The sequence below is a fragment of the Cavia porcellus genome, unplaced genomic scaffold (assembly GCF_034190915.1).
Source record: "Cavia porcellus strain 051 isolate PalLab524CR breed Dunkin Hartley unplaced genomic scaffold, mCavPor4.1 scaffold_21, whole genome shotgun sequence".
Classification (NCBI taxonomy): Eukaryota; Metazoa; Chordata; class Mammalia; order Rodentia; family Caviidae; genus Cavia; species Cavia porcellus.
Genome location: NW_026947504.1, coordinates 38,408,702 through 39,562,134, shown reverse-complemented (window position 1 = coordinate 39,562,134; position 1,153,433 = coordinate 38,408,702). Strand labels below are relative to the sequence as shown.

Below are 1,153,433 nucleotides of genomic sequence, written 5' to 3'. Positions count from 1 at the left end.
CACAGTATGAGGGAGGAGGGGAAATGCCTGGAAAGGCAGAGGATAGAAGGAAAAGGCTGGATCTGAAAAGGCCTTTGAGATGAGTCACTTGATGGAGGAGAAGAAAACAGAGCACTATGAAAGTTCTTGATAAATAGAATTTCCTGGAGAAAGTGATACTGGTCGGTTAATTTGATATCTTGCTTGGATGAGGAGGCATTTGAAAGCAGAGGACCCAGATGAGGTAGTCTGGCCAGGGAAAGGAAGAAGCTCCAAATCTGGTAGAGAGCTCCATGGTAAACACCACTTGGAAAAGAAGTAGATGCACTACTCCAAAAATGAATAGAACTGGAGATTAGAAACAATAAAGGAAGAATGAGAGAGGGCTGCATAAGTAAGGACCAGGAGAATAGTAAGTCATTTCAAGGGAGCACAAAGGGTTAGGGAGAAAAGGGAATGAGTTCAATCAACAAAAACCAATGTGTGCATTAGTCCTCCAATGCTGGGTAACAAATTATCCTAGCTGTTTAAAACAACACCCATTTATTATCTTACAATTTCTGTGCATCAGGAATTGGCCATGGCTAATGTCTCTTGCTTCAGAGCCTTTCACCAAGTGTGAACCTGATGTGAGACAGCACCCGCACTCACCTGAAGCCTTTGACTAGGGATGAGTCTACCTCTATGTCCCCTCTGAGATTACTACAATTCTCATGGGCTTCGGCACAGTATCTTGCTTCACCACAGCACACAAGCCAAGAAGGCAACAGGCAATATGCTGGCAAGGTGAGAGTCACAACCAACCACTTGTGACCTACTCACAGAGGTGCTGTGCCACAGCATTGCCACATGACATTTGTTAGAAGCAAGTTACTCAAGATGAGCACCATCATACAAAGTATTATTGTTTGGGTCTTAAATGTTCACAAAACGATTATGTGTTAAAGGTTCACCAGCCTGTGGTGCTCCTGGGAGCTGGTGGGACCTAATGAAAGCGTATTAGGTGACTGGGAGCAAATCCTGGAAGTCAATATGAGAACCCAGGATGCTCTCCCTTTGCTTCTTCATGGCTGCTATGAGTGGAGCAGCTTAGCTCTGTCGTGTGCTCCTCACCATGATCTTCTGCCTCACCACAGGCCAAAAACAACAGAGCCAGCTGAACATAGACTAAAACCTCTGAAACCATGAGCCAAAAGAACTTCTCCTTTTAGGGTATTTTATCACAGGAACGGAACGCTGACTTCACACTGATGCTAGATGGCAGGAATCTGTGATGTCTGTCTTAGAGGCTGCCTGCCACAAAGTATTTGGAAATGTGGAACTGGAATGTGAGAGCAAAAGAAGAGTCCTCTACGTGTAGATGAGGGTGGAGATCACCAAAGGAAAAGGCAGTATACACACATGCACAAAAACACAGCGGCAGAGAAATTCATAGAATGGAGAAAAGGAGAATCTAGAGGATTACTTCAGCAAATCCAATCCAAGACCATCGCTTTCTTCAAGATCTAGAGGAAATGAGGAGACTTCTTAGACTGGCTCAGCCCTGCGTTCTCAGTCATTGGCTCAAAAGAGACCAAGAGTCCATTATGTGTTAAATGCTGCCAACTGGTACCAGAACTAACAAAGTCTCTTAAGAAACCTGCAAGTTGGGGCCTTAAGACAAACTTCAACATAACTTCTTTTAAGATAAAAAGCAGTAATGACTTTAGTTGACACTTGGAAGAGACAAGAATCAGAGAATTGCCAAGAGGGGGGACTGCTTCGCCTTGGTGTGGCTCTGCATTGTTGACCCCCACACCCCCAGCAAGGAATGATAGCAGAGCTCACATATGTTATGCCGTTCCTGCACTCTTGGGGGGCCCCAATGGGGTTTTGCAATTTTGTGGCACTGCCTGCTGACAGCAAAATTTCCTTTCAGTGGTCAAACTAGAACACAGGCTACAGCAGACTGCCTGGGAAAAACTCCAGCACTGAACTATGCTTTCATTATCATCAAGTCAGTTAGTTCTTAGCAGACAGAGCCCTTGCTGGAAGGGCTGATTTCTCTCTCCTAGCTGGCCAAGTGATTAATTTCTTTTGGGGAATCATTTTGTATTTGGTATTTAGATTGCATCCACAAAATCACCTCAGGAGCAAATCTTCCCAAATGAAATCAGGTAAAACCAAACAAAACCACAGCAGCTTTGAAAGCTTTCCCTGGAGGTCAGCCTCATCACAACCAGAGCTCGATTCCTTTTGTAAATCTGAAAGGAAAGTTCCAGAGAGCAAAAGCTGCCCACCTGCTTTTTCTGCCTCCCTGGCTGCCCTTCCTGGGTTCTGCTGTACCTTAATGAAAACAGTTCCTGGAAATAAATGTAAGAGTAAACAAAGCTGGACAAAAGAAAAATGATCACCCAGGGTCGTTTCATCTGAGAAAGGGTTTCCTGTGGACAGCCGGGCAGAGGACAGCATGGAGGTGAGCAGCTCTGTGGATTCTCTGCAAAAGACAGAGAAGCGGTCTGCTTTAAGCCCCAGGCAAACTTGGAAGGACACAGCAAAGTGACCGTCCCTGCACAGGCAGCCTCCTAGCCAGTCATCCAATGACTGGCTCACTGTGTGTGGCCTGGAGGTCACTAATGAGAAACGGCAAATTGCCAGCATCCCATTTATCAGCTCATTAGGATTTTGTCTGGCCTCTTTGGGCAACTATTTGACTCCCAATACATCACAGAAATCACCACTGAGATTTCTTTACCCGCTTCTGTCATTTCATGAGAATAGAGGCAGAAATTCGCTCTGGAGAGACTGCAGAGAGACTGTTGGTTACTTTTCTCTTTTCCTCAAATATACAGGGGCCTTTTCCATCCAACCTACCCCCATGAGGGTCTCTGCCACTCTAGCTGGGCTCTGTCTTGCTGTCTTATAGTACACAGTATCTGGGTCTTATACCTCAGAGAGAAATTTGAAGCCAAACAGGAGTAGTGTGACTCAGAAACTCATTTAAAATGAGCCAGATGGTTTGTTAAAGGCAGGCTCCAGCACTGACTCTGCAGCCTAGTAGTTGAGCACTTGCTTAGCATGCGCAAGGCCCTGGGTTCAACCCCCAGATAGAAGATAGATGATAGATGGATGGATGGATAGATAGATAGATAGATAGATAGATAGATAATTGATAGACAGATAGATGGATAATAAATAGATAGATGCCTGGCTGGATGGCTGAGTGGATGGAGGATGGATAGATACAGACTCTCAGGTCTGAGGATCTGAGTCTGGCTTGTGGCAAGATCCTCTGGATAGGGTCAGAGATTTAGCTCAGCGGCATAAGCACCTGCTTTGCAAGCGCAAGGTCATGAGTTCAATCCCCAGTATAAAAAAAAAAGACCCTCTGGATGGTTTGTATGCACCTTAAAATCACTGCTCTAGTCTCATTCATAAGAATTTATCCTGATGAAATAAAGATGTAGGAGCCTGTGTATTCTGAAACATCGCTTATAAAGACAAGAACTGGAAACAAACCAAATGTATCAAAGCAGTATTTATTGAATGCCTACTGTATGACTCTGACACAATAGGAGTGAGAAGGCAGATGAAGTCCTAAACAGATGACTCATTTTTAAGGGACACAACATTACTCAGCCATTATTTAACTAGCTCTTTTTTAAAAAACAGCTTACCCTCAGAGGCCTAGTTCCTGCCTTCCAAGTGGCTTAATTATTGTGATTCTCTCCCAGCAAATAGTTCCTGCAGGCCCATAGGCTGGGTATCCTTCCCTGTGCTAAACAAATAAACAAAGACCTAAAGGGGCTCTGCCGCCCAGCACAAAGGAACTGCATGCGAAAAGACCCACTCCTGGGGCTCTGGTATCAGAGCTGACTGTTGGCTTTCACTTTTCCTCCCCAGTGTCCCTCCCCCAAGGCATAATTCAGTCCATCCCAGCGCCTCAGGGGGCTTCTCCTTCTTATCTTTGCAGCTCTTCAAAATCCTGCCACCATTCCCTTTTTCTTTTTTCTTTTTTTTTCCTAAAAGGAAGACAGCTCAGATAAGCACCCTCCATTTAAGCAAAGTGTAAGTTTATTTAACTGCAGCTGCAAGAAAGGTAATAAACTCTGGGGTGTCTAGAGAATATTATCTTTTGAGTTCCAACCTGAAGTTGACAGTTGCTCTCAGTTGTTGTCTATAAATCATGGTTTTGCTTAGCAGTACGCAAGCAGAGCAAAATCACACAGCAACTTGCGTTCCTATATTTATAACCAAGGAATGCTGTCAACAACAAAAACAACACCTAGCAATACAGAAGAACGCCCTTCTCTGCACCACAGTCACAACCCAGCCCCATTCAGGCCCTGCAGCGCTCCGCTGAAGTGGAGGGCTCCTCCCACCAGGAGCTGAGGCCCACTGTGCTGCTGTGGGATCCAGGACTGCTGAAAATCAGTTCTCTTACTGGAAGGTGGAATAGTAACTGTTGTTTTGATTTGCATTCCTCTAAAACCCAAAGATGTTGTACATTATTTTCCATGTATTTATCACCCATTTGAACTACTACTTCTGGGAAATGTCTATTCATTTCAGTTGCCTGTTTTTTTAATTGGGCTTTTTACTTGGAGGTTGTCTAATCTTTCTGATTTCTTTATCTAGTCTAGATATTAGCCCTCTGAATAGTAGCTGACAAAAAATGTTTGTCATTTGGTAAGTTGTCTTTTCACGGTGTTTGTTGTTTTCTTTGCTGTACAGAAGCTGTTTAATATGTTCACTGGAAGAAGGATAGCCTCCTTAATAAATGGTGTTGGAAAAAAATTGGATCTCCACATGCCGATGATTGAAACTATATCACCATGCACAAAACTAAACTCTAAATGGATCAAAGACCTAAATATTAAAACAGAAACACTAAATCTACTGAAGACAAAGTAGGTAGAAGTCTTGGAGACACAGGGGTAGGCAGAGAATTCATGAACAAAATGCAAACTGCACAGGAAACTCTTCAAAGAATCAACAACTGGGGATCTCACATAATTAAAAAGTTTCTGCACATCAAAAAGAATCACCAACAGAATGAAACAAAAAAAAACCACAAAATGGGAAATAATTATAGCCAGCAACCCCTCAGACAAAGGACTTATATCCAGAACATAAAGAATTGAAAAACATCAAGCCCCCAAACAGCCTCTCCAAAAATGGGGATCTGAGATGAACACACAGTTCTCAGATGAAAAATACATGAAGAAATGTTCACCATCACTGGTCATTCAAGAAATGCAAATTAAAACAGCATTGAGATTTCATCTCACTCCAGAAACAATGGCTACCATCAAGAAATCAACTGATAAAATTGTTGGCTGGCGAGGCTGTGGGGAAAAAGGAACACTGCTCCACTGTTGACGGGAGTGTAGACTGGTGTAACCACTATAGAAATCACTATGGAGAATTCTCAGAAGACTAGGAATGGAAGTTTCATTCAATCCAGCTATTCCCCTCCTGGGTATTTTCCCAGTAAAACTGAAAAGGTCATATCACAGTGATATATGTGCATCCATGTTCTTAGCAGCACAATTTTTAATAGCTAAATCTTGGAAACAATCAAGATGTCCATCAACCACAGAGTAGATGAAGAAGATGTGGTATTTTTATACAATGGAATATTATTCAGCTATAAGAAGGATGATCTTGAGGCCTTCATAGGCAAATAAAGACAACTTGAGGCTATCCTGATTAGTGAAATAAATAAGAATCATATTTATAAATATTACATTGTATCATTAGTGTAAAAAGTAATAAGAAATGTAGGAGTAACAAAACCCAAAATGAGTAATTGCTACTGTAAAAAAAGAGAAGAGAAGAAGTGCTCTAAAGGATATAACTGCATGTATGTTTAAGTGTATAGGACTGATAACCATATTACTAAGTTTTTGTTGGGTAGTTGAACAGAACTATTTGCAGTTCTCACTGTTTGGATGTCCACTTTGTATGCTTCACTTTTGTAACTTGAACAACTATTTGTAAGAGGACAATATGTAATTATTAACTAGTGATGTCTTACTGTTTATTTTTTTGAAATTATGTATTATTTCTACCCTTTATCTGTTTTGGTTTTTTCTTTAAATAAACAAAGAAGCTGTTTAATTCAATATAATCTCATTTGTTGATTTTTGGTATTTTTTTTTTGTACAATTAGGTTTGTGTTTAGGAAGTAGAGATGGGAAGGGAATGTAGAGCAGGAAGAAGACCAGAAAGCTGAGGGGTAGGGATAATAAAAATGATCAAGATGAGATATGTATATCTATCAATCCCCCAAGATGAGTAAAATCACTAATGCATTTAGTATTGTAAATATATACTAACAAAAAATTACATCATGGAAAGATAACATCTGTCCAGCTGAACTCGATTGTGTTGCTGTCTTGTCTGACCCCTTCTGATCCCTCATACCTATCTGGTCTGCTCCACAGCTCTGGCCTCATTATCATGTCTTCATTCTCACCCATCCTGATTCATCCCCCACTCACTGGTTAATCCAACAGCCAAGCTCTGTGCTGTACTGAGTAGTGGACGTCTTCAGCTGAAGGTTACTTTCTGAGCGGTCTGGTTCCCACATGGGGAGAAAGAGACATGGAAAAATCACAATACCTCAGTGTCTGTGATGTTCCCAGTATCCAAAAGTCACATTTACTTTATAGCATGCCAATAAAAATAGAATTTCCCAGGTCAGCACCTATCCTCCCTCAAAGCTGATTTTGCCAGCTTTTTTTTTTTTTTTTGCCCCAAACTCACCACCTCACATTTGCCAGGCAGGTGCTTCTGCCACTGAACTAAATCCCTGGCTCAGCATTTTTTTTATTCTGAGTTTGTGTATCTACTGAGTTCTCTCCTCCAATGTCACATGGTTAAATAAAAATCGAAGTCTAAAAATTAAAACAACAGGACTTGTCCCACAACCCCAATCAGACAGGGAGCATCAGAGTGCCGCGCCAGGCATAGTTTATCCAGCCAACTCCACACAGCTGTGGAGCCTCAGTGCCAGCACAGAGCCTGCTGAAGTCCCACCCCACAACTCTAAACAGCCAGGTAGTTTTGGATTGCCATGTGGAATCCAGGGACCTGCCCATGACCCCAACCAGCTGGAGAGCATCAGAGCATCACATCGGGCCTGGTAGAGGTCTCCCTTGCCTCCTCCACTCAGTCAGGGAGCCTCAATGCACAGCACAGGGCCTGGGAAAGACCCACCTGACTACCCCTGCTTAGCCAGGGAGACCTCTTCTGCTATAGACAGCTAATGCCAACTCAGGAAACAATTGGGACTTTGCATTTGACTGCCCCAGAAGAATACAGGAAAATGATAAAACAATGGAGAAAAATGCAATCTCAGACCTCTAGGCAATCCCAGATAAGTCCAGGAGATGCTAACATAGAAAGAAGTGTAAGTCCCACACCTGAAATTTCTGAAATGATAGCAATTAAAGTAAAGAAATAACTCTGTGAAGCTGCAAAGGAAATCAGATCTGAAATAATCTTCCAAATAAAACTAGAAATGATAAATAGAATGAAAGAAATGTTGAGCACAACTAAAGAAGACAAAGTTAAAAAAAAAAGAGGAGTATTGCAAAAAGATGGAAATGAATTAAAAATATAGGAATGAATTAGAATGCAGGAAACAGATTCAAAGAGATATCCAGGAAATCAAATTTTCATCAAGAGCTGGTTTACTTGAACATATGTGAATTTAAACTTTCAGACCTTGAAGACAAGATTGAAGCTAGCAATCAGAAAAGATCTTTAAAAATAACAAGGAACCAGAAAATAACAATTCAACAACTACAAAATGATACAAATATAAATAATATAAGGATGATAGGTGTAAATGAAAAAGGAATCAACACAAATGACATTTAAAAACTACTTAATAGAGGCAATAGCAGAAAATTTCCCAATCATGGGGTAAAAATAACATACAGATAAGTGAAGCATACAGAACTCCAAATAATCATAATCAAAGTAAATCTACACCCAGACATACAATAATCAAGATCCCAGAAATTCAACATAAGAACAAAATATTAAAAGCTGTAGGGAAAAAAAACAAATCAGCTATAAAAGAAAGCCCATCAGAATCACAGCACATTTCTCAACACAATCAAGTCAAGAAGATCATGAAGTATTCCAAATCCTAAAAGAAAACAACTTCCAACCCAGATTGATGTGTCCTGCAAAAGTATCCTTCAAAATTGATGGAGAAATAAGATACCTCCATGACAAAAACATCTAAAGAACTTCATGACTACTAAACCAACCTTACAAACAGTAGTGAAAGATATTATAGATAGACACAAAAATGACTATGATTTGAAGAAGAGCAGAAAAAACCACCACACAGGGTAAACAATTAAATAGAGGGAAAAGGTAAAGAACCAACAGAAGAAAGATAATGACAGAAATAAAACAACTTATATCAATTATAATCATTCATGTAAGTGGCCTCAATTCACCAATTAAAAGAAACAGACTGGCAGAATGGATCAAGAAACAGCACCCAACCACATGCTATATACCAAAAACCCATTAACTCAAAAAGAAATTCATATACTTAAAGTCTAATGATGGAAAAATGATACTGCATGCAAAAAAAAAAAAAAAAAGCAGGGATAGCTACTCTGTTTGCAGACAATGTGAACTTCCAACCAAGAATGATCAAAAGAGATAAAGAAGGTCACTACATACTGGTTAGTGGAAAACTTCAAGAGGAAGCTATAACATTCTTAAATATATATGCACCAAATAAAGGAGCACCCATCTATATAAGAGAAATATTAATAGACATGAAAAATCAAATAAGCACCAACACAATTATAACTGGAGAACTCAAAAGCCCATTGACACAGAGACAGATCATCTAGACAAAAAATCAGCAAAGAAATAATAGAACTGAATCAAACTTAGTAGATGTGTACAGAGTGTTCTACCCAACATCAGAATACACATTCCTCTCAGCTGCAGATGACACATTTTCTAAAATAGACCATACACTAGCCCATAGAACATGCTTAAGTAAATGCAAAAGAATCTAAATATCACATGCATATTATCTGGCCAGAGTGCCAAGAAATTGGAACAGAAACCACAAAAACTATATAAACACATGGAAATTAAATAATAACCTTCGGAATAACCAATGGGTCACAGAGTCCTCAGAAAGAAATTTATTGCAATGAATTCTCACATCAGAAAAACAGAACAAACACATATAAACAATCTGATACTACATCACAACCATCTAGAAAAAGAAGAGTAAGTCAAACCCAAAGCCCAAAGAAGGGGGGAAATTATAAAGATTAGAGCAGAAATTAGCACAATTGAGACTAAGAAAACAATACAAAGAATTAGCAAATTGAAGAGTTGAATCTTTGAAAAAATAAATATAACTGATAAGCCCCTACCCAACTTCATTTTAAAAAGGAAAGAAAACCTCAAATTCATGCAATAAGGAATGAAAAAGGAAAAATCACTGCAGACTCTGTGGAAATACAGAAGATCATCAATACCTAATTTGAAAACCTTTTCTCTCATAGGTTTGATAACACAGAAGAAATAGACAGATTCCTAGAAAAGTATGAATTGCCAAAGCTGGATCAAGAAGGTATATAAACTGCTAAATACCTGATTTCAGTTAATGAAATTGAAAATGTAATTAAAAACTTAACAACAAAAAAAGCTCAGGTCCCGATGAATTAACTGCTGAATTCCACAAGAAATTTAGGGAAGACTTAATGCCAACACTCCTCAAACTTTTCAATGAAACTGAAAGGGAAGCTGGTCTCCCTAACTCATCCAAGTATTACCCTAATACAAAAACCAGAGAAAGATCCAACCAAAAAAAACCCTAAAAGCCAATCTCCCTAATGAACATAGATGCAAAAATCCTCAATAAAATACTGCCAAACAGAATGCAATGAATCATCAAGAAGATTATACACTATAACCAAGTGGGATTCATCCAAGGAATGCAGGAATGGTTCAACATACACAAATCAATAAACATAATATACCATATCAAGAGAGCCAAAGACAAAATCACATGATCATCTCAATAGATACAGAAAAAGCTTTTGATAAAGTCCAACACTCATTCATGATAAAAAAAAAAAAACCCTACAGAAAATTGGAATAGATAGTCTTTACCTCAATCTGGTAAAAAAATAAAAAATAAAAAATAAAAAAAATAAAAATAAAATATATATTATATATATATAGGAGCCAACATCTTACTAAACAGACAAAAGCTTTCAACCGCAAATCAGGAGCAAGACAAGGATATCCATTATCACCACTCCTATTCAATATAGTTCTGGAAACATTAGCCAGAGAAATTAGGCAAGAGAAAAATAATAGAAATAAGGATAGGAAAGGAAGAAGTTAAATTGCTATTATTTGCAGATGACATAATACTCTACATAGAAGACTCCCCAAAACTCCTCTGAAAGACTTCAAGATCTAATAACCAAATTCAGTAATGTACCTGGATACAAAATAAACTCTCAAAAAATCAATAGCTTTCCTGTACATAAACAAAAAACTCACTGAGAGAGAAATAAGGGAAACTATACCCTTCACAATAGCACCAAAAAATATTAAATACTTAGGAATCTATCTAACAAAGAAAGTAAAAGATCTATACATTGAAAATTACACTACTCTGAAAAAACAAATCAAAGAGGATTTGAGAAAATAGAAAGGCATTCCTTCTTCATGGATAGGAAAAACAAACACTGTGAAATCTCCATTCTCTCAAAATTATTGTACAGATTCAATGCAATTTCAATCAAAATACTATTGGCATACCTCACAGATTTAGGGAAATCATTCTAAAACTCATCTGGAACCAGAAGAGACAGAATAGCAAAGCCAATCCTAGGCAACAAAGACAAGGCAGGAGGCATCACAATCGCTGGCTTGAAATTGTACTGCAAAGTTATTGTGATAAAATCAGCATGGATCCCATCTCAAAAAGACAAAAAAAAAAAAAAAAAAAAAAAACTCTACTGCAATCCTGCTTCTTCAGAGAGGTCTTCCTGATCATTCCACCTCCTAAGTTGTATCATTATCTGTTATATATTGTTCCCTGCCTCTAATATAACACAAACTCCACAAACATGGGAACTTTTTCTAGTTTATTCATTGTGATATCACCAAGACATACTGTGAGATCTGGAGAATAAAGGAATGAATGAAACCCACAGGCAAGGATAGTTTCTTACACCCCTCTGCCTATCATAGTATTGGTTCATAAAAGATGCTCAACAGGGGCTGGGGATTTAGCTCAGTGGCATAAGCGCCTGCCTTGAAAGCAAGCAGTTGTGAGTTCAATCCCTGGTACTGATAAAAAAGAAAAAAGACAAAAAATTTTTTTAAAAAGATGCTCAATAAAATGTTGAGTTTCTACAGTCTGTATGTGCAACCATTTTTACAGTCCTCTGAAAAAAGGCAAAGTTTTTAAAACTTGGGGTGACGTTATATATCCCATTCTAACTTGAAAGACACAAACCCACCCATACAAAGATCAATGCAATGGTTAATTATTGCTATCATCTAAGACTGTAAGTAAACGATCATTTCATTTGGCTGTATTTCCTGTCCAGGTGAGTCTTGAATGATAGGGAGTGAGAGAACACACTGGGATATTTATCTACCATATGACAAGGTCTTTTTGCTTGCAGTACATTCTTAACTTTTGGTGCCCTCAGGAGACATTTCTTCCCATGAAATACAGCAACTCACCAGCTATCTTTGTGTGCTGCTCATGTGTGTAGATAAGACCATGCAACAGCAAGGAGGCCAAAACCAGCGCTCAACAGCTAAGCGGCTGCAAAGGCCACAATGTTAGCAAAGCTTTCAAACCCACCCGCACAGGCTGGCCAAGGCTGCGTCACCTGTGGCCTCCGGTGCAGGCGCTGGAGGTGAAACTCAGGTTTTCAGGATCCTCCAAGTCAGCTGGTGGGTACAACCCTGGCCCACAGGAAAGCCAGCACAGATCTGTAGTCCCACCTCTTCCTCTAGGGAGACCTCAGGGACATGGTCAAGCAGCCACCTGCACCACTCCCAGAGGTGTTTAGTGCTGCCCAGCCCCAGCCTTTCAAATGATCCCAGACTCATTCACATCAAGATGAACATAATGACAAAGGTGTAGTTCTTCAAAAAAAAATTAAGATTAAAATAGTGAAGATTGTTTGGGGTTCCTCATGGAGTTCAGGCCTAATTAAGTGCACCATTTAGTTTTAAAGTGATCTCTCTATCTTATTTACCTAGTCTTTTTTATTTTAAAGAGAATAAAACCAAGCAAAATAAAACAGAATAAAGACAATCAAAACAAACCAGTGTAAGTAACACAGGACTTCAAAACAATAGGAAATCAACAATGGTTTCCATAATGCCTCTTCTTGTCTTCAAAATAGCTGCAGATACTCTCATACACAGTAAAAATCAAACAAGACAGAACAGAATAGAGCCAATAAAAACAAAGCAATGAATCCATTAAAGACTTCAAAAACAAGATAATAGTAAATCCAAAATGGCAACCATAATATAGCTTGTTATCTTTGAAATAGCTGCCCACACCATGGGATATAATAAAATCAGACGAGACAAAAGTGAATAAAACCCAACCAAGAAAACAATGAAAGTGATATAGGACTTTAAAACAAGATAATTGGGAATTAACAATGGTTACCACCTTCAGAAGGAGAGCCCCCATAGAGGCTACTGTTGTCCTCTGAATAGATGATCAGACTCCTGGTTTTAGGTCTGCAAAGTCAGTGAAACCCTAAACAATACAAGAACTAAATTGTATTTTACCTCAATAGCTATCATCACAGCCTGTGTTTCTCCAGATCAGCCAGTCACTTACAGCAGGTGGGACATGGCTCTTCTTGTCTCCCAGACCATGCACTGGAAGAGACTGGCCTCTGGCTCTCCCCTCAGAGGCCCGCACATGGTGCCGGTTCTCAGAGAGGGCTTGCTTCTCCTTGACTTCGTATTCTCTTCCCCCACAGTCCACAGATGGCACCAACTCACAGGAAAAGGCTGGTATCTGGCTCTCCCACCAGCAGCCTGTGCAGATGCCAACTCACAGGAGAGCTTGCTTCTTACTGACTTTTTGGACTTCTTGTTCTCTTCCTCCAGTGTCTCTCTCTGTCTCTGTATCTCTGTCTGTGTCTGTCTGTCTCTCTATGTCTCTCTCATTGAGACAGAATCTTGTTATGTAGTTCAGACTGGCCTGGACTGACAATGTAGACCAGATGGGCTTGAACTCGTGGTGATCCTCCTGCTCAGCCTCCTGAGTCCTATGATTTAGGCATGTGCTACCACACCCGGCTCTGTTTTTCCTAGTCTTATCATGATCTTATTGTTCTGCTCATTCAGATTCAAACTTTTGCTATTTCTCATTATGTTAATCCTCTCCACTGACACACAGTGAAAGCTCTAACTGTGGGTTAGTGGGTGCTGAAGCCTGTGCCTCTCCCTCCAGGGAATCTGCAGCCAGGACAGAGAAAATGCAGGCCTCAGCCAGCTGGGTCACTTGATCTTCTCTCTCACTGTGAACCTTCCCAGGGCTGCTCATACTCAGGAAAGCTAAATCTGTATTTTTACCCTTTTTTAAAACTCAAACCTCCCACACTCTGGGTCAGTTAGCTATCCTCCATTATCTCCATGGATCCTAAAAACGCAGACCAAAAAAAGTTTAAAAATTTCAAATGCTATGTTTTCCTGATATACTTTACTATGAAAAAGAGACGTAGAATTTTTAGAAAAAAAAGTGTATGCTTTGGGTAAGTATTCTAAATTACTCGTATTTTCATATCCCCCCATTAAATAGAAAGATTTCACATAAAAGTAATAACAAAGAAGGCGAGAAGAAACTGAGATGATAGGTGTATTTATGGCAGTGATTTTGATGCAGAAAAATCATCAAATTGTATACATTAAACATGTACAGCTCTTTGTATGTTGATCAGACCTCAAAAGAGTGTATAAAGGGACTGGGAATTTAGCTCAGTGCCATAAGCGCTTGCCTTGCAAGCGCGTGGTTGTGACTTTGATCCTCAGTACCCCCAAAAAAGTGTATTAAAAATTAAAAAAACTTCACATAAAATGTGTAGCAGATATTGCACCTGGTTTAGAATTAATTTTTGCACAACATTCCTTACCAAATTGTCCATGAAAAAGCAACTATTTGAGAATTCAAATGATCTTTGCTTATAAATAGCAAGAAAACTAAAAATAAGAATTTACATAACAAAGAGAAGTAATTTGGCTGTCAAAAAGATTTGTAACCACTGTGGGAAAGCATAAATGAGTCTGTACATAAATTTGGTAAAGAAAAGGTGATTTATGGATGTGCGTAATCAAAGAAGACATCAGATAAGCATGAACCTTTGAACTGGACCCTGAATAACTGTTCAGATTTCCACAGGTAGAGGTGAAGGGGGAAAATATTAAAGGCAGAGGAAAATCAGGAGCAAAACTCATCTGGCAAGAAAGTTTGGCACAAGTTCTTGGGTCACAAGTTGTTCTCAGGGTGGCTTTCACGTGAAGCAGCAGCAGATGACGAAGCTGAAGGGTAGCGAGCGGCAAAGCCCATGACCTGCTGTGACTGATGATGCTGTATCATCAAACCTAAGACGCCTCAGGTTTACAGCCCACCAGGAGCTTACGAACCAGTGCCACCCTAAAACTATGATAACCCATTGCCTGGAGGATCCTCCCAATTTTCAGGATGCTCAAATCACTCAACAATGCAGCTAAACTCCAAAACTGTACCTCAAAGTTCACATGGATGAAAATTAATCCACAATACAACAGTGTTGGGAGGTGGGGCCTGAGGAGAGGTGGTTAGGTCCTGAGGGCTCTACCTGATGGATAGATTAGTGTCACTAGAACAGAAGCTGGTTATTTAGAGAGCAAATTTGTTCTAAAAGCAAGTGGACTGCTTCTTAACTACTCATGACTGAACTTTCTCACTTTTGTACCCTCCATTATGTGACAATGCAGCTCAAAGGCCCCTTCCAAACTCCCCAAACTCCCTCCAGAACTATGAGAATAAATTGGTTTTTTTTTATAAACTATCCTAGTCTGTGGCATTTTGTTACAGAAACACAAAATAGACTAAGATAAATATCAAAGGCTGAAACACTTTAAGCAAGAAGATTGAAGCTGTACAGTGTGAAAAAGGAAGCATGAAAAATGATTTCAATAAAATGAGCATATTTGGTCTGAGGACAAGAGCACTGGCTCATATTCAGGGCTGCTGGGTCTTTTGGTGCCTGTAAAATTCCAGCATCCTCCTCTGGTGCATTGAAAGCCATGGCAGAAGGGCACAGCTGCCACGCATGAGCTGTACAGCTTGATTTTTCCAACCTGCACAGACTTGTCATAGAGGGTCCTGCAGAGGAAGGAGAGGACTGAAGGTCAGAACCTTCATCTTCCCTGTTCTCCCAGGGCACACAGCCCACAGCTTCCTGCGCTGAAGGAGCACTGGCGTGTTCACTCTCTTGTCAAGTTGTGCACAGCTTAGGAAAACTAAGGGGGACACTGAGCTGTCTTATAGTGACTGATGCATTTTCTAGAAGAGTCAAGAGGGACTTTTTTCCATTTTCATTCTTTTTTTTTTTTTTTTTTTTTTTTTGTCTTTTTCATTTTTATCGGTACCGGGGATCGAACTCATGACCGCCTGCTTGCAAGGCAGGTACTTACGCCGCTGAGCTAAATCCCCAGCCCCCTGCATTTTCATTCTTAAGATGAGGGGCTGGGGATTTAGCTCAGTGGCATAAGCACCTGCCTTGCAAGCAGGCAGTCGTGAGTTAGATCCCTGGTACCGATAAAAAAAAAAAAAAAAAAAAAAAAGATTCAGATATTCTTAAGATGAAACACAAACAAAGAAAAAATAACTAGAGTGAATTTTTAAGAATCATCTGTAGACAGAAAGGGGGGCTATACACCTTAATATAAGACAAAAAAAACACCTTTCTGAGCTGTCCCACCACACACACACAGAGAAACACACACAGTGAGACAGTGAACTGGTTGCAGGAAAAAAATTTAATTTTTGATTATGAGAGTTTGGTTGTCATGAGATTTTCAGGCATAACCTAGAAATAGGTGAGTTTTTAAAATATATTTTATGCAAGATGACTGTTGGCTATGCATTTATCTACAGTGTCTACAGTGATTTTAGAGACACCAACCAAGGTCTTACATGTATATTTCATTAGTAGATAATAATAATTGGTTTCTAAATAAGACCATTTCACACAATTACGGTGTTTTCTTTGTCTATTCAGTCAATCAAAAGACAATAAAGTTCTTCGTTATCAAAAGGGCATATTCTTTTTTTTTAAAGGGCATATTCTTAACCTCTATGACATAGTAAATCAGATAAACTAAAATAAAAATATCATTATTTTGCATATGTAGAATGCTCTTTGTTGAAAGGCATCCTAGATTCAAGAGACAAGAGACATCTACAAAGACATTTCTAAATATATCAGTGATAACAAAATACCATGAGGAGAATTTGATGGCAGGGCCAGATTTTAAAAATCAATAATGAAGTCATGCTGTTTAAAATGCTAAAATCATTTTTTACCAAATGAAAAAAGAGTATTGGACCTTAATAAAAGCCAGAAAATAACTACTAACAAAGGAGCTGCATGATCCCTATACCTAGAAAAATCAACAGACATTTCCTGAACCATGTGCTAGGTGTTAAGGACAGAATAGTGAGGGGAAAAAAGTTTGCTAGAGCTTAAAGCTGACTCCTGGGCTCACAAACGCATACACTGTCTCATACATACACATACACACACATACGCATGCACAGGCATGCACAGGCATGCACACACGCACACACACAGTGAAGCCACATGTAGAGGAGGAGTGAGAAGTTCTCAAAAACACTGTGAAAAGCAACAGCTAACAGCACAGACTGTGCAAATCCTCATTCAACTAACCTTGATCAGCTTTAATGATCAATGTTTCAGTTTTCTTAACTGTAAAATGGAAAAAATATGTATATATGTACCTACTGCATGGGACTGGTATAAGGGCCCCATAAATTAATATATGTAAAGCGCTTTAAATAATGATGGGCATAACATAGACCTTATTATAAGCTTCCAGCTCCTCCCGGGTCAGAGTGCTGTTCAGGGCACTTCCCAGCCTTTTCATTTTTAACACTCCCTGAAGTGAGGACACCCCTATTTAACTGAAAAGCTCAGCTCTGGACAACAGTGGGTGTTTAACCCATGTTATTCCCACTTTTCCCTTTCTATTCCTTCCTTAAATGTCACCTTCTCACAATAGCATCCTGAGGGCTGCACTGCGAAAATCACATCACCCCTCCATCCTCTTTTGGAAAAGGATGGCTATGCTTAAGGATCAATTTTTACTTTCTTACATTATCCTACTTTGATCTTTAATTAAGATGAAGCTTATTCTTTCTTTTACATTTTTCTCACTTAAAATTTCCTTAATTTTAAATTCTCCCACCCTGTATATTTTCTTACATTGCTGGCTTCTTTACTTCTAACATAGTTTCATGAGATAGAATCTGAATTAGCCCAAAATTTGGTACTTGTATCATATCAATGATGGGATAAAATGCCATCTTTTGCCCAACAGGTTTGAGGACCATTGTTTCAAGATATGGTGGTGGATACTGGGGTGAGACTCTTGTGGACATTTTGTAATGCAAAGGAAAGGAGGAGAGGAAGAGTTATGATGTGCTCAGAGATTATGAAAAGCAGAACATTAGAGAATTTATTTGAAGTAATGAGGGAAATTTCAGGAATCAACGTACTTTGAGTCAGGCGATCTGTCAAAGTGGAGTTATTCTAGCAGAGAACAGAAAATCTAACAGAGACGAGAAAATCTTGGAGATGAATCCTGGGAGGGGAGAGGGACCTGGCTTGGAAGCTGCCTAACTCTGCCTTTCTAGGCAGCCAGCTTGCCAGGCCTGACTGACGGGAGGCCATCAAGTGTCTGCATCCAGGACTGGAAGGCCATAGGAACAAGTGGGATGAGGGACAGTGATGTCAGGCAGAGGTGACACTGCAGGGTCTAATGGCAATTTATAAGTGGTCAGACGTATGATGGCTGACAAGGGCCCAGCGGATGAAGTCCTAGACAAGATGAGATGCCCTTCAACAGGAGCTTATAGGTCTCTCTGTGCAGAACAATCTCAGGGACCTCAGAGAGACAGCAACTCAGTCAACAGCACCCATCACCCAGTGACGACACAGGCGCATAGCACGAGCACCTGGTTAAAAGTGAAGTTCACAACGTGTTTTCTTTCAGATTCTACCTTAGACGACATTTCAGCTTCTTCCAGGACAAAGTTTGAATTACAGAGACAATGAAGGAGTCCATAGGAACTGCACAAGGTCCATTTCTGAAAGGCTCATTTCAGGTACCTAGATCAGGACATTGCAGTGGATTTTGACACTATCTAGTATTGTCCTGCTGGCTTGAGTGCCTGGCTTCAGCATTCATTCTGCTTTTCACCTTCATTAGGGTACTCTGAACACCGTGCCATCACCAACTGCTGTCCCTTTCATGCCACTCAGCTCCCCCAACCACCTGCAGCCCCAGTTTGTCACACTGACTGTTGCCTTCACTGTACCCACCATGTCTCCAACCCTTATGCCCCCCAATATTTTCCCTACCCCCACCTCATGCAGACCCACATCCACACCAACCTTCCTTTGTTTCTCAGCTCGTATTCTAGGCAAAAAATAAAAGTGAGACTCATTAACTAATAAAAACTAAAAAATACCAGGTTCTGTGCCCCTAAATAGATGTTCTGACATCTTACCTTACTCGAAAGATGCAGGATTTGTCTAAAGCACTGTCAGATCTTCTCTGGGGTTGCCTTCAAACATTTATCGTCCACAAAAGAATACTCATCTCTGTCATATCAGAGACACACTTACCCTAGTTCAATCCGAAAGCACTGAACGTGGCTAGACATGAAATTCAATGCCTGGGCTTTTTTGTCTTACATTTACTACCTACTAACTTTGCCAATTCAGATGTAAACCCACAAGACTCCAGCTCTTTAATTTTTTAAGAAAAATAGTAATAAGGGATCAAATAAGTACCTATATAAGACAGCATGTTTATATCAGATTTCAAAAATATTTCTCTCTCTTCTCCAATTACTTTTGCTAACTTAGGGCTTTTGTTTTTCTAGCTTCTGGAGGTATAGATTGCTTATACTTGAGATCATTCCTCTTCCTTAATGTAGGCATTTTAATCATTATAAACTTCCCTCTTAGAACAGCATCCCATAAGTTTTGGTATGCTATATCTCTACTTCTATTTGTTTCAATGTATTTTTATTTCCCTTTTGTGGGTTTTTTGATACTTTTTTTGGTCAGAAGAATGTTGTTTAATGTCTGTATATTTGTGAATTTTCAAATTTTCCTCATGTTATCAATTTCTGGTTTCACATCATTGTGATAAGAAAAGATAATTGATAGACTTCAATTTTCTAAATTTGATGACTTTTGTGGCCTAACATATATATATGATCTACTCAAGAGAATGTTACTTATAAGCTTGAGAAGAACATAATATCCTACTGCTTTAGACAGAATATTCTGCATGTCTGTTTGCTTGTTATGGTCTGAAGTATAAGTGAAGTCCAGTGTTTCCTTACATCTGATATTGTCTGAATGATCTATCCAATATTAAAAGTGGGAAAAGAAAGTCCTCTATTATTGTATTATAGTCTATTTCTCCCTTCAGATCTCTTAATATTTGCTGTCTATAGTTACTCCAGTATGGGGTGTGTATATACTTACAATTGCTCTATCCTCTGCATGAATTAAACCTGTTGTCATTATATATTTAGGTCCTTTGTCTCTTGCAACTATTAACTTAAAGACTATTTTGTCTGACATAACCAGCCCTACTCTAGGTTTCCATCTGTAGAAAAAAATTTTCCTCCCTTTTACTTTCAGCCTATGTACGTACTTAAAGCTCAGATAAGTCTTTTGTTCTCAAATATTGTTGAGTTTATTGTTTTTAATCCCTTTTGGCACTCTATGTCTTTTGATTGGAGAATTTGATTCATTAACATTTAAAGTAATTTTTGATAGGTAAGCATTCACTATTGCCATTTTGTTTGTGTCAGGAAGGATCCCATGAGCCACAGTTTCCTTTGCAATCCTCACTGATACTGGTCTCAGTTGACAGACCTGCACAAATGCAAGGTCCCCAGTAGCCAAAGGTGTGGGTATCAGCAACGGTTGCAAGAACTGTGAGGCTGATGAAGGCTTTTGAGTTCCTCTTAATCTCCTCTTCTCCCACAGAGGAAGTTCTGACCAAGGGGATTGTTCTTGAAACCACTTCCAGTTCACAAAACACTGGTGTTTGTGGTGGCAACATCTGCTCTACAGTATCTAGCCACAGAGGGAGGTGCTGGAGATAGGGTAGACGTGGAGGACTATGGCTCCAGGGTCTGAGGTGGCAGTGCCCCTGTGCCCAGAGTATAGACAACCCACTATTGTGCTGGTGACAGTGTGTGAGGCACAGGACAGGGGAGCTAGGATCCAGTGTCTACAGCGTGGACTTCAGTAGATTCAGGGTCTAAGGTGCAGGTTCATAGGCTAGAGGATCTCTGATGTCAGAAGCATGAGACATTAGAGTACCTTGGCTCTGAGATCCAGAGCATCATGAGGTTTGGTGGGAGGCAGCCTCCATTTTGGAGGGACAGCAACAGTATTTCTGTCTCCTGGGGATCCACAGCAGTGATGGATATTGGTTATTTCAGTAGTAAAAACTTCTGATGTCCTTTGCAGAGCAGGATGCTGGGGTCTGCTGAGAGAAGCTGTGCTATAAAAGCTGAAGACAGTCCACAGCTACCACTGGTACTGCTGAGGTCCTCATTCACAAAGGCTGCCAGCACTCCCAACAGAGCACAGGGCAGCGGGACTTCCCCCAGCACCACATGGTTGATACTGACAGCCTGTATCAGTCAGTGATGGCGAACCTTTTAGAGACAGAGTGTGCAAACTGCAATTCAAAACCCAGTTATAATTGCAAAGTGCCAACACTGTAAGTAAATCTGAATACTGAGGTTTTAGTGTAGAAAAAAACACTGTTATCTGCTGGTCAGTCACTGAGGTGACCTGGTTCACAGACAGCAAGGGCTCTACGTGTCTGCTGCAGTAACTGCCGGCTTATACCTCTATCTTTGCTGCCAGCTGTCTCAGGGATGCCAGGCTCCTCAGAGACCTTATCTGTGTGGCTGTCCTTTGGTTTTCACTCCACTATGTTGTCCCAGATTTTTGCTTGGACTCAAGCTTTTTTTGTTCATGGATAGTTGTCTCGTTGTTTTTTGCAGGAGGACAAAGTCTGATATTTCCTCCTCTACCACCTTGCAGACATCACCTCCCTATTTACTCTTTCAATAAATATTTACCAAGCACTGGCATGCAACAACACTGTCCAAGGGATTTCAGACAAAGAAGAAAGCAAAGTAGGCAACATGCCTGACTCCGTGTTACTTTATTTATTTTATTTTTTAAAGTGTCAGGCATGTCCTTTGAGCTAGAATCAGACCAGTGCCCTAAGGATGTCCACAGATGTCTGTCAGGTCTGCAGTCCTCTGCTCTATCAGGTAAGCTTGAGTCTACATTTTAGAAAAAGAAGACAATAAACTCATAGACAAATAAAATTTCAGAAAACCTAAGTTCACATAAAAATTAACAGGAAAGTTTCAAGGAAAAACAGATTTTTAAAGAATAAGTAGCAAAATAATAACCTTATGGACAATTTAAGCACAGTAGAAAGACATTCCCAAAAAGAAGATCAAAGCTGTAACTTACTATTTCAAATGGTGCAAGACATTTTCAAAGTATACAATAAATGAAAGAACAAAAATATCAGAATTTAGAAACTCAAAAATGAAGTAGCAGGATTGAGGGAAGAATCAGAAAAAATATCACTTCAGAATTAAAGACTTAAACAAGAAACACAACAATGAATAAACATGAGAAAGAGTGCCACAGAGATAAAAGACATAAGAAAATCTTTAAAAAGAAAAGAGAGAGATAAAAAAAATAAAAAGATTTGAGACAAGGTAACACATATTGAGAATCTACAGTGAGGATCAGAAGAGTATCTAAAGAAGAAAACCAAAGCCAGATACTACAACAAATACTAAAAAGTATAATTCAGAAAAGGTTTTCCTGAGATAAGAGAGATGAAATCACAGATTAAAAGAGTCCATTTTGTACCTAAGACCATTGACCTAGAACAATCAACGCTAAGCAATAATTTAGTAAAATTACTGCACAGAGGTTTTTATATCTAGAAAAAATATATAACTCAAGGAAAGAAGGTTCTATTAGCATCAGACTTCTCAAAAGAAACACTTATGTCTAAAGAAAATGGCATAAGATATTCAAAATCCTTCTGGAAAGAGTGTTTGAGCTGTTAATGGTGTACCTAGTGAAACTGACTTTCAAATATAAAAGACACAGATGTACCAGTATTAAAATGTGAGGGCAGAAGGAATGCTGTTTTTGTGAGCCTCTGTAAGACTCTACCAGACAATGAGCCTCAGAAAACAAAAATGTCTAGAAAGATATGATGGATGGTGAACAAGAAATGCAGTTAGCTACAGATAACTCAGTTATCAGGACCTCTATCAAGATGCACGCAATTCCCAGGAGTAGATTGAGACGGGCAAGCATTTGCTGTATAGAAACTCAGGGTTTTTTCTACTCTCCCTTCCTTTCTTCTTTTGTTTTTCACTTTCTTCTATTTATCAATTCATGTATTCATGCACACTCATTATTCAGTGCCCTGAAAGCCTCCAGCCGGGCGTCTATGCTGTGAGAAATGTGAAACACTGAAACCACGATCCTCGCCTATGGAAGTTTACAAAGGATGAGAAGGCAGCACACAAAAAACAGATTCCAACAGTTGTAACCAAAACAAGCATGGTACAAACCATATAAAAGCAAGATTTTTAAGTCTTGGGAAAGCTGAGTCTTCAATAAGACTTCCAAGGCAGTTCAGTGGGATGCAGTGAAATACTCTGGGAGACTAGACAGCTGTTCCAGGATAAGGAGTTGGGAAGGATGGGGATCCATAAGAGCAGGATGCGTCCCATGAGCATGCAGGAGAGAAAGTAGGCAAAGAGGCAAAAGAAAGTAACCAGTGCTTGAAATAACTCCAGACATACTCAGCCACATTATTGCTGATAAAGGTGCCAAACACATTGACAAGCAGAAAGCCTCCTTAATACATGGTGGTGGAAAAACTGGCTTTATACATGCCAAAGATTAAAATTAGACCCATATCTTTAAGCATGCACTAAAGTTGAAATGGATTAAAGATCTGAATATTAGAACAGAAACATTAAATCTGCTGAGAAATAGAATACATACAACTCTTGAAGACACTGGTGTAGGCAAAGATCTTGTGAACAAAACCCAATCACCCAGGAACTATCACCAAGAATCAAAACTGGGATTTCATCTTATTAATACGCTTTTGCACAGCAAGAGAAACCATCAACAGAGCGAAGAGACAACCCACAATGTGGGAAAAAATGCTTGCAAAGGATTTTGCAGACAAAGGATTACTATCAAGGATGTATAACAGAACTCAAAAAAATCACATCCTCCACATCTAAAGAACCAATTAAAAAATGGGCATCTGAGATGAATCTAAACGTCTCAAATGAAGTAGAAACAGCAAATATACGAAAAAATGTTCAACATCACTGGTCATTTGAGAGATACAAATCAAAACAACACTGAAACTCCATCTTACCTCGAAAAGAATGGCTATTATCAGGAAATCAATTAAAAATTCTGGCAGGGATGTGGGGAAAAAGGGATACTTCTCCACTGTTGGTGGGAGTGTACACTGGGATGACCACTGTGAAAATCAATGTGGAGATTCCTCAAAAAACTGGAACCAAAGGTCCCATTTGACCCAGCCATTTCTTTCCTGGGCATCTTCCCAAAAGAATTAAAAGCATCATACCACAGCAACATATGCATACCTATCTATGTTTATAGTGGCGTAGTTTGCAATTGCCAAATCCTGGAAACAACCCAAGTGCTCAACAACTGGTGAAAAGATAAAAAAGATGTGATTATTTTTATACAATGGGAAGAATACACTTGAGATATTTCTAGGAAAATAGATGCACCTTGAGTCCATACTCTTAAGTGATATAACTTGGACACCCGTGTAAAGACCTTATTGTTTCTTTGGTGTAAGAAGCCAAAAGTGTAAATAAGGACCAAAATATGTATAGGTATTGTTAAATACGAAGAAAATGCTCACGTGGGAAGGGAGAAAAGGAGAGGGAAAGAGGAAAGGAAAGAAGGGAAAAGTAAAAAAGAAAGAAAACATGGAAGCTTTTGTAAGTGGAGGAGGGTAGGGGTTGAAGAGAGGAAAAGATAATAGGGGAAAAAACAAGTTGCATCATGTGCAAGTACAAATTCTCTATGATGAGTGCGATCATTTACTATATCTAAGCTATACCAATAAAATCTAATTTAAAAAAGAAAGAAGCCAATGCTTAGTATGCATCTAACATATACCAGGCCCTACAAGAACCATCTATATCATAGAATCTTCCCAGTGATCTGATATAAACCACCTCTTATTCACAGATACGAAAACGAACAAAGAGGTGAAGTACAGTGGATTCTCATTATCATATATGCCATTATTTATGAATTTACTAAAATTTATTTGTATTCCAAAATCAACATTTTCAGCTTTTCCCAATGCATTTATAGACATGTTCAGAGCTGCAAAAATATTGAGTTGCCCAACATACATGTTCTGTCTGAAGCAGAACAGGGCAACAGTGTTCTGCCTCCTTTTTTCAGTTTTCAAAACATGAACAAGTGTCCTTTCCACAGTCTATGTCATGCCGAGCTATTCGGATCTTGCCTTTCACGAGTGGCTTCACTGCTTTAAATGGTCCTTGAGCGTGGTGAGGTACCCCTGGGTGTTTCTAAGTGCAAGAAGGCAGAGATGTGCCCAAGGAAGAAATACGTGTGCTTCATGAGTGTTGTTTTGGTCATGAGTTATTGTTGGCTGTGTGTTCACTATTAATGAATCAACCACATACATAAAATAAGAAGTCTTTAAACAGAAGTATGCGAGCTGGCAGACAAAAATACTGTGACCAGAGGATCACAGGAAGATAATCCTTTACATTTCACCAGATACAGTAGTTCAATATTCACTCACTGAGCAGTCAGGGCAACATTATATCACTTAAGCAATAGGAATGATGAGAGTAATTTGCTTTAATGTATTCAAGCTCACAGATCTGGGATTAGAAACTTGGTCTTTCTTATTTCAGAACCAGTCTTTCCACCTTCTCTAGGAGACAAAGCACTTGCAGCTCATCTGAAAGTAAATATATTACTGTCTATCTACAAGTACACTAGAAAGCCACTCTCTAGAAAACATCATTTTCAAATTTCTGGTTCAAAAGAGAACTTTTCTTTTTTTTTCATTTAAAAATCAAAAAGATAAGGGCCAGGGGTATTAGCTCAGTGGCACAGAGCCTGCCTGGCAAGTGCAAGGTCCTCATCTTGATTCCCAGTATAAATAAACAAACAAACAAATAATCAAGAAGATAACAACCTATTACTTAGGGAGGAATTACTTTTTTCCCCTCTGCTTTTTAACATCTTCACTGAAATGTGCTCGGAAGTTTGTAGCACTCAGAGGTATTTTCCAGCCAGTTAAAGATGGTTGACTCTGCTTCATAGAACAGTATTGCTTGGGAGCTGCAGTGCTGATCGTCTTTACAAATGAACTGACACTGCAGTTCAGTTTGTGACACTAGGCCACCTCACCTGGCTCTGATCTTTTGCTTACAAGAATGTGGCTCTTACATAGGGCCAGGAGACCAAGACAGGCAAATTTCACCAATTCACACAGGTCATAAGTCCACTAGAAATGGCTGAGCTTCCATATGCAACATAATACAGGGTAGGACTCCAAAAAAAAGTTAATTCCGAAAGTGTCCTTCACTCTCAGACAAGGTAAAGCTATGCTATTTCTTTGCTTTTTCAGCAGATATAACTTTGTTTACACAACCTTCAGTGGTACAAAAGTGTAACTGTGTTGCTGAGTCTGAGTGATATATATGGAAAACTCACCAGTAGGAAGAGGGTATTAATGCACCTGCACCCTACAATGCAATTTCATGCTTTTATAAGTTCAATGTTCTTACAATTAAGTCCAACATTTGCTGCAATTCTTTTCTCAGAAAGGGCATTCTAATATGCCAGTGAGGAGTCTATTTTGTCCCATTAGCCATTATTAGCTAATTTTGCTGCTAGGATCATGCTGGGAATTATCTAGAGGTATATAAGAAAATCAAGACCAGTAGCAAATGTCTGCTCTGAATAACAAAGGTACCATTAAGTATTTCACTTCCCTCAACAATCACATACACACACACACACACACACACACACACACACAGAGAGAGAGAGAGAGAGACTGCATATAACTTTTATTTCAGAAATAAATTGAATAATGGATTAATATTTTTAATAAATTGAAATAATTAAACTGACCCATGTATGTGTTCCCCCAAAGGTTTGTGGGTACTTACTCAGAAAGGCAAGTGAGGTCATCTTCTGCTGTCAGAGTTAATCCATTCTTTGAGGATCTGTTTGAATCATGGATCTTTATTCACTCAATTCATCACCGAGGACTTACTATGTGACTGCTGGGATGCACAGCGTCCTTGTTCTGCCTGTACTGTCGCTGAGGTACAATGAGTGACTATGGCCAAATATAAGAGCTGCAGAGATTATCTTTGGAATGTCCTTTCACTTTAGTGGTGTGTATGTGTTTCCAGGCCCTGAACCCAGGGCCTTTGCACTGAGCACATCCTCAGCAGCACCCTCTCCCTTTTTTTGTAATTCATACAGATTCTTGCTCAGTCACTAAGTTGCTCTAGGTTGGACTCAAAGGTGATCGTCCTGCCTCAGCTTCTCAGAGTGCTTAGATTACAATCACATGCATACAAACCCAGGTGGGATGTCTCTTTAGAAGTGGTAGAAATCATGATGCTCCATAATGGAAGATTCAATTAAGAAGTTACTTTTCTTTTTAAAAAAAATTTTAGCTAAATGAAAAAGACTCAGAATACAAAACAGCATTCCTATAGCTAACGCATGAGTGAAAGAGGAGCTCAGGCCGAGAGTGTGGCTTAATGGTAGACACTTGCCCAGTACATGTGAGGCTCTGGGTTCTGCCTCCAAACTTTCAAAAGGTCTGGACTCAGAAAGGAACCCAGAAACATATTTTAAAAAGTCACCTCAGGTTATACGATATAGTAATGGGACTAACAGTTAATTCAAGTTTATGCAGACTAAGAGGAAATGGGGAATGATAATTTTCTATATAGCAAGGGCTCAAAAAGAGGAAGAAATATGAGAGTTTAGATTGGCAGAGGATAGCATCGAGGATCAGGGGCTCACAGGAGAACAACCTGCGTGCGATCACACTACACATGGTGCTCTAGCCACACTGACTAAGATGTCCTGGGGCTCTTTACTGAGAAAGACTACAAGGAACATGGCAACATCATTTTCCTTTTTTTATATTCTTTGTTACACTTAATTACACTTTAGAATATGTGGTGTTGTGTATGTGGGGGTGCAAAATAAACCACAGAGAATTTTCATTTCTCAGTGTGGCATCTATCACACTCAGAAAATCCTTCCTGCTTCTTTAGAGGTTTGAGATTAAAACTTATCAGATTCTGTTATAAATAACTACCTATCCTGCAGGTATCTGAAGGAGCTCCTGATGATTAATAAAGGAGTGAAGCTCCTTTCTAAGAAAACCCACACAGCCATGTATGTCAAAAGAGATGCTCCCAGTTGGTCTAGACAAATCATGATATATATGATGTCAAAAGCCAAAGTAATAAATGAAAAAGATCAATTAAACTCCACCAAAATGTAAAACTTTCCTGCTCCGAAGGTAATACCAAGAAAGTTAAAAGCCCATAGAATGGGAGGAACTATTTACAAATTATGTCTAATAAGGACTTAAATCTGGAATATAGAAAGAACTCTTACAATTCAACAAAAATAACCTGAATTTAAAATAGGCAAAAGATGTGAATAAATGTTTCTCTAAAGAAGATATTCAGATGGACAATCAGCACATGAAAAGATGCTCGACATCATTAGTCATTAGGGAAATACAAGCTGAAATCACTGCGTACTTTCTAGGATGATTATAATCAAAAAGGTAGACAATAACAAGTGCTGACAAGAATGTGGAAGAATTTAAGGTGTCACACTTTAATGGTAAAAATAGAAAATGATGCAGCTACAAACAGTTTTGACAGTTAAAAGAGTTAAACATAGATTCCATAAGACGTAACAATGTCATCCCTAGGAAAATACCCAAAAGTACTGAAAAGAAATGTCCAGAAAAGAAACAGAAACTGGTCTATGAAAATATCTTAGCAGCATGCTCTATAATTTTTAAATATAAAGGCAAAAAACCCATTCGATGATAAAGTAAGATGTGGTTGTAATAAACTAAATTATGACCCTCAATCTATGCAGACCTTAATCCCTGAAAACTGAGGCTGTTACCACATGCGATGAAAAACTGTACAGATGTGACTAGTTCAGCATCTTGACATGGGAAGAGGAGTGTCTTCGGTTATACAGGAGAATGCAATGTAATCTGAGGGTCCTTTTAGAAGGGAAGTAGAGGAATTCTGGACCACAGAGCAGAAGGCAATTTGCTTGAAGCAAAATACTACACTGTTAACTTGGAAGGCCAGCAGTCACCAGGATGGAAAATGCAAAGAAATGGACTCTTCCTTGGAGCCTCTAGAGCAACTGCAGCCCTATGGACACCCTGACTTCAACCCAGTGAAACTGATTTCAGGCTTCCATCTTCCAAAGCTGTCAGAGAACAAATGTATGGTTTTCAGCCACCAATTTTGTGGTAATTTGTTATAACAATCATAGGAAACTAATACAGTGCTACATCAAAACATTGGAATATTATTCAGCCTACAAAGAGAAATAATGAGTTGATGCATACATGCTCCATATAGTGTAAGTCTTGAAAATACGATGTTGAGAGGAGCTGGACACAAAAGGCCGTATATTGCATGATTTCACTTTGATAATAAATAGGACCAAAAGTAAACTAGAGTTTAGTTCCCAGGGGTTGGGAGAGAAAACCAATAAGGCTTCCTTTCAGGGTGATAAAAATATTCTGGAATAAGTCGTGGTGATCAGGGCACTTCTTTGATCTAAATATACTAAAATGCAACATATAATAAATTTCCACTAAATTGTATGTCTTTTAAAAAATGAACTTGGACTAACACCCTCCAAGTCCTGGGTCCCATCCCCCACACTACACACGCAGACATACACAGAACTTGATAGTTTCAAACGTTAATAAAAAAGAAGTCAATTGCCTGGGCCAAGATAAACAAAACAAAGATTAATTACCAAAGATTAAATACACTAACTGAAATCACTGTTATCATTAATATTGTATTTAAATGCACATTAGAAAAAATTAGTTGTTAGAATGTCTAGAGATAGGGAAGGAAATTACAGGGACAGAGGAGGAATGGGAAAGGGTACCAGGGATGAAACAGCCAAAATATGTTATACACTGGTATCACTAAGCCAGAAAGAATAAAGAACTTCACTGTTCTGTGCTACTAATATGCACCCAGAAATAAAACTACACAAAAAGAAAAATCGTTTTTAATCTATCTCTCACCGCAAATTTAACAAGTTATACCTATTCATACACTGGAAATGAAACATCCTTTATATGGGATTTTGTGCCAACTGACCTGTTAAAACTTAAAAGATTTCTGTGAAAGGTCTTATTTCATGAGATATAAATGACAAGCTAACAAATAAACAGATATAACTTACCTAACTCTGAAGGAAATACTTATGATCATGTTTTATTCTTACTAAAATATAATTGGATATTATATATGTCAAAAATTCCATTTAATTACATAGCCATGGTAAACTCACAATTAAAAAATGAAGACTACATTTTACATGGGGAGGGCAATGTCGACTGGCTTATGACACATTAGAATTGCTCTTAACACTCGCTTTATTATCAGAGCATTAATTTTCTTTCTAAATAGAGATTAGATGAGCAATGTTTACATAATGTGGACAACAAACCTAATCTTATTCTAATACGTGGTCCACCAGAACTCATGGAATTAATGAAGCCATTACTTTTTGCTAAAATTTAAGGATCTCTACAAAATTCCTACAGTAAGAAACCTGACCTTAAAAAATGCAAATTTCATGCAAAAGGCTAAAATTGTTTGAATGGCAAAGTTTCCATTTCAACGGTTTCAGTGTATTGATCCAGCAACCTCAGTTCAAATTGATCCAATAAAATTTCACAGAAAGCTCTGCTAGAGCCAGTATTGTAACCTTACATTATAGGACAGTCAAGTGCAGCAATCTCTGAGAAATGTTTCAACAGCATCTACTTAAACTATTGCTAATCATAAGAGGACTACTGTTAGAGCTTGACAGTCTTGGCTATGCAGAGATCTGAATAGTTGAATTAGATTGAATCTGCATAATTTCAACGGAAAGATACATTTAAGCTTTGTCAGAATCAATTAATGGGCTCAGTTCTCTTGAGTTCTGGCATATTATTTTCTCTTTATGTGTACATATACTTAGGAATGAATAAAATGCCACTTCTCAACTTTCAAATAAGCTTATTCAGTTTTTAATTAAATTTCTCAGAGCAGTTTATCAACCTTGGCATTTACACATTAAACATAGATAATTATGTAAAGATTCTAAAGAGATTTGCTTAGAACGTGTCAAGTTAAGCTGCAAAATACTAGAGAAAGGGCAGAACAAAAACCCTAATATAGTTTTATTCACACCTCGGCCCTGGGAACAAAAACAGTACGGCAGAGCATAGCCTAGCAAAAATGATTCATGCTTCTCAGACTGCCAGAGCAAGGGAACAGGAAGGAGCACCAGGTCACATGGAAACCAAGGCCAGCAGTGGCAGGATAGGGGAGAAGGGAAGAGCGGGAAGCAGAGCTAGACGGCGAGGGAGGGAGGGTTGGAATAGAGAGGGGAGACGGAAATATAACTGATGCTGATACTGTGTGTTCCAAAAAACCAAAGTACAGCACTTTATAAATCCCGTTCCTTTGAATAGAAATGCAATCTGAGTTCTGGATCTGTATCCACAAAGCCAGAAAATAACAAGTATCAAAAGGTGTTTCCAAGGGCAGCTTGTTTTCTTCCCTAATTATTGAGGGATTTCTGATAAATAAAATTGTGTATATTTAAGGTGTACAGGATGCTTTAATATGTATATACATTGTGAAATGATAACCACACGTTCAAAGTTCAACCATGTTATAATATTAGTACTTCGTTTCTTTTTATTGCTAATAGTCCAGTCTAGATATACATTTCTATACGAACTTTTGTGTGGATATGTTTTCATAACTCTTGGATACATAGTAACTACCTAGAAATGGAATTGCTGGTTCATATGGTAAGATTGTATAGCTATTTAACCACTTAAGAAACTGCCAGGCTTTTTCCCAACATGGCTGTACCACTTACATTCCCACCAGCAGTGTATGAGGGCACCAGCTTTTCTGACATCCTCAACAATGCTTAGCATTGTCTATTGTTTACAATCAAAGACACTATAGTGGGGATGAACTTGTATCTCGTGGTTTTAGCAAGACCCTTAAGAATAAATGATTACAAAAAAAATTCCATTCTGTAGGTTGTCGTCTCACTTTTTTGATAGTGGATATGACTTTTCTGATTCTGATTGTCTTTTCTAACCATTTTGTCACTAATGTATAAAAAGCAATTGATTTTTCTACACAAATCTTTAACTCCCTAAATAATTTAAATAATGAATTCCTCCAAGTTGATTTTCTTTCTTCTAGTTTTTGTGCTAGGAGGTTAAACCCTGAGCTTTCATACTAAACATATTCTAAGCCCTTTTAAAATTTATTAAAAATATATTTTGAGACAGAGTCTTGTTAAGCTGTTAAACTGCTCGGCTCAAACTTGCAATCTTTCTCCCTTGGCCTCCCGGAGTGCTGGGATTAGAGGCATGTACAACACCTGGATTTAAACCTCATAACTTTATTTTCATACCTTATTTACTAGTTTGTATCTCCAAAAAGATATCAAGTAAGGCAGTGATAATGAACAGCCTTGCTCCTAATTTTGAAGAGGATACTTTTAATAATTCCTATGGAAAATTATGTTTGCTTTTGGGAAGTAGTCTTTATCAGACCAACACAGTTCTCTTCTATTTTTACTTCATTCAGAGCTTTTATTTAAAATGAGTGTTGAATTTTGCTAAGTGTACCTTCTATATCTATTGAGATGATCATATTTTTCCTTGTCTTTCAGTTTATTAAAATGGTATTATTGACTCACATTTTTGGAATAAGCTCAATTTTAGTGGATGTTTTTCAAAAATAAACTAGATTCAGTTGATATTTGTCTAGAATTGGTCACTTTGCCCACGAATGTAATCATACTAGAGTTTTTTCATACTGTCTTGTTTGGTTTTGATATCAAAATTATAATATTGTCAGGAGTTATATAATGATTCAAGGAATATCTTCTATAAAAAGTTTGAGAGAACTTGCTGATAAAATAATGTGGGCTATAGCGCTTCTTTTTAGGAACACTTTCACTACTGATTGTAGTAAAATAATTAAAGTTTCATTTTCTTCTCTTTTTTTTTTTGGTAAGTGTCACAGGATTTCAAAACAAGATAATAGGAAATCAACAATGGTTTCCATAATGCCTCTTCTTGTCTTCAAAATAGCTGCAGATACCTCCAGACATAGTAAGCTCAAACAAAACAAAACAAAAACAGAATAGAACCATAAAAACAAAACAAAGAATGCAATACAGGACTTCAAAACAAGGTAACAGTAAATCCAAAATGGCTACCATAATATATTTTGTCATCTTCAAAACAGCTGCCTGTGCCATCAGATACAACAAAATCAAACAAGATAAAACAGAACAAAACCTAACCAAACAAAACAATGAGAATGACGCAGGATTTTGAAAAAAATAATAGGGAATTAACAATGGGCACCACCTTCCAAAGGATATTCCCCCATAGATGCAATACTGTGCAATGTTATCCTATGAATTAGATCATTAGACTGCTGGCTTTAGGCCTGCAAAGTCAGTGAAAACCTAAACACTACAAACATTAAGTTGTATTTTACCTCATTAGCTACCATCATAGCCTGTGTTTCTTCAGATCAGCCAGTTGTGTGAAGGGGGGCACCGGCTCTCGTCTCCATGCCTGTGCGCCAGAAGGGGCTGGCATGGGGCTCTACCCCAGCAAGCCACACGTGGCGCTGACTCACAGGAGGTCTCGGCTTCTTATTGGTTTCTTGTTCTCCTCCCTGAGAAATCCGCGAATCTCTTCTCTTGGTTTTGCTAGGTATGATTTTGGAAAGTTTTTTCACTTAAATTCAGTGGTACAGAGTTTATTCTCTCATATATTTCTAATGTCTTCTGTATCTACCCGTATGTCCCTTTTCATTATTTGAGCCTTTCCTTTGATGTTTTTCACTTTGATTAAGCTCTCCAGGTATATATAATAAAATCAATAGGCTCTTTTTAATGAATCAGCTGTTGACTTTGTCTAGGATAGCTTTGTTTTATTGTCTTATTGTTCTATTGTTTTATTTTCCAAAACCTCAGGTGAGGTTCTTAGTTATTAATTTTCAGCTTTGCCTTTTTTCACTTTATAAATTTCATGCTAAAATTTTTCTCTCTGAAGATAACTTTTTCCCCATTTCATAACCACTGGTACGCATTGTCATTCTGAGGTTTTATAACCTCCATATTTACTTGTCTCCTCCTCACTTTTATATCCAGGAATTATGGTTTTATCTAGATGTCCACCCAAGTCTCATGCAGTCATAAGCAGGAAGTTTTGCAGGTAGCTAGATCTAGGGTGTGTGATGCTGAGATTAAGGTGTGACGCTGGGGTTAACAATTAGCCCATTAATTGGACCAGCACAGTTATGAGTGACACCACCCAGAAGCCAGGTGGCCTGGATGGAGTATAAAGGAACACAAAGAAGCTGATGTGCTACTGCTGCCTGCCAGCTTCTGCCTTCTGCCTGCTGTGCCCTGCTATGGACTGCTTCTCCACTCTGCCATGCCATCCTGCCTTGGAGCTGACCACCTATGGACTGAAACCTCTGCGGACTGTAAGTCAAAATAAACCTTTCCTCCTTAATTCTGCATGTCAGGTATTCTGTTTCAGTGTGAAAAAAGTAACTAAGATACCAAGCATTTACCAAGGTCCAGCTGCTTCAGTAGCTTTTGTCTGCTGCTGAATAAATAATCTTTCTACACACCTTTCCTCTGGGCTCCCTCTGCCCCCACTTCCCAGGGACTTCCTTCTCAGAGTCCCATTAAGCTTCTGGCCGCTGTAGACTAAGCCACACAGCTGAGTGGCCCAGTCACACCACCGTTTTCCAGAGACTGTCACCTCTATGAAGAACGCACTAAAAAAATAATAGTGTATTTAGCACATTATTAAAAAAGTTTTCAGAAATTATACTCCTTCCCTTGGTATCTGCAGGATCTCAATACCCTCACTACACTGGTCAGATATCAAAATCCAAAGATGTTCAAGTCTCATATATAACATAATATAGTACCTGCATATAGCCTATACACACTGGAAAATTTTAAAATTAGAATACTGAATAAACAACTTGTACCCAATTTTTATGAACAAAATTGCTGATATTCAACCATTTTGTTACCCAGAAACAGCAACTTCAAGCTTCCATGTATTAGGTACATTTTTCATGTCATAAAATATTCTTTGAAAATTATTTTTAACGACCTCAAATTATTTCATACCTGAGAATAAACACTGATTTACTAAGTTCTACTTTCCACTGTGACACATTTAGACTTTTCCTACCTTTTGTATTTGTTTCTAACTAGAATGTTATTTAAAAGTCACTGGTGAAATTTAAATAATTTGTTGTGATAATAGCTTCTGTATCATAACATTTTCCGCAAATGCTCATATTTCCTTTATACCCCCAAAGTCTCTAGTCTTCTGTCTTTTGGGCCCCACCCACCACTACACACATCACTAGACTGACCTTCTGTAAGGTAAGCTCTCCAGGGTCAGCAGATGCTTCACCTGGGTTCTTTCCCTCATAGGCTCTTCCTAAAAGATCTCTTTGCTGATCACCCTCTACAGGGTACTTCTCCCAGACCAGTGGCTCCAGATCCCCTCAACTGAGGCCCTTGAGGTCCTCAACAACACTTCTTAGAGACAATCCTCACCCTCGAAGCCCTTCTCTTCATACAAGATCTCTTTTAATGACTCCAAGCCTTCCTCCGACCTGTGTTCCACATTGTACCCAGGATCTTAGCCAGGCCAGCTCTGGGCACTGAGGGTCCCACACTTATCAGTTGTTTTCTATTTGCCCTTACATATGACCCATCTTCTCTTACCAATTCTTAAACCACTTTGCATTCACAATAATATCTTGTTGGGTGGTGTTTCATTTAGCCCTTATCAATGGCTCTCTTCCCATGTTTCATTTAGTCTTTACCATGGTTCTATGTCTCTCAGCAGCTCTGAGGTTCATTCACTAATCTTCACAAATAAAACTCTACAAAAACAGTTCTACATTTGAAACAATATCCTGCCAACTACATAAACTCTTCAAATGCAAAACATTCTTTTCTAGATTGTTTTCTAGGTTCAAGTTCTCAAGATTTAGTTTTTGGAACAGACAGGGAAATAGAAAAAAAATTTTTTAAGGCAAGGACATTAATTATATATGCTATACTTGCCTTGCAAGCAATGCTTCTTCATAAGATCTGCGACCCAAAAACTAAGGGTACCAGTGGAACACAATTTGATATCCAAGCGGAAGAAAACTGACACTGGGAAGCCCAAGGAGTCAAGAGACTGGGTTAGAAAGGTCAAGAATTCCCAAGAGCCATAAAGAAAAAAGCATGCACTGGAACGGATGAAATCTTCCTGAGAGCCAGAGCAAAGCCACTGGCACACTGCCATCCCAGGCTGTGTGCCTGACAACATGACATGTGTGTAGGTAGAATAAATATATATTCAGACATCTAAGTGCTCACAGAGTCTATTTCCTGGAACCCTTTTTTGAGAATGTACTTGAAAATGAGATTGCCAAAATAAGGAAGTAATTTAAAAGGAAGACAGACAATCCAAAAAACAGATTTTACTCAAGAAGTGTCCCAGAGTAAGAGCTGTGCCTCAGGCCTGTGACACAAAGATAGAAAACCCAGACATGGTCAGCATGGAGGTAAGGATTCTTTCAGTTTAGACAATTTACTATAGCTCTTCCTACGCAACTTAATTTCCCCAACCATGTATTTCCTTATGAAAATTAAAATTATCCCAATGAAAAACTACTATTGATATCATTAATAGTCCAAAGGCAGTCACTGAGTTCACTGAGAAAGTTTTTGTCTGGGGACTTTGTTAATGTACTTGCTATACAGTTTATAGTAGACTAATTCGACTGACAATACAATATTTTAACTTGGCTGTGTAGAAATAACCTTATGAAGCAGAAGATAGGCTTTAAAATGAAAATAAGAATTTGTATTTTAAGCTTCAATTAGCACACATATTGTCATTATTAAAAATTGTGTTCCAGTTAAAGTACAAAGAATTTTAAACCAAGAGGCCACCTTGGTTCTACTCCAAGCTCTGCCACCAACACATTGTGGGCAATCTTGAAAAATAACCTAGTTTCTGTTCTTCAGTTTCGGCATTTATAAAAAAGAATTTTAAGATATTATATACACATACTGACTGCCTCCTACTAAACAGAGTTCTAGACCCTGAGGATGTAACAGAGAACAAATCTTACTGAGCCACATTTTAACACAGGGATATACAAACAAAAATTTAATATGCTGGTGGGGGATGAGGCCTATGGTGATAAATAGAAGATTGATGAGGAGCACCAGAGAAGGGATTAAATAAGGACATCATGGCAGGCCTTGCAAAGGTAGAAATATTTTAAACAGGCTTGAAGATAAGAACAAGGCATGCCAATTTCAGTCAGAAAAAATACAACACAAAATTACTATGATATGTGGTTTCTTGGGGATAATGAGAAAGGCCCTGTGGAAGCAGACTCTGTGAGTGTAAGCACAGATGGATTCAGAATGTGACAGAGGTCTGACCACATGACCTGGTGGGACTTTAACTTTTATTGCCATAGCAATGCATAGGGAATTGTAAGCTGATTAGAGATATGACTACTTTCATCATGCAGTAACCACTGTAGAGGAGAACACAATACACATTCATTATACAACAACTGCTGTAGTTGAGGCTAGGTGAAGGATAGGCTATAGAAGACAAGAACCAAAGAAAGAGATTCAGATAAGAGGCTCTACAGTGATGGAGAGAAGTTGAATTGTGTCCTTTAGAATTTAGGTTGAATTTAGGTCACCCCCAGTACTTCACAATGTATCTTTATTTGAAAGATGACCTTTACAGAGATAATTAATGTGAGACCTTAGGGTAGGCTCTACACCAATCTTACCAGTGCAAAGGGAAAATTTGAACACAGAAGTACATACACAGAGAAACTGATACAGAGGCACATGGAGAAGCCAGTCATCTTTGTAACCCGAGGAGAAAGCCCTGAAACAAATCCTTTCCTAACAGCTTCCAGGAGGAACCAATCCTGCAAACACCTTAACTCTGGATTTGTGGACTTCTGAAATGTGAGACGTTAAATCTGCTGCTTAAGCTATTGTAGTTCATAATACTTTATTAAGGCAGCCCTAGCAAACTGGTACAGTAAGCAGGACATAATAATGACTTGTAGCAGTGGAAATGGTTAGGTTCTGCATATGTTTTCCCAAAAAAGTCAGAAAGATTTTCTGACAGATTAGTAGGGAAGTGTGAAGGAAATGAGGAAGCCAATGTTGACATTCAAGTTTGGGACTAAATACCTGCAAGAGGAACATTGCCATAGACTGAGATGAGGAGAGCTGGGCTAAGGCAGATTTAGAGGTAGGTGTGAGTGTAAAGTCTAGGTACACTATTTTGGATGTTATTAGAGGTAGAATTAGGGACAATTATGACATGATTAACAGAGTAACAAATGCATCCAGGACACATTTGTGGCATATATATTGTCTGCAAAGCTTTGAAACAGTTCAAAAATACTTTTTAAGTTTTTGGTGTGAAACACAGACTAAAAATTGCATGAACAAGATGTTCAATCGCCAATGGCGAAAACATCAAGACTGAGAAGTGATGTGGCTATGCACAATTGGTCTATGCTGTAACTAGATCCTTTCATTATTGGACTCTTAAATTTCTTCTACAGGTAATTCCAAATTTACAGTGTGGGATGATAATCACAAGTCATTAAAGTCAGCACTTTGTAATTTTCATTTGAATCCATATACTCCAGTATGTCTGGTTTTAGTGTGTACTGATGCTATAAAGATGTACATGCTTCTTGAGCGCAAGACTCAAAAGCTATAACCTTAAATTTTGGCTCTGACACTGAACATAGCAAATTACTTTCTGAGCCTTGGTTCCTTTGCCTACAAAAGATTAGAATATTTCATAAAATTGTTGTGAGGAAATCATATGGCATATATAGTGTTCACTCCAGTGATCAGTTCATAGGAAGTACTCAATTAAGCTGTGAATATTACTTTCTAGTAGTGCTACAAGATTTCAGCTTGAGATGAGCTACACTGTATTGTCAGGAACATGTAATAGGGCTGGGACTCAGAGCAGGACTCAGTTTGGCTCCCAAATGTCCCCTAAAGGTCTATGTATTGGGAATTTTCGTGGAATTTCTACTTCTCCCAGACAGATGGACTCTGATTGCAACCATCTTTCTGTGTCTTCTCATCCTTGGCCCTTTCTTGCTTGATTTGTTGGTTTGAACAGGTAAATACCAGAGTATCCAAAAGTTCTGTATCTGGAAGTTCTACCTTCACCATGCGATTGTTTCCCTGTTCACAGCCCCCCCCCTACAAACTGACCAGGATCTAAACAATGAAGTATGAAAACAATGAGCTCTTCGCACCTGTAAGAATATAGCCTCATGATTCTTTTCAAATTTGTCCTCATTTCCTAATGCTAACTTTTCCCCAGAGGGGTGTCACATCGTTCTATACATTCTCTGTCAGTGGTGGTGGATCTATGGCATGTGTGCCACAGCAGGCATGTGACCCAAGTTGCCCTAGCATTGCTCCACTAACCAAGCATTGGGTAACAGTGCATGTAATAGCCATGTGCATATTCAGAAAGTAGCAGTGGTGCCAGGTGATGTCACAAACAGTGTCTTAGTTTTTACTCATCACTGAGACAAAATACCTGATGCCCAAAATCAGGGAAGGAAAGATGTATTTCTTACAGTCCTTGGAGGTTTCAATACCTACTTTGCTGACTCCAAGTGGCAGAGTGGCATGGTGGACCGCCATTCAAGGCCGGCTGCAAACTGCAAAGCACAAACTGGCAAGAGAAAGAGATACATCTTCTTCCTGCTAATACATTATATCCTGGCTGCACCCCTAGGCAAGTGTAGCACTCACACCACCAATCCAAGCACTCAGCAACGAACCAATCACAAACACTACATCCGTAGTTGGTCACATCCGTAAGTGTATTAGGCTTGGGGCCAGTGATATATAAACCATGACAAACAGTGACTCATTAGCTGTGTTATTAAGAGTTTCATATGGCTGATCAATATGCTGCATGCATATATATACATATGTATATATTTAATTATATATTCACTTGGACCATGTATGAGCTTTTAATACATTGATTTTTATTAACACAAGATTTTAGTTTTCTTAGGAAACAGTTGAAATTTAATATCTAAGATTTAGCAAAGAGATATTTTAATTAAGTCTTAGATTCCTTTGTGTTGTCCCCCTGGCAAAATGGAATCTGCAGCATATTTAGTTGTGAACAATTTAAAAAACAAGAGCAAAGATATCTAAATAGAGATACAGATAGAGACAGAGAGATGTAGAGATAATTTAGACTGTGTGTGACCTTAGCAGAAGCCCCTACAAAGTAGAAAATGCACTTAAGACACCTTGTTCAGAGCAAGCCAAAAGCTGAGGGTCAGTGAACACTGCCCCTTTGTATCAGTGGTCAGCAAATTCAAGAGGAACCCCAGCTGGGAATCACTACCATAGATTGTTGACTCAGGGACTATCCAATTCTTTAGTGTTAACTAGTTAAGTGTTAGCTATTTTTAATAGAGGAATAGATTTGTATTGGGTACCTTTTTGTTTTTGTAGACTCCATCTTGAACACCAAAACATGACTACAGGAAAAAGAAAAAAAAAAAGAAAAAGAAAACTGAAAAGAGATAGTAGAAAATCATTCCAAGACAACTGGACAAAATTATTTGGAGTGACTGAATGCAATGGGAAAGCATTATGCATTCTGTATCGTGGTAGTGACGCATTGCACATCAAATGTCAGATGGTACTTTGACACCAACTTCAAAAGTGTTAGCAAAATTGGTGAAACTGAAAGGAGTTCCCTGAAGGGAAATCAGGGGAAATATTGTTCCCAGTATCTTAGTTTTTGCATCTTTTTAAACCATTTGGCGGCTGTCAGTTTTCAAATTTCACTGTGCAGAGCAAAACATGGTAAGCCCCTTTCTGATAGGGATTTCATCAAAATGGCCATGTTATCTGGGAGTAATTCCCCTTTTCATGATTTCCCAAGCAAGGATAAAACTATGCAATGCATTTTGAGATGCCACCTAGCAGAAACACTGTTAAAAGAAGATCAAGTCCTGCACATGACAGGTCATGTTCACAGCTCACCACTCATTTACAAAAGGCAGCCTGTTACTCCATGTGGTTGGCTGAAAGCACAGATACAGTCACACAAGGCATGTGGTTGGTAACATCATGAGAAAAGAGCTGGTGAAGTATCTGCCTGGAAAAACACAAAAAATAGATATTCATGATGGAGGATTTCTTGTCACAAGACCAGAAGTGATTTCCATTACTAACGATAGGGCACTTTGCATGGTGGAAACATCTCATGTTTCTTTGTTAAATCAGCAAAATATCTAGTCAATCAGTTTCATTGTATTACACAGGAAGTTCTTTGTACCAAGGAAAGCAGCAAAAAAATTAGACAATATCCTCAAAGATATCACAAAAATGGTAAACTATATCATGCTTCATGCTCTTAATTTTCAACCGTTTGAAACACTTCTTGATGAGGTTCAGGCACCATGTAATGCTTTCCTTATGCACAATAATTTCCAGAAGCTGAACAGAGGAAGAGTCCTGGAGAGATATGTACCTTGCTTGGATGAAACTTTGCTGTTTATGAGTAAAAAAGGGAAGGAATGGCCAAAGCTCACTGATACGGCCTGGCTTAACCACCTTTTTTTTTTTTCTTTTTCTTTTTCTTTCCTGTTTGTTTGTTTGTTTGTTTGAAACAGATTTTACACTACGTATCAATGTACTGAACAAAATAAGCTAAAATAAACCATTAGGTGTAGGAAAAACAGCAGAAAATTGCTAAAAAAAAACAGAGAAAACTGCAGATTTTTAAAGAGAATTTGAAAATGAGCAGCTGAAATAGTTTCTAAATCTAAAAATGAATTTAGAAAATACTACATTTTCATACAATCCTACAAAACCATCAGGAAATCTACAAGGAATTCTTTAGCACTGTAGCAACTCCAAAGGAGAATTTTAATAACAGATTTTTATAGTTCTATAAAATGGAGACAATTTTTTTTTTCTCCTGATAAAGCCAAATTTGAAGAGGGTGAGTTTTCCTGCTTATATTGATTAAATTTTCGAAATCTGGAAACGGAACTATCGGAATTTCAAGAAAGCTTTATATGAAAAAATAAATTTTATGACCTGCATGCAACACTTGAGAACGTGGAGAACAGTACAAAGGGATGACAAAAGACAGCACGGGTGGAGGTTCTGAGTAATTTTAAGTCAATTGGCAAAAGTAATTTTAAGTCAATGATAACACTTCAACTGCTTTCCTTACTTTGTTTGGATCATTTTATGTTTTGTGAGCAGCTGTTTCAGCTTTGAGCTGTATCTGACTAAAGAAACAGACTAACAGATAACCTGAGTGCTACATGTGTTGTTCTCAAATTAATTATGAGCCAAGGTTTGACAAATGATCAGCAATCATACAATAGCAAAAATCACTGTGCAAAAGCACACCAAATGCCAGCTTTAATCTTTCAATAATAACTGTTTGTGTCATTGAAAGTTCTACAACTGTTTTCCTTTTAAGACAAAAGATGTTAATGTATGAGTTATGTTGTCTAAAAAAATCATTATTCAGGTTTCATTGTAGTGCTAGTATTTTGCAATACGTAAGTGGATTTGAGTTGTGATTTCAGCACTCTTATCTCTAAAAGGTTTGCCATCACTGCTCACCTTACAATGCACGCTGTTATGCCTAGTTCACACTATTCTACTTACATGTAATCTAGGCACCATAAGTGTATTATCCACACAGCAGCATGGGCATCACTCTGCACCAACCCACACCTACTAACTCAACATATACATTTTAACAAGATCCCCAGATAGATGCTGCATAGATGTAAATCTTTCTGGGTTAGTTCTCTTCCTATTACTATGACAAAGTACCTGAAGTAGTCAGCTTAATTAGGAGGAATGGTTTATTTTAGCTCCTAATTTTGGAGGTTTCAGTCTGTTTCAGCTGGCCCTTTGCTTTTGGGTCTATGAAGAGGCAGTACATCATCATGGGAGAACATGGCAGAGGACACTGCTCATCTGGTAGCATTCACGAAGCAGAGAGGAAAAGCCATGGTCCCACTATTCCCTTTGAGGACACACTGGAAATATGGAAATGGCCGCTCATAAAGGTTTCATCTCCTCCCATTAGTACTACAGGCTAGACACCAAGCATTAAACACAAAGGCCTTTAAGGGATAGTCAAGATTCAAACTTCTAGGTTAAGTCCCAACTTCTCAAAGAAAAGGCGAGAAGATCAGGAAACCTAAGATCACTGCATTCAGAGTTCTTCTATCTAGAAAAAACTGAAATCCCTTTGAGACAGTTCGGGAAATTGGGAGACAGTGGAAAGCCAAGAAAATGCATGGCTGGGGATTTAGAAGACTGGTGTAAATACCTGTCTGGCAAGTGCAAGATCATTTGATTCCCAGTACCAAAACAAACAAACAAACAAAAAAAGAAAGTGCAGGCATTAACCCAGGTTTGAACAAAAAGTAAATCCCAAAAGCAGTTTCAATAGACCCGTCCAATTCAAGAAAAAATTCTAAAGGATAATGTTACTACCACAAAAAGTCAACTTAAAGATTCTCTGGTGAGAGAGACACAACCCCTACAAGGGGGTGCAGTACACATCCTACATGACAAGATTTATGGGACTGGAGTCAGCAAATCACTGAATTTTTGTACTCCAGCATACAAATGAAGAGAGAAATGATCTTAATGTTAAAAATCACAACTGACAGCTGGTGGCTAAATTCTGAGAGAAGTACCAGATATGTTTAAAAATCAGAAAACACTCACCTACTATGTGTGAGGGTGTAGCTTTAATCCCCAACACCACTAACCAACCAAATCAGTAGTAAAATCAGATGTAAAACAAGAATACATGGAAAACTGGAAAAAGATTAAGTACTAATAAAAAATGTAGCAAGATTAAAATAAAACAAGTGGGATAGAAGAAAAATAAAAGGAAAAAACAGATATTATACTCTTAAATGGTATAGCCATCAAAATTACATGTTAGTCACAGAATACCTAACATCACAACTTTTAAAAAAAATACAGATATCGATAGAAACACAAAGATAGACTGACTCACAACTTTCATGGGTGACTGATCAACAATTTTGGGAAAAACAAGAACAACCAAAATGCTTTAAGGGCACACTGGTCACAATTTTCATGGGAGACATAAACAGAACTATCTTCTCTAGATCTCCAAGTCTGACACACAAAACAAAGATTTAAAAAGTTAATACAATAAAAAAAAAATCTGAAACAGATAGTGATACAAACTGTCCAAATTTAAATGCTCTTTTTAGACACATTAAGAAATGCAGAGAAAAAAAAATCTCAATACAAACGTAGAAGCACAACTATACAAATGACTTTGAGTACAAGTTAGTCATATCAGAAATTAATCAAAGCCAGGGCTTTAGCTCTGTGGCATAAGTGCCCGCCTGGCAAGCACAAAGTCATGAGTTCAATCTCCTGTACCAAAAAAGAAAAAAAAAATCATAAAAAATGAAGAATATCTCTCCAAAATTTATCCAAAACAAAATGAAAAAATCCCCCTCCCTTTGAACCTACACGCACACGCACACACACACACACACACACAGAAACCAAAATTTGTGGAGGGAAAAAAAATCTTCATTAAGCTTAAGAAACAAAAGTAAACTTGTAAGGTCTTCAGAATGAGTAATAAAGGAAACACTATAAAATGAACCTATGATGAAACAAAATAGTATTTAGACAAGGAATGCAAAAACAAGAAAACACAAAATTGAATTGAAGTTAACACAACTCAAATGAGCAAAGGAATAAAGTGGACTAAAGGAATGGAGATCACTGTGGAAATTAAAAGAAACAGCAAGTGCTTGATCAATGAAATCTAAAGCAGGTGTTTGGGACTTTTCAAGGAATTTCAATGAGAAAGGGGGAAAAAGCCAACCAAAAGAAGTCAGACTCAAAGAAACATATATAGAGTTGCTGTAGAGATTTACAAAATATGACACAGCCCAAATAAAAAATTCCCTAACAAACTTTCAAATCTAAAAGTGTATGATTTCCAAGATTAACTGATGAGAAAAGAAGCTAAAAAAAAAAAACTTCGTTCCTAAGAAAGCTTTTATTCCCAAAGGAGTAACCAGTTTTTAATAAAGTGCTAGGTAGATCAAGCATCACCACCAACAACTAGAAGTCATTTTAAAGAAAGATAATTTTCATAAAATATTATTAACAGAAAAGTAAGATACAGACAGAGAAAACACATTGACTGACCAACCAATCAGCTACACTGATAAATAGGAAGACTCAATATCATGTAGGCAGTCATTCTAACATTTTAAAAATTCAATGCAATGCCAATAAATACCGTTTCCCCCCAAAATGTGGCAATGACTTAAAAATTCATGTGGCTATGTAAAAATACAATTTTGAAGAGTATTAATAAGACAGATAGCTTAGAATAAAACTGAAGTTACACTTTGGTCCTTAACTGCTTTGAAATTTGAATTTGGTACTCAATTGTTCTGATGTGAAAATTGGTTCCACTACTCTTTTGTTTGGTACTCACTGTATAAGCTAGAACTTGTCAGTATTGACTCTCTTGATTTGCTACCCTTTCCAACCAAAACAGTTTGTCTGACACTTACTCATCATGCCTCCCAGAACCAATTAACCAAGGTAACCCTGTACAGTAATTAAAATAAACTGGTTGCAGGAGTCTATTTGAATAGCACACAAAACGAGGCCTACAAATAGACCTCAATATAAATGAAACTACTTGAGAAATATGGCATTATAAATCAAAGTAGAATGAACTACTCAATAAAACTAAAAAAGATCTTTAGCTCAAAAAAGACACAAAGTTAATTTTAAAAAGGATGCAAATCCAAAAATGAAAATCACATCTATGTTCTTACCCATTTCTAGTGGGAGTATAAAGTACCAACTACTTTTTTGAAATGCAATTAGGCAATATCTAGAAAGTAGAATACCCATACTCACTAAGCTCAATACTTCCACTTTTACTGAGAATAATTATCTAATGAAACAGAAAGGATGTTTACTTTGGCAATGATAAAGTAGAAACAATCTGATACATTTGTATATTCATCAGTACACAAAATGACTGACTGTGGTTAAAATGGATTAACTGCATAATATCCAAGCAACAGAAAGTGCCATGATAATTAAGAATTCTTTATAGAATTCAATCAAATCTTTTATAAGGTGTGGCATTATTCTGTCATTGGCAGAAAATGCTGCCAATTTTAAGATATGACTGATTTATGAGCATCCCAACTATACAGATGCTAGATAATGCAAGCAAATGGAGATAAACACTTACCAACATAACAATATCTCAAAGATACAATGTTAGGTAAAAAGCAGGTTTCAAAATTATAGATGTAACTTTTTCATAAAATTTCAAAATACACAAAATAGTCATAAGTATTTAAAAATACATACATGTAAAATAAGGATGAAAGCATGCATGGGAATGATATACAGTACCTCTTAGTACTTCACATGCTAAAAGTGAGTTTACTCTCCCCACATGGAACAGAGAAATCAGTCACTCCCTACCCACTGTAATATGCAATTATGAAATGTTCATTCTTCAAACACAATAGAGAAATAAAGTTGTTAAACATTCCTGAGAGATTTTTACTGAGAATGGGGAAGAAAGTGGTGTGTGTGTGTGTGTGTGTGTGTGTGTACGTGCGAACACACACACAAGCTGGGTGAGAGTTTACAAACTTAAATGAGGCAAAATGTTGAAATTTTCTAAACTTGGAACATGAAGTTATGATTCTTTTGTTTTATTTCCTGGATGTTGGCAATCTTTACTTGAAAATAAAATTTTAGAAAGTATAAAGTACATTTTATACTTGTAACTTATGAAAATCTTATGAGCTCATAAAAATCTCAGGAAACAACTCTTACACTATATAAACTGTTTCACAAAAACTATGGACAGATTTCCAACTGCTAGTAAAACCCTTTGTATTAGTATTGGTATAAAGCTGGCACAACAAAGAAAATTATAAGGCAATCTCATGATACGGATATAAGAATATTAGTAATGTTGGCATCTAGTAGTATAAATCTAGTAGTATAAATCAAGCTAGATTACTATGAAAAGAATAAAAACCAACTTGAAATACTGACAAAATGGTTTGTAAATAATACTATCTAACAAATGCAAGAGAATTGCTGGAAAAAAAAAAAGAGTTCTGCAAAGCAACTGAAAACAACATGGCACAGCAGCTTTAACCAATTAGAAACCAATGAAGTATTAATAGCAAATGTTAGTAAAGCCCACTAATCTATTCTTAGGAAAAAAATAAATGTATATCAAAATGTTTTTAAAAAATACATCTCAGTGGAAAGATTCAGTATTGCAAAGATGTTGATCCTCTGAAAACCAGTTTATAGATTTACTGGTATGCTTATCAAGATAAACAGCATCTGGTTTTTTGTTTGTGTGTTTGTTTTGAGACAGGGTCTCACTACATAGCTCAAGATGGCCTCAACACAAGACAATCCTCCTGCCTGAGCCTCCATGCTCACACCAACAATACTGTTAAAATTAAAGTTAACAAGTTGATTTCATTGATAAATAAAGACAGCTAAGAATCAAGATATTTTAAAAACTAAGACTTGTGTAAACTTTGAACCAAATATAAACACACATAATAGAGATGAGATTCTGGCACAGACACAAAGAGATCAATGAAATGAGTTTAAAAACAAATTGATGTATACAAAGATTTTAGTTTATACCTGTGCCATTTCAAAGTCTTGAGATGATTAAATAATATATAATGTAAGAGTAAACATCTCTGTATTATGACAGAATGTAGCTTTTTTTTTTTTTTTTGTATTTTTGTATTTTTCCTTTTTATCGGTACCAGGGATCGAACTCACAACTACCTGCTTGCAAGGCAGGCACTTATGCCGCAGAGCTAAATCCCCAGCCCCGAATGTATCATTTTTTAAAATGCTTAAAGATAATTCACTAGACAATTATCTTTCACCTACTTAACACGAAAAATATGCACAAAAAGATGGTAAACCACTCAGCATAGTGATTGAAAGTGTTGAAATTTAAAAAATTTTTTCATTACAACTTTAGTGTATGTGCTATCAAACAATAAAAATTTTATTACAATGAAAGTTGCATGACCATCAATCACCCTTATTTTAAACATACTTATCCCATCACTCTTGCTGCTGAGGAAGGTCTTAAAAGTTCTTTTCTACAGTTATCTTTAGTTGCGGTGTTTTAGCTGCCTTTATGTCCTGAATCCATTCAAAATGTTTACCTTGTGGTCCTATTAGTTTTGGGGAAGAGCCGTAAGTCAGATAGTGTCAGACCCATCAGTGAATAAGATGAAGACACACTGCAACATTTTTACAAGTCTGCCTTGATTTCAGTATTCACCTTATTTGTGATCAAAAACAAGACATCCAGCAGCACTTTGACAAGTGGCAAGAAAGACAGGATGAATGTGTACAAATGAAGGAGAGTACTGAAGGGGAGTTAATAACAATGTTATCTTTTACTGTAATAAATTTTTGTCTAAAATTTAAATGTGCACCATATTTTTGATCACCCTGTGTATATGTTGCCCAAAATTGCAGTACCTTTTTACTCCCTTCTTAACCTGAGATAACAGTAATAAAAAGACAAACAGATAACTGAGCAAAGAATGTGAACAGGAAATACATAGAACAAAAAATACAAAACCTATCAAAATGCAAACATGCAACAGTGCTGTTTTATTTGTGATTGGAGACATGCAAGTTAAAAAAATAAATTTTTTAATCACTGGATTTATAAATATTAAAAAATAGACTTTCTGAAAAGCAATTTGGCAGAATATATAAAAATTTTAAAAATACAATCCTCTGCACAACAATCTATTTCTTATAGAAAAACTGATACAACTGATACTTGAGACATTACATACAGAAATGATCATTTACTGCACTATTTATAACAGTTATAAAACATATTAAGTAATCCAAATGCCTAACAGTGTAACAGTGATTAAATAAATCCTGGCACACCTAAACAGTATTATGCAGTTGTTTAAAAGGGTAGATAAACTTCAGTGTATGGAGACAGCTTATAAGTACTGAGAGAAAAGATGAAGACAGATACAGTGAATTAGGTAGAAACAAGACAGGTATATATGAATGAGGACATGAAACAAAATCCTGATGGATAATTTTCATTTTGGTCTAAATATCTGCATTATTCCTACTTATTCTATTGGGAAAGTAGGATGCATTTGTGTGAATTTTTAAGTAAAAAAAAAAAAAGTGGTTGGCCTTTCCTTAATGTGAATGTTTTTTGCTTATCTGAATAATGGAACTAAAAAACTCAGTTCTAATAATTTCTAGTTATGAATAATTTGAAGCTTGAAGTGCTTACTTGTAAGAAAATAATCTAAGTTAATCTTATTATAATTACATAACTGGACTCTTCAGTCCCTTAAACTGTATTATAAAACCTTCCAAAGCTGTCAAATTGTATCATACTTTCCTATTTTCATTCCTTTCCCCTAAAGAGCTGTCAGTAGCTCTCTCTGGACCTCAAGATCCTACATAATGTTCTTCTACAAGGACTCTGCCCAACTGCACAGTTAAACTAAAAAAATTACCTCTTTCAGCACAGCTGATCTTGGCTGCCAAGTGAACACTGTAGTCATAACCTCATAATACTGAGACACAATCTTATAAGGTGCTAACAGTATTCCCATTTTCCCATGATCTTTTTAACTTTATATGTGATAGGTTTAGTCAGTAATATGCTGCAGAAAACAAGATAATGAATGTAGTTAAAGCTCAAGAATCTAAATTATAATAAAGAAAAATCTGTAATTTTATTCAGCCCTTTCTAAGACCTCAGCCTGAAACATTTTATATGCTTTCAATAATTAGAAAGTATATAAAGGTTTGGAAAGAAGTATGCTGAATGGTGTCCTCTGGGTTTGAGGTTTCAATAGTTTTAAAGCTTTTTTTCAACCTTTTCAGAATCAAATCAATAACCTATAGATGACTGAGAACATAAGGCCCAGCAAACTGAAAGTTCTTGAGTCTGATAAGCATATAGATTCATCTATTAACCAAAGAACTTGAAAGCTTATGGTTATTGTAACTATTGTACATTCTGCTATCTACTTCAGAAGAGTGCAATTGCTTTAGAACTGACAAATACCACAAGGGTAGCTTTTGTTTTCTCTAGGCACATCACTAAAATCGTGTCTCTATAATCTGAACCCAAAAAGTTCTGATGTGATCTAAACTGATGTTGGGTGTGTAATTTTGTCTCTTCTCTACTTAACTTAGTTCCTAAACATTGTTAACATCCTTTTTGTGATACATGCTCATACTTCTTGGCTCTGAGACTGCCATTTCTCAGTCTTCACCTGCTATAGCTACCTGTTATATAGCATCTGAGTAATTGATATTATGGGACAGATTGAATGGATTTAATCTAGAATTAGTTTTGTCTGGTGTGGGAGGGAAAAAGAGATAGATCAATAAATGTGAAGTAACAGAAAGTCCAATGTCATAGATGGCAGACCTAGTTTTTTGCTTTCTTTCAAAAGTATTACAGATTGTTCACCAGAACAGTTATATGGACCCACATAATAACCAATAAAGTAAAAACGTAAAAGTTTGATTGCAGACTAATCAATCAACAATAGCAATTAATTTCAATATTTCTGATTAAACAGTTACAATATAGTTGTTATTTGAGCCAGCATTTTAAAAGTAATTTTGAGTGTGAATATCTTGACATATGTACTAATTGCCTTTTCTCTGTTGCAAATATTCTGCTTGTATGCTTTTCTGATTTTTGTCTTACAGATAATCTTACTGATAAAAATCCTCAAATATTGTATCAAAATTTTGTGAGTTAAAAAATTAAACACATAGGAAGTAGTTTTGGTTTAAGTAAGTTATCTGAATTCTAATTCAAATGAATAATGTTAAGTATTTGTTAAGATCCTAAGTTCAAACTGGTCTCACTGTGACCTGTGGGCATCTATCACCTGAAGTGTAGGCTTGTTTGCTTGTAAAATGTTGACTAATGTTTCCTATAAGTTGGTTGTAAGACCACAGAAGATAATGCAAGTGAACTGGTAGCACAGTATACAACATCTAAATTACGTTGTCTTGAATAGGCAATTTCCCAAAGTGATTTGAGAATTATGGTAAGTAATTTTTTAAGGTTAATATTCAATTGATGTTATTTAATCATAAATATTTCAAATAGTAAAAATCATGGCTTTGGAGTAAAACAAACACAGTGGTCAAACTTTTATTTACCACTTTTAGAGATGAGGAGTCCTGAGTAAACCAATTTTTGACCCTGAGTTTCCTCATCTATTACAGCATGTATCAACTATTATACACAACTCTAGTGAAGACAATAATGTAACACATACAAAGCCTTTAGTAAGAGGTGTGGCTCCTTCATTTAAAGCAACTATCTTTAATGTCTGTTCTTTACATTTTAATGATCTAATTTACATTTATCCAACAAACTGAGCCTTCATCAAGTACATGAGGCAATATGCTGAGTGCTAAAGGTAAACTAGTAAACAAAAGAACCATCTCTGTCTTGACAAAGTTTACCATAATGAGGCAGTAAGACAGGCATTAATCAAATAACTCAAGTGTCAACTGTGATAAGTAGTATGGAGGGGTGAGCCAAAAAGGAAAATAATAGTGGAGTAGTTTTCCCAGATCACAGACATCACTATTAGCTTCCTTTGGGAAATTCTCACTTGTAAAGTATAAGTGGTTAGCAGGCATAGTGAAACATACCAAACTTCAGGCAGAGAGAACAGAATCTATATAATCTGGATTTCTATACAGTTTCATCTCCACTCTAGTAACTGGTAAACCTGGTACAAGATACTGGAAGAATAATGCAGCTGGCACAGAACATGAAGGAAACACTAACTAGATAAGAATGAACAAAAGTGAAGAGCTTTGTAGAGCACATAATCCTAAAAGTAATGTCACTTCTAAAGAGTTGTAAAGTTTATATTGTTTGTTGCTGCTGCTGCTGCTGCTTGGTGCGGATGGAATCATTTATATTACATAAGAGTGTAGCAACACAACAAAAAGAATTTGAGGTGAGAACAGTAAATATCAAATCAATCTAGATTTAAAGAAATGATAAGAACTTAAAATAAGGTTGCTATTATTAGCAAAAAAAAAGTAAAATTGAAAGGATAATCAGGAGATAAATCCACAGGATCTAATAACAGACTGGATAGAGAGGAGAAATGGGTTAATTTTTAGCTTTCTGATTTGCAGTATTAGTCAGATGAGTTATACACTTTCAGACAGAGAAACATGGACTGGATTTGGGAAGGAAAGATGCTGCATTCAGTTTTAGACAGGCTGACTTTGTGGTATTTCTGTGATATACAATAAAGATTTTAAATTGGAACTATATATGTGTATAGATCCAGAAATGAAGGTGACATCTGGATATAAACACATATTTATAAATGATATTTATAAATGGTATTTACTTATGTGTTGAAGTTGACCCCAACTGAACTTACTGTAGACAGCTAGTCACCAAAAGTATCAACCAATGACCCAATTATAAAGTCTCTTCTGTAAATACCAATGATACAATTTGTGTTTATTGGTGTGCTGGTGGACTCAGGTTTTGAATTGGTGAACTGTTATAGTATGTAATTATTTTCTATTATAGCATCTCCAAAAGAACACAAAAGACATTCCTGAGTCCTCTACATGGTGTCCTTATTCCAGAAAAATTTAAATGCAAAGGTGATTCAGTGTTATTAATCACTTGAAAATACCAACGCCCATTCCTGCATACTGTTCAAGTTACCATAAAAGTAAATAGCTATTATACCATACTCATTAATAAATTCATGCTGAAATCCATGATAACAGCAAATGTTCTAACCTGAAGATTATGTCCTATCTGGATTCCAACACATCAGTGAATGGCACCATTTCTCAGTTTCTTATGCTCAAAACTTTGATGTTATCTTTCATCCATCCTCACATTTCCTTATCCAACTCACCAGAGCAAGTGCTGTTGGGCATAACTTAAAAATATATTATAAATCCAACTGTTTTGTTACAACCTCTGTCAGTACCATTGGTTGAGTGGTATGAGTGACCAAACTAACATTACAGATACACTTTAATACAATTTTGAACCAAACTCTTGGGTTCTATTCTCCATCCTCTGTACAACAGCCAGAGTTTGTTTTGGTTTGTTGTGATAATACTCAGGACCAAACCCAGGGGCACTCAATAGTACACTCTGCCCTTTTATAAATTTTTTATTTTGAGACAAAAGTTTCAGTATGTTGCCCAGGTTGGTGTTAAACTTGTGATCTTTCTGCCTCTAAATAGCTGGGATTACAAAAGCACAGTATTACACTCATCTTAGAGTACAATTTTTAAATATTAAAACCAAAAGAAAGAATAAGGCCTTGCTACTCTCTACGCAAAGCCTCCCCCTCAACTTTTGATAAAACTCCCAAAAGACATACTGATGTAATCTGGCTAGCTCCTGACCCTTTTTGCTGCTACTTTAAATATCTCACTCCCATTCCAGAAACATTAGCCTTGTTCTAATCATTGATACACAAAGTTTGTTCTTGACTAAGAGCTTTTGTACTTACTCTTTTCCTCTGTCTTGAATACTCTTTTCTCAGGTATTCATACAGCTTGATTTTTCACTTGAGGTCCAAACTCAGATGTTACCTTCTCAAAGAAGCCTTCTGAAACTATCCTATAGAAAACAGCCAGGGCAGGGGTGATGGCAAATGCTGGAAAGATTGAACAAAATCTCCTGCAGCCCTGCTGTGCTAAAGGGAAAGACCTATCACATAACACAAGTATTACTTTCAAAACATTTGAAACAAGTAGACTCGAGTTGCAACCCAGGCCCAACTCCATGGGTTAAAGAAAAAAGAAACAACACTTTGAGAGGGGAAAAATTACGACCAGGAAAATTGTGATTGGTAAGAGAAAAAGAACTACACAATAAAATCAGACTCATAAATGGGTGACTCAAATGTTGGTGTTAGCTGGTAAAGAGATGAATTCTGTAATTATGTTAAAAAAAAAAACAAAAAGAGAGTTTCAACAGAGTTGAAATCCATAAAATATTAACTGGAAATGCTAGAACTAAAAATATAGTGTTTGAAATTAATAACTAAGTGGGTGAGTTAAATTAGAAGACTGGACATGGCAAAAGGAAGAACTGAAAATGTCAAGTAAAGTCCACAGAAAATATCCAAGAAGTAGTACAGAAAAAAAGGAAGAGTGGAAAAAAGAAAAAGAAATTAAAAGGCACATGACAAAAATAATCTGATTAATAACTGGAGTGTCACAAAGACACAGTAGAAGTAACATATAGAGGAATAATGGCCACTTTTCAAAACTGACATGTTCAACCCGCATATTGAAGGGGTCAGTAAACCCCAAGCTTTATTAAATGAAATAAAAACCATACCTAGGAGCTTTATAGTCAAAGTGCTGCAAACATAAAAGAAAAAATACAAACAGCTGCCAAAAAAAGATACATTACCCATAGAGAAGATTTTCAGCTGACTTCTTACCACAAAAGTCGAAGACCAGAAGACAATGGAATGTCCACTTTTAGTACCAAATAAATAAAATTGACAAGCAACAATTCTGTAGCCATTGAAAACACTCTTCAAAATAAGCGTAATAAAAACCTTTCAAGAAAAATGAAAGTACCACCAAATTAACTGCACTAGGAGAAATACTCAAATTCTTCGAGCTGCAGGAAAAATTACAGTGTAAATTCAAAATGATGGGTAGGGAAGCACACAAAAAAAGACAAAATGTACTGCTAATCAGGAAAAAATACTGTCTGTTTAAAACAGTGGCATTTATCATGATATACATGTAACAACAGTATCACAAGCATAGGGGCAGCAAAGAAAGCCAAAGGGCTTTAAACTTCTTATATCGTTCTGAAGCTGGTAAAAGCATTAATGTAACACAGACTGTAAAAGTTAACAGAGTGTGACCTCAGGGTAACCACTAAAACAGTGATACAATTACATATAACCAAACAACTAACAAAAGAGAAAAGACAGGAATTAAAGAAGAAAATAAAGGACAGACAGTGGAGGGGGCACCCATGGTACACTTTAAACCAACTATTTCAGTAATTGCACTAAAAGTAAATTCTGTAAACACTATTAAAGAACAACACTCTCAAATTAGATAAAACAACCAAACTGGTATATAAAATGTTTACATGAGACACACTTTGAACAGAAGGAGGAAAAATGGCCACTTTTCAAAGGATGAAAATATACAAACATCAGCTAGCACAAAACTGGTATGGCCACACTAAGATGAGACAAAGCAGACACACAGTTTTCATACGGACACCAAGTGCTGTTTTATAATTGTAGAAATACTGATCATGGAGGTTTAACAATCCTAAATTGTATACACTTAGTAATAGTTTCAATGTATGTAAGACAGCTTCTCACCAATTATTTCTATACTCTATTCTGGTTTTCATTTATTCACTGTATGTTTCATAATCCGACACTATTTAATTATTTTTTGCTTATTCTCACACTTCAACAGAGCCTACGTGTCACAATGGCAGAGAAATGATCTCTATCATACCGTATCCTGAGTAAAACTGAGTAAAACTGAGTAAAATTTTTGAGTGCTTCACATATAGTAAATGCTTTATAAAGGTTCACTGAACAAACCTTCCACTAGCAACTTATTTTTAAAGGATTACATTACAAATTAATTTTCTTCAGCTATGCAATTCTTACACAGTACCTAGTAAATTTTTGTCAGCTAATATTCTATGTGAGGAATTTAAACAAAAGTTTAGAAGCTGTTACTAGAAAATATATTTCCTTTTCATGAAACAAAGGTTCTGCAATTAGATATCATCAAAATATCTTTCTCTATTAAATAATTAAGTATATATTAATTCACATAAAATACAATTATATATGGTCTTTCATGTTTATTCAACTTCACATAAAATCCAAAAATGTGTCTGAAATTGTTTATCTAAACACCAACTGTTCATTTTGGTAACATAATACTATATGGTAGAGATATACACCTACATTAAACAAACTCTTAAATTCCAACATTTTTTCCAAATGGTCAAAAAGAAATCTTAAAAATCAATCTTACAAGTTCTAAGAAGATATAGAAAGTAATTTAACCTTTAATACTTGAAACAACTTTTACAGCCACATCTGTAATTTACATATACAGTGGAGATCACTGAAAAAGCTTCCTGTTGCAATGCAGCAAGAAATTGTATTACAATGCAAATTAAATGGATTTGCTACAGGAGTGCAGCAAGATAACCTCACTGAAGTATCGTAAGACTTTCATAATGGAACTTGGTACAGTGAGTTAAATATTTTCTTCATGTTATAAAGTACGTATTTTCAAAATGAACATTATCACTGTAGATTGTACTAACAAGTGTTATCGATTAATGTTTTATGCACACTTAATTTTATTTTATGTGGCTCTCAAAATGTTAGTACATGATGTTAAGATTAAACATAATAAGGTAAGCCTAAGAGAGAGACTCAGGACATAAAAATTTTGTTCATTATTGCACCTATTTTTCTACATAAAAATGAAAATTTTATACCATAATCCTGTCAAGTGAACAGACAGACTATAAAATTACAGATGTACTGGCATTGAACACAAAATCTACCATGAGTGGTTTTTTTTGGTGAACTGATGCACATACAGCATTAAGATATAATGAAATTTAGTTAATATGATCATGCAAATAAAAACCTTCTAAAAGCATTTTTGTGCATTTTATAAAATGGTCTTAAAGACATATTTCTGGCACAATTTAGCCAATGACAAAAATACAAAGCTATCCATTATTCTTTATGTTATAGCTTTTAACACATGCCTTTGTACTGCTGAAATAGAAATAGCTTGTCTGGGAGAACTGAGCTAATGAAACATTTACAAAACCAACACACTGCAACCAACATTAGCTGCTTTGATATATAGCAGCCTTCAATAATCACTGGTGTCACTACTGTTGTAAATGAGGAAACTTAAACACTGAGATTATTAGGACACAATTCAAACTACCTTTTTAAGAACAAAAGGCCATTACATAAACATCAGGAAATCTTTAACACAAAAATAATCAGATCAATTGCAATACACACTGGGAAATAATAAAATGTCATTTTCCAAAATAGTAGCTTTTTTTATTATATTCCCCATCTATTATAACCTATTGTGGAAATACACCTTAAACAAAATGGTATATCATATGAAAATGCTCCATTATTCAAATCAGAATATGGTTTTCTTTTCTGGTGTCCACAAATTATGTTGAAACAAAAGAACAGCACATGAAATACTAAAATGGATACATGTACACATTAAGTAGTAAATTATGTTTTGGTTCAAATACAGATTATACAACTGTATAAAGGATATTGCCTTAAGAAATTTGTGTATTTGGGGATTACAATGAAGAAAAGAAAAAACATTTGCTTAAAGTCCAAATAATGTTCTACCTCTCCCAATCTGGGAAAAAAATAAAAACAAAATTTCATTCCATGTTCATAAAACTTGATACCTATAATAATGTGGGATGTATTACTTTTATCCTGCCCCTCCCATCCCAAACAATTTTTTTTGGCTCCAAAATAAAGTACAGTAATAAATTCTTGATGAAAAACTATGTTATAGGGTAACCCTATCATATACTATGGCTAAATACGAATTTACAGAAAAAAGCACATCCCATTTTCAGCACTTTTTTTCATAAACATGCAACTTGCTATAAAATACAAAACACTTGGCTTTCAAGAACTGACTTATAAAGACACTGCATCATAAAATTTTTCTTTTCTGATTAACTTTACAGTGTCATGGAGAACTGAAACATTTCTAAAGTGTATATATTGATTTTGTATTATAGTGTAATAATTTGCATTTTCTGAACATAATGTTCAAGAGAAAAATCTATACACAATAACATTCTAGACTATTAAAACTCATTCAAATTACAGAATTTTATTGATACAGTAGATTAATAAAAACTGAAAAGGGATGATAAAAATGGGATAAAGAATTCAGTACATTATTCTATAACACACTCTTTAAAATTAAAATATTTTAAATCTCTTCTTAAAATTTTCCTTGCCAAGAAAGGCCAGAAAATTCTGGGACCAATACTGAGGTGTAAAACAACCAACTTCAAGACTATTTCACAATTTGCATGGTGCCCTCCTGGCAGAGGCATCATCCTGGTGCAATGGCAGACAGTGTAGCACCTCTGAAGATTTAGGGTGCTCAGCAACAACACAAGATAAGATACACAAGAAGAAAAGACCATTTAACTGCCTAACAAATAGTGACATCAAGAAAATGACACCAATTGTTGAAAAAAAATTTCTTCACAGTAAAATTGCAGAGGATACAAATACAAACACTGACAGACTGCTGCTTAAGATCTATACTAACAAACTCTTTTCAAATCAATAGATCCAATAAACAGTTGGTACCGTCAGTTTAAAGCCGCAGATAAAAGCTACACAAGCACGTAAGAAGTCAGAAACATTAAAAAACAAAACAAAACAAAAAAAGAGGTGAGGGGGTATTTACAAGTTTCTTCTTTAGTTTATGTCTACATAGCCATCGCACGTTTCACTGTCACAAGACTCCATAGTCAATGTTATCACCATGTGTATGGCTACAGTATGACCACAAATAGATGAGATTTCAACTGTCCACTCTTCAGCAGTCTCATTTTGTGCATCAAAAGCTTTATTCAGCCTCAAGCTTAAAAAATTTTGATTTTCTTCGAAACTTTCACAAGAAAGTTAATTACACTTGTTCATCGCCTTTCTCTCTTAGAACTTCGCCGCCGTACCTTAAAAAAAAAGTCAACCAGAAGCTTAATAAAAATGGATATATGACACAGCAGTAATTAGTATTATTTTAAACCAATCTATTGTCATTTTTTCTTGACACTGCTTTTCTTCCCCTGAAGTCCTTCTTTCTTAACTTTATGCCTCTATATCACATATTTAGGCCTTTATAAAATTTGAACCTTTATATGTCTATAAATAGCCTTCCAAGACAGTAAAAGGGAAAATTATTTCACTGTTCTATTCAATAAACTTAGGGAAATTAAACAGAAGTCAGTGCCCAGTGTAAGCAAAGCAACTATCTCAGGATTCATCATCTTTCTACTTATGTTTCTGTGGTAAGAGAAAATACTTGATACTTAAAATAGTTACTAAATTTGGGTCCTAGTAAGTATTGAGTAAATAAAAATAACCTGAAATTCAAACACTTTAGTAGGCACTAATGAAAGCTTAAACTTTTAGTTCAAAACAGGAGAGTATAAACAACTATAAAAGACTATAAAGAACAGGATTGTCATTTAATTTACTGTGTAGTTTTTCTCTTCTGCGGACATAAATCATTATTACTTTTAATGCCCCCCTCCAAAAAAAAACCCTTAAGAATAAGCCAAGCTACATTTGAGGCCACAATTCAGCATTACCATCCATTTACAAAGTGGATCTTAGGGTAAGGAGCGCTGCTGATCACAATAAGACAGAAGGAATCTGCAGAGACCAAATCTGGGAACTGATCACAAATCAGAGTTTCTCATACAAAGAAGGCTAGCTGAGCTGATCTAAAGATTTTGCACTGGTGTAACAAGAGAACAATTCCTATTTAATTGTAAATATAAATACTTAGAATTATAATCAACAGGGCTGTGATGTAGCTCTGTGGGAGAACCTGCCTAGCATATATGGGGAGTCAAATCTCAGCATTGCCAAACAAAGCAAAACAAAAAATGGAATATATATACATATGTGTATACATGTAAAATACAGACAGATAGGATTGATCAAATATTTACTGACTGTACTGTTATGGTCTATACCACCACATATGACATTTTAATAAATACATACGTTTACTGCAGAAACTTCTTCTTCCTCTGTTTCTTCCTGTGGAATATCATCATTGACAGGAGAGTTACCCTGAAATACATCTACTTCTTCACTTGAATCATTTTCTTTAGTAGCTACTTGCTTGCAGCGTCCTACACGGCTAGAGAAAAACACATGTTACATAAAATGAACATTTTGTGTTCATAACTGATTTGTGAATGTTTTGATTTGTAAATTATCTAATGAAAGGAAAATTTAACACATTCTTATTTTTATCTTCAGTTACATCATCAGAAGAAATATTTGTTAATACTGAGCATTAAGTTTAGAATCTTTGATAAGATCTATCAATAAGTGTGATGGAGATTATAAAGTATTTCAAAATATAACCACAAGCCTGCCCTTCCTTTCACCTTTCCCAAACCAGAAAAAGGTAGCTTGTTTATCCAATGAGCTGCTCAAAGTGGAAATTCTTTGAGCAAAAAACCAGTATACCAGTTTTTATTTGACCCGACAGATACCATTCACAGAAGTCTGAAATCCATTCACGTCTCTCATTTCCATTGCTACTATTTAACTAAAACTACTCTAAAAGTAATTTTTAAACTATACAATGGTTGATGTCATTCCAAAACTTAACTGTCCAATGAATTAAGAAAAATCTGGTAAAACTTCCTACCCTAGTACACAGGATCCCACATGCCGACCTGTTCTCATCTCATTCTATTCTCTAACTCCTTAAAACAATCCAAAGAAACCCTTATCTTCATTCAGCTCTCTGATTCATCAAGACTTTTCCAACTTTGGAAACTTCAAATATCATGTTCTATCTGGAATGTTCTTTCTATTGTCTAACTTCTACCATTATTCTCAAGGAATCAGGTTGTCCTCACTCTCTGAAGAGGAAAGTGCCCTAACTTGCCACATCTCCCATTAAAACTCCATTATAACATTCCAAATTCTTCCTTCAAGGCACATATCAGAAGTCGTAATTCCATATTTACATGAGTATTTGATGTTTCATGCCTATTAGGTAGTAAGTTCCATAAGGATAAGAACTATGTCTGTTGTATGCCACTACATAGGAGTTACATAAGTAACAATGACAGTTTTTCTCAATTCCTCTGAAATCCAAATATACACACACACAAAAAAAAAAACCCAGACAAATCCAACATATTATTCAAGGTCTGAAAAAGTTTCCCAAAGAAAAGAAAGACAAGCTACTATAATAGAACATAAAATCTCTTTCTCTACTGATTTTGTAAAAGAAATATTAGGTTTCAAATATTCATGGGAAATGTGTAATTTTAGGAACAATCAGTACAGTAAATTCTTAATTTTATGATATCCAGATATAAACAAACTAAGACACTGAAAGACATTCAACCCTTATTTTCTTGTTATAAAATTAAAACAAGTATTTGATAGAATTACTTGAGAATCCATCGTTTAGAAATAATGATTTTCCTCAGTTGAATTTAAACACATTTATAAAGCTGCCACAAAATGTACTTACCTTTATTTTTAACCTGAGACAAAAATTACATGGAGGAAGGCATGAAGTACTGGTTAGACACTCAGGCAACTTTCCTTTTCCTGTGGAATACACAGGAACAGGAAAAACGCTTAAGATAACTGAGTATTTAACCAAGATACGTCGCCAACTCTGAAAAGTTACTGATGTAATTACTTACCAGATTACTCTGAGAAAAAGTGTGCTGTATTTCTAACAAATAGAAAATGTTATTCTATTTCTACTTATATATATAACTGAGAGAACACTAATGCCAAATTGTAACTAATATTCTTGTCCATATCAGTAATTTTTGATACAGATTTGTTTTTACAGGCCTCTTACAAATGTGCTTTTGTGAACATCCAAAACTATCCATACGTAGGTACAAATTAATTAGAAAACAAAACAAAGATAACAAAAACTTGAGGTCAATGATGTGATCACATCTATAGTGCAATTTAAGAAAAACTGATCCCTGCTACTTTCCTACAAATTTAAATAATAAAAACAAAGTACAAAACTAACTTTTTCAAAAAATGGGGGTAAACATGAAAAACTGTAGCCCATAGTAATGAGGAAACCTGTATAACAGTGATTATTTTAAAACAGCTTATAGTCTTTTTATAAACCATAAAGTTTGTGTAAGAAATAAGATCTGGTTTTCATTTATCAAGATTTTCCTAGACCTATAAGAATGCATAAATATTACCAAAGGTGATTGATCACCTTGGTAAGAGCATAAAAATTTCTCTTACCTAGTGTAATGAGGCTAAAGATTTGGAATTTAAATACAGCAATATGTATGTCAATAAAATTTATGAATTTTGCAAAATAATTTGAAATTGGTTGGAAGTTTAATATTATTTACAACTTACACATTTTTTTTGGGTTGTGATGGTGATGGCGTTTTTGATGGTCTTCCTCGTCCTTTCTGTGGTGTGGATTGTGTGGATTCAACTGCGCTAGTTTCAGGAGATTCTGCTCTGCTTTGGAGAAGACCCAAATGTGGACAGCATCAAATTATGATTTATAATATGGTGAGTAAACAGATTCAGTTCAGACTTATTCATGCTTACCTCTGCTGTGCTCTCCTTGATGCTCGATGCTGTTTGTTTTTTGACTTCTGTTCTGCGTTTCCACTTTGCCTTTCTTCTTCTTCTTCTTCATCTGCTACAGGAGGTCCAGATTTTTTTTTGTTTCCTTTTTTAGAGGTTTTCATTGTTGGCTCTTCTTTTGGAGCACCTCCACCAAGAGGTTTTGGTGGTCGGCCTCTTTTACCCTTTTTGGGTGGACTATTTTGTTCATCCTCATTTTCTAACATATCTTCTTTGAGCCTCTTCTCCTCAGGCCATTGCTGTTCATCTGATTCTGAAGTCGTATGACCTCTTTTCCGACCTCGCTGACTGCCTTTAGGTTTTTGTTCCTGTACCAACTTACTCAGGTCATCTACACCTAATTTTTCCTCTGAGTCTGTGACAGATGTTTTTTTCCGGCTTCTAGGCTTCTCCAATTCAGACTAAAGGGGTAAAAATATTTTAGAAATTTAATTTTTTTTTTAGAAATTTAATTTTAAAAAATAAAATTGCAGGGCTGGGGATTTAGCTCACTGGTAGAATATTTGCCTAGCACAGTGATGGCAAACCTTTTAGAGCTTTCAATGATACAAACAGATCACTGTGCAGCCATGCATTCCATATAGGCTTACCACCACTGGGGCCTACCAACTATAAGGCCCCGGGTTTGAAATCCAGCATAAATAACACGTGTAAGTACGTTCATGAAAAAGAACATACAGTGTTTGTGACAGGTATGGCGGTATAAGCCTGTATAATCCCTGTATTCGGTGGGTGACGCAGAAGGATCACCCCAAATTCAAGGCCAGCCTGGGCTATACAGTAAGTTCAAGGCCTGCCTAAACTTCAGGGTGAGATCCTGTCTTAAAAAATAGACAGACAGACAGACATATAGATACAGACAGATAGGCAGACACACAGCAAACACTAGCTAGTGTACTTGGTTCTAAAAAACCTAAAGTATCTGTTGCTTTATAATCAATTTAACTCTAATTTTGCCACACAGTAGATAATATCATACTTGCATCATAAAAGAACTAATTTTATTTTCTAAATGGAGGCTGCAAGATTTGAAAGTTAAACATGTTCATCATATATTAAATATTCTAAATCAGAGATACTGGTTATTTCCAAGTAATAAATAATTAAAAACAAAATCAGTGGCTTTCAAACTTAAAATGACATCCTCGTCTATATTCAAAGAATTTATACATGAACAAACAGAGACTGAGAAAATTCTTCTGGGCTCTACAAATGACAATGTATATTATGAACACTTATAATGCAAATTTAATTTCCAAGGAGTTTGCACCATTTACACTCTTAAAAATCAGTGAAAACAATACCATCAGATTATCCATAATTTATAATGCATTAACTCTTCCATTTCCTTGTTTGAACTGCCCACTGATGTCCTTAGCATTATGTTCTACTTGTTATTGGAGTACACAGTTTTCTCTACAGTCGCCTACCCTCTGGCATCATGTGTTTTAGTTGTGTTTCAGAATGAATTGTGGTTCCCTCCCTCAAAGGTGGATGTTGAAGGCTTAACCTTTCAAGGTGATGATACTTGGGGATGAAGATTTTGGGAGGTAATATCATTCAGATGAAGTCACGAGGGCAGGTCCCTCATAATGAGCTCAGTGCCCTTCTAAGAAACATTAAGAGTATTTATCTCTCTACCATGTGAGGACACAGTGGAAAATATGGTACTGCAAGACAGGAAGAGAGCCCTTACTAGGAACTGAATCTAGCACTGTCATCTTGATTTTGGATTTCCCAGTCTTCACAACTGTGAGAAAGTAATTTTCCGTTGTTTAAAATCTCAATCTGTAGTACTGAATTAGAGAATAGTATCTTGTAAGAGATGACTTTATGAGAAAAGGTTTTAATTGTTTTCTCTACCCCCAATACTCAAAGAGACATCCACTCATTTCAGAATCACTGCTCTATAATGCTTCCTTTATTTGGTACTATGTTTCAAAAAATAATGTTCCTGGGCTATTATAACAACAGTACAATATTTTCATAATTACAAATGAAATACAGGCTGATTCTAACAACTATCGTTATATTCCAGTGGGTCAGCATTTATTTGTTTGCATTTACTTAAACTTTCTGGGTATACTAAAAATTAACTGTTGTTTTCAAGAATTTAGAAGATAACAAAACACTAAAACTAAAAAAACACCTCTAATTTTTTAATGATACAATTCTTTTAATATTCAAAGATCTAAAAGAGGTAGATGGATTCCTTTATGTTTCAGAAAATATTGACAGAAACAAGAAATCCAATGTCTGCTTTCTTGAAAATACCATAAAATCTATTTCCTTAGATCACCACAATTTCTGACCTTTCTAAATTTTTAACTTGTGTTAAGAACATATAAAGTTGATACTAAGAGCCAGAAACTGGAAAATGTTAAATGGAATAAATCTAGGTATTTCCACATAAATATACAGAGAAGAATAATTCCTTTGCTGCAAACTTTAAATATGAAACTGGTAGCATACAAATAGTACTCTTTCGCTATAATCTACTGGTCTTTAAATAGAACTTATGTTCAGTGTCAAAATCAGTTTATCAGTAAGGTTCTTCTAGCAGCTCTAAAATCGGACCCAATGCTACGTTCTACATTGTCCATGCCACAACAAATAACAAACAGCCTTCTTTACAACAACACAAATTAATCTTAAGAGCTTAAATATTCAAAACTCTTCTATGAAACATAAAGTAGATTGTTTGCAGTGTTCCCAAAGGTAGTAGACATGAAATTCTTACAGTAGCACAATATTAACAAAACTATGTTTGCCAACTTTGGGGAAGAAGGCAAACAGCATGTGGGTGTGAATAGCCTAGGTGACATTTCTATCAAACTAAATAAATCATAGTTCCCCATGCATTTTCAAGCAGAGAAACCAGCTCTCATATAATGCAGGATTTTCTGCACTGAAAACTACTAGGACTATAAGACAGAAATATATCTTCCAATTTGAAGATTGTGTTTTATAAATCCAAGTAACAGGATTTCTTTCTAGCTAAGTTATCAATTCTTAATTCTGCTTAGATGAAAAATTTCAATAACCATAATCATAAACTCAAATTTATAACTAAAGCCACTAGAAGAAAACCAACTGTGAAATTTGAGAGCAATGTTAAATGTTTTGGTGTGAAAGTTACTATTTATACAAGTAAAATCACTATTAAAATTACTATTATAAAATCAAACCAAATTTCTCACCCTTACAAGATCAGAGTCGTCCCTCTTGTCACTTTTTTTTCCTGGTAAAGGTGAAGACATCGTATAATCTTCATTTTCACTGTGATCCATCTCAGAACTATCAAGCCTTTTAATACAGACATGTGTAACCGTTATTACACTCAACCTTAAAAGTGACTTCTGTTCCTTAGTGTAGCTTTATAAACTTTATGAAGAAAAGTTTTATTCTTTTTTGAAGATGAATTATTTTATCACATGTAAGCACCACATCAGTAAGAAACACTGCTCATTTAACATCGCATAAAAAAATCACAAATTCAGTTTATTTCCTCAGTACTTTAAAATTGAAATTATAATTTGGTATGCAAATATAAAGCAAATTAAAACTGTTAGTTACATTGGCCTACATGACACTTTACTGTCCCCTCCCCTTGCCCCAGACTCTTCTTCATCTTTCTGTAGATTTAGTACCGTCTAGTGAACTTTATAACTTACTAGCTACTTCCCCCTGTTAAAATGCAAGCATGGATCTTCTATCAGTCTTACTTACCAATGCAGACTAAGCATTTGAATCTGTACCTGGTATAAAATAGGTACTCAATAACCGCTAAATGAATAACAACATTTACTCTCATATATTTGAAAAGGTCCAGTCTTTTATCTTATCTTTATCTGCTTCTTAAAATTATTTATCCATTGCTGAACCCTAAATCTCAACCTCTAGTCCAGCTACCCTGAATTCTAAAGTCAGAAATACAATTATATATTCAATGCTTTAGTTGAATTTCTAAAAGGCACATGAACTTTTAACTCAGTCATAATTTCAACACTCTTTTCCCTGCTTCTCTGCCTCTCAAAATACAGTCAACTCCTCATAAAGGATTCTATGCCTCAATAAATAGCATTACCGTCAATCTAGATACTCACACAAAATTTCCAGGACACATTCTTAAATACTTCCTTTTCATAACTGTTCACATCTTACGTATCAGCCAAGCTATTCAGATCTCACATCAAAATAGATCACAACTATTATTTATCATCATCCTCCCTCCTCTTTATCTCTTCCCTAGATTACTATTACCTGCTCCTAATCTCAACTGCAGTTTCTCAATAGTGTACTCACAAATAATCGGGACTCCCTAACAATATCTTCCAGTTGCACTTAAAATCAAATCCAAATTCTTAGCCATTGTTCACACAATCTGAACATAATCCGACCATCTCTCAACTTTACTTCTTACAATTTTTCCCTCCTGCCTTCTAATCAAGTTGGTCTCTCAAACACATCAGCTTAATTCCCTGGAGAGGGCTGAACACATGGAACTTGGAAGAGGGGAAAAGTGACATTTGGTCAGAAGCTGAGGGTTTAAAGAAAGAATATTTTAAAAGTACAGTAGTGGTATCAGAATATATCTTTAAGTAATAATGGAAGGACAAGATCATACTGTAAATATTTCAAAAGTGAACAAGGAGAGGTTAAGATTTCTGAGCAACGGAATAATATAACAACAGTTACATTTTTTAAAAGACTAATGGTGACAAGATGTACACAGCAACATACATAGTACAATAGGCAAAAGAAATAAACTAAATGGTAATAGTAAAAGAGAAATATAAAATATAAGGAAAAAATAGACTAAACTTGGCATATGAATATAGAAAGAGTCAAAGACTCTTCGTAAGGCTCTAAGGCCTAGAGGATTGAAGGAGCTAGGACATTCTTGCTCATAATCAAGAATTCAAGAAGAAAAATCAATCATTTAGAAAATAAGTTGCTATAAATGTTTTAGTCGCTAGGTAGGAGGTTGCTAGGTAGATACTAGGAAATATTTAACTTATACAAGTGGAAGGATCATTTAGATAATGACCACTAATATTAGCATTAACAGGAATCTAAATCATAAAAAAAGTTATCAATGCCTTTCTTTCCACTATATGTTTTTCAAGAAATTATTCATTAAAAGTTATTTTATCATGTTGTTTTTCTTTACTGACTGGTTATGAATGATGCAAAAAGCAGTTAAGTTTTTCTAACAGTATGGCAAAAAAAATCAATAAATAATGGCAGTTTAGCCCTTTACAATGCTCTGCTACTAATAAACAATGCCCTAAACATTTATGCTAAAACTATTGAAAGGCGAACTTTTTCTTTTAAACCACCAAAAACCACCAAAAACATTCATACATACACACAACGAAAAGAAATTCAAACAATCCAAAATTGTATACAATAATCTTTCTCCTACACCAGTTATCATGAACACTGTTAAGATTTTGCATAATCTTCCACCAACTTTCTTTCACATCTTACACATCAGCCAATAAATCCTTTTCAAAACTGAGAAACTGCAACACTGTTCTATACACTTTGCCTTTTTCACTCATTAATGTATTTTGGAAATTCTTGCATGTTAGCTCAGATCTCACCATTTTAATGACTATAATACATTATAATTTAACAATGTTAGACACTGAGGTTGAAAATTGGTCATGTGTGCTGACACAGATTACTCCAACACATTCAAATGTGAAAGGCTAAGATGATTTACATAAAAAATGAATAAGCAAATAAATAAGAATTTGTAATTAACTACATCAAGGTTCAGTAGAAATATGCATGAATTTCCATTCACTGATTATTAAGTGTCTTTAGTTGTATTATTTTTAAATCTCATACCCTTGTTCAAATTGTTAAATGTAAAGTATAATATTTCTTGTGTACTTGCCTCCCTTTTATTCTTCCAGGAGAGCTTGGATTTGAGCTGCTGCTTGCATTGCTAACAGTTTCCATTCGTGATGATTTGGTCTGAGATTGCTTGCCTGCTGATGAAAGTGGCTTATTAACAGCTCCCAGAACATTGGTTGTTTTAGGCTGAAATGAAAAATGCATGGTTCTTTTTACCTGGTTAAAACCAAAAGAAACCTTATCTCAAGAACCATAAGTACCATCTTAAAGTATATACAAATCATGAAAAATGTACCTATCCTTCATCCAAATAAGGATTTTAAATTGAAGAGCATTCAAACATTCTAAAAATTATATTAAAAAAAAACAAAGAATTGAGTTTCTTAGTTATTTAGAGAAAAAGGCTTATGTAGAATGTGAGAACAAATGAAAATAACTAAAACTCTTATTATGAAAGACACAGGTGCAGGTTTTTAAAAGATTTTTATCTTAATATAAGGACAAGAAGTCTAATGATCAAGGTTTCCTGAGTTTTAGAAGCTAAATTATTAGTACCCATATCTTGGGTTGCATCTATATAGCAAATGCAATCATTCCTTACTAACAAATATAGGACAACTAATTACATTTCCTATCCTGAGTTACACAAAGTTTTAAAAAAATAAAAAGTAACAATTAGGCGAATAATCACATGAAATAACTTAAAACTAGGAAGAATTCTCAAAACATACTTTTCCAGGAGTGAAAAATGATTTCATTTCTGGAGGCAGGTAATTTTTGGTATTACTGAAATTCTACAAGCAAAAAAAAAAAAAAAAAAAAGAAGTCAGTGAATATTAAAACACAGCATTGTGAGGTAGTTAGAACCCAGTAAACAGCTTTTTGTTTAAAATACATATTTATTTAAACTTATCAGTTAACCACTTACCAGTCCAATTGTTTTAATACAAGATGACCAAAACTTGTATGGCTTTTTTTGTTAATTTTTACAAGATACTATAACAAGGAATATAAAAACAACAATTTGGGGGGCTAAGGATTTAGCTCAGGGGTGTAATCGCCTGCCTGGCTAGCATGAGGTTTGTCAGTTCCATCCCTGGTACCAAAAACAAAACAAAACAATGACAATCTTGTCAAACTTATTCAATACAAGAACTGATTGGCTGAAATGACACCTATCTGAGTAATACTTGAGATAGTATATAAACAAATGTGCTTAAAACACAAAATTTCAATTATTATAGTTTATTATAATAAACTATATGATTATTATAATAAACTACAACCTCACATCAAACTCAGTAACAAAACTTAAAAACTCTAATATGCTAGAGCTCTAAAATCACTTCAAAAAACATACTTCTGTAGTACTCTCCAAAAACAAGAGCACGTATATTCCTATTATGCTGTTCATTCCAAAATGAATGCTTAAAAACAGACAGTCCCTTTAGCTAGTGGGTAAACTTGCAGGGCTACTACATTTTTACTGTTCTCAGAGTCTTAGGTCTGTTTCAGTATCTATTTTCTTACATTATCTTTTCACAGCAGTTAAAAATCTCAATCATAGGCTTAAAACTTCAGAGTCTATCAGTGTTTTTTCCTACTTTTGATTAGCAGTAACTAACTCACAAATCCTTACAATTTGACCACACTTTTGCCAGTGCTTGTAGTACGGTTTAAAACTCTAAAGAAAAACGCTAGATCATCCTAACTAATCTCCAGACCTCTGTTTCTTCCAATTTGGCTAATTTAAAACAAATTATGGCAATTTTTTATGCTTAGTGCCAGCTCTGGACATGCTCCTGATTTTACTTAAAAATGTACTGCTGAAAATACATTTTATTGCAACTTATACAAACAAATAATAAAATAACTACCTTGTCAGGCTGGGTGAAAAAACGAGCTGGTAGTACTGGATCTTTAGGAGATTCCAAACTATATGTAGTACTCTTTGACATGATGATATTCATGGCAACATCACACACAGTATACAATTTCTGAAATGGATTTTTAAAAATTAGTATTTAAATTGTCATACTAAATGCTATTAAATTAGAAATAATTCTATAACATTCACCTGGTCTAAATAGTAATTGAAAGCAACTGTTAATATAAGCATTTTAGCTTACAGTACTGTTTTTATGTATTTACTAATAGAATTACTAACTCTGTATTAGTGTTACTACTAAGACATAATAAAAGAAAATTATTTTTTTTCTTTTTTTTAAATTTAAGGAGAAAAAGGAAAAAAAGCAGAGAAAGGGTACAAGTTATACAGATTTACAGAAAAAAATAAACAGTAGGAAATCACTAATTAATGGATTACATATTGTCATCTTAGAAATAATTGTTCAAGTTACAAAATTAAAGCTTATAAACTGGACATTCCAACAGTGAGACTGCAAACAGTTCTGTTCAATGATCCAACAAAACTCAGTGATATCATTATCTATCTTATACACTTAAATATACATGTAGTTGTATCATTTAGAGCACTTTCTTTTCCTCTCTTTTGTACAATGACAATTACACATTTTGGGTTTTGTTGCTCCCACAGTTCTTATTATAAAGAAAATTATTTTATACTCTATGAAATTATAAGTTTTAGACCCCATAACCAAATGTCTAAGTCACATGGACTCATAATACTTATTAATAAAATTTACATACTTCATTCATTTTTGCATCATCTGGTCCTTGGGCATCTTTTGTTTGTTTAATATTTTCTACCATCTTTCTAATAAATGCATGACTGTTATTTTCATTTTTAGCCATTAATATTTCCAAAACAAACCAAAGACATCTAAAAAAAAAAAAAAGACAGAGAAGAAACAAACCCTTTGTTACATATCATTCTAAACATATCAAACCTAGATTAACACTCTAGGAGAGGAAAACATTAAAAACAAACAGCAGAGAAAAGGGTGTATCACAAATACATATCACAGTAAGTGAACAATGTAGACATGAGCTCATAAAACCCCTGTAATAGTCTTACAGCTACTTATTACACGGTAAATATTTTTCATTAATAAATTAGAAATAAAAAGTCATGGGTGACAATCATATATACTATCTTTGCTTAAAAGGGGGGAAAAAATTAAAAGAATGTTTCAGTAGCCCAAGTTTTAATTACCTAAAATTCTACTCAATAAAAATCAAACGTATTTTCTCTATATATTATAGAGAAACACAGGTATAGCTGATACACAAAAAAAGAGAAATAATGAGAGAAGAAAAAAAGAAAGAAAAGCAAAACAAGTAATTTTTAAGATCTCAGGTATAGGATAAATTCATTTGGAGTGCCTCTGCAATACAGTGCCATGGGTACACAGGTAATTTAGAAAGAGAGTCAAAACTTTCTAATAAATCCTAAAGAATATTTTATCTATTTAAAAACCAATGTTTTCTTATTTAAAAGAAGATGGGAAAGTGGCTGAAGTTTTCATTGGTCATAATCACTTCAACACAGAAATCTCTTTCGGGAAATCATTTTGCTTATAATCTAGAAATTGAAATTGTGTCAAAGAAAGACCATAATAGCCTTTCCCCTGGTCATGAAGTTACTAATAACTATTTTATTCTCTTTAGATACTTCAGATATTTAACTATAAAATATTTGTATGAATTTAAAAAACAAAGCTTTTTCTTCATTAGGCTATTAAAGGAGTCAAATGATTCAAAATCACAAAGGCTCTTATTGTAACAGAAAGTGGAGTAGGAGCTCAAACTTATTTAAAGAATTAGGCTGGTCTTAAAACTTCTAATAAATACCACTACATCTACATGAAGATATATGTAGCATTTGTAGTTTCTCAACAACAATCTCTGAAAGAATCACAAATGTAATAAACTCTAATTAGAGAATCAGCAATGAACTCATTCAGAGATCTTATTTATGAATTTGGCTCATTATAATATGAGACCATTCTCTCTTCCCAGAGGAAGACGATTATTGCAGAAAAAATGAAATTCACCTAATATGAAAAGCTATACACTTTCCTAAGGAAATAGAAAAGAAATGGTAAATACATTAAGTGGATAACTAAATAGAAAAAAAACCTAGATTGACGGAGACATAAAAGTACAGTAACTGTGCTAAGTTTTAGGAAATTATACTAGAAAAATAACGAGAAGAGATGAAACAAAAAAACTGAATAAAGGAACAGAGAAAACAAACTCCTAAGAAAGGAAATACAGTAATTAATTATAAATGAGATGCCATTATTAACACAAAAGGAAAAAAAAACTTTCAGAAAATACAAAAAAACTGAATGGAAAAAATCTTACTCTTTCACATCTTTAAGTTGCTCTATATCCTGTACTTTGACATAATCTGGGTCATGGGCCAAAAGGTGAATTGTATATGGAACGACATACTCTGGTAGAAGAGACAGTAATTTTTCTGTAAAAGAAACAAAGAAGGAAGGACAGGGGGAAAAAAATCTAGATTACAAAATCAAATCTTACACATTCCTTCATACTATATTTCTTGCATCTCAAGAGTTCACCACAATATAATACTGTCCAAAGAAACATGGGACAGTTCGTTCATTCATTCATTCACTCATTCATTGAGGTCTAATGTTGGAATGCCTATTAAGAGGCTAGAAAGACAAATATTTCAAGTTTCAGATGCACTTGGAAAAAGTGACTCAAAAAAACTATATTTAAGACAAAAAGACATTAGATCCATTTTTACTTCTAAGGAAAAGAAAAACTTCTAACGAATCTTTCAAAGTCACTATGGCATAAAAACAAAGTAACAGTTGATTCCATCTGTAACAGAAGAACAAATACAACAAAATGGAAATAAGAAACAAGTTTCTAATATGTGTTAAGTAATGAATTTTTTTTATCTAAATTCAAGTATGTCAACTGTTAGTACATTCTGCAACAGATGTCAGAAAGGAAATTCTAACTATATAAAGAGTATACAAAAAGAAAGGAACTCATATACTGAACAAATCCATTTATATTTCTTACATTCAAATTAAAAATTTAAATTAGATGTTCAACCTGGATTATAGTTATCTTCTGTGCTTAGCATCACATTTTATTTCTATTCCTAAACCTTATTTCTGTGCAATATTAATTCAAAGATCAACTGCAGAAAAGAAGTAACAAGATTTAAAATTCAGTAAAATTCAAATTGAATTACACAAAACATTTCTTGACTCCTTACTATGTGCTATTTGTTAAAATCTAAAAATATGAAGATGAAAAAAAAAAGATGCCTAAAACCAGATAACAAGCTCATATCAAAGTATAAACAGAGACAGAATCTATCTTCAATGCCAAAAGTGCTCCTTTAAAACAAGGATAGCTGGCATTTACTGAGGATTTCTTTAGGTCAATCATTATGCCTTTTTTTAAAATTATGCTTTATACACATAAATTTTTAATTCTCACAGAACTAAGGCATAAATATAATTACAAATATAATTATACCAATTTTATGAATAAACAAACTAAGGCATGGGCTATATAAGTGGTTCAAATACAACTAGTATAACTAGTAAATTGCAGAGGTGAGATAATCCTCACTTTTTCCACGGGGAAGATGGGGGGGGGAGTTACAGCGATACACTAATAACACACATTCATTCTAAATTATTCACAAAGTATAAACCATACTTTCCTGTTTTGTTCCTTTGTCTGGAAGGGGAAGGCAATTTCCAGATAGAGCTTATAAGATAGAGAATAAAAAGCTGTACAAATTTCAAATAATCTAAAGTACATGGAACAAAGAGTTCATAGGAGGGAGCGATAGAGAATATACCTGAAACTGACTTAAAGAAAACTATCAATGCCATGAGAAGGTGTTTCAACTTATGCCATGTTCAGCAGAAAATCTACATGGGATTTTAGGCAAAGAAGTGATATGAACAGATCTGTTTCACGATAGCTTTGACAGCAACGTGGGGCGGGGGCAGGGGTGTTGGACAGAGGCAGGGGAACATTTACAACAGGGAGGTACTAAAGAAAGTACACAATACAAATGAAATATAGCAAAGGAGGAGAGAATCAGACACCTGGAGGAAAAATTAATAGGATTTCCTGACTAATGAGTACGAAAAAAAGTATGAAGAATCCCTCTGATTTATGACTTAGATTACTGAATACATTAAAAGGCTGCCTGTTAAGTCACAAAGTTAAGCACACCAGCTAAACTTGATGGGCTGAGCAGATGAAAGCAGACATACAATCAACTACACTGTCAACTACCAATGAAAACGAACAACAAAGAGACTTGTACTTGCCTAACTGAAAGACATAAATGCACAAATTTTACTGTTCTATTAAAAATACCCCAATGTCATTACTTCTTTTCCTGCCACTTAGTTATTTACATAGAAATATAAGTTGAGATTTAAATAACCAACATTTTTGTTTTTAAAAATCTCCTTTATGTTAAATGAAAGGCAGTTATTTAAAAATATTGATATCTTATTTAACAGATGCTAATTAAGATATAGTAACAGTAATATGCTATATTCTATACAACTGCAATTGGCAAGTTAGAGAAGAACATTTTCCTATGTGCTTACCACTAACAGCCGCATGTTGCTTAAGATACTCCCGTCTCACATTTATATTTTTTACCAGACACTGTCTAGCATGGGCTCTTCTCTCCTTTACAGGATCTTTTGCACAAAGTGCACAGATTGCCATATACTCAAGTGGAAGTCGTAATCGAGAAAGGCCTTTGTGAAGTTTCTGAGCAAATACTTGTCTTACTTGGTAACATTCATCCTGTAAAGTTATAATTATTCCAAGAGTTACTGGTATGGCAGCAAGGAGTAACAACTACAAAACAACTATCAAATGTGCTATTTCAAGTAGACAGGGAAGTAAACAGCAGTGAGTGTTTCTATAATCATTGCTTCATTGTCCATAAGACAGATGTTATGACACATTAATTTCAAGGCTTGAATATTCATTTTGACCCTATTAACTACCAGTTAGTTATGTGTATTAGAAAACACTGAATGTATTCCTAAACAGATAAAACTAGTAAATATAAATCGATCCAAACAAATATTTTTTAAAAATAAAGAACACGAGTTAGAGGAATAGTTCAGTGCTGGTGTGCAAGGCCCTGGGTTTGATGTAAGGATCACAAAATAAAAACATTAAAAATTTTAAAAATAAAGTGTAAACAGTATCTTATACATTAGCTTTTACATTTAGTTTTAAGATAAAACTATCCAATTTACACATTTTGTCTCTATCATTTAAAATTCTATTCAGATTAAAATGCACAACTTCAAAAATTCCTAATCAATTTCAGAAACACCAAATTACTTTCAGTTGCATAAACAAATTAAACTGTTTATTAACCCTATTTCTGTTTACCTCAAACAACTTCCCTCTCCAAAACTATCCACCCCTAATCTGTTAGCTAATTCCTCATCCTTACACATTTGCCAGAGAGATTGCCTTAGATACTCATCTTACCCATATGCTGTACCCATTTTCTCACTTAGCACTCTGTGCATATCTCCAGCATACCTTATAGTACTTAAAAGTGATTTATCTGTCTTACCTATCTATGCTGGTTCCTTAAAAGAACTGTAGCTCTGTTCATCTTTGTATCTCTAAGCCTAGCACACTAGGCATACAGAAGATTTTCTAAAGTATAGGGAAAAGCTCAAACCCTTCTATATTACATATGAAGCTCTTCATGATGATACCTTGCTATCAATAAACACAAGATGTGGCATGTTTCCTATTACTGCAACTTTAGGTACAGTAATATTTCTTCCATCTAGAATGATCACTTAGTTTTTCTTTAAAACTTCAGTTATAGACTTCCGGGAGAACATGGCGGACAGATAACAGCAACTACCGGAGGCTCTCTGAAAGACTCGGCTCAGAATCCAGGAATGGTGCGGACTAAGGAGACATAAGCAGGTGGAGATATGCTCTGCTGACTCAGGAACGAACTGGGCTGAGAGAAACCAACTTGGAATGCAGTCCTGGTGCTAAAACAGGAACAGAAAAGACTCGGTGTGGAGGCTGGACCCCGCGCCATTGTAAGCCGCGATTTGGGTTTCCCGCCGCGCAGCAGCTGGCTGCCTCTACAGTGGCTCGGCAAGGAGAGAGACACACAGAAGCTCTGAGAACAGCAATCTGCGAATGGCAGGGAGGCGTGCACTGACTTGTGGTGAGGTGAGTGAGAGAAACTGACACTCTACCACAGTTTGACTCCAGCGGAGGACTTTCTGGGCCCGAGCAGTCCTGCGGGAGCAGGGCGCGGTGGCGACTCCAGCCACACATCCCCCTCTCGGGCGGGATTGGTGAAAAGTGCCTGGCCTGCATGACGCTGCCAGCAGACCTGGTAGGCTGTCCCAACCCAGATCCCAGAGCCTGACGGTGGCTGGGAGGGGAGACGTGTAGGCTGCCTGGTCCGTAACTCCCTGGTGCGCAGCGGTGAGCGGGAACACCTAACCGGCGCAATTCGATCAGGCTGTGGCTGACGGGGAGAGAACCTGGGCCTCTTATATAAGCTTGCATATATAAGGAACAGAGAATATGGGAAGAGGCAGCAACAAGAAAGACTCCTCGGCCCCCAATTCTGAGAAACAGGCAATAGCAGACACCGCACCAATACACATAAGGCGCCATATAGAGAGCCTCATAGACCAATTCAGGAATGAAGTTATCAACGACCTGAAGCTAGAAGTATGCAGAATAGTTAGAGAAATGCTAAGTACCACCCAAGAAAAAACAGGCGGTGGAATGGAAGAACAGAAAAAAAGGGGAGAATTGTTTGATGGAGAAAACAGAGAAAGCATAGAATACGTGAAGCAGGTTCAAAGAGACTACCAAGATACTAAGAAGTCTATCGAAGACTGGCATAACAGCTTGAAAGAAACTAAGGACAGACTATCTGAACTGGAGGGCAGACTTGTAATATGGGAGAATGAAATGAAAAACTTCTTAAAAATAACAAAGAAACAAACAGCAATAATACAAAGACAAGAAGATGATAAGAGGATCCATAACTTAAGGATTAAGAACATAAAAGAAGAAGTAGGGACACAAACAAGTGAACTACAAAAGCTACTCACAGAAATAATCCAGGAGAATTTTCCTAATTTAGCAAAAGGTAAAGATACTCAGATGTATGAGGCATACAGGACCCCAGCTACCTACAACCCAAACAGAGCAACACCCAGGCATATAATAATAAAAATTCCAGAAATTCAATACAAGAACAGAATATTAAAAGCTGTCAGAGACAAGAAACAGACCACTTACAAGGGAACACCCATCAGAATTACAGCAGATTTCTCTGCACAAACCATCAAATCACGAAGAGCGTGGGGGGAAATAATTCAAGCTTTGAAAGATAATAATCTCCAGCCAAGATTGAGATATCCTGCACAACTGTCCCTGGAAATTGATGGAAAAACAAGGTGCTTCCAGGATAAAGAGGAACTGGAGGAATTTGCAACCACCAATTCAACTCTACAGAGAGTATTGCAGGATATTCTAAAAAAAGAAAAATACAAAGAATCCAGAAATAATGGCAGAGAGGCCACAACGAATGGAGCAGAGAACAAAATGAAGAAGACAAACTGACAGCTACTGACAGAAAAAGAGCTCAACAGAAATGAGGCAGAGAAGATTGGATGATAGGAACAGCTATTTTGGAGAAAATGACATCTTAATAGGTAATACTGATTTAGTATCATCTTGTTTTGAAGTCTCATCTAGCTTTTGTCCTTCTGTCTCCAATGGTCTAAATAGGCTGTATCTTATTGGATTTTATTATGTACAATAGTATAAGCAAAAACCTTTTAAAGACAAGGAGATTATACAGAAACCATTGTTCATTTTCTGTTAGTCGATTCTAAATACTCTGTAATGCTGTCATTCTCTTGAATGGGTTTACATTGTTTTGATATACTTAATGCTACAGTATACGAAGTTGTACTCAAGGATTTCAAAGAAAGAGACAATATGGTAACTACTTTTAGGTTAGGATTATCTGGTGGTGAAACACTATTCTGCTTAAATGGTTATGTTTTGATCTGCGCTGTTTCGTTGTTATGCCCTCTTTTATCTCAATCTCCACTCCATTATTTACTTTTTTATCTTTATCCTTTTAATTAAAGGAAAAAATAGCAGGATATATTATAGTAACCCACTTTGACTTTTCATTACCTTGATTTAAAGCCCTGTATTACTCTCACCATCTGGTTTTTAACTGATGTTCCCCTATTCTGTTTTGCTGGATAGTATCAGGTTCGAAAGTTTAGACATCAGCTGTGAAGATGAGATTCATTATGACGCCCATTCTTGTTGACTTTTATCTACTTTTGAAGACCTACAATGTCTCCAGTGTTTTGGTTTTGTCGGTTTTATTCTTTACTGTTTTGTTCAATTGTATTATAACTAACGATATAGGCAATTCTATTAGAGATAGCGGGAGGCATTATGGTAACCATTGTTGATCACCTTGTATTATGTTTTTACATTATCTATTATGTCCACCCTTTTGACTTGACCGATTCTGTTCTGTTATGTCACATTTGGTTTTACTCTCTTCCAAAAAAGTAATAAGAACCGTGGGAGCAATGAAATCCAAAATGTGTAATAGTCATGGTACAAAAGAGAGGAAAAGAAAGTGCTCCAAACTATATAACTGCATGTATATTCAAGTGTATAAGATAGAAAACGATATCAAAGAGTTTTATTGGATCAATGAACAGAACTGTTTGCAGTATCATTGATGGAATGTCCACTTTACAAGCTTTAATTTTGTGACTTGAACAATTATTTCTAAGATGACAATATGTAATCCATTAACTAGTGATTTCCTACTGTTCATTTTTTTTCTGTAAATCTGTATAACTTGTACCCTTTCCGTACTTTTTTTTCTTTTCTCCTTAAATAAAATTAAAAAAAAAAAAAAAAAACTTCAGTTATAACATCTTTTTCTTATTTTAAAGAGATTAAAAGAAAAAATAAAAACAACAATAAAAACAATATAGGATAGGAAAATAACAATGGTCACTATATTGTATATTGTCATCTTCGAAATAGTTCCTCAGATTACAAGATACAGGCATCTAAAACATCTTGACTTTATCGCTTTAGGTTCCTATTTTGTGTATCTTTATTTCATTTAATTTAAATTTCAGTATGTCAATATCAACTATTGGTTTTCTAAAAGCAGCCTAGTTTTCGTAAAAATTTTGTCCACCTATCCTCATAACTCAACAAAATAAAATTAACTCGCTCCTTCCTCAGTATTAATGTTAATAGGATAAAGGGAAGTTTTCATTTTAGGTGTGTATGTATGTACACGTATATGTGTATATATATATGACTGTATATGTATGTAAAGGGTATGCATACCCATCAGATACATATATATATTCTGTTATTCTGTATAGGTATTCATTTTACATGTATAAAATGTACATTATTTTGTATTATATATAAAATGAATAATTATCCTTTATATTTATATATTAACGTAATAGATGTATCATTATTTGTTATGAATTTTTGTATCAAAAATTTTATCATCAAAACATCCAACTAAACTGCACGTGTAAGGCAGATAGCAAATTTAAATTCAGACTTCATATAACTAGACATTGAGAAGGAAAGGGAAAGGGCTGTGATAGGGAGAAGAAAAGACAGGACAGACTTCAGTGTGAAAGCCCTGGGTTCAATTTTCAGTACTGAAAGAAGATGGGAGAGAGGGGGAAGAGAGGGAGAAGAAAGGAGGTGGGAAAAGGGATGAGAGAGAGGGAAGAAAACATAAGAAAAAAGAAAAATAAATGAGCTCATTGCAAAGGTCTTAGGCTCAATACCCCAGCATGAGGGTGGGGGACTGCACCAATAAAAGTCAACATATAAATAAATACCATTCACTAAAATATTAATTTCTATTCAAACATCCCAACCTCATACCTAGATACATGCCCAACCAAGACAGTATTTTTGTCCTTCTGTCACTAATCATTTGGGAGTTAAGAATGAAGTGCAATTTAGTATCGAAGTCGATTTGAATCACTGCAGAAGTAGTTTTCAAACAATCATTAAAGTGATGAAGGATTGTCAAATCATAGACAAGGCCACATAAATGATTTACAACTAAAGAAATGAAAAACAAGAATCGTACCACAGGTGCTTTAAGAAAATCATCTGAATAAAGAATAAAAAGAGGTGCTATTGGGAATTGAGGACATCTTCCTTTTTTTTGGCAACGATGATTACAATATTCTTTTGAGTGCTATAAAAGCAAACATAGGTAAAGAATAGAGCAACACAATTTTATAAGGAAAAAACATGTTCTGCAAAAAGCAATGTGTGATATTTTCATGGCTATAGCTATAACATATAATTGGCTAAAGAAGAAAAGAGAAAAGCTTGTTACAGTGGCCTATGTCTCTCATTCCAGCACACAGGAGGTGGAGGCAAAAGGAGCAGCAGGTATTCAGGAGCAGCCTGGGCTATTATAAGGACTATAAAAATAATCTAATACAGTACCACAAAGTTTTTTCCCCCAAAATAAAGCTCTCTTCAAATCTTATTTTCATTACTATGAAATTAATTTTAGTGTACAGTGTAAGTAAATTCACTTTTACAGGCCTTATTTTTAAGTACAAATTACCCTCACACCAACCTTTACCATCTTACAAATAGTACAGTTACTCTGTGTAACTCAACATTTATCTATATTTTCTGTTCTCCTAAGAAACTGTTAGCATTTTGTGGTTGTGGCCATAAGTTATTCATCTTTGTACCTCTAGAAACTAGAGTAATACACAGTACATACAATACAGAGTAAGTTTTTCACAAACTAAATAACAAATATGAAAATGCCTAACCAATAGTAAGCTACGATCCCTATTATTGAGTCTCAATTCTTTTCTATCAACTGTCTGTTCAAATATATGACCAGGGTCTCCCAAACACAGTATTACATTTTTGTTTTTCCTTTGGAATTCAGGGCTTCACGACTACCAGGCAGATGCTGTGCTACTGAGCTATATTCCCGGTTTCATAATATTACTTTTAAAGACCTAAACTTAAGTAAGAGCAACAAACCACATACACATAAACAGCTAAAGCACGAAGTAAAGTTTTGTATATATTAGAAGACTGAAATAGTATCTACAGAGAATTAGAGGAGGAGACAGACTACTTAGAGCTAGAAGAATCACAGCAAGTTTTGTGGAGAGGGTTGTGCTTGACCCTGGATTTGCAGAAAGGGTTAGATACACATTTGTGGACATAAGAGGAAGACACAAAAATTGACAGGTAGCAAAATAACAGTTACATAAAAAATAAAGGTATTTCTCCAGTTTACTGAAATAAACGTAGTAAAGGTGGTATGCTAAACAAGGATGCTGTACTAAATAAGGTTTTTGAGTGGAAATATGGGTCTAAAAAATAGAGGGTCAACTGCCAGGCCATAATATATGTGCACTTTTGGTTTTTACAAATAGGGGTCCTTAATAATGTTTGAGTAAAATAAAAAGATCAGAATTATGGCTAATGAAATTTATCCAACACAGAAAGTCCCACAACAGTATTAGCATTAGTTAATGATGGTTATGGTTAATAGAATGATTAAAAAGATTTATAAGCCTGTAATACACACAAGGTAGAATTATTTTAATTTTTCAACAAGGTAGAAAGATAAGCAAAGACTCAAATATAAACTATGCTTTTAGACCTATAAAATGCCATTCAAATTTAATACTTACTGAGAAGTGGCAGGCAAGAACAGATTTGATAAATATGAGTTCAGTCTTATATTTACAGAATATCAAAGTCTGAAATTTCTATTTAGCATGTGAAGCATAGCCAGAGCCAGGAAGGAACGGCTGCTGTCCACAAATGCACAGGTGTCCAAAGAAGAACGTGTAAGTGGAGAAACAAAACATGGACAGATCCTCAAAGAACGCACAGATATTAAAGGAAAAGAGAAAAAGCCAGATAAGACAAAAATCAAGAGACAGACATCAAAGAAGAGAATTTCATGAATAATGGAGCAATGAGCGATGTCAAATGATGTAGAAAGAACAATGAAAATTAATATCACTGGATTTGAGGATTACAACAGGACACTTCATGGAAAACTATCAAGAAAAAATGCCAAAATATGAATAATAAGGAATGGGGTAGGAAAAAAAGATACACATTATTATTTATTGTGGTTTAGAGGCTTAAAATGTAAGACACAAGTCTGTGCTTAAAGGAGTAACAAAGAAGGAAAACCTTTTGTTTAGAACAGGTTGAATTATAGAAGATGCTAATAATTAACTTTTAACCATTAACACTTTTTACACAATTCAAAAACTGAATTCATTAAGTAATAAGGAACGCTTCTAGTCTTAAATACCATGTATTTTATAAAACTACAAATTTCCTCTATTTTTTTCATTTTAGGAATTAAATATAGTCAATCCTCATTATTCACAGATTCCATAATTAAGAATTTGCTTACTCATTTAAAATTTGTAAAAAAGAAAAGAAAGAAATCAAATAAAATAAAATTTATTTGTAACCCCAAAATCAGAAGTTGTAGCAACTTTATGGTCATGAGCAACCAACTGTACAGAAAAACATAAAAAGTTGAGTGGCCTGAACAAATATCCCAAGTAGGGTCAAATATTTAGTATCATATTTTTCACTTTTTTGGCCTTTTTAGTACTTTTGGTATATGGCTCCCAACCAAAGTATTGAAATGCTGTTCAGTGCTCATAAGCAGAAGACTGATAAATTTTACAGAGAAAAATGTGTGCTACATGAGTTTTGTTTAAACATGACGTATACTATTGGCTGTTAGTCCAATACTAATGAAATACAGCTCTGTGTGTATGTTTCTTTAAACAGAAACACACATCCCCTGATCCATGTGGTTTAAAATTTTATTGTTGTGTTTTTCTTCTTTTTTCCTTTCTTTTTATGTTTGAATAAAATGGATTTGGAAAAAGACAGACAGACAGACAAAGCAAGGCTGTATACTGACCAGTTAATGAAAATTCTGTGATCAGCTTGGAGAACCTTCCCTGTATTGCCCCTAGGGGCAATGTTTCAGTACATGGTTCAGTATATGAGGTAACTTTACAAATTAGTACTGTGTAGAACAAGGTGATTATACTAGATTAGAAAATAAGACATTAAATGACACTTTTAGGCCTGAAATGTTTCTCACGCATACTTTTTTGAAAAGTATACACATTCAAGATTCTCAGCCATGTTAACATAATGATATTTTCTAAAAGTCAAAGACCCTATAAAGTCATGTCTGATATAAACGTTTTTCTTACATTGATAGCTAGCGCACATAGCTGATACTGTTCTAATGTGATGATTTCATGGTAACAGGGTTCTTGTGCCAGCTTCACAATAGCACTCCCAGCAGCAAGTCTCAGGCGTGACATATCTGGTTTACTGAAAAATAAGCAAGAAAGACTAATATAAAACCATTACTTCTTTATATATATAATTGAGAGGTTCTCAAAGGGAGGGTAGAAAATATCAGTCAAATTTTGGGCGGAGGACTCCTCCTCTCAAATGTCAAGTTGACAGTATTAGGAGGTACATTTATTAGGCAGTGAGGCACAGTTCCTGTGACTGGAGTTAGCATTCTGGTACAAGCAGCCTGAGAGAGTTTCCACCTTCTGCTATGTGATGACAAAGCAAGAAGTCAACAGTCTGCTTTCTTGGGCCAGGTGTCCCACCAAACCCAAGCATGCTGGCACCCTGCTCTTGGACTTCCATGCTCTTCAACTGTTAAGAAATTGTATTTCTTCATAAGCTATCCAATCAATGGTATTTTGTTATATGAGAGTGAACAGGCAACCAACCATAAGTACTTTAACAACACTTAACTTTGAAACATGGTATCTAATATTATACAAAATTCTTCTCTTAAACACAGTAAGTCTGTACTAACATCACTTAATTCTCTCATCCTACACAAAATTGCTCTTCAGGCAAGCCTAGAACAAATCTATTTGCATGTTTATCTGCTAGATTTTAAATATTATACATAATTTAGAGATATGCTTACTTACAGATCAAGCATAAAACTGACCTTAACTTGCTAATAAGTCAAACATAACTACTGTACCAAAAATAAAAGAAGTATAATGAAAGCAGGTTTTCAAAAATTTTCAGCAGGTGTTTTGACACACACCTGTAATTCCAGCACTCTGAGGCTGAGGCAAGAGCATACCAGCCTGGGCTACATAGCAAGACTTTGTCTAAAAAACTAAACTAAATTAACTTAAATTTTTAAATATTACTGAAAGGCTCTTTTTAAGCTTAAAGGGAAAACTGCTAACTGAAGCACACTTTATAAAATTGTAGACTAGTGTACATCTAAACAGTCCTTCGAGATACAGTGATTACAAGTAGTTAAAACTATAGGAGTCTTGACTAGCAATAAAAGATGGGCTCTTAATTAGGATCCAACTATTACTGTCTTATAGTAAAATAATACTCAACATTTATACAATTATCTATTCATAATGTATATACTAAGGCAGTTTTTAAAAAATGATCAAGTTGTTTTAGTACTTTCTTAATCTTTGAAAAGATTGTATGAAAATACTGACTGTATGTAAACATTAATATAGTTCTAAAGTTTCAGCTTAAGTCCCAAAGGTGCTTTGTACCTCATCAGTAACATTTTTTTTTTCTTTTTTTGGTACCAGGGATCAAACTCACAACCTTGTACTTGCCACGCAGGCACTTATGCCACTGGGCTAAATCCCCGGCCAGTAGCAACATTTTGCGTAGCAATTAATGGGCAATTACACTACTCAGTTGACAACATATAAGCCAATAGTTAGATGCTTTCCCCACAGGAATGATAACAGATGCTCTCAATGTATTCATCCTTAAGATTTTCTACAACACAGTAGTTTATATTTAATGCAGTTTTGGGTTTTTTTGTTTTATTAATAAAAGAAACTCTCCTCTCTACATGGAAATTTTAAGTGTAAATACACACAGAGAGAGAAAATCAAGCATATTAAAGTAAGAGATGGGAATTTCCTTCTAACCTCTGCTCCTCCAACATCTGCTTTGAGTATATGAGAAAAAATAATTCTAGGGAGCCCTTAGATGCTCCTGAATGTCACATGGATTCCCAAGACTATACCTTATATAACACCCCACAGTAGGTATCATTTCAATTACTTTATGTATTTTTAATATACACAATCCTTACATAAACTCTACAAGTAATTACTATAGTTAACCTTATAAGTAGGGAATCTGACATGTGGAAGTGAAAGTATCTTCCAAATAAAAACAAGTGATAAATGATAGAACATGAATTTGAACCTGTGTAGTCTACCAATATCTTTAACCACTGAAATATACTGACTTTCTAGCAGAAGCCTATCTTCTAGTCATCATCAGTATTTCTAGTTATTATTGCTGAGTAGCGTATGTAGTATTAATTATGCTATTTAACTGTAACAGACAAAACAGATATAATCATTATCTCTGTTTTACATGTAGAAACAGAGGTAGTAACTAGTTCAAGTAACTTGCTAAAGATTACCTAGGAAGTAGTGGAGCCGGGATTTGAATGTGAACTCTACAATAATTGCCTATTTTCTAACTATACATTTGTCATTTGGTATCCAAAGGAAACTAGTTCCAAGACCCAGCCTAAAAAGTCTAAAGTCCCTTATAAAAAAGTGTTCATATATAATCTGTAGACATACTCCCACATATTTTAAAGTATTTCTAGATTATCTGTAATACCTAGTATACAGTGTAAATATTATTACACTGGATTATTTAGGAAATGACACAAGACAAAGTCTGTACATTTCAGTACAAATCAAAGTTTTCTGTTCCACATATTTAAATACACAAATGTGGAACTCAGAGCTATGAAAGGTCCATTCTACTACACAATATTTTCCAAACTAAAAAACAAGAAAAGGTATACATTTTAAATGATTTGTATTCAAGAACATTTTTTTAAAAACTTGCATTTTAGAAATAAATTCAGCAAGTTCATTCTCTATACATTAATCAGAATATAAAACATCAGTTACTGATTTATATACTAATGTTTACGTATTACATATTCCATAAATCTATTATTTAAAATACCTACAATGTATTTCAATAACCACACCAGACATCTGACTATCATTGTGAATCACTACACAAAACGTCATACAGTAAAACTATATGTGAATCTATGAAACAATATCCATTTTTTAAAAAAAAAACTATAAATTTAACAGTTACATTAGGAGGTGAAATACTATGCAATTCAATAAACTGTAAAATAATTGCATACCTAATTTTCCCCTGTTCTGTCAAGTCTCCATCACTATGTAATATTGTCGTTAGCAATCTTAAAGTAGAAGTTCCTGATTTACTGTGATTATTTTTCATTCCAAGTAGCCACCGAACCATCATTTTAATAGCCTGAATCTAAAATTTAAAAAAGATTGACAAATAAAACAAACTATAATTTAAAAAATGTATTATCAATCTTTAAAACAAAAAAAACTAGTTTTATGGAGATTTTCAAGGGAAAAAAATATATATGCAGAGAAATAGAGACAGAGACAGAAAGACAGAAACAGAGACAGAGAGAGGTTTGAATGTTTTAAATTAAAAATGTTTCACCCTCCACAGAAATGGCAAAAAAACTGCTACTTAAGATCATGGCTGAGAAAATGGGTTTATTGTCAGATCAGGAGATGGCATTATTCAATGATGCTAAAGGAAGGACTGCTTCACAGATGTGCAGAAATACATCAGAATCCCAATATAGAATAATATAAAAGACAAAGGGTAGTTTGTAACATAGAACCCACACAACACACAGACACACACACACACACACACAGAGCTGTATAAGAAATTACAACTAAAACAATAATAGTATTTAACATGTTTGTTCCTGACTTTCCTTGGCACTGGATTAAAATAAGGTCTACACTACAGATCATATGTAGTTCTTTAATAAATCAATACTATCTACACCACTGATGAATGAATGTATCTTTTATGTAAAACCCTTAATTCAAGGAATTATAAACTAAATATTATTAAAAAATTTAAAAATTTCATTGCATTGTATGGAAAACTTACACAATCTTAAAACATGGATCATCACCTTTACTAAACAGGGAAGTGTCCAAAAGATAAAACAATTTCATTCTACCATTAAAAGGCTGACAGTAAAAGAAGTAAAAAACATGGAAGCAGCTTTTTTCTTCCTCTTTAAATTACATTTTATGTTGCTATCCACAAGGCCCCAGGTGGTTCATTACTGCTTTATATTCTCACAGTCCAAGATAATGTCAAACCCTAACTATAAAACTTAAGTGATTTGAATAGTTTTATCTTTGTGACAAATGTAGCAATTTTAATTTTTCAATAATATTATCATATAATGAGTATATTAAAATCAACAGATCTACACATATTACTTACTTTGACCATGGTCTCAGGAGAAACTTCTTCATCTGGAACCCAAAGTTTAGTTGTTTTTTTCCCTGGAAGCTAAGCAAAAAGTATGGATTTTAAACTATGAATACAAATGCTCATGTTGAATTAATACTTAAGTGAATGAATAAACTCTTCACAAGTTGGACAGTCAATATACATGCCTAAAATACTCCACCTAACCCTACTCTCTAAAAAGGTTGACAGGCATATCCTCACTAGCACCCAAGTACAGCATTACACACTTAACACTAGTTAGTTCTTCATAGGTGTATGCTACAACTGACCTGTACCGTGTGTGTGTGTGTGTGTGTGTGTGTGTGTGTGTGCGTGCGCGCGCGCGCGCATGTGTGCAATTCCTTATTAGCTCCTCTTGAGACTAATGATTCATTTCCTAAAGACAGCCAGCAACGACTAGGATAAAAATCTATGTGACTATGAGGTATAGTTTTTAAAGTAGAGGAATGATACTTTCAAAATGGTGAGGAGAAGAAAATTAAGACAAATTTCCAGCTCAAAACAGGTAACAGGAAATATGAACTGGTATCTTCTCAACTAGGCTTGGGGAGCATGGGGTTCCCCTCAAAAAGTCCAAAATCACAGGAAATTTTTTGGGAAAAATGTTCAGTGAAATGAACAACCACAAAATTATCCTAAGACAATCTGCAGGAACTGAGAGATGTGAATTTATGGTGGCACCCAGGAAATTAAAATAGCAAAAGAACTGAACCCAGTCTTGGTAATGGTGAGATCCTAGTTTTCCACACAAGTTAAGAAACAGGAACTAAATTATCATTTACAAGTGAACTAATGGCAATATATATATATATATGCATGTCCAAACACAGACTTAAAGATTCACACATAGTTTACAATTCACTTCTTCAGCTGAGGTATCTTCAAAGTAGGAAATACAAATGATGAAAAATAAATTATATTAAACACCACCTGGTGAGATTTCTAAATGATGTTTAGATCCCAAAAGCTTCAATGGGGAAAGCTCCCAATAAAAGAACAAGAATCAAATCAACTTTAGATTTCTCTGCTATAAGATACATGCCAAAAAATTTTCTGTAGCCAAGAAACTAAAAACATCTATAATAAATAATCTATAAATAAAATGACTCTAGCATCAAAGATCATACCAGAATTCAAGACTGAAAGCTTCCAAATTAAATTAATTTTGAAAGAATTATGAGCTAACACTACACTAAAATATTTAATTGAATGAATCCAATTAGCAGAAACTACAAAGAAGAAAAATTAGTATGTTATTAATAAAACCAAAGAGATTATCAAATGAGTCTAAATATAATACAACTGTAATAAACATCACAAAAATAAGTGACATAGAAAACCTAAAAACTACAGGATGGAAATAACATGGATTTAAGTGGGTAATAAAAACAGGACACTGATGTATACTTTTTTCATGTAATATACTGGTATAGTTTATACCAATAAGGTAAAAAGCTCAAAACAAAACAAAATTTTTAACATGCTCATAATGGGGCCACAATTCCTTTCTCACTGCCTGGCAAAAACATATTAAAAAGAAGAAAGGTTAAAAACATCACAAAAGATTTGACTGTCCCTCTTTCAAGAAAGAGTTTGAGATGAAAAGGAGTATTTAAATTATAAGGAAGTATGTAGAAACAAAAATATATAAAAATTAAAATACCAAAACTAAAATGTTTCATAAATGAAATAATTTAAAAAGTTTGGCAAGAAAGATATAAAATTAAGGCTCCAAAATAAATCGCTGAGCCAAACACAAACAATTTAAAACACTACTTAGTACCTAGTATAAATTGTGTGTACAGAAAGTTTTCAAGCTTTAGCTGGGCATAGTGATGCATGCCTATAGTTCTAACACTAGGGAGTCTGAGGCATAAGGATCACTATGAGAGACTAAAAAGGACCACAAGAAGATGATGTTAATTCAATAAACTGTGGGGAGAAGCACTAGGTTGCTGAAACAGTCATGCTTTGACCTATATTGTTATATTGTTATGTCCTGTTTTATCTCAATCTCTCCCTTATTCTTTAAAAAAATTATTTAGTTATTTATGTTTGTTTTAATTAAGGGGAAAAATTTTTAAAAATTAGCAGGATATATAATAGTAACTTTTTTTGATTTCCTATTAACTTGTTTTGAAGTCCTGTAATACTCCCACGATCTTGTTTTGACTGATTAGACTCTGTTCCATTCTGTATGATAGTATCAAGTTTGAGGGTATAGGCAACTACTTTAAAGGCAGTAAGATTCACTAAAATGCCCATTCTGGTTTGACTACTGTCTCCTTTGGAAGTCCTGTAATGTTTACAATGCTTAAGTTTTATTGGTCTTGTTCTCTACTGTTTTGTTCAACTTTATAATATCTAATGAGATAGACAATTCTTTTTAAGGAAACAAGAGACATTGTTGATAACCATTGTTGATAACCTTGTACTCTGTTTTACATCATGTGCTATGTCTATCCTTGGTTTTGACTGACAGCTTTGTTTTGCCATATTTGACTTTATTCTCTCCCCCCCAAAAAAGTAATAAGAACTAAGGAGTAATAAAACCCAAAATGTGTAAATTTTGTTGTAAAAAAGAGAGGGAAAAAAAGAGCTCTAAAGGATACAACAGCAAGTGTGTTTAGGGGTGTTAAATAGGTGACCATATTAATGTTTTTGATTGGATCATTGAACACAACTGTTTGCAGTCTCACTGTTTGAATGTCCACTTTGTATGCTTTGATACTGTGATTTGAGCAACTATCTCTAAGATGATAATATGTAATCTATTAACTGGTGATTTCTTACTGTTTTTTTTTCTTTTTTGTAGTTCAGTATTACTTGTACCCTTACACCGCTTTGTTTTGTTTTGTGTTTTTCTCTTTTTCCTTTTAAATAAAATAAAAAAAAAAAAAACTGTGGAGAGAAATTTGGTAATCCAAATGGGGAATTAAAAACTAGAATCCTATCTCACAGAAAACATACACAACACACACATAAATCAACTCCAGGTGAATTAAATTTGTGTAAAAATAAAACCTTAAACATTTTAGAATACATAGGAGACCATTATGATGACATAGAATAGGGAAGGACTTCTTAAGTAAGACATAAAAAGCACTAACGATTAAAAAAAGGAAGATGCAACCTCATACACATAGCTACGTTAAAATTAGTAACTTTTGTTAGAAAGGAGTAAAAAGATCATAATAGGATTTTAAGCACTTTATGAAGACAGTGCAACCTGCACCAGACGAAAGACTCACACTTCTAAAGATTGTTTATATATGAAATAGACAAATGCCTCAGCAACACAGGAGTAACTTCTGGGAAGACAGCACAGCAGTAAGCACAGACAAAACAGCCACTCGGCAAGTCACTGACCAGATGGTGGAATACAGCATTGTGGGGAGGACAGGAAGAAAGTGGGTCTCGTGGATTCAGAAAGAATCTGAAGTGTGAACTGCAGCCCACGGAGAGAGTAAAAAAAAAACTTCAAGAAAGAAGGAAGCAGCAGCCGGCAACACCTTGGCCCTGAGACTAGACTCCTCACACAGCAGGAACTGTGCAAACCTGATGATGCTGGTCAAGGTGATGACGACAGCTGGAGACCCTGAAGGCCTCTGCAGGGAGCTGCAGCAGTGGAGAGGAGCAACGGACGGGCAGGTCTGGACTGGCTAGTGGTGAGTGCACAGGACTTAGTTCTCCCTTATAGAGAAAGCAATTAGCTGTGAGCCATTTTTGGAGAGGAGCCAAATAAACCCAGAAGCCAGAAAGGCTCCCAGCTTACTCTAGCAGCTCGCACCTGGACACGGATCCACAGCAACTGCTTATTCTGTGGCAAGCCCAGTCAGTCTCAGATTATCCACCACTCTGCCATAAAACAACTGCAGGATTCCTGGGATAAATCAGCAGGATTTGAGACTCTTGTTTTCACAAGTTGTCTTCTAGGGAACCCAGAGATAAGTTTGAAAGTGGATCATTTCTATTTCTTTTTCTTTTTTTTCCTCTTTCTCCTTCACTGCTTTTATGAGTGTGAAAGTGGTTCCTAACCTCTTCGTAGGAGTGGTTCTCTTCTGCTCTTCCTTTTATCTCTTCTAACTCTTTTCCTTCAGTTTTCTGTACCAGTTTCCCCCCCAAGTTGGAAATGCTCATTTGTCCTCTAACCTACTTTTAATCTCTTTCTCTTCTTTTACTTCGTTATTTTCTCCTTAATTCATTTTTAAATTTGAACCCTTCAGGACAAAATTGACATATTATGCACTTAAATACTATATATAATTTTCTGGTTTGTTTTACACTTTTTTCTATAATCACAAATCTAGTTCATACTTAAAAACTGTAAACTAAGGGTTAGCTAAGTTTGCTGTTCCTGGCTGTTTGATGCTATTGCTACCACTACAACAAAAACTAATATAATTGTTCTAAACAGCTTATTAGTCCTGGTATTCCATGATATTGGGTCATAGAAAAAATGGTGGAACAGTGCCAAAGAAACCAGGGACTAAGCCAAACAAGTAACAACTTCTCATCTCCAACAAACTGAAGAGATAAAGATGTTCCAACAGACTCAAAATCCAAAAACCAGCTATACCTGGAAAATACCTCAAAGAAGTAATCATCATCTCAGGGTCCTAAATGCTAAACAACCCACCATAGGCAACTTAAAAGCATCACTCCAGGAATTAAACTAAAGAAGGGGGAGGGAGGGAAACGGTGAGGAGGAGGGGAGAGGGAGAGGGAGGGGGGAGGGGGAGAAGAGGAAGAGAGAATAAAATGAGAAGACACTTAAGCAAAATGCAAAGGAAAATCCAGGTGGCGATGAGGTAGAACACTCTGAAAGTCCCCCACCAGGTCTCCTGAAGTGGTAACAAAGCAACTGAATAAGGCTATGGAAAAAACAAAATCAGAAATAATCTCTCAGATAAATACAGAGATTATTAAACTATACACCATGCTTAGCAATGTTAGAACAGACCCATACCAAAAAAATGCACGAGCTTAAGAAAATTATAGTAGGGGCTGGGGATTTAGCTCAGCGGCATAAGCACCTGCCTTGAAAGCAGGCAGTCGTGAGTTCGATCCCTGGTACCAATAAAAACGAAAAAAGCCAAAAACAAAACAAAAAAAAAAAAAGAAAATTATAGTAGATCAGCAGGGGAAAGAAATAGAATCCATAAAGCAAATTCAGACAGATATACAGGAGAACAAAAACTCCACTGAAAGTATTTAAAGCAGATTAGGCCAATGTGAGGACAGGACCAAAAATATGGAAGACAGGCTTGCAGTGAGCAGTCAAGAAAAGAAAGGCTTCTCAAAAACAGCAAGGGACCATTAGAAATCAATCCAGCAGCTGCTAGATGACACAGAGAATAGTAACTTAAAATCAGAGTCAATGAACGAGCAGGAGATAACACAATGACATTACAAATATGTTCACAGACATCATGACAGAAAATTTCTTTGGCAGAGAAAAAGAATTTGACATAAATGAGGCATATAGAACTCTAATTAGAAATGATAAAAAAAATTTACAGTATATCACAGTCAAGATTTCAGAAATTTTAACACAAGAATAGATAGAATCCTAAAAGCTGTTAGAGAAAACAAACAAACCACCTATAAAGGAAAGTTCATCACAATCACAGCTGACTTCTTAGCACAACCTCTCAAGTCAATGAAAGCCTGGAGTGAAGTACTCCAAGTTCTAAATGAAAACAACATTTAACACACATTGATGTATCCTACATAACTATCTTTCAAAATTGATGGAGAAATAAGATACTTCATGACTAAGAACATTGGAGGAAATTATGACCAGCATTACAAAATGTTCTGAAGGATATTCTAGAAAGAGATAATAAGGACTACAGCTCCCTGAAACCCAACAGAAGGAATCCACCAGGGAGGAAAACAATTAGAGGAAGGGGAGAAAAAAGTGGACTAGAGCCAACAACAGGAAAAAATAACATGACAAGGATAAGTCAATACATTACAGTTTTAAGAATCAACGTTAATGGTCTTAATTCATCAGTCAAAAGACACAGATTAACAGAATGGATCAAGAAGCAAGATCCAACAATATGCTACATACTAGAAACACATTAAAGAAATTCATAGCCTGAAAGTCAAAAGATGGAAAACAGTACTTCACACGACAGGAAATCAGAAAACAGCAGGAGGAGCTATTCAATTTGCCAACAAAGTGAATTTCAATCCAAGACTGATTAAGAGAGATAAAGACGGTCACTACATACTTCTAAAGGGAACAATACAAAAGGAAGAGATAACAATCATAAATATATATGCAACAAATATCCATGGGCCAAACTATATAAAACAAGTATTAAAAAGATATGAAAAACCAAATAAGCACTAATACAATTGCATTGGGAAACCTCAATATCACACTGTCACAAAAAGACAGACCCACTAGACAAAAAAATCAATAATGAAATATTACAAATAAATCAAACTTTTGAATAAATGGACTCAGTAGATGTTTATAGACTGTTCCACCCCACAACATAAGAACACACATTCTTCTCAGCTGCACATAGGATGTTCTCCAAAATAGACGATCTACTGGCTCATAGGACATGTTTAAGTAAATGCAAAAGAAATGAAATTATCCTATGCATAACATCAAACAACAGTGCAATTAAATTGGAAATTCAAGCCAAAGGAAACTACAAGAACTTCATTTACACAGAGAAATTAAATAGCACCCTACTGAACAACCAACGGGTCACAGATGAAATTAAAGAAGACAGCTTTTATAGTTGAATGACAATGACAATGACAATACAACATATCAGAACTTGTGGTACACAGTGAAAGCAGTCTTAAGAAGTAAATATACAGCAGTAAATACCGATATCAACAGAGCAAGCACATATAAATAACTTAATTTTGAACCTCAAACTTACAGAATAAGAGTAGGCTAAGCCAAAAGCTCGTAGAAGGTAGAAAATTATAAAGGTCAGAACAGAAATTAACACACTGGAGACAAAAAAAACCCTACAAAGAATCCTTGAATCAAAGAGTTGATTCTCTCAAAGATTAAATAAAATTGACAAATTCTTAGCCAACCTTATCCAAAAAAGGAAAGAAAAGACTCAATTCCACAAATCAGGAATAGAAGGGGGGAAATCACAGCAGATCCTGGAGAAATCAAGGAGATCACCTGTACCTACTTTGAAAACTTGTAATTCTAGTAAGAAGATGGAAGATATAGAAGAAATGGACAGATTCCTAGATACACATGAATTACTAAAGCTGAAATGAAAAAGATATAAAAACCCAGAGAAAAGCCCAGGTCCTGCTGAATTCCACAAGTAATTTAGAGAACCTAACACCACTACTTCTCAAACTTTTTAATTACACTAAAAGGAAGCAATACTTCCAGATTCATTCCTGGGAGCAAGCATTACTCTGATACCAAAACCAGAGAAAGACCCAGCTAAGAAAGAAAATTACAGGCCAATCTCCTTAATGTACACTAATGCAAAAATCCTCATCAAGATACTGGCAAACAGACTGCAGAAAACCATCAAGAAAATTATACACCATGATCAAGTAGGATTCATCCCAGGGATGCAGGAATGGTTCAACATATGTAAATCCATAAATGTAATATAACGTATTGACAGAGTCAAGGACAACAATCATATGATCATCTCAACAGATGCAGAAAAAGCTTTTGACAACATTCAGCACCTATTCACGATAAAAACCCTACAAATATCCATGGGTCTCCATGAGGCCTATGCTACGTGAATATTGGATTAGGTGGTCTTTATTTCAATCTGATAAAAGCCATCTATGACAAACCAACAGCCAACATCACAGTCAACGGACAAACATTGAAAGCTTTCACTCTAAAATCAGGAACAAGACAAGGATGTCCACTTTCCACTCTTGTTCAACATAGCCTTGGCAAACCTTAGCTGGAGCAATTAGACAAAAGAGAAATAAAAAAAATAAAGACAGGAAAGGAAGAAGTTAAACCATCATTATTTGCAGATGATATGATACTGTACTTAGAAGATACCATAACTCCACCAAAAGACTTCCAGATTTAATAAGCAAATTCAGCAACATAGCTGGTTAGAAAGTCAACACTCAAAAATCAATATCCTTCCTGTATGTAAATAACAAACTGAGAGAGAAGTTAGAAACAATGCTTTTTACAACAGCATCCAAAAAACTAAAATACCTAGGAATCAGTTTAATGAAGGATATGAAAGACTTTTACATTAAAAACCACAATACTGAACTGAGGGAGTAATAAAACCCAAAATGTGTAATTGTCATTGTACAAAAGAGAGGAAAAGAAAGTTCTCTAAAAGATATAACTGCATATATATTTAAGTGTATAAGATAGATAACCATATTACTGAGTTTTGTTGGATTATTGAACAAAACTGTTTGCAGTCTCACTGTTTGAAAGTCCCCTCTATATGCTTTAATTTTGTAACTTCAACAACTATTTATAAGATGACAATATGTAATTAACTAGTGATTTCCTACTGTTTATTGTTTCTGAAATTCTGTATAACTTGTACTCTTTTTCTGGTTTTTTTTTCTTTTTTCTCCTTAAATAAAATTTAAAAAACCAAAAAAATGTACAACAACAACAAAAAAACCCCACAATACTCTGAAAGAGTAGACTGAGGAGGATATTAGAACATGGAGAGAGATAGCTCATGCTCTTGGGTAGAAAAACCAATATAGTGAAAATGGCCATACTTTTCAAAAAATGTTGTACAGATTCAATGCAATCACAATGAAAATTTCAATAGCATGTCTCACAGAATTAGAGAAAACAATCCTAAAATTCATCTGAAACAAGAGACCTAGAACAGCAAAGGCAATCCTGGGCAACAAAAACAAGACGGGGGTATCACAATCTCCACGTTGAGATTATACTCTAAAGCTACTGTGATAAAAAGTGTGGTACTAGCAAAAACAAAAATAGACCCAAAGATCAATGGAACAGATTAGAAGATGCAGAAACAAATCCAAATACACTAAACCACCCTATCTTGACAAGGGTGCCAAACATATTCACTGGAAGAAAGACAGCCTCTTTAATAAATGATTCTGGATTAACTGGCTCTACAAATGCCAAAGATTAAAACTGGACTCATACTTTTCACCATGTACTAAGCTAAAATCAGAATGAATCAAAAATCTTAATTTTAAAACAGAAACATTAAATCTGCTGGAAGATAAGAGCAGGTAAAACTCTTGAAGACATTTGTGTAGGCAAAGTCTTTATAAACAAAATCTCAATTGCATAGGAACTGTCACAAAGAATCACACCCTACTGAAAAGCTTTTGCACCGCAAGAGAAACCACCAACAAAGTAAAGACACAGCCCATGAGATGGGAGAAAATGTTTGCCAGGTGTACCTGGACAAAGGACTACTACTGAGAACACATAAAGAACTCAAAAAACAAAAATCAGTCTTTTCAGATTTAAAGATCCAATCCAAAAATGAGCATGTGAGATGAATACATACTTCTCAGATGAAGAAATACAAAAAGCAAATAAATATGTGAACATCACTGGTCATTTGAGAGATGCATATTAAAACAAAACTGAGATTCCACCTCACCCCGGAAAGAATGGCTATTATCAAGAAATCAACCAATAACAAACACTGGCGGGGCTATAAAGTATAAGGAACCTTTTACCTCTGTTAATGGGAATGCAGACTGATGCAACCACTGTAGAAATCAGTGTGGAGATTCCTCAAAAAACTAGTACTAGAGGTCCCACCTATTCCCTTTCTGGGTATCTTCCCAAAAGAATTAAAAACATCACACCACAGTGATATATGTGCAATCATGTTTGCAGCTGCAGAATTTGTAATAGCCAGATCTTGGAAATAACCTAACTGCCCATCTACTGAAGAATGGATAAAAAAGATTTGGTATCTTTATACAATGCAGTACTATTTGGCCATCAAGGATAAACTGGAGACTTTTATAGGTAAATACCTATACCTTGAGACTGTAATTATTAGTGAAATAGAAACACACATGCATAAACCTCATATAGTACCATTAGTGTAAGAATCTTAAAGAAGAAACATATGTATACATATATAAAAAAGTTAAGATAGTTATACTAGTGATTTCTCTAAGTTTACTGAAAAGAATGATTTGTGCCCATATTGTTGTGACAACTGAATGCAGATGTCTTGTACTCTGGGTGAATGATCTGGGGACGACAATGCACAATGTCTGTGCCATTGTTGCACCCTGATGGATGTATTTTAAACGTTCCTCCTCTCTCCTTCCTTTCTCTTTCCCCTTCCCTTTCCTCCTTTACCTCCCCTTCCCCTTCCTCCTTCACCTCCTCCCCTCCCTCTCCTCCTCTGACTCCTCTTCTTTCTGTTCTTCTTGAAATAAAATGGACTTTGAAAAAAGAAGCACAGGAGCAAAAGGCACCTTTATTTCAGAAAGTAACATGAATGAGGACTAGTTACATGAATATAACTAGTAATTAGAGAAATGCAAATTAACAATATAAGACTAAATCTATTAGGCAGGAAAAACTTAGAGGTCTGACAATGAATGTTACATGCTGCTAGTTTGAGAGTAACTACCAACAACCATTCTGAAAAGGAACTTGGCAATAAAATGAAAACTCTGTATATACACTGCAGTTCATCAATTGCACTCGTAAGAATATAATGTAGAAAAATTACTGAAATGTATCAGAAAACCTTCATAAGAATATTCACAGTAGTACTGTTCAAAAGACAAAGAAAATAAAAATACTACAAAACCCACTAGAAAATAAACAGATATTTCTCATACCAAAATAATAAGCAGAGTAAAAATTGAATGAACTACACCTAGATTTTATTTATTTTGGGTACCAGAAATCAAACTCACGACCTTGCACTTGCCAGGAAGGCACTTGTACCGCTGAGTAATATTCCCGGCTCAGCTAAATTAACAAGGATTATTGTTAGAAACAAATGTGAAGTGATAAAAACAAGCCACTCAGGCTTGTTTATAAAACTCAGTCACAAGCAGGACTAGAAGGCAAATATAATGTTGTTATAGTAGAAATATTGTATCAACTTGAGAAATTTAAAAGTTTAACTAAGAGGTTTAGCAGGATGCCAGGATCTTTACTTTGTAAACATCCTCATCCTGTGCCCAAGGAGGCCACAGAGATTTTGTGAGTGCTACATCTGCCATGGGGGACGAGCCTGCATACAGTATAGGGGAAGAAAAGAGACGTGATCTTTCCCCCTTTTTGCTCTCATTGCTTTTGCTGGTCTCTGCCTTAAAGTGTTGCCCTGGTGCCATGTTACCCTTTCTTGGCGCCAGCTGATTATGGACCCAAACTTCCACAAACTGTGAACTAAATAAACCTTTCCTTCCTTAATTTTGAGTGCCAGGTATTTTGTCCTAGCAATGAGAGAAAAGTAAACCAACACAATGGTAAATGCGTTTTTTTGTTTGTTTGTTTGTTTGTTTTTAAGTTAAGGAATAATAGAGTCCAAATTCAAGCAAGTGGTTAAGAGAGGCAACAAGGAAATGGAAAGATTAGAGAGCAATAAAATGAAGAGCTAACAGTGCACGATATTATAAAACATAAAATATACAAGTGATACATATGCGTATATATTATTGTATGTATGCATATTAACATAAAATAAAACAAACTAATGGACCAAAGGGATTGAGAAGAACTGTTTCTGACAAGACTAGACTAGGTTAAACTAACAGAACCACTGTAACAAACGAAAAGGGTAGGCAAAGTATTTTTTAAAAAATCAATCTGAGCCTGGTGTAGTGGCACACACTGATAATCCCATCACTCTATGAGAGGCTGAATCAGGAAGAGAGCAAGTTTAAACCCAGCCTGAGCAATTCAATGAATTTATCCCAAACAAAACCTATTCTTAGCAGCTGGAGATGTAGCTCACTGCTACACTGAGTTCAAGTAGAGCAAACACACACACACACACACACACACACAAGAAAGACCATTTGGGAACACTGAAGACTAAGCCATCTACAAATGAAGAAGAGAGGCTTAGAAATGATCAACTCTGCTGACATCCTGATTTTAAGATTTCTAGCTGAGACCCTGTCTCAAAATAATAAAACAGACCATTGTAAACATACTGCATTTAACTTCCAGTACCAAAACCAAAACAACAACAAATCAGTTGAAGGGAACAAAGAGTTACTGTACAATGCAGTGAGAATTTACAGGGCAAAGTTTCAAAACCACAGGGAAATTAAAGACATTTGCAATTGGCATAAAGATTTTCTCTGACAAATTTCTGTTAGCTCCCAAAGTGAAAAGAAAGGGTGACAAGCTAAGCAAAGTTCTTATTACTCTCACTAAGCTAAAGGACAAAATTTGTAATTCTTAACACCTAAGAGGAATAAAGTCCTCCTTAAACATCCTAGACTCCTGGCTGGATATCAACCAACCAATACACCGCATGCATAAATATGAACAGAAAAAAAGAAAAATGAGCCTGTCAAAAATGTAAGATCATAGTTGGGGTTGTAGATCAATGGTAAAGCGCTTGCCTAGCATAGGTGAGACCCTAGCTTTAATCCCCACTAGTCCAAAAGAGAAAAAAACAAAAAGCCAGTTTTGCAATTGGACACAGATAATCTAGCAATAGCTTTAAGGGTAGCCAGAAGAAAAGGCAATTCTCAAAGCATATAAACTCATCTAGATTCTCAAATTATCTCTATGGCTTTTTAAAAGTCTACCTTTTCAATCAGAAATAAGGTGTTAAAGATCTGACCACAAATGTAGAGAAAAACTGAAGGAGGGTGGGGGAAAAGTGTTGACAAAGGTCTAGAAAATAAGTTTAGTGAATATAACTATCACATAATAATGATGTTCAACAATTAAATGACAGAAGAATTCTAGTAGGAAGCTAAAAGTTACAATAAAAATATTACAGGATTGAAATATTATAAGTATAATTTTAAAAATGTGTGAATCTAACATAAGACTAAACAAAACTAAAGAATTATTGAAAGCAAAGATGAAGTGAGAAAAAACAAAAACTAAACTAAAACACGAGGAAGCCAACAGAAAAGTATGTTGAACGGCCAGATCATAGAAAACAAGGCGTGCTAAGAAATGCAGTAAGACAGGGGAAAAAAATACGAAACAAATAGTATTTGAAGAGATACTGTCTGAAAATAATTCAAAATTTATGACAGACATCAAACCACAGATGCAACAGCTACAAGCCTTAAGAGAAATGTGAAAAAAAAGGCGAGCCAGATAAATGCAAAACAGAAATTAAAAACATTCACAGAAAACTTTAAAAGAAAGTTCTTTTAAGAGAAAAGAATGAAATACTTATTTCAAAAATTTTGATGGGATAAATATACCAGTTTAGAATTCTAAACCCAGAGAAAAGTATCCTTTAAAAAAGGAAAGCCAAGAAGCCGCTATTCGAGATCTGGCCATGTTGGGACTTAGGTGGCAATTTGCCAGCCCTCTTGGTAAGCGCCCCTGGCGCAGGCCGGAAGGAAAACCAGTCAGCTGTTTTTGTGAGCTACCTTTGCAAAACAGCTCTCCTCTAGCCCCGCACCTCCCACCCCCCAGTCAGCAACTGGGGACAGAGTTCTGTGCAATATAGCAAATAAGGGGGATTTCCTTCTATGTTCTGTTTCAAGGCAAAGGTTATTTTCACTGTTTTGCTTTGTAATGACTGTTATGCTCTATTCAATATTCTCCTTCAATTGGTTTTACAATGTCTGTTATTGGTTTGATTATTCTATACCTAATTGACTGGACAACTATTGTGAGGATAATGAGATATACTACAGTACCTATTATTACTATACTAGTATCCTGCCTTCAAGTTCTGTACCAATGTCACTACATTGTCTCGACTGGCTTTGTTGTATCTTGTTCTGTTGTATTTTTACTACATTCTAAATAAATTTTTTTTTTAAAAAAGGAAAGCTAAAAAGAAGGTTTCAGGCAAACCAAAAGAATTTATTAGCAGTGGCCCACATTAAATATTAAAGTAGCATTTTGGGTAGAAAGATAATCATATTGAAAGGAACGAGAAACAAAAGAAAAGAGCAAATATGTTGACAAATCCAAATATAAGCTGTATAAAACAATTACAGCAATAGTGCCATGGAAAGAAAAACAAAAAGCATCGGAGAATAAAGGAACTAAAGTATTCTAAATTTTTTTGTGGCCAGGGATTTAGCTCAGTGGTGTAAGCACTATCTAGCAAGCACAGTCATAAGTTCGATTCCCAGTACCAAAAAAACAAAACATAAAAAAATAAAATTTGTGTTTTAATAAAATTTCAAAACTAAGTAACATTGCCCTTTAATGAGTAGGATAATAAGCATGAAGTCATCTAAAGTAAAATAACAGAAAATGTAAAGCTAACAGGTCAAAAAGCGGGGAATGACATAAAATATTTCATTAAAAATACCTAATAAAACTAGAGCAAAACTGTCAACACTCCAGTCACTAGTCATATGCAGTGACTAAGCATTAAAACATGTGAATGAAGAGTTACATTTTAATATATTTCATTTAAACTTAAAAAGTCACAAGGTTAGTGGTAACTGTATCAGCATGTAATATACAAAATATTTCACAACCCTGAAGTAGGAAAAAAAGACTTAAGGTAAATGCTAATCATAAAAAAATGGACAAATTGGGGTTTTAACTTTTCATCAAAATACAGCATTATGATATCAAAATGGCAAATTACAAAACAGGAGAAAAAAATCTACAAAATATATTACCAATAGAACCCATAAAGAAATCTTGTAAGTCAGTAAGACGGGAATTCATAGTTTAATAGAAAAATGTGGGAAAATCTTCAACAGGCATTTCACAAAAAGGAACATCCAAAATGCTAGTACACTTAAGAAAAAGTACTCAAAAGCATACCAATACTTACAAAATGGCTACAATATAAAAATACTGGCATATCTATTCAAGAAGACGAAAAAGCACAACTAGAACTCCCATTTAGAGACAGTAGCAGTGTTAAATGGTACAATTATTTTGAAAAGCAAACTGGCAAAATTTATTAAAACTCAACTTCTACACAGCCTATGATTACATGAATGAAGTAAAAAAATTTAATCTGTGTAACAGTTTATAAAAGCTTAGAAACATATAAAAGTAAATGTAGAAGTCAGAATAATGGCTACCACCAAGGAGTCGGGATGAGGATAACAGCAGGGAAGAAGACAACAGAGTTCTTTGGGTGCTGATAAATATTATTTCCTTACCTGGCTAAATGAGTACTTTATGAGCTCCATTACAAAGTATGTACTTTTATGGTGCATTTATCTCACTAAAACTTTTCACTGAAGAAAACAGCAAACACAGAAGAAATTTAAATACATCACCTAAGGGCTATCTAAGATACTAACTTTAAGGGAAGGAAAACTATTAAGACATAGCTCAAGAATACAGCCAAAGCAAGTAGGAGTCAACACAGACCCTCCTCAGTCTACAAACACAGGGCTCTAGTCAACCAACACTACACAGCCATGAAAAATCAGGCAGCTAATATATACAACTACCCTGTCATCTCCACAGACATTTTTCCCTTCAGCACTTAGGATTTAAACCAGAATCTTCATATGAAGCTACATCGCCAGCCCTTTTTATTTTCTGAGGCAGAGTCTTGCTAAGTTGCTCAGTTGAGACTCCATCTCACAATTCTCCTGCCTCAGTTTCCCAAATTACTGGGATTTAAGCATGTACCGTTATGTCTAAACTCTCCACAGTTTTCCCATAACCTTTTAGTTTAAAATTAGTACCGAAGTATTAGGGCATGGTAGCAGACACGTGTAATACCAGCACTCAGGAGGCTGAAGCAAAGGAACCTCCAGTTCAAGGTCAATTTGTGCTACAACAGTGAGTTCCAGGCCAGTCTGGACTATACGAGGAGATCTTTTTAAAAAAACCAAAATAACAAAAGTAAATCCAAGTATTAAAATATATTAAAGAGGATGGAAAATAATGATATGATGCATAGGCCAATACAGCTGTACAATTTAAGAATTTTAACTTAACTGGTGCATGCCTGTAATCCCAGCACGTGGGAGATTGAGGCAGGAGGATCACCCTGAGTTCAAGACCAGCCTGGGCTACACAAGGAAATTCAAGGCCTGCCTACATTACATGGCGAGATTCTGTCTCAAGAAACAAAAAGCAAAAAAATTTTAACTATGTGATTACAGGAGAAACTTTATCTCAGACATCTTTTAATTCTTCAGAGAACCTAGTACATACAGTGGTGAGGACAGATACAGAATTATATACAGTGTTTCTGCACCTGCACAGGCACATGTACCCCTGCCAACACCCCTCCCCTTAACATGCACAGAGTCCCAGGTTAACTGTAAAGGGTCAAACGTGCCTGCCCCAAATGCACACAAACTGAAGATACAAAAAAATCATTATTTATTTCCCACGGTTTTCTCCCATGGCTTTTTTTATTATCTCTTATACTATATGTAAAAAAAAGTACAGTCATGATAACCACACAGTGAACTGGTTTGTCGATCTACATTTTTTTAAAAAAATACGCATTCTTATAAAAAATTAACTTCCTTATAAAGCTGAAATACTACCAGGTAATATTTTATATTTATCAAGACATATATTCCAAATCCTATGCCTATGTTCAACTAAAGTGATAGCCTATTTTTAAAATTGGAAATCCAATTTTAAAACAAAGGTAGCTAAATGGAAGTGCTAATATCACTTCACTTCTCTCTTTGTTATATAAAACTTTAGAAAACATTATGAAGAACACAAATCTAAAAAACATAAGTTACCCGATCATTCATGAGAAGATCTTTCACAATGAAAGTAGCTACCAAAGACTTCAAAGGAGCAGCAAACTGATCAGGTGCAAGAAGAGCAATGTGACCAATAGTAACCAAAGGTGTTATAAGATGTTCCAGGTTGCTTGGATCTAGGCTCTTATGCAGAGGCTGAAAATGAGGAGAAGAAAATAAATTAACTTTCTACAAAAAGATATTGTTCATGTACTTTGCCTTCAAATATAAAAATTACAGAAATTTCAATACTAGTCCACATCTAGACTACTATACATTATTTATGTTTAGAAGACATTAAGTTTAAACATTTTCCTGACCAAATCACATTTTAGAAGACATATTTCAACAAGGGAAATCTTATCATGCAGCATATATTTGGGAGCCATTTACAGGAATGTGTCATAGACTGCTGAGCTCAACAATGTCCACTTTACTCCTCTGTCCTGGTCATGAAAATGATTCCACCTGCAGCCGCAGCCTCCATGCATGAATTCAGTTACGAAGGACCTGTGAGTGACCTCTGGTCCTGGCATGTGTGAAGGTGCGATGTGTTACCCTTGCCCACTCACTTTCACTGAACAGGCATAAACAGTGTGCTTTCTACATGGGCTCTCTGCTTTCTCACTAGCTCACTCACGACCAAGAATCCAGTGAGACTTAAAAGAGAATCCACTAGCAAGAAACAGTCTGTTCTAAAAAAATAAATAAATAAAGATTTTTTAAAAAGAAAGAAATTAAGAAAAGAAAGTCTGTGTCCCCAAACACTGATAACAGGCCATTCAAATGCCCACCTGGATTTTTCATTAATAAAAGACAAGCTTTTATATACCTAGTATATTTTGGGTATTTTTCTTATAAATTAAATACTAAGAATCGTAACAAATAATGATTTTTGTTATTACAACAGGAAACTCAACCATTAATATGCATTTTCCATGACAAAAGCAACTATTATATGCTCAGGTAGAATATTAAAAATGTATCGTTAAATTTTTAAAAAACAGAAAAACTGCAAGAGTGACTAAACTAAGCTACCATTAGCATAAGAGAAACAAGGGGAGACAAAATTAAATGTGTGTGTTTGCCCATCTTTTTTTGTATGTGAGTAAAACTCTCTGGAAAATACATTACTCACCGATAACAATAGTTACTCTGGTAAATAACTAAGTAGTAGTATATAGTGGACAGGGGAACTTTATACTATATTTTTTTATTTGTATTTTTCAATTTAAAGCAAGTGAAGATATTGTCTACCAGAAATTTTAATGCTGTATGTAAGTAAAAATGTGGTATATTATTTAACATTAAACACCAATAATTCGACACTGGAAAAAATACAAAACTGTTATCAAAATAACACAGCAATATGTGAGGTTTATTTAGCCAAAATTATATTTAAATGAATTTTCTTCTTGCTTCCTTTAATGACTTCTTTGAGTACTTCCACTGCATACGTTAAGTGTCAGTTTGTTCTTGATATTATAAACAAAAATATAAAAGCAGCGAGGTGCAGTAAGTAGCACAGCCTATAACAGCAGTACTTGGGAGGCTGGAACAGTAAGACTGTGAGATCTTCTTGAAGGCCAGCCTAGGCTACATCCTTAGACACTGTCTCCCACCCAAGGCGGGGGGTCTTGGGGGGGTCTTGGGGGGGATGCGGTCAACCAGAAATTGAACTAAGACCTTGTACATGCCAGGCAGGCGCTTATGCCACTGACCTGTATCCCTGGCCAGCATACCTAATTTTTAAATTAGTTTATTATGACAAGTTTGATAATTTTCTATAGTAAGTTAATGAAATAAATAAACTCTGAAAAAGCAAAATTAAGACCAGGTTCTGCAATAATGGCAAACTAAAAAAAAGCCAGAGATCTCTGGGAAACCTTTTCTCAGAAAGCCAGCACACACTGTATGTTACAGTAACAGGAATACAGTTGGAGTTCTTGTAAAAGAAAAATAAATTTTAACAGAAAAATATCAAAATGAAAAATCAAAGTACTTTTCAAATGCAAGTTATCAGTATTATTCTAATCAGAAGAAAGAAAACATGATTAATCAAGAAAAACAAAAAACATTTCATATATCCAAAAGGACTACAGAGAACACATCTCTAAGTGCACAAAACTTAAATTATGCACATCTACAGCAAAGATGCTGCTTGTAAAAGGAAGACAGCTAGTTTTCTTTCTTATGTGGTCTTTAATGTAACATAAAAATATGACAAAATTAGCATAAAAGTTTCTACATCAAAGTATGAGACAAAGTATTTACAGTGATTAGCTTCAGCATGATTTCCAAATTGTCTTCATTCAAAGCTAACTCCTAAACTAAAGTTTTAAATTAAGATTTTACAGATTTTTCTGCCTAGCTTTTGTATTAGTACAAAAAAAGGGCGGGAGAGGCCTACAGGTAACCAACCCTTCATTATATGGACTATAGTAAAACTATAATGCTTGTGCAAAAGTTACTCAATGTGAAGAGAAAATAATATGAAATATACAGTGAAAACACACATTATTATAATATACTCAGCATATAATTAGGCCATAAATGTTTGAACTACCTTACTTCACTATTACCAAGTAATATCAACTTATAAAACTATACATCCTAGTAGTATCTTAAACCCAAACAACAAATTTTTTTTTTGGTCTTTTTGAGACAAGGTTTCACTATGCAGTTTAGGCTAGCACTGAACTCACTTTGTAGCCCAGGCTGGCCTTGAACTTGCAACAATCCTCTTGCCTCAGCCTCCCATGTGCTGGAATTACAGGCGTGCACCACCACGCCCGGCTGTATCAAAATTCAAATTTTTTGAATCTGTAAATTAACAGCATAATCATGTTACCAACTACCAGTATCTATTGTCTTATATGAAATTACCTTTCAATTAAAAAAATCTCCAAACAAATATGAAGCAATGTCAAAAAGTATGCCATGTTTGATTTCTGACTTTGAATTAGCATTAAACATTTGAACAGATATTTTCATATTTTAACTACATGTCAATGTTGATTTTATTATTCAGATTCTGCAAATATACAAAATGATGCATCACCAAACATGAATATTCAGCAAAATCAATGTATTTTTAGTTATATGAAATTTTAAAAAATTCTTATTACCTCAAATATCTGTGCAAACTGGGTCTCTTTGCTAGAAAATATCGCATGAATACAATGAATGGCATATTTGGCTTGACGAGGGGGTCCTTTTTTAGATTTGTGATGTAAAACAGGAAGCAAGGCTCTAAAAAGAAAAATCAAAAAAATCAGGAAACCAAAAGAACCAATACGATTTCTGCTACATTCTTTAATGTTTCCTTCTTAAGTTTTTGAGAACAAAAAATTCACCACTCAAATTTGTTTTTCAATGTCTTTTTATATAAATATCTATTTTATATAAATATAATTCAAATAGATAAGTACTTTATTATTATTTAACAGATAAGCCTGGTCATCCACTCCTCCTTTCTAATAGCTTTTGCTTTTATATTCATGTTAATATTCATAGCTACACTTCTAACCCAGAGCACTGTAACAGAACCTAAACTATTGTTTCTTTCACTAGTCTCTGCCTCTTCCAAGTCATTTGTCTCAGAATATCCTAAACAAAGGAAAACCTGATTAATGAGAACTTATTAAGCAGCATTATGTGCTGTGAAAATCCCCAAACCTCTGTCTTCATGTCACTGCGTTTCAGGGCCAGATAACGTAAGTTAGTTTTTTATAGATATTATTGTGATAACCACTATAGAGAAAAAAACAAGGAGAGGAATAAAAAACAGGAAGAAAGTGTAAGAATGTTACAATTCTAAACAGAAGCCTCTCAGATAAAAGAAGACTTGAGCAGAATTCTGAGGGAAGCTAAGAAGTGAAAGCTGTAGTTACCTGAAAGAACATTCACACATCTTATCATTCTACTACTCTAGACCTTAAAATGAGTATTAAATAAACCAGGAGCTCTTGGCTCAACCATAATGCAAACATTTCACAGCAAAAGTAATCTCCTCACTGCCCAATGCCAACCCACTGCTCCAGTACTAAGAATTTAGAAATAAAATAACTTATCACACCAAGGCCAATTTTATAATATAGACAGTTACTAACCCTAACATAAAGATGAATAATACTACAGAAAAAGTAGACAACATAAAGCAGAACAAAGTTCTTCAAAAGATGATATCTACCTTATCTTAAAATTATGTGTAAAACATGTTTAATTCATTAAAAAACAATAGGTACTGTAAGTGTTTACTGATTAAAATTTTCTGAAAATTAAAAAAACACAAAAGCAAGACTATAAGAAGAGTTCTACTTCAGATAATAATAGTGGAATAAACTGGGTTTATTGTAATTTAACCAAAACCAAAGTATGTATAAAATATAAGATTGTATATAAATATAAATTCAACTAGTGTCAGTTTCAGACACTACGTAACAGGCAGTATACTGATACCTGTAAGATGAGAAATAAGGTAGAAGAGCCTTACATCTGCCCCAGCTTGATGCATGCAGTTTCCAAGCTATAGTAAAGTAACCCTAATAGCTTGAATTAAGGGACACGAAGATAGAAATTTAAGGGAAGACAACTCTGATTTTATCAAAACTTTGAGGGAGCCTCAAAGAGAAAGACTATGAGAGCTCTAGTAACTCAGAGGAGCATAGGAGTTTTGGCTTGGAAAATGTTTCATGCACAAAACAGTATTACCAAAGACCAGGAAAAGGATACTGAAATATATAGAGAGCTGGAAGTTCCCTCAACACACAACCTGCTGATAATAACTCATGCTTTCTCAAGCCACAGTATGACCAGGATAACAGAAACAAACCTAGATATGGTAATAAGGGATGAAATCTGCAAAGACTTTAAAATAGCTGTTATTAAAATGTGTGTGTTCCAAATCCTCAAAACGGCAGAGAAAAATATAAACAGGGGAAAAGAAATAATTAAAAGAGGCTCACATGAAATCGGTATCTGAATTGAAAAACACATGGATGGAACTAAAAATAGGTTATATACTGCAAAGAATACGCTCAGTGAGATTGAAGATGTAGTAACAGAAACAATCAAAATTAAGTGAGAAAACAAAAGACAGTAAAAACTATAAATAAGACCAGAGCCAGGCACGGTGGCACACACCTGTAATGCCAGCATTCTCAAAGAGATCAAAGCCGGAGGATTGCAAATTCAAGACAGTCTGAACAATTCAACATTCAATGAGACCTTCTATAAAAAGGGGTAGGGCCGTGGCTCAATGTGAAGGCCCTGGGTTCAATACACAGTACTGCATAAGCAAGAAGTTCTGTGATCTTTAAGATAGTATTAAGAAGTTAAACATACAGTACCTGTCACTAGAAACCATCCCAAAGTGAGGGAAAATATTTGAAGAAATAACAAGAGTTTTTCCAAATTTGACAAAAACGTAACCATAGTATAAACCTCAGTAAACCTCGAGTACAAAAAAAGCAAATCATTCCATGGCTTAACATTATGCACTGGATAAAGATCAATGATAAACAGTATCTTTATAGTCAGTGCTAAGAAAAACACTACCTATACAATAACAAAGACTGAAAGAACATTTTCTATCATAAACTGCAATAACATCAATGGAGTAGCATCGTTTAGTTATTAAATGAAAAAAAGAACTATAAACCTAGAATTTACTACAAGCAAAAGTATCTTTCAAGAACGGGGGGAAACAAAGAACATAAAGCTTATTTTCAGGGGCCGAGGGTTTAGCTCAGGGCATAAGTGCCTGCTTGGCAAACATGAGGTCATGAGTTCCGATCCCCAGGACCAAAAACCAAAAACCAAAAAAAAAAAAAAAAAAAAAAAGCTTATAAATATTGAAGGGCCAGGGCTTTAGCTCAGCAACATAAGCGCCTGCCTGGTAAACGCAAGTTCAATCCCCAGTACCGAAAACCAAAGAAACCAAAAAAAAATATTGAAGAGTTGTTCAGGAAAAAAAACAACACTGAATGATAAGATCATAAGACATTTGAAAACATTAAGAATGACAGAAATGGTAATCATGTATATAAAAACTGTCATTAATCTAGGATACATTAAACTGTCTAAAGGAAAAACATCAAAAATATATTTAGAGTTTATAATACATTTAGAAATAAATACAGTCATCCCTCAGTATCTGTGAGGGATTGGTTCTAGAACTCACCTTAGATCAAACTGCAAGGATATTATAAAATGGGATACAGTATTTGCATATAACCTGTATATAATTTCCCATATATTTATTCATTTTTGTTTTTGAGACAGGATCTCACTATGCAGTCCAGGCCAGCCTTAAACACAGTATGTGGCCCAGGTTAGACTTCACATTGAGATGTCCCTGCCTAGCTTCCTGAGCGCCAGAATTAAAGTTGAGCCACCATGACTAGCAGTTATATATTTTAAATCATTCCTAGATATCTTATAATACAATGTAAACAGTTATATTGTATAATTTAGAAAACAGTGACAAGAAAAGTCTCTACACATTCACTATGGATACAATTTTTAAAAGTATTTTCAATGTATAGTTGGTTGAATCTATGGATGAAGAACCAACAGATATGGAGGACTGATTGTACAGGAAAGCAAAACGAAAGTTTGCAGAGGAAGGTATGGAAGCATACCGCTACAAAGTTTTTACAATATACACTGCATAGTATAATTTCATTTGCATAGATAAACTGATAGTAGAAATTAAAAATTATAATAATCCCAAAAAAAGCAAAAATGGAAAAAGGAACACAAAAAGATGAAAAGAGATTTTCAGGTAGTGGACTTAAAACACAATCATATCTATACATTAAATGTAAATGGACAATCCAACCAAAACAGTTTGTCAAACTGAACAAAAAATAAGCAAAACTAAATCAAACAAAATTAACAACAAAAAGATCTAAGTAAGATAATTATAAGAAATTCCCTTGATTCTAATAATCTAATGAAAGGTGCTGATTTAACAAATCAGTTATCATATTAAGGTTCCTCAAGAAAAACATTAAAATGGTATAAAGAAAGTTGTAATGCAGCTAATTTATGGTACAGTAGTTGTAAATACATATATTATACACCAGCAGTGGAGTACTTGTAAAATGCTCATGTGAAAACTCAAGAGAATGCACAAATTACTGAAAAAAATTACTTTATAGAAGCTTATCTAGGATCAGCAAGAATCATAAGAGACATGAGTCTCCACACAAGTGATACAGAGAATGTTATTGAAATGATCTGAAAAGATTGAGTGCTGCTGTGGCCATAAAAAAACCCCAAATGCATTATGTTTTGTGCATTCTGCACAAATCAGCTGCCTTTAAGTATAAAATATTTTATACTTAATTCACAAGTATACATTTCTTTTAATTTAATGACATGAATTTGTTGGTAGTAATAACTTTTAATTGACACAAATATTTTAATATTTATATTTGGGCAGCAGTTATTCAAATTCAAGCAACTAACTAGATCTGGTCCATTTATAGATTCTATCAATTTTATTATTAAAAAGACCAATAAAAGTGACTAGATCCATTTTTACCACCAGTGGTACCAGCCACAAGACGCACGCATACACAACAGCAGGTGCAAGCCAGTGGGACTCTGTTCAGAGCAAAACTGAAAAACAAAAAAATATGCTTTACAGTGTAACCTGAAGTGTAGGATTGTGATGTCTTATACTTTGCTCTTGTTACTCAGAATTCCTTTGGCTATTCTGGTAAGCCTTTGGTTCCACATAAATTTTAGAAATTTTCTTCTAGTTGATAATATTAACTGGAAATGAAAACAACAAAAAATGCTGGTGAGGTTAAGGGGAAAAAGGAATCATACACTGGGATGAAAAGGAGTATACTCACTATGAAAATAAGCATGAAGATTCCTCAAAATCCTAAAAATAAATTCCATTCAACCCAGCTTTACTTCTTCTAGCTATCCTCCATAAAAAGCTGAAAGTCATTATATTACAGTGATAAACGCACACTCATGTTTATAGTTCTACAATTCAAAAGCTGAATTGTGGGAATAGCAGCATATATGCCCATCAACAGAATGGATAAAGTGTGATATTTACACAAAATAGAATATTATTCAGCCATAACAAAGAATCAATTTGTGTGACTTACAGGAAAATAAGTGGATTTTGAGACCATAACGCTAAATGAAATAAATCAGATGAAAAACTTTAAATATAACATTGTTTCTCTAATATGAGAAACCCAGAATATAAAAATTTGGGGACCAAAATAAAAGAGAAATGATAGGAAATAGAGAGGCAGACTCTACGGAGACAAGAAAGGGATGTGGGAAAAATGGGAGAAGAGGAGAAGGGAGAGGTGAAAATGAACAGGTACCATTTCCCCCAAATGAATGAATTCATCTGTCACAAACACATACTAATAAAAAGGATATACTCAAAACTAATGCCCCCCCCCAAAAGCAGGAATAGCCATATACAAACAAGACAATCAGAGTTTAAAAAATGAAAATTCTTAACAACTCAGTCTGCCAATGAGGCTTGTGGGGAATCAATCCCTCATACAATGCACAATATATAACCACTATGGGTAGAAATAATAGGGTAAAACCTATTAAAATGATATAAGCAGTTTAGTTTTCTACTTTTGGAATCACTCTCAAAGAGAACTATCAAAAATGCAAAAGATAGCTGGAATGACATACATGCCCATAATCCCCAATATTCAGAAGGCTAAAGGAGAAGGATCCCAAGTTTGAAGCCAGCCTAGACTACACAAACAAGCCATATCTCAAAAAGCAAAGCAATAAAAAAAGCACAAAACACACATGTACAAAGAAATTCATTTCATCAGGACACTCAAATATCCAAAAATTACAAACTGGTTGAAACTACAATACATCCACAAAATAAATGGGAGTCTCTCTATATTCAAATGTAGAATAACTGCCAGTCTGGGAAAAAAGGTGGAGAGTTAAATAAGGTACATTTCCATTTATCTATCAGAAAGAGGATCCAAACCCACATAACATACACCAGTAGACATGTGCATGGAAGAACAATTATTTATAAAGAAGTTAAAATAGAGGATTGAGAGAAGCCAGATGTCCTAGACTAGTATCTTTTACCTTCTAATGTTTTTACAACCACTCTTTCATAAAAGTAAGTTGCATAAGGGCAACTTCTTTAACATTAAAAATGATTAAAAGTATTTCCATACACTGGCATAAATACTCAAAAAGTATTATTATTTTTACTAGGAACTTTACAAGTATTATTCCATGTCACTTTAAACCACAGGAATTTGTAGATCTGTAATGTAATATGCCCTAACCATTAATACAACTACCTAAACAGGAAAATATTGATGGTGCTGCTACTGCTATTCTGACACTGTTATAATACCGGATACAGTGTTAGTTGCCCTATCTCATTTCAGCACAGAGAAAAGAGAAACAAGTGTACAACTGAAGAGAGTCAATAAAAACCTCTGCAGTTCTGAATCTGCAATAGAAGAATCAACATAAACATACGACACATTCTTTCGAAACCCTTTTTAAGCTATAAATACTGAACTGTCTTAGAATAATGTCATACAGATTAGCATTAGTGCCCACAAAACTTGTACTCTTATTTCGTAAGGCTATTCACATTAAAAGGAAGTAGGACTGTACAGAGAAATGGCCAAATAAGAGGTCTGGGGCAAGAAAAGCTGGCCTTGAAACATTTTCTCATATCATATAGCAAAGAAATTTCAAAGATTACTGGATTCTTCAGAAGGACTTGGAGCTAGAATAGGCTCCCACAGTTATAAGAGGGATAATTTAGACATCAATGAACGTGACTAATGAAACACAAAATGTGTAAACCTGTGAATTTATACTATCTTTTTTAATTCACTATATCACCCTTTGAGGACACCAGTGTATCTATTCTTTATTTTGAACACTACTTACCATGCAAGAATAAAAGCATTTACATTGCCTTTTCTAAATAAAGGTAACACTTGAGAATCCAAAATATAAATTCCTCTATGAAGCAGTCAGTCAATAAGTGAAGACAGATTGCAGTTTATTATCAGTTAATTATCAGCAGCTACAAACATCATCTTAAAAGCAACCCCTTCCTGTTAGTCAGAGAGGCCCGGGAAGAAAACCAAGAATCCCTTTCTGTAAGCCAGCAGCATCCATGCATCCCAGAAAGAGAACCAAGAAGAAGTTAACTTCTTCATGTGAGCCAGCAGCAGTCAAGGGCCAATCCAATCACTTCCTGTGTGCCAAAGTGGCCATGCGTCCTAGAAGAAGAACCAAATAGCAGCTAGCCCCTTCGTGTGAGCCAACAACACTCATGGGCCAGGCCAAATCCTTTTTGTGAGCCAACCAGAGCATAGGTTGGGAGACAAGAAATGCCAAGCTATCACCACAACTTTCTCCCCACCCCAAGCAACTGGCTGATTCAGAGAAACCCAGGCTGAAATGACAGCTCCTGAAGTAAAAAAAAAAAAACAACTTAATGCCTGAATTATCTGACTGAATTTACAGGCCTAAAGCCAGTAGTCTGAGCATCTAATTTAGAAGATAACAAAATGCAATATAGCAACTTTGGGGGAATTCCTTCTGAAGGTGGTAGCCATTGTCAATCCTCTAATATTTTGTTTTAAATCAATTTCACTGTTTTATTTTGATTGGTTTCATTCAGTTTGATTTTATTATATCTGATGGTATGGGCAGCTATTTTAAAGATAACAAGGCATTATGGTAGCCATTACTGATTTCCTATTGCGTTGTTTGAAGTCCTGTATTTTTTGCTGCTTTTCTTGATTGGCTTTATTGTCTTATTTTGTTTGGTCTTATTCTCTTTAAAATTTAATTTAATTTAATTTAAAAAACAGCCAGGAGAATACATCAACCTAACAAAATAAAACAAAAAGGTTTAGCTGGAATCCAATCAGCCTCTACACTCGACCATAACTTTCAGAAAGTAAGAGTGACTTCCAGGAATGTCGCACAGTGGGAAGCAACACAGAAAAAGTCTCTCCAGGATCTGGTGTGCAGATACTACACTGTGGAATGTGGCAATGCAAGGAAGAGGAGGAGAAAAATGGATCCCCTGGGCCCAAGAAGGATGTGAAGCAAGAACTGAAGCCCACGGGGAAAGCAAAAAAAGAAGCTTTAACAAAGAAAGAGATAGCTGGTAGCACCTTTTCCTTAAATCAAGAGAGACAAGGCTACTACATCCTTGTAAATGGAACAATCCATGAGGAAGACAACAATCATACATGCAACAATTACTAATGCATCCAATTATCTAAAATATTAACAGACACGAAAAGTCAAATAAACACTAATTCAATTGTATTGGGGGATCTCAATACCTCACTGTCAAAATTAGATCAATGACAAAAAAAGTCAACAATGAAATATGAGAATTGAACTAAACCTGTGAACAAATGGACTTAATGGATACCTACAGAGTGCTCCACCTCACAACATCAGAAAACACATTCTTCTCACTTGGATATAGGATGTTCTCCAAAATACACCACATACTATCTCATAGAACATGCTTAAGTAAATGCAAAGGAACCGAAATTATCTCATGCATATTAGCAGACCACAGTGCAATGAAATTGGGAATACACCACAAGAATTTCATGCACACATGGAAATATAATAACACACCCTTGAACAACCATCAGGTCAGAGATGAAATTAAAGAAGAAAGTAGATAGTTTCTACAATTAAAATGATAATGTTAATACAACATACTGGAACTAGAATGAAAGCAGTCCTGTGAGGAAAATTTATACCAGTAAACATCCACGTCAGGAAAACAGAGCAAGCCAAAAGAAATAACTTAATGTTGAAACTCAAGCTTCTTGAAAAAGAGCAGATCAAGGTCAAAGCTCATATGAAGGAAGAAATTTAAAAAGATCAGAGCAGAAATTAATGTACTGGAGACTAACAAAATACAAAACCAGCTGGGCATAGTGGCTCATGCCCGTAATTCCAGCACTTAGAAGGCTGAGGCAGGAGGATCATTGTGAGCTCAAGACCAGCCTGGGCTACAAAGTGAGCTCAAGGCCAGCCTGAACTGCAGAGAGACCCTGCCTCAAAAAGGGGCAAAAAAACCCCCATCAATTATGTGAAGAGTTGGTTTTTTGAAAGATTAATAAATCAGCAAAACCTTAGCCAACTTTATTTTTTTAAAAAGGAAATATTCAAATACATGCAAGTAGGAATGAAAAGAATAAAATCACCACAAATACTGCATAAATCTACATCATCTATAACTACTTTGAAAACTTGAATTCTGATCAGACAGAAAACACAGAAAAAATGGACAGATTCCTAGAGGCATATGAATTATCAAAGCAGAATCAAGAAGATATAAAAATTCTAAATAAGCCAGTATCAATCAATGAAACTGAAGATGTACTTAAAAACCTATCAATAAAGAAAAGCCCAGACCCTGACAGAATCGCTGCTGAATTCTACAAGATATTTAGCAATGACCTAACACCACTATTTTTCAAACTTTTTAATTTAACTGAAAGGAAGCAATACTCCCAAATTCATTCCTGGAAGCAAGCATTACCCAGATACCAAAATGAGAGAAGGAACCAACTAAGAGAAATATAGGCCAATCTCCCTAATGAACACAGATGTAACAATCCTCAATAAAATACTTGCAAACAAGGGACCAATTCATCAAGAAGATTATACACCATGACCTACTAGACTCCTCCCTGGGATGCAGGGATGGTCAACATACACAGATCAATAAATGTAATATACCTTATTAACAGAGATAAGGACAAAAGCCATACAATCATTTCAATACATGCAGAGAAATTACCTGACAAAGTCCAACAGGCACTCATAATAAAAACTCTACAGATAACTGGAATAAATGAACTTTATCTCAATCTGATAAAAGCCCTCTACAACAAACCAACAGCCAATATTATACTAAATAGACAAAAACTGAAAGCTTTCACTCTAAAATCAGGAACAACAAAGCAACAAGTCCTTCCTCCTGGTAAGTGGCGGCCTGAGTGAGCAGCGGGTGCCAGGAAGAAAACAAGTTGGTGTCTCCCTTGAGCCTACCTGGGCACGGGCTAAGAATCATCCCCACCCCCGTATAGCAACTGGATGGTGTTGAGGACAGCTGGAGTTGACAGCAACTAAGGCACATAAAGCAACTAAATGCTTGTATTGTTGGGCTGATTATGCTGACCTGAAGCCAGAGATCTGAGCATCTCTGGGGAGGATGACCACATGCAATATAGCAAATACGGGAGATTTCCTTGTAAGGTCTCCAGAAGGCAAATACTGTTGTCAGTTTTGCTTTGTTCTGATCAACTGTCTTGCTCTATTCAATATACTGTTTTGATAGATTTTATAATGTTTTTGGTTTAATTTTGCTCTACCTGACTGAATGGACAACTACTATGAAGATAACAAGATATACTATGGAACCAACTACAGTTATCCCAGTATCTTGTCCTGAAGTTCTACACCAATTTCATTGCATTGTTTTGATTGGCTTTATTCTGTCTTGTTTTGTTGTATGTTACTACCTTCAAAATTAAAATAAAATCAGGTTCCTGCACACCCTGCTGCTGGGCTGCTGCCCTTGGACCTTGCGGCCTGCCTCAGGGACCTCCCTCCCTCCTGGGCCTAGTATTGCTGTTGATCTTCGGCTCCCACTCCTCCTCACAGAACCTTGGACTGCAGTGGACTAATGTGCTGGGTTGATGACTCAGTAACCCCTCACCCAAACAGAAGACCTCAACAGGCTCCCATCAGTGTAGTGAGTTTACCTTAAAATAAGACGTTTTCATTGGGTAAATAGTAGTAATAGTGAAGCTCCCTCCAGCTATAAGACCTTGGCAAGCTTGGCAAGACTGTGGGAGAATCCTTCTTCCACACATAGAACATCAGGCAGGTTGAGGAGTATACCAGTAATGACTCCCCCAACCTGCATCAGTATATACTGTCACCAACAGAGCTTCACTAGAATGATGGCTGAAACTAGTGGCATCCCACAACTATTTTTATTTGTATTTCCTTAATTACATATGCTGAGATTTCTTCTTTATAAATTTCTATTCTTTTATTTTGCTATTCCTTAATTACATATGCTGAGATTTCCTCTTTATATATTTCTATTCTTTTATTCTGCTAATATTCTACTGTGACCCTTGTATTTGTTAATTCCTTCATTAAAGGTTTTATGTATTAGATATTAACATTTTAAATCATTATTCAAAATAGTTTCTAGGGAATAATTTCTTTCCAACTTTATTTCATGATACTGACTTTCTTTAAAGGAGTTGTCCTCTTCCCCACTTCCTCACTAAAAAATAAGGGCAGACAGGGTAGGTATGGTAGCACATTCCCATAACACTAACACTAACCCCTGGGAGGCTGAGACAGGAGGTCAGGAATTCTGGGGCAGCTTAATTACATACCAAGTTAAAACCCAGCTTCAACTATAGGATAGCATGACCCTGTCTCAAAAAACTCAGGATAGAACAGGACAGCAAGGGAGGGGGGCAGGAATTTAGCATTCCTGCTCACTACAGCATCCTCAGCATCTACAATGCCTGACATACAGTATAGCTCTAAAATATTTTTAATAGGTAAGCTTTTAAAAACACCAATCCTTTAGTATTTTATTACTTGGCACTGGACCCTCTTCCCACAAGCAAAGACACTACAGAAATACACTGGTTACTAGTACTTTTACTAATCATTTTATGTACTTTAAATCTTAGCCAAATTAAGAATTTCTCTTTGATTCATCTCAATATATGTAAAATCAAGGTCAGAAGACTACATTCACTTTTCTTTTAAAAACAGCTACCCAGTTATTTATTGGTTAACTGTTACAGTTTAAAAGTACAACATATCCTAGAAGTCTCACGTTGTTTGGTAATTAGATTACAGGGGTACAACAGATGTCAGTGTATCACTTTTCCATTAGTGAATCCAGTAACCAACTGTGCCGTTGTTAGGAGCGGGATATGGTTGGAGGTGGGTCACTGAAGGTATGACCTGGAATGGTATAATCTTGCCCATGACTCCTCAGCCATCCCATTCCCCCCACCTACTGGCTTCATGGCCATCATGCTAAGAGCAGTTTTCTATAAGGTCCACCTCACCATGCCATTCTGCCTAGGAGCTTACCAACCATGGACTGAATCCACTGAAACTGTCAGCCAAAATAAAGATCTCCATTAAGCTGCAGCTTTTGCATATTGTGTCTCAAGGACAGAAAAGTGAGTAATATAATAACCTAAATTCCAAGACCAATTTATCATAAAATATTATATTCTTTATCTACCTTTGTAAGTTTGAAAATTTCTTGTACATTCTAGTTCTTGGTCTTCTTATGGTTGATAGTATACATTAAGAAAAGTTTTGGGGTTTTACATACTATCTTGGCTAATCTGTTTCAGTAGTTGTTTTTTCAATTGATTCTCCTGGATGATGCTTTTGATTCTTCCAACACGTGCCTCTTATTTTTTTTTAAGAACTACACTGGCTAATGTTCCAAAACAATATTTAATAATGGTAGAGATGGTGTGGTTTCTCTTGTTTCTAATTTTATAAAGAATGTGTCTATTGTTTGACTACATGATGCTGCCTACTGGTTTGAAAGATATTTATTGTTATAAAGCAACTTATCCCTGTAAAACTTAATTAGAAACACTCTAATTTTTGTGTTTAAATCAGAAGCCTTTTCAGCATCTATCAAAATAATCTATGGTATCCTCCTCCCGTTTTACTCTTACAAAATGAAATATAAACATGAATATCAGGCTTAATAACTCTCTTTGTATTCCTGGAATTATAGGAGACCCCTGACTTACAAACTCAATTTTCATGAGGGCTAGTTATAACACAAGATGGCTGTAAGACTACTTTTCTCTTAAGAAGTAATGGAAATACTCACAATATATTCCAAACTTCCCAAAGTACCCCTTAACTTTCATAATAGAATTATATAATGTGCATAATTTACCAGACACACTAATAATTTCCACCAAAAAATATAAAATTTGCCTACTTTACTAGAAACAGCAATTTCATATTACACTAAACATTCAAGCTGATGTCTTTGGCTTGCAGGAAGGGAGGATGGAATGGAAGGTGGTTACTGTTTGGAAACAGAGTTCCCTTCCATGAAAACATCAGGGGTCTGACTCTCTGGTGTCTCTCCTTGGGAGAGTCTGCAGCCCAGCAGGATCTGCTTCTGGCTCACTAGATCTCAACCATTTCAAACCTAAAAAGTGGTCTAAGGTTGTCTGCTTCTAGCTTTTAACACTAATGACATTCATGTCATTAAGCAAGTGAATGGAACAATTGGCCTTATCTTTGTGTGGGTCTTTTCTACAAATGTTTGTAACTCCATTTTTTCACAATTTCCTTGATTTCAGAAGAACTTTGCTGCAATGGATGTTGATACTCCCCTTCCTCTTCAGAAAGCTCCTAAGCTGCCATTCTCTGTTGCTCAGCCAAAAGTCACTAAAGTTCCTCTGTAGACAATTCCTCTGCATGTTCCTCCACCACTTAACATCACCACTGTCTACCAGAAAAAGTGTGAACTCTGCTATAGTGATAACATCATGAACACAGGCTCAACTGAAGGCTCAGGCTCCTCTATACAGCATTCAAAGTCTCTCCTGAAGATTATACTTTCTTCCAAGCAGATCTCATTGTCCTTAGACATTGGCCCAGGATTTCTCAACTAATCCCACACAGAAAAGGACGTTATAATGTGCTTTATAGAACTCTTATGGATTAATCTGTATTGAAATCATCTGGAAGCACTTCAGAAACAGTTCCTTGGGGTAGCTATAACCTGTGCTCCACAGGCTGCGGTAGAAGAGTTGTATTAGATGGAAGAAACTCAACTGCAAGCCATAAGCATTCTTCAGTCAGTTCTTCCAAAGTTTGTGGTGAGAAGGAATACTAACCATGCTGAGGAGAGCCTTGAGTGGTAAACCTTTGTCCTTTAGATATTTCTCAACAGTAGGACACAAAACCTTCCTGATCCACTCAGGAAAAAGTATTCTTGCTACACAACATTGTGCATCAGATCACATGGCCTCTAGCCTATTCTTCATGATTGAACATGTAAGGGGTCTCAGAGTGATAAAACAAGAGAAGCTTTATCCTGAGGTCACCAGTTGCATTGGCACGTAACAGTAAGGTTAGCCTATTCTGTTTAGGCTTGTGGTCTGGTATTTTGTTCTCTTCCTAGATAATGTATGTTCTCCTGGGACTTTTCTTCCAGAAAGGCAAGTTTCATATCAGTTAAAAACTTGATGAGACCAAAATCCATTTCTCTGTGCCATCATTTCAAAGTGGTGTATGTAATTTTCAGCAGCCCTTTTATCAGCACTGGCTGCTCCCAGTTACACTATGAATCCCAGTTCTTGCCTTCAAATTGTGAAGTTTACTGGCATGAAATGTTTCACCATTATTGCTCATTGATGGGTTATCCTTTAGAAGATCTGCATTTATAGCACTAGCTTTTTGTAAATTATAGACTCAGGCTCTAACCTGCCATCTGCCTTTTGTTTATTCACACTAATAATACCCTTTCTACCTAACACTGTTGATCCTAATTTAAGTAACACCTTTAGCAATACCAGCTTCCTTATATAAATATTTTCTCTATAAGATTGTCAAGATGCGATTTTCACATGCTGCACTTAATAACAAGATGATCACACAAACATCACTCTCATATTTCTCCACAATTACCTTCTTCTTATTCCTGATTATTACTGTTTTCTTTATCCTCTCTTCCTTCTTTCTTTCTTTTCTAGGGCAATTTAGATAGTTATGTAATCGTAGTGATTATATAAAGTATCAACCAAAATCACATCCATAAATGCACACACATCTGGGCTCAGAATGACACAGATACATAAACTTTTCTGACATTGTAAATCTGATTATAACCACACAAGCAGCCAGCATTCAGGTCAGAACATAAGACTCTGATCATTAAGTTAAACCTAAAATTCCAGTTGCAAACCCAACTCTCCCCTGTAACATGAGTAACTTCAGAAAAACTGTATAGCTGACAAACAAGTCAAACTCATTATCTGCTGTACATGATTTTTTTTCTTGATGTCTATGATATTTCTGTAATCTCTGAAAATTCGGTAAACTGTATCAGTATACTTTGCTAAAATACGAGTTTTGATCTCCAGATTTGTATTTTCAATTTATTCAGAATGGCTTAGTTTTTGCATATTTTCATTTTATTGTTTTTTCCAGAGAAATTAATCATAGTTTTTCACTATCTGAATTCATTCTCTTTAACTACATTCATATTTTTGCTCATTTTCTCCACGTTCAATTTCCTCTTGCCCAATTTTCAGTTTATTGATTCTATCTTCTTCTACATTGTTTATTCTGCTCCTTATACTTAAACTACATTTTATAACACAAATACGTTTCTGCCCTCTCCCAAAGAATATTTATTGTTTAACATTTCTGACCATTCAGAGCAAGTAAGATTTTATTTCTTGCAAGAAATATTCAGTTTTGGGGCTGGGGGTTTAGCTGAGCGGCATAAGCACCTGCCTTGCAAGCAGGCGGTCGTGAGTTCGATCCCCGGTACCGATAAAAATGAAAAAGACAAAAAAAAAAAAAAAAAAGAAAGAAATATTCAGTTTTTTGGGGCTGGGGATTTAGCTCAGCAGCATTAAGCGCCTGCCTTGCAAGCAGGCAGTCATGAGTTCAATCCCTGGTACTGATAAAAAAGAAAAAGAACAAAAAAAAAAAAAGAAAAGAAAAGAACAAGAAATATTCAGTTTTCTAAACAGTACTTATCAACTATCTTTTGAATGCTAAATATTTATGTACATGTAATTTATTAATTTGCTCATGCATCACTTTGTGTTAATTCATCTTCAAATAAGAAAAATTATCTGACTGTCATTAAACGAAATTATAGGTAGGATCTCCCTGTATACTAAACTTTTAAACACTTTTTAAAAAAAATTAATATCAAAAGTCCCAACTTATACTATAGTTTCATAATCAGTTGACTAAGGAGCAAAGAAGAGGATTAAAGATAATGAATTCTCATCTTTGTGGAATCTCTGAATCTGTTAAAAGTGTTGTAAGACCCAGTTTTCCTTAAGGTACGAGATAGATCATACACTACACAAAGAACTCTCAGTTTTTCCATATTTGCCTACTCGGGGGTAAGCCACATGCCTGAGAAATAAGCTGAGTCAGAACAGAACCCCATAATTCACAATCATCTTGTTTAGTGGTTTAGCACACAATTTTTTCTGTGCTTGTCAATGAATAATAAAACATTTCCTTCACAATTCTCTTTCCTCATTTTTATACTCTGTTCTTCTAGTACAGAAAATAGACCTTCAAAAAAAATGGCATGAACACAAGCTTCTATTATAGTTGAAATCAGGGTTTTCCTCATTTCTCTCAAAGCTGTTCCATACCTCAATCTCTTTTCTCTAAATTAGCAAATGATAGGACACTTACTACATGTCTCAGACACCTGATTTGACAATATACATTAATTGTCAATGCTCTCACATTCAATTCAGTCTAAAGGGCATATTCACTGCCAGTTCTGTGCATTTTGTGGTATCATATATGCAGACAGAAGTGTTGGTCAGCTTTCTCATTAGTGAGACAAAATACCAGACACTCACAGCTTATAGGAGGACAGATTTATTTAGCTCACAGTTTCAAAGATTTCAGGATATCACTGACTGGCTCCAAAGCAGAAACAGTACATAGTAGAAAAGTACCAAGAAGCAAAGCTGCTCCCTTCATGTTGGCTGGGAAGCAGAACACACAGTAAGAGTTATACCCCTAAAGGCACAACTCTATCCAATTGGGCCCAGTCTCTTAAAAGCACACTCAGTTAGAAACTTCACTGGATTAATCCACTGATGAGCAAAGCCATGTCCATGATCACCTCTTCCTAACCAAGACAAGTTGTTAAGATTAACTGGTACACATACTTTTGTTTTAGTTCTTTTTAATTATTTTGGTGAATATGAGGAAGATAAATGAATAAACATCCACACACTATTATTTTCCCTCAAAATCAATTCACCCAATTTAATAATTTAAAACATAAAATGTACACACTTATTTCATGGAAGACTATATGATGAGTTACTTCAAGAACAGCAAGTATTCAATATCAGTTAATCCTCCTGAGAGACATCTGAAATATATTCCTGAAATATATTCCCTAAAATCAAATAATTTTAAGCACTTCCAATTCCCCATTAAAGCAACAGAATTTTAAATGCTCTAAAATGTCAACCCTTCCACCTTGCTCTCATACTCCTACAAATATATCAATGTTTATTTAAAATAAAGGGTATTAGGAAAGATAGTCTAGACTGAAATACAAACTAATGAATGAATCAGGTAAAATTCATTCAGGTGCTGAGGACACAGGTCAGTGGTACAGTGCTTGCGTGGCAAGGGCACAATCATGAGTCTGATTCCTAATAACAAATAAAAACCCTACCTCTCAAAGCACCAATTAAGCTATTAGGAATTATGCTGTTACAAACACTGGCATGCATGTATCACTGATGTCTTAAGTTCTTTAGGGAAGATATCTAGAAGAAAGATAGCTGGGTCATACAGAATTTCTAATTTTACTTCTTTGAGAAATCACACTCATTTCTGCAATGGTTGTACTAATAGATATTCTCACTAACCGCAATATCCACATACCAATGTATATAGCAACACAATTAATAACTAAATCCTGGAAGCAGCTGTATACCCATCAACAGGCAACTAGATAAAGAAAATGTAGTATGTATATGCATAATGGAATGCTACTCAGCTATAAAGAACAAATTGGAGACATCTGTAGGAAAATGGATGCACCTTGAAAATATAATATTGAATGAAATAAACAAGACACACAAGCTTAAATACCATATGGTATCTCTCCTTTCAGTAAGGTATAAGTACAAACAAACAGATTAAGGGGGATGGACATCTTGCAAATGGGAAGTGGTCTAAAAGACTAAGAGCAAGGGTTAAGGGGCAAGGGAAATAAGTAAGACAAAGATATGCTATGCACAGGAACCTCAATGAATGAAAACATTACATACCAGAAACACAAGCTAAGGTTAATAGTATCGACAAGAAGGAAAACCAGGAAAAGGGAATGGACTAAAAAAAGAAACAAGTTGTATCAGCTACATATACCCACCCTCCAAGATGACTTAAATTGCATGTACTAATAAATAATCTTTTTTAAATGCTCCAAATAAATAACACAATGGATATGATTTGAGCTAGAACCATGTGCTCCCCAAGGATATATAGTATTACATGGGCATTCAGTACATGGTGTGTAGTTATTTATTGTGTGTGTGTGTGTGTGTGTGTGTGTGTGCACGCGCATAGCCAAACTATTATCTAATCTGACTAGGAGCTATTCCATGGGAAAAAGTTATGTTCTGAGAGCACTTAACATATCAGTTCCACACAATAAAATTTTCTACTCTTGCAAGATTAGTAACTGTTACAAAACTCTGATGTTTCAAATACCACTTATATAACTCCTTTGTTCTATAAATCAACAGGTGTTAGAATTAGTTCACATATAAAGCACAGAATAACAAAAATTTTACCTAACTTGAACAGCTGGTTTTGCCCATCCTCTTTTTCAGAGGCTGGGAAGCTGAGAGATAAGCTCAGGAAACAGAGCCACAGGCTATTTTGCATGAAGAAGCACACTAAGCCAAATAAAACTTATGAGACTAATGTCTAAGTTAGAAGTGATGAAATGAAGATAAAGCAAATGTTTTGTCACTATGGCAGTATCAGGACCACCTATCAGATTGTCTCTGCAAACACAGGAAGGAAAGAAGCCTATAGAGAAACAAGTAGTAAAATGCAACAAATGATGAGTTATTCTGTTGATATCATGAGACACTGAAACAACGACCAATCGCTGTTACCCTAAATAGCACCTCAATTTCCACTTACTGGAAATTCAGGAATAGAGAAAAGACCGTATTACTGTTAAGACAAGTGTCCCATGGTCTCCTACTTCCTTTTGTCAAGAAAGCACTGCTTCTAAAAACTCTAGTCCAGTACCCTTCGGCACACAAGAAATAAATAAAAGAGTACTGTGAATAATCTTGCTGAGTTCCTTTCAAACTTCTCACTGTATCTTAATTACATGTTAACTGTTTATTCTGTGCCTCTGTAGACCATGGTCTGTTTCACTATATAACTGACTCCATCAAAATCCTTAAGGAGACTAATACTTTAGAAAACCACGGCATGTTTATCTTCCACTATCACAAATCATTTAAAATATCAATTAATGCTTCTCCCAGGAATAGAGAATCTACATTTAATAGTAGAAAATTAAGGTAACCCATAGTTTTTCATCAAAACTTAAAAGATTCCAATATTACAACATTCAAGAAACAGTACGTATCCAAACATTTATCAGAGTGAGTTCAACTCACGATCTGATGTGTGGGAAATCCTCTTCAATTTTGCTTCCTGTGTTTTTGAAAATTTGTAGTGCAGCTTCTGCCACTTTTTCATCATCCATTTTCAGACAAGCCAAAAGTGATTCAAATGTTTCAGCAGAATGAAATGAGATAGGATGTGTAAACGAAAGTACCTACAAATTAAGTCATAAAATTTACTTATAAAACTTTTTCATCTTTATAAATCTAAAATGTTACATATTAGAAATATTGCAAATCAATTTTAAAATTAACAAAAAACTGAGAACAGTATATAAAATTTAAAATTTACAATATATGAAAGAAGTATTCTTGTGAAAAACTATGATATAAAGAAATTTCTTCCAGGGGCTGAGGATTTAGCTCAGCAGCGTAAGCACCTGCCTTGGATGTAGGCAGTCATGAATTCGATCCCTGGTACCGATACAAAAAAAAAAGAAAGAAAGAAAGAAAGAAAGAAAGAAAGAAAGAAAGAAAGAAATTTCTTCCAAAGTTAACTTCCATCTTAATATAATTCTGATCAAAATAATTGGATTTTGATCACTATTTAAGTTGAGGGGCAAGAAGAAAAAGGACATGAAAATAGAATTTTACAAAATATGTCTAAATGTAAGTCATTAAAAAACTTGAACATATTTTTGATATAGGTAAACTACAAAAAAGGTTAAGCCCCATAAGAAACTATAAAGTTACAATAACCAAATCAACAATACAATATTATTGGAAGAATCATAAAGCAGAATAAGAAAACCAACAAATAGACTCTAGCATATGATGTACAAATAAAATCCCAAACTATAGACGGTAATAAATTACAAAAAGGAAACAGAATAAATGAATAATCCTAAAATAACTGTTTAGTTATTGGAAAACAAAATGAAGCTATACAACCCCCCAAAAGCACTATCAAAATAAAATTCAGATAGCTGGTGTTTAAGAGTTTAAAGTGAAAAACAATAAAAACCCACTGAATATGACAGAATTTTTTCAATGTGGAATGTTAAAAAAGAGCAGAAAAATATACTATGGTATAAGTCATATTTATGAATGGTAAATCATCAAACAATATAGTACTTATTCATACAAAAACAATAAAACTACAGCAAACAGTAAGAGCATTAATAAATTTTTAAATAATTTATTATTATTAATTTAAAATTAATAAATCAAAAATTTAGAACAATATACTACCTTGAGGACATTAGGAATAAAGCCATTCAAGGTACTCAGTAGTTTTAATATCAAATGATTTACTGTCTACATTTTTTACCGGTATACATTTTATTACTATGCATTATAACTTACATATACTTTTATTTACCTGAAAAAGCAAAATAAAAGACTCAATATATCAGCTATTTCTTTTAAAAATGCAAAACATTGAGATATCAGTAATATATGAACAAAGGCTAAATACGATGAATTCACCACAGGGAAACACAAAATTAACATACGAAAAGTAGATTTCACTGATTGTAATTGCACAAAATAAATATCAATTTTCCCAAATTAGCAAACATTTTAAAATTCACAATATTGCATGCTTGTAAAAGTGAAGAAAAGACAGGGATATAGCTCAGTGGCACAACACCTGCCAACCAAACACAAGGTTGTGAGTTGAATTCCTGGTACCAAATAAATAAATAAATAAATAAATAAATAAATAAGGTGGAGAAAATGGGTATCTTCATCCATTATTGATGGATTTACACATGAGCCCAAATCTCCATAAAAGGGTATGGAGGAGGTATCTATATACATATAGATACACAGGTATGTAAGTATTTTAAAGTTATCATAATACCTTTCCACTTTTCAAAAATTAAGACATTACCAAGAGATCGTACATAGAAATGTTCATCTTAGTACTGTTTATATGAATAAATTTTTAAAGACTAAATATCCAACAATAAGGTAACAGTAACAATACAATGCTACAAAAATGAACTAGTAATTGATTCAAAAACTAATACCTGTTATTTTTCTATAAGCTAGACACTGTGCTAAGAAATTAGGTGCATGATTTAATTTAGTCCTTCATGACATAACAGATTTTCTCCATTATAGATGAAGAAGCAGAGGCAAGTTATGTACCCCAAAACACATTAGTAATGTACTAATAAATTATCTTAGCTACCAAATAATAGCCAAAACTCCAAACTATTCAGAAACAGTTTTTAAAAACATTGTGTTAAAAAAATCACTGAGAAGCTGGGCAGGTGCATGCCTGTGCTTCGAGCACTGAGGAGGATTATCACCAGTTCACAGCCAACCTGACTACATGGTGAGATCCTGTCTCAGAAAAAAACAAAATAAAAGATTCGAGGGGCGGGGTGCTCATGCTAGCTGGGCACAAGGGCACAAGGGTATAATCCTACAACCTTAGGAGGCTAAGACAAGAACATCTCAAGTTTGAGTTCAGCCTGGGCAATTTAGAACTTGTCTGAAAATAAAAAAAGCAGGCAAGGAACATAGCTCAGTATAAATACCATGGGTTTAATTTCTAGTACCACATTAAAAAAAAAAGCAAAGCTTATACTTTAATAAATGATAAAACTGTATTTAAACTGTAATTTTTAAAAATTAGAAAAAAGCAATAAATTAATGTTCATGAAAGGCTTATTTTTCTTTATAACTTTATATACTTAAGTTGTGAACAATTAACTGACTGTACTTTCATAATGAATAAGAGGCACTAGTATATCTTATCTAACAATATAAAAATTAAAACAGAGCTTCAATAAGAATATTTCGTTCTTTCTATACTGAGTTAACATTTTCACTGCTTGCTAGTATCTTCTTTTTTTTAAAGTACATGTTTGTAGTACATAATGTTTACCTTCCTTTTTGTGGAGCTGGCAAATGTACATAACACATCTTAATCCTTTTTTGATCACCTTTTACTGTCTCATTTCTTGATCTCTTTCCCATTTAAGAAAGATCTATCTCCCACTTCCTATTATTTATCTTTTATTTTGTTCTTTGTAGTTTGGGTTTCACATATAAAAGAAACTATGTGATATTAAAGCTTGGCTCAGTAATATAAATTCATGCTTATTTTAATGTAATTGATACTAAGCTAAATAATAGAATGTAAACCTGAAAATACACAGGACACAAGTTGAAATAAATACACAATTTCTTTTTGTTATTTATTTTGAGGTCATAAAAATCGAACCCAGAACCTTGCCCCTGCTATGCAAGCCATCATCTCAGTCCCTGCAATTTGTAAATTATATACAATAACTGAAAAATATCACCTTTCAGTATGTAAACTTAAGAAGAAAACTTTAGGAGTAAATAATATAAACTTTCAGGTTTAACTGTTATCTAATTAATTAAATTGATATTTACCTTAAGTAGTTCAAGACCTGCTCTGATAGCTTGATCAGTTGGAACACCCTCATCTTCATCATCTGCTGTTCCATCTATTGATTTGTTCACTTGCTTAATAAGAGCACTAAAGTGTAACAAGTAAAACTGTCATTTTTTACAGTCAATTTACTAGCAGTATCATAGAAAAATTCCTATATACACACAAACTACATATGAATTTAGTTTAGCTCTTTCCCAAAAATTGACAATAATAAAATACTTTGAGCTGCTTTTCATTCAAATGTAGTAGAAAACATGTTATTTAACTTATTATTATCTATTGAAATGTAGTAAAAAATGTTATCTATATAAATATAGTAAAAAATGTTATTTAACTTTATTTTTATTAATGTTATCTATATCTTACTGTCTTTTTCATAGAAGACCTAACCCCAAACACATTAATGACGAACAGGTATTTTAATTAGTTAACATTCACCATTAGCGCAATTAACAGAGAAAATATACTGAAATAAAGGAAAAAAGACAACATTAAGCACTTTAAAACTGTTTACCACATTGGTATATATATCACACAGAGCTTAAGAGCCAGAAATCCCAAGCCTACTAATACTAAAAGTACCAAAAAATCAGAAAAAGAACAGCAACAGATGAAAAAGTAAACTCAATTTTTCAAGTTTGCTTGTAAAAAAAAAGCCTGTATTTCTTTAAATAGCTCAAATGCACTGATAATTATCTAAAATACTAAAACTCATGGATTTTTGCTTTTACAAAGAAAGTAATAAAAAGTCTATCAAAATAAAACAAAGCCCTTATATTCAGCGTTCCTTAAAATACTTCTACAAAAATAACACATACTCAGCCTTCTCCCTTTATGGTGTGATGTGGTGTGGTATGGTATTGGTATGGTTTACATCCTACAGTATGGGGGATTCAACCCAAGGTTTCAAACATATTAGACAAGTGCTCTACCAATAGCTGCATTCTCCGATCTTTTCTTTTTCCTTCTTGACAAAGGGTCTCATTACGGTGCCCAGCCAAACCTTGAGTTTGCAATCCCTGTGCATCAGCCTTCCAAGCAGCTGGGATTATAGACATGTGCCACCAAGCCCACCTGTACCCAAATTTAATGTTAAGTTAGAAGTTAAATGTATCTGACTCCTTTATTAAGAGACACTGAAATTTGACCTCCTTTCAAGAGTGTATTTCTGAGACTGTTTTCTCTTCTTTCATTATTTTCCCTTTAAATCATTCTCATAGCTTGAACTACCCCAATAAAATTTTTATCCTAAATTCTCTTCCCATATTTTCAGCAGCACCAAGATTTGTCACATTAAAAAATCTACCACAGGAATAAAAAAATTGCATATCCAGAGATAAAACTTATTATTTTTCTTCCATAGCTAAGTATACAAAGCTCCATCTAGTGAAACAAGGCCATAAGTGATCAAACCCATTAAACAACAAAACAAAAAAAACATAAAAAAGGTCATCAGAGAATACTAAGGACCACAAAAAAGACTATGACAAAAACTGAGGTTCCTAGATGGTAACTGGGAATGGCAATTGTGGTTTCTAAAGAAATACAATTTGGCAATTAACTAAAAAACAAGATATAATTATTTTAGAGGGGAAAAAAAGCCATTCTAGGAAAAACATCAACCTGAAATACTAAACATCTCATTCTTCAGCTATTAAAAAAATCCTAAGAGTTTAGAGAGTTGACACCAATATAAAGCTCAAGTCAATAGTGCTTCTCTGTATCAGCAAAAGAGTCCCTTAAAATGCAAAAAGGGAGAAAATTTACTCACAAAGACAAGTTAATACATAAAATACTAGGAATAAAAATTTACACTGCACAGAACTTACATGACATGTGGTGTGAGACAATATGCAATAAAAATGCATTCTATGGCTCACTTAGAAGAATTAATGTTTGGAACAGCTAGTAAATTTTAGGAGGAGAATAAATAAACATCCTAGAAAACCTTAGTAAACAAAGGAACCAAAAAGAAACTACAATACAGGCCCAAATTATATAAATATATGCTGTAATAAAGATACAAATTGCCCAGGTATGCTGATGCACACCAGCAATACCAGTGCTCAGAAGGGCGGAACAGGAAGATTGTTGCAAGTTCGAGGCCAGTCTGTACTACAGTATGAACCACATAGGGAGACCCCATCTCAGAAAAAGAGACACAACTCAATTTAACTCAATTCAAATGGAAATGAATCAGTTTCTTAACAAATGAAGTTGATGTAAACTAGGTATTATGTGCCTTGAAAAAAGACTAGATCTTTATGTCTACCTTGTATTAAAATCCCAAACCAATTACAAACTTAAATGTTTAAAAAACTAAGATGCCAAAAGCTAAAACTGAAAAATAATGAACAAAATGATACAATTTATCATATTTTAATATGTATTAATTTAACAATTTAGCATAAATTTAAAAGACAAATTAGAGCTTGCCTTGCTAGTCTTAAACCATAAAGTATTTTTGTTACCAATTAAGAAAAGATTACTCCTCTGAGGCACTCTTGGGAAAATAACAGGTATTCCTCAACAAGATACAATTAGCTAAGAAGTATTTTGGGATAAAGTTCCACTTCTTTGTAATTTTAAAAAAAGAGCATGATTAGTCATTTTCATTTATAAAACACAGAGACTGAAAAGGCAAAAAGGTACTGGTAGATACTGTCAGGTAAAGAGTCAGGTGAAATGGACACTGCCTAACAGCTAAAAGATACTAAAATTAGAACCTTTCTGGATGCTATTATAAAGTATATAAAGTGACTCTGCAACCACTTCTGAGTCTCACTTAGAATCTTTTTGTAACTTTCTGTTCCTTATCTGTAAAATGGGAACCATAGGTCCTGTGTCATAAGGGTAATTACTAAGTTAACAACTTGAAAAAATTTTAGAATCCTCCAGATATGTTTTAAGCACTATTACTATTGTTATGTCCTAACATACCTTCTATAGATCATTATGATCTCCTGATTGCTATAGACAAATGGCTGTTCTTAGTCTTCTATCAGTCCAAGAGTCTACATTACTTTTGAAAACTTTCAATCATTGTAAATTTTAATATATTACCAAATCTAGTCTTCTTACATTTCTGTAATTACACTCGTACAATAACAAAAAAGGTCCAAAGTCAGGCATGGCACTGTATGACTGTAATTCCAGCACTAAGGTTGCTGAGGCAAGAGGATCACTGAGATTTCAAGATCAACTTGAACTACATAAACGAATTCAAACCCAGCCTGAACACTCTTCCAATCAAAAAGAAAGATAAAAAGAAAAAACATTCTTCCAAACAAAAACAAAGAACAAAAGTCCATAATTTTATCTGATCTTTTTATATAATCTCAGCATTTCTAAACATTCTCAGATTAACATTAAACTCAATATTCTCTGATTTTAAAGAAAGCTGTCCTAATATAGAAAACATGTCCAAATAAGAAAGCCTTTTTCATCTCCTTCTTCCAGATATGAATATGCTCTTCATGATGTGCATTTCTAACTCTGCCTCTACACCTTATCAGCAGTAGGATGGTAATATCTTAGGTTGTTTTAAAACCTCCCTCAGCTACATTATTTCCTTTCCATCCTATGATCATGTTTAGACAATGATAATAACACCTTAGCAGTCTCTCTCGTATACTTGCCTCTTCCTATCCATCATCTCAATCATTTCTGGTTCTCAACAGATTGAAGGATAAAATAAAATCTCTAATATTCAGTCTTAATGGCTTCCATAATCTGATTCAAACTACTTTTTAAGGATCAATTCATGCATTTCTCTACACTATAATTTAAATAGATGAAATTATAGCTTGTATTCAGATGTCTCCCCCAAAACTTCACATATTCACAGATGGAATTTTTCAGAGGTGGATGCATTTAAGGTATACAGTGCTGGGACCAAGGATGTGATGCTGGAATTGATTTGTGCATAGTAGGATGTTAAGATTAAAACCACCCCAGCCTGGGTGTCAGTATATCTGCCCCCTAAGAGTGGGTAGTCTGGATGGAATGTAAGGACAAAAAGAGGGTCCTTGCTGGTCACTAGCTGCTTGTTGCTTTGCTTTTTCACTACCCTGTGATGTCTATCTGCCATATCATCCTGCTTTGGAGCCAGCCAACTATGGAATGAAACCTCTAAAATTCATGAGCGAAATAAACTTTTCCTCCTTTAACCCTGGGTGTCCCAAGACAGATGACAATCATTTTCTAAATCTTCCTGTTTTCTTACCCAATAGGCTTGGTGTAGAAACAAGTCTCACCCATTCTTCATTTTTAAGTGAAGTATTATCTCTTGGGGATTTCTTTCAGTTCTCTGAATTCTATGTGAACTAATCTGATGAAACTGTAATATAACCTAATTAAAAATAGTTATTCAATTATTAGAAGATAGATGACTAGCAGAAGCCAGGCATGGTATGCCTATAATCCCAGGAGTCAAGAGGCTGAGGTAGGAGGACTACCACAAATTCAAAGCTAGCCTGGACTACATAGTGGGAATAAAGCCACCCTGGACTGCACAGCAAGACCCTGCCTCAAAAAATCCAAAAAAGATGAAGAGCAGGGAGTATTCTCTGCCAATACCTAACCAGCATTACCTTGAATAGAATAGGCATTGGGATTATTTACTGAAATAACAAATGTCAGTCTGAATTTGTCTAGTTTTTGTCTTTAAACCTCAGAACCATCTCTTCAAATGAAAACTGATACAGGAGGAACCCAAAGTGATTGGCAGATAACCAAAGTAGAGCCTCTCTATTTGGAGCAATATCAGAGGTAAAGATCAAAAGCTATATCTTGTAACTTTCCTAACAAAGTCAATTATAAAATCTACCATATAATTCCTCAAAGGACACTAATAATAAGTAGTAAATTAATGTGCTTTATTAAAATTAATTTTAAATTTTAGGAAAAATTTAAAAACAAAGAAAGTTCTCCCAAAATTTCACAAAAGGTATACAGACATAAATTTCTAAGATCTCATAGTTCAGTGGACTCAAAGCTGAAATTTTAAATGAGTTGTTTTAAAAAAAAAAGAAGCACTAATTCTAATTCTCAAGTATCTGTGAAAATGTGTAAGTTCCTTCACAACAGATTCGCCTGGTTTTCTTTTCCTGAAGTGGAAATTAAACTTGTTTACATTAGCTATCCAGTCTATCTATTCAAGCTAACAAAAAAGAAGAGTTCCTGGTGTTACCGTGTAAAAGCTACAATTTGATTCACAATTTTTTGCACATTTTGAACAAGCACTTAAAAAAAAAATCAAGAAAAAGTAACTACGTTAAGATATGCACAGGTGAATGCATGTGTGTATATAAACACACATATAGATTGGTATGTATCAATATACACAGACAAGTAGTTTGGGTGCTTTGCACAGAACAGATACTCCACTGTGACTGATCGCAACAGATGAATGAGTAAACAGTAATAAAAGCTGAGTATCACTATATACCAATACCTGATAGATTCAGTATCTATATGCACGGGCGCTATCCTCTCCAAAAGAAACTTGATCATTTCCAAAAAAGGATTTGTAGGCTGTTTAGGGTTTCCCAACTTCTTAGTTATTTCACGCTGTAATGCAGATTTTTAAACTGTTACAAAAATATGCTTAAACAAATCATTACTTTAAAATGTTAAGAATCTACAAATAATTAAAACCAATGTAATAATGGTGCTAAAAGAAATACAAACTAAAGAAGTCAAACCTTTAAAACTGTATCAAAAATTGAGTTTATGAGAAAGGCAACATTTCAAGTACATAGGAAAGGAGTAGATTTTGCAGTGTAACATGAAGTAAGTGAGCAGACATTTGAAAATAAAGTTAGCTTTCCCATCTAAAACAAAGGGTAAGTGTACAAACTTCCAAGAAACAAAATTATCAGAAGAACCTATTAAAATTATGCATTCCTGCACCTCACTCTAAAAAGCCTCATTTAGTGAACCTAGGGTTGGGTCAAGAATCAACTTTTTCTAAAAATACCTCAAAAGACACAAAGGTAACAGATTAGGAAACACTAAAATTAGTAAACAGTTTCAATGTTTTGCAGTAAAGTTGTATTTCATAATCAGAACACCAAAGGTAAAAACCATGAGGCATATAGCTATGAATTCAGCTAAAAATAGATGTTAAAATATATTAAAAAACATCCTAAACGAAACGAAAAAGCAAACTACAATTGATATAAAGTTATTTGTAACTAAACAGGCAATACCATATCACAAACTGACAAGTCAGTAATAATATAAAGTGTCATGGTTTATGTCAGTGGCCCCTAGGCCTCATGCATTTACATTGTGCATCTGTGACTGGTTCATTGTCTAGGGTTTGCACTGATGGTGTCAGTGCTACACCCACATATGGTTGGAGCCAGCATACAATACAGGAAGAAGGTGTGTCTCTCTCTCTTGCTGGTTTCTGCCTTGCTGTTTGCAGCCGCCATGAACTGCAGCGCGCCATGCCACCCTGCCTTGCAGCCAACTGAGTATGGACTGAAACTTCCAAAAACTGTAAGAAATAAACCTTTCCTTTCCCAACTTTGGGCATCAAGTGTTTTGTTTCAGTGATGAGTAAAAAGTAACTAATATATAAAGATAAGTACTATTCTATAAAAATAGGCAAAGACTATAAATATAAAACTTACAGGAAAAAAAAGTGAATGGTCATTAACTCAAAGTGAAAGGAAGGAAAGACCACTAGCAATCAACAAATGTAATTTCTATCAAAATAATTATGCTTTTGTTTTGTTTTCATTTGGGTTTAATTGTTTCTAGCAATGATACCAGATAGACCAATGTTATGAATGAGAAAAATGTTTTTAGCTTCATTAGTATGAAACTAATTGTATATTGGAGAACAACTGTCCGATACACATTAAAAGTTTTTAAATGTACCTAAAACCAGGCACCATGGCTCACACATGAAATTGCAGTACTCTGGGATGCTGAGACAAAAAGACTGGGAACAACTAAGCCAAACCCTGCCTAAAAGAAAAAAGGAGCGGAGACAGTTTGAGCAAGGGTCCTAAATCTAATCCCCAGTATCACCAAGAAAAAAGAAAAACCCATGCATGCAACTGTACTTCTACAAATTTATGATAAAGAATCAAGAGTATGGCCAGGTATGGTGGTGGATGCCTGTAATTCCAGCTCTCAGGAGGCAGGAAGATTGCCAAAATTCAAAGCTGGGCTCAACTACTAAGTGAGACCCCATCTCAAAACAAAACAAAACAATCAAGACTATGTAAAAAGTTACAGAGATACCGGTTATAAAGGTATTATATTATTCTCTACATTAATCTAAAAGTGAGAAAAATCTAGGCATACACCAGTGGACTACTCAGTAAAATACAGTGCACATACTGAACGATCTGCTATGTAGTTACTGAAAACACTATTAAAAACTAATAAAATGAAAATTACATAAAATGTATGAAACTGTATGCACAATATCTATTTAATTTTAGAAGGATATATACATTACATCAATAGTAATATTAATAGCAAATGTCACTATAGAGAGTGCATCCCATCGGTATATTATTGATGACATTTTCTAAATTTTATATAATGAATGTAAACTGCTTTGACTAAAGGGAGAGTCAAATAACAGGTCTTTTTCAGACATTAACTCTACTTTCCTTACTTACCACGCAACCTTCAGCCTGCTTGCAGGAGCACGTTGGACTAACAAGTACTTCTAACTGCTTCCTTATTTTCTCATCATCTTCTAACACTTGTGTGAATTTCTTCATGAAATCCTGGGCCTTGCCAGGGTCTGGCAAATTTCCTTAAATTAAATGAAAATTCAATTAAAATACAAATTTTTAAATTTTCAGAATAACAAAATATCAATATTACTCATTTCTTTGGTTATTATAGTACTCTACATATACTTTTGTTAAATAAATCAAGCCACTATCAACACTCAGTTTTCACAAGTAAAAATCTGCTTTCTAGAAACATAAAACAGGATCATTATGAATAGATATTTGCCACAGGGAAAGACTGAACTATTTCTAAGTAACTCTTTATAATTTTTAAAGACATTAAATGTCAACCTACATAATCTAATTTTATTTCTCTTCCCATGAGCTTGCTCTGTTTTAATTCATAACAAAATATTAATCAGTATGCTGTACTTCAAGAAACTACTGTCCTGTATTTCCTAGTTTACTGTTAAACCAACCCAGATGGCTTCAACGTAATATAAAATTGAGTGAGCTCTTTCTGGTGTTACTGCTGGATGTATTACTACTGAATGAGAAATGATCAATCTTTGTAGAAGACCTCATATTTCTTTCCTAATGTGTCTATTATAAAAATATGTATGAGAATTAATAAAATGCCGATCCTAGCATTGTTTTTTCTCATACTTATAATTGATATTTAAAAAAAAAAAGAGAGAGAGAGAGAGAGAGAGAGAGAGTAGCCAGGCATGGTGGCACACACCTATAATCCCAGGACTCTGGGAGGCTGCAGGAGAAGGATTGCTAATTTGAGCACAGCCTGGAAAATTTAGTAAGGCCTTGTCTCAAAAAATAACAAATGAGGCTGAGGATATAGCTCAGTGTGATGGCCCTCAATTCAAGTATCAGCACTACACACTGTGGGAAGACGGTGGTGGAGCAACAGACCAAAATAATACTAACAATAGAGCTTACAATTTTATAAACACAGTAGAAATTGAACTAAATTTTAAAACATGAACATAGTAAGTATAATCATTTAAGTTCACATTCAACTCCAAAATTCTAGTTTAAGTCTTGGAATGATTGAATCATTGAATGGAGAATACATAATATATTAATCCTTTAAATACTTGTAGTATGGCCTTTTCACATTTCTCTAAGAAAAATCTATCATGTAAGAAAACAAAACAAAGTGGGAGAGGGAAGGAAGGAAGGAAAAAAATGCCTTCAATTCAGCATTTTACAAATATCTGATCATAGCCGCCACCCCCCAAAAAATACTTCTATCTTTTTTCTTTTTTTGGAATTCTACTAGTTGCAAGAAAATGGATAGCGCCCTGCTTGCCAAGGAAAAATGAAGTAGGTAGAGGATAATTTCCTCTAGAGGACAGTATCCACAGCCAAACTACAGGAGGATTACCAAAAACAAAAAACAAACAACAAAAACAGCTCCTAGGTTCAATCCTCAATACTGTAAAACAAAAGCAACGGCACAAAACCAGGAGTTTTCAGAAGTTATTAGACAGGACTTGAAAATTTGTTTACTCAGGTCTGAAAGATATCTGGGCTGACCTGGTAATACGAAGATAACTATGTAAAATAACCTTTGTTAAATTCCTACTACCTTGTTTTGAAAGCCTACAGTTACTATTTTGGGGGTTTTGTTATCATTGTTTGTCTCTTTTATTTCTTGTTTTTCTTGTATTTTTTGTTTTGTTTTGCCCTCTTTAAAATAAATAAATAAATTTTAAAACATATCTCAGCTGTAAAATCTATTCCTCCCCAGGCATGGGTGGCATACACCTGTAAATCATAGCACTTGGCAGACTGAGGCAGGTGGATCACTGCAAGTTCGAGTTTGAGGCCATTACAGAGTAGAAACCTGTCTCAAAAACAGAAAATCTATTCCTGCTAAACCTGCCATTGCTTAATCCAAAAATTCAGCAACTTAGGTTTTCCACTGCCTTAGCATTATTTCTATACAGGTCTTACAATACTTAGCTTTTCAGATCCGTTTTACAATCTCTTCATTAGCACCAAGTGGAAGTTCAGTAAACTCATTCCATCTGGTATCCCTAATTATCCCGTGTCCCTCTGCTATACAATATACAGTGACCTCAGAGGTGGGAGGAAAAACAAATGGCCATGAAAACATACTTTGACGTACTCTTTTACTGAATAAAACATTCTTCTTGCATTTATTGTTAAGTTCAATAACATGTTAATAAACATCATTTAAGCAAAAAAGCAAATAAATATTTTTCAAAAAAGTTGTTATGTAGCTAGTAGGTTTATCTTTTACTCTAATTTGGACTCCTTGTGAAATTAGCCTCAGACAGATCTATATTAATGAAAACAACACCAAAGCAAAAGCTTACTTTTTAAATTAAGCTTATATAATAATTTAGATGAATTCTCAAAAATAAATTTATCCCTAGCATGGTAATGCACACCTGTAACCTTAGCACTAGGGAAGCTGATGCAAGAGGATTGCCACAAATTCAAGGCATGCCTTAGCTACACAGTGAGTTCAAGACAGCCTGGACTACACAGCGGGATAATTTCCTCTAGAGGGCAGCGTCCACAGTCAAACTGTCGATCAGATAGATTAATAGATACACAGCAGGGCTGGGGATTTAGCTCAATGGCGTAAGTGCTTGCCTGGCAAACCCAAGGTCATGAGTTTGACCCCCAGTACCAAAAGAAAAAAAAATACAGATACAAAGGATAAGATAAATTCTTTCCTCAGCTCTTGTTCATATAACACACTTAAGAAAATTTAAAATTCTGTGTAAAATGCAAAGTTGGGCAAAATAAAAGCGATCTGTTGTACATCAAGCAAAAACATTTTCTATTTTCTCAAAGCCTAAAATGAAATTACAGGAGACAATTTAAATTATAAGAAATGCATCAATTAAAACTTAAATTTTATAAAGATTTAAAATAACTTACTTGTAATAACCATTACTTTTGAAAATATGGCCTTGACACTGGCATCTGTCTGCAAATCAAACAAAAATGCAAAGTTCAAATTCCATTAAGAATCAACATTAATACTCTTCAAAAAAAGCAGGTAAGCATAACTTAATAAAGCTCCAGAACCATGACTTTACCAGTATTGCCTCCTCCTTTAGTTACTTTTAAATCCCACATGAACTGGGTAAAAGAAGTCAACTCCTTTTCCACTTAAACCATCTCTTATTTTGCCCTGTTTTTTTCAGACCTCCAAAAACTGATTTGATACACATTTTTGGATGGTGCTATTTTGAGTTTTGTTAGCGATAAGAAAAAACAGAGTTAAGTTTAGAAAACAAAACAAAAGCTTATTCAAATTTTTAGCTTCATCACTTAAAAAGTTGACACAAGCATAAATTCTAACTCACTTGTGGGGATTTCAGGTATAGTTACATAAAGTTTATAGGAAAGAAACTAAACAAGTAACAATTTAAAAGATTTCTAAGTTTTCTAGCCATAGATTTACCTGGGCAGTGTTATTTCAGTAAATAAATATGCTCATCACATTGTACTGCACATAATTCATCCACATACTACAGGTAAGTTACATGCACAAAAAATGAGAGTACTATGATATTAAGAGTCTTGTTATTCTTTTTTACACAACAAACAACATGCCATTAAACAATTCTTTAAAATGCTAAGCTAAATAAAACACTGGGTTAAATGAATCAAATCAAATAAACAATTCTCATGGAAGAGCTTGCTAGAAGGCAAAGTATAATAAAATAGTGTAAGAGATAATTTCCAAATATTTCATATTTAATTAAAGTATTGAAATGCATTACTTTATGGAATATATAAAATTTCTGTAGCTGTTACATTTCAGGGGAAAAGAGGTTGTGTTGGGCTTTTTAAGAATATGATCCGCGTGGAAAATGTGCACCAACAAAAGCACAATATCAGAAATAACAAAATTTTGCGTAAAAGTGCAAATCAACTTAACTAAATGAAGTAGAAAGTACCACTAAAATTTAAAAACTAACACACTGAATACTGAAAAAAAGCAAACCAGTATAAATTGTTAATCATCTAAGAATCTGCCGGATAAACTGGAAGTACAAAGACCAAAAGTTAAACATGCCTTTGTATGTTTTCAAACTTTAATTCTGTAACATCTATTTTAGTTAGTATAAAGTGAACACTAAACAATCAGAAACTAAGAACTCACAGAATTCCAAATGAGATACTACCTATCTCTGTTTTGCTTTCTCTTCAATCCTAGGACACTTTAAATTCTTTCTTTAATGTGGAAAACTCTATACTGTAATTCTTTTAAGGCCAGCAAAAAGAAAATTCTATAAAGTAAAAAGAAACTAAACATTGTAAATGAATTGAAACAGTATTTTGCAATTTTACCCATGACTAACCTGGAGGGTCCTAAGACCCTTGCAAGCTTTTGTCAGTAAGTAAGACAAAGATGTACACACTAAATAAAATTATAAGACAAAAGAGTCAAAACATATAGATTACAATCTTATGCAGCATGCTTGTTTGAAATATAATCTAGACACATAACATACTACCTAGCTATATGACTTCAATAATGCATAAAATTAATAATTGTATACATACAGATATCTAAGAACATCTCGTATTTTTAAGAAACATTTTTGTATGTTTGGCCAGAATAAATTGCCATAGTTCTAGTTAACAAAGAGAAACAGGGGCTGGGGATTTAGCTCAGCGGCATAAGCGCCTGCCTTGCAAGCAGGCAGTCGTGAGTTCGATCCCTGGTACCGATAAAAATGAAAAGGACAAAAAAAAAAAAAAAAAAAAAAAAATGTCAACAAAGAGAAACACTTTAACCAGAGATACTGATGCAAATAAACTAATACACTGCATCATAACACTCACTCAGTTGATGAAACACTAATTTAGATGGGGTTAAGGAAAAGAAAACAGCAAAATCACTACATTAGTTTAAAGTAATTTATTAGAAGGAAAACGTACTCTAACAGGTCCAAAATACTCAATGATCATAGAAAAAAAGGTTTAAACTATGTTTTCAATAAAATATTAAAATGTTATTGGTCAGCCTGTAAAACAAAAACAGTACCTACACATAACCTTCAACCAAGCAAATAAGTGGCACAAAATGCCATTTAAAAAAAGAAGCCTTCAAATCACATTTGAATGTCAGAGAGATAGACAGACAGAGAGAAGGCCGGAGAGAGAGGGGGGAGGGGAGGGACAAGGAGGGGGCAGGCTATAAGTCACTAAGACAACTGCTAGTTTATGGAATTTTTAGGCAAGTCAGTCAATTCATATCCAGATAAAGTAAATTTTCTTCCCTTGGATGAAACAATATCACTCTATTAACCACTGTGCTATAAACCCAACATGCGTATATAGGATCCAGAGGCTCTGGGAGGACCACTATCAATTGAAAAAGAAGTAAAAAGTAATACTATATTGTTTTTTGTAAAAACAATTTAAAATGACCAAGTATACTGCTTTTCAGACTATGTATACTATTGATAAACCAGCCCACAATACAGCATTCTCTGAGAAAAACAAGCCTATATAATCACTCTAACTGTCCCAAAATAAATTAATACTTACTAGATGAATCATCATTCAATTACAATTAGAACAAACAGGTATCACATTAAAATCACCACAATAAAGCTGGGGATTTAGCTCAGCAGCTAAGTACCTGCCTGACAGGCGCAAGGTCATGAGTTTGATCCCTGGTACCAAAAAAAACCCCAAAACATAATAATTGTAAGTAAAAAATTAAGATATTAAGCTACAATTACATGATTACAGAAAATTTCTAAAACCACAAAAGCATACAAAGATGTCAGGAGGAGGGAGCATCACACTGTGGCAAGATGAAGTATAATTTCAATAACGATGTGTTCTGGTTGCTTTTCTTTTTTTTAAAGGCGGGGTCTCACTATGTAGCCCTGGCTGGCCTCCCAGACCGGCCTCAAACTTGCCAGCCTCAGAGTTCTGTGTGCTGGGATTCAGGTGTGCACCACCACACGCAGGTGTTTATTTTACAGATACTTTAAAAAATAAAACTTAATTTTGAGCACACAGAAGCATATTCTCTGTCCTGTTAGGCATTACCTTTTCCAGATATAGTACCTATTTTAAATTTTCTAATAAAGTTTTTTTAATCACACTTACCTAAATTAGGAACCAATTTCTACAGTCAGAACTTGTCCACACAATTACCGCAGCAGCAATGTTAAATAATACTAAAATACTTACAAACTTAACACTAAAAAAAGTTTTTTTTTTTAACTTACTTTAGGTTGTTTAATTAAGTCAAGCAAATCCTTCACTTGATGTCGGAGCAGATTTTGACATTTCCACATTTCATTCAATGCTCTGAAAAAATGCAGACACAAAAAATAAGATTTTAAAATCTTTCCAGAATATTCAAGATTCAAATTACAAAACATGACAGAGATGAAATAAAATTCATAAAACTAAGCAAATAATAATGGACAAAAGAAAGGAACCAAATATAACAGATAATAACAAAGATAGCAAAGTCAAAGGAAAGAGATGAGGGGGTTTGTATAATAATACATAAGACCTATGATTAACTGAAGCATATTTGTAGGTGGAGGGGCAGGAAATCACTGCAAAGATCATAAAGTTGATAACTAATGAATGGGGTCCTGAATGGGATAGGTGGGATTAAATGGAATCCAACAGATAAACAGGAGAGAAAGGGGATACTTTTCTCCAAAACAGGTATCTTATTGTATTTAAATTATAAACTGTCTGGAATTATTTATGCTGTAAGTGAATATTCTTTTTATAATGCAAAAATCTTAATGTTATCCTAACAGCTATACTGTTTCTCAGACAGAAATTTAAGTCTAAAAAAATTTTATAGGTACTACAGAAATTTAAAGTTAGAGTATTACAACATACATTTTAAAATATAAAAAGGAGACTTTCCAGAAATATTTTTCCATTTATTTTTAATAATTTATGCTTCTGTTAACATCCATTACCACACTCATTCAAAACTCTACCAGATAACAGTAATAAAATTACAGAAACATATAAAACCCTTTTTTTCTTATGATAGAAAAAGGCATTGTTCAGCACACCTATTTTCTTCTTTAAAATCCTTCCTTCTCCAGTACTGAAGACTGAAGCCAGGGTCTTCACACTGAGCTATATCCCCATGCCTTTTCATTTTGAGACAAGTTACCCAGGCTGACTTCAAACTTGTGATTCTCCTGCCTTTGCCTCCCAGAGTGCCAGGATTATGTTTAATGGTTTGCTTTTTAAACGTCTTTGGATTTGATTTTTTTAAGTAAAGGAAACAACCAGTTTAAACTTAGAAATGTAAATTTCTTCATAGTAGTCATTTCAAAACGGTAACAATCAAGCAAAAGTATTAGGCCATTTTCATCTTAGAATTTAAAATTTTACTATTTTCAATTTATTAAAGTTCTAGTATCACTGACATAACTTATAAATATAAATATTAAAAGCAAAATGACTATTCTCCAGAGGACTGTAAAGGTCTAAAATTTAGAAACTAAGTTATATAATTGAAATACTAATTTTTGAGTAACAAGTAGTCATTTGTCAAATTACTTTTGAACTCCAAAGTCATTCTCCCATTCTCTCACTCCAATATAATTATTACAACTTCTGAAAGATTTGAATCTTGAAACATGCTTTCACCTCAGCAGAAAATTATTTAACCTATTATACTTACTTAGCAATTTAAAGATTAAATCTCAAACAACTCCAAAACCCACTGTGAACTATTAAGACAAAAGCTAAGGTAAAAAAATGATCATCAATGACTAAGACTTCATTTTAACATGTTTAAGAGGACCTTCTTCTCAAGAGTTTTAACGCAATTATTAACCACCAAATCAGTTTGTCCTTGTTTACTGCCTTTTTAGTCGTTCTTTAAAAAACAAAATAAATAAATAAAGATACCAGGAAAGACAATCTTATAACAGGAAAACAAACACTCTTTTATATAATCTTATTCTGAACTTGGGGTCTGTAAATAAATATGAAAACTCTGATTACTGCCTGGATGCTCATATATTTTGTTCTTGACATTTTAAATAGCCAACAAATTCCCTCCTTAAGGCTCTTCTCACTACTGCACAACAAGTTTACATCAACCCAAAGGAAAAAAGCTATCTGTGGCTTTCAGGCTCAGATTAGTCCAAAGAATCTTTCCTCCAAACTGATCCTCTTCCAGCTGGGCAAGTCACCATCAGACTAAGTACAAAAATGACCCAGATGAGAGCTACTCAAGGAACTGCCCAAGATGGGCCCGAACCTGTAATCCTCCTGCCTCTCAGAGTGATGGAATTACGGCTGTGTAACCACCACACCTGCTCCAAATTGGAATTTGTTTTCAGCTTTCCAGTGGCATTTCAGTTTGCTGCATGTGATTGTGGATTTACTTTTAAATTTAATCATACTTGTCATTTACATAAAGAGTAATATCTGACAAAACAGTTACTATTTAGAGGTTATGTTTCTATACTATTTTTGTTTTATAGTGTTTCTGGTACTAAAGTGTACAGTAATTCCTTTTCGATCCCTGGATTTGAAAGCTCAAAATTCTAATTCTATTCTTTTAGGGGAGACTTAAATTTTTAACACGTACATCTGACATATGTTCGCCAGTGGTGGCGACCCTATGACAGCAACAGGCTGTATCAATGAAAACTCTCAAAGATTTTCCATCATTCGTTTAATCAGTCAACATGCCTGCCCTTGCTCTTACACGGTAAAGGAATGTTATAGCAAACACCTTCATAATTATTACCTGTTTTCTTACATGAAATATTTTAACAAAGGCATGGCCAATCAATCAGAACCGTGGGTAATGGAAGCTGATCCTCGAAGCCCTCCTTGCTGTGCCTAAGCACAGAGTGGGTGGGTGAGAGGGAAAGCTCCAGAACACCTGGAAAGCTTACAGAAGGCTGGAGAATGCTAGTGAAACATCAGCCTAGAGGCTACTTACTTTTGAACTCATGCCCCATTCCTTGCAAAGAAAAGTTAACTATAAATTTTTATAATCCTTGTTATTTAAATTTTCAGAAATGTTCAAAATTTTTGCTTCTTGCATGCATTTCCTTCCTACCTTCCTTCTAGATTTAATTTTCCAAACAATTTATTCTTTAGTAATTTCTCTAAAACAGGATCTGTAAGTGGCAAATTTTTAATTTTTGCTTCAAAAAGCTTTATTTCATTTTTGGTCTTAAATGATATGGGTTGAGTCAAGAAGTACAATGGCACATGCTCATCATCAGCACTTGGGAGGCTAAAGCTGGAAGATCATTCCAAATTCAAGTCTAGCCTGCACTACACAGTTAGTTCAAGGTCAGCCTGAACCACATAGCAAGGCCCTGTCTAAAAAGATTTAAAAAAAAAAATACTGTCCAACAAGTATGTCTTTTCAAATAGGAGACACATATCATATTTCATCCAACCTAGGAGGCTATCAATTGTGCCGTAAGTTTAAAAAGCCACCAACTATGACAAAGCATCAATTTAAGGATGTATTCCAACTGCTGAGAAAAACTGGTTACGTAAATTAAATCTAATCGTAACAGTAAGATTTACTATGATGTCCATTATGGTTTGACTATTATCTTCTTTTGAAGTCCTGTAAGGTCTCCAGTGTAGGTTTTATTGGCCTTGTTCTGTACTGTTTTGATCAATTCTATTATACCTGATGATATAGGCAACTCTTTTTAAAAATAGCAAGAGGCACAATGGTAACCATTTTTGATCACCTGATATTCTATTTTTGTATCATGTACTATGCCCATCCTTCTGTTCTAACCGACTCTTTTTGTATAGTCACGTTAGGTTTTATTCTCTTCAAAAAAAAGTTATAAGAACTGTGGGAGTAAAAAAACCCAAAAAGTGTAATTGTTATTAAAAAAAGAGAGGAAAGGAAGGTGGTCTAAGGGATATAATTGCATGTATGTTTGAGGGTGTAGGATGGAAAACCGTATTGCTGAGCTTTTGTTGGATCATTGAACTGAACTGTCTGCAATCTCACTGTATGAATGTCTACTTTATATGCTTTAATTTTATAATTTGGACAACTGTTTCTAAGATGACAATATGTAACCTATTAACTAGTGATTTCTTAATGTATATTTTTTTCTTGAAATTCTGTATTTGTACCCTTTTAGTGCTTTGTGTTTTATTTCCTTTCTTTTTTCTCTTTAAATAAAAAAAAATCTAATAGTAACACATTTTACTATGTGTAGTTAAAAAAAAAAAAAATTAGTTTTGAAACCAAACAGAATTGACTTAACATCTTGGTTTTCTCCCCTACTACTTGTGTGACTTTGCACTAATGAACTGCTGTCTGTATGAGTCATCATGCATAAAACAAAAAAATATCACTTCAACTGGAACTTGGCAAGCTTATTCAGTGAAAAGCCAAACAGTAAATATTTTAAGCTTTGTGAGCTACAAAGTCTCACTGCAACTATTTTTCTATTGTATTGCAAAAGCAACCACAGACAATGCATATTCTAATGCCTAAAATACAGGAGCTATCAAAAAATGTAATTCTTTACATAAAATATCAATATCACATTATGTCCAGGTAAAATATGAAGCCAAAAGTCCTGTTGAAAGTAAAAACTAATATGTAATCTATTAACTAGTGATTTCCTACTATTTATTTTTTCTGAAATTCTGTATAACTTGTACCCTTTTTCTGCTTTTTTTTCTTTTTCTCCTTAAATAAAATTAAAAAAAAAAAAGTAAAAACTACACATGGCTCCAATTTATGGTCATTTACATCTCAATTATTATGACATTTACCGTAATATTAAGAGTCCACATTTTCTAAGACCTACAGCAAATCTCTAAACTTAAATTTCCTAGTCCTTTGTATGATTTAATTACATTATCAATGTGTCTCCCATGTCTAAAATGACAATTTGTTACTCAGACATCCAAAGTTACCTTTTGAATAAAGCTTGGTAATAAAGTATATTTGTGCTTACTTCATGATAAACTACAGTGCTGTGAAACAGTACAAAACTGTGTACTCTATCGTCCTACATTATACCATTCTTATGGTACCATGAAAGAATAAGAAGGCAGTAATTTCATAATATGAACCTTTCTAACATCTTAAGGAAAATTAAAAACTACAGATAAATTACATTTTAGATACCAATAATATGTAAATCTGGAGAGAAAAAGTCAAATCTTAAAGATTTCACATCAATTAAATTCGACTGACTTTTTAAACTCAGGTATGGGTGGTTCACACCATACCTCCCAGCACTCAGGGAGACTGAGGCGGCAGGATCACTCAAGAGTTTGAGGCCAGCCTAAGCTACATAGTGAGTTCAAGGCCAACCTGGTTGCACTACATAGTGAGATTTTGTCTTAAAAACAACAACAAGAAAGAGAGAGAAAGAGAAACAGACAGAGAGAGAGAGAGGAAGGAAGGAAGGAAGGAAGGAAGGAAGGAAGGAAGGAAGGAAGGAAGGAAGGCAGGCAGGCAGGCAGGCAGGCAGGCAGGCAGGCAGGCAGGCAGGCAGGCAGGCAGGCAAGAAAACTGCTTAATCTCATGTTGATTACACTATTTAGTATGCTTAAGAATATTACTGTGTCTTGACCCTGGTGACACAGTTAATATTTTTAAACAACTTGAGGCTTTCTTTCTATAAAATCCAGTACTTTACAAAAGTTTCACATTTGAAAAAGTTTCACATTTGAGACATACTTCACGGCATTTAAATCCAGTGTGGCATACAAGTAATATAAGCACTTCATCCGTTCTGTAGTTTCCAAATTATGGGGAACCATGTACTGGGCAAAGATCCGTTCAACAAGTAATCTACAAAAATAAGAAAAGGCATACATTGACTCATTTTTTTTAAATGTACATTTGTATACGAAATTGCAAAACACATAAAGAACACATGTCAAAGAATTTCCTACTCTCCTGAAAATAAGATTTCTAAATCAATGCCTTCTTTCTGTGTAAGAGGGTCCAAAGAAGGATGTCTTCAAACAGTCCTATACTCAGCTAAATACTTCATGAATTGGGTAAACAGTAATACTGGTGACTGGATTTTCTTTTTAAAGAATTTGAAAACTATACAAGGTTCCTCCAAATGCCAAATACTAAATTTCTGTGAGATAAAATATACAAATGGTAGCACATGCCTGTAATCCTAGCATTCTGGAAAACTGAGGCAAGAGGATGACCAGTTCAAGTCCAGCCTGGGTAACGTAGCAAGACCCTGTCTCGAAATAAAAATGAAATGGACTAAGGACATAGTTGTGAAAGCCCTAGGTTCAATTGTCAGTGCCTCCAAAAAAAGAAGAAAGAAAAAAAAATAAGGTACAAAGAGAATTTAAGATTCTCTTGAGTTTTCATAGAGCTCATTATAAAAAAAACTGGTTAAAGTACTAAGAAAAAAATTCTCCTTCTCTCTTTCTTTCAGGAGCCTTGAGCTGTTGCTGTTGCTGTAACTGTTAGGGCCCCCAGTTCTCCCCCTATAGTTCACTGCACCAGGTCACTGCATCTAGAGGGACCCACAAGAATAAGGAGGTACTGCTTCCAAAAAGAAGGAATTGGGAAGGAAAAGAAGGGGAAGAGAAAGGAGAAATGTTTTTATCAAATCATAAGGCAAATCTCTGTGTGCTGATACAACAAACTCAAAGAATAATTTTATAAATTAAACTTCCTAAAGTTTCCCAAAGTTGCAATACTCAGTTTCTAAACAACTTACATTTTTAATAAAGCCTATTTCTTCTTTTCTCCCTCTTTCTTGCTACAGGCATAATCATTTGGATCCTACTACTAATTAGTCATATCAATTCAGACTAGAGACATGATTTATGGCTCCATTAATTACTCAATGGCTAAGATCCATACAAAAGCAACTCTCAGGCAGATAATGTTTTCATATAAATTTACAAATTATTTTTAGTTTTAAGTAGGATGAGAGGATTAGCTGATTGGTGGTCAAACCTGTGGCCTTCACACTGAACTACATCATCAATCCTTTTTTCACTTTGAGGCAGTGCCTTGCTGAACAGCCCAGGCTCGGGTTCCCTGCAGTGCTGTGTTTGCAGGTGTGGTCTCACTGTGTAGTTCAGGCTAGCCTTGAACTCGCTATGGTGCCCAGGCTTGCGTAGAGCTCACAGCAATCCCCCGTCTCAGCCTGGCTGGGCTTACAGGCATGTGCCAGTATGCCCAACTCAAAGGATTTTTTTAATTTGTATTCTCTTTTTAAAATGTAATGACACCTTTTAATATATAGTAAAAAATGTATAAAATTATTTCTGTGAAAGTTAAAATTGTAACTGCATATTCCCACTTTAGACAGCACTCTATTCAAAAGTATATGAAGACAAACACAAATTTGTTCTTGTCCTAAAGTAATGTGTACATTAGTGCTTCTTTTATGGCTTGGGGGGAAAAAACCACTCAGTCTATTTACCTTGCTGTAAAAATTGGGAAGACAATTTAAAGTATAAAGAAAATAATTTGCATAAAGCAACAAATTAAGTGATAGTATGAACACCCTAGACACCAATAATCTCGTGTGTGAGCATGTGTGTGTCCCTTAACTTACCGATCATCAATACTGTTTTGGTAATATATGTGTAGCAGTTTGTCCTTGATCCATGATATCTGTTTTGCAGCATCTTTTCCAGCTGCTGATTGCAATGCATATTTCTTATAAATCTGGGCAAGTCCCATCATGGCTTCTTTGCGCACTCTCCACTTAAAAACAAAAAAGTTCTTTTATAACATAAAAAAGCTTTCATTGATTATTTAGAAAAGTATAGTTTTTTGAGTTTTTCATTTTTGTTCACTTTATATAACATATTTTCTTCAAGCCTCAGATACATCAAATCTCAGTTTACAATTATCGTTTTTATGAAAAACAGTATTTTCCAATGAAATACTATTAAGCTTCACGTACTGAAAATAAACCCCAATAATAATTATTTATGCCTACTTACCCGTTTGTCTAATGTTCTCTCTCTCACAAAATTAAGTAAATGATCATTGACCAGAAGAATATCCTTTTTAGCAGCTGTAACTATAGACACAATAACATCATGTCTGATAGCTTCCTCAGGGTCGTGTGACCTCACTTTAAGATACTCTGAAAGGTAAGATTTTCTTTCAATTAAAATGAAAACACTGATAACTAAACATTTAAAGATTGCATAAGATGTCTGAAAATAAATCACAGAACAAACAGTATGTAAGACAGTTCAGTATTTCAAACAAATGAAGAGCCAGAAAAATAAGAGGGAAGAAAAGAGAACAAAGGCCAATTCTTCAGTCAAAACATAGTAGTTTATGCAACTGAACAGTAAAAGGTTCCTTTTCACTGAGGAAGTTAAGCAGGTATTCCTAGCCTCATTATTTAAGGGAGTTATATAAATGAATAAAGAAATATATCAATGTTAAACATTTCACTTTTATTTTCTATATAAATGGGTAAAACATTAAAGTCAAGTAGCACTACTGGGAAAAGGCTTGAACATTTGAATTTCTACCCTGTAAATTCAGAAAGTCTGAGCAAGATCATTGAAAAATTAAAACTGAAATACTGGTTGTAAGATCAAAAGGCAGCTCTACATAACTAAACTGAAAAAGACGCAAGGGAAGACAGAAGAAATAAAACACATTTAACAACTGTGAGTGAGTAAGAGCTTCCTGCCAGGCATGGGGGGGGGGGGTGCACATCTGTATCTCAGCACTTAAAACCCTGAAGCAGGAGAATTGCTGAGAGCTCTAGGCCAGCAGGCTACTGAGTTCAAGGCTGGTCTGAACCACACAGCAAGACATCCCCTCTCCCCCTAGGAATAAAAGTTTCTTATAATCAAAAATATGGAATTTACATATGGCAGTGAGTGAGCTGGAAAAGAAACAACACAATTAATAATGAAATCTCTGGCCTGAGATAAATTTAACAAATAAAATTTAATCTTTTTACTATGAAACTAATAAAACGGTTATTTGGATTTGTATTAATAAAAATCATGCCTCCATATAAATAATTCTTACAGCTGTGACATTTACTTCTCTGTAACAATTTAACACTTAAAAACCAAACAGGCATAAAATCACCGCCCATGTGGTAAGCCCCTGCATTTTGAGTTTTCTCTAATAAAAACTGTAATAAAAATAAGGCCTTATGTTGCCTTAAAAAAACTTCTCAATAAATGCAAATGTTATCAATTATTTTACCTAAGGTATTAAGATTTCAAATGGAGCATGTTAAATAAATCTCAAACTCATTTCCTCACCAAATAGTTTTTATACTTCACTGTACTACAAAGGTAATACACGCTACTGTGTGTCACTATAAAAGAAAGCAAACTAATGACATGCCATCAATATTAAAATGCACCCGTTCACCTAAAACTAGTCATTCATGTTAAACAAGCTAATATACAAAAGCCATTAATTCACAGACATCAACTTTGAAGAGATGGTAGATCCCTCAAAACTCAGTTAATGACACAAGAATGAACTCATAAACACATCAGCAAAAGAAGACAAAGGTGTGTCTGGGTAACAACACTTATTTATACTCACTCCTGAAATTACTGAACAGCATGTAAGGGCCAAATAAGCATTCAAAGCAAAAGAAATGAATTTGTCAACATAATTTTGAGGGATGAAAGACAAGTAAATGCCACAGAATAGACAGATAAATGCCACAGGACAAGAGAGAAGAAATTCAAATGAGAAAGAAAACAATAAACTGATTTTCCGAGTAGAAACCAGGAAGTGTTAAAATTTCCAGACAACAAGTGAAACGAGATATAATGTTGACAGCTGAAACAAAGAATGAACAGAAACTTCCATGAATGTAAAGGTAGACACCATTTTTTCTGAGCTGTCCTTTGACTTCCCCTACCCTTACATAGTACTGTAAATTTCTAAAGAAAAGCACACCTAAGAGTATTTCTTTAAATTTACAAAGCTCAGAGTATCTGATGACACTCAGATAATCCTAAATTATGTAGCATTTCTCCTTATTCTAGTAACTGTTCCTCCTTGCTCTACTCCTGTGCATAAACAAACACAAAACATACAAATTTCTGTAAGATTTAGCTGGTAGAAAAGTAATTATCTTAAGAATTATAGGAACTGGCCCCAGGAGGTCAAGATCAACTGCAAGGTTCTGGGCAGAAAAAAAAACAAACCCTGAATGGTGAAGACCCACATAGAATGTGGCCTTCTTGCACACTGTCTCTCTACAGCTCTTTTTTTTTCCTTTTATTATAGGTAGCCAAGTTAGGTAGAAATACAACAGGCCAGACAGGGCTGGGTCTTCAAGAATTCAATGCAGAAGACAACTGTGGCTGGAAGCACATTTACCAAAGGCCAGGCTTTAAGAAAAAGAAGAGCTACTCACTCATATACTTCCCCTAGGGATGAACAGCAGTGATTGATAGCCACCTTGGGGTGAAAGATCAAACCTCCCTCCCCTACACCTTCTAGGAAAATCCTCATCCATTCCATGTGCTTGTTATGGAACCTGCTTCCTAACTGATCCCCACTGAATCAGTAATACCCAAGCAACCATCCGTGTTGTAACCTTACTGCTTTACCATCGTCTTGGCACACTTCACACCCATCCTGTGATTTCCCATTGCATCTGTATAACCTAAGCGACTATACTATAATCTTATTGATTGATTACAGTGCTGTCCCACCTTGCACCCATCTCCCATCATGGCTTTGCTCAATACAACATCCTTGAGAAGCAGGGCTGGTGGGCAACCCATTTTCTGAGTCCCCTTGTGTTCTTCTTAGAAGCTTTCTTTCTCTCAATAAATTCTTCCTACTTTTAACCTCCACTGTTCCTAGAATTCATTCCTCGATTTTAAAGAACATGAACTTGGCATTTCAGACATCTAGCAGGTGGAGAGTTATATTTTCCCTATATCACTTTAAAAGACTTGTTGTGTTACCTGATTCCACCAAACTAGTTAGGGATGGGGGGAGGGCTCATTTTGGCAGCACATATACCACAATAAGCGAGGCAGAGTCCTCCCCTCCCATCTTCTCAGCACTTCAGTCTTTGAATAAACCTGATTTCCTTGCCACTAACTCCTATCTCCAGAGTCTCCTGAGTATTTGCTTTCTATGTGACAAGCAAGACTTGAGTCCTACACCATGAAGAGTAGAAAGAACACTAGATGTTTCAGAGCTCTTTTTTAGCCAACCTCTGAGTCTGAGTACTAGGAAATCATATAGCATAACATGTTACATGATTAAATATTCAATGAAAAAATAATACACTGTCATTAGATAAAACAAAACATTTAAAACAATGGTAAGGGCTAAAAAAGTAACTGATAAAGTTATTCGTATCTAAACTGTGTTTCAGATGTCTCAAAAATATCAAAACCACTATGTATTGTTTAGCAAAACAAACCCCATATTAATGAGTATGGAAAAATACTTTTAAATTTTTATACTTTAAAAAATATCTAGAGGGCTCAGCAGCACAGTGCCAACTTGGAGAGCACAAGATTGTGTTCAATTCCCAGTACTAAAAAACAAATCTAACATATGTACAAAAATAGTATGAATCAAGGAAAAACACAAAGAAACCAATTTTGAAAAGATATATGAGATTTAAGTAGATGCTTAATAGTATGTATCATTATTTATATTGATTGTCACAATAATAATGCAAGTTAAAGCCACAGCAAAATGTAAGAATGGATAAAATTAAAACAGTCAGCCATCAATCTGGCATGGAACCACATGTATACAACCTGCCGCATTCTGGGAGGCTGCCATGGTTTATGTGGGTGGCCCCCATGCCTCATGATTTTGCATTGTGCATTTGTGATTGGTTCATTGTCTAGTGGTGGGATTCATGGTGTCAGTGCTACACCCACAGAAGGGTGGAGCCAGGATGTAATATAATGGCAGGAAGAAGGTGCATCTCACTCTTTGGTCGGTTTCAACCTTGCTGTTTGCAGCTGTCATGAACTGTGGCCCTGCGATGCCACCCTGCCTTGGAGCCAACCAAGTATGGACTGAAACCTCCAAAAACTGTAAGAAATAAATCTTTCCTTTCCCAACTTGGGCTTCAGGTATTTTGTCTCAGCAACGAGTAAATGAGGTAGGACAAGTGTAAATCCAAGTCCAGACTGGGCAATATATATAAATGCAAAGTGACCTAATGTCTAAAAATTTTAAAAGGGCTGACAATGTGAACACTCTGGGTTCAATTTCCAGTACGAGAGGTGGGGGAGCGGGGGATAAAACAACAGGAAATGCAGGCAAAGATACCAACAAAAGGAATTTGCATAAATTACTGGCAAAAATATAAAAATCATAGAACCATTGTCATTTCTTATAACATCAAACATAAATCTATATGATCAGCAATTTCATTCATATTTCCAGAAGGCAAAGGAAACAGGCCCAAGGAAAATACTTGTACAAGAATACAATAATCTTAACTGTAACAGCCTAATCTTGCTATCCATAGGAAAAATGAATCTTGCTATCTATCCATAGGAAAAATGAATAAACAATTTATAATATAGTCATACAATATACTACTACTCACAAGGGAAGAGAACCAGCTAATAAACTTTGGGGGTGCGGGGAATGGAAATCAAAAATGTTGAAACAGCCAGATATCCCGATTCGGTCTTCAAAAAGATAAATATACATACTGTAGGACTCAATATATATAAAATTCAAAATCAAAAAACTAATTGATAATAGAAATCAGGACACAGGAAGAAAGGAGGAGGAACTAATTAGGGATATCAGGATATTTGTGTCATTACAGAAATCTGATATTTCATCAAATAAACTGAATGCTTAACAATTATGCATTTATAAAATGATTACATTTCTTTATGTTTTTAAAAAAGAAACTGGAAAACAGAACAAGTTCAAGTTGTATTCAAAATACAGGTGAGTCTGCATTAAGCCCTTTAAGTAGCCATACAAATTCCTAGGTTTTTTTAATCTGCCTATACCACAAAACAACTAACTATACATTTGAGAAACGTGGTGGCAACTGTCTGTAAATAGCCATTATCTAAATTTACACTTTAAAATATACTGCACTATATTATAAACTAGTCCCCTTTTGTTTTTCTTCATATTATAATTAGGCTATAGTATTAATTTTCATTTGCATTAAGTTGATTATGAATTTTATTTGAGGATTACAAATAAGTAAGTAGGTTACCAATTATTTGTTTAAAAAGGGAAGCACTGCCAGGCATCCTAGACCATGTCTGCAATCCAAGCACTGAAGAGGCTGAAGCAGGAGGATCGCAAGTTTGAGGCTAGTCTGGACTACATAGCCAGATTCTATCTTAAAAAAAAAAAAAACGGAGGCGGCACTGGCACTAATGCACTAATGGAAATGAAAACCACTATAGTTCAAGATTCACATGAAGAAAGTAAAATGACCATACAGTCAGAAACGAATCCCATCCTATTTAAAACAGTGCAAAGTTGAGAGAGACTTAAAATAAAATATTACAATTAAAGCTCTGATAGAAACTAGCCTACCTTAGTGTTCCAAACAAGGGGAACTTCCAAAAAAAAAAAATCACTCTTACTCTTTCAGTGTTATTCTCTCAAGCAAAGAAAATCAAGTATCAGCTACCATATTTCCGAGAAAGAAGACAAAATCTAGAAAGTAAGATAAATGGAAATAAAGTGCTTATTTGTGGTAACAGTAAAAAACGCAAGAAAAGTCTATCTCTAAGGGACCCAGGAAAGAGGAAAAAACAACATGGGCCTGAAAAGTGCAGACAACAAATTCCCAGCACAGACTTCCGGGAGAACATGGCGGATAAGATAGCAGCAGCTACAGAGGCTCGCTGAGGTAGCCAGCTTAGAATCCAGGTATGGTGCAGTGTGAGGAGTCCTAAGCAAGGGGAGATATACCCTGCCAACCCAGGAACGAACTAAGCTGAGAGAAACCAACTGGAAATGCAATCCTGATGCTATGACCGGAGCAGATAAAATCTCAGCACTGAAGCTGGAACCCGTGCCTCTGGAAACCACAATTTGAATTTCCTGCCGCCGCTGCTGCTGCGTCTGAATCGACACAGCAGGGATAGAGACATGAAAGCTCTAAGAACAGGAATTGGAGAACCAAATTGAGAACGGAACTGGCGGGCAGCCCTGCATCGACCTGCAGTGAGTGAGAAGAATGAGAACCCTTCCATAGACTAGGAGGCTCCAACAGAGGACATTCTGGAACCGGGCAGACTAGCCAGAACAGGACGCTGCAGTGACCGTAGTCACATATTCCCCTCTCAAGTAGGATTGGTGGGGAGCGCCTGACCTGGGTGATGCCTCAGACTAAGACACAGTAGGCTAGCCCAAACAAGGTCCCAGCACCTGGTGGTGCAGCCTAGCAGTGAAGCCTTCAGTAGGTTGACTGACCTGGAGGGATGGGCCCAACATACGCTGCCCTGGTCTGTGTCTTCCTAATACACTGCAGTGGGCGGGAACACCTAGCTGGCAGATTCAAACAAACTGTAACCCACAAAGAAAGAAACTGAGCCTCCTACATATGCATGTATGGAAGGAACAAAAAATATGAGAAGAGGAGGCAACAAGAAAGGGTCCTCGGTCCCCAATCCTGAGAAAACTGATCCAGAAAAAGTAAATGCAAAGGAGAATGAGGACAGAAAATATGCAATATCAGACATGGCACCAACAGACCTAAAGCGCTATCTCCAGGACCTAACAGACAAGTTCAAAAGTGAAGTACTTAACGAAGTAAAGCAAGATATAAGTAGAATAGTTAGAAAAATGCTAAGCAGTGCCCAAGAAAAAAACATATGGTGGAATAGAAGAATAGACAGAAAGGGGAGAACTGTTTGGTGGAGAAAATAAAGAAAACATAAAATATGTGAAGCAGGTTCAAACAGATTACCAGGAAACTAAAAACTCTATTGAAAGCTGGAATAACAGCTTGAAAGAAACTAAGGATAGATTATCTGAACTGGAGGACAGATTTGTAATGTGGGAGCATGAAATGAAAAACTTCTTAAAAATAACAAGGAAACAAACAGCAATAATACAAAGGCAACAAGAGGATCTATAACTTAAAAATTAAGAATGAAAAGGAAGAAGTAGGGACACAAACAAATGGACTACAAAAGCTATTCACAGAAATAATCCAGCAGAATTTCCCTAATTTAGCAAAAGGTAAAGATACTCAGATGTACGAGGCATACAGGACACCAGCAACCTACAACCCAAACAGAACTACAGCAAAGCATATAATAATCAAAATTCCAGAAATTCAATATAAGAACCGAATATTAAAAGCCGTCAAAGACAAGAAACAGATCACTTACAAGGGAACACCCATCAGAATTACAGCAGACTTTTCGGCACAAACCATCAAATCATGAAGAGTGTGGGGCGAAATAATTCAAGCTTTGAAAGATAATAACCTCCAGCCAAGACTGATATATCTGCACAACTGTCCCTAGAAATTAATGGAGAAACAAGGTGCCTCCAGGATATAGAGGAACTAGAGAAATTTGCAACCACCAATTCAACTCTATAGAGAATACTGTAGGACATTCTAAAAAAGAAAAATACCACCTTTCCAGAAACAGTGGCAAAGAGGCCACAATTAATGGAGCAGAAAGCAAAATGAAGAAGACAAACTGAAAACTAATGACAGAAAAAGAGCTCAATAGAAATGAGGCAGAGAAAGCTGGATGGTAGGGACAGCCATTTTGGAGAAAACAAGACATCATAATAGGTAGTGTTGATTTAATATCCTCTTGTTTTGAAGTCCCATCAAGCTTTTGTTCTTCTGTCTCCATCGATTTTAACCTGTTGTATCTTACTGGATTTTATTATGTGATAATATAAACAAAAACTTTTATAGACAAGGAGATTATACAGAAACCATTGTTCATTTTCTGTTAGTTGATTCTAAATATCTTGTAATACCGTCATTCTCTTGAACAGTTTTACATTGTCTTGGTATGTTTGATGCTACAGTATACGAAGTTATACCCAAAGATTTTAAGGAAAGAGACACTATGGTAACTACTTTTATGTCGAGATTATCTAGTGGTGAAACACTATTTTGCTTAAATGGCTATGTTTTGACCTGCGCTGTTTTGTTCTTATGCCCTCTTTTTTATCTCAATCTCCTTTTTATTATCTACTTTTTCATTTTTATCCTTTTAATTAAGGGAAAAATAAATAAAAAATAGCAGGATATATTATAGTAAACCACATTGATTTCCTATTAACTTGATTTGAAACCCTGTATTGCTCTCACCATCCTTTTTGACTGATTTTCCTCTATTCTGTTTTGCTTAATAGTACCAAGTTTGAGAGTAGAGGCAACAACTGTGAAGACAGTAAGATTCACTATGATGCCCATTCTGGTTGACTATTATCTTCTTTTGAAGTCCTGTAATGTCTCCAATGTTTTGGTTTTATTGGTTTTGTTCTTTACTATTTTATTCAATTTTATTATAACTGATGATATAGGCAATTCTTTTTTAAGATAGCAAGAGGCATTATGGTAACCATTGTTGATCACCTTGTATTCTGTTTTTACATTATGTATTATGTGCATCCTTTTGATTTGACTTACTGTTTTGTTATGTCAAAGTAATAAGAACTGTGGGAGTAATAAAACCCAAAATGTGTAATTGTCACTGTACAAAAGAGAAGAAAAGAAAGTGCTCTAAAGGATAAAACTGCCGTGTATATTTAAGTATATAAGATAGATAACCATATTACTGAGTTTTGTTGGATCATAGAACAGAACTGTTTGCAGTCTCACTGTTTGAATGTCCACTTTATGCTTTAATTTTGTAACTTGAACAACTATTTCTAAGATTACAATATGTAATCTGTTAACTAGTGATTTCTTACTGTGTATTTTTTCTGAAATTCTGTAAAACTTGTACCCTTTTTCTGGTTTTATTTTTTTTTTTTTCCGTTTTTCTCCTTAAATAAATTTTTTTAAAAAAGAATATGTGGTAAAATTCTAGCTTCAGAGACCAATTTTCACTGTGATAAATTAAAATAACACTGTTATCACAAGGTTTTTCTCCTATAAAACTCATTGTTTTCTTAATTTTCATTGAAGAACACCTAGGAATCTTTGCTGTTATATGTATACAATACCTGTTAAATCCTTTGCTAAATCAGGATGATTCATGAGACAATGGCTAGCAAATTTCACACATTCCAGGCGAATTGGCACATGGATATCATTAAACCTGATAAAACAAGCACAGAGTGTGATCTTTAAAATAAAAGAAACAGAAGGTTCAATCTACATTCAATTTAGATTTATTTCTTCAATAAAGAAAAAGCTATGTAGGAAAATAGAAAAACTAGGGCAATTTCCTTTAATGATTTAAGGAGCCTGTTTAAAAAATATGCATTTAGCTCAAATGTAACAATCAGAATAAGAAAAACTTTCCTGTAAATATTTTTTTTAATGTATCTGCTTATAGAAGTTTATGTATGTATGTACACAGTTCAAAGAAACACTATGTAAATCCCATAGCATCTTTGAAAGAAAACCTTTCCTGAAAGTATTTTAGTACAGGACATTTACAAATGTATGGCAAATCTCACAGTAAACCCTATGTTACTTAATATCTCACATGACTCTACTAAACTATACCCCAAAATTACACCTATTCAATTATCCACACCAATTACAGTATTTCCACTTATAGAAATGCCAATTTTTATACTGAATCTATAAATATAGATTTACAAAAAATTAAAACTCACTGATTAACACGCCATTCAAGTTTCTTTTAATCTTATACTTTTGAGTCCTTTTTCCTCACGTTTTTTGGAGTAAAGAGGCAGGGAAGGTCTGCGCACATGTGCACGCACACACAGTTTACACTTTGGTAATTGAATCATTTTGATGTTGATGAACAAACTCTTCTTGTTCCTAAATCTTAAATATTGGTATTAGATCTACAGAACAGGTCATACTGAGATTTAATTTTAAGATGGTGCTGTGTTCCTCCATTAAGAAATACGTGATGTCTAGTCACTTCTCAACCATACTACTGATCCTCAAAGTCTAATACATTAATGCATCATGGAATTCAAAATACTGATTCTTTTTAAATTTAGAAGTCAACATTAAAAGGAAGCCAATTTTTTTCCATTTTCTTCATGTCGTAATTCTATAAAAGGCTCTCAAATGATTTTTCCCAAATCATCCAATATCACAGAAAAAAATTCAAAATTTATATAAATGTGGAAAACAGTTCATTCAACATCAGCACCAAATAACTCAAAAGGTTTTTTTTCTTTTTTTAAAGCATGAACTCAGTGCTATGCACACAGTAGGCAAGTGACTAAATAGTATAGTAGCATAGCACTAGCCTATATCATGAGCCCTGTTGCCATTTTTGGAGGGGATTGCAAAGGATGAGTATTAACTAAGTTTCCCAAGAGGTCTGTAAACTGGCAACTCTCCTGCTGCAACTTCCTGAGTAGCTAGGTTTATAGCTATACCCCACCATACCCAGCTCAAAAATTTCTTACCAGAAAAAAGTCTTATCTGTGAAATATAGTCCTCTCCTTACCAAAAAATAACACTAAAAGTCTTGTCTATGAGGTCATACAGTTTCCTGAGTGTTTCAAAGCCAAGTTTAATTACCTATTATAGTTTACCATTTTACAAACAGCTTATAATCATAAATATAATAAAATGTCTTCTAAAACAGAGCTTTTAATTTATTTAGAGTACGTTGCTAGAAATCAAACCTAGAGTCTCATGCATGCTAAGCAAGCTCTACCAAACTATATCCAAAACGTACAATCTGATTAATATTTAACACTGTATGAGTTTTATGTCATTAGTATCAAAAGAAATATTTGTATTAAAATGTAATAGAAAGGTGACATACGTTTATATTAGGACTTTCCTTGCCTCAAAACCTGTAAAATCTGGCTAATTCAAGTCTGAATTTTAAAATTAGGAGATGTTTATATAGTCACATTGCATAAAAACAGTTCTGTTAGGTCACATATATAACTGCAACACTGTAAGATTAAAATGAAGCTAAAAACTCCTAATGTCTAGATGTTACAGCTGTCTTAGTTTGTATAATACACATTATGATGTTCTCAAAACAAAACCACCTAAGGATACATTTCTCAGAATGTATCCCCTTCTTTGCCAGGTATGGTAGCCCACATCTGTAATCCTATCATTCAGGAAGCTGAGGCAGGAGGATCACTGTGACTTCAAGGCCAACCTGGGCCACATAAAAAATTCAAGGCCAAACTGAACTATGCAAAGATATCTTAAAGAACAACAACAAAGTATATTGTCATTTCAAACATTTAAATATAACAGACTTGAAACTGAGTTGTATAATATAAACTGGTAAAATACCACACTCTGCTATCCAGGAACTTTGTATTTCAAATTTTAAAAATCTAGAACTCAAACTCCAGATAACAATGGCTAATATTAATTCATTTAACCTTCTCACTAAACATTATAATTGAACTAAATAAAAATCTAAGAAATCAAATTAAGAATTTAGAGCTCAATAAGCACTTATAATAAGGCTTATATCCTAATTTAACAAATCCAAAAAAAGAAAGATTAATTACAATCACTGACAGTTCTGTTATCAAAATGGGAAGAAAAGTGACGACATAAATGTAAATATTCCAACACAAGGCAAACTCCACTGGGTGATAGTGGAGAATCAGTCTTTAAATCTTAAGTATTTATTATAAGACTAATTTGAACCGGGCATGGTGGCACAATCCCAGCACTTGGGAGGCTGAGACAGGAGGATCACTGTGATTTCAAGGCTAACTCAAGCTACAGAGAGAGATCCTGTCTCAAAAAAAAAAAATTAATAAATAAGAATAATTTGAGAATAAAAATCTTTTTATTATCTAAAAGTAGCTTTTGGACAGGGCATTTATAGGATTTTATTCTATATTTTCAACGTCAAGAATTTCTTTAGAAAGGATAATTAACCCCTCCTACATAAAAATGGCATACACAATCACTCAAAATGCAGTTTGCAACCAATTTCAAGTGTTTTGTGTAACACTAAAGCATATAAAGAATCCATGTCATTATTTAAGAAATACACAATGGGAAGTTGGAAGGAGAAACTAATTTATTTATTCATTCTGTTAATATCTTTACCTCTTTACTATCCCCAAATAATCTAATTAAATACAACTTTTTGTGGAGGGGCTACATCTCCCAAAGAGGAATTTTTTCAGTTAGAATGCATTATGGCTTTGAAATAATAAATTTTAATTCTATAGTTATAATCTTATGTGAGATAGTTTTTAAAATGTGTCATTAAAAAATTCAGAACAAAATTAGATGGAGTAAAAGGGAAACTACAATCTATCATCAACTCAAAATTTCAATATATACTTCATTTATGATTTTTAGAGAAACTTAAACATGAATGGCACTGTAAAAAAAAAAAAAAATACAATATATAAACAAAAATTGTTTTTATCCAGGAAACCAAAATCATATACCTGCCCAAGTAGCACTGCCAAAGTGGCTTATTTTGAGAGGCCAATTCTGAATCCTTTGCCCCAAACATTTTTGCCAGCAGCTTAACAACTTGGAGTCGTTCTTCATTGTCATTGCTCTTTAAAAAAAAAAAGCGTAAGTTTAAAAGCCATGAATTATATTCAGAACACAACCCACCCCCATGATTTCCTTTATCCTCCAATTCACAGAAAATCTTTCACGAACTCCAAATGAAACATTAAATAAAAATGCTCACTATAATTTTCAAAATCAAATGTCATCATAAATGCTATAATCACTTCACATTACATTAAAGCAGTAGTCTATACATTAAAAAAAATGTATGATTAAATGTGTGATGAAATGTTAAAAGGGTTCTCCTACAACTGAGGTTTATATCTATTCCGGGTCAAATTCAATAGGCCCTTGAAAAACTGGCATTCAGTAACAGACAGTAGTAGAGGCCAGGTCTACACTAAACAAGTAACATTGCTTTACTATACTTTTCTTCATGTTTTCATAGAAATATCTCACAAATTCCTAACTGAACTTCAACAACCTAGGGCTGGGGATTTAGCCCAGCGGTTCATGCACTTGCCTGGTAAGCGTGAAGTCATGAATTCAATCCCTGCTACCAAAAAGAAGAAAGAAAAGAGAGAGAGAGAGAGAGAGAGAGAGAGAGAGAGAGAGAGAGAGAGAGAGAGAGAAAGAGAGAAAGAGAAAGAGAAACAGAGAAAGAGAAAAAGAAAGGACAGGACAGGACAGGACAGGACAGGACAGGACAGGACAGGACAGGACAGGAAAGGAAAGGAAAGGAAAGGAAAGGAAAGGAAAGGAAAGGAAAGGAAAGGAAAGGAAAGGGAAAAAAAAGAAAAGAAAAACTCAACAACCTAATGAGGCCCTGCACATTCAAAAATTAGAATTTATTTTATATACTATATTGTAGGCAGTCTGGGAATGAAAAATCCAGTATATTTATATTGTTGATTCTGGTACTACCACCAGATGACATATGGTTTAATGAATGAGCAAGTCACAATACTACTCCTGAAAATAAAGTGTGACAATTAGGTCTATCAAATAGCACTAACATTCAAAGGGCTATACAATTTGGCCCTACACAACTTTTTTTTTTTAACCAACCTAGCATTCAAAGCCCCCAACAATAGGATCTAACTCGCGTTTTTATTTCTCTAAATTACTAATTCTCAGCCCTACTTTTACATTAGAATCGCTTCTAAGCCTTCAAAACAAGTGGCCCATCAAGCTAAATGCCTAGATTTTACTATCAGAAATTCTGATTTAACTGGTCTGGCTGAATATCCAGTTCTATTCAAGCTCCACAAGTGAAGATTCTAATGTGCAATAAAGAATGATTTTAAACTTATTTTTGTTACCTTGCAACTACAATTTTTGTGTTCCACAGATTGACCCAGCACCTTCCTACCTCTATATGCTTTTGCATGTTGTTTCCTTTGCTTCAATTGTATGCAGCTGTATCTTTATGACACTTATAATATCTGGCCTCTTACAAGATCTGTTTTTTTTTTTCCTCTTCCTCCCATACTAGATATTAAGTTTGCTGAAAACACGGATGATAATTTCTTTAATTTTATATTTTTCATAATGTATAGGAAAATGCATATGGCATTTACTCTCTATTTTTACTAGAGAAAATCAGAAAAATCAACGAATTATTAGAAGTGTGACTATTTTGTCTGATCAAAATCACTAAGTACATTTAATAGGGAATAATCAGTTAATACAATAACTCACTTGAGAAACTCACCAAAAATATACTCCAAACTGAAACAAGAATTATTATTTAATGCTTACCTAGAATATTCATACTAGCAAGGTGAACATTTTTTTATTTTGATTTTAAAAGAGACAAAGTTTTTAGAAATAAGTATCACATACACATCATTTAAGAACTAATACTAATTCCCCAGAGATTAGTAATAATTATGAGTTTTATTTAATTTCCCTCTAACGATTTGAAAGAAAAAAAATGTATTTCCTAGGTCTGCAAATGAAACAGTTTTATAGCTTAATTCAATGTCAAAGCAACAGAAATGTTCTAACAGATTTCAAGGAATATTTGAAAAGCTGACAAATTTTCAATTTAGGAAAGTAACATTATCTAAGAGATAACATGAATATGAGAAAACATGTTACTCTTTGTGGGTATTAAGTGCTAAACCATTTTCATTGCCCAATCAAGAGGTCAAGGGAAGTGCTATCATCTAGGTATAGCTATATAAGTGATATAGAAATATAATAAGCTCTATGTATAGTTATGATCTCTAATACTAGCTAATGTGGAGGGAAATACCATGTGCTCATCATTTATTACGTGGCTATTGTCAGGCATCAAGTTAGGCACTGGAGATACACATACAGGCATGGCACCAAGCATATGAATAAATAACATTATTACCCTTCCTCCCCTCCCTCACCTGCACATTCAGTCAAATTACTCTCAGAACCACAATGCAGCTACTATGAGATCTTTCAGTAGCCTGCTCTCACTGTGTACTTCTTTTTCTACCTTTAACTGCCCCCATTCATTCTATAGAGCTTATTTCTATTCCTGCCTTTAATAAACATAAAACCTCATTCACTACCTCTTGCATGTTTCTTGTCCAATTCTTTGTTCAGCACATCATGAATCTAGAAAGATCTCTGCAAAAGAGCCTTAGCATCTTAGAATCCTGGTAACAATTCTAGATTTTTTTCTGTGTGTGTGTGTGTGTGTGTGTGTGTGTGTGTGTAAATAAAATGCTTACACAAATGGTTTTTGTTTTTAAACACTCAGCAAAACAAAAAACACAGGAGATAATCCCATGGCTTTGAAATGTCACTGTTCTGAGCAATCTGAAAATTATCACTTTTTTCCTAAAGTCATAACCTAATTAGATGATTCTGTGGTTAACTGGACAGTTTTAAAAAATAAATTCTAAGCAACTATATCAGAATCCTTATCTGTGTCTTTTTATTACAAAATATTAGGTTTACTTGCAAAAATCCTTAAAAGAAAAGTTTTGTCATCACCCTAACTTCCATACCCAACTAAAGAAACTAGAGGGAAAAGGCTGCTTTTGTTTGAACTATGCAAGATCTGTGGGGCCATTTTAAAACATTCATAATGACCCATTCCTTAACAGTAAGTTGAAATCAGTGTACTCAAAGGTCATGATTCATAGAGTATCTATGAAGGGCTCATGGAAATCTACTCAGATGTTAGAAGTATTCACAATTTTCAACCTGCTAGAATAAACAAGAAAACAAACTTGATACCTAAAATATTGACCTGCATATTTTTATAGAACTAATTCATTACTTATATATAAGCTTAATCTTTTCAGTATTTGGGTTACAGTTTAAGCAGAATCCAGGAAAATAACTCTGAGGATGTCAGAATGCTATCCTACTGTATATTATTTACCTTACTGTTAACTACTAGTGAGCAGTGATAAACAGTGTTATATTTGTTAATCTGGTTGACAGAATAATTACCTTTAATTTGAACTCAAGCTGTGGTAAAACAGAGAGCAGCAAATGACTATCAATATTATAGAGCTCCAAAATTAAATCAAAGACATGCTCTGACAAATCGCTGATAGATGTTTTCCCAAGCATGAGAACCTGATTAAAAAACTAAGAAAGAAAACTTGACGTTAGTAGAAACACCACAGATAAAATGAATTTCTCAAGTTTTAATTCTTATTCAAATAAGTTCTCTATTATTTTATTCAAAGTCAAACTTTACATATCAAAACATTTTCTAGGGATTTTGCTGTGCATCTAAATGCAACAAAAACGAAACAAAACAAACAAAACATTTTCTAATAAGTAAGAAAATGCTACATAAAAATAAACCATAAAATATGGAATGCACACAATGAAAGAGATCATCTCTATGGGTTTATCAATTAACATATCAATAAAGCTCCTACCAAATAATTTTATTCTCTATTATATTTATTATATTCTGCCTCTGATAATATATTTTAAGTCTTGTCTTGATTGGATTCTTAGACAGCTGGTAAAGGATTATTTCTGGGTATGTATTCAAGAACGTTTCCACAGGAGACTGAATCCAGCACAAAGTGGGTTATAATGTGGGCAGGCACTGTCCAGCGGACTAGAGCCCAAACAGAACAAAAGGAAAAGCCAAATTTTTCATTTTTTTTTTTTTTTTTTTTTTTTGGTATCAGGAATCAAACTCACAACCTTGCACTTGCTAAGCAGGCATGGTGTCACTAAGCTATAATCCTGGCCTTTATAACTCTCTTCTTTCAAGGGCTGGGGACACCTTGGTTCTTCTGCCCATGGACACCTCCAGACACAACAGTAAAAACAAGTAGGGAAAAAAAGGTGAGATTATTATTACCTTGGCATCTTGTTGCTTCTTGCTAATTCTATGCAAGGAACAACAGCTATCCCATCTATAAATCCAAACAGGGCTGGTGATCATTTCGGGGAGGGGGAGGTGCCGGAGGTGTAGGTCATGTCTTGAGACAGGATTTTGTTTTGTAGTTGAGGCTGAGCTTAAACTCACCATGCAGACTAGCCAGGCCACAAACTAATAATAATTCTGCCGGGGCTTCCTGAGGGCTGGGAATGCAGGAATATGCCACTACACTCAGCTGAGAAATGATTTCTAACATTACTAAATTTATATTGCTATAAGACAATTAAGTTCACTAAAAAGTAATTTTATATAATTATACAAGTTAAAAGTCAAAATAAGACCTGTTAGGAATTTAAAGTGGGGGAATAATCCTCACTGACTTCCTATATAATACTCCGAACAAAGAAAACAGATGTTAGAAAAAAAAAAAATGAACAAGTTACTAGAAATAAATATATAATTGAGAAAATGCTAGGATCAACTTACTAAGTCCCTTGCAACTAGTCCCTCAGCTTCTGATAAGGGGGAAGAAATTCCAGAGAAGAATAGCAGGTACAAGGAAAATGTTATACACTGACTTACCTGCAATTGTTCTTATTTCTATAACTTACATTGTAAATAGTTTCACATATACCTCTATTGGAAGGATAATGAATCTAAAATCACACAAGTCCAAATAAATACCTTCATTTTATTTACTTTTCCTTTATTATCCCACTCAAATATTTATTATGTTATCTTTGAATCAGAAAAAGGCATCCAAATAAAGTAAGTGTAAAGACATATTTACATCCTTTACTTAGAGTGAAAGCAGAACGGGGTAGAAAGATCTGTCAAATCAATTACAGGGACCCACCACAAACACTGTATGTCAGACCTCTGATCGAGGAGGCACCATTCATAGAATACAGTATGAACGGTACCACCTGGAAAGCACAACTCAGGAGAACTATTAAGAAAAAAAAGCCTACCAGTACCATAAACTTCTACCAATGAACCTAATGATTAAAATTAACTTTTCTAAAATAAATTATGTGACCAATTATAAGCAGAAGTGGGGTAACACTCAAAGGGCTCATTCCATTACAATCTTCTCTCCTTCTCAAAAAAAGTAAACATATATTCACTCTGCAAGTGATAGCAGCAAATAAGCAACTTTCACCAAACTGCTAGTGCCAATCATACTTGCCTTCAATTTCTAGGTTTTGCTATTGGTTTATGTCATCTTGTTACATAAATTCATCTTATCTCCAAAAAGCTATAAGCAACTTCTCTGAATAATAACACACTGCATTTTTTAATCTAATTAAGCTTAACTCTATCTCTAGTATTATAAACAGTGTATCGTCTTAACCCAAATAAGAGCTGTTTTAACTCCCAGGCAATTTGAAAGAAGCAAAATGAACAAATGAGATGAACTTTCAGAAAATATTAAACAAGAAAAATTTTAAGAAAGGAAAAAAGAAACCACACTACTTAAATCATTTTAGAAATACATTTTAAAAGTACAAACTACTTGCTGAAATTTTGCTTCTAACACTGTTTAAAATTTTGACTTACCCATTCTTACAAGCAATTATAATTAAAGACTTACATTGGTGATGTATGGTTCAATAGCTTGAGCTGTCCTCTTCAGTAAAGCCTTTGCCAAATCATAAGCTTGCTTGTTTAAATTCTGAAAAACATAAATAATGTCTGTATTATACATCTAGATTTTGGTTTGGTTTGGGTTTTGCTGCACCTGTCTGCACTCCCACCAACACTGAAGAAGGGTTGCTTTTTCCTCACAGCCCCTCGAGTATTTGTTATTGGTTGATTTCTTGATAGTTGCCATTATTTCTGGAGACAGAATCTCAGTGCTGTTTTAATTTGCATCTCCTGAATGAACAGTGATGCTGAACATTTTTTCATGTACTTCTTTGCTGTCTGTAGGTCTTCATTTGAGAAGTGTGTATTCATTTGAGATGCCCATCTTTGGATTTCGTCTTTGAATCTGGGACTACTGATTTTTCTGAGTACTTTATACATTCTTGATAATAATTCTTGATCTGAGGTAAACATTTTCTCTCACATTGTGGTTGTCTCCTCATTCTGTTGGTGGTTTCTCTTGCTGTGAAAAGCTTTTTAATAGGATGAGATCCCAGTTGTTGATTCCCTATGGTAATTCCTGTGCAACAGTTTTTGTTCATAAAATCTTTGCCTACGTCTATGTTTTTAAGAGTTTTATCTACTCTATTTTCCAGTAATTTAATATTAGGATCTTTGATCCATTCTGATTTTACCTTAGCGCATGGTGAAAAATATGGGTCAAATTTTAATCTTCAGCGACTGTAGAGCCACTTTTTTCAGAATCATTTATTAAAGAGGTTTTCTTCCAGTGAATGTTTGACATCTTTGTCAAAGATAAGGTGGCTAAATGTGCCTGGGGTTGCTTCTACATCCTATAAGCAGTTCACTGACCTTTGGGTATCATTTTTTACCAGTACCACACTGTTTTTACAATAGTAGCATTAGAGCATAATTTCAACTCAGGGATTGTGATGCCCCATCTTGTCTTTGTTGCCCATAATTGCCTTGACTATTCTAAGTCTCTTCTAGTTCTAGATGAACTTTAGTATTTTTTTTTAATTCAGTGAGATACACTATTGGAATTTTGATTGTGAATACAATGAATATGTTTAACAGTTTTAGAAGCACAGCCATTTTCACTATACTCGTTTTTCCTACCAAGAGCAAAGGATATCTCTTCATTTCCCCATGTCCTCTTCAATCTTCTTTTTCAAAGTACTGTCCTTTTCAAAGCAGAGTTCTTTTACTTGCCTCATTAGATTGATTCCTAGGGATTTCAATTTTTTGGATGCCGTTGTAAAAATACTTTTCCCTGATTTCTCGCTCAGTGAGTTTGTTATTCACATACAGGAAGGATACTGATTTTTGAATGTTGACTTTGTAACCAGCTATGTTGTTGAATTTGCTTATTAAATCTAGAAGTCTTTTGGTGGAGTTTTGGGGGGTCTTCTAAGTACAGTATCATATCATCTGCAAATAATGATAGTTTAACTTCTTCCTTTCCTATCTTTCATTTCCTTTCATGTCTAAGTATTCCAGCTAAACTTTCCAGGACTGTGCTGAGAAAGAGTAGAGACAGTGGACATCCTTGTATTCTTTCTGAGTTTGGAAAAGTTTTCACTTTTTGTCTACTCAGTATGACTTTGGCTGTTGCTTTGTCATAGAGGGTTTTTATCAGATTGAGATAAAGACTATTCCAATTTTCTGTCAAGTTTTCATGAATGAGTGCCATACTTTGTCAAAAGCTTTTTCTGCATCTACTAAGGTGATCTGTGATTTCTGTCATTGTCTCTGTTAGTATAATGTTTTAAGTTCATGGATTTAGTTGTATTGAACCACAACTACACATCCCAGGGATGAATCCCACTTGGTCATGGTGTGTAATATTCTTGATGCTTTGCTGCAGCATATTTGTATTTTATTGAGGATTTCTGCATCAATATTCATTAGAGAAATTAGCCTTTCTTAAGAAACTGGCCTCTTTCTTAATCGGGTATGAATCTGGAAGTACTGCTTCTCTTTCAGTTTAATCAAAAAGTTTCAGAAGTAGTAGTGTTAGGTCATCGCTAAATTTCTTTTAGAATTCAGCAGTGAATGTCAGGACCTGGGCTTTTCTTTGTTGCTAAGTTTTTTATTACATCTTTGATTTCATTTATTGATATTCGGTTATTCAAGAATTTTTATCTTCTTGATTCAGCTTTGGTGATTCATATAATGAAAAGGAATCTATTTTTTTCTTCTGTATCTTCCATCTTATTAGAATATCTATGTCTTCAAGAGTTTTACCTACTCTATTTTCCAGTAATTTAATATTAGGATGTTTGATCTATTCTGATTTTGCCTTAGCGCATGGTGAAATTTTTTTCAAAGTAGGTATAGATGACCTTCTGGATTTCTGCAGGGCCTATTGTGATTTCATCCTTTTCATTCCTAACTGCAAGGATTTATGTCTTTCCTTTTTTTGAAAATGTTGGCTAAGGATTTGTCAGTTTTAATTAATCTTTCAAAGAATCAACTGTTTGATTCATCATTTCTTTGTTTTTTTGTTTTTAAGTCTCCTGTGTGTTGATTTCTGCTCTGATTTTAATAATTTCCTCCCTTGTACCCACTTTTGGCTTAGCCTGCTCTTCTTTTTCCAAAAGTTTTGAGACTCAACATTAACTTGTTTATGTGCACTTGCTCTGTTTTCCTGACATGGGTATTTACTGGTATAAATTTCCCTTTTAAGACTGCTTTAATTGTGCCCCACAAGTTCCAGTGTGTTTTACTGTCTTTATCATTCAACTGTAATAACTGTCTAATTTCTTCAATTTCATCTTTGACCCACTGGTTGATGAGCAGGGTGCTATTTAATTTCTGTATGTTAATGAAGTTCTTGTGGTTTCTTTTCCATGGATTTCCAATTTCACTGGACTGTGGTCTGATAGTATGCATGGGACAATTTCAATGCCTTTGCATTTACTATGGGCCAGTAGATCATCTATTTTGGAGAACATTCCATGTGCAGCTGAGAACATGTATGTTGTGGGGTGGAACACTCTATAGACATCTACTAAGTCCATTCGCTCAAAGTTTGATTTAATTCTAGTATTACATTATTGGTTTTTTGTCCAGTTGATCTTTTTGTGACAATGTGGTATTGAGGTCCCCAATATCATTATGTTAGGACTTATTTGATTTTTTCATGTCCATTAGTAACTGTATAGTTGGGTCCACATGTATTTGTTGCATATATGTTTATGATTGTTATCTCTTCCTCTTGGATTGTTCCCTTACAAGGATGTAGTGATCTTTGTCTCTCTTAATCACTCTTGGCTTGAAATTCACTTTGTCTACAATTGAATATCTCTCCCTGCTTTTTTGTGGGTTGCTAACACATGGAGTATTGTTTTTCATGCTTTGACTTTCAGTGTATGAATTTCTTTTTGAATTAAATGTGTCTTATATGCAGCATATTGTTGGATCTTGCTTCTTGATCCATTCTGTCAGTGTCTTTTGACTGGTGAGTTAAGACCACTAACATTGATGGTTATGGCACATGGGCTGAGAATCAACTCCAATCCCCTCCCCACTATACCCTACCCCACAGTAAGCAACAAGCTGGTTTGGAGGACAGGCTGAGTTGATTCCAACTGAGGTACAAAAAGCAGCTAACTGCTTGTACTGTTTGGTTGACTTTGCAAGCCTGAGGCCAGCAGTCTGAGTATCTATTGGAAGGACTGACTGTATGTAATATAGCAAACATAGGGGATTTTCTTCTGTCTTTGAAATCCAATATTGTTCTCATTATCTTGTTTTGTTCTGATTGCTTTGATTTATTCAATGTTCTGTTTTGACTGGTTTTATTCTGTTTTGTTTTGGTTTGATTTTGCTATACCTGATGGAATGGACAAATAATGAAGATAGTAAGATATACTATGGTAGCTACTGTTTTCCTAGTATCCTGCTTTGAAGTTCTGTAACAATTCTGCTGCTTTGTTTTAATTGGTTTTGTTCTGTTTGTTTTGTTGGATTTTATTATCTTTAAAACAATAAGGGGGGATTTAGCTTAGTGGCATAAGTGCCTGCCTGGCAAGCACAAGGTCATGAGTTCAATCCCCAGTACCAAAAAAAAAAAAAAAAAAAAAAGAAAGAAAAAGAAAAGGAACACTGACAGTTATAACTGAAATGTACTGATTGTCCTTGTCATATTATTTTTCTGTTACTGGCTCTCCTCCTCCCCCCCCCTTTTTTTTTTCCCTTCCTATGTTTCCCTTCCAGGTGGATTCCTTCTATTGGGGTTCATGGAACTGTAGTTTTTATTCTAGAATGCCCTTCAGAACATTTTGGAGTGCTGGTTTGGTTGTCATAAATTTCTTCCAATGTTCTCTGTCATGAAAGTATCTTCTTTCTCCATGAGTTTCAAAAGATAAGTTTTGCGGGATACATCAGCATGGGCTGAATGTGTTTTCCTTTAGAACTTGGGAGTACTTCACCCCAGACTCTCCTTGAGAGTTCATGCTGAAAAGTCAGTGGTGATTCTGATGGGCTAACAACTTTTAGAATTCTATTGTGTTGAATTTTGGGAATCTTGACTATGATAAACCTGTTTGTAGATTTTTTTTATCATTGCTAATTAGAGTTCTATACACCTCACTTATTTTTATGTCAAATTCTTTTTCGCTACCAGGAAAGTTTTCTCTTATAATGTCTGCAAAATTCTTTAACATCTTTTGTGTTATCTTCGGCTTGTTCATTGATTCCAATTAACCTTAAGTTATTCTTTTGTTTGTATCATCTAGTACTACTTAACTGATTTCTCATGGTCCCTTCCTAGCTTTAAGAAATCCTTCTTTCCTGGTCACTAACTGGAAGCCTGTCTTCAATATCTGAGATCCAAGCCTCACACTGGCCTAATCTGCTTTGAATAGTTTCAATGGAATTTTTATTCTCCTATATATCTGCTTGAATCTACTTCATGGATTCCATTTCTTTCCTATGCTGAGCTTCCATAAAGTTCTTCAGCTTGTCTCCTATATATCTGCTTGAATCTACTTCATGGATTCCATTTCTTTCCTATGCTGAGCTTCCATAAAGTTCTTCAGCTTGTCTATTTTGTTGTCTTGTGGTATGGCGTGTATTTGGGCAATCTCTGTAGGTATCTGAGAGATTATTTCTGATTTCAATTTCTCCAGAGCTTCATTCAATTGTTTTGTTACCACTTCAGAGAGGCGTAGTGGAGGACTTTCAGATTGTCACACCTCACCACCTCTGGATTTGCCTTTGGTGAACTGGAAGTCTGGGGATCCATTTTGCTTAAGTGTCTTATTTTAGTTTTCCCTCTTTTTTTTAAGTTTAATTCCTGGGGTGATACTTGTAAGCTGCTTATGGTGGATTACTTTATTGGTAGTTTTAGGACCCTTGGGTAATGAGTATTTTTCTGAGGAATCTTCTGGATATAGCTGGTTTCTGGGTTTTGAATCTTTTGGAAGATCTTATCTCTTCAGTTTGGAGATGAGAAGCTGTTGCTTCCAAATAAAATTTTGATTTGTGTTTTTCAAATTTAGGTCTTTATTCCAACTGTAATCTATTTTTATACACAGTATGAAGAATTTTATTTTCCATATGAGTAGTCAATTGCCTAAAAAGCACTGATTACTCCAGTGTCCCCTCTAATGACTTCTACTTTCCACTTCTACATCTTTAAAGCTGTCATTTATAAATATCCCATTATTTCCGAAAGTTCTCTTGTTCATTTTTGCCTGGTTATAGTCCAAAAAAATATATTTAAAAATGTCTTTACCACTTTTTCTTCCTCAAAATTGTTTGGCTACTACTCATCACTTGGTGTTCCTTGTGCATTTTAGTTTATAAACTACACACACTATCTTGATCAATTTGCACACCAAAAACTGGTGTCATTAGAATACTGAGTTTCATTCCATATCAAATCTCTCAACATACTAAATTTTCTACTATGCCTTTCAGGCAACTAAAATGATTTTCTTTAATAAATAAAAGGTCATGTGCATATCTATTACATTTCTAAGTATATCTTTATTAAAGCTAAAATTAAAACTTTTTAAAGTTGTGCTAACATTTTATACTGACCTTGTATCTAACAACTTTACCAATTTTCCCATTTATTCAAAAAATTTACCAAAAAATAAAAATTTACATATACACTGCTTGTTTTCTGCATGATCCTATCGATGAACACTCAATTTTGTTTCTCTTTCTAATCATCTTTCTAAATCCTTTTACCTGTTTCATTCCACTAACTTTACCCACGTATGCCAAAGATTGTAGTTTTTTTAAATTTTTGCATGAAATTCATACGTTACCTATAAAAATTGAAGAAACAACAATTTAAAAAGAAAAACTTAATTAAGTTCCACTCTTATGAGTATTATGAAAAATGGAACACCAACCAGGTATTGGACAGTTAATACTCCTAGTATAATGTTGATTAGAAATAGCATATTTGGGATTTTTCCTGAATAAAGACAACATTTTATAATCTAACTTCAAAGAGAATGCTTTGGTATTTCACCAAAAAGTATAGTATCCAGTTATACTTACCAGTTTACGGAAGTTCCTTTCTATTTCAAATGTGCTAAGAATTTTTATCACAAATTATATTGAATTTTTCCAGTTTTTTATTTACTGAAAGACTTCTTTTTGGTCTACTTCTTTGGACAATTACTGTAGTCTGTTCCTAACATTTTTTTCATGCCAATCTTCCGTTGCACACATGAAAATAAAGCCCATTTGATCATTATCAATATTATTTTAAATCATTCTGGAAGATATGACTTTTATATTGAATTTATATGCCTATATTCATAAACTACCTCCCTTCTGAGACTGTTTTTTGTCAGATTTTCTTAGAAAGAGTGTACTCGGAGATCCGGCCATGGTGGGACTCAGGCAGCTTATTCACCCGCCCTCTTGGTAAGCGCCTGCGGCTTGGGCCAGGAGGAGAACCAGAGCTCCTGAGATCCGGCCATGGTGGGATTCAAGCGGCTTATTCACCCGCCCTCTTGGAAGCACTGCAACCTGGAGGAGAATCCTTACCTGTGAGCCTACTGCCACGTGGGCTGAAAATCAAGCACCCTTCCCCCGCACCCCTATAGCTACTGGGGATAATGTCTCAGCATCTCTTGGGATGATGACCATATGCAGTATAGCAAATATGGGGGGTTTCTTTCTATCTGCTGTTTGAAGGCAAAGGTTGTTTTCACTGTTTTGTTATGTTTCTTTTGCTCTCTTCAGTATAATGTTCTATTTTTGGTTTGATTTTGCTATACCTAACTGACTGGACAACTATTGCAAAGTTAAAGACATTACCTATTACTAATATCCAAGTGTACTACTGTGAAATCCTGTACCAATTTCACTGCATTGTCTCGAATGGCTGATTGGCTTTGTTCTGTCTTGTGCAGTTGCATTTTTACTACTTTCAAAATAAAATTTAAAAAAAACAAAGAGTGTACTCTATTCATAAAATGAATTGTGGGTTACCTTTCCCTTTTCTCCAATCACAGATTTTGCTGAATATTAAGACTATTTACCACCTAACTCATCACCAGAATCCTCTGGGGTTTTTTCATTGTTTACTTGAGTTCTACTGCTGCTACTTTTGTTTGGGAAGGAAGAATTCTGTTTGTTTTACAGGTAAAGTTTTTAAAAACCAATTACATTTTTTTAATTTGTTAAAGCTAACCAAGATTTCTCTCTCCCTCTCCTTCCCCCTCCTTGGTGTGGGGGACTGAACACATGACTTCGTGCTTGCCAGGTAGGTATTTATACCACTAAGCCAAATTCCCAGCCCCCAAGATTTTTCTCTCAAGACAAAATAGGCATGTTTTATTTTCTAGCAATTTATCTTGTCTAATTTAAGTATGTTAGTATGATATATTATGCATAGAATTCTCTTCATGTATGCTATTCTTCATCTCATTCTTAAACTATGTACTGGTATCATCTCCCTTTCTTTAACTTTATATACCAAGTGTCTACCTATTAAGTACATTTCTCAAATTTCCAATTTGGGGTTTTCATAGACTGTCGCTATGCTTTCTATTTGATTCATTTCTGCTCTCTGGTTTGTTCCTTCTTATGTATTTTTTTTAATCTTGTTAATATTGTATAACTTCTCAAATCAAACACTTCAATCATGTAACATTTAAAAATTATTTCACCTGCATCCCAAAAATTTTAATATATAGCATTTCAGTGACCATTTCTATATTGTCATTAAAATTTGTTTTGTCAAATTATGTCACTGCAATTCTATGTTTCAAATTTACAATATCCCTATACATCCTTGATCTACTTATAATTACTGGGAAGCATGTAATTACTAGTTAAAATGATCACAAAATTATGGATTTCTTTATCTTTCTAATTCTCCCAATTTATGCTCTATATATTTGCATGTTTATGCATATCAGTTTTTAAATATTCCTAACAACTAAACCTCTTTATTAGTAAAGCATTTTTAGATAGTAAAAATTACAATCTAAAGTATTAGTTGGGCATGGTAGCACACCCCTGTAATTCCAGCACTCAGGAGTCTGAAGCAAGAGGATTACTGGCAAATTCAGGACCAGCCTGGGCTACAAAGTAAGTTTAAGGCCAGACTGAACTAAATAGTGAAAGGCTGTCTCAAAAAGACAAAAATAATAAAAAATAAAGTAAAATATTATTAAGCTACTTCACTTTTCTTTTGATTTGTATTTGTCTGGCAATACATTATCCAACCTTTCACATCTAACTTTCCATGGCTGTATTTTAGCTGTTTCTCTTATTATTATCCAACAGCAGGATTATCTTCAAACCAATCTCACTACTGCCTTATTAAACGTAAATAGTAAATTCAGGTTTTTTACATTTGCTGCACTTCTCCCACCTCTCCCGTTTGTTTGTTTTTGCTATTGTTTTTTGAGATGAAGTATTGCTACAAAGTTCAGACTGGCCTTTAACTTTTGATCATCTTCCTACCTCAGCCTCCCAACTGCTGGGATTATAGGCATACACTATCACTTTCTTTTCTTATAATTTTTAAAATTTCAAGAGGAACATACTACTTCTTTTAAAGTATAAAGCTGTCAGGTGTGGTGACACACACCTGTAATCTCAGCACTCGGGAGGTTTACGTAGAAGAATTGCCGTGAATTTGAGACCAATATGGGCTGTGCAGCGAGTACAAAGCCAGCCTGGACTATATATAGTGAGATGATGTCTCAAAAAAAAAAAATTTTTTTTAAGTGAAGATAACAAGATATACTGTGGTACCTATTACTGCTATCCCGGTAACCTATTGTGATGTTCTGTACCAATTTCACTGCACTATGTCAATTGGCTTTGTTCTGTTGTATTTTAAATTAAAATTAAAAAAAAAACTTCAAAGCTAATCTAATCAATGCATCTGAATATTCCTAACCATCAACAAGATGATAATACTTACTAAACAGTCAGTGTATATGCTATTTTCATCCAGTGGTTAGGGTCAATTTGCTAATACTCCTTTAATTAATCATTAATTATTACTTTTTTTTATATATCAGTCTTCATTAAGAGCACTTCTTGTTCATCACTACTTATTTAATAACTTTAAAATTCAATTTTCTTCTCTGTAAGGTACTCATGTAATACTTTTAGGAAGGATTTGTGAGCATGTAATGTCCTCAGTTAAACCAGACATGGAACTGTAGGTTAAGGTTATTTTTTGTCACCATGTTCAGAAGACATTTCCACTATTATGTGGCAACTATCCACTCAGTGGCAAAGTTACTCATTAGTTTGTCCTTTGTTTCTTTTTAAAGGCTATACTTTCTCATTCTGCATGTATTATATATTATTCCTATTTTGATGCTCATTTTCTCCAAGATATGCCTGAACAGGGATGTATTTTTTATTCTGCTCATGATACTTTTTCTTTCTAAGCCACAAAGGCATGCTTTCCACCAATTCTGGAGTATTTTAAGTACTTTTTATTGAGTATTACCTCTATCACTAAACATACTGAGTCTTACTCATGTTTTTTCTACTATTATCAGTGTCTGTGTAATTTTCTCAGATCCAACTCCAAGATCTCAAAATATTTCCATATATAATCTAATCCAGATTGTAGTTTCAATGACCATTTTCTTTTCTATTAAGATGTTCTCCTATCTTTTCCTTTCATATGTCTACTGATGGGATTTTTATTTTTATATGATTAATACATGTAAGCATTTTATTTTTAATCCATTTTAGTAAATCATGATTTTTTGTAAAGCTTTATTAGAATGTTTATTCAGACCATAAACATTCATTAAACCACAAAGAGCTGAAACTATCCCAAGCTATACAACAGAAATTCACCTGGGAAAGTTCCAGTCTAAGCTAAACATACTAAGCAGAGGACAGAATTACAAGTACTAATTGGTGAGAAGATTCCAGCTCCTGTATTCACAGGTAAGAGTTAGGCCTTAGAATACTAGCTTACAAAAGTGGCTCTGTATAAAAAAATGAAGAAACAAATGTACACTCAAAGTGCCTATTAGGTGTACTATTATATTGTTTCAGCAGTATTGGGGATCAAACTCAGTACCTCACACATAGTAGGCAGATGTTCTAACCTTTAGCTGTACTTTCAGACCAGAAAACAAGGCCCACTCTCTGCCCCAAAAAGTCTTTTTCGTGACGGTGAACTGGACAGATGAACACTTGGGACATCTCTGATAGTCTGCTGCTGAACCCAAAAACTCAGGCTAAATCTATGAGGCATCAAGCCAGGATCTCCTGGCCATCTCTCCCAACAAAGCCAGATGCTAGGCCCCTACCCAGTTTTTACAGTTCTTTTAATTAAAAGTGTAATGGAGATCCTAATTACATGTAGGCAACAAGATGAAAGAGGTGGCTGAATGAGCCTTAAGAAGTCTTCTCTCCCTGCCAGCTTCCCTCTTATGGCTACCAAGGATAGGTTGACTGTAGAGACAAGGTTGGACTGGGTAGAATTAAGATGAGAAGAGCCACATACAGCTAAAACACTAGTGGGAATGACACCAGACAGCAAAAGTATGGAGAGCTTACACTATGCCAGCACCAATGATTTCATTTAATAACTATATTAAATTGAACTTCTGAGGTCTAATCTTACTATCTGTACAATCTGCCTACTTTCAGCACTGGTATGATTATTTTAAGTTTTGAAATTTTGAATATGATGTCATTTTTATTGAAGAATTCATATTAATGCTATACAGTTGTAGATTAAGATTATATTTTGGTAGAAAGTTTTAAATTCAAAAAGATGTTTTTATTAGTGATTCGTATATACTTCTCCAGAGTCTTAAACCCCTCTCAAATCATAGGACTATATTTATAACTCTTATAGGACAATTCATTTTCAAAAATCAAAACACAACAGAAAATAAAGATGGTATTTTATTAATACTATTTAGTCAAAAAACAGTCATCAGTTTATTCCTTGTCTTTCAATCAGTAAAAACTTCTCTTAATTTCACTTACTATGCTATCACTGTCTTTTAGTTAAGACCCTAACTGGTTCCATCCTCTAATGTATAAAATCACGTAGTTGCATTTAAGTAGCTCATTTTTTTAACTTATCTTCTGAAACATACCATAAAAACAAAACTGACTTATTCAGATATTTGGTTGCAGGAATCATTCCTTCTCATTTAATGAGCAACAACTAAACATATTACACTTTAAACAGTAAGCATTACGATTAATCAGCACATTAAAGTTAAAAGTAGGATAAATTGTATTTAGAATGTAAGCACAAATCTAGATATAAATATTTATAGTATTTAGAAATATTTAGTACATATTACTACTCACCTTATGGGCAGGCACCAGATTAACTAAAACTGTATCCAAAAGCTCCTGAGATACTGTATCACCTTCACAAATAATAGAGCTCATAAGGTCAACCATGTGCATATGAACTTTCTGGTTGTGGCCATTGCTGAAATTTAAAATATACTTAATTTAAAGTATCATGGAGATATACAGGTGTTAATCATAAGGTAATAGCACTTTACAAAAATGACATAAAATAATGAAATTGTTGTATGTATTCATACAAAGCTTTCCTGTATTCTCCAAATCTTATAGTATCCAAAATATCTTTAAACTTCCTTGGATTACTTTCTCCCAATTGTAATCAATCTTAGGACCAGATGATTAAATCTTCAATTTTGTCTTACCCAAGCGGTTCTCAAATTTTAGTACATAATTTTAAACACACAAAAACTCAAAATAGCCACATGCATTTAAGGAGTCAGTATATAATTTAAATAAAGAACAAATAATATAAATTTTACATTGACCTACTCCACTGTTCTACTAATGATATTCAATCCCTCACAATTTAAAATTAACTTCAGTCCATTCATTTTAAAAACAGTTATGTACGGCCAAGGATTTAGCTCAGCAGCACAGGTGACTAACTGGCAAGTGCAAGGTTGCGAGTTAGATCCCCAGTACCAATAAATAAATAATAAAGACAGTATGCATAACCTTAAATTGTAATTCTTTGCCCTTTAATATTTACCATAACAAGCCCAATTTATGTGAATTCACTTATAAGTTTAAAATCCTTTACCGTTATATTTTTTAATGCTTTTTTTGTTTGGTACCAGGAATCAAACTCATGGCCTTGCACTTGCCAGGCAGGCACCTGTGCTGCTGAGCTAAATCCCCAGCTTAACACTTTATACTTAGTAAAATAAGATAAACTTACTTTATAACTGAAAATAATGTTCTGTATAGTTGGGTAAAAATTTCATTGCTGTCTTCTAGCTCAAAGCATATGTTATATGACTTGACCCAAGCAATGTTCTAAAAATAAGAGGAAATAGACAAAAGATAAAATGTAAGTACTTTAATTGAAAAATATGCAATCACACACACAAAAAAATTTTTTAAATGTTATCTCAGGATAAAATGCACTGCTTACCTCAAGTAAATAAAAATACCTATTGAATTGTGGACTCTTTGTATCCTCCAGTCCCTTTAACTGCCTTGTTATAAACATAAAGATATCCTTAAAAGAAAAAGAAAGCACCGTTCAGGTTATAATTACTAAATGAAAATATACATTAAGAAACAAAAGTTAATCCTAGAAATAGCTAGCTAGCTAGATCACAATCACATTGAATATAACCAAGAAAAAACTGGGTGGTTTTGTTTTGGTTTTTTTTGTTTGTTTTTGTTGTCTTTTTGAGACACCATTTCAGTATGCAGTTCAAGCCTGAACTCATTTTGTAGCCCAGGCTGGCCTCAAACTTGCAGCAATCCTCCTGTCTCAGTCTCCCAAGTACTGAGATTACAGAGGCCTGCGCCACCACATCCAGCCTGGGTGGATTTCATGAAGTACAACTTTATATGAAAAACACTGTTTCTCAGTGACAGCAAATCTTTTAGAGACTGAGTGCTCATGACACTGCACCAAAACTCACTTATTTATCACAGAGTGCCAATCCTGCCTTAAACCTGAATATTCAATGTTCAGTTGCTGGGGCAACAATGAAGCAACTTGGTTCTTGCGCTATGCCACACATGCTCTATGTTCACCACCACTGACTAGGATTCTACCATCCTGAAGAAAACATTAAACTGAGGACTTCCGGGAAAATGGTGGAGTGGTGAGCAGCAGAGGAAAAAACCTCTTCAAGTTTTGGTATCCAGACCCTGGACTATAGCAACATAAGTAAGAAAAAGAAGAGAGAGGTGGGTCCCATGGACACAGGAAGGAGGTGAAGAGACTTGAATCCCCCCGTGGACAGTGAGAATTCAGGTAGCCAGCAAAAATTTAAAAAAGGAGGGGCAGCAGCTCTGCAGCAAGGAAGCAATGCAGTCACCCCCACACCCCCTCCAGTGGAAGCCCTACAGGCTGGGAAGAAACAGCAAAGAAACAATGTAGTCCCCCACAGCCTGTGCACCAATGAAGAACCTGCCAGCTGAGGAGAACTGGCAAGGAAGCTGTGCAGCCACACACAGAGACAGACAGACAGACAGACAGACAGACAGACACACACACACACACACACACACACACACACAGTAAGCAATTAGACGCAACACAGGCTGAGATGATAATAACTGAAGTAAGGAAGCAATCTGACATTTGTGTTGTTTGATTAACTTTTCAAGCCTAGGGAAGGGGGAAAAATTGAATCATTGACATGCTCTTAAAGTAGGGAAATAATTCCTATAGAAAGTTAAATAAATACACCTGAAAACCAAGTCAATTAAAATTTATAATCAGAATAAAAAATGTTGCAGTAACTTAGAGCTAATTCAATTTGCTGAAACATATATATACTAACTATGTAGCAAAGGCATAGTTTAGTATGTGTACAACTGCAGTTTGTCATGTCTCACTGCCTGTTGGCTTGAACCACCAGTGGTCCATGCATGACTGTCAAATAAGATGGCTTTTTATTAACTGTATTAGTAAAAAGGTCAATAAAAGTTATCAGATACATTTGCAGCAAAAGCAGTACAATACAAACTACCAGATGGGACACTAATGCAGGTACCAGTAGTAGCCTAAGTTGGCAAGAACATGTTTTTAAAAATGTATAATGGACTGGGGATTTAGTTCAGTGGCATAAGTGCCTGCCTTACAAGCATGCAGTCGTGAGTTCAATCCCCAATTGGGGGGGGGGGGGGAGAGATAATCCCAAAATACAATTGCCAAGTAAGTTAGGTATGGTAGCCCACGCCTATAATCCTAGTTACTCTGAATGCTGCAGCAGAAAAATTCAAGTTCAAGGGCAGCCTGGACAACTTAATAGATTTTAAAAAACTTAAAAGTTAAAAAAAAAAAAAAATGGGTGAGGAGGTAGGCCCCATGACACAACAGTTAACTAGCACATGCAAAAAATCTTATATTCAAACCCTGGTACCAAAAACAGGTTACTAAATGACAAGATGAGATTGCACACAGAGGCTTAGATATCATAAAAGACCCTTAGACATCAACTTGCCAAGTTTCCTATTCCTATCCTTTTCCTATAATTACTCCCCTTCTCCGTCCCTCCTCCGCCCAACCTGCCACCATTTCTCAGGCTATTCCTATCATCTCCTGCTTTTCATTTACCCCATTTATAGCTGTAGAGACAAGTTCAATGTCATTTTTAGTTAGGTCCTTATTAAAATTAGTTTTACAAAAAATTAAATTGATGTTTCTAAAAAGTTTTTTCAAGGTTTAAAATTATAATTGCTTACTCCACAAAAGAAGCATGTAATCAATCAACAGGTGGGAAAAGTCTGTCCTATAAGACAATAAACATTTTTTTAAAGGTAACAAACATACTACGCAAATGTTGAGTGGTTTTTCAAGGAAAGTACTATCAGAAGTAGATCCTTCAAAAAGTGACTTGGATAATAATAATAAAAAAATATTTTCTTCATAAATGAACCCTTCTTCTGAGACTACCTAAAAAGGAACATAGCCATAATGGCTCTAACGGGAGAAAAGTCAACTTACTTATAACCTCTCCATTGCTGACTTGAAAAGGAAGCTAGGTATATAAAAAGGGTTGCTGGCAACAGTAACAAACTGACCAAAGAAAGAAAGGTGAGGACCGTAATGACCTGATTAACAACTATACCTATGTGACCTTATCACAGACAAAGACAAATACAAATTTGATGCTAATGAAAACAGATTATAAAGTTCGTTAAAAATCAGTAATTTTCTATAATCCCAGCACTTGGGAGGCTTAGGTAGGAGGATCGCTGCAAGTTCAAGACTAGCCTGGGCTACAGTAAAGTGAGCTCAAGGCCAACCTGAAATGTATAGTGAGACCAAAAAAAAGTGTGTGTGTGTATGTATGTATGTGTGTATGTAGTTTTTAAAATACTAACCCCCCTTAAACCAAGGCAGGAAATGGGGGGGGGGCTAAGAATAAAACCAAAAGATTGGTCAGAAAAACAAGATAAACTTTTCAGCTAGTAAATAACCTACAAAGACCCTAATTTAATCTTAGCCCTTCAATATTCTTTTCCTAAACTGTTCTTTTACAGAGAGCAAATCTGTGCTTCATTAGCACAAATCATGGGCTAAGTCACTGATTATAGCTACAGGGGATAAACTGACAAATCCGTAAGAGAGGTAAATAAATTGTATAGCAGCAATCTTAAGCAATGTTTCCTCTTCGGGATTCTAACAGAACACCTGGTGAGGAAGAGTCATACCTTATATTGAACAAATACAATCATTACATAAACCAATTTTTACAAATCAAAAGTTCACAATTAGAAACCAATTTACATACCTGGAAACATACATTGCATAACCAATTTGTGTTGTCTACTATAATTCTTTGACCTTTCTCAAATCTTAGAATTCAGTTCAACTTTTAAATGACAAATACTGCCATCTATAATCCCCTCACCTTAATTCTGTCACTAATGAAAATATAAAACAAGCACGCCCAACAGGCAAGCATTCCATAATTGAATCTTAGCAGATCTGATCAAGTGGCAAGTTCGTCATTCCAATTATCAAAAGGCAACTTCATGAACCCAAGAACCACCTATAGTTTTTTGTTTATTTTTATCCCTCACCACTGTAAATCCAGTTTTTTACCCAAAATTAACATGGATGTTTATTAAATGAAACAAATAAACTGTCTTTTTTTATACTGTAGATTAATAATCTTTGTATGAATCATCATTCTCTATTACTCATCTCCAACCTGTAGCCCTCTCTTTCTTTTTTGGGCCTCTTTTTTTTGCTGAGTGAACTGTCTTGGACCACATATAAAATATATAATAAAGCTAATGTATTTATATCAAAGTAACAAAACTTTTCTCATTTTTTAAACATTTAAGCATTTAAGAAGGAGCAAAATAAGAAATAAAAATCCACAAAGCAGGCTGCAGATTGAACACATCTACAATCAACAATTCCAACAACTGCCTTCCGTACTAGTTGCTTTTTGTTACCCAAAAAATTCTGCTTTGTCTCTCTTATCATTTGATATCTTTTATATAGCATGAATCCAGGTATATACTAGGTAATGACTTTTAAATACTGACCATGGTCTTCAAAACAGGTTTTCAAAAGGTAAAATGATACTGAAAAATGAAGAGCTAATGATATTAAATTTATAGTTAGTATTCACTGTATTAATCTTATCCTGAAGATCAGACATTACCTAAAGAAAGACCAAAATAAAACAGAAATTCAACAAAAGATTACTACAGCTACTGTCAAAGAAGCCAAAGAAAATCTTTTAATTCGCCATATCCAAGTATAGTCTTGGCAACTCTTTAAATCAGTACTTGCCTTTAGTTTATCAGGTGATGTGTAAGGAGCTTCAGGAGCATAAATCCTGAAAATATCAGCAAGGCAGCATGCTACCAGTAAACGAACATCTTTATCGGGATGCTTCAGGAAAAAATCTGAAGCAAGATGTAAAGCTAGGTTTAGATAAAGTTCCTTTTCTTCTTCAGAGTCCTGGTCCATGTCCATGAAAGTTTTGACAACCATCTATATAAAAACAAAAATAATGAAATAGTGACAATGTAAAAATTCAGAAATCTGAAATAAAATCATATTAGCTGCAAACATTAACTTCAAATAACTATTTTACATTTCTACATTAAGCGTAAGAACAAGATCCTTCTAAAACCAGAATAATCCTTTTTTAAAGATAATAAACTTGTCCTTGAAAGAATATAAAAAACTGGTCATGGTGGCATATGCCTATAATCACCAGCACTCTGGGAGGCTGAGGTAAGAGGATCACTGGAAGTTTGAAACCAGCCTGGGTTACAAAGTGAGCTCATGGCCAGATGAAACTGCATAGGGAGACCCTGTCTCAAAAAAAAAAAAAAAAAAAAAAAAGACTAAGTAAAATAATTTTCATTTAAGCAACATATCTGCTAACAAGATTTTTTAAATTTTAAGTTAACTTTATGCCTGTGGTCCCTGGAAGAGTTCTAATATTTGCTGAAACATCTGGTCTCACTTGTATAGCTGGACTAAAAGTATGTCTTTAAAAACAACATCCTTTTAATAATATTTCTAATCCTTTCAACAGAAGAAATAATGTATCCCTGGGGGAGGGGATCTAGTATGACGATTTAGTTTTCCATCTAAACCATTAGATTATTCCTGATTTAGTTTTACATATTCAAGACAATATATAAACAGACTCAAGAAATGATGTCAAAAGCATTCCTTTATCCCTGAAAAGTTACCAAGAAATGACTGCCATAGCATCCAAAAAAAATTTCTTGTGCTATAGTAAAAGAGAATATGATATGGATATTTCATTAATTCAAAGGCATATATGGGTTGACAAGCAACTTACAAGAAATGGATCCTTTATTGAAAATACACACAAAAAACAAGAATGGTGAAGGAGCGTACATATAGTTTAAATTCTGTAAAGTGTTTTCTCTGACAATGATAACTTTACTCTGTACTATTCTTATTTTAAATGCGATCTAACAGAACTGCCTAACCTAGTATTTAAATAGAATTCTAACGCAAGGGTGCCCATCAAGCATCCACTAGGTGGTGCTGGAAATGCTAAGCAACACAGGTCTTGCCACCAAGGATCAATGTCTATGGCTTAGACTTTTATATTGCAAAAATTTCTACTTGCTGTAAAGCTAGACTTCTTTGTAACAAATAGTCAAATTTGTGATGAATTTGCAGAACAACCATGGAAAAGCCATTTCTCATAAAACAATTCCTCAGTTCTATTAGGTCAGATGCCAGAACCAGCAACAGAGAAATTCTTCTAATCCAGCACTGCCATCAGTTTAAGGATACACAGTCCAGGGCTATTTTAACTTTTTAACACTTCTATGATGTATGCTTTAGCTGGGTTATGGTGACACATGCCTGTAATCCCAGCATTCTGAGAGGCTGGTGCAGGAGGATCACAAGTTTAAAGCCAGCCTAGGCAACTTAGTGAGACCATGTCTTAAAAAAATAACAATGTAAATTTGCTTTAATAACCAAGTTATTAACCCAAACACAGACATACAGGCACAAACAGACGGACAGACACATATACACACACAGAAGAAGAAACAGCTTGATACAAAAAACTATTTTTTTTTCTTTAGAATCTCTTCACAAGAGTGGGCCTGGTCAGGGTAGGGTGGCAGGCGCCTATAATCCCAGCATTCAGGAGACTGATGCATAAGGAGGATCACCATGAGTTTGAGGCCAGCCTGGACTACACAGTGAACTCAAGGCCAGATTGAACCACACAGCAAGAACAAAACAAAATGGAATGTGACTCCAGTATATTTTAAATAAAATATTATTTTAAAAACTAAAAATTATTTAAACAGTATCACCAGACATATTAGCAAACTGCTATAATGTATGAGACATACAAGTACTTGTATATAGCGAAAATTATCTCATTTAATTCTTTTTATATTTCTCTAAAAATAAATATAGCAACAAGTGGAACTTAAGAAAATAAATGATTAAAAAGGTGTTATTAACCAAATTGCTGTTAGGCATAAACGTCTACAAAATAATGAAAACATACTATCAAACATTAATATATGTACTATGAAAATCATTATGCCAAGACTAACCAAAATTTCTTCAATACACAGATACTAGAAATTTCTCCCAACTATTTGCAATTCAAATGGTGTTATAAAATTCATTAGTAACTCCTATGAGGCTAAATAAAAAAATAGCATCTCCTAAAGGCACTAAATGCTAATTGGACTGCACATATGTAAGTATCCTGTTTGCATTCAAGTAGTGTCTCAGCAAACTACAGGTACATTAACCTATTATTCCTGATAAACAAATTTAAGAAAATAAATATACTAGTTTCTCTAAACATTCAACAGATCAAAAGAATGCAAATAATGTAGAAAGTAAAACATATCACATATTGAAGGGATTTGTAGCCTGACCATTTCTGGTAAACTATACACATACTCCTAAACACAGTAAAACATCCATATTATTTAAATCTAATCTTCTCAAAGATGTTTCTTTTGAATAAACATATACCTGACATTCTAACACTTTATATATAAATAAATGTATGACATTCAAGACTTATGTGAAATGTGTAACAGTTCTAACATACCTTTCTCCTTAAAAATGGATATCATGTACCAACATAAAAGTTATTTTAAGGATCTTGGGCCTTCGATGATTAAGAAAATATTTTCCACAGGAATACATTTAATTAATAACTGCAAACATTACTCAATGTGTGTCTGTACTGAAATGTTACATGATAACCCATTAATATGTACAATTTTTGTATTTTCATATATCATGTTTCTTTAAATGATAACAATAATATATCAAGCAACATAAATGTCCAGGTAGGTAAAATCTACAGGAAAGAAAATGCTCAAAAATAAAAGACTATTACGATTTAGATTTGGAATGTCCCCCAAACTCCCAACATCCTAGAGGCAAGGATTTTGAAAGTGGCTTGATCATGGGGGTGCTTCACTTATCAGCAGATACATCCACTTGGTGATCCATTTCTGAGAGTACTCTTGAGGAGATGGGGTCTGGTCAGAAGAGACAGGACACGAGGCAGGACCCCAAAGGGTATATTTCCTTCCCTGGCAACTCCTTAGTGCTCTGCTTCCTGACCACCATAAAGTAAGCAGCTTTCTTTCACCATGATCCTCTGCCATTTCATTCATGCTCTGAGAGACAGCTGACCATGGGCCAAAAACATAATCCAAAATAAACCTCCCCATAAGCTGTGGGTGTCAGGTATTGTGTTTCAGGCACCAAACAGGACTAATTCACTGTTGAAAGAATTTAATATTCTTTTGCCAACTACACTACTTCAATCATGTTAATAATCACAGGGACCCATCACTGGCCTAAAGGAAAGGGTGAAACATCATTCAAGTATATGTAATAGACCCCTGTCAAACAGTGACTGACTCATCCACAAAATTCACTATTATAAATCTTGACTTGTAGCCAGAAGTGGTAGCACAGCACTGTAATCCCAGTACCAGGAAGGCTAAGGCAAGAGGCTCACCAGGAGTTCAAGGTCAGTCTGGGCTACAGAGTGAGAGTTTAAGACAGTCGAGTGTGTATAGCAAGACCCTGTCTCAAAAAACTAAATAACAAAAACAAACCAAAAAAATTTTTGACCTGTTACCATGTCAGAAGTAGAGAGAAAAGCTAAAACAATGAAAATAACTAACCTACAGCTTAAGTAATACAAAGTGTTAAAACTTCCTCAGATAGGGCTGGAGATTTAGCTCAGCGGCATAAGCGCCTGCCATAAGCAGGCAGTCCTGAGTTCGATCTCCGGTACCGGTAAAAACGAAAAAGACAAAAAAAGGCAAAAAAAAAAAAAAACTTCCTCAGATTTAAGCAGTTTTAGAAAATAAATGAGATATGATATAGGAGAAAGGAGACAGTTTTGTAAACACAAAAAAGAATACAAGAATACTGTATTGTAAATTTGTTCTCTAGTATCAAGTACAAAAAGCCCTAGAAATTCTTTAAGTTTCACCTAATTGCTCTCCCATTAACAGGAGTTAAAAAATCCCTACTGTTTCTCTCTTTCTTACGCTTCTTCCTTTACACTTTCTGTCATTTTCTGCTTTAAATTTTTTTTACATTGACCAAACAAGATATACTCTTATATGATTCCCACAAGAAACTCCCAAATTAAACAGATATTCAAAATAAGTATTTAATTTTACTCACCTTTAACCGCCTCACCATCTCCTCTTTGGATATTTTATCTGAGATTTCCTTAACACCCGGAGGATAAGTAATTTTTCCATCATTTGTCCTTGTCTTGGAATGAGCCATGATGGAAACGTTTTTACCCCTAAAAAAAATGAAAAAAAAAATTAGATGCAAGCAAAAAATCTAATATAAATAATATTTGTATCAAAAATCTCTCTACCAAACATTTATTATAGCTTTTATTTTCACTTCCTTTAACAGCTGTGTTACTTGCACTGCACCTCCAGCAAAACAACTCCACAAACACACACACATATTTATGGGAAAATTAACCAAAATAAACAGTTTTTTTAAGTGTTACAGATTTCTCAAGCCAAAATCTTACCACTACCACACACACACACACATACCAAACCACCCAGGAATTTGGAAGTAAATGGAGTGTTAGCACATTATATCCACATATACTCTGGGGCAATCCTGCCAAAAAAGTAATTCAATTTAGGTAATCTCATGGGACAAAAAGGGCAGAGATAAATCTGTATCTGACAAAGCAGAAAGTTACATTTAAAAAAATTTCTCCTGATGTTAATGTGGACTATTGTTCCACCCAAAAATGACACAGCTGTAAAAGAAGGGTAACCAGAATTCAACCTGTGTCCCTTTATTCCACACCAACCTGCAGAGGGAACAGCAGAGAAGGCTGCTTCAGCGCTAAACACAAGATAGTACCAGACACAAGGCAGTATTAGACACAGGGCAGACACAGCTAATTTGTTTTAGCTATAGACCTGCACATTTGCTGAGGCTCACATGATTTGCATAGTCTTGCAAACCTCAAAACATGAAGTCAAGGACACCCAACTGGTCGTATACCCAAGCATTCTAACATAAGTAAGTCCAAATCCTGCCTACAGAAGGGGGTAGCTTCATGCTAAGCATTAAAGAAAAACCATAATCATTATGATGTTTCTGAGACAATGAACAGTATCCAGTCAAAATTAAATAAGCACCTAAGAAAAAAAAATATTTTAAGTGAGAACTAGCAGAAATACCATGCACCAAGAACAGATCCAAAATTGTTTAGATGCTACAGCACACAAATCATAAAACTACTGTAATATAATCTTAACAAAATAAGATAATTCTGAAAATTTATTTAGAAAAATATTATAAACAATTAGCTAATATTTTGAAAACAGTACTAAAAATGAAAAAAATTGATGAACTGGAATTTAAATCTCATACATAAGTTTATTAGCAGGCAGTAAAGGCAGTAAAAAATTAATACCATCAGTTAACCAGGAGCAGCTAGAAGAAATTTCTCAGAATACAACATGGAGAATCATAAAACTGAAAAACAGAGAAAAACAGGTCTAACAGTAGCCTATGATTAATGGGAATATCAAGAGAAGGGTAAGACACTTCTCTAACATCTGTACAGTACCATAAAATGCCTACCCACAAGTTTGAGAACCCAAACAAGATTAAATTCAAAATAATAATGGTAATTTTAGAAAATAAACTGAAAGAAACAATTTAAGCTAATGTAACTTACCAATAATGTAACCCAGGTGGTCAGAAACATTTCATCTTTTATATGAAAAAAAAATAACTCTTATTGCAAATCTAAAATTTATATCCAAGGAGTATGATTTTTAAGACTAGATAAAATAGGGGCTGGGGATTTAGCTCAGCAGCATAAGCCCCTGCCCAGCAGTCACTAGATCATGAGTTCAATCCTTGGTATGAGAAAAAAAAAAAAAAAAGACTAGGTAAAATAAGGACAAAGTATAAAAACAAAACTCAGGAGCTATAAGTGTGCACATATGCGAGTGTGTGTGTGTGTGTGTGTGTGTGTGTGTATGCATGTATGTATTGTGTATGTATATAAAATATATTTAGATTATCTTGCACAGACTACTTGCTGAATTTATAATGCACATGGCCAAATAAAAAGAACAAGTTTTCAAAATTTCAATATGTGGAACATAAAAGACAAAATGAAAAAAGTGTCAACGACAGATTTTAAAAGGATGAAAAAAAATAGCATACAAAACTAAGGAACAAAATCACTTCACAGATTCAATCAATAATCAGTAACTTTTCACAGGGAAAAATATCCAAATTTAGGTTGCTTTTCCATGGAGTCCCACCCAACAACTAAGAAAAAATAATTCCAACAACAAACAATACCAAGAAACAGGAAAAACAGAGAACACTTCTTGACCAATTTTATGTAAGTATCTAACCTAATTTCAATACTTCAGTACCAAAGACATGAAAATAATGGAAAAAAGAAAAAAATCAGAGACCAATCTTACTCATAAACTCAAAGCCACTGAACAAAAAAATTATGAATCCAGGGCTGGAGATTTAGCTCAGCGGCATAAGCGCCTGCCCTCCAAGTGAGTGGTCGCAAGTTCAATCCCCAGTACAGATTTTAAAAAAAATTATGAATCCACATGCAGCAACACACAAACACACACAGAGGAATGCAAGGATGAATTCACCATGACCAAAAAAAGAAAAACCTTATGAAGAGTTACAATAAATGAAGAAAAACACTTCATAAAATGTGACAATTCATTAACTACAAAAAATATACAAGCTTGGTTAACTGAAAATTATACAAAAGTTGCCTTTATCTTCAAAAAGAGTGCAACGGGGGCTGGGGATTTAGCTCAGCGGCATAAGCGCCTGCCTTGCAAGCAGGCAGTTGTGAGTTCGATCGCCGGTACCGATAAAAAGGAAAAAGCCTCCCCCCAAAAAAGAAAGAGTGCAACACACACTGCAGCATAAGCCATACTTTCTGATGATCCACTAAAAGATTTTATTTGTGAACAGAAACGCAAACATTCCTGCGGTCTTAACTTGATACTGTAATGAAAATGCTAACAACAAAGGGAGCAAAAAAAAAAACCAGGAACAAGAATTAAAAAGGAAGTAATCAAAAAGGGCATTATTTGTAATTGTTATGGTTATGTGTATAGAAATATCAAAAGCATTTACAGATAGAACAGTTGAATTAATGAAGACTGACTTTTGCAAGGATATAAGAGAAAATCAATATACAAATATTACTCACAATTAACACAGTACTTTCCTAAGCAGCACAGACAGGCAAGAAATTGAAAATAATAGGCAACATACATTAAAAGGAGAAATAAACTTCTCCCCACTTCCAGACAAAACAATTGTCTAAAAAACTGCAAAAGAATCTTTTAAGAAGTTACTCCTTCAAAGTTGCAACATACAAGATCAACTTTCAATATGTACTGACGATTAACACTAGCAAGAAACAGAAACCTAAGCCAAAAACACATCATTTTAAATAACTCTCCCTGCCCACTCATTCATGAATTACTTCAATATAAAGCTAACAAATGATATAAAGGATAGATATACCAAGAACTACAAAACACTGATAAAAGACACCATGGAAAATCTAAATAAAAAAGTCTATACTATGATCATGAACTGAAAAGGTCAACATAATGAAGACATGAATCCTTCCCAAATTAATCTATAGGCTGAGGATCCCATCAACAAGCCAGTAAAACTTTTCACAGAGAAAAGTTTATCTTACAATTTATACAAAAAGATGTGTGACATGGTGGCTAATGCCTGTAATCCCAGGACTAAGAAGGCTGGGACAGGAGGATTGCTGCAAGTTTGAGGTCAGGTTGGCTACAAGTGAGTTCATGGCCAGCCTAAACTGCACAGTGAAAAGATATCTGAAAAAGAACCCCCAAAAAATACACACACACACACACACACACACACACACACACACACCCCAAGAACCAGAATAGGTGAAATAAACAAGGAAAGGAGTAAAGTGAGAGGAAATCTTCTGTACAACTTAAAATTTTTGGAGACCTCCAGAGGATGGCAGAGCTGACCACATCAGACAAAGACCCTCTCTGAAAATTACTGGCTAGGCACTGGAATATAGCAACTGGAGTAAGACAAGCTGAAGGGAATTGGGTACCCTGTACTCACAAGAATCTGAAGCAAGAACTGAAGCCCATATGGAGAGCAAAGAGAAAAACTTCAACGGAGGAGGAGGAGGACGAGGAGGAGGTATCCAGTGGAGTCTTTTCACTGAGTGGGAAAAGCAGCTCAAACCTGCAGGTACACAGTGACTACTAAACACAAGAGGCCTCCACAGAGAGATGCAGCAGTGGATGTGGGTGAATGCTGAGGGCTTGATCACCTTGTAGAGGGGCCAAGTGAGCTCAGAACTCAGAATAACTGCCGGTTCTATCTAGCAGCTGGCAGCTGAATTCAAGCCCGTGGAAGTGCACGCTGCAGGCTAAAAGGGTCTGATCTCGGCCCCCAAAGCCAGAATACAGCCTAAACTTCAGGGGATATAAAGGAGCACATGCACTGAGATTATCTACTACCTCACCATAAAGCTACTGTTGCCTTGCTGGATAAATTAAGACACAGCTGGACTCTATCTCCACACACTGTCTACCAGTGATAGCAAAGACAAACCTGAAAGTGGATTCTTTTATCCTTCTTTCATTTGTTTTTTATTGTGGTGGTATTGTTTTCTTTTTTTCTTATCTTGTTTTTATGAGTGTGAATTTGGTTTCTAGCCTCTTTGTGGTTAACTGCTCTGTTCTGTTATTCACTTTATTTTTTCCTTCTCTTTTCCCTACTATCTTCTGTACCAGTTTCCCACAGCAAGTATAAAACTTCTTGGTCCTCCAGCCTTGCTTCTAATTTCTTACTTTCCTCTTTTACTTCTCTATTCTCTAATCCTTTTTAAATTTTAAGCCCTGAGGGTAAAATAGAAACATTAAGGACTTATGTACTGCATATAATATTCTGGTTTTAGATTTCCTTATATAACCACAAATCTATTTCATATGGTTAAAGGTCACAAACTAATGGTTACCTCCATTTATCATTTTCTATACTGTTCGATGCTACTAGTACTGCTGATGGTACTACTTTAGCCAAAAGTTATGTAACTGTTCTGATCAGTTGTTCTTCCTGTTATCCTAAGACTGAGACTAAGGGTCACAGGAAATACTGTGACACCCAGGGGATGGGCCAATCAAGCAACAACTTCTCATCCCCAACAAAGTGAAGAGTTAGGATCTTGTGACGGACTCAAAACTCAAAATCCAGTTATACTTGAAAGATATCTTGCAGAAGTAGTCATTTCTTATTGGTTCTAAATACTAGCAATACAACCAGGAGTGGTGGCTCATGTCTATAATCCAAGAACTTGGGAGGCTGAGGCAGGAGGATCATTGCAAGTTCAAGACCAGTCTTGGTGACAGAGTGAGCTCAAGGCCAGCCTGAACTGCACAGAGAGACCCTGTCTCAAAAAGACCAAAACAAAAAATAAATAAATAAATAAATAAATACTAGCAATAAAGTGGTTCACCATGGTGGAAGATAGAACCCATATCTTCCACTATGCACTAAAGTCAAAATGGATCAAAATGTTAAATCTCCCGGAAGATGGACAGATAGAACTCTTGAGAACACTGGTGTAACCAAAGACCTTATAAACAAAAATCCAATCATACAGGAGCTATCACAAAGAATCAATAACTGGGATCTCACCCTATTGAAAACCTTTTGCACAGCAAGAGAAACCACCAACAGAGTGAAGAGACAACCCACAATGTAGGAGAAAATGTTTGGCAGCTGTACCTCAGACAGTGGATTACTATCAACAACATATAAGGAACTCAAAAAAAAAAAAAAAAAAAAAACCAGACCTCCCAGATTTAAAGACCCAATCCAAAGATGGGCATCTGAAATGAATACACATTTCTTAAATGAAGACATACAAACAGCAAACAAGTACATGAAAAATTTTCAACATCTCTTATCATTCAAGAGATGTAAATTAAAACACCGAGATTCCGTCTCACTCCAGAAATAATGGCAACTATCAAGAAATCAATCAATAATAAATACTGGAGGGGCTGTAAGGAAAAAGGAACCCTTCTTCAGTATTGGTGGAAGTGTAGACTGATGCAACTACTGTGGAAATCAATGTGGAGATTCCTCAAAAGAACTAAGACGAGAGGTCCCATTTGACCCAGTTATTCTCCTTCTGGGTTCTTCCTGAAAGAATTAAAAGCATCATACCACAGCAATATATGCACCCCTATGTTCATATTGTTACAGTTTGTAACAAATGAATCTTGGAAACAGCCCAACTGCCCATCAACTGGTGAATGGATAAAGATGTGGATTTTTTATACAATGGAGTACTACTCTACAATAAAGGACACACGAGACATTTCTAGGAAAAATGGATGCAGCTTGAGTATGTACTTGTAAGTGAAATAAATCAGACACACATGTGTGAATACCACATTGTTTCTCTGCTGTGAGAAACGAAAAATATAAATAAAAATCAAAATGCATTTTGAAATAGAAGTAAAATGTTCACATGGGGAGGGGAACAAGACAGAGGTGAGGAGGAGGGAAAAATGAAAGTCAAAAAAAGAAAAGAATGAAAACAAGGTAACAAAGGCTTCATAAATGGGGAGGGGATAAGGCGTTGAAGAGAGGGTAGAGAGATGGGAAAAAACAAGCTATGTCATGTACAGGTATAAATCTCTATGATGAATATAATCGTTATGTATATCTAAAATGTTCCAATGAAATCCAATGTAAAAAATAAATATCGTGGTATATCTTTTTTTAAAAAACAAAATTTTCTATATATAGTAACTACAATAAATCATGTGATAGCAGAGGACACACACATACAAGAGAACAGCAAAGATTATTCAGAAATAGATTCCATACAAATACAATATACCAAAAGGTGCTATAGCAACTGGATAATCATAAACAAAAAGAAAAATGAAGCGTAACTACTTCATCCCTTTATATAAACATTAATTCTTAGAAAGATCCAAGATTTAAACATAAAACACCAAAGCTTTTAGAATACAGCATTCTTGAAAAACCAACGAACTTCACTATTAGGGTTAGAGGAAAAGTGATAAAAGAGTCCAACAGGGACACTGCCAGTTCCAATGAGACCTAAATGAAATGTAGGTTTCATTTTTAGATACAGAGGACGTGTCAGCAAGTCACAGAAGACACATCAGTAGATCACAAGCAGTCTCCCAAAGTCATATCAGCAGGTCACACATCAATAATCCTCGAGCCTTTCTCCAATCCACCTCTTCGAAAACCCACCAAAAAATATTACCAAAAACAATCCTTGTAGCCTATAAGAGAACCTTTTCGATACTGTTCACAGTGTGGTCCCTTTGAGGTTTAACAATAAACCTACTTGGACAGTTGAGTTTATATCCATTCTTTCTTGCTCACCTCGTGCTAAAACCCAAGACTGGGAGCCAAGGGCAGAGAATCCTACAACCTAGCAAGCAATGGGCAGTATGTAGCCAGTTCATCATGGGCTTACGTCTACATCCTGCAAGCCTCCTGTTTCTCGCCGTTTCCCCTCCTTTGCAAACAGTCAACTGCACATGCTCAGCTTCCCTCTGCAGTAGGACTGCGAGGCTCTAGCTGACACTGCCCTATGGTGACTCCTCAAAACTCCCAGAGGAGTCACCTCCTCCCAGAGAGCTGTGGTATGATGCTTTTAATTCTTTCAAACCTTGACTGCACAAGTGGGTAACCAAGTCTCCCTTGCCTTCCCCAAAACCCTCCTTTTCGTGAACCTCTACCCAGGGACCATAGTGCCAGACCTCAAACCACACATCTACCCTCAGCAGTAATCCATCACCACCCCTGAGAGGATAAGATTCTGGCTTAACGACTTTCTCTTGATGCCAGAGAAAGCTAATCTGCCATCATCTCCCTTTTACCTTCCTATTTTCCTTCCTCCCCATTCGCTATTTGAGAACACCACAAAAGGGGGACCTCCTACACTGACTGGGGGTGGGGAAACACTTCCTTTCAGTGTGCAATCTTTTCCTATTCCAGGAGCCTATAGATCCCAGTCAGGGGGCCAAGTGTAGGGAGACATCCCAGCAACCTGTTTTCCAACTCAGGCTGCCTTTCTTATCCTTTCCAGTGATTGGCAATTCTCCCTCAAAAACATCAGAAGACACTGCCCCCTCAGCTGTCTCTTGTGTAATCTTTCCAAAATACAACTAAGTAAACCATAAAAGATGATCCACTCCACTTCTATGTGGCCCCAGTACAGACTTGAAAATGGGACATGCTGGCCATCTGAGCGTATTTTGATTTTCAAATTCTCCAAAACCCTGATAACTTCCTCCAGAGAAATGGCAAAGAGCCACACAGTCCCTACATCCAAGCCTTTTTTACTCTCCATGAACAACCTTTCCTCTATCCTAATGTTTCCTCTCTAAATTCTCCCATCCATATAAAAATTTCTATCCTTGCTCCCGACCCAACAACATCATGCCTGTACCCCACACATACACCCTTTCTCTATTAAATTTCATTCCACTGATGATTCCCCATCCTACTGCCTCTCAGTTCCTCAACAACCTCTCAACCAGGTCCATAATCCTCTCCCAGTCATCAGTCACTCTCTCCTCCCAAAGAACCTCCTCCTCTCCAACTCCCTGTAGCCTGTAATCTTCCTATGGCCCAGCTCCTTTCCCAAACCCGCCCTTTCTTCCCCTGAGACACACTCTCACCACCCAACATCTCCCCAGATCACTTCCCATCCCAGGCAGCAGGCACTGAGGGGCCCATTCACATTCATGTTTCTTTCACAAGTACTGATCTAGGGCCTTTCCAACAAAGAATGGGGTATATCTCAGAAAATACCATAAATTCAGAAAAAAATCCCTGCTCCTCACTCAAAATACCTCACATAGGTAGATATTTCCCTTATCCTCTATTCACCCTTACTGATGACAAAAAGGAGTGTATTTGGCAGGTGGCTAAAACCACATCAATCAGCTGCACTGCCAACACCCCGATAGGCATACTGAAGCACCTCGTGCACAGGGCTAAACCCTAAGCCCCTGAGTGGACATATCAACTTAAAACTCTGGTAGGACAGACTGCAATCATATGATCACTTGCCGCCTAGTAGAAATGGAAAAAATTAAACACAAACACATCAACTATGAGAGTCTCAGAGAAATCACCCAGGGAGACAGACAAAAACCCTCTTTATGAACCTTTCAGAGACCATGATTAAATATACAAACAGCAACAGTAACTCTCCTAAAGGCCTAATTCTTCTACATTTCCACTCTATCCAAATATCTGCAAAAAAGCTCCAAAAATTAGACTCCAAACACCACAGGAAGAGTTTATAAGCCTTGCATTAAAGTTTCAACAACAAAGATGAGGAACAGAGAACTCTAAAAGAAACACAGACTAAAGCCAAATATCAAATCCTGCCCACCCTAGTCAAAAAACCATACACTCCCAGTCCAAAAAACCCGCCAAAGGCTCCACCTCAAACCCAACTAGCAACTGCTTTACTCCAGCAATCTGACCACTAGACAAAAGTTTGCCCTAATCCCTGATCTCCTACCAAGCCATTTCCGAACTTCAGACAGTGAGGTCACTGGAAAATAGATTGCCCTCTGGGGAAGGCGCAGCTTACCGGAGTGCTCTGCCCTTCTTGCAAACTGACACATCTGGAGGCCTGGCAGCCTTTATGGCCCTATCTTCAGCTACCAAATAATGTGGTCCAGGTCCCAAAGCCCCCCCCACCCCGCCGCCACCCACAATACCATAAAGAGATCCATGGTGATCACCTTTAACAAAGGTGATCAAGAAAAAATAGGCCTCCTTTCTCACTGACGCAGGGACCAAACTCTCATCTTACTGATCTGTGCTCCCCATCTCTACCTCAGTTGTTGGAATGAATACCCTACCAGAAACACCAGCCAAGACTCCACACGTATACTGTTCTAATATAGACCATACAACTGTCATTCACAATTTCCCCACTTCCTCATGCCCTTTTTGGGAACAGATATCCTCCACTAACTGGAGACATCCACCTATTTCCTCACTTCCTGTGCCCCTCCTTACCCTACCAGTCATATCCCCTATGAGACACTCCTGCTCTGAGGCAATCCAACTCATCAAATCACAAATTGACCCTTTGAGATACAAAAAGACCCTTCCATAGCTTTGTACTACCAATTCCTCAAAGTAGCCCTGAGTGACTCTCAACCTGTTACAGTTAAGCAATACCCTCTTAGCCCCAATAGCCATCTTGGCTTCCAGTCCATTTCAGCCTTATTAAAGCCAAAATTCTTATCCCTACTGACTACCCCATCAACATTCCCATCCTTCCTGTAAAAATAACTTGATGGTCCTTTCCAACTGGTCTAAGAACTCTGAAAGATTAACAAAGCTACTGTTTCATTTACCCAATGGTTCCCAACCCCTATACCTTTCTCTCCCATATCCCCAATATTCAATAAACTAATGTCTCAGACTTCAAAACGCCTTCTTTACTACTCCCCTCGGCCCTAACTCTCAACAACGTTTTACCTTTACCTGGAAAGACCCCCCTATTCACTCAACAACTTACATAGACAATTCTTCCCCATGGATTTTGGGATAGCTCCCACCTCTATTGCCAGGAATTTAAAAGGACTCCAATTTCTCAACCTCACCCCCAATCACCTGAACCAATATGTCAATAGCCTTTTGCTTTATGGACCCTCAAAAAAGTGATTATATCCCACACCACCTCCCTTCTTAAATTCTTGAGGAAAAAGAGATACAATGTCTCAGAACATAAACCTCAACTGGTACACTTAACTGGGCCTTCAGTTTACCACTACCACTCACTGCATACCCTCTCCCAAAAACAGGCTATTAATAATCATCCTTTCTCCACCAAAAAATGAGAATTTCTTTCATTCTTTGCCGTTTTAGACTATTAATCCCAAATTTTTTATTCATTGCAAACCCACTTTATTAGAATTCCTAAGAAAAGAATGCCAGAAACAGACTTAATTCTCATTTCTTTTGGAGCCCATTTCTTCTGAGGCACTCCTTAAGGCTCCCTCTTTGGCCCTCTTCAATCCTAATAAACCTTTCTTTTTATTTATAGTCAGCAAAAAGGGACAAACACGGGGGCGTGGAGCAAAGATGGCAGATAGGTAACAGGTGGCCCCTGAGGCTCCCTGAGATAGTCAACTTAGAATTCAACTTAATACAGCAAGGGGAGCCCCGAACAGAGGGAGATGAATTCTCTCATCCCAAGAAGAAACTAAGGTGAGAAACCAATGAAACATACAGTCCCACTGAACCTAAAGGTTCAGTGCTCCCACTGCAGCGGGTGACTTGCGGAACTGTCGAAGGTCCCGTGGCTTCGACTCACTGGAGGCGCAGTCACATGAGGTCGGGGGTCGGCCGGCCGAACAGAGAGCTGAGCTGGCGGGGAGCCTGCACCAACCTGTGATGAGTGATGGGAGCAAAGCAATTCCACAGAAAGAGGGGCTTCAGTGGATGATATTCTGTGGCTGGGCAGGACTAGCAAGAATAAGGGACAGCAGTGACTTCAGTCAGTTGTTCCCTTCCCGAAGGGAATTGGTGGAGTGAGCTAGGCCTGGGTCACGCAACCTGGCTGAGACCCAATAGGTTATCGGAAATAAACTCCCTAGGCGGCAGCGCACATGACACAGTGAAGCCCCAGAAGTTTGACTGACCCAGAGGGGAGGCAGCGCACAGTACTACTGTGCAGGCCTCAGCAGCTTCACTGATCCCAAGGGGAGGGGCCAGCATATGCTGCCCCTGTCTGCAACTCATTACCACACTGCAGCGGGAAGGGTCACCTAGCCAGCGTGCTTCAGAAGAATTGAAACCAACAAAGAAAGAAACCGGGGCCTCCTGGAAGAAACAAAAAAGATGGGAAGAGGAAGCAACAACTAAAAGTCCCCAGATCCCAACCGTGAGAACAGTGATTCAGGTCAGGTAATTACAAAGGAGAATGAGAACAGCAAACATGCAATATCAGACACAGCAACAGTGGACATAAAGAGATATATCCAGGACCACATAGACAAGTTCAAAAGTGAAATATTTAGCCAAATAAAGCAGTATATAAGAAGATTAAAAAAAAAAGAGATGCTAAGCACCCCTGAAGCAGACACAGATGGAAGAAGGGAGGAACTCAAACAAAGGAGAGAACCATTTGATGAAGGATAAAAAGAAAATATAGAATACATGAAGCAGATTCAAAGAGATTACCAGGAAATTTAAAACTCTATGGAAAATGGCAAATCTTCTTGACAGAAACTAAGGATATATTATCCAAACTGAAGGACAGTTTTGCAATGTGGGATTATAAAAGGAAAAAATTTTTAAAAATAACAAGGAAACAAGCAGAAACAATACAAAGGCTAGAAGATAACAAGAGGACCTACAACTTGAGAATAAAGAATATGAATGAAGTTGGTGATTTAGCTCAGTGGCTTAAGGGCCTGCCTGGTAAGCTTGTGGTCCTGAGTTCAATCCCCAGTACAAAAAACAAAAACAAACGAAACAAACAACAACAACAACAAAAAAAAAAAAAAAAAAAAAAAAAAAAACCTAAAAAAGAATGCGAATGAAGAAGCAGGGGTACAAACAAAGGAACTACAAAGGTTATTCACAGAAATAATTAAGGAAAACGTCCCAAGATAGGAAAAGGAAATGATATTCAGATGTATGAGGCATACAGAACTCCAGCCACCTACAACCAACACAGAGCTACACTCAGGCATATAATAATCAAGATCCCAGAAATTCAATATAAGAACAGAATAGTAAAAGCTTAGGGACAAGAAACAGATAACCTATAAAGGAAGGCCCATCAGAATAATGGCAGACTTCTCGACACAAACTATCAAGTCAAGAAGAGCCTGGAGTGAAATATTCCAAGCCCTGAAAGAAAATAACCTGCAGCCCAGATTGATATACGCTACTAAACTGTCTCCAGAAATTAATGGAGAAACAAGATGCTTCCAAGACAAAGAGGAACTTGGCAAATTCGCAACCACCAATCCAACTCTACAAAGAATACTGCAGGGCATTCTAGAGAAAAAGATAAAAGTATTAGGATTCCACGAACAGTGACAGAGAAGACTCAATGAATGGAGCAGAAAACAGAATGAAGAAGATATAAACAGACAACTGATGGCAAAAAAAGAACGTAACAGAAACGAGGCAGAGAAGGTTGGTTATAATCTCTAATATAGATGGCCTTGATACACTAAATTAAAAAAAAAAAAAAAAGAACCACACCTGGATTAATCAGGAGATAGGGTCCACTGAGATGCTATTTATAGGAAATATAACTAACATGAGTACATGGACTGAAAATCAAATATGAGAAAACAATGCTCTATGTGACAGAGAACCAGATAGTATTTGTGCATAGGTTGGAAAGACAGGCTTTAATAGGTAAAGGAATACAACTAGAGATCAAGTCCAGGAGAAAGAAGGTTCGGAACCACTTAAGTAAATAGCAGGTTGCCACACACACACAATTTAAAACCAAGGGTCTTGGTGAGACCCAAAAATGTACTGTGTGCCCTGGTGAAGTGAAAGGGGAGGGAGAGTCTTAAAAAAGATGGCAGAAGATATTGTTAATACTGTATCAGGATTTAAAACCCACTTACTCAGACCACTCTGCTCAAACAGATTTTATTCTGTCCCAGTTTGTCTACTTACATTAGATTTGAGGGCACAGACAGCTATCCCAAAAACAACAGGATATAGCACAATAATCATCTTTAATTTCCTATTGTCTTAATCTGGAGTCCTGTATGACTTATACTATTTTATCACGACTAATCTTAGTTAAATTTGGTTTGATTGTTGTTTGGTATGGACAGATTTTATTCAAAACTGATATGATTGACAGTATCAAGTCGGAGAGTATAGGCAGCTACACTGAAGATGACAAGACTCTACAATACACATTCTGGTTTGACAACTGCCTGTTTTTGAAGTTTTATACTATATACAAAGTTATGTTTTTATTAATATTGTTATATACTGATATATTCAATTATACGATGTCTGATGATACAGCCAATTCTACTGAGGATAACAAGAGACAACACAGGAACTATGGTAGAACTCCTTGTACAACGGTTTTATATGTCTTTTTCGTTTCATGTGTTTACAGGAATATCTTTTGTTTTGTCTTGCTTTGTTTTGTTTCTCCCTCTAACATAGAAAGGATAGAAATACATGTTAAGATTTACACATGTGTAGAATCTATAAACTGTTAATGAGAACTGATCTTATGACACATGATGAAATGAACAAATACTTTTAAGAAAAAGAGACACTAAAGTACCCAGTGCTGATCCTGGAGGGTCATAATGTGAAACCCAGCCATAGTATTATTCTTTGTTCAGAGTGATATTAGACTGCTTGGGTTTGTTCAATCTCCACATAGCTGAAGATATGGATAACTGCATGTATGTTTAAGTGTATAGGGTTGATAACCATATTTCTAAGTTTTTGTTGGATAGTTGAACAGAACTGGTTGCTGTCTCACTGTTTGAATCCCCACTTTATATGCTCCACTTTAGTACCTTGAATAACTATTTGTAAGAGGACAATCTGTAATCATCTTAGTTATTTCTTACTCTTAGTTATTTCTTACTGTTTATTTTTTTCTTTGAAAGTATGTATTATTTCTACCTATTTTCTGTTTGGTTTAGTCTTTCTTTAAATAAAATTAGAAGAAAAAAAAAGAGACTACAGTACCCAGTGCTGATCCCAGGGTGTCATGATGTGAAATCCAGCAATACTGTTATTCTTTGTTCAGAATGGTTTTAGCCTGCTTTAGTTTGTTTAATCTCAACATAAATGAAGATATGGATAACTGCATGTATTATTATATAGGATTAACAACCATATTACTAAGTTTTTGTTGAACAGAACTGTTTGCAGTCTCACTGTTTGAATTCCCACTTTATATGTTCCACATTTGTATCTTGAACAACTGTTTGTAAAAGGACAGTATGTAAACATTAACTAGTGATTTCTTACTGTTTATTTGGTCTCTGAACATATGTACTATTTCTACCCATTTTCTGTTTTGTTTAGTCTTTCTTTAAATAACATTTTTTTTAAAAAGGGGGACAAGCTTTAGCACTACCTGCTCAGCCAGCTGGAAACTCCCTACAGCTTGTTGCCTATTCATCCAAATAGTTCATCCTTGTAATAAAAGACTGGTCTCTCTGTTTACAGTCTAAGAGTCTGCTGCATTCCTTAATCCCTAGGCCCAGAGGATTACTATCCACCAGCCCTTACATGTACACTCTTCACTCAACTTCTCTGACCTTCTCAGCCACTGTGCTTTAACCCATCTCTCTCTGGCCCAAGTTCAAGCCCTATACTCTCAGTAACTTTCAGTTACCTTTTACCACTCCCCAGATTTCACCTCCCAACTTAAGGGCACAGGACTCCTTGATTTTACTCTTACGTGCTTCCATCAAATAACCTTGAAACATATTCCAGAGTTCCCAAACTCGTTCACTGATAAAAGCACTTCAAAGACCACCCCTTTCCTGGCATAGTATACCATCAGTGAATGCTATCGAGTTAGCTAAGCTTAATGCTACCCTCCCCAAGAAGTGGCAGCTCTCCCCACAAGCACAACTTCACAGCAGGCAGAACTCATGACACACACTAGCTCTCTCACTCTCATAAAAGAGAAAACCACTGACGTTTACAAAGACTACGAATACCCATAGGTTATCCCACATTCCTATACTCAAATGCCCAAATCTGACATGAAAGAAGATTCCTAAAAAATATTCCAAACAAAATGGGCCCCTAATTCAAGATCTAGAGTCAGCTCTTCCACCCCAAAGAACTACCATAATTCACTGCAAGCGTCAAAAATCTAACTCACAGAATAAACATCTCAGATATATCATTTGTGGAAATAACAAAACTGACAAAGTAGCAAAACAGACAGCCACCAACTCTCCTTTCTCCTTTCCTGCTTCCTGTTCCCTCGCACCTTGGTTACTCAGCCCCAAGAAATAACTTTACTCAGCAAATAATGGGCATGACAAGAGAAAACAGTAGCAGTTTTTCCTTAAAAACTTAGTCTTTCCTGAAGGCAAAACAAATTCCTTTTCATCTTTCTATGACCAGCTCCATGCTGGATTACTTCCTCTTTATGTTCTAATTCCTAAATATTCAAATACATCTCATCCTTAGGTTTAAGACCTCCCTGCAAAGAGTATCACCCAATGCTCCACAGACCAAACCATCAAGCCCCCCAGAGCAACCTCAGACCTCCTCCTTTCCCCACCCTTCAGCTTCAGGGATTCTTCCCCGGTACTGACTGACAAATGGACTTACTCACATGCTTCCAGTATAAAAATCATAGTAATAAAGATACCTCTTTGTCCTAGTTGACACTTTTTCAGGATGAATAGGGGCCTTCCTACATCAAACAAAAAATTCTCCACAGCAGCAAATGTCCTACTCACTGAAATCATCTCCCATTTCAAACTTTCAATTTTTATCCAAACAATAATGGACCTAAATTTACCTCAGAGATCACCCAAAAGGTAGCCCCCTCCCTAAATATAACCTGGAAGCTCAATCACCTTCTTAAACAGAGCCTAACCAAATTTCCCCACCAGGTCCACTCAGACTGGACTAACTCCTATGCTCAGCCCTTTTTAAACTCAGGTCTCTTCCCCAAAAGCATCTTATGCTCAATCCCTTCTAAGAGTCCACTTGGAAGGCCCTTTCACATTCTTTATCTCCAAATCAAACTTAACCTCCCCTCTTTCAAATTTCTTATTTAACACCCTTAGGCATCTCATTTGGAATATGTTGACTCCACCTCCCAAAAACCTCCAACAGAGATACCTCATTTTTGAGTTCCTACAATCTGAAGACTGGATATATACAACACCTCTCAGGGGTTAAAACCAAAATGAATGGGGCTCTTAGAAGTAATTCTGACCACCCAATAATAGCAAAATTAAAAGAGCATTCCTCCTGCCACTTCTCTCTTAAAAGGGACCCCCCCCCCCCGCTTTCCTAATGCACATCAAGCAGAGGCATATCCTGCCTCCTGTGACTGAAGAAATCAAACACAGCTAGAAAGTCCATGAGTCTCTCTTTTCATAATTCTGCATACTTCTTGACCATCTTAATAGAAGAATTCCCAATTAATCATCCTCTTCCTCCCTAGATACCATAATCCAAGACCTATGGTTACAGGAAAGCCTCTCAGACTTCTCTCCAGAACCACTCACTACTACTACTTCCCTCCTGCTCCGATCCTTTCTCAGTATCACTTATTCTCTTAACCCCTAACACAGACTTTTCCTACATACCTCCATCAGACATGCTTACACAGCTAAAATAATGCAAACCTCTAACAGGTCTGCCACCATCTTTCCCAAATAGCAAACTCAGTAATCTCTGCTTCCCTTAGAACACAAATACTTCTGCAAGGCTACACTTTACCAAGACTGCTAGTCCCAGCTGACATCAGACATCCAGGGCACTAGGAGGCATCAGACAAGCTCTATTCCAAAAATAACACTGTTTTTATACCAACAAATCTGCTCTTGTCAGAGATGGGGTAAAACGCCTTCTTGAACAGACTTCCGAATAATCTGTCTCCCTTTTGTCTTCATTGGCTCCTACCATTCTGGTCCACTTAATGCTTGTTACTTTTTCTTCCTTGTATAATTAATCTATTCTAAAAACTACTTTTTCAAGAATGAAGAGCAGCATCTCCCAGGCAACTACTCAAGAATAGCTCTAAATAGTCTTTCTTCTCCAAAACCATTAAAAAAAACTTTACAGCTACCTCCTCAGCAGGATGCACCCCAAAAAAAGAACAACAATCCTTTTCCAATACCTACACAGTTCTCCTATCTCATTCTTTTAAAGCCAGGAATGACAGAGCCCAGATAGGGACACCACCAATTTCAGTGAGTTCACCCCTTAGGGAAATGGTTTTATTTTACCTAGGATGTACAGGACATGTCAGCAGGTCAGAGGGGACATTTCAGCAAACCTGCTATTTCTCTAATTCACCCCCCCCCCAAAAATCTACCAAAAACTGCTCTTAAAAAAAAAAAAAGCCTCTTAGGCTGTAAGAGGCCTTCTCTGCTGCTCTCTCAGGTTTAGCAATAAACTTGCTTGGACCAGTGAGTTTGCAGCCCTTCTTTCCAGCTCAAAAAGAAATGACACAAAATTCAAGATCTGTAAAAGGAAAACTGATAAACAAGATTTCAAAGTAAACTTTTGCTATGTGAAAAACTGTTAAGATGACACAACAATCTTACAAATTAGGAGAACACAGGGTAAAACACTTTATGTGCTATCTAAAATATGTTTTAAAAACTATTAAAAGAACACTACAAAAACAACTCAGTTATTAAGTGAACAAAAAGACATGAACAGTTATATAGGTACATAACAAATAAATAAATGAAAAAACTACCTCAGAAAAAGTACAGCTGAAAGATAACCACTTCAATAAACACATAGGGGTAAACTAATAGTAAGTAATACAAAGATCAAAGGGATAGCATAATGTGAACAGTTCAGAATCTGTTACTGGACTAACTGTATAACTAATGGAAAAGGTAGATGAAAAGAAGCTAAACAGCAAACAATTTAGAGCTAACAAAGAAAACAGGTTACGCAGTTCATGCTTAAGTTTTACGAGCACTGGAATGTAAACAAAGGTCTGAAGTACTTCTGTAAATGAACACAGGATATTTCTTCAAAGTATGACATACACACTGGTCTCCGTCTACTAAGTACTAAACAAAATCTATGGATGTGAGTGTCTCAAGTGCACACTTGCACTTTCCATTACCTGAATCAGGCAGAGAGCTAGGTTCCCCTTCTGAACACTAACACCACGTACCCCGTTGTACTCACAGCAATTCTTACTTCTTCTATGTCTGTTCCTCCCACTACACAAACTCCTCAGTACAAGGATAGTGTTAGCATTTTATTCTGGCATCTATTACACATTAATAGGTACTTACGAGTAGCAGGATCTCACAAACTATTTGCTGGACATATAACCAGAATCATTTTAATAAACAATGGTTCCAACAGCTAGTAAAGACCAGACAGATGAGAAATCAAAAGCAGTAAAACTAGTTAGGAAACAGCTATAAATCTTAAAACAAAGTGCAGACTGCAGGTATGACTACAAAACAGGGAAATTGAGTCAAAGACTTATTAACCACTGTAACAGAAAGGCAGAAGATGATTATAAGGGCTGGGGATTTAGCTCAGTGGCATAAGCGCCTGCCTTGCAAGCGTGTGGTTGTGAGTTCGATCTCCGGTACCGCTAACAGAAAAAAAAAAAAAAATGGTGTTGGATGATTATAAGATTCTGAGCCTTTTCCCTGGAAAGTCACTTATTTAAATTTTTATTAAGACTTGATTTGCTGTAATATACTATACCAGGTACAAGAAATAAAATGATAAGCAAATACACAAAATATCTGACCTCATCATAACACATGGTAGAAAAAACAGAAATCAAATCCAGAGAAATATTAAGATTGGAGATTATGGACCTGAAACACTACAGAAAAGTCAAGGCCCCACAACATTTTAGTGTCATTTATCTCATGGTACATGGATTTACAAGCTTGATAAAGAAAATGTGTAGATATAGTTCAAATCAACTAACACTTACTGAACAGAACCTAATTAAAAAAGATGTGTGGGTAAGCTATAATACTAAGAATAAAGCTCAAAGAAATGCCTATACTGATGACTCCCCTCAATAAGGGAACTGAAAAATAAGAAGGAAAATAGAGGAAAGCCCAAAAAGGTACAAAAAACCTAGGGAAAAAGTTTGAAGATGGAGAGGTGATATATACTAGTAACAAAGTGTAAACATAAGAAATGACTTCAGTAAATAATCCCTTGAACTTACTTGGTAAGATAATCTACCAGAAAAAAGTTCCCGGACAATGACAAAAATAAACTTCAAGTTACAAGGTAAGAAAAAGGAAGTAGAAAGGAAAAAAAGACACAAAGGAAGCATGTAGAGGAAGAAATAAAAGGGTACAAGAAATATATTTTCACTTATTAAAAATAGTATTGAAACAGAGCTCTCTTAAGCAGAATGTCAAGGCATTGCTTTAATATAATTAATTTCTTCTTTGGAGAATCTCACTTATTCACCTTAATTTTGAGCAAAATAAGCCAAAATGAAATGACTGTACTTTAAAAATAATGTATATAAAACTGAAGTATACAAATATATTTAATAGACATATGTTTTAGAACAATGCTAAGTGACCAATTTTATTCTTTAAAAATTTTTTTAAAAAGACAAGTTTACAAACTTTGTATCTACCACCAACTATTTCCCTACTTTCAATGAGTAATGTGAAATGCTTTCAGAAAGCACTTAAACTCAAAAATAATTACATGCCTACTGTTACAATTACATTCCTATATCCAGTATAAACAATACAATACGAAAATATCCTATCCTGAAGAGCTTTAAGTAATTTAAATAAAATGATTATTAGCTAAAGGAAACATACTGGTACTTTATGAAATTATAGGAATAGTCGAGGGATTCAATGAAATTCTTTCAAAAATATGTAAATCTTTTCAATGGACGGGAAAAGCAAAGCACTGACAAGAAGAGTAAGAGTGAGAACAATTACAGCAATAAAAATTATTTTCAGTTGATCTAGGAAGCAAGAAAGAACAGCACCTGCTATTTTCATGATTTTTCTTTAGAACCCCACAATAAAATTAAGATACAGTCACAGAAATCAAATCAAACCACTGCTAGAATCTTCTATTTGGTCATGTTGATTTAAAACTTTTGTTCTTCCTGGGATTTCTCACTAGGTTTCACGTGGAATTTGAAGAATAAGACTTTGTGAAGAGCCTAATTATAACTACTACACAAGGCAGTCTTCCATACAACTGGTACCTCTTACAACCAGCAGGTGGTGCCCTGCATAAAGATAACCCTTTCAGTATATAGTAATTAAACATAATGAGAAGTTTACTCCTGTCAAAAGACAACAAAAAATCTAATGAGAGTTTTTCCTAAACAAAAAAAGATAAACAATGCTATTCTCCCTTAACTATACAAGGCTCCCTTAAGGCTCTATTTACATATTTTCCAACTATTTAAACAAAAACTTGGGGATTTTCCCCATAAACAATGTATACCTCAACTCATATCAATTCCTAGCAGCACAAGGGGTGTTCTTGTAAATCTCTTTAAAGTAATACTTTATTTTAATAGTGTTAATATGTTTCACTTACTGGACAATTTGTATTTCTCTAGTCAGTAGTCAATCCAATGTTCCATTTGTGCGGTTATAAATTGTATGCTTCTCTATTCATTCACCCTAAATCTCAAGCATGTACTCTTGCAGAACTACTTTCTTTTGGAAGACTGCATCTGCTTTATTAGGAAAACAAACTGTTGAACAGGAGCTTCTTAGGCTTCCTGTCACCAAATTTACATGCTTACATACATCTGTAACTGTGTTCTCTTTTCTTCTCCTTATTAGCAACAAAGTGGCCTCTCTGCATCAAAAACTCATCCCCCCACAAATACACAAAATCCCACTGTCTTTCAGGTTTTCTCAAACACATTCACTTCTTTAGTTCTCTTAACATCGTTCTGTGTCTACCATATCCTTTCTTCAGCATTCAAATACACTATTCTAGGAAGGGGAGGGGAGTGGAGGGGAGGGGGGAGGGGAGGGGAGGGGAGGGGAGGGGAGGGAAAGGGAAGGGGAGGGGAGGAGAGGGAAGGGAAGGAAAGGAGGGAGGCAGGTATTCAGGAAGGAAACAGAAGATATAACATATCTGCTTAAGACTACAAATACCTCAGGAGCAATTGTATTCTCTCCAATTATCTTCACTGGTAATCAAAAAGTAACTCAAGCAAAATCAGGCTTCTCTATATTTTCTATCTTCAGTCCCATTCACTTTTCATACTAATCCAATCTGACCTCAAAAGAGTCTCTCATCCCTTCCCCACCATTATAAGCAATAATACTTCTGCTCTGGTCACTGAAGGAGAATGCAAAAAAAGGGCAACAGATTCTTCCCTGTCCTATAGTTATACCTTGCTCCTTCTGTAAAGAAGAGTTTTTCTGGTCCCTGAATCTCAGGTGGTCTTATGACTCACTTTCGCCAAAGGCACACTGGCAAGCTGAATAAGTACTTGTGCTCTTGGATTTGCTAACTCACTACTCCTGGAACTCTGCTGTGGACTTATCAACAAGCCCCAACTATCCTGCTGCTAGATTAGAAATCATATGGAAAAGCCGGGCATTCTGGTGTACATGCCTGTAATCCTAGCACTTGGAAGCTGAGGCAGGAGGATTGCTGCAAGTTCAAGGCCAGCCTGGGCTACAAAGTGAGTTCAAGGCCAACCTAAAATGCATAGTAAAATCCTGCCTCAAAGTTTTTAAAAAAAGATGAAGACAAGACGAAGATGAAGAAGACTAGGACAAAGAGAAACCATATGGATAGAGGTCCCAGTTATCCTAGCCATGGTCATCAGGAGCAAGCTAGTCAGAGTCAAATATCACGCATCCCTGGCAGAAGCATGAGCCACTGCAGCTGAGATCAGCTAAGCCTAACCTAGGATCAGTAGTTCCACCCAGAGCAGCCAAACTAAAATTATCAACCTGTAAAACTGGGAATGGAAATTAAGTCATTGCTAATTTGTTATGAAGTAAAAGCTCACTAAAAGTCATCAGTAACCTCTACATTGCCAAGTCAAATGAATACTTCTCTAATTCTTATTTTATCTCAGTGTATGATATACTTGATGAAAGCCCTCTCCTTGAAACACTATTTTCCTTTAATTTCTACCATGTTTCTGTCTTTTTCTGATTTTTCTCCTTCCTTATTGGCATCTAATTTGTTTCTCTTTCCTTTACCCAACACCAAACCTCTTAAGTATCAGTAATTCATTAGAGCTCAATCCTAGGAGCTTTATTTTCTTTTTAATTCGTATTTCTCTCCAAGCTTTCTGGGTTTTTTTTTTTTTTTTTTTTTTGCTTTTTTTTGTTTAAATTTTATTTAAGGAGAAAAAAGAAAAAAAACAGAAAAAGGGTACAAGTTATACAGAATTTCAGAAAAAAATAAACAGTAGGAAATCACTAGTTAATTACATATTGTCGTCTTAGAAATAGTTGTTGAAGTTACAAAATTAAAGCATATAGAGGGGACTTTCAAACAGTGAGACTGCAAACAGTTTTGTTCAATGATCCAACAAAACTCAGTAATATGGTTATCTATCTTATACACTTAAATATATACGCAGCTATATCCTTTAGAGAACTTTCTTTTCCTTTCTTTTGTACAATGACAATTACACATTTTGGGTTTTATTGCTTTTTTTTTTGAAGAAGGTTCTTACTACTTTTTTTTTTTTGAAGAAAGTAAAACTAAATGTGACATAACAGAACAGAGTCAGTCAAATCAAAAGGATGGACATAATACATAATGTAAAAACAAAATACAAGGTGATCAACAATGGTTACCATAATGCCTCTTGTTATCTTAAAAAGAACTGCCTATATCATCAGTTATAATAAAATTGAACAAAACAGTAAAGAATAAGACCAATAAAACCAAAACATTGGAGACATTAGAGGACTTCAAAAGAAGATAATAGTCAACCAGAATGGGTGTCACAATGAATCTTATTGTCTTCATAGTTGTTGCCTATACTTTCAAACTTGGTACTATCAAGCATAACAGAATAGAGGAAAATCAGTCAAAACAAGATGGTGAGAGCAATACAGAGTTTCAAATCAAGTTAATAGGAAATCAAAGTGGGTTACTATAATATATCCTGCTATTTTTTATTTATTTTTCTCTTAATTAAAGGGATAAAAATGAAAAAGTAGATAATAAAAAGGAGATTGAGATAAAAGAGGGCATAACAAGCTTTCTGCTTTTAAAAAGTTTAGATAATAAGTTCTCTCTTTTGAACTCTATCTAACTTCTCTCTTTTGAACTCCATCTCATATGTCCCATAGTCTACCTTAGCATCTTAGCATAGTCTACCTCTGCAACATAATTTGATGTTTTCTCAAAAGCGCCATGAATTTCAGATACCCAGTACTAAACAATAAACTCTCAATTCCTCCTCTCCCCCAAAAAATCCTCAATCTTCAGTCTTCCATGTCTAAATAAGTGGTTATACTGGGCATGGTGGTGCACACCTGTAGTCCCAACACTTGGAGGCTGAGGCACAAGGATCGCAATGAGTTTGAGGTCAGCTTGAGCTACATAAGTGAGTTCAAGGCCATCTTGCACTCTACAGCAAGACTCTAGCTTTAAAAAAAAAAAAAAAGACTAAATACATGTACACTACTTTCTCTCAGAAAGCTGGGAATAATCCTTGATAATTCCCTGTCACCACTGAAAATTAACCATAAACAAAATCCAGCCTTATTTAGCAATCATTTCATCACAATTTAAGGCACTTCCAATTCACTCTTCACATTACAGCCAGAATTATCTTAATATGCCAATCTTTTCATATCATCTTATGAAAAATTCTCAAACAGGTTCCCATTGTTGTTAGAGTAAGTATGAAACAGAGTAATCTGACCATCTTCTCATTACACTCTAAAAGCACCAAACCAAAACCCTCTCACCAGATGTGGTAGCCCAAGCCTATAATCCCAAAGACTGAGGCAGGAGGATTGCCACAAGTTCAAAGCCAGCCTGGGCTTCATGGTAAGTTCAAGACAAGCCTAAACTAATACACAGTGAGACCATGTCTCAAAAAGCAGCCACTCCCAAAAGAAAACTCTTCTATCTCAGGATTTTTTATTCCTTCTGCTTCAAAACCTCTTCTTTCTCCTCCTTAGCCCTCAAGCCTAGCTACTACTAATTTTTTGAAGTCTCATTGATTTCCAAATCAAGGAAATTGTCAAATTTACCAAATTTAAAGTAAATCTCTACTACATGGTCTCATACCACTCCTGCAGTTTTCCTTCAAAATATTTATGATAAATGTAAATATTAACTCAAATGTGTTTCCCTTTCTAATCTGTAAACTACATGAAAACAGACATCCTGTTTTGTTCGCTTTCATATACCTAATGTATAACACAATGGTGGTGAAGAAGCAGAAGTTCAATAAACTTTTTTTTTTGGTGGGGGGGTGGTACCTGGAATCAAACTCAGGACCTTGTGTTTGCCAGGCAGGTGCTCGTGCTACTGAGCTATATATATATATATATATATATATATATATATATATATGTGTGTGTGTGTGTGTGTGTGTGTGTGTGTGTGTGTGTGTGTGTATATCTATCCTCGGCACTCAATAATTGGGGGAGGGGGGGTCTACCGGCACTCAAACTCACAACCCTGCTCTTACAAGGTAGGCACTTATGCCGCTGACCTAAATTCCTTCAATAAATATTATTAACAATGAGATCTATTATATCATTATGCCTACATTACAGATGAAATTCAGAGACATTAAACAACTATGCTGAAGTTACTCAGTAACTGAAACTAAAATTGATCTTTATCTTACACCCAAAATATATGTCCTTAACCTCATGGTTCCCCATCTTTCGAGCATTTAAATCCCTGAACAGACCCAAATATCTGTATCTATATAAAGTTCTATAGATTTTTACATGCAAAGCTGAATAATAATGCTTTTAACATGAAAATACAGTACACTGTCAATACTGCCCACCATCCATACCAGCATTTCTTAAATATTTAAGTGTGGCAACTATAATTAGAAAAATTTAGGGCTGGGGGTTTAACTCAGTAAGTAAGGTTTAGCTCAGGCATAAGTTCCTGCTTGGCAAATGTGAAGTCATGAGTTCGAGCCCTGGTACCAAAAAAGAAAAATTTGACAAAGACATTGCAGTTCTCAAAGCTCTTTCACAAACGTATTTTTCCTCAAAATCATAAAAAGTAAATAAGGAATTCTACCGAAAGTATTTCAGATAAAAAAAATATGAAGGTCAGAGGATTTGTGAACTTGGATGTAGTAGTTATATGCAATGATGGCAGAAGCTAGGAAAAGAAATAATATTTTCTGCTTTTTACTTCATACTCTTCAGACACCCTGTAATGAAAATTAAAAATCATATCACTGCAAAATCAAAGTAAATGCAACAAATAAAATGTTAGTTCATCCAAGCCAAGAATGGTGACACACATCTGTAATCCCAGCAGCACTCAGAAGGCTGAGACAGGAGGACAGCAAATTCAACACTAATCTGGGCTACACAGTACATTGAAGTGAGATCCAATCTCAAAACAACAAGTCTTCCAAAGGCTCAAGACACAAAAATCATTTAAGCATAATCAGGCTAGTAGAATTTTAAAAGTTAAAATTATTAATTTTTTAAAAGACAGTAACAACCATATTGATGAAGTATGAAGGAAATGGTGCCCTTGGATACTGCCAGTGGGAATGTACAATGCTGGAGCCATTTTAGGAAACTGTCTGACAGTAGCTTAAAAGTCAAACCATGAAATTCCATTTCTAGATATGTAAAATTTCCAAGGTATCTAAAAGTTTCATTTTTAGCTTTCTACCCAGAAAAATAAAAAAAATGTATACACAAAGGCTTTACAGGACTGTGCATAGAAGTATATACACCACCCAAAATGTAAATCATTCAAACACCTTTAACTGCTAAATGCATAGAATGTGGTATATTCACATAACAAAATACCAATCAGGGACAATAAATAAAGTATTAATACCTGACACGGGCTGGGAATTTAGCTCTGTGGCACAAGTGCCTGCAAGCATGAGGTTATGAGTACAATCCCCAGTATCAAAAGAAAAAAGAAAAAAATACATGACACAACATGGATGACTATCAAAAACATTATCCAAGTAAAAGGCAGACACATTTTTATGATTACATTGTGTGAAATATCTAGAAATTTATGGTCACAAAGTAAATTATAGTAGCCTTCCTATGGTCAAGGAGAAATGGAAAATATTAAATGAAGAATTCCAGATATAATCCATAATTATGCCCCAGTCTAAGAAGTATTATGATATCTCAAGGTACTCCAGTCTATACTATCCAGAATGGGAATCTTCTCTTTATCCAGTGTGTCCACATTGTATATACTACTCACCCAGTAATCATTTAATAACTATCTCAGTTTTCAGAAAAACTATCATCATACCCCAGTGCACTGCATTCAAATAACAATTATTTTATGTAACAATGGTCCCAAAATGCAGGAGTGGTGAGGTTGACAATTTATATATGTCACAGAGAAGTTGTATGTGCTTTAAATTAAAGGTAGGGGCCAGAATATTTCTCAGTGGCACAGGGTCTGCCTGGCAAGCACAATGTCCTGAGTTCAATTCCCAGTACCAAAACTAAATTAATTAATTAATGAGTAGGTCAGGCACTGTGGTGACACCTCTAATCCCAGGACTCAGGAGGCTGAGACAGTAAAACTGTCACAAGTTCAAGGTCAGCCTGGGTAACAGAGCGAGACCCTGTCTCAAAATAATTAATTAATTAATGGATGAAAAATACAATATGATGTGCTTTTGAGAGTGAGAGCCATATTCATGTGGCCTATTCCTGTACACTATTATAAATGTTCTATTTGTTTTTAATTAGCATTATCAATGATTTTTTATGTGCAATTTATAATGAGTCATCAGATGTGTGTGTGTGATATATATATATATATATATATATATATATATATATAAAACACATTTATAAAGTTCAGTACTATCAACAGTTTCAGATGTGAGGGAAACATCTTGGCATGTATCCTCCACAAATAAAGGAAAACTATTATAATGGTTGACAGGACAGATGTGAGAACATAGCAAATATAATGAACACTAAAGCACTGAAGTCATTAAATATCCACCTTTGCAAGTTGTACAACACTAAACTGAATAAAACCCACTGACTTACACATAAAAAATGAGTGACGTAAATAAAGGAACCACACAATAGAGAGAGTAACTCATTCTGCCAAAGATGGCAGTGAAGGCTGTCAGAGGCACTTAACAAGGAGTTAGAATTTAAGCTGTGGAAGATAATATGGTGGCTAAGTGAGGACTCACTGGGCAGAGGAAAATAACATGGAAAGAAGCACAAAAACATGTCCAACCTGAAATGCAACATAAGTATAGTTAATTCTATTAAAAAGTGTTTTGGGCTAGAAATATAGGTCAGTGCCTTGGTGCCTGCCTGGCAAGTACAAAAGTCCTGAGTTCAATTCCCTGTATCAAAAAAAAAAAAAAAAAAGTGTTGCTGGGTGTGGTGGCCAACTCCTTTAATCCCAGCATTTGGGAGGCTGAGACAGGAGGGTCGCCAGCTACAAAGTGAGTTCAAAACCAACCTGGCCTATATAGTTCAAGGCTGGTCAGTGAGACCTTGTCTCAATAAAAGAAAAGTGTTTCTAGAAAAATCTCACCAACTACAAAATTACACTTTAAAATAGTGAGAATAGACTTTTAGGAACACAAAAACAATTCCAAGAAAATACCAGTATACATAATCTCTATGAGTATTTCTTCCCAACAACATAATCAAACTTAAACCTTGACACTCAGGCTTTCTCTTTCAAGATGTAAATCTGGAGACTTCCGGGAGAACATGGAGGACAAACAACAGCAGCCAGAGAGGCTCTCTGAGACTGCCAGCTTAGAATCCAGGAGTGCTGCCCTGTGAGGAGTCCTAAGCCAGAGAAGTACCCTGCCGACCCAGGAACGAACTAAGCTGAGAGAAACTAACTGGAAATGCAATCCTGGTGCAATAACAGGAACTGATAGTCTCAGCATGGAAGCTGGAGCCCGCGCCATTGGAAAGCCGCAATTTGAATTTCCTGCTGCCGCTACTGCGTCCCAATCGGCATGGCAGGGAGAGAGACGCACGAAATCTCTGAGAGCGGGAATCGGCAAATGAAATGGCGGTTGAGAGGGGACTGGCCAGGAGCACTGCATCGATCTGCAGTGAGTGAGAGAAACGGGGACCCTTTCATAGACTAGGAGGCTCCAACAGAGGGCATTCTGGGAACGGGCAGACTAGCCAGAACAGGGCCCTGCAGTGACTTTAGTCGCATATTTCCCTCTAAAGCGGGAGTGGTGGGGAGCGCTTGGCCTGGTGACGCCGCGGACTAAGACGCAGTAGGCTAGCCCAAATCAGGTCCCTGTGCCTGTTGGTGCACCCTAGCAGTGAAGCCTTCACTAGGTTGATCTGGAGGGACTGGCCCAGCAGAGGCTGCCCAGGTCTGCCTCTCCCTAGTATACTGCAGTGGGTGGGAACACCTAGCCGGCGGATTCATAAAAACTGTAACAGACAAAGAGAAAAAAAAAACTGGACCTCCTACTTAAGCTTGTATGGAAGGAACAAAAAGTATGAGAAAAGGGAGCAACAACAAAAGGTCCTCAGTCCCCAATCCTGAGAACACTGATCCAGGAAAGGGAAAAGCAAAGGAAGACAGAAAACATGCAATATCAGACACGGCACCAATAGACATAAAGCAATATCTCCAGAGCCTCATAGAAGAGTTTAAAACTGAAGTATTTAACGAAATAAAGCAAGAGGTAAGTAGAATAGTTAGAGAAATGCTAAGCACTGCCCAAGAAAAAAACAGATGGTGGAATGGAAGAACAGAAAAAAAGGGGAGAATTGTTTGAATGAGAAAATAGAGAAAACACAGAATACATGAAGCAGGTTCAGAGAGATTACCAGGAAACTAAAAACTCTATTGAAAGCTGGCATAACAGCTTGAAAGAAACTAAGGATAGATTATCAGAACTGGAGGACAGATTTGTAAGGTAGGAGCATGAAATGAAAAATTTCTCAAAAATAACAAGAAAACAGAAAACAAACAGCAATAATACAAAGGCTAGAAGATGATAAGAGGATCTGTAACTTAAGAATTAAGAACATAAAAGAAGAAGTAGGGACACAAACAAATGAACTACAAAAGCTATTCACAGAAATAATCCAAGAGAATTTCCCTAATTTAGCAAAAGGTAAAAATACTCAGATGTATGAGGTCTACAGGACCCCAGCTACCTACAATCCAAACAGAGCTACACCCAGGCATATAATAATCAAAATCCCAGAAATCCAATATAAAAACAGAATATGAAAAGCCATCAGAGACAAGAAACAGATCACTTACAAGGGAACACCCATCAGAATTACAGCAGACTTCTCGGCACAAACCATCAAATCACGAAGAGCGTGGGGGGAAATAACTCAAGCTTTCAAAGATAATAACTTCCAACCAAGATTGATATATCCTGCACAACTGTCCCTAGAAATTGATGGAAAAACAAGGTGCCTCCAGGATAAAGAGGAACTAGGGGAATTTGCAACCACCAATTCAATTCTACAGAGAATACTGCAGGATATTCTAAAAAAAGGAAAATAACACGAATCCAGAAATAGTGGCAGAGAGGCCACAATGAATGGAGCAGAAAGCGAAATGAAGAAGACAAACTGACAACTAATGACAGAAAAAGAACTCAACAGAAATGAGGCAGAGAAGGTTGGATGGTAGGAACAGCTATTTTGGAGAAAACAAGACATCATAATAGCTAGTGCTGATTTAATATCCTCTTGTTTTGAAGTCCCATCAAGCTTTTGTTCTTCTGTCTCCATCGGTTTTAACCTGTTGTATCTTATTGGATTTTATTATATAAACAAGGGGCTGGGGATTTAGCTCAGCGGCATAAGCGCCTGCCTTGCAAGCAGGCAGTCGTGAGTTCAATCCCTGGTACCGATAAAAAAAACGAAAAAAGACCAAAAAAAAAAAAATAATATAAACAAAAACTTTTATAGACAAGGAGGTTATACAGAAACCATTGTTCATTTTCTCTTAGTTGATTCTAAATACCCTTTAATACTGTCATCTCCTGAACGGTTTTACATTGTCTTGATATGTTTGATGCTACAGTATACGAAGTTATACCCAAAGATTTTAAGGGAAGAGACACTATGGTAACTACTTTTATGTCGAGATTATCTTGTGGTGAAACACTATTTTGCTTAAATGGCTGTTTTGACCTGCGCTGTTTTGTTGTTATGCCCTCTTTTTTATCTCAATCTCCCTTTTATTATCTACTTTTTCACTTTTATCCTTTTAATTAAGGGAAAAATAAATAAAAAATAGCAGGATATATTATAGTAACCCACTTTGATTGCCTATTAACTTGATTTGAAACCCTGTATTACTCTCACCATCTTGTTTTGACTGATTTTCCTCTATTCTGTTATGCTTGATAGTACCAAGTTCAAAAGTATAGGCAACAACTATGAAGACAGTAAGATTCATTATGACGCCCATTCTGGCTGACTATTATCTTCTTTTGAAGTCCTCTAATGTCTCCAATGTTTTGGTTTTATTGGTCTTATTCTTTACTGTTTTGTTCAATTTTATTATAACTGATGATATAGGAAATTCTTTTAAAAAGAGGCATTATGGTAACCATTGTTGATCACCTTATATTTTGTTTTTACATTATGTATTATGTCCATCCTTTTGATTTGACTGACTCTGTCCTGTTATGTCACATTTAGTTTTACTTTTTTCAAAAAAAAAAAATAATAAGAACTGTGGGAGTAATAAAACCCAAAATATGTAATTGTCATTGTACAAAGGAAAGGAAAAGAAAGTGCTTTAAAGGATATAGCTGCATATATATTTAAGTGTATAAGATATTACTGAGTTTTGTTGGATCACTAAACAAAACTGTTTGCAGTCTCACTGTTTTGAAGTCCCCTCTATATGCTTTAATTTTGTAACTTGAACAAGCATTTCTAAGAGGACAATATGTAACTAACTAGTGATTTCCTACTGTTTATTTTTTCTGAAATTCTGTATAACTTGTACACTTTTTCTGGGTTTTTTTTCTCCTTAAATAAAGTTTAAAAAAAAAAAGATGTAAATCTGGACGTTTCTTCTAGTAAGAAAACATTTAGTACAATTTACAAATTTAACTCAGAGACAGACTTCCATAGTTTTTTTTTAAGTGTAGGTGAAATATTGTCACATATTTCACCTGTACCTGTAGCTTTACCAGATAGCTTAACACACAAAGATCAGGGATTCTTTGGGGGAATGGAGTAGGGAATATCAGGAATGTAACTCAGGATCTTGCACTTGCCAGCCAGGCACTGTGCCACTAAACTATATCACTGGCCCAAGATTAGGCATTCTTAACACTATTAAAACCACCTGCTTCTAGTAAACAAAAGAAATTGTGCATTAAGATGTCAGCTTTTTTCTGACACTGTACACTGTAGAAACCACTCTACAGAAAATCACCCTTAAATCCTTCAAAAGTTTAATGTGCTGAGGGAAAAAATTTTGCCAATGAAATTTCTACATTACACTAATTTCATTCCCCTTGTCAATAATCCCGAAAATGTTACAGCATGTAGTGAAAGTGATTTAATCATATTCTGGGCATGTTTATTTACACATACATGTGCACATACTGATGAAGGTAGTAATAAAAGAAACTAGAACCAGTTATGCTTTATGTCTCTGCTTAGAAGTTTGTTTTTTGACACAAATGACAGCTGTTGTCTGTTTTCCTTTAAGGGAAAAAAAAGTTTTTGGTGGCATTTGGTATCGATTTCAACCTTTATACAGTACCAGGATTCTTCCCTCACCCACTCTTTTGAGACAGGGTCTGAGTCTCTAAATTGCACAGGCTGGAGTTAGACTTTTGATCCTCTTGTTCGGCCTCCCAGTGCTGGGATTACAGGCATGTACCACCATGCAATCTTAGGAAACAATTTTTAAATGTACAGTTCAGTAACATATTCACAATATTTTACAACCACCACAACTATTTCCAAAACATTTTCATCACCTAAAATAGAAAGAAACTTGTAACCATTAAGGACCAGCTTCTCATTCCTCCTTCTCCCCAATCCCTGTAACCCCATCTGTAAACCAACTCTTGATGCCTCATTTGGAATCAGAGTATTGTCCTTTTATTTGTAGCTAATTTCACCTACCATAATGTTTTCAAGGTCCATCTATGTTACAGCATACATCAGAACATCAATCCTTTTACTGACTGAAAAATATCCCAGTATGTTTTTTACCTATGTGATAGACACATGGATGAAAGGTTTCCACCTTAAGTCACTATGAATAACACCGCGACGAGTATCAGTGTACAAAGATGTTTAAGCCCTTGTCCAGTTTTATGCAACATTTGGCTAGCAGTAAAATTGCTAAGTCTTATGGTAATTTTATGCTTTAACTTTTTGAAGAACTACCAGTTCCCACAGTAACAGCTGGTAATACCAGAAAATGAGGATTCTAATTTTTCTACATCTTCTCCAATAATTGTTATTTTCTGGAGTTTTTATTATAGCCATCTAGTAGGTGTAAACTGAAATTTTATTCTAGTTTTGATTTGTATGTTCCTAATAACCAGTAATGTACAGCACCTCATCATATGCTTATGGGTCATCTGCATATCTTCATTGGAAAAGTCAATTCATGACTTCCAGCTGTCTTTTTGTTATTAAATTGTAAATGTTCTTTATATATTCTGGGTACTATGTAACATACATGATTTGCAAATATTTTCTGCCATTCTGTAAACTGTCTTTTCATTTTAATAATACTCTTTGACAAATTTAATTTTTTTGACAAATTTAGTTTTTATAAAGTCCAATTTAATTCTCTATTTTTTTATATTTTATTCTATTGTTAGTACCACATCTAAAAATACATAGCCAAATCCAAGATGAGGAAGTTCTATCCCCTATTTTCTTCCAGGATTTTATAGTTCTCTTTATTTTGAGGTTACCTGTGCATTTGGGGCTCATTTTTATCTGCTGTGTCAAGTGAGGATTCATTCGTTCCAGAAGTCCATTATCATCTGTGGAAAATCACTCTTTTCTTATTTGTTTTTAATAAAGATATCTAATAAAATGTTTAATAAGATACTCTCTCTAGAAATTGTTATTTAACAGTTTGGGCAAAGGATTTCACATTTTGTGGGGTTTTGTTTTGGGTGTTATTTTTTGTTTGCAGGGGTAGTTTGTTAGGGTAGTTTGGTTGGCTGTTTTTTTGGGGGAGTGGTTGTGAGGACACATTTTGTATTAAGGAATGTCTCAGCTAATATCAATGATAGAACAAGTTCAAAAATCAGTGCAGAATTCAATTTAAAGTTCTCAATTCATACTCTAAAGTAGCCAAAAGATTGCTGTATTTTTTTTAATCCTGGTTTAGCCCTTTGATACTCTTAACCTGTGCTATACCCAAGTGAGAATTCAGTTAAGCAGCATTAAATTTCACCAAAGACTATCAACTTCACTATCTGCACACTTGATCTCTAAAACACGATTCTGTAAAAATAAACAAAATCATATTTGCAATATAAACTCATGCTATTCACTCTCAACAACAAATAGTTGGTCAACATCTATTAGTCCAGAAATTTAGCTCAATGGCACAAACACTTGCCTGGCAAGTGCAAGGTTGTGAGTTCAATTCCTGTTACCAAAAGGAAAAAAAAAGTTGTTCAGCATCTATTATACTCCAGCAAAGATTACTGTTTTCATTAACCACTAAAAAATTTCATAAAGTTGAAGAAAGAGAAAATGTGTGTGCATAATGGATAATGTGAAATGGCTGGAGTAGGAGACTGGGTAAGGAGATGTTTTAGATTACAAAGACATCTGAGCAGAAACCTAAAAAAGAGAATAAAACAAAGATCTACAAATACTTAAGATCTAGTTAATTAAAACTTTGAACTATCTACTCAACTCTAATCAATAAGAGTTATATTTCTGAAGAATTTTTTAAAGAAATTCAACTCGTTTCTTTTTCTGAATCAGAGAGCTGCTCAGTTTCAGCACTGCTGAGATTTCTGCTCACAATTCCTTGTTGAAGAACTGTCAGGGTGTCCCAGTATATTGTAGGATAGTAAGCATCTTTGACTTCAGCCCACTACTAATAGTACATTCATGTCAGCCCTACTTGTGACAATATAAAGTGTCCCCTATTGGGCAAAATAAGCACAGACTGAGAACCACAGCCCTAGGTCAGTTTGTAAACTGAAGAACAGCATAGGAAACACAAATGGTCTTCGGTAGCATTTCTGTATCTTTTCAGTACCAATGATCTTTCTTCACATAACCACCTAAAGAAATACAAATGTGTATGCATGTTTCGAGAGCTTTCCCCATATTCTCCAGAAGGTTCATGGCTCCAAAAAGGAAATAATGTTTGCTTTAATATTCTAAGTTGGTTAAAGAACAGTATTTGAAAGCTCCAAATCTGAGCCGTATTTGCCTGGACTGTACTTTGATGTTGTTTTATTACTGTTTCTCTCTTTGATTTCATCAAGAATCTCACTGGTACAAGCTCATAATCCAAGGATTCAAAAAAGCTGAGGGCAGGAGGATGTCTTGAAACCAACGTGGAGAAAATTTTAACATTCTACTATTTTAAATAAAACCTAAATTATTAGAGATACTATGTCCATATCATATAGATGTTCAATATCATAAAAGTGTCAATGCTCCTCACCCGAAAGTTCTGAGTGTGTGTATGTGTATGTGTGGGTGAGTACGTGTAAGTGTAAGTGATTGATCTCAAGACACCTCAATGACCTCAGCACCAGATTACCAGATTTTAAAATTATCTAGGTGTACAAATACAGGGTGGGGGATGTACCATAGCAGATATCAAGTCACAGTTAAAGTCAATGAAGTATTACAGTAAGGATAGACAAATATACTGCAGGACTTCACTAGGACTAGATTTATTTTGAGGAACTTTAAAACTATTAGAATGAAAAAACTATCTGTATGTGGGGGGAAAATGAATTTCTATCCTTATGCCACTACTGATTCAGATGATAAAAGAAAGCATCCCTAATAAGACTGAAATAAAAGACAATAATAGTTTAAAACAAGATTCTATGGTATTTTTATTACCCATCTTTGAGGACGTCTTAAACCAAACTAAATATAATTGCACAAATATCTACAAAAATGTGTAAGCGAAATTTCAAAAGACTGATAAACTTGCCGGGGATTTAGCTCAGTGACTTAAGCGCCTACCTTGCAAGCATGAGGTCTTGAGTTCGATCCCTGGTACCAAAAAAAAAAAAAAAAAAAAAAAAAAAGACTGATAAACTTTACATTAAAATGAAGACTTTAAAAAAAAAAAAAACACACCCAAAAAGGTGAAAATTATAAAACTCAGTATCAGAGGAGGTAATTTGCAACTTACAAATTGATTTTTTTAAATTTACTGCTATGATTTGAATGTGTCCCCTCCAAAAGTCAGGTGTTGAAACAGGTGTTAATGTGACATTAGAGCTGGGGCTTTCAAGAGTTAAGAGAGCCAGGTGTGGCAGCACACAACCGTAATTCAGCACTCAGGAGACTGAGGCATGAGGATGGCTGCAAGTTTGAGACCAGCCTGGAGTACATAAAGACTTTAGGGTTGACCTGAACTACAAAGCAAGACTCTCTCTGAAAAGAGAGAAGAAAACAGAACAGAAGAAAAAAAAAAGTTAATTAGAGGGTTCCCTCTTCATAAATAGGATTAAAGGCTTCATTAAAAGAAGCTTCATCCAGCATATGGCTCTCTATCCCTCCTGCTTTCTTTCTGCCATGTGAAGATACCTTTTTCCTCTCATCTGCAGTACACTTCACTGGTTAAATGAACTTTTTAACACCTTAATCTTGGACTTCCCAAACTCCAGAAAGAAGCACAAGAAATACACTTCTGTAAACTGCCCAATCTCCAGTACTTTTTACAGCAGCACAAAAGAATTAAAGAGTTTCCCAGCAGAATACACGAAAAATGGTCCTATCAGCTACATCACAGAAAAAGTATTTCATAAACATTTGACAAGTTGGCCCCCATACCCTCATTCAGAATGAGAAAAAAAACACAAATTAAAGACCACAAATGAAGGATTTTATATCCACACAGTTATAAACACTAAAGCAGACTTTAATACCATTATTAAACCAGATGCTAGAAAAGGAAGTGGGGTTGCCACAAGTGGCTAAATTACTCTGAAAACACTTGCACATGGCCCCTGAATACATGTAACAAATGTGAGTTCTAGAATGAAAAGGGAGAATGGTTAATGAATAAGAAACCAACGATCACATTTGTCACATCGACCTCTTTTTCTCCAGTATTTGTATCTTTTTACTTACTTAGCTCACATTCTTTTTCAAGAAGGTAATAATGGTTAATACATTGTACATTATTGTCTTTAAATTAGTTACTCAAAGTACAAGTTACCAGCACATAATTGTCCAAACAATATTAGCACAAACCTTTCTTTTTAAAGAACTAAGAGAAATTAGTAGTATATCTTATTCATACATATAAATTTTCTTTAATCTTCTCACACCACGGAGACAATATGATGTGTACACAAGTCTGATTTATTTCACTTATGAGTACAGTCTCTAGCTGTATTCACCTACCTATAAAAGCCTCAAGTTTACCCTTCTTTACAGCTGAGAAGTACTCCATTGTATAAAATATACATCCTTTTTATCCATTCCATGGTTGATGGGCATTTTGGTTGTTTCCAAGATCTAGCTATTACAAAGTGTGCTTTTATAAACATGGATACACGTACACCACTTAGGTATAATGTTTTTAATTCTTTTGGGAAGATACCCAGCAGGAGAACAGCTAGGTCAAATATGACCTCCAACTCTAGTTTAAGGATTCTCCACATTAATTTCCACCAGTTGCATCAGTCTACACTCCAACCAACAGTGGAGAAGGGTTCCTGTTTCCCCACAGCCCCTCCAAGCATGTTATTCATTGATTTCTTAGGTGCAATCGTTCTTTCAGGAGTGGGATGGAATCTCAGTGTTGTTTTAATTTGCATCTCTCAAATGACCAGGTCATATTTTTACATTCTCAAGATATCCAAAATAGATACATAGCTAGCTGCCTTCTTCACAATCATTATAACCCTCTCTGATAATGGAGTGGCAATAAATTTAGGAAAGTACTAAAAAGCAACTCAATAAGGAGATCCTAACTAGCCCTTACAGGTAACTTGCTTCTCAGAAATAGTAAATAAATGGCATAGAATACAACATTTAAGCTGACTGGGATATAGCAATTTTTTTACTAACTCCTAAGTGGTGTGACCACAGCTCAGAAATTTGTTCTGTATTAACAGGTTTAAAAAAAAAAAAAAAAAAACTAGGTTTTAAAAAAAGCCCAAGATCATCAAAATCGTACTGTACTATTCCTGACTTACTCAAATCCCTAAGAGCAAATCAAGAAAAAAAAAAGGGGAAATTCCTTAATACAACAGATAGTACTTTAGGCCAATGCAGGAGGATCACTCTGAGTTCGAGACCAGCCTGGGCTACAATGTGAGTTCAAGACCAGCCTTAACTTCATACTGAAACCCTCTCTCCAAAAAACTAAAATAATATAAAATAAAATTAAATAATAAATAAATGGTATGCCACAGAATTTTTTAAAAGGCAAATATTAAATTTAAAATATCAGAACATATTCATATAGGCAAATACAAGAGTGTTCAAAGTATGCCAGGACCCTTAAATAGTAAAGAAATAAAATTTCCCAGTCTAGCTGTCTATAATAATAAAAAAAGGATATATTATAATGGGTGAATAGTTGAGAAGGGTTCAGCATGGTACCATCAATACTCAAATCTATTTGCATCCAAATCTCTTGGATCAGATACCAAGCAATGGCAACCTGGGCTAATGTATGCAATTTACACAAAGACATAGGTTTATTTGCAAAATAATCAAAATTATCTACATATTCTTCAACAGAAAAATAATTCTAGATATAACTACACAAACTAAAACTGATGAGTTAATTTTATGTGTTAGTACAGATCAAAGTCCAAAATATAACACTAAATTGAAAATGCAGAATAGTATGTATAATATGGTACCATTAAATGTTTTTAAAATTCTTTTAATGTTTGGGGAAGGGAAAAGTAATTATTGTCTCTAGCTTAGCATTTTAATACAGTTCTAGAACCCAACATATAACTATTTTATTGTATCACAGAAGCCTGTGACTTTAGGCAAGTATATTACAAAAATACACAAGTGTTTTGATAACAAAGATCCACTGCTAGACTGACAAATTCTAGTATTCACCACGTAACAAAAGAATAAAACTAATAAGTACTGAAGCCACTATTTTCCAGGAATTATATGTTACTTTTATGTATTCATCTTTGAACAATCTTGAGACACAGAACAAACATGCTTACAAAAAGAAGCAACATCTCCAGAGTTCACTTGATCACAAGACTTAACAACTGATAAAGCTGAAATTCAACTCCAAAGCCCATGCTCTCTCTACTATACTACTATGATGACCAAAAGTTAGTAAATTTGTTTTAAAGAGTAGTTGTCTCACCATAATTCTTAAATGTCACAAAGAACAAAAAAGTAGAGAAAAGCAGAAATTAAGTAATAAAGTATAGTTTGTTCTAATAGTAGCTGTCTATTCTAAATTCAACACACAGGCTTTATGCAGTAAATCATCATGGTAGTCTATTTATTTTTGTATACTAGTAATCTCCCTAATAATGTCATCAATATTCTATTGCATTGCTTTTGTGGATAATATGATTTTGAAATTAACTCAAGATTTACCTGATAAATAAATGAGAGTAAAGAGTAATGTAATAATAAAAGTACAAGAAATATTGTTCATCCTACCACATGAAACAATATGGATGAATGTCACAATAGGCTGAACAAAGAAAGTCACACACTAAAGACTATATACAGGTTTGAGTCTGTTTATAGTTCAAAAGTAGGCAAAATTAACAGTATGTTTTATGTCAGGACAATAGTAAAGAGGCACAAAGAAGCCTTTCTGGGTATCAGTAATGTTTCTGTCTCTTATCTGGATATCATTTACACAGGATTGTGTATGAAAATTCATGAACCTATCCACTTACAACTTGTGCTTACTTTGTGTATATGTCAATAAAAAGTTAATAAATAGAATAAACTCACTAAACTGAAATCAATGATTACAAGAGATCCGTAAAGATACTGTCATGTTACAGAAATTCTCAGAAGACCTTTGATATGATTTTTTTTCTCTTAATGCTGTACTGGGGGTTGAACCCAAGGAAGTTGGGATCTAAATCCTCAGTCTCTCTTTTTTAACTCTAAGATACAGTCTTGCTAAATTGCCTAGGCTGTGCTTAAAGTTGAAATCATCCTTCCTCAACCTCCCAAAAGTGCTGAGATTACAGGCATATGCCAAGAACATGACTCCTAAGAAGAGATAAAAGGGCCAAGGATGTAGCTCAGCACAATAACACCAGTCTGGCAAGTGCAGGTCTTGAGTTCTCTTGAGAGGATGACCATATGCAACATAGCAAATAGGGAGGATTTCCTTCTGTCTTCTGTTTGAAGGCAAATGTTGTTTTCACTGTTGTTTCATTATAATTAATTGTTTTACTCTATTCAATATTCTCTTTCGATTGGTTTTAGTTCTGTTTTTGGTTTGATTTCGTTATACCTAATTGACTAGACAACTATTGTGAAGATAATGAGATATACTATGGTACCTATTACTGTTATCCCAGTATCCTGCTGTGAAGCTCTGTACCAATTTCACTGCATTGTCTTGATTGGTTTTGTTCTGCCTTATTCTGTTGTATTTTTACTACCTTCAAAAATAAAAAATAAGAGGCTGGGGATTTAGCTCAGCGGCATAAGCGCCTGCCTTGCAAGCAGGCAGTCGGGAGTTCAATCCCTGGTATCGATAAAAAGGAAAAAGACAAAAATAAATAAATAAATAAACAGAACCCAATTTTAAACTGAACAAAGGATCTAAACAGTTTTCAAAAGAAGACAATTAGCCAATATAGGTATGTCAAGAAACTCCTATGTTAAGGATCAAGAAATGCAAGCCAGTAATCTTATCACTCAAGAGGCTGAAGCAGTCAAGGCCAGTCTGAGCTACATAGTGAGTTCAGGGGCAGCCTGAATTATACAGTGAGACCCTGTCTCAAAAGCAAAACAATATGGTAACCATTGCTGATAACCTTGTATTCTGTTTTTACATCATGTGCTATGTCTATCCTTTGTTTTGACTGACTGCGTTGTTTTGTCATATTTGGTTTTATTCTCTTCCAAAAAAAAAATAATAATAAAAACTATGTGAGCAATAAAACCCAAAATGTGTAAATTTTGTTGTAAAAAAGAGAGGGAAAAAAGTGCTCTAAAGGATACAACTGCAAGTGTGTTTAGGTGTGTTTAGATAGATGGCCATATTACTAGTTTTTGTTGGATCATTGAACACAACTGTATGCAGTCTCACTGTTTGAATGTCCACTTTGTATGCTTTAACCCTGTAACTTGAACAACTATTTCTTTTTTTTTTTTTAATTTTATTTAAGGAGAAAAAAAGCAGAGAAAGGGTACAAGTTATACAGATTTACAGAAAAAAATAAACAGTAGGAAATCACTAGTTAATGGATTACATATTGTCATCTTAGAAATAATTGTTCAAGTCACAAAATTAAAGCTTGTAAAGTGGACATTCCAACAATGATACTGCAAACAGTTCTGTTCAATGATCCAATAAAACTCAGTGATATCATTTTCTATCTTATACACTTAAATATACATGCAGTTATATCATTTAGAGCACTTTCTTTTCCTCTCTTTTGTACAATGACAATTACACATTTTGGGTTTTGTTACTCCCACAGTTCTTATTACTTTTTTGGAAGGGAGTAGAACCAAATGTGACATAACAGAACAGAGTCAATCAAATCAAAAGGGTGGACATAATAGATAATGTAAAAGCATAATACAAGGTGATCAATAATGGGTACCATAATGCCTCCCGCTATCTCTAATAGAATTACCTATATCATCAGTTATAATAAAATTGAACAAAACAGTAAAGAACAAAACCGACAAAACCAAAACATTGGAGACATTGTAGGTCTTCAAAAGTAGGTAAAAGTCATCGAGAATGGGCGTCATAAGAACAACTATTTCTAAGATGACAATATGTAACCTATTAACTAGTGATTTCTTAGCTTTTTTGGTAATTCTGTATTACTTATACCCTTATTACTGTTTTGTTTTGTTTTGTTTTTCCTTTAGATAAAAAATTTAAAAAACACAAATTTAAAAAAAAGCAAAGTCATACTGGGCATGGTGGGACATTCCTGAAATCCCAGCATTTGGGAGGCTCAGGTAGGAGGATTGATGAAAGGTCAAGGTCAGCCTGGGATGCACAGTGAGTTCAAGGCCAGCCTGAACTTCCTTCATGGTGAGATTTTTATCTCAAAAAACCTTAAAACAAAACAAACGAAGATAAAAAAGCAAAATCAAAGCCACAATGAGACATCAATATACAAGCATCAGGACAGCTGTAAACAAAAAGACAAACAATAGTAAGCATAGGAAAGGATGAGAAGCATTCACATACTACTTGTGAGAATGTAAGATGGTGCAATGGCTCTGAAAAAGAGTCTGGTATTTCCTTAAACAGTTAAACATGGAGCTACCATGCAGAATGGGAAAATCTAGAGATGGAGGAAAGGAGAATGAGAAAATAAAAAGAACTAAAATGTGTTACATACATGCATGAAATTTCCCATGATGATCTTGATCATTATGTAATGCAAACATGTACTAAATAAAATGTTAGAAAAATGAAAACATATACAGTTAGAAAAATGAAAACATATACAGATAAACTTGTACATAAGAGTATGTAAAATAGCTAAAAAATGGAAACCCTAATGCCAATCAACTGATTAATGGACCAACAATATAGTACATCCATGCAATGGAGTTATTATTTGTGAATAAAAAGAAAGTACCAACATACGCAAAAACATGAATGAACTCTGAATAAGTATCCAAATGACATTAGTCACAAAGGACCAAATATTTTATGCTTTTGTTAATATGAAATTCCAGAACAGGTAAATGTATAGACAGAAAGTAGATGAACAGCTGCTAAGGGTTGGGGGTAAGGAAATACAGAGGTATATTAATCAACTTTCTGTCACTAAAAGTTTATTTAACTCTCAGTTTTGGTGATTCCAGTCTAAGATCAGTCCTGTTGCTCTGGGCATCTGGCAAGGACAGCGTATCAGCAGAAGCATATGGTAGAACAAAACCACTTGCCTCATGAGACAGGAAGCAGAGCAAGAGGCATTTCAGGGTCCCACAATCCCTTTCTAAGTCCTGCCTATGGGACCTCCCACAAATCCCTAAGAGTGCCACCTGGGAAACCAAATATCTAACATAGTGACTATAGCAGAGGATGTCTTAGTGCTGCTGTAATAGAATATCACAGACCAGGTCATTAATAACAAACAAAAATTTATTTGGTGCACAACTAGGGAGGCTGAAAAGTATAAGATCACCAGGTAAGTGAAGGACTTCTTGCTGTGTTATAACAAGGCTAACATCACAAGCAAAAAGAAAAGAGAGAAAGGGCTGACCTTTTCTAAGAACCTATTCCTAAAAGCAGCAGTAATCTATTCACTCTGCCTTCATAACCTACTCTCTTCTCATTAGGTCCCACTTCCTAACACTGTTGCACAGGGCATCAAGTTTTCAACGCATGAACTTTGGGGAACAAATTCAAACCATGGCAGGCAGTGGTGGTTGCAAGATGCAGGGCTTCCTTTGGGAAGTAATGAGAATTGTGATAATGGGTGCATAATTCTGAAAATACTCTATACCACTGAGCTGTACATCTTTAATTAGTAAATTGTATAGTAAATGAAGTATAAATAAACCTATCTTTAAAAGCCAAGGAAACAACTGCTATAATTTAAAAGCATATAAGTGAACAAAGATCCCATGAGTCTGAAAATGTGTTATGGATCAAGAAAAACTCAAGTTAAATTTAAACTAAAATTTAAAATTTAACTCAAGTTAAATTTTTTAAAAGAGGCACAATAAATTTTTTAAAAGAGGTATGCTGATGGAATAGGTCTAGGTAGATTTCCTATGGAATTAAAAGTACAGACACTTGCGAAAAAGTAGACGAGAATACAACAAACTACAACTCAGTTTTTTAAAAAAATAACTGAAAATTCTGCTGGAAAGAAAAGCAAAAATCAGAATTATCAAGAGCCTTCTATGCACAAATTTATTTTTCTTGTAAGCAATGAGAAGTTTTTTAAAACTGAGGAAATAAAGTAATCAAATGTCTTTTAGAGACTGACAGTTTCTGCAGAATAGAATAGGAAAAAGTTAAAATTGAAGCTGAGGGATCAATGCAAAGACTATTAACTTAAGAGTTAAGAAAAAAAAGATAAAAGACCTCAACTAAACCAAAAGCAATAGCCATAAAGGAGAAGATACAACAGAAGATAAATTTAATGATTAATTAAAGAAAAATGAATGAAAATCAGAAATGACTTTCAAATACTGGTTTAAGAGCAGCCAAGATAGCATATGAGCCACAGGAATGAATGACATTACACAGGAAAAGCCTAGACTGGGGATGAGAATACATACATACATACATACATACATACATAAATACATACATATTATACTGTAAAATGGTTTTTCTCCAAACTGAAGTGTCTTTGTGTAATAAATTACTACAATCAACAATTAGTGAATTTGGGGCTGGGGATTTAGTTCAGTGGCATTTAACCAGCCCCGCAAGCATGCGAGGTTGCAGGTTTGATCCCTAGTACCACAAAAAAAAAAGTTAGTGAATTCAATCATAGTGATTTTTTTGATTTTACACTCCTTTTCTTAACTATTTAGTGAAAAAGATGCATATAAAAAGGAAAGGGTGATCATTTCAGTCTCATTTAAATTCTTTTCAATAAGCAAGGCTGTAAAGAGTTTAAAGAAAGAGGCTGGGGATTTAGCTCAGTAGCATAAGTACCTGCCTCGCAAGCTCATAGTGGTGAGCTCAATCCTGGGTACCAAAAAAAAAAGAGTTTAAAGAGAGCACAGTGTAATAACAGGAAAAATAAAATACTGAGCACCTAGTCTGAAGTCATACTTTAAATGTTTAATGCATATTAATTTATTTCATCCTCACCTACAACTCTGTAAGGGAAGCAATTTCTATCCTAGAGTAAGACACAAGATTTGGTAATTTCCCCCAAAGCAAATAACTATTCAAGAATAGGGCCAGGATTCAAAACAGCAGAATTCTAGAGCTCATATACCACAGTGGCTCTCAAAGGAAACAAGTAGATTTTTTTTTTTTTTTTTTTTTTTTGGTCTTTTTGAGACAGTGTCTCACTATGCAGCAGTTCAGGCTGGCCTTGAGCTCACTTTGTAGCCCAGACTGGTCTCGAACTCGCAACGATCCTCCTGCCTCAGCCTCCCGAGTGCTGGGATTACAGGCATGAGCCACCATGCCTGGCTGAAACAAGCAGATTTTAGAAAAGAAAAAGATCTTTGTTCAAATGTTGAGTCTACAGCCATCCTTAACACCTTAACTTAGGCAACTTTATCCAATTGGTTATTATGAAGATTTAGTCATAAATACAAAACACTTAGTGATTATTATTTCTCATAACCATACTTAAGTTATTAAGCATTAAAAGACACATTATAGCAGTCCCCCCACATCATCAGTGAATGTATGAAACTATAGATAGAACCTAATTACACCTATAATCCCAGCTACTCAAGAGGCTGAGGCTGGAAAATCACAAATTCAAAGTCAGCGTGGGCAATTTAGCAAGGGCCTGTTTCAAAACAGAAAGACCTAGGAATGTAGCTCAGAACTCCCAGACTTTAATGTCCCACACCAGAAAACAAAAATCACCTTTCTCAGAGTAGTATTACTCTCCCAACCATCCTTATATATTATGAAACAGATTTTGACAAATGGAGAGATTTATGCAAGATCATATTCTGTGGCAAAAGGATTATGAAAATGGCTATCTTCCAATCTTCCTTGTATCTATACCCTTCTCAATGTGACAATGGTGTTCCTCCCTTTATGATGCTAAACTGATTTCATAGCATTTTAAGATTTTATCTGGGCTCAAGACTTGTCCTAGCTAACAGAAAATGACAGTTTCAGACATGACCAAGAGACTGTGCATATTTCTACTCATTCTCTTACAATCCTGCCACACTGTATGAACAAAGTTGAGGTCAATGGATGATGAGACACATGTACCTCAGTCACCTCTTACCTTACAGCAGAAAATCAAACCACCTACCAGAAATGTGACATGTTACCCTAGACCAACCCCCTTCCCAAGCAAACCCTCCAGGTGACCACAGATACAAGGAATCCTAGATAAAATCAGGTCAGTTGAAGCTAGCCAAATCTAGCCTACATAAGCAAAACCACCTATCTGATTCTCAGATTCATGAGCAATGTACTCATTTAAGCCACTGATTGGGGGTGAGAAGATTTTCTGCTGCAGAAGGTAAATATTTGAAACACATGGTTAGCAGAAGAGGTGAGATGTAAAGACAGGCAGTCTGTGTCCTAGCACTTTTTCCTAATAACTACTTTATGTAACAGAGGAGACATGACATGCAATACTATTGTAGCATATTTTCTTTTCTGGAAAAAAAAACTATCTTCACCATTTTAGATTAACTGTAATGTCCTGAGTTCAATTCCTGGTACCAAAATTAAATCACTAATTAGTTAATCAACGTATAAAAATCAAGATGGTATACATAATTGCTTCTTCCTTTGGGCAAACAATAAATGCCCATAATGTGTATCAGATCTACACACAAATCGAATTTCAACTGCTAACAGTTACCTGTTTGTTAATCTATTATATACTTTCCTCGATGTTATGGCTTAGATCTAGAAAGTTCCCTAAAAGCAGCAGAGGCAGGGCTTCTGGAAGGCCAGCAGATCACTGGGGGAGGGAGGGGTATTACTCATTGGTGGATTAATCTACTGATGAGCTCAACGCGACTTGATGTGCTGTGGGGGTGAGGTCTGGTTAAAAGAGGCAGGTTACTAGGGGAGTGGCCTGCAAGGATATGCCTCTCTCCCTCACTCCTCCTTCTGCAGTTTCCTGGCTGTCACAATGTGAACAACTTCCCTCCACCCGGTCCTTCCACCATCCCTTTACTGCCCCAGAGCCAGCCAACCATAGACTGAAAATAAGAGCCATAGTAAAATTATCCTCCCTTAACCATTTACCCATCCAATTACTTAAACACAGGATGAACAAAATTTTTTTTCATTAATTTTTGTAAGATAATAGGAAATATAAAAATAACAATTTTATCAAATTTACCCAATACAACAATCAACTGGCTGAAATGACCTGTCCATGGATGCCTGGAATCATTACTATGTAAACAAACACGCTGCTCAGGTGATCTTCGGGTAAACTGTTAAGTGGCTAACTTGTGGGTACAGAATATTTAGACACTGGGTATTAACAATTCTTCAGTGTAAATCAATATTTACACACTAACTATCCTTTTTCATGTCTCAAGTCATACCTCATTATTTTTTTTAAGTCTTTTTTTTTTTTTTTTTTTTTTAACTATTTTCTTTTTGGTACCGGGAACCGAACTCAAGCCCTCACGCTTGCCAGGCAGGCGCTGCGCCGCTGAGCTACATCCGGGGCCCCATACCTCATTCTTAACTGCTGACTTCATTTCTAATGAGATGTCTATATCATCTGTCACCCTACCTGTATCTATCTATACCCATACATTCTGTCTCTTCTGGATCCAAGAAATTGTCAGCACTCCTAAATAAAACCAACCCTTGAACTGAAGTCAAGTCTTTCCTCTAGGACACTGCTCCAGCAACTGTATCATACTTCTCCTGCCCTCCTGCCTTATTTCCACCAGCATATAAGTATGCTTTTATTTCTTTCATTTTTCTTTTTGCTTCCCATCCCCAAAATTTGTTTCATCTAGAAACTCCACTTAGCAAAAATGACTCTTTCTACCAAGGGATGCAACATGGAATCAATAAGCTGGAAGTTTAGACTACCAAGGGGGTTACAGAACTGACTGGGATGATTGATCACACTATCAAGGGGAAACTAGGCTGCTATTACACAAGGAGGCTAACTAAAGGGATGTCTAAAATGTAAATGCAATGTATAAACATCATATTGTCTCACTAGTGTGAGAAGCTGAATGTGTGTGTGTATATATATAAAGATAGTTATGATAGTTATAAAAAAAATAAAACGTTAAGTGCAGAAGTTCCTCTGGAATACAGTTTATGTATTGGCTACCTTTTTCTCTTGTTGCTGAGACAAAATACTCAACACCCAAAATTAAGGAAGAAGTTTATTTAGCTCAGTTTGTAGAGATTTTAGCCCATGATCAGCTGGCTCCAAGGTGGGGTAGTATGGCAGCAAGAGCAAAAATGGAAGAGCACAAAAGAAGACTCTTTCTGTTCCTTATGTTGTATGTAGGTTACTCATCCTAGCATTCACGCCCATAATCCCAGCACTGGACATGAATCAGTCACGAACTCTAAACACCTGCCCACATGACACGTGAGGCTTTGGGGGGACAGCCACACAAACTATAATAGCTTATTATTTCCATGTACTGTCATTAACTAAAGTCAGTGAAAACAATCCAGGCAGAATTCCTCAGACCTTTAAAGAATTAAATTCTTCACACCATTAAAGAATTATAGCTTAAGTCAGCCCATATGGCAAGAAACCACAACCCACTAAGGTACTGGTCAAGGACCGAAAGAATACAAAATAAGAGTGGAGGACCAAGATGGCAAATCAGTAAGCAGCCTCTCTAACAGTCACATCCAGACACTGGAATATAGCCTCATGAGGAAGACAAGGAGGGAAAAGCATCCAAACCTGAAATATGAATTGAAGCCCACAAAGAGAGTGAAGGGAGAAATTCCAATGAAGAAGGAGATGAGGGGCCTTCTCCCTGTGACAGGTATCACTACACGAAAGAAGCAGTTCAAACCTGCCAGAGTGATGGCTGGCAACCCTGGAGGTCTCTAAGGAGAGACACAATACTGGAAGGGAGCAGCAGACAAGAGGGACTGCACCTGCTGGCAGTGAGTGCAGAAGCCTTAGTCCTTCTGCATGGAAAGAGTGATTAACCAGGAGCCATCTTGGAGATGGGCCAGATCAGCCCAGAACTCAGAACTGCTGCCAGCTCCATCAAGCAGCTCGCGCCTGGGTTCAGACCCATGAAAATTATTTGGATGGTAGTGAGCCTGAGTCTGGTCTCCAGGCAGGCCTACTGGGACTATCCACTACTCCACCACAAAGCTACTGCTAGCTTGCCATGAAAAATCTGCAGAGATCAGTGTCTCCACACACTGTCTACTACAGAAACCAGAAAGAACCTTGGAAGTAGACTTATTTTTCTTCCTTTTTTTTTCCCTTTCATTGTTTGATCTTGTTTTTGTATGAGTGTGAATGTGGTTCCTAGCCTCTTTGTGATTGTGACTCTGTTCTAGTCTTCGTTTTCTCTTCCATTTCTCTTTTCTTTCAGTCTTCTACATCAGTTCCTAAAAGCTGGCATGATCCCCCTTTGTTCTCCAACCTCGCTCCTACTCTCTTCCTCTTCTTCTACGTCTTTATTTTCTCCTTAATCCATTTTATTTTTTTTTTCTTAATCCATTTTAAATTTAACCTCTGAAGGCAAAACTGACTTGTATACTGCATATAACTTTCTGGTTTTAGATTTTGTTATATAACCACAAATCTAGTTCATACAGTTAAAAGTGAAAAATTAACAGTTAGCTCAGTCTATGATTTTCTAGTATGTGATTGATACCACTGCTACCACCATAGCCAAAACTGACATAATTGTTCTAAACAGCTGTTGGTTCTGGTATTTCATGACTAAAATCGACTAAGGGTCACAGAAAATACTGTGGCACAGTGACAAAGAATCAGGGACTGGGTCAAACAAGCAACAACTTCTCATCTCCAAAAATCTGAAGAGGTAAGATCTGCCAACAGACTCAAATTCAAAAACCAGCTATACCTGGAAGATACCTCATAGAAGTACCTATCATTTAGAGATCCTAAATACCAGCAATAAAGCAACCCACTAGAGTCAATTTATAAGCAACACCCCAGGAATTAAATTAGAAAAAGAAACAATAAAAAGACTTTAAACAAAACATAACACCAGACATCAAGCTCACCAATGGCCAGTTCAGGGGCAATAAAGGGGGACAATCCAAAAGCCTCCCTGAAGTAGCAACAACAAAGTAACTGAATAAGGCTCTGGAAAAAAATGAAAGCAGAAATAATCTCTCAGATAAAGACTATGCTTAGCAACACAAGAGCAGATACAGACAAAACAATAGACGAGCTTAAGAAAATTGTCAAAGCTCAGCATATGAAAGAAATGGGATCCATAAAACAGATTCACAGATATTCAGGAGAATAAAAATTTCACTGAAAGAATTCGAGCACAGTTGGCAGACAGAAACAGCTGGCTACAGAGGCTCCTTGAGAAAGTTAACTTAGAATTCAAGATAATTCAGTGTGAGGAGTCCTGAACAGAGGGAGATGAATTCTCTCGTCCCAAAAAGAAACTAAGTTGAGAAGAACCAATCAAATATACAGTCCCAGTTCTATTACTAGAACACCTAATGGTTCAGTGCACCCGCCACAGCGGATGACTTGGCAAGCTGTCCGAGGTCCCACCACTTCGACTCACCGGAGGCCAGTCACACTGAGGTCGGGAGTAGGCCAGCCTAACAGAAAGCTGAGCTGGCAGGGAGCCTGAATCAACCTATGGTGAGTGACGGAAGTGGAGCCATTCTACAGAAAGGGGGGAGGCTTCAGCAGACAACATTCTGGGACCACGCAGGACTGGTAAGTACAAGGGGCAGCAGTGACCTCAGTCAGTTGTTCCCTTCCCGAACAGGATTGGTGGAGTGAGTTAGGCTTGAGTCACGCGACCTGGCTGAGACTCAATAGGTTATGAAAAATCAATTCCCTATGGCAGTGGCACACACTAAGCCAATGCAGGCCTCAGCAGTATGACTGATCCGGAGAAGGGACAGCATATGTTTCCTCTGTCTGCAACTCACTAACACACTGCAGTGGGAAGGGTCACCTAGCCAGCGTGCTTCAGAAAAATTGTAACCAACAAAGAAAGAAACCGGGGCCTCCTGGAAAAAACAAAAAAGATGGGAATGTTCTCAGGTCCAAACCCTGAGAACATTGACCCAAGACAGGTAATTACAAAGGAGAATGAGAACAGCAAACATGCAATATCAGACACAGCAAGAGTGAACATAAAGACATATCTCAGGACCTCATAGATGAGTTCAAAAGTGAAATATTTAGCCAAGTAAAGCAGGATATAAGGAGATTAATAAAAGAGATGCTAAGCACCTCTCAAGCAAGACACAGATGGAAGGAAGGAACTCAAACAAAGGAGAGAACCATTTGATGAAGAATATAAAGAAAATATAGAACACATGAAGCAGATTCAAAGAGATTACCAGGAAATTTAAAACTCTATGGAAATCTTTTTTTTCTTCTTCTTCTTCTTCTTTTTTCTGGTACCAGGGATTGAACTCACGACCGCCTGCTTGCAAGGCAGGTGCTTATGCCACTGAGCTAAATCCCCAGCCCAGAAATCTTCTTGAAAGAAACTAAGGATAGATTATCCAAACTGGAGGACAGTTTTGCAATGTGGGGTTATGAAGCGAAAAACTTTTTAAAAGTAACAAGGAAACAAGCAGAAACAATTCAAAGGCTAGGAGATGACAAGAGGACTTACAACTTGAGAATAAAGAATGTGAATGAAGAAGCAGGGGTACAAACAAAGGAACTACGAAGGCTATTCACAGAAATAATTAAGGAAAACGTCCCAAACATAGGAAAAGGAATGATATTCAGATGTCTGAGGCATACAGAACTCCAGTCACCTACAACCAACACAGAGCTACACTCAGGCATATAATAATCAAGATCCCAGAAATTCAATATAAGAACAGAATAGTAAAAGCTTAGGGACAAGAAACAGATAATCTATAAAGGAAGGCCCATCAGAATAATGGCAGACTTCTCGACACAAACCATCAAGTCAAGAAGAGCCTGGAGTGAAATATTCCAAGCCCTGAAAGAAAATAACCTGCAGCCCAGATTGATATACCCTACTAAACTGTCTCCAGAAATTAATGGAGAAACAAGATGCTTCCAAGACAAAGAGGAACTTGGCAAATATGCAACCACCAATCCAACTCTACAGAGAATACTGCAGGGCATTCTAGAGAAAAAGAGAAAAGTACTAGGATTCCACGAACAGTGGCAGAGAAGACTCAATGAATGGAGCAGAAAACAGAATGAAGAAGATATAAACAGACAACTGATGGCAAAAAAAGAGCATAACAGAAATGAGGCAGAGAAGGTTGGTTATATTCTCTAATATAGATGGCCTTGATACACTAAATTACAAAAAAAAAAAAAAAAAAAAAAAAAAAGAACCACACCTGGAGTAATCAGGAGGCAGGGTCCATCACCGAGATACTATTTATAGGAAATATAACATGAAAAAGAGTACATGGACTGAAAATCAAATATGAGAAAACAATGCTCTATGTGACAGAGAAACAGACAGTATTTGTGGATAGGTTGGAAAGATAGGCCTTAATAGGTAAAGGAATACAACTGGAGATCAAGTCCAGGAGAAAGAAGGTTCGGAACCACTTAAGTAAATAGCAGGTTGCCCCCTACAATTTAAATCAAAGGGTCTTCGTGAAACCCAAAAATGTACAGTGTACCCTGGGGAAGTGAAAGGGGAGGGAGAGTCTTTAGAAAGATGGCAGAAGATATTGTTAATACTGTATCAGGATTTAAAACCCACTTACTCGCACCACTCTGCTCAAATAGATTTTATTCTGTCCCATTTTGTCTACTTGCATTAGATTTGAAGGCACAGACAGCTATCCCAAAAACATCAGGATATAGCACAGTAATCATCTTTAATTTCCTATTATCTTAATCTGGAGCCCTGTATGACTTATACTGTTTTATCATGACTGATCTTAGTTAAATCTGGTTTGTCTGATTGCTGTTTGGTATTGACAGATTTTATTCAAAACTGATATGATTGATAGTATCAGTCAGAGAGTATAGGCAACTACACTGAAGATGACAAGACTCTACGATACACATTCTGGTTTGATAACTGCCTGTTTCTGAAGTTTTATACTATATACAAATTTGTGTTTTTATTAATACTGTTATGTACTGATATATTCAATTATACTATGTCTGATTATATAACCAATTCTATGAAGATAACATGAGACAACACGGGAACTGTGGTAGAACTCCTTGTACAACAGTCTTATATGTCTTTTTCGTTTCATGTGTTTATAGGAATATGTTTTGTTTTGTCTTGCTTTGTTTTGTTTCTCCCTCTAATATAGAAAGAATAGAAATACATGTTAAGATTCATGCATGTGTAGAATCTATAAACAGTTAATGAGAACTGATCTTATGACACATGATGAAATGAACAAATACTTTGAAGAAAAAGAGACACTAAAGTACCCAGTGCTGATCCTGGAAGGTCATAATGTGAAACCCAGCCATACTGTAAATTCTTTGTTCAAAGTGGTATTAGACTGCTTCGGTGTGAGTTCAAGACCAGCCTGGGCTACAAAGTGAGCTTAAGCCTGCCCGAACTGCACAGAGACCCTCTGTCAAAAAAAAAAAAAAAAAAAAAAAGAAGAAGAAGAAATTATACTGTTTTTACCACTGAATGACAACAACAATACAACATACCAGAACTTATGAGACACAATGAAAATAGTCCTAAGGGGGAAATTTATGCTACTAAATACCCATATCAGAAACACAGAATAAACTCGTATGACCAACCTAATGGTGAAGCTCAACCTTCTAGAAAAAGAAGAGCAGGCTAAGCCAAAGCTTGGATAAAAGAAAAATTATAAAGATCAGAGCAGAAATTAGTACATTAGAGGCTAATAATACAAAGAACCAGTGAATCAAAGAGTTGGTTCTTGGAAAGATTAAATAAAACTGACAAACGCTTAGCCAACCTTATTAAAAAAGAAAAGGCTCAAATTCTCACTGTTGGGAATGTAGAGGGTGAAATCACAATAGGTCCTGCAGAAATCCAGAAGATCATCTCTATCTACTTTGAAAACCTATATTTTAATAAGATGCAAGATATAGAAGAAATGGACAAATTCCTAGATACATATGAATTACTAAAGCTGAATCAAGAAGATACAAAAATTCTCAACAATCCAGTATCAATAAACAAAATTGGAGCCGGGCGTGGTGGCTCGTGCCTGCAATCCCAGCACGCCTAATCCCAGCATTTGGGAAGCTGAGGCAGTAGGATCATTGCAAGTTCAAGACCAGCCTGGGCTACAAAGTGAGCTCAAGGCCAGCTTGAACTGCAGAGAGACCCTGTCTCAAAAAAAAAAGAAATTAAAGATGTAAAGACCTATCAACAAAGAAAAGCCCAGATCCCGATGGATTCATTGCTAAATTCTACAAGAAATTTAAAGACATAATAACACTACTTTTCAAACTCTTTAATAGAACTGAAACATAAGGAATATTCCCACATTCATTTCTGGAAGCAAGTATTAACCTGATACAAAAACAGAAAGACCTAACTAAGAAGAGGATTGCACTCCAATTTCTCCCAATAAATGTACATGCAAAACTCCTCAATAAGATACTAGCAAACAGAATGCAATGAGTCATCAAGAAGATCACACACCATGATCAAGTGGGACTTATTCCAGGGATGCAGGGATGGTTCAACGTATGTAAATCCATAAATGCAATACACCACATTAACAGAGACAAGGACAGAAATCAAAATCATCTCAACAGATGCAGAAAAAGCTTTTGACAAAGCCCAGTATCCATTCGTAATGATTAAAAAAAAAAAAAAAGCTACAGAATATTGGAATAGATGGTCTTTATCTCAATCTGATAAAAGCCATCTATGATAAAGTAACAGCCAATGTCAAACCAAATAGAAAAAAAGTGAGTTTTCTCTCCAAAATCAGAAAAAGAAAATAATGTTCACTGTCTCCACTCTTATTCAACACAGTCCTAGAAACTTTAGCTGGAGCAAATTAGACAAGAGAAGGAAATAAAAGGAATAAAGATAGAAAAAGAAGACATTAAACTATCATTATCTGCAGATCACATTTCACTCTACAAAGACCTAAAAAGTCCACTAAAAGAACTGGTAGATTTAATAAACAAATCCATTAGCATAGCTGAATGTAAAGTCAACAGTCAAACCTCAACAGTCTTCCTGTATGGGAATAACAAACTCACTGAGAAAGAGATGAGGGAAATAATACCTTTTACAACAGCATCCAAAAAAAATGGAACACCTATGAATCAATCTAACAAATGATACAAAAGACCTCTATGTTGAAAACTACAGTACTCTGAAAAAGGAGACTGAGGAGGATACTACAAAATGGAACCCTAGCATGGTGGTGCACTCTTATAATCTCAACACTTGGAAGACTGAGGCAGGAGGATTGTTGCAGGTTTGAGACCAGCCTGGGCTACAAAGTGAGCCCAAGCCCAGCCTAAACCGCACAGTGAGACCCTTTCTCAAAATGACAACAAAGAGACAGAGGGAGAGAGAGACTAAGACAGACAGAGAAGAGAAGAGAAGAGAAGAAAAGAGAAGAGAAGAGAAGAGAAGAGACGAGACGAGACGAGACGAGACGAGACGAGACGAGACGAGACGAGACGAGACATCCCATGTTCCTGGGTAGGAAAACTCAATATAGTGAAAATGGCCTTATTTCCAAAACTGTTATACAGATTCAATGCAATCTAAAACAAAATTCCAATAACATAGCCTCACAGAATTAAGAGAAAACAACCCTAAAATTCATTTGGAACCAGAAGAGACCTAGAATAGCAAAGGCAATTCTGGTCAACAAAGGCAAGGCAGAAGGGATCAAAATCCACAACCTGAAATTATAATATAAGGCTACTGTGTTTCAAAATAAATAAATAAATAAATAGTATAGGGTTGACAAAAAAAAAAAAAAAAAGACTGGAGGATCAACGAAACAGATTAGAAGATGCAAAACCAATTTCACATATACTCAGCCATCTTACTTTTAACCAAGGTGCCAAACACATTCACAGGAAAAAAGTCTGTTTAATAAATGGTACTGGAGGGCCAGGGATTTAGCTCAGCAATATAAGCACCTGCTTGGCAAACACAAAGTCTTGAGTTTGATCCCCAGTACCAAATAAATAAACGGTACTTAAAAACTGGCCCTACACACACCAAAGATTAAAAATTGGACCACATCTCACCATGCACACTAAAGTCAAAACTGATCAAAGATCTAAACATTAAAACAGTAACATTAAACCTGCTGGAAGACAGAATTCATAGACCTCCTTAAGACACTGGTATAGGCAAAGACCTTATAAACAAAAACCCAATCCCACAGGAATTATCACAACGAATAAACAACTGGGATCTCAACTTACTAAAAAGCTTTTGCACAGCAACAGAAGCCACCAACAGAGGGAAGAGACAACCACAATGTGGGAAAAAATGTTTGCCAGCTGTTCCTCAAAGCATTACTATCAAGAGCATAAAAGAAACAAAACAAAACAAAATCAGTCTTCCCATATTTAAAGACCCAATCCAAAAATGGGCATCTGAGATGAATACATACTTCTCAGATGAAGACATACAAACAAATAAATATGTGAAAAACTTTCAGCATCACTGGTCTTTTGAAAGATGCAAATTAAAACAACACTGAGATTCCACCTCACTCTAGAAAGAAGGTCAACTATCAAGAAATCAACCAATAACAAAAGCTACAGGGGCTGTGAGGAAAAAGGAACCCTTCCCTAGTGTTGGTGGGAGTGCAGACTGCTGCAACCGCTGTGGAAATCAATGTGGAGATTCCTCAAAAGAACTAGGACAAGAGGTCCCATTTGGCCCAGTTATTCTCCTAGTATCTTCCTGAAAGAATTAAAGGCATCATACCGCAGCAATATATGGACACCTATATTCATATTAGCAAAGTTTGTAACAGCTAAATCTTGGAAACACCCCAAATGTCCATCAACTGATGAATGGGTAAATAAGATGTGGGGTTTTCTATATAATAGAGTACTACTCTGCCATAAAAAATTGAAATATTCCTAGTAAGTGGACGTACCTTGAGACCATATTCTTTAGCGAAATAAGTCAGACACATGTGTGAATATCATTCTGATATGAAAAACCAAAATCTTAAATGAAATAAATCAGATACATGTGTGAATATCACATTCTCTGGTATGAGAAACCAAAATCTTAAATGAAATAAATCAGATACATGTGTGAATATCACATTCTCTGGTATGAGAAACCAAAATCTTAAATGAAATAAATCAGATACATGTGTGAATATCACATTCTCTGGTATGAGAAACCAAAAGTGTAAATAAGGATCAAAATGTATGTTAAGTATTTTGAAACAGAAAATGTTCAAATGGTGGGGGAATAAAAGAGGAGGTAGGAGGAAAGGAAAGGGAAAAATTTTACAGTGAGAAAAGAAGGAAAAAAATGGAAATGAAACTTTTGTAAATGGAGAAGGGAAGAGAGATTCAAGGGACAGTAGGGGAACGGGAGTAAAAAAAGAATTCAGTTATATCATATACAGGTACAAATTCTCTATGATGAATGTTATCACTATGTGTATCTAAAATGTACCAATAATATCTGATTTTAAAACTACATAGTGATTTAACCAGAAAACATTGAAGTTCTGAATGCATTTACTTCTTAAAGAAGCAACTTCAATTTTTTTTTTTTCTTTTTCTTTTTTATCGGTACTGGGGATCAAACTCATGACCACACACTTGCAAGGCAGGTGCTTATGCCACTGAGCTAAATTCCCAGCCCGAGCCCGCAACTTCAAATTTTAAAATCTACATGTAAGAGTTACATTTAGATTGAAATAATGAAATGGCTATTGTCCAAATCCAAGACAAAAATTAAAAATCAACACACTTTAACAAATACATTTAGATTATACGTTTAGATTATAATGTTAGCCCTAGACTTGTGCTAAAGTACAAGATAAATCTTGCAGAAAATGTCTTTGCCATCTCTAAAATCAACTCATCCAAGACCTTTTGAAGATATTTCAAGAATCATATATAGCTGAAGTAAGAGCTATATATATTACAGGGGATGGGGGAATCCAGTAATGAAGCCAGAGTCTTTGCACTGTTACAACCCATCCCTTTACCTTTTTTATGTGAGAGAAAGTCTCAGTAAGTCTCTAAATTCCCCATATTGGCCTCAAACATTATCTCCTGCATCATTCTCCCACAGTACTGGAATTACAGGTAAACCATCATGCCCAGCATAAACAAATTCATGTGCAATGATCCTAAAGGGTCCTCTAATATTGAGCTGGGCCTAGCAAACAATTTAAATAGAGACGTCCAACAGCCAAATCTATTTTGAAATACAAGCCATTCAGAGAAAGACATATATTTTAGTATTCTTCCTCAAAGCACAAATACCAAAAGAAGATGGCTGAAAAATGACACTTTCTTCTAATATTACCTGTATTCAAATGTCCCACTTTCAGTTTATCACTAATAAAGACAAAATTAAAAATACGGTTGTTCCTTTTACCAGCCTTTATAAACAGTTTTTTACCTCCTGGCTTCCTACTAAATAATTACCTACTCAGATCACATACGTATAACTGGAGCAATAGTGATTTCTATCATAATCTAAAAACATATAACTTTATGTGTGCAAGTTAGCAACAATATTTAAGGCCTAAATTTAAATGAGTTCTTTTACAGTTAACAATTGCAAGGGGAAAAAAATACTTTCAAGGATGATTGGATAGTAGAACAACGCAACCAAGACCAACTAGAAACTAGAAATCTGAACACAATGTTGGAAGAGGCACACAGCAAGAGAAAATTCAAATTGATAAAGCTTTTCCCCTGAAGGCACTCCCAGAATTTGTAGCAGTACACAGTAGCTAGAACTCAAGCAGAAAACTGTAGGTTTTTTGGAGTTTATGGCTACAACTGTCTGGAAACTGGAGAAACTGAAGACAGGAAGCCTCAAAAACTAACTGTAACTCCTTCAAATTCTCCATTGATCTCTGAACTGCATATGCTCAGAAAAGATTCCAATGACCCCAGTAGCAAGGAACTAAAAAGCTTAAAGAACTCAGCAGCAATTTTAACTACCCGTCACTGCAAAGGAGACAGGATTATAAATTTTGAATATGGCTAGGGGAGAAGGACTCAGTAAACATCTCCAGTTTTCTAAAGCTTCGACCCAAGGTACAGTACAATACCAAACCTCCATAAATTCAAGACAATGTCATTAATTTAACTATGTTTGTATTTCTCAGAGTACAATACAGAGAATTTAGAAATATGATGTTACAATACAGAATATCTACTCAGTAATTAAAACTGTCTAGACATGAAAAGAAGCAGGAAAATGTGACCCACAAGGCAGAAAAAAAAGAGCAATCAACAGAAAGATTATTAAGTAATTCAGATGATAGCATTAATAAACAAGTTATAAAAGAACTATTTTAAATATACTCAAAATAGTTTTTAAACAATATAGTCACAATGCAGACTCAACATAAACCAAATTATTAAGGAAATTAAGGACTGTATATTAAGGAAACACTGGAAATGAAGGGTACATTTTTTTAAAATCAGCTTTTTTTTTTTTTTGGTGCTGCAGATCAAACTCATGACCTCATGCTTGCCTGGCAGGTGCTTACACCACTGAGCTATACCCCAGACCTTAAAATCAGCTTTTCAAAGCACATTAAAAGTAACACTAAAAAAGATTCCATGACTTTTATTAATCAATCTGAAAAATTAAGAGAAAAAAATACAAAACATTAAGGGACTCACCAACCTATACAACAATTTTCTTTTACTGGTGATCAAACTCACAACTTCACACTTGCCAGACAGGTGCTTATGCCACTGAGCTAAATCCCTAGCCCTTCTATAGGAAAAATGTAAGCAGAGTAACAGGTATTTAAGTACTTTGTGAAACTGTAAAACATTTCACCAGGCATGGTGGCACACACACATGTAATCCCAGCACTCATGAGGCTGAAGCAGGAGAATCACTGCAAGTTCAAGACCAGCCTGGGCTACAAAGTGAGCTCAAGACCAGATTGGAGGCTGAGGATTTAGCTCAACAGCATAAGCACCTGCCTGGCAAGTGCAAGGTTGCAAGTTCGACACCCAGTACCGGGGGAAAAAAAAAAAAAAAAGACTAGCATGAACTGCATAGTGAGACCCTGTCTCAAAAAGACAAAAAAAAAAAAGATAAATAAAGCAAAGTATTTTTTTAAGTACTATCTCAATAAACCTGTGGTGGTAGCTCACACCTGTAATCCCAGCACTCAGGAGGCTGAGGGAGGAGGATCACTGCAAAATCAAGACCACCCTGCGCTTCAAAGCTACAAGGCCAACTTGAACTGCAGAGTGAGACACTGCTCAAAAAGATCAAGGAAAAAAAAAATACTCTCAATAAATACAGAAGGGGGTGGATGAAATTTAGCTCAGAGGTAGTGTTCTCAGTATCTGTAGATAACACAATCCCAATCAAAATCCCAAAAGGTGGGCTGAGGATTTAGCTCAGCGGCATAGGCACCTGGCTTGCAAGCGTGCAGTCGTGAGTTAGATCCCCGGTACCAATTAAAAAAAAAAATCCCAAAAGGCTTTTTTTTATAGAAATTTACAAACAATTGTAATTCAAAGATTTATGTCAAATTACAAAAACTATACTGGACAAAAATATACTATTCACATTATCTGATTTTAAAATTCACTACAATACCACATTAATCAAGACTGTTTGGTTTTTGCATAGGAGATACGAACAGATCAAAGAAACAAAATAGAGAGTCTAGAAATTGACCCATACACACGAAGTTCAAATGATTATGGACAAAGCCACAAGTAACTCAGTGCAGAGGGAAAGAAATGTTTTCTCAACAATAGCTAGAACTGGATAAAGTTTTAAAAATGAACCTCAATCCCTGCTTCATATCATCAGAATTGGGAGATGTAATGTAGCCCTAGATATAAAAGTGAAGTCTACTGTTATAGTTTGGATCTTGAATGTTACCCAAAGGGCCATGTATTAAAAGTGTGGTTCTAGAATGGCACAAAAGGAAGATGACAGAATCTTTATGAGGGAAGACCCAGTGAGAGGTCTACAGGTCTTTGGGCAATGTACACAAAGAAGAATGGGGGACCCCAGCCCCATCCCCGCTTGCTTTCCCTCCCTTGCCATGAAGCAGATAAGCACTTTTGCTCCACCAGATGCTCCCTATCTTGCTATCAGCACATCCACTAAAGGCCTCAAAGCAATTTATAATGTAACAATGACAGGATGGGTCTGCCTAATTATGACCTGGGCTCTCCAACACTTTAATAGAAATAACCCTTTTTTGTATAGGCTAATTACTTCAGATATTTGCTACAGTAACAAAAAACTACTAAGACAACTATGAACCTTCTAAAATCAAAAAGCAGAGGAGAGTAGTACAACTTTTGGATAGGCAAAAGCTTATTAGAACTCAAAAAGCATAGTCCACAAAAGGAAAAATTGATCACTTGGACTTCATCAAAATTTAAGAGTTCAACTTATCAAAATGTACATTAGGACAACCAAAAAAACTACAAACTAGGAAAAATATATTCTCAATTTCATGATCTGGCAGAAAAGGAATATATAATACTAAGACTTAATACAAATCAATAACAAAAGAATAGGGACCAGGGATTTAGCTCAGCACAAGCGCCTGCCTGGCAAGCACAAGATTATGAGTCAGATCCCCAGTACCAAAAATGAATTAATTAATTAATAATAATAAAAGGATAACCAGGTTTTTTTGTGTTTTGTTTTGTTTTGTTTTGTTTTGTTTTGTACTGGGAATCAAACTTAGGACCTGGGGCTTGCCAAGCAGGCACTAAGCCACTGAACTCTATATCCCCAGCCCAATCAGTTTTAAACAGGCAGAAAAGTTGAAATACTCCATACAAAAAAAAAAAAACACCAATTATAAATCATCAATGAAAAGATACTTGACATTATTAGCCAACTTGGGTATCCAAGAGAAATTAAAATACATGTTTTCAAAGACACCTGTTGTAGTCATAAGCCCTGCTGTAGTCAGGGGTTATGAGGAAAAGAATTAGAATCAGGATACAGAATTTATATTATTATTTTATGATGGTCACCCAGAGTTAAACATATGAAAGTGCAGGAAATCTGTCCACAACATTAAAGACAAGCAATATTCATCCAAGGGCCTGGATCCCCCAACAATGTCCTGCATGAGACTAGATGAAGACCTAGAGCCCTTCCACGAGTCCAACTGGAGGTCTAGAGCCCATTCCAGTTTCTTTTACAGATTTGCGCTGGGAAGGCCCAAAGGTCAGTGATAGAAGCTAAAAAGTCTTTGCCAGCAGGGTGAAGGAGTTGTGCTGGCAGGTTGAGGTTTTTACACTGAAGCTGAGAAGTCATACTCAAAATAAGAACCAAGGCTGCCCTGAAAAGAACCACAGCCATCCTCAGCGACAAGGAGCTCCTCCAATGATGAGAACAGTAGATTACATATCAGAAAGCCAGCATAATGAGTTTCTCCTGAAGATTAAACACCACACATCTTCGCCTCCAGAGCCAGGAAGCGATGCTTAATGTAAGGACCAGAGCTCCCCCACAGTGAACCACAGCCACTCTCACCAACAAGATCTTGAACTCCTCCACTGACAATGGTCTTACTCACTCACACTGGGGAAGCTAGTCATGACAAGCTCCTCCAGGAAAACCAATGGCTCAACAGCAACACTTAGAGAAACCCACAACCTAGCTCTTCTTCTCCACGTATCTATTTACACTGGCAACTTTCCTCAGGTAGACCATCTACACTCAGCACCACGCTGATTTAATTCAGCAGGTGTTAAGTTGACCACTAGTTTCTAATCCATAGCAAACCCTATGCATGAAAGATAAAAACTAGATTCAATCAATACAAATGTCCATCAACAAGTGATAACTGATATATTCATCCAATGAAATATTACTCACCAATAAACTAATCCTATGGATGAATCTGAAATATATTAAGCAATAAAAGCCAAATACAAATAAAGCCAGAACAAAACATCTAATCTTAAATTTGCAGATAAAAAACAATGGATGGAGAGGTAAACAAAGGAACCTTCTGGTGTGATGAAAAAGCTCTCCATCTTTTTTTAGGTATCAGTTACATGGGCATAATTGTGACACCTCATCAACATAAGACCTACAATCTGCATATCTTACTGTATTTAGTTATACCTCAAAAAAACTTTCTAATGAATCTGTGAGCAACACTGTATTAATTTTCCTTTTCTGAGTTGCCACATGTATATGTAGTGCCAACATACATAATTTATGGATACTCAATAAATAATTAGCAACAGCTATGTTCTACATACTTTGCAATACTCCAAAGTAAAATTCATGAAACTAACAACCCAGGACAAGGAAATAATATATACATTTCTACCTAAATAACAACAACACATAGCGTAGGAATGACCGTGACAAAGGCACACAAGGTGTGATCTTCAGAGAAAAAAAAATCAACACTATTCACTGCCTAAAATAAATTAGGTATCAGAAAGGTATATTAGGTATTTAATAAAAAGTGATAAACAGGGCCAGGAATTTACCTCATTGGCAAAAGCATCTACCCAGCAAGTGCAAGATCCTGAGTTCGATCCCCAGTACAAAAAAAAAAAAAAAAAAAAAAAAAAGTGAGAAACAGAACTTCAGATAGGGCAAAGCAGAAATGAGCTATGTACAAGCAGAGAAATGCCAATGCAAAACTACAGAGACACAACAAGGAGTTAGAAACAGTTCAATTTGTAGGGGTTTCAGAGAATATATTCACAAAAGAAAGGAAATATTAACAAGGTAAGCAGGTAAGTGAATGCTATGGTATTTGGATTACAGAATCACAGTTATTTATATGTGGTTGTATTATTATGGAGACTGGGGATCTAAGTCGGATCCTGATAACTGGCACCCAAACAGGAACCTAAAATCCTTGGACTACGAAATTTAGCCTGAACGAATAAATCAACCCGGAGTGGAAAGGTTTAAATATAGAGGAGGCCTTCACAGGACAAAAACTTCGCCAGGGATGCCTGGAGAGGAGAGAGAGAAGAAAAAGGGTGAGTCTTCCTGCTGTGAAAAGCCATTTTATCTGGGAATAATATATGCGGCAAAAGGTTTCAGCTGAGGAGCAAAGGTATTTACAACTGCTCCAAAGCCTGCTTGTGTGCCAAAGACTTGATAAAAATGTTACAAGAGTTAACCAAATATAATCCATGGTTTCCTCAAACAGGCACTATAGAAATTGGTATTTGGGAAACAGTTGGAAAAAATTTTTAAAAGACACACGGGGCAGGACAAATCATTTCCCATGAAACATTCTCAACCTGGAATCTGGTCCATTCAGTTTTAAGTCCATTAAGGAGTTCACAGTCAATAGTCTTTGATTCGGACACTGAGGGAATAAGAGAGTCCCTGCTGAGGCACCTGCCACCAAAACAAAATCCTTAGAGGGATCACCTGAGCAGGGGCCACAGCCTTTACGAAAAGTATCTCATAGGGTTCTAGGTAGTGTGGAAAGAGGCAGCCGCATGGAAGACAATAATACTTTCCCTGCCTGCTTCCCAAATGGAACTGAAAGAGATGCTAATGATCACGAGTATTTTATTCATATGCCTTCTGAAATACAACTGCTAAAAAATCTTAAAGTGTGGTTAACAATGGAATCCAAAGACCATTTACTGTGGGAGTCTTACAAAATGTTTTGGATACATATCAGTTGACACCTTATGATACCAAACATTTGGCACAAACATGACTATCTCCTGCTCAATTCCTTCATTTTGATGTAAAGCTAAAAACTCTTGTTCCGGAGCAGGCTCATATAAACAGGACGAGTCCCAATCCACGTCCAGCAATAAATGAGAAAATGCTTTCTGGGACAAGAATATATGTACCACTTGAGGAACTATAGAAGAGCTATATCAACAATTGGCAAAATTAGTTTTAAAAAAAGTATGGACAACTATTCCAGAGGATGGGGTTCTGGTGCTGTCCTTTTTAAATATTCTGCATGGGGCTGGGGATTTAGCTCAGCGGCATAAGTGCCTGCCTTGCAAGCGCACAGTCGTGAGTTCAATTCCCGGTACTGATAAAAAATAAAATAATAAATAAATATTCTGCAAGGACCACAGACACACCCTTTACTCAATTTGTGACAAAATTATAAGAAGCCGCACACAGACCCGGAAGCTGCAAACATTTTGACTTTATAATTAGCATATGAAAATGCTCATCAGGATTGCAAACAGGCCTTAAATCTGGTAAAGTCAACTAATGATTTACCAACACATATTCGAGCATGTCAGGACACTGGAACTGAGTACTATAAGACAACTATGATGGCTCAGGTTATGGCTGGTCTTGCAAATGCAAAAAAAATAATATGAAATGTTCCAACTGTGAAAAAATGGGACATACTATAAAAAATTGCAGAGTTCTTGTTAGATCTAATAAGACAGATGCTACAGCTGCAGCATGGCAAAAAAAAAAAAGTGCCTCTGGCAAGGGCGACTCAAATTCCATGCCTGGACTCTGTCCAAAATGCCAAAAAGGGAGGCACTGGGGCCAAATATTGTTATTCTAAATTCCATAAGGATGGTATACCTTCACCAAAAAAACGAGATGAGGGCCTTTCCTCAGGCTGGCAGAACAATAGAGGAGGCAAGGCCTGTGAGTCAAAATGCCAGTCAACTTTACCCAGTGCAAACTCACCAGCAAACTTAAGAACAGCATCAAAGATGGCTCCCCAGAGAGATGTTAACTAACTCACCAGGGAAATGATTCAGAAGTGCAGGAGTAGATATTCCTGCAGCTTGCAGAGTCACTCTCATTGGAGGTGACCAGCCTACCCCAATTCCTACAGGAATTTGGGGTCTCCCACCTGAAGAGACAGTTAGTCTTGTACTGGGAAAGGCTGATCTAAATTTAAAAGGAAACTACTGGGCCTAGTGTGATTGACAGTGATTGTAGAGATGAAATCCTAGTTCTTACATGTGCTATGGATTTCTGGGTTTTTGAACAGGGAGACTATGTGGCATAATTGATTTTGATACCTGTAGAGAAACCTTCTTTTGTTAAGTATAGACAGCTCAGTAAGGAGCAAGACCCTCTGAGCAGGACTACAAAACAAAATTTATTTTACACAGGAAGTGACTAAAACTAGGCCTATGAGTTTTATAAAGATTACTGGAAAATACCTTAAAGGTCTAATAGAAATTGGTACAAACATGTCTGTAATGGCATTAGAACAATAGTCTACCACTTGGCCAACACAAAGGGCTCCTCTTACTGGACTGGGAACCCCTCAGCATGTGTTACAAAGTGCCTCACTTTTGCCTTGTGAGGGACCAGACCAACAGAAAAGTTTCCTTTTGCCTTATGTGGCATCTATTCTACTTAACTTGTGGGGAAGAGATTTGTTACAAAAGTGGAAATGAATGCTGACTAGTGATTCTGACTTTAAAACCAAACAAACAAGTTCCAATTTGGAAACTGAACAAATACATTCAGACACTAAAATTAAGAAAATGATGATTAAAATGGGATATCAAAACGACAAAGAACTAGGAAAAAAAATTACAGGGAATCAAACAGCCTGTTCAGATTACAACTAAAAAGGACAGGCATTGTATCGGGTATCAGTAGGTTTTTTTGACAAAGGCCATTGATGCTTTCCCCCCACCACAGCTCTATCTTTACAATGGAAAACCAAGGAGCCTGTTTGGGTAGATCAATGGCCCCTTAAAAAGGAGAAGTTAACTCAATTACACAAATTGGTTGAAAAACAATTATAGCTAGGATATTTAGAAAGCTCACCCCTTAAAATACTCCTGTTTTTGTTATTCAAGAAAAAGTCAGGTAAATAAAAATTTGTTACAAGATTTAAGAGCTATGAATACTTGAGCTATGGGGTGCTGCAACCAGGACTGCCAAATCCAACTGCAATTCCCAGAGACTGGCCTCTCATCATAATTGATTTAAAAGATTGCTTTTTTAACATTCCTGTTTTCCCCACAGATAGACTATATTTTGCCTTTTCCATGCATAATTTAAACTTTAAAGGACTAATATATCTAATAACATGGAAGTAAGATTATGCTTATGTCTTAACAGGTGAAAGACCCACAAGAAATACACAACATTGGTGAGAGACACAACCAATGCTGGAGACAACCTTATGTGATGGCTCTGACAACCTGGGCCCAGAGAGACCTGCTTATCAATCAGAAAATCGAAGTCTAGCTCCCCCAAGAGACCAAGAGACCCAGTAAAATGACATCCAAATAACAATTCATGAGGCGAGAGATATAGTCACCAAAAGGGAATTCCACCAACCTCTGAAAATCTTTTGGTTGCCTTAATGGCTCTGCTGGCAGTATCTATATATATGACACCAGTCTCAGGAGTGAAATAATGGACTTACGTCCCTAATCTACCATTTAGCTTAACGGCATAAGCACCTGCCTTGCAAGCAGGTGGTCGTGAGTTCGGTCCCCAGTACCGATAAAAAAATAAAAATTTTTTTAAAAAGCTAGAAAGGTAAGTGATTGGGCTAGGAATGATTTAGCTCAGCGGCATAAGTGCCTGCTGGCAAGCACAAGGTTATGAGTTCAATCCCAGATACAAAAAAAGTACATTTTAAAAAAATAAAAAAGAAAAACAAGTGACTAAGTAAGTCAAAGTAATCTAGAGGCAACCATCAGGGGCAGGGGAAGGGGTAGGGGTAGGGGAGGGGTAGGGGCATGAGGAAACGAAACAAGAAATTTAAGACCTTAGCATATCTTCAAGCACTCTTCATTGGAGCCTAAATTCCCAATTCTCAAACATCTAAGATTTAGCCAAATGAGTCTTTCAAGAAAGTTTTCAGAGTTCGTCTACTCTCTGAGTAACATAATTAATCTTTTCTCAAATTTCTAATTTCAAATACTGTCTTTGATGAAAGCACTAGCCATATTCTGCCTTATTGTATAATTTTTTTCTGCCTTTCTTCCTGCTTCAATATACATCTACTGATTGAAGAAGTATTTTTCATCTTTTTTTAGTATTTTTCATCTTTATAACTCTACTCAGCACTGAGCACAATTTTTATGCATAGTATAAAAACACAAACTCCATTCAAGAAATAATTATCCCATTTTTGCTTTCTCTGAAATGGTATAAATAAATTTTGCCCCAGTCTCCTCACAAAGAGTAAATTCTTTTTTTTTTTTAACCCCAAATATACACATTTTGACACAAAGCTGAACTAAGTATTGGTGCTGGCTTATTCCAAAAACTAATGAAATAAGCAGTAATGGGCAATTAACAACCGGTGGTTTGGGGACTTTTTCCAAAAGACTACAAAGTTTCAAAAAATCAGACTGTGATGATGATTACACAAACCTGTGAATATACTGAAAAATAAACTGTATACTTTCTCAATGGGTAATTTGTATGGTATGTGAACTATGTCTCAGTAAACCTGTTTTTTAAAATAAGCTATCTGCTGTTACTCTCAATTAAGAAATCTGCTATTCTTAATTAAGAAACTGAGGCTTGGCAAAATTAGGCACTAGCCCATGATGACATAGTCGGTCAGTGATGGCAACAGGATAAAAACCCAAGCAGCCTTGACTTCTAATTCTATATGCTCTTTACCTTCCTTAAAAGACTTCAGGCTTGGGGCTGGGGATTTAGCTCAGCAGCATAAGCACCTGCTTTGCAAGCAGGCAGTCGTGAGTTTGATCCCCGGTACCGATAAAAAAGAAAAAGACAAAAACAAAACAAAAAAAAGACTTCAGGCTAGGGATTTAGCTCCCAGCATAAGTGCCTGCATCATGAGTACGATCCCTGGTACCAAAAAAAAAAAAAAAAAAAAATCATTCACCAAGCACCATATCCAATGCTTCTTGTTTGTTTGTTTGGTGCTAGAGTTTGAACTCATGACCTCGGCATTTGCCAAGCAGGCACTTACTCTGCTGAGCTAAACCCCCAGCCCCATATCCAATGCTTAAGTGTATACCTATCAAGGTTCAAATGGTAAATGCTACTGACCTTCCAAGTTCCAACTAAGACAAAAAAGACCTGATTTAATCATGCCATGTTATAAGGCTACAGGGAGAAAATGCAAAGTTGAAAAGAACAGTAAGAGACACTAAGAGGAGAGTAAGCGTGCTCAAGAGTAACAGCGTAAGACTAACTTTTTTTTCTTTGAGATAGTGTCTCTCTACGTAGTTAAGGCTGGTCTTGAACTCATCTGTAGCCCACACTGGCCTCAAACTCACAGCAATCCTCCTGTCTCAGCTTCCCAAACACTGGGATTGCAGGCATGCACCACCATACCTGGCTACATGAAACATTACTACTGCTTGATTGTTATGATCAAAACTGGTGGGCACACCTAATTCAGTTGAGCTGGGACCAGTTCTGTCTAGATAAGGGCCTCTCAACATTAGCTCAATTGACATTTTGGACCTGGTAAACTTTTGTTGTGGTGTAGGATGTTCAGCAGCCTCCACGCCTGGCCTCTACCCACTAGACTGAAGTAGACAACCCCCTATACACATACACCTCTCCTCACCTTGAAACAGCTAAAATGCCTCCACCCAATACCAAATTTCTTAGATTTGGGAGTGGAGTTTCAAAATCATCCATCTGAGAACCAGTGACCTAGAATGGGATAAAGATGACAAAACGGCCAGCCCATTGATAACAAATATACATAATACCTGGAAACAGACCAGAGTTTGTTAAACGAATCAGCTCCCAAAACTACTAAGATTTACTCATTCCACTTTTTAAAAAATGAAGCTTGGCAGGGAGTACACAGCATAAATAAATTAAACAGAAACAAAGCTATGCAACAATACCAACATCTCGAGTTTTCTGTAAACTTCAGCACTCAAGGGCTCAGAATAACACCCACAGTATGGTACTATTAAAAATTAGGAAACAAAGTAAATGGATGCTAGAAATAAACTGTTCTCTTTAACTGGTTTAAAGGAAAATCAGAAAGAAACAAAGAAGAAAGTCCATTTTTCTTATAAGAAAAACTAAGCAATCAAATCTAAGAAACTGAATAAAGTCCAGGTTACTACTTCCACACTAGGAGAGAGAAGCAAACCAAATGACAGTACAAAATGAAATAATCCTTGAAGATGGTAGAATGACAGAAGAACAAGTAACACAAGCAGAGCTGACCCTATGCAAAATTTTACCTGTTCTGACTCTCAAATCTCCTTTTCCAAGGGTTCTGCCTGTTTTTCAAATTGTGTGAACACCAATTCAAGGTGTAAGTCAAAGCCTAGTACAGTAGCCTCTCCATTTAGAGTACTGAACCTCCTCAACTGTCACTAGCTCCAAAACTTTACTCCTCTTCAAAAGTTCCATCTCTTCTGGCCAATCTTAGCACTTAGGTATGGACTAGAGATGCAGAGGGGTGGGAAGTTTCACCAAGTAAACTAGACTAGTACTGGAATTACAGGATGTGCTTTGAGTAATCTCTCTTCAACAAGCACATAAACAAATGTTTACCCTTATTCCTAATAAAAAAAAAAAAAAAAAAATGTGAACTCAGCCGGGGCTGGTGGTGCACTCAGCAGGCTGAGGCAGGAGGACTGTCATGAGTTTGAGACCAGCCTAGGCTACAAAGTGGGCACAAGGCCAGCCCAAACTGCACAAGATTCTGTCTCCAAAAAAAAAAAAAAAAAAACCCGCTGGGGAATTAGCTCAAACAACCTGAGGTTGTAAACTCAATCTTCTGTACCCCCCCCAAAAAAAAAACAGGAAAGGGGCTGGGGATTTAGCTCAGCGGCATAAGCGCCTGCCTTGCAAGCAGGCAGTCGTGAGTTCGATCCCCGGTACCGATAAAAAGGAAAAAGACAAAAAAAAAAAAAAAAAAAAAAACAGGAAAAAAAAGGAGAGTTTTTTTTTTTTTTAATGAACTCAAGACAAACTTCCAATATCAAACTGGCAAAAAGTACAAAACTTAATAAAGTCCAATAATGGTGAATAAATATGCAGCACACATGCATTGGCGGTTTGTGTAACCTTTTACAACTTAATACCACTTATGGTACTCGCTTATAATAAATACTCTAATCACTTTTTAACGTTGTTGATATACGTGTGCTACTGTGAAAAGAACTGTAAATGTAAGGAAAAAAGTAAATTGTATTAAGGAAAAAAGCAAATTGCAATACAACATAACAGTATAATGCAGTACTATTCGTATGATTTTTAAAGTAAAATTCTGGAATTTATTAGTAGTGAAGTACCTTTTGGGAGAAAGAAAAAATTAACTTGTATTCTCACTTTTTTGCTATCGAAATTTGGTTTTTTGCTATACATGTATAACTTTTAACTTAAAAATATTCTAATTCTGTAAGTATTGTATTTCCCCCAACCTTGACTACACTGAGTATCAACTCCCTTCCCCCAATCTGTCCTATATCTAAAGGCTAAAAGAAATTGCTAGATAGAACTTCAGTTAGTAAGGGATACATTTTGCAATATGGAGCTTTCCTTTATCATCTCTTCACTTTTTTTAAAATCACTTCTATAAAAATACAAAAAAAAATTCCCATACTACTACCAGGGAACCACAAACTCTCAGGTCCCTAACCATTCTCTCAAAGAGAGGGGCTGGGGATTTAGCTCAGCGGCATAAGCGCCTTCCTTGCAAGTGTGCGGTTGTGAGTTCGATCCCTGGTACCGATAAAAAACAAAAAAGACCAAAGAGAGAGGCAATAGTTATGGTTATGGATCAGTTATCGATCAGTTGTCTGTCTAGTCTTGGCTAATTTTATTTTTCCTCATAAACAGCAACCTCAAGTGTCACTGGAAAAGAAAGCTTGCCCTTTCAGAACCAATTAACAGCAGGAATCCTATTTTTCTCTGTTCTGCTCAGCTCTCACCACTTTGGTACAGGTCACCAACAACTACTTACACTTCTAGAGATCAGAGTATCTCAATCCTGTTTATTCTATCGTCCCTGGTACCACGCATATATGAAAGCTTAGTATTTCTTTTCACTGAATCAGTTCACTGCAATCTCTGTCAAAGACAACAAAGCAACAAAGTACTCTAGACCCAAAGATACCTAAAATCAGTCTTTCTTTCACACTGCTAAGCCAAGAATGTCTTATTACTGCTTACTATTAATTTCTAATTATTAGCACAGTAACTATTATGGATCATTAAATATCTCATAAGTGGATTTAAAGTTTAAATAATTAAGTATTATTTATTTGAATTTTATCATTGTGACTTTTCTCACTGCATAAACACTCATGAGAATAGAATAAATGCCAATTACAGTTTCAACAGCAAACATAGTCTTAATTCTCAACTAATTAGTGAGAACAAATAAAACATGCTTCTAGTATTGCAAGAAATGGTTAAAATCAGGTAACTCCTATCACAACAGTGAGGAAAAGGTCAGAATCAAACTGCAACCACTTGGAAGCTTCTTAAAATTTGCCAAGGTTAAAACATAAACACATTATCTAAGAAACTAGTAGTTTTATTTTAAAACTATTTGGGGAATTTTTTTAACATTCTCAAGCAGAAACACACAAACCAAATAAAATACCTATTGTAAATGGAAGCGACAAATGACTTGTATAGCCAATGGAGACTTGTGTAACATACACTCTAGCATATAACAAAATAAACTTCATACTAACTTTTCCAAATTACTGTGGCTTACAAATTTCACAAAGAACAAATAAATGTCATGTTAGGTGCTGCTTGCACAATGAAATAGCAAGCAGCTCCAGAAAACAAAGACAAGAGGTTATCTTCTGAGACAACTTAAATGGACTAAATCCTGTGTAGAAAATACTAAAACTATACCGAAAAACTCTTAAGATTTACTTCTTCATTGAATGATAAAAAGGTAAGAAGGGGATTAAAAAAAACAGGTAAGGTAGAAGAGGATAGAAAACAGTGTTGTCTCACAATGCTAAACAACACAGACCACAAGAAATTTTGGAGCTTCCAGGAGATCTAAGGGCTTGTCCCCAATTGCACCATATGAATAGGACTGTGACTTTGGATATCAATTAAATTATAATCTGAACCTAATTTCTCAAAAGAAAGCTGGAGAGCATCCTTAAGTATTCTTGTAGCTCTCCAATACTAACAAATTTATTCTAATATAAATTGCAAATATCCAAGAGTTCATACACCAAATCAAAGTGAGCTCTCCTAGTTATAAGCAAACATGATGAAAAAATATGGCCGGAGATATAGCTCAGTGGCACAAGCACCTGCATGGCATGGGCAAGGTCGTGAGTTCAACGCCCGATTTAAAAAAAAAAAAAAAAAGTAGCACTGAGAATACTAAAGGTAGTAGTCTAAAATTTGCCAAGCTGAGGGCTGGGGATATAGCTCAGCGGTACAGGGCCTGCCTGGCAAGTGGAAGATTGTGAGTTCCATTTTCAGGACCAGAAAGAAAAATTTGCCAGAGAATAAACAGAAAAGGCATAGCCTAGCAAAACATTCTCTTCCTCATAAAATTCTGGAAATATGTTATCACATCATTCCTTACCAGGACAATCCCTAATAGAGTACCACTTTATTTAGGTTTAATAAATTTACCATAAAGCCAACTTCTACCCAACATGCAACTCCACAGAACCTTGGAAATCACTGTCACCACATATCTTCAAAAAATTACCAAAGAGGAATACAGTGACAAGAAAGGTTAACAAACGCTGTTGTAAAAGCAAAGTTAACACGAGAATCAACTTCAACCAAAAGGAAAAAGTTCTTTTAAGACACAAAAGCCAAAACAAGCACTATCTTCTCATTTAAAATACACTCCAAGTAAAACCCACGTAAGAGGAAACATTTTTAAACCATTCGAAAAAGAAAGCAAGTAATTGCCTCAGTAATAAAAAAAATTTCAAGTGCATTTTCCTATATATTTGTACGTTTACACAAATTTTATTTCTAAGAAATAATATTCTGACTTACAAATTCACCACTATTAATTTTAATTGGGTCTTCTGCTATCAACATGAGATACAAGACTGTTCCACAAAAATTGTACACCAAAACTTGTTTACTGCCCCTAAAAATCTTATATGTGTCCTACAAAGATGTATCCTTGGAGGCCCATGTATGTGTGCTTCTAACTATATTAACTATATTTAACAGGGGAATTGTATCTACATGTGGTGAGAACACACAATGATTCTATTGCCATTAAGGATTTAAATACTTATCGCCTCATTAAATATAAACACGCTTAAGTTTTAAGACGTTATTAGAAGACACACAGAACTTCCCAACTCTCTCAAGACCGCAAAACAACCTTCGAAATGAAAGGTTACATACTCAGCTTCCAAAACTAATAAACAGGGTAGAGTCACCACTCGGACACCACAGCCATTCATCACCGCAAGCGTGAAAGGAGCGCTCTTCGTCATTAAAAAAATAAATAAAATAAAATACAAATTTTAAAAAAGGTTAACTCTTGCTTGGGTTAGTGAGGGTGGCTAAGACGTGTGAGGAGCCTAAAGGACTTAACAGCTCTTTGGAACCCTTCCCCAAGCGCACACGGTCCGCGAGAGAGAACAAAGTAGCAGGGAGTGAAGAGGTGCTGCCTTCAGGGCTGATTCATTCCCTCTAGCGACTGTCGGGCAACTCAGAGGCGGCTTTCCAAGAAGCCAAGGCAGCCACCAACAAGACTCTCCTCCAGACAGAAAACTTTTAAACTGTCAATGGGATAACGGTGCAGGAAGGTGAACTCTCCACCCCACATTCACAGCCGCTCGGCGCTAAAGAAAAGCTAAACCCAACAGTGACCAGAGAGGAGTCAGCGGGCCAGCAATGGGCTCTTCCTCAACTAGGTCCTCGGTTCCCCCAGCCCCGGTAACGGGCAAGCTTAGCGCGCGTTATCTCCCGCGGCTGGCGAGCAGCAAGGTAAAAATGTCACTGCCTCAGCCCGCGTCCCCGTACGGAGCGGAGGCCGGGGCGACGGCGGGGACCCCGCAAAGGGGGCGAGGGCGCCTGCAGCCCCGACCCGCACTACCCACGCGCCCCGCGCCCGGAAGGGGGAAACGCGCCAGCGGGAGGATTCAACAGGAGCGCCGCGCCGCCCGCCTGCCGCCCGGGAAACAGCGCCCGCCGGGGCGGGGGAGGGGAGGGGTGCCGCGGCGCAGGGCGCGGGTGCGGGGCCGCCGGGACCCCCGGCCGCGCGCAAGGTCACCACCCGCCGCCGCGGGCGCCCGGGCCGCGAGCAGGGCGGCAAGTTTAATTTCCCTCAGCAGCGGCGTGGAGCCGCGCCCCGGCCGCGGGGGCCCTCCCCGCCCCCACCGCGCAGCCCGCCCGCGCCCCCACCCTGGGCCGCCGCCGGGCAGCGGCCGTGCAGCCCCCGAAGCGGGAGGCGAGGCTCGGCCGGCCGGCCAGCGGGCAGGCGGCGCTTCAGCCCCGCCACACACGGACACACACACAGCGGCACCCGCCGCTGAAAAATGGAGCGCAGCGACCAGCAAGGAGAGACATTTCCTTTCCGTTAAGTGAACTGGTTCCTACCTCCGGGTGCCCGACTCGCTACTCCTCTCACTCCGCTGCTCTCCGGGATCCGCCGCCGCCGCCGCATCCAATCGCCTCCTCCCCCCCTCCCCTTCCGCAGCCAGCCCGGCCGTTCCTCCTCCTCTCCGCTTCAAAATGGCGCCAAGCGCTCCTCGGCGGCTGCTCCAATCGAACCGCGGCGGACAGCACCCGGGGGCAGGCGGATCGCGGCGTGGGTGCGCAGCGCCCCCTGCCGACCCGACGGCCCCGCGCGCACTAGCCCGCACGCACACCGCCACCCTTCCCGCCGGGCTCCGCCCCCAGCCCTGTGCGCGCGCACGCGCAGGCTCCTCCCCCGCCCCGCCCCATCCGCGCGCACGCAGCCTCCCAGGCGCGCCGCGGGACGCGTCAAGAAGCCGCTGCGCGGGCGCTGCACCGCTCTGGGCGTTCTCCGCGTCTGCGGGCCGAGACTTCGGCTCAGAACTAGTATAGCTCTGTAACTTTTCGGATAAAGGATGGGCGATTTTAAAACGCTGCCAGCGTTGATACTGTGCACTGTAAACACACTTTGGTGTTATTAAGCACTTTGTTCTTTGCTTGGTAGTCCTGACCTAGTGATCTCGAGATGCGTTCGGGTTTTTCCACTGTGTGTGCACGCTTTTACTAAATCCGTTTCCGATTGTAGGGTTGTCTAGCAGGCGGCACATGGAAGGAGGAACAGTCATTCAACTGTAACAAAGCGTCGCTTTGATAGAATTGCCCCTGTGGAGGGAGCAGTTGGTCTGCACCCCTCGAGGTGGCGCGCCAGGTGCGTTGCTTCTTCGCCTCCCGCACCTGCACGCGGGGGTACTTACCATCGATGGACTAGGATGGACTAGGAAAATACTTAAAGGCTCAGTGAAGCAGTATTTCGGGCGGGCCGCCGCAGCAGATCGCGGTGGGCAAAGGTTTTCACTGCAAGCACCCCTCTGCCAGAGGTGAAGAAGAGACTGTTTCCGCCTTTTACGTCCATTAATAGCGTGCTGGCTGTGAGAATGTGTTTTGATATTACATAGTCTGGTTGTTAGAATTGCTCCAGAGGATTTGTTTCAACAGTAAACTAACGAAAGGTGCATTCGTGGATTGCAGCAGGATATTTATCCTTTGAAATAAAAAAGTAGATAATGCTGATATACAAAATAATGTTATTGTGATAGGAAAGATGTATTATAAAATTCCATTAGGCCGGTACATCTGTAGATACTGAGACCTCCATTCATTTTAACTTCAGTAGGGTTGTCTGGGCAATTATGCCTCAATCTCTTCCAGGGCTTACAACACCTAGGTTAATGTTTTTATCACTTGAAATTTTGCGATACAATAACAGCGGGTTCTACCCATTCTATGCATTCTTTGCCTGCTAAGTGATTTCCACTCTCCTTTTTAAAATTACCTCAGGAACTTTACTATTTTACATCATTGTTACATCAACATAAATTTTACATGGAAGGAGGGAGTAGGATGTGTAATTCTAGAAAAATTTTCCCTAGCTCTTTGTCTTTGATATCTTGCCATCTTCACTTCTCAAACGTATAAAGACTAGGAGCAAGGGCTGGAGATTTAGCACAGCGGCCTAAGCGCCTACCTGACAAGTGCGAGGTTGTGAGTTCGATCCTCAGTACCAAAAAACAAAAAAAGAAGAAGAAGAAAGACTAGGAGCAAGAAAGTTTCAGAACAGAATGAGACCGTGAATTCTCTACATTGTCCATTGCTCCTACCCCCATCGTTTGGCATAAGCAGGTGCTTAGTGAAAGTTTTTGTCAAATTGTCAATCATTTGAATGTCATTCTCCATTGTATGTGCGATGGTAAGTACTGAAGATGTCATGTTATCGTGATTAGCAGTTTTCCTAATTTCACCATTCACCCTTGCTATTATAAAATAGGTGTCGTGAGTTTCAGAACAAGGACCTATCTTATGCATCTGAGGCTACCAACACTACAGAATTGAACCCATGAGAAGAAAATGCAGAAAAAAGATAGCTTCCAAAAGAGCAGTAGAAGAGCTCAATGGTGTAATTTCCTTTTGGATGGACTAGGAAAATACTTAAAGGCTCAGTGAAGCAGTATTTCTTGTGAAAGATATTTTTTTTTTCCTGGTGCTGGGGACCGACCCCAGGGATGCGCTACCACTGAGCTACATCACCAACTCATTCTGAATTTTATTTTTATTTTATTTATTTTTTTTTTATTTAAGAGGAAAAAGAGAAAAACACAAAACAAAACAAAGCAGTGTAAGGTTACACATAATACATAACTACAAAAAAAAAACATAACAGTAAGAAATCACCTGTTAATAGATTACATAATATCATCTTGGAAATAGTTGCTCAAATCACAGTATCAAAGAATACAAAGTAGACATTCAAACGGAGAGACTGCAAACAGCTGTGTTCAATGATCCAAAAACATTAATATAGTCAGCTATTTAACATCCCTAAACACACTTGTTGTTATATCCGTTAGAGCTCTTTTTTTTTCCCCTCCCTCTCTTTTTTATAACAAAATTTATACATTTTGGATTTTATTACTCCTCAGTTCTCATTACTGTCTTGGGGGGGAGAGAATAAAGTCAAATATGGCAAAACAAAGCTGTAAGTCCAAACCAAGGATAGACATAGCACATGATGTAGAACAGAGTACAAGGTCATCAACAATGGTTATCAACATTGTCTCTTGTTTCCTTAAAAGGAATTGTCCATCTCATTAGATATTATAAAGCCGGACAAAACAGTGGAGAACAAGACCAATAAAACTTAGGCATTGTGAACATTACAGGACTTCCAAAGGAGACAATAGTCAAACCAGAATGGGCATCTTTGTGAATCTTATTGCCTTCAAATTAGTTGCCTATACCCTCAAACTTGATACTATCGCACAGAATGGAACAGAGTCTAATCAGTCAAAACAAGATCTTGGGAGTATTACAGGACTTCAAAACAAGTTAATAGGAGATCAAAAAGAGTTACTACTATATATCCTAATTTTTTAAGTTTTTCCCTTAATTAAAATAAACATAAGAAATAGCTAAATAATTTTTTTTAAAGAATAGTAGTTACCATAGTGTCTGTCTTTTTCCTTAAAATATTTGGATAAAACTTCATATACTATAGCTTCAAATATTTCCATATCAAAAAGCCCAGAGTAAAGCCTTTCTAATTAATAAGTGAAAATTTTATAAGGCTTCAAGGCCACATAATGGGGAATCATGATTATCACATATTTTTATATATTTGAATCATTACTTACATTAGGGAAACTATTCGGTATTCATACATGCGAGATTGATTTATTTCACTTATGAGTATGGTCTCAAGCTGCGCCCATTTATTGATAAATATCTCAATGCGATCCTTCTTTATAGCTGAATAATACTCCATTGTATAGAAATACCACAACTTTTTTATCCATTCCTCAGTTGATGGACACTTGGGTTGTTTCCAAGATCTGGCGATTACAAATTGTGCTGCTATAAACATAGGTGCACATATATCCCTGTGGTATGATGCTTTCAGTTCTTCTGGGAATATGCCTAGAAGTGGAATAGCTGGAATAAATGGGATTTCCAATCCCAACTTTTTGAGAAACCTCCAGACAGATCTCCACAAAGGCTGTACCAGTCTACACTCCCACCAACAGTGCAGGAGAGTTCCTTTTTCCCCACAGCCTCTCCAGCATTTGTTGTTGTTGGTTTTCTTGATCCTGGCCATTCTTTCAGGAGTGAGATGGTATCTCAGTGTGGTTTTAATTTGCATTTCTCTAATGACCAATGATGATGAGCATTTTTTCATGTATTTATTTGCCATTTGCATTTCTTCATCTGAGAAGTGCGTATTCATCTCAGATGCCCATTTTTGGATTGGATCTTTGAATTTTGAAGGTCTGAGTTTTTTTAATTCTTTATATGTTTTAGACAAGAGTCCCTTGTCTGAGAGAGAGTTCACTAAAATCTTTTCCCAGTTTGTGGGTTTTCTTTTCACTATGCTGGAGATTTCTTTTGACATGCAAAAACTTTTTAATAAGAAGTGGTCCCAGTTATTGATTCTGGGAAGTATTTCCCGTGCAGTTTGAGTCCTATTCATGAATTCTCTACCTACTCCTATGTCTCCAAGGTTTCTACCCAATTTGTCTTCCAATAGATTTAGCGTTTCTGTTTTAATATTCAGATCTTTGACCCATTTAGATTTTAATTTAGTACATGGTGATAGACATGGGTCTAGCTTTAGTTTTTTGGCAAATGGAGAGCCAGTTTTTCCAGCACCATTTATTAAAGAGACTGTCGTTCTTCCAGTGAACCTGCTTGGCTCCTTTATCGAAGATAAGGTGGTTGAGTGTGTTTGTAGTTGTGGTTGTATCTTCTAACCTATTCCATTGATCTTCAGCTCTGTTTTGATTCCAATACCATGTTGATTTTACTACTGTTGCTTTGTAGTATAATTTCAAGTCAGGGATTGTGATGCCTCCTGCTTTGTCTTTGCTGCTTAGAATTGCTTTTGCGATTCTAGGTCTCTTCTGGTTCCAGATGAAATTTAGGAGTGATTTCTCTAGATCTATAAGGTATGTTGATGGTATTTCTATTGGGATTGCATTGAATCTGTATAAGAGTTTTGGGAGAATGGCCAAAAATATGGAACGCTTCACGAATTTGCGTGTCATCCTTGCGCAGGGGCCATGCTAATCTTCTCTGTATCGTTCCAATTTTTTAGTATATGTGCTGCCGAAGCGAGCACCTGAATTTTATTTTTAGACAGACTCACTAAGTGACCTAGTACAGTCTTCAACTTGTGATACTCCTGCCTCAGCCTCCGGGTAAGGTGGAATTACTAGATGTGCATCACTGCCCCTGGAAAAAGACTCTATATTAAAAAAAACAAAAAACAAAAAAAAAACTCTTCTGTTTGAGACTTTAAAAAATAACCACGGAGCTGGGAATTTAGCTCAGCGGCATAAGCACTCGCCTGGCAAGACCGAGGTCATGAGTTTGATCCCCGGTACCAAAAAAAAAAAAAAAAAAAACCCACGTTGGTAATGGTGTTATATGCCTGTAATCGCCACTACGTGGGAGGCTGCAGTGAGAGAATCACAAGTTTGATGCCAGCCTGGTAAACATGACAAGAGCCCCCCGCTTCTCAAATAAATAAACAACCAAGATGAAACTTACCAGAATGAATGTAATTATCTATTATCTTTACTCTAAAAGCATTAAGAACATGAACTACTCAAAGCAGCTAGGAATGCTTTCTACCCTGAGAAAGAGATTATGTGGAAATGATGTTAAAACGCTGATTATTATTATATACATCCTAATTTAAGATCATCTGATTAGCAACCTTAATTCAACCTACTACTGTAATCTCCTTTTGCCATGTAATACAATGTATTCAAAGGTTCTACAGATGAGGACATGGATAGCTTCAAGAGGCTATTATTCTGCATACCATACCACTCATTTTGGTTACATAGACTTTTTTGACAGGATAGGATCCAAAGCTGAGGATAGGAAGTTAGAAGGTGTTGGGAACAGATTTAACTAATTTGAAGAGCCCAAAATATGTCTCAATTGGCACTACCACATTTGAATACAGCCCAACTACCTGTCAGGGTATGGTTTCCAAACAGCAGTGAGAAATTCATCATACATAGTAAAGAATGATGGACAACTCATTAGTAAATGAGGAAACACACACTATTACCTCTTCAATATAATTCAAGGTATTTCCCAAAGGTCATTCAAGTAAAAAATATGACTCCTGCCATTCTGCAGCAGCAAAAATTTCTATTCGATTTGCTTGAGATAAGGCAGTGAATCTTCAGAAATCATGTTTGAGTGTAGCTATGTTGCATGAAAAAGGTAACACTATCACACTCTAATACCATTAAGCAGAGTCTAAACTCCATATAAAGGAAGTGTGTAGTATTTTATGCTTTAAGAAATCAACACTGCTACCTCTCAAAATACCCAACTTCAGGTGCTTATAATTCTTCCCTTCATGATGAATCCCCTGAATGAGGTGCTTGTGACCCCAAATAGCTTGTGACCACTTGGCAATGTAAATATTCCTCAAAGGATACCACAATCATCTGCAATTCCCCAGCAGTAGTGCAATGGAAGAGTTTAAACTCATTTGCACAATTTCTGCAAATTGCATGTCATCCTGCCTCTACCTACCTGACACTGACAGAAGATCATTTTCCTTTTTGTGGAGAGAGACAGAACTGAGAAGAGCAGTTGGGTTTCCAAATAAGGGGAAGAAATGGAAAGAGAAGGACACAACCTTCTCTGGAGTACTATCAGAGAGATAAGCATTGCCTACTTTACAATACAGCTTAAAGCCAGAGCTGGTAAATGAGTACCATGGCAATTTCTTTCTGCTTTTGTCTTTAACAATGTCCATAGTTCTTATTTGAAATGCATTTAGTTCCTTAAAAAGTGTAGGACCATCTTCTTACCCTCCCAATAACCAATGGCACTTCTGATTCTTATACTGATGCTATAGTGAAATTCTTAACTTTGTTTCTCCTCCAAAGAGCTCTTTGTATTCTTTGAGGAAATGCGTGTATGTTACTAAGGTTCATTTAGTTAAATATGCAGACTCAATAGAGTTCTTGGTTCCCTAAGAGTTACATTGTATATTCCAATATTGTGATCGAGGCTCTGAGCATCTGACTAAGAACTCCTGAATGTACTTGGCAGTACAGCCAAAGCCATGACCATTCTCTCATCTATCAACAGCAGTCAGCATTGTGTGCAATTCACTGTGTAATCTGTTGCTTGATGGGAAGAAATTGCATTTCCTTACACTGGAAAGTCAAACTGTCAACAAAAATGTGATGTGAAACATATATGCAATGTAAAGTTTTCTCACTTACTAAAAAGTAAGATGAAACCAGTGAAATTAATTTTAATAGTTTTACATAATATCCTATATCCAAACTACATCATTTCTACATACAATCAAAAGTTTATTAGCTGGGCATGGTGGCACACTCCTGTTATCCCAGTTCTAAAGAGGCTGAGGCAACAGGATCATAGCAAGTTTGAGACCAGCCTAGGCTACAAAGTAAAAGCCAAGGCCAACCTGAACTGCGTAGTGAAACCCTGTCTCAAAAAGACAAAAGTTTATTCATGAACTATTTTACAGTCTTTTGATCATGTTTTGATCATGCTGTGAAGTTCATACAACACATCACAGTTCACACTAGTGATATTTCGAGTACATGTAAGTAAATGTGGCATGTGGCATGTGGATCCCTATCAAACAACACAGCAACAGACACTAGATCCCTCCACCAAATGCTTTTAACAAGTATTCTTTGTTAAGGATTATGCTAATACCAGTTGAAGTACATTCAAGTGCATGTATAAATATAGATTTGTGCATATAGCATGTATACATATATTTTTATAACATTTATATGAAGTGTGCTCAAAAGAAGAGAGTTAACAGCAATGTATTATTATTTAAAAGTTTTAAACATTCACCATATATGTATGTATATGCTTTTTTTTTTTTTTCTTTTTGAGACAAGGTCTCACTACATAGTTCAGGCTGGCCTTGAACTCTCTACGTAGCCCGGGCTGACCTCAAACTCATGGAGCTCTTCCTACATCAGCCACCCAAGTGCTGGAATTACAGGCATGAGCCACTACACCTAGCCATACCATATGCTTTGAACACACTTCATATGGATGTTACAAAAATACTGTATATCCCTCTTTTAACTATTTCTTTAAATACACTTCTCATTTTTGCCACTTTCTGAAGTAATTCTGTCAGTCCTCTTTGTGAATGTCTTTACAAAATGTGATTTTTAAAAATATAGTGAATGCTACTACTTAGTACCATCAAACAGAAAGGTGGACTCATTAAATCATTATGGTATGTATCCTCTTATTCACCAGATTTGCCAGGTGTGGTGGCGCAGGCATGTAATCCCAGCACTCAGGAGGCTGAGGCAGGAGGATTGTTGCAAGTTCAAGACCAGCCTGGGCTACATGAAAGGCAAATGTTTTGAATAAATTCAGGATATCAAGATAGCCACGACATTGCAACTAAAGTAATTTTTAAATCTCATTCTACCTCACAAATATATTTAAACTCTGTAAATCAAAAGCCTTGTAAGTCACAAGGAAATGCCATGTGTTTGAAAAATACTGATTTTTTTTTCTTTTTTTCTTTTTTTTAAAAAGGACTGGAGAGCGCCCGCGGGTCTCGAACCACCAGACCAATTGGCCCGAGCGGTTGGGAAGCCAGACTCGACGGAACCGCTGGGCTAAAGCCAGCCCGATACTGATTAATTTATAACACCAGAAAAATGGATCCTTAAGAGAAGGGTATGATCGCTTTTATGTGTTCATTCAAATATATTACATATGTTTTCTTATGCTAGAACTTAATTTTTAAAGAGTTCCTAAAACAGGCTGAGAGATTTTTGCAGAGAATATCATACCTTGCATTACCTTCCAAAGAGAAACTTATATTTATGAAAGCACTTACTATCGCTCCAACTTCAGGTTATAATAAAGACACAGGAAACCAAGAGCAATTTGACTTGAAAAGTATTAAGAATGACAAAGTAGAGTTTAGTCTGTGTAGCTCTGAATATTTATGCAAAGAAATATGAATTTCAGCAACAAGGTATATTTCACATAAGTTCATACATAATCACTAATAAATGTTTTATTTTGGTAATAAATACCAAATAAATAAAGTAATAAAACTAGCATTGTAGTAAAATGACCAAAATCACCAAAAGAATGAGTTTCACTTTACCGTTCTAAAATGTTTATCTGGGGCACTGCATTTCACAGCAGTAGCCCACTGAACAGTGAACCAAGTTAGTGTGATGTTTTACTCCAGAGGAACTGACCCATAAAACTTATTCTTCATAGATGTGTAAGAAGCACCTTTTGTTTTAACAGGGATATTTTATTTCTTCTACTACCTTTACCATTCAGGAAAAAGCAAAAGTTGATAATATTTTAAAGTTAGTTTTACTCAGCAAACAGCAGATGGAGCTGTTGAAAAATACTTATGTTACATTTAACTTTTTTTTTCTGAAAGAGAGTTTACAGGTAGCTCTTGTTTGCTGTGAAAATAATGTGCTAATTATAGAGAAATCAGAAAATACAACTAAGATTAAAAGGAAAAAAGATCACATAATATTGCTACTAGAAAAAATTATTTTATCATCTTGATATACACCACTCCAGAATATATATACTATTCATAAACTTACATATGCATTTTATTTTTTTAATGTAATGTCAACAAAAAAGAGGAATCAATATATATCATGCAGAAATACAAATTCCCTATAATAAATGTGGTGGTTATGTATACCTAAATTGTAACAATAAACTTAAATTTTATAATGTAATGTTTTCTAATTTTAATTATATGCAAATACCTATGTATACTTTTTTTATTAAGGAGAAAAAGAAAAAAAGCAGAAATAGGGTACAAGTTATACAGAATTTCAGAAAAAATAAACAATAGGAAATCACTAGTTAATAGATTACATATTGTTATCTTAAAATTGTTGTTCAAGTTACAAAATTAAAGCATATAAAGTAGACTTTCAAACAGTGAGACTGGAAACAGTTTTGTTCAATGAGCCAACAAAACTCAGTAATATGGTTATCTATCTTATACACTTAAATATATATGCGGTTATATTCTTTAGAGCACTTCCTTTTCCTTTCTTTTGTACAATGACAATTACACATTTTGGGTTTTATTACAACCACAGTTCTTATTACTTTTTTTTGAAGAGAGTAAAACCAAATGTGACAGAACAGAGTCAGTCAAATCAAAAGGATGAACATAATAGATAATGTAAAAAAATACTAGGTGATCAACAATGGTTACCATACTGCCTCTTACTATCTTAAAAAGAATTGCCTATATCATCAGTTATAATAAAATTAAACAAAACAGTAAAGAATCAAACCAAAACATTGGAGACATTACAGGGCTTGAAAAGAAGATAATAGTCAACCGGAATGGGCATCATAATGAATCTTATTGTCTTTACAGTTGTTGCCTATACTTTCGAACTTGGTACTATCAAGCAAAGCAGAATAGAGGAAAATCAGTCAAAGCAAGATGGTGAGGGCTATACAGGGTTTCAGATCAAGTTAATAGGAAGTCAAAGTGGGTTACTATAATAATACATCCTGCTTTTTTATTTTTCCCTTGATTAAAAAGAAAAAAAATTAAAAAGTAAATAATAAAAAAAAAAGGAGACTGAGATAAAAGAGGGCATAACAACAAAACAGTACAGGTCAAAGCATAACATTTAAGGAAAATAGTGTTTCACCACAAGACATCCCGACATAAAGTAGTTACCATAATGTCTCTTTCCTTGAAGTCTTTGAGTATAACTTTGTATACTGTAGCACCAAACATATCAAGACAATGTAAAACCATTCAAGAGAATGACAGTATTACAGGGTATTTAGAACCAACTATCAGAAAATGAACAACAGTTTCTGTATAATCTCCTTGTCTATAAAAACTTTTGCTTATGTTACCACATATAATGAAATCCAATAAGATACAACCTGTTAAGACCGATGGAGACAGAAGAATAAAAGCTTGATGGGACTTCAAAGCAAGATGATACTAAATCAGCACTACCTATTATGATGTCTTGTTTTCTCCAAAATAGCTGTTCCTACCATCCAATCTCCTCTGCCTCATTTCTGCTGAGATCTTTTTCTGTTGTTTGTTGTCAGTTTGTCTTCTTCATTTTGCTTTCTGCTCCATTCATTGTGGCCTCTCTGCCACTATTTCTGGATTCTTCGTATTTTCCTTTTTTAGAATATCCTGCAGTATCCTCTGTAGAGTTGAATTGGTGGTTGCAAATTCCCCTAGTTCCTCTTTATCCTAGAAGCACCTAGTTTTTCCATCAATTTCTAGGGACAGTTGTGCAGGATATATCAATCTTGGCTGGAGGTTGTTATCTTTCAAAGCTTGAATTATTTCCCCCCACGCTCTTCGTGATTTGATGGTTTGTGCCAAGAAGTCTGCTATAATTCTGATGGGTGTTCCCTTGTAAGTGATCTGTTTCTGGTCTCTGACGGCTTTTAGTATTCTGTTCTTATATTGGATTTCTAGAATTTTGATTATTATATGCCTGGGTGTAGATCTGTTTGGGTTGTAGGTGGCTGGTGTCCTGTATGCCTCATACATCTGAGTATCTTTACCTTTTGCTAAACTAGGGAAATTCTCTTGGATTATTTCTGTGAATAGCTTTTGTAGTCCATTTGTTTGTGTCCCTGCTTCTTCTTTTATGTTCTTAATTCTTAGGTTGTAGATCCTCTTATCATCTTCTAGTCTTTGTATTATTGCTGTTTGTTTTCTTGTTATTTTTAAGAAGTTTTTCATTTCATGCTCCCATATTACAAGTCTGCCCTCCAATTCAGATAATCTGTCCTTAGTTTCTTTCAAGCTGTTATGCCAGCTTTCAATAGAGTTTTTAGTTTCCTGGTAATCTCTTTGAACCTGCTTCATGTATTCTATGTTTTCTCTATCAAACAATTCTCCCCTTTTTTTCTGTTCTTCCATTCCACCATCTGTTTTTTCTTGGGCAGTGCTTAGCATTTCTCTAACTATTCTACTTATCTCTTGCTTTATTTCATTAAATACTTCATTTTTAAACTCATCTATGAGGCTCTGGAGATATTGCTTTATGTCTATTGGTGCCGTGTCTGATATTGCATGTTTTCTGTCTTCCTTTGCATTTCCCTTTCCTGGATCAGTGTTCTCAGGATTGGGGATTGAGGACCTTTTCTTGTTCCTTCCTCTTCCCATACTTTTTGTTCCTTCCATACAAGCGAATATAGGAGGCCCAGTTTTTTTTTCTCTTTGTCTGTTACAGTTTGTTTGAACTGCACCGGCTAGGGGTGCCCACCCACGACAGTGTACTAGGGAGACACAGACCTGGGCAGCCTCTGCTGGGCCCGCCCCTCCAGGTCAACCTACCGAAGGCTTCACTGCTAGGGGGCACCTCCAGGTGCTGGGACCTGTGTTGGACACACCTACTGGGTCTAAGTCAGTGGTGTCACGCAGACCAGGCTCTCCCCACCAATCCCACTTGAGAGGGGAATATGTGACTGAAGTCACTGAAGTGCCCTGTTCCAGCAAGTCTCTCCGGTCACATACTTGCCCGGCAAGTATGTCCTTTGCTGGAGCCTTCTACTCTATGAAAGGGTCCCCATTCCCCTCACTCACCGCAAGTCGATGTAGGGCTCCCTGCTAGTCCTGCTCTCAACTCTGTTTGCAGATTCCTGCTCTCAGAGCTTTCTCAAGTCTCTCTACCTGCCCTGCAGATTTGGACGCAGCAGCGGCAGCAGGAAATTCAGATCGCGGCTTCCAGTGGCACGGATTGTAGCTTCGGCGCTGAGATTTTATCTGTTCCTGTTATAGCACCAGGATTGGATTTCCAGTTGGTTTCTCTTAGCTTAGCTCATTCCTGGGTTAGCAGGGTGTATTTCCCCTTGCTTAGGACTCCTTGTACCACAGCATTCCTAGATTCTAAGCGGGATATCTCAGAGAGCCTCCATAGCTGCTGCTATCTATCCTCCATGTTCTTCCGGAAGTCCATAGTTTCTTTACTTAAAAATTTGCCCATATGGATAGAGAAAACTTTCTGGAATATATTAAAAATATTTGTAGCTGAAAGCACAGGCAAGAACCAGCCAGAATGGATATTGGCTATAGCTAAGGCAGGATCCCATGTGTCCATGCTGTTCCTAATCCTTTAGCTCATGAGTGACAGGCCATGTCCATTGTGTGGTAGGGTGGTGTATGTGCCCAGAGATAATGGAAGGGACTCAGAAAAACAACTAAGTAACAACATGTAGAAGTATTTCATTATTTTTAAGAACTGACACATCCACAACAATACCTAACAGGTAAACTACCAGCCTTAGAAATTTCTAGAACAATATGCAGTACAAGCATACATAAAAGTAGAAGACTCTTAGGAAGGAAACTGAGTAGCACTGGAATAAAGATAGAGGAGAAAGTTGCTACTATATTATATTTGGAACCATAAGCATTTGCTTAATAATTTTAAAATGAGTTTTAAGTAAAATATTATATGTAGCCTTCAGATCAATAAATATTATTTTTCATGACTATTTACTACTATTATGTTGGGTAGACATACTGTGCTTTTATGCTTGTTTGCCTTTTGAGGCAGAGTCTCACTGCATAGTCCAGGCCCTTGAACACACTATGTTGCCTAGACTGGCCTTGAACTAGTGGTGATTCTCCTGGCTCAGCCTCCCAAGTGCTGGGCACATAGGATATGCCACCATGCCTAGCTTACACTATAATTTATTTATTAAGTACTATTGTCAAACAGTTGACTAATTATAACATGTATGACATATTTAAATCCATGAATTAACAGTATATTTTTAAAATAAAAATACGTAGTTATTCCTGAGGAACAGGGCAATCATAGTCCAGGTTCTTGTGTGCAATGACGAAAGGAGAGCCAACTATACACGGTCTAAGTAGCAAAACAACCACATTTATTGAAGATCACATTAACTTGTGTTCAGGGCAAATCCATGCCAACAAAAGATAGGACACAGACCAAGAAAGGCTCTGGGGTGACAGAAGACCACTGCAAACAGACCCAGCCACAAAAGTAGCAACAGAGCAACAAGAAGCATGGGATAAATCAGGCTTTCAGAATTTAAAGGATAAACACCTCTGCGTAGGTGCCTCCCCCTGAACCTTTGGGTGTGACTGACAGACCTATTGACAGGGCTCTGGGTCATTTTAGGGGTTCTCAACATGCATGTTTGCCCTACAATTCACTCTGAGCTTAATTATGTACACATAGTACATATTTATGAACCTGTAATGAGATGGAGATAGGGTAAAGTGGACGAGAAGGTCAAACTAGGGAGACTCAACGTCCATGTACTCTCACCTAGAGCCTCAGAGATATCCTGAGGTTTTATTTTATTAAATAGAACATGACAACAGAAGCAGGAATAATCATAGGGTACTGTTTACAATTCCACGGAAAGAAGAGAGTAGCTCCCTATGATCTGTTGCTTTAATCATATTTTAGTAACTGTTGGAGTGTGTTAATGATCCAACTTGCTATTTGGTAAAATGACAAAAAGGAAAATCAAACATTTATCCTGTCTGTTGTAATAGTGGACAATCAAATACTAATCTCTGAACATAAGTAGTTCAGCTAATAAGTAAATGGTATAATTATAATATTGTAATTTTTAAACCCCATTGAAAAGAACTGATATCAATACTGAACATAAAGATCTGGTAACATAACAGAAAGTCAAACAAACATCAGATGTTCCTGATGAAAATCTAATCTCGATCTGATCAACCCTCTAGTTGCTAGTACCAATTTTCAAGAAATATAAAGGTACATGTTCTACCTTTTTAAACAAATAAATCCCAAAAGGGAAATGAGTAAGAAACAAGACGAGATATCTAAGTATTAAATGACATTATTTCAACAGGTGTGGTGGCACACATCTGTGATCCCAGCATCTGGGAAGCTGAGGCAAGAGGATCACCTTGAGTTCAAGACCAGTATGGGCTACATAGTGAATTCAAATTAAGCCTGAACTGACTGCTTGGTGAGACCCTATCACAAAAAGATAATCAATCAGTCAATCAATACAAAAAAAATTAGATTATCAACCTGTTGTCAAGTATGTATCTGTTTGGAGTGTGATTCAGGAAAATAAACTGTAAAAATTAATTACATTTATGAGACACTTGGAAATTTGAGCCCTCGATATTTAATGATGTTAAAGAATTATTGTTAATTTTTAATGCAACAATGGCATAATGGTTATGTTTAACATTGAACTAAAATAAATCATTGTTTCTTCATATAGATATTAGTTATCCCACATGTTCAGTTTGTGATCACCACATTACCAGGTTTTGGGATGCTGGCGTCTTCTAAAGGTGGCTTCCAGTTTTTTTCCGTCTCAAAGAATTGAATGAAACAAGCAAAAATGGTAGCAAAGTTTCACATTTATTTGAGGTATGAAAATTTAAAAGTGAAAGGTAAAGGAGAAACAGGCTCTGCAGCGTGAACTTGGACCAAGTAAAAGAGAGGAAAAATAAAAACCAAAATGCATGTCAGTGCTTAATGGGCTCTTGGCCTTTTATTCATTCGAAACACCGCTGGTCCTCACAAGAAGTCTTCACACAGGGTCCTGAGAGCTATTTGGTGCACGCGTCCTGGGATCTGGTCACGCCTCTTTTCCCAACCAGTCCAAACCACACCCTGTCTTCCTATCCCATTTTCCCCAGAGCAACACAGATCTCTATAATTCCTTATTAGAGTGGAGGGTCTCTGTTTTCTTTTTCTTTTTTTATTTTAAAGAGAATAAAATAAAACAACAGAACAAAGCAGAACAAAACAATGCAAGCAACACAGGATTTCAAAACAAGACAACAGGAAATCAGCCATGGCTACCCCAATGTCTCCTGTTCTTGAAATAGTTGTCATTTCTCCACACACAATGAATACAAAGTGATAAAAACAAAAGAATGAAAGCATTACCCGCCTTCAAGGGTCTCTGATATCTATAGCTTTTTCCCCCTGGAAGGGACTGTAAACCCTACTTACTGGGTGGGGATTGTGTGCTAATCACTGCCAAATCTATTTTATTTCAAGGAGAAAAAGAAAAAGAAGAAAAAAAACTAAAACAAAATTTCAAAACATGTCAATCAGGGAGCAACAATGTATATACATTGTGCACTATCATTCCCAAATCATCATCCAGAGCAGGAGACTTCTGCATTTGATTGTCCAAACAATACCAGCACAAATTTTTCTCTTCAGTGAACTCAGAGAAATCAGTAGTACAATTATCTTAATTATTTATACATATATATATATATATATATACACATATACATGTTGTTTCTTTCAGCTTCTCACATTGAGACACTATGATGTTTACATGTGTGTCCTATTTATTTCACTAATGAGTATCTTCTCACGTTGCATCCATTTACCTGTAAAAGTTGGAGTCGTGCTTGTTGAAGAGAAATCTCAAGTGTCCCAGAGCCTCATAGGATAACTTCTTTCTTTCGGGTGGTCTCATTCTTCCTCTGGAGCTGGCTTTATTCTAGGAAGATGAATCTGAGGTAAGAGATAGAGTGTGGCTTAGGCTGACTGAAAAGACAAGGGTGGCAGGGTCCCAGAATCCAACCCCATGTGTAGAAGTACTTGCAGGTTCCTGCAAGGTGTGAACAGTATCAAAGGACACAGATACCACAAAGAGCTTACTAGCATGGCTTTGCTCATGGTAGTCTTCTATGTGTTCCTCAGATTAAAATTTTTTTCCTTCTTTTCAGCCCAACTTCACTCTAAAGAGCCAGTTTGTCCCTTACCCGTTCAGTTTTACTTTTTCAAATAAATTTTGTCGCCATTTTGGCTGGTATTGTTCAATTCATTGTTTGAGACAAGAAGAACTTGGAAACCATCTCCAGAAGAAGACTCCAGCACTCCAAATCCCAGTAATAAATCCAATTATTTATCTCTGTCACCTTTACTGCAGTGGGTATGGCAAGGATCCATTTTGGTTTAAATTCGTCTGTGGCAGTCCCTTCTCTCCAACTTTTTATGAGCGGTTGGTCTCCAGATGGACACCAGGTAGTTCCCCTGGGCCAGGAGGTGGCAGGCCTCTGTTCCCAGACAGTTGGATAGTCTATTGTTCTTGGTCCACATTGATAAGTCACCCTAAGAGTCCGAATAGTCCCTGAATCTAGTATCACATCAGAAGATAGGAATAGTCTCCCCATATAACATTTCAAGTGGGCTCAATGTTAGGCCAGTTTTGGGCATGTTATAAACACATTACACTATTGGCAGTAATCAGAGTCAGAACTTAGACATCTCTTGGGAATGTTTTGCCAGAGTTTCCTTTAGTGTCTGGTTGTCTTTATCTTTCCAGAAGATTGAGGACACCAGGCAGAATGGAAGTGTCACTTTATTCTTAAAGCCTTTGGTATTTCCTAAGCTATTTGAGAAGGAAAAGAAGGTCCATTGTCACTCTGGAAGGACTGAGATAGTCCAAATCGGAGGATGATTTCTTTAAGAAGCCCCAGATTAGCTCCACAACCTTTTATGAATAGGTAGGTAAATTTTCAGTCCAGCCTGTAAAGGTGTCAATTCACACCAATATGTTGAAATCCTCTGCATAGCAGCATAAAGTTAAAGTCTAATTGTCAGTCCTCCCAAGGTTAGGTCCCTCTCCTCCACACAGGTTCTAACAAAAGAGTTGGTTGACTTGCCTGGGTTATTATTGGCACAGACTGGGCAAGCTTTACAGATCTGCCAGGTAGCTGCTGCTAGTCCTCGTCCTGTGAAAACCCATTTCCAATGCAGTATCTATTCCCAAATTGAAGGAATTAGGAAGTGTTTGTTAGATTTCCACTGTGTCTCTTGCAGAAGGACCAGTTTGTTTTCTAAATAACACCAGAGCCCATTTTTAGTTCCCCTTGTCCTAAGCCCATTGTCCTAAGCCCATTTATCTTCATAGGGAATATAGACTGTCTTAAAAGGTTCCTCAGGAACTAGAAATAAGGGTAGAGGTCTAAAAGGGCTGTGAGGCTGTCCTTTTTGCTTCCCTATCAGTCTTTTGATTTCCCAAGACTTCAGACATCTCTTTGGTGCCCTTTACAATTCATGAGTATGACCTGTTTGGGAACACGGACGTCTTTGGAGTCTGCAGAAATTCCTGATTTGTGCGTTACAGATGATTGCTTATGCATTAGTAAGCCTGTTTCCTCACAGACTGCTGCAAGGCCAGGTAGTACTAAAAAGGCATATTTGGAGTCTATATAGTAATCTAACTTCATCCCTTTCCTAAGACCCATGTCCAAGTAAAAGCTATTAGTCCTGCCTCTATTAGAGGAGAGGTTCCTGGGGGGAAAGGTTCAGCTTCAGTGACATGTTGTGAACAGACAAATGCATAACCTGTCTTCTTTGCACAAAGCTACTTCCATCAGTGAACCACATCTCTTCAAGGTCTTGGGGGGACAGGTCCCTGATGTCCTACTTGTTTGCATAAGTCTGGGATATTGCTTATTCACAAGAGCAACTAAATTCTAGGCCTATAGGCATCAGAGACAAGATTAAGAGTAGCTCAAGGTTTTATAATAACCTCAGAGGTGTCTATGACCATGGCCTGATACTTGGTAAGCTAGTCCCTTGCTAAACACAAGGAAACTTTTGTCTCCAGAAGAGCTCTGACATGATGGGAGTCAGGACTCCCAGTCTTTGTCTTAAAGTTAAATTTGGAGCCTCTTCTATTAGCATAGCTATAGCTTCTACTGCACTCAGGCAGAGTGGCCATAGAGCAACCACTCCATCTAACTTTTTTGAAAAGTATGCCCCTGGGCAGGGTTCTTGTCCTAGCCTTTGGATCAAGACCCCCCAAAGCAATTCTTCTCTTTTCTGATACATATAGGAAGAAGGGTTTTCTTAAGTAAGGTATTCCCAGTGCTGGAGCCTGAGTAAAGGCATGCTTTATCCGTTCTACAAGCAAAGACTCAGAGCCTTTGACAACCTCATATAAAGGCTTTCCCATTAGTCCAAAATTAGCCAGATTCTATAAAAGCCAGTCATTCCCATGAAGGAAGGAATCTATTGTTTGGTGGCAGGAGGCCCAAGATCACAGTAGCCTGATTTCAGTCCCTAAACAGCGTTTCTCCCCAGGTATAAAAATATATCCCAGCTACTGAACTTTTTGGAGGGACATCTAAGCCTTTTATTTAGAGACTTTACATCCCTTCTTAGCTCTAAAGCTGAGAGTTTATATAGTGTTATATTCAGATAACTTCTGAATTAGGCTACAAACTAGAATGTCATCTACATACTATAGGATGGCTCCTTAAGTCTTTCTCTAGTGCCTGGAAAAAAGGTGAGGACTGCCTCTAGACCCCATGGGAGAAGGGTCCAAACATACTGCTGCTTTTCTCTTGAAAATTTTCCCTTGAGCTTTTTCCTTTCAACAACAATGAGAATTTGGATGTAGAAGGATGGAGAAAAATGTGTCTTTTCAATCTAAGGCTGAGAATCAATTAGTGTCCCCTGGAATTTGGGAGAGAATTGTATATAGATCCGCCACCAGAGGATGGATTGGAATGACAGCCTTGTTAATGAGGTGGAGATCTCATACCATACCATGAGTATTCTCTTTTGGGCTTTACTTCAGGAAGAATGGGAATATTGCAAGGGGACTGAGAAAGCTCCAGAAGACCATATCTGAGAAACTGTCTATGACAGGTTGCAGGCTTTTATATTCCTCTTCCTTGACTGGATACTCCTTTTGGTTAGGAAATTGGCTGGGGTCTTTTAGTATTGTAACTACTGGCATAGCAGAATATGACCTACCATATATTCCATGCAGCAGAATTCACTTGTTGGCTAATTTGATCAGGGAGGTATGGTGCAATCCCAACAAGAAAATCCATTTTGGGGCTGGGGATTTTGCTTAGAGGGACAAGCACTTGCCTGGCAAGTGAGAGGTCGTGAGTTCAATCCCTGGTACAGAGAGAGAGAGAGAGAGAGAGAGAGAGAGAGAGAGAGGAAGGAAGAAAGAAAGAAAGAAAGAAAGAAAGAAAGAAAGAAAGAAAGAAAGAAAGAAAGAAAGAAAGAAAGAAAGTGTATTTCGGCCTTAGCCGGAATTTGAGATTTGACTCCAAATTTTGCTAGTAAATCTCTTCCTAGCAAGGGAGTAGGACACTGTGGCACAATTAGAAACCCATGATTAAACATTTGGCTTTCAAAGGGACACATCAGAGCAGGAGTAAAAAAATCTCTGCTTAAGGGTCCCCTTGACTCTAATTATAGCTATTGACCTGGAGGAAGGTTTTCCAGAAAAGGAAATCAAAATTGATTGAGGTCCAAGAGATCTCCAGTACCATCAAACAAATCAGAGACCCATGTCCTTTTGAGAGACAGGCAAGGTTTCCAGAATAGCCTCTTCCCTGGAGGTCACTCTAAATACCATTTATAGAGATCCTTTTCCTGTCCTTGTCATGGTCCCGAGAGGTTTATATTTGTAAACCCATGGAGAAGTCATTGGAATTCTAGTGAGTTAATTCCAATCCACCACCTCCGGTGCAACCCAAGGCAAGAATGAACACACTAAGACTATTGATGGGAAGCCAAGGGGCTCTAAGTCCAGCCAAAATGGTGGTTCACCAGACAGAAGGCCATAACTCAGGGCCCAACCCAGGTTTTCTTAATTCTTCATGCAGGGAGTAGCTCGGAGATGAACCACAGTAAGTGTGGCCGGAAATAGGCAACTGTTGTGAGCTGGGTTAGGTAGGAGGGCTGAGATAACCTTTGTGATATGCAGAGGGAAAATCATCAGGGAGAGAGAGGTAGTAGCTAATAGTTTGCGGTCAGTGCTTGAGTTCTGATGTACAATCTTTTTGCCCTGGGAAGTCACAGCCTCTTTCTCAAGGCTTAGTCCCAGCTAACAGCATGGAGCATAGCTCTCCATGCTGCTGCCTGGCTCAACCAACTTTTTCTTGCAGTTATTTGGCAGGGAAATAGCAACTGTCTCCTTGCTTCAAGGACTACACATCTGTACTTCAACTAGCCAATGTACATTGTTAAAGCCAACTGAAAGGACAAAGAACTAGCCTAGCCAGCTCTGTACATATCAATACATGGAAATAGGGCCAAGTTTATCCAAAATGGAGATAGTTGCTCTTCTTTCAAGGACACTCATCTGGGTGGTTCCTCATACCATGGTTTCTGGACATTTTCTATGACAAAGGGTCACAAAATCCTGAACATAAGGAATTTCATTCAACCTTTTATTTCTTTGTTTATTTTGTTTGTTTTGGTACTGGGGATCGAACTCACAACTTCCAGCTTGCCAGGCAGGCACTTACGCTGCAGCTGAGCTAAATCCCCACAACTTTTTTTGTTTTAAACTGAAATGCTAGGGGAAAAAAACTGAACCACTGTAACTGAAGAATAGCCTCATAATTTAAAATGCCATCCCATACCCATCTCTCATCATTATTAGTTCCTCCTGAACTCAAACTGTATAAAAATAGTAGGTAAGTTATTCCTGTTTTAAACTGTCAGGATCAAACCTTTCCCATTGATCAAGGATATGGCTTCATGGTCAAGTTAGTGGAATCTGCATGGCAAGGTACAAGAGGTCTACAGAAAGAAAGAGGGGAACCAAGGCTCCTTAGGAAGGTGTTCCACGAAGAAGGAGGAGACTCTAGAGTCCCACATATTATCCCTTGGGACACTCAAGCAGAAGGAGCCACTTCCTCATAATGGCTCATACTTAAGCAGAGTGAAGCCATTGGGGAAAAAAATTCTCTTGGATTTATACCCTATACTGAAAACATCGGTACGTAGTTTAAGGCAGTAGAGATGGAAACCCCTGTTTCCTAAGAATGAGTATGGATCTGCTTTTGTCTACTCAATCATTTCAGTTAAGTTTTAAATGTTGTTCATTTGTTCTCAGGCCATCAGGCATGTTTTTAAGTTACCTGCATTTTGTTAGAAAAAAGAAGGGATCTAGCCAGGAAATGATAGCTCTCCCCAGACTCTAGGACCCAAAGGGAGTCAAGTCAGCTAAAGCCAGTTGAGTTGCCACTGGCCCGTGGCTTCCAAAGGCAAGGAGTACAGGAAGTTAGTTGTCTTCATCGTCTTCTTCTTCCTCTTCCTCTTTCTCCTCCTCCTCCTCCTCTTCCTCTTCTTCTTCTTCTTCTTCTCCTCCTCCTCCTCCTCTTCTTCCTCCTCCTCTTTTTCTTCCTCCTCTTCCTCCTCCTCCTCCTTCTTGTTTTGGGGTTTTTTATTTTTGTTTTTTGGAGAATTTTGTTGTTGTTTGTTTGTTTTGGTACCAGGAATCAAACTCTGGGTCTCACACTTAACAGACAAGCACTGTGCCACTGAGATATATCCCCAACCCAATAGCAGGAGTTTTAAAATGAACAAAATTTTCTCTTCCTCTGTAACTGTTGTTACAGACAGCTGAGTTAGGTAGAAATATTGTAGGCAGTCAGACAGGGCTGGGCCCTTGAAGGAGCCAGTGCAGAAGACAAGATACCATGTAACCTTGGAAGAGACAGACACCTCTGCTGTCCACCAGACCTCAAGACAAAAGATGAAACAAATGCAACCACACTCTAAGTATAAACATCAGGGATTGATATTCTAAACAGGCATCTATCACCTACAGGGAGCCAGAAGTCACCATCCCAGCCCCATAGAGAAAGAGTAACTGCTCCCTGCTTGCTATGTAACTCGCTTCCCCATTTGACCTTCATTTGGTCAGTTTTACCTGAACAATTAATAGTATTGGTTGACCATAGTTCTCTCCCACATCATGCCCCTCTGTTTTGCCAGATCTCCTGTTTTCCCCATTCTGGACACTTCTGCCTTATAATTTTGTCCTAGAAAAGTCCCTAGAAAATATAGTCTTTGGCAACCCACTTGGGACCCCTTCTGTCTCTCCCCCAGATAGAAACTTTCTTTCTCTCAATAAAGATACTCTGCTCTTAACCTCCATTGTTCCTAAAATTCATTCTTTAAATTTAGAGAATGAGAACTCATACCAGACATGTAACAGGTTGGGATTTTCATTCTGTTACAGGCAGCTGAGTTAGCTAGAAATATTGTAGGCAGAGGCCGGGGATCAGGCTCATAGGTACAAGTGCCTGACGGGCAAGCATAAGGTCATGAGCTCAATTCTCCGTACCAAAAAAAGAAAGAAATATTACAGACACTCAGATAGAGGTAGGCCCTCGAAAAAGCTGGCACAGAGGACCAGATATCTAGCGACCTTTGAGAAGACATATTTCTCTTGCTGTGGGCCAGATCTCAAAATAGAATGCAAAACACAACCACATCTTTAAGTAAAATTCTTAGGTGTTGAATCTGGGTCACCTTGAGAAGCCAGGATGACCATCTCGGCTGCCTACAGGAAGACTCACTGATCCACTGATGCATGACAATGCTCCCTTGCTACATGACTCGCCTCCCCATTTGTCCCTGACTTGTCAATTTTACTGAACAATTAAACTTATTGGTTGACCATACTGCTGTCCCGCCTCATGCCCATCTGCTTTGTGAGTTTCCATTTTTTCACACCTCAGACCCACCTCATCTCATGATTTTACTCTATAAAGAAGACAAACTATTTGGCAACCTGTTCAGGGACCATTTCTATCTCTCTCCCAGACAGAAGATTTCTTTCTCTCAACAAAAATATTCTGCTCTTAAACTCTGCTGTTCCTAAAATTCATTCTTTGATTTTACAGAACACAACTCATACTGGACATGTAGAAGGTTGGGAGTTTCATTCCCCTATATCACTGTGACTGTTAATAATTCAAAGAAAAGAGGGAGGAAGCCCACATGTTCTCTAAAATCAGAGGCTTAGTTTGGAAGGGCAGTGGGTATAAAAAGAAGGGAAAAAGTGGCACTGGTGGACCCAATCCCATGTCTACTCTGTGGCAAGACAGGAGGGCACCTGGCCACCTCACTAGTTAACATGGTATCTCGGGACCAAAACAGCAAGCTGGGAAACAAAAAGCCATTTATAAACTGGGATAGTTGAAGACCAGGTTAATTTCCAAAAGGAGTAGCAAAATACAGCAAACAAACATGTGAACAAGAAGACATACCTGATAGAACTGTGGGGGAGGACGGGCGGCGGCTAAAAAGATAAGAAGTATGAAATATAAATGACCTTTATTTTGGGAATGCGGGGAGAGACACCCCCGACCCCCCGGGCGCGCCATCTCCACACCGGGTCAGAGATCTCTCCGTGGAACACGTGGAGTGAGGCACATAAGTAGCCTCAGTTTGGGGTGGAACCTAAGGAGGGCATTAGGGATGCACAGGTAGCCCATTGATCCTAGGTTTGGCGCCATAGGTAAATTCCCAGGGGCGGGAACATGGCCTCACAGGTAAATTCCTAGGAGTGGGGGAGATAGGAGCTTCCTGGTTCCGGTTGAGGCTTTCCTGGCTACAGAGTCCTGTCTGGGCCAAACCCTTTCAATACCAAACTCTAGGTCATGCATTCAAGCACCCACACAATTCAATAACAACACCTTTGGCTATTTAACTCGTACCTGTGGAATGCCTGCAAATGAGAAAGAAAGGAACTCTGTTGCAGCTACAAGAAAATCACAAAGGCAATATATTCCCTTGCCCTAGCACAAATGGTGGTTTATAGCTAGCTAAGTTAGGTACAAAAATCATGAGGTACAGACAGGGCTGGGCCCACCAGAGGTCAATACAGAAGACAACCCTGACTCAAAGCAACATTCACTGAAGCCCAGGCTTTAAGGAAAGGAAGAAATACTCACTCATGTACTTCCCCTGGGGATGAGCAGCACTGACTGGTACTCTCAGTGGGCATCAATCACCTTGGGATGAGAACAAAACCTCCTCAGCCCACCCCTCCAGGAAAGTCCTTCTCAGTCCCATGTGCACTTGCTACATGTGATCCATTTGATCCCCTTTTAATTAATATTGCCAAAGTGACTATCCCTGTTGTAACCTTATAGTTTACCATAGTGTTGTCCCATCTCATAGCCACTTTGTGACTTGCCATGGGATTAATATTACTTAAGGTACCATACTTGTAATCCTATTGATTATAGTTCTGTCCCACTTTGAGGCAGTCTCACCTCGTGGCTCTGCTCAATAAACACTCTTTTGAAAAGTGGGGTTTGTGGATCGACTTTCTGGGCCCCCTTTTGGCCTTTTTAGATAGAAGTTTTCTTTTTCTCCATAAATTATTCCTACTCTTAACTCCTGTTGTTCCCAGAATTCATTCCTCAGTTTTAGAGCACGCAAACTTAGTGTTTTGGACAACTAGAAGGTTGGGGATTATATTTCCCCTATATCAGTGAGACACACGAGGAAGCTCTTCCTGGCACCATGAGAAAAAGCCTCCCATAATCCCAGCATATAGAAGACAGGGAAAGATGAAAAAACAACCTAGCAGACACAGCTGTGACACTTTAGAAACAAAAACAATGTCCCCAAAAGGCCTTACCTGGTCTCCTGGCTGGCTAAGCCAAATGTTACCAGGTTTTGGAGTCTCAGAGTATTTCCCAGGTTCTCTCTCTCTCTCTCAAAGAAAAGAATGAAACAAGCAAAAACTGGTGGCAAAACCAGGGATGTGGCTCAGTAGCGCAGTGCCTGCCTGCCCAACGTGCGATCCTGAGTTGATTCCTGGTAGGAAAATTAAAAATGAACAGTAAGGGAGAAGTTGGCGCTGCAGGGTGAATTTGGGTTGAGAAAATCAGAGGAAAAATAAAAAAGAAAATCAAAGTACTTAAAAGTACACCCTGTAGAGTGGTTGGCTGGTGTCAACTTGAGAAGTTTAGAAGCTTCACTCAATCGGCTTAGCTACTCTACACCCTAGAGTGTGAAGACCCACATTAGAATGGCCCATCGCCTGGATGGTACAAAAGGGAAGGAGAGAGGACAGATGGGATCCATTCTTCTAAGGAGCTTCAGTCTTTGCCTTTGGCTTAGATGTCCTCCCTCTCCTGGCTTCCAGCAGAGACTCTTTGGCTTCTCCCTTGGATCCTTCAGTCTTCCACAGTAGACCTTTCAGCCTTGTCTCAGACCCACTGGCCTCCTGATACAGGCATGCACAGGACACTGAGGTGAGTTCCAGACCTTAGATTGAAACCTTCCATCTCCAGTGTGCAGACACCCTCTGCAGGCTTCCTCATTCAACTCTGGGTAACCACTGAAAGTGAGTGTTTTTATACATTCCTATGTCTTGTATTATATCTGTTTCTCTGCTAAAAACCCTGACTAATACACCCTGGGTACAGGAAGGGCTATCCTGAAGAGGCCTGATAGCACTTAAGGTGTCTTGCCCTTTTATTCATTCATTTATTTACTCATGGTGGGTTCCTGCGAGAAGTCTGCATGGGGTTCCTTCTAGTTTCTTGGTGCATGTGTCCTGAGACCTGCTCACACCTTCCTTCCTAATCAGTCTAAGCCACTCCCTGTCCTCCTATCTCATGTGTAGTGAACTTTAATATACATTGTAACACACTTTTTTAAAGGAGTAATCTCTGAGCCAGACGGCAAGATGGACTGAGGATTCTTACGCGGAACAAGCTCACAACAGGATGATCGCTTCAGCAACAAAGAGGAGAAATTACTCAAGCAGTTAAAATGTGCAGAGTGCCTAGAAAAAAAGGTGGACATGAGCAAAGTAAACCTGGACGGTATAAAGCCCTGGAGAACAAAACAAGTAACAGAAATCCTTGGATTTGAAGATGATGCTGTGATTGAGTTTATAGTTAAACAGCTGGAAGTAAAGAATCCAGATTCCAAAATGATGCAAATCAATCTCTGGGTTTTTGAATGGGGAAAAATGCTACAGAATTTATGGGAGAATTCTGGTCCCTGCTGTTGTGTGCACAAGAGAACATAACTAGAATCCCTTCTGCTTTCCTAGAGCTAAAGAAAGAAGAAATGAAACAGATTGAACTAGAACAACTGGCATCCATGAAAAAGCAAGATGAAGACAAAGGTAAGAGGGATAAAGAAGAAAAAGAAAGCAGCCAAAAAAATAGGGAGAGCTCTCAAAGCCCAAGAAGATGCACATCCATACCTCCTTCCCCTAGAAGACGATCTTCCCGTCAGCAGGGAGAGTTCTCCACCTCCCCATCACACAACCAGGAGCCTGAGTCCTTCCCACATGCCAGAACTGAAAGAACCTTTTCTGCAAGAGAGAAAAGAGCCAGCCAAGATCCTGGTCACCTTTCAAATCAAGGTCAGGGGCCCATTCACGCTCTCTTCACACTCCACCAAGAAGGCGCCACAGGTCCAGATCCAGATCAGATTCACCTACAGGGGGGCCCAGCCCAAGGAGGAGACCATCTCCTCCAAGCAGAACCCCACCACAACAAGTGCCTCCACCTCCAAGGCCCAGGAGTCCATCTCCGGGAGACGAAGAAGGTGCTCATAAGCATCCTTGTCTACCAGTAGGGCACCATCCTCATCATGCTCCTCATCTCGTTCCGGGTCACCACCAGGAACCTCCCAAGAGGACCTCCAGGCCCCCTCCACATACTTGTCAGTGATTGAAAGGTTCTTGCCCTAGAGTAAATTACTGTATGGTTATGGCAGTGGTCTAACGTGCCAAAGGACAATGCGGGAATGCCCACCACTTCCTGCTTCTTCCTCAGCCTTAATTGCAACTCCCCTTCCTGTTTGTGCGTGGAAAAAAACTTCAATCAGCTCCTTGAGCATCATCAATGCCCACCTAAGCACCACCCCTGGTCAGAGGTTATATGTGTATTCCATACCCCACATTCAGATAGAAGCAGCTAGACCGTCTATGATCATGAACTCCTCTCCACGTCCTTGGAATAAAGGCTACTTTTTACTATTTATTCTCTCTTTTATTGTGCCGAAAACTCTTTCATAATGATGCTCTGTGACTTGGATGGCACAGTGCATTGGGTCCTAAAGAATCCCTCCTAGATGGAGCTCCCCTGTCTAACAACCAACTTTTTTTTCCCCTCCAGGACCATTTACTTGCTGCTGCTAATCCACATGCAACAGTGACCTTCCTCACTCATAACAGGTGAGCTACAGTCCAGGGTTTTCTGTTTCCATTCCCTTGCAAGTTTGTGTCAGAGAACCTATCCTGCCACAGGGATACCAGTTTTCACGCTTCTTAGGCCACACAGCCTGAGGCAAAACTGCTATTTTTGTTCCCTGGGACCCCACCCTGCACTCTTCCTATGACCTGCAGAGAATGGGTGTTGGGACACTTTCAAACTGGTGATGACCTCTTTTGATAGGTGTGACCCAGAAGAGCTTCCACATTCCTTGGGGGGAGTTAAAGCTCTTATGTCTTTCAGCTCACTTATAATTAATCATGGGGACCACTTCCGGTCCCCTGAAAAACACACCTCTGGGGTGCCTGGTTCATAACCTTGGTACTCTTGACCTCTAGAAAGCTATAAAACCAAAAAGCAGATCTTTTATTTATGCTTTTGTCACAATGGCAGCAACCCTTCATTTTTATGCCTTTTTCACTTTAAGGACACGTCTTTATCTCAATCTGTCTTACATGTGTCTTCTCCAACCCCCTTAGGTGATGCATCTCTCTCCCTCTGCATTGCCAGTTTCCCCACCAGGCTCCTGAGTTCCACCAAGCTCTTGAGTTCCAGCATTCCAGCAAGCCAAGTGTTTCCCAGCAGCCATCTTGCTGCAGCTCAAGTGGAGGACAGCCGCTATCTTGCGGCCCTCCACTAAGTTACAGGACACCGCCATCTTGCAATGGGTCTCAGGGTCAATGGCTGCCACCTTATGGCCCCTCCTGTGATCAGCAGCAGCCACCCTGCTGGGGGTCACATGATGACCAGTCTACCTCTTGCACTCTCTCACTGTGTTACTGGCAGCAGCTAAGCTGCTGCAGGTCACACGTTTATCCCCCAACAGCCTGAGTTTCCTTGTCACATGGTGATGAGTAGCTGTTTTAGAGCCAATCATAAGATAATTGCCCACACATGCCTGCCAGCCAGTTGTCCACTCGGTGGCCACAGCCTTCTCAGGCTCAGTCTGCTTTGGGAATAGGTTCCTGTTTTGGGAACAGGCTGGCCCCGTTCCCAAGAGATTAGCTAATATTTACATTCCTTTTTTAACTTTCTGAGCTATCTCAGATTAGCCATAAATTAGGTTCTTTTTCTGGAATTATTTCAACAGATCTCTATTAATTGATCTACTACAAGGGTCACACTGGTCTATTTATTATAATTCAAATTGGCCAAATATATTTGAGTGCATGCTAACTTTATGATTGTCAGTCTACATATCTGTTGTCTATTCGTTCATTTGCCTGCTCTGTCTGTAAACAGCTGTTTCTTTTTATTTGAGCTCAATAATTTTTCCTCCTCTTCTATATTTTCAGATAATTTAATCAAGGTTTACTTGGGTTATAGACTTAAAAAACATGCTTCCACCTGGGTTGCCAGTTGGTCAAAATGATGTTAAAATTGTTTAACAAAACCTCTTGGGGTGAGGAGACATTGGACAGGACTTCAATTACTGAATGAGGAAGTAGCCACCTGGTAACATTTAACCAGCTCTTGTTCATTACTCAGAGGCCCCAATAAGCTTCATAGCCTTCTGGGAGACACGTCAACTAAAGTTCATATAACTAAGACAATTCATTGTTGCTGATCTGATAGTATATTCATGCCTTCAAATACAAAATTGGGATTGTTTATGATGACAAATGTATTCTTTCAGACCTAGACGTCTGCATTTTTCTTGTGTTCCAGCCAGGTGATTCAGGTCAGACCAACACAAGGTCACCAGTCAAATGATAATTTTTAAGCAAAACTTTATATAATATATATTACACTTAGGGATGCTTAAATAGTGAGAGTCCAAACAATGTCACAAATTTCTTCAGTGCTCAAATGTTAAAACAATCATGGTAAATAGAAAATAATAGTTCCATTTAATGTTCTATGTTAAGCTTCTACTGCCTCTACTGTACTGTACTTTTATCAATCTTCTGCATGTTCAATAACTAAAATTAAGAAATAATTATAAATTCCTTTTGGAGTTCTTTTGCTGGGATCCACAAGAACTTTTCCAGAAAAAGGTTATATGATGCATATTTGGGCCATAATTAACCACACTCAACTGGTGTAAAATGACACCACAGCTGATCTCTCTCCTAAATAAAAAGGTAAAATTTATAAAACAGGCTAGTCAAAAAATCAGATGACATTAGACATTCTAACAGCACCAGAGGTACTTATACAATTGTAAAACCTAAATGTATGTATGACAAATAAATGACATGTCAGTTTCTAAAATTCCAGGGACCTTATCCTTATCTTTCTTATGGGAAGCCATTACTAAAGTTATAATCATCAATACCTTGTTATTGTATTATTTGGCTCATGCATAGTTAATTGAGTCTTTGCCTTTGTCTCCTTTAGACTTAAAGCTGTACACCTACCCAAGATAAAAACCAGATGTCTTGTGACTGTGGAGGATACAGATACCTTCCACTGTGGGCCAGATCCCAAGACAAAAGGCTAAACTTGGCCCTCAAACCCCACAGGGAGACTTTTTTTTTTTTTTTTTTGTCATTTTCCTTTTCCCTTTTTACTGGTACCAGGGATTGAACTCACGACTGCCTGCTTACAAGGCAGCACTTATGCCACTGAGCTAAATCCCCAGCCCCCAAAAATGCCTTTTTATTCCTTTGTGTTTATGCAGACTGATCCAGACACTCTGAGATCTCAACTACTTACACCTGTCATCTCTATAATAAAACCTCTCCTCAGGGACACATAGCACCTCTCAGACACAACTGGTCAGGACTGGCAGGTAGATTTTACACACATGCCCTGCCACAAAACTCACAAGTATCTTCTCACCTTTGTCTGTACTTTTTCAGGATGGATAAAAGGCTTTCCCATAATCAGGGAGACTGATGATGTACTTACTAAAGTCCTGTTACAGGAAATCATCCTAAGGACTACAACCAAGGTGGAGTGGCCCCTACCTGGTTTTATTGACAACCCCAACAGTGGTCAAAGTTGCTGGACTGCCATCCTGGTTTCACATCACTCAACCTAAGCAGTGTCCCTTGCCCCTGACTCCGTCTCACCAAGGCCTCACAGCCACAACTCTCAGGCTAAGTCATGTTTTGTTACCCAATTTGGTTCTTAATCCCTTATATTCTATTAATTAATTATTTTTTACAGCAGGACTCTTGACGGTCTTTCCTAAAGACTCCCACATCCCACATCTTCATGCTGTTCTACAGGACACTCTCAGTTCTCTCTACCCTCAGTTGTTTAAACATGAGATCCCTGCGGGTTTAGGCTCTTATCTCCCATATAGTCACACAGCCACAGCCCTCTCAACCCCTCTTATCCTTTCCAGCTCAAGTCCTAGACCAGAGACAAGCCCTATCTACCTACACTTTTAACTTTTACCCTTTAAGATGGAGGAAATAATAATAAACCTCTCACTTCACTCCTACCCCCACATTTATTTTTCAGAATTATACCTCACTGTGGTTCTGATGGAACAGTATATTTAAATCACAGATACCTACCTTTCCTTCTACCTCCCCTGGGTCCCTAAATAGGATAGTGACCTGCCTCCTCATAGCACCTTGTCTCTTCCTTTTTCCAGTCTAAGATGCAGGCATTCACCAATGATGAAGTGGTTTCTGATGAAACACCTGGTACCAGCTTATGCATGGGCATCAACCATCATCCCATCAACCTTCCTAAACCCCAATACCAAGACCTTTCAGCAGGACCTTTCACGGATTCCTCTCCACGTCCCTACAATAAAGGCTATTTTTTACTTTATATTCTCTTTTGTCACGGCAAAAACTCTTTCAGTTATCTCCTTCAGCAAGTCCTCCAAGACGAGAGCACCGGCCATGGGCTCCAGCTACTACACCACCAAAACCTCTGCCGTTTTGACAGCCCAGCCTGCAGACTGCTCCCAGCTCCCTCGGCGAGAGGCTGCGCTTCTGTGTCTCGGGGAGCACTTCCATAACTAAACACAAAGCTGCCCAGAAAGACGGTCACCAGGCCCGCACCAAGGCCTGCAAAAGTAGGGTCATCCGACTCCGAAAAACATAACAGCAGCCACATGGCCGCAGTCCGCTGTGGCCAGCGGAGGAATCAAAACACACGTGGACAACTGCCGTCCCGCCGCCTCCTCTGAAGACCCCGGCCCCGCCAGCCCAGGGGACGCGCAGCATGGCGCGGAGGGGAGAGCTCCCCGTGCCCCCTCCACCCAGGCGCCCCACCCAGGCCTCCCCGGGGCGGAGGAGCAGGCAGCGCCGCCCCCGCGCCCACCACCAGGCGCCGCTGTTCTCCCCGGCGCCGCCTCTGCCTGCTCCGCTGAGCCCGCCCCGCCCCAGGACTGAGGCCCGCCTTCCCCCCAGATGCTCTCTTCCTGCTCGGGCAGGCGCTCTCCGCCCCACCCGCGGAGCCGACCGCCCCGTCCCCGCTGGGAGAAGGGCGGCGCCGTCCCCACCACCCCAGCCGCGGCCCGCCCTCTCGGTCTCCCAGACAAAGCGGCGCCCCAGCGCCCGGACCGCGCCTGCGCCCTCCCCGCCGCGCCGTACGTAGGCCCCGCCCCGAGCCGCGCTCGCCCGGCTCCCGACAGCCGGCTTTCTGCCCGCACCTCCAGCCTCCACCTGTTTGCAGAGGGGGGAACGGGCGACGTCACCCCAAAGAAGGCAGGCCCCGTCGCCCCCTCCAGGCCCCTTAGAAGAGCCTCCAAAACTCCGCAGCTTAAAGAGACAAAAAAGGCTGCCTCGCCGAGTCCTCGGTGTGTGACAAGGGCCTCCCCAGCCTGCAGCTAAAAGGCCCCCAGCACCTCCATCCTCTGTCCAGGCGCAGTGGCCCTCTACAAACTGGCCACCGGTGGTGCCCGTCAGGGAGGGTAGGAGCCCGACGCCAAGCCCACCACCAGCCTGGAATTCTGATCAACAAGGAGGTAGGAAGAAGAAGAAAAAGGACGACAAACACAAAAAGCATAAGAACACAAGAAGTACAAAGCATAAAACACAAGAAGTACAAAAAACACAAGAAGGAAAACACTGGGGCCCCTGGAACCCTGCAGGATGTTGCTGCTGCCCCCACGGGACTAGCATGAGAAGAACCCTGGTGGCCCCAGCGCCCAAGGAGACTAAAAACCAAGCTGAGGATGAACTGGACGACTTTGAGAAGTACTTCCCAGAGAAGGCTTTGAGTTCACTGTAGGTCTTAGAAAAGTACCTGCCACAGAAGGCTCTGAGATCCATGCTGCAGACTGCAGGGTCCCCACATTCCTAGGGGGAAATGTTTATTAAGGTGTAAATTTTATTTGACTTGTACTCAGTTCAGCTTCTATTCAAATTGCTAAAATGAGTTTGAGCTTTAGATTGTGACATTCGTCATGATAACTGCAGTTCACCATGTAAAAAGGGGAGGGGCATGGGTTTACATTGTCAAAGGTGTCCACAGTGTGTTTTAGTGACATTCTTTCATCCACAGTTGACATAAATTCATTTAGACTAAAACATTTTAAGCTTCTCCAAAATCTCTCTTTTAAAAAAAAAAAAAGATGGGTTAAGCATTGTTGGCATTCTTCTTCTTTTTTTTTTTTTTTTTTTTTTTGTCTTTTTCCTTTTTATCGGTACCTGTGATCGAACTCACAACTGCCTGCTTGCAAGGCAGGCGCTTATGCCGCTGAACTAAATCCCCAGCCCCTATTTATTAGTTTTCTGATCACAAGATAATATTTATCTGTTGTACCCCAAAAACAAGGCCCTAAGATGTTCAAAAAATGAGCAAGATGTCTATAAAAAGAAGTGCTCTTTCAGAGGGAGAACCAACAGTGTCTCCTGAGATCTGTGTCATGTTGAAACTTAGGACACTGGGAAACCAAGGAAGCAGCTCCCCTCCCTGGTAAGCGGTGGCAGTGTGGCAGACTACAGCCCTTCCAGGTGGAGAACCACCAGTATCTTCTGAGATCCACACCATGTTGGAACTTAGAACGCTGAGAAACCAAGCAACCAGCCTGCCTCCCTGCTAATCAATAGTGAACCCACTGGTGCACGGTCTAGAGTCAAACATCCCACTTCCTCTACCCTCCTTCCCCTGTCCCCTTGTTAGCAAATGGGAACCAGATACCTGAGCATCTGTTAGGAGGTTGACCTTAGCAAATAAGGGGGTTTTCCTTCTACCATCTCTTTGAAGACAAGTATTTCTATTACTGTTTTGTTTTATTCTGATTAAGGGTACTGCTCTATTCAATATTCTGTTTTGATAAGTTCTACAATGTTTTGTATTTCATTTTATTGTGATATAAGTGATTGAAAGAACAACTATTGTAAAGATAACAAAATATACTGTGATATGTGATACCTATTACTGTTATCCCTGTAACGTGCTGGGAAATTCTGTACCAATTTCACTACACAGTCTCAGTTGGCTTTATTCTGTCTCGTTCTGTTGTATTACTACTTTCAAAATTAAAAAAAAATAAAAAGAAGTGCTTTATTTTAGCTGGTACCCAGTGACACAACCTGAATTGGAATCTGCAGAGCTGTGTAACCAGGTTAGGTTACAGGGTGTTTTTAAAAGGAAAAACCACAAAGAAGAGAAAAGGGGAGGGAGCTTATACAAAAAGGGAGTTAATCTCTGCACAATGTTTTACAACTAGGGCCAGTTTGCCGGACCGAATGTTTTGTAATTAGTGGTCAGCAAATGTTTTACATCCTAAGGGTCAGTTGGTTAAGGGATCAAATTGCTGTTCTGAAAGGGGATAATTCACAAGAAACGAGAATTCAAACACAGGTCAGGGGAGCAAGGCTTATAGAAGCGCCTTAGCCAGGCTACAACATGATCCTAAAATGGAAGCTGGACACAGGAGGGTTCATTATGTTCTGTCAATTTTTGCATATTTGAAATACTCTAGAATAACATGATGTTAAAGATAATGGTGTTTAACAAATTAGAAATAAAGAAGTATCATAGTTTCTTTTGTTGTTCTTGTTTTGGTGGTATTAGGGATTGAACATAGGGCCTTCATATTGAACTACATCCCCAGGCATCTTTATATTTATGTGTTTATTAAATAGCCCAGTGTAGGTTTTATAGTCTTCCTCTCTCAGCCTCCTGGGGCGATAAGTTTACAGGTGTGTACCATTGAAAGTGTTACATACGAGGCTGGGGATTTAGCTCAGCGGCATAAGCACCTGCCTTGCAAGCAGGCAGTCGTGAGTTCAATCCCTGGTACCGATAAAAATGAAAAGGACAAAAAAAAAAAAAAGAAAGAAAGTGTTACATACACAGATTCAAATACAACTCCTGGTATGTTGTCATCAGTCATTAAGAGCACAGGGCCAGGGATTTAGCTCAGTGGCATAAGCATCTGCCTGCTGGCAAGCATGAGAATGTAAGTTCAGTCCTTGGAACCAAAACAAACAAATAAGTAAAACTTATCCAGAGTACTCTATTATTCTTCTTAACTATTATCTTCTGATTCTGTACCAAACCTCTTTAAAATAAACTAAGATTGGCCTCTCTATATCACTGTTGACTGTATATTACTGCTGCAAGCAGCGGAGTTAGTGAGAAATATTATAAGCAGTGAGACAGGGCTAACTCCTCAAAGGAGCCGTGCCTAAGCTCAGATATCTGGCAACTATTTGGGAAACAGACACCTCCTGCTGTGGGCCAGGCCTCTAGACAAAGGATCAAACAAATGCATCCACATCTTAAGGACTGATATGCTAATTAGTTCCCTGTCACCCTGGAGTCACTGTCCCATCCCCCTAGGGGAAAGGTCTCAAGTCTAAGAATGCCTGCTTCCTACCTGACTTGCTTTCCCATTTGTCCCTAATGTAATCAATTTTACCTGAACTATTGATCTTATTGGCTAACCATAGATACATCCCACCTTACGCCCAACTGCCTTGTGAGTTCGCAGTATTTTCCCACCTGGAACACACTTGACCCATGATTTTGCCCTACAAATGTCCCTGGAAAAGACAGAGTCTTTGCCAACCCTCTCAGGACCCCTTCTGTCTCTCAGACAGACGCTTGCTTTCTGTTAATAAATATATTCTACTCTTAAGCTCCGTTGTTCCTAAAATTCACTCTTCGATTTTAGAGAACACAAACTCACGGACATAGTAGGTTGAGAGTTTCATTCCCCTATATCATTATAAACATACTAAAAACAGGAGTTGGTAACCTTGCAAAGATGATGTGAAGAGGGCTGGGGATTTGCACAGAAGAATATGCAACTGCCTGGCAAGCAGGAGGTCATGAGTTCGATCCTGGTTACCAAAATGACAACAAAAAAGATGTGAAGCATGCTCATTCATTTAATTCCTCACCTGGGAGTCCTTTTCTGTGGCATACAAGTAGCACCTTACTTAGGTCAGTACTCAGCAGGCTGCTGAAGGCCCTGCAGGCTTCCAAGGCATTTTTATTGAAAATGCAAAATTTGCAGTGTTGGCCAGACTGTGCAGAAGGAAGCTATTATAAAATCAGCAAACAGCTGCATTAGCTCTGCCTTGGGGTGCAGAGGTGAGGAAAGGAGTGAACTGCCAGTGAAAGGAGGCAAGCCTGCATCAGCTGCTGGGCCCCTGGACAGTGTCAAAGATGCAACTGATTTTGCTCAAGATCCCATTTATGTGGTTTCTCCTCATGCCTGATGCCCTCACCAATGCAATAGCCTTCTCTTCCTACCCTTGTCCCTTCTTTCCTTCCTTTCTCTCTCTCTCTTTCTTTCTTCTTTCATTAGTACATGTTTGCCATACATAATGACCACATTTATCATGGATAATTTGTACCTGTACACAACAGATCTTAATTTTTCCCCATTCTCTTCCCCTTTCTTCAACCTTCTTACCTTGCCCATTTGCAAAAGCTCTTCCCAGTTTTTTCTTTCCATTCTCTTCTTTTTAATCCCTTTTCTCTTCCTGCCCTTCCCCTCCTCATTCCCTTGTGCCCCTCCCATCTGAACAAGAGCTTCCTACCTCCCAGTATCTGTCCTCCATCTCTTTCCTTATTTACACTTTGGATTGCTCACATCACACGAGATAAACAATGCAGCATTTAAACTTGTGTGTCTGATATTTTTCACTTTAGCTTATGGTCTCATTTAGTTAAATGCATCCATTTACCTAAAAATGTCTCAAGCTCCTCCTTCTTTGTGGTAGAGTAGTACTCCGTTGTATATAAATACAGTTTCTTTATCCATTCATCTGCCTCTTAATCAAACTCTCAGAGACTTCTAGAAAGCAGTTGTAATCTTGCCACTTCCTTGCTTCCTTTCCCTTCAGGCCAACGTCTAAATTCCCTTACCTATTCTACAGGGCTCTTTCTGGTCTTTACCCCAATTCATCTTCCTAACAGTATGTGGACAAGGTTCTCTCTCTTGCCTCTTTGCTTTTGAATGTTTTGTGACTTTCTCGTCCATAAATTTTCAGCATTCTAAAAAAGCTTTTTTTTCAACATTCGGCAAGACTCAGCTCAGTTGTCGCCTATATGAAGAAGCCTGCCACAGTGCCCAGGTAGAGTTGGGCAGTCCTTTGGCTGTGTACCCACAAACTTCTTTTCCACTCCCTTGACTTTATCAATACTGCTTCCTGTCTTGATAGATAGATAGATAGATAGATAGATAGATAGATAGATAGAGATATGCATTTATTGAGGCATGAAGAATTAGGGGAAGGAGACAGTCCATGTTTGTCTTGGTTACTTTTTGCATTGCTGAGACAAAATAGTTGCACTAAAGTTAAAGGACAAAAGGTTGACTTAGCTTACAGTTTGTAGAGGTTTCAGTTCATAGTGAACTGGCTCCAAGCCAGGTGGCATAGCAAAGGGGCATTGCAGAGGAGAACTGTTCTTGGCAGGCAGAAGGTAGCAAAGAAGTGAGGTAGTGAATGAACAGCAGCAGCAATCTGCCACTGCCTTTTATCCCTTTCAGGCTATCCACCCGTCAGATGATCCCACACACATCCAGAGTGGGCCTTCCCAGAACTATGCCAAACCAACTAGTGGACTTAGTAATTTAGTAATCACACACTCTAACCCAGCATTGCACATTGTAGATCCAGCCTCCTCTGAAAAATCCCACCTATGATGCTTTGGCAGGGAGGACATCTAGATATTCTCCCCCTGGTCCCTCAGGGACTCATGCATATCCCTTTATGCAAAGCTGTCAAATTCCTAATAGTTACAGATTATTGAAAAGTCCAAGTCCAAAGTCCCCTCTGAGATTTAAAACAAACTCTTAGCTGTGAACCCCTGCACAAATGAAAATAAATTTAAACACTTCCAACATACAATGGCATAAAATAAATATTACCATTCCAAAAGGTACAAATAGGGGAACAGAAAGGAATGGACAGGGAAACTACTAACCTCTGTAGTTCCACACTCAGCATCCAAGGCAATCTGTATAAAGAGCTTAGTTGTGGGCTGGGAATTTTCCTCAGCCTCATAAGTGCCTGCTTTGCAAGCACATGGTCGTGAGTTTGATCCCCAGTACCGATAAAAAAAAATTTTAAAAAAGAGTTTAGTTTAGTTGAGTCCACCTCTACAGTACTGTGTGTGGTTGCTGCTCTCACAGCTTGTCTCTTGAGGTACACTGCCTGGCCTCCCAGGCCTTCTGCTGAAATTGAGGTGGAAGCTGTGCTGACCCCATAGCTCTTGCATTCACATGCACCTGAAATCAGCACCATGTGGATGACGCCAGGGTCTGACATCAGCTGGAACAGTACTCAGGTGTCCTTCTTTCTTCAATGTAGGAATCAAGTGCCTGGATTGCTGAGCATTATGAACCAATCTTCAGAACAAATACTCTAGCCACTGCCATTTTGGAACATGGTGTCCTGGGGCTTTCTTCTCAAAGAAAAGTATTTCACTTTTACAATTTTGAGGCTGCAAAGAGTGTAGTCTCATTAGTTCTTGGGATATCTTCTGGTCATTTTTCTACTGTCCCATTTTTTTTCTGCAACAAAGGTCTCCTCTGCTCCATCTTTGTAGACCATAACTTAATTGGACTTTTCTTTCTGGCCAAATTCAAAACATTTTAGATCATTCTACTGAGCTCTTTGTTTTTGATTCTTAACACAGATCTGGCTGAAAACTCCCAACAGGAGTCATGCCACTGCCTGGCTAGTCAACATTAGGTTGTCTTGAAATTCCTTCTGCAATGCTAATTAGTCTGACACATTTAGTCTCAGGAAGAGTCTCTGGATATAAAAACGTGACAAATTTTCTGCCAAAGCATAGAACAAATGGTCTGGATCCAACAGCCAATGCAGTTCTCCTTCCTAGCAAAGACCTCCTGAGCTTGGTTTGGTTTGGTTTGGTTTGGTTTGGTTTGTTCCTGGTGCCAGTAATCAAACTCATGACCTTGTGATTGCCATGTAGGTGCTGTGCCATTGAGTTATATGCTCAGCCCCTGAACTTGATTTTAATCTGCTACATTTCTATCAGCATTCTGGTCTTCTGACCTCTGACCAGAATCTCCCATCAAGGGCAATTTTTTTAAAAGTTTTTTTTTCTTTAAAACAGAGTCTTGCCATGTAGTTCAAGCAGGTCTTGACCCCACTATGTAGCCCAGCCTGGCATCAAACTCATTGCAGTCTTCCTGCCTAAGCCTACCAAATGCTGGGATTGCAAGCCTGTACTACCATGCCTAGCTAAGTACAGTTTAAAGTATTCCAGGGTAATTTCTTCAACTGTCATCTCCAAACTTTTCCAAATTCTTCCCACAAGCCATTTCCAAAGGCTTCTGAACCACATGGTCATGTATAATTACAGTAACATTCCCACTTCTCTGGAGCCAAAATGTTTTAGGTGAGCATGATAACCACTACACTACTGAGCCAAAATGTTTTAGTTACTTAGCTGAGACAAAATATTCAACACTTAAAGGTTTTTTTTTTTTTTTGTCTTTTTTTGAGACAAGGTCTCGCTATGCAGTTCAGGCTGACCTTGAGCTCACTTTGTAGCCCAGGCTGGTCTTGAACTCACAATGATCCTCCTGCCTTAGCCTCCTGAGTGCTGGGATTACAGGCATGAGCCACCATGCCTGGCTCAACACTTAAAGTTAAAGGAGGAAAAGTTTATTGTAGCTTGATATTTGTGCAGGTTTCAGTTCCTAGTGGGCTGGCTCCAAGTCAGGGTGGCACGGCAAATGGGCATCACAAAGGAGAAACAGCTCAAGGCAGGCAGAAGGCAGTGAAGTAGCAAAGCAGCAGCCTGACTTTCCCTTTCCTCCCTTCCAGACTACTCCCCCGTTGGGTGGTGCCATCCACACTCAGGGTGGGCCTTCCCATCACAGCATCCAGAACTATGCCAATCCCATCAGTAGACTAATTTAATAAACACACAATCTTAATCCCAGCATCACATACCCTAGATCCAGCCACCTCTGAAAATCCCCACCTATGATTATATGAGGCTTCGGGGGACATCTAGAGACACCCATTGCAATGATCCATGTTAATGTTCTTTCCACTGGAATTTTTGGGTAGAGTAATGGCTGGTGAGAAGGGGATCAGATTTTATTTTATGCAACTCTGTTTTTTAATTGTTACAAGGGTATACTTCATATACTTTTATATAAGCTAGATTTTACAGCATTGTTTTAGAATGTCAACCAAAAATTATTATCATAATCATAACACAAAATCTTTCAAGTCCTCCTACAGTTACTTTGTTTGTATATTTTCTGCATGACATACTTCTGCTTTAAGTTTAGAGTGAGCATCATTATGGCTCAGAGTAGAGCCTGAAGGCAGACTACACGGATTCCAATTCTAGTCCGCCCTATAACTAGATAAATAATCTTAACCAAAACACAAAGCCTTCTGAGCTTCAGTTTCATGGTTTTTAAGAGGGATGCTTGATAGTACCTACTTCATAAGACAACTTAAGAAATATGGTGAGTCAAATAACATGTTAGAATAGTGTCTGGTGGAATACATGTTAGGTATTTCTCTTGGTTAAGAAGCCGTCACTTACAAATATAGATTACAGAAGTTACACCCACCTTAGAATTTCTTAAATACTTTTATTGCCATAGTACTAAAAATATCTTCATCATATTTTATGCAAGACGTACATGAAACTGTTATGTGCTGAAAGTGTTAAACAGTATGGAAACTCACAATGACACTATTTACTGTGATGTTTAAATTATAATAAAAATGTTAGGGTTATACTGCAAGCATAGTGAACATAGTATATGTAGTAAACATATACTTTTACATTTAAAAATATCTGCAAAGGATAGATGTGGTGGCACTCCCCTGAAATGTCAGGACTCTGGAAAGCTGAAGCAAGAGAATCATAAGTTCAAGCTTGGACAATTTAGTGAGACTTTGTCTCAAAATAAAACAAGTAGTAGGAATGTAGCTCAGTGTGAAGGTTCTGAATTCTAACCATAACTGGGAAAAAAATCAAACAAATGAACAAACAAAATTAAATCTATCCAGAGAAAACATTAATAGGCAGGTGTGGTAGCACCTGCCTATAAGCCCAGCATTCAGGAGGCAAAGGCAGGATTGCCACAAGTTCAAGGCCAGCCTGGGATGCACAGCAAGTTCAAAGTTGGCCTGAACTAGGGGCTTAGCTCAGCGGCATAAGCACCTGCCTTGCAAGCAGGCAGTCGTGAGTTTGATCCCCGGTACTAATAAAAAGGAAAAAAAAAAAAAGCATAAAACGGTTCAGTACTTTTCTGGCTGTTGTAGGATGGACTACAGGAGGATGCTAGTAGGTACCAGGGAGATGGTTGCACTGAGAAGATCATAGTGAGCTGGCTTGGTGCAGCCTTCTAGAATACTTCACCAGATTCTTCTCCACACCCAGAAGTGTATAAACAGGCACTGGACAAATTTAAGCAGAGATATTGTTTGCAGAGTTTTCTTTCCTCCGTAGAGTAACTAGGTCTTCTCCATTTTACCTAATGTTCTTAGGCACAAGGGTTTGCCTTTCACCCTCACTCCCTCATCATGACCTTTCCTCCATCTCTATGTGAACTTTCTACAGAATTCATCGCTCCACAACAATATCAACTGCCAGCCGCACCTCTGTCTTTTTTACGGAGTTTTGCTACACTATATTGTTTACTCTGTGAGGTGGATGTTTAGATTCCCCTATTTCTGAGCAGAGGGCTACAGTCTGAATGTTTTTCCCCAGATTCCCCAAATTCATGAGGTGAAATTTAATCACCAATATGATAGTAAATATGGACTGATTAATTCATGATTGCATAGCCCTCATCTGTGTCCTTATAAAAGAGGTGTGAGTGGGCTGTTTGTGCCTTCCACAATGTGAAGACACAGCCTGAATACATGTCTATGAGCCAGAAAAGTTGCCCCCAACAGACACTGATTCTGTGGACTCTTTCATCTTAGGCTTTTTGCCCCTGCAATCATGAAAAATAAGTTTTTATTGTTTATAAATCCTATATAAGGTGGATTGTAATAGCAACCCAGAGGGACTAACAGCTACATATAAGCTTAATCATTTAAAATTATTTCATACTTAAATATTTGTGTGTATATTCATGTCATTTAAAGCTCAAAAGTACAAAAGTACTCTGTGAGAAGGCTCTACTCTCTCCTTAACAGCAGCGTGTTCCTTCAAGACAATCTATCTAGGGACTGGGAATTTACACAAGCGCCTGCCTGGCTAGCGCGAGGTCATGAGTTTTAATCCCAGTACACACACACACAAAAGACTATCTATCTATCTCTACATATTTATACATGTGTGCCTAAATAGTGCATGAGTATGTATATACACATAATCATATATAGTCACATGTCACTTAAACCCAGAGAAGTATTCTGAGAAATGCATCATTAGGTGATTTTGTCTTTGTGAGACAGAAATATTCATTGTATGGACTACTGCGTACCTGACTATATGATGCAGTGTATTTCTCTAGATTACCAGTCTGTACCACATGTTACTGTTGTGAGCACTGTACTGTAGGTGGTTTTAATATATGGTTGGAATTTAGGAATCTAAGCATATATAAATACAAAAAAGATATATAAATATGCTAGTTAAAAGAATTTTTTAGCTCCCTTATAATCTTATGGGACCACCATTGTATATGTGGTCCATTGTTGACCAAAATGGTATTATGGCACAGGAATATATATTATAAATACTTTTTTTACACTTAGTAGCATATAACAGTTTTTTTAAAGCATCTTGCTTTTCTCAAATAACAGTATAATCCAGAATTTAATCTATATAAATATAGAAAGGACTTCCTAATAATTCTCTTTTCTCTACTGTATTCCATGGTGTGAATTTTCTTTTCTTTTTCTTTTCTTTTTTTTTTTTTTTTTTTTTTGGTACCAGGGATTGAACTCATGACCTCACACTTACCAGGCAGGTGCTTAAGCCACTGAGCTAAATTCCCAGCCTCAAATTTTCTCCATCATTTAATGTCTTCTATTGATGGACATTTAAATTGTTTCTAGTCTTTTGTTTTACATGTATGTTGAGACACAGTCCTGAGCTTCTTGATTTTCGCATTCTAGTTTTTGCCCCCTTGAATATCTTATTTAATTATAGTTTTACTGATCACTAGACATTAAATAGCTGACAAGCTCTTCAGGTCTTTCTCTTTCTTGGGGATAAGTCTCACATTTCCAATTGCTGATTAAGGATCTCATCTAGTAGACGTTTAGAGAAAGAAAGGGGATCGAGGATGAGGGAGGAGAGACAGGTTAACAGGGATGAAAAAATAAAAATATGTTATACACATATACCAATAGGATCTCATGATACTCTATTACTAAAATGGATCAATATAAAGAAAAACTTCCATATTGAAGCTGGCTGTAATCCCAACATTGTAATCCCAACACTCAGAAGGTTGAGGCAGGAGGATCATTGCAAATTCAAGATCACCCTGGACTACAAAGTCAAGGTCAGCCTAAACTGCAAGTGAGAACCTGTCTAAGAAAAAAGAAAACAATTTCTATATTTAGTTTTTTGAAAAATATTCATACTGATTTCAATAGTAGTTGTACTAGGTTACATCCCCACTAACAATGTAGGATTACTTTTTTTTCCCCGACTGCCATGTCATCCTGTGTTATTGTTTGATTTCTTGATGAAAGCCTTTTTAAAATTCTTTAAAATTCTGGAGACAGTGTTACCATGTGCTGCAGGTTGACCGTGAACTTGCTTATGGATAAACCCAGGCTGCCCTCAAACTCACAGCAATCCTCCTGCCTCAGCCTCCCAAGTCCTGGGATTACAGGCATGCTTAACCATATCTGGTTTAGCCATTTTTTCTTCAGGAAAATGGATCTGAGTGATATTTGATTGTTAATAGTAGTTTATAATAAATCTTGTAATAAATGCAGCTCCTGAGGTTCCTGGGGTAAAGGACCATGAGAAGATGAGAAAATAGAGAATAGAGAAAGCTGGAGTCAGGAAGCACCTGCATTCTCCTGATGGAAGGAAATGTACTGCTCAACCAATGCAGCTGCTTATTTATATACTAGGAAGGATGATGCCAATTTCAGCCCCTCTGCCTAGCAACCCACTGCTTGGATTGTCTAGAGGCTTGGTGTTTTTCTGGGCTGTAGCAACTTCAAGTGGGTGACCCTGAGCTCTTTGTTTTCTGGTAGGGTCATGTCTGGGTCATGCCCTAGATCAATTTCCAGCTTTAAGAGCTTCCAACAATCTCTGATTTACACAGGAGTTCTATTCTGGGAGAATGTCTGTAAATCAGATACATTTCTAAATCTGATAAAGTGAATCTTATACACCTTTGACACAAATATACAATGTAAAGAATGAAAAAAAAAAAAAACCCCAAACAGACACACACAAATATCAGAAGGAAACTATTTTGACTTTTATAATTACCTGAAAATGGTGGTACAGTACCGTGAAATTGGAAATAAACTGTGTACTTTTATAGTTACCTTAAAATGGTAAGGCAGACACATAAACTAGTTCTGAGATTTGTTTGCATCTATAAATGTTTGTAGTGCAAGGTCTGTTCCTATGTGTGAAAGTTTCCAAGTTGAATATTCGTAAGTCAAGGATTTACTATATAATAATATACAAGACAAGACAGAGCTTCCATTAAAACATTTCTCTTCTTTCTTTTCTTTTCTTTCTTTCTTTCTTTCTTTCTTTCTTTCTTTCTTTCTTTCTTTCTTTCTTTCTTTCTGGCTTTTTGAGACAGGGTCTCACTATGCAGTGGAAGCTGGCCTTGAGCTTACTTTGTAGCCCAGGCTGGTCTCAAACTTAATAGATTCTCTTGACTGAGCTTCCCGAGTGCACCACATAGCAGCATTCATCTTCTTTACTGTCAAGGCTGTGAAACATACTCCTGGGGAAAATATAGTGGAATATCAAGGTTTCCTAAACTTGGCAACCTCTTTGTTTCCTGTCTTAGTTACTTTTCTCATTGCTAAGACACAATACCCAACAAGTTAAAGGAGGAAATTTTATTTAGGCTCCTAGTTTGTGGAGGATTTAGGACATACTCACTCAGCTGACTCCAACGCAGGGTAGCATGGCAGAAGAGCATCACAGAGGAGAAACAGTCAATGGCAGAGTGAGTAGGATGCAGCAAGTGGCAAGCAACAAGTTTCCCTTTGCTTTTTATCCCATCCAGGCTATAAGCCTTTTGAGTGGTGCAGCCCACACCCAGGCTAAGCCTTCCCACTAGCCACACCTGGAGCTATGCTTAACCAATCAGTGGGGTAATGAAATTATCATACTTTAATCCACATCACACACTCTAGATCCAGCTGCCTGTGAAAAGCCCCACCCACCACCCATGAGTGCATGTGGTTTGGGGGGGGGAACATCTAGATACAAACTACAGCAATCACCTTATGCAAGAAGCTGAGAATGTTCTCTATCATCCTGTAGCAATTTTTTTCTGCTGCTTTGAGACAATACTTTAAAATTTAACCCCCTTTAAATTTACTTTCTTTCAAATAATTTTCTTCCTATCCAAGTACCTGATGATTCCTGTTTTTCTGTCACTGGAGCTCCCTGCTACTAGAACTTTAGCAAACTGTGGTAAAAGACATGGAACATAAAATTTATCATATTCACTATTGTTAAGTGTAGAGATTAATAGTGTTAAATTAAGTACATTCATATTGTTCTGCAACAATCACCACCATTGATCTTTAGAACTGTTCATTTCCCAAACTAAAATTTTATATTTGTAAAATAACACTTTCCCCTCCCCTTTTTGCCAACAGCACCCTTTCATTCTCAGTGTGATTCTGCCTAGAACTAGACTAGTCTGGCTATGTCACAGAAGTGAAATCCTACGTGATTTATATCTTTGTGATGGAATGATTTCACTTAGCACTTAGTCCTCAAGTTTGATTTATGCCGGTTATAGATGTGACGGAATTTCCTGTGTTTGTATGGTTGAACATTATTGCATTTTATGTGCTTATTATATTTTGTTTATGCATGTATGCACTGATGAAAACCTCGTTTCTGAGGCTGGGGATTTAGCTCAGCAGCATAAGCCTTGCAAGCAGGCGGTTGTGAGTTCAATACCCAGTACCAATAAAAAAAAAAAAAAAAAACTTGTTTCTTCTGCCTTTCTGCTATTGCAAATCATGCTGCTATGAGTATTGGGATACGAAGCTCTTCAAGATTCTGCTTTCAATTCTTTTGTGTATTATACTCAGAAGTAGACCTGATGAAGTACATGTAATTCAATGTTTTTTTTTTTTTTTTTAATATTGTGGGCTAAACCCTGGGCCTTACCGAGTTGGGACAGATGTTGTATTACTGAGCTATGTGTGACCTTCAGCCCTTTTTATTTTTTTAGACAGGATCTTGCTAAGTTGCCCTGGCTGGCATTGAACTGAGGCTCCTAAGTAGCTGAAATTACACATTCGTGCCACAAGGCCAGTATAATCAATTTTTAACTTTTGAGGAGTAACCATAACATCTTCCATAGCCACAGTATGATTTTATACTCCCCAAAAATGTACTAGGGTTCTGAGTATTTTCATATCCTCACAATACTTATGTCCTGTTTTTCCATGTGAATTATCCTAATGAGTATAAGGTGGTATCTCATGATAATTTTTATTTTTTCTCTGATGATTGAATCTGTCACCTTAGTGTACTTTCAGTTGCTATAATAACATGCAACACTGCATAATTCATGAAACAGAGAGTTCGTTTCTGGAAGCCGAGATGCTCATTGTGACATTAACCAAAAAAGCAGTGCTGATAAAGACAGGAAGCAGTATTGATAAAGTCAAGGGAGTGGGAAGGAAGTTTGTGGGTACACAGCCAAAGGACTGCCCAACTCTACCTGGGCACTGTGGTGGGCTTCTTTATATAGGCGACAACTGAGCTGAGTCTTGCTGAATGTTGAAAAAAAAGCTTTTTTAGAATGCTGAAAATTTATGGACGAGAAAGTCACAAAACATTCAAAAGCAAAGAGGCAAGAGAGAGAACTTTGTCCACATACTGTTAGGAAGATGAATTGGGGTAAAGGTCAGAAAGAGCCCTGTAGAATAGGTAAGGGAATTTAGACGTTGGCCTGAAGGGAAAGGAAGCAAGGAAGTGGCAAGATTACAACTGCTTTTAGAAGTCTCTGAGAGTTTGATTAAGAGGCAGATGAATGGATAAAGAAACTGTATTTATATACAACGGAGTACTACTCTACCACAAAGAAGGAGGAGCTTGAGACATTTTTAGGTAAATGGATGCATTTAACTAAATGAGACCATAAGCTAAAGTGAAAAATATCAGACACACAAGTTTAAATGCTGCATTGTTTATCTCGTGTGATGTGAGCAATCCACAGTGTGAATAAGGAAAGAGATGGAGGACAGATACTGGGAGGTAGGAAGTACTTGTTCAGATGGGAGGGGCACAAGGGAATGAGGAGGGGAAGGGCAGGAAGAGAAAAGGGATTAAAAAGAAGAGAATGGAAAGAAAAAACTGGGAAGAGCTTTTGCAAATGGGCAAGGTAAGAAGGTTGAAGGAAGGGGAAGGGAATGGGGAAAAATTAAGATCTGTTGTGTACAGGTACAAATTATCCACGATAAATGTGGTCATGTATAGCAAACATGTACTAATGAAAGAAGAAAGAAAGAGAGAGAGAGAAAGGAAGGAAAGAAGGGACAAGGGTGGGAAGAGAAGGCTATTGCATTGGTGAGGGCATGAGAAATGAGGAGAAACCACAGAAATGGGATCTTGAGCAAAATCAGTTGCATATTTGACACTGCCCAGGGACCCAGCAGCTGATGCAGGCTTGCCTCCTTTCACTGGCAGTTCACTCCTTTCCTCACCTCTGCACCCCAAGGCAGAGCTAATGCAGCTGTTTGCTGATTTTATAATAGCCTCCTCCCCCACAGTATCCCCTGAACTACAAGCTTTTCAATAGGAATTTCATTTTAATAGGAATGCCTTGAAAGACTGCAGGGCCTTCAGCAGCCTGCTGAGTAGTGACCTAAGGTGCTACTTCTGTGCCACAGAAAAGGACTCAACTCCCAGCTGAGGAATTAAATGAATGAGCATGCTTCATATCTTTTTTGTTGTTGTTGTTTTGGTACCCAGGATCGAACTCATAATCTCCTGCTTGCCAGACAGTTATATATTTTGCTGTGTAAATCCCCAGCCCTCTTCACATCATCTTTGCAAGGTTACCAACTCCTGTTTTTAGTATGTTCATAATGGTGGCTCATGCCTGTAATCCCAGCACTCGGGAGGCTGAGACAGGAGGATCATTGTGAGTTCAAGACCAGCCTGGTCTACCAAGTGAGCTCAGGGCCAGCGTGTACTGCATAGAGACCTTGTCTCAAAACGACGAAAACAAAAACAAACAAAAAAAATCATTGTATGTTCATAATGATATAGGGGAATGAAACTCCCAACCTCTATGTCCGCGAGTTTGTGTTCTCTAAAATTGAAGAGTGAATTTTAGAAACAACGAAGGTTAAGAGTAGAATATACTTATTGAGAGAAAGAAAGATTCTGTTCAAGAGAGACAGAAGGGGTCCTGAGAGGGCTGCCAAAGTCTCTGTCTTTTCCAGGGACTTTTATAGAGCAAAATCATGGGTCTAGCGGGTTCCAGTTGGGAAAATACTGGGAACTCACAAGGCAGTTGGGCATAAGGTGGGACGTAACTATGGTTAACCAATAAGATTAATAGTTTAGGTAAAATTGATTACATTAGGGACAAATGGGAAAGCAAGTCAGGTAGGAAGCAGGCATTCTTAGACTTGAGACCTTTCCCCTAGGGGGATGGGACAGTGACTCCAGGGTGACAGGGAACTAATTAACATATCAGTCCTTAAGATGTGGATGCATTTGTTTGATCCTTTGTCTAGAGGCCTGGCCCACAGCAGGAGGGTCTGTCTACCAGGCAGTTGCCAGGTATCTGAGCTTAGGCACTGGCTCCTTTGAGGACTTAGCCCTGTCTCACTGCTTATATTTCTCACTAACTCCGCTGTCTGCAGCAATAATATACAGTGATACAGATAGGCCAGTCTTAGTTTATTTTGAGAGGTTTCATACAGAAATTAATAATAGTTAAGACTAATAATAATGTTCTCTGGATGAGTTGTTTGTATGTTTCTTTTGGTACCAAGGACCAAACTCACAGTCTCATGCTGGCCAGGCAGGCAGGTGCTTATGCCACTGAGCTAAATCCCTGGCCCTGTCCTCTTAATAACTGATGACAACATACCAAGAGTTGTATTTGAATCTGTGTATGTAACACTTTCAATGGCACACACATTAGCATTCCAGGAGGCTGAGACTGAAAGGGGACTAATGTTAGTCTTAACATTTAACAGATGATTAAACCAAGTGTTTCAGAAGGTTAAATAACACATCCAAAGTTCACAGTGTAGGTATTGTGCTCTAGCTTTGCTCACAGAATATCAATATGGATCTCTTGACTTTGTGTAGTGCTGAGGACTCAAACCACAGCTGTGGGACTGCTGGGCAAGCACTGTACCATTGAGCTACACCCACTCTAACCAACCCCACGCACTAATGCTCTCTTTCATAATCTGAAAATACTTTTGTTTGTGAATGTATTGTGTGTATTCTCCAAGTTAAGTCTGCTCACTTTGAGGTCTTAATTCATATTTTTAGTTGTTTCTTATTAATTTATTTCAGACTTCTAAACAATAGATATATTTTACTATTATTTGATGAAAAATTATCAGAATTTTTAATCTTTAAATTTTAAGTCATACCATCAGATCATGCAAACTAACGCTTTAAAAAGGAAAATACTTAGCCATTTGTTGTCCCTAATTGTCATCTATAATATTGCATGAACATTGGTTATATAGGTGCTGATTTATACTGCTGGCAAAGTAAAAATTGGGACAGTTTTACTGAGAGCAGTTTAGCAGTAGGTATCAAAACTCTTTGTACTTAACCAGGCATGGTGGCACCCCAGGAGGCTGAGAGAGGAAGATTGTAAATGCAAGCCCACAATGGGCAATTTAATAAACACATAAATATAGATGTCTGGCGATGTAGTTGAATATGATGGCCCTGTGTTCAATCCCTAGTACCACCAGAACAACAACAACAAGAAAATACTATAATACTTCTTTTATTTTTAATTTGTTAAACACCATTATCTTTAACATCATGTTATTCTAGACTATTTCAAATATGCAAAAGTTGACAGAACATAATGAACCCTACTGTGTCCATCCTCCATTTTATGATAATAAGTATTATCTTGTGACATGGTTTGTTGGTGGCCCCCAGGCCTCATACATTTGCATTGTGCATTTGTGATTGGTTCATTGTCTAGAGCTTGGATTGGGAGTATGAGTGCTACATTGGCTTAGGGGTGGAGCCAGGATGTAATATAATGGCAGGAAGAAGGCCTGTCTCTCTATGTTGCTGGTTTCTGCCTTGCTGTTTGCAGCTGCCATAAACTGCACCCCGCCATGCCACCCTACCTTGGATCCAACTGAGTATGGACTGAAACCTCCAAAAACTATAAGAAATAAACCTTTCCTTCCCCAACTTTGGGCTTCAGGTATTTTGTTTTAGCAACGAGTAAAAAGTAACTAAGACATCTTTGTGACTAGAAAACTAATAAATTACTTAATATGTCCATCTGTTTACCCCCATTTTTATTACGTTGGTATGTCCTATTTATCATATTCCTTTTTTAGTCATTTTATATAAGCCATTATTTACTACAGAATTTATGATTTAAATTTACATACATGTATGTATTTTGTCTTTTTGAGAGGCAGTTTGACTATGCAATTCATGCTGGACTTGAACTCACTTTGTAGCCCAGGCTGGCCTCAAACTGCAGCAATCCCCCTGCCTCAGCCTCCTGAGTGCTGGGATTACAGGCATGAGCCACCACATCTGCCTGGAGATATACACATATATATTAAATTTAGAAATGTATTAATTCTCATATTGCTTTAGTTAAAACACACACACACAGTGAAACCAAGTCACTATTTCAAAGTCCAAGTCCTTCCAGCTTTCTAACCCAAGAGCTCTGAACAGTGTATATTCCAATTGGAAGAATAAGACAAAAATATGAATGGAGCCATAACATTTCAGAAAACAAAGATTTCATATAACTGAAGGATCCATCCTTCCTGGACAAGTTAACTTCCTTTATAGGAGGGAGAAGAGTGAAGGGAAGGAGCTGCTGAAGAGGGAGGGAAAAAAACCGGAATAGAACCAAATTCCAGTGTTTTGAATCAACTTGTTACACATCTATATAAGCTTAGTGTCTTGGCAAACACCCTTTCATTTTTCTGTCTAACCTAGAGTTCAGCAGGAATTCCACAGGCAACAGGAAAGATGGTGGCATGCGTATACTCATTTATACTTTCCCGGTACTACAACAGTGGTCTAGTTTCTGGACAAAGTTACCTATCATACAACGGTATTAAGACTCCAAAGAGAAAAAGTACAGCAGCCAGGTGTTGTGATGCACACCTGTAATCGCAGCACTGGGGAGGCTGAGGCAGAAGTAACTTTGTGAGTTCCAGACCAGCTTGGGCTACAAGTGAGACCAAGGCCAGTGTCAACTGTACAGTGTGACCCTGCTTGAAAAACACAAAAAAAAGGTTGGGAACAGACAGGGTTATTTAAGGAAACCATAAGAATGCCAACAATGCTTAACTCAACTTTTTTTTTTTTTTTTAAAGAGAGATTTTGGAGAACCTTAAAATATTTTAGTCTAAATGAATTTGTCAGCTGTGGATCAAAGAATGTCACTAAAACACACTGGACAGTTTTGGCAATGTAAATCTATGCCCGCTCCCCCTTTTACATAGTGAACTGCAGTCTAGCACTTATTACAAGGAAAGTCACAGTCTAAAGCTCAAACACATTTTAGCAATTTGAATAGAAGCTGAACTGAGTACAAGTCAAATAAATTTACATCCTAATAAAACATTTCCCCCTAGGAATGTGGAAACCCTTCAGCATGGATCTCAGAGCCTTCTGTGGGAGCTCAGAGCCTTTTCCTGCAAGTTCTCAAAGTCGTCAGGGTCATCCTCAGCCTGGTTTTCAATCTCGTTCTTGGGCCTCCTGGGGTTCTTCCCGTGCTGGTCCGGTGGAGGCAGCAGCAACAGCCGCGAGGATTCCAGGAGGCCCAACTTTTTCCTTCTTGTGTTTTTTGTGCTTCTTGTGTTTCTTATGCTTGTGTTTGTCGTCCTTTTTCTTCTTCTTCTTCCTACCTCCTTGTTCATCAGAATTCCAGGCTGGTGGTGGGCTTGGCGTCGGGCTCCTACCCTCTCTGACGGGCGCCACCGGTGGCCAGTTTGTAGAGGGCCCCTGCGCCTGGACAGAGGATGGAGGTGCTGGGGGCCTTTTAGCTGCAGGCTGGGGAGGCCCTCGTCACACACCGAGGACTCGGCGAGGTAGCCTTTTTTGTCTCTTTAAGCTCCGGAGTTCTGGAGGCTCTTCTAAGGGACCTGCCTCCTTTGGGGTGACGTCGCCCGTTCCCCCCTCTGCAAACAGGTGGAAGCTGGAGGTGCCGGCAGAAAGCCGGCTGTCCGGAGCCGGGCGAGCGCGGCTCGGGGCGGGGCCTGCGTACGGCGCGGCGGGGAGGGCGCAGGCGCGGTCCGGGCGCTGGGGCGCCGCTTTGTCTGGGAGACCGAGAGGGCGGGCCGCGGCTGGGGAGGTGGGGACGGCGCCGCCCTTCTCCCAGCAGGGACCCGGTGGTCGGCTTCGCGGGTGGGGCGGAGAGCGCCTGCCCGAGCGGGAGGAGAGCACCTCGGGGGAAGGCGGGCGCCGCCGGGCCAGGCGAGGGCGGCTCAGTCCTGGGGCGGGGCGGGCTCAGCGGAGCAGGCGGAGGCGGCGCGGGGAGGACAGCGGCGCCTGGTGGTGGGCGCGGGGCGGCGCTGCCTGCTCCTCCGCCCGGGGAGGCCTAGGTGGGGCGCCTGGGTGGAGGGGGGACCGCCCGGAGGAGAGTTCTCCCCTCCGCGCCTTGCCGCGCGTCCCCTGGGCTGGCGGGGCCGGGGGTCCTCAGAGGAGGCAGCGGACGTCAGGTGTCCTCGTGTGTTTTGATTCCTCCACTGGCCACAGCCGACTGCGGCCATGTGGCTGCTGTTCTGTTTTTCGGAATCAGGTGACCCTACTTTTGCAGGCCTTGGTGCGGGCCTGGTGACCTCTTTCTCGGCAGCTTTGTGTTTAGTTATGGAAGTGCTCCCCGGAGACACAGAAGCGCAGCCTCTCGCTGAGGGAGCAGGGAGGGGTCTGCAGGCTGGGCTGTCGGAAGAGGTTTTGGTGGTGAAGGGGCTGGAGGGGACTCGCTGAAGGAGATAACTGAAGGAGTCTTTGGCATGATAAAAGCGAATATAAAGTAAAAGATAACATTTATTCCAAGGACGTGGATTGGAGTCTGTGACCACAGAGGGTCTAGTCACCTATACCAGAACGTGGGGTATGGGATCTACGCATAATCTCTGACCCAGAGTGGCACTTAGGGCAAGCATTGATGACAGGAAAGGAGCTGATTGGACCCCCCCCCCTGCACAAACAGGAAGGGGAGTTGCAATTAAGGCTGAGGAAGAAGGAGGAAGTGGTGGGCATTCCCACATTGTCCTTTGGCACGTTAGACCACTGCCATAACCATACAGTAATTTATTCTAGAGCAAGAACCCTCCAATCACTGATGAGTATGTGGAGGGGGCCTGGAGGTCCTCTTGGGAGGTTCCTGGTGGTGACCGGGAATGCGGAGAGAAGCACGTTGAGGATGGTGCCCTACTGGTAAACAAGGATGCCAATGAGCGCCTTCTGCGTCTCCCTGGAGATGGACTCCTTCTGGGCCTTGGTGGTGGAGGCACTTGTTGCGGGTTCTGCTTGGAGATGGTCTCCTCCTTGGGCTGGGCCTGATCTGGATCTTTACCTGTGATGCCTTCTTGGTGGAGTGTGAAGAGAGTGAAACGGGTCCTTTACCTTGATTTGGAACGTGACCAGGATCTTGGCCGGGTCTTTTCTTTTTGTGTTTTGGAATTCTTTTACAGAGGACGTTCTTCAGGTTCTGGAGTCTGGGAAGGACTCAGGCTCCTGGTTGTGTGATGGGGAGGTGGAGAATGACAGTGTTTTCTCTCCCTGCTGGCCGGAAGATGGTCTTCTAGGGGAAGGAAGTGTGGATGTGCATCTTCTTGGGCTTCGAGAGCTCTCCCTATTTTTTCTCATGCTTTTTCTTCTTTATCCTTCTTGTCTTTGTTTTCATCTTGCTTTTTCATGGATGCTCAATCTGTTTCATTTCTTCCTTCTTTAGCTCTAGGAAAGCAGAAGGGATTCTAGTTATGTTCTTTTGTGCACACAACAGCAGGGACCAGAATTCTCCCATAAATTCTGTAGCATTTTTCCCCATTCAGAAACCCAGAGAGATTGATTTGCATCATTTTGGAATCTGGATTCTTTACTTCCAGCTGTTTGACTATAAACTCAATCACAGCATCATCTTCAAATCCAAGGATTTCTGTTACTTGTTTTGTTCTCCAGGGCTTTATACCGTCCAGGTTTACTTTGCTCATGTCCACCTTTTTTTCTAGGCACTCTGCACATTTTAGCTGCTTGAGTAATTTCTCCTCTTTGTTGCTGAAGCAAACGTCCTGTTGTGGGCTTGTTCCATGGAAGAATCCCCAGTCCATCTTGCCGCCTGGCTCAGAGACTGCTCCTTAAAAAAAAAAGTGTGTTACAATGTATATTAAAGTTAACTACACATGAGATAGGAGGACAGGGAGTGGCTTAGACTGATTAGGAAGGAAGGTGTGAGCAGTTCTCAGGACACATGCACCAAGAAACTAGAAGGAACCCCATGCGGACTTCTCGCAGGAACCCACCACTTGTAAATAAATGAATGAATAAAAGGGCAAGACACCATTAAGTGCTATCAGGCCTCTTCAGGATAGCCCTTCCTGTATCCAGGGTGTATTAGTCAGGGTTTTTACCAGAGAAACAAATATAATACAAGACATAGGAATGTATAAAAACATTCACTTTCAGTGGTTACCCAGAGTTGAATGAGGAAGCCTGCAGAGGGTATCTGCACACTGGAGATGGAAGGTTTCAATCTAAGGTCTGGAACTCGCCACAGTGTCCTGTGTATACCTGTATCAGGAGGCCAGTGGGTCTGAGACGGAAGGCTGAAAGGTCTACCATTGAACGCTGAAAGATCCAAGGGAGAAGCCAAAGAGTCTCTGCTGGAAGCTGTTGTACTCTAAGAAAATAGCTTTGTTATATTTGTATTATAGCAAATTACCTGTAACATGGCCATATCATATATCATATAACATGGCCATATCCCCCCCCCCCCCGTGACCTAATTGATATGTTAAGCAATGCTCTTCTCTGTAAAGAATTGCAAAACCTTACCTAATTGATATGTTAACCATTGTTGTCCTCTACAAATAACAGATGCCGTGGTAAAATAAGCTAAAATGGCTTGTTAATCACTGTTAGACTTCTCTATTCTCTGCTGAGGAAACCAGGATGTTTTCCTAATTTAAAGTTGTTTGAAGTAACTTGCTTGTGTGCAGGGAGACTTGCTTGTTAGTATAACCCTTACCTGACCTTGTTCCCCCTCCCAAAAAAAGAAGGAAAAAGTAATCTCGCCGTATTTCTGTTCTGTAATGTGCTGTACTGCCTCCCCCTCCCCCTACCTATCTATCTAGGTTAAGTTTCAGTTTCCTGAAAAGCCCTAAAGACTTTAGGTTTCAGTTTCTGGTGACCCCTTCTTGACCCGGTGGTGGTCTGTCATAAAATGTGCCTGTTACAAAATGTGCCAATTGCACTGGTACTGATAAAAAGGAAAACAACAACAACAACAACAACAAAAGAAATGCTTAGCTTCAAAGAAATTACAGGAAATTAACCCCAACCAATGCTCTCCTTTTGTTCTGTATGCATGAAAATGGTTAAGGGGCTGGGGATTTAGCTCAGTGGCATAAGTGCTTGCCTTGCAAGCAGGCAGTCGTGAGTTCAATCCCTGGTACCGATAAAAAAGAAAAAGACCAAAAAAAAGAAAACGGTTAAGTTTCAAACCCTTGTAAAAACTTAAGTTTCAGCTTCTTGTAACGTTCGACCCCCTCTCCCATGGTAGCACTAATGAGCTGTCCTGAGATAATTAACTTTCTACTTTCTTCTCCAAATGTTATTGCAGATGTGCTATTCCAATATAATGCTTATCTGCAGGATGGGAGTAACTTGAAAGGCACCGAAGTCTCCCGAAGTCAGAACTAAGTGGACAGCTTTACAGTTTCCAGATTTGGGTCAACAGCTTAACAGCTTTGCGGGTTTCTTTTGTTTCTCCCCCCTTTTTTTCTCCAGCTTTTAAAAAACCCCATCTTCAGTTTCTGGGGCATGCGGTCTTTGGGTCGATCTTGGATAGACTGCCACCAGGCCTGGAAATAAAGCCTTTGCTCCCCAAATTTAATTTCTTGCTTCCTTGGATTTTATTCCGGGGTCTGAGCTATCACAGAAGCCAGGAGAGGGCCGACATCTAAGCCAAAGGTAAAGACTGAAGCTCCTTGGAAGAATGGATCCCATTTGTCCTCTCTCCTTCCCTTTTATACTGTGCAGGTGATGAGCCCCCCCCCCCTAATGTGGGTCTTCACACTCTAGGGTGTAGAGTTGCTAAGCTGATTTAGTGAAGCTTCTAAACTTCTCAAGTTGACACTGTCAGCCAACCACTCTACAGGTTTTCTTTGTTTTTCTTCTGTTATTTTTCTTTGCTATTTTTCCTTTGTTTTTTCTCAATGCAAATTCACTCTGCAGAGCCAGCTTCTCCTTGACTATTCACTTTTAATTTTCCTACCAGGAATCAAACTCAGGACTTCATGGTGGGCAGGCAGGCACTGTGCTACTGAGTCACATCCCTGGATTTGCCACTGGTTTTCGCTTGTTTCATTCTTTTCTTTGAGAGAGAGAACCTGGAAAATACTCATAAGATTCCGATACTGGTAACATTATTTGGCTTAACCAGCCAGGAGACCAGGTAAGGCCTTTTGGGAACGTTGTTTTTGTTTCTTTCTAAAGTGTCACAGCTGTGTCTGCTAGGTTGTTTTTTCGTCTTTCCCTGTCTCTCTTCTCTATGCTGGGATTTTGGGAGGCTTTTTCTCATGGTGCCAGGAAGAGCTTCCTCATGTGTCTCACTGATATAGGGGAGATATAATCCCCAACCTTCTAGTTGTCCAACACACTAAATTTGTGTTCTCTAAAATCGAGGAATGAATTCTGGGAACAGGAGTTAAGAGTAGGAATAATTTATTGAGAGAAAGAAAGCTTCTATCTAAAAGGGACAGAAAGGGGCCCCAAAGGTGGGCCCACAAGCCCCTATTTTTTTTTGTTTTGTTTTTTTGGTACCAGGGATCAAACTCACGACCATGTGCTTGCAAGGCAGGTGCTTATGAAACAGCTAAATCCCTGGCCCTAACCCTACTTTTTAAAAGCATGTTTATTGAGCAAAGCCACCAGATGAGACTACTTCAAAGCAGAGACAGTACTATAACCAATAGTGTTAGAAGTATAGTGCTTTAAGTAATATTGATCCCATGGGAAGTCACAAGGTGATTTAAAATGGGACAAGACTATGGTGAACAATAAGGTTACAACAAGGATAGTTGCTTTGGTAATACTTTTTTTTTTTTTTTTTTTTTTGTCTTTTTCTTTTTTATCAGTACTGGGGATTGAACTCAAAACTGCCTGCTTGCAAGGCAGTTTGCCACTGAGCTAAATCCCCAGTCCCCCACTTTGGTAATATTAATTAAAAGGAGTTCAAATGGGGAAATAAGCCATGTAGCAGCAAGTGCAGATGGGACTGAGAAGGAGTTTCCTGGAGGGTGGGATGAGGAGGTGTGGTCCTCATCCCAAGGTGATTGATGCCCACTGAGAGTACCTGTCACTGCTCCTCATCCCCAGTGGAAGTACATGAGTGAGTATTTCTTCTTTTCTTTGAAGCCTGGCCTTCAGTGAATGTTGCTTTGAGCCAAGGTTTTCTTCTGCATTAACCTCTGGCAGGCCCAGCCCTGTCTGATAGCTTATGATTTTTCTACCTAACTTAGCTACCTATAAACCACCATGTGGGCTAGGGGAAGGAACTATATTGCCTTTGTGATTTTCTTGTAGCTGCAATACAGTTTCTTTCTTTCTTTCTTGTTTGCACTCACTCCAGAGGTACAAGTTAAATAGCCAAAGGTTTTGTTATTGAATTGTGTGGGCCCTTGTATGCATGACCTAGAGTTTGGTATGTCTTATTCACACGTTTGTTTGCTGTATTTTTCTATTGTTTTTGGAAATTCAGCTGGTCTTCATCTATCCAAGTACATAAATGGATTTTCTTTTTAAGCTTGCTGTTTTGGTCCTGAGGTACCACGTTAACTAGTGAGGTGGCCAGGTGCCCTCCTGTCTTGCCACAGAGCTACACATGGGATTGGGTAAACCACTGCCACTTTTTCCCTTATTTTTATACCAACTGGCCTTCCAAACTAAGCCTCTGATTTTAGAGAACATGTGGTCTTCCTCCTTCTTTTCTTTTGAATTATTAACAGTGACAGTGACATAGGGGAATGAAACTCCCAACCTTCTACATGTCCAGTATGAGTTTGTGTTCTGTAAAATCGAAGAATGAATTTTAGGAACAGCGAAGTTTAAGAGCAGAATATTTTTGTTGAGAGAAAGAAATCTTCAGTCGGGCAGGGAGAGACAGAAGTAGTCCTGAGTGGGTTGCCAAACACTGTCTTTTTTTATAGAGCAAAATCATGAGGTGAGAGGGAGGTGTAAGGTGGGAAAAATAGGAACTCACAAGGCAGATGGGCATGAGGTGGGACAGAAGTGTGGTCAACCAATAAGTTTAAGTTTAATTGTTCAGTAAAACTGACAAATCAGAAACAAATGGGTAGCAAGTCATGTAGCAAGGGAGCATTCTCATGCATCTGTGGATCAGTGAGGCTTCCTGTAGGGGGTTGAGATGGTGACTCCTGGCTTCTCAAGGTGATGCATACCTAATCCCTAACATTCATGCTTAGAGGAGTATGTTTGCATTTGTTTTGTCTTCTGTCCTGAGATCTGGTCCACAGCCAGAGGAGTGTGTCTCCTTCACAGTCTCAAGACATTAGGGCCTCTATTAGGGCTTCCTCAAGGGCCTAGCCTTGTCTGACTGCCTATAATATTTATAAGTAGCTCAGCTGACTGTGACATTACCTTTGTGCCATTATTAGTTTGATGTAGGACCTCCAAAAGATAAGTGGAAATAAATGTACTCCCAACCTACTAGATATCTGATACACAGAGATTGTGCTTCCTGAAGTCAAAGAAGGAATTCTAAGGAACAACAGAGATTAAGAGTGGGACATTTAGGGACTGGGGATTTAGCTCAGCGGCATAAGCGCCTGCCTTGCAAGCAGGCAGTCGTGAGTTCAATCCCTGGTACCGATAAAAACGAAAAAGACCCAAAAAAAAAAAAAAAAAAAAAAGAGTGGGACATTTTACTGGGGAAAAAGAATGGGGACTAGGAATAGCTCCTGAGGAACACGAAGGGTCCCAAATGGGTTGCCAGTGAGCCCATTTCTCAAAGGAAGTTTTATGGCACATAATCTGGAGGTAAGTAATACGTGGCAAAGTTATAATCAACCAATAAGGTTGCAAGTATATTCACTTAGATAATATTGACTCAATGGGAAAACAGATCATATAAGAAGTATATATTGATGACATCATGAATGTTGGTCCATAATACATAGTCTTGGTTTTAGCCTTAGTGGTTGGGAAATGGCCCACCCCAACCCTGATGAGATAATGGCTTATTTATGTGGGAAGTCCCAAAAGGATGGTACCAATAACCTCAAATTTCTGTTTACCCCTTAGGGATGTATATAAATCTGGCAATTGTGACTAAGCTTTCGATGTGCCATCAGTCACAGTTTCAATGTGTTTTCGCCTTTCACATTGACTGTCCTGAGGATCCAGCCCTGTTGACTGCCTGATTTAGCTGTCTGTACTAAATTGGCAATCCTTCTGTGGGTCTATTTCTGGATTATCTGTTCTGTTCCATTGAAGTATTTGTTCTTTCACCAACACCACCCTGTAACTTTGTAGTAAATCTTGAAGTTCCTGCAACTTTATTCTCCTTCAATATTATGCTCTTTAGGTCTTTCCCTCTCTCCCATGTAAACTTTCGAATAAATTTTTGATGTGCATAAAATAACTTTCTAGGCTTTTGCTTAGAGTGGTGTTGCATTTCAAAACCAATGTGGAAAGAACTGAAATCTTGACTGAAATTGAGCCTTCCAATTCATGAAGGGAAGAGAATACATGTGCCTGTTCAAATATTCTGCCCTTTTAAAAACTGGGATGTTTGGTTTCTTACTTCTTGTGATTTAGGGATTCTTTGAATGTTTTAGATTATAGTCCTTTACCAGTGTGTCTCTTGGAAACATAGTCTATCTGTGACTTTCTTCTCCTTATCTTGATTAATTTCTATTTTTATTTTATGTTTTCCAGTATGTTATTTAAAAGTGTGATACTTGCTTGCCCTGAATTTTACTGAATATTTTACATTTATAATACAGTGTATTTTTTGTCCTCACTTGACTTTAGATAGTAAGACAAAAGCACATTTATTTTTACCCACATCATCAGTGTCTCCAGTGTCTTACTATGTAGCCCAGGCTATCCTCAAACCCATGGTAATCCCCTGCCTCAGCCTCTGGAGTGCTGGGATTATAGACATGTGCACCATGACTCACTTTGTAACACAGGTTGGCCTCAAATTCACAGTGATCCTCCTGCCCCAGCCTCCTGAGTACTGTTCAAGTGTTGGCCACCACACCTGGCTGCCGACTGTAATATTTGTTTTTGTTTGGTACCAGGGGATTGAACTCACAACCTTGTGCTTGCCAGGCAGGCACTTATGCTGCTGAGCTAACTACCCACCCCTGCCCACTGTAATCTTAATGAAAGGTTGTGTCACAGTGAAGGCTGATATAGTCAATGAGTCATATGACCTGTACTTTAACTAATCAAGTATTTTTCTTGGTACTTTGAGTCCTGAACTAGCTTTGCAAAGCTAATAGGATGATCAACTATTTTCATGGCAGATAGCATTCCCTACACTGCTGATGAGACTTTTCTGCTAACATACTCTTTCTTGCTGCAGTTCTTACAGCCAGCTATTCTCAAACAACTCTCATACTAGTTCTTTCAATTTCACTGTGAGTCCCCAGCCAATCCTGGGTTCTGTATCCCCTATTATCGTCCTCATAACTTCCTTTTTGCCTAATCAGGCAGAATTGGTGTTTATGGCTACATCTAAGTAATATAACTTCTTAATCCTTCCTGTATTTCCATATTTTCTATGATAACAATGTAGCACTTTGATAAATTAGGACTTTTCTGTTTTATTTTATTTCGTTTTTTTGGTACCAGAGATTGAACTCATGACCTCGCACTTGCCAGGCAGGTGGATTTTTCTTTTTTTAAAGAAAAACCAATCTAGGGGCTGGGGATTTAGCTCAGCGGCATAAGCGCCTCCCTTGCAAGCAGGCAGTTGGAGTTCGATCCCTGGTACCGATAAAAAGGAAAAAGACACACACACGCACACAAAAAAAAAAAAAAAAAGAAAAAAAGAAAGAAAGAAAGAAAGAAAAACCGCTCTAGGCCAGGCATGGTGGCACATACCTGTAATGCCAGCACTCCAGAGCTGACTCAAGGGGATCATCACAAGTTCAAGACCAGCCTGGGCTACTAAGTAAGCTCAAGGTCAACCTGAATTGCATAGGGAGAGCCTGTCTCAAAAAGACAAAGAAAGAAAGAAAGAAAGAAAGAAAGAAAGAAAGAAAGAAAGAAAGAAAGAAAGAAAGAAGACCACTTTCATATTCTCTGGTCACTCTCTTCTTAACCATCTTGAACAGTAATTGAATTAAAAATAAATTCACCTTTTGACTTTCTAGACTAAAAAAAAAATCTCTTTATGTAATGAATTGTCACTGCTTTTAAAAATAAATTTTAGAGACTTCTGGGAGAACATGGCGGATAGATAGTAGCAGCTATGGAGGCTCTCTGAGATACCCAGCTTAGAACCCAGGAATGGGGTGGTGCAAGGAGTCCTAAGCAAGGAGAGTTATACCCTACTGACCCAGGAACAAACTAAGCTTAGAGAAACCAACTGGAAACGCAATCCCAGTGCTATAACAGGAACAGATAAAATCCCAGCACGGAAGCTGGAAATGGCACCATTGGAAGCTGCGATTTGAATTTCTTGCTGCCGCTGCTGCATCCAAATCAGCACAGCAGGGAGAGAGACCCTAAACCTCTGAGAGTGGGAATCGGTGAACCAAGTTGAGAACAGGACTGGCAGGAAGCCCTGCATTGACCTGCAGTGATTGAGTGGATTGGGGACCCTTCCATAGAGTAGGAGGCTTTAGCAAAGGACATACTGGGACCAGAAGTCTTGCCGGGAACAGGACGCTACAGTAACTTTAGTCTCATATTCCCCTCTCAAGCGGGATTGGTGGGGAGTGCCTGGCCTGGGTGATGCTGCTAAGACCCAGTAGGCTAGCCCAAACCAGGTCCCAGCGCCTGGAGGTACACCCTAGGACTGAAGCCTTCGGTAGGTTGACCTGGAGGGGTGGGCCCAGTATAGGCTGCCCAGGTCTGTGTCTCCCTAGTACACTGCAGTGGGTGGGCACACCTAGCTGGCGCAATTCAAACAAACTGTAACAGACAAAGAGAAAAAAAACTGGGCCTCCTATATTTGCTTGTATAGAAGGAACAAAAAGTATGGGAAGAGGAAGCAACAAGAAAGGGTCCTCAGTCCCCAATCCTGAGAACACTGATCCAGGAAAGGGAAATGCAAAGGAGAAGGAAGTCAGAAAACATGCAATATCAGACATGGCACCAATAGACATAAAGCAATATCTCCGGAGCCATATAGACAAGTTCAAAAGAGAAGTATTTAACGAAATAAAGCAAGATATAAGTACAATAGTTAGAGAAATGCTAAGCACCGCCCAAGAAAAAACAGATGGTGGAATGGAAGAACAGAAAAAAAGGGGAGAATTGTTTGATGGAGAAAATAGAGAAAACATAGAATATGTGAAGCAGGTTCAAAGAGATTATCAGGAAACTAAAAACTCTATTGAAAGCTGGCATAACAGCTTGAAAGAAACTAAGGATAGATTATCTGAACTGGAGGGCAGATTTGTAATGTGGGAGCATGAAATGAAAAACTTCTTAAAAATAACAAGAAAACAAGCAGCAATAATACAAAGGCTAGAAAATGTTAAGAGGTTCTATAACTTAAGAATTAAGAACATAAAAGAAGAAGTAGGGACACAAACAAATGGACTACAAAAGCTATTCACAGAAATAATCCAAGAGAATTTCCCTAATTTAGCAAAAGGTAAAGATACTCAGATGTATGAGGCATACAGGACACCAGCCACCTACAACCCAAACAGAGCTATACCCAGGCATATAATAATCAAAAATTCCATAAATCCAATATAAGAACAGAATATTAAAAGCTGTCAGAGACAAGAAACAGATCACTTACAAGGGAATACCCATCAGAATTATAGCAGACTTCTTGGCACAAACCATCAAATCACAAATAGCGTGGGGGGAAATAATTCAAGCTTTGAAAGATAATAACCTCCAGCCAAGATCGTTATATCCTGCACAACTGTCCCTAGAAATTGATTGAAAAACAAGGTGCTTCCAAGATAAAGAGGAACTAGGGGAATTTGCAATCACCAATTCAACTCCACAGAGAATACTGCAGGATATTCTAAAAAAGTAAAATACGAAGAATCCAGAAATAGTGGCAGAGAGGCCACAATGAATGGAGCAGAAAGCAAAATGAAGAAGACAAACTGACAACAAATGACAGAAAAAGATCTCAACAGAAATGAGGCAGAGAAGATTGGATGGTAGGAACAGTTATTTTGGAGAAAACAACATTATAATAGCTAGTGCTGATTTAGTATCATCTTGTCTTGAATTCCCATCAAGCTTTTATTCTCTGTCTCCATCAGTCTTAACAGGTTGTATCTTATTGGATTTTATTATATGTGATAATATAAGCAAAAACTTTTATAGACAAGGAGATTATACAGAAACCATTGTTCATTTTCTGATAGTTGATTCTGAATACCCTGTAATACTGTCATTCTCTTGAATGGTTTTACATTGTCTTGATACGTTTGGTGCTACAGTATACGATGTTATACTCAAAGATTTCAAGGAAAGAGACACTACGGTAACTACTTTTAGGTCAGGATATCTTGTAGTGATACACTATTTTGCTTAAATGGTTATGTTTTGAACTGCATTGGTTTGTTGTTTGTTCTCTTTTATCTCAATCTCCTTTTTTAAATTATTTACTTTTTTATTTTTATCTTTTTAATTAGGGGAAAAATAAATAAATAATAGCAGGATACATTATAGTAACCCACTTTGATTTCCTATTACCTTGATTTGAAACCCTGTATTGCCCTTACCATCTTGTTTTGACTGATTTTCCCCTATTCTGCTTTGCTTGATAGTACCGAGTTCGAAAGTATAGGCAACAACTGTGAAGACAGTAAGATTCATTATGACTCCCATTCTGGTTGACTATTATCTTCTTTTAAAGTCCTGTAATGTCTCCAATGTTTTGGTTTTATTGTTTACTGTTTTGCTCAATTTTATTATAGCTGATGATATAGGCAATTCTTTTTAAGATAGCAAGAGGTGGGCCTGGGGATTTAGCTCAGCAGCATAAGCGCTTTCCTTGCAAGCAGGCAGTCGTGAGTTCGATCCCTGGTACCGATTTAAAAAAAAAAAAAAAAAAAAAAAGATAGCAAGAGGCAGTATGGTAACCATTGTTGATCACCTTGTATTTTGTTTTTACATTATGTATTATGTCCGTCCTTTTGAATTGATTGACTCTGTTTTGTTATGTCACATTTGGTTTTACTCTCTTCAACAAAAAGTAATAAGAACTGTGGGAGTAATAAAACCAAAATGTGTAATTGTCATTGTACAAAACAAAGGAAAAGAAAGTGCTCTAAAGGATATAACAGCATATATATTTAAGTATATAAGATAGATGACCATATTACTGAGTTTTGTTGGATCATTGAACAAAACTGTTTGCAGTCTCACTGTTTGAAAGTCCACTTTATATGCTTTAATTTTGTAACTTGAACAACTATTTCTAAGATAACTGTGTAATCTATTAACTAGTGATTTCCTATTGTTTATTCTTTCTGAAATTCTGTATAACTTGTATCCTTTTTCTGTTTTTTATTTTCTTTTTCTCCTTAAATAAAATTAAAAAAAAATAAATTTTAGAGCATGGTAAGTATCAACATTTATTATGGAAAGATCAATAGATCACATCACTGATGGAAAATTAATGAATCCTTAGAAGACATACAGAGTTTTTGTGAAGCTATATATTTTGTAAAAAGCAAGTATATTGACTAGTTCTGCAAGATTGCCTACAAACGTAATTGCAAATTACCTTGTCAATAAACAGCCAAAAAAGATACTGTTTCTCCAGCTCCTGATTAGAAGCATATGACTTCATTCATGTTTAGAACTAATGCAATTTGTGGGAATTAATTTCATTGCATGAAGTAAAACCATAAGATACTTTATTCCACAAGTTAATTTTCTCACCCAGTCCCCCATTGTCTTTATTAGTAGGATGAAAATTTACATGGCTTTGTTGGCAAAAGAATTTGTCTTGAGAGCTCCCTTCGAATTCAGTAAATAGAATCATTAATTCCCTCTTGCTTTTTTTTTTGTGTGTGTGTGTGTGTGTGTGTGTGTGTGTGTGTGTGTATTTTGAGGGGTATGGTTTTATTGGTGTGAAGTCCAGTGTTTCATATTTATTGTAAAGTTTTAACTCTTCTGTGAAGATGGATTGCAAGTGAGCCAGAAGGCAGGCAGGCTGTCACCAAAGGGTGCACTTGTTAGAGGAGCCTAGACACAGCAAGACGTGGGCCAACCTGAGAAACTGGGTTCAGCCACCTTATGACTCTCCTTGTTGTTAACCACTGCTTAGTATTCTCCCTCCCTTGTCTCTTATTTTAGAATTTGCTAATACTCACTTTCAGAGACAGGTCAGGTTTTTACGTGCTGCTCAATACTAGACTATTCTTATCCCATTGTGTTGGAAGCCATGAAAAGACTCACCTAGGAAAAACAAAACTGAAGTTTCCTAAAAGATACTACTGCATTGCAAGGCTCCTCTCACTGTGTGCCACAGTTTACCGAAGATGTCAAACCTGTGCCCAGAACAACCTACTTCAAAGACCATACCCACCCCCCAGGAATTCAACACACAGGCACCTCACCATTTGAAGATCTACAGAGACTTCACTGAAATGAAGTGTGTCTTCAGACACAAATACCCATTGATTATAGTTAGCCCTGTGACTTAGGATATAGATTTGTCTCACGGGCTGGTGTGATGCCTTTAATGTGCGATGCCACCATTCCTCTCATGCCTGCTCCTCATGCTCCCCCTTATTCTGGGGACCCAGGACTTAGAGCTAGAAGCCTCTGTCCTTGCCTCCTCTGCCCAGCCTGGCTCTGGTGTGGAGGTCAGGGCCCCTGGTGCTGGTCACCCTCAGGGGACCACACACACACACACACACACACACACACACACACACACACCTGTGGTCCTTTGTGCATGGTGGGAGGGAAGAATGTTTAATAAATTCCTGGTGCTTTGGCCATGGGCTGCATGGTTTGTCTGGGTCAGGGCTGGGGATGTGGCAGGTCTTGGTCTCTGAGGGTGAGAGCCTTGGGTGTGAGGTTCCCTACAGGTGACAGCCTTCTGAGAGACCCAGCCGGTCCTCACTGGTGCCAGGGTCCCAATGCCAGCTTTGGGACACTTGATGGGGTCATTCATGGGAGGCTGGCGAGCATGGATGTCGGTCCCCCGGCTGCACAGCAAGGCAGGAGGAGCACAAATCCAAGCCCAGCCTGGGCAACTTATTGACCAACTCAGAACTAAAAAGGCTGAAAAATGGTTACAAAAAAGGGGTGGGAGCTGGGCATGGCAGCACACACACCTGTCATCCCCGGAAAGGGAGGCTGAGGCAGGAGGATCGGTGCAAGTTCCAGACCAGCCTGGGCTACAAAGGGAACTCAAGGCCAGCCTGAACTGCATAACCTGACCTTGTCTCAAAGAGACAAAAGGGGGAAAAAAAGATAGGGCTGCAGCTCAGTGGTGACCTCTGCCAAGGTGTAGTGCACTTACTCCCTGGGCGCTATCGGCAGCATTTCAAAAAAACAAAAATTAAAAAAACCCCTACAACCTGGGCAGCTGAAAGTAACTGGAATTGATTTCTCAGACCCAGGCCGGGGTTGGGGCCTCGCCTCTTCCACCTCATGAGGGGCCCTGGCCAAGGTCCTTGGTTGACACTTACCTGACAGCCCCTCTGCTAAGGAGGCCACGCTGTGGAGCCCTGTTTTGCCCCCAACGGCTTGTGTAAGACTAGCTTCCAAAGAAGGCTGTCCTCCCAGGGATGGGGACGCCAGTGTCCTGTCCCCCCCCGCCCCCCCCGGCTCTGTACTGGGGATGGAAGCCAGGACTTTGACCCTGAGCTGCATCTCCAGGCCGGCTGGCTTTTTAAAATTTTTTTAATTTTTTGGTGGCAAATTTTGTTTGAAAAAGCGAAAGTGAAGTGTGAGAGAGAAACTGGCTTTGCAGATGGTGTGTAGGTGAAGTCAAAGGGAAAAACAATAATAAATAAATAAATAAGGGCCGGGGATTTAGCTCAGTGGTATAAGTGCCTGTGTGGTGAGCGCAAGATGGTGAGTTCGATCCCTAGTACCAAAAGTAAATAAACAAAAATAAATAAAATAAAGGGACACCCTAGAGAGGAAGCAGGGTGGCCCATGGTAGGGAAAGCTTCAATAGCCAACAGCTCTGCTGTCTATCTATCTATCTATCTATCTATCTATCTATCTATCTATCTATCATCTACTTATCTATCTGAGACAGGTTCTGGCTATGCAGTTCAGGCTGGCCTTGAACTCACTTTGTAGCCCAGGCTGACCTCAAATTCATGGTGATCCTCCTGCTTCAGCCTCCAGAGTGCTGAGATTACAGGCATGCACCCCACAGCCAGCAAAACAAACAAACAAAAAAAACCACCCCCCTTTTTTTGTACTGGAACTCCAACTCTGGACCTTGCACTTACCAGGCAAGTATTATTCTGCTGAGCTACATCCCTGGCCCTGTACCCAGCAAAATGTGTGTGTGTGTGTGTGTGTGTGTGTGTGTGTGTGTGTATTTCTCCTGCGTTTTATTTTGAGACAGAGTCTCCTTAAGTCACTAAGTTACCTAGACTGATCTAGAATTGGATCTTTCTGCCTCAGCCTCCCAGAGTGCTGGGATGACAAGTGTGTGACACCATACCTGGTCCAAGAATCCAGTTTTGGAAAAAGAATTCGGGATAATGTTTAAAACTGGAAAGACCCACAAATTAACAAGCCACCATATGGGCTTAGGGTTTGGAAACCCTGTCTCACAATAAAAAGCCTGGGAATGCAGTTCAGTGATTAGTGCTTGCTCCATGGGCCCTCAGCTCTGGTTCCAATTCCAGCATTGGTTTAAAAAAAAATCACCCTGTGATCCTGCTCCCCTATTTGCCGGTAGAGACCAGAAAGAAGGCAAGTCAGTACTCTAATATCACCTGTATAGGCAAGTTACTGCAGCACTGTTCACCAAGTGCCCAAGGCATGGGGGAGGTCCCAGGGTTCATCGTCAGAAGAATGGGCCAAGAAAATGTATGTATATGCAGAATGAAGCATTACACGTAAAAAAACAGACCACACTTTTTATAAGAAAACATGGAACAGAACATCATGTTAAGTGAAATAAGCCAGTTAGACAAGTTATGTTCTCTCTCCTGTGTGGAAGGAAATAATGCTTAAAACCAAAACAAACGCTTAAAGGTTTTTTAACGTAAGTATGCAAATGTCACTGTGAAGCCCATTAACTTGCAGAAATCATATGCGTAAATCATAACAAAATTAAGATACATGAGGTCAGTGACTGTTTTCCTGTCAGTAAGCATCAGGACAGAGGAGGTAAAAATATGGAACGCTTCACGAATTTGCGTGTCATCCTTGCGCAGGGGCCATGCTAATCTTCTCTGTATCGTTCCAATTTTAGTATATGTGCTGCCGAAGCGAGCACAAACGATGCTGCTTTTCATCTCCTATTTATAACACCATAAAATAAATATCTTTACAGTAACGGTGAACACTTTAAAAAAAACAGTACCTTGTCTACTTTTTTCATGCTATTAGTAATCAAACATAGAACAACCAAATATATTCATTAATCGGAGTTCACAAAATGTTTTTATTCCTATCATGTATAAGTACAGTGGCTGCTGGGAATTTCCATATGCAAATGAACCCGGAAGTCTAGCTGTGCTGGAGCCGTAGTCATCCCACAGGTCTTGGCAAGCTCTGGTGCCGCTCTGGCGACTTGTTGGTCCAGAAAAGATGGCAGCGCCGGTGATGGGCCGCTGGGGCGAGTACGGGCCGCGGCCGCCTGCTTGGCTGGGCTCACGTGCCAGCCAAGTGAGCGCGTAGGTGCGGGGGCCTAGTGAGGTCTGCCTGCCTCCAGATGGCATCTGCAGCCACTGAAAATTACCCGGGGACCTGCCTGATGCGGGGGCGTGGCTCAGAGGTCAGGGGTCGGGTCTGGCTGTAGAGGATCCTGGGTAAGCTACTCGAATCCCGGGTGGGGCCTTGGGCGGGAATTTGGGGTGAGAACAGGTCCCCACAGGGGTAAGGGCCTAGAGAGCGGGGGCTGGGGACAGAGGCGAGGGCCTAAGGATCTTGAGTGTCTGGGAGCAGAATAGAGAGAGCTGAGGGTGGAGAGACGGTCGCAGAGCTTGGGATGGGGTCTGGAGGTCTTGTGGGGTCTCTGGGTGCAACCTAGGAGTTTGTGGCCAGCCGGGGAAATCGCGGGGCGACTCGGGTCAGGGTCTGGAAATGGAAGCATGTTGGGGCAGGGCCTGAAAGCCCTTTAAGGGCCCTGTGATGAGAGCTGGGGGTCCAGAGTGGGACGTGAAGGATGTGAAGCAACGAAGGGCTTTGGGCGAAATGAGTCAAGGGTACACGCGTTCCTCTGGGCACTGCAGTGCTGCAGGGAAACGCTGTCCCATTGATGCTAGGTCCCTGGAAAGCCACTGTCCCTCCCGTCCTCGAAGCCTCTGCTGTGTATCCCAGCTTTTCCCTCCGAATGGACCCAGTGCCCATTGCACAGTCTCCCCTGACCCCCTTCTGTCCTTGCTGTCACCTACACCAGGGCAGTGACCTCTCCCTGTCCCCCACTGCACCCATGCCCTCCGTGATTTGCCCTTAGACAGCATAGCCTTACGGGCATGCTGAAACCTAGGAGGGTCTCCGCCCTCTTGGCTCCTATCTGGAGGAGGGTGGACACCCACAGTCCTCAGCTTGCCACACTCAGAACTAGCCACAGCCCAGGCTCCGTGGGGCCGCTGGACTTCTGCACTGGCCGCTGCAGGCATCCTTATGCCACACTTGGGCATCGCCTACCTGGGTGAGGCCTAGTGGACTCCTATACTAAAGCACCAACCACCTGCCTGGAAAATAAAACCAACCCAAAGTCCTTGTCCACACTCTGCAGGATGGTACTGAAGGGCTGGGACTCGGCACTATCTGGGCATCCAGCATGAGGCTCATTGTTGCATCCCTGGCATACGTATGGGAGTGGGGCAGATGGCCCAAGAGCACCCACTCCCCTTTAGTACCCTGCCCTGCGCATGATCGTGTCACAACCTCATCACCTTCACCATGGACCGATGACCAGGGATGGGCATCTAGGGTCTTAAGCGCCGCCCCTCTGCACTGGGGGAGAGGTTGGGCGTCCTCACCTCCAGGAAGCAGAGGGTCAGAGCCCTTCCATGCCTGTGACCTAGAGTTATACAGGTGAAGGCAACTGTAGGACCACAGGGCTGGGGCACGTCCCTGCTGGCAGGCCTCGACATTGTTCTGGTAATAGGAGCTGTTAGGATCACAAAGCACAGAGGCTTAGAATAATGAGAGAGAGGTGCCCACTCAGAGCTTTTGGGCTCATTTTCTTCCAATTACATTTACTGTGTCTTATTTATAACACTGGACATTGGGCCTTGGCATTAAGCTGCATGTGCAACCCATTTTTATTTTTTATTTTGAGATTGGGTCTCACTAAGTTGTCTAGGCTTCTCTCCAATTTGCAACCCTCCCATCTCAGCCTCCCAGAGTGTAGGGGTGCCAGGTGTGGGCCACCACCCCTGGCTTCTTTGTCCCTTTGAAAAGCACATTCACAGCCACACTAGTGGCCAGTTCCTTACATTGTGTCTGTGGCCCTCAGCACAGGCAGTGGCAATTCCCTTGAGACCTCCCCAGGAGCTTTGGTATCATCTGGAGGGCCCAAGTGGGCAGAGCTGACCACACCTCATCTCCCCCAGACCTGAGCCCATGATCTGCATCCTGGACACTGAGCATCCCTGGAACGTGCACTCCATCAAGTCAGGCCACAGCAAGGCCATCACCTGCCTAGAGTGGGACCAGTTGGGTGAGGCTGGGACCCCAAGTCCCCAAGCTGTGGGTCCTACTTTTCCAGGTCAGTCCTCTTGTCCAGGGAGACTATGATGTAGCTCTGCCCTGCAAGCTTCCAGCTTCTCTTGGCTGACGCAGATGGGTAGATAAGTGTTGGAACACTGGTGGACCACCTGGCCAACAGCTAAGAGAACCATGTGGGTAGCCTGGTGGAGGGCAACCCCATTGTGGCACTGTCCTGGCAGCACAGTGGCGTGAAGCTGGCCCTATATGTGGAAAAGGTAGGTGGCTGCTTGAGCCAGCAAGATGTGCACCCTGCATGCCTAACTGCCACCTGTCTGCTGCCCATTCTGAGCATCCTTGGTTCCTCTGTGAGCCCTGGGCGTGGTTCACACCCAGAATCAAAGTCCAGTTCAAGCTGGGTGTGGTAGCACAGGCCTGTCAGTCTGGAGGCTGTTGAGGCCAGCCTGGCTACAAAGTGAGTTCAAGGCTAACCTGAACCACAGTGAGATCCTGCCTCAAAGAAGACAAAAAATAAACAAAGAAACAAACAATGCAAGTCAGAAGGCGATGCCGGCTGCTCCAATTGACACATGCGGGCAGCTTCCCAATTTAGCAAGACCTGGTCTCAACATAAATGAAAAGGGCTGGGATAGAGCTTAGTGCAGACGCACTGTGTTCAGTCCCTAGTATTGTGAAAGGAAACCAAGCCATTTTTTGGACATTAGAAAAGAGATGCCCATCTCAGGTGGTGCCTGGTTGTGAGGCCATATTTCCAGTATGTCGCACCAACCTGCTGCTGCTGTGTGCCTACCCTCGCGCCCCTGCGCCCTCACCCCCACAGTCGGGCGCCTGGAGCTTCAGTGAGAAGTTCTGCATGAAGTTCTCGCCCTTGCTCACACTGTTCAGTGGGAAACCCGTGGAGGGCTCTTTCGTGGTGACGGTCAGCAGGTTGGTCACTGCGTCCCTGCTGAAGCCCAGCGGGAAGGTACTGACTGCCACCGAGAGCCTGTGCTGGCTGTGTGGCTTCATGGCACTGGCTGATATCACCTTCATGGGTGGCGGCAACATCTTTTTGGCCACGGTGGACAGCAGCAGCACACTGCCCTTGCAGTTCTACAAGGTATGTGTGAGCATGGTCAGCGAGAAGTGCCGCATGGACACCAAGATCCTGTCCTCCCTTTTCATGTGCTGCACCACCAACCGCACCGCGGGACCGCTTCCCCCGCCATCACTCACCTCAAGTTCCTGGCCTGAGAATTGTCCGGGCTGGTGGGGTCTAGTGTCTGGGGAGAAAGTCCCGGCTCCTAGAGGTGCCCACAGCCTTGGCTTGTGGCTCCATCCTCCATCCACAGAGCAAACTGTGCTGCTGCATCTTCAACCTCTCCTGCCTCTTACTGTGTACTGTGACCTGTCTGGATGGGCCCTTATTTTGATGTGGGTTTGTGAATAATATAGGAATCTGAGTAACCAAATTGATAAATTTGGCATTTTATTAGCTCAGGACCACTCACATATAGACCCCTGTTTCAGAATTCCACTGAATGGCCCCAAACTGGAAACTTACAGAGCTTTAAAAACAGAAAACTACAAAAAAAACATCCTGTTGGAAACAATTTAGCTATAGAATCTTACGTTAATTTTTGGTTGACACCTGAATCCCACTTCTTTGTTGAGCAGGTTAAATTTTCTCTTGTGGATGCAGCTCATTCTGCTTTTCTTATGGGACTTGTACTGAGTAATTTTTCACTCTTCTGGGTTAAATACAGGGGACAAGATGGCATTAGTTATGACAAGCTACAGTATTGTTGTGCTTGCCACCCCCACCACTGTCAAAACTGCAGGGTATTACTCTGTGGATTCATCACATCAAGGTTTAAAAGGCCTACCCTCAAGACCCTCAACCTGGATTGCCTACTTGGATCCTCCTAGAACCCACTCAAGGCCCAACTCCAACAGAAGCCATCCCATCCAACCACAGCTCAGGAGCCAGCTCCTTGAATGACAACCCTACTCTGGTCATACCCGAAGCTGACGAGTCCACACATGGCTAAAGCCAGAGCACATTGTTCACAGGATGTCTTCAGCCACTCTATGAACTGTCATCCCTAGTTTTCTAATGGTTAGGATTCAGTGCTCTAACTGCCACACATTAGACTTAGTAGCTGCAGAAAATGGAGGTGCGTGTGTCTTCCTCAGAAAAGCATGCTGTTTTTATGTTAATAGATTAGGAGTCATTCCTTAGGCTGTGCTGAACCTCCAAGACTAGGCTGGCAAACTCCAGGAACATTCCCAACCTAAAAGCTAGTGGAACTTCCTTGGGGTAGTCGGATCTCTTGGCTCATTCTGTAGCTTGGATCAATAATCCTAATCTTTCTTTTGTTGATATTTGGCCCTTGCTTGCTGTGCAGCCTCAGCAAGTTCCTCCAAGAAAGTGTTTAAGCCCTAGCCTGCCAGTTAGCCCTGAGTTGCTAATACACACCCACCTGAGCTGCGGTCCTGTGGCTGCCAGTGACACCTATCAGGCTGTGCTTATAGGGAATGTAAAGGGGAGAATAAACCCTGAAGTCCGCAGACCCCTGTTTGTACAAGTTCCTGCCTCCTGCCCCAAGTGCAACTGGAAATGTTCAGTGCTTGTCTGGTAACCACAAATGTGCCTGTGAGCTTCTGCTCCATACCTGAAACCTACCCTACCCCACTATTTGTGGCCCAGAATTCAGAACTCACAGTTCCTGTGGGTCAGCTGGCTTAATAAAGAACTTTATTTTTTCCACTTCTTTGTGTGCCTGCTCAGGTTCTCCTTTTACTGGAGACTTGAAATTCCTGATTCCCACAACACTTGAAAACAATGAATTAGTCAATGTAGCTTCACAAAGAACTAAATTAAGGATCTCCTTTAGGTGCCTAGACTGGTTCATTGTGGAAGTGCTATGAATATAAGGCAACTGAACTTTAGGAAGACATGTGGCCATTATCTATCCCTGTGTCACAATCTGCTACATGTTCAGAATACAGAAATATGTGAGTCAGATGCCTTTGAGAGGCATAGGACCTTGTAACAGAAAGACATGAAAACAGCTACACTATATTAAAAACTATAAAAACAGATACCATTAGGTATTTTAAAACTGCCCATCTCAACCTAAAATATAAGAAAAAAATCTTTCTTAAGGGTGACATTTTGACCAAATCTTAAAGGATGATTAAGACTTCACTCAGCAGGACAGAGGACATGGGGTAAATGGCTGTTTAAGGTGGGTGAGTGGGGGGAGCACATTTAAAAACATTAATATGAAAAGCAATCCCAGAATTTGCAAACCAGTGGTCTAAACATTTTCATTTAATTTGAAAAAAAAAGTTTCCATTTGTGACAACCCCACCCCCAATATGTGCAGGGTGTGTTGCAACAATTTGAATTCATTGGTAATGTTATAGACAGCTAAGTTAGAGATAGTATAGGCAGTCAGATAGTGTAGGCAGTCAGATACTATAGGCTGGGTCCCCTAGGGAGCCAGGGCAGAAGATGACACCTTGTAACTGTAGGGGAGGCAAATACTTCCCATTGTGGGCCAGATTTCAAGACAAAAAATGAAACATTCACCTATGCCCCAAGAATAAACATTAGGGACTGATATTCCAGATAGGTATGGGGAAGCCAAGAGCCACTAACCCAACCCCTTATAGCCAAAAGTGCTGTTCTGTATTCATGCCCACTTGCTGTGACTCACTTTCCCTTGATCCCAGTTTAATCAATTTTACCTGAGCAATTACACTCGTAATCTTATTAGTTGACTATAGTTCTTTTCTACCTCATGCCCACCTAGCAAGTTCCCATTTTTCCCCATTTTGGACCTGGCTCACCTTGTGGTTTTGCTCTAGGAAAATCCCTAGAAGAGTCAGTGTTCTCAGCAGCCCATTTGGCACTCCTTCTGTCTCTCTTTTGGACAGAAGCTTTCTTTATCTCAATAAATATATTCTACACAACCTCCGTTCCTAAAATTCATTCTGCAATTTTAGAGAACACAAATCTGTTCCGATTGTTGCCAAGGTAAAAAGAACATCTAGAGAGTCAGAGTTCAGTGTTGTTTGTTCTCCACTGTGTTGCTGGTTCTCTTGGAGGAGCTTGCTGAGCTTTTTTCCTATTTGAATTTGGCTGTTCTCACCGTTAGAGGAGCATGGGATCTTGCTGCTGAGAATGACCATGGTTCATTTGAGGGAGCGCTGGTCCTTACACTGAGCGTTGCTTCCTGATGAAAGATTTAGAGGTTTATGATTCAATGGACAAGGATAATCCTGGGATGACTCAAGATGCGGTAGATGGTTTTATGCTAAGAAGAGTCAAAGGGAACTCTCAAATGAATGATGCCAATAATCCCAGGCCTTCATTTTATCCCTTAAGGAAATATGCAAAATTAGTCATTGTGCATTTGTGGTCCCCAACAGTACTTTTCAGGGGACCTCTGGTCCTTACTTTGAGTGTTGCTGCTTCTGGCTCCAGTGCAGAACCCTCAGTCTATTGGCACAGATCCTTCATCTCTCTGGCACAGACTGTCTAGTTTCTACCACTGACCTTGGGACCTTCCCAGTGCAGATCTGTGAAATAGATTTGCATGAGTCATTGTCATGGGCTCTAGGCCTTCAGTCAGATTCATGGGAGGCACTGTCATGGACTCTAGGTCTTCAGCTGGGCTCATGTAGGAAACTGCTGTGGGATCCAGGGCCTCAGCTGGATTCCTTGGGTCTTAGTGTGTGGACAGATTTCCCGCACTTCTTGAATTTAGCTCTTTAGGTAACTATTATAAATAATACTATAAATTATGTGTGAACATCACTTGGTACAGTTTGAACAGTGTCACATAAGGTACCCATATGTGTAGATACATTCTTTTTTTTTTTTTTTTTTTTTTTTTTTTTTTTGTCCTTTTGAGACAGTGTCTGGTTTTGCAGTTCAGGCTTGAGCTCACTTTGTAGCCCTTGTTGGTTTGGAATTGCAATAATCCTCCCTGCCTCAGCTTCCCAAGTACTGGGATTATAGGCATGTGCAGATACATTCTTGTTAGATAGCATTCTATTGAAGGATGACAAAATTAGGTAAAATTTATTCATGTCATTTAATATAATGTCATCGCTGTTGTTATACTGACCTCAAGTCTTCTCTACAAAGCTCTGTAACTTTATCTGTTAACATTCTACAGGAATTCAACTTTTAAAACCATGAATGATAAAGAAATAACAGTTCCCTGATCCCACTATATATTTCTTGATATCTAGATAAGAATGTAATATTAAAGCTGCTATTCCCACTATGATATAGATATAACTGATCTGGGTATTTAACAACTGAGGTTTGGAGACCAGAGTTAAAAAGTGTAGCTGGGATTATTTTCATCTTGGCCTTCCAAGGCCAACAAGCACCAAGGAGGGGACCTTTTCTACCAAGATCTTACATCTTTGGTGAGTCACCTAAATTGTTGAACCCCAGGACAGGAATCAGTAAATAGTGTGCTAAGTGGAGTGTCACCAGAAGAAAAAACATTTCCATGCTTCCTAGGGTCAAACATGATCACACAAGGTCAAACAAGACTGTGACCCATCCTGGTGACCGACACTGACAGAAGAGCTGAAAGACACCATACATGGTTTCAAAATTAAAGACTCGAAGTGCCTTAACTGACCTTGATAGATAGCAAGAAACTAATGTTGATTAATGCAGATCTCACTTTAACTTGGTTTTGAACACCTGGCCAAAAAAAAAAAAAAAAGAAAGAAAGAAAGGTGAATGGAGCCTTTCTTTGTAACTTCTTTGAAAGCATTTCTCAATATTCTGGCTCAAAAACTACTCCTTTCTCCCTCTCAAAGCAATTCTGGAGATTCTCTGTGATATCCGACATCAGAGAAGCTTTTGTGATTTTACTCCCACTCAAATAGAGTTTTTTCCTTTTGTACTGTCTTTCAGGCTGCTGAACATAGGGGTCCATTCAATTACCTTGCTAGATCTGCTTCTGTCTGACCCAAAAGGCTGGTTTGGTCATCCCTGCGCCACTTAAATCCCATATCTCCATCCCAGCTGGATTATTTGCCTCTGAAAAAAACTAAGCTAAGGGACACCACTTGAAGGTTCTGATATTAGGCTCCCAGGAGACCTAAGGGGAATCCTTCAGACCCTCAAAATTCTGTGGCTCCTACAAACCTCATCATAAGCCCATCAATGCCAGGACTGCCCTTGACCCACAAGGACCCCCTCTGTGCCAATTGTTGCAGAACCAGTACAGAACCAAAAGGAAGATACTCCATACCAAGGAGTTAGAAGACACATGTTTATTAGGTCGCCAGGCTGACTGCTGACAGGGGATCATTCCTAAAGCATCAGCCCTGAGCTGTAGTTAGGTTGGGGTTTATATGGTATTTAGCAAACAGGAAATACAGAAGCAGAGAGCATGGGTGTCCAGGAGTAAGTAAAAGTCCTGGCCATCAGTTACTAAGCAAGAAATTCCTAGGGCAGGCTGATGGGGACAGGATGTGTTTACAAGTTTTCGGGAGCAGCATAGACAAAACAGGCTCATTTTGTCTTATTTGGTTGTATGGTTTTATATAGAATGATACATCTGGTGGCTTTGCTACATCAGTCAGAATAAGGACATTATGGAGTTATTGCATCAGCCAGGCAGGAAGGCTTAAGTTTTAATTTTTCTGTTATACCATCAGACAACAAAATAACTCTGCTTCTCCAGTTGGTTCTCTCTTGCTTCTTCCTCCTGTCAAGCTACAATCCAAATCTTTCAACTTTATGACCAATGCAATGATAATCATCTAGAAATTCAAAGACAGGTACCCAGGTATAATTCCTTTCAAGCAATTTAAACTCTCACATCCAAGTATTTCTAAGAGTGAGTTAAAAATCCTCTTAAAGACTTCCCTTTATCCCATACTCGGACTCAGGAATGCAAGCATCTTGATATTCCTCAGGGTCAAGTCTTAAATATTTGTGTCTCTCAACCAGGAATACAGTCACAGACTTTAGCTCCTCCTTTCAAATAAACTTGAAATCATCCAATACCTTCTTTGCAACCCACCTCCCAGTCTCCTCCTCCTTACTCATCTCCAGATGCCTTTTTTGTCTAGATTCTGGTATCTTGGGAATCTGAACACTGGTCTTCCCTTCTCCCATCCTCGGCGTGGCTACATCTGATCTCCCTATTCCTGTCTCACCCATTACCCATATCAGAGCTCAGCGGGCAGCCCAGCTGACCCCTCTTTTAGCCAATCTGAGAGTCCTGACCAGAACTGCTGCAAGATTGGAATGCTAGAGACTGGACAGGAGTACTGCTACCTTGATCAAAGACAACCATTCAGGAGATCTAAGTCTCTATTTATTTGACCTTCGGTTTCTCAGGTGAAACAGCCAGATTACCAATAAAGGAATTCCAAGGTCCCCCACCAAGTGTTCTGGGAGTCTCCAGTCGGAAACAACTTCGATCCCTTCCACCCCTTTAATTCCCTTGAGTCTGTAAGAAAGAACCTTTTCTCTTATTCTTTTTTTTTTTTTTTCCACCAGGGATTGAACTCACAACCTTGCACCTGCAGGTACTTAAGCCACTGAGCTAAATCTTTGGCTTCTTTTTCTCTTATTCTTGCCAGACCAGGGAAGTCCCTCTCGAGTTTTCAAATAAATCTGCTTAGAAGGTTGAGTTTGTATCCTGCCTCTGTCTTGTCTCAAGTAAAGTCCAAAAAACTATAGAAGCCAAAAGCCGCCTAAGCAAACATGCTAAATGTGAGAGAATATGCTGGATAGGCTCTGTATTAGTCACCATCACTGGGACAAAATATCTGATACCCACAATTTAAAGGGAGAGATGTTTATTTAACTTTCAGGAGGTTCAGGAGGTTCTGTCCACGGTTGGCTTTCTCCGAGGAAGAAACAGCATGGTACAAGGGCCAGGGGAGGAGAAAGAGAGGGAAAGAGAGCTGGAGACAGGAATATTCTCTTCCAGGTCACACCCCAGAGACCCATTTCCTTCAGTCAGGTCTCATCTCTTAGTAGCACATTCTGGTATGAACTCAGCAATGAATTAATTCACTGGTGAGTATAGTACTCCAATGATTCAGTCACTGTCCAAAAGCCCCACCTCTGAACACGTGAGAATTTTATAATATTCTTTTGTTTGTTTGTTTTGGTCTTTTTCATTTTTTATTGGTACCAGGGATCAAACTCACCACTGCTTGCTTGCAAGGCAGGCACTTATGCCGCTGAGCTAAATCCCCAGCCCCAACATGTGAGAATTTTGAGGAACATTTTAGATCAATACCATAAGATCCTGAAACAGAAACTGTTACCAGCACTTAGGTTTGTCTCCTCGCCTTTTATGAAATCATACATTTGGCTAAAAGGAAAAAGGATTTGTTCAAAGCTAGCTCAGGAGATGGAGGGGCATACCTCAAACCACCACCTCACCATGTGCAGGAGGGTAAGGGTCTTTTATAGTAAGAGACAGAGGGAAGAGAGGGACAATACAAAGAGATAAAGCACACCTTCACTGTCTTAGTTACTTTTCTTGTTGCTGAGACAAAACACCTAACACAAAGTTAAGGGAGGGAGGGTTGTAGCTCAAAGTTGGTAGTGATTTCAGTTCATAGCTGGCTGGCTCCAAGGTGGTGACATGGCAGAGGGTCATCACAGAGGAGACAGTTCACAGCAGCAGAAGGCAGCAAAGCAGCTAAGTCGTGAGGCAGGAGCAGCAGCAAGTGATAACAGCACCTTTCTTTCTGTCCCTTATATTCCATCCAGCTGACCGGCACTCATATCTAGTGTGGGCCTTCCCACTATCCACACCCAAAATGATGCCAAACCAATCAGTGGTCTACTTGAGCAAGCACACATCCTTGATCCCAGCGTCACACACCCTAGATCCAGCCACCTCGGAAAAGCCCCACCTATGACTGCATGAGGCTTTGGGGGGTCATCTAGGCATAGCACTGACACTTGCTTTATCACTTTGAGCCATCTTTAGTTTATTGTCCGCTTTCTTGTAGAAAGAAAACTGGGCTCCAGGCTTCCAGGAGTCAGCACCTGCATGTTCCGTTCTTCATCTGGGCTGAGGAGAGGGGAGGGAAGCTGTTTATGACCTAGGCCTCAAGAAGCCACTTGCCTCTGAAGGGAAAAAACAAAACAACCCCCCCCCATCTAAACTTCTAAATTTTCACTTTGCAGTGCCAGTTATAAAGGGACGTGAGATGAAAACCAATGACATGTGCTATCAGGGTTAGTTTATTAGGTGTAAAAAGGTATCATGGAAATGTAAGAGGTTAATAATCAGGGAGACGCACTCATGTGTGAGACCCATGGGCACTCTGTTCAACTTTTCTCTACAACTAAGATTGTCCTAAATGTAGTTTGTTAGTAATAAGTACACAAGTACAACAATGTACTTAAGCAAAAAGTAATTCACACTGATAATAAATGAAGCTCATCTTTATTTTTTATTTTTGTCTTTTTTGAGACAAGGTCTCGCTATGCAGTTCAGGCTGGGTTTGAGCTCACTTTGTAGCCCAGGCTGGTCTCTAATTTGCAATGATCCTCCTGCCTCAGCCTCCCAAGTGCTGGGATTTCAGGTGTGTGTCACCATGCCTGGCTAATGAGGCTCATTTTTATAGCAGTATATGAATTAATAAATGTAAGGACTTGAAGGAATTGGAAAAATCAACATTTGTGTTCACAATGAACATCAGTGGACATAATCATCATTGGACTCTGAACCACAAAGTTTGATTAGGGGCTGGATATTTAGTTGGTCTCAAAGTGTCAAGTTACAAATTGCTTATCAGTTAGCTGAAAGGGAGCTATTTCAGAGAAGAAATTGAAGAACATGGTGGTGGAACAAAAAGGTTTATATCTCCTGGGTATGGTGGTGCATGCCTATAATCCTAGCTCTCTGGCCGGCTGAGCCAGGAGGATTGCAAATTCCAGCCCAGTTTGGGTAACAGCGATTTAGTGAGACCTTACCTCAAAATAAAATTTAAAAAGAATATAGCTCAGGGCAAAAGCCTTGGATTCTATCTCCCGTTCTAGAAGGAAAAAAAAGATTAATACTACTTTAAGATGAGCCATCCTGTGACTCTGGATTTAATACCCTGAAAAGATCACAACCTTACTTCCATTGTTACTTCAAAGAAAAATGCATAATTTGAATTATAAACTGACTCAAGTCGCAGTGCGAATTTATATTTGAGGTACTTTGTACGGTGATAAATTGCTCTAATGAGCCTTCTTGGTCACAACGGTGTTAGTTAAATGAGTATAAATATTACAGACGTGATTTTAAATTATTACATTTATAAATAAGCAGATTATCATGTTAGTACCCCAAGAGAATTATTTACATAGAAATTCACAGTTTCCCTTGTAGGAACCCAAAAGAATGGGGAGTGAGTCGCACATGGCAGTACATGCCTGTAATCCCAGCACTAGGGAGGCTGAGGCAGGAGAATCACAGCTACCAGTTTGGGGCAGGCTGGGCTACAAAGTGAGTTCAAGAGATCACTAACTGCACAGTGGAAACCCTGTCTCAAAAAGACCAAAACAAAACACAAAAAAGTACGTGAAAGAATGGGGAGTGGAGGGAGCCAGTCTAGCGGAAGTGGGAGATGGAAAAGGAATCCTCAATTTAGGATTTCCATAAATCCATTTATATTTATTAGCAAACACTTACTCCTACCATGAGTTCTCTATTTTAAGTACTTTTCATATGAATTTTGGTCAAGCTCTTAATTGGTCTTTATTAACCAAAACAACGAAGATTTTCCGCGCGTTTATTGGTTGTGGGGTCAATGTGCTAGAAGGCTTCTCTCCTCTGACAGGCCTAAAATTATACCTGGTAGTTTTCTGAGAAACGGTGGCACACAATTCTGCAATAGAAAATGTTGAATCCTGTTTTGAAAAGTTAGCTGATTCTTTGTCACCTTGAAAACCGGAAATTCATGCACAGTGAGAAGTTTCTGCCTGACTAGGTAGCTTTTTTAAAAAACCAAAATTAGGGTTCCTAAATAACTTCCGAGCTACTCCAGGAACTTCTTGCGGTCTGTTTGTTGCCCAATTAGTGGTACGCCACGCAATGGATTCTGGGAGACAGAGTCTCTATGCAGAGAGATTCACAAAGCCAGCGTAAACGACGAACTTCAATTCCCACAATGCCTAGCGCGAATCCATACTGTCTGCCGGGGTAACCATGAGATGGTCGCCATCTTGCGTACGGAGGTCTTGTTGATTACTTACCTCAAGAGTCTGAAGGCTGGGCATTTGGTCCCTCCATCTGCTTGCTTTGTGGTGGTGTTTGTCTCTTTCACGTTTACGGAGATTTTTGTTTTGTTGGAGAAAAAAATTTTTTTCGCGAGCTAAAGGTCCATGCTGAGGTTCTAGAAGGTGAGTAGACGGCCCATTTTCCTGAGGGTGTGTCGGTGACGTTTTCGGTTTCTTCCTCTGGCCCTTAGCGACTCGGGTTGTCGCTGGCTTGCTTCGAGATCAGCCCTGTAGCCTGACTGTAGACGCCAGGAGTGAGTGTGAGTCTCGGAGACCTCCGAGTTCCGAGACCGGACCCCTTTGTGTCAGAGGTGGGAGCGCGCGGATGTCCAGCTGCTCGCCGGGGAGGCCCGGTCCACGCGTGTGTCCAGGGTGTGTGTGGGCCACACCTGGCAGGCGCCTCGCCTGCTCTTCCGCGGGGCTTTCCCGACCCTGTGCGGGAGGAAAGGGAGGCTGAGGGGTGGCCTCGGTGATTTCCCGAGGTGGGGAGTGTTGTCCACAGCTGAAGCTTCCTTTAGGCTTCCCCGGCATCTCTGTTCCGTCTTGTTGCCCTTTCCTTTGGATTCGTGTTGGGAGGAACACCAGAGAGCGGACGGAATGAAATAGTATTGCGCCGAACAGCCTTTTGGATTAGACTCTTGAGTATTACTGATACTTCCTTTTTTGAGACAGAGTCTCGCTATGCAGTTCAGGCTGGCCTTGGGCTCACTCTGTAACCCGGGCTGATCTTGAAATTGCAACGATCCTCCTGCCTCAGTCTTCCTAGTGCTGGGATTACGGAAGTGCTCAGTTAATACATTTCAAAAGAAGCAAAAGTTTATTTTACGAGATAGACCAGTCAAGCTGTAAAACTGAATGCTTTGATTTTGAATGACTGCCAGATCTCTAAGCATAATACATTTGGGTCATCAGTGCAACTCGAGTTTTCTTTTTCCTTCAAATTGCTACATTATATCCGTGTGGGAAGCTTTTTTCACTTCTCACAAGAAAAGGGCCCATAGAGTGCATTCATTTCAGTTAATCTAATATTTGGATGCCAGAGATAACATGGTTGTTTGAAGTTGGACGTTTGAACCATAATACTCCAAAGGACATAGTGATTTTAAACAGGAAAATATTTATAACTAATTTAGCTATAAATGTCAGTTTGCTTGGCAGTTTTATTCTTTCATAGTTGTGTAGCTGTATCATCAAAATATATATTGCTAACTCAATTCTTTATTTTTTTTTTTTAATTTTTTTTGTCTTTTTCCTTTTTATCGGTACTAGGGATCGAACTCATGACTGCCTGCTTGCCATACAGGCGCTTATGCCGCTGAGCTAAATCCCCAGCCCCCTAAACCTAAATTCTTAATTTCTCAAGTCAGAAATAGAATGTTGAAAGACACTATTTTTTGTTTGTTTGTTTGTTTTTGGTTTTTTTGGTACCAGGGATGGAACTCACGACCTTGTGCTTGCCAGGTGGGGCTTATGCCCCTGAGCTAAATCCCAGCCCTCAAGACACTTATTTTTTTTTTTAAAAGGTATTTAAAAATGAGACCTATCCCATAAATTGTTATGTTATGACAATACTTAAATAACTAGCTATAAAATTACAATTTTATTTTTTCTTTTTTGAAACAAGATCTCACTATGTAGCTCAAGGCTGGCCTTGAACTCACTGTGTAGCCCAAGCTTGCCCCCAACCTCTGATAATCTGTCTCTGGAGGGCTGGGATTACAGGAATGCATGATTACACTTGGCCTAAAATGATAGTTTGTTACTGTAGTATTTTGGGAGATGTTACTATTAAATACTTGACTAAATGTCTTTTTTAAATTCCTTATTTATGAGGAAATATCTTGTTTTTAAAAAAACATTAGTTAATTATGTGATTTATTTACTCAGATGCCTTATGGTGAAATTGAAGCTAAGTTCTTGGGACCTGGAAAAGAACTAACAAATGAACCATGCTATAAAAAGTTGAAGTCAGCTGCAGAAGCCCACGTTTTCCCACGTCATAGCAGTGCTGATTATCTTCAGAAGGAGAAAACCCAAACCACAGATTTGCAGAAACCTAATAGACTAAATGTTGCTGAATCCACTGGTTCACAAATTTTACAAGATGATGAAATATATAGTACAAGTAAGGCATTTATAGGACCTATTTACAAACCCCCTGAGAAAAAAAAATGTCATGAAAGGAATGAAACAGACACTCACAGTGGTGCAAATGGTAAAAGAAGACAAGAGAAGAAACGGAAATTTAACAGCAAAAAATTAGAGATTGACACTGAATTATCACAGTTTTACAAAGAAATTGAAGAACTTGAAAATGAAAAAGACAATTTAGAAGTCAGTTGTAAGGAATCTGAACCTTCTCAGGAACAACTTTTTCCTGAGAAAAATTATGAGAGCCACAGTAATGATGTCTTAAAATCTGATGACACAAGTAAATATCTTAATAGTGTTCCTCAATCACATAGTGGTTACCAGCAGTACTTGGGCAATGAGCCAGGCAAATACGTCTATGATGGACAAGTAATACCTACATTTTGTGATACTTCATTTACTTCTTTCAGGCCTGAATGGGAATCAGTGCATCCCTTCATAGTACCCTGTGGTCCCCCTGTTCCCAGTTTTAACCATCATTTAAGTATTCAAAGATTCGGTGCTCCGCCAAATCCATCACCAAATATTTTCCATGCTCAAGACGAATATCGGATACAAAATGGGTATGATATAGATAGTTGTGTTAACTGGAATTGTTTGACTTTTGATCAGAACAATGAGTATACTGACTATAGTGAGAATAGCAGTCGTGTTTATCCTCCTAGAAATGGTTGTAGTGTACAAGATGGATATGTAAATAATGGTTTATGTGAAATCAGGGAAGGAAGTTGGAAAGAGCCTCGTATGGATGAGTTTAATGGAATGGACAGGTTTATGAATCAACAGTTTCAAGAAGAAAAGTTAAATAAATTACAGAAATTACTTATTCTTTTAAGAGGTCTTCCTGGTTCTGGGAAAACAACTTTGTCTCGGTAAGTAAAAAATACCAAGTAAATGCTTGGTACTGTTTATTTATTTTTGTCTTTTTCCTTTTTATTGGTACCAGGGATCGAACTCACAATTGCCTGCTTGCAAGGCAGGTGCTTATGCCGCTGAGCTAAATCCCCAGCCCCAGTACTGTTTATTTAAAAATCAAATGATTTGTAATTGATGAATGCTTTCAAGTTTCTAGTAGGAAAAAATACATATTGTACAGTATTTGAGAATGGCACCTGAAAGTGTAAATACTTTGGGTTTTTTTTACAGCCCATACTGAATTTGTAAACTGCGTTTTTTAAAACAGAGTTCCACTATGCTGTTCAGGCTGGCCTTCAGCACTTTGTAACATCAAACTCAAAAGCATCTTCCTGCAGCAACCTCCTGAGTGCAGGGATTACAGGAGTATGCCACCATGCCTGGCTGTTTCAAAAAGATGTTTTATGATGGGAAGGAGAGAATTGTCGCGTATGTGTTTCTATTTAGATTCTGTTAAGGGCTTTAAAAATAGATACACCATGTGTAATTATGACAGTAATGAAAGATAAACTCATTTTTTTTTTTTTTTTTGTCTTTTTCTTTTTTATCGGTACCGGGGATCGAACTCAGGACTGCCTGCTTGCAAGGCAGGCGCTTATGCCGCTGAGCTAAACCTCCAGCCCTATGACAGTAATGAAAGCAAATGCAGTTTAAGGGCTTTGTTAGCCTTTCTTTTTAGATCAGCTATTTAAGAAAAGTTGGGTTTAGTTTTGGAAGACTTGGGGCCTTTGACTTAGTTATTTCACTTTGTGATCTTGGGCATGCTTTATTGCCTGCTAGTTGTATGAATGATACTGATTTTTCTGGAATTATTTTGACAACGCAGAGAAATTTTTAAAATGTTAATAAGCACTGTGTTATGTTCATATCATTGAATGGAAAATACACACTATGATTTTTACTATCTTTGGTACCAGGTATTGAACTCAAGACCTCGTGCTTGTCAGGTAGGCACTTCTACCACTGAGCTAAAGCCTGAGCCTGATCTTTTTTTTTTTTTTTTTTGTAATTGTTAAATTAACCTGCACTTCTTCCTGTAGCTGTTGGTTATGGTTGATGCACTGTGTCAGTTTGAAAAGTTAGACATTTAACTAATTGAGTCAGCAGGGGGCCAGGATCCTCACTTTGTAGAGTGCTACACCTGACTGGTTGTGGGGTAGCTTGGGTACAGTGTAAGGGGGAAAAGGAGGCTTGCTCTTCCCCTTTTTTGCTCTTGCTGCTGCTGTTGTCCTCTGCCTCTGTGAACTGCCCCTCTGCCATGCCGCTGCGCCTTGGAGCTGGCCGATTAGAGACTGAAACTTCCGTAATCGGTGAGCCAAACCTTTCCTTCCTTAATTTTGGGTGTCAGGTATTCTGTCTCAGCAAAAGCAGAAAAGTAACTAAGAACACTTGACACTTGAAAATACAACCCATATCACTGTGTTTTTATATATGAAAGTACTCTAAAATTGTGACAACAAATGAAAATAGTTGGAAATAAATTTCTGTTCTTAAATCGTTTACGTGGGCCTCCAATAAATACACATATTACATATAATCACCCTTATCATCTCTCACTAGAATTTTTATGTATGTACTTTTGGAGACAGGGACTCACTACCCACTTGAGACTGGCCTTGAAGTCACTGTAGCCTAGGCTGACCTTGAACTCAGCTATCCCTTGTGCCTCAGCCTCCTGAGTGAAGGAATTACAGGCGTACACCATCCTACTACATAATTTTATTGAACTAGCACTACTTTATTCACTTGAACAGATTACAATATGTTGTCTTAAACCTTCCTTTTTGTATATATATATTTTTACCCACTTCTAGTCAAATGGTTCTATGAGATCCCTTGACCTTGTTTCAAAATTTATGCATTTTCGGAGCTGGGGATTTAGCTCAGCGGCATAAGTGCCTGCCTTGCAAGCAAGCAGTCGTGAGTTTGATCCCCAGTACCGATAAAAAGGAAAAAGACAAAAACCCCCAAAAACCCCCAAATTTATGTATTTTCAATATATATTTTCTCTTCATATACTAATTTTAGAAGACTGTTGGTATTTGTAAAGTAGCCTTGATCTTTTTAAAGAGTTGAAGTTTTATCTTGTTTACAAAATCCTAAGGAGAAGTAAAAAATGCAAAGGCCAAAATTTAAGTTCAAAAATCATAGCTTATAATCTGACTTGAAATGTTTATATTATAAATTAAATCTTTCTCTGACTTTTTTTCTAAGGAAATTTTTGTTGAGATATAGATCGTCTCTCAAGTAGGGGCTGGGATATAGTTCAGTGGCACAGAGCCTGCCTGGCAAGTGTGAGAGCATGAGTTCAATTCTTGGTACCAAAAAAAATTAAAGAAAAAGAAAAAATTAGATATTCTGCCAAGTAAGTACAAATTTACAAAACAACTCCTAACCTAAAGCTATCAAATATATTTTTTTCCATGCATTAGTCTTATATAAACTGCAAAAAATTTGTATTACTTCCTATGAGCTTTTTTTCACAACTGCACAAATATGTTCAAGTGCATATTCTGTTTACAATGTAAATATAAACCGGATTTTGAAATATTTCCTAATACAGTAAAACTCACCAGTTCTAACTCCATTAATTCAAATAATGCTTATTTTTCACTCCTTAAATTTTAAAACAATCCAAAATATGGTTCTCTTTGGCAAAATGCTTTATTTTATTTTATTTTATTTTATTTTTTTATTTTTTGGCAGAATACTTTAAATGTGAAACAGTTCATAAATGTTTGTGATGGTTAAGTGCCAGCTTTTTGTCCTTTAAGGTTACCTGACAACATTTTGATGAAAGATTGGTTTCAGGCAGAATTTAGCAATTTTCTAGAGAGAGAATTTATCCCAGTAAATTTATCAGTAAATTTATCCCAGATTATATTTTTCTGAGTGCTGGGACTGGAGTTTAAGAATCAAGAGCTAATCTGAACCCCTTGTTTGTTCCAAAACTACACTATCAGTGTGCTCAAAAAGTGCTCAAAAGTTGGGACAAGGACTTCGCTCAGTGGTTCAAGCGCTTGCCTGGTAAGTGAGTTTGATCCTTGGTACTAAAAATAAAAGAAAAAAAAAGTGCTCAAAACATCTTTGCTGCCGGTTATGGGATAACTAATCTGTTCCGTCAGATGCTCAAGTCTTATAGATAAAATGGAGTAGTGTTTGCATGTAATGAGTATCTCAAAGAATAGTAAAAAGAGTCTTACCCCACCATGTGCATCCTTTAAAATCATCTCGGATTCCTTGCACAATGTAAAATAATACATAATTTAATGTAAATGTTATGTAAAATATTGTTACTGGTGTATTGTTGATAACAAAAAAGCAAATACATTCAATATAGATGCAGCCATGTTAGGCCTAACTCCATAGTATACATCAGCATGAAGATAACGTTTTAAAAAAATATTTTCTACCCCTGGTTAGTTGAGTCCACAAATGGCAAAACCGTGGATCTGGAGGACCAACTGTAAATAGTTTGGCAGTGTTTTTGGTCTTAGCATGTTTGTGTTTAGGATGACATAGTAAAATGGGGCAACCCAAAAAAGATGTCATATTTCCCGCCCCGTAACTAATACAAAGTCAATGAATTTTGATAAGCCACTGTTAAAGTTTGTTTGGTTTATACACGTTTCAGGGCAGTTTTAAAGAATGGTAAAAAGAGACTTACCCCACCATCTTTCAGAGTGTACTTAACCAATTAAAACTTCAACAATTGGTAGAACAAACAAGATTAGAGAAATCAAGAAAAACAAACCTAAGTATAAAAAAGTATTGTATACGAAGTATGTATTAGAATAGCATTTTTTTTTTTTTTTTTTTGTCTTTTTCCTTTTTATCAGTACCGGGGATCAAACTCACAACTGCCTGCTTGTAAGACAGGCGCTTATGCTGCTGAGCTAAATCCCCAGCCCCTAGAATAGCATTTTATGTCAGTAGGAAAAAGGTTTAATACTATAAATGGTAATTGTACATTTGACTATCAGTTTAGAAGAAAATATATAAAACCCTGCCATAGATGGTTCACAAAAATAAATTCCAGGCCAGGTATGGTGGTGCATGCATGTAGTCCCAGCACTTGGGAGGCTGAGGCAGGAGGATTGTGAGTTTGATACCAGCCTGGGTTACAAACTGAGCTTAAGGCCAGCCTGAGAGGCATAGGGAGACCATCTCAAAAAGACCAAAAAAAAAAAAAAAAAAAAAAAAAAAAATTCAGGTGAATGACAGATTAAAAAGAAGAAATGGTAAAAAGAACATAGTCATGTTGTTGCTTTCTTTGAGGGCTTGAACAAAGTAGGCTAAATAATAGCTCCCCAAAGATGTCCATGTCTGCTCTCTAAAACTTACACATGTTACTTTATGAGGCAAGAAACTTGCACATGTGATTTAAGTTGAAGATTTTTTTATGAGGTGATTGTTTTGGATTATCTGGGTGGGTCCAGTGCAATTACAAAAGTTCTTAATATGCAGGAAGCAGGTATGTAGGAAGCAGGAGAATCAGAATCAGACAAAGCAGAAGTCAGGAAAGAAGACATTGCATTGGTGGCTTTTTACTTACTGCCATAGGACCCACAAACCAAGGTGCGCACTTAACTTCTAGTAGCTAGGAAAAAATAAAAAAGATTCTCTTTGAGTTCAACAGGAATCCAGGCCTGTATACATCTTGCTTTTAGCTCAGTGAATATGGTTTTGGATGACTGGCCCTCAGAATTGTGAGGTAGTAATGTCTTAAATCACAAGTCTGTGGTAATTACTTATAGCAGGAATAGGAACTGATATACTTACCATAATTTTAAGGGATATGGAAGTGATTTTTCTTTCCTCACTTGGAGGAGATAGATCTCAGTTTAAAACCAAAGATAAGATTTGCCTTTCCTAGCTGGGGTGTGGTGGTGCACACCTGTAATCACAGCACTTGGGAGGCTGAGGCAGGAGGATCGTGGGCAAGTTTGAGCCTTGCACTGCATAGTGAAACCTTGTTTAAAAAAAGAGAAAGAGATTTACCTTTCCTCATGTAGTCTCTTCTTAATTCAAGGAGTGCTTAGAGAATGAAGTGTCTGGATACAATAGTCTTAGATTAGAGGTATGCAGAGCTACTCAGTAAATAAGGAAGTAAAGGGTTCATGAACTGTTGTTCTTTCTTTGACATTGTTTTCAATTTTAAATGCACATGAATGTAGTAAAATAATGTGTAGTTCACAGGAATTTTAAAAAACTGAAGAGAACTCTTATGTAGAGCTTTTCTTGGGAAGAAGGCCCACCTAATACTTGCTTATTTGGGAAATTATGAGCACAGAGTACATTAGTTACTTATGAGCATGCAACAGAAATACTTCACAGTTTCTGTAGGAATCTGAGTACATTTAAACTGGTTGTTTCTGGTTCAGGGACTCCTAACAATGCTGTAATCATGTTGTTGGAGAGGCCTGTGTTCTTACCAGAGGGCTTGACTTGGAGACAGTCCAAATATTTGTGAGCTATCTTGGTTTGAAGGCCCATTCCTGGTGTTTGGAAGCTGGAGGCCATTGGACTTCTCTTCATTCATGTGACAGTACTGTATCTTTCTATTTTATTTTATTTTATTTTTTTGTCTTTTTGAGACAGGGTCTCTCTATGCAGTTCAGGCTGGCCTTGAGCTCACTTTGTAGCCCAGACTGGTCTCGAACTCACAATGATCTTCCTGCCTCAGCCTCCCGAGTGCTGTGATTACAGGCATGAGCCACCATGCCTGGCTGGCAGTACTGTATCTTTCAAAGTGTGCAAGAAAGCACACAAGGAGGAAGTTAAAACAGAAGATTTTTTGTTTGTGTTTTTTTTTTTTTTTTTTTTTTTTGGTAATCATGGAAGTGACATCCCATCATCTGTGCTATATTCTGTTCTTTAAAAACTAGTGACTAGGGGCTGGGGATTTAGCTCAGCGGCATAAGCGCCTGCCTTGCAAGCAGGCAGTCATGAGTTCGATCCCTGGTACCAATAAAAACGAAAAAGACAAAAAAAAAAAAAAAAAAAAAAAAAAGCTAGTGACTAAGTCCAGCGTCTCATACAAGGGAGGAGATTCTGCAAGGCTGAGGCTACCAGGAGGCAAGGATGCTTATAGGTGATGGGTTTGGAGTCATTGTCTTTACTTTTCCACTATATCTATGTAACTGTGGTGGCCTTGCTTTGGACATTCTTTTCTTTCCTAAATTTATTAAATATCAAAGTATGAAAGTTGTTTAGAGGGTTAAATGAAGACACATATATATAAATGCTTGGCAAATAGTAGGTTCTCAAAAAATAACTTGTGAAGACATACAGGTCACTGAACTTACATCTGATTTGTTTATTTGTTTGTTTTTTGAGACAAGATCTGACTGTGTGGCTCAGGCTAGTCTTGAACTCAGTTTGTGGTTGAGACTGGCCTCCGATTTGCAGCGATTCTCCTGGCTTAGTCTTCTGAGTGCCAGGATTGTAGGTGTATATCACACTGACTCTTGATTTTTTTTTTAAATTAGAAATTTGAGTTACTCAATTTTCCATTCTGAGTCTCCCGTTTTATACCTTACTTGAGAGAATTCTTATACAGTATGGCTGTTAAAATTTAGAACCAGATGTGGGTGCTTTGCCTTCTGAGAGACTAAGCCAGGAAGATTGAAACTTTGAGCCTTCAAACTGCCCATCAACCACAGAATGGATGAAAAAGATGTGCTATTTTTGTATAATGGAATATTACTCAGCTATAAGAAGGATGATCTTGAGGCTTTTATAAGTAAATGGAAGCAATTTGAGACTATCCTCATAAGTGAAGTAAATCAGACTCACCTTTGTAAATACTGTATTGTCTTTCTAGTGTAAAAAATAAATAATAATACACTGAAAGTGTAATAAGATCCGAAATGTATAATACTGTAATAATGAAAGGGAAAGAAAGTGCTCGAAAGGAAAGAACAACTTATAGGTATACACATATAACTATGTATGTTTAGGTGTGCAAGGTAGATAACCATACTACTAAGTTTTTGTTAGTTCATCAAACCAGAATAGTTTGTGCTGTCATTGTTTGATTGTTCATGTTTTATGCTTTGATTTTGTAACTGAACAACTACTTCTTCTTCTTTTTTTTTTTTTGCCTTTTTTGAGACGGGGTCTCGCTATGCAGTTCAGGCTGTTCTTGAGCTCACTTTGTAGCCCAGGCTGGTCTCGAACTTGCAACGATCCTCCTGCCTCAGCCTCCCGAGTGCTGGGATTACAGGCATGAGCCACCACACCCGGCTTACACCACATATTTGAAGAGATGGTTTTTGTATTTTTTTTTTGTTACCGGGGATCGAACTCAACTGCATGCTTGCAAGGCAGGTGCTTATGCCGCTGAACTAAATCTCCAGCCCCAGAAGAGATGGTTTTAAGCCAGGGAAGGTAGCACACACTTATAATCTCAGCAGTGTGGGAAGCTGAGGCAGGAGGATGAGAAGTTTGCGCTCAGCCTGGACAGTGTACTGATTTAATGAAACTTTGTCTCCAAAAAAAGGTGAGGAGGAGGCTATAGATTGTTGTGAAGGCCTTAAACTCAGTCCCTAATAACCACACAAAAAAGTTTTTTTTCTCTAAAGAGATTTATTCATACTTGATGTTGATCTGGTTTGATAAACATTGATCTATTCTCTCTTTCATCTTTTTTTTTTAAATTTGGAGAATTTAAACCATTTCTTGCATATAATAACTGTACTCATGTAAACTGTACCTGTATCTTAAAAATCACCTGCTAATAAATCAGTAAAATCAAATAAAAAGGCGGGGGGAACATCAGGCATTGGGAAAGCTTTTTAAATGTGCTAAGGAAAAATGCTTTTCCTTAGGCTTTTTAAATTTCTGGTACCATTGAATATAATCATGTATTATGTGGTTAGGTGTGACCAAAATCTCTTTTTGAGTGATTGACCTCTGACTTAGAATCCTAATATTATGGCTTTTCTTATGTTCTAGGTTATGTATAATATGGTGTCCAAAATGTTAGATATATTTTGGGAAAATCATGGCTGCTTAACTGAAATCCAAAAGCAGCAAACAGCCCAAATCAATAACTTCCATTTGGTTTGTTTAAAGTATTTTGAACTATGACTCTGTGAGTGGAAATATGTGTTTAAATTTTTTGATACATGGTTTTTTTATTAGAAAAATGTATATTTTTATTGTGAGGGAGAGATATTTGTTATCTTAATGTGCAACTGAATTCCTTATTATTACTGTTCACTAGGAAGTAAGTATTCTTGAATTATCCCAGGACAATTTTTTTCTCTGTCTCTTTGACTACCAACCATCCACCCTCCAGACTCTTTCATAATTATGAAATCATATCTGCTTAATAGTTGAGGGAGAGGAATGAAAACAACAAAGTAGTTTTTGTTGGATACAAATTGTTATTCCGGTAGGGATATAGCTTAGCAGCATGAGGCCTACCTGGCAAGGGCAGGGTTCTGAAATTGATTCCCAGTACAAAAAAAAAAAACACCAAAAAAACAAAAAATTGTTATTTTACTGCATTTTTCCTTAGCACACTTCTCATCACTTTTTAGAGGTGTTAGTTGTAGGAATTCTCTGATGCTCTGAACATACCATGCTTTGAAACTTAAGATGGTATTTTTGTAAAAACGAAGTTTGATTACTGTTGACCTGATCTGAGAATTTATTATTTATTTATCTTTTGGGTTGGGAATTGTTTTTTATTTGATGTTTTGTATTTAAGTCATTTAATCTCTAAAAATTTAAAGTTTGATTATACTTTGGAAGATAAGTTGTTTTATAACCTTATGTCTGTGACTGTTTCTGACTCTAACTTATGTGTTATATTATCTTTGTGCTTCATTGAAATGAGTTTATCAAACTATCTTTGATTAAGTATGGTTTCTCCCAAGATGAACTGTCTGCTTAACCTTCTTTTTTAGGTTTCTTGTTGCACCAAATTGATGTTAAACACTTAAACATCACAGCCCATTAAAGTTAGAACATGAATAATAATTGGCATTGGTTTTGGGCTGGATAAATAGTATTTTTTAAAAGTTACAAGAATAATGTTCACTTGAAAAAGTTTTTGATCCTGGCTATAATTGTGTAGATTTAAGTATGAACTGGTATTTGAAACTTGAGAGCTTTTTAAAGTTGTTCAACTCTTGTGCTATTGTGCTTATAATATAGAGTACTTAAAGATAAGAAATTTTATTTAATAATCTTTTTTATGTCTTTATTTTTTGTGGTTATCAATTTTGTAAATAATAATCTTTATGGTTTCTTTTATTAACAGAATTCTGCTTGGTCAGAGTCGTGATGGCATTGTGTTCAGCACTGATGACTATTTTCACCATCAAGATGGGTACAAGTATAATGTTAATCAGCTTAGTGATGCCCATGACTGGAATCAGAACAGAGGTGTGTTTCAGGCCAAATATCCTGGGGTGAATATTTGATTAGGTGGTCAGAAAAAAAACCTAGGTTTTATTCTTGATTTAGACATTTACCAGTTGTAGTGACTTTGACAAGTCATTTAAATGGCTTTTGAGTTCCAATTTATTCTTCTGTAAGAGGTGATTAATAGTTAGTTATACATGCCCTATGTGATTAAAGTTGTTAGGAGAATAAGTGAATTCAGATAAAGCATTTTGTAAACTGTAAATAGTATGTCAGTATAAGTTGGTAAAATAAGACAGGTATGGGATGTTAGACTTAATGAATAAATTGAAAAGTTATTTTTCCTGAGAATTACTCTGTTTTCCAACTCTTAATAATATAATGCCTGTGAATATTGAAAAATTTTCTCCTTGATGATGTTGTGTGAGAAATCTACTTAATACATTTTTTAGAGAATATGGGTCATTTCTTTTCATTATGAAGAGTGGTACCTTGGCTATACATTTGAATCACTTGAAGACCTCTTTGAAAAAACTGGTCCCTGAACTTTAGCTCCAGAGATTCTGGTTTAATTGACTTGTACAGGGGCCTAAGGTTTGGGTTTTTTTATTGAAAGTTCTAATATATAGTCAGATTTGGAAACCATTGATCTAGAACTATGTAAATACATGCCTATACTATTTTTTTTTTTTTTTTTTTTTTTTTTGTCTTTGTCCTTTTTATCAGTACCAGGGATCGAACTCATGACTGCCTGCTTGCAAGGCAGGTGCTTATGCCACTGAGCTAAATCCCCAGCCCCCCTATTTTTTTTTAAAAGGTAAATGCATAGATGAGTAAACAGATAATATGAGGAATTTCAAACTTGGATTAGAGAGAGTATATAATGACTCTCATAAACCATTACACAGAAATATCAGTTACCAACATCTTAAAATGTAGTCTATATATGTGTGTGTGTACACAAATATATATATGTGTATATATATATTTTATTCTTATTTATTTCTTTGAGATAGGTTTTCACTATGTAGTTCAGGCTAGCCTCAAACTCATTTTGTAGCTGAAACTGACCTTGAACTGTAGTGATCCCCTTGCCTCAGCCTCCTGAGTGCTGGGATTACAGGTGTATGCCACCACACTTAGCTCCAAAATTTTATTTATTTATTTATTTTTTAGTACCAGGGGCGGAATTCATAACCTTGTGCTTGCCAGGTAGGTGCTCTGCTGCTGAACTATATTCTTGTTTTTTGTTTTAAAAGGAGGAAGCGTTTATTTTCGCTCATAGTTTGTAGAGGTTTTAGTGCATAGTCAGCTGACTCCAATAAAGGTGGCAAGGCAGAGGGGAATCACAGAGGAAAAACAGTCCATGCAAGGCAGGCAGCAAGCAGCAAGCAACAGCAAGCAGCAAACACAGCTTTCTCTTTTATCCCATCCAGGTTATAAGCCTTTTGGGTTTTGTCACTTGTACCCAGGAGAGGTTTTTTTTTTTTTTTAATTTTAAAGAGAAAAAACAAAAGAGAACAGAACAAAGCAAATCAGAACAGAACAATGCAAGCAACACAGCATTTCACAACAAGACAACCGGACATCAACAGTAGCTACCATAATGTCCCTTTTCTTCGACATAATTGAGGATACCTTCAGACACATTAATATCAAACATAACAAAATAGTATAAAACCATTCAAAAGAATGAAAACATAGGACTTCAAAACCAAGTAACAGGAAATGATGATGGCTACTATAATATCTCATTTTCCTCAAAAAATTTGTTTATATCATTTCGTATAATAAAATCAAATAAAACAGCAAGATAGAGTCAGTCAAAACAGAAGAACAAAAGCATAGTAGGACTTCAAAACAAGATGGTAGTAAATCAGCAATGGCTGCCATATGTCTTGTTTTCTTCAAAATGGCAGTTCATAGCATCTCATGCAATAAAATCAAACAACAGAATAAAACCAATTAAACCAATGAATGAAAGCCTTATAAGACTTCAAAGCAATGTAATAGAAAACCATGACTACCATAATATATCCCATTATATTCAAAATAGCTGCCTTTACCATCTAACAGCATAAAATCCAACAAAACAAGACAGAACAAAGCCAAACCTAACAAAATTGTGTAAACAATGCAAGAGTTCAAGAAGAAATGGACAGTAGTTTCCACCTTTCCTTCCCAGGTGTTCCTTCCCCTTTGCTCTTAACGTTAACTATTTTGCTTTTGGATCCCATTCACTCCTGTTTCTTATGCTAGGGTTTACATGTATGAGTTCGAACTGTTTTGGCGATGGCCATGATTTCCGGTTGTGTCCGTTTACCTACAGGAGCATTGAGATTATTCTACTTTATAGCTGGGTAGCTTTCCACTGCACCCCTCGTATATTTTTAAAATTTCCTTCCTTTTTAATTTGCTGAAGGATTTAAAAGCAAATTCCAGGCATTATACTTTAAGCATTTCTTTCTCTTTCTTTTCTTTTTTTTTTTTTTTTTTGGTCTTTTTGAGACAGGTTCTCACTATGCAGTTTAGGCTGGCCTTGACCTCACTTTATAGCCCAGACTGGTCTCAAACTGACAATGATGCTTCTGCCTCAGCCTCCCGAGTGCTGGGATTATAGATGTAAGCCATCGTGTACAGTTCTATGCCTTTCTAATTGACCATCTTATGTAACCACCTTGTTTTCTTGCTATCATCACCTGTAAAACCAAGAGTTTCATAGCATTACATAACCCAGTCTATAAACAAATATCCCATCTTGCTTTAATTTCTTTTTTTAAATTTTTATTTAAAGAAAGACTAAACAAAACAGAAAATAGGTAGAAATATAGTACATACGTTCAGAGAAAAAAAGTAAACAGTAAGAAATCACTTAGTTGATGTTGTTGTTTTGCAAATAGTTGTTCAAGGTACAAAAATGGAACATGTGGGAATTCAGAGAGATAGCAAAAAGTTCTGTTCAACTGTCCAACAAAAACTTAGTAACATGGTTGTCAATCTTATACACTTAAACATACATGCAGTTATTCATATACTCATTTATGTTTAAATTAAACAAACTTTTTTCTTTGGTCTTTTTCGTTTTTTATCGGTACCAGGGATCAAACTCACGACCGCTGGGGAGCCCCTAAATTAAACAAACTAAAGCAGGTTAAAATCATTCTGAACAAAGAATAATAGTATTGCTGGATTTCACATCATGACACTCCATGATCAGCACTGAGTACTGTAGTGTCTTTTTAAAATTGAATTAAAGAAGACTAAACAAAACAGAAAACGAGTAGAAATAATACATAATTTCAAAGAAAAAAATAAACAGTAAGAAATCACTAGTTGATGATTGCAGATTTTCTTCTTACAAATAGTTATTCAAGATACTAAAGTGGAGTATATAAAGTGGGGATTCAGCCAGTGAGATTGCAATCAGTTCTGTTCAACTATCCAACAAAAACTTAGAAATATGGTTATCAATCTTATACACTTAAACATACATGCAGTTACCCATATCTTCAATTATGTTGACATTGAATAAACACAAGCAGGCTAATATCACTCTGAACAAAGAATAATACTATTGCTGGGTTTCACATTATGATACTCCAGGATCAGCACTGGGTATTTTAGTGTCTCTTTTTCTTAAAAGTATTTGTTCATTTCATCATGTGTCATAAGATCAGTTCTCATAAACTGTTTATAGATTCTACACATGCATGAGTCTTAATATGTATTTATTTCTTTTTTTTTTTTTTAATTTTGAAAGTAGTAAAAATGCAACAGCGCAAAAAAGAACAAAGCCAGTCGAGACAATGCAGTGAAATTGGTTCAGGGTTTCACAGTAGATACTGGAATACTAGTAATAAATACTATGGTATATCTCTTTAACTTAACAATAGTCGTCCAGTCAATTAGGTATTGTAAAATCAACCAAAAATAGAACATTGTAAAACCAATTGAGAATACTGAATAGAGCAAAAGAAACATAACAAAACAGTGAAAACAACCTATGCCTTCAAACAGAAGATAGAAGGAAATCCCCCATATTTGCTATACTGAAACATCTATCCCCAGTAGCTATGGGGGGAGGGGCAGGCAGGAGAAGGGTGCTAGATTTTCAGCCCGCGTGGCAGTAGGCTCACAGGTAATGGTTCTCCTGCAGGCCTAACCTGCAGGTGCTTACCAAGAGGGCGGGTGAATAAGCTGCTTAAGTCCCACCATGGCCCGATCTCCCGATTCACACTTTTTTTTGTCTTTTTCTTTTTTATCGGTACCGGAGATCGAACTCATGACTGCCTGCTTGCAAGGCAGGCACTTATGCCGCTGAGCTAAATCACCAGCCCCGCGATTCACATTTTTCAGATGCAGAAATACAAATGACAAATAAATATATGAAAAAATGTTCAGCATCATTGATCACTCAAGAGATGCAAATTAAAATGACCTGGCCAAGATCCCCAACTGTCTATATGAGGGGAACAGTGAAGGACAAAAGAAGAAACAGACAAATTTACTAACGCATGATGGGGGCTGGGAGGTCAGTGCCTCAGGAAGGGCAGAGACCTTGCTTTAATTTCTTTTTAGGGTTCTGTTTGAATTAGAACCCAAAGTCCTTATAGTAGATTTGGTTTTATGTTTCTCTGTATTAATCTGTATTAATTTTTACTTTTATTGGTAAATTGAGACCCTTAACATTGATGGTTATAACTGATACAGGTTGACTCATCCATATCATGTTATTTTCTTGTTGTTGGCTCCCTTTTTCCCCTCTGCTTAATTGTTTGCTTTGCCTGGTAGATTCATTCTGTTGGGGTTCATAGACTAGTAACTTTTATTATCTCTTTCTAGAATGTCCCTCAGAACTTTTTGGACTGCTGGTTTGGTGGTCATGAATTTCCTCTGGTGTTCTTTGTTTGTGGAAGTAATCTTATTTCTCCATCAATTTTGAAAGATAGTTTTGCAGGGTAAATCAGTCTAGGTTGGTGGTTGTTATGTTTTAAGACTTTGAAGTACTTTATTCCAAGCTCTCCCTGACTTGAAGATTTGTTTTGAAAAGTCTGCTGCGATTCTGATGAGCTTTTCTTTATAGGTACTGGGTATTTTTCATGACCCTTAGGTAATCTCAATCTTAGTATACTAGGAAGAATAACTGATTAGAACAATTTTTATTTGGGGGGGTATCAGGAATTGAATTTATGACCTTGCACTTGCCAAATAGGCACTTAAGCTGCTGAGCTGTGCTCCTGGCCCTTTATTAGAACAACTGTGTTGCCTTGGCTAAAGTGGTACGATCAGCAGTAACAATAGCATCAAATAGCCTAGAAAATGACAAACTATAGTAGCTGTTAATTTGCCACCTTTAACATGTGAAATAAATTTGTGACTATATGACAAAATCTAAAATAAATCAGAAAATTATATGCAGTAAAGAACTCAATTTGAGGGCAGAATATGGTGATTTTACCCGTGAGAGAAAAGTTAAAAGAGATTAGGGGCGAAAATAGAAGAAAAGGAAGAGATTAGAAGTGAGGCTGGAGGACAAAGGAAGATCACGTAAACTTTAGAAAACTGGTGAAAAAGGTAGGGAATGAGAAGGGAGAAGTAAAACAAGACCCTAACAGAAAAACAATAGAACAACACTAGAAACTCTGTTCGTACTTATTTAAGAGCAAACAATGAAAAACCAAATAAAAAAAAAATTGTCACTTCCAGGTGTGTCTCTGCTGTCACTGGAGACAGTGCACACAGAGTCCGTATCCTAGTTGATTAATCTCAAGGGAGCCAACTGTAGCTTTACGGGTGGGGAGTGGGGGTAATCCCAGCAAGCCTGTACCTTTAGTTCCACTGAAGTTCAGGCTGGTTTCTGGCTCTGAGACTGGAACCAGAGTTGTTCAGCCTAAAATTCTGTGTGCTTCCTGCCCGCTTGAACTTGGCTCCCTGACCTGCTGGATTCACTTGGCAGCTTGACCCTGTCACTGGGAGCCATTAGATGGAGCTTGCAGCTGTTTTCAGTCCTGAGTACAGTTGGCCCCTCTCCAAGATGGCTACTGGCCAATTGCCCTCTCCTGGGGAACATCTGAACCTGAATAACTTACCAACCACTGCATTCCACTGTGTCCACTGCACCATTCTATTGTGTTTCTTGGTGGAGGTCTCTGGGGTTGCTAGTAGTCACCAGGCATCTGCAGGTTCCAATTGCCTCTCCCACATGGTGAGTCCGTGCTCAGGGAGAATGCACTGCCTGCCACCCTCTTTTTTCATTGAAGTTCCTCTCTTTGTTCTCCCATGGGCTTCAGTTTTTGCTACAGATCCTTTGTGGGTGTTGGGGACCTGCCTCCCTCCTTTTCTTTCTCATGTTGCTACATTCCAGTGTCTGAACATCAAATCTTGGAGAGGTTCTTTCTCTGGTGCTCACCACTTTGCTGTCTTCTCAGAGGTAGTTTTCTCCTTTCAAGTTCTGACGCTGTTCTGTTATTTGTCCTATAATCCTGTAGTTGTCTTTAATTTGAACCCTTCTGGTCCCAAGCTTTTCACATAAGTGGTAAGCAATCTGTATTGGTTGTGTGACATTCTAGGATTTCTCCAAATATATTTGAGAGTGACATAAAAATCTCAAAAAAATGTTACTTTTGTGATGTAATGCCATAGAACATTGTTAAACAGCTCAAATAATGATGATACTACAATTCCAAAAGTGTTTGGATTTATTGGTCTAAAGTTAAGAGAACCAAGATTCAGTGATAAATGGAGTGAATAAAGAATATTTCATTAAACCGTCTATGAATTATTTATACTTGATAAATGTAATGGAGATTTCTGTATAAGTACCGTACACTAACTGACCTCACCACTAGAGCACCAATGTAATGGAGATTTCTGGAAAAGGCTACAGTATTGGTTTTCTTTTCAGTTTAACAGATAAAAACTTTTCGAGGTAATCTTATCTAGCAATCACTAGAGAGATTTATGTGTGTGTGCTGGTGGTACTGGAAATTGAACCCAGTAGAATTCTACTGCTGATATGTATCTCTAGCCCTTTTTGTTTTTTGACTAAGGGTTTTGCTAAGTTTTAGGTTTACCTTGCACTTGCCATCTTTTTACTGTAGCCTTTTTGAGTAGCTAGGATTATACGGATGCACTACAACACCTTTCCTCATTGGATATTCTGTGGTTATAAGCATATTATCAGAACAAAAATTACTTTTTTTTTTTTTTTTTTTTGTCTTTTTGAGACAGGGTCTACATGCGGCTCAGGCTGGCCTTGGGCTCACTTTGTAGCCCAGGCTGGTCTTGAACTTTTGCAATGATCCAACTGCCTCAGCCTTCCAAGTGCTGGGAATACTGGAGTGTACCACCACACCTGGCTGTAAGAAGTACTCTTGTAAACACTTGCTGAATAGCTTCAAATTCCAGTCACCATTCTGAAAAAAATCTATTTTCTTCATGTTTGTTATTTAAAGAACCTTAGTTAATTTAAAAACATACATAAATCAAAAATGTGTGAAAGATGTCATTGTCTTTCTTAGGGCATGGTATTATAATTTGTGTAAGAAAACAACTCTTGTTTGGTATTCAAATATTGTTTCCTTAGAAGCTCTAGTCTTTTAGAACACAACTCCTTAATGTGTAAGTCTAACTATCAGACATTAGGAAAATTACTTTTTTGGGGGGACAGGATCTCACTGTGTAGCTCAGGTTAGCCTTGAACTCAAAGTGACCCTCCTGTCTCAGCCTCCCAAGTGCTGGGATTGCATGTATGGGCCACCATGCCAGGCAGAAAAATTACTTTAATAAAAATTTTAAGTGGGATAAATGATCAGTATTTATGATTGGAGATAGAGCAGAGAAAGATGATAGCATCTTGTTGCTAGCAGCAAGCCAGCACTAATTGATAACACCTATGTGTATATCGATTTCTTAATTTTCTTTTATATTTAATATCTCCCAAATAGATATGCTACCATAGTTATTATTTCTTAACATTTAGATTTTGAGCTCTCTTAGACATCTGTATGAATGTTTTCATTATGCAGAACTTACTAGTTTGAATTATAAGTCAGTGGGAGAATGCTTGTATAGCAAAGGTCCTGAGTTCAATTCCCCTAAACAAGCAAAAGTGAATTTAAGTCCCAAGAAGACATTCCTATCATTGCATTTTGCCTTGACTTTTTACTTTTTTTTGTTTCTTGGTTTTGCTTTTTTGTACCAGAGATTGAACTCATGACCTTGCACTTGTCAGGCAGGCACTTACACAGCTGAGCTAAGTCGTCTTCGTCGTCGTTCCCCCCCCCCCCCCCCCCGCCCCCTGCCGCCGCCTTTGTTTTGTCTTTTTGAGTCAGGGTCTCACTATGCTGTTGAGCGAGCCTTGAGCTCAGTTTGTGGCTCAGGTTGGACCTGCACCCACAGTGATCCTTCTGCCTCTATCTCCTGAGAGCTGGGATTATGGCATGTGCCACCCAGCCTTTTATTTTTATTAAAAGTTCTCTGTTATTTTTCTTATGTGTTATTCCCAAGGTCTATACCCACTCTCTGGTCATTAAAAGTGGCTTGGTATGACAGTGATTTTCATCTCATGGTAGAGGTAATGGCATTGGAATAGGGGGATAAAATTTAGAAAAGGTCCATTGTCCTAGATCCTTTTTGAGAATCATAGTTATAAGAAATCACAGTCAGTTGAATTACGATATTTAATTACCTGGTATATAAAAGTTTTCTGTTTTAAAATGATATATCTAACTTTTTATATTATATTTCTATAACTTATTTATATGTTATGTATATTATATTTTTATAACTTATTTGTATTTATTTTTGGTTCTGGTGATCAAACTCAACCTTGTGCTTCTCAGGCAGGCGTTTACACTGTGAGCTAAATCCCTGGCTGTAACTTTTTTTTTTATTGGTACCAGGATCAAACTCATGACCACGTGCTTGCAAGGCAGGTGCTTATGCCGCTGAGCTAAATCCCCAGCTTCCTGTAACTTTTTAAATGTATAAATTTTTCTTATTTCAAAAGCATAAATGCTCCCATTTACAGATGAGCACTTACAATGTATAAGTGAACCTTCTCCCTCCATATTTTATTTTTCTTTCATATTTTGAACTAATTAAGATAATATTTGACTCTTGCCTCACAACTTGGTATTTTCATTTAACATTTTCTGCCTCAGTAAATTTTTATCTTTTTTTCATACATAACCTGAATCCATTCTAACTTGTTCCATTCTTTCCTCTGTTTTCTGTAAATAAAATTTAGCTCTAGCTTGAGGGCTTAATAGGTATAAATTAATAAAATAAAATGACCCCAGCGTGTCCTTTACAGCCAATTTGTCAAAATCAGCATCCAGTGTAGAGAATACATGTGGCATATTTTATGTCTCTTAATTCTCTTTTCATCTGTTGGAGTCCTTGTTTTTCATGGCATTGATTCAAGAGAATGTACAGTTTTGGTTTTAAATATGGAAATGTAGAATATTCCTTAAATATTTATATTTTATTTTGTATATTTTAAGTTTTATTTTTTGTTTGTTTTTACTTTTTATTGCAGCAAAGCAAGCTATTGATCAGGGGAGATCTCCAGTTATAATAGACAACACTAATACACAAGCTTGGGAAATGAAACCATATGTGGAAATGGTAAATACAAATCTAGTTTTTATTCTTTTTAATTTTTTCATATTGTGAAAGTTTGGTCTAATTTGATGTTTATTAAAATGTTTGTCAGAGCAAGGATAAAACAGTGGCACAGTGCCTGCCTGGCAAGGACAAGGTCCTGAGTTCAAGACCTGGTATCAAAGAAATAAAATAAAACATTTGTCTTTGTTCTATAGAGATTTCTTGGTTTACTTAAGTTTTTAAAAAATGGGGAATGGTACACATTAAAAAATGTGCTCATTTTGTAATTTGTGGATTTGGGAATAATAATTGGGATTTATCTATTTATGCAGCCTTAAAATTTTATGAATTATATTGTTTCGTAGAGTTTTCTTGGTTGAGGACATTTAGAAACATTGTCTAAATGAAATTGTCTGCCTGCCTTCTTTTTACTTTAAGAACCATTCTCTGGGTTTTGTTTTCTGCCTTTTCTTTATGTAGGCCATAGGAAAAGGATACAGAGTAGAGTTTCATGAACCTGAAACTTGGTGGAAATTTGATCCTGAAGAATTAGAAAAGTAAGGCGCTGGATTTTTTTTGTTGTTGAATTCTCCCTTGCTTCCTTTTCGGTTTTACCTTGACATGATTAATTATTTCCCTAGCTTTGCTTGTCTTTGTTTCTTGTGTATAGTTACTATGGTTTCTTATTTTCTGTTAAGAGAACATTGACTTAAACGATTTTGAGTTGTTCATTATTATTAAACTTTATTAAAATTTCCTGTTAAATGTTTCTTACTTTTAATGTGATCCACATTTTACTGTTAATGAATGTAGGTCCAAGAAAGTTTTGAGACTAAAATTAGAATTTTTCCCTCTGGGCATTTTTAGCTAAGCCACTTCATTTCATTTATCTTTATCTCCTTCCTGTTTTGGGCATTATCATTTTTTACCTTGTACTTTCACCTTGCTACTTCTTTTCCATTTTTGCTGTTATAAATCCATAACCCATACCAAGATGCTTAGAGTCAGCTTCTTTGGATTTTAGGGAGTCCCATAGTATATTATGTAGGTGTAACACCCCTGCCGGAGTCTAGGCAGTGTGTCATAGTCAAACATCTTAATATTTCTGTAGCAAAATATTCAGTCTAAGTAAATAGAAAAGATTCTACACAATACGGTGTTTTGAGTAAATTGTGCAGCCAAATGAGTACAAATCTGGTTAGGTTTCCTGCCATCTGAATAACACAAAACAGTTTTTATAGTTTCATAGGTTTTACAATTTGTGGTGAGAGACTGCATTTCTGATACTTTTTCAGTCCAGATTGTGTGTGTTTCCTTTTATCCTTTTCCCTCATTCAGTGCTATTCCCATCATTCATGTCTTCCTCACTGTGCCCTACTTTGGTAACAGCTTTATTGTGGCATAGTTTGCAGTCTGCCTTACAGTTCACTCATTTAAAGTATACAATTCATTGTTTTTCAGAACACTCAGAGAGTTGTGCAGCCATTACTACCTATTTTTAAACCGTTTTTTATTTCCATCGTAGTTTGACCTCTGCCAGCTTTAAGGTGTTGTCCCAGCACCCGTGGTGGTAAGGGTTGAACACAGTGTGCATTAATCATCCTCTACCACTGAGCAACACCCAGTCTTTAGGCAAATATTCTGTATATGTGTTCCAACTAATTTCTTTTCTCTCTGCTTTTCATTCTTTTGGTCATTTTCTTTTTCTTTCTATTTTGTGTGGTATGTACTTATATATTGATAGACATAAATATTAATATCATTTTGTTTGCCTACATTACTGTGTGCATCACGGTTGAGGTGGAAAAGACAGAAATTTAAAAACTGAAGTTATTAGGGTTATGTTTAATAAATGAATGATTAAATTATGAACAGTTACAGCTTCATGTATATTCAAGGGACTTAAATTTTATCTTGAGTAAGAAACATTTGAAAATTTAATGTTTCTGTTGTGGTTTCTTTCTGGGAAAAATGAATTGGCATTAGTAAATTGAAGACTATGATATGAAGTATAAAATATCTTTCTGTGTGTTGCATGTCTTGAGTTAAGTTACTAAAAACTGAAGATAGAATAAATTGTCCAAAGTTCTTTCAAGATCAAAGATAATTTTTAAATATTTGTTGTCATAAACTTGTATACTTGAAAGCATATATATACAGAAAAGCCTATAAAATATATATGCGCAGCTTAACAAAGTTCTTAGAGCACAATTATACACTTGTCATGAGAGTATTATTAGCACCTTAGAAGCTCATCATGTTCCTTTTCCCAATTTGTTTTTTAATCCTGTAAAGCTAACCACTGTTTTGAGTCGGTAATTGTAGTCCCTTTCTCACTTTTCTTTTAAGTCTTACCATAGCAGCTTCCAGCTTACTATCATAGTTTAATTTTGCCTTTTTTTCAAACTTTTTTATATAGTCATACATTATATATGATGTCTTTTGTTAACATTGTGAGAGAGGTTGTGTGTTTAATAATAATTTAGTATTGAAAATAATAAATTGTTTGAATTTAATATAAAGTGTTTGAATTTAATATAAAGTTTGAATTTAATATAAAGCTATACCCCCAGCCTCTAAAATAGCTTCTAAAATCTGGTCTTTTACCTTGTTTTGGGCAGATCTTAAGTGTTTATTCACTTCTTCTGCAATTCTCAAACACTATATCTCATCATTTTTTATGTTTTTGTTTGATTTTTTTAATTAAAAGGAGATGTGCTCAGTAGGCTAAGTGAACAGATCCTGTGAAGAAAGCATAGTCAGGCTGGGGATTTAGCTCAGCGGCATAAGCACCTGCCTTGCAAGCAGGCGGTTATGAGTTCGATCCCCAGTACCGATTAAAAAAAAAAAAAAAAGAAAGCATAGTCAGTTAACATTTTGCTGTCAGGGAGCAAATCTGAGTATCTTTGTATAAGATGAGGGGCTGGGGGTTTAGCTCAGCGGCATAAGCGCCTGCCTTGGAAGCAGGCAGCCATGAGTTCGATCCCTGGTACCGATAAAAACAAAAAAGACCAAAAAAAAAAAAAAAAAAAAAGATGTAAATGAAACATCATCTACTGTTTATTTGCACAATATTATTTAGAATCTGTACTCTGTTACTATAAAATAATTTAATTTCTGAGTCTGTAAACTATGGAAGAATAAAAGATTTACAATCGTTTTCTTTTTTGGTAGGAGGAATAAACATGGTGTGTCTCGAAAGAAGATTGCTCAGATGTTGGATCGTTATGAATATCAAATGTCCATCTCTATTGTAATGAATTCAGTGGAACCAACACAGAAAAGCACACAAAGACTCCCTCCTCCACAGGGAAACCAGAGGTGGGGAGGCTCTGTAGGCTCACAAAATCAGATCTGTGTTACAAATAATCATTAAGTTGGCTATTTTCAGCTAACATTTGTTGCTTGCTCTTGAAAAAAACAGTGAGCCTATTTCAAAGTTTAGATTTAAATTTAAAAAGACTACATTGCCTCACTAAGTATGTTCCCAGCAAGTTGTTTAAATTCTAAAACACGAATAAAATTATATAAAATTGTATTTTAAATGTTTTTATAATCTTTTGTGGTAAAATGTTTGCTTATTAAGAAAACTCTTGAAGAGTAGAATGGATTGGAACTAGGATTTTTTCTACAATTGAATTTTAAGCTAATTTTATAGATAATGTTGAACAGCTTTTTATAGTTCATACCTAAGTCTAATTTTTTGTGAAACTTTGATATTTTTCCTTCACTAACTTAAATATGGGTGAAATGCCAGCTTATTATAGGGTATCTTAAGTTAATTTTCCCGTTCCTTATTCAGGTATATATTTCAGCTAGTTTGTATGAATAAATTGTTTCTAGTAGCATATCGCTTACTTGTAAACAAAATTCCCAGCAAATGGTAGACAGTAGATGTGTCAATCACCTGGGGAGTTTTCCTCATATATATAAACATTTGTCACATAGTGTGTGTTCACCACCCTTCTTCTTAATCCTGCTACCTATCTCCACACACTTGCCAATTCAGAAGGAATACGGAGGCAAGTCACTAGTAGTTAGAAAAACCTCCTCAGGTGATTGTCAGTGTTTCACCGTGTTCAGTTTAATGCAGGTATTCCTTCTTTCTTTGTTTCTTTCTTTCTTTCTTTTTTGTTTTGAGACAGTCTTGCTGTGTAATTCAGGTTGGCTTTGAAATCACTTTGTAGCCCAGGCTGACCTTGAACTCACAGCAGTTCTCCTGTTTTACCTTCCTGAGTGCTAGGATTTTAGGTATGTATCATCATGTCTGGTGCCTGCCATATAATTTAATGTAAAAAACTATTTTGCACAGTTGTTTAGCATTGATTGTAAGAAAATTTCTTCTACATGTTATTTCTAATTTTTTTCTATAGCACCTATATTTTTTTCTTTTCTTTTTTTTTTTTGTACTGGAGATTGAACTCATGACCTCACGCTTACCAGACCGGTGCTTATGCCACTGAGCTAAATCCCTGGCCCATGTTTTTTTTATATAGTTTTACTAGATTATGTTCCTTCACTTAAAATTTTTTTCATAGGATTTCTTTGGTGCTTGTTTTATTTATTTATTTTTCTTGAGACAGGGTCGTCTTCTATAGATCAGGTAGGCTTTAAACTGTGTATCCTAGGGTGGCTAGAAACTCATAATGACCTTCCTCCCTCAGCCTCCCACACAGATTACAGACATGTGCCACTACTGGTGGCTCTTCACTTAAAATTTTAAAACTGAGATGCACTTCATTTTAGGTCTTGTAATTAATCTTTGCCTTCAAACAGAGCTTTGCCTGGCCTGTCCTAGACAAACATTTCTCATTGTAGCATAAAAAAAGAAATACTAGCACCTCTTTACTATCTATTTCCAGTGTTTTATAGAAAATATCTGTTTATTCTTTGACTTGTTCTTTTTATTAGGAAAAATTCCAGCTAATTACAAAATGGTTTTTAAAATTAAGCATTATGACCTTTTGTATGTTTTACAGCTATTTCATGACACTTAAACTTTTTCCTAAAATATCCCATTCTGTCCAGGCATGCTAGCACATGCCTTACTTATAAATAACCCCAGCACTCAGGAGACTGAGGCAGGACGACTGCTGTGAGTTTGAGGCTAGCCTGTGCTACATAGTTCAAGGCTACTGTGAACTACAGAATGAGACCCTGTCTCAAAACAAATCAAAAACCAAAAACAAACAAAAAAAACCCCTGCCCTAGCTGGGTGTGGTGGCACACACATGTAATCCCAGTGCTTGGGAGGCTGAAGCAGGAGGATTAGTGAGTTCAAGGCCAATTTGTACTACATCCTACGACCCTGTCTTAAAAAACTAACCACAAAAAACATGCATGTTCTGAATCCTGTCGTCTTTCTTTATGTGTTGTTTTAAAACCTTTTGGTAGTCTTTTCAACTTTACATTAAAAGTTCTTCAAAATTTTTATATTTTGAAAGTTGTGAGGCTGAAAAGTAGACACAGTAGTCTCAACAAAATCTTTATTGTGTTGGGTTTAGTAAAACACGTGTGATTTCTGTTTTGGTGTACTATTCAGTGCTATTTACGTTTGAGTATTGCCTTGCTTTCTCTCGTTTAGGGTATGTGATGTTTGTATATATGTATCTTAACTAAATAGGAAGTAGAACATCCTAACTCAAGGTTTGTGTATGTATATTCATATACATAAGAACATCTTCACCCAGTGTTTTTATATACTCTTCTCTTAGGATAACACTTTGTGGTATTTGAACTTGCGTTTTTCTTGGTGGTTTATTATGTAAATTAGAAAATCAGACAAGAGCATTAAATTTGGGGAAAATGGAGCAACTGTTAAATATACATGTGCTTGTTCCCTGTGTTTATAAAACTTCATTTAGGAGTAATAGTACTGTAAATCTGTGGTTTTTGAGTAACAATGAAGTTTATTTTGAAGAAGTAAATGATTGCCTTTGAGAGAAACAGATTATAAGGAAACATGTTTATGTTAGATAGATAGATACATTAAAAAAATAAATTTCCAGATCTTATTGCAGTTTCAGCTTCATTTGCTGGCATTAATTGTATGCTTCTGAGTACCAAATTCTTGACATTCAGGGATAATCATTACCAGTTAATTTAAGAAATGCTTAATTCTAAAAATTACAGTGTTACTTTGGTTTACAACCTGAATTCTTTCTATAATTCTGGTCACAAACCAAATTGGCTAAGAACTGAGTCAGATTTCCCCATAAGGTTAATATTGAACCTAACAATTGAATTTGATTTGATTCTTGTTCAAATCAGTTTGTGCCAGAAAGAGTTGAGTTTGTGAATTGAGTTACCATTATAAATGCTTATGGAAGCAGGGAAATTAATAATCTGAGACTTTTTTTAAAAGGCAGAAAGGTAGTTAATAGTTTCTCCTCCCAGTATTAGGGCTAATTTTTGTTTTTTAACAGAATGGTAGAAAGTGTAGGCAGTGATCACTATTATAAGACATTGCTTGGAATTAAAAATTTACAAAAATGTGGAATTTATCAATTAATTTTTATCAAGAATTTTTTCTTATTCAAGTTTTTTCTGTTTTGTTTTGAGACAGGGTCTCCCTTACATAGTTCAGTCTGGCCTTGCACTCACTGGGTAGTCCAGGCTGGCTGTGAACTCTTCATGATCATCCTGCCTCAGTCTCCAGAATGCAGCAATTTAGGCATGGGCAAGCATACCCATCTTAAGATTGGCCAGTTTTTTTAAGTTTTGAAAATTTGTGATTTAAGAATATGAAATATTTGTTTTGGCTTAAATTTTTTTTCTGCAGAAATGTGGTTTTCTGAGAATTTATAAAGAAAATTGATAGTATTTTTTTGGAAAATGTTGAAGACATAAAATTGTTAATCTTTTAGTGTTTTGACCTATCTATTGACATTTAATGTAGTATTTTGTTACAGATGCAGTAACTACTAATGGCTGATGAAGCTGTATTACTTTATTTGCTTTTACATCTACAATCCACTTAGAATAGTAAGGCCTCTCTGAAATCATGACGAAATATTAATTTAGTTTTGATACATGGACTATTCAAAATGGATTAATCTGGTGGCAATATAAGGATTGAGTTAATGGTTTTTAAAGTTGAGTTTTAGGGGTTACAATTTCTAAACAAAGCTTTGTTTTCCATTAAAATCATTAGCTGTATTTTTATAAATTTACTAGGAAGAAGAGATTGTATTAAGGAACTAATAATATCCTGTTTTGTTATGACTTTCTCTTTACAAATAAGATGGGCATACTAATTTTTATTGTCATTACTGTTTATTATTACTACTTTTATTATTATTTTGTTTGTGGTATTGGGGTTTAACCCCTGTGTCTCCTGCATCCTGGACAACTATTCTTATCATGGAACTACATTCCCAGGCCTTATTAAAATTTTATTGTCACACTGTTCCCCTTAAATGCCTGGGCTAAACTTTGCAATTCTTTTGTCTTAGCCTTGAAAGTAGCCAGGATTATAAGCAAATGCCACCACACTCTCTTTTAAATTAAAACACCTCCCTCTATATATATATACCTAATGTTTTCTTTAAACTGTCCTTAGGATAGTTAAGAAGTACTCTTAAATTTGTTGAAATAGATCTTAGGAAAGAGATTCGTGGTTATCTTATGTGTCTTTGTTATTCCTTTTTTACTTTGCAAAGCAGTATTTTGATTAATTCAATTCAGCTGATTCCAATGAACAATTTCTGTTTTTTTTTTTTTTTTGTGTGTGTGTGTGTGTGTATATACCAAGGATCGAACTCATGACCTTGTGCTTGCCAGGCAGATGTTTATGCTGCTAAGCTAAATCCCTGGCCCCAAATTAACAAATATTTTAAACTTAAGAATTTTTCTCTTTTGTGTGGCTTGTAAATTTCAGCAGATCAAGTTCAGTTCCCAGTACCAAATTAATAAATAAATAAATTTCAGCAGATCTTGAAAAGTTTATGGTTATGGTTGCCTGCAACTAAGTTGATAAAATTTGTAAATGAATGTTTATTATATATATCTAACATGTTACAATAAAATAAATGTCATAATTTTTTAATGGAACATATATATGTGTGTATAAATGGTAATTCTGAATATCTCTTCTATGGAAATTCTTAACATGTTGCTACTGTCACACTGTGAGTAAGAGAAAAATACAGTACAAATAATTTTTGAAAAGAAAAAAAATTTTTTTTAAATAATACTGAGGATTAGGGGCCGGGGATTTAGCTCAGTGCCGTTAAGTGCCTGCTTGGCAAACGTGAGGTCGTGATTTCGATCCCCAGCACCAAAAAAATAAATAAATAAAAATAAAACAAAATAAAATAGTACTGAGGATTGATTCCATGTATAAATTTTTTATTTTGAGATGAGTTCTTACCAGGTTGAGCAGGCTAGTCTCAAAACTGGGATCCTCTTGCTTTAGTCTCCCAGGTAGCTGGGATTATAGGCATATACTCTTTAGAAGCTAAAGGTGTATGTGTTGGAAAATTTTAACTGACTTTATTTAAAAGAAGCTTAATTATTTATATTTTTCTTTTCTGTGAAGGAAAATCATATTACATTCCAGATGTGATGTTGATGGTAGTTACATATTTCTCAATACAGGAGTAGTAAGTTCAGTAAACTGTGGAAGTATTTTATGTGGCATAGACACAGTCTTGTAATCTTAGAAGAGTCACATTAACCAACATTGCATTGGGGAGTAATTGAAGACTCTTGTGTTGAGATGTTTATGTGGTAGTTATATTTCCATGTTATTTTTAAAAATTGAATGATAAGGGCCAAGGATTTAGCTCATGGCACAAGGCCTGCCTGACATGCATGAGGTCATCAGTTCAATTCCTGGTACCAAAAAAAAAAAGAAAAAAAATTGAACAATAGTTTTGAAAACCATTGGAAAGACAGAAATTTTGAGAGGTGCTACTGGGCTGTTTTGATTTTTATTAGCAACTAAGGAAAAAAATTGTGAGAAATTTAGTAGAATTCATTGAAATACTTTTAGTTATTTTGGCTATTTTCTTATTTTAACTTTTCATTTAAGATGTGTAGAATTAAAACTTTACCCTTGGAGTTAATTCATTTATAGCTAGTAATTATTGGAGTAATTATACAAGTGTATTTATTTAAAAGATCTTTTTAGTTATAATTCTGAACTGTTCAATTTTTTTGTTTTGTTTTGTGTTTGCTTGTTTTTTGAAACAGGTTGTTGCTACATATTGTTCAGTCTGGCCTTGAAATCACTGTATCATGGGCCTCAAACCCTGGCCTCAAACTTAAGGCGACCCTGCTGTCTCCTCAGCTTTCTGAGAGTTGAGGTCACAAGGATGTGCCAACAAGCCTGACTTTTTGGCTTTTATATTATAACAAAATGAAAATGTATTTGGGAAGGGATGCTTCTGGGAAGGGATTCTTTTTTCTTTTTTTTTTTTTTTTTTTGATACTGGGAATCTAACTCAAAACCCTGTGCCTTCCAGGCAGGCACTGTGCTGGCGTTCTCTCGCCCTTTTTTTTTCCTTTTTTCCTCCCTCTGCCCCTCTCTGTCTGTCTTTCGCTCTTACGAGTCATCTGTCTTTCATAGTCTTTCTGTATATGTGGTTTCTTTTTCCTTTTGTCCATTTCCTGCCTGTCTGTCCTCCTGTCATCTCATAATATTTTTAATGATGATGATGGAACGGTAAGTGATTGGCAAAACTGGTTGTAAACTACATCTTACGTTTCACTAAACTCACTGTTCTTTGTGATAGTTATTTAACAAAGTTAAGCTTGTAAGCATAACACAGTAGTTACTGGATTTTTGGTAGAAAATGCTTAGAAAAATTTCTAATACTCTGTCTTTTCCTAGTAGTTGGAAATCTCATAAACATGGCATAATATTTTGATGTATGGACATAAAAAGAAAAAGCTTTTTACAGTAATTTGTCAGGATGACAGGCTTTAGTTGATAAGTAGTTAGAAATTATAGAAGTCACTTTTTGTCATGATTAGAGAGTATCTTTCAAAACAATGATTTTGAAGGGAAGCTGATAGCTATTTTGAGTTAAACTTTTACAAGTACTTTATACTGCTACAACAAACAGTAAGAATTGTACAGCAGCACACTGTCAATTTACTAACATTCATTTAAATAACTACTATCAGTTTAATGCCCACTAAGTCATAGTTTAAATGTGGTTATTAAAGTCTGCATATTTTCATAAAAATTCTATAAGCATTTTATAAAGTTGATAAAGAAGAAACAAAAACGTAGGCTAAACTTATTAACATAATTTGTTTGGCAAAAGAATGAACAGGTCATACTCTACCCCATGTTCAAACCTCATAGTTTAGTTATTTTTTTAAAAGCTATTTTATTTTTTTTGGTACCAACGATCAAACTCATGACCTTTCCCTTGCCAGGCAGATGCTTTATGCCACTGAACTAAATCCCCAACCCCTAGGAATCCCCCTGGGGATCTTTTAGATTTTTTTTCAAGGTAGGAAACAAATTTCTAGGTAGTTATATGCATGTTTAATTTATAGGATTAGTAGCTATGTTGATTTATCAGTAAAATTAGTGAAAAAATCTGTAAATAGCCATTTAGAATTGTCTTTTGAAGTTAAAGATAAAAAAGAAATTTATATTTTTTAATGTTTAAGTGTTTTCTAAAGATTAGATAGATGTAATTGATGTTTCAGCTACCTTTTTTTTTTTTTTTTTTTTTTTTTGAGACAGGGTCTCACCATCTAGTTAGGTGGCCTTTAGCCTGTGTAACTTAAGCTGACCTTGAGCTCACTGTGATCCTCCTGCCTCAGCCTCTCAAGTGTTAGAATTACAGATGTGAGTCACCATACCCAGTAGCAACATTTTTTATTGTTGTAGTTTTAATGTTTAAATTTTAATACTTTTGGATTTTAATTCACATTTGAGTGCATAGTATCTAGTGGTTTTTCCAAGGTAGGAAGCAAGTTAGTGGATTTTTTGTTTGTTTGCTTTTTGTGGTTTTGGTTTTTTTTTTGAGATGAGGTTTCACAGTGTAATTCAGGCTGGCCTTCAACCTATGTAACCCCAGGCTGGCCTCAAACTCATAGTGATGGTCCTGCCTCAGCCTCCCATGTGCTGGGATTAAAAGTGTGTGCCACCATACCCAGCCTTAGTAAAAGAATTGTTAAATTATAAAAAGTGGGTTTTTTATTCATGATTAATTTTAATGCAGTGTTTCCTAAAGTAGAGCACACTATTTGTTTTTAAAAATAGTTACTTGGGGCCAGGGATTTAGCTCAGTAGCACAAGTGCCTTCCTGGCAAGCACGAGGTTGTGAGTTTGATTGCTGGTACCAAAAAAAAGAAAGTTCATTTGTTACTAAAGTGTGCTAGTAGTAAATGTCATGGACATTACATTAGTTTTTAGAATTTCTGAAGAACTGAAAGATTTTTTTGTGTGTGTCCTTTTATGACATTTTACATTTTCCAAAGTTAACAATACAGGATGTAGTTATTAAGTTTTACTTTACAAATGCTATATTGAATTGAATAATTAGATTCTTATAAGAAATAGCATGAGGCAGAGGCCAGCAGAGACTACCAAGCTGTGTACAGGCAACATGGTGTGAAATTTACCATGCCTGGTATAAGCAGACAGGGTGAAAAGGCCATCTGTAGGGAGCAAAGAGCAAAGAAGAAAGTCTTTTAATTGGACTTGAAAGAAGGCAAGGGACGTTTGTTAGGACGCTCTTAGTAAACCTCAATGGGCAGAGTCCTTGAGGTGTCTGGTGTTAATGTGTGGGTGTTTTTAGATGTCTGAGTGCTTTGGCAGATTCCATGTTTAGCGTTATCTCTTTTACAACATCCTATAGTTGCTGAGGGCGCTGGTGCTGAGCTGAGAATACTTCAGCTGACAGACAGGTTGGGTCCTGAGAGAGTCATGTCTGAATTGAGCCTTACAGTTCTGTAAGGGAGATCTCTAAGGGCAGAAGAAACAATTCTTTGGGTTGTTTGAGACAGGATCTTGATATGCAGCTCAGGATGGCCTTGAATTCACTATGTAGCCCAGGCTGGCTTCAGACTGGCAGCAGTCCTCCTGCCTCTGCCTCTTGAGTGTTGGGATTACACGTGTGTGCCATGACACCCAGCTGAAGAATTCTTACTAGTGTTTGCCTATTTTTCTTTTTTTTGTATTTGCTTTATTTTGTTCAATTTAAAAAGTTAAAGAATTGGGTCTTGTTTGGTTTTTCTTAAACCATGATATAGTGGAAAGAACACATGCTTTATTATTAAGGAGTCAGGCAATCCGAGTTCTACTTCCATTTGCATTTATAATCTGAGGTAAATGCCTGCTACAGTTTATATGTAGATGTTACCCTGAAAGCTCATGCAGTCATGGGTAGGACTTTTCAGAGGTGGCTGGATCTAGGATGTGTGTAGCTTGGATCAAGGATGTGATGCTGGGATTGATTGATGATGAGAGGGTAGAATTAAGCGTGCCCTACCCAGGGTGTGAGTGTGGATATAACAGACAAAAAGAGTGTTGCTGCTTGTCACTTGTTGCTTGCTGCTTACTGCCTTTTGCCTTCTGCCTGCCATGAACTGTTTCTCCTCTGCGATGCCCCGCTGCCATGGTATCCTGTCCTGGAGCCAACCAACATTGAACTGAAACCTCTACAAACTGTGAGCTAAATAAACATTTCTTCCTTTAACTTTGGGTGTAGGGTAGTTTGTCTCAGCAACAACAACAAAAGACAATGCGTTAGCATGTACTTTGGAATATCTTTTCTTGCCTTTTCAGGGATCCTAATTTACTGTCCGTTATTCCTTCTCTCTGTAGCTTAAACCGGATCAAGTCTCTCATTTCTAAATTTACCTCTTACTTAGACATGGTTCATTTATCTCAAGACTGTTTAATGGGGCCGGGAATTTAGCTCAGCGCCATGAGCACCTGCCTGGGAAGCGAAAGGTCATGAGTTTGATCTTTGGTACCAAAAAAGAAAAGAAAAATCTACACCTGTTTTCCTTCCCCACACCTCTCACTGATAATATTGAATGTACTCTGTTTTAGATTCTGTCCCTATCGTTGTAGTGAATTGATCTCTGAGATCTAAACAACATCCTTTAGTATTGAACATCATTCACAGCATATTTTATTTAACACAGCCATTTGAATTTTGAAGAGTTTTCCCCCTAAAATACGTTCCCTTGGCTTCCTTGACATGATTTTTGTTCGTCTCTGGTTATTTCTTAGTCTCCTTTGTTACTTTAAATTTTTTATTTACAGAGTAACTAGTTATGAACTTATATGTACATATGTAACTTAAATGTGTGTATGTTTGCATGTGCCACACACACACACACACACACAGTTTACGCCTTGCTTAAACTATATAACCTGTTACCTTCTTCCCAGACTCTTATGCACCAGTCTTCATTTGTCACATTCCGTCTATATTGGTCTTCTTTGTTTTTTTCTTCAGACATGTGCAGGTTGTCCTTGATTTAAGTACTAGTTGTGTTCCTTCTTTGAAATGTTATTCTCTTCCAATATGTAGAGTTTTCTTGATGTTCAGATTGCACTTGAAATGTCACCTCCATAGAGAGGCCTATATCAGTTACTCCAGAGTAAAGTAGTTGCATGCCTGTCATTTTTATATTGTTTTTTGTCCCATTGTCGTTGTACGTAGAATTTGAATCTGCTTATAATTGATTTTCTGACAGTCTTCTTGAAGTAGAATGTAAGATTCATGAAAACTTCTTTTGTTCATAACTGTGTCCACAAAAGCCTAAATGGTACCTGTGTGTAATATTGTAGGAGTTTATTAAACAATAGTTGAGTGATTTTGTGCCCACTGCTTACATTAATGATATTTTGACACCAGATATGTCATCTTTGATCTGTCATCTGAACTCAACTGTATACCTGTCATTTCCCCTTTTAAGCTTAAAAATTTCAAGTAAAGCTATAATCTCTCTAAGTTTGGATCTCCAGGATTTCCTGTCACAGATTATGGAGCTACCATCCAGAGGTTTGTGCAGACCAGATACTTGAGAATCCTCTTTGTGGCTTCCTTTCCCCTTCATATTCAAAGCCTTTACTGGGTGCCTCTGGATTTTGTCACCTGAATATCTCTTAAATCTCTATGTTTAAATTGTCAGTATGTAACTGGTACCAAGGTCCGGGAATTCAGCACTATCGGCACCTCAGAAGGCATGATACCTACTCTGTGTGACAGTGATTTTTTTGAAATATGATGGATCTTAAAAGTCCCAGGGGCTTCCCATTGCCCTTAGGATAAGGACTGATAATCATTGTGTGATTTTTAAGATCTAATGAATACTCTGCTTTCCTATCTGACTTTATGTTTTCTTTTTTCTTTTTGGTACCAGGGATTGATCTCTTGACACCGTGCTTGTCAGGCAGGAGCTTATCCGCTGAGCTAAATCCCCATTCCTAACTTTATGTTTTATTACTCTTCACTTTCTGTATTTTAGTCCTGGGCACTGTAGCTCAGTTCTTTTAATGTACCGTATTATTTTTTCTGCAAAACTTTTTGTGCATATGTTCTTTCTGTATATTTTGTTCAGATTTGAAAGCCTCTTTTGGACATACTAGGGATGAGGCCCTTCTGTGCTCTCATGTACCTTTACTTGTTTGTAAAGTGCTTTTATTTTACCCTGTTATTTTTAAACTCCATGAGCTAATGTGTTTTTGTTTTTTGTTTTTACTAGTTTTGCTCACCATTGCATGGTTGTCAGTAGCATAGTAACTGGGAAAGTGGTATTCAGTATTCATGTGTAAGTGAGAATGAGTTATTGTAGTTTGTTTTAGGCTGACTTCTGCCCTCCCAAATTCATGTATTTAACTCCTAGCCTCCAGTACCTAGAATATGATGTCTGTATTTGGAGATAGTATAATTAAGGTAAAATGAAGGCATATGGGGGCTCTAATCCAATGAGTGATATGTTTTTAAAAGAGAAGGTTAAGACATTGACTGTCAAAGGGATTGCCATGTGAAGACACTGGAGAAGATGGCCCTTTACAAGCCAAAGAGGGACTTTGGAAGAAACCAGCTTTGCTGACATCTTAATCCTGGACTTCTAATATGTAGAACTATGAGAAAATAAATTTCTGTGTTTAAGTTACTCAGTCTGATACTTTGAAATGGCCTTCGTGGTTTGAATGTAAAAGATTGACTGAAAAGTTCTGTGTGTTGGAAACCTACTCCCCAAGTGCATATGTTAATGGTATTTGGATGTGTTTCCTATAGGAGCTAATTAGACTTAGATAAAGTCATAGCATAGGGCCCCCCAATGTCACTAGTGACTTTATAAAAAGAGAAAGAGACCTAGGGCTACCATGCTTGCTTTGTCTTGTCATGCAGTGCCCTCTGCCATGTTATGATGCAGTACGATGGTAAAACAGCCATATGTCAGTGCCATTGTGCTCTTGGACAGGCCTGTAAAGCAAATAAACTTCAATTCTTTATAAATTGTTCCATCTTATATATCTTCTTATAGTAACAAAAACTGGATGTGGTGGTGCATGCTTGTCTGATCTGAGCACTCAGGCAGAGGCTTGCTGGGAGTTTAAGGTCAGTCTCAGCTACAATAGTGAGACCTCGCAAAAGAAAAAAAAAATTGCCAACAAAAAAGTAACACTCAGTCCTAGCAAACTATTACCGCATTTTGGTACTAGTAATTGAGGTGCTACTGTAATGAAATTCCTAAAAATGTGAATGAAAATGGCTTTAGAACAAGGAAAGCAGCCTCAACTGCCTTGAAGAGGATATCATCAAAATATGGATCTAAAAAGTATAGATGTTGAAAGTGATATAGATAGGGGTTTAGAAATGAAAGAGGGAAATGTAGAGAAGGCTCTATGTGTGTGGTAGGGTCATGTTGGTAGAAACACAAATGTTAAAGGTACTTCTGGTGAAGTCTCAAACAAAGAGGAATATGTTACTGTAATTTGGGGGAAAGGCAGTCTTTATCATGCTATAGCAAAAACAGACACATTATGTTCTGGTGTTTTGAGGACAATAGATGAATTTAAAAGTGATGGACTTGGATGTTCAGCCAAGATTTTAAGGAAGTTATTCAAAGGTGTGGCCTGGTTTCTATTTGCTGCTTATAAAATGTGATAGGAGAAGGATAAGGAATTGCTGTACCCTCACCAGAATTTGACGATTTAGAAATTTTTCAGTCTGCTAGAAAGCATATCAGGAGAGAATATCAAGATTGTTGCTAGACAACCATTTACCTAGAGATAACCAGTGTGTGACTTGTGGATCTAGTCTGCCATCTTGGCTGAAAGTAGCATAAGCCAGGGACAGAGATGAGATTACATACTGTAGAAATGCTGCCAGCTGGAACTGAATGAGACCGACAGGACAAAATAAAGGAAGCCTGTTGGACTTAAATTTTGAGATAACTCAGTAAATCTATGAAGATAAACAGAAGGTAGTCTAGAGGTCATGAGGTCTACTACTGCAGCCACAGAATGAGCAGGCCAAGACACCATGATTTGGAGCTGCTGCCTAAGGGTCGTGGGTGGGGAGAGAGGAGGGGGGACAGCTTACCATACTGGTAGACCCAGAGGCAGGACTGCCATGCACCCCATCCCACCCTGACCCATCAGTCCAGAAGATATAACAGGGAACTAAGAGAATTATTTTTGAGACTTAAATGGAATTTGCCTTGCTAGGTTTCAAATCCCCTTGGAACTTAGTTGCTCCTTTCTTATTTCTGGTTTTTCTTATGGGAATGTGTATCGTGTGTATTCAAATTTGGAGGCCTATACCTTATCTGGTTTCACAGATTAATAGCTGTAGAAGAATTTTGCCTCAGGATCAATCTTGAGTCTATTCATATCTTATTTAAATAAATGAAATTTAGATGAGACTTTATGTTAATTTAGTTTTGGGGGGTTTTGTTTTGTTTTATTTTGTTTTTGGTGTTGGGGATCGAACTCATGACCTCGTGCTTGCCAGGCAGGCACTTACCCCGCTGAGCCAAACCCCTGGCCTTAGATGAGATTTGGGATTTAAAGTTGATGCTGGAATGAGTTAAGACTTGGAGTTATTGGGATGGAGTATATGTATTTTGTATATAAGACATCTATTATGGGGAGAGAGTCATATGCTACATTGTGTCCAGTCCTAGATTCATGTGTTAAAATCCTAGCAGTTAGTACCTAGAATTTGTTTTTAAAGAGGGATTTTGTAGTTTTGAGACAGGATTTCACTATGCAGTTCAGGTTGACTGTGAACTCACTTTGTCATCCAGCTGGCCTCAAATTCACAGGGTAAAATGCTGTCAAACAGCATCACATTCTACAAAAAGATCTTTCATGAATCATTCTCTATAAAAACTTAAGACATTGTCATAGCCATCCTAAGCTTCAGCATCTGCCCACCTGGTCAGTAGCTATAACACTGTCAGAACCACCCCGCGCCCATAGCAAAAAGAGTAAAACTTGAAGTCTCAGGTGATTGTCAACTTTTTTTTAAAGCAATAAAGTATTCTAAAATTACATACATTTTAAAGTCATTGTGTTTTCTTAAAATGACAGTGTAGCAAAAACATAATGCTCTAGTACACTAGTGTAGTATAAACATACCAAAATATTTGTATGTAAGGCCAGGAACATTGCTCAGTGGCATAGTGCATGCCTGGCAAGTGGGAGGTCTTGAATTCGATTCCTAGTATCAAAACAAAACACACACACACACACAAATACATATGACTCACTTTATTGCGGTAGTTTCAAACCAAACCTCAATATTTTCCTGATACGCCTGTAGTGACTTGTTTGACACTTGGAGGTATTCACGTAATTGAATTCTGTGGTTTCAGACTCTTGGAAGAATCTCAGGGGTGATTGTGGCAGGTAGGGAGGGACAGACCTCTAGTACAGAATTTGAAGTTAAATTGCCATTTTTAGTACAACTTGCAGTAACTTAAATTTCTGAGGCTTGCTCTTAATTAAATGAGAAGACTTTAAAAAAAAATAATCAATATATTTAAAACAGTTGCCATAGGCATCTGCAATGGTGACTTCAATCTCCGCTGGCTCAATACTGTTGGAAGTAATCTGTTTAACAATCTCAGAAGTACTGTGCAAGTCAATTAGTTCATAAATCCTTATCTGGAAATGATCCCACATTTTAGAACCCTTACCACAAGAGGCTTTTTTGTTTGTTTGGTTTTGGTTTTTTTGGGTAGTGATTACTAAGATCCTAGGAAGCATGGAAATGGATCCTTTTACTTTGAAATTCTTTTCCTTGGAGCCTCTGAGCAAGTGAGAAGACATTAATCTATATGATAGAGCTGTTGGGTGGACTAAACAAGTATGTTAGAGTTTTGTCTGAACTAGTTTAGACTTAAAAGTGCTGTAGTTTCAATTGCTTTTTTACTGTTTTTTAATTTTGGGGATGCTGGGGATTGAACCTAAAACTCTATAACAAACTAGCTACATCCATATCCCGTTTTTATTTTGAGACATTCTTGCTAAATTGCCCAGTCTGACTGATCTTAAACTCTGTGTCTTCCTGCTTCAGGCTCTGGAGTAATTGGGATTGTAAGCAAGGGCCACCTCACCTAGTTTTGACTGCCTTTTTGTGTTGACTACTTTCAACATACACTAGGTATGGGCAGAGAAAGAAAGAAAATGGTTGAGTTTTGTCCTAGTTAGAAATGTTGGGAGCTGGGGTTACAGCTCGGTGTTACAGCACCTGCCTGGCAAGTGCATGGTCCTGGGTTTGATTGCCAGAAAACAAACAAACAAGAAATGTAGGAAGTCTAGAGAGAAAAAGGAAGTTTAGTCCTTGGTTATTATTAAGCTTATAAAAAGATACGCATACCTATTTTAGCATAGGCAGAGTTAAGTTAACCTATGGAATTCCTCAAAACAACTATTAGTATATGTACCTTTTTATCATGAAAACTGGCATTTTTTTCCACTTATGTTATATGGACTGTTAGGGGGATACAGTCAAATTAATGCTCCTATTTTGCTAATTTGGTAGGATTAGTTTCACAGAACAGTGTATTAAGCAGTTCACACAAAGTCATTTCTTAACAAGGATTTTCTGCTGCTTAAAAGTTATGTTTATAGAAGGTAGTAAACCTTTTCTCACATCTCTTACTTTTCATGGAAACATTGTTCCGTTTGTTTTTTATGCAATGTTCTGTGTAATGTTCCTGTGATGAGTGGTATCAGCCTGTCTGTGGTATGTGAGACTGTTAATTGCAGTTTCCACTCTTATGAAATGAATCATTCAAGATGAGAACATCAGTTTGAGTGATGTTTGAAATAAAGTTAAGGAAGTGACACAAAGATTCAGTAGGCAAGGGAAGAGGGAACATAGTCTTTAAAAAATATAATAATATATCTTAAAAACATTATAAACTATGAGACAATTTCTGTATAATTGTTACTGCATTTTTAAAGGAATAATGTACCTTGTTTGTGACTTATTTCTTAGGTTTTCTCTTCCACCAAAGTAAAATTATATTTAGAGGGCTGGGGATTTAGCTCAGCAGTGTAAGCATCTGTCTGGCAAGGGGCAAGGTCATGAGTTCGATCCCCGGTACCAAAAAAAAATTATATTTAGGAACAATATATAGAACTGTGATCTTATTTGCAGGCAGGATATAGCATTGAGTAGAGAAAGACAGTTAAGAAAAAAAGCAGTTCACCAATTTTTAGTCATTGAGACTTTTTTTTTTGGTACCAGAAATTGAACTTACAACTTTGTGCTTTCCAGGCAGGCACTTATACCACTGAGCCATATCCCCAGCCTTTGTCATTTAGACTTTTTAAGCAACATATAATTCAGTTGCTGTAGTATAGAATAGATGTGGAATTTCCAAAAAATATCTCCCTCCTTCCCACTTTTCCTGTTTTTCTACTGGGAATTGAACCTAGGGACTTGTGCATACTGGGCCCAGGGATATAGCTCACTGGCATGGTACCAGCCTGGTATGCACAAGGTCGTGGGTTTGATTCCTGGTACAAAAACAAATAAAATCCCATCTACCTGCATATTAATATGCTGTACCCCTGAGCTACATTTCCAGTTCCAAAACAGAAGAAGCCACATGATTTCGACTTGTTGGGATGAGTGAGATAGATATGCTGAAGGCCCAGAAATCCTGGTAGATCTCTTGGGCACTAGCTGAGTTGCTCCTCTTGCCCAAGGCAGCCAGCAGTAAAAAGAGATCTTAACTAGAAGTGTAGAAAGCACCAAAGGTGTTGGTGAAGAAGCATAAGTTCAGTGAACAAATAACAAGCATAGGTAAACAGGGACATAAAAACAGCCCGCAGTGGCGTAAGTGCCTGCCTTGCAAGTGCATGCTCGTGAGTTCGATCCCTGGTACCGATAAAAAACAAAACAACTCAAAAAACAAAAAAATCTCAAAACAGCCAGAGGCCAGGAACTAACATGGAACTGTGTAGAAACGGACAGAAGGGTGACATCAGGCTGTTGCTGTGAATGGTGTAGAGTTGCACTAGAAACTTGTTTGCCTTCCCTATGTGTGGGTTTTATCTTCTTGAAAGATATGGAGCTTGGTCATAGTTGTGGTAGGGCCTGTGCTGAGGAGAACACGGCCTTGAGAAACATTCCTCCGTTTACTCTCAGGTTGTCATGGCTTAGCCAAGGTACAGAGATTGGGACACATCTAGGCCAAAAGAACATGAAAGGTGTAAATTGAATTTAATCACTATATATTACAAATATGTACTTATAAAACGTTTTCAAAAATTGGAATTGAGACTTGAAAGTATTGACTAAATAGCTCAAGGAAAAAGCCTGACATTTCACAGACACAAGGAAGTGGGAACTACTAGGAGTAAAGCTTCTTGGCACTGTCTTGCCCAGTGTCTATCAGAATGCTTGTTCCTTCTCAGGATATCTTGAGACAATTACTTGCCAGGCAGATGCTGTGCCACTGAGATATATCCCCAATCCTTCCATTAACTTTAATGGATTCATGGTTAATGTGTAGAGTAAAATGTGGAGGGCTGGATTCAGGGAAGGCTTCCTAGAGAAAGCCTTAATTCCCTCACCTGTCTAAAAATAGGATTTAGGGCCGGAGATGTAGCAAGGGTAGAAGCAGCAATTAGGCAGCTCTTGGCAGTAATTCAGATGAGAGGGTCTTGACTGCATTCAGGAGGTGGACATATAAGAAATAGTTGAGTAGAGCTAACAGAATTTACTGAATTGATCAAATAATGGTATGAGAAACAAGGAATTGTAGTTTACTAACATTTAATGTATTACAGTAGGAGCTCTTTGGGAAGAAAAACAACATACATATTTAACTTTGGATGCTAATACCATCCAGACATCCAAATGGATGTAAGAAGTATATAATCTGTTCGTAGTTCACAAAGAAAAGTGTAACCTGGACATAGTAATTTGGATGTATGAGGGCAAGGACAAGCTTTTGATAGTTTGTTGCAGCATGTGTGCTGTGTAATGTAACAGGAGACAACTCCAGGCATCAGGGTTTCTTGGCTTTTCCACTTTGTGACACACATAGAAAGCAACATGTTTAGAATATGCAATGAGACTTTTTTCCAAGAGTACTACTATGAAGGTCTAGGGAGCTCTGCCTGTCCTCAGCTCTCCTGGATAGTACTGTCTGCCACCCATTCAGAGCATCACCACACACACTAATTGGGAAGCTCTGCTCTAGCAAAGTAGTTGGACCAAGACTAACAACAGTGGAATACAATCTTTGTGAACTTAGCTTTATCTCAAAGATAGCAAGAATCACCAGAGTTTTAGCAAAAGTGACCTAGTTACATTTGTTTTACATAGATACTTCTGAGGCTAGGTGAAGGACAGTTAAGAAAAAAAATGTCCAGTTCATTTTAGTCCGATAGTTTAGTAAAAGAGAGTAAAAGTAAATTATTATAACAAAAGTTTTAAATACAAGCCAACTTCTATTAAATTCAACAGACATAAAAATGGCTTATAGCCTCAATCTCAGTATTTGCCTTGTAGGCCAGTAGTAAACCATTCATGAACTGGAACCTATGTGGAAGACACTGAGTGGCACTGTCTGGTGTTCAGCAGAGTTACAATAGCAGCAGAAAACATCTGTAAGCATTTGGGAGACACCAAACATTTTTAGGTTTGTTGAATAATTTGGTCTCAGCCTCATTTTGGTCTAGCATAGTTTATGTTTAGCCATTTGTTGATCAGGTTTGATTATTTATTGTAACTTAGTAGTGACCAGAGAGTTACAAAGTATTTGGGATGGGATTTCTCTGTATGGAGTGACCACTGTGGCCTGGTTTTTCAGATCATGTGACCAAATCAGCTAAGTTATATCAGCTGTCCTTTATATGGAAGAATCTAACCATTTTGAACCATTCGAGCCTCTGAATTGGCTAAACCAAGTGAGCGGTGTGGTTAGCCCTTTTCCACAGTTATTGCATGAAATTGCTGATTCTGGTAGAGCCAGAGTTCCTTGGTTTTGGCTTTTGTTCTTATCTCAAAGAAAGCACCAGCATTTAAGATGGATTCTCTTAATTCACGTTCCTATCTCTTGGTATCACTATGATACATAGTGATATAGATATCACTATGAAATGAATATACTGATTTGATTGGAATATCAGGTTACCAAGTAGGTCATTTAGTCAAACCTCTGTTTTTCTTCATTAAAAAGACTTTGTTTGTCTTCAGGAAGCAGGAGTTCACTTCAGTTGGTATGGACTCTACCCTACCTTTCCATAACCTTACTCGCCCAAACATGAGCAGGTCTGTCATGTCTTAGGCAAGAACAATGAGAAGATATCAGTTTGGAACAATGAGAAGATATCAGTATTCTTATGTAGCTGCCAGATTTAGGGGTGCTGATTTGAGTTGTGAGTAAGGAGTCATTAAAAGATGGCTTTTGAGTATGCCATTGAAATTTGGAATTTGTTGGCATATCAGCTGACTAACCTACTTTTTGACACAGTCAACAGGTGTCTGACTTTCTTCACCAGAGCAGTCATTAGTCATTAAAAAAACCAGAAGTTAAGTGGGCATAGTGTCCACACCTGTAAACCCAACATTCTGGGAAACTGAGGCAGAAGGTGAGCCCAACCTGGGCAAATTAGTGAGACTATTGTATGAAAATCAAAAAGGATTGAGAAAGCAGAGGGCACTATTTGCTAAAAAGTACGGAGAATTTTGGTATTTTAATGGACTTTGGGGCCACAAAGTAGTACTGGATTCTTGAGGTACCAATTGAAGTGTATGTATATGTACAAAAGTTGTGTATTTTTTCCAGTTTTATCCTCTTTCTTTTATGGAATACCTACTATAATAAAAAGTACAGTGAAGTTTTGAAATTTATTACAGTAAAAGACACATTGTCCTTATCTGGCGCCTGTCAAAATACCTCCCCTCAATTTGAACACATAGATCCCATCATTCTTGTCACTGTCTGAAGCCGCTCTGAAAGTTCTCTTTTAAGATGGTTACACTGTCATGGCTGCCCTGTTGTCCAGAATTGATTCAAAGCAGAATTGTTTCATAATCATTGTGACTTTAGGCTGCCTTTCATTGAATAGCACTTGGCAGTAGATTCCCTGTGATTTTTGATCGTGTCTTGTAAAGGTACAATAGAAGACCTCCAGAACCTCTGTAGAGGGCAAGAATGATGGAGTACGTGTTGGAAGCCAGAGGAGTATTTTGAGAGACATGAACTGCAGTGTGTCATTTTCTGTGATAATTTTTTTGGCTTTCCTTTTTTTGATCAATGTCTCACTGTGTAATTTAGGCTGGTCTTAAACTCATTTTGTAGCTCAGGCTGGCCTTGAACTCATGTTGATTCCCCTGTTTCAGCCTCATGAGTGCTGCGATTACAGATATGTGCCACGCTCAGCCTACAACAAAATTTTTAAAACACACACCATATATTTTGATCACTCCTTGTAAGTAGAATGCCTGACAGACTGACGCAACAGTGCCTAGCACGGGATGGGTAAATAGTGCTTCCCTCACCTCTGCTATTGTCTGGAACCAATTGGTCCTTTCTTTCCTGGTATACCCATGGACTCACTTGTACAAATTGAATTAACAATAGATGTGTCTCAAAGCTGCCAGTTTTAGAGACAAGTCTGAAAACTTGCAGAATTGATGGGATCAAACTGGCCGGATAGGTTCGTGATAAAACTTAGGTCTTGGATTCCACAACTCGAGCAGTATATTCTGGTTGGGAAAGTTAGTAGTGGAAAGCTGCAGAAAGTCTTTAGAGAAGTTGGAAAAGCAATTTCATTGATTTCAAGGGCTAAGAGATAGAAGGTTCTAAAAGGAAATGAAAGAACAGTCTTAAGAGGATGGAAAGTACAAATCTTTGAGGCAATCAGTTCAAAGAATCTGTGTTTTCTTTTTCAGCAGCTTAGTGCTTAATATAGTGGGTATGTTTAGAGGAAGAGGGGTCAAGGAAACATTGATGAATGTAGAGATGGTTTTTATTTGAGAACCCCTAAGGTACAGATAGCAAAATATCTTTTGTAACTTAGTCTAATGCAAGAACTGAAGGAGAAAGAAACTGGTGGAGTTTCAAGCAGTAAAAAATTGAGCAGAGTTAAGTTCAAGTACATTAAGTAACAGGTTGGCTGTCTGAAGGTGAAAGATTAAAATATCACTTTTAAGGACAGTAAGTAAAGACAGTATAGTGAACAAAGTGCTGCTATCACAATAGAAAAAACTAGGATCATTGTTCTTGGTATGTTACAGTTTTGTGGTGTTTTGCAAGTTACTGTCTCAGATCATTGCATATAAAGATATGTGTTTTGTTTCTCCTGTGAATAAGGTGGAAGTTACTAAAATCATATGTATGGATACTCTGGGTTCTGTTAAAAAAAATTACCATAAATTACTTTGACAGTACTTCACAGGCTTTTAAAAATTGGGGTGCTAGAGCTAAAGGGGATATACAGGATATCTCATTCAAATTTCATAGATAAGGTAAGTCCAAGCCAGTTAAATAATTTACCTCATATAGTCAGTGAAAGGGTGAGAACTGAGTACACCCAGGACTCCTTTCAGTCATTTCTTCCCTTATTCCAAAAATTTTCACTATAATAATACATTATTTTGTAACGTTCAGGATAGTTCTTCAGTGAGTCTGAAACCTTGTCAGTTGTCAATTTGGAAATCTGTGGAAATTCTATGGCAGTTCTATGAAAGTTGATTTCCTTAATTTATATATTAAAAATAGCACAAAGAGTGACCATAAAGTTTATGTCACTTGATAAAAACTATTGTAATATCAATATGGAGGGGCCGTTATTTGAAAAGAAACTTTGCTGTAATTTGGGTGTAGAGAGGCCAGGGACCTCATCTAACTCAATACCCAGAAACTAGAGGTTACATAATATTTTGTAAATTATTATGTTGAATGAAAATGGTGATAGACTGTTGCTGAGAACATAGTAAATATAGTAATCATAATCAATTTAAGATGTGAATGTCCTGTTCATAAGTATGATTTTCATCATTTTTATGCAAATGAAAACATCCTGGGTATGTAGATCAGCAGGAAAGTGTATGATTACCATGTGTAAGACCTTGAATATGACCCCAGCACTGCAAAATTCAGTGTCATATTCTACACATGCAACAAGTAAAGCACAGGTAGGTAAAAAAGAGTGAAAACTGTTACCAAACAAGTTAATCCTTGAAGACAGAAGACAAGTATGAACACTCTGGAAAAAAAAAAAACCAACTAAGCGTGGTAACCTGTAATCACAGCTAATTGGGAGGCCAAGGAAGAAAGATCCATGTTCAAGGGGAACCTAGGCAGTTTAGAAGTCCTTGTTTCAAAATAAATAATAAAAGGGGGTAAGGATGTAGCTCAGTAGTAGAGAGTCCCTGGGTTCAATTCCTAGTAATAGGCGAAAATGCCAAATCTACAGAAGAATGACCTGAATTTTTTTTTTTTTTTTTTTGGTGGCCATGGACTTGAATCTACCACAGTTCAACTTTTTAGAGTTTTTCCTTTGGAGAGTTAATTTAAAATGTGGTGTTAAGAACAGTAGCAAAATAACCTCTTAGGACCTGGAATTGAGCTATTTGAAAAAAAGAAATAGATCTCTGGTAACAAGGAGAAAGTTGACGGGAAACTAGAAACTATGGAGAAGCTTAAGGAATAGACCTCAGTCAGACAAAAGAGGGAGGCAGCCTGGACAGCTAACTCCAGTTCCTAGGGAGGGGCCGTCTGCTTTAAAAGATAAGCACAGAGGTCAGCAGCCCCAGGGAGATACAGCTGACCTAGCTGGCAGTGCTAGTGCAGGGAAAGCCTAATAAAAACAGTACAGCATTGTGGCAGGCTAGAGTTGGAGAAGACATCCAGTGCAGCTCCCACCATGTATCAGAGTGCTTATTTTCAGGAGCCGTTTGTAAAGGGTTGCTTACGCTTGAGCTGCACAACAGCTGTACTTCAAGCTTTTGGGGATGACTTTAGCTCAGAGACTGGGTAGAATATGGCCACAAGAGACAGTCATGGAGAGGGTGGGCGTAGGCTAGGAAAAGAATCTCAGGCCAGGAGCCCTCCTCCACAGTGAGAAACCAGGGCGTCTTGTGTGGGTTTCGGAGCGGGACTAGGTCTACGCGAAATTCAGCGGACTGCCTAGCACCCCGTGCCCCCTTGGCTAAGTCCAGCACAGAGCTCAGTCCGTTGTCCATCAGCTCCCAAAGTGGTCAGGGATGTGCTTCTGCTCGAATGGTTGCCACAGCCTGGCATGGATGGACAAAGGCGCCTCTGCAGCAGCGGGGCACTTGACAACCTCGGGCCACAAAGCTAAGCAAGCAGAGATGTCTCCAGGGCCTCATAGAGTGACACAGAGACGAGCACCTGAAGTGAGTACTGCCCAGGGAGGACGCCACTGACGAGCCGTGTCCAGTTGGAAGGTGGGCAGGATTCAGCATTTACACCCAGAAACGTGAGTGTGGGACAAACTGGTTTTAATAGTGACTTACTACCCCGTCTCATGTTTTGCATTCCTGGAAAGAAACCACTCATTCAATAAACATGGAAGCGTACTCTAGGACTCATTTTTTTCCATTTGTTGGGTGTGTTTGGGGTGTTTCTTTTTCTAGCTTTTTGCTTTTATCTTTTTGTTTTTTTCTGTTACTTTTATTTAGTTCTACCAATTTTACTCCTTAGTAGGGTCCTTTATCTTGCTTATCTCACCTCATCTTTTTTTTTTTTCTTTTTTTTTTTTATCGGTACCAGGGATCAAACTCGCGACTGCCTGCTTGCAAGGCAGGCGCTTATTCCACTGAGCTAAATCCCCAGCCCCTCATCTTTTATTTTTCAAATTTTATTTCATTTCTTTTCCCCTTCCCCACACCTCCATGTTTACTAGCATTACTATTTATATATTTAGTTGATTCTGTGCTATTATTATTGGATTCTTTTCTGTTGTTAATGGAGGTATAGCTGTTGGATTTAGTAGATATTTATGGTGCATCAATATTTGATTTGTCTTAGTATCTATATTATTATTATTGCATATCTCTTTTCTCTTGTTGTGTGATACAGAGGTAGTTTTTATTGGTTCTTATGTCAATATCCAGTTTGACTAGCCAGTAAATACATGAAAATTCAAATATGGTGCACACCTGTAATCTCAACATTGGAAAACTGAGGTAGGAAGATCACATGAGTTTGAGGCTGCCTGGGACTACACAGTGAGTTCAAGGCCAGCCTAAACTACATAGCGAATGTGGTTTCAAAAAAACAAGACCAAACAAACAGCAACAACACCAAGTAACATGAAAAAATTAGCAGCACCTCTGACCATTAGATAAATGCAAATTAAAGCAACACCAACATTCTGTTTTATTCTAGATAGGATGAATGTCATCAAGAAATCTAATAATTGCTGGCAAGGTTATAGAGAAAAAAAGAAGCCTTCTCTATTATTGGTGGGGATGTAAACTAATACAACCATTATGGAAATCAGCATGGAGATTCCTCAGAAAACTAAAAATAGAAATTCCATTCAACCCAGCTATTCCTCATCTAGCTATCTACCTGAAAGAGATAAAGACATCATATTACAGTGATACATACATACCCATGTTTGTGGAAGCCCAACTAATAGTAACTCAGGCTTAGAAGTATCTTATATGTCCACCAACAGGTGAATGGGTAAAAAAGTAAAACCATGATATTTATTCATAGTGGAATACTACTTTGCCATAAAGAAAGATACTTTTGAATCATTTGTAGGAGAATGGGTTTATGTCAAGAGGACAATATTAAATGAAATATATCAGACACACAGGCTTAAATGTCACATGGCTTCTCTTTAAAAAAAAAAAAAACCCCAAAGTACAAACAAGATAAAAAATAAAAGAAAATAGAAAGTATGAAGAGAAGTCTTTGGTAAATGGGAAGGGGACCAAGAGCTGGAGGGCTTGAAAAAAGTCGTAAAAAGCATTCAGATGTGTTGTATATGTCAACCAGTGCCCCATAGTGAATGTTATCATTCTATACTATAAACATATACCAATGAAAATTAAAAAATAGTTTCTGTCTTGGGACTTAAAAGGAAGCCTGAGGTCTGGAAAGGTAGATGGCCCATGACAAGCAGTTACAGTTTCTGAATTACCACTTCACTTGCAGTTTATATGCTAGGGTCTTGTCAAGGTAATGTGTCATGAATCAGAAAGCTGAAAACTGCATATGTGAAAGGAAAACATCCATAAGTGTACCTGGAAGCATGACTTAAAGTCATGCTGTTTGGTTTGACTTTGAGAAAAATTGTGCTTAGCAATCTTATCACATTTCTTGTGGCCAAAAGAAGCTTGCAGTCAACAGATAATACAATGGCAAATAACCCATGTACACAATGTAAAAATGATGTGTTGTGCTTGTCTTATTTTTGTTGACACACAGATAAACCTAGATATAAATTATCCATATAATTCAAGGTTTCTCTAAATATAGAAAAAATGGGGCAAAAGTAAATTCGCTTTTTAGTTCTTATCTCCATGTTGTTTCCTAGATAGGTGTTCACCCCGCGTGTACATATGCATGCACATGTGTGTATATATATTTATAAATATTCATCAAGCACCTGCTGCATTCCAGATGTGGTAGTAGATGTTCTTTCACACCAACCATTAAGATAAAAGCTCATTTATTCAGTAGATACTTCATTCCAGACTTTATTTGGAACATGACTATAATACCTAAAGTAAGAAAGGTTTCTGATGATATCACATACTCTCAACACCCAAATCTAGAACCTTTCAAAGCCTATCTCTCAGAGCCTATCTCTCTGAGGCAGTTTACAATTTTTGTACAAATCCAATGAGGAGTTTAATGGTTTTCTGCCCTATGAGTTTTGCAGAAGCATGTGCTTGTATGGAAAGCAGGGACAGTTCCCAAGAAAAGTATAGGAAATTTGATTAACAGTTTGAAAACATGAGGATACAATAACGCTTTAAAATGGAAATAGAAAAGTCAGAAAGCTTAACTACATGGAATTGTTTGAAATGGAGCTAGAAAGTAGCTCCACGACGTTGAAAGTCATTTGAAACATAATGACGATGGCTCAGTACCATACTGGCAACTTAACAGTGATACTACTTGGAAGACAGAAAACAGCATACACATTTATTTAAAAAACGTAGGAATACAAGATACTTTCCACTGAATAGAATCATCTATCAAAGTAGATGTTAAAATTTTAATGTTAAAAATGGCTGTTAAATATGCCTACATCTTTGTTGCTTTCTATCTGCATAAACAAACTTAATAAGAAATACCAAATTTTGAATGTACAAAATCTTAAATTTTTAATTTTTTTTTTTGTCTTTTTCTTTTTTATCGGTACCAGGAATCGAACTCATGACTGCCTGCTTGCAAGGCAGGTGCTTATGCCGCTGAGCTAAATCCCCAGCCCCAGATTTTTAATTTTGAGGGCATTTACTTTTGGAAATTTTTTATTCTTTGAGGGCATTATAGTCCTGAATCTCATGTTTGAAAAGGTTTGCAAATAGAGTTGTGCCAAGCAGAGTGGCACATATTTGTAATCCCCATACTTTGTGAGGCTGAGGCAGGAGGATAGACTGTCCAACTGTGTGAGACCATGTCTCAAAATAAAAAAAGGTGTTAGGAATGTAGCTCAGTGACAGAGTGCCCATGGGTTTAATCACAGGTTACCACACACAAAAAAGTTGTAGAAATATGGTTGCTAGGTTCAGTTTAGAATAGTTGTGACTGTTTTAAGTAAATATGTTGAGAATTTAAAAGTTGTAGTAAATCAGGCTATCAAAATAGTGTTTTCTATTAATAAAATATAGCCACTAGTGAGTTTGTGATATGAAAATTACTATTCTGCTTGATCCCTGTATATAAATGACTTTTCCACTTTAATCACATGAACTTTGATAAAAGACATATTGACAATGTAGGAAAAATTATCTTTTAAAATTTTGTTTTTAATGTTGAAAAAAATCACTTGAAAATGCTGTCCTAAAGGTGATAAGATTGCTTTTATTCTGCGGTCATGCACAGGTATTTCATATCTTATTTCAGTCTTAGTGCAAGCAGTAAAACAAGCTATATAACATTTATGTTTTCTTAGTTTTCGGAAAGCGATGTGGTACTTAATTTGTTGCTTTCCAGGTTGTCATAGGCCTTCTGAGAGTTATATAAAAACTTTTTTTTCCCACTAAGTATGTATCTTTTTTGTGTGCCCAAATTCTGTAAGTGAGTAGTTGAAATAGGAAGAACTCAGGGGAGTAATACTTTTTGCAGTTTTTATTATTATTGTGATTTTTCACATTTTTAAAAATACCTTCTTATTACTGGCTTAACTGCTTTGTTGCCTGATATTTCTTTAGTGTGAGTAGACCATAAGAAAGCATTGTTTGCTGGGGAAATGGCACAAGCCTGTAATCTCAGCACCCAGGAGGCTGAGACAGGAGGGTTGCTGTGAGTTCAGGGCCAGCCTGAGCTACATAAGCAACTTGAAGACTACTGTGAAGACCCTGTCTCAAAAAAAAAAAAAAAAGCCACTGTTATTTCAAATTATTAGAATTTATTCTACATGTACAGAAATTATTTTGTATTGGATGTAATGAGTAAGTAAGGAATGTTGGAAATTGTGAGCCCTTTTATTTTTATTTTTGGTTCTGGGGATTGAACTCACAACCTTGCACTTGCCAGACAGGCACTTGTGCAACTGAGCTAAATCCCCAGGCTCCCTTTTAACTTTTTTGTGACCATATAATTCATAATGATGACTGGGGGAGTGGTAATGTTTCATGTTTCAGAATATACACGAAAATGTCAACTTCTACTACATACCAGTTGTTGGTGTAAATTACTTAAAGTTCAAAGTGTTTGTTTTTACAATAGTTTCACTAAATTGCTTTAGCTTCTTGAATAATTGAGATTATAGACATGGGCTACCATATCTGGCTAGATTTCTAATTGTTAAGTCGAGTCATTTATAATACTTCAGAGTTGTCATGTAAATTAAATGACAATATATGTAAAATATGCATAATAAGTACAATGAACATTGATATGACTAATATCTGGGTTAAGGTGAATCATTGAAATCCAGAAAATGAAAGAAATAGCAACACTTTGCCTTTTTTCTCTGCAAAAATCTCAAGTCCTTGAGGTTTCTCTGGATTCTGTTTGGCTTCTCAGATTCTGAGCCACCTGTCCTAGCAGTATAATCCTTCTCAAACTTGTAGGCATTAATTAATCTTAATAGAGGCTATTGGAGAGAGTATTGTCTTGCTAAGCAGGATTAAAAAATGAGAATTCTGATTACACAGCTAACACCATAACATTTCCACCTATTTGTGTAAGTTATCAAATAAGCTCAGATAAAAGTAACAGCTTCCATTGCTCACCTAGTAAAATTATTTTTCATGTAAAAGCAGCTGCCCTAAGCATTTAGGATGAGATGGAGCTGGGAGCAAGGTAGACAAAAGTTCACAGAAAGTGGAAGAAGACAAGTACCAGTAAATCATGTGGTGTATTAGAAGGTAATAGGTGTAAAGGAGAAAACTACTGCAGGAGGAGGAGGGTTAGGAGTGTCTAGCTTAATGTAAAGAGTATACATGTAGGGAGAAAGGATTGATAAAGGTAATGGCTATAATTTTAAATAAGGGGATCAAAGTGGGTCTTACCCATGAAGGTGATATTTGAGTACCTTGTGCTAATTTTGACTTAATCAATTGTTAAGGAAATGCATAGAAAATGTAAGATCCAAGCCTGACATTTTTAGCATTTATTATATATATATATATATGACGACATGGCAAAATTAATTAGCTGTACTTTTTTGTTTTGGTACTGGGGATTGAACTCATGACCTTGCACTTAACCAGTGAGGTACTTACGCCACTGAGCTAAATGCCTGGCCCCCATAGCTGCACATTTTCCTTAGTGAGCATTCGATATCTGTAAAGCAGCATTCAGAGTGTAGTTATTGTTTTGGTCATATAAATAAGCTACATGTATTTTTTAAAAGTGCCAGGACCCCTTATCTCACCCCTGGGGATTGAATTTAGGACCTCACACTTGCTAGGCGGGTACTTATGCCAATGAGGTAAATCCCCAGCCCCAAAGGTAATGTTTTAAATATAAAACTAATTTACTATGATTTATATGCATGCAACAGTATGATCTTGTTAAGGAGAAATGAGGGTTTTCTATATCTGAAGTAATCATATTGAAGTAATGAGAATTTTGTGGTGTTAGCTGTTATATTTTAGTCCATTTTGACTTGAATTTTGTACATGATGTGAGGTGGTATCTAACTTTACTCGTTTATATTATCAAGCAACAGAATAGCAGATTGTTCTTTCCCCATTGAATTATTTGTCAAAAATCAATTGCCCATACATGAGTTTATTTCTGGACTCTCGATTCTTTATTAATTTAATTTTTGTTAATATGCAGAGATTGTGTTCATTGTGGAGACTCGGTACATACACAAAATACACCTTAATTCTTTTTTCATCCTCTTTCCCTTCTGTCCCACCCCCTGCATCTCTTGATTCCCATCCCATTTACAAAAGACCTATCTCTCTATTTCTTGTTATTTTGTTCTTCAACTTATTTATACTTTTGGTTTCTCATATAACAAATGATGTGATATTTAAGCTTATTTGTCTGCTTTGTCTTAACATTTTGATCTCAAGATGCATCTATTTTCCTACAAATGACTCAAATGTATTATTCTTCATGGCAAAATAGTGCTTCATTGTGTATAAATATCACATTTTCTTTATTCATTCACCTATTGATAGACATATATGCTGCTTCCAAAATTTAGCTATAATGAAATGGGTTGCTATAAACATGGGTATGTGTGTATCACTGTACTATGGTATCTTTAAATATTTCTGTATTTAGATTTTTATTTTAAAGAGATTAAAACAAAAACAACAGGGGGCTGGGGATTTAGCTCAGCGGCATAAGCGCCTGCCTTGCAAGCAGGCAGTCGTGAGTTCGATCCCCGGTACCGATAAAAAGGAAAAAGACAAAAAAAAAAAAAAAAACCCCCAGAATAAAGCAGATCAGAACAGAACAATGCAAGCAATATAGGACTTTCAAAACGACGGCAGGGGGCAGGGATTTAGCTCAGCAGTTCAAACAATTGCCTGGTAAGTGCAAGGTTATGAGTTTGATCTCAGTACCTCCCCTTCTCCCCAGAAAAACCACAAAAAACAACAGGAAATTAATAATGGTTACCATAATGTCTCATTTTCTTCAAAATAGCTGTTTATACCATCACACACAATAAAATCAAACAAAACAAAACAAAAGAATGAAACCATTTCTGTATTTAGTTTTTCTGAGGCATCTCTGTACTGATTTCTTTGGTGTTTGTACCAGTTTGTATTCCCAACAGCAATGAAAAAGGGTTCCTGGGCTGGGAATTTAGCTCAGCGGCATAAGTGCCTGCCTTGCAAGCACGTGGTTGTGAGTTCCATCCCTGGTACCAGTAAAAAAAAAAAAAATCTTACCAGCGCTTCTTAGTATTTTATTTTATTTATTTATTTATTTGTCTTTTTCCTGTTCATCGGTACCGGGGATTGAACTCACAACTGCCTTGCTTGCAAGGCAGGCGCTTATGCCACTGCGCTAAATCCCTAGCCCCAGTATTTTATTTTTTAAAGACAGTAATTCTTTCTGGAGAGAGATGGAATCTCAGTGTTGTCTTAACCTGCATTTCTCAATTTGCCAGAGATGTTGAACCTTTTTTTTTTTTTAAATATATTTATTGGCCATTTGTAGGTCTTCATCTGAGAAATGTGTTCATTTCAGATGCCCATATTTTGATTAGGTCTTTAAATTTGGGGATCTAATTTTTTGTATGTTTCATATTAGTCTTTGAGGAGTAGATGGCAAAAATTTCCCTCCATTCTGCAGGTTGTCTCCTGTTGGTGATATTCTTTGCTGTGCAAAGGCTCAAATTGAAGTGATTGCATTTGTTGTTTCTTGTACAACTGGGGTTCTGTTCAAAAAGTGTTTGCCTACATTTATGTCTTCAAGAGTTTTACCTATTTTGTCTGCTAGCAGATTCTGTTTTAGATCTTGATTCATTTAGATTTTAGTTTAGTGCACAGAGATATCAGTCTAGGTTCAGCCTTTAACATGTGTATAGCCAGTTTTCCCAGCACCATCTGTTTAAGAGGCTGTTTTTATTTCAGTGAAAGGATTTGGTTTCCTTACCCTAAGCTAAGGTAGTTACGTGTGCCTGGAGTTGTTTCTGCATCCTCTGTTCTGTTCCATTAATCCACAAGTTTGATCCCCCCTCAATACCATGCCGTACATAACTTGAAGTCTGGGATTGTGATGCTCCTTCCTTGCTCTTGTTGCCCAAAATTGCCTTTGCTACTCTAGGTCTTTTCTGTTACACATAAATTTTAAGATTGCTTTCTGTGTTTTTTTTTTTTTTGTTGTTGTTATTGTTTGTTTTGTTTTGTTTTTGTTTGGTACTGGGGATTGAACTCATGACCTCACGCTTGCCAGGCAGGCACTTAAGCCACTGAGCTAAATCTCCAGCTGCTTTCTTTAGTTCTGTGTGGAGTACAATTGTTATTTTGATTGGAATTGCATTAAATGTGTATTATAGTTTTAGAAATATCTCCATTTTGATTATATTAGTTCTGCCTACCCAGCAAAAGGGAATATCTTTTCATTTTCTGATGTCTTCTTCTTCAGAATACTATAGTTTTCACTGTAAAGATTGTTCATTTTCTTGGTTAATTCCTAAATATTTCATTTTTCTTGATGCTATTGTGAAAAGGTACCATTTTTCTAGTTTTTCTCCCAGTGAATTTATTATTGGTATATAGAAATGCTGTTGAATTTTGAGTGTTGATTTTGTGTCCTGCTATGTTACTGAATTTTATTTTCAGTTCTAGAAGTCTTCTGATGGAGATTTTGGGGTCTTCTATGTAGGGGATCATATCACCTGTAAATAATGATCACCATCATTTACTAGCCATATCTTATTTTTTCTCTTGCTTAATTGCTCTTATCTAATGTTTCAAGAACTGTATTGAACAGGAGTGTTGATAGGAGAATCCTTGTCTTGTTCTTGACTTTAGAAGGAAAGCCTTCAGCTTCTTCATTTAATATAATGTTTGCCATTGGTTTGTCATAGATTGAGGTAAAGACCTTCTATAACTTTTCCTTAAGGATTTTTTTTCTATCATGAAAGGATATTGGATTTTGTTAGATATTTTTTATGTATCTCTTGGGATGATCATGTGATTTTTTTTTCTTTGCTTCTGTTTATGTGTTGTGTTACATTTGTTACAAGTTTCTGACTTGAACCACTATATATTGTCTCTGATGTTTCTACATCTATTGAGATAATCATGTAGTTTTTGTCATTTATTCTACTGATATAGTGTATTTCTTCAACTGATTTTTCAATGTTAAAGTGACCTTGCATGTGGGATAAATCCTGCTTGATGGTGGGATATAGTTTTTTTGTTTTGTACCGGGGATCGATCTCATGACCTTGTGCTTATCAGGCAGAGCCACAGAGCTAAATCCCCCGCCCTAGGTTTTTTTTTTTTTTTTTTTGGTCTTTTTCATTTTTATTGGTACCGGGGACTGAACTCACGACCGCCTTCTTGCAAGGCAGGTGCTTATGCCGCTGAGCTAAATCCCCAGCCCTGCCCTAGTTTTTTTTTTTTTTTTTTTTTTAATTATTTTTTAAGTATTACTAATTCACCCTGATAGGTGTTTTGTTTTGTAGATTTTTTTCATTTGTATTCATAAGAAATAATATTATGTAGCTTTTTTTTTCTTACAATGTCTTTTGTTTTGGTTGGCATGATACTGGCTTCAGAATGAGTTGGGAAATGTTCTTTGTAGGTTTTAAAGAATTTGTGAAAAATTGGTTTTAATTCTTCTTTAAATGTTTGACAAAATTCCCAGGAAGCATCTGGGTCTAGGCTTTTCTTTGTCAGAAGTCCTTAACATCTTTTAAAATCTGTTTCATTCCTTTTTCAACTGCTTTTATTTACCTTATTTGACAGAAGTGATTATTTCATTATAGTATGTTCCAAAGTAAACAAATACAAATTTAAAAAAGCAAAACAGAACAAGGCAGAAAGGAAGACAAGTAAGCAAATCACACATTTTTAGCGATATGTGTGCTTTTGGATTTTTTAGTTTTTATTTTCAGTACTTGGGATTGAACTCACCATGGTTTTTGCACTTCTGTCTTTCCCTCCCTCCTTCTTCCTTTCTTTCTCCCTCCCACCTTCCTTCCGTTACTTTGTTTCATTTTTGGTTTTTGTGGCTGTACAGGGGATTCAGTGCAGGGTCAGCCATTTTTTAATTTTTAATTTTGAGAGTAGGTCTTGCTAAGGTGCAAGCCTAGGCTGGACTCTTACCATCATTTTAGCCTCCCAGAGTGCTGCGGTTACAGGTATGTTCCACTTGTCTGTTTTATATCATCATATCACAGTGTCAGTTTGCTTTAATATAAAATTCAAATCCATTTATAAAACAGTGTTTTCATGCTTTAAATTTTTATAGTGAAAAGCTATTTAATTATATCAATTATTTATCAGATTATATAAATAGAAATAATCCAGCATATTTTAACTATTTCATATACTTGGAGCAACATTTAAATATAAGCCATAACAGGCTTAGGATTTGCACAATTCATGAAATTGAGCATGGCGGTATGATTTTATAAATAGTTAATGTAATGGATATATTAGCAAGAACAGCTGGATTCTTTTTTTTTTTTTTTTAATCAGTACCAGGGATCGAACTCATGACCACACGCTTGCAAAGCAGGTGCTTATGCTGCTTAGCTAAATCCCCAGCCCCAGAACAGCTATAGAATAAAACTACTAGATGTTTATTATTTTAGAAATTAATTTTTTAAAGGTAACCATGCAGCTCTATGACCCACTTCTACTCTTCCCCATGCAGAAAGTATAAAGGCCACCTGGAGTTTCCTTTCTCTCATTGTGTTGTTAATATGAATGCTAAGCTATGTCTGAAATTTAGTAGTGGGGAGTCTCCAAAAAAAAAAATTGCAATTTTTAAAATTATTCTTGTTGGAAAGTTACTAGCCAGAAATATCCTGGAGCTTATTTTACTAGCTTTTTAACCTTAATATCTTAAAAAGACAAAAATAGGTTTTTAATTTTATTTTATTTTTGTCTGAGACAGGATTTCACTATGCAGTTCAGGCTGACCTTGAATTCACTTTGCAGCCCAGGCTGTTTTGATTGAAGTTGAAGAGAAATATTCTGATCATCAAATGCCAATCTACATTGTTTCTTGTATAAATAATCTGGCATTTCTTCTTTATGAACACCATGTGAACTTTTCAGGTCACTCCTGATGGATATATTTCACTCATTCACATTCTACCACAGGCCTTGTCTTCCAGTGTACATATCTGTGAAAATAATGATTGTGAAATATAGCTTCTTGCCAAGTGTAAAGTTTCCTAACTTGAAACTTGATTTTGCTCATAAATGTTGATGCTGAGCTATATAAGTTAATGAATCTAAGGTACTGACTGCTGCTTTACATATCAATATTTAAGTCTTTATATCAGTGATTTGATGAAATTTCATAAAATTTGAAAAAGTAATTGGATATAGAGTACATTGATATAAGTCTGATTAAATATGAAATACAAGTAAATGACCATTAGATAGAACCAACTTTGACACAAACATCAAATTGTTATACAGAATACTATAAAACAAATTTAAATTTTGTGGAAAAACAAAACAGGGTCAGCATCAGTTAGGTTGACTAGAGGAGCAAATATGATTATATAAAGGAGTTATTATGTAGGCTTACAATGACTGCCTAAAGAATCAGGGGTGGGAAAATGCAAACTGGAGCCAGAGGCCTGTAATCCCAGAACTCAGGAGGCTGAGGTGGGAGGATCTTGCAAGTTCGAGACCAGCCTGGGCTACAAAGTGAGCTCAAGGCCAGCCTGAACTGCGTAGCAATACCCCATCTCAAAAAAAAAAAAAAAAAAAAAAGATGCAAACTGGCCACCTGCAAGATGCAGAGCCAGAGAACTGGGGCTGAAGGCCTGGAGCCTATTCCAGTGTGAGTCTGTGTCAAGAAACCCAGCAGTCTGCCTTGAAAGGCTGGAGTCTGCATGGGAAGCCCACAGAACTAGAGACAAACATCCAAAGGCAGTAGTAAAAACTGGAGGTACTCTGGAGAAGAAAAGGCACAGACTTTCTTTTTCCTTTTGTATTTCCTCCAGGCTATAAGCCTATTCGTTGGTGCCGCCCACATCTTGGTTGAGTCTTCCCTCCTGAGTTTGTGGCCTGCATTATCAGTCATCCACAGACTTACCCGGAAGTGCACTAACCTGGCTAAGCAGTTTTTATTCAAGTGAAATTGACATATCCTAATTAATGATCATAGTGTCAGTTGAAATAGCGTGAAAATTGTTTTTAAAAACTGTCTGGTTTTGTAATATCTACTTGTATTCTCCAGGATTCAAGTCAGAAGCAGCTGACCAGCTGGTAGGAAAACTACATGAAACATGAGTCACAAGTAGGGTCTATTTATAGGTAATCAACTTAATTATTTTATAATTACACTGGGTTTGCAAAGCCTTTCTAGAAATGATTCATGGTATGTGTGCATTGAGCTAAGACAAATGTGTCATCTAAGTAAAATGACAATCTCATGTGACACTATATTGGAAACAAGTTTGCAATGGAAAGAATGCAAAGTGGATCAGAGAAAATTATTTGTGCCAGAGACTTAAGTAATGTGAGTTCACTACTCGAATCAGTATTGAGCATCCATCTGGCCATAGTGGAGCATGCCTGTAGACTCAGCTCTCTAGAGGTAGGAAGATCACTGAATTCAGAGGCAGTCTGGGCTACATAGTGAGTTCAAAAAGACCCTGAACTACACAGACCCTGTCTTCAAAACACCTTAACTACCTACCCACATTGATCATCCATTTTAAATTAGATATTAAATAGGAAAGTGTTGGCTGGGATACTGGAGGGTAGTGGTTAGGATTTGTATGTGTATAGTTGGCATTTTTTTTTTTTTTGTATTTTTCCTTTTTATCGGTACCAGGGATCGAACTCACAACTGCCTGCTTGCGAGGCAAGCACTTATGCCTCTGAGCTAAATCCCCAGCCTGTATAGTTGGCATTTTAATGCAATATTTAAGGTAGACCAAAAAAATACAAGTAAGCCAGTGCTGTCCATTCTTTAACAGGCCAGGACCTAAGTAGTTGAAAGTCCGTATGAACTGAATACTGCATTGAAGATACAGACAACAAGATTCTGAAGGTGTAAATTTTATGTATTTACATGGGTGTACTCACCCATGTTTAAATTTTGAACCATGAGGAGTGGGGTTATAGTTCATTGATAAAGTGATTACCTAGCATATGTGAACTAATAACTTTTATTTGTTGTGATCCACTGACTACTTAAGAATTATTAATTTCCATGTTTGCATTTCCTGCAGGTTCCTTTGCTACTGATTTTTAGTTTCATTGCACTGTGATCTGATAATATGCATGATATTCTTTTGTACTTACTTAAGCATGATTTATATGTTGTATTTTAGAGAGAGTCCTGTGTGCTGTTGAAAAAAAATGTGTATTAGTTGTTGGGTGGACCACTTCGTAGATGTCTGTTTAGTCCATTTATTGAAAGGGTTGCTTCAAGTCTGATAGTCCTTTGTTGACTTTTTTGTTTAGTTGATCTATTTATTACAGTGGGGTGGTACAGTCTCTCACTGTAATTGTATTGGTGTGTATCTGATCTTTTGTGTGTATTTGTGTTTGTTCTATGAAGTTGAATACATCATGGTTTGGTGCATATGCTTTTATAATTATCTTTTTCTGTTGAAGAGTTCTGTTAACCAATATATAATGTTCTTCTCTGTCTCTTTTGATCAGCTTTGGCTTAAAGACTGCTCTGAAAATAGTTATACCTATAAAAAGTTTTTTAGGAGTTTCTGTTGTATTAAATGTTGTTTTCCATCCTTTCATTTGTAGTGTATGAATTTTTTTTGTGTGTGTTAAATGTGTTTCTTATATACAGCATCTCATTGGAGTTTGGTTTTTTTGATCCATTCTGCTAATCTTTGTATTTTGCACTGTAGTTATAATTGATAGATATTAATTCTTTCATTGCATTATTTACTCATTACGGTTTTGCCTTTTTTTTTTTTTTTTTTTTTTTTTTGTACCAGGGATCAACCTCATGATCCCACACTTGCCAGGATGGCACTTATACAGCTGAGCTAAATCCCCAGCCTTGTTTTGTCTTGTTTTTCTTCTACTTAATTGCTAGTCCAACATGATGTATTCATTCTATTGGGTATATTTACATTGATAACTTCATTGTTTCTTGCCTGAGAAAGAGAATCCTTGAGAATTTTTTGGAAAGTTGGCTTGGTGGTCATGAATTTCCTCAGGTACTCTTTACCATGGTAATATCCTATTTTTCCATCAATTTTGAAATGTAATTTTGCAGAATATATCAATCTATGTTGGAAGTTACTTTCTTTTAGGGCCTGAAACACTTCATTCCACACTTTCTTTACTTTTAAAATTTGGGTTGAGAAGCCTGTTATAACTCTGATGGTTTTTCCTTTATACCTGTTTCATTCTCTAGTACCTTTTAAGATTTTGTTCTTTTATTGGATTTCCAGAATTTAATTATGTGGCATAGACTTGTTTTTTTCCGATCACGGTTATACAGGGTTCTATATGCCTCGTTTATCTATCTGTTAAATTCTTTTTCATATCTGGAAAGTTTTTTGGTATTTACTTCTATAAAAAGATTTCTTATGTCCTTTGTGCTAGTTTCTAATTTTTTTTGAAGGTAGTAGAAATACAACAGAATAAGGCAAAACAAAGCCAATCGAGACAATGTGATAAAATTGGTACAGAACTTCAGAGCAGGTTACCAGGATAACAGTAATAGATACCATAGTATATCTCGTTATCTTTACATTAGTAGTCTAGCCAATTAGGTATTGCTAACTCAAACCAAAGACAGAACATTATAAAACCAATTGAAAGAGAATATTGAATAAAGTAAAACAATTAATCATAATGGAACAAAACAGTGAAAACAACATTTGCTTTCAAACAGAAGATAGAAAGAGATACCCTATTTGCTATATTGCATACAGTCATCCTCTCAAGAGATGCTCAGACCTCTGTCCCCAGTTGCTGATGGGCTGGGGGGAGGGATGTTTGATTCCCAGCCTGGAGGCTCATAGGAAACTTTTACTGGGTCTCCTCCTGGCTCATGCCTACCAAGAGGGTAGGTGAATTGCTTCTTTGTGCAGCCTCCTGATCTTCACCATGGCCGTGGCCGAATCTCTTAATTTTTTATTAACTCCAGTTAGTCTTATATTAGTCTTTGAGGTGGCTGTCAGTGGTTGGATATATTTTTCATGTTCCTTTCCTTTTAAAGTATCTTTCAATAGTTGATCACGAACTTCCACACTGTCTTTTAAATCTGTCACTGTCCTCACATTGGTTGCTTCTGTTCCCGATACTTTCAGTCCTATCTTTAATTTCTTAGATTTCTGTTCGGAGCTTCTTTATGGACTTACATTCTTTTCTGTGTGCATTCAGGTTTTGCATCTCTTCCTTTAGTTCCACTACATTTTTTTTTTTTTTTTGTCTTTTTCCTTTTTATCGGTACCAGGGATTGAACTCACAACTGCCTGCTTACAAGGCAGGCGCTTATGCCACTGAGCTAAATCCCCAGCCCCTAGTTCCACTATATTTTTGCTAATGTCTTTTCTAGATTTGCTGATCATTTGTTTCATTTGGGTCATTATTTGTTTAGTTACAGCATCTATGGATTTGCCAAGCATCTTATTGAACTATTTTGTTACCACCATTGATAGCCTTTCAGACATTTGCACTGTGTGGCTTTTGATTTTCTCTCTCTCAGTGGCCCCTTGAATTGGGTTTGCGGGGAGTTGGAGTTAAGAGTTTTTGGAATAGTTTTTTTGCCTTATTTTCATATTTCTATTTTTGTTTGTTTGCTTTGCCTTGCTGGGGTTCTCAGCTTCTTTGGCCCTTTCTTTGGGAATGAGCCACATTATTGTTTATGATCCCTCAGCAATCCAGGTACTGGCAATATGGAGAAAATCAATTGATAAATAGCACCAACTATGTCACCTTGGCTATTGTGGTAAAGCGAATGAAAACAGTGGTCTCAAATATAAACTGATTGTTGACAAACTCTTATGTAAACACCCTTAACCTCAGAGCAAAGAGGTATATGGTTTTAGTGTGTACACTCAAATAAAGATCGAGTGAGCATACCATTAGTATCTGCTGAATATAAGCAGCATTACAAACGCTCAAGAAGACTACTAGACTAACCGCCATGCCTTTCAAATCCACTCCTAAAGTTTGCACTCACCAGACCTCACCACAGAACACAGGCCCCGTGGTCTTCCTGGACTGACCTTGAGCTTCTCAAGGGATCTTAGAAGATCTTGGTCTAGCGCTCATCTTCTCCAAGCCTGTCTCCTAAGACTCGTCCTGGAGTGAAACTCCTCTGGATGCTGGTCTTTTTTTTTTTTTTTTTTTTGATGCTGGGGATCGAACTCATGACCTTGCATTTGCCAAGCAGGCACTTATGCCGCTGAGCTAAACCCCTGGCTGGTATTACACTTTTATGTCATTTAATGTTCATTGCTTATGAGTGTTCTGAGTGACAGAAGTGATAGGATACTTTTGGGAGCTTTTCCCTAGTTTTTGGGATTGAGCCCAGGGGTGTGCTACCACTGAAATATATTCCTGACCTCCCCTGCCTTTTTAAATTTTGAGACAGGGTCTGGCTAAGTGGGTGTTGGTCTTGTCTTTAGTCAGGTTGGTCTTTTGGTTTTGGTTACCACCTCTGCTGCCTTATGTTGAGAAGCATTGTACACAGACAGCTAAGATTTGTAATTTGGCCACTTTCTTCCTCTCTTTCACAGGACACATGAAGTGGCCAGTATCGAGGGCGGTGTAGCACCTCTTTCCTCCACTCCTGTAGGGTGCGTAGGGTGGCTAGTGTCAGCAGTACCGTATATATGTATTATGCATATATATGTGTGTGTGACATAGTTTCTTTTATATGAAAAACAAAAAGTATAAATAAGCAAAATAAAAGACACATAATAGGAAGTAGGGAAATAGCGCTTTGCAGATAGAAAAGGGACCAAGAGATGTAGGAAAGGGGGAGGAAAAGGAGAGGAGGGGGAAAAGTTAAGATGTGTTGTGTCCCTGCACTAACTTCCCATGAAGCACGTAATCATTATGTACTAGAAATATGTCCTAATAAAAAATTCAAAAATTTTAAAAATGAAAACTTTAGGACAGGCCCTGCCTGAGGCGGGTGCCAGGCCAGTGGCATCCCTAGGGAGACATCTTCCAGAGATTCCCAACTTTGGTTCTGGCACTGCCAGCAGGTGACGGACTACTTCCTTTGTTGCAGGATACGTAAGAAGGCCCAGCTCCTTAAGTTTCCTTGGAGTGTGAGGAAGTACAAAGAACTGAAACTGCTCTTCGTGCTTATCTGCTGCTTTATGGAGAAAAAAATAACCAGCACAGTAAAATGGGGAGTAGCTCTGAGTCTGCAGCACTTCCTGAGTGAGGACCATAAAAACAGAAGTTTTCTTGGCAGTAACTTTTTGTTACCTCTGAATTACTGAGACTCTTTCTCTCTGTTTTTTAGATGACATTTCTTAGAACAGTTTTAGGTTTACAGAAAGTTTGAGCAAACAATCCTCTTGCCTCACCCTCTTGAATGCTGGGATTACAGGCATGTGCCACATCACCTGGCTAATCTCAGCTATTTTTGACCTATAAGAATAGCTGGTTTATATCAACCTAATGATGTGTGTGTGTGTGTGTGTGTGTGTGTGTGTGTGTGTGTGTGCAAGTATGTCTGAGTGTCATACAGAGGGCCTTGTGTGTGCACAGCATGTGCTCTGCCAGAGTTGCATCCTCAGATTTTACGCTAATAATGTATCTAACTTTACTACAAGTCTGTATTGTTTCATACCAAAGGATATCGTCAGATCATGAAAAACATCTAACTAAAATCTTTGGCTGCTCTTGGGACCTTTATGAAAGAAGAAAATTCAACCATTTCATTAGATCTTTTAGTGTGAAGCCATGTGAGTTCTTAGGGAAGACTCTCCTTTCTACTTAAAATATATTTATTACAAAGTACATAATATAAGTTGTAGCTATTTGGTCAAAAAATAATAATAAAAGATATGTCTATGTTACTATTAGCCCAGGTTAAGAAACAGGTTTATTTATTTATTTTTTTATCAGTACTGGGGATCAGACTCACGACTGCCTGCTTGTAAGGCAGGCGCTTATGCCACTGAGCTAAATCCCCAGCCCCAAGAAACAGTTCTTAATTGTAGTGTGTGACTTTAGAACGTCATAATCAGCCTGATAGATTACATCTAACATATTAAAAATGGAACAGAAATATGAATTTCTATTTTATATATACATCACAAGTTTTGCATATGCGTTACATTGTTTCTTACATAGTGAGGATAAACAGGCTGGTCTCAAACTTGAAACAATCCTCCTTCCTCAGCCTCGAGTGCTGGGATTACAGGCATGTGCCACCATGACCAGTTTAGATGCTTAATCAGCTAGGCAAACTCAGCAATCCATAAAGTTTAGAATTGTTCACTTTTACAAAAAAGTCAAGATTTTGACTATTTCGGTTAAGTTTATAGGAAAATTTGAGAAGTACTGATGTTTTGACTTTATTTAATGTTCAAATACAAAAACATACTGATTTTTACTCATTACTCTGGGTCTTATTTAACATTTTTCATTAAAGATTGATGTCTTCATAAAGGATCATGTATTTTATTTTAGGTTTATTTTTATATATCTTGTTCCTATGGTAAAGTATATACACACACTTTTTTTCAAAGTACATTTTCTGGTTGTCACTGGTATGTGAAGCTGACTTATGTTTTCCACGGAAGTGTTTTTGTTTCTCAGTTCCTCTTTTACTTTTGTGTTAGACAGAAAACTTTAGTTTTAGTATATCATTTAAAAATTATTTTCTTAGTAGTTACACTGAGGTTAACATTAATCTATAATAACCAGTTAGAATTAATACATTTTCATTTGTTTATTTGTTTTTGGTGCTGGGTATCGAACTTACAACCTTGGGATTGCCAAGCAGGCACTTATGCTACTGAGCTAAACCCCCAGCCCTTACATTTTCAATATGATGCTGAAACAATTGTAATCAGATTCTGCCTCCTTCCTAGAATTTGTGATTTTGTTTCTCGTTGTTGTTTAATGTCTTTTCTGCATTAACTGTGCAAAGCCTATAGTCTTTGTTTTGTGTGCCAGTTGAAGTCTTTGTTCCTTTAGCTTAGTAGTCAGTTAGTGATTCAACAGAGATTTTCTTAAATATCTGGAATAACAACTATAAACCCAACTTCGTTGATAGGTGCGGTGTTGTTTTGCACACATTCCACACTGTGTAAGGGTGTTGCCAACTCTGGTCAAGTCTTCACTTCCTACATGTGCAGCATTTGGGTGCTGGCCAGAAGTGAGAGGTTAGGACCTTTCTGGTTGTTTCCGAGCACAGACCTGGATGAAGCATTGCAGCCTTCTAGATTCTCAGAAATATGTGGAAGCTTCTCAGGGCTCACATTTCTTAAAGGGTCTCACTTCCCAGCCTGTTAAAGTTTTTTTTTTTGTAATCTTTCTTTCTCTCTCTCTCTCTTTTTTTTAACCTCAATTCTTACACCTTCTCCCATGATAATGACTAATGCAATTGCCTTTAAATGTGTTCAACAAATGCATCTTTCCCTCCCTTGCAAAAAGCTGCCTTATTAGCCCTTTGTGTTTCAAAGTTAGTTAAAACAGAGACAAGGCTGTTTTCTAGGGAAAACACTAGCGACATGAAAGCCACCACAGTTATTTGAAAGTAAAGTCCCTTCTGCTAACTCTCATGCAAGAAACTCTCACGTATAGGGAGGCTGTTTGTTGTCTTTAGGACCAGGAGAGGGTGAACTAGAAGCAACACAAACTCCCTCACTGAGACTTTTGTTTTTATTTTTTCTTCTTGGATTAAGCACTTCCCTGGTGGCTGCAAACTCCTGACTGCTTTACTGAAGTCTGAGACAGTTGATTCTGACTCTGTCAATTTATACACACTGTATCTGTGGAAAGGTAGGCTTCTGGCGTTTATAATTAGTATACTAGTTTTGCTGTTGTCACTCACATAGTTGACTTTAAAAAATTTTATTAGTACTTGTTTGTGGTATATGATGATTACATTAGTTGTGAGGAGTTGGTACATGTATATAACTTCTTAATTCTCTCTAGGTCCCCTTCTCTTTCCCTCTCGCCCCCTTCCTCCATTTGGTTCCCTTCTCATTTGTAAAAGATCTATATCCTTATTTCCTGTTAACTGTCTTTTGTTTTGCTCTTTAACTTAATTACACTTTTTCATAAAGAGAAACTGTGTAATATTGTGTCTGATATGTTTCACTTATCATTATGGTCCCAAGATGCATCTGTCCTCCCACAAGACTCAACTTGATCATTCTTTATGGCAGAGTAGTACTCCATTGTATGTAAATATCACATTTTCTTTATCCCATTCATCTGTGGATGGACATCAACAGACTGCCTCCAATATTTAGAATTTCTATTGTTAGATTTTTGTGGAATCTGATACTGATTTCCATAGTAGTTATATTAGTTTATAGTCTCACCAACAACATAGAATTCCTTTTCCTCTTACAGCCTTGCCAGTGTTTGTTATTTAATATCATGATGATGACTTTTCTTGTCGGAGTAAAATGGAATATCAGTGTTTTTATTTGCATTTCTCTAATAGCCAGAGATTTTGAACATTTTTTTCATGTATTTTTTCACCATTTTGTACTCCTGAGAAGTGTCTATTCTTTTTAGGTCTCCATTTAAAAAATTATGGAGGGGGTTTAAGTTTTTCAGTTCTTTATACATTCTAGATATTAGTGCCCTGTCCAAGGGGTAACTGACAGAAATGTTTTCCCGTTCTGTAGGTTGTCTTTTTACTCTGTTTGGTTGTTTGCTGTACAAAAGATTTTTAATTTGCTGTAATCTCCTCTGTTGATTCTTGATGTTATTTCTTGTACAGTTTGGGTTCAGAAAGTCGTTGCCTCTGCCTCTTGTCTTCAATAGCTTTAGCTACTAGTTCGGTATATATATGGTGAGTGATAGGTTCTAGATTTAATCTTCTGCATGCGTATGTCCAGCTTCACCAGCACCATTTTTTTTTTTAATTTTTTTATTTTTATTTTTTTTGTCTTTTTCATTTTTATCGGTACCAGGTATTGAACTCACGACCGCCTGCTTACAAGGCAGGTGCTTATGCCGCTGAGCTAAATCCCCAGCCCCCCCAGCACCATTTGTTGAAGAGTGTATCTTTCTTGCACCATAAGTTTTTTTTTTTTTTTTGTCTTTTTGTCTTTTTCCTTTCAATCGGTACCAGGGATCAAACTCATGACTGCCTGTTTGCAAGGCAGGCGCTTATGCCACTGAGCTAAATCCCCAGCCCCTTGCACCATGAGTTTTTAACTGGTTTGTCAAAGAACAGGTGATTGAATGTGGCTGTAGTTGTTTCTGCATTCTCTATTCATTTCTGTTCTAGTACTGGGCTGTTTTTATTACTGTGGCTTTATAATACAATTTGAAATTTGAGATTGTGATGCTTCCTTCTTTGCTCTTATTGCCTAGGATTGCTTTTGCTATTGTTGGTCCTTTTTGGTTCCATAAGAATTTTAGGATTGCTTTCAGTACCTCTGTGGGCAATACTGTTGGTGTTTTGATTGTAACTGCATTAAATCTATATATAATTTTTTGAGTATAGCATTTTGACAGTATAGGTTATATCCAGGAACAGGAGATATCTTTCCATTTTTTATGTCCTCTTTGATCTCCTTTTTTAAATAGTAGTTTTTATTATAGTTTTAGAGTAGTTTTTATTATAGAGGTCTTTTACTTCCTGTGTTAGGTTATCTCCTAAATATTTAATCTTTCTTGAAGCTATTTTGGTAGTACTGAGGACTGACAGGGCCTTGCTCATAGTAGGCAAGCATTCTACCACTGGGATTCAGCTCCAGCTTTTGAAGCTATTTTGAATGACATTGCTTTTCTAATTTTTATTTCAGTGGGCTCATTATTTTAGTGTAGAGGAACACAATTGAATTTTGTGTGATTTTTGTATCCTGCTGCCTTACTGAATTTCTTAGTTATGGGAGTCTTTTGGTGGAATTTCTTGAATCTTATATAAAGACCATGTCATGTGCAGGTAAGAGTAATTTGACTTCTTCCTTTGCTATACAATAGCCATTTTTTCTTTCTCTAGACTAATTGCTGTGGCTAACGGTTCAAGTACTATCTTGAACAAAAGTAGTAATAATGGACACTCTTATCTTCCTGATTTTTGAGGGCAAAGCTTTCCATTTATCATCATTTAATGTGATGTTGACCGTGGGATTGTCATAGCTGCCTTTGTCTGATGGAAAAAGGTGTTTCTATACTTGTTTTTTTCAAAGTTTTTATCATGAATGAATGTTGGATTTTGTCAAAGGCTTTTCTGTGTCTGTTGAGATGATTATTTGTGTGTGTGTGTGTGTGTGTGTGTGTGTCTGTGTGTGTATGCCGGGTCTCGAACTCGCAACCTCGCACTTGCTAGGCAAGCGCTTATGTCGCTGAGCTAAATCTCTGGCCGATCATATGATTTTTATCCTACTTTCTATTAATATGATGTATTACATTTATTAATTTGCATATGTAAGCCATCCTTGCATTCCTGGACTAAAGCCTACTTGGACATAATGTGTTATCTTTTTAATGATTTGTTGTATCCTATTTTACAATATCTTCTTGAGAATCTTTGCACCTGTGTTCATTAAAGAGACTGGGTTGATGTCTTTGCATTTTCTAATATCCTCTTTAATCTCCTTTTTCAGAGTAGTATAGTTTTCATTGTACAGTCTTTTATATCCTTCATTCGATTGATTCCTAGGTATTTCATTTTTTTAGATACTACTGTGAAAGATGTTGTTTCCCTATTTCTCTTTAAGTGAGTTTGTTTTTTGTGTATAGAAGGGCTATTGAGTTTTCAGTGTTGACTTTGTCTTGAGCTATACTACTGCATTTGCTTATTAAATCTAGCAGTTTTTTAGTGGAATTTTTGGTGTCTTCTATGCAGAATATCATGTTATCTGCAAATAACAATAATTTAACTTTTTCATTTCCTTATCTTTATTCCTTTTATTCTTTCTCTTGTTGAATTGCTCTGGCTAAAGCTTCCAAGAACATGTTGAATAAGAGTGGGGGCGTTGGATATCCTTGTCTTGTTCCTGATCTTGGAGAGAAAGCTTTTAGGTTTTGTTCATTGAGTATGATGTTGCCTGATGGTTTGCGATAGATGGCTTTTATCAGACTGAAACAAAGACCATCTATTCTAGTTTTCTGAATTGGAAATAGCCTATTCCTTGAAATAGGAATAACTATCATGAATGGGTATTGGACTTTGTCAAAGGCTTTTTCTGCATCTAATGAGATGATCATGTGATTTTTGTCCTTGGCTCTATTAATACGGTATATTACATTTATTGATTTACATATGTTGAAATATACCTGCTGCATCCCTAGGATTAATCCAGCTGGGTCATGGTGTATAATCATCTTGATGATTTGTGGCATTGTTTGCCAGTATCTTATTGAGGATTTTTGCATTTATGTTCATTAGGGAAATTGTCCTGTAATTTTCTTTCTTAGTTGGGTCCTTCTTCAGTTTTGGTATCAGGGTAATACTTGCTTCAAGGAATAAATTTGGGAGTATTGCTTCCCTTTCAATTTCTTGAAGAGTTTGAGAAATAGGTCTTCTTATTATCTTCTTGATTCAGCTTTGATAATTCATATGTATGTGGGAATGTGCCATTTGTACTGCATTTTCCATCTTATTAGAAAATAAACTTTAAAAGTATTTATAGATATCCTCTGGATTTCTGCAGAGTCTTGTGATTTTATCCTTTTTATTTATAATTCTGTGGAATTAAGTTTTCTTTTTTGATAAGGTTGGATAAGGGTTTGCCAGTTTTATTTAGTCTTTCAAAGAACCTACTATTTGATTCATTGGCTCTTTGTGTTTTTTTAAGTCTCCAGTGTGTTAATTTCTGCTCTGACCTTTATAATTTCTCCTTTGTATAAGCTTTTGTAAAGTTTAGTCTGCACTTCTTTTTCTAGAAGTTTGAAGTTCACCATTAAGTTGTTTATATGAGTTTGCTCTGTTTTTCTGATATGGGCATTTTTCTCTTAGGACTACTTTCATTGTGTTTCATAAGTCCTGGAATGTTGTATTTTTGTTATCATTCAGCAGTAAAAACTGTCTAATTTCTTCTTTAATTTCATCTGAGATATTGGTTGTTCAGGAGGGTGTTACTTAATTTCCACCAATTTATGAAGTTCTTGTGGTTTCTTTTGCCATGAAGTTCTAATTTCATTGCACTATGGTCCAATAATATGCATAGGTCAATTTTTTTTGAGACAGGATCTCCCTATGCAATTTGAGCTGGCCTTGGACTCACATTGTATCTCAGGCTGGTCTCGAACTTGCCTCCTGCGTCAGCCTTCCTAGTGCTGGGATTATAGGCATGGGCCACCACATCCAGCTCGTAGGACAATTTTAATTCCTTTGCATTTCCTTAAGTATATTCTTTTTTTTTTTTTGCATTAAAGTTATTTCAGAGCCTTAAGCATATTTTATGAGCTAGTCTATGGTCTGTTTTGGAGAACATCTCATGTGCTGCTGAGAAGATATATATTCTGATGTTGTAGGTTGATACACTCTGTAGACATCTAAATCCATTCATTCCAAAGTTTGGTTCGATTCTAATATTTCATTGTTGATTGTCTACTCTATCTGTCTTTTGTGACAGTGGGTTATTGAGATCCCCCAATAAACTGTAGTAGGGCTTATTTGATTTTTCGTGTCCATTAGTAATTGCTTTATATATTGGGAATGCTGGTATTTGTTGCATATATATTATGATTGTTATTTCTTCTCCTTCGATTGTTCCCTTTACAAGGATTTCTTTACCTCTCTTGGTTTGATCAGTCTTGGTTTGAAATTCAGTCTGTGTAGAAATGAGTAACTACCCCTGCTTTTTTCTGGGTTCCTATCACATGATGTTTTCTATCCTTTAACTTTCAGTCAGTCTGTGAATTTCTTTTGAATTAAATGTATTTCTTTTATGCAGCATATTGTTGGACCTTGCTTCTTGATCCATTCTTCCAAGTCTGTGTCTTTTGATTGGTGACCATTAACATTGATGGTTATAATTGATATGTATTGACTTTTCCTTATCATGTTATTTTCCTGTTTTTGGCTCCCTCTTTTTGTTTTTTCCTCTTTTCTGTGGTTAATTTGTCCTATGTGTTGGGTTCCTTCTGTTTGGGTTCTTGGAGTTGTAGTCCTTGTTATCTCTCCCTAGGATGTTCTTTAAAATATTTTGAAGTGCTGGTTTGGTAGTTACAAATTTCCATAGATGTTCTTGGTCATGGAAGTGTCTTATTTCTCCATCAGTTTTGAAAGATAGTTTTATGGGATTCACCAACCTGAGGTGAAAGTTGTTTTCCTTTAGAACTTGAAATGCTTCAATCCAAGCTCTCCTTGACAGGACAGTGTATGCTGAGAAGTCAGCTGTGATTCTGATGGGCTTTCCTTTGAGGTGATGTTTCTTTTCCCCAACAGTTTTTAATTTTCTGTTCTTGTATTAAGTTTCTGGAATCTTCCCCCCCCCCAATCCATTTTATTTCAAGGATAAAAAGAAAAACAAACAAAAAAACTTAACTACCACAAAATTTCAAAACACATAATGGGGGAAACAGTGATACATGCATTGTACATTGTCATCCCCAAACCATTCACGCACAGCAGAAGACATCTGGTGGAATCTTGAGTATGACAAGCCTGGCTGTAGATTTTTGTTTTTTTTTTTTTTTTTTTGGATCATGGCTAATTAGAATTCTCTGTGCTTCACTTATCTATATGTCAAAATCTCTCTACTAGGAAACTTTTCTTCTGTGACATCTGTGAGCAGTTTTTAATATCATTTGTGGCATCCCCTGCTTCTTTATTGACTCCAGTCAATTTTAAGTTATTCTTCTCTGTCTCATCTAGCAGCTGCTGGATTGATTTCTCATGGTCCTTTGATGTTTTTGAGAAATCTTTCTTTTCCTCATCACAAAGTGCAAGCCTATCTTTTATATCTAAGATCATGTCCTCACATTGGCTTAATCTGCTGTGAATACCTTCCGTGGAGTTTTTATTCTCCTGGATATCTGCTTGAATCTGCCTTATGAATTCCATGTCTTTTCTGTGCTGAGCATTCCATACTTTCCTTACGCTCGTCTATTTTTTGTCTGTATCTGCTCTACCATCACTAAGCATGATCTTTATTTTATACACCATCTCTGTAGTTATCTGAGAGATTATTTCTGATTTGATTTTTTTTTCCAGAGCTTCCTTAAATTGCTTTCCTGTTACTGTTTCAGAGAGGCCAGGTGGGATGTTTTTGGTTTGTTTCATCTCATTGCCCCTTAGGTGTGCCTTTGGTGAACTGGATGTCTGGGATTGCATCATGTTTAAGTGTCTTCTAATTTTCTTTTTTAGTTTAACTCCTGGGTTAATGCTTGTAAATTGCTTATGGTGGGTTGCTTTATTGCTAGTATTTACAAACCTTGGGTATGGGGCTGGGGATTTAGCTCAGCGGCATAAATGCCTGCCTTGCAAGCAGGCAGTCGTGAGTTCAATCCCTGGTACCGATAAAAACGAAAAAGACAAAAAACAAACAAACAAACAAACCTTAGGTAATGACTACTTCTCTGAGGTATCTTCCAGGTGTAGCTGGTTTTCGGGTTTTCAGTTTGTTGGAAGATCTTACCCCTACAATTTGTTGGAGATGAGAAGTTGCTGCTTGGTTGGCACAGTCCCTGGTTTTGACAAAGTGACAAACTGTGCCACAGTATTTCCTGTGACCTTTAGTCAATCTGTCATGGAATATCAGAATGAACAGCTCAACCAGTATACTAACAAAAGGAATAGAAGCTTCTTCATATTTCACAAAGAATAGCTCAGAGTTAGTCTTCCAAATTCCAAGCCATTTGTCTCTCACTTTTAATTTTTCTAATAGGTATGTACCCATAGGCTCATCAGTATCTTCTGCTTTGGTGCCCAACAGCACCCGGTCCTCCTGCACCTGTTATTTTTGTAAACAGTTGTTGTTGTTTTGTACTGGGAATTGAACTCACGACTTCGTACTTGCCAGGCAGGCATTTATGCCACTGAACTAAATCCCCAGCCCTGTAAACGGTTTTTTGATGCCAGTTTTTTGTCTCATCTTTTTTCACTAATTCCCATTAATCTTAGGTTAGTCTGCTTTGCATCATTTAGCAGTTTCTGGATCCATTTTCCTTGTACTCCTGTTGTTTTTAAGGTCTCTCAGAGTACAGTGTTGCCTGCAGTAGCTCTATGTTTTAGATCTGAGACTCTGTCCTCGCACTGATCATTTCTACTGCTGTACTTTCTGTAGAACTTTTTATCTCCCAGGTTTCTTCTTAGCACTTTTCATGAACTCGTAATTCTTAGAATACTGGGTAATTCATGTTTTGTATAATTTTGTTTAATTCAATGAGGGTTTACTTTTCTTTTTTTTTTTTTTTTTTTAATTTAAAGAAAAGGAAACGAAAAAAAAAATACATGGAGATTAAAGAAAAAAAGGGTGGAAAAATAATACTAAATTACAGACAAACAAAAGGTAAGAAATTGCCAGTTGATAAGTTACAAATTGTCTTCTTCGAAATGGCTGTTTAGGTTATAGAATTAAAGTATTTAGAATGACATTCAAAAAAGTGACCCTACAAACCATTCTGCTCTATGGCCGAACAAAAGCTCCGTAATATGATTATCAGTCCCACCTATTTGTTTTACAACTCTAAGAGGATAAGGTTAACCATATCAAAACAGAACAGAACATTTAAAAAAAAATAAAAAACAATTTAAAGAAACACAGATTTCAAAGCAAGTCCACCGGAGATCTACCTTATCCAACTGTCTCTAGCTTCTTACAAATAGTTGTCCCTAACTTCACCCACTTTCTATACTTATTGCATATTATAGAACTAATCAAATCATTACAGGATGATGGAGTCTCTTTGGGTCCTCAAGTTCCAAATTAGGGAAGACATTTCCAACTACCATCGCATCTCTCATTCTCTTTGTGATAGCCGTCCCCATCTCTGCATATGCTGAAGTTGAGCTGAAGAAACCAGTCCAGAGTCATTTTAATCAGCAAGCAATAGATTGCTAGAATTTATATTATAATGCTACAAAATAAGCCTCGGGTTTTTCAGGTCTCTTCCTCAGAGTATTTGTTCCTATCCTCTCTGTATTATAGGGAAAACCAAGTCATAACAAGACAGCGAAACAATTTCCTAGATAAACATGCAATGGATAAGACTTACAAAACTATAATATAAATGATCTTCCGTAGCTACTATGTTTTCTCTTGTTATTTTCAATAGATTTGTCGACAACACTGGCTTATTATAGTTAAATATACTATCACCTATTTTTATAAAAACTTATCTTTGACTGCATTGTAGTATTTGAGAGCTGTTACTGATTCATACCAGTATGGATATCCTTTACATCCTGTCATGCTCAGAGTAGTTTCCTCTACTTTTAGGGTTGATTCTAACACACATACGGATTTCAAATAGGATCAGTCAAGGCCAACCAATAGTCTTATGATTCAGATACAATTAAGATCAGTCATAGTAAGACAATGTAAGTAATACAGGATTTCAGCTTAAGTCAATAGGAAAGTAAGGATAGTTACCATGGTATAACCTGCTATTTTTGGTTCTAGAGGTCTGTGTCCTCAAATCTGATATGAGTGGACAGACCAGAACAAATTTAATTCAATCTAAATATGGCACTAGGACTACTGTGTCTTTTAAATCGTTATACACCATTAGCAATGACCTCTGCTTTTTTTTTTTTTTTAAATATAGTTTCAGAGCTGTCTCTACCAAAGACTAGCTTACCGTCTCTGCCTCATGTCTGCTACTCCACTTTTCTGCTATAATTTGTCCACCTTATTCCCTCATTCCATGGTCTGCCCCGTACACTGAGGCCTCTCTGCCACTGTAGCTGTAATCCTGATATCCCTTCCTCTCTTTCTCTGTAATGTCCTTCAGCGCTCTCTGTAGGGTTGGATTGGTGGCCACGAACTCCCACAGTTCCTCCTTGTCTTGAAAGTATCTTATTTCTTCATTAATTTTTAGAGAGAGTTTTGATGGATATATGAACTTAGGTTGCATATTTTTTTCCTTCAGGACTTGGAATATTTCTCCCCACTCCCTTCTTGACTTAAGAGTTTGTGTTGATAAGTCTGCCGTTATTTTGATAGATTTCCCATTATAGGTAACCTGCATCTTTTCTCTGGCTGCTTTTAATATTCTGTTTTTTTGGTGGATTTCTGGGATCTCGATTATTATATGCCTAGGCGTAGATCTGTTTTGGTTGTAGGTAGCTGGCGTTCTGTATGCTTCTTTTATCTGGATATCATTTCTTTTTGCTATACATGGGAAATTTTGCTTTAATATCTCTGTGAATATTTTTTGTATTTCATTTTTGGATGTTCCTGCTTCCTCACTCACATTCTTTATTCTTAGGTTATGCATCTTTTTATCATCTTCCAGTTTTAGAATTGCTTCTTTCTGGTTCCTTGTTATTTTTAAGAGGCTTTTTCTTTCACGTTCATAAGCCCTAAATCTCTCTTCAAGTTTCAGAAGGTTGTCTTTAGTTTCTGTCAAGGCATTTTGCCAATATTCAATGGAGTTTTTAGTTTCCTGATTTTCTCTTTGGATCTGTTTCATGTATTCTAAGTTATGCTTAAATTCTTCAGATGCTTCTCTTTCTTTTCTGATTTCCTCAGTTCTTCCATCTGTGTTCTCTTGGGCAGGGCTTGTCATTTCTTTAATTAATCTCTTTATATCTTGCCTCACTTGGATCAGGAGTACATCTTTAAATTCCTCTATGAGATCATGTAAATACTTTTTAATTTCGGCTGATGCTGAGTCGAGCAATGGATGGTTACTGTGCTTGTTCTCTTCAGTGTTTAGTTCTCTTGGGTTTAATTTCTCCTGTTGAACAGCTGGAGATTTTTTTTTATTTTTATCTCTTGTCATGTTTCTGGTTTCTTTCAGACTGTCCTGGAGTTCTCTGGCCCTCTCCGAATTGCTTAGGACCTTTCAGAAGCGTGCTGGCTTGAGTTTTTGCTGTCCTCCCCAATTTGCTGTTATCTGGGGTAGGCTGGGATGCAGGGGCGGTACAGTCTAGTCTCTAGCCTCTGTGTCAGTTAGTTCATAAATTAGGCTGTACTTTCTGGTTGTCACTGAGTTGTGACCATTCTGCATCCGCCCATTGGGCCCCAAGCAGAGGCCTGATCTAGCCCCAACAGCTCCTGCCAGTTCTCCCTGAATCAGAAGCAGCTGGGTAACGGCACAGGATTCTGCCCAGGTCCCAGCCGTTCTCTTCCAAACCTCTCTGTGATAGGAGCTCTAGAAAAGCAGATCTGCCCAAAACCAAGATGGCTCCCACTAAGTTCTCCGTGCGGAGCTGAAGCCAGCAAGCAATCAGACTCTGCCAGGACTCAAGATGTCTTCCACCAGCCCTCCCTACAGGGGGTCCTGGTGATGTCACCAAGCTGCGGTTTCAGCCGCCAGGCTAATATGTCTGCACCAGATTCTGTGTTATTGATTTCCCCGTGGTGGCGGGCCAGCTGTTCTCTGGCCAAACCCAGCCGCCGTGGGGTTTTCTATACTCACCAGAGTCCGGTGCAAGTCCCAGCTCCGGAACCGCCACACACCAAGCCGTCCACTTTTCCCCACCTCGCGGCTCAGCGCTGACTGGTCAGATTTCTGTGCACCGTTTAGATTCGAAACGCCAGAGCTCTGTACATCTGCTCTGGTACAGCGGTGCAGAACTGGCTGCCGCCTGGAGTCTCGATCTGGGTCTCAGTTTCCGCAGTCCCCAAAAGCAACTCAGCTTTTCGTGTTGGGTCCACGAGCCTGTTCGTTGATTTAAGGGCGCGGGATTTGCAGCCTCCGGTCTCAGCACGACTTTAAATCCTCCAGCTGTACTGTCTTGGTTGATAAGAATCGCTATGGATTTGTCTGGTCCTCTCCATGCTGTCTTTTTTTTTTTTTTTTTTTTAGCTTTGAGTTTGAATTCTCTGGAGAGATTCTTCGCTCGATCCCCTAGCACGCCGCCATTTTCTCTCCTCCGAGGGTTTACTTTTCATAACCTCACTAATCATTTCCCCCTTCTTCATTTTCTCTTTCCATGCTTTTTATCAACCAATATTTTTTCTTTTTCTTTCCTTTTCCTTTTTTTTTTTTTTTTTTTTTTTGAGACAAGGTCTCGCTATGCAGTTCAGGCTAGCTTTGAGCTCACTTTGTAGCCCAGGCTGGTCTCAAACTTGCAACGATCCTCCCACCTCAACCTCGATCCTCCCACCTCAACCTCCTTAGTACTGGGATTACAGGTGTGAGCCACCACGCCCGGCTTACTTTTTCTGTTTTTTTTTTGTCTTTTTCATTTTTGTTTTTATTGGTACCAGGGATCGAACTCACGACCACATACTTGCAAGGAAGGCACTTATGCCGCTGAGCTAAATCCACAGCCCCTCTTTTCCTGTTTTTTTGAGATAGAGTCTTACTATGTAGTCCAAGCAGCCTTGAATTCACTGTGTAGCTTAGTTAGCCTCAAACTCTTGGCTATGCTTCTGCCTCAGCCCCTCGAGTTGTAGAATTATAGGTGTGCACCACCTCACCCAGCGCTAGTATTATTAAGATTTATCAATCTTCAGATAGTTTAGTTGAATTCATGCTGTTATTGTTGAATTCTTCTTTATTGTTAATGGTGGTATCATTATATTAATTTTATTCATTGTATGTTAATATTTCATTTGTGCTTGCATTTGTATTGTTATTGCAGATCTCTTTTCTATTGCTAAGCATGGTACAGTGGTAGCATTTACTGATTCTTATGGTATAACCAGTTTGTCTTTAGGTATTATTGTTGCTGATCTGTTGCTATTACCAGGTAGCAAGGTTGTTGGTATTATAGTATTTACCATGTGACACTATCTGGTTTGTCTTTGTGCCATTAACAATACTGTGGTTCATTTGTATAGAACTGGATTCTGGGCCAGTTCCACTGTACCCTCTTTACCCACATTCATGGAGGTGGTCAGATATTTGTACAGGGGCAAAGGCTTGTAATTAGCCATGCCCAGAGCACATCCTGGAAAGCAAACAGTATCTAAAGTGATAAAAGAAGTGATAAAACATAGATCAATAAGAGGCCCAGCAATCTCAAAGGTGCAATAGCTAATCAGATAAAAGTAATAAAAAAGAAATAAAAAAAGAAGATAAAAGAAACATCTGAGAGCAAAATAAACTAAAAACAACTCCCCAAAAAAATGAAAAAGAAAAAATGTGTCCTAAAAAACTCCTTTGTGTTAACTAACGAGTCATTTCTTTCCAGGGCCCAACGTATTAGAATCCACCAGATATGTGAGAGGGATAATGAGTCACTACTAAAACCTATTTTGTTCCCACACTTACATTTTCCTGTGTAAATGCTGAATCCTGGCCCACGCTACCTGCTTGGCATGATTGGTTAGTAGCCATAGTCATTTGAGCCGCTACAGTTCATGTGTTCCCCCTGGGTACCCCATGTCACTCTTTCTCTGCCTACCTTTACGTCCTGTGAGGTTGTAAAGTGCACCCTGCTCCAGAGGCCCCTTAGTACAGCTCTGGTTGTGGCAGATGTCCAAGCCTAGGCATACCCCTGATTACTCTGGGAGACAGGGAAAGCAAGCAGATCATCGACCTCCGTGCTGGGTGGAGGTGGGGCAGGGATAGTTGGGCAATCTGCTGAACTACTAGCACTGTCTGACTCCGCCCCCTCTGAAGGTTATAGGATGCTGGCCTGACTTCTTAGAAAACAGGCTCCTGTGTCCTCCTTGGCCTGAGCTTAAACTTCCCATGGGGTCTGTGGTTAGCCCATGGCCTCTTATGACTGTCTCGTGCTCATCACCCATCAAGCCACTGTGGTAGGGTCACCCCAAGAAGCCTGATGTGTAGTTGTTGTGTGGTTGTTCTGTAGCTCAGTCTTTAACAATTAACTCCTTCCTAAAAACAGCTCCTAATAAAACACTCTTAAATATGGCAGGTGCTCACTGGATTTCTTCTCCAACGCTAACCTGCCGTGCAGAAGGAATGCCTTGCAGGGTAAAACCCTGTGTTGTTTTTATTTTAATAACTGTGAGCTTTCCTTATAACTAGTGCTGTCAGCCAAGTCTGTTGCTTCTCTCTGAGGCTGCTGACCCCACCAGGTTTCCTAGCAGATGCACCTTCTGCCCCCAGCCTCATTTAGTCTCCTAGACGGCTTCATGTTTTTGTCTGCATGGTGATCTGTTTCTCAATCCTTTCTGTAGTTTCTAGTGTCCTGTTAGTTCTTCCCTTATTCCCAGAAATCGGCTTCTTTTTTCTTCACCAAGTTATTTCTAGGCATCTGCCCAGATTCCAGGTTCTGGAGAGGCGGTGCTTCTTCCATTATAAATCTTGTTTTGGTTTAAGACAGGCTCTCCCTGTGCAGTTCAGGTTGGCCTTGAACTCACTTTGCAGCAAAGACTGGCCTTGGACTATAGCAATCCTCTGTCTCAGCACCCCAAGTGCTGGGGTTACAGGTTTGTACCACCAAGTCAGCTAATCTCTTGACTTTTGAATATTAATTTTTCTATAACATTTTATAACTTTCTTATTTATGCTATTGATCATTTTTAATCTTTATAGCCCTTTGTTATTTTCTTTATTTTGTCAGAATACTACAATGTTAAATTTAGGTGGTCATAATAGGCATTTTTATCTTATTCCTGATTTTCTCCTTTTTCTTTCTTTCTTTTTTTTTTTTTTTTGGCAGTGGGTAGATACCAGGGATCGAACTCATGACCTTGAATTTGCCAGGCAGATGCTGTGCCACTGAGCTATATACCCAGCCCTTATTCCTTATTTTTAAAAAGCTTTTATTATTTTCCTATTAGAAATGATGTTTGTGATAGCATCATATTGTCCACTGCTAATTAAGGAAGTTGTCTACATGTGTAATTTTGTAATAGTGGTTGAAATTTTAATTTTTAAACATTGTGAATAAAAAATTATTGAGGGCTGGTATAGAAAGCTGGGGATTTAGCTCAGCGGCATAAGCACCTGCCTGGCAAGCACAAGGCCATGAGTTCAATCTTTGGTCCCCCCCTCCCAAAAAAATTATTGAAGTGATTCCTAAATTATTAAGATTCCTTTATATGTTTTCTTCTTCAAGCTGTTAAAGTGATGTACTACACTGATGTGGTAGCATAAGCTGATCTTTCAATCCTGAAATGAATTTAACCAAACAATAATATATTATTTAATTTATACATTACTGGAAGTAGTTGGTTAATATTTGCGTAGGCTTTATGTATTTAAACTGAAAACAACCTAAATGTTTTCATTTTTGTATTTTTTTAAATTTTTTATTCTTTAATTGGTACCGGGGATGGAATTCATGACTACCTGCTTGCAAGGCAGGCACTTATGCTGCTGAGCTAAATCCCCAGCCCCTGATTTTTGTATACTTTGTAACTCTAAAGTTATTTTAACATGAAAAGAACTGAAGGTATCCTCTCTTGTTTTTCTCTGAAAGTTTTTTATAATGTTGCAACGGACAGTACCTTGACTTTTTCTGAAAAGTTATTAGGACATTAAGTTTCCTGAGTAGAAAAAATCAACTTTATTATTTTGTGATTAGAAGACTACTCAGACTTTCATTTTTACTCAACTTTAATAATGTGTATTTTCAACCTCTATAAATATCCCATTTAAAAATTCAAATTTAGTGCAGAACTGCTCATAGAGTTATCTTTTTATCTTTAAACTTTCTCTGAATCTGCAGTTGTGCTTCCTTTTTCATTGCTAATATTTTTTCTTTACTTAATCTCAGAGGTTGGTTTTTTTTGTTTTGTTTTTTGTATCAAGGATCGACCTCATCTCATGACCTCATGCTTGCCAGGCAGGCACTTACGCCACTCAGCTAAATCCCTGGGAAGGTTTGTATTTTTTAATTTTTTTAAACCAATTTTTGAGTTATTTGCTCCTGCCTATATTAATTTTTCTTCACTTGCTTGTTATTTTACCTTCCTTCTGTATCGTTGTGATTTGTTCTGTCCTTCTTTTCTTCTTTTTTTCAGTTAATTTCATTGGTACGTTTTAGAAATACAGAATGCTAACGTTCATCATCCGTATGAGCACCTGTGTATGATATATCTAGATTCTTCTTTCACCCTTTCTTCCCTCCTTTGGACCCTGCTTGGCCTCCTTATTTGTAAAAACTTCATTTGCATTTGTTCCTTCTCTTTTTTCTTTTCCTCTTCCTTCCTTTCCCCCTCCTTCCTCCCTAGTTCCCCTTCTTATTTCAACATTTTTTTCCTATTTCACTGTATCTATTTTATATTTTGGTCTTTACTTACAGTTTTGGTTTTTCACACCAGAGAAACCATGTAATATTTTATCAGTAATCGAACTCATGACCTTGTGCTTACCAGGCAGGCACTATGCTGCTGAGCTATGTCCCCAGCATCTATGCAGTATTTCAGCATGTGTGTTCATTTGATGTAAGAGTATGGTCTCAAGGTATGTCCATTTACCTAGAAATGTCTCAAGCTTCTTCTTTATGGCAGAGTAGTACTCCATCATAATAAAAATCTCCATGTCATCTTTTCCATTTATCACTTGATGGGCATTTGGGCTGTTTCCAAAAGTTAGCTATTACAAACTGTGCTGCTATAGACATGGACATACATATATCACTGTGATACGATGCTTTTAATTCTTTTGGAAAGATACCAAGAAGGAGAGTGGATTGCTTTGGAGTGGTGTGTGTGTTTGTTTGTTTTGTTTTTTTGGGTCATGGCTAATTTAATTTCAGTTGTGTGTATCTCAAATTCTTTTTCCATGCTTGAGAAGTTTTTTGCCATTACTTCTGTGAACAGGTTTTTTGTATGTTGTTTGCACTGTCTTCTGCCTTTTTTCGACTGTGTCATTCTTTGTATCAGCTACCAACTGTTAGATTGACTTTTCATGGTCTCTTGCTTTTTTTTGACTTTTTCCTTTTTGTCGGTACCAGGGATCAAACTCAGGACTGCCTGCTTGCAAGGCAGGCGCTTATGCCGCTGAGCTAAACCTCCAGTCCCCGGTCTCTTGCTTTTTTAAAGGAATCTGTTTTTTGCATGATTGCTAACTGCAGTCCTGTCTTCTAGATCTGATAATCCAGAATGAACATTGGTTCATTCTGCTTTGTATCTTTTCAATAAGATTTTTATAATGTCCTGGATATCTGCTTGAATCTGTTTCATGGATTCCATTTCTTTCCTATGTTGGGCATTCATGGTTTGTATCATTTTCTTAGGCCTTCATTTTTTTAAATCTGTATCTTCTCTAGATTCACTATTTGTGCCCTTCATTATGGCCATCATTTCTGAATTTACGTGAGAAATTATTTCTGATTTTTTTCTAGAGCCTTATTCATTTGCTTTGTTATTTTCACTGTCATCACTTGAGAGAGCCCAAGTGGGTGGTTTTCAAATTGTTCTACCTCACTGCCCCCTGGTTTTGCCTTTGATGACCTGGAAGTCTGGGGTTGTATCTTACTTCTGAATCTTCTGATTTTCTCTTTTGTTTTAGTTTTATCTCTGCATTGATACTTATAAATTGTTTATGGGAGGTATCTTTATTAACGGTATTGAGAACCCTTAGAAAATGACCATGCAGAGATGTTTTCCAGGTGGAGTTGCCTTTTGGGTTTCGAATCTGTTGCAAGATCCTACCTTTTCAATTTGTTGGAGGTGAGAAATGACTGCCTCTTTGGCCTAGCCCCTGGCTCTTTGGCACTGGCCTGTAGTATTGTTTATACCCCACAGTCTTGGCATCCTACGAAGAGCAACTGATGATAACAATTGAGTCACCTTGGCTAAAGTAGTACAATCAGTAATGTGTCAGACACCCTAGAAAATGACAAACTATGGTAGCTATTAATTTGCCCCCGTTTAACTGTATGAACAGAGTTTATAGTTATAAAACCAAATTTAAGATGAACCAGAAAGTTGTGTACAGTAAATAACCCCCAAATGGCAATTTTAATCTTAGGGGAGAAAATTTAAAAGGGGTTGGTTGTTCTCACTCAATAAAAATAAATAATCAAGAAAAAGAGAAAAAATAAATGGAAAATTTAAAAAGCAAAGACAGGAAGAAAAACAGAAAAAGAAATGTCTGCCTCAGGGCCTGTCTCTGTTGTTGTTGCTTGACAGAGGAGGCAGACGGAGCTCAGATCTGTATTGGTGGATCCCAGCAAGCCAGCAGTAGACTTGTGGTGGTGGACAATCCCAGCAAACCTGGGCCTTTAGTTCTACTGAAGCTCAGGCTGCTACTGGTTGGGACCTGAGTATTTTAGCCTGCATCACTCAGAGTTATTCCTGCTTGCTTTAACTGGCTCCCTGACCTTTCAGCTTGGACTTGGCTGTGCCTCACCCTGACACTTGGAGCAGCTAGATGGAGCCAACCTGCAGCTGTTTAAAGTTCTGACTACTGTTGGCCCCTTTCCTAAATGGCTGTGGGCCAACTGACCTCTCTTGGGGGCTTCTGAACCCAGCTAGCTCACCAGCCACTGCAGTCCATGGTGTCCACTGCCCCGCTCCTCTGATGTGTTTCTTTTTGGAGGCCTCTGGGTGGCCAGCAGTCATTGTGCCTCTGCAGGTTTGAGCTGCTGTCCATGCTGTGAGCCAGGGCTTGGGGAGGAAGAGCTACTTACCTCCTCCCTCCTCCATGTTGTGGACCCTCTCTCTGATCTCCCCATGAGCTCGTAATTCTCCCTTCAGATTCTTGCTAGGTCCTGGGAACTCACTTCCCTCTTCCTTCTCTTCCTCCTGTTGCTGTATCCCAGCATCTGGAATCCAAATATTAGAGAGGCTGTTTCTCTGCTGCTCACCATTCTGCCATCTTCCAAGAAGTTGTAAATCCATTTTAAAGGAGTGATGTCAGGTCATAATTTGCTGGTTCCAAGGTAGGAGCATCATGGTGGAAGGTCATGGAGGAGCAGAGCCGCTTAGTTCATGGCTCCTGGGAAGCACAGCAGGCAGAGTGCCACCCTTCTTTTTCTAATTTCAGTTGTGAGGTAATAATGTTGTGTCTTTCCTTTTAAATATTTCAATTACGATTTTTCTGCCTGAGAGTTTTTGGGTAATACTCATGTTGTCTTTCTTTTTAAAATATTTTAGTTATATTGTCTCTACCTGTGAATTTTTCACTGTCTTTAAATTATATCCAAATAGAGTTTGTTACTAATTTCAACCTTTACATTATTGCCAGAGGACTATTAGTAATTCTTCAAAATTTGTGTAGGCTAATCTGATATCCTGCTTGATTTCAAAAATGTTATGTGTGGGCCTGAAAGGAATTTGTGTTCTTTAGTCATTCTATATTTGATTAATACAAGTACCAGTCATTAATTAGCTGTGTTCTTTATAACTTCTATATTCTTTTTGTTTCTTTGCCCCTTCTATCAATTACCGAGAATGGTATTTTAATCTCTGATCAAGCTGATTTGTTGGTTTGTCTATATATAACCACATAGTTTTAAATTTTTCCACTTCTCATTATTTGAAGTCGTATTAAATAAATCACATTTTATTTCATTTTAAAATTTTCCTTTAAATTTTATTTAAAGGAAGACACAACAAAACAAAATGGGTAGAAATAGTACATACTTTCAAAGAAAAAATAAACAGTAACAAATCTCTAGTTAATGTTTACATACTGTCCTCTTACAAATAATTGTTCAAGATACAAAAGTGGAACATATAAATGAGAATTCAAACAGGGAGACTGCAAATAGTTTTGTTCAACTATCTAATAAAAACTTAGTAATATGGTTATCAATCCTATACACTTAAACATACACGCATTTATCCATATCTTCATTTATGTTGAGATTAAACCAAAGCACATTAAAATCACTCTGAACAAAGAATAACAGTATTGCTGGATTTTACATCATGACACTACAGAATCAGCACTGGGTGCTGTAGTGCCTTTTTTTCCTTCAAAGTATTCATTTATTTCATCATGTGTTATATGATCGGTTCTCATAAACTGTTTATAGGTTTTATGCAAGCATGAATCATAACAGGTATTTCTATCCTTTCTATATTAGAGGGAGAAACAGAACAAAACATAGTCCTATAGACACCTAAAACTAAAAAGACATATAAAACTGCTGTACAATGAGTCCTACCGGTTACTGTGTTGTCTCTTGTTATCATCAATAGAATTGTCTATATCATTAGATAAAGTATAATTGAATATATCAGTACATAACAGTATTTTTTAAAATTTTATTTAAGGAGAAAAAAGCAGAGAAAGGGTACAAGTTATACATATTTACAGAAAAAAATAAACAGTAGGAAATCACTAGTTAATGGATTACATATTGTCATCTTAGAAATAATTGTTCAAGTCACAAAATTAAAGCTTGTAAAGTGGACATTCCAACAGTGAGACTGCAAACAGTTCTGTTCAATGATCCAACAAAACTCAGTGGTATCATTATCTGTCTTATACACTTAAATATACATACAGTTATATTGTTTAGAGCACTTTCTTTTCCTCTCTTTTGTACAATGAAAATTACACATTTTGGGTTTTGTTGCTCCCACAGTTCTTATTACTGTTTTGGAAGGGAGTAGAACCAAATGTGACATAACAGAACAGAATCAATCAAATCAAAAGGGTGGACATAATAGATAATGTAAAAGCATAATACAAGGTGATCAACAATGGTTACCATAATGCTTCCCGCTATCTCTAATAGAACTGCCTATATCATCAGTTTTAATAAAATTGAACAAAACAATAAAGAACAAAACCGACAAAACCAAAACATTGGAGACATTATAGGTCTTCAAAAGTAGATAATAGTCAACCAGAATGGGCGTCATAATGAATCCCACTATCTTCACAGCTGTTGCCTAAACTTTCGAACCTGGTACTATCAAGCAAAACAGAATAGGGGGACATCAGTCAAAAACAAGATGGTGAGAGTAATACAGGGCTTTAAATCAAGATAATGGAAAGTCAAAGTGGGTTACTATAATATATCCTGCTATTTTTTATTTATTTTTCCCTTAATTAAAAGGATAAAAATAAAAAAGTAAATAATGAAGTGGAGATTGAGATAAAAGAGGGCATAACAGCAAAACAGCGCAGATCAAAACATAACCATTTAAGCAGAATAGTGTTTCACCACAAGGTAATCCTGACATAAAAGTAGTTACCATATTGTCTCTTTCCTTGAAATCTTTGAGTATAACTTTGAATACTGTAGCATCAAAAATATCAAAACAATGTAAAACCATTTAAGAGAATGACAGCATTACAGGGTATTTAGAATCAACTAACAGAAAATGAACAATGGTTTCTGTATAATCTCCTTGTCTATAAAAGTTTTGGCTTATACTATCATACATAATAAAATCCAATAAGATACAACCTGTTTAGACCAATGGAGACAGAAGAACAAAAGCTTGATGAGACTTCAAAACAAGATGATACTAAATCAGTATTACCTATTAAGACGTCATTTTCTCCAAAATAGCTGTTCCTGTCATCCAATCTTCTCTGCCTCATTTCTGTTGAGCTCTTTTTCTGTCATTAGTTGTCAGTTTATCTTCTTCATTTTGTTTTCTGCTCCATTCATTGTGGCCTCTCTGCCACTATTTCTGGATTCTTCGTATTTTACTTTTTTAGAATATCCTGCAGTATTCTCTGTAGAGTTGAATTGGTGGTTGCAAATTCCCCTAGTTCCTCTTTATCCTGGAAGCACCTTGTTTTTCCATCAATTTCCAGGGATAGTTGTGCAGGATATATCAATCTTGGCTGGAGATTATTATCTTTCAAAGCTTGAATTATTTCCCCCCACGCTCTTTGTGATTTGATGGTTTGTGCAGAGAAATCTGCTGTAATTCTGATGGGTGTTCCCTTGTAAGTGATCTGTTTCTTGTCTCTGACGGCTTTTCATATTCTGTTCTTATATTGGATTTCTGGAATTTTAATTATTATATGCCTGGTTGTTGCTCTGTTTGGGTTGTAGGTGGCTGGGGTCCTGTATCCTTCATACAACTGAGTATCTTTACCTTTTGCTAAATTAGGAAAATTCTCCTGGATTATTTCTGTGAGTAGCTTTTGTAGTTCATTTGTTTGTGTCCCTACTTCTTTTTTTATGTTCTTAATTCTTAAGTTATGGATCCTCTTATCATCTTCTAGTCTTTGTATTATTGTTGTTTGTTTCTTTGTTACTTTTAAGAAGTTTTTCATTTCATTCTCCCATATTACAAATCTGCCCTCCAGTTCAGATAGTCTGTCCTTAGTTTCTTTCAAGCTGTTATGCCAGTTTTCGATAGAGTTTTTAGTTTCCTGGTAGTCTCTTTGAACCTGCTTCATGTATTCTATGCTTTCTCTATTTTCTCCATCAAACAATTCTCCCCTCTTTTTCTGTTCTTCCATTCCACCATCTGTTTTTTCTTGGGTGGTGCTTAGCATTTCTCTAACTATTCTGCTTATTTCTAGCTTCAGGTCATTAATAACTTCATTCCTGAACGCATCTATGAGGCTCTGGAGATGGCGCTTTATGTCTATTGGTGCGGTGTCCACTATTGCCTGTTTCTCAGGATTGGGGGCCGAAGGGCCTTTCTTGTTGCTCCCTCTTCCCATATTCTTTGTTCCTTATTTATGCAAGTGTATATAGGTGGCCCAGCTTCCTTCCCTGTCAGCCACAGTCTGATTGAATTGTGCCGGCTAGGTGTTCCTGCCCACTGCAGCACACCAGGAAGTTGCAGACCAGGCAGCCTATGCGGGGCCTGCCCCTCCAGGTCACCCTCAGGCTCTGGGATCTGGGTTGTGCTAGCCTACTGGGTCTCAGCCAGCAGCGTCACGTAGGCCAGGCACTTCTCACCAATCCTGCTTTAGAGGGGGATACATGGCTGAAGTCACTGCAGCGCCCTGTTCCCGCAAGTCTGCCCAGTCCCAGAATGTCCTCTGTTGGAGTCTCCTAAACTGTGGAAGAGTCTCAGTTTCTCTCACTCACCTCACCACAAATCAATGCACAGCTCCCCTCGTCCTGCTTTCAACTCCGTTCACAGATTCCCATTCTCAGAGCTTCCCATTCTCAGAGCTCTCTCCCTGCCGAGCCAATGTAGACGCAGCCGCCGCGTGGCGGGAAACCCAAATCGTGGCTTCCAATGCCACGGGCTCCAGCTTCCACACTGAGGCTTTTCTGTTCCTGTTATAGCACCAGGATTGCATTCCAAGTCGGTTTCTCTCAGCCCAGTTCGTTCTTGGGTCAGCAGGGCATATCTCCATGTGCTTATGATTCCTTACTCCGCACCATTCCTGAATTCTAAGCTGGGTCTTTCAGAGAGCCTCCATAGCTGCGGCTATCTGTCCGCCATGTTCTCCCAGAAGACACATAACAGTGTTAATAGAAATACAACTTTGTAGATGGTGTAGAACTACAAAAACAGGTAGTAATCAAACCAGAATGGGTATTGTAATGAATCATTGTTATTTTCATTATAGTTGTCTATACTCTCTGACTTGATACTATCAACCTTAACAGTTTTGAATAAAATCTGTGAATAACAAACAGCAATCAAACAAATCAGATTTAACTAAGATTAGTCATGATATAACAGTATAAGTTATACAGGATCCATATTAAGTTAATAGGAAATTAAAGATGATTACTGTGCTATTTCCTGGTATTTTTGGGATAGCTGTCTGTGCCCTCAGATTTAGTGCTTGTATACAAACTGGGACGGAATAAGTTCTATCTAAGCAGAGTGGTGCAAGTAATATGGGTGTTAATTCCTGATACACTACTAGCAATATCTTCTGCTGTCTTTTTTAAGACTATTTCTCCTCTTTCATTCCCCCAGGGTGTACTGTGCGTTTTTGGGTCTCCCCAACACTCTCAGTTTTATATTGGGGGGCAACCTGCTATTTACCTAAGTGTTTCTGAACTTTCTCACTCCTGGACTTGATCTCTAGTTGTATTTCTTTACCTATTAAAGCCTGTCTTTCCAACCTATCCATAAATACTTGTCCAGTTGCCCCTGTTACTCTCTGGTTCCCTATCACATAGAGTTCTGTTTTCTCATATTTGATTTTCAGTCCATATACCCTTCTTCAGGTTAATTATATTTCCTATAAAGAGCATCTCGGTGGACCCTACCTCTTGATCCACTCTGCCTGCGATTCTCTCTTTTTTCCCTTAATTTAGTATATCTAGGTCATCTGTATTACTAATTATATCCAACCTTCTCTGCCTCATTTCTGTCATGCTCTTTTTCCGTCATTAGTTGTCTGTTTATCTTCTTCATTTTGCTTTTTGCTCCAGTCATTGGGGCTCCCTGCCACTGTTCCTGAAGTCCTGGTGCTTTTCCCTCTCTTTAGAATGTCCTGTAGTATTCTCTGTAGAGTTGGATTGGTGGTTGCAAATTCCCCCAGTTCCTTTTTATTTTGGAAGCATCTTATTTCTCCATTAATTTCTAGGGACAATTTTGCAGGGTATATCAATCTGGGCTGGACGTTATTTTCTTTCAAGGTTTGGAATACTTTGCTCCATCTTCATCTCGATTTGATGGTTTGTGCCGAGAAGTCTGCCGTAATTCTGATGGGCTTTCCCATGTCACTAATCCGTTTTTTATCTCTGACAGCTTTTAATATTCTGTTTTTATATTGGATTTCTGGGATCTTGATTATTGTATGCCTGGGTGTAGTTCTGTTTTGGTTGTAGGTGGCTGGAGTTCTGTATGCCTCATATATCTGAATATCTTTTCCTTTTCCTATATTTGGGAAATTTTCCTTAATTATTTCTGTGAATAGCCTTTGTAGTTCCTTTGTTTGTACCCCTGCTTCCTCATTCACATTCTTTATTCTAAGTTATAGATTCTCTTGTCATCTTCTAGCCTTTGTATTGTTACTGCTTGTTTCCTTGTTATTTTTAAGAAATTTTTCCTTTCATGATCCCACATTGCAAACCTGTCCTCCAGTTCAGATAATCTATCCTTAGTTTTTTTTCAAGTAGTTTTGCTAGCTTTCAATGGAATTTTTAATTTCCTGGTAATCTCTTTGAATGTGCTTCATGTATTATGTTTTCTCTATTTTCTTTATTAAACAATTCTCCCCTTTTTTTGGTCCTCCATTCTTCCATCTGTTTTTTCTTGAGGGGTGCTTAGCATTTCTTTTATTATTCTATTTATATCTTGTTTTACTTGGCTAAATATTTCACTGTTGAACTCATCTATGAGGTCCCGAATATAATCACTTTATGTCCACTGGTGCTGTGTCTGGTACTGCATGTTTGCCGTCCTCAATCTCCTTTGCATTTACCTTCCCTGTATCAATGTTCTCAGGGTTGGGGGCTAGGGACTCTTTCTTGTTGCTTCCTTTTCTCATATTTTTGTTTCTTATGGTGTATATAGGAGGCCCCAGTTTCTTTCTTTGTTGGTCCTGCCTCAGTAGCAAGCTACCAGATGAGATCTCAGGCAAACCTTTTTTAATAATGACAGTCCTTATATCAAACGTGATGGAGAAAGGCAATCCATTGCTTTGTTAAATAAATTGATTAATGTAGGAAATCTGAACTAAAGGAGTAGCTTAACAATAAAGTGCTTGCCCAGCATGTGTGAGGCCCTGAGTTCAATCCCTAGCGTGGAGAAAAATAGAAACAAACATAAAGATCATTATGAAAGTGATGTCTACTTTATTTTATTGGAAATTCAAAATACATGCTTATGTATATTCACTTTCCAGATTTTTATGTATAATCCTGGTCAGTGTTATTTTTTTCCCTTTGCATGCATAAACCATACCTGTAGTACATTGGAAAGAATTTTTAGTTTCTATTGATGAAAATTGGAGGGAAAACCCAAAGAAATTTTCAAAGATCTATGAGGGGAGAATAATGGTTTTTATGCACTTCAGGATGACCTTGAACTCACTTATGATCCCAGGCTGGCCTCAAACTTGCTGTAATCCTCCTGCCTCAGCCTCCTGAGTGTGGTAATTATAGGTGTGCACCACCATACCTGGCTGGTTTTTATTATATATATAATATAATATATATCTATAGATATATATAGATATCTATAGATATAGATTTAGATATAGATATAGATATAGATATAGATATAGATATAGATATAGATATAGAAACAGTCTTGCTATGCAGTTCAGGCTGGTCTTGATCTCACTTTGTAGCCCAGGCTGGTCTCAAAGTTGCAACAGTCCTGCCTCAGCCTGCTGAGTGCTGGGATTACAGGCATGTGCCACCGTGCCCAGCTTGGTTTTTATAATTTTTAAACTAAATTTCATAGTAATCCTACTCACATGTTATTTAGCAGTAGTTTGGCATCTCATCTTATATGACACAAAATATATCATTATGGTAACAATTATGTTTTGCATAAACAGATTTGACTCCTTGTAAACAATTCTATTCTGAACAAAAGAATAGTAATTATACTGAAGAACAATATTTTAACTGGGAACATTTAATATCTCATTGATACCAGTCATTGTACAGAAATAATGGGGAGAATCAACTATGTTATTTTCAGTTATGCAGAGATTAAGAACACTAATATTAATAATCTGCACAACTCTACAAGGAGAAAATAGTATCCCCATTTTAGAAAGCAGACCTTCTGAAAGGTTTGTCTGAGATCTCATCTGGTAGCTTGCTACTGAGGCAGGACCAGGAACTACATGTGGTTTATTCCAACTGTGGACAGTCTTTTTTAACTGTATATCTTTTTTTTTGTCTTTTTTGAGACAGGGTCTCGCTGTGCAGTTCAGGCTGGCCTTGAGCTCACTTTGTAGCCTAGGCTGGTCTCAAATTCGCAGCGACCCTCCTACCTCAGCCTCCCGAATGCTGGGATTACAGGCATTAGCCACCGTGCTTAGCTAATTGTGTCTCTTTTTTATAATCTGAATGTGCTTTAATCTTAGATTTACTTCATGTATTGTCCATAATTATGCGTTTATAAATTCTGCAATGTGAAATACTGTTTCTGGTTCCCTTAATTTTTATGTCGAAGGTCATTATTTTTGAGTAATTAGTGACAACCCAGTAAAGAATACAGCCTGCCTAAATTTGGGGATTCCAGGGTGATCTCCTAGTGTAACTCCAAAGGAAAGTCAGAGTCCAGTATTCAGCTGGGTCTCTTATGGATAGAGTAAGGGAGTTAGTGGGATGGGTTTAGGGCCCAGTGGAATTGGGGGAGTGAGACTAAGCATGTGGCCATAGCCGTGGCCACTGTGACCTTGAGGTGGGCTGTGTGTGTCATATCTTAGCAGAATAGGCATTGTTGCTGGGTTCAAATGTGGGGAGCTGGATTGGGGATATAAATCAGCAGCATAAGCACCTGCCTGGCAAGTGCAAGGTCCTGAATTCAGTTCCCAGTACAAAAAAAAAACCAAACAAACAAACAAAAAAAGTGTGGGGGAGCTACAGAAAGTAGGAGTGAGCTGTAATTGGTCTGGGAGCTCAGGAAGTAAGTTGGCTGGTGTAGGGCAAATAGTGATCAGACCTGTCAATTTTTTGTTTTTCATCTTCCTTGACTTTATCGTGATGCTCTCTTGTTTTGTCTTTAGATCACAGTTTAGTCAGCTTGTTACTCGAACAGCTTGTTTCTGAGCAAACAGTCTCATTCTTGAGAGGTACAGCCTGTCCCTACCCAGAAGCTTAGATCATCTAGAAAGCAAAATCTTATTCATCATAAATGTGTTGCCATTGTTTGTTTCCTATTTCTTCCTTCCCTTTCAAATCTACAGCTTGTCCTCCAAATATCCTGTAATCCTCCAAATTTCCTCTCCATAACTAACTTTTATTTTATGCTGCTTTCTTATCCTCTGATGGTGCCATTCATCGCTTAGTGAATCAGCACAAGTGAGATCAGGTTTAACAAGTTTTGACATAGTTCAGATGAACCTTTCACACTTTGTAGACAGATGTTCCTGAAGAAAATGCGTGCTGTGGTTAGCAACCTCAGTGACATATGCATTCCGACAGTAGTTATTGTTACCATCACTTTTCTTACCTCCCATAAGCTTCATGAGTAACTCCTCCTGACTCAGGTTTCCTTTCCAAAGGAAAGGAAAAACCCTTCGGAACTTCAGTGGTACAGCACTGGTAATGTCACTGTCATGTATCTTTGTGAAGTCAGTTTTCTGATTTTCATCTTGGAATTGTTTTGCATTTTCCATTAGAATTCTAATCTTTAGAGACTCTTGGACAACTCTTAGCAAAGTCTTTTAATAAGCTGCCTGATCTTTGAGACTCAAGAGTTTATTTTTGTAAGCTAACTGATTCTTTCATAATCTGTTGTGTTCACTTATCTGTAGACATAGTGAGTTTTTATCTTTAGCAGGTCTCTATTATACTTTCTCTTAGTGGAGTGTATTTGAAGCAGAAAGGTACCCTTAAGGAATGTTAATGAAACTATCTTTTTTTCTAACAGCTGTGATAAGGGCAAATTAGCTGTTGATTCAGACTCAGAGAACTAAGGAGAACAAGAAAAAGTCTCAATGTGTTATATATTAGGTTGATGATAAAAGCCTCAGGTACTCCTGGAAAGGCCTCACCAGCAGAGTAGCTCTGATCATGTACTGTAAATGTTTGATGATGTGAGGAAGAAAAGAAAGAGAGAAGAAGGTGTTTTGTACATTCTTCGTTTTGAGAGGCAGTTTTGCACTACGGCTACAGAGTATGGATCCAGGTCTGAATCCTGCTACTTTGGGCAAATTCTTTAACTTATTTTTTCAGTTTCTTTTGTGAGGTGGCCTTTGTCCTCACCTTATATAGTTTATGTGTAGTATCAAAGTTGTGAAGCTTAGGTTATGTGGTATGTGTAATGTAATTCAGTAATCCTAATACATAGTAATGGGAAGGAAATTGTTTTGTTTTGTTTTGTTTGTCTTTTTCCTTTTTATCGGTACCGGGGATCGAACTCATGACTGCCTGCTTGCAAGGCAGGCGCTTATGCCGCTGAGCTAAATCTCCAGCCCCAGGAAATAGTTTTTGTTTTTCTCTGTAAAACCAATTTCCAAAGTAGTATTGCAGATCTTAGGCTGTTTGATAGCACAGGGAGTTATAAACATTTTTCTGATGAACTATATTTTAATAAGCCCTGTTTCTCTTTCCTTGACCTGTTGGGAACTGTTGCTGCAAATTTAGTGCATTGAGCTGCACAAAACAAGGAGGTCAGTGTGCTGTAGTAAGTGTCTGGTGCTCAGTATGTTCTCATTTAACCCAATACAATAATAAAGGAATAACAAACACTACCGTTCTTTTTCTCCTTGCCTTGCAACTGGATGGTTCACATTTGGACAAAGACAGTTTTTTGTTTTTGTTTTTGTTTTTGTTTTCAGAGTGACAACCTAGACTTTGGTATGAACTTGTTACTGAAGTTGCTGCTATAGTTGTGATTGCCAACTGGTATAACAGATGCTACACATTTAACTTCATGCAGAGCTTTCCTTGAATCACAGCTGACCATGAAAGAGGGTTACTGACAAATACAGTGTTCACTCAACATCCTTTTTAGAGGCCTTGCCACAACTGTTTTTAGGTGCATTAGCATTTCCTGGTATTCCTTCTGAGTCAACATCCAGGAATGTATAAACAAGGACAGCAGCAATTTGGGGACAGAGAACAAAGTGTTCATATATCTGTCTCTTAAAAATCACAGAGCAGCTCTTGTGCAAGTTAGGAGTAAACTAGGCCAGAGGCCGGGGCTTGGTTTGATAAACTCTTTTGCCAACGCCCAGCCTGAGAACAAGGGACTTTCCCTTTCCCTCATCATCTCTGTATTCTTCTGTGTTTGTGTATTTGTTTGCCTGCTTGTTTTCCTTTTTCTTTTCTTTCTTTCTTTTTTGTTTTTTTGGTACAGGAATCAAACTCACGACCTTGCGCTTGCCAGGCAGGTGCCATGCAGCTGAGCCGTATCTTTGGCTTTTTTTTTTTGGTCTTTTTGAGACACTTTCACTATGCAGTTTACACCAGCTTTGAACTAACTCACTGTGTCATTCAGGCTGGCCTTGAAGTCACAGCAGTCCTCCTGCCTCAGCTTCCCCATTGCAGAATTACAGTTGTGCACCACAATATCTGGCCTGGTTTTTTATTACTCTGTCTCTGATGTTTTTCATCTCATATTTGTTGTCCTTTTTTTGCTGCATTTTTCCCCATTGGCTCCTTTCTCTACTCTGATTATCCACTGTGGAATAATCCATTGTATACAGGATAACTGGACCATTATCATCAGAATTAGAAAATCCCTAAATCTTCTTTTTTCTCATATTATCTTCTATTAAAGGGAGCTAACTCATAGTGTGATCAGTGCGAGTGCTATTGCTCTTTTGGGTGGGATTCATTTTTAACAAGGAATTACAAGACAGTTCACCAATACCAGTGACACATTAGCAATCACTGTGACCACCTATTTCTATTCCCCCCCCCCACAAAATAGTGGTATAAATGTTGGTTTAGACCCACTGCGAGCTAGACAATTGGAAACATATTGCCCATGTGCTGAACTTAGCTGCTTATTATTAACCATTGTATGTAATTTGATAGAGCAACTTACTTGCCAAAGTCTTTATTGTCTAGATAAAACAAAGCTATTAAAACCTCAAAAGTTGTGCCACTTGAGACTATATCAGTCACTTTTTATTATGCAAATTCTACAATATTAGAAAATCTAAGATACCTTTTGGTATGTTTTGCATATGCATATGAAACATTTTCTTTAAGGAAAATATTGTTTTCATAAAGTTACTGGTTTATAAAATTAGTTATGTACCTGTGAGCTGTAGTTTTCTCAAAATACACTCATTTTTAATTTACAGGATTAAAGTATCTCTCTCTAAAATGATTTTAAAATATAGTACAAAGTGCATGTACATTTTAGAGTTTCTTATACTAGTGATTTTGAAATCTGCATATTAAGTTTGATGTTACAGTTTGCTAATGTTATATAAATAATGAAGTTTTGAAGTACTTTATTTATTTTATTTTTCAGAGAAACAGTTTGGAAGAGAACCGAGCATAGACAAAAGCGAAACAGAAGAAGAAACAAAAAGCATAATAGTCTTAGTGAAATCATGCTTGAAAACTCATTTGATGCCTTAAGTTATCTTGCACCAGGAGATCAGGACCCATATCCAAGTGAAAAAGAAGATTTTGAAAAGACCGAAAGAGAATCAGTTTGTCCCTTAACTACTGGCTTACAGAATGAATGTGGGGATTCTGTGAATGGTTATAAAGAAAATAGTTGGAATAACATAGATTCTGAAGATAGCTATCCAGATGTTGCACCTACAGTTGAGTCGGACAGCTCATCAAAGAATTGTCTCCCTATGGAAGATGATGACTTGTCATCAGTACCAAATGTTACTCGTCCAATAGGGACTCAGAATCTTCCCTGTGTAACAAGGAATGACTGCTATGGCAGGAAGGTAGAAAAACGTACTGGAAATAGACATAACTCAGCATTAGATACCCATGACCTATTTGCTGAAACTCCATGTTCATTTAGGAAGAAGAGAGAGAGAGTAGATAAAAATCTCTCAAACAAACCAGTCCCCTGCCATCAATGTATATCTAGACCTTCAGATGTTTTAAGAGAGGAACAAGGAGAACACAAAACTATGAATAATTGTTGGGCTTTTTTCACAGCCAATGTGTCTGATAAAGAATTACAGTTAGGCCCTGACAGACAACCCTCTTTTGGTAGCTGGCCAGAGGGAACTCATAAGTTTGTATGTGAACAAAGGCAAAAGAAAAACAGATCACGTAAACTGACCTGTCCTGACAGCAGAGAACAAATGATTAAATTGATTTCTACTGCTGAAGGAGCATCAGGACCAGCAAGCAGTCCAGAAATAGCAATAGAGGAGAAACTACTGATAGAAAATGAAGATTTGCTACCTTCAACTGAAACTACAGATTCATTCATAGAAACAGAAACAAATCTATTCGGAAGCCCTTTACTTCTAGATGTCCCAAAGAGTGCCTCAGAACCAACAAAGAATAAGATACAGAAAAGGATTTTCAATTTGGCACCAAACTGTAACTTACTGGAACAGAGTAATATCAATGCAAAAGAAAGGGAGAAATATGGCTTATTATCAGAAAACTGTGAACCAAGCCTTATTGTGGGAAAAGAAAATGATAAAATTTCAGAAATAAATAACAAAGAGGAGAAAAAGCAAAAAGTTATGGTCTTTAATAATCAACCATTGTGTTTTTACCTTGATATCAAAGATTCCCCACCAAATTTTGGTGGACAGTTTTATTCTCATTATATGTCACTTAACAGACCAGGACACACTGTATATTTTTACAAATATCCTGTTCCTTCTCTTGTACTACATTACATATCTAGCTTTTGGCTAGTACTTTCTACCAATAAAAAAACATTTTTGTCTTTCAAATCTCAGACAAGATTCAGCAATAAACTAAATAATATAGGGTTGTTTTCTTCAAAAATTTTAAGTGATCAAGCTCGTGCTTTGTGTTCTTTGAGAGTTACTTCTGAACCTCACTTTTTAAATCAGCCATTTGATGGCAAGCTAAAGAGATGGGAAGAATCGAAGCTATTACAATGCTTACCTACTAAGGACAGACAAGATTTAATAAACAGTGATTTTAATTTCCTTGGGCTACCATTATCACAAGACTTTGCTTTTCAACTAATAAAGGTTTTCGGATCTCCTGGGGTTCCAACAGGTAAATTGTTTTTACTTACTAAAAATAAATTATTGTAGTGTTTCTACCTGATATTAATCATTTTATGAAATGTATTGATCTTGTGATGTCTTTTAAGAATAAAAAGACATTTAACAGTGCCTGTATTTTTTTCTTTTTCTATTTTTTTGAGATAAGTTCTCATTATGCAGTTCAGCTGATCTTATACTCACTATGTTGTTAAGGCTGGCCTTAAACTCTCTGTGATCCTCCTGACTCAGCCTCCCAAGTGCTGGGGTTACAGGTGTGCACCACCATGCCCGGCTGTATAATTATTCATCTGTGTTAGGAATTCTGATGTCACATTTATATTTGTGAACTTTGTGAATAATCATCTTAACCATTTTTTTGAAGTTTTCTATCTGTTTTAATGTATGTGGAAAAAACCTTTTCCAAAACAAAACAAAACAAAAAAAACTTAAAATGCATTTGTTTTGGGAATTTTAAGTACAGAAGATAATTTAGGTCAGAGATATTAGTCCAAGATCCAGATTCTGAAATTTTGTACAGATTTTGTGTGTGTCACTTTGTGTCTATGTGTGTGTGTGTTTTTAAAGTACATAGACTACTTTAGCTTCTTAGTGGGATTTATAGATTAGCACCAGAAGGCACGAAGGCACTGGCGTAAAAAAATTCTGAAGTTCTTCCTTCCTTGAATGCACAATATCATCATAATCAGCAGTGATCAAGCACCCATTAAGTAAACCTTGGAAAGCTTTTTAGAGGAAATAGATCTCATTCATCAAATGGTTTACCTTCTAAATGGGGAGACCAAAACTAACAAAATGAAATCACCATATACAGAAAATATGACAAGAGAATGTTTTATGGGTGAGGTTAGCAGTGCTAAAGGGATTGTTGAAGAGAACATGGGTTATAGTTTTTTGTTTGGGATGGCTTCAGTATGGAAGTGCATTAGATGCAGTGTTTATACAGAGAAGGAATGTGGCTTGAAAGAAAAGAGAAAATTTTCATAGTTGGAAATTGTATATGCTTAAAAAGAGAGAGGAGGTAACTAAATGGAGGCTAAGTGGAGGAGGTAACTAAATGGAACTGGTTTGTTGGGCTGGCATGCACAATAAGCCAAGCTCTGGTGTATCATTGGTGGCTTTGTAAATAATGCAGAGATCTCAAATGAACTAGTGTTAGGAATTCTGCTGACTAAGATTATATAATACACAATATATAGACCGTAGAAAACCAACCTACCTATAATTCTAGGACTATGTGAGTATAGGGAAAAAGTTTTTTGTAGTTTGTTATGGCTGATGTATATTATGATTATATGTTTGGACTTGGTTGTGAGCATCCTAATTGTGAGGGGTTAAGCCTCTTACACACTCATACATGGAAAGAGCAATTTGCAGGAAGATCAAACTTCTAGAGTTGCAGTGTTTCATCCATGTCACAGGAAAGGATGACTACCTAAATTTTATGATTGTGACAATACTACTTGATATTACTAATATTATAGGTGTATATTGATATGCATATATTTTTATGCTTTTATGATATGAAAGACTTTTCATTGAGTCTGCATATTGTTTAATAATAGAGACGACACAAATTCCTATGTTACCCATCACATACTGTATTTGCTTATCTTCACATTTAGGATGAAAATCCTTGTGAAGCTAGAAATGCAATTTCTAACTCCCCTTTTTCCACAGAATCCTTGTCACCTGATAACTGTGTGATTCACCATGACTGGAAAACATTGAAGATGCTGTATTTGCAATGGAAGATGGCAGTAGAGGTACATTTTTTAAAAAAAATATATAGCTTTCAAAGAAAGTCTTCTGTAACTGAGTTTCTTTAAAAATAAAGTTGGAGAAAAATTTGTTCATCAAACTTAATAAGCAAGTGCTATATCCTATATGAAAGTAGAAAATATTATGGAGAAGGAGGATTATTTTTAAAAGTTAGAAAAAGATATTTGTGGTTGGGTAGATAACATTTACATATGTTTTTTTAAATAGTCCCAAGAGAAAGCTGCATCTGGTTTTTTTTTTTTTTAAGGTAGAGTACAATATATTTTTATTTTTTTCTTGAATTAGACATATAGGTATGCATATTGATCACATTCATCATAAGGAATTTGTGCCTGTGCATGACACAACTTGATTCTTTTTGTTTCCCATTCCCTTATCCTCCCTTCCACCTCCTTCTCCTCGTTATTTATGAAAGCTTCATTTCCATTTTTTCCCTTCCTTTCTCTCTGTTTTTTTTTTTTTTTTTTTAAGACAAAAGTTCTCACTATGTGGTCCAGGCTGGCCTTGAACTCACGGTGATCCTCTTGCCTCAGCATCCTCAGGGCTGTGATTACAGCTTTGCGCCACCACACCTGGCCTCATTTCATTTCTTTTGCATCTGGTTTTCAAAGTGAATTCATGCTGTGGATGACTCAGGTGTCCATTGTAGCAGAGTTCTTTATTCTTCACTACATTTTTCTCCAGCTTTGTCTTACCCTGATACGATAAAATAGCAGCTATAAACTAGATTTGTATTTACTTGACCTAGAAACATCTTGTTATTGGTGTGATCTGCTGATCTATAGTGAAAAACACAGCCGTTTTTGGAGGTTGTTCATTTTCTATGTGGCTGGAAGAGGACTGGCTTGAACCATTGGAAAGATAATAGATGAAAACTCTTCAAAAGCCAGTAAAATGGGGTGTCCAGGGTTTCTCTGATCATGTTAATAATGATGTAAATGATCCCAGAAACACTTTGAAATTGTGAAATGGAAGCTTAGTAGACGTTACAGAACTAATACCCTAAGATAGTAGGTGTTTCTTACTTGTTTATATAAGGACAACTGTAGATTTGTGTGTCCATATCATAAAATCAAGTGTACATTTTCATAAACCATTTATCCTTATGCCCATGGAGATTAGGTTACTTACACACACACACACACACACACACACACACACACACACACAGCAGTCCTTCAAACATTCAGACTGACATTTGTGGTAATACTTCTTTTGTCAATTTTAGGAAAATCTCTTCATGAGTAAAATGACAGTGCAAATTTAATTCCATGTCAAATATTAATCATTATATAATTCTAATTTTTAGAAAAAACAGAAGATGATACTGGCTAGAACTGAGAATTCCTTGAACTGTAAGTATAAATTATTCCAGAGATCTCTATATGATTAGAAGGAAGCTAACATTGACATTGATTGTAATAGCTCATGTGTACCACAGTTGAAGAGTAAAATATAAAAAATGTAGTTTGTTACCATAGCAACTCTGTGCTATTGTACATGTGATGGTTTTATTTTCTTTAAGTGTAGATTCCTTGTGTGTGTGTGTGTGTGTGTGTGTGTGTTGCTCCCAAATTTATTTTCTTACCTCATAGGTTTGAACATATTTGAGAACATGCTGATAATACAATTCATGAGAATTTTCCTCTGGGTTGGTATTTAACCAGGGCTAGGAATTACGGTTGTAGATTTTATTTAAATGCTTTATGAAGGAATCTCTAGGAAAAGAGGCAAAATGTATAGAAACATTCATTTTATATTTTAAACTTGACATCGAGCTGACATTAAAATAAACACATTGCACTTTTCCCCCAAATGCCTAAATTATGAAATAAACACAGCTGTTGCAATTTCACTGTGTAAGTGTCTGCATTTGGTAAGAATAGAATGCACTGTGCATTCACCGTATGCTTTCTTTCTTTAAGTCACTTCTAAGAATATTCTGTGTTTCTGTTTCTCAATGGGAAATACATGTATACTCCTAAAAATGTTGTGCGACTTTTAAACCTTCTTCTGCTGAAAGAAGAGGGACAAGAAGGGAAGATTTGGTAGAATACTTCAGAAGCTTGCAGAGACTACTAGAAAATGTGAGATAAATATTACACAGGAAGACTTAAGAAACTATAAGGAATTGTACAGAAAGGAGGTGAGGACTTTTATTTAACAAGTATGTATTGAGTTGCCTCATGTCAGACATCATTTTAGACACTGCCGAGACAGCAATGAAAACATTCCCGCCGTCCTGGACTTTATAGTACAGGGATGGAAGTTAGGAAGGCAGGAAACCCCACCTCACCGCCATGAAGCCACCCAGCGTGAGGCAGCACCAGTACAGCAGCAGTAAGCATAGCTCGATCAGGTGTCCTTTCTGCCTGCTAAATGTCTATATTTTATGTCAGGGTATTCTGGATTATAATTTTTACTTTGATGTTGCTCTTCCACATGTACTTGAAACTGCCCTGTAAAGACCCAGTCTTCTCACCACACAGTGTGCCGCTAATTCTGAAACTTTCATTACTTGGACGTTTTTGAGTATAAGTGTTGTAGCCAATGTTTTTTGTCTTTGAGACAGGGTTTTGCTAATGCAATTCAGGCTGGCCTTGAGCTCACTTTGTAACCCAAGCTCCTCTTGAACTTGAAAGGCTCCCTCCAGAGTGCTGAGCGTACAGGTGTGCGCCACCACGCCTGGCTATCAAATTTGTTTCTTTTACAATTACTTTGAGAAAGGGCTCCCTCATTTTGTGTTTGGCATAAGGCACTGACCAGTAAGTCTTAAAGAGTAAATAATAATTTAGAAAGAAGGAACTAGCAGAAGAATCTGTTTGGCTCTGGGAAACACAAAGCCCTGCCTGCTTCAAAGTATTTCTCCTGCTGGTTGCCTGGGTGTTAGTTAACACTGTGACACACCTGTGCGGGAGTAGGGGCGCCTGACTAAGAGAACGGGGTCCTAACAGAGCTGCTGCCTGCCTGCATGACTTTAAACCAGTTGTCTTCTCTAAACAAGTTACTTTCTCAGAGCCTCAATTTCTTCACCAAAGAAAAAATCAGTTTATAATACCAACCTGTCATGAGACATTAAATGAGGATTAAATGAACTAACTTGTGCAAAATATGTTGTGTAATACCCGAGAAATAATAGGCTCTTACTAAGAGTTAATGCTCTTCATCTAAATACCTCCTTGAACTTTAAAAAGCATTGCTTTTGAAATGCCCCCTGAAAAGCAGAAATTGGTGTAATCTAGGAGGAGGAATATATTGATCCAGGAAACTTGTTAACATATTTGCATGAATTAGTGTAATTATTATTGACGTTTTATAATATAATTGACTAGACCGTAGGAAATGGGATGCTGGGACAGGCACTTGGCCACTCGAAGGGAGTGGGTTCTTGGATGAGGTAGGACCAGGCAGAATGTGCAACAAAGGACAGTTTGAAGTCTTAGATGCCAAAGGAGTCACATAACAAGGAGAGCAAAGAGTGGGAACCTGGAAGCAAACTGTCCCTGTAACCATTTTGTCTGGATGTGTCTGGGTTTGTGTTTTGTCATAGTTGGGTTGTCTGATCTCCTTGGTGCTGCTGAAAATCGTGCTCATCAAGCAAAGTCAGAGTACTCTGTGTGGACCCAGAAGATTCTTTCCAGGGATGGACCCATGGGATACTCAAGCTGGTTTGGATAATCTATTAAAAGTGTTATCTGAATAATGACAAACTCAGCAGGAGAGGTAACAGTTTAAACATCATATTATCTACTTTGAAGATGTTTGCTGTTATTTTATTTTGTTTTATAGAAGAAAATAAGGCACACAACACTTACATAGCTTATCTTTTTAGATTGTATCAGTTTGGAAGGGTAGACCATATATTCAAGTGTTGATCTATGATTGCGTTTCTAGAATTGTGAATTCCAAAAGGCTTAGAGAACTAAAAGTTTTGTTTTTCAATTTTTATTGTGGTAAAATATGAAAAAAACTTACCATCTTAACCATTCTTAAAAATATTATAAATGCATTCATAGTGTCCCAACATCACCACTGTCCATCTGCAGAACTCTTACTTTGTAAACTGTAACTCTGTACTCATTATATATTAATGGACCATCTCTTTTCCCTTTATCTCTGGAAGCCACTGGTTTGTTTTTTGGTGTGTGATTAAAAAACTGCAGTAAATCAGAAGCTAAGCCTAATTCCAACAGGATGTTATTTTATTCCTTGTATCCCAGTTGGTGTGTATGCAAGTGTATTCATATATTTCATTGTAGAAATATTAATGTAGTCAATGACTAGGGGCTGCCCAGACGCTACTCAGAATGTAAGGCAATGTGTACACTTGTACTTTACTACTGCAATAGACACTTTCTGAGTTTGGAAACATAGCTGACCTCCAGGATTTTGGTTAAGGATTGTGGCATGTATAGTGTATTGTTTTGCTCTTTAATTCCATTTTAGCTTAGATATACTTAAAATATAACAATACATTTTTAAAAATAAGAAGCATGATTGTCTACTCACTGTCTGCCACACAGACGTTTAATTATTCCCTCTTTTCCAGAAAGGGTACCCCACTTGTCTTAAACCCTTCCTCACAGATCTTTTGTTTTACCTTCTCCAGGAGACAACCTTGTGGGCCTGGGGGAGGGGACTTTCATGTCTTTCTTTTTGGACTGGAGGAGATGATGACTGATGCTGGGGGCTGAACTGAGTAACTTGTTGGTGCTGTACTACCGATCACACACCCCTCAAGGTCTCTCTTAAACAGACTTGGTGGTCACTTTTCTGTTTAAAGCCCTACGTCTGGCCCCACATCATTCAGTTCCTGGGATTCAGGGGTTATGGAGTATATATTGTGTTTCCTGGCTAACTATAATTCATATATCTTTTTGGCAAAATTAAGCAGTACTTGGCTTGTGGTCTCTAATTTCCAAGATTCTGTTGCTGTGATTTTTTTCTCTCTTATAGTTTATACTTAAAATAAAAATAACATAGCAAGCACTGCCTCCAAACATTCCCAAACTAACCTCCTTTATATTTTAATGTAGTTATAAGAGTAGAAATTAAATGTTGGTGTTCAAGCAGCCATTATTTTTGAGAATTTAGAATGCAGTGCTTTCTTTAAAATGGCTCACTGTTTTCCCCTGTTCCTCTTACACACACAGTTAAAAGCTTTGCACGTGACATACTTTAATCATTCCCCCCCCCTTCTCCCTTGCCCCACCCCCCGTAGTTTCATACTGGGGAAGTCACTGTGTATGATGTGTTTTGATCACACTCATCCCTCCTTGCACGCCCCTTCTGTCTGCTGTGCTGCCCCCTTATTCCCTCTCAGGGTTTAATTTACCCTGCAATTAGACTGTAGGCCTCTTCTGGTCTGCAGGATGTGATTGTACCGCACAGCCCCTGGAGCTGCCGTGTGGCACAGGGCGGGCAGCTTCCCCGCAGATATGACCAGAACTGCCGTGCTGATGTATTCCGTATGACTTTTCTTTCTCGTTCCTTTTTTTCTAAACTCTTTTCTTTTTTCCCTCCCTCTGCCTTTCTCTTGTTGTCTCTCTGTCAGTCTGTCTGCCTCTGTTTCTCTCTCTTCAGTACTGACCCAGCACATTGTGCATGCTAGACACGTGCTCTACCACTGAGGCAGCCTTTTCTTTTTTCTTTTTTTTCAAGACAGAGCCTTGCTAACTTACAGTCCTGTTGCTTCAGATGAGTGGCTGAGATTACAAATGGGGTACACTTGTCTTCTTACTGCTTCCTAAAGGCTTCCTCAGGCTTCTAGAGAAAATAAAGAGCCAGGAGAGGGCTGAGCTAGGGAGAGGGGGTGACTTCAGACAGTGTGGTCCTGAGGAACTGGAAAGCAGACCTTGTTGACTGTTTAATGTGAGGACTGAGCAAAGGAAAGTGCCTGGGGTCACTTTTCTGGGCTGCTGCTCTCTGAAACTGCCCCTCCTCCGGGAGACCTTAACTGCTGGTGTTCCCAGGGCCCGGAGCCCTGGGCTGTCTGCTGGGCTCTATCCCCTCACAGGTGCAAGAGTTCCCAAAGCTGTCTCCAATCTAGTCTCTCTTCCGAGGACTCGTGTCAGTCCACCTGCTAGAGGCACTGCAAGACTGTGCCAAGAACCTCATTATCAAACCCTCATGTCTTCCGCCTGCCTACACGGCCTCAGAACCCCAGAGAACGAAGCGGAAGCGGTGGAGCTCTCAGGCAGCACTATCCAATAGAAACATCGTGCAAGACGCTTTTGAAAAGCCACATTAAAACAGTAAAAAGAAACAAGGAAAAATTTAATACTGTAGTAAACTAAATTTATCTAACATCTTTAAATGTGTAATCAATATAAAAATTACTGAGATATTTCTTTTTATAAGGAAGCTTTGAAATGTAGTGTATTTAATCGGTTTGGACGAGCCACATTGCAACGCTCAACAGCCGCATGTGAGCTGTAGTCCCATACTGGACAGAGATGATGTAGAATGAAGAAGATAGTGAACAAAAACTCTCTCATAAAAACAGAGGCCTGTGTTCACTCCCCACACCTGGGGGGGGGTGTCTCACAACAGGGATGCATGGATCATAAACGTCACTGTTATGACTCATGTACAGCATTTTCTGCTCCTCATGGTTTACTCCTGATATTCAGAGTAACTTGCAATTCCATTGCTTTTTAGTGTTGATAAGAATCAAGAACACATACTATCTGCCAAAGCTGGAAAGGGCTTTTCTTTCTTCTTTTCTTCTTTTCTTGGTACCAGAGATCGAACTCATGACCTTGCACTTGACAGGCAGGCACTTATGCCACTCAGCTAAAATCCCCGGCCCTGGTAAAGGGATTTTCAAGGGAAAGTAACTCATCAACACCCCGCCCCCCCCCATTCCTCACTCTCCATTCCCCACCCCCACAGGGAAGTCCCTACCTAAAGATCAACGTGAGTCCCCTGCCCAGAGATTCCTGTTCACAATTGTCATATAGTAGATGCCAAAAACAATTTACTTTATATAATTATTACACTCAAACCCCCACACATAGGTTTTCTAGGATTAGCGTTTTAAATATTGTCTCTTTCAGTCCAGAAAATAGGATTATCATATTACTCCTGCGTGTGAAATACTAGTCACTATAATGATCAACTGGTGGGTGTGCACCATCCTGGAACTGATTTGTAAAGAGTTCCAGGAGAGTCAGTTCCAGCAGATTCTGCCACTGCTCTGGAATCTAAACTGTTCCCCGAGAGGCTGTCTCTTTTCCTAGGACAGCAGTTAGCTGCCAGGGCTACCACGCTTAATAACTCACAAGTCAGTCTGAGGCTTAAAGAGTGCTTTTCTTTGGAGGAAGATGACGCAGTAAGTTATGGAGAGTCAGTAAAGCTTTGTAAGAATATTTTTTTGGCAGGCCAATAAAAAAAGGTAAGAGATACAGGCTGTGGAGTGTGCGTTAGCCCTCTGGATGTCAGCCAGATGTTGGTGCACATAATGGGGGACCTCACTGGCCTTGCGTATTACTATTAAAAATGTTGCTCACATCTTTTAATCGTCAAGAAAAATTATTTCAAGGACTAGACCGATCCGAAGTGGGGAGGGGAGGGCTTCTGCCAGGGGCCCGGTTTGCACGGCAGCTTTAGATAAATGTCTCAGCGTCCCACTGGACAGGTACCCTTCCCTCTGGGAAAGGGCACCGGGAGCCTGGAGGGAGAGCTGGGGCGGCGTCTCGCGTTTTCCCGACTGCCAGCCTCCCAGCGTCCCCAGCTCCCAGGTAGGGACGCCCCCTCCCCGGCAGCGTGGTTCGCGCGGGCCGGAGGCTGGGAGGAGGGGCTGGGCTCGAGCGCCCGCCCCCATCTATCACATGGCCGAAGAGTCACAAAAACAACAGCTTTGGACGAGACCGCGACTCCAGGAAGGGAACCCGGGCCCTCGCAGCAGCCCCCTCCCATGGAGGACGGTTTCCTCGAGTCGTTCGGGAGGCTGAGCCTCCGACAGCAGCCGCAGCAGCCGCGTTCTCGGCCGCCGCCCCCGCGGGGGCCGCCTCCGCGCCGCCACAGCTTTAGGAAACACCTCTACCTCCTGCGAGGCCTCCCGGGCTCGGGGAAAACCACACTGGCCAGGTAATGAGCGCGGCCTGGGCGTCGGCGTGCGGGCCCGGGGCCACTGCGCGCCCCTGCCCGGAGCCGGGCGCGCCCACCCCAGGCGCTCGCCCGGGTCCCGGCCCCGGCCCTGGCCGGAGCCTGGCCGCGCGCGGAGCACCATCGCCGCCGCTGCCCCCGGGGACCGCCGCGGCCCCTGCGCCCCCGCCGCCCTCGGAGAGGAGGGTGCTCGTCTCGCTTCCCGCTGCGCTTCCCCGGGAGGACGGATTTCGGCACTGCGCCTTGCGCAAGCCCCCGAGGGCACCGGGCCACCGCGGCGCGCCCGGCCTGGTGCCAGCTGGGCCGAGGCAGCCTTCGCCGCCCCCAGCCTCCCCAGCCCCGAGCCCGGAAGGCTGGCGGGGACTCTTCTTCGGGAAATCCCGGTGGCGATCGCAGAGAAAACCGCCGGGCGGCCCGCTCGAGCGCAGGCAGCCGCCACGCTGCGTCAACAGGCGTTTTTACGAAGCGAATGCACAGGGTCCCGGGGACTGGGGTCTGGGGCACCAGAGGTGGTGGCCGGGGCTGGCGGCCCACTTTGAAAATCTGCTTGGATTCAGGCAGCCTGAGTTTGCTTTGGCAGCTGCGAAGGCTCCCAGGTACCCGGGGGAGGGGGCTGGCGCCACCACCGACCGCCTCTGACAGCCTCGCCATAGCACCCGAATTCGTTTACTTGGGAATTGCGTAAGCAGCTCCCCCGTTACCAGGTCGGCGGGAATTACGCGGGCTTGTTACTCGCAACCACCTTGCTAGGCCCTCCGCGCCAGCCTGAACTCCCACCACTCACTGTCTTGCACTTGACATCCCAGTTACGTTGGACTGTTCATCTCCTGTAAACCCAGCTGTTTCTCCCGGAGGCCGGGGCTGACGCTGGCCCGCCTCCCTTTGCCCGACTGATTCTACTAGCCTTTTAAAACTCAGCTCTGTTACCTTCCCCTTACCTGGTGCTGGCTCTCCCGCCAGTAGATGCCCTCTTGCAGGCTCTTTGGCCTCCTGTTTACAGCTCTGTGACTATGACTGCTTTTGCACATGGCTTTGTTTATCCTTCTGTAAGTTTCTTAAAGGTAAGGACCAAATCGTATCCTACCATTTACCTTGTCTAGCACGTAGTAGATATTCAGTCTTGAAGAGTGGCCTTTGCCTTCCCGGAGCCTTCCATGCCATTGGGGAGAAAAGGCTGGCCACAGGGCAGTGGAACTGTCAAAGACCGAGGTGTCCACAGTCGGCTGCTGGCTTTCCTGGGGCCCGGACAATGACCTTAGGATGAGCACCCAAGCCCTCTGGATACGCGGGAACCGAGACAGCGTCAGTCAGATGCTGCCGATTTTTATTAGGATTCTGTTTGATTTGTGTAGAGGCCTTTAGCCAAAAACAAACAACATACACACACTTGCGGGTTAAAAGAATGGGAGACTTTCGGAGGACCCCTGCTACCCTTTTCTGAGACACAGACAGTTTTCAGTGGGTGTCCTGTCTGGTTCCTGGAAAAGCAGAGGATGGCACTAGAGTTGGAAGCCTCCTTAGCACCCAGAATTACTTGGTTATTTTGTGTTATGGTGGGTACATCTGTCATCAACCAAGTATCTTGTGGATGTCAAAACCTATTTAATTTCACTTTTACTTTGTGGTCTATGGTCTGTCACAGATGTGTCAAAGAATAAAGTAAACATTTTTGGCCCAGTTTGGTTTTGAGCCGTAACATGATTATGGAGCCAAACATAAGGGTTTCAGACCTCACATTTCCTCATCTGTAAAGTGGGTGGTGTGGTCTTTAAGGTCCTTTCTGTCTCTAATGTTTTACACTTTTAGGATTTCAGTTCCCGGTTGACATTTGACTAAGCAGAAGACATATGATGAGAGATCAGCTTATTAAAGAACATCTCTGAGTACTGGCTGAGAACTTTGAAGATGATGCCTTTAGATCTCCTGTACTTGGTCACCCCCTAGCTGGCAACTTTGTGCAATCCCATGAGGCCCTTCTGTAGGCCTCAGTTCCTTATATGTGACTACTGAGAGGTGATTAGGTGAGAGGATGTATTCCAGATCCTTCTGGCTTTTAATGTCCAGGCATTAGACTTTAAAATGGCTGGCTAATAATAGCTGGATAAAGAACTTCAGCTTGCCAGCCAACTTAGGGCTTCCTTCAGAGCTCTGCTACTCACTAGCTATGTTGTTCAACCCCATGGCTCAGTTTCCTCCCTTGCCCAATGGAATATCCCCTTGCCCTGCCTCATAAGGCTGCGGTAAAGATTAAATGTGTACAGAAGACACATTTCTAAAGAGTTTGAAGTGCTGTATAAATTTTAAGAGATACTATTGTTTTTTGTGGTTGATCATATGGGCTCCATCTTGAGTGGCACTAGGGGGGGGCCTTGGCATGCTTTGGGGTGGGCATTTACCTTACATCAAGGTCTGGAAATAAGCAAGGAAACAAGCTACATTTCAGCAAGACAGGAGGCCCGCGGTGGGGATGAAATGGGAAGCAGTTGAAGGATGGCCCTCAAGGAGCAGTCTTCCCCACTCTTGGTGTGGCAGGGTGGGAGAGGAGCACGGCCAACTGTTTTTAAATGCACATGTATAGATAATAGTAAAACTGTAAGGTTATCTTATATGTTTGTTGGATCCTGGGAAATTCACATTTTTCTCTGTGTGTTTTCTAAATTTTCTATAATGCATATGTATTTCTTAAATCAGAATAATAAAAATGTTTTCTTTAAAAATTGGAGAAAATCAGTTTTTACAAATGTGGGTTCATCTTTTTCTGCTTAACCTTTTTCGTTTGATTAAATAACTAATAAAAATCTTTTCTTGAAATTAGGTTATGTCTTGTCTTCCAAGTCAATGTTAGATTTCTATGCCTTTCACCTGTATGTTTTCATAGTTCAATGTGACTAGGTTGTAGAAAACATCTATTTAAATTCTTTGAATATGTTAAAAAGGTAGTTGGAGTTTTACCTGGTTTAAATATTTTAAGTATATCGGAGTGCAAAAATTAGTATGCCCCTAAACCTGTTTTATCTCTATTTTATTCAAACACTGTTTTTTTAAATAGGTTCTTACCATTGACCTGTAAGATCCACTTCCAGGAGCTCATCCTAAGAAAATAATTGGACAAGTACGTGAAGAGAGGAATGTTCATCACAGAATTTTTTTGTGTAATAAAAACCATGGGACAATTTAAATGTTCAGAAAGAAAGGATTGGCTTATAAGTCACGTAGTCATTATGGAAACATAGATGTATATTTGGTCTGTAAATGTATTGTTCCTTTAAAAAACTTAAAAAGACACACACAGGCACACACGTATTTTCTGTCCTAAGAAGTCTATGTATATGCATACAAAAATGTGTACAAAGATCAGTGTTTTTTGGTAATTGTTGACTTTAGCTAGTGGATTATAGACTTTTACCTCTAGGTTTATTTTCCAATTTCTTACAACAAATACAAATAAATAGATACATGTATATATACAAATATACAATTTTCAAATGTGAAAATTAAGGCACTATTGAGTAAAAGGCTTTGTTTAATGGCTTACCTAGCTAGATCTAGAGGTTTTATGAGATAGCCTTATTATGTAAGTAAATATGTCATTTGCCATATTAAAAGGCTTTCCTAGATTAATTCTCATTTGGACATAAACTAGGAAGCTCTTTTACCCTCAAAGATGGGTTTTTAGTGACTTACTAAATTTTACCTGATTTTAATAAGCATCTATCACTTTATTCCTCAGTACTTCAGATATATTTTAGTAAAATGGAGCTAATATTGCATTTTATTTTGAAGATTTTAGATACTGTGGTAAACACAGACCCTGCAGTTAGATATATGGATTAATCACTGTGGAGTGTGTTATTTATGGTGCCAAATGTTCATTATCGGTCATTAATCAACTGTAACACTGTTCACTGAGTACATGTAAAACTGTGAACACTTACTCCATAAGGCGTACACCAAATAAAGTTAAGCGAAGTTGCCTACACAAGACTAACAAGTGGAAGTCAGTAACCAGTGCTCTGTTGGGGTAAGTAAAGTCCAGTAGCATTCCACATACTCACAGTGTTCAAGGCCAAGGGAACCAGTGAGTTACCTAGTTCAGGCTAGTTAGGCCCAGAGTGTCTCCTGCACTAGGAGCGGGTCCTTGAGCTGGCCTTGAAGGAGGGTAGGGCCAATGGCAGCGTCAGGAAGGAGACAGAGATGGGAAAGGGGGGTTCTCCTGGCCTTGGCCAGGACGCTTCATAGCAGTCGGAGTACTAGACAGGTGATCCTGGGTTAGGTCATAGCAGTGAAAACTGACAGAAGACCCCACAGAAGGAAGACTTCCCGTAGCAAGAGCCTTTCACTCACCCTGTGACCCAGAGCCATTCCCATAGCTGATGTAATAAACTGGATCTATTGCTGTCGTTTGCTTTGGCTGCAGTGAGAGCATCTGTAGTGAGCACCTGTGCTTTCTCTGTGTGTGGTCAGATGTCTTCCTGTCTGTACATTTTCACCTTTTTTAAGTATTAAAAAGCAGTGGCATTAATTATATACATGATACTGTGCAGCCATCCTGCTATTTCAAGTTTTTTTTATCACCTCCCAAAAGAAGCTCTGTGCCCATTAAATAATAAGTCACTGTTCTGTGGGCGTGGTGGTGCACTCCTGTAATCCCAACGCAGGATGGTGGATCACTGCAAGTTTGAGACCAGCCTGGGCTACAAAGTGAGCTCGAGGCCAGCCTGAACAGCGGAGCGAGACCCCGTCTCACAAAGAGACACACACACACACACACACACACACACACACACACACACACACACGCGCGCGCAGAATCACTGTTCTTCCTCCCTCATTACAAACTAAGCTACTTGCTGCCTCTGTGTGTTTTTGCCTTTTCTAAGAGCCTCATGCAAGCAGATTAGTTTTTGTCCTTTTTCATTGGCTTTTTGTCCTTTTTCATTTTGTTTTCAAAGGTCTGTACATGTTGTAACATGTGTCAGAACTTCATTATTTTATGTCTGAATAAAATGCTACTAAATGTTCTTTTGGAATGGCAATAATAGTGTTGCTTTTGTTTCTTTTTTTAAAAAATAACTTTATTTGGAAAATTAAAAATCATCAACCTCATATCAGTTCCTGGAATTATTTTGAGCCTTTACACCTCAAAGCCAAGTCTGGGAACTACGCTGTGGTACATGGTGCATGTTTGTCATGTTCTAGCCCCTTTTGGCACCATCATAAACGATGTGTAATGTGGATTCAGTCGGGCTGAAAGGGTGCTTGCTGATGGCTTTTTTTCTCATTCCTGTTTCTGGTTAACAGTTTTCCATCAAGAGAAATACCATTTGGTGATTCCTCAATGCTAGCATTTTCTAAGGCAGTAGAGGGGTACTTTTCTAATATGAGGCAATAACACAGAGATGGGGAGAAGTGTATACAGCTGAGCAAGCAGTGGGATCCAGGAAGCAGTCAGGACGGGAGACCAGGTCGGGTCACTAGTGGTGTCAGTCTGACTTCTGAGTACGCTATGCTGACAGCCACCTGCACCTTGGTGTTGCTGTCCACGCAGCCACGTCCCACTCAGGTCAAAGTAGAAAGTCTGTGTATATCAAATAGAGTATCTGGCGGGGCTTAGCCCAGATTTCTAGATATTTAGCTCTACTTAGAAATTGATCACTAGAGTTTTAAATATTTCATGATTTTCTTAAACAGTCCAAAGTCTCCTCTAAGGAGAAAACTTAAAATGCCTCTCTCTGGATGAGAAGATGATTGAGAGCTGGCAGCGCTGCACACATTTCCTAAGAGTGGTATGGTGTTGTGCCACGTGTCTGCAGTCACTAGACAGACTTGTCAGGAAGTGTTCGCTACACAGGAGACACCACCGTCCTGTTCCTGGAGCTTTTGGGACAATGAAGGAAGACGCTGCTGACTTGTGGCCACGTTGTACCACACGTGTGAGCCACAATTTGAGCGCAGGTAGAAGCGGATGAGGGGCATTTTTGTAGTAAAAGCTCAAGAGATGTGTAAGAAGTTCCTTGAGTTCACCTAGTTCAGGCCCAAGACATGAAACTTGATCAATTTCTTGATCCTGCTTCTAATCCAGAGCGTTTTCTTCTATATGAAAGAGGGTAGCAGGAGTGACCTGGTCAAAGTGTAATGAGGTAGTTTTGATCTGTTGTAATGAAAACAACACTTAAAGACTCAGAGGGGAAAAAAGACTTGTGGGGCTAAATTAACCTGGATTTCACCTGTCAGGGTAAGGAAGCTACTTTTTATTGTTATTTATCAATACTAATAATATGTTTGTCTCCTAATTGAAAAACTATAACCCAGGGATGCTTTTTGTCTTGTTAATATGTTACAATTGGGGGCAGTGGAGAACAAAAGATTTAGATTTTAAATAAATATTCTGATTATGATATGTTGGAGAGAGTTATCAATTCCCAACTCCCAGGGATCTAGATCTGCTCACCTAATAGACTATTTATTACTCAAATTAACTTCTTCTTGGCATTTCAGTAAAATCTATTTAATGGCACCTTCCTAGATTCAGATACTAGACCAGCCCAATAAGAAATTATTTTTTTATCATTGTAAGTGACCTAAAGACACCTGGCTCTGTGGGGTTGAGTACATAGTGTGATAAAGAAAAGCTAGCCTAATTTCTAATTGTTCCTTCATAAGGCTGTCTGTCGGATCATGTGTGTGGCTTGGGGAGAAGGCTATCTGTTTTTATCAGGTAAGAATCTGGGAAGGCGGAAGGGAAAAACAGAACCAAAAAGCCAACACACAGAAAATACTGACCGTGTGCCTGGTGCTTTCTAGACACTGGGGTGTTCAATCTTCACAATAACTCTGTGAACACAGAGGTCATTTTCCTTTATAGATGAGTACATTAGCATCAGGGGACCGCATCTGACACCTCACTAGGGATGTCTTGAACCAGTACACCTCCACCTCCTGCTCAGTTTCTAAGGATTCTGTTGAACTGCCATTGCACTGCTGGATCTTTTGAGGTTCTTTCCCGTGTTTTAAGGATGTGATGAAGAACACAGTTTGGGAGAAGCTTTCTGTGCTGGCTAGCACCTCTTCAGCAGCCTTTGTCCTGTGTCCGTCTTGACTGTCTTTTCTACATGTGGCACATAGTAAGATTCACTACATAACTGATGAACAGATTTGCTATTGAGAAGCTTCTGAGAGATGGGAGCTAGACTTCAGCGTGGTTCTTGAGAAAATCACAAGACAGATTATTCACATAAAAATGCAAAAGAATGCTATGTGGAGAATAAAGGAGTTTCAAAAAAAAAAAAAGAATAGTCACCATAAAATTAGATGCACAGAAAACTTTTTTTTTTTAACATTTGAGAATGTTTGATGTGCCAGTTGCTCTGAGTTATACTAAAACAATTTACAAAATTAGGGTCAGGTGCACCCGCTGTCCTCATTAATCACTCAAAAGAGAGCCCAAGATGGATTATTTTCTTGGATGGCCAGTCTTCTGCTATCTGTAACTGATATGATGCTGGGAGACAAAAGCTAAAACAAAGTACCGAGGCAGGTGTGCCTGATCCCTTTCTCAGCCCTGAGTGTTACTGCACTAAGCAACACACACAGGAGAAACCCGAACCATTGCTACGTTCTGCAGAAGGGCGCTGCCTACAGGCAGGAAAGTGAGCACGAAGTGGGACCATGTAGATAAGTGACAGCAAGGTAACAACAGGGACTGTGCATTTTCCATCTCATAAACAGGCCCCAGTGTGGAGGCCTGAGGGGTACAAGGCCAGACAGCAGAAGGACAGCTGGGAACTTGTGGAGTCACTCAGCCTTCGTGGCTTGGTGATACAGGGCTGGCAGTGTGTGTAACAGGTATCTCCAAGGGCAGGGCTCAGCCGTGGCAAGGTGGATGGCAGCTTGTGAAGGCCAGGAAACGTGAGGGGGGGGGGGAGACTGTCCCATGGTGTACAGCCAGGCTCCTGCCCCGTTCTCAGGCTGCTGGGTCTCCTGCTTCCATTTTAAAGTACTCTGGAAGGATTCTAGTAGCACCCACAGGAAGTACTAGGATCTAAGCTCTTTACGCTCAGTCTCCTCTAAGGGATAAACCTGAGGTTTGGGTAAAATTCTCATTATCCATAGATGAAAAATTTTCCTCACATGGTTTAGGACCCTGTAGAAAGAGTTCACATAATTAGTCAAGAAAGCATTATAGGAGCTGGGGATTTAGCTCAGTGGCATAAGCACCTGCCTTGCAAGCAGGCAGTTGTGAGTTCGATCCCTGGTACCGATAAAAAGAGAAAAAGAAAAAAAGCATTTATAGTCATGAACCATTCATATATTCACCAAATTTATTATCTCCCACGTGCCTGGCATTTTTTTCTGGATGCTTCAAATAGAGCAGCAGACAAAAGACAAAAATCCCTGCCTTCATGGAACATAGGGGTTTTTTCTAAAATATTTTCTGAAGGAAAATTGAGATAGCATGTGCTTTGGTCTATTGTCTCAAAACAAATGACTCCTACAGCTACTCCACTTGAGGTGCACGCCACAAGAGTCATCCATGGGTGCCCATAAGACAGGTACAGTGAAGCTCATGCAACTGCATGCATCAGAGGGAAAGCTGCAAACCTGAAGATCACCAGAAAAAGGCATCAGTAAACAGGTTTATAACTTCATAGTGCTCAAGCATAATGGTTTCCTGTGGAGCTCCAGGATCGGAAACCTGGCTTTTAATCCAGCTGCACCACTCATTGGTCGGCAACATGGGGTTAATAACAGTATTTATCTCCCAGGATTATTTGAGCCTTCCATTAGAAATGTGAAGCTATTAGAATAGTGCATAGCACAAAATAACTTAATATTAGATATGTTTATATTGCTGATAATGGAGTACTACGTAGCAGTTAAAAGTAATGGACTGTATGTATCAGCATGAATAAATCTAAAATATATAATGCTCCATTTTTTTCATTCCATAAATATTTATTGAGTGTCTACTATGTTCCAGGTAGTGTTCTAGGTACTTGGGAATCACCAGTGAACAAAACACAGATCCTGCCCATGTGGACCTTGTATACCAGAGGTAGGGAAATGGATATAAAACATAAGGGAATTATGTGCTACATTAGGAGATGATAAGTAATGTGACAAGGGGGAAGTGAAGGAAAATATGGGGAATGCCAGAGTTAAGGTGCCGAGTTGGGTGAATGTTAAGACAACAAAATACATGTGAGAAAATGTTAATGATTAACTCCAGGTGGTGAGTATACAGGTTTTTATTATATTATTCCTTTTGTTGTTCTCTATATTTAAAAACTTACATTTATATGGTATATTCCTGTCTTTGATACAAAAGGAAAAAAACGAGTCTGAAATATTAAGGTAGTTGACTAAGAAGTAAACATTTAAAAGAAGCTAAATGAGATACATATTTTTTGAAAGATTCTAAAATAAATGTTGGAGCTTTAATGTTCATGAGAGATGGGGCTGAGCAGACCCACAATGCAAAAAATGAGAAGTCCTGCAGTAGTTAAATGTGGGAGCCAATGTAATCAGAATAAATATAAACAGGCAACAGTCACAACTAGGACATTTCTTAGTTGGAGACTCAGAAGTGATAAACAGTAAATTCAGGCCTAGGCATGGATGTCATGCTAACTGCTGGGAAAGCTGTTGACTAACTGCCCTGTCTTCCTTGGGAGCTCTGTATTCGGAGGTGTGACAGTGTGCCTAACTGTTACACTACAGCTGTAAGACTCCCTTGGCTCTTCTGTTCTGAGGAACACGGATGTCAGGGCTGTAGCTGCAGTGGCCCCCGGTCCCTGCAGAGTGGGAGCTGCCGCTGAGGTGGACAGGGGATGCTGGCTGTCTTGGTGTTGCTAATGGGAAGGAAGACAGCCAGAAGGGCTTTGTTAGGTCCACAAGAGCTCACAAAACACATGGCTCCCCCATGCTCTGACTGTATAGACCAGGGGTAAAAGTCCATCAGGGCCACATCCAAGCTGTGTAAACTTAAATCTTGAAGTGCTAGGTTTTTTTTTTTAATCTATCAGCCAGAGACCGTATTGCCTCATAAAACTGTTATGAAGGTTAAGGAGGGTTAATACATACCAAGCCTTTTGATCAGCTATTAGCACTCTTGAAAAGAAAATTTATTAGAACAACCAAACTTAGCCAACCATGAGATGACTCTTAAGACAACGATGCTGACATACACTAAGGTTTAAATGCACTCGGGAGGAAAGTGTAACAGAGCATAGATGTATTTACACTATTAGAGTGCAAAGTCAAAATAAGAGATGGATGTATGTGACTAGGCAGAATTTTCAAACAGACTTTATGGTTAGTATAAACAAAGTTAAAAAAAAACTGTTAAACTCTAAGAAATTGACATTCAGAATGAAAGCTACACTCCTAATAAAATACTGTGTCAGAAAAAGGACATGAAAATGCAGTTCCCGAAAGAATATCTAAGTGACCAACACACAGAAGAAAAGTATTAGTCTTTTTAATGATAATCAAAGAAATATGAAACAAGCTAAACTTACTCATAGAGTACTGGTTAAATTACTGCATATCCACATGAATTAGTTGCCGTATCATTAAAAATGTCACAGAGGACTATTTCATGAGGTGGAAAATAACTTGGTATAAAAAACTTGGTAAAACTGTGGTTTGCTCTACATTATGTTCTTGTTTTTACATAACCACACAAAAGATGAAATGAAACATGGGAAGATACATAACTGTCTCATTCCTGTAAAGAAGACCAAGCTGTTATTAATAAGTTATTTTTAGTTGGAGCAATATAGGAATCTTCCCTTTTTCACAGTATTGCATTTCAAAATTTTATGCAGTAAATGCATAAAATTGAAAAAGAAAAAATGACACTTAAAATGTGCGTGGGCATTTAATATAGGAGCCAGTTTGAAGAATACCAAATCTGAGAGGCCAAATCTGAGAGGATTTGAGTATCATTAAAGGGTAAGAATGGCAAAGATTAGGAAAAGGAAAAAGGGAAAGAAAGCTCTTTACTAAGCCATTTAGTAATACAGAAGGCATTACAGACTGAAAACATCAAAACTGTGCGATTCAGGCAGGGAGCAGAGCAATAGCTATAACACTGTTTGAGGAACAGGTTGCTGAAGAGCTCCGTGCCTCCGCGGGCTCGCTTTCACACCCACACATTACTTAATGTTACAAAGGAAGTGGATGGAGCACTTCACAGCCGGAGATCAGGGGCTCCTGCCTTGAAGTACACGAGCGTCACCTCTGTAGCTCCCTTCTAAGAATGTCCAGCCTGCATCTACTTGTGAGGAAACCACCAGACACCCAGAATGCAGCATCCTCCGGCCAGCTAATCTGGACTCTTAAACGAGGGACCTGCAGGAGCTGAGGGCTGTTCCAGACTAAAAGACACAGGCGGACCCAGTAACCACACATATTACTTGGAAACCTAGAAGAGCACTTTGGGAATCATCAGGGAATTATTAAAAATTAAAAATTTAATATTTTATGGGTTAAACCTAGTGTTTTAGATGTGATAACAGTACTGTGGTTCTGGGAGAATGCCTTGTTCTTGGGAGCTGCTTGATAAGGAATTGAGGTCTACAGAGTTATGTCTGCATCTTATTTTCATCTTCTATGAGAAGCAGAACACTGAAGGCAACATGTTAATGTCTGGTGATGAGTGAAGGGCAGGCCTTGTTCCCTGTGCTGTTTTTCAACTCATTTGAATAGATTTCATTGTTTTCTAATTAAAAGGTTTTGGTGGGATTCAGATAGAAACCAAAAGGGGAGAGAAAACTGTAGAATCTGTAAGAGGCAAGGTGCTTAATTCCTCATTCAAACAAATGAACTTTAGGAAAATGTTAATGAGACAAACAGAAAATTTTGGGCATTGGGGGATTTTGATGAACTAAAATATGAAGTAGGTGAAAGAAAATTTGCCATCTGGTGATAATTTCTGCAGCTAGGATAATTTCTAAAGATGTGTGGGTATTGATTTTCCTAGCCTGTCAACCTTTACATGTTTGAAAACATCCATAGTTAAGTGTACAAGTCAAAATTAAATAGTAAGTGAGTGAGCCAGTGACTATATACTATCTATATGATTATTATTAAATAATTACAGCAAAAATGGTAAAGGGGGCTGGGGATTTAGCTCAGTGGCATAAGTGCCTGCCTTGCAAGCAGGCAGTCGTGAGTTCGATCCCTGGTACCGATAAAAAGGAAAAAGACAAAAAAAAAAAAAAAAAAAGGTAAATTGGAGCTCTAGGTTAGTACCTGGGTTTCTCTCACACTAATAATTTTTTTTTCCTTTTTATCGGTACCGGTGATCGAACTCACAACACCGCGCTTGCAAGGCAGGCACTTCTGCCGCTGAGCTAAATCCCCAGCCCCCACACTAGTGATTTTGAGTGAACCCAGGGAAACTGGGGGAGTGAAAGATATGAGAACTGATTGTCTTTTTTTTCCCTTTTATTTTCATTCTTTCATTTTACATAGTACATGAGACCCTTGACCTAAATAAAGCAAGCTAACGCTGGGCATTGTCCTCACCACCTCCCAAGCTGGTGGAATGGTGTTTATTGCTTCCACTTAAGTTGAGAGTCTTTGATTATCTGTTTTAATCAATTCTTTATTTAGCTCGAGGAGATTTTATTGTCCCATATTTTCAAGAGGGTGTTGTGGCTCCTGGTGCTCATTTAACATTTAGGTGAACATAAAGCAAGTTTTTGAAGGCCAAAATAAAAGACATGCATCAGAGCCATAAAGGTGAGAAACATTCGTATTTTTGCCCACCTGTGGTAGGAGATGGTGGAGCCTACAGGCAGGTGTGTCTTAGCAAGTGACCAGAAAGTGCTCTTGGCCCATTATGATGCTAAATAATTTAGTTTTTACTCTAAGGTAAAAATCTGTAAATAAAAAAGAACAGCAGTTTCATGTTGTTTTCTAGAGAGGAATAGTATTGAAATTGTGATTTGGTACCTGTTTTGTGCTGCAAAGTCTTTTTAAGGGAGACAGGGAGACTACTAACTTCTAGTCTGTAGTATAAACCATGAGGAGGAAACAAGAGCAGATCAAGAAATGTATATGAAAAGAAAAATTCAACTCTGATAATGTTTAACAAATAAACTCATGAGTGTGGACTTAATAGGAAAACAAATAAAATCAGATTTAGAGGGAATATCAGGTGTGGACCAAAAAGAAAAATAACTCTTGGAATAAGCTTCCATAGTTGTTTTTTACATTAAGGTAGGAAATAAAACTATACAGTATTATTTTACCTCTGAACATAGTTTTCATAATTTAGACTAAATACCATGATTGATAGAAATGACTTTAAAACGTTACAGTGTTCACAAATATGAAATGTACCCTCTTGGGGGAAACGCCCAGTAAAATACTGTGGACCTTGACTTAGGAACTCAGCGCTGCCCGAGGGCTTGGTTGTAACGCAAGTGGTCAGTGCAAGGCTCAGGCTCCTCTGCACAGCTTTCGGAGTCTCCTGTGGACAGCTTAGAGAGACATCGGCCCAGGATTTCTCAGTGAGCCCCATTCAGGGAAGGGTGTCGTGATGTTCCTTCCAGAGCTCAAGGGTTAAACTAGGAGACGTTGCCCGGTATTCACGTTGTAACTCAAGGCTGTGGTCATAAAATTCTGGTCATAACCCAAGTTGTTCCTGTGTCAGGCCAGTTGTAACTTGAGAGTCCACTGCATGTGTTTCTGAAAACGCATCTGCTACTACCCTTACATTTTTTTCTAAGGTGTCTTATAATGTTTGCTTATATTGGAAGTTAAGATTTAGATTTATGACTTGGACTTTTTAGTCTCGGTATCATCAAGGTCAAATAATGACTTTATTGTGGAAACTATCAGTCTCTCATTCAGTCTTTGTACTTTGCCTTTCTTACATATTGTGTTCTGTGTCGGTGGGCAGGTGAAAGTTGCCACTTCTCTTCGCTGCAGTTTGATCAAGAGGCAGAAACCGTTTCCTTCCCCTCCAGCATGGGCCGGGAGAGTGGCAAGCTGTGGGGAGCAGTGGGAGCCCTGCACTGCTGCTCGTGGCTGCTCGGTCCCCTGTGGTCTGGGGAGGGCCCGGGTCAGCGCCGCCAGGCTCTCCTGAGGCCTGCCTGGACCTTCCTGTCCCCCTTAACGTGGCACAAGACTGCAGCTGCATGGCTGACTCCAGGCAAGACAGCAGAACTGGCCCACGGAGCTCAGCCAAAATGCTGACCCCGAGAATGACAGGGTCATTCCCTCAGTGACGAGCGGGCTCCCCGGCACCTGGGGTGGCTACCAGGAATCATTTTTATTGTGTGTTTTCCACCTTGCAAATACCCCACATTTCTCTCATGATCTTTGTTTCCCTGACGCAGTTTCATGTTCTGTGGACTTCTTCTAGCTTGCCAAATTTCTCTTTCAATTTGTGGCACTGAGAACTGAAACCAGCGTTTCAAATATGTTTTGCCACTTAAATTTTAAGCCTTAAAGTCTTTGTTCCTGTTTCCCTGCAGCCTAACTCATAATGAGCCAAACCATTAGTTTCTTCCTTCTCTCACCCCCCATTCTCTTAGCTTGTCCTAGAAGAGACAAAAATACCCACCCTGCAAGGTCCAGGTGTTGCCTTCTGTGCAGGGCTTTCCGCACGGCCAGCTGTCCCTGCCCTGGAGTTCCCAGTGCTTTAAGCACGGCTTTCCCCACGGGGTCGTGCTAGTGCGAGGTCCCGGCTCCTTGGCTAGGCTGGGAATTCTTAAAGCATCACAGTACTTTATCCTTCTAATACTTCACATAGTACTCGGCATATGTTAAGTGCTCAATAAATACTTAGTAGCTGGGCTAAATTAACTAATAGACTTTGGGCAACAGAATATTTTGTGACCTGTATTTTCTCATGAGTATCAAGATAGATTATCAGATTACTGTTTAACTCAAGAGCTCATGTCCTTTGGCTTTCCATTAAAAAGAAAATATATTTGATTTAGATAGTTTTTCCGCTTTTTATGTTGCCTTCTGAACGGTTGTGGCAGAGGTTTATTTACTGTTTATGGAATGTTAATTTATTCATTTTTGACAACCAAAGCATTTGTTTTGTTTTCTCATCTCTCTCACCCAATGCATTGCTCTAACGATCATCTCATGACATTTATTACCGTGGCATGTGAAGCGGAGGCGCTGCGTCAGTGTGGCTTGTTAGTACTGACCACACAACAGTAACTTGTATTTGTAAAGTGCCTTGCCCTTTATGTTTTCCTATGCCTTGACTCACTGAGGCTTCACAGCCTTGTTAGTAGGTTAGTAGGTGGGGATCTTACGTTTTAGGAAAACCAGCTTAGAGGGAGGACGAAGTCACCTGACTAGATGGTGGAGGAGGCGAGACTGAACCCCGCTCTGGCAGAAAAGCGCAGCGCTCACTTGGTAGTGTGGCTCCAAGTCCATCTGCACTAGGATTTTCCTCCTTGCTGGAGAAGGACAAGGAGGGGAGGGAAGGGAGTTAAACCGCTGGGCCTTCTCTTTGCACGCTTTGCCTCTGTCACTGCCCTCCCTTTTCTGTCCTTCCGCCTTGTCAGTGTCTCTATGCCGACCCTGCAGCGCCCGCTGGATCGGTGTAGGAGCTGAAGGGCTGCGAGTGTGTCGGGAGCGAGGGCAGGGGCGCACCCGAGCTGTGCCAGTGCTGGGTGCTGTGCCAGGCGTCGCCTCTGTGCTCATCCATTGGCACCACCCGCCTTATGCCAAGTACCATCAGGAGTTCAGATGGAAAGTCGTTTCTTTCAAACACTTTTTATTGATACATGTTTATAGTATAAGGATTCTGTCCATCCTGGGGAGTTGGTACATGGACATAACTCATCCTGATTGTCGTCTTATTTCTTTGAAGTCTTTTTTACAGCTTTAATACCCTTCTGTGGTTATTGCTTTAAAGGAGGCACTGCCTGGTTTTTCTTCCCTGTGGTGGACAGGCTTGGGGAACACTGGGTTCACCTCTTTCCTTCTCTTGTGCTTTTCTCCACTGGTCTAGGTTATTGTTAAAATGTAAAATATGTTACACACACATCATCTTTGTCCACATTTCATACCTCAGCAAGAACTAGTTTCTCAGATGGGTCTTTACAGAGAACAGCTCCACGGAAATGGGTCCCAGGACAGGTAAGAGTTTAGGGGCCAGGGGAAGGGCTGCAGCATGGGGCGTGGAACCTGAAGCCAGGTCTCCTGAGGGCACCGGATCTGGAGAGCAATGGCCATGGGTGTCACCACACTGCCCACCCGGCCTTGTAGCTTTATCCTGAGTCAGCCCTGTTTGCGGCAGAAGGCGCTGGCCAGGCGCCCCCCAGTTTTAAGGGCTGGCGACACACAGCCCTTCTCACCCTCTCCTGCCTGCTGTTGAGGGGCGATGCCTGCGGGGATAATAAGCATTTGTGTTTTTTTTTTAAATTGAGGCTTACCGACTGCAAACCTGGTGATCTCAGAATCATAAACTGCTAAACATTAGAAACGGAAGAAAAAAAAGAAAAGAAATGGAAGGAAATTGTTCCTACCATGACTCTACGTGTAATTTAAAAGCCTGCCTTCGTTTCTCCACTTTGCAGACAGCTGCAGCGTGACTTTCCCATGGCTGCGATTTTCAGCACGGATGACTTTTTCAGCAGGGAAGATGGTGCCTATGAGTTCAATCCTGACTTCTTGGAGGAAGCTCATGAATGGAACCAGAAAAGAGGTGATGAATTCCTTTCCCAAATCCCAGGAAGCCCTGTTGGGCACATAGATCTCAGCTGCTTCACGATGACTAACGTTTATGGAATGAACTTAATTCAGAGTTCTGCTTGACCCCAGCAGAATTCTGCAGCTTAACCTGTTTAGGTTCTAGGGAAAAATTACTGATAATGGGTTCCAAAACAGGTGGCACTTTACAGTTGTACAATGACACTTTATAACAAAATATGACAAGATATGGATGACGCTCACCGTTCTCTATTGCATGTTGTTCACTGTTATGTAAATTGTGTTGCAGCAAGAAAAGCAATGCGGAATGGCATATCCCCCATTATTATTGACAATACCAACCTCCACGCCTGGGAAATGAAGCCCTATGCAGTCATGGTAGGAAGCGGCATCATTCTGCATTTTCAGTGTGGCCATTTGTGAGCAAGTTGAAACATTTGTTCTTTCTTCTTTTTCTGGTCTTCCATGATTTCATATTACTAACAGTTCTTGAAAGGGGCAGGTGAAGAAGGTTTATCTTAGTGTTTCTCTGCTGTGTAGTGGTTGAAATTCGCTGAGATACTAATCTCACTTCAGGGCACAGTTTTTAAATTCTCCTTGGTAAACAGTTCTGGTCTGCATTTTTCTTTTTTTGGATCTGCATTCTGAACAGTTTTCCAGTCTTGGTTACTTTCCATACAGAGGAGTTCCACTGTAACTTGCAGGAAAATATTGGGCTAATTGATGCATGCCCTGGTTACACGTTATACTAGAACTTCCTTTGGGACTCGGGATCATAGCACTGTGTACAGTTGTCACCTGGGAGTTCCAGGGCAACAGAATCTTTTAATTTAGAAATAACTTTAGGATTATCACTATAATCCTATTAAGGCAGTAGCATAGAAATATACATATAACTCAGCTCTCCAAGGAAATGGGACCCAGGTCAGGTAAGACTTTAGATACATTTTTCCCACACATACTTTGTCTCACCCTAATAGATTTTCATTCTCTGTTGGGTACAGAAAGGACAAAATATCCACTACCACACAAGGTAGGGCAGGAAGCAGGCGGCTTCACCTTGTATCATGAATAATCCCCGCTGATAACTGTAAAGTGAGTATCTCCCACCAGACTCATGGCAGTCTGTTTAGGCTTTAACATTTCTACTCAGGCCCAGGCTGTGGGACCTGGTGAATGTGAGGAGGAATAGGCATCACCTCTTTGTATCAGTTCATGATTGAGGTCATGTGGGTGAGAAATGAAGAGGGCCAGGGAGAGCTGCATGCATTCATGCACATCTCAAAACAGGAGCCAGGGATGAGAGGCGCCGGGAAGGCATCTACTTTTCATTTTCTGGATATGTACAACTTTCTCAGCCACCTGCAGCTATTAAGGAGTCTCAGAAATTAGATGTTTCATGATATGATAGTTGAGTCCTTCCCTAATTAGCAGTGCCCATCCAAAGAGTAAAGAGGAAACCTTTATCACTTTTAAAAAAAATGTATTAACTGACAAGTAATAGTTGTGTCAGTCCATGTATGTAAGGTGCAGTGACGAGTTCAGGATATTTTGGTGATCCATCACTTCCAATACTTACTGTTTGTGATGACATCTGAAATCTTCTATTTTGACTTTTTTGATACAATGTCAACTATAATCACCCTTCTGTGTAACAGCACGTGAGAACTTACCCTACTCATGAGAAAGTCTTTTTACTTAGCTCTTTTCATTTTGTGTTTTGTAACACAGTAAGCAAAAGTAATAGCAGAAAGTTGTTTGAGATAAAGCAGGATTCCTGGGTGTTTGTATGGGGACTGTAATTGTTTTCTAAACTCAAGGCCACTGGATGAGTCAGACTGTTGAGTAGCAGCTAGAGCTCCTTCTGGAGGGATGATCATGTAAAACACACAGCAGTCACTTCTGCTTCATAAACTGTGTTTCCATGGCACTGTCATTTTCTAAGTCAAGGCTTGAGGACCAGAACAAAGCATTTGACAGAAAGAAATCTATGATGAGCATACAGGACTTTGAGAACGCACTGAGTCTGCTGCTCACACCTGCGTTTGGGGTATTTTAAACTAGTTCAGTAGTGAGCTTTTAAAGATGTTCAATTTCTACATGCTGGGCAAAATCGACCAAACCTAACATCGCGAGTTATAATCTGAGAGTGGCTAAGTATGGGAAGGACTGCGTTAAGATAAATTACGGCATTGGGTTACTGGTCAAACACGTTTTAGGGACGCTTTGTAGTAAATGTTAACTGGCAGCATAAACGTTCCCAAACATACATACTATGTCTTCAATGTTTTATGTACTTTTGAAAAATCAGGCACTTGAAAATAACTATGAAGTTATATTCCGAGAACCTGCCACTCGCTGGAAATTCAACGTTCAAGAGTTAGCAAGGTACTTCTTTGTTGTTCTCGCTCCTCATTCTGTATCCTGCTGTTTTCAGGTATTTCAGGCCGAACAAAAGAATCTTTTCAGGCTGGAAATGGACTGGTAGTTTTCAGGCCAGAAATGGTAATTCTTGGAAATCGGTAACTTTGAAATTATTGATGTGAAGACTTAAGTTTCGGGTCAGTTTTCTAATATAATGCTAAATCTCAGCTTGATCTTGATCCTTTAAAAGGACACACTTAACATTTTGCTAAATTGCTTCATTAATGAACATCTAAAAGCACTTTCCTCTGCATGGGATGGCACGTCAGTGGTGTTTTTGCATTTAGACTAAAGATCTTTAGATGTTGAACAGTATGTGGTTTGTTTATTGCTTAGATGCTGCTTCTAATCTATAAAGCAATAAATGTCCAAATAACACTAACTTGGTTTTGAATGCATGAGTTCTGATATTCAGTTTGTGTTCTCTGATATTAATGTCAGTGACTTAATCAGTGAGACCAGAATTTACTTTTTGGGAATAAGGGTAGCTCATTTTATGATTACAAGTAGCTAAGTTTCCAAAGAGGGTCTGAGGTTCACCCCGGGAGGACCCCAAAGGTGACTGTTAACCCCTATAGCATGGACTCCATTCTATAGTTGGGCTCTGGTAAACATGTTTCTAGTTATAGTCTCAGCTGATACTTGTGTCTGCTAGAGTTTAAGGTTGTTTTAATAAGCGTCTTTTAGCAGGCTTAGGGACTGATAGGCCTGAACTGATGATAAGTATGTGCATGCCATTAAAGTCAAATATGTGATTTTAAAAAATCTCATGGTATTCTTTCATGTTTTAAAACATATAATTGGGATTATCAGAAGCAAAGCGTTTCTGAAGGTGCCTCAGGGTAGTTTGAGGGCATGCAAGGCAGCATGAAAACTGGGACAGAGCCTGGAAGACAATGCAATAGCAAGAATGCTTTTGCCAGTTACATATGAGGAAGAGAGTGCAACCTTTATACAATGCAACAAGGAAAGCACGTTGGTATTTCTGCCTTAACTGTTTATGTTTTTTTTTTTCCATGTAGCAGAAACATTCACGGAGTCCCAAAAGAAAAAATACAACGAATGAAAGAACGGTATGAACATAATGTTACCTTTTACAGTGTACTTCACGCAGAAAAACCGAGCAGAATGAACAGAAACCAGGACAGGAGAAACGCACCGCCCTCCAGCGGTGCAGGACCCTGGAATTCCTACACAGGGTTTCCGAGCCGGAGGGCTCACGGCAGCTTCACGAACGGGAGCGCCTTCAGCAGAAGGGGCGGCTGTCACCATGGATACTAGAGGCCTCTCTTACAGCCATTCAGAATTTTCCTAAATAAGGTTTTACTCAAGTTTTGGTAATTATTGTTTGTTCAATTTTAGCAGAGCTCTGATTCCTGTGTAAATAGTCAAACCCCAGAGTTTCCGAGCAGAGGTTACTATTTTCATTATCACCAACAAGAACTTGTTAAAGTGCACCTGTGTGCATGGTCTGACGCTGGGCATTCTGCAGAGTTAATTACTCTTTCTCTAGGGAAAGAATGAATTTAAAACTGAAATCCAAGAACATAACCCATTTCACATAGGTTCATACATGAAAGTTTATATTAAATATAAATTTTAGTACTGTTTTATTAGTCCATTGTTTTTTCAAAAATTTCACCTTTACCAGGAAAATGAGAAAGATGGGGGAGATGCAAGAGGCAGAAAATGTTCTTAGTGCTGTTGCTACTTGATAATCTATGTATCCAAATACGTGAGACATGTCACTAATGATACCGATTTTCCTCTAAAATGGAGAAAGTTTACACATAGGGAATGCTGTTCTTCAAAGTGTACACCCTGGGAAGTTACCCCTTTATTTTAATGATCTGCTACTGTTAAGAGCATTGGCAGTTACACAAGTGACTCAGGAAAATCAGTGTCATTATTTGTCACCCTTTGTGTTTTACTGCTTTATTCAACAGGATTAAACCTCTGTCTGTGTCGTTGTGTAAATAAAATTAATCTGCCTTCCTAAAACAATTTTAAAAGAAACAAGCAATTTTTAAAATTATGCCTATAAATGTAATTACTTGGCAGCCGAAATATTTGGGAGTACAAGAATTAAGCAGCCTAGGATAAAGACCACACAAGAACAGGTAAAGCCAGGCACGCTGGCAGGCAGAGCAGTCGTAATGTTTCATTTACGTGGCATCGTTGGAGACAATAAACTACCACGGCTCTGGAATGTCTCTCTTATGTGGGTACTGACCATCTGAATCCAAACTAAACTCCAGGACTTAAGATCAGATTAATCTGGTATGAGGCCATGATGGACAAGCCACTAGGATGTATGCTCTTATTTATTTTGGGCCAACAGCTTCTTTCTAATGTTCTGTGAATTATTTTAAGTGTCTTATATAATGGTGCTTTTATGGTTATTATAAATTGTATATGGTATTGCATTTATATGGATTTATCATTGACTTTTTTTGGTTCAATAAATGTACCTAAATCCCTAAGAATTTAATCACGTGATAACCAATTTTTGTACATCATAACTTATTTATTAGTCCAACTTTAAATGTAAAGACAAAAGCAACTTGATGTTTTCCTTATATACATCTGTACACATTTGAAAGTCTTTTTAGTCTGCATGGTGGTGCACACCTGTAATCCCAGCACTTGGGAGACTCAGGCAAGAGGATCACCGTGAATCTGAGGCCAGCCTGGGCTACAGAGCGAGACCCTTGCTTCACAAAAACAGAAGACTAGGGGCTGGGGATTTAGCTCAGCGGCATAAGCACCTGCCTTGCAAGCAGGTGGTCGTGAGTTCGATCCCTGGTACCGATAAAAAGGAAAAAGACAAAACAACAACAACAACAAAAAAAAAAACCCCAGAAGACTATTTTAACATTCCTTTAACATTGTGGAAATCTACTCAACATCCTGATGACTACCAGCAATGTATTTGTAATTTGTTTGTTAGCATTTAAAACACTGGTATATCCATTGACTCAGAGCTTGGCTAATATACATAAAAACAGTACATTTTAATGAGTCTAACCAATACAGTTAAAAAATTCTGTATGTTTAAGAACACAGTATCCTGTAATAACAAGCCTCTTAACAATACTCCCACTTTCCAGGCCCTGGTAGTCCTGGGTATTGTAGTCAATATAGTTACTACAGAACCAGCTCAAAAAGAACGGCATCACCTGACATGTAGAGGGAATTACCGTCAAGTCTGCAGGAGTAGCCCACAGGGCCAGATTCAAGCGCCCTGGTTTGGCTGCCTGGTTCACAAGGGCTGAGCCAGGTAATCACCACAAAATGGCTCTGGGCTACAGAGCCAGAGGTTTTACACACTTCAGTGGGCTCCTGGCCCATTCATGTCTCTGCTTTTTCTAGATGACCTCTGAAATACTTGCTTTGGAAGCCTAGAAATAACTAAATGCCACCAACTTTCTCCCACTTGGAAGCAGCCTGGCTTTCACTGCCGTGGCTCGTCTTTTGGACCTAACGCTGACTTGCATTACTCTGCTAGTGTTTGCATCATTCATGGAGCTGCACGGGCAATGTAAGCACATGTGCTCTCACTAAGTGATGCTGACTAAGATCACAAACTTTTTACCACTTAGTCCTATCACGCAGGATTCTCTGACAGCTTTCTAAGTTGTCATTTCTGGGAGGTAACACACATATATATTCAGGCTTTACACTTTGTTCACACAGCTTGGATGTTATTTATAACTCATTAAAAAGGAGTGTGTTTTAGATATCTTGTGATAGATGGTCATAAAGCGAGTGAGAATGAGAATACAGGAGGTGAGAACAGTAATTTCTAGAATTCAAAAAGTTAAATCCTTGAAAACATAATTTTTCCTGGTCATGTGAGACTTGTTTACCGACCGTTCTGCAGTAGAACATTGAGAATGAATAGGGGGTGAAGGCCACGTATTTGGGGTGGGCACTAGGAATTGAACTCAGGACCTTGTACTTGCCAGGCAGGTGCTGTGCCACTGAGCTAAATCCCTGGCCCCTATATTGTTTTATGAACAAAACTTAAGTTGGAGTAAGACTATCAGAACACTTAATCTCAGAGTGTACTATTACATTAATGTTTTTTGGAAGTGAGATAAGTTATGGATCAGTTAAGAAAGGAGGAAACTTTTTTTATGGTGCTGGGGATGGTATACTGCCAGCCCACAAGTTAGTATTTTTTAAAAATTGGTACTGGGAACTGAACCCAAGGCCTTTGCATGGAGCTGTCCCCTACCCTTTTTATACTGAGAAAAGGTCTCAACGAATCGCTTAAATTTGTAATCCTCCTGCTTCAGCCTCCCATACATAGTGCTGGGATTACAGGTGTATACTACCATGCCATGCTTCACAAATTGACTTTTTTTGGGTACTAAGGATCAAACTCACGACCTCACACTTGCCAGGCAGGTGCTTACGCTGCTGAGCTAAACCCCCGGCCCACAAATTGATTTTTAAAAGGATTTGTCCTTCTAGCTGGGCCTGTTGGTATATGACTGTAATCCCAGCACTCAGGAGGCTAAGGCAGGAGGATAGCTGCAAGTTCAAGGCCAGCCTGAACTACAGTGCGACTCTGTCTCAACCAAACCAAACCAAACCAAACCAAACCAAAAAGAACTTATTCCTGACTTGAAATGTGTCTGTAATTAGATTTGAATACATGGTATTATACACAGGTTTTAAGATATATTAAAACACCTGGTTTAAGAGCTTCCTCATGCCATTATGTAGCTCTTGGTTAGAACTTTATCTCTTTATTTCATATATAAGGAAGTAACAAATGTTACTTGTTACTTTTGATTTGATGGTGGGTTTACCAGGCAGTACATTCTAGGTCCTATCATACTGCTAAAGACAAAGCAGGTAAATCAGCACCAATTTGAAAGCCAGTTTATGAAGTTCCATGATGATGACCGCTTTGCTTTAAAAAATTAGATTTAAAATCTGCTTCTGACTTAAGAATTTGAATTTAGATTGAAGTAATTTAACTTCAGAGATCATATTGGGATCATACAAAGTAGTTACTTGGAGGGTTCTCTTTTTCTTGTATCATGCTGGTTTAAGGATAAAGAATTAGTGAGAAGAAAACCCACTATAATATATTTATCCCGACTTTTGAACAGGATGGAACGATAGTAGAAACCAATGGATGTGCTAAGGAAAATTTTCATAGGAAGTTACCTCTAAAATACTCCTAAAATAGGAACTAGACTGAAAGGAATTATCTGCGTCAAAATTACTAAAAACTTTTTTCAATTAGTAATGATGTGCTCTAAATGGGTACATTTCTTTGTAAAATAATATTTGTGATCAAACCCAATGAAAGATTTAAATGAGTTTTTCTGATTAGTTTATAAATGTACAGTCTTAAGACATACAGTTAAAAACAGAACTGAGCAAGAACATTTGTGATATGCAAATGGGCAACTGTGAAACTATTAGTCATGGCTTTTCTTGTTAAGCAAATACTGATAGGCAGTTTAAAACTGTACCAGAAACTGGAAAGGTTAAGACTCAGTAACTATTGTCACTTATGTTTTTGTCGTCTTTGTAATCTCTTGGATAAATTCTTTATCCTACTTGTGTCCTGCAAGTTGCTCTTGCATTCTCCTGTGCTGGCTTGGGAATTCTCTTGTCCTGTGACCAGAGGCACAGCACAATGACCTTTCTGTCCAAGATAATCTCCTGAACTGGAAGGAGCAGTCCTCCTGGATTCCCTGGCGGATGGAAGCTGATTTTCTCCTGCAGAACCAGACAAGAGGGCTTGGGTGTTTATCATTGCAAGTTCTTCATCAGCTATTGAATTGCTTTCCAAAAGAGAAACTGCACTGGCTTTTTTAAGGGGAGTCATCTGAGGAAAATCCAACTCCTTTTTTTTTATAGGTGTTTCATACTTAGTATCACAAATCCGTGGTGGCTGAAAGGCCTTCTGGGTAGCTGGGGAAACAAATGTGCAAATGGGACTCACGGGCGGCGGTAAAGGCACTCGACTCAGGAAATCCAGGGCTCTTCTCTTTTTGGAGTTTTTTGGGTCATTCACTGCTTTCTGCTCTGCACAAGACTTTGAAGTTATTTGGGCTGCTATGGGTGTGGACACAGACTTCCCTTTTGGGCAACAAAGTGACAAAGCGCTCTGATAATTTATCTCATCACTCGGAGAAGACATCTAATAAAACAAAAAGTAAACTATCATAATTATGTTCTAGCTTAGAAAACTATCAAATTAACCTTTCACTAGAAATACCGTACAAATATCACAGATATTTACCTAATTGCTAACAAATGAGTTCAATAAATATTCATGATGCTATTTGTTTCAGAAGGAAATAATTTTGCATAAAAGGATATAAAAATGACATAAAAGGAAGATGAAGAGTAGCACAAAGACCAAAAAAAGAGTTGACATCACTTCTGCTTAATCTTTTTAAAAAGTCATTGATAGGATGAATGAAGAGAGACATTTTAAAACCATCTTAACATACTCTGCCTGAGTTCTAATACCTACATTTTCAGCTTTGTGTCCCCAGGTAATTATTTTTTGTGACAGGGTCTCACTATGTAGCTCAGCCTAGTAACCCAGGTTGGCCTCAAACTCCCCGCAGTATCTGGCCGCAGCCTTCCAAGTGCTGGGACAGCAAGGTAATTGTTCAACCTCTTCCCATCACAGCTCTCATCGGTAATAATAGTTTCCACAGTTGTTTTATGTCATTGTTGTGAGGATTAAGTGAGCTGATACAGCTATACTTACCAAGCGGTAGCTATTTAGGTTAGCAACAGCAGACTTGAGTTTGATTTGAACCATCTGTAATTTTGGGGGGTTGTACTGGGATCAAACTCAAACACAGCGCCTGTGTGGCAGCAAGGTTTCTCACACTTGCCGCACGGGCGCTGTGCTGCGGAGCTGCATCCCCAGCCCTGACTCTTCTGTGATTTAGTGAGTAAAACCAACCTTAGAATCAACCCCATTGGAATGGGAAAAAGAAACAGGCAAAAAAGCCTTTTCAATCACGTGGGTATTAAAATGCTAAAAATGAAAGCACTTGTTGCAAAGTGTGTCCCCAAAGACATTTTTGCTTCAGTGACAAGATACAGGGGCAGAGGACTTAGCTCAGTGGCATAAGCACCTGCCTGGCAGGCACAAGGCTGTGAGTTGATCCCAGTACCATAAACCCCACAAAAAACAAAAAAACAAGGTACAGTTTCCAAATAGCCTATACTTATAGTAGCTACATAACAATTAACCACCCTACTTAAGCTGATTGCATTTTATCATGTTTGCTAATTACACACTAGACTTCTTTCCACCTTATGTAATATTTCTTAAACTTGTGTTAACTCACCAGGCACTTATTTCGGGTACCAAGGCCTGTCTGAGCAGTGTGCAGCTCTGATGTACAGTCTGTCGATGGGGGGGCCCTCTTGGGATCACTTACACCGAGGAAATGTGTCAGCTTCTCTGCTGCATCATTGCAAAACGTGTCAACGTTCTAAGAAAGTAATTTGGAAAACCTGATTTGTAAGTTGCAACAACATACATGTTTTCAGATATTATTTCCTTTAAGACTAGATCTAAAATATTCACACTAGAACAAATGAGATGCCCAAAAGTTGACAGCAGCTGTCAAACATGCCAATGCAAAAATGCACAACCAAAGCCACAGATTTAGGGGACCCTCTGGGGGAAGGTGCTGAGGAGGAGGGCAAGGAGGGAGGGTGCCTGTGAAGGAAGGAGACGTGAGGAGCGCCAGCCATCTGGTTCAGTCAGAGGCTTCGTGGTATTATGAGACTGGCGCCTCTGTGCTGGTTCCATGTGCATCTCACAGCAGGGAACCATCACATCCACGGGGCACTCTGTAGGACATTAAAGTCAAAGCACTGCCTCACTCCTCACGTTTGTCCCTCAATTAACTCCAACGATATGCGGGTTAACCACGTGGAACTGGTTTTTAAGGAGCCACGCTGGTCAGATACCAGCAACCTAACAGATACCAGTTAACTTAATGGTGTAACCTCATGCCTGAGAGTATTTTGTAAAACTTCAAAAACCTGGGGTGCAAACACATATACACAGGAAAATGCATTCCTGGGATCTGAAGCAAGTAATTTTAGTGTTTCCTACTTGAGATTAATAGTATCTTCATTCAAATCAGAGACATCACCTGTGTAAGATACCAGATACATTAGATAAGAGTTTAAATGTAAACTACCAGCTTACAAATCATTAAATAATCGACTGCCGCTTCCGTGAGCCACGGTGACTCAGTGTGGTTTCCAGGTCGCCTCCGCGTCCCATCTCAGCTCTGCTCCCTCCACGTCAGGCTTTCCCACCCAACAGCTGCCCCTCCTTTATCTCTTCTTGGGCAGCTGACACATGGGCTACCTCACCGGTGTGTACTACCACAACTACCCGGCTTACGCTACTTCTTGGTTCTGTCAAAGTAGGAAAACACCAAACGGCTCGGTGATGAAAAGCACTTTTACCTCGACAACAGTTTTCATTTTGTTGAACCTCTCTTGGAAGTGGCCCTCTTTTGGACTGGCAGAAAACACAGAAAAATCTCCAGCAAATAAAGTAGGAATTCCAGAGTTGGATTCTGGTCGCCATTGGAGGTTGCTTGCAGCAACTAACATGTGGGGTCTAATAATATCTTCATTAAGATCTATCCAAAATTTTACTGCCAGAAAATTATAGCATTCATCTGTCAGATAGACCAGAGGAGCAAGGCCTAGAATGAAAAAGAAAAAAAATTAATAATTTTAAAACGCAAGAGTGCTAATATTATAGTAATATTTTATTACTTTGAGACAGGGTCTTGCTGTGTAACCGAGGCTGGCCTCGCACTTGCTGCGATCCTCCTGCCTCAGCCTCCCAAGTGCTAAGACTACAAGTGTGTGCCCCACACCTGGAACAGGCACAAATGGTAAAAATAAGTCAAAATAACCGAATTTTTCTCTAAATTGGGATTTCCTTTTCCAAAATGTCTGTTGCTTAAGGTAACAGATCAAACTGTGGTAAATGTCCGTGCCAACATGTTCTGTCCCTGAGATCGCCATGATGCGGGCACACTCACAACCTGAAGGTGAGAGAATCTGCAATCCTGCTGGGAAACATGTGGCGATGCCTCCTTAAGTGACACAGACATTAACCTTTCCATCCAGCAACGCTGCTGCTGGCACTTCACTCTGCAGACGTTTCTCAACAATAACAAAACACACATGTACAACAGTGCAGCAGACAGCTGCAAAAAGGAGGGCCAACTCTACCAACGCTGCGATTTCCAACGCTGTGCTAAATGAGATGAAAATGGTACAAGAAAGGCTGGCTTATGTTATCCTTCATGTAAGTATAAAACAAGAATCATCTCTTTACTTGTGCAAAAGTAACAGAAGCAGCCTTGAGGCAGTGACCCCGCCAAACCGTCAGTTCCCACAGCTGTGACTCTTCCAAGCAGTGACAGCTCTTGATCCTGAATTCCACGTGCTGCTAAAAAGGAGCTGAAGTTCCGTAGGGAAGCGGAACTGGGGCAGGGAACACACGAGGTGAACCTGGGACATCCAGTGCTGCCAAAAGGAAGTGGGCAGCATTCAGAGGCAGCCTGCGGAAAGCCCAGCGGTGACCGCTGGGGCTCCCAGAGCAGTGCGCGCACAGGGAAGGCAGAGGATTTAACCCACAGAGCAGGGCACTTCTGCGGCAGCAGTGACGTGAGCAAGCCGGAGGAAGAGGCAGCACTGCCGCCTTACAGAATCCCAGGGAATTCTAATTCACATATATATAAAATAAATGAAGGAAAAGAAGTCACCATTAGGAAAATACTACAGTAATAACTGTCGCAAGCAAAATAAATTGAGGATGTTAAAACTAATGGTGAAATGGGATTTTTATAGTTTCTTTCCTAAGGTATTTTATCAACTACCAAGGGAAAGGCAGTTTTTTTTTTTTTTTTTAAGTAGGAGAGAAACCTGGCAGACAGCCCCTTCACCACTTGGTCACCAGTACCAAGAATAAGAAACAGTGACATCGTGACGCCTTCGGCCTGGTGCATGAAGGATGCAGCGTCATTTCAATGGCAATCCCGCCCAGAACGCCTCGATCCACTGCAGCCATGAGAAACATCAGACAAACCCAACCTGAGCGAAATGCTACCACACAAAACCCATTCAAAAGTGACACAGCCATGAAAAGCAAGGTAGCTGATGGACTGTTAGCTAGAGGCGATCACTGAGAAACAGTGGGGAAATGCAGTGTGGGATCCTGTTTAGGATTCTGAAGCAGAGAAAAGAAAATACGTAAAAACCTTCAAACCCAGACCTGGGGACACGGTTCAGGGCAGCGCTCCCGCCTAGCACATCCGAGGGTCTGGGTTCAACGCCCGGTACCCTTCCCCTCCAAACACACAGACAGATGTGCAGTACCGGCAGTGAGGGAAACCTTCAGGAGCCTTCAATGGTAACAGCCCGCTGTGGCACGTGTGCCACAGGTTCACCACCACGGGTACAGGCAAAAACAATGTGCCATTAACTTTTTGACTCTAATCACTGTGCAACAGCTGTGTAAAACATTAGAGAGGGCTGGATGAGGAATACTTGGTAATTGCACTATTTGTGCAACACTTTGAGTGTGCAAATAGTTTAAAATAAAATGCTATGGAATGCTAATGCTAGAAACAGGCTGCTGGACCAGCTAAGACTGAGATAAGGCAAAGTGAGAACTAGAAGCTAGACTCAGGTTAGGCACAAAACATTTAAACCTACTATTTATAATTTCTTGTTCTATTACTCAGATAGTTATTTGTTTCCCATAAATGACAGGGATGGAAAGAACTGCCCAGCTGAGATAATAATCTGGTTATCTTATTGCAAGTGGTGGCTTAGCCTTTCATTTTTCTCAATTTACAAGTAGATTTATTTAATGGATATTAATTATAAATATTAAGCATGGCTTTTGAGATGTAAATTTCTCCAAAATTCCCTTTTCTAATTTTGGAATCTGCCTCTGATCATAGTCAAAATTTGATATTATTACCTTTCTCTCAAATGTCCTTTAGAATATGTTTGAGCTCGATAAACATTTAATTATATAAAAGTAATACAAGAAGAACATTTAGAATAATGCAAAAAGTAAGCTTACACAGCAGTTTTTCCACTTTTCTTTTTCTAAGAGGTTTTGTGTCTGGTTCAGATTGCACTGAAAGAAAAGAACTGCCAAAGGGGCATGGCGGCACATGCCTGTAACGTCTGGGAGGCTGAGACAGGAGGATCACAAGTTAGAACTCAGTTTGAGTAATTCAGCTATTTAGTGACACCTGTAGCTCAGTGTGAAGCCCTGGATTCTATCTCCAGTATTGGGGGTGGCGGCTAAGCTTTCATTTCTTTAATTACAAAGTGTGATGGTTTGTGTCTGGATGTTCCCGTAAAGTCTCATGCAGTTATGGGTGCAGGCTTCTAGAATTTGTGATTGATTCAGGGTCCAATGCTGGGATTATGGGTGTGAGTTCTCTTCCCACCTAGGGCAGGTAGCCTATGCACATTTAAGGCACGGAAAGAGCCTTCTTCCATATTTCTCCCTTTGCTCTTGCTTTTGCTGTTTTCCACTGCCATGAACTGTTGCCCTTCTGCCTTGGAGTTAGCTGAGTATGGAATGAAACCTCCACGAACTGTGTGCTAAATAAACCTTTTCTTCCTTAATTTTGGGTGCCAGGAATTTTGTCTCAGCAATGAGAGAAAAAAAGCAACCAAGACACAAAGCACCTTATACAAATGGTAACTGGAAGGATTTTTAAAAATGTAACACCTTTGGGCCAGGGATGTAGCTCAGCAGTACAGTGCCTGCCTGACAAGCATGAGGTCTTGAGTTCAATTTCCAGTACAAAGAAAAAAAAAGTAACACCTTTGAAATGCTGACACTAAATCTTCATGAAAATAAACACTTTGTAAACTAGGCTACTTTGGTTTTTTTTTTTTTTTTTTTTGTCTTTTTCTTTTTTATCGGTACCGGGGATCAAACTCACGACTGCCTGCTTGCAAGGCAGGCGCTTATGCCACTGAGCTAAATCCCCAGCCCCATCAAATCAATTTTTTAAAGACAGGAAGTAAATACCTGCGAATGAGGAATGTTTTAGTATCTAAATTACTTGTTGAACCGGGGAAAATCATCCAGAATTCAAGAGAAAACCCTGGGATTGTGAATGTAAAGTGGATAGAAACTCAAATATCGAGCTTTGCAATGTAAATGCAGAGGAAAATCAGGTATTTCTTAAGCCAGTACAGCACCAGCCCAGAATCACGCCGGCCGGTTCTGGCAGGTCTGCTCACTTTCTTCTCCCGCACTCCTCGCCTCACGCCACCTGCTTCGGGACCCTCAGAGCCAATCTCAGCGAGTCTCCACAAAAGCCCAGGCCTGGTTCATCTCAGCTTCCTTCCAGCTGCTCTCCAGGGAGCTGCCACCCAGCCTCAGCTGCCACCAGGAATCCTCTGGTGGGGCCCTCTGAACCCAGGCACCTCCCCGAGTCCCCAGCCTTTGTAGCAGCTGCTTTTATCCCTTGTTGTAATGCACGCCATCCCCGCGGGCCTCAGACTGCTGGAAGCTGCTGCAGGGAGAGGCCCTTCTTGCTCTTGGTGTTGCTCGCTCACTCTCAAAACACTCAACTTTGAAGCTTGTGTTATCTTTCACTACTGCGTGCTGCAGGCCTTTACAGATCGCTGGGCACTCACTCCATTTACGGGTGATTTTAACTCGTCATTCACTGCTTTTCTCTTCTCTTTTTTTCTTGCTTGTATTATTCAGTGAGCTAAATGAACACCCTTCTTAAATACCATTTCCCAGTGACTTCACGCACATTCTCCTGCAAATTAACACAGCTGGAAAATCACCACATGGACACGCAGGAACATTAACCCCTGGAGCCTGGGCAGTCACAGTGCACGCGCTGGATCAGTCCCTCTGCCACTTCTCGGAACAATGACTTCCTGCCTTTTCTCTTTCGTGAAACCTATGTTAGTTTTTCCTCCATGATGACTGAGTTGCTGACTCTGCTCCGTTTCAACGAGGCAAAAGAAGCAAACAGAAGTCTACCACAAGCATCCTTTCTCTATCAACTCTTCCACTAGCAAATAAGTTACTGTTTTTGCTCATCCCTGCTCTGGCTAAGGCTTCACAGTGAGTCAGGTTTTAGCTCTCTTGCCCACTCCCACACTCTCATTCAGCCTGTGACTTTAAACACCACCTGTATCCAAGTTTGTGTCGTTACCCAGACCGTTCCCCAGAAGTCCTAAACACTCATTAAATACACACCTCCACTTAGATGCCATTTTACACCCAAAATCTAGTATCTAAAACTAAGCTTCTAGGGCCGGGGATTTAGCTCATGGCACAAGTGCCTGCCTTGCAAGTGCACCATTGTAAGTTCAATCTCTGGTACTGACCCCCCCCCCCAACAAAACAAACAAACAAACAAATAAACTTTGCTGCTTAAAACTGAGCTCCTGAGTTTCTCTACAAATGCACCTTTTTGGTAGTTCTTCCTTCTCAGTAAACAGCAACTCATTTTCCCGGATGCTCAGAGCATCCTGCACTGTCCTCCTGCCTTCACAATGTAACCCTAACTGGACTGTCCCTGCTGTGCGTTTGCTGGTTCCTCATCGGCTCTTGCGTAATGTCTTGCGATAGTCTCCCACTGGTTTCCCTCTTTGCACCCTCACATTTCTCAACAGGTTAATTTTTTTTTTTGGTACCAGGGATCAAACTCATGACCTCACACTGGCTAGGCAGGCGCAGATGCCAGAGCTACCTTCCCGACCAGGGTGCTCTTGATGGTACCCCTGAGCCATCCTGTGAAAACCTGTCAGACCTGTTCACTCACTGCTGACACTTCCTGTGAGTCCTTTCCACTCTCAGGAGTCAGAGTCTAACAGGGACCTCCATGCGACCTGGCCCTGCGCAGCCTCTCTTCTGGCTGTCACTGGCAGTAGCAGGTGATTCTGATGACCTTTTAAGTGTCTAGACGTCCTCCCTAGAGCCACACGCTCCAGTCCCTCAATTCCTTGAAGTTGCATGAAAATACGAAACTCTCAGTGCAGTCTTTCTTTATTTCTCAGCTAAAATTACATTCCTTTCTCTTTCCTCAGACATCACCTCCTCTTCCCTACTTAATTTTTCCCCTTAGTGCTCACAAAGAAAACTACATGTTTGGCCTGCAGTCTCTCTCCCTATGTCAGCTTCCTGAGGACAGCGACTCTTGTCTGCTTCTGTTTACTGCTTATGTAGCTGGCAGGAGCAGAGTGCGGGGCACATGCCAGCCGCTCAGCAAGCACCGACTGAATGCATGAATAAGCGCTACCCACTGCCTGGAACAACAGTAAGATGACAGAAAGAGTCAGGCATAATCAGATGAAATTAAATGGTATGGCAGCAATGTAGCAGCACATGAAACAAAATCCTTAGACCGGTGGGTCACAGCTAACTCCACAAAACACATCCAGAGAAGGGGAAGAGGCGAGGCCCTGAGTGTAGTTTATAGTGCACTGGGGTAGGACTGAGAAGTGTATTGAAAGACAAAGAGCACAGCCCAAAGAAAACAAAAAGTCAGCAGGAAAGGCTCAAATGCTTCACAATTGGTTCAAGCTATTAAACTTCACAGAGGCATACAGTCAATAAAAAGGTTCAATGCGAGATGATAAACAGCTCTGCAGGATCAAAGAAACAACACGTCTGTACCACAGGACGGGTATATACGAGACCCAACAAGGGATAAACACAGGCAGTGCACTGGAGAAAAGAAAATTAAGGATGCAAAGACTGGGTATAATTCTAGAGAATGAATATGGAAAAGAGAAACAGGCACTCTGATAAAAGCAAAAATAACAATAACATAAGGCTAACTGGTATCCCTGAAGTAAAGGTCCTAATAAATGGAATAGCATGCATGCTCAAAAATATCATACCTTCCCCAGAAATACAGGAAGCACTGAATCTGCAGATTAAAAGAACACATATCTTGAAAATATACAGCTTCATTTGGATTTCAAAAGATAAACTCTTTAGGTATTCTCCACATAAAAAGAAAATCATCAAAATGGGGGAAAATTAGGCCAGTCCCAGACTATTCCTTACTAGAACAATAATATCTATCAAATTCTAAGGGAATGGAAAAAGCATGACTGCGTAGTGTGGCTGAATATCCCATATCCACAGTGCTTGAGACCAGAAATGTTTTATATATTAGAATGTCTCCACATACACAATCAGACATCTCATGAAGGGGATCCAAGTCTAAACACAAAATGTATTATGCTGCATAGACATTCCACACATGTATGCTTTTTTTCTTTTTTTGGTGCCAGGGATCGAACTCATAACCTCGCATTTGCCAAACAGGCACTTACATCGCTGAAGTAAATCCCAGGCCTCCACATGTATGCTTATGGTAACTTAATACTGTGTTTTTAATGTAGCTGCATTTTAACTGTGACCATCACATGAAAGAGGTGGGAACTATTTGGAAAGTCAGGTCACCACCCAAAAAGTTTCAGACTTTGGATCATTTTGTATTTCAGATTTCTGCAGTAAGGATGTTCAACTGTAACCAGCTTACTACGGTTTCAGAATGAAGTAGCCAGGTACACATTTCTTTTCTTTTTTTTTTTGTCTTCTTCATTTTTATCGGTACCAGGGATCGAACTCACTGCCTGCTTGCAAGGCAGGCGCTTATGCCGCTGAGCTAAATCCCCAGCCCCCAGGTACACATTTCAATGACCACACGGAGCATGGTACATCTGAAGCCTTCCCAGAAAAAAAAGAGCAACATAAAAGTTCGTCAAAAAACTGAGGAAAGAATTATAACAAGGATGCTAGTAAACAGGAAACCCAGCAAATATTTAAGATCTTAGCCTGCAGAACGCAATGCTTTAAGAGCTGAGGATATGGCAGCAACAAAACCCCTGCCCTTACGGAGCTTACTTTTTTGGAAAACGAAAGAGAAACAGATACTGTCAGGTGCTGAGAGGTAAGGAGTGCTATGGAGAAAAATGGAGAAGGGTAGAGAAGGACAGGGCCCTGAGGAGTGGAGGAGGCCCGTGCTGTTAGGAAGGGTGGCCAGGGAAGAGGCTCTGCCACAGCTCGCTGTAGAATGCACGGAGCTCCGAGATGACAGCAAGGTGGTGTCACACGGTGAAGTGGGATGGGAGAGCTGGGCGTTGGGTTTGAGGCTTCTTGGACACAAGAAACAATCAAGAAATGGAAGGCTCTGTGCCCGGGAAGGGACTGAAGCTGGACCCTGACACCTGTCAGTGCTTAGTGAGATGGGAGAGGAACACAGCTTGAGAGGGAAAATGCACGCCAAAAGGTATGGAAAGAGGATTATGCCACATCGCCTTTAAGAATAAGCGACGAACTGGACTAACGTGATGGGCTGTAGGAAAAGCTGAGTGTGTTGGAGGTTTGAATGCTCAATTTACTGAAATGTAATTATTTGACAGTAATTACTACTGTGCTGCAAACATTTTCTAAAATTAAGTAGCACAACCAGGCATGGTGGTGCTTGCCTATAATCCCAGCACTCAAGAGGCTGAGGCAGGAGGATCACTGCAAGTTTGAGGCCAGCCTGGGTTACACGGTGAGTCCAAGACCAAATCAAATGATATAGCAAGACCCTGTCTCAAAAAAGAAGAAGAAAAAAAAAAAGGGTAGTGCCCAATGGGATGCAGGCTGTTGCCCTGAAATAATGTAGAACTGCTTTTTATTATAGACTAGTACAAACACTGTGGAAATCAGTGTGGAAATTCCTCAAAAAATTAGGATTAGAGGTCCCATTCAACCCAGGTAATCCCCTTCTGTGTATCTTCCCAGAAGGATTGAAAAACATCACACCACAGTGACATATGTGCAACCCTAAGGTTCAAAATATACAATAGTCACTGTGAAATGGGAGAAAACTGTTCAATAAAAAGAAGAAACTAAGATAGGGGAAAAGAGAAAGGATAGAAGGGAAAAGAAAAAAATCCAAGTTAGTTATACCATTAGTGTCACTTAGTTCACTGAATAGGAAAGCTTGCGCTAATATTGACTGAAGAAATTTTTATGCCCATATTTTGTACTTGAGTGACTAAAGATAATGATGTGTAATTTATCAACAATTGTTACTTTTTCATTATTTTGTTGTGAAAATTTGTTTTACCTTTTCTTCTTAATATTAACAAATAAAGTAAAAAAAAAAAAAAAGAATCAGAGAATAAAATAGGTCAACTCGAATATCACTAGTTAGTAAATTTGCCAACCGGTAGCTCCAACTAATCATTAGGGAGACAGCTTAAAAGAGTGTTTTTCAAAGGAATCAACAAAAAGCTGTAATTAAGTATATTGTGAGTTACCTATTTTTTTCACAACAGAAACAACAAATCCTATGAGGTCCACTTCAGAGTAAGGTGGCTGAAAGTCCGGCTCTAACAGTCTGCTGAAGCAAAGGGCCTGCCTGGGGCGATAAGCCTGGAGTAAGATTTCATCTGATGCCTACAGAAAACAAAAACAGCACACATAAAGTATGACATAATATACGGTCATGAAACCTGGAAAATCATAATAAAGTTTTGTACCGTTAGTTGTTGGTACTGAGTTTTTTTTGTTGCTGTTAACTGGATGTTGGCTCTTTCTGATTTGCTTTTAGATTTTGATGCTGCAAGATGATAGATTCTGTATCTCTTCCCCTCGGTTAAGAGTGAATGTAAATCTGATGACGGTCGCCAAATACTCAATATAACTGTTTAAAGAAAGATGAAAATAACACAGTGGGAAGAACTGGTAATCACTAAAATTCTTAAAAATCAGCACAGGTAACAATAAAAAATCTAAAGATTTTCTTATGATTCTGTGAGCAGCGGCAGCCCATTTTGTTCCTCTGATATACATTCTACTATATGTAGTAATTGTAATCTTTAAAAATAGCTTCATTTTTAAAAACAGTGCTGATAAAACATCTGAATACAAACCTGAACAGTCTTCCTTTCTCTCATGGCTTACAACACGCAGCCTCCACAGGGCCGCGACATCCCTTGCGAGACCACGCTCCCCCTGCTCGGCGTGCTCCACGGCTTTCCGGAACTCCAGCTGCATCTGCGCCTGTCTCTTAGCGTCCAGCATCTGCCTGTGCTTGTTCAGCGCTCTCAGCTGCTCTTCACTGAAGCAACCCTGTGACCATTCACAGTATTGAAGGAAAAAATAAAACAGAAAGCCATCTACCACAACCAGATTGCTTTAAACAGGAAGAAAATATGACAGATTTGAGTTCTTTTAAAGGCAGGGATTAATGTACTCAGTTTATTACATAATATTCCCAAGGGCTTCAACTATGAATTTACTTCACCACACTATGGATTGCTGGCTGCACAAATGGCTGCATCCATGAGCCTGGACCTGTGTGTGGGAAATGTACTGATTCACCTGACCCTCAGCACAGTTCTTTGAGACAGGTGCTATTGTAACTGGTGAAGCCGAAGCGCAGGGAGAGTAACAGCTGCACAGGCCACACTGGCCAGGAGGACTAAGAACCTCCGTCTTCAGACTCTGCGGTGCAAGCTCATTAACTCGCTGCAACAGTAGATGTAACATGCGACATAAACACTTCTATCTTTTTGCCTCAAAACTTCTCGAGTCCTTCTAATGAATTCCTCTTAGGAATTTTATCATAATAAAAGTGAGTGAATAATAAAATACAATAGAAAATGGAATTTAGACATTAACATACTAACTTTAGGTCACCTTACACATTTTAACATCTGGAAGAGAGACTATAAAATCTCTGTATCACTAAAGGTCACTCGAAACACATACATAACATTTAATTTATACACTTTTTTTTAAAGCCTGCATTTCAGAAGGCCTGACAACACAGGCCAGGTGTGGTGGCTACAAGGCCAGCCTGAATGACACAGCAAGATCCTGTCTCAAGAAAACCAAACCAACCAACTGAACAAACAAAACAAACAGAAGGCTACAACATTGTTAGTGTGAACAATTTTTCTTTTTATTTTTGCTGCAGTACTGCAGATTGAACCCAGGGTCTTCATACCAAGCTGTATCCGCAGCCCTTTTATTTACTTGAGAAAGGGTCTTGCCAAGTTGCCAAGGCCAGGTTTAAATTACAGTTTGCTGTATTACAGGTTTGTCCTACCATGCACAGCAGATTTAGGGAATCTGCAGTTTTAGAGAATAATAACTTCCCTAAAATATCCCCCTCTCTCCTAATAAAGTAATACTGGAATTTGAATTATTTTAGACATTTAAGAGTCAAACATTTAGTTAAGAAGGTGCCTTAATGAAATATTTTAATAATAGCAATTAATATTTATTTTATATACACTAGATCATGTGATATTAAAACAAGCTATATATAGCTATTTTATTCACAATTTGCTTAGTTAATAAATGGTAAAGCCATGATTAAATGGTAAAGGCTCCACAATTTCTAACATGGTTTAGTGCTTCTGAAACTTTCCTTTCCTAGAACATTTAAGGAGGAGATTTATGAAAGAAACTACATAGGGCTTGAGAAAGAGCTGGGGACATGGGAATTTAGACACCATTTAAAGATACCTGTTTTACTTTAAAACCAGCAAGTTTTACCTGCATTTTCAGCACATTTATTTAACCTATGATGTTCCTGAAACTTCCCTTCTTCTCGACACACCACCTGGTCTGGAACCTCACCAAGGACCCAAACTGCACTCAGCCCTGCAGAAGACACACCCGTCTTCAGGAGGGGTCAGGGCTCTCTCACCTCCAGGTACCCCGGCTCTGGCGCACTCCTCACGGCTTCATACAGCTCTGCACCATCCTGCAGAGCACGGACCTGCTGTCTTGTTAGTGCATGTGATGATGTACACCGCTTTGCTGGGTTTGCTTTAGCAAAAAAAAGCATTACTGATTATCCAAACCAAAACTTTAACAAAAAATTACAGAACTGAGCAAATGTCATTTAAAGAAAGGAGATCAATTTTTAAAAAAATGTATCTGCTAAATGTTTCCTTGAAAAATCTGAAACCAGTACACTCCTGTAGTTTTTTAAAAAAGTCATACACACTTAAGAGTAACTTGTAAATTAAGTAAATGGTTTCTCTGATTGATTTACTTCTTTATGAAAACCGTATGAGCCAGGGTTTTTTTTCATTTTGTTTTTGTGGTACTGGGGATTGAAGTTAGGACATTCATACTCAGTTACATCCCCATCCTTTTTAAGACAAGGTCTCACTAAGTTGCTCAGGTTGGATTCGAATTTGTGAACCTTGTCTCAGCTTCCCAGACTCCTGATACTACAGGCGTGCACCACCATGTCAGGCTGAGCTGGTGAGAACTGTAAGTAAACTAAACACTGGCAGATTTATACAGAATATGAAGTTAAATAATACAGAAAATCATGACAAAATGCAGGAAGACATATAATCTACAGCAATAAAGGTAGGTTAGTAAAGCAAATTTACATCATTTAAACATAAATACACTATGATTTTTATTATTAACAATGATGTCATAGGGACAATAAATCCTAATTCTACATATAGCATAAAAATTAACAACTTCAATGACAAAAATATGAAGTTGTATAATGCAATAAGGATATTAAGGAAGAAGAGTGTCAGATAGTTTAGGGGAAAATGAGCTGACAGCTTTCCTCTTACTGCTTTTTTATTTCTGGTAGAGATGCAGCCTGGGCTGGCCTTGAACATACAGCAACCCCCCTGTCTCAGCCTCCCGAGTGCTGGGATTACTACAGCCATGTGCCACCTCGTCTGGCTGCTCTTCTTTTTCCAATACTAAGAGGAGGATTCTCTGCTACTTTATAGCTGAAGCTTAGAGGAAATGGACCTAAAGGCTCTGAAAAATGCTGAGGGCCTGTCATATTTTACTTGTCAAGTCAATTACAAATTATCTAAATGTTCACTGTTCTGAAAAAGGCAGTGATATTTGGGTAGTTTACATGTTTACTTGTGTATCTGTGTAATAAAATTCTTAAACATCAAGACTCAAATGCAGAATTTAAGAAAGCATTTATTGGGGCTGAGGATTTACCTCAGCGGCATAAGCACCTGCCTTGCAAGCAGGCGGTCGTGAGTTCAATCCTCGGTACCGATAAAAAGGAAAAAGACCAAAAAAAAAAAAAAAAAGATTATCTTTATTAAAAAAAAAAAAAAAAAAAGAAAGAAAGCATTTATTACTCCAAGACACCTTTAGAGGCCTCTTAAACTTTGTTCTATGAAAATGATTTTAATATCCAAGTCAGTACCTTCACGTTCTTCAAACTGTGCTTGAATTCTACTGAATAAGGCTTCCAGCTTCTTCTGCTGGGCCTCTGCATGTTTTGCTGCTTCCTTTTCTTCTTCTCTTTCATTGCGAAATATGTACAATCCGGATGACGTCTTCTCCACCCACTATAAAATGTGTTATGTTAGTGAAACAGGAGCAAGGAAAATCAAATTAGTCACCTCAAAAGAAGAAAACACACAGCAAGTTCCCCGAAGGTACCCTACCTGCACGGGGTACACTCTCTGAACCACGACGTCCGCACAGCCCACGGCTCCCCCGTCACTGAAGAGCGACGACAGGCACAGCGGGAAGGGCCGAGGGTCGGGAAGGAACCCCAGCCTGGCGTCCCAGCGAGCGGGCCGCGTGCTGTTGGCTGAGATCTGGAAGAACAAATGAATGCAGCGATTCAGAAGCTAACTATGTGTTCAGTTCCACTCAAGATTTCCTAAGGGTTTCATTCTTGTCATCCCATTGAAAATTAGTTATTTCAAAGTATCTCATGAAGATTGCTAGGAAAGTGACTAAGTATAGAAAAACTGTACAAAAGTAGAAGTATTTTCTTTTTTCTTTTTTTTTTTTTTTTATCAGTACCAGGGATCGAACTCAGGACTGCCTACTTGCAAGGCAGGCGCTTATGCCGCTGAGCTAAATCCCCAGCCCAAAAGTAGAAGTATTTTCAAAATATATATTTATTTATACTTACACTGATAGTCTTAATATAAATATTAATAGAAATATATAAATATATTAATAGAAATACATATTTTGATATATTTATACTGCTGTAGTCTTAGAAATACTAATATAAATGTTTATAATATATTTATAAATAAATAGAAATAAATATTTCTATTAGGAAATAAAAGGGCTTCTTTTTTTTTTTTTTTTTTGTCTTTTTCCTTTTTATCGGTACTGGGGATTGAACTCACGACTAGGACTTCAATTTTGAACATACTGGATTAAAATACACTCATTCCTCCAGGTTTCCTCCAAAACCCACAAGACCAAACGGAACCAGGAAGAACAGATGAGCTCTCACCCAAAGTTTGGAAGCTAAAACTGTATCAGGCAAGTAAATGACAGAGTAGCCTGAGAATGATGATAGCTAATAAAAACGGCAAACATTCACAGTGCCCTTACTCTGGAGCCGGTGGCACGGTGTCAAGTCATTTTGACTACTGACATTTAACTGTAACAGCTCTGAGAGTTGTCCTTATTTTACTGACAATAAAACTGATGTACAGAGCAAATTACGTAATCTGGCCAAGGTTGCTCAGACACCAAACTTTTCGTAAGGAACCAATATGACACAAAATAACTGAGGGACACTCTTAGAAACTGGAGGTATCTCTGGAGGCAGGAACATACCGTGGAGCAGAAAATAGAAGTGAAGCAAAAAATACAAGAAAAGTTTCTTCAAAGATAGCTAGACCCCAGACTTCCTTTCTTATCCCAACTGCCAGGTGGCAGTCCTCTGTCCCACTAAAGGAGAATGCAGGAAGCCGCGCTTTCCGGAGGCTGAACCACACACTTGCTGGACTCTGAACGCTGCACAGAAGCACTGAGCAGAGGGACAGATGTTCTATCTAAAGCAATCATGAAATAACTGTGAGTCCCCCTGTTAGTTTCTTTAGTCTGCTCAGCTCCTGAACAGTCACTAGCATGTGAAGGTTTCCTAACTAAAAACCTAAATCCCCACCTCACCACTCTAAAGTCAGAAACCTCCTCCTCCCTCTCAGGACTCCAGTCAGCTCACTGGTGCCCCTCCCTGGAGGAGGACAGATCAGCAGTGGTCACCAGCTGAGGACTGTCTCCTCCACCACACCAAGAGAAAGAGAGGTTCTCATAGGGAAAAAGGTACTATATAAAGCCGGAAGCAGAAAAAATAAAATATTAATCAGTTGCTTCAGAAAGATGCAAAGATATTGCATCCATAACACAAGAACCAAATGCAACAACAACAAAGACATTTAAAAAATAAGAAAGGAGGTCTTCTGAAAACTATGCAAGTAGACAAATTCACTTTAAGGCTTACAAGACAAAAATGAAGAACTATTGTAGAAAATAGGAAGCAAAAGACAACAAAATATAAAAAAGAACAAAAGACCTGAAAATAAGAGGACCAACCTAGGAAGAATAGTGCCCGAATATCAGACAATCTAGAAAACAAGAAGAGAAAATTATGAAAGAATCACTTCAAGAAAATCTCCCAGAACTCAATGAAGGACACAATTTCTAGACTGTATGCCACTGAGTACCCAGGACAATGATTAAATGATTATTTAAAAAGCACAAAGATCTTTCTTTACTGTGAAATTTCAAAATACTGGGAGTGAAAAACAATCTTAAAAATAGCCCATATAATGAAGAATTAAGGAAGAAAGTCAATGAGCCCAGCTATATGCTATGTTAATAAAAAGAGCTATAATAGAAGCAAGAAGCTAATGAAGAATAGGTCTTCAAAGTTCTAAAGGAGTAATTTCAACCTAGAATCCTATATTCAGCTAACCACACCACAGGGTCTCAAAGAGCTACACGTGGCCTTTCTCGAGCAGCTTCCAAGCTGAGTGCAGTGGTGCATACACACAATCCCCCACCCTGGGGGCTGAGGATGGAGGACTGCAAAAAAAAAAAAGCCCAGCCTGGGCAACTCAGTGACTTAGCAAGAGCCTGCCTTGAAAAACAACACAGAGAATTCAATGCCCAGCGCCGGGGTGGGGAGGGCAGTGCCTGAGCTGTGAGCTTCTAGGATAAGGAATAAATCTAGCAAGATGCCATGAAACCCAGGGAAAAGGGCTTCTGACACAGAAGGATTTTTAGGGTGGTAACTGTGGAGCACAGAAAGAAAATAACCACTTCACAACAAAGTAGGAGTGTGGAAAGGTTTGGGGGTCCCCAAGAGAAATATATGAAGGTCATGGAAGTATTATAACATTTGGGGGAGTACTGTTATAGATCTTGTGTGAAAATGAGTCAAGTTGCAGAAAATATTTTCACAGTCATTACATTCAGCCAGAATGAGGCAGATTCTCCCCAAACACCACCAACTGAACAATCTGCCTCTTACATTAAAGATCATCAAGGCATCATTAATAAGTAAATTTAAATTTCTAAGTATAAAACTGCTTAAGAACTTAAGTGAACCAGTGACTGAATCTTACCGAGACACACATTAACTTACCTTTAACATAAGAGACTCTGGGGCTTCAAGAGGTGCGCAGGCATCAGGAGAGCCCACCAGTTCTGCTCCGTGGGTGACGACCTTCTGACCCACGGCCAGCCTCCCGCTCTTCAGGAGGGTGGTGAGAGGCGGGTCCAGCTGGGCCCTGACGGCGTACCACCCGTCTGTAAGTTCCACGACGGCCGCTTTCTTGATGTCTGCACTGGCTTTATCGCCAGAGCCTTCAGACGTATTTGTGTTGGATGAAACAATGTCAGAGACACAGAGGACAAGTGTTTTTGCAGCTATATCGTCCCTTTCCAGGATCTTTTTTATAGCTGACCTTCTGCTTCTATCAATTTCCACATCATATCTAAAAATTTTTAAAAATGCTCATTTTAGGAATTGTGTCTCTAGAATTTCACTGTAAACAAAGTCACTAAGTAAGAAAATTTATCAAAGAATACAAATTTTTTAGTTAGAAATACATTGTTTTATATTATTGAAATATGATTACGAAAGTTTAAAAAAATAAACTTTGTTGCCGATTCATGAATAATGGGTCAAATTACTAATCTGCATTGTTTTCAGACCCCAAGAGGTTGAAGAGGGAGTGGGGAAGAGGAAAGGAAGACCTGTGAACCTGCCATCTCTCTCAAGTGGAGCTGGGAGATGAGGAGAGAACAACTCTACCCAAAGCACGGAGGCAAGGAAGTCACAGCCTGCAGAGGTCTGGATCCCCCACAGGAGATGATCACTTAGTATTAAACTTGCCTGTATTTTAGCTGAAGAAGGACCCTTTCTGGATTCAGGCATCTGCTAGCAAATTCCTGAGGAAAAGCAACTTCCATCGCCGCCAGTTTCCATATAATCCATCTGTAGTGGTTACAGACCCAAACTCTAGAAATAAGCTTTGGATCCACACCTGGAGTGTCACACAGAGCCCTGAGCAAACACATGTAGAACAAACCAAAAACCATATCAGATAGTACTAAATTCAACAACTGTCACATGACCATCTTCTTTGCAAACAAACAAAAAACACATGTGCGAGACTGGTCAGGTTTCCTGGTGGCTCACACCTGTAATCCCAGCACTCACGAGGCTGAGGTGGGAGGATCATTGCGAGTTGAAGACCAGCCTGGGCTACAAAGTGAGCTCAAGGCCAGCCGGAACTGCATAGAGAGACCTCATCTCAAAAAAAAAAAAAAAAGACTGGCCAGGTTTTATGAATGAACACATGATCTACAACATAAATTCAGAAAACCACCATGTATCAAATAGCACACAAATAAAAATGGTCAATAAAATGATTTAAACTTACATAGAGTTTTTCCTCAAAATTGAGATTCTTAATTAGAAATAATTGTATTTTAGACAATACTTTCCTACTATAGAGAATATTCCTAAAAATCACACCTCAGAAAGCTCACTCCTGCTCTTGGGCTTGTCTTCATGTCATTCCTGATCTTCTTAAATCTATTATTATTATTATTATTATTATTGGTACCAGGGATTGAACTTATGACTGAGCTAAATCCCTGGCCCCTAAATCTCCTAACTCCTCATCCTCCCTTACTCTCCCTGCACTACGACAAGAGTGACGGAAAGGGTAGGTACTTCCGCAAACTCTGCTCCCAGGACCCCTCACTGCTGTATCTTTATGCTGCGCCTCTGCCCTTCGTGCACATGCGCCCAACCTCTCTTGCCACTCAAAGCCATTCACTTAGAATTGCCTTCTCTCCTGTGTCAGTAGATTCTCCCCTTTCTACTAGACAATATCCATCAGCATAAAAAAGTAGGTTTTGTTTCTTATTTCAAAACACACAAACTAGCCTGAACTGACCCCTTGATCCCCCTTGCTCCTCCAGGTACCCCTCCACACACACCTTGTTGCTATAGTTTGGATAAAGGGTCTCCCTCAAAACTCATGTTGAAACTTACTCCTAACACAACAGTATGGCGAAGGGCCTCGTGGGAGGCTGCAGATTGCTGGGGTGCCCCCTTAAAGGGGACAGCAGGACCCTGGCCCCTCTCTTCCTCCTGCACTCTAGTCATGAGGTGAGCACTTTCGCTCTGTCACACACTCCTGCCAGGGTGTCACAGGCTCAAAGCAGTAAGGCCAACCTATCAAGAGCCAGGAACTATAAAACTGCAGTCAGACGAAACAGCCCTTTTCTCTATAAATTGATTATCTCAGGTTTTTGCAATAGTGACAGAAAGCTAATACATGCATTACGATATTTTTCTTATCTACTAGACAATATCTACCAACATAAAAAATAAATTTGTGTACCTTAAAACATACTATCTTAAATTTATTCTTTTTGATCTGACTTTTTCTTCCCTATACTGACTCTATTTCTGCTTTTCTCTTTGGCAATTTCTGAAACAACTGACTATATTCTGTGTACTATTCTTCTTTAAATGCCTTTAATTGGACTCTAATCAAGCTTTCCTCCTACCAATCAAATTTCCAGGATGAAGACTCAGCAGATGAGCAGAACAGTTCTAAAGAAGAGTCTTGTGCAGATGGCCCTGAGAGGGGTGCCATGCCTGTGATACTGCCAGTAAGTGTGAGGCCAGGTCAGAAAGGAGTGGGTAAATCTTTATTTATTTATTTATTTTTTGGTACCGGAGATAGAACTCACGACTAGGCACTTGAAAGGCAGGCAGGTGCTTATGCCACTGAGCTAAAAACCTAGCCCCTGGTGGGTAAATCTTGAAAAAATGCTCTTCAGGAAACAGGTTCCAAAAAAAGGGTAAAATCAGTTCCTACTAATTTCAGCCCAGAGAGAGACGTTATATATGTACTGAGCGTGGAAGGTCTTCAAATCCTACCCAATACCAGAGCATACACACTGAGGAGAAACCTTAAGTGTGCACCAAATGTGGGAAGGCTTTCAGCTACAGCTCCAACCTGACCCTTCATTACAGAACACGCTTGGTAGACAGGCCCTATGACTGTGAGGGAAAGCCTTCAGAGGGTTCAGGCCTCCTTAAACATCAGCAAATACACGTGGAAGAGGCGCCATACCAACGTGAAGATTGTGGCAAGGCCTTTAGTGGCAAAAGCAGCCTCATTTGACACTATCGCATCCACACTGGGGAGAAGCCCTCCCTGTCAGTGCAACGAGCGAGCGTGGGAAGAGCTTTACTCAGCGTGCAGGTCTCAGCTCACACTGGCGCCTCCACACTGGAGAGAAGCTCTATAAATGTAAGGAATGTGGGAAGGTTTCAGTTCAGCTCAGATTTTAATGAACATCACAGAATCCATACTGGGGAAAGGCCCTACTAGTGTAATCATCGTGGGAAAGCCAGTAGCAAGGTAAATCTTTCCAAACACCAGAGAGTGCAAATTGGAGAGGCCGAAGTGCTGTGACTGTCAAAATGCCTTATTTATGTAAACTTTAGAATGTGCTGTAGTAACAGCTGATTGATTCTGCTCCACTCAGCATCAAAGGCCACCTGTGGAGTGGCCTCTGCCCTGGCGGCTTCTCAGGGTAGAGTCCCCTCTCTACACTGCAGGACCCCCTGAACCATGCAGCACTGCCTTCTGAGAGCTAAATTGATGTGTATCCATGAAAATAAGAAACATTAAAAACGTCTTTAGCTGTTGTATTCTAGAACTGTAGTTTATAAAGAACTGAGCTATACTGACTAGAATTTAGTAAGATTCAGAATGAACTTAATACCTCAAAATAAAGCTATGTTAAATAAGGTTAGCAATGCCCTCTGCGCGGCTAAATCCAGTAACTGATTAGCAGTCACCACTTTACATTACCTACCAGCAGCAATCCTCAGAGCTGCTCCCTCACTATTTCCTAAAATGCTATCTCCCTTGGCATGCAAGAGACTCTTTCCTCTACATTTATTCTTAACTTTCTGATCACTCTCCCTTTTTCATGGAACCAAATTCCATCAATATGGTGAGAACTCCAAAATTGGTTTCTTTGGTCTCTACCTCACCTATGAATTCCACACATGCATATCCAACTGGCTACTAACATCTCCACTTGGATGTCCACGATCAGATATCAAGTTTCAAATACTCAAAGCTGAAGTCTCAAGTTCCCTTCCATCTTTGTTCTCAATTCTCGTAGCATTAACTGGTAACCGTCTTTCCAGCTGCTGAGCCCAAATCTTTGAAGCCATTCTCTTCTTCTCTATCTCTACATCCAACCCTTGATCAAACCATGATGGTGCCACTTGCAAACTGTACCTAAAATCCAACAGCTTTTCATCACCTGCTACCTTCATGGTCCCAGCAACCATCTTCTACCAGACTTCTGCAGTGGCTTCCTTAAGTGGCCTCTTGGTTTTATCTTTGCTCTTCCCCACAGACCAATCTCAACAAGCAGCCACAGTAACTTTTTCAAAAGTTAGTAGATCATGCCTCCCTCTGCTTTAAACTTTATTTCTAATGGCTTACTCAGAGTGAAAATTGCATTCATGTATTAAAAGCCAAGCTTCTCCCGAGGGTCTGTGAGGTCCTCTTCTACCTCACCTACTTCTGCTCTTCTCCCTACTCCAGCTATGCTAACTCCTTTCTTGCACCTTAAATACTTCTAAAGTACATTTCCCCCGAGACCCTCTTGACACTTTCTCTGACACTTCTGCACTCTCTGTGCACCTCTAAGGGATGTCAGTGAAGCCTTTCTGACTTTAAAAGTTACAGATGGGAGTGGCAGCATATACCTGTAACCCCAGCACTCTGGGAGGCTGAGACAAGGGGATTCCAAGTTCGAGCACAGCCTGGGTAACTCAGTGACTTAGCAAGATCCTTTCTCAAAATAAAAAATAAAAAAGGGCTGGGAACGTCGCTCAGTGTGAAGGCCCTGGGTTCAACCCCAAACTCATTCCCCCTCAAAATTGCAACTCATCTTATTTCCTCTACCATCCTTCAAACTTTATTTTCTATTTTCATACTACCGATCACCTTCTAATTCACATTTTACTATTTCAAAGGATTTTTTTGCACCTTCTTCTCTCACTAGGATGCACAGGACTCTAAGACAGGGATCACTCCGTGTTGCTTTGCTATGTCTTGTGCTTAGATTAATACTAAGAATATAGTAGATTCTCCAAAAATATTTAATGATCAAAAAACAGCTAAAAGGAGCTCAACACACTCAGTTGATGAACTCTGCCCACTTGGCTATAGAGTTAACTGTAGCTCTCTGTAGTGTGCAGTTTAGATAATATAGGAAAATAATACAAGTGTTGTACTATCACAATTTATAAGCAGCTGTATTTGTAAGAAACATCCAAAATATACATGGGCATCCTTTTTAAAAATACTTCAAAAAAGTTAAAACACTTTTCAGGAAAAAATGTTTTATCACATTCGTAAAACACTAGTTTTAGAAAGGTATGTATTTTTTTCTTTTTTTTGGTATCGGGGATTGAACTCAAGACTTTGCATTTGCCAAGCAGGCACTTATACTGCTGAGCTAATCCCCCGGCCCAGTTTTTTTTTGTACTGGGAATCAAACTCATGACCTCACCCTTGCCAGGTAGGCGCTTATATCATTGAGCTAAATCCCAGGCGATGTAGGGATTAAAAAAAACAAAACAAAAGAAAAAACCCAAGGGCACAAAAGAAAGGATTTCCATCTCTTTCCATAGCTTGAGGTAACCCATCCTGATAGGAAAACAATTTATGTACAGTGGAAAAAAAACGATCACACAGTTTCTAACCTGCTGATGCTCCAGAGCGGTGGTGGTGAATCTACGGCATGCATACGTATGCAGTGGGCCGCTTTATCACTGAAAGCTGTGAAAGGCTCACTACCACTGCTTCAGAGTGAGGATGTTTTCTAGTTATTTGGTACTACTAACACAAATATTTCTGTTTAACATTTAGTATTTGTAGTTTGTATCTGTAAGTTATACAGTGAAAAAGAACGCAACATAAATGTGTGCATGTTTGGGGTGAGTCTACCATAAAATCAAACTTAACTCTTCTTACTGTTTTAACTACTGTGTTAAGAAAAACAGACACTACAACAAAAACTCCATTCATAACCTCTAGGACAAACCACATTCTCTCTTCAAAGATCAGGTCTGCTTAGGGTAATAAAGATGTCAGGGATCACTGCTTAATCAATTTAATCTGAATGTTTGCTTAACCACAATATACTTAAAATGATTTAATACATGGAAATTAACCTTCTCGTCAGTTTTAGTTCAAGAGACACAATGAAAGACAAAAGGGCAATTGTGAGGCAGAGAATGATGGAATACATAACAGTTAACACGTTTTGCACACAGTACCTATAAAATTCTTCTTTTCCAGCCTTTCCATCATTGTCAGGTATAAGCCATCCACCATCAGCCACCTGTATTCCCTTTCCAGCCTGTAAATCTTCCTTACCAAAGTAATCCTGAATGTGAAACTTAAAAGATTCTGCGTTTTTGCTGTTGATTTTCATGCAATGTATAGATACACCATACATATAGAGCTGCATAAAATAGAAAAATTTGATAACAAAGTCAAATAAAACACTTGATGTCATAAAAACAAGTATAACATCCCACCACTGAATGTGCCCAAACTTTTGCATTTAAATACTGAAGTAATTATTATAAATACATTTCCTGGGCTGAGGGCACAGCTGAGTTGTAGAGTGTGTGCTTTTACCCTGGGTTCAATCTCTAGCACCACACACACACACACACACACACACACACACACACACACACCGCCCCCACCCACCCGCCAAAATCCTCAAAATGAAAAGCCTTTACTAGAGGCTTTCTTAGAAGCTGTAATGCATGAAAATGACCTATACTTCAAGAGCCTCCTGTATACTTGTATTCCTTCTGTGTATATGCCTTTTGCTATGTATATGCCACAGGAGGCACTCTGGGGATTAAAAACGGTAACAATTTATCACAGCTGTTAAATTCCAAAGGGAGGAAGGGAGAGATCTTGGAAGGATAAGTAGGTTAGGCAGTTGGACCCACCTCTGAGGTGCTTTCTTTCATCCCAATGCTTAACCCAACGTGTCTTTTTGCTTGTTCACTGCTTGATTCTGGAGTCAGACTCTTGTTCTGGAATTGTGGGTCTTCCACTTATTAGTTAAGGAACTCAACCCTCTCTATGACTCACTCCTCTCACAAATTAACACTGCTTTTCCTTGGTGTGGTTGTGAGGACTGATTGATACATAACCAGTGCCTTGTAGGACTACGTAGTGTCCTATATATATAAAGTGTCGCTGTTGATACTATCAACATTATTTCCACTGCAAAAAATTCTACCTAGACTGTAATGGCTTGCCCAAGTCCTCTTCTAAAAATGCAACTGAACTTTAGAAGGTTCACGGCCACCAGTTGTGCACATTTTACATTCAAGGTGACTGCTTTCCTCTAATGCCAAGATTTGAAGGATTAAGAGAAAGCATGGTTTCTAGGCACAGATCACTTTGACAGGATGGGGCAGGTCTGGGAAACCAAAGAGAAGTAGCACTGAAGGCAGATGTGGAAGTATGATTTCATTCATGTGTGTTAGCAGTGTATTTTCATTCTTCAAACAAAATAATTTGCAGGTACTAGTTCATAAAGTCACCCTTTGCTGTAAAAGCTCTAAAGATTACAGCGGAAGTGTACCTGTTTATGAGAACATGCAGAGGGAACTCGACCTCCTACTGCTGCTTTCAGAGAGATTCGAGGCAAACTGGATGTTTTTGCAAGATACAGACTTCCTGGCTGTGGAAAGATATGCTGCTTTTCTTTCTCTTTAATTCGAATATCCTGTATTTTCCTGGCATTCTGAAGGCTTGTCATTAAGTCTGTTGAAAAACAAATTAGTAAAAAATGGAACTGAATGTAAATTTTAAAAGTGCAACCCTTGCTTTATAAAATTGTATATCAATTTTCTCTAATTTCACATGCAGAAAGAAAAAAAGCTCTTAGAATTCTACTTGTAAATATTCAAGGATTTAGAAAAACTCAACTTGTACAAGTGTATAAATAGAAATATATCTGTTATTTGTCTCAATTTTGGAAGAAAATTATTATGATAAATCTATTTGAGTAACGGACCCAGATCCTGTGTCTAACAGCCTTTAAAACAAACAAACAGAGGGGCTGGGGATACAGCTCAGTGGCACAGAGCCAGCCTGGCAAGTACAAGGTCTTGAGTTTGATTCCCAGTATTGGTGCACGTCCCTCCTCCCCCGTTAAAACAAAACAGAAAAAAAAAAAAAAAAAAAAAAAACACACACACACACACACACACACAAAAACCCCAAGAAAGTCCAAAAGTAATTATCTTCAAAAGAAAACATGAAAGTAATTTAAACCTAATTTTTGGATTTAGATAACCTAAAGCATTAAAAAATATTAATTATTAATCATCAGAACTGGGGAAACTACTTAGGTCATAATATTTAGTAACTTAAGTATCTAACCAAAGGCAAAAACTAGTCATACAAGTTGTCTTACAATACCTAAAGGTTCTTCTTTACACTTCGGGAAAATTTTGACTGTTCCTTGATTGGAGCAGTTTTTGTTAAACTGATGAATCTCACTGCCATCGACATTATTTTCACTATCGTCAGAGCCACAGTCATCTATATTTTGTTGTTTCTGCTTGTTTTCCTCTAAATTAATATCCCTGCTCACGAAACACTCATCTCTGTGAAAATGTGACTTGGTTTTGAAAGGTGGGACAAACACTTTGACTGGTTTGCTGGCGGTAGTCGAGTATCTCGTGTTTTCACTTCGTACAGCAGGAACTTTGTAAAACGGCTGTCTTGAAACTGGTAAACTGGTTGAAGACTTTTCCAAAGTCAAATGTTCATAAAGATGAGATGTAGACAGAAATTCTTGATCAGGTGCAGTACAATTTAGATTCTGGATTTCTTGCCGGTTGCTCGTTGTGCTACATTGGAAAGAAAACTGATTATTGAGCAGCCACGTGCTGGAATAAAGGTGTGTGCAGAGGCCGCCCCGAAGCCCACGGCCATCCCGACCGACCAACCTACCGGTAACTGTTTTGCATTCATCATGCTGCCTTCACCACAGTTTCCTAACACGTGCCATACGGATTGCTACTGTGTTTCTATTTTCATTATTCTTTCCTCCTTGTCCCCCTTCCCAAACCCAACCCAAATCAGAATTCCAATTCATTTTCTCCACAGAATAAACTTCCGGTCTTCTGAAGAAAAGCAAGGAATACCCGTCAGCAATATGGCAGGGGAAACCGAGGCTTCTCAAAGTATCGACTGATCTCCCTGTTTCCCTCCCGACTGCAGGGAGGTGCGTGTGGCTGCTGACTGCATCTTCCTCAGGCTCTCCAGGGGACAGGTTCTCTGCTGGCTCTAATGGTGAATTTTAGCTTTCTCAGGCTTACTATATTATTCATGTTTTGGCTTCTTTTGAAAGTGCCCTAGAGAATTATGTGTTTAAAAATCCTATTTTTAATTTTAGTAGGGTTTAGAGAGGGAGGAGAGATAAAAAATATTTTTAACATCTGCCATTTTCTACTAATTGACTTTCAGTATTGCTTTATTCCATCTCAATCTTAGTATATCATGAAAAAGTTGGAATATAATCTGTTGTGCTATTTTAAAAGTTGCCTAGAAACTGAAAGGTGAAATAACAGTATGAATATTATTACAGTATACTACCAAAATACTAATTTTTAATCTTGTTTCAGGCTTTCAAAAAAAGAAACTTGTTGGGCCAAGGATTTAGCTCAATAGCATAAGTGCCTGCCTGGCAAATACGAGGTTGTGAGTTCCATGCCCAGTACCAAAAACAACAAAAAACAAAACAAAACAAAAAACAAACTGCTAACTTGTTTCCTGTAGATTTGCATCACTGGCTTCAGCAATATTGTTTAAGAAATATAATTTTCCAACATTAGCAGAATTTTCAAATGATTTAAACACATTACCAAGATGGTCCACAGGTAACAGGCTCTAAAGAAATGTGATGTGTAAACCGCTTTCTATCTTTCACTGTACCTAGAAAAGATAACTTGACATTAATCATGAAAGGCTGATGGGAGATTGTATTTTCCGTTTGTTTATAACATACACTATTTACAGATTAACACAAAAATTTGAGACAATCATATTTTTAAAATTTCAGTGTATAGCATGGACATGCAGAAAATAACAACAAAAGAAATAATTGATTCTCAAATTGATGATGACTATACAGTCAAATAATTCACAATACACACATGTAAACCAATGGTAAATTTAGTCAGCTGATGCTAACAAGTACAACTAAAGGTGTTAGTTAACTATCAATGGAAATAGCAATTTAAAATGTATTCTTATCAAGGTTTAAAAGCGAAGCTTTAGGTACTATTCACTTTCAGTATATAACTTATATCCAGTGAGTCTTCAATCAGCAGTGACAGGACTGGCTGAAAAAACTAGGGTATACTAATATATAGCCACATGATCAAGACTATGCAACTGTAAAAAATAATGAAGATCTCTATGTACTCAAGAAGTGATCCCTAGACAAACTAAGTAAATGGCAACAAACAAGGAAATAGTATATAACCGTTATTGATTTCCTGTTGTCTTGTTTTGAAATCCTGTGGTGACTGCATTGTTTTATTCTGATCTGCTTTGTTCTATTTTGCTTTGTTTTATTCTCTTTAAAATAAAAAAAGTGTATATATTTTTTTGAATAAGAGAGGACCATGAGAATACACACCTGTATATATTTGCTTATTTTACAAACATGGACATAAGAAAATATGCATGTTTATTTTGCAAAAAAAAAATTCTAAAAGAATAAACTACAAATTATTAAAAAAAATTGACAGGTAGGAAAGGAGGTGAACAGTATTGAGTGAGAGGGTTGGAACCAAGACTTCTCCAAGTATATCTTTCTGTAGTGTTTACAACTGAACTCTGTAAATATTTTTTTTTCAGATGTAAGCTTAAATAAAAAAGATTCCTAAAATTGAAAACAAATAGAAACAATTCTACCAAATTAGCAAGTACTCACTGAAAAATTATTTTGACTGACATTTGAATACAGTACTTTGTATATTCTTAAATGATATATATTCTAAGGAGAAAAAACTGCAAAGAATTCATTTTCCCTTAGTAGGTTTATTGATAGTAGCATAAATTGATACTGTGAATCTAAAACTATTTTATGCATATATAGTACTGCAGGACAGTGATTCTCAAAGGTACTCTCTAGGAAGCTCTGAGGAGTACCCATAGTCCTTTAGCAGATTCAGGTTGTCAAACTGTCTTAATACTACTAAGACGTTATGTGTATCTTTTTACTGTTAATTAGTATTTATCCTGGTGGGATATTCTGCTATATCAGTACAACCATTATCTTAAGAAAATGTACATTCATAAACAAGCTAACTACTTTTCACTTTTTTTTCCTTCACAAAATTAAAATTTTTCCTTGAAAGAACAGTCAACAAACCACAGTTAATCAGACTTGGGTATTTAGCAGGTGTTTTTAAAAAAATGAATGAAGACTTCTGGGAGAACATGGCAGACAGATAGCAGCAGCTACGGAGGCTCTCTGAAACACCCAGCTTACAATTCAGGAATGGTGCGGAGTAAGGAATCATAAGCAAGTGGAGATATGCCCTGCTGACCTAAGAACGAACTGGGCTGAGAGAAACCAACTTGGAATGCAATCCTGGTGCTATAACAGGAACAGAAAAGCCTCAGTGTGGAAGCTGGAGCCCACGCCATTGGAAGCCACGATTTGGGTTTCCCGCCGTGCTGCGGCTGCGTCTACATCGGCTTGGCAGGGAGAGAGACTCGCGGAAGCTCTGAGAACGGGAATCGGTGAACGGAGTTGAAAACAGGACGGGCGGGGAGCTGTGCATTGACTTGCAGTGAGGTGAGTGAGAGAAAATGACACTCTTCTGCAGTTTAGGAGACTCCAGCGGAGGACATTCTGGGACTGGGCAGACTTCCGGGAGTGGGGCGCTGCAGCGACTTCAGCCACGTATCCCCCTCTCAGGCGGGATTGATGAGAAGTGCCTGGCCTACGTGATGCTGCTGGCTGAGACCCAGTAGGCTAGCACAACCCAGGTCCCAGAGCCTGAGGGTGGCCTGGAGGGGCGGGCCCCACATAGGCTGCCTGGTCTGCAACTTCCTGGTGTGCTGCGGTGGGCAGGAACACCTAGTTGGCGCAATTCGATCAGGCTGTGGCTGACAGGGAGGGAAGCTGGGCCTCCTATATATGCTTGCATATATAAGGAACAAAGAATATGGGAAGAGGGAGCAACAAGAAAGGCCCTTCGGCCCCCAATCCTGAGAAACAGGCAATAGCAGACGTGGCACCAATAGACATAAAGGGATATCTCCAGAGCCTCATAGACAAATTCAGGAATGAAGTTATTAATGACCTAAAGCTAGAAATAAGCAGAATAGTTAGAGAAATGCTAAGCACCACCCAAGAAAAAACAGATGGTGGAATGGAAGAACAGAAAAAGAGGGAGAATTGTTTGATGGAGAAAATAGAGAAAGCATAGAATACGTGAAGCAGGTTCAAAGAGACTACCAGGAAACTAAAAACTCTATTGAAAACTGGCATAACAGCTTGAAAGAAACTAAGGACAGACTATCTGAACTGGAGGGCAGATTTGTAATATGGGAGAATGAAATGAAAAACTTCTTAAAAGTAACAAAGAAACAAACAGCAATAATACAAAGACTAGAAGATGATAAGAGGATCCATAACTTAAGAATTAAGAACATAAAAGAAGAAGTAGGGACACAAACAAATGAACTACAAAAGCTACTCACAGAAATAATCCAGGAGAATTTTCCTAATTTAGCAAAAGGTAAAGATACTCAGTTGTATGAAGCATACAGGACCCCACCCACCTACAACCCAAACAGAGCAACACCCAGGCATATAATAATTAAAATTCCAGAAATTCAATACAAGAACAGAATATTAAAGGCTGTCAGAGACAAGAAACAGACCACTTACAAGGGAACACCCATCAGAATTACAGCAGATTTCTCGGCACAAACCATCAAATCACAAAGAGCGTGGAGGGAAATAATTCAAGCTTTGAAAGATAATAATCTCCAGCCAAGATTGATATATCCTGCACAACTATCCCTGGAAATTGATGGAAAAACAAGGTGCTTCCAGGATAAAGAGGAACTAGGGGAATATGCAACCACCAATTCAACTCTACAGAGAATACTGCAGGATATTCTAAAAAAGAAAAATACAAAGAATCCAGAAATAGTGGCAGAGAGGCCACAATGAATGGAGCAGAAAACAAAATGAAGAAGATAAACTGACAACTAATGACAGAAAAAGAGCTCAACAGAAATGAGGCAGAGAAGATTGGATGACAGGAACAGCTATTTTGGAGAAAATGACGTCTTAATAGGTAATACTGACTTAGTATTATCTTGTTTTGAAGTCTCATCAAGCTTTTGTTCTTCTGTCTCCATTGGTCTAAACAGGTTGTATCTTATTGGATTTTATTATATATGATAGTATAAGCAAAAACTTTTATAGACAAGGAGATTATACAGAAACCATTGTTCATTTTCTGTTAGTTGATTCTAAATACCCTATAATGCTGTCATTCTCTTAAATGGTTTTACATTGTTTTGATATATTTGATGCTACAGTATATGAAGTTATACTCAAAGATTTCAAGGAAAGAGACAATATGGTAACTACTTTTATGTCAGGATTATCTTGTGGTGAAACACTATTCTGCTTAAATGGTTATGTTTTGATCTGCGCTGTTTTGCTGTTATGCCCTCTTTTATCTCAATCTCCACTTCATCATTTACTTTTTTATTTTTATCCTTTTAATTAAGGGAAAAATAAATAAAAAATAGCAGGATATATTATAGTAACCCACTTTGACTTTCCATTATCTTGATTTAAAGCCCTGTATTACTCTCACCATCTTGTTTTTGACTGATGTCCCCCTATTCTGTTTTGCTTGATAGTACCAGGTTCGAAAGTTTAGGCAACAGCTGTGAAGATAGTGAGGTTCATTATGATGCCCATTCTGGTTGACTATTATCTACTTTTGAAGACCTATAATGTCTCCAATGTTTTGGTTTTGTCGGTTTTGTTCTTTACTGTTTTGTTCAATTTTATTATAACTGATGATATAGGCAGTTCTATTAGAGATAGCGGGAGGCATTATGGTAAACATTGTTGATCACCTTGTATTATGCTTTTACATTATCTATTATGTCCACCCTTTTGATTTGATTGATTCTGTTCTGTTATGTCACATTTGGTTCTACTCCCTTCCAAAACAGTAATAAGAACTGTGGGAGCAACAAAACTCAAAATGTGTAATTTTCATTGTACAAAAGAGAGGAAAAGAAAGTGCTCTAAACGATATAACTGTATGTATATTTAAGTGTATAAGACAGATAATGATACCACTGAGTTTTGTTGGATCATTGAACAGAACTGTTTGCAGTCTCACTGTTGGAATGTCCACTTTACAAGCTTTAATTTTGTGACTTGAACAATTATTTCTAAGATGACAATATGTAATCCATTAACTAGTGATTTCCTACTGTTTATTTTTTTCTGTAAATCTGTATAACTTGTACCCTTTCTCTGCTGTTTTTTTCTCCTTAAATAAAATTTAAAAAAAATGAGTGAAATCAGTTTACCACTAGAAGGAAAAGAAATGACAATATTTTTGCTAGAAGTAAAATTCAAGCTCTTAAAGGAGAGGTTAGAATTTGGGGACATTAGTATTTGACTATAAACTTGACAGCTTCTAATACCTGAAACTTTTTAGATCAGTGATGTCGGCAACAAAGGGATTCAGTATGGCATAATAAAATTTGTCAAATGTTGGAAGAGCTGCGTAACTCAGTAAACTAACATTTTCCAAAGTATCAATGAATAATGTTACAAATATTAAAATTTCTCAACTTTAAGTTCTAATATAATAAATATCAATAGATAAAATCCATACATACCAATGTTCTTTCAGGTTGTCCATAATTTGAGAATACAAAGAGGTTCTGAGACAGAATACAAAAGCTTAGAAACTACTGCTGTAACATAAAGCGAAGTAAAAATGGTTTTATGAGGAGCCAAGAATGTAAATAGAACATTAACACCCCCAGCAGTAATAGCATGGGTAGCATCCAAATTTTGGTTTCTATAAATACTAACTACTGGAAAGGATCTTTGGGGAAATAGTTGATTCCAGTACTAGGGTAAGGTAACTATAAGATTCTAAGACATCTATGGAGCACCACCTGCCATAAAGAATAAACGAGTCATTTGTGGAAAACTTGATGCACCTTGAAACCATACACAGAAGCTTAAGTATCTCATCGTTTCTCTTACATGAGAAACATAAAGTATACGTAAAGAGCAAAATAACAGACAGATAATAGGAAGCAGATCTTTCTAGAAAGGGAAAGAAATCGAAAGATGGACGGCAGGGGATGAACAGAAGAAATTAGGGAATGTTACGTACATGTGCCAATTCCATGCAAGGAATATACTGTAAACATTTACCAAAAAAAGAAAGCAGGGAGTGGAATCAAGTGATGAGTGGATGGGAAGGGAAAGAAGAGAAAGGAGATAAAAAACAAGAGAGAATTAAGATATATTATGTACATGTACCAATTCCCCACAAGGAATGTAAACACTATGAACTAAAACAAGTACTAATAAAAAAAAGATTCTGCGGGGCTGGGGATTTAGCTCAGCGGCATAAGTGCCTGCCTTGCAACCAGGCAGTCGTGAATTCGATCCCGGTACCAATAAAAAGGAAAAAGACAAAAAAAAAAAAAAAAAAGATTCTGCAAAATCGTTTTTGTAATAATAAAAGCAAGACATCCTAAAAAATTAATCAGGATATGTTAAAAACAAAAAAAGAGGTTTCTACTTCCAAATCTGGGATAATCTGAACATTAAAAAGCTTATGTTTCCTTTTTCTAAATAAACATATTTACATGTAGTTGCTTATAAATTTTATATACTTTATAAATAAATATCAATGAAATCAATTTTATTCATAAATAAAATTTTAATAGTGACTATTATATCAACTTACTCATTCTGAAAAATTTTATCTAGAGGGTAATAATTAAGCATGTATAAACGATATTTTATTTTGGGAGTTAGCTCAGTGGCATAAGCACCTGCCTGGCAAGTGCAAAGTCATGAGTTCAATCCCTGGTACCAAAAAAAAAAAAAGAAGGTATTTTATTTTTAGTTATACATTTATTTTACATTTTTTATTTGTATATCCTCAAAGTACCAAAGTATCATCTCAGATTATTTAAATGCAAATGAAAAAATATACCTTTCAATAAAATGATGTGGTAGTTAGCATTGTAACCAACTTATCAAATCACCTAACATTTTGTGTCTCTTAATATGATGCAATACATATACACAGCTCTTCTCTGAAGTATTTTGCCAAAACTATAGAATCCTAATGAAGTCTCCTATCCAAACAGGCAATGCAAGGGTGTGAGATACAGATCAGCAGCACAAGTGCCTGCCTGGCAAGCGCAAGGTTCTAAGTTCAATTCCCAGTACCAGAAACAAATGAAAGCAAAAAAAATAGATGGCCCAAACAGGCAATACACTAATAAGCTGAGTGATACCAAAAACAAAACAAAACACCAAATCTAGAATGTGTGACAGTCTACAAAATAATTGGCCTGGTCACATTACAGTATTGATACTTTAAAAAATAAAAAATTTACTGTTGTAAATTAGATTATATCAGGTATTAAGTAATACTCATATACTAAGTATGTTTCTTTCTCTCCCTTGGGGTGTGTGTGGTATAATTAAAAGAACAGTGAGTGTTTTGATAAAAGAAAATGAAGTATAATAAAAGACACACTGTCATTAACCCCTCTCAAAATTCCCTCCCTCCAGGCCTTATTGATGTATTAGATATGGAGTATGAGGAAACGAGTAAAAGGTATTATCAGGGTACTGCATGATCAAATGGCAGAACGGCACAGCCCTTTACTGAGAAAGTAAAGACAACAGAACAAGGTTGAGCAGGGACAGCACAAGGAGTTCAGCTATGGCCACATAAGTCTGAGTAGAGATGACCAGCAGGCAAATGGATGAGTCTGGAGTTCAGCCACTTTCAGTCTAAGGCTGCAAGTATGACCCGTAGTCATTGAAGTTTAGGCAGAAAGTAGACCTAAGGCTCCCTGAAGTGTTCCTGCTTGGAGTAAGGAAGGGGGCTATTAAAAAAAACCTGCACATACGCAGCCATTAAGGAAATGAACAAGAGACCATGGTGGGCTGGAGAAATGATCAACTGGTTTGGAAGATGGAGCCAAATAAGAACGGAGAAACGCCCACCGGGTCTGGCAACATGGAGAGAGTGGCGTGACTTGGAGAAACTTTCCAATTATAGACAACCTCATCGATATTATGAAGAAAAATTCCACCTAACAAACAAGATATAATAAGTTAAATTATTGAGCTATAATGTAAAAATTTTCCAAGATATATAGCAAAAAGAACTGAGAAAAAAAATATAACACACTGTACTTATAGAGGGTAAATAAGAATACAAAGGAAATTTTACCATCTGGAGTGCATTTGGAAGCTTTTAAAGATTTTTCTTCATTTTCTTTTATCCTGTCAAATTCATTTAACAAGCTTCTTTTGATTTGGGATTCTCCTAAAAAGAAATTTCATAAATGTTTGTAAATTATATCAGCTTCATTTTTAAAACCTCACAGTCCAGTAAAAAAATTAAAAATACTGACTTTTACAATATGTTAAATAAAACTACATAAATAGTGTAAGTATAAATAGTGACCATTCTTTTTAAAAGAGAAAAATTTTTTTCTCAGTAACAATTTCTATCCCTTTTTGATCATTTAAAGACAACTACTTTTTGGGGTGGGTGGGTGTTGGGATAGGGATTCACTATGTAGTGCGGGCTGGCACTGGACTCACTTATGCAGCCCAGGCTGGCCTGGAACTTGCAGTGATCCTCCTGTGCTGGGAGAGTACAGGCATGAGCCACCTTCTCTGGCGATAAGCTATTTTAAAAAAAACAACAAAAACTGGCACCAGGTGTAATTCTAAATTATGACAATAAGGACAAATAGCTTTTTCTTCACACTGACGACTTCCGGGATGACATCAAACTCAAGGATGAATTTATTATACAGGTCCATGAGTCACAGTTAGTAGGTAGGAGAGGATCTTTTAAATTACAAAATCATATTAAAATATTAGTAATTGTCGTAACTTTTTCTCTCACTCTCTCTTATCTCTCTCGCTATCTTGTTCATGGTCCTGATGACTGAATGTCAGGCCTCCTGCATGCTAAGTGGTTGCTTCACTAATGAGCTACATCCCTAGACACTAATAATTATAACATTTCTTATTTATAAAAATAGGGCTGGGGATATATCTCAGTGGTAGAAGGCTTGTAGAGGCTAAGATAAAACCGCAACTCAAAGTATGCATTTCCATATCATGTTGAAATACATGGTAGCAAGTACTTTGCATTTTTGATAAGTTTATTACAGGAATTAATCTGTAGGATGTAATAAGAAGAAATGTCCATGCAAGCCTTTATCGGTCATTAGAAGCCTTTCTCGAGGGTTTAATTGTTAAAAAAAACCTCATGCATTATTTAAATAAACAAGAGTGGCTAAGCTATATACTTAAACATAATTAATAGAGGTCAGAGAAATTATATAGTAATACTGCTGAGAATATTCAGAAGTCTGACTTGTTTTTCTTTTCTAGATGGAAGGTAACTTCAGTATACAAATGGAACAGAATGAGTTGCTATAAAGCCATTATTTTTCCACAAAAGAATTATGGGTATATTTTTTTTTAAAGAAAATAAAATCAAGCAAAATAAAACAGAATAAAGCCATCAAAACAAAACTTTGTAAGAGACACAGAACTTCAAAATAGGAAATCAACAATGGTTATCATAATGCCTCTTATTGTCTTCAAAATGGCTGCCCTTACATAGATATCTTTTAAATATACTTCTGAATTTTGTACTAAAGGATACCAGATAGTTTCAGGTAAGTGTTATAAACATACTACTTGCCTATGAAGTAAACTCTATACAGAATGCAAGCTGGGTAACAATCTGTATCCAGCAGAATGATTTAATGAACTGACTGGTTTCAGTTATTTTTTTCTGCAATATGAAGGGCTGAACAAGATTTTTGATAACTGAATACTCTATGAATCTGCAGGTGTCTAAAAGAAACTAGTTATTTACCTTATCTATGTAAGAGTTGAGGCTTAGTTTTGGCATTTACTTTAACTGTAACTAATCAATATTTTCAGTACTTCAAGATTATAGTCAGAGACTACCAGGAAACATCTCTACACATCCAGTTAACCTAACAGTTGAACTCAGTTGTTACATATACATTGAGAATATAGTCCCCCAGCATTAAGATAAGAATACTGGCTGCTAATGTTAACTTGTTTGCTTGTTTATTTTGTTTTGTCTTTTTGAGGCAGGGTCTCGCTATGCAGTTCAGGCTGGACTTAGGCTCACTTTGTAGCCTAGGCTGGTCTTGAACGCAGTGATTCTCCTGCTCCAGCCTCCCAAGTGCTGGGATTACAGGTGTGCACCATCACGCTCAGCTATGTTAACTGTTTTAAGACTATTTCCTAAATAGAAAAAAAGGAAGCAAGTAATACCTATTAAATGTTCTCTCCTTACTATGTGTCAGGTTCAATATTAAGTGATTTAGATACATTAGTTTATTTTCACATTTACTGAAGAGGTGCTGTTGGCATCAACAGATATGGAAACTGTGGCTCAGAGGAACTAAATAGATAGGACAACTAAGGACCATATATTACCAAATAAGTGGTTTGACTAGCAACCAACTTATAAAGAACCAGTCTGAATCTATTTGAAAAGTCAGAAAGTACTATGCTGACTTTGTCATATGGAAAGTATCATCTTTTTTAGAAAAATTCAAACTTTCAACAGTGATTTCTCAAATGTAACTATATTAACAATCTCAAAAAATACTTTTGAGACCCTCAAAACATGGCTTGTAGCACACAAACTTAGAGATACCAAGAATCAAATCACTCTGTCTACATGCGAAGCCTTAAAAAATAAAATAAACTTATCACTAAGGCTACTGTGACTGAACTTTTAAAACAGAGATTGGAAAACTGAAAAATAAAAGTTGATACTTACCAACCGAAACAAGGGCACCTCCTCTTCTTTTTCCAGCTCTTGAATTTAACAAAACTCCCTCTTTTTTCTGGCAGGTAGAAAGTGAGTGTCCAGGATGACCTGGTGGTTCAGAATCAGTCAGCTCATCATCTTCCATGAAAGCTTTGGCAATCTCCACTGCTTCTGTTTCAAAATAGGTTTCTGGTTCTTCGGGATTAGGAGAACATACTTCTGCACTTGTTCGCACAGAGTCGTTAGAAAAAGTTTCAGTTTTACTAATTTCCATTGAATTTTGGGGGAAAGCCTGTTCTTCCCTCAAAATATGAGCATTCTCAAAAAGCGATCCTCTGGTTCCTAACACCAAGTGCTGTTTGTCTTGCTTAAACTGAGAGAGACAAGGAGAAAGTGTAACAGAGTGATTCCCTTCTGATGAACTGCTTTCAGTGTTATAGTTACTTGATACTTTGTATTCATTATTGCAGTTTTTTTGCATTTTAAAGTCTATGGAGTGTTGAGGGGTACTCTCATCAATACAAAGAGGTATTTTCGATACATCTTGTCTAGATGAAGTCGAGTGCCCAAGAGTATAAGCAGTTTGTATTAAATCAAATTCTTCTAACATTCCCTTAACTTTGTGTAAGGCACTTTCTGAAACTGACACTTGTTTTCCACTTGCTGTGCTAAATCCAGAGAAAGCAGTTGAACGTGCACTATGGTGAAAGTTTTTCGGAGGTGATGGTACTTTTGAGGGGGTGCGCATTACAGTAATTTCTTCTTTTGTGAATTGGTCTGAATGTTCACTGCTTTTAAATACTTTGGAAAACAGCTGCTTGGCACTATCTTCTGTTTTAGAAAACATCTGTTTTGCCTTTTGTAATGAACCATTTGATACTTGTACAGATTTTCCACTTGCCGTGCTAAAAATTCCATAAATATTAGAAGACATTGTCTTGGGAAGCTTCTCTGTATCACTAAATTTACATTTATCTGGCGCTTTCAAGCTAACATAAGATGGTCTTTCAAAAATGGTCTCCAACCCAGACATGCTTTTGTTATGTTGTAAGCTTTCTTCACTTTGAGTATCAGCAAAACTCTTACACGACCGCACACATTCTTCATCATCTGGAGAGTCAGGAAAAATAGCATCCTCTGAATTATCTAATGCCTTACTACCTGTCACAGTTTCCCTTTGGCAAGTATCTGATTTACTTTCAGTGTTTTGGTTAATCGTCTTATTGCAGTTTTCTATAAATACCTGTTTTTCAGTTGAGTCCTGTGAAACAAAGACCATTTTACTACTTGCTGTACTGAATGCAGGTGGCCCGACCTCATAATTACCTGAATCAGATACAGCCACGTTAACGGCTGGATTTTTACTTTTGAATGGTGAAGAGATAGTCACAGGTTGCTGAACACAAACATCTTCATTTATGGCTTGTGGATGTGTGCTTACTTTTATAGTTGGTACTACTTCAGAAAAGTCAGTGTTATTTTTATCTTTGACATTCATGACTAATTCAGTACCAGAATCAACTTGATTTTTTGAGAGATATCCTGAATCATATGCATTATCAGAATGACTAATATCAAAATGGTAGCTGTCAGACATACAACTGTTACTCAAATGAGGTAAACCTTGTTTTTCAGAGACATGACTTTTGTCATTTGCAGTTATGTTACTGCTTGAACAAATTTTATTTGAAGGATTTCCCACACAATCCTGAGAATATTCCTTTACACATACACCTTTAGCAGTATTTACTTCTTCATGTTCATCATTCAGGTCTTTCAGCCACTTTGTTGCCTTAAATAATAAAGCCGGATTCACAGGAATTTTTTTACCATGTCCTGTGTAAAATGCTACAGGCAAATCTTTAATAGCTGAATAAGAGAACTGATCTGTGCAGGAAGTTGTAGGAGGGTTTGCTATTCCTTTTTCCACATTTTCAGGTACTTTAACTTTTAAAGAGATACTATTTGATGCTTTGAGATTTTTGGTTTGTCTGTGTAAACCACCACTTACGCTGGGCATTTCTTCACACTGTGGGATATCTGTTATCGCAACAGTCTCACGTGCTAATTCAAGCCTTTCTTCACAGTCCTGTCTGTCACTCAGGATCTTTGCTACTTGGTGACCCCATTTGGTAATTTTACTAACATCTTGCCGGTTTTCATCAAAAAGATTTTTCACTTTGTTCAAAGATTCCTTTGCAATATTTACTTTTTTCCCACTAGCTGTATAAAAACCCAACAGGTTAGGTTCGTTTTCTATTTTACATTCAGGCTGTTGCAAGACACATAACTGAGCTGCAGTACCAGCTGGGGTACTTTTTTCCAATATTTTGTTTTTCATTACATTTGTTTCCTCATGACTTGAAATATCCATTTTATTCTTTATGCCAGGAAGCAATTTACAATTCAAGGAATCTGAAAAGTCATTCCATTCTTCTGTTTCTTGATCAAAGAGATTTACAGCTTTATTTAATGACTCTTTGGTGACACTGATATTTTTTCCACTTGCAGTCTGAAAGGATATACCAAAATTGTTTGTATATTGTTCCATCTCATCTGTGGTTAACTGTTCATTTGAATTAATATAACATGTTTCTTCAGCCTTTACAACTTCCAAACAAGTTAAATCTGACAAAGTTTCTTTAAGTTCTGTGCTTACCTCACTCATAAACTGGCTAGATAATTTAAGATGCATATTGTGCTGATCCTTACATGGCAAATCATTATCTTTCTGAATATAACCTGTATCATTTTTACTTGAATCTGTGCCTCCAGGTTTTCCCAATTTACAGTTATTGGTACTGGTACCAATATATTTATTATCTTCATTTTCTGAATTTCTCATGCAATTTTCAGTATTTTCTTCAGCAAAATTGCCAGTAGTCATTTCAGCATTACTTTGTAATACTGCCTGGCAACTGTTTTTCACATTTACATTTTTATTGTTGTTATGATTTTCTATCTTAAACACTGAAGCAACAGAATCATAACATTTACTTGCAGAGAAACTTGGATCTACTTTGTCAGAAGTCTCTTCACTAATATTCTCAATGTCACTGAACAGTTTCAAGGGTTTTTGGGGAGCTTCACTAGAAACACTCAGTTTCTTTGTACCAAGACCAGAATAAAAACCTCTATACGCTACTTCATTTTCATTTGTTAAAAAACCAGCAGCACTTTTGTTAGGATTGTTTTTTAATAAACAAGCAGATTTCTGTTTTTCTCCAGCTGCTCCTCCAAACTTTTTGCTGCTACCCACCTGACAGATAGATGAGGCATCAATTATGGCTTGAAGATTAACATCTTTCGATTCCTTAGAAGTGGTACTTAAGGCAGTCATCTGGTTTCCAGGCACTTGGAGTGTGTTACTTTTTATCAAGTGGTTTGGTTTTCTCAACTGTGTAAATTCAAACTGACTTCCTGATTCTTCTAATATAGAAGAAAGTTCTGTAATTTCTGCCTTTTGGCTAGGTGTTAAATTAAGGTTTGAATTAAAATCTTGCTTTACTGATAACCTCTGGGAGGCTGTGTGGTTTTCATGATCAGAAATAGAGGCACTTCTCTGGACATATGTAGACACAGTATTAACTGACTGTAAATCAAATGCATGAGGTTTATTTAATTTCTTTTCGTTATTTAATAAGGCATTTACAATTTCAACAGGAGCTGAACTAGTAGGATACTGTTCTTCAATATCTTTGAAGAGCATTTTGCCTTTTTTAATATAATGTTGGGAGACTTTTATTTCTTTATTGGAAGCTGTTCTGAAGCCACCTCCAAAACTGTGACTCGAAACTGGACCTAAGATCACTGTCATTTTGTGTGTGTAATCATTCCTGTTTGGCTTCCTATCCAAGGAGAGATCTGATTTCAAGTCTTGACCTGAAGCTAGATGCTGCTTTACATCAGTTCTGTTCTCTTTAAGATCATGTATTGTATTTGATGGGCCAAAGTCTTCAGTAATTGGCATTTGGACCACTTGTTTGTCATCTATGTCTGTATCTACTACCATGGCAGAGTTCTGGAGAATGGACTCTTTCATAAAACTGCAGTCAGATCCATGAACCTCCTTAGTCTTTCCTAAAACAGGACTACTTTCATCAGTTATTTGGAAAACAAAATTATTTTTATTGCCTGCGAAAAGTTCTTCAGAGTTTGGATTACCAGGCATTTCTGAAATTAACGAAGTTTCTTCCTGGTCTTCTTGGGTTGCTGTTAGATTTGTATTATGGCTGAACGGCATCGTCACCGAAGGTGATGCTGCTGATACATATTTTTCAGGTGGCAATAGCTCAGTTTTTTTAGAATTTAAATTTAAAACACATATTTCTTGATTGTTTTCAATAGAAATATTTTGGGCTAACTCAATACCAGTTTCACAATTCTCACGTTTTAGTTTCTCTGATATTTTGTATGATTTTTTTCCTTTAGAAATCATAACTGGATTTAAAAGAGGATCCTTGGAACTAGGAGTTAATGTAAGAGGGCTGGTATTATCATGGCCATCAAAAAAGCTTTTCTGTGATTGAAACAGAATACCACTATGTTCTGCTTCTGAATGCCGCGCTTCAGGCTGACATGTTACAACCAAGACATTTTCTTTTATATCTGAAACTTTCTGGCTTTTTGGATCATCATCCCACCGTCTTTTCTGCAGGCATGACAGAAAATCAGTTTCTGGGGATGTAAGTGACTGTGATTTTTCCTTATTAAGTTTTGTTTCATTATAATTAAGGTCCTGAGATATTATTTTATTAGCATAACTACTTTCATTATTGGAATGTTTCCTCGGACTTGTTCCAGAAGAGTTGGTCAAAAAGGTTGACTCTTTAGGATCATTCTGAAAACAGTTTCTTTTGACAGAAGAATGTGATAAACCTAAACATAAGAATATAAGATGACAAAATAAAATTAAAGCATCACTACATTCATTAACTATTCTGCTAAGTTAAAACAGTAGTGTTTAAAACAAGAATTACATGAAGAAAAAGGTATCAGATTTAAAACAGAATTCTATGTATTCTCCATTGTGAAGGTATTATACTTTCTAGCCAGATAAACAGAGCTTCAGTAGTTTTAAAACAATAACACATTAGCACACTCAAAATAGTATCCAGTTTAAGTAAATAACTACCTATCATAAATAAAACTCAAATTTCCAAAAACTTTTAATTTTTATTGGCAAATTAAATGGGAAGAAACTTCATTGCCAAAACTAGTCTGGTAGGAGACAGAAAAGCAAGACAGGAGAATAAAAATATTAAAAATTTTCTGTAGCTAATTTTTTTTGTATTGAAAAACATAATTAAGAGTCTATGTAAAAGGCCTCAGTTATAAAGGTAAATGAGCAAATTTGCTGTTAATTTTCTCTGTTCTTTCAATTTCCTGTAAGTCAAGGGTTTTAATTTCATTTCATTTAACCAGTGATTACTACAATGTACTAACTGCTTCACTAGCTTTAACTCTAATATGCATATGTACAGACAGATAGAAGGACAGACAGAATCAAGCATTTTTCTCAGGAAATTTAACTCAAACCTCAAACAGTCCCTCTGTACTCCAGTACCAACATCCTATTCACTATCATTATGGCCTAATGACATTTTCTCATAGACAGATAAATCACTTTTTTTTCCTGGAGAGATGACGTTTATGTTGCCCAGGCTATCCTTAAACACCTGGGCTCAAGTAACCCATCTGACTCTGTCTCCCAAATAGCCATGACTACAAGTGAGTGGCCCTATGCCAGAGTTTTAAACCACTTTTTTAAACACAGTTTTAGTTACTGTTAAGAGAACTGTTGCTAAAACAAAAAATGACTTTCATTGTTCATACTCTGGAGAACCAGAGACAGAGCAGTAACTGTACGTACGTATCCTCTAAATACTTAAGATTAAATAACAGTAAAAATCATTATTTTAGAACAGCCTAATTAGGTTATTGCATGCTTTAGAGAAAATACATAGCACAACATAAAGTTGCTTAATTTGCACATAAGAAGCACTTTCAAAATTAAAGCAGGAACTAAGTAGCCAAGTTCTTCATATTTCTAAATCAGAATCTGCCTGTCTGAGCAGTGATGAAGCCAGGTTAAGGCATATAGCATAGGCCCGGCTGCTAAGGAGGTAGATGAAGAATGATTGCTTGAGCATGCAGAGCAAGACTGTTTCAAAAAAAAGAAGTAAGGGCTGGAGATACAGCTCTGCAGCCCGGCAAATTGGCTAGGCCTAGGGTTCAGTCCTCAGCACCACCAAAAAAACAAAACATTAAAAAAAAACAAAAACCCAAAAATTATGCTGTGCAAACTGACTTGCTAAGTTTGACTCTGAATATAAGATATAAAGATCTAAACAAACAAACAAAAACTACAGAAGCAGGCAGTGAATTTTTTAAAAAGGCTAAAGAAACACATCATCAAATAAGAGATATTACCATTATCTATAAACTACATGCACAATTTGACAAAAAGATAAAACGAGAAATAGTACCTGCATCAGCATTTGTAAACGTAAGTGATGCTTTGAAAGTGTCTGCTTCAAACTGGGCTGAATGGCTAGTTAGTTCTGTTTTTTGGTTTTCCTGCAAGTTTTCCCTTTGATAGCATGCCTTATCATTTATAGCATAAATAAACTTTTTTGTCTTCTTTTTCAAAGATGATATTAAACCTGTATTCTTCAAAGTTACAGAAGAATGTGGGATAGCAGCTGGCAAACTTCTGTTATCAACTGAACTTAGACATAAAGAATCCTCTTTCTGTGAACAATCAGTATACATTTCCAACCCACTTTTAGAGGTTTCAGTTTCTTTAAAGTTTGGCTTCATCACAATGTCTGAGAGAACTGTATTGAAAGTGTCTTCAGATGGTTCTCCTATCTTGAATATAGGCCTTTTGGCACCCTGAAATAGAGGAGATACCGGAGAAGTCCAAGACACTGTCCCTTTCACTGCACGAATGGAGTCTTCATGAGATTCAGGATGCTGCCTTCCATCTCTCTCATCTACAGGTTTTTCCCCATTTGATATCTTTTCTGATAGGCTAGAAGTATGTGGCAAAGAATTTTCTGAAGTATTATGGTTTGAACTTTCTTTTTCACTCTCTATTGAGTCTTTTCCAGAATTATCTTGGTCATAAGAAGAGACAGGCAGTACAGGCATTTCCTTCCTCTGGGTTGCATTTGGACCTGGGAATGTTAGCTGGGACCACTCACAGGATGAAGATGGTGCGGCTTCCTTGGAGATTCTGTCACTTTCAGGGCCAAGAGGCTTCTGACTTGCTACATCTGAATCTAAAGGATCACCATCATTTGGTTCCATTTCAGATGTCAATGAATGTTTATTTTCTTTCATTTGTTCTTTGAAGTCATCAGTTCTAGCTTCATGGAAAATTTTTTTCCTAGTCTTGCTTGTTTTTTGTAGATTTCCTGTTCTATACTTAGGAAAACATAGTGAAAAACTATCTTCATCAAAAATGTCTGTGACTGTTTCATGCACTTCATTTTCTAGGGGATTTGGCATTAACTTTCCAAAATGATCTTTGCTGCTACATGTTTTGCCAAATGAATTTCCTACCACTTCCCCCAATCCTGTTAAAATTTAAAAAGAGGCACATTAGTGATTTTATAATACAGCCATAATTTACGTATTACTGCTACCTAAGACATGTAATATATATTAAACAACACATAATTTAGCATTTAAGGGTTATTCTGAGTGCTAACATTTTGTTTTCCTCTGCAAGTCACCTTCCCCTATTCTTTTGGTAAAGCCTGATGCCAACAAACCCAAAGCCTTTTATTCATATTCCAATCTCTAATAATCTTCTTTTACCAGCTCTGAACAATCAAAGCTCACATCTAAAATTACTATATATTCAATTTAATATTTAGGATTTATCAAACCAGATGTTACAAATCAATTTTGTGGTGCTACAACTGAGAATAAAATCTCACTGTACATACATGTATAGAAACATATACACACACTCCCCTGATACTACACACAGCCATTCCTATACTTTTATAAGTATATGAAAGAAAAATGCGATATTTCAATAACTAACCTGTAATATATCTAAAACTATATTTCTTTTTAATTAGAAATATAGCAATATAGTTTTAGATATAGCAATATATCTAAAACTATTTCTTTTTAATTAGACTTTGTATCTCTGCAAAATTAGTTTTGGTTAGTATTGGTTTTGTTTTTACAAAATTAGTATTGGTTTTCCTTTTGTGTTACAAAATATTGAGTAATACTGCCTTAGTACGATATTTAAATATTGTCATCTAAATCAAGTTAGTTTATACCTTCAATGTCTTGACTGTAAGAGTCAAGACAGGAAATACAATGTATATTCTCTATTAAAAAAAAAAGAGGATCAATTATGCCAGGTAAAAGCGGTTCATAGCAGGTCCTCTTAATTCAGTTGGAGAATACTTGTCTAATCAAGTGTAAAGTCTTCAGCTGGACCCCAGAACTGCAGCCCACCACCAACATAAGTTCAAGTAAACAAAAAGACTTACCAGAATGGCTAGCTTCTCTTTGATTTTTGTTTTCATTTTCCATCACAGGAGGGATAAAGCTATCATTTTTCTTCAGATTTTCGTCATGGCTAGACAAAGAGTGCTTCAAAATCTGCAAACATTTTTTAATATCACTAGTATAAATACTTTTAATGCACCTATGTATGCAAGTTATTCTTAAACACAGAGCAGAATTTTTCAGAATGTCAAAGAAATTATATAAAGGATCAAGTTTAGAGACTTTCTCAAAGGCTTAGATAAATTATAAATTAGAGAATCAAAATAAGGACAAATGGTTTATCAAAGCATTTTCTTTTTTCTTTTTGAGACAGGGTATTGCTATGTTGTCTTGGTTTGCCTTGGTACCACTATGGAATCCAGGCTAACCTCAATTAAAGGCACTCTAAAAATATAAGGAATTTCAATTTCAACAATATGATCAATTTAATATTTACTTACCACAGTAGTATCATTAGGAAATATAGTTTCAGATACTTCATCTCTGACTGTAAAATAAAAACTCAATTTACTTGTACTGTATTATTTATCATATACTAAAATACTAGTTTTTAGTCAGAAACCATAAAGTACCTCTATTATCAGAGTAAATGACACATTTTGGCCCAAATATAGTAACTAGAAAGGTCAGTGAATAGGCCATACTTATTACACTTCACAGGAAGCTGAGATATAATGGCTGGTTGATCCCAGCTTTATGATACTACTGTCATAAATGACGGAAAATCAGATGAAGCTGCAAGACTAGGATTAAAAAACTAATGCTCTGAGACTTGAATATTTGCTTAGAAAATAATACAGTTTAAAAGTACATTGCATATTAAATAGTTCTTAGCATTCAAAACAAAAACCATTCTCAGTTAAAGATGAATCAAAATGGAATGTTTATTTTACTAGAATAACCAAACAAACAAAATTCTGGTTTGTGTATAAATTCATGCTTTCAGTACATTCCACAATAATAAGCACATATTTTATGACTTATACACATACATCTATACACACATAAGCTTCTTAAATTTTACTATGTATAAGGAAGGTATATCTCATTAAACTTGAATTTCAGATTAACAATAGGTAACTTTTTAGTACGTCTGAAATAGCATAGTAAAAATTATTCAGTTTACCTGAAAATTAACCACATGTGCTGTATTTTCACTTGCTAACTCCAACAACCCTAACCAGATGTGAAGCATTCTAATTTTTATTATTTATACTTCATTAAAAAAGAAAAACTGTGTAGATTCAAAATTAATTTGTAAACTACATTATTTTTCTATAATTTGAAAAACAGTGATCTATTTCGGTGTCTTCTAAAAAGAGAGCAATGTCATTGGTATTTTTTCCTCTATTATCTAAACTTTCATGTTGTGCCTATAAATTGAGATGCATTTTTGTAGGTGAACTTTCAAATTCTTGTTCACACTGTATTTAGTCATTTATGACACTTCTTTAAACTTACATTTTTACTTAACATTATAAAATTAAGAAGTTATCATAGTCTCTCAATATTAAGTCATGACTATCCAGATCATAGCTACTCAGAGATTTTAAGTTGCTTTACAATAATAAATACTTTTAGATCTGGTACATTAATGAAATCACTACCTATTTATTTAACATTCTAAACAGTACTAGAGAACTACATAAAATATATTCTTTTGCTTAAAGATCTGCTGAATACCAACTGTGGGCCAGGAAACTGTACTCAGCCTTTACAGAGCTGGGCAGAGTTCAACAGGCAGATAATCAAATAGTTCACATAATGACACAGATGTATAATTACAGTTATGAAATTTAAAGCCTCAGTTGAGTACTACTGGCAATGCAGACCTGCACGTCAGATTTAAACAAGGAAGCAAAGCTTATTCAATTCTACATTAATGATCAAAGTACTAAAATTATTTGTAAAACTTCATAGTTAATGCCAAACATTAGCTCTTAAATGCTTAATATGTGTTGGCAAATAAGTATTTGTAAAGCTACTATAGACAAAGGGCACAGTGCTAAACTGTAACGCTCAACTCCTTTATAGAATACTACTTAGTGGGCACACCAGCAGGCAGGACTAATGGGAAGTAGGCCCAGAGTGGGGACACACTGGTAGGCGGGACCAGTGGTGTGGAAATGTCCGAAGCAGCAGTGAGCCAGCAGTTGGTGAGTTAGGGGAACAGGCATGGTGCTCCAGCACACCTGGAACAGAAGTGTGCAGGCAGGGCCACCACTCTATGTCAAAGTGCTCAGGGAGAACTCCACCAACAGGAAACCAGGCCCAGCTCCCATATCCAGAGGCCAAGATCGGCCTGTACCTGGAATAAACCCTACTGCAAACTTGGCTGGAGTACACAGCACAGTTCTGGGATTTGAGCTGGACAACACCACAAAATTATAGACCTCATAGGAATTTTACTACCTTTCTTTTTCTTTGTTTGACTGGATTTCCTTTATCTGGTTGGGTTTTTTTCTTTTCTTTTTTTACTACTTAGGGTTTCCCCCTTTCTTTTTGCTTCTTCTATTTGTCTTCTCACTTTCCTCAACCATCTTTCTTGATTTTATGATATTTTTATGAGTAAACACTGCTTAACTTTCTTTTATTCTTCCTTTCCTATGTTCTTGCTTCCCAAAATGTAGGTGATCATCGTTTATCCTCCAGCCTAGCTTCTACTATATTTGACTCCATTCATCTTTGTCTCATCCCCATCCCTCTTAAATCCCACCTCCTTCCCCTGCAACAGGTAAAATCACTCTTCTTAGGAGAAAATTACTGCATACAAGTTCCCTGTATATGCTGGGTTGTTATATAACTGTAGAATCTACTCCTATGATTAAAGTATCAAGTTACTGGTTATCATAGGTTGTCAGCAGCCAGGCTGTGCTGGATGCTATTGTTATTGCTAACTGTTCTATTTTCGCCAGGATGTCATACTTGTTATAACCAATGTTTCTCCCTTGATTGTTTGGAGTTATAACCATCACTGTAGTCCAGTACAAAAGAACTGGGTGCTGAGTCAAACAGATAGCAACTTCTCATTCCTAATTAATTGGGAAAGTAGGTTCTTGGGATAGACACAAAGACCAAGAACTACCTGCAGCTAGAAGACATCCCTAAGGAATAAACACTTCTCAGGGAAGCCTTGATACTAGTGATAAAGCTATCTACCATAAGAAATCTGTAAGCATCAACATACAAAGCAAAATAAAATAAAAAACACAAAATAGAAAATGACAAGACACAGAACCAAAATGCAGCCAAAGACCTTCAACCCATCCAGGACAAGTCCAGAGCACAATGAGTCAGAAACCAGAAGCCACACACTAGAACTTTCTTAAATGATTGTATCAGACGTAAAAAACAAATGAATGAGATTATAGAAAAAATAATTATCTTAGGGAAAAAAAGACATGATGATCAAAATGATAAAAAAATGGAGCAGATAGGTTAAAAAAGAGATGCTTAGGAAAACTACGGAAACCATGAATGTCCAACACACGAAAGAAATGGACTCTATAAAACAGATATCCAGGAGATTAAACAAAGGACTTTGCAAAGGACTGAAAAAAGGTAAGGATACAGATACAGATACAGTATCAGATCTAACAGTGGCTAGTGACCACAAAAAGACATCTTAAAAACAAGCAAAGAACTATTAAAAATCAATCCAGCAGCTACAAGATGAAGCAAAGAAGAATGCAATTGATCGGAGTCAATGAGAAAGCTCAAGATAGCACAAATGCCATAAAAACACTCTTCACAGAAATAATGGCAGAAAAGTTCCCAAACATGGATAAAGAATTTGACATACAAATAAGTGAAGCATACCGAACTCCAAATAGCCATAACCAAAATAAATTACACCACGGCATACAATAATCAAGATTCCAGAAATTCAGCACAAGAGGAGAATCTTGAAAGAGATTAGAGAAGAGACAAATCACCTATAAAGCAAAGTCAATCAGAATCACAGCAGACTTCTTGATGCAAATTCTCAAATCAAGGAGAGCTTGGAGAGAGTTATTTTAAGCCCTAATAGAAAACAAGCAATAACCCAGTTTGATGTACCCACAAAACTACATTTCAAACTCAATGGAGAAATAAGATATTTCCATGAAAAAGAACAAATGGAGGCTGGGGATTTAGCTCAGCAGCATAAGCACCTGCCTTGCAAGCAGGCGGTCATGAGTTCGATCCCTGGTACCGATAAAAATGAAAAAGACAAAAAAAAAAAAAAAAAAAAAAAAAAAAAAAAGAAAAGAAAAAGAACAAATGAAGAAGTCATGACCATCAAACAAATTCTCCAAAATACTCTAAGGGATATTTTACAAGGAGAAAACAAAGACCACAAATACAAGAACACCAACAGAAAGAAGCTACCAGGAAGGCAAGCAAATAAACAGGGGGAAAAGACAGGTAATCAACAAAAGAAAGTAATATGAGAAGGATAAGTGAATACATATCAATTATAATCATCAATGTTAATGGTATCAATTTACCAATCAAAAGAAACAGAGTGACAGAATGGATCAAGAAACAAAATTCACCTGGGTGTGGTGGCACACACCTGTAATCCCAACACTCGGGAGGCTGAGGCAAGGGATCACCGCAAATTTGATACCAGCCTGGGCTAACGAAAAAATCCCCAAAGCCCCGCAAGATCCAAAAATACGCTGCATACAAGAAACTCAGAAAGAAATTCAGAGACTGAAAGTCAAAGCATGGAAAACAATGCTCACATGACAAGAACCCAGAAAAAGGTACAGATACCTTTTCTATTTGCAGACAATGACTATTATTTTCAAGCCAAGATTGAATTTCAAGCCAAGAAGGTCAGTATATACATGCTAAGGGAAAACTCTAAGAGAGGAGATAACAATCATAAACAAACATATAACAAATACCAGTACATCCAACTACATAAAACAAATATTAACTGACATGGAAAATCAAGTAAGCACTAACACAATTTAATGCAAGACCTTAATAATCCAATGTCACAAATACACGGGTCAACTAGACAAAAAAATAATCAGAACTAAACCAAACCTGTAAACAAATGGACTCAGTAGATGTCTACAGAGTGATCCACCACCACTACATCATACTACATATTTTTCTTAGCTGCATATGGGACGTTCTCCAAAATAAGACAAAACAGTAGCTCACAAAACATGCTTTAGTAAATGCTGAGGAACTGAAATTATTCCATATATATTATCTGGCCGGAGAGAAATGAAAATGAAAAACAATGGCAAAAGAAATCACAAAAACTACATAAACACATGGAAATTAAACAGCACCATCCTGAACAACTAATGGGACACACAGGAATTTAAAGAATAAAGTAAAGAGTATCTACAATTAAACAATAATCTCAATATGATATACTGGAACCTATAAACACAATGAAAGCCATTCTATGAGGGAAATTTATAGCAGTGAGTTATCACATCAAGAAAACAGAATGAGCTCAAATGCAGAACTTAATGATAAATCTCAAGCTTCCAGAAAAGGAAGAACTTAAAAGCAAATGCTGTATAAGAGAAGAAATATAAAAGAACAGAAATTAATGCAATGGAGACTATGAAAACAATACAAAGAATCAATCAGCTGAAGAGTTAGTTCTTTGAAATATTAAATAAAATTGATTTGATTGTTGTATTTTGAAATTCAGTTTTCTTCTTCACTTTGGAATAAACTGGATTTGAAAAAAATAACAAATTAATTGATAAACTCATAGCCAACCTTACCAAAAAAAAAAAAAAAAAAAGACTCAAATTCACATAAGGACAAAAAAGGTGAAATCACAACAGATCCTACAGATCATCAATACCAACTTCAAAAACCTGCACTCTATTTTGTATTTTTATTTTTTTGGTACCAAGAAAAACCTGTAAGATGGAATAAGATGGAAAAATACAAAAGAAATGGACAGATTCCTAGACACATATGAACTGCCAAAACTCAATTAAGAGGATACAAAAATTCTAAATAACCTGTTATCAGCCAATGAAATTAAGAATGTAATAAAAAATCCACCAACAAAGAAAGCCCAGGTTTGGACAGATTGTGTTGAATTCTACAGGAAACTTAAAGAAAATCCAATGCCACTACTGTGGAAGTGCTTTAATGAAACTGAAAGTGAAGCAGTATTTCCAAAATCATACCTGGAAGCAAGTGTGACCCTGATACTAAAACCAGAGAAAGGCCAAAACAAAAAAAAGAAAATTCTAGGCCAATCTCTCTTATGAGTGAACATAGATGTAAAAACCCTCAATAAGATATTGGCAAACAAAATGCAGCAAAGCAATAGATGATTCAACAAGACTAAGCAAGATTCATCCCAAGGCTGCAGGGTTGGTATAACATATGCAAAACAATAAATGTAATATACTACATCAATAGAGCAAACGACAAAAATCACATGAGGATCTCAACAGATGCAGAAAAAGCATCTGACAAAGTCCAAAACCCATTCATGATGAAAAGCCTAGAGAAAATTGGATAGATGGTCTTTATCTCAACCCAGTAAAAGCCATGGATGACAAACCAATAGCCAACATCATAATAAATAGTCAAAAACTCAAAGTTTTCGCTCTAAAATAAGGAATGAGACAAGAATGTCCAGTATCATCACTCCTATTTAATACTGTTCTGAAAACATTAGCCAGAGCACTTTGACAAATGAAAGAATTAAAAGGAATAATAGGAAATCAAATTATTGTCATTTGTGTATGATATGATACTCTACATAGAAGACTCCAAAAACTGTATCAAAAGACTTGTAGATATGATAACCAAATTCAATAGTGTAGCTGTATATAAAAATCAGTGCTCAAAAATCAATACCATTCCTATACAGAAATAACAAATTCACTAAGAGAAAAACTAGGGGAACCAAATCTTTCACAATAACGTAAAAAAATACTTAGCAATCAGTCTAACAAATGAAGTGAAAGATGCATACATTGAAAATTATACTACTCTGAAAAAGGAGATTGAAAAGGATATCAGAAAATAGTAAGGTATTCCTTGCTCATGGATAGAAAGGACTAACAGTGAAAATGGCTATACTTCCAATATTGTTATACAGATTTAATGCACTCTCGATTAAAATATCATTAGCACACTTCACAGAATTAGAGAAAACAATCCTAAAATTCATTTGAAAGTACAAGTGGCATAGGATATCAAAGGTAATTCTGGGCAACAAAGGCAAGGCAGGAGTCATCACAATTCCTGACTTGAAATTATACTCAAAGCTACAGTGATACAATCAGTGTACTGATTTTATGGTACTGCAAAAACAAAACAAAAAAACAACCAACCAAACAAAAAAACCCACACACCTGAGGATCAGTGGAACATATTAGTGGATGCAAACACTACTCTAAACATACTTAGTCACTCTGTCTTTGACAAAGAGGTCAAACATGTTCACTGGAAGAAAGATAGCCTCTTTAATAAATGGTGCTGGAAAATCTGGCTTTCTACATGCCGAAAACTAAAACTAGAACTACTTCTACTACCATGCACTAAACTAAATTAAAAATGGGCCAATGATCTAAATATTAAAACAGAAACACTAAATCTGTCAGAAGAGAGAATAGGTAGAATTCTTGAAGACATGATGTAGGCAGAGTTCATGAACAAAATCTTGATCACATGGGAAACACTTCAAAGAATGAATAACTGGGGTCTCATCTTATTAAAATGTTTTTGCACATCAAAAGAAATCATCAACAGAGTGAAAAGATGACCCATAGGGTAGGAAAAAAATTTTAGCCAGTTGTCCTTCAAAGGACTTATATCTAGAACATATGAAGAATTTAAAAATATCAGACCAGTGAAATTTAAAGATCCAATCCAAAAATGGGCATCTGTGATAAATACATACTTTTCAGATGAAGAAATACAAATAGCAAATAATTTTATGAAAAAATGCTCAACGCCATTCAAGAGATGCAAATTAAAACCAATGCTGACATTCCTTCTCACTTCAGAAAGAATGGTTATAATCAAGAAATCAACCAATAATAAATGCTGGAGGAGCTGTGGGAAAAAGGAACCCTTCTCCACTGCTGGTGGGCGTTGCAGACTGGTGCAACCACTGTGGAAATCAGTGTGGAGATTCCTCAAACAACTAGGATTAGAGGTTTCATTAGACCCAACTATTCCCCTTCTGGGTATCTTCCCAGAAGAATTAAAAACATCTTACCACAGTGACATATGCACATCCATGTTTATAGTAGGACAGTTTGTAATAGCTAAAATCTTGGAAACAGCCCAAATGCCCATCAACCAATTAAAGATACAAAAGATGTAGGGTTTTTATATAACAGAATTCTACTCTGCCATAAAGTAGCATAAACTTCAGACATTTATTACTAAATGGACGGACTTTGAGACTATAATCATAAGTGAAAAAAAATCAGACACACGTGTAAATATTGCACTGTCTCACTAGGGTAGGAAACTGAAAGTATAAATAAAACCAAACTGGACAAGAGATATGGTAAAAAGTGAAGAAAGTACTCAAAAGGAAAGGGGAAGTAGGGAGAGAGCGGGGGAAAGGAAAAGAGAAAATGAGAAAAGGAGGATGAAATGGAAACAAAGCTTTGAAAATAAAGAGGAGCGGGGCTGGGGATTTAGCTCAGCGGCATAAGCACCTGCTTTGCAAGCAGGCAGTCATGAGTTCGATCCCTGGTACCAATAAAAACAAAAAAAAAAAAAGAAAAAAAAAACCGAAAATAAAGAGGAGAAAGAGTTGAATGGAGGGGTGGGAATGGGAGAGAAAAAGATGAAACAAGGTATATCATGTACAGGTACAAAGTCCCTGTGATGAATGCGATCATGGCATATACCTAAATTGTAGCAATAAACTGAATTAAATTAAAAAAAGAAAGCTAGCCAAAAAATAATACATATATAGATTTTTCTTATGGTTAAAAAAAGTGTTTTCTTAAAAAAATACACTGGAACCTGATTAATGTGTTTTGAAATTTTGTTGTATTTTTTTTCTTTTCTTCTTTTTCTTTTTATCCTTGAAATAAAACACATTTGGAAAAAATATATATACAATGGAGTACTACTCAGCTATAAGGAAGGATAAACCTCAAAGATTTCTAGGTAAATGGATGCAATGTGAGATCATACTCTTAAGTGAAATAAATTGGACTCACGTGTAAAAATATTGTATTGTCTCCCTGGTATGAGAAACTGAAAGAGTAAATAAGGACCAAAATGTTCAATAAATACTATGAAATGGGAACAAACTGTTTAAAAGGAAAGAGGAACTAGGGAGAAATGAAGGAAGGAAAAAGAAAATTTAAAAAAATTTGAAAAAAGAATAAAATGGAAACAAAGCTTTGTAAGTAGGGGAGAGAGGTTGAAGGAAAAAAGGGGGGAAAAAAGGAATCAAAATGTTATATACAGGTACACATTCCCTATAATGAATATGATCATCATATATATCTAAAATACATTAATAAATCTAACTTCAAAATAAAAAAAAATTTTTAAAAACCACTTAATGTATTTGTGATTTACTCCACTTTACATTAAATGGAATAAAATTGTTTTGAACCAACATACTGTCAAAGACAGTATTATTTACACATTTTCATGTTTTAACAAAAGCATTACAGATGACACTGAGTCTCATCTACGTTTTCTGATACAACTCACATTTGCTATTATTACCTAGGAGCACTGTAGAGCCAAGAGTTGGAGGTGTAGCTAAAGAACTTGACCAAGACATATCAGGATCCACCTCTGCTCCGAGACTCTCAGGAATGTGTTTTGGTGTCTGACCCTAGGAAAAAATGCAATAGTTTATTCTGCAGAAACACATTGATGATAAAGAATATTTTTCCCTTCACTTTTTTCATTTTTCATTACGGGATGCCTACGTACAGATCCACAATCTCACAGCAAGGTAAGACAGCATTGTCAAATTAATACATCATAAAGAAAAACAAGCAAATACTTACCTTCACAAGCCGGGGTGTATGAAATAAACTCCCACATATAACTGGAGGTGAAAAGAGAGAAATCATTAATTTTTATCTTTATTAATCTTTCAATGATTCTAAAAGTCTTGTTTTTGATCATACCTGGCATTTTTCTTTGTGGTGTTTTCTGTGTACATCGTAGAACAAGAGGACTAAAACAAAACAAATTCCTTAGGATATTAAAAATTAACATGGCCAAAAGGAAGTAAACCACTAGTTAACCTAATCCTTAAAGATTTTCAGTCATACCTATTGATACAATTACAGTACTTTTAAATATTATGTTATTTTCTCCAAAACCAAATCTCCTGAAGATTAAGTAGGTTACTAGGTGATATACTTTTAATTTAAAAACTATGTAATATAAATATCTAATGACATCATATCCCCTCCAAAAACTCAAATCACATAAACATTTACTCTAAATTGATATTTCAAGGAACTTACTGCTTTACTATTAATACTTCAGAAAGCCATAGAACATATAAAAACTAAATGGTTCAACATTACAAAAAAAATAAAGCAAATATTTCTAACATTAAAAACTCCTCAATTAAAGGACAGCCTTAAAGATTATTTAAAAACATGATTCTCCATCAGGCACTCAGATAAATATTAGGATGAAAGTTAGATTTCCATAAAATAAATACATTTAAAAAATGTTTCATTTTAATTTTTTTTCCAGTCCTAAGGACTGAGCCTAGGGCTTTCACATGGAGCTATACCCCCAGTCCTTTTTATTTTTATTTTACAGATGTGGTCTCACTCAATTGTACTAAGCTGCCAACTAAGATGTCTTAGCTCCCTGAGTGCTGGGATTACACGCATGTGTCACTACGATCTGTTTCATTTCAACATTTTAGTATGAGAGCTTCACCATACCTTTCACTGAAACAAGAATTCAGAGGTGGACTGGTAACATCACTTATTCGGTCCACGTTAGCCTTTACTGTGTGACAATTTTTAAGTTCAGTATCGGCAATATCCGTTCCTATAACAGTATCATTCAGCAATTAGTCTTAATTCTGAAATTTTGTACTTAAAAACAAAGTCTCATCTACACTAAGAAGAATATGAAGAGTTATTCCTCCCATATCAAGCATAGTATATGTGTAAGACCCTTTGGGCAATACTCCAATTTAAGACGTAAGTTTAACCTCAAAGAGTTCATAATCTAGTATTTCTGAAATAGTCACAAGTGGAATAGACGGTAGAACATGAAGCATTCTCCCATTAAGTTACAGATAATGGTATGGTATCAGAGAGAATCACCAAGGATAAGTGTAATAGAAAAGACATTATCCAAAAACCTACCAAGATACTGAATCTGACCATATCAGCCTACTGTAGAAAAAACTTCACTGAGATCCTATTTCAAGATCAAGTTCAAACACCATAACAAAGTGCAGCAATAAAGTCTTTGATTGGATGAGGGGTTTTGCTTTTGGCCTGTTTTGATGCTGGGGACAGAGCCAGGGCACTGTGCACACTGACTATGTGCTCCACTACTGAGCAGCAGCCTACCCCAGTTTGCTTTCTGCATTTTATGATGCCATTTTTGCACATTCTACTTTGCAGCTCTACCGAATCACTGCACATCCTGGAAAAATGCTCTCTTTAACCTATAGGACTTTGTACAAATGTTTCTTTTTCGCTCTTTTTCTTTTTAAGGCTTGTAGATAGAAACATCCTTTTTAAGGCTCCCATTTAGAAACTACTTCCCACGGGAACATTTAGTGTGCCCTGTGGTGAGCACAGGTGCTTGATCTTTTTGTGTGCTCTCTGAAGTTTATCATGAGATGTCCTTGTTTCCTCCCTTATTCTGTGAGTTTCTTATGGCACAGATTATGTCCTATCACTGATTTCCTAGCAAAAACAACACCTGGTATATTATGGTCACTCTGAATATATTGATTAAATCAATTAGCTAGAATTATGGAAAACTGTAGAGAGCAGTATATCTACTGTCATCAAATACTTTCCTAAGACAGTAACAGAGTTTCTAAAGCTATAGGTAGCTCTATCAATATCAAATCCTAATCATAGTTTTTCAGTATCCCTGTTTTCCCGTAAGTACTCTATGAAAAGTACTCAAGCCACACTACTGGTCGGTAGCCTCAGTTTTGTCACCCAAGGCATTTACTGTAATTCTTACAAAAAAACGCTTTTAACGGTAGTTATTTTAAGCCAGGCTTGGGTAGAACAGGCCTGTAAGCTAACACAGAAGAACCTCAGGTTCAAGCCCAGCTCGGGCAACTTACTGTTTTAGAGAGACCATATCTTAAAAAAAAAACAAAAAAGCTGGAGATAACATTTACTGTAAAGGCCCTGGGTTCAATCTCCAATACTGAAAAAATAAAATTGCTTTAACTGATCTTATAATCTCTAATTTAAAAAACATTTGGGAAAATAAATGGTACAATTTATTTATATAATAAACAATTCATATACTATTTTAAAAAATAACTGTTACTAGCCAGACACGGTAGTACATGAATCCCAGCCTTCGGGGAGGCTAAGGCAAGAAGATCACAAGTTTGAATCTGGCCAAGGCAACTGAAACTTCTCAGAAAATAAAAAGGGCTGTGGACACAGTTCAGTGCACAGGCCCTGGGTTCAACTCCCAGTGCTGCAAAAACAGACAACAAATCTATAAATGGTATGTAATATATGTATTACATATTACAACTGAACAAAGTTAAAAAAGTGTAATGTCTATTGCTTGCCCATTTCAGCAATGATTTTAAAATAAAAGCAAAAGGTATCAAGCAATTATTAATGCATTATAAACTTTAAAAAGTTAACTCCTTTGCAAGGAGTTCGAATGACCTTACTAATTCATTTCTATTCTTCTCTGGTTAGACAGGCCAATTCCATCAGGTTACAATAAATAATTAGCCAATGATTAACATAGTATGTTCAGCAAAAATTACCCAAACTCTTCCTTACATTACACAACAGGTGCTCAATTTACATAGCAACTTTGTATAGGTTTTTACTACAACATATCACACCAGCATGTCTGTCTTTCTCTCCTAAAAGACTGACTACCTAAAGGTGAAACGCTAGCTCGTTCATGTTTGTACTGTTAATGGTAGCAAGCCACCCGGCATAAGCAAGCATTGAATATTTGCTGAATGGATGATTTCACTTTTGTCCTTTTCTCTATTGTATCTGTCAAATACTCCTCAAAGCTCTCCTATACCTCATAATTTTCTCACTATATATGACCTTATCATTTTCCAAAAAAAAGTTTATTTTACACCAAGTTCTCCTGACTGTATTCTTTCCCTAGTTTCAGCCTTTTCCTCCTCAAAACCTGCAGAACACCTTCACCTTAACATCCCACTACTGTCTCAAACTATAGCCCAGAACTCAAGAACTTACTTATGCTCTGCCTTGTCATTTGTCTTTTGCATCTCTCCATGTCTAGGCTACTCCCGGGTCTGATAATTTCCACCTTCCATATCTATTTTCCCTATTACAGTAGCCACCCCTTACCCTTGGGGGATATATTCTAAGACTCAGTGATGCCTGAAGCTCAGAGTGCTCACTCCTGTTATGCCACGTTTTCCCCTAGACATGTGCATGTAGGATAAAGTAGGCACAGTGAGAGATTAACACTATAATAAAATAGAACAATCGTAACAGACACTGTGATGAAGTTCGTGAATGTGAGCTCTCCCTCAGTCTCACTGGGCTGCACCCATCCTTCTTGTGATGTGAATGGATATTATGCTTACAAAATGGAATGAAGTGATGCAGGCATCATGATATAGCATGAGGCTACTATGCAAGTTACCAGAACACAAACAGCACTGTACTGCAGGTCAGCTGGATGACTGAGATAGCTTGAGTAAGAAGTTAGGGCCTACAGAAAACGACAATGCAAGACTTCACCATGCTTCTCAGAAAGGTATACAATTTAAGAATCATTTACAGCTGAAAATTTCCACTTAATATTGCAGTTGACTTTGACTAAATGAAACCGTGGAAACTTAAAACATGAAAAAGAGGGGGTTAGTGAACTAATTCACGCACCTGGTCTCATCATGTGAACACCAAGTGCTTCCTTTTTCCCCTCCCCTTGAGTACTGGGATCGAACACTGATCAACATCCCAGGCCTTTTTATTTTTAGACAGGGCCTTCCTGCACTGTCCAAGCCGGTCTTGAATTTGCACTCCTGACTCAGCATCCAACGTTGCCAAGACCACAGGCACATAGCCTAACTCATCTTCCCACCTCCTATCTTGTCTTATGAACACCCAGGTAGTTTAAGAAGTAGGGCTTCTACTCTAGGAGACTAAGTAAGGCAGGATAAGGGCAAATTTGAGCCCAGTTGGGGCAACTGAGTAAGATCCTATTTCAATAGTTTAGTGTCAAGACTCTGGGTTTGATATCCAGTACTCGTGAGGGGTGCGGAGTAGGGGGCTGGGCTTCATTTCCAGATATTCTAATTCAAAAGATTCAGCACAGAACCTGGAATGTACCCTGGAATTTCAATTAGCACTCCATAGAGTCCAATGGCCTATGCATCATATTTTGAAAAAACATTATTTCCAAAGACTGCTTCCAAATCATTAGGCTTTCTGAAGTAAATTTTCATTCAACAAATATTTACCAAATACTTACTGTGTATACCACTTGAAATGCAATGATGTATGGAAAACCTTTGCCTATTACCTATGTTTCCTTCATATGTGAACCTCCTAGTGCCACCAATTTCCTTTCACAGCACGCATCACACTAATATTGCTTTCGCATGTCTCCTTCACTAGAAACTCCATAGGACAAGACAGGGAGCATTTTTTCAAAAGCAGACATATATAAGCCAAGATCTAGAAGATGAATGTGTAAACTAGAGAAAAGGTAGGAAGAAGCAAGCAAGCTGCGGCAACAATACTTATAAAGAGAACAGAACTCTCCTCAATACAATTTGTCCTTTTTCTTAACTCTTTTTATTCTTCTAGCAGATATCACACTCAATCACACATAGTACTCTACTTTAGCTCTGTAATATTTATTCCCTTCATCAGAGAATAATACTCCAAACAAAGGGAAAGTACATTCCTTATGTAAGCAGGCATCAAATATTTGAATGAGGAAATATAGGATCTTATTACCTAACTGCTTGAAAATATGTAGTACCGAGGCTAGAGAAACTTACCAATTAAAAGATATTTATAGCAAATTGATAAAAATCATCTCTGCCCTGCTACAGTCTGCAAAATATAGTTCAATCAACATCAAACCAAAGCCTATGTTTTTCAATATAAAGACAAAATTCAGTAAATCTCAGGTGCTGGGATATATTAAAGGAGAGAAAAAAGAACACTTACTAAGTATCTACATTATTTTACTTAATCCAAATCTACTGAGTATTATTTGATCACCTATTATTTAAGAAAAGAAAGCAAGGCTAGAGAGACTGTCTGCTCAATACAACAGAGAGTGCAGAGATTTTAAAACTTGTTTGCCTGAATCACACTTTCCCCTCATCCACCACATCATAGTTACCCAAGATTAATTTGGATTTACCTAATTCATTTAAAGGAGACTGGTATAGTGGTAGAGTTTGGCCTTGCTCTTTGAATATTATTGGAGTTGAAGCTAATTGATAACAGGGTTTTCTTTGTGGTGTTTTAAATGGATTGGGCTCATAAGTGTTGACTTTATATTCAGATTCTTCTGCAGGTTCAGAGTTAAAGGGTGGAGCCTCTGAAGAAAGTTCTTCAAACCAATTAAGACTTATAGGTCCTAAATCTGTAAGAGAAACAAAAAACTCACCTTAATCAATGACACAGAAAAATTTATCAGGCAATAAAAGTCATAATAAAGGATATGTGAAATTCATTACTTAAGGCATGTTATATAAGCAAGGTAATCCATTATCTAATAAGGAGATAACACTTAGCTATATTAGCCTTTTATTTATATCTAACATTTACTTTCTTGTCCTAATATTAAAAAACCATTCACAATAAGAATGTATTCTCCTATATGAGTGTATGTGGCACATTTATGGGTACAAGAAACATGTACCCTATCAAAACTGGAAAAAAAAAAAAAAAAAAAAAAAAACTTCCAGGAAGATGGCAGAGTGGTAAACAGCCAAGAAAGAGCCAGACACTGGAATATGCATTGCAAGGAAGAGAAGAAAGAGAAAAGTGGGTCCCCTGGGCCCAGGAAGGATCTGAAGCAAGAACGGAAGCCCAAGGGGAGGGTGAAGAGAGAAACTTCAACAAAGGAGCAGGCAGCAGTGGTGTCTTCTCCCTGACTGGGATTCATTGTGTGGCAGAAGCAGTTCAAATCTGTGACTGCTGGCAACCCTAGAGGCCTCCATGGAGACATGCAGCAGTGCAATGGCGAAGCAGACCCCATGGACTGCACTGGCCAGCCATTGATGTGGCCTTCCCACGAAGACAGCCATTGGCCAGGAGCCATCTTGGCCAGGGGCCAACAGAGCCTGGAACTCAGAACAACTGCAGGCTCCCTCTAGTGGCTCCCAGCTGAGTAACAGCCTGCAGAAAGTGCACTGTCTGCCGCAGGCTAATAGATCTGGTTCCAGCCTCAAGCCAGAAACCAATCTGAACATAAGAGGAAGTAAGGGTGCAGGCTCGCGGAGATTACCCATCACCCTGCCATAAAACTACTGATGCCTTGCTGGGATAAATCACCATGGATCTGGACTCTGTCTCCACATGCTGTCTACAGTGATAGCAGTGACAAACCTTGATGTGGATTTTTTTTTTCTGTTTCTCTTTTCTTTTTCTTTCTTCTTTGTTTGATGTTCTTTTCACATGAGTGTGAATGTGGTTTCCAGCTTTCTGGTGGTTGTTCTACTGTTTTGTTCTTCCTTTTATTTTTTCCTTCACTCTTTCCCTCTTGCCTCGTGTACCAGTTTCCCAAAGTTTGCATGATCCTCCTCTGTCTTTCAGCTCTGCTTCTAATCTCTTCCTCTTCTCCTATTTCTCTATTTCCCCCCCCCATAACCCCTTTTAAATTTTCTTCCTTAAGGATAATATTGGCATACTGAGGACCTATTTGCAATTTTCTTGTTTGTTTTAGATTTTATTATATAACCACAAACCTAGTTCATACAGATAAAGGTGGAAAATTAATGGTTACCTCAGTTTGTCATTATCTAGGCTGTGTTTGATGCTACTGTTACTGATTGTACCACTTTAGCCAAAGTGATGTAATTGTTCTAACCAGTAGCTCTTCCTGACATACCAAGACTGAATTGACTAAGGGTCATGAAAAATACTGTAGGCCAGTGCTAAAGAACCAGGGCTTGGGCCAAGTAAGCAGTAACTTCTCATTCCAATGAATTGAAGAGGTAGAATCCTGCAAGAGAGTCAAAACCCAAAAGCCCGCTACATCTGGAAGACACTTCTGAGAAATAGTCATTTTCTAAGGGTTCTAAATATCACCAATAAAGCAACTTACAACCATCAATTTACAAACATTAACCCACAAATTAAACTTAAAAAAAGAAAAAAAAAGAAAAAAAAAAAAAAAAAGCAAATGAGAAGACACTTCAACAAGATGCAAACCCAGACATCCTGTTCGCCAAAGGCAAACTTAGGGCGCTATGAGGTGGAACACTCTGAAAGCCAGCCACTTGGAGTCTCTGAAGTGATAACAACAAAGCAAAGAAACAAGGCTCTAGAAAAAAAATCAAATCAGAAATCATTTCTCCAAAAACAGCTACAGAGATGATGACCACAATGAACAACATGCTTAGTGACTCCAGAGCAGATACAGATTAAAAAAGAAATAGAAGAGCTTAGGAAAATGGTGGCAACCAGTAATGCCTAACAGAAGAAAGTAATAGAATCCATAAAACAGATTCAAGCAAGTAATCAGAAGACTAAGAATTCCACTGCAGTAGCCACAACAGAATGACTCAATGGGAAGATAATCTCAGACACAGAAGACAGGTTTATGATTAGAGATCATGAAAAGAAAGATTGCTTAAAAATAGCAGCAGGCCATGAAAAATCAATCCAGCAGCTGCTAGATGATGCAGAGAATAACATAAGATTGATTGGAGTCAATGAAAAAGTGAGAAATAGCATAAATGATACAAAATCTGTGCATAAATATGGCAGAAAACTTCCCAAACATAAAGAATTTGATATACAAGTAAGTGAGGCATAGAGGACTTCAATTAGCCATGATTTTAAAAAGTCTATAGCAAAGCATATAATAGTCAAGATTCCATAAATTCAACACAAAAACAAAATATTAAAAGCTGTTAGAAAAAAGAAACAAATCACCTATTAGGGAAAGCCATCAGAATCACAGTTCATTTCTCAACACAAACTCTCAAGTCAAGGAGGAATTGGAGTGAAGTATTTCAAGCCCTAAAAGAAAACAACTTCCAACAGAGACTGATGTACTCTGAACATCTGAGGAAATTCATGTACACCAAACTAGCACTTCAAAACATTCGGAAGGACATTCTAGAAAGACATAACAAGGACTACAATTCCATAAGCTTCAAAAGAATGAATTCATCAGGCAAGGTAAACAATTAAACAGAGAGGCAAAAAAAAGGGAGCCAACTACAGGAAAACAACAAGACAAAGATAAGTCAGTGCATACCAGTTGTAACCATCAATGTTAATGGTCTCAATTTATTAAAAGAAACAGACTAACAGAATGGATCAAGATCCAAGAATATGCTGCATAAGACGGGCACATTTAATTAAAAAAAAAAATTCATGAAAGTCAAAAGATAGGAAACAATATTCCATGCAACAGGAATTCAGGAAAAAGCAGAGACAGCTATTCTATTTGTGGACAAAGTGGATTTCAAGCAAATACTGATCAAGAAAGATAAAGAAGGTCACTATATCCTTGTAAAGGGAACAATACAAGAGGAAGAGATAACAATCATACATATATAGGCAATAAGTATCAGTGGACTCAACTATATAAAAACATATCAACAGACATAAAAAATCAAATAAGCACTAACACAATTGTACTGGGAATCTCAGTAATCCAATGTCACAAATAGACAGATCAACTAGACAAAAAAATCAACAATGAAATATTAGAACTGAACTAAATTTTTTTTTTAATTGGTACTGGGGATCGAACTCATGACCACCTGCTTGCAAGGCAGGTGCTTATGCGGCTGAGCTAAATCTCCAGCCCCTGAACTAAATTTTTGAAAAAATGCACCTAACAGATGTCTAGAGAATGTTCTATCCCACATCAGAATACACGTTCTTTTCAGCTACACACAGGACATTCTCCAAAGTAGACCACATACTAGCTCATAAAACATGCTTAAATAAATGTAAAGGAATTGAAATTATCCTGTGCATATTATCAGACCATAGTGCAACAAAATTGGAAATTAATGGCAAAAGAAATCTCAAGAACTTCATATTTAAATGAAAACTAAATAACACTCTCCTCTACAATCAATGGATCACAGAAGAAATTAAAGAAGACATTAGACAGTTTCTACAAATAATTGATAATGCCAAAACAACATACTGGAACTTATAGGACACAACACAAGGAGTCCTATAAGGGAAATTTACAGCAGTGAATATCCCTATCAGGAAAACAAAATGAGTTCAAATAAAAAACTTAATGTTGCTTCCAAAAAAAGATGAGCAAGTCAAGCCAAAGCTCGTACAAGAGAGGAAATTATAATGTTCAGAGCAAAAGTTAATGTAATGGAAACTAAGAAAACAATACAAAGAATCAACGAATCAAACAGTTGCTTCTTTAAAAGATTAAATAAAACCAACAAACCCTTAGCCAACCTTAAAAAAAAATAAATAAGAAAGAAAAGACTCAAATCCATACAGTTAGGAATGAGAAGGGTGAAATTGCAACAGATCCTGCAGAAATCCAGATCATGTATACATACTTTAAGAACTTATAGTCTCTTTTAAATTTTATTTTACAGAGAATAAAAATACGCAAAATAAAACAATAAAGCCAATCAAAACAAAGCAGTATAAGTGACACAGGACTTCAAAAACAATATGAAATCAACGATGATTACCATAATGCCTCTTGTTGTCTTCAAAATAACTGCCCATATATTCTTACATAGTAGAAATCAAACAAAACACAACAGAATAGAACCAATAAAAACAAAACAATGAATGCAATAAAGGACTTCAAAACAAGACAACAGTAAATTCAAAATGGCTACTATAATATATCTTGCTATCTTTGAAATCACTGTCCACGCCACTGGATATAACACAATCAAACAAAACAAAACAGCATAAAACCCAACCCAACCAAACAATGAAAATGATATAGGACTTCCAAACAAGATAACAGGGAGTTAACAATGGCTACCACCTTCAGGAGATTCCTCAAGATGCCACACTGCGTAATTATCCTCTGAATAGATGATCAGACTGATGGCCCTAGACCTGCAGTCAGTGAAACACCAGACACCACAAACATCAAATTGCATTTCACCTTTATAACTATCGTTGCAGTGTGTTTCTCCAGATCAGCAGGTTGCTTGGGGGGTGGGGTGTGTATGTGTATGCTGGGCGTTGGGGTAGGATGGCAGGTGGGCTCTTCTTGTTTCCCAGTCTTCGAGCCGGCAGGGGCTGGGGTCTGGCTGTCCCCTTGTGTGGCCCATACATAGTGCCGATTTGCAGGAGGGCTTATGAACTTGCATTCTAATAAGATGGAAAACGCAGGAAAAAATGGACAAAGTTCTAGATCCATATGAATTATCAAAGCTGAATCAGGAACGTATAAAAATTCTAAATAAGCCAATATTAATCAATGAAATTGATAATTAAAAATCTAGCAACAAAGAAAATTTCAGGCCCTGATGGATTCACGACTGAATTCTATAAGAAATTTACAGAATACCTAATACCACCACTTTTCAAACGCTTTAATGAAATTGAAAGGGAAGCAATACTCTCAAATTCATTCCTGGAAGCAAGCATTACCCTGATACCAAAACTAGAGAAGGACCCAACTGACTAATATCAAGAATATATAAAGAACTGAAAAAAAAAAAAAAAATCAGACCCTCCAATTTCAAAGACCCAATCCAAAAAGGATACCTGAGATGAATAGACTTCTCAGAAAAAGTACAAATGGCAAATGAATATATGAAAAAATGTTCAATGTCACTGATCATTTGAGAGATGCAAATTAAAAACATGCTGAGATTTGCTCTTACTCCAAAAAGAAAAGCTATCATCAAGAAAACAATTAGTAACAAATGCTGGTAGGATTGTGGGGGAAAAAGGAATACTTTTCCAATATTGGTGGGAGTGTGGGGAATAGAAATTGGTATGGAGGTTCCTCAAAAAACTAGGATTAGAGGCCTCATTTGACCCAGCTATTCCCTTTCTGCATATCTTTCTGGAAGAATTAAAAGTATCATACCACAGTGATATATATGTATTCATGTTTACAGCAGCAGAGTTTGTAATAGCTAAATCTTGGAACCAATTCAAATGCCCAACAACCAATGAATGGATAAAGAAGATGTGGATTTTAAATATAATGGAGTATTACTCAGCCATAAAAATAAAATTGAGACATTTATAGCTAAATGGATAGAGCCTGAGATCATAATCATAAGTGAAATAAATTGAACAGATGGGTAAATATCTCATTTTCTTTCTGGTGTGAGAAAGTGTTGGGAGCCTTCAATAATGTACCCTGGGGCACAACCAAGTCACTGTTGGAGCCTGCAGTTTATTCCACAATCATAAATGTATACACACCAAACACCAGTGCACCCAAATATATTTTAAAAATCAATACGAAAAACTAGATAAACGTATAATGATAATGGGAACGTCAGCACCCCACTGCCACAAATAGATTAACTAGACAAAAAAAAAAAGTCAAAACATAAAAGAGCTGAACCAAACCTTTGAACCAAAGGACTTAGATATCTACAGAGTATTCCACACAACAGAATATTCATTCTTTTCATGATTAAATGGTACTTTCTCCAAAATAAAACACATACTAGCTCATAGAACCTGCTTAGGACATAGTACCTTGGTTCATGAACTTTTCCATGATTCTGGTTGCAAACTTTGTTGGATGTGAAACAAATCAAGTTCAATGCTTATGCTTAATGTTGACCTCAAGGGGATATCTAATTTGGTTCTTGTCCAGTTCAGTTTGTGACCAGAATTAAGGAGAGAATTGAATTTGTGAACTGAGGTGCCACTGTAAATACAAAGGAACTGAAATTATCCCATGAATATTATCAGAGCACAGTGCAACAAAACTGAAAATAAATGGCAAAAGAAACCCCCAAAACTATTGGAAATTAAATAAAACCCACTTGAACAACCAATGGGTCACAGATAAAAATTAAAGAAAAAATTAGCTTCTACAATTGAATGATAATACTAATGTGACACACTGGAATTCATGTGATGCAATGAAAGCAGTCCTATAGAAGAAGTTTACAGCAGCGAATTCACACATCAGAAAACAAAGCAAACTCAAATAACCTAATATTCAACCTCAAGGTTCCAGAAAGAGAAGAGCAAGTTAAACCCAAAGCTCATATAAGCAAGGAAATGATAAAGATGAGACCAAAACTTAATGCAACTGAAACTAAAAAAACTTCAAAAAAAAAACCCCCAAAACAAAAAGCCTCAATGAATCAGTTAGTTGGTTCTTTGGAAGATTAAATAAAAATAGATAAACCCTTAGCCAACCTTATCACACCATAAATCAATCCTAGCATCACATCCTTAATCCCAGCATCACACACTCTAGATCCAGTCACTTTCACAGATCCAGCTCTACCTAAGTCCACAGGAGGGATCGATGGATCCAAGCCAAAACGCTTCCAAAACTAGGTTTTGGAATTTGCATTAGGTTTAATGCAATTCCAATCAAAATAGCAACAGCACATTTCACAACTAGAAAAAATAATCCTAAAATGTATATGGAAACAGAAAAGACCTATGAATAATGAAAGCAATTCTGGGCAATAAGGGCAAGGGAGCGTCACTAAGCTACCCTGATAACAACAGCATGATCTTGACAAAATGACGACTCAAATCAATGGAACACAGTAGCATACGCAGGAACAACCCTAAGTATACTCAGCTACCTTGTCTTTGACAAAGGGACCAAATACCTTCACTGGAAGACAGCCTCTTTAACAAATGGTGCTGGCAAAACTGGAATATACATTCCAAAGATTAAACCTAGATCATTATTTTTCCCCACACACTAAAATCAAAATGGACCAAAGATCTAATTATTGAGTTCCAGAAGGATGGCAGAGCAGTAAGCAGCGAGAAATCAACCTCTCCAAGACTGGAAATTCCAACACTGGAAAATAACATCTTCGGGTAGGAAAGGAGGGAAGTAGATCCCTGGGGCCCAGAAAGGATCTGAAGTGAAAATTTGAACCCACAGAGACAAGCAGAACTCATTACAAAAGAAGAGGAAAACTGCATTTCTCCCATTTCCTGGCTTGTAGTGTTAGAGAGGAAGATTGAATCTACAGAAACATAGTGAGGGAGGATGATTCCAGAGGCCTCCAGGGAAAGACACACCAGTGGAACAGCACTGGATGCTGTTCTTTACAACACTGGTGAGTGACTCCAGCCCAAACTTTTCTGTGTCCCCAGGAAGGTTGCTTGGTTGGATATCATTTTTGGCAGGGGCCAGCTGAATGCAGGACTCAGAGCAACTGTGGTGTGATTTTATCTGAGATCCCAATGTTGAACTCCCACAACAACTGGGTAAGGGAGAACTGCAGAAGGTGTCCAGGGTCACAGAGCCCTGGTCAGGTCTGCAAAAGACACCTAAGTGTTGTAGGCTGAATAACTCAGGCCCAAATCCCACAACCAGAGGTCAGGATCAACTGAAAGTACCAGAAACAGAAATCTCTCCTAACCCTATTGCAGGCTTGCTGGGATTATGAAGCACAGATCTGGGCTTTCGCCGTCTCCTTGGTCTACCAGCAAAAGCAGAGTCCATGTCCTGATGTGGACACTACGACAAAACTGTAGACCTTAGAAGACAGTGACAGGCCTGAAATGACAGAGAAATTTTTTTTCTTCACTTTTTGTTTGTTGGCTTCCACTGTTGTTGTTTCTTTTTAAAAAGTTTTTTTCCTGAGCATGTATATGACCTTTAGTTTTTATTGTTTTGTTCTTGTTTTTTTCTTTCCTGTCTTCACCAGATTCCTGAGGCTTGAATAATCTTCCTTTGTCTGTTAGCATTGTTTCTAATCTCCTTCTATTCTTTTCTCTGTACTTTCCCTTTTAAATTTTCTCCTCTTACAGTAAAATCACTCTACTCAAGGGATACTTACGGTACATAATTTTCTGACTTGTTGTTGTAGATCTTATTATGTATTTGTAAACTTTATACCCATGTTTGAAGGTGGCAAGTCAATAGTTATCACAGTTTGTCATTTTCTAGTCTGTGCTTGATGCTAATGTTATTACTGACTACTACATTAGCCAACGTGACATGGTTGTTGGGATCAATTGATCTTTCTTGTATGTCAATAGCTCAACTGTCTGGGGTCATAAACAATGCTATAATCCAGTACCAAAGAACTGTGTGCTAGACCAAACAGGCAGTAATCTTTCATTCCTAATAAAACTGAAGAGATCTGATCTTGGGACAAACTCAAAAACTAAAAGCCAGGTACATCTAGAAAAGACTTCTGACTATATGCAAGTTATAAGGCTCAATGCAGAAAAACAAGTAACAACAAAAAAGAGGGGAAAACACAGAAGCAAAATGCAACCCATAATCTCTAACTCTCCCAAGGCCAACTAAGGGGCACTGAGGCAGCAATCTAAATATTAAAACAGAAATATTTACTCTTTTAATAAATAAAATGGGTAAAATTCTTGAAGACATAGGTATAGGCAAAGATTTTATGAACAAAACCCTAATCACAAAAGAAATCTCACAAAAAGCCAACAATTAGGATCACATCAAATTAAAAAACTTTTGCACATTACAAGAAACCACCAACGGAATAAAGAGCCAACCCACACAATGAGAAAAACTTAACAGCTACTTCTCAAAGGCCTAATATGTACAATATATAAAGAACACAAAAAAAAATCAGACCTCTAATTTACAGATCCAATCCAAAAATGGGGCCCAAATTCAGAGATACTTCTCAGGTGAAGAAGTACAAATAGCAAATAAACATACGAAAGTGTTCAACATCACTGGTCATTCAAGAAATGCAAATTAAAAAAACACTGAAATGTCATCTCAGCCAAGGAAGAATGACTATCATCAAGAAATTAACTAATGCCAGGGGTTTAGTTCAGTGGCATAGGGCCTGCCTGGCAAGTCCGAGGTCCTGAGTTTGACTGCTCGTACAAAAAGAAAAATCAACTAATATAGAAGGGTATCGTGGCACTCGCTTGTAATCTCGGCACTCAGAAGGCTGAAGCAGGAAGATTGATATGAGTTTGATACCAGCCTGGGTTACACAATGAGTTCAAGTCCAGGCTGAATTATACACTGAGACCTTGTCTTAAAGACAAAAAAAGAAGGGGCCAGGGTATAGCTCAGTGGCAAAGCAACTGCCAGGCAAGCACAAGATCCTGAGTTCAATTCCCATTACAAAAAAAGAAGAGACATCAGCCAATAACAAATGGGAGTATAAAGTGGCACAACTACTATGTAAATCAATATAGAAATTCCTCGAAAAACTTAGGTTCCATTAGACACAGATTTCCCCTTTTGGGCATCATCCCAAAAGAGTTAAAAGCATCATTCCACAGTGATATATGAATACTCATGTTTACAGCAGCACAATTTATACAATGGTATCTTCTTTCTATGATTCTAGTTGCAAACCAAATTCACATACCAAATCAAACTTCCCCAAAAGGTCAGCATTGGACCTAACCACTGAATCTTATTTGGTTCATGACCAATTTCCATTGTGACAGAATCACGAAAAGAATTAAGTTTGTCAACCAAGGTATCACTGTAATAGTTAAACCTTGGAAATAGTCCATATGCCTATCAACAGATGAATGAACAAAAAAATGTGGTTTTTATATACAATGGAGTAAAATACTATTCTGCCGTACAAGATAAGCTCAAGGCATTTTTGGGTAAATGGACACACCCAGACAGTAATGTTAAATGAAATAAATCAGACACACAAATTTAAATATCACATTGTTTCCCTTGTGTGAGAAACCCAGAGTTTAGCAAATTAATGAGAAGTAGAAAGAACATGTTCAAATTGGAAGACGGGAGAGGGGTTTGAAAACGAAAGGAAAAGGAATTAAGAAAATGTGGTATTTACTCACAACAGAGTACTACTCTGCCATAAAAAGGATAAATCTGAATGACCCGTAGGAAAACGGATGCATCTTGAGATAAGAATGTTAAGCGAAATAAATCAGACACAGAAGCTTAAGTATCATAGTTTCTCTTATATGAGAAACCAGAAATATATTTTAAAAAGAGAAAAATAAAAGATAACAGGAAACTGGAAGACCTTTGAGAAATAGGAAGGGAAAGTAAAAAGAATTAAAATGTTACATACATGTACCAGCTCCCCATGATAAATAATCAGTATGTGCTACAAACATGTACTAATAAGAATTAAAATTAAATGCATGCAAAGATTCAAGAATCCAGCTATCTTCTGTTAAGTTGACATTAAAGTAAACCACAAGATTATAAAATTCTATTTTAATTTTGTTTTGGAAAATGTCATTTTCCATAAAAATACTGTTTACGATAATATGCAATGAGTTTAACTAAAACTTCCCAAGTTCTTAGTTTTAATTTCTAACACAGTAAGCTCTTTGCACAGTCACTGATCATTTTCAAGCATATAAGGAAAACTGAAACCAGTTTGTCAATCCCTGCATAAAGTGACATTATTACTGCTTCTCACTTTCTAATAGTACTTTAAGAAAAAAATTCTTCCTACCAGACAGTCTCATACACCAGGGTTTCTACACTCATCTTCTGGTTCCTTTTGAATAATTATATTCTTAATTAGATTTATGACTACAAGGAACAGCTTACAGTGTAAAGAAAATACAGTATTGGGTTAAGTCTTCATCTCGTTTTGCTGAAAACATTTTCTCAGTGTAATTTATCAAGGTTCATTAAAACCTGTTAATACCTGCTTTGTCGCATCGCCTCTTAAAAATTTCAAAAAAAGTTGGTCTCTCCTTGGACCCAATAGGCATGTTTCTTTACAAGTTTTCCACCTCTTGAATTACTGTACCTCTGCAAAAGAGCAAAAAACATACATCACAGGGATGCAATCTGTTAAGTAAAATCTGAATCGCTGATAAGCTTGTGTGCAGTTAAATTTTTTACCTTAGTCTCACCTTCTGGGGGCAATCACATAACTTACTGTGAGCATGAGAATATTCTAGAATTGTTCTGTACAATCCTGTAGCCATATTGGACAACAGCAACGCAGCTAATAGAACTCCAGAACCTTTCAGTATTAATTTTAACTGCGTTAACTAGACACGCGTGGCTAGCGGCTCTGTAGTCACAGAGCACGCCTGTTACAGACAAACGCATTTCACAACTCCCTCCGTAAATTTTCTGGGCGTAGCAATCACTGGGCGTTAAGTAAGACACGCACAGCTGCTTGCCCAGATGAAATTTCAGGTTGGGGCATCTACAGGGGGAATCCGAGGCTCGAGGGGCCGTGGGTGCGGACCAGGCAGGAAACGGCTTCCCAGGGAAGGGGCTCGAATGTACTCTGCGGGAAGGTGCCGGCGGGACGCAATCTTTTTTCTCAGAGGTGAAACTGCGGAGACAGGGAGGACAGAGGTCGCGGCTCCCACCCGGACAGCTGGGACAGCGGAACACGCGCCCGCTCCACCCCCGGCATCACTAACCCGCTCAGAGGTGCGGCTCGGTTTTGGCGGGAGCAAGCTGATAAACACTGCGTCAGCAGGTACCGAGGTGACGCGTTTGACCCCTAGAGCTGCTTCCGGCAAACTGCAGCCCCCAACAGGACTCAAGGCGCGCAACCCAGCACGGCCGCCGCCTGATTTAAGAAGCTCGCGCCAAAAACTCGCTGCGCGCGCGTGACGCGTGACGCCATGACGTATACGCGACGTACACGTTACCCGGAAGTCGGGCCTTGGGTCGCTCCCCGCGCAGTTCCTTACTTTCCAGTGTAAGGGCGATCTTGCGTAGCCGGGCTTCTACAGAATAAAAGAGAGCCGCTGAGGACTGCGCTGTCTTCTCCAAAGTACTAGTGCGCCCCGCGCGGAGGGGCCACCTACTCAAAGTGCTCCTTAAATTATTAACTGCTGCAGCTTGCCCGGGTACCTTTGGGACGGGATTTGGGTTTGGGGCTTTTGAAAGGCATTTGTTCTGTCTTTGGAGCTAGTGTTTCTTTAGGACTGTTCCCCAGAGTAGTCCATCCTAGAAAACCTCGAGTGGTCTGTTACCGTGGGCTTCCCTGCTGCGTAATAGCGAAAAAGGCAGAAATTGGAAGTCTGAGGATCCAAGTTTCAGAGGCATGTTGCTCTTAGCTGTCAAGACTTCTGAGCCCTCTTCTCCTCTTGAATAATTCCCCACCTTAATAAACTATTTCTGTAATATTAGGTATTTACCTGTGCAGGTGTGGTAATATCTTCGACATTTCTAGGGTGCCGATCTACTGTTTTTGTGTCTGTCTTTCCACTAAACTGACCTGCAAGACAGGAACATGACCTTACCTGAATTCACAGCAGGGGACAATCGTATTTTAAAGCTTATTTCGAGTTTGTTTCTGAACCCAGTAAGGCTTCAACTAGATTCAGGAGGTCAGCACTGCTTATGGGGGTTGCTGCTTCCAGAAGGTGCTTGAGCAGTGAAAGCAGAGGCAACCCTAGGTTAGAAAAATGAGTTCTGTGGTTTTTTTGGTTTTGTTTTGTTTTTTGAGACAGCGTTTGCTAATCAGTTCAGGCTGTCCTTGAGCTCACTTTGTAGCCTAGGTTGGTCTCAAACTCAAGATGATACTCCTGCCTCAGCCTTCCCAGGGCTGGGATTACTTGGTTCTTTAGAGATCTTTTGGTCTGATAACTGATAAGTTTTACCTATAGCAAGAGACTTCCCTGATGCAGCTGAAGTAAAGAGTTTTTTTTTCAATCTCATAGGTCTAATAAGTAAAGTTATGTGAGGGCTAATAATATCTACCACTTACTGAGATTTTATGAGTTTGGCATTCAGCTTTGTGCTTTACAAGCAATAGCACATTTAATTTTAACAGTAATCCTATAAATCAGTTAGTATTGTGTTGGCCTTCTGGGGGGGGGGGGTCCAAGGGAGATTTTCAAGGGTGAGGGCCCAAGGTTAAAGATCAAATGTGTTTTAAGACATCAACAACAGCAAGCAGCATGGAGCAAGAGCAGAGCAGAAGAGCCAGAGTGCAAGAGAACTGCATGTGTCTTTATTTTATATATCTTATACAGCTTGGTATCGCAGATTTGCATTCTTATATAGTGCCTGAACCAATTCATGTGTGTTTACTTGTGCTAAATCAGGGTTACATAACTGTATCCCATTGTGCACTTGTGCTAGACAAGCAGGGGGTCAAATCTTTCAGGTGTCCTTAGGCAGCCCTGAGTCTGAAGCAGTCTGAGTGGTTCCTCATAGCCCATCCCCCTAAAGGTCAGGGGTATATAAATGTAACCTTTTGCATGAAACCTTGGCACCAGTAGTTCCTTGTATTGTAGTGAACAGATCAAGAACCATGTGGCTTTGCAGAACAACTGTTTTCATTTCAACAGTTTCATCCATAAACAACATCAAAGCCTGGCATGTACCATTCAAGACCTGGGCCTTACATTGAGCAAGGGCTTCAACCTGGAGGGCTAAGTTTATTTTCCTTGCCCCTGGAGAGATGCTGTTCCTAGTAGCATCCCATATGCAGCAGTCCATATTTTTGGTCACTTGCTACTTCAAGCAGTCAACCATTGCAATGCCTGGTCAAGACATCTGCTAAGTCATTTCCCAGTGACAGGAGGAGCTTATGTCCTAAACCATGGTAAGCTTTTTGGCCATGCTCCTATACCATATATCATACCATAGGTTGGCACCCCGTAAGGGACTGTGCTCTTTCTGTCACTCCTGAGCTGCCCAAGCCAGCAGCCAGAGTGTTAGCCTCCTCAAGATGGCCAGCTGTCTGTGCACACATGTAGGCGGTCTTCTTCATGTGTCACAAGCAATTACGCAGCTCACAGTTCTGCCCATTGGTTTGACTTGCCTGTTTTGGTTTCAAACCAGAGCACACATGTATGTGGCTGCATAGCCACTCTGTCCACTGTGGGGCTACTCGATGGCTACACCCATCAATATACCAGGTATGAGCTGGAGGTCCCATTTTTGCATAGGGTTTAGGGGTCAAGACCTGTAGCCCATCCTACTGGGTTCCAAAACCACTGCCAGTTTGGCTGCCAATAGGCTAGCCAAGGACGAGGCCCATGCTTGGAGGTATGTCCTCCAATGTGTGAGAGTGGGGCCTGTGCCTCCACTCCTGGGAGGGGCTGTGCACATCTGTACCCAGCCCTCTCTGTCCTGTGACTCCTCACAGGCATGCAGAGCGGCATACAGCACTGCTGTTCTCAGTCAGGAATACCAGCTCTCGGATCCTTTCTACAACTATGACCAAAGCCCTGTAGGGTGTCCACTTTCCCTGTTTTTGCTATACTCTATGATCCACACTGACAGTTAGGATAAATGGCAGATTAGGGTCAATGACTCATGGGGCTTGCACATACGCAGCAGCCCTGAGTCCTGAAAAGCAGCGGTTGCTGCATCTATCCAGCGAGTGGCTTTCATTTGTCTGTGCAGCCCCATGTGGTGCCACTTCTTCATCTCATATAAAGAGCACAGCAGGGTAGTTAGGTGCAGTACATCCTCCAAAAACTTAGCGAACCCACAGATGCCTGTAATTAGTGTACTATCATGGGTCTGGTCTTACCCAGCCATATGACATCCAAGAATTTGACAGACAAGCCAGGTCCCTGGACCTTGTCTTTGTTCCTGGTCCATCCCCATGCCAGTAAAGCTTCCTTCAGACTATGCAAGGCAGCTTTCAAATCTGTAAGACAATAGGTTAATGTAATATCATCAGTACAAAACAGTGACATGGAGTGTGGCTTGGCCCAGATGACCAGGTCTTGATACCAAGTTGGGTTATACAAATAGCCTTGTGGCAACATTTGGAAGGTCCATTGTCTGCTTTCCTGGGTGAAGGCAAATTGGTCCTGACTGCCAGTGTCAGGTTGAGGCTTCACAGTCATTTGCCGTGACCCATCTGGTTTTTGCACATGCCATACTGAAGGGCTCGGAGTAGAGTGTATCGCTTGCCCATTTCAAGACAGTCTGTCCCATCTCCTCGTGATCTCCAGGTAGCCAGTACTGCCTCATACACGCAACTTGCATGGACTGTGGCAGAGTAAGCAGTACATGGTGTGGATTGCCTCATAGTATAGTTTTTACCACTCTCATTGCAACTAGAATTCTTGCATGGCCTGGAGCCAAGCATCAGTCAGTATGTCCACCCCTAGTATGTATGCAACAACTAAGGAAAAACAAACATCACACAGGAGTGGAGGCAAGCACCTGATACCCAAAGTCACCTGGACCTCTGGACTGTGGTGCAGTGACCTCTAGCCTCTTCTCTGCACACAGTAGGTCCTGAAAAACAGCCTAGGTTGCTGTACTGTGGTGCTATCAACACTAATATGTGCTGCACATTTTTTGGTAACCAGTAAATATCAATTCCACATGTGGCCTCCAGTCTCCCAGGACCCCCAGACCCAGGTACCTCAGCCTGCCTCCTAATTGGGGTAGAAGAAGGCTACTGTCACATCTTCCTGCTTCACCAGAGCTGCTTTAATCTTCTGGCCCTTGCCCATTAGCAGTATTGCTGCTCAGGGTGTAACTGCCTCCAGAATCAGCTGCACATCCAAAGTCTGCCCATGCAACGTGTCTGTGGTTAGGCAGGCAGCCAGTAGGTCTGTCCAGGTCTGGTATGTGGGAAGCCGCCTATGATGGCGCCCATTTCCTGCTTCCGGGTTCTTCCCGGCCTGAACAAGCCCGCCAAATTGTCATGTCTGCCCAGTTACCCGTGACGCTAGCCTATCAGCTTGTTAGACGCGCTTCTCTGTGATTGGATACTGCTTCCCCTTATAAGAGGCTGTTCCTGCCCCCAACGGGCGGAAGAGGAACCAACGTTGAGGGTGGCGGACCTTGTTAGGTCCGGTTCGCTGTACGCAATAAAGTTTGAGAGCTGATCCTGCTCGAGTTTGGTCTCCTGTCTCCCGCGGCTCCGCTCATCTGGTGGCCCGTACGGGGAAAAAGGTAAAAGACTCAGCGACGTGCCTCTTCGGCCGGGAGGTGCGATTGCTGTCACCTGCGGTACGACGGAGGACCTGGCCCAATAACAACGGAAGGCCCCGAGCGCCTCTTCTCTTCACCCTGATCAGCTACGTGAGATACAGCGGTTCCCGGGACAGGTGAGTACTGGATCGCCTGGGTTGGGTGGACGCACCTAACAGATTTTGAGCGCCACACGGGTGGACGCCGGTCTTTTTTTTCCCTTGCATTTGTTTCGCTTTCGTTTCGCCATTGTGGGCAACGCTGCTCGCAAACCCCTCGCTGACTCCCTAAGAGTCCTGCTGCGGACCCGAGGCATCTACATAAACCGGGTCACCCTTTCGAGATTTCTGGATCGTGTTAATGAAATTGCCCCCTGGTTTTGGCCCACGGGCTCTCTAACCCTCCCGTCATGGGAGAAGTTAGGAGGGGATCTTAGATGCGCCCGAGAAGAGGGACGCTTGGATCCCATGGTTTTACCCCTGTGGGAACTGATTAGGGCTTGTCTGACGGACGAACAAACCCCCAGGCTTTGTTCAGCCTGACAGGCTCTTGACAAAGCTCGATCCAAGTGCTCGGAGGAGCCCGAAGTCACACCTGACTTTGGGCCTCCAGAGAAACACAAGGGCTCCGATTCTGATTTGGATTCGGAAGGCTCAGAAGAGGAGGTCGTCTTTGCTAAGCATGACCCTCCTACACCGTTAAAAGAGGAACTTAGGGCTCAGGAAGATAAAAAGGGGAACCAAACACCACCCTGCCCGAGCTACTCCGCTTTGCGGGAGGAACTTAGGTCCTTCCGCTCCTTGGCAAGCTCGCGACCCATGGTCGCCCCCTTTAGGACACCAGGCCCTACTGCACCGCCGTGGCCGGAAGAGGAGTTGCTCCCTGGGCTGCCACCTCCACCCGTGGCCGCCAGAGGGCGCCCACAACCTATGGTACCGCCCTGGTTAGAGGGAGAGCTACTTCCTGGATTACCTCCTGCGCCCCCTTCTGGGGGAGGAGGAGGACGTTCCTTCCGTATGTGGTAAATGCTCTCCAAGTTCTGGAGATGGCGGGTCCCATTAAACCCTCTTCAACGGTAGCCTCCATATTCCTAGGTATTCAACATCAGCTATGGAATAGAACCTCAAAAGTGTTCATCTCACATATCAGAGCCCATACTAATTTACCTGGGCCCTTGGCGGAGGGCAATGCCTTGGCAGACTCGGCCACGCGCCCGATATGGGTCTTCACCTTTCCCAACCCTCTGGAAGCAGCCCAAAAAATTCCACTCTCAGTTCCATGTTAATGCCTGCACCCTCATGGCGCGCTTCAACATCACGAGAGCACAAGCACGAGAGATTGTACGGTATTGCCCAGCTTGTGTGATCTCTTCACCCCAACAATCTATTGGCATTAACCCAAGAGGACTTCGCCCAAATCATATTTGGCAAATGGATGTTACACACATCCCAGAATTCGGAAAACTTAAATATGTTCATGTTTTGGTAGATACCGCCTCCCAGGTTATGTTTGCCTCGGCAGAACCCGGAGAAAGGGCCACCCATGCTATTAATCATTGTCTTGCAGCCTGGGCTGCTTGGGGAAAGCCCAATATACTAAAAACAGACAATGGTCCTGCCTATACCAGCAAAATTTTTATGACATTTTGTCAACAAATGGAGGTCACTCTTAAACATGGCATTCCTTACAACCCCCAAGGACAAGGCATCATTGAGCGATCCCATCGGACACTCAAGGGTGTCTTACAAAAACAAAAGGAGGGAATAGGCCATGGCCTAACGCCCAAAGGAAGAATATCATTGGCACTCTTTACCATAAATTTTTTAAACCTTAATCACAATAATCATTCCCCTGCCATGGAGCACAATAACCCGTCCCCGGCCGACAAAGGGCTGGTGAGATGGAAAGATGTCCTTACAGGACAATGGATGGGCCCGGATCCAGTGGTTAGCTGGACCCGAGGTGCGGTTTGTGTCTTCCCACAGGAACCAGGCTGCGAACTGCTGTGGGTCCCGGAAAGATTGACGCGAGCAGTAAACTCCCCACCAGTTCCTGATAAAGCACAGGAGGATAAGCTCGCGGACACAAGTCAACTCGACCCTTCTGGGACCGACGCTCAGCGCCCGAGACCATCTACAAACTAAAATGTCTGGTTTGGAGCCTTTTCTATTCTGTGGGTTCCTATTAATCACCCCTGTGATATGCTCAGATTCCACAGAACCACCACAATATCTTTGGGGTCCTTGGCACCACCCGCCTACATTGGCACCTTTTTCGGCAGCCTCGCCCGCCTCACCCAGGGTTTACACCATCAATCAAACAGTCCTTGATTATGACCCACCCGCTTAACTCCGGTCGACCCTCCATTTCTCTTCCTTCTGTCCCACGATTACCTCTTTTTGGATCCTAATTGCCATGGCTATCCTAGTAGGGCTTGTGGTTATTAAATGCTTGTTAGATCGCCTCATACAAACTCAGCAGCAGGTTAAGATCACAGCCATGGCAGCCATGCAAATGGCAGCAGGTGGCCCATCAGGCCAGCAGGCCGCCGCATATCTCCTTCACATTGCAGAACATCAGCTATAAGAGCTGAGTGGGCAAGCCAATGACGGGTAAGATGGGAAAAGCCCTCCCGGTCAACCTAAGACAGGCTCCACTCAGATATACATGGCCTATAAGGCCAGGGGTCCCTCCCGGAGTCAAATTATTGGCATTGAGATGCGAGACCAAGGGTACTGCAGTGCCATCCGCCCCAAAGGTTGGGGGGAAGGCAGGAATGAATGTCTATATGCATCCAGGTTCGGTTCACAAAAGCCTGGCCCTGCGAAAAAATGAACCACTCACCTTGAGCATGGTCCTGGCGCAAGGATATGCACAAAACAGGGTGATGCACAGCAGGGTATAGACCTCTACATTCTCTCATGCCTCGGCCTACAAGGTAGGCCCACTCCTAGGTGTCTAACAGCAACAAGGTCATAGACACCTTGGAGGGACCCACAGACCATCCTATTTTAATAAATAAAAAAGGGGGAGATGTGGGAAGCCGCCTATGATGGCGCCCATTTCCTGCTTCCGGGTTCTTCCCGGCCTGAACAAGCCCGCCAAATTGTCATGTCTGCCCAGTTACCCGTGACGCTAGCCTATCAGCTTGTTAGACGCGCTTCTCTGTGATTGGATACTGCTTCCCCTTATAAGAGGTTGTTCCTGCCCCCAACGGGCAGAAGAGGAACCAACGTTGAGGGTGGCGGACCTTGTTAGGTCCGGTTCGCTGTACGCAATAAAGTTTGAGAGCTGATCCTGCTCGAGTTTGGTCTCCTGTCTCCCGCGGCTCCGGTCACTGGTACTCACCAACCTTCAGGGGCCCCACAGCCTGTCCTTGGGAAGATGGTGCAGCTCACCAAGAGGCCCCCCCCCCCCCCGCCTTTTTTTCCTTTGCGGGTGCAGTTTTTACAGATCTCACCTTACTTTGGTGCTTCACTTCCATGTCTCCCAGCTGGGCCAAGATATCCAAAGCATCGTGGATCACGCAATCTGCAAAGGGGGCTAGAAGGGCTGACACTGACGCAGTGATCACTGGGATCGTGTTCTTGTGTGCAATCAGCAGTTTCTCATCTGGGCTGTGAGACTGCAGCGCAAACCTAATTTGCTGCACGTCCAACTCATGTAGCACAGTTACCAAGTCTAGGTAGTGACTCACTCCACAGGTCTGGATTCTCCAGTGCTAGGCAAGCCACTGCCATCAGCCAGTTTATCACAGTCTGATTACCTGCTTCGGGGACTGTCCTCTGTACATCCTGCAGAACCCATCTCATAGAGGGGGTTCTGGCTGTGTTGGCCCATGGATTTAACTGTGTGTTACCAGCCCCATCGTGCCACAGCTGTAGCAGCCAGGCAGGCACTGTTTCTTTCACCTTCTGCTTTAACTGCTTTGCCAGCTCCCGCAGCCCCATGGCTGTACAGGTCAGACACAGTGTGTGCCGTGGAGAGATAGGCAGCCCTCACAGGCCTCCTCCTTGGGCTGGGGTTCCTCCATCTCCACTTTTTGACAAATAGCTGGCCTGGCTTTCAAAACCAGGGGATTTTCCTGGGGATTTTCTTGGACATGAGTACTTAAGCTTCTGCAGACATTTCCTGTGCCTTGCAATTTGATCTCCGCAGCAGCCAGCCTTTGCTTATCTATCTGTTGCAGCTGGTCTACTTGCTGGACAAGCCATCTGTCTCTTAATTTACATACCAGAAGAGAGTGAAAACAGCCAAGCCACCCCCCACTTTTTCACAGTGAGGGGGAAGAATTTGTCTGTCTCTTGCTTCCAAGGCTTGCAGGACATCTCTGGGCTCCAAACAGATTATTTTTAGTCCTCCTGGACCTTTCAGGCTGCCAAGAAGGTGATTACAGGTAACCATGGTGAGGCCAGCAGGGGTCACTTGGCCATTTCTGAGGCCTCACCCTGGCCTTCAGTTGCAGTTTCCACAGCCACCGTGGAACTACTCACCTCAGCGTCCCACAGATTATGTCCACTGTCAGCCCACTCAGGGGCCCAAGGGACATTTTTGCAGGTGAGGTCCCAAGGTTAAAGAATGTACATGTGCAAGATGTCGGCAACAACAGCAGGCAGCATGGAGCAGAGCATAGCAGGAGAACAAGAGAGCCACCTGCATCTTTATTGCATAGTTCTTATGTAAGTTTTTAGCTCATATTTACATTATTATATAGTGCCATTACCAGTGCATGAGTGTTTATATAACTATCCCACTGTGGCCCTGTGCTAGAGAAGCAGGGTCATATCCTCAGGTATCCTTAGACACCCCTGAACTTTGAAGCAACCTGAGTGGTTCCCCACATATTGTCTGATAGGTATCAAAGCCCAGATTTGAATTCAAGTCACTTAACTTCAGGTACTGTACTTATATTGCAATGATACTTATAAGTCAAAACAGTTTGCTTTTTCCCCTTTTGGGGTGTCAAGAGAGAAGAGTGTCTCACTGGAAATGAACTAATGAGAAGCTTTGGTATGCCACACACCCTCTGCATTACATTCTCACTGTGTGCACTCCCCTATGACTATGCTCCTTGCTTTTGGCCTAGGGACTTGATGTTCATTAGATATACTATACTACTGTACACTGTCATCCGAGTCATCCACTCGGATGGCACTACCTCAATTTGCTATATGCTTTGTTTGTTTGTTTGTTTGTTTTTTGAACCCGCCACCCACCCGAGGTGCAGGCCACAACCTTGTCCACTCCGTGAGACTTCATGGCTGCCACAGAGTTCTGGGTGCACTCAGACATCATGGTAGTAGGACCTTAGAGGGGACAGAGAGCGGCTGTCACTGGTGGGAGGAGGTAGGGGTGGAGGTAACAGGGGTGGGGCGGGGAGTGGGAGTGGTGATGGGGGCCGAAGTGTTGGGAGGCAGGTGGGCAGAGAGGGGGCCCAGTACTGAGGTCATTGCCGCTGCCCAGCAGCACAATGACAGCGTCCTGCCCAGCCACAGTCTTGTCCACGTCGGCTGCTTGCCTGACATCCCCCACTATCACGTGGGCTGGCTGGGCCCCCCTGACGGCAGCCTGGAGGGGTCCCGCACCAGCACTGTCACTTCATAACCTGTGGGCAAAGAAAAGAGAGCAGGGTCAGCAGACAGACTTGCAGGTTATCACTCTTAGGTCCCCAGAACACCACGAACCTCCAAACCCATCCTCTAGGTCTCCTGTCCCAGGTAGATCATCTTCAAACATTTCTCATGCTTTGTTTTTTAAACTATTTTTCATCACAAGCCAAAATAAACCTCTCTTTTCAATTGTGGTGTCATAGCCAGGCAAGGTGGTACACACCTTGGGAGGCTGAAGCAGGAGGCTCAACATGAGTTCCAGGCCAGCCTGAACTACACAGTGAGACTGTGTCTCAAAAAAAACCAAAACAACAACAACAGAAACAACAAAAAACAAGGTCTCTGGCCCTCACTACCAGCTCCACAGCACCCCGAGGGTCACCTGCCATTTGGTACAAATAAACAAATACTGGTTGGACAAGAGAAGAATGGCGTTGAAGCAGATTTCCAGAAATAAGTGATTTGGGGGATTTCAGAAAGTTTTTGAACATGAGAATGTGGAGATAAAAATATAAAACAAAGTTTGCTGTCTCTGTCCCACCAGAGGCAGAAACTGGAAAGTGTCCTGCCTTCTATCAGCTCTTTGGCTTAACTGCGCAGAGCAAAATTTTATATCATAATGTGGTTGTCACCAAGCTGCCTTAAACACAGCCTTGGGGTCATCACTGCAGATATCAGCCTTCACGAATGCCATATTAAAGCTGGACTTCGGCACTGGAGCCAGGTTTTGTGAGGATGCTACTGAAGACCCTCGGAAAACTAACTATTGAATGTACTGTTATGTGACAGAAGAGCTCCCCCAACTCATAAATGCTGATTTTCCAGGGAACCTGCAAAGGAATCTACTTTTGACTACTCCATAGGAAACCACAGAGTTCTGATTTGTGCTTCGGAAGTCTTGGAAAATACAAATCTGTGTCAGCATTTGGTCCAATTTGCAACCCAGGGACCTGTCCTTGGAGCAAAAAAGCCTTTGTTAGATATTTGGGATTAGATCAAAGTAAATGGAAGACTTCTGATGCAAACCATCTTGTGAAGTCTTACCAGGTTCTCAGCTGGACACATTGACTGATCAGGGAAAAGAGGACCAGTCCCTTTCAGATGGACAGCTACTCCTAGATTACTTCACTGCTGCTTATACAGAAAAGAAAATCTCTGTTGTTTTTAGGTTGCAAGAAGGTTACAATCATAGCTACTGCTTCACTGCCACCCTTATTGCTGATCATATCAGACATCATGCAAAATATCTGAAGGCATGAAAACTTCAGATGAAAGGATCTCTCCAAGATTATAAAAGTTCAAAGAACTGTTGAGAAAAAAGATTGTTAAATATAGGATTGCATAATGCTAACAGAGCTCCCTTTACAGTTGAATCACCTTCTGTATGAATACATAAAACCTGCTTCTGATTTTAAAACTTATTTTACTAGTGTTCACATAGGAAAACTTCAGTACTTCACAGCTTTTTGCTGTCATTTGGCAGTCTTTGTTATATTAACCTTAGGTCATAGCATATGAATATAATCCTGTTCAAATCATAGAATACGAACTCTGAAACAGAGGATTTGAAGGTTATTTAGCCCAGACTGCCTCATCTAGAAAGACTTTCAGCATCTGAAGTCATGGACTGCTGACCTGATTTCCAGGAGGCATTTAATTAGTGGTTGCCAGCTATAGTGCAAGGAAGTAGGCTCAGAAAAGTGAAAAAAATACCCCATCCTTACACCTATGGGACAGCTAAGACTAGAATATCAGTTTCTAAACTCTAGTCCAGTAATTTTTTTCTTATCTTTTGAGCTGAATAAATCAGTGAGCATTGGGTTTGGGGATAGAAATCGGTGGGGATAGAAACCAGTTCTATTCCTAGAGAACATTCATAAATTGGATCCACTTGTAAGCCAACGAAGTGAACCTTACCTACCATTGACATAACATACAATATAAAGCATAAAAAACCTAAAGCACATACACCCCCCAAAATTACTGTAAATTATTTTTATTTTTACAGTTACCTTCAAATGATAAGGTATACATGTAAGCTAAACTAGGAATGTTCCTAATGGGAGGTTGGATCACCTGTGAAAATTCACAACTTAAATGTTTGTAGGTCAGAGACCTACTGTAATAAGATTCAATCAGAAATGGCTGAAGGGAACTTATACATTTCATATGTTGCTGTAAATAGGTGTTTTTCCTTATTCATATGCAGAAATTTAACTTGGTGAGCTCACCAAAAAACTGATTTTTGGGGTAAATACTAAACTATGTTCCTTATAAACTTAATAGAAAAACTTTCTGAAACATAAGTTTGCTTTGGTAGCATAGATTTTTTTCTATTAAAGAGTACAAACATCACTAATTTTGAACATTCAATAAGAAATCATGATAAAATGGTAATCAAAGAAGACATTAGATTGTTAGAGTTATAAAATCAGTACTGTTTCAGTATAAATATAGATAGTACAAAAATTCATACAATTTAAATACCATGATCGAGACTGAGTCCTAGCATGAGCTACACACAAAATAATTTTAGTCTTGTGCCCCCTAGAAAGGAACATTACAATTGATGAATACTTTTTTTTACAATGAATAATTTTTTTTAACAAGCAAAAACAAAACAAGTATAAGGTATTTTGTTCCAGGTCTGGAAAGTGACTACTACATTGTCCTCAGTATCCATCACCAAGATGTATAAGGCTTGTATTATTATCTCAATTTTTATTTTCCCTTTAAATCTCTAATACCATTGTAATAAAACTCAAAGATGTCACTAATTATGCTAATATCTGGAGTATCCTTCAAACTTTTTCATGCAGATTTTATGTGATGTGTATGATATTTGATACATGTATTTATAGCGAACGATCATTTCAAGTCAAGCAACGAACACAACCATCTCCTCATAGTTATCTTTTAAATCTATTTTTGCTAAAGTCTACTCTTAGCAAATCCCCAGGATACAACACAATACTATTAGATGTAGTTATCATGTTCTGTGTCAAGTCTCTAGCATACTCATCTTTTAAAACTGCAACTTTATACTTACTAACCAGCCTTTTCCTATTTCCTCCACCTCCCCATCCCTGGTGACTTTTACTTTTGTAGGAGTCAGTGTAAGTGAGATCACATAGTATTTTTTTCTTTCCATATGGTTACTTTCACTTAGCATAATGTCCTCTGGACTCATCCATGGTATTGCAAAAGGCCAGGCCTCCATTTCTGAAATGTCTGAAAGCTATTCCCATCTATATCACAGTTTATTTATCCATCAGTAGACACTCAGGTTTTTTTTTTTTTTTCATTTTTTAATCGGTACCGGGGATCAAACTCACGACCGCCTGCTTGCAAGGCAGGTGCTTATGCCGCTGAGCTAAATCCCCAGCCCTGCTCTGGTTGTTTTTGTAGCTCAACTTTTAAGACTAATTCTGTAATGAGCATAGATTGCAGAGATCTGTTTAAGACATTGATTTCTTTTTTTTTTTTTATTTAAGAGGAAAAAGAGAAAAACACAAAACAAAACAAAGCAGTGTAAGGTTACATATAATACAGAACTACAAAAAAAAAAAAACATAACAGTAAGAAATCACCTGTTAATAGATTACATATTATCATCTTGGAAATAGTTGCTCAAATCACAGTATCAAAGAATACAAAGTAGACATTCAAACAGAGAGACTGCAAACAGCTGTGTTCAATGATCCAAAAAAGACATTGATTTCTTGGGCATACATCAAAGCAGTGGGATGGCTGGATCATGTGGTGGTTCTATTTATTTATTTATTTATTTATTTTTTTTGGTCTTTTTTCCTTTTTATCGGTACCAGGGATTGAACTCACGACTGCCTGCTTGCAAGGCAGGCGCTTACGCCGCTGAGCTAAACCCCCAGCCCCTATTTTTTTTGATTTTTGAGGAGCCTTCATATTGTTTGACATAATAAATCACTAATTTACATTTCTATCAACAGTGCACAAGTGATTTATAGAATGATCAGTAGAGGAATAAATCAATGAAGCTATCAATTAAAGCATGTGGGTCAGTAAGTCAGAAATGAAAACAGCTATGAGAAAAGGTTCAGAAACAGTAAATTGAAGAGGTAGGGAAAAGCAATTAGGAATCAAGTGGCAATTAGATCTCTGCAGGTAGGTAGAAGCGTCCCTCCTTCAATTAGGATGATAGGTGACATCTGTTAGATTCTGCAATAAATAGAGAAGCGGGGATGAATGTGAACTGACCTGACTGGGAGACAAGGCGGGCTAATGCAGGTGGAAAGCAAAACAAGAACACGAACTGCATGCAGAGTTTGAGCCCGCGCGCCCCGGTAAGCAAATGGAGCGCTTTGTCCGGGTCCCCTGCGTCTGGTACCAGGACTGTGGGAACACACTGCCCGTGGGCCAGTCTCGACTCTCGCGGCACTGTCAGCCCACCTGGAGGCAAAACATGGGTCCTCCCACTTTCCTGGCCAGGCCAGGGCTGCTGGTGCCAGCAAATGCCCCTGAATACTGGGTGAACCCTTACAGGAGGGCACACTTTGAGCCCATCCTCACCCCGATGAACCCCAACCTGTGCCAGCGGCTGTGCAAGGCCAACACCAAGGAGGTGGGCGTGCAGGTGAGCCTGCGGGTGGACAAGGCCATTCAGTGCTCGCTGGGGCCTCAAACTCTACACAGCTGCTGCCCATGGGACAACGCCAGCCACAGGAAAGCCATGCCACACTGGGGAGTCTATTCGCAATTGATTGGCCGCAGGGGCTATGCGTGGTTAAGGAAGGATGAAGAAAATGGCAAAAGCAAGGTGCTTTTAGGCCCAGGGAAGGCCAGCCAGCAGCCACCACCGATGCCAGTGTCAGAAGACGAAAAGCAGGACGAGCTCCCTCGGTCCCAGGAGCTGGTGGAGGAAGATGCCAAGCATCTTGGTGAAGGGAAGGACATGCAAGTAGCAGGAGATGCGGGTGACTGTCCACCTCAGAAGCCCAGCTTCCAGGTAGCTTCTCTTTCTTAGTGCCATGCCAGCCCTAACATCTCTCTTCTTTTCCATTTCTGGGGCAATGACGGTAAAGCCTTCTCTTGCTTCCTGCTATCATTTGGTGAGAGGGAGGGGTTATTTTTAAAACAGGTATTTTCTGTAGCCTGTAAGTTTTGTGAGTTTTTGGTTTAACAGGAGGGTGCAGAGCCTAACTTGAGTCTATGAAGACTAACGTCGACTCACTTCTTACTAGAGAATGAGTGGTATTAGATAGAGTTGGAGGGCACAAGCTCCAGCTTTGGTCAGGTGTGGGAGTAGGGTAGGGACCAGCTTCAGCCGCCCATAGATAGCTAAATGCTGATCAAGGAGACGGTGGTGAAGGGCAGGAAAGGAGCTGGAATCAGTATGACCACACTGGAAAAGGAAGATGAAGGAGTTTGAGACCTGTCTGCAAAGGGCTGGGAAACATCTTTGGAGTTTTATAGAAAAAGGAAATAACTTCAAGGGTTCAGGGTTTGTGTAGCCAGGGAATTTGCACAGCTGGAAGTGGTAGGTAATTCTAAGCAGGTGGTGGTCTGGCTGATATTTTAGGGTTGGTTCTGAGAGAGTCGTCATTGCTTGAGGAGTAGTTTTGTTCCCATCATGAGGTGATGGCTCCTGTTTTGGAGGGCAACCTCAGTGCCCATCATGGGATAATTGCCCCCTGTTGGGTATGAACTTATTACATCACTTGGACTCTTTTCCTGAAATGTGTGATAACAGACTGGGCATTTCTAGGCATTGCTCCTGAGGGTCTGGAACTGAAGAGTGTAAAAACCTGATAATTGGATATTTCTGCAAATCCTGAAAATTACTGTATTCTTAGCTTAGTGGCCTCAGTCTTAAAAGGGGGAAGGGTGAGACAGGCCAGGTAAACTGAGGGCTAAGAATCCTTCAGTTACAGATATCCCTTACATGTGCAGGGCCAAATGGGGACCTGAGCCTAAGTTTCAAAGCAATCCCAGCTTCATTCTGCCTTGAGGTACCCGTTGTGTGCCCAGCCTCTAGGTCTCTGCTGCATGAGGAGACAAAGAATGTGGTGTGTGAACAGGAGGTCAGATCTTCACTGGGGGCGATTATGCTCATGGTATTGTGGCAAATGGACTGGGATGGTACAAGTGACAACAGCAAGAAGAATTCCAGAGTCATTCTTTTTTTATCAGTACCAGGGATCGAACTGATGACCACGCACTTGCAAGGCAGGCGCTTATGCCGCACAGCTAAATCTCCAGCCCTCCAGAGTCTTTCTTAACTAAGGGAGATGAGAAGCTAAATGAACATATAGTAGCATTGAGAATAGACAGGAATGAGAGTAAGAAGGTCATTTTTGTTCCTTAAAGAAATTAGGGAAAGAGAATCTGGATTCCTCTCAGTTTAATAAGAGTTCCCCCTCTCCTTCATTTTCAGTCTTTGGAACCAAAATATGGCTATTTTCACTGTAAAGATTGTAACATCAGATGGGAGAGTGCGTACGTGTGGTGCATTTCTGGAACTAATAAGGTAGGTGACAGTGAGGGGAGGGGAGGGAGAGTGGAGGGGCACTTATGTCAAATGGAGCAGTGTGTTTCCCCCTAGAACGTGGCTGCCATGGCCCTATCTTGTCCACCGTGGTCCTCAGTGCTAGGCATGCAGTGAGTGCTCAGTGTGTGTTCAACTGAGGAATTGGGGGAGACACCTTGCTCTTGAGCCATAGCCTAGCATGTGAGGTTTGCGTTTCTAGTGGACCAAATTTCAGCTTATGTGGACGGGCTTCTGCTCTCATCAACACGGGACTTTTCGTAACCATTTTTTCATTGCTATGCTGTAAATTTGTTTGAACAGGTTTTGGGCCTTAGCACAGGAAAATTGCCATTATTTGCCACAAGGTGGGGCAATAAGAGAAATTTATAAAGGTTAATTTGCATAGGAGAGGTTTACTTTGGTAGGCTGCTCTGGTACCTGCCTGTAATACCAGCTACTGTAGAGTTTGAGGTACGAGGATTACGAAGTGGAGACCAGCTTGGTGTACTTAGTAAGAGCTTATCTCAAAATAAAAATAAAAAGGAATAAGCATGTAGCTTAGTCATGGAGCACCCATGGATTCAATCTCCAATATTGGATTTTTATTTAGGCTAAACTAACTCCCCTAAACACTCACATACATACACACACACACACACACACACACACACACGCACGCTTGAGTTAATTGCTAACACATAGGATTGGGAAAAACATCACATTCAATTTGCATTTCTGGATTTCCTTGAACAGCCCAGTATCTGCTCATGACGGACACACATCTTAGAACGGGAACAGAGGCAGTGACAGACAGCTGTGTGTCCTTTCGCTTGCCCTGTGTACTTCATTTTGTAGCAGTTTATACCAGGCCATTTCCTTAACTTCTCAGAGCATCTGAGTTTGTGCTGTGTGTTCAAAGGCTGACTTTCTGCCTGAAGCCTGGGACAGGGCAGAGAGACGTGTTGAGACCCGTGTGAAAACTTGGACTTTTTGAAATAGCCACTGTCTAGACCTAGAAGGGGAACATATTTTCAGACCAAGTTAAAATTACTTCCTGTCTTATCTCTTGCCAGAAGAAAAACAATGGGGTGGATTCAGACATTCCAAGGCACTATCGCACAAAGATGTGACGTGTAACTTGTCCTTAAGAAAGAAATGTATTCTGATAGGTAGAGGAGACAAAAATGCAGTTTGGTGATAGATGCAGTGACACTCATGGCATGGAAGTGGTACAGAAACTACATGGGCTTGGGGGGAAACCTGCTTGAGGGACACTGCCATGATTTCCAAATACAACTCTGAAGGATAAATAGGAGGAAATCACCAGGTAAAGCCGGGAGAAAAATGTGCACAGGAAAATGCACAGAGCCCAGAAAGTATGTGAGCACGTGGTATTCATGGGTAACAAGTAAAATAACTGGGAAACACGACGTGCCGAGGGTGACAGACTGGACGAAAGGAGAAGGGCTTGTCCTGCACACACAGTGGACGTAAAACTGTAACGACTGTTTTCCATTGCATATCTGTTACGGTTCTTCATGTGTGTCCTGGGGAGTGGTCAGAACTATAGAGAAAGCAGAATCAGCCAAATTTTACAGGTGAAGGAAATCAGGTTCAGAGGGTAAGAAAAGGTGATGAACAGCCCTAGCAGCTTAAAATGGAAAGGGTGGGAGTTAGATAAGAACAAAGTACAGGCCAGGCCATGGAGTCCGTAAGAAGGGGAAGCAGTTTTTTCCCCCCAATTCAACTTCATTAAGTAATAATTTTATCTTTAGGTTTATTTCAAGCAACTCTGTTCAAAATGCCAAAAGAGTTTTAACCCTTATCGAGTAGAAGCGATCCACTGTCAGGTAAGTACACTGAATATTTTTACTTTTTCTGTAATGTTTCCATTTCTTTACCTGAATCGTTGGGTAGAAAAGGATATTGGTATCATAGTCTTAGGTTTTCTATGTGTTTGAAGTTTTATAATCAGATATTTTAGAAAAAAGAAAGGCATATATTCTAACTTGCTTTCTTGAAGAGAAAGATGGGGAAGATTTGCTATTTTTGGTTCCCTTTTGAGGTGCTTGTGTACAGTGTATGTGTGTTTTTCCTGCAAGTCCCTGTAGTCTGAATGTAGTAATTTGATAATTAGCTGTTATTAAGTATTCACTGTGTAGGAGCGTTTAAGTGTTTTAGATGTATTATTTTGTGTGATGTCACCTTTGTGATAGGCGTTATTCCCATTTTGCAGATCAAAATGCTAAGTTCAATAAAATGAATAACTGACCCTGGACTGGACTGCTAGGATTAGACCTGTAACTGGTCCCCAGGTGTCTCCAATGTTTAGAAAGTCACAGAACAGATGAGATCTTAATTTCCAACAAAGTCTTTTTTACATTTTGGGGAGAGCATGTGCGGAATCTTTAGCTTGAAGAAAACCTGTCTTTAGTCTTTTCAAATAAGTGCAATATGATTAATGTTTGAATTTAAGAAAAAATATAAAAGCTGGTTAAGTGGCACACACATGTAATCCCAGCACTCTGGGAGGTGGAGGCAGGGAATAGCCAGGTGCAACTCAGCATTAGCAATTTAGCAAGGTCCAGTCTCAAACATGAGAAGTAGCCGCAGGGCTGGGAGTGCAGGCCAGGATGAAGACGGGGGAGGGGTGGGGGTGGGGGAGGGGTGGTGGGAGGGGGTGGTGTGTGTGTGTGTGTGTGTGTGTGTGTGTGTGTGTGTGTGTGTGTGTGTTTTCCATTCCTGGCACAGGTGTTCCTCATTTGACAACCTGCCTGTTTATCAGCTCCTCAGACTTCAGTGCAGGAACAAGAGTGGTGGTGTGGCCTTGTGGCTGCTTGTACAGTGCAGTGCTGTGGTTTTTAGTGGTCGCACTGTGCAATACTGTTGTTTTATGCTGTGTTGTGTAATACAGTACTGGATATAAGAGTTAAGCAAATCAAAGTGAAGGGATCAAGTTGCAGTTTCCTTTGACCATTTCTTTGTTCTGAAGATTGTTTTATATATATATATATATATATATATATGTGCAGTTCCTCATTAGCAACAAATTCAGTTAACAGCCTCGCTGCAGACTGTAGCTTGGTCATTAAACAAAGAATGTCTGTACTGCATAACACAAACTAAATCCTCCAGCTAAAAATGTTTTCCTTCTTCTGTGGTTAGTAAGTAATATTTTAAAAACTAGTTTATAAATGACTTATCCTCAGATTTTCTGGTATGTGATTCTTAGTATTCTTGTGTTTCATATCAAAATGTGTTTAAATATATTTTCTGTTTTTCTTTCTTCCTTTTTTTTTTTTTTTTTGAGACAATCTTACTGTGTAGTTCAGACTGGCCTTGGCCTTGTACTCACTATGTAGCCCTGGCTGGCCTTGGACTTGGAGCAATCTTCTGCCTCAGCCTCCTTGAGTGCTATATCCCTGGTTCCTGCTCAGTTGATTTTTAAAATTTCATTTCTCTATCACTTACCTTGGTAGTCATTCTTTTTAAAACCATTCTTATCTGTTTTTCTAGTGGCTTTTATAGAGGTGGTGGTAAGACTCCTGGACTTGTCAAGGACTAAATAAATTTACCTTTCTTCAGTGCAGAGGCTTTAAACTATTTGCATCCTTTAAATTATAACTTATCTGCTGCCTTTTTTGTGTGTTTAATTTTACCTATATTTTAAACTTCATATTTCATTTGGTCAACATTCATTTAGCCTTAGCTATGCATTTATTCTTCCTGTGCTCTTGGCTCTCTTTTGTATCTTTTTCTCTATGACGTTAATTTCTTCTACCTGAACACACACACATTTTTTGTAGTACAGTATGAAGGTGACAAATTTTATTTTTATCTGGATATCTTTTCAGGAGAGATTTTTGCCAGGGGTAGAATTTATAGTTCTTTCTGTCCTTTTTTTTGGTTTTCTGACAGAGTCTCACTACATAATCAAGCCTTGAACTTGCTGTGTAGCCCAAGCTGGCACTGAACTCAGTCCTCCTGCCTCAGCCTCCTGGGGGTTGAGATTGCAGGGACATGGCCTGTCTGTCCTTTAAAATCCCATCATTGCTTCTGTGCAGCTGGCTGTTAGTCTCATTGCAGTTCTTTCTTTTGCTGTCCTCCTTAAATCTGCTTGCTTTTAAGATTTGGAAAGAGTTAAGTTTGTGTACCGAGGCACTAGTGTGTCTTTCTGCTTTGATTTTTTTTCTTTTTTGCGATGTGTCTGCTTGTGTCTTCTCTGTATTTATCCTGCCTCTTGTGTCTGGGGGATGTTTCTTGAATCTGTGGCTTGAAGATCTTCATTACTTTTGGGCAATTACCACCATTACCTTTTCAAACATGTATTATTTCTGTTCCTGTTCTCCATCTCTCTCTCCTCCAATGACTCATATTAGGCCCTTACCATAATCCTGACTCCTATGCTCTTTTAAAATACATATCCCATGCTTTCGGTTTTTTCTTGTACCAGTCAAGGTATTATCTATTAAACTAGTTTCCATTTCTAACTATCATCTCAACGTTTTTCAATTTGCTCTTAAGAGTATCCACTAAGTTATTGCTATCGGTTATATCTTTCTGTTCTAGAATTTTTTTTTTGTTTTTAAAAATCTTTGGAGATGTTTTATTTCCTTGGATTTGCATAACTATTTTAAAATCTGTGAGATAATTCCATTAGCTTAACTTCTTGGGCGTCTGTTGCTGCTCTCTTGATTTTCAGCTTTTTATTTTGTCTTCTTGTATACCCTGAGTACTAGTGTCATTTAGTGACAGTTCTGAAATTCGTAGCCTAGCATAGTGTCTTCTTCAAGAGAGGATGTATGCTTACTCTGATAGACAGATAAGTGTATCTGCAGTGTCAGGTCACAATTTTTCAATCAGGGTTGAACTATTTTGAAGCAACACTTCGGTACCTGTAAAAGCAGGTCTATATTTGGTGCAACTTTATGCTTGGGTTGTAGCCCTTCAGGTTCCCAGCATAAAGTCTGAGTTGTTTTGTGGCAATCCAGCCTGGCATATCCCTTATCATTATCGATTTGTTAATCTTGTGTTTCACTTTCTCTTGTATTTTATTGCTTTCTGAATAGGCAGGCAGTTTTATGAGCAGTATGCCTTGCAGTCTAACCTTGGTGATAGGTGTTATCCCCATTTTATGGATCAGAAAGCAACATTTAATAAGGTAAAGTAACTCTCCAAGTTAGGCTGATAGCATTAGACCTGCGATTGGATTCTATGGTACTGGCAATGTATAGACAATCACAGAACCAGATGAGATCTTAGCTTCCTATTAAGTCCTCTTGAGTTGGAGGAAGGGTCCTAAAAACATGTGAAAGAAAGATATCTTTAAGATTTTCAAAATAGTTAAATATAGTTTTTAAAAAAATAATCAAAAGAGGTTTTTGTTTTAAAAATAATTGCCAAATGTCAGGTTTACCTCTTTCTGAGTTTCCATTTTTAATGCTTTGATAATTTCCTTCTAGTAGTTATTTTTAGTGCAGTTTTTCTAGTTGTCCAGCAGGCTTGATCATAATTCCCTAATTACCATTGCCAGAAGCAACAATCTACCTTAAAGTAAACCATACTTTATTGAGTCTTTTCTTCCCCCAAAAGAAATTGTGAACATTAAATGAATTTATACAACATGCTTAGGGTGGTTATAAACATATTGGCTGTTAGAATTTTCTTATTAAGAGGAATAATCCTAAATGAGAGTGGAGGATGTAAATATAATGTTTGCAAAATCATATTTAAGACTCTTCTTTGGAAGAATGAAAGAGCCTGTTTTTAGTGTAAAAGATAAACCTTGACGTATAGGATAGAAGCAGAACCCAGCAGTGATTATCAGTATCAGTATTTAGCAGGGATAAGAGGGTGGACCAGGGCAGCACGTATCTTCATGGAATATAACTTTTTATTTAGCATAAGATAAAATGGGCTATTAGTTGAAAAGTACTGCTTTAAATCTGGGTAAAAATTGGGCATATCTGGAAAGAAAAGGGTTTCACTTCCTCTAGAATATACTTTCCTGTTAGCTGCGGCAGCCTAACATACCTTACACTTGCCAGGTGCCCCAGTAAATCACATCTAGTTGAGAACTATTGCTGGATTACATTCTAATGTTCTCATTTAGATAATCAAATACCTTACCCCACCCACTATCCCTCATTTTTATCTGGCTACACAACTACAGAGAGAAGTTCTACAAATGTCTTTAACTTTAGCCGGGCATGGTGGCTCATGCTTTAATCCCAGCACTCGGGAGGCTGAGGCAGGAGGATCGTTGGGAGTTCAAGGTCAGCCTGGGCTACAAAGTGAGCTCAAGGTCAGCCTGAACTGCATAGCGAGACACTGTCTCAAACACACACACACACATACACAAATGTCTTTAACTTTGACGTCATCTTGGTTGATGTAGAAATGTTCTCTTCATCATGTCTAATCATTCGTCTTGAAAGACGTCTCCTATTTAGTGGGATTCATTGCTTTTGTATAACTTAGGAACTTCTTATAGCATTAAAAGAAAGGTAAAAGTATCAGCGGTGGGGTAGCTGGGAAGTATTTTGATTATGGATTACTCTAGAAGCACAATTTGGTCATTTCGTATCCAAACTATTCTTTGTTTTCTAAAGACCTGTTCAAAGTCTCAGTGTTCCTGTCTCCAAAAGAAAAGACGTAATGATAGAAGGAGGCCTCATCGACAGGAACTGTGCGGTCGCTGCAAAGACAAGAAATTTTCCTGTGGCAGTATTTATAATTCTAAGTACATCATATGATGGACAGTATGGTTTGTGAACTCTTACGCTTTCCTGTAACTGACTTTTTGGCACCTTGGCTCTGATTTAGCATTGGATAATGGACTAGGCTTTTGTACTTTTTGTAGGTTGTATAACATTTGTACAAAATGAATAGACTAAAATAAATGCATGTATATGAAAACATGAAGCCACATTAATTGGCAATGTCAGGGAAAATATTAAGGCAATAGGAAAGGGGAGGTATTATCAGTTATGTAATATGAACACTGAAGAAAAAAAATAGTCATTCACTCGATAAACTTGTAAACTGGGTGTTGTAAGCACTGGGAATAGAGATGACGAAGGGGCAATGTCCCTGCTTCCATGTATACATAATTACGGCAGATGCTGAAATGGAACCTGGCTTGTGTCAGGCATTATAACACTTCATAGCCCATATTAAATAGGAATAATTATACCTTTTCTTAGGGGAGGAGTTGGAGGAACTGATAGATCATGGGATAGATCCAGGATGTGAACCCAGGTAGACTAGGACTTGTTCCATGCTTGTAATTGCTACATTTCAATTAAGATTGTGATATGTCCCCTGAATGAAACGTGGTACTATGACAATAGCCCTGGGAAGTGACTGGGAAGAGGTGACACGAGAATTAAGACTTGCAGGAAGAGGAAAGCTGGGAGAACATGGTTTTGATCCAAAGGAACAGAAAGAATAACGTCCCCAAGGGCTGGGGAACATATTGAATGTGTTCCAGGAAAGGGGATTCCTTCATGTAAAAGTCAGGCATCACGCTGAAGAAGACAGACACGGGTCACCAGGGTCCCTCGCTCATTGCCAAGCATATGCAGGCCCACAAAAGGGGTACAACAAGGTAGTGACCTCAGCTTCTTAATTTGCAAAGCTCACTTCCCGCCATGAGGGATGTGATTAGGAAGAGTGGAAGGATGCAGACTGGCCAGGGGGTTAATGGACACATTGGCAGAGTGATGCCTGCACAAAGGAAATCATTGAGTGTGTTTTTTAGTCAAACTAGTTGGACAGCACCCACCACCACCAGAATGGGCTGTGTGAGGAGGAGGAGGAGGCAGCCTCGGCACCTGCAGGGGGAGACCGGGTCGCCGAAGCTGAACCTGAGCCAGCAGAAGAATACACTGAGCAAGGTGAAGCTGAATCACCAGAGTATGTGATTTATGGCAGAAACAGTTAGGCACTGGTGAAAAGGGGCAGGGAGCTGAGTGGACAGTTGAAACAGTCGAGGGGGTAAATTCACTCTAGCAGCAGCCTCTGGCTGTGTCTCCTCAGTACCAGAGCCCCACGCTTTGACTCCAGTGGCTCAGGCAGACCCTCCTGTGAGAAGACTGTGGGTACACAGTCATATGGCACAAATGCAGAGGCCTTATAATTTCATACAGGACTCAAGGCTGGATTTTGAAAATCAGACCCTATTCTGCTGTCGTATCTACACAAGTTATGAGTCCAGCACAAAACATGGACACAACCCAGCTGGTTTGCCCTCCTGTTCATTCTGATTCTAGACTTGCTCAGCCCAATCAAATTTCTGTACACCCAAAAGCAACACAGGTTCCTTTGGTTTCATCCACGAGTGAGGGATATACAGCATCTCAACCCTTGTACCAGCCTTCGCATGCAACAGAGCAGTGGCCATCAAGGGAACCAACTGATCAGATTCAGGCAATGATCTCTCGAAACACAGACCAGACTATGGCATCCTCTTCCCTTCCCACTGCTTGCCAGCCTCAGGCATTCCAGGCTGGGAAGAGCAAACCTTTACACAGCAGTGGAATCAGTGTAAGTGCGGCTCCATTCCAATCCACGCAAACAGTATTCAATATGAATGCCCTAGTCCCTCCTGTTTATGAACCAGAAACTAAAATAGCAAAACCAGTACCAGTCCAGTTATACCCAGAGCTTTTCCAGTCAGCCTCACCAGGCAGAGCAGACAAGAGCTCCAGCAAGAACAGCTTCAAATAGTGGCTGGCACTTACCATGGTGCCCAGGACCAGCCCCATCAAGTGACCAGCAGCCTCTTCAGCAGAACACTAGATTTCCACGTAGCGGTCAGCCTTATTAGATCAGTCGTGGTATGTCCCATGGAGGTTCCTGTGGCACTAGAGGTTTGATGAATGGATACTGGGGCCCCACCAGGGGATTCAGAGGAAGATATGGTCAGTGCTCCCTGGGACTGTGCCTATCAGCAGGATGGATATCAGCAGAATATTAAGTGAGGCTCTGGGCAGAGTGGATTACAGGAGCCCCGTGAGTTCGCGGAGGGCCCCCAAGAACTAACAGAGGAATGCCACGAATGAACATTCAGCAAGTGAATTCATCTTCACAGGATTATGTTTAATTGCCAAAAGCACACTGACCAGTGTACCCCAATATGTTACCAGAAGAGCTGTTACTTATTTGTGCTCCCTTTCAGGAAATTTATTGTAAAGGTACCATTTTCATCCCATAAAGATAGGACTACAACGATCAGTTTTATATTACCTGGATATGGAAGGGAACTGTTTTCACTCTGCATGTTCTGACTAAAGAGTCATCTTGGGCCTTACACATGATAGATTCCTTACCCTTGCTCAGGAGTAAAATAGAATACACTTTATGGAGTAATAATATCTCCATAGTTACTTGAAGTGGCTTCATCAAAAGCAACTCTGACTGTTGGACTTTGGATAAAATCTAGAAGTCAGCCCTAGAGTTTTTCAGTGGCAATTTGGCCAATATTTTCTTTAAGAGGAAGATGGAGGGCGTGGAGTGTGGTTTGGCAAAACAACTGCATTTGACAGCTTTTCCAGTTAAAGTAGAGCACTAAACATTGAGAGGTTACCAAATTATGCCTGGGTCCTCAGTCACATGTGGAAGGCTGGCCACCAGCTTAGACACAGCCCTGTTCATCGAGCCAAATGACTGTGATTAGAAACGCATGTAAACTGCTTTTTAACAGCTGATAATTATAAGACAAAGCCAAAAATGCAAATTAGGATTTGACTGGCACTTTTTGAAAAATATGCAACATAATGGGAAATAATCTAGATGGGCCACTACTGTACTTAATGTGAATTATTTAGGTATCTTTTGAATACTTAACAGTTGCTTTTAGACAATGACTTTGATAAGGATTGGTACTTTATATCAGTCCTTGTGACATGTACATTGTCATCACTAATCCTTGGATCTTGCTGTATGTGTTACCTAAATTGGTACAGATATTGATGAAAGTCTCTAATGAATAATGATACACACCTTTGGTCACATGTTTTTCCTGCATCTTGATAGTTCTTAAAAGTAAGAAGTTATCAAACAACTGCTACTGCTGCTACCACCCTTTTAAATTGCTGTCTTTTTTTTTTTTTTTGTACCAGGTATCGAACTCATGACCTTGTGCTTGCCAGGCAGGCACTTATGCTACTGAGCTAATAAACCCCTGGCTAAATTGCTATCTTTTGAAAAGCACCAGTGTGTGTTTTAGATTGATTCCCTGCTTTAGGGAAATGACAGTCAGTAGCTTCAGTCCTGCTGGTATTAGCAAAACAAATAAAATGTGTATAAAAGTTGTATCTTGAAACACTGGTGTTCAACAGCTAACAGGTTATATGATTTGCTTTCAAGCACTGTTAGTGTCACGAATTTTAAGATTGTGTCCAGAAGCTGTTTCTGTGGTATTCACATTTATCATTTGTCTCCTTTTCTCATGGACGCATTTATGTTCAAAGTGGTGATTTCTTCCCGTAGATGCACAGGGAGATGGAGATGGATGGTTTAGTAGTGGCTTAGCCATAGGTACTGTGTTGGAATTTGTGCTGGCATTTTGAGCCCTGGTCCTGTGTGCCTCTGAACTCGTGCTGCTTGTTTGTCCCCTCCCACTCTGACTTTATGGGGAATTAATCCCATCTATTAAGCAAAGGCTACTAAGTTAATGGTATTCTCTGTGCAGAAATTAAAAATTTATTTTCACCCTTTAGCTAAGAAATTTTCCAGTGTGTACTCAGATACTTAAAAATGAAACCAAACCCAAACTATTCATCATTAGACAACTGGAGTTTTTGTTGTCTTCGTAACCTACTAAAGGCTATTGAACATTATGCATTCAACAATTTTGCAGAGTGGTGGGTAATGGGGAAGCCTCAAATATTTATTTTAAAATAAATAATATAAATTCTTGACTTTAAAAAAAGAATGCAAAAACAACTTTAGGAACATTAAGCAATCTGATTTTTTTTTGTCTTTTTTTTTTTGAGACAGGGTCTCGCTCTGCAGTTCAGGCTGGCCTTGAGCTCACTTTGTAGCCCAGGCTAGTCTCGAACTCGCAGTAGTCCTCCTGCCTCAGTCTCCCGAGTGCTCGGATTACAGGCATGAGCCACCATGCCTGGCTATAAGCAATCTGATTTTTTAAAAAATTAATTTGGTATTGGGGCTATAGCTCAGTGGAACAGCGCCTGCCTGGCAAGCCTGAGGTTGTGAGTTCAATTCCCAGTATTGAAAAACCCCATTTAATTTTATTGGTGCATTTGATATATACATAATGACCACATTCATCCTAGGGAATATGTGTGTGTACCTAGTATGACTTGATTCTTTTTCCCAAATCCCTCCCCTCTCTTTAACATCCCTTTCCCTCCTTATTTACACAAGCTTTGTCTCCCTTGTTTCTCTTCTATTCTCTTTTCTCTTGTGCCTTCCTTTCTTACCCTTTCCCGCTCCCTTGTTCCCCTTCCCATGTGAACATTTCCTTCCTATTTTCCACTATGTTATACATTTTTTCCTTATTTACCCTTTTGATTTTTCACTCCAGAGAAACAATGTGGTATTTATTTATTTATTTATTTTTATTTTTGGGGAAAAAGTAAAATTTTTATGACAAAATAATAGGAGAATAACAATAGTGAATACATTGAGTATTGTTATCTTTAAAGTAGTTGATCATGGTCAAGATATGGACATAAAAAATTCTGCAAAACATATTCTCTCTTTTCAATAAACTAAGACAAACAATATAGCTCTCCTGTATTTTTTCCTTTTCCTTTCTTTTCTTTCCCTTTCTCTCATCCTAGTTCCTTTTTTCTTCTGAATAATTTTTCTCTATTTCACAGTATCTATTGTACATTCTGGGCCTTAATTACTCTTTCAGTTTCTCACACCAGGGAGACAATGTGATGTTTACACATGAGTCTGATTTATTTCACATATGAGTATGGTCTCTAGTTGCATCCATTTACCTATAATAGTCTCAAGTTTATCCTTCTTTATGGCTGAATAGGTTATTGTATAAAAAGGCCACATCTTTTTTATCCATTCCTCAGTTGATGCATTTGGGCTGTTTCCAAGATTTGGCTATTACAAATTGTGTTATAAACATGGGTGCATATATAACACTGTGGTCTGATGTTTTTAATTCTTCTGGGAATATACCAAAAAGAGGAATAGCTGTGTTGAATGGGACCTGTAATCCTAGATTTTGAGAAATCTGCACACTGATTTCCACAGTGGTTGCACCAGTCTGCACTCCACTAACAGTGGAGAAGGTTCCTTTTTTCTCTCAGTACCTGCAGCATTTGTTATTGGTTGATTTCTGATGACAGCCATTCTTTCTAGAATGAGATGCAATGTAAGCATTGTTTTAATTTGCATCTCTTGAATGACCAATGATGTTGAGCATTTTTTCATAAATTTATTTGACATTTGTATTTCTTCATCTGAGAAGTATGTATTCCTCTCAGATTCCCGTTTTTGGATTGAGTCTTTAAATTTGGGGGACCTGATTTTTTTTTCAATTCTTTATGTGTTCTGGATACAAGTCCTTTGTCTAGGGAAAAGTGGTTAAAATTTTTTCCCACTCTGTGGGCTGTCTTTTTACCCTGATGGTAATTTCTTTTAATGTGCAAAAACTGTTTAATAAGATGAATTCCCAGTTGTTGATTCTTTGAAATAGTTCCCATGTGGTCTGGGTTTTGTTCATGTATTTTCTGCCTACACTTATGTCTTCAAGATTTCTACCTGCTTTCTCTTCCAGTAGATTTGTTTCTGTTTTAATACTTAGATCATTGATCCATTTTGATTTTAGTTTATAGCATGCTGATAGAAATGGGTCTGGTTTTAGTCTCCCCAAACACCGTTTATTAAAGAGGCTATCTTTCTTCCAGTGAACATGTTTGGCCTCTTTGTCAAAGATAAAGTAACTGAATGTGTTCTAAAATGTTCTATTGATCCTCAGGTCTGGTTTATTTTTTCTGCCTGTACCATGCTGATTTTATCACAGTAGCTTTGTAGTATAATTTCAAGTCAGGGATTGTGATGCCATCTTCCTTGCATTCGTTTTTCTAGAATTGCTTTTGCTATTCTAGGCCTCCTCTGTTTCCAAATGGATTTTAGAAATGTTTTCTCTAGTTCTGTGAGGTATGCTAATGATATGTTGATTGGGATTGTATTGAATCTATATAATTTGGAGAGTAGGGCCATGTTCACAATTTTGGTTCTTCCTATCCATGAACAAAGGATACCTGTCCATTTTCCATTCTCTTTTTTAGAGTAGTGTTAATTTCAATGTAAGTATTTCATTTTTTGGGTGCTACTGGAGAGGGTATTATTTCTCTAATTTCTCTCTCAGTGAATTTGTTTTTTGTATATAGGAATGCTATTAATTGCTTTTTGTTTGTTTTTGTTTTTTTGTTATCAGGAATCAAACTCGTGACCTTGCACTTACAAAGGCACTGCGCCTCTGAGGTATATCCCCGGCCCCTATTGATTTGTTAGTGTTGATTTTGTATCCAGCTACGCGACTGAATTTGGTTATTAAATCTAGAAGTTTTTTGGTGGAGTTTTTGGGGTCTTCTAAGAGTATCATGTCATGCACAAATGACAACAATTTGACTTCTTTCTTTCCTATCTTTATTCCTTTTAATTCATTCACTTGTCAAATTGTACTGGCTAATGTTTCCAGAACTGTATTAAATAGGAGTGGTGATAATGGGCTTTTTTGTCTTGTTCTTGATTTTAGAGTGAAAGCTTTCAGTTTTGACCATTTTATATGATGTTGGCTGTTAGCTTGTCATACATGGCTTTTCTTGGGTTGAGATAGACCATCTATTCCAGTTTTCTCTAGGGTTTTTTTTTTTTTATCATGAATGGGTGTTGGATCTTGTGAGATGCTTTTTCTGTACCTATTGAGATGATCATGTGATTTTCATTCTCTGCTCTATTGGTGTGGTGTATTACATTTATTGTTATGTGTATGTTATACCAACCCTGCATACCTGGAATGAATCCTCCTTCATGGTATATAATATCCTTGATGATTTGCTGCCTTCTGTTTGTCAGTATCTTATTGAGGATTTTTGCCATCTATGTTCATTAGAGAGATTGTCCTGTAGTTCCCTTTTTTGGTTTGGTTCCTCTCTGGTTTGGTATCAGAGTAATACTTGCTTCCAGGAATGAGTTTGGGAATATTGCTTCCCTTCCTAGTTTATTGAAGATTTTGAGGAGCAATGGCATCAGATCATTTCTAAATGTCTTCTTGAACTCAGCTTGTATCCATCAGGACCTAGGTTTTTCTTTGTTGATAGGTTTTTAATTGCATTTTCAGTTTCATTGGCTGACATTGGGTTATTCAGAATTTTTATATCATCTTAATTCAGCTTTGGTAGATCACATGTATCTAGCAATCTGTCTATTTAATCTGTGTTTTCCATTTTATTAAAGTTTCTCAAACTAAGTATTGATCCTTCTGCATTTCTATAGGATCTGTTGTGATTTCATCCTTTTTCTCCCTAATTACATGAATTTGAGTATTTTTTTGCTCTTTTTAAAATAAGGTTGGCTAAGGACCTATCAATTTCGTTTAATCTTTCTTTCTTTTTTCTTTTTGAGACAGATCTCGCTATGCAGCTCAGGCTGGCCTTGAGCTCAGTTTGTAGCCCAGGCTGGTCTCGAACTCGCAACAATCCTCCTGCCTCAGCCTCCCCGAGTGCTGGGATTACAGGCATGAGCCACCACGCCCGGCTTAATTTTGTTTACTCTTTCAAATAACCAATTCTTTGATTCATTGTATTATTTTCTTAATCTCAATTGCATTAATTTCTAATGTGCCCTTTATAATTTAAATTATATTTCCCTTATGTGAGCTTTGGGCTTGACTTATTCTTCTTTTTCTAGAAAATTGAGATTCAACATTTGGTTGTTTATTTGAGCTTCTTCTGTCTTCCTAATATGGATATTTACCACTATAACTTTTCTTCTTAGGCCTGCTTTCATTGTGTCCCATTTCACTGTGTTTGGATAAGTTGTATTAGCATTATCATTTAGTTGTAGACACTGTTTAATTTCTTCTTTAACTTCATCTGTGACACATTTGTTGTTCAGTAAGGTATTATTTAATTTCCATGTATTTATGAAGTTTTTGCGGTTTCCTTGGCCATTGATTTCCAATTGCATTGCACTATGGTCAAATAATATGTGTAAATTTCAGTTCCTTTGCCTTTACTTACACATATTCTCTGATATGTGGTCTATTTTGGAGAACGTGCCATGTATAGCTGAAAAGAATCTGTACTCTGATGTGGGCTGGAACACTCTGTAGATAGCTATTAAATCCATTTGTTCACAGGTTTGCTTCAGTTCTGATTTTGTTCTTTTTATTTATTTATTTCTGGTACCAGGAATTGAACTCACAACCATGCGCTTGCAAGGCAGGCACTTATGCTGCTGAGCTAAATCCCCATTTCTGATTTTTTTATTGATTTTTTTTGTCTAGTTGATGTATTTGTGCCAATGGAATGTTAAGTTCTCCCATTACAATTGTGTTAGTGCTTATTTGATTTTTCTTTTTTTAAAAATTTATTTAAAGAAAGACTAAACAAAACAGAAAATGGGTAGAAATAATACATACTTTCAAAGAAAAAATAAACAGTAAGAATTCACTAGTTGATTATAGATTGTCCTCTTACAAATAGTTATTCAAGATACTAAAGTGGAGCATATAAAGTGGGGCTTCAAACAGTGGGACTGCAACTAGATCGGTTCAACTATCCAACAAAAACTTAGAAATATGGTTATCAATCCTATACGCTTAAACATACATGCAGTTGTCTATATCTTCAATTATGTTGAGATTGAACAAACCCAAGCAGACTAATATCACTCTGAACAAAGAATAATACTATTGCTGCGTTTCACATTATGACACTCCAGGATCAGCACTGGGTATTTTAGTGTTTCTTTTTCTTCAAAGTATCTGTTCATTTCACCCTGTGTCATAAGATCAGTTCTCATAAATTTTTTATAGATTCTACAAATGCATGAGTCTTAACATGTATTTCTATCCTTTCTATATTAGAGGGAGAAACAAAACAAAGCAAGACAAAACAAAACATATTCCTATAAACACATGAAATGAAAAAGACATATAAGACCGTTGTACAAGGAGTTCTACCATAGTTCCTGTGTTGTCTTTTGTTATCTTCAATAGAATTGGCTGTATCATCAGACATAGAATAATTGAATATATCAGTACATAACAGTATTAATAAAAACACAACTTTGTATATAGTATAAAACTTCAAAAAGCAGTTACCAAACCAGAATGTGTATCGTAGAGTCTTGTCATCTTCAGTGTAGTTGCCTATACTCTCAGACTTGATATATCAATCATATCAGTTTTGAATAAAATCTGTAGATACCAAATAGCAATCAGACAAACCAGATTTAACTAAGATCAGTCATGATGACACAGTATAAATCATACAGGGCTCCAGATTAAGATAATAGGGAATTAAAGATGATTACTGTGCTATATCCTGATTTTTTTGGGGATAGCTGTCTGTGCCCTCAAATCTAATGCAAGTAGACAAACTGGGACAGAATAAAATCTCTATCTTAAGCTGAGTGGTGCGAATAAGTGGGTTTTAAATCCTGATACACTATTAATATCTTCTGCCATCTTTGTCAAGTCTCTCCCTTCCCTTTCACTTACCCAGGGTACACTGTGCATTTTTGGGTCTCACCAAGACTCTTGGTTTTAAATTGGGCGAGGGGCAACCTGCTTTTTACCTAAGTGGTTCTGAACCTTCTCTCTCCTAGACTTGATCTCTAATTGTATTCCTTTACCTATTAAAGCCTGTCTTTCCAACCTATCCACAAATACTGGTCTAGTTGCCCCTATTACTCTCTGGTTCTCTGTCACATAGAGCATTGTTTTGTCATATTTGATTTTCAGTCCATGTACTCTTTTTCATGTTAATTACATTTCATATAAATAGCATCTTGGTGGACCCTACCTCCTGATCTACTCCATGTGTGTTTTTTTAAATTTACTGTATCAAGGCCATCTATATTAGAAAGTATAACCAATCTTCTCTGCCTCATTTCTGTTATACTCTTTTTTTGCCATCAGTTGTCTGCTTATCTTCTTCATTCTGTTTTCTGCTCCATTCATTGAGGCCTCTCTGCCACTGTTCCTGGAATCCTAGTACTTTGCTCTTTCTCTAAAATGCCCTGCAGTATTCTCTGCACATTGGATTGGTGATTGCGAATTTCCTAAATTCTTCTTTGTCTTAGAAGCATCTTGTTTCTCCACTGATTTCTAGAGACAGTTTAGCAGGGTATATCAATCTGGGAGATTATTTTCTTGGAGATTATTTTCTTTCAGGGCTTGGAATATTTTGCTCCAGCCTCTTCTTGACTTGATGGTTTGTTTTGAGAAGTCTGCTGTCTGCAGTCTATTCTGATGGGCCTTCCTTTATAGGTTATCTTTTTCTTGTCCCTAACAGCTTTTACTATTCTGTTCTTATATTGAATTTCTGGGATCTTATATGCCTGGGTGTAGTTCTGTTTTGGTTGTAGGTGGCTGGAGTTCTGTATGCCTCATATATCTGAATATCTTTTCCTTTTCCTATATTTGGGAAATTTTCCTTAATTATTTCTGTGAATAGCCTTTGTAGTTCCTTTGTTTGTACCCCTGCTTCTTCATTCACATTCTTTATTCTCAAGTTGTAGATCCTCTTGTCATCTTCTAGCCTTTGTATTGTTTCTGCTCGTTTCCTTGTTATTTTTAAAAAGCTTTTCCTTTTATAATCCCACATTGCAAAGCTGTCCTCCAGTTTGGATAATCTATCCTTAGTTTCTTTTTTTTTTTTTTGTCTTTTTCGTTTTTATCGGTACCAGGGATCAAACTCACGACTGCCTGCTTGCAAGGCAGGCGCTTATGCCGCTGAGCTAAATCCCCAGCCCCTTATCCTTAGTTTCTTTCAAGTAGATTTGCCATCTTTCCATAGAGTTTTTAATTTTCTGGTAATCTCTTTGAATCTGCTTCATATATTCTATATTTTCTTTATATTCTTCATCAAATGGTTCTCTTCTTTGTTTGAGTTCCTCCCCTCTCCTGTCTGTGTCTTCTTGAGGAGTGCTTAGTATCTTTTTTATTAATCTTCTTATATCTTGCTTTACTTGGCTAAATATTTCACTTTTGAACTCGCCTATGAGGCCCCGAAGTTCTCTCTTTATGTCCGCTGATGCCATGTCTGATATTGCATGTTTGCTGTTCTCATTCTCCTTTGTATTTACCTGTCCTGGATCAATGTTCTCAGGGTTTGGACCTGGGGACTTTTTCTTGTTGCTTCCTCTTCCCATCTTTTTTGTTTCTTCCAGGAGGCCCCAGTTTCTTTCTTTGGTTACAATTCTTCTGAAGCATATTGGCTAGGTGACCCTTCCCACTGCAGTGTGCTAGTGAGTTGCAAAAAGGGGCAGCATATGCTGGCCCCTCCCCTCTGGATCAGTCAAGCTGCTGAGGCCTTCACTGTATTACTGTGCACCGCCTCCCTTCCAGGTCAGTCAAACTTCTGAGCCTTCATTGCGTTAGTGTGCGCTGGCGCCATAGGGAATTGATTTCGGATAGCCTATTGGGTCTCAGCCAGGTCACGTGACCCAGGCCTAGCTCTCTCTACCAATCCTGTTAGGGAAGGGAACAACTGACTGAAGTCACTGCTGCCCCTTGTACTTTCCAGTCCTGCCTGGTGTCAGAATGTTGTCCATCAGAGCCCTGCTTTCTGTGGAATGGCTTCACTACCGTCACTCACCACAGGTTGATGCAGGCTCCCTGCCAGCTCAGCTCTCTGTTCAGCTCGTCGACCTCCAACCTCAGTGTGACTGTGCCTCCAGTGAGTTGAAGTGGTGGGACCTTGGATGGCTCAGCAAATTGCCCACTGCAGCTGGAGCACTGAACCTTTAGCTGTTCTAATAATAGTACCGGGACTGTATGTTTGATTGGTTCTTCTCACCTTTGTTTCTTCTTGGGACAAGAGAATTGATCTCCCTCTGTTTGGGACTCCCCACGCTGTATTATGTTGAATTCTAAGTTGACTATCTCAGGGAGCTCTGTAGCCAGCTGTTATCTATCCACCATCTTTGCTCAAATCTCCACTTATTTGATTTTTCATGTACATTAATATTTGTTTTATATTGTTGGGTGTCCTATATTTGGTGCATATATATTTATGATCATAATCTCTTTTTCCCTTAACCAGATTGTTGTAACCTTCTTTATCTCTTTTTATCTGCCTTGCCTTAAAGTTCACATTGTCTGGAAATAGAATTGCTATACCTGCTTTTTTCTGGGTTTCTGTTACATAGAAAATGGTTTTGCATCTGTTGATGTTCAGTCTATGAATTTCTTTTTGAGTTTAATGTGTTTCTTGTACTCAGCATATTGTTGGATCTTGTTTCTTCATCCGTTCTGCCAGTATATTTCTTTTGATTGGTCAGTTGCAACCATTTACATCTATGTTTTAACTGACATGTATTGACTTTTCCTTGTGATTTTATTATCTGTCGTTGGTTCCTTGTCTTTTCCCTGTGTTTAATTGCTCTCCCTGACTCATGGTTTGTTCCTTTTGGTTTTCTTGGATTTGTGAACATTGCTGTCTATAATATCTTTCAGAACACACTGTAGAGTTGGTTTGGTGGTCATGAATTTCATCAATTGTTCTTTGTCTTGAAAGTATCTTATTTATTTATTAATTATGAAAGACAGTTTTTCAGGGTACATCAATCTGGGTTTGAAGTTATTTTCTTTCAGGACTTAGAGTACTTCACTCCAAGCTCTCCTTGATTTAAGTGTTTAGTCTGAGAAGCCTGATATAATTCTGATGGGTTTTCCTTTATAGATGATTTGTTTGTTTTCTCCAACAGCTTTTAATATTCTGTTCTTTTTTTTTTTTTTTTTTTATTTAAGAGGAAAAAGAGAAAAACACAAAACAAGACAAAGCAGTGTAAGGTTACACATAATACAGAACTACAAAAAAAAATAAACATAACAGTAAGAAATCACCTGTTAATAGATTACATAATATCATCTTGGAAATAGTTGCTCAAATCACAGTATCAAAGAATACAAAGTAGACATTCAAACGGAGAGACTGCAAACAGCTGTGTTCAATGATCCAAAAACATTAATATAGTCAGCTATTTAACATCCCTAAACACACTTGTTGTTATATCCGTTAGAGCTCTTTTTTTTTTTCCCTCCCTCTCTTTTTTATAACAAAATTTACACATTTTGGATTTTATTACTCCTCAGTTCTCATTACTCTCTTGGGGGGGAGATAATAAAGTCAAATATGGCAAAACAAAGCTGTAAGTCCAAACCAAGGATAGACATAGCACATGATGTAGAACAGAGTACAAGGTCATCAACAATGGTTATCAACATTGTCTCTTGTTTCCTTAAAAGGAATTGTCTATCTCATTAGATATTATAAAGTTGGACAAAACAGTGGAGAACAAGACCAATAAAACTTAGGCATTGTGAACATTGCAGGACTTCCAAAGGAGACAATAGTCAAACCAGAATGGGCATCTTTGTGAATCTTATTGCCTTCAAATTAGTTGCCTATACCTTCAAACTTGCTGCTGTCGCACAGAATGGAACAGAGTCTAATCAGTCAAAACAAGATCTTGGGAGTATTACAGGACTTCAAAACAAGTTAATAGGAGATCAAAAAGAGTTACTACTATATATCCTAATTTTTTAAGTTTTTCCCTTAATTAAAATAAACATAAGAAATAGCTAAATAATTTTTTTTAAAGAATAGTAGTTACCATAGTGTCTGTCTTTTTCCTTAAAATATTTGGATAAAACTTCATATACTATAGCTTCAAATATTTCCATATCAAAAAGCCCAGAGTAAAGCCTTTCTAATTAATAAGTGAAAATTTTATAAGGCTTCAAGGCCACATAATGGGGAATCATGATTATCACATATTTTTATATATTTGAATCATTACTTACATTAGGGAAACTATTCGGTATTCATACATGCGAGATTGATTTATTTCACTTATGAGTATGGTCTCAAGCTGCGCCCATTTATTGATAAATATCTCAATGCAATCCTTCTTTATAGCTGAATAATACTCCATTGTATAGAAATACCACAACTTTTTTATCCATTCCTCAGTTGATGGACACTTGGGTTGTTTCCAAGATCTGGCGATTACAAATTGTGCTGCTATAAACATAGGTGCACATATATCCCTGTGGTATGATGCTTTCAGTTCTTCTGGGAATATGCCTAGAAGTGGAATAGCTGGAATAAATGGGATTTCCAATCCCAACTTTTTGAGAAACCTCCAGACAGATCTCCACAAAGGCTGTACCAGTCTACACTCCCACCAACAGTGCAGGAGAGTTCCTTTTTCCCCACAGCCTCTCCAGCATTTGTTGTTGTTGGTTTTCTTGATCCTGGCCATTCTTTCAGGAGTGAGATGGTATCTCAGTGTGGTTTTAATTTGCATTTCTCTAATGGCCAATGATGATGAGCATTTTTTCATGTATTTATTTGCCATTTGCATTTCTTCATCTGAGAATTGCGTATTCATCTCAGATGCCCATTTTTGGATTGGATCTTTGAATTTTGAAGGTCTGAGTTTTTTTAATTTTTTATATGTTTTAGACAAGAGGCCCTTGTCTGAGAGAGAGTTCACTAAAATCTTTTCCCAGTTTGTGGGTTTTCTTTTCACTATGCTGGAGATTTCTTTTGACATGCAAAAACTTTTTAATAAGAAGTGGTCCCAGTTATTGATTCTGGGAAGTATTTCCCGTGCAGTTTGAGTCCTATTCATGAATTCTCTACCTACTCCTATGTCTCCAAGGTTTCTACCCAATTTGTCTTCCAATAGATTTAGCGTTTCTGTTTTAATATTCAGATCTTTGACCCATTTAGATTTTAATTTAGTACATGGTGATAGACATGGGTCTAGCTTTAGTTTTTTGGCAAATGGAGAGCCAGTTTTTCCAGCACCATTTATTAAAGAGACTGTCGTTCTTCCAGTGAACCTGCTTGGCTCCTTTATCGAAGATAAGGTGGTTGAGTGTGTTTGTAGTTGTGGTTGTATCTTCTAATCTATTCCATTGATCTTCAGCTCTGTTTTGATTCCAATACCATGTTGATTTTACTACTGTTGCTTTGTAGTATAATTTCAAGTCAGGGATTTCAAGTTCTTACGCTAAGTTTCTAGAATCTTATTATTATATGTGCCTTCGTATAGATTCATTTTGATCATAGCCAGTTGGAGTTCTATATACCTCAGTTATTTGTATGTCAAATTCTTTTTCCATAGTTGGGAAGTTTTCTGCTTTTACTTTTGTGAGCTGTTTTTTAAACATTTGTGCTGACTCCTGTTTTTTTCATGGACTCCAAGCAGTGTTATATTATTCTTCTTTGCATCATGTCGCAATTGTTGGATTGTTTATTCATGGTCTCTTGTTATTTTTAAGAGATTTTTCTCTTCATAATTGCTAGCCACAATTCTGTCTTAGGCTTGAAATTTTTTTTTTTTTGGTATTGGGGATCAAACTCATGACCTAGTGCTTGCCAGGTAGGTGCTTACACCACTTAGCTAAATCCCTGGCTCCTTAGGTTTGAAATTCTGTCTTTGCTTTCATTGAGGAGATTTTGCCAAGTTTGAATGGAACTTTTGATTTCCTGCATATCTGTTTGAATCTGTTTTATGGATTCCATTTCTTCTCTATATTGGGCATTGATAGATTCTTGCTCCTCTATTTTATCTATTGTAGGTTTGCTGAGTTAAGCGTTTCATTATGGACCTCATCTCTTTTTACCTGGGAGATTATTTCTGATCTGATTTCCTCTACAGTGTCATGTACCTGTTTTTTTTTTTTTTTTTTTGAACTTCTGCTATCATTTCAGAAATTTTAGATGTGTGGCTTCTGTTTTCTTCCCCAGGACTTATCCTAGGACTGAAGGTCTGGGCTTGGGGTCTACTTCTCTGTCTCATCATTTTATATTTTTAAAATTTGTTTTCTGTGTTGATGATTGTGTATTTCTTAGAGTAGGTAGCTTTATCACTAATATTGAAGCCCCCTTAGGAAATGTCTGTTCCTCAGAAGTGTCTTTTATCTGTAGGAAGTTCTTGATTTTTGTGTCTGCCCCAAGATCCTACCTTCCCCACTTATTAAGGATGAGATATTGCCATCTGTTTGGATCAGCCCCCCAGGCCTTTGGTAGTAGACTATGTTGATGGTTGTGACCCCAGAAAGTTACAGTATTATTATGGAAGGGAGAACAATGATTACAGCTAGTATGCTATCCTGGCTAAAGTATTAAAATTATCAGTAATAATAGAACCACACACTGTAGCAACTCTTGATTTAGTATCTTTAACCATCAGGGCAAGACTAGGCAATTACATAACAAAACCCAACATAAATCAGGAACTTGTATGCAATGTCTTCCGAGTAGTGTTTTATTCTGTAGTGGAGAAGTTTAAGAGGTAGAGGGGACAAAACAGAGAGAGGTAATGAGAAATATAGTTAAATCAAGGCCGGGGGACAAACAGTGACCACACCAACTCTGAGAAGCTGGAAAAGAGGGCAGGTCACATGAAGATGTCCTAAGATCAAGATAGTTAAAAAAAGAAATAAGATAACTAGAATAGAACATATAGGTCTAACCCTAAAAGAGAGAAAAAACAAAACAACCCAACAAACAATAAAAAGGAAACAGTACACACAAAGAAAATAATTCTGGCATCCACTGTTCTGTGATGGTGTCCAAATCAGTGTCCCACCAATTCTACAGTAGGATTAGTGCTGGATTCAGTGTGATCCTGAGCTTGGTCTAGGGATGCAGGGGCTGTGGACAATCCACAATGCTTTTCTTCATTTTTCTCTGTGTTGCTCTCCAGATTGATGCGGTGCCCTCAAAGAGAGGCAGCCCTAGGTGACTCCCAGTCCTGCATAAAGCTGGCTGCTCCCAAACCTTGTATAGCCTGCTCTGCTCCAAACCACACTGGCTCCTCTCATCCTCTATCCTTGTCCCACACTGCATTACTGGTCTCAAGTTTGTCCTGTGCTGGTTGTCACAAATTAGCGAGAGTTCTGCTTTCCTGGCCCAAGTGTGCTTGGACCATTTGTCACAGAGTGGGGGAGTGCGTTTCCCACTTCTTATCCCCACTCTGTAGGCTGTAGGTCAGAGAAAGCTGCTGGCTTCCCAGTCCAAGGATGCTTGGGCTGCTTGTCCCCAGATGGAGGGCAGGGAAGTGCTTGTTGCCATGGGATGGTCCAGAACCCTCTCTTGCATCAGTTGCAGAGCAGGAAAAGAGTGGTGTTTCACTAGCAATCCTCAGTGCCTTGGCTGGTCCCTAACCTTGTCACTACAGGTTTAGTGGTTATTGTGCTTGATAGAAAAAGAAAAAAGGAACAAAACAAAACAAAACAAAACTGGTAGTCTGTTAGGGGGGAGCAGTCACCTCTGTGTGTGCCAGCGAAATTTGTTGTTAGGCTGCATTGTCCTCTGTTTGCCTGAAATCAAAAGAGGCGAGGAGCCTTGTGCTCTGGGTCTATCTATCACGTGTGCACTGAGTTTGACACACCTTTGCCAGCTCTCTATTTCTTTTGTGTGGGGACTTCCTGGGAATGGTGGTTCCTGCTCTGATCCCAATGCCACCAGTGGGAAGCCCACAGGCAGTCCTGTGGGCTGGTTCATCATTTTATAAAGTCCTTTGCCTGTGTTTTATTTGATCTACAAGTCTCTTATCTCACATTAATTTTGGTATGAGGATAAATGTCCCTCCCCTCCTTTCAATTTCCTGTGTCTTTAGTTGATATCCTTTGGGAAACTCCAATGTGAGTCCTCCTTCAGTCAGCCATATTTAATATTTTGCAATATTTAAACAGGGTCAGATTTATTTCACTTGAGTACAATTTCAAGTTGCATCCATTTACCTAGAAATGCCTCATTTATCCTTCTTTATGATAGTATAATACTCCATATTAAACCAAAAAAATCACATTTTTTTACCCATCCATGGGCTATGTATCTATTACAAATTGTGCTCCTGTAAACATGAGTGTGCATATATTGATGTGATGCTATACTTTTATTTCTCTCCTGAAGATAGCAAGAAGGTGATAGCTGGGTGAAATGGAATCTCTAGTTGGAGTTTTTTGAGGAATTGCCATACTGGTTTCCACAGTGATTGCACCTGTGATCCCACCTACAACGGAGAAAGATTCTTTTTTCCCCACAGTATTTGTTATTGGTTGATTTCTTGAGAATAGCCAATCATTGTGAAGTGAGATGAAATCTCAGTGTTGTTTTAATTTGCGTCTCTCAAATGACAATGATGTTGAACATTTTTTCATGTATTTATTTGCTATTTGTACTTCTTCCTTTGAGAAGTGCATATTCATTTCAATTTGGGGGGGTCTGAATTTTTGAGCTCTTTATATTGTAGATATTAGTGCTTTGTCCTAGGAACAGCTGGCAAAAACTTTTTCCCACATTGTGTGTTGTATTTTCACTGTTTGTGGTTTCTTTTGCTGTGCAAAAACTTTTCAGTAAGAGATTCCAACTGTTGATTCTTTGTAACAGTTCCAATGCAGTCAGGGTTTTGTTCCTTAAATCTTTGCCTACCCCTATATCTCCAAAAGTTCTACCAATTCTATTTTCCAGCAGATTTGGTGTTTCTGATTTAATATTTAGATCTTTGACCAATTTTGATTTTAGTTTAGTGCCATGACAGACATGGGTCTAGTTTTTTTATTTTAAAAATAAAAACATAAAAAGGATAGAAACTATGCAGAATTTCAAAAAAAAAGAGAAAAAATAGTAGGAAATTAACACTAGTTAATATATTACATATTGCTTAGAAGTAGTTGTTCAGGTTACAAGATCTAGGATTAAAAATGATCAAACAATCAAACTGCCTTTTTTGCTGAACTAACTGGTTAGTAGTATAGTTATCTATCTTTCATATGTATATATATATATATATATATATATATACATATATATTATACCTATATACATATAATCTTTTTCTTTCTTTCTTTCCCCATCCCAGTTGTTCTTTCCTTTTGAGAACTTTCTTTCCCTTTTATTATTAAAATATCTATTGTACATTTTGGATCTTATTACTCGTTTCAGTTTTTTATTTTTATTTTTTACAGTAGAGAGACAATACGGTATTTATAAATATGAGTTTGATTTATTTCACTTACGAGTGTGGTCTCAAATTGTCTCTACTTACCTATAAAAGCCTCAAGACTATCCTTTTTAATAGCTGAGTAATATTCAGTTGTATAAAAAAATACCACATCATTTTTATCCACTCTGTGGTTGATGGGCATTTGGGTTGTTTCCAAGCTTTAGCTATTACAAACTGTGCTGCTATAAACATGGGTGCACATATATTGCTGTGGCATGACATTTTCAGTTTTTCTGGGGAAATACCGAGAAGGGGAATAGCTAGATTGATTGAGATTTCCAATCCTAGTTTTTTGAGGAATCTCCACACTGATTTCCACAGTGGTTGCACCAGTCTACACCCCCACCATCAGTGGAGAAGGGTTCCTTTTTCCCTGCAGCCCCTCGAACATATGTTATTGGCTCATTTCTTGATGGCAGCCATGCTTTCTAGAGTGAGATGGAATCTCGATGCTGTTTTAATTTGCGTCTGTTAAATAACCAGTGATGTTGAACATGTCTTCATGTATTTATTTGCCATTGGTATTTCTTCATCTGAGAAGAATGTGTTCATCTCAGATGATATGGGTCTAGTTTTAATCTTCAGTATGTGGAAAACTAGTTTTTCCAGCACCATTTATTAAAGAGGCTATCTTTCTTCCAGTGAATGTATTTGAACTCTTTGTCTACTATAAGGTGGCTGAGTGTATTTGTAGTTGTTTTTGCTTTTTGTAGTCTGCTCCATTGATCCTCAGATCTACTCCTCCCACCAGTACCATGCCGTTATTATCATGGTAGCTTTGTAGTATAATTTCAAATCAGGGATTATGGTGCTCCCTGCTTTTTCTATTGTAGGTCTCTTTTGGTTCATTTATTCTAGGTCTCTTCTAGGATTCTTTTCTCTAATTCTATGTGATAAGCTTCTGGCATTTTGATTGAAATTGCATTAAACCTGTATAACAGTTTTGGGATTATGACCATTTTCATTATGTTGGTTCTTCCTACCCCAAAACGGTATCTTTCCATTTTCTGATATCCTCTTTGATATCTTTGTTAGAATACTATGGTTGTCATAAAGGCCTTTTACTTCTTCATTAGCTTGATTCCTAAGTTTTGTCTTGTGCTTTCTCTTTTCTTTTCTTTTTTGATGCTATTGTGGAAGGTGCGGTTTCCTAATTTCTCTCTTGGTGAGTTTGTCATGTGTGTACCAGAATGGTACTGATTTTTGAGTGCTGAGATTGTATCTAGCGAGGCTACTGAATTTGGTTATTGAGTCTAAATGTCTTTTTTTAAATTTTAAAACAAAACAAAAAGGACTAAAACCAATGGTACTGGATCTCAGCACAACAGGAGATCAACAATGGTTACCACCCTGCACACATCCATCTTCAAAGTAGTTGTTGCCCAGATCACAAGACACAGGCATGAATAAAAGATCAAACAATGAAAGCACAAACTGTTCTCTGGATGAGCCAACAGAGATCTGTAGGGTGATCACCTGTCTCGTGTATAGACATGTCAATATGTAATCTTTTCCCTCATTTCCTCTCTCCCTTCCCTCATCCCAGTTATGCCTTCTCCTCGAGCAGTTTCTTCCCCTTCCACTTCCACAAAATCTGTTGTACATTTTGGGTCTTATTTACCTTTTCAGCCTTTTACACTAAGGAGACAATATTATATTTACACATGTGTCTGATTTATTTCACTTATGAGGATGGTCTCAAAGTGCATTCATATACCTATAGATGTCTCGTTTATTCTTCTGAGCTGAGTAGTAACCCATTGTGTAAAAATACCACCTATTGTTTTTAGCCATTCTACTTTTGATGGGCATTTGTGTTATTTCCAAGACTTAGCTATTACAAATTGTGTTGCTGTAAACATGGGTACACACTCATTGCTACACACATTGCTGAGTTCTGATGTTTTCAGTTCTTCTGGGAAAACACCCAGAAGGGGAACAGCTCGGTCAAATGAGGAACTTTTTGAGGAATCCCCACACTTCTACAGTGGTTGTTCCAGTCTTCCCTCCCACCAACAGAAGAGAAGGACCCTCTTCCCCCACAGCCCCACCAGCATTTGTTATTGATTGACTTCTTGATGATAGCTCTTCTTTCTGGAGTAAGATGGAATCCCAGTGTTGTTCTAATTTGCATCTTGAACATTTTTTCATGTATTTATTTACCATTTGTATTTCTTCATCTGAGAAGTATATATTTATTTCAGATGCCCATTTTCATAGTGAGCCTTTGAATTTAGGGAGTCTGATTTTTTTTCTCAATTCTTTATATGCTCAAGATAGAAGTTTTATCTGAGGGACAGTTGGCCAAAATTTTTCCCATTCTGTAGGTTGTCTTTTCACTCTCTTGGTGATTTCTTTTGATATGTAAAAACTTTTTAATGAGATCTCAGTTGCTTATTCTTTGAAGTATTTCTTGTGCAGTTTGAGTTTTGTTGATGCATTCTTTGTCTACCTGTGTGTCTTCAAGATTTTGACCTACTTTTTCTTCCAGGATAGTTAGTTTTTCTGTTTATAATATCCAGATATTTGATCCATTTTGACCCATTTTAGTGCATGTATCTAGTTGTAGTCTTCGGCATGTGGAAAGCCAGTTTTTCCAGCACCATTTATTAAAGATTAACTATCTTTATTTCAATGAACATTTGGCCCTTTGTCAAAGATAAGGTGGCTGAGTGTCTTTGTAGTTGTGTCTGCATATTCTAATCTGTTCCACTGATTCTCAGATTTTTTTTGTCAGTACTATGCTGATTTTATTACAGCAGCTTTGCAGTATAATTTTAAGTCTAAAAGTCTTTTGGTGGAGTTTTTGGTGTTTTCTCTCTATGTAGAGTATCATGTCATTCACAAATAATGATAATTTAACTTCTTCCTTCCCTGTGCTTATTCCTTTTGTTTCTTTCTCTTATCTAATTTCTCTGGCTAATGTTTTCAGGACTATTTTGGACAAGAGTGCAGCCTGGTATTCCTGAGAAGACTCCTTGTAGAAATCCAGCCTAGGATGGGGGATAGGCATCAGACTCTCTGCTGATCTAAGAGTGGTGTAGGGCCACGGGAGCTGGGTATGGGTTCAGGTGAGCGAAGGGTATTTGATACAGACTCAACCAGACCATTGTTAGCACTGTGTGCCAGACGAATGTCCTAGTTGGTGTGGGATGAACTTGAAGCACTCGGCAGTGACTCTGCTGAGCCTAGAGTCCTATAATGATGACTCCAGAGATGGAGCAATCACTAGTTCAGTCTCCTGGAGTCTGAGACCAGGCATGTGGGAGGGAGCCTCTCCTCCCCTGATCTCTCGTCACCGGTGTGTGTGGGCAAAACTGCTGCCAGGCTTCCTCTTGCTCCCTGGAGAGAGGGCAGTGGATGAAGGGGCTCATGCACCTCCAGCCTCCCCTGTGAGACCAGACTGCCTGACTGCTGGATCCCTCCAGCTGGGTTGGAAGTTGTCAGAGCTGTTGCTGAGGTATGCTGGAGGGTGCGGCAGACCAGCCCTCCCTCATGGGTAGCTTCTTTCCCCATGGCTATGTTTTGTCTGTCTTCAAGTGTCTTTTTTCCAATGGATGCTTTGTGTCAGAGTGCACATCCTTCTCTGCTTAGGTTGCCTTTTCTTAGGTGATGTTCTGTGGATTTCTCTAGCTCTTCCTTTTTTTCATCCAGGTAGGAGGTGTGTCCACCTCAAGAGCTCGAATGCATGGTTCATGAATGCTCCTGTTAGTGAACAGTTTGATTCACGAACAGAAATATTTGGCAAAATCATGCTTCTGTTCTTCAGCTCTGCATCAGTGACGAATATGACCAGGGCCAACATCCCTGCTCTGATGTATGCTCGTGGCTTCCATTAGTCACAGAACAGACAGACCTGTGCACGCTTGGTATGAACCTTTTGTGTGTGTTTTTTAGCATGTGTAGTGCTCTACTATTCAATCCAGCACCGGCTGCAAAGAAAGTGCAGAGCAAGCATAGTGGTTAAAAAAACAAACAAAAACAAAAACAAAACAGTGATCAGTGGTAATGAAGGTGACAGGAATATGAAAGCAGTGTTAGTGTTTTTGTGGTTACAAAGTACACGTGCTTCAGAATGGATTACTTACTTTGCTTACTTACATTGCACGTTATGGGAAAATTTGATTCCATTCTGGGCCATATTCACAGGAGTTAGAACAGATTCACCTTATTTACACTGAAGACAAAAAGGTAAAGCAGTCCTTGCAAATATTAGCAAAGGAGTGATTCTGATAGCTCGTGGAACTTTAACTTGCTCAGAGGAGAGGCAGGCAGATTGTTACTCATGGTAGCAGGAGAACTCTCGGGGTTGGGACTGAATCCCGGAGCAGGGATGGCAGAAGACTAGATTCTAGAGCGGGCCCTTCACTGTTACTGATGGGGTTTTGGTGTAACCATGAAATCGGATGGCTAAAGTGGAGTAAAGCAAGGTCCCCAGGGGTAAAAATGTCAGCGCACTGAGGGGAACATCTTGTGTAGGTTATCCGCAAGGGTCTGGTGCTGTCAGACGTTGAGACTGAGAGGGTACTGTTGGATAAGAAAGGGGACTGAGCAGGAGGGATTTAAGTGGGTAGTTCTCCATGGTGGCTGCATATTAAAATTACTCAGGAAGTGTTATAAATTACCCTACCCACAGGAAGGCCGACCTGCGGGTTTGATTTAAGGGCTCTGGTGTGGGGCCTGAGCTTCAGAATTTTTAGTTAAGTTCCCTGGTTTTAAGGCAAATGAGGATCTCAGTCACTGCCGTGCACAGCAGTGGAGTTGAACTGTGGAGGGGGATGAGGGAAACTGTGTCGTTGCCCTAGCTCTGGAACTCCTGCGAGTACCCATAGGTGGCTGAAATTGGAATCTAATATCACAGTGAGAGTTTGCTGGTCCAAGCAGGATCTGAGCAAGAGGAGATGTGACAGAGAAGGAAGCATCTGTAGGAAATGGACCTGCACTCGGGCTGCAGAGAATTCCAGCCTCTCACTTCCCGTGACCTCAAATGAAACAAACAAAAACCACCGTCTGTGGGAGAATCACTACACAAACACCCTTAGTGGGAAAATCACTGGGGTGAGCTAAAGAAGAAAGCATTGTGCTGTAAAAGGAGGCCTCTTCCAAGTCAGTGTCTTTCAGTGTTTTCTTACAGGACTGACTTGGGGGGACTTTGCTCTGGATTTATCAGCTTGGTCTATAAATGACCTAACCTGAGAGGGCAGATCTCTGTTTCTGTCCTGAGCCGTGGGGCGATTGCTAAGTTAGTGTTTCAGTCCTGGCAGTGGATCAGCAGTGCTGACCATGAGCACAGCTATGACCTGTGATGTCCTTCTCTGGAGAGCAGCCTGGGTCTACACCAGACTCACGTCTACCTGTTTTTGTATCAGCTCGTCTTGGATGTCTGATGAGCATCTCACAGTCAACGTATGAGTATGAAAGCTTGATTTACAATTCCTAAACATATACTGCCTCCTTTTTGTAAATGGCAGCTCCATTCTTGCAAGAGGCCAATTTTCAGACTTTTCGTATTCCCTGTGTCATCGGCAAGTCCTGCCAGCTCCCCCTCTGCGATATTTCCAGAGCACGCCTTGTCCTAACCTCCTCCGTGGCTGCTGTCCTAGGCCAAGCCACCACTGCTGCTTGTCTGCACTGTGGGAACTGCCTTCCAGTTTTCACCTCTGCCCTCCTCTCATCTGTTCTGCACATCATAGCAGGGCTGATTCTCTTTTTAGAATCATATTATTTAAGATACGTAATTCAGTGGCATTAGTATATTCACCATGTTGTGTAATCGCCACTGACGTCAGACATTTTTCTAAACAGTGATTCTTTTAAAAATATGAGTCAAAATGATACAGGGGAAAGAAACTCCCAGCTTGCTAGATATCTGGTACAAGTTCGTGGTCTCTAAAACCGAAGAATGAATTTTAGGAACAACAGGGGTTAAGAGCAGAGCATATTTACTGAGAGAAAGAAAGCTTTGTCTGAGAGAGAGACAGAAGGGTCCTGAGTGGGTTGCCACCCTGTGTTCTCCAGTAGTTTTATAGAGTAAAATCACAAAGTGAGGCAGGTCTAATGGGGGGAAACAATGGGAACTCACAAGGTGGGCATGAGCGGGGGACAGAGCTGTGGTTAACCAGTAAGATTACAAGTGTCACGCTCAGCTTAAATTGATTAAATCTGGATTAAATGGGGAAGTGAGCCACAGAGCAAGCAGGCGTGAAACAGAATAGCACCTTTGTCTGTAGGGGCCGGGTCAGTGGCTCCTCCTGGCTTCCTCAGGGTGGTAGAGACATTTAGAGTATCAGTCCCTGATGTGTATCCTTAGGAAGTATGTGGGTGCATCTATTTTCTCTCTTGAGGTCTAGCCCATAGTAGAGGGTGTCCCCCTGACAGTTGCAAGGTATCTGACCTTCTACACTGGCTCCCTATCTGACTGCTGGTTAATGTTTTTATCTAACTCAGCTGCCTGTAACAAAACATGCCACTTTTGGCCCCCAGAGACTCACCAGCTTCCCGGCTCACCCAGGAAAGGACTTTGTCTTCCCTGAGGCCCAGAGCCTTTTCTGTTGCCACTCTGAACATTGTCTTCTTCACTTATTTTTCTTTCTTTTTTGTCTTTTTGAGATGGGGTTTTGCTGTGCACTTTAGGCTGGCCTGGAATTCACTCTGTAGCCCAAGCTGGCCTTGAACTCACAGTGCCTCAGCTTCTTGAGTGCTGTGGGATTGCAGGCATGTGCCATCACGCCCAGCCATTCATTTTACTCTTGAGTGCTGGTTTCTTCACCAAAAAGATCCTTCTCCTGTTTCAGGGTCTTTGTGTTAGTTTTACCCTGTATGCTGCTTCCTCCAGCTATCCATGGTACAGCTTCACTTCATCCACAGCTCCGTTCAGTTTTCCAGGAAGGCCTTTTCTGTTGCTCTTCCTACAGCAGCACCACAACCTCGTTCTGTCCCATTTTGCCATTTTGCAAGGCACCTGCCACCAACTCAGACAGATAGCCGAGCACCAAGAAGTACGAACTCCATGAAAGAAGGGACCACATCTGTCTGGGTAATTGTGGTCTCCCTTGAGCCATGCCTACCCCAGAGCGGGCATTCAATAAGTATTTGCTGAGTGAAGGAAATGGCTAAGCTTACCACGCATTCAAATCCATTTGTAAGTGTACTGGAAACTTCAAAAGTCAGGTTTAAAGAGATATAATTAACACACCATGAAATTCACCAAGGGTGCTAAGTACAGGGTGTTCAGGCAGGTATTTGGAAGCAGCCTAGAGGCATGCTGCTTCTCTTAGAATTCTAGAATTCACTGAGACAGTCAGTTTGTTAAGCCTGGGAACCAGGAGCTTGAAACCTGACTCTGTATGTGTGATGCTATTTCAAGCATTTTTATTTCAAAGCTGTTCTAACATAATTCTCTTAATGTTCTCAGTTTTGAGTGGAAGTAAGACATCTATAGGCCTCTAAAAATCCATAGTGGTTTTTCCAAAACACCTTATTTGGAGTCTGTAATTTTAATCAAGTTATGATAATGTTACAGAAAGCCTAACTTGATTGCTTTTTTATGCAGATGGATACAAGGTATATCTTGTGTTGGTTTAGAAAGCACTGAGATAGGAGAAAACATTTCTCTTTGTTATTAATGAAGCATCCATCAGATACCCATCTTCTCTTCAGTACCCCAGCTTCTCTGTAGCCTTAGGGAAGGCAGTGAAAATACTCTCTTATCAAAGGCCCAGCACAGTAGCCAAGGTGATGTGACCCAAGGTTCTACCATTACTGCTGGGCTCTGCTGGGATGGTGCTCCTTTCTGACACAAATTTTCCCAATTTTACTCAAGGGAGAGAAGGTGAAAAACTATGGGATTAATAAAAAACAAAAACAAAACCCCCCAAACTCAATTGCTTTAACCAAATTATTGTTTTTAAATAAAATTTTAAAGAAGACAATCTCTACTACTTCTACGATTATAATTCAATATGGCAGAGCAAAATGTACTCCATCTCTTGAACAGTAAAGCACTGGTGGGGTTCTCTGCTGCTAAAAGGGCACATTAGACAACTCAGTCCTGACTACTCAGACCTTTCTACTGTGGTTCTACCTTGCTCTGAGCGGTGGCTAATCTTGTTACCCACAGAACCCTGTATCATAGGAGGTATTTTTCACAGTGATCATGGCTCACTTTTCCACAAACCACAGCAAATCATCTTTCAGCTGAAAATGTTAACTTATCAGAAGAATATATTTACAGCAATCCAAAAAGTTGTTAAAATATAGAAACAATAACAACACAATTTTGGGTTGGACTCCCTTGTGTAGGATACTCCTAGAAAATAACAACTAATGACTCAATAGTACTTGTGTGTTAGTAAAGCAAGTTGTATTTGTTAGTCCAAGTAGAACACAGGAAGAAAGATGTGCTACATTAGACTTCTGTGTGTCTCTGTCCCCCCCATAGTTGGGCAGTTGGTGACAGAATGGTTTCCTACTTTTTCCTGCTCAATACCCAGTATATTTCAACATTTTAAGAATGGTCCCCTAGATTAGGGTCTGTTAAAACCCTCTTTCTGTTTTGATTTTTCTGTTTGATTGACTTCAGAGAGAACTTGTGGAAGGTCTCTTTTTTTAAACACTGCTTCTGAAGTGATAGCTCCCTCTGACTTCAGCCCCCATACACTGCACGACCCCAGGAGGTACCACTTGTGGACTTTGTGTGCATGGGTGCATGGTGTCCCTTGGGGTTGTTACCACTATGGCCCACAAACATTTTTGTAAACCAGCAATAAAACCCATGGTCATCATGTATTTTGTCTTTGCTTTTTTTTTTTTTTTTGTCTAAAGAAAATTCTGAACAGAGTATCAATCAAGATTACATCACAAAACTTTAAATGTATTTACAGCGTGAATAAGTTACATAGATAAACTTTGACTGTTTCTGATGTGTAACAGATTCACATGCACACATCTAACACTTTGACAGCATTAAGTTTAAGGAGGAAACTTAAGAATGGCCCTTTACATATATATTACAAATAAAATACAACATTATTCTTAAACAAAGTGACAATTCATATCTTTATGATTCTATTTCTGCCTATCCAAATGGATGTTAAAATATGCATGCGCAAGAGGTGAAAAGGCTTGGAGTTTATGTGAATAAATTTTCTCTATAAAATGGCAAAGTTAATCAAAATTAACACTTATCCTTCTGTAGTATAAATATGTTCATAAAAGCAACCTTCTAGTAAAAAGCAGCCAAGATCCTTAAAAAGAGTTTGTCTGGATCAGTTTTGGTGCAAAGAGACCCAGGGCCTTCAGAAACAGTAGCCTGGCAACATAAGAAAGGTACTTCATAGCAGCTCCTTTTAGGTACAGTGATTGTATTCAAATAACAGTGTACACTGTATTGTAGTCCATTTACAAGTCCCTTTTCCAGTCCACAGGCCATCAGCTTTTGACCGTCTTACAGTTTTTCAGTGGCCAGCTTCATTCTGCCTGCCCCTTTTTCATCTCACCAAAAATAAAACAAAACAGAACAGAGGGAGAAAAGGAAAAAGAAAGGGAACAAATGTACAAGGCGCAGAATATAAAATTTTCCGAAGTGACGAAAACATCGCACTTTTGCTAATCTAAAACCGATGCTAGGGGGGAAGGTACTGTTCAGTGTTGTCGCTTTGGTATGCAGTGAAGTCACTTCTTCAGTAGTGAGTTGCATCTGCTCAGGGAAAGAGTGGCATGTCTGTGCCACACAGTGTGATGGGTGGAGTCCGTCTCAGGATGTCCTTTGCTACCTTGGCTCTTAAAGTATTGCTACACATTGGAAGGTTTGCCACCCTCTTTAGAAAAAGTCCTGCAGGTGACAAGAGGGAGAACAGTCTGTCCAAGCCTTCTGAAGGCTGAGAAGACACTGAATGACACTGCCCCAGCATGGCAGCACCCCCAGCCTGGAAGCCAGGGGGCACGGGAGGCTCCTGTCAGAGACTAGTGCCGGAAACACTGCAGTCTGGGAGGAACGTGGTGAGGACTCGGTAACTCTGCGCCCTGCGGATCATGTCCCGGATTTCCATGTTCAGCTCCATCAGTTTGGTGCAGATTTCCGTCAGACTCTGGTTAGATCCAACCAGTGCGTAAGTACCTGTCTGCCCCAGCGTTTGGTGACGGAAATAAATATTCAGTAGTGTCTGGACCTCATCGTCAGAACTGCTTCCAAAGATGTCATTGGGCCACAGACTTCTGCAGTCAAGAAAGACAGCGTATATTAGAGGCATTGATGGTCACAAAGCTGGGCGGTTATGAGTCTTTGCTAGTGTTAAGACTGCTACTCTATAAAAGCTTTACTGAGGTACTCTCATACCGTGTAATTCGCCCATCTGAAGTGTGCAATCCTGCGGGTTTCTGTATATTCAAAGTTGTGCAACCATCATCACGTTCAGTTTTAGACTAGTGGATAATGTTGATAAAAGCGCCCTAAGTCTGCAAACATCAGAACAGAATCTATGCTCCCACAGCACTTATTTCACCTGTAATCACATGCTGGCTCCCATGAATGTGAGAATACAGGGGAGAACCAGCAAGTGTGCATCTGTTAGTTTTAAATGATACGGAGGTTACTTTTCAAGTGCTTGATGATTTTAGGGATGAAAATGACCAGACCCAACCCCGATACCTTCAGTGTGTAAGGTGGGAAGGCCAAGTGTTTTTGGCATTGCAAGTACAGATCCGAGAAGAGGTAAGTAAAATAGCTAGACACGACTTCTCTGCTAAGTTCGTCCCCCACCGTGCGAAAGTCACAGGCAGGCGTGCCTTTCCTGCGACCAGCTCAAAAGAAACAGGAGAGTGACCTGCATTCCCTGATTTGCCGCAGGGCTCTGCCGAGCTCGTTGTTCTTCAGGCACTCCAGCATGGACTGGATGGCCGCCTCGGTGGACGTGAAGGTGGGCTCGGCCCACGCGCCCTCTCCATACAGCGGCTCCGCGGCGAGGGCCGCCGTGGCCTCCTTCAGGTTCCTCTTCAGGTCACTCAGCTCCCTGGACATGTTCAGCAGCTGTTTCAGGACAACAGAAACACACGGTGTTGAGGTGCAGGCTGGGTTTCACAGGGTTTCACCCTGTGATCCTGTGGGTCTGGTTAAGTACAAGCTTACTATGGCGGAAAGTGAGACCAGACAGGAGACTGCTGCAGGGCTGTGTAAAGGACGGGGTGGTGGTGGTGGTGGTGGGGTATGCATGAAGCAACTTTATACTGTACTAAATAGCTACTTAGTATTTACAAATTACTTATTTTTGAAAATTTCCATTTAATAATTTTAGGCCACAATTGACTCTGGGGAACAGAAACCATGGAGGGCAAAGCATGGACCAGCAGGAGGTGACTGTGAACTGCCATGGCTTAAGTATGATTTTTTTCTCTGAATTCATGGAGGAGTTTAATCCCCTTGTGGATTAAGAGGGAAACTTAATGAGACTATGCTGTTTAGAGGCTGGGAAGTGATCAGAATAGGTCTTTTTTTTTTTGAGACAGGGTCTCACACTATAGCCCAGGGTGGCCTCAAACTCACTGTGATCCTCCTGCCTCAGCCTGTTGAGTGCTGGGATTATAGGTGTGTGCCACCAGCCCAGCCAGAGGAGGTCTTTAGGGTGGAGCTTTCACGACTGGATACTGGCAATGTTGTAAGGAAAGTGAGACCAGACACAGAGATAAGACATGCGCCCCACTGCGAGAACCTATGCTGTTCTATTTGGACTTCAGCCTCCGAAACTATGAACTGAATAATTCCTTTATAAAGAAAAGTATAACGGGGCATTTGCTATACTTGACGATGGCAGGAGCCTTTGGAACTGGTTAACAGGAAGAAGTTGAAGGGGCTTGGAGGAGCCTGGAATGCTGTGAGATGAATACGGCACGAAGTTCTGGTGAGGTCTAGGAGACCAGAATGCTGACTCAGACCATGAAGTCTGTTCTGGTGAGGTTTCCGAAGAAATGAGAGTTTTCTCGGAAACTGGAGTAAAGGCCATCGAGTCTGGCTTCCTGGTGTCCTTGTGCTGAGTCAGAAGTCTGAATTTAAAAGCAATGGACTAATTTACCTAGTGGAGGCCGCCGCAGGCTACTTTTGATTGCTTACAGTCAAGTGACAGTGCAAAGGAACCAGCTGAAGAGAGAACTTACAGTTAAAAAGGAAGCAGAGAGGAGAGATTCGGGACATTTGCAGCCTGGCCAGGGAAGGACAAAAGGTATGTAAGGGGGAGACCAAGAAGTGCCAAGTGGCAGTGACTTGAAGAGATTAGAGCAGATAAAAATGTGAGCTTCTCAGGACAATAGGAAAGACGCCTCAAGGGCATCTCAGGGATCTGCCGGGGCAGAATTGCTGAAGTCCTCCAGGGAAAGCTGCAGCAGTGTGTGGCACAAGCCTGGGAAAGATGCAAACACCACCTCTCAGTCTGCGAGAGAAGCCAAGTGAGCCATTGAGGCAGGGACTTCTCCACCAACCCAGAGGCCTGGCCAGACCTCTTTGCACCCAAAGGAGCTGCTGCAGAGCCCCACCACAGCAATCTGAGCAGAATCGCGGGGTGGAGCTGTGCAGAGGGTCCCCACCAGGGCAATGCCTTGTGGAGCTGCAGGGATAGGACTGTCACCGAGACCCCACAACTGTAGAGTTACCAGTGTGTAACAGCTGGTCTGGGAGAGTTGCAGAGGCTCGAAAGGGTGAGGACAGAAGCATAAGCCGAGTCTGGGAAAGGCCCGGGAGTGAGGCTGCCCCAGTGTGGACGGGATGCCAGACTTGTGACTCTGGGATTTCATGTTTGTCCTGCTGGATTTGGGTTTGCGTGGGACTGATTACTCCTTTCTATCTGCCTGCTCCTCTTCTCTGCAATGGGGAGGTTTATCCAGTCCCACCGCTGAATCTTGGAAATATGCATCTTGTTTGCACTGTGTAGGCTCACAGCTGTGAGAAGTTTCCCTCTAGCCTCTGAAGAGCCATTAACATTGGAATGGGTCAGGACTTTGGGTGGAATTACTAGCTGCTGTACCTCGGAGAAGGACATGAGTTTCAGAGTGAATCAGGCTCAGGTGTCAAATAACATGGTTTGAACATGGTTTGTTCCCCGAGTTCTCGGAGGATTTAATTCTGGAGGTCTGATGTTCATGGATTAAGAGGGGGGCTCAAATATATACATACTGATTGCTCTAAAGTGAAATTTTCATTGCTTTAAAAAAATCAGCTGCATTATTATGTACAGGTGAAGGTTACAACACGGTGTCATGGGATACATATAGATAATAAAATGATTACTACAGCACAGCAGAGAATTAGTTACTTTTTTCTGTAAGTAGCTGATGTACTTATATATTCCACATGTAAGGAGGATAACGCAGTATTTTTCTTTCTGTGTCTGGCTTATGTTACTGGCACAATGCTTCCCATTCATCCATGCAGAGAGCGGGGTCATCTTTATTCATACATCAAGGGGCAGTTACATTATTTCCTGATTCTGGCTGTTGTAATACTGCAACGAACATCTAAGTGCAGATCATTCTGAGGTGACTCCAATTCTTCGGGTATATAGCTAGGACAGGGCTTAGTGAATTTTATAGCTTAGTTACACTGATCAACATTCCCCATGGTGGTATGCTAGGGTCTCTTTTCTCCACGTCTTTGTCAACATGTGTCCCCTCCCTGCTTATTGGGCATTGAACCTGGAGCCTACACAGTGAGCTATCTCCACGGACGTTTTGAAAATTTTTTAAAGTTTTGAGACACAGGCTCACTAAATTGTCCAGCTGGGCTTGAATTTGCAATCTTCCTGCCTCAGCCTCCCAGAAGGCTGGGATTATAGGCATCTAATACCAAGGGCTATTCTTCAGAAATTTTGTATTTCCAGGTGAAACAGGTCTTTTATCCATTTTGAGTTGGTCTCTGTATGGTGTAAAGGTTCAACTTTATTCTTTTGTATGTGGAAATTCAGTTTCTCAGCACCATTTATTGAAGGAACTGACTTTTTCCCAGTGTTATTTTGGTGTTTTTATCTCAAATTAGCTGACCATACATGTGTCAATTTATTTTCATGCTTTCTCATCTGTTTTGTTGGCCAATGTTTCCGTTTTTATGCTAGTACTATACTATTTTGATTTTCATAGTTTTGTGATACAATGTTTTCCTCAGTACTGGGGAATAATGCTAGGGCCTTTACAATGCCGTACAATTCCAGCCCTTAGTTACTTATTTTTTATCTTGAGACAGGGTCATGCTAAATTGCATGAGCTAGGCTTGAACTTGTGATCTTCCTGCCTCAGCTTCCCAAAGTACTAGGATTACAGGTGTGTAATGCCACATCTGGTTTGCAATATAAATTAGGAAGCATAATACCTCTGACTTATTCTTCAGTGTGGCTTTGGCTATTCAGGATTTTGTGGTTCCATACAAGTTTTGGATTTTCTCCTGTTTCTGTGAAGAACACCACTAGAACCCTGCTGGGGATTATAATAAATATACATATTGGCTTGGGTAGTATGGGCATCTTAGTATTACTTTATTTCTTCTGACTTGGATGCCTTTTGCTTCTTTCCATTATCTGACTGCTCTCGCTACTATGTCTGGTCCTGTGCTGGACAGAAGTGGTAAATGTGGGCATGCCTGCCTTACAGTGGATCTTACCTTTCACCTCCTCATTGATTAAGTTAGCTATGGGTTTTGATAAATGACTTTATTATGCTGAGATACCTTCCTTCCAGACCTAAGCTGGGGGTATTTTTGGCAGGTGGGGCAGGGGGAGGGTCTCACTATGCAGTTCAGGCTGTGGCTGACATTACAGGAGTACGCCACCCTGCCTGGCTTCTAGACCTCAGCTATAAAAGTTTTTTGTTTTTTTAAATCAATAAGGGATGTTAATTTTGTCAAATGCTTTTTCTGCATCAACTGAAATAATCATGTGTTTTTATCTTTCATTCTGTTCTTGTGACGTGTCTCACTGACCAGTTAGCATGTGTTAAACCAGCCTTGTATGTCAGGATTAAATCCCACTTGCTTACAGTGTATAATCTTTTAGATGTGTGGCTAAAAAGGATTGCTGATGTGTTACTGAGCAAGCTCTGGATCAGCATTTGACAGAGATCCTGGCCTGTTGTTTTCTTGTGGTGTCTGCCTGGCTTAAGCACTAGTGGACACTAGTGTTATAAAGTGTGTTAGGAAATACAGCAGTTCCTAGGTTCATGAACGCTTCTGCTTGCAAACCAGTTCACAAATAAAAGCACTTGGTGAAATTTGCTTCCATCTACAAACGACATCAGATGACAGACCTGACTATCTTCCCCTGATGCACAGAACAAATTAAGTTAGTAAGCCAGAGACTACTGTATGCAGGTGTTACGCTGTGTTGTCACTTTGCGATGAATAGATGTGTTCTGGGTTGCAGTTTGGGCACAAGTGCTTTTACAAGGTTCACCCTGCGCTGCTCTGTGCAGCAGCCCTTCCTCATCCTTTTGGAGGCATCTGCTGCAATGTTTCCACTTTTAAGAAATATTTCCACTTTCATTTCTGACTTGAGTCTTTTTCTCAATTTAGCCAGGGTTTTAAAATTTTAGTTTTTTCAAAAAACAAACTCTTGGGCTGGGTGAGGTGTGGTACACTCTTGTACTCCTAGTACTTGGAAGGCTGAGGTAGGAGGATCGTTGCAAGTTCCAGACTAGCCTGGGCTACAAAGTGAGCTCAAGGCCAACAACCTGAACTGCACAGTGAGACCCTGTCTCAAAAAGACCAAAAAAAAAAAAAAAAATCAAAAAACAAAACAACCCCCACAAAAACCCAACCAACCCACCAAAAAAAAACCAAAACCAAAACAAAAATACTGCCCAAAAGCCAAACTCTTGGTTTATAAAGCTATGTTCCTTCTGTTGTGATGTTTATTATTTCTTTCCTTCTATTGGTTTAGATTTAGTTTGTTTTTTTCTTAGCTCCTAGTCCCCTCAGGCAGAGTGGTAGGAAATTTATCTGAAATCTCTCCCTAACGTAAACTTTTTTCTTTTGTCTTTGCTTCTGTTTTTTGCTGCATCTCGAGGTTATACTATGTTCCCTCCGTCATCTGTCTGAGGATGTTTTCAAACTTCTTTTTTGATTTTTTTTGACCCACTGTGTACTTTCACCATAAGTGGGTCCTAGTGTGTCAGAGGGTGGTATGTGGTGGCTTTGGTTCTCGGTGGGCAGGGTGGTTTAGCCTCTCTGTACGTATTGGCAGTTATAATCGATGTCAGTGACCATGGAGGATGTGTCAGTGGCCGAGGCTCTGGGGGCTGGTAGCAGTGGTGGTGGTGGGGTACACTGGTGGTAGCGAGGGCCTCAGGGAGGCTCCTGTTCAGTGGAGAATCCCAGCCAAGGTTATTCCTCTTGGTATTGGTTGTGGCCATGGAGATAGCCACAGTGGCGCCATGTTTAGGTGCTTTGAGTGGCTGTGGAGCTGGAGTCCGAGGCTCAGTATCTTGTTAAACTATTGTGTCGCCTGTGACACGGTACTCTCTGGGCATGGGTAAATGCAGCTCCCATCAAGCCAAGGACTGTAACTCTGAGGCACTCCCTCATAGTTTGGATCCAGGGGGCAGAGATGTAGCCATGATCCTGGAGGTCAGGGCCCAGTACTGGCACAGCATACGGTGGATGGGTACTGTATTCCAGAGGTTCAGGGCATGTAAAGCAGGGCAGAGCTGCAACTTGAGTCCTGAAGTAAATAGGGCTGAGGCAACTCAGGCTCCAGGAGAGGGGGTGTAACATGTATCAGTGGCCCTGGACTTTGTAGGACCTTACGGGATGCAGCTGTGGGCCAGGCACTATGAGGCCACTGCAGTAAAGACCTTGAAGTTGTGACTTGAGGTATGGGGGTGGGGAAGAGTGCAGTGTTAGCTCCATTCCCCAGGGAGGTAGGGTACTGCAGGAACTCAGACTCCGGAGGGCTGGTCCAGATCCAGGAGGGTGGGGCACATTGCCTATCTAACCCAGAGCAAGGTAGCACAGCTAAACCAAGGCTATACTTTCTTGGATGGGTGGGCATCAAAAGGGCTTGGGCACCAGGACTATGACTGCTCTTTTGGGTCAGAGTTCTAGTTCCCAGGGTCAGGGCACAAGGATGGTTCCAGTGCTGAGTGGGCACAACTGCTTTGCAAGCTTAGTGTAGCTTCTTGCCTGGGTAACAGTGCCTGGCGTTTCAGAGGCAAGGCTCAACATAGGCTCAGGTGCTGGGGCGGCAGGTGCTCTCCTAGCCAAGGCTCCAATTGCTTGGGGTCAAGGTACCAAGTTGGTTAAGTGCTGAAGGGGTATAGCTGCCCTGAAGGGCTGCAGCTGCTACACCAGCTCAGGTATGTGTCCTCCAGTGTTCTAGGGTCCCTCAGGGAAAAGGTGCTACACAAACTTGGGCGCTGAGGTCATAGCTAAACCAGCAGTCTAGACTCTGTCTGAGTGGCTGGGAGCAGGGTATATTAGCACCCAGGATGGGTTGCTATGATCGAGTGCTTCGGAGGCAGTTTGCTGAGAGGCATGGGGAGTTGTGGCACCCAGGCTGGGAATGGTAGACACCATGTGTGAATGTGGTGATTGATGGCAGAGCCTTGGGTTGGAGAGGTGCACAGACTGCTGGGCTCCAGGGCAGCATGCACTATGGTTAACAGCGTCTCAGGGTTCAGGATGGTGCAGTGCAGAGCAGTGTGGGTCATGGAGTGGGTGCTGGGCAGGGACCTTCCCCTTGTGCGAGAAGTCTCTCCCGCTCTGAGCCTGACCTCAATAGGAGCTTTCTACCACTTCCTTGCTATCTTCTAGCATTCTCCATTAGACCCCGAGTGAAATGTAGTTGTTTGTGCATTGCATTTGCCTTTATTTTTTGCTGGGGTAGTGTCAAGCACCTTTAGTTGGGCATCTTGTTCCAACTGCTTTCTTAACATGGAAGTTGCATTTTCCTGTTTTCTATTTCTTTAGCAGAGATGGACTCTAAGGATTCTGTTAATACTTGCTTAGAAAGTAACAAGCGTAAACTTTATCTTGGTCCTATGGTAAATAACAGGCTATCACTTCTTGTCTCTTTTGTCTGAGAATTTGTGATTTTGGTTGGTGAAGAGCTCATACAGAACATTTGAGAGAACACTTAAAAGTTATGCACGAATAAGGAGGATACACTGTACTTCAGTTACACAGTTTCCCCTTCCTTTTCAAAGTGAGTGGTTGTCATTCTGGCCTTTTTTGTGGTTCGTCCCCTGTCCTCTTGTTTGTCAGTGAGGTTTTCCAAGGCTCCGTCCTCACCCTGCTGCTCCCAGGGGGAGGACTTCACTGTCCCTGCCTGTTTGTGAGGATGCTCACTTTTGCACCTTCAGCCCAGGCCTCTCTCCTGACCTCAGGGCCCCCTCGTGTCTCACCTCCTGGAAGACAGTCATTTGCCTGGTTTTGGTCTAGCAAACAGAGGTGTTGACCGCCTGAGTGGCCAAGGGTCTCAGCCCTTCTTTGAATGTCCCATCATGGCTGTGGTGGTAAGGTCACCTGGAACCTGACCATCATCCTCAACTCTGTCCTCTCCCCGTCACCACCTCCATCGGTTTCACTGACCCTTTGTCCTAAGTAGCACCCATATTTCCTGTATCCTCTCCAGGACTAGCACTCCCGTCCCAGTTCAAACACTTTTCCGTCTGAACTCTTTCAGCAGCCATGTAACTGCATTCCTAACCCTGGTTTAGTTATCATCAAATCCACTTTCCACGAGCTGCTACGAAGACCTTCCCAGGCTCTCAGCCCATTTCTTCACCCCTCCTGCCTCTGCATCTTACCTTGTAGCAATGCCAAACTGCTCGCAGCTTCTTTCTCGCTTACCACCTTGCTTATGCTTGTGCTTTTGTTCTGATTGGATTTCAACTCTATGACTCCATTTTATCTTGTAAGATTCTGCTCAAGGGCTGGGGATTTAGCTCAGCAGCATAAGCACCTGACTGGCAAGCCCAAGGTCATGAGTTGGGTCTCCGGTACCAAATTAAAAAAAAAAAAAGATTCTGCTCAGGCGTGACTTGCTGCAGAAAGCTTTCCAGTTTCAGCTTTCTTTCCCCTGGGCAGATGAGGTATTTGTCCTCTGTGCTCTTCGGGTTTGCAGTACAAACCACCAGTACTCTCCTTCCACTTCGGAGAAAACTGGCTCACTTGGAAGTAGCATGTTTAAATTATTTTGCTTTTAACCCAAATATACAGAGGTAGATGTTTTCTTCTCATCTCAATGTAAGGGCAAGTATGAAAGGCTAGATGTGAAGAAGAAAAACCATACCAAAAGGAACTTTTTCAAACAAAGCCCAGACCCAGGACTAGGATCCAGATGATTCAAGTGAGGCCTCTAGGCTGTGATATGGAGCGAGGGCTTTGTCCTAAATTTTCTCACCTTAGCCTAGACCTTCCTGGAAGCCTTCAACAATTAGAACAGAAGTAAGGACAAGACATTTATTCTGACCTGTGCTTCAGTAAAATAATGATGTGGGAGTATAACCACCTGAGCAGTTAGAAACAGGGAGGGAAGGAGACCCAAGTGGGAACAGTGACTTCAGCGGCCAAACACGGGGCTGGGCGCGCAGCACTCACCTCTGGCATGGAGCTCACTTCGTGCACCTGGCCGATGAGCTTACAGTAGGACTGAAAAAGGAGCAGCAGCTGGAAGTGGAGTTTATACAGTCTCTGGCACAGTTCTAGTTGCTAGAGAGAATGTGCGTGGGAAGACACAGTTATTAAGAACGCTCTTGTACAACCAGTGAAATCTCAGTGCAGACACTTTTTAGTAAAAACATTAAGGCAACACAGCTAGTTGTTGCTCCCATAAAACAGAAAAACAAAATCCAGCCAATAAATATTGGTGAGAAATTCATAGTGCACTATGGAACATTACATTCTGCATGTCAGAAGATGACTAATTAGAGAGTAGCACCTATAAAAAGACTGAGCTGCTACATTTCCATTATATTTACAAATTAAATACCTACAAATTATAGCTTCATGGTTGTATTAGTTTTTATAAGCTGTAATTATTGCTTTTAAAGTGAAGAATTTGCTTGATTAAGAAAGGCAAAATACTAAGTATTTCTAGGTGTTAAATTTACAAACTGAGCAGATGCTTGCGAGACCCCTCTGTGTGATGGCTGTGGCTGGCATTGAACAGACACCTGTCCTCCCATCTGTGTGAACACCAGCCTCACAGTTCTGTAAGCACAGCCTTCTACTTGGTGCTCAGTGTTCACTGTATGAAAGAGATACAGAAGGGGCCAAAAAAACTTAAGAACTTAAGAAAACATCTACACTTCCCATGGAAACCCACATTGTCCAAAATGCGCCTTGATCCTCTGGAATTTGAAATGTTTTCATTATACAGTTTACGTGTATTAGGAAGAAAGAATGGTCAGAGTCATCTCAGCAACAATGACTACACTACTCTCTTAGCTTATCCTCTACATTTTGCTTATTTATTTCAACAATGGGTTAGCTCCTAGGTAGTGGCAGGGGGTTTGGTGAAAGAGTAGCCTTCGCTGTATAGGATTTGCTGGCTTGGTAGTCATCAGTGAAAGTGAGTTATAAATGTGTCTCAGACAAAAAGCTTCACTGTTCAGTTTCCCAGTGTGGCTAAGGACGGTTAAGTAGACTCCTCTTTAAACCTACTATAAGAACTTCAGCTTGGAACTCAGAGCTTCAGAGTGACTAAAAAGTTTCCCCTAAACCATTTAAGAAGGAAGAAGTATAAGAATTTAAGTTTAGTTTTAGAAGGAATATTCTGTAGATGTAATAAAAATAATATCATGTTTTATCCTAATTTTTTAAAATTACTAAAATTCATGCTCAGAATATGCTGAAGATGTTTTCTGTTTCTTCCCGCTCTTTCTATGTTCAGAGAGGAAAACAATTTTGCTTAGAATTGATTCTTCAATACTGGTAAGCAGCCTAAGGAATAGCTACACTTGCTAATTAACTCAAACTGGGTCTTTGGTTGCTTTGTAGAACATTTTCTTATACTGCCATTTACATTTTGAGCAAACCTTTTTAAAATCTGGTATGAAAGAGAATTACCAGGGACTTGCAAATAAATAAAAACATTATTTAAAAGCAGTATTAATCCAATTAAGGGTGAAACCTAGCTATGAAAACTCTTGACCTTCCTAAGTGACAAATAATGATAGTTGTAATTTAAAATATTCTATTGACCACACGAGAATTCATAGCAATGTAGGTTTCTACTTTGGGGCAAAAGCAGCCCAGAATGCTATGGATGAAACTGCCATGTCTCAATCTACCAAAGAAAATAAAATTAAATGAAAAAGGGAAAACATGCTAAGATATATAATAGTAATAGTAAAAATAAGGTTTGTTATGGATCCATGCCTAACTGGACAAAGAGTATGAAAGAAAGTTAACTTACTGCAAGAGATTCCATTTGCTACACAGCAAGCATGGCACAGGAAACAAAGGAAAGGAAAGAAAGTACAGGGTCAGTGTATGCATGCAACAGAAAGCATGGCCCTCTTCCAGGAGCAGAACCCGCAGCAGTGGGAGCGTTACTGGCCCGGATTTGATAAATGGTTGTCAGTGTTGTACCCACTCCACATGCACAGCACTCCTGTTAAAAACAAGCTCTAAAGGAAAACATATCATTGAAAACACATAATTTTTAATCTTTTAAGTTACCTGATTAGTTGGTTTAGATTTTGTCAGGTCAGTCTTGGAGACTAGACATAAAAATTCTTACTGCTTGGAGATTGTAGTGTATAAATGTTGTATGTAATACAGTAAAACTGTGAGAAAGACAGCTGGATAATTTGAAGAATACAGTTTCAAATTATAGTATTGCTTTATATTAAGGTAGTATTTAATATGTCTGGTTTATAACTACTAAACTATGGCCACACAGTTAACACTGAATATAATTAACAATCCAAGTGGCATTTTGTTTAGTTGGCTTGGCTTCCAAATTTCACATTTTATAAGACTGCTAGACATGCTAATTTCAAAGGAATAAACACTGTATAGTTTACTCTCAAACAAGTATGAGATACGACAAGTAATTTTCTGGCACTTCAATAATATTTTTCTCTAGTAGATAATTTCTAAACATAGTTTAGAATTGTTAGTTAACAACAGTTTAGGTGTTTGATAACCACAACTTGACAAAATATTTTTTAAAAATCAATCTGACCATTACTAGTAAAAGGTCAATGTATCTGGTTCTGAATTGTCAAAATCTTTAAGGGCCTGTCTCACTCAGTTTTTAATTCTTGACAACAAAAATCTCTTTAAAGCCCTTTCAAAATTTCTCTTGAGTTATCAATTTAATGTATTATTCTTTAACATAAGATACAGTGGGGGCTGGGGATTTAGCTCAGCGGCATAAGCACCTGCCTTGCAAGTAGGCGGTCGTGAGTTCGATCCCTGGTACCAATAAAAATGAAAAAGACAAAAAAAAAAAAAAAAAAAAAAAAAAGATACAGTGAAAAGAACAAAGAAAAGTACCAAATTCTTATTTATTGGTCACTAAAAATGCAGTCAGTAAAAGGTCACCACAGTTTTTGCTCTTGTGCACCAGAGCTCTTCTCCAGCACCTACTGCTAGTTTCAATGGGGCTCGGCACACTGATGGTTACACTATATTTACTGAGTCGTTTTTGGACCCTGGCCATATATATCTCTGTGCTTCCAAAGATGATTCTTTAAGCCTGTGATATTGATTACATGGTATGAGGTAGTTACTATTTTCAAGAAAACTTTGTCTAAGTAGTTTCTGTAACTGAAACTTACACACGTTATCACATAGGCACACAGGGCCGGTTTTCACATCTCCACGCACACAGCATCTGCACTGGGAAGACTTTTCAGAAAGCAAACACTATGGAAGTGTTTAGTGTGCATATTAGCAAGTAGGTGCCTGGGCCAAGGAATCTACGTTTCAGCAGTGTGGAGCGCAACGTGCTGAGTAAATTACACGACCATGTGTGAAGAAAACTGTGGTCCTTTTGCTGTTTTTCAAAACAAAGTAGTAATCCCAGGAGGTCATCCAGAGAGACAAAGTAAAAGCTTCCTGACCAATAAAGGCAAAGGAAGCCCTCTGTCTCGGCTTGGTGCTAAGGAATGTCACTGTCCCACATTCCTCCCATCAGGCATCTGGGACATAAAATGCTGTAGTGTGTTTCTTGGGAGATGGCCAGCTTTGATGAGTGCCAGTTCTTGGTATCTCCTTTCTAAATTCTCCTTTTTAGGTAGGTTGCTTCAAGCTTCCTGGCTGTTTATTATCTCAAAATCCTTCCCTATGCCACAGTTTTGGACCCGATTTGCATCTACTGTTCCAAAATGTCATGAACAATGCCTGGCTAATGGGCTGTTTCATGGAAAATATTACAACTTTCTTTCCCCCTGGGTCAGTGTCTTCCTGTTCTCAGGTTTTTAAAAAATATCCCGTTAGCCATCTTTATAAATGTAGCTGTGGACTGGTGATTTAAGGGTGTTTTGTCTATGTTGTGGGAGTACGATTATTTTATTTGGTCTCGAGAATTTATTCATGCTTTGTTTCTTTTCTTTTGATATGGCCTGATTTATAAAATCAGTTTTGGAAATATGCTTCCTTAAAATGAGAAAAAAAATTCCCAAGAACCCATGGTGTTAAGAACTGGTCATTAACTCGTAGGGAACAGGCAGCTTAAAAAGCCCCCAGTAGCCCAGACATGTCTGCTTTTGCCTCAGTCTGCCTGCAGATGGTTTCTATGCTTATACTTGGTCAGGGAAAGGAAAATTTGACATGACTGAAGATGAACCACAGCATATTCAGCTGCTTTCAGATTTACTTTGTGAAAGTTATGGGTTAAAACTAAATGGGATAAACTTTAGATCCTAGATAGACAGGAGGTAACACAGCCTAACAACCAGGGTCTGTACTCAGTAGTGAGCAGGTGTATCTAACCTCCTAGACAGGAGCAGTGTGCATGTACCTGTTAACACCGCGTGGCTTTGGCACACAGACTGCTACACTTGTTGAGTAGTTATTCTGGACTTTGGTCATGAATGTCTATAAAAGCTTGGAAATATAAAGACCTTAAAGCCTTTGACACAGAAAACACATCTTGGGGCATTTACTATTTCTTGTGAAAACTATAGGAGACATTTCTTTAGCAGATACACGAAAGAAGATTGCTTGTAGAATAAAGGCTGATCAACTGTATCTGAAGGAGGCAGTTTAATGGATTACAGGTGAACCGGAGAAAAGTCTTGTTCAATGTTTACCTTGTTCAACTTGTCTAAAACCACTGCTGCGTATCTGACTTTGGGATTTTATAATACACTATTTTCTCTTCAGTGTAGCTCATCACATACTCCCTTTCAAGGTTATTTTAGCTATCAGGCCTTTGGGTATATAAAGTGCAAATTATATTATGCAAAAGCAATTTTAATGGAAATGAATCCAGGTTCCATTTATTTCCACCAAGTACTCACAAGTCATCAGAAGTACTGAGCTGTATGAATATTGGTAGAATTAGCCTTAAACTATGGCAATAACTGAAAGATAGCTGAGGGAGAAATTCAATCACAAATATGTGGTTTGGAGTTCATTTTTCTGGTACTTGCAATCAAACTCAGGACCTTGTGCTTGCTAGGCAAGCACTTATGCCACTGAGCTTCATCCCTGCCCTTGGTTTGGATTTTTGAACCTTTCATTTAAGCATGGATTTAAGGATATGCTGAGAGTTTACCTGTTGCTTTTTAGGAGGGAAAATATCAACTTAACTTACATTTTTATTAAATATATATATGTTTGTAATTTATTACTTTAATGAAAGATGTATTACAGGTATTAACTGTTTTTTTTTTTTTTATAATTTGAGCTCTAGTCAGCAAGAATTGGTTTTGTTAGAGGGATTTTATCTGGACCTTCTGGAAAATATGTGAATATGTAGATTTTCTTCCTATCTCCTATAGTGAAGTTTCAGATTCAACTGCTTTAGGAGGAGTCTTATAAAGTTGCATTTTTATCCAGGATTCCAAATGATTCTAATAGAAGTGACCTTGGATTACACTTTGAAGAAGGGATCATAAAAATTTCTTTGTTTTGAAATTTTCAGGTCTGAAATGTTTTCATCATAATGGAAGATATAGAACTAATAGGGCCTGTAAAAGGCAAAAAGATTAAAACAATTCTTATACATATTGTCACAGCTGATTTCTACTAAAACAAAAGACTTTTCTAATCCGCCTGATGCTCGACACTTCTCAAGATCTTGTTAGTTTTCTCTTTCCCTTTTCCTCTCCTCTCTTTTGTTACTTTTTTTTCTTCTCCTCCTTCCCTTCCTGATTTTTCTTCTCTCTCTCTCTTTTTTTTTTTTGATTATTGCATTGTGTGTACATTATTAGCATCTGTAGAGACTACATAGTATGCTATCTGGCATGTAACCATAATTTAGTCAAAGCTCTAAAGGCAGTATATACTTAATGTTTAGTCCTTTTGTTGGATAGCTACCAAACCATTTTGTATGCTGATCACGTATAGCAGGTTTTTAAAGAAGAATCATTAAGAAATGTTTACAGGAACTCCCTAAATGTATTTCTAATAGTTTATCTGTACTCTTTTATACCAGTAAATCTGTTTGCCTGGATATAAAACTCTTAGTTTGGGAGTTTTTCCTAATACCTTAATTTTCCTCTTCTCAAATAGGTTAAATGTATCATCCCTGTCTTCTAGCCTAAAATCCCAAAGTGAGGTATGCAAGGATTTAACCTGTCTTTGGCTGATTTTTTATCAATGCCAACAAATTGAGAGTGGCAAATGGCTCCAACCAACATCAGAAAAACCTGTTCTTCGCAGAAGTCTATATATTTTTGATTTTTTCTTTTCCTTTGGCCTTAAGGCCATCATGGTTTTGTTAGTATTCTTCTGCTGATACAGAACTATGCTATTTACATATACAGTATCTGAATGTCCTAACAAGGGAAAAAAGGAAGAGTGGAAAGAGTCCCTGATGGAGGCCTTTTATGTGTTACGCTGTCCACCTGATAGGTTCGTTCACAGCTTTAAATGTTTAAATGTGAAAGTGACATGAGCCACTTCCTCAGTGGAGACTTTCCCCACGGGTAACCATCCCCATTCTGAAGGCAGAACTGCCCGCTCCTCCCATCTTCAGGGCACGTCTCCCTGATTGTAGAATGCCACCTTGGCACTTCAGTACTGTACGCATGGCCATCTTTATCTATTAGATCGTAAATCCTTTATGAGCAAGGTCTATCTCTTTATCTCTTTAACTTCATATACCTAGTACTTTTAATGACACATTAGAGGCTCTAAGGCAAATGAATACTCTGCCAACAAAACTAAATGAAAAGGAAAAAATATGATTATGATCAGTATAGTTTTTTCCTCAAGTGACAGGATGTTTTGATGTAGGTATAGTTTACAGATGACTCTTTTCATGGTATTTTAAAAAAAGAGACCCATCAAAGAAGACACTGGAAGTAGAAAAAGAAGTAGTTTTTGTTACATATGATGTTTTCTCCTGATTGTCAACTTGGTTTGAGCGATTCTCAGTAAAATATGGATTGTGGTGCATTTGGTAGGCCATGGGGCAGGACTCTGGGGACCACATCTGGTCTCCACATTCCTTCTGGCTTTCCCTCTGTCCTATGCTTTCTGAGTGCCGTGAATTCTCTGTCATGCTTGTCTACCATGTTGTTTCTGACTTGGACCTGACCAACAACAGAGTCAAATCTCCAATACCATGAGCCAAAATAAACCTTTTTTTTAAAACTTAAAACCAATCAACTACAGGTTGCAAGCTTCTCATTCATGGATTATGTAGAAACAGTAAACATATACCTGAGGTTGGCAGTGTCCAGAAAGACCCTAATAGTTGGAATGATGATTTGAATATACTAAGATGAAGTTTAGTAGGGCTACAAATATACATTTTGTACGTGAGTCCAAAGACTTACACTATATGTTCAAGCAGTGCCCAGAAATCTTTTGTAAATGGTAATATGTCAAGTGAGATCCCTGTGAAAAATGCAGAAGAAACATCTCAGCTTTCCTCCTCTGGAACTGAGGAGATGAGTTGTGTTAGCCACAGAGCTGGCCCGAGACTTTGCACCCTGGTCTAACTTTATCTGAATTTAAGTCACCTAGTAGTAGTTACTCCAGAATAAATTCCACAAGAGAGATCAGTGGATACCAAAACGCTTAAGTCATAAAAGATTTTTCTCTCTTAAATGTGCAGGCTGACAACACACTGGTGAGGCTGTGTCTGCAAAGGAGTGAAACTGATTTTGTGAGACACACACAAATCACGCTGCCTGTTTTATGTCATATTTAGTGTACGCTGCAGCTTGTTTTGGGTAATTATTATAATCACTAGGAAGCCTAAATCATTAACCAATCATAGGTATTTTGAAAAAATGCCTTCCCTCAAGTGTATAAGGCATTGTAAAAATACAGTGAAAATGTTAAAAATTTAAAAGTAATTCATTGCAGTAAAAGATACATTGTCATTAACTGTCCCCCTCCCCAAATATTCCCTCTCACTTTAAAACACTCATCCCAGTATTCCTTTCTGAAGCAGTTCTGATGTCATCTTTTGAGAGTGCCTTGGGTTGCACTGTGGTGGCTAGCTGGATGCTGTCAATTGATTTAAAAGATTTACCTTTCTGGTCATTGTGACTTTGGGGAAGAGTCAGAAGCTGCAAGGTGCCAGGCACAGTGAAGAAGGTAGCTGAGGGCACAGGGAAATGATTCATTTGACAGAAATTCCGTAAACATTTTGAATTGACATCACGACATCAAGGTAGTCATGAAAGAGGATTCTAGAACTGCTTCAGAAAGTAGAGAGAAGGAGGGGATAAATGTGTTTGAAGGAAGGGGAGTATTTTGAGGAGTATTAAGAGCAATGTGTCTTTCACTGAAATAAAATTTTATTCTTTTTTTTTTTGGTACTGGGTATCAAACTCATGACTTTGTGCTTCCTAGGCAGGCAAAATTTTTACTTTTAATGTACACATTCACTGTACTTGTTAATCACACCTCAAATGTCGTAGTAATCAGTACTTTCACTCTGTACTTTATATCAAATATAGATCAGTAAGTTATAAATGCATTGATCTCTATTGTGGTCCCCATTGTACTTTCCCTCATGCAAAGGATGCTTAGAATAACTGACTACCTCACATTATTTTAGGAGACACGGAACCTGCTGTAGATACACAATATACATAGGCACAGACGTGTAAGTCAGAGGTAGCTGTAATCAGCAAAGTATCTCCAACTCTGGAAATAAGACCTCCGTATTAATATGGAATGATACTATCATTTCTCCTAAAGGGCCCCCTTTAGTGTATAAAGATAGCCCCCCAGTTTTTTTGCATGTCCTAGTTTGGCCTTGTACAGTGTAAGTGTTAACTGTGATGAAACCTAATTGCTAGTGTGCATAGCTAAATCTCATTTTCAACAGTGGTATAGTCAGGGCTGGGGAAATTAAGAGTATGTGATTTGAGAGTGTGGGCCATGCTAGACAACCTCCAGGGCCTACTAGGAAATCCAACTGAGAATTTAGCTGGGTGTCTTGATGGTTTTTATAGTCACCAGTCATTGCTGGACTTATTAGAACTGCCAATTTCTCTCAGGCAAAATACAGCCTGCCTTCTGGACCAGCCTCGGATCTGCAGTCATCACATTCATGGGGCTGAAAGCATCTGTCCCAGAACAACTGGTTAGTGCCTGAATTTTTCTTGTCACCAACATGTCCATGAGCCACTCAGGGAAATCTGAATTCCACATTAGTACCAATAATGGGGCCAGTGCCTCTTTGGTCTTACTAAACTGTTGGAAACATTAGACTAGAATTTGGCTTTATACCAATCTTTTCGCAACAAATCCTACTCTCATCGCTCCTGGACAGTTTATGGACCCTCAATATACATGCAGATTCTTAAATTCATATTAGACATTTTAATGCATGCTAAAAATTCTTCTCTTAATTCTTTCCGATATGCATGTTCTGCCTCAAAGTAACTTAGAGAAAGCTGGATGAATAGGAAAATATGACCTTTGGTATTTGCTTCTTAGTTTCTTTACTTGCAAAATGGAAAACTCCTTATTTTTAAAGGATTGTCTTAAAGGATTAAATGGAATTGTAGGTGTACAGTACCTGAAATGCAGTTTCTTCTTTCCCCTTTTGTATTTTTAAGATTATTGCAAACAGAGTTGCTACATATAAATGAATGAAGATGAACTCTATTTTCCTAATTCCTAGGTTTAATAAAAGCACAAGAAAAGCGATGGGACAGACTACTGCATATGTTTATATTCTGCAAAACAACTGTCTGCCCTATGAAAGACCAGATATATTACTCTGGTCCTGGAACATTCTATTATCCAGTGGTGACATAGTCTTCGTGGTCTGTGAGTGCACTCTGATATTTCCACAATGATGAAGTCACCTAATGAACCATTTTTCAGAATATATCCCTGTTGTTATTTAGTGCATGATGATCTGTGTATAAAGTAGAGAAAAATGGATGAGGACGAAGTGAGTAGCCAGAATAAACAAAAACAAATAAAAGTTTGAGGAAGATGAAGAACCAAGAGGGAGAAAAAAATAAGCAACTAAACCAAGTAAAGCCTCTCATCAGAAATAGTTACAGGCATAATGGGTACACGTTTTCAGATTAGGATATTTAAGCAAGAGGATCACTTAACTAGAATTTCTGTTATCATGAAGTAGGGTTAGCCAGAAAACTAAACAAATATGAGATTTGGTTTCAATCCTTTTTCCAAAAAAAACCTAAAAAAAGTGTATTAAAATGCACTTTGCTGCTTGAGTTTTTATTACACAAAACACAGGATTATTGAAGATAAACACTGAGATAACTTATTAAATATACTACTCTGAAACTATACTGTGAAGCAGACTACATTGTGCTGACTGTAAATCCTAACTGGTAATTGCTTCACGGACGGAGATTTGAATAGCAGAACATAGCAGGGCAAGGATTGAGCTGGAATTAGAAGGCATCAGTGCCACTGGGGCCACAAGACTGAAACCTGAGTAATACTTTATTTCTTATACTTCTATTCAACTGTAAAGGAGGAGGAGGAGAAACTTGAGACATTTATAGCTAAATGGATGCACCTCAAGACTCTTACGTGAAATACACTGGACAAACACGTAAATATCACAGTCTCTATAGTGTGAGAAATGCAAAGTGTAAATAGAACCAGAATGTATAGTAGATATTGTGAGACAGGAAGAAATTGTTCAAGGGAGAGCAGAACTGGGGGTGGGGATGAGAAAAGCAGGATAAAATGGAAACGAAGCTTTGTAAATAGGAGAGGAAAAGGGGTTGAAGGGAGCAGAGGAGCATGGGAAAAAGGAATCAAGACCTGTCACCTACAGGTACAGATCCCCTACGATGATGTGGTCATTATGTATGCCTTCAGATACACATAATGCCACAAAAAACTAAAAACAGAAAAAAAGCACTTCTGAAACATGCTCATGGCACAAATATCCAGTAAAGATCAGAGCTGCAAATCAGCAGCAGCACATGACAGATGTACGTGCAGAGACGAAGGGAAGAGTACTGTTCCCTGTGATTTCAAATTGCACTTTTGATAATGCATTGCTTATGAATAGCATCAAACTTTTATTTTAAAAATACAATATAAAGAATGTATTTCATACATTTTCTTATGTTTCCAGATTTTATGGCCACGCTATCGTTCTGCCTGTCACTTAATCATCCAGGAAGACTTAGTCAAACTTTGGTCTCTTCAGTTACAAAATGAGCTACACTGCCTGCCTGGTCACCCATCTAGAAAGGATCAAACGACTTAACATGAAGTATGAATGTTTGTCTTAATTAAGGGCATAAGCTGAACTTTAATACCTTCTCTAGATATTTCAATCTCTGGTCTCTGCACAAAACCTAATAAGAGGCTCATTAAGTGAGTCACCGCTGGCAAGGAATTATTCCCAGGACTGAGAAGTTGTTCAGTAAAAACTACCATATCGGGATTGAGTCACTGGTACTAGGCTACAAATTTTTATCCCAAACTTCTCTTTCCTTTTACATTGGTAAAGTATTATTTCTAACAGGCACATGATTTCATCGCTTGGAGCAGGTGCAACCTAAATGCTTTCCCAGTGATGCAGGTCCAAGGCCCCACCTTCTCCCAGGTGGGCAGCGTCTCGTATGGCCTGCTGGCTGCTTTAGTCTGTCTCCAGATAGAGGGGCAGCCTCAACTTAACCATCCCTGCCGACCACTGCAGCAACATACCATGCCCCGCCTGGTTTGGCTTCTGCCAACTTCTTTTTTGACGTACATTTTGCTGCGGCTCCAGAAAGTTCTCTCGGGCTGTTATTTTAGATCTCACCTAGAGGACGCTTCCATGGAGCAGCCGACCCAGACCTGCCCTTCTCTTTGGTTATTTGCCTCCCTCTAAGCTTCCATAGCCCGCTGTTTCTCATGTCCTTAGTGGCATTAATTGCAGTTTCCACCTCTATAGCTTTTTGATGACAATCCCTCTCTCTGACAAGTCAGAAGCTCCACCAGGGCGGAAGTCTTGCCTATTGATACTATTGTATCACCATGTAGATCTCACAGGAGGCACTCAATTGCAGCATGAATAACTTTCTACCCTGGCACACCCTTCTGCCCACTTCCCTTTATAACCCATCACATGTTTACCAGCAGGTTTGAAGTGCATACTTAGAGGTACCCTAAATGGGAAAATCTATTTTTCAGGGGTTGGTGAAAGGTCAACTGAAGAAACTGATTCATAAAGAACCGATGAAATTTGATTTTATGAGTATATTCTGAATTAAGAAAGATTTACTAGAAGATGATTAGTATTGTTAGACACTGTCCAACAAAAAGGTTATTTTTATGCCTTTGCTTTTCCAAAAAGAAGAAAAACCTCCCAAATCCCATCAGCACACAAGTACGCACGGTGAGAACGGCATTCTTTCTGTCTTATGTTCTGGTTTCACGTGAATGTATGCGGTACCTCATTCCAACTCTTTCAAGTTCCATGCCTCCTGGATTGCTCAAAACCACCACACACTATGGACCACAGGAAAGTTACAGCCCTGCAGGATTTTGTTACCTTTTCTTCCGAGTCTCCTGGTTGACAGGTAATTACTCCATCTCTTGATCCTCCTGCAAATGTTGCCTTACAATTTGCAAGCCACTGTTTGCAGAAAAAGAGAGAGACAGACACAGGTAAATTCAGGGATGCCTGAGAACAATTAAAACATGAATTCTTTTAGGAAAAATTTATCATGCTTCTAGTAGTAAAATAAAACTTTGCCAGAATGACTTTTAGGAAAAGATCACCTGAAGGGGTTGAAATTAATATATCTTTTTGGGATCAATGATGGCCATTAAAAATGAAACACTGTGCTTTATCTCTAGCTCACCAGCCCATTCCTATTTTATGTATAAATGAAAATGAATATATATATATATATATATATATATATATATATACACATACATATATGGATAGGAACCTTCCACATGATTGTGATAAGGTGGTTTGTGTGTGGCAGGTCTTCTCCACTGTAAGAAAGGTTATTATACCAGCAGCTCATCTGTTTAGAGATTCTTTCAGTCTTAAGCATCTGGGATATAACATACAGATGTGAAAAGGAACGGAAGAACTGAAATTCACACCTGCATCAGTAGGTTAGTTTCATTTACTAACTAGAATGAAAGGATTGTTTTCGGCAGCTGATGAATAAGAAGCTGGCAAATAATGACAGGGGCAGAGCCACAAAAATGGCCTGAATTGTTACTATGGAATTGAGAACTCTTACCCATGGGCATCCTGTAAGATGAATAACAACACGACAGTAAATAAACCCAAGCCCATAGGCATCTATGTACGTGACATTGCGCTGGGCAGCACAGATGTTAGTTCTCTTTTTAAGAAACACTGTTAGGAACCTGAACCTCTGAGTCGCGTAGGCCTTTTTCAAGCCCACACTTCTATTTCCTTGGAAGGAGCATGGCAATAGCGTCACCGAGGGCAGCTGTCAGCATGCAGGGCTTTTAACCGAAGACCTGTCATTCCTACAGTGTTGGACTCCTTGAAAGGACTCATCAAATGTAATTGCTGTGACCACCAGAGGCCTTACACCCTTACACCTATCCAAGATCACAAGCCCTTAAGTAACTAAGCTGTGATGTGAACCAACATTCATCTGATTTCAAACTCCACACTCTTTCTAGAGTGCCTGGAAGACACAATAAATGTTATGCACACTCTTTCTGAACCACTGAGTTCTCTGCCACTTCAGAAACAGGTGGTGTATGGTGGCTTCTAGATCACTTCTGTCTCTAATATGTTGTCACCTAGATCTATGAAGGAAGAAAAAAGTGAAGAACAATAATAGCCAAGGAGAACCACGGAGTCGGGGGACAGAGCTCCCACGAGCAGGCGAAGGGGGAGGTGAAGACGGGTCACCCCTGCTAGTCCTGAGTGAGCCAACCCTGGAAGGAAAGAACGCTTTCAGATCTCTCTGAGAAAGCAAAAGCTGTAGCACTGATAGAGACCTACTAAACAGGTCTGATCTCTTGGTAGAAACTCTAGGGGGCTAAAAATCGAAGTTGAAAACGTTCTCTTACAGGCTTTGTTTCTAGATAATACGTGTATTGTGCAGGTCTGCTGCCATTAAACTGAGTTTGTGAACAGAGGAAAAGATAAAGTCTGTCCTCTCCCTGCAGAGCCCATCCTGGGTTATCCCAACACCTTGTAATAGTCAGACTCGTTCGGTTTTCACTGCATGCATACGCACAGAAACACAGAAACGTACTGAGAGAGTGGCCTCCTTTCTGTTGTTGTAGGTATCCAAATATTCTTGCAGTTCTAAAACACTGAACTTGAGCTTGTCCAGAAGTCCACAAGAAAGGAGCTAAAGACAGGAAAATAATTTGTATTAAGACATGCAGGGAGATACCATCACACAGGCATGGGTACAAGATAAAGAAGCTTATTTATAGGTAACGCAAAGGGGGTCAATGCCATCCATTTTAATTATCTGTGAATTTATGGTTTCATTCTACTACCAGTTGCAGTGAATACTACTAGCTTATGGATCTAAGTCTCCTAGAAAAATATCTGGCTTTTACAAAACATCAATATAGACAGAAAAGCCTAAGCAAGTATTCCACAGAGGCTCACACAGGTGTGATATACGTTTTTTGTGTGAACTTTACTATTGTGCACTGATATTCCAAGTGGTATGGAGTCGGAACAGACTGTCACACTGATTTTACATTTATTTGAAATCGTGTAAGGGAGAATGATTTCTATCATCTTATGCCATGCTGTGGGGTAACCAACCACGATATGGTTCTTGGAAAGACTGACTCTGCACAGACTTTATGACTCTTCGGTGATTGACACAGAGAAAGGCCACAGATAATCCTGCCCTCACAGAGCCTGTCAGCCTTGCGGGTTAAGTTGTATTCGTGAAGTCATGAGTGGCCTGTGTGGGTCATCCTGTAAAGTCGGTGTTTGTGGGTGGGGATGAGGAACACAGAGGGTGGTGAGTCTCTGAGACTTGGGGGATGAGAAAAGTGATGAGACACTGCCTCTGGAGACCCATCCAGCCTCTCTGGCTGGGCACAAAGGGGATTCAGCAGCTGTCATTGTCTCAGTCATGAGAGGGGCAAGGGACACCTAGCAGCTAGGAGGCCTCAGGGCACATACATGGCGCCTCCTACTCCAGGGAGGGGGCTGTGGAACAGCACAGGCTGCTCTGGGAACACTCACAGTCTCTGCATCCACGAACAGTGTGGGACACTCGGAGCAGGAGGTGAGCATCTGGGAGGAGCTAACGAATTTGGATCCAATTCCCCGGAGGTTATCGCCAAGGTAACTGGCTGCGTCACAGGTCAAGAAGCAGAACCTTTTCTGAATATTCTGCAAAGCAAGATAGCAATGATTTGCCAAGGCCAAATTCAGCTTATACACTAGAAAAAACTACTTTTGTGTCAGGTGAGACTTTTAAAATCTTGTAACTTAGCTACAACTTGGGAGGCTGAGGCAGGAGGATTCCTGTAAGTTCAAGGCCAGCCTGAACTACACAGCGAGACCCTGTCTCAAAAACCAAACCAAAACATAAACCCAAAACACCCCCATGAAACTGTATTAAAAATATATGTATGTCATTTTGAAATATACATTGTAGAGTGGCTAAATTTTTTTTTATCTTTTTTTTTTCTTTTTATCGGTACCAGGATCGAACTCACGACTGCCTGCTTGCAAGGCAGGCGCTTTTGCTGCTGAGCTAAATCCCTTGCCCCAGAGTGGCTAAATCTACCATATGCATTATCACAGACATATTTTTTGTGGTGAGAACTTTAAAATTTAAAATTTACTCTTAGCAACTTGTGCTTGTTAATCATGTCTGTAATCCCAGCACTCTGGGAGACTAAGGCAGGAAGGCTGCAAGCTTGATTTCAGCCTGGGCTATTTAGTAAGACTGTCTTAAAATAAGTTCTGGGTTGTAGCTGAGTGTAGAGGCCTTGGGTTTAATCCTAGTAATTCCCATGCATGTGGACACGTGTACACACACACACACACAGTTTTTAAAAAACCTTTATAAAAATATCAAATGAGCGTGAGTCCTCTGGGAAGGGAGAGAGGGCAGAGTGATGAGGACAGGCCCGGCAGATCCCTTCAAGGACCTAATGTCACAGCCACCTGGGACTGAGGGTGCCAACAGCAGCCAGCGTGCTGGGAGGGATGGTGGCTGACAGCATTTGAGGCCAACATTCATGAGACTGCCGCGGAGAGGGGAAGGCACAGCTATGTCTGCAGGAGGGAACGGGACAGTCCCAGAACAACACACCAAGCCCTCATCTAACTAGTCAGAGCCGGTTCTAGGGTCCCGGGTGTGTCCAGCAAGCCCGCACCTTAAACAGAGAGGAGAACACATGGAACGTGTACACCGCGCAGGAGCCGTCGGAGTCGCACATGAGCTGGTTGATGTGGCTGCGCCAGGCCTCCTCGGCGTCATCACAGGCTGTGGGCTGAAAGGCAGCGAGGATGGCCGAGAAGAAGGGCGAGGGAGGGGGAGAGACTCCTCTGTCTCCGGCCCCAAAGCTGGAAGACATGAGAATGGCTCTCAGGGCCCGATGTCCTCTCGCTGGCTGCACCCTGCTACCCTGACTGTCTGGCCCGCTCTTCCCTGGAGGGCGCTGCAGGCCTGGCTTTCATCAGAGGTCTTTTCTCACTCTGGGAAATAGATTTCCACCTCCAGCATGTCTGTGATTGCACCATTTCTGATTCCTTATCCACACACAGTCCCTCGCAAGCACCTGGCAAGCCTCTTGTTTTCCCAAGTCCAAGAGATTTCCCCCAAATAAACATCTATTCCTTTGCTTTGGTACTTGCATTCATCTTTATATTTTTGCTGTGAAAAATTATAACACAAATTTTGATTCTTCTAATTTTTCCTTTATAGGTAGAGAGGATTAATGAATGCATGTGTAAATGCCCAGAAGATGAAGGCAGAGGTGGAAAGAAATGAGAGACAGGAAGAAGGGAATGAGATAATGAATAAAACAGAATAAAAACCAAAAATTCAAATTCTTTTCCAGGTATCATCTCAGCCTTCCATTTGACAGGTATCAGTCACCATGACAGAAGGCCTTTATCTAGCTTTTTCATAAAATTTTATTGGTTTTCCTCTAATTCTTTTTCAACTTTCAGAAGAGTAATGCTGGGCCCTCCTTTTTCTCTCCTGAAGTGAATCTGTATCGTTTATAACCTATGCTAGATGCTGAGTTTATCTGCACAGTGGTGTTCTTATCTGTTCTTTTTCATACAGATCACTAGTTTCAGAATCATCGGCCACCCAGCTCAAAGACACCGATTTAAAGGAGAGTCGATATTTAGTACATAAAGAGCTTCTTGTTCACACCTTTTAACTCTAAATGGAAAGAACACATTTCCAAGCCTTGCCAAGCCGGCTTATCTTCAAAGCTTAGAAGGCCTGGACCACGTCCCCCAGCCCCTCTGGCTTTTCGTGCTGCTTTCTGGCTTTATAAATTCTTACCTGGACATCCTTTCGTGGCTCCGTGAGAGGCGCTCTCTGTAGCTGGATGTCCTAACTCACTGAGAGCCCACTGAGCTACGCAATGCCGTGGACTCCGTCCTTAGGAAGCCCAGTAGTGCAAGTGTGTCGCTGAACTTGAGTAAGCACAGACACGACACCACACACCATGTGCACTCAGGCCCACCAAGGGTGTCCTTACCTTGCCAGGGTAAACTGGTCTAGGCCTTGAGTGCCTTTCTCCTCTGCCTCAGTCGTATCTAGACTGAAGCTGTCACTGCATTCGAAAGCTGCTGGGAGCTCATTGATGGAACTTGAAAGGTCATCCTCGTGCACTGTAGTGTCTTCCTCCTCCTGGACACCTTCCGCCTGGAGGCATGAAAAGAAAAAACAAAACAAAACAAAACAAAAAAAACCCCCGGTGCATGAGAATATATAAAGAGAAAATAAAATCCTGACAGCAATTCTTTTTCTAGCTACAATATAGTCTATTACTAGAACCAGAAATTCTCCAAGTACTGTGTGTTCATTATTTTCCTCTCTCTCTCTTCCACAACTGTCCTCAAAGGAGCTCTCAGTAGATTGTGATGTTTGACCCATGCTGATGGAGCATAAGTGCTACACCTGGAAAAGCTGGTCCAACCTCCATGTTTTGCAGAGGAAGGGAATGATGTTCCCTGTAAGAAAGACATTTATCTAATGTCTGATTAATAATCACAGTTGGACCTGAGAAGAGAAACCCTGACTTCAGATTCAGAGGTATGCTCAAGTGATCCAGAGTCCTCCACCAGTCCAGGCCTTTGCATATTGAAGGTTTTCTAAAATCCACTTACACACATGCTTTACTTCTGAATATGAGTACCTGCTTTCAGCTCACTGCGACATGTGGACAGAGCAGTAACATGAAAGGGCTCTGAGGCAGGCAGGGCCAGGATAAGTGAGAGACAGGAAGGAGAGACACAGCAAGCAAAATGGAAAAAGAGGCAGGGCCTGAACTTGGGCCAGCGGGGAAATCAGCTGGAGAACTGATTGTTCTTTATGAGAGGAAGGAAGGCAACTGGATCACACTTCAGAGGAGGAGAGGAAGAAAACACACAGACATGTTACAGTGAGTCATTTTCTTAAAAACAAAACTGAAGCAAACTAGAAATGTACTCTGATTCCAGGATTAGAAGGAGAAATTAGTAAGATTGTTAAAAGATATACTAGGAAAATAGGATGGCTCATGTCTTTGGTGGAACTTCTTATAAATACTGAGTTTCAGAGATTTATCCACAGCTGCTTTCTGCTTTTTAAAACTACACAGGTCCAATGAGGTGAGCCTCTCACATAGACTTTGTTTATTGTGTAAGGGCTGAGAGCTTACAAAAATCTTTATCCTTTCTAATGCCAAAATATAACAGATACCATAGAAACTCAACCCATGAGAGAAACAAGAATAATTCTTTAGAAATGAGATTGAATTTTTACAATTAAATACTTTTTACTACTTAGACAATAGTACTTCTATGAGAAATCTATATATCTTAGCATACAAACTACTGAGAAATATCAAATGCTTATAACATTAAATATACAAGGAGATTTCGGTTTATGAGTTTAATTTGTTTTACAATTTTGGGAAATACGGTTGCATTTATGTTTGTGTGGGGAAGATGGCCGTGGTTGTGTTTGTCACCTGATAGTTTGTGAATGGAAGCAAAATTTTGCTGAACATTTTTGTTTGCAAAATGAATTGTTGGCAAAGAAACATTTGTAATCCAGCGTATATCTGTATTTTTTTGGTACCAGGGATCGAACTCATGACCTTGAACTTGCCAGGCAGGTTCAGTGCCACTGAGCTAAATTCCTAAGCTTTGTATTTTCCCCCCTCTACACAATTTAATTTCTTGAGATTCTGGCATTTTAACCTAAAACAAGATTTTATTTCTGGATCTTTTTGCTAACAAAGGATCTGCTAATTCTAGTAATCATGATCATAGTTCTTTTGGAATGAGACAGTCTGAGAATTCTTATTTAAACTTTAGCATTTTTTTGTGTGTGTATGTACATGGGTGTAATACTGGAGATTCACATTTGTAGGTAGTTGCACGTTGGTGTTACTCTTGGTTTAAAGCACATAGGTTTTTTTTCTACCTCTGATCTGTTTTTAGTAAAACAATAAAGAATAGCTCACATTATATTTGTCCATTAGAAACTTAAGAAGCAATATAAGTCTAAAATTTGATCCTTTTTTTTTAAAGCTTAAATAATCATAACCAAACTCAGGATGAAGATGGCTTTACCTTATCCTAACAGTATAGATTATTTGGGTATATTTAATATAAATAAGTCAAATTCTATACTGATGGGCATAAATTTGGCTGCAACATGCAAGTGGATGGTTTTACTGGGAAATTATTTTCTGAAAACTTTGATAAATAAAGCTCAAATGAAATATAAATCTATATATACAGGTGTGTGTTGGTTCACAAACTTGATTCTTTACACAATTTTGGTTGTAAACTGAGTCAGACAAGAAATGAATCAAATTCAGCAGTCGGATTCAATGTTGGCTTTAGGGGAAATCTGATTTGGTTCTTGTCCAGTTTGGTTTGTGACCAGAATTATGGAGATAATGGAGTGTGTGAAGCAATATTTATATATATATATATTCAGGGTAGCCTTTATCTATAAAGATATTATATTAGTTAACGTTTCTTCTGGCTAGGAGAGTTTTGTGCAAATCTGGCATAATGCTGTGACTGATATTACAAAGTTTTATAGAATGCCAAGTGTTGAATCAGTATACAAATTGTATAACTGGTTCCTTCATAGGAAAACATTTCCCCAAATTTGCGCACACACCCACACCTGACTTAGCATACTGTTCTATAAAAGCCATGACAAAGAGCAGCTCAGTTGTTTCCCAGTCACCGTGAGCTCAGACATACACTACTTTGTTTTGCCCTCAGTAAGCAATGTTCAGGCAAAACGATTCAGTTTACAAAGGCTGCAGCTCAAATCTCTGAAGCAAGACGGTTGCTCGTGTGAGTATAAAGCAGCTTGAAAACATGGGCCTCCGTGCACAACTTTCAGTTGTTTCACTAAGATCAGAAAAAGAAATGCAGTTCTTAAAAAATGCAGTTCTTAAAAAAAAAAAAAAAGAAACACAGTTCTACTTTTGACCTTCCTTCCCTAAGAATGCTCAGAAAAATTAGAAGAATTTTCCTCCAAAGGAAACAACAATCACAACTGCCAAGATATTTTCACCTTTGAACCCTCAGAAATCTGCAGATTATTCATATCGGGCAGTGAGGTGTCAAAGCTGGCCATTCTGGTGTTGAAGGAATGGGGGTCGGCGGGGGCGGAGTCACAGACCGTGGTGAGCAGTTCCATGGGATTGGCCTCCTCAGAGGGGGAGAGGGTCATGATCTGTTTAAAAAGCAAAGGAGATAAAACAATATGAAGTTCCCAGTCTTTAAAAGTTCTACTGTTCTTTACATAGGAGCACACGCTGTTATCCCCTAGTTTTTGGATGGTAAATGTTAATTTCCTAATTTGCATACGTTACCCTATTGGACATTCGACATAGAAGCTGTCAATCTAATATTAATCTAGTGTCACAGCACAACCCTCTAAAATACCAATACTGTATAAATGTCTGTCCTATTTCCTAACACTTTAGCTACCTGAGGAAATTTTTATAAAAATTCCAGCATCACACAAATTAAGAGTATTTGGGAAAAACCTAGGTCCCCACAGATTACATAGTGATCAGGAATTGTCTCCATCTGCCACCTACAGAAAAGATGCCACCAGAAAAGAGAAATTAGACACCCCTGAGAGTTGAGATTTTAGCCCAACAGCTGTAGTAAGTTCTTTACCTGGAACTAGGAACAAAACTCCTGCATTCATTCTCAAAAAAAAGTCTCCCTTGCTCCAATGAGAGAGTTCCTACTCACTAGGTCCGAGTGCTCCAGGATCTGGCTGGCTGTGAGGTCCTCCTCCTCAGATGATTCATCGGAATCCTCATGGTTCATTTTATTCAGGCTGGGAGGACTTCCTGAGAGCTGGCGCTCCTCCAGGATCTGCATGTCACACTTGTCCAGGCTGTCCAACGAACGTCTGCGCACTCCCCAGTTGAAATTGTCCATGCTCTCGCCCTGAAATCACACCACCAGCTGGGTTTTTATGCCCACATCCTCCTGCACTCGCACCTCTAATTAGTCACAGCTTAGAAACCAATGTGGTCATCACCAACTTCCAAGCCCTCATGAGCTTGGGTGTAAAAACTATAGTTTACCTGATGTGAAAAGTAACAAATCAGCCTATTTTTATGTAAATATACATTAAGTCGCAGAAGTGATTATACTTTTTCTTGGGCATGTTGGATATATTTTTTAAAATTGATTTTGGCAAACTTCAGAAATGATGTGCATTTAAAAAAATCTGTAAGGAAGAGACTATTAATATTAAAACAACTTCAGAAGAGGTATGGGCTCCCTTCCCCCGCCAGCCCATTTAGTGCATTTTTCCAAGGGAGAAACAAGTAGGAGCTAGGCTTGCAGCACATTCCAGAACCCCTTGGCTATTAAGTAGAGGAGCATTAGGTAAACATTCCAGCCCATTCTGCCACAGCAGTTTTCACAGATAAAACGCAGAGTTAAAGACTGTCAGGGAGCTGGACAAAGTTTGATGAATCATGCACTATGCAGAGGCCAGAGCAGCAATGGCTTAATTTTTGCTTTAGGCTCATCTTTAAACAATTGTTCCATCCTGGAAAACAATTTCTTGCCTCAGTACTAAACATGACTGCTGACTTGTACACTGTGATTTTGTGAGAAGTGGCCTAGGAGGCCCATAAGTATTAAAGAAAGCTTTCATTATATCTTCGACGTTCTCTATAAACCATCAGATATTAAATAAGTTTATTTGACTAATTTTTTTTCCTAGAAATGAATTTGGATTTTGTTTTTCTGTTTCTTAAGCTACGAATAGAGGAAGAGAGGTATTGCTAGCCTCCTGATAAGCAAATTCTAATCTAAACAAAAAGTTAATGGAATAAAATTTAACACCGAATCCTTCCATTTTTAGAAATTTTAAGCACTGCCTAATGGTTCACTCTGATGACAGCTCAGTGAACAGCATAATGAGATATAAATTACTGTTAATCTTGGGAGTGTGTTTATTCATTTCTTCCTGGCTTAAGAGTCTGTTGTTTCTGACTCCTAACGACACAAGCTTTCCATTCTCATCAACCTCTTATAGTAGATGCTTGATACATTATTCCAAATATACAGAAATTATACAGTGATCATATAGTGATTGCCCTAAAGCCACTTAGATAAGTTTTTCATATTCTGTACTGCTTCCCCTGTATCTGCACAGGCTGAATAACCCTACTCTGAAATCCAAAATGGTGCAAAGTCCAAAAATGCCATCATGATGCCCCACAGTGGACCATGCCCTTATCTGACATTATGTGATGGGTTACCAAAAAAACATAGGACCACTAAAAACTGTATAAAATCCCCTTTAGGCTGTGTGTATTAGGTGTATATACAACATAAATGAATTCTGTTTAGACTTAGCTTCCATCCCCAAGAGATCTCACTGTGTATATGCAAATATTCTAAAATCTGAAGAAAATATGAATCAGAATTCAAAATCTGGTCAAAATCAGAATTCAAAATCAGAAGTCAAGCATTTTGGACAAGGAATATTCAAGCTGTTTTTGTTTGATTTGTGTCTGCAGTAATAATTTCTTTTTTTTTTAGCATGGTGGAAGAGACTAACTGGAATGCTGGGATTTTAAAATAACTATTGCAAAGGAAAAGATGTGCAAGAGCAAGAGGTCTTGGAAGAAGAATGCAGTGTGTAAAGAAAGGAAAAAGATGAAAAGCGATACTATACCAACAAAAAAGTGAAAACTATTGGAATACAGAATTCCCAAAGCTGACTTTCTTGTACCAAATGAATGGATACGTTGGGAGAACTAAATTTCATTTAGAAAATTTTTTTTGCAGTGCTAGGGATCAAACCCAAGGCCTTGCATTGCTAGGCAACCACTCTGCCGCTGAGCTACAACCCAAGCCCTGGGTTGTAGCAACACAGACATCTGGAGTATGAAATGCTGCCCCGGGCAAGATGGCTGGGACCATGGATTTGCTGGCAGGTCTGCTGAAGACTAGAATCTAACAGGCAGGTAGCGGTCCTCACAGGAATAAGATCTGTCTTGTCAGAGGAGTGACAGCTTCGTTAGAACAAAGATGTTGAAATTGTGTTTGTGAGGTAGCCGAGGGGTTGAGATAAAGCCCTGTTGCAGTTTAGTCCCAGTAAACGTCCATGGTGATGGAGGCTGCAGGTGTACTTCTGAAACAGAGTGTGTGCTTAGGACCTATGAGGCCCTGGGTTTAATCTTCCCTCTGGGGGCAGGAGTAGCTAGCTAGCCGTGGTGATCAAAAGTCAACCTGCCTTTCCCAGCACAGCACAGGGTTACCTGCAGTGGAGCTACACATGCTCCATCCTGCCTCTCCCTCTCCCTCAAATGTCAGATCTGCATTTCATGTTACACACCGAGTTAAAACAGTTTACTGGTGATGCCAGGTTATGTGTGAGAAAATGGAGAAGATGGAAAACTTTTCTGGATGAAAAATGTTCACACACAGGTTTCAACAACCTTAAATATACCACTCAGGATTTATAGTAGAAGAGTATTAACTATATTCTAGAAATATTGGAAGTAACATTCACTGAAATAATTTTTTATATCAAGCATTAAAAAAGAATAAAAATGCTAACTAGTATCATTTTTATGAGAATTATTATGGAAGGGACCAAGTATGCCACAGTCTAATATGTTCCCCTAAATGAACTACTGAGTGAGTCTGACATGACACACACATAGTGATCTTAGCAGGGATAATCCTGGTTTGTGCCAGTTGTCCAGATGTTGCACCCTCTTGCATTTTTGAGAGCCCAGGTTTGGATGAAAACTGATGTTTTCATAAAGACAGAGCTCCAAATCTTGGGAAATTTTTTTTTTTTTTTGCGCTGGAAAGGTATATGATATATCATCAGCTGCGGACTGATTGCACTTTTTTCTTGTGCTGAGACCTGAACCCTGGGCCTTGTGTACCTGCTTTACCCCTCAGCCACACTCCTAGCTTGATTTCACTTTTAATAGGAAAACAAAGAGTTCAATTGTGCACTTGCCTAACCAGACATTTTAGGGAATCCACTGATCAAATTTGATGACTCATTTTTCTCTTGAGATGTAATATGTATTTTTCATACTAGAACATAAAAGTTTTTTTTAAATTCATGTATTTGTTTTACAAAATAGTTTCATACTAAGCAGCCAGGAAAAATACTTCTGACATGACACACACTTAAATAGATATATACACACAAATAAGCATACGTTTGCTGGAAGGGAGGAAAAAAAAGCAATTATGTTGTTATAAATTTGCAATGATGCAAAACATCTACTAGCGTCTCTGAATTAAAGATAATATCATCTTACCTGAAGCTCCTGGGTAGCAGATTGAATGGATAGAAAAACAAATAAAAGGTCTATTTAAAATGATTAAAGATACTCAAGTGCATTTGTCTTAATTTTAACACAATAGCAACTAATAATGCTAACAATATAAACAATGTATACTTTAGTAGACACAGTTTTTTAAAAAAGTTAAATATGTTCTAACCCCAAAGGGAACAATCACATCTCTTCAGATATTTCTCACCTCTTCAGGTGGATGGTGCAGCTGAGGTAACAGATCATAAGCATAATTTCTAACGTGGCTTTCACTTCAGTGACAACTTTGGCCTGACACATTTTATTGCAATGCTTAAATAATCATCTGTGAGAAAACTGTTCAATGCCACAAGAAAAATAGAGGTCATCAACTAGGAAAAAAAGGGGGATGTCACCTGATTTCGTTCACAAAGCTAAAAGTGTTTGTGATCATAATGTGTTTATTGTGGATATGCAGTTAACAGCAAAGACACAGCCTTTTAAGATTCTAAAAAGGTCAAGGGCAGAAACTCTTATACAGATAGTATCAACAAATCCCAAGTTGAGTGAAAAGGAACAGAAGTATGAACAGCCTGACTTTTTTTTTTTTTTTAAACTGGAGTGTTTTCTCCCCTTGCTTGAAAACTGTGTTTTCAAGCCGTAAAATGTACTTAACTTTCTCTGAAGAGGATATACGAACGTTATTTACTAATGACAGCTACGTCCAGGGGCTGACACTGAGAATGTTGAGTGCCTCCCCACAGATTATCTTATTTAACCCACATGGCAATTGTATGGGCGGGTATCATGATGCCTGCTGACCCCACGAGTAGCAGAAGCCAAGAGGACCTGCCATTCCAGCTGGAGGTGCTTACGGCTAGGTCACTGGCAGAGATGAAATTCAGTTGGGATTGATAGATGCAGGCCCAAACACTTCGATGCTATGTAGTGATCAGTAAGCATGTTAGAATCCTTTTTATAATTTTACTTGGAAGAAGCAAAACATTCTTAAATGGCTTATTCATTTTTGAGACAGGATCTCATTATATTGCCCAGGCTGGTCTCTAATTCCTGGGCTCAACTGATCCATCTGCCTCAGGCTGCAGGTGGCGAGGGTTAGAGACCTATGCCACCTATGCCACCGCACTCGGCTTGCAGATGACTTCTTTTATTTGGATAAAATGCACTCTCTTACTTCCTTGAATGTCTCATAAAATCTTACTCATAAAATATAAAATCATCTCTGGGATATTTTAGTTAGGACAAAAGAGAGATGACTGAAAGGCAGGTATATCATTCATTATTTATTATGACAAACATCAGTACCTCAGTGGAGAGGTTGGCACCTCCAATTTTTTCGTCTTCTATTTTAACAGTATTTTTTTATTTTTGTGATGCTGGGGATACAACACAGGTGATAAGCACATGTCCTACCTCAGTGGTAGGACACACTGAGTCACACTCCCAACTCTTTCTTTCATTTTGATAGAAATGAAATTTGTTCTGAAATTGTTTCTGCTCCCTCTGCCACTTTTCTCTGGCTGAAGAGGAAGACGATACCTCTCTCATTCTGTCAGTTTTTCCCTTCCTTGTTTATCTCCCAGAGGAAGAGGGTGACCACGCATGAGTTCTAGCCTGACAGCAGACATGAGGTCATTTCCCAGGTTAGGGAGTTAATCTTTTGGCATGAGCGGAACACTCGGTCCTTGTTCAGAGATATTTAGAAAATAATCAAAACAATTGTACTATATTTTGTGTTTTTTTGTCACTAATTATGGTTAGCAGTAATCTCTGTAATACTTTTAATGGTCCTAGAACAATTTAAGGTGAAAATTAAGTTGGCATTTTTTTTTTTTTGAAGAATAGTCAGTGCTTTTAGCTCTTTGGCTTCCATGAGATGTAAGTGGGGTCATCAGTAATCACACCCTTTTAGGGAGGATACACAAAACATCATTTTTCTAAAGGTGTGTAGTTAAGTTAGGAGGTGCCTATCTACCACAAGACAGAGTAGGTTTTGAATTTGAGCTTCTGTTTTAACTGCAAGACTAGAAGAATGCCTTTTAAAAACAGAGTATGTTAGTTAAAAGTCAATCAACCAACGCTGAGCAACACCAGGAACCAAGCTTTGTACCAGGCAACTGTATATAAGCAAATCCCACTGAAGAGAACTGTGTTTTCATCTTCTGGTGATTAAAGACTGTCTCTCAGCTGGAACCTTAGCTACACAAGTGAGGGTAACCAAATGGGGGTTGTTCCTGCTTCCAACCCTGTTTTCAAAATCGTGATTCATTGCAGAAAGCACCTTATTACCATGACCATCATTTAAAATAAAAGAATCTGTATCTGCCTGTTGAGACTTGAATTCAGCTGCTCCAGGTGTCTGGAAGGCTGGCGACCAACCCAAGCAGAGCAAAGAATGCTCTCTCTCATGTGCTTTGTATTTCAAGTTCTAATGATTTCATCAAACACAGCACAAAAAAGCTGGAGCCTCGAGGCTCTGATCTCATGTTGTAGCAGGCAAGCTTTGGAGTAACTGATTTAGAACAACTTTGCATTTAAAATAATTAAGTGCTTAGAATATTTTGCCCAGGTGCCAGTGAACTGGCTCAGAACTGTCATGTTTCTGTGCTTTTTAAGTTCCCCCTTGGACTACACACACACACAGTCTTTGTGTGGTCATAACAACTCAGGTCTTTGCCACTTAGAAAGAACTTGGCAGCTTCTGCCCGGGGCTCAGACAGGAAGGGCGTGGCAACTTTTACCCAAGTTAGGCGGCTGTACTTTGAATAAATAGATTCAAAACAGTTCAAAACAGTTTACAGCTTGGCAATTAAAGATCTTCCTACAAACCCCTCCCTATTTAGCAGACAGAAAGGCACTATTTTGTTAGTCAAGGACAAAGTTAAGGTGATTATTTTTAAAGAACGTACTGTACCTCTCCATCCTCCAGCTCCACGTCTAGGAAATCAAAGTCCCTAAAGACTCTGAAGTGCTGCTCGCTGTTTGTGTCATCTGTGTTCTCCTGCTCCCGGGTGCCGTCCTCAGAAGACACCAAGCTCGTCTGATGCTCGAGCAGATCCAGGTCCCCGCACGATGAAAAAATCACCTGTGAACTCAGAGAGTCCTCTCCTGAGAACTGGGCTGTGTGCAGTTGTTTGTGCTACAAGAAACAGTAACTGGCTCTTCATAGCACTGTGTTTCCAGTACACACCTAATTCCTTCGGTGGGTATTTTTAGAATGTTCTTTTATTATTTATGTTGGACAGGTGCCTTCGGATTAAACTCGTCGCAAAGACCTAAGTTCATGCACCAGGAAAGTGTTCAAGAGTTAAGTTACTATTTTAATGGATGAAGACGACAATACCTGAGCGTGTGTGTGAGAGAAACAACTGAACGTATGTTCACAGACAAACTGGTCCTTAAGAAAACATTCCATTCTTTCTGAGCTGACTGCAATTATAAATTGCACACTCTCACTAGAATGGCATAAGACTGACTAGCTGAACCATGCCCCTAATTTCCATACACATAAATCCCTACCGTGTTGCTTTAAACAAATCAAAGCATTTCATCTGTTAAGATCTTTATTATGTTAATGTATTGAAATTAACTTCTCGGCTGGACGAGTGGCAAATGCCTATAATCCCAGCACTCAGGAGGCTGTGGCAGTACGACTGTCACAAGTTTGAGGCCAGTCTAGGCTACACAGTGAGTTCAAGGCCAGTCTAGACTACAGAGGGAGACCCGGCCTCAAACAAACAAACAAACAAACAAACAAAACCTAAGTTTTTTCTTCACTGGGCATTTTAATGGAACTTTGTAGAAATAGTAATCTATCAATGAACCTAAATGCTTTGCTAGCCAATGTCTACTGAACATAGATGGACATTCAGTAAAATTAACAGTGTTCTTTACATGATCATTATAGTGTCTTAGTCTTCCTGACAAACAAACGGATCATTTATAAGAACTGAAATATGTTTCCAAAGTAAAAAAAGTCAGTGGATGACAAATGTGCTTTTTCTCGACTGTTTAAAAATAGTCATGTGATGTGCATAATACAGGCTGAACATCCCTGATGTGAAAATCTGAGATGCTCTGAAATCTAAAATTTTGCATTGTTGACATGCTTAAAATTTTGACATTTTGGAGTCTGGATTTTTGGGTCCGAGATGTTCTGGTACAGTCTATGGAGAAATTCCAAAATTCCCAAACCCCAAAATCTGAAACAGTTTGCGTACCAAGCATCTCAGCTAAGGGCTTCTCAGGCTGTGATCTCATGCAGTGTGGTCCATGACAGTTTCCCATGGGATCACAGACAGCTGTGTGACACAAGTCCAGCAGTCAGTGAGAGGGGGCATGAAAATTCTGATTTCCTGAGCTGACGGTCCTATGCCTGGTCTTACTCGTGAGGTACTGTATTTCAGGTAAATATTTCTAGCTGGCAAGGCCTCAGCACAGGGGCAGACAGTATGAGCCAGAGAAAGTGCTAACCATGATCGCAGTGAGGAATAACTCCCATGGCCTGTGCTGCACTGCAGAGGTTCAGAGACTCTTGTTTCTTGGGGGCTGGCAGCTGTCTTCCCTAAGTAACATCGCAGGCACAGCAACAAACCACTGAACAGTAACACCAAAGGAGACTTAAGATGGAGGGCACCACGGTGACTTCAAGTTTAGCTGACGGGGACCTGAGGTATGTTAGTGGGTATACATGAGCCTCTACTATTTAACTTGCTCATGAACTATGTAAATAGAAATAGTTTTAGATTTTAAAAATAAAAATCCAATTTCTCCACATGGAAATTGGTTTGCTAATTCTAATTTACTTGGTTAATTTGCTCATTTATTGTAAGTAATAAAAATGGTGTAATATAGATGAAATAAAAATACTTGGTGAAACTAGACCCTGACATTTTGTTTTGTTGCAATATGTTCATATACATGCAATTAAAATTGTATGAATTTTATAAAGGCTTCAGAAGCTTTCTTATTATTACTCTTTAATCATTTGTCCCTTCAAAAGCCTAATGATATTTTTTGCTATAACAGTGAAAATTAAAAAAAAAAACATGCCATTTATTTTGTTTTATTTTATTTGGGACAGGGTCTCGCTATGTAGCTCAGACTAACCTTTAATTCACAGCGATCCTCCTGCTTTGGCATCCTGAATGCCAGGATTACAGGCATGTGACACCATACCTGGCTTTGTAATCCTTTATTTGTGATATGAGCAAAGAGAAGAGTTTAAAATATTTACCACGGTTTTGTTAAAATACCATTATTTTTATCTTCCTGGTATATAAGTAAAATAAACACATCAGAGCCAGAAGTGTATGTAAAAATAGAATTCCATCTAAGAGGACTGGCCTCTGTGTCACGCATGGCGGTGCCGTACACTGTAAGGAAGTTTGGACATACACATAGAAGAACTAAGAAATTAAGCAACAACAACCAAACAGCATTCACAGGCAAAATGGGGCAAAGAGCCAACAAAAGACTTCCTGGTTTTTAAACTAAGTGAAATTAAAAGCCACAGTGTAGGGTAGAACAATGCAGGGATTTGGTATAGATAATGGGCATCATATGTGTCATTCACTGTAAAAATTTATGTAAAAATATATGATCAATAGCAAAAAGCAGATCAAAGGCAAAAAGATAAGATACCAAAAGAGTCCTGACGTAAGATGGGACTTACGGATGGGTTTTTGCTTAATCCTACTTCTTGGCCACACAGCGAAAGGACGTGCACCAATTTCTCTTTTGTCCTCTTCTGGAAAAGAAACACAAAGCAGGTTTTCACTGAGGGGTCCGGTGAACTGCTCTAATCCCAGATCCTTTTGTCACAGAGGGCACTTTGCTGCTTGAAATGGGGTCACTAAGAACTGAGATGTAAAATGCAAGACTTGCTATGAAAAAACAATGTGAAACATCTTACTGATAACAGTTAAATACTGTAACATACTGAAATATTTTTTACACAAACTGTCAAATAAAATGTTACTAAAATTGATTTGCCTGTTTCTTTTTACTTTTTTTTAAAAGTAATTGCTACAATATTTAAAATGAAGCTTACGTTTCTCCTAGTAATGTTTACCTAAGTTACTCTAAGGGGTGCTATGGGTGTGTGAAAATCAATCCCTAGGTCAGTGGTGGCAAACCTTTTTCAAGCTGCCACAGTGGGCATGCAGAACCCTCTCTCCTGGCACACAAGCCAACTCACCCTAGCAACCAAGCATTAGATAACATTTTCCTCTAAACTAAATCCTCAGTGTCCGGGTTTAATGGCAGAGTGGGTTTTGGGTTGCAGTTTGGGCACCTGGTCTCTAAAATGCTTGCCATCACTGCCTAGGTTCCTCAGCAGAGATTCATCACTCCCTTTGATAATCCTTTCTTGACTATTACAACTTTTAGTGTTAGCAACGTTTTTCTTACACTCAAATTAAATCTATTACAGTACACATCTGTTTTCTTCAAGTGAGAAAATTACTTGCTGCATAATGAAGGCATTCAATCATTTGTAAACCACATTAACTCTTTCCCAATTGATTCTTCCTAAAGTTAAACACATTCTTTCTGACATTCTTCATGAACCTTATTTTCCAGCCCTTTAATCATGGGGAATCTTCTCTAAACCATCCCATTTTTCATAAGATTACGGAGTCTCAGAAAGACTGGCAGTTGAAAATGAGACAATCTATAACTAGAATCTAAAAAATGTTCTTGTACTTCAGAACTGCTCATAAAGCAACCTTTCTAATCTCTTTAAAACAATCCAGCCCCTTTAATCTAATTTAGGGCTGTTCATATATGTATATGTATGTATGTGTATGTATATGTATATGAAAATACTTAAGACAGTTACACTACTGACTTCTCTGAGGTCACTAGAGAGAAAGATCTATGTTGGTATTGTTCAGACAACGGAATGCAGGAGTCTTGCGCTCTGGGTGAATGATTTGGGGAAGACAGTGCGCAATGCACGCACCATTTTTGCCCTCGATTGACGACGTGTTTTGAAATTTTGTTTTAGTTCTGTTTTCTTTTCTCTTTGAAATAAAATGGATTTGAAAACAGTAATTTTAGGGTTGTTATGTAGAAACTGTGAGGCCAATACCACTCTCTGAGATGTTCCTTCTTAACAGAACCTGTTCACGGCATCTTTCTTTGCAAGTTAAAGAAGGGACATATTGTCAAAGTCAGAGGCATGAGGACCTCCATGTAGAGAGAATGACTGTACATTTGCTCAATGGTTTCCCCAGGCCTTAGGGAATTTTACAGTGCTGAGAAGAAATCAATGTAGAGCAACATGGAACAGGCTGTATATTTTTCTTCTCTTTTCCAAAAATGTTTCCAAGAACTCAGGGAACCTTCCCTGAGACCTGCTGTTTCGGCAGGCTCTGTGCTATGTGTTCATTTCCCAAACCTTTAAGGATGAAGTGAATTCTGCTGGGCATCAAATGAAGTGTGTTTCCGTTCCCCACACTCTGCAGGAGCCTTTGTTTCCCTGCAACCGCTATGAATGTCAGAAAAAGACCTCTGTTCTGAAAACACCTGACCAAAGACCATGGCAACCTGGAGCACCAGGGTTTGCTGTGGGGTGCTGTGGGGAAAGCCTGCTGACAGTGAAGTCAAGAGAGGGGAAAAGTCGGGGGCCCTTGACTCGCTTCTCACCTGCAGCCTTTTTTCTTTCCAGAGGTGGAAAGGAGAGCGTCTAAGGATCAGTTCCTGTCATGGTGTGCTAGAATCCAGCTGTGCATGAAGCTAAGGTAGAGGGTGCTGCAGACCTGATTTCGAGGTCTCCCAAAGGCCTGTGTGGTAAAGGCTTAGCTGCGGGTCCAGGGGACTACAGGGAACCTTACGAGGCCGGGCCCAGAGGGAGGAAGTTCAGCCTCTGCAGTGAGCCCTCCAAGGGCTGCTGGGGTCCAGCCTTTCTCTTTTTCTTTGCTTCCTGCCTTCCCCAGGTGAACAGGTCTTTGGGCTTAGATACCCAAAGGGTTAATAGGGCTGCGCTTTCAAATGCCATTCGGGCTGCTCTCCTCAGAGCATAAACATTAATCATGGTTTCCAAAAGCAAGCCGAGCTACACTGCCAAATTTCTCTACAGACAGGTCAGCATAGCCCAGGTCTAGATGTGTTTAGTCTGTGGGTGGTTATGGCACATCATTGGTGCCACTGCGCTTGCTGTTCACTATTCAGGAGTCTTTAAGTGACATGTGACAGAAACTCACTGACAGTTTACCATAAATGCTAAAGGAATTTATAAAACCATCTATATTAACCAGCTTTTTGTAAGATTTTATTTAAAGAGGGAAAAAAACCAGAAAAACTTCTACCCTAATCTCACTTCAAATGCTGTATGTCTGGGATTGAATACCTGGGAATACTGGGGCCTTTTCCAGCTCACGGGAACAAGCACGTTGGAGTTGGAGCCTGACGAAGTGGAGGATGCGCTCCGGGTAACCGTCATGGCTCGGGGCTTCCCATCACGCCCAGCAGAATTCTGGAGCTCATCGTATCGCCTCCCGATGATGGGTGTCTTGAGAAAATGGAAGAGGACAGATTCTTCTGACTCTAATAGTTTTGTAGAGTATGGGACCATTCTACCCAGAAACAACCAAAAACTACTTCTGTGTTTAAAACTCAGATCAGAAAAGCTCAGCGTTACAAAGGTTACTTTTCTGATGTTCAAATATACATCCTGAATCATGCACCTCTTCAGTAGTCTCCCATATTCTTTAGCAGCAGGAAACAAATCTAATCACTTGATATTCAATATGCTTTAGAAACCACTGATAAAAATGCACAAACATGCAGATAATCAAATACTTTTTGGGTGTTTAAGATTGAAAGAATTTTTTATAATAAAAGACTAAACTTCCTTCCCCTTGCTCTAATGATCAATAATTGAGAATTATTTAAAATTATTTAAAATTTTACATGAATTCATATATTTTCAATTATTCAAATGAGTGAGGTCAGGGTCAGGTATGTGGGCAACATTTTAGAAATTTCACTTTCTGAGTTCCTCAGAGCCAGTGGGCAGTGGCTCCCCAACTTGAGCCCCAAAAGCTGTTGATGCCAGCTTGCGGGCTTCAGGTGGCAGGAACTTCCTGCTAATTCTCCAGCTCCTACGGGCCACTGTTCTGGGAGTTAGGGGTGCAGCTAACTGGCTACAGGCTTTTTTTTTAACCTTTTGTAGCAGAATACTCTTAAGAGTGAAAATAGCTCACCCCTTTAGCAATGTAAAAAAATAGTTAAATATGAACAGTACTTAAATCACTACCTTCATAGCATTTACATGTATACTAAAGATAGATATAGGTGTCACCATGGGAGCAAAGAGGTATCTCATCCTGAATACCGAATGGTAAAAGTCAGCAGTGTTGTGTCAAAAACTCTAGTCTGGGTAGAGCACTTGTGTGAAAATCTGGGTTCAATCCCCTAGTACAGAAAGCAGGGAAAAAGCCAGCTGGGATACAAGCTACTTATTAGTACCAGTGAGTTCCATATAAACATATCTGGTCTATTTCTTAGTGAATTTGTCATTCAGCAGTGTTTAGAAATAATTATCAATGATCTGCTTTGCATCAGACAGTGTACTTGGTTATAAAGATCAAGGGCAGAGCTGCTGCTTTGGGAGGGCCGTCATGAATCATGGTGCAGGAAAGTCAAGAAAGCCAAGTTATTTTACATCTTGAACTTAAATAATTAAGTACTGGCTGCTCATTTTGGCTCATGGACTAGCAGATGAATTTGACTACTTTTGATCTTTTCTTTTCAACTCCCTAGCATGGGGCCTTAGGCCTTACCTCCCTGCTTCCCCTATCCCAGGGAGGCTCCTAGTTAATCCATTTAAAAAGCACAGTGCTTGGGGAAGCCACCATATAGGTGACATCCATGTTCCTGTAAATCTTGGTCACCTGCCACTTGGTACAGCTCTGGGAGAAATGCTGTGCATGCCAAGATATGACGTGACAGTCACGAGGTGGAGAATGAGTCCCGATCACGCTTTAAGATATTTAAGATCACCCCATTTTTATCTGTATTTCTAACAAAATCATTGTTTCGTTAACAGGCTAGTTTCTGTTTCTAACTCTGCCAGTTGACAGTCCCAGTCAGTACGACACTCAGTGTATTCTTTTGTTTGTTTTGCTGGCAGAGATTGAACTCAGGGCCTTACATGTGCTAAGCAAGTGCTCTACCACTGAATTCTATCCTTGGCCCCTTAATAAATGGCTACAATAACAACCTAATTTAGGCCTTAGAAGTTTTCATTTGTAATAATTTTAAATCTTTCTTTCTCCTAGCAACTATATTTAACTTTTGCTACCATAAATTCAAGCTAACGTCCACAGAAGTTCATGCAGCTGAGTACCTCTGAAATATCGAAGTGAAAGTCCAGGGTTTTCCCAGGCAACTCCTTCGAAGCACTCGTCCACACTCGATGTATTTCTATCTTGGAGAGGTCACTGTGCTGGTAGGAAGGCAACGCGAGGCTGGCTGACCGAGAGACAACCAGCTTCAGGATATTTAAAGCTTCTCTCCAGTGGACGCTCTGCGGAAGATGAAACATTCAAGGGTTAAAAATAATTTTAGACAGTTAAAGGAACATTAACTGAAAGTTCTTATGACTGATCAGAATTCACTGACTTAAAACATGCAGGGAATTCTGTAACACACAAGAGGCAAAATGATGTAAAAAGTCCATTTCTACATAAAATGAGCTACATTTAAGGAAATAAGAGAATTAAAAAAAATACGTTTTGTCAACATTCAAAGAAACGAGATTTCAAAATTCCAAGGCAACATGTTTGCTAAGGAGCCATTTCCTGTACAAAACAGCCCTAATCTATGCTATGCTTAGATACAATCAGAATGTATCTGACATTCATTCTTTCTTATACTATCCCTGGTCAGGTTTGGGTCTTTCCACTTCTCTGGGTTTTCCTGTTTTTTTTGTCTCCGGGGCATCCTGATCTCTTTTTTTCTTACTTTTATCTTCCTCATGATCTAACACGGGAATCTTGAGAGACCCTCTTAAAATCTTCCTTTCCTCCCCAACAATTTATTCCTTTCTCTCCCTTCCCACTTGTAACTCAGCTGAACCCTCTCTGGACTTGCTTGGCCTCTTAACTGGCCTCAGGGCCAGCTCCCCCAGGATCTTTCTAGAACTCTTCACAACAGACTCCTCTGAGGGTTCCCTCTGGTGGACGGGCCAAGTTCACCTGTGAGCAAGGCCCGCAGGGTGCCTCCCCAGGCTACCGCTGGGGTTCCCCAAACCAGGCAGGGCCTCTTAGCCTCTGTGCTTTGCCTTCCTCTAGTCCCTCATCCTGGAAAGGCTTTCCTCTTGTTAGTGCTTACCAACTTCTGACTCTCCGTTTACCGTTCAGTTGGTTTTTACCACTTTTGTTTCTCTGACAACTCCCCTCTGGGCTTGCGGGGGAGGAGCTTCTCTCATAAAAATATTGAACATAGGTAGACCAAGATGCTAACTTATTTTTATTATAATAACATAAATGAAACACACTTCCTTTCCTGTTAAGTTTTGCACAAGGAAGATTGGTTTAAATACAAAATTAGCCACCATGGAACCTCAGTAGTAAGAAAAAAAAAAAAAATTAGCCACCATTCAGAGTAAGTTTTGAGCATCTGAGATGGTCCACAGGCCTCCAACAAAGTGAGCATTCCAGTACAATCAGGAAATGGGCTACATGACTGCTTAGTAGAAAGGTGTGAAATGATCTATCCCCACTGAGTTTTAAAACCAAATGCCTACCTTGAAGGCACCACCAGGTGCCTACACCAGGTAGCAACAAAAGATGCTTGGAAATCACTTTTAACAGTATGTAATTTTTATATGAAATGTGATTGGTGATGCAAAAATGGAAAGGAATGTTTAAAATTTACTGTACTTTATGCCTTTGTCCATGATTTTAACTAGAGAAGACCTAGTGTCTGCCCTTGGCTTCTGCAACTGACCAGGTACATCCCTGAGAAGACAGAGGGGAAATACAATGTGGAGAAGATGTCTACGCTGCTGAGCAGCCCTGTGCACCAAACCCCCCGTAGGCTCTGCACCCTTCCAGGGCCTGTGGCCTCCCTTCCCAGCCTCCGGCTACTGTGTCACACGACCTTCCGGGTTCTAGGAGCTTGTTATGCTTCGCTTGCTCTTTTGAGGCTTACTTTTCATGTCTTCCCTGCTGGTCACAGGGGTGGCTTTACAGACATTCTGTAGGTGCTTACAGACGTTCACCAGATACCCCGCTCAGCATGCTGCCTGGTGCAGTGTAACAAAAGCAGTGGCCTTGGAACCAGTTTGAAATACAGCTCGGCCCTTTACTGGGATTTTGGGGGCCATGTCTTGTTTTGTTTTTATTAAAATATACACAGAAACAGTGGCTGATACAAGAACCCTCGGCACACTCTTCAGTTACTCGCGTCTATCACTGTGCTTTGTCCCTCACACTGTGTACTGCAGTGTTTTCAAGCACATGTATGCAACCTTCTTTCTAAAAAAATGTGTTTTGCAATGTACAATAGTCGGATTTTGGGAAATTGGTGTATCTAGATACCCTATCTTGATGTTTTTCATTCCTTCTCACCAACCCTCCCTCACCCCAAATCCCCAAAATCTGCTCCTTCTTTCTTACCCACCTCTCCCTTATTTCACTCTTTAACTCATTTATATTTTGGACTTCTCATGTAAGAGGAATCACGTGACATCTAACTCTCTCTCTGACTTACTTCACATAACTTTATAGTCTCATAGACTCATCTATTTTCCTAAAACATGATTTTATGCTTCTTTATGGGTGGATAATATTACACACACACACACCCCTCATTTCCTTTATCCATTTGTCTGTTAAAGGGCATCTAGGCTGTTTCCAGAGCGTAGCTATTATAAGTTACAATGCTATAAACATGGGCATCACTGTAGTATGATAATTTTAATTCTTCTAGGAATATACCCGAGAGGTATAGCCAGATCTACTAGAATTTAGGACTGTCCATCATGTACATAAGGTTCCTAATGTGAGTCCCTCAACTCTTACGTGGCTATTTCAATTGCTTGTATGCTGAAATACCTAACCCAGAATCTGGTGCACACTGAGGTTCTCTCTCCTTTCTGCTTCTCTGAAAAGATATTGCAAAAAACACTGGACCTCACTCCCAGCCAGGAGGGCCTTTGACACAGGGGCTGTGAGCCCCATGAGGCAGTACTGTTTTCCTAAAGGTTGGAAATGTGGCAGTGCCCTGCTTATGGCACCCAGCGTGTGGCAAGGCACCAGTACGTGGTCTGGGGCACATACGGTCTTGCACCCAGGAAAAGCTGTAGCCCAGCACCAACCCTCTGGAGTGCGGCAGGCTGGGCCTCGAAGCAAGGCGAGGACTCACCTGCACGTATTTCTCGATGGTCTTCAGGACTTCCGCATTAAACTGCTTGACAGGAACGACAGAAAGGTCCATGTAGCTCAGCAGACTGTAGATCACTCGGAGGAGGGGCTGCTGCATGCTGGGGAGGCCTTTCTCCAGCAACTGCAGGAGGCAAAGTGCGGGCACTCAGTTCCACCCCGACTTTCATACTGCAGCCCCAGGTCCCCAACAGCGTTATCAAGCACGTTCCCTCAGGTGGGCAAGTAAAACCCTAACTACTGGAGAAATAAAGATGCTCTCAAAGGAAACGGGAGTTAGGAAGACACACATAGCATGTGTACTCAAAGCAATATGAGAAAATAAATCTTTTTTTTTTTTTTTTTTTTTTTTGTCTTTTTCCTTTTTATCAGTACCAGGGATCGAACTCACGACTGCCTGCTTATAAGGCAGGTGCTTATGTCGCTGAGCTAAATCCCCAGCCCCGAGAAAATAAATCTTTAAAGGAATGCATCAGACAGTATCAAAAATTACAAACTAAAACAAAAGACACAGTTTGTCAGTTATCAAATTGGAAAGATTAAAAATTGATAATATTCAGTACTGGAAGGAGAAAAGAGAGGGCGTTCTTCAACACTGGTGGATATATAAATTGGATAATCTGGCAGTTGAGATTAAAAGTACTAAAGTCATATTTTTTGAAATAAAAAACACTTTTAGGAAAGTTTCCAAAACTAGCGATAAGTAGTATTTTTAATGTATGAGATTTTCTCATGGTATTATTTATGTGGAAAATCATACTTACATGAGAAAACAGTGTAGACAATTTAAATGTTGAACACTAGGGGAATGAGTATAAAAATTAGCAGTACATTACATGGTAAAATATTATATAGTTAAAAAACTGCCATTTTTGAAGGTAGTAAAGGAGATTTAATAATATTAAGTAGAAGATAAACTATCACAATTGTTTATATGACAGATGATGCCAATATTGATGTGAATTGTGTTATACAGAAATAACATCAAAGAAATAAAATGTTAATGTTTCTAAATAATGTAATTTTGGATTATTTTCTTTTCTTTTTAAAAAATGTTCTGTATCTTCCAAGTTTTCTACTAGGAACATATACTGCAAAATTAACAATACTGTCCAAAAGAAAATAAGGAGAAAATATATAAGATAGGCATCATGATAAAATTTACTGTTCAGTTTAAAGAATGCAGAGAAATGATCCAAGTAAATGGTAAACTTCTTAGCAGAAGTGGCCAAAGGAAATAACTGAGCAATTAATACATAAGGAAAGAAAAAAAATTTCATAAATCTATTGTTAGGAAGGACACTAGAAAGGAAGTACATGGATCCTGGACTGGTGACATAAGTTAAAGGGAAATTAAGAAAACTAATCTGAAAGTATTTATAGAAAGTATTAAACTGGAGAATAAATGTAATGATAACATTTAGTGGGTATATTAGAAAACAATCATCCACGCATTACAGTGTTGTAAATGAAAACCAATCTTTCAAATGTGAAGGACCTGGAGGAGGACACACAGTCGTGTTCTTTGGACAGTTTTATGGTGGGAAATGGAATCATTTGATGAAAAAAATGATTTTTCTAAAATCCATAACCACTGGATAAAATGTCTGCGTAACATGTATTATTTGATAAAAGACACAACTCTGTGAGTTATGGTAACACATGGAGGTACACACACGAAGTTCATATTATACAAACAGAGCAGATTCAACAGAAATCTGCCCACAGCTACATTAAACTACATGCACATGCGTGGTCAAACCAGGAAGTACACATGAGTACCAGAAATAGAAGTTAATGTATGCCACATATAGTGGGAAGTTGGGTAACTTAGTGGTATATTTTTTATAACAATTTTGTGATAGGAAATGAACAAATTGACTCATTTTTTAATTTTTATTGTGGCAAAATATGCCTGATAAAAAATTTATCATTTTAACTTTTTTTATATAGTTCACTGGCGCAAAGTACATTCACATTGCTGTGGAACTATCAGGGCTATTTCTAGGACTTGTTCATTGTTCTAAACTGAAATTCCGTATCTAAAAATAACTCTGTTACCAACTCTCCCTAGCTCTACTAACTGCCCTTGTATTTTGTGTCTATAAATTTGCCTAATTTATGTACTTTATATAATGGGATCATATGATTTTTGTCTTTTTTTGTCTGACTTATGCTTATTTCATTTAGCAAAATATCCCCAAGGCTCATCTACATTGTAGCACATAAATTTTTTCCTTTTTAAGACTAATATTCCACTACATGTATAAATCATGTCCCACTGACACTTTTGCAACTTTTACGGTAAGTGTTCCAAACAAATATTGGCTTCTTGCTATCACCTCCCATTTCACCTTCTTTTAAAACAAATATCTTCTATCATCTGCCCTTGTAAAGCAGGTGTTTGTGGTGGTTCTCCTGATACTTCTTATGTGGTGAGGTGGTTATCCAAAGTAGCAGAGAGGCACTTATGAGGAGTGTTTAAAATCTAAAGCAGGGGCTGGGGATTTAGCTCAGCGGCATAAGTGCTGCCTTGCAAGCAGGCAGTTGTGAGTTCGATCCCCGGTACCGATAAAAAAAAAAAAATCTGAGGCAACCAAGGACAGAAAGAACAGATGACCCCTGGGCCAGAGGCAGTCTGAATATGGCCCATAAGCCGTGGCACATTCCGGTCCAACTCCTCAGGAACCTCTACAAGGGCTGCCCGGTGGAGAGGGCACCATCTGGTAGCCGCACAGTTTCCATCCGGTGGAACCTCTGAGCAAGGGTGATCTTATAACCTATCTGGACCCTGGACTGGTGACATAAGTTAAAGGGAAATTAAAATTGCTTTCATTTCTTTGGAAAGCTCCCTGACAAGAGGTATGGATGAGTATTCTGGCAGGAAAAGCAACACTGAAAATGCTAAAACAAGTTAGCATTTGTCTCTCAGATTTCATGACCTCGTGGATTAAATCTGTAGACTGGAGGTACTCAATGGAATACACTTCACCTTTGCCCTGTGAAATGCTATATATTTCTACCATCAATGGACACAGCAGTCAGAGTAGTGTTTGTGACAAAAGTGTTAGAGACACATTTTTATATGACAACTCCCATCAGAAAAGGCAATGATAAAAATTTTATTTAGAATGTACACTGCTAATTAGTTCAGAGGAAATAACCACTCAAGGTGTCAAGCCACACAAGAACTCCTCAATTAAGACTTGAACACTTAGAGCAATCAGGTTAAGATTTTCTCATCTCCACTTTACTCTGACAGGTGTGAATACAGTAAGCATGTGTTTCATCTCTGGGGCAAGTAGATCGAGGTTCAGATGGGAGTCCTGTACCTTAAACTTGGGGAGAATTACTTTACTTGACCAAACTTCAGATTTTTTAGTGGAACTGTATGTGTACCACTGGTTTCTTGTGAGGATCTAAAGTGATTCCAATAGCTTCTATGACAATGCATTAGATATCAGTAAAGAGAAGTTGAGTGTGCGCTATCGGATCGGTTCTCTGTAGGTATTATGACCACAGAAGTTACCGCAGATGTTATCCCCAGCAAACCAGCTTACCTCTGCCAGGTAGGTGACCATGTTCAAGGTGATGTCAGCATAGGCTTCGTGGAGGTATCGACACACCACGCTCACCCACGTGCCACAGTCCCTCGTGTAACTGTGGGTTTTATAAAGTGTCATCACGTGTGCAAGATTTGAAAGCTTAGCGTTTTTCTCTTCCAAACAGACCTTTGAAGATAAGAAAACCAATTAAGGATAAAGCATTCTGATCAGCAGGAAGACATGTTGCAATTTTGCTATAAATCCTGATGGCATGGAAAGTAGACTGATATGTTTTCTGATGGCTACAGAAATGCTTAGCTTACTAATTAGCTAAGACAGTTTCCACTTATTTCTCTCTTCCTCACCCCAAAGCTTCTCTTCCTCCTTCCTGGACTGAACCCTGGGCCTCACACATGGTACCAAGTGCTCTATGACTTAGTGACGTTTCTAATCTTCCCCCCTATAAAATTTTATTTTAGACAGGGTCTTGCTAAGTTGCCGAGCTCAACCTTGAACTTTAAATTCTCCTGCCTCATCCCCCTCGTGGCTGGAATGACAGGTGTGCACCACCATGCCCAGCACCTCTCATTCCTCTTCACAATGAAAAGAAAGAGGACAAGGTGCATCAAGCACTCTGATAAGGACGCGACTAGCGTATCAAGTCTGGAGAAAATCATTGCTCTCCCTGGGCCTTTCCAAAGGCCTGGGTGGACTTGTCTGAATGTGGAGCCATATGTCATACCTGAGCAATCCTTTCAGCTATGTCCTTACAGAACTGATTGGGATTTTCAAAATGCTGGATCAGCTGGGGCAGGAGACACAAGACATTCAGTGGAAACCCTGGATTGGAGAAGACACAATGGAGAGAGCTGAATGTGGTATGTTTTTTTTTTTTTTTTTATTTTTTTTATTTTTTATTTTTTTAATTTTTTTTATGTGGTATGTTTTAACTGGTAACAACAGAAGGCACATTACAGGTTTTATTCTGATGGGACGTAAAACCATTCCTGACCTACCTTAAATATGATCTAAAATAAAATCCATGGAAAATATATAACTACAACAGCACCAGTTATAAAAGAGGCACTGGAGTAGATTTGTAATTATACAGTGGTCATCTTGCTATGGCTTGTGAATAGGAGGATACTGGCACATATTTGATTGGTATAGACTGAAGTGAAGTGGAGCAGTAGCTTGAATTTTTTATCCAAAAGCATGTTTTAAGAAAAATTAATGTAAAAGGACATAAGCCAAGAAGTTTAAATCTTAGTCACATAATCAAAAAGATGGTTCAAGATGATGAGTAATGGCTTGGTACCTCAAGTTAAAATCTAGCCCATGAAATGAATTCCGGGTGACTTGTGGGGAATTAAAGATCTGATGTGTTGATTTGGCTTAATTCAAAATAATAGGGAACCAACACTCTTTTCAGAAGGAAAAGAAAAGCAAAGAAAAATAAAAATGTTGAGAAATAAGAATAAAAGAGAAAGTGTGTGTATAAAAAAAATAGGACCAACAACATCTATATTATTACTCAGAAAGCATAATTTCTTGCAGGTGGGAGGTCTACGGATTAGGGCTTCAACCCTGGGCAATCACCCTGAGCTATATTCCCTTGTTTTATTTTTCATTATGAGACAGAATCTCACCAAATTACTAAACTGGCCAGGCTGGGCTCAAAGCTGTGATCCTCTTGCCCCAGGCTCCCAGAGTGCTGCTAATGCATAATTACTGTGTGCTGCTTGCGGATAATTTCTGCCTCCTCCTTCTCTACTTGTCCCACAGGTCCTGAGGGTGGAGTCTCTAGGACAGCCATAACTAAAGCCTCCCTGAGGCCATATCCATCCTTAGCTGATTTTGCTCAAGCTCCTCAAGGACAGTGTCCCTCACAGGAAGTAAATGGGGAATTTGGAACCATTTGTATACATGTGTCCCTTCTCTCAGTGACCTAAACCGGATGAAGCAAGACCTAGGAACGTTTTCTGGTGACCTCATAAGTAAGTTGAAGTCTTTTTTTTTTTTTTTTTTTTTTTTTTGAGACGGGGTCTTGATATGCAGCCCAGGCTGGCCTTGAACTCATGGCGATCCTCCTGCCTCAACCTCTTGAGTGCTGGGATCATATGTGTGCATTACCATGCCTGGCTATACTGAGGTCTTTAGAGTACTAAATCAGACCTATACACTACGTTGGGAAATGTAATGTTACACTTAAATATAAACTTCTAATGAGAGACAATAGCTATAGACTTTTAAACTGTGAGTTTCTTAAGTGTATTATGATACCCAGCGACACATAATTTCAGAGTGGGTTAAGTACAGCCTAGCCAGCACTGCTGCAGAGGGAAATTACCCAAGTAATTAGACAGAGAACTCAAAATATCCCAAAGAACTCTTTGTTGTAGGGCTGAGATTTCTTCTAGATTGTTACTTGTCTGGTGGTGACAGATCTCTTTTGCAGGCTGGGAGTTTAGAGCTTTTTGATTCAGTGTCATTTATTGGAAAGGAAGCCCTGAAATTGAGGCTGACCTTGAGCTCAAAGACTCTTGAGGTCATCCTCTGGCCTCCACCACCCTAGTGAGTGCTGGATCACAAGTTGTGTGCCCACCATGCCTGGCTCAATCACTTGCAGTTCTGAATGGAACTATGCTTTAGGAAAGGATTTCCACCAATCCCTGCAGGAGTCATTCCTGTCCCGTTATTGGTAATAACTGCTCGTGAGAACCTTAAAGGTTTCCCTTGCAAATCGTCAGACTGCTGTGAAAGAGACCTTTTTAGCCACACTGAACGGAGTACTGTGCTAAACAACATAATTGGAGCACTTCTCATTTTCTCTCATTCTCTTTCAAAAAGTTAAAAGTAGCTCTTCAGGTTCTTTGATTATTGGTTTAGTTTTCTTTTGGTAATGCAGTTGGAGTTAATCACAGCTTTTGTGTCTGGAACACGTTTTGCTAAGGATCAGAGACCCACCCTGAGAAAGCTCTCAAAGAAATGTAAAAGTTTTAGTCCAAATTTATCTGCCTTTCAGTCCTTAGGCAGAGCCAGAGATTATCTCTGCTAACTGGTTTTTATAGCACAGGACAGACTGCTGATTTGTATAGCCCAGATAAATGCAATGATAAGACAAAACATTCCCAGGGAACTATATGAGTTTAATAATAGTTTTAAATAGAACAGGTATTAAAAATAGGCACAGCCCAAGTCCCCAGAGGACTCTCTTGCATTACAACTTCTCTCCAGACCGTCTTGCTGGGCTGGCCACTATTCTCGGACACATACTAACTGAGGCTCTAAAAAGGAAGGCTGATAGCCAAGGATGGTTCAAGGGTCATAGGCAAAATGGGAAGACACCTGCAGCAGGTGGTGGCAGGCTTTCTTCCCCCATTGTTTGAAATTCATACTCCAGAGTGCAACCTGGTCCTTTGTAACCCCGAACCTGGATTGTGTACCCACCAATTATTAAATAGTTAAAATTACCTTTTAGTAGTCTGCCTCTCTAGAGGACACAACTACACGTGGTTATCAAAACAGCAATTTTCACTATCAGCTGTGACTATCCAACAACTATGGCCATGAAAGCAACAATAAGAAGCCTATATATCTGGATATTCCAGTCAGATAAGTCATCAACCTAGGGCCCATCTTAGAAACTGGCTTTGCTTTCACAGGTGTAAGTTTTTATCCCTTCTGATTCTTATTATAAGACCTCTGTTAATTGACCTACAAAAAGTTCTGACTAGTCTATAGTTACAAACTTAAAAACTGCAAAAGTTATTATATTCAGTTTGGCCAAAGATGTCTGAGTAAATCTGGTCTATTAACAACTGTCTTATGTATGCCTGCCTGTCTGCTCAATTTGGGAATGGTTACAATACTTACAGCTATTTTGTTTGAGCTCAATCACTTTTTTCTTCTCTTGCCTGTTTATATTTTAAAAATATTTGTCTGTAAATTAAGTTGGCTTACAGATAAATATCATTAGACTAAAGGTCATGCACCCACCCAGGCTATCAAATTATACAAATGCTATGCATATTGTTGTATATAGGAATCTTTCATTGGTTAACAATAACATGTTGTGATATAAAAATCTGTTAATGGAATAGAGACCTCTTAGGATTAGGGAAACTATTGGACAGGACTCCCCTTGGTGGTGAATAAAGGAGTTGATGCCTGGAAATGCTTTATTTCAGTCTTTGTCCACCAATTGGACCCCGATAATTTCCTTAGCCTTATGGGATACACACCACAGTAAACGCTGCTAAATATATTACTGCAATATGTTCACATTAGTTATCATCAAAAGATTAAGTTGTCTGTAGGTAAAAAAATAAGACGCTCTCCGCACAAAGCTGTATTAAGAGACAAAGGTTTCCACGTAGCTGTGACATTCATTACTGCTAACCTCATGGTGTACTAATCTCATGCCTTCTGGATGTACAGCTCTTCTAAGATATAAAACTAGGACTGTTTATGGTGATAATCTTGTTCTAGACTCAGACACCTGCCTTTCTCTTGTGCTACAGCTACTTGTGATAAGAGGTATAGGTCAAACCAACATGAGATCACCAGTCAAATGATAGTCTTAAAAAAAACTTACATGATGTGTCTATTACATACATGTCACCACACTTAGAGACGCTCAGGCACTGAGCAGTCCGAACAGTGTCACTAAAAATGAAACGTTAGGCATTATAAACTTCTAAGGTACATTTACAGACAGGTGCACTCTCTTTGGAGGGAATCCTATTAAAGGGTAACACATTAGGTGAGAGTTTCTTTGTGCCACTTAATGTCTTCTGATCTTAAAAAAATTTCTGCCTCTTTTATGATATTGTCTTGATATATCTTCTAGAATACAAATATATATGTTTTAGATTTGGGGAAGAGATAGAGGTGGAACCCAGGGCTCTGTGCATGCTTTGCAAGTGCTCTACCACTAAGCTATACCCCTTGCCCCTCTGTATAGAATTTAAAAGGAAAAAAAATATCCCCAAAGATCCATTTGTAAGCAGAACTGTTAAAAGCAGTAAGTCCACATCGTCTTTTTACTTTGAAGAGGAACACAGCTACCACTAGAACTGTAAGAGTGAATGATGTGGGCCTTACCAATAGCCTGGGATGAATCCACCATGGACACTTTGGACACGGGTGTCAGCAGGCTGAAAAGCTGCAGGGTCAGGTCGGTGGTGGTAAGGGAGGTGAATCCCTTCAGCAGCAGCTGCTGCAGCCCTGAGAAGTCAGCCCACTTGAGCTGAGCCTGGAGTTTCTCCAGTTTCTCTCGGTTCTCGGCTTTATCCAGGGGCATATGTGCCAGTAGGCGATTCAGCAACCTTAGGGCCATCAGGTACTCAAACTCAAAGTCTGACTCCATCAAGGCCACTGTGACCCAGAAGATGGTGGCCAACAGATTGGTCGGATGATTTATGTGGGACGGGTCTGTGAGACTGTCCTTCAAGGAGGAGGAGCTTCTGGTTTTGGAGGACAGGCCCTGCTGGGTACACGCCTGAATTCGGTCTAGGGTAGCACTGCGAGGTGGGTCAGAAGACCGGTCAACAACACCAAACTTCTTGGGCACCGAGAAGCTTCTCTGATGGCGGCTCCGCTCCGCTGTTGTGGTGCTGCCTCCGGCAGCTCCGGGGTTCACGTTCAGCTGCCCTGTGCTCTTTCGGCTTGCTGTTAGTTTAGTGCTAGAGCTTAAATCTGGTGATGAAGAGCTGAGTATAAAAATAGGTAAGTTCAACAAATGCAAAGAGGTTTCAGTGAAAAACCACCTTTTAAGTCTACCAGGAAACACTGAAGGAAGGACATTACTTGTTCAAAACACTATTCTCTACTAGTCTCTTTTTCCATACTCTTGTTTCTTTCCCCCCTTGGTACTGGGATTTGAACTCAGGACCTTGTGCTTGCCAGGCGGTGCTTATGCCACTGAGCTAAATCCCTGGCCCCTCCTTATCCTTAAATATAAAGCTATGAAACAAAACAACTTTAACAAGAACAACCTCCTCCAACAAAAGAAAAACAAATATTAATACTGTATCGAGTTACACTTATTTAAAGCCTAAAGAAATCAGTAGGTTTTTCACTTATTTTTGGATGAATTTGTATAGGAATAATTATGAATTAAAATGTATCTAGGAAATAAAATGTAACATTCTTTTTAACTGGCTGATTAGAACATAAATGGAAGGATAGTATCTACAAAGAAAAAAGTAAATAAAGACTTTTTAAAAAAACTTACTAAAATTTATAAAAATGATTTCTCAGTCTGCTTAATGATTTCTAAGTGTACTCATGCTAAAGAGATGTCTTTAACATTTTTGCTAAATTTTTACTGATTTAGGTAAATCTGTAGATTTAAATAGATAAATATTTACGGTGTTAGTGATCACATCAAAATTACCTTTCCACAGAAAAAAGTTCAACTTTAAACAAGGCCCAAAAGGATGGGCCTTTTAATTTGAAGCTTTACTGACTCAACCTCAAGAAACATGAGATCAATTACATAAACACGGAATCATGAGTAATTTGAAATGGGTTATTAAATAGTGGTGGGAGTAAAAAAAAAAAGTAACGAAGATACTAAGCTAGGAATTTCTTAAAGTCAACGTTTATTCTGTTTTGAATATATTCACTTAAAAATAATATTTAGTTTCTGTTTAGCAATGTAATAGGATAATTATTACCAAAAATCTTTAAAAAAATACCTGAGGTCATAAAAAAGTGAAAAAGCATTACTATTTTTGTCAGACACAGCATTTGGTGTCTATCTCACTGATATTTTAAAATACAAAATGCGTATATATATTTTTAAAAACTTAAGAAAGTTTCATACAGTACATTTTAGGACACAAACATACTTTAATAACTAGATCTCTGCTGGTACTCTGCCCAAATTCTAGCATCTCCCAAGCTGAGCAAAGTAAATGTGGTTGACTCACCGAGATAATACGGTTAAGAGATCGCTGTTCTTCAGGCAGTCAGACAAGTTGTCCACCGCGGCTTCCAAGGTCAGGAGCGCTTCCATGACATAGCCCTGAGAAATGTGCACAGAGAGCATTCTGTGCTGCTGATGACCCCTATTAACCTCCTGAATACTCATTTATTTATTTACTTATTTATTTGGTTCTTTTTGCGACAGGGTCTCGCTACGCAGTTCAGGCTGGCCTTGGGTTCACTTTGTAGCCCAGGCTGGTTTTGAACTTGCAACCATCCTCTTGCCTCAGCCTCCCGAGTGCTGGGATTACTGAATACGTATTTAATCAATGCAAACTTTAACCAATGTTAATAACCCTGAAAACTTGACAGTTGTTAGTGCTTTAAGGAAGAACTGCTTAGGAAATTTGGACACCTTAAGAGTTAGCAGATAATTGTAAGAATTATTTCCCTGGGTCTGACAGTCTCAACAGGGGGTTAAGCACAGAAAAGTCACTGTGGAGCCATAGCTTCTGAAAACAGAGACTTCAAGATAAGGCACGTGAAGAGCTATGCCTCAGTCACACTTTCTCAGCACTTCTGGTGGCCAGAAAGAGGAGCACAAGGCAGAGCCTGCAGGTGTGCAGGTCCTGTGGCGTGGGAACATGTCTGATGGGAGCAAGGATTGGTGGGAGCCTCAAAGCTGGCGCTGTCCTTAGCTCTCACCTGCTCGGCTTCCCGACCTGTAGGCTACCTACAAGGTCTCCCTGTGAGGCTGCGGCTCCACGCTGCCTGCAACTCTGCTTGGCCCCTACAGGCTGACCATACAGGGAAGTGCTTCTATTATACATGACATGTGATTGGACAATATGATGCCTTTAAATTGAAAAAATTATCATAACAGGAGACATTAATCCCCCTTGAAATATTCTCCCTTCAATAGAGCACGTTTCTGATGCAGTTCTGAAGTCCTCTTTCATCAGTGTCATTAGTTGTGCTGTCCTGGCTGCTTCGAGTTCCTAAATTGATATAAACATTAACCTGTCTTGGCATTTTGACTTTGGGGAAGAGTCAGAAGCCACACGGTGCCAGATGTAGTGTGTAAGGTGGACAAGGACATAAAGTAGTATTTTTATGAGTTGCCTTTCTATTGGATGGCACTTAAAAAAAAACACACTGTATAAAGACACTCACAAGAGAGGACTGCAGAACTTCTTCAGGAAAGTGACAAGATGGGTAGGATTAATGTGTCTGAAGTAAGGTAGTATTTTGAGGGAGATCAACAGCAATGCGTCTCTTACTGCAGTTTTTAAAAATGTAATTGTTCGCTGCATATTTTGATCAGACCTTGCACCACGGAGATCATTTCTCTGGGTGGAGTTTGGACACGGACATGTTTGGTGGGTGGTAAAACCCTCCAGACAACACAAGATGACTCATCTCCCGCATGCCACGTAAAACCAACAACAAAGAAGAAGCCACCAAAGAATTTCAGTTTTTTGTTTTATAAAATAGAATAGTACCCACTGGATTTTAGAACAATCTTTCCTGGAGTGATTTTTAGAAATATAAAAATAGACTTCTAGAAATTTTTAAAAAATTATTCAAATGGGTGGAATACTTGGTAAGAGACAGCTTGAAGAAAGCTATTGGCAGGCACCTCATCTTTGCAGTGAGCGCACAGTCTTTGTGAGCTCAATGGTTTTCCATTCATACCTGAATCTCGTCTCCATGTTCTCCAATCACCTCTACCAGCCTAGACAGGAGGTCAGACAAGGCGTGCGCCGACAGTGGTTGCTTGAGAGCCCGAAATATCTGGAAGGATCGACCAGCATAGTGCCTTGAAGAGCTTGCAAGGGCCGTCTGCAGGGCGACCTCACTCAAGTGTTGCTCCAGATGGAAACCTGGGGCCACAAGAGCCAGAGGGAAAAGGTCAGCGTCTGTGCTGCCATCAGAGTCACCTGAATGTTTAAAATAACAGCCTAATAGCATAGACATCCCCAGGGGTGGTACGTATTTAAAAATAAATCATTTGAAAATAGGTAGAGTGTAGTGTGAAGCTGAGTTTTAGCTTCTCAAGAGGCTGAAGCAGGATTGCTTGGGCCCAGAAGTTTGGGGCTAGCCTGGGCAACAGAGCAAGACTATCTCAAAAAAAAAAAAAAAAAATCAACCATTTAAAAATAATACAAATTTTGGATAATGTTGGGGAGGTACAGTGTAGCTCAAAGAGGCAGAAACTTTGGTGCAAGAAGGTTCTGGTTTTTAATTAGGGGCTTTGTAATGCTGAGAAACTTGTCAATCGAGCAGTATCATTTATCTCCATAGAACTGTAAGAACAGAAAAACTTCTGAGGTGCTCAGGGCAGCCTGATACAGAACATGTGGTCATAAATATACTGTTCTACTTTTTGTCTCCTTTTTAAACAGAATATTTTTGCTCCTTTTTAAAATAAGAGTTGATTAGAAACACATCTTCATTGTAGAGAGAGGAGCTGTTGGCTGTGGACCCAGTCAACTCTAAACACAACGGAGGCCTGCGTCAGTCTTTGCTCTGTAAATATGCAGACACTGAAATGTACGCACCATAAAGGGAGAAGCGCAATTTAAACTTGCACCTGAAAATTTGCTCTCCCAACGAATGTATGTAATCTCGGGTGTCAGAAAACCATTTGATCCATAGGAACAAAAATGCAAGAGAAAGCTCTTGACCACGCTAAGTCATTAAACTGGATTCTTGCTCCTCTTCTTGAGCCACAGGATCCAATGAAAATGGTGACTTTAGCTGTCTCTGTGATCTAGAGGCCTCCATGACCCATTTGGCTGTCATGTGAGAGCGGATGAGTAGGAACAATTCATGTCATTTCTCTGATCTGTGGTTTGGCCATTGGACCCCAGAGAGAAGTAGACTTCATGAGAAAATGTCCCTGCAGGGCTAACAGATGGGTCGCAAAAACAGACTTGCCAGAAATTTAGGATTAAACCCTAAGGCAGTTTACAACTTGCAGATTGATCACGTTTCTTTTTTGAAGTGTGTGACTGAACTTTATCACTTAACTCATTTTACATGAGAGGGTTAGCTCCTCTGGTAAGAAGCAAAAGCTGATTTAGAGTCATAATGGACCCGAAGGCAAGAATTGTACATGTAGGGGCTGCAGGGCCTACCAGCACTGTGACATTGTTCTTTAGGAAAAGAAAAAGGCTCTTTTTTTCCTACTGGCCACACAGGGAATTCTCATTTTCCAGTCTCCCTTGCAGTCAGGTGTGGCCAAGTGGCGGGAGGGAGCCCTGGAGGCCCCATCAGCAGGACCTGTCAGTGCATCCTGAGTTCTCCTCCCCTGGCTCTTCCTCCACCCAAGGGCATGATGAAGAGGGTCCAGGAGAGCTCTGAGCCAGGGAGCCGCATGCTACAGATCCCTACAGCTTCTTGTGGGAAGTCACACTAACCTGTTATGTGACCAGGAACACCCTTCAGTATGTTAAGCCAGTGAGCCCTGGGGCATGTGCGCCATCCTGGCTCATACACAGAAGCAAACGGTGTGTATGGAGCAAAATCAGGCTGACAGCAGGATGTACAAGAAAACAGTACGCAAAAACAGCTCGATCAAGGTGTGAAGAGACTCAGACGGTAAGTGGATTGAGGATTCAGTATATGGAATATATATCCTTATGATCTTCACACATCAAAGGTTTTAGACAAATTAATGGCTCACATACAAATAATACATTTTTTCATGTGGGCTGTGTTCAGTTATTAAGTGACTTTTAAAGTCTTAATATTGCAAAGGAATTTCCAGAGGAAACTTAAAACAAGAAGTGGCAATCCTATTCCTGGCATGACTGTCCCATTTCATTTTAGCATATTTGTTGGATTTTAGTAAGCATCCTCTAATAATGCAAAGAGACACGGCTAGTCCAGAATATTTCAAATGGAAATATGTTAATAACCATCAGAGCAGCCAGGAAAGCCAGAGAGCCAGATTTATTACAGGCAGACTGGTGAGAGAAAAGAGGTAGAGGTAAGTTTTTACATCATGTTGAGGAAATGAGTTTAAATTTTGCACAAAAATCAGATAGGCCCAGTTGGATCTGAAAGGATCAGTTGGATCTGAAAGGAATCCAACTGTTGGCAAATGTTTAAATAAAGATACGATGCTACTGTAATCTACAAGAGAATCCTTCTGTGTTCAGAATATTTAATGGTCACTTGTACAGGACCTGCTAGTAAACTTTTTCTTTTTTTTTCCTTTTTTGGGGATGGGGTTTGAGGGTTGACTCAGGGCCTTTGCACTGAGCTACATGCTCAGCCCTTTTTTGTTTTTGAGATAGGGTCTTCCCAAGTTGTCCCAGCTGGCCTTGAACTTGCAATTCTCCTGCCTCAGTGTCTCAGAGTGCTGGAATCACAGCTGGGTGTCACCATGACTAGCTTGATAGTAACAATTTTAAAGCCAAAATTATTCATTGAAGGTTTTTTGAAGTTCAGAGGACTGAATCTAGGGTGTAACATATTCTAGGCAACTATTTTATCACTGAACTACATTTCCAATCCCAATTCTATTTCTTTTTTAAAACAAGTATGACCATTTTAACCATGCATTTAAACAGGCCAACCATTTTTTCTTGTTGATACTGATGATGGTCAGTAAGATTTATTTTATATATATATATATATATTCCCCCCCACCCCGGACATTGTGCATTGAGCTACATCTCCAGTTCTTCAGTTTATTTAGGTATTTTGTTTTACATTTTTGAGGCAGGGTCTTGCTAAATTTCCTAGGCTGGTGTTGAATTTGCGATCTTCCTGCCTTAGCAATTTCTTTACACAAAATTAATGGTTACAATTTAATTCTAATATGGTAAAGGAAGCAAGTAGAACAAGCAGGGTTGAGGAAATTACTTGGGAGCACAGTGCCAATGCACTATCACTCAGTTTGGCAGCACTTGAAGTAAGAATCAAAACTCTCTGATGAATACACTTAGGCCGTAGATACTTTGTCAGGACCACATTAGAAGATGTATTACCATAATGGAGTAAACACCATTAAGAAATGCTGAAAAAGGAGCAAGACAAATAGGATAAAATACCTGATTTGGAATCTTTAAACACAGATACAACATGACGCAGGAAATTAGTCAGCTGTTCAGCACTCTTTGAATTTTGATTTTTGGGTGTGATATCTTCATGGCACCAAAGTGGACCAAATGCCCTTAAACAAAACACACAAAATGTCAAAGATATAGTGGCTGTTCTGCATTTTAAAAGCCAAATATGAAGTTCTGCCTCTAAGGGTAACATATATACATAAATATATATGGTATTAATTAATTAGGGCATATATTTCAGTCTTATAAAGATTTGGAGCACACCCAAAACACACTTAGCTAATTTATGGAGACATAGACTTTTTTCTATTTCAAGTTAAATTTATTTATTTATTTATTTGGTACTGGGGATTGAACTCATGACCTCACACTTGCCAGGCAGGTGCTTATGCCACTGAGCTAAATCCCCGGCCCCTCAAGTTAAATTTACTTAAAAAATTAAAATCTTCTTTTCCAGCAGACAGTGTTTGGCATTTTGGAGGTGCTATATTTTCTTTGTTAAGTAAGAGATATAAAATGTTAAATAAAAATGTATTTAGACACAAACACATTATTCACACCTTAGCATTTGTAGACGTGAGGATTTTATCAGGATCACATAAAGTTACCAAATACTACAGAATGAAAATGACAACTTGACTGTTCTTGTCTACTTGGTTTATAATAGTAGGAATGAGAGGGAGCCAGGGAAGAGAATTTCTGAGAATAACCTTTCCCAGCATGTGGTATTAGTCGGTGGTGACAATACCTATGCTTTCTACAAACAGCCAGGTCTCCGAAGTATCCTGTAAGAGCACCCAGCCTGTCCCTGGACACTGTCAGCAGTCTTCCTAAGCTTCCTGTACATTAAACCCCACATTCAGCAGGGAATACTGCAGAATCATCTAAATTATTGATCAAGAAAAGAAAAATTTAATTTTTTTTGGTGGAGATATTAGGAATCAAACTCAGGACCTTGTGCTTGCCAGGTAGGCGCTGCACTGCTGAGTTATATCCTTGGTCCCCCAGGAAAGAAAACATGCCTTTTGCACTGTTTGCAATGATGCATTAAAAAGAAGAAAGATCATACAAGATATTGTATAGCATGTATGCAAACTAAATTTCCAGGACTTAACTCACTGAAAAAGGTAGGCACACCTCCAGGGAAGCATGCCTTTTACAAATGATGGTCCTCAGGGTGCTAGAAATTCTGAAGCTTGAACAGAAAAATGGTTAACTAGAAGAACTAGAATACTTGAAAAGACAGAAGGCTTGCAGTTTTCCTTGCTCTGAGGTATGATGGTTTGACATTCCTTTTCACAGGCCATTTCCGTCCAGCTTCCTACTGTTCCTGGTTTCTGACTCTCCATTACAAATGGTTCCCTGAACCAGATGGACAGACAGTGACCCCCTTAGCAGCTACTCCTGGATGACTGTGGCTAATATCCTTGGTTTCCAGAGGGAAGCTCTTTGCCAAGTCTCAGAACTCCCAATTCCTGGCAGCTCTAATGGATGAAGACAGTCATAGCTGTGCAGGGTGCTCCTGCCCCCATCTGCTTCGTCATTTATACCTAGAATTTCCCTGCCTATCAACCACCACTTGTGCAATCTGAGATGTCTACCGGTGCCTGTCTGCCTCTTACGCAGACCTGCAGCAGATGCAACTTAGAAGAGAAGACAGGCATTTGTAAGAACTCCAGGATCACCTTGCCATCTGTGTGGCTTAAGTGTTGGCATTTTTTTCAAAACTAGCATCATGATTCCCATCTTTAGTACCTGGTTGTTAGAAACTCAATGAGCTTGTTGGCCTTCTCATCTGTCTCAGCGGCTGTGTCCACATCTTCTACCTCCTGGGTCATCTGCGGGAGGTTCCCACTGCTGCCTCCCAGGCTAATACTGGAGGAGGTGGAACTGGAGCTCAGCCCCGAGTCTGGCACTGGGGAGGACTGGCCCTCTCTCAGGAAGTCAAAGCCACCTGTGGGGAGGAGAAGGTTAAGATGGGATGTGCTAGGCAGGGCGGTGGTCAGCATGCTTAATGTAGCCTAGGGATGATCGTGCAAAGTTTCAGGGAGAAGATGCTAGACTAGGCTACTGTAATGATTAAACAGGACAGGTTTCCTTTGCTTGTGGAGTCAAGTGCACTGCAGGGTAAGTAAGTGTCTGGGAGAGTGAGTGGCTGTTTTCTACTCTCGGGTTTTAGTTGATGCTTTCATAAAAGAGAGGTATGTACGTATTCTATGCATACATAGGCCAGGCCAAGACATAGTTCTACCATAATGGGTCAACCACCAACTGTATAGTAAGCCAGTCATTCTTGGCGATTAGAGTACCTTTTTTTTTTTTTTTTGAGACAGGGCCTTGCTATGTAGTTCAGGCTGGCCTTGAACTCACTGTGTAGCTTACAATTGCCTTGAACTCATGGTGATCCTCCTGCCTCAGCCCCGAAAGTGCTGGGATTATAGGCATGAGCTGCCACACCTGGTAGGGTACTTGTTTTGAAGACACAAGTTACTTAGTAACTGGTGAATAAGTTATATTTGATGTTTTTAGTAAATATGCGCAGAGGTTTAAATATGTATGCATGTGTACATATACATACAAATAACATATGCAGGACATAACATGTGAGACATATGTGTAAAACATAATGTCATACACACACATATGAATTGAACACGGGGCCTTACACTTGTTCAGGGTACTCTACCACTGAGTGATATGTCCCACCTCCTAGTAATACATTTTAATTAAGTATATTGAATTATATTCAAAGAAATAGGCATAAGCAAATACTATCATTCTCATTACATACTGTACTTTGTTAACAGTCTACATCTTTGACTATGCTGTGGGTTTGAAAATGTATATAGGCAAACACTTCTCTTTGTAGTAATCATAAAAAGCGCATTGTCCTGGTGTGTCTGACAGATGTGTCGAATCAGGAATCAGGAACCCTGGGTTAGGAACCTTCGTTGCATACCACGTAATTTCAGAGTCTTTGTAATTCTTTGTGCCTTAGCTTCCTATTGTAATATGAGAGTAATAACCTTCATCACACAGGTTTTTCATGTGCATTTTAAAACATCTACAGTTGAAACCAAATGTTCAATAATTACTTATAAGAGGGAACATTTTCCATCATCTGTAAACCTACTCCTGTGTGTGACAGATTCAATCACTGTAACTATCTGCTATCTGTCTGTGTACATTTTTGGGGTAAATTCCTAATCTAAATTATTTTATAGCACACGAGTCACATCATAAATGAAAAACTGATACACTCAGAGAGACACAACTTGACAGACATTACAATTTTCTCATCCTATGTCTACACCCATGTTCTCAGGATTTCAGACAATTAGAAGTCAATACAAAACAAACACACACACAAAAGAAGACAGGGCATGGTATGCACGCCTGTAATCCCAGCTCTCGGGAGGCTGAGGCAAGACGATCACACAAAGTCAAGGCCAGCCTGGGGTACACAGTGAGTTAAAGGCCAGCCTGAACTACATAGTGAGAGTCCATCTCAAACAAACAAACAACCCCCCCAACCCCAAACAACCAATTAGAACTCTTCAGAGTCATCTATCATAAAAAGAGTTCTGTGTTTCTCAAAGGCTACTAATGGTGCAGCGTGGCTCAAAATAAAGAGTGTAATCTCAGGTCAGTGGGCTTTACACGTCTGAGTTAATGCTGACTTCATATTTGTTTCAAAAAAAAAGTTAACCTCTGTTAGAGTCAAGACAGTGTTGAACAGAAGTAATAAATACAAGGCACAACCTCTGCAATGGAATAAAGTACCTGGCGACATGTGAAATCCTATGCCATCTCTAGCACCAATGTAATATGTAAAATGGTTAGGTAAAAAATCCTGTGAGCTAGTAATATTCTTTAAAAATACTTAAAAATATTTCAATCACTAGCTGTTTATGGTGGCACATGCCTGTAATCCTAGCAATCTGGGAGGCTGAGGCAGGAGGATCACAATTTTGAGCCCAGTCTGGACAACTCAAGTGATTTAGCAAGACATTGCCTCAAAATAAAAAATAAAAAAAAAGAAAACACATTTCAAATGTTATTATTCTAAACATAATAAAGCCTTTTAAGAAACTTTATGTGGGGAGCTATACTAATGACTTCTATGGTAAAAATCTAATGGCCACTTTTTATAGCTTAATATGCACAGCAATTTCTTGACTTATCTAATATCTTCTGTTCCTATTCCTAAGAAGAAATTTTTGGTTTTACAACATTAGTATTTTTTAATAGGCTCCCATTAAATGGTGCCTTGGAGACAACAGTCAGTCATACAATAAAGTGAAAATTCCTTCAGAAGAACGAACTAGAGGACACACAATAATGATCTGCACCCTGGCTGTAGCCTGCTCTTGGGCAGAGGAGCCTGGATCACTGTTTCTTGTTCTCCCATTCTGCAGCACTACAGACTGATGATCTTCATCCATGAATGAACAGGTCAACAATTATAATAAGGAAAAAAATATCTTTGAGAATATTCAACGTGGAGAAGGCTCTTTCGAAGCCAGTTCCTATCAAGTGAAAAGGTGCGTATTTACGGTGTTACTACTATCGCTCGACAGAGGTGAACAGGGGTTCCACTGACACCCCCAGGCATCTCCCCGTTTGGGACTTTGTCCCAGGCTGCCAGCCGCGTCTCCTCTTGTCACCTGTGTAGAGATATTCCGGTTGATACGCTGGCTGCACGGTTAGAGTCTTCGCTTCACTCATCTCTCGGGTCTGCAAGAGTACGGAGGCAATGGTGTGAAAGCTGCTGTTGCAAGACAGGGCAATCAGGAGGTGCAGCAGAAGCTTTTTGCTATGCTCAAAGACTTCAGGCCGGTAATGGTCCAAACCTGGAACAAAACAGTGGAATCTCTGAGTGCAAACCAGTGTCAAGCTGAGTTAGATTCCATAGATGATGAAGATCGCGAGATACGCAGGAGAAACATGTTGAAAGAATGTTTAATGTTCTTTAATACTGTTTGGGTTACTACCATAAAGACGGTGGACTCAGGAAAAATAAAATGCCTTATTTCTTAAATTAAAGCATTCTCATAAAATGCTGATGGGTTGACTTTTCTTGACCTTTCCCCATCATTTTATGTGGTTCATACTCCTTTTTCCTGTGATGGTCTGCTCCCTGGATCTCCTCGTTACTGAAGGATCATAATGGTACCCGCCTCACTCTGACTGGCTTCCAGCTGGCTCTCCTGCCCGTGTGTGTCTGCAGCTCCAGTATCTGGAACTGAGCACTGTGTTCCACATTGCTTTCTGCACTGATCGGGGCTTTAAATTTATTTCCTAAGTCAAAGGTCCTCAAATCAGCCTGACTTAACTTGGATATCATTAGAGATATAGCATTAATATTATTTGTAATATTATAGAAATATAAGGATTTCAAACAATGACTGATCAAATGCAATTCGTAGAGTAGATAGCACCAGAAGTCAGCAAATGATGGAAGAGACCAAGGATTTCAGAAACGAAGCCAAATGACAACAATATAAAAGGGAATCTCTATGGATTAATGCCACGTTTCTGCCTCTGTTGGCTCCGATTTCGCTTAGGTTTGGTCTTACCTAAGAAGACAGCATGAAGTAACAAGGGTAGATGAAGAGCCCAGTCTTCTCTTACACTATGGTCCACCACCATCTCCGTCATAAAGATCACAGCGATATTGCACCTAATCAAAGAGATGATGAAACTGACGCCACTTGTGCTAAGGACAGGAACGCATCACTGGGTCATCAAGTCACAGCTAAATACAACTGTTAAGGCTTCCTGAAGGATTATGTTCAGACTTATTCCACAGAAAGACTTTAATTTCTGGCCTGGCACAGAGCAACACAAGAGGAAACATCAGTGAAGCTCCTTACATAATAGATAGTTGACTGGTCACAAGATACTAGGAGCTGAAGATGAGAGGAACTGAAGACATGTCTCTTTCTCCAGGTTATGTACCATCTAAAAATTATCACAGAATGCACAGCCATATTAAGATTACATCAAAGAAAAATTAAAAGGGCACCAGATAGCTTTTCACATTGGTTAACGTCTGACCTAACTGCTAATATGTGGGAGCTGCCACTCGAGTCAGGCCTGGTTCCACAGGCTCAGGCCATTTATTTGGGGAGACTTGGAATAGTTCTCCTCTTCTCACACAGAGGTACAGTCAAAGTGGGGCTGTCTTCCCCACACCGGCACATGTGCTCACCTGTGGAGGGGCCCCCGCGGTGTGATGGTCTCCGGCAGATAGTCAACCAGCGGGGCCCAGCACCCTCCAGTGCAGGGCATTGGTAAGGGCTGCGGCTGCTTGGTCTCTGTAATAGTCAACAACCAGCCCGTGTAGGGAGAGATCGGGTCACCTGTGGGGTGAGCAAAACAGGCATGGTTTATTTTTTGGAGGAGATTTTTATTTCCCCTTCTTGGTGTTTTTAGAAAGAATTCTTACAAATGCATGCTCTCAAAAAATAACTTTCTAATTGCTCAATTTGGTGAATACGAATTACATGATCAAGTGGCCTAGAATTACTTCATTAGGTAATTACTTGATTAGCTATTACTTGGGTAACTAATTTACAGTCATACGCTATACAACAAAGAAAAATATGGATAAAAAGAAAAGGATATGTGAATGCCCTTCGCCATAAAAACTTCCTCTTCTAATAATCTTCCTCATCTTTTAAAATGCCTGATTTTCAGTTTGCTCAGGGTGAGAATCTTAGAGTCAGCCGACTTCTCTGTCACATCCCAGTCCAACTTACTGTCATGGCCACAGTAACACATACCCACAATAAAGAGATTAGGAACCAATGGAGCACTTGGCTCTATCAGGCATTGTTCAGTACATACATACGTGAACAGTCCAAAAACAGGTATCTATCATCACTCCGATTGTATTGAGGGGAAACAGAAGTTAATTATTGTCAACAAATTCCAAGTATTTGTGCCTCAAAACATACCCAGCTTTGGTCGCTTTCCCCAGCCACACTGCTCCTTTTGAGTGTGCCACACCCGCTCCTGCAATGGTCCCTGCGTCTCCCCGCTCCCAGCCTGGTCCTTCCTTGCTCTGTTCCACAGCGCAGTCTGAGCAATCCTTTTAAAACAGCTGTTGTCCCGCACTCCCCGGTGGCTCCCCTTTGTACTCAAAATGAAACCCCAAATCTACACCATGACCTTATGACTCTGCAAGATCTTTTCTGCTCTGGTCATCCTGGTTTCCTAGCTGTTCTGTGACCAGGCTGACCTCTGTCCAGCCTTAGGACCGTTGGCTGCGATGCTCTTCCCCCAACAATAGCTTGATTTGATTCAGCTCTCTGCTTAACCACCTCAAAGCAGAGAATTCCCCTGACTGCTTTGTTGAAGTCCACCCCATCCTGGCCTTCACTCGGCCTTGGACCTCCTCCCTCAAACGTCTGCTCCCTGCATCCTAAAGTACAGTCCTACAGAGTGGGGACATCTCTATTTTGTTCCTTGGTAAGGGAATAGTGTCTAACATTCGGTAGGGGATCACTAAATATTTGATGAATGAATGGACTTTATCAACAGTATCTTTCAGGTAAGCATGAGTTTCCTGGAGTTACTTCTTGTAGCGCTCCCAATATAGGCCCTTGGCATTCAAGACAAACACTTCTGCGGGGGCCATGTGGTAACACACAGGTATATGATTTCAGACAAGGTGGTTTAATTCTGAGACACGCTTAATATATTAAGAGGAAGGATATATCACATTATCTTTACAATTCCTCCCCAAATAAAGTTTTCTTTTTTTTGGTACCAGGGATCAAACTCACTTCTGTGTGCTTGCAAGGCAGGTGCATATGCCACTGAGCTAAATCTCCAGCCCAAATAAAGTTTTCTTGATTGCATTTCTGAAAGGAGCAGGCGTCATTGGGTGGTGATGTGTGAACATCATAGACTGTATTTCCACAACCTTCGGTGGTACACCTACCACCATTGAGGGTGTGTGGTATGACTCCCATTGTTTATGGGGCGTGCCACTGACCAGCAGGTCGATACATGGTCAGATTGTGGATGATTCAATGCCACTGGTCTTTCTAACGTGCCAGCATTGCTCTACACCAGAGGTGGCAAACCTTTGACATGTGCATTATTGTGCTTTTCTTTTAAGGCAAAAGATGTTATTGTATGAGTTGTTTTTTCTTAACTAAAACTTCAGTATTGCAGTGTTGGTGCTTTGTGATAAGTAAGTGGGTTCTGAGTTTGGGCTCTGGGTCTCTGAAAGGTTTGCCATTACTGTTTTACTCTGTGAAGATTGTTCACAACCATTTTAGCATAGACAAAAGACCTAAGCAGTAGCACTACTGACTCATCTCAATTCTCAACCTCAGAAAGTTACTCAATTTCAGCAAATTAACTTCTTGGATGATTGTCCAGGATCAATGAACTGCAAAATACATACCTAAGTAACTGACCACTCTTTAAAATAACACTTTAAAGGAAAACAACAAGACTATAAAGAATGTTTAAAAATCACAAGATTTCCATTACGAAAGAAATTCCTATGCTTAGTTTCAGTGTTATTCTCGGGTATTTATCCAATCAGTGAACATGTGCTACAAATGATGGAAGTGGCCTAAGTTTGGTTCCCTACAGTCAGCTCTAAACCACTGAGAGATTCACTGTGAAATCAGATCCCATTCTGGGAGAGCACATCCACAAAGCTTCAAACTTCAATCCATTCTCAACCTAGTCTCAAAAACTAAAATGCAAAAATTATTTTTATTATTTACTTAGTCTTTTGGAGACAGGGTTTTGCTATGCAGTTCAGGCCTGCCTTGAGTTCACTTTGTAGCCCAGACTGGTCTTGAACTCACCAAGATCCTCTTGCTTCAGCTTCCTGAGTTCTGGAGTTACAGGTGTGTACCACCACACCCCATTAACATTATTTTCTAATGAGATAACAGCCTCTCAGCAACTCTCCATCACCAGGGAAAAAATGCCAGGAATATGAAAATATGGGGCTGGGTAGTAGTTTGAATCTTTATAACTCTGATCTGTTTGCTCTGACTTTTTTGGTTTTGTTTTAACACAGTGACTGTTCAGCAGCACAGTGGAATTAAATGATTACTTTTTAGTAATCAATTAAGGATAATCAAACTATTCCTTTTCCATTCTCTGACTATCTGAATTCCGTCTGAAAGCCACAGCCCACTGATACTTACTCTTGTCCTCGTCGTAGGATCCTCCAGAGCTATTGCTGTATCTTGATTCTAGGCGCGTATGGGCTCTGATAACATTGCTGAACCTTTGGATACAAGAACAACCATCATGAAATAATAACATGCATTTATGTAGGCTGGTGCTCATAAGTAGATACTATTAGTTAGCAGCTGATTTTTCAATAGCTAGTTCTAGTGATGGTCTTTTCTTAAAGGATGAATGTAACAATTACACTGAAATATTTCTTTTTCCCTTGAGAGGGCCAGTCCCTTTCTTGTGATAACAAAAAGTCCAAACTCAAAAGATAACAATTTTAAGGCTAACATTTTAATTGAATTAAAAAAATTTTAAAACATGCTGTTGTAGCTTGGCATAACTGATGCCATCTTGAGCCCTGCATTGAACTAGTGTCCTGTATTTGACCCAGGAGAATGGAAAATTACTCAGGGTATAAGTCCCATGAGAAAAGCAGAATGAGCTATACCCACAAGAGAAAAATTAACCTGCCCAACAAAAGAAGCAGGATACAGGTGTTTCTAACAGGATGTCTTTCTGTGGTTCTTTGTTTAAAAGCTTTGTAATGTTCCAGTTCAGGGCCACTTGGTGAGACTCTGAAATGGGTCCATGCGAGTGGTCATTGAGCTCAGCTAATTAAATTCCAAATTTATCACTTTGGCTGCTTGGACTCCTAAACTGTTTACAAACCCACTTCAATGCTTTGGAAAGAAATGGGCAAGATGTTGAGTAATGTTACAGGCCATGGCAACAGGTAGGAATTCAGTAATATTTGGTGAATTACTGAATAAGTGAAAGCGGGTAGAATCAGAAACAAACAAAATAGGTTTTTTTTTTTCCATCTTTTTGAGATAGATTTTCACTGCGCAGTTCAGGCTGGCCCTGAACTCACTTTGTAGCCCAGGCTGGTCTCCAATTTGCTATGATCCTCCTGCCTCGGCCTCTCGAGTGCTGGGATTAGAGGTAAACACCACCACCCTGGCTTAACAAAATAGTTTTATCACATATTTTAGGTTATAACCAATTTAAGGCTTCCCAAAACACAGTCTGAGAATGTTCAGGAAAAGGTACTGGTTATGATAGAATCATATGATCACAGAACGCTTTTCTGGTCTCTCTTCTCTAGTAGTTTGTTGAAAAACAAGTTGATGGATACTAACTTCACACACGTTATGTAATTTAATTTGGTGGCGCATCTTTGAGATCAGTATTATTTGCTTTACAAATGAGGAAACTGAGGCTGAAGACACACAGCGTGTCGTGTCAACTATGGGCAAAAAGATGGCGGTGCTGGGGCAGTTTTGGTGCCATCCTGTCTCTGAGGGGACACAAACACGATTTTAAGAGTAAGTTCTTAAAATCTGAATCGATGGATGTGTCGGTTACCCTGACCTGATCACTACACAGGGTATACGTGTACTGAAACAGCACACTCTACCCTGTACATGCATACAATTACTATGCACCAATTAATAATAAAAATGTATTAAAATAAAAACAGACAGCTTTAATTCCCTAGCTCCATGACAGTGACCAAGAATTCATCTCCTTGAGAACTCCGTTTCCACAATTGCTAAAAGGGAATAATAATGACACTTCATCTTTTATTTTACTGTGGTTGCTTTAGGGAACTAAAAGGAAGGAAAAATGTTTGTTTTTTTGGCTGTGCTGGAAGTGAACTCAGGGTCTCCCTCATGTTAGGCAAACACTCTTCTCATTGAGCCATATCTTGGGCTGAAACAGCATTCTGTATCTTACATAAAGTGATACACAGCAGGTTTTATCCACTTAGGATACATATAGCCAGACAAAAGAACTAAATGTGGGGACCAGGGGTCTCATGGGCAGGGAAAAGATAGGATGAAGGCCTCACTGGACTTTAAAAGTTAATGGAAAGACTAAGGGCAGCTAAAGTGGCTTACTAGAGGCTGCCTCTGCCTCTGCAGATCTGGTTCAAGCAATCAGAAAGACAAAGGCAAGAAATTAAACTCAGGAAAGTCCCAGGCATCCTGATAAAATAAATCCCTTCACTTAATCCTTAAACCTACACTGCCTCTCCCTAAACTCCCACCCATAATACAATGCTAGCCTCTACCAAACAGGAAGGATCACGTGATCAGAAGAAATTCAAGGAGGGATGTTATACGCAGAGTACGCTGAGCCCGGACATTGTTCAGAGACAAAAACAGGGATGAACCAATTCCCCGTGCAGCAGTCTCCATCAGGAGGACAGCTCTCTGCCACATGGCACTGCTGAGCAGGGCTGAGTACGGTTTTAAACAGTGCCACGGGGCCCGGCAGGGGCGCACTGGACAGGAGATGGCGTTTCTTCCCTTGTTCTTTTTTGAGGTAGATCTAAAGGAATCTTTGGAAGAGTATATGAGGCTGAGAAGGGGGGGAGCAAGAATTTTCCAGACTCTCTTTTTTTCTAAGGAAGATTGAGACTATGTATATAGCAGAGTGTATACTTGGCAAAAACAGTAAAAAAAAAAAAAAACCTGACTCCCCACAGTAAAATCTTTACTCTTCTTTGTTTTTTGAGTTGGAGAAACTAATTTGGGGCTTCAATCCAAGAGGAATTTCAAGGATTAAGTAGATAATCTTTAGACATTAAAAGCTGGCATCTTAAGTAAATCATGAAAATAGCTTGATAAAGGAAAAAATAGAAGGATAAAATGCTTTCTAAGTTCTGCCTTGCTGATAGCTCACATTACTGCTAAGGGGACTGTATTAGTAATATTCTAATGTGTACTAAGGGGGCATCAGTTTGGACGGCAGTGTAGCTCAGTGGCAGAGTACACACCGAGGGTGCACAGGCTCTGAGGCCAATCCCCAGCACCAACAGCCCTCAGATCCCCCCAATCTATCAATTCAAATACATATTATCTACTCTCTGTTCCTGTGACAACATGGTCATAAAGTAAGTTTCCGCTCATGCTTGGCTGGCTGCTTTTAGGCCTGGGGCCAGGCAGGAAGCTTAAGCCTGAAGGGCATGGTGGAAGATGGCTCCTCACCTCACAGCAGTCAGGAAGCAGAGTGAGGGAGTGAGAACCCGCCAGGAAGAGGTCAGGAACGCGACACAGAACCCACGTCAATGCCCACTGCCTGCAATGAGGCTCCACCCATTGGATTTCCATCACCTGCCAATAGTGCCTTCAAGTTCTGATGTCATCAATGGATCAGTCCACCGACAGACTGAGGCCCTCACGATCCACTCACCTTCCAAAAGTCCTACCTCTGCCGTGCTGGGGACTCATCCTTCAGCACGTGAGTTCTGGGTGTCACTCTAGACCCAAACCAGCACAGCTGCCTATGAAAAATCCTTTCATGAAACCACAAATGTGTGTAGGCTTTTATGAGGCTGCCTGCATGAAACGATTTATGAAGATCATTTCTGCATACCTGAAATATTCATATAAATTCTACTTCATAAAAATATGTACTCATTTTTCTAAGTCCTCAGAGTTCAAGGGAACTTTCTATTAGTAATTTCTAGTGAACTAAGAAAACTTAGGGAAATACAGGGCAGTTAAGAAAACATAAGGTTATAAACTTTGCTACATTTTTCTGGTTTTGTTTTTGTCTCGGGTTCTTGAGGTTAGGTGACCGTTAGCTCTGGAGGTGGTGGTCTACTGACAGGGAATCCTGCACTTCAGTCCTGCCATGTTCTACGCTCACGATGAAATCCTGAGAATAGTTGGGAAGCATCCTGGGGCACTTTTGACTGAATGAATTATTTTTATTATTTGATTCAGTACCTGAATTTGAGAGTGTCTCATCTTGGTTACTAATTTCTCAAGTGAAAAGGCTTATTATTCTTCACTATTCAATGCTAAACTGAAGGAGTATCATCCTAACTACTTTTTAATCTGAGTCTCATGTTTCTCTTTCCTGCTTTATGTCCTCAATATTCATAATGAACTGCAGGAAAGAGGGGTTCAGATTTTATTTACTTATGTGTAGTCCAGAGACAGTGAGAAGACAAGGACATGGGCGAGAGAAACAGCGCCTATAAGACACTGTGCAGGGAAAGGACACTTTGTCTAGCAGCAGTAGGTGGTATTCCTGGCTAACTGAGACATGCAAGGCAAGAGTGGGAGCGCATGATGACTGTGGAGGCTTGAATGTGGTTGTCCCCCAATTTCATGCAGGAGTTTAATCCCCTAGGTTTTATGAGAATGGTATTGAGAGGGTGGCACCTTAATCCCACAATTATGTTTAGAGGTAGGTAGGGCCTTGAAAAGTAGATTAGATAAGGTCATTTGGGTGCCGCTCCATGACTGAATCTGGTAGCTTTGTAACAGACAGGGACAGAGACGGAGCGATATGGGGAGACAATACACTACGTGTGAGTTCAGCTTCGGGTGGGGTGGGGTGGTTTCCCAGACCACACGTCTTGAATTTCAGTCTCTAAAAATATAAGACAAAAGACTTATTCTAAGGTATTTCTTCATAGTAACAGAAATCAGACTAAAACAATGTTTCATAGAACTTACATTAGGACAACTACTCTAAGAAATTATTCAATAATCAAGTTTGAACATTTCACATGATAAATCCCTTCTAGCTCCAGATAATTTGTGTGCACTAGCAAAATAATTAGTGTTTTTTTAAGCCTTGGGGCAAGTGGGATTCAGGCACCACAGTGGAAACCCTCTTTATCTTCCTTTCTCTTTTTTTGGTACTGGGGATCGAACTCACAACCTTGCACTTGCCAGGCAGGTGCTTACAGCACTGAGCTAAACTCCTGGCCCTCTTTATCTTTCTTTTCTCTGACTTTGTACAGAAAAATATTGTTAACTTTAGGGATATACAGGGCAGAATTGAAAGTCCATTTTCTAAGAACAAAGAAGGATTTCAGTGTGTGTGTAATTTAGAGTAGGAAACCTCACAAACTTGTGTAGATGCTTTGGTACACACTACTGCTAAGCCAACTTTGCACACACACCAACCTTTCATCAGATTCCTTTAATATCTTGTTCTCCTCAGCATCTGGGAAACTGTCCTGGCCGGCAACCACTGTATTGCTGCTGGAGGTGGTTCCTGTGGATGGGATCAAAGGATACTTAGCAAAAGATGCAGCAGGGTCAGGTCGAAAGTCAACCATAGGGAAGGACTGACTGCCTGTAAAACCCTGTGCTAGCAAAATTCCTCATATCTTTTGCACAATTTCAAACATTCCATGACCTCTTAAGCCAACACTACTGAACCAAGAGAATTCTTGAAATATGTTATGGTCAAACCAAATGTCTCCACTTATAAAGAGAGGCTACAACCTTCTAGAAACGTTTACTGCCTAGCCACTTAGGTATATGCTTACTTACAGAGGCTGGTCTGCAGTTTCTGCTTTAGTGTTTCTGTTAGCTTTGTACCAGAAATTTAAGGCTAATGAAGCAAGACCAAGTACCCAAAGCTTCTGATGATACCTAGATTAGTGCTTCTCTGTAAAAATACTGCTCTGGCAGCTAAGAGTAGAGTAAACAGAAGACATAAGAGATCAGAGGAGGAGAAAAATTTACAGGCAGTTACAGTATCAGGTAAATGGGAAGGAGGCTGGCTAGGATAGTATGTACTTCATGAAACGCTGCTTGCTGATACTAATTTATTGAAAGTGATATTACAGCTCTAGGGCAAGCATGTCTTCCCCAAAATGCTAGGGACCTGGAGTAGTTCAGATGTTGGATGGTTTTTGGATTTTGGAATATTTGTGTAAACATGAAATATCTTGGGGACAGGACTCAAATCTAAGTAAGAAAACGATTTGTTTCAAATACACCTTATAAACACAGGCTACAGGTTATTTTAAATAATTTTATACATGAGACAAAGTTTGTGTACCTCGAAGCATCACACTTCTGGCATCATGTCAGTGCTCAAGAAGTTCCAGATTTTCTGATTAGGGAGCACAATTTGTGCTCTTTTGGGTATCCTAATACATCCTGGCAGAGGATTAAGCAAGTGACTGCCACAGGCACAAGAAGGAGGGTAGACATGATTCCTAATACTACAGCACTGGCTTGGGGTCAGCCGGAAGTGAAAAGTTCCACTTTGGGGAGAAGAGGGCCCACAGTTCTCCATCATCCTTACAATCATTGCCCCAACCCAACAGTGCCTTAGAGTGTAAGTTACTCTTAAGCCATTTTCAAATGAGCATATCTACAGGAACTTACAAAAATGAACAGATACATCCTCATACCCTTTCAGTGCTCCACATAAAGGGAAACCCAGAGACCTAAGGCAAGGCGCACGCCCAGGCACCCCGTCCCTACCGGAGGCTGCTGCAGAGGCCTTGCTGCTGGCCGTGAAGCGGTAGAAAGGTGGGTTGTCACAGTGCTGGACTATGGGGTTCACTGGCTCGGTCTGCTGGAGCTCAAAGAGAAGCTCTTCCATGGTCTGGATGGTGTTATTACGGCATAAGTATACTGCCACCTTTTTAATCTGAGCAGAAGGAAATTAGTAAGTAAACAGGGGATGTTTGCTAGAGCCCACAAACATGCTGGGGCTTGAAACACTTGCACTTGGGTAACCTGTTATCATTCAAGAACATCGTTCCAACAGGTGATATCTTGGGCCATCCTAGGATGAGGAAGAAATTTGGTTTAATATGTGCCATAGTCTCAACACTCTGGAGCCTAAGGCAAGAGGATTACCGCAAGTTCAAGCCCAACCTGGGCTACACAGTGACTTCAAGGCCATTCCGAACTACGGAGCAAGACCCTGTCCAATCCTACCCTCCCCAAACAAACCAGAACCAAAAAATTTTTTAACCTTGCTACACAGGCAGGTCTGACAGGAGTGTGTTGTGGAAGCCTCACCGTTTCTAACAGTTTAATTCAAAATATGTACCCTTGGGGCACAACGATTCAGTCTGCACTCAAAACTTGCCATCAAAGGTCTTATCTTCAGAAAGAATTCTGTTTATACAAGCCCTGGGAAAAACTGCTCGCTATTTTTGTTTAAGAAGGAATCTGGTCTCTCTTTATCCTCTTTTCCCCTACAAACAAATGAGCTTTAGCTGTTTTTAAAGTTTAGATGTTAAAAATAACTCTGAATGGATGCTTTGCATTACTGGAGCCTCCAACCTGAGGCACATGTGGTGTGCAGAGGCCTGTGAGGCTCAGAGCAGCAGGAAGGATGGCAAAATCTCCCAAACATCACTGGCGTGGACGTGCAAGCGAGTTCCCGGTTCAAAACGCTGCACTCTGCTGGTCCTACCAACTTCAAACACGAACGTAAATATCGGACACCCTTGCTTACCTTTTCCTGATCACCTAAGTTTGTAAAGAAAAATCAGGATTCTATTTTTTTTCCTGCTTCAAAAACATCAGATTGTGTATATAAAAATATCTTTATTAGTAATAATAAAGTTTTATCTACGGTCGCTTATAACTGGCACTGATGTTTATAACTGTTAGAAAAATGTCTACTCCTTAATTCGTAGGTTCCTGTGTCCCCACGTTTAGAGCTAGGGGATGACAGCAGTCACTATCTGAGACTGCCTACATCTTTGAGGCAGAAGGTGATACGTGGACAAACCCTCAGAAGAGGACCATGCCTGGGGAAACTGGACAGCTACTGTAACTGGAGCTGAGAGCACCTTCTACCTTGCCAACTGCACATGGACGCCCCACCAAGGAAGCCTGACACACACTTACGTAGGGCAAGAGTATGGTGTCACTGCTGACCCCGCACAGACTGATCAGGAACTGCAAGGTGATCCGTAGGTTGTTGCTCCATTTCTCGTTGTTGGCTAATGCATTCCAAGCATTTTCCATTTCCGGCCCAGGAACTTCATCTCCATACTACAGCAAATGACAGATGTGTGAAAATTATAAAGATGCAAAATGCTTGATAGAAAGTGGCTTGCTCTGATGACAGTGTTGTGCGAGCTGAGTTTACCTTGGCTGTCATGTACATGAGGTTATTCAGGACCAGTAACGTAGCTTCCGGGGAGCCCCAGCCATTCCCTTTCAGCCCATGAGAGGTGGTCACTTCTCCTTCCCGGTCCTTGACTTCGTCGTCCGGGCTGCTGGGGCTTGACCCCGGGAGGAGGAGCCTGCTGTCCACCAGCTCAATGTTGTACAGCCAGGGCAGCAGGTAAGTGAGCATGATCTGACGTCCATTTGGGTGTGTTGTGGGGAATCTCTGGCTGACCTCTAAAGTGAATTGCAGTGAGAAACAGCCGTGGGTTATTATTCTCACCAAGACAGACTAAAATACAAACATCAACTTACTGGTTAAACAATGCTTTCCATTTATGCCCATGCCTGGAATTCTGTGCAGGAAAGTACCACAGCACTGCCAGGGCAGCGCAGGCTTGGCAGAAACGCAGCGAGATGCAGTTCATATCCACTGTTAGCGGCAGAGATACGTCAGAGCACACAAAACAAGGGACATGGAGTCAGAGGATTTGTTCGCATTCCCCTTCCATCATAGTCCCGCTACATGTGACTCTGAGATCCTTATTTAAACCCTTCCTCACGCACACACTGAGGCCATCGGGCTGTTAGGGGCCATCAGGCTGCTGTGAAGGTGTAACCACAATGCCCTGAGAAAGGTCAGCAGAGAGTCTGTCATCCAGGAGGCTGCTCATCATTGGCGGTTAGGAAAGGTCTAAACATGATCATTATTTTCTCCATCACCCAATGGCTTACAAGGTGTCTTCCATGAAATCTTAGCTGTTAAAAGTGAGCTGTGGAGCCCCAGTTTATGGATGCTCCCTGAAAACGGGGGAGCCTGAGTGAGGAGGTGGCTGCTGACTGCTGCGCCCTACTCTGTGAGACACACAGGTCCAAAGGGCTCACCCCCCAGGCCAGCTTAGCCACCCCACCATTATATTCGCTGATGGCATTTTTGTATCATCTCATTGTTAGAGCATTTAACTTCATCATCTGAATAAACTTTGTACAGAACTGAGAGGCACAGCTGATAAGCAACGAGGCAAGGGAAAAAGTGACACATGACATAGGATGGCACCAAACGTTAGGGGTTTGGTGGAGGAAAATGATCTCTGGTCCGAAAAACTCAGGATACTTTTAGGTAAAAGAGCTAGACTTTGGAGAGGAGAAATTTTTTTTTTTTTTTTTTACCAGATCAAGAGACTCACTACAACAGCATAGAAATCTGTATATTTTTTGTAGCAATGATCACCTTCCAATACATTACATAATTTGCCTCTTGATTATGTTTATTACATTTTGTAGCATGACACAGCATCTGTCTGAGATATTCCAAGAACCTACATCAGCACCTGGGTTGCAGAAGTGTTTTTAAGCAGAAAAGAAAAAAAGAAAATACCAAAGATCTGGGAACAATCCCTAGCTATTCCTTCAGAAACAAACGAAACAAAACGTGAGATCACGTTAGCGGGATGCTATATATTTTTCCCAGCTCCTTTGGGAAGGACTTGAACAACTTGTCTGGCTACTCACAAGTAATTAGGTCATCTAAAATTACATGCAATAAAAATCTCACCACCACAAGGTTTATAATAGTATGGGCAGTAAAAACAAGAGTCAGGAATCTATTATAGTCTCTTAATTTTTTCATGTTATTTTAACAAAGTTCTTCATAAATCAAAACAGCCCAAAGGCAAATTCATGAGGAAAAACGTAGAATTGATTGCAACTCATTATATGAGCTTCTTAGCTTGTTAAAGGTGCTGTACTATTTATCTCCTCTGTCAGCGGCTCCCGCTTTACTGGCTTCTCCCTCTCTGCTAATACGCTGGCTCTGATGCTGTTCATTCTTAAAAACTGGGACTACCTTAGTTTCTGCCTGTTTCCCCTCTTCGTGTCTTCCCTCCTTCTTTTCTACTCTTCTCTTCTTTGGCAGGGGTGGGGGTGGGTGGGTGGATACTGGGGACTGAACGAGGGAACACTGAGTTACAGCCTCAGCTTTTAAAAACTGTTTTTGAAATAGGATCTTGCTGAATGCCCACATTGGCTTTCACCTTGCAATCCTCCTGCCTCAGCCTCCTTAGTAGCTGGGATCAGAGGGATGTGTGTGTGTGTGTGTGTGTGTGTGTGTGTGTGTGTGTGTGCGCGCGCGTGTATGTCTTATACTGTGCCTGGCTTGGTTCCCCTTTCTCAGCCACACCACTGAAATCTGGCTCCTGCTGCCACCTCTCCATGGAAACTATCAACACTTACCAATTAATTGCAAAACTCAGAGGGCCATTTTTAGACCTTATCACCTGGGATCTCTCTACTCCACCTCAGGCTGTGGAGTGCTTGTTCCTTTCTCTTAAGTTCTCTGACTGTTTGGGGATGCAGAACACTGGCTCCTGGGCATTTTCCTGAGAGCCCCTCCCTTCCTCTTGTCCCCTTCACCGAGTCTGCACAGCAGGGTGCTAAGCTCTCTTCTTTCACTCTGTGCTCTCTCCATTCCTGACCTCCTCTAGGCACTTGGCTCTCACGCTTTCTACTCTGCCACGAGTCCCAAGTGCTGGCCTCCTCCAGCTCTGGGCCTGTCTATACATGGGAAGGTGCGGCAGAGGCCGGCATTTAGTACCAGGGGCTGCATTCCTGACTCCTACCTTGCTTCCACTGGCCAGGCTTGGCTCTTTAGGTGGCCAGCAACATGTCCACCATTCTCACGCTGCCACGCCAATACTCTCTTCGGTGGCCTTGCCCAGCAGCTTTTGACTATGACTTACCCTCTCCATTCACACTGAGCTGTCCTGGTTCAGGCCCTTATCATTTATTATTTCCTCCTTGGCTTACCGTCATCATTTTTTAAGTGGTTTTCTCTCCCTGGACTGGAAATTCTCCAATCAACTCTACACTGCAGCCCATCTTTCCAAAGCACATGCTGATCTTCTCAACCCTTTTCTTATTCAGCAGTAGTTTTCAAAACCCCAGCAGCCTGCCTGGATGCCTTCTATTCACAGAGCTCAGAGAGGGAGGTTAAAGAGCACACATAAGAAACAGCTGGCCTACACAAGGCCTTCTGAGACTTGGCGTCTGCCTCTTTCTCTCTCTGTGACCATCGCTACCTTCCTCCATTCCCTGCATGCTATGACAGTCACCTTGACATCTCTGTACTATGCCCTATCCTAGGGTATCATGTAAAGGCAAACGATAGCCATCTGTTTGGACAGAATATCAGCTACTTGTCTGTTTTGCAAACTTCTTCTCTTTTAAACTACAGCTCTGACATCAGCTTCCCTGGGAAGTATTTCTCAGTAGTCTTGGCCAATCACTGGTTTCATCTCATGAATTTGAGTACCCTTTTTCTTTCTAAAATTTCACCTGGCACATTTTATCATAGTCAAGAATGCATATACATCTTTATTACTATTTTGAGCTTTTGACTGAAGAGGCTATGTTATTCACCTCTGTATTCCCAGAACCCAAGCAGTCCCTAGCACAGAAGTAGCACTCAAGTGGGCAAGTGGTGGCGTGTGAGCAGCAGAGAAAGGACCTCTCTAAGTTTTGGGGTCCAGACCTTGTAATATAGCAACATGAGGAAGAGAAGGAGAAGCAGGTGGTTCCCAGGGATACAGGAAGGATTTGAACTGAGACTTGAAGCCCATGGAGACAGATGATTCAGGAATTCAACAAAAATAAGAAAACCAGGGCTGGCAGCCCTGCCAGATGGGAAAAACACCACGGAAGCAATGCAGTCCCCACACCCCATGTGCTGGCAGAGACCCTACCGGGGACCACTGTGGAGAGATAGAAAGGAAGCAACGCGGCCCACAGGCCCGTCTCCCACACCCCCTTGCGGTGGAGGCCCTGTTGGCCGGGAGAACCAGCAAGGAAGCCACTTCCACTTCCACCCGCCCACATCTGTAAGCAACCAGATGCGACACAAGCTGAGATGATCAGAACTGAAATAGCGAAGCAACCTGACATGTATGTTGTTTGATTGACTTTGCAGGCCTGAGGCCAGTAGTCTGCTCAACTATTTAGAGAATATGCAATACAGTAAAGAATGTGGATTTCCTACTGTCTTGTCACTGTTTTGTTTTGTTCCATTTTACTGTTCTATTTTACTCTCTTAAAAAAAAAAAAGAAGTAGCACTCAAATCTTGATTAAGTGATTAAAAATAAATTTTAGTTTTCCACGAAAAGGGTTAATGTACTAAGTTGGCTTCTCTTGGTTCTCCTACTAGTGCAGTGATGTGACTGACTTAGCTTTCGCAAAAGTTATTCATTAAAATTGCTTGCAAAGATGTGCCAAAAATTACCGTCAACAATTTATACATGCAGCAACACATAAGCTATGAAACACCACTGCTATCACCACCTCTCAACAACTTGTAGTAATTAAATAAGTAGTTAGTGGTGTCATATTATATCGCCCATGTTTAATTTCTTAAAAAATTAACGTATATGTAAAAGTTTTCATTAATCTAAGCATGTCCGAATTTGTCACTTGTATGTTTGTGTCTACATTGATTTAGATAATCACTTTTTCTTTTTTTGAGAAAGAGTTTCATTATATAGTTCAGGCTAGACTTGAACTCATAGGTAGCCCAGGCTGGCCTAGAACTCACACTGATCCTCCTGCCTCAGCCTCCACAGTGCTGGGGTTACAGGCCTGTGCCATCCATGCCCAGCTTAAAAATCACATTTTGAAACATCTTTACTACATATTCTAGAATTTACTTCTACCTATAACTGGAGTTAGCTCACAGTAATTTTTTTCCTATACATTTAGCATCATTAATTTTGACTCTAAAATTACATTAACTATGGTAAATCTTTAAACTAAAAACTTATTAGAGTAAAAGACACATTCACATCAGTCCCCCTCAAGCCCCTCCCTGTAGTTCAAACACATTTGTCCCATCATTCCTGTCACTTTCTGGAGCCGCTCTGCAGTCCTTTTCTTTGTGAGTATGTGCACTGTCCTGGCTATCCTGATGTCCCGAATCTACTGAAAATATTCACCTTTCATGGCCATTTTGACTTTGGGGTTGCACAGTGGCAAAGGTTATGAATACAGAGACTGAGGGCAAACTGTGATGTTTTTATAGCCTGCCTTCTGGGTGATGGCACCTGGCAGCAGTGTTCACTGTGTTTTTATCGTATCTCATAAAGGTGCAAAGGATGACATCCAGAACTGCTTCAGAGAGTGGCAGGAATGATGGGATTGGGTGCCTGAAGTGACAGCAAGCATCCTGAGGGAGATTAATGACAATGTGTCGAAGACGTAAACACACTTCCTATTTTTGATCAGCCGTAGGTAGAATTAGGTTGTGTATCAATGCTGACTATTTCATGGTACCTGAGAAGAGTGGGAGAGTGAGCTCAGGGTACATCCGGGCCAGTTCACTGGACAACAGAGCTAGTGACACACTGTAGAGAGGCGGCAACGGGCCGTGCGTCCCATAGAGAATACTGCCAGGTCTTTGTTCGGAGACTTTCTTTGAGTAAACAAAAAGTTTTGCTTCAAGGATCTATTAAAATGTAGGAAAGACACACACAATGAAAAAAAAACATTAGTGAGTATCTCAGGTGCATTTATAGTTAATAAAAGTTATAAGAGTACTACTACTCTAAGGCCTATTTTAATACAGAATTAAATATGAAGCATCAGTTAATTAATATTATGTAACATTAATTAATTATAATTAATAACTACAGAACATTATAGAACTTTTGAAATCCACCCACAATACACAGAAACAATGCATTCAAAGAAATGCTTAACGATAGATATTTCCAGTGCCAGGAGTGATACGTGCCTGCATGAGCTGCATGGAGATTTCATAAATCTCTCTGTTGGTGTCAGAGGCCTTGAATAGAACAAGGTTTAACAATGTCACTATGTCAAAGGGATAGTTCCTAAAAAACAAACAGCATAGTTTATAGACAGCCTGGGTCATACTCTCAAAAGCTCACTACTTCTCAAAATTCTAAATAGCATATTAACCTCAGTCACTTACTAATGAATTCTCTTGTCCATTTGGCTATTTTTTAAAAAAGCTTCTTTTGTTATTAGATGAAGGAAAATGACTGTATTACGTGGAATATTGTGGTACCCAGATTAAAAAAAAACACAAAAATCGATCTCATGCAAACAGATTTAAATGGAAACCAAACACAAAAGGACAAAAGAGGATACATGTGTTAAATTTTTCAATAGCTCATTTAATTAGCATTTTTTGTGTGACCTATCTAAATTTATTAAGTACTAAATAATTATCCAGAACAATGTGCAAAGCCCTGATAATACGAAGTCACTAAGGCTGGCCGACAGTCTGGTTGGGGAGATAAACCGTCTGGAACGGGCGGTTCAGTGCCAGTGCATGTGCTGGTAGGAGCACCCGTGGCACATTACAGGGATGCTGACGGGTGACACCTACAGCAGACAGGACTTAGGAGAACTCTGCTGCACAGCCAACAAGGAAACTGAGCCTCGAAGCACCAGGAGACCTTATCATACCACGGGAGGGGTAGAGCAGAGTGTGTTGCAGGCAGAAGAAAAACACCTTGAAGAACTACAAGAATAAAACGGCAGAACACCTCCAGTAAAAGGGAAGAATCTGTGCACAGCAGACTGAAGGAGGGAATTAAACAGAGGAACAGAAAATGGGGCTAGGCTGGTTCGTAAGATCACCAACCAAAGAACTTCACCCTGATGCATGACTGCATTTCTCTTTTAAAAGGTTCATGTAACACCCAGGGCTGAAGGACTCACTGTGAAGATGGTTTACTCACAGGGTTGACAAACTGGTGGTTTTAGGTGCGTGAACAGAGTAAAATGCAGCAGTAATCTGCTTCCTTTCTTTCTCCCAATTGTTGTTCCTAACTTGTTTGCAGTAGAGACAACTTCCATCAGCAATTTGTCTTTTCTAAGTATTTAAATAAGTTTAAGCATCTAAATAATCCCTTCCCAATGCACAAAACTGTCAGTAAGAATGTGATTGTAATGGCTGGTTTGTTCTTTGGTTTGCTTTTTTTTTTTTTTTTAACTGGACTCCGAGGCTCGTTTTATTTCTAAAAGCAGCTCAGATTCCCCGGTATGAGTGCATCTTAAACAACAGTGCAGTAGATGCTGTGGGGTTCTCTTTTCAGAAATGAGGCATCTGATCTTTCAACTAAAGTGCCGGCAGCTGGTGTTCCTGAGCTGAGCACTCCGGCAAAATCACCTCTCTCCAAATGACTTGCCTAGGTCAAAGTCATACTGCTCCCTACCAGCATGGGGTAGCTCCTGGTTACTAACAGCCAGAGGTTCTTTTTTTCTTGCTCCCTACTTCTTTACCTTTCTCAAAGACACAGACCCTAAAGGGTATCTCTAGTAAATTTTCTATACTCAGAACAGGCTACCAACTCAGAATCTGTTTCCCAGGGAATGTAACCTCTAATATGCACAGATATTTAAGCCATTTTCAAAGTGTTACACGCACTAAGTTGCAACCATTTCTGTGAAAAAGATTCCTAGAAGATATTATAGAGGATAGAAGGGCACATTTAAAATTTCAGTAGATATTGATGAATTCTCCTCTAAATTAGCTCTACCTATTTGCACTCCCAAATGATTGCATCTCTCTGTGTGTGATATAAATAATTAAGATGTGTTATGTACATTTGCCAATTTCCACAACGAGAGTAGTCCTTATGTACTATGACCATGTACAATAAAAACTTTTAAAAACTAAAACACAAAGAGGTTCGAGGGAGCTGACACACACAGAAGGCAGGCTATGGGGGACGGACCCTCAGCAGATACCCACCCTGCAGGTGCCTTAACCTTGGACTTCCAGCCTCCAGAAATGTCAGCAATACATTTCTTGTTTACAAATTAAATGATTTCTTTTCTAGAACTGTTATTTTTATTTTTCTGGTGCTAGGGATTGTACATGCTTTGAACCTCCTCTGCCTGAGCTGCACTGCCAGTGTACTTTACTTCAAAGGTTCACGGAATAAGGCTGGTGTGTCTGCCGGCCGGTTGGAGATACCTGCACACAACAGCAGTGATGGGGAGGGGGTGGGGAGGGAATAACGATGCTAAATGACAGGTGGCATTCATGCTATGATGTTCTTTGTTCCAGGTACAGGTCAATGCCTTGACCTAAGTATGTTATTCAATCTTCATGAAAAACTTGAGACGCTGGAGAAGTACCTGTCTGAGTTTATACAGCAGTGGTGAAGTGTACAGTCTTAAATATGTCTAACTCCAAAGAATTTAACCTCTATCCACAGAGTTCTCAGCCTCCAGCCTGTGCAGAGTAGGGTCCAGAATTTTGATTTGGAATTCGCATGAGCTGCTGTATCTGAAGACAACCTTTCTGAATGTGAAACTGAAAGAAAAATCCCCCTAGGCCAAACAGAAGCAGAAATGCTTCACCAAGTGCTCTCTTCTGACACTGGGACTTACTATATGTTTACTTATAAGAGCACTGGAAAATATTTGTGGATCACGGGAGATTTAGAGGAAGGAAAGCCTCCCTCTGATACAGGGCCATAGTGCTGACCATGTAGTTAGGGCACGCAGAAAGTTGCTAAACACTGAGCTGTGGAATTCATATGGACAGCATTGATATAGAAAATGCAAGAAACCCAGGGAAAAAATTAGGATGATTTCAAGTGAGCAAAAGAGCACAAATAAAGCATCTAAGGAGAGGGGAAGGGAAGTACATAGAATTAAGATGTGTTAGGTACATGTACCAACTCCCCAGGTTGAATAATCATTAACACTGTAGACATGTACCAATAAAACTAAAAATAAGAAAAACAAAACTTCTACACCTAGATGTTTAAAATACATTTAGAAATGGAATTGTGTATGTCCAGTAGTAATTATTCAACATGGGTAATAAAAGGGTACAAAAGAAGAATGAAAAAATGATAACTAGGAAGGGAAGATTTGATGCAGACATTAAACAAGCTATGAAACTACAAAGACAGATTTTGAAAAACTTGGGAAAGGCCCACTGGCAACAGCTTGTAAAAGACTAAATGACAGCCATGGGGAGTGACTCAGATTTTTTGTAGAGGAGCAGGTTTTCCTACTTGATGGTGGGGACTACTTCTTAGGTGGCCCTGGAAATAACTCCTGAATATTAAGTGCTTCCCATGTCCAAGGACTTAAACCAAGAGATGGGTTTAATCTTTAGTCTACTACTGCTCTGATTTTATGAATAAGTATTTGCAGTAACTTGTTCCAGAGCAGAGCCAGATCAGAGGCAGAGGGAAGACCTGAACTCAAGATGGTGTTTCCAGAGTCCAGTTTTCCAAACTCTGGGTTCTGAAATGCCCTTGCTGTTGACGGCCCAATGAAGCCTTTCATCATTACTCGTGAAGGTGTACGATTTGCAGTCATGAATCATAAACTTTGTCTTTCTTGTTGTCAGAAGGATGTTATTCCCTTAAGAAATGGCTATTCTTAAGAGTTTAAGTTTTCTAGACTTCATTTAGATTAGGAAAGACTAGGAAATTAAGGCAAAACAAACACACAATGACAAAATATACCCATGAAAAATGAAATCCTCTCAAAATCAAAACTTTTATCCAGGTGTGGTGGTGCATGCCTATAATCCCAGCACTTGGGAGCACAGGGCAGGAGGACTGCTGCAAGTTCGAGACCAGCCTGAACTACAGTGTGACCTTATCACAAAAAACAAAGAAATCAAAACTTTGATCTAACAGGTACTTCTAGAATGTCTATTAAAACACTTTAAGATGATGTTGGAGGGTAAAAATAAAAACATGCAATTCTCAAGTATTTTAATACAAATGCAATTCTGGTGAGCCATGCAAATGACTGAAAACGCCTGAGTCACAACCATGGAAAGCCTTTTAGTGCTGCTCACAACCTCCTTATCTGTTCCAGAATGATCGCAATTTCAGTGGCGGGAAGGTTGAGAAGCCCACACTCAAACACCACCTGACAAGTAAGCTATTTTCCTTTCTTCTAAAGAGGTGCATTTCATAGCTTTAATCACATGTTCACACATATTTTATGAAAGATTCTTTAAAGTTAATATTGCCAGTTCTGCTGTCATGTTTGTCTTCACATCTCCTGGTCCTATTCCAGTCTCACTAGAATCTTGGCACAGCGTAGCCATATTATTTTGACTGGAGACCAGTAAGTTCACAGTAGTCACACATGCAAACGATAAGGAATCTAAAAGCAAGGGTGTAGAGAAATATTTTTCCTTATTATCACAGCTAATAAACAGGGAATTAATTTAGTAGTTATGCAAAGTATCCTTCTAAAACTCAAAGTAGATAATTGAAACTGATGATTATTTAAAATAATTCAATCTTTCAGGTATTTAAAATAGTCCTTAATAAGCAAATCTGCTGATAAACTGTCATAGTCCTCTAAAAATAAATCCAGCATAAAATTTCCATTGGAAAAGGAGGAGGTAATTATTTCGTGAGAGGGACTACTTGCTTTAGACATCTTATTATACATCTTGATAATAAAAAATTTAAAATAGTCTGCGTATGACTTTTTAGGAACATATTTCATAAAATAAGACAAATGCCTTATCTTAGTTACTTTCTGTAAGTAAACTTCGAAAAAAGGAAAATCTGAAAATATTAGAATTGTTTTTGGAAAAAACAGTAATGAAAACATTAATTAGACGAAGATTGCTTAAGCTGATCTGGAGGCCTGTCTAGACTACATAGGCTGAAAATCTGTGGAGAATGATCAAACTTAGCCAATGGCCGAAACTTTAAACACTGAACCTCGTGCTGAAAAATGGTCTACCAGACGAAAAGACATGTAGAGTTTTACGACTGGAGTAGTAATATTTTTTTTGTTACTAGAAATATCACTGAACTTGAGACTACATTGCTAACTTCGTTCAGCATTTATCTGTGTTTCTTAAGGAAAAATATCTATGTTTAGTCAGGCAAATGGAAAGGTATTTTATGAGATGGCATGCAATGAAATACATTAGATTACAATTGTTCACACCAAGTTTGCTGATAGCTGGTGAAAGGAAACATTTATTTGTGTCAAACATAGAGGTCCAAGTTGTAGATGCTAAGTATGTATATTTTAAAAAATTAACGGATCATACAAACAAAACTTTACATTTTGAATGTTGAATTACTTGAAAATAAAATAAAAACACTCTGGGGAAGATGTCTCTGACAATGTCATTTTAGTAGTGTCTTGTAGGTATATGTAATTTTTAGTAAAGCTTATATAGAAAAATAAAACCAGCTAGAAAATCAGTTTCAGTTACTATCATCTGTTATGACTTCTATGGAGATTAAAGTATAAGTAAAAATTCCATTACTAAGATTATGGATAGTGTAAGTTTAGATATGAAAAGTTATCCACTATCTTTATAAAAGTATAACAAATATTAAAGAGAAACATTTCTTTAAATAGTTTGCTCATTTTACATTTACTAAAAGTATATGTCATCTAAAATACTTATTAATTTAGATCCATAGAAGACTGGAATTTAAAATGATCTCTTATTCCCCTGATCCAGTAGCTCAAGGTAGCAACATAACACTTAATATGACACTTAATTAAAAAGAAAACTGATGTTTTGAGTTGTTTCATTTACAATCTCTCAAATTTCCTAATATATAAGGTAGGATTTCTGGGGATTAGCTTATGAGATTTGGAGAATCTTCATTAACCCCTTCATCTTAGCCATGCAATTATTTCTCTTGACAAACTGTGAGGTTAAGCACCATCCCTAAATGACTACATAACAAGAATTGTATTTTAAAAATTATAATCCTGGAGCTGGTGGTAAAACTCAGGGTAGAAATGTGTGCTAAGCATTCCTGAGTTCCTGGTTCTGCATTTACGCTACCACCACCACCACCACCAAAGTGTGATCTTCAGCATCTAGGGTGCCACATTTTTGAGGTTTTAAACAAAGGAGATTTGCACATTTTAAATGCTTCTTAGGTTTGATTTGGTCTAGGAGATGGCCAAAAGTCTTACAGTTCACAACTGCTGCAAACAGACTTAGGCATTCCTTTAATTGTTTTATACGTATCTTTTTCATCACTTTAAACTCTCATAGTTCACTATGAATTTCTGAGCAAGTCAAAAGAAAGATGCAACAATGGTCCAATGAGAAGAATTAATGCAACTGCTAACTTACAGCGAGCCTTTACTGCTGGGGCTGCACAGACCATTTTATACTCTCATCGGATTTACACAGTTCCGATAACTGCAAAACATTTAGCTCTCAATCATTCACATCAATGAAGAGCAACTTCAATTATACTTGCCACTGACTACTAATTAGAAAAATTCATACCTGCTGCCACACACAGTTGCTATGGCTTTGAAGCAGCCAGACGCAAGTTGGTAGGAACCTGTGTAACATCGGTCAATAGCCCAATTAAAAAGGTTTATTTGGTCAGGATTAAGTTCCAACAGCAAGACAACAACTTCACAGCCAAGCTGATGAACCTGAAAACCAGATCAAATCAATTATTCATTCATAGTGACAGAATGTTCTAGAGAAAGACACAAACCAAACTTAGCCAACGTAAACTGGGTAGAATGGAATTGGAATCCACGTAGTCACGTTCCTTAACATCTCAGCATGCACTTCCTCACAGGGCAGTGCTGCAAATGAAGATTCACACGTAGAAACTAAATTTGACTCTGTAAATGTTTTTTAGTGTACATTTTTTTGATTTTTTTTTAAAACTCTGAAAAGGTGGTAAAGACTTTATTGTCAATGTTTTTTGTATTGCTAAAAAATGCGTATTTAGTTAAAAAATAAAATATAGAACAATAGGTATGATTCATATAAATATATGAAGTGTTTTTTTAAAAAATCAGATAGAATATGGTTCTAAGGCTTGACTACAAAATACACGGTGAGACCCTTAGCTAGGAATCTTTCAAAAAAGTAATAGTCTTGGCAAAGTAAGTTCAAGAGATCTATTGTAAGAGGACTATAGTTGATACAGTGTATGCTACAAATGCTGAGACTGGGTGCTTAAGTGTTTTCACCTCAAAAATGATAATTCTATGAAGTAATACACTTTTTAGTTAGATTTTACCATTCCTCAATGTATATATTCTTTAAAACATTATGGTGTTCATGATAAATTCAGACAATTTTGCATGTCAATTATAAATAATTAAAAAAGAAATATAGTTTAAATACTCTTATTTTTCGTTTTGTCTTTTTGAGACTGAGTTTCATATGCAGTTCTAGCTGACAGTGAACTGAATTTGTATCCCAGGCTGACTTTGAACGCACAGTAACTCTCCTGCCTCAGCCTCCTGAGGACTAGGATTACAGGTGTGCACCACTGTGTGTGGTCTCAACACTCTTTTTTTTTTTTTTACCCTAAATTCATTTTATTTCAAGGGTAAAAAGAAAAACAAAAGAAGAAGAAGAAGAGGAAGAAGAAGAAGAAGGAGAAGGAGGAAGAGAAAGAGGAGGAGGAGAAGAAGAAGGAGAAGGAGGAGAAGGAGGAGGGGGAGAAGGAGGAGGAAGATGAGGAGGAGGAAGATGAGGAGGAGGAGGAAGAAGAAACTACATCAGAATTTCAAAACTTGTCAATCAGGGGGAAACAATGGTACACACTCTGTGCACTGTCATCCACATTCATTCACCCAGAGCACAAGACACCTGCATCCCATTGTCTGAACAATACCAGCACAGATTTTTCTCTTCAGTGAACTCGGAGACATCAGTAGTGTAACTGTCTTAACTATTTTTTTATATACATACACATACACACATACACATATGTATACACATACACACGTACTTATGTTTCCTTTCAGCTTCTCACACTAATGAAACAATGTGATGTTTACACATGTGTCAACAGACTCTTCTTAATCAGAGGCCTTCATATGAAATAAATATCATTCTGGAACAAATAATAGGCTAAATGATGGAAGAGTCCCAAAAGCTGCTGCCCAACACTGGACGATGAGTGGACATGCATGCTCCTCACAGGGAAGCCTGGCGCCTGCAGTCTGCGCGCTGCTCAGAAGGAGACATTCTCTTCCACTTTCCCGGAAGCTGTCCATCTTCTTGTCAGTTGCAGCCAGATTCAAAAGGAAAGATCTGACTGACTCATTTACTGACTTGGTTTGACCAGATAGGAAGTGATTTTTCAAATGGTCGGTCAAGCTATTCTAACCTAGTTTTTCTCTCTCACTTTACATAATTTGCAGCAGATTAAAGCTCATAATTTTCTTGAAAAGTAAATTTCACTAAAAAGTAAAGTTAGTTTACTTGCAACAAAATCAGCAGGTTCTGCTGTGCTTTAGAAACTTCATCTTGTGGAAACAGAATACACTAGATAGTAAGATATATGCTAAATTATTATGTGTGCTGCCAAAGTGAGCACAATATATATTATACATTACCTTACCTGAACACACTAGTGTGAGCGCAGCCAGGTCAGGAGAACATCACCGGCACCACGGAAGCGCCTTTGTGGCCTTATCACTGGCTCTACCCAGGAGCAATCAGTGCCTAATTTTTGTACCACTCATTAGGGCTGTTTTAAAGGTTTATGTATCTTATAATTCATACCTTTTCTTTTTCTTCTTTTTTATAATTTGTATCTTACGTGGCCTTCATTTGCATTTTCCCGATGCTGTGGACTGCCTCCTCCCTAATGTGTATGTTAAATCCTAATGCTGATGGCACTCAGAGATGAGTCCTTCGGGCAGTGATGAGGCCATGGGGGGCCCTCAGAGGATGACTAATAGAGGATCCCACTGTTAGTTCCACCAGGAGGGAACACAGCGAAAGTGGCTGCCTATGAACCAGAACTGTGAGAAACCAGTTTCTGTTCTTGAGCACCCATCAGTTTAGGGTATATTGTTACAGCTGCCCAGATGAATTCAGGTAGCTGAGCCAGTTAATTTTAATTGCCAACTTGACTGGATTAAGCAACCCCCGAAGAGGTGATTAGATTATGTGACAGATGCTTACATCATTGCTGACATGTTTTTCTTTCTACTCGATGCATTTAAATTTACAAATTTCAATCTAAGCAAGGCTTTTAGGTAGCATTTAATTATTCATCACACAAAAATACTTCCTGGTGTCCACTGTTACTTATCCTTTCACTCCCTGGTTATCTGGAAGTATATTTTTACATTATCTTTTAATTTTTATTTATTTATTTTTTGTATTTTTACCGGTACCAGGGATCGAACTCACGACCACAGGCTTGCAAGGCAGGCGCTTATGCCACTGAGCTAAATCCCCAGCTCCGCTCTCTTTATTTTTTATTACTGGTTTAATCTACTGTGAATACAGGACAGAACCTGTATCATTTCAATCTGAACTGTGTTGAGACTTCATTTGTAATCCCGTTTCCGTCAATTTTGGTAAACGTTACTGTGGTTTCATGTGGAACATCACAGGACAAAGTGAGTAACACATAAACTTACACTCCTATGGCTGATGCGGGAAGTGTGTTTTGAGTATTATTTACATATTTTAGTAACTCAAGCAACACGGAACCCAAGACAAAAGCACTGTATTTTTGTCTACTACTTACTCGTAAATCTTGACAAGCCAGAATGTTGTCCAGCCATTTATATAGGTAGCCATCTGGGGAAAGACCCACGTTATCAAACACAGGGCCACAACACAATACTGCCGACATTGCCTGATAAGAAGGACAAAATAAAACATGGAGATGAAGCCTGGAAAAATGTAATGTATACAACTAGCTTCTTAAAACCTAACACCCAAAATACAGATGATGATTGACCTTTACGAGACAGTTATTCTTCCAAGATTTTAAAGCATTTCTTTTTTTTTTTTTTTTGTCTTTTTCGTTTTTATCGGTACCAGGGATCGAACTCACGACTGCCTGCTTTCAAGGCAGGCGCTTATGCCGCTGAGCTAAATCCCCAACCCCATTTAAAGCATTTCTTAACAGACTCAATAAGAAACACCACTTTCAAAGTTTGCTTAAATAACATTTAAAAGCCCATAAATTTAGTCTTGTGGACTTGCAGTTTTATAACAAACTTTCATGATGAAAGAGTAACTAAAATGACATTTTACATTTTTTATCTTTTTTTCAATGATTTCAAATGAACTCTCATTAAAAGATTAATTCAGCTTTTAAGTTTTGCTCTCTGGCAAATATTTGATTAATGTGTTGAATTGACAAAATGTGAAAAAACCAAATAAATAATTATGATCCTTAAGCAGGTAAAGTAAATGAAGAATTTAAACTTTAGAATCTTTATGGGCGTTGGGGGCATGGGAAGAAGACAGATCCTGGCTAACTTGTCCTTGGTAGGTCTGATCTGCTGTCACACCGCCCTGAACTGGGCCTAGAAGAGCTGAAAGTCTCCTGAGTCTGCAGCTGTGGTGTACAGGACAGAGCGGACAACGCAGTGACTTTCCCAAAGGCCATCAGGCTGGAATGACCACACTTCTGCAAACTGAGAGCAGTCCTTGCTGATACGGAGGTTTGTATCTAGTACTCTCCTCTGATAGGAGGAGACCAACAAGCGAATGTAGCCCTTGGTCAATTTTGAATGTCAGGTGACTTTTTTGAGGGGTTTGGAAGTCAGTTGGCAAAGGAGCTACTTAAGGAGCAAACAAGCAAAACAATATGGCTCCCAGGAGAAATACTGGATGAAAAACTTTAGCACGAAAGTGTGAGCCTAACTTGAATATTTACATTTCTTATACGTATCTATTGATCTGTGTTTAAATAAGGATACTTTGAAATTTTAAGTCAATTTATGTATTCATATGTGTATGACCATTTCACATGCATTTAGATTTTATTGTATCATGTCACTTAGTTTAATCTCTTCTTTTTGTTGAGGAGTGTTGCTGGGGAGCAAACTCAGGGTTTCAGGCATGCTAGGCAAGGGCTCTATCACTCAATCCTCCAGCTGTTGATGTTATTTGTTTGTTTATTTTTTTGGTGGGTACTGGGAATCGAATTCAGGACCTTATGCTTTCCAGACAGGTACTGTGCCACTGAGCTATATCCCCAGCCTGTGTTTTTATTTTTAAGGCGTGGTTGCTGGTTTAAGGGACGAGACCACGCAGCTGACAACTGGCATTCAATGGAGAGAACCTCACCTACCTTTAAAGCACAATACTGGTATCTTGTAATCTGATGATTCCTGTCACTGTATCGATCCAGAGGAGTAAACATAATGCTGAAGGGCCCTGCCCACTGGCTAAACAGGATGAAGAGATGGTGCCGCAGGCTTTGCTGGGGGAAGAGAAATCTTCTGTGGTGCACTAGGGAGAAAAACACAGAGCTAGAGTCTACCAGACTGAGCAGTTTATATCATTACTCCATATGCCTATTATACTTCAGGGAAAGCAACAGTTTCCTCTAGTTTTTTTCTTTTTTCTTTTTTTGGTACCGGGGATCAAACTCACAGCTTTGCACTTGCAAGGCAGGTGCTTATGCTGCTGAGCTAAATCCCTGGCCCTAGTTTTCTTTTCTTTCTTTCCCTTTTTGGCAGGGGCAGGAAGATGCTGGGATTGAACCAAGGACCTTGTATATGCCAGGCAGGTGCTCTACCACTGAGCTACACCTCCAGTTTTCTTTAGGTAAAGAGACCTGACTTTCTTTTATGATACAGGACCTCACTACGCAGCCCAGGCTGGCCTTGAATTTATGGTGACCCTCCGCATCTGCCTCCAAAGTGCTCAGATTACAGGCATGTGCCACTCTGCCTGGCTGACACCAGACTTTTTAAACATAGGTTTCAATCTGATTTTTTTTCTACGTGTCTATTTTTCCTTTTCTCATGTTCTCATGCTACAGCCACTAGAACAACAGAAGTAGAGACTGAGTACAAGACCTACAGACCCTTTCCAGTGGATGCCCGGGAAAGAGTACTCCTCACGGGGCTGCTGCTCAGAGTAAGTTTTCCTGACTGCTGAGCCTATTGTTATGAAGAACGGTGGGATATGGTAGATTCCCCACTCCAAACAAATGTATTTTAACTGAAGAAGTCAACTCAAATCTTAATTTAGGTTCAGTAAACAAAAGAAGACTGGCAAGAAGGTTAACATCAAAATAATGAAAATAGAAACATTAATTGAGTTGTAGCTTTTTGTAATTGTACAATTACACAAAACACTTTGAATAATTTTTATGTCAAACTGACCAGCTATTTTGTTTCATATGCTTATATCGGGATGAAAGTGTTTTCCACCAGTGGTGAATTTATGGCACGTGTGTCACAGCGGGCATGTGAGTCACGTCACCCCAGCAGCCAAGCATCGGATGACAGCGCTTGCACTTTGCAATAAATAAGTGAGTTTTGGGTTGCAGTTTGGGCACCCTGTCGCTAAAAGGTTGCCTTCACTGTTTACTTGTTTACCCTTTGAAAAAGAATTCTCTCATAATTTTTAATAGAATGTAAAAAATTAAGCAGTATAGAATCTGACTCTGTGTGCTGATTTGGTGGAGTGAGAATATTACTAAAATTGCATGTTCACAGAAAGTACATAGACAATATGGAAAACTCAAGTCGGTGTGAATGTTTTCTCTGAATTACTTCCTTCTTGTGGAAATCACAAGTGCTCACTTTCTGGAAGGAACTAAAACCAAGAATAGAAATAATAGACACAAAATTAAACTTAATTCGTATCATTCCCTTTGCAACTCAACTGAGTTATGATCATGTGTTCTTAAGCATTTCCAAGTGGCTCAAAATAAATGAAAGAATTGCATCCTGTTCCTAGGCCATAAGGATGTAAGGGCAAAGCATAGTCACGAGGAGCACAAACTGTCCCAAGCATGGAAAGTAATGTGTAATGATGGATCACTGTACCTGGAACACACTGGATCAAGTTGGCCACCATGGCACTAAAATGTGCCCGGATATCTTTAAGGATTTCAACCTCTTTGTCATTTTCAGCTTCTAGAAGCATGCGGGTCAAGTCCATGTATTCTAAGAACAAAGCCCCCAGGGCTAAAGTATCACGTTCTAAGGCTCCATTTGTGCTGGAATCAAGGAAAATCAAACTTTTAGGCAATCTGTCTTTACGTCAGCATAGAAGATGCTTCAAGAAAAATAAAATTCACTGTCAGAATTCATACAGTAGGTTTGCTACTAACATATACATTGTAAATAACATATGAAAAAAAAGCAAGCTTTTTTCTTTTAAAAAAAACTCCTTTTGCGTTAATGTATTTGAAAGATGAAAGAGATGGAGAAAAAGACATAAAGCCCAGTTTGGTGCAGAGAGATCACCACAGCAGAATTTTGATCCTACCTGTCACTTATGACACCAGCGTCAGCCAGAAGTTCAAAAATGCGAAGTAGCTGTAGCCTTAACAAGTCTCGCCTTTCTCTGCGTTTCTTGTTCTGTGTAGGAAGAGGACAGACCACGTGTGGTCATGGGCAAAACAATGTGAACTCCGCTCTGGGAGACTGTATTACAGGAACACACAATCCGGTGTTCTCAGGTTTCTAAGTGGAGAGGACAGGTATTTCCCCTTCTTCCCAGTCCTACTGACAACGCTTCCCATTACAGGCTGCTTGGCTACTGATTTCTTATACAGAAACAGAAAACTTGAACACCAAATTTAAACTTTTAACTCAAACCTTTTGCAAAAGAATGTAATAAAATGTAACATGTATGTGACTGCTTCAGTTGTTCTGCACTGATAAGTGGTTAGGACGTAACATTTTTAAAACCAACCATATTTAATAAATAGTTGAATACCGAGAGTAATAAAATGACAAAAGTTAGAATATTAAGATTCACTGTTAAAGAAATGTTTGTGGTGATTATTTTCTTCAGCAGGAACTAGTGGATTTGATTTAAATTTATCCACTGTCCAAATAAACTAAATCTTAATTCTTTGAATTTAAAATTTTACCTCTGGTCTTCTTTCTAGTGCCTCTTTCATTAGTGGATGAAGTTCTTCAACTAATTCTCTGTGGAGGAAAAAGGTCTCATTTGAAATCCATTATTATTGACACCAAACTTGTCACCAAGTATAGCCATTCTATCCTGAATTACTTGCTTTTTTCACTTTGCTTTTTGCCATTAAAATCTTTTCCCATATCATGCACAGGTGCAAATTCTCTGTAATGAATCTGATCATTTTGTATATTTAAAATGTACCAACAAAATCTAATTAAAAAAGAATATCTTCCTTATCTGCTGCATATCCCAATTATATGAGGAAATGGAATCAAGTATTAGTCTATAATTTACATTACTAAGCTTAATTCCAGGATTATGCATACAATTTTGATTTACTACACACTTGTTAACTTAATTTTGATTTAATAATCTGGCGATCATTATTAAAAAAACCTTATATGAACAATTAAACTATTTTTAGTGCCTACTAAATTGAAAGCACATTTCTATCAGCTATGAAAATAAAATTGAGTTTCTGAACACATTTAGAGGAAGAGCTGGTACAATTACTATGGAATTACCTTTGATATTTGTGCTTGGGAGATTGATTTATAATGGAGTTTAAAAATAAGTTTATGGGGGCTGGGGATTTAGCTCAGCGGCATAAGCGCCTGCCTTGTAAGCAGGCAGTCGTGAGTTCGATCCCTGGTACCGATAAAAGGGAAAAAGACAAAAAAAAAAAAAAAAAAAAAAAAAGGTAAAATTGTGACATGTGGCTTGCTGGCAGACTAGGATTTAGGTATTTTTTGTATAATATATATCATGCTTAAAAATTGTACATTGTAGGATATTTGTGCTATTAAACATGATTCTGTGGGAAAATCCAAGGACAGGAGCATATCAACTCCAAGGCATTCTGTGCTGTAAGACAGGTGATCTGGATCTAGTTCTGATTTTCAAACTACAGATGCTAAATTTTTTTCTACAGAAAGAGAAAACTGAGGCAAGATTTAAATTTCCAGGCTCATGTGGTAGTCAGCTGAGTGTCTCCTGCCTCTAGGAATATCCAGAGGGCAAGTTATATAAAAAAGCCGTAGACTGTCTGAGAAGGATGTCAGGTAATTTCAAGGATTATTTTTTTCTTATGGTATGTCTATATGATGCTTATTCTCAACTAATAACCAGTAAAATGCTATTTGAATAACTCTCAGGTAGTAAGAATAGACAATTTTTTATGGATAAAAATCTGACTCTGTTGATAAATAATACAATTGATCTTTTTTAGCTATTTCTAAAATATCTCAATATTTACTTATTTATTGGTGCTGGGGTTTGAACTCATGACTTCATACTTGCCAGGTAGATGCTTATGCCATAGAGCTAAATCCCCGGCCTCTCAATATTTATTTTTCAAATAGTATTTCTCATAGATGTTTGGAATGCTTCCTATTCTATCTGCATAGAAATCTGAGAAGTGGGGAGGGAGGAGAAGAGGCAGTATGAAGAATTCAGGTGTGTTATTTACACTTATGAACTCATCATGATGAATATAACATTATGTATTGCACACATTTACTAATAAAGTTAAAAAAATTTAGGTAAATTTTAGTTTTTGTCCAGTAAAGCTTTTGTTGCTTAGCCGAAGGCATCAGAAGCAGCCTGCACCTTATATGATGTCTGTTTCAAAAGGCTTTGGCAGTGCCTCAGATGGAACTGTTACTTGGCTTCAGCTGTAAGATAAAGGAGGCCAGAAAGCCTGGTGTGCTGTGTCTATCAAGGTAGTGCCTTATAAAAAGACCAACCAGCTGAGCTGAACACACTTCTATTTGTGTGTCACCTTTTTTAATTAATTAAGTTTATTGGTACATTTTAGGTATGTAGCATGATCCTACTCATTATAGGGAATGTGCACCTGTACACGACGTAACTTGATTCTTCCCCACAAATCACCTTTAAAAGTCTGTTACATGAATGGATGACAAGCAGACACTGTTACTTTAATGTTACATCCTGCAAACAGCCTGGCTAACTGGGGATCGACAGGAATTATTTTCTTTTATAGTTGTCTGAAACAAAACTTGTAAGCAAAATAATATTTGAGAGGCAAAACCAAAATTGAACTCTGACAAAAACTGAAACGTGAGACAGTTGCAAGAATCGCTTATTGAATGCAAGCAACCAAAGGAAACATACAGGAGGCCCTGTCCCCCCTGAATCTTCCAGCGTCGCCAAGAGAGGCTCAAACCCAAGAAAGGCAACTACGACAGCCGTAGCACATATGAATGTAGAGCTCTTAAGACTACTGTACCTGAAAACAAGAGAATTTGTTCTTCCAAATCCTAAAACTAAGGACTCTGTGATCTCAATGCTCTCTAGTCTCATCAAGGGCACCAACTGCTTTAACAGAACTCCCACCGATGCGGTGCCTATGGCCTGAAACAAGTGGATTAAAAGTGAAAAGAGGTCACATGGGAACTGACGTTTTCTTTAGTCACACGATGATTCCATTAGAACAGTTTCAAAGTACTGAGCCACATCCCACGGCACTGCCATCTTTTCAGAGAAAAAAACGCACAAATTTAATGCAGAACAATGAAGGTACTTCTAATCTGGGACCTAAAGTGTAAAGAAAAAGATTCACACAGTCTTCTTAATCACTAAGTCTACAGAACAGTTCCTGGCAAAATAGTTTAATGAAGATGTGGTGAACAGTGAGAGAAATGTGCTACACAGGACATAAACCCAACCTTGGGGCACTAACAAACACAAATCACTCTACGATCTTAAGTACGTTTCTAAACTTCTCTTTATCTTGGGAGGGGGGGAGTAATAAATTATTCACAGAACACTCAATGGAATTTAGAAATGTGTAGGATGGAAGCTGATCCCATAATACTCCAGATGGCAGGCACAGTGCATTTTGCACTAGGAACTCTAGACAAACAAGCTAAAAAAAAACCTTACAGAATACTTCTTCTGAAGCATGTCATGTCACCTTGTTATCGTAGCTCACTGTACCATCAGGTGTGGTTGCCATTATTTCCGGGGTGGAAGCTCTCAAGTGTCCTGGGCTCATAATGCTGGGTTTTGCGACTCCAAAACAGAGGATAAGGTAATTTCTCCACAAAGTAACGTAGTTGTCTCCGCTGCCCGCAGTGCTGGTTTTCTTGGCATTAATCGGGCTGCTAGCAAAATGGAGCCAAAGATAGGAATGAAACTAAGTTCTCAATTTTAAATATCACTTTTTAAAAGAAAGATCAGCGAAAGTGCTGACGGGAATTAGACAGCTTCTGTTCACGGTGAAGTTCAGGGAGCATCCCCACTGGGTGAGAAGTTGACTAGAAAAACTAGAAAGTTTCTTTTGCCATAGAGAGTCTGAGATTCTAGACATTCATATTGATTATTATGGAAAAAACCTTGCTCTAAAGTCTACATAAAAGCTTTCTATTTTTACTCAGTGCTAAGGATTGTGTAGCAGGAAACTAAGAAATTAGAAGTGATTATAATGTTCTAGTTTCTTATATAAAAAGAAAATTTAAGAGGGCAAATGGTAAAACAAGGAGAACACTTGTATCCCTTACTTGGGGTCAACCAGTGGCATCACAGACTGGAGCCGGGTGAAGGCGTAAGGCCAGGCGTAGCTGAGGGCCGTGGGGCAGTGCTTGGGCAGGTTCTCCTGCCGAAGGAAGCTGAAGAGGCAGAGGACCCAGGGGTCTTTGACTGACTGTGCAAATATCCAGACGTGGGAAGGGCTCTTCACATCATAATGGCTATTGACCAGGACAGCATTCCATTCCACCAGCCACTGCAGATCCACATTGTGGGTCAGGGATAACGTAGCCTGCAGGCACAGAGGTAGGCAGGGAGTCAAAGCTGAACTGAAATGATCCCTCTTCAGCAGGGCTCCACCTGAGTGCTGCTGCCTGCGTAATATCCTTCCTGCTCACCTCTGCAACGGGCCAGCTTTGGATCTGAAACACACATCCTACGTGTACCACGTAACACGCAGGTGTGTAGTCCTTTCCTGCGCTAGCCTTGCTGATAAGCAGCAGAGTGCAAAGCTCAGTTATCAGTGTCACAATTTCAAAGTCCAAACAGGCAGTTTGACAGTTTTCATGTTTCATGTGCATCAGTGCACAGAACTGCTCACTACGATTTGTGGAATAGTGTTATGACATTAGTTGATTTAAACCATTTTAAATTTGGATTTACCACTTAAAAACCCTAAAAAGTTACTCATCTCTGAGATGTGAGTTGTTATCCTTGCATTTAATATCAAACTTTTTGTTGTGGCTTTATGTCTATTTAGGCTGAAATACCTTTTCCTTTTGATTTAAGAGAGATGGTTCAACTCAAGTTCCATTATGTGGACGATTTTTGAGATAATTACTTATTCTTGCCCTGTGATATTAAGTCAAAACAATGCATTTTAGAACCTCATTGAGGGCTGGGGATTTAGCTCAGTGGCACAGCACCTGCCTGGTAAGTGTGAGGCCCTGAGTTCAATTTCTGGTAGGCAATCAATAAATAAACTTTTATGACACATATGTATATATAGATGGATAAGTTCTTATATTTCATTCTTTTTTAAGTGTAGATATCAGGGGTTGGAAGTTACCAATTTTTAAATGACCTCGCCTTTGTGCCAGGAGACGAGATTGTTTTTTTGTTTATTAGGCATCTAAAGTGATTCACTTTACCTATGTGCTTTCCTGGGTAAAAGCTAATGGAAAGGCTGCAAAGGTTAATGGGCTGAAAGGGGCAGAGATGGAACTTCAGTGCCCATCAGATGAAATTTCAACATCTGTCCATATCCTGTGATGTGGGGAAAAGCACTGTTCATCCCAGAGTCCCTGCCTGCCTCATTTATGACCTGGGAATTACAGCGCTGATCTCACCCAATCTTTCAGTGAATTAAAGGAGATAATGGATATAAAAATACCGGCCTAAATCTGGTGCGGCTGCCCCATTCCTCTGATCCCCTATCTGTCCATCCTAGTAAAGGTAATATTGCTGACCTGGCTACCCAGGCTAAAGATTTTGATTCCGACAAACAGAACAGAATCACATGAATAAGACATACACATGTGAAACAAGGTTGACTACTCAATTTCATATTAAAACAGTTTAAACTTCTAAATGCACAAGGACTACATCACTGTCACTGTTAAGGTCCTCTGTGCCTGGTTGGTAGTATTAGTGATTATTATTATTATTATTATTATGCCTATAAACAAGAACAGGGCTACTAAAAATAAGGATCTGCATTCAACTGCAGCTAGGAAAGGCAACATAAGGCTCACAGATGTCTTCAGGTTTTGTACTCATGTCTAAGCATTCAGCAGGATCTGCGTCAGGCATCGGCCATGTGCATTTTGCTCCGTGTCCCAGCGTGCTCTGTGTCTCTTCAGTACTGGGCTGAAATGCATCCAGGTTCTCTTACTGTACTTTTACCGTAAAAAGTCAGATAACTAACGTAAGTTTCAATTTCCATTCAACATGCACAGGAAATTGAAAGCAACTGATATGCCTTTTAAAAGGAAGAATGTATTTGTGCGGCAGATAAAATTCTACAAAATTCAAAGTCCAAATGGACAAGCCTGGGCTCTACCTGCCTCCTTCTGTTTAACTATGTGCCTTTCTCCCCTTCATGTTTCTTTTTTGCTTTTATTGTTCCTGGAGCTGGGCCCTGAACCCAAGGCCTCATATGTACTCTACTGCTACTACATTCCCAGAAGCCCTGCTCCTAAACGTCTTGGAGTTTCAATAATTGTGAGGGTCAAAAGGGTTAACAGATGTGAAAGTACCTGAAGACTGTAAAGCTCCACATAAATAAAAGTTACTATATTAAGAATTTAATACAAACTTCAGAGTTAAGCACAGTATTGAGACATACTAAGTGTTAAATATAAAGATTAAAGGCAAATTGATTTTCTTTAAGAATTCTGAGCATTTTTTCTTGGTGATACTGGGGACTGAATCCAGAGCATCACGCTAAGCTATATCCCCAACCCTTTCTACTTGTTTTTTTTTTTAAAGACAGGTTCTCGCTAAGTCACTTCTAAGTTGCCTAGATTGGGCTTGAACTGGGGATCCTCCTGCCTCTACCTGTCAAAGTGCTGGGGTTACAGACATGCACCACAATCCCTAACCTTTGCACTTCTTGAAATTATAGATTTGAAATTTATTTATATTCCTAAGGCTTACATTTTGGTTAAAATGTATCTGAGTGTCTGTTAAACTATCATGTGAAAAGCTAGTCTTGTTTTCCTAAGTACTTTTGCATTACTTTATTAATCTAATATAAACACCCAAATTTATCTACATAATTCCTCTCTTTTTTAGAGAGGTACAGTGCTTATATTTAAGAATTATTAGCAAACAGAATCAAATGTGTACTTACTGAATCCGAAACTGCTACATGAATAAAACTTTCGAGAATGGAAGAACTGAGCTGATCCATGACATCGATCATGGGCCTGTCGTCGTCCTGCGCAAAGGGGAGGTGATTACTCTCGGAGGAAGAGGATGCCTCCCCGAAGCCACCCCCCACACTGCCTTCCTTGAGCACATCAAGCCCAACGGCTTGTGAGGCAGTGATAAGGGTCGCACAGGGAAGTGACTGCCAAGAAGGGGAAGGCATCGGATACAGGGCCCTGCAGTTCTGGGCTTAGTTCTTCAAGTTTCAGTGGGACATAATTAGGTCTCCAACTTTTATTCTTCTGAAAAGATAAATCCCTGACATTTATAGTATACACATACACAAGAATCTCAGTACTGGTACTGTGTATTAGTCAGCGAAGTATTCATGTTGTTAATGCAGAAGAATTAAAACTGTGTAAGAACATACTTTATCAGATCACTAAAATGTGACTTATTCTAAGTCACTGGCCTGGTAAAATGACTGATTTATGTTGGCGGTTTGAATTTTAGTCCCAAAGGACTACGTTAGCAACAGACCACACACATTTTTTGCAGCCTCTGTGTACAATGCAGCTATTTGAGAAAAAGGGGCACGTTAAAAAGGGAGAATATTTTACTGAAAGTTCTTCATGAGTAACAAATATACACATATACGCTCGCCTGTGTATGGATATGTTCGTATTTGTCATTGCTTATTACAGAAGAATTTGGAAACACAGATCAATTTTTAGAAGCCCTATAGGAAAACCCTGAAATGGATGTATTCATGAGTTTTGCTTAAAAAACTGGTGTCTGGTCAAAGAAAGCAGCATCAGTGACACAGTCTGGTTCAGCGGTGGTGATCTATGTTTCTGTGGTCCAGCCAGCTGTTCGTTATCACTGAAAGCTCTAAACTGTTTGCCATCACTGAATGGAAAGTAAGAACATGGGAATTAAGAGGCATGTGTATCTGGTTATATCAGATCCTAACGGCTGATTTGGGCTAAGGCACTTAACCTTGTCAACCTCAGTTTCAGTATCTATACTGGGATAAGAATAAAGCTAACTCTTAGGTTATTATGAAGGTCAAATGGATAATATGGTAGAACACGGACACAGAATAGTGCCTGCCCTATGCAAGGTACATATTATAATCAATATTACCATAATTAGAAACTTAATGGTAGTTCATTGGAATACACCATGTCCTAAAGATCCATTTGGCAGATAGCAGGGAGATGGCCCTGAAAGAGCCCACAAAGGTTATCAGAAGAAATGTGAACAGAAAGGACTGTGATGAGCTTCAAAATATTTTGAAAAAGCAGTGACCACACTGAGGATCATGAGACCAAGATTAATAATTTAAAACAGAAAAATGGAAAGTAGCATTTTAAAACGAAGGAGGGTGACACAAAAAGCCTAGTCTTTCCCTGATCGTCTATGCAGAGTTCAGTCACTGCAGCAGCATCTGTATAGCACTTGACCAACTGCAGGAAGTTTGCTGGAGCTGATCATCATCATCGGTATTAAACGACTTTCTTTTTTAAATTTTTTTTTGTCTTTTTCCTTTTTATTGGTACCAGGAATCGAACTCATGACTGCCTGCTTGCAAGGCAGGTGCTTATGCCACTGAGCTAAATCCCCAGCCCCTAAACGACTTTCAGTCAGTCAGACTATTTGTTTCAGGGCCTTGATTGTTTTAAATGGGAGACACTACTTTTTAAGTTAATTCTCTAATATAAATGTAGCATTTGCTTAATTAATGTATGCTGAAATGACCCATAACTTAATCTTAAAATTCTTTAATTTTTTTAGCAAAGAAACATTCCTCAGTGAAGCCAAAACAATCTTTATTCAATTGCTCTCAGCATATAGCTTACTTTCAGTAGGTCAAGAACACTTACGTAATTAAAACCCAATAACACACCAAAAAGTACGTGTTGTCACTTGTGACGTAAAGCACATGAAATTGCAATGCGTTATATGTAGTTTTTGGCTACATTTCAAAATAGTTCAAAGAAATTGAAAATTTGGAAAACTGGTACATACCTCGGGCTGACCCAGGGCAACGAACAGAGCTCGAATTTCCTTGAGTATTAATACCGACAGTTTGCGTGTGGCCACCTGGAAGCTGCAGAGCAAAACCAGCGCAAACCCTTCTACGGCGTGCAGAACACTGCAGTGAAGACCTCGCTCTGACGGAGCTCTGTGGCCGGAGCCGTTGGGAATCAGCTGTTGCACAGTAGAACAGTCCACATTCAGCAAAATAATGATGCAGTCTGGCTTTACAATATTAAAACGTTACAATGGCTTAGGATCAGACACATTGATAGATTTATTACAATTTATGAAATGTCCTAGATCCCTTTTGCTTTACATGTCGGGTGTTGCTTTGGAAATATCAACCATCTGTTATCCCCGATGCACACTTTCCAAAGGCTGTGAAAGCTAAGAACAAAACGGTTTCCTTCCATACCATATAGGGGTTATACTACACGTAACACCAAACTGATCTAATTTGTTCACTTAAATTGTCTGTAGACTTGAATTTACTAAATCATTTTTTCAAACGTCTTACTTTCTATTTGGACTGCCTTACTTGCTTGCATGTTAGATTCTGATCGAGGTTTTGCATATTTCCAGATGGTTTCTGGTTGCTGCTGTCTCCCTGAATGTTCAGTTGTCAAACCCTCAGTGACTTCCCCGTTAGCCCAACCTGTGTCCATCTGTTACTGCCAATGCCAGCTCTGATTCTCCCACAACACCCTGCTCAGTGCATTCTCTAAAGTCTTATCATTCATTTTTACCATTCAGGCCTGAGAAATGAAGGGAACAGGAAACCACAGACTACATTTTATTGCTGATGGGTAGCAGTCAATTAATAAGTTGTTGTCTAGAGAAAAATATCTGTTGGATGGCTAACCCTTGCATATCGGTATCTTTATCTAATTTCCTGTCCTACAGCCATTTTCTCTTACAAATAGATTTGTGGTGATAATTCTCTGCAAAAGCAAAAAAAATTTCTACTCCTTAAATGGCCTTCCTAGTGTTAAAAAGTCCGACTTGGATTTCTTGGTCACAGTGTATGTTGGTGGAGGCACCAAGGCTCAGTGCTAAAGGAAGCTCGACGGTTCCCTAGGTGTTCCCTGCCACTCAACTCACGTGTCCAGTGCCTAAGACAACAGAAACTGGTGTGAGACTGGGAAAAATCACCTCTGCATTTCTAATTTTGTGGCCTTGCTCGTAGCCTCTGCCTTGAGTCTGTATGACCAGCTTCCACTGCGTGAGCAGCTGCAGCAGCAACTTGAGGGAGGAATCGAGCAGGGAGTGATGCATGTCGTTCACTTCCCGCAGCAGGAAGTTGGTGAAGCCAAACAGAACATCTTCCCTCCAGTCTGAGAAGTCCACGAGCAAACCCTGAAGAGAATTCTGCGCAATGTGACGGAGCTCATCGTCCATGTGGATAGACAGCCTGGGAGTGGATCAAAGACAACAAGGCGCTCACTTTACTCACTTTTCCTCCAGATTTAAGAGGAGCACATACAGGCCTCTATTTCTACTTGAGGCTGAGATGTATCTTTTTATCTTTTCCTTAGTCGGTGACACAAGTGGATATGTTAAATACAAAATTTAAATTTTAGGTTTAGTGAAGAGTTGCCAAGAAAATGTAGTTTCCATACAGCCTTCATCAGCCACCTGCAATGTGTACATCTTATATAGGCATGGTACACTTATCAGAGAGGAGAAACTAACATTGGTACAATGCTACCAACTCAACTACAGGCTTTATGCAAATGTCAATTTTTTACTATTGTCCTTTTTCTTCTTCAGAAAGCAATCCAAAATACCACATTGCATTTAGCTGTACAATATGATTATTTTTGGATACATTGCTGGCTACAGAATAAATTAGTTTTGACTTCTTTTTAAGGTTGAAACCTGGATACTGGAAAACTAAAATGACACACTCAGAAGTTTGAGAAAGTGACAGTTAGGCCAGTGGCCCTCAATCAGCTCGTTTCTCAGAACATCCAAATACATTCATCATTGTACCTCTTGTGCTATCCCTGCACAGTTGTTCAGATATTGCTGAACAGTCTACAAAGAATTACCTGGTCCGAAATGGTAATGGTGCCAATGGACAATGTTAGTCAACTGAATAGTTTCAAGGTATTTGTGATTTAATAATAATAAATAATATCAAATCTTAATATTAAATAACTTAAATCTTGACATCAGAATGGAGGGTTACAACTAACAAACTGTTTCACACATTCTCTTATTTGTTAAAACAAATACTTTTGACAGCCTCATAAGATTCAGGCACTAAGCTGGGCATGGTGGCACACATGCCTATAATCCTGGGAGGGCTGAGGTAGGAGGATCGCTGTGAGTTCAAGGCTAGCCTGGGTTACCATAGCAAGTTCAAGGCCAGCCTGAACTAAACAGCCAAATTCTGTCTCAAAAAAAAAAAAAAAAAACCCAAAAAAGATTCAGATACTAGATGTACTGGGTACAGCCATTGCAAATCTCAAGATATCTATCCAAGGTTTAAAACAGCTGTGTGTTAGGGAGGGCACCTGCATGAGGAGTGTGAGAGCACAGGGAAGGGAGCGGTGGCTGTCTGCGGAAGGGGCTAGGGACCACAAGCGAGGCAACCAGGCAGCAAGAATGCCTGCGTCAGCTTGTACGCTCCCTGAGCTCCTGCTCTCGGGCTGGTTTCCTAATCTCTCCAAGCCTCAGTGAGATCCTCCCTTTGTAAATGGGAATACGGACTGCACTTCTTAAGCCTGCTGGTAAGATTCACCATGGTGATCCACACATGGTATTTACCATCACAGTGAACCTGTAGCGAACGCTCAGTAAATGTTAGCTAATTATTCGATTTCTTTGCCAACATTATCCTGAAGGTTACAGGGGAAGAAACATGCCTGGGTTCACACTTGTGAAGAGAGGCAGAAAAGGGAAGATGCCTTGGACAGGAAATGAGACCAAGGTAGAGAGCAGGAGGTCATCGTAAAGTCACAGGCAACAAGGGGTGAGAACCTGATCAGGGCAGAGGGATGGTAAGGAAGGGAGGGATGGAGAAAAAGCCATCCAGAAGACAGAATTTTCAGGGTTCAGGAGCTCGCATGTGTTGTGTCACTAAAGAACATGGCCAGGTCCACAGTGACCTCTATACAGAGAGCAGACACCACCCTAACCAAACAGAAGGTGACCTTAAGGTCCCGAGTGGTTAAGGCTCTGTGTCATAGGAACAATAATGGGAAGAACCAAGATTTCAATCCAGAATTTCTAATTCTTTTTTTTTTTTTTAATCGGTACTGGGGATCCAACTCACGACCAGCTGCTTGCAAGGCAGGTGCTTATGCCTCTGGGCTAAATCCCCAGCCCCCAGAATTTCTAATTCTTAATCCACTTTTTCTCTCTACAAAACAGCTCTAATACAAGTTGCTCCGATTATACATTATTGAATTGCTAGTATTTCAAATGTTGATAAACTAAGCAAACTCTTTGCTTGTTTTTCAAAACATAAGGCACATAAATTGGTAAAAACTTGACATTATAATCCAGATAAAAAACTCTATAGTTTATTGATTTACACTGATACAGAGAATTTATTTTCTGTCTCGAAGCATGTGGAAATCTACAAAGATGCTACGCAGGATGAAGGCTAATTCTTCAGGGAAGTCTTATGCCATTAAATCTATAGTTCTCAGTATATCACAGTCCTGAAATAAAACAGGTCTTTAACCTTGGCTGCCAATTAAGGATTGTGTAAGATAGGACTTTTAAAACTTTCTTTATGTATCAGTCAGCAACAGATCCATTTTATTTTCCAAAAAAATTTTTATATAGAAATTTTATGACAGGTAACTTTATATGCCAACTTGGCTGGGCCATGGTGCCCAGATACTTGGCCAAATATTCCACTGGATGTTTGTTGAGTATTACTGAATGGGATTAATAGTTAAATAGTTAGAATGAGAAAACAGATTACTCTCCATCATGTGGATGGCTCTCTCCAATCATGAAAGACCTAAATGGAATAAAAGACTGATCTCTTTGCTCACGAGAGAATTCTTCAGCAGACAGCCTTCCTACCTCATCTGCAACTGTCTCCTGGACCGTGCAGGCAACCTTGGGACACACAGGCTGTGGCTCCCCTGGGTCTGCAGGCTGTGGACCAACCCTGCAGATTCTGGACTCGCCAGCCTTCATTCCCATGTCAGTCAAATCCTGTACTAAACCTCTCCCAACATTTGCATCACAAGATCTCTTTTTCTGGAAAGTAACACCAATTCTCATGTATCATATGGAAAAATTGGTGTTTCTCTGAGTAAAGCTGGGGTAAAAGACCTGAAAGTCCATGCATTTGGGGAAGAAGCACCTTTTTTTAAAAAAAAGATTTTCTTATCTTTATTATTATTTATTATATATAACATATTGGATTGCTTTCTGAAGAAGAAAAAGGAAGATAGTAGAAAACTGGACTCTGAATTTAGTTAGTAGCATTGTACTAATATTAGTTTCTTGGTTTTGATACACGTACCATGCTTATGTAACATGTAAACACTGGGGGTGGCTGATGAAGGCTGTATGGAAACTATATTTTCTTTGCAACTCTTCACTAAATCTAAAATTAAAATTTTTGTATTTCTACAGTCCTATATGCCTTAGACAACAAGCTTCTACCAGCATTTTTCAGACAAGACTAGGACTAGCAAAAGGAACTCTAGTTAGCTGGATGAATGTTAATTGATGGTAATGATATTGGATTGGATAACATAAAATTCATGTTAAATTCCTAACACTTTTATACCGTACAGTGCAAGTTTATTTGGCAACTGCAAATGTCATCAGACAGGACAGGCTTATACAACAATGGGGTGGGAACCTCACTAGATATGACTGGTACCCTTGTAAGGGAACTTTTGGAGACAAGCATACAGAAAAATACCACGTGAAGGAAAAGGCAGAAATACTTAAGAAAAGTCAAGGAATGTCAGAGATTGTTAACAACCACCAGAAACCAGGTGAGGGGCCCAGAAAGAGGCTGTCTCAGTTTTTGGCAGGAAGGGAGCCTGCCTATACCTTGATATTGGGCTTTAGCCCTGAGAGATAATAAACTTTCTGTCATTTAATGGATCCACCTTCTGGAACTTTGTTTTGGCAACCTTAGCAAGCCAATATTCATGAAATTAGGCAAGCACTAAGAAGATAAGTCATGTCATGGTCTACTTGGAAGAATCCTATAAATAAAGTCCAATACTTTTAGCTTTCCAAATGAGATTAGTTCTGTTTGTTATCTATCTTCGCTCTCAGGAACAATTTGCAATCTGGAATCTGTTTTCATTTTAAGTCCACAAAACAGGATCATTTTAAGGTCTCTGAGAGCCCCAGGGCTGTGTAGTCCTTGCTATTCTGGGAGGCCACAGCTCCTGAAATGATGGTATTCATATGGTACACTTGTGAAAGGGCCTGAAAATATTGATGGAGGATGAAGACACAACCAAGGCATGGACTTGGGGGACAGAAGGCCCAGTTGGTCACAAAAATGGATGTCTGTAGAAGGGAAAGTCCAGGCTGTTACAGAACTGAGACCACAGGAAAATAATCTACCAAGGTAAGTGTGTGGCAACCCGTGGGGGAAGAGTGGGAGAGACGAGGGGACAGGGCTCCCTTCCTTATGTGCTCCTGGAGAAGCACGTGTATGGAGAGCTATCTGTCACACACAGCTATCATTTCTTCCACCCTGGTCTTTCTCATTCTCATTCTTTATTCCATTTTAACCAAGATAACCGAAGATCACTTTATGAAACATCTAAGATGTATATAAAACATGAGATAGGAAAAAATAGCTAACTAAAAGGAAGAAAAGACTCAAAATTAAGTGAAAAAAGATAACCAGCCACCTTGAGTGATCAAGATCCACAAGAAAGCAGTAAATTCTTTTAGGTCTCCTTGTCTAGTAATGATGTAGATGAGGAATGGGTAGCTTCCCCAATTTTACGTGGGCCACTTCATGGAGAAACTGGACCACAAAAGGAAGAGCAACTCTTGACCACAAAACATATGAATATAGTTTTAATTTAAAAAATCGCACCTCAAAAGAGTTCAGGGGCAGGAGCTTGAAGAGCAGAAAGATTGTAAGAAAAGCAACTTGTGAATAGGTCTGAGTAGCTTGGGGGACAAACAAGCAAAATTTCCAAGATGCTGATCTGGTTTCAGGATCCTTAGACAGAACTTCGGGTACTTTGTTGCATACAAAAGAAAACCACAGAGATACTTTAAAAGATCTCACCAGGCACAGCAGTAAAATACACTCTAAGAGGCCAATACTGCAACTTCAGCTGCACCTGTCCCTAAGGCGGCTGGCATGAGGAGTGAGGACCAAAGCCATTGTGCGACAGGCACTCAGGTCAGCTGGCAAACACGCAGCCGCGTTCTGCACAGGTCACACGTGTTGCTGTGCCTGGTCCTGTGCCTGTCTGCAGTGATCAGAGCTAGCACGTGGTGCATTCCCAAGAGCATGTGCTGCATGATGGCTGCATGTGCTGCATGGCTCTTGCTGAGTAAGTAAGGACACTTTCTAAAATGCAGAAAAACTAGAACAAGGCTATCTTGCTGGTCAGATCAGACAAATGACTTTTAATGTAAAACCATCCATTAAATGTAAATGTAAAACCACATCATTAAATGACTTTTAATGTAAAACCATCTCCAAGCAGGTGAGCTTCAGATTCAGCTTAGTATCTTTTAATAATATGGTTGTTCATTTGTTATGTAAATGAAAGGAGCAATTTCAAATTCACAAACCCATCCTAAAGAAAAGGTCAGTTAGCAGAAACACTCTCCAGCTATGGCAAAAAGAACAAAATGCTATCAGGAACAGGGGCAGTGAAAATGAAGCCCAAGGGCCAAGGGTTCCAGAAAGAGGGGCTCACTGGTAGGCTGGCTGTGACCCACTGCCCCAGTGCATCAGAAGTGGTGACAATTTCTCTTCTAAGGCACTAAAGAATGGGCTTCCGTCTATCTGCAGTGCTTTGAATTGCATCTCAATTAAAATAAGACTATGTGAATTATTGAGGTAATATGTAAAATTAAAACTAGTCTTCTCAGCAGCACAAAACTAAACACTTTTTACCACCAGCATATACTGAAAAGTAAAAGCAGAATAGCTAATATATTTCGGATACTATAGAAGATCTAGAATTATGTATGTATTACCCCTGACATTTCTACAAATTATAAGAAGTCACTGAATAAAAGACATTTATTACTTTGAATAAAAAAAATGAAATCTGGTTTCAGGAAAGTTCTATGAATTTAGGCAACCAGTTTTATTTCTCTGACGTTCAGTCTCCCTGACTAAATATAGGGATGAATACATTCCCAGTTTACCTAATATGATGTATATAAAATGCATTGTATAATATGGTATATATTATTCAAATGTGAAGATCCCTAAAAATAACACCTAACATTTGCTGAGAGCTTATTGTGTGCTAGGCACTCTGCTAAGTGATTATATGCATTATTTAGTTCTCACAATCCTATGCAATGGGTATTATATTAACAAAGTCAGCATTTTGAAAGGGGAGGACCCGGAGACCCTGAGCACACATATAGTGCAGTGAGAAGTGACAGATGACAGGACTCTTGAGGAGAAAAGATCCGTCCTGCGGTCAAATGGTGCAGCAGGATACAGCGAGGAAGGCAGAAAGAGAGGAAAGATGGTGAATGCTCCAGAGAGAGAAGTAAACTCTTGTTTCTATGCATTTGAATTGAGCCAGCTATGGGGAACCCAGACAGTCAAGCAGCGCAGGCTCTGCTAAAGGCAGGAAAGCAGTATAATCAGGAATCTGAAATGAATCAGGAAGGCCTAGGCAGCCTCCTCAGAACCTACAGGGAAAGATTCCTCACCCTCTGCTATCACGAGCTATTTGGAAACTCAGGCCTGCCTGTTGCTTCCAAACACCATTGTCAAGTTCAGCATACCGACACTAAGGTCTGAGTGTTAGTGGTATTTAGTCATCTCAGCAAAGCCGGGAAGGGGCCTCCTGGAGACTGCGTGGGACACATCCTTGAGACTCCTCACAGGGAACTGAGCCAGAAGGCACTAGAGCCTGAGGGAACACTGGTCTTGCTTTCTCAATTTTTAAAGAAAACTCAAGATTTCTACTAATAATTTACCACAGATAGGAGTGTGAAATGTCTAAAATCAAAGGTCTCATCTCTGCCTAGACCATAAATACTGCCTAGATTCCACTTAATTCAAATGCAACAAGACTGGGGGGGGGGCACAAAGTGACTGAAGACTTACACAGCCCTTAAAACCCACATTTGTTGTGAGTGAATGAAATATTTCACTTTTGTCCTCTGATCCTCAGTAGAGATCCGAACAGGCTCATTTTCTCAGGTCCCACGCTCTAGTTATCCCCCACCTACAAAAACAGCCTTTGAGTTCTTTTGAAGTTTATGAAAAAGGCCTTTTCATGAGTTTCTGATACAGCCCGGTCATTTTCTGGAGCTTTCAATATTTATTTGTCTTTTCTCTCATAAAAAATTGTACTGATGGCTTTGGGCTTCATAAGAATGTACATGATAATAAACAGGATATGCTATAAATAGCATTGACATGCCAACCATGTCTAACAGAATTCCTTCCCACATGCCTGGCACCATGGTCCGCAGATTCCAGTCTCACTGGGTTTAGCTGTCAAGGTGATTTCAGAGGTAAGTGCCTGCCACACAGATTTACTGCAAAATAGCACTAGAGACTTTACAAAATGCTGTGTGACATCTGAAGACCCTGGTATTTCACAGGCCTTTGTGTATATTATCACAAACTGGACCTTTGCTGAAGAAAGCAACCTCTTTTTCCTCTTCTGTTTAACTGGGAACTGCCTTTCCACACAGCTAGCTACCTTTTCTCCCTGATTAAACAGAGAGCAGATGCCTCACGCTATTCAGCCCTATCAACAGTGCTGAGAGAGACAGGCAGCTTCACTCCAGTTGAACAAAATTTTACTACAGGGAAAGATAGGTCAAGGGGCCAAATAGTTTCTCCAGATCACATACGTAGTAAAATGGCCAGCAGGAAAACAAACGTGAGGCTTTTCTCTTCACATTTTCCATAATTTTTCCCCATGGCCACAACCAGGCTTTCCTTCAGCAAGCCCTTTTCCATGGGATACTGTCTACTCTGGTCCATGGCACACTGATGGGAGACCACTTTATGTTTTCAGGTCATTCTGACACTTGTCTCATGGTTTTGTTTTCAGCTTCTGCTTTTAGACTTGAAGACTCAATATTAGTGTGGATGATGCCTACAGTAAAGTTAATCTCTTTATTCTTAACTTTCTATTCTACCTCCACCAAATCACTGTGGCTTTGGAAATCTACCTTTTGTTCATCTTGAGTCTCCTGACCCAAAACTAGAACCCCTTCTCTAATCCAGGCTTATTCTGTCTCTCCGCCTGTGACTTCCTGTCTGCCATAATGTGCAGTTATCAGGCCTAACAAAGGCCTAAGTGGAAACTGCTTACAATCTTGTATCTGTACAGTATGTCTTAAACGTGCAAAAGACAGGAGAAAGGTCCTTGGGCTGAAGGTTGCTAATAATGGTAGGTAACACACACCTATCTAACAGGTAGACGGGCAGAAGGCTTGGCACATGGTTTTGAAGCTAATGGACCTTCAGGAACCTTTACATCCAGTATAATCCCTGTGTTAATGATGCCAGGAAGAAAGGAAGGATAATGGACATCACAGCTAGAAGTGAACAGCAGAGGGATGCCAACTGGATGTCCATGGGAGAGAGGACATGGCCACACTAACTGAGCTGTGGCGCTCAGAGGTCCTGGAGGTGTACGCTCCTGGAAAGGGAGCTCAGGTCATTTATTTGGTATGGATGGGAAGGGTGCTCTCTAAAGGCCAGGCAACGAAGTAACCTTGGTTTTGCACGGTCCATCTTCCATTCCCTCAGCATTGAGGTTTGTTATCCTTCTCTAACGTTTCCTTTACTTATCACCCTAACTGGCCTCAAATGTCAAATTTAAATATTATACCCCCATGTACAATTTCACCTACCCAAATGCCTCTATTAATACTTAAGGCTTACTGATTAATCTAACCTCTCCAGCTTCGTTTTTATTTCCATTGACCTTTGTGTTTCTAAATTCTTTTCTCTTTCTTTTTGTACCCAAACCACTGATGACGTCTGTTCTTGCTCATACACCATGTGTCTAATAATCTTGCCTTCTGTACTGTCTTTAGGCAATAAGTCATTTTTGTTCTTTAAAGACATCCCTAATCATTTACTAGAGCTTCAGATCAACAGGAGATGTTAAGCTTACTAATAAGCAAAATAAGCTAATTTCACTCAAAGCAACTAACATTAGATTCTAGCTAGACTGTGCATTCTTACGGAGAATGGTAAGAGTGATAAATATGATTTTTGGCAGCTTCTGAAATGCTAAAACTAGTTTAGGCTCCGCATTCCCAACATTTTCCAGCCCACTAGGAGGTCAGACCCTGAATAAACTCCTTTTCAGTCACTTTACCGCCCTCCCCTTTATGAATTCTACTCCCTCCTTAAAGGCCAGCTCAAATTCTACCTTTGCCTGGGTTCCTCTGCCATGGTCTCCGGTAGTCTACTGGTTTTGTGTCCACTTTTTGTGGCGTTAATATGTACAATCCTAGCCTTGGGGTTTTTCAGTTTTCTACTTATGTATTCTTTCTAAATTGAATTTTAAACTCCTTGAATATAGAGAAAACATTACTTTAAAATATTTCTCGAGCTAGGCATGGTGATGCATACTTGTAACTTCAGTACTCAGGAGGCTGAGGCAGGAGATCACTATGAGTTCAAGCCAGCCTGGGCTATATAGTGAATTCAGAACTAGGCTAGCCTGAAGTACATAGTGAGACCTTCACTCAAAAAAAACAACAACAAAAAAGTTTTTCCTTTATTCTTTCCTGCCTATAGATAGAACCTAGAATAGTGCCCCATCCAGAAATGTTTGTCACCTGTAAATACTGGTTCTGCTTTTTAAAGATCACGACAAAGTATTGACATCAATTTTGGTCAAATAATATCCAGCACAGTTCTCACCTACCTGGCCAGCAAGTCAATAAGTTCAAGTTTTGACATCCCATCAGGAAGCAGCCGAGGAATAGCAGCAACGCAGGTCCTGAAAAGATCTATTTTTGGCTTTCTCTCACCCCTAGAATTTGAAGATAGACTTTAACACAGGGCAAATCACTGTGAAAAATTTTTTAAAAAATCATTAAATGTGTGGACAAAGACTAGAACTTGATCCATATCTTCTGAATCATAATCTAATTTAGATGTTGATAGTTCTAAGAAAATAATTTACAAATTTAAATGTTAAGACACAGCTATGTATTTCTGAAACTCTGACACCAGTAACTTTGTGCCATAGGCTTGCTATTCAATTGGGTTCCATGGGATTTCTAAGGCTACACTTAAAACACCAGAACCACAGAAATGCCAAAATGCATCAGCATGAAGAAACACATTAAAAGTCATCCCTACATTTCGTGTTTAAGAACAGGACTGATTTTGTGATGCTCAGGATTGAACCAGAACTTCCCCATGGAGCTAGATTTCACTATGTATAAGGAATGTGCCTCTTAACAAGTATGGTATCTGGAAACTTTTCTCCCTAAAGAGGTAGCTTTTTCTTTTAGACCAGTGGTGGCAAACCTATGGCACATGTGTTATTTGTTTTTAAGACAAAAGATGCTAATGTATGAGTTGTATTTTCCTAAACTAAAACCTCAGTATTCAGGTTTAAGCATATGCAGTGTTAACACTGTGCAATAAGTGGGTTTTGGACTGCAGTTTGGGCGCTCGGCTCTAAAAGGTTTGCTACCACTGTTCTAGAGCCTCTAGCATTATTATTAAAAATTAAGTATGTAAAATCCTGAAATTCTTACTTTTAAAATTATACCGATCTCTATGGAGAATTTCTTTCTCTTTTTACATTCTGAGAATATTAATGTTTAATGGTAATAATGCCTATCACATTGTTGGGAAATGTAAAGGAAAAATGTATTCTGTCAGTGCTCCGTATCCATGGATTCAACCAACTGAATTTAAAGTATTTTGAGGGAAAAAGGTATCTGGATTGAATATGTACAGATTTTCCCCCGTCATTATTTCCTTAACAAAACAGTATGACAACTATTTGCATAGTATTTACACTAGGTATTCTAAGTAATCTAAAGATGATTTGGAAGATATGGGAGGATGTGCAGAAGTTATATGGAACTGCCGTGTGATTTTTATATCAGGGGCTTGAATAACCTTGGGTTTTGGCATCTCCAGGTGGTTGTGGTATTCTGGAACCAATCCCCTATGAATACAGAGGGACGACTATGTTTTGTGACATTACTTCAAGTTTCAGCTGTTTTGGTGGGTAACTGATTCAAAACTCAACTTACTGTACCAAAAACCTTTATGGAAAAGTTAAACTACCCATTAAATCTAAATGATCCAAATAAAAATATCTAACTGCATATCTAAATTCTGATGATTCAGTTTTTGGGGAATAAATATACGATTGGCACTAAATTTATGCAATTGCAGGGCAGACACAATGAAAATGCAAAGTGGCACAGAAGTAATCTCTTCTGGAAACAAACCATGGTCAGAACAGAAATGCGGCAAATAGAATCCATCCTCGCTATAATCTAATGATCACAGTAATACAGCAGTCTTGCTCTGTGACATTACTTTTCAGCATGGTTTTGTAAGTTTGTGAAAAATGAATACAAATGAATGCAAACCTGTTCACATGAAGAATACACACACACACACTGACTTCTAAAATACGCTGCTTTTGTAGAAGCCGTAAGATTATTTCTTGCTCTTCCCCATGGACCTGCTAAATAAGCTCCCTGAGGCTTCCAGGGAGCAAGCCATGGCGCGGTAGTTTCCAGAGCGCCGAAGGACAGCAATGCATTCCGTGGCACCGCCAACAGCCACACACTTACAGCCTCACGATGCTGACCGCTTATGTGTAACAGCAAGGCATTTCCACGCTCTCCTAGCTTTCTCACCAGATGTTTTAAACAGCTGTGATTATTTTCATATCTGTCGGAAAACAGTTGACCCTGCCTGGCCCAAAGTTAAGGCAAACTCTGCCAGACTGTTAAGATGATAAAGTGAGCCTAAATTAGAAACTAATTGGTATGTGAGTTCCTCTTAGAATTGCTCTTACGGGGAGCATGTGACTCCTTAAATTAACATAATTTAAAAATTTATTAACATGTTAAAATTATGATATTCTCTCCCCTCCTCCATTAGCAACCAAAAAAAAAAAAAAAAAAAAACAAAAAACCGAAAAACCAAAATTGAGGGGTGGAGACCTAGCAACAGAGAAGACTTAATGTTGAAGTGCAGATTCCAAGTAGGGCCTGGGAAGTGGGGCACTAACCTCAAATACCAGCGCGGATGACTGTTCCCATTAGCATCTGCGGCCTCCACCCTCTTCTTCTAAGTGCTTATATGACTCCCTAACATTTCTCCTCTTGGTTTTTATTTTTTATTTTTTTGAAAAAATGAAGCAATGAGTTATTTTCCACTCAGGGATGTATCTTAAAGTCTAGCAGGAAAAATTTTTTAGCCTTATTTGGGGGTCTGAAGATGGGCAAGTTGGAAAAAAATAAAGAAGAATCTTAGAAAAAAAGTATAAAGCATTAGTTAAAACATAAGATACTTTTATATTTAATCTTGCATATTTTATATATATTGTTTTAGTTCTGAAGCTATCTTACTGATGTTTACTGATTATAACTGTCTTTTAAAACGTTTTATTGCTTTACTATTTTTAAAAGATAAAGCTGTATGACAGAATTTTAAAAGCATTTCTTCTATCTTCTCCATTATAAATTAAAATGGTTTAATACATTCAAGGCATATGGAATAATGTGGGTAAATGTTTTATGATAATTTGGCAACTTCTGAGTTGAGAACTAAAGCCATAAGGATATTTTTGATGTTAATAATCTTGGTGAATCTCAACTCTATTATTTTGCTTGAAGAGTCGGAAGTGAATTAAATCAAATGACAGGCAAGCTGCAGGATAATACGTGTTATATAATCCCATTTTTGGAGAAAAGAGAAACAAGTCCAGATGGTCCTAGACTTAGGATGTTTTGAGTTTACCATGGTATAAAAGCAATTTGCATTTGGTAGAAAGTGTTCAGATTCTGAATTTAGATATTTTCCAGGCTAGTGACACATGACTGCCATCCCCTCTGGTCCACTGAGCTCAGGGCCAAAGTGTATACTGTGCAGGGGGCTGTGTTGCTGAGCTAGGCTGTGCAGTAAATTAGGGTATTATATGCATTTTCAATTTCCGTTGGGGTTATTGGGATATAATCCATCCCTGGGAGTAGGGGTAGTAGGTGTACCTCTTTACATGTGCTATACTGACAGAAGAAGACTGGAAGGAACCATAGAAAGCCAAGGAATAGTCACACATCTTAAGTGGGGATCTGAGATAATTTTCATTTCACTTTAATTAATTAAAAAATTTTTTAGACAGCATCTTGCTATTTAGTGCAAGCTGGATCTGAACAGCTGGGCCAGGCTGGTCCCGACCTTGTGGTTCTCCTCCCACTTTGATTTCTGGAGAGGTGGGGATTACACTGTCTTAAAATCTATGGCACAGTTAGCCAGGCTGTGGTGGCTTACGCCTGTAATCCCAGCACTCGGGAGGCTGAGGCAGGAGGATCGTTGCGAGTTCGAGACCAGCCTGGGCTACAAAGTGAGCTCAACACCAGCCTGAACTGCATAGTGAGACCCCAGCTCAAAAAAAAAAAAAAAAAAAATCTATGGCACAGTTGCACAGACACTGTTAAACAAAAACTGTCACTAGAAATCAGTGATCTTGAGAGTTATAAAGATAGAATTTCTATACATTGGGGTGTCACTATATCACCTGGGTTGTGACAGTTTAGAAACAAATTATCATATCTGAAAAATTTGGTACGTGGATCAGTGCAAGAGTTATGAGCCTGTTTTTTTTTTTTTTTTTTTTTTTTTAAACTGACTGGCCTAGTGACTCTTTAGAATCAAACTGAATCAACCTCTGGTTTGACCTAATTTTTTCAGCTGCTCCAACAATGTCCAGGTATTTTTCACTATCTTCAACACTTAACAATTCTTAGAATTCTGATTTTAAGAAGAGAAAGCAAAATACAGGATGGATGAGGAGACCCTCCCCTCTGTGTTTTGTTCACTGTGAATGAGCTTCCCGGTACTCACGTGATCATGTCTTCAGGCTCTTTGTTTAACATCTGGACGTTGGTGAGCATCATACATCGTCCTACTTCTTTATCAAGGTGCCTTAAAATGTTGTCCACAGCTTTTCTTACTTGAGAGTAATATAAGGACATGCCTGAAAAAACATGTATTTACATCTTTGACTGAACCTACTAGAGAATATCCTGATTTATTTATCCGCTCTAACATATTTTACTAATGATCAGTCACTGATTCCCTTGAACAGAGGGGCTGCGTGTGTGTGATTCAGTCTCCTGCTAGATGGCTCCCGGCATCGTGTCCCCCGCTTACCGGGTGTTCACCACATAATCATTTGAATCACATTAATAAGAATCTTACTACTTCAATGGGAAATACTTTCCAGGACCATTATAATAAAAAGGGAAATAGGTTTTTTTTAATTTTTAAGTTTCTTGTAAGCAAGAAAACCCACTATCATTAGCAATTATATGAATAATCTCTCATTTGGGGTTAAAACTTTAACAACTTCAAATTATTCTTTGAAATATACCTATATCCCTTTGTTAATAAACAAAAGTGACTTCACATCATAAATTTCAAAATCAAAGAAAATGCATGTTAGCTACAGTTTTTACTGCTTTCCTTAAATAGCATCAATGCTCTATAGAAGACAAATGTGTGCAGCATAAACATTTTATATATTCTATACATTTAAACCAAAAGGAAGTAACTTTGAAACCCAGTGAAGTCAAATTATTAATAATTATTCCCCAGCACCACCCCTGAGGGCCAACATTTTATTTTGAGTTTGTATTTAAATTCCGCCTAATATATTTCTTTGTACCTCTCACTGATGTGTTCTGAAATTTTTTCTGTGGTAGAAGCAAAATTGCAACCTGTCTCATGGGTAGGGTAACTTGAGGTTCCTTGACTCTGCTTTGGGGACCTTCTTGGACCCTGCCCAGGGACATTTTCTTTGGTAGCCAGCTCCAGGAAGTAAACAGGCATTGAGACTGTGACTTTGGAATACGATTTCTAAACAACAACCTAAGCAGTATGCTAAGATGTAAGTTATCACCTACAGGACAAAAAGCATATAACACTGATCCTAATACTAATGCTGACCATAATGGAAGAGCGGCTATTCTCTGGTCATACTTTATATTTCAAAGTGCCTGATCTTCAGAAAGGATTATCATAGGACTAAGACCTACAGCTCTCAATTCACAACCTGTGTAACCATCTGGGTGATCAGTAACCAAGGCTTGGACACTAAACCTAAAGGAGATGAAAGGACTTAAGAGGACTGTCAGTAAGTGTCCGCTTGTCCTTCAAGTATAGCCAGGACTCCGGGCATGACAGATGGTCTCTGAAAGGGCCCAGCAACTCTGGTGAGTCATCAACCCCCCAAGCGGAGGGACTGATTGAAGCCCAGAGGTCTGAAGTCAACCAGTGTGGATTTTTCAAAAAGAAGAGTCACCAAAGAGGGGAGTCCCCCTGCTTTCAGGGACAGCTATGTGGTTAAACAAAACAATGTTATCCTGAAAAATGACACAATGGTAGCATGAAAAGCTGGAGGAGCTGAGGCTCCTCACATAGCTAAAAAATTCCTGAGGAGCCTTAACTGACCTGGACAAAAACAGGTAAATAGATTAATTTGGATCGACATGGGTCTTCCTTTGACTTGGTTTTAAACACCCAGCAGGAAAGAATAACTAAAAAAAACAAAAACAAAAAGCAATAATTACTAGTGACATGAAGGCAGAGAAAGTTAGGTTACACATAAAAAAGGGACTCCAAACACTGTACCCTATCTCTAAGGGAGTCTCCAGCTACACCTGTAACATTTCAACCTGCAGCCATAAGGGGTCATGATTCCCAGTCCTACAGCTCTTCCAAAGATGTGTCCTTCAGTCCGTTTTAGTGCACTCTTGTTATGTTACCTGAAAGCTCACCTCAGGTGAAGATTTGGCTTTTTCTATAGATTTCCCTATAGGATAAAAATGCCAACAGAAATAACCTAGTGACTAAGCTTTGTTAGCTGTGTGTTATGAACTAATTTTCTGTTATCTGCTCCAGACTTCATATGTCTGTATTATCTGAAGCTGGTCATTATCAATGATCTAATCCTCCATAAACAGAAGCCAGATCCAGGTTCCAAGCCTTCAGTAAAAAGTTTTAATGGCCCTTTATTTAGTGTATTCTTTAGCGATTGCTGTAGTTAAAACAGGAGGACACGGGATTTCACACTGATAAAACAGGGAGACGCTGTATGCTCTTGCCTGCTCCCCACCCTGCTATACCTAGGTTGACATTTCTGGACAAATGGAAGTTAATATTAAAGATAAAAGGGTGATGCCAATACTCTCTGACTTCTACAGTTTCTTGGAGCCACTATTCACCAGTGCTCTACTTTTAATTTTTAGCCCTGCTTATTTAACACTGTTATAAAATGAAGTTATAAGATTAATGACTGGCTAATGTTCTTGCCCTCTTTTCCAAGCTGCAAAGGATGATGGATCATTAAACATCTTCTTCTCATCTTCTTGGTCTTCCTTTGTCTTTTTTAGATTAGTCAGAATGAGATTTCTGATCCCTAGCTAGGTAGGGTCAGTCTCTATCCTGACCCCAATCGGCTATGTATTTTGTATCTCTCTTCATCCCTTAAGAATAAGGGAACAGGGGTCAGGGATTTAGCTCAGTGGCATAACCACCTGCCTGGCAAGTGCTAGGTCATGTGTTGAATCTCTGATTAAAAAAAAGAAAAGAAAAGAATGAGGGGAACAGGGAGGGCTGCCGGCTGTCAGATGATGAATCCCCTCCATTGTTTCCCCTCTATCCCATCCCAGAGAACCTTACCCACTGCATCCTAGAGGAAGAGTCAGCTGTAAAAATGCAAGACTTACAGGAACCCCAAGATCCAGGACAACAGCCTGCCACACACATGCATACACACGTCTGGAGGGTGAAGTAATCAGTGAGACCAGTAACGTGGAAGCATCTGGAGCAGCAGTGAGGAGTCAGCATTTGGACTCTGGACAACTCCACCGACAGAAGACCTAGCCCCCACATCCGGAGGCCAAGATCAGGTCCACACCCAACACATCTCTAGGATGGGACATAACACCAGAACAAGAAAATGAACACAGATGTCTCTACAAGCCTGCCAGCAGCCATCAGAGATCAATAGGAGAACCAGCCAGCCAACCTACCATGCACCTGCCACAACTGGGGAAACCTCAAAGTAGCTAAGTGTATCTGGAGAAGCCAGCCCTGCACCCCAACGTTGCCCTGGGAGCCTAGGATAGGAGAAACCCAGAAGCCTGACCCATTCACCTGCATTGTGGATGGACAGACAACACGGGAAGTGCCTGTGAGGCCACAACCTGATTGGTGGGAAGAACCCAGGAAAATGTCAAGATGAACAAACAAAAGGTATTCTCTGGCCTCCGACCCATGGAGAGCAAGTCCAGGAGATGTAACGGAAGAGATTGGAAGTTGCATACCTCAAGTTTCTGAAGTGATGGCAACTAAAGAAACAACTTCATGAGGCTATGAAAGAAATCAGATCAAAAATGCTGTCTCAGGTAAAAGAATAAATGAGAAACATAATAAAAGAATTCCTGAGCATATCTAAAGAAGACATGCATTAAAAAAAATAGAGGAGCATAGGAAAATGAAGGAAATTGTGAATGAACAATATGAGAGACATAGAATGCATGAAACAATTCAAAGAGATATCCAGGAAATTAAAAACTCCATCAAAAGCTGGCAAAACTACTTGAAAGAAACTGAAGATAAACTTTCAGACCTTGAAGATGGATTCGCAGCTAGTGACTACAAAAGAAAAGATCTCTTAAAAATGATAAGAAACTAGGAAATAACAATTCAATGGCTACAAGATGATGCAAAGAAAAATAACTTACGTAATAGATGTCAGTGAAAAAGTAGAGGTCAACACAAATGAAATAATAAAACTGTTTACAGAAGTAATAGCAGAAAACTTCCCAAGCATGGAAAAAAGACCTGACATACAGATTAAGTGAGGCATACAGAACTCCAGACAGCCATAACAAAAGTAAATCTACAACCAGACATATAGTAATCAAGAGCCAAGAAATTCAGCACTAGAACAGAATATTAAAAGCTGTTGGAGAAAAGAAACATATCACCTATAAAAGAAAACCCATCAGAAACCCAGCAGACTTCTTAACACAAACCATCAAGTCAAGAAGAGGTTGGTGTGAAGTATTTCAAGTCCTGAAAGAAAACAACTTCCAGCCCAGATTGATGTACCCTGAAAAACTATCTTTTAAAAGGAGAAACAAGATACTTTCATGATAAAGAACAAAAGAAGGAGTTCATGACCACCAAACAAACTCCTCAGAGGGTGCTAAAGGACATTCTAGAGACAGATAAAAATGACCATGGTTCCTGGAACAGAGGCAGAGGGAGATCAAGTAGGACAAGCAGTTGCATGGAAGGGAAAACTAAGGAGCCAACAGCAGGAAAATAGCAAGCCAGAGCATGTTGGCTGTAACCATTAATGTAGATGACCTCAATTCACCAATAAAAATGGATCAGGAGTCAGGATCTACCAATAGGTTTTATACAAGAATCATATTTAACTCAGAAGGGAACTGATAGACTGCAAAAGAGAGAAAACAATGCTCCATGTGACAGGGAATAAGGAAAAGGCAGGGTAGTTTGCTCATCATCAGAATGGATAAGAAAGATATGGCATGTTTATACAGTGAAAAGCTACCTAGCTATAAAGAAAGATAACCTTGAGGCTCTTATAGGTAAATGGAAGCAACTCCAGACGGTGCTCATGGGTGACATGGTTCAGAGTCACATGGGTGAACACTGTGTTGTCTCCCTAGGACAAGAGACTGAGGGAGTTAGTGGGATCCAAAAGGCACAATGGATATTGTGTAAGTGGAAGCGGGGAGGTGTCTGAAAAGGGAAGGTGGTAGCCATTGTTAATTTCCTATTATCGTGTTTTGTAGCCATGTATTGTTTTCATTGTTCTGCTTTGTTTGGTTTGATTTTATTGTATCAGATGATTTGGACAGCCATTTCAAAGATAACAAAATATGCTATGGTAGTCATTGTTGATTTCCTTTTGTCTTACTTCTAAGCCCTATACTGCTTTCATTGTTTTGTTTTGTATCTTTTTTTCAGACAGTATCTTGCTACTAGTTTAGGGTGACCTCACCTTGAATTCACTGTGACCCTCCTGCCTTTGTTTCCTAAGTGCTGGGATTACAGGTATGTGGAACCATGCCTAGCTTTTATTTTTTATTTAAATTTTAAAATTTTTTGTAAAATTTTTATTAGTATATTTTTACATATCATGATTACATTTATGGAGAGCTATTACACATAGCTAACATCAATTTTCTTTATTTCTCCTCCCCCTTTTTCCTTCCCTTTATCTCTAAGATATTTTAAGTCTACAAATTACCTTATTAAATAAGGTAAAGGGCAGAAAACTGGCCTTAAAAAATACAATGGGATGGATTCCTGATTTTCACCTATAAAATGAGCCATCTTCTTTCTATCATGTGGATCATCAGTTTCCTCCTGGAAACCAAGCCCAAATTTTCTAGAATCCCAAATTCCACAGATTTTTTTCCATGAAAAATGCATGAATATTCCTGGCCTCAGATACTCATATGCCTCTCTTTTGGGTGCCCATACTTCATTTTCATTGAGATCATACTATAAATTCTCCTAATAAACCTTTTCATGTCTCAAGAAATTATTGTTTATGTATTATTTTTTTAAACTAATTTAAGATAAGTATTTTAAAGTACACAGCTTCTACATGTGTTTCCGACATATAAGTTCTCAAGATAGTCCAAGAACTATATTACCAAGGTTTCTAAACTTGGGTACTTAATAAGAAACAAGTGTGAAAAGTCATCTCTTTATATTACGATAGCTAAATTAAAAAGAACAAAAATCTCATGTGGATAGTTTCACAATATAACCTGGAGTTTCGGGGTTAAGGCATATTTAAAATATAAATTACAATCAATATTACTGGAAAAAAGGAGTACAGTGTAAATGTGAATGAATAAATGAGCTAGCTATAAACAAGAGTGTTTACCAAAGCACACAACTAACTTACAAATTTGCTGTAAAATTTAGAGAATCATTATTCATGGGTTGAAAAGATTCAGCTAAAAGTCTAACATGTAAATGGCAAAGTACTTACCAGGAAGTTCAAAAAGAGTTTAAAGGGCAGTAAGACACAAACACAGCTTGAATTAATCGACCCAATTAACACTGAAATGGCTCACTGGCTACTTTCACAAAACTAAAAAAAAATCTCATTAGGAGTAAGCATCTAACGGTGATGTTGAAGACATCACATTCAGCTATAACACATGCTTGAAACCCACCTATCATTTTGGCTTCCTCTTCAGTTAGCGTTTTACTCAAATACGTTTTCTTTACTCTCAACGTGTTTCCAGAAGGGAGTACAGCTCCTGTGACTGGCATGGGAGGCTCGCCATCCTTCTGCTGCAAGCTATCCGCTATGACCAAGAATGCCCGCAAGCCAATGTTCATTCTCTGCAACGGGCAATACATACACAATAAACAGAAAGAACCAATTACTGCCCTACCAGTAAATCACAAGTGTTTCAGAGAGGTTAAGCTTGGCTAGCTTTTAGGTCGGTACAAAAAATAATTTAAAAGATACAAAAGCGTTGGCCCAATTTAGGAAAATAGAGTTTCTAGCACGGCTGCTTTATACAAGCAAACAACCGGGAAGATTTTCATCAAAGTTGGAGGGCATAGTTGAGGTGGTCACAAATCATACTCTGTTCAAGGGATCCCTGGATCTCCAAGGGAGAGGAGTCATCCTATGGAGCAGTTATAACTAAGGTAAACTCAGGCAGACACAAAAGACTCTGGTCTCTCCTGCAAGGAGAGAACTCCAGGCGTGTTAATTTACAAAACTGCGTGAGAACATTCAGAGTTCTAAACGTAAATCCACAAAATGAGCATCACCTACTCTGAACTGCTGTTTTTGACTTTGATTCACAATGTTAGGAAACTGGAGAATTAATTTTAAAAATTCAATGTTATGGGAACCTACTACGGATGAAAATTTATGGATATAGGAGAAGAAATATCATCCTGGGCCAAACTGTTCCTCAGGTAAGACAGAGCATTGGCTCTGAAAAAAGACCAAAGGAGACACTCTCTTCACAGTGGTTCTCCCCGGGAAGTTCCCACTAGTCTGCATCCTCCCGAGCACTCTTCATGGGCTTCCTAGTCATTTTTATCCCTTTTCTAATAAAGAGAAGTTCACTTAGTCCCTTTTAAAACTTAGGTGAGTTCCTTATTTTTGAGTTCTAGGAGTTCTTCACATCTTTTGGGTAGAAGTACTTTGTCAGGTATATTATATCTCTTGCAAATATTTTCTGGCAGCCTCTAACTCTACTTTATTTAAAGTGCAGACATTTTATTTTGATACTCCTCAATTCATCAACAATTTCTTTTAAAATTCTTAATGTCTATGTCTTAGAAAATTCTGCCCACTTGAATGAGCCCTCTTTTTAGTCCTTTTGATTTTTTTTTGAGACAAGGCTTTGCTAAGTAGGAAGCTGCCCCATTTAGGGTTGAATTTGCCGTCTTTTTGCCTCAGTTTCCCAGGGTCCTGGGACTACAGGTATGCACTACCATGCCTGACTTCTTTTATTATTTTTGTTTTTAAAAGAATTACAGTGTTGGGTTTCACATTTAAATTCTTATTAATTCCATTGATCTTCAGGTCTGTTTTGGGGGGGCAGTATCATGCTGTTTCTACAACAGTAGCTTTGTAGCATAATTTTAAGTCAGGGATTGTGATAACCCCAACCATACTTTTGTTATACAGAATTATTTTTGCTATTCTAGGTATCTTCTGGTTCGAAATGAATTTTAGGAAAGTTTTTTCTAATTCTCAGTGGTATGCTAATGGCATTTTGCTTGTGATTGCATTAAATCTGTATAACAACTCTGGAAGTTCAAAGTACTATAGTTTTCAATGTAGAGATCTTTTACTTCCTTAATTAGATTGATTCCTAGGTATTTCATTTTTTTAGATGCTATTGTGAAAGGTGCTATTTCCCTAATTTTTCTCTCAGTGAATTTGTTATTCGTGTTTAGGACTGCAATTGATTTCTGAGGGCTGACTTTGTGCCCATCAATGCTACGGAATTTGGTTATTAAATTTAGAAGCATTTTGGTGGAGTTTTGGGTCTTCTATGTAGATGTCATCTGCAAATAATAATTTAACTTCTCCCTTTCCCTCCTTATTCCTTTTATTATTCTTCTTGTTTAATTGCTCTGGCCAATGTTTCCAGAACTACATTGAATACAAGTGGTGACAGGAGAGACATCCTTGTCTCGTTTCTGATTTTAGAGTGAAAGCTTTCAGTTTTTGTTCATTTAGCATGATGTTGGCTGTTGGTCTGTCAAAGATGGCCTTTATCAGATTGAAATAAAGACCATCTATTCTAAATTTCTGTAGGTTTTTTTTTTTTATCATGAATGGGTAATGGACTTTGTCAAATTTTTTTTCTACATCTAATAAATGGTGCTGGAAAAGCTGGTTTTCCACACGAAGATTAAAACTACACCCACATCTTTTACCATTCTTTAAACAAAAATCAAAATGGATCAAAGATCTAAATATTAAACACTATATCTGCTGGCCTTGAACTTACGATGGCCTCAAACTTATGGTGATCTTCCTGCCTCAGCCTGCCACGCTGGGCCAGTTCTACCTTGTTTTACAGCAAGGTAAACATGAGAGAAACTGATGACTTAGAAGCTCTTCTCACAGGGAAACAAGTTCTTATGATGTTAAGGGTACACAGAGGAAGTCATGTAGGACCAAACTAAGTAAAAACAATTACTTGGAAATTACCTAACTGTTGACTAGTGGTGCAATCCACCTTGCATAAGCAAACCACTTAAATCTCTAGGCCTTGCTCCACAAGCTATTTCTAAAATGTCACTTACGACCTCATTGGGATTTGTCCCTGAGAAATGGTGCCCTACATCATATTTCATCAAATGTATGGTATCTGCTTCTAAGTTAGTCTGCCTCATGTCTTTTTTGAACATGGCTTTGGACATATAATTACTAATTATTAATAAACAGCTTCTTCTTCAACCCTATAAAATCAAGAGGCATGAAGGCAATTCCCAAACATTTACCCCTGCTGGTAGTTCTATTTTTAAAACCTAATTCCAACTGATCTCCATAGAGAAATTAAGTAATTCATCACCGATGAAGAGTCTGAGGAAAGATTCAAGGATAAATTTTATAGATGGTGATCATAATGAATAACAGTTTTTAACATGTTCTTTTTAGGTAAGTAGTGCAGCCCTTCTGAGAACAGATTGTTAAAAGCATAAGAACTATGACTACTGAGAAATGAAAAATATGTTCAAAACCTCCAGAGCAAGAGAAGACTGTTTCCTGTGCAGCCCTGGCCTCCTTCTGCCTCTGCACTGGCTTTGCAAAGCCCTATCTTTAGCCCAGTGATCCAACTGCAGTCATTCTGGAATCCTGCAAGGTCACTGGCTGCCAGACAGAAATCCCATTATGGGGCCTTTTGCTCTGTTGTCAGCACCAAGAAGAGAATTCAGAGTATAAGAGAGGGAATGGGAACACCCAGGTCCCTCTGGAACCAAAAATCTGCTTATGTTGAGCTGATGGGCTTGAAGCCTTTTCCTCACTGAGTGAATGAAGGAGACAATATCACAGTGATGCTAGAAATAATCTTAAAAGACTTAATAGCATGCAATTTTCTTCCTTCTTTCCCACTATCTTCTTTTCCTCTCTCTCACCTAGTTTGAAATGTATGCTTTCCAGTATGACTCTTCTGTAAAGTGAGCTAGAAAAGTATTTTGTCCTATTTTACTGGAGAATAAATTGAATATCAGAAAAGTAAACATCACATAACTAGAAAAAGTAACTCTGCAAGTGGCAAATCCAGCTCTGGAAGCTTCTGGTCCAGCATTCTTTCTCCCATCTCAGAAGAAAAAGGCTGCAGACAGGCTACTTGCTACGATATTTTTTCTTAGCTATCAATGTTTTTAAAAGTTTAAAACTGAATATGCTGTTCATTTGCATAGCCTGTCTACTCCATATTGCATATAATACTCACGATGGACTCACTGCCACCATATGCCTAGCCCTTGAGTTGCCATGCTGTTACAGAAACATGTTTAGACATTATTGAGTTTCACTATATTTTAGTATTTTTATTATTATATGTACTTATTCTCTGTTTCATCACTTTCCAATACTAGTTTATATGCATCAATGTAGTTACAAACAAAAGCACTTACTTCCTAAAATAAAACACCTAACTAGTAGCAACAGATTATCTTCTGGGGCAAGAATTACTCTATTAAACAAAAACAGAATAAAGAAGCATTTGACTTTTCATCACACTCAACCTATTGATCCAAAATTTACTTCTCAAACTTCATCATCAGACGTTAGGCATGAACAGAAACAAATAGAGAACCTTTGAGAGAAGCTGTCCCAGGCCTACTCCCCAAAGTTACACAGCAGAGGTACGGCTCTGTGAATACATGCTCTGTTAGAGGACATAAAAGGGTCATTCATACCTCTGGATTGAGACTGAAAGCTTTGGCTGGTTTTCCTACACAAAGAAAATCAAAAATGATTTCTTTCATTGCAAAATCTAAACGTTCCTGGAGGGGACAAAAGAAAAAAGAAAACAAAACAAAAATGTTAAAACACAAATTCAACATGAGATGCATTATTTACACCATGTGTACCAAACAGGTGGCTGCTAAGGGAGGAGAGGGGCTGCTTGGTTTTATGGACCACAGAGTTCCCGAGGGATGATCGTACCATTAAAAAACAAAACAAAACAAAAAACTGTTGGCAGAGCTGCTCGTGTTTTTGCATGTAGTACAGGAATGGCTTTATTATGCAAGAGATAGAATTAGCTCCAAAAGCAGACAGATCCATGGCATAAAGACCAAAATCAAAAACCCCAAAAACAAAACCCCAAAACACTTGCATCTCTAAACTTAGAAGCAGGCCACACTCTTCTGCTTTTGGTGATGCTGCTAACTTCCTGAAATTCACTTTCATATGTGTTTTTAATGATACCACTGCAAACAAGCATTTTCTTCTTTCGCTAACACTGAAGATCATTTGATTCATCTCAAAAACAATTAGTTCTTCTCATTAAGAAGAATGAGCAACAAATAATACATATGAATGACATGTTCATTCAATAAAACATGCTCCAAAATAATCAGCACATTCTCAGTCACATAACTACATGCAGAAAAGGTACACTAATTCTGTCACTGGTAGAGTAATGTCTATTTCTTCAATCTGAATATTACAGAGACATTTCAAGGCACCAGCATTATACTAAATAGTCTGGAGTAACAACTGAACAATGTATCTTTACATTGGCATCAATTGTAATTCCATAGTATTTTCATGCTCATTATTTCCCTTTATCTAGTATATTCTGGGGCATACTGGGCAAGCATTTCCATTCTCGAACCAATAAAGTAGCTGACAAAAATATGTCCTCTGCCTTAGTGCTGAAGGGCTGGCTCATGGCAGAGGCTGGAACGGAATAAAAGTTTTTTCTTACTGTTTGGTAAATCACAAGGTCAAAGTTGGGGTGGAATCATTTAATGTTTTATAAAGTAAAATCTGGGACTCAGGGTGTAGGTTGGTAGCAAAGCCTATGCTTAGCATGAGCAAGGGACACACAAAAAAGTAAAATCTTGGGTCTAAATAATAAATTATGTTCAAAGTCCACATTCAGTATTAAAATATGACTGCACCCAATTTCAAACTAAATTAATACATGTATAAAGTGCTTAGAACACTTTTTGGCAAAGAACAACATTAGCTTGGTAACCGCTAATCTTCCTATGAAATTATTTTTCATAGATAAAAATTAGAACATTACTTGATGGTCAAATTTCATTAAATTTTCTTTAAAAAATTTCCTCTCAACATTGTATCTTTGCTTTCTCTTTACTTGTACGGCCCAGATCGGAGAGTGAGGAAAGCGAACAGGGATGGGGAGACAGCGGACTTTAACCAACAGTCTTCGGGACCGCAGTTGAGCCACTTCAACTCTCTGCCTCTCGGTTTGTGACAAGACTGAAAACACGACAGATTCACGTCATAATTTGTTCTGAAGCAGAACAGGCTGTGTGAGAAAATATATAGTCTAAACACGTAGGATATCATTCTAGACTTTTCACCTTTTGGTATTTCATGAAAAGACTGGCAACTTAAAGACAATTCGAAGGTTCTCACTGCCAGCAACGTCTTCATTACCTGGGCAATGAACTGGATTATTTTCACAAAGATGTTCAGAGGCATATCCCTTGGCACCACACCACGGGACCCTTTGGGGAAAAGTGTTGTGATGATGGTTATAAGTCGGCTGGAAGATAAGGGGAAAAGAAAACACAAGCAAGATTGGCTGAGCTCCAGTTCTTTAAGGCAAGATGGCAGACGTTTCGTCTTATCTAAGTATCAGAGAGAATTCCGAAAAACAAAACAAAGCACTTCATCCCTTCCATTAGCACAATTACTCTGTGAAAAAATTTCTGGGAAACTAAAGGTAGTTAGGTAATTATAGCGGTTTCCCGTTAGTGGCACCCATGATCCTAGAAGTAGACCTGTCTCCTGGGAGAGGTGGGAGTTTCAGTCATGATTGCCAAGTCAACCACCACAGAAAGCCTGAAACTGTGTTCAGGACTTCGGTCTTTTAGAAACTATTAGCTCTGAACAGGTTCTAGCTGAGTAGAGAAGGTGTATCGCTGTGTGAGGGCTGAGTCATGGGATTTACTGCTGTTAACTCAATGACGTGGTCACCAGTAAAAGAAGCCAAGTCCTTACCTCTGAGTAGCTGTGTTGCTTTCACATTTAATTCGAATCATGTAAACCCAAAGTAATCTGTAAAGAGATTCCAGAGCAACTCGAGCCATCTTGGGGTCTTTATTCTACAACAGAAATCAAAAGGTAAGATTGTTGATTGACTGGCAATATATGGAGGTGATTCTTTGAACGCGTGGGAAAGATGGATCCCAGCGGGTGACAAAGTACACTCCATCATCTGCTACTTGCAGGACATCTGCCTGCCGCTGTGTTGGATAAATAATCTGTGAGGTGGAACCCAAAGGGCTCTAGGAAATAAATCCTTTAGCGCCAACAGGAAAATGGATCTGTTCTTTGCTTTGTTAATTATGTCCCTTTAAGCACTATTATCGTTTTTGGTTTTCCACCAATCCCATCTGATTAACCTCCAGTATTTATTGAGAGTGATGTGACATAGAGTATCCTTTTCATTATGATGTCCCCCATCTGTCAGGAGTGGGAGCTACACAGTCAATTCTAAGACAGCATTAAAGACTAGTAGAGAGAGGAACTGAGGTACAGAAAAAGGCAAACTCATCAGAGTCTGCAAAGGTTTCTGGGAGCAGATGAAAACCCAGATGAACTGTTCAGTCATTAGTTCGTTGACCAAATATGTGAGTGGCTACACTGGACCACGCTTGGTACTGAAAGCTCTGAAAGGTATAAAAATAATGGTAGGAGAAAGTGCTTTGTAGGTAGAGGCAGCAGGATACAGAGGCAAAGAGAGATGGTGAAAAAAGCTGCCATGGAACCTGCAACTCCTAACAAGAGGAATACGAGGGCTGCCCGAGTGACCTTCCGTGAGGGCATCAAGATGCTCAGCATGGGGACAGGGAGTCACGAGGTCAGAGTTTCAGCAGGTCTTGCATTTGCAATGTGGAGAGTGCAGGAGAGAGAGGCAGAGCTCCGGGGTCACTGCTGAAGACACCCAGGCAGTGACACATTGGTCAGAGCGGGGCTCTGTAATCTAATGGACGTCACCTTCATTCCTCACTCCTGAGTCTCACTCCAGCCTGTCAGCTGCGTTTGCATATCTTGAATGAAATGTTAGTGTCTTTGGTTTTAACTTCAACTTCTTTTAAATATTTTCCTGTTCCTTCTGCTCTCCATTTCAGGGCACCTGATTCTGACTAATGTTCCTCCACTCTTAAGACTCCAAGATTGTCTACTGCTGTTCCCATAGAGCCTGCAGTGCAAAGAGGCTGACGCAGGATTCAATTTTGTCCTGTTCGTGACTGATTCTTTAGCATTTCAGGATAATACTACTGATGGTTGCAACTGCCTCCCAAAGTGATTTCTAGCCTCTCTTCCATTCTCTGCATAGTCAAATTATATTCTTAAGATGCAAACATGATTATTTAATTTCTGCATTCAGAGTGCTTAAGTGGCTTCCAGTGACCTACTGGACAGTGCAAAAATCCTGTAACATGGCACACAAAGCATGTTTTGTACCTGGCATCCCAGTGCCCCTCAGACAGTAAGATGGTTTTCAGTTTCCTCAATGCCTCATATGCCTCTTACCGTGGTCTCCTTGGGAAATCTGTACTGCCTGGTAAAACCTAGTGTTACTCCTCTTATGTTCCCAAGCTCTGCCCTCTCTTCCCCAGACCCAGGAGAGTCTCCACTGCCCCTACTGTTTCCTCAAATATGCTTCTGTTCCTTTATTTGCATATTTCCTATCAGCATGCGAGTTCCAGATTATTTTGGTTTGCTCATCTTTGTGTTCTCAGTGACTGTACCAGAGCAGGTTAAATATGAAAAATAAAAACTGAAGAACTTGATGCATAAGAAAGATTTCTTCTTGCGGAACCTACACAAAAGGTAAGCCCTGGGTTGCAGCTGAAGCTAAATTTTCATGGTGTCAGAGTGACAGTAATCAGGATTTTGCACTCAGATGCACTGTGGCCTTTCCAAAGTTCTTTTATACAACATGATATCAATTGAGGGGACTTATAACTGAGAAGGGCCTAATGAATTGTTCAACATTATCAGGCCAGCAAACAACAGCTGGGAGTTCTACTTTAGTGTATTCTTCCTAGAAATTAGAATGTATACATCATGTGGGACTTACTCTATTAGGCATTATTGCTTGCTAGGGTCTTGTTACTGGACTAAGGCAAAAGGAGTTAATTATGGACTGGAATCTCTAAGGCAGTCAAAATGCCAGTGAGCGTTTCTCCCTTCTTAAATTAACTATCTCCAGTATTTTGTTATGGTGATGAAAAGCGGACAGTGCTGGTTTATATGTGAACATATATTTTAATTCTCATGAAAACATGAAGCAATATTAATATTTCACTTCACTGTTAGTATTTCACTTCACCCATGAAGAGATCAAGATGCAGGGACTTGCAAAATGTCACACATCTAACAAAGGGCGATGCCAGAATTTAAACTCACGCAATCTGGCCCCAGCATGCAGTATTAACATTTCCACTTTAGCTTAATGTTCCACGAGGCTGACTATTTACGCTACTAGGACCTTCTGGATTGTCTCTCCTTGAGCACAGGACTTCGATCTCATCTGTATTTGTGTTTCCTGCTTAGCAGCTAACAGATGCTCGGGTGTATATTTTCAGGTTGTAGATTATTTTTAGCATTTTCTCATACCACTGATTTCTAGCAAAGCCTTCAGCTGTGAGGTCACTGACCATTCTTTTGTTGAAATCCATAGCTCTTTTAATTGACAATTAACTGTTTATGTGTTTATTGTGGCTCTGAGGTCTTCTTATGAATGGTTCAGAAATACAGTGGGCTGCAGAGCAGATCTTTCCTAGACTGATGGCATCTTATCTCAGTGCCCTTCACTGATTTCACTGACATGTCAGCTTGCCCAGTGACATGTTTATCTGCTTTAAATTGTTCTCTGGTTAAGTTGGAATTGGCAGTGACAAATGGGGACAGTTGAATTTACCAGCGGCTGGTGATACGGTCTGGTACTGACTGCATATTATCCAAATTACGTATTGTCAAAGGTTAGAATAATCTCTAAAATTGCTGTCCTGACAATGTATGGAGCTGATTTTTCTTTGTAATGGTTGAATAAGATTTTCTCATTCAAAAATGAGATTTTCTTAAGATTATCAAAACAAGATTAATACTGAGAAGAGTAACTTCATCTTGAAAACTATTATTTAAAATACCTAAGGCTATACCATTTAAAATTGGTATTTATAAAGAGAAATGTAGTTATTTTTAAAATGCGGGATGCTGTATGTTTTAAGCATTCAGGCAACAACGGTAGAGCTAATATAGTACTCTGTATCTCTATTTATGAAATAAAGATGTCATTACCATTATATAAAATGATTTTTAAAAAGCATTCTGTAGACATCATTGTAATTATTAAACGTAAATACGTATTAAGTGCCATTTTCACAATATGTCTTACTTATGGCAACCACACTTGTTTTGGAGTTCCTGGTGGAAATCAAAGCACCTCGCTGAGTCTGTCTCTGGCTCTCCCGGATGTATCACTTCCTATTATAATACCTCTTTTGATTTTCCTTATCACTGCCTGAAGTTTTAGTTCTCATGTGTTTATTTCTCGCTTATCATCTGTTTCCTCCACTAAATTACAAAGTCTCCTATCATGTGTTCCCAGTACCCAGGCCAGTGCCTGCAAGGATCCATGTATAGAACTGCTGGCCCACTGGCTAAGTCAGTCAATGAGTGCATATTCTAACCCAAGTTGGGCCTGAAGCAAGATGATTTCTTATTTTGTATTTGCTTCCTCCAGTAACGAAACGACCCTGAGTAACGTCTAACCTCCAGAGGAAGCACTGCAGAGCAAAATTTTTAGAATGACCAAAATAACACCCATGAGAAACATGTACTCGGGGGAGCTTGTGGCATTGTCATGCTCCATAACAATGTATATAAAGGCGCAACCCTTCACTTGGCTCTTAATAGATAAGAGCTGTTATTATTAGCCATATGATAAATACTTTCTTATGGTCAGACTTTCTTTTCCAGTTTTGTTTTTTTATAGTTTGAGTTGCATTCATAATATTGCATGAATTTTTATAAAAAATTTAAAACTCAATTGTATCTATTTTGAAGGATAAACTAGTATATAGTTATGAATGTAATAAGCATTCTACTTTAAAAGTACTGTAACATCAAGTTCACAAAGCATATTTCCCTTCATCAGAGTTAGATGTCATACGGCAGATACGAAGGGAATGCACTTTTTAAAAACATCTCAAGGTGTTCAAATTCAGACATGAATTACATAGAAAACAATTGGTCACTAGTGACCAAGAGTTCATGGAAGATGTGACTATTTTGGTGAAAAGGTGCCATGAATTTATTACCTCACAATGGCCTATGGCTGATATAACTGACCAGGTTAATTAAGTATAAATATTAAGGAATTCAAGTCCCAGAGCTGGTTGGCTCCAGGACATTGGCATTAAGTGAACACTGATTCTGAGAGCTTGTTTCCCTGAAAGCTGTGACACACACCTTTGCTCATATCACTCTGCCATCCTTTTGGCTCACCTCTGCAGAACACGTAAAGATGGCTGCCAAGGTCAACGCAAACCTTAGGCTCACTTCCCAAAGTACCTGGGATAGTAAGGGGAGGGAGGGAAGACTGGAAATTGCACACAGGGAAGGGCTGGGCGGGTGGCCAATTATGAAATGATGTGGCTGGTTCTAAATGGTATAAAATACTGAAGATATCAAGGCAAAGTATATTTTCGAAGCCATATTTGTTTTTCAAGATTTTCAATAGTTTCCCCTACTGCGAATGTGTGAGGGGACCTGGGATGTTTTCTGTATAGAGGACTAATGAAATGTACAATGACTGACTGGTTCCTACTTCTTCTACTTTCTTTTCAAGTTGCCCAGCTTGGTCTTGAACTTGTGATTCTCCCAGGTAAGAGCCTGGAGTAGGTAAAAGCCACCACCCTGGGCTTTCATGCTTCATGGGGTACAAGACCTTCACAGGTCACACAGCTATAATCCCTGCTCTCAACTTTCCATCCCTCAGTGTCTGCACCACATACTGTAACACTCCATTTCATGTCCTTCTGTGACATGCTAGGCTCTTCATCCTACATGTAGGTTTTTTTTTTTTTTTTTTTACTTTTTGAGACCCTATGCAGTTCAGGCCAGCCTTGAGCTCACTTTGTAGCCTGGGCTGGCCTTGAACTTGCAACAATCCTCCTGCCTCAGCCTCCAAGTGCTGGGATTACAGCAGTGTGTCACCATGCCTGGCTCCTGAATGTGGTTTTATATGTTTGCCTTCCTACATTCTTTTCACTTCCAGCCTCTTCCCTAGCACCTCACACAGTGGATGCTGTATAAACTTTTGTTGAGTGGCACTGAATTCCGTAATGTTGATCGGTCTATGTGTAACAGTCCCTCTGCATGCCCTTTCTAATCTTACAGTCTCTGTTTTAGAAATCCTAATGGGCGAAATGTTTGTGGACATTTGTCAACACCTAGATCCAATCCTCTCTGGTGTAGTTCATAATCCTCTTAGTATGTCTTTCTGGTCGGCTTTGACTAGAGCTCTAAACAATATTATAACCTTAACATAATTATGTTCCAAAATAAGATGCTCTGTTATGCTTCAAAAAATAATTTGGACCAAAACAGTATAGCCTTTTGGTCATAGCAGTAAATCGTTAGGTGAAATATTTATATTTTATTTCCACATTTGTCAGACACATTAAGCATAACACATACCAAAAGGCTCAGTGTGAATATTCTGAATCACACCTCTTTCTGTTTGAACAAATGACTATTTTCTATTTATGTAAAATGTGAAAGAAATGAACTTGGGTTAATAATTAATAGTTAATAATGGATCAAGTAAAAAGCTGACCCTGGGCTGCATTTTAGGGTTGTATGGCAGATGGACAAATCCTCACACGAAGTACCTTAAAGCGGCTGTTATGTAACAGTTGATAACCCTGAAAACATTTCACTTTTTGGAGAATTCAAAAGCTTCATTCTTCATTCACTGCTATTATATTTCACTGCCAATTTGAAGAAGATGAATGATTCTAATCTTCGCTTTCACAATCAGCTTTTAGAGTCAGTACATAGTTGCTCCCTAAAATGGTTCTAATGCAGATTATTGTGCAATTATGGTAAATGCTAAAATAACATAATTAATCTTAACCACTAAATTGAAGTGTCTTAGGGAAAATACAAAACAAGACTACATGTATGGGCACATACAAAATTTTATAAGTAAGTGTTTTTCAAAAATTTGAAAATAGTAACTTTGGACAAAACTAGGAAAGAGTGTGGAGAATGTATTGTATTGTACTTCGGATAAGGAGGGGCTTACTGACTTCATCAATCACTGAAATTTAAAACATATTTACCACTTCAAAGCTACACAGCCTAGTTTTGAAGCTAATTATTAAGCTGTTTCCACCGTGGGCTCCTTGGTCTCAGGGACCGTGAGTTTATCACTGACATCACTTGGCCCTGTGCCGACTACCTGGGTAGCATCGGACACTTCAGACTGGTACTGTCCCGTAGCTGAAACAGAATACCCGAAGGAATTACCCACGATAGATTTGTGAATTCAGAGGCGAGTGTGGGTTGTTACCAGGTCAACCCTTCCACCGAATGGAGCTATTTTCTCAAACTGAAGGGATCGAGGAACTCTAGGTGAGCATAGGAAATCACTTTATGTGCTTCAACCAGCTAAATGTGGCTATTTTTATTTTAGATAAACATTTCTATTTATATGTTTATAAAGCAGCACTTAATGATATCTTCTGAGTATGTATCACTCTTTTTTGTTTGTTTTGGTACCAGCAAACGAATTCAGGACCTTGCGCTTCCCAGACAGTGATGCTGTTGAGCTATATCTCTGGCATTTAATCATATCTTTAGTAGACTTTATTAGAACAGATTTATTTTCCCCACATCCTGTCTCCAGTCAGAAGCACACACACCAGCCTAAGAACTATACCGTAAAGTTTTATAGAAGATTTTTTTTGTTGAGTGCGCAAATACCAACCTTCAGGTTAGACAAGCAGTTGTTGAGGAACACATGCCATCTGTTCAGGAACAGCTGCTTCTGACTGACACAGAGCAGACAGGTCACCAGAGGGTACAGAGCCTGGAATACAAAAGACAAGGTCACAGTGTGAATGTGTTGTTTTTCCTTTTTTGCACAGCTGGTGATGGAATCCAGGGCCTTCAGGCTAGGCAAGTTCTCTACCACTGACTCCCACACCAGCCCTGGAGGATGACTGATACTGTATTAAGGTTCTGGGTAACACATTCTCTGCATGACCTCCCTCTGCAACCATATAGGCTGCAGCATATTAACAGCATATTGTATAACACAAGGCCCAGTGGCTGAATTAGTGGGGATGAACATTTTGCAAATGTTTTCTGATCATGCTAGGGATGGAATAATCTAGAAGTATGGATAGTGTACAGTAATGTTTCCTGCACAGTAACGTGAAAGTCACTCACTTTGTCTTCATCAATGAACTTTAAAAACACTCACCATTTTTGATAACTCAATCTCCAGAAAAAAAGGAGAAAGGCCACATTTTAAAAGTGTTACTGGCTTTTTCACTTAACTGTATCTACTATCTCAGGTTTATATATTTTCATTTGCATGCAATCTTTCTGTAATTAAGGAAGATCCCTAAAAGAAATGTTTTTGCATCGGTAAACTCTACCAAGACAAATTTAACCGTGGGAGGAATTTGCTTACAACCGAATAAACAGAGGTGCTGCTGGGCTCTTCCTGCCTAACTGGGCTGGCTTCCCACAGCAACTGGAGAAGAAAAAGTTAATGGGCAGGCATGCAAAACGCCTGAATCGCTAACACACCACTATCCTGCACAACCAAATAGATTAGCACCTCTAGGGCTCCCCAAGAAATTAGGTTGCTCAAGAGTTAAACCAAAATGTAACTTGCTCATCTATTAACCTGGACTAGGAAGAAACAATGGTGACAGATGAGATTCAGTGCCCCAGAATTCATTAATTCAGTGTTTTTCTTCTCTAAATTAACTAGTTTTGAGTATTTGGAACTGCTGCTCCCAGTGAATTCACAAATCTAATACCAGATAGCACTCTAAAGTGGCCCACAGCCAGTCTCCATGCCCACGAATATAGACAAACAGCCAAATTTGTTACTACTACCAGCAAAGGAACACTGAATAACTACTCACACTGTGATGGTGATGTTCATACTGTTGAAATCCTAGACTATCATAGTTATAGAAGTCACACCATTTTTTAATTTATGAATCAGATTATTACCTACCATAGGAGTTAAAAAGGCAGGGGCAACTTAAAAGACTCAATGCTGCTTTTCAGCATCAAAGCCTTCCAAAGAATTGTTTTCCCAGCCTTCAGAGAATCTTGTCTGTAGGGAACCACTTCCTGTCTCCCTTTCTTGCCTAGTTAAATTTTGATTCTGATTAGCAGGATAGGAATTAGCCACTGAAAGCTCTTGGGGATTGAGAAGAGAAACTGTTATTATAAACTTTAACCTTCAGCTTGGAAAAAAATTCTCAGAAATTCAAACAAAAATCAAGTTAAACCCATCTTAAAAATAAACAGCAGGACCGATGGGGCAGCTGAGGTGACAGGGTCTAATCCCCTTATGTTACAGTGATTCACCCTCAACACTAAATGTAATTTTCCAGGTTTGAAAGTAGAGTCTTTTGGAGATGGCTGTAGGTAATTTTCCTTGCAGTAGCATCCTTAAGACTCAAGTAGGTTTCTGCCTAGGAATTTTAATCTCTGCCGTTTTGTTTGTGTTTTTGAATTTCCTCGCGGTTACTAACCAAGGAATGCTTCTTTCGTGAAGAAAGTTCCAGTGTAGTATCATATAGGCTTTCCACGAAGTTTCTGAGGCAGGGAACATTTACTTCATTTTTAACAGCCTGAAACAGAGATGCCTGTGAATATTCTAGAACTGATATTGTTGAGTCTGTAATCCAATTTCAAGAAGTTCTTAGAAATGAAAATGTAACTCACAGCAGCAACTGGGACCAGGATTTCCACAAAAAGTCCAGCCAAAGCATGTTTGATATCTTTGTCTTTGACCTCAAGGAAATAATGTGCACATTCCTAGGAAGCACACAAAGAATATAGGGAAGGAAAGTAGATTAAAACATGCATGTGAAATGTATTCAAACAAATTTACGTAAATAGTTCTCAACTAAATCACAAATACCAACACGGAATGTTCCACAATTAATTTGAAAATCACCAGTTTCAAATATTCACAGTGAACTCTAAATGCTGGCAAGGACCTCAGAGGGATTTTACAAGGCTAGTTTTATCTCTCTTTTCCCTTCTATTTCAAATCACTTGAAAGGACAAAACATCTATAATGAGGAAGTACACATTTGTCCACTTGATTACTAGCTGGCTCAGTCTATATATACAAATACATACCTATATATTTCTATTGATTATCTACTAGGTATGGAGCTCTGGGTCTTTGATAAGCCCACAAACATGCATCTCCAGGGAAGGCAGACATGGAGGAAAGGCAAAGTTAGTGAACTTATATTAGGTCCTATCCCTGAAAGACTTGGGAAAAGAACTGCTTAGTTGCTCACCCTGACATGTTAGATGTGTTTATTATTCCGATCATTTCATTGGCAAGTTTTGAACACTTCCTTTCTCCATCTCAGACAAGGAAACCTTCAACAGCTCCTCAGCAAGGATGTCTCTACTTGTGAAGGTATTGTTGGTGCAAACAGCTATAGTGGACGGTAGCCCATGGACTAGCTGGGCAGGAAAGTCACCTGCCCTGAGTTCTGCCAGCACCTCTCTCCTTCCAAGGTTTATGCTAGGAATTTATAGTGGTTGCTTTGAGATAATTTTCATTTAACAGTCTAAGGTTACATGTATTTGATGACATGCTAATATCTACATTAGCTCTTACACTTCTACTGCAGTCACTATTAGGAAGATTGCCAAAAACAGTTGCCAAGTTCCTTAGCCCATCAATATCACATTAAAATCTCTGCCTTGGTTAGAGTACACCAACCTAGGAAGCACTGACGCTGTTTCCTCTACAGAACGGAGCTATGCAGTTACCAGGATCATGGCCCTTTTTCTATATTATTTTGCATTTGTATGTAAATACTTTCTCAAGTCATTCAAGCACGTAACACATTAATTATCAATTCCAGAGAGCGATTAAAATAAAAAAACAGTTACCAGTCACTGAATACTTACGTTAAAATTATTCTCTTAGGGCAACCTCTTTGCCACTACTTTACACATAAAATAAAAGAGGCTGGGAAGGAGGAAGGAGGGGTAAGTGCACCAAGGCTGGTAAGTCCTGGTACCTGGATTCAAACCCAAGAAGTGTAATACACAGGACCCTGCTCCCTCTCTCCCATGTATGTATCAGTCTGACTGAGATATGACTCACTTATCTAATTCACCTATTTAAGGTGTTCAGTTCATTGGTTTTCAGAGTTATGGGTTCATATTTACAAATAAATGTAGGACTTCTTACTGAGATCAAAAGCAGCTCTACACTCTTTGTCAGTTACCCCCACCTTTCTGTCCACCTCTCATCCTCAGCTACAGGCAACTATTGATCGACTTTCTGCCTCTATGAATTGGCCTATTTTGGACATTTCACGTAAACAGATTCATATCTGGCTTTTATACTTAACATACTGTTTTCACGGTTGTCTGTGTTGTACTTCATTTCTTTTTAGAGCCAAATACCATACTGTGTGGGTATACCGTATTCTGTGCATCCATTTGTCACTTTAGGGATATTTAGGTTGTTTCCACTTTTTTGTCTGCTGTGAATAATGCTCCTAGGAAAATCTGTGTTAACGTTTCTGTGTGGACATGTATATTTATGTGTCTTGGGTATATACTTTAGAGTGAAATTTCTGGATTATGCGATAACTCTAGGTTTAGTCATCTGAGGAACTACCAGGATAATTTCCACAGTAAATTTACACTGTCAGTGCCTGTGGGCTCCAACTCATCTAATGTCCTCATCTATACATATTACCTGTCTTTTTGGTTGTGAACTAATACAGGCTATATTTATAATATCTGTGTTTACTCTCTAGTAAGATCATTCCCAAGTTTAATTTATAGTAGCATTAGAAAAATTCTTTGAGATACCAAAGTTTTCTAAACTCTTGATAGAACTATATGTTCTGTGAAGTCTTCATTAGCAACATTTTTTGGTTACATATCACAATGAGTTCTGGTCAACAGACATTAAACCTATACGGTTTGCTTGATTTTTTTGAAAAATTAAAGATTCCTTTCAACAAGGAAACAGATTTCTATCTTCAATGAAGTTCTTCTGGCTGTAATGTTGACACAGTAAACCTAATGCTATCAATTCTAAAAGTAAAAAAAGTCAGCTACATTTTATTCACAGAGCAATATGTACCAATGAATGAAATAAGTCAACAATAAAGAAATTCTATGTATACCCAATGTCAAAGGTGATATGAAAATTTAAAACTGAAATCATATTTCTGCAATGCTGCTATTTGGTTCCAAAGCTCTTCATGAATTATTGAGAAGGCAGGACTTTTTTCCTGTATTGTGAAGTACAGATGTTTCTTGATTCATGATGGTGATATACCCCACCCAATAAACGAATGTGAAATTACTTATGTGAAATTACTACAAAGAGAAACTGCATTTACTACTTAGCAGCACAGCACAGTGCTGAGTACCCACTGTTTCTGCCAGGCACTATGGCTGCTGCTGATACCCAGAGTCGTAAGAGAGGACCAGACTGCATCACGGCAGCATCATAAGACACCAAGTTCAGAGCAGGTCATAAGGTTTCTACCAAATGTACAGAGCCTGTAAAACTGAAATAGTGTAAGCTGAACCACTGTAAATTGGGCACTGCCTGATACATTCCAAGTGTGTCATTTTGATAAAAGGAATGGCTCAAATCGATGGCCTCTTGGGTCTCTGCCCAGGATTTTACCTGCATAAACTGAAGAGAGGCCTCGAAGTCCTCCACTGGATACATCTTTATTCGAAAGAATTTCATCCCCATTATCAAGCTGATAATGCTTTGTACCACATATGGGCTCTGCTCTTTGTGCCGTAATTCTTTTAGTTCTGCCATAAATTTTTTCTTGACAGCAGGGAATCTAGGAAGAAAATATGAGTGATTTATCAAGTAAGTAGTCCGAAGGTCACCGTAAACGGGGGCCTCTAGCATCCAGGAGTGGTGGAGTGTGGAGATGGAGTCTTTCCACCCAGGGCAAGTACGGTGAGTGTCATTTCACATGGATTTGATGTTTGAGATTCGGCAGACTTCAGTTTGCTCCTTCCTCCTCTTATACAACAAGATGTTCCTCCTTTCCTTCAGACAACAGAGCAGACCAGCAGCAGTGAGATCCTCTAGAGATGGTCTAGCTCTTAAATTAAGGGGACATTTCCTAAGTTCCATTTCCTTAGGCTTAGCAGCTTCCAACATACTTGCAGATCCTAAGGTTCTTTTTTTTCTCTTTTGGTACCAGGGATTGAACTCAGAACCTCACGCTTGCCAAGCAGGCGCTATGCCTCTGAGCTAAATCCCCAGCTCTAGACCCTAAGGTTATACAGTATTAATTTACATTTGAACAATAACATATCGTATCAGTTATTTCCGACAATGGTAGTAAATAATTGTTGAACTTGGATTCCAAACAAAATATTCTAAAACCCATTTCCAAAATTTTCTTTTTTCATTCTCTCTCTCTCTCTTTTTTTTTTTTTTGGTACCGGGGATCAAACTCATGACCGCACGCTTGCAAGGCAGGCATTTACGCCACTGAGCTAAATCCCCAGTCCATTTTTCATTCTCTTAAGTAGTTTTATATTAATAACTATGGAAAATGTATTTTTTTTTTTGTCTTTTTCCTTTTTATCACTGGGGATCGAACTCATGACTGCCTGCTTGCAAGGCAGGCGCTTATGCTGCTGAGCTAAATCCCCAGCCCCCATGGAAAATGCATTTTTAAATTAAAGGGAAAATCTGGTAATGGAAAAATTCAAATCATATCCAAAAGATAAAGATGAATGGACTGTCTACTATATGGTCAGAATTCTACAATTCGATCTGGTGAATGAGAACAAACACAAGGATACCACCCTTATTCCCAAGGGATGCAAAGTATTTGTTTTTATTTAAAATAATAATAATAATAATAATAATGCCACATGGCTTTAAAAAAGGGATGGATCTTAAGGCTTAAGGAACAAAAACAGCAGATCTTTGACATTTTTATGCACACATAAAAATTATCCAACTTACTTTTCAGATATGGCTGGTTTGATCATTTTCAAAAAAGAAAAACAAAACATTCTAAAAGCCATTGCTTTTTGTTTCCTATGACTATTAGCCTGAGGCTCCCATAAGTGAAAGGATCAATTAGGAGTGGCCCCTGGTTAGAAAGGGTAATTCTGAGTATAAAAGTGGGTGGAGAACTAACAGCATTGTTCAAACTCAGAAAAGTTCCTTAAAGTAGAGACTGTAGATAACAAAGGAAGCAAACACAAAACATTATTTTACCAAAGACAGTTCAGAAGACTAGTTTTGGGGCTAGATGACAGTTACATGGTATTCATTGTATTATATAGTTCACCAAGCTGTTTTTTAACAAATAATTTATAATTTTCTTTATATTATCTACATGTATTTCACAATCAAAAAGAGTTTAAGGTAACAGAACAGAAAATGTAAATTGCTTCGACTTAAATATCCTATGGATGAGGTATTTGGTAATGATTGTTAACCTTTTAAGGATATGTTAGGGCTTATTCTTATTCTGTGGTGGCATTTTGTGGGTGTCTGCAATATTCTGAATTGGCCTATTCTGACATGTCTTAAATGATATTAAAGTGAGAGATGATATTAGCTGTATTTGGAGAACTCCTGCAAAATTATGTATTAATTCTTCAGGTAAGAAATTAAGAAAAGTCAGAATACAAATTTTGTTAAATCTGTAAACATCAATTTATATCAGATAACATCTATTTGAATGAAACTCAAAACTACACTTTTGAAAATTTTGGAATATAAACTCCAAACTCCAGTGTCATCATTCTTTTCTGCGTCTTACAGAAAAACCAAAACAAACCCCCAAACAGCTGAGGCCAGAGAGGATGAGGAGAACAGCAAGGAGACCCACAGCCCTTATTCTATGCCAGCATGATTCAGTTACGTAGACGGACTCAAGTATTATCACCACCACCACAACGCTGATGTGTAGGGTACTCTTATATCCTTTTACACAGAGGGGTAAATAAAGGAACTATAGATTTCATAACCCAATAAAGTTGCACAGAGAATTTAAAACTCATGTCCAACTCTAGACTCTCTGTTTTAATCTCTATGAGTTATGTTGACACCAGTGATTTTCAAGGGTGTTCTCCAGATGGCAGCAGCTGGGAACTGGCTAGAAATGTACGTTCTCAGGTTCATTCCCAGACTTGCTACTGTGGGTGAGTTGTTTCCCTGAAAAGTTCCTAGTACCTTAAAGTGGACTATATTTGGAGACATGTTTTGAAAGAGGTGACTAAGGTTAAATGAGGTCTCAATGGTGACACTACCCCAGTGTGCCTAGAGGGCTTAGGAGAAAAGAAATATATGCTTACGTATGATCACAAGAGGATACAAGGAGAGGGCAGACACCTCTAAGCTAAGAAGGGAGGCCTTTAGAAGAAACCAACACTATCAGCACTTTGGTCTTGGACTTCCATCACCCAGAATGTGAGGAAATGTCTGGTGTTTCAGTCAGTCAGTGGTATCTTGTTAGAGCATTGTCAGCACGCAAACAAATACAAGAAGCAGCTTAGCCAACCACAAGTGCATAGCTTGAAAGTCAGCCAACTCAGAGGACAACAGACACTTCCTTCAGACACCTACACAGTCATTATACACAAGAAAATAAAAGGGAAATTTTCTGACAAAAAGAGACATCTGAATGGAATGAACTCTAACGTATCATATAGTTCACTTATTTACTTTAACTTTATTGCTTATTGTCTGACACTTCCAGCTCGATTTAAGCTAAGATCAGACATACAGAAATGCTGACTGGGTTAATTTTGAGGACAATGAGTTTCCCTACTATGAAGATGCTGAGAAGTCTTTTTCGAGGGTACAGTTAGGCTACGTCAAGGTCCTTTTTCAAAACCGAAATTCTGTTAACCTAATTTTACTTCTGTTGATGAGTGGAACATAAAAGTATTCTTCCTAGAAAAGGCCCACATTTAAACACTGTTCTTATATTTCTAATCCATAAGTACAACAATGAGAGATAGTAAAAAGTAGGCTATTTGAGTATCTTGGAATATCAATATTTTCAAGAGACGGTGGCTACATATTTATTTAAAAATAAGTATGACTTTTAACAATTCTAGGTTTTAGCACAGAAGCTGGTTCTCTGTGAACCAGCACCATGCTTTAGGCTGCCCCGATGAAGGGGACAGCCAGAAGCCAGCCTTTTCCCGTGAGTCTGCCATTCGCAGACTGCAGGGGAAGAGAACAAGAAGTCACCAAGAAGGAAGCCCTCCCTGCAAACCAGCGCCATGTGCAGGCTGCCACTGCTGGGGGACCGTCAGATGCCAGCCCCTTCCAGCACGCAGGCTGGGAAACTAGAAGAGCCAACTTGCCCACTCCCCTGAAAGCAACCAGATTATCTGGTGAAACACAGGCTGCAATGATAGTTATTCAGGTGAAATCCAGTTTGATGTTTGTGGTGTTTGGTGTTTCACTGACTTTGCAGGTCTAAGGCTGGTGGTCTGATTATCTGTTCAGAGGATAATGGTATGCAGGGTGGCATCAGAGGGTGGTAGCCATTGTTGATTCCCTATTATTCTTGTTTTGAAGTCCTGTATCATTTTCATTGTTTTGTTGGGTTGGGTTTTATTCTGTTTTGTTTTGTTTGATTCTGTTATATCCAATGGCACGGGCAGCTATTTCAAAGATAGCAAGACATATTACAGTAGCTATTTTGGATTTACTATTGTCTTGTTTTAAAGTCCTTTCTTGCATTCATTGTTTTGTTTTTGTTGGTACTATTCTGTTCTCTTTTGTTTGATTTTTACTATGTCTGAAGTTATGGGCAGTTATTTTGAAGACAAAAAGAGGCATTATGGTAACCTTTGTTGATTTCCTATTATCTTGTTTTGAAGTCCTGTATCACATGTACTATTTTGTTTTGATTGACTTCATTCTATTTTATTTTGCTTGGTTTTATTCTATTCAAAATAAAGTAAAAATTAATTTTTAGCATAAAAACCCAAAAATTTACTTCATTTGAAATCTATTTTATATTATGATAATGTCAGGGTAGGTAAAACAGTTTTCAATAACCTTTCTTTAGTATTTACTATTTCATAGGTTTTTAAAAATGTAACTGAATGATTATTTAGTTTTTGGCATAGTATAAAATTCATAAAAATGAATTTCTACTTAAAATGAATATAGTAATACACATGTATAGAGTATACAAATATGGAGAGTGAAATTGGAGGGAAGTTATATAGAGAAAGTAGTTTAAAATCTTTGACTCTGACTTCTAGGAAGACAGCAGTGTGGTATACCAAATCTCAGCAGAGAAAGAGCCTCTCTGAGATTTGGTATACAGGCACTGGAACACAGGAATGTGAGGAAGAAAAGGAGATAGGTGGGTCCCCTGGACCAGAAAGACTCTGAAGAAAAATTTAAAGCCTGTGGAGAGAATGAAGAGTGAAACTTCAACAAAGAAAATGGTGCCCGGTGACACTCTTCCCAAATTGGGACTCATTGCATGGCAAGAGTGGTTCAAAACTGCAGACACACAGTGACTGCTGGTGAACCCAGAGGCCTCCATGGAGAGATGCAGCAGTGAAATGAAATAGTGGATACTGTGGACTGCACTGGCTGATGAGTGGCGTGGATTTGGCTGTGCATAGCAGAGGGCTATTGGCCAGGTGCCATCTTAGGTAAAGGTTGCCTCCATCTAGTGGCTCCCAACTGAGTTCAAACATGTGAAAGATGAGCTGACTGCTGCAGGCTGCACAGGTCTGGATCCAGCCTCCTGGCCAGAAACCAGCCTGAACTTCAGAAGAAATAAAGGTGCAGCTCACCAAGATTATCCAGTACCCTGCCGTAAGCTGCTGCTGGCTTGCTGGGATAAATCGACATGGATCTGAACTCTGCCTCCACGTGCTGTCTGCCAGTGACAGCAGAGACAAACCTTGAAATGACCCTTTTTCTATCTTTTTTTTTTTTGAGTTGACTTTTTCCTTTCATTTTCTAATCTTGTTTTTATATAAGTGTGAACAGGGTTTCTAGTTTTTCGTGATTATTCTTATTTCATTTTGTATTTCTCTTTCCCTCCTGTCTCCTGCACCAGTTTCCCAAAGTTTGTGTGACCCTGCTTGTCCTTAGCTGTTTCTAAATCTCTTTCTCTTCTCTTATTTCTCTATTTCTCCCCTGAGGTAAAACTGCATATTGTGGGCTTATTTACTGTATACAATTTTCCAGTTGGTTTTAGATTTTGTTATATAAGCACAAATCTAGTTCATTTGTTTAAAGGTGGCAAACTCATGGTTATCTCAGTTTTTCATTTTCTAGGTTTTTCTTGATGTGGTTGCTACTGCTGATTTACTACTTTAGCTGAAGTTATATAACTGTTCTAACAAGCTGCTCTGCTTGGTGAACAAAAACTGTGTAAGAGTCACAGAAAATAATGAGGGCCAGTACCAAAGAACAAGGGGTTGGCTAAGTAGGCAGCAACTCCTCATCCCCAATAAGCAGAAGAGGTCAGATCTTGCAACAGATTCAAAACCCAAAGCCAGCTATAACTGGAAGACACCTCTGAGAAGCAGTCATTTTCTAAAGGTTCTAAATACTAGCAGTAAAACTACTCATATTAGACAATTTACAAGCATTAACCCAGGAAAAAAACTGAAAAATAAAAAAGAAAGAAAATGAGAAGACACTTCAACAAGATGCAAGTCCAGACATCCAGTTCATCAAAGGAAAAACCAGGGAGCAATGTGCTGAGATAGTCTGAAGGTCACCACTCTGGCTTCTTTGAAGTGGTAGCAACAAGCAAAATAATGAAGCTCTAGAAAAAAATCAAATTGGAGAGAATGTGTCATATTATTACAATGATGGTGATCACAACAAAAAACATGCTTAGTGACTCAAGAGCAGCTATGGATTAAAAAATGGAAGAACTTAGGAAAATGATAGAAACCATGAATGCCCAACATAAGAAAGGAATAGAATCCATAAAACAGATTCAAGCAGATATCCAAGAGATTAAAAATTCCACTGAAAGTGTCCTCAGCAGAATAAACCAATGTGAGGACAAAATTTCAGATATAGAAGACAGGCTTGCGATTAATGATCATGAAAAGAAAGACTTCTTAAAAACAGCAAGGGACCAAGAGAAATCAGCTCAGCAGCTACTAGACAATACAAAGAAGAATAAGTTAAGATTGATTGGAGTCAGTGAAAAAAGATGTATATAGCACAAATGATATAAAAAACTTGTTCACAAATATCATGGCAGAAAACTTCCCTGTCAGAGAAAAACAATTTGACATAAGGATAAGTAAAGTGTAAAGAACTCCAATTAGCTATGATAAGAAAAAAAATCTATAGCAAGGAATATAAGTCAAGAGTCCAGAAATTCAACACAAGAAAAGAGTATTAAAAGCTGTTAGACAGGGGCTGGGGATTTAGCTCAGCGGCATAAGCACCTGCCTTGCAAGCAGGCGGTCGTGAGTTCGATCCCTGGTACCAGTAAAAAGGAAAAAGCTGTTAGACATAAAGGAAACTACGGCAAAATCAGAGCTCACTTCTCAACACAAATCCTTAAGTCAAGGAGGGCCTGAAATATTTCAAGGCTTAAAAGCAAACAATCTTCAACTCAGATTGATGTGGCTCACAAAACTGTCTTTGCAAACTGATGGAGAAATAAGATACTTCCATGACAAAGAACATTGGAAAAAACTCCACTCAACACCAAGCCAGCACTCCAAAAGGCTCTGAAGGACATTCTAGAAAAGAGATAACAAGGGCTAAAACTTCATGAACTCCAACAGAATACGTCCGCAGGCAAGGCAAGCAATTGAACAGTGCATGTGGGAGACACCAATAGGAAACAATATAACAAGGATGTCAATACATATCACTGACAACCATCAAAGGTAGTTCTCTCAATTCACCATTCAAAAGAAACAGGCAGGCAGAATGGATAAAGAATCAAGGTCTAACGATATACACTTTATTTATTTATTTATTTTTATTGAAAGAAAAGGAAACAAAAAAATACATGGAGATAAAAAAGGGTAGAAATAATGCAAAATTACAGAAAAATAAACGGTAAGAAATCGCTAGTTGATAAGTTACATATTGTCATCTTAGAAATAGCTGTTCAGGTTACAAAATTAAAGTATGTAAAATGACATTCAAAAAGTGACACTGCAAACAGTTCTGCTCAATGATCTAACAAAAACTCAGTAATATGGTTATCAGTCCTACACACTTGTTTTATATCTCAAAGAGGGTAAGATTAAACATATCAAAACAGAACAAAACAGTTAAAACAATTTAAAGAAATACAGATTCAAAGCAAGTCCACTGGAGATCTTCACTGTTTACCTAATTGTCTCTAGTTTCTTACAAATAGTTGTCCCCAACGATATACATTTAATTCCAAAAGAAATTCATGCACTGAAAGTCAAAGGATGGAAAACAATATTACATGTGACAGGAACCCAGAAAAAAACAGGGGTAGCTATTCTATTTGTAAACAATGTGGATTTCAAGCCACAATAAGAGATACAAAGAAAATCACTATATCCTTGTAAAAGGAATGATCCAAGAGGAAGAGATCACAATCATAAATATGTATAGAACAAATAACAGTGCACCCAATGATATGAAACAATATTGACAGATATAAAAGAATCAAATAAGCCCTAATATAATTGCATTGTGGGATCTCAATACCCAACTGTCACAAATAGACAGATTAGCTAGACAAAAAAAAAAAAAAAAAAAACTAATGAAATATTAGAACTAAATCAAACTTTTGAACAAATGGGCTTAGTAGATGTCTATACAGTGTCCCACCCCACGACATCAAAATACACATTCTTCTGAGCTGCAGGGGAGATATTCTCCAAAATAGACTATCATAATAGCTCATAGAACATGCTTAAGTAAATGCAAAGGAATTGAAATTATCCTAAGCATATTATCAGACCATAGTGTAATGAAATTGGAAATCAACAGCAAAAGAGACTATAAAAACAATGGAACTTAAAACAACATTCTCCTCTAGAACAAATGGCAGAGTGACAAACACTTGGCCAACCTTATCAAAAACAAAAACAAAAACAAAAACAAAAACAGGAAAGAAATGAGTCATACTCATGCAATGAGGAATGAAAAGTGTGAAATCACAACAAATCCTGCAGGAATCCTGAAGATCACCTATACCTATCTGCGAACTTGTATTTTAATAAGATGGATAATGCAGAAGAAATGGACAGATTCCTAGATAAATATGAATTATTAAAGTTGATTCAAGAAGATATAAAAATCCTAAATAAACCAACATCAATCAATGAAATTGGAGAAGTAATTAAACACCTACCAATAAAGAAAAGCCCAGGCCTGACAGAATCACTGTAAAATTCTACAAAAGATATTTAGAAAAGACCTAATACCATTGCTATTCAAACTCTTTATTGAAACTGAAAGGAAGCAATATTTCCAGATTTATTACTGGTAGCAAGCACTATTCTGATACCAAAACCAGAGAAGGACCCAACTGACTAATATCTAGAACATATAAATAACTGAAAAAATAGTCAGACCCTGCAAATTGAAAGACCTAAAAATAGACATCTTAGATGAACAGACACTTCTCAGAAAAAGTACAAAAGGCAAGTAAATATGAAAAAATGTTCAGCATCATTGGTCATTTGAGAAATGCAAATTAAAACAATGATGAGATTCCATCTCACTCCAGAAAAAAAAGTTTTTATCAAGAAATCAACAAATAACAAATGCTGACAAGGCTGTGGGGAAAAAGGAGCCCTTCTTCACCGTTGGCTGGGGTGCAAGTTGATGCAAATACTGTGGAAATCAATGTGCAGATTCCTCAAAAAATAGTGAGAGGTTCCATACTCTTTCTGGATGTCTCCCTGGAAGAATTAAAGCATCTTACCTCATTGATATATGTGTACCCATGTTTACATCAGCACAGTCTGAAATAGCTAAATCTTGGAAACAACCCAAATGCCCATCAGACATAATACTTTACACATCCGACCCCAAAACTCCACCAAAAGACTTCTAAATTTAATAAATCTACTCAGCAGATAACTGTATACAAAGTCAACCCTCAAAAACCAATAGCACTCCTGCATATGTATAACAAACTCACTGAGAGAGAAATTAGGGAAACAACACCTTTCACAATAGCATCCAAAAAAGAAAAACATAAAAGAGAAATATCTAGGAATCAATCTAATAAAGGAAGTGAAAGACCTCTACACTGAAAACTATGGTACTCTGAAAAAGGAGATAGAAGAGCATATCAGAAAATGGAAAGATATCCCTTGATCGTGGATAGGAAGAAGTGAAAATGGTCATAGTTTCAAAGTTCTTATGCAGACTTAATACAATTCTGATCAAAATTCCAACACTATGTCACAGAGAATTAGAGATTCTCTAATCAGACCCCCAAAATAGTCCTAAAATGCATTTGGAAACAGAAGAGACCTAGAATAGCAAAGGTAATTCTAGGTAACAAAGGCAGGCGGGGACATTATAATCCCAGACTTGAAATTATACTACAAAACCACAGTGACAAAAACAGCATAGTAGGGAGTGGGGGTTTAGCTCACTGGCACAAGTGCCTGACTGGCAAGCATGAGGTTGTAAGTTTGATGCCCAGTATTAAAAAAAAAAGTACAATAATAAAAACAAATAAAAAACCCCAGTATAGCAGTGACAAAAACCAACCAACCAACCAACCAAACACAAAACAAAACACCCTGAAGATTAATGCAACAGTTTAGAAGATGCAGAAACAACTGTAAACATTACTTCCATTATCTTTAACAAAAAAACCAAACATGTTCACTGGAAGAAAGATCGTCTTTAATAAATGGTGCTGTAAAAACTGGCTTTTCACATGCTGAACACTAAAACTAGCTCTGTATCTTTCACCATGCACTAAACTAAAATCCAAATGGATCAAAGATCTAAATATTAAAATATTAACACTAAGTATCCTGGAAGATAGAATAGGATGAACTCTTGAAAATATTGTTGTAGGCAAAGACTTTATGAACAAATCCCTGATCACACAAGTGCTATCAGAAAGATTCAACAACAGGCATCTCATGTTATTAAAAAGCTTTTACAGCAAAAGAAATCACCAACAGAATGAAGAGACACTCCATAGTGTGGGAACAATTTTTTGCCAATTGCTCCTCAGACAAAGGACTATTAATGAGGAACACAGAAACAATCTGAAAAATCAGACCCCCAAAATTATAAAGACCCAATCCAAAAATGGGAATCTCAAATGAATGGATGAAAAAATACAAATGGCAAATAAATATACAAAAAAATGTTCAACAGGATTGGTCATTTCTAAAATGCAAATTAAAACAACACTGCGATTCCATTTCACTTCAGAAAGAACAGCTGTCTTTAAGAACTCAACCAATCACAAATGCTGGTGGGGATGTGGGGAAAAGGAACCCTTCTCCACTGTTGGTGTGAGTGTAGACACCCACTTTGGAAATCTGTATGGAAATTCCTCAAAAAACTAGGAATACAGGTTCCATTTGACCAAGGTATTCTTAATATTTTCCCAAAAGAATTAAAAGCATCGTATCATAGTGATAGATATAAGCCTGTGTTTACAGGGGCATAGTTTGTAATTGTCAAATCTTGGAAAAAGCCCAAATGTTTGTGAACTGGTGAATGGATAAAGAAGACATGTCTTTTGTATTTTTTATACAACGGTTTACTCCTCTGCCATAAAGAAGGGTAAGCTCGAGACCTTTTTAGGTAAATGGATGCACCTTGAGATCATAGTCAAGTGAAATCATGTATAGGTACAAATTCTTCATCATGAATATGATCATTACGTATACCTAAATGTACCAATAAAGTCTGATTGAAAACCGTCAAAAAAAATCTTTGAGTCTTATAAGTAAACACTATTCAGATGAATGTACCACATTTTCATCAAAGCACTTATTTACTTTGGATTGAGTCTGAAAAAGTCAATACTATGTGTGAAAGATTCAGTAGTAACATTAAAACATCCCTTAATGAGCAGAATTAATTACCATTGTTATGAGGAAGATTTAAAATAGTGATTGTGCTAAAACTCAGACCACAGTATGCCTCAATAACTAAGGTCACAATGAGGAAAGTATTTCATACCTCCTTTGCATAATCCCTGGGAACTTGATCTACAATTTGAATTATTACATTATTTAACTTTATAAAAAGAAAAATAAATTAACCAAACTGTTCTAGATAAACATACATCCTTTTTCCTGAGACAAAGGAAGCTGTACTTGTATGATAAAGTAATGATAAATGATAAAGTAATGGTCTTGGTATACTTAAGGGCAAGTAGTGAGATACTTCAGGAGACTAATTTAGGACTAAACTACATATCACTATGCATTGCCTGGTTGAAAAAATATTATGGGCCACTTAGTCATCAGTGCAACAATAGACTGGTCAAAATACTGTAAAAAATCTAGTTGTAGCTTAATTCACTTGGAAAAAGCACTATCTGTGAATATCACTTCACAGCGAAAAATGTTTCCTTTAAAGATGAGAATTAAGGGATTTGTTAGTAACTGTTAGATTTCAGGAGTTTACTAGTTTGGGGGCTCTATTTCCTGGGTTCTTGTCTATGTTTTGACTAGGTAAGTTTGCTGAATAAATACTTCAATTTTTTTGGATAAGCTGTGTATTTCCATGCCACTCGGTTAGGACATTCTGTCTCAAAAGACACAGATGTCTTTCTGAGGATTGCATTTCACAAGAATCAGAGCATCACTGCTGCTGTAAGCTAGCTGTTGGCCTGAATTCATCCTAGGTCCTTGGATCATTTTGCCTAACCTAGGCATTCAGGATCTTGCTCAGTTTGTGTGCTTGCTGAATAAAATGAAGCTGGGTGAACTAGGGTGTGACATCATTTTGGAAGAAATGTACTATTGCTAATAGTCTAACAATACTTTTTTCTAGCTTGCTAAGTCGCATTACGGGGCCAGATAAATATAGTAATGAGATTTTCCCCTGCCTTGTTTCCATGACAGTCTGGGACATTTTTAGCTCAGCTGAATTAAGTAAGGTCTATAGTAAAAGGGACATTCTAGCATGGAATTTTCCCACTCACGGATGATAGACTGTAATCACCACTCACTCAAGAAATATGAAAAACAAAACTTTAAAAATTGGTAAGTATTTTTGGACTATCTGGGCAGACAGAAAAGCAGTCTGGTTAGTCCAGATCATTCCCTGAGGAGTGGTCTGAACCCCACAGGGGCAGCAGGGTCTGCTCTAAGTGGCGAAGTGAGAAGTGACAATTAGATCCTGCCGTGGGGGACCTTCTAGTGAGAGGCAAAGAAGGGCATACACTGGAAAGCAACCCTAGTTTCCAGTGAACTCTCATCTACCCTTCCCCTTTCGGTTATAAGCACTGATGTCCTTGCGGTCAGGGATTCTGTGCTCCACTTACTTGGCTTGTGCCAACACTCCGATGACTTCTGCATACAGGTCAGCCACAATGTGCATATTGCCAGTGTTAGGACCGAGATACCTAAGCAAAGCAAAGTTGGACAAGTTAGGGATCCCTGTTTATCCGAAAAGATCTAGCTTTAAGCACCCTTCAACTTCTTCACCCTTCTAATGCCAGAAATCATTTTAGGGCTGGAGATATACCTCAGCAGCATAAGTGCCTGCCTGGCAAGTGCAAGAGCCTAAGTTCGATTCCCAATCCCCTCCCCCAAAATAAATAAATAAATAAATAAATCACCTTACCCTTCTTTGTACTTAAAGTGCTTGAAAGCCAAGTTAATAACATCATGTATTAAACTGTCTATTACAGGATGAAGTGGAATCTGAAAAAAAGGGCCAACTTTTAATTTAGAAGAGAATATTTAAAAGCAAATTAATACTCATGATCCAGCATTTATAATTCATGAACAATTTAATACACTTAGAATTTCAAGCTTTTAGATTAATAAATGTTAATAAAAGTAATAATAAATTACACACCTGTTTCAAAACTTCTATTAACACTAAAGAAAAAATAAAATCAATGGCGAGGTCTCGTCTTTCCATTAAATAATCTCGCTGCTGTTCATCACTGTAAAATTTAAAATACATTAATTAGTACTGAAATATTTTCAAAGTGGAATAATTCATTAAAACTCTAGACTTCATCCCCAGTGGATTGTAAACTTCTTTCGTTACTCGATGGATGGAGTGGGTACATGCATGCCAATGCTTTTTCTGTTATCACTGAGCAAACATTGGATTTGAAGACAAAATATTTGAGTTCAAATTTAAACTTTCTAACTATGTGAACTTGAGTAGTTACTTGGGTGTTCATGTCTCATCTTGTGAACTTTCTTTCAGTATGTAGCCTGCAATCCAGGAATTTTGTGATTTGTGAAATGTGCAGTGAACCAAAGACACACCATGGAGGGGTGTGTATTCAAAGGAGCTCATGAAAGGAGCTACACAATAAAGAACTAGTATAATCAGAGTTGGACAGCACGGAAAAGAGATCAGCACTGCTTTTATTTTTCCTTTGTCCCTCTGTCTACCCTTTCCCCATTTGAAATTTAGTGCAAGCAGGAAAGAAGCAAAAGCACACTGGAAGAAATACAAAACAAAACAGGAAAGAAGAAAGAGAAATCTTTCAAATAGCTAAGTGGCATCTTTTACACTCATTCCAAAGTCGAAGAGTAGAGGCTAAGTATGTGGTACATGCCTGTAATCCTTGCACTCTTGAGAGGCTGAGGCAGGAGAATTACAAGTTAGAGCCCGGCCTGAGGAACTTAGTGATATATTGAGGCCCTGCCTCAAAATAAAAAAGGGGTGGGGTGGAATTCAGTGAGAAGGCTTCAGGTTCAGTACTAGTAACAAAAATAAAATAAAGTCTGGGTCTAAAATAGAACTATAAAAGGCTAGAAATGCGTACCTCCACCCTATTTTCTTTGTTACCTAATGCACTGAGAACTCATTTAGAACTGACCAAAGCAAGACAAATGAAGCGAATGCCCAGTTCCTTGGCACAGAGTGGTGGATAAGAGCATTGACTTTTGGTGTAGAACAATCCTGAATTAAATTATGTCTTGTCTACTCAGCAATTTCTCTATGTACAGTATGACAGTACTAATATTACAGGTCAAATATGCCCTATCAAAAATGCTTGGGCACACAAGTGTTTTGGATTTCAGATTTTGGAACATTCATATATGCACAATGAATACCTTGGGTATGGGACCCAATCTAAACACAAAATTCATTTTCATCTCAGATCTACCTCTATATATAGCCTGAGATAACTTTATACAATATTTTCAGTACAATTATGCCAACTGTGATCTATCCCATGATGTGAGATATACAATTTTCTACTTTATAACGCATTGGCACTCCAAAATTTTTGAATTTCAGAGCATGTTAGATTTAGGATGTTCAACTTGTGCTTACATAAAATTTTGAGAAGATAGAGCATGAATATTATTTACCATGATCTCTGAAACACAAATGCTCAATACTTAATGAGAAAGAATGACAGAATTTAGACTTATCAGCAGAGATCGCTTTAAAAAAATCAAGATTATTAAAAATAAATGGTTTTATCTAGTCAAGAGAGAGTGACAAGAAAACAGTGAGATATTTAGAAAAAAATACATATATACATACATACATACCGTGACTTTTAGAGGTGTACTATACCTTAAACAAGTCAAATTAAGGCTGGTATGCAGGAGAATGGGCTAATAAGGGACACTCAGCCCTACCTTTTAGGAAGAAATATATGCATGGAGCAGGAACTCATTCATTTAGGATCATTTATGAACAGCTCTGCCAAGAAAAAAAGGGGTAGGGAAAACCCACATATCTGAAATATTTCAACACTCAGTGGAACTAGAACAAAGTGCTACTGCTATCAGGGAAACAGCTGCAAACAAAGCATGTCCACCAGTCAGCCTCTAGGTAGTTACATCACTGAAGAAGGAAACAGGAAGTCTGAAAGCCAGAGGAAGGAAAACTCTAGATAGCCAATAGCAGAGTGACGTTTTTGTCAGCTGGTGAGTTAGGGTTTTCAAAAACGGCCAGAAGATTCCAAAAAAGGTGCAGCTCTTGGCAAGAAAAAAAAATATTTTAACCTCTGAATTTACCTTATTTAGTAAGCCAAGTTATATTTTCAAATAAAATTGTACAGATACTTTTCTAATAATGAATTCAACTTTACTGGTGAGTGAAGGCCTAACAGGCAGGACCCAGAGGCATTTGACAAATTTATTTGGCAGCAAAAATGTTGATATTGTACTAATCTTAGAAATCATAATTCCCCGTCTAACCTTCCCAGCTATTTCCGGTTACTTACGCCCCTCTTCACGGCGCCTCTTTTAGCTGTGTCTTGCTTGCATCATGCTCCCAGACCCATTTTTTTTTTTTTTTTGGATTTTTTAAGGCCATTCTTTCCCATTCTCTCATTTTAAATGTTCAAACGTAACTAAAATGCTCATGAGCTGAATATCACTGTCCTAATTCTGTAGATATTTCATCTCAGCAGTCAGTCTAACAATCAGTACGTGATTTCAGAACCATTTACCTTATCTATAAAGAAACAGCCGTGCAAAGTCTAGTTTCAGTAACTAAACTCTGACAAAACAGAGGAAGTTAGGGTTAAAACTCATTCATTCAACTCACTGAAACTCCTGCAGTCCCCGTCTCTGGGGAGCTCTGTTTACTTGCCAACATGTGTGACGAGAAAAATAAAACAATCCCATTCATGTATTATAATATACTATAAACAATTTTCACAGAATGGAAATTACACTTCTAAAATCTCTTAAGTTGAAAAAATATTTGAAGAGATATTGCTAATGGGTACAGAGCTTCTTTTTGGAGTGATAAAAATGTTCTACAGCTATACTGCAGTGACTACTGTACATTCTGAAAATATACTGAAAACACTGAATTATTTGTTTTCAAATGGTGAGTGTTATGTTATATAATTTGTTTCAAAACTTTTCTCAACTAAAAAGTTACTCAGTATGAAAAAGTTATTAATTGCTCCCATAAACACAATGATGAATACACGATAAATATAAAACTGAGTTACTAATTTGGATGAAATATAATTTGGTAAAATTACGGATCTTCCATTTTAAGAGAAGACTATTTAAAATAAGTATTGGGTCTGTCAAGAAAAATGATAGGGATAAATCTCTCACTAAAAGCAATTAATGTCAGGTTTTCTGAGTAATTAATTTAGTTTACTGTCTTTAAAAGCATTCTGAGTAATTAATTTTAGTTTACTGTCCTTAAAAGCATTTAAAGAATGCCTAAGCAACCAGGATGGGAGAAAGGAGAAAAGAAGGCAGGGAAAAGAAAAGAAAAGAAAAAAAAAAAAAAATATATATATATAAACACACATATACATATACACACAAGTTGGCTAAGATAGTTATACTACTAATTTCTTTTAGTTCATTGAAGAAAATGGTTTGTGTTTATAGTTGTTTGATTGATTTTGTATGTCTATATCTTGTAATCTGAACAACTACTTTGAAGATAACAGTATGCAATAGATTAACAATTATTAATCAATTATATTGTTATGGAATTCTGCATTTTTTTTCTCTTTTAAAAAAAAAGAATCCAGGGCTGGGGATTTAGCTCAGCAGCATAAGTGCCTGCCTGGTAAACGTGAGGTCATGAGTTTGATCCCCAGTACCCTCCTCACCAAAAAAAAAGAATGCTACTCAGTTCGTTATGCAGAGAAATCTAATTGCCTTTCAAAGGACTCTAACCCTCAGCACATTAAACTTCCTTATATGCACTACCTTGCTGTATGGGGTTAATTTCAAACATCTAAGATTTACCTAAAATTTGGCTGGGGAATGACATGTATTAATTTGACCACATGAAAATCCTAAGGGGTTTAACTGCTAAAGTGCTCCTGTAGCTGCAAGTTCCTCTTTTCAAAGACACAAGAGAAGGGACCACAGAATAAACAAAATTCTCAGCTGCAAGAAGTCAGAGCCTGTGACTCCAACCTCTCCAATTTGCTGCCCTGAGTCACACTGAGCAGCGGCAGCCACAGACTCCCCAGGCCAGTGCGCTGCCTGCTGTGGTACATTGAGCACTCAAGGTTATTCCCTCCAAGACTAAAATAGTATGTCAGCACACAAGGCTTGTGATGGCCCTCGGCTTTGGTGTAGACTGGAGCGGGGAGAGCAGAGGAAACACATCAGGCAAAACAGTGACCCATGACCCTCTATGTCTGTCCACACAAATGCTGAAATACGGGTGTGTGTGATTTTCCAACTTGTCACAGCGGTAAGCTGCAAGATGCTCCAAATGTAGTTCCTTTCGCAGGGACTACAGAGTCCCCGCAGCGCCAGCCGCCTATCCCTGCACTCAGCCAGGAAGGCCGAGGTGCCACACGACTCATTTCACTTCATGTTTCTTGACAAAAACCATAAACCTTAAGGCAAGAAGTATACCTTTTTGATTTATTACTGGTTCTTGGTCTGTATTCATGTGATTCGTCCTCAATGCCATTTTGTCTCTTGTACCAGTCAAACAACGTTCGCAGAATGGAAGGTAGGCAGTATTCAGAGAGGGAGCTCATGGAGCTGATGACCTACAGGACAGATGCAGGCAATTAAAAAGGCCTCGTGGCATCACCAACTGCTGAGAAACTTCTGTTTCACAAATAACCTCAAGCAATATTCACTGCTAAATTGTCTTATTTATCGCAGTCCTGTCTTTCACAATCTTTATTAGTACACTCCCGAGAGTCCATGGCCTTGGTGCTGACAGATGTTCCCCACATAACGATAATTTTGTGGTTTAAGAAAGGTAATTACTTTGACTCCCTTTTGTTCTAAACATTAGAAGTTAACTGCATCCAGGTAATTCGTAGAACTGCAGAGAAATTATTTTCCCACACCGCCTACTTTGTACTTCTTTTGTTTGTTTGTTTTCTTGGAGGATCGTACTTTGTACTTTTAGGTCTTCTAAAACGCTTGCTGTGAATACAATATACTAATACAATTATGTTGTTTAAGTGAAATAAACAAATAATGTAATAATAAACCCAATAATGTAATAATAGTTTCTACCAATAAGCATTCATTTATTTATTTGAGATATGCACCAAATTAGACTGAAAATATTAAGTAGGAATAATTTATCTTCTATTCCATTAAAAGCAAACTTACCCCTCTTCTTTAAACTACAAATACACCTTTGATAGATTTATTATTCTATTTTCCTTATCTGCAAAGATTCTTGATATTTACTACTTATCACCCACAAAAAAGATCTTAATCTAGATCTCATACCACATGCAAAAATTAATAAAATGACTCATAAATCTAAGTACAAAATCTAAAAGCTGAATGAAACATCTGAAGAAAATATAAGGGAAAATCTTTCTGACTTTGGATTAGGGAAACATGTCACAGGTAAAAGGCAAAGTTGATAGTAAAAATCTGATATACTGAAAGTTATCAAAATTGAAAGCTTTTGCTTCTGGAAGACATCAAGATGATTAAAAATAAGCTAAAAACTGAAAGTATTTACAAAATACCCATGTATCTTGTATCCAAAACTTGGAAAATAGCAACAAGGTAAATTTAAAATACTTAACAAAAAGTATAAGCAAATTGTAATACCCAGCGCTGGTGAGCATGTTCATATACTACAGACAGATAAAAACTGGCCTAAGACATCTAAACGGTAATTAGGATATATGTATTGAGAACACAATCACAATCATCCTGAAGACTATCATTCTTAGAATTTATCTCAGAGCTGGGGATTTAGCTCAGTGAGGCAGCACCTTTCTGCTAAGTGTGAGGTCCTGAGTTCAAGTTCCAGTATCAAAAAGAAAAAAGAATTTAACTCAAGTACCCAATTAGATATAAATAAGAATGCTCATCACAGCATTATTTCTAGCATATAAACAGAAAAAAAAACCCTAAATGTCCAGCTACGTTTAAATGTCTCAATACAGTGTAGGATTTAATGAAGTTTATTTATGAAAACATTTAAAATCATATTTTAAAATGTTGACATGACAATGTTTGATAAGTTTAAAGTGAAAAAAAAAAGGAATTTAATTGGCATGATCCACATCTGGAGTAAATGTCATATAAATAATGCAGATAAAAAAAACAAGTCTACGAGGAACTTTGCCAATATACATTGAAACCAGGTTCTCAGAAAAGACAGACCACCAGAAGAAGGGGGAAACTGGGGTTTAGAAGGAATGGGGGTAGTATTTTACTTATAGCTTCATAAAGCAAGGGCAGAGATCTGAGATGAGAGCCAGGAAAGAAAATATGCAAAGGCCCAAGGCAGGAAAGTGGATGGCAGTGAAGATGTGAAGCGATTCTCTGCTGATCATAATTACAATAGTTAACAAGCTGAATGAAGGGGAGGAGTGTCTGGCATGCCAGAGTGGAAGGGCATAATGTGGGAAACGTTTGCTGTTTAGGAAATAGGGAGCTCTTACAGATTTTTGAATGGGACAACAATCCCATAAAAAGTTGTGTAGGGAGGTTTATTTCCCTAGGGGTGTGCAGAACACACGTGTTTGAATGAAGTAACTGCAAGATTCTAGGCAGGAGAGATCTCAGCCTGGGCTGGGAGGTAACAGAAAACGGGATGGATGGTTAACCCACTTCTGTAGCTACGCAGATGAGGCTTAACTTCCTTTTACAAAGCAGAAACTAAGGTGAAGGTAGCTACCGCACTATGTCAACAGGATTTTCTACCTCCACCTTTAAAAGAAGCCCTGTAAATTGAATGAAACAATTAAGGATTTCTTTCTCAGATTCAAAATCTTGATAGTTTAAATTTCTTCTCCTGTAACAATGGCTGTAGGAAATCGTAATTATCTTTGATTACAAATTTTAATTATCTTTGATTATAAGTTAATAGAAGTTCAAAACAAATAGGTTATTTCATTCAGCTTGCCCTGTGAACCTAGTCACCATTAACTAGTTTTTTAAAATTGAAAACAATCTCATCATTTAAAAAAAGCCCGCCCCTACCATCCTTATTGTACCCACAAGCCACAGTGTGTGTTCCTGCGGTTGTGAATGTAACAGTAGGAACTTTTGGAAAGAAACAGAAGCATGGTGTATGTCAAGGAGTGATTTACTAATGCTTCCTCAATCTACTCCTCTACAAGAAAGTGTATTTCCCATGTCATTGTTATCTAAAATGTTTTGATTTGGGGCTAGGGATCTGGCTAGCATGCAAGACTGCTTGGGTTCAATCTCCAGCACTGCAAAACAACTAAGCAAAAATAAAATGTTTTGAATTGGAATGAGGTTCCTTCTGCAGGGAAAAAAACAGGTAAGGATTCAGAGCCCTTAACAAGGGGTTAAAGGCATTAATTATTATATATGTAATAAAAATCCCAAAGCATTCACCATTATTATCTCAACATTTAAAAAATACTTGCATAGGTCTTAAGGAACCTAAGGACTATGACAATGAAATGGAACATGGCATTCTAGATAGAATCCTAGAACAGTAACAACAAGGAAACCAAATGAAACACGAAGGGAGAGCTTAATTAACAACGTGCTGAGGCTGGATTCTTACTTGTAATAATTGTACCATGGTAATATAAGATGCCAACAACAGGAGAATTGACAATTCTTCATACTATCTTTGTGAATTTTCTATAACTCCCAAACTGTCCTAAAATAGTTATTAAACATACTTGTGTGACATATTTACAAGCTCCATTACTCACTACAGACCCATAAAGGAGATAGAAATTTATGCCTGATTCCAAACACCTCTGGATAAAGTACACAGTGTTCAGCTACTTCAGTTAGGTGTAGCCCACATTTCCTGCAAAGAATGTCAACAGTGTTCTTCAAACCTCGGCTATAGATTATTTTAAAGTATTTTTTCTACCCATGAAAAAGTCACTGAGAAGCTCTTCTTGGTGTTAGACCTACGGGCCACGCTTTCCATGGCAAATACACTGAGAACACCTCTGAAGGGAGGAAAGGCCAGCATGAGGTGGATGTGAGTGTTTTTTCCATCTCTCCATGCCTACCCTCGGGAGCCAGGCTTTCAGGAAGGAAGGGTGGAATCTGCAAGACCTGGCCCTCAAAGCTCAGGAAGGGAGGAAGGTCTAGCCAGCTTCTTGGTTACTCAGCTCCTTCATTTACGGGAATCAGAGCCAGTGGGAGATGAATCCTAGCTCTGTGCTGCTGTGGAAAGAAGGCAGGCTGACAACAAAGATGTTCTTGTTGCATATAAATTATCCTATCCTTCCAGCACCCATGAGCTAGGTTCTGGGCCGCAGGAGGAGATGAAGTGCTCGGAATCACAGAGCCATTCTGTACTGGTGTTTTCTTTTTCAGGTGGGACAGAGGGGAATACTAAATGCACTTTGTAAGTGTCCTAAATCTTTACTTTGACATTTTACATCTAAATAGGCTAGAAGAGACTGTCTATTATGCTACGGTGAAGACACTGATTTTTCATAAGCATTTTATTATACTTGCTAAATGCAAAGAAGAAAATTCACATATAAATATCTGAATAATTACTCAGTGGAGTTATTCTGTATTTTATAGTAAAAAGGCTGACTTGGTATGAGTGGTGCACTTAAGGAATAATTTTAAAGTAACTCTATGAATGGATTAATTTTTCAAATAGGTCCAGGGGCCAAGCAACCCTGGGGATCAGGATATACACTGAGTGCTACAAATACTGATCTGTTCAAGTAACTGCAAATGTAATTTATGATTACTCAATCACACATTATGCTCTCATTATACTACTTGTGAGTGATTAATAAGCACCAAAGATAATAATTATAAAACATTAAAAATATAAAAATCTGTACATTGAATAAAATTTCCCCGAAAACTAGTAAAGTTCATTATTTATTTTAACATCTTGGTTCATTTCATAGAATGAATTGTGTCACAGCAGAATATTTAAGAAATGCTGAATGACACTATTACGTAAAATCCAAGGCCAGTTTGTTTTTACTCTTACTTGCTTCCATTTTTCATTTATAAGTTCTGAAGAAATTTTGATGGAATTTGTTAGAACCAGAGTTGAAACATTTCTTCTGTTTCCTTTTCAGGAAAATTATCATTGTGTAAGATGGTGAAAAGCTATTTTAGCCCTCTGATAAATGTATGAGTATATTTCACTATGTGTTCTCCCATCGATGGATGGCATTTTCAACATACCAGGAAACTAAGGTGCAAATATAAAATCATCAAAAAATTGTACCAATAATGAACTATTTGAGAAAGAATTGGGAAGATAATTGAATTCACAGTAGTATCAAATAAATAAATAAACTAGAGGTAACCTAAATAAGGACGTGTAAGACTTCTACAATTTAAAAACGCTGAAGAAAGAAATCAAAGATGACACTTGAAGGTGGAAAGACATTCCATGTTTCTGGACTGGCAGAATTAACAGTATTAAAATGTCTACATTATCAAAAGCAATCTACAGATTCAGTGATATTCTAATCAAAATTTGAATGACAGCACTAGAAAAAACAATCCTAAATTTCATTAGGAAACAAGATCAAGAAAAGCCAAAGCACCCTCAAGTAAAAAGAACAGGACTAGAGATAATACTCAACTTCAAATTATACTAGGAAGCCATAATAACAAAAACGGCATGGTACTGGCACAAAAGTAGACAAGAGACCAGTGGGATAGAATAGAGGACACAGAAATAAACACGTGCAACCACAGCCATCTGATTTTTGACAAAAGAGCCAAAATTTTATGTTGGAGAAGAGACAGTCTCTTTAACAAATGGTGCTGGGAAAACTGATTTTATAGAAGACTGCAACCAGACTCCTATTCCTGATCCCATATAAAAACCAGTTCAAAATGTACCCAGGAATAAGACCAGAAACTTTGAAATCATTACAAGAAAATGTAAGGAAACACTTGAAGCATAGGCACAGGCAAAGATTTCCTCAATAAGATTCTAACAGCACAGGAAATAGCAAAATATCAACAAATGGGACAACATTGAGTTAAAAAGTTTCTGTACAGGAAGAAAAACAGCTAAAAGAGGGAAGAGAGCCTAAAAAATAGGAGAAAATCTTTAGCATCTATTCTTCTGACAGGATTAACATCCAGAATACATAGGGACCTCAAAAATCTTGACACCAGGAAAATCAAATAGACCAATCAATAAATGGGCAAGTAAACTGAATAAATACTTCTCAAAAGAAGAAATATAAGTGCTCACTAAGTATACAAAAGATACCCAATGTCTTTAGCCATTAGTGAAATATAGCCTTTACCTTTCATGGCACTGAAGGGAGGATTAGATACATGTACACTCAAAAATGAAAATTCTGGCTGTTGAATAGAGTACTTGCTGAGTCTACTTCACAAACCTTTCACTTGTAAACATATATACTTTCTTGTGCATTTTCTCTGCCGTTGGAATTTAGACAACTGCTTATGTTTTCTAATGATATAACCATAAATTGAGTTAATGCAGGTTATTTCTTTGAGACCACAAGTGTTTCAGGTTTTGTACTTTTGCACCTACATAATGAGGTATCTTGGAAAGGGGGACCCAAATTTGAACATGAAATTCATGTTTCATATACACCTTACAAACATAGCCTGAAGGTAATTTTACATGACATTTTAAAATAACTTTGTGCCTTAACCCTGCTGTGGTTGCAGGTGAGTTGTTCGTTACCCCTTAACAGTATGTAAGAAAAGTCTGTACCTCTTAGATTGGCCACAGTTCTAAAGGCTTAAACAAAATTTTATGTTATGGAATATTTTGCTTGAAATTTCATATCATCACTGCAAAAATTCCAAGTTTTGGAGCATTTTGGATTTTGGGCTCACATACTCACTGGGCAACACAAATGGCTGCACACCACATACTGTTTGACTATCTAAAGTACTGCTCCAGCTTTGTCTCTTGAAACAGTCTCATGCAGTAAGTGGAAGTTACTTCGCCTTGCATAGAAAATATGATTAAATCCCCTAAGAGCCTTTAGCAGAGGTGTGGGAATTAGAACCCAGATCCTATCGTCCCAAGTGAACACTCTCACTATGCTCAGGCGATTGCACACTGAACTGCACAGGAGATAAGAATAAGCACAGTGAGCAACTCGGGCTTGGCAGCATGATAGGACGCTGGGGAGGGAGTTTTTCTAGGAGAAAGGAACACAGGAAGGCTACTGGTGGGCTGCGGGGTTTGTCCCTGTGGGTCTTATGGGGAGAGAATACCAACAGGGAACAACAGCGATGGCTGTGACCAGGAAGAGATCACATCACCAGTGCATGTGGGATTAAGAAGCGGGCTAGCGGGACGGACACTTAGGAATTCAGTGAGGACAGCACATACCCACCAGTACTGTCATTAATCCATCCGCTGGCAGGTAAGTTATTTTGGAGGGTTGTTTTTCATTTTTCAATGGGTTGATTCTTCAGCTGGATTTGCCCACCACCTACCCTTACCAGGTTCACTCTCATTAGAAGGTAGCTGTTGTTTCAGTGAAGAATCTGAATCAAATGCCTAAGCCTTACCATTTAAATAGGATGTCTTTAAAATTCAATAGAAGAGGAGCCTGGGGTAGAGCTCGGTGGTGCAGCTAGGTCCTGAGTTCGATTCCCAATACGAAAAAACAAAACAAAACTTAATAGAAGAAAACTCCTTGAAGGTAATATGGTGAGCTCACCTGCCTTTCACTCACAGGACATTTTCCACAGATCGCAAGCACAGTCATGGAATCATGACTATTCTAGCACACTGCTTTCTAGTGTTGCCAACCACAGCCTGCCACTATAACTTAGCAGTGGCAGCCATGCCTCAAACTACTCAACAGTAACCTACCAACCATGCAAATGCACTCCAAGTGTCAGTAACAGCCTGTGGCTACCATAGCCCGCTTTCTGTGGGCTCCTGCCTGCTAATCTCCAGCTCTGCAGGCTGCATGTCTCTCAATGTCCCTTCTCCAGCTGCCATGGTGGGTCACCACTTCCCTGGAAAGAGGCATCTTCCTAGGCTTCTCTCACATTTTTTGGGTCATTTGTTTATGGAGCTCACTCTCCTGATCTGAGACTCTTTCCCTACGATATTCTACTCTACTCTCTTGACTTTTGTTCATTGAATGACCACATAAATGACCATGAGCCTCAATTCTTTCTCCTAAAACATCCAACATTCTTGAAAATTCATGTGTAAAACTGATTTATACCTTCCCCTGTTTTCCTCCTCCAGCTCCAAGCATGCAATTCCTGAGCTTGACAAGCTTCTAGCACACAGAGAATAGCTGAGACCACTCAGCACAGCTCAGCACGGCTCCTCAATAGTGCAACAGTTCACCTTTCCACTCCTGCCTCTGCCACTCCCCAGCAAGCTGCTGATTTCCACCCTCAACTTCATCTTTGCCCATGAGACTCAAAACTTGGCTCATCACGTTCATCTGGATGACGGATATCACCACGTCTTGATTGCTTCCTGTGACAAACATTCATCCACCTTCCCGACACCAATAACTGCTGCCCTCTGAGTTGCTACAGAACTTGATGTATACTTCTAGTATAGCGTTTCCATTAAGAATTATTTGTGCAGATATCTGTCTTCCTGCTGGGACTGAGACCCTTGAGGTCAGGAATCCTGTGGTATTCTTATCTATCTGTGCATCTTGTACAGATTCTAGTAAGTTTCAAGCATTTGGTGTTTGATCTGAGCAGAAATAATTTCTCACAGTTTATGGTTTAAATTTACAGTCACCTTATGTTTTTCTCTCAACCAGTACTGACTGTTTTTCTATAATTTTTCTTACGCTCATCCACATTGACTGTCCAGGCCTCTGTTTTAGTTCAGGCCTCTTTAGCCTCAAATCTTTTTTCAGTGCCAGGCTTCCAAATTGCCTTACCTTTGAAGGTTTATCCATTGCTTCTTCATGAACACTGAACCTCAGGCATGAACACCAAGTTGTCACATCACCTTAATACTGGTATGTCAGGGTCAAGCTGCATCCCACTGGCCCTGAGGCCTTTTACAATCTCACCCCTTCCTGCCTATGAAGGCTGGTTTCTTTACCAGCACTCTGAGACAAAATAGGGAAAATGCATATTTTAATGCAAACCTAGAACAAACCTCTTAGGAGTCTTCTGACTCTAAGGATAGGGACCTTCCAGTGCCTTTCTCTTAAGTGACTTCTCTCCTCCATGGGGAAGATACTGCTTGCTTTGGTTTCTGATCTCACAATCATTTCACTGTTTCAGATTTATAAATGTGTCTGCTTTTGGATTTTCTTCTTAATTGGTTGTAACTTACCTCATTAATAATGAATCAAATAAAACTAATGCATTCATTATATTTCTGTATAAGTCAAGATTTTGCTTTCTTTTGAAGATTTAACAATATGTGCTTTTCCCTTATTAAACTGACTCGTTTTTCAGACTTCAAAGATAATTTATGATATCTTTCTTCTCTTTAAGGTCTCTGCACAAAATGCATAATTCGTTCTTCTAAAATTGTCTATCGTTCTCATCACTGACACCCAGGAAAATCCTACTGATTCTATTGTTTTTGGCACCTGGTAGCTTCTTCCAGGAAGCTTTTTCTCTGCATTTGACCTTAGAGTCTCAAAACATTTACTACCTGCAGACTCTGGTGGCACTTCTTTCGCATGTGGGCCCAGACTGGAGATTCGTGTAGATCTGAAGTCTCAGGAATGTAGGTCACATTCCTTGGGTCCTGGGAGTGTGCACACATGTGCACACACAGACAATTAATAAATGTTTACTAAATTTAAGAATTTTAGACCAGGACAACTTTCATTCACTTTTCTTGCTAATGTCTGACAGTTAATGTAGCTACTTCTAAGAAGCCAGTGGAAGTATACATCCTTAAAATGCCACCGGAAATCTCTTTGCTGATACGATGTCACACTAAGATGGACTACAGTTAAAACCCATTCGGGGCTGCACAGCTCCTAAAATGCTCCACACCCTTTGCCCTCCCTGCCTCTGGAGATTCCTACCAAATTCCATCCTGGCATTATTAGGTCACTCTTTAGCCTTATCATTTATCCAATTGCCAAGTGCTTTACTTACCTCTGTCACTAGACTGGGAGCCCCTCCAGGGCAGGCACCTGCTTCCTTTCTGTTTATTTCCACAAGCAGGTGCAACATTTGACGCACAGCTGCCAGTGAGCAGGGTTGGTAAGAGTGTGTCAAGTTTGTGGAAAGTAAAAAGAGGACACAAATTTCTAGCTCTCCAAAGTATAAAGCATTCACTAGTATGATTTTTTTCCCACTAACACTCAGCTTATACAACGTAATTCTATTTTATTTTTAAATTTGTTTTTCAAATTTTAAGTTTTAACATTACTTATTAATAATTATTATATGTAATGTCTTAATAAATGATGCACTTATTAATATATTAATTACACTCATCTTGCAAAATTAGTACATATACATAATACATTCTTTTTATTTTTTCCTTTCCTCCTCTCCCCCATCTCTTGTCCCTCTTTGCGTTTGTAAAAAAAACCAGTCAATTATTAAAATATAGGACTTTTCTCAGGTTTATCTTACATAGGGTTAGACTGTGATTAAGGAATATAAAACCAACAGATAAGACTATAAAGATATAAAATATAAAAAATTTAGGGAGACAGGACATATTAGCATCTAAATATATATTTGTTTTGTTGTTTTAAATTCAAACTTGAAAACTGACAGTTAAGGTGAATTTCAGTTGGAAAAAGAGATATAGAGCTGCAAGTATCCAGCAGAGATAGACAATTATTACTCAATACTAACTGTTCCCTTCTTTGTTACATTATTTTATCACTGGAAGCCAAATTTAATCAAAATTGAAATACTATGTTAGGTCCTTTAACTATTGAAAATGTCTTTCTGCAGTGTCAGCAATGTACTTCAATTTTCTGACTTGTATCAGAACATGTTTGCAGTACATAACGGTTACATCCACTACAGGGAACTGGTGCATGTACATAACACATTTCAGTTCCCTTCTTTACCTCCCTCCCTCTACACCCCTTTTATTTTTCCATCATCAGATCAATTTATCTTATAATACCTTACAAAGTTAATTATAATATATACATATTGAAAACCAGACTAATATGCCAGAGAACATATAAAACATGCAAGATAGTTATCAGCTTCGTTTTTGAAACCAAATTATAAAGGACATATGGATTTCAGTGTTGGGTGTTTTGGGCTTTAGTCTTATGATGTAGGGCAATTATTCTGAGACTCATTTCCATTGACTGTAACTCTGTATAGAGTTGATGATAATTCTGGTGGTGGCATCCCCTTCTGGAGTTGTTGGAAGGATTGAGAAATGTCAGGTGGGCTAATGCTTGAGAGGAAGCTTAACAAATTATGCAGCATCACATTATTATTTTTCTTTTTTGGGCTTCTATTTCTAGCAAGAAGAAAATGAGTCATGAGCTGGTTAAGTGAGTAAATATGTGAGTAAATATAAACATAAGTGAGTAAATATGAACATTCAGGATGAGGGAGTGAAAATAGAGGAAGCTGGACTTTATACACTCTATCATTCACACGAGTGGCATTTAAAAGGAAGAGACTGAGAAAAATATCCTCTTGACAGAAACCTGTTGACTAAGGTATTTAAAGGATGTACTCAGTACAGTGCCTCTTCATGGTAAGTACTGTTACCGCTTTCATTATTAATTGTACCTAGTCTGCAGTCAATGATATCTGTATACAACTCTCACATCTGTAGTATGTTTTTTTCTTATAGACAAACTTCTGTGGGGAGCCAGATCACAACCCTATTGTTGGGAATCCAAATAAACACTTACTTAATTAAATAATTAAATTCTTGTTTGATGCTGAAAAACCAAAAGCCTATGTGATACATTCATGGCCTTGCCAAGGGAACCACGATTCTTACAGTTTGTTGGATGAAATAGCAGACAACCTTGGTCTCAAATTCATTTTGTGGTACTGCAGTATTAACAAAATACCCAAGGCTAGATGATGTGCAAGTTTCTCACAGTTCTGGAGGCTAGAGTCCAACATCAAGGCAACAGCAGGAGAGCACTGTCTGGCATCTGCTTCCAATGTTGCACTGTGACTGCCAGTCCTCACGAGGTAGAGGGGCAAAGGGCCAGGCTCCTGTGACTTTCATAGGGCACCCAGGGGAGCAGCCAATGGCCTGGTCACCTCTCAAAGGCCTCACCTCTTAGCACCTTCCCACACAGCTAACACATTCAAATTCCAGCAGATACTTTTCAAAACTTTGCTGACTTAATTCACTGAATTCACAGGTGGGCCAATTTTAGTCAAATTTCTTGTTGCCTGGGAGTCTCGCTACCTCTTTATTGTGAGACAGATGTTGCAGCTTGTCCTCTGTCATGGTTCAGGTGTGAACTTATGATTTGGAGATAAGAAAGCAACGTTATTTGTCTTTGCAAAGCTCTCAATGACCATCACATTACTGATCACACTTTTGAAAGAGCCGCTATACTACACCGAGCTGTGTCACAGAGCAGAGTCACAGTAGACTTAACACACCTGGGGCCACCTGGGGTCAAATTAAGGTGACTCAGCAGCTCTGGGGCGGAACCAGGAGGCTGTAGCTCTAATAGGCTCCCAGATGATGAGGATAACAGGGCTTCACAGTCAACACTGTGAGTGGCAAGGTTAAAAGTAACTGTGCTAATTAAGCGTTGTAGTTGGGAATTTAACCCAGGACCGTCTAATTTGAAAGACAGTTCTTTTCCACCAAGCTGAAATGCAGAAATAATACCCTGAATAAAGAGTGAAAAACTGTACCTAAGCCTAATTATTTTGGTTAAATAATGACAATAAAATTTAAAAGGAGCATTTTCCTAGAACAAAACGAAGGAGGTACATTAGGCCAAAGAAAAATAAAAAAACTTTTTTTGGAAAGATGGTAGCAATTTAATAGGATAAAGAGAAGGAGGATAAAATAAAATGAAACATTATAGAAGTTAGATGAGCTAGGTGTGGGGGCACATGCCTGTAATCCCAGCACTCTGGAGGCTGAGGTAGGAGGATCACTGTAAGTTCAAGGCCAATCTAAACTACTAATCAAGACCCTGTCTCAAAAACTAAACAAATAAACAAACACGAAGTAAGATGGTATTTGTATAAATATAAGCAAAACAGAAAGAGCCACTACCTTCCCCATTTCCAAAATGATGACATTAAATACCATGTATATATTCATCAAGGTCCTCTGAGAATCCCCGCACCTGCAGGTGACCATACCAAATGATGATCTGACTTGGGAAGATGACACACAGAGAAGCAACCCATCCTCAGACTCAGCAGCAATCTAGAAAACAATTCTAGAAAAAAACAGCTCTTCCAGTAACATAGGAAGCCCAGACTCACACCAGCCTCAGGGGGCTAACGCTGAACAGAATAGTCTGAGGTGATCTCTCCAGAATAGTTTGTAACACTGGACGCAAGGGACTTCTGTCTCCAGAGCATGATGCTTCTGGATCACACAAATCCAGACATGTACGGCCAGAGACGCTTCCTCTGCAATCTGTGCTGAAGGCAACTTCAAAGCCCTGTGAAAGTGCACTCTCTGTGTCCTTCAATTAGGCCCTAAAAATCCACCCTGAGGATCTCAGGCCTTCGTGTGTACCACGGTGCAGCACTGTGGCTCTGATTCAGCACAAACCGAGGTTTTTAAAGAAGATGAGCCCTCCTCTATGTCATCAACTGCAGAAGTTTAGGAAACACCACAAACATCTCCAGCTTCCTCTGATGTCCAATATCTATCGTTTTCAAGTGTACCTACAGCTTCCTGAAGTTACAGAAACAGCGATCTCACAGATTCTGATGTCTTATGTCACTACCTATTATATAGAGTCCACTATCTTTTTAACCACTAGCAGTTCTGACCTATTTCTAATGGTCTTTCTGTGCATTTATTCTACCTTAAATTGTTAATTTTATGTATTACTTCCCTTATTAGAATGTAAGATCCTATAATCGTTGTAGAGATGATTTCTTTTCCAGCGGACTGTGAATTCTTGGAGGGATAGAGTTATCCCAGATTATGAAGAACTGGTGTCTAGCACAGTATGTCTTCACAACAGCAGGCTGGATTAAAGGATAAATAAACTCTAGTGCAGAGACCGGATCGTCACATAATGTCATGTGTTTGGACGACTCTGAAGTTTCTGGATGAAATTTCCTGTAAACTATCTTTTAGCAATCTTTTAAATTCTAGCAGAGAAAGATTTAGGAAAGAATTAATTGAGGGCCTACTCCTATTATTTCCACACTTGCTAGCTTTTCCTAAATCAAATCAAAAGATATCTATTGAAGATCCATAAATCTCAACTGTAAATGCTGGAGGGCACAGTTCTTAATATTTGTATCCTCTCTGAGGAAGTTCCTCACCACAGGAGTGAGCACCCAGGCCTGGGCCTTTGTGCATTCTGCAATATAAAGTGTCTATTACATACCTGATCAAACTGGGGGTCTTCTCCACGCTGCAGAGATTTTGTCAGTGGCTTTTCCTACAAAGAAAAAAAAAATACATAAGAATAATTAATGAGGTTTTAAAAATTACAAAATAAATGTTGGTATTGTTACCATTTTCTCATTTCTTTCTTTCTTTGAAGAATGTTTGGTCATTTCTGCCTGGACTCTTGGCATCCACTCCCCTCACCCTTCCTGCCAAGAGCGGGGATTGAACCCAGGGCCTTCACAGCATCTCCCTAAGTCACTAAGTGGCTCCGGCTGAGCTTGAACTTGGAAGTCTTCTGCCTCAGTCTCCCGGCATGCCGGGATTACAGGTGTGTAGTAATCATCTTCTTTGACCAAAACATAACGAATCTGGTACTCAGGGAATTGTAAATTGAAATTGTAATGAGATATTGCCTCATATTTATTAAAATGATATTTACAAAAAAGACAAAAGATAAGTGTTGGTGAGGATGGCAAGAATGGCAAAAAAAGAGAATCCTTCCACACTGGAATTAATCAGTATAGCCATTAAGGAATTCAGTACAGAGGTACCTTGAAAAATTAAAAAGCAGCTCTTTCTGAGTATATATCCCCAGGAAATGAAACTAGTGTGTGGAAGAGTATCCACATGCCAGTCTTCACTGCGGTATCGATTATAATGGTCAAGACAAAGAATCAAACTAAGTGTCTATCAATGAATGAACAGATAAAGGAAACGCAAACCACATACAATGGCCTATTAGCCTTAAAAAAGAAGCAAACACTGTTCTCCATGTTGCAACGACAAGGATGTACCTGGAGCTAAGTGACAAGTGACAAGTGACAAGAGCCTGTCTCAAAACAGACAAATGAACAAACAAAAAACCAAACAAATAGAAAGGCAGGCAGGTAGCAGAATGGTGGTTTCTGACCAAAATGGGATACTCAGGGAAATGAAAATGGAAACCACAATGAGATATCATCTCATATTTATTAAAATGACTTTTACAAAGCCATACACAGTGTGCTCTCTCAGACACGTGGACTTTAAATCAGAGCCTTTGTAAATCACCAACTTGTCTAGCTGCGGATATCTCAGTGGTGGTGAACTACGGCGTGCATGCCACTGCAGGCTGTTTGTGTCACTGAAAGCTCTAAAAGGTTCACCATCACTGAGAAGAGAATACTGTGCTCTTACTGGGCTAACAAATCTTTCCAAAGTATGTTACCTAGAGCACACGTGATGTGGAAGATCTAGAACAGACTGGTTCTCAGACTAGGTAGAAAAATGGGGAAAGAACAAGAATTAAAGAAACACGCAGATGATGAGACAAGAAGACAAATTCAGCAATTTTTAGGGAAAACATTTTCTGCCTAAACAAAGGTCATAATATCATTTCCTGAAGTTCTTTGTAAAACCAGTTAAAATACAAAAGTGAAAATTAAAGAAGTGAAAACAAGTGGCCCAGATCCCACAAACATCCTTGGTTACAATCTCAGTCCAAGCCTTTGTTCTCAGTGTTTTTTTTTTAATTCATTGCTCAATGGATACTGAGGGTTAGGCGTGGGTCATGCTGGGTGGTACATGCTGGGCGGAACAGTGAAGAACAAATGATCACCACCACTGGGGACAAGAATTAGAGCAAAAGTGGCCAGTGATCTCCTGTGAGTGTTAACTCGATTTGCTCACATTCAGACCTCAGGTCCAGTATCACTTCCTCAGGAAAGCCTTCCTTTGCATTGTCCCTGACAGCGGGACCACCCACACCAGCCCTATCAAACTGCAAATTCTCACACACTTCTTTCACAGTGTTTACCAGAGTGCAAAATACTCCACACTGTTAAATCATGCCATACCACAGTTCTGTTTCGGAATGCTCTTCTAAGTACTGCCCCACTTAACAGAGAGCTCCACACACACCAACCTCTACCTGTTTTCTCCACATTTAGGTCCCCGGGTGGAGCATGGTGTGGTGCTGGCTACACATTTGCAAAATAAATAAAAACTCTAGGCTAGTCAAGTCTGGTTTCTTCAAATATAGAGATCTCTCTTTGTGCGTATATAAGTTCAAATATGTTTTGTTGTATGTTAAAATTTTTTTATACTTTTATTGTGGCAAAATGTATACAACATAAAATTTACCACTTTAATCATTAAGTATATTTGGGGTATGGTTATACCATCACCACTCCTTACTTATAAAGACACTCTACATGCTAGAAATTTTCACCAAAACACACACTTAATCCCAAGTAAAGAGGGTAGTAATTCTATTTTAGAATCTGTTGATTAAAACCATACATGATGACAAAGCTAATGCTAATAAGTAATTTTAAATGGCCTTGTACTACAGTAGTTATTTTATGTACATTAGAAAAGTGGGAATGCATTTATTTGGAAGTCTGTAAATTCAGCCAAAAGCTAAAGTTTGGCACATCTGTGGGTCTGTAAACACTTGCAACAATTTACAAAGCCACACACTGGTAATCTGAGTGCAATCTCCTTCCGCTATTACCCAAAAGCAGATCCTGCCACAATGGGGAAGGAAGGTGACCATGTCCACGCACATCCTGAAGCTTCTCATGCCTAGAAGATATTTCTTCCCATTACCAGTGGGGCGAGAAGCTGACAAGCACCATGTCTTATACTCACACATCTTCACATACTTATGAAAGAATCGACATTTTGCAAGGCTTACTTTCTCTAGCAGGTCAAGCTGATAATCCTAACTGTGGCCATACATGATAATCAGGTTCATCAGCCAAGCACTCTGGTTTGAAGCCTCACTAAAATAACATCTTGAGTCTTCCTTGACTCTTTTTGCACAAATATGCTCTTAATTACAATTCTTTGGAAGATTTGATTCAAATGTTACTTCCAAGATTAACTCCCTCTCCAGCTTAACCTGACCTGTTAATCATCACATAGTACTTTCCACATGTTCTGGTCTTCCACCATGTGATCACAAGTCTGTCTCCTCCCTCCCCTAGTACATAGCTCAAACTTATTTATCACGTTTGGTTAAATGACTGAAATATACCTGGGCACTTGGAAAGATGGTTTTGGGCACAAAGAATCAAGTCCACATTTAAATGCTACCAGATTATCTGCACATCAATATAGATTTCAATCAGTGTTAGGACAATGAAGAGTAAACCTGGGGGAAGAGAATACCACACTGGTAAAGGATTAAAAAATGAAGGATGGAGAAGGGGAGAGGGAAGAAGACAGGGAAGAAAGAAGGATAAAAAGGGAAGGAAGGAAGCAAAAGGGAAGAGAAAAGAGGGAACTGAAATCTGACCAAGACTTCAGCTCTAATTTCCAAGTTTCAGGAAATATGAGTTAGAGGACTGTGCCACACTATTCTACAGGGCTGCAATCAACAAAATCCAAACTGAAGGAAACTGTGGGAAAGAAAGCTTTTTCTTCAGGAAAAATGTTGGAAGAGGATTTTATTTTATTTTATTTTGCAGTTCTAGGGAGAAAGTGCAGCGCCTCACACATGCCAGGTCAGTGTCCTACCACTGAGCTGTATACCTCTATTTGATGAGTTTAAAAAAAAACTATTTTAATATGTGATTTTTTTGGCATACTGAGTAAGGCAATCTGCTAAAAGAAAACCTAGCAATTTGAACATTTATTGCATATTTGATGATGTTCAGAGTTTATTAATTTTTCTGGTTTTGTAACGGTACTGCACTTTCATTTAAAAAGAACCTTTTATTTACTCATCATTAGTAATGCAGTAATGGGGCTTGAATCCAGGGCCACTGCGATATCTCTAATTTAATTGTGAGATAGGGTCTTATTAAGTAGCTAATCAAATAAAAAGGCAGATGTCTTTGGAGATAGGGAAGGCGATCAGATGGAAAAGGAAGGGTAAGGGTAAAGGGATCAAAATGACCAAAAAACGTTTTATACCAACTCCTCAAATAAATGTAACTATTATGTATTGGAAATATACAATAATGAAAAACATAAATAAAAATACAATTTTTAGATACCTAATAAATGCTGAGAGATGAGATGATATGGTTTCTAGCATATGTGGACCTCTGTACCTGTGAGTCCTGCGTTCACAAATTCAACCAAGAGCACATTAAAAATATTCGAAGAAAACCCCATAAGTATATCTGTGCTGAACATGTACAAACTTTTTTAATTCTCTATAAACAATACAGTGTAACAACTATTTATATAATGTATCATAATAGGTATGACACATCACCTAGAGGTGATTTATAGAGTATGAATGTGTGAGAACTCCTGCAAATATAACAGACTTGACCATGTGGGGGAGGAGCACATGGAACTAATTTTCCCCCACCCCCAGATATGGAGGATGATTGGTGTTTGCTTGGAAAGATGGGAGGGAAGTTTAGGGAATGCACAACAAGCTGGCTATGAGTTGATCATTGTTCAAGATGAGCAGAGGGGTTCCTCATGTTATTTTGCTTGAATGTATGTAACCTTAAATTCTCCACAATAAAACAAATAATTAAAGACAGTCATGATGTATCACTTCTGCCGTTGTCATTTTTTTAAAAAAGCTTACCGTGTCTCAATTCTAAGGATCACATAATCCATTCTCAAACCTATTTCAGTAGCACCGTCCAACATTTTATCTCTTCCTGGTGGGGTCACAGGTACTCCTTTTTTTCCCCATTATAGACAAGAAACTTGGGCTGTGTGAAACACCAAATGGAGCGCCCCCTCTCCCAATCAAAGAGCACTGCTACCTGGTCCTTAGGGTAGCACTTTCTTCTGTCCTGAAGAATTCTAGAGAAGTTTCAGTATTTGTATAAGAGCAGACCCAGGTCTCCTGTTTGGACTTCTTGTTTGTTACCTACGGGATTCCCCATCTCTGCACCCTTCTCTTAGGAAGACACAAACACTATAGCTCTTTGTATCTGTATCTACCTAAGAACAACACAAGGAAGCCATCAACTCACACTTCAATATTCAAGCAATTTCATTGTGTACTGGCCCTGCACGTTAGACTTTTCACATTGAGTGTCTCTATAACCTTCAAAAGTTTCCCATGCAGGACAGGCTACAGGCAGTTAAAAATCTATAGGGATTTATGTACTAAGGTGGGTTTTATTTGACGAACATAAAGAGTTCATTTAAGAAATTACTTTTGACTTCTGACTTTAAAATTTTGGGTCCCCCAATTCCAACTATGACCCATGCATGTCAGATATCATCTAGAAAGATATAACCTATGTTGTCCTCAAATATATTTCAATAAATGTGTTTAACTCACCAATGGCATGCAGTTATCAGATTATTTAAAAATTTGAATACATTACAAACCTTGCCTTTAAATGTTATTTTAATGTCTTTTAGCTATTCCCTAGTTGGGTGCAGCCAATAAGGGTATAAACTTTAGAATATGAAAGATTTGAGACTGGATCCTTAGTTACTCATTTATAACCTGTGGCCTTAGCTTAAGGATAAATTATACCAATCTACTTCATAGAACTGAAAGATAAATGGCATAAAATTCACAGTAGTTGGTTGTGACTAATATTACTAGAATTTTTCTTACTATTTACTATTGGAAGTAGGTAAGATTAAATTGTGTGTCCTTAATAATGTGCCAGAGCTGAAATTAAATTCAATGTATTTTCCTGGGTGATGTATTCTCCTACTAACATAAATTGCAGCTTTAGGATCAGCTTCCACATGTAACTAAAAAGTCATAGAAAAAAGGGAAATGGAATAATTGGCCTTTTAAAACAGTGTGACATTACTACAATGACTTTAACTCCCAATAGGTAATTGAAGCATTTTAATTTAATGAAAGATGGTGGTGGCTACAAAAACAACCAACTTAAAACAACAGCAGTAACATCAACAACAAACGAACCACTAAACTTCTTGAGTCTTTATAGGGTTTTTGATTATCAGAACAGATTTCTGAATAATTAAGTGAAGGCTCTGACACCACCAGGAGTGACATTTCACTATGCAAGTCTGGCCTGAGTCATCAGCACAGAATTTCAGAAATCAACCACTGCTGTTAAGATCTCTTCTTTGCAGGAATCCGGGGGGCTGATGAGCATGCTTGGCCCTGCACCACGGAGATGGTATCCCGCAGAGCAAAGGGCTATGGACCAGGCTGCTGCAAGGCCACTCTGGCATTTCAGGCAGAACCATCAGTTCTGAGCTGCAGGCACCCTACTGACGTGTGAGCCAAAGAACAATGGGGCTCCAAATATGTTCACGTCTGTCATATTTTTCTCTTCTGGTCTTACTTAAGTCAAGTTTGATTTGACTTTGGAAACATCTAACTCCATGGGACTGCGGACACAGTTCCTAACACATACTCTGTGTTCCAAGCTTGAAATTTCTATTACTCGAAGAGCAAAATCTGAAAAAAATTTGCTTGATGTTCATATCTTTGCTTGAGAACTGAACGGAAAATCTGATTTGAGAAACCTTGTAGGGCAGAGTGAGTCACATGCCGCTTCTTGCGTGGTCACCAAGGTGATGCTCCAGCCTAACCGTCGCTCTTGCTCAGGCGACACACAGTGCTCGCGTTTGTGCAGTGACGGCAGATCTTTCAGAGACTGAATGCCACTCTGCAACTAAACCTGAGTATGGAGGTTTTAGTGTAGAAAAAACAACTCATACTCTTGGCATGGGAGCCAACAGAGAGCTCTGCGTATCTGCTGTGGCAAGGTTCACCATCACTGTGTGTGTGTAAAAATACTTGTCATTGTGCTTTCTTGCACTTTATTTGCATAAAGTATTGTAATCATGGCTCCAAAAAAGCGATACAAGCAGTGAAGCGAAGAGGAAAATTGTGAGAACCTTGACAGAGTTAAGGAGATCATTGTGAAATTTTTTAAAATCCTGGAAAAATGAATTTATAAGTGTAATTTTTTGGGCTTCAGAACCAACTATTTAGTTTTTCATTATATATATGTATAGTTCTCAAACTTTTCAGTGTTCAAATATGAATTTGAAATGAATTGAGTCCAACAGCCGAGGCATCACTCTACTGACCGCCCCAGCATGTGGGGCAGTCAGGGATTCAGGGCTGTAAGTCATTCCGAAGATACACTCTGTTCACATTGTGTGCCGGTTCATGGAACTTTAGGTGGAAGGCTGGGCTCCTTGCTGCATGCGTAAGTTTTTCCATAGGTAAAAATGGAAGATATCCATTATATCGTAAGTTTCTAGTAACAACTAATGAATGGTAGTTAAAATCTTTGGATGCATGTGGAGGAACAGTGCTTACAGAAGTGGACGGAACTATTTTCCTTTTGTTCTATTCAGTTAGTAAAGTAAGTTTCCATAACCAAAACAATATGTTTACTGTTACCCAAAACAGTTGGGGTAAAACTCAGGATGAAGAGAAGGACACAAACAGTTCTCAAAGAAGTCAAAGGTGCCAGCAGGTAAAATACTGTGAAGGATACTAAGGCGTGAAATAAGGAGGTAGAGCCAAATCTGTTAAGACTTTTTAGAAACTAAAACTCTTGAGATTATCTGTCCTTTTTGCAGCTGGCTTTGCTCATTTCAGTGGTCCCTATTTCTCTGCCAGATTTAACAGTCCCAAGCACAAATCATTATTTGAAGAGTGGAAGGGAAACTTCAATTGAATTCAGCTACAGAGTTAATTGTCATTTTAATTGAATGAAAAGAGCTGTTCCTCACAGCTATCACAAAGTGTGAGTTGTCACCTTCACTCCTTTGTTTCTGAGTTACTTGGGTCCCAGTTTACCCCTCCGGCTGTGCATGCTATGTGAAGGGGATGCCTTCCGGCCTCCTGGGGACCTGGCTGCCCCAGTTCGCCCCTCGAGGCTCCCTGTCTTCACTCTCACCTCTCTCCTTTCTCCCTGCTACTGGCACTCTTCATGCATTTCACTCTCACCCGGTGCCCTCCCTGATCACACACCCACCCTCGGCTGCTGCTTCTGCTCAGCTCTCCAGTGAGTGTCTGCCCTCTGTCTGCTCACCTTTCTTCCACCATTGCAACTTGATGTTCTGTCACCACTAAACATGCTCTCCCTGGAGACACCAGAATTTTCCCAACAGCAAATCTGGTGACCTGTTTCAGTATTTTCTCCCTGGATCTTCAGCTGCAATGAGATGCTAGCAATTGCTCCCTTTTTTCTACTTGGATCACTAACTCTCTTGCTAGCTCTCCTGCTCTGTTAGACAATCTTCTCTGCAGCCCTCACAGGCAAATCTTTTTCCTTAAATGGTTATATTCCTAAGGGCAGATCATATGGGAAAGCCTCATGAATATTCCAACCTTCCTCCCTTTGACTTATGTGATTGTAACATTTGAATTGGGCAGAAATCTTCAAAGGCATCAGGAAACATCAACAAACATAGTATAATAGGTAAGAAATTTTAGCTGGGTGTGGTGGCACAAGCCTGTAATCCCAGCACTCACAGGATCACTGTGAGTTCAAGGCCAACCCGAACTGCATTAAAAAAAAAAGAAAGAGAAATCTTCAAGTCCGAAAGTACTAGATACAAATATAACAATAAAAAGTACCTAATCAAACACGGTGTCCTCAGTGTTAGCATGGCCAGTGTAACTGAAAATATGTGATGGTTAAAACTGCTACAACACAACTGTAAAAATTGCTGCTGCTAAAATTGTACCAGTAACTTTGGGAATGTCAAAATGCAAAATGTATGGGAACCCAGTGATATTAAAGACTCAGTACTATACCATTTATTTGTACTTATTTTTATGGTGGTACAGGGCACAGAACCAGGGCCTCAAGCAAGTGCTCACCACTGAGCTACACCCCCAGCCTAAGCATGTGTTTCTACTGACATTTGCTATTATTGTAAAGCACGATGACATATTTTCAAATGATCTCTTTACTTGCATTAAAAATTATGTCTCTGTGAATAGTGAAAAGCATGGGCAGGGCATGTAGCTCAGCGGTACAAGTGCCTGCTTGGCAACCGCAAAGTCATGAGTTCGATCCTCCAAAAAAGTGAAAAGCACATAATCAGGAAGAACTAGACTGAAAATAACTTGCAGGATAATTTTCATTCAGTTCTATATCTTAAAAAGAGGAAATTTTGATAATTTCCCTACAATGCCACTGGACATTGGATGACTTGAATCGCATACTATTAAATTGAAATACAAGGCCCCTTGATCTTTTATTATGTCAGGATAATTTTCATGTGGTTTATTTACTATATGGTTCAACTGGACTATACAGGCACATTACATTTCATTTCACCGCTGAAAAGTTCCATTTAGAAGCCACAAAAGAAATGTTTTTCATCTATGTGATTCCAAACATATTCATAATAAGGGAAAGAAATTTTAGGTTGAATTGGGTACCAAAAAAAAAAGCAAGTTTGTGAGGTCATCTGAAAGGTCACCTCATCCAGCCACTAAATTTAACCTTCCCAAATTCTCTCTAGGTTCAGCCTTTCACAATGCTTTATTTCTGGGTTAGGGTGAATTTTGGGGTTTCTAGTGGATGTATTTACACATTAAAAAGGGGGAGGGGCCAGGCTAAGCTGTGTCACTAAGCCCTATTTTAAAAGTTATTAACTTACAATTTGAAAATAAGCCAGGATTTTGTTAAGTGGGATACTAATACTGCCTCTCTAACCAGTCTCTTGGTCTTCTTTCTGGATAGCATTTCTTGGATTTTTATCACTACACTCAACAAGAGCTAAAGCTAGAATTTTTAGCCTCTTTATAATCTTACTAAGTTTACTGAGGCCTGGCAGCCTCTGTTTAAATTGGTGCTTGGCCATAAAGGGTAGCCAACTGTCCTTCAGGAAAGCTGAGGAGTCCACAGAAAGAGACATTAATGCTGGCATTTCTGCTATTTATACATTATTAGTCAACAGCATGTAATGTTAGCTTAGTACATGGTGATTGGCATAAAAACACTGGTATAGAAAAAAAAACCCCAATTTGTGAACCTGGACATGATAAAGTATGACAGAAAATATACCGCGTTGAGACTGGTGAGTGGGTCTTAGGCTGTGAACATGATTAAGTACAACTAGTTTTATGACATTCCACTATATAAAGATATAAAGATCCAAACTTAATTAGAGGTAGTAATTCTGTCTTTTAGTACAGCGAGATTTTCCAGTTCACAAATTCCTCAAATATCAAGAGGAGTTGCAGATGAAAGGACTGAAGAATACTTTCTGTTATCTTCAGGTCTGCAGACAAGATTGACATCAGAGGGGTGAAAAGAAGCATATGGATGAGTGCTCCAGCTCCTGCAGGTCCTCGAGTAGAAAGAAGAAAACCTCTTTTATAAGTTTTATTTATTCTCTGCAGTGCTTGGCACTGAACCCAGGGCCTCAACATGGTAGGTAGGTGATCCCCCAGAGTACATTTGGAGCAAATAAAGGACTCTGGTAACTATGAGTAGAGCGCATCCTACCTGCTCGCTACCCCTCATCAGATTCAGGCTAAAGTCACAAGAAGAAGCTGGGGTAAAGTGTGCTCCCTTGTTAGAGGGTTCAGTTACCTACAACCACAAAATTATCAAAATCCCGTGACCTAATAAGCTGGTTCCACACAGCATAGGCCACTAGTGTGACACTTGTACAGTGTTCTAGTTAATGTCAGGTGAACCAGAGAATGTCCTGACGTCAGCTCTAACATCAGCACCCAGGTGGAGCTGCTCCTGAGACTACAGTCAGGACAGGGGTACATCACAGTCTGAACCCAAAACAGTGTGAGTACGCAGTAACGCGGCCATTAGCTACCTGCTTGCCTTTCAAAGTTGGGTCCAGCTGGCCACAACTGGTGTTCACAGAGGTTTGGTCTTAAGCTATGAAATATTTCACACTTCAGATCCATGCCTTGTGATGAAACAGTTTGGCATCCTGCCTTCATCACAGATTTTATACACCCAAGAAAATATTTTATGTTATTTCTAGTTTTCTTATTGTCTTATTTTAAAACAAAAATTTTCATTGCTTTTTTCATGTTAGCAAACAAAACTAGATCATGCAGTGTTATGTTTTAAGCCTCCATCCCAGCATGTCATTTTAGCATCCTAATAACTTATCACTGGTTTTGCCAGCCCATACTTGTGTTCCAAACCAGCACAGGGGCAGCCTCCGAAGACCTGTCTGCACCTGGGTCACTAAGTATTTTGCAAGCACGGGGTTATTTAGGCCTAAGTAACATCCCTATAATGAAAAATCATCATTTCCACTGCACCTCCCCTTATAAAATTTGCTTTTAGGGTATCCGGAGAAGATAAGCACTGCTTTCTCAAGGAACAGATGAAAGTTTGGTGTGTTCTCCTCTTTGAAATCACACAGATCTTTTCCTTCTTCCATTTCTTTCTCTTTGGGAGGTGAGTTAGAATTTCTCCCTGTTGATACTTGATACTCCCAGACAGTATCCAGATGGAACCCCTGGCCCTGTGCCCAATTCAGCCTCTACTGTAGCTCCTCACAGGGACAATAGAAGATTAAATCAGAGTGGCTCCAATAAACCATGACTTTTATACCCAGAGATGCAAGAGTTAATACTTTTATTTTGAGACTCACACTGGAGCTAAAACAAGCTGCCTGTACACTCTCATTTTATGGAAGTGAAAACAATGATGGATCATACTTAAATAACTTTGCCAGAAGCACAGACTGTTTGCAGGGCTGTAACTAAAAAACAAGTGTTTTGTGTACTGACTACCTTATATGAAAGGAGGTGACCAAAAGAGCTACCCAGAATAGCATGTGCGGAAATCCCTGAAATTTTTTGATCCTGTGTTACATATTTGACTTTTCATGTTTTGGTTCACATGGCTCCCAACATGACCTGGAATTATGCCTTTCCTACTTGTCCCTAAGACTTCTACTCTCAAGAACCTCTGAAATTTTCTCTTTGAAAGTCTCGGAAAGCCATCAGAGGTGGACTCAAATGTTGATTTCATTGCCTTGATCCCCACTATGCACACCTGGGGAGCCTCAAGTATGTTGTTAGGAAAACTGAGATGGTGCGCATAACGTCATCTCATGTGTGCTTTTGTTTGCAACTTTCCAAAACACAGGTGTCAAGAGGACCAATGTGAGTCTGTTTACAGCAGCTTCAGTGAACCTTGAGGCCATGGTCAAATTCACCAAGAGCATCTCACAATACTGACAAAGCAACAGCAGGTAGCCATTTTGCCCTACTCAGTCCCACATTCTGTTCCAGTAAACACAAAGAGTGGCTGACTTTCAAGGAAATACACCAGCTTTGGTGAATCAATCCCAGCTGCATGATAATGACCATGAGCATGACGATGACCAAGCACCCAGCATGATGTGTTTAGGCTCCCACTCTGTCAGTCAGGAAGAAGGAGTTCAACTTGTGGCCCAAAGATACGCAACACTAATGATGTGGGATCAGGATTCAAATTTAGATCAGTCTGAATGGAAGTTCTTATTCTTAACTTTATCTCTTTTTCATTCAATCAAAAAACGCAAAATTGAATTAAGAAGAGCTGTAATAATTTTAATTTTGTATTTTTATTAGTACATGTTTGTATACATATTGATAACATTCATCATAGGCAATTTGTACCTGTAAATACTATATAGTGATTTTTCCCCATTCCCTTCCCTTTAACCTTTGCATTTCCACACACAAGGCTTTGTTTCCATTTGTCTCCTCTTCTCTTTTTTTTTCCTTTTCTCTTTCTTCTCCCCTCCTAACCAGTCTCTTGTTCTTTTCTTAATGTGTTGTTCCTGCTTTCCAATATCTGTCATCTATTATGCTTGTAAACCCTTTGGGTTTCTCACACAAGAAAAACACTGTGATATTTAAACTTGTGTGCCCAATTTATTTCACTTAAAATTATAGTCTCAAGGTGCATCTATTTTCCTACAGATGATTCAAGTTTATCCTTCTTTATGGCAGAACAGCAAGAGTCTCATTTTTGAAAAGCCTTTTTGGAGGATAATGGCCTGTGACTTCAGTAATAGATGCTACATAAAAAGAAACTCACAGGTAATGAGAGCAAATATGCTGAGCCCAAGTCTGACTGCTCAGAGTCAATCTAACTCTCCATCTACTGCTGGGTTGGGAGGTGGATCAGGTATCAATGAATAATAAGTATCCTTAGATGCCCCAAGACAGGAGGCTGACACATTGTACTTAGCGCATTGTAGGTCATTCATCTTCCAAGTACAAAGGACAGAACAAAATCCATTATTATCAGTGCAGCGGTTGGCAAGACCACCTTTGGAAACACATGGTTCCTACAAAGACATTTCTTTCATGCTACTTTAATGTTTTATTCACTGATTCATATTCTCATTAGTCCCTGCATTCAAAAAACCATTGATCATTACTGTATGTAAAGTACAGTCTTAACACACGGGAACATGGTGTGTCAGTATGTTTGTGTGTGTGCATGCATATAGGCCAATACAGTAGTTTTTAGAACTTATAGGCCAATACAGTAGTTTTTTCAACTTAAAGAACACCCCCATAAAACAGCTTTACACTACATTCAAGTATGTACTCACAGAGCTGAAAATTATGGGCAGGATGAGGAACTAAAGGGAAGCTGAAGAAGAGGGTGAGATCCATAAATGCATGGTGTTAAGCAAGAAAGGTGGGTTCACAGGGGCCAAATTGAGGAGGGAAAAGGTGTGCCATGAAGGTTCTGAGCAGGAAAGTTAAGGGACAGGACTGCACCTAGGGGAAATTCATCAGAGGGGCTCAGAGGAAGAACTGGTGACCACCCCACCCCACTGTTCCTTTTATTCAGCATGGGGACACCCCACCTTGCCATGGAAACTTCTGACTGCATATGGGCCTCATGGTGCAGAGACCCACAATGCCTCTATCTGCATGAGAAGCAGGCTAAGGCTTCTGCAGAGGACTCAGGCAGGATGGCAGGCCAAAGCAGCAGGAAAAACTCCATACATTAAACACTTGGAAGCTGGGTGTAGTGGTGCATGCATGTAATCCCAGCTACTCCGGAGGCTGAGGAAGGGTGATCACAAGTCAGAGAACAGCCAGGGCCATTTGGAGACTCTGTCTCAAAACAGAACTTAAAAAGTGCCAGGATATAGCTCAGTGGTACAGTACCATGGCTTCAAAAATACATACATACATACACACATCAAATTAAATACACAGTGTAATTTTTTTTGGAAAATGGTGAAATGCATCCATAAGATAGGCAAAGGGGAAGGAACAGTAGGAGGGACTCAGGATATATAGTTGCTGCTGGGGGTGCTATTTATCTCATTTGCATGGAGCCTTTTTTTTTTTTGAGACAAGGTCTCCCTGTGTGGTTCAGGCTGGCCTCAAGTCGTCTCTGCAGTGCAGCCTGGCCTTGAAGTCACAGTAACCCTCCTGCTTCAGTCTCCCGAGCTCTGAGATTACAGGTATGCTGCCAGGCCAGCTATGGAGGCATTTTTATTGTCCCCTTTGCACACAGGGAACACACAGGGAGCATTCCTTGAGGAATGGAACATTAGAAATAAGATGCCTGGCATAAAGTTTAGTCCTAAACAATGAAATAATGATCCACGGAATAATCTACACACTGGTACAGGAGGAGGAAAAGCTATTCCCGTGGTTTCTGCCTGGCTTTATGTTAAAAACTGTAAGAAAAATGTCACTCCCCAAGACTTTGAAACTAAGTCTTACATGAGTTAGGGGAAATACATCAACTGCTAGTGAAGAAGTTTCCAAGCCCAGATAGGAACAGGACATTTGGTCCTAAATAGTGATAACCCTGGGCTGGAGAAACGCTCTCCTCACTATGGCTTCAAGGAAGACCCATAGAAAAACAAGCCCCCAGACAGAGTTCAAAACAAAAATTTGCGAAGTACGTTGAAAAAAAACAACGCACCACCGGCAAAAGTTATTAGACACCAGAAATTTAAAAAGGCTCCCAAAGAGAGATACAGTAGGGTAATAATCTAAGACAGGATAGAAAATGTATGTTGATGGTGACTGAAAGGAAGCTGTAAACATAAGGAACAAAATACATTGAAAACAAAATTTAAAAAAAAATTTTAAATAGATCTTTTAAAAAATTTTTTTAAGATTTTTATTTATACGTGTGAAAAGAGAATAGAACAGCATTTCTTGGAATGAAAATATAGTCATTAAAATTAAGATTCCCCGTGGGAGTGTTAAGCAACAGGTTAGAACAGCCTAAGAGTGCATTAGTAAGTTGGAAGCCAGAGCTAAGAAAATTACTCAGAATGTAGTGAAATGTCACAAAGTGCACCAATAAAAAAAAAGATGAGTAAGAAGACATGCAATATTGCGTGAAAGAAAGGTCTGATAAGTGTCTAACAGAAATGCCAGAAAAAGATAACGGACAAAGTGGATAAACGGTGATAGTCACATAGTTAACTGTTAAGAACATTCTAGAATTAGTGAAAGATGCAAATCCTCAATTACAGAAGCACAGGAGTTTCTAACAAACAGTAAAAACAAACCCACATCCAAGGATGGTGTAAAGTGCACCACACCAAAGACAACAAAGAAAAAAGTCCATGGTCAACAAATCAACTATGGACTTTTGAGTGGCAATTACAGAGGCAACGGTGAGGCGCACCTTCAAAAGTCTGGAGGGAGAAGGAATGTCAGCCTCAAATTCTGTCTCAGCTGAGTCATCACTGACAAATGAGGGAGAAATAAAGACTTTGAGGTGAACAAGACTGAGTTGCTTATCACTCATGACTCTTTTTGTAATTTTAATATCTTGAAATAAAATATAAAAAATGGCACAGATGACCCCCTTTAGCCTGTTTAGAACATTTTGGAAGGATGAAACAGTAGTAAGAGTGAACAAAAGCAGAGGCTATCAAATGTCCCCAGGAAGCAATAAAATCAGAATAAAACTATTGACTTTTCCATAAATATTAATGAATATGACCTGAGCATCTTTTGGGTACAAACAGTACAAGATGTTTACAAAGATATTTATTTAAAAAAAAAAAAAAAGCTAACATCTGAATCTGGTAGAATGTATTTATTTCCTGCCCCTTTTACCCATTAGGATTTGCTATTTGAGCATCTAGAAGTCATAAACAAAAGTTTAAACTTTAATTCAATGTGGAGTATAATCTGTTGTACACAGTCTGTCGAGCTGATACAAGGTTCTGAGTCAGTGTTTTGAAAATGACATGAACTGGGTGTGGTGGTGCACGCCTACAATCCCAGCACCTGAAAGGCCAAGGCAATAGGATCACAGTGATTCCAGGCCAGCCTGGGCTACACAGTGAGTTTAAGGACAGCCTTAGAGTGATACTCTGGCAAAAAAGTTAATTCAAAACAAATATACAGATTCCTGCATCATTCCCTAAATAATGCATCCAAACTTTTGAAAATTATCTTTGCCACCTCAAGTTATATTAAGGAAAAGATAATAATTTTGTGGTTTTACACAAACACATAAATTCAGGCTATCAAAGGGTTCAGTATATTTCTACAAGAAGCTAAATTAGGAAGAGAAATAGAAGGGGACATTTATTAGAGTTCCACTTAAACGTATTTTACGTACATAAAATGTAACACCTCTAGGGCTGGGAGTTGGCTCAGGGGTAGAATGCTTGCCTAGCAAGCCCCCCTAAAACAAAACAACCAAAAATACCTCTCGCAATGCCCACTGGACAAAATGTCGCATGTACATTTATGGTTTTAGAATCAAGTAATAAGATACAGAATCCATTTATAGCTAGTATCACCATTATAAGTAAGCAAATATAGGGATAAAAGGTCCCAAGTATTTTTCAGCAGACAAGAAGTGGATGAGGTACAGAAATTTACATCTGTGTCAAAAATTAAAAGGGGAATAGTCTCTTTTTATAAAAAGTAAGAAAGAATACAAAGAATTGGTTGCATATATTTCCTCCCCTAAAAACATCAGGCACATCTCCTCGGCCCTTTGCCTCTGGCAGCATCTCTCCCTCTAGACACACAATAAAGATCTGCTGATGAAGGGACCTAAAATTTCTCTTGTTTGGAGATAAATAACCAAAGGAATGAATGTCTACCCCTCACTAGAAGAATGCTGTGTGCACCAGAGTCTTTCAGATCTAATACTTATGCTAAGAAGAAAAATGGACTCTTGAAGAAATCCTAAACTGAATAAAGATGAATACAGTTAAATCCAAGTAATTTCATCCCAGAAATCCTTAAATAACAGCACAGTATTTAAATTATTACCTTGGAAACATGGGTAGTTCAAAAAGAATCATGTCTTTAACTTTTGGGTTCGTCAGAAAATTCATGAGGATACACAAATTAAGAGCTTTAGCTGGGATTTTTTTTTTTTTTTCATTTCTCTGGGTTAAGGAGTGAAATGTAATTCTTTGTGCTCTACCACTCTGTCCACCCTAAACTCCCCACATGTGCCCTTCGGACCCCACGGCAGTTTTCTTCCTCTACCAGAGACAAGGGTCCAGCTGCCTTAGCAGCTAGAGATTTCTAGGGATCGGACTTTGGGAGCAGTGGGAATTTGGAGATTTAACTTGATTGACTCAAGCCACAGAAGGGTTCTGGTGTGAAAGAGCGATGATATCTTTACCTAAAAATGACACACAAAGACTGATCAGAGTGCAGTTCAGAGATGGGCTCTGACATCACCCCGCCTGAATTCCAATCAACACAGGTGTGACCTTCAGCAGTAGTCTAACCTGGTCTATGTTATCTTACCCCACCTGTGAGTGAGATGCGACCTAAGGTCACCATAGTACCCAGTAAATTAAGCACAGTGGTGACCCACAGGAAGTACTTCCTTTTAACCACCTGAGTAGTACGAGCAGCAGAAACTTGAAAACATGAGTGAATGTAACGAAGACAAAGGAACAAATGTAAGTGATTGCAATTGTAAAACCAAGAAACAATTTCTATAATCATAGAGATTCATTAAATAAATAGAATCTTATTAAGAGAATAAAGATATATATAAAGATAATCTGTTGATCTCATAAAACCCTTAAAAGGCAATGTTTGTAACTTTCAGTTAAACTTACTTAACAAATATTCTTGAATTCTGATTCCTAAACTTTAAGATGTGATTCTTTCATACAGGTCATTTTTAATAGAAGATGTCATTCATCGTATGTTACGTATTTTCAGAGATCTGTGCTGTGGACTGAGTAATACTGCCCCAACCATTTTCAGCTATAATTCTTTTTCATTTTTTTTTTTCAGCTTCGATTCTGCAAAGCAAATTGTGACTATCCTCACATTGCTCCTGTACCCTCAGAGGAGGTACAAAGCCTTGCTTCAGAGAAACAGCTGCGTCACTCTGAATTCCTTTCCTTTTCTCTTATTGTGTGTGGCCCAACCAAGGTCAGAAAACAAGTAATGTGAACCTACCAATTGCACTTTCTTCCTTCCTGATTGTCCTTTCAAGATTCAGTACTCAGAGCCCTGTTAAAGCGATTAACAGAGGGCTGACCCACACCTTATTTCCTAGTGCACATATCTGCAATGAAAGGCATCATCGTCTAATAAGGGATCTAAAGTAAGTAAGTCAAGAATTTCCTGTCTTCCAATTTTCAGAAGGTGAAGCAAGGACTCTCAATGCCTTGCCAGCACTTCCTCTGACAATATGGTACTGAGAACCTTATGTTCTCACCCTGGAAGTTGAGCCAGACACTTGAAGAACAATGATGTTTTTTCTCACTTAACTTTAAAGCCAGGATGAAAAATTTTGTTTGCAGCAAACATATGTAGCTGAGACCATACACACTTTTTCTAGCATGACTAGTTTTTGGGGAATGATGTCTGCTGTCCTAAATGCAGCAACGAAGCAGGATACTAAGTTTTATTCGTTAATGATTGTCTTAAAGTTCCCATAATTTTTTCCCCTCAGACTAGGAAACCTAACAATTACCTTTTTAAACCTATGATTAAAAAAATACCCTTTGGAAAGCAGACGATTAGTAATCCATCCTTCATTGGGATGGAAAAGTCCAGGGTACAGTCATCCTTGGTGTCTGTGGGGATGGGTTCAGCATCCCTTCCTTCAGACACAAAAATGCACAAATGCTCAAATCCCTTCTATTAATTGGCAGCATATTTGCACGGGACCTATGCACATCCTCCTATGCACTTTAAATCACCTAGATAACTTACTCTACCTAACCTAAGGTAAATGAAATGTAAATAGTTAACATACTGCATTACTTAGGGCATAATGATCCAAAAGTTAAGTATATGTTTAGTACAGGTACAATTGGCTTTTTCAAATGTTTTCAATCTGATGTTGGCTGACTCCATGGATACGGAACCCTGGAATGTGGAGTGTCTCAGAATTCACATACAGATGGATTTCAAAAGAGGTGGGCCTCATGGTATACACTCACCAGTGGCTCTGCCATGATGATGCGAATCTTGCGCTCAGCCTGCGTTGTGAAATTGACGAATAAACTCTTGAGGACATATTCTCCTGGTTTGCTGTCTGGGTCCACACTGATGGGTAACATGGTTGGTGGCCCTTTCTCCTTGTGTGTGCCTGAGGCAGGTGGGACTGGAGGCTTGATGTAACCGTTGCCAACTGGAGAAGCTGAAAAACAGAATGGAAATTCTCATTGGCTGAAAATAACATCATAAATATTCAGACAGGATGTGTTACACCATCATTGTAAGGATATGAATTGTATGAAGGATGTCACACTTAGCATCATAACCTGGTTTCACGCTTTAGAAACAGTGCTGGAATTTGTTATGTTTGCATTGTACAATATGTGATAATCTCAAAATTCTTCTTGCTACTAGATTGATCTGACTGATAAATATTATACTGTTTAAAACATCTTGGGCTTCTCTTCTACATTCCAGACAAAGGGACAAAAATTGTATATGAGGAAAAAGAGTAATTTCTTGGCCAAGTTTTCTTAATGACAGAAGCCCTCTGTCTTCTGTGCTTGAAGAACAACGTAAGAGATTCTGGGAGTCATCTCTTCCAGAACCAACTATCAGAAGCCCTGCTGGCTCTGGCTGTCACAGAGGAAGGACAGAGGCTCAGGTAGCACCCGTGTAACAAGGTGTGGGTTTCAGTTTTCACTCCCTCTAGTTGGTATGTTTTTCTTTGTCCTTTGTTACACATTTAAAATGTGTGAATTTGTAAGTAAGAGTCCTGGGACATAAGAGTGGCAGTGGATGTGACAGGAAAGAAACTCGTTTTCCCAGAATTTCACCTGTCATCCCAAGCTTCTCACTCATTCATTCCATTTTGTCCATTATTGACTAAGCAAGCAGCTTAGGTTTCAGGCCCTGGGAGGCTGTCTACAGACAGCTGCTGGGCCTGCCCTACAGAGCTCACACCGTATGGAGGCAGGGTCCATGACCAGCACCCTCACACACACCATAACACACTGCAAAAAACCCCCCAAAAAAGATGGTTGGGGTGGAGGGCAGAACCAGAGTCTAGCGATGAGGGCGAACCTATGACACAGGTGTGCAGTGAGCCATGTGTTATCAATGGAAACTCCTGAAGGTTAGCCATCGCTGGTCTAGAGGAAACCTGCTTCACTAGATGCCTAACGGTGTTGAGATGCTATGGTTTGGAGCTGCCAGGAAGGACAGAAAGCCGCATTATTCAGATGTCCTACATTTGTGTGGATTTGGAAGGAGTTTTGTTTGGTTTTTATTTGTGTGTTTTGTTTTGCATTACTAGGGTTCTGCTCTGATGCAAAGCAACATTTCGAGTTCTTTCAAAAGTTTATTTGGGGACAGGCTCTTGTTAAGTTGCTCTGGCTAGTCTTGAATTTTTGACCCGCATGCTTCAACCTCTCCCAAGATTATAGGTATGAGCTACCATGACCAAAAAAGATTCTATTTGTAATTTAAGATAAACTAGTTGCTTATGGTGGGAATATTATTTTACTTGTACCTTTTTAGGGAGAATAAAAATACAATGAAATCAATACAGAATTTCAAAACAAAATGATAGGAAATTGACAATGGTTATTATATTGCATAGTTATCTTTAAAACAGTTGCTCAGATTACCAGATGTAGGCATGCAAAGTTGGTCAAACAATATAAGCACTGACTTCCTTTCAATCAACTAATACAATTAGTACAATTATCTTAGTTATCTTCTATATATGTATTGATATACATACAAGGATTTTTTCTTCCTTCTTTTCTCCTTTCTCCCAGTTATTCCCTTTTGAGCAGTTTCTTTCCCTTTCACAATATCTATCATATCTTTTGGATCTTATTTATTCTTTCAGTTTCTTACACTAGGGAGACAATATGATGTTTACACATGAAGTTTGATTTATTTCACTTACGAGTATGGTCTTTAGTTACACCTAGTTACCTATAAAAGCCTCGAGTTTATCTTTCTTTATAGCTGAGTAGTATTCCACAGTATAAAAATATATCTTTTTCTATTCATTCCATGGTTGAAGGGCTGTTTCCAAGATTTAGCTACTACAAATTGTGTTGCTCTAAACATGTGTGCACATATATTGGTGTGACACGATGTTTTCAATTCTTCTGGGAAAATACCCAGAAGGGGAATAGCTGGGTTGAATGGGAGCTCTAATTCGACTTTTTTGAGGAATGAGTTTCCACACTGATTGCACCAGCCAACACTCCCACCAACAGTGGAGAAGAGCTCCTTTTTTCCCACAGCCCCATCAGCATTTGTTATTAATTGATTTCTTGATGACAGCCATTTTTTTCTGGAGTGAGATGGAATCTTAGTGTTTTAATTTGCATTTCTTGAATAACAAGTGATAGTAACAGTTTTTCATATATTTATTTGCCATTTCTATTTCTTCATCTGAGAAGTGTGTGTTTATCTCAGATGTCCATTTTTGGATTGGGTCTTTGAATTTGGGAGGCCAGATTTAAAAAAAAATTTTTTTGTATATTCTAGATAAAAGTTGTTTGAGGAAGAGTTGACTAAAATTTTTTCTAAATGTGTGGGTTTTCTTTTCACTCTGTTGGTGAGTTATTTTGAGGTGCAAAAACTTTTTAATAAGATGAAAGCTCAGTTGTTGAGTCTTTGAGGTACTTCCTGTGCTGCTTGGTTTTAGTTCATGAACTCTCTGCCTACATTTGGATCTTTGAGACTTTTACCTTGTCCTACAGTTCATTTAGTGCTTCCATTTTAATATTTAGATTTTTGATCCATTTTGACTTTAGTTTAGTGCATGGTGATAGACATGGGTCTAGTTTTAGTGTTGGGCATGTGGAAAGCCAGTTTTACCAGCACCATTTATTAATGAGACTATCTTTCTTCCAGTGAACATGTTTGGCCCCTTTGTCAAAGATAAGGTGGCTGACCGTGTTCGGAGTCATATCTGCATCTTCTATTCTGTTCCACTGATTCTGAGGTCTGGTATTTTTTTTTTTTTTTTGCCAGCATCGTGCTGATTTTATCACGGTAGCTTTGTAGCAGTACAGTTACAAGTCGGGGACTGTGATGTCTCCTGCCTTGCTTTGTTGCCCAGTATCACCTTTGCTATTCTAGGTTTCTTGTGTTTCCCGATGAATTTTAGGAACCATTTCTCTAGATCTGAGAGGTATGCTAATGGTATTCTGACTGGGATTGCACTGAATCTGCGTAACAGTTTTGGGAGTATGGCCATTGTTACAAGGAATATCTTTCCATCTTCTGAGATCCTCTTTATTTTTTCCAAGTACTGTACTTTTCAGTGTACAGATCTTTTACTTCCTTTGATAGATCGACTCCTAAGTATTTCATTATTTTGGATGTTATTGTGAAAGGTGTGTTTTCCCTAATTTCTATCTCAGTGAGTTTGTTGTTGTGTACAGGAATGCCATTGATTTTTCAGTGTTGACTTTGTATCTAGATACACCACTGAATTTGGTTACTAAATCTAAAAGCCTTTCGGTGGGGCTTTTTAGGTCTTCTATGTAGAGTATCACGTCACCTGTGAATAATGATAATTTCACTTCTTACTTCCTATCCTTATTTATTTTATTTCTCTCTCTTATATAATTGCTCTGGCTGAATAGGAATGGTGGTAGTGGACATATGATGGGAATTTTAACCAGCTTGTTAAAGGCATGAACCAAAGTGCCCAATAGGCACATAGATCCTCCAACTGCCTTCACAAAGCACATTCCTCAAAAAAAGAGGACATTTTACCTGCTTTTTTGTTTTTTAACCAGTTTGCAACAACAGATAAGCACAGAGCCGATTTTTCAAAACAGTTAGATGTTTTTGATGCTCCTGACTGGAATCTGACCCTGAGCATTTGAAATAAGGAATAGTTTCCTTTTTTCTTAAAGCAACCACAACATGTTATGTGATAACAAAAGAAAGTAGGCATTCTTCCTAGAAGTGACAGTCTGATTAAACAAACTTCCTTTCCAGAGATCACTGTAAACTTCTCTCTTAACAAAGGAGCTATTGTATGACACTTTTTTGTGTACAGTTAGATATAAATTATTTTTACTGCCAATTCTCAGCATTTTGGTCATTTAGTAGGTGCTGAGGGTAAACCCTATTAGTGGGAACTGGGATCTTGCTTTACAACCCGACTTTTCCTTCTAAGTCCTTCTTTTCCAAGAAGACTTTAATTTATGAGCATTATAGGACCATTTCATAAAACACAACAAACCAGAGATGACGCAGCTACTGTGCAAACATGTCACACTGTGTATAGGAAAATAGTAAATTGTCCACTAACGTATTTATGAAGATACTTAAGAAATGGCATGTTAAAGGTACTGCAAATATTCAGTTTGACCAGATATCCTGGAAGAAGTTATGTGAAGTAAACCAGAGCAAAAGGACAAGTCCTCCTAACATGACATGCAGTTATTTTCCTCTAAAGAATACTCTATAAAAATTCCATCAAAAGACTTCTAGAACTAATAAGAAAATTTAGTAGCTGAACACAAAGTCAAACCTCAAAACCCAATAGCAATCCTGTACACAAATAACAAACTCATTGAGAAAAAATTAAGGCAAGCATACTTTTCATAATAGAATAAAAAATACTTAGCAAAGGAAGTAAGAGATCCTTACATTGAAAATTACAATATGCTGAAAAAAGAGATATCAGAAAATGGAAAAGATATCTCTTATTCTTGGGTAGGAAGACCTAATATGGTGAAAATGGTCAAACTCCAAAAATTGTTATACAGATTTAATGCAATCCCAAGGAAAACGCAACTAGCATACCTTAGAGAACTACAGAAAAATTCCTAAAATTCTTTTGAAACCAGAAGAGTCTTAGATTAGCAAAAGCACAATTTTGGGCAACAAAGGCAAGGAAGGAGTCATCACAATCCCTCCCTTGAAATTATACTACAAAGCTTCTGTGATAAAAACAGCATGGCACTGGCCACCAAACAAACAAAACAAACCACACATGCACAAAACCAAAAACCAAAACAAACAAAACAAAACAAAAACCCAGAAGATCAATAGAACAGACTAGAAAATGCAGAATGAACTCCAAAGATGCTTAGTTAGCTGTCTTTGACAAAGGGGCCAAACATGTTCACTGGATGAAAGATAGCCTCTTTAATAAAGGATTCTGGAAAAACTGGCTTTCCATATCCCCAAGACTAAAACTAGACTCATGTCTCTCACCAGGCACTAAACTAAAATCAAAATGGATCAAAGATCTAAATAGTAAAACAGAAAAACTGAATGTACTGAAAGAGAGAATACATAAAACTCTTGAAGACATGGGTACAGGCAAAGATTTCATCAACAAAAAACCCCAATTGCACAGGAACTATCACAAAGAACAACTGGGACCTCATCTCATTAAAAAAACGTCAGCACAGCAAAATAGATTATCAAAGAGAAAGATTTTTTGCTAGCTGCCTCTCAGAGGACTACGATTTAAAACAAAGGAAAAAAAATCAGACCTTCCAAATTTTTTTTCAAATCCATTTTGTTTCAAGAAGGAAAGAAGAGGAAGAGGAGGAGGAAGAAGAAGAAAGAGAAGAAAAACTCCAACAAAATTTTAAAACACATCAATCAGGGGGCAACAATGGTACAACATTGCACACTGTCATCCCCAAATCATTTACTCTTACACAAGACATCTGCATCCAACTCTCCAAACAATACCAGCACAAATCTTTCTCTTCAGTGAACTCAGAGGAATCAATAATATAACTAATACACACACACACATATGTTGTTTCAGCTTTGCACACTAGTGAGACATTACGATATTTACATGTGTCTTATTTATCTAACTTATGTGTATGGTCTCAAGTTGCATCCATTTACTTATAAAAGTCTCAATTCATCCTTCCTTATGGCTAAGTAGTATTCCATTGTATAAAGTAGCATTTTAAAAAAATCTATTCCTCAGTCGAGGGGCATTTAGGTTGTTTCCAAAATCTAGCTTTTACAAATTGTACTGCTATAAACATGGGTGCACGTTTATTGCTGTGGTATGATGTTTTTATTTCTTTTGGGAAGATATCCAGAAGAGGAATAGCTCAGTCAAATGGGACCAGTAGTCCTAGTTTTTTGAGGAATCTCCACACTGGTTGCACCAGTCTGCATTTCTACCAAAAGTAGAGAAGCCTTCCTTTTCCCCACAGCCCTCCAGCATTTGTTATTGCTTGATTTCTTGATAATAGCCATTCTTTCTGGGGTGAGGTGGATTCTCAGTGTTGTTTTCATCTGCATTTCTCAAATGACCAGTGATGTGAACACTTTTTCATATATTTATTTGCTGTTTGTATTTCATCATCTGAAAAGTATGTTTTCATCCCAGATACCCATCTTTGGGTTGGGTCTTTAACCCTGGGAGGACTGATTTTTTTTTTTTTTTTGAGTTCTTTGTATATTCTTGATAGTAATCCTTTGTATGAGCTATAGCTGGAAAACATTTTCTCCCATGTTGTGTGTTTCTCTTGCTATGCAAAAGCTTTTCATTGGGTGAGATCCCAGTTGTTCCATTGATCGCTGGGTCTATATTTTTGCCAGTACCACACTATTTTCCCATAGTAGCTTTACATATAATTTCAAGTCAGGGATTGTGATGCTCTTGCCTTGCCTTTGTTGCCCAGGATTGCCTTTTGTATTTTAAGAGCTCCCAAATTTAAAGGCACAATCCAAAAAAGGGCATCTGAAATAAATAGACACGTCTCAGATGAAGAAGTAGAAACAGAAAATAAATGTATGAAAAGGGGTTCAGTATCAGTGGTAAATAGTGTAATATCATGTGTAAATAGTGCATCGTCTCTTTGGTGTGAGAAACTGAAAGTGTAAACGGAGATAAAAATGTAAACTAGATATTATCAAATAGGGAGACAATGCTTAAATGAGAACAGAACCAGGGAGGAAAGGAAAAAGAAGGAAGGGAAAAGGGGAAAAAAGGAGAAAAGAAAGAAAAAATGGAATCCAAACTTTTGTTAAAACAGAGGGGACAAGGGACTGAAGATAGGGGCATGGGTAAAAAAAAAAAAAAAAAAAAGAAGTATATCATGTATAGGACAAATTCCCTATAAAGAATGGGATCCTTTGTATGCCTAAAATGTACCAATAAAATAAATAAATTAAATGGGAGAATGGCTTAAAAAAAAGAAAAGAAAAAATGGAAAACGTTGGAATAAGAAGAAACAGTGTAACAAAAAACCTGTTTCACAGTGATGGATAATTTGTAAGCAATTTTCTATACTTTAAAGTAAGTCAATAAAAAAATATCCAGAAAGTATTTTTGGTCAAGAAGATACATACACCCAAAGGCACATTTACTTGTGCTTAATTTCTAAAAATTTCGATAAAGGGGGATGCTCCTCCCGTACATCTCTTTACTCCTACAGCTCTTCAACTGGTAACTTTAATCCTTAATGTATCCCTAGAAGCACGTCAGTCTCCCTCTTACGGATAGGATCACAAGGTTCAGAGAGGGAAAGTGCCTTGCTCAAGGTCGCAGAGCAGTTAACTCTGGGGCTAAGCCTGAGTCTGCTTGACAACGTACAGTATCTTGTAAGTGTCCCAGGTCACCCCGGCTTTAATTTTTTTAGGTATTTAAAAGGGTATTTTGTGGTGGTAAAAGCATTTATTATGAGATCTACTCTCTTACCAACTCTTTAGGTATACATCATAGTTGACCATAGGCACAATATTGTATAGAGAATCTCCAGAATCTAAGTGTAACTCATGTCCGCTGAGTAGTAACTGCCCGTATCTCTCTTCCCTATACTTGGAAACCACTATTCTTGGAGTCTATGAATTTGTTTCAGATACCATATGTAAGTGGAATCATAAGAGAGTCGCCTTTTGGTGACTGGCTTATGTCAGTGTCACTGAGGTTCATTTATGCTGCTTGCGGATGTAAAATTGACTTCTTTTCAAGGCTGAATAATATCCCACTGCATTTTCTTAAGATGTTCATCTTTTGCTGATGTAGTGGTATCACGCAAGATTTCATTTGTCATTTAAAATAAACCGGCTGCTTATAATGAGGATTGTACCCCTTAGCTACAGGTTTTACTCTGGCATGGCTCTTTTTGGGACTTGAGAGAAATAAAATATACACGTGATTTGGAGAATGCAATTTTGTATAGATTTGTATAACTGGGTATTTTCCAGAAAGACTAATGTATCTTTGGGCTATGGAGATCCCTCCCACTGGCAAGGTTGTTTGACCTCTTGAACTAAAAGATACCTTTTTAGCTGCTCAAAGGGCATAGGCAAGGGCTAGGAGAACAAAAAACATTTGAAATCTGAGTAGACACTTCCTTTGCAAAGGATTGATGACAATGCTTTTCCGAGACGTGCTAATGACAGAACCTTTAGCTCTCTGTTGTCCTGACAAGGAGCAAGAGCACTTCAACTCACATTTCTCCTTACTCCTATCTGTGCCTCTCAAAATTAGGGTTGCTTCTGGTGTTCCCAAGAACTGGAGAGAAGGAAGCAGTTCAATAAACAAGAGAGCTAGCATCAACAAGCGTAGGGCCGCATGCCAGCAATTCCATTCACTCAGAGGCCGAGGCAGGAGGATTCCAAGTTTGAGGTCAGCCTGGGCAACTTAGTGAGATCTTGTCTCAAAATAAAAGGGGGTTTGAGGCTGTAACTCAGGAACCCTGTGTTTAATCTCCACTATCATACACACACACACACACACACACACACACACACACGAAGATAAAAAGGAAGATGAAGTCACTGTCTTGTCTTCTTTTTCTCTCTTCCTCTGCCTCTCAGTATTTTATCTCAGAAAAATGACAGTAACCCATCAGTGATTTCTTTTATAAATGTCTATCACCTGCTAAGATGCAATTACACGGACTTTCCTCTGATTGCCAAAGTAGGTATTTGTCATTAGAATCTGAAAGAATGTCTGCCAAGAGCTGTGAGCAAAGAAATAGGAGGTTACATTGACATTTCAAGGTCTTTTCTCACCAAAAGGAGATCAAGTAACCTGCCCCGAGGCAGGCTAATCCTGAACTTCGACTTCCTCTTCTCTCCTGGAGAACTGACAAACTGCTTTTGTTCATGTGTCCTTCTCTGGCCCTTTACCCTGTTTTGTTTTTCATTTTTTTCTCCTATGTTCTTCCTCCATTTGTCCATTTTATGTAGTAAAATCTCATTCATTTTAACTGCACGCATTCAAATTTTGTGATCTTTCAGACAAGGCCTTTAATTTTTGATGTTAACTTAAAAAAAAAATCTGCTGACTTGGAGGGTGAACCGCTGGTGCTCACGCTCTCCAGCAGGCTGGCTGCACCCCAAGAGGTCTGTGATGGACTTGGAGAGCTCACATTTCTAGCCAGCCCCAGACACTGCCAGCCCTCTGACACTAGATGTAAATAAATATGAAAACAAAGGAGAAAAAAAGTCAGTCCAGTTAACAGAACTGTTTTCAACTTCTTTTCCCTATAGCAAACCAGATCAGCTTTGTTTACTACTGCAGTTAAAGTTTGCTGACAAAAAAGTAGTGAAAACACCATTGAACTAGGAGCCAAAAGTCTGAGCCCTGCATGACCTTGGAGAAAGAGCGGGCACCAATCGGGCTTCAGTGTCCTTACCTGGGTGCTTTTTGTTTGTTTTTGGCAAATGCAGTATCTTGGACATGCTAAACCAGTGCTCCACCACTGAGCTACACCCTCGTCCCACCGGGTATTCTCAGGGGCTGGGCATACTACATTTTTCTATGTCTAGTATTCTGAGACTGTGTACGAAAATATGGTAAGGCTCGTTCAATACTCCCACAATTCAAAGGCTAACCAACACTCACCTTTCCTCCAATTAATAGGAATTAGTAAGATTCTATCATCGCCTGTCTATATAGAGGAAGGTTTTCAAATACCACAGCCTTTCCGGTGATACCTGCACTCTGCTACAGTGCCATTCACTTTGTGAGACTGAAAGTACTCCAAAACGCAGGCAGACACACGAGGAAGATGTTTTTATTTCTGGTGGTAAACTCAAGGCTCATTAACATTTAATATTTTTAAATAAAAAAAAACACATCATGTACTGGGCATCTGTGTTTCACAAACTCAGTGCTAGGTACGGTCTCTGTTTTTGGCTATCAAGTAGGCAGAAACTGTGGAACGGACATGGGACCCGGTCTTACAGGAAAGGTATAATTCTCATGGGTAGAGCTGGGCAAGGGGAAACTGAGGCAGGGGGCACACCTAGCAGGTATAAGGAAGCATCTGTTCTATGTCTCTCCGCACCCTTTCCTCCTGTCACCTTCCTCCTGCAAGTCTCTCTTCACCAGGAACTGGAGAATTGTCAAGAAAAGTACTATGTCTCATGTTTATCCCAAGCATTTATCACAGTTCCATGACACAGTTAATCAAATAATTGGGCTTAATTAAGACCTGACCTGAATTCATCAAATTCCAAACCTAATCTCTCTCAATCTCAAACAATCAATCAATCCCTCCTCCTATCTCCGTCTCTGTCTCTCTCCGTGTAATGGGGATTAAACCCAGCACTTTCCAATTAAGCTACATCCCAGGGCTTTTTAAATTTTATTTTTATACAGGGGACTTGCTAAATTGCCAGTCTAGACTTCTCTTGCTTCTGCCTTCCAGAATGCTGGGATTGTAAGCATGCCCTATCATACCCAGCTAAGAAACTGTAAACTCTTAAATTCTACAGAATGTAGATTTTTAAATTTTTCTCAATATTACAATTAAAATTTTCAATGAGAAGCCAATGAGTATAGATATTATTTAGAGGGTAAATGGGAGCCAGAGGATTTCTTGGAAGAATAATTATTTGATGTTCCTATAAAAGGTTTGTCTGGAGAGACACCACCAATTTTGAAGATGACTACACCAACCACGAGAAAACTAACACTGGTGGAACCTGGAACCTATATCTTCTACAACTGGACCTATGATCCTGTTACATCAACTCTGTCCAACAAAGAAAACGTGTGAGACATGTTTCCTGGTAAGATGTTATGATGCTTAAAATGTTTAAGAAGCTTTTTAAGAATACCTACTATAGGTATTTTCTAAGAACTTCTACCTGTGGCAAGGTATTGGTTAGAAATCTTGTACCCCAACCCTGAAAACTGTTAGCTATCTATACCTGAAAATAACAACATGGTCTTTTGGCACCTGGGAAAGAAATTATTTTGGCATGGCAGGGAGGGAAGTGTATATCACATCTTATGTCTGTGTACATCAGGGTTTGAAAACAGAGCTGATGTCCACTCATGAGAAACAACAGAGATAAGTTAAATGTCACCATAACAAAACAAAAGAGGTAGTTCAAGAATAGGATCATTCTACAAAACAAACACATTGATTTCGACAAGTCCACAGATGAGATAAAAGATGAAGATGATTACAGCAAACTTAGAAGACAGAACAACGAAATGTAATGCATAGACTTGGTCTAAATCCTGATTTAAGCCAATCAACTCTTAAAAATATTTTATTAAAATAAAAAAATAAGAAATGGATAATAAAGCATTATGTTCAACTTGGGTATGATAATACCACTGGGGGTAGATAAGAAAAATATCCATATTTTATACAATGCATACTAGTTATAGTGAGTTCAATAAAGACTAAGTTATAAATAAGTCAAATATGACTAAATCTTGAGAATTGATGAATCAAAATGATGCCAATTTGCTGTATTTTCCTTTTGGAAATAGTTTTGTCCCAGAAGACTGTGAATTGTACTATATGTGTGTGTGTTGGTTAGATTTATTTTGACACACAGTCTCACTATGCAGTTCAGGATGACCTTGAACTCAGTATGTGGCCCTCACTGGCCCCAAACTCAAGAGCATCTTCCTACCTCAGCCTCCTGAATGCTAGGTGTACAGGTGTGTGTACAGATGTGTGTACTACCACTTCCAGCATTTATTGTTTTGTGTTTAAAGTATTTCATAATAAAACACTTCCTAAAAGCAGATAAGACTCATTTATAGAGTTTCCTACATCTTATAATGCAATAATGCAGGAATGCTACTTTAGAACTGCAATTTGAAAAAATAAATTACTATATAAAATATGACAAATGTAATCCAGATTGAATTTGAAAATATAAATTACTATATAAAAATAGATACCATCTAATTTGGGTTGATCACACAAGCTTGCGTGTTCAAGAACAATCACTAAGGGCTCAGATCCTGCACCCTGGGACACAACTGCATGTTGGACTGAGCTGTCTGATCTGAGCGTGCTCATACTTTGCACACGGAAAATACAAGTGTAGGTGTGGTGTCTCTGACACTGTATCCTTTATCACACTCAAGTTAAATACAGGTTGGGTCCTTTTGGAAATAGTTTTGTCCCAGAAGACTGTGAATTCTATCAGTTAATCAAGTCAAGGAATAGCACATTTTCACTGAAACCCTAGAATACGCAACACACTCTGCAAATTTTTGCAGACAATACAAAGGTGAAATTTAAAAAATTTGAAACATTTTTAAAATTTAATATATTTAGCCACAAGATGGCATTCAGTTGAACAGCAATGGAAGAGCACATGAGTTTAGGAGAACATTTTTTATACTTTCATTTGTTATACAGTCATCAAACATTTACTGAAGGCCCAGACTACTCCAGGCATTGTGCTGACAGCTGGGGAAGGACAGCAGGCCTGGCTCCTGGCCTCATTCAATCTGCAATGTGCAGGAGCCAGGTGTTCCATCCTAAACACACAGAAAAACAACTGCAAGCTGGGAAGTGCTGTCAGAATAGTGTGGGAAACGGGGGGAATATTTGTGTTTGTGGAGCTTCAGGGTTAGAGCCTCTGAGACACTGCTGTTGGGAACTAAAAATAACTGATGATAAGATACCAAAGGTTCTAGGGAGAAGAAAACTGGGGCCTCAGAATTGTAGCAGTTATATAAGTGAGCGCAGGGAGGACACGGTAGCTTGCCTGGTCACTTTCTAATACTTTTATGAAAGGCCATTTGGCCACCTTCTCCTTAGAACTGTCATCCAGAATTCTGGCTGCCTCCTGACACAAATGGACATTGTCTACACATTTCTACTGGTCTCTGTCACTACACTTCAGTGCCATAGGGAAAGGAATTGGTTTCATTCCTCTTGTAATCACACCTTTTAAGACAATGGTAGGCTCAATACTCAGGATGCAGCAGCTATCTGCCAAGTAAGGAGTATTAAGAAACAGAAAGCTATGAATCACCTCCAGCTGAGAAAGCCTATATTCACCCCAAGACTCCCATCAGGACTATCAGGAGAGCTACAACCAAGCAAGACTGACAAATAAAGCACCAATAATGCCAGCAGAATATTATAATAACCGTCACAGCATGTCATTTTGGTTGAGAAAACAGGACATGTGAATTGGAAAATGCCTGGCTTGTGGAATCTTTAAAGCAGAGTTTGTCAAAGTGCACGCTGTGGCCCACTACTGATTGTATTTAGTAGGCACTGATCAGTCTGATTAGGATGCAAGACAACAGAGAAAATAAGAGAAAATAGCAGAGAGATGGCATCTGGAGCAGAGAGGTTAAGTCCTGCTGTGCATCGCGTTTGCTTTCAGTCTCTGTCTGCAAGTGTATATATGTGTCTGCGGCAGGTCAGTGAAGAATGTGTTGCTGCTGTGGGTCATGGTCAGATAGGCTGCACAGGCCATGGGGGTCCACGATGCTACATGGGGCCTGCCAGAAACAGCAAATTGGCTCCTTGGTCTATTTTAGTAGATCCATATTTAAGTCAGACATCAAGGGTAAGTGAAGACCCTTGATGGCAATGTTTTTGCAGCAGAGCTGATGGACACATTTCATACACATTGGTTCTACAATCCAGTAGTGGGTCACAGTGTGTACTTTGACACACTCTGCTTTAAATGCTAGTGTAATATGCAATCCACAATATAACATTACACAATAATGTTATATACTCACACACAGGTAAAATACACACTGAAATATTCATTCTAGTATAACTATATAGATATGTATATGTATACAATAACATACACGTGTATCTATAATAGAGTGAGTGTGCATTATATAATACATAACACTATAAATTTTTCCAAAATCTGTAGCATGCAAAGAGATTCCAGTGCCTTATAGAAAACAGAAGCTCAATAAATATATCCAATGAATTCACTGAATAAGCAAAGTCTTTTATGTTTGCTTAGTGTTTCATAAGATCACTGAAATATTCATAAATATCGAATTCATATGGATTTGCTTATGTGGATGCCAGTTCCTATAATAAAAAGGATTTAGGTTTTACTAATTTCTTAAATAGTTATGGATATGTGCAAGTACTGCATACGATTTTCTTAATACCTAACAGAAATTTATAAGACATGATATATCTACTAAGTCATGGAAGTGGATTAGTAGTTACTGATCCTTTTTAAAAGTAAAGTTTATAAGCAAAGTTCATGAGCAAGAGTTGAAAAGGAGTCAGCTGGTTAGACAATGGGGGAGGTCGGTTTAGATGAAACATTGTAAGAGTAACATCTCCAACAGAGTAATAAGCGTTTCACACATGTAATGTCAAGCACCATTCTTCCCATACATATCTAAATGCGTACTTGGATCATTTGACTTTTATGCTTGTTATATATCAAAAAATTTTGAGAAAAAAGTTCCTTAAAACACACTCCATAAACCATGAAGGTAAGAGGCAAAATTCAGAATACTAAAGATTTTATTCCTAGAAACAGAATGCCATTATATGTAAATATCTAGGGTTTTATTAGACATAGGGCAGGAGAAAAATCAACAACCTCCTTAATAAATAAATGTTTTCCTCTATTAGAGCATCATGTTGCTTCCTTACCCCTTACAGATTAACTTTCCCTACCCTCACTAAGTAGAAACTTAAACAGCCAATATCCACAATACATGTAATTAATTTTATCATGTTTTCTTCTTCTCATTCATTTTTTTGAACTGTTGGACAACTGCTTACAATGTTAGGCTACAACAACTGTAACCACACTTACAACCTGATAAGGACAGGAAATGGTATGAAGTTTGGACTTATTTAACATTGGCTAACAAATGGCAGCCTTTTTTTTAACTCATCAACAAAAAGAGAAATTTTATTTTTTAAAAGTTGGAGAAGGCTAAGTCAAAAGCTAAGAAAAAATATTCCCATGTTTAAAACAAAACAAGGAGTATTTACATTAGTATGTAGGGAAAAAAATCAAGCATAAATCCTCTGCTGTAATATTTTTTCAAAATATTAAATTCTGTACTATAAATTATTTTCCAAACATATATGAGCTGTTTTTATAGATCAGCAGTTTTCCATCAGTCATACTTAAATCTTTAGTGAAAGTTGTGAGACTAGAAAAATTCCATTACATCACAGCTGCTTGTTTCTAGCCTCATTTACAAGACAGCAAAATCCTGCCCCTGAAATAGTAAAATCCCAAACCTAAGACCTAAAAGGCACTACCCGCCTCCGAGCAGTAGCATTCCACCACAACCCCGGGATGTAGATTCAGCTCCTTCCTCCACTCTCATCCTTTAAACGCTCAGAAGAATCCTCCTACACTCAGCATCTAATCACCGATTCAGGACTCCACGACGTACCAGCCTTTCGTACTCACCAAGCCCTTTAATGAAGCTGATCACACAGGATCGTCTCCAACAAGCCGTTGTAATCTCCATGGGCCTCAAAAGAAACCCAAACTAACAGTCTGGAGAGGCTACGTAGACTATGTTCCAGTGTGAAAAAGGGTAATGACAGGCTCCATGGTTCCGCTGCTCACGGTCACCATAAGTGCCTCAGCCACAAAGTGTTTTTTTGGCTCAAGGTGTATTTTTAGTCAGGTGCAAAAAACCTACAGTAGAAGACAAATGAAAACAAGTTTTCCATCCAGGGCAGGCGGTTCATACTGACGGGACAATTTTTAGCTGCACAGTAAGACACTGACCTACAACTCACAGAGTGCCCGTATGTCTATATTTATCCACGAGAACATAGTATGCTGACAGATTAGTAAAGCTGCTCAAAGCACTCCAGGAACATGAGCCTGGCCCACAGCTCGTCATAAACAGTTCATGCATACTGAACACTCATGCTTACACCCCCCACCCCCAAATTTAACGGGCAGTGTTGTGTCCTTGTGCTGGAGGGAAAAGAAAGAAAGAAAGAAAGAAAGAAGGAAGGAAGGAAGGAAAAGATAACAAGGTGGGTAATAAACTGTTGCTTTGGAAACTACAGCTACAAGTACAAACAGCTTTAAACAGCTTATATTCTTCCAGACAGAACCAGCAGCACAGTGGAAGCCAAGAGTAGCAAGAAACCATACACTCCTAAGGAAAATGAAACACTGAACATCTGTTGACACGACTTGCAAAGAAAAGTGATTGAATTCAAATCTAGTTACATCACTTTATAAAACACAGCCTACACTGACTTGATAAAAACTTGAACGTATAAAGCCAAGAAGGAGCTGAATTAGCTACCACTAAGAGCTCCATCTTCAAAAGAAAACTGTTACCGGCTAATGAGACTGAGCAAGAAAATGCAAAGTTACTTAAGACCAAAATAAAAATGCAACCACTTGGTCTTTTGATGTCATTTTTTCTGTTGCAAGAATTCTATGAGGGTCAGTGAAAATCTATGTCCTCATCCATAAAGAGCAGGAAATCCAAATAATGTTCTATTCTTTATTTACTCAGGGTAATTGAAGGTTTTTCTTTTGCAATGTAACCTGGAATTATAAACAGCATGAAAAGAGAATTGACTGACAAACTGAAATATTTCATAGGAAGGGGAAAAAATGCCCAAATTACCAAACTGAACATTTACAGTGATTCTAGTGAGCTTAATGGCAGCAAAATGTCCCACGGTGCCCCTGTGTCTAGACTGCCTTTTTAAAGAGTTGACTGTGACAGTGACATTTGCTTACACTTTACTAAAAGGACTCAAAGCAATTCTAAGACAATAGTGTGCCTAAAATGGCTTGTTTGGAAAAGTGAGTGTCCAGCCTTGCTGTCTGTTAGCGTTTGGTCTTGTTCTGTCTATATATAAATTGGGAGTTGAGAACCAAATGAATATTTGTACTTTGCAGTCTAAGTCTCTAACGCTACTGTGAGACTAGCAAATGATGAGACTGTCATTCAGTTCCAAAACATTACTTAAAATAATCTTACACATGTATGAAAAACAGGCCTTGTCATTTTTTTTTTTTTTACAGATCCCAATTATCAAACAACATTTTTAAGGAAGTACAAGAAAAAAATGAACTAACTTTTATGGGACTATGGGACTTGATTGACATTATATTAGGTACTTTCCTTTATTATTTCATTAGATTCTTATCTAAGATGTGTGCATTACCATTTTCATGCCAGGTTTGATGAAAAGGCACAAAAATAAGATTGGTCAAGGACATTAAATAAGGATATTAAATAAAAGACTTCAAAACAAGCCAAAAGTAAGTTCAAATTGCTACCATAGTATTTCTTGCTATCTTTGAAATAGCTGCTCCTGCCATCGATTTGACATAATCAAACAAAATAAAATAAATTAAAACTCAATCCAACAAAACAATGGAAATGATATAGGACTTCCAAAACAAAATCACAGGGAATCAACAATGGCTGCAACCCTCAGAAGGAGATCCCCCCAGATGTCACATTGTGTACCGCTATCCTCTGAACTTATGATCAGACCACTGGCCCTAGACCTGCAATGTCAGTGAAACACCAAAGCAGCACGGGATTCCAACTGCATTTCACCTCCACAGCCATCATCACAGCCTGTGTCTCTCTGGACGAGCCAGGTGCTTATGGCGGAGGTGTGGTGGGGTGGGGTGGGGTGGTGCTGGTTGATATTTCTTATTTGCCAAAGTCAGAAGGGGCTGGGGTCTGGCTGCTCCAGTCTTGTGGCAGCCCATGCATGGCACTGGTTCCCAGACTGGGCTTTCTTCTTGGTGTGGCCTTTTTCACTCATCCCCAATCTGCAAATAGCTTTAAGAATTATTTTCAAATAATCTTTTTTTTTTTTTTTTGGTACTGGGAATCAAACTCAGGACCTTGCGCATGCCAGGCAGGCGCTATGCCATTGAGCTATATCCTCGGCCCTGATTTTTTTTTTTTGTTAAACCCAGAAATTGCAAGTAACTACAACCTACGAAGTCAGGCATTCAGGGTTATGCCTGTTACCCCAGCACTTGGCAAGATGAGATAGGAGGTAACCGTGAGTTCAAGGCCAGCCTGGGCTAAATAGTGAGTTCAGGGCCAGCCTGAACTCTACTTAGCAAGACTCTGTCTCAAAAAAACAAAACAAAACAACAACAACAAAAACCCTATGAGAATTTGAGAAAGTAACTCAAGGCCCTCCACATCACCTGGTCTATCCTGTCCTAAATTATCTTATTTTTGTCATACATTAGACATAATTCTAACAATTTTTCTCCCCAGCCCCCAATATATGTTTAGAGTAAAAGCAATAAATTATGGCTGAATGAGGTTCCTAAAGCCAGACACACTGTCCTTATGAGTAAGAGGCAGCTGCCAGCTGATACTGAAAGTAAAATCAGAAAGCAACCAGAAAAGGCAGATGTAAAATTCACAGAGCTGAGCATCTAAGGATATTTTACTTTAAAAGAGATAGGCCTTTCCACTTTAAGAAGTTGAAGGCAGCCATATATTTATAATTAATAATTAAAGTATTTCCTGATGATCTGAACTCATTTAGGCATAAGGTATAGCATGGTAGATATATTACAGATGCATACAGAATAAAATGCAATTTAGAAAGAACTCAATGCCAAATTGTTAAATTGAAATGTTTTGATACTTCTATGATCAAGTTCCATGCTTGGGAGAAATTTTCTAACAGATCTCTTAGTTCCCTAAAGATTCTAAGTAAATACCATATATTTTAAACTATACTAATATATTCTATACTTAATAAAAGTATTGTTGGCAGATTTAATTGTCTCATAAAAGCCCTCAAATATTATTTAAATAAATGACTTTAAAGTTGGTGATTTTTCTTTAACAGTTAATCTACTATGCATAAGAATTTCTGCTTTGCATAGACTGCTGGCATGACTGCAGGTATCATTAAGTGCAAAAGAAAGTTAAATCCAATGGCTTTAACCACTGTGCACTCAGAAACTGTAAGTAAGTTCCTCAGTATATTTAGTTTTATCTTACTGCTTTCTGGGAGAACTTATTGTTAGGCTAGTTACCCAAAGGTAGCACCTTAGAAGCATGAAGTGAGTAGCGGGCCATGGTGACATGTGTCTGCAATCCCTACACCTTAGCAGAGAGAGGCAGAAGGATTACAAGTTTAAGCCCACCTGGGAAACTTAGTGAGACCATCAAATCAATCAATCAATCAATCAATCAACCAATCAATCAGGCTGGGATAGCAGATCTGTATGAAGGCCATGGGCTTAATGGGAGGCAGAGGGAGAAGTCAGATTTTAAATCAGGCTTATCTCCTCTCTATTCCCATGCATCTACTCTCACTAAATATAAACTAGTGGAGCACGCCGTAATCCCAGCACTGGAAAGGATGAGGCAGGACGATCACTGTGAGTTCGAGGCCAACCTGGGCTACAAAGTGAGTTCAAGGCCAGCCCAAACTGTGTGGTGTGACCCTGCCTCAAAAAGACAATCAGTCAATCAATCAATCAGTTAATCAAACAAACTTAGTGGATTCTACACTTAGCTTACCCTACAGAGCAGTGACGATGAACCTTTTAGAGACAAGTGTCTAAACTGCAACCCACAACCCACTTATCTCTCTCAAAAGGCCAACACTGCAGTGAAACTTGAATGCTGAGGGTTTAGTTTAGAAAATCGACTACTTATACATTAAATCTTTTGTCTTAAAAAAAAAAAATAACATGTGTGCCATATGTTTACTACCACTAGAGTCTATCCACCCTATTACATTATGGAAAGCAAGAAGTATCATTTCAAGACATTTCAAAACATTATTTTTCTTTTTACAGCTTGAAGAAAAAGTCAGTATTTAAAAGGATCACACTGCAACATTGCCTATATAAATCAAAATCCCAAAGTGAAAAAAATATAAGCTGCCTCTAATTCCTCATTTTGTTAAATCATTGAAACTCAAGAGGCCAGGAATTTAGCTCAGTGGTGCAGGAATTTAGCTCAGTGGCCTAAGTGCCTGCCTGGGAAGGTAGTGAGTCCAATCCCCAGTACCCAAAAATAGACACAAAAACAAAAGAAAACAAAAAAATCCACTGAAATTCAATGCTTCTCTACACTGTGAGGGTTTAGAACCGACCTGTGCTCTATGGATGAAATATCTCAACAATTAAAGGTTACATTTTATGTGTGTAATTACAGACATTAGTCTTTCTAGAGATTCAGTAGATATATTGTTGAACTCCTGGAAGTTCAGTAGATACGGTGCTGAAATATTATCACAGAAACACGGCAATTAACAATAAATTCTAGTACCAAAAGATTACATTTTTCCATGACATAACACATGACATGTTTGCTTACTTGAATTAATCGACTTTTTAGTGCCAAGGGGCCTCTGGAGGCTCCTGAAGAAAGCAACCAAACACAGCCCACCATGGGCAAACGTTCCTGACAGTCTGGCTCTGCTTTGAGGGAACCATGACAAAGGCAGTGAACTTAGAAGACAATGTGCCATTGTGCTGGGGTGTCCTTGTCCTGGCTTTCAAACAGGCTTCCAGTTGTGTGAACTTTGAGCCAAACATGTCATTACTTAAAGACACTTGCAGCAAGCAAATACAACCTGCAAATGTTACCAGGAAGGCCTCAAGGAAAAGACTGGTTTACTCTGGCCCATGGTGCATGAGTCTGGAACCAAGCCACTAGTAAAGTAGTTTTCTACCAACCAGGTGTGCTGTACTTGTTAGGTAGACTGCCCGAACCCACAGAGGCTCATTTTAATCCTACAAGCATCAACCCAGCCTTGGAGAGGAAACTCAGAAGGGATTCTGTGTCAACGAGAAAGTCCAAGAATCTGAAAATACTAGGGATACTCTAAGTGCTTTTTCTCCAAAACATTTTCACAGACCATTTCCATCTATCAATTTATAGACATTCTTCTGTTCTATAGTCCATGTGTAATTTCCAACTTGATTTTCCCTTGCTTTGAGCCTTAATTTCACTATTTTGGAGGATTACTGTAGTGATCCTTTTCATGAGTTCAACTCATTTATTTTTTAGAAAGGAGCCTGAAAAAAAATCCCAAAACTTTATTCAAAGCTGGGGAGCTCTATTAAAAGTATAAATCACAGGACCTACTAGAGACAGCTCTCCATAATTTGAACCCTTAGTTAGACTACAATGAGTCTTTTTTTTTTTTTTTAGGAGTTCTGCAAGTGATTCTAATGTGCTGCCAGATGCGGAAGCTACCGAGGGCCTTGGGAATATCTACTAGTCAGTGAATAACTGGGTATCCAGTAACTGTCTTCCCAGACAGAGGAAAGCATAGGGGACTTTAAAATAAGATACCACACTGCACAGCTCTATCTCGCTGTAACCACCCATCTACTCAAAACCTGATGAGTAAACTAAAAAAGTAGGCCCAGGGAATTAGCTCAGTAGCAAAAACACCTGCCTGGCAAGTGTGAGGTCATGAATTCAATCCCCCGTATGAAAAAAAAAAAAAAAAAGTAAACCTGAATTCTGAGGTTTTAGTTTAGAAGTTAACTAACTCAACTAAACTTAACAACAAACCACTACAGGAAGGTAACTAAAACAAACCTGGGTTTGCTTATGCTGTCCTTAATTTGTTTCTTGTCTTTAAACAGCCTCTTGGGTTTGCATCCATGCCCCCACAAAATCCACGTACTTTACACACAAAGACTAATTCAAGTTTCATTGTAAGCCTAATTTTTACATGCAACTCAGGAAGTTATGTTTAGATTTTAAACTCTCAATAAATTGGGTACAGGAAACAAAAAGACAAGATGTAAAAAACGATGACTTGTTAACAATAAAAGCAATGCCATGGAGTTTAGAAAGTACCTCCTGGAACCCAGGAATCGCTCCTAAGGATGTCTCCCAACCAGCTACCCAGAACAAATGCGGGATCTGTTAAAGACCATACCATGTCAAGGGTAAAGGATAGAAATTCCTATAGGATTTTCATTCAACATATCTAAATATTTAATAAAATAAACCCAATAGTAGGAATTCACTTTGGAGTGACTTGTTCAGTACAGTCCACATAGGCGCAATTAGAATGGCAATAAATGACTATTTGTAAGTAAGAAAGCATCACTTAAACCAAAATTTCCAAATCTGAAGTTTTGACTGACCCTTCAAATATTTGCCTTTTCTTTAAAGAATGTAAGTTCTAATGAAAATGTTCAGGCCAGGCACTCAGAGGATGAACTCACAGCCTTTTAACGTAGTCTTTAGGAAGGTACAGCATATGAAATCTACCAGTGTCTAAGCCTGGGTACATTCAATCTTAGGAAATCTTTCATCTTGGTTGTCTTCCCTTACCTGTAGGGGATGCGCTCCAAGACCCCTAGTGGTTTCCTGAAATCTTGGACAGTACCAAATGTGACATAAAGTGTGTTTTTTGCCCTAAGCATAGATACCTATGGTAAAATTCAGCTTGTAAATCAGGCACATCTCATGCACCAAAAATCACTCATGATAAACTATGACAACTGTAACAATATCCTATAGTGAAAGTCATGTGAACATGGCTTTCTCGGTTGCCATGGGATGGGCAGCACGAAAAGTGTGCTTACACTGGACAAAAGGATGATTAGCTTCCAGGTAGAATGGGGCAAGGCTGCCAGAGATTCCATCATGCCACTCAAAACGGCAATTTAGAACTTTTGCTTATGGGATTTTAGAACAGTAACTCAGCCTCAGCCCAGACTGCTCTGAAACGATGATGAACTTAGTTGCACACTATGAAGAAATGGAAGTCATCCTGCACCACGTTAGAAGTCAATATACAATCTTTTCACTCATCTTGAAATGACAACACCCAAAATGGAATTTACATTTCGAACATCATTATTATAGTTTATTAATATATGCATTTTATATTATATTATTCTAAAAGCCTGAAAGCCTGGCTAATGAAAGCAATTCATAATAATTCTGTCCAACAGAGCACCTACGAGTCATCTCTCTAACAACATTAACTACTACAAATGTGGCTAGTGAAACTGAGGAATCCAATTTTAATTTTTCCTGTCATTATTTTAAATTCAAACTTAAAAACTGACACTTGATTTCATACTTGAAAAAATTAGTTGAGAAAAATCTGCACAGATGAAACTGTAGTAGCAGACGGTTAGGGTATGACAATGTGGCCAGAGCAGCTTACCAAGTGAGGACACTCATTAGCACAGGTGCGGAACAGCAGCACCCAAGCCTGACACGGGAGCGAGGCAGGTCCTGCATCTGGTACCAATCTGAAGCCAGAACACGCTGAAGCCGGCACCTGCTATCAATCTTCTAGCATAAGTTCAAGTGGGACCACCCGGATCAACTATCACAGTGGACATAAAAGGACTTCGCAGCCACTGCCCTCTTGTCCTCGCTGTGGTCACCTGTTTGCAGGACATCTCGTCTCTTCTATCCTTCAAAGCACTCTTCTCCCTGAGCACTTCTTTTGGGCTTCTCCTTATTAAATTCTTTTTCTTTTTTCAGCCCTAAATTAAAAGGTAACCTTTCACATCACCAACTCTCCTGAACAATTCAATGGTCAGGACAGATAAGAACCTGGAAAACACTTGTTGGTCCTTATCTCTTCCAATAAATTATTTTTAAGTCATAAGTTTTATGAAATCTAAATACAGATCAACGGTCTTAGGTGAATTTTATGTTCAAATTTAGATTCCTGATGATATAAAATATACACTGGATTCTGAAGAATTATCTCCTCCAAGATAAAATATATAATTTTTATGCTGATTACATGTTGAAATAATATTTAACATAAACTGGATTTAGTTAAAATAAGATTTCACATGTTTAAAAGTACTTCAGGTGGATACTGAAGAACTTAAGAGTTATGTACATGTCTCGTATTATATTTCCATTGGACATTGCTAAACCAATTACTAGTTTATGAAACACACAAGAGGAGAAATTTCTGTGGCCATACATGGGAACCTGTTAAGAAAAAACTGCAGTACTATATATCCACAAATTAGTAAAAACACAAGAAGTGACAAAATAGTCCATATTTTTATATAAATTTACACATATACACATATGTAAACCACACGGATTTCCACCTGTTCTGCTCTGCTGCTGAAAGCAGCTCCAGCTCTGTGATCCATCAAAGCTTCTACAGCAGTCAGTACTTCACATACACTGTGTCATCCACGAATATATGCTGATTTATTTAAATCTGGTTTTTCCTTTTAACTTTCTGAGGTGGCAAATTCTGTCCAGGGATTTGCACAGGCTAAGCACTGCTCTACCACGGGCTCAGAGCCCCTACCTAAAAAGCTGGTAAGATTGTTCTAAATTGTGAACAGGTAGTTCAAATTTGCATTAGCAAACTGCTGTGCTTTCCATCATTACTACAGGCAAATCATTTATACAATGTACTTAGAACACAGTGATTTCTCAGGGTTAAAGCCCATCCGAAGACCCAGGAGCAATGCAAACACCAGTGGAAAACAGGCTTGGTACTTAAGCAGAAAGCTGAACTGGCACATATTCACAGGGTTTTTAAAATTTCTTTTTCAGGCTTCTCATTTATTCTGGTAGGCAGCACTTTAATTCCCTTCATCTGCTCTGGCCAGCCACATCACCACTCCCTTCCTCAGCTTGACACGTCTTTTCCCTCCATCCTGCCAACCCATCTTCTCCTTCAAAGACCTTTTAAAAATCCCACTTGTACCATGAAACCTCCATTAAGCAAATAAAGGAGAATCTTTATTTTCCTCACCCAACTACATCCTGGGAAAAATAATTTTGCATTCCCGAATCAGAAGGAGATGGAAAGCACTAAATACATGAATGGAGTTTTAGTGCTGCGTAGCCTGCTTGCATACTACCTCTGTTCCTGCCTGTGCTGCTGGGAATCTGTCACTTCAATAATCCTCCTTAAGAAGCCCTCCTCTTCTTTTTTTAATTCCAGGACTGAGAACTGAGTCTACTGAGTTACATTCCCAGCCCTTGGATCGATGGATGGATGGATGGAATGAAGAGGTGGACTTCTGTGACACGATCTTGCTAATTCTTTAAATTGTCCAGGCTGGGCTCAAATGTTGGATTCTTTTGCCTCGGGCTCCCAGACTGTTAGGATTCTAAGCATGCACTGCCATATTGGGATGAACAGCTTTTTGTCTGTTGACATGCTGATGTTATATTGACAGGTTGTATCTATGTAACACCGAAAGTTAACTTTTAGCCTTTTCATTTTGAAATAGTTTTCAAAGAACCAAGAGTTCATAAGAGAGCACAGGTGTAAAGCTTATTAGCCTGTTATTTTATTATGACAAGTTAGGTGCATCTGTGTTTTATGTTCTTACACGATGATGAATCATGTTCCATTATTTGTTAATTTCAACTGGAACACTCTGAGGTCATCACTGTCATGTCCTAGCAATCCGTAACACCTACTACAATTTCCAAAAACTTTCTCACGTAAGGGTGAGCAGGAGGCTCTTGGAGAATCTGATTCAATTAGCCAAATGGATAGAGTTTAAACTGTCATAAAAACAAAGGGATGATACTTTCTTAAAAACAAAGAATTTATACTTTCATAAATTCCAAGAGAAGCAGACATTTCCTCTAGAGGAACTTGTGCAAGTAAATATGACCGTGGAAAGTACACTACCCTCCCTAGGGGGTAGAAAAAGATGAGAAAACTGATAAGGCCTGTGTGTCACTGCTGCTGTTATGTGGACATACAAAAACAACCGCTGGCAGAGAGCATCTTCAACTTGTCTTTTAAGAAATACTAGCTTTGGGACCCTCAACTGTGCCTTGGTTTTCTGTGAAATTTACACTACATTTTCCTTGGAGGTTGTCATGTGTGGAGAGTGGTCAGACAGCTTAGACAAACTGACATTCCGTCACTCTCCAAGGTAAACCAGTGGGTTATGCAACATCCATGAGATCCTTATTTTGACATTTAAATGGTTCAAGATTATCTTGTCATCTAATGTGAGTATTTCTTGAACACCAAAACCAAGCAAACAAAAACAACCATCATAACAAAAAAACGTGTGCCAACCTACAAGCTGCAATAGCACTAAGATGCACGTAATAGGGGTAGTGCACGGCTCCCGTAGTGTCTTTGTGTTATTTTGGTGCCTTAAATCAAGTATCAAGAGACAACACTGTCATCACCTTTTACCACAACACAGTCTATTGTAAAAACTTCTTTTTGGTTCAAAGTATAAATTTCAAAATGTCATTTCTCAAGTAATTTTTTTCTTCAGGCCCAAGCTACATCATCATATGTTTTTTAAAAATCATACATTAAGATGAAATTCAGGATGGGTCCAGGAAAGTTACTAGACCCTGGCAGTTCCGCTTTAGATGAGGGGCTTGAATCAGCTCCCTCTCCATTTCCCCCTCTACTTTACTCCCAGCCCCTGCCTTCTCTTTTATGGCCATCCCGGCAGTGATCCTCTGTCTCTCCATTCTCAGACACAACTCCTAGACCAAGCTGGGAGATGACCATTCTGCTCCCTCCTTGAAGACCTGGGGCTGCACAGTGATTGCAGGGTAAATCCAGGAACTTTGGCAGGGCCTCCAAAGCTCTGGGTCAGTCCTCTGTCCCAGCCTGCCTTTGCACGCCATCTGCCATTGCCCGCTCACGGGCCCAAGGATCCCACGTGCCCTCACCGAACCACTCAGGAACTTTCCCACTTCCTTATAATTGCTTACACTCTTCCCTCTGCTCTTTCCCCTCCGCTCTGCAGTATTCTTAAGTTTCAAATGCCTCAACCTCTGTGAACTGTGCCATGGTCTCCTTCCTCTCACTTAAAATGACGCTTCATTTCCTTCTTTGCCTATTTAGGTCAGTATCCCTGCGTCCAACACAAAGCCTGGCACAGTGAAATACTTCCTCAATCAGCATTTTGATTCTCTGTGCAATTTCCCCAAATCTCTTTTGACCAGATAGAGGCTGCCTTTGACTATGAAGCCCACACAGAGCAGGAGCTAAGCCTGCTCACTGTGGACTCCATCTACCATAGTGCTCCAGGCATGTAAGCATTTAATAATTGATAAGAAGGGAAAAGAAGACTGTTGATTCCCTCTCGGGAATTTCCTGAAGCTTGTTCAGTCATGTCCAACTTAGGAGTATGATTTGACCATATGCACCTTAATCACTGTGATAAAATCTTTGGGTTCAGAAAGTCTTTTTTTTTTCTTCCTAGTAAAAAATGTGTTTTTCCAAAGAAACATGCAACAGCAGCATCCCGCACGTGGAAAAAAGACCTTGAACAGTCCATAAAGAATTAGCTTGGTAGATCTCACCAGGCACAGTTGCCTTCCAATTTGGCAAACATGGCTGGAAGGTTTAAAAGTAAACTTGAATTAAATCCATGCAATTTAAATGACATTTAGGCAAATGTAGGAGTAAGTTAACATTTGCACTGAGAGCAATTGTTGACATGGCCAACTAATTGAAAACAAAAGAATTATCTTGGAAACACTCTTAGTTGGCTGATAATTACGTTCATAAAATTGTTTCACTCTAACTTCAATTTGAATTTTATGAACATGTCTGCCCAGAGCTTTGTGAGAACAGTGATGACGTTTAGGTTGTCAAGTGTACTAAAAGAAGATTAAAATCAAGTGAGGGGTGAAGAGGCAGGCTAGTTTATAGGTGAGTTTAGATCCTCAATTCCGGTTTAGAATAAAAGAGAAAGAACCCAAAGGACAAGACACTGGTTACTGTACGATGATCCACAGATAGGAAAGGTGCTAGTGAAGTCTGGCTATAAAAATCCCACAACCAGTCACCGAATCCAACATTTGACAGATTACTAACCAGAGCCAATGTGCCCGGAAGTGTACTAGGGAGTATAAAAATGAAGACTTAGACTAGGAGCAACTTAGGAAAAACACTATTACACAACAATGTCACCCCTGCAACAATACGTGTACAAAGAGAAGAGGAACTAGGTCAGTCACAGAGGACTTCACCAAGATGACCCTTAAATTCACCTGTGGTATGGGAGTTTACCAAAACACTCATGCTTCAGGTATAATTCATGTAACGTTCATAGGAAATGCGATCACATATACAGTCGCATATATTTGATGCCTTGCTACTTTAGCAATTACTACACACAGCTTAGAATCTGGAAGGAAGGTATTTATTCCATCTTGGATGGCTCCAGATGGTTTATTTCCTGAGATCCAGAAACCTCTCACCAAAATGTCCTCACATCAAGATGTTCCAAATAGACACCTGGACTCTTCAGTTTCTACTTGTATTTTGTTTGCAATGAGCCATAAACTCACAGGGAGATTTAGGTGAGTATTAAGCAGTAAATTAATAATAATGGCTACTGAGCAATTATAACAGTAAGTACACTAAACATTTCATAAATATTAACTCAATCATTATGATCTACGAGTAAATATACATATTTATAGATACATGTATATGTGTACCTTTATATAAAATTCATATTATATAGAATTTCTTTATATTAGCATCTTTTCTCAAACAGAATTTAAGTAGCTTGTTCAAAGTCATAGGTAGTTGAGGCAAAACACATTTTAGATATCTCAAATCATATGGAAAAAAGTAAACTAAACAAGCTTGAATCAATTCTTTTCATATCTTTATTACAATAAAAATGAATGAAGCTGGTGGTCAAATAATGCAAAGCATCATTTCTCCACCATGCAGAGAAAAGCCAAGATTGTGAAGAACTTTGGCTTGGCAGCTCAGTGGTTCAGCAAGTGCTTCACATGCTTGAACCCCTGGGTTTCACCCCTGACACTGGGGAAAAAAAGTGTACCATCATTGTTTTGCCTCCCAGTGTGGGCACTGAACTTCTCCTTACACCAGAGCACAAGGAAGAGCTGGGTTTGCACAACAGGTCTTTCCTTCTTTTATGCCACATGACTAGTGTTGCATCATTTCCCTCTGCAGCAAGGCTCAGGAAGAATGTGATTCACTTCTGTTTTCAACAAGAAAAAATAAAAGTAAATAACCTAAATGGGATGCTACTCCTGGCTGACTCTTTCAGATTTTGTTAACTTTCTACTTGAAGTGGAGGAGACAGTGGCTTGGGTTTGGGCTCGGGCTCAAGCTCTAAGCTCTCCTAACTTTGCCAGCTCTAGCAGGATCAGGCAATGGGTAAATCTCTTGGCATCAATTTAACACCATCCATAAAGAACATTCTAGAACTCTCTCCCTTGTGCACAGAAATCTCATGAAAACATGGAACTAATCAACTCAGCTGGGTAGTCATTTTTTTTCCATTATAAAATACAGCCCAATCAGACACAATCTGAAATGGGGAGAGATGTTCTAGGAACAGGACCAATAATTTATCTCTATCCTTTTCCCAGAGCCCAAAGAGCGTTTTCATTCTCCTGGCCCAAGAAGTGACAGTCTCTTAGTCACTCGCTAAAACAGGGCCCTTGTCTGGCAGAACAATATGATATTTAATGAGCTCATTGGGCCAGTTTGATGGCTGTTATTTTGTGCATGAGGGACACTTGAGAATTGTTGAGTGGGTCTTTCACTGATAGAGTGTGCATACTTCATGGTAGTTCTATCCTCTGCCTGAGTTCATTTAACATATTAACCACATAATTATACTTAGCTTCTGGTCTTTTGCTTAACTTTTAGCAAGTTTTTCCTCAATTTCAGCATCATGCCCTATCAAATCTAGGTGCTTTGAATCGCACCAGCATAAAATATATAGAGTAACAGATGCTACTCCTTTACCCTAAACTGTGTCTCAAACTACAATAATACTCCTACATCATCTTTGGCCAATAACCATGACTAATAAGCTGAATAAATCATTTGGCATTTAGATTACAGACTATGGGTCAGAGAACAGGTCTTTTTCTGTATCCCACAGACTTCTTAAGCATAAAAAAGATGGTTTGGATATCTATCCTCGAGAGAATTAATTTGGAAGATGACTTCCAGTTTGTAATATTTTAATTATTTCTTGTGTTTGTAACCATCAGCAGTAAAAGCACTTATGGAGCCCTGGCCTGTGGAGGCCACAATCTCCAGGTGATACACAATTGCAAGAGTGAAGGTGAAGGTCCACACTCAAAACTGTGGGAAGCACTCCACTGATGATGGAGAACATTTTAGAGCTTTTAATGATACAAACAGCCTGCTGCAGTGCGCGGGCCATAGGTTCACCCCCACTGGACTGGAGTGTTCTGGAAACTCAATGGTAGCAGAAAACTCTCAAGGAGGAGTTTTGAGTGTTGCAGATGGGAGATGAGGTGATGGGGGCAAACACCCACATGTGGGCGATGCTATTTGGGCAGGGAAAGATGACAGCTTTTAGGAGTGATATAGATGAACAACAGTACAAAGTTAGAAGGAATCTAGTTTCTTGCTTGGGACTGAGAGTGAAATTCAGCATTTCTGATGAGGAAGCAGAGTTCGATGAGGGACCTGGAGAAAGACATGAAGTCATAGACAGCTGTGGCGCTGGTGAGAAAAGTTCCAATTTTGGAGATATAAATCAACAGTATAGGGAAATAACAGGGAAAATTTGACTGTAAGGGCCAACGAGTGATATCAATATGTGAACAGTAGTTCATGCATATATAAACAATTTCTACTTCATGGGTTTGAGGACCGCTCATGTTTTAACTACTGATTTATATACATCTCTTTTCCCTGACAATCTTCTCCTTAAATTCATGAACTGGGTTTATAGTTAATTTTAACTCATCCCAAACTAGGGGCACAAACCCGCAAGTCCAGCACGCAAGAGGCTGAGGCAAGAAGATCACCTCAAGTTTGAGGCCAGCCTGGGCTACACAGTGAATGCAGGCCAGCCTGAACTATAAAGTGAGAATCTGTCTCAACAACAAAGTCATTTCAGAAAATTAAAATTCAGTTTTATTTTTTTTCTGTTATCTACATAAGCTGTCCAAAAGCTGAAGGTAACAAGTCAATCAGACGAATTTCTCTTATTTTCAGGAAGAAAAATTTTCTCCATTAGTTCCTCCAACAACCTAAGTGCAGTTGCAAACTTGTACCGAAGGCCAAGGAAGTAAATACCTGTCTCTTGGAGGTGTTCTGGTGGGACTGAGCAGAGGACAAGGGTGTGGGAATGGCTCTCGCCAGGCTGCTAACAAGCACAGAGTCTCCGGAGCAAGAAGTGTGTAAATCTAGGCACACTCACTTCCTGATGCACTTCCTGTGGGAGTCTCTATTTATTAGTCTTCAGTCATTTATCTGTGAAATGACAGTTACCTCAATAGGATCTGAGGAAGTTTAAATGATATAGTACTTAGCACTGTGCGTACAACATAGCAATCCTTCATAAATGATATTGATTTCCAACTCTGCAAACAATGCAAGGTCTAGCTGAGAGAGGCTTTGGACAGGTAAATGCATAATGATAAAGCCTTTTTAAATTCATAGCTATGTTTAAACAAGGTTAAAATATGAACCTCTCTGGCAAATACTGACATATCTATGGAAATATATGAAAACAGAAAAACATTTTATCCTTTTGATATTTAAGGGAAATATGGAAGGCATTCCATCCACTACTCTCAGTATTAAATAAATATTTATTAATTTGTAAAACATAATTCAGTAAATTAATACTATATTCCTTTGCTTGTTTTGTCTTCCAGCTGAGACCTGGGTACAATGTCAAAGGGCCCAAGTGTCTGATCTAATAATATTCTTTTATATAATATGTTTTTTAAAAAAGAAAATAAAAGGACTCAATTTCTTTTTGAGTGGATATAACCAAGAAAGTACCCCAATGTGCTTGCTTTGCTGAAACTGGAGGCAAAAAAACACAAGGTTTCTGAATATTGTTCGACACACGCATCTCTGTAAAAACCTTAGTGGGAGTGCATGTCAAGGAAATTCTGCTCCTGCTGAGCTCCACCAATGTCATCCACTGCCAGCCTGGTACATGTCTTGTAAAATATGATGAGATGCAGCAGAGTTTAGTGTTTATTCACAGTCCAGGTTTGGACTCTAGCTCAAACATCTTCATGTGTAAAATTGTGTCAGGGTGACAATTAGAGGAAATGATGCATAGAAAGTGTATTAGCTCTTTTTAAATTTTTTTTTATTTTAAAGAGAATAAAACAAAACAAAATAGAATAAGGCAGATCAGAACAAAACAATAAAATCCACACAGGATTTCAAAACAAGACAACAGGACATCAACTGTGGTTACCATAGTGTCTTTTGTTTTCTTTGAAATAGTTGTCCCTATCTTCACAATAATGAATTCAGACAAGACAAAATAGTATAAAATCATTCAAAAAGAAAAAAACGAGTGAAAGCTTACAGACCTTCAAAACCAGACAATAGGAAAAATCAACAATGGTTACCATAATGTCTCTTGTTCTCTTCAAAATAGTTGTCCATACCTTCACACATACTGAAATTAAATAATACTAAACAGAATAAAACCAATCAAAACAAAGAATAAAAGCATTGCTGGACTTTACAACAAGATGACAAGAAATCAGCAATGGCTACCATAATATCTCATTTTCTTCAAAGTCGCTATTAATAACATCATATGTAATAAAATCAAGTCTTGTACACCATTTAGGAGAAGTGCTAGGCATGTCCCATTATATGCTCCCCTTCAAGAGCAGGGACACCCAGCCAGGTAATCCATGTGCATCTGCAGCCACAATTGGAGGCCCTTGGCTCCCTCAGACAGCCATTACCCACTAGTGATTCAGACGAACACACCCCTGTGTGTCTGCCACTCTCACGGGAGTCCCAGTGTAGACACACAGGCTGAGAGAAGCAGCCCCACCTACATGCACCCCTGATCATCAGGGAAGCCCCAGTGTAGGTGCATAAGTCCGGAAAAACCCACTCCATGCCCTGCTACCTCCCTATAAATCTGAATTAGAGGAACCCAGGTGCCTGTCCCCTCCCCCTACACTGTGTAGGGACAGCCAATATGGAAGTATCTGGGGCCCCACAACCAGCTTGGCGGGAGGAACCCAGGAGAATGTCAAGACGAAGGAGCAAAAGGCAAACTCAGAACTATAGCCCACAGAGAACAAGTCTGGAAGATAAACTCATGGAAGAAAATGGAAGTCACACACCTGAAATCTCTGAGAGGAGAGCAACTGAAGTGAAGAAACAACTTCATGAGATTGTAAAAGCAGTCAAATCAGAAATAATGTCTCAGGTAAAAGAAGAAATCACAAACATACTGAAAGAATTGTTCAGCAGGTCTGAAGAAGACATAGACAATAAAGAGGAGCATAAGAAAATGATGGAAACCTTGAATGACTATAGAAAGGAATTACAATGCATGTAACAGATTCAAAGAGAGATCCAGGAAATTAAAAATTCAATCAAAAGCTGGCAAAACTCCTTGAAAGAGACTGAATATAAACTTCAAACCTTGAAGATAGGATTGCAGCTAGTGATCATGCAAGGAACGATCTCTTAAGAATAACACAGAATCAGGAAATAACAACTCTATGGTTACAAGATGACACAAAGAAGCATAATTTAAAAGTGATAGGAGTTGGTGAAGAAGGAGTTGGTCAACACATATGAAATTAAAAGGATATTCACAGAAGTAATAGAAGAAAACTTTCCAAACATGGGAAATGGATCTGGCATGCAGATAAATGAGGCATACAGAACTACAACGAGCTATAACCCAAGTAAATCTATACTCAGACATATAATAATCAAGATCCCAGAAATTCAGCACAACAACAGAATATTAAAAGTTGTTGGAGAAAAAGGGACAGGTAACCTATAAAGGAAATCCATCGGAATCACAGCAGACTTATCAATACAAACCATCAAGTCAAGAAGAGTTTGGAGTGAAATGTTTCAAATCCTGAAAGAAAACAACTTACAACCCAAACTGATCTACCCTGAAAAACTATCTTTCAAAATTGAAGGAAAAATAAGATACCTCCATGATAAAGAACAACTGAAGGAATTCACTACTACCAAACCAACCCTACAGAGAGTACTAAAGAGAGAAATAAAGATGACCATGATTCCAGGAACAACAGCACAGGAGGATCACCAAACAAGACCAGCAATGGAATGAAGGGGAAAAGTGAGGGCCAACAACAGGATAGTAGGGCAGAGACAAACCAATGTATGCTGGTTATAACCATTAATGTAGATGGCCTCAAGTCAGCAATAAAAAGAAACACAGGGAAAGTGGATCAAGAAACAAGATCCATTGATATACTGTATACAAGAAACACATTTAACTGGAAAGGAAATTTATAGACTGAAAAATCAAAGGAGAGGAAACAATTGTTCCATGTGACAGGAGACAAAAAAAAAAAAAGGGTAAGAATAACTTGCCCATCAACCACAAAATGGATAAGAAAGATATGGTATTTTCATGCAGTGGAAAAGCTACCCAGCTATAAAGTAGAATAATCTCAAGGCTCCTGTAGGTAAATGGACGCAACTGGAGATAATGTTCATGGCCAAAACAGTTCGAACTCATACATGTGCCCCTATCATAGAAACCAGGAGTTAGTGGGATCCAAAAGCAAAATAGTTAATGTAAGAGCGAAGGGAAGGAAACTCCTGGGAGGGAAAGGTGGAAACTGCTGTTAATTTCTTACTGTCTTGTCTTAACTCTTACATTGTTTACACAATTTTGTTAGGTTAGGCTTTATTCTGTCTTGTTTTGGTAGATTTTATGCTATCAAATAGGGGCAGCTATTTTGAGTATAATGGGATTTTGAGTATTATGGTAATCATGGTTTCCTATTATATTGCTTTGAAACCTTCTAATGCTTTCATTCATTTATTTGATTGCTTTTATTCTGTTTTGTTTGATTTTATTATGTGTGCTTTTTTGGTGCCAGGGATTGAACTCATAACTTTGTGCTTGCCAGGCAGGTGCTTATGCCACTGAGCTAAATCCCCAGCCTTGTTATTTGGTTTTGAAGTCCTATAATGCTTTCTTTCTTTTAAATGATTTTATGCTATTTTGTTATGTTTGATATTATTATGTGTGAAGGTATGCTCAACTATTTCAAAGAAAAGAGACAATGGTAGCTACTATTGATGTCCTGTTGTCTTGTTGTGAAGTGCTGTGTTGCTTGCATTGTTCTGTTCTGATTTGCTTTGTTCTGTTCTCTTTTGTTTTATTCTTTTAAAAAACTTTTTAAAAAAACCAAGGTGATAGGAACATAACTAAGGTTGTTATTTTGCTTAGTTATCTTCTAAAGAGTTTCTCGGATTATCAGATATAAACATGAAAATTGATCTAATCTTATGACTGTTAACTATTTTGTTTCAAGAGCTACTAGGATTAATAGTATAATCATCTTAGCTATGTTAAGTGTGTATATACAAATTTATGTATTTTTTCCCTTTTTTCTTTTCCTTGAGTTTTTTTTCCCTTTTGAGCAAGTTCTTACCTTTTCACAATATTTATTGAAGATACTGCATCTTATTTACTCTTTCAGTTTCTTATACTAGGGAGACAATACAGTATTTATATATGTGAGTTTGATTTATTTTACTTATGAGTATGGTTTCCAGTCACATCCATTTACCCATGAAAACCTTAATGTGATCCTTCTTTGTAGCTGAGGACTATTCTATTACATAAAAATACCACATGTTTTTTATTCATTCTTCAGTTGATGGGCATCTAGGTTGTTTCCAAGATCTGGCTATTACAAATTATGTTGCTGTAAGCATGGGTGCACATATATCACTGTAGTATGATGTTTTCAATTCATCTGGGAATATGCCCAGAAGTGAAAGAGCTGGCACAAATTGGACTTCCAAGTCTACCTACTCCTGGGTGTTAGCTCTTAACATTTGTAGGGCTTACAAGTATAAGTTAGTATTACTAAATTCAGTGAAGTGCTATCAACAGGTAGCAAATAATTAATACATTTACCACTGTATAGATGGAAGTCACTATTGGTTGCCTATTCTTCTTTAGTTAAAAAAAATCTGTTTAACAACAAGCACATAGAGGCCCCTTATTTCATATAAGGTGAGTCTTGCCCAGTATCAGAGCATAAAGCATGATTCACGTAAGGTGACTCAGCAATAGGATTCAGTTCTAATCAAAAGCACAAGAGGAACCTTTTTAGGTGGGAGGAGTAATCAGAATCTTCTTGTGAGAAGAAAGCTCCACGCTGGACTTTCTGACTTTGAGGTGGGCATTTGTAACTGAGGTGGTGATCATAAGTGATTCATCACTTGTGTACACACAGTGATGAAACTGAAGACTGGATGGTCTAGATGATGGGGGTATAAACCCATGTGGAACCTTCCATCTTTAGGCTACAGGCTGAGAAAGCCAATTAAAAGCCTTCAGGCTTTATGAAGTCATTCTATTGTTTGTAGCAAAAACATCTTCAAATCACACACATTTCAAAGTACTAGCTGGTAGAAATGTGTTTCTGTATTAATCATAATATTAAACCTGTAAACACCTTCCTTGCTTCCTGCCTTCCTTGCTTCTTTTTCTTTTTTGAGATCAGGTCTCACTATGTAACACAGGCTGGCCTCAAACTCATGAAGATTCTCCTGTCCAGCCTCCTAAGTACTGGGATTCCAGGCCTGTGTCACCACACCCTAAACAGCACACAGTATTTCCGTATTGTGACTGGCAACAGGAGTAGTTTAGAGAGTCACTGATCTTTAGAATCCTGCTTCAGTCATCTCTCCTACCTCCTTCCATTCTTTCTCCCTTCTTTCTTTTTGTAAAGGAGTTAAAGAGATATGACCTAAGTTTTAATGTCCCTCTAAGAAAGTATGGTTAGCAAACAAAATGGATAATGAAGGAGAAGCTAAATGAAATGATCTGGGATATTTAGAATGCCTTAGAAATTTTCAATTGCTGCCATAATTTTGATCTCTCTTGAAATTCAAGCATTTTAATGTATTAGTTTAAAAGCAATTAGTTCACCTGGCCAGATGACAATGGGCCAGGTTTTTGATCAGTTTCAAAATAGGTACTGTAATGGGCACACACAAGCATTAGCTTTTCCATAACGAAAGCACCAGAGGTTTAATAGTAAATGGATTCCATAAAACACAAAAGTACCTCTGATTTTCCTGTTTTCTTATAGCTGTATACAGTCAAAGATAACAGAAAAGGGACAGACTGTCTTTACTCTTAACTAGAAGGGATGCTGAAGATCGGCTTCAGGTCCACCATCCAAAGTTGAAGAAAGTGAAATGGGACACTCATTTAATGGCCTCCCTAATCCCCTAAGAAAGTTGCAATTCTTACTTAAAAGCTACAATTAATTTTGGGAAGGTTAAAATAATAAATTGTTACTACAGCTAAGACCATGTTGTCATTCAACCCAAGACTTCATTTTTAGGACAGACTTGTTTAAAATGTGATTTTCAGAAACTACAAGTTGAAAACTAGACTTTACAAAACAATCTGTCTTTTTATTAAGTGCTCACAGGCATGCTATTTACCTAGAGCAGCTTTGTAAAAATTTCATTTAATGCTGGCATAGAGCTTTCTACCTCACTGTGTACAGGCATGAAGGTGAATGATAGAACAAACCAATGCTCCATAGTTTTAATGGCCTCTTGGATCCTTACAACCTTTTTATATTTCAACATGGTTTAATTGAAACATGGTATCTACAAAACCTTGGAGTGTATCCTTTAGCTTATGCTCACTTCCTTAAAAATATCTCAGAATGCCAGTAATTTCCATAAATGTCATATATCAACTGTAGGGGAAAAAAAAAGTCTGTCTCCAGAGTAAGAATGCTGCCACGTCACACTGGAGACAATTGTGGTCTAATTCACTGAGTTAGATATACAGACACTTTGCTTTAGAAAATAGCCATAATGGGGCTGGGGATTTAGCTCAGCAGCATACGCACCTGCCTTGCAAGCAGGCAGTCGTGAGTTCAATCTATGGTACCAAGAAAAAGGAAAAAGACAAAAAAAAAAAAAAAAAAGCCATAGGAAGAACCTGATAGGCTGTGTAGGGTGACAACTTTTTCTTCTTCAGGTTACTTGGAAGCAAGCTATTCCAAGAGTGACCAAGCATAAGATGTTATGTCCAAAATTCAGCTTCTATCATCAGTCCTGCATGTAGGATTAAATCTCCTTCAGTCTGGCTTTAATGGTGTGGCAGAAATAAGCGACAAACAAACTTCGATTTTCAGTGGAAGTGTTTAAAACTCTTTATATTCATTAGTAAGAGGCAAAGAGGCAGGTTCATTTCTTTCTCTTAAGGAAGTAAGAAGAGACAACCAAGGTCACAAAGAGAAAAATGACAGGAATACAGGGAAGAAAAACATCTTGTATTTGCTCAGTTGAAGCATTTTATTGATTTGACTCTTACATAACAAACCATTTTATTGCCTAGCCAAATCCCTCCTGCATACATATAACAATCCAATGGAATTTTACTAAAGGATTGCCCTGGTTAATCTAATACCCTATGCTTTCCATGGCTGCCAAAATACATATTTACCTCTTTAAGACTAAACTCAAAGAAGTCAGCCTAGTGTTACTTAAGACTGGGAAAAAGTTTAATAGAAATTTAATTGTGTATTTCCATAATATTGTACTTGCAGCACTGGCTGAGAAGTCCTCGAATCTGAAGGCTGCCTTGCACTGCTAAACTACTTTGTGCTTTGTAATTAATTAGGAATGGCAGAAGCAGTCAGAGTTGTATATCAAATTAGGGCTGATAAAAGCACTTAATGCAGATTTGAATGCCTTCTTAAAAAAGATTTCAACTTCCTTAAATTGATATGACAACAAATTCTTAAAGCAGCATAAAAAGTATTAGCCCAAATGTTATGGCTTTGGCTTAAATTTCCATCTGCAGCTCATCAAATGACTAAACAGTGGAAAGGAATTAAACCAAATCAAGACTCATTGCAGAGTCTGATATGCTGGCAGAATATAAACTTTCACTGCCTAGCATCTGGAGTTTTGAGGAACTAACATTTAAATGCCTGTGTGCTTCTATATTCCATGGGAAAGAATATGTAGGATTATAGGTGAATATCTGATGATTAAAGTTAACTTATGGAAATTCATAATTCATTTTGCTTTTTTTTAATACACACACACACACACACACACACATACACTTTCCCTTTCACCAAATATACTGCACAGTGAAAGAACCTCCTCAATGGAAGAATAAATGGCTCTAAATTTGTTTAATGTGCATTTTTTTTTTTTTTTTTTTTTGGTGGTACCAGGGATTAGACCCAGGGCTTTTGCACTGGAGCTATATTCCCAATCCTTTTTATTTTTTATTTCAAAATATATCCACCCAGTAAAACTTCTAGAGTCTGCATTGTGTCTGGCACATCTCTTATGGTTCTACAAGCCCTGGGACTTCTTCACTAATGTACCTATGTCCTGAGTCCAACAGGGCAGGGAAGCTCTGAGGGCCTTCACGTAGTAATCAGATATGAAGCTCTCAGAACATGTGTGATGCGCTCAGTTGATGCTCAATAAACAGGCACTGGGGAGTGTTTGCCTTGCTTTTCTGAAACTACTGAATACAAGACATGGTGATACAATAACCAAGAAAAACTAATGCTCAGGTAGTAATTTTATGCAGTACAATCTAGCATTGAAAACTGTAACATTGAATATTCTCTCCTTCATGCAATCAATAGTTCCATAATGGAGCAATATTTAAATGAACATGATGAATGGGAAATATCAAGTGAGAGAGATTAGTAAAAAGAAAAAAATGAGTTTAAGTTATACTCTATCTTGTAGTCAGCTGGGTTGCCAGGAAGTGGTTGCTTGCTAAACTTTCTACAGTGGGATACCGTGCTCATAGTGGGTGAACCAGAAGGTACAACAGTGTGAAAATTATAAATATTTAAATGTTTAAGAAAGCAGGCTAAGAGAAATGTTGGGGTTCAAGTAAATGCAGAGAATCTACCTTGTACTTTCCATGGCTGCCCAAATACATATTTACCTCTTGAAGACTAAACTCAAATAAGTCAGCCTAGAGTTACTTAAGACTTGGAAAAAATTTAATTGTATATTTCCATAATATTGTACTGTGGCATTGGCTAAGAAATTAGACTGTGGACTAAGATAATTATTTATTCATTTAGATCTGAGCTGAAACCTAATGAGATATACTTCATGTGTCATTATGGGTATCTCCTGTCACAGAAACTGAATTTAGGAAGAATTAAGTCTCACTATCCTTACTTAGGTACATTTAAGAAAAAGTTACTTTACTTATAATCAATGCCTCTCACTCATCAAATGAGGTGATGTACTTAAAGATGTCAGCTAAAACAATGGGTACTAAATAAATGTAAGGTTTAGTACCAGCAATAGAACCCACACAGAAAGCTTACAGGTAGGACTGTCAACCTACAGAACAATCTCTGTAGGTAAACAACAGTAAAATATGATTTCTCACTGGCTTAAACTCACATCTGATCCCAGCTCATTCAAAATATCACAGAAGGCTAAAAGATGTAGGCATTACTAATAAGATAATCAGGACATTTGTAACCTGTTCAATTCCTTGAACTGTACCCAAAAGTAAATGTATGAGTCATGAGTATTAAAATGTTATGAAACATATGTTTTAAATAAAAAGACTATTTGCACATTCTATCAGTTGAAACATCTAAATATTGGCAACTTTATCAAATACTCTGAGCTGTTCCCAGATTGAAAGACTATTCAGGGTATTTCTGCTTCCCCATTGCTTTTTGCTTGTATGACCAGTAATTTAATCCTTTTGGCAATTTTACCACGAATCATGAAAAAGCAAGCAAAGAAGGGGAAATTCAATCATTTTCTGCTACCACTCTTGTAGATGATTTTATGGAAGAATAGGCCACAGCTATCAGGTAATATGAGTTTCCTGACTAGATTTCCATTATCCCTGGAAATATTCTCCCTACTCTCGCAGTTAATGATAATTAGGCATGTTCTACTGTTACCTAAACAGAAATTCACTCATCAGAGAAACCTCAGCAATGTAAGCAAAAAGTACCACCCTAAAAGAAGCAGAGATCATGCATGCATTTTTATTTTCTGTATTAAGTGATACCATTTGTTTATTTATGTTTTTGAATTTTGGGGAGGTGCTGGGGATTGAACCCAGGACTTGGCATATGCTAGGCAAGTCCCTTACCACTGTGCTATATGCCATCCTGAAGCCTCTTAAATTATATATTTATATTCCCCTTTAAAGTCAAGAGAAACAGCCTGCCGTAGAGGTACATGCCTGTCATCCCAGCACTCAGGAGGCTGAGATAGGAGGATCTCCTGAGTTTGAGGCCAGCCTGAGCTACAAAGTGAGTTCAAGGCCAACCTGATCTACACAGTGGACCCTCAAACAAACAAACAAGTAAAACAAAACCAAAACCTAACAGAAAAATCTACATAAAACATTCCTTCCTCTAACAGAAGAAGAAACACATTTTTGAACTGTCATACAAATGGGTTTACCCAAAACATCATGGGGTGGGGGTCAGGGGGCGGGAGAAAGTCCTGTATAGTATCTGCTGTAACGATGAGAAGGCTTATGAATACACAGAAACTTCAGTTAGGCATGCGCTAAGGGTAAGGGAATGGTGGTTTTCTGACAGAGGGCGGGATGAGACTTGGAGGTACACAGGAAGCAGGGTGGGGAGGGGGAAGTTAACAACTGGCACCTACAACCGATAAAAATCCAGGTACTCCTAGAGTACTAAATTCCCAGCAATGTTCTAGAGCCTTTTGTCCTTTGGGTGATTATACAAACAATGGAATTATCAGCTGGATTAGAGGAGGGACTTATGCTACCTACTAGTATCCTGGCTTTGAGCAAACAATTTTCTTTTTTTTCCCATTTTTATCGGTACCAGGGATCAAACTCACAACTACCTTCTTGCAAGGCAGGCGCTTATGCCGCTGAGCTGAATCCCCAGCCCAAGCAAACAATTTTCTCAAGCATCATTTTTTTTTCCATTTGTAAAATATATATGACTTCATAGGCTTATTGAAAAGAGTCTAATAAACAGAGTGGTCATGTGTCCCCCTTTGACCAGGACAGTCCCTATTGACACCCAGTATTCCAACATAAATATTAAAGTGCACTCTCAAAAGTATACTACTTTGGCCGAATAATTACTGTATGTGGTTGCCCCATATATAAATGACCCATGTTTGTCACAGAGAGGCAGTTACTATGTATTATTCTAGGACTATTCATACCTTTGGATTATAAACCAAAACAAATGAATAAAATCTGTGATTTGCCTCAGACAAAAACCTAGAGATTTCTTGACCCCTTTGTGGTTAGAGTGCAGAGATACTAATTTGGATTTTGTTTCTCAAGAGGGTTGTAAACTACTTTAGCAAAAGTGACATGGTGGCCAGAGGGAGGATAGGATCACCACAGAGAGGATGTGAGCTGAGTGCCTGCATGCAGCAGTGCTGGGTTCTTTTGCTAAGAAAGGACTGAAGTGGGCTGAGGTGCAGCTCAGGGGCAGAGCCTGTACTTAGCATGAACAAGACCCTGGGCTCCATCCCTAGCACCACAGAAAGTAAGAACAACAGAAAGGAGGGAGGCGCATGCACAGCTGAGCTGGACGTGAAAAACCATTAGCAGCCAGCCTGCTATGCTCTCCATCCCCACTTGCCCATGATTCCCCTTTGGCCCCAGAGCTAACCTCATGCCAACCAGCATTTCTACGCTGGATGCTGTATTGTCCTTGTGAACAGAATGCAACTTACTACAATGTGCCTGAAAAATGTTAAATCTGATTTTTCCAATGGATGCGAGGTTTTTCCGGAGTGACATTAGACATCTTCCATGCACACTAATCTCTTCCTACAGCAGTGGGTCCTGTTAGTTTCCTCAGGGCAGTTCATTAGTGGATGGAATTTTAAATCCTGAAAGACTTAATGGGTATGCAAAAGTTATCCTCCAAGGTGCAGCAGGATTTACCAAATGCTTCAAGAACAGTGCATGCTTCCCTGGAAGAGCAAGATGTTGAATGGATTCTGATTGTCCCTTCATTTATTGGAACCATTTATTCTCACTGGGCACCATGGATGGAAGAAACACAAGAAAGCCATTTAGAGCATTCAGATTGATGTGGGAGCCCACACACCAGCTCTGCGCAGGCCTTTAGTGCATGCCCTCCTTCCCTGTGAAACATCTTGAAACTACCTACTCTGAATTTTTTTCTGTAACAAATCCAAGAGGCCGAGGTGACTTTTGGCCACCTAGAAAATTGCCAGGCCAAATCCCATGCTACTAGAAGGCATGCACTTAGTAACTGAGGTAGTAAAAGCAGGGTGGGGTAGGGGTAAAGTTAAAAAAGTAAATATGTAAAAAATAAAATGGACCAAAGTAAGCACTTAATTTTGACCTGTACCCACATAGATCCTTTCTCCAGGAGGGTAGCAAGTGCTAATTACTCATAATACAATCCACTGAGAATGCCAAGGCTAAGGGAAGAAATGACCTAAATCTGATTTTTAAGTTTTAGAAGGGAGGAGAGCATTAGAATACATTTTTATTTACTGAGCATTTGCAATGAGGCATATATTACGCTAAATGCTTTCTATCTTAGTATCTCATTTACTCCTATGAGGTATGTATTATTTTTGCTTCCATTTTACAGATAAGATATTTGACATACAGTAGTCAATTAATTACCCAAGGGCATGTTAAGTACAAGAGCTGAAGACCACAACCAAGTCCACTTGGCCCTCTAATTTGTGTGTTCTAGGTAAGGGCTTGTCACATAAAGAGGCAAAAAGGTACAGGTTTGGCAAAATATTAGCAAAATATCGAAGAGGGGAGCAGATTAAGCTGGAACAGAAAATCAAAATGAGAGGATGGAGAGAAGCACAAAGAGGGTACTGATTGGTCCCCATGACTCTTAGACATAAGAGGGAGCTGGGGAGCAGCCTTCGACTATCAGAAGATCACTGAGTATTCTAGGTCAGAAGGAAAAGACATGGGTGGCCATGGCCATGACTACTAAGGAGCAGCAGCTGCAAGCATCACTGATGCTAGAGGTCTGGCCAGGAGTGGGGAAGGAGCAGCAAGACAGGTGTTCAAGGGGAAAGCAAAGGCTCCCAGTGAAGTCTGCCAAGAATACTGCAGTATCTCCAGACATCAAGGCCATTTTAATTCCCATCTCCATCTGAATCAGAGGGCAGCCAGACAGGATGGGTGTGCCAAAGGAGAGTATCAGAAAGAACACTGAACAGAAAGCCAATACATGGCTCCAGGCAGGGAGTGATTTTATTTAATTGGCTTGTTAATTCTCTAGAGATGACAAAGATGTATAAAGCACATTTACCCCAAAATATGCCTTAAAAAAATAGAAATCTTCACCTGGAAATGCATATGAAGTCATCTTTCCTCTCACCACCACCCAGCAAAGCAGTCGGCCATAATTACAGTTTGTTTTATTGCTTTTTAATTGTTGCACTTCTGCGAATAAGCGCCACCATGTAATTAGGGAGTTGGTTCCCCATTCAAGTATGTGGACAGGAATCCTCACCTCCCCAGCCTGGGAGGCCAGGCACACATGTGCAGGCGCTCCTAGTGCACCCGTTCAGCCAAGGTGACACAGAGCAGGTTGGACTCAGAGGCTTTTGTTTTCTACTTTGTCTTCCACACCGATTTCTTTCTCTCTTTGCTGCTGAGAGTATATAAAACTTGGCTATGAGAACTATGCTAGGTTGTAAGCAGATCAGTGTTGTAACAAGCTTAAAGACCATAACAATAAGGCATAGTTCCTATTCTTTTAAGAAAGTGCTGAAAAACATTCTGATCCCAAAAGTAACCCTGGAGACAGACCAGCATCACTCCTCTGAAATAAGGAATTAAAATAGAGAGCAAGAATTGTCTCTTATTTGCCTCTAGTAAGTGTTCAGTGTTTTCTGAAGAATTGAGAATTGGATCACAGATACTCTGCAAGTGGACACGAACAGTTATTTGCAACCATTTTCTGGTGGTGTGCACATGTAGGGAGAGGAAGAGGAGTTTAGGAAGGATGGAGATAATACACACTTTCTCTACACATCTGAAAACAGACAAGGGAGAGATTTTAAAAGAAATCCCACTGGCTCAATATCATTGCTACATACTTTTCTATCTCATGAGGCCACAACAAAAATGGATGGAAGAATATAATCTGAAATAACCAAATTGTGATTAAAAACCCTATGTACTGATGTCAAACGCACAAGTGAGTACTTTTCAGTAAATAAAGTGTCCTATAAGGTATCCTGTTTGTCATTCTTTTCATTAACCAAAGAGCAGGTAGACAAAGGAAGAGTCATCCTTGAGTGTGGAGCATCCAAAAATGCAAACAATATAAATGATTTATGGCTATAACAAGTAAAGGAATGCTGTTTGGGAAAAAGTATTACTCTCAAAGCACTTCCCATTCTCACTATGTATAAAACAGCTTCCGACAAGGCCTATGGTGGTACAGAGGTGCAGAATGACCTGGAAAAAATGGTTTCTGTGGGTATCATTTGGACATGCACAGCCTTGAATACCTTCCCATTCAAGATACTTTGGCTTTTTTCTTAAAGCAATTACAACCTAGGCTTTTCTGTTCAGGTTTTGCTTACATAAGAATAATGTTGGCCCTAGGTTATATGTGTAGGAGATAATAGCCACCTCTTTGAGCACAGGTATGTTCACTGGTATGTACATAATAAAATACTAAATTTTCCTAGGAAAAGGATTTAAAATTGAAACAAGGATCTGTAATACCTGCTGATCTGTTACCCCAAAGCAAGTACAAAGGCTGCCAGTGAAATAGAGAACACTTTGTTTTGAAAGTGTTTAGAAAAACAGAAGACATCAGTGATCATCTGAAGGCCTCATTTTAATTTGATCCCGGATTCAGGATGACTTAGAGGTTGTCTTTTTGAGACAGCATACAGTATTGCTAACATCTTTATGTAGGTCAGAAAAGGAACTTCAGAAGTCATAATATGCTGCTGTTCTAATGAATGATTAGAGTCAGAACCCCACTTGTTTACATTTCAGAAAAGCAAGTTATTTGCACTAGAGCAGACATCAGAATTTTTCAGAATGCAAATATTCAATGGCATTCTTAACCTCATCCACTTGAAAAGGGATAGATTTATCAAGCAAACTGCAGATGCCTCTGTATAAAAAAGATGAGTCTTAGGTTCTGGACTATTAAGTACTTTTCTCTTTTCAGACAATACTCTAATAAAACAATTATGAAGTACTCTGAAACCCTGCCACACCCCTTTGATTAAACCACACTGCACAAAATATTTAGATACAGCCTGAACAAATGAAATAAACATCAAGGCAGGAAATGCAGCCTGGAATGTTCGATCTGGCACTCACCAGACTCTGAAAGGCCGTCTCACTTGAAAATTTAAGCAAACAAAATCTACTGTAATTCCATTGCAGCATTTGCACTTAAGCAAAGCTACCTCATCTCTGTCATTTTGATTTTTTTTTTTTACAGCAGATGGAAACCAAAAAACCAAAAAAAACAAAAACAAAAGCAGAAACTTCCTTGCCTCACAAACATATGTGTCCAGTTGAAATCTGCTTTCTCAAACCTTATGCATCAATCCAGCAAACAAACAAACAAAAAGGTTATTTTTTTATTACTCACTATTACTCCAGGATTTCAGTAAGTATTTGATACTGATCTCAAAGAAGCCCGAATCCTGTTGGCTGGCCATGTCTGCAGCATACAAAGAGGCTGCTAGGGCTGGCAGCGCTGGAAGAGCAGGTACCGGGCGTGGAGATGCGCCTGTCACAGGTTAGTGATGTAAGCGCTGGGTCAGGAGCTGAGACGGCGGCGGCTCTGCAGATCTACCTCAGTCTCCCACACGGAGACCTCATTTAAAGGACAGCGGGAGATGCTCAGCCGCTCCTCCTCCTCTGGGGCCAGGTCTTGCTTCTTATTTGCTGGGTGCTGATCTCCCTGCAGCCCTCAGAAGCCGCGGTGGCTTGCTGCTTTCATTTCTGGGCTTTCATAACCAGAAATGCCTCCTGCCGGCCACCCGCAGGCTCTGCTCCAGCCAGGTACAGTGCAGAGGAAGTCCCCACCTGAAGCAGGATCTGCTCTCCTGGGGTGGGGTAGGGTGGGGCGGTGGGGGTAGGGGAGTAATTTTCAGCCAGCTTGCCTGACCCGAAGCCAGCTGCCTCCTGGACCACACGGTGGCCGCGGAGCCAGGGAATGAGCTGGGCCCTCCTGCTCCCTGTCCCTGCCTCTGTCACAACCTGGCTACCACTCAGCCTCCACCAGGGCTGAGGAGGAGGAAGAATCCTCAGCTTCTTTGACTCCCTCGGTGCAGAAAGTCTTCAAGGGAACAGCCGGGGAACGTGCAGGCTGCTACTTCCCCTTGGGTCTCACACAACTGCAGCACGATGCGGTAAGCAGGCTGCACCCTTGCATCTGGTTGCAGCGACGTTTTGAAAAACCCCATCCATCAGCCCCATTTCAGTAAGGAAGCTCCGAAACGTGAAGTCATTGGTCTGGGCTTTTCTTTCCTTTCTCTAATGGGCACAGCAGAATCTGCGGTTCATGCTTCTCCTGGCCAGAAATGTGGTCTTACTGAGAGGCACCCCAGCCCTGGAGTGTACACCCAAAAGGGACAGAATAAACTGCTTAGTCTGTTTGTTCAGAGAATGCCACGGATTCCACCAGGGATCTGTTTTTCAAGCCTTGTATTTCTAAGAATCACCCAGCCCAATAAAGCTTATTTTATTTGTATTAAAAAGATAAGGAGTTTGCATTGGATTCTTTTCTCTGCAGTGACATTTTCCTTTATGAATTCTTCATATCAAGTGTCCTGATTTTGGCTGGCTTGGCTTCACACTATCATTTAGCTTGAGTATGAGTTAAATAAGAGTATTGTATTTTAATAATGACAGGCTGTGTCTGAGCAGGTGGGATTTGGCCAAGCATTTGAGAGCCACTAGATCCTTTTCCCTTCTCAGTAAATCTAAGATTTATGTTTCCAAAAGAATACTTTGTGATAATTATTTAACATAACAAATGCTAGACAACCCCCCCAATATATTCACAAATAAGACTTCCCAGATTAATAGTTCATTTGAGAAATGGGAGGGAAAGAGTATGACATACTTTCATTTTTAAGACAAAGAATCTGAAACATCCAGAATTAAACAGCACTTTAAGAGCTGTATGCTAGCTTATCACTACAACACAGCCCCTTCTCAGCTCTCCACACAAAGACAAGCCCTCCTCCCTTACCCACTTGGATTCCCACTCTGCTCAGAGCATTTTATTCTTATGAAATTTCTGATCAAGCTGACTTCTTTTTAATTCATATATCTATATCTATATATATGTATGTATGTATGTATGTATGTATGTATGTATATATATATAAAAGTTGGTAGGCTAAATTTCTTTGACCACCTGTACTTGGTATGGTTTCTAGGTAAAATAGCACCCAAAGGTTTTGCTTCAGAACAATTTGATTACATCTGAGCACAACTGCAATACCCGTGCCCACCTGGTCTGGTGCCTCTCTCCCCTTTGGCGGTTGTGAACACACAGGGAGGCTGCCAGGTGCCTTGCAATGAATGGCACACAGCACTCAAGGTAGGACCCTGACCCCCACCTAGGGCCAGCCCTTATTAGCTTTGGGAGCTAAGGCAAGCTTTTAGCCTTGCTAAGCCTTAATTTCTTCACCAGTGCACTGGGAATAATCATTGTTCATACGTCCAACAATTGTTGGAAAGAATAAATGACATCATATATGGAAAGGACTCGGTATAGTAGTGCCCTGCACATAGTAAAAACCTCATCAAATTTATTATTATTTTATTCATTTTTATTATTATAAATTCTTAGTGACTCCAGATAAACTCTTTTGTTGAAGTTAAATAATTTTTACCATTTCTCTGACTTAGTATGCTGTTTTTGAATATCAATAGTAACTGTCTTGGGATAGCAGATTGAAGACATTTAAAGTCAGCTGCAATAAAATATATGCTATTCAATGTTGCTATCCAGAGATTCTCTAAATGCTTATAAAAGAAATCCTAACTGGATTTAAAAAGTTTTCACTAGTACTATAAACATACTACCTTGTTAAGAATGCTATTTACATATATTTCAAAGGAAATGATCATAAAAATTTAAGTGTTGTTTAGAAAGAATGTCTTTAATAGCATCTAGCCTGTGAGGAGTGAATTAGCAACCAAGAGTCCTGTTTTTTTTCTTGTCTGTCAGAACCCAAAATCTTTGTCCAATGTATGCTCTTTTTTCTCCCCTCATCTGAGTACCTTTAAAGACAACATATATTCAAAAGAACAGAAGAGGTCTTTTGTTTTGTTGAAAGGCCTGCAAATCAAACAGAAAGGCACCTGCCATCAGCTGGGATAAAACATTCTCTCATTTCCTTTCTGTCTCTCCCTTCTCCTTCCCTCCCTCCTAGGAGGGGGACACTTATAATAATAATAAAAAAAATGTACTTGGAAAGGATACCTAGACAAATTATTTTAAAATACAATAAAATCTGAATCTGATCCTGGCTTGCTTTCTGATTTCAGTTGTCGTTTAAGATGACTTATCTGAGTTTTCATACCAATAATAACAAAAGATAATTCCTTAAATATCTTGGGAAAACATACAATAATCTTTAAAAAGATTAGGGATAGATGTTGGGAACTGAAAGATAACAGTGCCATAGGAACAGTGCAAGGCCCCACGAAATGGTATGTAACAGTGGGAAAAAGCCAGGAAACAGCCTGAGATGAGTAAAATTAATGAGACCATCCACATCCATTCAATATTAATACGGTGTTAAAAACACACATTTTTAAATCATATTTACCTTCACTTCAAAAATGGGTAAGTCCTATTATTAGCCCACTTTATAGAGAGAAAATTAAGGCTTAACAAAGCATAAAATAAGGTCAAATCATATGGTAAAATTTAGGTCAAGCCAATTTTAGGCACATTTATCCTATTAGTATTACTATTTTAATTCTATCCCATGGTAGAGTCATTTATTCTAACCTTATTGTGATTTGCAAATCACAAGAGAGAACAACTTGTTTTTTGGTACTGGGCATTGAACTCATGATCTTGTGCTCACCAAGCAGGCATTTATACAGCTGAGCTAAATCTCTGGCCCGAGGGAACAACTTTCAAGAGAGTTCAAGAAGAGAGGGTAGGAACGTATCTGACAGGTGCCCCAGGTGCCCCACAGCTCTCCAGGCCTACGCACATCTTCCCTTCTGCTGGCTTTTGTCTGGCAGAGGAACTGTTCCCTGGAGATTCCAGTCCCCATCAAGAGTTTAGAGAAGAATGCCATCATTTTGTATATTAATTTGGTTCATTGCACAGAGATGCCTAACCTGGTATAGAGGTGGGGTGGGGTAACTGTGGATGGAAATCAAGCCTGAATCATACTTGTCCAGCTGGTAATGGGTTCTGCTCACCCTGATGTGGGTGGAGCTGCATCTGCCCAAGACGTAGTCTATATTGTGAGCAAGACATTGTATGGGCTGGTGGTAGCCCTGGGTGAAGCAGAGGAAGCCAGCAAAGCATTGTGTTTCAAGAAGGCAGTGATCACCTTACACACTATTTCCCACTCTGTTGCATGGCAGCAATGAGGTGCTAGAGGGCAGGTGGACTGCATCTTACAATTCATATTTTAATTCCTATTATGAGCATCCTTTCCCTCTCCTCTCCGAAAGAGCTTCAGCTTACTCTGTTTTATATCTCTGTCTGCTCCCAACACATTCAACAAACATGTAGACTGGGTACACGAATAGGACTGCAATGCCTATCTAGGGTTACCTGCTGCATACGTGGGAAGATGCGTACCAGAAGTACAATTCGTTTGTATTTTAATTCATGCTCCATTTATACTTTCTTGGCATTTTAAACAAGTTTTTTGAGACTACACTATAGTGTTCATAACAATGTGAAACAAAGCGAGGCAAACAGTCTGGATGCTTGCCAACCTCAAAACCATTACTTAATGATTTTCAAGCAACAGACTGAGCCGATTGGGTGAGGGTTAGAGCCCTCCCTCTTTCTCTGTGGATGGTGCACGTGGGTACCCACGTGCAATTACTGTCACGGAGTGACATGTGTTCCCATGCACAGACTGTGTCAAGCACAAGAGAAATGCTTCAAGAGCAATCTGAAGGAACAAAGAAATTTCTTCATGTAAAAAAAAATGGCTTTATCAATTTTTGATCAATGAAGTAAAAAAATGCAGTAAGGTCATCTGTACTATTATACACTGTATTATAAGAGGAATTAGTCCAAATCCAATCATGTCCCAGATAGCAGTTGAGATCAATGTTGAGGAACATGGAGACAAAAAATTTTTTTGCATTAAAAAAGAAAACAATAAGAGGCTTTATAGAGGAAACCTAAAGAACAAAGTGTCCAAATAAATAACAAACTTCTCCTTTTATCTATTCAGACAAAGAATTTAGATGATCTAGCTGACTACTAAATTGAGAAAAACATCAAAAGCCACACAATGTTCATGTGATAAACATAAAATGCAATAATCATGCCTTTAAAAATCCAACCTGAAGACACAAATTTTCACAAAAGCATATTTTGTAAGTTCTGAAAACATTTGCTTCATTACTATCCAAATTTTATTTTATCCAAATAAAATTTTCAATGGACTGAAATACATTCAAATTTTTTGAATTTCATTACGGCAAAGCTTGTTGTTGAACAGATTTAGACACAAACAAGGAAAATCATGTCTCTTAAAATGGATTTCTTAAAAAGAAAAAACAAAAAAACAAAACAAAACAAAAAAACCAGCAGCAGAATCCAACCTTTTTTTCCCTCCACTCAGCTCTTCTGAAAAGGAGTTTTAGAGAAAGTGAGCCAGCCCAAGGGACTGGATGCTGGTCTAGTGCAGGGACAGCAAATCTTTTAGAGACAAGTGCTCTAAACTGCACCCCCAATCCATTTATGTATCACCAAGTGCCAACACTGCGATTATACCTGATACCGAGGCTCAATAAATAACTCACACATTAAACCTTTTGTTTTTAAAGAAAAACAAGTAACAGGCATCCCATAGGTCCCACCACCACTGGTCTAGTGCAAGGGGAAGCCCTTGAAGGATTCAAGGGGGAGACAAGGAGACCCTGGGAAGTGCAGCAGGGAAAGAGGGAAGCCTGTATCACCCGATGCTACCCTGTGCATGGAAGGCCCTCCACATGCTCTTTGTCAGGCAGGATGAAAAGTGACATTCACTGAGTGCTTAACATTGAGGTCCTGGGCTGGGCTGCATCTTGGAGGACAAAGCCAAGCCAAAAGGCACAACTGCTGGGCACCTCTTTTAAAACCACACTGTGACATCAGTGGAGGAACAGAGGCACTGGTTATCCCAGCCAGTGCCTTGGTAAATAAAAATTAGGCCACACCCTGGACTCTGCTTAAGGCAAACTCAAGAACTATAAATTCAAGAACAAATTGTCAAGGGATTTTAATTAGCAGGATAGTGATACTGTGTGCCAGAGCTGAGTCTACGGCGCCGTCACACAAGGGCTGTGTTGCTGGCAAAGTTGTCGAGCATCTCCTGACCTCAGTTTCCTTGTCTGTAAACCAACATTTACCACACAGCTCTGTTACAAGCATTAAGCAAGTTCCTAGGTAGGTGATACATGATAAGGTAGCAGATTTTTAGCAAGCAACGAATTCAGAATATCTAATAAATATTCCCTTAAGCACAGGTTGGGAAAAGAGGGAGAGAGCGGCCTGCCCACCGTAGAGGAATACCCTCTGTCACGTCTGCTTGCTACCAAGTAAGGTAAGGCAGACCTGCCTTTCCTTCCGGTCAAAGTAAGGAAAGTCCAAACATGTACACTCAACTTTTGGGCCTAGGGTACACCTTGACTTGAGTGCAGGTTAGGGTTAGTTTAGTATCATTTCAAAATTTATCTGGATATTTGGATATTATTAATCCAGAGCCTAAATAGATGTTATGGTTCATATACATTATGTAAATATGAATATTTGCTCTCAAACTCTGCAGAATAAAGATATGGCAGGGTTAATATTTAATGTTCTATTTATAGATATGTATAAGAGAGAAAATATTTGAGGGCCCTCCCCCTTACTGTGAAAGTAACAGCATAACTAAACAATGCCCCTTTCAAATGCCCTGAGTGGCCTGAGAAATTATTCACACTCAGATTTAAACAGGTTTGGTGTGACTGGCTTCCGCAGCAGCGAAGAATTAATGTATGATTGTAAGACATTAACCACTAAAAAATAACATTTGCTTTGCATGTTAGTGTTTATCAAAAATATACAAGTAATGCTTTACCAGGATAAAAAATAATATTTACACCAGTTGTCAGCATTCTTTCCCAAACATTCTTTGCTATGTAAAGGAGAATTAAGAAAATGTTGGTTCTTCCCCATATGAATGATGAGCCAACCACAAAGAAAAGAAGTGTTCTCATCGTTGCATTAAAATTATTGGGTGATAGGTATTTTTATGACATGGTGATATAAATGAAGTACCTGTTAGAGCTTCAGCAAACAGTCCTATTTTTACTCTATTCACATTCTTTACTTCAGGCACAAAAATAAATACTAGAGCTTAAGTCACATGGAGCATATCAAGTTTTCTAAAAGTACCACTTAATGTATACTTTTTAAAATCTGAAATTTTATAATTAATTAAGCTAGGGAATATTAGAAATTTTGATGAGTTCTATTTATACGTTTATTACTTAAGTTTTATATACAGTGGATTTTTTTTTGTTCTAGGTGTGATGTGATAGTTACCTGCGAAAGGTTGGAGGACTGCAAATCAGAGAACTTTTAATTCTGTTTCTAATTTTCACACTCATACTCTGATTTTGGAGGTTATTTTGCTAAAAAATGAAGAATGTTCCTCTTGCCATCAATTTGTTTCTTGGGGAAGACTCTAAGATTTTCCTTACTCTTTGGAAGAACAATGGTAGTTGAGAAGTAAATCACTGGATAATAAATTATTTTTAAGTTTTTGACATATATATATATTTTTTTTACAATAGATTCATGTTCTCAATATGTTTTGATAAGCTAAGTGTCAAGGGCATCTGTGAAAACATATATATCAACTGGCTGGCTTCTGAAGCTGACATAAGACCAAAAAAAATTGGGAATGTGGGGCTGGTGATTTAGCTCAGCGTCATAAGCGCCTACCTTGCAAGCAGGCAGTTGTGAGTTCGATCCTAGGTACCGATAAAAAAAGAAAAAGCCAAAAAAAAAAAAAAATTGGGAATGTGAGATAAAGCAATATGAAAATAACCAAGTTATCTACTGTGAAAGTAATGAGGCAATATCAAAGTGGTTTGTCATTTTAGAGACAGACTGATAAAAAGCATACATGGGGCAAGTCCTGTAAGGTAGAAAGAGAGACCACACCTATGAGCCAGGGCCAGGTTATTATCACTGAGATTACATGCTGTAGAATTGAAGGAGTTGAAGGGGAAGACAGCACCACTTCATTTGAGCTAACAACTTAAAAAGACATTTCTGCTCACTGAGCAGCCCGGATTTCACCTTCAAAGTCTTCCAAGTGCTCATGTGTTCGGGGATCTGCCTGGTGTGGATCCCCTGGTCTCTCTGCCTCTTAGAAGCCTCTGGTGTGAACCTGATGACACCAAAGCACAGAAGCACGTACGTCACCTTTTCCCCTTTAACTACCATTCAGACATATTAGAAAACCGAGAACGGGTGAGTCTATTTTGCAGGGCAAAGAAAGTCTTGTAAGGCATGTTTATAGAAAGGGTGGGAACCAACACCCTATTTGACAGACAAGCAGGCCTTTGTGCAGGAGGGTGGGGCTGTCAGAGGCTGAGTGAGGGATGGCTGCAGCTCAGCAGACTCCTGGGAAAGCACTGCCAACTCCCAGCCCAGGCACAGCTCAGGAGTCAGAAATGAGCTGAAAAGTAATGAGCTTCACACTGCAGGCCGGGTGAGGTCACTGGAGAAACCCAGGGCAACAGAGGTGGAGGGTCACGATTCTAATCCTCAGTGTCAGCTGCAGAAAAGCCAAAGGTCACAGTCAGGCCAGTCCCTGCTTCACCAGGTTCTTGGCACAGAGCTCCACGTATTCCTGTTTCTTCTTTCATACAGTGCAGCTGATACTATCTTGTCTGCCCTTTACTTGTGTCACGATCTAAAAGATCCACTGTGGAGCATCTATAATTCAACTAATAACAGATGAAATTAATTTCAATAATAATGTTATAATTTGAATCTCAAAAGTTCCCCAAAAACTGATGTGTCAAAGAAGATCATGTGGATGGAAAGGCTTTGTATTCTCAGGGTGCTGGTATTAGATGCTCCAGGCTCTGTCAGTATAAGAACAGCCAGATGGTTCCTCCTCAGATCTTTACTGGAACAAAAAACACTAGCACCCTCCCGGTCAATTGTGCTAGCCTGCCACACTTTCAGTTTTTGGTCTACAAATGTGCCCAGAGTATTCTGCTCTGTAAGCAGCCATTCACCAATTCCAGGAACATGCTGGTGGCTGGTGGTTTGATTGGGTCCAATTCAAAGGGCCCTCTGGCTTCTCCAGAAAAATACAGGATGGGTGTAAGTGTAGTAGAGAAATACTCCACCATACCTCAAGCTTTGTTTTCATCATCTTTGTTCTCTAAGGGGTTTTTTCCCCCTTTCTCTTATCTTTAAAATTGTTCTTGGACATTAATGTCATTTCTATCCTTATCACCCTTTGTATATATAACATATTTTGTTCATGAAAACAATGATTAGCCGAAAAGTAAAAAAATGGGCCATGGGTGTGGCTTTCTGTTGGATTTTTTGATGAAAGACAAGATGGCGGCGCTTTCCTGACTGGGAGAAATGTATTAGTGAAAAGGCCGAGTCTGGAATGCACAGCAATACTTTCCCCACTGGTTTCCTATTTACTGTCACAGATGAAGAAACTGATAAGTCCCCAGCTAGGGTACAACAGATCCATGTCAATAAAAATGATGATGATTGCTGGTCATGGGATATGGCAGGACTGGGGGTAGACCTGATGCAAGGCCAGTGATGTTCAATAGAAGTGCAATGCAAGCCACAGCGCATTACATACTCAAATAACTAATAATAGGCGGGGGAAATTAATTTCAGTTTCAAGAATACTGTTTTGGTTTGAAATCTCGAACGTCCTCCAAAAGCTCGTGTGTCAAAGATATAGTCTTTGGGTTGGCAGCAGTGTTAAAAGGTGGGGCTTTGGGTGTGACTGAATCCTGAGGGCCTTGATCCCGGATTCACAGCTGAGTGGTCTGCTGGGAGACTGTGGAAACTGTAGGAAACTGTGGGCCTGGATGGAGGAACAGGTCCCTGTGGATGGAGCCACAGGTGTGGCTTTGAAAGTTAAATCTTGTGTTTTTCTCTCTGTATTTGTGTCTCCATCTCTCTCTCCCTGTCTTCACTTCCCTGGCTGCCATGAGATAAAAAGCTTTCGTTTGCCATGACCTTCTGCCACAACATTTCTGCCACACCTCAGAGCAGCACTAGAATCAGCCGCCATGGCCTGAAACCTTTGAAACTATGAGCAAAAACAAACCTTTCTTCCTTTAAGTTGTTTTTCTCAGGTGTTTTGTCACAGTGACAGAAAGATGCATGACACAAACATTTTACTTAACCCAATATACCAATACTATTATCTTTTTAATATGTAATAGATATCAAAATTATTAGTGGGCATTTAATGGTTTCACATTGAATACTTAGAATGGGATGCATATTTTACGGCACATGTGAATTTGTATCAGCCAGTTCCTAAGGCAGAATAACCGTCAGTGGCTGGCGACTTACTGGACACAGCAGTTCCTTAGGTCCCTAACTAGTTTTGAACCTTTTTGGTAGTCTAATAAAGATTAGGGCCACCTTCTTAGGATGACATGCTTACATGAATAAAACATATAGAAGTATATAGATAATGTATTATTTCAAAATACAGTAATATTTCTAAAAACACAGAATTGTGGTACAGTATACACCTGCTTCTTCAGTAACACATTAAATAACATAATCTAGAGGCAGGTAAAATTATAAAAAATTTTAAATAAAATAATACTAAAAAGTATATACATTATTTCCACATACCTAAAGCAACTGTCACATTATGAATATATCTGTGGCTTCAACTGGTAGAAAAGTTACAGGTACTAATAATATTGTGGCTTGTCACCTATATTTATAATTGAAGTAAATACTATTTTTTCAGTTAGAGGTCTGTGAAAAGTAAACTGTGATTTTTTGCAGCTGAGTCCATGGACCCTCAACCCACGATGCTGATCTACCACCGTCTTTCGCCTCTGCACTCTGCTGCCCACAAGATGCCACTCCTTTCCGAAGGCTCACAGTTTGAGAAGACACACGTAAAGACGGTCATAAATAACCACTGCACCTTTGAGAAGCTCCCCACATGTTCCTTCAAATTTTCTTCATACTTTCTCTCTCTTCTTCTACCACTTGCTTTTCTTCTGTCCCTATACACTCTTTAGATATTTAAATGATAAAGACTAAATCTGTTCAACAAATGCTAACAACATGTATCACTGGACTTTTCTGAGAAATCACAGCTACAAAACGTGTCCTCAAATTGGTGCTTCATTATTGAACACCTGTTAATTACAACCTGCACACTACATTAAACACTGTCTGTGCTTGAGTACATATAAAATATTGTCCTCACAAATTAAATAAGCTTCTCAAAAGAACTTGTATGTATTGAAACAATTTCAAATTGATGAAAGATCTACTGGATTCACTTATGACCCTAATAGAAATTGTTAGTTATATACAGTAGAAGAGTACTCTGGTCTCAAACATGTCTCATTTTTTAAAATGTAAGTTTGTCGGGCTCACTAGGTACATTGATTTATTATTATCCTATTGATCATGTGAGAGTCTTTAACCACTATGGGGAGTGAGATTCTCCAGAAGCCTTCATAATGGTATCCAGAGCTGCAGCCCAGAGGTCATGTTTACAGGATGGACAAGAGTATTAGTTCATGGCCTGTGCATAAGCTTTCCTGTTCTTACTCAGAAAAACTGCTACTTGTAATTAAAAGCAGCATCTGCTTGTTTTTTTCTTCTTGGGAAACCTCCATCCCTCAAACCAGGAATATTCCAGACAGGAGCACGAGCAGGAAACTTCTGGTTTCTCTGGGGATCTTGCTTGCTGACTTAGATAGACTTGAGAACAGACTGAAGAAGGTCGGTGACCAGGACACACAATCTCAGGACCAACTCCTGATAGCGTTAGGGTCTGGTTTCATCAAAGAGCCTATTCCTTGAATATCAGAGTCTAAATGTATATTATCATCTTTAATAATACTATTTTTAAATGCCTCATTTTTTATTATTCTCAAACTGTCTTCAGGAGTTAGTAAAAAAATGACTCTCAAAACTGAAGACTGAGGTGGGATGCAGGCTCAGGGGTAGAGTACTTGCCTAGCGAGCATAAAGCTCTGGTTGTTCCATCTGTAGTACAGCCAAATACATAAATAAACAGAAATATAATAAAATTTAATTTTGCTTTGAGTTGTGGAATTAGCTTGGTAGGATGAAGCCAGGACATTCCACAAATGAAACAGAATAGAAAGAATATATTAGAGTGCCTCAGGCACCAACAGAGGTGAATCCTGTTTCATGAAACTTCCGTTACAGAAATGTCCACACACACACACACACACACACACACACACACACACACACACACACACACGCACGCACACGAATGCTAGGCTGCAATGCAAAGAAAGACACATTCTGGTTTTACTGCATCGGAGATCAAACCCAGGGCCTCACACAAGTGTTCTACTGTTAAGCTCTGTTCCCAGCCTGTATGGTTTATTTCTTATTGCAGGTCACTGTTTTAAAACTCTGAAATCCCCTTCCCATTTGAACATTTTCTTATTTTACAATACTTATTATAAATTTTGGTTCTTGTTTATCCTTTTGGTTTCTCACACAAGAGAAATGATGTGATATTTAAACATGTGTCGCTGCTTCATGTCACGTACAAGTATGGTCCAAGTCACCAAATCATGTTTTAAAAGCCTGAAAGCCTTGGCCCTGGACTTGCCCATTTGCCTCGTGCCTGCTTGTGGTGCTACTTCACCTCCACCTAGTGGCGAAGACAACTTCCATCGGGACCTAGGAAGCCTGCCACTCGTATAGCCCAGAGGTGGGCCATTATATCTACTTATTAAATGTCTAGATACTGCACGGGATAAACAGCAGCCAATCTGAACTTTAGGCAGGAAAGAATGATAAATTCCAGTCTGGGCACTGGAATATTTGTCAAAAGTTACTGAGTCATTCTGGGGCTGCCTGTTTATAAAATGCAAGTATTTCCTACTTCAGGTTTACTAAAAAGATTAATGAAAGATGAACAAAGAGATGTACCTAGTATAGGTAGATGCTCACAAAAGCTTAGTTTCTTTTTCTCTTCCTTTCTGATTTCTAAAGACATTTGGCATGGATTTATAGACATCTTGTTCGTGTCTGACATCTTGTTTGATGACTCTTCCCTGAGGGTTTCTCTACTTCAGATTATCATTAGAAGAAAGAAAAAGACTGTGGGTGTCCAAAAAAAAAAAAAAACCAAACAAACAAAAACAAAAAACAAAGGTCTTGAATAATTACGGGAAGGAGAAGAGGGCATGAGCATCAAACACAGGGCAGAAACTCAGTGCAATACAGGACCAAAAGACAAAAGCTGCAGGTATACAATGGGCGTAGTTATTACCCAAAAGTGCTGCCTCAAAGTGAGAGGGAGGGGGTGGAGACACATGCCAAGAAATATAGAACACAAAGTATTTGGAGTTTTTCCAAGTGAGCTTATACGAAAGATTCCAACTTCATACCATGTTCTATAAAAACTGGATGGAAGTCAGTCTGAATTGTGACAAGCAATTATAAAAAAACCACCCAGAAAAGAGATATCACAAGCTATGGACTTTTCAAATAACGAGGCAAAGAGTATAAGCAATATAAGAGGTAATAAACACGGAAGAAATGAAGGAACTATGATGAAATTAATCTGAAATAAAGTAGATTACAAAATTATTGGAGCAGAAAGCACTGCTCCCATATCAGAATACTCAGGATTTACATGAAATTCTATAAAGTGGTACAGTTTGGTATTAGAAAAACACAGGAAACAAAAACAGAACACCATTATACACAGTAGTCCCCCTTTATTTTGGGGGACATGTTCCAGGACTCCCCTGAAATTGAGGGCAGTGCTAAATCCTCCATGTTATTTGAACATGTGCACTGCAAAGGTCTATCATGGACTACTAAGTGACGGATGGGCGGGAGCCCACATAGCCTGGCTATTCTGGACAAAGGGATAATTCATAGCCGAGTGGGGCACAGACATATTTCATCACACTACTTGGAACAGCGTGCAACTTAAAACACATGATTTATTTCTGGAATTTTCTATGTAATATTTTTGGAGCACAGTTGATTGTGGGTATTTAAAGCCACAAGTAACTGAAAGCTAGGAAAGCAAAGCCAAAGATAGGAGGAGACTTTTAGGAATGCTGAGGGGGTCTACAGGGGAGACGATGAGTGGAAAATAAAAACAGACAGGGACAAGGAGGCAGCCTCCTTACCAGGCTCAAAAGTAGGCCTCTCTCATTCCACGTCATGTCTGCCCTTCTCCATCTTTCTGGCTTCCCTCCACTGAGCCTGCTCTGGTCTCAGTGATAACCCTGCCTCCTAGACAGCACCAGATAGCAACTGCCACTTTCCTATCATTGAGTCCACAGAGCCACTTTCCACTCTCTTCTGGTATCATTTCTGCCGTCTTCCTAGGCACCTCACCCCAGAAGTCCCCTGCATCCTAACCTTTCACTCGCTGTCAGGTCTTTTCTGATTTATGGAAATGTACGCATGACCTCTCACCACATAAGCAAAGAATAAACAAGACAAAGCTTGCTTTTATCCCATATTTCCTTCCAATTTCTACCTCAATTATACAAGCCACTTTCAGACTCCCTCCTGTTTCAGTCGACCTGGATGATTTATTGGCAATAGCCTCCACCGAGCTGCTGGTCCTTAACTTAGTATTTTGTCAGCATTTGGAACACTCTTCTTGAAACTCTTGACCTCATATTTCTTCTATGACCTCATGTTTTCCTGATTTTCAAGGCGGGGCCTTGCCTACTTCTTCAGGATGTCTGGCTCTCTGTCTGCTACCTATCTGCATCCACCTTGCACTCTTCCACATGAGGGTTTTAGCTAAGCTGTGCCACCTGCCTAGAGGCTCTTCCCTCTGTTCTTATCACGGGCAACTCCTGATCATCCTTCCATCAGTCTAAGGATTACTTTCTTAAGGTCACGGATTTATGTTGGAATCTTTCCTTAACTGTTGATCTGTGTCACTCTGAAACTTCCTTATCGTTATGTTCAATTGGTTTAATGGTGCTTTCACAATTTGCAGGTATGATCATATTGTATATTTTCCACTGTGCTACTATGCAGACCCCTTAGGACTATCAATTTCACTAGGTAGGCTCCATATTTATTTTGGTTACCACTTTACTTCTTTTTTCTTAGGTGAACACAATGACCATAGTACGATGGACAGCCGTGCAGGTCAGTGAATGGACAAGCAAAGATTCACACCTCCACCTAGAAGGTGGAGCACATCACTGACTTTACCATGCCTGCTTTCAGGCCTTTCATTTTCTCTGTGCAAATGCTGTTCTTATTTTTCCAGGCTCTCAGATATCTGTTGGAACAAAGTCCCATTTTGGCTAAGAGAAGCACCATGGAGAGTAAGTTCTCAGCAAATGGAGACAAAAAGCCTGAGAAAATTACCTGGAAGAAAACAGTCCAAATTTTCTCAGTCTCTGATTTCTTATTTCCCTGACACAATCTCCAGTCACAGCAGTCACAGCAGAGGTCGTGCACAGGCTCTTTCCCTAGCAGGGCCTTCCTGACCTGAAAACTACAGGAGCTGGATGAGCGGGAAGAAAGGTACATCACGGGAGGTATCGGGGAGGGGAAAACAAAAAGCAGCTCTCAAGCTGGCATCGGATCCAGTAGACCTAGGAAGGGTGAGTCTTACCAGCCGTCACTGGTGACATCCACTTCTAATGTGGATGAAAATCTCAAGCCAATCTATAAGGGATTTATGCCCGGTCTTCACTTGTAGAAGTGGATGAGCTAAAGGTCTTTCTGCATACTTCAGAATGCCTGTTGAGATAGACAGCTGGAACATCCACCCCATTACTTCCTGTATTTTAAAAGAAAGGTTTCTCAGTGGAGATATTTCATATTCATGACATTCAAAGCTGAGTTTCAGTTCTGCTAAAAACAGCTTGCATCAAAGCTATAATATTGCTAATTAGATTCTGTAACTCCACTTAAGAATGATTGGAGGCATTAGAAATTCCAGTGGCAGGAATCTAACTAGGTTTGACCAGAAGATGGAAGGGTGTGGGGAAGGAAAGATGGACAAAGGATGGTTAACGGGTGCAGAGAAGCAGTCAGATAGGAAGAATAACTTACAGGTGTGTTCAACCTATGGCTGGTACGCTCCTTGCCTTTTAAAAAAATGTTACATTAAAAATATTTTTAAACGGAACTTTTGTTACTTATAGGCATTAGCTATACTATATACTTATATGATACAAGACAATTCTTCTTTACTCTGTGTAGCCCAGGCAAGTCAAAATGTTGGACAAGGCTATTATACATGAGCATAACTATGGTAGACAATATTAAGCTGAATATTTCCAAAAAAACTACATAAGTAGAACTTTTTTTTGGTCTTTTTCATTTTTATGGGTACCGGGGACTGAACTCACGACTGCCTGCTTGCAAGACAGGCGCTTATGCCGCTGAGCTAAATCCCCAGCCCCCACATAGTAGAATTTTGAATACTCCCCACACAAAGAAATGGTAAATGTTTAGGTGACAGATATGCCAATTACTCCAAACTGATAATCAGACATTGAATACATGTATTGAAATGTCATCTTGTACCCTATATGCATGTAGAATTAGGTGTCAAAGATAAAATACGCTGGGGATGTAGCCTAGTGCCTAGCATGTACAAGGCTCTTGTGTTTAATGCCCAGCGCTACAAAAGTAAAAACAAACACAAACCAAAATAATAATAATAATCATGATAAATCCTTCATTTAAAAATATTTGACCCTTATTTTTTAAAACAACACTGCTAAGGGCCTGCTTGTTGACCTTGGGAGGGGCAGGGCACTCCTGCCTGCTTTTGGTCACTCAGGCTGGGAGAAACAGCCTTACGGACTTAGTGGTATCTTATTAAAAAAACAAAAAACCAAAGCGAGCAAAACAAAACAAATCCCAGCCCTGCTCCTTACAGTCCTGTTTAAGAAGCACCTTTTCCACCTCCCTTCCCTAACCCCACTCATTCTCCAGTTTCCTGACATTCCAGCTCTGGGGACTGAGTTTGTCATGACCACTGCGGAAACTTCCAACGCTAACTTACTTGGTCTCCTGGCAGCCCTTGGTATTACTGGGAGTCTAACAGTTTGTTACTCTTACTTTGACTGGCTCCGTTCTCCTTCTACCTCTGTGACTTGCTGTTTCAAAGTCTTGGAGCCTTTCCACTGTCCCTCCTTTGTAACGGCAAGAGTAATCTAGTTCTACACTCAGGCTCTTTCCTTCTTGTCGATGCACAGCATATGGCTTAGATAGGTCATCTACAGTCACCTGATGTTTCCCAAATTATTTTGTACCTCAGGTCTCTTCGTGGAGGTCCACATCCACATGGCATCTTTTCTACATCCTGCTGTGTATCTTCATCTTCTCCCTGGGTACCTGAAATCCAACATGCCTAAGCCTAGCTCACTGCGTTTTTTCCTTTCTCCTTGTTGTCTAAATGAGATTACAACTTCCTCCTCAGGTTAGCACCCCAGAGTTTCCTTCTTTCTGCTCGCCAAGTCAGCGAGCTCTGCCCTCTTAGCCACTTCCCGTGCCTTCTCATCCTCATTCCTGCTGCCACTGTCTAATTAAGGTACGTGTCACTCGCTGTCTACTGAGTGCAACCATCTTCTTCCTGGTCTCTTTGAACACTACAAGGCTGCCAGAGTGTTTGATGGTTCTGCATCACTCCTGGGATAAAGCTCAACCTTTGGTGGCCACATAAGGCCTCTTCCAATCCTGTGCTTCAGCCACAGGACACTGTCTCCAGGGACTTCAAAGCATTGTCCTGTCCTATTTTACTAGTACATCGTACTTGCACAGTATTTTGGTTTTCTTTTTTATCTTAATTCCAACTCGAGCCCCCACCCTTACTCTGAGAAGTGCTGACTTCACAGGCAGAGTGAAGTATCTTCTGCTGAGCTCCAGCAGCATCTGCATATGGCCTTGGAATGACTAGCTTGTCCCTCCATAAAACTGTGAGCTCCATGGGAGGAGTGGAAGGCTGTGTGTCTTGTTCTCAAATTACCAGCATCTAGAGTAGTGCCTGACACACAACAGATCCTAACACATGCTGGTTGAATAAATAATTACTATCAAAAATAACAATTTAAATTTAACAAAGTAGTTTATTTTGTGGGTAAACCCAGAGGCCAATGGTATGATAACATCCCTTTTAATACACTTGATATGTAACATATATTCTTTTTGGTGTGCATCTGTCAAGTGTTTTTCTGTAGTACTCTACAGAAACAAGTGAAAGGAGAATTGTTTCAAATAAACCAAAGATTAAAACCTTACATCACGGTATGAAATACCTTTTCATTACAATATCCAATACGAAAGATGTAGTTTCTAGAGATTAATTTTGAAATTTTTGTCATTATCACAAGATTTCCTTAAATCCCACATATCAACCAAAGCAACAGGTACAGGACGTGGCCCATAAAATCTCACAAAGCTCTCCAAGTTCTTGTGAATGGCAGACATGGTTTTCCTGGAATATGCTTACCTAGACGATTATTCACAAAGAAGCAGTTCAAGCTCAGGATGGCAACGGTATCTTACTCTTCTGAGGCTTTTTCCCCCCAAAATAGCTAAATAATCATGAAGTGTTCCTGAATTTCACAAATGGAGAAACTGAGGCCTTGAAATAAGATAGTCATGATCAAAGGACAAGTCTAGACATTATTCCTGCTTCTGTAAATCCTCCCCTGAGGAACAACTCAAGTTGTGTTGGTGGCATCTTAGAATATCTACCCATGAAGCAGTTACAGTTTCATTCATTTGCACTGGAGTAGTTGCCCTTGAACTGCAAGTCTGCGTGCCCTCAATGGTGCTTAGGAAGCTGGTCAACAGCCAGGCCCTGCTGGACCACACAGGCCAAGGCTGGGGTCATCTGTGCACTCCGCTCCTGCTTGAGCTGCTGTGGGGAGCCTAATGCACATAAATATTTGGAAGCGCAGATGGGTTTGCTTTGTGACTGAAACATTCCTGACATTTTTCAAGATGGGTAGTGCCGAGGAGCTCAGGGCAGACCAACCATGCCTGAAATAGAACTGGCCTCCGGAGACAAACATCCTCATTTCACTGACTAAATCTGCTGCCACCACAGGAAAGCTCCTGCATTTGTTGAACGTAGGCTTGGGGAAATCTGTAAATACTCAGAGTCCTTTCTCAGGTTTGAAACTACGTTTGGCCCTTACTCAAGTCCATGTTTCACTTGGGGGATGAAAATAATAGCACTTGTGGGGTTGATTGCTAATAACAGATTACATAATAGACTACAATGGAGTTTCATATCGGGCGGCCATCAACTCATAATCTTACATACACGCTTCAAAATGTATGCCTCAACTTCTTATTTCATGAAACATACATACACACTCATGGATTAACTTCTTAGCCAATTAAGAATACAGTCGCTAAAACAACAACAAAATACCCTTTCCACACATACTTTTCATTTACAACAACAACAACAAAAATGGGGCAAGTCTAGTCAAGAACAATCAGATTCTTTGTTAGACTTTCTGAAATTCGAGCAATGAAGAATAAACACTGGCTCCAGGCCAGCATCGGGTTGTTTGCTAGTCTTTGAGGAAACAGAGTTTAGGGCCTTTGCACTGGTTCCTCTTGCTTCCTAAACTCCCTCCCGCAAGTCAGTCCCATAATGTGACCCTTCTTTCTCTTCTGCCCCCACCTATCAACCAGATGTTCCTGACCATCACATCAGACGTAAGGTTTCATTCCCTACCATAACTTTCTCTCCTTGCTTCATTTTACTCAAAACTTCACGCTTTATTCTCTGAATGATACCTAAGTATGTTTGTAGTTTGCCTCACCCCCACCAAAATACAAGCTCCGCAAGGACAGTAATAGTGTCTGCTTTACTCCCTGCTATAACTCTAGTACCCAGAAAATGGCTAGCATGTGATAGGTGTTTGAGAAATACTAAGTGAATGAGTACATGAATACATGACGTTGCAATTCACTCTCTGTATGTTGTGCAATGCAATGTGCCAAACTGGCATGTGAACAAATGCCAATAGCTACATAAACAAATACTTACACTAGTACCTCTCTGTCCTTGAACTATGACAAGTGATAATCTAACTAAATTAAAGGTCTGGTTTGATTATGTCCAAAAACCATTTCATTTTCTCTACTTGTCTCTGACATAGCTCTTGGACAGGTAATCTTATGATGCAAGGTTGAAAGCTCAATCTGGTTTTCTGAATTGGCTTAAACATTCCCTGCCCTAAACAGAGTCAGGTCAGTGGCCTGGTAGCCAGATTTCTGGTCTACCTTTTACCTAAAAATTGGATGCAATTGCAAAAAAAACCAAACAAACAAACAAACAAACAACAACAACAACAAAAATAAAAGCATTACCTGTATAGCAGACCATGTTAAATCAGGGACAGTGATTATAGACTGGGCAGTGAACCAAGGACACAGCGAGAGGAGAGCATCATAGAGCTTCTCTGGGAAAATTTGGCCTTGGACACATATCATTTCAGAATTCTAGACCACTCTAGAATTCTAGTGGGTCTTTGTGGGCAGGTGAGTACCATCTACGAGGGGCTGGTAGGCACTCCCTTTACGGGCTGGGATGGTAAAAGGCAGGCATTCTGTTCAGCAAAGGGCATCCTTTCTGATTAAATAGCTTTTGTTTCCCCACACCACAGTGAAACTCTTCAAATGGACCTGACCTTTAAGAACCACCAGGCAGACAACTTGAAAGGCCTTTTGGTGATACATGTGACACATCTAGAAGCACATTTAAGACTCAGCTTGTGAAACTTAGCAGTGGGGGAGCTTTCTTCTTATTTTTTTGTTTTTGAGCCCTGCTTCGTATACAATGGCTGTACCTTCAGCTATGTTTGGCTAGTAGATTCTATAGTTATTTCTACTACATAGTGGTACTGTTTTGACTTGTTAGGAATTTTAACAAATGATTTTCATGAAGCCAGAGGTATGATATTAATCACCTTTAGGAATAAAGTAAAAGGAAGGGGCACTAAATATAATAAAAGACTTTCAGAGCTCCTAAGAATGTCTGGAGCAGGGTAAAATAAAAGTATGTCAAATATAAATTACAGGATTTTATTTCAGGATAAATGTTAAATTCTATACTTTGCCTCCACCAAAAAATATCAAAAGGTGCCTTGTATTATTTATATGTTCATTCACTTCATAAGACTATAATATTTTATGCTTACTGATTGCCTTCAGTTATATACTTTAAACTCCCAAAGAGGTAGGGACAGTGTCTACTTGGTGCTCTGCTGAATATTAAATGCCTACGCCTAGCAAGAGACAGATAGAATATGTTTGTTGAATAAGAAAAATAAATGAATGAATAAAATATGCAAAAATGGACAAAACTTAACTATCCCAAGAGTTTAAAAATTAGGATTTCTTAGGGGCCGGGGATTTAGCTCAGTGTTATAAGTGCCTACCTGGCAAATGCAAGTTTGTTAGATCCCTGGTACAAAAAAAAAAAAAAAAAAAAAGAGGAATTATTGTTGAATATAAATTTAACATTAGTCAACAATGCTTGGATTATGGAAGGCAATTTAGAAGTCTAGAATGTGGAGTGGGACCATCCTGACTGATTTCTCCCACAGAGTTATCCTTGTCTGTGTTCCCAGTGAGGAGGGATGTTGCTAGGCTGGCTGTGTCCCCTCAACTTCACACGCTGACGTCTTAATGTGACTATCTTTGGAGATGGGGCCATTAAAGACGTAAGCAAGTTAGCACTAAGTCATTAGGGTGGCCCTAACCCAACATGCCTGAATCCTTTCCAGAGGAGGAGATTAGTACATTGGCACATGCAGAGGGACGACCTTGTGAAGACACAGGGAGAAAGTGACCTTCTATAAGCTGAGGAGAGAGGCCTTAGGAGAAACCAGTCCTGCCAGCACACTGATCCTGGACTTCCATCATCCAGAACTGTGAGGAAATGGACGTCTGGTGTTGAAGCTACAGTCCGTGGCGCTCTCTTACAGCACTGCTAGAAACCTAGTGTACAACTAAGAGTGAACAGCTTAAAACAAAGTGACTCGAGAGCACAATGAGAACTTTCTTCAAACACCTACTCATTACGCAGAAGAAAATAGAAGGTAAAACTCTCTGACAGAAGGAGGGATTTGAAAATGGAATGAATGCTAAAGTATATATAATCTGCTTACGTACTGAAAGTGTTAGCTGTTCTCTCACACCCTGGTTTGCCGTAAGCTCCGTGACATCAGGCACATAGCAGAGGGTTAATTCCCTTTGCGGGTGATGAGTTTCCTATGGCAGGGTAAACAGGCAGAAGTGGCACACAGCCATTACAGCCTCTTGCAGATGGCACTGGTCGGGCTACTTCAAGATCCTTTTCCAATGTCGAAATTCTATTCATCTAATTCTACTTCAACAAATGAGTGAAATAGGCATTCCTCACAGAAAAGGTATACGTTAAACTATTTGTTCTCCTCTGAGGATTCTGATCAAGGTATTGGGATCATACATCTATATTTTGTATTTTTTCAGTCTGAACATATTATCCACCCATGTTTTTTCTAACACAAGAGAATAAATTTTAAGTAACGTCTATTATAAATTGCTTTCTTAAAAGCCAGCTCTTTTCATATTTTTAAGTAATGGAGATAGATATTCCTTCTAGTTCCAGTTTGGTTTCTTATATCTGTTTAATTTAAATCATTAGCTCCAAGAGCAAGAGACTGTGGAGCTTTAATAAATGTCTAGAGATGAATAATTAATAACATTAAAAATTATCATCATCTTCTTATCCTCCCAAGAGGAGCAGCAGATGGTGAATTCTGGCTGGGCCTATTTCTAGCTGTGCCTGTGGCTGCCCATAGTTCTTAAAAGAAGCCAGCATTCAAAGAACAGAGTAAAACTCACAGGAATCTCATGAATTTTCCTGTTGTTATTCCAAAGGTTTTTTTGGCACTGAGTCTGAGCCAGTAGATGAGTCTGTATACTTTGTCACAGCAACCCAGTCTTTTAAAAATCATCAGAAGATCTTAGGGATTAAAAACAAAGTTTACCCTTGAATGTGAAAGAGTCAGAGGGACAGGACACCCTGCTACTCCCACTCCATGGAAGAATATGAGTACCAACATCAGTGCCAAGAGGTTAGACTTCATATAGCTCAGAAATACCAAGCATGACAATGTTTAGGTAACTGAAAAGTGCAAATATCTTCCATAAATACAATTTCTGCTTCATAATTTACACTGGCAGATATCTAACATTTGTCTGTCCCACAGACTTCATTCCCAACTTGTTAAAATTCTGCTGTGTGCTAAGAACAATGCTACATACAGATTCAAGGCAGCAACTTCTGCACCCCAACATACGTACAGGTTTGCAGAACCTTTCTTCCTACTCTACCTGTACCTCCAAAATACTTACCCTTATAGGGAATGCTATCAATCAGTGGAACCAAATATAATTATCATTGGTAATAAATACATTAAAAAAAAACTTGGCAATGAAATAGATGGTGAGAAATGAAAAACATGCCTGTAATCCCAGATTACAGGAGGGATCAATACTAAAAGATAGACTCTGTTGAACAAATCCTAACAAAGTTCCTGTGAACTGCTAAGCTCTCTATGTGAATGAATGCACTGGGAAAAATATAAGAGAAACAAAAGGGAATAACTATGAACAGCATACCTGTTCCACGTCTCTCCTGGTCTTTGGACAGGCAGCTCAAGATCATCATTTTACCCAATAGTTTCAAAACTGTTGGGTGAATCCTGTTTTAAGATGTATTTGAAGAAAGGGTCATCTTGCCCCATTACAAAGGTTAGAGTCAGTACAGGCATGGTGGAACACCACTTGATTTGGATGAAGAGGACCTGAGATCAAGTTTAACCTCATCAACTAACCAACTGGAAACCCTAAGTCACTTACCTCCCCTGCTCTTTAGTTAATGTCCATATAGAAAAAGAACATTAATAACAAATGTCAGGAGGTCTACAGAAAGATAGAGACAGTACACATGTATACTTTCTATACTTCACAGAGTTAGTTCTTATAGCTCCATAAATTTGGTGTATTATTACCTTATTGATGAAGAAACTGAAGTTTAGGGAAAGCATGGTCACTCATAATAAATACTTGCCCAAGGATATGTAACTTTTACAGCTTAGTTCCTTGTCCGAACACAAACTGGACCTAAATTTAATACTTATCTTAAATTCAAACAGCTTATCCCCATCCAGCAGAAGACATGCACTGAGTACGGTTATGGTTTGTGCCTCGATGTCCTCCCAAAGCCTCATGTGGTCGTGGGGGAGGGCTTTCCCAGAGGCAGCTGAATCTACAGTTTGTGATTGACTCATGGGGGAAAGTAATCAAGACGAGTACCTTCTCTGCTTTACAATGAACTATTCTATGTTTTTGCATTTAATGTACAGACATGTATGTTTATGAATGAGGTATTACACCCCTTTAAAAGATGGGAAAACTGAAGTTCATTAACGCTGTTACTGACTACAGTGGTATAGCTTCACTAACTTTTGATTTGAACTCAAGCTTTGCTTAGCACACAGCCTTGTCTATATGCTCTTATTGATTATAAGCTTAGTTAACTCGATAATGGCAATAAAACATCATAAAAAACAATGAAGTAAAAACAGAACATTTTCTCATTATTTTTCATTTAAAATTTTTCTTATTTAATTCTTGCTTTGGAGTATTTGCTTAACATGATCACTAAACAATATAAAATTTGACCATGAATATTTCATTTTTATTGATACAAATAAATTAAAAAACAAACCTCTGAAAAGATTTTTAAAATAAATAATATGTAATTAACTTCACGTTTTTTAAAAGGTAATTCTGGTAAAAATGAAATAATCTTTTATTTGGTCTATACACAGCCAAACAATTCCCTTATAGGTAACCTCTTCCTTCTGTTCACCATCACCCAGGCCCCCGTTCCATGCCTGCCATCAGTTAAACGCCACCTCTCAAACTTTGTCACATTCTTCTCGTTGCACCTAGGGTAGGAGCTCCTCGCTAGGTCACTAAATTTCCACTCATCACTTCACATGTAGGTTAAGTGTTACTATCCCATGATTCCTAATGACTTACAATTTCTTCTATAGTCCCTTACTGAATTTGATGGCATCATTATTTCAGATGGGACTTGTTTACTAGCTTTAAATTTTCTAAATAGATTGCCTATCTCTCAAAGTAGAGAACATCCAGGGAATGGGGATCTTCTTTATTATTTTTCTATTACTGTATCCATAATGTCTTTGATATTTTTATAACCACAGATTTTTTCAAATGAGAAAAATCCACAGTTCTCTAAATATTGCTAACATCCCTTTCCATATGTTATATTTGAATAATATTAATAAAAAATCAACACACAAAACCTGCTTCAAAAGAACATTGGTTGTTTGCTACATTTGAACAATTCGGCATTTAAATAGCTTAATAGCAACATCTAAACAATGAAGTCTGGTAAAAGTGGAATGTATTACTAATGAAGGTGACACTGGTTTCTCTAAAAATAGGGTACACGTTCCTGAGTCTTTATTCATTTGATAGGTGGCTTTCCAAGTACTAATTAATTGCCTCTGGCGATCTTGACCCTCAATAGGGGGCCATTCCAGTAGCAAGACAACGGTCACCATTTCATATGATAGCTATCGTGTAGGTTTCTATAATCATCATACTTTAATACAATAGAATCGTATTTATTACCACACACCTTCATTGTTCTATGAGAGTGATTCTCACTGGATAGGCTTTTTAACTGTGGGGTGTTTGGGTCAACTAGTGATGGGGGCAACTGCTCCAGACATTTCATGGGCAGGAAATAGAAATGCTTAATACCATCCACAAATGTGGAGCTCTCCTGTACAGTGAAAGATTGCCCCACATCCCACATGACTTTCAACCCTCCCCCTCCATGTCTATATAGATAAAAAACTCATGTCTAATTTTTTAAGTCTGGAAACTGTTTTACATATATCAAATCACTTTTTATATAAGATTAACATCTTAATTTTCAAGGAATGCAAATAGTATATAAGATGCGGAAAAAATGGACTTTGTTTTGATGCAGGTTTTAACGGTAACTGATCACCAGTTAGGAAGATTACAATGCTGAAGGCAGTGCCACATGTGGCCCACACCTGTGTCGATCTGCCTTGGGTTGGGGGCATATTCATAGTGACTCTGCAGGAAATGTGCGTATCCAACTGTCAGCATGTCAGTAAAAAAATGCAGTGCCCGAGTGTTCGTGTTGACATTTAGAGTAGTTTATCATGGATTACTGCCCTAACCTCTCTCTTTTATACTATAGATGGTTATTTGCATATAATTATTCTTTTAAAAGTTATGTACAGATGAGTTATACTCTTTGAATTTCATTTCAAGACTATAAATGAAAAGGGAGCTGAGTCTAATGGGTGGAAATTCTCTACCTTGTCTCTCCAAAGCAATTTAATGATAAAGCTCTTTAGAAGCTACTAGCATCAGCCTGAGAGGAATGAAAACATTCAGTCAAGAGAGGAGTCACAGAGTAAGAAGGTACAGTCATTCGTTCCAGTAAGACATAGTTATTAAACAAAGGATACCTGAAAAGGTGTAAAATAGATCCCTGAACTTTGTGAACATAGCTAGTAAAATACAAAAATGCAGTATGTAGGTTCTTGTAAGCAGGACTGCTCTGGACCTTAAATAAACTGAATCTGATAGAGAAGGGATGCAAACTTCATCTGATTTTCAGAGCAACACCTGCTAATGAGCCTCAGGCAGGTCATTCATGCAGAGAAGTCATTCGGGCTGAATTATAGTAACAAGGCAAGAATAAGCCAGTAACATTTATAGGACTGATTCACTGAGAGGGGAGGGTGATAAGAGGTTAACGATGGATTTTATGTCAATATCGAAGTTAAAGTCATATTATTTATTTATCTGTGCTTATAGGTCTTTGGAGGGAGTTTCAGAATTCTATTTTAAAGTAATTTTACATTAAGAAAAAATTGTATCATATAATGTTGCATGAATAATTCTTTGTCTTAAATAAATGCTTACATATTGATTATCTTGTACATAATTTTGAACTTTAGGATTAATATATGATGTGAACAGGGAAATTTGAGCTGGAATTAAATAAGAGTAAAGTTCGAGGCACTTTAAGACTAAGCAAAAATACTGGCTAGGCCACGAAAATGAGAAATTAATCTGCATAAAGGTTGCAGCTCAAAGAATTATTTTATTGGGAGGAAAAGGACAATGCTAACTCACAAAAAAATGGTTCTCTGATGTATCACCAGCCAAGTGTTTTGTGTGCAGATTTAACCCTGGTTATTTTTGGAGTAGAAAGAGTCTTGTTTTTGAGGAAGCAATGTAATTTTCATTTCTTCCATTAAAGGGAAAACATCTGACTGAGTTTAAGGTAGGTAATCCATTTTAACTGGTGGTAGTTCTGGCCTCTTCTGGCATGGGTTTGGGCTGCTTCTAACGTGGACAGCTTTTCAATTCTGCAGTGACACTTGACCCTCCCTTTGGCTGCCAGGTGGGGCCACACAGCATGCAGAATCTATACAACTAGGCCACCCTGTCCCAGAGCTGCTGTAAGACTCGCAGATGTTCAGGAGATGAGGTTTGATTTACTGTGTTCTCAAAGTGTTCTTAAAACTCAACTGTGTAACCCACATTCTTGAATACTCTTAAGAAACAAAGGAGCCTACAAGGGAGAGCTTTTTGTCATGCACAAATAAGGTAATCACCAGGGTCAGAAATCATATTTCCCCTAGCTTCTGCTCTTAAGAGTATTATATTATGTGATTAAGAAATTATCTCAAAATTCTCCCGTATACTAGGCTGAGTGTGGATGTCAGCACTCTTTAGAATTGAGACAGTCAATTAAATGCCATCTTCGAGACAAGCAAGAAAGCTCTCCGGGCGTGGTTTGAATGGTAAACCCGTTCCCTCCTTCCACAGGAAACACAAAGCCAAGAAAATTCCTGCCAAGAAACAAAATACAACTAGATATTTTTAAAAGACTCTAATTATTTCCTCAAAATGCAACAAGGTAATCACAAGAAAAAATAGAATTTAGGCTTCATTTATTTACTGCAAGTTGAATTATAAGCCATAACAACACTAACAATATCTGCCGTAAGATAATGCCTTATAGTTTAACAACTGACACATGATCTCTTTTTGAATTCAGAATACCCCTCAGGAGTTTTAAGCAGGGAAAAATCAGACTTATTTATCAGTTAGGCAACTGAGGTTTGAAATGGGTAACTAAAGGAAGACACAGAGGGTAAGAGCCCTTTTTTGTTATTTGATGCCAGGGATCAAACTCATGGCCTTACAGTTGCTAGGCAGGCACTTATGGGCACTGAGCTAAACCCCTTGCCTAAAGCTTTCTTATACAAAGTGAAAGGCCAGTGAGTTCCCAGAGAAATGGCACACATCACAGCCACTCTCTCGTAAGCACTGGAAACTCTCTCATCACCAGATACTTTTACTAAAAAACACACTGGCCATGCATACACAAGGCTGTCCCAGCACGGGGCTGAGTATAAATTATGTCAAGGAAAGGAACCAGAGTACCCACAGGTGACAGAATTTAGCATTATTTCAGGAGTTTGTGCTCTGGAACTAACTGAAGAGCAGTAAGTGTTCACACAAGGAATAGGTCCCTAGCAAAGACTGGAGACAGGCCAGGGAAGGGCTGGTCACAGACCCTTAGGTGGCAAGACACACTTGTGACTGACCTCATGTCCTCCCTCATTCTTGATTATTTGCTTTAGCTACAACATTAGTTGCTTGGATAAATTTAGAACAAACAATTTTCTTGTTAATTCCTCATATTTTAATGCCCCTCTTTAGTGCTGGTAGAATGCACCTAGGGCCTTCTTACTGATCCCCAGGCCTTTAAATTTCTGAGGCAGGGTCTTGCTAAATTCCTCCAGTTGGGCTAGAACTGGTGAGCCTCTTCCCTCAGCCTCCCAGAGTGGAGACAGGTGCTGGCAAAGGCACCATGGATAGCTTCTAACTCCCTTTCGAGGAAGTCATAAAAACCATGAGGGTTTGTGGGTATTGCTTACTGGTTGGTAGACAGTGTTCCTCACATGCCTACAGCCCTGGGTTCAATTCTAGAACCACCCGCAAAGAAAAGCAAAAGCTGTACTCCTCAACCAAGAATAATGTTAAGATTTATGCATCATAGAAAAAAATTATTTATGATTCACCTTTTTATTTTTAAAAATACAGCAATATCCCATATATAAGTAGTTGGAACATAAGCGATTTCTGTAGAGAGATAGTATGAATAAATAAAATACACTATTAACTTGTAAAGTTTGCATTTTCTACAGTGGCAATGGTTTATAGAGCTACATGCATTTACTTCTAGAGAATCCTGATAACTAGGTCTAGGGCTGAAGGGGTGCACAAGAGCACACATCCCCTCACACACAAGCAATGAGCCTACACCTACAGATGTCACCACTCTAAGCTCACATTTGTCAGGAGAGAGCTCTTGTCATGGGCTGTCTTCTACACTGTGGCTTGTTCTGTTAGCTACTAGTTGCAGTCCTGGACTCAGACCTTACAGCAGCTCTGCCCCTGTGCTCACCTCCTGCTAAGTAGTGGGCTATTTATAAAGTTCACTTATTTGACCCAGTGAAGAACAACAGGAAACACGGTGTGGTCCTGAGAGTCAAGTTTCCCAGGGGCCTTTGTAACTCAGTCCACCACTTCCACACACCCTGACATGTCTGCATGCCAAAGCATTTTGGTTTTTCCTTCGGCTGTGCCATCCAGCCTTATCTTGAGAGTGCAAAACCACTCTGCCTAAACTGGCAGAGCAAAAATCACATCATTTCCTTGCCAAAACACAAAAGGAGTGCAAAGCTGGATGAAGGCATGGCAGGTCCCTGTGCCCTCTCCTCCCCGCCCCACTTCCCCTGTCACCATGTTCACACTGTGGAAGACTTGGGTCCGCTGCATTACCCCTGGCTTCTAAGTCCTCTAGGGTGCAGGAGCAGTGCATCCTAGAACCCACAACTCAGGGGTGACTCAGGTCTCTCCAAATGAGATCCCCACCAACCAACGACACAGGCTCAGGAGTTTATCTTTTCTCCAGCTGTACAAGTGATGCCTAGTGGCAGCAATTCATAAGATCTCCAAAGGAGGGAGAAGTTTGTAATCACAGACCTACCTGAGGTAACCCAGCCCAGGAGTCCTGGAGCAGAATGTCAGACTCCAAATCTGTGCCATCTGTACTCAGGGCCACCTTCTCACTATGAGGGACACGGCTCCTGAAGAACTTTGTATGTACAGTGCATTTTAAGTAGTATTTTACACATCTGACAACCCTGTGGAAGATGTGGTGAGGTGGTGGTGATTATATGCTTAAAATTACATCTTCCTGAAAAAAAGTCTCTAATTCTTTCACTTTCTCTTTACAGTGAAGATACCAATTCTTGTTCCCTCAAAGATACCCTACCCTAATTCTTGGATCCTCTGCATGATGGGATGTTTCAGGATGTGAGCTGGCAAAAATGACCTTAAACCCTGGAGATTCATCGGGTCTGCAATCGGCCCTGCTGGTCTGGGGACTGAAGTGTCATCTGAAAACGAAGGCAGCCGGGCAGGTCTCGAGGGGCTGACAGGGACTGAATTGCTTGTGTTTCCCGGCCTCCAAATTCACATGCTGAAGCCGTAACGTATGTGATGGCATTTTGAGAGGTCCACAGGATTAGATGAAGTCATCAGGGTGAGTGCATAGTCAGTCTGACAAGATTAGTTGCCTTACAGCAGACACTAGAGAGTGCTCAAGTGCTTGCGGGGCTTCTCCTCTCCTCTGCTGCTCCTGATCCAGCTCCCTCTCTCTCTCCTCCTTTGGGAAGACAGTAAAAAGGCAGCCAACTGCAAGCAGGAAAGAGAGCCCTCAGCAGGCCGTACCCACTCATGCTGGCCATCTGATCACTCACCTCCAAACACCAGAACTGTGAGAAGATAAATGTCTTCTCGTCTAAACCAGTCTGCGGTACTGTTAAGGCAAGTGAGCAGAGGAGAGCCCAACTGCCAGCTGGTTATAAAACAGGGACCTCAGTCCTTCCGTGATAAAAGTCTAGATCCTGGCAACACTCTAAAGGAGCCTGGAAATAGTTTCTTTGCCAGAGCCTCAAGGTAAGAGCTCATCTTGGCTAAAAATCTTGATTTGGCCTTGAGGGCTCTCAAACAGAGGATCATGCTGCTACCTGTGCCTGAAGTGGTGACCCAAGGAAACTATGAGACAAGAAGTGGGCGTGGTTCAAATCGTAAATTAGTGGCAATTTGTCATGCAGTAATTGAAAACCAATATAGATTGCTATCGATTTTTGGTTTAGCCCCAAGCACAAGTCTTCATTACTATTTCACTTACACACACACACACAAATCACATTTTTTTAGTTCTAGTAGCGAATGTTTGAGTACATAATATTTATACTCTTTGTGTAGAGTTGGTACATAACACATCTTAATTCCTTTTTCATTCCTTTTCCCTTCTGCCTCCATCTCTCGATCCCCTCCCATTTGAGAAAGTTCTATTTCCCTACTTCCTACTGCCTGTCTTTCATACTGTCTTACATTATCTTGGTCTAAACTCTACACTGAGCTTTTATCCCATTTCCTAGTTATTCCTGGGCTTGCTTACTAACTTCATACCCTCCCATTACATTTTATCTGGATTCTTACTTGGCTTCTGTTCCCTAAATTGTTTATCCTTTTGTGTAATCCTGGGCAACTCTACCAGATTCATTCTCTTGATATCATAGATTCAAATATTGCTTTTAAAATAATACTGACAGGAGTGAAATTTTAACCAGTCTAGAGTATAAAGAGTTTTTCACAAAATTGTTTTGTAAGACCAGATATATTATTACATTTTAGGAATTTTATTTCAACTTTTTTGGATAAGATGCTCTTTTTCTATGAAATGGTCATTATGGTGGCAGCAGATGGTAGCACAAATGGCCACAAATTTATTCCTTTACAATGTGACCTTGAAGCGCCTTCTGTGAGGATGAAGGATCTACTTATCCACCTCTCACTTCTGGGCTTGCTTGGGTCAGTTGCTTAGGCCAATGAAACTTAGCAAACATGAAGTAAGGGGTTGCAGAGATGGTGAACCTTTTAGTGCTGTCAATGATAAAAACAGCCCACTGTGGCACATATTCCTTAGGTTCACTACCACTGGGCTGAGGCATTGGGATTCTTTCTCTTACTACTGGGAATCCTTTGTCACAAGTGAACAAGCCCCACCTGGTCTCCTGGGATTACAGACCCTGTAGAGACAGGCCCCATTAATCCTGGCTAGATAAACTGAGGGTACAGGTATATGAGGAAGAGTATACCTGCCATCTGACGGTTCAGCCCTGGGTGAGTCCACAGAAACATGTCTCATTACGATTGAGCTGCTTTAGGTCGCTTCATTTGAGATGATCCCTTATGCAGCAAGCAGATACAACAGAAAAACTGGCTTACAGTATTTTTTTTAACGCTTTTAGAAAACTAAAATGTGAGTAAACTCTTTACAAGTTGTTATGGTTTGTGTCTGGATATTTCCTCTAAAGCCTTATGCACTCACAGAGGTGAGCGTCTGTGAGTTTGTGACTGATTCATGACCCAACCTGGGATTACGGCGTGAATGCTACACCCGCCCTGGGATGAGTAGCCTGCATACAATACAAGGGAGAGAAGCAGGCTTGCCCTCTCTCTTACCCCTTTTGTTTTTGCTGCTTTTGGTGTCTTTGGTCTCCATGAACAGTTTCCCCTCCACCACACCACTCTGTCTCAGGGCCAGTTGTGAGCTAAAACAAAACAAAACAAAACAAAACAAAACACCCTTTTCCTTCCTTTACTTTGGTATTTCAGGTATTTTGGTAATTTGGTAATTCGGGTACTTTGTCTCAGCGATGAGAGAGAAGTAACTAGGATACAAGTCTTTACAATTTTTCTAAACATGTAAGCAGTCCAGGGAGTTTTTAAGACTCTTTGAACTACTGCCTTAACCCTACGGTCCAAATATGTCTTTGCATTGTTCAAAAGGCTATGCAAATTGAACCACAGAGAATGATTTGCATGACCAGTTATAGAGGAAGATTTTTCTGCTTGATAAATGATAGCTGGCCAGGAAAGGAGAACAAAGAACAAACAGAGAGCTGAGTAAATAAAGCTGCCTCATCTAGATAGGGTGAAAGGCACGTTTCAGGGCAGCAGTGTAGGGGTTAAGGGATATTTCTGTCAGGAGCACCAGGGACCTGCTGGAAAGCTTCACTAAGGCAGATCTATTTATCTTGTTGCTTTCTGATTAGGACCCCCACCCTGGACTTTGTTCTTTGAATTTCTTTTCCAGAATAATGTTTGACAAAGATTCTACTTAACATCCCTGCCCTCTTGATATCTGTCCTTCTAGGTTCAATTTCTCTTGATCTGCTACTTAGTATTAGTGACCTGGAAGATACACATGTTCTCTGGACAGTATCATGCTAGAGGATGAGACCTTCTGGAGTGTGAGTGGCTGGAACAGTGTGAACCAGTCTGTACCGTCTGAGCAAGGGCACTATGGTTGTTCCAATATGGTACAGTGATAACAGAATTAGCTTAGGTGCACATATCAGTACCACTTTCATACAAAATGAATATCTTTGCTGTTTGTTTAATTATGTTTTCCTGACGCTTATTGGATCAATTTTTTAAAATAAGTTGCCAAGTCTACCAAATTTGAAACAACAGATTTGTAAAAACACAGGAACAGACTTGCTATTTGGAGACCAGTTATATATGCATCAACCTTCCTGATAGAAAGTGCTTCTGGAGATGGTACTGAAAACATCTTAAGTATGTCAGTGAATTAGGAAAGAGTAAATCATTTTTGAGCCCAAATCTTAAAGAACTTGGAATTCACCAGGGGCCAGAGGCCCTAGCTGACTTTCTTTTGGGAGGAACTGGTAACCGGTGTGAACTTCAGCTGTACTTTTCAGGATCATTCAGAATGCAAGTGAAAAGCCTAGAGATTGTGCCCTGTTGACAGTGGTCTAATAATAGTCCTCGGTGAGAGCACCTAGGAAGCCAGGTACCCTAACCAAGTTAGCAGCCCCTCCCAACCTAAAGTAAAATGCAAAGGAGACAACTTTTTAGTACACAAAATATATTCATACCTTACATTTTATATATATATATATAGCATCACTCTAAGGTAACTATATTACTGCTCTAGACACACACACTTTTTCTTAATCATTAACTCCACATCTGTAAGACTCTTCTTAACCAACCTGTAAGTTCCAGATAGAAGGCCTTGACAAGGACAAGTGGGCAAGAGAAAAATCAAACAAGGCCCACCAAAGGAATGTGCATATAGGCAGTGGTGCCTGTGTTAGGCTTGTGTGGCCTGGCATCTGTCTAAAACCAGCCAATCAGGTTGTGGTAAGTTCCAGAGGAACGGTCCCTTTCTCCTCGTAAAGAAGGACAAAGACAATGCCCATGGGTGTCCATCCAGAACTGTCTGCCCCTCCTCAGGACAGTTTTATCTTCTCCTTATAAAGAAAATGTCCTCCCTTTTTAAAAACTCCGTCCGTTTAATTGATTACTGATGCTGAGTTTATGATCCAGCTGGCTGCTCCTCTCTGCAGAACAGCAGTGGTCCTGACTCAAGCGGGAACCACTCAAATGTTCATCAACAGAAAAACAAGCAAAACACATATAATGGAATTCCATTCACCCTTAGAAAGGAAAGAAATTCTGACATATGTACCGTGCAGATGAATTCTGAGGACATGATGTGAGGTGAAATAAGCAGTCATACATAGAGACATCCTGCACTTAGATGAGGTGTTAGCAAAGCAAATCCATGAACTCGAGGAGCCAGTAAAGTCAGCATAAATAATTACATCACAGGCAGAGTATCAGCGAGAAGGGGCAGTCTACATTCCAGAACTCTGTGGTGTTTGGTAAAGCTCCACATTATATTTTTCCCCTTGTCCAGGCAATGAACCTAAAACAAAGTACTTTCCTGTCATGATAAGCATGTTACAAGTGTAAATACCACTGCAGAAAGAGAAAACTGTGGGACAGTAATTAAAATCACATCACAGAATAGAATTTAAATTAGGATATATATTATTATGCTTCTATTTTTCAAAATAAACAATCTATTAATATATTTATATAAAAGAATACTTATATACTAAATGGATCAATTTGAGAGGTATTCAGCATCTCCTCAGGTGATGTCTTTGTTTTTTGATTAAAAAGTCATCTTTGCCTGCCTAGGTTTTATCTATCTGGGAAATCAAAGTTCTAACCTTCATTCTCCTTATATAATTATTATTCTTGTTGGATACAGTTCAATGTATTGTTCCTCATTTGGGAGCCACACAGTAATAGAAAAATAACATCAAGTTCACAGTTTATCCTCTGGTTTTTCTCCAGTTAGCACATATATGCTACTTATGGCCAAATTACCTCTCCTGTGGCATGCAGTCTCAGACAGACAGGGAAAGGTGATGTAGGTTTTTAGTCATTGTGTCTAAAAGAATGCATAAGCCGTAGTAGCAGACTAGGAAAACTTTGAACTATTCCAAAGTTTAAGCAAACAGAGTTGAACACAAATAGATTTTAAACATCTTAGGTCACTCATGCCCTTGAATCAGTATCTTTGGTCCTACGGGATGACACTATACATATCATAGACGAGGTGGCCTATGAACAATAGAAATTTATTTGTTACATCTTGGAGGCTAGAAGTCCAGCATCTAGACACTGGCAGACTCAGTGTAAGGTAAAGGCCTCTTTGAGTTCACAGACAACCGTCATTTTCCTGTGTCCTTACTGGGCAGAAGGAGTGAAAAATCTCTCCAGGGTTTCTCTCTCTCTCTCTCTTTTAAAATGGTATCATGGATCAAACTCACGACCCCGTGCTTGCAAGGCAGGCACTTATGCCACTGAGCTAAATCCCCAGCTCTAGGGTCTCTCTAACTAGGACACCAATCCCATTTCCCAAAGGCCTCACCTCCTAATATTATCACACTGGAGCTTAGATTTCAACATGTACAACTGGAAAGAAGGCAGTCAGTCTCCAGCACTCAAGTGATGCTCACTCCTGACCGTAAGCTCTCTCCCTTGGGGAAATGTTTTCCTACTTTTTTTCAGGGATTTCTTGGGTCCATGACCTCTTCTTTGTGTTTCTAGGATCAAGCACGTGGCTGGCTTGTTGGCTGAATATTTGTTGGGTAAATGAATGAATAAATCAGGCTAAGAAATGACAGAATGGTTGATTACTTGATAAAATGGTAGGAGATGAGATTATGAGTGAAGATTTGGGGCTTTACGTAAAGAGCATGGAATTCCAGTGAAGTGGTTTGAGACTGTTTCTACAAGGCGGTGGAGAGCCATTGACGCTCTCAGCAGGATCATAAATATGCCTTGCTCCACGGCACTTGAGGGTTCAGGACACACACATCCAGCTCAGTAGCAGCTCTTCTGCCCACCGTCCCTCACTGGTCTCAGGTGTTGCCTTTCTTCCCTTGAATCCCACGATGGCCAGACTGAGCAGCCTTGACCCTCATTTTATTTTTTTAGTGACACAAAGCTCATAGTATAAAAGCAACCATTTTAAAGTACCAATTCCTATCAACTTTTTTGAAATCATCCCCACCCTACAATGCTGCTAGTGGGCAGAGGCCACTGTGCGGTCTGACGTTGCTCCTCTATGTGGAAGTCAGGTCTTATCTGATCTCCTTTTGCCTAGATTAGTGAATAAAGACCTGCATGGCAATTCCATCTCTGTGTCTGAAGTTGGCCTTGTTTGGACCCCAAGGTGAAAGCTGTACTATCAGCCTTTCTCTAAGCCCAAGCCTTGTCTCCTGGGAGGTCCTGACTCCCAGGCCAGATCTACCAACACTTGGCAACTACCTAGTCCAGAACCCGAGGCTTTGTCCCCTTTCTCTTCAGGGGCATTAACAGTGGGCCACATCACTTTCCTTTTGTTCCCATCCAAAGCAAAAACTATTTTTTGTTGTCTTTTGACAGCTCATTATAAATAATACTGAGTCTTCCAGGTGTGGTGGTGCATGCTTAAAATCTCAGCACTTGGGAGGCTGAGGCAAGAGGATCACTATGCGTTCCAGACCAGCCTAGGCTATGTAAGTGGGTAGACGGTCAGTCTGCACAACATAGTAAGAACCTGTCTCAAAACAAAACACAAACAAATAAAAAAATCCCTGAGCCTACACCACTCCCTCATCCATGTACTTTCAGTTTTTAGAAAGAAGAGTTCATTGTTCCAAGTCAAAATCCTTCCTCCTGATTTAATCCATCCTCTTTATCCCATGAAGAACACTGTCCTTGGCACATTGGACATAAACACGGGTACACAGACCATAGAAATGTCTACTACTCAGTCTATAAGCCAAGCTCCCAGTCTGCACTACTAGTTTTGTGTAAACACTTCAGTTCATTTCTTGAGAACATTTGGACAGGAACAGAATATTGAGAACACAAATATTTCAGTAGAAAATATTTCCCCTTCATTAGGGGAAACTGTACCATAGGGAAGACAGTGATCTCAACCTGGCACAAAGTAGGCCCCGAGGGTATGCAAGTCCATGTTCCTTGGAAGCTGAGGATCCATTAAATGTCTGAGTTACAGACAAACGATACTGCACTCAGTACATTATCCACATTCCGTAAGTTCAAAATAATATGATCACGGGGAAAGGCACAAGGAGCTGCATCATCGCTCCACAATGCTATGCCCCAAACCCCTGCATAACCTGTATAAGAGACAAAAAAGAACCTAATAAGGTGTTCAGTTTCTTGCTTCACAGATGGCATCTCAAGTGACATCTTCTAATTCACCATAATCCTGCATTCTCCTGCAGGGACAGTCAGCCTGAATCTAGAGGTTGACAGCCATTTCTTAGCTGTAGGTACAAGTGATATATCTGGGAAATATTCCCTTTGTAAGGACCATTTGCATAGTTTGAGGGGATGCTAGTTTCAGTCTACTATTGAAAGTTACTTGCTTAATATAATTAGTCAAATTTAGTACTGTGCCAAGTAACCATGTAGAAAAAAACCAGATTTGGACCTTTTACAAGCACTTCATCTGGACTGGGAAAGAATGCGCCCTTCAGAGAAGGAGGTGCTGGCAGGCAAGCAGCCTCGGGAATGTGGTCCAGTGCAGACTTGCTGACATACTCCACGTGCGATGCCTGTTTGCTCAGGTGCCCTCTTGCACTGCACACAGCCCACCTGGCCACCTGGCCGGAGGGATCTTTGCTCGTAACTAAAAAAGCAACAAACCAGCCCTTTGTCTGCATTCAATAGCTGCTGGATCCTCCTCTCTCCCCACAGCTTTCTCCTATGTTTGTTATTTTACAATGTATTTTCAGAGCCTTAAAATATATTGAAGCAAGTCAAAAGTAAAGAAATAATCCACGTATTAAAGAGCCTCTCCCACAGATGGGCAAAAACTCAGACTATAAGTACTGTACCCTATTACTTTTCAGTTGAATTTTTAAAAAATTTGCCCTTTACCCTGTAGATAATGTCTTTCATTTAAACATCCCATGATCACAAGAGGTCTCAGTTCCATTTAAATCATCTGACCACTTACAGGATGAAACTTCTTTGTTCACTTATTACCCTAAAAATATTATACACACTATTATGCATACTATAACAAAATTGCTTTTATTTTTGCTGAGGACAGGTTGGGCGTTGAGAGTTTTCTTGTACCTGCTGAAAGATACAGGCAGATTTTCATATATCAGCTAGTCTGTAAGGTCTGAATTTTGGCTCATTGGTGGGCATTTGCAAAAACCATTTTCACCCATTAAAAAAAATTCTTGCTTTGGATGTCAGAAACTTAAACATAAATTCCTTTCTATACATTTATGTTGCAACAAACCTAACCTTCTTGAAACGAAAGTGCTCCTTGAGGAATAGGGAGAGACTGTGCTTAAAGGGAATACAGAAGAGAATCCTACTAAAGATGAACGTTACTATTCATACATGATGATTTGAAGGTTGCTTTCTCTTCCTGCTCTTCTTCTGCACGTGCTGAGTATCTACCACATGCCAGGCATGCTTTGTGCCAGAGACACAAAACACTTTGTGTCCTCGTTAGTCAGAGTCTGACTTGTACTGTTCAGTGTGGCAGCCACCAAGTCACACGTGACCCCTAACACCTGAACTATGCTATTCAACACATGCAGCAGGTTTCAAAGACCAGGCCTAAAGAAAAAAGTATAAATTACCTCATTAATAATGTTTATATTAATCATGTTAAAATAGTGATAGATATCTCAGAACATATTAAACAATTTGCCTGTTTCCTTTTTATTGTGGTTATCAAACTCTTAAGTGCCATATGTGATTTGCATTATGTTTCTAAAGGATATGTAGTCTGAGGATGAACATCCTTAAGTGGTGTAATGTAATGGCAGGGGTAGCCAGAAGTCATCATGGGAACAGGAGAAGGGATTCCCTCCATCTCAACCCAGACAGGGCAGTTTTGGGATAGATGGTGTCTATTAATAAGCAATTCCTAGAGAGGTGACACTTTGGTTTGAAGAATGACTAGAAGCCAGACAAAGGGAGTGGGAACAGAAAAGGCATTCCAGACAGGACACTACATATTCACAGTTCAGCACTTGCCAGGCAACACATGTTCTAACCATGGAAATTTTACAGAAATGAAGAGGAGATATAGCATGGAGAACAAAGGAAACTTAAAGCAATCAGAGTTACTAGACAGAAGTTGTGGCAAGAGAGGAGACACGGGAGGCAGAAGAATCTCCATTAGTCACCCTTTGATAACTAAGAATCAATGGGTACATTATGCAATTATGACAAAGGGAAGAAGTGATGAATTCCATGAAAACTGCAAAGTTATAGTATGAATTCTATCATTTGTTCATGTTACAGAGCAAATTATAAAACAAATAGTTTTGTTTTATAAGAATTTAGTTTTGTAGGAATCATTTAGTACTTTTGAATTCAGTAATTGTTAAGAATCTGTGTATTAACTATATTAACCAGTTCTCATATCTTGGTAGGACTGCCAGATTAAAAGAGCAAGGGAATGTAACAAGGAAAGTCACAAACATCTTTCATTAAATGCTTGTAGATAAACTAGGAAAACCCAGATCTGTTACTTTGGGGGATTAATAATCATATAAACGAGTGTGTACCTTGCATAGTTTTATTACTTTCTCTCAGTAGAGACTTATGTATTAAATGAATGAATGCACGAATGGTTAACCTTTACTAATTCCCCAGGCAGTTCATGTCCCGTCCTATGTTTTAGAGCACTGAGTTCATATGTGTATCACTTGTCATACTGTAGTTATTTTTTATGTGCCTGTCACGCCCACTAGATTACCATAAAATACTCCTGCCAGAATCTTGCTCATCTTTTGTCCCCAGGGTCTAACGCTGAGCTTGAACTAGAATAGTGTTATTAGTGTTTGTGATTTAAAGAGAAAAGAATACACAGAACATATAGCCTCAAAGATCAGAGCAGCTGAGAAGTGGTAAGCTGTCTTTATAAACATTAACATGACAAGTACAAGAAGACGCAGTCTTCATCCGGGTGAACATGACGAAGAGTCTCCCTGTTATTCCGGCTGTGTCTGCACCACGTCCACAGTGGCTGTCCCGTTTAAGAGTACCTTTGGGGCAGGACGACAGAGTGTGGCTAAAACTGGTTGGAAAAGGAGGTGTGAGGGAACCCCCTAAAACACACACAGAACCGTTTCAAAGCCTTGCAATGAATGTTCTTCTTGTGAGAGCTCTAGCAGGTTGTGGATAGGGTGACCTGGATGTGCTGGGGGCAAATCTGAAAAGGAACAGTCAGCCTGAAGCACTCCCCTTCACATTTCACGCCAGCTCACCCCATGCTGCTGTAGGGTATATTTTTATTTTTTCCTCTCTTTTTCTTACTTTCACTTGGCCCAACCTGCTATGCAGAGCCTTTCCCCCCATATTGTTATGTTCTGCCTTTTCCTACCTTTAATGAATGTAAAACTTTGCCACTATTTATATTTGCTTTTGTTCAATATTTTATTCAGATAGAAAGAACCTAGAAATCATCTCTAGTAGGAAACTCAAGCGCTCCAAAACCCAGTAAGACCTTGAAAGACTGAGCCTTGAAATAGTGAAAATCATGGAAATGAGCTTTTCTAAAGAATGATTTAAAAATGAGAGATATTTAGGTTGGGAAGATAGATTTAGAAGGACCAGGACCAGTTTCTTCAAGTATTTGCCAAGACTGTGACCATGGAGAAGGGCTGAACTTTCACAAAGCCTCAGAGCATAGAACTTGCAAAATGGTACAGGTAGGTGAGTGTGGTAGAGTACAAGGAAAAGTTCTAAGAGTTACAGTTGCTCATTCCCAGAATATGAAGACAGAAGCTCGTTGTCTCTCAAAATTTCCAAAGAATCATTTTCTAATCCAACAAATGTACTGTGGTGTTCTGGAGGGTGTTCTTGGGTTGGAATAGAGACTGCTGAGGCACTCACCCACCTAATTTCTTCTAACATGTGGCTTCTTCTGCATGATTCTTGCTAATGCATGATTTTATTATTGCCCTCAGTTTATACGCTAAAAATTTACAATTTCCATGACAGGAAAATTCACTTTTGTTTCGGCTGAGCTCTTTGGGTCTAATTCTGCACTGCATTTAACCATCAATAGACAGGTTGGCCCTTGATGACAGCCTTTCACAAGTCAATGTTGGTTTGCTCATACTTAAGAGCTCTTTTATTTTTATGGTTAAACTACATAAAGAAGTTTTCAGAAAAACATGGTTTTATTGCCTTCCTTCACTGTATGTCCATCTAGAATTTCTTTTTCTGCTTTTCCTCTTCCTGTCTTTCACATCTCCAGGACCTTTGTACAAAACAGTCAAACACCTTAGGAGTGGGCCATTAAGAATGTAACTGTGTATGAGTAAACCAACTCTGAACGTCATTTGTTAAACACTATATTCTATCTGTAATTTTTAAGTCCTTGTAAGTACAATGGCTTACAGGGCTACTTTGCTTTTGTACAGAATGGTTTCCAAATGTAGCTGGCTTCCTGACATTTGCCTTACAATATCCGTTTAGGAAAAGAGAAATAAATTGTAAATATTACTTTCTGAAGAAACTAGATGGAGAATAAAGAAGCCAGTAACTATGTTTCAGTGATTAACTGGAATATGAGGCAGAATAAAACCACATATTACTAAGGAAATAAGTAAGGAGTTAAGATGGGAATGTAGTTTATTGTTAATGATGGCTTTAAAGGTTAGCAGGTTTAAGATGGTCCAGTTTCAGGAACACAACGGGACGAAGAGCTGCCTCCTGTGAGGTCTCATGACACCTGGGTGACCTCTTCAGAAGCAGGGTTGCCATGTGCCTATTCCTAGGCACTGTGTTCTTAGCCATTTTGCAAACCCAGCCCTAGCTGTCTACAGGGCTCAGAACACTGCAGATAGTTAACGCTACTTGAGAATCTACATGAATGAATAAATGCCAGGTGGGAAGCCTGAAATATCAGCAATAGATGTCCCCGGTAGTTACACTGGATCCCAGATGGTAAAAAGTTAAAATCGATCTGAGTACAGAAGTGCATAGAATATCTAGTATTCTGGAGGTGGAGGCAGAAGGATTTGCACAAGCTCACAGCCAGCCTGGGTTACACAGTCTGAGACAGACTAGACTAGAGGATTAGATTCTGGGTTTCCTATCTCTTAGAGCCACTTCAATTCTTCAGCTTTTCTCCAAAAGAGAGCTCATTAAAACTGCTGCTTGACAAGGAGTGTACAGATTGGCCTTTCTCCCAAACTGAGTCCTTAAACACGTTTTTAAACCTTTCAGGATCCTTTTCTAGGATTATCCTACCATACGGTCCCTTCAAAATGCCTCTCATTTTCCATCAGACTCAGTTTTCTCAAGCTTATATTCATTCCTCAGTGTTTTCTAGTGGAGAAACAGAATTACCCAGTAGTATTTTTTAAATTAAGCTGTTGCAGTGGCACATGCCTGTAATTGTAGGAGGCTCTTGGGAGGCTGAGGCAGGAGGATCACAACTCTGAGCAATTTAATGACTAAATGAGACCCTGTCTCAAAATGCCTAGGGATGTAGGTCAGTGGGGAACCCCCCCTCTCTGTTCAACTGCAAGTCCCCACCTCCCCCACACACAAAGCGTGGCCTAAAACTGAATGGAGATCTCAGTGCCAGGAAACGGGGCTGACAGAGGCTTTGTCCAGAGTGCTGGAGCCCTGAACATGTGGGTGTTACATCATGCAATGCCGAGGGGAACATTCATGCTAAGTCTCATGACTATGCCTCAGTTAAGGGTGGCAGAGTTCAACGATGGCATTATCTCTTCATGTTTTACAACAGCACACTTTTTTCATCAAGAATAATGGTAAATTATCCAGCTTTAGTCCTCATTTTGGCTAAAAGCTACCGTTCATTTCAAGGCTACTGGTCTTTACGCAAACACATAGGTTGCAGCAAAACATTAGACATACTGGAAAACAGCAGGTGCCCCTTGGCCCAGGGCAGTCTCAGGCCAGGTATTCTAAAATGCAGTGATTCTATTAGAACAGAACATCTGGGTGAAACCTTACTTAGCTAGGATTTCTAGCTTCATCTTTCCAATAATCAGTGTTCAACTACAAAGTAAATTACTTATAACTAAAATCTTAGACGTGACCTTGGTTAAGGAGCAGTAAGAACAAAAGGTTTGTTAAGAAACACAAAAGGTACTCATTATTAAGGAAAAGAACGTAAATTTGATAAATCTATCATGATCACTTATAGCTTTACTTCAAGATCATACATGTCTCTTTTAGAAAATATGAAGCCACTTTGGGAATTATTCTTTTTGAATGAAGCAATGCATGGATCATTCTCTAGAATGAAGCAATGAAAGTTATTTTATTTTATTTGTTTGTTGCTTGGGACAGGGTCTTACTATACAGTCCAGGCTGGACTCAACCTGTGGCAATTTCCCTGGCTCCCAAGTGCTGGGATTACAGGCATGTGCCACCACGCCTGGTTAATGAAGGTTATTTTTATAATAAAAGTGTTATAAAATATTTTATACAGTATTACAACAACATCTAGCAATAGTATGGTAAAAAGCCAGGAGGTTCAAACATTGTCATCTTGTGTGATAGTTATAATCATCACAGAATCTCCATAGGTAAAAGGTAACTGGAGAAACTGAGGTCCAGGTAACTTGTTACAGAGGCCCTAGTACACAGGGAGACAAAGCAGGTAATTTACGCAGTCCCAGGGAAACACTGAGCCACACAAGGGGATGGAATGTGAAGCAACAGATATGTTCATGAGCTTGATTTACCCATTCACAAAGTATGTGCATATCAGAACATCAGATTGTACCCCGCAAACATGTACAACTTTAAATTTAACTTGAAACAGACGTGAAAGGGTTATTTTAGGGAAATGATTGTTTTTTTTACAAAAATGGACTTTGAGCTTCTGGATCCCACAGCACTGTGGACTATATAGTGTAAAAATCTCCCTGTTTAAATCACAAGCACAGCTAAGTTTTTATGAAAGAAGGAGATATTACAGTTCCAGAAGTGCCCCAGGCACCAAAAACCAGTGGGGCCAAGAGGTGACAGTGTGGTAGGGCTGGAAACAGAGGCTGGGCTTTGGAATCTGGGAGCTCCAGTTTAAAACAAGAAATAACACCCTGGCCGTGACAAGATATAGCCTTCCTACACACATGGTATACAGTAAAACTATAAAAATCCGCCCCAGGAATGAAGCGTACCATCGGGAGCAGTCAACGATCATCTCTCTTGGGAGAGAGGAACGGAGGGATGGAGGTAAATGTAACTGTGTATGTAAAATTTGGTTTCTTCAATATTAGTATCCTTTATTTTGAAAGATGCATAGTTATCTATACTATATTTTTATACTTTTCTTAAGGTGTTTCATAAATAGTTTTAAAGGGAGAAAAGTAAAGGTAAGTAAACCACAAATAAAACAAGGGAACTATGTATCTTATAGTTAGAGACAAAGGTAAACTCATTTTTGGGAAAATCAAGATGAATGGTATCTTGACCTCATTATGAAGAACTTGGAAGTCTACATGGAAGCAACATGTTGTTTTGTTTTATAATCAGTATTCAGAATTTATAACACTAAAGCTTCTGCTTAGACAACAGAAGAATGTCTGAAATCAGAAGGAAATTCACAAGAAGTTCAGCCTTATCAGTGACCCTGGACTACAAAATGACAGGACCCTAAGGCAGTGCCTTTGAGGAGATGGGTATATGGAGGCCTGGGGGTGTTTTTGTAATCATATGTTTTGGTTTTAGTATTTAAGAATCATTCACTATTTGTCATATGTAACAGTATCTTCCTGAGTGACACACACATGCATGTGTGCACACACACAGCCCCCCCCCCCCCGTATATGTCCCTAACATCAGGGACGTATTAGGATTCAAGGTTGCCCCCCAAACTCCAAACTGTAAATTAAGAACCACAATGTACATCATATTATGTATTTATACCTCCATAAAATATACATTATATATTATATATTTAACATAGAGGAAAAGGTTATTAAAAACAATCTAATAGGGTTTTTCATATACAGGTAATGAATTATGCTTCAGGCTCCTTCCTTTGTTAATGTGAGCAAACCGCATGGTGCAGGGGTGAAGCCTCCAAGCAGAAAATCTTTCAGTCAATATTTTCTTATCACGGATGTAAAAATAAAATATGAGTATTTTCTCTCAAATAAATGATGCCAGTGCAACAGTGCTGATTGTGAAAATCCTACACACTGTGCAGCAGCAGTGTACCAATCGGGGAGACCGATTTGCACAGATAGATAAAGACAAGATAGAACAGAAATAGGAATATAACGTAGTGCTAAGCTACACATTACCTACATAATACCAATATATTTTAAGTCAGAAAAATGACCAGAGATAAGAAACAAAAATATTTAGAGCTAATTTAAGAATGACAGTTCGTTTTTCTTTTCTCTGTTAGTATAAATATTACAGTTAAAGGGGTTGTAGATATTCTTCCAGCACCAACAGTTTCAACACTTTATTTTTTTTAAAGAGTAAAGGATAAACCATGAAACTGAATTTCAAAACAAGTTAGTAGAAACAGTTACAATAGTCAATACATTGTGCACTGCTGTCTTCCTGGTAGTTATTCAGAGTATAGGATATAGGCTTGACATTTTGTCTAAACAATATTAGCACAAAACATTCACGGAACACATAGAAACCAGCTGTATAATTACCTTAACTATCTTGTGTGTGTGTGTGTGTGTATGTATAGGTATCTTTTCTCTTTTCTCCTTTCTTCCTTTCCCCTTCCAGAGCTCTATCACAGTTTGTCTTTTCTTTTGAACAGTTTCTTCCCAATTTGGAACATCTGCTGTACATTTTGGATCCTGCTTACTCCTTCAGTTTCTCACACTAGTGAGACAATACGATTTTCACATATATGGGTCTGATTAATTTCTCTTTTGCGTGTTGCATCCGCTTACCTACCATGTTTCGCCTTTTTGAGACAGGGTCTCACTTTGTGCATGTTGTTCAGGTCGTTCACCTCCCTCTGTAGCTCAGGCTGACCCCAGGCTTGCGGCAGGCTCCTGTGAGCTGCGATTACAGCTGTGCACCATTGTGCCCAACACACTTCCATGATTATCAGATACATAACTTGTAGTCCAAATATAAAGGGCTCAAGAAATATAAGACAGAAATCTGTCTACATGGTGTGATAGTGGTCATTTAAACGCAGTGCTTTAATTTCTCATTTACAGAAAGGGCAAATAAATACACCTGCCCCCAGGACTGCTGGGAGGACTGCCATGGCTGGCACATGGAAGGAGGCTGGTGAATCTGCCTGTCATTCTTGTGCACACATGTTGGTGTTCCACCTACAGATCAAGACGGAAGCATTCATTCCTTTCTCCACTTACCCGTTCAATGCATAGGTACTGAATCCTGCCTGGGTGGTAGGCAGTATTCTAGGTGCTTAAAACAAAAAGGCAAGTTAAATCTTTTTATCCTCAGAGAATTCACAGTCCAAATGGCTGGCTCGTCAAGATTGGCACAGGATGACTGGGCCTACTTAGCAAGGGACCTTACATAACTCGGAGGCCACGGCAGTTTTCCAGACCTAAGCTGAACCCTAAAGGGGCCTCGGAGTGAGTTTGGGCACTGGTACAACAAAAAGGGAGGAAGTGGATCTCAGTCAGCCAGGCCAGCATGGAGGTGACGGAAGGCGTCCGTCATGTGGGAGGTGCACATAGGGAAGGACGCGGTGTGCTGCTCCCAGTACCCGGTCAGAGTTTAGTGTGCTAGAGTGCAGACTGGAGTCTGGGAATTCAGCACTCATGAGGCAACCTTATCACCTGAGCCGGCCTCTGACAGATAAGGCTTTCCCAGGTAAAATTATTACCCATGTCTGTGCATGTGCATGTGTCATCGCTGACAAATGCGGCTTTCTGCTGCTCTTGCGTCAGGTCTCTGGAGAATACAATGTCACATGTTAAAATGGATCGAGGCGCCACCAGCACACAGACAGTTGTGTCTCAGGACTTTGCTAAACAAAAATCTCTCTGTGTGTGTCAGAATGAATTAGTGTAAGATTTCCATCTGTGCTTCATCATTTTTTGCAACAAAACAATGTGATTGTTACTTTTTCCTATGGGAGGTGACATTTTGTTAACATATTTGGCTACTTTTTGAATAAGGAATGAAATGCAGGAAATGCACCACAGCATTAGCATGAAGAGGAAATAATGAAGTGCTGTGGATGTGATATTTTTGTAGCTTCTGTTTTTCTTCAAAAGAATTCAAAACATGTAAAATGATAAATTAAGTACAGGGCTGTGGAAAATTCCAGTTTTTGGTGGTGTGGGAAGATGGCCTTTGGCTTAGAAGACACAGTACAGGGTACAGCTGCTCTAGACAGCTCTCATCATCACCCAATGGGAAGCCCAGATCATTTCAAGTTCTGAACTTCCATCAAAAATCAACCAATTGCCGACGCTCAGCGGTTTAAGTGATTTCCTGGCAAGCGTGGGCTTTCCTCTATCAGAATGGAATATCTGAAATGTCTTACCGTCTTTTAAAATTTGATAGATAGATCATAATGTTATGTGATTTATCAATGGTTAAGAAATTACCCTATTTTTAAAATATTAAAAAACATTTTAAAATTACTTTTTAATTTCTAAAAGCTGTTATATTACAATTCATTGAGCTAGATATTTCATCCATGTAAAATAGTAATTTCATGTAAACCTGTTATTCTGTAGTGGTGATAACAATTTAAATCAGCCTATGGAAACATAATTTTATATAAAGTTTGGTGACATAAAGGGAAAAACAAGGTTATTGAAACTTTTCCAATTTTTCTTTCATAATCTATAAATATTTAAAATGACCAGGAATATACACATGTTACTGATATGGTTGTAAAATTTATTAATTTAGAGCCACTTGGAGAAGAGTCTTGCAAAATTTTTAAAAATATTCAGAGTTGCCAACAAAGCACTGGCTTAGAGGCAGGAGACAGAAATTTTAGCATTTTGCTCCAAATTCATTCAGTAACCTGGGACCAACCAGTGTGAGAAAAGTGCCTAATTTAATGGGGATGTTATGAGAATTAGATGATTTTAGATATTTAGGCCAGCATGTTTGACAAGGATAAACACAAATGCAAACTCCTTATATAGAGTTTGGCCAGGTGTGTATTCTTACCAAAACACAGGAGCTTTAAAAAAGAAGATTCAGTGGATTGTCTTCAGTTCTCTTGTTCTCTATCTCAGTAAGTGGCATCACCAGCCACTAAACTACACAATCTAGATACCCTGGCTAGAGGTGTATATAGGAAAATGCAAACAAAAACAAAAACCTCACTCTTAGGAGCTTCCTACTGTCTCTACTGTGTTTCAGGCACTTACATGTGTGATTTCTTATAATCTCTGCAACCATTTTATTTTATAGTTGAGAAACTGAAGTTCAAAAAGGTTAAAAACCTCCCCAAAATCACAGTTGTTTCAATCTACCCACTCATTCCTCGCTTCTATGTTTTTTTTATCTTCACACACCTGGCACACCTGGCCTGTGGTTCCAAGCAGTTACTGAGTCTTAGAACCATCAACTCACTTTTTTTTTCCTGAGACATAGCCCTGGCTTGCTTCAAATTTGTTCCAGGTATGTGCCACATTCCTGGCTCTGAACATCTTTTGCATGTACATCTTAGTTCAAACCCTTACTACTGCTATACTAGTCCAATACATGGATAGGTTACTAATGGTTTACTGTATCTTGTTAGGAATATGTGATCGTAGCAGTTTATCTCATTCTTGTTTTGTGCCTTTCTTCCTTATTGCTTTATGAGTGGCAACGGTGATAGGGCAGACCAGTAAGTTCCAGGTCCTCATTCCCCATGGAAACATCAAATAAACAACAACCAATGAGCCAAAGTGACTTTGCTGGAATTCCAGAAATGAGTTAAGAAGCTACAGCAACCAAGTGTGGCCCTAACCTGGAAGAAACCACACTCAAGCCTTGTGCTCATCCCTGCCCCACCCCTCCTCAGCCTGGTATGGGATGTACCCAATTCCAGCTTCCACCCTCGGGACAAGGAAAACAGCAGAACTTGCTGTCTGGAAGCTGTCTAAAGGCTTGGCATCTGTCTGGCCTAACCAGGAGCACTGAAGGGAAAAGTGGCATAATTTGAATATCAACTTAAAGGTTACTGAGAGCTGTGGTGAGAGCTACAGTGAGGCTGTACCTGTGCACACCTGGAGCAAAAGATCACAGGCCCTGGAATACAGTAGGATGGGAAAGGCTCTAGGAAGCAGGGCCAAGGCTCTTCGGAAAATTAAGACACTGCAAAATGTTTGAATATACAAGTATGACAAAAATACGGTGAGTACTGAAATTAAATGTTTTAAAATACTTTATTATAGGAAGACACATGGCCATTAACGCCCCTCACTGTCCTTACTCTCATTTTGAAAGCAGTATCCTGAATACACATATCCCATCAATCCTGCCTCTTTCTGAAGCAGTTCTGGAGGTCCTCTTTTGTGAGTGCCTTTACAAGGTGTAATAAAATACACAATGAATGTTGTTGTCAAGTGTCATCCAAATTTCCAATAAAGAACCCAAGGTATACAAAAATGAGGGAGACACATGCCATTCAAAAGAGCAAAATAAGAAGCCAGGCATGGTAGCACATGCCTGTAATCCTAGCACTCAGGAGGCCAGAGTTCAAGGTTGGTCTGGGCTACATAGTGAATTCAAGGCCAGCCTGCAGGACACAGTGAGATCTGTCTCAAAAAATCAAACAAAACACACACACAAAAGAACAAAATAAATCTCCAGGGATCCACAGTAACAAAACACAGGCCTTGAATTTAATAAAGACCTTTAAAACAACTTTCTTAAATATGCTCAATGAGCTATACGGCAACATATACAGATAACTAAACAAAACCAGGAAAATGAGAGCATCGACAAAGAGACAGAAGCAATTAAAAAGCAAACCAGACAGAAATTTTGGAGCTGAAAAACAAAGTAACAGAACTAAAATATTCCACTAGAGGATTTGAACATGCTGAAAACAAAATCGGAAAACTTGAAGATGGATCACTTGAAATTATGGGATCTAATGAACAAAATGAACATAAGGAAAAAAACAATGAAAAGTGAACAGAACCTAAAAGATTTATGGGCCATTACTCAAGCAGACTAATATATTCACAATGAAGGTATTAGCAAGAGAAGAAAAACAATTTATTTAACAAAATAATGACAAAAGTTTTCTAAATCAAAGGAAAACATGAAAAGAAACATGAAAGGATCTCAGTAAATTCCAAGTAAAATAAATTTTAAAAGCTTTACACTTCGAGACATTAGAATTAAATTCTAAAAAGCAAAGAAAATTTTGAAAGCGAAGAAAATCAAAAGTAGCTCTTCATGTGCAGATAAATTATCAATGGGTTTCTTAGCAGAGACCTTACAGGCAATAGGATAATATATTTAAAGTGATGAAGAGAAAATGCCAACCAAGAATACTATACCCATCAAAAGTATGCTTCAAACACGAGAGGATGCGTAAGAAATTCTCAAACAAAAGCTGAAGAAATTACTACCAGGCCTGACCTACAAGAAATGCAAACCCAAGTCCTCGAAATTGAAACAAAATGATGCTAGACAGTAACTTGAAACCATATAAAAATGTAAAACTCTCCAATAAAGCTAAATATGTGGAAAAAATTTTAAAACATGGACTGTTATTTTACAACTTCACTATTCTTCTAAATGACTTAAAAGACAAAACATGGGACATTACTATAAACTTACATTAATGAGCACATGATATTGAAAAATGTAACCTTTAATATCAATATCACAGAGGGGATGGGGCAGACGTAGGAGGAACGCAGCTTTTTTATGTGACTGAAGTTGTCAGTTTCAAATAGATCACAGGAGGATGTATTATATAACCCCTGTGGCACTCACAAGGAAAATAGGATATACACAAACAGAAACTAGAAGGGAATCAAAACATGTCAGTACAAAAAATCAGCTAAACCAAAGGAAGGGAAGGAAAGAAGGCGGATAAGAAGCTGTAACACGATTTACAAAAGTGACAGCAGCCAGCCTCACTTTCTCAGCTGCTTTCAGTGTAAACGGATCAATTCCTTAATCGAAAGAGTCATTGTAAAATAAAGGATATAAATAGATTGAAAGTGAAAGGATGAAAAAATGATATTTCATGCAAATAGTTTCCAAAGAGAGCAGGAATTGCTACATAACACAAGACAAAACAGATTTTAAAGTCAGAATCTGTTTTAAGAAAGAAGAAGTACATCCATAAAGGACTCCGTTCATCTAAAAGACACAATTATTATAAACATATGCACCAAACATAAAAAGCTAAAAAACAAATTCTAGACCAATGCTTCACATGTAGTACGTATTCAAGGAGCATTTGCAGAATAAATGAATGATACGATTTATAATTTTATGAATCATACTCATGGGGAGAAAAATGTAGATAAATGATCAGAACAGTAACAATTACAAGTATTACTAAAATAGGTTGGTCTGAGTTAATGGAGAAATGTCAAAATTAGTATTTAGGAATTCTTTGGATGAAGAATGCCTTTTTAAAGGTGGTCAAAAGCATAAAAGAAGGGCTGGGGACTTAGCTCAGCAGCACAAGTGCCTGCCTAGCAAGCTTGACACTTGATCAGACTGGGTAAGACTGATCCCCAGTAGCAAAAAAAGAAAAAAAGAGAAAAGTATAAAAAAGACACTTTATACTTAAAAATACAGTCCATGGCATATATGTATCTAGGTACATTATGCATGGATAATACTGAAAATTTAAATGTCAGTATACTGTAGATAAATCATTGCAATGAGATGCACAGTAGTGGCTAGGTTACCTCATACTTGAAGATTTAGTGGAATCAAAGCTCTGGGTCTATCAGTAAAAAACAAAACAAACCAAACTTAACTGAAGTTCGTGTCTCTGAAGATTGTTTAATTCCATAAAAGTGAAAATGGCTATAGGTAGCAATGATCTTGATGTTGGCAAGTATAAACTGACTTTTCAGTTCACCTGAGTCACTCTTGGAAACCTCCACATACAAAAACAAAACTTCTGGAGACTGGAAACCTCAGGATAAGAAGAAGAGGTGAGTAAAACTAAAGGGATTTGCCCAGCCTTTCTATGGGGACTTAACTACTTCATTTTTGGCAGATAAACCTGGGCCTCTGCAATAGGCTGCTGACAGAAACAAATAATAGATTAAATCCTTCTGAGGGATGATTAATGTTGCTACAACAACAACAAATGTAATTTTGTATGAGCAAAACTGGTAGCTATAAACATGGTCAGACAGCAAGAAATTCTCTATGGAAGAAAGGCTCAGGCTAACAGCACTTCCCCTGTTAGAAAACCTAAGTCGCCAGCTGGGAGCAGTATCTTTCCACGGAAACTTTCTAGCTAGAACCCCTAGCACTGCAATGGACCGTTAGGCCTTTTTATGTACTTACTTTATTTTGCCTTTTCTGGTAAACCGAAAGTTAAGAGTCCCATTTCACTGATAAAGAACCCAGAGGACAGAGTTCACACAATTAGCAGCCTTTTGTTTCCTGGATTCAGGAGGATTTTTTTTTTTTTTTACAGAATCTCATGATGTAGCTTAGACTGGCCTTGAACTCACTATGTAGCCCAGGCTGGCTTTGGACCTGAAGCAATGCTCCTGCTTCAGCCTCCTGAATGTTGGGATTACAGGCACGCGTCACCATTACAGGCACGCGTCATCCAGATCCAAGAGATTTGATTCTTCCTGATCATTTTAAATTTTGTTGATCTTTTACAATTCACATAATTAAATAGCTAGGCTATTTTCTATATATATGCTTTGGGATTCCCATTGGTTGCCACAATAATTTTCATCTCGTACATGACGAATACTGGGTGACTTCTCTTTAAAGAAATAAATAAGGCAACAGATTAAATACAAGAAGCCCCAACTTATTCACGGACCTTGCATTATGAACATTCATCGATGTGAACGAATCACAAAGCTGCTCACATTGTCACAGTTGTGCTGCTGTGTGCTTACTGTACGGTGTGACAGTGTATAGTATTTGTGTATGCACGTTTGGATTTCTTATGGTTACATTGTATATTTGTGTCAAAGGTGTACACTTAGACTTATAAACAAGTCCAGTTTACAGATGTTCTTCTGGAATGGAACTGGCCTGCAAGCCAGGGAATTACTGTACTTACAGAGTAGCACTATTACTGCACTCCTCTGAAAAGCTATCTGGAAATAGCAACATACTAATTTGGGCTAGAAGTCTGCCTAGAAGCACTTCCAATTATTTTAGAAGGATCTTTTTACAGATGAGCAAACCATGAACCTCCAGAGAGGTAAAGTGAGCCGTCTAAGTCATTTCATTATCCATGCAGCTTACATGAGGCGGCACAGGTCCTTATGTGATTTCAAAAAGAGTGATCAACTTCTCTTTAAGAAAAATAGGTATTTCTAAAAAACAGAAAAGGATATTTGACAAAGAAAGAAAAAAAGTATCACTTGATATTCATAGCTAATTATCCACATTCCCAGCTGTCCAGATCAGATCCTAGACCTGGAGAAGATGGCACTGTCTCAGTCGAGCTTAAAAGTGGCACCACACCTCAATGATTAATGTATAAATACATATTTGATTATAGATGTGACAAGTCAGGAAGGCCAGACCTGCAAGGAATAGGTGTGGGAGGAACTGTTATTAAATATTTAATCAGCATTGATATACAATAGGTGTAATTGCGCCAAACATATAAAGTCCTTGCCCTGAGGAGTTTGCTGTCAGCTGCAAAGCTGGTTATTCTGGAGGTATATGTTATGCTGCTTAATTAGGTAAATGGTCCATTCCATGTATCAAAGAACTATTTCAAAAAGCTTCCTTAGAATTAAAATTTTGCATCTGATTACTTAACTCTAAAGTTGTATTATCGCCGTGTTTGTAATTTCAGCAAATTCACCTTTATTCTTTGACAAGCTTATCTCGTGTTGTTTTTTCATTTTACTTTACTCTTTGACATACTGCACAAAACACAGTTCTGCAATAGCAACATACAAAATGACATCATTAAGAAGTGCACAGAAAGTTTTGATTTTTGTAATGCTGTTAGCGGAAAGATTAGCAAATAATTTCAGCCAATCTTGCATGCAAGAGCAACATAAGTGAGAACGCTGACCCAGAAACATTAGGCAACTTGATGGACTTCTGAAGAGCTGACACCAGATGTGGTTAGTGAGGAAAGGGGAGTGGAATGGTGGCGCTGCCTTCATGGAAAAAAGATTCTATGTAGCCTGCAGATTCCTATCCTACCCTATGCAGAGGATATTTGTCAACTGTTTAAATCTGTATAGGTCCTAAAGTGGCTAATAATATAGGACAAAGACATCGTTCAACAAGGACATATTAAGGAGGGGTAACATAATGGGAGTCCAAGTGATAAGGGGCTTGAAGAGAAGCAAGGAAGCTACTGTGACAGAAAACAAATACGAGAGAGGCTACTGTTTTTCAGAAAACAACTCAGCTGCATGCACAGTTGCCAATGGCTAGGAGTGCAGGCAGTTAAGACAGACGGGCAAAGCGTCCATTCACTCATGAAAACTCATTCACTCATTCGATGCAGTTTCTGGGGTTGGAAGTAGAAGAGATAGTTTGAGATATAAGGTGACATGCCTTGAAAGAGAACACAGATCAGAGAGTCGGACACGTGAGGAAATCTGGGGAAACGTCAAGGGCCAGGCGGGCAGCTTCCTTCTGTGTGTGGGGCCAGGCCGGGAGGGCTCATGGTCTTTCATGCTTTGCTCAAGAACATGGGCTTGATTCTGAAAGTAAAGGGGCTCAGATGTGCAAGCAATTGTCAGAATGTTACAGAATAGCTTACGTTTCATAGAAGAAAACTGACCATGACTGAAAGAACTACTTCGGGAACACAGTTGTAGGCCCAGGGATCCTTAGAATAGAGGAGACTGGGGAGTTGTAGACCCCAGAGTCAATTTGCTTTAGAAGGAAGAGTCTGGGGCATGTGGAATGGATAAGTTACTTCACTGGATTCATAGTCTGCTACTGGAAGAAGGGAGAGTGCGAGACGGTTCCAGGGGTGGAGGTACCAGAATCTCCTGAACACTCATTATAGGCAGAGATCACTCAATTTCTGTGAGAATGAAAAACCGAAAAGCCAAGTCTATTCAAAGAGCCAAGAATTAAGATAGGAAGTGATAAAAACATGACAAAAGGTTATTAGGAAGAAGAGCACAGCAAATCTTCTACAGTTTTCAATGATACAAATAGCCTGCTGTGGCCCAGGCGCCCCAGTTCACCCCCGCTGGTCTGCACAGTTCACATATTACACACATATATTTCTTCATACAGCAAAGTTAATACCTTCCTGAAAAGCATGCATCACAGTTTTGTAAGCACAATATTTAAAACATTGCAAAAAATGATTATTTCACAGTATGGATAATTTATATACTTAATAATGGCACCAATATCTGATTTTTGGTAAAGATTATCTTTCAAAAGGAACACAGAAATTTTTTAAAAAAAGCACCCACACTGAGTAGCGCTGCTTGAGGTAATGTGAAGATATTATGAATTACTTTAGATATTAAAAATATCAGATAATGTGGGGCTCTACTGACTCAGTACAGTGTCACTGATCATTTCCCTGTCCTCTGACACACTTCATCAAGACTATAAAACAGTTCCCAGGGATGTGACTGAACAAAATTCATTCTGTACATGCCTTAGCTAAATGGGTCACTGAACCTGTTCAAGTGAATACAACCATACCTCTAGCAAGAGAAATCCTCTTAGGACAGAGGAAACATGAGTCTTATCCTTTACTAATAAGTACACTGAGGTTTTAACTGACAGCTTCTAACAAGACTGTGACCTGGTAAGAAAGACGGTCTGAGGAACAAGAACACAGTAAGGGTTATGCTGACTGATGAGTATAAAGCCATATTTTTGTGGTTTTGTTTAGGATAAGATTTATTGTATTTGTCAAAGAGAAGAAAAATGCTCTGAACTCCAACTGCCTCCTGGAGAAGAAAAATCTTAGGCTGCAGAATTTCTCAAAAAACGAGCTGACAGGGACCTCCAACAAAACCGTATCACAGCTACTGAAGTACATATTCCTAAGTCAACTCCAGTGATGAAGCAGCGTTTGACTTTTTAACAAGGTTTGCAGATGGCCCTCTTATCCTCCTAGGATGAACACAGTCTTAAAGGAAATGGTCTCAGATGGTCCCTTGGTTTTGATAAGCACCTTGATCCATTTTAGATGTGAAAACCTATGTCTGAAGAAGAGCTTAGAAGGACAGGTTGGAAATAAAAACTGCTTCACACAATAGAAGGAGAAGAAAATGAAACTACAGTAGGAAGGCATCTGAAAAAACAGACTGGAGAGTAAAAAATAAAAGTCTCTGTGATGGTCAGAAATTGAACAATACTCACAGAACAAACACCAGGAAACGTTGACGAAAATGTGGGTGAAAGAGCTTGCTGAGAGCAGGGGTGTCTGCTATTATACTAGAGCTGCTTGTGCTAAATGAATATCTTACTTCTCTTTGTCTTTCTAGATAAAACCAAAGAATCTGCTACATGCAAAGATACTTGTGGTTTTCATTGAATTTCAGGAAAGAGGTTGAATTTCATTCCTGACTCCATAAAGAAAACAATGTAAGAACATAATGAACAAAATCCACAAATGGCAAAAGGACTAAACAGGTGAAATATTAGCAGAAACAGAAATTTAACTATAGAAAGTTACAGAAATCTTGGGATTGGCCTTGAAACATTCTACAACTATTGAATGGAAGCTTGATCAATTTATGTATATATATTTAAGGAACAAATTCCAGCTATAATATGAGCCCTCCATACCTATATCTATATCTATATCTCCATTTATGTAGTTTTTGATACCAGGAACCAAACTCTGGACTGTTTGCTTTCCAGGTGGGTACTTGTGCAGGTGACCCTATAGCCCCGGCACCACCACCCCTTATTTCTGTGTGTGTGAGTGTGCGGTGGGGGAGATGGGAATCAAATCCAGGGCCTTGAGCATGCTGGGTATACACCACTGAGTTGTACCCCAATCTTTACTATTTCAAAACAAAACAAATATATTCCATACTTTCAAACCCTAATACTTAGAAAAGACTAGTTGCTTGTTTTCCAAGTGTGCTTTACTTTTGAGCTCTTCTAAAATCTTCTAAAAGCAATTTGTTATAATTCTTTTTTAGTGATATAAAATTTTCAGTTACACCTTTTTTTAACTGAACACCACACAGAATAATGTGGTACCATTTCAGAGACTAAACTGAACCCTGACAACCTATAAAAACAAACTCTTTTCCCTCAAATGAGAAAAACATTCACTTTTCAATGACAGAGGATGATCCACAGCTGCTCTACAACACATTCACACCAAATGTTCTACCTCCATTCATTGCTCTTTTAAGAGGGTTATTGATTTTTAGTAAGGAAGTTTGACTATGATCAATGTGGAAAACATGATTATACCTTTTTATTCAATCACTGAACCAGATGGCCATAAGACTGCTTTTGGTTATAACTTCCAGAATATGAGACAGAAAAAGCTTTAGAGAATATTTGGTGCAGGAAAATTTGAAACTAAAAAGTTGTACATTTTTATCTTGTCTCAAGATTTTTCTTAGCATTTAACAGATTACTGTCCATGTTCTTCATTCCCCTCAGTGTAACACAGGAATATTAATGGCCTGAGACGGCCATAAATATCTAGGAGACTCTTACCTTACCTTAGAACATATCCCTAAACCTTTTCCCTAAAGCGTGTGTTTGTATAGGTATGTTTCCTTAAACGAAAGTTAGCTTTAAACTAAAACTCCTTTCTCTCACAAGATAGCTGTTGTCATAAAAACAAAAATAAACAAAAACTTAACTTTTTTATTTTTGAGACAGGGTCTTGCTATGCAGTTCAGGCTGTCCCTGAGCTCACTATGTAGGCGATGCTGGTCTTGAACACACAGTGATCCTCTTGTCTCAGCCTCCCACCTGCGAGGATTAAAGGTGTGTGCCCCATGACCAGCCCCCCCCCCCAAATCCAAAACAAAACAAAACACCTCAGACTTTTCTCTTTTAACTACAGACAGAAACTAAGGCAAGCTGAGATCTTCATCTGTGCACTAGAATAGGGTTATGGGCTTTACATGTCTCACCAAGCGTGACTGACCTGTGCTCTTCAAAACTCCCAGCCTGCACTTCAAAACAGCCCACCCGCCCTGCTCACCGCAGTGTCCAGTGCCCAGTGTGGGTGTTTAATAGATACAGATTGGTGTGTGTGTTGCTGACCTTCAGGACCCATAAGGAAGATGTAGGTTTCATTTTCTGCACCATTTTCAACACACAAAATGACCTAGAAGTTCCTAAACTATGTTTCTCTTATGATGTCATCAAGGATGGTGTCACAGAAATTTTGGGAATCAGAAGATCTTCAAAGCAAGCTGACTGGGTATGTTTGTATTTCCTCATCTATAAAATAAACACATTGAAAGAAAGTACTAAGATTTCTTTCAGATCCACAATTCATTAATATTTCTCCCCCACCCTGGTCTGGAACTGAACCCAGCGCCTTCACACTGAACCTCAACCCCAGCCCCCACCCCACTTCTTTTTTTCCGTTTTTCTCTCTGAGATAACTTAGTGGCATAAGCGCCTGCCTCGTGAGCGTGGGGTTGTGAGTTTGATCCCCAGTACTAAAAAAACAAAACAAAAAAAAAGAGATCTTTCCTTTCACCACTGCTATCCTGTCTTCAAGGTCTGCAAGTCTATCTTCAGTCTCTTTCAAGTAGTTTTGCCAGCTTTTGACTGGCTTTTAAATTTCCTGGATCTCTCTTTGAATCTGTTTCATGCATTGTAATGTCTTCCTATATTGTTTGTTCAAGGTTTCCATCATTTTCCTTTCTTATTTATGTCTTCTTTAGACATACTGAGCAATTCTTTCATTAAGCTTGTGATTTCTTCTTTTACCTGAGACATTACTTTTGATCTGATTACTTTTACAGGCTCATGAAGCTGCTTCCTTCCTTGCTGTCCTCTCGGAGATTTCAGGTGTGTGACTTCCGTTTCCTCCCATGACCACATCTCCCAGACTTACTGAGTGGGCTGGAGGTCTGAGTTTGCTTTTTGCTCCTTCGTCTTGACATTCTCCTGGGTTCTTCCCAACAAGCTGGTTGCGGGGTCCCAGGCACTTCCCACATTGGCTGTCCTTAGGCAGTGTCGGGGGAGGGGACAGGCACCCGGGTTCCTCTGAACCCAGGCTCCCAGGGAGGTAGCAGGGCTCGGGGCAGGCTTCTCCAGACCTGCGCAACTACACAGAGACTTCCCCAATGGCCAGGGGTGCATGGCAGCGGGGCTGCTTCTCTCAGGCAGCGTGTCTGCACCAGGACTTCCCTGTGGTGGCCGGCAAACAGGGGGTGTTTGTCTGATTCTCCTGGTGGGCCTGGCTGCCTGCAGGAAGCAAAGCCTTCTGATTGCATGGGACATTTTTAAACAGAGTATAATTGAACCAATTTGTCCAAAATTAAATTATAATAATTTGAAAGTGTAATAATGCTATGATTTCAATGTTCTCCTCCAAGACTCATGTGGAAATGTAGTTAGTGTCATGAAGGTATTACGATATAATTAGGTTATGCAGGTTCTGCTGTCCTGAACGGATCATGCTGTTATCTTGGATTGGATCAGTTATGGAAGCAATGGCTCCTAAGAAAGGGTAAATCAGTGTGGCCCTTTCTCTCTCCCTCTCATGGGTGCTTCTTTGCCCGGGCACCAGATGTCAATGCCATGTGCTTGGACTTCCCAAACTCCTGAACCAAGAGCAAAAAATCCCTATTGTCTATAATTCATCTAGTCTGTATTAACGTGTGATTCAATTATGCTCCTTGAAAGCTAATTGCACTAAGTGAGCTAAATGCTGCCACTTTGCACAAAATCAATAGCATTCCAAGCTTTGTAATTTTTATTTAAAGTTCCACACCATTCTATTAAGCAGAATTTGAACAGATGTCATGTGCCACTTCATTCAGCAACGAGTGGCAGGCAGCAATGTGGCACGTGAGATTGCAATTACAGAGTATGCGAGATTACGGATTTGTAAGCACCGTGGTTCAGACGAGGGCAGAATCCCAATAAAGTGATCAATACGCAGTTAGTGTGCACCTTTTGCATATTACTATATTTCAGCGTATTTGTTAGTCCCAAATTTCAACATTTAAAAGAAGCAAAATCATAAATACATCAGCTCCTGAAAGAAAATGGTAAGTTTTTTTTTTGAGCACGTTTCATCTCCTCCCACATATTGGATTCTGAAATCTAAGGAAAGCAACATGAAATACTGGATTTGTGCATGAACATCAATGCTTCATAAGTAATAATGCCAGCCTCTGACATGCAAGGACGACAGGGCTGGATCCTGAGAGGATGGAACAGTAAAGGACACACCAAGCAAGAGGTCATTTAAGGAGCGAGTGACATAAAAAGCGGCCAGGGACTCTTACTGCCTTCACCCTCCTCTCCTTTTTTCCTCACCACACATTCCTAGATGTCCGTAAAACCTCCTGCGGTTCTATGTAATCTGCTTTTGCTGCTGTGTTAGAAAAAGGATGGAATGAAAAGCCTCCATCCTCTTTCATGTCATTCAATCTTGTTAACTCATTATCTTCCGTGCTTGGAAACAAATAATTTTCATGTCATTCCAGTTCTTCGCAGCACTGAGGATTGAACCCAGGGCCTTTGCACTGAGATACATCCTTGGCCTTTTGTTTTGTTTTGTTTTGGTATTGGGGATCGAACTCACAACCTTGCACTTGCCAGGCAGACGCTTATGCCACTAAGCTAAATCCCAGTCCTCCTGGCCTTTTTTCTGAGACAGGATCTCACTGAGTCTGTGAATTGTTCAGGCCGGGCTTGTATTTGCAATTCTCCAGCCTCAGCCTCCCAGAGAACGGGACCACAGTGTCACCACAGTAGATTCAAAGATGTCACACATGATTTTCCCCCTTTTTAGCAACACAAGGGACATTTAAAGAGCATCCCCATTTCTCACAGGACAGCACCAAATCCATTCCCATATCTGAAGGCTATCTTACCCTGTTGGTGTCAATAATGTATTCAAAATAAGACCAACTACCCTATCTTATGCTGGGGGAGGGGCTCATGGAGATGGGTGGGTGGATTTGTTTTGTCTCTAAAAGTCCTGTCTGCTGAGCATATCAGACTCATTTCTAGGGTTTGTTCTGTGTGCTCCTTGCATCTGCCCGATTGGTGTAGGTTTTGTGTTTTCACTTTGGGGTACCTGACAGAAGTCATTCTTGACCAATTCTCTTCCACCTGCCTGTCAGTGTTTGTATATATGGGGGGATCTGGTACGGAAATAAGAAAGCAATTTATTGCCAATAAAATAACTTCTATCATTACCATAAATACCAACTCATATAGTTTCCAGTCATCTATTTTTATTGAAGAACTGAACAGCTTAGAGCTCTCTGAAGTAGCAAATCTCACTCTAGGTTAGGCAATGGAGAAGGCCATAAGTTCATAATGCTTAGATTTTCCCAAGCAGCACTGCCTCTTATTTAAATAATTATATAGCGACATACAGTATTCTTTTTTTTTGGTCTTTTTTTTTTTTTTAATCGGTACCAGGGATCAAACTCACAACTGCCTGCTTGCAAGGCAGGCGCTTATGCCACTGAGCTAAATCCCCAGCCCTGACAAACAGTATTCTTAAATGATACTGTATTTCAGCAATTTCTTGAGAAGTTACACAGATTGCTATTTATATTGATGGTTATGATTTTAATGAAAGAAACTATGTAGCTACGGTTTTCTGAGTAATGCAATTTCTACAAATCACAAAGTATTGTAATAGACAATTCATTAATTTTTCTTTGTTGAACATTTCTATATTCTGTAATGTTACTTGTCTTTGTTTATACTTTTAGGATTTAAAACAGTTTTGCATTCACTCAATTAGTTGCTTCTAACAGACATTGCTTCCGTTTTAATAAACTGGTCAGGAGGCACAGAGAGAACCTTGGAATGTTATCGTAGGGTGTGAGCAAATGTCAGCACAGGGACCTTGCGATGGTTAGTCTGGACCTCAGCTTTGGCTTTTAAGGTTATGAGCAGGGACCAGGAGGAAGTCTGTATGTGATGGAGGTCAAGTCAGAGCACTATGTTTTTTTAAGCCAGTAGTTCCTGACCAGAGATGGGACAAACATCAAACACACATGGGAAAAACAATCACAATTCAGGCAGAAGTCTAGTCCCAGTCTAGACTTACAGAATCAACTCTTCATAACCAGTGCCTGGGCAGTCTGGAAAATCTTCTCTGGCAATTTGGGTATGTGCACCTGTTTCAAAAGTAAGGCTTTACATTTGTAAATTAACATTTCCTTAATTGTGCAGGGATTCACTGATCTCAAAAAAAAAAAGGAAACCAGAGATGGACATTGGGGAAAGTGCACTTGACATCTAACCCTTCCCCCTTGGCAGCTTTTCAGAGAGTAAAGAAGAGCTACAAATTACAAAGAGTAAGCCACTTCCACCCCAGAAGAAAGCATGATAAAGAGGACAATTAAGGCTCCTGGGACTTTCCTGTAGGGAAATATTTTTAGGGGCCAATTGGGCTCTATGCCAAATGGCCTGGCATCAGTGTTGCTGGTGCAACAAGGAAGGTTAAATATTGGTGTCAGAGAAACACGCATGCTCAAATTAATGCATTCTGCTTCCTAGAAAACCATTACATAGGAGAACATCCCTATGCATCAGCTGCTTAACAATAAGATGTAAATCCTTACACAGAGTCTGCAAGATAAGATATTAAGACTTGTTGAATGGACAGTCTTTCTCAGGCATACTTTCCATTTCTCAGTGGGTATGTATTTTTGATACATATACTCTAAAGACAGTATTTTCTTTAAATTGTATCTTTCTTATCCATAATACCACTTACCCTAATGTTCTATCCAGCGTCAATTTTTAAGATAGCTAAGGGAAGCCCATCAGTAAATGTTAGCTGTGACGAAGGTCACACTGTCCTGTGAATCCTCTTTATTCATGCTCTGTAGCAGCCTCATGTCCAAACGTACAGCTGACAACCAGTCATTCAGCACAAAAGGATTAAATTCACTCAGGACAAATGCCAAATAGTAAAATCATAGCTGAAAATATTCTGACCATCTTGCAATAATAAGAGTTTATACATTCATGTCACCTAAAAATGACTATCCATTTCATCTAGTTATCTCATTCTGTAACTCCCACTCCCAAAGCCACATGCTTCTACATTACAAAGAAAGATGACAGTTTTATAATTACTATAAAGATTCTTTTAGGGAGCTACTTTTCTCAAATTAATTTAAAACATAAAATGTTGAATATGACCATATCTTAGATATCTGAATCAATTTTTTAAAGTACGTTACTTATGCAGACAGCTGCAAGTACTCACAAAATATCACTGAAGTATGCTGCAGTAAATACAAAATTATGTAGATGTAAATATGTTTTCTTAGTCTAGTTGCAAATATATATTTGATTATTCAGAATGGGAAGGGAGAAGGGTAAGAGCTCCCAAATGTGTAGCTATACAGCAACAAACAGGAATGAACTGCTTTTAGATCAGATTATTTTTAACATAATTTTTTTATTTCTATTTTTTTGGTCGTTTTGAGACAGAGTTTCACTACGCAGCTCAGGCTGGCCTTGAGCTCATTTTGTAGTCCAGTCTGGCCTTAAACTTGCAGCACTTCTCCTGCTTCGGCCTCCTGAACGCTGGGGTTACAGGCTTATGCCACCATGCCTAGCTGGTTAAATTTTTTAAAAGTCACTTCTCAATACAATTGTATGGTAAGCATCAAGTTCAGAACTCTGTGTGTGTATCTATGTAAATGGGCTTCCTCAGTTTTTGTTGCATAAAACTGTTAAAAATATCTAATTTTAATTCAAAGTCTTTTTGGCTTTCAAACGTTTTTGAAGTAAAATCTCACTATTTCCAGCAGATTAATTTCAAGTAGATTAATTTTAAATGTTGACTTATTTATATTATGCAAAAGCTGATTTAAAAAATTGTAAGTACAAAATAATTATTCTAGTCTTAAGTTTTTGTTTGAAAAAAAGCTTAAAGGCTAAATTTCCAAAAAGTAGAGCTTTACATAGGTAAAATTGGGCAGAAGTATCAAATGCAGTAAGACTACAAAATGTTTACTAAACAAGACACTGCAGTTTCTAACAGTGTACAATTACCAGGTGCCTCACCTGTCAAGACTCTTAAGTTTAATGGCTCATTTTGAGAAAATACATGGATACTTGTTACAAAGAAGTGTTTCCAGGACAGTCTTTTTATAAGATAATTAAAATCATTGGGCATTTCAGAATTATATAGACTTTACATTAGTGCAGGGTTTGATTAAAAACCTTGGATAATTCTTCAACCACGAAGATTTGCCAACTGTCATATTTGCAGCTACCATTCACTCATTAGAAGAAAAAGTACTAATCGTGAAAAACAAAATCTTTAATACAACCAAAGAAAAACACAGCGAGCCTTGGCCATGCATCTTATTTGGGCTTAACACAGAACCCATGAAACTGATACATTCCCATTTTACAGACGGAAAAGAACTAGTGCCAAGTTACATGTTTAGTAAGATGGAGAATTAGAACCACAAGCCAGCTGTGAAGGAGCTACCAGTTTTGTGAAATTTTGGGAGTTGAGGTCCTTCTGTGAGATAAAAGATTCAAACTCTTGTCTTTAAGAATCTGTGGCTTTAGTCCTTGAGCATGGCCTTCCCTGGCAGAGGGTGTATAAGGAAGTTTCAGGACCAGCTAGGCATGGGTGTGGCCAGGGAAAGTGTCTCTACAAATTTCTTGCATGAATTCCGTCTTCTACCTTGCCCGACTTCTCCATCAGCTGGTAAGTACCTGCCATATGCAAATCCCTGTGGGTTGTGTCATGGGGAATACTGCAGCGTATGAGCCATGGTTCCTGACAGCACCAACTGTATCTCCTGAGTGAACCGAGGTCAGTGGCAGGAGAGTCTGGGAAAGCACCTCCTTCACAGCAAGTATGCGTGGAGTCCTAGCTGTGCTCTCCATGGATCTTGCAGAGCTCACAGAAACATCATCAAACTTACAATCTGAAGAGTTCATAGAATTTATTAGAGGGCATCATATGGATTGAGTACTTCTTATCTGAGAAGATTTGGGCCACGAGTCAGATTTTGGCATATATGCACAAATACAATGTGATATCTTGGGGACTAAATATGAAATTCACTGATGTGTTATATATACCTTTTACATACAGTCTGATGGGAAACACATACAGTATCTTTAGTATCCCTCGATGCGGAATGTAACTGTCACATGAGGTCAGGTATGGAATTTTCCTCTTGTAGGGTCATGTCAGTGCTCAAAATGTTTTGGAACAGGGAGAACTCTGGATTTGGGCTCTCTGGATTAGGAACGCTTGACCTTACATGAAGCATGCCCATTCGGAGTGCCTTTGCTGTCCCTGCCTGTGGTGAGAGGCCCTGGGGATGGGAGACGACACACCCACCCTCACGGCCTTCTGGACAGAGGCCTTTAACACTAACATAGGCCAGGAAACATCCAGCTGCCACTGTTCTCAGGGCTACCCTTTGTTTCCAATAAAAAAACTACAAAGCAGTAAAAAAAAAAAAAGAAATAGCAGTTAGAAATGCTTAAAACCCACTAAATTATAAATGCATAATTTTAAATCACTTTCTCAAGATTGTGGCTATGAAAGAAAAAATAACTTGCCTTGGGAACAGAATTTTGACTAAAACTCAAGAAGGTATGTAGCCCATGCTGCTGGCACATCTGACATGTGAGTCCTGACACGGCCCGTCCCCATCCTAGACATGAGCGGCCCCACTACTGGGCCTCGGAGTCAGTGACAGGAGGTACCTGGGCCTGTTTTCTCCAAGCAAATGGCTCCTTGCTCTGCACCTCTACGAGCTCCAGCTTCCTAACACCTCATGTCTCGAGACCCAGATTGTAGTCCCTCGGCCCAGTAACTCACACCAGCATTTCACTGATGAGGCTTCAGCAAGGGAAGACAAAATGTAGTTTTTGATTATTTTTAGTGTGAAATTGATATTTTCTTCAATGTAAGAAATAAGTAAATAGTCCATGTGAAAAAAGGAATAAAACCATCAACGAATGACCTTTAAATGCATTAGTTTTATTTTTTTAAAAAATTTTTTAATGTGACCAGGGGTTCATTCTCTGGTTTATTCTAGATGTATTTATTGAGTTGTACAATATGCAGGGCATCCCGCTTTCCTATCAGCCCAACCAGAAACTGAATGACTTTTTGCTCTTTGCTCAAGGCCTAGAATAGTTCCTGGCATCGGGAGAATTTTGCCACATTTTTTAATGACACTGAGACAAGGCATACCTGAACTTTCCCCACTAGAGTTTACACTACCATAAAAATGGTCACAAAAATGGTCTCCTCTGACAGCTATTACTTGCCAACTAATTGTTTTTTGGAGCTAGAATCAGCTAAGCTATACAAGGTCAATATAGCTTTACAGAAAATCAGTTAATTCACCGCAAGATGCGAATAGATACCTACTTTGTGCAATTCCTTCTTTCTTGACAATTGGACTATTCGAAGAAGCATGATATGGTCCCTGTTTTTCAAGTGTTTCTATATAAAAGTAACATTAACAATATAGTACAGCATGTGGACGGAAGAGATGGTTAGCATACAGGAGAACTGAAAAGAGGAAGAGGGAAGAACTCTGGGTGACACCAGAAGGTGGAAGAGTATAATGGGTCACAGAGCCCACAGGAAGAAAGGAGGGAAGGTCGTAGGAGAGCAGTGTGTGTGTGTGTGTGTGTGTGTGTGTGTGTGTGTACCTGTGTTGGGAGGTAGGGGAGAGTAGAATGAACAGAGTCTGGACAAAGGCAATGCACAGAAGAGATGCCAAGAGTTAATTTTATTCTGTGCAATTGAATTCAATTGGGTAAACATTTGTTGAGAGCAAATTATGTACTAGCCATTGTGATTGGAACAAGGTATATAACTGTTAGCAACACTAACACAGTTCCTGTAAACAGTTGCAATACAGTCTGATAAGTGTTGTGGTACAGAAAGGTTCAGATGTTATAAGAAGGACATAGATTGAACTAATCAAGAGGCAGGGGTCAGGAAAACTTCTTTGAAGAGGAATAAAATGGACACCTGAAGCCATGGTAGGAATTAGAGTATTTAGGAGAAACTCTGTAGGTAGCATGGACACCACCTACTAGAAAAGCATGGATTTGGGCCACAGAGGTCTGAGGTTGGCTGCTCTGGGAAGGAGGGCTGGACTTCAGTGGACAGAGTGCCATGTCTTGTGTTTCACAATAAGGAGTTTAGACCTTCTCCCAAGATTAGTGGTGACCCTGGGGAATCTTAAGCAAGGAGCAGAACAGATTTGTCTTTTAGGTAGATCACCACATGCAGTGTGAGATGGGCCCATGCAGTGTGACATGGAGCCTAAAAACAAAAGGGTAGTACGAAGCTACATTGTTCAGTGTAAGAGTAAGTAAATAGTTCATGGAAAAAAGTGAGTAAAACCATCAACCAATCATTCAGCTCAGGACTGAAAATATAAGGCTTGAGGTGGATGCACAGCTGTGCACAGATGAGGATCAGAACGCATGGCTGAAGGGTCTTCAGATCTCACATCCCGTCCACCAGATAAATGTTCCTAACAGCTGACAATAGACTACAGCTGGCAATAGAGTGGACCCCAGTGGAAATTGATCCATTGTTAGAATCCAAAGACCCAGGTCTGAGCCCAGGTTACACCTTAACATCTATGATCCTTGGGTCTCATGTCTGCTATGTTGGCCCTTTATGTGCAAGTTCACAGCAGCGTAGAAAGGGAATGGTGGTCACAACCTGTGTATGTTTCCGTTTGCAGGTGGTATTAGACATTGTGCCAACATCTGCGCCTGGCAGTACTTTTAATTCATAGCTGTAAAAAGCAGTGAGTGCAGTGCACATGAGAGCAGAGAGTGGAGTTAGCTGAAAGGAATTTAAAAGGCAAGGAGCCAGCACTGTGCAAACTTTGGGCAGGTAATGCTCACATGCCCATGGCAGACACTGTGTGGTGTGGAAGGAAGTGTGGTGGGAAGAGTCCATGTACGCCGCTGCTGTCAAGGACAGCACTGAGCTCAAAAATGACACATCTGGGACTCAGTGAGGAGCCGGGACCACACATACAGGAATTTAGGGATACTATGTCAGCTAGAACTCCATTACATGAAGTTTAAAGCCCCTTTAATGACTTCACCTTGACCAGTGAGTTATGTCAACTCAAGATCTTAGACAGGATAGTTTATGTAACGTCCATGCTAAGAGGCCATGATAATCTTGTGGCCACAGCCAACAGCCCAGGGCCAGATGGCCTTACAGAGAGACAGAGAAAAGGGGGAACCATAGTGAGAAGGGATACCTTCCGAGAGGACTGGGAGTTTGGAAAGAGATGCCTTTGTGAGCATAATGGTGGGACTGCGCTGGTGATGATGGAGAAAACCAAGATGAATTACAAAGAACCTGGATGCAGGAATGTTAAAGTAGATAATAAAATACATGAGAAAAAAGCAAAAGGTGAACAGCCTTGGGGGAAATTTGTGAAGAAGCAGCACTAGTGAAGCTACTCATTATAAAGTGCTTCCTGCAGTGGTGTCTCAGGAAGACCCGGCACGTCTGAGTCCTCAGCGCCCGGAGGAGATCAGACAGAGCAGACCCAAAGTGATGGTTTTACTGCAGACACTTAAATAACCCCGCCTTCCACCACTTTTCTTCTCATCCAATTCTGCTTTCTCCAGCACACTTACAGCCTCACACTGTCTGGCCTATTCTAGCTTTGCTTTTTTCACAGCAACATCAATGAAGCAAAAAACAGCGCATTACTGCAACAGTTTCCTTTAAAACTGTTCTTGTTTGTGGCCTGGAGTCCCATCTCTCTTAACTCATCTCCTAGCTATTTTTGAAAGTAATATGAAGAGTCCGTTCTTAGGTGAATCAGTATAATTTATATAGTATTATAAGTAATACTTGGTTGGATTATTTTCTCCACTTTCTAACATCATAGAATCAGCCTTCAGCAGTTGGCTAACCTATTCTTCATTTTAAAAAGCTCTAATAAATCAGTCAACCACAATAGAAAAGGCCACTTTCAGTTTTTTCCTGGAAATTCCAGTGCAAAATGTACCAAAATCAAGTTGACTAAATAATTCTTTCTCTGCAGAAATCACTTAGAAGACAGTCCAGTGATGATTCAGTTACAGGTACCTCACGCCCTATACCCATATATAATACTCCACGCATGAACATCTAAGGCAGATATTAGAGTCTTTTTATCAAGACTAAGACCCATGGGTCTCCCTGTGGTCTAGTACGGTTCACCATCCACATTGTTTAATTGAACCCTTTACTACAAATGGTTTTCGGCTCTGGTGCAAGGCAGGAATTTGAAGCATGTACTGGAGTGTTTAATGGTGTTAATTTCTGGTGTCCACAAACATCAACTTCACTGGACAATCCACTAATCTTGCAAAATATAGAAAATACACGAGAGAATGAAAGGTAACACAGAACTCTTCAGCACTGCAAGCAAAACAATTCCACGGTCCTGGTGATGCCAACAAGTCATAAAATACCTGCTTGTTTACAGATCCTTAGAGATGTCACAATCAATAAAGAAAATGAAAGGAAGATAGGGTGCTTTCAGATTCAAGAACTGTTCTAACTTTTATATCAAACATGTTTGCTTGGTGTTTAAAGCTCTCAAAGGTGTCCCAAGTTAATTTTAAATTAACATCTGATTGTAAAAGATGATCCAGAGCTTATGGTTTGTTTTGTTTCATTTGAACTAGAAGGCATAATTTAAATAGTTCCTACCTGGAAAAATGGATGGTCTCTTCTTGGTGCGCCTCACGTGAAAGGGTTCCAAATTCTTAATGTTCCTTTGAAGCCTTCCTCTAGTGTCATTTCCTATGAGTAGTTCAGGTGGCAGGCTGCTCCGTCTGGATGATTTGTAATCATTTTGAGGCGAATTTAGCTTGTTCTTTGTTCTGAAATATAAATTGCTGTCATCAACTGCCATTGTAGTAGATTCATTGGAGACCGGAAACACAAATCCCAAAGCCAAACCCGACAGCAGCCACAGTCAGCTGCCTTCCGTGCCGCAGACTCTGGGTTCTCATGCTTTGCCCTGCACTTGCTTGGGAAGCTTAGCAAGTTGATAGGCGTGGACTGGAACAGGTGTAGAATTACTAGCAGCCCCTCCTTTCATTAGTTAATAGCACAGGGAGGACAGATTAAAAACAAAAACCATTAGGTGTAGGAGACTGGGGAATCTGAACAGATAAGACCTGCGGGCTGTGCGCCTGTGGATGACCAAGGTGGTGTCTGTAGTTCCTGAATGAAATTTGTTTTACCGCAGCGCTATAAAACAAACACAACTCGCTACTTAAGACTAATGCCAATGCAAATTTTAAGTCTAATTTTTCTTATTATTTACCAGCCTCTTGGAAGCTTGAAACAATTTCGGTGAAACATTCTTATACTCCCTATCTTTGTGTTTCAAACTATGTAAATACACACAACAGCCTCCCTTCTTTATTTTCACTTGGCTGGCAGCCACCCAGAACTCGGCTGGAACAGGGAGTTGAGACACGGCTGATGATGACCAGGAAGGAACTGGTTGTGGGCGTGTGTCAGGGAGCAATGTCGGGAACCTGGACGCTGTCACCCACCCCGCCCATCCTGTGCTCCACCTGGCAGCTGGCTTCTCCAGAAGTTCACGCTGCTTGGCAGGAGAGTCAGACAGAGGTCTAGAAAACAAGCTGTGGCCAGAGATGTGATGACGGCTTGCATTCAACAGACAAAAAGTACACGCTGATACCCTCATGGGGACGCCGCCTTACTTCACCTAAAGTCTCAGGAGAACCAGCCTTCTGTTTGTCTGGTCAGGTATTTCCTTCTTTTCCTTCCAGATCATCTAAGTTTGTGTCCTTTCCCCCTTTCTCCTTTGTTCTATTTATGTGGCAATGTCCTGCATTCTTTCTCTGTGCAGAAATCACAACTCTGTAATTTCTCCTTCCCCGCCATGCCCCAAGGCTGTGTCTGTAGTCTCTCTCTCTCTCTACACACACACACACACACACACACACACACACACACACACACACACACGCCTATCTACCTACCTACCTACCTGGTGCTGTCTGGCTGCAGTATGAGTCAGAAGACAAATGGTATCTGTCTTTTCTCTTCCCTGTGCTAGGGATCAGTAGGTATAAACATTACAAAGGATCTGGGGGCTGTTCTAGAAGTCACTGCTTTTACAGTATGTTAGTTTTCTGGATGCCATCTAGCTCGTATTATTGGTTAAAATTGGAACTTGGATCCCTTTACCTAGTTGAGGGCACACTTGTACCCTAAGAAGATTTTCATTCTCTTTTTTCCTTATGCTTTCTCAGTAATAGGTCTCCAAACTATGGCAGATTTTTCTGGAGAGAAAAGCATATTTTCACTGGCATGTTCACATTAGTTTCCATTATATAATTCATATAATTGTATTTTCATATTAGATTGTTACTTTTTAACCTATCCTGAGAATCACCCACATTGTGTCTGCCTCAGGAGTTAAAACTACTTTGATGAACTGAAATGTATCAAGAGCTTCAAAAATCAAGTGGCTTGTACAAAATCTGTTTGTTTCTGCTACTGTATTAGAGATTGAAACTCTTTTCATTTTTAAATTTTGAAACAGTTTTGTTGATACTCAGGCTGATGTTGTACTGTGCTGGGATTACAGGTGTGTGCCCCATGCTTATAAAACCATTTTTAAAAGCCCAAGATATTTCTTGAATCTCCCTTACTTTAATGAAAATATTATTTCCACTGAATAAAAACATAAAGCTTTTTTTTTTTTTTTTTTTTTTTTGGTACTGGGGATCGAACTCACGACCTCACACTTGCCAGGCAAATACTTACATCAATGGCCTAAATCCCCAGCCCCAAAAAGTAAAGTATTTAAACAAGTTTGAGATAATGAATTAATGAGTGAAAAAATACATTTCCACAGTCCAAATTTCAAGAACGGTATTTAATTTTCAGACACATAGCAAGAAATAGTCTCAGGACACAAATAACTGGATACTAACTGGAAGAAAGTTAGTAATGAGCAGGCATAGTATTTAGTGACCATTTCTTTCTCAATTCAGTGTCACCATGAAGAAAATAAGAATATACATGAGATGAAACAGAGGTCAGTAAGAAAAGGGATTATCATACAGAGCATGCATCAGGCATGTCTCTATACTGTGCACATGTAATTTTGCCTTTCCTTTGAGAGGCTGGATGGAAGCACAGAGTTAAGTACATAAACATCTGGAATACATTATAATAATGGCTGTCATTTACCACATGATTAATACCAACCGGGTCCTGTGCTAAGACTGGCATATGTTATACCTCATTATTTTTCCTATGCATGCTCTTTTTTTTTGTCTTTTTCATTTTCATTTTTATCGGTACCAGGGATTGAACTCACGATCGCCTGTTTCCAAGGCAGGTGCTTATGCCACTGAGCTAAATCCCCAGCCCCTTGCATGCTCTTTTATAGGTGGATACACTGAGTCAGAGTACAGCATCCAGGAACTGGGTAGGAGGAAGAAGATTTGAACACAGGCCTTTGTTTTGTTTTTGGTCCCGGGAATTGAACTCACAACCTCGTGCTTGGCAGGCAGGCACTTATGCTGCTGAGCTAAATTCCCAGCCCTTGAACACAGGTTTTATCTGACTTCAAAATACACATTCAAGTTCTGCTTCAGTACTGTACCAACAAACTGCATTGCTAGATGTGCATAACACTGAAAATCCTTCTCTGAGTTAGGGAGTTCTCAGAGAGCCCTAGAATGACAGGAAGGAAAAGCAGGGGGAGAACTCAGCTTTCCCAGGTGCATGCCAAAAAGTATTACTTCAATAGTAAAGTCTTTATGCTGTCTTTTAATATGACAGCACATTTTTAGATGAAAGTATATTTTCTTGAGATTTAAATTATAATTAGAAAGAATCCTACTCTGCTTCAAAAGTACCCCCAAATGTCCTGATCCCCTAAAAATTAAGTGATATAAGGTTCCTGTCTTACCCAAGTTAATTCCTCTTCTGCCCAGTTCATTTCTCCATCATAGAGAATATAAAGATACAGGTATCTAGCTCATGTACTGTGTTTCTTTTTTGGGGGGGGTTACTAATAATCAAATTCACAGTCTTGTGCTTGCCAGGCAGGCACTGTGCCACTGAGCTATATCCCCAGGCCTTATAATGCAGTTCTTTAAAGACAAAAGTGAGGATATCCTGAATCTGCTAATATTAAAATTGTAGGACAATTTTTATTTCTTCAAAAGTAGTAGTATTAAATCTGTGGACACAAAACAAGCAAAGTAAACCACCCTTTCCAAATATTCAAATTGCCTGCAGCAGGAATGACAGTCACCAGAAATTTAGGTCGAGATGGGCTGCGTGAAAATATTTCTCAGTTGTAACACTAAGTCCTCCTGACTCTGTACAGTCACAGCCAGAAGTGAAATGCCAATTTTTTTTTTTAAGGAAGTCAAAAGAATGAAGATGTGCTCTGAGCTAAGAGGAACCTCAAAACTGACAGCATAATTAGATAATTATAAATAATTAATGAGACATTTTCTATTTTAATAACCATTATGTTTTGAAACTCTCCATTCTATAAATTTAATAAATTGACTGCTTTTGAGTTACTCTAATTTCTATCCTTTAAGAATTTTACATGAGATGATGCTACCATTCTCTGAGCATTCTCTTCTTCCTATTAGGAAAACACTATTTTCTCTCTTAGAATAGTTCATAGAAATTTCCTTAGTTTGTAGCCATGAATTCCTTGTAAATTTTGATAGCTTTTAAAAAGTATTCCTGAATTATTTTGCTGAGAAAGCTGCAACTGTACTGTAAAGGATACAACTTTACCAGTGTAGCTTTCTTTCTCATAATCACCTTTGCAGAAATGTTTCACCATTGGGGCTGGGGATTTAGCTCAGCGGTATAAGTACCTATCTTGTAAGCAGGCCGTTGTGAGTTCGATCTCCGGTACCGGAAAGAAGAAAATAAATAAATAAATAAATAAGTCCAATCTCGTCAGAAATGTTTCACCATGAAGGTTTTAGGTGTGTAAGGATTCACCAAATTAGCTGTCAGTCTCACTATGACTCATTTGTACTGCCTGTCCTGCAAATATTTCTTATTTTTGAAGTCATATTCAGTTTTTAAACTGCAAAGGATTATTATCCAGTGGGTGGCAACTAGGAAAAAATAACAGTATAAAATGTCAGAATGATACATGTCACTAGATCAAGCCCTTCCACTGATTTCTCTCTCCAAAAGCTCACCAGCCACTTCTTTTGCCAGCACAACTTTGCTTGGTGGGGGTATTATCTGTGGTGTGGGTATTACCTGTATAAGTGTGACTGAAGACGTCCTCCCTCAGTTCCTAAGAAAATACATGAAGATGCTCAGTACTTATCTCACTGGCACTTGATAGCAGTTAACATTAATGACTTGTCGGCCTTCCCGTTTTAAAATTCTCTGTTCTCTTGTCTTCCTGTATTTCAGTTTTTTTCTGCCCAGAATCTTTAGGGGCTCCTAAAAAATCTATTTTTCTAACTTCTTTTCTTTGGCAAGCCCATTTATTAAGCATCTACTTAGGCACAATTCTAAGACCAATACATGAGAATTTCTTCATCCAAGGAGGGAGACCTGTAACAAACACGTTACTGCAATTCCCGGTAACTGCCCTGCTCAGAGAAGATGCCAAAAAAATACTGGGTTACCTCCTCCTGTTGGAAAGGGGGACAGGAGGGGAAGGATTCTCAGAGGAGGAGTTCACAACGCAACTGTGAAAGTTACAAAAGTGCAGCACATGACAATGTCTGGTGAATGACAGAGTTGCTCTCTGTATTCCGGGGTCACATCTGCAGATTCAATCAACCACGAATGAAACGTATTCACCAAACCCAACAGAACCTGTACTAATTGTGTTCATCATTTGCCATTATTCCCTAAATAAAGTAACACCCATTTACATGGTATTTTAATTGTGTTAGAAATGATATAAACTAGAAATGATATGAAATATATGGGGAAATGTATGCCGGTTACATGCAAATAATACTATAATAAATATATTTCATATATATGTGTTAATATATATTATGGGGTCTTGGACATCTGTGGAATACCTTGCTGCGGGTATCCTGGAGCCAATCCTCTGCTAATACCAAGGGATAACTATGCAACAATCCTTCCAACAGGATGCAAAACACAAATACTGGACAAGAAATACTGAGCAATTCCAGGGGAGAGAGGACTGAAAGAAAAACACTCTGTGGTATTAGTATATATTTTTAAACACCAGCATAAATTATATACCAGGAAGATACCTACTTCTAAAAAAAGTCTATGTTAAATCTGGCTCCAACCTTTTAAAACAAATTAGTGATTCCTAACAAAATGTAAAAAGACACTTAAAAATTCTGGCTGCAGTCAGTAACCCTTCTCTGGAACTATCTTTATTTACCAGAGGAACTATGATACAAGGATTTGCTGAAGCAGACTCTTACGCAAGTTTATAATGTCATGCAGAACATCCTTTTTAAGAGAAGCTTCAGAACCAGTTCGTACTGGCTTGCAATTCAACTTCATTTGTACTTGCATTCTTCTCAGTTCAATTTTGCAAGTCTCAGAAAAATTGTTGGCCTTCTCTCAAATTAAGGTAAGGCTTAAGGGCACATTTTTGGTGGTTGTAAGGCCCTATCTGCTAGAAGGATGCAGTATACAATAAACAAGAGTTTTCTTGTATACCACTCTTGACACACCCACATGGCCGAGGAGAGGAAGGAGTGATATTTGGTTTTTTCTTCTGTTTAAGGAATTGAACTGACAGTTGCATTCATAAAAGAATTCAAGGTTTTGCAATATTCTGGCCCAATCCTACACAATGTAACTTCAGAAAGATGGTTTCCAAAACCAGGTGACTGGCTATCGTGACTGAGGTGACCAGAGCACTGGTGCCCCCCATCAGCATTTCATCTAAGACCTCGACTTTCATCTGTACACTAATGATACAAGCTAAATACAAGCACTAGTCCAGATGTCTCTCTAGTGTTCTGTATCACTCCTTCAAGAAAATTCTTACCATTTCCTGCTAGAAGCTTGGCGTGTACAAATCTGCTATCTCTAGACATGCAACTCCCATATTTCTAAATTTCTGACTTTAAATGATAGTTCCCATTTGCCTGGTGAATTACTTTGTCTGTTAGGTCACATTTACCTCTTAAACATCATTTGGTTTGTGAACTCCACCTTGCTATTACTACCCAGTGCTAGCATTCATTATCTGGTCCCTGAGTATTCTTTAGCCTTCCAACAGGTCTGGCCAGTTCTAACCTTGGCTCCTGAAGCAGTCTACCTTTGATATGGCATCTTGATTTTCATACCTTAGCAAATCACCCTTGACTAGTCTATTCCCCACTTAAAAATGCAGTTAGGATTTGGGCAGAACACCTGCGATCTGCTCACTTGTATAGATAATCATAAGGTTACTATAGACACCATGCATCTTTTAATGAACACAGTTACTTTAACTTTTACCGCACATTTATTTCCTTCCTGTCTTACGGGATGACCAACCAAAACTCTAGAACTTTAATTTACTATCCTGCACTTGGGCAACTGACCCTAAAATGTTACAAAGCCCCTTCATGTTGCCCCAATTAGATTTTATTTTGACCATAATAGTTCTGAGGTCCATCCTGTGCTTTCTCTCAATTATCTGGGGTTTTGTTTTAGAAGGCAATGACAGTTGAGAGGGGAGTATTCAGAAAGTATTTGAATCATTTTTTACTCAAAAAGGGTTTTTGATCTAAAAATACAAGTTTATAAATTTTGAATTGGGTAAACAAACAAATTAAGCATTGTTTACTAAGACTAAGCTATTAATTTCTGGTGTCTTAAGTTTCTGATCTAGAAAAAGGAAGAAACCTTGGTTTCTTTCATCAATGATTTGTCTGTGTCTTCTAAGTAATGGTTAAGGTCCATCAGTGAAAGATACTGTGGATATACGTAAAATTGCAGCTAAGAAATTACAGGAACACACAAATAGGTAGTGTTAGTCTGGGAAATAAACCGGGGCAATTATAATTATACTAACACTTCTATACATTTTATCTGATTGGGAGAGGGGTTATTTCTGATACAAAAACACCTAGCAAAGTAAGAACAAAAGGAAATTTCCTCAGTCTAATAAAGGACAATTAACAAAAGCTCTGCAGATGAAGTCGTATGTGATGATGAAAGACTGAATGCTTCCCCTGCAAGATCAGCAAGGCAGAATGTCTTCTCTTATCACTTCTATTTTAACGTTGTTCTAGAGGCTGTATCCAGTGCTATCAGCCAAGAAAAACAAACAGAAGGTACTTAAATTGGAGAGACAGTTGTAAAACTAGACAAATTTTTAGATAAAATAATCATATGTAGAAAAATCTGTTGGAATCTACAAAAAAGTGACAAGACCTAACAAGTGAGTTAAGCAAGGCTACAAAACATAAGATAAATCCACAAAATCAACTATGTTTCTATATTGGCAAAAAAAAAAAATTCTGGAAAGTTAAAAGACAGTATCATAAAATATTAAATATTTAGGAATAAATCTGACATATGTGACAGACATATATGTTGAAAACTAAAATAAATTAAGAGAAATAAATTAAAGAAAATATTTTAAATTAAATAAATTAAATAAATTAAACTAAAATAAATTAAAGAAAACCTAAATAAATGAAGAGATATAGCATATTAATTTCCCACAAGACTTGATAATGTTTTTACTTCTCTCCAAATTAATGTACAGATTAAATACTATCCCAATAAAAATCCTAACAGAATTTTTAAAATGCAAATTGACAAAATGACATAAAAATTTAAATGGAATTGAAAGCCATCAAGAATAGCCAAACTAAATTTTGAGAAAGAAAAAGTCAAAAGTGTTATACTACCAATTTTAAAACTAAACACAAAACTACAATAAAGACAATGTATACTGACATAATGACATACAAAAAGATCAGCAGGATAGATGTGACAGTCTAGAAATAGATTCATAAATTAATGACCAACTCATCTTTGACAAAAATGCAAAAATAATTAAGTCGAAACAGGGCAGAAATAGGACAACTGGACATTCATATGCAAAATAATAAAAGTCTTTGGTCTACACCTGACGCTGGATGCAAAAACTCAAAATGTACCACAATATAAATGTTACACTCAAACTATACATATTCTAGCAGTTCTTGTCCACAAATAACAAATTAATAAATACTTTGTCAAAATTAAAATCTGTTCCTTCAAAGACATTGTGAGGAAAGAAAAAGGAATACTGGGGGGAAATATTTGCAAGTCACTATTTGGGAATGAGTTAGTATCCAAAAGATGTGAGCAAATCTCAACAGCCAACGGGAGAACAAATAGTGCAATTAAAAAATAGGCAAACTACATGACCAGACAGGTCACCAAAACACAGAAAGTAAAAATGTATATGGACGTGTGTTTTCACAGTAAGTCAGTAAGAAATGCAAATCAAAACCACAGTGGTATACCACTGCCTACCAACTAGAATGACTCGAATTAAGAGACTGGTCGTATCAACTGTTGGGAAGGATTGACAGGAACTAGAATTCACATATAGTGCTGTTGAGAAATTGAAATGGTAAAAGCATTTTAGAAAGAAGTTGACAGTTTTTGAAATATTTAAATGTACTTCTACTGTATGATTCATCTTGTCCTCTCTGAGGAACTCATTCAAGAGAAAGACATATTCACACATATTACATCAATAGCAGTTTTATTTAGCGAAATAATAGAAACAAAATGTTTATCAACAAGGGAATAACCCTTGTTGGTATGGTATATCTACACAGCAACAAAAGGAATACTATAGCCTAGGTAAATCTCAAAATAATCATCTTGAGTGATACAAGTAGGATCTAAACACTTGCATACCAAGTGGCTCCATTTATATGAAATTCTAGACAATGTAAACTAGTCTAAGATCAGTGGTTGCCTTAATAGGGAAGGAGGGATGAAAGGGAGGGATTACCAAGGGTCAGGATAAAATTGGGGGAATGGAGGGGTGATTCGTAGGTATATACTTATGTTAAAAGCAAACTAAATACATAGAAAATACATGGCTTATTATCTGTCAATTACATCTCAATAAAACCTTTTCTAAAGGCAATGTTATGCCTTCTCAGTGAATTTGAAAAAGATTTCAAAAATATTCTGGATTCTAGGCAATAAAATTAATATATAAAGGTGAAAACAACTCTTGTCATTCCATCATCTACATTAAGACAAAGAAAACACACGTATACAGTAAATCATGTAAATGCTTTTCACTTAAGGTAAGGATTTTTTATCCTGAATTGTATCTTTATGTTTTATTTTATACACTAAAACTTTAAGCATATCTGAGAAAATGTCTCCTTTGACATTCTCGGGTAACACATTCCACAGTCCAGTGAAGAGAAGATTTGAAACAAACATTATGGAAAGAATGAACCAGGAGGAGCTGAGTGGGAAAAAGGAAGGCACAGCTACCCGGATAAGCTGAAGTCTTTTAGCCCAAGTGACTTAACATCAGGGATGACTTCGGGTATCTCAGATGACCTGGGTATATCCTTGCTAGACAATCATGCAATGGGTGAGAGGAGCTGGTCTGAACACTATTCCCACATTTGAGAATGCTTTATTCTTGGGATGCTCCTATGTGAACCTTACTGACGTAAGCACAGGAAGAATATCTGCAAAAGCTGATTGTTGGGTGCCATCACATGTTTAATAACAAATGCTTCAACTGGCCTCGTCGTTTTATACATCATGCTAGCTCTAGTTGGTTCAAGTTTGGGTACAATCAATAGGAAACCTGTATCCATTGTGCTGAGAAGGAAACTCCCGAAGAAAGGCCAAGAAATTGCATTAGGTAATTAACTATGACCACGCCTATTCTTTCTTTAACTCCCAAATCTAAAATAGCATAAATTTACCCATTTAGTCTCAGTTTGCCAGCTACTTGCAGGCACTTTGTCTTTGTGTCAGCCCCCTCCTTAATTTCTTATTCTTATGTACAAAGTATTTCCTTTGTCCTTCCCACCCCATTCTCTTGACTAAGGAAAGCAACAGAAGTAAACAGAACTTCAAATGATGGCCTTCCAGAAAAAAGATTCCTTTCTACATTCAAGTGTTAAAAAATGGCCACCCTTTTAGTTCCTCTGCCCAGGAATTAAACTGCGATTCAGATTCCAAACATGCCTACGTGTTATAGAGGATGCGAAAGCGTGCCATGTCTGTTTGCCTTAGCGAGCATTCTGTGCCAGTCCCGAGTCCTAGTGAGCTTCGAGAAACTTGATCAAAACCAAGCCCTTCACTGGGAAGGTGGGCCTTTTAACTTCCACTGCTTCATCCCAGAGAGGCCCACCTACCCATCTACCCCTCTATTTTCTACATAAAGGATGATTTGCTTTACATCATACTCTAGAATCTAGGAAAGGCTCAACCATCAAAAACCAAGCTTGACACAAGCCAAACCAACCCTCATAGAATAAATACAAAATGCCATTACTCCTAAATGATGAGTAACACAAGATCTTAAGTCTTGAGGCAGGTGTAGTTTTGGTTTCTTGTATCAAATTCACAGTTATTTCAGTAGTGCTATTAGTAACTGTGATTTAAGGAAGACCAACATTTTTATTGTAGCTAAACTCTCAAAAAAAATCCATATGTCAGATTTCTCAGCTGCTTTTTGAAAATTTCTCTTTTGATTACAAAAGAAATACAACTTTTTGGCAGAATATTTGAAAAGCAGGGGAAAAAAGTAAAAAGAAACAAAAAACCAAAACGTCATCAATCTATGCTTTGCCCTGCTGCCCCCCACTGAGGCAGTTCTAATCTCTTCTCAGCCCCCAGAAGGTTCCTCCCTAGTGGCTGAGGGGGGTGCAGTCACTGTGGGCTCCGGCTGAGATGAACAAGTGATGCTGCCTGGGAAAACGCAGGGAAACATCCTAATGACCTGGGCAAGCATCTCTCTCTGAAAAAGGCAGTGGCTTTCCGAGACCCGGATTTGCTTCATCCTATTATTTTCAAGTGAAGTTGGAAACATATCGACTTTTTTCTCCTTCATCCTGGGGATTAAAAAAACACAGACCCTCACAATTGCTAGGCGAGTACTCTACCACTGAGTACATCCTCAATCCCCCATTTGTAAATGATGCCTTTAGGGTTTTAAAAACACCATCATCAGTCAAAGAAACAAGCTGGGGTGCACCAGCTGGGGTCTCTGATCTAACCACTTTCTGAGGGCCACGCGGGAAAGTTGTATTTTACAGAACACCTGGCACCTGTGCCTTACTCATACTTTTCTAACAGTGTCTTTGTGGAGGCGCCAGTCTCAGAGATGGACCCTGCTAAAAAGTGTTTAGGAAACTGAACGATGGCTCTCTGATGGAGACTCATCACTGCAAGGAAGCATGGCCAAGGTCTTGAATCTTGCTGCAAAGAACCAACCCTAAGTAATTCTGTTTACCTTAGTTAAATTTAACTCCCCGCCCCTGCCTTTTTTTTTGTGGTACCAGGGATCGGACTCACAACCTTGCACTTGCCAGGCAGGTGCTTATGCCACTGAGCTAAATCCCCTTTTTCTTAGTAAAACCTGTTAGTATACTTGAGCTCTTACGTTGAGTGAAACAAAGTCTAGAATGTGCTCCTGTAACACAAAACCATTTCAACCACACCCACTGGCACACTTTGGCAGGCTGTGGCAGGAGGACCCAAAGATTCATGCCACAGTTTCAACTTCTGCGTCCTGAACTCCCCTGGTCCCCTGTGTCCCACAGGTAAGACTGATCTCACTGACACGTGATCAGCCACTCTTATCTGGGATAAACAAGGTAGACTAAGAAAAGTAATCTCAAAAAGTTTTATAGGACTCCCAAATAAACCTAATAAATTGCCTTTATAATTTACATAGGCAGATGGAGAAGTGAATTTTCACACTGCTGCCACATACCAGCTGCTGTAAGTGGGCACATGAATATAATTTATAGTTTTCTACAGCTTGTCCTCGTAGTAGACAGGAAATAACTGAAAGTCAACAATGTTCTCACTAAACTGCAATTATCCTGTTATATGCAAACCTGTATTTTTCTTGTTGTTGAACAAGTTTCTCCACAAAGACCAGCTCGCACACCATCTTTATGAAATGCTATCCCACTAGGGAGGTCAGTTTTTTTCCACCATTGACTGCCTGTGGTTTTCCTTTGGTCTTTACAGAGATGTAAAAAATTGACTAGTCATTTAACAAAAACTACTTGTGGGTTTTCATTTTCCCACAATAATTCTTCCCATATTCTCAAAAGACTACTTTAGCCTGAGTTTTAAATACCTTTATTTTTTTCAGGCTTTTATTTTCTACTTACGCTTTACCTGAAAGGCCATGTATTCCAATGTGTTTCTTTCCTTAAATTTTCCTTTCTAAACCGAGAGATAATTCTTCAGAAGTTAATAGTAACAAGACATTTAAAAATTTTAGAAAATTTAAGAATTTTGGGAAAACACAGAATTCACATTGTATTTCAGACTTGAAACTGACATATCATATTTACCAACTACTAGAAATGTTTATTCTTTACTCATTCCAAAAGAAGTGTAAGAGTAATAAAATTCTTAAGATTTCTTAATATAAGGGTTCCTTGTATTGTTTTAAAGGCAGCATCTCTCCATAATATAGACACATACAGGAATCTTTCCTAGACCTTGTCTGTGACTCAATTCCTCATTCAAAACATCAAGATGCCTTCACCAAATACACAAATCTAAAAAGAAGTAAATAGTTTCATATTATTAAGGGGAAAAAGAAAATAAAACGTGGCTGGGCAAACATATTAAATTCATGTTGTTGCTGGCCAGCGTAGAGGGTATCAAAGGTGACTTTACTTGATACTAGAAGAGACAAGGGATTCTAACTTGCTGTGAATGTTTCTTTTCCTCTCAGGCCACATTAGTCACTGAATCTTCTTTTCAAATCTTGTAGCTGTCAAACACTCTTCCTTGACCTGGATTCAAAACTGCAATTTTCTCCATGTACCCCACGTTTTCTGGAGCAGGTATGTGGTTTTGGTTTATTGTGTTTACATTCCTTGCAAACACCTTTTCTGATGTAATGCTTCACAGGATACGTCTATTGACACACACACACACACACACACACACACACACACACACACACACAATCTATATACCTATACTTTTATCTATGGTTAACTAATGGATAAAATTTAATTCACTTCCGGATACCTGCTGTCAAATATTAGCTGTACATTCTTCAGATAAGCATAATTCTCAAATCTATGTGACCAGCTCTCAGAGTTAGCACCCTGATGGACCCTCCCATGTGAATGCTCTCAATAACCTCACACTCAATGTGTCCAGAAGTGACATCATCATGATCTGTGTAGTGCAACCTGCCCTGAATTTTCGTGACCACCTAAGTTTTTAACTTGGGAAATCAATGTAAATTCCTCTCTCACCACCACAGTACATACTTCTGCTTATCCGAAGCCTCCAATTGTGCCTACGGGAGTCCATCGCTTCCTCCCTTCTTGTAACCCCTTGTCCTAAAGCTGGACTCAATTAACCTTTGCGTGGATTCTTCAACAGCTTTCTCTTTGCCTTTAGTGCTCTGTCTCTCAAGCATACCCTAACGTTAGTGACGGAAGTTCCATCTAAAAGGCAAGTGGCGAGTTCTTTCTCCTGCTCCAGTTCTCTTAATGGCTTCCTACAGACCTCAGGTAGAAATATGACATTAGCTCCATTCCCTCATCTTGATATGGCTAAGCATTTCCTCCCTGGCCTAGACCCAGTTCATTTCTCTACACTCATCTCTTACCACCGCTTCTTTAGCAACTTACGCTGCATGTAATAAATGCCCTGGACACTGTAGGTCCTAGGGCATTTCTTAGTGGTTGCCGCCTTCTCCTGGACTCCTTTTCTAACCCTTTGTTTACTCCTGAATTCCCATCCCTTGTTCCCTGCACTGCCCAGTTCTCACACCCTCCCCAGGCTCCTAAGAACTCTCTCTCTCTCTCCAGCCTTCCGGTGCTCCCACCTCATTCTATACAAATACCTTCTGGAGGTTTTTTCCCTACACTTTTATAATTATCTGCTTAGGTTATCAGATTCTCTTGTTGGAACAGAATTCTTCTTTTATACATCTTTGTATCCCCGGTGTTCAGCACTATGCCTGGCCTGGCAGGCACTCAGGAAGTGTTTGTGGGACTGTGAAAACCAGGGAGGCTTAGTCTCCTGCCTGTGGGTACGAGCGCGTGCCGTGAAGGCAGACACATGGAGAGCTGAGTCTTTCAAGTCTTGGCAAGTTATAAAAACACTCTGAGACTTGCTCAAGCAAACATAAATACCTAACTAGCTGGCAAAAGCTGAAGAATGACAGAAAAAGAAAAATATGAGTTCAAGACCAACTGAAATATTTAGGTAAAAGGCTGACAGAAAAGGATAAGGTTGAACATTTGACTGTGAACTTGACTCAAATTTAACTCTCAACAATAGCTTTGGTTATGTTTCAAAATGAGCGCATGCAGAAGAAGAAATTTTCTTTTTCAAAAAAAGTTGCTTACAAAAGAGAGAAGTGAATTCTAGTGCTATTTCATTTAATCAACACTTCCAGATTCTAGATGATGACGAATTGGGACAACGACAGCCTCATCCCAAGGGAAGAGGTAGGAATGAAAGAGGATTTTGTTTAATGATAGCAAGAAGCAGGAAAAGGCAGAAAGGTGGGCTGTGGAAGCCATGGTGCTACCACCACAGTGAATGGCTCCCCATGACCACTTGCTTACAACACACAATGGGTGGAAATAAAAACGGGCCACAAGCGGTGAGTATCTGTGCCATTCCAGGCACTCCACGTTGTATTTATTGTCCTCTTACACATCAATCAGTCCAGGGAAGAGAGGGAGGAATAAAAGAACTGGAATTAGGCAGGTCCCTCAACTTGAAGAATTTCCAATTTAATCAACAAATCAACAATGGAGAATAAGACTACATGACCAGATTGAATAGCTGGTTATCTTAAAGAAGAGCCTGATATACCCTCAGTAAGAAAAGGAAAGGAAGAAAGAGAGCTTAGTGGACAATTTAAATAGAGAAGCACATATACACAAAAAATTGATAAACATAACTTGTGCCAACAAATGATCTAGTGTTTGCACTGAATTTCACAAATGCAGCAGACCGTGCTGTCTGCCCTCAAGTTCAAAGGGTTATCTATGTGCCATTCCAGAGGCAGCATGAAATTCAACTATTTTGGAAACCAAATTAGGAACATCCACTTAAAATTATGGACTAGATGTGTAGCTTCTAAACAGTTGGGAAATTTAAAATCTTTTTTTTTTTTTTTTTGGTCTTTTTCATTTTTATCAGTACCAGGGATCGAACTCACGACTGCCTGCTTGCAAGGCAGCTTATGCCACTGAGCTAAAACTCCAGCCCCAGGAAATTTAAAATCTATAAACCATTAAAATAATGCTGTAAGAGGTACCTTCATTTTCAGAAGCAAGAGAGTTAAGATTTTAGAAAAATTGTCAAGGCTGAGATGCTTTTGCAAAAAAAAATTAGTTGTCTAATTAGTAAACAACTGATTTATGATATTACTAGAAGGACAAACGGTAAAGCAGCTGAATTTCCGCATGGTAGGAATAGAAAACATCTCAGTAATAATATTGTTGACATTTTATAGTAAATGCCGTTCTCCTTTCTCTTACTATTGGGCATCATGCTTAGAGGTGGAAGCAGCACAGGGGCTGAAATCCCACCAGAGGCCCCTCTCAGCGACAAGGTCTGGAGTTCATTCGATGATAATGACCAAATTCGTATCAGGGAAGCCAGCATGACAAGCTCCTCCAGGAGAATCAAGGGCTCCAGACAACAACACTTAGAACCCACAATGCTAAGCTCTTCCTCCCCACGTCTCCTTTTATGCTGGCAGCTTTCCTCAGGTGGGCCGTCTACACTCAGCACTGTGCTGATTTAATTCAGCTGGTATTAAGTTTCCCACCCGTTTTTAATTCATAGCAGGGAACAAACAACGCAATTCTTGCAAATAACCTCTGGGTACAAGGCTTGGTACTGGGTGGTGCTTAGTAAATACCAGCTGACTCTGAATCTTTGTGAGCGACCCTGAATTTTACAGGTAATTCTGGATGATCTTTATGCAGTGCAAAAACAAATACACACACACACACACACACACAAAATCAAATAGAAAAGAAACAAAAACATACATTGAGCATTACTGTTTGTAAAATACAGAAAGCCTAGACAAACAAGCCACTTAAAAAGGGGTAAAATTATTCTTAATATGAAACAGTCCTCAACCACGATTTCTTAGGTTTCAGGCTTGTGTATGTGTATGTGTGCACATGAGCACAGGGATGTAGAAACCATACATTTATGGATATATTTTTCTATACATACATGTGTCAAGGCATCCATCTTTTTATACCTTCACTATTTAATACTGATTTAATTAATGTTAAAGGAAACTCATTATTTAACTATCAAACCTTAGTAATTAAAAACAAAAAAAGCTCATTTCGAATCCATGTCTACAGTATCTTTTGTGTTCTGCCCCACCCCACTCCAGCTTTTTCCTAATACAAGCCAGGACAAGAAAGGGGAAGCCACAGCCACCGTGACAGGCAGACAGATGGTTTGTTAATGAAGCCACTCTCACTCCAGTTCTCTTCTCCAGTGTGGCTTTGCTCAAGTGTCAAATGCAGGTAGGTCATGATGGTTCAGTGGTGCCCACTGGTGGGGACATGGATCTCACTGGAATCCTGGTGGGCAGAAGGAGCTGCCCCCATCCAGAGATGTGGCTTGGAGCTGGGCAGCTGCACAAATGTGCTGTGGCTCCTTTAAGACAGGTGCCCTGAACCCCAACCAAATCAAGGGAAGGTTTGTTACTCACCTTGTGTCAGCACAAACTAATGTCTGTTCCAGAGGAAGGGAAAAAATAGAGTCTGCTCCTGGCAGATGGGACACACCCCGGGAGAAATTATCTGCATTTACTTCACTGTTAGGGCTTTGTTGGTTAGGAAGTGGGGGATGGAAAAAGAGGAGCAGGAAAAGAGTTGGTCCTTATTTGGGTTCTGTGACTAGCAAGCCCTAAAACAAGACTTTTAACATGTCTGTTTCTAAATCTGGGAGACAAAAGGTTTGGATTATGTTTTGAATAATTCCTTCCCAGCCTAATACACAGCTGTGCAAAACTTTCACACCAATGTTTCTGTTATTAAAAAAAAGAACAAATTAAAACACGTGAATTAAATAATTTATGATGCTAGAGAAATAACATAAACCTAAACACAAAGGATGTTACAGACATGGATTCTAAATAATCAGACATGGATTCCGACATAAATCAGAACACAAAGGATACCGTAGACATGGATTCAAATGGGAAAGGGAAGATTTAAAAGACAAAATCAGAAATTGGTAGATATGATGAATTTAAGAGTCGGATTTTTAAAATGACAATAAATGATCAAAAGTAATGCTGAAGGTGAAGATTAAACTTGAAAGAAAATAAAAACATACTACGTTAGAAACACAAAAAGGGACATAACAGGCATAAGTGAAGAACAGTACTCTAACAAATTTGAAAACTTGTAAGAAATAATCTTATAGGAGACTGTTAGTAAAGTAACTCAAAGACACTGATGTCCTAATACACCAATAATTATGGTACAAATGCTGCAATTTCTTATGAAATCTGAGAAAATTAAAAAATAAAGCACAATTTCCCAAATTCACTAGTGCCAAATTATTCTATATGTGAACATTAAGGACCAGATACTTCTGTATTACTCAAGTTATTCTGGAGCACACAAAAAGATGGAAAGATTACCAGTTCACTTAATAAAATACACATATCCTTGATACAAAAAGCAGAAAAAATGGTGACCCAAAGAAGCAAAACAAAAGCCTTCAGCCTGACATCACTTGGAAATACAGATGGAGAAACTTCAGGTATAAGGAGATTTATATACAAGCAGACTTTGTTCTACTTTGCAAAGATAGCTTAATGTTAGAAAACTGGTTAATAATTCATTACTGATATCCTCGAAGTTGAAAAAACAGTCATTTTAATGGATGCTAAAAATTTTAATGGATGCTCAATAAAATTTGGCCTGATTTCTTGATTTTAAAAATTAGACTTCTAGGGCTGGAGATTTAGCTCAGTGGCACAAGTGCCTGTCTGGCAAGCGTGAGATTATGAGTTCAATCCCTGGTACCCTCCCCCCAATTTAGACTTCTAGGGATTAAAATAATTCATTCATACAATAAAATATAACCTAAAACTAACTACTGCTATTCATAAATTCATGAAATAGTATAGTTATTTTCAATAAAATCAGAAATTGGTACTACATAACAATTTTCATCTGGGAATTCTGATTGCTAAAACAAAAAAAACCTCAGGATATAATTTGAAAATTAGAAGAGCTTATACTTGTAAGACCCCTAATGGAAAAATAATCAGAATTAGTAATTTTGGAAAAGATATAACTCAGGATATAGTTTGCAAATTAGAAGTTTATACTTACAAAATCCCTAACTGAAAAAGTAATCAGAATTAATAATTTTGGTAAGAAAAGTCACTTCAGTAGCAATATAGAAAAATTCACTAATTTTCTATATGTTCATAATAAATGGCTGAGATTGAAGTTTGCCACAAAGATCCAATTCAGAATAGAAATAAAAATTAACCTTCAGTTTGGAGTCTATGTTACAAAGTCTATTATTAATGCATAGAATTCCTAAACTTAGCTTACATATACTGAGATCTTCATTTGTTGCTAAGTATCGATTTAGGAGTTTTATAGACTTTACTTATTTAATTTGTTCTTCATACAGGTGGTAAAGTATTTCTATACTCACTTTACAGATGAAGAACCCAGGTAAGCATTTATACACTCCAGCTAACACTGGTAAATCCTGGGTTCAAATCCAGATGACAAACCTCATCATTACCAAGCAGTCAGATGACAGACACAGGAAGGCAGTTGTACAAATACACAAAAAGCAACTGCTTTTCTACCTAGCAACAATAGAAAATTGTAGGAAAAAGAAATTATATTTTCAATTACAATTAGCAATATTAAAAATCAAAGCATGAACAAGAAATCTTGGAATTTAGACAAGAAAAAGAGATAATAAAATGCTGCTGAGAGCCAAAAAGTTGACTTTAACAGTAAAGAAAACATCTATTCTCTCCAAATTAACATATAAGTCAAATAGATTTTCAATAATAATCGTAGTAGGGTTGTTCTGGGAACCTGACAAAATGATTCTTTTAAAAAAATCAACTCTGAAATACCCAGGATACAGGACGTGAAAATATTCAGGCATTGTTCATGAAGGGTTTGGAGGTTAGGGGAGAGTTCGAGCTGGACAATACTTAGGAGGCAGAAGGGTCTGTAATCTAGATGGCAGTGGACACCAAAGAAAATAGAAGAGCAGCACTTACAAAGAAAACAAGGCTACAGTAACCCCAGATACAACAAACAAAAGGACAGCAGCTACGATCAGAGAAGTCCTAAAGACAAGGATGGAACTGAAGGGAAAAGTAGATTTTTATGGAGCATGTCAAGGAGCCAAACAACGTACTAGCCTCCATAAATACACCAGACATTGGGGTAGTCTGCCCTTTGAACTGAAAGGGTTCCCAAAAGAGTATCTTCCTAAACTGTAACCTGTAACCTGCACGTTGGTGGGGCACTGTGTCTGTCTCGTCCACTATGAGAGAGCACTGCGCCTGGCTTCACGAATGAAGAAACCCACTCAAACTCATTCGTCACGAAGCCAGAGCCCATACAAAATCATGTGTTAGCTGAACGCATAGAATTTCTTTCTGTGACCCCTGATTTTCATAACAAGGTTGGGGAGAAGCATCCTTTTGTTGAAATGGCCTTCCTAATAATACCCCCAGCCTTCTTTTCTTCATCTTATTTTACTACTTCATTATGGTCAGGAGAAAGATGTTATTCCACTGAAACGGCCTATGCTTCAAGGCTCCTAGTCAGTATAACCCACAGTTTTTAGAACGTCAGTGTTGGGAGCCGTGTCTGTGATAGGTCGCCTCACTTGGCGGACGTGAGGCCTGTGGTAAAGAGCAAAGCCTGAGGTAGATTACCCCTCCCATCGAATATGTTAGTTTCCTGCTTACCGCGTAAACAACCCGCTCAACAATAGAGTCTGCCTGGCAACTGATGATGTTAGCCAATCAGCTTGCCTTGCTTACTTTAACATGATTGGACACTGTACCCGTATATATACCGGTGCCACCCCTGGGCGGAAGAAGAAGCCAGGTAGAAGCCCGGAAGTAGAAGCCCAGAAGGAGCCGCGGAGAGCGGACCGGTAGAGGCTTCGGAGCGAAGCCCGGAAGGAGCCGCGGGGAGCGGACCAAAGGAGGCTTCGGCTGGGAGCGATCCCAGGGCAGGCTGTACGGAGAAGGAAAATAAAAAGAAAAGGTTGTCCACTACCAGACTTTGTCGTGTGTCCTTCCTGCCGGCCGGGAGCGGACATCGACATTTGGAGGCCCGCCCGGGGACTGATCACCCCCGAGACGTGGAAGTGGACAACGCTCCAGTACACAGCTGCGAGACAGGTGAGTTGGGGATAAGCCTGGGCTCTGGGTGGCGCGCACCTACAGGGCTTTTAGACTCCCCTCAGGCTCACGCGTAAGTGGCGGATTCCTTGGGCCTCACGCGGTGAGTAACATATTAAAAGATGGGAAACATGTTAGGTAGCAACACTAAGAGCGAGGGTGGTTGTGGAGAAAGCTCTCAAGAGCTTACAAAAGTACGCAGGGTATCTGAGCAGGCCCAGTCAGGGAGCTCCCGAGAGGGGTCCGTCAAGGGGAACAAGGATGCTAAGGAGGAGGACGGGGCTCTAGCCTCGGAGTCGTCTGACTCCGAGGACGAGGGAAAGTTGAATGGCAAGGAGGCCAAAGAGACCAGCTGTCAGGAGCCTAAATCGCTCAATAAGGAGTCGCAGGGTTCTTTTCCAGCGTTGCCCCGCGAATTGCGCTCTGCTCAACCTGGTCTGCGGAGGAGTAGAGAGCTCCTGAGCGCTCCCCGGCGCGAGAGGGAGGTGATCCCTCGCCACGAGGCGGCCGCCTGGGAGCTCTCTCCCCTTTCGCCAGAACAGGAAGTGATGCACGGGCCCTCATTTTCCGCCCAATCACGGCCGCTGTCTTATGCTCCGCCGCCGGCGGGTCGGTATTTTTACAGGCGGCTTTGGCAGGGGGGACGCTTGTCTCATGAGGTACATCCACCTGGGATAGATAGTGGCCCCTACGGGATATTTCCTGTACAAGTAGCTATGGGCCAGGGACGCAATGTATGGGAGCCTTTTGAGATAAAGCAGATTAGAGAACTTAAAAATGCAGTTACAACCTTTGGGCCGACTGCGCCTTACACCATTGCCATGCTGGAGAATCTGTCTTCTGGGCCCCTCACCCCCGCGGACTGGATTCAGCTGGCAAAGGCGTGTCTGCCCTCGGGCAGTTACCTGGATTGGCGAGCCTGGTACGCAGAGTTCTCTGCAGAGCAGGCTGAGAGAAACGCCAATCGGGGAAACCGGGGGTGGAACAAGGAAATGCTTATGGGAGAAGGTCGGCACGCTGATGACCAGACCCAGTTCCCCGGCGCTGTCTATGAACAAATCAATGCCATAGGGCTCCGCGCCTGGAAACAGGTAAGTGGTGCCGGAACAGCCTCCTTGTGTCTTTCAAAAATAATTCAGGGTACCACAGAGCCATTTGTTGACTTTGTGGCCCGAATGCAAGATGCTGCCGATAAGATATTTCCTGATCCGGGAGTGGCTCAACCGCTGGTAAGACAGCTGATTTTTGAGCAATGTACAAAGGAGTGCAAGGCAGCGATAGCTCCTCATAAGAACAAGGACCTCAACGCCTGGATTAGGATATGCAGAGAGATAGGGGGGCCGCTCTCCAACTCGGGAGTGGCTGCTCTCCTGGCCGCGGCTGTACAGCAGAGGGGACCTCGCGGGTTAGAAGGGGAATGTAAGGCTAAAAGGTGTTTTGCCTGCGGGGAGCCAGGACACATTAAACGTCATTGCCCAAACAATGCAGATGCTAGGCCTCGCCCTAGGAATGAAGAACCATATGTTTGTGGGCGATGCAAAAAGGGATCACACAAAGCTGAGGAGTGTAGGTCGGTCTTTGATGCTCAGGGCAACCGTATTTGTGGACAAGATGCTAGAGAGCCAAAAAACGGCCAGAGGGGGCCCCCTTCACAGGCGGGCCCCCGCCCCAGAGACAGGACAGCTCAGGGTGGCAGCCTTCAACAAGGGCCACCCCTGGGTCAGCAGGTGTGGACCTCAGTGTCGCCTCCAGACTTATACAGAAGGTCACCATTAGGACGGATGGCGTTAGGACCCTAAATGACATGCAAAAGCTATTGGGAGACATTAATTGGATTAGGCCATATTTACATATACCAAATTCAGATCTCAAACCCCTGTTCGACCTTCTGAAGGGAGACCCAGATATAGCCTCCCACAGGAGGCTCACTCCTGAGGCAAGAGCTGCCTTACAGAGAGTGGAAAAAGCCTTAGGTGGGGCTACCTTACACAGAATTGAACCAGGGCGACCCTTTGATGTCTGTTTGCTACAGACTAGTCTACAGCCTACAGCGGTGATTTGGCAGAAAGGACCACTACTGTGGATACACCCTAAGGTCTCACCTGCAAAAGTCATAGAGCATTACCCGGAGGCAGTCGCTTCATTGGCCCTTGAAGCGCATGATAGAGCTGTCCAACATTTTGGCTCAGGACCACAAGCCATCCGAGTACCCTATACCGCCAGCCAGATCAAGACCCTGGCTGCCTGCATAGATACATGGGCCATTCTGAGATGTGTTTTCCATGGGGATATAAACAATCAATACCCTAAAGACCCTATCTTGTCATTTGTCACTCAGCACCCTATAATTTTTCCAAAGGTTACTGCCTCTGAGCCATTAGTCCTAGCAACTACAATATACACAGATGGCTCCAAGACGGGGATAGGCGCCTATGTGATCCTAGGCAAGCCCCCGGTTACCATACAATTTAAACCAGATCAGCCTCAGGTGGTAGAACTGCAGATCGTTAAAATGATTCTTGAACGGTTCTCAGAAGCCATTAACATTGTCTCCGATTCTAGGTATGTGGTCAATGCTATGCAAGTGCTTGAGACTGCCAGTTTAATTAGATCCACTTCCACAGTGGCTGGACTGTTCCTGTCTATCCAGACATTGCTTCAGAACAGACACCATAAGGTCTTCACCACCCACATAAGAGCACATACATCCCTGCCGGGGCCCATGGCACAGGGGAATGCGGCTGCTGATACTGCCACTCGCCCGTTATGGATTTTTACCTTACTAACACCAATCGAGCGAGCCCGTGCCTTCCATGATAAATTTCATGTTAATGCCAGGACACTAGCAAACCATTTCCATGTTTCTAGAGCAGATGCACGAGATATCGTGCGACTATGTAACTCCTGTGCCACATACAAACCTGCCATACCGATGGGAGTAAACCCTCGAGGTTTGATCCCTGGTGATGTTTGGCAGATGGACATCACACATATACAGGAGTTTGGGACTCTTAAATATGTTCATGTTTCCACAGACACCTGTTCTCACGTCATATTCGCAACAGCAGAAACAGGTGAAAAAATGTCTAATGTGATCAATCATTGCCTGGCAGCTTGGGCCGCATGGGGCAAACCAAAAATATTAAAAACTGATAATGGACCAGCCTATATAGGCAAAGCCTTCAATGAGTTCTGCAAAATGATGGAGGTTCAATTAAAACATGGTATCCCATACAATCCCCAAGGTCAAGGAATCATTGAGAGGGCTCATAGAAGCCTCAAAGAAATTTTACAAAAACAAAAAGGGGGAGTAGGCCAAGGCCTGGCCCCAAAGGCACGATTATCCATGGCACTATTCACACACAATTTTTTAAATTTAAATAATGATAATCGCTCCCCAGCTGTGGAGCACTGCAACCCTTCCCCCAACCATAAAGGGTGGGTGAAGTGGAAAGATGTCCTGACAGGACAATGGATGGGCCCGGATCCAGTGGTCAGCTGGAACCGAGGCGCGGTTTGTGTTTTCCCACAGGAACCGGGACGAGAACCACTGTGAATACCGGAGAGACTGACACGGGCAACAAAGCCCTCGACTGAAGATCAGACCTGCCCTACTGGAGATCCATCACAGACCAACCAATAAGATGAATAGAAATAGCGGTAGCCCGAAATGGACAAGAAGATCCTCAGGCATATGCATGGCTTGCTCAATTGGCCCACGACCGAGTCTAGATATGGCGGGCATCCCTCATTCTCCTCCATAAGGTGACAATACACAGCAGGGTAGGTGAGTCAATGACGGGTAAGAGCGTGCCTCCCCAGCACGACTCGACCTAAGCCAGGCCCTACCCCATCCTGCACGTAAGCCGCTGGACTGTTAGATGCTGCCCAGGTCTAAATTTCTCTCCGAGGGGATTTCTTTACGGAGAGGAAATGAGTGCAAGCTTGTGTGCATCCAGGTTCCGTCCAGTTTGTGCCTGGCCCTAGAAAAAGGACGAGGGCCTCAGGGCCTTGGCAGACCATGGCATGGCCAACCAGGGTCTAAGCCAAGGACCTACGGTGGACCTACACATAGGGCATAAGCCTCTGCACCCAGTCCAGGAAGGGCTACGATGCGCACATTCATAAAAAATAAAATAGGGGGAGATGTTGGGAGCCGCGTCTGTGATAGGTCGCCTCACTTGGCGGACGTGAGGCCTGTGGTAAAGAGCAAAGCCTGAGGTAGATTACCCCTCCCATCGAATATGTTAGTTTCCTGCTTACCGCGTAAACAACCCGCTCAACAATATAGTCTGCCTGGCAACTGATGATGTTAGCCAATCAGCTTGCCTTGCTTACTTTAACATGATTGGACACTGTACCCGTATATATACCGGTGCCACCCCTGGGCGGAAGAAGAAGCCAGGTAGAAGCCCGGAAGTAGAAGCCCAGAAGGAGCCGCGGAGAGCGGACCGGTAGAGGCTTCGGAGCGAAGCCCGGAAGGAGCCGCGGGGAGCGGACCAAAGGAGGCTTCGGCTGGGAGCGATCCCAGGGCAGGCTGTACGGAGAAGGAAAATAAAAAGAAAAGGTTGTCCACTACCAGACTTTGTCGTGTGTCCTTCCTGCCGGCCGGGAGCGGACATCGACACGTCAGATTGATTCTTTAAACATTAGGGAGAAGGAAACACATGAAAATATTTAAAATAGTTTAATACACAGAGAAAGTAACCCTAAATGTATTTTGAAGTCGTTTCTCCTCCTCCTCCTCCCCTTATAGTAAGTCTGCTGTCTTCTAAGCTGACCACGGCCTCTAAGTCAGGCCATCTACTTACTTATATTGGTGCAGGGATCAAATCCATGGCCTCACACACATTAAGCGCGTGCTCTACTACTGAGCTACCCCCAAACCACTTTAAGTTTTTATATTTTTCAACACTTCTATCATATAATAACTGCTTTAAGCATTTTGTGGTTTAATAATAACCTTTTCTAAATTTAGTTCTTTTTTTTTTTTTTTTTGCAAAACTCCCTCAAATAGTATGTGAGGCATGGGTCTGAAGAGATAGCTCATGCTGCCTGTTAAATAGGAAGGTATTTAGACTTCTAAAGATTCAGGTTTACAGTTTATATGAACCATATCAAACCATCTTTAGCATGATCATTAATTTTTCTACTTATATGAAAGTCATAATAAATGTTTTACAAAAAGGTACCAAGAGTCACTCTTTTTTGCCTAGTACTTCTTCATGGATAAGTATGTCTACAGTTTGAAGAACCAGACAGACAAATGGAAGGAAGAACAGATTCATTCTGAGGAGGAAAGGGCCACAAAGATTGCTTTGGCTGTGACGGGATACTTCTCCGGCCCTGCTATTTTCGCCAAGTCTGTTCTCTGTTTTGAAGTATTGCATGAGTTTCGGATGTAGGCTCAGGCAGATTTCTGAAATTCTGAGTATGGCGCTCCTCTCTGCAATTTAAATTCCTAAGAACACTAGCTGCTTTTTACTATGGGCTAGATAAACAGGTGACATATTCTAAGAATGTGAAACTTTACAGTTAATATAAAAACCCTGGAAGAGTCATGAAATAGAAGGAATCTGGATTTTCCAAAATAAGGTCTCAGTGTTCAAAACTGATTTTTGCTTTTTTCTATCTTCCAAAAATTCAGTTCTGTAAGGCAACTTCAACTCACCCCATTTAGAAGTTTGGCTGCTAAGTTTCTTGCAAAATTCCAGTTGGCACAATGTAGCACAGAACGATGTGCGAAGCTATTAACAATAAACTGAGGAGTAGAATGGTCCACTTTCTATCTTCAATCAGTATAAAAAAAGAGGTTTTTGGAGGAAAAAGGACTATGGTAAAAATGTGCATCTTTTGAAGAAAAAAGAATAGATGGAGAAAGAACTCTGTCATTTTAGTTCTAACTTCTGTATCAGTCATTTCGCAGGACTTAGAGACCAGTTGTATAGCTCCTCTGTAATTACACATAAACTAATTAAATATCGTAGTGCAGTAACTTACATTATTTCCTTGGCAACTGTGCTACTTTCAGTCTGAGGTTGCTTTTCTCCAACAAGGGGGAAAATCTCTGCATACATTTCACGTTTTTTCTGCTTCTGTGACAGTGCCATTTCGGCTGGGGTTGTAACCTTTTCAAATGCTTTGTAATAGCATTATATGAGCGACACCACACTAAAAAAAAAGGGAGTGGGGATTCAACTTGAATCCCAAATTTCTTTTCTACTTATTTTCTTGCTTGCTCTTCAAATCGTTACTATTGTCTCACGTGCTGGGAACAAACCATCATTCACTCAAAGACTTATTTCTACTTGGCAATCTAAGAAATGTCATTCCTAGCTAAATATGATTCAGCTCGAACCCTTAAAATATTGCTTAAAGCTCTACTGCAATAGCAAATGGAAATGCCTGTGTGATGTCAGCTCTAAGTTTTATAATTTGGACTAGATTCCAAGATTACTTCATAAAAAGAGCCTCCATCCATAAAACAGACCTGCACAAATCAACAAGGATTTATCAAATGATACCTTGTCCGTAGCAATGTATTAGGAAAAGAGCTTTAAGACATGGTTACAATCCTTAGAAATCTAAAATCTATACTGGGAGACGTGATACAGAAGTTAGAGGATATAAACAACAATCCAAAACTTAAATGACACTTCTTAGGGTGCTGATGGCAATTCAAAGTATGCAAGAGCTGTTCTAAGTCAGTACATGATCTCTTTCAAAATGAGTCACAGAGAAAGTGGGTGCTCAATAAATTGTAAGCAAAAGCTTATTATTTCATTTAGGGATAGGCAGAAAAATATTAATGGAGAAGACTAACCGGAATCTGGATATCAAAGAATGAGTAGAATTTGCTTTGGTAGAGAAACATGAATATTCTGTAAGTGTTGATGGGAGCTGAAGCACGGAGATCAGAAACCCTTCATGCCGCTCCAAGTGTTCATTTTCTGCTTTGTCCATATAGTTTTGTTAACGATGAAGAAAATAGTGAGTATGTTTTTGCAAAAAATTCAATAGTTTTTGGTATAATCAGATATACTCAAACTGAAATAAACTGCTCCAAAATAGCCAGGTACAGGCCAAGGACTTAGCTCAGTGGCATAAATACCTGCCTGGCAAGTGCGAGGTCGTGAGTTTGATCCCTAGCACCCCCCTATCCCATCCAGGTACATAAAAATAGCAAAACCACTAGCTGTTAAGAAGTTGTCTTAATTACAGCCACTAGTTGCTTAGTATAAAAACTAGACACATTTAGAACAAAGAATGCAAAATAAGTTGATAAATGTTGCCTGTTTGATCCACTCACAAGTTTCTTTCTAACCTCTGTGAGTTATGAAAATAGTACAAGTTAAGTGTCTGCAACGAACTGGATATGGATTTGCATACAGAAAATCCAATGCGTCCTACACTTAGGTGCTTCTCAGTCTTTTACATATACATAAAGCACTGGAAGAACTTGTTAAGCCACAGTTTGGTTTATTTAGTAGGACTGGGCTGGGACCTATAATAGTTATTTATTTCATGTGTAAACATTGTCCTTCTCAATATGAAGTAAACTGCAGGAGGGCAGAGATCTTTGCCAATTTTTATATATCCCAGGTACCTACAGCAGACTGTGCTCATGTCACTAATCATTGGGTTGAATGAGCAAAACTCATTACCTGCGAAGCCCCAAACTAAATGAAGATGATGATACCATTCTGACATCAGGGGTTAGAATTTTCCCAAGGACGCCAGTGACACTAAGACAGAAAACCAGAAGCAGTGGCTTAGAGTTGGCGTCCAGTTACTGGGAGGCTGAGGCAGAAGGACCATTAGGGGATTCCAGGCCGACCTGGACAACACAGGGAGACTCTTTCTTTAAAAACCAAACCAAACCAAACAAGAAAGGTCCACAGCGGGAACAGAGGTGAGAGGCGGGAGGCGGGCCAGTGGCTGGAGGTTTATATTTAGTCATTTTCAGCGTCACTGCCTTTCTGATGGGTCTGAGTTTGCCTTGAGCTCCAGGCTTTTTCCTGCCTGGCTCTGACGTCCTGGCTCGTCTCCTGTCTCTCATCATTTCACTCAGGCTTTTGCTGACCAGAGTCCTGCACTTCCCACCTCCACCTGGCCTACCGTCTCACGGAGGCTGAACTGTTATAAAATCTAATCTTACCTCTGAGGTACTTAAAAACCTCCAGAACCACTGCAACCAGAATGAAACTCCCCTCCGTCCCTGACCTGGAAGGGCTTTATAGCTGGTTCCTGCCTACTGACTTCATTTCCCACCACTCCCCACCCTGAGGCTCCTGTTCTCCATCTGTCATCTGGTTTATTTCTTCATATTATTTACCCTAGTCTATATTAATTTTTCTCCTATGGAAAAATCAATCTGAAACATGGTTTTCTCCATTCTTTCTTATCTTTATGTACTATGTATCTTCACAGAATGTTTGACCATTAAGAAGAATGAAATTGAAATTTCATTTTTATTTTTTTCAATTTGTGGGAAATATACATAATATAAAACTCGCCATTTTAACCATTAAAGTATATAATTTGGTAGCTTTTCAAGAATTCACATTACTGTGTATCCATCTTCAGAATGTTTTCCTATTTCCAAACTGAAACTCTGTACCAACTGATTAAGAAAAATAAATTATTTATAGATAAATGGAGGCAACTTGAGACTATTCTCATAAGTGAAGTAAATCAGACTCACAATTGTAAATATCATATCATCCCTCTAGTATAAAATAATAAAAAATGAAAGAGTAATAAGATCCAAAATATGTAACAGATATTGTAACAATGAAAGGGGAAGAAAGTGCTCTAAGGATGTAACTGTGTGTATGTTTAAGTGTGCAAGATAGACGACCATACCAAGTTTTTGTTAATTTATCAAACAGAATAGTTTGTACTGTCATTGTCCACTTTTTATGCTTTGATTTTGTAACTTGAACAACTACTTCTAAGATAACAATATGGAAATTATCAACTAGTGATTTCTTAATGTTTTTTTTTTGAAATTCTGTATTATTTTTACCCTTTTTTCTGTTTTGCTTTTTTTCTCTAAATTAAAAAAAAAAAATCTGAGGGGCCTAAATTTAATTTACATGAACCAGGTGACAGAAGGAAAGGGAGGTGGGGGAGTTAGTTAACAAGCTATGAGTGGAAAAGAAAAAAGGGCTATTTTATATTTATGAATATAAGTTAAAATCCCAGCTCAAATACCATTCAGGCCCCCAGGAACCACAACAACCTGCGTACAAACCCAGCCAACCCAGAAGCAGCAAGTCAGTTCCAAAAGGTCACAGACAGCCAAAACAGCGCCTGGCTTCCGATACAGGCCGAGTGCAATTGTCACGTGCCAAGTATAAAAGCACAAGCCAGCTTACTAGATGAACATGAAAACCATAATAATGAATTCATTTTCTCACACGTGCAGGATCGTCCATCTGATCTCTTTGCCTCTAGCAACTTCTCAACACATCGCTGCTACATAAGAAAGGGCGATATTTTAAAACTTAAATACAGTAACACTCTGTTACAATACCTCCAGGAGCTCCTACTGCTCTTATTACAGAACCTAAACTCTCCCGGGGCTCTCGAAGACCTAGGTAAGCCAGGCTGGCCTATCTGTTCAGCTTCAGGTCTAGGCCAGCTCTATTCCCCCAGTCACAGTGAGTTTCTTCCAGTTTGATGTGGTGTGGGATTTCTACAGACATTTATCCTTTGGCCACGGCCATCACCTGCCCTTCTGGACCTGTTCCTATTTGCCCTTTACGATCCTCTTTGGACATCACTCACAACAGAGCCTTTTCCTGGGTACGCTCCTCCTGGGTGTAAATGGGCTATCCTATTTTCCTCTTTGACCACCTAAACTATAACTTCAGTAGACAGGGAGTATTCCTCTCTTCTTCACTACTGAATCTCCAGTTCCTGGAATGGTGCCTGGCACCTATGAAGCTCTCAACATATATAAAATCATGGATGTACAAGGTCTGTTTATTATGCTGAAATAGAATCCAGTAGCAGTACATCTAGCAGATTTAAAAAAATACAAACCTAATTGTCTAAGAGTTCATATATAGCCTGTTAGATAAATTTGTCCTAGAATCTTTGCAAATCATTGTTTAATTTCCTAAATTCGGAATGAGGAGTCAAACGGAGCTATACCATCTGTCCTTCATAGTACTATGAAACTCACTGACAGCAGGTGCCACCCAGGTGGGTGGGGATCGATTGGTAATTATGACTAAAGCTTCATGTAATTAATTACTTAATTTTAAGCTGCTTAATGAATTCCAATGACATTACATCATAAAGCCGGGGAACTACATAGAATAATTAAAAGGAGAAACATATACAAAAAACTGGGCAAACTTTCCTTGAGGCAACTCAAAACTCAGAGAACGGGATCAGTTACAAATACATACCAGGATAAAATAATTCATGTTGAGCGAAGTTGTTTCATTGTAACCTAATCAACGGTGTTAAGAAAGAATCTGTCAGCAAATGTTAAAAGGATCTGGAGAGGCAAAACAGGTTGATGTGTCAACATAAGTCAGAGGAGGCACCTGCTCACTAAATCACAGGCCTACTCTACACCCAAACTGGTGTCCCTGTGCCCAAGGCTGGAGAGGAGAGGAAAGGGGAAGGAAGGATGGGGAGGAAAGAGGGAGGCGGGAAGAGAAAGTATGGACGGACGGAAGGAAGGGAGATACAGTAGTTTTAGTTCAGCCCATTTTATCATTAGTTAGAGGTTTGGGGATCGTATCATTTTATCATAAATCTATCGTTCTTGAGTACAGGTTTTAATTTTTACACTGACAATAAAGCAGTCTGTGATATTTATTCAGATTTAGATTGCTCATCATCTCAACTTAATATGATTATCACTTAATGATGTTTATGTCATTTCTCCTAATGAAAAATTCTAATGGTAGTATCTCTGGCTTATATGATGACCATCTATGCTGGCTCCCAAAAATGATGTTGAGGATTCAAGACTGGGATATGCAGGCATTCAGATGTTTGCTGAAATACAGATTTCTGAGCCGTAGCCCTAAAGGGTCAGCATCTACTGATCCAGGCTTGAGCCCAGAAACCTGCATTTCAGCAAACATTCACCCAGGGTGATTTTTAATGCAGTGAGTTTCTTGATAGGAATCATCATATGGAGAAGAGTATAATATGAAAAGAGTATAAATAAAAATGCTAAAAATAGTATATAGTTGAATCTCATTAAAAATAGCTAGCTAGATAGAATGATGCAGAGATGTTTAAAAAAAGAGCTCCAAAGGACAGGCACTAAGATGTTAACAAATTGCTTTAAAAATTTAGTGTTTTTCAAAGCATTTTTTGCTCTTCTGTACTTTCTAATTTTCTACAGTTCCTTCATACTACTCTTGTACTAATAAAAAGACATTTTTAATTTATAAACAAATATTGTCTCCCAGCATAAGTCATGTGCTCAAAAAGGGTATCCTGATTTAGTATAATTATCATGTGTTTTATATGTTTTTTGGCTTATTAGTCTGGTTGTTAATATGCATCTATGATAATTAAGTTTGTAACGATTTACTGGGGGTCAGGGGTTTAGCTCAGTGGCACAAGCGCCTGTTTGGCAAGTGTGAAGTCATGAATTTGATCCCTGGTACTAAATAAATAAATGAATAAATAAATCTGATGCTGGCAAAATACAAGGGAACTGGAAGAGGAGGAAAGATGGAGATACGTTATGCACATGTACTGATACTCTCCACAATGTACTGCAAGCATGTACTAATAAAACTTTTCTAAATAAATATTTTCTGAGTCTCCAATGTGTACTGAGCTGTAGGACTACTAGATTCAGGTCATGATTGCCTCTTGGGAGTTGAGTCCCTAGCAGAGGAGGAAACTTTCCCAGTTCCCTGGGCACGGTATGGTAAGAGCTGTGAAATCCACTCAAGACAAAATGCTATGCGGACACCGAGGACCTGGGCAAGTCCCTCCCTGAGGCAGCCAGCTGCAGAGCTGGGCATTAAGGCAACACACACTCCCCTAACCGGAGCAGAGCTGTGCACAACTGGCATGGAAAAATACAGAATTTGTTTTATCAGGGTCAGAGAATGATTTTCACTTGAAATACTGGTGATATCTTATTTTCCTGACGGAAGTATCACCACTAGTATAAACAATGCAAACTTTAAACCACAGCCAAAAAGAAAACAACAGAAGACTTCAAACCTAACCACAAGATTAAAAACAAAGAAATGACACAAAAACAGTGATGTCAACCATTTAGATTGGGTCCTCCCAGTGGAAAGGCGAAGACACCGTGCTTGGCACACTGCTCACACACATTGCTGCCTGCCCTCCCTTAATGGCCATGTTATTTTTCTGCTGTCAACTGTGCTCTACCTAATTAAATCTGACCCATCCTTCCACCCAACTACTGCCTCAATTTAACCCTACGGTGCTAGAATAACTACATTCTTTAAAAATGCAGTATTTTATCTGATACACATTTGCAAAGTCTCCTATGTTTGGTACGTGTTACCTTTTCAGTTTTGCAAGGTGTCATGCAAATCTTTTGTGTCTTCAAGTTGACTGCCAGGCCATTAAGGTAGGGATGATTCAAAAGACGATTTTAGGCATATAAACACAAATAATAGGCATTCAGTGTATATCTTAAGTAAATTATGCTGCACAAAATACTTTAGATTTTTAAGATAAACACTGAAAAATAAAACCTAAACTAGAAATAAGTATTTATGAATAACTACCAGTTTAATTTTCTAAGCATATTTTTCTAGTCCCACCACTTTTTCCTAATGCCTTCACATGTTTTATCTTTAACAGTAGTCATATAATAATGAGCAAATGACCAAATTCTGCCTTTAAAAGTCAATTCCGCAATAATTCATGGCTTTATTATCTAACAGACTAGAACCAGTACACATTTTAAAACATGGCTGTCTCTTGGAAGAGGGCACAGTCACAGTCTTAGAATATAAAAAAATACGGTTCGTTTTTAAAAATACTATCCAGGAAGAAACTATTTCCCATTTTAAAAAATTCTGTATGATAACAACTGCCTTCAAGAAGAGGCTGATTTGAATGATAATACAAACCGTAGGACTCACATCATGAAGTCACACTGTACAACTTCAAATTAATATATTCATGACAAAGCAGTGCATTATTTAAAAAGAGCTTTATTTTTGAGCGGCAGAGCTCAGGGAAAGCGGATTCCAGCATCACTCTAGCGCCCTCTGGTGTCTCATCTGCCACACGCCTCTTTGAGTCTTGTGCAGCTATTTGCAAAGCTACACACCAGCAAAAAATGAGTACATCGGGAAGGGAATGCCTTGTCAAGAAAACCAAACACATGTCTTACATCAGCTTCTGACCAAGCAGTGTGCTAATTACCCCACACGCAAGTTTCCTGGCTATGGGGAGTTGCAGCCAGTATTAACTTTTATGAGAGCTGCACAGGTGAGTGGAGTCAGTAAACATGAGTCTCCAAAATGAAATCTCTGGAATTCCATGCTCATTCGGTGGAAAATTTCCATGTGAAGCCACAGGTGACCTGATAAGAGCTGAATGTTTAGTAGAAATCAGCCTACTAAACTGCTTTATTAAAAAGAAGTGAAACAAGACAAGTGAAAATGTATTGCCAAAAACATTAGCTCTGCTATTGCAGTCACACATGCAAATATGCTCATTTAAAGCACACAGATTTGGAATAGATTATTTCATATTAGGAGTCAAAACATGAGATACTAAAATAAATCAATAATTGCAATTCAAAACATTCTAAAAAAAAGGATAGACTATGTAAATCACAACTAAGCATAAACAAACATATAAGCAAATAAAATATAAATCTACCTTAATACGACTATAAATCCTTGAAGCAAATATACACAAATGTTAATAGGCTTTGTATTAGAGTAATGGAATATGCTGTTTTTTCTTCTATAATTTTCTTTTCCTTTCTTTTGGCCTTGAGAGAAAAGCATTATTATTACTGTAAGTATGTTCAGTGGTGCGAAGGATCAAAGCTAAGGCCTTGCATACACTAGCCAAGTGTTCTACCACTGAGCTACATCCCCAGGCAGGACATTACCTTTATAATGGAGAAAGAAAGCTTTAATAAAATAAATAGTCTGAAAGGAGAATGTACTTCTTTAGGTTTTTCAGGAAACATACGAAAAGAAAACTAGGACAAGAGCAGGATGTATCTTGTTGTGTTCCTAAATCTTCTAAACTGGTAACTTCGTAAACTCAACTTTTCATTTCCGGTAACTTCACCTCTTGCCTTTTGATGCTCCTCATCATCTAGTCCTGAATCCCAAATGCCAGCGGTGGCTGTCTCCATTTTTTTTTTAAAGGAAAAAAGGCAATACAGAAAAAAGGGAAGAAATAATACAAATTTTTTTAAAAAAACAGTAAGAAATGACTAGTTGATAAATTATATATTGTTATCTCAGAAGTAGTTGCTCAAGTCACAAAATCAAAGCCTACAAAGTGGACAATGACAGTTCGTTTTTGGCTCCTGTTATTCCCTCTTTCTCATGGTCACAGCTGAGAAATCGATGATTTATGTAATCCAGTTCATCTGCTTAGCAACAGGAAGGGTGGGGCTCAAAACAGAGGAAAACTACACAGTAGCAGTCTGTGGCTGTGAAATGGGAAAGGAAGAATGGAGGAGAACTGGCCAACGGCCTGAAACTTACCCTAACAGGGCTGAAGGAGGATTTCAATACTAAATCCCAAAGGGATCAATCAAGAAGTGTTCTACATGTCGCAAACAAGACTCTAACTGCAGTCTTAAGAGTGTCACATGATTAGAACACCATAAATAGTGCTTCAGTGAATAAATGAAAAACTCCTTGCCCCGAATCCACATGGGCAGTGGGTTTGGCCTTGAAAATCTCCCTGTGAGAAAAGCAAGTGAAAGCTGTGAGTCCGAGAAGCTGCACACAGGAGCTGAAGCTACACAAGGAAGAGCTTATGGCAGGGTAACTTGACCTGAGGACGGGTCTCACTGCTGGGCCGGTGACACTTTCCATCTCATCAGCCAATAAAGAGCAAGGAAGACTGGTGGAAGGATTGGGGCATCCGCTGGGGATTTATAGTGGCACTGTGTCTCTTCCTTATAAAGCCTGGATCACAAATACAAAAGTGGTTTCAATTTTATTTTCTTCATTAGTTCTAGGAATTTAGCTACATCAGCCAAGACTCACAAAAACATAACCTCACAAAAAGTCATCAATTTTCATTTATCAGATCCTTTTGCTTAAAATGATTCATTCACTTTTCAAAATATTGCTGATCGCCTACTATACGCACTGTTTCAGGCACCAAATTTACTGTGGTTGGGTAAAACCAACAAGGCCCCTGTTCTCACAGAGATTATAGTGCAGTTGTGTGTGTGCGCACACATATGTGGACCAAAGAATAAAACATAATGTAATATGAACTAGTAAAACAAATGCATGGAGAATTAAAGCAAAGTGACATGCTAGCCAGTGACTCCTGTGGGTTAGGTTTCCGTGTAGCACCTCTGAAGAGTGACTTAAACTGAGACATGCATGTTAAAAAGAATGCAGCCACGTACAGATAAGGAGTGAGTTTTCACCCAAGAAAGAGCATATGCAGAGGCTCAATCATGCTTGATGCATTAGAGCAAAAACAAACAAAAACAAAAACAAAACACAAAATAAAAAGAAGTAAACCAGTGTGGTTGGGGTATAAAAAGGAAAGAGCAAAATAAAAGTATACTGGAGACCTAGAGAGGGCCCAGATGACGTAGGGGCTTTGAAAACCAGGTTGGCACATTTTTTTTTATTGTGATATTGTGATTTTATTGTGATAATGGAATTCTAGTGGGGGAATGACGAAGAAAACTATGACATACAATTACGATTTTAAACAGTACGGTTGCTGGGAAGGGAAGTATCTGCAGGAAGGCAAGAATGGGAGCAAGGAGACGATATTAGGAATCTGTTGCAGCAGACGAGGGTGAGACTCAAAGGCAGCTAGAACTGGAGTGTGGATGATGGAAATGCACAGGAGAGGACGGACTGAGATCCGCTCGCGGGGCAGGGTGGAAAGGATGGACCAAATATGGAGCACGAAAGTTGAATATAATCAAGGATAAGCCTTAGAAGTTTTCGCTTGCTTGTTTGTTTGTTTGGTCTTGGTGCTGAATAACAGTACTGGCCACCAAAATGCTAAAATGGGGAAAAGAACGCGTATGTGAGAGAAATTGGGTTTAATTTTGGCCATGTTAAGTCTGCCTGCTCTCCAAGATCTCCAAATGTGAGCATTTAGAAAAAGAGGAATAATTTAGGGAAATAATCAGGGCCAGAAACAGAGCTTCGGAAATGTTAATATACAGAAGTGGAGTGTATAGAAACGAACAGAAGAGAACCTGGGAACCAGTGTCTTGGGGCACTCAGCATTGAATATTTGGCTGAGGGAGGGGACAGCAGAGGATGGAACAGGAGCAGCGGTGAGGTGTGGGGAAGCCAGGCGAGGATGGTGTAGGAGGAGAGTGGGAAGGGTGTGCAGTTAGCTACTACCAGGTGCTTAGCAAGACGGAGAGAGGAGTGAGCAGGAGAGCGTGGCAGCATCAGCGGGTTGAATGGAGGAGGAGTCTACAAAGCAGAACAACTTAGCCAAGTGCTGAAAATACGCCCACAGTGCTTTTACATACTCTTTTCTAAGTTCTCTGGATTGTCTTCCATTATTCAAAACTCATTTCTTACTTTGACAACTAAACCTCAGAAACAGGCACTTAAATATGTCTAGTCCTATCAATATACGTTGCACTATTTACAGGGAAAGTTGGCCTTTCCCATATTCTTTGCCTTTTGCTTTCTTTCCTACTTTAACTTATTCAACATGAAGAGTATTCAATGCATAAAAAAGAGACAGAAGGTTAAAATCTATTAACTGTTACCCTCTTATGGAAGACACATTTTCCAGATAAGAAACTTGAAACCACCGGCTAAAATGAATATAAACTTTAGTGATTTTTTTTTTCTCAGTTTCAATGACTCAAATGGTACATGACACTTCCTTTGACCAGGAAAAACCAGGTCAACTTTGTGTAGACTTGCAATTGAATCCGTGTTGGAGAGGGCACTACTATCCCACCCACGAATTCTCATTTCTTCTATTTTTATTTAGACAGAGGTTGGTCAATCTCCATGTCCAAAGCCAGGGAAAATTCCATCTCACAGAGCCATTGAGCCAGTGGCTGGTGGCAGCTGCTTTCTCCTGTCTGAGACAGCCGGGCAGAGCTGCTGTTAGTGGTGTAACTGCATCTATTAAAATTTCCACATGCAGCCACCTTCCCAAAGGCCTAAGCTAACAGTTTTTAATCAGCAGTTAATAACATCTTTTCACCATTTTCAGCAGTGAAAGGGGAATAATGCTCCCATTTAATTTAACTGATATTCATACCAAGTGGCAAACTTTGAGCATGACAAAATAAGAATTGAACATTCAGTCTCGGTTGGAAAAATAAAAATTAGTTAACAGACCCATTCTTAGAGGAAATAATAGAAAACTGAGCATCTGGCTAGGCTATAAATTGGATTTTCCAGTATTTACTGTCCTAAATGAGCTTTTTTCTTTAAGTTTCTTTTGAAATCTTCTTTTAAAAGCAGTCTTTACTTTTTATGATATATTCAAGTCATAACCCTCAGTAAATCAGCTGTACCCTGCATTTTTACACATGATATCTTCTGATGTCAGAAATCTTTTATGACATATTCTTAACAAAGGTCTTTAGGCAATAGACTGCCTCCGCAATAACAGTAGTGTTTCACCCTTAGTAAACATCACAATTTACAAAATACTTCACGCCAATTGTTTGGATGCTCACATCTAGTTTGTGAGGTAGCTGCCACTGTCTTCCTACAGATGAGAAACTGAGGCTCAGAGAGGCTGAATGTGGGCCAGCGGTCATACAGTCATAACCACAGTGCTGGAAGTCAAAGCCAGACTCCCTCACTCCCACTTTCCAGCTTTCCCCCCCACAGTGCCATGGCACAGCTATGGCGTGCCATGGCGTAAGAAGACAGGTGATGTGTCGTGACAGGTCTGTTTTATGCCAGCCTCATTACTGGACACTGGTGATCGGGTTTGAGGCTCCAAGCTCCAGTGGGAGGTTCACTGCTCATTCTGCCTCAGTTTCCTCATCTCCAAAACAAAGATTAAAGGCTTACCAATCACAAAACTCTGAAATTCTATTACAGAATCATGACACTGAATAAAGATTCTACTTGCTCACTATAATTGTACTACAAACGTCGTTTTCTGTGTGTGTCATTCCGGTCATTCAGAGCAATGCAATTCAGTGCATTTTTACAGTAAAAGCTTATTAAGTCATTAATTTGAACGCTCTTTGGAAATTACAGACATCTTTAAGCTTATCCTGTGTTATCCACTGGAATTTTAGCTTCTGAAAGTCAATATTTTCTCTGTAATTCCCTATTCAGTTGGCAAGTATCAACTAAGGAATTAATGTACAACAAGAAACTTAGATATGATTATAAAAACACAATCACATGAAGAGATTATAAAGAATGAAATTACTCTTCTGATCTATGTATTATTCACAATAATTCCTTATAATAACCACAGAAGGTTAAATAGCTAAAAACAATGCAAAGCTGAATTGCTGTGGCAACTGTAAGGATTATATACATATTTAGTGAAAGTAAAAATTTGATTAGTGAAGAAATATTTGGTCCATTCATTGTTAATTCTGAAGAGGGAAATGCAAAAGAAAAAGGGCTCTGCCATGGCTGCCTTTTGTTCAGTTTTCATGATGATGAGAGTTCATGAATTTGTGATTTTCTAACCATTTCCTAGGTATAGGTTACTTAAGTGATACAGAGCATTTCTCAAGGGCAACGGTTCTTTTTTATGGCCTTATTGGTACACTTTAGGTATGTATAATTATTACATTCATCATAGAGAATTTGTACTTGTACATGATACGTGATTCTGTTTCTTCATTCCCTCACCTTTCCTTAAACCCTTCCTCCTCTCCTCCCCATTTACAAAAGCTTTGCTTCATTTTCATTCTTTTCTTATTGTTTATTTTACTTTTTCCTCCTTTCCTTTTCTCCTCTCTCCTCCGCCACATTTGAATATTTTCTTCCTGTTTCACAATACCTTTTAGACATTGTGGTCCTTATTTACACATTTTGTTTCTCACACCAGAGAAACAATGTGATATTTACACATGTGTGTCTGATTTATTTCACTTAAGAATATAGTCTCAAGGTGCAAATATTTACCTAGAAATGTCTCAAGCTTATCTTTCTTAAAAGTTGTACTCCACTGCAAAAAACCCACATTTTTATCCATTCACCAGTTGATAGGCATTTAGGCTGTTTCCAAAATTTAGCTACTACAAATGATGCTGATACAACATGGGTATGCATATACTGCTGTGGTATGATATTTTGCTTTCAGGAAGATACCAAGAAGGGGAACAGCAAGGTCAAACAGGACTTTTAATCCTATTTTTCTGAGGAATGGCCACACTGATTTCCACAGTGGCTGCACTAGTTTATACTCCCACCAACAGTGTAAAAGTGTTTCTTTTCCCACATAACCCTACCAGCATTTGTTATTGGTTAATTTCTTGATAACAGCCATTCTTTCTGGGGTGAGATGGAATCTAAGTGTTTTAATTTGTATTTCTTGAATGATCAATGATGTTGAACATCTACTCATATATTTGCTGTTTAAATTTCATCTGAGAAGTTTCTGTTCATTTCAGATGCTCATTTTTGGACTGGGCCTTTAAATCTGGGGAAAGGTCTGATTTTTTTAGAGTTATATGTATGTTCTAATAGTAGTCATTTGAGGAACAGCTGGCAATGTTTTTTCCACAACGTGGGTTGTTTCTTCACTCTGTTGGTGGTTTCCTTTGAGATGCAATAGCTTTTTAACAAGATGAGATCCCAGTTGTTGATTCTTTGTGATAGCTCCTGTGCAATTGGGATTTTGGTCATAAAGTCTATGGCTACACTAATGTGTTCAAGAGTTCTACCTATTGTTTCTTCCAACAGACTTAGTATTTCTATTTTAATATTTAGATCACTGATCCATTCAATTTTAGTTGAGTGCATAATGAAAGATATATATCTAATTTTAATCTTCAACATGTGTAGAGCCAGTTTTCCCAGCACCATCTATTAAAGAGATTATCTTTCTAACAGTGAATGTCTGACTCCATTGTCAAAGATGAAGATGACTATGTTTGGAGTTGTTCTGCATCTTTTAATCTGTTACTTTGATCCTCGAGTCCACTGTTTTTCCAGGACCATGCTGTTTTTATCACAGGAGCTTTATAGTATAATTTGAAGTCTCGGATTGTGATGCCCCTTGCCTTGCCTTTGTTATTTAGAACTGCTTTTGATGTTTTAGGTCTCTTCTGGATCCAAATGAATTTTAGGATTGTTTTCTCTAATTCTGTAAGATACGGTTTTGGGATTTTGATCAGTATTGCATTAAATCTCTACAACAATTTTGGACGTATGGCCACTTTCACTATATTGGTTCTTCCTATCCAAGACCAAAGGATATTGCCACTTTCTGATACCTTCTTTGATTTCCAACTTCTGAGTACTGTACTTTTCTATGTAGAGGTCTTTCACCTCCTTTGTTTGATTGATTTCTAGGTATTTCATTTTTTAAAATGCTATTGTGAAAGGTGCTATTTCTCTAATTTCTCAGTGGGTTTTACACATGTACAAGAATGCTATTAATTTTTGAATGTTGACTTTGTATCCAGCTACTGAATTTGGTTACTATATCTAGAAGTCTTTTGGTGGAGTTGTTGGAGTGTTCTATGTATAAAGTATTCTGTCATTCATGAATAATGATCATTAAACTTCTGCCTTTCCTATTGTTATTCCTTTTATTTCTTTCTTTTGACTAACTGCTCTGGATAATGTTTCCAGAACTAAATAAGCATGGTGACAGGGGCCATCCTTGTCTTGCTCCTAAGAGTGACAGTTTTCAGTTGTCCATTGTGATGACAACTGTTGGACTGTCATAGATCTCTTTTATCAGATCAAGGTTAAAACCCTCCATTCCAACTTCCCCTTTTCATTTTATTAAAGAGTTTGGAGTGGTAGCGTAACGTCTTCTCTAAATTTCTTGTAAAATTCAGCAGTTAATCTGTCAGGGCCTGGGTTTTTCTTTGTTGGTAGGTGTTAATCACATCTTCAATTTCATTGATTGATCTTGGTTTATTTAGGATTTTTATATATTCTTTTTTTTTGTCTTTTTCTTTTTTATCAGTACCAGGGATCAAACTCACGACTGCCTGCTTGCAAGGCAGGTGCTTATGCCGCTGAGCTAAATCCCCAGCCCCAGATTTTTATATATTCTTGATTGAAAATTTGGTAATTCATATGTGTCTAGCAATATGTTCATTTTATCTGCATTTTCCATCTTATTAGAATACAAGTTCTTGAAGTAGGTATAGATGATCTGGATTCTGGCAGGATCTTTTGTGATATCATCCCTTTTATTCCTAATTACATGGATTTGAGTCCTTTTTCCTCCCTTTTCTTGATAAAGTTGGCTAAGAGTTTGTCAATTTTATTTAATCTCTCAAAGAACCAACTCTTTGATTCATTGGTTCTTTGCATTGTTTTCTTATCTCCACTGCATTACTTTCTGCTCCGACCTTTATAATGTCCTCTCTCACTGGAGGTTTGGTCTTGACCTGCTCTTCTTTTTCTAGAAGCCTGAGCTTCAACATTGTTTGAGTTCATTGTTTTCCTGATAATGGATATTCACTACTATAAATTTCTCTTGTAGGACTGTTTTCATTGAGTCCCATAAGTTTCAGTATGTTGTACTGGCATTATTGTTTAATTGTAGAAACTATCTACTTTCTTCTTTAATTTCCTGTATGATCCATTGGTTGTTCAGGAGAGTGTTACTTAATTTCCATGTGTTTATGAAATTCGTGCTTTCTTTTCCACTGATATCCAGTTTCATTGCATTATGGTCTGATAATATGCTTAGGATAATTTCAATTCCTTTGCCTTTACTTAAGCACATTCTATGAGCTATCATGTGGTCTATTTTGGAGAACATCCTGTGTGCAGTTCAGAAGAAGGTATATTCTGCTGTTGTGGGGTAGAACACTCTATAGATGTCTACTAAGTCCATTTGTTCAAAAGTTTTGTTCAGTTCTGATATTTCATTTTTTTGGTCTAGTTATCTATCTGTGACAGTTGGGTATTGAGATCCCACAATACAATTGTATTAGGGCTTATTTGATTTTTCATGTCTGTTAATATTTGTTTTATATAGTTGGGCCCACTGGTATTTGTTGCGTATATTTTTACAATTGTTTTCTCTTTCTCTTGGATTTTTCCCTTTATAAACATGTAGTGACTTCTTTGTTTCTCTTAGTCATGGCTTGGCATGTACTTTGTTTGCAAATAGAATATATATTGCTGTTTTTTGCTGGGATCCTGTCACATGTAATACTGTTTTCCATCCTTTCATTTTCAGTACATAAATTTCTTTTGGAATTAAATGTGCTTCTTGTACACAGCATATTATTGGATCTTGCTTCTTGATCCATTCTATCTGTTTCAATTGATTGGTGAATGGAAACCATTAGCATTGATGGATATAACTAATATATGTTAACTTAATCTTGTCATGTTATTTTCTTGATTTGGGCTCCCTTTTTTGCTCCCCTCTGTTTAATTGTTAGTCTTACCTGGTGGATTTATTCTGTTGGGATTCATGGATCATCTTTGTTTTTTCTAGAATGTGCTTCAGAACATTCTGGAAGGCTAGTTTTGTGTTCATTAAGCTCCTTCGCTATTCTTTGTCATAGAAGTATCTTATTTCTCCATCAAATTTGAAAGACAGTTTTGTGGGGCACATCCATCTGGGTTAGGGGTTGTTTTCTTTTAGGGCTTGAAATATTTCACTCTAAGCTTTCCTTGACTTGAGAGTTTGTGTTAAGTCAGATGTGATTTCCTTTGGAGATGATTTGTTTTTCTCTAATAATTTTTAATATTCTGTTCTTGTGTTGAATTTCTGAAATCTTGACTATGATATGCCTCGCTGTAGATTTTTTTTTTTTTTTGATCATGGCTAATGGGAGTTCTGTTTGCCTCATTTATTTGTATGAAAAAAATTTTTCCTGCCAGGGAATTTTGCTGTCATGACATCTGTGAACAGGTTTTTTATATCACTTTTGTTATCTGCAGCTTTTTCATTGACCCTCGTCAATCGTATATTATTCTTTTTCATATCATCTAGCAGTTGCTGGCTTTATTTCTTGTGGTTCCTTGCTATTTTTAAGAAATCTTTCTTTTTGTGATTGTTGTTACAGTAAGGGTAATGATTTAATACAGGACATAAAATTTATAATAGTCACCCAGAGTCACATACAAAAAGTGCAGGAAATCTGTCCACTCACTAAAGACCCCTAAGAATCAAACTGAGAGAGCCTGGATCCTATGGCATGAATCCAAGTGAAGACCTAGAGTCCATGACAATGCCCCTCACAATTCCCACTGGAGGCCTACAGCCCATGACAATGACTCATGCAAGGCTGTTTCATGGATCTGTGCTGGGGAGGCCCAGATGTCAGTGGTAGAAGCTAGAAAGTCTGTGGCAGCAGGATAAAGGATCTGTGCCAGTAAGATGGCAATTCTTCACTGGTATCTGGAAGTGATAAGGACCAGAGCTCCCCCAAATTGAACTGCAGACATTCTCAGTGACAACAAGGTTCTGGGCTCCTCTGACAATGAGAACAGCCAAGTTTATATCAAGAAAGAAGCTTGACAAACTCAGCAAGCTCCAAGAGAACCAACAGCAATAGGAGAACCACCAATAATACCCTATTCCTCTCCAGTTCTTTTTTATGTTGGTAATAATTCTCAGGTAGGCCATCCATACTCATACTATGCTGATTCAGTTCAGCTGGTATTATAAATTGACCACTAGTTATTTTTTTTTATTTTGAAGAGAATAAAATCAAGCAAAATAAAACAGAATAAAGTCAATCAAAACAAACTAGTATAAGTGACACAGGACTCAAAACAATACAAAATCAAAAATGGTCACCATAATGCCTCTTGTCTTCAAAATAGCGGCCCATAACTTTAGACATAGTAAAACTCAAACAAAACAGTACAGAATACAATCAATAAAAACAAAATAATGAATGCAATAAAAGACTTTGAAACAAGACAATAGTAAATCTGAAGTGGCTACCATAATATCCCTTGCTGTCTTTGAAATAGCAGTCCATGCCAGAGGATATAACAAAATCAAACAAAACAGAGTAAAACCCAACTTAACAAAACAATGAAAATGAAACAGAACTTCAAAACAAGATAATAGGGAATTATCAGTGGCTACCAACTTCAGAAGGAGATCCCCCCATGGATGGTACATTGCATATTGTTATCCTCAGATGATCACACTACCAGCTTTAGGCCTGCAAAGTCAGTGAAGCACCGAACACCACAGCATCATACTGCATTTCACCTCAGTAGCTATGGATGTAGCCTGTGTTTCTCTGGATCAGCCTGTCACTTAAGGCGAGGGAAAAGGGGGAGGGGTGACTCTTCTTGTTTCCCAGCCGGGCACTGGTTTTCCCCCTGGCAGTGGCGCTGATTCACAGGGAGGAGGGCTTGCTTCTTGGTGAATTCTTGTTCTTCCCCACCTCAGTCCACAAATGGAACTGACTCACAGGAAAAGGCTGGGGTCTGGCTGACCACTAGATATTAATCCACCACAATCACTAAGACAAGACTGAGATTTTGTCTATAACTGAGATTTTGTCCTCACATTGTTTTTTTCTGCTGCAGTATTTTCAATGAAATTTTTGATCTCCTGGATATCTGCTTGAATCTGTTTTTGGATTCCAATAGTTTCCAGTAGTGAGCATTCATGGTTTCCATCATTTTCCTAAACTTCTTTATTGTTTTTTTTAATCCATATCTGCTCCTGACTCACTAAGCATGTTTTTCATTGTGGTCACCACTTTTTAGTTATCTGTGAAATTATTTCTGATTTTGTTTTTTTCTAGAGACTTGTTCATTTGCTTTGTTGTTATTGCTTCAGAGAAGCCAGATGGGTGGCTTTTGGGTTCTCCCAGCTCACTGCACCCGGGTTTGCTTTTCGTAAACTGGATGTCTGGGACTGTATCTTGTTGAAGTGTCTTCTCATGTCCTATTTTATTTATTTTAACCTTGGGTTGATGCTTAGAAATTGCCCATGGTGGGTAGCTTTACTGCTGGCATTAGGAACCTCTAGAAAATGACTACTCAGAAGTGTCTTCCAGGTGTGGCTGGTTTTGAAGTCTATTGAAACATCCTCTTTCTTCAATTTATTGGGATAAAAAGATGATGCCTTTTTGGTCCAGTCTGTGGTCCCTTGACACGGGCCCACAGTATTTTCTACAATCTCAGTCTTGGCATATCAGGAATAATAGCTGCTTAGAACATTTATGTCACTGGCTGAAGTGGTACAATCAGCAATAGTAATAGCATCAAACTCAGCCTAGAAAATGGCAAACTGAGAGAACCATTAATTTGGCACCTTCAACTGCAGGAAGTAGAATTGTGAATATACAACAAACCAGAAAAGTGTATGTAGTGAATAAGCCCTCAATATGCCAATTTTACTCTCAGGGGAGAAACTTTTAAAAAGCTTAAGGAAATAGAGAAATAGAAGAACTGGAGAGATTAGAAGCAAGGCTGGAGGATAAGGAAGAGTCACACAAACTTTGGAAACTGGTGCAGAAGACAGGAGGGAAAGAGAGAAGAAAAAAATAAAAGGAAGAACATAACAACAACCACAAAAAACCTAGAAACCACATTCACATATAAAAACAAGATCCAACGATGAAGAAAAAAATAGAAGGAGAGAGGGAGAGAGGGAGACAGAGAGAGAAAATCCACTTTAAGGTGTGTCTTTGTTGTCACTGGTAGACAACGTGCGCAGATAGGAGTCCAGACTCACGTTGATTTACCCGAGCAAGTCAGCAGTAGCTTTAGAGTGAGGTAGGGGGTAATCTCCGCGAGCCTGCAGCTGCATTTCCCCTGAAGTTCAGGCTGGTTTCTGACAATGAGGCTAGAATCAGACCTGTTCAGCCTGCAGCGATCAGCACACTTTTTCAGGCTTGAACTTTGCTGACAGCCACTAGATGGAACCAGCAGTTGTTCTGAGTTCTGAGCTCCTGATCAATCACTCTCTCCTGAGGGACAGCGAATCCATGCCACTCACCAGCCAGTGCAGTACACAGTGTCCTCTGCTCCATGTACTGCTGTCTCTCTCCTTGGAGGCCTCTGGGCTTGCCAGCCGTCACCATGTGTCTGCAGGTTTGAACAGCGCCTTCCATGCAGGCAGTCCTGACCCAGGGAGAAGGCGCTGCCTGCTACTCCTTCTTCATCCAAGTTTCTCTCTTCGCTCTCCCTGAGGGCGTCAATTCTTACTTCAGACCTGCATTGGGTCTAGGGGACCCACTTCCCTCCTTCTTCTCTTCCTCACATTCTTACATTCCAGTCTCTGGATACCAAGTCTCTGAGAGGCTCTGTCTTTGCTGCTTACCACTCCGCCATCTTCCTGGAAGTCCCAAGAGCTCTTTTTTTGTCAGCAGTAAATTGAAAATAACAAATCTGACTTTTCTATGCAGCTTATAGAAGAAATTTCCTTAATTTAGAATGAAACATGAGAAGCAATTAGATTTCTTCTTATAAGAGCTGAGAACAGCATTTTTGAGTAGAGAAGGACAAATGCTTTCCAGCATTTCCAACAATGCTGGTGAGCAAGGGCTGACTGCTGCAGTGAGATTCTGGAAAGGTGCATTAGCATAACATACCATTCTCTGTCTGTGGTTCTGTCACTAAACTAACACCTCTTAATGAAAACCATGCAAAACACTTCAGAGGGACAGCAAGAGGATGGCAGTTACAAGGCCTGGGAATGAAAAATGTCGTGCTCGCCAGTATCCACAAGGCCGAGGGACTCAAGCTCCCCAAGAGGAGAAGCAGAGTTTTCTCTGCGAAGAGCTAACATGTCTGAGCAAGTTCTAAAGTAGTGACAGTGGCTTTGTTTGTATTATCTGGTACCAAGTTTTTAACAGACCATCTAGTAATGTCTTCTTTAGGAAGTAAATTTCGCCTACTTATGTTACTTCAAGAAACAAACTTTCCCAGTATGGAATCATCAGTAAATATTTATAGTTCACTTATTTAATATGACATACTTTTAAGAAGTCTTTGAAAGCCACTTTGGATTTTGAGGCTCCTTTGTACTGGGAAAACTCCCCCAAAATGTAGAGAAAAGCAATACTGTTATGAAATAATTGACCTATAAAAATCAAATTTCTTAAAAGATAATTATAGTTACAATTGCTAATTAGGATGGCTTTAATCTGTATCCAGACTAAAGCTGAAGATCATAAGCCTACAGCCAACGGTGGATACACTGAGTGTGGATGGAGGACACAGCATAATGAATTGAATATCAAAGCCTCGGGAAGAAAAGGTCCAGGTCTGCTCAAGGCCCTCACTCCCTGGAAATGGACCTAAGCTGCTATATATCTACTTCCTTCTCTCCTCTATAGGCAGGCTTTGTCATTCCGAGGTGAACCATGGCTCTGCGTGCTCGTGCCAACAGAAGGAGAACGTTTCTCCTTTCCCAGCTGGAGATCACAAATTCCCACAGGGAAGGATGCAGTTGTTCTGAATTTCCGGATTTGGAAGCTTCTCCCCAAGTGCTTAACTGTGGCTTAAGAGCAGTATAGTGTGACTGGCCCGGCTTGGGATAGCCCTCTCTCCCATTAGAGCCTCATGAGCTAAAGCTTTTGTTTTGGAATAAAAGGTAAATAAATGTGGGAAGGTAAAATGGAAATTACTACAGGGGTCATTTATGAAGGCTCTATAAAGGTGGCCCATGTGCTTTATGTGTATTATTTAGATCCACACTGATTTGGTTCCAAAGCCTCAGTTTTCTTTCTACTACATCATGCTGCTTTAAAAAAAACAAAATCCCAATATATTGATGTCATATGAACTTATTAAAAATAGGTAATATTTGACATACACATTTCCACTCCCAAATTCTTCACTCAAGCAGACATTACTAATTTATCCCAGACCTAGAACCTTCAGCAACGTACTTCAATCACAGAAAGGCACATAAATTGACTGTGGCAAGTGCAGATCAAACACATTTTGCATTATGTCTTTGTCTGAGAAAGCTGGCCTTCTATAACTGCTCATCAAAATCTAATCATCTTCCTATGCCTTGGAAGCATTACACCATCTGATAATTGAGGCAGATGATTAATACTGTTTACTAGAAAATACAAAGCTACAGGCTCTGGCAATATTTTATCTTGAAAAACACTTAACTATGGACATTTGATATTGCTTGTTGATGCTTAGAATTTAACTAATGTGCCTGATTAAAAAACAATTACCAATTCTAAAAAGAGATTTGGCTTATAAATTAGGCCAATCATTTATCTGAGGATGAAATTTTGCCTCATTTCTCTAATTCGTTGAGCTGAAGGAATTATTCATCAAAGAACGTTTGAGATTACACATGGCTAAGCCAGAAAGACAATCGTGAAATTAAAGAACAGTAAAAGGCAACAATAATGTCCCATAAGGACAGTGTGCTGTTAAGCTCCTAGAGAACACAGGAAGTGAAAATGGGAAGGAGAGTCGGCGACTGTGAGTACAAAGGTGGGTGAGGCTGGCCTAAGACTGCTAGGCCAATCCAGAAGATGAAGACTTCAAAGTATCTTCTTTTGTGTGTGGTATCAGGGATCATACCCAGGCCTTGTGCATGCTAGACAAACACTCTACCACTAGGTTATATGCTCAGTCCTTAAGTTATTTCTTGAAACAAGAGCACTACTATTTTTTAGATGAACTTGGGCCTAAGGGACATATATATTTAGCTATACATATAAATTCTAGTACTACATAATCAGGATTTTAAAATAAATCAGGACAATTACAGAAAAGGACAAAGAAGGCACCAAGAGTGAAAAGACAATCCACAGAATAGGGAAAAATCTTAGCACATTGTACTTCAGACAAAAAACTTATATCTAAAAAATATAAAGAACAAAAAACTCAGACCTCTCAAATTTAAAGACTCAATCCAAAAATGGGCATCTGAGATGAATATACACTTCTCAAATGAAGAAATACAAATGGAAAATAAATATTCGAAAAAATGTGCGGCATCCTCGGTCATTAAAACAACACTGAGATTCATCTCACTCCAGAAAAGATGAGAATCATCGAGAAATCAACCAATCTTGCCCTGAGTCATCAGAAGACATGCTGGCCTGGGAAGAGTAACAAGAAGCCAGTCTGCCCTTCCTGTGAGCTGGCACAAGCCATGTGGGGTCTAGGGGAGGAAACAAGCCAATTTGCCTTTCCTGTGAGCCACCTGGCATGGGGGGCTGGGGGGACAAGAACACACCTCTCCCCCGCACCCAATAAGCAGCTGGCTTATTCAGAGGACAGGCTAAGCTGCTTGTATTGTTTGTTTGATTGACTTTGTAGGCCTAAGGCCAGTAGTCTGAACAATCTATTGGAGAATAACAATATGCAATATAGCAAATATGGGGGATTTCCTTCTGTCTTGTTTTTGAAATCCAATACTGTTCTGTTTTGCTTTGTTCCATTTTACTGTTTTGTTTTATTCAATGTTCTGTTTCAATTGGTTTTATTCCTTCTGTTTTGCTTAACCTTATTATACTTTGAAGACAAAAAGAGGCATTATGGTGGCCATTATTGATTTCTTATTATGAGTTGATGAGGCTATGACTTAGAAAACTGGGTTAGGAAATAAACATAAGGCACACACCCAAGTGGAAGAGAGGTTATAGAGTTCTAGGGGTCACAGGGAAATGTAAACTGGAACACTTAACAGAATCCAAGAACATGAGGATCCCTGAAATTACAGGTAGAATTACTAGACTGTACTGTAAGCATTGCACAGTAAGCATATTTGAGTTAGTTGACAAGTCGGGAAAGCACACACAGAAAGTCTGAGATTCATTTTCTTGTTATGTGGAGGTTACACATGATTGGAAATGAATATCTGAAGTGCAAGGTTTGAGCTTGAGGCTAGTGAGGGTCCATGTGACGTCACTTCCGGCAGGGCCTTTCTTTTCTATATCATCTGTGCTTCTGACTCATGGTAATATGTCTGCCATCTTTCTCATCCTATCATTCTTGCTATATCCTCACTCATAATCCTCTTGCTCAAAGGCAGACCAGTATTGGAAGAGAATAGAATAATCTCAGAACTTTCAGGTTCCAGATATCAACAGAAAGGAAGATGTAATTATGAAGACAGAAGAAGACAGGTGGCTGCATCACAAGGACCTGATCTGGTTATGAAGATGGGAAAAGGGGACACAGGCCAAGGAAAAGAAGCAGCCTCTAGGCACTGAAGGAAACAAAAACATAGATTCTCCTTCAGCCCTCAGAAAAGGAAATGCATCCTTGGTCTTAGTTCAGAGACTAATTTTGGACTTCTAATCTACTGGACTGTGCTCCTCGAAGCTACTCTTTTCGTGGTTCTTCATAATGCAGCAGTAGGAAACAAATACATCTCCTATTTCAAGATATCATGTGTCTGGCCATCATAGATTAAGACTATAACTGAATCTCACTGTAACTGTATTTGTTATAGAATGAAATCGAGGATGAGGCTCTCTGAAAAAAAATTAACTTTCAAGATGCAACTATAAAGAATACTTAGTGTGTTAATTTTTCCACTTTCACAGTTAATAATTATTTCTTATTCCCTTTGTCAAAGGCCCTGAAGGAACTATCACTAAACATAATGTTGTTTCTATTTCACGTGACACTGCCTCTCTAATCCTTTCACACTGGGCAGCTTGCTGGGGTCTTGCCTGCCTGCCTGCAGTGTCATTCAGGAGTCAAACAAATGACCCTTATGCCTGGGCCACTTGCCTTTTTAATTCCAACTAGTGTTCTTTGTCACAACCTGAGCCAGCATCCTCATCTCCTTCTGCAGTCCCTGACAGTTTTCTTGTAGAAGGCGGTACAGCAAAGCATCCAGAAGAGGAGGGCAGCCACTGCATGCAGAGGTGACCTGGGGATTGGAGGGAGACAGGCTGTGTGTGGATGGCTTCTTCCTGTGTCTGGAGGAGGCATATGCCCCCGGCACCCAGAGTCCCCTCTCCTCTTGCTGAGTCTCCTGAGTTCCAAACGTCACAGACTTTATAATCTCCTGAGCTGCTGTCACCTGTCTCAGGCTGCAAATTCCCAGAAGACATGAATGAGCCTTTACCTTTTTGTATTCACTTCTGTATTGCCACAATTACAGTGCCACTTGCCATCACAGTAAATGCAGTTGTTGTAGCATAGGACTTGGGTGTTATCTCTGTGTGACAGTGTGTGTTCTTTTTTAGAGCACAGAGGCAGACTGCCTGGCTTTAAGTCCCAGCTCTGCCACGTACTGTTCTTGTGGGCATTTCTTACCTCCTATGCTTTCATTTATCCATCAGTAATAATCAGGCCTCGGGGGTGGGAGGTTCAGATTATTAAATGAATTAATAAAGGCAAATAACATTCTCGTAAGTGTAGGCAATAACATTAAACTTTTCTTTTAGCACCTTATCTTGGCAAGGTCCAAAACAACAGGCACAATGTGGGCTTCCACCTCACTCTGTCTGGAATTAAAAACAATTTCAGCACCCCTAGCTGTGTGGCTCTGTGAAAGTCATTCATTCTGAGCTCATTTTCTGTAAAGTAACAAAAGCACTTCCAATAGGAAGTTCAGAGGATTACATACCTTGACTCACGTGAAGGGTTAGGAGTAGTATGTGGCACATTAGTAAAGAGAGTGTTATCTCAGTTCATAAACTTAGTTCGCTGCACAATTCGGGGGGAAATGGCCACGGTCCTATTCCTTGCCTGATCTGGAGTTTGCAAATGGCAGCAAAATTTTGCCCCATGTTGCTGTTTGTGAACCGAATTGTTTGTGCACAGAAGCATTCATGAAAATATTGCTGTACTCAATGAATGGGTTTTAATTAGGCATCAACAAATCCCCGGTATGCACTGAGGAGCATCTGACACGTGAATGAATGCTTTTCTTATTACCTGCTGTGAGAAGAAGCCACAGGCAAGTTAGCTCTCTCTGCAGCTCATCTGGTTGGCAGAGAGATGGACAGAGAGGGTCCAGGGCTTGACGTCTGGCATACGTACCTGCAGTCTGAGGAGAGTGTAACTCCCAGCAGCATGCAAGGAGCTGCTGAGAGGATGTGCCGAGACTCACTAAGCCTCTTGTAGCCTACTCCTTGCAAGCTGAGCAGGTATACAGCCTGAGGCTCCAGGCGTCACACCCCAGGATATGTTACCTCTACAGTGAGGTCTTCCATCTGCCTCAGCATGAAAATTTTGCACACTGGCTCCTTCGGCCACTGTCAGTACACAGCAGTTTCCTATCACCCCCCAAATGGGATTTAGCTCCCAAGGATAGCTGTTTAACATAACTGTTCTTCCTGCCACTCTCCAAAGCATCTTGCTTCATGAACCACAAGGGGAAGCCAGCAAAACACTATTGTCCTTTAAAGGATATGATGTGCTAAGCTGTGAGTTCATGTTACTCCTCTGGGACAGAGTTGACAATCAATTTCTATGCTAAATATAAGGTGCAGACATACTGCATCCCCAGAGGAAATAGACCAGCATGACTGTGGTTTTCCTGGAGTTAATGGTGACACCCAGTGGGCAGTGGGTCTTCAGGTGCCCTGAATAAAAAATGCAACACTACAGAAAAAGAACTAGACTAGTGATGGTGTGTGTACCTTTTAGAGCTTTCCAAGGTAACCAACAGCCACTGCAGCACATGTTCCTCGGTTCACCACCACTGGTCTAGACTCTCTAGATCTGGAGCGTGCATTCAAATATTTATAAGATGTTCAACAGGCTGCCTCTTTCTAAACATAACTACACTTTCATTTGTCCCATACATAATGTTGTTAACCTACATGGTTCTGCATAAGGGTATCTACCTTCCATAACCGCCCACTTCCAGCATTGCATGTTTTCTTCACTGTTTGATCTCAGTGAAGTTTATCCTAACACATGCCAAAACCTCGGCAGGGTAGGCTGAGTAACAGCTCCTCAAAGATGTCCAAATTCTAGTCTTTAGACATGGGGATATGTTACCTTACCTGGCAAAAAGAATTTTGCAGAAGAGATTATACCAAGAAGCTTGAGATGGGGACATTATTCTGGTTGGGTCCTAAGTATGGCTAAGGTTTTAATCAGAGGGAGGAAGAAGGGTCTGAGTCAGAGGGAGATCTGGCTATATAAGGAGCTCAGCATGCACAGAGCCGTGAGACAAGAGATGCAAGCTGCCTCTAGGAGCTGGAGAGTGATGGAAGTGGTTCTCCTCCAGAGTTTGTAAAGGGGTGACCCAGTTGAGACTTCTGACCCCCACAACTATAAAGAATAAACTTGTGTTGCTTTATGCCATTAAACAGTGGTAATCCACTACAGCAGCCCAAAGAAACACAGACACACAGGGCAGGGTTAAGTAGGGTACTGTCTATACAAAGCAAAATAGAAATAAATAATAGATGCCAAAATAGCGTTTAATAGTAAGCAGCTCCCAACCCATACAGCATTACAAATTTTAAAAAATGACCAAGAGGCTAAGATTTAAATGCTCCTTTAGATTTTAAGGAATTAAAAAACTGTGTCAGCTCTTAGAAGCTAGTACTCTTAATCCTATCATTTTTCTGTTAAAGTTCCTCCCACTTTGTTTTTCTTTGTCTATACCATTTTCCTTCTATTCACAAGGTCAACATCAGAATCTAAAATTACTTCTTTTTGTTTTAGAGCCATGTCTGGGTGGGAGAAAGCTCTGTGCGCTTTTCAGCTCCCAGCAGTCCCAAGGGGCTCCTCAGTCAGGCGGCTAGGAAGGCTGCTGATCCCAGGGTGGAGTCCTCAGGGCCATGGTGGGAAAGTGGCTCCTGCTCGAGGGAGAGGGAGGGCCGGAGTGAGGCATCTGTCAGCCAGGCTTCCTCTTCCCAGTCACACTCTCACCCCGACTGTCAGCGTCACACAACCTCTCAAAGTGGGGACGCGCAGGGAGCAGGGAGAAGACAAGGACTGCGGCCTTGGTCAGTAAAGAGTGTCGCTTTAGATATGAGCCTCTGAAGGAAGAGATTTTAGAAGGGAGGGCCCAGCAGAGAGGGTGGGAAAGGACTCTCCTCACAGCAAGCCTGAAACCCCATTCTTAAAATGTAATGCCAAGAGGCTGGTTATTCTCCGGTTTTCTTAAAGTTACATGAAAGATGGGTATGGTGGCACACACCTGTAATCACAGCGTTCTGGGAGGTTGAGGCAGAAAGATCAGCAAGTTCAAGCCAGGCTGCATAACCCTGTCTCAAAATAAAAAATGAAAAAAGGGCTGGGGATACAGCTCAGTGCAAATGTCCCCAGAATCAATCAATCAATCAATCAATCAATCAATCTCTCTCTCTCTTTCTCTCTCTCTCTCTCTCTCTCACACATATACAGAGGTCACCTTTTCTTCAAGCTTAGCACTAACTGCATTTAAACCTTCACTCCAGGTCACATTCATCCTAATTTAAACACCCATCCTCAAAGTACCAAATCTTTAAGAATGTTTCCCTGGGGGCTGGGGATTTAGCTCAGCGGCATAAGCATCTGCCTTGCAAGCAGGCAGCCGTGAATTCAATCCCTGGTACCGATAAAAAAAAAAAAAAAAAAAAAAGAATGTTTCCCTGTTGGCTCTGGTTCAAAGGTCCCCCTCCCAACCGTAAACATGTCCAGTACAGCTATGTGTCACTTAATGACAAGTTAAGCTTCTGAAAAATATGTAGTTAGGGGATTTCACTGTTGCATGGAAAGCACAGGAGTGCACTTAACACAATTCCAGGCAATCAATCACAGAATATCAAGCCTTGTAGGTAAGAAGCACTAGGACAGACACCAAGAGTGGTGTCCCCGCCCTAACACAATTAGTTTACAAGTGTTTACTAAAGGTTTATTGAACAAATGCATATTTCTTACTGAGAAAAATATGGAGAAACAAAAAGACAGACAGATAAAAATTGTCAAAAACATTATTCAGTAATTCATGCAAATGCGTAGAAATGTTTCTGAATGTCTTATTTAATACAATATAACCTCTCCAAGGGCAGAGGGGAAAATGCTTTGCTGAGCAATACAGCCCCACAAATGTAATGTTAGAATATAGGTAGTGTGGTTCTAAAGATGTCAGATGATGGGCAAAACATTCCACACTGTTTATGCTTTTGCTGATCTCCTTTATCGGACTCTTAATTTACTTGTTTTTTTTTTTTTTCAAATGTCATTCATTCTAACCCCAGATTACGCAGACTGTGAAAGGCCCCTACCACAGTTCAATTCCTCTTTTCCGTCTCTGGCTAATCAGCCACAATATGACTGGGGTGCATGGGCCCATCTTCAGACACACTGATAAGTATGGAATTCACTATCTCATCCCAAAGATCACAAAAACATCCTTATTAGGACTATTCGCATTATAATTGCAGTCTCTGCTCCTGAGCTGGCTAACTCTGTCCGGGAACCATCAGACCTTTTATGTAATGTGTTTAAAGGATAATTATAATCTTGCAGGAGAGCCAATTAATGACATCATGTGGGTTCCTGCCTCAGATGGTGGTGCTTCCTTTGCATTCATCCATGGTAAAAATAAAAGGAAAAAAATAGAGGATAAATTTATGTCCACAAAATTTTTTTCTGATCGTCAGACTTGATATTATTAATCATGCTTACATATGGAAGCTCAGGAAGCTGATACTGTTCATAATTTTCTTTCTATGCAGTAAAATGTGCTATTTTGAATTAAATTTACTTGAAGAGAGCAATGAACACATACTATTTCACTCTGCTACAAACAACATGGGGTTTAAAATAAATTTAAGCATTCTTCTTTACATACTGTATTCTTTCTCTCAAAAGGTAAATGAACAGTACATCATAGAACAATCTAAAGATAGATACTAAAAAGTAGAAAATAACAGCCGCCGTTAATTTCTTACCATTCAAATAAGTAAAGACAGGAGAAAAAAATGTTCTAGAGTGAGCTGAATCCACAAAAATGTGAGGCAACAGAAACCGACACTTAACTTACTGGTTTCAGATTAAGATTTAGATATTTGGTGCAATGTTGCTGGTATATTCTGTAAGAAAGTCCAGGAGGAGCCAGGCTAGTGAATAATTGATATGTGCCTAAGATTAGAAAAGCTAATATACAAACTTTTCCTACGTGGTGGCACTACGAAGTCTCAGATGAACAAGTAGAGCATCTGACAATGTATCACACAAGTTCAGATTCTGTTATTAATCCCGGAGAACCAGGTAACAGAGAGAGAAAAGGTGTTACGTGCTAAATTAGGTTATATGATACTGATAATCAGGCAATAAAAAGAGATGGTGACATGGTGCTCAAGGCCCACAGCACTTCTGTGAGTGCATTTTACTGTGTACTCAGGGTCACGCTGAAGAGCATGTATCTCAGGTGAGGGACGGGGCTAGGGTCATCTGGCTGTCACAGCACAGAACCCAAGCCTTCTCTGCCTTCTCCTCCTCTGGAAGATAAGCCCTTCTTAAATTAATTTGCTTTGAGGATGTTTTTGTGTTCTTACTTTTAGATAAATAAGAGCTTTGTTTAAATACTTTTAAAGTTTTAGGTGACATAATAATTGTACATGTCTATATATTATACTGTGATCCTTCAGCATATGTACATGATGTATAATGATCAGGTCAGGGTAACAAATATACTATTGATAAATATTTATCAATTCTTTATGTAGGGAACATTCAAAATACTGTCAAATATTTATCAATGCTTTGTGTAGGGAAAATTTAAAAGGCTCTCAAATACTTATCAATTCTTTGTGTAGGGAACAGTCAAGATACTTTCTACTTGCTATAGATAAGCAATACTGATTATGCACTGAAAACACAAAGCCTGTTCCTCCTCCTCTTCCCAGTTAAACAAAGTTCTGTTCGATTCTATGAGCTAAGATATGGAAAGCTCTTGAAAATGTGTTGTCTTACTTTTGTTTTTACGTAGACCATAGACTTGGCAAGAAATCAAGGTCACAGCAGATTCATCTTTGCTTGCTTCTCCCTGCTGGACCATACTGGTGTCATCCCAGGACACAGAAATATGATGAAAACCACAGACAAGCATGTGGAGAATTAACACCACCACCCAAAACCCTGCTACCACCATAAGGAGTTACAAAGCTGTAGGAGTGTTTATGCCTACCATGTTTTAACAATAAAAACAAAAGAAAGGACTGGAAATATATCAGTATATCAGTCAGTGCTTACTACAGAATAGTGCAAATATACTAGTATTTGCAAGACAGGCTTGCAACGGTTGCCTGCAGAGTCAGATGTGGAAGAGTGCAAAAGGTCTGCCTGCATGCTGGAGAGCTCAAGAATCCAGTTGAAGGCCTGGAGTTCACGGTAGAGTTCTGTGTGAGTCTGTATCAGGAGGCCGAAGGGTCTGTGCCGAGAGCCAGGAGAGGACATCCATAGTGAAGGTGAAGACTGGAGCTCCTCTGAAGTGACCAGAAGCGAGCCTTCATTTTTCTTTCATTTCATTAAGGCAACAAGCCTACTGGTCGTTGTCATTCACATTCAGGTCTTCGGTCTACAGTAAATCCCATCAGTCATATCTAGAACTATGCTGATCCAATTTATTTGGGTGTTTCTTACCCAAGCTGACATAATCAATTAACTATCATACCTGGCCCGACTGCTCATTTAACCTCCTTTCAAGTTTAAGCTTTGTATTAAGAAAATGAATGGCAGTATCTGGTAGTGACATCCCCCAAATATGCAGGGCACTAAAATGAGGCTGGGCCCTGTGAGTCAGTGCCATGTACAGGTCGCTGTGTGGAGAGCCAGATGCCAGCCTTTTCCCGTAAGTCAGTTTCATTCATGGACAACAGGGGAAGAGAACTAGAATTCACAAGAGCAAGCCCTCCCTGCGAATCAGCGCCATGTGTGGGCCACTGCTGCCAGAGAGACAACCAGAGCCTTGCCCCTTGTGGCATGCAGACTGGGAAACAAGAAGAGACAATTTGCCTCCCATCACCTTGTACACAACAGGCTGATTCAGAGAAAGACAGGCTATGATGCTAGTTATTGAGGTGAAATGCAACTTGATGCTTGTGGTGTTCGGTGTGTCACTGACTTTGTAGGGCCAGGGCCAGTGGTTCTGATCATCTATTTGGAGTGTAACAATACACAACGTAGCATCTATGGGGATCTCTTTCTAAAGGTGGCAGCCACTGTTAATTTCCTATTACCTTATTTTGAAGTCCTCTATCATTTCTGTTGTATTGTTGGGCTAGGTTTTTGTTTTGTTTTGACTTGATTTTATGATATCTAATGGCATGGGCAGCTATTTCAAAGATAAGACATATTATGGTAGTCATTTTGGATTTATTATTATCATGTTTTGAAGTCCTTTACTGAATTCATTGTTTTGTTTTTATTGATTCTATTCTGTTCTGTTTTGCTTGAGTTTTACTATGTCTGAAGTTACGGGAGCTATTTTGAAGGCAACAAGAGGCATTATGGTAACCACTGTTGATTTCCTGCTGTTTTGAAGTCCTGTATCACTTGCATAGTTTTGCTTTGATTAGCTTTATTCAGTTTTATTTTGCTTGATTTTATTTTCTTTAAAATAAAATAAATAACAAAAATAAAATGAGTTTGGCATCGAAGAGGGGGTCTTCTGGCCTTTCCTTTGTGCACTGCGGTCAGCAACTCACAGGGGAATCATGTACTAAGTCCTTGGTGCTTAATTAGAGTTTAACTGTTTGCGCATTTTACAAATATGTGGTTGTTTGTGGGCACCACTGAACCACTGTATTCCACTGAGCTACCAAATAAGGAACTGAAAATGGCCACTGTACAGTATTCCTAAGCAGTTCTCAGGATCTTCTATATTGACCTGCCTCAAGTAACACATGGGCAGATAAATGGCTAACTGCAAGTCTTAGACAAGGCCATGTGCAAAGTGCCAGCATGCATTACAGCAGAAATACCATATTAAATTGGGTAACATTTAAAAACAACCACCAAAATTATTTTTAGATGTGATATTCAAGTGGGAGTGATAAAATGCCATTTATCTAGTGTCTGCTTATCACTATTTCTGCTTTTCCTCTCAGTCATACTGCAAGAATTAAAAAACAAGGGTTCCAAGATGGCACAGCCAGCCAGGAAGGCATGAATGCTTTGAGGGAAGAAAAATACATTTGGAAGTTGGGGAAAAGGCAGCAGCACTGGAAGCAATGAAGGAAGCAGATGTGGAGGTGGACAGGCACAACTTCACATATCTGTCTGACTGTGGCCCACACTGAGCTCCAGGACATTCAGCACACATGTAAAGGTGCCGTCTGTGTGCACGCACATATGCACATAACACATGCTCATACATACACAGGGACAAATGTAAACCTGAAAGTGAAACAAAAATTCCATGAAACTACACTTAGCCTTATTCAGTACCAGAAATGTGTATCTTCTACTCTGTTCTGCTCTATATCAACCATTCTATTTCTGTCTCTAAAAATGATTGTACTCTACCCTATGTGAATCACAAGACACCATGGACGAAACAGTGATCACAGTCAAGACACTTAAATTTCAATTTATTTGATTATCTCTTCATGCTAAGTGCTAGATTATGATATGGCTCATTCTTTGGAGGGGATTTAATATGGAAATTTAAAAATATTCTTCTATAAATATTTACTCAAAACACTTATATATCAATAATAAATATTTTCTAAATTAAAAGAGATGAATAGAACTGACTTAGAAACTTGTAGGACTCTGTAGGTATAAAATTCCTCCTACTTACAGGCAGAGGTCATTGTTTATATGACTACACAGCTGGGCTGACCTGAAACCTGGGCTCAAGAGTCTATAGAGAAGAACAGGACGCATCCTTTCCCTATCAGTGCCCACAGGTGTGTAGTGAGATAGCCTTTTTCTCAAACATCTAGCAACATCTCTCAACATCCCACTAATTCACTAGGAAGCACAGAGGTCTTATAGTGATCTGAGCTCTAATCCTTTCCCTTGTAATCATTAATCAACTTTGACCAAGCCTAGATGAAAGTCAGGGCAGAGGTGCCTGAGAAGGGAATCTCCCTGATAGCAGGAAGCACGGAACTAGAGGAACTGCCTCTGTACATATTGCTGGGCACTCACAGAGATAACTGCTTCAGGTCCATCAAGAGGCTTACTCTAGAATCTATTCCAAAGGAAAGGAAGGCAGGGAGCAGGATAATGCTGTCAGAAAGCCTGCCAGTGGAGCACTGGTGACACAGAGAGGGTGGGGACATCTACCTACATACCGAGGAGTCAGTATGGTCTGACACTGGTGACAGTGTCAGTATGGTCTGAGCGAGCTGGCAGGACCTGGGCTGGTGGGAATGCTACTGAGTTGCATTGGGAGTCACAGGGGCTCTACTGAGCCACTTCTCTGTAACCTTCCTGAGTTTCAGCAAGTAGCAAAACCATATCTGAGTCCTTATCCATGGCAGTCTTAGGGCTCCTGGGCTTTCAGGGTTATGGATCAACTAGCAAGTCCTCTGCATAGAAATGTCAGGATACGATACTGTGGCAAAAACAAAAGCATACTATGGAAGGGGCTCAGGTGGCCTGGCTCCAGGGAATTCTTTGTCTCCAGCTTTCTCTAGTAGTTAAAACGCAGAGGGAACCCTACCCTTTTCTTTTGAGGGGAGAAGTATGTGCCTCTCAGCAAGTAAATACAGAGAAAACATCATGGGCTTGCTAAAACCTTTGCCTTGCTACTTGAAGGGAGGCGGGGGCAGCAGCAGCAACATCTGGGTCAGCTGTGGATCCTGATCCAAAACAGGCAGCACAGATGTCAAGACTGACCTCAGGACAAGCATGAGTACCTCTGGGTTTCACTGAAATCCTGAAGGCTGGGTGCAGGCAGTGAGGTTGTGACCTGATATCCCACTTAGGGTTGTACTTTGAGCGAACCTAGGCACCCTAGTCTCTCATTTTTATTATTTTCAGTTAATTTACTGAAAAATTTACAAAACTATGAATGAAACATTATAGCAATATAGCTCAAACACAGTGGTTATGAAACAGTTAAAGAGAAAAACACAAAAATCTTGAGCAATACATCCAGGAAGATGGTTAAGGGTGGCAAGTGGGAGGTGCTATAGCTGGGTTTATCCTCAAAAACAGCTCTCTTCTGCCAAAAACTAGATCAGGATATGAATTTAAACCCTTTATCATTTGTCACAGCACAAGCAGCAAGACTGGAGGAAAACAGGCTTGTAGAAAAGGAGAGAGGAGACAGAAATACAGAGAGAGAAGTGGGCATTCCTGGGGTAATAAACAGCAGCAAGCTTTTTACTGGATGGTTAGAAACCCATGTGGGGTATCAATTTATGTAACATAAGCACAGTTAACGATGCCTACGTCCTTTAATTTGAAGCTCAAGGAACATGAGAAGGAGCCCTCCCCACAGCTTACTGTAAAGGATCTCGGGAAGCCTCAGCTCTGCCACAAAACAAATCCAAAGTGAAGCAGCAAATCAGAACCATAAACAAGAGGAGTTCTGAGCTGAATGGGACACTAATGATTTCTAAAGATCAACAGTGGTAGGATAGCAAGGAGTCAGGGAATTAAGGGCAAGATAGTGTAAGGTGGACGACGCCCTATGATTTGCCTATTTTTGTTAAGGAAATCATGATTGAGTCTTTTCAGTTAAATCTGTACTTTTCTTTAAGAAATCTGCATTGAAGAATGCCTTCAAGCAGTAGTTTTATAGATTCCCAAGTTCCTGTCACATGCAGGTATTCAGATAGGGCAGATCTGCTGCAGAACACACTTGCTCTGTCTGGTCTGAGGACACCATTCCCTACATATGGCACTGTGGACAACACATCAAGGAATAAGAAGGCAGCTCTGCTTTTATGCCTTCAGTTGAACAGGAAAAGTATTTTATATAAATCAAAATAATAAGCGTTAAAACTGGTAAGTCCCACAAAAGACACACAGCTAAAGCACTGTGAGAATTGGGACAAAGGAAAATGGCTTTTGGCCTGAGAAGGAAGCAGGGAAAATGCGGAGGTCAGAGAAGAGAGCAGTACAAAGGCCAAAAGCTTGGGCTGGAGAGTAGGGTAACTTGGATCTAAGCCCTGGCTCCTCCATCTCAGCTCTGTGACCTCAGGCAATTTACTAAACTCTTCAATTGTAGTTCTGTCAACTGGTAAAGGCAGATAAGAGCAGGGTACCACTCACAGATTAGTGTGCTCACCTCCCAATAGGACACCGAGCCTTCACTAGGAAACATGATCGGTTAATACCATTACTGCTATTAAAAGGAGATCTTTTCGGAGCCCAGCCTCCAACGTTTGGGATGCTGGATTGTGGGGGGGAGAGGGCTATGACAGGCAAAGCTGTGAGAAAGCCATGGCATGAGAAGAAGAATGTGAGATGTGCTCTTGCTTCATCTCTCCCCTCCACCACCTGCCCTGTTTAAGCAAATGTGACGCCACGGTTGGAATGAGAAGTGCGGAATGTCCTCACATGACCTGACGGCAGCTTGTACCTCCTCCCACAAGCGTGTGCAAGGGTGATGGGTAAAAAGAAAAGGCTTGGCATATTCCACTGTTCCTGCGCACAGGCGTTCAAATCTTTAGTGACACTGTTGTTGTGGCTGTGCAGCTCAATCCGCCAGTGTCTAAAATGCAAAACTGAGCTCCTGCTGGAAGCTTACAGCTTTATCTCTGGGCATGGTTAGGAAATGAGTGTTCATTTGCATAGCATCAGCCTTATCCTTGCACATTCTAACTCTATTGGGTTGGAGTCTTACCAGGCAGGTCTTGCTCGCTCTCACACTCTCTCTCTCAAAAAAAAAAAAAAAAAAAAAAAAAAACGACAGACATGGAACAAGTGACTTTAAAAATCAAGAGTCTCATATTCCAGAATAGTATTCTTTTTTTGGTCTTTTTCCTTTTTATCGGTACCGGGGATCGAACTCACAACTGCCTGCTTGCAAGGCAGGTGCTTATGCCGCTGAGCTAAATTCCCAGCCCCCAGAATAGTATTCTTAAGAGCCTTGCAGTAAGCCACAGTTTGGAATTGGTGGGATGTTTAAAAAGGCAATTGCTGAGCTGGCTTCCAATATATAGGGATCCTGAGTCTGTGGTAGAAATTGCAGAGGTGAATTCATCCAAGCAGATTTGCCACCTGTGCCTGAGGGGCAAAATATGTCAAGTTAATAGTGGAATGTGGTACCTTTTAAAATTTTTCTCCACTCCTCTCCTCCACCCACCATATAACATAGGTTTGGTCAAGGGGCACTTGAAAGGCTTTGGTTCAATTCATTTTAATGCAATGCAATGCAATGCAAATTTATTGGAAATGTGCTATGTTTTTAGGTCAATACAGTTGTGCTAGTATATAAATGTACCCCTGACAGTCTCTGACTTGCTTTACTATCTGTTTGTAGAGACAAATAAGCAGGTAAGGTAAACTACTGAAGCATAGGAAAAAAAGAACTGAGTCTCTGGAACCCACAAAGATGTAACATTGTGCAAATCACTCAATATTTCTGTGTCTCAGTATCTCATGAAGCTGTTGCCAGAAGGACTGAGTCAGTAAGTGCAAAGCACCTAAGAGCACACTACAGAGCAGACATTAGTAATTGATAGTATTTGCCAGGATTGGTGGTGTACACCTAAATTCCAGCAACAGCAAGGGTGAGGCAGGAGAACTGCTGTGAGTTTGAGGTCAGCCTGAAACACATACCAAGACTTTGTCTTTAAATAAATAAATCTTTTAAAAGTTACTGTTGCATACATACAACATGCTAACCAATTACACCAATGGAGCTCTAAAAGTTACTGTTACCTTAACTAGTGAGAGGACTCAGTTATAACACTTCAGCAAGGTGGACACAGGGGCTGGACCTGCCTCATTCGGCTACCTTATTCATTTTTTTCCACCTTTACCTTGAAGCAAGATGTCTTTGGTGGCCAGGAGACTTGGGTTTAAATTCCACCCCTGGAAGACCTATTTAACATAGTTAACACTTATTATACAAAACATGACTAACTGTTTAATTTGTCTGTCTCCCTTCTACAGTTTGGTTGCTAAATAAATGTTTCCCAAAGACCTATGTGTTGGAGGAAGAGCCTCAGTAAAGCGTTGGGAGACAGTAAACCCCCAGTAAGCTAGGGCCCAATGGGAGGTCTTCAGGTCACCAGGGATGGTGGCATGGGTCTTCCTCTTCCTCTTCTCTGCTTCCTTATCTATTGGTAAGTGGCTTTGCTTTGCAACACACTCTTGCTGTGAGGTGCTCCTTTGACCAAAGCAACAGGACCAACTGATCATGAAAGGAAACCTTGAGCTATGAGCCAAAATAAACCTTTTCTAAACATTATGTCAGGCATTTTGTAGAGCGACAGACACCTGACACAGCTCCCAAGTTGACTGTGAGCCCCTCAAAGGTAGAGATTTATGTTTAGTTCACTCCTGTGCCCAGAGTGCCTGGCACATAAAATCTGCTCAGTAAAATGTTGATTGAATGAATGCCTGGGTGAACAAAGGGTCATGTTTATAGACGGCACATGGCAGGAACATGACAGCACAGGTGCGTGCGGAGTTGTGTCGCTGGCAGGGAGAGAGTCTGAAGACTAACTTGAGAAGCTGTATTGAGAGTTGTGCACGGCAAGCCAGGATCAGGATTCAAAACAGAGGGTAGCAGCAAGCCAGGAAAGGTTTCTATACCGATTAAAAAAAAAAAAAAAAATCCTGAGGACCTGAACCACTGTGGGTTGTAGGAAGGGACAGGAGAGGTCAGGTCTGTGAAGCACCAAGGAAAACAGCAGAAGTTGATTATCTGATGGAGATGAGGGACAAACAGAGTCAATACAAGGTGAACGATGTACCAGGAGCAGTTTGTGGAGAAAGATGAAGAGTTTTCTTCATAATAAATGTTTATTAGCAATTCAGTTCTTTAAAAATGTATTTGCCACTTATAAGATAGTATTTGTTGGTTCTAGAAAATTTAGAAGAAAAAAGTAAGAAGAAAAATGAAATTACTCAGAATCCAGCTAACTAGAGAACTTTCTAACATACTGCAGCTTTTCATCTGACTGTTTTCCAGTGCCTGCACATACACTTAATCAAATGGGTATCATGCTGTGTACCAAAAGTATGTACCAACTGTACACAGGTGCACAATGGCACGTTATATTGTGCACAACTGACCTTGAACACATTTTTAGTAAGTATTATACCTTTGATAAATATTGAATACTTTGTTTTCTTTTTAGTTATTGAGATAGGGTCTCACTGTGTATTCCTGCCTGGCCTCAAATTTACATGATCCTGCCTCAGCCTTCCAACTGCTAGGATTACAGACATGCACCACTACACCTGGCTTTCAATACACTTTCATATATACTATTCTTCAAATTGCTTATTTTTTAAGGTCAGCATTACTGTCACCCATAATGAACTATATTTTACATTTGTTGCTTTGGGTGCTCTTCAGTTATTCACTACTGTACACAATTCTGCAGTGAACACCTCTTGTGCATAAATTTTTACCAGCACTTCTCCTTACTTCCTAAGGACAGATTCCTCTTACTGCAATCACTAATACTTTTACATACTGCTGTTATGTGCTTAATGCTCTACTGTCTAGTATTCCATAACTTTCTAGAAAGGCTGTATTACCATTCAAATGTACTCTTGCCAAGAGTATAGGAAAGCCTCCCTGAAACTTGGCTTGGTTTGAAGATTATCTTTCAAAATTTCTTTCAAAGTCAATTTTATAAGAGGGTACCATATTCACCTTATTTTAGTTTACAATTTTTTTTTTTTTACCAAAAGAGTGACTTTCCACATTTACTAGTCAGATACATCCCTTCTTTTAAAAGAAAAGTTGGTGTCTAATCACATCTTCCCCATTATCTTACTGGGAAAGTATTCTTTTAAAAATTCATTTGAAAGTCTTAGACATAATTAACTGTGTCCATCCTTTTGGCTGAAATGTTTTCTTAATTTGTTATATTTTTGATATAAATCCAAAGTATAAATACAGAGCAAAATAAAAGATAATAAGAAGTAGGGAGAAAGCTCATTCTCAGTCACAGGGGATCACAAGACAGAGGGAGGACAGGGGAAGAGGATGAAAGAGGGACTCAGAGCCGTTTTGTACTTGTGCCAGCTCCCCACAAGGAATGTAAACATTATGTTCTACAAACATTATGTTCTACAAACGTATTCTAATAAAAATCAATGAATAAAAAAGAAATGATATGCAGTTCACTATCAATTTTTATTTTGGAACTTTTTTCATTAAGATTTGACAGCTTTTAAACTAGGTTTTGCTTTTCACATACACATTCTTCTTGAGTTCTATGGTTTTGTTTTCTGATGCAGCTCTTTTAATCAATCTTGAGTTTATTTTAGTGCATTATGTGAATTAAAGCTCTCAGAACAAAGCCAGGTATGGTGGTGCACACCTAGAATCTCAGCAGTCAGAAGGCTGAGACAGGAAAATCTTGAGTTCAAGGCTGGCACAGACCCTATCACAAAGAAAAAAAGGGGTTCTCAGAACAATGGGAAGAGTATATGTATAAGCTCCATTCTGAAGACATTGAGCTATGCTCATTTTGAAAACATGAGTTTTAAAACACAGGCTATATATTTAGAACCTCTACAGAATCTTATTTTCATTTTTATTTCAAGACATTGTCCTGTTGGACAATTATAGCATGGGACAACATGTGAAAGAAAACAGACTTTTGGTTTCCTACCAGTGCAAATCTCCAGGGAACAAAATGTGAAATGGCTGTGACTTTTTCCCTAACTGTTAAACTCTGGCTACTTTGAACAACAGAAATTCACATAGTTCAGAGCCAACTTAGGGGGTGGCGCTGCCTCTGGAGACTTCGTATCCTACCACACGGGGTGCCCTTGCCACCTCACTTTACTCTGGGAGAAAGGGAAGAATTCGTCTTGGGGGCGTTTCACCACACACGCACAAGATGATGAAACATAACCATCACCATCGCAAAGACAAAAGCAGAGTAAAAGTAGTATGCTCCGCAGCTAGGAAAGAGCCATACTCAGATAATCTTTTTAACTGAACTCAGGAAGGTCTTGCTGGGGCATCAGTCCAACAAGACTCCTCCATTTGCTGGATCTGCAAGAAACTTGTAATCTCCATAACATACAAATGTCCCGGTGTACAGTGAAGTCAGTCTAGATTAACCAAGCACACATATTATTCTCACATCGATTTTAGTTTATCACTTTAACCCTCCTGGTTAGCTGCCTTCAGCAAAATGGAATGGGGCATGTGTGAGGTGGTTTATCAAGATCTGTGTCCTGGGTTTCTAGCTCCCAGGCATTCCTTTACTGTTGTGGGGCCCCCCAAAATACTAGGATGAGTCTGGAATAGTTTAAAAAGCTGCAGACCACAATACTGTGACCTTAGATAAGGCATTCAACTTTCTTTGCATTTTAAAAAAAATTATGAAAAATTCCACATATGAAAAGTTACCATTTTGTTTTTTAAGTATATAGTTGATTGATGTTAAGTGATTTACATAATGGTATGACTGTCACCACCATCCTCTTGCATAATTCTTCACCCTAAAAACTGAAACTTTGTATCAATTAAGTAACTTCCTATTTCTATTGTTCCAAGCCCCTGGAAATCACATTCTACTTTCTGTCTCAATTAATTTGATTACTCTTGGTGCCTTGTGTAAGTGGAACCCTAGAGTATTTGTTCTTTTGCAATTGGCTTATTTCACTTAGCATAATGCCCTCAAGGTTCATTCATTTTATAGTGCATGTCAGAATTTCCTTCATAGTTGAATAATATTTCATTATATGTGAGAGGTTCTTGCCCTACTATAAATTACTGTACAGTTATGGTGGTGGTCTAACAAGGCAGAGGGCCAAAGCAGGAACACTTACCACTTCCTGCTTCTTCTTCAGCCCTAATGGCAGCTCCCCTTCCTGTATGCACGCACAGAGAATTCCTATCGGTTCCTCAACGTCATCAATATCAGCCCCAGGCACCACTTCAGTCCCTCTGCCTCTCTGTATCTGGTCGAAGGAGACAGCCCAGCTGCTATCGGTTGTGTGCTCCTTCCCAATAAACCTGTTCATTTTGTACTTTGGCTCCTCTGTTGTACCACAATACTCTAACAATACGTGTATGTCCGAGCTGCCTGTCCTTTTGTCAGTGGGCATGGTTGCCTCCACCTTTTGTCACTGTGAATAATGCTGCTGTGAACAGCAGGTGTATAACCACCTCTTCATGTCTCTCCTTTCAGTTCTTTGGATATATAACCAGGAGTAGAATCAGTGGGTCCTGTGGTGGTTCTGTACTTATTTCTGGAGAATAGTTTCGAAGAAACTATTCCACAGCAGGGGAACAAGGGTTCCAATTTGTCCACAGCCTCACCAACATATCCTTGGGTTTTAAATTATTTGTTTACTTATTCATCCTATCGGTAGGTACTGGCACAAAGACTTCCATATGTCAGGCGCTGTGAATACAGGTGCCTGCCTCTAGAAGCCTACAGTTTGACATGGAATGGGGACGCTGGAGAGTCACAGGCAGAAGGAATGCTTTTCCTAAAGGAAGTTCAGTCCGCTGGAGTAACGAAGCGCTTTATCCAAGAGCCGTCCAGATCCACGATCCACCGTCACATGGAGGCAGCAAGCACAAGCAGAGGATGGACTGTAACGTGGATCCCATCAAATAAACCTAAAAAATACCTTCAAACACATTTATGTTTGGGCTGGGGATTTAGCTCAGCGGCATAAGCGCCTGCCTTATGAGCAGGCAGTCGTGAGTTCGATGCCTGTACCGATAAAAATGAAAAAGCCAAAAAAAAAACCACATTTATGTTTGTGAAAAAGAAGATCCTTTATGACTCTTAACCAAAACTAATACAGCATGTTGGATGATTAGGAGACCTTCACACGGACTAAAATTTGAAGGACTAGAAACAGACTACTGATTGCTAGCTTATGGCTCATCCCAGCATGATATTCTGGAAGCTCTGAATTAGGTACCAATCCTAAAAATCACAAAATTTCCCATAGGACTCTGGATTTCTGACACCCCCACCACACACACACAAAATCAGACAATAGGGATAAGGCAAGACCCAGCAAGCAGCAAGCAGCTCAGTTTTCTTGCCCGCTTGGCCCCGTAGGTCCAAGCTTGAGCTGTGCAGCCTACCCATGGCTAACAAAGACTTAAGACTTAAGCAAAAATGGTGGAAAAAATTCCACTAATAATTTTTATCTTGATTGTATATTGAAAAAATAATATTTTAGATACACTTGGCTAAAGCAAATGCGCTATTAAAATTAATTCACCTGAATCTGTTTTTAAAAAATTCAATCTGCCTACTCGAAAAATTTAAATTACATATACGGTTCACATTGTACTTCTACTGCTCCGGAGCTTTCCCTTGAAGTTTCTCCCCATAAAAAGAGATCACTTCATGTTTTAACTGATTTTTATATTGTATATCATATATCTAACTTATTAAGCAAACAATCCTGAGGAAAACATCGTTTATGTAAACTGCAGCCCATATAAAAAATCTGACATCATAGGTCTTTTATCATCTTTTTTTTTGGGGGGGGGGGCTTTTTTTTTTTATCAGTACCAGGGATCGAACTCATGACTGCACACTTGCAAGGCAGGCGCTTAGGCCGCTGAGCTAAATCCCCAGCCTTGTCTTTTATCATCTTAAAACACATTTATTTTTCTATAGTGGATACACTAAACTAACATACCTAAACAATGCCTTTAAACTTTGCTTCTGTTCAAATAGTTACAAGGTAAGTCTTTCATACTTGTTTGTGTCACTTACCATACTTCAAAATGAAATCTAATTCATTCATATAAACTGTTTCCACAATTCTTCACAGTAAAAAGCTGAAAGATTGCTAGCATGTTCAGTATTTCATAGTGGCCATTAGTCTATGATTTCATTTGATAAATTACTTTTCAAAAGTCCTCAAACTTAATTAGATAAGGGAACTGATTGTTAAAATTAATTTCTAGCAGGTAAGAGATAAGGCTCTAAGTCAAGAACAAAGGAATCATTCTAACTGGCATTTTTTTCATGTATGGCAAAGACAACTACCTAAATTGCTACTATAATCTTAGTTAACATGATATATTAAAATTAATTCAGCTGCAAATATCAGATGTATGTAAGGTACAAATATGTAAGCCAAACCATTCTTCCAAATGACATTTACTGAACACACAAAGGAAAATGAAAGGTTGAGGAAATCAGGTGGTCAGTTCTGGAATGATCAAAAGGAAAATGCAATCAAAAGCACCACTGTGTCCTGAACTGGACTTTCCAGTCCGCACAGTCCCACTGATGTAATAATACATTGCTAATTGTATAACTCGTCACTGTTCTTTATCAGTGCAACTATTAGAGACATCCCTGAGGGGTAACGACCAACATCACCAAGACACTAAGAAGCTTTTTTCTTTTCCTGTTTCCTTTGCTCTCTCTTTTCTCTGGTCACCCTTTCCCACTCTTATTCTGACTGCTCCAAACACTTCTAAATTCCTTTCAGTGTGATCTGCTGTCATAAAGAATATTTTCTACTATGATCCAGACAACCTTGAAACACAGGTTCTATATTCATAAATCATTGGTGCAGGCAGTCCACTCTAAAAGAGTCTGATAGAAGAGTCTGACTTTGAAGCAAGTAGATGACAAATAGATTTCCAACACTCACACCAATGCCTCAGTGCACTATATACATGACATTCTTCTTGCAGTTATTTCAATTTTGGTCATGAGACATGTTAGCTTTCCAGCACTTACAAAATATCTGAGAGAAACAACTTAGAAGAAAGAAAAGTTTATTTTGGTTCACAGTTTCAGAGTTCACCTGCCCTGTTGCTGCTTTGGGCCTGTAATGGCACAGGACGTTAGGGTCGGAGCACATGGTGGAGGAGGCTACGCCCTTCAAAGTAGTCAGGAAATAGAAGGAGAGTCTCAAAATTCCCCTCAAGGGACCACCCCAATGACCTAACTTCCTCCGCCGAGCCCCCACCTCTTTATAGTTCTACCACCTCCCAATAGCACTAAGCTGAGGAGGAAAACATGAGTTTGGGGGTATACATTCCACACCCGAACTGTAGCAGGACATGAAACAATATATCTAGTGAAATGGGTAATAGGACAGATGAAATGACCACACAGGGCTGATGGGGCCTAGCCGAAGTCTCATATTGCAGTGAGAGGGAAAACACAACTTATCAGTTTATTATGGGCTTAGATAAGTCTTTGTCATGACAAAAATCCATTCTTCTTGTGTGTGCAAAAATCCATTCTTCCAAGATAAATGTATACAACAAAAATGGTGTGGCAGGGCATACATTTAATGCATCTCTATACATCTTTTAAGATACTTCAACTCTTCCCATCTCTTGAGCTATTTTTCTACACTATATATGCTAAAGTCTAATTATACCAAAGTAGCTTCTGCCTCTGCACGATTGCTTGCCTGATTCCCTACAATGATATTTCACAGGAGCACTTAGAATTCAGCAGTTCTCTCAGAGGAAAGACTTAGAAAAGAGCACAACTAACCTAACAGTAGTGATGAAAAAGCAAGATTGGCTTGTACACGGTAGCAACTATGCTGGACCTCACTGAACATTTCAGTAAACATAGTGTTAATACGAGAGAGAAATATTTTAGACATCTCTAAGAACCTAAAAGCCATGGAATTTGGAGGTGAGACTGAAATATCTCATTTATCAACTAAACCATCAGAAGAACCAACTATTTTCAGATATTTGAAGCTCCCAGCACAAACATAAAGGAAGCCTTTGCTCTTGGTTTAAAAACAAAAAACATTCAAGCTGCTTCCCCCACATGACACCTAAAAAGTATTCTTAGAATTGTACCTTAAAATTCTATTTGGCACAAGCATCACCTTAGTACATGGGATCCTTTTCAGGGTTGATGTTCAATAGGAGCCTTTGGGACAATATCGTGAGGACATACTACCATAAAATCATGACTTTATTAGCCCTGCCCCATAGCAAATACTGACTTTAAGTAGTAGGACATTCCATGAACACAAAATTCAGTGAAGTAAACCAGCACTAGCATGAGTCTTCAAGAGTATAAATTACTAGGATATAAATATTTCAAATATAGATACCAAGTCTGCCTGTCTAGGAAACTGCTACCATCCTGAAAGTCCTTGAAGAAATTGCTCTCAAATGAAATAGGTCAGTAAACCTGGTAATAAAAATACTCCTAGCCAGACTGATGTTTGTGTTGGAATGGAGGAATAAAGATTCTAACAAAATTAGGAGACTTGGTATTTAAAAGAGCATTCCCCAAGTTCACATTCTCAATCCGTCTACTTCCTTAGATACATGGCCTTGGTTAAACTGTAAGCCTAAACTTTCTTGTTGGCAAAAAAAGACATGATTTCACTCTGAGGGTGCTTGTAAACACTCAAGTTAGAGAACACGTAAGTGGCACTTAGAAGTACATGTTATATGGTTCCATTAAGCAGATCTTGGTCTTACTATCTATTCATTCTTACAGCATAGGTATAGATATACACATAAATAGCCTAGGTAAAGATCCCATTTCAACATCTCTTGACTCAAATTGTGCATGAATTAATGAAATTCCACTATGTTAACGACAGGAACAACACAGAGACTATCTCATCCTTCAGTATTTTTTCTTCTAATGTACTAACAGTCATATTTGAAGACACAGTGTAGTCCTGACACACCGTATCTAGACTACACTGTTACTCTTCTACTACTCTGCATATATTTAATTTGTAAGTAAATAGAAACCTTCTTGGTGAGCAGGTACAATTTAGAAACTGTCAACATAACTTCAAAGACAAACCCTAATGCACATGAATACTGGAGCCTCAGAGTTTATGTTCCCACCAAGGCACAGCGCTGTTTTTCTCATCAAAATGAACTCCACTTTTAGAGTGAGTTGGAAATTCCCAGTTTGGTTCTGAACACCTCAAACTTGAACCATAGGCTTTTGTAGAAATTTCATATCAGAGTTAGAAATGTTAGACACGCTTATCTCAGGAAAGTTCAGTGGTGGGAATTCTATGATGTCTCTATGCTGGTGTGGTCTGAAGCCAACAATTAATTTCACATACAAAAAAATCACTTGAAAAGTTTCCCATTACCCTTACTTTTTAAAAAAAGAATAAGCAAAAATATATTTTAATACATAAGCTCAAGTTCTCAAGCCATATATACCCCAAAATGACCCCTTTGTTTATAAGCTACAGGAGCCCAAGAGCATTCACAACTATTTACAAATTCTGTGGAGTGCAGAAATGCACTTGGAAAGCAGAGATACAATCTGAGAATAATTGCTAGCCATCTGGGCTATATTTTTAAATACAAATGTACATTTGTATATACATACATATCCATGAAATGAAAAACACAAAACCCACACTGTTTTACATCTACATTTGTGAAGGGAATACTTTATATATGTATGTGAATATATATTAATATCTACTATATATGATATTCTATTATTGTATATATCCTAGGTGGTCATAAACAGTCTTTTTGAAATGGATAGATTTAAGGATTGTACATGCACATGATTAGGTCTCTTCATAGGCTGACGGCATTAAGTTTCAGGGTTACCTATCAGGATCCCAGATTCCTCTTCTACCCTCATCCACACTTGAGACTGATGCTTGTGCTCTTTATCTGACTTAGCTTCAAGTTTCTATGCATCTCAGTTCCATTTGTTATTCAATCTGCAGGCAATTAAACTACACTTAAGCTAAAGATCTGGGTATATTTGGAAATATATCCAGCCATCAATCATGGTCACAATTTGACACAACATACATTGAAAACTGTGTCCTACCCATATCTGGACTTTATTTTGCATAAAGACCTCAATGTAAATAAATTATAAGACTGAACCAAGATGCTCCTTAAAATATCTTAAGTAAATCAAACAATTGTTAAAATGTGTGGAAGCAAACATTTTCCCAAAAAAGCTTAAAATAAATGGTAGTGTCACACGAATGTATCTTAGACCCTCTAGAATTCACTGACCACCCAACATGGCCTTCCCAACACAGGGTATACATGGCCTTTGTTGACATTTCACTTGAAGTCCATATTTTTGTTTAATCCTTTTAGCGGCACATCAAGAGCCATGCCTTTGATCCAATAATGACTGAAAACTATTTAAAAATAGAGAGGGCTGATTCCTAAAATAGGATTTTTCCACTTGACTGGCAACAGTGTCCTTGTAGATTAGCCTATGCTGGTAAAGAAAAAATGAATCTCTCAGAGTTAAAATTTCAACTAAGTTTTTATTCTGCATTTTCTAGTGTGCTACTAAGGGAAAAAATTTTTAAAGCTCATGCAAATTATTTGTGGAGTAAGAAAGAAAAGAAAAAACTAGAGCCCTGTTGAAATCCCAACTAACAGAATATAATTAGTTGGTTGCCATTAAATATATTTTGAATTCTATTAATGAGAGGCAACCCAGGCTAAGAATCTCAAAAATGAACTAGAAGCTAGACTCATTTTTTGGTGTATTATAAAATGCAGACAAATATAGATATACATCAGTAATATCCAACATGGATAGATAACTACAGTTGCAAAACCTCTAATGCACTGACATGCCCCGAGAACACCAAGTAATTAAGTCAAAAAGGGAAGAAGAGTATGAAATGTTTTATGACCTTTCATGGCCTCAGGAGTGACGCTTTCTCAAACTCATTTTCATGGAAGCCTCTTTTGACTCCATTGCCTATTCCTGCTAACCCTTTTCCCTTTCTCCTCTTTAACAGAAACCATGATTTATGCTATGATAGTCATTTCCTCCCTTGACATTTTATTGAATTGGTAAATAAAATTTTTCTTCACTTGTTTTTTACAGTCAGCATTTGACTTCTATCCCATCTTTATTCCCATCAAGATGGGGGGTGTGGGGGACTTTTTAAAGACAGATTTTTCTGACCCTTGAGTCTCTCCTGGAATTGCTTTTCAATGGCATTACCCATATCCCAAAATTTGTCACGGGACTTTTCTACTGGCAGATCATCTGTAAACTTAAACTCATATTATTCACAATGTAGCTGAAATAACATACCAATATATTCCCCTGAAATTTCCCTGCTGCTCCAGCATTTAACTCACAGGGTTTGTTTTTCAAACTTTTTGTCATTTAATGCACTTTAACATGAAATCTATTTTCCCCCAGAGGTGTTTTAAATATTCTATTTGCAAACATAGTTTTTTTCTATTAGTTTATAAAATCTATTTACAAAATGTTAGTGTTCTACTTCTACTTTTAATATATCAAGCACTTCTACATATATAGAATAGATTTTTCATATAAGAACTTGTTGGCTATCAGACAACACTGATAAATAAAATCACACATGGTTGTAATCTGAGGTGTCTTCTAAGTATGACCATTTTGGTCCCATTTGCTTCTCTCTGCCTCAACCCAGTGGACAAGTACAGGCATATGTAATGTCAGGGATGGCTGAATCCAAAATTAATTTACAGAGGACAACTTGTTTTGTGTATTTCAACACAAAGTGTACAAAATGTGCTAACATTACTACTTTGTCATACGCTAGCAAACTCCTACATTTAGGAACTAGATATTGTAAAATTTGGATTTGTCCATTACATACACCATATATATACACAAAACATATACATACACATATACAAAAGAAAACCCATGAAACACAGAAAAAAGATATCTCAAAACGTCCAAGTACAAATGCACTACAATAATACCTTTTGCAATTGCTTCCCTCCCACCTCCAAACCACTGAACAAGTACAGGCAGTATCATATTGCTCAAGAGAAGGTTTAACCATTCCATTCCCCAAAGGCAGTATTTCATAGGAAATTTAGCAAAAAGATATTTACAGAGTGATATTTTACTACTTCTACACTTAACATACATTGGATACTTCTAAACATCTAGATAAGACTAGATGTTTCAAGTAAGGACTCAATCTGACCATTATATATACACAGCAGTTTTCATTAACTGCACATGTAACAACAGTTGAAAGTGACTTGAATATATGAGTCTAGAACCCTCCCTTTCTCCACTAACCCAGTGGACTAAAATGCTCAAATTTTAGAAGGCAATCTTTCCTGGGAATTTTAATACAAAATTCGTTAGTTAACTACTCTACGTTTATCAAAACTGGCAACCTCTTTAACATGTAGGAAAACTACCTGCTGTACAAGGTCTCCTTTGTCCTTTACATACCTACATACACAGCAAAGTAAAATAAAACCCACAGTCCGAAGGGACCATGGTGAATCCAATCCATTCATACAAACCCTTTTTACAATTCTTTTCAGACTCAGAGCCCAAAGAAACCCAATAGTTTATGGATCAAATGGAGTACCCAAATTCACTTTGGTAAATTATCCTGTAAGGGAATCAGAATACAAAATAAAGAAGTACCCTACCTGGTACGCAGGTGGAACATCCGTTTCAAAAACTTCTTGGGGAACTCCAGTTTGTGGGCTTGCACTGAATACTGAAAGGTGTCCTGGACCCTCTGGCTTCACTTTCAAGTGTGGTGTAGACATAGCCTTAAACACTTTTTCTTGCTTGCTATGCTAATTTTTTGAAAATGGATTCCACGTTTATTATATGCCTTCTTTATTGATTAGTTTGTACCCCAATACTATCATCCACCTGTGTCTGCAGATCTCTACATCCTGTGGAATGCTGTCTCTCTGTTATATCTGCAGCATCTTCTCTGAGGCAGCTCATCAGCAATTCAAGTGTAACTTGACCAGGTCCGGTGTCTACACCTTACCAGGACTTTCCCCCTGAGGTTACTGGGTCCTCTCATCTGACTCTCACCTTCCTAGTGTCTTCTTTCCTCTAACTTCCCTCTCCTGGATTTGCCTCTTCAGGCCACAAAGCCTCAATCTTAGTGAAACTGTATTTCATGGAAGGCTTTCCTAGTCTCCTTCTCTCAGTGTTACATCCTTAACTTGCCATCCTTCTGCCCGTTTCCCAAGGGTCTGATTAGTACATTAGGGATACAAAGTCAGATACAAAGTCAGCACAGATGGGCTTCAGTCCATATCAGCTGGCTCCAAGGCAGGGTGACACATGGCAGAGGGGAAACAATTCATGACAGCAGAAGACACCAAAAGCAATGAGAGCAAACAAGGGAGGAAACAAGCCTCCTTCTGACCCTTCTGTCTTATCTGGACTGTGGAATTTGGGAGGAATCCAATCAGTGGACTGAGCCAGCAATCACTCATCCTTAATCCCAGCACCCTTAATCCCAGTATTGCGCTACAAATCAATCACAATATCTAGATTCAGCTGGCTCTGAAAAGCCCCATCTAAAAGCGCATGAGGCCTTAGGGGGACATCCAGACACAAACCATCACACTAGCCTACTTTCTTACCAGCCCATCATGATGCCCAAAGCAGCCTCTAGGTACTGTGTCACACATGCTGCAAGGCCTCAGTTAATAAGCACTGCTGCTTGCTGCGGTAATAACTACTAGGGCATCTCTAATAAAACATCCCCACCTCTGCATAACTGACCACTCACGACTCACATATCACGTGATTCCATGAGTACACTGCTAGATCCACGTCACTTTCCTAAGGCTGACTGGAGTATATGTTTCTACGCTGTTTCTCTGTTTTACATATTTTAAGTAAAAATGACCTATCTCTAAATTAAAATGCTCTCTCTCTCCAGAAGAAAAGATATAAATCTTCTCTGGTGGCTGAGACTGTTGTGAAGATATACCAGAAGTTACCTGTAACTTTTAGAGTTTTACAGCCAATAAATGGAGAAAACTGATGGCAGGAGTTATTCTCTCTATTGCTTGGAAGAACCTGTAGTCTTTCTCTGTTTCAGTCATGTTAGAATTTATCTTTTGTTTTTTTAATGTTGGGACCCTAAATTTTGGAATACCCTTTAAAATGTTTAAATATTGAATGTTATTTGCATTATCATCATACGCACATGCTTTAACAGTGTCAACAAAAATAGAAACACAGCTTTGAAATATTGTATTTCAGGATACTTAGCAGTACAAAGAATCAAACACTTGATCCTTAATGTCAGATTTTTGGAGGACTATATAAGCACATTAATTTATTTGCCTTAATATAGCAATTTTAAATCAATACATTATTCCTCTGAGGCAGTTTTTTTTTAACCTAAGCATAAATACATAAACTAACTCATAGAAAAATGTTATTGGGAAAAATATTATTTCCATATTTCAAAAAATATTTAATGAAACAATGGCCCTAAATTTATTTAATATTCACAGCAAGAAATTCCTGCTGCATCACAGATCATATCCATTTATGTTTAAATACATGTATATGTTTAGATGCACATTTTTTTTTTGCAAAATATTTAACCTTCCAACACATGGTGCATTTTGGTATAGTCCATACTATTTAATTTTTTAAAATCAGCTGCCCTGACTCACTAAATTGATGTTTTGATCCACTGATGGGTCATTAATGGTTCATGCACTATAGTTGTTCAACTGAAAAAAATGGACTCTGGGGTTCACAACTTTTTCTCTTGCATTCTAGAAAAGACAGAGAAGCTTCACAGGCATAAGAAGGGCCAGACCATGAAAAACTGTGACTCAGGAAGCCAAGAGAGGTACCAAGTCAGCATGGAGCACACTGACCCTGTTTTTTTCGGGACAATGACCTCCTGATTAATTACTTTGCAAATTATTCATTAAAACTTGGCCTTCCAAAGTCAGTCCCTGGTCCACTTATTGCTGCCAAATTTCCTGTTTACACTGAACTCTGTATGTTAGGTTGCTGTCCCACTGAAAAGTACTTTTAAAAAGGTAATCTGGGGGGGGGGGGAAGAGAGACAAAGAAAAAAGATAGATCCCCAGCATCATTTAAAGGTACACACTCTGGCAAAGAAATTGTGACCATGAAATGACTACAGATAAACTATGAGTACCTAATGTTACAACTAAAGTAACCAAGACTATAAATTTCTCCTGGCGATCAGTGACAGTGCAACCTAACGTTATGGTCACTGGAACCTCTCTCAGCCAGAGAGAATCCAGAATGAACGTATTCTACGTTTCCAAAGTAAGAGGCAGGGGTACAGCATTCTTGAGAGCACACTGATACACATTTTTGTCTTACATAATTTATTTCCCCTTAATCGTATGACTATAGATACCAGCTTAATTAAATTGGCTACTGTATACACATTTATATTACTTTTAGACTTAAGAAAGGCTCCAGTCAGGGAGAAATTTTTCTTAGAAAGATGGAATACAAATAGGTCAATCTTTTTTCTTCCTTCCCCACATCACTCTGAGAGGATTATGGATCAACCTTTTTGCTCATCACATAACTTTGTAAAGAGAGACTACCTATTGATACACAAGTTAAGATGAAGTACAGCTTCATGGTTGATGCCAACCAGCCTTTTCTATATCATTACAGGTCCATGATTTGAAGTAGTTGAGAAAAATCCACTACAAGGTCATTCACTACAATCATTAACATCACACCAAAGTCCAATGTTGCTGTCATATCAAAACAGACATAAACCTCCAGGGAAGGTTATTCAGAGAGCTCACTTTTGACTAAAAATATCTTAATGAAATATACAGTAAGAGGGAGATCAAGCTCAGAGAATGACTGGCACGAGGAGGGTAAGTGTGTGCGTTACACACACAGCAGTAGAATGTGACCTTTTTAAATATCTAACAAAATTGGCCCTACTTTTTCCATTCCCAAGAAAATGGAAACAATTGTGGATGTCCTACAACTGAGTACTTAATTTTTGATGGTTTTGTTCATTCATTACTTCTTGCATGTTCATCTCTCTTCAATGGCCTTGAGTTATTCAAGGACTGGGGCTTTGCTTTGTATTATTCTAATATGGTCTATCGCCTTCCTTTAGCATGACTCCCATAGACACACAATTGGCTCCTGGCCCTAACTAGCTGTCTTCTGTTGAAAACTTGGTGTCTGCAATGGAGAAGTGAGTACACTCTAGAATAAGATGTTCTCAACACAAAACCAACCTTACAGCACTACACCACCTTACAATCCTCCTGTTGGGAGTGGTCTGAGACACATTTCCCTATACAGGAAATCACTTTGCCTCCCTTTGAAACATTCAGGGTAGAAGTATTTAATTGCTATTTGGATTCAAATGTAATACATTTATGTGGGCTAAAAAAAAATCATTCCATAAATACAACAGGAAAACCTTTCCTGTGCCTTATGTCTCGAAATACGATTAACTAGTATAAATGTTGAACATACCAAATTTTGTGAATCGTTTATTTTTCTGGCATTGATACTAAAATAAATTTTCTTCATTGAGCAAGACGATAATAAACCAAATAAATATAGCAAATGTGGGGGGTCAGGAAATGAGCCTGACATTTTTCCTAATCTGGATTTGAATATTATGTTTCTAATTATAGTCATAGACAGGGTTGTTTTAGGCTAAAATGCAAAATGAATGAGAAGAGATCATTTCCTGGGTAAAGTTGAGTCAGATCATTTCCTAAAGTGAAGTCTCATTAATCTTCCCTTTTCCAATCAAGACATAAACTGCAGGTGCCTTTTAGTTTAATGATTCAAGTTTCCAGGTAATCAAATTAGAAAGAGAAACACAATGCATGGCCTGATGCTGATAAGTCAGCAGGCCTAACTGATTACAACATCTTCCCTTTAGACTGACAGTCACTAGGGTCCCTTTACATGCATGTACATCTCCCGAAATCATTCTCTGAAGTTTTCCTCCTTTACTATGGATCTCTTTATGACACTGTTAATCAAATTCAGACATTATGAAATGGTTATTCCTCATCAGTACAGCACAGACAGTACCTCCCTAAGTGCTTTTCTTTGATAAAAAGAGCAAAGCCAGAGTAATTGCAGAAATCTTGCTCTGGTATGGGTCTTGATGACCTATTGATATCTCACTGGCTGTAATTTACTCATTACAACAAACTTGTGAAGCAAGCATTATAATCTGTTTCACAGATAAAAAACAAAGCACCTACCATGTGTGGGAACACATTAGGGAGGGGTGGGCAATCGGGAAAAAATGTGCAGGTGATCGCAGCCCTACATCCGTGTTTCTCTACTGCTTTCAAAACAAGCCACAATTCAAATGCTTGTGCTGGCAGCCACCACCTGGCAAGTCTGCTTCTCTTTACCCACTCTCAAAGCTGGGTCCCATTGGGTGGAAATTCTGCAGAGTAAATCCCAGAGCAGCTTCACTGTGGAGTGAGGCAGACACGCACAAGTGCCATCTTAGTATGGGAAAGTAAACTTACTGGATAATTATACACTTGCCTATTGGAATCATATGAACTGATAGTTTAAGAGGAAAGCAAAAATATTGTTGTATAAAACAAACCTAAAAAGGAAATGAATGATTTCTAATTATTCTGTGAACTTGATTAGCAGAGAAAAATCAGCTGCATCTTTTGGTCCTGAAAGGCTTGGGACCTAAATGATCTGGTTTAAATCTGCAGAGTAACGATTTTATTGAAGAACCATCCTGTTTCTGAGTGACTGGCACTGATGTGGGTGTCTAGAAGTAAAAAGAGGGAAAACAAAGTAAATGTTGCTTTAGCACAAGAATTCAAGCTGCTGTAGCAATCAAACATCTCCATATAATTTAAAAATGTTTCCCCTAACAGCGTTTATTATATTATTACAGCTGTGCTGTCACACTATAAAGATGCTTCCAGCAAGCAAACTGTACATGTTTAATATCTTATCAGCTAAAATGTTTTATACATAAAACTAAAAAGAGTATGATGAACTAAACATTGTGAGAAGTGTAATACGATGTGGAGGCATGGTCCCTATTCCATGAAATAATCCGCTAATTGAAAAAAATTAAAATTCCCTTTTTGGATTGTTAAATAGCAAGAAAGATTTCTTTCGGATATATATATATATATATCAACTCCTCAAGTCAGCCCACAAGCTAGCACTTTACCTCTGAGAGACACTTAACTCTGAATATATTTAAATCTCTCTCTACATACAAAAGCTGCATTTACATAAACAGTAACGTGATCTCTTCAAAACTCCCATTTTATCTACTTTTAGGCTCTTATTAATTTAACTGTCAAACATTACTCACGTTTAAAATCCACAATGCAACATAAATTCATTTTTGGACAAGACACAACTAGCAGATCAGCTTCAGGTAGTTATAGAAAGGACTTTGCATATACAGTTTCTAATGGGCCACAAACTTATAAAACTATAAGGTGTACTTCAGAAATTTTCTAATTTCCTTATGGTAAACTAGAATGCATTAATGAGAATAAGTAAAAGTAATAACAATTATTTCCTGAATTAAACATTGTTAATCTTAATTTTCTTACCATCTAAAAAGTAAAGCATTTTCATAATACTACTCTAGCCATAAAGAAGATGAGGAGCCATTCAGGTAACCACAGGGAACAGCTGTGCATTAATGAACACTAGGGTAGGTAAGAAAAGTAACCATGATAATCCCTGGAGGAGAAAAGGTCCATCAAAACAAGGAGAACAAGAAAGCACACACATCTGAACTAACTTAGCTAAATGGGCAAAGGGTTCCGCAGACGTAGGTTTATGGCCCCAGGATGTTCATCTCGGCATCCACATAGACAGCCTAACCGTTCATCCGCAGAAGGGAAAACAAACTTTAGCACTCTGTCTCAGAACGCAGAGGGGAGAGAATACAGTACATTTCAGGAAGCCTTCTGATGAGTGCAAGCCATCCAAAAATCAGCACATTGTAGCGTGTTCCTCTCTAATGGTGAATCAGTCGGGCTTGATTGTACTAGTGAAGCAGTATATACCCGGGGCTGGGTGTAGCTCAGTGGTACAGTACTTGTCTATCATGTGTGAAGCTCTGAATTCTTTCCCTGCTGCCTCACAACAAAGAACAGTATGCATTTATAAAAAACAAAACAAAACAGGAAACCTAAGTCCTCCCGCTGCCAATACCAAAAAAAGTGCTCACATTGTCAACAGGGGAGCTACTGGTACTTAATTTTTTTGATAACATCAGTCACTTGTCACCTTCTGCTCTGATTGATTAATCCTCTATGATGATCTTTTCCTTTCAGTAAAGCATATTTTCTTATTTAATCTCTGTTCAAGGACAATACAGGCTACTTTGAAAAGTCCTGCAAACAAGAAAATCCATCCATAAAAATCCAGAAACTTTGCTCAAATTCACAGATAAAACTCATAAGCAGACCCAAAAGTTCCAAAGGTTAGCAGGAGGGAATTCAGCCAAGCAAACAGATAATCCAAATAAAGTTACTTAGAATCTCCCTTTTAAACTAAGATTGAGTTTTCTTTATAACAGTGATATTAAGACTAAGAAAACATCCACAACTATGGTTTTAATGCTTTCATTTCTGTTTACTGTATTTGTATCAGATCAATTCATCAGACAATACATGGCACAACAAAAAACAATACTCAATTCTCACAAATTGCACAGGAAACAGCATTCAATTATGACTTGATTTCATTTTGATGTATATTAGTTCAGACTAGTCATCGTAAAAGTCTTTTTGTCCTAGTGTTCTGGAACGCTGAGGAAGGAAGCTTGTAAACTCAAGCCTGGGCAAATTAGCAACTTAGCAAGATCCTGTTATGAAGGTTTTAAAAAAAGGAGAGTCTATTTAATTTGATATCATCCAAAAATCCCTTATCAATACTTTTGAAGAACTTGTATCCTGAGTGGAAAACAGAGCAAATATAATTGTCACTGTATTTCTGACCCAAAGAGCTTTACATTTTTTAATTAATGTGCTGCTAGGGTGTATTTTAGAAGTTTAGAACTCTGAAGGTTTATTTGGACTAGACATTCACAGCTACAGCCAATGCTGTGGGAGTTTATGTGAAATAACAAGGATCTGTTTATAAAAGTTGTGTGGCAGCCTCTTTGACCGTGATTCACTATGCAGGTCAGCGTCTCCCTTCAGACCGTGTTAGCCCTACAGTTACAGGATTGAGTTTAAAAGACTCCCTGCCCGCTGCTGAATTTGGAATTTGGGATGCCATTTTAAATTTCTTCCATGCCAGAACTGGGTCAAGTAAAATTTACTCATAGTCAGCAAACAAGAGGCTAAAGAGGAAAAGAGATAAAATTGTGGTTCGTCTATACTCTGTGGTCACGGATTCCTTTGAGACACCAATCAAGGATAGACTTTTTTGGCAAAAAAAAGTGCGGGAAGGACAGGACACGTGTCTTGCCCATGTTTCAACAGATGTTTAGGATCCTGAATTTGAACCAGCATCTTGATGAAATAAAAACACCACAGTCCTTTTACCAGGCCCCTTTGTTGGCTCTGAGTTACATTTCTTGCTTTTCAAGCTAGGCTTCCACTGGAGCCACCCCTTTGCCAGGGTGCTGCTTTTGGTGGGAGATGGGAAGAGGGCACAGACCCAGGGCCCCGGTTCTTGCTGCCCCTAATCAGCTGTCGTCAGCACTCAGCCCTGGTTAGAAGCTTTGGAGGCTGTGCCAGCTCTGACTGTCTCCCACTAACTGGGGTAATTCACATGTAATTTCTTTTCAACACTCAGTATTTCTTCGGGTGTGAAGGACATAATCCAACAATGTATCAAGTTCTATACTTTCAGTAAAAAAATATAATGAGAGGGGCATACTATATAACACATTTCTGCTCAAATGACATTTCTGATAAATACCTCAGCTGTTTAACAAACACTGAGGAGAGACTGAAAACACCAAAAAGGCACTCATCCAATTTGCACTAGCCTGTGAATGCTGGCAAACGTCAGTGTCTGGGAAGGCTTTTAATGTTATTGATAGCTTATTCAAATTGGTTGGAGCAGTCCCACAGGCCTCTGAATCACCACTACCTCTTAGGAATCAGTCACTCATAGCAAAGAGGGGGAGTACATGTTCAGAAATATTAAATGCTTTGCAGAGCCTAAAACAAAACAGCCTGTCTCAGCACCGTGGAGGAACCTGAAAGCAGTAACCGTTCCTTAAGGCTACAACACAATTAGCTGCAAGAGTGCCTTGAAAGTCAAAAAGCAGAATGAATTTCTTTAAAGGTATTTTCTTTTTAAGTAGAAGAGCTGCTTTGGAGGACTCTAACAGTTGAGATGGTTATAGAAAATACCATGATTTTAAAGTTTGTTCTTGAGAAGTGGCACGGTGCAAACTGAGAAAGGGGGAGAGGAGATGGGACCACTGGAAGGGTGAACCCCGACATTCAAGCTCAGGGAGGAAGGAAAACACAGGGGTTGAAGAGGTGAAGCAGCTCCCCAGGCCAGCAGGGGAGGCAAGGAGGGCCATCTGCCTTTGTGTACGTTTGGTGGCTGCTAAGTTCCAGGCTCAGTGCTCAACACGGGGAAAGTAAGAGAATAAAAATATCTGAGGCTACAGAATCATGACTCTCCTTCATTTAAAAATGCATATAACTATGGATTGCACAGCTGTTTTTCTATATGTATATTATACATTTATATGTTTGGGTTTATTTTTATTTTGGGCAGGAGGCTGAGGCAAGATAGGGGTATACTGAGCAAAGGAAGTCACAGTTATCTAAAAACAAAGGAACCATAATGTACAACAGTGCATATCTACAATTTCATCTACTGGGGAGGCTGAGACAGAAGAGCACAAGTTTAAGGCCGGCAAGGGCAATGTGGCGAAGCCCTGTTTTGTAAAGGGTTGCCCTGTAGCTCAATGGGAGAGGACTTGCTTAACATCACAAGGCCTAGGGGCTGGGGATTTAGCTCAGCGGCATAAGCACCTGCCTTGCAAGCAGGCGGTCGTGAGTTTGATCCCCGGTACCGATAAAAAAAAAATCACAAGGCCTTGGGTTCAATTACCAGCATGACAAAAAACAAAAACAAACACACAAATTAGTGGAACATGTTTGGAGAACACTGATGTGCATCTGGAGAAACCTGGTAGGAATAAGCATTACATGCTGAGGGTAAAATATCTGTAAAGAACCAAGAAGGAATCCTGTCTGATCCTACTAGAAAGAACCATGGTCTCTGTTCTTCACAAACAGAAAAAAAAAAAAAAAGCAGGCTGGTTCTGTGAACCTCTCTGGCAACCAGATTTTGGCTACTCTCTGCTCATTAGGCTCTGATTGAGGGAGTAACAGTGGGGGGTTCAGGGGAAACACAAATCAGTGCATTTGTGAACAGCTCCAGTTGAAAGATTGATGGGGAGATTTAAACTATCACAAAGTTTCATTATTATCTGAGGGCTTCAATTATCTTAGGCATCTTGGCTCCCAGGACGAGTGATAATTGAGAACCAGCTGTAGAAATAGAACTTGTAAGATGGGGAGGTGTCAGCATTCTGAACGGGAGTTTTTATTGGCAAATGGGCTTGGTTTTAAGAGGCCAGTTGGCAGGGCTGTGTGTCTGTCTCCTGGCATTCATCTGTTAGAAGATGCAAGGCAGAAAAAGCGCTTTTGTACTTCCATGTCGGAACCACCAGGATAACTCTGTGACCTTGCGCAGAGCAGGAAAGCGGTGGGACGCTCTTGAACACAGGCCAGGCAGAGGCAGGGGTCCTGCAGCGATGGAGGACTGTTGCTTAGCAGGCAAAGCTGAGCATGGCCACTGCAAACTCCCCGAGGCAGGGAGGACCTCCTACACAAGGATGGATTCAGACTTGAGCGTAGGGACTGCGCAGCGGCTTTTTGAATCCTTCAACAACACAAGCACCATGATCTGATAATTTTACACTATCTTAAAAAAAACCTTATATGATGATTTACTATTTTGAAAGGATATTTCCTCTAAGTTATACTGATACAGGAATGATATCGGAACTCCAAATGGTACAGGGGAAATAAATGTCACTTTCAACCTTTAGATGTCAGATACACCAAGTTCCAATTCCCCAAAATTGGGTAATGAATTTTAAGAAACAACAAAGGTTAAGAGTAGAAAATATTTATTGGGAGAAAGCTGCTGAGGGGCAGGAGGGGGCCCAAGGGGTTTGCCGTAGACCCCATTTTCCAGAGGAGATTTTACAGAGCAAAATCACAAGGTGAACACTATGTGGGACAAAACTATGATCAACCAATAAGATTGTAAGTATAGCCCTGAGGTAATACTGTGTCAGTGGGAAAGCCAATCACGTCCTAAGTGTACGTGGAAAGAACCAAAGAGATTTGCTCAGGAGTGTTGGTCACCACCGACGTAACTGATCTCTAGCAAGACTTTATTAGATAGAAGTCAACACTTACCTTGCCCTACGTGCCCTGGGGGAGGCATATAGGCCTGGTCCTTCTGTCTGTATTTTGAGGCCTGTCCTCCAACAGATGCACATGTGTTTTTATCTTTTGTACTGAGTCTTTTGAGGACCTAGCCCTGTCTGATTGCCTCTCGTATTTCTACCCAAGCTGTTCATAATAGTACCACATGATTCCTTTTTTGTAAGTAATGTATACATAATAGTACCACATGATTCCTTGTTTTGTAAGTAATGCATATCCAAAAAAGAAGTCAGGGAAAACATTAAAAATGCAAACAGTGATTGTATCTAGAAGGTCAGATTATGGACGGCTTTATTTTCTTCTATTTGTTTAGCTGAATCCTAAAGTTTAATCTAAAGCTAAGCAACTCTTTGGAGGACAACAATGTGCAATGTCTTATCACTGTTTTGATTCATTTTATTGCTGTTTTATTCCCTTTAAAATTAAAGAGAAAAAAACTGAAGGAATTAGTGGGATCCAAAATGTACAACAGATATTATGAAGGTGAAAGAGGAGGAAATGTCTAAAAAGGGAAGGTGGTAGCCACTGTTGATTTCCTATTATCTTGTTTTGAAGTCCTATATCATTTTCATTGTTTTGTTTGGTTTCACTCTGTTTTGTTAGATTCTATTAGGTCTGATGGTATAGGCAGCTATTTCAAAGATAACAAGATATATTATGGTTACCATTGTTGATCTCCTTTTGTTCTAAAGTCTTGTATCATTCTCCTTGTTTTGTTTTGATTGCCTGTATTCTGTTCTGCTTTGCTTTATTATGTCTTATGGTATGGACAGCTATTTTAAGACATCATAAGGCATGATGGCAGCCATTGTTGATTTTCTGTTATCCTGTTTTGAAGTCATGTATTGCTCTCATTGTTTTGCTTTTGATTGACTTTATTTTGTTCTCTTTATAATAAAATTTTTTAAAATGCATTTATAAATCTATTAATCAAATATCACATACCCACATTGTCAAATTTCTAGGAATAAAAGAGCTATCTAATCATTGATCTTTTTCAGTTTTAATTTTTTATCAGCACATGTGTGTAGTACATAACGATGGCATTCCTTGGGCGAGGTGATAATAATACTTAACACACCTTAATTCTTTTTTCGTCTCCATCATCCCCCACTCCATCTCTTTGCCCCCTTCTCTTTTGTGAAAGATCTATTTCCCTTTTTCTATTAGCTATTTGGAGATGGGAGGTACCAGAAATTGAACTCAGGACCCTGTACTTGCCAGGCAGGTGCTTGTGCCATCCCAAGCTACATCCCCGGCCCCTATTACCTATTTTTTTTAACTTGCCCTTTATTTATATTTTGAGTTTCTCAAGTAAAACATAATTGACTTCTAAACAGTCCCAAGCGGTTGGGAAGAGATTCTTTAAGGAAAGGTAGGGGCAATACAATACCAGCTTCATTGGCTACAGTATATGTGCAAAAATGTTTAAGATCTATTACCCAGCTGAGCTTCCTGGAACCTGTAATAAATGCACTCTTTCTATTTAAACTAAAGCTCCTCTATGGTTCTCCTTTTACTTGAGAAAGTAACAACAGCAAATAAAGACTATAGTCCCTTAAACTGGCACCAGAAGACTAAATGGAAACTTTCCTCATGTTCTACTTTTAGTGGATTTAATCCCACTGGGGTGCTGAGTGGGTGTAGCCTCCGGCAGAGAACAAAGTGGATCCACCCCCTTCCTTTTCTCCTGCTTCCCACTCATCCAGTCACTCCATGTAAGGAAAAGATGGGTTTCAGCAGAGAAGAGAAAGTTCTAGACAGACCCTGAGGGCCCACGAAAGAAGCTGCGTATATACGTGGTGGTGAAGGCTGGGAGAGAACGCCTGCCATAGCAGCAGACGTGGCTGGGCTGCACCCGACAGTGCATAAAAATACCTGCAACTTTCACTTGACCACAGTCATTTCCAAAAGCAGCAGTAACACCTGCACCACCGGTATACTACATATTTCATACAGGTTGTCTTGCAAACTTACCATAATCCTGTCCAGTAGAAACAAACGGCCCCATTTTACAACAAGGAACCTAAGATGTAAGGGTTTAAAATTCACGGTCTGGGATTAAGTACATTAATTCTAAGAATACCTTGGGACTTTTTTCCCTAGAGTCTTCAGTGGATATCAGGGTGGCTTGGGAGAAATAATTAACCTCTTTGTTCTTCAGTTTTCTAACCTGTAAAACAGCAAATTACAGCCTCTACGGGAAGGGAACTGTCTACCACATAGGTGCAATTAAATGATATAAAGAGGGGATGTAAAGATTTTATAGTAATACTGTTACAGGCAACTGAATTAGATAGACATATAGACAGTCAGACAGGGCCAGCCCTTCAAAAGAGGTCAAGCAGAAGCCCAGATACTTTGTAACCTTGGAGAAGACAGACACTTGCTGTGGGCCAGACCTCAAGACAAAAAAATCAAGCAGATACGCCCACATCCTAGACTGATATTCTAATTAGTCTCTGTCATCCTGAGGAATCCAGGAGTCACCACCTCAAACCCTTACAGGAGGACTCATTGCTCTTTAAGCATGCCCGTTTGCCTGTTTGTCATCAATTTTGCTGGAGCATTTAATCTTATTGGTTGACCATAGTTCTGTCCCACCTCATGCCCACCTTGCAAGTTCCCATTTTTCCTCACTTTGGACCCATCTCACCTTGGAGTTTTGCTCTATAAAAGTCCCTAGGAAAGACAGCGTCTTTGCCAACCCACTAGGGACTCCTTCTGTGTCTCTCCCAGATAGCTTTCTTTCTCTCAGTAAATATATTCTGCTCTTAACTTCCATTGTTCCTAAAATTCATTCTTCAATTTTAGAGAACACGAACTCATAGGTTGGGAGTTTCTTCCCCTGTATCAACACCAACCACAGAGCCTTAAACAGTCAGTCACTGACTCCACATTCTGTGGATGAGAAGAAAACAAGTCCCCGTCAGTCTGAGTCAAAAATACCTCCATTCCAAAAATATACCAAATATAATCACCCTCAGTATCCACACTGCATGGATCCCAGGACCCCAGGATACCAAAATCTCCAAATGCTTGAATTAGTTATGGAAAACAGCTTAGCATTCACACAGTACCTACCACATCCTCTCAAAAACTTTACATCATCTCTAGATTACTTATAATACCTAATGCAATTTAAGTGTCATGCAAATAGTTGTTAAATTTTAGGAAATATTGATGAGGAAAAAATTCTGTACATATTCAAAACAGATGCAATTTTTTCTGAATATTTTTGATCTGAAGGTTAAATCTGACTTTAAAAAATTTTTTTTAATACAAAGGGCTGACTGTGTAATGTAGACACAGCAATTGCACTCCTTATTTTGACAATTTTGAAGGCCAGGAAAGAGGTTGTTTCCACCTCTGGCTCCAACGGGAACAAGAAGAAAAACAACACTGGAGTGAACATTTCTTGTTACTGGACTGAATTTTAATACTGTTTTGGACAACGTGTTTTCGAAAGACACAACCAAAGTAAAGCACTGCCCTAATACACCACTAGTACAGACGACTGTCCGAACTGAAGTCTGTTGTTGGATTTGTTTCCAACTGCAGAGACAGCAAGTAAAAGAAGAAAGTCCTAATAAGTGGTTCTTTCTCAAGTGGATGCGGAGAAAAATTCTTAATATGTACCTTCTTTAATGGTAATACAAGGGTTGTTACTGTCATTATTGTTTTATTAGTTCGATAAATGAAACTGAAGTCAGTGGACAGGAAATTTCAACTTTTCCAATCCCTGTGACTTTTCCTAAAGCACAAACTACACCTTGGACAAGCAGCCACACTTTCTATGCTGTGGGTCTCTATCCTACATCTGTACGTCAGATCCCAAATGCATGCTCCTCTCCTGGTGAACTAGACAGATTCTGAGTGCTCACGCCACACCTGTTTATATCAACTCCTAACTTACCTTAGACACTGTCTTATCATCCATGTTCTTTCCCCTTTTTTTCATTTGTCTTTTGGTTTACTATTTTATGGTTTATTATTTTTATGCTTCTCCATTTTTGTTATTCCAATCTTTCAGAAAATATCCTAAACATTTAGAAAAACCTTAATTGCTTTTGTACCTAGGGTAAATACCTTACTTTATTTTCTTTCCTTTTTCTCTCTCCCAACATTTAACATTGTGACCTGTGTAAAATTTATTGTTCATGACCAATATTTGTATTTGTTATTCTAAGTATTTGGTTATGACCAGAATGGGTTTTTTTGTTTTGTTTTTTTTTTGTGTGTTTGTTTCTTTGTTTTTTCTTTTATGAGATGAGATTTCAATTTGCAGTTTAGACTGGCCTTGAACTTATTTTGTACCCCAGCCTGATCTTGAACTCTCAGCCTCCAGAGTGCTGAGATCACAGGAAGGAGTGAGGCACCAAACTGCCTCAGTATCTCTTCTTTAAACTGTTTATTCTAGCAATTTTTATTAACTATTTCTTCAAGGTTTATACTTATTTTTTAGTATTAAAGTAAGCTCACTAAATAATCTAAAAAATCCAAATATGGAATTTTATACCATTGGTCACAAAGTTTTCAATCCCATATATAAAACTTTGAATAATGATTTTTAATATTTAAAGCAAATTTACTATCATTGCTTTTATTTGGTAAAAAAAAAATAATTTTGCTGATCACAATTGTTTCAGATGTTTAACTATCAGATTATAAAGTACTCTGTGGAGACTTTTATTCATAACAAATAGACATCTTGGAGCTAAAGAAGGTTGAGAATTTCTGTGTCAACCAATCTACCAAAAATTTTAAATTCAACCAGTATTTATTAAGCTCTTACTTCTGCAAGCACTTTGTGAGGCTGTAGGGGTAGAAGATCGGTGGACTGTTCCTATTCTCACCGCATGCCCAAGTGAGTACAATTCAAATTCACAAGTACTAAATCTAAAATTGAATGCAAACACTAAAAAAAAAATGCTCCAGGAAGGTTATCCCCAGCCCCCTTCCCTAATCCCTATTAAGAGGTGTCACTTGTAAATAGAAGCATAAAGAAAAAAAAGGCTCAGGGAAGCCAAACACTTAGGAGCACTTGTGCATAGATCTCATCTGACCGACTATCCCACTTTTACATAGGCCTCACTCAGGATGTATTAGAGGTTAGAGGTCATAAAAGTATGGACTGAAGCTGGTCTGTTGGAGATGCACACTTTACTGGTGTGAAAAACCTAAGGACTACCAGGATATCATACATAGGTCAAGCACATAAAGCAGGCAGCATTTCTTTTACTGGTGAGCACAGGAAAACGCTGCCATTTAAAGAGCCAGGCTGTCAGTCTGCGCAACAAGGAGAGAGCAGCTGTGACCAAGGAGGACACTCAGATCATTTCCATCAAGGCAGCTAAGTGATAAGCTCCTACACTTTGCGGAGGAGATGGGAGCACAGCCACAAGGGAGAGGCAAGCAGAGGACAATCTCCGCACTTTCACTGTGAAGGAATTAACCCCCGCCACCATGAGCCTGAACCACTTAGATTCTCTTTACTGTTTCTTATTGTGGTGAACATTCTAAGCAAAAGTCATCAGACTACAAAGGCACTGTCATCACTAACCCACCACATCAAGAAAAGCCAGGAGGCTGCTCAGAGGACCGAGCCCTTTAATTCACTTAGTGAGTCCAAACACTCCCGCCGCTCAGCACTCTGAGCAAGGTCCTGGGTCTAACACCATTCTACTCCCTGTCACCCTCCAGCTGGGTTCACGCAGCGATGTCTTAGATATTCTACGCCTAGGCTTGTCACCACCACACTCTGTTAATTGCTTTCACATTACTCTCCTCCAGTACCATTACTTGATGAGTGTGTGTCATGTGATCATTTGATTAATACTGACATGTAGTCAGGAAGAAAAGTATGGTATTTTTAGTAACATTTAGAACTCTACTCCTGAGCACAAAATTTGTCACATACAACTAGTTCTGCAACTGAAATTTTATCCTAAAAAATTTCCTTTAAAAAGATGTATGTTACATTCATGCTTCTTGATGTATACTGATATACCAAATGCATGGTAAATAATCCATGTTATCCCTACTTTTCATACTGAGTGGTTTATCAGTCTCCTCAGGTATAGGTTCTCCCGTTCTCTTTTTTTGCAAGATAAACACTGCATACCTGACTCATATCCATCAAGCACTGAACCTGAGCATGGCTTGGCCATCTGGCACCATGACTCACACTTAATTAATGTTTACTGAATTAGTACCTCTTGTTAGACCTCAAGCTCTGTGTTTCTACTCATTTGACAACATACTCCAGAATATACCGTGGACCTAATTCATTAGCTGGCCACAGAAAAAGAAACCCTGTGTATTAGCCATGAGTTTTATTTTCCTCCCTACAAAGAATGGCCAACACCTGGGGAGGGTAAACATTCACCTGCAAGCAGAGCTGAATATGCAAAGCAAATCAAACCTGAATCTTACAATCTGAGCCACTTCTCCTCTCCAGGGTTAAGATCAGGTGCCAGACAATTAGGGACAGTCCCTAGATTCGAGCCTACATAAACCATACAAACTAGCCCAATCCTACATCTGCTTACCCTGCCGCACCAGTGTCTCTTCCTACACACACCACACTGAAGGGTTTCGCCCATATTTCGCTAGGCTCTCTCTGCCCCCTGGCAGATCGGGAGCTTCCGTGCATGGACTGCCTGGGTCATGTGCCATGCCTCCTCCTCCTAGGGTAATGTGAGTATAATAAATTTCTACCTTCATCAAATCGCCTCCATGTCTGCGTGTCTCATCGTAAGTAATTAAAACAAATCCTAGGTATCATCAGAACACCCACATAACATAGAATTGGTTTTCTTTCATCTCACTGCGTTCAGTAAACAAAACCCATATTAACAATACTTAATGAAAGTGATTATATGTTGTTTCAATGTATAACCAAAAAGGATCAATGAGTAACTCTTTTCTACTACTTAAACAAGAGCCAGCTGTGATGGTACCCACCACCTGACCAAACAGCTTTTTTTGTACCTGGAGACATACAGTGATGCCATCAAGTACCATTCCCAGAACAAGCAGATGGAGTGTAACCTAGAAACGGACGAGTGACTTCAGTTTATTAGATATGCATTTAGGGGTCCATAATTCACTGGACTAGAAGACTGATACATCTTTGCAGGTCCAGCTGTTACATTCACAGATTGTGGGGTTATTTGGACAGTCCTAATTCAGATCCTCCAGTCTGCTTCTGACCTGGTTGCTAAGATAGCTTCCTTGCTATTCTTTTTCCTGTCATATCCATCCAGCTTGCCCTTCATCTAGAACTATATGCTGCCTGAGCAGGCAGTAGAGGCACTGACAGAGGGAGATCTGTATTGCTTAGAAAGATTTCCTTTTTAATCTTTTTTGAGACATATAAGCTGTGACTATGGCTCTTTTTTGCCATTAAAAACTGGACTGCATAGCAAAACAAGTAAGAAGGTATGTATCGTCTTGGGTTTGTACATCCAGGCATGGTCACTGACTCTGAGCTCAGTTCCAGGGGTCCAAAGGAAGAAAATCCATTTCCCTGCTCCTTCTGCTCTGGACTAAAGAAGCACAGGGCAAGAACATAAAATCAAAGTGTGCGGTCGTGAGTTCGATCTCTGGTACCGATAAAAACGAAAAAGACCAAAAAAGAACATAAAATCAAACTAAACACAGTGTCCAAGCATGTTATGGCTTTGGATCACACGAAAGTAAGTTATTATAATTCCATCAGTGGAGAAAAATCCATAAAATTACTTTGGAATTTCTTCTACCCTAAACTAGTATTGTAATGGCATCAAATATTTTGAATAGGGCTTTGTAAATCAAATCAAACACTTAATGGTGGCCTATTTACCTTTTCTGTGTGTGAAATTCCTGTTAATGTCATAATCTTAAGAATGTGTTCTCACTAGCAGGAGGGTAGTGAACAACTATATAGGTCTCCTTGCCTTCCGTGGGAGGATATTCATAAACTCATTCGCCAGGTAATTACTAAATAGATTTGCCCCACATTTTACTATCCCTGAAGTCAGGATATGTCTTAGTACTGATCAAATATTAAAATTGCTGGCAACTTGACCACAGTCGTAGCACAATTTTCATGTCCCTGGATGTGCATAAACTCTGTCACAGTAATTCATCTGGTTTGCATTTCTACTGAGTTGTGGTCATTGCTGGGCCTGTGTATATTCTTATTAATTACTATTTAAATTGTTTTCAAAAAGATTACACCTTGACTTGGCACTATAAGGAGATTTAACTGTGTGCGTGCAGGTACCAAAAATGACCAGTACGGCAAAACACTGTATTACTAGAGGAAATGTTTACCCTTGGCTGGATCTCCATAATGCCCTGCAAAGCACATCCAAATGCTTTATCAGAGTGGAGAAAAACACACATTGACGAAGCTGTTATACTCTGTTCCTGATGTGATACAGATTGTCCATCAAAGACTCAATGATGCTACCAAATGTACTCACAGAAAAATGTACTGCAACCCATGAAAGAGAAGATGAAACAGGAAAATCATGACAGTCTAGTATGATCTATTCACACACTGTCAGAGCAGACCACTGCTAAAGTGACATATTATAATAAAATTGGCAGAAGTTTTTTCTTCCTTCTTGAATAGCATAAAAAGAATGACATGTCTTAACATTTGGTGATATTTTAAATTTGATGAAATGTGGAAAACAAGATGGACTTGTGGTTAATGAAAAGTTTTAAAAACAGAATAGTATGCAGAATGGAAATTTATTGGTTCTGGACAGTTTTAAATTCAGAAACTATTTGGATATTCACAGTTTTAGGGAAACTGTACAATTCCCATAATTTGGTATAGTTTTCCAGATCACTTGTCAAAAGAAATCTATTTACTCTTATTTCAACAAGATTTTTGGCACATTTTCCATTCTGGGACAAGAATGTGACAATGAGGAAATCTCATGTTCCACTTTCCCCACTTTAATTGGTGTTGCTCCACTTTTTGAAGCTTAGAGATAATAGAGGTGCTCGTGCTATATTCTAAACTCAGACCCTACTTAACTGCTACGAGGACGGAGTGAAATAATTAGACAAGAGGGTCCATTTGAAATGCCATTGGATCCTTATGGGACTTTGAGGTTCTGAGTACTAGAGGAACAGGAATAAAATGCCAACTATAAGGATATGTTTCCAGGCAGCATATGGTCACAGGTTATTTCTGCAAATCATTTTGGAACCAGAGAAAACTAAAAACCACACCAAGGAAGAGAACACACACAAATATACACACATACACACACCTCCCCCTAGAGAAGAGGAAATATAGAACAATAGCTGAGATTGCAAGACACCATGTTTTCAGACACAGCTTTAAAATTTAACATGTCACAATTATGATGTATCTGATTCAGTTCAGTCAAGAGATGACTGCCTTAGTGCAAAAACGATGAACAAATCAGGAAGAGGTGGCCACATTCATCACCATGCAACAGATATCTACAGGATGAGCACATATTTCAATAGTGTGGACAATATGCGATACGACATTCATGGCATTTCCCACTATGCAAAAGGCCTGCTTCCCATTTCTAGGGCGCTACATTCAGTTCTTTTTGGATCAGCACTAGAGTATTTAGAAACCCTTTGGGCTAATACCAATTTCCCCAGAGATTCGGTTTCAGTCTTTTTAAGTAGGCCAGCTTGTGTCAAGAAATTCCCTGACAGGTGGTACAGGAGAACACATGTGCCAGTGTGAACACCTCAGAGAAGATTATGCCTGCCAACCAGTAGGGTGTACTAGTATATTAAAAGCTGAAATAGATACAGATAACTCAGAAAGCAGAGACTGCTCCTTAAGTGCCAGAGAGAGAAACACTTGGTCAATTCAAATACATGTTCAATTGAAGAAACACCTTCCTTCCGGAACTGAGTTATCTGAAAGGGTGAAGGGCTTACGAGTCTGGATGCTTTCATCTGACTTATGAGTATGGAGCAGGGGCTAAGTCCGAGGAGCCTTGGCGTTACCTTCTGTGCATATGTACACAGTAGTGGGTTCCCAGAGAGAGAAGACATTCTGTAAGGGTCTGATGCCCCAGATCAGTAAACATTATCCTTACTATAATGTAACAGGGCAACTCTCTCTGAAGAGCTGGGAGATGCCACAAAGACGTGATCAAGCACGGGCAGGGAGCCAGGCAGATCCAGGTTCAAACCTTATCTCTATTACTTACTTGCCAGCTAGCCTTGGGGGAAATAATACAAACTCAAGGAAAGCAGTAATGCCTCATTAAGGCAATCATGAGAGTTAAATACACACACATGCACTCATGACATTCAGTAATGTGTCTGGCACATAGAATGTGCTTAATAAACATTATTACATTACCACTAAAGAAACTAATGCCTTATCACAGATAATTTTTCTGGTATGGGGTAAATTAGATGGACCAGAATACGTGCAAGATGTCCTTGGTTAAGGTGTTTCAAGGACACTGTAAAGTTGTTTTATGGTACGAATGTTGCTTGATAAGAGTGTAAATGTGAGAATTTACACGTGTTATTTGAAAGGTATCAGACAGATCAGAACTAAATAGAATGCAACATATATTTAAATTGAATATATATCTGAAAATTGCAAGACCATGGCAATCTCTATAGCTTACTACCTATATCCCGAGCCACTTTACTACTCAATTTAAAACTCAATTCTAATTCTAATTATTATTTCTCTGCATTAGAGGATATTTTATGAAAACAAATAATGCTCTCACAATCCATTTTACTTTTTAAAGTTGAAACTTCTGCTCATCTCCAAGTGGGTACGTATGCCATATTGTTTGTTCCTGTCAATCACCTAAAAGATGGGTCATAAATTCTACTCACTTTGCTATGTTCTATAGCATCTGTCCCAGCACTCTGGCAATGCCCACTGAAAGCAAGTGACAATAAGAAAGTATTAACAAATCAATGGAAATATCACTGGCTTCTTGGACACATTGGACTTGAGACAAAGTAGGTGTAAAATTTTGGAGCTCTTAAAGCTCAGATTTTGGTGGACATTATTCTACTCGGGGACAGAACATAGGGCCAATGATCACCTGCTGGAAAAAAAAAAAAAAAAAAGCCACAAAGTGGAGGCGCTGGATGTCGCCTCCAGAAATCCGCCACACGGGGGATTCCCACAGAACAATTTCCTCTAGGAAGGTCCTAGGTCAAGAAGGATGCTTGGGTCAGACTGCGGCAAGAGTTTCCAGGGCTCATATTCAGTGCCTAGGGCCACTGGGCAGGTTGGGCCTTGGGGACCACCAGTCAGGTCTGATTCCTTAACTGTGGGCATCAAACTTTCTCCTGGAACAAAACCTCTTTGAAAGCACAGGGGCGCAGGAGGAGGAGGATGGAGCCAGGGATGCCGTCAGCTGCTGCCCCAGACAGCCCTCCTTCCCCACCCTCTTCCCCGAGGGAACGCGGCCCAGACGGCGCGGCCCAGACGGCGCGGTCCGCCCGTCGCCCCCTGCTGCACAAAGCCACTCCGCGGGGCGCTGCGAGTCCCAGGCGCCAGCGGCGAGCGGGGCTGGGTACCTTAGGAAGAGGCCAGGTCGCCGGCTCCCGCGGAGAGCCGCAGCATCGCCCGCCCGGACGCCGCGGCCGTGGTCGTCGCCGCCGGAGGCTGTCGAGCGGGAGCCTGCAGCAGGAACCTCGGGAACCCCCGGCGCCGCCGCAGCCGCCCGCGCCGTTCGAGCTCCCCGCGCTCCGCTCCGCTCTGCTCGCTAGCTGCGCCCGGCTCGGCTGCCCGGCGACCGCCACTGTCAAGTGGAGCCCCGCCCCCTGCGCGCCCGGCGAGCCGCGGACCCCGGGGACGCGCCGCCTCGCCGATTGGCTGCGCCCCCGCTGGCCCCGCCCCCGCTCGCCGCGCAGCCCAGCGCGGGCGGCCTCTCCCTGGGCGCCGCCGGAGGGTGGGGTCGGGGCTGGGCGAGGCTTCCTGCGGGCACTGGCGTGCGGAGCCGCCGCGCCTGGCTCAGTAGTTCCTCTCAAGCCCGTGCTAACCCCGAAACAAATAGACCATCCAAGGGGTTGGGGGTGGAAAAAAGAGAAAACATCTCTAGGGCGGACCCTTGGTGGTGGGAAGGGCAGTAGCTGCAGCAACTCTGGTATGAAAATTGATTTATATAAAATCAATTATCACTGAAGCCCAGGATGGGCTACTAAGGATGGAGTGTTGGGATTATAGCTAGAACGGTTTGTTTTTGTTTTTGTTCTTGTTTGCTTTTTTAACCTCTAAGTGCCTTTACACACCTTTAAAACTTCATTTGAAAAAAAAAATAATCCGGTTAGACGATTGTGCAAGGTCATAGTGCTAGTTGGAGATTGATTCTATACTTCGATGTCAAATCCAGATTGTTGCAGATTTTATTTTTACCCATGCGAAGAAATGCATTCTAATAGATAATGCTCTGTGTACCCTGTAGCAAGAAATTAAACAACTATAGAGATAGAAGGTAGAAAAACAGTCTGGGAAGAGGATTGCTAATGGATGGGCTTTTATTTCTCTAGGACATTGTGAAGTTTTGGGATTTGTCGGGATGAGTGCACAACTCCGAATATTCTGAAAATCATTGAATTTTACATTTCAAACAGGTGACCTTTGTATGTGGATTATATTTCCATAAAGCTCTTAGAAAACAGTATATTTAGAGCAATTGGGCTGTGAGATCTGCAGACAAACATAGGTGTACGTTACAATTCTGTGCTTTGTGAAATTATGGTTTATGTGTTAGCGTGGACCCAATCCCTGAGTAACCCACGTCCATCTTTACGGGGTTACTTTGACAGGGTGCGAAGATTAAAGTGAATCGCTGTCTTCAAGGAGTTCCCAGCCTTTGGAGTGAGCCGTCTATAAGGGAGTAAGGTTACCAGAAGGCCAGTTTAGGGTGCCAAACTGCCAAAGGAAGACCCTTGGCTCGGCCTGGGAAGGGTTGGATTATGATGTTTGAGCAGTAGCACATGCAACTGAGTGTGAGCGTTCTGGCAAAAAGTGAAGGGGAAAGACATAGGACAGAGTAGAACTGTGGAATTCAGCTCAAGAGGAGGGTAGCCTAATTAGAAAGTAAATTTTGAATTCTTTCTGAGTGTGGTATGTGATTTTGGTGAACAGGCAGAATCTAAATTTATTTTATCAGCCCATCTACCTTTTTAGTTTTCAAGCAGCTTTCCTCATTCTCTCCTCTGAGATTTCAAGGCCTTATGCTTCTAAATGATGGAACTAGAAAGACACTCCTGACTATGATCCCATGTTGTTGACTTCAAGTCAGCCTTTCAATTTGTGAAGCTTTAGTAGATGTGTAAAATGCTCAAGCAAAAAACAAAACAAAAAAATAAAATAACATAACTATGCAGCAGTCAGGGAAACCTGTTTGTACATTTGGAGTTTAAGTACTTTTTCATTAGGAAAAAAAACAAAAAAACTACTAACTTTAGCTCTTGAGTCTGTGCAGTGAAACCCCGGCTTCTGAGCTTTGTTATAAAAAAGTGAACATGCATTTCCAAATTGGAGGCTCTTTGTGTCAGTTATAATTGTCATCATGCCCACAGCACTTCCCTTTTCTCAACCCTCCTTTCACCTCGCTTCCCATGAAATTATAAACACCTTTTGAAAGCAGGTCCTGTGCTATGTTTTGTTAACTTCCTTCCCTGGACTTGCTCTCCCATTCCTATCTCTACTCCCTGCCTTTTGGCACCTCTGTACCTTCGGTAGGTCCTTAGTGAGTGAGTGTCAAATGTCCAATGTGGTTTTCATCGTGAGAAATGGAGTTGATTTTGTCTACAATAATAGTCTATAGTGCTGACGTGTGATAGGAAATTTGGAAATTATAGCAGGCAGGCTCCAGAGCTTTGAGACAGAGTTGCAAGAACATTAGAGAATTACATCAACACTTTGATACTTTAATAAGATGCAAATTAAGCTCTAAATCTAAATGCCTGAAATTTGAAGTTAGTCTCAGTCTAGTAGAGAAAAGTATTGCAACTTTAGTGGTAAGTAGGCTAAATTCTTAGGAGCAGAAGAATTTTAATATTTACAGTATTTTTAATCCCTTGGAGATAAAATTATTAGTGATTTTAAAAACCTTTGAAGTCTTCTGTAAATCTTCCTTGTTTTATTTTTTAAATAAAATAAATGGAATGGAATCTACAGCCTCCTAGATAATAAAGCAAGGGCTCTACCACTGATGGGCATCTCCAGTTCCTCCTTCCTTTTCCAGTACCTCCTCTTAAGCCCCCTTCTTTTCTTTTCTGATGGATAATTAAGATCTCAGAATGACAACTCTCCTTTCCATACATTTCTGTGCAGAAATCTGGAGAATCCAGGAGAATGGAGTGCTGATCTCCCTGGAGTTGAAAGCCTGAAGGAAACCATCGAGAAAGCTGTAGTTATTTTTCTTGCAGGAGCAGATGCTGTCCCACCCCAGGGAGTTATGGGTTGGAAGAAATGACATAATGAAAATAAACAAGCTAGTTTGCGAACATTATCAAATATGATCAGCATCAGTCAGATAAATCCCTACTAAATGACTAGTTTTTAATGTTAGGAGCAGAAGCAGATGAACATTACAATTTTCTGAATATATTCAGAAGAAAATAATTTATGTCAAAGGACTGACCTAATTGGGCCACACATGACAGCGTGCGAGAGAGTCCTTAGGAAGTAGAGAGTGTGCTGCTGGGTTGGCTCGGCTGGCCATCAGCTGTCAACTCTGACCCACAGCCATGGCTTTGCAGCATTGTCCAACACCTTCCTCCTTTCCAAGGTCCTGGGGGCAGGATTAGATGGACAGTCATCTATTGTCCCCTTAGGGTGCTTGTGGAGTCTGCTTCTGTGGGTGGAAAACCAACCAAGGAGAGAAACAGGGAAAGAACAAAAGCTCTTCCTTGGCAGACCATGGCATTTTCAATTAGCTTGGCATTCATTACTATTCTAGGAAAATCAATTTACCATACAGCTAGATTTCAGGAAAGTGCATATCAGGAGAAGATAGTGACCACCCAGATGGTAAGCAGATAAAAAAGAATAAACTTAGATGTAGTGTAAATGTGAAACTATTAATAGAATTATGCTCACTCTTAAAAAATTAATACTGGGCAGCAAGTCCCACGCTGAAACAAATTCTTGATTGTCTCAGGGATGATCAGGAAAAGCAGGATGGTGGACCTGGATGTGGACTGGACAGTGAAAGATGAATAAGGACCGGTAATATGAGAATGAAGGAGGATGAAGGAACATTCCCTGTGAAATAAAGGCATCACAAAAGTGACGACGTTTGTTTTGTTTTGATATGAGGAATCAAACTCATGATCTCATGCTTGCCAGGCAGGCACAGTGCCGCTGAGCTGTATCCCCAGCCTGACAAGATGGGGGTACACAGCTTCAGCAAAAGTAAGCTGACAATATGGATAATAAACTGGAGGGCCTGTTGAAAGATGAAGCTTGAAATACATGTTTCCGTTATCTTAAACTGCTTATGCCACCTGTCTGTTGTGTACTTCCAGATTTGCCCCGTAGGAAAATATATACATGCTTAATAGAAAAGAAACAGGCTTGAAGGATCTCAGTGGTTACCATAGAGAGTAAGAAGATAAAAATTTTCATACTATGGGGAGAGTCACTTGTGATATGTAATTATCCAGGCTCAAGCACTAAAAAGGCGCTTCAGTAGCATAAAGAGTAGTTATCCCAAAGGAAGCTACTGTTGTGACATTTAACTGGGAAGACAACCAAAAATTTAGATGAGGATTATACCCTATGCCTTTCTATTGGAGAGTTTGTAGGAATTATTCAGTAAAGCTGAGGTTTGCAGTTCTAGTTACCCTAAATGATAGTAAAATAAAATGAATCCTAGTGAATGTGTGCATATAGAGGAGAGTGATATACAATCACCTATTAAATGTCTTGAAGTCTTTTTTTTAAAAAACCAGGGATCGATCTCATGACCTCGCACTTTCCAGGAAGGCGCTTGTGCAGCTGAGCTAAATCTTTTTTTCTTTTTTTTTTATGTATCTGAACTCTCAAAAATGAATTTCAGTTATCCTTTAAAATTTTCTCCTTCCTTTTGATTATCTACAAGTCTAGTTTAAATGATTCAATTAATTTTTCTTTTTTCTTTTTCTGTCTCTTGACTTGTATGATTTGTATTTCATGGCATTTGGAAAGGCTGGGAAGACCATGACCAAGGTGTTGAGGAAGAGTATTGAGGGTGAGTAATCTCAGGAGCTAGGAAAAGATAAAAGTAAAATTCTGTCTTCCAAAGGTTAAAAGGTTACTGCTGGAGATGATTCTAGTTATTTAACATCTAGATGTGAGCAACAGTAGAAAGCAGATACCACTAGAATTCAGTAGAGATTACTGAAGAATAAATCACATCAGGTCAGGTTGCACTGGCAGGTCAGAAATTTGTTAGCAGAGTGAATATTAGTGCAGATTGCTAATTGTTTGCTCAACTTTCTTCCCACCTTCCTTTCATTCAAAGAACTCCCTAGGACCTAGTTGGAGGCGGAGCATTATAGGTAGAGACCCCACTTCCTTGACTCCCTTGTTGCAGGGTGTGGCTATGTTACATGACTTTGGTCAATGAGATTGAAGAACAGATAGACCCAGCATCTGCTGTCTCCTTGTGGCTTCTACTTTTTGTTCCCTTCCACTTCCTTCTTCCTGTTCCTGCAGGCTGGTGATAAGAACTTCAAGTAGTGATAAAAACACCCAGGGATGGACAGCAATAATAAAGAGGGTCCCTGCATACCCGAATAACTTCATAAAGAGAAGCCACTTGTCTCCCCCTATGTTGTCTATTAAAAATAAGTCCCTGTTCTGTTTGTGCCACTGAGTTTTAAAGTCAATGTCGTAGCAGCTTACATGATATTGTAACTAATAAGATGTGAGTTTTAATGTTGTGTGCTTAAGTATCTTATGCTGTACTTTTATACAAGGAGAAGGTATATTTACAAGAGAATTATGTGAATTGGTCACTGGAAGAATAAGCTTACTTAAATTACCCTAATTTAGCAGGGGTTGCAAACTGTAGTCATCAGATGGAATCTTATTTTTGAGTGAGTTTACAAAGCGAGTCCTCTCTAACTAACAGACTTTCTCCTGTCTTTTGTTGTATATTCACGTACCCTCATTGGAACCTGAGTTAGCAACCTTTGGGATATTACTTAGAGCCATAGACTATGCTGCTATTTTGAACAACTTATTATTTTGTGGCCTACAAGTTGAAGTTTATTTCTTTCTCCTGTTGTAGGAGAGCATCCTGCCACAGTCAATTTTCTGTTGCTAGAAAAGAATACCACAGACTGAGTAATTTATGAAGAACAGAGGTGTACAACTACACTTCTACACCTCCCATTGCCAGACGCTGGAAATCCAAGAGCTCAGTGCGAACATCTTAGTTTGTGCCAAGAGCCTTCCTGCTGCTTCATGATATTGCTGAAGGGCAAGAGAACACAAGCAAAAGAGCTGAGGAAATCAAACTCGCTTTTTAAACAACCCACTCTTGCAAAAATGAACCCAGTCCCAGAAGAAAGGCATGTATACACCCCCATGACCTAAATCTCTCCTGTTAGGCTCCACCGTACAACACTTCCAGGTTGGCAATTGAGAGTGTAACAGGTGAATTTCGGGAGGACATATTTAAACCACTGCACACTCCCAGCCAGAAGTGTCCACCAAATAATTATGTGGAGGCTTAGGTTCTTTGCAGCAAGTTGCTCTCATTTTCAGGTGGTTGTTTGCATGATGGGGAAAGAATTACAATGAGTCTCATTCTACTGGCAGGAAAGGAAAGGCAAGCAACAGATGTGAAGGATTTTATTGACTGTATCATACTCATAGTGTTTCACAGGCTCTTCTATGCTCATCATTTCCTGCAGATATTTAGCTGGATTTAGATTGTTGATCAGTCTCTGGTTTGATTTCTTTGGCGAAGTGGTGATACTAGTCTTTCAGCAGGAAGCATATGTTATCTGGTTTCTCTTTTCATGGTTTCAAGCAGTGTTGATATGCAGTACCTAAATCTATTAATTCATGAAGGATAGTAAATGGAAATATTCTGTTTCCATCATTTCTGATTCATTTTTACTTGTATTACTCATAAAAAGTACAGCTAATCTAGTATTTGATTATCCATTCACATAATTAAGACAAAACAAATGACTGAATTTTCATTTATTCATGAGTTTTAGGTTAATTCTTTTATACTCACCTTAACCTCCAAAAGTGACCGAGTTCTTTAATAGCATTATATAGTCATAAACATAAACATGTTTAAAAGGTGTAGATTAGGGATTCCCCAAGACCACCTTTGTTTTTGATACCAAATGCAAAATTAGAGGTGCTGAAAGACTGCCCTCATTTCTGATACAAACTACAAGCCCAACAGTCTCCAAGACAACCTTCAGTTTTGAGAATCCATGAGAAGTATTCACAGAACTCACTGAAATCTGTTACACTCACACTTACAGTGCATTATAGCAACATAACAATCTGGAAAGGATCTATATTAAAATCAGCCAAAAGAAGAAGTCCTGGTGAACTCCAAGGACTGACTTCCCATTTACCCTCTCCCAGGTTGCATGGACAGTGCTAACTTCTTTTGATGGCAGGATATGCCTCCTTCCATATAAAACCACTAATTCCACAATGGCTCATTGTCATGATCTAATCGAATCCTGACTACTTCCCACAGGCTCTATCTCCAATACCATTCCAATAGGAATTAGGGTTTCAAAATATGAATTTAAGGTGAGGATAGACAATTTATAATATAGGCTTTAACAGTGGCAACACGTAGTTATCACTACCCTAAAAATTTATGTTCAGAATTTTATGCCAATGTGTTCATTTTTCTAGGAAGAGTTTTGGTGATCATTGAAATTCAAAAGAGATCACTGACCTAAATTTTTAAACTACTTTCATAAATTGTGAGCTCCTTCAAACACAAAGCATGTCTTATTTCCCCTTTCAATCTGTGAAAAAAATGAATGGCTACACATTTTCCTTTTTTAGAAGATGTAAGGGCAGGAAAGATGATTTGAAAGAAAGTTTCTTTCCTTTTTATTATTGTTTTATATAATTTTCATGGGAATCTGAGTTTTCAGAATAACTGTGAGTGTCCCTGCTGTGCAAAGGACCAGTTACAGACCATATGAGAACTGGTAGGAGTGGAGGTACCGGAAATAATATACACACTTAGGTGGACAAATGAAAATAGTGTAGCCAAGCTAAGAACAAAAACCTCTGCCATCTTTTCACCTTTAAAGAACTCTGATAGCCAGGTTACCTTAGACCACTTAGGCATATAGCAATTTATTAAATTCTTTCAAAGATGTAACTCCACTGATGACATAAACAGAGGTGCTCTCACTTTCATGAGTAGTATAATAAACGCCAATCTGTCCCAGGACAGGTTTGGAGTCAGGGAAGTGTTTCTGGCAGATTGAAATCATGTTAGCTGGCTTTGCAGATTCGGTTCTCCTTTCTAGCTAGCACTTTTCTGCTTTCATCTGCCTGCGAGGCATGTGATTGTCAGAAGCTCCATGCATATGTTGTATTCTAAAAAGCAACTACAGAGTTTTCAGTTCCAGGTAGTTCCTAAGCTTTGTGCTCCACACCCACAGCCCTTGTCATAATTCAGAAGAGGCACTCACTGAATGACAAGAGCTGTCAGAAATTAATCCTGAGGAACATTAAAAATAGGCAGGCTATACTCTGGAGCTCTGCTGATAGAATTTACCTGCTTATTGGTGGACAAGGCAAGTTCAGGGGCTCCTGGGAAGACAGAGCAAAAGCAAAGGCCTACAGAGATAAAAATGTGGGTACCTGTGCAACCCCATAAGGTGTGGACATTATGGAGCATGCTTCTCCCTTGGCAGTTTATTGAGGTGAAATCAGATTAACTTAAACTCAGTCACTTTGAAAACAAAAGGAAGGGTACAGATAGAAAAAGAGAGGGGTGTGTGATTTGAAAGTTTATGGGCATGTGGGTCTAAGTTGTCATAGCTTCATTGGACAGTATTGTTCTTGGCTTTTCAATTGCACACAGCCTCTGTGTTGCTCCTAGTGAGTGGTCTACTGGTGCCTTTATGGTGTCTCAAAAGTTGCTATCTGTGCATGAGGAATGCCTAAGATATATGATCTTGTTTTTCTTATGATATATTTATCCATTTTGTTAATTTTTCTATGGGCTATGTATTTCTTTTCTTTTCTTTTTTTTTTTTTTTTTTTTTGGTCTTTTTCATTTTTATCAGTACCGGGGATTGAACTCACGACACCTGCTTGCAAGGCAGGTACTTATGCCGCTGAGCTAAATCCCCAGCTCCAGGCTATGTATTTCTAAATGATGTATTTCTGCCATTGTCTTTCCTCATCAATATCTACCAAGTTTTGTAGTAGAAAGCTCTAAACATTTTTTCTGGTTATAGTTATGATTTGAGATCATGATTCAAAACCTACTATTGATATATAGATGTCCCTCCAAAGTCTCATGTGTGCATAGACAGGGCTTTTGGGGGATGGCGGGATCATAGATGTGCTACACTCTGGGAGACCAGATAGGAAGATTGAGGCCTAATTAGCCTCCTCTGTGAACATGAAGGAGAAAGGCACCATGCAAGCATGCTGACACTCTGCAGGGATAACGTTAACCCAGCCTGGATCCTATTGTTTACTTGGACATGGACCATGGATGGTGGGAAGCAGGTGAATCCTATCTTCCTCTGATTGTTTTTACCCATGCCAGAGTGAATAAAGGCAGGGTGCTCCAGTCACTCAGGGCTTTTTGTCAGAGGGAGACAAGAGGCCTCCCCCTATCAGGTCCTGCCCTAGATCCCCAATCGCCCAAATGAGTGTACGGCAGAGGTTAAATAAAAACAGACAAATTGTATGATTTTTTTAGGGCTCCGGGAAGGTCGAAACCCTTTAATTAAGCTTGCGACTTCTCTGGACCACCCATTTTATTTATTAGGTCCACTGAGGAAAGTGCAGGCAATGAGCAGGACCTTGGAGGTCACTTCAAGGATGTCTCCAAGTAATGAATCAAGTCAATTTAGTGAAACTGTCTTATCATGAAGACGTGGTAGGAGTGACACTGTAGGAATAATTTCTAAACCTTCAGTCTCTATCTTGTTAATTCTGGTTGGAGCCAAGTGTCCACAGCTGTGGCCTTATCGTGCCTGAGGTATCTCTGGCCTCACAGGCCACTACAGGCCTCAGCTAGGACCAGTGATTCATAGAGGTTCACTTACTATGAATTAGCTCCCGTCACCAGGCAAGGGGCCTAGGCCTAGGACAGACTCACAGATGAACACAGAAAGCCAATTAGTAAAATTTAAATCCTGCTCTGAGCCGCTTCAAGTGATCTCCAACATCTCCCCCTACATTTTACCTTAATTCTGTGTCTCTTTGTTTTTCATCCTCATCAGTCTTCAGGTACAAACTCATAAGCTGGCTCCTCCACTATGCTCATTGGTGGATTGATTAGTCACTGATAAATTTATAGGTAAATTAGCAAGTGGGAAGGGGCTGGGGATTTAGCTCAGCGGCATAAGTGCCTGCCTTGCAAGCAGGCAGTCGTGAGTTCAATCCCTGGTACCGATAAAAACAAAAAAGACAAAAAAAAAACTAAAAAAAAAATTAGCAAGTGGGGCCTGGTGAGAAGCGGGAGAGCACCAGGCTCATGGCCCGGAAAGGGATATCATTTTCCCTGGCTCCCCACTTGACTCTGTTTCCTGGCCGCCATGAGGTGAGCAACTTTCTTCTACCCAGGCCCTTCTATCATGGTCATGAAAGGACTAACATTTCTAAAAGATGAGCTAAAATAAACTTCTCCTGTACATCGCTAGTGTCGAGTGCTTAGTTCCAGCAATGAGGAGAGTGATGAAGACACCAACTAAATCTAGGATAATTGTAAATGTATCATTTTTAAGAATATGCCAAAAATATGCCCATGTAAGAGATACTGAAGTTTCAAAAATAAAAAACTGTATAATTTTGACACATACTAAAATGTCAAGCAATTACTAAAAAGAAACATAAAGTTTTCAATACATCTTTTCTTAGAAAAAAATTTATTTTAGATTCAACTACTATTTAGATCAAAGGTGAAACTGCAAGGAGCAGTGACTTATCTACAGCTCATTTTGTCATGAACTAGTATAAATTAATTTGACTATAATCTGTATGTGAGAGCATTTATCTAAATCAATACATTTGTATCTGTTCCTTCAATATTCTAAAATTCCAAGAGATTTTAAAACCAAAAAGTATACTTGTTATAATTTTCTATTATTTAACAATTATTCTTCATATATTTAGTTGATATAATGTCATCATCTCCAAACATACCTTATAAAATGAATTTAGTAGATAATAAGAGGATAATATTGAACTTTTTCTTAACATGTCAGGTCCTATTTCTGTATTTTTCTCAAAACCTTAAGATAAAAGAAACACAGTTAATTTTTACTTTATTTCTTTGTTAATCAATATTTCGGGGGGTACCTATTACTAAGACACAGAATTCTAATTATCGAAAAATCTAAGGATAAACTACTCAGGCTTAGTATTCTTTTGGCAGATAGTTCACCCTCTACACTGTTTAAATCTATGTATTATTCCTCTATAATCAAATCATGCAGACAGAATTGAAAGTATAGCTTTCATTTTGACAGAGTATGTGTTTGACTTTTCCAGAAAATGAGTACATGAGCTGAGGATGGATAATGTTTAAGTATGCATTTAAGAAGCTTTTAGATATTGATTTCTAAATCATATTTCAAAAAGCATTAGACTTGTGCTTACAAATGGCAACAGACATCTCTGCAGCATTCAATAATAGCTCTCAGATCAGAGAAAGAATAATGTACTTCATTTTAAAACAAATTAACATCAGAGATAAATGTACTTTACACCTCAATTTCAGATATTTAACTAACACAAATATATGAAATATTTCTATTTTATGCTGTTGGAAATTAACATTTTTTAGATCAGTTAATAGGAAAGAGAACATATTAGCAACCTAAATTAATTTTATAATGTTTAATAGATGTATTGACACTTTAGTTTTTCTTGAAATGTTCTTAATTGGAAAACAATACTAAATCTTCAGGAAAGAAGACTATTTAAAAATCCTAGAATTGATACTTCACTTTGTAAAAATTATTTATTTTCCTCCATTATTGAGGATTGAACTCAGGGCCTTTTTTATTTTGAGACAGAGTCTCAATAAGTTGCCAAATTGCTCAGGTCAGGCTTGAACTTGTAATTCCCTGGTCTTAGCTTCTCAGAGTACTAGAATTACAGAAATGTGCCATAAGTCCCAGCTAAAATCGGATCTTTAGTCAAGATTTTATTTAAAATTTGAATTTCTTCTTTCTTGCAGTGGGTAATCAGTAACTTTAATGATCTGATATTAAGCAAAAGTAAATAGCATTCCATTCTTGTAGAAACTCAAGCTATTTAGTTTATTTAAGTTTCACATTTCACTATTGTTTTGTTTTCAGTGAAAACTCAACAAACCTTTTAGAAATGAAGTTGTCACGTAACAAAACTTGACAAGGTTGAGAGCATATACCGGTACATTAAACATGTGACATAGTCCCTTGCCTGTGTTAATAGGAGAAACAAGGTCCTGCTACAGTCACATATTACCACTAAGTGGGATGCAGGCATAAGGATCATTCTCTACCATGTGGAAATTGGTAAAATCTATCTCCCCAGCCCCTGTCCTCCCCTCTTCCTTCTTCCTTTTGGAGAAATCACAGTAATATGGGCTTTATATTTGCCAATTTATAGCAACAAAACCAAAAAAGATGGAGAAACAAGGGCACTCTCACCCATGCTGGGTGCTTCAGGTGCCCTGGGAACCAGTTCTCTTCACATGTACTCAGGTCGTGTGATTTGTAGTGGTATGGTGACCTCATTGGTGCTTTTCCGTGCATTGTTATGGCATCTCCATATTCCGCCTCACTTTATGGCCTCTCTCCAGAGTCCTCTGCTGCGTTTCTGCTCTTCGCCACCTAAGTGGGAGATGTGCTTCTCAGAGATTGCTGCTTACTATCACCATGCATCAGCCTCCCCAGAACCTTTGGCAATCACATGGTTTACATATGACAGAAAATGACCTCCTCAACCAGTATATTCTAGTTTCTAAACTGCCTGGGTAATAGTTCGCATTCCAGTTCTGGTTGCTTCCGTCTCTTAGAAATAGCTGGTCACTGTGTGGCACAGCTGGTCAATATGACGCGTAGTGTAAGAACCAATCCCCAATGGACAAGCCATCCTGCCTCTCTACTTCTGGCCTCCTTATCTCATATATGTCCTAGACCACCAGACATCAGGTTCTGATATTTGGGAATGATACAGTCAGTGCCCATCGACATACATAAATCTGCTCCCAAATCCTGGCTGTTGTTATGGTGTTTCTGTTTGCTGTTACAGTCACATACTTTTTGCACCAGGAAATGCAGAATAAAGGAAAATTTAAATATGCATTTTAAAAATAAAAATGTTAAGATCCTATAAGTGTATTTGGGTAATTACTATTCATCTTTTGAATGGTGTTCAGCATTTCAGTGTATACTTTTTTCTCCTGTAAAACATAGCTCCTTTAATTTTCTCATTTTGGCAAGTATCCTTCAGGATATTTGATCACAGGAGACCATCATTGGTAGACACCAAAATGTTCTCTGTTCTAAAACCAAATGTGTTACTAGAATAATGGAAATGGAGGGAACCAAACAGGTGCTTGGCAACATAGCATCAATGTTTGTTTTCGGAACTTTGAAGGAGGGAAAATAGCAAGTTAGGACCTCAACGAGAAAAGATTTTAGGGCTGGGAGGGACCTCCTCAGGTTAGGTGAAAGTGGTCTTAGGCCACAGTTACCTCCACTCCCACCCCACATGGAGTCTGGTACTTCTCAGCTGTCACAGTAACTCATGGTAAAAATGCCTACCATGAATTATTTGTCTTTTGAGAATTATTGACATGCAAATGCTACATGTTATGTGGAAGCAGTCCAGACCTACCACATTCTCTCTGTAATCCCAGGGAGCCTCTGGAATAAGTAGTCAGCCTTTAAGTCCTGAGGATATAAAATCTCATAACTATCAGGGTGGACAAGAAAGAGTATGTGTCCAGAGAAGGGAGGCAGGGGCAAAAGAGAGATCCTGGGTCAGAGCCAAGATGGTGTCACATACCTATAATCTCTGAACTCTAGGGATCTGAGGCAAGAGGATTATAGTTTAACCCAGCCTGACAATTTAGCAAGACCCTGACTCAAAACAAAACAAAACAAACGAAAAATGAACAAAGGGCTGGGGACATAGCTCAGTGTGAAGGCACTGAGTTCAATCCTTGGTACCATGCTCACACACACACACACACACACACACACACACACACACACACACACAAGATACTGAGTCAGGAGGACCAAGCAGGGTGAGAAATTTGGCAGGCCATGGGAAAATAAAGTGAAAAAAAATCTTTTAAAAGGATGAAATCTCTTAAGGTAGAGAAAAATTGGAAATAAGGAAGATAAGAAATATAAAAATCAGCTTCATGGAAAGAAAGGCTATTGTGAAGAAATCAACCAACAGCAAATGCTAGAGGAGACGTAGGGAAAAATAAACTCATTTCCACTGTTGGTGGAAGTGTAGACTGGTGCAACCCTTATGGAAATCAGTCTGGAGATTTCTCAGAAAACTGGGACTAGAGATCCCATTCGATACAGCTATTTCCTTGGGCAACATCTGGAAAGAATAAAACTATCACACCACCGCAATATATGTGCAACCATATTTATAGCAGCACAGTTTGCACCTGCTAAATCTTGGAAGTATCCTAAATGCCCATCAATCAAGGGATGGATAAAAAAAGATGTGATATTTTTATACAATGGAATATTATTCAGCCCTAAAAAGATAAACTGTAGACTTCTGTAGGTAAATGGATGCAACTCGAGTCCATACTTATAAGTGAAATAAATCAAACCCATTATGCAAATATATTATCTCCTTAGTGTAAGAAAATGGAAGATCAAATAAAACATTATTAATATATATTAATTCTGGAAATAATGTTATGTTAGCCTCCCAAAGTTTTTTTTCTTTTTCAAAATTGTTTTAATGATTTCAAATCTTTCATATTTTCATAGAAAATTGTTGTCTTCAACTGTTTTACATTAAACTGTTTCTTGAAATTTTTAATTTCTCTAATATTTTCCAGTTTTCTATATAGGTCTTGTAAATTTTGTGGTCAGATTTGTCACTATTTTATACTTTAATACTTTTATAACTGACGTTTTTTCTTGTGCTACCTTGAAATAGAAGTAAAGTTGCTTTTCTTTTTTATTAAAAAATTTTATTTTAAAGAGAATAAAACCAAGCAAAATAAAACAGAATAAAGCCAATCAAAACAAACCAGTGTAAGTGACACAGGACTTTAAAAACAATAGGAAATCAACAATAGATACCTCAACCCCCCTGCTGTCCTCAAAACAGCTGTAGACACCTTCGAACTTAGTAAAAATCAAACAAAACAGAACAGAATGGACCAATAAAAACAAAACAATAAATGCAACCCAGGACTTCAAAGCAAGATAAGAGCAAATTCAAAAGGACTACCATAATATGTATTTGAAATAGCTGCCCATGCCATCGGATATAATAAAATTAAACGGAACAGAACAGAACAAAACCCAACCCAACAAAACAATAAAAATGATACAGAACCTCAAAACAAGACAATAGGGAGCCAACAATGGCCACCACCCTCAGAAGGCGATTCCCCGCACTGCATACCGTTATCCTCCAAATAGATGATCAGACCATCAGCCCTGGACCTGCAGTCAGTGAAACACCAAACACTACAAGCATTAAATTGTATTTTCCCTCAATAGCTATCACTGTAACCTTTGTTTCTACATATCAGCTGGTCACTTACCGGGGACAGGGGAGGTGGTAGGAGGTTTGTTCTTTTTGTTTCCCAGTCCATGCGCCAGAAGGGGCTGGCCTCTGGCTCTCCCCACAGTGGCCCACACATGGTGCTGATTTGCAGGGAGGGTTTGCTTCTTGGTGGCTTCTTGTTCTCTTCCCCAGCAATCCACTAATTTTGCCCCCCCCCCCACAAGGGGATCGAACTTAGGACTGCATGCTTGCAAGGCAAGCACTTAGGCCACTGAGCTAAATCCCCAGCCCCTAATTTTGCTTTTAAATAAATATTTATTTTTAAAAAGCTCAGCTGTGCCTTTTTCATTTTTCTTTCAGTTTAATTTATGTCTTATTCTACATACTTTACTTGATTCTCTTTTTTTATTCATTTATTAATATTGTTAGGACAAAATAAAGGATAATTTTCTGTCTTTGTGTAGAGCGGGCCCACTCTCTTTGTATAGCACTGAGGATTGAATTCAGGGCCTTGCCCATGCTAGACAAATGGGCAAATCCCCAGCCTTGCCCAATTTCAGTCATAGATTTTTATGTTATACCTTATAGTGAGCTTTGTCATCAGCACTGGAAAAAGGCTAAATGAAAGATCATTGCACTTACCAAAGGTAAAAGTAAATACTTTTCATGATCCCAAAGGATCATTATAGGGTAACTGAAATTTTATTTGGAATTTGTAATTAATAGTTTTTTTGTTTCACAGTAAATCGAAATGAGCAATTCAAATGTCTCCAACAGTTGCTGAAAGTGCAGAGGCTCTTTTTATATTCTCTAATTATTCTTTGATAACTATCAGAAAGAGAACTGCTATACTGGTCTGAGGCTATTTCTTTCAGAAAGAGACAAAGAGATAGACAATTGTCAGAACTGGGCAGTAGATGCCATTCCTCAATGAGAGAGATTCCCACAGACACTTGTCATGGAAGAACTGCTGTCCTTGTCATGCTGTTCTCTACTTAAACGATCTTCTCTCATTGTCAATGGAAATGTCCATCATTATTTGGGCTTCTGGTTGAGCTACCATCTTAAAAGTGAGGCTACTAATTATTATGAAGATGCTTCACAAGCAGAAAGAAAAATGAATCAATGATCACCTATAACATTCTCTAACCAACATGGGCTAAAACATTAGTACTATGCCTCCCTTCCCATAAAACCATTATGTCATAAATATTCATACACCACAGGACTCAGGGCTCAAGGGCTTCCTTTGTATCTATTCCTCCATGTCTATTTTAGGAATTTTCCCGGTTAGTTTATGCCCAAGGATAAAAGTTTTCTTGGTGCCCAGAACCTCTGTGTATTTTGATGAATTATTTGCTTAACAATATTTTCCATAAATCTTGTAGAGTATTTTGACTTGTGTTCTGAATTCTTTATTTTTGACAACTCTTTGTGAGCTCAAAGATTTAATTTCAGCTGAATGTGATGATAGCTCAGAGGAGTATTTTTCTAGAGTGATCTGAGAGGTTTCTTGCTGAGAAGGATGGATTTAAGAAATAAGCAAAGAAAATCATCCTGGATTCTACTGCATAATAATAAATTATTTAATGTCTTACATTGTTCAGATAACACATACGTTATCTCATCGCTATGTCCTTGTGACAACAACCCTGTGAGATAGATGGGGAGGAAGTAACTTGTATAATAGACATTTGAGTTTCAAAGATAATAACGTATTTGTGCAAGATCACACTGCTTCTCGGTGGCTGATCTGGAACTTCAAATAGGGCCTTTTGCCCAATGTGAGATTTAGGTTCCATTTCTTCCCCTAAAGGCTGGAAACTTCATGTTTCTTTCATGGTATGTTACAGGCACATCCAGAAAGCAGACTCTGAGGCAGAATTTAGTATTCAGGGGAGTGAGGGAGGACCCACAGGATCAATACCGATGGAAAGGAAGAGGAGGAAGCAGGTGAAGGGGGAGGCAGCTGAGGCTGTACGAGGATCTGGGATGCAGTACAAGTAGCCTCAGCAAGCAACCTGAGGAGGCGCTGTGTGATGGAGATCACCCATCATAGCTGCCACACCCTGGACTGTAGTAGGCCAGATTGGCTGGGTCCACTTCAGCTGCTGAGTACCAGCTACCTTTAGGAGAGCACAATATAGGGAAAGTGGCTCCCCACAGATATCTGCATGGGTTGGTTGACAACTGAAGACTGCTGACTGCACTCACAGTACCTGGGACAACAATCTTTCAACCGAGGGCATTCAGGCAGGTGGCACATTTTGTTAGCCACCTAAGAGAATAAAGAAAAGATCAGGGCTGTCACTCATTCTGTTATACTAGAAAAGAAGGAAGGAAAAACATCTTGTCACCTTGTATTAGTCACTTGCCCATCGCTGAGACAAAGTATCTGACATCCACAATTTAAAGGAGAGACTTACTTTGGATCATGGTTTCGGAGGATATAGTTTACGGTTTGTTGGTTCTAAGACAGAAATGGCCTTCCAAGTAAAAGTCATGGTAGAGGAAAGCTGCTGATCTCATTACAACAGGAAGCAGAGACAGAAGATGGGACCCAGAGACAAGAATATAGCCTGCCAGATCACACCACCAGTGATCCGCCCCTCCAACCAGGCTTTGACTCCTAACAACACAGCAGTGCATCAACAGATTAATCTCCTGTGAATATAATGCCTCGATGTTCCAATCACCTTCCAATATCCCTACCTCTGAACACATGAACTTTTGGGGAACATTTTTAGATCTAAGCATACACTTCTAATCAAAGTCATGGAAGCTAGAATGCCATGAAATTCCAGTGTTGGCAGGACTGTCCACTTTCTGAAAGCTAAGGGAGGTTCCTTTCTTGTCTCTCAGTTTCTAATAGTCCTAGACCTTTTTTTTTCTTGTTAGAGAACTATTCCTGTCTCTGTCTCCATCTTTCCATGGTTATATTCCTTATACAAGTTTTATTAAGGACCTTATGCAATTTTCCAAGAGTCTGTTTCTCAAAATGTTGCATTTATAGATACCAGACATTAGGACTTAAACATATATCTTTTGGGGGAGCACAATTAACCCATATCTATTATATATTGTGGTTAGGAAGAAATCAGCAAGCAATTTAAATATTGAAGAAATAGTAGCAGCAAATCAGTTCTGTACTGCAGTATATTCTATACCTGTTCATAAAATTCTCAGTCATAATGTTACAGATAGAAGCAGTAACCTGAGACTCCAAAATTATCTATTTGAGTGATTAGTTTAATCCACTTGAGCATTGCTTGTAACATGTATCAGAGTGGTTTTTCTTCATGTCTACCTAATAGGTCTTCTAATTACTGTCTTGTTACAGATTCTGAGATAAAATTAAGAGATGCTACAGACTGTATCCTGTCCTGATGATGTGATACATGGTGTACACCAGGACTTTAGGAGTCAGGGTTTTTATATTTTGTTTAACTTTGCCTCACTCCATTTCTACTGAAGGCTACTTGACTCCAATACTTTTTTCTCACAACATCTGTTTATATCCATTCTTAAACATTTTGGGAAATGCTAACCAAGGCTCCTGAAAAAGTGCCCAGATATTTCCATTTCTGACATTTCATTTCACTGTGTTTTGGTTCCCTGTTGCCTAATGTGTTTCTTTTACTCTTAATTTCTCAAAAGCAGAGATAGTTTTTTATTTATCACTAGGTATCTCATTTTTACTTCATTGTTTAGTGCAAAAAAAATTGGCATGTTTTCTGGATGAGTGCACAAATTTGAAAGAACTGTGTCTTTGTCACATTCTTGTCATTGAAACAAAATACCCAACAACTACAACTTAAAAGAAGAGAGGCTCATTTTGGCTCATGTGTCAGTCTGTGGCCATCAGACTCCAAAGAAGAATCAGCAAGGGAGAGTGCACAGTGGAGAAAAGCTGCTCATGACACGCTGTCCAGGAAGCAGAGAGAGAGAAGTCATGTGCCAGGAAGGAAACACATCCTTGCAAGTTATACCTTCAATGAGCTGCCACCCTACCCAGGTCTTGCCTCCTAACAGCAAGTCAGTTCAGTCCTTTTTGAAAAGCACTGCGCATGAGCACATGAGATTCTTGGAGGACATTTAGATGTAAAATATGATAAACCGAAATATTTCACAGCAGAGAAACAGTTAACTCAAGTAGGATTAACATTTCAGAAAAAAATCCCTCTATGTCTAGAAAATTATGAAAATTCCCAACTTTATAAAACAAATGTTAATGGTCATTAAAAATCAAAGAAGCACTAATACAATGGTAATAAAGGTTGTCCATACCCTACTGTCAAAAACAGACAGGTCCACTAGATAAAAAAAGTCAACAATAAAATCTCAGACTGAAACAAACTTTTGAACAAGTGGATTTAGTAGATGTCTATAGAATTTCACCCTACAACATCAGAATAACATTCTTCTTATTATACCTGGGATGGTCTCCAAAACAGACATACAAGCACATAGAACATACTTAAATAAATGCAAAGCAATTGAAATTACCCCATGCATATTATCAGATCATACTGCAAAGAAACTGGGAATCAACAGTAAAAGAAACCACAAGAATCTTCATAAGTAACACTCTCCTGAGCAATCAATGAGTCAGAGATGAGATTAAAGAAGAAGACAGTTTCTATAATTAAACAATGATGTCAGTATAACATTCCAAAACATGGGACAGAACGAAAGCAGCTCTATGATGAAAATTTATAGTGGTGAATTTCCATATCAGAAAAACAGAGCAAACTCAAATAAACAACCTAATGTTGAATCTCAAGTTTCTAGAAAAAGAAAAGCAAGTCAAGTCCATATAGTATTTACTATAGTAAAGTAAAGTAAAGGAAGTAAAGTAAAGTAAAGTATAGGAAGGATCCAATGAGCAGTTCAAATATTGAAGAAATAGTAGCTGCAAATCAGTTCTATACTAAAGTATATTTTCCACCTATTCATAACATTCTCAGTCATAATGCAGTGGATGGAAGTGGTAAACTGAAGCTGTAGAGTGATCTATTTGACTGATTAGTTCAATCTATTTGGACATTGCTAGTAGCATGTATCAGAGCAGCTTTTCTTAGTGTTTGCCTGGTAAGTCCTGTAATTGCTATCTAGTCACAGATTCATTTCAGGAATGCAGGGATAGTTCGATACATGCAAATCAATAAATGTAATATTCCATACTACAAGAGTCAAAGACAAAAATCATGCGATCATCTCAAAAGATGCAGAACAAGCATTTGACGAAGTCCAACACCCATTCATGATAAAAATTCTACAGAAAATTGGAATAGATGGTCTTTACCTCAAACTTTTAAAAGCCAACTATGACAAACCCTCAGCCAAAATCATACTAAATAGACAAAAGCTAAAAGATTTCACTCTAAAATCAGGAACAAGACAAGAACATACATTATCACCACTCCTATTCAATATAGTGCTGGACACATTAGCCAGAGAAATTAGGCAAGAGAAAGAAATAAAAGGACTAAGAATAGGAAAAGAAAAGAAGGCAAATTATCATTTTTTGCAGATGACATGATATTCTACATAAAAGACCCCAAAATCTCCACTAACCGACTTCTAGATTTAATAATCAAATTTAGCAGCATAGCTGGTTACAAAGTAAAAAATCAATAACCTTTTTATACACAAATAACAAACTCACTGAAAGAGAAATTAGGAAACAACACTTTTCATGATAGCATCCAAAAATTTAAATACCTAGGAATCAATCTAATGAAGGAAATAAAAGACCTTTACACTGAGAACCACAGTACTCTGAAAAAGGAAATAAAAAAGGATACTAAAAAATGGAAAGATATCTCTTGTTCTTGGGTAGGGAGAACCAATATAGTGAAAATGACCATAGTTCCAAAATTGTTATACAGATTTAATGCAAGCTCGACAAAAATTTCAATAGCATATCTCATAGAGTTAGAGAAAACATTCCTGAAATTCATTTGGAACCAGAAGAGATGTAGAATAACAAAGCAATTCTAAGCAACAAAGGCAAGGCAGGGGCATCATAATCCCTGACTTGAAATTATACTACAGAGCTACTGTGATAAAAACAACATAGTACTGACAAAAAAACCCAAACAGATATTAGAAGATACAGAAACAACTGTGAATGTACTCAACCATCTTATCTTTGACAAAAGAGTCAAACATATTCGCTGGAACAAGATAGCCTCTTTAATAAATGGTGCTGGAAAAACTGACTTTAAAACATGCTGAAGATTAAAACTAGACCCATATTCTTCACCATGCACTAAACTAAAATTGAAATGCATCAAGTATCTAAATATTAAAACAAACACTAAATCTGCTGGAAGAGAGAATAGGTAGAACTTTTGAAGACATTGGTGTAGGCAAAGATTGTATCAATAAAATCTTGAACTATCACATAGGAGCTATGTCAAAGAATCAACCACCGGTATCTCATCTTGCTAAAAAGCAAAGCACAGCAAAAGAAACCACCAACAGAGTGAAGAGACAACCCACAGTATGGGAAAATGTTTTTTGGTTGTTCCTCAGGCAAAAAACTACCATTTAGAATATATAAATAACTAAAAAAAAAAAAAAAAAAACAAAACCTAGATCCTCCAAATTTAAATACGCAAACCAAAAATGGATATCTGAGATGAATACACAATTATCAGATGAAGAATTTAGAAATGGTAGAAATATATGAAAAATGTTCAGTACCACTGGTCATTTGAGAGATGCAAATTGAGCAATGCCAAGATTCCATCTCTCTTTAGAGAGAATGGTTATTAGCAAGAAAACAACCAATAACAATGCTAGTGGGGCTGTGTGGAAAAAGAAACCCTTCTTCACTGTTGGTGGGAGTGTAGACTGGTGCAGCCGCTGTGGAAACCAGTGTGGAGATTTCTTGAAAACCTAAAATGAGAGGTTCCATTCAACTCGGATATTCCCCTTCTTGGTATCTTCATGAAAGAATTAAAAGTATCATACCTTAGTGATTATACATATACATCTTTATAGAAACACAGTTGATAATAGCCCAATCTTGGAAACAGCAGAAATGTCCATCAACCAATTAATGGATAAAGAAGATGTATGTGTGTGTATTTTTATAAAAAGGAGTACTCCTCAGCCAAAATGAAGGATAAACTTGAGACATTTCTTTTTTTTTTTTTTTTTTTTTTTTGTCTTTTTCATTTTTATCGGTACTGGGGATCGAACTCACGACCGCCTGCTTGCAAGGCAGGTGCTTATGCCGCTGAGCTAAATCCCCAGCCCCACTTGAGACATTTCTAATTAAATGGGAACACCTTGAGACCACATTCTTAAGTGGAATAAATCAGACACACATGTTTAACCATTTTCTGGTTGATGGACATTTGTTTCCAAGAAACATATGCATCATGTAAGGATGAGAAAAAAATTTAATAAATGAAAATAGTCATTATATTAAAATATCAAATTATGGGTGATTTTCATTTCTTCACCTCAATTTTTGTCAATATTGCTATAATTTAACTTGTGTAATACTAATTACATCATTAAAAGGAAAAGAAAATAAACTATAAGTTTGTGGTTTTCTGAACACCACAATTGGCCTGAGAGTGAGATTTTGGCCCTTAGCTTTAAGTTGGTACTTGGAAAACTCAAGAACATAGCTGCTAGGAAAATTGGTCAGTCAGTCACTGTAGAATTCCTGAAAACTCTACTTTCCTAAACCACAGGCAAGATGACATGATCTCCTGTGCTAAAGGCTATTCAAAACTGTTAACTATCTGTAATAGCTACAAATCCAAAACTGCATTGTTAATAGAACTTCATTTATTTCAATACTCACATTAACTTATCACTAGACATTTGACTCCTTCAGCGTGTTTTTGGTGTAATATGATCATATGTTCAACACTTGGCAGCGTTCGTCACGCTTTTTATGAGTATAGACCCACAGCTTGTTCAGAATTTCGGGGCCATTCCTCTCCAGTGTGCATTTTGTAGGAGATAAAGACATTCTGGCATTTTTGCTAGGTAGGAATTGCTTGTATTTTGATTGGCATTCTAAATTGTCCAGTAAGCTTCAATTATGGAACTTTTATGAGGGATTTAGCACGTGATCACCAGTCTTTCTCTTTGAAGATCTTCTCTCTAAAGAAAACTGCCGTTGACTCAGCCATGGACATCACCACGAAGCCTGGACCCAAAGTCTGACCTCTGATACATCCTACTATTGGAGAAGATTGTTCTCTTTCTTTTTTACCAGTACCAGGATCGAACTCACGACCGCCTGCTTGCAAGGCAGGCGCTTATGCCGCTGAGCTAAATCCCCAGCCCCTTAGAAGATTGTTCTCATTCTTGTGATAGTCAAAGGTCTGAGTTCACCTCCTGCTGTCTGTGTTGAGCTTCGTGGCAAAGGCTATCAGATACGTCTTTCTTTCAAGAAAATATCACACAAGCGTATACCCAGTGATGCTCTATTTAGTAGATAATAAATGTATGAAACTATCTCATCTGAATATCAATGTTTTCTTCTTGGTAGGGGCTTTAATTCTGGGATGAGTTTTTCTTATCTGTTTGTCATTTACACTTTCTCACATGACTTTGTGTATAATCAGGTAACAAGAAAGAAAATGATGGCCATGTGGAATAATGGATAGATATCTACCCCTGCATATAAATACTTCTCCTTCTGTCTTGCGTAAAACTATTTTAACCGTGCACTACGCTTGAGGCATTCTGGATAGCTAGATTATGACTTCAGGAAGCTAAAGATTGGCAAGTTTCTTCATTCATTCTCTATTTCTTTCATTTATTCATTGAACAAATAATTATTGAATACCTACTATGTAGCAGGCACTGTTTCAGCTATTAATGTAGTCATCAAACCTAAAATGTCAATTCTTTCTTTTCTGTTTCTCTCTCTCCTCTCTCCCTCTTTCCCCTTCTTTCCCTCCCTCCTTTCTTCCTTCCTTCCTTGTTCCTTTCTTCCTGTGTCTGTCTCTGTCTCTTTTTCTGCTTTACTTTTTTCTAAGCACTCTGATGGCACCCTGTCTGAACCATAGATCTCAGCCTTCCCTCCGATTGTTTTTTCCATCGACACAGTGGCATTGCGGAGGAATGCTGGGGAGAGATCTGCACTGACCCTCTACCTATATCATTATCAACACAGAGCTACTGCTTGTAATTAATTTGTACTGATAGTTGAGGATAAGCAAAAATACTTAAAAGCTCAAGGCTCATTTCTACTATTACATTTAGGCCCACATTGTTTCTGTCTTCTTTGACTTTTTTCATTCATGTATGCATGCTCTACCCCCACAGTGTTCATTCTCCATCATGATGACCGAATCTGGGATAAACAACTTAAAGGAGGAAAGGCTTATTTTAGCCTATGATTTTGGAGGTTTCGGTCTGTGGCTCTTGGGTCCTCTTGCTTGGGCCTGTGGTGAGGCAGTACTACTCACCTTAGGTCCATCATCTGCTGTTTCCAAAGGAAAAACACCACGGTGGAAGGGTGAGGTGGAGCAAAGTTTCTCATTTCATGGTAGCCAGAAAGCAGAACAAGGGAAGGAATGCACAAGGGACACAACATACAGTGCACAATGCCATGCCACGTGGCTTACCCAGATGGACCTGGAAGTGTCATTTTCTAGTCTTCAGTGCTTCTTTCAAGCCAATCAAGTTGACAATAAAGATTAACCATCACAGAAGATATATATCATAGGTTGAAAAATGGCCTATCAGAAAATATACATATCATAGCCATGAAATCTATGAATGTTACCTTACTTTGAAAAAATTAATCTTTTCAGATGTAATTATGTTTAGGATCCTGAGATGAAAAGAGCATCCTAGTTTAACTGAATAGGTCCTGTATTCTTTTCTTTTTATTATTTCTTTTTTTTTTCCTTTTTGGTTCAGTGTCTAATTATGCAATTCAGACTGACCTTGAACTCATTTTGTAGCCTAGGTTGGCCTCGAACTCACAGTGATCCTCCTGCCTCAGCCTGGCAAGTGCTGACATTACAAGTATGTGCCACCGCATCTGGCAGCCTTATATTCTTTTAATAAATACACAGGAGGGATTTAACACATCAAAGTAAGAATCAATATGATCATAGAGAAGTTTATATGATTATGGAGGAAGACATAGGAATGAAAGAGTGATAAGTGAAGAAATGCCAATAAAAGCTGCCTGAGACATTAAAAAGTTCTTCTAAATTTCCAGAGGAAGTTCTGATTCTAAACTGAGAGAATACATTTCTGTTGTGTAAATCTAGCCAGTTTATATTTACTGTTATAGCAATCACAGTGTCTTTGGCACTATTTCATTGCTGGAACAAAATACTGATACCCACAAGTTAAAGAAAGAAAAAGTTTATTGCAGCTCACAGTTTGTAGAGGTTGAAGTCCATAGCTGGCTGGCTTCAAGGCAGAGTGGCATGGCATAGAGGAATTGTGGAGGAGAAACAGTCCATAGCAGGGCAGGCAGGAGGCAGCAACCGACAAGAAGCAGCAGCAGCAGCCGCCTGCCTGTCTTCCATATTTCTCATTTATTCTGTTCAAAGTATAAGATTAAAGGTTAGTTCCACCCACACCCAGGTGGGGCTTCATTTTCTACACCCAGATCCATGTAAACCAATTTAGTTATCTCATGTCTGTTATCCCATCATAACACACCCATGTTCCAGCCACTTCCCAAAAGTCCAGCCATGAGTATATGAGACTTTGAGAGAACATCTAAATACAAGACAAAACACAGAGAAAGCTATTACCTTGTATATTTTGGTTCTAAATTGCGTTTGGTTCTTTTTTTTTTTATAGATTTTTTTTCTCTTTGCTAAGCTTTTCTATCATTTCATTTATTACCAACACCTTTCCCTTTATGTCATTTAAGGAAAATAATAGCATCTTTAAAATTCTTATTTGCTAATTCCAATATCTAAATAATCCTGGAACTGGTCTCTGTGTTAGCTTTCTGTCCTTGTGACAATGCCTGAGACAAATCAACTTAAAAGGAGAGAGTTTGTTTTGACTCACAATTTCAATGGTTTCTGTCCATGGTCAGTTGGCTTTGGCACCTGTGGTGTTATATTGTTCTGAGAGTAATCATGGTGGGGAACATTTGATGGAGTAATCCTGCTCACCCAATGCAGCTTGAAAGAGGAGAGAGAGAGAGAGAGAGAGAGAGAGAGAGAGCACTAATAATCTCAAGGGCATGCTTTCAGTGATACAAGTTCCTCCAACCAGATTTCACATCCCAATAGGGCTACCAACTGGTTACTAAATCTTTAACACATGAGGCTTTGGACAATACCCATGATCCAAACCACAACAGTGTATTTGATGTTTAATTTCTCTTGAGAAAGAGTCACATTTTTCTTGCTCTTTGCATATAGCATTATTTTGGAAAAGTCTTTTTTTTTCCTCTTTCTTTTCTTCATTTTTTTTGGTACTGGGGATTGAACTCATGACCTTGCACTTGCCAGGCAAGTGCTGTGCCACTGAGCTAAATGCCTGGCCCTTTGGGAGGTACTTTAAACATTGTGAATGTGATGTTATAGGGATTCTGTATGGTTGGTTATATGGTTCTGAAAGCACAATGTTTAAAAAAATGAGCTCAGGAAGAGAAAGTGATAGAGAGACAGACTGACAGCATAACATAGCCTCTCTAGGACCTGCAATCTAGACACACCGAAAACAGCAATTTAGTAAAGAGAAAATGAAGGATAGCTCCTTGAATCAAGAAAGATCTGACAGGAAGTTTAGAAATCACTCAGTAGGCCATTCAAGAACTGCAGAGGGAGCGAACCATGCCTCACTGGGAGGTGATCCTCACCCAGAAACCATATCATTTTCTTTTTTTTTGGGGGGGGTAGGGTTTTTTTCTCATTTGTTTTGCTTAATTATGTTAAATCTGATAGCATGAGCAGCTATTTGAAAGATAGCAAGACATCATGGCAGCCATTTTGGATTTACTATTTACTGTTTTGAAGTCCTATTTTGCATTCATTGTTTTGTTCTTATTGTTTCTATTTTCTTCTGTTCAGTTTTTTTTTACTATGTCTGAAGGTATCTGCAGCTATTTTGAATACAACAAAAGGCATTGTGGTAACTATTATTGGTTTGTTGGTATTGTTGGTTTTGTTGGTATTGTTGGTTTCATGAAGTTTTGAAGTCCTGTATCACTTATGCTGGCTTATTTTGTTTGGTTTTATTCTGTTTTATTTTCCTTGGCTTTTCCTTTTTTAAAAAAAAAAAAAAGAAAGAAAAAAATCACTGAGTAACTGAATAAACTGAGGACAACACAAAGAACAAAATGAAGCCATCTAGAATGCTAATTCTAGCTTCCAGGGAGTGGAACTTGTTACCACAGACACAAGTTCCAAGAAAAAAGCTGGACATTAACCAGATACTCAAATATTACTTTAAGTTAAAAAGGGGAATTAACACCAAAACATAACCAAACACAGGCATATATCACCATGAGACAGATTCTGACTAAAGAGACCTACACAGTAGGGACAGAGGCTTTATACCCTCACTGACATTCAAACTGCAACACAAAATCAATAGAAATATGAAAAAATAAGGCAAAAAGAGGCCTCCAAAACTCTTTGCCCCTCAAAACCTGAGTTCGTGAACACTGAAGTAGAGGAAATTATAGACAAGTAGCTCAAAAACCAAATGACAAAATGTTTGAAAAGCTTAAAAAAGAAACACATAAGCAGTTTCATAACACGTTTAGTGTACTTAAAGAGGATTTTGTTAAGCAGATGAAGGATTTTACTAATAAAATGTTCACCAAGCTTAAAGAAGATACAGTAAACTGAATTAAGACAACACGAGAAATGAAAGATCACTCTTGTAAGCAATTAGAAATTATGAAAAGAAAGCAAGAAATGCACAAGATGTGAAAATAGCTAGAAAATACAGATAGCGGATTCAGCCAGTTCGAGGAGAGTGTCATAAATTGAAGATGAAGTGGATGCAATAGATTATAGAATCAGTGAAACCTGAAAAATGATAAGATTCCATGTAAGCTGGGTTGAATAGCTTCTAGATGACTCAAAAAAAGAAAGAAATCCCTTCTAAAAATGTAAAAAATTTGTTCAGTGAACTCATAGCAGAGAACTTTCCAAATTTAAGGAAAGACTTCAATATTAATGCACAAGAAATATATAGAAATACAAATAGCCACAATAAAAAGAACCTTTCCACATAATGAAAGTTCTAGAAATTCAGTGAGAGAAGAGAGTATGGAAAAGTGTTAGAGAAAAGCAGCAAGTTACTTATAAAAGCAATCCTATCAGAATTACATGGGAATTCTCAGCACAAAATTTAAAGGCCAAGAGAGCTTGGAGCAAAACTTTCCAAGCTCTATAATAAAACAGTTGTCAACCCAAAGCTTTTCTATCCTGAAAAATTAACCTTCAAAAGTGAAAGAGAAGTAAAATTCTCCATGGCCACTAAAAAAGTATTACAGGGGCGACCCAGGGAGAAAACCAACCAGCCAGTGTCTCCTGAGGTCTGCTCAATGTTGGAACTTAGGGCGCTGGGCAACGAAGGAACCCACTCACCTCCCTGGTAGGCAGCTGTGGCTCCAGTGAGTGGTAGGTGACCCAGGGAGAGAACCAGTCATTCAGCATCTCCCGAGATCTGCCCCATGTTGGAACTTAGGGCACTGGGCAACAAAGGAACCCACTCACCTCCCTGGTAGGCAGCCATGAACCTACCAATGCACAGGCTGAGAATCAAATATCCCTTGCCCTCCATTAGCATGTGGGAGTCAGAGGTCTGAGCATCTCTTGGGAGGATGACCGTATGCAATATAGCAAATATGGGGGATATACTACCATCTCTTTCAAGGCAAATATTGCTACCACTGTTTTGCTTTGTTTTGATTAATTGTATTGCTCTATTCAATACTCTGTTTTGATAAGTTTTATGATGTTCTATATTTGATTTGATTTTGCTATACCTGATTGAAAAGATAACTATTGTGAAGATAACGAGATATAGTATGTACCTATTACTGTTATCCTGGTAACCTGATGTGAAGTTCTGTACCAATTTCACTGCATTATCTCGACTGGCTTTATTCTATCTTGTTCTGTTGTATTTTACTACCTTCAAAATAATAAAAAAAAGAAAAAAAGTATTATAGAAAACACTCAAGTGAATCCTAGAGACAGAAGAAAGGCCACCAGCACTTAAGAGCCCAAAGGAAAGTATACATCTAACTGGGACAGAAGTTAAAGGGGTAAAAAATAGAAGCAGCACTGGAAAAATAATGCAATGACAGGATAAAATTAGTACCTTACCAGAATAACTCTCATTGCCAGTGGTTTTATCTTTCAATTCAAAAAACAAAAGTTGGCAGATTGGACCAAAAAACCTAAATGCAGGTATATATTGTCATGGTTTATGTGTGTGGCCCCAGGCCTCCTGCATTTGCATTGTGCATTTGTGATTGGTTCACTGTCTAGAGCTTGGATTGATGGTGTCAATGCTACATCCACATAGGGGTGGAGCCAGCATACAACATAATGGCAGGAAAAAGCTGTGTTGCCCTCCTGCCAGTTTCTGCCTTGCTGTTTGCAGTAACCATGAACTGCAGCCCAGCCATGCCATCCTGCCTTGGAGCCAAATGAGTATGGACTGAAACCTCCAAAAACTATAAGGAATAAACCTTTCCTTTCCCAGGTATCAGGTATTTTGGGCATCAGGTATTTTGTCTCAGTGATGAATAAAATGTAATTAAGACATATATTGTCCACAGGAGATATACCTCAACCAAGGAGAAGTGCATACACTAAAGATGAATGGATGGAAAATGATCCTCCATGTAAATCAGAGTTAATGTAAATCTATGAAAAAGGACTTCTCTTACAAATGGCCAACTAGTACCTACTTAGCCATTTCCCTTCAAATTGATTTTTAGTGGTTTTTGCTTGACAGTATCTGCTCAGTCATTTCCCCTCATACTGAATTTTAGTACTTTTTGTTGCATACCGAGATGTGATACATCTTGGCTATTTCTAGGCTCTCAGTTCTGACCTGAAGAATTATTCATCATTCCTTTTATCATTACTACATTGCATTTGTAATTCATCTTCTAAAAGATGTTGCCCGAGAGAAGGATATAAAATTCTGGTGGGCTGGAATGTAGCTCAGGGATAGAACATTTGCCTAACATGTGCAAAACCCTGGGTTTTATCCCCAGCACCACAGGGAGGAAAAATGAATTGAGTTGTAACATATGTGGTAGAGAAGATAATGCTCAGTTCTTCTGATTACCTTAGCATTTGATTTAGAATTAAACTGTAGTTAAATTTATTTAGAAATTCTAAAATTATTCAGAAATTCATAGGCCACTGCAAGTTTAAATGTGTAGCATGCACACATAAACATACATATAAACACATACATTTATAAATATCCATATATACTTTTTTCAAATCTTGCAGCTTAGAAATTAGAAAATAAGTCTTGCTTAAATTACATGTGAATTATAGCAAAATGGGTTCTACATACATAAGGAGCTCCGTGATGAGCAAAATTCGTGAGATTAAGATGTATCTATTTTTTAGTTATTAATGAGTTTAGGCTCTGTGCTACTGTGCATTTGTTCACTTAAACCTTTCAATAACTATTCTAAGTAGTTATTGTCTTTCTAACTTTAAAGATGTACTAGTTGAGAAGGAGTAGCAGAGTCCATCCAATAAGTAATTGGTCTCGTTTCTGGTTTGCTCAATATACATATCCATTTTACTTCTGACCTTCATCATCTTTAATAAAGATTTCCATTCCTATTTTTCCTCTTCTGGCAATAATAGTTCTCCCACTTTCCTGACTAAAATTTTATGCAGAACTTCTCAATCTCTGGTACCCTATAGGCATTGCTCTTTTTTTTTTTTTTATTTTTTTATTTTTTTTTTTTAGTGTTTATCTTCCCATTACACCAATGCAAAGAAAAACTCATGGGTGTACTGCTGTATTTTTATCATCCAGAATATTGCCTACTATAGTGGGCATCCAACAATTATTTGTGAATGAATCAGTGAGTGAATGATTCAGATGAGACGCTCTCTGGTTTTTCCTGTACACTGTTCTACTAATGAACTTTAGTTGATAAATCTAAGATGTTTTAGTTCTAAGAGAGTTTTAAAAATTACTGTGGTAGGTTTGTACTTTTAACTTTACTATGTCCCAAATTGGAGAGACTGCCAAATAAATCAATTCCAACACTGTAAGGTGTTTATGTGTATATATGTGTCTCCAAATCATGCATTTGTGGATAAATTATGTTTCACTAGTCAATTAAGTGCCATGGGAAAACATATGGCAATCTACAGAGTGCTGCTCTGATATGATGTATTTCTTTTATTATCTTGATGCCATGTGGTCATTTGTTAGTCAGTGAGGCCCCTGCTATTAGCTTAGGGCAGGCTGAGAGCACAAGAATGAACGCAATCAACCTTCCTGGTTTTCTCAACATGAGTTACATCTTACTTTTGACCGCAGTGTGGTTTACAACCCCTCTACAAACACAAAAGTCTACGGAAAGAAGGGCATAAATCCTGTCTACACTGATAGAGGCAGGACAACACACAGGGACAGAATAAACAAGGAGGCAAAAAGGCAAAAACCAAACCAAACCAAAGTAAACCAAAAAACCCAGATTTATAGAGAAACAGAGGTATACATGGGTGTGTGTGGTGGGTAAGTTTGCATAATATGATAAGTTTGCAATGTTTAAAAGAGGAAGATGAAAGTGGCGAGGAAGATTGCAAGCAGAAGAATGTCCTGTGAATAAAAATTAAAATGTTAAACTCTTGAGACTTAATCTCTGAAGAAAACTCTGAAGAAGTTTTGCGGTTGTCTTGCAGTGGTCATATCGTTAGGTATGACTTGGGTTGCCCATGAGATAACTTCTTTGAACATCAATAAGCTTGCCTCCAGGTGTTGGGAGCCGCAGCCCCGAGCCCGGTCACCTCACTTGGCGGACGTGAGGCCTGTAGTAAAGAGTAAAGCCTGAGGTAGATTACCCCTCCCATCGAGCACGTTAGTTTCCTGCTTACCGCGTAAGCAACCCGCTCAACAATATAGTCTGCCTGGCAACTGATGATGTTAGCCAATCAGCTTGCCTTGCTTACTTTAACATGATTGGACACTGTATCCGTATATATACTGGTGCCACCCCTGGGGGGGAAGAAGAAGCCCGGAAGTAGAAGCCCAGAAGGAGCCGCGGGGAGCGGACCAGAGGAGGCTTCGGCTGGGAGCGATCCCAGGGCAGGCTGTATGGAGAAGGAAAATAAAAGAAAAGGTTGTCCACTGCCAGACTTTGTCGTGTGTCCTTCCTGCCGGCCAGGAGCGACATCGACATCCAGGTACCTGTGTAACACTAGTTTGCTGAATAAACAAGTGATATAATAAATGAATTGCAAAATAAATTTAGGTTTATAATTTTTGGAGTGATTTACATTCTTCTAAATCTTACTTTAGAGTTATAGATTACATCTAATTCTTATTGGTGGACAAAGAAAAGGGCAAGGTGGAAGAAATGGAAAAATTCATAGCAAGTGAGAAGCAAATTATTTTTAAGGAATAGCATAAGCCATGGAGGAGTAGAAGAGGACAAAAAAGATTTTTTTCCAGAGATAACACAATAATAGAGAACTTTTCTGTAAAGCTATTGCCTATAACATTAAAAACAAGGATAAAGTGATTGATGTCACTGTCTCAGTCTAAAACAACTGTTTTATGATATGAGATTTCCAACCCACAATTTAGGGACTCTTCCAAGATACTTATCAAACTTGTTCTTAAAATTGTCTCCTAGGCCTCATAGTTTCAATGGGAGTATTTATACATTCTGATTTGGTTCTGGAAAAAAATAAAGAAAAAATAAGAGTTTACATAAGCTCCTGAACTGAAAATAAGGATTGAGAAGACCTTATTTTTTATCCATAGTTTAGGTGAGTTTTGGTTCCCTTTATTAACTATATAGCAGTGTGTTGCCTTTGGATGAGTTCTTGAGTATAATAGAGTCTCATTGGGAAAGATAGAAATTTTAACAAAAATTTTGTGATTGGAGGATGAGATTAAAAACTGAATGTCAAGATTTAATGAGAAGAGTGAAATAGCTCTTTCTACTTGTATTTATATTCTTTAATGGCAGTTTTAAAAGTTAACTAACTTATCTGTGGTAACCATAGAGAGGCTGACATTGTATAGATAGCAAAGATCAGGAAGACAAGAGTAAGGCTGCAGGAACTTACACAGAAGCTTGAAGAACAAGAAGAGAAAGAGGATGCTCAGAGGTAAGAGGGGAGAGGCGACGAAAGGTGTCCTTTCTCCCAAGGACAAGTCTAAATGAGAAGGTGGTCATTAACCATGAATTCTTCTGAGATGTGGAGCGGTTAGAGGCAGGATTGGATCAGCGGGTGGGTATCCTGGTGACCTCAGGAGGGCAAGTCAGTGGACTGGTGAGGATGGAAGCCACAAGCTTGGTCAGCTGGTTGAGAAACAAGGTGAGATGTTGATGACGAAGTGCTTGTCACTCTTTTAAATTATTTAGCTGTAAGGAGAAAGTGAGACTTTGATAAAAGTTAAAGGAAGGCATGGAATGGTAGGAAGGCTCTTTACAGGTGAGCAATGTGAACATTTTGAGCTAAGGAAAAATTGCTGGTAGGGAGAGATACAAGGGGGCGAATGTACAGCTATGAGCTGAGGAGCACGTCCATCCTGGTCAAGAACCACGCTCAGTCCTGGTTCTAAGAGGGAATCAGATGTAGTTTCTCTTTAATTTACAACACTTTACTCTAGGGGGTCTCTCCAAATCCCTATTCCCAAGTGCTGGGCATTCCTGTATGTGTATGTCTCTCTCTCTCTCTTTTTTTTTTTGTCTTTTTGCTTTTTATTGGTACCGGGGATCGAACTCACGACTGCCTGCTTGCAAGGCAGGTGCTTATGCCGCTGAGCTAAATCCCCAACCCCATGTGTATGTCTCTTAGAGGACCAGGTCAGCAGTGGTAGAACTACTATAAGCTTTTGTGAAGAGATCAGACTATGTTTTGTAGCTAAATGATTGATAATTCTCTTGATCTCTACATTCCCAGATTTTACTGGTGATACTACTATGCTTTTTGAAAGTGCCTAGCTTTGGACAGCACTTCACTGTTTTAGGTTTTCTTTTCTTTTCTTTTCTTTTCTTTTCTTTCTTTTTTTTTTTTTTTTTTTGTCTTTTTCCTTTTTATCAGTACCAGGGATCGAACTCACGACTGCCTGCTTGCAAGGCAGGAGCTTATGCCTCTGAGCTAAATCCCCAGCCCCTGTTTGAGGTTTTCCATCAGTTTTCTTTTCACAGTGCAGAGTGGAAGAGGTAGATTTTTAAACTCTGATGACCTGTGCATTTCCTCATTTTTGAGAGTGTGTCTTACTATGCTGCCCAGGTTGGTCTCAAACTTCAGGTTTTAACTGATCTTCCTGTCTCAGCCTCCTAAGTAACTGGGAATACAGGCATGCACCATCATAACCTGCTTTAATTTCTCCAGAAAGGCATGTAGTGTTTCAGAGAAGTTGGAGGTTGATCCTTGCACTTAACATAAATTTTTAGATGTTTAACACTTGGGACTTCAGTACACAGTTTAATCTTAAAACACATAATAGATCTTAAGAGAAAGGATACCAGACATCCATTAGCATGATGATGGCTTTAAGGAAACTTATTTGCATAAGAAGGAAGAAACTTAACAGTATTTGTTTGAGGTCCTGTAAACAATTGGTTATTGAATTGAAATTATATCTGCAGTTCCCTTGAATTTCTTTCACTTCGATATGTGTTGCATGCATGGATTTTAGATTACTAAGTCAGACCCATAGCATTGGTTTAGATAATCACTCAATGACAGTCTTATTGGTTTCTAGAAGTGATCCAAATTATTTTTTGTATAGAAACTGTTTGTGAGTTAATAGGCATCCTTGTGGGCTGAGGCCAGGCTGTGGAGACAGAAAATTCCTATTTGCAAATGTACGATTTCATAACTGGGCCTTTTTGTTCCTTATTACTTCATTTTTAATTTATTTCTTCACAATGTGGCATGTGGGGAAATATCCTGAAGCCTGTTCTAATGAAATATGTTGAATATTAGGTTTTAACCAGCTTACAAAGTTTAGAAAGTTCTTAAGAACTTTGAAGTCTCCTACTGAAAAGTGATTTAAAAGAATAGTCTAATTTTATTATGGGGTTCAGAAATGAACATTATCATGATTAAATATACAGCTTCCATCTTGCATAAACAGGATGTTCAACAAATGACATAAAAACAGAAAGACACACAAACAGATAAATATGAAGAGTTTTGTAATCATGCTTCTTTTTCCATTCACCAGAACAAGAGAATAAGAAGTTACAAATGCTTATCTTCAGCATTTTGTTTCTCAATTCAAGGGAAGGCAGCTTTGCATGTGTCTTTTTGTGCTTCACTGTAACACTGAAAAGAAATATGTCTCACATGTATTCATAATTAGTTTTGGAAGCTACAACTATAGGTTACATATAATGCTGATGCGCTACCATTTCTCAGTTTTATCATAGGCATCCTCTGGATCTCCACATTGCTTACTAATTTGAGGCCAGCAGAACAGAGAGAAGAATCACCTGAAGTGAGATAAATTCTTGCAAATGTACTATGAGTACATAGACAGCAAGTCTCCAAATATGCACTTGATCCGGCACCAGAGTCATCCTGCAGAAATTAAGATCAGTAAGAGGGTGATGGGCTTCAGATGCTGTGGAGTCCAGCTGGCTCGAGCTGCATAAAATTCAGATACGTGTGATCTCATTTAAAATTCCTGACCATCAAAAAGCTAGTTCAGCAGATACAGTGGCTGTAAACCATTTTGATGGAGGAGAGAATTGAGACTTAGGAATAAACAAGAGAATGCAAGCAGGCATAGCTATATCTGACATAGGGAATCCGTACACTAACTTTTTGTACTCTCATCTGAGGTTCCATCTTCATTTTTAGGGATCTGCTTTCTTTTTCCCTTTAAGACAAGATGTCAGCCATACAGATGCACAGGGGATGTGGAGCAGGTGATCTGCCTTCACCTTCTCTACTCAGAGATGGTGTAGTCTGTGGCCCCAATTCTTGAGTGATATTTTATTTAATTGATGTTTATATGGTTGTAGGAAATGATTCATGAATTCAGGTGGTAGTTTTGTAACTACATGGTATACTCTGCTTAGAAAACAGGTTTGATCTAATATAAGCAATCTCACTTAATTCAGATAAAACACTATCATTTGCTAAAGTCATACATCTTTCAAATGATTTTCTACCTGACTAGCGGTGCAGAATAAGATTAGAAATCATTGAGGTGTCAGATGTCAACTTTCTGCTATCTGTGGGCAAATTGTTGATTAATACACAGCTTCAATTTTTCCATCCAGTTCTCAGTTTTCTTAAAACCTCTGATCTTTTGCTTCTGCTCATGTCCGCCTATCCACAACTGACCATTCTCAGACGCTTGGTTCATGGGCTATGGACAATTCCTTGGAAGAATGGGAGACACACATTCATGTTAAAATTAAAATACCTTAGACTGAGAGTCTATCCCTTATTTATGTTCCCACTACTGGGAAATATATTAGGAAGTAAATCATATGATGATCATTCACTTAGCTTTTCATTGCCTGAGATAAACAATTTAAAGGAAGAAAGACATATTTTAGCCCATGGGTTCAGAGGTTTCAGTCCATGATTCTGGACTCAGTAGCTTTGTACCCATTGTAGTTCAGTATGTCATGATGGAAACACATGTCAGAGGCAACCTGTTCACCTCAAGGTTGAGAGGAAGCAAAAAGAGAAGAGGGGATGGGGTCCCAATACCCTTTTGAGGACCAACCCCAATGACCTAACTTCCTCTAACTAACCTATTAAAGAATCCACCACTTCCCAAAAGTGCCTCCAGCTGGGGACCAAACCTTTAACACAAAGCCTTGGGGGCATTTAATTTAAATTCAAACTACAATAATGATCAAGGACTGACAAAGGCAATCAATAAAATGTCAGTGAATCTAGAGAACCAGCTATGAAGAAATTCATTATATTGAAAAGATTGAGGGAAGGTTGAAACCATGAAAGAAGGGCAGCTTAGTTAGAAGACAGGAAAGTTACTTCTAGAATCCTAATGGAAAGATTCACTTATGTGAGAAATACCTTACTTGATCGAAATGAAGCAAGTCATATTATGGTCAATATTAAGTAATAAGTATGTAAATCACCAGGATGGCTATGGCACACAAACTCTGAGTTGATTTATCTCCTGGATGTTTCTGGAGAAAAAGGTACCACATTGAACATCTAAGAGGAATTCTCAGTCACATGATTCTATTTTATCTTAGTACAGAAACTCAGAATGAAGCAAATGATAAAGAAGTTAAATTACTGTCGCATGTGTTAGCAAATGAGTAAGAGGAAGACAAATATAAGGTGTATTGTTTTAAATAAAATGCTACCCTTCCTAGCTTTATTCTTTATCAGGAGAAATGGTAAACCCTATCTGTGGTCATTGATAAATAACATACAACAAATGCAAAATATAATTTTATTTACCTGATTCTTTTTTAACATATAAACTTTCAATACAAAAAACATTCAAGCCTTTACAAACATTTTTCCTTTTTGAGAAACAAATCCAAACATTCTGGTTCTTTAATTTAAAAAAGGAATTTATTCACTAAGCAATTGCTCCCAATTCAACCAGTATTCTTGGATCTTCTTTAATACTTATTTGTATTATTTGTAAATAATACTTAATACTTATTTGTATGTTCTATGAAGGGAGAACTTAACAGCAACAGAGATACTGCTCTAAAAATCATACTTAAAATATTACCATATAATTTTGGCAATTGGAAGGCTCGATTTTCCTTTGTACGCTGGGCAGTTATAGGAAAAGTAAACTTCTGAATTTAAATAAAAACTAAAAAAGGAAAATGGTAGTAGGCTTAACAGCATGCTTCTCTGCATGTTAGATATGGTGAGTTTGCTTGAAGTTCTGTTTTCAAAGTTGCCATCCCAGCAGCTTTCACAGGTAGGACGTGGGGTGGGTGAACATCTCAGAAATTCTTTGCTGTCTCTGAAAAGATCTTAATGATTTTACTTGATATTAAAAAAGCAAGGAAAGAGATGTTGGATTTATGTTACTACGGTCACACTAGAATAAGATACCATGAATGGTTTTATTTTATGGAAAGTGCAACTAGATGGAGAAGACTGTGCAGTGTCTACATGTGAGCATTCATGGTGGATCTGCATGGCATCCTACTCTGCACAAACTCACACGTGTGTATCAGGAGTGTCAGAGCAGAGCCCCTTGGTGTAGTTCTTAGCACAGTAGGTAGGTGGTGGAGCTACCCCTGAAATGCAGGGCCAGCGGTTGTTCTGCTGTGTCCTCTGTGTAGAAAGGTGACCACTGACCAAGATGAAAGCATTGCAGACGCCATCTTCCAAAAGCTGTACCTGTTACAGGTAATCCTTTGAAGGTCAAGAGATTTAACCTTTACTAGGGCACAGGTTTCATTATACTGTCCCCAAATGTTATTTTGTTCAAAACTCCAAGCTTAAGTGAAGAGGAGTCATCTGTCCACACAATGGATGCAGATAAACTTCTTTTCTTAATTTCGAAAATTGATTTCCTTCGATGTTTAGATAGCATCTGTTTCAACTTGTCCTTGAAAAAGCTGGTGGTGAGAGTGTAGAGGATTGGGTTCAAGGCACTGTTTACCGGAAGGAAAAAAATCACTATCCAGGAGGTGATTGTGCCTGCAGAGGGAGGAAACAAAGTGTGAAACAGAACAGAAGATGATTAAGGCTTTTTTTGTGTGTGTGCTAGGAATTGAACTCAGGGCCTTGTGTAGCTCTGCCACTGAGCTACATCCTCAGGTTGAAGGTGAAGGTGTAAATAGACATAAAATACAAATAACACTTCACAGCAATGCAACCATGAAAGTGCTCCTTCACACATTTAAATTTGCTCTCACTTTATTGTAAAGCTCTTTGATAAAAGAACATAGAAGTTAATGACTCAAGGTTTTATTTTTTTGAGTTTCAGTAACTAAATCATAGATTGTTATTAAAACAAGAACAAATGATCTGAAAACACTTTGTAAGCTGTAAATTGTTATGTGATATATTTTTCTTGTTCTTATTGTCTTCATTTATATAAAAATTAAAAAAATAAAGGAAATATTCCTTAAACTACAGAATAGGTTCAGGAAGCTTCTAGTCCAAAAGGCTCCTTGCCCTGGTATTCCTGTGGTAATCCTATTAACCCGTTATTCTCATCTAAACATTTGGAGAGGAATGGGTTCTTCAAGCCTGATGAATTTTTTGTGTACAGCCACACGCATGCTAATAGGATATTTAGATAAGGAGACCACAAAGGGTCCTGTTGAGGAGACATTTAGAATGATAGTGTCCTTGCTGAGAGTATCATCCAATGGATTACAATGAAATGTATTTTGTCCCTTTCAGGGCAGCCTGCTCTTTGGATGAGACATTCTTAGATGTGACCCTGGTCAAATCCCTTACTCTTTCTAAGCATTTCCTTCCTTCTCTATAAAAGGGAGCTGGTGGGGTTGATTCAGCTACTCATTTCTGTGGATATTTTTTGAAACACCAACACCTGACATTCTCAAACCCAACCAGAGAAGCTGCCTTTTTCTGTATCCCCACAAATTCAAAGAAGCTGGGTGTGCTGGTACAAATCTGTAATCCCAGCTACTTGGGAGTAGAAGGCAGGAGGATAACAAATTCAGGACCAGCCTGGACCACTTAGGAGTCTCTGTCTCAAATAAAAAATAAAAAGCACTGGACATGTGAGTCGGGCTAGAGCAGTTTATGTAACATGCAAGGGGCCCTGGGTTCAATCCGCAGTACTTCAAGGAAAGGGACGAGAGAGACAGAGACAGAGAAAGTGACTTTCAAATAACTCCTAGCCGGGTGAAGAGCTGGAAAGCAAGGCCGATCTTTTTGTCTCTGACTCCATGATTTTGTTCCCCTTTAGTTTTATTTTTCTCTTGATGCTACCTTTGCTCCCTATAACCCTTCATTCTTCTGTCTTCCTTGGCAGCTTATCTGACCTCCCTCTCTCTGTCTCTTTCTTTCTATCTCTCTTCCCTCCCCCATATTTGCTGTCCTCTTTTCCCTATTCCTTCTTCTCTTTCTTGACCTATTTTTTTAAAACTGGAAAGAAAATGAAAGGAACACACACACACACACACACACACACACACGTACTTATCCTATCTTTGACTTATTAAATTTTTATATTTTTAGCCTTAATAAAAAAGATAATTTGAACAGTTAGCTGATGAAGATAAAGTAGTTTGTTTCTGTCTGTTGTGCTCCCAAAGAAACACTGACCAGTAATCTTACCCCAACCCAGGTGAAAAACAGTTCCTCATAGCACCTGCTTTCAATTAGACAAAGACAAATAGGTCACTGAAGGTTTTATAAGCAATTTGCACTCTGAACGAAGCTTCTTGTTCAGTCTTAGGGAGACACCCTAATTTAAATTCAGCAGCTGTTTGTGAGGCTGCAGGGTTAAAGCTGGTTCATCGTTTGGGTTAATCCAGGTATTATCAGTGACATATCCTGACCATCAGACCCCAGGGAGCTTGAACGTAGGGACGGGTTGCTGGCTCTAGGTCAGTGACTATTGCATTTCCTATAACACTATGCAACGTTGGACAAGCGGGAAGACAATTGTCAAATGTCATAAAGTCTGCTCTCATGGGCCTACAATCATGTTCCTGGCAAACCCTGGAGGAGAGAACATAACTGGAGAACGACTGGTGTGTGGCACAGTCGTGGTTTTACAAGATGACACTTTTCTGTTCTGGTGACATTCATGGAGCTCATAGTTAAGACTATCATGATCTGAAGTGTCTTAGGCTCTCCGAGGATGCTGATTATTCCTGTTATCAGATGCCCTTCACCCCTAGACATCTCCTGATCATAAATCAGAGAGAGCATGGACTGAGTTGCTTCCTCCTTTATCAAAGTCCCAGTACCTCTGAATGTGATTCTATCTCTAAAACTTTTAGAGTAAATTAAAATGAGGTTAGTGGGTGAGTCCTATTCTCATAAAGAGGAAGTTAGGATATATGAGGAGGTACTCCAGATGTGCACACAGAGGAAAGGCCACAGTAAGACACAGTGAAAGGTGGATAAGACAAGGAGAGAGGCTTCAGGAATAACCGACCTTGCCAACACTTAGATCATGGACTTCTAGAAAATGCATTCCAGAAAATACATGTGTTTCCAGAAAACACATGTCTGAGATACCTTATTTGGATAGTAAGCTAATAGAGGAATAACCTTGCAGGTTAATAGAGAGAGTTAAAGGCTCAAAGAATTAATAGACACAGAATAAAAGAAGTTGAAGTAATTTGAGAGGCCACTGGGATAGTTAGGTGCTTTGTCAACTTGAGTAAGAAATGCCCAACTAATTGGATCAGCATAGTTCTGGGTGTGGCTAAGTGGATTCATGGAACACATAAGACCCACTCTGGGTATGAGAGGCACCAGTCAAGGCTGGGAGCCTGAATGAAATAAAAATGGCAGTGAAGAAGGAAGTGGCACTTCTGTTTCTTTGGAGGAGTTCTAGTCTTCATCTTCTCCCTGGATGTCATCCGCTGGGGTCCAGCGCAGACTCTATAGCCTTCTATTGCCGAACCTTTAGCCTCACACAGGACACTACAGTGTGCTCCAGGACTTTGTGTTTTCCATGGATCCTTTGAATCTCCGGGATGTAGACAACCCTTTTGCACTTTTCTACCCCTGACTGTGAAAGGGGCCTCTGTAAGCCTACCTTGTAAACCCTTACACATTTATATATTAGATATTAAATCTGTTTCTCTAGTGAGAACTTACTGATACAATCTTCTAGAAAGAGTGTCAATGAGATGAGGTGATCATTTTTAAATTCCCTTAGCACGTTAGTGACTTGGTCAGGCAGGAACCCAGAACTTTACCGGCTCCATGAAGGGTCTTTCTCTCACCTGCCCTACATCTGGGCTAGGTGAGTGCCTGCAGCGGGAAGATACACCCGCAGGTGAGCAGACAGGAGTGGACGGGGTAAGCTCCATCTGTTCTACCATTACTGGAGGAGCTCAGCTTCTGTAATTGTCTGGACAAGTCTCTTAGGTCATGGACTTCTTTGGAGCTTACACGCTGGGTGACGGCCTCCTGTGTTCTTATCTCCTATGTTCTCCACAGGGAAGCTCACAGCATGGCAGCTACTTTTTCGTTTTTTAAACAACACTATGTGAAAGGCACTGTAGAAAATGCAGAGGTGAATAAGAGAAGGCCTCCACCCTTCCAAAGCTTATGATCTTAAGGGGGCAATGGGTACTTTTAAAAGTAATGCTAACGTAAGGCAGCTTGGACAAGGTTAATGGGCTGTGATGGACAGCTAAGCAACTGGATGAAAAGCAGATAGGGAGAGATCTGCAATGGTGTGGCAGAGGAGGGAGAAATTGGGCTCAGCCTTATGGGATAAGAAGGGTTTAGTAGGCTGGAGTCTTATTCAGTGTAAATATAATCAGGAGAGGGAAGCATTTTTAGTGAAAGCTGATATCATAACAGGAAAGCACAGAAGAAAAAGTCCAAACATTCAAATGAACCTTGAATACACGAAGGTGAGTTCAGAAGAAAGGGATGTTTTAACACTAATCCTAACATTTGGACTTCCTTCTCTGAGCAATGGACACCAATGGACATTTAAGTCCTGTTGAGTTTGAAATGCAGGACATTAAAATTGAGGTAGTAGTCATAGTTGGAGACTGTTCAAGAGAACATCTGGGATCATTGATATTTGATGAACTCTACCATTCTTGTCCTGTCTGACTGCCTCTTCTCTAAGGAACTCACAGAAAACTGAGGGCTTCTCCTCTTACTATCCAGAACAATAAAGGCTCTCCCGATTTTCACTTCCACAAATCACATGCTTGAAAGACATCTCTGCTTGCTTGTGAACATTAAGATGCTGAGGCTGCCACATACTATTTTGTAGGAAGGCAACTGAGAAGACCTCTTCAACTTCTTGTATGAGCCAAATGAAAGCCAATAGAGATGCTTGTCGTTTGTGCATTTGTCACTTTCATCTGGGCTTGCAATGAGGCAGTCGCCCTGCTTGACAGTGGGATTATGGGATGAATGAGATGCAATTCCTTTCCTGGATTAACTCCTAAAATAAATCTGCTATTGGCTGAAATAATACATTGAAGATGATCCTGAAGTCTGTGTCACGATCTTGGAAAATTCGAAAATTGTTTTGATCTCTAGATCTTAGAAAATACTTCTAGGAAAATCTTTACTCATGAAGGATGATTCTCTCTGATTTAAGTTGGGTTGTGTCCTGGGAACCTAGCATTTTGGATGAGGCTCTTCTGTGGAGCATCCAGCATTCCACAGAACTCAGGGTGATATTTCATAGCTTGGACCATGCAGTAGACCAGTGGTTCCTTTCAGGTGTGTGTGAATCAGAATCATAAGGGAGCTTTGGCAAAATACCTATGTCTATGTTAGCTCCTGGGGATAAAACCCCAGAGGTGTGGGAAGAACCTGGGCATGTATACTTTGATTTTTTTCATATCCCTGCGTAAGAACCACTGTCTGTCTCAGGTAGAAGCAAAGTGATCAGATTTACTTTTTCTATAGTTCCCATTTTTAAATTACCCCTCCCTGGATTGGACTACTATCCAGTTTAGAATGCCAATTCTAAAATATTTCAGGAAAATAAGAACTCTTTGTATTGAAGCCATAGGTATTTATGGAGAATTTACATATGCAGAGCACTGTTCTAGATTCTGATCGGATTGCAGGAAGAGCCCATGAGAAGGCATAAGATACTTAGGCACCATAAAAGTGACTGACCTGGTATTTCCACTCGCAGGAGGGAAAGGATTTTAACCACAAATACAGGAATCCAGCAGATGGCATCAGAGAACACTATAAAAAAGAAACGGTTGGCAATAGCCACCTCTTTTCCAATGTGATTCCTCACTTCTGCTGTCTGTGCGGCGGTTTTTTGAATTGAACAGAACATAATAATATAGCAAAACACGATGATGACAAAAGCCAGCAAGTTTACACCTGTTGGAAAAAAAGCACATCTCTAAACATTTTGGGAGTATGTATCAATCAAATATTGGGGTGCTTAGATATTAAATATGGTGTCTTTTAATCTTGAGGCTTTCAAGAAGCATTCTTTTATATATGCCCAGTGATATTTAACTAAAATTTATGTGTTTAAGGAAATACAATGAAGGAATCAACTGAGTATTCCAATTCAAAAAGAGATTTCAGAGACATAAAGCCCTTGTCAAGAATTACAGGCTTTTAAAATTCAGATCTAGATAAGGCACAAAGTAAACTCTAGCTTATTTAAAGTGTGAAAAAAACTGTTATAATGCTTGTACCTCTTTGTAACTTCAAACTTTAAGTGATTACTATAATCACAGCATGTCTCAAACAATACATATAATTCCATTTCTTTAATATACATATGAATAAAATAATCTCAGGATTTATTGTGATTATTACTGCCTTAGAAATATTATGTTTAATACTTTTTGTTCTTATATAAAAATAATACATGGAACAAAAATACATTTTTTAAAGAATTTTTTCTTTAGTGATTTAACGGCTGTGGATCAGGGCGATTTGGCCTCATTTTAGAAAAGAAATAAAAAAACTTATAGATTCAACTATACAAATCATTCTCCTGGGGCCAAAAATATTCATGAGACTTTAATTTAACAACACTATCCCCTGTAAAGTTGACTTTGTAGTCATTTTATCTGCTTTATTCTGTCTGTACTAAAAATCCTGAGTGCTTATCTAATTCCTTATAGAGAATCATAAAATTTGTGTATATTTTCAAAATTGTTTAAAATGTATTAATCTGAACCTAGATGTGAGACTGGTAAAGTCTTGGGAATATACTTTAAAGTTTATTTTTATCAAAAGGATTTCAGGTTTCATGAAATAAATACCAGTATAAACTATACAATAGAATTTTACAAAACTGATTTGTCTTAGGCTTCTTGTCAGAGTTTAAACAAAAAAAGAAATAACTCTGGTTTAAAAATATTCCTCTGGCCCACATTCTAGAAATAGACTTAGTTAAAGGATTAAAAGCACATATTCTAAATCTATATAAGAGAGAAAGGTGTTAACAACAGGTGAAACTGTTATCTGTATGACTTTTCTCTAAATCCAAACTATTCTAAATTAAACAATTAAAAATTCTATATTCTATATTGTTCAAACAGAAAAAGTGCACTTTTTTAGAGCTCTGGGACTTCTATACAAACAGTGTCTACTAGGATTGGAATGATGACAGGAGCATTTGTGTACGTGTGTGTGTGGTACCGTCTGTCTGTCCACATGGAATACACATGAAGTGCCTAACCCTTTGTGGTAGGCCCTCATGCCGTAACTAAGATGCATTCAACCGTGTCCGACTACTTTAGTGCTTCCTCTGGCCTTGCTCCTGGCTTTGTCTTCTGAACACACCGTGTCTTTCTCTAGGACACAGACCATGTCCTGCTCCCCCAATGCCTCTTCATCCTTTGAGCCTCAGTTTGCGTACGTTTCTACTGGGAAGCCTTTCCTAGTCCTCAGGCTGGGCCTCCTGGAACATCCTGTACTCTCTGGCGTGGATCAGTCTATGATGTAAGAGTTTAGTAGACATCTGCACCTTCCTCTCTGGTCTTTAAGGTCTGTGGTGGTTGGATCTGTTTCATCTCCTGTGCCCAATCCAACGCACAGGTGTGGAAGGTGCTAAATCAATAAATGTAATTTGTATGTGAGGGGGAGCGTGTGTGTGTGTGTGTGTGTGTGTGTGTATGAGATGCCCCAAGCTAGAAGCCATGAAGAAATTACGCATGCATCCTCTGTGTGACAGTCTTATGAATAAGTAAATACCAAGGAGAGCATTGTGCAAGGGGATTTTCCAAATGGTGCAAATGAAGTGTTCAGCTTTTCAGAGAATGAAGAGGAGTAGACGAAGAAGACCTAGTGACAATGGTTGAGACAGGTCGTGACGAGTTTTAGGCAAGTCATTTAAACTTGGCCTTGAAAGTAATACAGAAACTACTGAAGGTCTCTGGGGAGGGTGGTGAACAGATAAACAGATAAACCCCAAGGCTAAAGATCAGTATGGGCTACATCAGTACTAAGAGTGCAGGCAGGAAGATCTCAAGTGACAGCCACTGAAGAGAGTAGAGACCTGAAGGAATGTAGACAAATGTGTATTTTAATTAAAATTGTCCAATGCAAAAGAAAAGATCATAGACTGAGATCTAGGACTAGACTCTGATGACCACGTGGATAAAAGGACAGAAAGGGGAATGAACATGATGATATACCACAGTTAAAGGATAGATGAATAACTTCAAGCAGAATTAATACGTATTAGAGAATAGAAAAAATTTCAACTTTATGGGACTAAATTTGTCGTACATTTGTGAATGAAAGTATGCAGTTTTCCAAAAACAATAAGGTGAATTAAGAAAACTGAGAAGCAAATATTCTTATTAAGAGTTGGCTGATTTCAGAGTTTCCTTTATCAAAGGCAACAAATATTCCTGGCATTTTCATTCAGATAATCTGCTACTGAGTTTACAGATTTTTATTATTTATTTGATTCATAACTAAGTTGTAAAAAAAGGAGAGTTCAAATAAGTTGGGCTTTCAGGACTAGCCTAGTCTCTCAGCACAGCTACTATATGGGAAGGTGCGACAAAGGAATGTAGGAAAAAAATTTTAAAACAAGACCATCCAGTCCTTCTGTTCCAAATAAGGGCCTACAATAAAAATTTAATAAAACCCTCATAAGTACATAGCAATAACTTTTTCCTACAAATGACATCTAATTGACAATATTCATTTATTTCCTAAAATAGACAAATCTACCTTTTATGGTATTTATGGTTTATGGTATTTCTTTCAAAATGATGGTTATACAGGGAATGAAAAATACAATTTACCTAGGAAAATTCCAAGAGAATATACTTGACTTCCAGTAGCTTCTGTATGGTCATAGTAAAGTGGGAAACATACTCCATTTTTCCCATAAAAGTTTCCAAAGTAATTGTCATTCCAAAAGGGAATCACAGCTATCAAAAATCCCACCATCCAGATGCAGCTGAGGATGACCAAGGTCTGCCGCTTTCCAGGTCGGATGTTACTAAAGGGGAAGACGACGACCAGGAACTTTTCCAGAGTTAAGAAGGTCAGCAACAAGACCGAGACTTCAGTAGACAGCATGGCCAGAAAGCCCAGGAGGTGGCACTGTGGGCTTTCCATCCACAGCAGGGCGTACTTCTGATACTGCCCGCGGTATTTTATATCGAAGAAGCCAACGAAGAACAGGTAAATACCCATCAGGCAGTCGGCACCTGTGAGGAATCGATGCAGTGTCTGTTGGTAGTGCCCAGCACCTCTTGTGTTAATTTTCTGATTAGGTTTCCTGCATCTTATATCAAATAAACTAATGTGATTGCCTACTCAATACCAAGAATCCAGAGGACTTCAAAATCTGTGCTAGAGTACCACAGTATATCTTTGCTTTAATAAAGAGGAGGAGGGAGACCTTATTTGGAGAAGAGCTAGTTTTAAAACAGTAAACATGAATTACTTGTATAATTAATAAAAGGAATCTGAGCTTAGGGTGGCCTGGGTGCCACTGAATAACCCACAACATTTGCTCTATGATCTGTCACCTGACTTATCATTTTGTTCCTTATTTCCAAGCCAAGATCCCCAGGGCCAGTTCACTATGAGATTATATGATCTAAAATATAGCTACCAAGAATAGCATGTTAATATTTTAAAAATAAATTTTCCCACCATACATAATTCTTATTAAATGACATTTGATGATATATGTACATATATCCACATACATCATATATATATATACATATATATACACATATATACATCCAGTGCACAGTTCAGAGAGAAGATATCCTTTCCCTTTATATAGGAAACATACTTACAACAAAGGATTTTGATGGACATAGCGTGAGTTGTATTTTCAGCTTTAATGAAAGATCTCATGCCAATGACAAAAAGATTTCCAAAGCAGGTAATGAAAGCTATAACCCAGACAAATATTCTGAGGATATTGTTAGCCAAGAGGTCCTCAAATGAAGAAATGCCGTCAGACAAGGGCATACATAGTCGCACATGGGGAGCATAGGAGCAGTATCGAAAGTTTTTGAAATAACTAAAGTCAAAGGGAAAACAAGAGTCACTTTACAGTAGTGATACAGAAACCTCAGCTGCAGCCGTTTCGGAGCTGCAGCTCTGCTAGGTCAGCAACCTGGCTAGACTCGCTTGTTTAGTTTTGTTCGGCAGTGACTATATAACTAGAGAGCTCTTTATTAAATCGTATTACTCCAGGCAGGGTCCTCTGAATGAGTAGGAACCTGGGGGCCACAGAAGGGCAGAGGTGGCTGGCTGAGCAGAGTCGGGGGAGTGATGGGAATGTGAAATCTCAGGGGCTCTACCTTTCCCCGTCACACTGCATCATTCCCTTGCTGCATGGTACGCAGTGTGCACTGTCATTGGTGAACTGATCTCTAGCCAGCATCCAGGGCTCGCATCAGGGATGGAAGGAATCTACTGCAGCTGACTACAGACATTCCTGATTCCTCCTGAGTCCTGCCCACTGAGGTCTACTTAAAGTAGTATTTCCCCCTGATACTGGCAGGTCCGAGACTAGGGAAATTCAGCCTCCCTGGAGCTAGGAGAAGTAGCTTTCAATGCAGATTGCTTGCCAGGGTTGGGAAAGACTCGTCTATAGGCAGTATATTTACAGTGTTTATGAACCAGACATGGGGAGTCGTGATGGACTGGAATTGCTGAGGTCCTTTGGATTATGACCACCCCCCTCAAACCAAGATTTTCTTCCATAAACTCAATCTGTTTTTATTCTTTACTGCCTCTTTCATTTCACTTATCTACTCTTTTCTCTAAGTCAGATCCACTTGTTGTCATCTCCTAAGTTTAACAAAGCTTTTCCTTTGCTACGCTCTCAGGGCTCCTGTGACTGGACCCCTGGCTGCCCTCAGCTTCTAGGCTTCCTTCCACCCAGACACAATTGCTTTGCTTTTATCCTCCAACCCTGGCTCTCTTCTTAGAGTCTTATATTTGCTTTTCCCTGTGGTCGGAGGTTCTTTCTCTGGATATTGGCAAACTTGCTTCCTCCCTCTGCTCAGGTCTGCTCAAGGGTCACATCACTCTGACTTTCCTTCTGACCCTGCATTTTACTTCCCTTATCTTCATGGCATTTAATAACTTTATTTACTATTTATCCCATTTCCAAAGCTAAAGGAAAGATCTGCAAGACAAACATCTTTTCTCTTGTTGATCTTAGTGTTTCTAGCAACTAGAATAGTAACTGGCACCTGTTGGGACTCAACAACTATTTCCTTGATCAGCAGAGGGACAATGGGTAATTGACGAGGCCACGTCCAATAGACACAGGAGGCAATTCCTGCTCTCAAGCAGCGTGCATCCCGCTTCCTGATATATGCATGCTATTAAAAAACACTTGACATTTCCCTTTGTTTGCTTTCCTTTCCCTGGAGCAGATACTGGACCTGATCTCTTGGGTTTTTTTTTTTTTTTTTTAGGGTTCCATTACGTTCACTGTCTTCAGATAGAGACATCTAGGGTCTCCCCCAGTGGCCAGTTGGCAGATGAAAGGTATAGGGCTGATGAAGGAGGTATTTCAATAAGTAAAGGACAAAGACAATAGAGAAGAAGGCCACTTATTAAGAAGCTAGCTAGGTGAGAATGTTTTCTGTTGCCTTTTGGGTCCTTCCTGCCTGTGACTTGAGGTTTGATATTTAAAACAGCAATGTCTCCACCAACTTCTAAAATGGTTTCTATTCTATTCTTCACTTCCCGCCTGCAACAGGAAGTGTTGGCTTCATTAAGTATTTATCTAAGCGTGCCACAGAAAGAGAAACAAACGGAACCTTCTGGATGTGCCTCAGACACTTGCCTTTTAACCATCACACCACCTGCACAGATATAAACAAAGTGTTTTCCCCAAAACCACCTTCATACCAACACTGTCAGCCCCTGCCGCACCCGACTTTTCATCTTACGAGTCCTCCCTAGTTTTGTGGACAACAATGGTTAATTTTTGAAATCAAGAACACAGATCACACAGTTGATAAAAGATGTCATAAACATATATTAACACAACTTACACAGTGCACTTTAACTTAATATATTAAAGTGACTTAACAAAAACTACTATAAAGATTAATTACCTCCATTTTGTAGTGCACTTAGTAACAGTAACAACACCTGGAATTTATATAGCACCTTTCTTCCTAAGGGCTCAAATCTTAGAGCAGCCGACTGCTCATTCATGTGAGGTGAATTAATGTTTCCAGGTCGCCTGATACCAGTTAGCCAGTGACTTCATCTTGTGTAATATGTGGCATTCTGGTACCCTGATCTCTGATTGGACCTCAATTGGATAAACAGCATGTTTCCAGAGAGAAGGGTCATTCATGTCGGCACATCATAATATTGAACTCTATTTGGACCAAAGGTGACAAAATTAAAAGGTTCTCAATAAAAAAAAAACTTTTGTTGCATAAAAACACAATTCAGTGATACATCAGACAGTTGACATGAGAACATTTGATACATTTAACATGCTTTCTTTTTCCATTCTTTCATACATACATACATGTGAGACAGGTTCTTCAGAGGTTGAAACATTTCTGTATTTATATTTGGAATCTCTATCCTTCTCAGGTCTCTAGAAAATAAACACAATGTGTTTGATGTTTTAAAGGTAACACTGTGTGATAATTGCCTTCTTCTTTGTCACATCTTAAAAAGGATGCTTCCAATCTTATGTTACTAATCCAAATTAAGGTGAAAAAGTTAGTTAGAGAATTACTACTTCTACTTAAAGCTCCTACGTGTTGGAAATGGTTTTGTCATTTCATATACAGAATTACAACCTAAAAGAAAACTTTTATGTATTTCTTTGATTCAAAAGTCCAAGAAACTGAGGGTATAGCTCAGAGGTAGAGTGCTTGCTTAGCATGTGTGAGAACTGGGTTTAATCCCCAGCATCACAAAAATACATAAATAAAAATATAGCCTCGGTATCTCTCATTTGAATATGAAAATTTCCCACAGTTTGATCAAAGAAAAAAAAAAAACCTATGGGAATGAAAGGGTTTCACTCAGGAGCTGATACATTCATCCCAAAAACATCACCAAAGTTTAAGTCAGGATTTAAATATTTGTTTCCTTTGACCTCTGTGTCTTTAGGGTGGAAAATCAGGAAGATACTAGAGGAGTTCAGTTTGGGACAATCTGTTTCTAAGGGGAAGTGTAATTTTTGTAATCCCTCCAGGTCTCGGAAGTCATCCTCCAAAGGCCTCAGTGATCACCCCTACATCATCTCTCACATCATCTGGAAGCTTTTACAAATACGCATATTGTGAAGACTTCTTTAGGGTGCTGTGCACTGGAAGCTACCATATTCTCGGAAAATGGACAGAAAGAGGGCAATCTAAAACAATGGAAACTATTTGCTCTTCAAGTTTAACTTAAAATATTTCTGCTTTTCACTTAGTTGCCTTTTGGCTGATCCAAATAAGAACTTATCAATGTGGTTGTGCATTTTCCTTACCTGCTGTGTCCTTCACAGAGGAGTCCTCTTGCTGTTGGCAACCAGAAGTAAATTTGAGGAAACTCGTATATTACCCATCATCACATAATCCCTCTAGGAAAGAACTCTGAGTCCTTTTTTCAAAACCGTTTTTTTTTTTTTTTAAAGATCCCCATTCCCTCTCTATTTTGCTGTCTGGTTTTCTCCTTTACCTGTCACAGTTTTAGTTGTACACAGATTGTATAATTAGATGATCAATATCTTCTAATGTCCTAAATATCAGAAGCCACTCTGTCCTAAGTAACGAAGTATAATGCATAGTTTGATGTTGAATAAGTGTTGAGGAAATAAAGATAAATGTGAATCTTAGAAAAAATAAAAAAGGAAATAAAAGAGGGAAAGGAATAAGGGAAGAAAGGCACAGAGTAACATCATCATTACTCTGACTTTCAGAAATGTAATATGTAGGAAGTGAAGTAAGAATCAAGTTCTCTGCATCCTGAGGGCGGTTGATGTATTTAAAAAGGATGACTTATTTATAGATTTTTGGACTTTTCAGCCTCTTGAGAACAGAAACCAAGTCTTTATCAGTTGATGCTCAGTAGTATCTGCTGAAAAAGAACTTAATCGTTCATTAATTTCTAATAGAAACCTACTTAAGAACACAAAGTGATGTTATAGGTTGGTATTTGAAATTAAATGAAGAAATGCTTAGGCCAAAATCAAGTGCTACAACACGATCTCTGTACAAAACATACAAACTGTAGCCAACAAATGGTTACTCAAAGGAAAGCAGTCATGAAGTCCAAAGAATAACTGGCAAAGTTCTTGACAACATCGAAACCCAAAATGATTCAAATTTTAAGGTACTATACAACACTAATGGTCTGAATGCTCATATTTGTGGGATCTTAAAACAACGCTGAAAAGTGAAAATCATACACTGTAGACTGATACCAGTAGGATATCATAGGAGAAGGGAAAGTGGGGGAAAAATCCAAGTCTTAGATAATTTGTTTAACTAAACTGAAACAAAATTATCCCAATTTAATTCACTGTGAAAAGTGCATGGTGAGATTTCTCCGTAGGCAGGAACTCTCTTCGGAGGGCAGCCTTCCCTGTGACTTACCCTCCTCCCACTAGGGTTCACCTCTTTGAAGTTTATCACCTACTCTCTTGAAACCAGTCTCCCAAAACATGAACTTTTGAGGGTCAAACCACCAACATATGGGAAATATATGCCATTTCCAACACAGAAATGGCCTTTACACCATTTAATACTAAAAAACAAGGCTTTATTTTCATCAAGCACATAATTGATTATAACATGATACTCACAATGATCTGAGGATGCAAACCCCTGTGTGGGAAATACTCATTTGACAACAAATGTGTGTCTAAGTAAAATACATCCACTGGAGTTCTAATTGACGAACTTATAATACTTTACTTACAGAGACTGAAGTTGTTTAAGACTTCCAAACTGGTTCTTGTGAAGATACAAAAGAGGATTGGATGACAGGTTCCTTTTAAAGGAAGGGAAAACAAGCACAGATGTGATCATTTTGGAAGCCTAAAAGGTCGTCACTGAAATCTGATGACTATGAGAAGAACTTACAGTTTTTGTAGAAGCTTTAGGTCTTTAAAAAGATGGGGTGGTAGCTCCGTCATCATATTGCTGGACAGATCCCTGTTGATGACAGCAAAAACCCAAAGCAATTACTCTGGAAATAAGGGACATAATTATTACTCCACACAGTTACTGTATCACATGATAAAACAGAAACTGTGGATCCAATATAACCAACCTGATAACTCGTTATACAACAAGGCCACCTGTATCAGTCAAATAACTGGCAAAGTTCTTGACAACATCGAAACCCAAAATGAAATTAATGCCAGTTTTCCATTGCTTACAAATACATGGTACTTTGCTCATCTGGTTCCTGCCTGGAATTTCCTTTTACCCATTCTATAACACACCCTGGCTTCAAATCTGCTTTGATTACTTTTATCTGTCCTAGGCACTTTTTGCAATTTCTATCATTCAGCTTCTGTGATTCCTATTTGCTTCATATATGTGATCTCTTGTTTGTCCAACTATTATTTTTGTGGTCAAGTCTTCTACTTTGCATTTCACGTAAGGTAGTGATATTGCTCGCTGCATATCTGCCTTGAATGGATAAGACTAGATTTTTTTTCTTTTTTGCAACTGGGAATTGAACTCATGAGGTGGGTGCTTATGCTGCTGAACTACGCCTCTGGTCCCAAGACTAGATATTTTTAATACATTCTTAAATAGGACTATTTTGTGTATACAAAATTGAGAGTGTAGAGTTAAATATAATAGGATGTCCAGAAAGAATCATAGGGAAGTGACTCTGTAGAATGCAGAAAAGAGATTTATTTGGATCAGAAGAAATCAATAATTTTTATGAATCCCAAAGAATTTTCTGAGCCAGAAAAAGATATGAGAACATGTACAATTGTCTAATTAAGGATGAACAAAAAGCTTAACTATGCTTAATACAATGGAGGTGGTGATGGAAATATGAGAGTTACAAATCACTAAGGATTACAGCTTTCCCCAAGGAAACTTTCATTCCAAGTAATGAGTGGTGCTGTGGTTTGGCTGTGGTTTGTCCCTTCATGTGTTGGGAGACTGGTTTCAGGAGATTAGGTGATAGAACTTTAAAGGGGTGAGGCCTAGTGGGAGGTGGTTAAATTATAGGGAATGCTGACCTCAGAAGAGATGCTGGTGGGACTCCAGTTACTTCTCAGAAAATGAGTTGTTATATAAAAATAAATCTGGCCCCTAAACCCTTGGCTTCTTGAGCTTGGACTTTCAGCACTCAAAACCATGAACTAAATACACCTCATTTCTTCATAAAGTATCCAGCCTTAGGTATTTTGTTATAATAATAGAAAATGGACTAATATAGCCAGGTTATAAAACAAAGAAAGTCTGAAAAAAGTTCTATTTTAAAAATACAGACAAAAGACATAGGGAGAGGTCATCAATCATGTCCTGAGAAATCAGGAAGCTTGATGATTTTAGGTGGTGGCATAAAAGAACAACAGATTTTCAGGTGAGAGTTAAGTGTGATCAGAGAAACAGACTGAGTGGAATTGAACAACATCTTCAGAGTCAACAAATGGTCCAATAAGGGCAGAGGAGAAAAAAATATAGGGGAAATGTAGGAGAAGAGTGCCCAGAAAAGTCCATGAAGGTAGATGGGAGGGCCATGGATCCACTCCAAAGTAGTATCCCTAGGGTACAGTCGGGCATCAGAATTACTGAGGATGCTCACCAAAGGACCATATTTCAGTGCGCAAGTCAGAACAAAACATCAAAACCCCAGGGAGGAAGCCTGGTAACGTTCATTTAAACCGGTGCTTCCCTGAACACTAACATTGGAGAACCACGTTGAGGACTTTGCTAAACACCAGAAAATAAAGGGTAAGAACAGTAAGCAGGACAGTGTCACATGCTCTGAATTGGGTACAACTGTATCAGAAACGTAAAAGAAAGGTTAAAAACCAAGAGTCAGAGGAGGGAGATCAGTCGGGAAGCTTCTGTATGGACCAGGAGAAAGCTGAGGCAGGCTTGACAGGGACACCAGCAGAGCTTAAGACAGAGAGAACGTAAGTGTTAAGAGTGGGGCGCAGGCCAAGGGAGCAGTCTTTAAGACTGGACTCTGGGAGGGAGCTGACACTGCTACACTGGAGGGTTCAGGGGAAGAACTTGCCGTGGTTTAAGGCGTACTGTGAGGTTAGCATTAAGCAGATGGCTTTGGAGGGGCTGTCCTCACGTCCAGCCTCAAGCCCTGCTGGTTGGGAATTTGGATCAGGTGCCCAGATGGGAAGAGACACCTGGATCACAGCCCAGAATAAGGCCATAGGTGTGAATGGCCAGAGAGCACAAAAAAGGCCAAGATGCTGATGACCGGGAAACTCCTTAAAAGTGCTACACAGAGAAATGAAGTTGATTCTCTTGGGGAAAAGGATGTTGGGGTCTCTGGTGCTTTTACTTATTGGTGAATCCAATGTCATAATGGTACAGTAAGATCACCTGACACTCATCAGCTCAAGATGTATAAATGCTTTGCTCCGGTTAGGTTTATCAACTACTGAATTTCTTGTAGCTTCCTGAGGGTAAGTGGATTGGAATGGGTTATGGATGACTCTAAAAACAGCAGCTGGTATCTCTTTAGCAGGATCCCAGCCTCCACCTTTTGGGAGGGTTCCACCTCATGTCGGATGAGAAGAGAATTGGGAGCATTTTCAAATGCTTCATTTCTAGTTCATTAAGTCATACATCAAACAGGCCCCTCCTAGCCTTGGCTGCTGCCATATTTCATCCTGAAAGCCCAGCCACGTTCCTTCTCCAGAGCCAGACTGGGAAACTTTCAGGATGTTTCTTCTGAATGAGCTACCTTTCATTTTTTGTCATAGAATGATAATGATTTTAGTTCTAATGCAGAACTAAAAATATTGTGTATACCGAGCACTTTATATATATGGGTGGGTTTAGCTCATAACAGTATTTAGATTGAATTATCACAATTATTCATGATTTATGTTTAAAGATGATTTAGCTATCTTCCTGAGTCCTTTCTGGATTACAAAACAAAGTATAAAGAATGGGAGGGAAACGTTGACATTAATTTTCATTTTAAGGCTCCGGCAGGAGGATGAGTTCTCTATCTTACTTGCCACCATTTGTGATGTAACCTAATTAATTTCAACTTCCAGCGACACACAATTATGGGAGGGAAAAGTGAGTTAATTGCAAAACAAATGTGTTTAAAAAGGTTTAGGCCTACAAAACATATAACTGTACAGAAAATGTTACCTCAGTGCTCTGAGAGTTTTTCTCTAATTCTCATTTGAGGCACATGTATTCACTTTCTGGGCTACAGAAGTCATAACTCCTCAATAAGTAACCAGAACTTTCTTTCCTTTGTTCCATTTTATTTAGTTAATGTCAATTCAGTCAGTCTGTTATTCATTAAGCAAGCATTGTTTCTTGACTTAACTATACTCCAGGCATAAGAGATAAAGGATCTCTAATATTAAAGGTCTGTATTTAAGAAGCCGTAGAACATTTCTTCACTCCCATACATACCCATCTATGAAATCAAAGAAAATAGGTAGAGGAACTAGGGTAGAATAACTCTGTTTTAAGCCCACTGTCTGTTTTAATTTGCTTTTGACTTTAGGTTGATTTTTCTCAGCTGATTTTTCATATCCAATAGTCTACAGGATTTTGATTGCTACTAGTGGAAGAACACTTTCACTAGTCATTTAAATTTATAATCTCCGAAGAAGCAATCACATTCTTCCTAGAGGAGGATACTACTTACAGTTCTCCTAAATTTTTTAATGAAGAAAATGTCTTCTCTGGAACAAAATCAATTTGATTTCTAGGCAGAAACCTGTAAGACATGGCGAGAGTCAGCACCGTGCGTTTGTGTCTGCTGTCCTAATCAGTTCTCCCTTGGGAGAGGCCACTGATGAGATGTCGCTAAGTCGGCCTCCTCAGAGGTCTTGACGGGAGGCTCTGCTGCTGCAGAAGCTGAGGCAGAGTCTCCCTGAGGCCAGTCCCGGATGTTTCTGGGAAATGCTGTTAGGAGCAATCTGGGGCTCCCAGTGTGGGCTATAAGTCTGTACTTGCTCGGACTCTGGTTATAAAGGAAGTGTTTCTTTCCAATTTTTCTGTTCCATTCTTTTTCCAACAACCCATTCAGTTAGCAAGCCCTACTAAGTGCTTACTATGTGAGGAGAACTCTAATTAAAACAAATGCAAAATGCTTGTGCTTTTGGACTCACTAGTGCAAACGTGCCAATGAACCAATCTAGCTTGCCAATGTATAATCCGTAACCAGAATCACTGATCTGAATCTCTGGCCAACCAGTAAAGGTTAGCTCCTTTTCTCTGTCTTTAGGGTGGCAGGTCATTGGCCTGCCACCGGACCATGCTGGAGCTAAGCACTTTCACGTACACGACCACATTTCACAGGTCACCATGAGGTGAAAAGACGGGAGCTCTCAGGCAGCCAGTTCCCCTGAGGGTGTGAACACAAGGGACAAGGAAGAGTCAGGTGGAGACCCAAATCATGGGGTCTCAGTGGGAGGCTCAGCCTCCCCCTCAGAACCAATAAATCAATGCGTACGCTTGCCAAGTATTGCAGATTGGGGCAGAGGCTGTAAACAAAACGCTACTTTAAAATTTTTTGTCCGAGTTTCCTTTGAACTTTAGAGTGTATAAGGGTTTCTCCTCGTTTACTGAAGTGTTCTGGGTACTTACAGCACTGAAAGTGACTTGCATGACAGAAAGGTGGAATTTGTAAGATGCTTTATTCGGTTGGCTTCCAGATCCCTGAAAGTTATAGAGGGAAAATGCTTTTAAAATTTATGCACACATCACCTGCTTGGAAATACCTTTTGCTTTTATAATAGCTCTGAACTTTTATTTTTACTTCATTGCAATTTTTACTATGCCTTCCTTCTAGTGATTGTAGGGTTAGTGTAATTATGTTCCTGTTCCCTTTCTAATTAATGTTAGAATTTAGTAAAGTGGACGCAAAACCTAATTGGACGCCTTTCTGTGCCAGACCCCATGCTATTTACTTCCTGCCCAGTATCGTGGAACTGCTGGGATGTTCCAGCACTAGGTGCTCTTCTGTGCGCCTGACATTGCCATCTATGCAGCAGGTATTGTTAGTTCCCACTTAAATAGAGGAATCCAAGGCTCTTGGACATCATGCTCCTGGTCACACAACTACTAGGTGTTAGAAATCTCTGAAATCAGATTTTTCTGAATCTAAAAGTGGAGAGCATTTGACTGTGTCTGCAACATCCTGAATTGTGATTGCCTCACACTCCTCCCAACATTAAGTGTCTATTCGGGTCTCTTTTCCTGAAGGAAAAGCTCAGGTACAAGTTACTGTGTGCACTGAACATCAGAGTCCAGCTATAGACTGCAATTATGCAATGCCAAAATATTGGCTCTTTGCACTTCACCTCTGTGTCTGATATTTTCTTGCTCCTTTCTGTTTACCAGTATGTGTGTAAACTTGTTTAGTTTCTATATTTTCATTTCATTTCTTCCTAATGAGTTTTATTCTGATAGTTTGCAGTTCATCATTGTCATGGCTTTAAAAGGCTTTTGAAAATATAGTCAAGGTGTGATAAAAATGCAGTGAATTTTTGAATAAAGAATTTGGTACAGTGAAAGACACACTACATTCACTCCCTCAAAATCCTCCCCTCACTTTGAGGACACTGATCTCACTGTTCTTTCCAGTTACTAAGGCAGTTCATGGAACTCCACGTTATGTCTTTAGTTGCATGCTTGTGGCAGCTTTGATGTTCTGAATAGATTCAGACACCTACCTTTTATGACTGTTTTGATCTGCCCATGGATTCCTAGTGTACAGTGGCAGCTCACGTACTCAGATGTGCCCTGGATTGTTGTGATTGTTTTGACCTTAGGAAAGAGCCAGAAGTTGCACAGTACCAGACTTGGAGGGTAAAGTAGATAAGGACACATAATAATGTTTTATGAGCCCGCTTTTCTGTTGGATAGTACTCAGCTACAACATTCACCACTGTTTGACTATAACGTATAGATACAAAAGAAGACTTCTAGAAGTGCTTCAGAGAGGGGTAAGAATGAAACATGTATTCAAAATGAGGGGGAACATTTTGAAAGGGATGAATAGCAATGTATTTTTTTACTGTAGTACATTGTAAAAATGTAAATATTCACTGTATATTTTTTATCACACCTTACATGTGGCAGAAGAGGATGGGTAGTGATGGTAAAGCCATGACACAACCTGAATGTTTTAAACAAGTAATTGTTAAAAATTAACAAGGAGTGGAATTGGTTTAGTATATCCATCTGTCAAAAGTTTACTAAGCTCTTACTATGTCATTGTCCAAATACTGGGGTTATTGAAATCATACTATTGGCTTCTGTAACCAAACAATGTATAGATGACATAAGTAGGGGACAAATAAATACCCAAACTTTTGACAGGTGTCCTGAGAAAGGTGGTGGAAGGTACAGAAAATGGTGTCATGGTGGAGTTTTGTAGGGGATAGAGTGGAAATACAGAAGTAGCCACCGAGACTGGTTAGTGCCAGGGCCAGTTCCTTGGAGGTAAAGTTTTAGTTGATTTTGGAAGGAAGTGTTGGAGTTAGTCCAGTGAATAAGGGAGCAAGACTTTTCAAGTTCAAAGATCAGTACGTGCTGACGGGGTGGACTGTAGGAGAGTACTTTGGTACATCTGGAAGAAGAGCCACGAAGGGGAGGGACAGGAAAAGAGATTACCCGGATGATGGATGGAAAATGAGAGGCTTTGGGTGCTCAGGGTGAAGGTGGAACGTTACCCTCTCCCCTTGGGGCTCCTCTGAGGACTTTTAAGCTGGAAAGTAACCTGGCTAGGTTTTGGTTTTGAAAAGAAATCAGTGATTGACTTTCAAGGTAATTGTCAATGAACTTCATGGTTAGATTCCTTAATCTGTGCAAAAACCAAATTAGATCCTAAATGAGTACTCACATCCAGCTGAGTTGAGGCATGTGGGCACAAATCTGCTGGGGGAGGACCTCTAAGTAGTTATTAACCATAGACCTTTGTAAGAGAAAATATTAATTAGAAGCAAAATAATATGTTACTCTGGAAATAATATTTTTACTGTATTACAAGTGAGAAGCTTGCAATATTACAGCTTAGAAAATTAGTATGGTAAATGAAGTATATATAGATACATAATTATATTTTCAAAATGGCATTTAAATATGTGTAAGGCAAGAGCTAGGGAGCAGATGTCAAAGAAACTATAAATGCATAACATGATATACATTCTAGGAATAAACCCTAGACAGTTTAACTTTAGGAGATAAAACAAAAAGTATATATCAAGTAATAATTTTGAAGTTCACGATAATTTTTCTTGTCCATTTTAAGTTTGCAATTATTTCCAGTGCCATACACCCAAAGTTCTTTTTATGGGAAACATTAATCATTTATAACATTAAAGGGCTATATTGGAAACCGCATTAAATCTAAGAAGTGACAGACGGGGGAATTTGGGGAAAGAAAACAACCCATGAGCATGCTAAGCTGCACGGTTAATTTATGATATTGTGGTCCCTTTTGACAAATGAAAAAATAATGATGCTGTATAATCAGCTGTAAAGGAACATAATAATCTCCTGCTGATAAATCATTCTAGTATATTAATAAACCGTGAAAATGTAATTATGAGAACAGCTCTGTTTGTAGGACAAAGATTTTGGAATTTTCAATGACTGCTGATGGCCAAAAGCAGTCTCCACTGTTAAAAATGCAGCTGGAAAAAAAAGTAATAAGAACTGTGGGAGTAATAAAACCCAAAATGTGTAAATATTATTGTAAAAAAGAGAGGAAAAGAAAGTGCTCTAAAGGATACAACTGCAAGTATGTTTAGGTGTGTTAAGATAGATGACCATATTACTAAGTTTTTGTTGGATCATTGAACACAACTGTTTGCAGTCTCACTGTTTGAATGTTCTCTTTGTATGCTTTAATTTTGTAACTTGAACAACTATTTCTAAGATGACAATATGTAATCTATTAACTAGTGATTTCTCACTGTTTATTTTTTTTGAAATTCTGTATTCAGTACCCTTTTACTGTTTTGTTTTGCTTTTTTTTTTTTTTTTAAATAAAATTTTAAAAAATGGAGCTGGAGCTAAGCTCCTGGGAGATTTAAATGTAGTTAAGATATAAAAATGAATAGAATATAAAAATGAGTTTTGGCTAACCGCTGCAAATAAAAACATGTCTTAGGACTTCAGTAATTTAAAGGGGTTAAAAAATCAACTTCTAGGCTTAAAACATACATTATTATCTGGACAGCTGCTCCCTTTGAGCCACGGCCAGGAAATAGCAATAGAAACTGTTGCTAGAAATACAGGGAAGGACTAATAAAGATTTTAGTGGGTTTGATATATTTTTGAAGCTTTTCCTGCATGCTAGGGTTAGATGTCACTGCAACTCGTAGACAGATGTATTGAAGGGAGATGAATACTTACAGGAAAAACAAAGAATTTAATCCAGTAAACAATTGCTGTGAAATCCTGGTTATTGGATTGTCATCTAGAATTCTGACAAAACACATCAGAAACATTTCCAGTGTTAGAGATGCTTTTGAAATAGCACCAGGAAAAAAATGAAAGGCCCAAGCCTGTCCCGTCTCCTCTAACACCTGACCAGGGTCTTTCCTTATGTGGCCAGGCTTCCCCTCCCTGAAAGTTTTTGCTTCCCCTGGGGGTGAGATCATTGCTTTCCTCCAAATTTCTGCAACTTGTATCAGGTGGTTCTTGACTGATTGGTGGTGGTGGTGATGGTAAAGGGGGTGAAGCAGGAGAGGGTAAGAGGAGGAAGAGGAGAAGGACGAGAAGGAGGAGGAGGGAGGAGAATTCAGATAGTTTTCTTCCTCTCTCCTTGATCACCTCCTGCTAGACTTAAAGACTTAGGTGTATCTTTCATCTTGGGATGCCCAGGTCTAGCTAAGCTGTGCTTGGGGGCTGAATATAGGATCCATAAATGCTTTGACCTACTGGTTGTCAGACTGAAGAAGGACTGCAAATTAAACTCTTAGGAAACAGTAAATGGATCCTCAGCCTCAAGATGTTTAAATGATACATTTAGTGAGCTTTGTACAAATGAATGAATGGATGTGAAATCACTCATAAGGAGCTTTGGAGGTGAAAGAATAAACATTTGTATATTCAGATCAGCATTTTAAACCATTAAGATACCGTTGTAGATGAAATTAGACTCTAGCAAAATAGGCTTCCTTCTCCCAGGTTGCCTTGAAGCCAGGTCCCATTCCCAGTTATTCTCAGACATCTGTGAGGTGGGATTGGGAGGAGGGAGCCAGACCGAGTACCTCCTGCCTGCCAGGAGCTCTGAGTGTGCCACTGTATGCTGGGGGATTTAATTCTCATACCATCCCTCTTTTAAGGAAGTACAGCTACAGTTTACAGATAAGAAAAAAGAGGAATGTGATTATAAAAGTTGTCCTGGAGATTACACATGGGGCCAGGCACACACAGGATCTGTCTAAAGCCAAAGCCCTACTTTTTCCCACTGGCCCAGGCTAACCTGCAGGCAATGAGCAAATCAAATAGCTTTCTATTGCCCTTTGTTTATTTCAGGAAAGCACAGTTGACAATTTGAGACTCTTGGAGATGGAGCTGTGGCTCACCCAACCTGGAAAGTGGTGAGGTGCCACGAGTTATCATATTTTCTGACTTTTCTCTGGCTGCTCTGGGAATCAGAACACATCTTTAATTTAATTATTTTTTTAGATGAGTGGCTTCCAATGAAGGGCAATTTTTCCTCCCAGGGGACACTGGCAATGCCCAGAGACATTGTTTTATCACGACGCTTCAGGAAAGGTATATATTACTAGTTTCTAATTAGTAGAGGGCAAAAATGATACTAAATACCCAAAAATGCACAGGGCATGCTATTCTCTCAGCCTCGTCTGAACAAAGGATTATATAGGTCAAAATATCCACAATACCATTGAAATTGAGGGATTTTGTTCTTGGCAAACCCTGGGTGAATGGCCAGTTGCTTTGTGTCCCTAACACTGGGTGCAGAAGGCCCCCTGAAAAAGCGTGATCAGCTCCCTTTTCAAATAGCTAATACTTGACATGCCACTGTCTAATTTGTTTGGGTACAGTGCTTCAGTTTATGAAAACTGGAAACATAAATATAATAAACAGGATACATCCCAAAGTAAAAGCTCTCTGGATGTCATGGTTTGTGTCTAGATGTCCTCCCTAAAGCCTCATGTGCTCATAGATGGGCTTTTTCAGAGGTGGCTGGATCTAGAATGTGAGATGCTGGGATTAAGTTAGTGTCACTACTAAATCAGTCTGCTGATTGGTTTGGCATTGCCCTAATCCCAGCAGCTTAGATTCAATACAAAAGGGGCAGAAAGATGCTGTTAAGGTCCCTTGTTTCTTTACTACTGACTGCCTGTCATGAAGTGTTCTCCTCTGCCAAGCCGTCTTTCCTTGGAGCCAGCCTGAAACCTCTACATACAGTGAGCTAAACAAACCTTTCCTTCCTTAATTTTGAGAGTTGGTTCTTTTGTCTCAGCAATGCGAAGAGGAACTGATACATTGAACATGAAGTCTATGAATGTTTATGGGGGAAGTGAATACTAGCATACTTACAGCCAAGTTAGCTGATGTAAGTCTTTGAATATTCCAGGTCTGAGAGTTGTAATGCTGTTGTGGTTGAGATATCTACAAATAGCACGGGTGAGTTAATTAGGCAAACTTAATACTCTATTTTAGTTCCCTGTAATCATACGATAGCCCACTGATGATGATTAGGAAGTAGGGACTTCTGCTTCTGAGAGCTTTCTGCTGGCTGTGCAGAGGGGAAGCATTGAGGACTTACTAGGAGTTACCGATAGCAACATACTCAGTGTGTGCAAAACCATAGCTGAGGCAAGGGAAATGGCCAGAAACAATGCTTTGGGATAGCATATCAGGGGGATAGTAACTAATTGTGTAAGGCACTTTTTGCCTTTGTTCTTTTTTGGTCCCATCGTTAATAATCTGATATTTTTAAAAAGTATATAGTAAGTTAGAAAAATTAGAAAAAAAATGCTAAACTATTGTGGAAATTGCTCAAGACAGAGAAAGTGATGTGAAGCTGATAGATGTATCTTCTGGGAGAAGCTGGACTCTGCATAATTAATATAAGTACTGTGAGATATTCCATCCCTCCTATCTCTCTATAACCAAGTCAAGCCTTGAAAAGAATCCTTCAGGCTTTTCTTAAATTCATACCCATATTATAATCCCAGAGAAATTACTCACAGTATTTGCAGATTGTATAATCCAAAAAATGCTTTCCTGGATATGTGTCTAATGCAATTATGCTGAAGAAATCTGAAAGGAATAAAAGAGCAAAGTGACTGTAGTTTATCAACTTTGTTTGGTTTTTGAATGTGGCTCACTTTCTCCATTTGAAGACCATTTGTGGGATTCTGCAAGCCCTGGTCACTTGTTTGGGTGTAGATGTGATGCCAGTGAGAGACATCTAAGAAGCAAGCCAAAGGGGGTCACTCCAATAGCACCTGTGTGGGGAGATCAAGCACCTCTGCTTTGTAGTACTGAGCTCTGTGGTGATGTGTTTGGGGTGGATCTGAAAGCTGGAATCACGCAGCACCCTTGTTCTGACTGGGAACTGCAGGCTGTGGGAACCCGGCCAGCCCACCCCTGCTGAGCTTTGCTATTTTAGCAGCAGAGTTGACCTTTATCTGTTCCTTTCTCTTCCTTCTATTTCTATGAACAAAGTGGGATGGTTATTCTTTTCTGATTCAAGATGTCAGGTACCAAGCACAAAATGAGTTAGTGAGGTGCTTGGAGTCCTCTCAACAGTTGAGCTGGGTCCAGTATGTCATTCAGCGTGCAGAGTCCTGATCTACTTTACCCTGAGGCAACTTAACAATACAGATTGGGTTCAATAATAGCACTGCTGGAAGTATCCAAGTAAATAATTTCCATTTCCTGCCCTCGTTATACAATTGGAGGTTATTCCTGAATCCATATTTTCTAAAAGCTTTCAGAGGCTGGAAATCGTGATACTAACTATAGTAACTAATCACTACATAGTCTTTTGTGTGGCTTCCATTTGTCTTACTTTGATTTAAACTGATCCCTAAAATATTACATAACACTGTTTTAATTGTTAGGATCCTTTAAAGCAAAACTATTGGCAGAACATATGCTTATTTGGCACCTAGCTATACTTCACATTTTGTTACAACACAGTTATTCCCTAACAATGCTTTCCAGCTTTTGCCTCTGGGTCATGAATGTGTTACACAAGTACTAAGATAGGGCTGAGGGTTTAGCTCAGTGGCACAAGTGCCTGCTTGGCCAGTGCAAGGTTGTGAGTTTGATCCCCGGTACCAAAAAAAAAGTACTAAAATATTGACTTCCTTAGGCCTCAAAATAGTCACACAAAACCAAGACTGGTTTCCAGTTATCAACAGACTCATTCTTTTAGTCCAGCTGCTACATGAAAATGGTCATTTTCCTTGTGCACCACCATGTGGAAGAGGCTGATACTACAGAACACACACACAACTATATCTATAATGATACACACACTATCAGTTTTAATCCTGCAAAATAAATTTGACACTCAATGTGACCTCACTGTTTGCCCCACCAAATCTCTGGGAAGTTGCTTCCCAGTGCAGCATAAGTTCTGCTTTTGGTTTAAGGTTATGCTATAAATAGGATGGACCCACACAGATCAATATCTGTTTTAGCATTTTCAGAGCCCTGGGACTGATACAGTGAAAGTTAATATCATGAATTAGGTTATAACAGCCAGTGAAAACTGAAAAAGAATATAATATTCCACTAAAGGTATATTGAAGTTTCTCTTAAATATAAAATTCACTACTGAACTAGTGATGTTCACATTTTATTTAAGATGATTAATTCAAAAGTGCAGTGAATATTTTTCCTATATAAGAGATAGGTGCAGTTGTGAATTTGACCTTATACTTTTGCCTTAGAAGCCAAAGGAAAGAGAGAGTAAAACCAACAATTGGAATGATTCATCTGATGTGTATAAATTATCTCGATTCACTGACATCATTCAAGAGTCAAGTTCCTTGAGAATAAAGAGCCTCCTGTCTTCTATTTATCCATTGAATGATTTGAAAAAAGACTTAAAACCTCAAGTCTCAGGTCTCAAATGTAGGCTACCAAATTTAAGCTATGACATCAGTGTCTACTTTCCTCTTTGCAAAACAGTAACTTAGAGAGATGAAGGAAATGTTGAAACAGGAAAAATTGGCAAATGGTACCCTCTATTCCTTTGGGGTTGAGCTATGAGCTCATTTAATATACTCGTCACTGAATGTGTTTTCTAAGAATAGCTTACTGGTCCATGAATTCCTGCTGTTTCAGCTCTCATGACTTTCTCAGAAAAACATCAGGAATTTATGTACATAAAACTAAGGCAAATAAGTGCTTTAATAACATGCGTGTTCATAGGGTATTTTAAAACGTGTTGTTTTGTACTCCAGAGCCATGCAGATACCTTAAGTTATATTGTGTTGCCAATGACTGCATTTAACAGGGACCAGTTTAATAAGGAATTGTTAATTTATATATATGAGGGCTCCTGTTACAATGAGTGGTAGGACTGCTGCTGGTTTCCATGGTAGCGGTGATAAGATATTATAGTCAATAACATAAATTGTATTTTATTTCTCTGAAAGGTCAACTGAAACTGCTGTTCCCTTTCATCTTTAGAAAGTCCTGACATCTTGAAAGATTATGCAAATGAAGGCAATAAGATTCACTAAGTTGCCCATTCTGGTTTGACTGTTGTCTCCTTTGGAAGTCCTGTAATGTTTACAATGCCTAAGTTTTATTGGTCTTGTTCCCTACTGTTTTGTCCAACTTTATAATATATAATGAGATAGACTATTCTTTTTAAGGAAACAAGAGACAACTTTGATAACCATTGTTGATAACCTTGTACTCTGTTCTACATCATGTGCTATGTCTATCCTTGGTTTTGACTGACAGCTTTGTTTTCCATATTTGACTTTATTCTCTCCCCCCAAAAAAGTAATAAGAACTAAGGAGTAATAAAATCCAAAAAGTGTAAATTTTGTTGTAAAAAAGAGAGGGGAAAAAAAAGAGCTCTAACGGATATAACAGCAAGTGTGTTTAGGGGTGTTAAATAGCTGACTATATTAATGTTTTTGGATCATTGAACACAGCTGTTTGCAGTCTCTCTGTTTGAATGTCCACTTTGTATTCTTTGATACTGTGATTTGAGCAACTATTTCCAAGATGATAATATGTAATCTATTAGCAGGTGATTCCTTACTATTATGTTTTTTTTTTTTTTTGTAGTTCTGTATTACGTGTACCCTTACACCGCTTTGTTTTGTTTTGTGTTTTTCTCTTTTTCCTCTTAAATAAAATTAAAAAAAAAAAAGAAAACAGATAAATAGTATGAGCAATAACTATTCATTTTGCAATTGAAACTAAATTTTGATCTAGGAATTAATTTTTCCCAGTGCCTCATTGGGAAACTCAACCTCAATCCACTGTGAAGATTTACAGCATTTGAGCCTGAATTCTCACTTGCCATTAAATTTTGTGATCTCTTAGGGTAAATCCTAAACAATTTAAAAGTGCAGATTAATTTAGTAGCACTGTGCAGTTTAAAATACAAACTTTTTGCATATCTTTCTCTGTTCAAACCAAACGACATCCAGATTCTACTGCTGGCATTCAAAGTCCCTACAAGTCTAATGCAACAACCTCTTCAAACTATGCTGTATCATCTTCAGTGGGAAATCTTTTGTGCATTCCCAATGTTCTTTGAGTGTTTCTGTTTGTTTCTGTGCTCTCCCCATAAGGAAGAGTCCTGCATGTTGAATCCACTCAGCATTCATGGACAATGCTCACTGATCCTCACTAGATCCATCCTGCATATGCTATTGCATGTGCTCCAGAGGAGGTGAGGCACAGGTGCATGTGTGATGGCAGAATCCGGAAGACATCCAGCTCAGAGAGCAGGTATGGGGCCCTGATCAAAGTGCAGCTCCTCGAAGATGAGAGCAAAGTGTTATAGCTTAGATCTGAAATGCCCCCTAAAGGCTCATGTATCGAAGGACTAATCACTACTGGAAAGGTGTGCAGAGCTTTGTGAGTCGTGAGGACTCTAATATCATGAGTGGATTTATCTAGTGATAGATTCATAATTTAATGAGTTATTGGGAAGTGGTGGAAACTTTGGAGGTGGGGCCTTGTTGGAGGAAGTACATCCTTGTGGGTATGCTCTTGAAGACTATCTGACCTCTGGTCTCTATCTCTCCATCACTGTCTCTCTCTTTTCCTGTTCTTCCTGTCTTTCATGAGCAGAACAGCTTTACTTCACCATGTGCTTCCCACCATGATGTTCTTACCATACACCCAGAAATAATAAAGCCGTGAGCCAAAATATATCTTTCCTCCTTTAAATTGTTTCCTCTTAGGTAGTTTGTCACAATTATGCAAAGTCACAAACATATAAGAGTTTCACAAATATGACCCACATCATATTAAAAAATCAGAAAGCCAAGGATACTATGAGCAGTGGGGTGTGGAGGTACACTAATGTAATCTCATGATCTAGGAAGCTGAGGCAGGAGGATCAAAATTTTGAGCTCAACCTGGGTACTTTAGTGACTTAGGGTGACTCTGTCTCAAAATAAACATTAACAAAGGGTTGGGAATGTAGGTGAGTGTTAAGGCTCTGGGTTCAATCCCTAGTACTGAAATAGTTGGCAATAAACATGTACTTCTAATTATACTGTCTGTTAAAGCGAGAACATGTTAAAGAGAAGTCCAGGTTTGCCTCTTGGATTTATTTCACAATATTGCAAGATAGTAAGGGCCACAGTGGTGGGCAGCTATAGCATGCATGTTATTGTGTCTTTTCTTTCAAGACAAAAAAATGTTAGAGTTGATTTTTCTAAACTAAAACCTCAGGATTTAGGTTTAATTGCAGTGATGGTGTTTTGCAATAAATAAGGGGCTTGGGGATCATTTTGGGCACTTGATCCCTAAAAGTTTTGCATAATAATGTAGGTAAACAAATGCTTATTTCCTAATTTCACCTTTCTTCCTGTCTTCTCAAAGAAGATAGTTTTGGGATTGAAGTGAGCTGAAAGGATATAAGGCAGGGACAGTGAAAGTTTAATGTGTTGATCAAAATGAAATAAATCTCTCTGGCTTGCAGTTTATCCAAGACATTAAGAAACACTAATAAATGGGACTATCAACTCATCATCAGTTACTGAGGAATCTGGAGAGAATCGGAGTAGCTGGGACTTTAAAGATGATTAATATTGTACTGATTTTCCAAAAAGGGAAGAAGCAGGCTCCATATGAGTATGCTGAGCTTGTAGAGCAGGCTTGACAATGCTGCCTTGGGAACATCTCAAAGAGAAAGTGAACAGGGTGGTTCGCAGGAAACAGTGCATATTGATTAACTTCAATTTTTCTGAAAGATGGCCAGACAAAGGGTCTGATCCCTGCAGCGCTGTTTCAATGACCTCCCTAGCACGTGCTCAACCACCTCTTGTTTCTGTCTAGTCATCAAATGGTTTATGACTTTTTAAAGGACAAGACAGTCAGATAATTCGTATCTCACATGATGAAGGAACATGGAAAAACAATTTGGTGCTGTTGCCTTCTTTAATGTTTTATTTCATGACTTGGGTAAATATGACTCATCTTGTTTATAGATTGGAGAACTCTAGGGGGAGTAGTGAATATATTGGATTATTCAGAAAGATCTTTACCACTTAGTAACAAATACTGAACCTAACAGGGAATTGATTGGGAATACATTTAAGGATCCACAGGTACTTCTCAAGGGCTAGGTATGCAAGCACAGGAATGAGTACATCATTTAGCAGTGATACAAATGATGTGGGAATAAGAATTGTAGAGGCAAGATTGCTATAAATGAAGGTGTCAGTACTCACCGAAGAGCAATGACCTTAGGCCATAGAGTTCAGAAGGAAAGAGAGGCTAGATCTGACCTGCTTTCCCAGTCATGTCACGACGGTGATATTATGTTTACTGCAGATATCACACATAAAGGAAAAGATGGGAAGATTATACAGACTAGTGTGGGCAGAAGGATGAGCACATTTGAAACCATGTTCTCTGGGAAAGAATTGGAAGGAACAAAGAATTTCTGGAGAAGAAATTTGTGATAGGGAGTGTGTGGGAGTGGCAACTAGCTTTAAATACTATAGAGTTAGGTAGGACCCTGATTAAATGTTTTTAAACAGTTTCATGGGAATAAACGTAGGAATGATGGGAAACTTTAGAGATAACTTGGGCATTAGTAATGTGGACAAAATTTATTAGCATAGTGTTTGAAATTTCATTTGTCCAATACTTTCTAATCCTCCTCCTAGTTCACTTTTCTCCACCACCCTAATCACCATCTAAACATCTACATACTTTTAAAAAATTTGCACTGCTGGAGATTGAACCTGAGTCTTGTATATGCTCCCAAATCTACCACAGCTCAATACCCACAGCCCCACACATGAAAGTTATGTTTTTGTTTATTGACTTCCTTTCTCTTTTAGAATTCAACCTTTACAAGCAGAGGATTTTTCACACCAATTGTTTACTGCCATTTCCTTGGTGCCTCACACTTTTGCATGTCCATAAATATTTCTTGAAAGAATGAATGAACATGAGGTATTATAAGTTCCTGCTCTCTTGCTATCTGCTAGGAAGAGAGCTGTCTGCTCTTGTTGATCTTTTTCTACTTCCTGGGAATTGTTTGGCTTTTCCGATGTTGGTTATTTGGGCTACTGTGAGCAGAATTAGGAAAAATTGGGAATAATGGTAGGATAAGAAGATATAGAGTGGGAGTAGGACTTGAATAAATTTTTCTGGGAGAATGAGGAAGGATGAGTTGAAAAGTGAGGAGAAGGGGATGTGGAGAAAAGGCCACTTAAGGACCCCAGGCTGCTTCAGGATGTTTGAGTCATGCTTGTAAAGAATTTGAGTTACTTTCAAATCAAAGTTTAGCTACTGGGTGGTTTTGTTGGTGGTAACAATATCGACACTGGACCACGTGGCCAACCTTCCCAAGGTTCCAGTCAGCTGTTAACTTTGGGCAAACAGCCTCTCTTCTGCCAGAGTGGGCTCCTCATTTCTGTTCTATCCCTCTGACTTTGAAAGTCAAAGCCCAGACAAAAATTCCAAATACTGATAGTCTTTGTCAACTTTAAAAAGTGATTATTTAAATGTAAAGGACTGTGATTTATTCTTGGTGCTACATTTTTGTAAATAACAGATACTAAATTAGTGGTATAGATGTGTGTCTCGTAATCTTTTTTCTGTGAGAGAATCAAGTTGCCTTGAAAGCATCAAACAATAGCTTGCATGGAGAGAGACCCTGGTGGGTGATACTCAGGTTGGGGTGTGGTAGTGATATTTTCTTGGACAAAGCAGAATTAAACATTTGCTTGTAGTGCAGTCCCAGAATGCTTGAGTTATAAGGCCTGTGTTACCCCACCTGGTTTACAATTTTGATAAAATGAGCATTGCTGGAGGCTGAGGCATGAGGATCACAAGTTTGAACCCAGCCTTGGCAATTTAGTGATTTAGGTAGATCTTATAAAAATAAAAATAAGAAAAGGGACAGGAGGTAGCTCAGGGAGAAGGTCCTGGGTTCAATATCCTATACAACAGAAAACAAAAAACAGAAAACAACAAAAACCAAAATAAACCCCCCAAACAAAACAAACAAAAACAACAAAACCAAACACAGTTCCTTGAACATGAGATGAACTGGGCTCTAATTCTGACCCTTCCACAATCTGATTGTAGGTCTTAGATGAGTGAGCTAACCATTGCAGACTTTAATTACCATGTGTATAAGATCTAATTAGAAATGTGTACCACTTCTATGGTACTAGATGACACATTTTGCTATAGTCTGGATCCTAAATATCCCTCAAATCCCAAGTGTTAGGGCTTGGCCCTCAGCTCGACTCTACGAGGCACTGGTGGAAACTTTTGGAGAGGCAGGGCACAGTGGGAGGTCTTCAGGTCACTCAGGGGTGTGGGGAGTTGTGCCCTTGAAGGGGGTGGCAGGACCCCGTTTCATCCTTTGCCTCATTCTGCTTTGTTCTTGGGCAGGGGTGAGGCCCTTTGCTGCTCCCTGTACAGCTTGCCACTATGCACCACCCTCATCAAAAGCCCAAAGCAACTGAGGCTCAAGAACCATGAACCAAAGTAAACTTTTAAGACCTTATTATTTCGGGTATTTGTTGCAGTGATGGAAAGTGAACATAGAATTTAAGCAGCCACTCTAAAACAGGAATCCTTTATGCTACTGCTATTTGGCTTTTTTCTCCCTTTAGTATTATTCTAGAAGTACAAGAACAATATTGATTCAAAGAATGAACATGCTATGATTTTAAGAATTTCCAGGAAAACTAGAGTCACTGTGCTTAGGATTTCTTCTCTAGAAGAGTCTGGAAGCCCAGTGCTAATATGTAACCACTCCAGTGGGACAAGGACAGCTTACCACTCGCTCTCAGGTGGAGCAGGAGGCACTGAGAGCAGCTAGGGCTCACAGAGGCAATAATCAAAGCTGGTAAGATTACTGATGCTCACCCAAGATCCTATCCAGTAGAGTTCCTTCAGTGACTTCCTTTCTTGTGTGAGGGAGTTAATGAATATGGAATGCGGAATATAGAATATTGGTGGAATACAGTTTAAATATGTGTCTCCCAAAGACTCATAAACAGTATCGATGGCTTAATCCCTGATACAACAGTGTGCAGAGATGGAGATTAGAGATTGAATTAGAAGGGCACTAATCTCAATAATGGGTCAAACTTATCAAGCTTAACTTGATAAATTTAAGTTGAGGCTCAATTGATTTTCTCAGCTACTTGTCAGAGTGATGAAAAGCTGATAAACACAGTGATGTTTTCCACCCACGTATGTTTGCAGAGTAACCAATAAGACTAAGATCACTTTTGTGCCTGGATTTTAAACAAATTTTACAGTTCTGGAAACTTTTATGCTGTATGCTGATGGATAAAATCATAAGACGGTGATAATGGGAAGGGCCTTCCAACATACGTGTGTCATTGTTTTGCTGGTACTGTTGTCTAAACTAATGGTACTCATGGCAGATGGAGCCTCACTGGGTACTGTATACACTGAATCTGTACAGTTTCAATTTGCTAACATGAATAGGAGATATCTCACTCCACTGACAGCAATATTGTCATTCTGTATCTTATGCAACTTTTCAAATATGTCATTATAAGGAAGGTAAGTTAACTGGGTCGTCATAAAGTTGCTTGGCAAGGAAAACCGAAGCAAGAGCATATGGATAGTATTAAAAGAGCTCAGGAAAATTATGGTGGAGATTGATTTCATGCCTGCTGTCTAATAGAGCCCATCTCTACAGATTATATTTCCCAGATCAGGGTTATCTTCCTTGAATGGTGCTGAAATATCACTTCTTATTTGCTGCTAATGTACTACTTAACTACTTTTTCTTTCTTCAGAAGTGCTGATAAGCCTGACTGAGCTATTACTGTGGTTTTGTACTGATTACGTTGGGAGGCAGTCTGTGTCTTATCATTATGTGTTTTAAGTGATCCGGTTATTCTTTTCTAAGCTTTCTAAATTACAAATTACATAGAGTGCCTCTGAATCTGCAAAAACTAAAAAACTTAAGGAAAAACATGGAACCATGTATTTTTCTATTGAGATATTTTTATCTCACTCCCACATTTACTCTCTGAAAAAGTTTAAATAAAATCGGTTCAGCTACTTCAAATTATGAAATGGAAAGATAACATATTTTTAAATGGTTTAAATGCTTTAAAAAACATAAATTTACTGATGCAGATAAAACTTTCTGTTTTAATTTTAGATCGAAAACATTCTAACACATCACAAGAGTTTTCCCATAAATACATTATTAATAGCTACTTACATCTTTTTAAGTTCTGTGTATTTGATGAACACTTTATCTGGAAGACTGTGAATTTTGTTTTTCTTAAGAGACCTAAAATAACATGGAAAACAGACCTCATTATGGATTTTTAATGACTAACTGGATTTTCCTAAAAGCTGAATGCTTAGGAAAAGAATGTTCTGTGATAATTAACACATTTTTGAACACGATGGTACTGTAAACTTGCAGAGAAGAATTAAAAGTTCCTAAAGAGAAGTGCAGGTATGGTCATGCCATGCTGATAGGCTGTGTTCTGAGAAATGCACTATCAGAAAATTTTGTCGGTTGTATGATCATCACAGCGTGTACTTATAGAAACGAGATATACTAGATGTAACACCTAATATATGGTAATTTTTTATAAGAAGAATGAGGACACTCAAAATTGATGATTAAAAGTATGGATAGTACAGCAAATATTTAAATTAGTAATGTGGTCATTTATTGCCCCAATCAAGTATCATGTGTTTGTTATACTTTTGTATGACTGGCCAAAAGAAGGATTGTTTACACCAGTATCACCACAAACGTGTGTGCAATAGTTGTATTAATATATTACTATGGCAACAAGGTCACTAGAAAACATAATTTTCAGCTCTTTTATAATCTTATGGTTTCACAATTAGGTTTGTGGTCTACCATTATCTCACAACTACAGCTTGCAAACACTTGATCAATTTAGTGTGTACTAGACTGGAAGTTTCTCTTTTTCTTTCATTTTCTAGATAAGTTATAAAAAAGCAAACAAAACCAAAACAACCAAAGTTCCTAACCAACTCCTATAGGATGACAGGATTACAAATTATTGAGGCGCTGAAAACTTTTAGGAGAAATGTAGATGCTTTGTACAACCTGACCCAGCCAGCTGCATGGCTCACTCATCCTTTGTAGTCTTGAATCAATTATTAAAAATGAGATGGAGTAAGTTAGTGTGTTTCCTTTTGAACATTCTGTACAAGCACATAAGTAACAATACACAAATTATAAAATAACTGAAAATGAGAGTTTCAGATCACAGATATTTGCGAGCTGAATATTAACACGGCTAATCTAATGTATGGTATTTGAATACATTTTTGTTTTCCTGGAGAAGCATACAGAACTATCCGGTGTCTGGTTTTAAATGGAATTTCAATTATTTTGCTAGTGTGAGTCCATAGAAGCACTGTGGGATTTTCTTTAGTTTTCATGTGATTCCAGGGAAAATGTTATTCGCAGATAATCTACTCACAACAGTGTCACGTTGGAGGAAATTGTAGGCACAGACTTTAGACCAGCGTTCACACATTCCAATTCAGTTTCTCTGCAATCACAATGTTCTGGATAATGGTTTAGAACTGAGAACAAAAAAGGAAAATTTTATTAGAAAAAATACATTTCCTTAATTATGACAATAATAACTAATATTGTCTTCTTTTCATCAGAGGAATAGTATGTACATCTGTTCATTGGTGTTATTTAGCCCACAGAAAAAGCAAATAAGAATTCTTTCCCAATTAACCACAGACTAATGTGATCATCTTAGTTCTAGCTTCCAATGGTCATATCAGAGGCATTAACAGGCGAGAAAAAAGAAACCACAGACACATTTAAGCAGGATAAAATTATATGGGAAAGCAAGATCAAGTTTTCTTCAATAAAAAACAATAGGACCGAATAAATCTTAATGGCAATTATTGGGTCATTTCAATTCAATAGCACAAAGTAAGTAGAATTAAATGCTTTTTTATTAAAATTTAATTTGTTTTTTTTGTACCAGGAATTGACTTCAGGACCTTCCCTTGCCAAGCAGGCACTTACACTGCTGAGCTCTATCCTTAGCTTTTATTTGATTTTTTCATCTTTCAAACTTAGAAGTGTAAGAAGAGTTAGAAATAGATTCTGTAGCAGCCACTGTTGAACTTTATTAAATCAATCTTATTAGACATAGTTTCCTTGTTTGGTTCTTTGGTTTGCATTACTTTGAAGTTAAAAGTGGCAAGTAAAAGTCATAGAGAAGAGATCAAGTTGAAAAAAATCAAAGATCTGTGTATCTGAAGCTTTCAGAGGGAAAGAAGTGTTCAGAATTTACTTTGAAGGAACTTACAGGATTACTAAGATAATGGCATATAGAGGAGTGGGAAATCTATGGAGAAAAAGAACAAGGACCATCATTGTGTATATGTGTGTGTGTGTGTGTGTGTGTGTGTGTGTGTGTGTATGTGTGTTCATGTATTTGCTTGCATGTGTTAGGAGAAAGAGTATTTCTGGATTCTGATTTTTCCACTGACCTTATGGATATTTGATTTGATGCAGTTAAAAAAGTGACAGTTATTTTCAAATTTATAGCATTTATGTAAGTATAATTATAAGTTCTTATCAGTTGCCCTATTTCTTTTGGATCACTTTAAGCCAAATGTTATTTTAAAAAAGAATTTTAGTGGTAAGGACAGCACATTTGTTATTGAGAACCTTGGTAGCACAAAAGATGCTTCTAGTCTATAAAGACTTGGAAACACATTTTTATGTTGTCTATAGGTACATGATAATTAGCTCTAGTTCCTAAAGATAATATTAATATGCTTACTTCAATTCTTCTTGATGTTTAGAGTATTATGGATATACATTTAGATTGAAAACCTGTGGTTGGAAACTTCTGTTTGCCAATAAAGGAATTTTCATATGGTCAAGCTGGGCACATTGCCTAAAAACCAGAAATATGGGCATAATTCTTCATCCTCCTTTTCTTGCAGGCCAGTTATCCCTCCAATTTTGTGGGTTTTTCTGTGGCCTTTTGCATCTTTTCCTACCTCATTCCTCTCAGTTTTTGGTTTCAGATTCTGTAGCATTGCAATAAACATAATCATCAGTATCTCCATCATCCCTCTGCTCAATCAGTATGATGGATGGGCATCTTGGCCTCCATCATTCTTTGTCGTGGAGTCGGTCGTGTGCATTGTAAGATGCTCAGCAGCATCCCAAGACTCTGTGAACCAGCAGCACAGCCAACAGCACACACCCGCTCCAACAACCAAAAATGTCAACAAAATCTCTCCAGTACAATTATTCCAGCCAGACACATTGCTCAAGTAAATTCTCTGCAACTTTGATGGAAAAATTTTCCTCACATTCACTTCTAAACATGTGTTCTTCCTTGTTGACAAAACAAACAAATAAACACAATATAAACAAATCAAAAACTCCAACCATATCAAACCCAGAAGCACGTCACTTTGGTGACTGTCCACTATGTACAGCAAAAGAATTCATATATGCAGAATAATTTCTTTGTTTCAGGAAGAAAAGATTATAATTTTAATCTTGTGCTTTTAATTTTTATACATTCTATACTTGGATATAAGCAAATATATAATAAGTGAGTTAAAAGTACATGATGTAGTCACTGCTTGGTATCTGAGGGTTTGATTCCAGGACCTCCCAGGATATCAAAATCTGCAGGTGTTCCGCTCTCTTAAGTAAAATGGTATAGTATTTGCATAGAACCTAAACACATTCTGTCTATACTCTAAATAATCTCTTGATTACTTACAATGCACAATACCATGTAAATAGTAGATAAGTGGTTTCTGTACTGTATTGTTGAAGAAGCAATGGCAAAAATGGCACAGGTTTGGTAATTTTTTCCAATATTTTTGATTAGCGGTTGATTGAATCCACACTTGTAGAACCTGTGGATTCAGAGGACTGACTGTCTACTGTTAATGTACGATGTTATATACATGCATACATATGCATAACACAAGTTTATGTACACTACTGTGTGTATGTAAGTGCACATTCACCTATATGACTTTGTAAACACACCTAATTGTATCCATAGAATAGAGGCCAAACTCCAAAGTGTATGCTCAAGCTGTATTGGGGCTGGCTCCAGCCTTGTGAGCTCAGGTCCTGCCTCATCCTTCCTCTCCCTCTCAGAATCTCAGAGTGGGCATTCAAGGTCTTGGGAAGCATGTTTGGAACCTTCTACTCCTGTGTTTTGCTGATCTTGCTCCTCTGCTCATCCTGTTGCCTACTATTTTCTCTCCATTGAAGAACCTGAAAGTCCATCTCCAATGGCATCTTCTCTGGGAGCATTTCTCCAGCCCTGGCAGAGCCATCATTTCTTCTATTAAGCTTCCTCATTCCCTTGTGAAATGCTGAACAATCACTGCTTCTGCAAAGATTCCTATGTAGTGAGGTATTTGTGGTTCAGTACTATATTTTCAGTGTCTAAGGAAGTAGGCAGGGGTTGATGACTGAAGGAAGTAAATGGACTAAGAACCTCACTGTTGGTCACAAGTGTTCGATATTTCTATATATTTTCAACTTAGACCAATAGAAGCATGAATGGAGATTATCATTTTCTTGTATGTGTTTAGTCTCATAGGCAGACAGAGCAATTGGCCAATGAAACAAACTGAACTAAAATTGAAATTCTGAAGGTAATTTATCATACTATAGCAGTTTCTCCTTATCCACAGAGAATATATTCTAAGACCCTCCCCAGTAGATGCTTAAAACCATAGCTGGTACCAATCCCTTTTTTTCTGTACATATATTCCTATGATAAAGCTTAATTTGTAAATTAGGCCAGTGAGAGAGGACAAAAACTAACAATAAAACAATTACAATAATATGCTGTAATAAAGGTTATGTGAATGTGGTCTCACTTTCTCTCCTTGAAATATTCATTCATTCATCCATTCATTCCTTTAGTGGTGCTGGGGATTGAGCACAGGGCTTGCATGTGCTAAGCAAGTGCTCTACTACTGAGCTCCATCCCCAGTCTGTCATTTAATACTTTCAGACTGTGGTTGATTGCAGATAAACCATGTGGACAGTGAAACCAGAGGTAAGAGCAGGCTACTACACTCATATAAATCCATGCACCACAAACCAAATCATGCTTTTCAAAAAGCTGACACTGTCTTTGAACCAATTCCACTTACAGCACTCCTGTGTTAATGTCACATTATTAACATTTCCATGCACTGTGCCAAATATGGTCGCCCATCCACTAGTGTCACCTGTGAAATGGTGATTAACAGGTGTCAGTTAGTCTAGAAATCATATATCATATTACAAAACAAAAGTATAAAAGTTTAATAATGAAAAGAAATTTAAAAAGTTGTTTAGGATGATGATATTTTAAATATGGAGATAGTAAAGAGGAGAAGCTAAGGAAATATTGGTGGCATTTTCATTTTTTAATAACTTACAAATATTTCAAATGTATGTATTATAAAATATAATGCAAATATGTAATTGTTTTAAATAATTACAAATGTTTTGAAAAAATCATCTGTTTTATCACTGATATTTTAAATGTTTGACCTTTATTTTGAGGATCTCAGAAGAAATTATAATCTGAATTTTATTTTTGTCATATGTATACTGCTTCAAAAATATATAAATGTGATTGATAGATGCAATGAGTTCTGATATAATTTATGGCATCTTTCTGTTTTGTTTTATTTTGTTTTGTCTTAAGGCTGGAGATCCAATGCTAAGCACATACTCTGCCCCCAGCCACATGACCTTTTAAGGAAGCAAAAACAAAGTAATGTAAAGGTTTCAATCCTGTTGAGAGCAATAACATTCCCCAGTTTGTCACATGTTAATGTCAACTCTGTCATATGTTAATATGGTCTGCTTGTTTTCCATGTTCCCTTTTTGTGAAAAATCATATATAATTATATATGATTCATATTTTAAAACTATATAAAACTACATATATATATAATTATCTACCTATCTAAGTAACATTATAGTTTGAAACATCAGTGCTTAGGCACATGCTATGAAATAAGATAAGATTTGCACTGTAATGTACTATTGTAAACACAGATCAAAAAATTTAAATAATTGCCTACAAGCTCTTTTGATCTCTAAAGCCTTTATTTTTGTTTCTCCTTAATGCCTTCTACTATGATGACTGTGTTATCAGCTCCTCCACAGAATTATTTAATTTGGGCTCAGAACATCCTTGTGGAGTAGCTACACACTTATGCTCCTTGATTCCTAAGCAGCAAAAAAGAAACAGCTCCAGAGAACTGAAAACAGACTGAGCACCTGCTGTGTACTCTATTACTCTGGGCTCTGATGGGGACAAAAACAGATATGCAGGGCTCTTGCAGAATATCTCAAGGTGTTTATATCTAGGAAAACAAATTCAGTGGAAAGCTGAGGCAGTCTGCATGGTGGAACTGTAGAAGGCGACACCACCCTAGGCCGGTGATGGGTCGGTGTGGCCACGAAGTGTTCTTGCAGGAAGGGACACTTGAACAGGATCTTAAAGGATGAGCAGGAAAGACACACAGGAATGTGAGCAAGTTCCTTCCAATGCAGGGCCAGCAGAGCAGACTGCAGACAGGAGCCTGGCATACCTACGTGTTGCTGCCCCACTAGGGTTTCTGGCTGGGTAGTGCCAAAGACAGGAAGCCCTGTGTGGTGGAAAACATGCAGGATTCTTCCCTGTGCAGAAGATCTGGCTCTTAGGGTCTAACCTGTGACTAGGTAGACATTTCAACCTCTCTGAAATCGGTTCCTTTCACATAAAAAGAATATGCACAGTTTCAAAACAGAGGCACAAATTTGGCCTCTGTGACTTTATGTAAGTTGACCTCTACTTACCTCTTAACTTTCCATTTATATCTTCAGTATTCACTGAAGCTATATTATTGTTTTTTAATTTTTCAAACATATCTTTCATTCATTCAGCCTTAGGACCTTTTCCTTTGTTGTTTCCTTTGCTTGAAATTCTCCAGCATATCATGGCTTCTGTTTTTAAATTTTTTCATGTAATTCTTAGTTCAAATATCATCATCCTAAAAAGGTTTTCTCTCCTTGTATTCTAAAAGTGTTCTCCTTTCAAGGCATTTCCAATCTTATTTTACTGTTTTATTTTCTCTACGTACCCACCACTCTTTGAGAGTATCTAACTTATTTACACACAGAGTTGTGTGTTTTAGTTCATATTGTATGTATGAATCCCATGAGGTCAAGAGCCTTGTCTCCCTTGAGACTATTGTGTTCTAATAATTTGGGGACATTTCTGGCACATAGTTGGCACTTAATATATGTCTGTGCAATTAATTCTTAAGTGAGTTTATTCACATTTCTTTGGCTAGTCTTGTATCTCAACCAAATCATTCACCATTCAAGGCAGTCATAGGAAGCTCCTTAAAACTAAAATAGGAATATCCAAGCAGATTTAAAAATATAATTTCATTGTTTATGAAATATTACATTGGACTGATACTACACTTCTGATTTAAACAAGCCCTGTATATGAAAATTTGTTATGATCACTAATAGATTGGAGAGTCTTGCATTACAGAGATTGTCTGTAAAGTACCAGATCACCCTTGCTATTTCCTCTGACTCACAACTTTGTAGAGCTGGTGCAGTGGGGTCCTGGGGAGCAGAGGTGGGGACTTACCGCAGTTCTTTTCATCAGCACCATTTCCACAATCGTCCACTCCATCGCAGTGAAAAGCCCGGGGCAGGCACTTGGTGAGGTTCCCACAGGGAAAGTATCCTTTCTGGCACAAGGGAATGATCATACCGCTTTCAGTCAGGGCAACATCTATTTCAAAGGGAGGACAAAGATCTTAGGCAAAATAAACCAAGTGTGGACATGACCAAGCCCTTTCCATCCTGTCCCATTTAATTTCTATAAGAACTCTATGAGTTGGGCCTTTCTGGTCACCCTGAATAATATTCCGAATTTTAACAATGGAAATGATCGCTATCAGATCTAACATCAGCCATACCGAGACTGGAATTGAGGTTCATTTGAAATCATACTTTGGCAAGATAATAGCCAAAAAGTCTAGGTATTTTTTTGCTTTTGCAAGAAATCAAGGAGTTGGCCGCTTTTGGAAACAGAGAGTTAAAACCACCAGTGAATAGGATCATATAGATGAATTTATTTACTCAGTAATTTCTTATAAGAAGAATGTAAAGTGATTTATAAAGTGTATATCCCTAGAACTGCTTAAATGTGGGTTATAAGATACCCTGGACCCATTAAAATAAGAGGAGATAATACTAAACAATAATCATTGACACTCACTGAGCGTACTGTGCATGCCGGGAGCAGTGCACAGTAGTTCTCTTAGTTAACCAAGCTACCCTTAGGTACCACTATTCTTCATGTTTCAGGGTAGTGGAAGTTAAGCATCTTGCCTGTAGTTGGTCACACACAGCAAGTGTGACACAGGGAGGGTTATACTCGGTGCTCAGATGCCAGAGCCCCACTTAACCATGGTGCTATGAGAATATCAACTGGGCCTGCAACCTGTGTTTCAAAGAATGTAAGTCTTCCATGAAGATGAGTGGAAAACAGCTTTCTTGGCCAGAGAACATTAAACAAAGACAACATGGGCTGAGCCAGTGCCACGTTGACTATAAAGTACAGGAAGAAAATATAATGAACAATTGCATATCTCTGAATAGGGTAGACAAACAACTCTAGGTTGGTGAGAGAGCACTTTCCAGCAAATAAAGAGAAGAGTAAAATTATGGAAGAATGTCTTTGAAGAAAGGAGTTCAAGTGGAAACCTCACAGGAGTTGATGAAGGAGAGAGCAGATGCAGGAGCGGTACTGTGGCCCTATGCTTCACTGAAGGGAGGAGAGGGAATGTTCATCAAGTGTCTAACATGCTGCCGAAGGCTAGAACTGTGACTGGGCAACACTTCGGGCTGGTGCAGGGAATGGTGTCCTTTTAACATAGCAGAAGGAAGGAAACACACCAGGGGGCCTGAGCCCCGCTGTGCTAGGTGATTTTTAATTGTATTGGAGTTTAATGGCAAGCGTGTCAATTGGTGTTATGAGCTCCAGGTAAAGAGGGGGAGTTGCAGACTTGAACACAGAGGTGCTTGGGAAAATGCTCCTGCATGCCCTGGGTTCTTGAACAAATTCTGCCTTGTAGTGAGTATCCGCTGTCAGAGACCCCTGAGAATCTCCTAAAGTGTGTTGGTCTCCTTTGATGGACAAATGAGGCATTTGTCAAAGGACAGGAGTTTGAGTTGGGCTCTAAAATTCTATCTGAATTACAAGTGTAGGTTAAACATTTGTGACATCACTAGAGATTATTTACATTTTAGTCTGTTAGACCTGATGACCCTGGAGATCCAGCAAACACTGAAAAACAGAGCAGCTTGTCTCCCTGCATGGGCGCTCTGATGATGTGGGGCGTCTCAGGGAACCCGCTGAGGCCCCTTCTAGGCTTTTGCTGACTGAGAAGACTAACTTAGAGTGCAGGTCTAGGATGCTTTTCTAGTCACTGCTTTTGGTTCTTATAAAAGCAAAATATTTTCTCTGTGCTGACTGCAGTGGCAAATGAATGATTTATTATCAGTAACCAGGAATAAGATGAGTCAAGTCTGTGGGTACTTTAAGAAGATTTTCTCTGCTGTGTGATTCTAGGTGCTGGTTTATGAAAGCTGTTCGCACAGGGAAGAGCTGTATTGAGCCACAGACTTGAAAATCTCAACTCCCTGGTTGTAAAAATTTCTACAGAAGGCAGATTTTTAAAAACAAGTTGTCTTCTGGTGTTTGGAACATAAATGAGGGACACTCAGCTTACCTCAAGGTGGCAGATTTGAAATTTTAAAAATAGACACAGAAATGTTTTGTATCACAATCCAATGTAAACATACACTTACTCACCCAACCACCCATGCATCCACCCCACATACATATTCAACACAACCACACTCCTCCACACTCACACACCCGTTCACATGTTTGCCCACCCCTGCAAACTGCCCTCCGTGAAAAAAATTCTCTTGAAATATTGCTTGTGATTAACTGCCTGGGATTAACTCTGATCATTGCTATCCTTTTTTATTTTATTGGTACACTTAAAGTACATAATGATTATATTCTTCATGGGGGATTGGCACACATATGTAACTCATCTTGATTATCTTTTTCATCTCGTTCTTTCCCCTTTTCTCCCACATCCCTCTGTTTCTTGGCCCCTTCTATTTTTGCAAAAGACCTATCTCTCTATTTCTTATTATAATTTATTCTTGTTGTTTATTTAGGTTTTGTGTTTCCCATATAAGAGAAACTATAGTTAAGCTCAGTTGTCTGAGTTATTACACTTCACATTATGGTGTCAAAGTGCATCCATTTCCCTATGAATGATCGTTTATCCTTTATTGTGCAGTAGTACTCCATTGTGTATCACATTTTCTTCATTCATACATCTCTTGATGGACATATAGGCTGCTTCCAAGACTTAGGTATTATGAGTTGTGGTGCTATAACTATGGGTGTGTATGTGTCACTGTAATATGATATCTCCCAATGGGAGATAAATAGGAATTGAGCATAGAATAGATTGAATAGCATTTCTACTTTTAGTGTTTTGAGGAATCTCCTTACAGATTTCCACAGTGGTTGTACTAGCTGACATTCCCTCCAGCATGTGGAAGGCTTCCTTTTCCCTGTAGCCTTGCAAACATTTGTTATTATTTGATTTCTTAATATTGTCACTCTTTCTGGAGTAAGAGGGAATTATAGTGTTTTTAATTACATTTCTTTAATGGCCAGAGACGTTGAATTCTTTTCATTTATTTGTTGAACATTTGTACTTCCTCTGAAAAGTTTCTATTCATTTCAGTTACCCACTTTTGGACTGGATATTTTATTTGAAAGGGTGTCTAATTTTTTGAGTTCATGATATATTCTATATTGTAGTTCTTTGAGGAATAGCTGGCAAAGTTTTTTCTCATTCTGCAGGTTGTTTCTTCACTCTTTTGGCTATTTCTTTCTCTGAGAAGAAACTTCTAAATTCAATTTGATTCCACTTTAATTTAATATGATCCCACTTGGTAATTCCTGTACTATTTCTTGTGCTATTGGAGTTCTGTTCAGAAAATTCATGCCTATGCCAATGTCTTTAAGAGTTTCACCTATTTTGTCTTCTAGTACATTGTTTCTTTTTAAATATTTAGGTCTTTGATCTACTTTGATTTTCACTAGTACATGGTGAAAAATATGGATATAGATTCAATCTGCTGTGTTTTCCCGGTATCATTTGTTAAAGAAGATATCTTGTCAAAGATCAGAGAGTGGGATGTGCCTAGGGTGGTTTCTGCATCCTCTATTTTGTTTCATTGATCCACATGTCTGTTTTTGTGCCAAGAGATCATTGCTATTCCATCTTGTTCACTTGAAAAGATCACACAAATCACTAAATGATTTTTGTGATCCATTAATGGGATGTGACCTACTCAAAAATACTCATCAGTGATAAAGCTCTCCAGAGAACATCAGATCTGAATTAGGATTCTCTCTGACACCTGCCAGCTGTGTGACCTGTGGGAAGCTACTCTAACTCTGTAAACTCATTTCCTACATTTGAGGTAGGCTTAATGAGAGCATCCCTCTTGTGGCGCATTACTGCTGGCCAGACACTCGGAACTCTGCATAAACATGGCCCATGGTCAACCCTGGGCTGATGGTGGCCTGCAGGCAATCTCAATATTAGGTACAAAAATAAAAGTTTCTTCTACCACCTCCAGCTTTTTTGTTTTTTGAACTAGGGATTAAACCCACAATCCTGTGCTTACTAGGCAAGTGCTTTACCATTGACCTAAGTCTCTAACTATTTACTTATTTGTTTTTGTGCTTTGTGCTGAGATGGGGTCTTGCTAAGTTGCCCAGGCTGGCCTTGAATTTTGATCCTCTTGCCTCAGGCTCCTGAGTAGCAGGAATCACAGGTGTGCACCATTCCACCTGGTTCTTTCCCTACTTCTTCATGTGACTGTATGTAAACAGTTATGTAGCATAATGATATATTATTTTAAGCAGCCTCAAATCTCTTTTGACAGGTGAAGGATAGTTGTAAATAATAAATAAGCAGCAAAAATGTCCTTGCAACTTTTTTCTTTTTAATAATAGCAAAGTTTCATTAAAGGCAAGAAAAGAAATAGGATCTGCTGAGTAAGTTTGGGCCAAGTAAAAATAGGAAGAAAAGTGCACCCTTTAGTGTGAGGGTGAGCTACCCTAAAACAAAATTCAGTGGTAGCAACCTCTTATTAGTCATGTTTTCTTAATATTTATAATTAACCAAGGGATGGATTTTGATATATCCATATAAATTTATATCCAATATAAATATTATAATATTTATAATTCTTAATATTTCTAATTAACCAGGGGATGGATTTTGAAATAGACAGTTGAGGCTTGTAAGGTATTGTAAAAGTAGAATATTGTCTTCCTCCAGGGTTTATCGGGAGACAATCATGAATCCTTCAAGGGCTACACGCTCAAGTCTTAGATGTAGACTCAGAGGTAGAGGCAGACACGCAGTCCACTGTCACAGACTCAAAGGAGCGAGATTATTTCCTTTTCCATAGAAAATACTTGAGTTTCATTTAGCAAGTATGTGGAAAGGGCCAGGGGAAGGCATGCATCACCACATTTTTTTTTTTTACATTTTTCTTAATCATTTATTTATTTATTTATTTATTTATTTATTTTATCGGTACCGGGGATCGAACTCATGACCACCTGCTTGCAAGGCGCTTATGCCGCTGAGCTAAATCCCCAGCCCTCCCACACAAACGGAACAGCCAATTGCATTTCTGATAATTCCCCATTTCTCAGGCCAATGTGGTATCTTCCTGTATAAATTTTACATGGAAAGAAATAAAGAAATAAATCAATTTATTACCCTTTACGCCCTGCATCCTAAGTCTCCATTGTCTATTTAGTGTCTGGTATTACTTGGTTCTCAATATTTTTTAAGCAAATGAATGCATGAGTGAGTGATCTGGGAATAAAGAAGGAGCTGAAGAAAGAGACCTTTCAATATTTAATTTTCTCCAAGTTTCAGGCTTATGTTTTCATCCTGACAAAATATTGTTTAGTATTCTATGCACTTCATTTATCATTCTGCTCTGTGGTTATAAAATTTGAATAATAATTGAGAACCCCTGCTGCATTTGGCCTACCCTGAAAAAGAACCAGTAGCCAACCATAGAAGGCATGTTTTACGGTCTGTGCCTCCCGCGGTCAGCGAAAGTGGAAAGAGGCAGTTTTATTGACATTCGGGGATTAAGAAAATGGAGATGTTTACATATAGCAATATTGATAGCTTCCATAGCAATTTCTGTGGGGCCCCTAATGAACACCCAGGTGGGGGAACTTTCAAAATGGGAAAGAAAATTGCTCACTAATAACCCTTCCCTCTCTCGTCAATATCCAGACATATCTGTGTAAATGGATTGCAAAAGGACTCCATGATAGTCTTTTGATGCCAGCTGGGCAGTTGTCCACCAACAGCTTCCCTAGGGAAACAAAAGTAGGAATGAGCTTCCAGGCTCTCAGTTTGAGAATGGGCGGAGATACACAAGGCCTCCTTTGCTCTGGTGGACTCTCTGATAATGGTGGTGCTACACTAAGCAGGGGACAGCCTGTGTCCTCTCAGTGCAGGGGAGACCCTACCTACACTAGCATCAGAGATTGACAGTACATTGGTCCTGGCGTTAAGAGGGGAACAGAGGTCACTGGCCAAGGAGGCCATTGCCCGGAGTCTACCAGGCTCCTGTTCTCTCTGATTCATTGACTACCCTGCCTTGGAGAACTTTCACAGGCCATTCTTCTTAGTGGAAATTCTCCCAGATTCTGTCCCATTAATTTACAAATTTACTTGCATCCAGAACTGCTGCACATGTTGGCAGGGCTGTGCTTTGCCCAGGTATGCAGTAGCACTCACACAGACCCTGCTCAAGTGTATGAAACCACAGGGTCCTGGGCCCAGGCAGGCAAGCTCCTTTTGTGACACACGCAGGGTCAAGCTCTCCCTTCCTGCCCAACTGGGAAAACTTCTCACTCCAAACCTACATTCCACTTGACTTTACTTTCTCAGACGCTCTTCATTCATCATTTCCTAGATTCTCAATATTTTTGTCTCCGTATTTTTTACCTGTTAATCTTGTTCACTTAGGTTTCAGGTGTTGGCAGTGTGGCTCAGAGGTAAAGCCCTTGCCTAGTGTATGTGAAGTCTTAAGTTTTACCCCCAGAATGGTAAACAGCAGCAGGCACCAAAACCAAACAAAGCAAAGCAAAGAAAAATGAAGCAAAACAACAGAACAAAACAAAACAAAAATCAATTATCTACTTACCCAACCAACCAGCCCATTCAAATCCTGTGATAACCTCATGCCTATAGAACTAAGCTATATTCTTTTGTCCTTTAAAATTAGCTTTCTAAGAAGAATTATACGAGGTAATGTCTGTTCTTTCTTACTAAACTTTGACTCCATAAGCCACACATTCCAGTCTTGACCCTGCTGTTCCCAAAAAATCTCATCAAAATCAGTCATATGCTTTTTGTTTCTAAATTCAGTGTTTCTCATAATCTTTATTTACTTAGGTTCCCCAAAGCATTTGACATATTTGGGCATGTGCAGTACCATGAAAGTTTTCCTTGCTTGGTTTTGTGCTGTCCATTGTCATCATTTGCTTCATCCTAGAAACTTCCATAAAAGCTCTTTTCTCTTTATTTGCTTAATTCACCAGCTACTTTTTTGGTTAATAGCTGAAGGTCACTGAAATGTATGAGGTCACAGTTTTCTAGGTTTTTGCATTTTATTGATCAATAAAATCAAAGATTTTACAAATACCTCCAAAAGGTTACCAGCATTCTAGTTTGTCAAACAAGGATGCTCAAATACTCTTAGTTACCTTCTATTTTCATAATGGTTCACTAGGAAAGTGATATTTTATTGCCAAAAATTAGAACTTATCTACAAAACAAAAGACATCCTTTCAAGGGAATACATTAGACTTTATGAAAAGCAAACTATGGTCATGGACTAGTGGAACTTTCCGTCTTGACTGCAGGGTTCTGGAGCGTAGTGTCTGGAACTTTGTGTGAGAAAACAGAATCTGGCAAAGAGGCTGGAATTCTTCAGGGAGGTCAACCTTCTTGCTGTAACTCATACATACTTCCTCCCAGATTTTTTGGCTTTGACTTTACTTATGAGAGATCCCAGAGATGAAACTATTGAATCCTGCTTTGAAATAACTATGCAAACTGAAAATAGAAGATAACTTATTTTTTTAAATGAAGGGCCTCTATAAACGCCCATAGCAATACTACACTGAATGGTGATTTTTTCCCCCTAACACGATCAAAAAAATATTTTAATGGCTTAGTTGGGAAAGCCTACATGCTCAACACGGCGAACAGTTTAATAGCAATGGCTTCAGTGTCAACAGAAAGAACACTGTCTGGACAGCATTCTTCATGTTTTGCCTTAACTTTGAATGAAAATCATCTGCAGTTTCATGCAAATATCTGCCAACATTTGTACCCCTATTGCCAACATCAGAAGCCTTGATCCTAATTCAACAAAAGGCTCTTGGGAAATTTGCTTTTATTTCTCAAATTTACCCAGAAGAAATTTCATTTGCACAGCCACCTATGTAGCTCTTTTTCATAAGAAAAATTTTGCACAAGCAAATGGGCCATGAGGGCCATACTGTGAGTACTTACATCTTTAGTTATGTCATAAAAAGCTAAGGCCACACATCTTCCAAACTCTGTGACAGTAAACAGAACCATTATTTTTAAATTATTGCTATAGATCATTCATCCCAGCACTCAATAATTTGGTTATAGTCTTGGAGTCAGAAAATACTTCTGGTAGTACCACATTCAAATGGTCATTTGAGCTAAAAGTCTCATGTTATCCATGTGGACCTTTGCTATGCTCTGAAAATCCCTGTGCCTTTATTATGCAGACACCTCATGCCCAGGGCAGCAGCTTCAAGAAACAGGAGATGATCAGCTCATAAGCACTCCGGCTTTAATAAACATCATATTGTCTTCCTAGTGTAAGAAACTGAAAGAGTAAATAAGATAAAAAGTCTACAATAGATATTGTGAAATGGAAAGAAACTGCTGAAAAGGAAAGAACAATTGTGATGGGGGGGGAAAGGAAAAAAGAAGGAAGAGAAAAATCTATCATAGCTAAGATAATTATCCTACTAATTTATTTTAGTTCATTGAAAAGAATAGTTTGTGCTTATATTGTTTGTTCAATTTAACATGCCTGTATTTTGTAATCTGAGCAACTATTTTGAAGATAGCAATGAACAATAAATGAACCATTCTAACTTCCTATTATCTTGCCATGAAATTTCTTTTTTGGGTCTTTTTGAGGCAGGGTCTCACTATGGTGTTCAGGCTGGCCTTGGGCTCACTTTATAGCCCAGGCTGATCTCAGATTTGCAACAGTCCACCTGCCTCAACCTCCCGAGTGCTGGGATTACAGAAGTGTGCCACTATGCCCGGCATTGCTATGAAATTTTCTATCATTTTTTAAATCTTTAACATAGAGAAAGAATGGTGAATTTTTGAAGGCTTTCTTTTTTATGTTGGAAACAGGATAGTAGCACCCACTATTACTATCGCCTTTAAACATTGTGCAGGAGGACTTAGCTAATGTATTCAAGCAAGGATAGAAAAACCAGTGGTATAAATATTAGAAGAGAACAAATAAAACTCATTATTCATCAGGGGTACAACTATGGAAATCAAACCTCCAGATCATAAATTGTAAGTATTAGTGAGTATACCAAGGTTTCCTATAAAGCCTATACCATTAGTATAACAAGAAATTAGAAAATGAAATGGTTAAGAAAATATCTTTTCCTGTAACACCAACACTGTTATATATTTAGACACAAATCTAACAAAAAATGTGTGCAAAGCATTTGTGTAAAGCATACACTATGGTTGGGAGACACATTTCTCAAATTTATCTATGTAGTCAAGTCAATCTCAATAGTGACCCCAGGAACATGCAAATTTGCATACAAGAAAGGACAAGTTGAACCTAAGAGACATGAGAGTGCAAAAAGTGCAGGAAGAGCCTGGTCACTCTTGAAGGAGAGAGAGGGGAGTGCTTGCTGTGTGCACACGAAGACTTATTCCAACAGAACCTTAATTCAAACAGTGTGGTGAAGTGCAAACTTAAAACCACACTATTGGAACAGTGTAGAAGTTTTGAAAAAAGCATAAACATATCCAAGCATTTAATTTACCACCAGTGATGCTGCTGAACAGAAAGAGTAGGTAGGAAATTTAGATAAAAATATGAACGGTAAAACAATAGCATTTCTGGAAGATATTGTAAGAGAAAAATCTTTATGATTTTAAAGATCTTAATCAGAAAGCAATAAATAAAAATTAGACAAATGTACTAATCGGAAAGGAAAATATACTTAGATATATTAAAATCAAGAAAATCTATTTAAAATAAAAAAGCCATAAAGAGTGTAAAGGTGAATTTCATAGTAGAAGATATTTGTAAAAATCTGTAATTAGAAAATACACAGATGTTTTACAAATGAATAAAAAAAGGTGAATACTAACTAGAAAAAAGGGCAAGAAACTTAAGTAGGTACTAAACAAAAAGAGATATCCAAATGAATAAACATACTTTAAAAGCAATAAATATAATTAAATACAATAATCAGGTCAATGTGAATTTAGGCCACAGTAAGATGTCACCACAGAGCACTAGTATAGGCTTAATAAAACAAATCAAAGCAAAAATCAGTGACACACCCTTTGGCTGTGCAAGCTCTCACACATGTGCTAACTGAAATAGCTGCTTTGGAAAACAGTTCTTCATCATCTGTTGAGCTGGAAACTCTGCAAACCCTGAGGTAGCAGTTGTACTTCTAAGTTGTGTTCACGGAATGTGTGCCAGTGTATACCTAGAGTTCCACATTCCTGCAACGACACTCACAGAAGCATTAGCCACGATGCCCCAAACTGGAAACAAGCCAGATTCTTTGAATGAAAATGGATAAAATTCTGGCATATCCTTCAATGACAGACTACATAGTCTACAAAGAGAGAGACAAAAGTGTCCGGTGTGATTCCACACCACGCAGAGCCAGTGGACAGGTAAGCTCTTCTTGATGTTCTACAGTTATCTTGAAGTCATTCAGGAAACTATTTCTGGAACCCCAACTTTTATAGTAATACAATCTTGAGATTTTGGAACTTCTGTTCTTTGTATCTGAAAGGCAATTTCTCTCCTTTTCTAGTTCCTCTCTTTCGTGGTCATCTCGAAAGTCATTTCTGGAAAAACATTATTGAAGGCTTTCTTATCTTTTTATGACCTTCTTTTCTAAGGTCACTCTAGGGTCCAAACTTTCTTTCCAAGCTATTATAATAGTTAATGACAGTGTATTATAGTCATAGATACTTTTCATTTTTCCAGAATTCATTGTGCCCCAGGAATTAATTTTGATTCTCCCAATGCCTAGAAGTGTTCCAGCAGATAGCATCTGCCTCAGATGCTCAATACTCAAATGTAGTATTAACTACATTTAAGATTTTCAGGTCTAACAATCTTGTCTTCACAAGTGAGTCACCTGTACCTGAATCTGTACGTGGAGCAGGAGCCTTTTGTGTAACATGTGCTAGAAGCATAGGCTAACTATAGGCCTACATGTGTTGGATATCAGTGTGGATTTGTTGCACGAGAAACTTTTATGTTCATTTTCTTCCTTTTATTTACCTTATTCAATGCTTATTTTTTTAATTTAAGGAGAAAAAGAAAGAAAAACAGAAAAAGGGTACAAGTTATATAGAATTTCAGAAAAAATAAACAATAGGAAATCACTAGTTAATAGATTACATATTGTTATCTTAGAAATAGTTGTTCAAGTTACAAAATTAAAGCATATAAAGTGGATGTTCAAACAGTGAGACTGGAAACAGTTTTGTTCAATGATCCAACAAAACTCAATAATATGGTTATTTATCTTACACACTTAAATATATATGCAGTTATATTCTTTATTTTTATGTTGACATTTTTGTTTGAAGTTATTCCCCATGGAGGAGTGGAAATGGCCAGATGTCTTCTAATTTTTCCAAGGACTCCATGTAGGTTGGAATAAGTGGCCCACATCACTCTGGGAAAAAACTTACACTTTGCACGCACAGTGGGGAAAAATAGCCTACCATTTGTGAAATCCTGTGGTTTTAGAGAGGGCAATTGACTTTCATTATAGTAAAAGCAGTATTTTAAAAATGAAAAATAGGAGGCAGCCATAAAGGAAATGACTTCAAATAAGGCCAGAGACATTTTCAGTAACACCATGTATTGATTATTATTTTTCTGCCCATAAGGATGTTTACATAGAGACACCATCTCCGCTCAGCCTCAGACAGAAATTGAAGCTTTTAAGGAGATCTTTTTACAGTGTCCCCCTTAAGGCAGCTTGGAAGAGAGTCATATTCTAATTTCTTAAACATCACAGGTTTACATAAAAGGAAATTGGAGGTAAAAAGATAACTACAGTAATAGATTTACTGTTTTTAGCCTATGTTATAAAGACAGAATGTCTCAGGCAAGATAGAAATAGGACAAAGAGAGAAGGAGAGACAGATCGATAGCCAATGGCCACTCCTTGTCCGCTGGGCAGGTAACAATCAAATTAAACTGTGGATAATGAAAGCCAGGATCTGAAAGCCCCAAAGCAGAAAATCCTCTTTTCTAGCCAGTTGTTACGAGTTTATTAATAGGAGGGTGATTAACATCGAGACTGACCCATGGGCAAACTTGCCCATTAATGGTTTTGAATCATATTATCCATTAAGAAGATCGATACTGATACTTATACAATGTGGGGTCAACTATTCCCTTGCCAAATACTTAACTTGTCCTTATAACCTCCTAATTAAAATTTTTTTCAAGTAAAATTAATATATTAAATAATCCAGGTAGGCCAACTTAGTAAAGAGAAGTGAAAATTAGCCATCTCTCTGCAGAAAAGAAAACCCATTTATATTTTAATGTGCTAAATACAGTACCATTTGTTTCAGAGGTGTGAGCCATAGCCAGATCATCAGAGTTTCCTGCTTTTTAAATGTGCAGTGCCCCAGGTCTCTTCCCAGACCTCCTCCTCAGTCTTTAGGGTCCTAAGGTCTATTTGTCATTGTAAGTGGCCTTAGAAACTGGGTAGCCCTATCGGTATTGTGGACAAAGCTGAGATATTATTAGGTATGCTGGGGCTGAATGTTAGTAAAAGTTAGAGTTGTGATGTGACGTGGGTCTGCTGACCCCAAATTCAACAGGCTTGTCACTTTGCTGTCTAACCTTTATTTCATGACTCTCCTCAAACTCAAAGATCCAATCTAAAAATGGGCATCTGAGATGAATATGCACTTCCCAGATGAAGAAATATAAATGGCAAATAAATGTATGAAAAAGCTCGCCGTCATTTGTTATTTGAAAGATGCAAATTACAATAACACTGAGATTCCACCTCACCCAGCAAGAACAGCTATCATCAAGAGATCAACCAATGGCCAATGCTGGAGGGCTGTGGGGAAAAGGAACCCTTCTCCATTGCTGGTGGGAGTGTAGAGTGGTGCAGCCATTGTGGAAATCAATGTGGAGATTTCTTAAAAATCTAGGATTAGAGGTTCCATTTGACCTTGTTATTCTCCTTCTGGGTATCTTCCTAGAAGATTTAAAAACATCTTACCACAGTGATATACGTGTGCCTATGTTTATAGAACCACAATCTGTTATAGATAAATCTTAGAAACAATCTAAAAGCCCATCAACTGAGGAGTGGATAAAAAAAGATGTGGTTGTCTTATATGGCAGAATATCACTCAGTCAAAAAGAAGGATAAAATTGAGACTTTTATAGGTAAATGGATATAACTGAAGACCATACTCATAAGTGAAATAAATCATACTCATGTGTAAACATCATATTGTCTCCCTGGTGTGAGAAACTGAAAAAGTAAATAAGACCCAAAATGCACAATAGATACTGTGAAATAGGAAGACATTGTTCAAGAGGACAGAGGAACTAGGATGGGGGAGAGGGGAGAGGAAGGGAAAGGAAAGAAAATACAAGATAGTTACGCTACTAGTTTCTCTTAGTCCATTGAAAAGAAAGGTTTGTACTAATGTTGTTTGGAAAAATTTTTTAGGCCAAAACTTGTACTCTGATTAACTACTTTAAAGATAACAAAACTCAATGTATTAACTATTGTTATTCTCCAGTTATTCTGTTACAAAATTTTGTTTTACCTTTTTTCATAGAATCAAAAAAAATTAGAACTACTAAGAAAATAAAGAACACAAGCTCAATATGCCTTGGGCTATCTGAGGATGCTCATTTGCAGAGAGCTAGGAGTAGGAGAAAAATTTCTCCAACTTCATAAATGTGTCCAGGGTAACCCATTCTTGAAGAATGAGAGGGTAATGAAGCTTGAAAGTATCTTAAAATCCATGCTTTTCATGAAAGATGGTCGGCATCTACCATGGCCTCAGCTATCCAGGAGGCAGGAGGATCACTTGAGCCCAAGAGTTTGGGGCCACCCTAAGTAACACAGTAAGCAAGTAAGACCCCATCACAAAAGCAAAACAAAATTAAACCAAACAGAAAAGGTAAAATATGCATGCTTGAGCTTTTTAAAGAATGAATGGAAAGAACTCTATGAAATAAGAATAGAAGTTTATAAAACCAGGACAGCTTTAAATACAATTAGAATTACTGAAATGAAAAAATTGATGAAATGAAAAACTACGAAATTGAATGAAACATAAATTTGAAGCGGAGAAAAAACAACAACACAAAAGGAATTGGTTAAAACTATTTTTCTCTCCCCAAATGCATTAACACTGAACTCTAGTTCAGTGGAAGAGGTTGTTCCTACCATTGTCAGGCATGGCGTGGAGCGAGACAGCTGGGAATCTGAACTTGGTAACAGCCAGTGTAGATCTGTATTGCTTTAGCAGAAACCCTTTAGGGTCATGTTGTTATTTGAAAATTTATAATTTTAACTTTAGAAAGTTAAAGTGATATACATGTGATATATATATATATATATATATATATATATATATATTATAACATTTCCTACTAGGTGGGAGGTGGGGGTGGGAGAGAGAAAACCATAATCAACAACATTAACAATTCGCTGTAGCCCAAATATATGAAATCGTGCGATAAGTATATAAAAACTCTAGATAGCTTTTGGTCAACCTGGGCCAGGTTTTCTGGGCAAAGTTGATTAACCATTTAGTTTTCAGAGCTTTCTGGATTTCAGAATTGCAAATCACTACCAGCTAAAGGGAAAAAACCTCCAGAAAACACAAGTGTTGCAATATTAAGGTGTAGTATTCGTTTGTCTCTGTTTGGGTTTTGTGTTACAGCAGTCATAGTCATAGAAATAGTGACCACTGACCAGGCCAGAAGCTGATTGGATACAGGCAAGTAACAGGAAGAAAGTGAGGCTCTAGAGGCAGAGACAAAGCTGGGAAACCCCTGGGGAGGAAGCTCAGCAACAGGAAGTAATGGGGGGGGGGTACCTGAGCGAGGGGCAAGTCGAGGGATGGGTGGATTCTAAGGGGGAACCGTAAAGGCAGGTGGGAATAATCAGGATAGCCTGGCCGTGGGAATGAGAGAGAGAGCTGCAGAAGAGAACTCACAGAATGAGAGGACTGGAAAGTAGAGGCAAGCAAAGAGAGGAGGCTTTTAGAAAGGAAGAATCCAGGAAACATGAGATGAGAGTGAGCAAAGGAGCGGCAGAAACTGTAGGGAGAGAGGGCAGGTGGTTGTCTAGACAGACGCCTGCAAAAGTGAGGGGTGGGCACGTGCTCAGGAGATGAACAGAGCAACAGCCTCCTAAAATATGCAAGAGGCTACGGGGATCTAGATCATCTCGCCCTGCGGTCAAACACCAGAACGCATTCCTTCTGTCTGTGCTCTGCTGTCTGTTCTCCAACCTCGTTTTGACCTCTCCCCCTTCCCAGCCTTTTATAGTCATTTTTCTATATTCAGATTGACTTTTTCAGCTTCCGTATATGAGAATATGTGGTAATTGACTTCCATGCAAGAGAGGAGCAGAGGCTCCTCTGATGCTAAAGTAGATGGAGAGATGCTAAGTAGCTGGATTTGATCAGTGCATGCTGTAAACATGTGTTAAAATATTACACTCTGCCTTATTAATAAATCAATACGAGTTAATAAAAAGTTCAAAAACAAAAATAATCTGGGAGAAGTGACTTTGAATGCTCTCACCATGAAGAATTGAGAAATACTTGCGTAGATAGATACGTTTACCCTGATTTGGACATTACACAGTGTATACATCATATGCTCCCTCATAAATAGGAACAGTTTTTATAGGTCAATTAAACAAGGAAGTACAAATTAATGCAAAAGAAAAGAGAAATAACAGGGGGGAAGCAGAGAGGCATGAATGGGAGCACAGTCAGGGCCCCCAGTAGAAGGAGGGCTGGCTGCAGGCTCAGGATAAGACAGGAGGCTGGAATTTCAGCCATCGTGGTGGACGTGCTTAAAGGCTATAAACTTCACAGTAGGATGAGTCTTACTACTGCAATACCTTTCTGTAATTAAAACTGTCAAAATACTCTATCAGCGAGCCTTAAAACCATGACTTTATTTTGGGTTTGGGGCACTTTTCAGAGGCATTTGTCAGTGTGCCCATCATAGCAAACTACATTTGTGTACTAAACATTTGGAGGTTCTATCTCACCCCTGAAAGTGCAGGGGAGAGAAAATGACACGATAATGATACAATGGACCAGACAGTTAGTTTTTGTTTCCAGATAATTATGCCTCTAATTGTACTATCATCCTTGTGTATAACAAGCACATCCATTCTACCTGGTAAGTTATATATTCCAAATAAGTAAATGAAGCTGTTTGGGGTCCTTAAATAGATACTTGCTCCGGGAAAAACTCTCTGCTTTTATAGTCACATAAAAATATGCAAATTCATTCCTCATTAATTGAATTTTATTTGGGACACTAGTCCCAGGACAAAAATGTGTCATTTTTCAATGTCCACATATCGGAAAGCCCTATGAGTCGAGTGGCAGCCAATTGTGTCCTGTTTATTTGAGAGTCTTTAAAACTCCTTCCCTATGACTAGCCTTCCTTATTCCCAGTGAGATGAACAGCGAATAAACATCTTTTGAGAGATACATCCACGCATTTAGACATCACACACCCACAAAGCGTGAACTTCCGTGTGTCTGACTGGTCCCTCTTCCCTCACAGCTGGCTCCACTTAGCAGCAAGCAAAGTCTGTCTCATTAAGTGGTGCAGCCTCAGCCCCTCCAGGTCAGGAGTTTGAAATATAATTGATTTTCACACCTATTGGGAGCGTGGATCTAACTGTGTGAAATTAAAATATGGCTGGAAAACCATGTTTCTCAAGTCAGCAACCAAGCTGAACTGACATCACTTTGGAAAAACCATCCAGGTCACACCTTGAACGTGGCCATGAGGGGGCAGCCAAGTGCTGTTCACTGCAAAAAGCTGCTGCCCGTCTGCTTCTGGGAAACCTATTTTTTGAAGGTTAGCAGATGAGTTCAGTTAGTAGCAATTGGTAGTTACCAAATACACATTCAGTACTTCACTAATTTCTTATATGAACCCATGAGTTTCACTTTTAATATTGCCCCATTTAGTACCTCAAAAACCTTTTTTCTAAAGGTGGTTAGAGGCTGGTTTATGTACAATAATAATGAGACGGTATACATAGTTGTCATTTTTTTTTAGATTAAGACAGTCAATAAATTGGTATTATCCATTCATTAGGCACTCCGAGGTAATTATGACTCAAAGAGAGAGGAAAATTTCTTTATATTTTTAATAGCCTGAGCTAAGAATCTATCTCAAGTATTTATTTAAATATAGAAAGTAATCTTTAGTCTGACAAAATTCAAATACACTTTTTAAAGTTATTATTGGGAGCCCTACCATTTTAACCATCTGTAATTTTATTGTGAAAAAGAAACGTTTTACTGATTATATAGCCAAGACTTGGGAGGAGGCTAAGGAGGAGAGATGTATAAAGCACTAATATATCTTGTTTTGGAAAGGACTCATTTTAAATATAAAGATTAAAGTTATCAATCAAAAGTAAATTTCCAAGCAGCTATAATTAATAGACATTTATTAGATTATATTGTGGATCTGAAACTTATATTTACTTAGAAACTTAAAAAGATCTATTTAAAATTTCTTTCTTTTTGGTTAGAAGAATTTCATTGCATAAAGGAAAACTGTTACAGATGTAGTAATAGATGGTTTTCATTTTATAAAGTGTTTAAGCAAAATAAATTTAATGTATGTCACAAGGGAAAGTATAGTCTTGTAAAACTGGTTAACTATAGTGACAGTCCTGTACATTAAAGCAATTTTTAAGAGCATGGATGATCTCTACGAAGTATTTAAAGCTACTAACCTGCCTTTAAATTGTTTGTCCTTAAAAACTCTATAAAATCTAATATTATAAGCATAGATAGAAAATGAACTTCTGAGATTCAAGACTTTAAAGAAATAGACTGCTTTCTACACCAGAACTTCATGAAAGATGAGTCCACACATTGTCCTTCCATACAACTAGCTTTTTGTGTAAAAGAGAATAAAATACAAAATAAAAATTGTATTAAGTGTATTACAGTAAGACATTTAAATGATTTGAAATGAAGATTTAGCATCATTGACTTGAAACTGTTTTACTATCATTTCAAATTCAAAATACTATTAAAAAATTTAAAACTCCTCTAAAAATGTTTTGTTTGTTAGACGTCCTTAAATATTGTATGTATAATGCATTTATGTTCATAAACACTGCATTTTACTTAAAGATCAAAATAGTGTCAGAATTCTTTTAATAAAGTTATGTATTTTATCACCTTAAAAAGGCTTCCTCAGAAAATAAAAACAATTTCAACTTACAACATTTATTCTTAAAGTTTAAACAAAAATCTTTAAAGAAAAACTGTGAAATAAAATTAAAACAGATAGATTTTTGGACAATAATGATAATAAATTCAGTATATGTTGGGATGCCGAATGGATTATTAAAAAGTGTACAGGCTGCAACCACAACAAATCTCTTTATTCAAATCCAGGTAAAAACTTAAGTTTAATTTTTTTGTCAGCTACACAATAAAATGTATTTGAAAACTAGGTATCTGGCTAAAATTGAAATTTCTCAAAACTCAAAAGAAGATTATCTACATAGATCTATTATTATAGATTTTTAATAGTCTTGTTTTTTAGAGATTAAAAACTCCTCTTAGGAGGAGTTGCTATTCTTTAGATTTGTCTTTGGGTTTGCAGCTCCCAGGTTATGTTAACAACAAAACAGTCTCTAACGATTACATCTATTTTACGGACATATTCCAACAGGTTGAAGTTTTGCAAAAAACATTCAGATGCTTAACTTCCCTTACATTTTAAAAACAAATACAAAAAATATTTTCTCTCCTATAATTGATTTAATCAACATTTTAAACACATTTCATTTGTAGCTTTAATCACATAGAGAAATAGGTTTGCATAAAAAATTTTCATCCAGAAACTGCCAGGCTGCATGGGGTTGCACTTACTGATAATGACAATAAAATGAAAGCTTCATATCTATTTTTTCAGACATTGCAATGAGCCTGTTGGAAATGCCACAAAACTAAACAGATCTTTTCTGTTCTTTGGGACTCGTACTCGTTTAAAGTAAGAAAGCAACAGACTTACCTGTGGCATCCATGAGAACGATGAAGTGAAGTAGGAGAAACATTGCAGTGAATCTGAGGCTGAGAGACATTAATATCAGAAAAATAACAATAGGTTTACAGCAATTGAGTTATTAGAGGGAGCCTCCTTACACCTCGGAAGGAGTTTCTGATATAGTACTGGGGGTGTCTCCCATGTGTCTGAGCATGCTCACAGCTAAAACTTCACTGGCATGAGGGGAAACAGACTCTGGTCACTCTGCAACCTGCCTTTTTTGTTCTTTCTTTTTTTGTTTTATTTTGTTTTAAATGTACAGTTGTGTTCTTGGTCATTCATTCACTATGGAGTGTAAATGGATATATAAATATGACTTTAGTATTACTAACCAAAACTTCTTGATCATACTTGTTTCCTTTCAAAGCACGTAGAGCAGTTCTCACTTATTTTAAATCCAAACATAGACATTCTTAAATATGAAGGGGTGTAGATTTAGGCTATGAAGTGCTTTACAGGCGTGTTTTTCATGCAATCAGCAAACAACAAGAAGATACTGTCAAATACACAGAGAACACCTACTCCTATTCAAATGCACTTAAATGTTTTCTAATGGTACACAGAATGATAGCAGTATGTAAAATACATGGCCTTGTGTTCAAGGGTTACTTACTGTAAAACCTTTACACAGCATTTTGAGCTGCACATGACTCCTCCATAATTGTATTCCTATTTCAAGTGGATAACTGTATCCTGGCCTTCAAGTCTGTGTTGCATGCCTACTAGAAAACATTAATTGTGACATAGTTCTTCTATCTTGAAAATAGCTTCATAAGCAGCATACGCTGTGCAAGTTAAAGCACCGAAAGGAACTCTGGTTGTAGGATTCAGCTGCTCCCAGTGTAATAGCAATGACCGCTCCATAAAAAGATGTTGCGTTGCCAGATTTCCTTGTCAGATGTATATTTTACTGATGGGAAATATCTATGCAGAAAACAGTTCGCAGCCTGACTTGGACAGAAGATTTTGCAGTGAGCGATGCAGACACCTCATTTATAGTTATTAGCTGCATTCTAACAACACTGTTTGAAAACTGTCATCTGATGGCTGCCTGTTGTCATCATAAACCACGAACTGGATTTTTCTCATTCTTTCATTCTGGCCTTTGCAAGAATAAGGATTCAAATGAAACTTGAAATACAAGTATATGTTACTTATCACATAAGGTCATCGGTTCTCTTGGGCAATGGGTTAAATTCTGTACGATATCTTCCAGATACATTTAGGTGCGTTCTCGTCTCATTTTTTAAACTAAAGGAAAAAGCAACAGAAGGAATAATAACAAAAATGAAAAGGAATACTTGAAGGTCTGGTCTTATATTTCAAGCAACTTTCCTCTTCACAAAATTTGAGCTCTTTTAGATTAAAAAATTCTTATTTTACTTCAAAAAAACTGGGCCGATTAGGTTTTCATACATCTTGTGTTTTGCTGCACTGATGGATGCTAGTTTCAAAACTTTGAGCATGAATTTTTAAATGCAATTAAATACCATGGATTGTCTAATACAAATCTATTTGACATTTAATTATATTGTCCACAAAAACAACTTTTGGAGAAAGAAAATAATGTCAAGATTTCAAAGAAATTAGTGTAGACGTCATAAATATTAAGCCTTCATAGTAGATTTAAATTGCTAAAAAGTTGAATCATTATCTCTTGTGGATTTTCAAAGTTAATCTTTGAAATATTAACACCAAAGGTTCAGAACTCAATAATTATAAATAATAGTTAAGAATATCCTTGGCTCTTTATTGGCTTTTAAAAACAGAATGTATAAGCATTGAAATACCATTTCATTTTATATATTTTGATTTATCTCATGTGCACATCCGGCCTTCTGAACTGCGGCTGAATGGCTGAAAAGTACACAGGGCTGTGATGTATGTGTTTAAATAAGAGTAAATGAATTCACTTGCTCCTTAAATACATAATTGGTAAGGAGGCTCCAGAGAGTGCTTTAGGCAGAGCTGAGACGGAAGACAGATATGCAAACTGGCTCATTACTAGATATTAACTTCAATGCTGTACAAGTGCTTTTTATTGATCTTGCCTGAATCAGCTCATTTCTGTATGCCAATCTCTTGTCAATAGCATTCATACTTTTGGAAATAATATTAAAACAACTCATGTAAATATATGTTTACAATTCAGTATAATTCTGGCTGATTCAAGGGGATTATTTACTACTGAATTACTAATTACTCAGTTCTCTGTGTGTGTGCGTGGTGGGGGTGTGAGGCAGGTACTTTCTTTGATTGTACTATAATATCTATGTAGGTCTTAGAAATCATTGTTAAGTATGAAGTTCTTAAATTAAGATTTTAACACATTTTTAAAATTGTGTAACTGGTTTTTTACAGGCTATAATATCTTGTCAAATTAATGTTTACAATCAAGGCATTTAATAAACTACCACTGTATTTAATGATTGTCTAACCTTATAAAAATCTATCACCTCTATTGACTGTATAATTTTTTAAATTAACAAAACCTTATGCGTTAGCAGTTTCATATCACTTTCTGCTTTCAGACAAAAGGACGTGCTGATCATAAATAAGCTGCATTATATAGTATATTTTCCTCAAAAAGATAAATTACAGCACAGTAACATCAGAACCCTAAACTTATAATAACAGGCCAACAATGAAAATGTTCACTTGAGTAATTGCCATACAATAAATCAAATTACAGTAAGACCTTAGTAATTCAGCTCTACAAAGTATTTGTAATAATTATGTGTAAGCCTTTCTACATGAGTCAACAGCAGTAGTTTATCATTTGAAAAGGTTGATATTTTATGTAAGTTTTTCAGCAGTGGTAGCAGATTTATTGGCACACTGCAGGCAGAGGCGAGCTGACTGAATCACACCATCTCATCTGCATTTCGTGTCTTTTAGCTGAGCAAACCAGTCCTGTCATAGGCAAGAAAGTCTAAGTGTTCTAACCCCAGTGTTCTAAATTTAAAATAATTTAAGTTATGCTCCATTTCTCTGGGAATTTTCACTCTTGGCAAGCTCAGTTATTAGGCATATAGCCATAAAATTGGAGTAAAAAATATCACTGAGATATCCACTGTCGGCAGTGCGGTAGATTAGATATTCTGAAAGGCTTTTTTACTTGAACATAATAGCTCCTGCATAAAACTTTTTTTATTGGACTTGCAATATCTTCAGAATAAGACAAATCCAATCTAAAGTGAAAACACAATACAAAACAAAAAGCAAATGCTGAAATGGTATTTGCAGCTCAGTAAAACTTGTGAATGGCAAGGCTGCCATGCAAACAAATGTGGGCCCCAGTGCCGTAACTTGCAGGCCGAGCCTGGAGTCAGGGGCCAGTCCCAGAGCTGAACCACAGCGTCCTGGAGAATCCCGCGGAGAACTGTGAAAGGTCACGTTCCCTAGCACCATCCAGAAGAAATACAAATTCCGAGGGAAAACACCTTCCATTTATACCTTTAGATTTTGCCCAGAGCATCACCCAATTATTTGCTAATTATCAAGGATCAGTCAGGCACTCATGGGTGAGAGTTAGCACAGAAACAATAGATTTCGAGCCCCCAAGGGCTTCCTATATGGAAATTCAGAGTTGCGTGTTGCAAAATTATTGTGAAGTTCATAGAGGAGATAGTCTGTGGCAAAGCTGGCTGGTACAAATAAGCAAGACTGTTAATGACAAGATCCCAGGACAACAGAAACTAACCCCCAGCATCTGTATGTGGTACTTCTCAAAGGCTCCCATGAGACGTGACCCCTCCTGGAGACAGAGTGCAGGGTTAGCGTTGTTTTTATTCTCTCCTGTTTTTGTTCAGCCCAAGTTCATTTCAGAGAACTAGTTCTTCCCTTACCCTGTCACCCCTCACCTTTCAAATAAACTTTTGGCACCATTTTGGGCTTGTTTTCTTCAGTTCTTTGTTCAAGTCAAGAAGGACCTGGAATATTTTAAATTGGTGAGCCATTTCTATTGGAACTGCCTGACAACAGAGTCATACAACACGTATGAAATAATGAATCTTTACCAAGAAGGGAGCACAGAAAAACTGGAAATAAAAAATTTGAAGGACATTAAGGTATTTTAAGATAAGCTTGAAAAGTCGATATACAGTTAATTGGAATCTATGAAGGAGAAAATATTGAGGCCCTCTGAGAAGTTGATGACTGAAGAGAACAGAATAGTGGATGACTATATAGAATTTGTAAGAATTTGTGAATTTAGGAAGAACAAATTCTACTAGGCAAGGCAAATAGAAATAGATGCAGATGTTTGGTTTTGAAATTTTACTATATCAAAGATACAATGCTCTGTCATGAAAGATGACTCTAAGGAAGAAACTAGAGAGAAAAGACATCTCCTGCAAAGAGAAACTTAGAATGCTGGTCGATTTGTCAACCAGAGACATAAAAGCCAGAGTGAGGGTAGAAATACTCAAAGTTCTGACAGAAAATAACTGATCACTGGAACTTTTGTTTCTAGAACAATCTTAAAGGGAATGAACCTAGCACAAAGTGATTAAAAAAAAAGCAAAGAACCAAAAAACAAAAAAAGGTTCAGACAAGAAGTTTACTGACATTTCAGGAAAGTGAAAAATCTGTTTAGTTATGAAGGTCAAACTGAACTCTCAGTAAATGGATTGAGAGACTAAGAATTATCAGCGTTTCCAGGTATTAATATTTCCAGGTGTTAAGACACACCCAAGTAAGGTGAACATAGAAGGAAGCAAGGCAGATTTTTGCACCTGTATAGAACTGAGAGTATTCTGACCCTGCACTCTGGAACCTTGGTACATGAATGCTTTTGTTTGCAAACAACTTTGGTTCACAAAAAGAAGCGTTTTGTAAAACTTTCTTTTGTTTGCAAATTGCATCAGGTGACAAACATGATAGCAGCCATCTTTCCCACACAAACACAAACATAGCCATTTTTCCAGAATTGTAGAAAAAATGAAGTCGTGAACTGAGGTGCCACTGTATACTGAGTCCGATAAAATACAGGGTAGATACTCAAAAAGGGTGTCAGAGATACTGTGATTCTATGCTGTTCCCAAGGAATCCATTCACTGCAAGAGGACTATGTATGCCCATAGTCTGTCACGTGATTTGGCACTGCTTCTCGGTCAGTAATATACATGTCTCTGCTCCAGTGACATTTGCCACAGCCATAAGACTTTTCACTAAATGAATGTGACCAGATGTGATACGTACTATCTTCCAGCAGAGGCTTTAAATGTGTTTTGTGGTCTGTCTTGACCTTTTATGCACCCTACTTCTCAGCCTGAATGAAAGGCACACAAATCATACTTGAACCTGTGTCCAGCGAAGCCCAGAGAGCTGCAGAGGACCCACACAGCTGGACACAGCTATATTGTTTAGTGTTATAAACCATTAGGACTTGGATGTCACTGTCACAGAAAACATGGCTCAAACAGACAAACCCGAAGATCATCAATCAAATCTGTAGTTTCTCAGGGCAAGGACTGAGGTGCTTGATGTAGAGGTATGTGATGTATATATGAAATAAACTAACATATAAATTCAATTTTCCTCAGAGAATTTCTTTTTAAAAGTTTTTCATTACTGTAGCGTATCAGCAAATGTCACTGAAGTAGGTAAATGTACACACAGTACATAATGTTTACATTCACCTTAGGGAGTAAGTACACATTTTTTATTCAACCCCTATACCTCCATCTAGATTTCCTTTCTATGCACAAAATGTTTATCTCTGTTTCTTATATCTTCATGACATATTATTTCCAAATTTCTTGAAGTAATTATTTTGTTTTGTTTTGTTTGGTACCAGGGATCGAACATACAACGTCGTTCTTGGCAAGCAGACACTTAAACCACCTAGCTAAACCCTAATCCCTTTTGGAGTAATTACTTAGGAGTCACTTCCAGAGTTGGCATTCCTTTCATTGTTCACAAAACAATTCTTGAACATTAACTAGATTTTTTTTTCTGAAATTGTGTGTAATATGAATGAACTTTGATGCATTCTAGTGCATTTGTGTGATAATCCCTATGTGACTTCATTTTAAAGCTGCAGGTAACATGAAATAAATTAGAATCTTATGGGGTGGCTGTTGGAATTTTCAAGTCTGTGTATTGAATTTACCCTGAGTGAATGTACCTTTTATTCATAAAGTACCAACTATGTATATTGCTAAGTAATGATCCTTGATCTAACATGAAAAGTCACAAATCACTTTTATTTAAATTCTTTTCAAATTGATTACAGCAGCTCTTCATTTGATGGAATCATAACCAAGCCTGGCGAAGCCCAGTGCAGCCCTTGACCCAGTCTGGTGCTCATGACAGCTGCCGAGTCACTCTTGGCATGCCTTGCTCTTACTGGATTATAAATGCTGGCCTGTGCAGTGTTTCTTGATTCTTTTACTCCCCACATTCTGAGTAAGATAAAGCATGCAGAAAACCCTCAAATGGTTCATTTTAGATGAGAGAATGAACAGAAGTAAGGTCCCAATTATTCAATTAAGCAATTTATCTCCGAATAGCAGAGTTAACTCTGCTCATCTTTGAGGCATCCTCTGATAACTCAAGATGGATATTTTTACGACACTTACTGATGTTGTTCATCCATCAAAATGATTGCACTTAATGTAAAAAATGAGGTGAGATGTGCAGGGAAGGCTGGCGTGGAAGCATCTAAGTGGAACAAGGGAAAACGTGGAGCTTCCTGAGTCACAGGAAAAAGGGTAGACTTCACCCAGAAGGAGAGAAAAGTGTTGAAAATCTTGAATCCAGAAGGAGAGAATAGGTTAGTGTGGTCTCTGAGTGGCGGGTATGTTGGAGGACACGGAACCTACAGGTAGAGGTTAGATGTATCACTGTAGCCCAGGGCGGCATGAAGCAATACTCAGCAGGAGAACAGAGAAAGAGGAACAAATGTGAGATCTATTTCAGAGGTAGAACTAATGGGAGATGTTGAGAATGAGAGAATGGGGGAGAGGGAGAGAGAGAAAGATGTGGGGGAGAGACAGAGAGAGAGAGAGACAGAGAGAGAGAGAGAAAGAGACAGAGAGAGAGAGAGAGAGAGAGAGAGAGAGAGAGAGAGAGAGACAGACAGACAGAGAGACAGAGAGAGAGACAGAGATGACAGAGACATAGAGAGAGACAGAAACAGAGACAGAGAGATTGAGAAAAAGTGTCTTAGGCACCCCTAGGTCTCTGCACTGAGCTAGTGGATAACAAGAAGAGCTGGGAAGGTAAGAAGCAGAGGATTTGATAAGGGACGATGTCGAGGGAGTATTTTCACATGCTGAATTGGGAGGCCTGGGGGACTTCTTGCCAGAAATTTCTAGCCAGCATGGGAAAAATCAAAGTCACAACACAGGAAAGTGGTATAGTCTGGAAAACAAGACATTCACTTATGAAAATAATTCCTTAAAATATTTTGAAATGAAAGAATTGAAAGCTAATGGATACTACAAATTTTTTAAAAAAATTACTCAGTTGTTACATGCAGAAGATATTCATGAGAAACCTTATTTAAAAGTCATTAAAATTTCAAGGCACTCAAGGTACTAGCGCTACATATAACCAATAACAGATTCATGTCTACAAAGCATTTTTATGTGGGTAGCACACACAGGCTCCATTTGGGTAAACCCACATAAAAAGACAAAGACAAAAATTACAATGCCATGGATTGTTTGTGAGGTTATGCAGACAGTTACCTGCTGGAAATGAGCTAGGTCCTGCTCTGCAATGCTATGGATTTCAGAATGGACATTTAAGGCACACGAAGCTAGCAAATGGATGGAGAAAACACTAAACTCTGACAGCATGTTGAAAATGTGTTTTTTATGGTCTATGAATTAGTAGCCAGAGGCCAAATAGCTGGGCTTTTCTAAGCACAGTCCAGGAAAGGCTAGGATGCTCTATTAAATCCCAGAGCTGTCTCTCGGGAAGATACATGTGGGATGACTTCTCTAGGACTTTATTTTGGAGTCTCCTGAGCTCAGTGAGGACCAAAGGAATTCAAAGGGGTTCAGGAAGGCAGCTGGGACTGGAGGGGAGGTATTGGAAAGAGAAATGATTTTACTGGTTGATGCCAACAGGGACTTGAAATTTTCATATATCATACAACATGATTGATTGAGTAGAATCTGTACATTCTTCCCTGTCCACAGCTCCTACAGGCTAAGACATCTATTTCTTTTGCATCCTCAAATCTATCCAATATGTCCATTTAGAAATTGTTAACATATAAAATATATAGTAAGAAAAAAATACATGATCTCAGGTAGAAAGTGCATGTAAATTGCATGGAATGAGTTAGTACACATTATCAAGAATTGTTTGAAATGCTAATTGTTATAACTACTGCCAAGTGTGGCATTATATGAAGCCTCTCATGGTCCTAGCAGGAGAGGGAGGAGACACGTAATCGCAGATATGAGCCCAGCAAGACAGTAAGTGAGAGGCCACTATGCCAAGAGAAAGATACTAACTACTGCGATAATCAGTGACAAATAATTATAAAATGAACAGGCAAAAGAGAGAAAAGTTAGGGAAAACTGGCTGAAACAATGAACTATGTCCAAAAATCATAGCAATACTTTGAATAAGACCATGGAAGAAGTTGGGGGAATTCAAAATTATACGTAGTTTTCTTTTTTACTCAGGAATGATCAGAGAGTAAGAAAACTTCTCTTCCAAGGGTATACTAATAATAATTAGTTTTTATCCTCTTTATACCTACACTGTTATTTTTCTACTTAAGAAAATTAACAAGCACAATACACAGTGCTGATCCAGGAGTGTCATAATGTGATACCCCGAAATAGTATTATTCTTTGCTCATAGTGATTTTAGCCTGCTTGGGTTTGTTCAATCTCAACATAAATGAAAATATGGATAACTGCATGTATAAGTGTATAGGATTGATAACCATATTACTAAGTTTTTGTTGAACAGAACTGGTTGCAGTCTCGCTGTTTTGAACCCCCACTTTATATGCTCCACTTTTGTATCTTGAATAACTATTTTAAAGAGGACAATATGTAAATATCAACTAGTGATTTCTTATGTTTATTCTTTCTTTGAAAGTATGTATGTATTATTTCTACCCATTTTCTGTTTTGTTTAGTCTTTCGTTAAATAAAATTTAAAAAAAGAAAAAAACAAAAAAGAAAATTAACAAGCAGTTACTTGGGAGGTCATGCAACACAGCAACAACCATGTCTAGCAGGATTATAGTCAGATACTGTTAACAAAACAGTTCATGGCTCAACCAATTAACAGTTTCCCTGGGAAGGGCTGGGCTGGGAGTCACTGAGGGAGGCCAGAGCCTGTATCATCATAGATTACAGTGACATTTGCAGGCTCTGAGGACCTGAGAAATACTTTCTGGAGGCACAGTTTGACTTTCTGCAGTACTGTTCTGTCACGTTCTTGTTTTTATGTTGTTCAATTTTTACTGTATGTGTTTTGCTGTTGGAGTTTTTTAAATAAAAAATCTCTTGAGGTAGGCATATTAAGAATTGTTGGAAATGATAATTATTATAATGACTTCCAAATGTGGCATAATGTGAAGTCTCTAGTCAATATAGCAAATGCACATAGGAATATTCCTAAAAACAGAAACATCATATACAAGTCTGTGTTTCTTATAGAGACTTTTGATCTCGGTGATTTTCCCCCGGGATCCTAGATGCTCTGAACTGAGTACTTTGTAGTACTGTTGTTTTAGAAGAGACTATTAACTCTTTCTTTTCATATATTCCATATACAAAAAGTATGTCATATATATAATGCAGATTGTATATACATTTAAACAACTTTTGAGATATAGCTTAATACAAATACAACAAAATCACTAACTTTATGTGTATATTTGCAGAATGAACAATTTTGGGTTATTTTTGTTTGGGGTAAAGGCTAAGGTCTGATCTGTGACCATCCAATCGCTCCAACCACAGTTGTGGAAAAGTCTACCATTTTCCTATTGAATTACCCTGAAAGCTCTGCTAAAAATTTAACCGACCGTATGCGTGATGCCTATTTATGGATTTTTTGTTCCATTGTGTTGATTTATAATCTATCCTTTTGCCAACTCCACAATCATATTCTTCATTGCTGTAGCTTTCTCGTAAATCTACTTCAGGTGCTGCAAGTCATACAACTTCATTCTTTTTCAGAGTTGTTTGGGTCACTCTAGATTATTTGTATTTCCGTATGATGTCAGTTTCTACATAGACTGGTATTATTATTGGCATGGTGTGGAATTTATTTACAAATTGGGGAAGAATTTATACAGAAGTCTTCTGATTCACAAACATGGAATCTGTGTCCATCGATTTAAATCTTCTTTCACTGCTCTGAATAATATTCTAGACTTTGTAGTGTATCCATATTGCATATACTTAAAGTTAATTAAAGTTATAATTATCCTTAAGCATTTCAACACTTTAGATGGCACAAAAAATTTTATTTTAAAAATAATATATTATTCCTAATATTTTTCTTTCTGGTATATTACTGATTTTTTTTTTTTTTTGTACCAGGAACTGAACTCACAGCCTCATGCTTTCAAGACAGGTGCTTATGCCATTGAGCTAAATCCCCAGCCCTACTGATTTTGTATGTTGATTTCATATAGAGGTTCTGGTAAACATACTTTTTAAGCCTCATAGCTTTTTGTATAGTTTAGAATTTTTTCATAGATTATACTATCTGTCAAGAAAACAAGTCTGTATTTGTTTTTCAATCTGTATGCAACTTACATGTTTTCATGTTTTTCTTGCCTTATTGCATAGCCCAGGGCAGTGATGGCAAATGTTTTAAGAGAGTTCAGTGATATAAACAGCCCACTGTGACACACATGACACAGGTTCGTCATCACTGGTATAGAACCTTGAAATACAATGTAGAAAAGTGATGACAGTGGGTATCCTGCCCTGTTCAGATTATAAGGAGACATATTTAATCTTTGACTAATAATTATTATATAAATTTTCCTTTGTGATGCCCTTTGTTAGGGTGAGAAGTTTCCTTTTATTATTAGCTTAAGAGGCTTTACAAATCATAATTAAGTATGACATTTTGTTATATGCTCATTATACATCAATTTAAAGGATTTTATGTTTCTTAGCATCTAAATAGTCTCATAATCTATCTCAGTTTTTAATCCAAGGTTGAGATTCCTTTTAAATTCAGTACTTTAATGATAGTTCTTTGCTTTCCTCATTTACTGCTTTCAACTTGAAGTATCTGATTAGTCTTATCATTTTTTTCCTGATATAAAATATGGGTTTTTCCTCTTGTTTCTTCTTGAGATTTTTTCTTCACCATTGATTTTAAGCAGTTTGATTGCAATATGCCTTAGTGTAGTTTTCTTCACGTATCCTATTTGTCGAGCTTCTGGGCTCTATTCAAAAGTATAAAATGAGCAAAAACCCCCCTTCTTTGCATATATTGACATACAGGACTGTCCTCTTATAAGGTAGACAAGAAGAAAAAGTGTGAACACACCATCAAAACCTCAACATGCTGGACCACTAGAATGCTAGTGGAAAGACTGAAAAATAGGTGCATTTCAGATTACGGATATGGAACTGTACATGCCGGATGGTACCTATCAAGGTGAGCTTAGATTTGTTCATATCATGGAGACTTTGGATTTGTAACAGGTGATAAGAAACAGGTAACCTTTTGTGGTTATTGGGTTAGAGGAGAATGTGAGGGAAGCTGTGTTTTAGGGAGACTGATAGTTATAATTTAGATCTTAAAAAGCCCCCAAAAGCTCTTATGTTTTAGACTTGGTTCCCAGATGGTGGCAGCTTCAGGAAGCAGAACGAAGGAGGTCACTGGGGGGAATGGCTTTCAAGGAGATATTGGGACCTGGCCTTTTTTGTTCTGTCTGTGCTTCTTCACCACCGTGAGGTAAGCGGCTGGCTTCTGCCACATGCTTCTGCCATGATGTACTGGTTTGCCACAGGCCTAAAAGCAACCAGGCAAGCACCTGTGGGCTGCAGCCTCTGAAGTCACTGAGCCAAAATAAAGCCCTTCTCTGTGACATTTATTTCTCTCAGGTATTTTTGTCTCAGCAATGGAAATCTAACACACTGATCAAACAGTGGTGTGAGAGACAGAAGGAACAGAGTAAGGAGAGTGACGTGAGAGAAAGGGAGGGCCACTTGGGAAAAGGTAAAACGGCCTAGAGCACATGTCCTGTGCAAGAGTATTCTTTGCAGGTTAGAGGTCCTATAGTGTTAGGAAAAAGCATGGAAACACTTACAAGGGCAGGAAGCAATGCCCCTGATGACAGGCCATTAACTAAAATGAGAACTCGAGACCAAGCAGAGGTCCTTTTAGAGACAAACAAGGCTTTTCCCTCCTGTCTCAGTTGTGTGACTGTTAACATCCATCCCTGCTGTGGGTGCTTTCTGATAAGATCCTCACCGTGGCTCTTAGCTCCTTTCATGTTGGAATGCTGGTCCATGTGCAGCCCTTCTGGCCAAATTTACCAGTCCACGCTTCCATTTACCTACCATCACTGTGCCTAAATGCGGAGTGTCTCTGAAGCTGAATGTAGGCCCTCCTTTGCTGGAAACAGGGCCGGAAGGGCTCTGATGGCAGGGTGTACTGCTCTCAGAGTCTTCCCCTTGTTTTATTTGTGATTTTACATGCCTGTTTTCATCTTCTTTCCCTCTTTCTCTGGTTAGCTCTTAGCATCATTTTGAGTTAGGCTTACCTGATGAGCACCCATATAACAATGTAAAAGAAAAAAAAAATCTCTTTTTCACATAAAATAACTCCAGAAAGGTAGCAGTTCGAGGCTGGCCTGGTACCTCCACTGTGTCAATAAGGCCTCAGGCTTCAAGATAAAAAGGGAAACATCATCTTCTGTTTTGGTGTCTTTGAATCAGAGTCTCAGTATGTAGTTTAGGCTGGCCTCAAACTTGAGGTGACCCTCCTGCTTCAGCTTCCGGAGTACAGGGATTATAGGCATGCACTATCGGGCCCCGTTTGTGCATTTATTTTACCAGCATGGAACATTTACCAGCATTTAACAACAAAGACTGTTCCTTCTTCATAATTTTTCCTCATTTACACAGTTCCTGTCATACATATACCATGTTGGATTACATTAATTGAACAATGCATGCCATTTCTGTTTCTGGCACTATTTTATTACTGGAAAGTATAGTTTCTAACATTGATTAAAAGGAATGTTCCTAAAGATAGAAAGGTTTTACTGTGTTTGGGAAATGAGTTAATTTGCCTTAAAAAGATACTAAAGAAGGCTGATATTCTGGCATTTACTTAGAAAAGTCCTCCTAACCGGGAAGCAGAGGTGTGGAGAGGCTGTGTGTACTTCACACCTACCTTTCCACTTGTGGGTATCTTCTGCACTTTGGAGGCCTGAAATTCCTCCCACCCATGTTTATCTATATTTGCAGCTTCCAGCAGTTTTGTAATTTCTGTTTGTTCTTGTTTTCATGCATATTTAAGGGAGAGGATTGCAGGAGGCAGATCAGGGTTTGCTAGCTGGGTTGTTACACAGATCTTACATTATGGAACTTCAGTGAAAATTGCCTAATCCAAAGGCCTGCCCACCCAAAATGGCGGCTTGCTAGGAAGCTGGGTAGAGAACGTCTCCAGGGAAAACAGCCCAGATGCTAGAATCTGACATCATAGAGAGGGCCAGATGATAAGAGAATGGGTTCTCACTAACCCAGGAGAAAACTGAAAGAAAAATAAAATTAGGAAGAGGAAGGAAAAGCGTGAGTGGAAGGCTGAAGACTGACACGCTCACTGAGACCATTCCACACTGTGCTGGGCACACCATGGAGACGGATGATTTAAGGTCGCACGGAAGCCGCTGCTGCTGATAATGGAAGTTGGTGAGTCCCGGGCCCTTGGCGGGAGGATGCTGCACAGTGTGGAGTGGAGCCACGGTAGAGAGCTTTATTGGTTCTTGGTGAGTGCTGGAAATTGGGTCCCGTGGTGTGGGAGGCTGACTGAAAGACATCTTGGAGTAGGGCAGAGCCCAGTGCCAGGGTGGCATCAGTCAACTGCCCCAGACCAGAGAGGACTGGTGTGAGCAGCTTGGGCTGAACCACACCGTTGGTCGGGAACCAATAGCCAGGGATGAAATTGTTCCGACCCTGTGACATCTACCACAGCACAGTGTAAAGTGCTGAAGGCAGTTGCAGGTTGACTACCTCAGAGGGGAGGGGACAGCCCGCAGCATCCCTGCACAACACCTCAGATATCAGCAAACTGGAGAGAGCAGCAAGCCCCCAGCCAGCACGCTTTAGAAAAACTGCAAGGAATACAGAGACGGCCTGAGACCTCCTCCACACACCTGTCTGAAAGAAACCAGAAACACGACAAGAGCAAAGATAAGACAAAACTTCTAGTCACTGACCCTGGGAAAATAAGCCCAGAAGAGGTAAATACAGAAGAGAATCAATCCACAAATCATGCAATGTTAGTCACAACATCAGCAGACATAAAGAAATACATTCATGACTTCATAGATGAACTTAAACCTGAAATTCTAACCCAAGTGAGACAAGAAATAAAAAGGCTAAAGAAATGCTAAGCCCCTCTCAAGAAAACACAGAAGGAAGAAGGGAGGAATCCAGAAAAGGAAGAGAAACCTTTGGTGAAGAATATAGACAAAATCTAGAATACATGAAACAGATCCAAAGAGACTACCAGGAAACTAAAAACTCCATTGAAAGCTGGCAAAATGCCTCGACAGAAACAAAAGTTAGCCTTTTGAAACTTGAAGAGAGATTTACAGTGTGAAAGAAAAGACCTATTAAAAATAACAAAGAATCAAGAAATAACAATTCAAAGGTTAGAAGACAAGAGATTCTATAACTTAAGAATAAAAAACGTAAGCGAAGAAGCAAGAGTAACACAAATGAATTACAAAGACTATTCACAGAAATAATTAAGGAAAACTTCCCAAGCATAGGAAAAAGAAATGATATCCAGATAAATGAGGCATACAGGACTCCAGCCAACTACAACCAAAACAGATCTACACCCAGACATATAATAATCAAGATTCCAGAAATCCACCACAAGAACAGAATGTTAAAAGCGGCCAGAGAAAAGAAGCAGATTACCTACAAAGGACAAATCATCAAAGTAACGACAGACTTATCAACACAAAGTATTAAATTGAGGGAAATAGTCCAAGCCCTGAAAGAAAATGACCTCCAGCCAAGATCAATATACCCTGAAAATCCCTCTCTCAAAATTAATGGAGAAACAAGATGTTTCCAGGACAAAGAGGAACTGTGGGAGTTCATGGCCACTAACCCAATCGTACAGAAAATACTGAAGGATATTCTAGAGAAAGGGAGAGAAAAAAATACCAGGATTCCAGCAACAGTGGCAGAGAGGCCTCAGTGAACAAGGAGGACAGTGGAATGAAGGAGAAAAATGGACAAATAATAGCAGAAAAATAGAATAGCAGAGTTGAGACAGAGAAGGTGGGATATAATTTTTAACACAGATAGCCTACATGGATACACTAACAAAAAGAAACACAGGCAGAGTAGATTAGGAGGCAGGATCCATAGAGATGCTCTGGACAGGAAATATACTCAACTTGAAAGAAGGTTAATAAACTGAAAATCAAAGATGAGAAAACGAAGCTCTAAGTGACAGGGAACCAGAGAGAAACCACGGACAACTTGTCCAGCAGCTGCAGATATGTTGGAAAGTTATGACACTTTTGTGCAGTGTAGAACTACACAGCTGGAAGGAAGGAAAACCTTGTGGCTTTAGTAAGTAAAGGAGTGCAGTTCAAGATCAAGACCAGGGGTAAAAAGGTTCAGCAACACTCAGATAGATAATGACTTGCCCCCTTAATCTAAAAACTAAAGGAATTAGTGGGACCCAAAATATACAAAACATCCTGAGAAAGGGAAAGGTAAGGAATTGCCTAAAAAAGGAAGGCAGAGGACATTATTAATAGTGTATCAGGATTTAAAAGCCACAGTAATCTTATTGCTCTGCTTAGTTTGATTTTATTTTGTTCAGGTCAGTCTACTGACATTAGATATGAGGACATAGATAGCTATCCCCAAAATAGCAAGCTATACTACAGTAACTATCCTTAATTTCCTATTAACTTAAACTGAAGCCCTGTATTTCTTACATTGTCTTACTATGACTGAAGTCTTATTTGAAGCTGGTTTGTTAAACTGCTGTTTTGTCTTGACTAACCTTATTCGAATTTGGTATACTTGATAATATTGAGTCTAACAGTAGAGGCAACCACTCTGAAGATGACACGATGTAATAACATACCCATTCCGGTTTGATTATTAACTGCTTTTGAAGTCCTACAATGTCTCCAAAGTTGTGCTTTTATTAAAATAGCTATGTAATGCTATGTTCAATTATTATATGTCTGATGATGTGGGTAACTCTATTGAAGATAACAAGAGAAAGAATAGTAACTTCTGTAGATGACCTGATAATGTGGTTTTATATGTCTTTTTCATTTCATGTTTTTCTAAGAATTTTATTTTTTGTCTTGTTATGATCTGTTTTTCCCTATAATACAGAAAGGATAGATATACATGTAGAGATTCACACATGGGGAGAATTTCTAAACAGTTTACAGGAACAGATTATATAATGTATGATGTAACGAACAGATACTCTAAAGAAGAGACACTAAGAAACCCAGTGCTAATTCTGTAACATTATGACATAAAATTTAGCAAAACTGTTATTCACTGTTCAGAGTGATATTAGTCTAATCTCTTATGTTCAGTTTCAGCATACATAAAGATAAGGACAGCTACTATGGAGAGAATGAGGGACATTATGGCAGTCACTATTGACTTTCCCAGTGTCAGGTCTTGAAGACCTAAAAACCCTTCATCACCCTGTTATGATCAGATTAGTTCTATAATGTTCAGTATGTATTCTCTGTGTCTGAAGATGGGGACAACTATTTGGAAGAAAACTAGAGACAATAAGACAGACTGTGAAAATCTCCTGTGGACTTGCCTTGAAATCAGTGTTTCTTGAAATTGTTTCCTTATCTGTTTGTTCTGTTTTGGTATGTTTAATCTTACCCTCTTTAAGATATGGGCAGTTCTTTTGAAAATAGCAATAGGCATTATAGTAGCCATTGTTGATCACCTTGTATTTTATTTTTACATCATATACTATGTCTATTCTTGTTTTAACTGACTCCATTTTGCTTTGTCACATTTGGTTTTATTCTCTACAAACAAAGTAATAAGAACTGTAGGAGTAATAAAACCTAAAATGTATAATTGTTATTGTAAAAAAGAGAGGAAAAGAAAGTGCTCTAAAGAATATAACCACATGTATGTTTAAGTGTGTAAAACAGGTGACCATATTACTAAGTTTTTGTTGAATCATTGAACAGAACTGTTTGCAGTCTCACTTTGTATTCTTTAATTTTGTAACTTGAACAGTGACTTCTAAGACGACAATATGTAATCTATCAATTAGTGATTTCTTACTGTTTTTCTGAAATTCTGTATTACTTCTACTCTTTTTCCTGTTTTGCTTTTTTCTCTTTAAATAAAATCTTTTATATAATTAAAAAAAAGGGCCTGCCCAAACTAACATTCTAATGCATAATTGGATATTGGGACAGATGTAGACAATTTTTATAGTTTACAGATAATTCTTTAAAATAAATTTCTTTCCTTTGAGTTATATATGTCAGCTGATTTTTATTATAAAGACAGAGTCTTTTCTTGGAAAGCCCTCTAGTCCTAAAATGTCAGGAAAATCATGTTTCATGATTCAGCAAAACCTATAAAATTTTATATGGATAATTTTTAATTCTACTAAAATAATTTCACAAAATGCAAACTGAATTTAAGAGAATATGAAGAAACTTATATCTAAAATTTTCTCATTTTACCTTTTAAGGTCTAAATGGAAAACAGTGAGTTTATTAAACATAATTGCTAAATAAAAAAGAACAAATTGAAGCTTTAAAAAAATCCATTTACCAATATTTGAAAGCAGAGTATGTTGCACGTTTCTTGCTTTGCTTTCTCAGATTTTCTTTATCATATCTGGAAGCAATTGGTATCAGAAATTAAGAGCGAGAGAAAGAGAGAGAGAGAGACAGAGACAGAGACAGAGACAGAGACAGAGAGAGACAGAGACAGACTGAGTCTTCCTGAGGGGTGAGAAAGTGTCAACCATCCAGAAAGTCTTGTTCATTGAAAATATTGGAAAACTTTACCTGCTAAAACAACTACTGATAGAATGAAATACCTCTTCAGAGCACATCAGATCTTAAGCTAGATTTTAATTTATAAACTATTTAATTAGCAATTTTAATACACTGAATCTTCTGAAATGTGTAAGTAGCAGCAATTATATTTCGCTTGTATTGAGCACTCTATGTTTCAGAATATAAAAAGAACAGGTTAACATTCCATAAAAATGTAACACCATGTATTTGCATATATACATATGCATGTATGTATATACTTTTTTAAAAGTACACGGACCTTTAAGCTCAGGATCCGACTGCACTACAGGATATTTGTCAGAAAACATATTGTATTACTTTGGATTTGGCACCCCTCCAGCCCATGGGCCAGATGTGGCCCTCACCTCTAGTTATCTGAGTTTTGACAAATGTTCCCTCTGTCAGTGTGGGCCAGGCCAGGGCTGCAGCAGCTCCCCCTGTGATTTTATTGCTGGGATGATTTCATTTTAGAAAGATTCTGTGAGTTTAAAGATGCGCAGTGGAGAAGCGTGAACTGTGGGTTTTAGCTCAACAAAATGTGGAAGGGCAGCAGCTGTGTCTGTTAGGTGACGACATTTCATAAAACAGCCTGCGTGGACAGCTCTGACCTCTTAGGTTCCTCTAGTTCAGAAACTGCTGGGATTCTGCTGTCCTTTTAATTTTTCCTCTTCTTCTCTGTTTTTTTTTTTTTTTTTTTTTTTTTTTTTTTTTTTAGCACTGCACTGGGTACCAAAGAAGCTCGTAATAAATATTTGCTGGTTGAGTGAATTGACTTTTTAATACAATCAATCTTTGTGTGCCTGTATTTAACTCTTACTGCCTTTTTCTTTTCCATTTCCTTGGTTTCTTGCTGTTTCTTTCATTAAAATCATCACACTACCGAACTGAAATAGATATTTTCATGTAGAGCATGAGAAAATGGAAAAATGCAATGCATTATTGTTCTCAGAAAAGAAAAAATATAAGCTTCTTTTTAATCTTGATTGATTTATCTCTTTAATATTAAAACTCCTCGATATAAAATCTACCTTTTATTTCTTATAATTAATGAACTATCATTACTATAAAGTACCAAAAGTATTTTGCATTGCAGCATTGAAGGAAGAAAAACTCTTGCTGAGCTTTTTCGTTCTCCTCAGGATTAATTGCTTTGAAAGCTTTATTTTAAATATTATGTGTATTTAGTAATTTTTTTATTTTTAACTTTCAAAGGGAATGACATCCTGGGAAAATAACATCTCGATTCTAACCAAAACCATGTTGCACACAGCAAAAATGGATACATTATGCTTACAGGTACTTAGTTATGCTTATAAAAAGAGCTCTCATGCACATTTTAGAATATTCTTTCTCTGAGGTGTCTTCACCAGAGTTGAAGCTTCACTTGACATCTCTACATGATGATCTGGGATTCCCACTGGGAGCATTGCAAACTGAGGAAGAGCGATGACTGGATTGGGGCCGAAGCTGGGAATGAATGGGACCCAAAGGTGAAATATTGGCGGGGAAAAGAGAGAGCTGGGAAGGCCCCCAGGCAGGTTTTTGCATTGGGGTGAGGTCTGTGTGGGATCACATATGCAGCTGATGCTGCCGTCACCAAAGGCCGGGGCAGATAGGGACCAACTCGCATAAGAACACGCACAAGAAAACAGACACTGGAGGAGAACAGTTTCTGTGTCAGCATTCACATGTGTGCACACAAGAGCAAATTTGGAATAGAAATACAGGTCAATAAAGGAGGATTACTTAAAGCTAATCACTGAGATGTTGCAGACATAGAGATAGAAGAAGCTCTTCCAGTGCAGCTCGG

The 1,153,433-nt window shown here is 38.5% G+C and overlaps 6 protein-coding genes, 1 long non-coding RNA gene, 2 other non-coding genes and 5 pseudogenes across 60 annotated transcripts; 6 read left to right on the top strand and 8 right to left on the bottom strand.

Moving 5' to 3' along the window:
- Positions 1 to 55,912: 55,912 nt before the first annotated feature.
- Positions 55,913 to 268,272, bottom strand: Pds5b (PDS5 cohesin associated factor B). 5 transcript variants are annotated; one of them, XM_063232617.1, is made up of 35 exons: positions 268,141 to 268,272; positions 192,521 to 192,647; positions 188,120 to 188,323; positions 183,776 to 183,862; positions 183,560 to 183,657; positions 182,656 to 182,782; positions 170,849 to 170,929; positions 168,357 to 168,497; positions 164,840 to 164,955; positions 161,462 to 161,556; positions 152,287 to 152,432; positions 151,893 to 152,044; positions 150,029 to 150,142; positions 144,570 to 144,651; positions 141,247 to 141,295; positions 138,253 to 138,392; positions 136,062 to 136,177; positions 130,585 to 130,690; positions 127,225 to 127,385; positions 107,842 to 107,965; positions 104,711 to 104,869; positions 87,851 to 87,919; positions 86,703 to 86,839; positions 83,698 to 83,821; positions 74,941 to 75,145; positions 72,680 to 72,794; positions 71,060 to 71,192; positions 70,267 to 70,386; positions 69,121 to 69,183; positions 68,430 to 68,575; positions 65,728 to 65,827; positions 62,483 to 62,922; positions 62,282 to 62,392; positions 59,909 to 60,047; positions 55,913 to 58,848 (listed from the first exon to the last, which is right to left on the bottom strand). In XM_063232617.1, the coding sequence occupies exons 2-35, from the start codon at positions 192,626 to 192,628 to the stop codon at positions 58,813 to 58,815; spliced, it is 4,344 nt and encodes a 1,447-aa protein (XP_063088687.1). In that variant the 5' UTR covers positions 192,629 to 192,647; positions 268,141 to 268,272; the 3' UTR covers positions 55,913 to 58,812. The 5 variants fall into 5 exon arrangements, with proteins under 5 accessions (XP_063088687.1, XP_063088685.1, XP_063088686.1 ...); XM_063232615.1 differs by having other exon boundaries at positions 65,722 to 65,827; positions 268,141 to 268,271; XM_063232616.1 differs by having other exon boundaries at positions 62,282 to 62,389; positions 65,722 to 65,827; positions 268,141 to 268,271.
- A 4,506-nt stretch (positions 268,273 to 272,778) lies between these two features.
- On the bottom strand, positions 272,779 to 272,887 carry LOC111753771 (U6 spliceosomal RNA). The gene has a single exon (XR_002788556.1). It is a non-coding gene; the product is annotated as a U6 spliceosomal RNA (small nuclear RNA).
- A 21,401-nt stretch (positions 272,888 to 294,288) lies between these two features.
- On the top strand, positions 294,289 to 302,264 carry LOC100713972 (serine/arginine repetitive matrix protein 1-like; annotated as a pseudogene).
- Positions 302,265 to 318,322: 16,058 nt separating this feature from the next.
- Positions 318,323 to 321,318, bottom strand: LOC100713694 (serine/arginine repetitive matrix protein 1-like; annotated as a pseudogene).
- Positions 321,319 to 321,636: 318 nt separating this feature from the next.
- Positions 321,637 to 322,881, bottom strand: LOC111753278 (serine/arginine repetitive matrix protein 1-like; annotated as a pseudogene).
- A 2,351-nt stretch (positions 322,882 to 325,232) lies between these two features.
- Positions 325,233 to 333,759, top strand: LOC106025084 (uncharacterized). The gene is made up of 2 exons (XR_010041779.1): positions 325,233 to 326,162; positions 328,094 to 333,759. It is a non-coding gene; the product is annotated as an uncharacterized LOC106025084 (long non-coding RNA).
- A 3,567-nt stretch (positions 333,760 to 337,326) lies between these two features.
- LOC111753768 (U6 spliceosomal RNA) lies at positions 337,327 to 337,433 on the bottom strand. The gene has a single exon (XR_002788554.1). It is a non-coding gene; the product is annotated as a U6 spliceosomal RNA (small nuclear RNA).
- Positions 337,434 to 337,710: 277 nt separating this feature from the next.
- On the top strand, positions 337,711 to 483,206 carry N4bp2l2 (NEDD4 binding protein 2 like 2). 31 transcript variants are annotated; one of them, XR_010041768.1, is made up of 13 exons: positions 351,047 to 351,230; positions 352,995 to 354,130; positions 363,448 to 363,572; positions 373,093 to 373,181; positions 373,641 to 373,717; positions 376,335 to 376,481; positions 449,989 to 451,697; positions 453,386 to 453,471; positions 454,797 to 454,842; positions 478,159 to 478,286; positions 478,581 to 478,669; positions 480,729 to 480,796; positions 481,738 to 481,844. XR_010041768.1 is itself a non-coding variant. In XM_063232604.1 (12 exons), exons 2-11 carry the CDS (start codon positions 352,995 to 352,997, stop codon positions 480,777 to 480,779), a joined length of 3,594 nt encoding a protein of 1,197 aa, XP_063088674.1. In that variant the 5' UTR covers positions 351,047 to 351,230; the 3' UTR covers positions 480,780 to 480,796; positions 481,738 to 481,844. The 31 variants fall into 31 exon arrangements, 17 of the variants coding, with proteins under 17 accessions (XP_023416246.1, XP_063088674.1, XP_063088673.1 ...); XR_010041767.1 differs by having other exon boundaries at positions 480,729 to 480,852; XR_010041766.1 differs by lacking the exon at positions 480,729 to 480,796 and adding an exon at positions 480,603 to 480,679.
- Positions 483,207 to 483,221: 15 nt separating this feature from the next.
- Brca2 (BRCA2 DNA repair associated) lies at positions 483,222 to 570,144 on the bottom strand. Of its 7 annotated transcripts, XM_063232597.1 has the most exons (30): positions 569,684 to 570,144; positions 564,821 to 564,940; positions 562,470 to 562,549; positions 561,978 to 562,055; positions 561,008 to 561,114; positions 549,412 to 549,636; positions 544,755 to 544,863; positions 543,975 to 544,024; positions 543,852 to 543,892; positions 543,562 to 543,673; positions 534,306 to 534,352; positions 533,847 to 533,958; positions 531,813 to 532,907; positions 525,334 to 530,202; positions 522,715 to 522,810; positions 515,074 to 515,143; positions 513,623 to 514,056; positions 512,781 to 512,962; positions 511,444 to 511,631; positions 505,942 to 506,112; positions 505,189 to 505,540; positions 502,232 to 502,387; positions 501,988 to 502,132; positions 500,485 to 500,606; positions 498,698 to 498,896; positions 498,305 to 498,468; positions 498,083 to 498,221; positions 489,200 to 489,444; positions 488,059 to 488,205; positions 483,222 to 486,884 (listed from the first exon to the last, which is right to left on the bottom strand). In XM_063232597.1, the coding sequence occupies exons 5-30, from the start codon at positions 561,072 to 561,074 to the stop codon at positions 486,246 to 486,248; spliced, it is 10,176 nt and encodes a 3,391-aa protein (XP_063088667.1). In that variant the 5' UTR covers positions 561,075 to 561,114; positions 561,978 to 562,055; positions 562,470 to 562,549; positions 564,821 to 564,940; positions 569,684 to 570,144; the 3' UTR covers positions 483,222 to 486,245. The 7 variants fall into 7 exon arrangements, with proteins under 7 accessions (XP_063088667.1, XP_063088670.1, XP_063088668.1 ...); XM_063232600.1 differs by lacking the exons at positions 561,978 to 562,055; positions 562,470 to 562,549; XM_063232598.1 differs by lacking the exons at positions 561,978 to 562,055; positions 562,470 to 562,549; positions 564,821 to 564,940; positions 569,684 to 570,144 and adding exons at positions 561,485 to 561,652; positions 561,744 to 561,943.
- A 1,739-nt stretch (positions 570,145 to 571,883) lies between these two features.
- On the top strand, positions 571,884 to 574,618 carry LOC134471975 (S-formylglutathione hydrolase-like; annotated as a pseudogene).
- A 1,437-nt stretch (positions 574,619 to 576,055) lies between these two features.
- On the top strand, positions 576,056 to 655,163 carry Zar1l (zygote arrest 1 like). 5 transcript variants are annotated; one of them, XM_063232594.1, is made up of 5 exons: positions 576,056 to 576,816; positions 578,245 to 578,337; positions 580,113 to 580,187; positions 635,286 to 635,426; positions 636,332 to 639,775. In XM_063232594.1, the coding sequence occupies exons 1-4, from the start codon at positions 576,163 to 576,165 to the stop codon at positions 635,418 to 635,420; spliced, it is 957 nt and encodes a 318-aa protein (XP_063088664.1). In that variant the 5' UTR covers positions 576,056 to 576,162; the 3' UTR covers positions 635,421 to 635,426; positions 636,332 to 639,775. The 5 variants fall into 5 exon arrangements, with proteins under 5 accessions (XP_063088664.1, XP_063088665.1, XP_063088663.1 ...); XM_063232595.1 differs by lacking the exon at positions 636,332 to 639,775 and adding an exon at positions 633,208 to 633,293; XM_063232593.1 differs by having other exon boundaries at positions 635,286 to 639,775.
- LOC100735967 (caprin-1-like) lies at positions 585,680 to 587,483 on the top strand (annotated as a pseudogene).
- Positions 613,448 to 1,032,166, bottom strand: Fry (FRY microtubule binding protein). Of its 8 annotated transcripts, none has more exons than XM_063232590.1 (63): positions 1,032,031 to 1,032,164; positions 932,028 to 932,200; positions 814,776 to 814,975; positions 795,484 to 795,537; positions 781,472 to 781,611; positions 776,994 to 777,084; positions 776,757 to 776,836; positions 776,455 to 776,535; positions 763,659 to 763,827; positions 760,694 to 760,786; positions 760,501 to 760,599; positions 758,706 to 758,807; positions 751,697 to 751,800; positions 751,130 to 751,238; positions 749,413 to 749,499; positions 745,176 to 745,347; positions 738,787 to 738,919; positions 734,606 to 734,713; positions 724,695 to 724,953; positions 723,531 to 723,713; positions 721,483 to 721,569; positions 718,661 to 718,920; positions 718,075 to 718,264; positions 717,388 to 717,512; positions 715,090 to 715,147; positions 714,480 to 714,571; positions 714,035 to 714,207; positions 712,324 to 712,484; positions 710,764 to 710,874; positions 707,529 to 707,683; positions 701,022 to 701,121; positions 700,562 to 700,733; positions 695,225 to 695,481; positions 694,981 to 695,127; positions 693,595 to 693,763; positions 692,278 to 692,368; positions 687,313 to 687,395; positions 684,342 to 684,492; positions 683,707 to 683,810; positions 682,795 to 682,980; positions 679,883 to 680,081; positions 678,110 to 678,231; positions 674,742 to 674,929; positions 673,052 to 673,146; positions 671,220 to 671,827; positions 666,856 to 666,953; positions 666,129 to 666,299; positions 662,552 to 662,692; positions 659,529 to 659,708; positions 657,528 to 657,689; positions 654,849 to 654,923; positions 652,089 to 652,259; positions 645,597 to 645,797; positions 644,905 to 645,066; positions 641,855 to 642,021; positions 640,511 to 640,700; positions 639,366 to 639,515; positions 638,404 to 638,502; positions 636,693 to 636,776; positions 625,983 to 626,000; positions 624,164 to 624,274; positions 615,420 to 615,622; positions 613,448 to 614,811 (listed from the first exon to the last, which is right to left on the bottom strand). In XM_063232590.1, exons 3-63 carry the CDS (start codon positions 814,893 to 814,895, stop codon positions 614,553 to 614,555), a joined length of 8,910 nt encoding a protein of 2,969 aa, XP_063088660.1. In that variant the 5' UTR covers positions 814,896 to 814,975; positions 932,028 to 932,200; positions 1,032,031 to 1,032,164; the 3' UTR covers positions 613,448 to 614,552. The 8 variants fall into 8 exon arrangements, with proteins under 8 accessions (XP_063088660.1, XP_063088655.1, XP_063088659.1 ...); XM_063232585.1 differs by lacking the exon at positions 1,032,031 to 1,032,164 and adding an exon at positions 967,966 to 968,021; XM_063232589.1 differs by lacking the exon at positions 932,028 to 932,200 and having other exon boundaries at positions 1,032,031 to 1,032,166.
- Positions 1,032,167 to 1,070,028: 37,862 nt separating this feature from the next.
- On the bottom strand, positions 1,070,029 to 1,133,353 carry Rxfp2 (relaxin family peptide receptor 2). Its single transcript, XM_063232818.1, is given in 19 exon segments — positions 1,070,029 to 1,071,228; positions 1,076,347 to 1,076,565; positions 1,079,466 to 1,079,876; positions 1,080,480 to 1,080,709; positions 1,083,197 to 1,083,268; positions 1,085,590 to 1,085,661; positions 1,085,754 to 1,085,825; positions 1,090,446 to 1,090,517; positions 1,092,706 to 1,092,777; positions 1,094,223 to 1,094,311; positions 1,094,313 to 1,094,334; positions 1,096,383 to 1,096,454; positions 1,097,037 to 1,097,108; positions 1,106,743 to 1,106,814; positions 1,107,995 to 1,108,100; positions 1,111,695 to 1,111,772; positions 1,114,187 to 1,114,333; positions 1,131,066 to 1,131,140; positions 1,133,341 to 1,133,353. Coding segments are annotated over 19 exon segments (2,226 nt in total). The 3' UTR covers positions 1,070,029 to 1,070,968.
- Positions 1,133,354 to 1,153,433: the final 20,080 nt, after the last annotated feature.

What these genes read in the sequence shown, in the direction of transcription:
- Zar1l (XM_063232592.1), top strand. Translation starts at nt 576,163, where the DNA reads ATGGAGCGCTTTGTCCGGGTCCCCTGCGTCTGGTACCAGGACTGTGGG. An exon ending in GCATTTCTGGAACTAATAAG is followed by an intron (nt 578,338 to 580,112) that starts GTAGGTGACAGT and finishes TTTTATCTTTAG; the next exon opens with GTTTATTTCAAGCAACTCTG. An exon ending in TAGAAGCGATCCACTGTCAG is followed by an intron (nt 580,188 to 584,948) that starts GTAAGTACACTG and finishes TGTTTTCTAAAG; the next exon opens with ACCTGTTCAAAGTCTCAGTG.
- Fry (XM_063232585.1), bottom strand. Translation starts at nt 968,006, where the DNA reads ATGGAAAGTGTCACCGGCCCAGCAGTGAGACCCGTCCTCAG. An exon ending in ACCAGTAATAAATCAAAAAG is followed by an intron (nt 777,085 to 781,471) that starts GTATACTTCTTG and finishes TAAATTTTACAG; the next exon opens with TGATGAACAGCAGCGAGATT. An exon ending in CAGTGAGCTACGATAACAAG is followed by an intron (nt 717,513 to 718,074) that starts GTGACATGACAT and finishes CACTTGTTTCAG; the next exon opens with GCCATAGGCACCGCATCGGT.
- Brca2 (XM_063232597.1), bottom strand. Translation starts at nt 561,074, where the DNA reads ATGCCTATTGGGTCCAAGGAGAGACCAACTTTTTTTGAAATTTTTAAG. An exon ending in ATACACCCCGGCTTGTGAAG is followed by an intron (nt 543,674 to 543,851) that starts GTAAGTATTTGC and finishes ATTTTTTCCTAG; the next exon opens with GGTCAGACACCAAAACACAT. An exon ending in TTCCAAATGCACTCCAGATG is followed by an intron (nt 515,144 to 522,714) that starts GTAAAATTTCCT and finishes TATCTTTTCTAG; the next exon opens with GTACAGTGAAAGATAGAAAG.
- Pds5b (XM_063232615.1), bottom strand. Translation starts at nt 192,628, where the DNA reads ATGGCTCATTCCAAGACAAGGACAAATGATGGAAAAATTACTTATCCT. An exon ending in CAGGTCTTGAACTACTTAAG is followed by an intron (nt 127,386 to 130,584) that starts GTAAATATCAAT and finishes CTTAATTTGTAG; the next exon opens with GTACTTTCGTTTACACATCC. An exon ending in GATTTCCCACACATCAGATC is followed by an intron (nt 107,966 to 127,224) that starts GTGAGTTGAACT and finishes TTTTCTTTTTAG; the next exon opens with AGCCTTGCTTCCTGTTTTAC.
- N4bp2l2 (XM_063232603.1), top strand. Translation starts at nt 352,995, where the DNA reads ATGCCTTATGGTGAAATTGAAGCTAAGTTCTTGGGACCTGGAAAAGAA. An exon ending in AATGGAAGATGGCAGTAGAG is followed by an intron (nt 453,472 to 454,796) that starts GTACATTTTTTA and finishes TCTAATTTTTAG; the next exon opens with AAAAAACAGAAGATGATACT. An exon ending in AACTGAGAATTCCTTGAACT is followed by an intron (nt 454,843 to 478,158) that starts GTAAGTATAAAT and finishes TCCACTTTGCAG; the next exon opens with ACAGCTGCAGCGTGACTTTC.